The following is a 1,153,433-nucleotide window of genomic DNA, read 5'->3' as shown; positions in this document are numbered from 1 at the left end:
TGAAGAAAGTAGGGAAAACCACTAGACCATTCAGATATGACCTCAATCAAATCCCTTATGATCATACAGTGGAAGTGAGGAATCGATTTAAGGGACTAGATCTGATAGATAGAGTGCCTGATGAACTCTGGACAGATGTTTGTGACATTGTACAAGAGACAGGGACCAAGACCATCTCCATGGAAAAGGAATGCAAAAAAGCAAACTGGCTGTCTGAGAAGGCCTTACAAATAGCTGTGAAAAGAAGCGAAGCGAAAAGCAAAGGAGAAAAGGAAAGATATAAGCATCTGAATGCAGAGTTCCAAAGAATAGCAAGGAGAGATAAGAAAGCCTTCCTCAGTGATCAATGCAAAGAAATAGAGGAAAACAACAGAATGGAAAAAACAAGAGATCTCTTCAAGAAAATTAGAGATTCCAAGGGAACATTTCATGCAAAGATGGGCTCGATAAAGGACAGAAATGGTATGGACCTAACAGAAGCAGAAGATATTAAGAAGAGGTGGCAAGAATACACAGAAGAACTGTACAAAAAAGATCTTCACTACCCAGATAATCACGATGGTGTGATCACTGACCTAGAGCCAGACATCTTGGAATGTGAAGTCAAGTGGGCCTTAGAAAGCATCATTACAAACAAAGCTAGTGGAGGTGATGGAATTCCAGTTGACCTATTTCAAATCTTGAAAGATGATGCTGTGAAAGTGCTGCACTCAATATGCCAGCAGATTTGGAAAACTCAGCAGTGGCCACAGGACTGGAAAAGGTCAGTCTTCATTCCAATCCCAAAGAAAGGCAATGCCAAAGAATGCTCAAACTACCGCACAATTGCACCCATCTCACACGCTAGTAAAGTCATGCTCAAAATTCTCCAAGCCAGGCTTCAGCAATATGTGAACCATGAACTCCCAGATGTTCAAGCAGGTTTTAGAAAAGGCAGAGGCACCAGAGATCAAATTGCCAACATCCGCTGGATCATGCAGAAAGCAAGAGAGTTTCAGAAAAATATCTATTTCTGCTTCATTGACTATGCCAAAGCCTTTGACTGTGTCGATCACAATAAACTGTGGAACATTCTGAAAGAGATGGGAATACCAGACCACCTGACCTGCCTCTTGAGAAACCGGTATGCAGGTCAGGAAGCAACAGTCAGAACTGTACATGGAACAACAGACTGGTTCCAAATAGGGAAAGGAGTATGTCAAGGCTGTATATTGTCACCCTGCTTATTTAACTTCTATGCAGAGTACATCATGAGGAACGCTGGGCTGGAAGAAGCACAAGCTGGAATCAAGATTGCTGGGAGAAATATCAATAATCTCAGATATGCAGATGACCCTACCCTTATGGCAGAAAGTGAAGAGGAACTCAAAAGCCTCTTGATGAAAGTGAAAGAGGAGAGTGGAAAGGTTGGCTTGAAGCTCAACATTCAGAAAACAAAGATCATGGCATCTGGTCCCATCACTTCATGGGAAATAGATGGAAAAACAGTGGAAACAGTGTCAGACTTTATTTTTTGGGGCTCCAAAATCACTGCGGATGCTGATTGCAGCCATGAAATTAAAAGACGCTTGCTCCTTGGAAGGAAAGTTATGACCAACCTTGATAGTATATTAAAAAGCAGAGACATTACTTTACCAACCAAGGTCCGTCTAGTCAAGGCTATGGTTTTTCCCGTGGTCATGTATGGATGTGAGAGTTGGACTGTGAAGAAAGCTGATCGCCGAAGAATTGATGCTTTTGAACTGTGGTGTTGGAGAAGACTCTTGAGAGTCCCCTGGACTGCAAGGAGATCCATCCAGTCCATTCTGAAGGAGATCAATCCTGGGTGTTCATTGGAAGGACTGATGCTAAAGCGGAAACTGCAATACTTTGGCCACCTCATTCGACGAGTTGACTCACTGGAAAAGACTCTGATGCTGGGAAAGTTTGGGGGCGGGAGGAGAAGGGGACGACCGAGAATGAGATGGCTGGATGGCATCACTGACTCTGTGAACATGAGTTTGAGTGAACTCCGGGAGTTGGTGATGGCCAGGGAGGCCTGGCGTGCTGTGATTTATGGGGTCACGGAGATTCAGACATGACTGAGCGACCGAACTGAACTGAACTGAACTATATTTTAAAAAATTTATTAATTATAATTTATATTATATGTTGCACATTTTTGATTCCTTGGGACAGAATTTTCCCTCAAATAGAATAAACTTGTTGTCTCAAGAATTATTCATGAGAGCTGCATTTCCTAAGCGTTGCTTTCAAATATACCCAATAACTTTGTTAGATACAAAATAACCCTAAATAATCTGTTGAAATTTTCTATAATCTGATGATTTTAATATTGAAAATACTGTAAAACAAAATGTTAATATGACTTTTTCTTGGTAGATATGGTGGACATTGTGTTTTTATTTTTGCTATTTTATTTTTTGGTGACTTAGGATCTGAGAAACTTTCCATTGGCAAAGACCTCCAAATTACTTAGTAGAGTTATAGTGGAATTGAGATTCCAGTTGTGTCTTATCAGAGCCTGATTTTTTTTAGGCTTCTTTCTCACTGAGTCTGAGAATGGCTGGATATTTACAAAACTGTTATTCTGCTTAAACAGTCATTTTCTAATATTTTTCATCCAAGAATTCCGACTAGTGCAGTAGATAATGTGAATGTACATTCTGAAAGCTTGAAGAACTTATTCATTTTTCTTAGAATTGAGATTTTACCACAATATGTTTAAATATGAAGCTTTTCCATTAACTTTGATTCTGGAAAGTTTTACTCTATTCTGTCTTTGGTTATTTCCTCTATATCCACTGCATAGGCTTATTTATCTAGAATTACCTGTTTTCAGGCTAGATCAGCCTTCTTGATTCCTTTGAAATACCAAGTTTTCCAACTTCATCTTTTTATCTGTGGATTTGGCCAGTTTCTCCAATTTGGTGATTGTAATACTAATTTGATTTTATGTAACATGAGTTTGGCTCTTAGAGATCTCCAAAAATAATTTAAATTTTATAATACATTCTTCTTTTATTTCAACAAGTTTTGTGTCCTTGCTTCAAACTTTGCCTTTTCTTATCATTCCCTGCCTATGTTTCTGTGCTGAAGATTCTCCAAGACCACCTCCAGTTTTGATAATTCACTAGGAGAACTGACAGGGTTCAGGGAATAGTTTGATTTATTACAGTGAAAAGATACAAAGGAAAATCAGGCAAGGGTAAAAATGCATGGAATGGAGTCTGGAGGAAAGCAGGCACACACTTCTAAGGGTCCTCTTCCAGTGGGTGTCAGACAGAATGTACATACTTCTCCTAGCAGGGAGTTGTGACAACACTGTGAAATGTTGCCAACCAGGGAAGCTCCTTATAGATTCAGATACCAGATTTCTTTTGGGGGCTAGTCATGTGGACACTCTCTACCTAGCATGTATCAAAATTCCAGACTCCCAGAAGGAAATCAGATGATCAACATAAATCATTTTCACAAACGGTTTAGGCATGGCTAGTCCCTCCTGTTAGAATGATGGTACTTCCTCAGAAACTAGAGCCTAATATACAGAGTGAAATAAGAAACAGAAAGACAGATATTGTATATTAATACATTTATACGGAATCTAGAAAGAGTACTGATGATCCTATTTGCAGGGCAGCAAAGAAGAGATACAGACATAAAGAAGACTTTTGGACACAGTGGGGAAGGAGAAAGGCAGGATGATTTGAGAGAGTAGTGTTGAAACACATACATTACCACAAGTAAAGCATATAGCCAGTGGGAATTTACTCAGGGAATGTAGAGGGCTGGGATGGGGAGGGAGGTGGAAGGAAGGTTCAAGAGGGAGGGGACATATGTATACCTATGGCTGATTCATGTTGCTGTATACCAGAAACCATCATGGTATTGTCAAGTTATTATCCTCTAAATAAAAATTAAAGTTTTCAGATACCAGCCAAGGGCTGTATTTGTAAATACCTTAAATAATATATCTCTTGATGTGAAAGTCTCTAGTTCTTCAAGCTGTTTTTCAGTAGCTGATTAAACTCTCCAGGATCAAGCACTCTTCAATGCTTTCTGCTTTCAATCATGGTGCACACTTGGAGCTATCCTTATTAAATGGGATATGTTAGGAGCCAGATGACACACAGTTAATTCATCCAAGCAAAATTTAACATAAAAACTTAATAAACTGTGTTAAGAGAGTAATTATAAAGATGTGAAACAAAATATAAGCATATTTTATGCTGAGGAAGAGTACCCAGAGGAGGACAAACTTCAGTTCAGTTCAGTCTCTCAGTCGTGTCCGACTCTTTGCGACCCCATGAATCACAGCACGCCAGGCCTCCCTGTCCATCACAAACTCCCGGAGTTCACTCAAACTCATGTCCATCGAGTCGGTGATGCCATCCAGCCATCTCATTCTCTGTCGTCCCCTTCTCCTCCCGCCCCCAATCCCTCCCAGCATCAGAGTCTTTTCCAGTGAGTCAACTCGTCCCATGAGGTGGCCAAAGTATTGGAGTTTCAGCTTTAGCATCAGTCCTTCCAATGAACACCCAGGATTGATCTCCTTTAGAATGGACTGGTTGGATCTCCTTGCAGTACAAGGGACTCTCAAGAGTCTTCTCCAGCACCACAGTTCAAAAGCATCGATTCTTCGGCGATCAGCTTTCTTCACAGTCCAACTCTCACATCCATACATGACCACTGGAAAAACCATAGCCTTGACTAGATGGACCTTTGTTGGCAAAGTAATGTCTCTGCTTTTTAATATGCTATCTAGGTTGGTCATAACTTTCCTTCCAAGGAGTAAGTGTCTTTTAATTTCATGGCTGCAATCAGCATCTGCAGTGATTTTGGAGCCCCAAAAATAAAGTCTGACACTGTTGCCACTGTTTTCCCATCTATTTCCCATGAAGTGATGGGACCAGATGCCATGATCTTCGTTTTCTGAATGTTGAGCTTTAAGTCAACTTTTTCACTCTCCTCCTTCACTTTCATCAAGAGGCTTTTTAGTTCCTCTTCACTTTCTGCCATAAGGGTAGTGTCATCTGCATATCTGAGGTTATTGGGACAAACTTAAGAGTGCTCATCTCCTCATATTGTGATCCAGAATTCATTGGAGAATGTGTAGTTGCAGCCCATTGGATGGTGCCTCTGCCTGACCAGCACCAGCCAGCACCACAGGGAGACCTGAAGCTGAGGTGGCCCTACACAATTGTGGTAGGTATAAAAAAGTGGCTGAGCTTCAATGAGCAGTTATTAGATGCTGGCTTCCCTAGGAAGAGGCTTTGACAGGATGGGACTCTGAGGTTCTGTAAGTGAAAGATTGAATGGAATGGGGTAAGATCTGTTTGATTAGAGCTGTGTGTACTTGAAAGGAGTTTTAAGATAATGGAAATCCATAGCTGAGAAGCAGAAATACTTTTTTCCCCTATAGATGAATTTAGTTTACCATTAGGATGATCAAGGTGGAACATTGGGTGATGAATCAACAGTTCAGTTCAGTTCAGTCGCTCAGTCGTGTCCGACTCTCCGCGACCCCATGAATCACAGCACGCCAGGCCTCCCTGTCCATCACCAACTCCCGGAGTTCACTCAAACTCATGTCCACAGAGTCGGTGATGCCATCCAGCCATCTCATTCTCTGTCGTCCCCTTCTCCTCCCGCCCCCAATCCCTCCCAGCATCAGAGTCTTTTCCAGTGAGTCAACTCGTCGCATGAGGTGGCCAAAGTATTGGAGTTTCAGCTTTAGCATCAGTCCCTCCAATAAACACCCAGGATTGATCTCCTTTAGAATGGACTGGTTGGATCTCCTTGCAGTCCAAGGGACTCTCAAGAGTCTTCTCCAACACCACAGTTCAAAAGCATCGATTCTTCGGCGATCAGCTTTCTTCACAGTCCAACTCTCACATCCATACATGACCACTGGAAAATCCATAGCCTTGACTAGACGGACCTTTGTTGGCAAAGTAATGTCTCTGCTTTTTAATATACTATCAAGGTTGGTCATAACTTTCCTTCCAAGGAGCAAGCGTCTTTTAATTTCATGGCTGCAATCAGCATCTGCAGTGATTTTGAAGCCCCAAAAAATAACGTCTGACACTGTTGCCACTGTTTTTCCATCTATTTCCCATAAAGTGATGGGACCAGATGCCATGATCTTTGTTTTCTGAATGTTGAGCTTCAAGCCAACCTTTCCACTCTCCTCTTTCACTTTCATCAAGAGGCTTTTGAGTTCCTCTTCACTTTCTGCCATAAGGGTAGTGTCATCTGCATATCTGAGGTTATTGATATTTCTCCCAGCAATCTTGATTCCAGCTTGTGCTTCTTCCAGCCCAGCGTTCCTCATGATGTACTCTGCATAGAAGTTAAATAAGCAAGGTGACAATATACAACCTTGACGTACACCTTTTCCTATTTGGAACCAGTCTGTTGTTCCATGTCCAGTTCTAACTGTTGCTTCCTGACCTGCATACAGGTTTCTCAAGAGGCAGATCAGGTGGTCTGGGATTCCCATCTCTTTCAGAATGTTCCACAGTTTATTGTGATCGACACAGTCAAAGGCTTTGGCATAGTCAATGAAGCAGAAATAGATATTTTTCTGAAACTCTCTTGCTTTCTGCATGATCCAGCGGATGTTGGCAATTTGATCTCTGGTGCCTCTGCCTTTTCTAAAACCTGCTTGAACATCTGGGAGTTCACGGTTTACATACTGCTGAAGTCTGGCTTGGAGAATTTTGAGGATGACTTTACTAGCGTGTGAGAGGAGTGCAATTGTGCGGTAGTTTGAGCATTCTTTGGCATTGCCTTTCTTTGGGATTGGAATGAAGACTGACCTTTTCCAGTCCTGTGGCCACTGCTGAGTTTTCCAAATCTGCTGGCATATTGAGTGCAGCACTTTCACAGCATCATCTTTCAAGATTTGAAATAGGTCAACTGGAATTCCATCACCTCCACTAGCTTTGTTTGTAATGATGCTTTCTAAGGCCCACTTGACTTCACATTCCAAGATGTCTGGCTCTAGGTCAATGATCACGTTATCGTGACTATCTTGGTCGTGAAGATCTTTTTTGTACAGTTCTTCTGTGTATTCTTGCCACCTCTTCTTAATATCTTCTGCTTCTGTTAGGTCCATACCATTTCTGTCCTTTATCGAGCCCATCTTTGCATTAAATGTTCCCTTGGAATCTCTAATTTTCTTGAAGAGGTCTCTTGTTTTTCCTATTCTGTTGTTTTCCTCTATTTCTTTGCATTGATCACTGAAGAAGGAATCAACAGTAACATCCGGTAAATCCGAAATTGCTGACACTTTTGATTGTCCTGGGTTCCTCCCACTTAGTATCCCAGACAGATGATCAACTCAGTCAGTTCAGTTGCTTAGTCATGTCCGACTCTTTGCGACTCCATGGACTGCAGCATGCCAGGCTTCCCTGTCCATCACCAGCTCCTGGAGCTTACTCAAACTCATGTCCATTAAGTCAGTGATGCCATCCAACCATCTCATTCTCTGTCGTCCCCTTCTCCTCCCACCTTCAGTCTTTCCCAGCATCAGGGTCTTTTCAAATGAGTCAGTTCTTTGCATCAGGTAGCCAAAATATTGGAGTTTCAGCTTCAGCATCAGTCCTTCCAGTGAATATTCCAGACTGATTTCCTTTAGGATAGACTGTTTGGATCTCCTTACAGTTCAAGGGACTCTCAAGAGTATTCTCAAACACCACAGTTCAAAAGCTTCAATTCTTCAGTGCTCAGCCTTCTTTATAGTCCAACTCTCACATCCATACATGAATACTGGAAAACTTGTGCCTTTGCCTAGTTGGACCTTTGTTGGCAAAGTAATGTCCCTGCTTTTTAATATGCTGTCTAGGTTGGTCATAGCTTTTCTTCCAAGGAGTAAGTGTCTTTTGATTTCATGGCTGCAGTCACCATCTGCAGTTATTTTGGAGCCCCCCAAAATAACATCTCTCACTGTTTCCATTGTATGAGTTAATTGGCTAGGCAGGCTATGGCTCAGGCATTTCAATTCAGGTACTTGATCTTGGATCTGGAAGAGTTGGTTAAATGCTGACAGATGGTAAAAATGTTGCTCAGGTTCAAGGCTATTGCTGTTTTTGAACTTGTCCTAGTGCATTTGGAAGGTTCTTTTTTCATTATTAAAAAATAAAAAAAACATATCTCAAGAAAGAAGTTTTAAAAAACATTCAGCATTATTAAACTGGTTATTAAAGGTCTTTTTTTTTTTAGAAAGCATGATTTGCTTTTATTTCCTTTGCTAACATAAATTAGTGAAATATTTCAATAAAAAAGCATTTTTTGGTGCTGTTGAGCACATTAAAGAAGCATATTAACTACAGCATTCAAATATCCATTCTGTGTGACATACTAATCTAGATACTAGGAATATAAATCTAAGCTAGATATAGACCTCTCCTTTTACCCCTGTTAACCCTAAGAAAGGATATATTTTAGATTGTTGTTGTTTAGTCACCAAGTTGTGTCCAGTTCTTTTGCTATCCCATGGACTGTAACCCACCAGGTGCCTCTGTCTGTGGCATTCTCCAGGCAAGAATACTGGAGTGGGTTGCCTTCCCTTCTCCAGGGTATCTTCCTGACCCAGGGATCAAACCTGTGTCTCCTACTTGGTAAATAGAATCTTACCCTTGAGCCACTGGGAAGCCCTATATTTTAGATAGTATTATTTATTTTAATTTGACTAAATCAACTGGGTCAAAGTTGCACGTTGAGATAGAGAATTAACCTCAAAGACTTGCTTCTGAAACTTTCATCGATACTGTTTCTTCTATCTAGTATGAAGAGTCAAGCTTACTGTGACAGGCAAAATTGATAAAATGTGGTTAAGATTAGAAAATAACCTAAGTCTAAACTTACCCTGAGCATGAGTCAATTATAAACCAAGACAACAGACGTGAAAATTTTCTATCAGGACATGTCACAACCTGTGAAAATGTAATAAACAATTTGACATAGACTCACTGGGTATATTTAACATAAAGATACACATACACACACACGCAGAGTAAAACAGATACACAAGACCAATAACAAAAATAATTTCTGTGGAGGTGTAATTTCTAGTATGATGTTGTATGTATTCTAAAAGAAACTTCAAATCTTTTTTTTTTAAATGAGCCAGAGTATTTTTAAATAGTTTTGAATACCTTTGTTTTTTTTGCTGCTAATTTTTATCTCCTGAGTCATGATTTGATCAAATTATGATCTCAATCCCGGTTAAGTTTATATCTACCAACTTCACATACACACTTCACTCTGTATTTTAGTGTGATCTGTCTTTGTGTATAAACTGAGGGGAATAGAAATCATATCTATCCTGAGGATGCTTTGAAATTTATTTTGTTAATGTTTGTAAAACCCATTAAGATTCTATAATTTATGTTCTCTGATCGGTAAGGAATTGTTTAGACATATGGTTGTTGCAGTTCAATTGTTTAAAGAGAAAAAGTTAACTTCTTTTGTAATTTAAATTTCAACTTTAATAGTCCTTAACGCAAATTGCTGTCGTTGGACAGAAAGGAGATCCAACCAGTCCATCCTAAAGGAAATCAGTCCTGAATATTCATTGGAAGGACTGATGCTGAATCTGAAACTTCAATACTTTGGCCACCTGATGTGAAGAACTGACTCATTGGAAAAGACCCTGATGCTGGGAAAGATTGAAGGCGGGAGGAGAAGGGGCTGACAGAGGATGAGATGGTTGGATGGCATCACTGACTCAATGAACATGAGTTTGAGTAAGCTCCAGGAGTTGGTGATGGACAGGGAAGCCTGGCATGCTGCAGTCCATGGGGTTGCAAAGAGTCGGACATGACTGGGACTGAACTGAACTGAACTAAATGCAAATTGACACATTTAGTTCTAAAGTTACATAAATGAAAGCAATGTAAGTGAAAGTGTTTTATTAAAATTCAAAATGCCATAGAAGAGTAGCATCAATTTATAGCAGTTAGTAGCACACACATCTCATCAGAAATATTTTGACTTTATTTCATCATGTTAAGAGATATTTAGTAACTGTTAATGAAAGCACTTATGAATAACAAGCATTTTAAAAACTTCCTGATTGGATGCATTTGTCCATTTATAGTCTTACTTTGTTATGTTCTCCACATTTACCAGATTTTTTCCCCCTTGAACTCTGCTTTTGCTAAGAAAATGTTTTGATCCTGCAATTAAATTTGCAAACACTAACATGGGCTTCCCAGGTATTGCTAGTGGTAAAAGAACCCACCTGCCAATGCAGGAGACATAAGAGAAACCAGTTCAGTCCCTGGGTTGGGAAGATCCCCTGGAGGAGGACATGGCAACCCATTCTTGTATTCTTGCCTGGAGAATCCCATGGACAGAGTAACCCGGCAGGCTATGGTCCACAGAGTCACAAAGAGTAGGACATTACTGAAGTGACATAGCATGCACCCACAACATGTCTAATGTCTATTGCAGTTTCAAAACAGTATTTAATATTCTAGTCTTATTTTCTATTGCATTATGTTTTTCATTTACCCAAGCTGATTATATTAGTATATTTTATTTACATTCTCTTTTGATATGATAGAGTTAAGAAATTATGTTCTGCAGATTTGCGCTAAAATGTACTTACTCATTTTTAAAATAATTGTGAGCCAATGTTTATTGTGTAGTTTCCTCCAACCAATACTATGAATCATGGAAGTCACCCAAAAGTATCAAATCATTATTCTAAACCATCTGTCCCATTTCTCTAACAGTGCTATGTCCTTAACCTACCCTTGATTATGTTAACAGATTGTGTAAAACCCCCAGTTTCTATTCCTATTTATTCTACTTTGATTTCGTGTTATTATGACCTAGAGTTAATCAGTTTTCTGCTGATCTAACAGATTTAATGTTTAATTTGTGTTCATTTACTCGTCAATGGAAAGTGCTGCAGTTGTAAGTTTTGTTACTTTATGATGGTCTAATTGATACACATTTCAATCACATTCTTTGCTTTTCTAAAATTTTGCTTTCATATAATTGAACAACTGTGTGCGTGCTAAGGTGCTTCAGTTGTGTCCAACTCTTTGCAACTCCATTGTCTGTAACCTGCTAGGCTTCTGTGTCATTGGGATTTTCTAGACAAGAGTATTATAGTGGGTTGCCATTTTCTCCTCCAGGTAATATTCTGGACCCAGGTATTAAACCTGGGCCTCCAACATTGGCAGGTGAATTCTTCACCACTAAGCCACCTGGGAAGATCATTTAAACAAATTCCCCTGAAAATGGATGAAAATACAGTATAATAGAAAGAAATGAAATATAGAGATGAGGACTAGCAAGTAATATATGCTACTATATATTGAATATGGTAAAATTTGTCATTTAAGAGTAATAATTTTTATCTTAATTTTTGATGGTAGAACTATAATAAAAATATTTTTTCATATATTTTCCTAATCAAACATACTTTTAATTTTCAGTTTTTCAGCTCCCCCTCCACATACATGAAGATTTTTTAAAAATTTTTTTTATTGGAGGCTAATTATTTTACATTATATTGGTTGGTTTTTGCCATACATTGACATGAATCTGTCCCGGGTGTATATGAGTTCCCCTTTCTGAACCCCCCTCCCACCTCTCTTCTCTCCTTATCCTCCCTCTGGGTCATCCCCCCACACCAGCACCGAGCATCCTGTATCATGCATTGATCCTGAACTGACAATTCATTTCACATATGATAATATACATGTTTCAATGACATTCTCCCAAATCACCCCACCCTCACCCTCTCCCACAGAGTCCCAAAGACTGTTCTATACATCTGTGTCTCTTTTGCTGTCTCGTATACAGGGTTATCATTTGCATCTTTCTAAATTCCATATATATGCATTAGTATACTGTATTGGTGTTTTGATTTCTGGCTTACTTCACTCTGTATAATAGGCTCCAGTTTCATCCACCTCATTAGAACTGATTCAAATGCATTCTTTTTAATGGCTGAGTAATACTCCATTGTGTATATGTACCAAAGCTTTCTTACCCATTCATCTGCAGATGGACATCTAAGTTGCTTCCATGTCCTGGCTATTATAAACAGTGATGCGATGAACATTGGAGATATTTACATACTCACTGCAATGAGAAATGAGAAATGCAATGAGAGAATTTTTATCTTATTATTATTAAAAGAGGCAATAGATAAAGGGAAAGGACCAGAGTTGTAAAAAGTATATGCATATAATGTGCCCAGAACAGTGCTAGTCTGGTTACACCAAAATATAAAATATTGTCTCTACAATCATAAAGGTAAGAATAATTAACGTAGCATCTAGCAAATAGTTCAAAACAATAGGGTTGTCAAGACCATCTGCACTATGGGAATTCAGAGAAGAGAAATAGTCTCTGAACCCTTTCCTTGTTTATGATCATATAGAATTAATAGCAAAATATTGGTGCCTTGGTAAGTGTTGAACCTGTTTTAAATTATCCATTTCCCATAATAGAGCACTAATTTATTTTTTCTGTCTCATCTCACTATGTTTTTCCTCATATTTGAGTTGCTAAACATGATAAGTGTATTCACACTGCCGTGATCATGTAATTCTTCTGCCTCATTCTTATGCCCCTCTTACCCACTCGAGAAAATCTTTATCTCATGAGCTGCTGTTGCTGAAATGCAAGAGCTTCTCTGAGTTCTCTCCTCCTCTCTCCACAGTTGGAAATAATTGCTCCTTTTCTATACCTCCTAATACCTTGTTTCTGTGTCTCTTTAATGCTCATAATTTTGGCTTAGTTTTATTGTTTGATTACTTATCTACATATCTTTTTACACTTTAAGTTTAGAGTTTATGACATATTTATCTTTGTTTTTCTTCACCCTCATGTTTAGTCTTGTAGGTAGTAGTTGTTGGTCAATAGGTATTCAGTTGACCAAAACATTTGTTCAGCTTATTCCATAAGATCTTACAGGAAAACTCCAACAAACTTTTTGGTCAACCCAATACTTTAAAATTGTAGTGCATTTGTTTGATGTAGGGAATGTGATTTTAATTAATTAAATTAAAGGTGGCAGCGCTAGTGGTAAGGAGCCCGGCTGCCAATGCAGGCAACATAAGAGACCCAGGTTCGATCCCTGGTTTGGGAAGATCCCCTGGAGAAGGAAATGGAAACCCACTCCAGTATTTATGCCTGAACAGAAGAGCCTGGTGAGCTAGAGACCATGGGGTCTCACAGAGTTGGACACAACTGAAACGACTTGACACACACATATAATGAAGTTTTATATTAATTAAAATTATTCCAACAGAGAAGTTTAGGCCCAGATGGTTCACTAGTAAGAACCCTTTTGGAAAATAAAGAATGAGGGTTGTTCCAAAGTTGTTATATTAAGTCAAGATTACTGTGATACCAAAGTCATTACACAAAAGAAAAATTATACATCAATACTACTCATGAATATGGTGTCAAAAAATTCTTGATCAAATAGTAGCAAACCAAGAACATCATTCTATTAAAAATATTATATGTAATGATCAAATTGGGTATATGTTGGAAAGGCAAGTTTTTTTTTTTTTTTTTAACATCCTAAAGTCAATATGGGGCTTCTCTGGTGGCTCAGAGGTTAAAGCGTGTGCCTGCAATGCAGGAGAACCAGGGTTCAATCCCTGGGTTGGGAAGATCCCCTGGAGAAGGAAATGGCAACCCACTCCAGTATTTTTGCCTGGAGAATCCCATGGACAGAGGAGCCTGGCGGGTTACAGTCCATGGGGTCGCAAAGAGTCGGACACGACTGACTGACTTCACTTTCACTTTCAAAGTCAATATAATTCACCACATTAATAGAATAAGGAGAAAAATGTATGATCATGTAAATAGTTGTAGTAAAAGCATCTATTCATGATATAAAGTTTCAGTAAACTGGCCACCTCATGAGACGAGTTGACTCACTGGAAAAGACTCTGATGCTGGGAAAGGTTGGGGGCGGGAGGAGAAGGGGACGACGGAGAATGAGATGGCTGGATGGCATCACCGACTCTGTGGACATGAGTTTGAGTGTACTCCGGGAGTTGGTGATGGACAGGGAGGCCTGGCGTGCTGTGATTCATGGGGTCGCGGAGAGTCGGACACGACTGAGCGACTGAACTGAACTGAACTGAACTGAAACTGAGAATAGAAGGAAATTCCTCAACCTATAAAGGGTCTTTCTACAAAAATGCCACAGTTATTATGATACTTCATAATGCTGAAGGACTGAATGTTTTTGACTTAAGATTAGAAACAAGACAAAGATGTTTACTCTCGCCGTTTTTATTCATTGTTGCACTGGACATACTGGGCAGTGCAGTACAATAAGGGTGAGAAATAAAAGCATACAGATTTCAAAGAAAGAAGTAAAATTCTGTTTTATTCATGGATTATATGATCTTTAACAGAGAAAATTCTAAAAGATTTATAAAAAAGCGCTAAAATATAGGTTTAACTGGGTACAAGATCATTAATTGTATGCTTTTACTTGAGAAACTATTGAAAATTAAAATTAATCTGATGATACCATTGAAAATAGTTTCCAAAAACATAAAATACATGTTTATCCCTACAAATTTAACAAGGCATGTGAAAACTGGTGTACTGAATGAAGTCTGTGAAAGCATTGTCAATGAAAAATAAAAATGACCCAATGTAGGAAGAGATATACCATGTTCATAAATCGGAAGAATAAATATTGTTATATCTGTTCCTCCAAAAGTCTACTATAAACTCAATGAAATTTCACACAAAATCCAAGTAGGCTGTTTTTTCAGACACTGATGTGTTCTAAAATGTATATGCAAAGTCAGGGCCTAGAATAGCCAAAAAATTTTTGAAGAACAACAAATTGGAAGGATTCTCTGATTCCGGACTTACTATAAAGCTATAGTAGTCAACTCAACATGGCAGTGGCATGAGGAGAGAGTGAAAGATCAATGGAACAGAATAGAGAAAGGTTGCAAATATTAATACACCATCACATACATGGTCAGGCCTGCCGCATCCTTGCTCGGCCCTCCGGCTGTCCCGGTGGCCCACCCCTGTCCCTCTTGGGCCTCAAGTCCTTCTCCCCACCGACTCCTTCTCCCTGCTGTCCCAGGAGCCTGGTGCCCAGCTCTAGCTGCACAGGGGAGCACAGCTGAAAATGTAAGGTTACTGACAAACGAAGGATTGAGGGCTTCTGCAAACAACAGCTTTATGAGTGTGGCGGAGGAAGATGATGGAGTAGAAGGATGTGCACTCATCTTCTCCTGAGAGAACTCCAAAATTACAACTCGCTGCTGAACAACCATGGACAGGAGAATGTTGGATCCCACCAAAAAAAGATATTCCACATCCAAGGGAAAAGGGGAAGCCCCAGCAAGACGGTAGGAGGGGCGAAGTCACATTTAGAATCAAACTCCATACCCACCAGAGACACTGAGAGGGCTCAAACAAACCTTGTGTGAACCAGGACCCAAAGACCCCACAGAGACTGAGCCAGAACTGTGTTTGAGTGTCTCATGTGGAGGTATAGGTCAGCAGTGGCCTGCCACAGGGGCAGGGGCTTTGGGTGCAGCAGACCTGGGTATGGCATAAGCCCTCTTGGAGGAGGTTGCCATTAACCCCACCATAGAGCCACCAGAACTTACACAGGACTGCGGAAACAGACTCTTGGATGGCACAAACAAAACCTTGTGCTCACCAGGACCCAGGAGAAAGGAGCCATGACCCCAAAAAAGACTGACCCAGACTTGCCTGTGAGTGTCCAGGAGTCTCTGGCAGAGGCGTGGGTCAGTAGGGGCCTGCTGCAGGTCAGGGACACTCAGTGCAGCAGTGCATGCATGGGACCTTTTGAAGAAGGTCGCAATTTTCTTCATTATCTAGACCATAGTTTGGCCTAAGGTCAAAAAACAGGGAGGGAACACAGCCCTGCCCACCACAAAAAATTGGATTAAAGATGTACTGAGCATGGCCCCACCCATCAGAACAAGACCCAGGTTCCCCCTCAGTCAGTCTGTCCCATCAGCAAGCTTTCATAAGATTCTTATCCTTATCCACCAGAGGGCCAACCACAAACACAGACAACTAATCAAACTGATCACATGGACCACAGCCTTGTCTAACTCAGTGAAACTATGAGCCGTGCTGTATAGGGCCACCCAAGATGGACGGGTCATGGTGGAGAGTTCTGACAAAATGTGGTCAACTGGAGAGGGAATGGCAAACCACTTCAGTATGCTTGTCTTGAGAGCCCCATGAGCAGTATGAAAAGACAAAAAGATAGGACACTGAAAGATGAACTCCCCAGGTTGGTAAGTGCCCAGTATGCTACTGGAGATCAGTGGAGAAATAATTCCAGAAAGAATAAAGAGACAGAGCCAAACCAAAAACAATACCCAGTTGTGGATTTGACTGGTGATAGAAGTAAAGTTCAATGCTGTAAAGAGCAATATTGCATAGGAACCTGGAATATTAGGTCCATGAATCAAGGCAAATTGGAAGTGGTCAAACAGGAGATGACAAGAGTGAATATCAACATTTTAGGAATCAGTGAACTAAAATGGTCTGGAATGGGTGAATTGCACTCAGAGGACCATTATATCTACTACTTTGGACAAGAATCCCTTATAAGAAATGGAGTAGCCATCATAGTCAGCAAGAGTCTGAAATGCAGTACCTCGATGCAATCTCAAACAACAGAATGATCTCTGTTTGTTTCAAGGCAAACCATTCAATATCATAGTAATCCAAGTCTATGCCCGACCAGTAATCCTTAAAGCTGAAGTTGAACAGTTCTGTGAAGACCTACAAGACTTTCTAGAACTAACACCAAAAAAAAGATGTCCTTTTCATTATAGGGGACTAGAATGCAAAAGTAGGAAGTCAAGAAACACCTGGAGTAACAGGCAAATTTGGCCTTGGAGTACAAAATGAAGCAGGGAAAAGGATAACAGAGTTTTGCCAAGAGAATGCACTGGTCACACCCTCTTCCAACAACACAAGAGAAGACTCTACACATGAACATCACCAGATGGTCAATACTGAAATCAGATTGATTATATTCTTTGCAGCCAAAGATGGAGAAACTCTATACAGTTGGCAAAAACTAGACCAGGATGTGGATGACCATGAACTCCTTATTGCCAAATTCAGACTTAAATTGAAGAAAGCAGGGAAAATCACAAGACCATTCAGGTATGACCTAAATCAAATCCCTTATGATTATACAGTGGAAGTAAGAACTAGATTCAAGGAATTTGATCTGATAGAGTGCCTGAAGAACTGTGGACAGAGGTTCATGACATTGTACAGGAGCCAGTGTTCAAGACCATCCCTAAGAAAAAGAAATGCAAAAAGGCAAAATGGCTGTCTGAGAAGGCCTTACAAATAGTGAGAAAAGAAGAGAAATGAAAAGCAAAGGAGAAAAGGAAACGTATACCCATTTGAATCCAAAGTTCCAAAGAATAGCATGGAGATGAGAAAGACTTCCTCAGTGATCAGTGCAAAGAAATAGAGGGAAATAATAGAATGGGAAAGACTAAAGATCTCTCTTGGGCTTCCCTGGTGGCTCAGAGGTTAAAGCGTCTGCCTCCACTGCGGGAGACCCGGGTTCGATCCCTGGGTCGGGAAGTTCCCCTGGGGAAGGAAACGGTAACCCACTCCAGTATTCTTGCCTGGAGAATCCCATGGACGGAGAAGCCTGGTAGGCTACAGTCCACGGGGTCGCAAAGAGTCGGACACGACTGAGCAATGGAACGGAATGGAAAGATCTCTTCAAGAAAATTAGAGATACCAGGGAAGATTTCATGCAAAGATGGGCTCAATGAAGAAGAGAAATGGTAGGCACCTAATAGAAGCAGAAGATATTAAGAAGAGGTGGCAAGAATATACAGAAGAACTGTACAAAAAAGATTTTCACGACCCAGATAATCACGATGGTGTGATCACTCACCTAGAGTCAGACATCCTGGAATGTGAAGTCAAGTCGGCCTTAGGAAGCATCACTATGAACAAAGCTAGTGGAGGTGATGGAATTCTAGTTGAGCTATTTCAGATCCTGAAAGATGATGCTGTGAAAGTGCTGCACTCAATATGCCAGCAAATTTGGAAAACTCAGCAGTGGCCACAGGACTGGAAAAGGTCAGTTTTCATTCCAATCCCAAAGAAAGGCAATGCCAAAGAATGTTCAAACTACCACACAATTGTACTCATCTCACACATAGCAAAGTAATGCCCAAATTCTCCAAGCCAGGCTTCAATAGTCCATGAACCGTGAACTTCCAGATGTTCAAGCTGGTTTTAGAAAAGGCAGAGAAATCAGAGATCAAATTGCCAACATCAGTTGGGTCATCAAAATCAAGAGAGTTCCAGAAAAACATCTACTTCTTCTTTATTGACTATGCCAAAGGCTTTGATTGTGTGGATCACAATAAGCTGTGGAAAATTCTGAAAGAAATGGGAATACCAGACCACCTGACCTACCTGCTGATAAATCTGTATGCAGGACAAGAAGGAGCAGTTAGAACTGGACATGGAACAACAGACTGGTTCCATATCAGGTAAGAAGTACATCTAGGCTGTATATCGTCACCCTGCTTATTTAACTTATATGCAGAGTACATCATGTGAAATGTTGGGCTGGAAGAAGCACAAGCTGGAATCAAGATTGCCAGGAGAAATATCAATAACTTCAGACAGAGATGCAGATGACACCACCCTTATGGCAGAAAGTGAAAGGAACTAAAGAGCCTCTTGATGAAAGTGAAAGAGGAGAGTGAAAAAGTTGACTTAAAGCTCAACATTCAGAAAACTAAGGTCATGGCTTCTGGTCCCTTCACTTCTTGGCAAATAGATGGGTAAATAATGGAAACAGTGAGAGACTATTTTTGAGGGGCTCCAAAACCACTGCAGATGGTGACTGCAGCCATGAAATTAAAAGATGCTTGCTCCTTTGAAGAAAAGCTAAAACCAACCTAGACAGCTTATTAAAAAGCCAGAGACATTCCTTTGCCAACAAAAATCCATCTAGTCAAAGCTATGCTTTTTCCAGTAGTCATGTATGGATGTGAGAGTTGGACTATAAAGAAAGTTGAGCACAGAAGAATTGATGCTGTTGAACTGTGCTGTTGGAGAAGACTCTTGAGAGTCCCTTGGTCTGCAAGGAGATCCAACCAGTCCATTCTAAAGGAGATCAGTCCTGGGTATTCATTGGAAGGACTGATGCTGAGGCTGAAACTCCCATCCTTTGGCCACGTGATGCGAAGAACTGACTCTTGAAATGACCCTGATGCTGGGAAAGACTGAAGGCAGGAGGAGACGGGGACGACAGAGGATGAGATGGTTGGATGGCATCACTGACTTAATGGACATGAGTTTGAGGAAGCTCAAGGGAGTTGGTGATGGACAGGGAGGCCTGTCATGCTGAGTCCATGGGGTCTCAAAGAGTTGGACATGACTGAGTGACTGCACTGAGCTGAACATATATGGTCAATTGATTTTTTTTAAGTTATAGGGCATTTCATTGGGGAAAGGATAATCTGTTACTAGTGTGGCTGAAACAACTTCTATTGATATAAGCAACAATGAACCTCAACCTTTGCCTCATATTGCTATGAAAATTAACTCAATATGGTTCAAAGACCAAAATGTAATAGCAAACAATTTGAAAACAGAAAATAGGAGACTATCTTTGTGAGTTGGTTTAGGCAAAATTTTAAAATATATTACCTATATAGCACAAAGACTGTATGCCCAGAATATAGAACATTTTTAAAGAAAAACTCTTACAATTCTGGACATACAAATGCAGGGAAATGAATCTAAACACAGATCTTACAGTCCTCAGAAAAATTGACTCAATGTAGATTGTAGACCTAAGTGTAAAAGACAGAATTATAAAGCTCCTGTATTGCAGCATAGGAGAAAATCTACATGACCTCAGGTATGGTGATGACTTTTTGTATTCAATAGTAAGGAAATGAATCATGAAAGAACTAATTGGTAAGTAGACTGTCTGAGGAGGCCTTACAAATAGCTGTGAAAAGAAGAGAAGCAAAAAGCAAAGGAGAAAAGGAAAGTTATAAGCATCTGAATGCAGAGTTCCAAAGAATAGCAAGGAGAGATAAGAAAGCCTTCCTCAGCGATCAATGCAAAGAAATAGAGGAAAACAACAGAATAAGAAAGACAAGAGATCTCTTCAAGAAAATAAGAGATACCAAGGGAACATTTCATGCAAAGATGGGCTCGATAAAGGACAGAAATGGTATGGACCTAACAGAAGCAGAAGATATTAAGAAGAGGTGGCAAGAATACACAGAAGAACAGTACAAAAAAGATCTTCACGACGAAGATAATCACGATGGCGTGATCACTCACCTAGAGCCAGACATCCTGGAATGTGAAGTCAAGTGGGCCTTAGGAAGCATCACTATGAACAAAGCTAGTGGAGGTGATGGAATTCTACTGCTGCTGCTAAGTCACTTCAGTCGTGTCCGATTCTATACGACCCCATAGACGGAAGCCCACCAGGCTCCCCCATCCCTGGGATTCTCCAGGCAAGAACACTGGAGTGGGTTGCCATTTCCCTGTCCAATGCATGAAAGTGAAAAGTGAAAGTGAAGTCGCTTAGTCATGTCTGACTCTTAGCGACCCCATGGATTGCAGCCTACCAGGCTCCTCCATTCATGGAATTTTCCAGGCAAGAGTACTGGAGTGGGGTGCCATTGCCTTCTCCGATGGAATTCTAGTTGAGCTATTTCAGATCCTGAAAGATGATGCTGTGAAAGTGCTGCACTCAATATGCCAGCAAATTTGGAAAACTCAGCAGTGGCCACAGGACTGGAAAAGGTCCGTTTTCATTCCAATCCCAAAGAAAGGCAATGCCAAAGAATGCTCAGACTGCTGAAGGATTGCAATCATCTCATACGCTAGTAAAGTCATGCTCAAAATTCTCCAAGCCAGGCTTCAGCAATATGTGAACCGTGAACTTCCAGATGTTCAAGCTTGTTTTAGAAAAGGCAGAGAACCAGAGATCAAATTGCCAACATCAGTTGGATAATCAGAAAGCAAGAGAGTTCCAGAAAAACATCTATTTCTGCTTTATTGATTATGCCAAAGCCTTTGACTGTGTGGATCACAATAAACTGTGGAACATTCTGAAAGAGATGGGAATACCAGACCACCTGACCTGCCTATTGAGAAACCTATATGCAGGTCAGGAAGCAACAGTTAGAACTGGATATGGAACAACAGACTGGTTCCAAATAGGGAAAGGAATACATCAAGGCTGTATATTGTCACCCTGCTTATTTAACTTCTATGCAGAGTACATCATGAGGAATGCTGGGCTGGAAGAAGCACAAGCTGGAATCAAGATTGCTGGGAGAAATATCAATAACCTCAGATATGCAGATGACACCACCCTTATGGCAGAAAGTGAAGAGGAACTAAAAAGCCTCATTGATGAAAGTGAAAGAGGAGAGTGAAAAAGTTGGCTTGAAGCTCAACATTCAGAAAACAAAGATCATGGCATCTGGTCCCATCACTTCATGGGAAATAGATGGAAAAACAGTGGAAACAGTGTCAGACTTTATTTTTTGGGTTCCAAAATCACTGCAGATGTTGATTGTAGCCATGAAATTAAAAGATGCTTACTCCTTAGAAGGAAAGTTATGACCAACCTAGATAGCATATTAAAAAGCAGAGATATTACTTTGCCAACAAAGATCCGTTTAGTCAAGGCTATGGTTTTTCTAGTGGTCATGTATGGATGTGGGAGTTGGACTGTGAAGAAAGCTGAGTGCTGAAGAATTGATGCTTTTGAACTGTGTTGTTGGAGAAGACTCTTGAGAGTCCCTTGGACTGCAAGGAGATCCAACCAGTCCATCCTAATGGAGACCAGTCCTGGGTATTCATTGGAAGGACTGATGCTGAGGCTGAAACTCCAATACTTTGGCCATCTGTTGCGAAGAGCTGACTCATTGGAAAAGACCCTAATGCTGGGAGGGATTGGGGACAGGAGGAGAAGGGGTCGACAGAGGATGAGATGGCTGGATGGCATCACTGACTTGATGCACATGAGTTTGGGTGAACTCTGGGAATTGGTGATGGACAGGGAGGCCTGGTGTGCTGTGATTCATGGGGTCGCAAAGTATTGGACAAGACTGAGTGACTGAACTGAACTGAACTGAAACTTCATTAATAAAATTTCTCCTATGTGAAAGACAGAGTCAAGAGAAAGAAGAGATAAGCCTAAGATTGGGAGAAAATATTTGTTAAACCTATATCTGCTAAAGGACTGTTATCCATAATATACAAAGAACTCTTATAATTTAGCAGTTTGAAAACTAACAACTGACTTAAAAATGGGCCAAGTCCTTAACAGAGACTTCATCTAAGAAGATATACAGATGGGAAATAAGCATATGCAAAGATGTTCCTTATCATATATTATCACTGAAATGTAAATGAAATTAAAACCTCAGCGAGGTACTTGCACAACTGCTAGAATGGTCAAAATACAGATACCTGACAATACCAAATACTGACACAAGATGTGGAGCTCAAGTGTGAAGCAAGGGAAACTTACTTATTGCTGATGGGGATACAAAATGGTACTGGCCCTTAGAAGACAGTTACTACAGAATTAAGCCTATTCTTACCAGATCATCCAGAGTAATCTTGCTTCTTGGTATTTATCTAAAGTAGTTGAAAACTTTTGTCTACACAAAAACTTGCACAAGGTTGTTTATAGCAGCTTTATTCATAATTGCCAAAGCTTGGAAGAAACCAAAATGTCTCTCAGTTGGTAAATGGATCAAGTGTGGTAAATCCAGACAATGGAATAGTATTCAGAGATTTTAAAAAAGGTTATTATTCAGAGCTCTGAAATGAGATTTGAAAAGCGAGGAAAAGTTGTGGAGGAAACTTAAATGTATATTATAATAAAAAGAAGCCAGTTTGAAAAGGCTATATTCTGTATGATTCTTTATGACATTCTTGAAAGGGCAAACCTATAGAAACAGTAAAAAAGAACAGTGATTGCGTTCAGAGGGTGAATAGGTGTAACAGGATCTTTAGGGCAGTGAAAATATTTTGTATGTTATCATAATAATATACACATGTCATTATGAAAATGAAAGTTGCTCCATGGTGTCCAAATCTTCCTGACACCATGGACTCTACAATCCATGGAATTCTCCAGGCCAGATACTGGAGTGGGTAGCCGTTCCCTTCTCCAGGGGATCTTCCCAACCCAGGAATTGAACCAGGGTTTCCTGCATGGCAGGCAGATTCTTTACCAGCTGAGCTACCAGGGAAGTCCACACGTCATTGTAAATTTGTGTAAACCCTTACAATGTACAGGAATAAACTGTAATATCAACTATGGACTTTGGATCATTATAGTGGATCAGTGTAGGTTCATTAATATCAGGGTAACAAATGTACCTCTGTTGTGGGGGATGTTTATAAAGAGAGCTTTGCATGTCTTGGGGCTTGGTGCAGATGGAAAATCTCTGTACCTTCGTCAATTTTTCTGTGAACCTTAAATGCCTCTAAAAAGAACAGTCTTCATTTAAAAAAAAAAGAAACTTACAATTCAACAGTAAGAAGTCAAATTAACCCAATTAAAAACAGACAAATGATTTGAAAGGATATTTCACACCAAAATGACGTGTGTCTGGCCTCCTAGCATAGGAAAAGATACTTAACACGTTGGCAGTCACAAAAGTGGAAATTAAAAGTGCTATGTGGCAGCACCACATGTCTGCTGGAATGTCTAAATTAAGTGTTTCCAAGAATGGGAAGATAATAGAACTCTAATATGAATGTAAAGTGTACAAACACTTTGGAAAACATTTTGATAATTTCCTAAAACGTTTAAAATACACTTACCATGTAACCTGTTTTTTAGGTGTTTACCTAAGAGAAACAAAAGTTTGTGTTCACATACAGAATTATATGTGAATGTTCATGGGAACTTTATTCATAATGGCTCCACACTGGAAACAACCTAACTGTCTATTAAAGGAAGAGTATATAAAAAAGTTATGATGTATCCATACAGTAAAATACTACTTTGCATTAGAAAGGAATACACTACTGATATGTGAAAAATAAAGATATATCTCAAACACATTATGCTGAGCAAAAGAAGTGCATACTTTTTATTTTTTAGGAATATCAATTTTATTGCTTAATTTTATGAAGGCTTTGAGATTTCTGCTTCTTTTTATTTATTTTTAAATTTTAATTGGAGGCTAATTACTTTACAGTATTGTATTGGTTTTGCCATACATTGACATGAATCCACCCCGGGTGTACATGTGTTCCCCATCTTGAACCCCCCTCCCACCTCCCTCCCCATATCATCCCTGTGGGTCATCCCAGTGCACCAGCCCCGAGCATCCTGTATCATGCATCGAACCTGGACTGGCGATTCATTTCACATATGATAATATACATGTTTCAATTTTTGATTCCATTTTTGTGAAGTTCTACAAAGGACCTGTCTAATAGAGTGACAGAAAAAACATTTCTGGGGCCAGGAGTCAGTGGGTACTGACCGGGCATGAGCACAGGGTAACCATTTGTGGTGATGATTATACAAGTGTATGCTTTTATCAAAAGTTATCAACCTGTATATTAAAAATGGGTGCATATTATGTATGTAAACAATTCCTCAATAAGAAGCTATTTGAAAACTAGTATTTGTTTATGCAAAATGATCTGTCTTGAAGAATAGTGTATTTTCCAAAAGTTGCATATTTTGCCTCTTATACTAAATCTTGCAGAAAAAATAAGCTTGAGTGAACTTTCTAAAAGTAACCTTTATGTTTTTGAAATTAGCTTTGATCTCTTGTGCATAAACCTGACATAAGTGTAGACTTCTTTCTCTCTCATTTCATAATAATAAACAATATTATTAGGCCAGGGTCAGATAAATGAACAAAAGTTTTAAGAGATAATAAGAACATATAAATTGACGCTAGTACTCTTATGGCAGAAAATGAAGAACAAAAGAGCCTCTTGATGAAAGTGAAAACTTGGCTTTAAACCAACATTCATTGCAGCACTGTTTATAATAGCCAGGACATGGAAGCAACCTAGATGTCCATCTGCAGATGAATGGATAAGAAAGCTTTGGTACATATACACAATGGAGTATTTCTCAGCCATCAAAAAGAATGCATTTGAATCAGTTTTAATGAGGTGGATGAAATTGGAGCCAATTATACAGAGTGAAGTAAGCCAGAAAGAAGAACATCAATACCGTATATTAACACATATATATGGAATATAGAAAAATGGTAACCTGAACCCTGTATAAGAGACTGCAAAAGAGACATAGGCATTTAGAACAGTCTTTGGGACTCTGTGGGAGAGGGTGAAGGTGGAATGATTGGAGAGAATGGAATTGTAGCATGTATATTATCATAAGTGACCAGTCCAGGTTCGACGCATAAATTTTCCTCTGTTCATTTCTTTGCATTTGTGCTTTTTTAATAAAATTCTTTTTTAGAAATAAAAAAAATAAAAAAATTAAAAAAATAAAAGTAAAAAAAAAAATAAATAAATAAACCAACATTCAGAAAACTAGGATCATGGCATCCAGTCCCATCACTTCATGGCAAATAGATGAGGAAATAATGGAAACAGTGAGAGACTTTATTTTTTGGGGCTCCAAAATCACTGCAGATGGTGACTGCAGCCATGAAATTAAAACACGCTTGCTCCTTGGAAGAAAAGCTATGACCAACCTAGGCAGCATATTAAAAAGCAGAGACATTACTTTGCCAACAAAAGTCCATCTAATCAAAGCTATAGTTTTTCCAGTAATAATGTGTGGACATGAGAGTTGGACTATAAAGGAGGCTGAGTGCTGAAGAATTGATGCTGTTGAACTGTGCTGTTGGAGAAGACTCTTGAGAGTCCCTTGGACTGCAGGGAGATCTAACTAGTCCATCCTAAGGGAAATCAGTCCTGAATATTCATCAGAAGGACTGACGCTGAAGCTGAAGCTCCAATCCTTTGGCCACCTGATGCGAAGAACTGACTCTTGAAATGACCCTGATGCTGGGAAAGACTGAAGGCAGGAGGAGACGGGGACGACAGAGGATGAGATGGTTGGATGGCATTACTGACTTGATGGACATGAGTTTGAGGAAGCTCAAGGGAGTTGGTGATGGACAGGGAAGCCTGACATGCTGCAGTCCATGGGGTCTCAAACAGTTGGACATGACTGAGCAACTGAACTAAACTGAACTGAGTACTAAACTAGAATAGCAAACCAAATGAATTCTTTGAAGTTTCCTAGATGGCCATGCAAAGAATGTCAGCTATGTAAAGAGGTAGCAGGTGGGGATACAGTGTGTGGAACACAGCATTTTAAAGCAATTACAATGAATGTCTCATGTACTATTAAAAAGAGAACAGTTCTCCTTAATCTAGTCTTCAATATTCCTTGCAACTAAAATACTTGCTTTAATAGCAATTCTGTCCTTTAATAAATGTGAATACTGGAGAATCACCAGGTTTAAAATATCACCGTGCACAGTAATATTATTTTGATGTGTGGATGCTAGGAGGTGGACTCAGTGTACTCATTGGCCTTAAGAATTTCTTCTTCCTTTTCCTTGCTGGTATAAATCAGTTTAGGATGTATGCTAAGTCACTTCAGTCGTGTCCGACTCTGTGTGACCCCATAGATGGAAGCCCACCAGGCTCCCCCGTCCCTGGGATTCTCCAGGCAAGAACACTGGAGTGGGTTGCCATTTCCTTCTCCAATGTGTGAAAGTGAAAAGTGAAAGTGAAGTCGCTCAGTCGTGTCTGACCCTTAGCGACCCCACGGACTGCAGCCTACCAGGCTCCTCCATCCATGGGATTGTATACGTAATTACAAATAAATCTGAGAGAGATTTCATTTTTCAAAAGACCCTAATATTCCATCTGTTGTGAACTTCACTAACTTGGAGCAAATAACTGTGGTGAAAAGATAGTATAAGATAGTGCTGGAGTTGTTCTCAGAAAATTTTAAGCCTATGTTTCAGTTCAGTTCAGTCACTCAGTCGTGTCCGACTCTTTGCAACCCCATGAACCTCAGCATGTCAGGCCTCCCTGTCCATCACCAACTGTTGTAGCTTACTTAAACTCATGTCCATCAAGTCAGTGATGCCATCCAGCCATCTCATCCTCTGTCGTCCCCTTCTCCTCCTACCCTCAATCTTTCCCAGCATTAGGGTCTTTTCCAATGAGTCAGTTATTCGTATCAGGTGGCCAAAGTATTGGAGTTTCAGTTTAAACATCGGTCCTTCCAATGAACACCCAGGATTGATCTCATTTAGGATGACTGGTTGGATCTCCTTACAGTCCAAGGGACTCTCAAGAGTCTTCTCTAACACCACAGTTCAAAAACATCAATTCTTCAGCACTCAGCTTTCTTTATAGTCCAACTCTTACATCCATACATGACTACTGGAAAAACCATAGCCTTAACTTGGCAGACTTTTGTTGGCAAAGTAATGTCTGCTTTTTAATGTGCTGTCTAGTTTGGTCATAACTTTCCTTCCAAGGAGTAAGCATCTTTTAATTTCATGCAGATGTTTAGTCTTAATAAATTGCTGAAAATGTTTGATGATAATCTTTCTGAGCATCTCCAATGTATGAAACTGTGGTGTGTGACCTCTTTGTCAGTGATGAATTTAACATAAACAAGAGGAGAGTGAAAAGGTTGGCTTGAAGCTCAACATTCAGAACACAAAGATCATGGCATCTGGTCCCATCACTTCATGGGAAATAGATGGAAAAACAGTGGAAACAGTGTCAGACTTTATTTTTTTGGGCTCCAAAATCACTGCAGATGCTGATTGCAGCCATGAAATTAAAAGATGCTTACTCCTTGGAAGGAAAGTTATGACCAACCTTGATAGTATATTAAAAAGCAGAGACATTACTTTGCCAACCAAGGTCCGTCTAGTCAAGGCTATGGTTTTTCCTGTGGTCATGTATGTATGTGAGTGTTGGACTGTGAAGAAAGCTGATCGCCGAAGAATTGATGCTTTTGAACTGTGGTGCTGGAGAAGACTCTTGAGAGTCCCTTATACTGCAAGGAGATCCAACCAGTCCATTCTAAGGGAGATCGATCCTGGGTGTTCATTGGAAGGACTGATGCTAAAGCTGAAACTCCAATACTTTGGCCACCTCATGCGTCGAGTTGACTCACTGGAAAAGACTCTGATGCTGGGAGGGATTGGGGGCGGGAGGAGACGGGGACGACCGAGAATGAGATGGCTGGATGGCATCACCAACTCTGTGGACATGAGTTTGAGTGTATTCCGGGAGTTGGTGATGGACAGGGAGGCCTGGCTTGCTGTGATTCATGGGGTCGCGGAGAGTCGGACACGACTGAGCGACTGAACTGAACTGAACTGAACTGAAGTCTGCTATTCATACTTTTTGAGTAATGTGATTACTGACCTTTATTTGTTTGATCATTGACACTGCCATAGTTTTAGTATAAATGAACCAACTTGCTGCTCCTCAAGCCACTCAGTCATGTCTGACTTTTTGCAGCCCCATAGACTGTAGCCCACCAGGCTCCTCTGCCCATGGAATTTTCCAGGCAAGAATACTGGAGTGGGTTCCCATGCCCTCCTCCAGGGGACCTCCCTGACCCAGGGATCCAACTCACATCTCTTCTGTCCCCTGCATTGACAGTTGGGTTCATTACCACTAGTGCCATTTGGGAAGCCCCAAAGAAGACATGTGCCTAAGTAAAAATTAGGATTCTATTACTGTAGAAAAAGAGGGCTAGGTGTTCTGTTATAGTGGAGACAACTAATAGCCTCTGTAAGAGAAAACTGTATGTACAGTTTTCTATATAAGAGAATGTTTGGTATATTCAAAAGAAAAAGCATAGTGTGTTTAAATGTTATGAGCAAAGGGAAGGAAGAATGACAGAAATGGGACAAAACTAGGTAATGCAGGTAATGGCAAATCATACACAGCCTCTGAAATCATGTTAAAAATTTTGAATTTTATCCAAAGAACAATGAAAAACTATTAAAAGTTTTAAAGGAAGAGGGTAACATTTTCAATTTCTCATATAAGAAATTTTTTTTTCTCTTGTAATGGTGTGGAGAATACTTTAGAGACTTTGGAAATATATGTTGTTGTTGCATTAGTCTCTCAATTGTGTCCAACTCTTTGTGACCCCATGGACTGTAGCTCATCAGGTTCCTCTGTCCATGGGATTCTCTAGGCAAGAATACTGGATTGGATTGTCATTCCCTTTTCCAGGGAATCTTCCTTACTCAGGGATTGAACCCAGCTCTCCTGAACTGCAGGCAGATTCTTAACAGTCTGAGCCACCCAATAATAATACTCTTTGGCACACAATTGCATATTTATCAATTCTGAAAAAAGCACTGGACAGGAGTTCAAATCTGGATGGACATGCACTGAATGTTTGTAATGGTAATTAATGTCAGAAAAGCTTCACTTTCTCCTTTATAACTTTTTATTTTGAATGATTTGTTTTACAATAAGCATTTGTTACTTTAAGTTTCATTAGAAGTTAATGAATCATTTTTGGTTTTGAAAAACAAACACAAAAAGACTTGCTGATTTGCAGACCAGATTGCTGACTCCTATCCCTAATGATCTTTGTTTTGCTCTCCGTTTCTGTTGGTTGCCTTCTCCCTGGAGTCTGCCCATTTGCCAGGTCCCTTTGCATTGGCAATTCTTTTAGACTGTTTCCTACTTTTTAATTTGGCGTTTGCATTTCTGATAGGATGAGAAGCAGCATTGTCTCATTCCAGCATCCCATTTCCCCACTCGTATGTTGTTCTTCTCGGAGGAGGCAATGGCAAGCCACTCCAGTACTCTTGCCTAGAAAATCCCATGGATGGAGGAGCCTGGTAGGCTGCAGTCCCTGGGGTCGCTAAGGGTCGGACACGACTGAGTGACTTCACTTTCACTTTTCACTTTCACACATTGGAGAAGGAAATGGCAACCCACTCCAGTGTTCTTGCCTGGAGAATCCCAGGGACGGGGGACCCTGGTGGGCTTCTGTCTATGGGGTCACACAGAGTCGGACACGACTGAAGTGATGCAGCAGCAGCAGCATGTTGTTCTCCTATATCCTGGCTCTGTCGAGCAGCGTCAGTTTCTGCTTTTCTTCCAGGGACTTTTGGACAGGATGTAGATGTCCTTGGAGCTTTCTTGGTGGCTCAGACAATTAAGAATCTGCCTGCAATGCTGGAGTTCGATACCTGGGTTTGATCCCTGGGTCAGGAAGATCCCCTGGAGAAGGGAATGGGTGCCCACTCCAGTATTCTCACTTGGAGAATTCCATGGACAGAGGAGCCTGGTGGGACTAACACTGGACATCCTTGGATTTTCTCTTCTCCTACTGCCAGCATGTTTCTAAAGACATGCATTCAAGGATTGACTAATGAGGATTAACGAGTCTGTATGGGAATCATATTTGATCCTTGATCCTTTTCTTGAACAGTAAACACTTTAATTGCTTAGACTTACAATTTTTTTTAACTTTTAACCTTTTTATTTTGTATTGGAGTATAGCTGATTAATAATGTTGTAATAGTTTCAGGTGAACAGTACAGGGACTCAGCCATACATTTACCTCTATCTGTTCTCCCCCAAACTCACCTCTCATCCAGGTTGCCACATAACATTGTAGACTTACAGAATTTTGGACTTAAAAAAAAATTAAAGGCCATCAATGATAAAGTATAACATAACATAGAAATTCCTTTGTGGATATTCTGAATATTTTGAATAATTTTGTCTCTTTGAAGAGCTCTAGAAATTAGAAACTTCCTTCTAATTAGTAGTTCTTAGAAAGATTATAGGACCTAGAGTCAGAGGACTTGTATTACACTCTGCCCTCAATTGTAGGATGACCTTGCAAATTGAGTAACACTGAGTTGCACACAGCTAATTTCTAAACTGTCTTTAGGGGGCAGTTAACTTCTAACAGCTAACTTCTAAACTGTCTTTAGGGGGCAGTACTAAACCACAAAATTTATAAAATAAATTTTGTTATTTTTGCTAATGCTATTGGCAAATGTTAATATAAAATAAAACTAAAATAACTATAATGAGACTTGTGATGCAATTATATATACCTCTTATTATTAGTAAAATTTTCTAGGTAGTCAAATGAAATGTTAGTTTAAAACTCATTCCTTTAATGATTTATTTAATAAATAATTATTACATTATGCAAAAACACATGGTAAGAGATGCAAATGTGAATAAGGCATATTTGCTTTCAGATAACTTACAGTTAACTAAGATAAATAATTTGTGTGTGTCTGTGTTTGTGTGTATACAACTCTTTCAGGCTAAAGACTACAATAAAAATAACATTTATTATTTTTTATGGGCTTCCACAGTAGGTAGCTCAGTGGTAAAGAATCTGCCTGCAGTGCAGGAGACACAGAAGATGCACCTTTGATCCCTGGGTCTAGAGGAGCCCCTGGAGAAGGAAAGAGCACCCCCCTCCAGTATTCTTGCTGGGAAAATCTCATGGACAGAGAAGACTGGCAGGCTGCAGTCCATAGGGTCTCAGAGAGTCAGACATGACTGAGTGACAGAACTGCAGCAGCACTGATTATTTTTTGTCTACCTGTCACTGTCAAGCAACTAATTTTATCCTCATATAACCCCTTCAAGCAGGAATTATTATTATGCCTACTTTGCAGATAAGGAAACTGAGGATTAGTAAGATTATGTGATTTGCTCAGTAACACAGCTTGCAAGTGGCAGAGCCAGGAATAAATATCTGTTTGTATATATTAAATATATATCTGTTTGACTTTAAAACTTTTGCTCTTTGCCACTGTACCATTTGTCATTTCAAAGTCTATGTGAAATAACAGAATACAAAACTAACAGAAAGAACTGAAGACTTTCAGAAGAAAGCAACATCCTTCTGTTTGTGGTAAACCTGGAAAATTTTATGTAAGAGGTGAAATCTGAACTGTATTTTGAGGAATCAATAGTATTATAGGAGAATAATAGCTAAAAACAATGGTTAATACTTATTGAAACCTGACTGTGTGTCAGGCATCACATATTCATTACCTAATTTTTCAGGAAAAATTTCTAAGGGAGGTGTATACTACTGTATTATTTTCCCGCATAAAGTAAGTGAGGCTGCCAGTGGTCCTATACCCTGAAAACCACACTAATTAGTAGGCTAAAAAGTAAGAGAGTTAGAACTTGAATCCAGGACTAATTTTAGAGTCTAAACTCTTAACCAGTACAATAATTGTATGGAGAAGTAAGGTGGAGGGCATGAACAAAAGCACAGAACAAATTAGGAAAGGATAAATAATTCCATTTGGTTATAGCCTTGGGTGAATAAAAGGGAGTAAGAAAGGGGCTGAAAAATAGTTTGACCATAAAACCTTGAAGCCATATTAAGGAATATGGATATTATTTGCTCTACAATGGGAAGTAATTGAAGAATTATGAGCTGGGAAGAGACATAAGCAGTTTTTCTTTGGGGAGGAGAAAGAGAAGAAAAAACCTGATTATAAAATGTTGATAATTGTTAGCCAAGCATATGATTTATACTGCCATATGTGTCAACCTTGATGGTCAATCCAATAATTGATCATGAGTTGGTGAAGGAGATGCCCATTTGATCATTCTAGTCATTTTTATAGATAGCATTTATCAAACATATGGATTGGATACCCTAGAGTTAGGCAGTCTGGATTAGGATCCTTTTTCTGTCTCTTACTAACTCCGTGACCTTGGGTTTTACTTGACTTCTTGTGGCTTAGTTTAGTATTTTCCTAAAAGTCTTGTGTGAATTAAAATAATGAATAATAGAGGGCTCAGTAGATTGTAGCACTGTATTATTGTATTATAAAAGCACTGTAGCATTGTATTATATCTTACGGACAGTAACTCATTGAAGGACTATTGAAGTTCTTAATTTCTCAGTTATTGAAAATTGATAAAGGGAAGTATAAGATGTGAATGTAAAAACCAGTCGTATTTTGAAGTCTTATATGCTATTTTTTAAAGCAACAACTTTTAGGGGGAGATGGGCTCTATTTGCAATTCAGTATGTAAACTATCTTTACTAACTTCAGTAATCATGATCTATCAGTGTTATACTCAACACTACACTCTGAATATTTCTAGACAAACTTAATATCTTTGCCATTTAAAAAAAATACTATCTGTTGAATATTCAGCAGGCTCTTTTAATATGGAATTTTTCTTTCATTCTGGCAAAATTTCTTGCATTGTTACTTTGACAATTTCTTTTTACCTCTACTTGGAACTCTTAGTTTAATCCCTTAATTTTCTTAACTTTTAACTTCTTTTGTTCTGTCCTCTGGGAAATTTGCTCAGACTTATTTTCCAACTATTGGATTTTATGTATTCTCTCTCTCTAAGGATACTGTTTATAATTTTTCTCTGTATATTTAGTTTGGCCTTTTAAAAGCTTCCTTCCAATATATGGCTATCATTATACTTTTGTTCATATTTAACTGAAAAATTAGGAACTGTTTATATGGATGGAGTTTGTTGGGGAGGGGTTTCACAATGGGCATTAAGGCATGGACCCCTCTACCATTTTCCTCAGTACTTACAGATTGTTTTTCTTGAGCAGTCCAGAGGAGTATCCTCTCATCTGCTACCTGGGAGATATGAACTTAGCTGCCGTGTTCTCTAAGACAAATGTGGGAAGAAGGCACTGGGGCAGGTTGAGCATCTTTATTTACTAAATAGATATTCACTTAATTTCATTGTTTTTAAAGAGGCATCCCTCAGTTCATTGTGCCTAGTTTCTTAGAATTCATAATCCCTTTGCTTCAGCCTCACCAGAAGGTAAATCTCCAATTTCTTGTCAGGTGGTGAAGGTTTATTTTCTTGGCTGGGTGATGAATCTGGGGTCTAATTTCTAATGTAGAATTTCTATTCTGTTTTAGCTCCACCAGCACCTACAAAATTTCTTGCATTATTACTTCACAGGTAGTCAGTCTCTCTCATTCATAAGTCCTTTAGAGGAGTTGAATCATGAATAGATCTGCTTCTTATTGTTCCACTTTGCAGACAATTTACTTTCCGTGAAATTAATAAATCATCTGTTTATCATTGTCTAAATGTTTTCCAGATATTGCTCATCTGTTAACTTCCTCCTGTTGTCCTTGTCCTTATGGTTTAAATCATTTTTGCAAAAGTTTTGCTGTCATTTAAGTGAGATTTGGAAAGTAGCAAAACTAAATATGTTTGCCTAGCATGGAAGTCCTATTATTAACTTTAAAAGTATCACCCCTCTTACAAGGGCTTCCTAGGAGACATAAGAGACCAGAGGTCCAATCCCTGGGTGTGGAAGATCCCTTGGAGGGGGGCACAGCTCCTGACTCCAGTATTCTTGTCTGGAGGATCCCATGGACAGAGGAGCCTGGTGGGCTATAGTCCAGGTGTTGCAAAGAGTTGAACATGACTGAAGCGACTTAGCACATACCCCTCTTATGCATATAATATGAAATTTTATGAATTTCTTTTTTTGTCCAAAAATGAGTCTACTTTTTGATGACATTGTGAAAAAATGGACTTTTTATAAATTCTTATTTCAGTATTTTCATTTTGTTCCTCTGATTGCATTAGAAATAAAAATATTTGTTGCTGTCTTTATGTTCTCTTGTCATTTTCATGTCTGTTCTTCAACATGAACTTTGCAATTTACCAATCTTTGTCATCCAGTTTTTTCACTTTGTTTCCTTTCACACTCAACTTAGAATTAAATTATACGTATTTTTTGACTGATTTCCTTAGCACAGTCACATAACTATGGCCAGAATTAAGCTAATTCCTTCTTGCTAACATACACCATGAGAAATTTATGTAAGTTAGTTGATGTTAAGATATCTAACTGACATTGATATAATATATTGGTATGATATAAATTTAATTTCAGAGAACTTCATCTACAATAAATTTGTCACCAGGAGAAGTGGAAGAAGAAGAAGATGATGAAAACACTTGTGGGCCCTCAGGACTCTGGGAAGCATTAACTCCTTGTAATGGATGTAGGAACCTTGGCTTCCCCATGCTTGCACAGGTAATGGTTTACTTTCTTAAGATACAATGAAACATAAAAATGGTTGCCTAGGTTTTTAAGTAAATCTTTTTTATTACCCACTGAAAATCCAATTAATATTTTATTTATACGTTGAAATTTTTCTTCAGTTGAGGGTCAGTAAAATGCTTATATAACTAGCTGTACATGTATGCATAAGTCAACACATACTCCACATAATTATAATTTTATGTGATTTTATTTTGGTCATGATGCTAGCTCTAGAAAAATTGAGTTGAATAAGAGGTTTTAGTATTGATGAGTTTGAAATATTTCATTTTAAAGAATGCTATTTTGAAATTAAATCATAATTCATATTTAAATAATAATAAGATGATTTAAAAGAAAGCATGTGAGGGCTCTTTAAAAGCATAGTGATTTTTTTTCTTAGTACAGTGAAATATTGTAGAATAATGTGTGCCACTGACAATTATGCACTACAATCCCCAGATGAGAATAGCACACTAAAACATTGATTATAATTTTGAAATCATTTCACTACTAATTAAGTCACTTTTAATTCTATTGTATCACCCTCAAATTTTTCTTGTGCATTATGATTCACAAGCCCTTAGAGGAGCTTCAGAAATAAGTAAAACAAGCCAAACAGAATTAGGAAATTTGAAGCCATGATGAATTCATCTCTACATGAAGATGAAAAAGCACTTAATATGAAAAATAGTGTAATGGCAAAGGTGTGTTTATGTAACTACATAAAATATAAGTGGAAAAATAGGATAAGAAAGAATTCAATATATCTCAAAAATATTATTTTGTTTTGCAACAAATATGAAGCAATTGTGTTCAAGAAACCATTACATGTTTTTACATCTATGTCATAATTTAATCACAGCCACCCAAATTCCAATATTGATTTATTGCACTTAAAGAATCTCTTTGTCTTAATATGAACTATTTATAGAACTTTAAGACAGTTTATGCTAACCTTACAGAATTATTTTCAATATTTACCGGCCTGTGAGATCCATAAAGGTACACTATATATTGCTCAGTGTCTATGATTTAATGCCAACGTTGTTCCTGGAATATTGTCAGAATTAAGTAGTATTTGAATTAAATGATTTTCTATAGGGTTTCAATTCTTCACTTGTTGATGTTTGGTAGAAACTAAGCAATCCTGTAAAACAATTATCCTTCAGTTAAAAATAAATAAATTAAAAAACACTTTTACATATTTAAAAGGGTATGTTCATGTGTATGTTAGTCAAGGGTATAGAAGAAAGGAAATTAAGAAACAGAGGTTTTGATTTTATTAATTTATTCTTATCTGCTTAACAGTTTACCAGTAATTTAATGCTTTTACCTATTTTTTGGCTCATAAAATTAATATCTTTGTATTTTCATTTTCAAAAGTAGAATTACAAAATAGCAGAACTCTAAGCTACCATAATATATGACTGTATCTGGATTCTCCATCACCTTATTATCATTTACATTTATTTTTTAAATTGTAACTTATTTTGTTTTACTAGGTTTGGGAGTAGGCTTGGTAGTAACTTGCTTTTGTTTATAATTTTTAATATTTTTCTTTGGCATTTTTCTGTGTAGGCTTGTATCACTTGAATAAATATTGAGTATTACTATTTTAATAGCTATTTTTACCCTAAAATGTTTCCCAATCTGAAGCTTTTCTTTCTTTTTTAATATTGCATGGGCATATGTTGTGTGGTTTTTTAACCATCAAATTCACTAAACTTTATGGTCTTTTTTAAAAATTCATTTCATCTAGAATTTCTTTTAAAAAAATTTCAAATATGACTTTATCTTTGTTTTTAACTTGTTGATATCTAGTTTTTCTATGACCTTACCTTTGACAATAACTCTCATTCCTTTCATTATATGCTGTCATGCTTGGCTTGGGTTTTCTTCTGAATCTCTTATTTTAATTTTCCTATTTTTACAAACAATGACCCACTTTGATATTTTTTACACATATGTTGCAGGAGAAATATCATTGCATTAAAACTGTTAGCTGACATGATTGTCCGCTTTTTAATTTATATTTTATACTTACTCTGTCAAGTTTAAAAATTATTCTTATTGGGCTTTTAATTGTTACTGCTTTAAATCTGTAAACTTACTTGGGATGCAGTACCTTTTTAAAAAATGTATTTAATCTAACAAATCAAACAGAATACTTTTACCAAGTTTCTCTTCTAGTCTTCTTTTACTAATGTTCTCAATTTGTAATGGGCTCCCCTTCAACATGTGTGTGTGTGTGTGTGTGTGTATGCTTAGTGACTTCAGTCATGTCTGACTCTTCATGACACTATAGCCTGTAGCCCTCCAGGCTCCTCTGTCCATGGGATTACTACAGGCAAGAATATTAGAGTGGGTTGCCACGCCCTCCTCCATGGCACCTTCCTGACCCAGGGATCGACCAGCATCTCTTACATCTCCTGCATTGGCAGGAGGTTTCTTTACCACTAGCACCAAACCTGCCTGCCAATGCAGGAGACATGAGAGATTCCTGGGTGGGGAAGATGCCCTCAAGGAAGACATGGCAACCCACTCCAATATTCTTGCCTGGAGAATCCCATAGACAGAGAAGCCTGGAGGGCTAGAGTCAATAGGGTCACAAAGATTCAGACACGACTAAAGTGACTTAGCACATATATATACATATATAATTATAACAACATTTTTAATGTGATGATGCAAACTATAAAAATACTTATTATATTTCACAATAAAATTAATGTGCAATGGTTGACACTAGTATAGGTTAAAACATTTGATATATCAAATATAAGTTTTTCCTATAACTTGCAATAACTTTGAACTCAGGATTTTCTGGACATATGATTCTGTTATTGATGAATTTTAAGGAAACTTTATTTAGAAGCCAGTTTTTTCAGATCTGAATTATTTTGGGGGCCATTAAAATCATTAAGCCATAAGCACTGTGCATATAGGGCCTCATGAAAAGTCCCTACCTTACAGTTTGGCACAGGAGCTTTTGCAATCAGCGGAATTAGTATAGTGCTTAGCAGATTCCTATATATTCAGATTTTCTGGATTGGAATAAATATAATTTATTCTGCTTAGCTGGATCTAGTAAACAGGTATTAAATATCTTGTATTCAAAGTAGAATGCTAAACTTCAGAAACATGAGGATTATGGAAATGCAAACTTAATTGGAAGCCAGGTTGCCTTTACATTCTGATTCTGGGCTTTAAAACTATATTATTTATCACTTTCAGATTCTTAGATTTTTTACTTGCAAAATTAGAACATTGCTTAATCTTTTGGATCTTAATTTCCAAAATTATTTAATTTCTAGTTTTTGTCTAGATTTTGAATTGATCCTATATTCAAGTCTCATAATTTTTTCTGGTTTTTAGAAGGTATTTTCTTCTTTTACTGTGACTAGATTGTTGAAGTTTTTATAAGAAGCAATTCCTTTCAAATTTATGAGAATTGGTAATTCTGAAAAACAGGATTAAAATTAAAATATATAGAATATATTGGGCACTTTAGTATAATTTCAAAGCAGTTAAATAAAATTTAAGTTGGGCAAAGAATTAGAAAAGAAATCAAGAATGAAGGGACTGGGAATATGAAGCCCGTTCTGGAAAGTATAATTAAACTCAAATTTGTTTTTCAACATTCCTGGCAATAATAATCACTACTATTTTGAAAATGGAAGTGAGAAGGGAGGAAGTAGAATTCAGAAGTGAGCAAGGACAAAGGTGGTGTTGGGAAAAGATCCTCTGGAGCAGATAATCAACTATTAGATAAGGCCCAAGAATGAACATGGGAATTACACTTTATAGCTCTCCCATTTGTGTTGTTGCAACAGTACTTGGGAACCATCTAAACAGGAGACAATCCAATAAAGGTGCCAGGAATAAAATATAAAACTGTATCTTGTGTTTGCTCAAATGGCAAATCCAAATCTGAAATATTTGATTGACTGATATGCTCAAAAAAAGCTACAGTGAGATCAGGTATTGCCTGGCCATAGGAAACTGAAGCCATAAAAGAAAGTGTGGGGGAAGGGAAACTTTCAAATGAAGATGAAATAAAAACAGAGAAGAATTTTGTTACTTGAGTTCAGTGAATGCAATGAATACATCTAATAAAGAGCAGTGCTATTTCTAAGAACTGTTATCCCATATGCCTTGGGCTTTTTGTGCTGTAGGCATCTTGCTAAACTTTGTTGCTTTTGCAGATGTTGGAATGACTTATGTGCATCTTGTTTTTTCTCTAATGAATTTCTCTTCTTTCAAGACTCACCTAAAGACTCATCTGCTTTTTTGTCTAAACCTTCTCATCTGCAGTTAGGTACACTCTCATTTCAGTTCCCTGGCTTCCATGGCATTTCACTTCTGCCTCTGCCTGTTATTTATAGCCTTGTCTCTTTCTCTTGGGCTTCCCAGGTGAATCCGTGGATAGTCAGTCTGCCTATGCAGGAAACACAGGCAATGTGGGTTCTATCCCTGGGTTTGGAAGATTCCCTGGAGTAGGACATAGCAACCCACTCCAGGATTCTTGCCTGGGAAATCCCATGGAGAGAGGAGCCTGGCAGGCTCTAATCCAGAGGGTTGCAAAGAGTCAGACATGACTGAAAACGCACACACACTGTTTACACAATGCCTACAGTGGTGCCAGATATTTTACATGTAACTATCTAAAGAAAGAAACAGGTAACCTACTGAAGGCCATAGTTGGGTGTTTTGTTGCTTTCTAGGCCTCATTTATGTTGTTCTGCCTCCTATCAGTTGCTTCTGTCCTTTGTTATTTATTTTATAAGTTTTAGAAATTTCTTTGTAGATCATAGATAGATCAAAATTTTTGAGAGTAATCTTTAGCATTTTATTGTCACCTGTTCATTTAATCACAAATATCAAGTGAAGGGAAGGCTACAGATAGTTCAGAGCCTGATTATAAATTCATGTTTAGTTTCATTACTACACTTTCTTGTTAGTAGAGCATGTGTTATTAGAGCAGAGAATATGTGTTGCGTTGCATTGTGGTGGATGATTTATTACTTTCCTCCACAGTCTCAGATGAGCCACCTCTGTACCGTGTGCAGCTTTGAGGCTCTTGCCTAAAGAGTCAATCCTGATGGGTGGAAACCCTCTGTTCACCACCCTGCTACTCATGTAGCCTTCACTCTGCAAGGTTGAGATGAGGAGTCTGGATACCAAGCCTTTAACTGTTTTTGGAACAGGCTCACCAGTAGTCTCCACTCCTGCAATCCCAATACTCATGCTGCCCGCACATGGGGAGGGGCCAACAGCTCTTACTGATGGGCTGGAAGTACCCTCTGAGAACACGAGGACTTGCAGTCCTTGCTGACAACAATGATAAGACTTGTTGAAATTAACCATAATGACCATGCTAACTGGGCTTCCTCCTGGATCTCTGAAGGTTGTGCCTGCTGGGCTATTGTTTCTCTTCTGAGTCTGCAGACACGGTTACAGTCACATCCACAGCACTAGTGGTGGTGCCTGTTGTTACAATTGCTGCTTTGTAGGTTTTGTAATTGCAGAAGTATGTGAACTGTTGAAGGCAGTGTATGTGGGAGGCATGTTAAATTCATTCCTCCCCAGCATAATCATACTAAGTGGCTCTAAACTCATCAAGGTTTATGTAAAGGCTCTGAATGCTCACTCGATCTTGATTTCTTCCATAGAAAAAGGTAGCATTTGCCTAGGGGAAGACAAGTAAAGAAAGTGATACCAGTGAAATTGCTTCCTTCTCTTTCTGTAGCTAAACAACAAGAGCTTATAGTAAGAATTTTGAGCTTTCAACTCTACTCTGCCATTTGATTCAAGAAGTTCTCCTACAGTATCTCTACAATGACCACTCCAGTTTTGCTGGGACAGTTTGTGGCAGTGAGAATACTTATTAAAATACACTTTTGTTAATATTTCTCTTGGTCAGGTGATATGTGATTTAATAATTTGATGTATGTGTGTGTGTGTTCAATCGGTCCAATTCTTTGTGACCCCATGGACTGTAGGCCACCAGGCTCCTCTGGCCGTGGAATTTTCCAGGTAAGAATATTGATGGGGGATGGGGGGTTATCATTTCCTATTCCAGGAGATCTTCCCAACCCAGGGATTGAACCTGTGTCTCTTGCATCTGCTGTATTGGCAGGTGGATTCTTTACCACTGTACCACCTGGGAAGCACAGTATTTTGATAGGTACTAACAAATTATGCACATCTCACTGTCACTGATTTATACAAAAATCAGTACATGGCAGTCTTGGGGAGACATACATTTTGCAACATGTCTGCCTACCTGGGTTGGAGTATATGTTCAAGAATAGATTGGGTGGTCAGGCTGCCGCAGATGGCAATATGATATTGGATATGAAATTAACGGTTGCTGACAGCTAACAAATCCCTGCAATACAGCCTTGGGGAACTCTTTGGAGAAGTACTAGGAACCTCCTTGGTGTGCCATGGCCTCCAAATGAGGCTCATTTGGCCTTGAGTCCTTCCAAAAATTAGAGTATTTTCCAGATGAGCCTCTCTACCAAAGCCTCTGCAGAACTTTTAGCTGTTCTCCCTAAGCACCCTGGCCCCATCTTTTTGAGACTTACCACTGGGCACTTCTTCTCTTTTCTTAAATCCAGTTATGTCCAGAATGTTCCCAGCTGGGGTGGCCCGGGTTCTGCTGTGAGCCTTTGCTGATGGTCTTAGGATATAAATGAGGTTTTTCCACTGAATAAAAAGATCCCCTCTATCTGGAGGGGGACACAGCTGAAGGTACAAAGAGCGGCCAATGGCAAGCTTCAGGCGGAGCTGTTGATTTTTACTGTTATGAATGGATATCTCTACAAACTTCAAGGGAAGCATCCTGGTTAGCTCTAAGATCTGGTAGGCTTTTTACCTCTCTCCTGGGCAGCAGGGCTGTGCCTGTTAGAGTCATCACAGATAGCAGCTGGTTGGGCCAGCAGCATGACATCAGGCAGTGTGAGGTGGGGGCTAGTATGAGCGATGCCCACAGTCACCATTCAGGCCCGGTTGTGCACATCAATCACTTCTCCTTTCCTGCTGACCTGTATAAAGTCACTCTCAAACACTGGCGCATATTGGAATATAGGGTACTCCCCCTTGTACAGTTGTCGCTGCAGTTTCCCCATGGAGGTATTAAACATACCCATGGCAAGACTGCTTTTGGCTGAGTAGTATGCTAATGTATATCGGCTGTTCTTCACTAACTTTTATCAAGATAGCTCCTAGAGCCTTCTCCAAGCCTTCTTTACCACACCTTGTAGGGCATCCTGTTTCCCTGGTCTCTCCAGCAGTTGGGCTAACAGTGGTCTCCTTCAGACTTTGCCTCTGAGTGACAGAGGTCAAGGTGTGGGAGCTGATTACCGACTACTCAGTGCTAGAGACAGTTTCTTCTGGACCTGACTGTGCCCTGCCTAGAGTATGGAGATGTTAGGGCATGCAGAAGCCAGGCCTCCAGTAGATGTCAGGGTGTGCAGATATAAAGGTGTGCAGTTATCAGGGTCCCAGTATGTCAGGGTGCACAGATGTTAGGGTGCACAGATATTGGTATTCAGTCACAATCCCATTGCGTCTCTCCTCCGGAAACTGTACCCTTCAACTAAGCCTAAACTACCTTTAGGGATGCAACAGTCCCGCCCTCAGAGCAGGGTAACTGTCCTCTCTACTTCACCCATCCTCCCCAGGCCACACTGCCACAGCTCAGAAGACCACTCCCTCCTCCCTGGGCCCATCTAAGGATCCTAATACTTACTGACAAATTGCTTTCAAAGAGTTGGGCAAACTTTGTTAGGTATGAGTCTAAAATATACATACTCTCTTAACCAGCACTTCTAACTGCCGACAATTAGGATTAATTGTAGGCAATTTAACTTAAAGACAGTTGGACAAGCTGGTAAACAAGCTTGATGTATAGAATGTTTATCAAGGTTTATTGTAGCAAAAACAATCATAAACAAGATTAATATCTTATAATAAGGATTTTGTTAAATAGATTATGGAGCATTCTGTGAAAGAATACTCTGAAGCCATAAGAATGATTATGTAGTTCCTTATTTATTGAAATGAAAAGATATACCTGATAATATTCTTTTAAGAAAAAGAGAAAAGCAAATATTTCAGACTAGGTTTATACCTGCGATCCAATTTATGTAAAATCATCCATATGTATGTTTGGGTATGAAATTACAATATATTCAACGAAATGTTTAAAGTGCTTGTCTCTGGATGGTATAATTTTTATTTTCTTTATATTTCTTATTTTCTCTTAGGATACTACTTATTTACTTCTATTAATGGGATGAATTAAGCTATTTTTATTAACAATATTTTTACAGCCATCAAAAATTTTATGTTTTGACCTACCTTCAAGTTGTTGAGATTCTTCCTAGACATCTGTACCCTAACTGTACAGTGGAAAGAGCCTTGAACATCATATATATGCTCTAGTCTTTACTATCAAATTGGTTTATTAAAGAAGTAGTCAGAAATGTTGCTATTATAAAATAAATTCAGTAAGATTAAAATATACTTATTGGAATAATAATTTATATTACACACACATACATACACACGTAAAGCCATATTTTTTGTTTTTTGTCTATTCAGTAAGTAAAAATGAACACTTTCTTCCCTTCATATTGAAGTATCTGGTTATTTCTAGAAATATGAATACTTTATTCTTTATTGAGAGGCTTAGTCACATATCAATAGCAGTTCTTACTGGCCTATCCAAAATCTTTATATTTTAATTTCCACTTCATGTTTACATTGTCTATAATTAGAAAAATGAATAAGCCTAACATATATTTAGTAATCAAACTAACCTTTCAAATCTGTCCAAGAAATTCTGGTATTTGTTGAAAGGAATAGGTAGCACTGGATACAGTTTAATTTAATTTAGGTGCTTTTTAAAAAATAAAGTGAAGATGCATTGATTTTCTTAAAAGCACTTTCATGCCATGCACATATGTTATAAGATTCTTATCTTAGGCTTCATTAGACCATTGAGCCTTGTCTCCAGGGAAACCATAAGCAATATTACTTATAGAGCCTAAAGACTTGCACAATTTTTTCCTAACCAGTCATTAGAACAGCAACAGTAGAACCTCTCTGATGTGGCTTGATAACTATCATGTGTAGCGTTCTGGCAAATATGTCTATTTTAATTGAGTCTGATGAATTTTATCTGGAATTCCTCTATATATTTAGAAAACTGTCTTAGTATTTGCTTCAATAGTTAAGAAGCTGAGATTGCTAAATAAGAAATCAACCTGAACCAGAGATTAATAAATTCTTGGAAGACTGTCCTACGCAAACATTGGTGTGATTAATGTCAGAGAACATTTTGCCTATGTTCTCTTCTAGGAGTTTTATGGTGTCATGTCTTATATTTCAGTCTTTAAGCCATTTTGAGTTTATTTTTTATTTTGTCCCAGGAAAAGAGGCATTTAATCTTTATTTTTTAACGTGGACATTCTGTACTTCTGGTCAATGCATCTTTTTTTTTTTCTTTAATGATGAAAGCAATGTGTGTTTGGCCACAAACAAGCTGTTTTAGTTAACACAGTATTCAATTTAAATCATGTACAAGCTAGAATGACTTCCCCATACCTCAATATGTAGAAGTTTCTTCTATTGATAATCATAAGCAATTAATTGAATTTCAATTATTAAGTATGCAGTAAAGCCTTAAAATAACATCAGGAATGCAAATGTCATTGTAGGACCTCTTTCTTTTTTTATATAGAAATTTAGTTGATTTACAATATTACATTAGTGTCATATGTATAGCATAGTGATTCAATGTTTTTATAGATTATATTGAGTTTATTTTTGTACATGATATGAGAGTGTGTTCTAATTTTATTGACTTACATGTGGCTGTTCAACTTTCCCAGCACCACTTGTTGAAGAGATGGTCTTTTTCCCATTTTTATATTCTTGCCTCCTTTGTCGAAGATTAACTGGCCATAGGTGTTTGGGTTTATTTCTGGGCTCTTTTTTCTGTTCCATTGATCCATATGCTTGTTTTTATACCAAAAGATACATATACTATTATGTTCTAGCAGCACTATTCAGAATAGGCAAAACATGGAAACAACCTAAATATCCATTGACAGATGAATGGCCAAAGATGTCATATACATATACAATGGAATACTACTCAAACATTAAGAAGAACAAAATAATGCTATTTGCAGCAACATGGATGCAGTTAGAGGTTATTATACTAGGTGAAGTAAGTCACACAGTATGCCTGTGTCAGGTAAGTGTGATATCATTTATGTGTTGAATCTAAAATATGACACAAATGAACCCATCTACAAAACAGAAACAGACTCATAGAGAACAAACTTGTGGTTGCCAAGGTGGAGGGAGGAGGGAGAGGGATGGACTGGGGTTGGTAAATGCAAACAATTACTTTTATTTATTTATTTATTTTTATTTATTTTAATTGGAGGCTAATTACTTTACAATATTGTGTTGGTTTTGCCATTCATTGACATGAATCCGCCCTGGGTGTACATGTGTTCCCCATCTTGAACTCCCCTCCCACCTCTCTCCCAAACAATTGCTTTTAGAATGGATAAAATAAGGTCCTAATGTATAGCACAGGCAAATATACTCAATATCCTATGATAAATCATGCTGGAAAAGAATATAAAAGATAATGTATATATGTGTAAAACTAAGTCACTTTGCTGTACAACAAAGAATGGGATAACATTGTAAATAAACTATATTTCAATAAAACTTTTAAATAATTTTTTGGGTAAATGCAGCAGCTCTTAGCTTTCTGTACAGTCTTACAGTCAACTTATGTTCCTTCTCCTCTTCATAAGAGATTGAAGTAAATTATCAGAATTTAACCTCTTGGGCCTTATATGGGGCTTTCCTGGTGGCTCAGATGGTAAAGTATCTGTCTGCAATGCAGGAGACTGGAATTTGATCCCTGGGTCAGGAAGATCCTGTGTTTGTCATCCGTGAAATTGAGATGATCCTTTAGGTATCTTTCAACACCAGAATGGTTATGCTTTTGTGATAGGGGTTTAACTTTCCCTCCTGTAATAAAATTACTACATACTTTGGGAATATTCCAAACAATAATAATGACTTAAGGAATTACTCAGATATTAACAGCTCTGGGAATTTGTGATACAGTCCATAATCTTATTCTTCTGCTAAATTTCCTCTTGCAAAAACTTTTAAAAGAACCAATATTTGAAATATGGAAATGATAAAACTGTAGTTCAGTAAGGTGAGCATTCAGTGGGAGCAGTGCTTTGTTGTTTTTCAGTTCCTAAATTGTATCTAACTTTTTGCAACCCATGGACTGCAGAATGCCAGGCTCCCCTGTCCATCACTATCTCCCAGAGTCTGCTGATTCATGTCTATTGAGTTGGTGATGCCATCTAACCATCTCAATCTCTGTTACCACCTTCTCTTCCTGCCCTCAGTTCTTCCCAGCATCAGAGTTTTTTCCAGTGAGTGTACTCTATATATCATGTGGCCAAAGTATTGGAGCTTAAGTTCAGCATCAGTCCTTACAGTGAATATTCAGGGTTGATTTCCTTTATGATTGACTGGTTTGATCTCCTTACAGTACAAGGAACTCTCAAGAGTCTTCTCCAACACCACAGTTCAAAAGCTTCAATTCTTCAGCACTCAGCCTTCTTTATGGTCCAAATTTCACATTCATATATGACTACTGGAAAAACCATAGCTTTGACTAGACACACCTTTGTTGACAAACTAATGTCTCTGCTTTTAAATATGCTGTCTAGGTTTGTCATAGCTCTTCTTCCAAGTAGCAAGGTTCTTTTAATTTTATGGCTACCGTCAATGTTCACAGTGATTTTGGAGCCCAAGAAAATAAAATTTGTCACTGTTTCTACTTTTCTCCCTTCTATTTGCCATGAAGTGATGGGACCAGATGTTATAATCTTAGTTTTTGTGTTTTTTTTTTCCAATTTTATTTTATTTTTTTATTTTTTTAATTTATTTTACTGGAGGCAAATTATCTTACATTAATATATTGGTTGGTTTTGCCATACATTGACATGAATCCGCCCCGGGTATACATGTATTCCCTTTCTTGAACCCCCCTCCCACCTCCCTCTTCCCCATATCCTCCCTCCAGGTCATCCCCGTGCACCAGCCCCAAGCATCCTGTATCAGGCGTCGAACCTGGACTGGTCACTTATGATAATATACATGCTACAATGCCTTTCTCCCCAATCATCCCACCTTCACCCTCTCCCACAGAGTTCCAAAGACTATTCTATATACCTATGTCTCTTTTGCAGTCTCTTATTCTAGAGGAGATCAATCCTGGATGTTCATTGGAGGGACTGATGCTAAAGCTGAAACTGCAATACTTTGGCCACCTCATGCGACGAGTTGACTCACTGGAAAAGACTCTGATGCTGGGAAAGGTTGGGGGCGGGAGGAGAAGGGGACGACGGAGAATGAGATGGCTGGATGGCATCACCGACTCTGTGGACATGAGTTTGAGTGAACTCCGGGAGTTGGTGATGGACAGGGAGGCCTGGCGTGCTGTGATTCATGGGGTCGCGGAGAGTCGGACATGACTGAGCGATTGAACTGAACTGAACTGATACAGGGTTAAGGTTACCATCTTTCTAAATTCCATATATATGCGTTAATATACTGTATTGATGTTTTTCTTTCTGGCTTACTTCACTCTGTATAATTGGCTCCAATTTCATCCACCTCATTAAAACTGATTCAAATGCATTATTTTTGATGGCTGAATAATACTCCATTGTGTATATGTACCAAAGCTTTCTTATCCATTCATCTGCAGATGGACATCTAAGTTGCTTCCATGTCCTGGCTATTATAAACAATGTTCATTGCAGCCAGGACATGGAAGCAACCTAGATGTCCATAATCTTAGTTTTTGAATGCTGAGTTTTAAGCTAGTTTCTTTTTACTTTCCTCTTTCACTCTCTATAAAAGGCTCTTTAGTTCTTCTTCATTTTCTGCCATTAGAGTGGTATCATTTGCATATTTGAAGTTGTTGATATTTCTCCTGGAAATCTTGATTCCAGCTTATGATTCATCCAAGCCAAAGAATACTGGATGAAAAGCCCAGCATTTCATATGATGTACTCTGCATAGAAGTTAGATAAACAGGGTAACAAATATACAGCCTTGTGATTGTCCTTTCCCAATTTTGAACCAATCTGTTGTTCTATGTCCAGTACTACCTGTTGCTTCTTGACCTACATACAGGTTTCTCAGGAGACAAATAAGGTGGTCTGGTATTTCCATATCTTAGGAGATCCAACCAGTCCATTCTAAAGGAGATCATTCCTGGGTGTTCATTGGAAGGACTGATGCTAAAGCTGAAACTGCAATACTTTGGCCACCTCATGCAACGAGTTGACTCACTGGAAAAGACTCTGATGCTGGGAAAGGTTGGGGGCGGGAGGAGAAGGGGATGACAGAGAATGAGATGGCTGGATGGCATCACCGACTCTGTGGACATGAGTTTGAGTGAACTCCGGGAGTTGGTGATGGGCAGTGAGGCCTGGCGTGCTGTGATTCATGGGGTCGCGGAGAGTCGGACACGACTGAGCGACTGAACTGAACTGAACTGGACTGAAGAATTTTCCACACTTTGTTGTAATCCACCCAGTCAAATGCTTTAACATAGTCAATGAAGCAGAAGTAGATGTTTTTCTGGAACTCCTTTGCTTTCTTCATGATCCAACAAATGTTGGCAGTTTGATCTCCGGTTCCTCTGCCTTTTCTAAATCTAGCTTCTGCATCTGAAGTTCTTGGTTCACATACTGCTGAAGCCTAGCCTGAAGGATTTTGAGCATGACCTTGCTAGCATGTGAAATGAGTGCAGTTGTATGGTGCTTAGTTGCTCAGTTGTGTCTGACTCTTTGTGACCCCATGGGCTGCAGCCCACCAGGCTCCTCTGTCCATGGGGTTTCTCTGGTCAAGAATATTGGAGTGTGTTGCCATGCCTGCCCCTCCAGGGAATCTTCCCAACCCAGAGATTGAACCCAGGTCTTCCTCATTGCAGGCAGATTCTTTACCATCTGAGCCATCAGGGAAGCCCAAGAATACTGGAGTGGGTAGCCTATCCCTTCTCCATGGGTACTCCCTGACACAGGGATCAAACCAGGATCTCCTGGATTGCAGGTGGATTCTTTACTAGCTAAGCTACCAGGGAATTTCAGTTGTACAGTAGTTGGAACATTCTTTGGCATTGCCCTTATTTGGGATTGGAATGAAAACTGACCTTTTCCAGTCCTGTGGCCACTGCTGAGGTTTCCAAATTTGCTGATGTATTGAGTGAAGCACTCAATATGTCACCTTTTAGGATTTTAAATAGCACAACTCGAATTCCATCATCTCCACAAGTTTTGTTTGTAGTAGTGCTTCTGAAGGCCCATTTGACTTTACTCTCCAGGATGTCTGGCTCTAGGTAGGTGACCACAGCATCATGTTATTTAGGTCATTAAGACTTTTTTGTATAATTCTGTGTATTCTTGTCACCTTAAATTAATTTTTCTGCTTCTGTTAGGTCCTTACCACTTCTATCATTTATCATGCTCATCTTTTCATGACAAAGATGGGTATCTCCAATTTTCTTGAAGAGATTTCTAGTCTTTCCCATTGTATTGTTTTCATCTATTTCTTTGCATTGTTCACTTAAAGTCTTTCTTATCTTTCCTTGCTTTACTCTCGAACTCTGCAGTCAGTTGGGTGTATCTTTTCCTTTCTTCCTTCCCTTTTGCATTTTTTTTCTCAGCTTTTTGTAAAGCCTCCTCAAACAACCACTTTGCCTTCCATTTCTTTTTCTTTGGCTTGGTTTTGGTCACAAAATAGGGCTAAAAATTTGTGCCAGAATTTGGTTAATAATGAACATGGCTGTAGTAGACAAATTAATTCCCTTCTTCATATTCTAACCTTTACAACCTGATTAAGTGATGACCTTGTATGGCAAAGGGAATTGCAGATGTGATTAAGTTAAAGATCCTGAGGTGGGGAGATACCCTGGATTATCCATGTGGACCCAATGTAAGCACAAAGGTCCTTACAAGAAAAAAGATGGAGGGTCAGAGTCAGAGAAGGATACGTGATATGTGATGGTGGATGATACCACCTTTATGGAAGAAAGTGAAGAAGAACTAAAGAGCCTCTTAATGAAAGTTAAGAGGAGAGTGAAAAAGTTGGCTTAAAACTCAACATTCAGAAAACTAAGATCATGACATCTGGTCCCATCACTTCATGGCAAACAGATGGGGAAACAGTGGCTGATTTAATTTTTCTGGGCTCCAAAATCACTGCAGATGCTGATTGAAGCCATGAAATTAAAAGACGCTTACTCCTTGGAAGGAAAGTTATGACCAACCTAGACAGCATATTAAAAAGCAGAGACATTACTTTACCAACAAAGGTCCATCTAGTCAAGGCTATGGTTTTTCCAGTGGTAATGTATGGATTTTGATTTTGGAGCCCAAAAAATAAAGTCTGACACTGTTTCCACTGTTTCCCATCTATTTCCCATGAAGTGATGGGACCAGATGCCATGATCTTCGTTTTCTGAATGTTGAGCTTCAAGTCAACCTTTTCACTCTCCTCTTTCACTTTCATCAAGAGGCCTTTGAGTTCCTCTTCACTTTCTGCCATAAAGGTGGTGTCATCTGCATATCTGAGGTTATTGATCTTTCTCCCGGCAATCTTGATTCCAGCTTGTGCTTCTTCCAGCCCAGCATTCCTCATGATGTACTCTGTATATAAGTTAAATAAGCAGGGTGACAATAGGGGACGACAGAGGATGAGATGGTTGGATGGCATCACCAACTTGATGGACATGGGTTTGGGTGGACTCTGGAAGTTGGTGATGGACAGGGAGGCCTGGCATGCTGCGGTTCATGGGGTCACAAAGAGTCAGACACGACTGAGCAACTGAACTGAACTGAACTGATGTATTAAGGCTATAAAGCCCTTTCTAATGCTACATTAGCTGTATCACACATATTTTGATTTTGTTTTTCTTTATTAAGTTCAGTTAAGTTGTTCAGTCGTGTCCAACTCTTTGTGACCCCAAGAACCGCAGCACGCCAGGCCTCCCTGTCCATCACCAACTCCCGGAGTCCACCCAAACCCACGTCCATCAAGTTGGTGATGCCATCCAACCATCTCTTCCTCTGTCATCCCCTTCTCCTCCTGCCCTCAATCTTTCCCAGCATCAGGGTCTTTTCCAAGGAGTCAGTTATTCGCATCAGGTGGCCAAAGTATTGGAGTTACAGCTTCAACATCAGTCCTTCCAATGAACACCCAGGACTGATCTCCTTTAGGATGAACTGATTGGATCTCCTTGCAGTCCAAGGGACTCTCAAGAGTCTTCTCCAACACCACAGTTCAAAAGTGTCAATTCTTCAGCACTCAGCTTTCTTTATACTCCAACTGTCACATCCATACATGACCACTGGAAAAACCGTAGCCTTGACTAGACAGACCTTTGTTGACAAATAATGTCTCTGCTTTTTAATATGCTGTCTAGGTTGGTCATAACTGTCCTTCCAAGGAGTAAGCGTCTTTTAATTTCATGGCTTCAATCAGCATCTGCATTGATTTTGGAGCCCCAAAAAATAAAGTCTGACAGTTTCTGCTGTTTCCCCATCTATTTGCCATGAAGTGTTGGGACCGGATGCCATGATCTTAGTTTTCTGAATGTTGAGCTTTAAGCCAAATTTTCACTCTCCTCTTTCACTTTCATCAAGAGCCTTTTTAGTTCCTCTTCACTTTCTGCCATAAGGGTGGTGTCATCTGCATATCTGAAGTTATTGATATTTCTTCCAGCAATCTTGATTCCAGCTTGTGCTTCCTCTGGCCCAGCGTTTCTCATGATGTACTCTGCATAGAAGTTAAATAAGCAGGGTTTCTTTATTATTCAGCCTAAATATTATCTAATTTTCATTTTTAGTTATGCTCCCATATTTTTCCCTTAAATTTCCAACTATATGGGAACTTACTCTTTTTCTTATTGCTATATAAATTAATGCTACAGTATTTCATCTAGAAACCCACTTTCTAGCTACCTACCCTTGTAAGCCTTTAATAGATATTTACTGAATATATTGTCTATGGCACAGGTCTGCTGACTCCTGTAAAGGTTAGATAGTGACTATTTTATCTTTGTTACTGTATGATCTCTGTTGCAATTTATTAAATAACAGCTTTATTTATGAAAAGGGGCAATTGGCTGGATTTTTGCTGAAGTTTACTGACCACTGGACTATGGAATAAAAAGAAATTAGAACCCTGCTACTGATAGTGAAATCCATATCAATATGGATCTACTTGGAAATATTTTCAGGTGATAAAATGTTTTATCCTGTGCGAAAAATCAAAGCTTATTAAAAGAAGGCAAAAAAATGTGTGCTCCATAGATAACAAGTCTCTGAAGTGCCAGTTTCTAAACTTTCAAACTCAAAGCACAATTTCACGGAAATAATTTTAGATGTTCAACTTAAACACATTTCTCAGCAACTGAAACCACATTACAGTTGGTATAGAACCACTCTGGACTTTTAGAAGCTAAATTCTAAATGAGATGTGTACCCTCTGTGGTATGTGAGATGGGTACTTCTTTCAAGTGTTAGTGAGCAACTAGTTGGTGCAAAACTATTAATTCTATCGAAGTTAAGGCCCAACTCAAATGCTTTTTCCTTCCTAAAGGTTTAGCCAGAACTCCCCTGCCTGAAATCTTTCTCTTAATATTCAAATAACTTATTTTTTTTTTACATCTGTGAATCTCTCCCTTTTATTATATATATATACATATATATATATGTATATTTGTAGGTCAGTTGCTCAGCCATGTCTGAGTCTTTGTGACCCCATGGACTGCAGCATGCCAGGCTTTCCTATCCTTCCCTATCTCCTGGAGTTTGCTCAAACTCATGTCCATAGAGTCGGTGATGACATCCAACCATCTCATCCTCTTTCACCCTCTTCTCCTTCTGCCCTCAATCTTTCCCAGCATCAGGGTCCTTTCCAGTGAGTTGGCTCTTCTCATCACGTGGCCAAAGTATTGGAGCTTCAGCTTCAGCATCAGTCCTTCTAATGAATATTCAGAGTTTATTCCCAATATGTATTGTTTTAGGTTGTAAACTGCCTGAGGGCAGTGCCTGTGTTTAACAAATGTTTATGCTTCAGCACACTCTGCTTTATGCCTTGCATACAGTAGGCACTCAGGCTATGCTAATTAAATCCTGAATTTTTCTTGGTATCTTCCTTCTAGGGAGATAAGCTAGAATGGTATAAAAAGCATTCATTTTGGTAATCTGAATTCTGATTCTGTCTTGATAACTTTCTAAGAATATACCCAACCTCTGTGAATCAGCCTCGGTTTCTACATTTGTAAAATGAGGATGACTCCACACATTGTTTTGTGAGAATTAAATGAGTTGACCTGTGTCAAGTGCCTACAGAAGGCCTAACACATAAAACATTAGCCTTTATTTTATTTAATGGATGTATGCAGTTTTTGTTTTATGCACTATTCGATGAATCAAATATTTTAAAAAGGATGAATTAATAACCCATTAATAAGTAAATGTGAACAATGCAAAAAAAGGCAAATGATATCTCCATTGAGTGTTCATTAGTAAAATGTTACGTTATTTTCTGTACCTGTCAACAAATATTTTATCCACTGTACTTCTTACAGTTACCTTACTAGTAAAAATAAAGCTCTATTTAATTTGAATGAACTCCTAGAAGGATTTTTATTACTTAGCTTAATTCCTGGTACAACTGAGATTTGGTCCTACTAATTAGGCTTCTACATTCTGAAAACAGACAAAATTAATAGGAATTATAAGGGAACTTGTTAAAAGAAAAATGGTGTCCACTATCTTTTTATATCCTATGGATGAGCAGTATATTTTATACTGGAAGGGAGAAACAACCATAAACAAAAAATGCAGGTTATCAGCGGCCTGGCTCTTTTTTATATTTTTGGCATGTTTGTGCCTAGGTGTGATAATGCACCACAACTCTTCAGTGAGGCTCTGCAATCCAGCTCTGCTCGGGCTGGGCCATGATATACCCTTTTCCATGTGCCTTTCCCTCCTGTTATCATGCTCCTACTAAACTCAGTTTTCCAAGATGGTTTTGTACTCTACCTAATTTGTGTTAGTCAGCCCATGCAGCCTCTTGCTACAGTAGCTTAATGTATTGGAAAAGTCAGTAAAAAATTACTTCTTCTTGGGTGCAAGGGTAATGGGCTGGAGTTGGTATGTATCATGAAGGGGATACATACAACTCTGTGAAGAGAACAAGTGAAAAGGGAAAGGAAATAATAGGTGGGTAATGATGAAAGGAAAATGGTAAGGTAGATGGAGAAGAAAAAAAGAGCTGTAGGTTCTATTTGTAATCTACAAATGTAGAATGTAGGTTGTATTTGTAATCTTTGACCACAAGTCATATATTGATTTTTCAAACATATAGTGATGATAGGAATACAAGGTGGAAACTTGAGCAATTTGTCACTGTCACCTGAGTGTGAAGAGGAAATTATAGAATGTTATATACCTTTGATGAGTCATTTTTCATTGCAACACATGGACAGCTGGCTACCTAAAATACATTAAAAATGTATTATTTCAAGGGCTTATCATTTTATGATAATTGTTTGTAATTTACTCTTAAACTGTTTTGTGTATATCAACATATGTTGTGTTGCAACAGAAAAATATTTAGAAACCAATATATATTAATATATTTCAGTTCTAGCGACTGAACTGAACTGAATGTAATCTTTAAATTTCCTTAGGTCAGGACATTTCAAAGACAACTATTTTTACATAACTTCTCAGATACAGTTAATAAAGCTGATTCATTTTAATGCCTTGATTTCTTCAACGATATACAATGGGATTGTACATACTCAGATGGTTCTTGTATGGTTAAACTAGCCTCAAAAACAACTTGGCATATCAGAAGTGCTTCTTTTGGAGATCATTTTGTTTTGTGCCTCAAAAATTAGAAAAGAAAAAATCAGCAAAGATAATATAAAATGGCTTGCCAATTCTCTCTTTCTTTTGGTTTCAGAATTTTAGTTCATAGTAATGTTTTAACATGCATGTTACAATTTCTTAATTCTAACTTGTTTTCATAGTTCTTTTTCCATTTATGTAGTCACTTTAAAATATATTCTTATATATTTCATCTTTGCTGCTGCTGCTCAGTTGATAAGTTATATATGACTCTGCCACCCCATGGACTGTAGCCATCCAGGCTTCTCTGTCCATGGGGTTTAGAATACTGGAGTGGGTTGCCATTGCTACCTCTAGGAGATTTTCCCAACCCAGAGATTGAACTCCCATCTCCTGCATCTCCTGCATTGGCAGGCATATTCTTTACCATTGAACCACTGGATTTTTAAAAATGATTTTGTTTTTCCTAGTTTTAAATATTTCTATGATACCTTGATACTGGAGCTTCTAACAATATAAATTCTGGGGACATTGGTCATCGTCCAACATTTGGATGAACCTGAATCTTATAGACAGTAAGAAATAATGTACATCATTCTAAATAGTTCCTTTTTCATGTTTGTATCATAATGCAGTCAATAAAACAGTTTAATAGACTTAAAGAAAGAATCCTTTAATTGAGGAGTATAAATGATTTTAATTGCAGCCATTCCTTTGAGGGTTATCTGGGTAAGAAGCTGCCTGACATATTGTACACTAGAGCACAGAACCCAGTGTTCACTCTGCAAAGAGACTTTCTGGATTAATATCGTCATGCCTCAGCCACCACTTAGGTCACCTATCATCACTCAAGCGCTTGTCGTTTTATTGCTCTCATTGAACTCAAATTCCCTTCCCTTCTCTTATTCCCTACTGTCTGTAAATCAACAAAACTCCTATAGTCTTATCCTCTCCTGTGAATGTTTCTTCATGTCTTGGCCTTATTCAGAAGTATTTTTATTTGCATATGTATCAATATTAATTTATATAAGCTACATTGTTGCCAAGAAATTTTTTAAGATGGTAAACCATCTGTGTATATTTGTAGAGTCAATGGCAACCCACTGCAGTACTCTTGCCTGGAAAATCCCATGGATGGAGGAGCCTGGTAGGCTGCAGTCCATGGGGTTGTGAAGAGTCAGACACAACTGAGCGACTTCACTTTCACTTTTCACTTTCATGCATTGGAGAAGGAAATGGCAACCCACTCCAGTGTTCTTGCCTGGAGAATCCCAGGGACAGCGGAGCCTGGTGGGCTGCCGTCTGTGGGGTCGCACAGAGTCGGACCCTACTGAAGCGACTTAGCAGCAGCAGCAGCAAGCCAAAATTGGTACCATGGACAGCTACTATTCTTATCATTCCTTTCTTAGGTAATTATCCCTTTAACATATTAACTGTTTTCTTCCTGTATATTGAATAGTATTTTAAGTGATGAGGATACAGTGGTAAAAAGTTTACATTCTAGTAAGGGAGACAATAGCAAGCAAAGAAATAGATAAGTTTTGATAGCGGAAAATTAAATTGCATAGTCGAGGAAGGCCTCCCTGGAAAGGTGCCATTTGAGTTGAGACCTAATGACACAAAGAGGTTAGCCATGTGAAGATCTCTGTGTCAGGCAAAATGAAGTGTCAGTTCACTTTCAGTCCCAAGGCAGAGGGCTGCCCTAGAGTGAGTTAGGGGAAGGGTTAGAGGTTGAGGTCAAAGAGCTAGTTCAGTTCAGTTCAGTCGCTCAGTCGTGTCCGACTCTCCGTGACCCCATGAATCACAGAACGCCAGGCCTCCCTATCCATCACCAACTCCCGGAGTTCACTCAAACTCATGTCCACAGAGTCGGTGATGCCATCCAGCCATCTCATTCTTGGTCGTCCCCTTCTCCTCCCGCCCCCAACCTTTCCCAGCATCAGAGTCTTTTCCAGTGAGTCAACTCGTCGCATGAGGTGGCCAAAGTACTGCAGTTTCAGCTTTAGCATCAGTCCTTCCAATGAACACCCAGGATTGATCTCCCTTAGAATGGACTGGTTGGATCTCCTTGTGGTACAAGGGACTCTCAAGAGTCTTCTCCAACACCACAGTTCAAAAGCATCAATTCTTCGGCGATCAGCTTTCTTCACAGTCCAACTCTCACATCCATACATGACCACGGGAAAAACCATTGCCTTGACTAGACGGACCTTTGTTGGCAAAGTAATGTCTCTGCTTTTTAATATATTATCAAGGTTGGTCATAACTTTCCTTCCAAGGAGTAAGCTCCTTTTAATTTCATGGCTGCAGTCAGCATCTGCAGTGATTTTGGAGCCCAAAAAATAAAGTCTGACACTGTTTCCACTGTCTGCCCATCTATTTCCCATGAAGTGATGGGACCAGATGCCATGATCTTTGTTTTCTGAATGTTGAGCTTCAAGCCAAACTTTCCACTCTCCTCTTTCACTTTCATCAAGAGGCTTTTGAGTTCCTCTTCACTTTTTGCCATAAGGGTAGTGTCATCTGCATATCTGAGATTATTGATATTTCTCCCAGCAATCTTGATTCCAGCTTGTGCCTCTTCCAGCCCAGCGTTCCTCATGATGTACTCTGCATAGAAGTTAAATAAGCAAGGTGACAATATACAGCCTTGACGTACTCCTTTTCCTATTTGGAACCAGTCGGTTGTCCCATGTACAGTTCTGACTGTTGCTTCCTGACCTGCATACAGCTTTCTCAAGAGGCAGGTCAGGTGGTCTGGTATTCCCATCTCTTTCAGAATGTTCCACAGTTTATTGTGATCCACACAGTCGAAGGCTTTGGCATAGTCGATGAAGCAGAAATAGATGTTTTTCTGGAACTGTCTTGCTTTCTCCATGATCCAGCGGATGTTGGCAATTTGATCTCTGGTGCCTCTGCCTTTTCTAAAACCTGCTTGAACATCTGGGAGATCACGGTTCACTATTGCTGAAGCCTGGCTTGGAGAATTTTGAGCATGACTTTACTAACGTGTGAGATGAGTGCAATTGTGCGGTAGTTTGAGCATTCTTTGGCATTGCCTTTCTTTGGGATTGGAATGAAGACTGACCTTTTCCAGTCCTGTGGCCACTGCTGAGTTTTCCAAATCTGCTGGCATATTGAGTGCAGCACTTTCACAGCATCATCTTTCAGGATTTGAAATAGCTCAACTGGAATTCCATCACCACCACTAGCTTTGTTCGTAGTGATGCTTTCTAAGGCCCACTTGACTTCACATTCCAAGATGTCTGGCTCTAGGTCAGTGATCACGTTATGAGATGCCGGCCCCGGTGCAACCAACCAGGCAAAGAGGGGCAGCCGAGAGGAGCTACCCCGCGCCTGAGGCCAGGCCCAGCAGCCGACGGGTGGCTGCACAGGCACAGGAGGGCTGAGAGGATCTACTCCACGTTCAAGGACAGGAGGGGCGGCCTTGAGGAGATACCTCTCATCCAAGGTAAGGTACAGCGGCTGCACTTTGCTAGAGCGGCTGTGAAGAGATTTTCAACCACCAAGGTAAGAGAAATCCAAATAAGACGGTAGGTATTGCGAGGGGGCATCAGAGAGAAGACACACTGAAATCATAATCACAGGAACCTAGTTGATCTGATCACATGGACCACAGCCGAATGTGGTCCACTGGAGAAGGGAATGGCAAACCACTTCAGTATACTTGCCTTGAGAACCCCATGAACAATATCAAAGGGCAAAATGATAGGATACTGAATGAGGAATTCCCCAGGTCGGTAGGTGCCCAGTATCCTACTGGAGTTCAGTGGAGAAGTAACTCTAGAAGGAATAAAGGGATGGAGCAAAAACAAAACCAATACCCAGTTGTTTTTCTGGTATCATCGGATGTGACCGATGATAGAAGCAAGGTCCGGTGCTGTAAAGAGCAATATTGCATAGGAACCTGGAATGTTAGGTCCATGAATCAAGGCAAATTGGAAGTGGTCAAACAGGAGATGGCAAGAGTGAATGTCGACATTCTAGGAATCAGTGAATTAAAATGGACTGGAATGGGTGAATTTAACTCAGATGACCATTATATCTACTACTGTGGGCAGGAATCCCTTAGTAGAAATGCAGTAGCCATCATGGTCAACAAAAGAGTCTGAAATGCAATACTTGGATGCAATCTTAAAAACGACAGAATGATTTCTGTTCGTTTCCAAGGCAAACCATTCAATATTACAGTAATCCAAGCCTATGCCCCAACCAGTAATGCTGAAGAAGCCGAAGTTGAATGGTTCTATGAAGACCTACAAGACATTTTAGAATGAACACCTTTTAGAACGAACACCTTTTCATAATAGGGGACTGGAATGCAAAAGTAGGAAGTCAAGAAACACCTGGAGTAACAGGCAAATTTGGCCTTGGAGCACGGAATGAAGCAGGGCAAAAGCTAATAGAGTTTTGTCAAGAGAACGCACTGATCATAGCAAACACCCTCTTCTAACAACACAAGAGAAGACTCTACACGTGGACATCACCAGATGGTCAACACCGAAATCAGATTGATTATATTCTTTGCAGCCAAAGATGGAGAAGCTGTATACAGTTAGCAAAAACAAGACCAGGAGCTGACTGTGGCTCAGATGATGAACTCTTTATTGCCAAATTCAGACTTCAATTGAAGAAAGTAGGGAAAACCACTAGACCATTCAGGTATGACCTCAATCAAATCCCTTATGATTATACAGTGGAAGTGAGGAATCGATTTAAGGGACTAGATCTGATAGATAGAGTGCCTGATGAACTCTGGACGGAGGTTCGTGACATTGTACAGGAGACAGGGACCAAGACCATCTCCATGGAAAAGAAATGCAAAAAAGCAAAATGGCTGTCTGAGGAGGCCTTACAAATAGCTGTGAAGAGAAGAGAAGTGAAAAGCAAAGGAGAAAAGGAAAGATATAATCATCTGAATGCAGAGATCCAAAGAATAGTAAGGAGAGATAAGAAAGCCTTCCTCAGCGATCAATGCAAAGAAATAGAGGAAAACAACAGAATAGGACAAACAAGAGATCTCTTCAAGAAAATTAGAGATATCAAGGGAACATTTCATGCAAAGACGGGCTCGATAAAGGACAGAAATGGTATGGACCTAACAGAAGCAGAAGATATTAAGAAGAGGTGGCAGGAATACACAGAAGAACTGTACAAAAAATAAAAAGATCTTCACGAGCAAAGAGCTAGTTAGGGGCCAAAATTTATTGAGCTTGGTAAATCTGGGTAAAGAGTTTTGACTTTTTTGACTTTATTCTAATTCAAATGAGAAACCATTAGAGGATTTTAAGCAAGAATTTACTTGTTTTAATTTATATTAAAAATCTTCTATATACTCCTACCTAATTATATTAAGCATGCCTTTGTGTTCATATGTATTAATAAAGAGAAACAACCCAAGCAGAACACCAAAATGCCAAGAAGGTTTGATTGCCTATAGGGGTAGCTTCAGGCTTCCCAGGAGGTACTAGTGGTATAGAACCCACCTGCCAATGCAGGAGACATAAGAGATGTGGGTTCCATCCCTGGGTTGGGAAGATCCCCTGGAGGAGGACGTGGCAACCCACACCAGTATTCTTGCCTGCAGAATTCCCATGGATAGAGGAGCCTGGCGAAATACAGTTCGTAAGATTGCAAAGAGTCGCACATGACTGAAGCGACTTTGCATGCACACATACATGGGGCTAGATCAGAGAAATCTGAGTACTATGGAAGGAAGTTATATTTTGTTCCTTGACTTGTAAGTTAGTATTCTATAACATATATGTTCAGTTTTTGATTATTGAAAGTATTATATGATATTTCAGAATAGCAGAAAAATAAAGAAAAAATTATTGACATATTGTTCAAAACAGAACCATTTTGATGAATTTTTGCATTTTTTGCTTTGCAAGTTTTATGAATATGTATATATACACATATATCTATACATATACACATACATATATCAGTTCAGTTCAGTCGCTCAGTTGTGTCTGACTTGGCAACCCCGTGGACTGCAGTATGCCAGGCTTCCGTGTCCATCACCAACTCCTGGAGCTTACTCAAACTCATGTCCATCGAGTTGGTGATGCCATCCAGTCATCCCATCCTCTGTGTCCCTTTTTCCTCCTGCCCTCAATCTTCCCAGCATCAGAGTCTTTTCAAATGAGTCAGTTCTTCACGTCAGGTGGCCAAAGTATTGTGGTTTCAGCTTCAGCATGAGTCCTTCCAATGAATATTCAGGACTGATTTCTTTTAAGATTGACTGGTTGGATCTCCATGCAGTCCAAGAGATTCTCAAGACTCTTCTCCAGTACCACAGTTCAAAAGCATCAATTCTTTGGTGCTCAGCTTTCTTTATAGTCCAACTCTTCCGTCCATATATGACTACTGGAAAAATCATAGCTTTGACTAGACAGCCCTTTATTGGTAAAGTAATGCCTCTGTTTTATAATGTGTTGTCTAGGTTGGTCATAGTTTTTCTTCCAAGGAAGAAAAACGTCTATTAATTTCATGGTTGCAGTCACCATCTGCAGTGATTTTGGAGCCCCCCAAAATAAAGTCTCTCTGTTTCCATTGTTTCCCCATCTAATTAAGAAGTGATGGGACTGCATGCCATGATTTTAGTTTTCTGAATGTTGAGTTTTAAGTCAACTTTTTCACTCTCTTCTTTCACTTTCATCAAGAGGCTCTTTAGTTCTTCTTCACTTTCTGCCATAATGGTGGTGTCATCTGCATATCTGAGGTTATTGATATTTCTCCCAGCAATCTTGATTCCAGCTTGTGCTTCATTCAGCCTGGAATTTCATGTGATGTACTCTGCATATAAGCTAAATAAGCAGGGTGACAATACACAGCCTTGATGTACTCCTTTCTTGATTTGGAACCAGTCTGTTGTTCCATGTCCAGTCTAACTGTTGCTTCTTGACCTTGACCTGAAACAGATTTCTCAGGAGGCAGGTAAGGTAGTCTGGTATTCCCATCTCTTTAAGAATTTTCCACAGTTTATTGTGATCCACACAGTCAAAGGTTCTAGCATAGTCAATAAAACAGAAGTAGATGTTTTCCTGGAACTCTCTTGCTTTTTCAGTGATCCAAAGGATGTTGGCATTTGATCTCTGGTTCCTCTGGGTTTTCTAAATACAGCTTGAACTTCTGGAAGTTCATGGTTCATGTACTGTTGAAGCCTGGCTTGGAGAATTTTGAGCATTACTTTGCTAGCATGTGAGATGAGTGCAATTGTGCGGTAGTTTGAGCATTCTTTGGCATTGCCTTTCTTTGGGATTGGAATGAAGACTGACCTTTTCCAGTCCTGTGGCCACTGCTGAGTTTTCCAGATTTGCTGGCATATTGAGTGCAATAATTTCACAGCATCATCTTTCAGGATTTGAAATAGCTCAACTGGAATTCCATCACCTCCACTAGCTTTGTTCGTAGTGATACTTCCTAAGGCCCACTTGACTTCACATTCCAGGATGTCTGGCTCTAGGTGAGTGATCACAGCATCGTGGTTATCTGGGACCTGAAAATCTTTTTTGTATAGTTCTGTGTATTCTTGTGGAGAAGGCAATGGCAAGCCACTCCAGTACTATTGCCTAGAAAATCCCATGGATGGAGAAGCCTGGTAGGCTGCAGTCCATGGGGTCGCTAAGTGTCGGACACGACTGAGCAACTTCACTTTCACTTTTCACTTTCACACATTGGAGAAGGAAATGGCAACCCACTCCAGTGTTCTTGCCTGGAGAATCCCAGGATGGGGGAGCCTGGTGGACTTCCGTCTATGGGGTCGCACAGAGTCAGACATGACTGAAGTGACTTAGCAGCAGCAGCAGCAGTGTATTCTTGCCACCTCTTCTTAATATCTTCTGCTTCTGTTAGGTCCATTCCATTTCTGTTCTTCATTGTGCCCATCTTTGCTTGAAATGCTCCCTTGATGTCTCTAATTTTCTTGAAGAGATCTCTAGTTTTTCCCATTGTATTTTTTTCCTGTGTGTTCAAATGGGAATTTCTTTTCTTTTCTACATATATATGATTGTCATGTTTCATATATATTTTGGGGTTCTGTTTTCTTATTAAAGATATTCTATAGTTTTTAGAAACATTATTTTTCATAAGACAGTATATCACTAAGACATGGAAACATTACTGAGTAAGTAATTTTCATGATGGAGTACAAGCATAGATAAGATTTTCCCTCATTCCTTGAAGATCCTTTAGATAGATTCTTTGAGATTCATTTCATAGTAGACTGCAAACGAAGCTTTAAACTAAAGCAACATTGTTTCCTAAGGAACAGTTAATCTAGAGAGTCAAAAGAGTGTTTTTGTTTTCTGAATTAATGAAAGATATCACTATTGATTTGAGATGAGAAGGTAAATAGACATGGAAAATGTGATTGAAAGTCATAAACACAATTATTGTAGGTACATGGTATGTTTCTGTGTGAACATATTCAGTAGAGGAATACAATATGAGAAATTCCACAAATATGGTACATGTATAAGAAAACTCAGTTTTTAGAAAAAAATGTTGGAGCACCTGTGTTACTTGTGAATATAGTGAATATGGAAATTCTCTACTGACAATGTCTTCCTTACTCAGAAATAGAAAATTAATTTTAGATTAGCCTCACTGATTAGGAAGTGACTAACTCTACAGAGGATGAGATTGTTGACTGGCATCATCAATACAAGGGACATAAGTTTGAGCAAACTCCAGGAGCTCGTGAAGGAAAGGCAAGCCTGGCATGCTGCAGTCCTTGGGTTACAAAGAGCTAGACACAACTTAGCGACTGATATACTCTACTTAGGAAAGACAGGTGATATTAATAATGTTACATAGAGGTTCCTCAGTTTAAGGATGCCATACTCTGTCACAGACACTGAGTTAAGTAGAGGACATATGCTTAATGCATTGCCATTGGGCTCCAGGTTATCACTAGATAGAGAGTGCTAACCCATTCCTTGAAAGGGCTCTCTGTGTTCCCTTCCTTTACAGCCTCCCTCATTGGGTGAGCTGATCCCAAGGTATCTCTTTTTCTTTTATGTTCCACTTCCCACAGGTCTTTAATCAAGACAGACCAGAGAAGTAGAAAGTAGACCGCTTTTTCATGCTTAAATACTTCTGCAATACAAGGAATAATGCCTTGACTTTTCAGACGGGACAGAGTATATTTTAAATTTATTTGGAAATTAAATTCACGGGGTGTATCCACATTCTATAATGGTTGGAAATAAATGAAAGAAAAAGAAATTTACTGTTTGATTTTATCCTAAAAGTAAAGTTTTATGAGCACAATGAAATGTAGTAATGTAAGCAAAGAATGGTGGCTCAGATGGTTAAGAATCTGAGCAGGACACCTGGGTTTGACCTGGGTTGGGAAGATCCCCTGGAGAAGGGAATGGTTACCCAATCCAGTATTCTTACCTGGAGAGTCTCATAAACAGAGGAGCCTGGTGGCCTACAGTTCATGGGCTCACAAAGAGTAGGACACAACTGAGCGACTAACACACTTTTACTTTCACTAAGCAAAATCTTAATATAGTGCTTGACATAGAGTAAGTGCTCAAACAATATAGATGCTGAAGCTGGACTTACAGGATTCAGATCCCATCTATGTTCACTTCTTACTGGCTGTGTGACCTTGGGGAAGTTATTGAAACTCTCTGTGCCTCAGTTTCAATAATTAAAAAATGATAATAGTACTACTCACCGAGTTGTTCTGACAATTAAATGAGTGACTATGTAGAAAGTGTACAGAACTGTATGTGGCACACATGAGTTTTAGATGTGTGCTTTTATTTTGTGGTGGTGGTAGTTTAAGAAATCATATATTACTTTTTGTGTCACAAAGCAAAATAAAATGAAAATAATGTTAAATAAAAAAAATATATCAGAAATCTTTTACCTTCAGTAAGGTAGTGGTTATTCTTAATATGGAATAAGAATTTTCTCTATCAGTTCTGTATCTTCTGATTTTTTGAACCCATACATTTTATGACTTTATATTATTTTAGGTTTAAGAAAAGAAACTGTTGGATTTCAGATCATGTCCCCTCAAATCCAGCTAAATTCCACTGGCATTTTTTTCACACTGACAAATTTTTTATTATCATCTTGTTTAAATGAAAATATGACAACTAAATATATAGTATATTCTTCATGGTACTGAAATACAATTGGTTTAGATATTTAGAACCTTTAAATGAGAAAGTATGTATGAAAAATTAAGTAACTTATGATAGGAGTAACAGTTAAGCTATGAATTTCTTGTACAAATGAATTTCTTGTAGAATTTCACAGATTGAAACTTTAATACCAGGGACATATATTAAGTGTGATGCGTGATTTCTCAAATCATAGAAACCTTCCTTCTGAATTCATTTTCTCATGTATTACCTCATTAAGGATTCTGCCTCTAATGCCTACATTAAAACTCCATCATTGTTTTTTAAAATCTCAAACTGGAAATTAAAAACAATTTTATAGGAGATTTTTAGTAACATAATCTATCTAAGATTTTATCTGAGATGGATATGTGTCGAACTAGTCTCAGGGACTGCTGGCCCTGTCTCACCTATCCCAGAGGTCTGAGGTTATTTGCTTTCATTTTCAACCATTTCTTTAAATCTAATTTTTATTTTATATTGGAGTATAGTTGATTTACAATATTGTGTTAATTTTAGGTGTACAGCAAAGTGATTCAGTTATACATATACACATACCTTTTCTTTTAGGATTCTTTTCTTATTAAAAATTTTTATTGAAATATAATTGACTTTACAACATTATGTTAGTTCCAACTGTACAAAATAATGATATGATATTTCTATATATTACAAAATGTTCATCATGGTTAGTCTAGTTACCATTTGTCACCATATAAAGTTATTAAAGTATTATTTGACTAATTCCCCATGCTGCACATTTTTAAAAAAATTTAAATTTATTTTAATTAAGAATAATTGCTTTGCAGGATTGTGTTGGTTTCTGCCAAACATCAACATGAATCAGCCATAGGTATATGTATGTCCCCTCCCTCTTGAACCTCATGACTCATTTATTTTGTGACCAAAAGTTTTACCTCTTAATTTCCTTCACCTATCTCACTCACCCTTCCACCCTTCCCCCACCTCTTTGGAAGTCAACTGTTTTCTTCTCTGTGTCTATGAATCTACAACATTTTAAATTTTATATGCAAGGAGACATAGAAAGTTAGGTGGGGTGATAGATAAGTTCTGGGTATGCTCAAAGAATGTGTTAGTGTGCACTTGAAAATATTTTAGATTTGATGGGGAAACTGAATTGTAAAGTGACAGTTATGTTAAATATGTTATGTATAATGCACAGAGAAAATGTAGAATTTGGAGACCTGGGTTTGGGTCAGCTCTGTAGCTGTCTAGAGTGCCTCATCTGGATAGCTGTTTAACTGCTATGACTTAAAAAAAAAAAAAGTCCATAAAATAAAGGTATTATACTAGATCAGCATTTCCTAAATGGTGTTGTGATTACTAGCTCTGATTTCTAGTCTGTTATTAGACATTATTGATATAAAGATTCCATGGTCAAATATATTTATGAAATTGAAGAGGTTTCTTTGAGTTGATGTATATGTTAAGCTTTTCCCAAAGGGAGAAGACAACAAGCAGACTTTCTTAACTCATGTAACTACAGAACACTTTTTGGGAGTGATATGCTTTTTGGAATACCCTTAAGAACCCCATGGACAGAGGAGCCTGGCTGGCTACAGTCCATGGGGTCCAAAGAGTCAGACATGACTGAGCAACTAACAGTTTCACTTTGGGAACTCCTGAGTTAGATTACCTTATAGATATCTTCTGGGCTTCCCTGGTGGCTCAGAGGTTAAAGCGTCTGCCTCCAATGCGGGAGACCTGGGTTCGATCCCTGAGTCGGGAAGATCCCCTGGAGAAGGAAACGGTAACCCACTCCAGTATTCTTGCCTGGAGAATCCCATGGACGGAGAAGCCTGGTAGGCTACAGTCCACGGGGTCGCAACACAACTGAGCGATGGGACGGAACGGATAGATATCTTCTAATTTTGTTTTTGTTTCATTTGCTAATATACTTTTAGTTAAGTGTGGAATATAAGGCATAATTATTAATATTCTTGAATTCCTTGAAAAAATTCTATAATCAAAATTTCTGCTTTCTGTTTTCATTCATTGTCACAAGTCTCCACCCAGCTGGCATCTCTAATATAAAAATTTGGATATTACTAATTAACTTTTCAAATTAGGATTGTATTATTTTTGGTGTAAGGTAAATTATATTTATAAAATGCCATGAAAGGCAATTTCTTAACTTTTCATGCTTTTACTAAATGCATTAATATAATGAGATACTGTAAAAATTAAGCTAAAGATACAGTGTTACTGTGGAAAATAATTTTTTTTTCAGTCAGTGTTAAAATCTGAGAGATGGAGTACAGTTATTAAAGGAAATATAGCAAGGGAATCTCATTTGTGAAAATAAAACTATTGATAAGATAGAGGTAGAAATTTGAATTGGAAAAATTTACACAAAATTAAAAATTTGGTAAATAAGTTAAAAATCATCTTCATAGGCTAAAATAAAAGACTGAAATATATTCTAGAATCTGCTTTTAGATGATCTTTATCATCTCATCTATTGAGTCCTACTGGTCACTGGTATCACAATAAGATATTTTTGCTGACTCCACCCAAAGGGGCTTTTAAACTGGTTACGGGCATAGAACAGATACATGAAAGAAATGCATAATAGGCTCCAGTTTCATCCACCTCATTAGAACTGATTCAAATGTATTATTTTTAATTGCTGAGTAATACTCCATTGTAGTCTTTTGGACTCTGTGGGAGAGGGTGAGGGTGGGATGATTTGGGAGAATGGCATTGAAACATGTATATTATCATATGTGAAATGAATTGCCAGTCCATGTTCAATGCATGATACAGGATGCTCGGGGCTGGTGTACTGGGAAGAATCAGAGGGATGGGATGGGGAGGGAGATGGGAGAGGGGTTCAAGATGGGGAACACGTGTACACCTGGGGCAGATTCATGTCAATGTATGGCAAAACCAATGCAATAATGTAAAGTAATTAGCCTCCAATTTAAATAAATAAATTTAGAGAAAAAGAAAGAAATGCAGAACAGCATTTGTTGAGTTCCAAATTTTATGGTTATGGCAGAAATACTGAAAAGGCATTATGACTGATAGTTGGTATGTAAAAGTCGCTCAGTCCTGTCCGACTCTTTGTGACTCCATGGACTGTATAGTCCATGGAATTCTCCAGGCCAGAATACTGGAGTGGGTAGCCGTTCCCTTCTCCAGAGGATCTTCCCAACCCAGGGATAGAACCCAGGTCTCCCGCATTGCGGGCAGATTCTTTACCAGCTGAGCCACAAGGGAAGCCCATATAAATTAAGGACAATTCAAGTTGAAGGCTGACATTTGAAAGTGAGACCATTAGGTGTGGTTCCGGGGCAGCTCTGAAGAGCTCCAGCACCACAGTCCTTTATGTCAATGCAGAAAGGAATTCAGTGAGAGGCAAAGTGATAAAGAAGTGATTTATTAGAATAGGATGCTTGTAAGGTTCATAAGCAGACTGGCTAGGTTTGCACTGCCCCGAGTACTCAGTGGGTTACATTTTTATTATAAACAAAAGAAGACAGAGGAGGGGGTGAAGATCTCTTTCTTGAGTAGATGTCACCTTTCCACCATCAGTTCCTCCCCAGGTAGGGCAGGGAAGTTTTCTTGTCCCTATAAGATCAGGCCAGTACTCTCATAGCACTTTGGAAAAATATTTTCAGGTCCAATACAATCAGGGTCTTTCATTTTGAAAAGTCACCTTTCCATAAATGACTGTTTTTTTGTATGTACAGAGCATGTCTTGGATGCCATTAACTTGATGACATCATTGGGCAGATTGTAGGCCTTATTATCTATGGTGGTTTTATTTTCTGGAAGCACTGTGCAAAGAATATATCTTTGGAGCCAAATTTTGGGGGTCATTAACTCACTGAGCTTACTGAGCAGGATTAGGTCTCATGCCACCATTGTTTTATTGTTTTGGGTCATGTCTCATGCTTCTGTTGCATGGTTTTGCTGCTAAGCAAGTTAGCTAGATTTTATTGTTAGGCAGGCTAATTTTCCTTTGATGCAAAGTGTCTCGTTTTGCTTAATGAGTCAAGCAAGTCAACATTGTTTCAGAATTTTCCCATTACTTTCTTGAGTGATTATTAGTCTTTTTGTGGTCTCCCAAAGCCCCCTAAAGTTCTCTCTCTATTTACAATTTCTTAATGGGGTTTGTAAGCTAATTATTTGACTATCCCACTTTATCCCTACCAAAAGCAGAGAGAAGGGAAGGCATTGCAGGGTAAAAGGAGTGATGTGAGGAAGTAGACAGGAATTCTTGTGTCTTATAGGAAGCAATTCACAAATCATTTACGTCGAGACAAAAGACTTTGTACTTGAAAAAAAGAAGTGATATAAAGGGCTAGAAATGTAGGTAGGGAATTTGGTAAGCCTTAGAATCCTTCTATTTTCTCAAGCTTTAGTTCCGATTAAATTAAAGAAACCTGCTTAGAAGCAATTTTTGACCCAGTTAAGTTTTGAAATCCCTCCTGAGCTAATTGTGTATCCTACCATGAGTGATTGATGTCTCCTGAGGCTAATGGCTGAGGCATTGTTTCTCAGAGCAGGAATCTCTGACCCAGAACAACACATCTATGAATAGTGATTTGACCACCACAGAAGACCCTGTTTGTTAAATCCTCAGGATCCACAATCTTCCTGTGGCTTTTTTATTTTCAGTCTCTGCCTAATGTTCCCTTTTCAACAACATTTACTGAGTGCACCCTGTGCTCTCATAAAGATGATAATGTCTTTCTTCCTTTCCCAGCTGCACGAAATACTAAAGTTATATGATTTGGTTTTGTAGGAGAAATGATGTAGGGCCTGGGCAGTCATGGAATGGAAAAGTTTTAAGGACCACTGGGCTAGGGTAAGTTTTCATCATCAGTTCTCTAGAGGATTCATACAAGTAATACTTTTTTCTTTCCAAAGCCTTTTAAGATTTGGCTGGTCTATTCAGCACTGAGTTTCTCAGCACTGAGACCCTGATTACTTATGACCAGATGTAAATAGAAAAGTAAACGGTCTGTTTCTCTGAAGTACAGTTTAATATGATAATTTTCCAAAATGATTCAGTGTCTTAACAAAGCTAGCTAATTAGATACAATCTAGGTGGCTAAAACTCAACAATGACCAAGTTGAAGCATTCATGATAGCATAAAAATTATGGAGAAATTGCCTTGACATAATCATGGCCAATGGTTCCTAAATCTAAATTTCAAATGTAGACGTATACATCTAAATGTCTAAATCTTTCTCTTGTTCTCTTTCTCCAAACTCACATATCCAGTTATCTACCAGCATCTTACTTTGGATGTCACACATGCACTTCTAAATCAGCAGCTCTAGAGTCATGCTCGTCCTGCCCTGTGCATCACTCTGAGTGCTCCATGTCCTCGTGTGCCCCCACTAGCTACCCACCTGCTCAAACTGGAAATTTATGATTTATCCTAAATTCCCTCCCATCTCTTTCTCTACATCCAGTCAACAATAACCACATTCATATCTTATCCATCCCTTCCTATTCTCCCCAAATAATTAAGAGTCTTAAAATCTCCTGCCTTCTACTAACTTCTTTTCAAAATATTAACCGTGAAAAGATCTTTCTGTAACATGCAAATATCACAGTGTCATGCTGCAAATCAGAACACTTCAATTACACCCATCACCTATAAGATAAACGTCCCTGTAGCCAATTCAGTCATTATCTTCTAGTCCCTGCTCACCTGCCTAACCTCTTCTATTTTCTGCAATGTCACCTCTCCCCACACACCCTGCTAGCCTCCCATACCTCCTCCATCTCCACCAGCTGGGTAATTCTTTCTAAGTTTTGGTAGGCTGAAAAATGACCCCCAAAGACATCAGGTCCAATACTTCAAACCTGTAAATGTTACCTTATTTGGAAAAAGGGGTCTTTGGAGTATAATTAAATTAAGAATCTGAAGATGTGAAAGTGAAAGAAGTGAAGTTGCTCAGTCGTGTCCGACTCTTTGCGACCCCATGGACTTAAGCCCACCAGGCTCTTCCGTCCATGGGATTCTCCAGGCAAGAATACTGGAGTGGGTTGCCATTTCCTTCTCCAAGGGATCTTCCCAACCCAGGGATTGAACCCAGGTCTCCCGCATTGCAGGCAGACGCTTTAACCTCTGAGCCACCAGGGAAGCCCTAAGATAGGAAGGTTATACTGAATTAACGGAATAGACTCTAAGGGCAGTATACTCTGTAAGAGAGAGACAGAGAGAGATTTTATAGACACAGGGAAATTGCAAGATACTGATCTTGAAAAACGTAGTGATATGACCATAAGCCAAGGAATGTTGGCAATGATCAGAAGCTGGAAGAGGAAAGGGACACATTTACCCCAGAGCATGGCCCTGTGCACACCTTAATTTTTGCCCAGTGATAGGAATTTCAGATTTCTGGGCATCCAAAACTGTAAGAGAATATATTTCTATTCCTTAAATCACAAAGTGTGCGGTGGCTTGTTACAATAGCCATAGGAAACAAATACAACTCTTATTGAGTCCAGCCTTCTACTACTTGAGGCCCAACTGGCCAATCAATCCAGAGATGAGTTGTTGGAGCAAGGAATAGCAACTTTACTTGGAAAGCCTGTAGACCGAGAAGATGGTGGGCTAATGTCCCAAACAACCATCTTACCTGAGTAGAGTTCAGGCTTCCTTTATGCTAAAATGGGAGACGATATGGCTAGTTGTTGCAGACTTCTTGGTGCTAGGATCCTCTGCAGCTGTCTGTCTAGGTCTGGTCACAATGTTTCTATAAAACTCCAACAAGACAAATGCGATTCTCTGCTCTGCAACATTTTCTCTCTAAATGAATGGAAAAGTTATACCTTTAAAGGTCAGAGCCTTGAGAATGGGTTCTATATATTTCAGGCTCTAGCCGGCATTCTTTTACAAAACCAGCATGACTAAGCACAGGCAACAGAACACAAGGGTTAGAGCTAAAGGAGTAGATCTAATATGGGTTCATATTCTTTGAACAAACAAACAACAGGTTTGTTCATCCCTGTTATACAACTTATATTCCTGTTATTTCATGAATGTTTACTGCTCCAATATGTTATTTACTGTCAACCTGGGATGCCTCTTCTCTGTCTCTTTGTCTGAAAATTTCCTATTTATTTTTAGAGTTTAGTCTGTGAAGGCTTTTTCAACTCTCTCTGGAAAGTCAGTACTCTGTCCCACTGTGCCTACTGTTTGTTTGTTTTGTTCTTCCTTTTTAATATTCCTATATTTATTGTGGTAATATAAGACCTAGTATAGCTACCTCGGACTTTTTCAGGCAAGAATTCTGCACTGGGTTTCCATTTCATACTCCAGGGAATCTTCCTGACTCAGGGATTGAATTTGTGTTTCTTGTATCTTCTGCATTGGCAGGTGGATATTTTACCACTGCCCCACTGATGGGAATAGTAATGGTACTAATCTTATAGGTTTATTATGAGGACTGAATGAAATAATCCTATGTAAATATGGTATCTGTCAAATATTATGGGTCAAAAATGTTAGCTCCAACTAGAGAACTGTATTTTGTTTTCATAACTGTCTCTTAATGGAGTATAAACTCTTTGAAGGAAGGGAAAGTTATTTTTATTCCAAGTACCTGGCTAAAAGTTTAATTACTACTTAATGGGTAAATAAATAAAATGTGTCTTTTACCAAAGGTCTTGCTATTAAATCATTATTCTCCTACCTGGAACTCTCAAAATACCTAATCTGGTTTTCCTTAATTCTCCAAAAATGTGCCATTATAATTTTATATATAGAATTTCACAGCCTATTCACTCTCATCTCTATAGTGAAGTTCTTATGGATTCAAGACTCAGATGGTAATTCCCTACCTCTTGGTAGTGCCTTTAAGAATATTTTCCAACTTTATACATAATTTCAGAAATCCACATTTTCTTGCCTCTATTTCACTTTATACTGAGTTCAGAGGTAGGTCATCTGAGAAACTTAAAAAGTAATTTAATGTTTAGTTAAAGAAAACTTATTCATGTGTGCAGCTCATTTGTATGGCTTTGCAATCATAGAAGCCAAGAAATATAGAATTGTTCAGTTTTATTTAACAGAAGCAGTCAGGATTGCTGATTGCTAGAGAGTCTATCATCTGCCTCGGTCTCCATTTTATAGGACAAATTTGACATTTTTAAAAGTCTATCAAAAATGATTGGTTTCACTCATCAGAAAAATCTATTATTGTTGAAATCATCTTTGTGGAAATTCTCTTAAAATAATAATGGCCATTTTTCCCTGAGGAAGCTTAAATGCAGAGTTACTTTGTACTCCATACTATTGCAAATGCCTTTCAAAGAGAATGAAGTAGTTGAGAGGATGTCTTACATGATTGCTTTAAAGATCAGAGGTATACAGAAGAAATACTTGACAGACTGATGACTAGAATATAATCTTTAGCTTCGTTTAGTTGAATCTCCAGAAAACTCTGTTCATGAGAGAGTGTTCAAACTTCCTAAAACTATTTAGTAAAAGATATGATGTAATGGTGTGAGTTCATGTAATTTACTGTTGGAGGAATTATCCTTTTGTCTCCCTCTCTTTCTCTTTTTCTCTAACAACAAATGCTTTGCAGTGACTAAGTGTTATTCACATAATCTACTACCTAGCTGTCATCTGACATATACCTACTACCTAACAGACTGCCTGGCACATTGTTAGTCATTAGGAAAATGCAATTAAAAAAAGATAATAATAACTATTGCAAGGATGTGAAGAAACAAGCCTGCATGCTCTGTTGGTAGGAATTTAAAACTGCACACTTACTTTGGTGAAATTGTTTGGTGGTTTCTTAAACAGTTAAACATGCCTTTATCATATGACACAGCCGTTCAGCTCCCGGGGATCTATCCAAGAGGAATGATTCTATTCTTTGCTCATCATTGCCCTCTCTTGAGCTCCTTCCTCATCCCCTGTTCTAATCCCAACAACATAGTTATTTCCTTCTCTTTTTTTGCCCTGTCCTGGGTCAAAGTCATCCAGCCAAATTAAAGATCTACTTTAATCTTTAAATCTCCTAAAAGCATGAGGAGCTGCACACACAAATAAGTATTCTTTAGAAATTAGATGAGTAAAGTACAAAAGCATGAGGAGGTAGAGTTATTTTTATATACAGTAATAACTGGTTTGGTAATAAGTATCTATGAGAAAATTCGTAATTTTGAAAAAAAATTTTTGTGCTAGACATAGGTTCATTTTTTGGTTTCACAATTGTGGAATCACAGAATTTTATGATAAATCATACTTCAGAGATTGAAATGGCATGAAATAAGTATTAAAGCTACTGTACTGAGATGATTAGTGTCTCCTGCCCCAGAAATTAGTGTTTACTGAAGCTCCAGAATATGACTTATCTTGAAATATGGTCTTTGCGGATAATAATTAGTGAATATGAGTTCATATTGGAATAGGATAGATCTTAAATCCAGTATGACTTGTGTCTTTATAACAAGAGGAAAGATACACACATGGAAAGGGGCTGTTTGATGATGGAGGCAGATTGGGGTAATGCCAGTGTAAACCAAGACAGCAAGGATTGTTGGTATTGTGAGAATTAAAATGCAAGGAAGATTTCTCTAAAGCTTTTAGAGGAAGCATCATCCGACTGACACCTTGACTTCAAACTTCTAATCTCTAGAACGACGAGAGAATAAATTTCTGTTGTTTTTTCAATTTTCTGTTGTTTCTACTGAATTGTGGTTCTTTGTTATGGTAGTGCTAGGCAGCCAATACACCTACATGTATTGAAAATACCAACATACATGTTTATTCATATCCGGAAGTTTATTAAAGATTTGTTTGGCAAGGATTTTTCTGCCATAAAATTTATTTCGTAGCTAAACTTGGAGCCCAGCAACTCATATTTCAGAGATGCCTTGCATCTATTTAAACTGATGTCAAATACTTCCCAGAGTCAAACCGTGTTGATTATAGACACTTACAAAAAGTTAAGTAATTTAGAAGGTTGGTGAGAAAGTTCTCTATAATTGAGTGGTAGGATTGAAGGAGTCTATGATTTTCAACACACACAAAAAAATGTATGCCATGTGTTATGTGCAAAGCATATGTGTTTTGTCTTAAACCATTTTAAGGTGTTAAAGGTGTCATATAGGGACATTTTTTGTATATATTAATACATACAATGGTTTGTTATTCAGCAATGAAAAATAATGAAGTCCCTATATTTTATGCTGTAATACATGCTGTAATATAGATGAGTCCCAAAAACATTATGTTAAGTAAAATAAGTCATGGATGGTCATATAATGTTAGGGATGTTTTTAATCCAAGTAGATTTATTTGAAATCTTCCTTTAATAGGAGTTAATGCGTGGGATCATAAAGTTAAAGGAATGATCTTGGAATGCTTAGCTAGGCTACGGCAGTGCTAATTTGTTAAATTGAACAACCATAGTTTTTTGTTTTCTAAAATCACTTGATACACGATACTATTGATAGAATTTCTCATTTTCTGAAAAATAGATTTTGTGTATTTCAGTATTTGAAGTGAGGTATTCATCTCATTAATTTTTACTTTTTGCTAGGAAAAGAATATAAAATACACCAGCACATAATCCTTACCACATCATTTACTAATGACCCCAGACCAGATGTTCATCAGAGTTTGTCAAGGTAGTCATACCTATTGCATTAGGGAACAAACTTGTTAAAGTCTTTCTAACTATATGTCCTGTGTTGTACTGGCAGCTCTATCACAACAGTTTGGGAACTCTTAACTTAAAATATTTCCAACAAAGCCAAATATTGCCAAGAATCAAGTTTCAGTTTACAAAGACCTTCCATTTGGATTTCATGAAGTCATTATCTCATTTTACTGTCATATGAGTTATGTATTAGTATCTCCATTTCACAGTTGAGTAAATTTAAGGCTAATTGTGTTATGTGACTTGCCCAAGTGGTGGAGCTATTATTTGAGTCTGCACCCAAGTCTGCACCAAAATCAATATGCTCTTTCAGGAATAACATATTGCTTTACTTTATTTGGATTGAGTTTTAAAGCTTGTTTTTAAAGTTGCTAGACTTTATGTAAAATATAGAATATAATATTGACTCTTCTATTTATTAACTGTATACAGTTAACCCAGTACTCTTAACCTCAACTTTACCTGTAGTAATCATGTAACTTTATAGTTTGTTGTTTGCCACTCATAAGAAGCACTTTACAGCTACTGATTCATTGACTCTTTATAACCCTATGAGGCAGATAAATGTCTCTATTTACACATGAGGAAAATGAGATTCAATGAGTTTAAATAAATTGTCCAAAGTCACAAACTACTCAGTGACGGAGCATGGACTTTAACATCAAAGCTTGTGTGCTGTGCTTCCTTTCTGTGAAGCAGAGATGAATAATAGTCATGCAGCCTGGTTGTTTACATAAACGGTGATGTATATATAGGCACTAGAAAGGACTAAAGAGAGATTAGTCATTAGGAATAAGAATGCTTTACTTTAACTGTGGGGAAATGTCAGGGTAGGCAGTTTCCTTATACTAATTTCTATGGAATTTAACTGCTATTGTCACATCCTAATTCCACTGATAAATTTATTGAAATATTCTTTGAAGCAAGATGTGGATTTTGCCTCATTTAACAAATTAAACTAACTGTAAATGTTGTCTCCTACTAGTTTAGCGATTCCTGTTTTTTAATTACTTCTTGATCATTTGAATTGCTCTCAGTGAGGATCATTTGTTGAAGTCGATTAGTGTTTTCTTTTATTAATGTACTAGTATTTGCATGAGAAGAATTCTTAAATATTTTAAGAGTAAATTATTTGCTATAGTGTGGTATTTATTGTGGAGAACATCTATTCCTTTTTGATGCCTCAGTTCAGTCAGTTCAGTTCAGTCGCTCAGTCGTGTCCGACTCTCCGCGACCCCATGAATCACAGCACGCCAGGCCTCCCTGTCCATCACCAACTCCTGGAGTACACTCAAACTCATGTCCACAGAGTCGGTGATGCCATCCAGCCATCTCATTCTCCGTCGTCCCCTTCTCCTCCCGCCCCCAACCTTTCTCAGCATCAGAGTCTTTTCCAGTGAGTCAACTCGTCGCATGAGGTGGCCAGAGTATTGCAGTTTCAGCTTTAGCATCAGTCCCTCCAATGAACACCCAGGATTGATCTCCTTTAGAATGGACTGGTTGGATCTCCTTGCAGTATAAGGGACTCTCAAGAGTCTTCTCCAACACCACAGTTCAAAAGCATCGATTCTTCGGCGATCAGCTTTCTTCACAGTCCAACTCTCACATCCATACATGACCACGGGAAAAACCATTGCCTTGACTAGACGGACCTTGGTTGGCAAAGTAATGTCTCTGCTTTTTAATATACTATCAAGGTTGGTCATAACTTTCCTTCCAAGGAGCAAGCGTCTTTTAATTTCATGGCTGCAATCAGCATCCGCAGTGATTTTGGAGCCCCAAAAAATAAAGTCTGACACTGTTTCCACTGTTTTTCCATCTATTTCCCATGAAGTGATGGGACCAGATGCCATGATCTTTGTTTTCTGAATGTTGAGCTTCAAGCCAACCTTTTCACTCTCCTCTTTCACTTTCATCAAGAGGCTTTTGAGTTCCTCTTCACTTTCTGCCATAAGGGTGGTGTCATCTGCATATCTGAGGTTATTGATATTTCTCCCAGCAATCTTGATTCCAGCTTGTGCTTCTTCCAGCCCAGCGTTCCTCATGATGTACTCTGCATATAAGTTAAATAAGCAAGGTGACAATATACAACCTTGACGTACACCTTTTCCTACTTGGAACCAGTCTGTTGTTCCATGTCCAATTCTAACTGTTGCTTCCTGACCTGCATACTAACCATTCATTAATGAGAAGATTTTAGGTATTCTTCATAAATTATCTTATTGGGCTTCTGAATTTCAAGCATTTCTCAATAAGACACAAAATTCTGAATTGCACAGTTCTGGCTGCTGTTATCTATATTTGGTCTCTGACAACCAAAGTTAATGTCTTCTTTGATAACTGTCATGCCACTTCCCTTGATGAGGACTTCCTTAGTCTACCTCCTTTTCTTCCTCGTCATCTTTTTTTCTTCTCTTGTGCCCATACTCCTCCACATCTTGTTCTGTGGTTCAGCCTTTTGTAATATCAAACTAATCTGATATTACAAAATCTCATCTCTAATTTCTTGCCAAGAATAAAATGAAAAATAATTCTTTTCGCTTTTTACCCCATTTTCAATTTCTCTTCAGACATTAGGTCACATACCTTCTTTGAGTTGTGGGGTAAATGCTGCTGCTAAGTCACTTCAGTCGTGTCCGACTCTGTGCGACCCCATAGACGGCAGCCCACCAGGCTCCGCCATCCCTGGGATTCTCCAGGCAAGAACACTGGAGTGGGTTGCCATTTAAATAGCAAAACGAAATTCCCTCACCACTGAGTGATCAGTTTTCTTCCATTTGGAATTTTGTCATGACAGGACCATTCCCTTCGAACTATAATACTTTAAAAATCATATTCACATGCTTCTAGTTGTCACGATGTAAAGCATCTCCTTGATTTACATCACGCACCAGGCTGGTTCTAATCACAGAGTTTTGTTAAAATAAACAGAGCTGAAACCTCTCAGATAGGGAAAGCCTGCTCATAATCATAAAGCCACCATCTATTACTAAGAACAGAGGGAGAGTCTTAAGGCATAATATCATGCTCTTCTTATTCAGAGAGGTCCTTTGGAAATGTGAACCCATTTTTCAGTCCATTTGATGTAAGTTTAAATAACTGTACACATTTTTGCTCTATTTATGGAACGTCATCATGTATATGAGGGTCTATATTCCAGTTGTGTGGGGGAAGCAAGACTCACTGGCTTTGACTAGGACTGTATTATGCCTCTTTCTCCCCAACAACCACCATCACGTTTGTGCCACCCTTCAGATGTGGGCCTTGAATAGTGAAGCTGAAAATTACTCCTCACCCTTGAGCATGGAGAGAACAATACCAAAAGGGACCAAAGTAGCAATTCTAAACGTTTTGGGGATATGGCACTTCTACACACTTAAGAATGTTCCACGCTGAGCGAAAAATAGTTACTCCTGAAACGACTTGTTGTTGGATTGATGAATAATTTTAAGCACTGTGCTGCAGTGTGAAAGGAAGGTTCACCAAGAACAGATTTCATATATAAGAATAGATTATTATTTTAACCAACACAAAATATATGAAAATAACATTTGTTATGTGTCTGAAAACTGTAGTCATGGTTACTTTGACCGTAAGAATATATTTTCTCTTCTCTTTATCCTGGAAAGAAATTAAAACATCTGTTTCTGAGATTTTAGAACAATAAATAGCATTAATTTTCATTCCAATTCAAGCATAAGTATTTATATCAAATGAGATAATTTCTTCAGCAAAATGTTTCTAAAAGGAATTTTAATAATTCTCTGTGATTTCTTTGGGACTAGTTCTGCAAAGTCATTGGAACAATAACTGCTGCTGCTGCTAAATTACTTCAGTCATGTCCGACTCTGTGCAACCCCATAGACGGCAGCCCACCAGGCTCCACCGTCCCTGGGATTCTCCAGGCCAGAACACTGGAGTGGGTTGCCATTTCCTTCTCCGGAACAATAACTAGCCATCATATAATAAGATCAGAATTATAGGTTTTATGGATTCAACTACTGTTTATATCCAATATAAATTATTTAACCAGCTTTTAAATATATATTGGCTATACAGAACAGTATTAGTGCTATGAAAGATACAAAATAAAAGAAAAAAATTAGAAGGGACCTGAAAAGTCTTGAACTCTAAGAGGAAATATATTTCTAGAGTACAACATTGAATTTACAATAATTTGTTCAGTTTGTATGTTAAATACAAAGACAAGTCAAAGTAAGAAAATAAACATTTATTTAGAATCAGGGTAATCTCCAAAAAGTTGGAGATTTTAAGTCTATTTTGTTCAGAATATTGTTTCTCTGATTACCACAAAAATACATGTTCATTGAAGAAAATTTGAAAAAAAAATTGCCTATAAACACCCTGAAATAAACATTGCTTCAGTGGATTTAGCTAACGCTTTGTCTTTTCCCTGTAGCTATTTTCTTCTTGGAACATTCTTCCCAACCCTCTTCATCTGCCTGTTTCTTGCTCATCGTTCAGAATCTTATTTTCAATGGCACTTGTCCTCAAAAATGTTTTCAAACGTCCTACCTGAAGTCCTCTGCTAATATGCTCCTGTTTAATCTCTGGGTTTCCTCTGCATTCTTGAAATATTTATCATCCTGGACTCTGGTGTATGCTGGGAATACAGTGACAAACATGACATACAGGATCTCTACGATAATGGAGTTGGCAATTTTAATGGAGACAGCTAAGAAACAAACAAAAATGAATGTACACATATAATTTTGTTGTAGTTACATGTAAATGTATATTCCTTACTAGACTACCAACCCCATGGGGTGAGAACAATGACTGTTTGGTTTAGAGAACTTAGTAAGTAAATGTATGTGTGTTTTAAATGAATGGACACTGAAGGAATGAACAAATAAGTTAATCTTTTTGTGTGCTTTCTCAAGATATTTCATTGTACATAAATATTAATATATGATCAGGCTACCCAAGATGACTGTTCTCTTGTTTTCTGTACATCCCCTGCTTGACCAGTTCCTGCCTCAAGTACACCCCACTCACATGACTGACCCTCCTACATGCTTGCCCCAGGCCCAAAGGAATAATCTAGCTTTAGATAAGAACTCTCCACTATGCTTAAAAGGATGGTGAGAGGCATGCTGCTCTGCTGGTTTCCCTGATAACCGCCAACCTAAAATCAACTCCTCTACAACTAGTAATTACCCCTGTCCCTAGGAGCAAAGACTGCTGCCATGTCTTGTCTGCCTTCTGCCATGTCCTGTCTGCCTTCTGCCATATACAGTGAGGTGTTTCTCCAGGACCTTGCTTCAGACATGCAAGATTCCCCATTAAACTATTATGTCTCTGTTGCTGACTCTCAGCTCTTTTCTTCTGTCTTGAAGCTGGGCAGGTACAGGCCTTCTAATCCTGCATGGTTCATCCCAATCACAAACATACAGTTTTCATATATACTCAAAATTAGACTCTTTTGATGAATACGTAGTATACTTTTTCCACTTAATATTATGTCTTGAACATACTTTTATGTGAATAAACATTTTAATGTGATCAAATATTTTAGTCTGGCATTTCACATGATGTATTCTGCATAGAAGTTAAATAAGCAGGGTGACAATATACAGCCTTGATGTACTCCTTTACCAATTTTGAACCAGTCTGTTCTATGTCTGATTCTAGTTGTTGCTTCTTGACCTGTTTCTCAGGAGACAGGTAAGGTGGTCTAGTATTCCCATTGCTTTAAGAATTTTCCACAATTTATTGTGACCCACACAGTCAATAATTATAGCATAGTAAATGAAGTAGATGTTTTTCTGGAATTCTCTTGCTTTCTCTATGATCCAACAGATATTGGCAATTTGATTCCTATGCCTTTTCTTTGCATAATATTTAATTGTAAGAGTATACTAGAGTGATTTTTTAAAAATCATCCTCTATTGAGATTATTTTCACTCTTTTCCTGACTCAAACTACACAGTCATTTAGATTGTTGACAGTAGTTTACTGTTATGAATTATGTTCTGATGAACACATTTATGCATAAATCCTCTATCTTTGATTTTATTTCCTTAGAAAAGTTGAATCACTGAACAGAAGTAACTATCTTTTTAAGGCTTTTATAGTTCAGTTCAGACACTCAGTCATGTCCAAATCTTTGTGACCCCATGGGCTGCAGCATGGCAGGCTTACCTGTCCATCACCAACTACCGGAGCTTACTCAAACTCATGTCTGTTGAGTCAGTGATGCCATCCAACCATCTCATACTCTGTCATTCCCTTCTCTTCCCACCTTCAATCTTTCCCAGCATCAGGGCCTTTTCCAATGAATCAGCTCTTCACATTGGGTGGCCAAAGTATTGGAGCTTCAGCATCAGTCTTGAATATTCAGGACTGATTTCTTTTAGGATTGACTGGTTTGATCTCCTTGCAGTCCAAGGGACTCTCAAGAGTCTTCTCCAGCACCACAGTTCAAAGCATCAGTTCTTCGGTTCTCAACTTTCTTTATGATCTAACTCTCACATTCATACATGACTACTGGAAAAACCATATTTTGACTATACAGACCTCTGTCGATATATATATTGACTTTTATATATGTTGCCAAATTGTATTACAGAAAGGTAAGTTACAGTTTATTAAGAGAAAATTTACATAATTTCATTAGGTTTTTTTTTAACTCAATAACATTTTAATGAAGTTACTATGTAATATAGGCTTGGATTGTTTTATTTTTCATCGTTCCTCCACAACACTTTCCAGCAGCATTTCAACTTCTCCTATCTCTTGAGATAAACCATTTTATTAAAATTATCTTTTACTATTCAAAATATTATTTTATTTTAAGATTTTTCCTTATTTTTTAAAATTAATTTTTATTGGATTTTCATTAGATTTTGAAACTCGCAATAGATGTGACCTCTAGGATTGACTAGTTTGATCTCCTTGCAGTCCAAGGAACTCTCAAGAGTCTTCTCCAGCACCATAATTCAAAAGCATCAATTCTTTGGCGCCCAGCCTTCTTTATGGTACAACTCTCACATTCATACATGGCTACTGGAAAAACCATAACTTTGACAATATGGACTTTTGTCAGCAAAATGATGTCTCTGCTTTTTAATACACTGTGTAGGTTTCTTGTCAGAGCTTTTCTTCCAAGGAGCAAGTGTCATTTAATTTCATGGCTGCAGTCACTGTCCTCAGTGATTTTGGAGCCCTAGAAAATAAAATCTGTCACTGCTTCCAATTTTTCCTCTTCTATTTGCAATGGAGTAATCTCTGATGCTGGGAAAGGTTGGGGGCGGGAGGAGAAGGGGACGACCGAGAATGAGATGGCTGGATGGCATACCGACTCTGTGGACATGAGTTTGAGTGAACTCCGGGAGTTGGTGATGGACAGGGAGGCCTGGCGTGCTGTGATTCATGGGGTCGTGGAGAGTCGGACACGACTGAGCAACTGAACTGAACTGAACTGAACTGAATCTTAGTTTTTTGTTCCTAGTTTTTGAATGTTGAGTGTCACGCCAGCTTTTTCATTCTTCTCTTTCACCCTCATCAAGAAGCTCTTTAGTTCCTCTTCATTTTCTGCCATTACAGTGGTGTCATCTGCATTATCTGAGGTTGATATTTCTCCCAGGAATCTTGATTCCAGCTTGTGAGTCATCCAGCCTGGCATTTTGCATGATGTACTCTGCATAGAAGTTAGATAAGCAGGGTGACAGTATACAGCCTTGACATACTCCTTTCCCAGTTTGGAATCAGTCCTTCATTCCATGTCCAATTCTAATGGTTGTTTCTTGACCTGCATACAGGTTTCTCAGAGACTGGTAAGGTGGTCTGGTATTCCCATCTCTTTAAGAATTTTCTACAGTTTGTTGTAATCCACAGAGTCTAAAGCTTTAGTCTAGTCAATGAAGTGGACATTTTTCTGGAATTCTTGTGCCTTTTCTGTGATCTAACAGATGTTGCAAATTGATCCCTGGTTCCTCTGCCATTTTCTAAATCCAGCTTGTACATCTGGAAGTCCTAGATTCACATACTGCTGAAGTCTAGCTTGAAGGATTTTGACCATTACTTTGCTAGCATGTGAAATGAGTGCAATTATCTGGTAGTTTGAACAATCTTTGGCATTGCCCTTCTTTGGGATTGAAACAAAAACTCAACTTTTCCAGTCCTGTGACCACTACTAAGTTTTCCAAATTTGCTAACATATTGAGTACAGCACTTTAACTGTTATCGTGTTTTAGTATTTTAAATAGTTCAGCTGGAATTCTGTCTACTCCACTAGCTTTGTTTGTGGTAATGCTTTCTAAGGCCTACTTGACCTCACACTCCTGGATATGAAGGTGGCTCTAGATGAGTGACCACACCATCATGGTTATCCTGGGTCATTAAGACCCTTTTTTGTATAGTTCTTCTTCATTGTATTCTTGCCACGTTTTCTTCATCTCTTCTGCTTGTATTAGGTCCTTGCCATTTCTGTTTTTTATTATGCCCATCTTTGCATGAAATGTTTCCTTTTTATCTCCAATTTTTTTGAAGACATCCCTACTCTTTCCCATTCTATTGTTTTCCTCTATTTCTTTGCATTGTTCAGTTAAGAAGGCTTTCTTATCTCTTCTTGCTATTCTCTGGAACTCGGCATTCAGTTGAGTATATCTTTACCTTTCTCCTTTGCCTTTTGCTTCTCTTAACTTTTCTCAACTATTTGTAAGTCCTCCTCAGACAATCACTTTGCCTTATTGCATTTCTTTCTCTTTAGGATGGTTTTGGTCACTGCCTCCTCTGTTACAATGTTACAAAACTCTGTCCATTATTCTTCACGCATTCTGTCTACCGGATCTAATACCTTGAATGTATTTGTCACCTTCTATATATTCATAAGGGATTTAATTTAGGTCATACCTGAATGGTCTAGAGGTTTTCCCTGCTTTCTTCACTTTAAGCCTGAATTTGAAATCAGGAGCTCATGATCTGAGCCACAGTCAGCTCCAGGTCTTGTTTTAGCTAACTGTATAGAGCTTCTCCATTTGGCTGCAAAGAATATAATCAATGTGATTTTGGTGCTAACCATCTGGTGATGTCCACGTGTAGAGTCATCTCTTGTGTTTATGGAAGAGGGTGTTTGCTATGACCAGTGTGTTCTCTTGACAAAACTCTGTTAGCCTTTGCCCTGCTTCATATCAACAATAAATTGTATCAATAAGAAATGCATGTGTTATTAATATATCTTAGAGTGAAGAGGGATAGGTTTGGGAATCTTGAGACAGGTGAATGCCAGATAAGAGAATTTCAAAATTTTAAAATAGATGTTTAGAAGCCCTTGTAGGATTTTGAGGAAAAGGATAAAAGTGTCTCTGGAGGCAAACATATCTTAACTCAAAGTAGTAACTTGGTGACTTTAAGCACTTGAGTTTACTGACTTAAATTTCAGCTGTGTTTCACTCACCTTTCAAGAACTTAAGGATACTGGATATTTTTCTGGTTCTCTGTCTCATACTAATGCAACTGGGATATTTGTGGGAGGCTCTTTCGAGTCCTCACTGCTCAAATCCCTCTCTGAACCATTTTTAACTCACTGCATGGGTGCTCGATTTTGGACATTGCCTCCCTCCTCCTCCTTTCCTCCCTCCCTCCTCCCACTTCCTTCCTTCTTTCCTTTCTTCCTTCCATAGCTTGTATTTATTAACAGCAAGCTCCAATACTTTGGTCACCTGATGTGACGAATCAACTCATTAGAAAAGACCCTGATGCTGGGAAGATTGAAGGCAGGAGGAAGGGGATGACAGAGGGTGAGATGGTTGGATGGTATCACCGACTCGAAGGACATGAGTCTGAGCAAGGTCCAGGAATTGGTGATGGACAGAGAGGCCTGGCATGGTGCTGTCCATGGGGTCACAAAGAGTCAGACACGACTGAGTGACTGAGTTGAACTGATGATTTTGTAAAGCAGCCTTGAACCCTGGTCATTCTGATTCTCAAGAGCAGTGTGTTCTGAGGACAGCTTCCTGTAGCTCTCTCTTGAATTCCACTGGTGTGTACACCTTGATGATGTTGTGGTACTGGCCTTTTGGAGGCATGTGATCTGGCCTTTCCCTCTCAAAGAGGAATAGACTGGGGTCCCATTTGATGGTATCCACATGTAGTTCCCTGGGATGCAAGTTGCAGCTCCTTCAGTGCTTCCTGCTGGGCCTCAAGCATGGACCCAATGACCTCCCTCTCCATCCCGTACTCTCCCTGCTTATACAGGGACCACTTCTTCACAAGCTGAGCTCTCATCTCGTCTCTTCAGAGAGCAGTTTCCCCTGAGACTGCTATTTCACTTTATCCAAGAGCTCACAGGGATAATAAAATCCACAAAGGGAATTAGCTCCTGGCTAGGCTTTCTTCTTTTTCAAATGGTCTTTTACTGCTTGGTCTTTTTAAAGATTTAGCTACTTCTTTCACAGAGGTTCTGCTCTCATGGGAACAAGTTCTGAGACGATCAACAATGAAGCTTTCTGATAAGTGTCTCCAGTCTGTGTCTGCCAAATCCCAAAGCATCCATGGTCTTTAGGTTGCTTCCAGGCATGCATTCATTTGCATTCAGGGCCCACATGCCCCACACAGAGATTCCGACATAGCATTTCTTTAAGGAGAGTCTATATGTTTCTCGTTTGTACTAGGGAAAACGAGGAATAAATTTCACTGACCGGAGATTTCCCTAATCTTATCTGATAGACAGTGATAAAATAGGCAGGGAAATGGAAGGCATCATAATTTAGGGGGGATGAAAACATCCATTAGTATAATATTTCAAAACTATTGTCTCTGTTACATTATTATTAGATGTGGCATTTAACGGAGAAGGTGATGGCACCCCACTCCAGTATTCTCGCCTGGAAACTCCCATGGGTGGAGGAGCCTGGAAGGCTGCAGTCTGTGGGGTCACTAAGAGTCAGACACGACTGAGCGACTTTCACTTTTCACTTTCATGCATTAGAGAAGGAAATGGCAACCCACTCCAGTGTTCTTGCCCGGAGAATCCCAGGGACGGGGGAGTCTGGTGGGCTGCCATCAATGGGATCGCACAGAGTCGGACACGACTGAAGTGACTTAGCAGCAGCAGCAGCAGCAGTGGCATTTAAGAAAGTTTATCATGGCACTAAACTCAAGGTGAGCTGAGCATGAAGAGAGCCTGGAAGCAGGTTATACACTACCTGCTTACCTCCTGGCAGCCACTTAATTACAGTATGATAGGCTCCCCCGTAGGAAAGTTCTTGAAAATCCAATATAGCTTGTAATTTCTCTGGGGAAAAAAAAAAAACACCTCAAAATATAATTTTTAGTGAGAGTTGGCTTCAAGTATTATCTTTATATACAAAAGATTAAAATTTTTTTCTCAACACAAATTTCTGGCAGTGCTCTATTAATCGTCATAAACTTTTTCCCAGAGTTCAGAAATCTTTTTAGAAAGAAGGGAGAAAATAGATATTTTTCCTCTGTAGAATGTAAATGAATTTTTGGTATAAATCATGTGGATTTATATCAAATAACTAAGCAGTTTATTAATTCTAGGAGTGTTTAGCTCAAAGCATATTATGTGCACTGTAATTTATCTCAAAGACTCAGTAGTAGCCTTCTGATTTTTCCTTTTTCCAGAGCTTAAACTTCAGATTAACTTTGCATTGTTTCATTTTATTTATCCTTCATATTTCAAGATTTTCTTCACAATAAACATGTTAGGCAATATATTATAATATCTGATCCAGTGTACCTTGTACACCTGTGTTACAGACCACTATTCTTGGCCTCCTTAATCAATAGAAGTTGATCAGAGGCAGGACAAAAAATGCAGGCAAGGTTTTACTGGGTCCCTTTCAGCAACAGTGGAGAGCAAGAACAAACAACAGTTTCCCTTGCTGGCGTGCTCCTGAGCGGGGGCATGAGTTGGTTCCAGGGGTCAGGCTGGAGGGGTGGCTTAGGTGGTTTGCCCACCCCTCAATGTGCAGGGGGCATGTGCAGTACCCTACTTTTGCTTCAGACTCTTTTGAAGTGACAGTGGTGTTTTGGTTTCTTAGTACCTTTTGTCCAGAATTTGTCCTAACTGCACATGCATGCAGTTCATTTTAGTCCCGTACAGTTTGTATTTTGTTGCTCAAGGAGAGTTGTGTCCAAGTGCAAGCACTGCAGCAAGGATCCCAGGTCCCAGGCCTGACTCACTTGTGCTGAAGATATATTTGGTTCTCCTCATTCCCTCTCCTGCTCTGGTGTCTACAACACTTTAATCTTTTCATTCTTTCCTTTACTGCGTGACTAGTTGACTTCTCTTTATCCTTATAGTCCCTGAATATTGATATTCACCACAATTCTATCCCATAGATTCAAGTATTTTTAACCTAGATATTTCTCCTGAACTACAATGTGCTTAGTCACTCAGTTGTGTCTGACTCTTTGCAACCCCATGGACTGTAGCCTGCCAGGCTCCTCTGTCCTTGGAATTCTCCAGGCAAGAATATTGGAGTGGGTTGCCATTTCCTCCTCCAAGTGATCTTCCCAACCCAGGGATTGAACCCAGGTCTTCCACATTGCATTTCTTTTTTACCATTTGAGGCACCAGGGAAGCCCTCCTGAGCTATAGATCCCATTTAAAACTACTTACTGTATCAGCATCTTGGTCTGGATACATCAGAAGTGCCTCATGTTGCAGCATATCCAAATGTGCTAATTTTCCCCCCTAAATTGCCTTGAAGCATCATCATCCACCCTTGCTGCTGCTGCTGCTAAGTCACTTCAGTCGTGTCCGACTCTGTGTGACCCCAGAGATGGCAGCCCACCAGGCTCCCCTGTCCCTGGGATTCTCCAAGCAAGAACACTGGAGTGGGTTGCCATTTCCTTCTCCAATGCATGAGAGGTAAAATGTGAAAGTGAAGTCGCTCAGTTGTGTCCAACTCTTAGCGACCCCATGGACTGCAGCCTACCAGGCTCCTCTGTCCATGGGATTTTCCAGGCAACAGTACTGGAGTGGCTTGCCATTGCCTTCTCCGTCATCCATCCTTATGAAGCTAGAATACTTATCATTTTCTGTGATGGGCTGTTTTCATGGCCTTTGCACTAATTTAGCACTCATTTTCTCTTTGTTGTTATTTAGTTGCTAATTTGTGTCCAACTCTTTTGTGACCCCTTTGACTCTAGCCCACCAGGCTCCTCTGTCCTTGGGATTCTCTAGGCAAGATACTGGAGTGGGTTACCATGTCCTCCTCCAGGAGATATTTCTGGCCTAGGGATCAAACCCAGGGTTCCTGCATTGGCAAACTGAACCACCAGGGAAATCCTTGAGGTCACAAATTTAAAAAGGTTGTTAAATACATAAGTTTGATTCACTAAACTAAAAAATAGAGACTGAAAGCTATATACAAGTTTAGAGATGAATGGTATACATTTTAATGAGCAATAATGAGCATTATAATCAGTTGATCATTCAGTTCAGTTCAGTCGCTCAGTAGTGTCCGACTCTTTGCGACCCTATGAATCACAGCATGCCAGGCCTCCCTGTCCATCACCAACTCCCGGAGTTCACTCAAACTCATGTCCATCGAGTCAGTGATGCCATCCAGCCATCTCATTCTCTGTCATCCCCGTCTCCTCCTGCCCCCAATCCCTCCCAGCATCAGACTGTTTTCCAGTGAGTCAACTCGTCGCATGAGGTGGCCAAAGTATTGCAGTTTCAGCTTTGGCATCAGTCCTTCCAATGAACACCCAGGATCGATCTCCTTTAGAATGGACTGGTTGGATCTCCTTGCAGTCCAAGGAACTCTTAAGAGTCTTCTCCAGCACCACAGTTCAAAACCATCAATTCTTCGGCGATCAGCTTTCTTCACAGTCCGACTCTCACATCCATACATGACCACGGGAAAAACCATTGCCTTGACTAGATGGACCTTGGTTGGCAAAGTAATGTCTCTGCTTTTTAATATACTATCTAGGTTGGTCATAACTTTCCTTCCAAGGAGTAAGTGTCTTTTAATTTCATGGCTGCAATCAGCATCCGCAGTGATTTTGGAGCCTCAAAAAATAAAGTCTGACGCTGTTTCCCCATCTATTTCCCATGAAGTGATGGGACCAGAAGCCATGATCTTTGTTTTCTGAATGTTGAGCTTCAAGTCAAACTTTTCACTCTTCTCTTTTACTTTCATCAAGAGGCTTTTTAGTTCATCTTCACTTTCTGCCATAAGGGTGGTGTTATTTGCATATCTGAGGTTATTGATATTTCTCCCAGCAATCTTGATTCCAGCTTGTGCTTCTTCCATCCCAGCGTTCCTCATGATGTATTCTGCATAGAAGTTAAATAAACAGGGTGACAATATACAACCTTGACGTACTCCTTTTCCTATTTGGAACCAGTCTGTTGTTCCATGTCCAGCTGTAACTGTTGCTTCCTGACCTGCATACAGGTTTCTCAAGAGGCAGGTCAGGTGGTCTGGTATTCCCATCTCTTTCAGAATGTTCCACAGTTGATCGTGATCCACACAGTCAAAGGCTTTGGCATAGTCAATGAAGCAGAAATAGATGTTTTTCTGGAACTCTCTTGCTTTCTCCAAGATCCAGTGGATGTTGGCAATTTGATCTCTGGTGCCTCTGCCTCTTCTAAAACCTGCTTGAACATCTGGAAGTTCATGGTTCACATATTGCTGAAGCCTGGCTTGGAGACTTTTGAGCATGACTTTACTAGCATGTGAGATGAGTGCAATTGTGCGGTAGTTTGAGCATTCTATTTCCCTTAGTTTCAGTGTCATGGCTGTGTATTTATTTGCTTTTTCAAAGGTAATATTCATACTGAGAGGTCTTTTTCAGTATATGATCCTGTGTCAAATTCCAATGTTATAACATGTGGTTATTGATTTCTACCCCCTCATTGTCAATGTGATCCTAGTGAAATGATCTTACAGTATATTGGAAGCATACTTTATATATGTGCCAGCAATCTATCTCCTCACAATACAAAAGGGAGTAAGATCTGATGGACTAACTTCTTACCTACTCTGCCATTTATCTCCTTTTTGTATTGCTGTAATTTACTCCCAGTTTTTCTAATTATTCTCATCAGTGACAACTTAGAGTACAATCAAAATCCTTTTGGTAACAAAAAGGATATGTCTAATACATTTTAATACGGTAGATTTTTACATGAAAGAATTAAAATTTGGGATTGCTTTGCCATATTTCAAAGGACTTTGTGTCATTAACCCAATTTTCATATGCTTATGCTCATGACATTATAAAATTGAAGTGCTGATACCCTTCTTTGGATACATTGTCAAATGCCTAAATCCTCCCTTTATTCTCTCTGTTTCCTTCCTTTTCTGCCTTCCTTTTTACTTTTTACATTGTTACTTTTAGCAGGTGCATATTTTCTAAAACGAACACTGTTGTGAAAAAGAAAAAAAAGAGACTCTGGATTCTTTAAGAGCAAAAAGATACACTTCATTTTAGTTTTTTTTTCAGAGAAGTGGGTCTCAAGAGGTCAATGCAGACATCGGCAGATAAATTTTGAATAGGTATATATATAAGGGGAGCAGATGTGTGCCAATGGTGTCCTGAAGAAACGGTGTTAGTGATGTATACCACAATCTATGTATTTTGTTTCCTCAACTAAAGGAAACTAAAGTTAAAATCCTTGGGATCCCACAGTATTTTTGTTGTCTGTCCTACCACATGGAATATAGTATTGTAGAATATTGGAATTTCATAAATACTTGTTGGTTCATGATGTAACCTGCCTGGGAGTTTTATACAATGTTGCATATCCTGAAGAAACAACTTGGCATTAATTGAGGGGGGACCCTGAATTTATTTGTTGCTTACCTATGATTTACATAAGTTTTCAGTTTATTCACAGTCATTTATTCTAAAAAGTCATTCATTAATGGAGTAATTCAAATGGAGAAGAAATAAGACTGATCATAAAATAATATTGATAACTTATTGGAAATCTAAAGAAGCTAGGTATAATATGTTTAAAATTAGTTGTTGATATTGTTTAGTTGCTAAGTTGTGTCCAACTCTTTTGTGAGCCCATGTACTATTGCCTGCCAAGCTCCTTTGTCCATGCGATTTCCCAGGCAAAATAGTGGAGTAGGTTATAATTTCCTTCCTCAGGGATCTTCCCAACCCAGGGATCGAACCCGCATCTCCTGCGTTAGGAGGCAGGTTCATTATCACTGAGCTACCAGGGAAGCCCTGTAGATTTAGTACCATTCCTTAACTTATAGCCACTATACCACCTAGCCTACTGAGAATCTTAAATGTTTATAATTAATTATAGTAATTCCCTTTCCCATTCTGTTCTCAAGATCTTTGAGGGAAAGAAATGGCAGTTTATACATTTCCATTTATATTATAATTCTTTACATATTTCATTACTTAACTCAGATACTTAACAAGAATGTTTCTTTGTTTCTTTCTTACCTTGGGGGGGAGGGGGAAAACCTCTCACATTTTGGTTGCAGTGATTAACTTTGGTGTTGACAGAGTAATGTAGTGCATATGTAACAAAAATTAATGGTATAATTTTCTAGGAGTATATGACTATGTGCTGTGTCTCTTCCTCCATCTTTAAGTCTCAGAGCACTTGGTTCCTGACAAAGCACTCTTTTTGATAGTGGTACAATAAATACTTGTCATTTCTAGAACCAGATGCATCTCTGCAAAGCCTTATGCAAAGTATTGTTGTTCAGTCTCCAAGTCGTGTCCAATTCTTTGAGATCTCATGGACTGCAGCATGCCAGGGTTCTCTGTCCTTCACTATCTCCCAGAATTTGCTCATATATATAAAGTGTATGTTAAATATAACAAAGAGGGATAAATGTTTCAGGAATATACAGAGTGAAATATTTTATGAAATATAGTCATTGTCACTTTTCTGAAAATAAGTATTAAACTTTAATTTTGGTGTCTGACATTTAATTTCTTGTTCTTGTATTAACGTGTAATTTATTTATAATGAATTTCATCAACTGTAGTTACACAATTTGTTGAGTTTGACAAGTGTAGACTATGTTGAAATTGCCATCACAATTAAGATATAGATTTCTGTTGTCTTAATTTCCCTTATGTACATTTACAATCAGTCCCTTCCACATCCAGGTCCTAAGCGTTCTTTGATCTGTTTGCTTCCTCTATAGTTATGCATTTTCTGACATAACTATTGCATACTAACACTCTCAAGTAGTATTCATTCTTTTGTGCCTTGGCTTTATTCACTCAGAATAATATTTTTTGAAATTCATTTACATGCTGACTTTGGCAGCACATATACATCTATTTTTCAGTTATTTGCTCTTTTCATTGCTAAGTAGCATTGCTTTTTATGGATATAGCACAGTTTGTTTTTGTGTGGATATAAGTTTTCAACTCTCTAGGTAAGTACCAAGAAGCATGATTGCTGGATCACGTGGTAAGAATATATTTAATTTTACGAGAAACCATTACACTGTCTTCCAACGTATCTGTACCATGTAGCATTCCTACTGAACTGAACCAGCAGTGAACGAGAGTACCTATTGTTTCACAATTTCCCCAGCATTTGGTGCCATCAGTCTTACGGATTTTTGGCATTCTACTAGGTGTGTAGTGGTTTCTCCTTTTTAATTTTAATAAAGTCATCTCATCAAGTCTTTCTTTCATGGATTGTGTTTTTGGTGTTGTTTCTGAAAGTCCATCTAGATTCTCTCCTATGTTATCTTCCAGGAGTTTTATAGTTTTGCCTTTTATATCTATATTTAAGTCTATGATCCATTTTGAGTTAATTTTTGTGAACATTGTAAAGTCTTTGACCAGATTTTTTGTTGTTGTTGCATGTTGATGTTTGATTGTTTCAGCACCATTTGTTGAAGAGATTATCTTTGATCCATTTATTGCATTTGCTACTTTGTCAAGAATCAGTTAACTGTATTCATGTGGGCCTATTTCTGGTTCTCTGTTCTGTTCCACTGATCTCTTTGTCTTTTCACCAGTACCGTCCTGTCTTGATTATTGTAGCTTTATAATAATTCTTGGTTGCTAATGTAAGTGGTATTTTTGTGGGATTCCTAGGTGGCTCAGTGGTAAAGAATTTGCCTGCCAATGCAGGAGACACAGCTTCTATCCCTGGGTCAAGAAGTTTCCCTGGAGAAGAAAATGGCAATCCACTCCAATATTTTTGCTGGGAAAATCCCATGTACAGAGAAGCCTGGGAGGCTACAGTCTGTGAAGTTGCATAGAGTCGGATACAACTGAGCAACTGAGCACACACACATTGTATTTTTAATTTCAGACTCTACTGTTCATTGCTAGTATGTTAGGAAAGAAATTAATTTTTAAAAAATTAACTTTGTATCTTGCAACCTTGCTGTAACCACTTAGTTCCAAAAGTTTTTAGTCAATACTTTTGGACTTTCTACATCGGCAGTCACGTCATCTGCAAATAAAGACAATTTTAATCCTTCCTTCCAAATCTATATGCTTTCCAAATCTATATGCTTTTCATTTTCTTTTCTTTAAAAGTGAAAGTGAAAGTCGCTCAGTCGTGTCTGACTCTTTGTGACCCCATGGACTATGGGGTCCATGGAATTATCCAGGCCATACTGTAGTGGGTAGCCTTCCCTTCTCCAGGGGATCTTCCCAATTCAGGGATAGAACCCAGTTTTCCCACGTTGCAGGTAGATTCTTTACCAGCTGAGCCATAAGGGATGCCTTCTTCCCTTATCTAATGGTATTAGGAAGTATTCCAGTACAATGAAAGTGGACTATGAGGGTTATCCTTGTCTTATTCCTTATCTTAATTGGGAAAGCTTTGAGTTTTTCACCATTAAATGCGTTAGCTGTAGGTTTCTTATAGTTTTTTTCTTTTCTTTTTTATCAATTTAAGGAAATTTCTCTCTATTCTTAGTTTCCTGAGAACTTTCATCATGAGTGGTTATAAATTTTGTTAAATACTTTCCTACATGATCTATTGATATGATCATGTGGATTTTCTTCTTTCATCTGTTAGTGTGATAGATTATATTAATTGATTTTTAAATGTTGAACCAGTGTTGCTTATCTGGAATAAATCCTGCTTGGTTGTAGTATATAGTTCTTTTTCACATTGTTGCATTTGATTTTCGAATATTTTGTTGCAGATTTTTTGCATCTATGTTCATGAGACCTTCAGGTCTTTATTTTCTTTTTTGCAATATGTTTGGTTGGTTTTGATTTTAGGGCAATGCTGGCCTCATTGAACATGTTAGACATATTCCCTTCTACTTCTGTCTTATGAAAGAGATTGTAGAAAATTGATACAAGTTTTTCCTTAAATGTTTGGTGGAATTTATCAATGAACACATCTGGGCCTAGTGTCTTCTTTTTTTGAAGATTCAGTTCAATTCAGTTCAGTCGCTCAGTCGTGTCTGACTCTCCGCGACCCCATGAATCACATCACGCCAGGCCTCCCTGTCCATCACCAACTCCCGGAGTTCACTCAAACTCATGTCCACAGAGTTGGTGATGCCATCCAGCCATTTCATTCTCTGTTGTCCCCTTCTCCTCCCACCCCCAACCTTTCCCAGCATCAGAGTCTTCCAGTGAGTCAACTCGTTGCATGAGGTGGCCAAAGTATTGGAGTTTCAGCTTTAGCATCAGTCCTTCCAATGAACACCCAGGATTGATCTCCTTCAGAATGGACTGGTTAGATCTCCTTGCAGTACAAGGGACTCAAGATTACTAACAATTAATTCAATTTCTTAATAGATAAAATTCTATTCATATTGACTATTTCTTTTGATGTGAGTTTTTAAAAAAGTTTTACCTAGTCAATCTCTTTATCCATAAAACAGATTATAAAATCAATGGAGAGGATATGCTTATTTTGTGATTTAAATGATATAACACATTCAAAATAAACTGTAGAATTAAAAAGCGACATATATGTTTAATTATTGACACATAATTGTCTTAGTGAAGCTCCATACACATCTATAGTTGCTGTTATTACAAATATGGAAATTATTATAATGTATAATTACATTTATCTATAGTTATCTTGGATTTTTAGGCTTACCACCTGAATCTGACCAATTAAATGTTACCTTATAATTATAGTATAGCATAAAATTTTATATTTATTGTTCCCCTAGCCTAAAGTAGTTTTCCTGTTGAATAAGCCCACAGGTACCTAGGATGCAGCACTTTGAATGTATGCATTTTGGTTAAAACTGAAGATTCCAAATATTAGAGGCTATAGCTGTTGAATTTAACTTAATAATACATTAAAATTATAAAATTGATATGTTATAAAATTACATAGCTTTTATATCAATTATCAGGTTTACAAAGCACACTTGAATTGCCTAGCTTAAGGTCAATCTTGTATTATTTCAGAAAACCAGGAAAAAGTAGTGTGGGAGGCAGAACACATAGTTGGAAACTTCCACTGCAGGAGGAATGGGTTCAATTTCTGTTGGGGAGCTAAGATCCCTCATGCAGCATTGGACAGCCAAAACATTTTTTTGGGTGCTTCCCAGCTATTGCTAGTGATAAAGAATGTGCCTGCCAGTGCAGGAGATGTAAGAGACACAGGTTCAGTTCCTGGGTCAAGAAGATCCCTTGGGGGAAGGCATGGCAACCCACTCCAGTATTCTTGCCTGGAGAATCCCATGGACAGTGGACTCTAGTGGGCTATAGTCCATAAGGTTGTAAAGAATTGAACATGACTGAAGTGACTGAGCATGCATGCACAAACTTTTATATAATAATTGACATTTATTTTCAACTTTTAGAAAAACTCATTTACATATTTTATCTTTGTTTAATTTCCATTCAATATTCTCTTAATCTAATTGCTTTAATTTTTTTATTGCCTATGAATATTGAAAATATAATGCTTGATTCCTAAATGTTGGAATATAATAACAGTAAGGACCCTTCATCTTACAGATTGAGAAACTGAGATTTAGAGAAATTAAGTTACCAGGGTCATAACACTAGTTTATGGCAAATTTAGTACTAGAACCCAGTTTAGTTCAGTCACTTCGTCGTGTCTGACTCTTTGCAGCACGCCATGGACTGCAGCATGCCAGGCATTCTGGTCCATCACCAACCCCTGGAGCTTGCTCAAACTCATGTCCATCGAGTCGGCAATGCCATCCAACCATCTCATCCTCTGTCATTCCCTTCTCCTCCTACCTTCAATCTTTCCCAGCATCAGGGGCTTTTCCAGTGAGTCAGTTCAGTCAGTTCTTCTCATCAGGTGGCCAAAGAATTGGAACTCCAGCATCAGTCCTTCCAATGAATATTCAGGACTGATTTCCTTTAGGGTTGATTGGTTTGATCTCCTTGCAGTCCAAGGGACTCTCAAGAGTCTTCTCCAACACCACAGTTCAAAGGCATCAATTCTTTGACACTCAGGTTTCTTTATGGTCCAACTCTCACATCCATACATCACTACTGGAAAAACCGTAGCATTGACTAGATGGACATTTGTTGGCAAAGTAATGTCTCTGCTTTTTAATATGTTGCCTAGGTTGGTCATAGCTTTTCCTCCAAGGAGCAAGCGTCTTTTAATTTCAGGGCTACAGTCACCATCTTCAGTGATTTTGGAGCCTAAGAAAATAAAGTCTCTCACTGTTTCCATTATTTCCCCATCTATTTGCCATGAAGTGATGGGACTGGATGCCATACCAAATTCTCAAATCTCTCGTGTCTCCTGTAGGACTGGGTGCCACATGCATATATTTTATAAAATGCATGTTGTGGGGTTTTTTTTAATTTTATACATACTTGGATTTTATTTGCTTGTTTGTTTATTTGGGGAGTAGTCCAGAGAACTGGGTAAAATGTTTTAAAAATTCAGTCTTCATAGGCTGTTAGACTAGCTCCTAAATACACCATATATGTGTTTGTCTTTAGAATGTTCCATACCCTTCTTTTGTTTCAGGTCAACCAAGTCTTATTTATTTATATAAAGAACATTTGTTTATAATAATATCCTGGCTATAGGAAGCCCTTAGGACAGTTCTATAATTATTAAAATAATCAAGTTCTTTTGAGAAAAATCATTTTCTCAATGATGATATTCTCCAAAGTTTGGATTAAATTACCTCAGTTGGTAGAGATCTCAAATTTCAGAAAGACCTGTAAATGTAGAAGAATACAAAGACAGGAAATGTGTTTGCACAGTCTATTTGAACCCTTCTGGGTTTCTTCATCACTGCACACTTAAAATAACCATTTGAGAGTTAGACAGAAGTAATACCACGCTAAGCAGACTGAATATTTGAGTCACATGCTACATTCTCTTATTGTGATTCTAACTTAACACTTAATCATTATATATAAATATAGAACAGAGTTGTTTTGACCAAAATTTAAATAACATAGGTGGCACCAGTTACTGAGTCTCCAAAGTCCTTTATATGGGTTGAGGAGAAATAAAGATGTGGTTATGCTAAGTTTTATAAACATTAAAATGACTAATTGTTTTCAAAAAGACATTTAGAAGGTTGAACTTCTAAAAATTGGAATAATTTTCCAGTACATTATAGTATCTCAATAATCTAAAAATCTGTGCAATGCACAGAAGAACTGCATATTAGACTTTTAACATGAAAAGTAAATCTATTTTAGGTTTAGTCTGAATTGCTTTATGGGGTTTGCTTTTAAGAAAAGCCTCAGCAACTTTAAAAAATATACTTGAAAACTATGTGGTAAGATGTCTAATAAGCTCTATTTTATCTGCTTGGTAATATGAATTTCACCATATTTTCTTAGATTTATTTGCTTAACATAAGCAGAATTTAGATATATTGTTAAACCAACTTAAAATTGATCATTAAAGTACATGCCTTTCATATATTATGTGATTATGAAAAAAAAAATTGAAAAAGACATATGTACCTCAGTGTTCATAGCAGCACTATTCACAATAGCTTAAACATGGAAGCAACCTAGATGTTCATCAGCACATGAATGGATAAAGAAGATGTGGTACATATATACAATGGAATATTACTCAGTCATAAAAAGAATGAATTTCAGTCAGTTCTAGTGAGGTGGATGCACCCAGAGCCTGTTATACAGAGTGAAGTAAGCCAGAAAGAGAAAAACAAATAATGTATATTAACACATATATATGGAATCTAGAAAAATGGTATTGATGAACCTATTTGAAGGGAAGGAATGGAGATACAAATGTAGAGAATGGATTTATGGACACAGCAGGGAAAGAGAGAGTGGGATGAATTGAGAGAGTAGCGTTGACATATACACCACCATGTGTAAAATAGACAGCTAGTGGGGAGAGGGAAGTTGCTGTATAACACAGGGAGCACCGCCAGGCACTCTGTGAAGACCTGGAGGAGTAACATGAGGGGAGGGGAGGGAGACTCAAGAGAGAGGTGATGTATATATAATTATGACTGATTTGCTTTGTAAGGCAGAAACCAACACAACATTGTAATTTTCCTCCAATTAAAGAATAAATTTTTTAAAAAGAAAAAAATACACACCTTAAATGTATTTTTATAAAGTACACGCATGTACTTTCATAATGCATACTAATATCCAACTTTTTATTATTGAAAATTTCAAACATATTGCAGAAGTAGAGAAAATAATATAATGAACTTCCTTGTACCAGTCACCCAGGTTCATTAATGATCAACATTTTACTGGTCATGTTTCATTTATCCTCCTTTTTTTTTCTCGAGTATTATAAAGCAACCCCTAGACCCCAATCTTAACATAAGCACTATTGTTGCTTATTGAATCTGAATCTTCACACAAGCTGATGAATGAAAGATGTTGAGAGGGAGTAAAACAGAGCAGGAATAAAGGGGTCACACTTATTTTGGCTCCTTGATAATAAGGAATATTACTTCTGTCAGCTCCTTGGTAGAAGTAAGGCTGAAGAATCCTTACTATTCAGTTCTTGGCAGAGCAACTGAACAGTGTTTGGGTGCTGTCACACACACTTGTGCCCTTGTGGAGAATAATGATGGTAAGATCCATAAGAGAGGCTGAACAACACACCCTTCAATCTTGTTGCCAGATGGGGTTCCCTGAGAAAATGACTCCCAACAGACTAGGGTATAGGAGCTTATAGGGCGTGCTACTGAGATCAAAACCTGTGAAACAGAAGTGAAGTGGAAGAAGCAGGATTGGACAGGAGAATTGAGCTGGTAAGCACTCTCAACAGAGGCCTTAGCCAACCCTACAGTACATTCTGATCAGAATGACAGACCTTCGTATCAGTAACTGGGACAGTTCAGGGGCAGGCCACCATGGAATGAGGGTGGGTATTGGGTGAGGAAGCTCTCTCTTCATCTGAGAGAATGCCCATTTATCGTTGCTTACAACAAACAGATTTCCGTAGGTAGCACTCCTAGGAGCTTGGGGAATAAATCCTTCCGTGAGGTGGAATCTGGGCCCATCAGTATCCACTGCAAATATTTTCGGCAGGAAAATCTGCCTGTATATTTTAGGTTTTTCCTAAGTAGGAAAGTTATTAAATGCTTTTATGTGCTAGGTATTTTACATATATTGTGTTTTTAATTTTTATTTTGTATTGGAATGGAGTTGATTAGATGGACTTCCCTGGCATCTCCAACAATAAAGAATCTGACGGCAATGCAGGAGACACAGGTTGGATCCCTGGGTCTGGAAGATCCCCTGGGAAAGGAAATGGCCACCCATTCCAGTATTCATGCCTGGGAAATCCCATGGACAGAGGAGCCTGGCAAGCTATAGTCCATGGGGTTGCAAAAGACTCGGACCGGACTTAGTGACTAAACAACAACAGCAACAAACAACATAGTTGATTAACAGTGTTGTATTAGTTTCACATGTTCAGCAAAGTGATTCAGTTATACATATAAACTTTACACACTTTATTTTTAATTTTCATATCAACTCTGTAAAATAGCTATTGTATTTTTAAGATAAGGAAACTGAGAGGATAAGTGACTTGTCCAAGATTACACAGATGGTACACATAGAAGAACTGGCATTCTAACCAAATTCTGACGCTCTAGCTCTTTCCACCAGGTAGCTTCAGTTCAGTTCAGTCGCTCAGTCATGTCCGCCTCTTTGGGACCCCGTGAATCACAGCACGCCAGGCCTCCCTGTCCATCACCAACTACCAGAGTTCACTCAAACTCATGTCCATCAAGTCAGTGATGCCATCCAGCCGTCTCATTCTCGGTCGTCCCCTTCTCATCCTGCCCCCAATCCCTCGCAACATCAGAGGCTTTTCCAGTGAGTCAACTCATCGCATGAGGTGGCCAAAGTATTGCAGTTTCAGCTTTAGCATCAGTCCTTCCAATGAACACCCAGAATTGACCTCCTTTAGAATGGACTGGTTGGATCTCCTTGCAGTCCAAGGGACTCTCAAGAGTCTTCTCCAGCACCACAGTTCAAAAGCATCAATTCTTCGGCGATCAGCTTTCTTCACAGTCCAACTCTCACATCCATACATGACCATGGGAAAAACCATAGCCTTGACTAGATAGACCTTGGTTGGCAAAGTAATGTCTCTGTTTTATAATATACTGTCTAGGTTATTCATAACTTTCCTTCCAAGGAGTAAGCGTCTTTTAATTTCATGGCTGCAATCAGCATCCACAGTGATTTTGGAGCCCCAAAAATAAAGTCTGACACTGTTTCCACGTTTCCCCATCTATTTCCCATGAAGTGATGGGACCAGATGCCATGATCTTCGTTTTCTGAATGTTGAGATTCAAGCCAAACTTTTCACTCTCCTCTTTCACTTTCCTCAAGAGCCTTTTAGTTCCTCTTCATTTTCTGCCATAAGGGTGGTGTCATCTGCATATCTGAGGTTATTGATATTTCTCCCGGCAATCTTGATTCCAGCTTGTGCTTCTTCCAGCCCAGCGTTCCTCATGATGTATTCTGCATATAAGTTAAATAAGCAGGGTGACAATGTACAACCTTGATGTACTCCTTTTCCTATTTGGAGCCAGTCTGTAGTTCCATGTCCAGTTCTAACTGTTGCTTCCTGACCTGCATACAGGTTTCTCAAGAGGCAGGTCAGGTGGTCTGGTATTCCCATCTCTTTCAGAATGTTCCACAGTTGATTGTGATCCACACAGTCAAAGGCTTTGGCATAGTCAATGAAGCAGAAATAGATGTTTTTCTGGAACTGTCTTGCTTTCTCCATGATCCAGCGGATGTTGGCAATTTGATCACTGGTGTCTCTGCCTTTTCTAAAATCTGCTTGAACATCTGGAAGTTCACGGTTCACGTACTGCTGAAGCCTGGCTTGGAGAATTTTGAGCATGACTTTACTAGCGTGTGAGATGAGTGCAATTGTGTGGTAGTTTGAGCCTTCTTTGGCATTGCCTTTCTTTGGGATTGGATGAAGACTGACCTTTTCCAGTCCTGTGGCCACTGCTGAGTTTTCCAAATTTGCTGGCATATTGAGTGCAGCACTTTCACAGCATCATCTTTCAGGATTTGAAATAGCTCAACTGGAATTCCATCACCACCACTAGCTTTGTTCGTAGTGATGCTCTCTAGTGCCCACTTGACTTCACATTCCAAGATGTCTGGCTCTAGGTCAGTGATCACACCATCATGATTATCTTGGTTGTGAAGATCTTTTTCGTACAGTTCTTCTGTGTATTCTTGCCACCTCTTCTTAATATCTTCTGCTTCCGTTAGGTCCATACCATTTCTGTCCTTTATCGAGCCCATCTTTGCATGAAATGTTCCCTTGGTATCTTCCCTGGATAGGTAGATTAGCCTATCCAGGGAGCTTAGCCTCCCACTATGTTACTGTGTCTGCAGACCTGTAATTAAGGCCCTCTGCACATCCTATGGGGTCACAGAGTCGAACATGACTGAAGTGACTTAGCAGCAGCAGCAGCAGCAGCAGCACATCCATTATTTCTTTACTTTTTGTTCTTATCTACCACTTATATTAACAATGTATGTTTTTAGAATTTTAAGTCATGTTTATTTAAGACCTTCCAAACCTTTTTGAAATTGGAGTGAAATGACTCAAGGTCACGTAGATTTCCCAAACAGGTTGAAACATGTTTTCTATACTTCTTTAGAGCTATATTGAAACGAGGAGTTTAAAAAAAAATAACCAAAAGCGTATTAATGTGTCTATGATAATTTCTCTTTTGGATTTGCTGGACTCAGGAGAAGAAATGTTAGTCAGTATGAATCATTGTAACCATTATTCCTAGCCTTTTAAGCTACTGAATGGGGATGAAGGAGGATGAGTTCTATTCATAACTCCTTCAGGATTCCTCCCTGAGAGATGTAGGGAAAGCCATTTAACCCATTGTATGCTTTACTTTCCTACCTTGACAATGGCTGTAATAATATCCACTTTTCCCTTACTTTAAGTGACAGTTATAAGAACAGATTAGATGCTGTGTCAATGCTTTGAAGAAACTTCTTAGGAACATGATGTTTCTTAACACTTTCTGTTAGATAACATATTTGTTAATTACAATGCCACTATTAATTTTCTTAGAACATAGAAGTCTGTAGAAATATATTGCAGATAAACTTTATAAGCAAACTCATTAATATATTCCTGAGTATTTTTGTCAGCAGTCAAATGAACTAATTAAGTTTGAATATTAGAAAGGCAATATTTGACTGGTATGGTAAGCAGAATAATGGCCCTCAACAGTGTCCACATTTTAATCCCCAAACCTGTGAAATGTTGTCTTACATTACTAAAGAGACTTTGCAGATATGGTTGAGCTAAGGATTTTCAGATGGGAATATTATCTTGGGTAATCTAAATAGGTCCAATATAATAAAAAATATCGTTATATACTGGAGACAGGAACATCTGAATAGGAGAGAGATTTTAATATGCTGGGCTGCTGACTTCGGAGGTAGAGGAAGTGACCATGAACCAAATATTGCAGTTCATCTCTAGAAACTGAAAAGGCAAGAAAACAGATTCTTCTAGAGCCTCCAAAAGGAATGCAGCCCAATGACAGATTTATAAAGTAACGAATTCGTGTTTTTTTCAGCTAGGAAACTATGGTAATTTGTTACAAGCAGCAATAGAAAAGTAATGCAACAGGACTGTCATTTAATTTAAACACAGAATCTTGATCCATATGAAATAGAAAATTGTCCTTGTTGTCAAGTCTGAGAACCACACCTGGAAGGTGGCAGGGAGTGGGGCTGTGTGTGCCTCAGATTGCTCTAGTGTATCTGTCCATCTCCAGATTAAGTGTAGTCTCAGTTGCGAAACTCTTTCCCAGAAGATCTGTCTGATTACCACTTCTTGGTTAGTTGAAATGTGAGCAATTATGCTCCTCTGAGAACTTCTTAAAACAATCTTTTCATTGTGATTTCTATTTCCCTTAGACCAGAGGATGATTGGCCATGCTTTTGTGTTTCTTTGTCTTGGTCCTCGTGTCTATCTACTCCGAGTGTCTGATGAAGATCTCTCTTCTTTCTCTGAATATCTCCTGGTTCTTAATGTTGAAAATCCTTTAGGGACCTCTTCATATTCTTTCTTTGGATCAGTTCCACTACCAACATTCTCCATGATAAACTAAGCCTATTTAGCACTACTTAAGAAAATCATGCAAGTATATGGATGTATCTTGGGAAAACTTTATGATTTACTACTAAATATGTTTGTGTATGTATATATATGTGTGTCATGATGGGGAAGTTGGGAGTGAGATGGTCATTTTCTTCCTAACCTTAAGGGATATATACATATAGAGGAATTTTCAGATGTAATTAACGTCGCTACTCAATTAATTTTAAGTCAATCAAAGGAGAGCTTTTGTTTTTAACTAGATGAGCCTGATCTAATCAGATGTGCTCTTTAAAGAGAGATGTTTTTTGCTGGCCTAGAAGAAAGCAATGGAGAAGGCAATGGCAAGCCACTCCAGTACTCTTGCCTAGAAAATCCCATGGATGGAGGAGCCTGGTAGGCTGCAGTCCCTGGGGTCGCTAAGGGTCGGACATGACTGAGCGACTTCACTTTAACTTTTCACTTTCACACAATTGGAGAAGGAAATGGCAACCCACTCCAGTGTTCTTGCCTGGAGAATCCCAGGGATGGGGGAACCTGGTGGGCTTCCGTCTATGGGGTCACACAGAGTTGGACACGACTGAAGTGACTTAGCAGCAGGAGCAGCAGCAGCAGGAGAGGGGTAGCCTATAGAAACCGAGAGCCTTAGTCCTACAATATCTGTTCTGTTCTGTTCAGTCACTCAGTCGTGTCCGACTCTTTGCGACCCCATGGACTGTAGCCTACCAGATTTCTCCGTCCATGGGATTCTCCAGGCAAGAATACTGGAGCGGGTTACCATTTCCTTCTCCAGGGGATCTTCCCGACCCAGGGATTGAACCCGGGTCTCCCGCATTGGAGGCAGACGCTTTAACCTCTGAGCCATCAGGGAAGCCCCCCAGGGATCTGAATTCTTCCAGTGATATTGGAAGAGAACTCTAAGCTCTAGATAGGAAGGTTGACCTTCCTATCTACATATGTAGATAACTGTTATCCTATGCCTGTGTGTGTGTCTAGTGTGCTTGTGTATTCTTAGTCACTCAGTCCTTTCTGACTTTTGGGACCCTGTGGGCTGTAGCCCACCAGGCTCCTCTGTCCATGAAATTTTCCAGGCAAGAATACTGGAGTGGGTTATCATTATTTGTTGAGAAGTTGGAGGTAAGATAACTTGTCTCTTTAGGTTTATATGTTCATAGATGAAGAGGAATTGTGCTCCAAGAGCTGAACATAATGGATTACACTCAAGCCTTATCCCCATCTGATTTAGATGATGTTATCTTAGACTTAGTGCTGATGAGATGTTGGACTTTGAGCTGATATGTCTTATTTGTTACAGTGTGCTCAGTTCCTTACATATAATGCCTAGTGAATATCTGTTCCGTTCCGTCGCTCAGTCGTGTCCGACTCTTTGCGACCCCGTGGACTGTAGCCTACCAGGCTTCTCTGTCCATGGGATTCTCCAGGCAAGAATACTGGAGTGGGTTACCGTTTCCTTCTCCAGGGGATCTTCCCGACCCAGGGATCGAACCCGGGTCTCCCTCATTGGAGGCAGACGCTTTAACCTCTGAGCCACCAGGGAAGCCCCAAGTGAATATCAGCTTATGGTTAATGTGTAATTCTTTCTAAACCTTATTATCTTGCATATCAATTTTGGAACAATAGGGAAATTAATTTTTAGATTATTAAAGAAGAAGAATCAGGCTTCCCAGGTGGTTCAGTGGGTAAATAAACTGCCTGCAATGCAGGAGATGCAGGAGACACAGGTTTGATTCCTGGGTTGGGACTATCCCCTGGAGGAGGGCATGGCAATCTTCAACCATGGACAGAGGAGCCTGGCAGGCTACAGTCCATAGGGTTGCAGACAAACTGAGGTGACTGAACAGCCAAGAAGAGTCTGGTTTTTGGATAATGTTTGATGCACCCAAGTAAATGCCATCCTAAGGAAACTTGGTTGGGCACCCAAATATATTTCTCCAGGAGACAGTAACTCTTCTACTTCACTGGGCACCTTGTTTAGAATTTTATAATTTTCTTTACCTGAAATCTCATGATTAATCTAGAAGGTTATTAAGAACCAGGTCTGGGAAAGATAATGTGATTGTGTTAGAAGGGCTCTTGGTAAAAGTAGTATTAGTAAGGGTAATGAATTTTAATTACTTAGTTAACTTGGTTGCATCAGTTCTTAGTTGCAGCACCTGGGATCCTTGATCTTTGTTGTGGCACGCAGATCTTTAGTTGTGGCACGCAGATCTTTAGTTGTGGCATTTGGGATCTAGTTGCCTGACCAGGGGTCGAACCTGGGTCCCTTACACTGAGAGTGTGTAGTCCTAGCCATGGCCCACCAGAGAAGTCCTGAGTATCATTAATTTCAACTTTGAGAAATCTCAAGGCATGGCAAGGAGGGGCACGCAGTAATCTATGAAAGATTCTGGTTTGTTGCGCTAAAACCAGAAATGAGTTAGGAACTAGCAGAAGAAGTAGTCCTTATAAGGATCACTAGTAGCCAGAAAATCTAAATGTGCTATTATCCAGATAAGAATAAATTGTATCTATATGTTTATCCTGGTTATAGATGTAGATTAAATAATTCATATCTAGAACTACAGAATAGAGAAAATATATGTCCATTCTATATATCATGGACAACCACTAACATTAATTTCTTAACTGATTCTCTAGGAATTTTTTCTAGCTATGCATATACATTATTAATTTTATTTTTGACATATTAAAGTTGAGATAGATTTATATTTAGTTTTGGAATGATTTTTTCACTGAGCAATCAATTTGGGGCATTTTTCTGAAGATAGATAGATAAACTGATCAATCTACCCCATTCTCCTTAATAACATTGCACAGATATATTAAAACTTACATATCTGTCTGCTATTGATGCATATAATTTGACCATATTCAATTTTCACTTTGTAAACAGTTCTTCAAGAAGTGTTTTTCTATGTGCATTTTGGCATATTTCTGTGAATTCAGTAATGCCCCATGTAGGTATGAGCTCTAGGGAAACTTTCATTCAACATGCGTAGAAGGATCAATTGTACACGGTAATAGTGGAAGAAAAAACAACAATCACAAAACTGATAAAATAAAAATTTCTGTTTTGGGGGAACCAGATGAATAAATGAGGAAATATCAACATCTAGAAAAGTGTAAAGAATAGTAGATCAATCAACCTCAGTTACTACATCTGGAAAATGAACAAAACTTTCAAACAAAAATTTCAGTCTTCAAACTTTCAGTGACAAGAGCAAGTGACAGAATAAGTACATGTGGTACCATTTTTGTAGTTTTAAAAGCATGTACATCAGTACAGTGCCTTATTATTGTGGACAAATAGTAAAAATGTAAAAAGATGGGTGGAAAAGATATTTACCAACTTTAATTTAAAGGTTAACTTTAGGAAAGGAGGGAGAAAAATGGGATCCAGATAATGTTCTAAAGAAAGTGAAGTCGCTCAGTTGTGTCTGACTCTGTGACCCCATGGAGCCTACCAGGCTCCTCTGACCATGGGATTTTCCAGGTAAGAATACTGGAGTGGGTTGCCATTTCCTTCTCCCGGAGATCTTCCCAACCCAGGGATTGAACCCGGGTCTCCTGCATTGTAGGCAGACACTTTACTGTCTAAGCCACCAGGGAAGTACAATGTTCTAAGGGAACTGCAACTGAATATGACGTTTTATTTTCTAAGAAAATCTTGGAAGTCTGCGTTTGACTTTGAAGAATGTGTGACTTTGTGAAAAAAGAAAGTGTATCTACGGAAGTAATGTTATAACAAAGATGTTCAGAGCAGTAGACAGTGCTATACTGTGCTAGGAGATTACAGGAAATTAATATCACAAAAAAAAAGGAAAATAAACAAGCAGAACGCACTGTACCTTCACAGTCAATTACAGATCAGTCTCTCTTCAAAAAACATTGTTAACTTGAAATTGTCTTCTAACCTGTAAGAGCAATCAAATTAGTACCCCAGATATGCCTCAGTTTTGAATTTTTTCTTAATACTTTTATAAAAATGTTTCCTTTAAATGTTCTTGTGATCTATATTAGTCCCTTCTTTTCTGAACTACTGAAAAATCTGACTGAGCCTTCCATCGTATGTCTTTTCTTCTACAGTTACTTTATGAAACTTTTAATTCCAGTTTAAATTTAAAGTCCTTTAGGGGTAGAGATTTTATCATAACTCTTTTATGATACTACCTATCAGGTTTAAATACTTCTATATGGTTTCCCCCTGAACCTAAGCAGCAGTGCTTATCTTCACCACCCACTGTGATTATTTTTTTTAAGTGGTGGTAGGTCTGTCTCGGAGAAGGCAATGGCAAGCCACTCCGGTACTCTTGCCTAGAAAATCCCATGGATGGAGGAGCCTGGTAGGCTGCAGTCCGTGGGGTCGCTAAGGGTCGGACACGACTGAGCAACTTCACTTTCACTTTTCACTTTCACACATTGGAGAAGGAAATGGCAACCCACTCCAGTGTTCTTGCCTGGAGAATCCCAGGGACCGGGGAGCCTGGTGGGCTTCCGTCTATGGGGTCACACAGAGTCGGACACGACTGAAGTGACTTAGCAGCAGCAGGTCCGTCTAGTCAAGGCTATGGTTTTTCCCGTGGTCATGTATGGATGTGAGAGTTGGACTGTGAAGAAAGCTGATCGCCGAAGAATTGATGCTTTTGAACTGTGGTGCTGGAGAAGACTCTTGAGAGTTCCTTGGACTGCAAGGAGATCCAACAAGTCCATTCTAAAGGAGATCAATCCTGGGTGTTCATTTGAGGGACTGATGCTAAAGCTGAAACTGCAATACTTTGGCCACCTCATGCGACGAGTTGACTCGCTGGAAAAGACTCTGATGCTGGGAAAGACTAGGGGCGGGAGGAGAAGGACATGACAGAGTGAGATGGCTGGATGGCATCACCGACTCTATGGACATGAGTTTGGGTGAACTGCGGGAGTTGGTGATGGACAGGGAGGCCTGGCGTGCTGTGATTCATGGGATCGCGAAGAGTCGGACACGACTGAGCTACTGAACTGAACTGAACTGAACTGAGGTTCCTCCAAAATAGAAAGATCTCAGTATCATAGAAAGATTTCAGACTTTTGTTTATCAACTACATTATGTGGACAGGCTACCTGTCTTGCTGAACCTCAGTTCCCTTTTCTGAAAGTAAGGGTAGTAATAAAACCTACCCCATTGGATTGTGTAAAGCTTAAATGAGAAAATAGTTGTAAATCATGAAGTTAATATACTGCCTGTAACACAGAACACTTTCAAAATATGCTAATTTTTCTTTCCTTTCCCTATCCTGAAACAGAAATAATAACATCAATTTTATGTAATTGTTTTACTAAATTATTTTTATATAAATATTTTAATTTATGTGTGCTAGGTGGTTAAAACAGCAGTTGTCTGCTTAACAGCGGTCTGAAGTCTGACCTGCACACCAAATCTGCCACAGCTTAGTTTTTCTAAATAAAATTTTATTGGAACCCAGCAACATCTATTCAGTTACATAGTCTCTGCTTCTCTGCTATATTAGCAGAGTTGAGTAATCACATCAGAGACCATATACAAAGTCTAAAATATACCATCTGACCCTTGATCTGATGTACCTGATCTATAAATAAATTCAAAAGGCATGGGGAAAAATATTGGTTGATTATATTATTAGATAATGGGTGATTCCAGTCTTCCAAATCCTCTCAACTAAGATCCCTAATGAAGATTTCAAATATTTGGATGCTGCATTGAATAATATCAACCTCAGTTCAGTTCAGTTCAGTCACTCAGTCGTGTCCAACTCTTTGCAACCCCATGGACCACAGCACACCAGGCCTCCTTGTCCATCACCAATTCCTAGAGTTTACCCAAACTCATGTCCATCAAGTTGGTGATGCCATCCAACCATCTCATCCTCTGTTGTTCCCTTCTCCTTCTACCCTTAATCTTTCCCAGCATCAGGGTCTTTTCCAATGAGTCAGTTCTTCACATCAGGTGGCCAAAGTATTGGAGTTTCAGCTTCAACAGCTTCAGTCCTTCCAATGAACACTCAAACTGATCTCCTTTAGGATGGACTGGTTGGACCTCCTTGCAGTCCAAGGGATTCTCAAGAGTCTTCTCCAACACCACAGTTCAAAAGCATCAATTCTTCGGTGCTCAGCTTTCTTTATAGTCCAACTCTCACATCCATACATGACTACTGGAAAAACCATAGCCTTCACTAGATGGACCTTTGTTGGCAAAGTAATGTCTCTGCTTTTTAATATGCTATCTAGGTTGGTCATAACGTTCCTTCCAAGGAGTATCTTTTAATTTCATGGCTGTAGTCACCATCTGCAGTGATTTTGGAGCCCCCCAAAATAAAGTCAGCCACTATTTCCACTGTTTCCCCATCTATTTGACATGAAGTGATGGGACCAGATGCCATGATCTTAGTTTTCTGAATGTTGAGCTTTAATATCAACGTAAAGGATAACAAATCTTAAGCTGATTGAGTGATGAAGGTCATCCTAATCTCCCTTTAAAAAACTTAAAAATTCTAGAAATGCTTCCTAAGGTTCTGTTGCATAGTTTAATTGCTTTTATGTTTGTTTTAGCTTGTAAAACTTTATAACATAGTAGAAATTGATTTTATGTGATGTTTTATTTTACTTTGGGGCTCCAACCACTATAACAAGTAGATGTAAGTCTGCTTTATTGTATGAAGAGTCCAGTTTTTATGTTTCTAAATGTTGATAAATGTTTACAGCTTTTGAGAGTTTGATTTTGTGATATGCTTTTATTCATAGATGTGATTTTTTGGTACTCAATCATTGTTATATAATGAAATTCTGAGATATAGCTTTAGGGAAATACAGTATCTTATATGTTGCTGCTAAGTCACTTCAGTCGTGTCCGACTCTGTGCGACCCCATAGACGGAAGCCCACCAGGCTCCCCCGTCCCTGGGATTCTTCAGGCATGAACACTGGAGTGGGTTGCCATTTCCTTCTCCAATGTGTGAAAGTGAAAAGTGAAAGTGAAGTCGCTCAGTCGTGTCCGACCCTTAGCGACCCCACGGACTGCAGCCTACCAGGCTCCTCCATCCATGGGATTTTCTAGGCAAGAGTACCGGAGTGGCTTACCATTGCCTTCTCCGATCTTATATGTTAGAGCATTTGAAATGCATGTGGCAAGAACTAGTGAGTGGTTAAACTGCAGGGTTCATGTTCATTCAATCCATCATGTATTTGTTGTTTCATGTATATTTAGTGAGAGCTTTATTATGTGCCAGACACTATGATAGACATTGAGGAAGCAGTAATGAAAAAAAAAATCAGTTCCTTCCTCTTTTGCAGTTTGTAATATCTTGTGAAGACAGATATTTCACAGATAATTACTTCATTAAAGCAACAATAAATGCAAGGCATTGTGAGAGTATATGGTAGGTGACCTGATCTAGTCATTCCTAAGACAATGATGAAAAACTGAGTCCTATAAAAACTGAGCCCTGAAGGAGCACTAGTAGTTATTCAGACAAAAATAAGAGAATGAGTATTCTCGGTGCAAAAGTCCACAGATAAAAAGAACAAGTTTGGCATTTGCCAGGCATTATTAATATATGGTTGGAACACAGTGTTCCAGGTGGGGAGGGCTGAGTGCTTAAATCAAGAGAGTTAAGTAGTAGCCATATTATGAATAACCTTGCAAACTACATTAAGAAGCAGGACATATTCAGATTTTCATTTTAGTAAGACTGCATGGAAAAATGGTTAAGAGATAGAACTTACTGGATAGAGTAAGACTCATTAGGAAATTGTTGTCATGCAGCTCAGAGAGTTTCATGATGCAAAAAAATGTTACTGGCTATTGTGATGGAGAGGAATATCTGCCCTTCCACTTTACTTCTCCATCACTTCAAGATGTACCTCAGATGTCATCACTTTTTTGAAGTTTTTTCTTCCTGTCCCAGATATTACTACCTGTGAGATGAGTGCCTACAGCATCCAAACATCCAACTACCTATCCCTCTAACTTGTAGTAAGCATATTCTAAGAATAGGGCCTTGTGCTTTGAATGGGGATACATCAGAAGCACAGTTTCCTGTATGAAGGAGTTTACTTTTTAGTGAGGATCATAGTTCACTGTGAAAAGTGCTTTGAAGGAGGCAGAGGGTACCAAAGAACTACAGATATAAATTAGTCTCATTATGGAGAAGGGACTTGTAGCTTTTAGGAAAGATTTTTTGGATGATATGACATTGATGAGCATAAAACTGCATTTGAAGAACTGCAAACTATTTTTATATAGCTGAAATGAATGTTGATAGAGGTGGGGTAGAAATGGTGAGAATGAAATGAAAGAAGTAACCCCCAAATCATGTGTTTTAAGTGTTTTTTTTTATACCACTGAGGATGGTATCAATAATTACTAGCTTCCATATCTATTGTCAGATACCCCCATGGGGCTAGGATGCTTAGATTAGGTTAATTTGGTGTTTGAGTGGAGCCTGAAATAGAATGCCACTTTTTTTTGTTGTCATTAAAAAATAATCCTTAGGATAGAGGGGACATTATGAATAAAATCAAATCAAGTAACTCAGCAGAGTAGGATAATCAGGGACAAATAGCAAGACTAAAGGGGACTGCAGAGTAAAGAAAATTTCTTGAATCTTGAGAGCTTTTAAAGGCTTCTCCAAGAAGCTTTATTCTTGATATTTGTTTTTTTCGTTTGGGCTCCTGTACACATGGGGTTAGTAGTTGGGAGTAGAGAATGTATCTCAATGGTGAAGGTTCTTAGAACTGAGAGTGCAAATTAGTAATGATATTGCTTGTTATCTGATAGACAGAGTGCCTGAATAACTATAGACAAAGGTTCCTAACATTGTACAGGAGGCGGTGATCAAAACCATCCCTAAGAAAAAGAAAGGCAAAATGGTTGTCTGAGGAGGCCTTACAAATAGAGAAAAGAAGAGAAGTGAAAGGAAAAGGAGAAAAGGAAAGATATAGTCATCTGAATGCCGAGTTCCAAAAACTAGCAAGGAGAGATAAGAAAGCCTTCCTCAGTGATTAGTGCAAAGAAATAGAGGAAAACAATAGAGTGGGGGAAAACACTAGAGATCTTTTCAAGAAAATTAGAGATACCAGTGGAACATTTCATGCAAAGATGGGCACAATAAAGGACAGAAATGGCAGGAACCTAACAGAAGCAGAAGATATTAAGAAGAGGTGGCAAGAATACACAGAAGAACTATACAAAAAAGATCTTCATGACTCAGAGAATCATGATGATGTGATCACACCTAGAGCCAGACATCCTGGAGTGAAAAGTCAAGTGGCCCTTAGGAAACATCACTATGAGCAAAGCTAATGGAGGGGATGGAATTCCAGTTGAGCTATTTCAAACCCTAAAACATGATGCTGTGAAAGTGCTGTACTCAATATGCCAACAAATTTGGAAAGCTCAGCAGTGGCCACAGGACTAGAGAAGGTTAGTTTTCATTCCAGTCCCAAAGAAATGCAGTGCCAAAGAATGTTCAAACTACTGCACAGTTACGCTCATTTTACAAGCTAGCAAAGTAATGCGCAAAATTCTCCAAAGCTAAACTTCAACAGTATGTGAACCAAGAACTTCCAGATATTCAACCTGGATTTCAGAAAGGCAGAGGAACAAGAGATCTAATTGTCACCATCTGTGGGATCATGGAAAAAGCAAGAGAATTCCAGAAAAACATCTGCTTCATTGACTATGCTAAAGCCTTTGACTGTGTGGATCACAATAAACTGTGGAAAATTCTGAAAGAGATGGGAATACCAGACCACCTTACCTGCCTCCAGAGAAACCTGTTAGCAGGTCAAGAAGCAACAGTTAAAATCAGATATGGGACAATGGACTGGTTCCAAATTGGAGAAGGAATACATCAGGCTATATATTGTCACCCTACTTATTTAACTTACATGCACAGTACATCATACAAAATTCCAGGATGGATGAAGAACAAGCTGGAATCAAGATTTCTGGGAAAAATATCTATAACCTTAGATATGCAGATGACACCAACCTTATGGCAGAAAGCGAAGAGGAACTAAAGAGCCTCTTGATGAAAGTGAAAGAACAGAGTGAAAAAGTTGGCTTAAAACTCAACATTCAGAAAACAAAGATTATGGCATCTGGTCCCATCATTCCATGGCAAATAGATGGGGAAACAATGGAGACAGAGACAGACTTTATTTTGGGGGGCTCCAAAATCAAGGCAGATGGTGACTGCAGCCATGAAATTAAAAGACGCTTGCTCCTTGGAAGGAAAGTTCTGACCAACCTAGACAGCATATTAAAAAGCAGAGACATTACTTTGCCAACCAAGGTCCGTCTAGTCAAGGCTATGGTTTTTCCCGTGGTCATGTATGGATGTGAGAGTTGGACTGTAAAGAAGGCTGAGCATCAAAATTGATACTTTTGAACTGAAGTGTTGGAGAAGACTCTTGAGAATCCTTTGGACTGCAAGGAGATCCAGCCCATCAATCCTAAAGGAAGTCAGCTCTGAATATTCATTCATTGGAAGAACTGATGATGAAGCTGAAGCTCCAGTCTTTGGTCACCTGATATGAAGAGCCAACTCATTAGAAAAGACCCTGATGCTGAGAGGGATTGAAGGTAGTAGGAGAAGGGGTTGACAGAGGACAAGATATTTGGATGGCATTACCAACTCTGGAGAAGGAAATGGCAACCCACTCCAGTACTCTTGCCTAGAAAATTCCATGGATGGAGGAGCCTGGTGGGTTACAGTCCATGCGGTCGCAAAGAGTCGGACACAACTGAGCGACTTCACTTTCACTTTCACCAACTCAATGGATATGAGTTTGATCAAGCTCCGGGAGATGGTGAAGAACAGGAAAGCCTGGCGTGTTGTAGTCAGTGGGGTTCCAAAGAGTCAAAAGCCACTAAACAGCAACAACAACGCTTCTTAAAAACACAGATTTGTACCCAACTCATAAATTTTGACTAAGTAAATCCAGGGAGAAGATAGGAGTATGAATTTTGAGCTAGCACTGTTGGTGATTTCATGTAAGTGCTGGTTATCCTTCCACTGCTTTATGTAACCAGCGTGTCTATGACTCCTATCATTTTATGGAGACATTGATAGAAGTGTTACACAGGAAGTTCAGTGAACAGGGCACCATGGGAACTCCTGGAGATCTAATTAATTGCATGTTCTTCATGCCAAGTATTTTTTAAATCTAATTGCTATTACTAAGCTCAATTTCTTCATCTTGTACATAAAATTCTTTGTCAGACACTTTGATTTTGCAACACTTTGTTTTGTTAGTCCCTAGAGTTGTCAGACAAGCACTTGTTGAATAACAAAAATAAAGGAAGATAGGAATGAAAGAAAGAGGGAAGGGAGAGAGAAGGAGGTAGGAAGGGAGGGAGGAAGAAGGAAGTAACTTAGCATATCTTAATTTAGCAAATTCCATTTTTATGAATACCTGTTTATTCACTAAGACCTTAAAATCATCTGCTTAACTCAAAGAATTTTGGAAGGGACTGGTATCAAACTTCCTACTCTTTTGCCTCAATTTCTGTCTTAAAAATTGGAATAAAGATTTGCCCATTCTCAGGGTTCCCTGGGGGCTCAGATGGTAAAGAATTCTCCTGCAGTGTGAGAGACCTGGGTTCTGTCACTGGGTTGGGAAGACCCCTGGAGAGGGCACAGCAACCCACTCCAGGATTCTTGCCTGGAGAATCCCCATGGACAGAGGAGCCTGGTGGGCTACAGTCCATGGGGTCACAAAGAGTTGGACATGACTGAGCTACAAAGCATAGTCTTCTGAAATCCGTTGTTCTCACTGTGATTTCTGAAGAATTACAGAAGACATTAACAACAATCGGCATGTTTAAGTTCTTGTAGTTAGTCCTGAGGTATAGTATACATGGGCAGAAGACTTGGATTTCATTCATCTGGATGACATTCTCTAACTATTGTGTGACCTATCTTGAGTTTCAATTCTTCTTTATATTAAATGATATTCTTTTTTCAGTTTGAAGATAATTATTTTTTTGGAACAAGTGGAAGCAAAATTGGATGTGTTGATTCTTTCTGCTGGCTGTCATTTGTTAAAATAAAATTATTTTGTCTAAGAAGTTAGACAAGTTAGAGGGCACAGCAACCCACTCCAGTATTCTTGCCTGGAGAATCCCCATGGACAGGGGAGCCTGGCAGACTACAGTCCATGGGGTAGCCTTTCCTGTCCTTATAACTATGAATATAACAAGAATAACAATGGTATAGGCTTTTTGTCACCCATAATATTATATATTAGTTATATAAATGATATATAAAGGTTTCAGAATCTTGAAGAAAATGGTCTAGTTTGTAAGAACACAACCCTGAATTATGTGTTCAGAATAATTTTTTTTATAAAACAACCTTTAATTAACTCTATTTCACATCCTAATAGTAATTCTGCAGTAAGTATTTGTTAACATAATGACTGTTGCACTAAAGTTGCTGAAAATTTACATGTGGTTTTTCTTGAAAGATTCATGTTCAACTATGGGATGGTATCTTTTTCTTTGAATGATTTTTCTATATAAATTTCCTTCTAATATGTCCAGTAAATCTGGATTTTATATTCTTTATTATTTTTTAGAATTTTATAGATTATATTGCTCAGGTTGGATATAGGCATCTTGTAACTTTTTGTGTGAATTGAAAACTAAGTTACTGATAGGGTTGCATGCACTTCCCAGGTCTAAGCCACACAGGTTCAGCTGGTTCACTGGGATGAACCAGAGGAATGGGATGGGGAGGGATGTGGGAGGGGAGTTCAAGATGGGGAACACATGTACACCCGGGGCAGATTCATGTCAATGTATGGCAAAACCAGTACAATATTGTAAAGTAATTAGCCTCCAATTAAAATAAATTAAAAAAAAAAGAAAACTAGGTTATTGATAGGGTGAAAAGAGAGAAAGAAATAGTTGGGGTTAGAGGGCGTTTTAAGCAAGGATTGAAGGATTCTAGTTGCTAGATGAGATATAATTGTGAACAGTGTCTGGTTAAAAGACAAGTAAATTGCTGCCTGTTAATGACTTCTCCTCCGTTTCCCCACTATTGTATTTCTCCCTTGTATGTTCTCTGGCAGTTCTCCAGTGTTATACTCTCACAGTTGGAATGATTTATTTAGTATTTAAAGTCCTAGCTAGAACAATTTTTTCCCCTATACTTATGTACTTAGCATGTAATAGGAACTCAGTATTTGTAGAATGAATGCTTTTTTCAGTTTCTAGTAATCATATCTCTAGTATGTATGGGAGCTAATAATTGTTGAATGTCTGACCAAGGAAATACATATATTTAATAAGGACAAAGGCAAAGAGCACTGTTTTTCCCAGAATATTACTTTCTGTATTGTTTTTAATTTTCACATATCTACTACCCACTCTTGTTCTGACTCCAATATTTCTTCATTGGAGAGCACTGATGAATAAATTGCCTTACTAATACTGACCCTCCAAGAAGATTTACATTCTTAAAGAAGTTAATGTCTGAAAGACTATATCAATAATGATAAGATTTCATATTGATACACTTGTCAGAGATGGGAATGATATTTTGTGGAATGGAGAATGAGTTCCTTTTGCTTCTAAAAAACGCATTCATATTCCTGTCCACCCCCTCTCTTTTTTCCATAGATGTTTTTTGAGCACCTAATTGCTAAATTATTGGAATTAGCAAAATGGTGGAAAGTGATGTAAGGGAAAGGGTCATTTGGTGGAGAATCTTCCAAGACCAGCAGAGGAATTTGGATCTGACATTTCATGCCAAGGAAATATTGCTTTCTTCAGCTAGAGAGTGACAGCAAAATTTCTAGATGTTATTTAGTTAAAGTCAGTGGAACAAACTTTAATGGTATGCTTTTGTATATTTCATGCTTATCTTTAAGAAGACTAAACACAAATTATAAAATGCTAGACCAATTGTTTTAGCTAAGCAACAGAAATTCAATATTGTTCTGCACTGGGCAGCACAGTCTGATATTTTTATTTGATTATATAATTCAAATCTTGTTGTTACAGGTTTATATAATTCACTTAACTATAATTTTAAGAGTTATTTGCAGCATAAGAAAACATCAGAGAAAGGCATAAAAGCAGAGCTCAAAAACAAAACCAACTCGTGTACAAACATTTTTTGCAATCCCTTATTTGTTTTACATGAAGTAAAACTGTAGTAAATACAGCATAACCTCTTTACCTTCTACCTTTAAAGACTACTTCTCTGGAATGTATTAATAATTCTGAGATATATGTTAAGTGAAAAAGAAAAAAGTACTTGATATTTTGGAATATTTGAACAGTCTATTTCCAACAGATTTTTTTTAATGTACATAGAACTTGGGGATAATTCAGTACTCAGTAACACTTAGTTCAATTCACTAAACATTTAAGACTGAAATGTTAGTATGATGAACATGAAAGGCTCTTTGCCACTCAGTAGAGTACTCATATTCTGTCTCCTAGGGATCCTCTTTCAGAGTCACCCACTACCTCATATAAAGCCTTTGAACAGGCTAGAAAAGAGCATCCCACCTTGGATAGATTCAGCCTCCAGACAGAACTGTTGCTTGGTTATAGTGTTCAGGCTAGAATTTCAGCCTCCAATTGCCTCCTGGACCTGGCATTTCACAATCATACACAGCACCTCTGGGTGTTCACTTTAGTTCCCATGTTCTTCCTGGGTTTTTGATGCTGTTGTTGTTCATTTATAAAATCGTGGTCATTTCTCTGGGCAGAAAAACTTCTTAAGATTAGAGCTTTTATTTTATATCAAAAGAAAATAAAAAACAGAATGAATGACTGAACAGTAACATACATTTTTTTCATGTGTTAACTCATATAATCCTCAAAAGAGTCCTTTGATGTAGGTTTTATTATATTAAATCGCTAAGATTTAGAAAATAATGTTTAGTGGTTGGGTGATTTGCTTAAAGTTAAAAAGCTAAATGGGAAAATAACAAACTTAGATGCAAGAATAGACACCTTAGGTTTAGTTCTGACATCAAACAACAAGCAACCTTTAATAGCCCACTTATTCCTTTGCCCTGAAACAGTAAGTCATCTGAACAACCAAAACTCATCCAACCCCATAAGTTGCCCACCAAGGAACACAGAGAGAGAAAGGCTTGAAGTGGTTATTTGAATAATTCAAGGGAGTATCTTCTGTTTTTTGCTTCCCTTTGGGGTTCTTATGTCCTAAAGGGAAAAATTCAAGAAGTAAAATAAAAGTTCTGGGCTTGCTTTATCCCTTTTGAAATAAAGGAATCAATAAATGTTGGTTGAATTTTGAATGTAATTGGCTATACTCAGAAGTTAGGTATGTGCTATAACACTTTAACCTGGGAGATAGAAAAGAAAAGCAAGAAGTCCTCTTGGTTTTTCAGATATAGAAAGAGGGCTAGCCGATGGGTGCCTTAAAGGAACCTATTTTTGTACTTTCAAAAAGAAAGGATCAAGTAATTCAAACGTCTTATGCAATTAACAGTATTTTAGGAGTATATCAATAGTTTATGAATTACAGTAATCTTCTTTCTCACTTCCAGTAAATTTACCCAATGATAAATGGAGCCACATAACCAAAGAGACAGATAATTTACCTGTGGCTCAGGGGATAGCTACAAGAATAGTCAAATAACTGGAAATTGTTTTGCAGAGGAAGGGTTAAAACAGCAGGCTTTTTATCCTGAGGAGGGACTTTTGAAAAAGCATTTTTGAAAACTGCACAGAAAATAAATACAATTGAAAAAAATTCTGATCTAATTCTTCTATGTGTCATATGGAATCCTAGGAAGGATCGTTGCAATTATTATCCAAAGTAATATTCAATGTAACAAAAGAGGTGTTTGGTCTTAAATGTAAATGCATTTAAGTGTAGAGTGTCCAAATTAACAGATCAAATGGAGAGTATTAATATATGTGCACTTTCTAATTCGTCAATGAATAAAAAAAAGATCAAGATTAAAATGTTGGATAGTCTTATCAACCAGATCACCTTTAAAGACAGCTTTTCAGGATAGCAAAAATGTGCAATAATTAAGCTTGACACATGTAACTAAAACATTCATTGTTATACTAGCGGCAGTACTTTTATTAATAGTGTTCACAATTCAAAACATAACAAATAATTATATATTAGTATCAGTAGGAATACCAAATATTATCTCACAACTGCCACTGTGTATTTGTTCTTATCTGACACAATCTGCACAGATCCAGGCTTGCTGTGTTTGATACAATTCAGTTCCTTTTGTCAATGAGCTTCTTTCATGATATGCTGTTCCTGAATCTGGCTGGAGACAGATTTTGGTAGATGTTGGTGATGAGAGATACGTTTTATGTGAGGATGATGTTGAAGTTTCTCCTTTAACTTCTGGTTATAATCTGTGGCTGCTTTCTCTCATAATGTAAGCACCTAACTTTTTGGAAGCATTAGCTTTCAACAGATAAATGTTCATTTCATCAAATCCACATATAATGTACTTGCTGTCAGAAGTCCATTTCACACAGATAACATGTTGCATTCTCTTTGTGTGATAACTTCCTTGCTTCTACTTTTGTCCACAGGAAAGATTTGGATAGATTTGTCAAAACTAGCAGACAGAAACTTTTTCCCAGTGGATGAGTAACCCACATCAAGTCCTGCAGACACATGATACATATGTATCATTAAAAGAATGTGCAGTGCATGCATATAAAAAGTACATGTTGTAATCTTTGCTGCAATAAAAATGAAAGCTTCCACAGGGTTCCAGTTCAGTTCAGTCGCTCAGTCGTGTCCGACTCTCTGCGACTCCATGAATCACAGCACGCCAGGCCTCCCTGTCCATCACCAACTCCCGGAGTTCACTCAAACTCATGTCCACAGAGTCGGTGATGCCATCCAGCCATCTCATTCTCTGTTGTCTCCTTCTCCTCCCGCCCCCAACCTTTCCCAGCATCAGAGTCTTTTCCAGTGAGTCAGCTCGTCTTGAAAGCTGATGCTGTGAAAGTGCTGCACTCAATGTGCCAGCAAATTTGGAAAACTCAGCAGTGGCCACAGGACTGGAAAAGGTCAGTCTTCATTCCAATCCCAAAGAAAGGCAATGCCAAAGAATGCTCAAACTACCGCACAATTGCACTCATCTCACACGCTAGTAAAGTCATGCTCAAAATTCTCCAAGCCAGGCTTCAGCAATATGTGAACCGTGAACTCCCAGATGTTCAAGCAGGTTTTAGAAAAGGCAGAGACACCAGAGATCAAATTGCCAACATCCGCTGGATCATGGAGAAAGCAAGAGATTTCCAGAAAAACATCTATTTCTGCTTTATTGACTATGCCAAAGCCTTTGACTGTGTGGATCACAATCAACTGTGGAAAACTCTGAAAAAGATGGGAATACCAGACCACCTGACCTGCCTCTTGAGAAAGCTGTATGCAGGTCAGGAAGCAACAGTCAGAACTGTACATGGAACAACAGATTGGTTCCAAATAGGGAAAGGAGTATGTCAAGGCTGTATATTGTCACCTTGCTTATTTAACTTCTATGCAGAGTACATCATGAGGAATGCTGGGCTGGAAGAAGCACAAGCTGGAATCAAGATTGCTGGGAGAAATATCAATAACCTCAGATATGCAGATGACACCACCCTTATGGCAGAAAGTGAAGAGGAACTCAAAAGCCTCTTGATGAAAGTGAAAGAGGAGAGTGAAAAGGTTGGCTTGAAGCTCAACATTCAGAAAACAAAGATCATGGCATCTGGTCCCATTACTTCATGGGAAATAGATGGAAAAACAGTGGAAACAGTGTCAGACTTTATTGTTTTGTGCTCCAAAATCACTGCAGATACTGATTGCAGCCATGAAATTAAAAGACGCTTACTCCTTGGAAGGAAAGTTATGACCAACCTAGACAGCATATTAGAAAGCAGAGACATTACTTTGCCAACAAAGGTCCGTCTAGTCAAGGCTATGGTTTTTCCCATGGTCATGAATGGATGTGAGAGTTGGACTGTGAAGAAAGCTGATCGCCGAAGAATTGATGCTTTTGAACTGTGGTGCTGGAGAAGACTCTTGAGAGTCCCTTGGACTGCAAGGAGATCCAACCAGTCCATTCTAGAGGAGATCAATCCTGGGTGTTCATTGGAGGGACTGATGCTAAAGCTGAAACTGCAAAACTTTGGCCACCTCATGCGACGAGTTGACTCACTGGAAAAGACTCTGATGCTGAGAAAGGTTGGGGGCGGGAGGAGAAGGGGACGACATAGAATGAGATGGCTGGATGGCATCACCGTCTCTATGGACATGAGTTTGAGTGAACTCCAGGAGTTGGTGATGGACAGGGAGGCCTGGCGTCGCAGGGGGTTGCAGAGGGTCGGACACGACTGAGCAACTGAACTGAATTGAACTGATAGTGTGAAAACCTCAAGTCACTGAACATATGGGATTGCTTCTTTGTTCATCCCAAGTGTCTATTTGCTGTCCACATGTGGTAAAACAGCTTTTTTCCAGTGATTATCGATTCCTGTATATGCTATCTTTCCTAATATTATAGGCAATGGTTCCTCCTCTTCTCCATAGCTTGGTCCATCCATTTCCATTGCTTGGCAGTTTTGTCATCATCAACAGTAAAAAAACGAAGTCCCACAAAAGTGAGTACATATTCCTCATACAAAAAGACCTTTATGTGCTTTTATTGTACAAATATATTTTCATCTATTGAAGTTCCAAATTTTAACCTATCTCTATCACATGCCCTAGAAAAGACATTAGCCAGACACTCTGGATGCTTTGGCCAGCAACTGACTCCATCACAGTGACCATCCATGGAAGCAAGAAATGGTTTTGCAAATACCCTTTCCAGTTTGGTAGCATTTAAAGCTCTTACATATTCCTGTGGGACCTCAAAATGATATAAAGTAGGCTCATGGTTTCTTGGTACTCACTGTAAGTCCAACTTGGTTTCATAGATGTAGTTGTCTGGGTTCAGGCTCAGCATCTTTACTTTTATCTTGCTGCTAATTCTCCCCAAATCTCATGAGCTTTCATCTCTTGGTCCCAGTTGCCATGGCCTCCTCCACCAACACATACCACTTCTGCCAAGTTCCTTCTTTTATTAATTTCTAATTTTATTATTTTGTGGTCAGAGAATATATTTCATATGACTTCATTCTTTTCAAATTTATTTGTACTTATTTTGTGGTCTAACATGTAGTTTATTCTGGAGAATGTTCCATGTCCACTTCAGAATACTGTGCATTTGGTGGAATGCCCTATAGCTAGATGACTGTTAGATCTAGTTGATTTATGAGGCTGTTCAACTCTTCTTTTTGCTTCTCGATCTTCTGCCTAATTGTTCTCTTCATTATTAAAAGTGGAATATTCAATGCACTGATTGTTGTTGTTGAGTTGTGTATCTTCCCCTTCAGATCTGTCGGTTTTTGTCTCATGTGTTTTAGGACTCTCTTAAGTGCGTGGGTGTTTATATGTTTTGCTCTCCTAATGGACTGACCATTTTAGCTTCATAAATTTATAAAATGTTCTATTTTAGATCTCTAGCAACAATTTATGTCTTAAAGCTTCTTTTGTTCAGTGTTAGCATAGTCACTTTATATTTCTTTGGGTTATTGTTCTTATGGTATATCCTTTTCTGTCTTTTTACATTAAATCTATTAGTGCCCTAGTAGATAAAGCATGTCTCTTGTAGATGCTATGTAACTGCATTATTATAAAACAAACAAACAAAAAACTATCCTGCCAATCTTTGCCTTTGGTTTGGAGTGTTGTGTACACTTACAATTAATACAATTACCAATAAAGTAGGACTTAATGTCCTTAATAAAATGGAAGCATTTTATTGTTTTCTGTTTATTATATACTTTCTCTTGTCTTTCATTTTCTCATTTACACCTTTCCTTTCTGTTAAAGATATATTTTCTAGTTTACCATTTTAATTCCCTTGGAGATTCTTGCATTATTTTTGTTATTGTTGCTATTTTCTTAGTGGGTCGTTATAATTCATCAGTTCAGTTCAGTCACTCAGTTCTGTCTTTGCGACCCCATGAACTGCATTTCACCAGGCCTCCCTGTCCATCACCAACTCCCAGAGCCTACGCAAATTCATGTCCATTGAGTCGATGATGCCATCCAACCATCTCATCCTCTGTTGTCCCCTTCTCCTGCCTTCAATCTTTCCCAGCATCATGGTCTTTTCAAAGGAGTCAGCTCTGCACATCAGGTGGCCAAAGTATTGGAGTTTCGACTTAAACATCCATCAGTCCTTCCAATGAACACTAAGGACCGATCTCCTTTAGGATGGACTGGTTGGATCTCCTTGCAGTACAAGGGACTCTCAACAATCTTCTCCAACAACACAGTTCAAAAGCATCAGTTCTTCAGTGCTCAGTTTTCTTTATACTCCTACTCTCACATCCACACATGACTACTGGGAAAACCGTAGCCTTGACTAGACGGACCTTTGTTGACAAAGTAATGCCTCTGCTTTTAAGTATGCTGTCTAGATTGGTCATAATTTTCCCTCAAAGAAGTAAGAGTCTTTTAATTTCATGGCTGCAATCACCATCTGCAGTGATTTTGGAGTCCAAAAAAATAAAGTCAGCCACTGTTTCCCCATCTGTTTGCCATGAAGTGATGGGACCAGATGCCATGATCCTAGTTTTCTGAATGTTGAGCTTTAAGCCAACTTTTCACACTCCTCTTTCACTTTCATCAAGAGGCTCTTTAATTCTTCTTCACTTTCTGCCATAAGGGTGGTGTCATCTGCATATCTGAGGTTATTGATATTTCTCCCAGCAATCTTGATTCCAGCTTGTGCTTCCTCCAGCCCAGCATTTCTCATGATGTACTTTGCATATAAATTAAATAAGCAGGGTGACAATATACAGCCTTGATATGCTCCTTTTCCTATTTGGAACCAGTCTGTTGTTCCATGTCCAGTTTTAACTGTTGCTTCCTGACCTGCATATAGGTTTCTCAAGAGGCAGGTCAGGTAGTCTGGTATTCTCATCTCTTTCAGAATTTTCCACAGTTTATTATGATCCACACAGTCAAAGGCTTTGGCATAGTCAATAAAGCAGAAATAGATGTTTTTCTGGAACTCTCTTGCTTTTCTGATGATCCAGCAGATGTTGGCAATTTGATCTCTGGTTCCTCTGCCTTTTCTAAATCCAGCTTGAACACCTGGAAGTTCACAGTTCACAAGTTGTTGAAGCTTGGCTTGGAGAATTTTGAGCATTACTTTACTAGCATGTGAGATGAGTGCAATTGTGCAGTAGTTGAGCCTTCTTTGGCATTTCCTTTCTTTGGGATTGGAATGAAAACTAACCTTTTCCATTCCTGTGGTCCCTGCTGAGTATTCTAAATTTTCTGACATATTGAGTGCAGCACTTTCACAGCATCAACTTTTAGGATTTGAAATAGCTCAACTGGAATTCCATCACCTCCACTAGCTTTGTTCATAGTGATGCTTCCTAAGACCCACTTGACTTCACATTCATGATTTAAAACAATCTATTTTGAGTGAATACCAACATAATCTCAACAGTATTCAAAAACTTTGCTCCAGGATCGCTTCATTTCTTATCCCCTTTTGAGTTATTTTCATACAACTCTACATTTCATTACATATTTTTACATTATAAACAATCAACCCAAATTTATAATTATTGTTTCATGCAGTTGTTTTTAAATCAAATATGAGGTGAAAAGAATTAAAAATAAAATGCATTCATATTGTGTTTCATATTTACCTATGTAGCTACTTTACTTATTTTCTTTATTTTTTCATGTGGACTTGAGTTACTCTCTAGCGTTCTTCTATTTTGGGTTGAAAGTCTTTTAGTATTCTGCCAATACAGGAGACATAAGAGATGTGGGTTCAATTCCTGGGTTGGGGAGATCTCCTGGAGGAGAGCATGGCCACTCACTTCAGTATTCTTGACGGGAGAATCCCATGGATAGAGGAGCCTAGTGTGCTATATAGTTCATGGGGTCACAAAGAGTTGGACATGACTGAAGCAACCTAGCATGTACATGGACACAATTCTTTTTTTTTTTTTTAAGGACACAGCTACTAGCACTTCTCTGAATTTTTGTTTATCTGGAAATGTCTTAATTTATCTTAATTTTCTGAAGCCTAGTTTTGCTGAATATAGAATTTTTGGTTGACATTATTTTTTCTTCCAGTATTTTGAATGTTTCAACTCATTGCCTCTGGACTCCATGATTTCTGAAAAGTTAGCTATTAATCTTACTGTGGATTCCTTCTACAAGATGAATCATTTTTCTCTAGGTGATGTGTCATGAGTCTTTGTTATTCAACACTTTGACTATGTGTCTATGTGTAGATCTCTTTAAATTTATCTTTCATGAAGTTTGTTGAATGTTTTGGATATGTAGATTATTTTTTTCCTTCAAATGTTGAATGAATTCTACACAAATTGCTGTACATTTTGGTTAATTTCCAGATTTCTCTGAAAAAAATTTTTTAACATTTTTTGTGAATATTCTTGTTGCTTTTATGGTAGAGTAGATTTTCAGAGATATTTATTTCTTTTAGAAGTGCTTCTTCCTAGCCTTTAGAAGAAACAAAGATTAAGTCATGTTTAAATTTAATGTTAAGTTGAACCAATAAGCAGATAAACTCAGATAAAGGAGAGTACTGGCAAGGAGTTTACTGATAGGTGAAATAAAGTAGATAAGATTGGTAAGCTAAAGGCCAAACTAAAAAGTTTTGAGTGAAAATATCTGGAAGGTACTTGAGTTCATTGACCATGAGTAATGTGAGAATAATGATGTTTGAAGATTATTCTAATGATTTTATGTAGAGTGAAAAGAAGTGAAGCTGTGCAAGAAGGGAAATGAGTTTAGTGGCAGTGCCAATAATGTACATGTGTGATGCCAAGGCATGTCTTAATATGTCTTAACATGGCAGCTATTTACATAGAAACACAAGGGTAGATCAGTCATAGGATTTGGTGGTGGGCTGAATCTGTGGAGGAAGGGAATAAATGAGTTTCAAAAGATATAAATATTGCTGCTCTGTTTCGTAAAGATGATGGTAGAGTAATGTTAATAAGGATAATGAAAAAGCAGATGTATGGCAAATTTTTATTTTGACATCTTATTTGACAGTTTCTTCTTAAACTACTTGTACCAGGCATGTGACCATAAAAAGTAAATTAATAGTTGTTTTGGATTTTAAAAACAGGGTCTAATACCATCAAAAGCTAAATAGAATTATGAGGCTTCCTAAATCACATTAACTTAGAAAAAAAGAGAAGAAAAGGAAAGTTTTTTTTTTTTTTTAATTCTAAAGATATTCCAAGATGTTTATTGTGTTAACTTACTTTTCTAACATGTGATTCTCTGGCAAAGCAGATGTAAAAAATCTACTGTTTTGTTAGTACAAAAAAATTGAAATTTAATTCCTGTGTGTAGAAATGATAGGTTCACAACCTTGAATGTGTATTCATAGACTGTTTTAATAATGTATCTTTTATAAGTGAAAGAGTCTTGGGTTCAAATTTCTCATTTCTTAGAACACAATGCTTTTTTTTTGGTAGCGTGTGGATACACTATTGTTTTGCAAATGATTTTCCTTTTTTATTTTCCCATAGCCCTTGAGGAGAAAAAGGCAATAAAAATAAAATGACTATCAATGAGATGATTGCTTTAATCTCTGTAATTGATAAATGTCAATTCCTATGTGGGATCAAAGTCAGTTTTCTGAACTCTTCCCTAACATACAAATGTTTTTCATTGAGTTGTTCACTTCTGTATGTACATCTAATAAGGGAGATAGTAGTACATATTCCCATGTTGCCATTGTACCATAGTCTTCTTCAACAATATTTTAAATAATTATGTTATTCATCAGTGTTTATGTTCTTCCAGATTTTTCGAAACATTAAATTATAGGGACTTCCCTGCTGATCCAGTGGTTAAGACTCCATGCTTCCAACAGAAGGGTATCCTTGGGGAGGCATTGGAATCCTTAGGAAGTAAAACAGGTATTATAAAATTCATATTCTTATTCAACAAATATTTACAGGATGATTAATGTTGTCCTGTAATAAGGCTACAGTCTGGAGCTATAACACCTATTTTTAAGGATGATATGAAGCTATAGGGGGTTTCCTTGGTGGCTTAGCAGTAAAGGATCTGCCTGCTAAAGCAGGAGATGAGGGTTCGATCTCTGGGTCAGGAAGATTCCCTGGAGAAGGAAATGGCAACTCACTCTAGTATTTTTGCCTGGAAAATCCCATGGACAGAGGAGCCTGGTGGGCTACAGTCCAAGGGGTCACAAAGAGTCAGACATGACTTAGTGACTAAACAACAACAACATGAAGTTATAGATAGCAAACTTGACCACGCTCTGGAGGTACTATAAAGGGCCTGCAATTTCATACAGGCACAAAGCTTGTCTGTGACTGACTGCCTGGCTAAGTTGCTTCAGTCATGTCCAACTCTTTGCGACCCTATGGACTGTAGCCCCCCAGGGTCCTCTGTCCATGGGGATTTTCCAGGCAAGAATACTGGAGTTGGTTGCTGTGCCCTTCTCCAGAGGATCTTCCTGACCCAGGGACTGAACCCATATCTCTTAATTTCCTGCACTGAGTGGGTTCTTTACCACTGGCACCACCTGAGAAGCTTGTCCGTAGATTATATAAATAATGGGTCCTACACATCCATATCCATTTTTATCATTTTCAAATGTATATGTTTCACTATGATTAATAAAGTGGAAATTTATTGTCACTTTTTGCTCATGTATTTGTTTCAAATAACAAATTCTAAAAGTATAACTTATCTGCTGGAGCTGGGCAGAGAATGCAGGATTCTTTTTCTGTGCTTCATCTTTTCATGTGGAGAGACACTGATCAGTTTAACTGGGTTTCTCTCTGCTACTCATTCTTCAAGAGAGTTAATATGATATGTAAATTTGGGAACAGGAACTGAGCATGTATCACTAATTGTCTTTTTGATCTTCTCATCTGCAAAGAGTATGAGTTGAGCTTAGTAGTAAGGATCCTATCTGTCCAGGCTTGGGAGACCTGAGGCTAAGTCTGTCTAATTCTGAGATGTACTAGTAAAAAGCCTATATTGCTTTGTACCTAAGCCATGTTCTCTAGTATCTTCTCTGTTGCTCACCAGTGTTGACATTTTAATCATTTGCCTGAGTTTTTATCCATGGTTTGGCTAACTGCAGGCTCTGAGCCAAATCTGACCCACGCAGGCCAAATCTGGCCAGGCTCCTCTGTTTACATCTTTACATGTGTGTGTCTCTTTATTGCTACAACAGCAGCTTTGACGGTTGCAACAGAAATCATATGGCCTGAAAAGCCTAAAATATTTATTCTTTGGCCCTTTGCAGAAAAGCCTAAAATGTTTATTCTCTGGCCCTTTGCAGAAAGGAGTCTAAGGAGGCCCTTAGACTCCTATCTATAATTTGGGCAGAGGATGAAGACGTTATTATTATACTCCCTAAATTTCTAAATTAATTGTAATATTACCATATAGGGATTTGTAAAAATTTTTACTTTGAAAAACTTGCTTTATCATTCGAAATGGTAGAAACCATTTGTGTAAAAATGGAATGGACTTAGAGATAGGAGACTGCTATTCAAGTAACAGAAGGATGAGTTGATGAAGTTTGAACTAGTTTGGTGATTATGAAAGTAGAAAAGTAATACTGGGTTTGGAAGTTATTATGAAGTGCAAATTTTATAAAAGTTGATGACTGCTTCTTTATGGTAACAGTAAGCATGACAGAACAGGAGAAAGAATAATGTCTCCAAGAGTTAGAACCTAGGTCACTGGATGAATGTCCTAGGAGCAGTATGTAATGTATTTTCTTATTTTGACTGCCTTGCCTTTGGCCCTTTAAGTCACACATTCACTAACATCAGGAATAAAGACCCCAAAACTAGTTACAGTAGTCACGCCAGACTCTTCACTATTACCAGACCTATCAAACTGAACATCTGACTGTAAATTTAACATCAGTCTAGCAGTTTGTTCTTATAAACTTGGCGATGCCCTTTGTCTTCTCATAAACTAATAGGTTTATCTCCTTGCTCTCTATACCTAGTTGTGAATACTTTTATATATGTATTGGATTGGCCAAAAAGTTACTTTGGTTTTTAAGTAAACATCAGTTCAGTTCAGTTCAGTTCAGTCGCTCAGTCGTGACCGACTCTGCGACCCCATGAATCACAGCACGCCAGGCCTCCCTGTCCATCATCAACTCCCGGAGTTCACTTAAACTCATGTCCATCGAGTCGGTGATGCCATCCAGCCATCTCATTCTCTGTCGTCTCCTTCTCCTCCCGCCCCCAATCCTTCCCAGCATTAGAGTCTTTTCCAGTGAGTCAACTCTTCTCATGAGGTGGCCAAAGTATTGGAATTTCAGTAAGTAAACATAAAAGACATATTTTTCATTTTCATCACAAATTTCATTGAACAACATATTCACTGTTTTGTTCTATTACCTTCTGCCATTTTCTGGGCAACTTCATAATTCCATTTTACACAGTTTTTTTTTTTTTTTTCTTTTTGAGCAAAGAACTGTTCCAGGTTCCTTTTTACAGTCTTCCAGGGAATTGAAATTTTTCCATTAGACAATTTTGGAAAGACCAAAATAAATGGAAATTTGAAGGTGTAATGTCTAGCCAACACAGCAGATGAATCAGAACTTCCCAGCTAAGCTGTAACATTTTTTTGCCTGGTCATCAGAGAAACATTCAGTCTTGCATTACTCCTGATGGATGGTTGTTCTTGCTGTTCAGTTGCTTAGTCGTGTCTGATTCTTTGCAACCCCATGGACTACACCATGCCGTCTTCCCTGTCCTTCACCACCTCCAAGAATTTGATCAAACTCATGTTCATTGAGTCAGTGATGCCATACAACCATTTCATCCTCTGTTCACCCCTTCTCCTCCCACCTTCAATCTTTCCCAGCATCAGGGTCTTTTCTAATGAGTCGGCTCTTCTCAAGTGACCAAAATATTAGAGCTTCAGCTTCAGCTTCAGTCCTTCCAATGAATATTCAACTGATTTCCTTTAGGATTGACTGGTTTGACTTCCTTGCAGTCCAAAGGACTCTCAAGTCTTCTCTAACACCACAATTCAAAAGCATTAATTCTTCGGTGCTCAGCCTTCTTTATGGTCCAACTCTAACGTCCATACGTGACTACTGGAAAAACCATAGCTTTGACTTGTCTTCCTGAGGAAGCCTTACAAATATCTGAGAAAAGAAGTGAAGCTAAAGGCAAAGGAGAAAAGGAAAGATATACCCATCTGAATACAGAGTTCCAAAAAATAACAAGGAGCTGTAAGAAGGCCTTCCTCAGTGATCAATGCAAAGATATAGAGGAAAATAGGAAAATAGAAAGACTAGAGACCTCATCAAGAAAACTAGAGATCCCAAGGGAATATTTCATGCAAAGATGGGCACAGTAAAAGAGTAATGGCAAGGACCTAACAGAAGCAGAAGATATTAAGACAAGGTAGCAAGAATATACAGAAGAACTATACAAAAAAGATCTCCATGTCCCAGATAATCACGATAGTGTGATCACTCACCTGTAGCCAGACTTCCTGAAATGTGAAGTCAAGTGGGCCTTAGGAAGCATCACTATGAACAAAGCTAGTGGAGGTGATGGAATTCCAGTTGTGCTATTTCAAATCCTAAAAGATGATGCTTGCTATGAAAGTACTGCACTATGAGCCAGGAAATTTGGAAAACTCAGCAGTGGCCACAGGACTGGAAGGGGTCAGTGTTCATTGCAATCTCAAAGAAAGACAATGCCAAAGGATGTTCAAACTACCACACAATTGCATTCATCTCACACACTAGCAAAGTAATGCTCAAAATTCTCAAAGCCAGGCTTCAATAGTACGTGAACCGTGAACTTCCAGATGTTCAAGCTGGATTTAGATAAGGCAGAGGAACCAGAGATCAAATTGCCAATCCATTGGATCATCGAAAAAGCAAGAGAGTTCCAGAAAAACATCTACTTCTGTTTTATTGACTATGCCAAAGCCTTTGACTGTGTGGATCACAATAAACTGTGGAAAATTCTTAAAGAGATCGGAACACCAGACCACTTTACCTTCCTCCTGAGAAATCTGTGTGCAGGTCAAGAAGCAACAGTTAGATCCAGTCATGGAACAACAGACTGGTTCTAGATTGGGAAAGGAGTACGTCAAGGCTGTTTATTGTCACCCTGCTTATTTAATTTATATGCAGAGTACATCATGTGAAATGCCGGACTAGATAAAGCACAAGCTGGAATCACGATTGCTGGGAGAAATATCAATAACCTCAGATACGGAGATGACACCACCCTTATGGCAGAAAGCAAAGGAGGACTAAAGAGCCTCTTGATGAAAGTGAAAGAGGAGAGTGAAAAAGTTGACTTAAAACCCAGCATTCAAAAACCTAAGATCACGGCATCTGGTCCCATCACTTCATGGTAAATATATTAGGAAACACTGGAAACAGTGAGAGATTTTATTTTCTTGGGCCCCAAAATCACTGCAGATGGTGACTGCAGCCATGAAATTAAAAGATGCTTACTCCTTGGACGAAAGCTATGACCAACCTAGACAGCATATTAAAAAGCAGAGGCATTACTTTAACAAAGGTCCATCTAGTCAAAAACTATGGTTTTTCCAGTAGTCATGTATGGATGTGAGAGTTGGAGTATAAAGAAAGCTGAGTGCCAAAGAATTGATGCTTTTGAACTGTGGTGTTGAAGACTCTTGACAGTCCCTTGGACTGCAAGGAAATCCAACCAGTCCATCCTAAACGAGATCAGTCCTGAATATTCATTGGAAGGGCTGATGTTGAAGCTGAAACTCCAATACTTTGGCCACGTGATATGAAGAACTGACTCATTTGTTGAAGCTGAAACTCTAATACTTTGGCCACCTGATGTGAAGAACTGACTCATTTGAAAAGACCCTGATGCTGGGAAAGATTAAAGACTGGAGGAGAAGGGGATGGCAGAGGATGAGATGGTTTGATGGCATCACTGACTCAGTGGACATGAGTTTGAGTAAACTCTGAGAGTTGGTGATGGACAGGGAGTCTGGTGTGCTGCAGTCCAAGTGGTCACAAAGAGTCAGACATGACTGAGCGACTGAACTGAACTGAACATTTGATAAATTAGCCAGAAAGAGATTTATATCAATTCACAGTTCAAATAAGACTGTATAGCATACCCATTTTTCCAAACTCTCACTAACACTGTGATATAGCTATAGCAATTTGATTAGGAAAGGTAGATCATGTGTTACTTTAACTAGCATATATTTAATTATAAATGAGATCAAACATCTTTTTATACAAGAAATTTCTAGCTATTTATCATGAATTGCACCTGTCCTTTGCCAGCTTTTCTCCTTGGGTTGATGATCTCTTTAACCCCAATTTGTAATTCTCTTTATATAATAAAGATATTAGATCCTTGTCACACATATCAAATAATTTTCCCAATTCTGTTACCTTTCTTAATTTTGATTTTGTATTTTAGTGGCTTTGTGAAAGTTTCAAGTTTTTAGGTACTCAAATTTATCAATCTTTTTCTCTACACCTCTGAATATGTGTCTCGTTATAGCTTCTGATCAAAGAACATTCTTATTTTAAGAATATTTTGCAAGTATATTTACTTATTATTTAAATATTTAGCTGCAATTTATTTTATTTAAGGAATGGAGTATTAATACAGTTTTATTAATTCTTTCAAATGACTGGCCAGTTATTTTTTGGCAATTATTATATAATCCATTGTTTTACTACTGATTTGAAATACCATAATACAATAAATTTTCACAAACATTGAATCTTTGTTCTTTTAAGTTCTGTCTTCTATTTATGCCTTTCAACTATTGTATCAAAACCATTTACAGTTTACTTAAATATCTGATAAATGTTTATCTTCACCCCCTCCATTATTTTTCTCTTTTCAAATTAATACCTAGCTATTGTCAGAGATTTATTTTTCCAAATGCACTTAAGGATCACTTGTCAAGATCCAAAAGGAGTGGGAAGGAAACCATTCCATACTACTGCATTAAATTTAAGACTTAAACTTACATTAAATTTAAGTGAGAGTGAAAGGATCACTATCTTTAAGATATTGAGTCATAAAAGATATATTTTTTTTCATTGGAGTCCAATTTTAATGTTCCTCTCTCAGTCCTTAATAATTTCTATTGCTTCTCTATGCATGTTACTTTCTGCTAGTGTTACTATATTAGTTTTTAGTTGTTGCAGTAACTCGTGATCATAAATTTAGCAGCTTAAAAAACCAAAGCTTTATTATTGTATGTGTCTTAAGTCGCTTCAATCATGTCTGATGCCGTGTGACTCTGTGGACAATAGCCAGCCAGAATCCACAGGATTCTCCAGGCAAGAAGACTGGAGTGGGTTGCCATGCCCTCCTCCAAGGGATCTTCCTGACTCAGGGATTGAACCCGCATCTCTTATGTCTCCTGCATTCACAGGCATGTTCTTTACCACTGAAGTGAAGTGAGGTGAAGTTGCTCAATCGTGTCCAACTCTTTGTGACCCCATGGACTGTAGCCTACTAGGCTCCTCCATCCATGGGATTTTCTAGCCAAGAATACTATAGTGGGTTGTTATTTCCTTCTCTAGGAGCTCTTCCCAACCCAGGGAATGAACCCGGGTCTCCTGCATTACAGGCAGATGCTTTGCAGTCTGAGCCATCAGGGAAGTCCTAGAGCCTTATGATTAATATTTTACATTTCTGGAAGTCTAAAGAATGTCCCCCTGGGCTAAATCCAAGGTTTTGATAGGGCTGCATTCCTTTCTGGAGATTCTAGAGGAGAATCTGTTGCCAGTCTATCTTCTATGAGCTGTGTTCATTCCTTGGCTCATGGTTGCCTTTATACCTTGAAAACCAGCAATGGTCAGTCAAGTCTTTCACATTGCATCAATCCAACACCAACTCTCCTTCCCTCTTTCACGTATAATGAGAGTTGTGATACTGGGCCACTTGGATAATCCAGGATGATCTCCCCATCTCAAAATTCTTAACTTAATCACATCTGCAAAGCTCCTTTTGCATGGGGCATAATATATTCACAGGTTTTGGGAAAGTTAGGACATTATTGTCTTACAATGTCTTCATCTTCTTCTCCCACTCAAAGTTTTATTGTCTTATTGTTGCTCATCCTCTTCTCCCACTCAAAGTCTCTTATTTTCTTATTATTGTGTATTTATGTTGTTATCTTCCTCATTGTAAAGTCACTGTAAGTCTGCAGGGGATACTTTTATTGATACTGCAGGACATGTCAGGGTAGTAAAACCGTATCCAATAGCTTTCACGTACTTTGAGTCATTTAGAATTGTGAGTCATCTCTAACTTTGAAAGAGCTATAAGACCACACTCCCTTGCATTAGTATTATTTTTCCTGTTATGAGAAAAATGATTCAGGAAGCAGTGAATACATGCAGGTGTTTTGTATCATAGTACCAACATAGTACTTCTATTTCCATTGTCTTATTTACTAAAGTCTTCAAACTTGTCTAAATCAAACCACCCTCTTCTGTTCTCAAGAGATGACTTGTATCAATCAGGCTAAATTTAAAGTCAGTGGCAGACAACCTGCTACTTGCCAAGTGAATGCTCACCTTAAGCTGAAACGTGTACGCCTGTTACCATCTCTATACCTGCACTCTTTCTGACAATTATAGTGATTCTTCTGTTTTTCAAGTACTTGTGAAATGTTTTTCCTAACTTTTCTTCTTTAATCTTTCCCCATATTGCATGAGTTTGATACTCAGCACTTTCCTTATCCATGTGCAGAGAAAATAGTGCCTGTGGTCTTTGCATCTCCTCAAATGTAGGCCTCCATACCAAGCTGAGTGTACCAGGTGTGGTTTGCTGCAGTGTTGGTTAAGCTGCTTCACTTTCCCATATATGGTTAAGAAAGAGCTGTATTTAGGAGGTAAGTTCACAGAGGTATCTTGTCAAAATTGTCTAGAAAAGCCTCTAGATCACCTTATTTCTGATTAAAAATAAAAGCTTCATCATTGATATTATTAAGAAATGACTATGCCCATACCTGGATCCCTGATCATTGCCAAGGTTTTTCATAAGTCAGAGGCCAAGTATCCTTCAGCCCTTTTGATGAATAAATCTTGTACTCCTTTGCAAGAACTTCCCTCAGAACTCAGTTGGTAAAGAATTGCCTGCAATGCAGGAGACCCCAGTTGGGTTCCTGGATCGGGAAGATACGCTGAAGAAGGGATTGTCTACCCGCTCCAATATTCTTGGGCTTCCCTTGTGGCTCAGCTGATAAAGAATCTGCCTGCATGCAGGAGACCTGGATTTGATCCCTGTGTTGGGAAGACTGCCTGGAGAAGGGAAAGGCTACCCACTCCTGTATTCTGGCCTGGAGAATTACATCAATTGTGTAATCCATGGGGTGGCAAAGAGTCAGACACAAGTGAGTGACTTTCACTTTCACCTTCACTCCTTTACAAAGGATGGTTAATATCATACAGTTAGCCTGTCTTTTACAAAATTCCTAAACCAGATTATTCCCAATTCTAATTAGTGCAGAGGAAGGGAGGACTGTCATATTCTCTAGTTTAAATATCATTCTTGTACTAAGTCAGCCAGTGTCACATTATGTCTTTAACTGATACATTACACTCTGACTCACACTTTCAGCTGTAACTCCTGTTTCTTTTTTCATGGTATTGCTAATCTATATACCCACAGCCTGAATTTTAAAAACTCATTTCTTTACTTAACTATAGGACTTCATATTTAACCACTAATAAATTTTGACTTGTTAGATTGAGCCCACCCCTCATGATCTTCAACTTTTATAGGAACACAGTGCAAACAGCAAGTGAAAGTATATTACTATTGTTTATTTTTCTTGGGGAGGCGTAATATTAACTTATTCAGTGCTCTCAGTATACATATTTTAAAAGAAGCACTATTTGGTTGACACATTACACAACTAACTATAACAGGTACAATAAAACTGACTAAGTAAGTCTAACCATTAAAGCTGGTCATTCAGGAACTGTAAAGTTAGGCAGTATAGGCCCTTCAGTTCAGTTCAGTTCAGTCATTCAGTCATGTCTGACTCTTTGCAACCATGAATCACAGCACACCAGGCCTCCCTGTCCATCACCAACTCCCGGAGTTCACTCAAACTCATGTCCATCGAGTCAGTGATGCCATCCAGCCATATCATTCCCTGTCGTCCCCTTCTCTTCCCGCACCCAATCCTTCCCAGCATCAGAGTAGAGACATGTTTAGAATTTTGGGACAAACCATTAGTCCCTCAGACCTTAGGAAAGGGCTAGCAAAGACCAAGGCAGAGAACACAGTCTTAGGCATGCTACCATTATAAAAATTCAAGCTCAGAAATAAGTCTGGGATTCAGGAACCAGGCATTTGAATTAAGATAGAGGCAAAATAGCAAGAAAAAGCAAAAATTGCTAACCAAATTGGAGCCAAACTCTGCTAGGCTGGGTACAATGGAATCTTGACAAGTGAATCACGAACTGTTGGACCTCAATTCTTTAAATCGCTTTGGTCCATTTCCAGGATTTACCATAAAGAGTGCTTTGGCAATAAACCTGTATATCAAAATCCAAATTTCCCACGGTAAGGAAGAGAGCTTGCACAGGCTAAGCAGTGCCAGGGTTAGGTACAACCTAACAATGAGCAGTTTCCTCTTTCCTTTAGTTCTGGCAGTAAAGATCTTGTCATAGTCCTTTTATCTGTGATGCAATAGTATGAATGCTATAGTTACTGAGATAAGACCTAGGTTGTAGCCCTAAAGCTTCCATTAACCAGATATTAGTTAATATTGGACAGCTAATAATTCCAAGCATTAGTTTCAGAATGGGGATCATAGTAACACTGGGAGGGTTGTTCAGTTCAGTTCAGTTGCTCAGTCATGTCTAACTTTTTGTGACCCCATGGACTGTAGCACGCCAGGCCTCCCTGTCCATCACCAACTCCCAGAGTTTACTCAAACTCATGTCCATTGAGTCGGTGATGCCATCCAACCATCTTATCCTCTGTCATCCCCTTCTCCTCCCACCTTCAGTCTTTCCCAGCATCAAGGTCTTTTCAAATGAGTCAGTTCTTCACATCAGGTGGCCAAAGTATTGGAGTTTCAGTTTCAGCCTCAGTCCTTCCAATGAATATTCAGGACTGATTTCCTTTAGGATGGACTGGTTGGATCTCCTTGCAGTCCAAGGGATTCTCAAGAGTCTTCTCCAACACCACAGTTCAAAAGCATCAATTCTTTGGCCCATCAAATCAATCCAATTCCAAAGAAAGGCAATGCCAAAGAATGCTCAACCTACCAAACAATTGCACTCATCTCACATGCTAGTAAAGTAATGCTCAAAATTCTCTAAGCCAGGTTTCAACAATATGTGAACCGTTAACTTCCAGATGTTCAAGCTGGGTTTAGAAAAGGCAGAGGCACCAGAGATCAAATTGCCAACATCCACTGAATCATCTAAAAAGCGAAAGAGTTCCAGAAAAACATCTATTTCTGCTTTATTGACTATGCTAAAGCCTTTGACTGTGTGGATCACAATAAACTGTGGAAAATTCTTCAAGAGATGTGAATACCAGATCATCTGACCTGCCTCTTGAGAAATCTGTATGCAGGTCATGAAGCAACAGTTATAACTAGACATGGAACAACAGACTGGTTCCAAATACAAAAAGGAGTACATCAAGGCTGTATATTGTCAACCTGCTTATTTAACTTATATGCAGAGTACATCATGAAAAGTGCTGGACTGGATGAAGCACAAGCTGGAATCAAGATTGCCAGGAGAAATATCAATAACCTCAGATTTGCAGGTAACACCACCCTTACGGCAGAAAGCGAAGAAGAGCTAAAGAGTCTCTGGATGAGAGTGAAAGAGGAAAGTGAAAAAGTTGGCTTAAAACTTAATATTCAGAAGACTAAGATCATGACATCTGGTCCCATCACTTCATGGCAAATAGATAGGGAAATAGTGGTTGACTTTATTTTTTTAGGGCTCCAAAATCACTGCAGATGCTGATTGCAGCCATGAAATTAAAAGATGCTTACTCCTTAGAAGAAAAGCTATGACCAACCTAGACAGCATATTAAATAGCAGAGACATTACTTTGCTGACAAAGGTCGGTCTAGTCAAGGCTATAATTTTTCCTGTGGTCATGTATGGATGTGAGAGTTGGATATAAAGAAAGCTGACTGCCAAAGAATTGATGGTTTTGAACTGTGGTGTTGGAGAAGACTCTTGAGGGAGGGCTGTTATGAGAGCTAAATGGTAACCATCTGACTAATGAAATGCTATTTACTTTGCTTCCCTGGTGACTCAGATGGTAAAGCGTCTGCCTCCAATGTGGGAGACCCGGGTTTGATCCCTGGGTTGGGAAGATCTCCTGGAGAAGGAAACGACAACCCACTCCAGTACTCTTGCCTGGAGAATCCCATGGACGGAGAAGCCTGGTAGGCTAAAGTCCATGGGGTCACAAAGAGTAGGACATGACTGAGCGACTTCACTCACTTGCAGACTGTAAAACACTTCATAAAGAGTGATTTGCTATTCTTCTTAAAGTGGTTTGAATCTGTGATAGTTTTTGAATGATATTATTTCAGATTTCATTAATTCAATGAATGTTTAATAAATGAAGAGATCTCCCTTGCTGCAAGTTGGAAACACACATTCTCGCATCCCGCCCTTGACTACTGAATCTGAAATTCTTTAAGAGTAGGGCCTGGCCATGTCTGCTTTAACAACTCTCCAAATGACCCTGCCACCTGTGAGAGGGCTAGGCTGCATCCCCAAAGGTTGTGATGAAATGACTGAGGGTGCAGCCTGGGCACTTGGATTTGGAAAACTCCCTGTGACTCTCCTGTTGTCAAGGTCAGCAGACACCCTTCTGGGGGCAGACACCTCTCTGAAGGCAGACATGTGCAGTCCAATAGATGTTTTTGCAGCTGTAAAAGTGCCAAGTCTTCATGGTCCAATGTGGGAACCACCATGCAGCCACTGACCTCCTGAAATGAAAGTAAGGAGCTAAATTCAAATTGTATTTAATGAATTTAAATCTAAACAGTTGCAGGTGGCTGCCATCTAGGACAGTACAGTCCTAAAGCCACAGAAGGTTTCCCTGGTGGCTCAGTGGTAAAGAATCCACCTGCCAATGCAAGAGATGTTGGTTTGATCCCTGGGCTAGAAAGATTCCCCTGGAGGATATGGCAACTCACTCCAGTATTCTTCCCTGAGAAATCCCATGGACAGAGGAGCCTGGTGGGCTGTAATCCATAGGTCACAAAAGAGTCAACACGACTTAGTGACTAAACAACAGCAGTTTCAGATTTCATTAATTCAACAAATGTTTAGTAAGTGCATACTACATGAAAAAGATGTTTTGCTATGGTCTTTACTGGCTTCCCTGGTGGCTCAGATGGTAAAGAATCCTCCTGCAATGTGGGAGACCTGGATCCAATCCCTGGGTTGGGACGATCCCCTGGAGAATGGAAAGGCTACCCACTTCAGATTTTTGCCTGGAGAATTCCATAGACAGGAGCCTGGCAGGTTACACTTTCATATTTGAGCTTCCCAGGTGGCGCTAGTGGTAAAGAACCTGCCTGCCAATGCAAGAGATGTAAGAGACACAGTTTTGATCCCTGGGTCGGGACGATCCCCTGGAGAAGGGCATGGCAACCCACTTCAGTATTCTTGTCTGGAGATTTCTATGGACAGAGGAACCTGGCAGGCTACAGTCTATGGGGTTGCAAAGAGTTGGATGCAACTGAAGCAACTTGGAACTCAGCACTTGTCAATATAGTTCTTTAATCTAGTCAAGGAATCAGGCCTTGAAATACTGACTGAAATGATAGCTATTTTATGTATTTCTTTTTTAGCATGCATTCTTAGAGTCCTACTATGCAGGTGGCACATTTTTAGGTGCTAGACAAGCAGGTCTTTAGTTATTAGCACCATCGTCTTACATTAATGGGATTATATTTCCCCTTTAGTTCACTCTTCAAGATCTTGTTATTTTAATGAGTTTACTATCTGGATAATTAAGGCATTGAATGTAATCATTCAGCATGGAAATTCTAAGATATTATGAAAGACCATATTAAATGTTTAAAAAGAATCAGTATGTACTATGACTAGAACATTTTATGATTCTTTCATCAGATAAAGTTATGATGAAATGAAATTAATTTATTTTGACCTGAGTTTCTATTAGTAACATGGTAGTGTTTGAAACGGAGAAGGCAATGGCAAGCCACTCCAGTACTCTTGCCTGGAAAATCCCTTGGATGGAGGAGCCTGGTAGGCAGCAGTCCGTGGGGTCGCTAAGGGTCGGACACGACTGAGCGACTTCACTTTCACTTTTCACTTTCACACATTGGAGAAGGAAATGGCAACCCACTCCAGTGTTCTTGCCTGGAGAATCCCAGGGACGGGGGAGCCTGGTGGGCTTCCATCTATGGGGTCACACAGAGTCGGACATGATTAAAGTGACTCAGCAGCAGCAGCAGTGTTTGAAAGTGAATTAATTGAGAGAGGAGCAGGGCTAGAGGCAAGGAGACCAGTTTGGAATTATTCTAGCAGTTCAAGTAATAAATAATGGTGACCCAGACCAAGGTGGTAGCAGGGGTAGAGAGAAATGAATGTGTTTGAGGTACAGAATTCAATGTTGAATATGGGACTTAAGGAATGACTGGGCATGATGCTGAAGAAGAGTGAGAATGGAAAATTGTCCCCAAGTTGTTTAAGTGACAGGTGTATGGAAGTACTGTTTACTGATAGGAAGCAAAGGAGAGGCAATGATTTGAGGAGAAATTGACAAAAATGTTTAAAGAATTTTTTTGAAAAATAGACATGAGGATAATCATGAATGCTTTGATAAGGATGAATATGCAGAGAAACATATCCTTCCAGATAGTTTAATCAAGGGCTTCCTTGGTGTCTCAGATGGTAAAGAATCTGCCCACAATGCGGGAGACCTGGGTTCAATCCCTGGGTCAGGAAGATCCCCTCGAGAAGGGAATGGCTACACACTCCAGTATTCTTGCCAGGAGAATTCCATGGACAGAGGAGCATGGTGGGCTACAGTCCATGGGGTTGCAAAGAGCCAGACAGTAGGATTGTGGTGCTAGAATAGACGGATATATGGAATAATTAGAAAATCCAGAAACAGATTCAATTATATAAGCATATGGTATATACCTATAGTCACAGGAATTCTACTTCAAAAGATCTGGTTGAGCATGTAAACAGGGATACATGCACAATAATGCTCCCTTAAAAGAAAAACATTAAAATTTCAGTATGGTAAGATTGACTGAGTTACGATCATGTGTATACTGGGACTTAAATTCATCATGTAGTCATATACTTGCCCTTGAAACTTGTTCAGAATACATTATTAAAGGGAAATATCAAATCATAAAACATTACATACCTTTGTGTATATATATATATAAAACATCTTTATATAAATTTTACAGAAAAGCTCTTGGACCTTTATCCTACTTGGGGTGGGAAAACTCAATGCCCTCCTTTCTTTTCTTAATAACAAAACATCTGGGAAATGTATAAAAGTCTGTTGTCAGGAGAATGTGTAAATGAATGTGTGGTATACCTGTATGGTGGGTTCTTGTGTCACACTGAAAATAAATGAAACTCAGAAACAGAGTATTGATTGAAAAAAGTCACAGAAGAGCAAGAGCACTTTATACTGTGTGTATGAAGTTCAAAAGCATACAGTACAAACCGTTTATTCTTTATTGATACTCACTTATATAGGTACATTTTCACAACAATGCAGGGAATTATAAACACAAAGTTCAGAACAAGATTTAACCCCAGTTGCCGAGGGAAGGGGTTGGAACAGAAAGGGGAACATAGGATGGAGGGGTGGGTCTCAGTGGTCATGTTCTGTCTCTTAAATATGGACATATGTGGATTTATTTTATCATTTTATAATATCATATATCCTCTTTCGAGAGATACATGTCAGGTATTCTGTTGAATACCCTACTTCTTTCTGGCAATATGAAATATTTGGTTACAAAAGTGCAGCTTTGCTATCTTAGTTTACTATCTCCTTCCCTTGGGGCTCTCACTCTCCATAAGGAGGCCGTGTGTGTATTACAGACTTCTATGCCAGTGAGAAATAATGGCACTCCTTTAGGAAGATGAAGAGGGTATACTTCATTATTGTTTAAAATAGTTTGTCTTTCCTTTACACACACCCACATGTCCACACGCATGGAAGCCATCTGGGAGAATATACACCAAAATGTTGCTATTAGTTATTTGAGCATGCTGGTTTTCATGTGATATTTTTTTCCATTTATGTTTTTTAATATTTCTTCAATAAATGTATATTTAATTTACTAACTCATCCTGTGTGGTTAAATTTCAAAGTTGTTTTCAAGACTTTTAAAATCCTCATAATTCTTTATAAATGTAGTAAAAGTCCAGCCTAACAAAATCCATGAAAAATAGGTTGTTTGGATTAATTTAATTTTGAGATGAACTAGGGTTTAAGCTGGGGCTTTCCAGGTGGTTCAGTGGTAAAAATCCACCTGTCAATGCAGGAGATGCGGGTTTAATCCCTGGTCAGGAAGATCCCTTGGAGAAGGAAATTGCAACCCATTCCATATTCTTGCCTGGAAAATCCTATGGACAGAGAAGCCTGGTGGGCTACAGTCCAAGGGATCGCAAGAGAGCTGAATATGATTTGGTCACTGAACAAGGTTTAAGATAGAGACTCTTTCTTCATAGACTCATTACAATCTCATTGAATCTCACTTTTTTCACTTTTGATATTCAAAGCAGTAAACAAGGAAGACAGAGAATTAATTTACATCTTTAAAAAGCACTATCCTTTTCCTTTTCCTAACTGGTACTTAGACTTGTTTAAAATGATGTTTGAGACTGTTCAGTTGATCAGTAAGTATTTACTGAGGACCCATTATGTGGCAGGAGTTATATTAGATTCTGGGGATAGAATGTGAATGAGAAAAATTCTAGCTCTCACAGAGTTTACAGTCACCTGGTGTATTCATTGTACAGTGTCTTATACATAATTTTATCAGTAACTGTAAACATTTCCACCTTTGAGGAGTTCATTGTGTTGCTTTCTAGTGCTATCTTTTAGCTAATTATTTTATCAGTGCACATCCATTTTAGAAGATAAGCAATATTATTAATTCACAGAAAATTGCTTTTTGTGTTGACCCAAATTTGCCCTCCTTGACTGATAAACATTTCTCTTTATTCTTCTTCAAAGAACTTTGGAATAAATCTACCACAGCCTCTTATACCCTTTCCCACTCTGTGGGAAGCTCGTGAAGGATAGCCTTTCAAATATACTGGGATAACTATTATGTGGCTATACGACTTCTCTGGGATAGAACACTGCAGTTCCTTTCATCATTTCTTCTGTGACATGGTTTTTAAATCATATACCATCCTGATTGCTTTCCTCTGGATGCTTTCAACTTTGTCACCCTTTGTTGTTAAAAATAAATTACTCCCAATTTCCTGCTTTCAATAGAGTAGAGTGAACATAATTGACTCTTTGATGTGCAAGGGTCTGGTATGGTCTGAAAGCAATTACTCTGACCTTGAATACTTATTCTACTATACTGTAAGTGTCATTAAAGAAAAAAATAGGAGCTTGTACTAAATCTTTACCAATCCTTGGATATATATTGGAAGCTTTTTGAAAATGAGTTTATTTTTTCATTTGTTTCTTTCTTTTGATAATGAAGTATGTTTATAAAGGTAATATATATCAAAAGTAAATTCAATTAATTGTCAAATTCATCATGCAGATAATCTGTTTTTCTTTTCTGGTAAACTACAAACTTTCTGAATGCAAGGATTATGTCTTATTCATTTTTTAAACATTTCCAGCAATTAGCATAATTCTAAATGTATATGATAGATGCTCAATAAATATTTGCTGACCATTAATACCTTGTATGGGTTTCTCTGGTGGGTCAAATGGTAAAAAATCTGCCGGCAATGCAGTAGACCCAGGTTCGATCCTAAGTCAGGAAGATCCCCAGGAGAAGGAAATGGCTACCCACTGCAGTATTCTTGCCTGAAGAATTCCATGGACAGAGGAGCCTGGTGGGCTACAGTCCATGGGATCTCAAAGGTGGAGAATGACTGAGTGACAAACACACACATACACTCTCTCTCACACAAATACACAATGCCTTGTACAAGATATAAAGATATTGTAAAATTAAATGAATTCCAATTTTTAGAATATATTGAAGAATCAGCAATATAGAATAAGACCTTAATTTTATCCTAACCTGAAAAGAGTAACCTTAGTATATTAACAGTGTTCACAAAGGAAGTGTGTTGGGTGGGAACACATTCACTTCTAAGTGACTGAAAACCCAATTAGCAATGACTCAAACAATACGAAACTTTAATAATTGCTTAAGAAGCCTGAAGAAACTGGTCCTGAAACTATCTGAGCAACTCAATGATATTATCAAGGTCCCAGGCTTTTAAAAAATCCTGCTGTTGTCATTCTTGACCAGTTGTCTTTTTGAGGTAAGAGGCTTACTGCCTTATGGTTACAACTTGCCTACCCTTGCCCCAAACATCAAACCTGCACCCAGAGAGAGGAAACTGAGGATGGCCAAAACTCTGCAAAAGCCTCTTGGCATATCTTTTTTCTCTGGGAAAAGAATATTTTTCCAGAAGCCTCCCAGCAAATTTCCCTTTGAATCTAACTGGGTCATATGGCTATCTCTAGGAAGCAGGCAAAGGAGAAGAGTCTTGGGAATGACTGTTGATTAAACAACTGTTTATGCCACAAGTAGAAAATGAACATATTTTATAAAAAAGAGATCATGACTTGAAATCAAGAACTTCAGTGATAACTTCAGGGAAACCAAATTGCAAGGACTTTTCTAAAAAGATCACTGGTAATATTGGGGTTACACAACTGCATAACTTATTCAAACAGATGAATCATCACCTCTCAATCACTTTTAGAAGAACTGACGAAACGTATTATCTTTTCTAGTTTTTATAAATTAAACAGGCTGTGTCTTTATCACAAAGCTATTTTTATTTTTTCTCCTTCCTTTCAGGAGTCTTATCCAAAGAAGAGGAATTACACTATGGAAATTGTACCATCTGCCTCTCTGGATACATTTCCTTCAGAAAATGAGAATTTTCTATGTGATCTCATGGACACAGCAGTTACAAAGAAACCTTGCTCCTTAGAAATTGCAAGGGCCCCTTCTCCAAGAACTGGTAATATTTCTTACTAACATGGACCAATTCAGTTTACATGCTTGTATATTTGAAAGTGTATCATTAGTATTTTGATGTCCCACAATATTTTAAAATATGAAAGGGCCCCAATATAGTCATAAGGATTTTTTTTTTTTGCATCTTGAGTGAGTCCAGGTAATTTGGAGCATTTTTTATGTGAATGCCCTTAATTTCTTGACAAGAGCTCTCACGAAGGTGGTACTGCCATGGTGAAGACACTATGAAATCTTTTCGTAGTGAAAAACATTCTAGGTCAGATACAAAGCTTTGGGTCTTTCAGAGTCTCATAGCAAATTTGGTAGCAAGAATCTTTTAGTTTCTTGCATCCTGTCTGCTTCTAGGTTATCAAAGCATACTCAGCTACTTTGTGTATTTTATTTCTTTTATGGTATTTTCAAATCCATTATTTTATTTATTAGCATTATAAACTGGTGAACAAGATAAACAAATATGCCCATTTTACTGATGAGGAAATTGAAGCTAAGTGTCTTATTTAATATCAATACTTTGAGGGGCCTTTGCTTGAACATGAGTTTTTGTTTGTCACCATGCTTGCTTTCTATTCCCTTGCCACTGCCTCTGAGTGAAGAATGCAAAATAGTTACATGAAAGCTAATGGGGGAGGAGAGCTTCAAGTGGGTGGTCAGCATATTCAAGGTTGCAAAGAAATTGTAGAATTTTTGAGGAGAGGCTTTGTTTATTTGTTTGTTTGACAATCCAATTTCTGCCTGTCTTTGAAAAGTAAGTTTAAGAAATGATGTGACAAAACTAGATTTTTAAAAGCTAACAGTGAGATACTCAGAAATGCAGAAGAAGGAAAAGGGAGTGGAGAATACAGATTACCCTTTGAAGAGGATTAGAAAAAGAGCTAAAATGATAACATGAGAAGAAAGTGGTAAGAGGGAGAAATGGCTAGTTTATTTTAGGATAAGTAAGACTTGGTTAAGTTTAGAAGTTGGATAAGTTTGCTGATGGAGAACAAGAGATTGAAGACAAAGAGTAAAAAGAGAAAACTGATGGGTATAAATTAAGACTGAGATAGTCTAAGAAAGCACAACCATTGCTTCTCTTAGAGACAAAAAAAATAAAGCATTATGAATACAGAGAAAGCCTGAAATATGTATGTCCAGATGGGTTCAATTTCTGAGTAATGTAAGGGTTATTGACTGAAAAAAAGAGTTAAATGTTGAGAAGGGTTAAAGTAAAATTCAGAAATACTATTTTAAGTGACTGGCTATGGAATTTTATAGAAGTGAACAAGTAGGTTTTTGAGAAGTACCGAGGCCATGCATGCATGCGTGCATGCTCAGTCATGTCTGACTCTTTGCAAACTTGTGAACTGTAATCTACCAGGCTCCTCTATCCGTGGAGTTTCCCAGGCAAGAATACTGGAGTGGGTTGCCATTTCCTTCTCCAGGGGATCTTCCTGACCCAGGGATCGAACTTGCATCTCTTGCATCTGCTGAATTGGCAGGCAGATTCTTTACCACTGAGCCACCTGGGAAGCCCAGGGTGTTGTATGAATCATAAGCATGTGGAAGGAAGATTTTTGCATGAGGTCATAGCATAATCATGAAAATAGTTAAGGTTTATTGAGCATTTACTGTGTACTCGATACTATTATAAGTGCTTTATATACATTATTTCCTGTAATTCTTACAATACTACAAGATACCATGATTCCCGTTTTATAGAAGAGGAATGTGAGGCAGGGAAATATTAGGTAACCTCCCAAGGTTACATGTTAACAAAGGATGATTCTGGGACTTGAACTTGGGTTGTCCCCTTATACTCTTAAATGCTATGTGAATTACACTGCTGCATTATATTCAGAGCTAAAATGGAATAGAAAGTGTGAACCAAGTAGTGAAATCCTCAAGAAATGTGGAGTTATGCCTGGAAATCCACATATGGTTACAATAAAGTCAAGAAAAGTATGTTATAATAGGGTAGCATAATCTTCAGATGAGCAGATTGGATGAAAGTAGAATAGTGGGTGATTCAGAAGCAGTCATGGAGAGCAAAGACAATGCTGAGAGATGATAAGAATGAAACTTGAAAAGAATGAAAAATCTTCTGTAGGAGAGGTCATAGGGGAAAATAGTGGGGAAATCAGGAGTAAAGTTCAATGTAGGAAAAAATATATATATATACACACATATGAATTTCATATATATATATGAAAATTTAAAAGAGCTTTAATTAGGGAATGGAGGTAGAGTGTTAAGTTAGGGGTGGTGGAAGCAGGAATGAAAGCATTATTTATTCATTAAATAATAGAAAACTAATTGACTTCCTTCACTTGCCAGGCACTTTGCTGCATGCTGAGGAGGATACAGGGATGAAAAAGAAATGGACCCAGGTTTTAAAACTAATTAGGCTCAGAACAATTCTCCTGCTGAAAAAGAAAAAGAAAAAAAACAAAAAAACAGCATGCTGGATAAAAATACAGAAAAGGAAGACTTAAAAGCATCAAAAAGGCAACAAGAAAATGATGTAAAGTAAATAACATTTAAATAAGGAACATTTTTTTTATCAGTATACTAGTAAGAAATAAACAGGCCAATACATTGGTGAAGGTGGGAAGCCAGTGGAGCATTCAAGTCACTTTTGTCCTGAGGGAATTTGCTGAACCTGCTGTTAAACTTCAGTCCTCAAGTCCTCTATAGGTTTGTATGCAGAAAGCAAATCTCTGTGCCTGCTCAGCATGTGAACTCTAATAGGAAATCCTTCCTCTATAGACCTAGTGCTACAAGAACTATGCCCTCACAGTAATCAGAAATAATTCTGTCTCATAACATTCACTCTAAGGAGACTGCAAGATCTGCTAAGATGATTTGTTATGAGCAGAACAAGGAGAAAAATTCCTGAGGTGTTATAATCATGAGTTGGTCCTTACACAGATTTTCACCAAAACATATCATCCATATAGTCTGCAAAATATCAGTCCATGAATTTAATTTAAAGTAATACCCTCAGTCATCAAGCAGAAGCAAAAGTAAACCATCTAGTTCAGTTCAGTTCAGTCGCTCAGAGTATCTGATTCTTTGTGACCCCATGAATCACAGCACACCAGGCCTCCCTGTCCATCACCAACTCCCGGAGTTCACTCAAACTCATGACCATTGAGTTGGTGATGCCATCCAACCGTCTCATCCTCTGCTGTCCCCTTCTCCTCCTGCCTTCAATCTTTCTCAGCATCAGGGGTCTTTTCAAATGAGTCAGTTCTTTGCATTAGGTGGCCAAAGTATTAGAGCTTCAGCTTCAGCATCAGTCCTTCCAATGAGTATTCAGGACTGATTTCCTTTAGGTTTGACTGGTTGGATCTCCTTGCAGTCCAAGGGACTCTCAAGAGTCTTCTCCAACACCACAGTTCAAAGGCATCAATTCTTCGATGCTCAGCTTTCTTTATAGTCCAACTCTCAAATCCATACATGACTACTGGACTGCTGAATTATCTCTGTAGGCCCTAAGTAATTCCTATAAATACTTTTCCAATTAAAATGATCAGTTTGCAATCATTAAGCCTAGAAGAAAAAGGCCTCCAATCAGAAATCAATAGAAATAAGGAAGAACAAATACACCCCTGAAAAGACTTCAGATATTGGAATTATTAGATACAGACTATAAAATGACCATGTTATTATAGATAAAATATAAAGTTTAAAGTGTTTTGAGGAATAGAAACCATAAAAAAATGACCTAGCATATTTGAGAGGAAAAAACAAAACTTTTAGAAATTAAACACACACACACACAAAGAAAAACAACCCCAAATTTAAGCCTCAGTGGACAAGTGGAACAGCAGATTAAACTCAGTTGAGGAGAGATTTAGTGAGCTGGAAATTGAGTCAGAAGGATTTTTCAGAATTTTGAATAGAGGTACAAAATGATAAGAAAATATATATGTGAAAGAGAAGGTAAGACACTTAGAAGATACACCAAGCAATTCTGACTTGTCTGAACAAAGGGGCGGAGAGAGAATGGGGCAAAAGCAGTATATTCAAAGAGTTGATTTTCCAAAAAGGCACAGGCTTGCCCTATATTTACAAGGAAGCAGACAAGTGAGTAGTTAATTTCAACAGAGTATGGTAAGTGCTAAGATAATACTACACTGAAAGTGCTTTGGGAGTCAAAAAGAAGAACACAACACCAGCTGGGTGCTTGAGGAAGATTTCATAAAGGAAATGGTGACCGTGTCAGTTATCTATTGCTATTTAATAAGCCACCCAAAGCCTACTGAACTAGTGGAATATCAGTCATTTATTTTGCTCAAAATCTGCAAGTTCTGCAGAGTTCATCTGACAGGACAGCTTGTCTGTGCCAGATGATATGAGCTGGGGCTGCACAACTGAGAGAAAGAGGATTCACTTTCAAAATGGGTCACTTTCATGGCTGACAAGTTGGCATTGGCTGAGACTGGGATAATGCTATGGGCTGTTCGTCTTGTTTATTCTTCATGGATTGCTTTCTTTTGACAAACTGACTGGATTCTGAGAGTGGGTATTCCAAAAGAACCACGTGGAAGCTGTATCATTTTTATTACTTAGTCTTAGAAGTTCCTATTATCACTTATACTATAGTCCCAAGTGCTGTCACTTCATGGCAAATAGATGAGGAAACAATGAAAACAGTAAGAGACTTTATCTTTTTGAGCTCCAAAATCACTTCAGATGGTGACTGCAGCCATGAAATTAAAAGATGCTTGCTTCTTGGAAGAAAAGCTATGACCAACCTACAAGGCATATTAAAAAGCAGAGACATTACTCTGCCAACAAAGGTCCATCTAGTCAAAGCTATGGTTTTTCTAGTAGTCATGTATGGATGTGAGAGCTGGACTATAAAGAAAGCTGAGCACTGAAAAATTGATGCTTTTGAACTGTGGTGTTGGAGAAGACTCTTGAGAGTCCTTTGGACTGCAAGGAGATCCAACAAGTCCATCCTAAAGGAGATCAGTCCTGGGTATTCATTGGAAGGACTGATGCTGAAGCTGAAACTCCAATACTTTGGCCACCTGATGGGAAGAGCTGACTCATTTGAAAAGACCCTGATGCTGGGAAAGATTGAAGGTGGGAGGAGAAGGGGTCAACAGATGGTTGGATGGCATCACTGACTTGATGGACATGGGTTTGAGTAAGCTCTGGGAGTCGGCGATGGACCTGGAAGCCTGGCATGTTGCAGTTCATGGGGTGGCAAAGAGTCAGACCTGACTGAGTGACCGCACTGAACTGATAGTCCCAAGTCTACCAGATTCAAGGGGAGAGAATATGAATCCTACTTCTTGATGGAAGGAGTGTCACAGTCACTCAGTAATAAAAGAATATAGGATGGAAGATACTTTTGCTGTCCTTTTTGGAAAATAAAATCTGCCACAGTCTTCCCTCTGGGCACTTTGATTTATATCCTTTTCCTAGATGTCCAAACATCAGCCCTTTACTGCATGAACTCCTAGTCTAAGTTTAGGTATGTATGAGTCTTCCTGGTGCAGTTCTTGCAGTATAGGTCCTTAACGACCTTTGCTCTTGGCAGTGATGACCTATGAACTAAAGAGACAAATTACCAGTCTCCTCTCCTACACACCCAAAATTTAAGAGTGGGAAAGATATAGGAAAACCACAATTGACACTCCCATTCAAACATGGGGAAAATAGGCCACATAGACATTTCTAGTTGGCAATTCTGAATGTAATCAAGCACAGTTCCTTGATTAAGCCTTAGTACAATGGAATAGTAATTGTTTTCTGTATCTCTTAGTTCTACCTTCTGAGTCATTCTTCCTTTTCCATAAAAAGTAACCCATGTTTAAATTTGAGTATCTTTCTCACTTGCTTACTGTCTATAAAAAATTAGGAGCCAAACTTTGTTTTATATTATCTTTTTCCTTCTAGTTCAAATTGAAATATTTTCCTTTACAACTTTGTGGACTTTGTGTGTTTCAATTTGTACTCCATTCCATTAGGCAAAAGCTAATAGTCCAGATAAGATTTTCTTTGCCTTGTTCTCCTTATTAGACTTTTATGAAACAATGTCCTTGAGGTTCTTAGAAAACCTATTACTGAACAGGGAGGATGTATGAGGCTTTCTTTAAATCCTTAGAGGGTCATTGTTGGTTTGAAGTTTCTATGCAGCACTACAGCATATTACTATGGTGTAGTTCTTACACAGTATACTGTGTAAGAAGCTGTGTCACTTCTTATAACCTTCCCTTTTATGGATTACGGAAGTCACATCATAAGAAGATATTCTTACAGATACTTTTGGAAAATACAAAATTCAACAATGCCTCAGTTGTTTGTTGTTTCTTAAGTGGGATAAGAGTTCATTTGCTTGGGTATATAATTTTCCCCAATTGCACTGAATCATCTGGAATCAGCATGAAAGAAACCAGTTGGATCAACTGACCCATTAATTTATAATGATTGATGGTCTTTGCACTTTGGACTGTAATTGTGAATTCTAGGGTGAGAGAGTCCAAAGTTTAAAATGGAAGATTTTTTTTTATATAATGGATGAATATTAGAGCCAGAGCAATTTCTGTTCCAGTTTTGGTGGAACCTTAACAAGTGAACCCCACAAAATTCCCCTGCATAAACACCATAGCAGGTAGAAGAGAGTGCCGACATAACTGTCATCTGGCTGGATGAGGAGACAGTTCAAGTCTTCTTCATCTGTTGAGTCCATTAAGATGTACCTTAGGTTTTGCCTGAACCTAATTGCTTCCAAGTCTCTCATTCTGCTGTACCTAGTCAGTTCAGTCACTCAGTCATGTCTGACTCTTTGCGATCCCATGAATCGAAGCACACCAGGCCTCCCTGTCCATCACCAACTCCCAGAGTTTACTCAAACTCAAGTCCATCGAGTCAGTGATGCCATCCAGCCATCTCATCCTTTGTCATGCCCTTCTCCTCCTGCCCCCAATCCCTCCCAGTATCAGAGACTTTTCCAATGAGTCAACTTTTTGCATGAGGTGGCCAAAGTATTGGAGTTTCAGCTTTAGCATCAGTCCTTCCAATGATCACCCAGGACTGATCTCCTTTAGGATGAACTGGTTGGATCTCCTTGAAGTCCAAGGGACTCCCAAGAGTCTTCTCCAACACCACAGTTCAAAAGCATCAATTCTTCAGTGCTCAGCTTTCTTCACAGTCCAACTCTCGCATCCATACATGACCACTGGAGAAACCATAGCCTTGACTAGATGGACCTTTGTTGGCAAAGTAATGTCTCTGCCATTTAATATGCTATCTAGGTTGGTCATAACTTTCCTTCCAAGGAGTAGTTCAGTCAGTTCATTCGCTCAGTCATGTCTGACTCTCCGCGACCCCATGAATCACAGCACGCCAGGCCTCCCTGTCCATCACCAACTCCCGGAGTTCACTCAAATTCATGTCCACAGAGTCGGTGATGCCATCCAGCCATCTCATTCTCCGTCGTCCCCTTCTCCTCCCGCCCCCAACCTTTCCGAGCATCAGAGCCTTTGCCAGTGAGTCAACTCGTCGCATGAGGTGGCCAAAGTATTGGAGTTTCAGCTTTAGCATCAGTCCTTCCAATGAACACCCAGGATTGATCTCCTTTAGAATGGACTGGTTGGATCTCCTTGCAGTCCAAGGGACTCTCAAGAGTCTTCTCCAACACCACAGTTCAAAGGCATCAATTCTTCAGGGATCAGCTTTCTTCACAGTCCAACTCTCACATCCATACATGACCACGGGAAAAACCATAGCCTTGACTAGACGGACCTTTGTTGACAAAGTAATGTCTCTATTTTTAATATACTATCAAGGTTGGTCATAACTTTCCTTCCAAGGAGAAGGCATCTTTTAATTTCATGGCTGCAATCAGCATCTGCAGTGATTTTGGAGCCCCCCCCAAAAAAAGTCTGACACTGTTTCCACTGTTTTTCCATCTATTTCCCATGAAGTGATGGGACCAGATGCCATGATCTTTGTTTTCTGAATGTTGAGCTTCAAGCCAACCTTTTCACTCTCCTCTTTCACTTTCATCAAGAGGCTTTTGAGTTCCTCTTCACTTTCTGCCATAAGGGTAGTGTCATCTGCATATCTGAGGTTATTATATTTCTTGCGGCAATCTTGATTCCAGCTTGTGCTTCTTCCAGCCCAGTGTTCCTCATGATGTACTCTGCATAGAAGTTAAATAAGCAAGGTGACAATATACAGCCTTGACGTACTCCTTTTCCTATTTGTAACCAGTCTGTTGTTCCATGTACAGTTCTGACTGTTGCTTCCTGACCTGCATACAGGTTTCTCAAGAGGCAGGTCAGGTGTTCTGGTATTCCCATCTCTTTCAGAATTTTCCACAGTTTATTGTGATCCACACAGTCAAAGGCTTTGGCATAGTCAATGAAGCAGAAATAGATGTTTTTCTGGAACTCTCTTGGTTTCTCCATGATCCAGCGGATGTTGGCAATTTGATCTCCGGTGCCTCTGCCTTTTCTAAAACCTGCTTGAACATCTGGGAGTTCACAGTTCACATATTGCTGAAGCCTGGCTTGGAGGATTTTGAGCATGACTTTACTAGCATGTGAGATGAGTGCAATTGTGCGGTAGTTTGAACATTCTTTGGCATTACCTTTCTTTGGGATTGGAATGAAGACTGACCTTTTCCAGTCCTGTGGCCACTGCTGAGTTTTCCAAATTTGCTGGCATATTGAGTGAAGCACTTTCACAGCATCATCTTTCAGGATTTGAAAACGCTCAACTGGAATTCCATCACCTCTGTCTTTTAATTTCATGACTGCAATCAGCATCTGCAGTGATTTTGGAGCCCCCCAAAATAAAGTCTGACACTGTTTCCACTGTTTCCCCATCTATTTCCCATGAAGTGATGGGACCAGATGCCATGATCTTAGTTTTCTGAATGTTGAACTTTAAGCCAACTTTTCACTCTCGTCTTTCACTTTCCTGAAGAGGCTTTTTAGTTCCTCTTCACTTTCTGCCATAAGGGTGGTGTCATCTGCATATCTGAGGTTATTGATATTTCTCTTGGCAATCTTGATTCCAGCTTGTGCTTCCTCCAGCCCAGCATTTTTCATGATGTACTCTGCATATGAGTTAAATAAGCAAGGTGACAATATACAGCCTTGACGTACTCCTTTTCCTATTTAGAACCAGTCTGTTGTTCCATGTCCAGTTCTAACTGTTGCATCCTGACCTGCATACAGGTTTCTCTAGAGGCAGGTAAGGTGGTCTGGTATTCCCATCTCTTTCAGAATTTTCTACAATTTATTGTGATCCACACCTAGCTTCTCCTTTTCTTCTCAGGATGAACTTAGTTCACAAACGTGGGGGAAGTTACTAGATTCTCTTGGTGTTACTGATGTTTTCCCTTTGTTACTAAGTCATTTATTAACTGAAGGTAACACTTGCAGAAGAGGAGACTTTTCTTGATGCGCATGAGTCTTTTAGAGGCCTTCATATTAAACTGTACCGTACAGTTCCTTACTCAATAAACATTCATTGAGTACCTCTGGTGTTCTAGGTCTTGTGCTGCTTGTTGCAGAAGTAGAGTGAAAGGTACAAGTCCTGATAGGTAGGAACTTAGAGGGTATTAAAATTAAGAGTAATAAGTTCAATGATAGAAGTGAGCATGAGCTGCTCCAGGAGAGTAGAGCAGGAGGGAGTGAGTGAAGGCTTCCTGGAGAATCTGGTGCCTTATTTGAGCCTCAAAGAAGGAAGAGTTAGATGAATAAATGGGAAATATATGGCTGTTTACGTCAGGGAATAGTGTGTGCCAAGATCCAGATGTGTGGAAGAACATACTGCATTCACAGACTATGCCCAATTTAGCCTGGTTAGAACATAGAATGAGACTAGAGGAAAATGCGTAAAAAACAAGAAGTGACATGCTGAAGTTTGACTTTCACTTGGCATCAGAGTCAAACCACTGACTATAAGGAGGGACAAGCCATGATGAGTTTTTGTGTTTTAGAATGATCTCTCTGGGAGCAATATGGGGAGATTGATTGGGCAGTTATGTGACTAGAAGCAGGAGGATTAATTAGGAGGTCAACATGCAGTCTCAGCGTAAAATAATTATGGCCAGGACAAAGGCAATGTTAATGAAGATGGGGAAGGGGGAAGAAAGCTGAGGGGTATGTAGGAGTGAAGCTCATACCTTATCCACTTGGGATTCTGCCATTTGGAAAATAGTAGGCAAGGGAACTGAGGAGTCATATCTTACGGAATGTATTCTACAGTTTTTGGTTAACTGTGGTGGATAACTTGGCTCAGTTTCACAGACAAAATTAGGATTTCTGTATGCAATAGGAAATGCATTCTGAAGCTTTTCCTGGAAAGGAAGAAAGAGAGGACTAGAGAGAGAAGAGAGAGTGGAAGGATGACCTGGTCTTTAGAGGGACTGTTATTCGTTGATTTGTGCCCCTTTCTTTCCCCCCTCCCAAGGGTATATTGGAACCCTTAGTACTCCTAGTACTCAGAATGTGACATTATTTGGAGAAACAGAGACAGAGTCTTTATACAGATAATCAAGTTAAAATGAAGTCTTAAGGTGGGTACTAATCCAACATGACTCATTAGAAAAAGGGGGGACATAGAGATATGGAAAGAAGAAAGATGATGTGAAGAGAAAAAGGGAGAAGATGGCCATCTAGAAGCCAGGAAAGAGACCTGGAACAGATCTCCTCAGCAGGAACCAGTCCTGCCAATACCTCGATTTTGGACTTCCAGCCTCTAGAATTGTGAGAAAACATATTTCTGTTGTTTTTAATACATTGTTAGTAGCAGCGTGAGTAAACAAATACGGGGACTGTGAGGACACAAACTCAAGACCTTGATGGGAGGGGTGTATTAGCATGCCGAGGCCTATGAGGACAAGTCGTGCCTGGCCGTGCTTAACTCAGAGGCTAGAAAGCTTGAGTGTCTCAGTCGTAACTGGCAATGTCATTCATTGGTATAGAAGGTGTATTTTCTAGAAAATCAGTTAAGTATGGATGTCAGTTTCCTTTCTGTGGTCACTTGTTAACAAATCTGTTAACTAGATGAGCTAATACAAAACAGGTCTCATCTGACCATAGGAAAAATTTTTTATCATACCAACTGGTTTAATTTAAATATGAAATCAACTTATTAGTAAATCTATATTAAACAAAATTTTGCAATTCAACCAGAAAATGAAGGATACTCTCTGCAAGAAGCATTTTACTCATGCCTCAGTGACTACAGATTTATATGGAATAAAGAATAATATTGCTGTAATACTAGGCTCATTAAATAAAGATTAACAGAAGTCCAGTCCTTGCTCGACAAATTTGCTAAGACTCATGTTTATTCAGTCAGTACTGAATCTATTTATTTCCCTTAATGCATAGAGCAAAGGACCTTACATAATTGTAGTGGTGACTCAGTTACATAAAAGAATGAATCATTAAATGAGTGAATGAATGAATGAATATTATCCTTGAAAGAAAATGGCTATAATGGCAGGAAAATCCCTTATGAAATAGTCACATGCCATCAAAGGTAATGTTTTCTTATCTGCCTTTCATTTAATTTTAACTTTCACAGGGGAATTTTTCCATTTTCTGGTTACTAGGCAACCTGTTATTTTGAATCACTTAGTATAGGATTTGCTCGCTATGGATGCTCAATAAATCCATTTTGATTAATGAGCCATTTACAACAACACCAGTGAGGACTGTTTCCAATCCTGTTGCAGGAGAATAGATGATCTCTGATAAAAAGGACACAATCAATAGTCCCATGCCAGGACAGTGCGGGTCTCGGTTACCTTTATTCACTTTGCTAATGTGCTCAGTGGAGTATGGTCAGCCTGAAATGAAAATGTCATGTGGTGAATAATCTTCCACACCTCACTACACCTCCCTCAGTATCCTGAAATGGGCTGTAGTGTGAGGGTGATTTATACCAAAATATTTTTTGAAATGGTGAACTTTTCTTAATTCTAATGCCAAATTTTTGAAACTAAAGGAATTCAGACTGGACCAAGACTAATGTTTATCTCTGCTAAGCAAGTGAGTAGTGTAAACATGAGTTCTGTGAGTATGTTTAACTCATTTAGGAGAGCAAACTCTTTTTAAGCCCCATTGGAAGCAATTCTTTAATGTACAAATACTGGCTTTGCTGATAAGAACCACTTTTATCAAATAGCAATTATTTATTTGGTATTTGCTCTGTGCTCAGTGATGTCTTAGCCATTTATAAAGGCAGATCTCTGTATGGTAAATATGTAATCCAGTGTTAGTTTATAGAAGGGCAAAGAGAAAAACTAGAGCAGCAGTACCTGCCATGAAATCCTGGTAAATTAGCTCTTCTTTCATCCATAAGGACAGTTTACTAATTTGAATGTAGTCAACTCAATTGGATCAAATTGGTGGAAACTTGTTATACTTGGAAAACAACCTAAACAAAAGGAAAATTATCCTTTTTTTTTCCCCTCAGTTTTACTTGTTCTATATATGAATAACATGAACTATAGACTTATAAGATCTCTAACAATACAATGAACTCTCATTAAAGTGATTATATGGGGGATATAGGACTTCCCTGGTGGATCAGTCAGTAAAGAATCTGCTTGTAATGAAGGAGATCCAGTTCGATCCTTGGGTCGGGAAGATCCCCTGGAAAAGGGCATGTCAGCCCACTCCAGTATTCTTGTCTGGAGAATCCCATGGACTGAGGAGCCTGGAGGGCTACAGTCTGTAGGTTCAGAAAGAGTCAGACACGACTGAGGTGACTGAGCACACATGGGAGGTATAGCTCTTTATGATGTCATACATGGTGTCCTGTGGAATAGGGATTCTCTAAAATGTCAGAATCTATATAATAATGAGTTAAACATTCATTAATTCATGCATTCATGCTCACCAAATTCAACCGGGCCCTCCACACTATATCATTGCACTCTTTGTGTGTTAGTCACTCAGTCATGTCTGACTCTTTGCGACCCCAATGAACTGTAGCCTAGTATCCTACGTACTCTCAGCAGATGGCCTCATATTTTAATTAACAAAGAAAATGGGACAACAAGGACCTACTGAATAGCACAGGGAACTACATTCAATATCTTGTAGTAGCCTATGGAAAAGAATATGAAAAAGAATATATATGTGTATATATATGTATGAATAACTGAATCACTTTGCTGTACACTTGAATCTAACACAACATTGCAAATCAACTAGACTTAAAAATAATGCTTAAAAAAAGAAAATCAGAGTCATCAGGTGAAAGTTTAATGTCCTCCGTCAAGTCTACAACTGCCCCTACACTCTTCTCTTGCCTGTTCCTCTTAAAATAGAGGGTATTTTTCTCCTCCCATAGAAGATTAGTTCCAACCTCTATGCTCCATGCATCTGCCTTCCAAAAAATATGACCCTTTCATTCATTCCTTCTCTCTCCTGTATTTTTAATCGTTTCTATTTCCCCTGGGTCAAGTAACATTTAAATGTTTGTCTTTTTCATTTGAAAAACAATAACAAAACAACCAATAATGAAAGCAACAAATAAACAACTAAAAAGTTGCCTGATCCTACTGGACTCATTAGCTATTTTTCTCTCTATCCCCTTTATATTTTTAGTACATTTATTTTCTTCCTCACCTTTCACTTCTCAGTCCACCTCATCAGATTTCCAATCCTCACTGCTCTGTTGAAAGGTGCTTTCTAGGAAGCCAGTGCCTAATCCATTAGTACACCTCGGGCTGATGAAAGTTGCTTTCTAAAGGTACCAATGACCTTGATGTCACAAAATCCAAAGGAAATGTCTCAATCCTCACTGAACCTCTCAGCAGCATTTCACAGGTTAGTGACACTTCCATCTTGATATCTTTTCTTCCCTTATCTGTTCAAGAAAGACTTTCATCTTACTATGACAGCCAATATTTTTCTGCAAGGTTCTAAAAGTTGGGAATTCTTCAAGGCTTGGACAAAGTCCTCCCTATTCTTTTTTACTTTTCCTTCTTCCTAAGTGATCTCATCCATAGGATGGCTTCTGTTACAATCAACATGCTGAAAGTGTTGGTGTCTGACTCTTTGTGACCCCATGGACTGTAGCCTGCCAGTCTTCTCTGTCCATGAAATTCTCCAGGCAAGAATACTGGAGTGGATTGCCATTCCCTTCTCCAGGGAATCTTCCTGACCCAGGGATTGAACCCAGGTCTCCTGCACTGCAGGCAGATTATTTACCTTCTGAGCCACCAGGGAAGCCCTTCAATATGCTGAAGGTTCCCCCAATTTTCTCTCTGTTCTAAAACATTTCTTTTAATTCTAGACTCATTCATCCACTCATCCATCCATCCATCTATTGAATACCTCCACTTATATGTCTCAAAAATACCTTGACCCCAAAATATCCAAAACTACATGTGTATCTTTCCCCCCAAACGTGCCCTTCATGAAGTGTTCCTTCTCTTAGTAAATGACTAAGTAAATCATTCATCTGATTTCAGAAGCATGCATATCAGTCTTTATATGTCTGTCTTCATTAGCTTCTATATTCAATCAATCAACAGGTCTTGTGGTTTTTAACTGGAATAGGTGGTAGGGGGAAGGTAATTATGTACTTACTATTGATACCCAGCTACTCATCAGATGTCTCGCCTTCAATCACCAATCACTCTTCTGGATTATTTTAGTAATAAAATATTATTTACCTATTTGCCTTCCTTGAATTTATCACAGGATAAATTCAAATTATTTGATGGGAATACCAGACCACCTGACCTGCCTCTTGAGGAACCTGTATGCAGGTCAGGAACCAACAGTCAGAATTGTACATGGAACAACAGACTGGTTCCAAATAGGAAAAGGAGTACGTCAAGGTTGTATATTGTCACCCTGCTTATTTAACTTATATGCAGAGTACATCGTGAGGAACACTGGGCTGGAAGAAGCACAAGTTGGAATCAATTTACCACGAGAAATATCAATAACCTCAGATATGCAGATGACACCATCCTTATGGCAGAAAGTGAAGAGGAAATAAAAAGCCTCTTGAGGAAAGTGAAAGAGGAGAGTGAAAAGGTTGGTTTGAAGCTCAACATTCAGAAAACAAAGATCATGGCATCTGGTCCCATCACTTCATGGGAAATAGATGGGAAAACAGTGGAAACAGTGTCAGACTTTATTTTGGGGGGCTCCAAAATCACTGCGGATGCTGATTGCAGCCATGAAATTAAAAGACGCTTACTCCCTGGAAGGAAAGTTATGACCAACCTAGATAGTATATTAAAAAACAGAGACATTACTTTGCTAACCAAGGTCCGTCTAGTCAAGGCTATGGTTTTTCCCGTGGTCATGTATGGATGTGAGAGTTGGACTGTGAAGAAAGCTAATCGCCAAAGAATTGATGGTTTTGAACTGTGGTGCTGGAGAAGACTCTTGAGAGTCCCTTGGACTGCAAGGAGATCCAACCAGTCCATTCTAAAGGAGATCAATCCTGGGTGTTCATTGGAAGGACTGATGCTAAAGCTGAAACTCCAATACTTTGGCCACCTCATGTGAAGAGTTGACTCACTGGAAAAGACTCTGATGCTGGGAAGGATTGGGGGTGGGAGGAGAAGGGGACGACAGAGAATGAGATAGCTGGATGGCATCACCGACTCGATGGACATGAGTTTGAGTGAACTCTGGGAGTTTTGTGATGGACAGGGAGGCCTGGCGTGCTGTGATTCATGGGGTCGCAAAGAGTTGGACACTACTGAGCGACTGAACTGAACTGAAATTCAATTTATCATTTATCATTTGGAACCAAATCTGAATGCATCACTCCTCTTTTAGTGACATGCCATTGCTCTTAGAAAGATGATCCCAAATCCCTAAATCCCTAGTAAGGTTCTAAAGGCCCTGAATAATATCATTTTTTTCCTTTTCCTCTGTAGCCTCATGTCTCATAGTCTCTAACTTTCCAAATGACCCTGTTTAGTTTCTTTGTTTCTCTTAGTTCTTTAATAGCAGCAAGCTTCTTTCTACCTATGGGACTTAATATGTCTGAAGCAAGTCTATTTCTGCATCCCTTTCCCTTCTTCTCCCAAGTAAATAACTTTTATTATTCAGTGAAACCACCTTTGTGGGAACCCACACAGACCTGTGCTCCAGACTAAGTATGTATATAGATGCCTCTGTTTTCTAATATTTTAGTACCTTCTAATTTTCCTTTCGGAGAAGGCAATGGCAAGCCACTCCAGTACTCTTGCCTAGAAAATCCCATGGATAGAGGAGCCTGGTAGGCTGCAGGCCGTGGGGTTGCTAAGGGTCGGACACGACTGAGCGACTTCACTTTCACTTTCCACTTTCACACATTGGAGAAGGAAATGGCAACCCACTCCAGTGTTCTTGCCTGGAGAGTCCCAGGGACGGGGGAGCCTGGTGGGCTTCCGTCTGTGGGGTCACACAGAGTCGGACACGACTGAAGTGACTTAGCAGCAGCAGCAGTAGCAGCAATTTTCCTTTAGGCTCCTTACTTTTGATTGGGATTATGCAATTTTGAGAGATTACTTATTTTAATATCTGTTTTAGTTTTCAGTCTCATAGAGCTCACAGTCTTACCTATCTGTTCCCCAAGTGCACCCATAGCTTCTAGCAAAATCACTGCCATATAAAAGACACTCAGCAAATATTAATGAAAAAGTAATACTAGCTAATGCTATTGACTACTTACTTTATGCATATTAACTTATTTAATCTTAAGCTATTTGTGAAGTTAGTAGTTTTGTCACTACTATTTTGTAGAAAGGGAAACAAGTCACGGAAAAGCCTTGAACTTTTTAGAAAATGTCAGTGCTAGAGTTTGCATACAGGATATTTTACTCTGGAGATCATATTTTTTCTTTGGCCAAATGACACAGCACATGGGATCTTAGTTCCCTGACCAGGGACCTAACCGATGTCTCCTTCATTCCTGCACTGAGAGCATGAAATTTTACCCACTGGACCACCAGGGAAGTCCCTAGAGATCAGAGTTCATGGATTAATTAATTAGTCTATTAATTAATAAATTAATGCAATTAATTAATATTGTGATTTTAGTTTTTTTTATTTGCAGGATATATCTTGAATTTTTCCTTTCAAATAAATAGATTTGGAAATTTGTTGACTGGTTTGTGATAGATCTATATTGTGTCCACCTATGAAGTGGTACTCAGGAATGTTCTAATCAGTCAAAAATAAGTGGATGAATTGGAGACAACCCCAAAGTAAAAATAAGTGAATGGTTAACTAATAATGATACAAGGATAAAATCATCTGTAATAATTAAAAATACTGTTTTAAAATATCCAGTTATTCAAGTTTTTATAATGGCACATATTTGCCCCTCAATAAATATCTGTTGAATGAATGAATGTATACTTATCATATAATACAAATTTGGTTGCAAATTAATATTATGTGTATGTGCCTGAGGGAAAGAGACCAGAAAGGCCATATTCACAATACTATCTCTAGATACTATTAATAAGATCACATGTAATTTAAATTTTTTCATACTTTTTTGTATTGTCCAAATTTCTACAGTTAACACATATTTTTTTTATGATTAGAAAATGAAAATTAACTTAGTCATCTAGAAACTTAAAGTAGCTCATGTCAAAGCAATTCACATCTATCTGCTGCTGCTGCTTCAGTTCAGTCAGTTCAGTAGATCAGTCATGTCCGACTCTCCGCAACCCCATGAATCACAGCACACCAGGCCTCCCTGTCCATCACCAACTCCCAGAGTTCACTCAAACTCATGTCCACAGAGTCGGTGATGCCATCCAGCCATCTCATTCTCTGTCGTCCCCTTCTCCTCCCAGCATCAGAGCCTTTTCCAGTGAGTCAACTCATCGCATGAGGTGGCCAAAGTATTGGAGTTTCAGCTTTAGCATCAGTCCTTCCAATGAACACCCAGAATTGATCTCCTTTAGAATGGACTGGTTGGATCTCCTTGCAGTCCAAGGGACTCTCAAGTCTTCTCCAGCACCACAGTTCAAAAGCATCAATTCTTCGGCGATCAGCTTTCTTCACAATCCAACTCTCACATCCATACATGACCACAGGAAAAACCATAGCCTTGACTAGACGGACCTTTGTTGGCAAAGTAATGTCTCTGCTTTTTAATGTACTATCAAGGTTGGTCATAACAGTCACTTCAGTTGTGTCCGACTCTGTGTGACCCCATAGACGGAAGCCCACCAGGTTCCCCCATCCCTGGGATTCTCCAGGCAAGAACACTGGAGTGGGTTGCCATTTCCTTCTCCAATGTGTGAAAGTGAAAAGTGAAAATAAAGTTGCTCAGTCCCGTCTGACCCTTAGCGACCCCACTGACTGCAGCCTACCAGGCTCCTCCATCCATGGGATTTTCTAGGCAAGAGTACTGGAGTGGCTTGCCATTGCCTTCTCCTCACATCTATCTAGTTAATGTTAAATATATAGATGATTTCCATCTTTGTAGAAAGTTGAATAAACTAAATAAGCTAATAAAAATGGATACTGTTTACAAAATACTGAAACCCTCCCTGCAATAACTCTTTAATTTGTTAAAGATTCAGGTTTTTAACTTACCTCTTAGCTCATATTCAGAATGTTTTGACAACTTATTGACCAAAGACATACTAATATGTCTTTTGTTACTTGAAGTTACTGACTGGAGACATTTCATTATTCACTTATATAACAAATCATCGGCCACAGGCATTAGGTTCTGCAAAAATCCCCTGGATTTTTAGTGTGTTTATTTAGATTATCTTGTTTGGTGGACTGGTTGAACACTTGACAAGAGTTATTTTCAATGTTCCTAAAAGAGGAAGTATTAGTAGAGCTCATGGGAATTTACAGCTGTGCGATTTCAATCCATTCTAGTGATTAAGCTGTTATTTCATGAACTCCCTTATTAGTTTCATTCTGTTTAGCAGCTGCTACATACAGAATTAAATTGGAAATAACATTATATTGAAATAATAATCTTAAGGAAATTTTGTATAATGTTATATATAATCTTATATTTAACATCTTTTATTCTCCCTGTACTGTCTAGACATGTCAGATTCACCTACTGCCTAGCTCACTAATTCATTTTGTATTATTTTCCATAGAGGCTGTATTATTAATGTAATATTATACTAAGACTACTAGTTCTCTCTTTAGGTACTCCTACACTCTTAATTAAGTAACATTAGCAAAATTAATTGACACCCAACTACAGTCACACTTTACATTTAAAAGGTAACAATTTTGCATTAATATATTTTATGCTAGATTTTATTCAACATATTACATTTTACATTTGTATTAACAGATTACATTTCTGTTACAGATTATTTTGTTTTTCTGTTGGTCTCTCAGAAGCAATCTATAAAAATGTAAAAGACAGAAATAACTTATTGTTATGTATTACTTTTGGGTATTGACCAACTTGCTTTGAATAGTTAACAAAAAGCAGAAAATTAAAAAGTAATTTTATTTAATTTCAGCCAAGAATTAATGCACCAAAAATGTCCAGATCCACATTTTCATCACATTTATCATCATATTTCCTATTGCAGTAAAGAAAACTACATCAAAACAGATAAGTAGTTTTTTGAAAGATGAGAATTCACTGTAATTGTCAGTGAATTCACAGCTCTTCCCCAGTGCTCCAAAACCCTGTTTATAACTGCCTCTTTTCATAAGATCCGCTCATTTACTCATTCACTCATCCCACAAGTATTTATTGAGGACTTACTGTTTTCCAGGTCTTAAGTATATGAGACACGAAGAAAAAGGAAATGTATGAGACATGAAATAATAGAAGAGGTCTTGTCTAAAATATACTGCTAAGCAAAATCTCAAAGCATTCTAGATACTTGGAGTCAAAAGGACTCAAATAGGCCATTATTGCATCCAGAATTATGTATTTTACTGCCAAATTTAGCCACATTCATTCTCTGTGGGAGATTCTATTCTTTCTTTATGCACAGAGCTCAGAGAAGAAACTGCAGGTGCCGTTTAATCACATAGATTTCCTATGCTTTTAATTTCTATAGAACCAGTCAATTCATTACCAAATAGTCATCTAGTGTCTCCTGTGTCTCCCACCTGTGAATAGAGGAAATGAAATGAGAATAATGAAATTCAAAAACTGTGCTACAAACAAGAGCAGTGCACCATCTAGAATTCCTTTCTGCAAAAAATTTAAAAGTACTAAGCAGACATTAAGTCACAGGCAAGTATGAGGACATTGGATCATCACATCAAGTGAAGCATACTTTGATTACTGTAACCTAGTGTGGAAAAAAAGTGATTTGTCTGAATTCTGAGATATAGTGACACAGAAATTTTTCTGAACAGATAAGCTCATTTTAAATATCTTTTTACTAATTGCTTCCCTTAGGAAAGCTTATTGGATTGGCGTTACTTTTAAGTATAATATTATAAAAAATTTCAAAATAGCTACTAATGCTTATTTTTCTTCTAATAGTTTTTAAAAATAAGTTTATGTTCATAACATAATTTATTTTAGTAATTTTGTGCAACATATGCAAAGTAAAAAGAATAAAATATTTTCCCTGAATCATACCTATTAAAGCAACTAATGTTATTCTGGTTTATTCCCCTCTCCTCTTTTCTCTGAGAAGGAAACGACAACTCACTCCAGTATTCTTGCCTGGAGAATCCTGTGGACAGAGGAGTCTAGTGGGCTGCTGTCCATAGGGTCGCCCAGTGTTGGACATGACTGAAGCGATTTAGCATGCATTGGAGAAGGAAATGGCAACCCATTCCAGTATTCTTGCCTGGAGAATCCCAGGGACAGAGGAACCTGGTGGGCTGCCGTCTATGGGGTTGCACAGGGCTGGACATGACAGAAGCAACTTAGCAGTAGCAGCAGCCTCTTTTTCTGTTTTGCACAGCTTTTCTGCAGTAGAGAATGAAGAGTGGGATATATATACACATTTGTATTATATTGATTTTATGGGGAACACATGTACACCCATGGCTGATTCATGTCAATGTATGGCAAAAACCACTACAATATTGTAAAGTAATTAGCCTCCAATTAAAATTAATTAATTAATTTAAAAAAATAAATAAATTATGTTTTTCTGATCAGAGAAGTGTAACATGACTTGTCAATTTGGCAAGATTTGTCATATTTATTTTAAAGTGACTCCCCCAGTTTTTCAATGCAACAAAACAGTGATGAGGGGTAATATACAAAATGAGAAAATTATCAATTTTGGCTGTGCTGAAAAGCAGAGAAAATATCTCTATGCTTAATCAGATCAGAAACACAAAATAGAAAGTGGAATCTGAATGGCAGACCAGCTGGTGACTGGGCCTGGAAATAGGCAAGATATACAGGGAGACTGAATCCTTCAGGGGAATGGAGTCTAAAAGTGCTTCACTTAAAGTGGAGTAATTTTTTCCTGCACAGCTGTGATATTAAGACTCGAAGATAACTTGCAATTATCCCACCTCTCGGTATTTATGTCATCGCATAGTCTCTCCTCTTGTGTGTGGACTGGACCTAGTGACTTGCTCCCAGTGGATAGACTATGACAAGCATAATGGGTGTCACTTCTGAGATCGGGTACAGAGCAGCTCTGGCTTTCCTCTTGCTAGCTCTCTCTTGCTCTCTGGCTTCCTCATTCTGATGGAAGCCCCTGTCTACACTGTGAGCTGCTCTGTGGGGAAGCTCTCATGACAAGGAACTGAGAGAAGCCGCTACTCAATAGCCTGTGAGAAACTAAAGCCCTCAGTCCAATAGTTCTGTGAGAGCCTAGTGCTGCTAACAGTCATGTAAGTGAAGCCAACTCCTCCCAGCCAAACCTCAGATGAGACCACAGACCCGCTGATGCCTTAATTGCAGCCATATCTGTTTTTATTAAGGGATAATTCCTTCTATATATATATATGTAAAATACTGACATATTTGATTTTATTATTTTCATTTTATGCTTCTTATTAATTTTATTTTTTCTTTTTTATTCATTTTAAAAAATTATTTTTCTGATGTCTTTGAACTTTTCCCCTTTGTTCATTTAGGATTTTCATTGTTCTTTATTACAGCAATAATGATTCCCTTCCCTTCCATAATCTCATGATCAAATATTTATTTTTCTAGCATCGGATGAAAACAAGGCGCCAAATGTTTACTAAAACATTCCACTTCCCCCAATGATAGCTGTTTTGCCCCACGTACTAGTTAGGATACACTGGACTGCTGTAACAGATATCCAAAATAAATATGGTTTAGTTCAGTTCAATTCAGTCGCTCAGTCGTGTCTGACTCTTCGCGACCCCATGAAGGCCTCCCAATCCATCACCAACTCCTGGAGCTTACTCAAACTCATGTCCATTGAGTCGGTGATGCCATCCAACCATCTCATCCTCTGTTGTCCCCTTTCCTCCTGTCTTCAATCTTTCCCAACATCAGGGTCTTTTCAAATGAGTTAGTTTTTCGCATCAGGCAGCCAAAGTATTGGAGTTTCACTTCAGCATCAGTCCTTCCAATGAATATTTTTTTCAGGACTGATTTACTTTAATATGGATTGGTTGGATCTCCTTGCAGTCCAAGGGACTCTCAAGAGTCTTCTCCAACACCACAGTTCAAAAGCATCAATTCTTAGGGGCTCAGCTTTCTTTATAGTCCAACTCTCACATCCACACATGACTACTGGAAAAACCATAGCTTTGACTAAATGGACCTTTATTGTCAAAGTAATGCCTCTGCTTTTTAATATGCTGTCTAGGTTGGTCATAACTTTTCTTCCAAGGAGCAAGCGCCTTAATTTCGTGGCTGAGGTCTCCATCTGCTATGATTTTGTAGCCCCCATAATAAAGTCTGTCACTGTTTCCCCATATATTTGCCATGAAGTGATGGGACCATATGCCATGATCTTAGTTTTCCGAACATTTGAGTTTTAAGCCAAAATTTTCACTCTCCTCTTTTGCTTTCATCCAGAGGTTCTTTAGTTCTTCTTCACTTTCTGCCATAAGGGTGATGTGATCTGCATATGTGAGGTTATTGATATTTCTCCTGGCAATCTTGATTCCAGCTTGTGCTTCATCCAGCCGTGCATTTCTCATGATGTACTCTGCATATAAGTTAAATAAGCAGGGTGACAATATACAGCCTTGATGTATTCCTTTTCCTATTTGGAACCAGTCTGTTGTTCCACGTCCAGTTCTAACTGTTACTTCTTGACCTGCATACAGATTCTCAGGATGCAGGTCAGGTGGTCTGGTATTCCCATGTCTTTCAGAATTTTCCAGTTTGTTGTGATCCACACAGTCAAAGGCTTTGGCATAGTCAAGAAAGCAGAATATGGCTTAAGCAAGATAGAACATTATTTTTCTCTCAGGTAGTATTCTAGGCATTTGCAGACCAGGGCTGGCATTTTGGCTCCATAATCTCAAGGACCCAGGCATCTACTTTGTTCCTCTGCTAGCCTTTGGTTGTCCCCATTCACAACATTGTTTCACCACATCACATTCCAGCTAATCCTAAAAGCATTTAGGGGATAGGAAAGACACACTCAGATCCTTTAAGGGCACACTCTGGAATATGCAGACATCCTACATCCTTTTAGCTAAGCCATAACTTTGTCCTATGGCCATTCTTCTTGCAGAGGGAGCTAGGAATTCTAGGTAGATTTGTGTCCAGCTGAGGACTGAAGATTCAATATTGAAGAATGAGGGAAGAGTAAGATATTGGGAGGGATTGCGGGCAGGAGGAGAAGGTGACAACAGAGAATGAGATGGCTGGATGGCATCACCGACTCAATGGACATGAGTTTGAGTGAACTCTGGGAGTTGGTGATGGACAGGGAGGCCTGGCATGCTGTGATTCATGGGGTCGCAAAGAGTCGGACATGACTGAGCGACTGAACTGAACTGAAGATATTAGGTGAAAACTAGCAGCCTTTGACATTCCTCTGTAACATGAGACTTAAAGAATCTGCCTGCAATGCAGGAGACCTGGATTTGATCCCTGGGTCAGGAAGATCCCCTGGAAAAGAGAATAGCAACCCAACCCATTATCCTTGCCTGGAGAGTTCCATGAAGGGAGGAGCCTGGAGAGCTACAGTCCATGGGGTCACAAAGAGTCGGACATGACTGAGAGACTAACACAATAACTTTAATTCTTCACTTTCAACTCTTCTTAGAAGTAGAATGTTTTTACCTCTTACTCTTCTCCGGACACCCAACTTCTGGAATTTTAATTCAATATTCACTGCAGCATTTCTCATCTATTATTTCAAGATTCTTCATTTAGAATCTTTATTCTAATTATTTAACCATTATCAGAGTTTATTAGATAGAAGGATAGATAGAGTTTTATTTTTCATCACTACTTTTTCCCTTTATACATTACTTAAGTATCCATTCTGTCCAGAGTTTTTTTATTTTTTTCAGTTGATAGTCCATTATCCTCTAGTTTTCAGTGAGGCAGGTGAAAAATTTAATGCTAGTACCATCGTCCATTATACAGTGCTATTTCTCTCTGGGAGCTTGTATGATAATTCTTTCATCCCAGAGATTTTTCCAATATATAGTTGTATATGTGAATCTTTTTGATTAATCTTGCCTAGAACTTCAACAAGCAGACTAATAAATTTATTCACCAAGGGATTTTTAGTTATACTTTAAAATTATTGATATATGTCCATCTATTTATTTTTTCTGGAATTCCTACTATTTGTGTATTTGTAGAATAAGTCTCTAGGATTTCTATATATATATATATTTTTTTTTATTCTGTACTTTGACATAGTTCTTCCATTTCATATTCTAGGGCACTAATTCGGTTTTTAACAATAAGCCATCCTTACCTTCACATCATCTGAAATTTTTTGATCAGTTACTGTTTTCCCCCACAAAGTCTTTTTTTTTTTTCCCCAATATGCTGTACTTCAATATTTTAAGTTCTCATCATTATTTGTGTTAAAAATTATTATCTGTCTCTAATATCAGGTTTATTTTGTTAGAAATTTGTTTTTAATTTTCTGTTCTTTCCTTCTGTGGTTGCTGGACCCTCTTAGGTACTGGTTTATTTCTTGGCTGCTCTTTCAGTTTTAGATTTAGTTGTTTCAGTGCCATAAAGAATGGCAGTCTCTGGAAGACTGGAGCATTTTGAAGTCTCTGACTCTTAGAGTCAGCAGTATAGCAGTAGGCAGACTGATAACCTGTCAAAGCACCAGGAGAACGTTTATCTGTAAACTTTTCCAGAATTTTAGGTGAAGACACCTAACTTAGAACACTTGTTCAGCAAGTCCTTGGTTCCTTGAGGTACAAGGGAATGTACACCATGCAGCCCGGTGCCAACATTGGTATCATATTCTCTGCCAGATAACCCTGGGATTATGACATTCTGCACCTTGCTCGTGGGCATTAGTACACTAGTTCTAAGACTCTCGTCTATCCCAGAGGGGTAACAGTCTTGTAACAGCTCTTTTGCTTTTCCTTCCAGACACAATCTGCCAGTTGGCTCCAGGAGCTACATGGCTTGGGTTAGCTAGATGAGTTGCAGTAAGTTAAGGAAACACATATAAGCTGCCCTCCTTCTAGAATCCTTACCTGTAAATTTGAAAACTAAAAAAGAGCATATATCAAAGTAACTGAAGGATTAAAACAAAATAATAAAGGAAATTAATCAATATTTGAAAAGTCTAATAATATAAATATACCCATCAAGACTGATCCAAAAGAAAGAAAGAAGGTACAAATAAATATTATTTAGAAAAAAAACAGAAGCTGCAATCAAAGACTCAGGAAAGATTTTAAGAAACTATAAAATGACATTATGAATGATTTTATTACAAAAAAATTTTAAAACAAGATTAAATGTACAAATTTGTGGAAAAAATAGAAATTACCAATTATAACTTAATACAGATAGACATTAACAGAAGAGAATCGATACAAAAAACATATGGTCAAATGGTTTGATAGGACAGTTATATCAAACCTTAATGAATAGATAATATCAAGGCTGTACCAACTGTTTAAGAGAATTCAAGAAGTAAACAGAAAACTTTTTTCCATGACTTGGAAACAAAACTGTACAAGGAGTATATAAGAAATATATATATGAAATAATCTCTGGTATGAAAATAGATTCACAAATTCTAAACAAAATATTACCGCAGTGAATCTAGCAATTTATTAAAAAGTATATCATGACCAAGTAGGATTTATCTTACTATCTCAAGGATCTTTCAGACATCAGAAAATCTTTCAATATATTTCCTCAATTTAACAAATTAAGGGAGATAATTCATATGATCATTTTAGTATAAGGAAGGATTCCTTAAGACAGAAAGTACACATTATTGAGAAAAAATTAATAAAACCAGATACATTAAAACTAAAAATAAAATCCATGCTTAATATGAGAGGTCACAAATTTATCTAAACGGCCACAAAGTGGGAGAAATGGTTGCAATGTATAACACTGAGAAGTGATTAGTACTATAAGACAAGAAATAGAAAAAAAGAACCCAAATAAAATCAGTGAAACCACTGAAAAAGGCAGTTAACTGAAAATGAATTTTGAAAGGCCAGTAAACATATTTAACTCCAGTAACAGAGAAATTTAAATTAAGACCACTATGAGATGCCAATTTATATCCAATCACCAGAATGACACAAAAGTTCTAATGATATGAAGTATTGTAAATATGTAGAAAAACAGGAACTCTTGTACACCACTATAAAATTATACATTGGTACTCCATTTTCATGGACAATGTAATATTTTTAAAACTTTGAAATGCACGTTGTTGCGTGCTCACTCAGTCATGTCTGACTCTTTGTGACACCATGGACTGTAGCGTGCCAGGCTCCTCTGTCCTTGGAATTTTCCAGGCAACAATACTGGAGTGGGTTGCCATTTCTCCAGGGGATCTTCCCGACCCAGGGATCGAACCCATGTCTCTTGTGTCTCCTGAATTGGCAGGCGGATTCTTTACCCTTAATGCCAACTGAGAAGCCTTATTCTCTTAAATAGCAATACTACTTCTAGGTATAGTTCTTTAAAACAGAACTTTAAGAATCTGAAGGATATTCACTGTAACATTGTTTGTAAGAATAAAAAATTGGGAAAAAATAAAATGTCCATAAGGAAGAGACTCACAGTGAAAATTTTAGTAAAATGGAACATTATCCTTCAATTAAAATTAAAATACCATGTTTACAAACATTTACTTGTATATATCTTGAAAATAATGTTAAGTGAAAAAAGCAAGATTCAGAATTGTGCACATAATATATTTACATAAATATAAAACACAGTATGTCCAATATGTAATGAATATATAGATAATCAGTGTATACATAAGTAATAAAAGTATAAACTCACAGATGGAGAATGCATATTAACCTTGTGATGGTGATTAACTCCTGAGAGGGGGCAATGAAATAGATTTATGACAGTGTAGAAGTGGGATTTTAAAATATTTAACTGTAATGCATTTTTTAGAATATCCAATGTCTGAAATGAACATAAAAGTAACATATACTCATAGAAGAATATTTGAAAAGTAGAAAAAAATTTAGAAAATGAAACAAAAAATTATGGGACATTTCTGGTAGTCCAGTGGTTAAGACTCTGCCCGTCTACTATGGGGGATTTGGGTTTGACCCCTGGTCAGGGAAATAAGATCCACAGTGTGGCCGAAAATAAAAAGAAGTAAAATAAAAAACCATAATCTTACCAGCTGGAGATGAGTGTTATTGACATTTAGTGTGTTACCTTCTAGGATTTTCTTTTTATGCACTATTTTACTTGGTTAAAATCAAATATATATCTTATGGTAACCATAGTTGATACAGAAACTTTAATAAATGTTATAGGAAAGTTGGTTGTAGAGGAGCAGGATGATGACAGCACTGTTACTGCTCTCAGTGATTTATTAGCATCTAGATATCTTTTTAAACAAAATCTTAAAATGCTTTTGAAATTCTTTTTTCCTCAAAATCTGGGACAAGAATTATTTTACTCCTTTACTATTTTGAAGTATCTAATCAGTTGATATAGTATCTTGTACCTGTTCATTCATCTAATACACAGTACTTAGTTTGAGGGATATAAAGAAAGTAAAAACATTCTTGTGTTCAAGGAGATCATAGTCTTTATGGGGACCCTTGTACATGAATAATTATAATGTGATGAGCTTAATTTTAGACATATGAAGAAATGATGCAGGAACTGTTAGAGAGTTACTCACAGACAGCCAGAGAAGAATTTACTAAGAAGGTAGCATTGGAGCTGGGCCTGGTAGGACAATTAGTGAATTGTCATACTAAGGGGGAAAGGACGTACGTATATGTCAGAGGAAATTAGATGCATTCTGAGAACTAGAGTTTTTTTCTGAGTAGAAAATAAGTAAGGGGCTGTGGGAAAAGATGAAAGAAATGGTTGAGTAGAAATTATGATGAACCATTTCTATCATGCTGAGGCATTGGGGGAGCTGGCTGAGTAAAAGAACAGAAATACAGTTTTCAAATATCTATTTTAGAAAAATTACAGGAAATACTGATTTATACATTCTTGGAAAGATTTATAAACAAAGAAGGGAGAAATTTCTTTAAGAGTAAGCTCTTCATATTTCAGGTATAAAGATAAATTTGTTTCGATTCATGAAATATTTACTTTAAAGTCAGATTATAATTTACTGTGGTGGTTAGTTTGTGCAATCTGTTGAATTAATGGATTTAAAATTTATCATATGGCACTCTCATTCCATGTAAAAGTTTTTGCACTGTCAATTCTAAGGGCATTTACTATGGGGACCACTGTATCTCATGGACAGAGGAGCCTGGCAAGCTACAGTCCATGGAGTCAGAAAAAGCTGGACATGATTGAGTACAACTGAGTGACTGAGCACAGCACATATAACTTAACAATGGCTTGTGGGAACAGTGAAAGCAGAAAGACTTCATGCTAGTCCATTCTTATATTGTCTGTCTCTACTTTGCTATAATGGTAGTTTTTTTTTTTTTTTTTGAGGGAAAGAAAGGATTTCAGATTATAGAAAAACCTATATTATATCGTGATATCTTACGTGTATTTATAAGAGTAACAGTATATTTCTTTCCATGAATAGTACACCAAAGAGTAAACACTTTAAAGGTTATGTGTGTGTGTGTGCGCTACGTTTTTTTATGCCTACTAGTTACTAACCTGTGTATGCTACACACTGATGGGTCAGTTCAGAGATGCCAAGCAGTGTTTGAAATATTTCTCATCATAACTCTGCAAATTGGAAAATAGGTGTTAAGCATGGATAATTACAGGACTTTTGGTTGCTTGTGAAAGAGACCCCTTAGATGTACACACAAATAATAACAGATATATCAGAAGCTCTGAGATTTTGTCACCTAATTTTTTTATTTTTTAAAAAGCAAGACCTTTGGGCTTTTAAAGTTCCAATCATTATATACTTTTGCACTCATAAGTAGATTATGACTTTGTATCTAGTATTTAAGCACTATTTTGTTAATAAGAAAAAATGTCCTCAAGTTTCAATCAAAAATTTGCAATAATGTGTAGTAAAAGCATCACTGATTTTATGGGGTCATATGAGCAATTTACTGAATCTGAGAAGTTTAGGTAAAAGAATATGTTTAAGAAAGCAGCCTGTCATCTGCATAGATTCTTCAGTAAGGAAGAAATGACACAATAGTGTGACTTTTAAGAACATCAATATGTTTGATACATAAATTGTTTGATACAGTTTTTAGCAGTGATTAGTACCTGATTGGAGAACACAATGGCACCCCACTCCAGTACTCTTACCTGGAGAATCCCATGGATGGAGGAGCCTGCTAGGCTGCAGTCCATGGGGTCGCTAGGAGTCGGACACGACTGAGCAACTTCACTTTCACTTTTCAGTTGCATGCTTTGGAGAAGGAAATGGCAGCCCACTTCAGTATTCTTGCCTGGAGAATCCCAGGGACGGGGGAGCCTGGTGGGCTGCCGTCTATGGGGTCGCACAGAGTCGGACACGATTGAAGTGATTTAGCAGCAGCAGTAGTACCCGATTGTTGAAAAAAAACTGTGAAAGAAACCACTGAGAACAATTAGACTGAGTTCAATCTAGGTCGAATTCACCAGGAAGTAGACTTTGAGATGGAGTTTGGCATGCAACGAAATTAAGAGTGCTCTCAGAAGCGATTACTGTGTAAAGGAAGCAAAATAAGGCAGAAGGAAAGGTCAGTCTGTGATGAATTCTCAACATAGGCCTCTGTGAACTCCCCAGGGAACTGCAATACTGGGACAGTCCTTCAAAATCATCCCAAGTTGGTGACTAGGCACAGCCTTTATAGCCCTCTGTTAACCAGACATCAGAAGCAGGTTGCTCCTGGAAGGGGGTGTGACCTTGGGACAGGCAAGTTTCTTCAGCTGACACAGTTCCCAAAGAGGGCTGACAGGTGAAGACTGTCTGCCAGCAACACTTCAAATAGCTAGGGGAATAACATTTTCAGATATGAAACGTATATTAAAGTGTTAACTGCAGATGGGATAAGAGTTTTGCTTGGAGTGTGTGGTAAAACAACAAGAGGAATGGATGTAGTTATTGGTAAGAGAGTTATTAAATGATGAATCATTATGACTAAGCTGAATATGTAAAAAGTGAAGATAGAAAGGATTTGATAGATTGAATAAAATCAGATAGATAAAAGGATTAGTTTAAGCAATGGGGTTGAACAATAGGTTTAGCTTGAGTGAGGGAAATGAGAGCAAAAATGATGGGCTATCTGTCTATGGAATGGGTTCTCTAAGATTACGATACCCAAATGAAAAACTGCTGTTCAGATGAGGTGCCTAGTTTAGCCTCAGATACAAGAATATGAAAGGAGTTAAATCAAAGATCATATGAGAATGGGATTTCCCTGGCAGTCCAGTGGTTAAGACTGCTTTCCAGTGCATGAGTATGAGTTCAGTCTCTGGTAGGGGAGCTAAGATCACATATGCCTCATGATCAAAACAAAACATAAAATAGAAGTAATATTGAAATGGATTAATAAAGACTTTAAAATGGTACACACACACACAAAAGGAATCACATGAGTAGAAATCAGAACACTATTAGGCTTAGATGACTGCTTAAGCATCTACAAGATATCTGAAGGTCCCAAGGTAATGGCAGCTTTGGGGTGGAAAGCAAGAAATGGGAAACATGTGCTTTGGCCTTTGAGGCATAAAAGAGAGTAAACTGAGTTTCAATAAATGATAGATATGAGTCAGTGCAGACTATCAGTTCAGTTCAGTTCAGTCGCTCAGTCGTGTCTGACTCTCCGCGACCTGTGAATCACAGCACGCCAGGCCTCAATGTCCATCACCAACTCCTGGAATACACTCAAACTCATGTCCACAGAGTCGGTGATGCCATCCAGCCATCTCATTCTCGGTCTTCCCCTTCTCCTCCCGCCCCCAACCTTTCCCAGCATCAGAGTCTTTTCCAGTGAGTCAACTCGTCGCATGAGGTGGCCAAAGTATTGCGGTTTCAGCTTTAGCATCAGCCCCTCCAATGAACATCCATGACTGATCTCCTTTAGAATGGACTGGTTGGATCTCCTTGCAGTATAAGGGACTCTCAAGAGTCTTCTCCAACACCATAGTTCAAGCATCGATTCTTCGGCGATCAGCCTTCTTCACAGTCCAACTCGCACATCCATACATGACCACGGGAAAAACCATTGCCTTGACTAGACGGACCTTGGTTGGCAAAGTAATGTCTCTGCTTTTTAATATACTATCAAGGTTGGTCATAACTTTCCATCCAAGGAGCAAGGGTCTTTTAATTTCATGGCTGCAATCAGCATCTGCAGTGATTTTGGAGCCCAAAAAAATAAAGTCTGACACTGTTTCCACTGTTTTTCCATCTATTTCCCATGAAGTGATGGGACCAGATGCCATGATCTTTGTTTTCTGAATGTTGAGCTTCAAGCCAACCTTATCACTCTCCTCTTTCACTTTCATCAAGAGGCTTTTGAGTTCCTCTTCACTTTCTGCCATAAGGGTAGTGTCATCTGCATATCTGAGGTTATTGATATTTCTCCCAGCAATCTTGATTCCAGCCTGTGCTTCTTCCAGCCCAGCGTTCCTCATGATGTACTCTGCATATAAGTTAAATAAGCAAGGTGACAATACACAGCCTTGACGTACATCTTTTCCTATTTGGAACCAGTCTGTTGTTCCATGTCCAGTTCTAACTGTTGCTTCCTGACCCGCATACAGGTTTCTCAAGAGGCAGGTCAGGTGGTCTGGGATTCCCATCTCTTTCAGAATGTTCCACAGTTTATTGTGATCCACACAGTCAAAGGCTTTGGCATAGTCAATGAAGCAGAAATAGATGTTTTTCTGAAACTCTCTTGCTTTCTCCATGATCCAGCGGATGTTGGCAATTTGATCTCTGGTGCCTCTGCCTTTTCTAAAACCTGCTTGAACATCTGGGAGTTCACGGTTCACATATTGCTGAAGCCTGGCTTGGAGAATTTTGAGCATGACTTTACTAGCGTGTGAGATGAGTGCAATTGTGCGGTAGTTTGAGCATTCTTTGGCATTGCCTTTCTTTGGGATTGGAATGAAGACTGACCTCTTCCAGTCCTGTGGCCACTGCTGAGTTTTTCAAATCTGCTGGCATATTGAGTGCAGCAGTTTCACAGCATCATCTTTCAAGACTTGAAATAGCTCAACTGGAATTCTATCACCTCCACTAGCTTTGTTAGTAGTGATGGTTTCTAAGGCCCACTTGACTTCACATTCCAAGATGTCTGGCTCTAGGTCAGAGATCACGTTATCGTGACTATCTTGGTCATGAAGATCTTTTTTGTACAGTTCTTCTGTGTATTCCTGCCACCTCTTCTTAATATCTTCTGCTTCTGTTAGGTCCATACCATTTCTGTCCTTTATCGAGCCCATCTTTGCATGAAATGTTCCCTTGGAATCTCTAATTTTCTTGAAGAGGTCTCTTGTTTTTCCTATTCCGTTGTTTTCCTCTATTTCTTTGCATTGATCACTGAGGAAGTCTTTCTTATCTCTCCTTGCTATTCTTTGGAACTCTGCATTCAGATGCTTATATCTTTCCTTTTCTCCTTTGCTTTTCGCCTCTCTTCTTTTCACAGCTATTTGTAAGGCCTCCTCAGACAGCCATTTCGCTCTTTTGCATTTCTTTTCAATGGGGATGGTCTTGGTCCCTGTCTCCTGTACAATGTTACGAACCTCCGTCCAGAGTTCATCAGGCACTCTATCAATCAGATCTAGTCCCTTAAATCTATTTCTCACTTCCACTGTATAATCATAAGGGATTTGATTTAGGTCATATCTGAATGGTCTAGTGGTTTTCCCTACTTTCTTCAATTTCAGTCTGAATTTGGCAGTAAGGAGTTCATGATCTGAGCCACAGTCAGCTCCTGGTCTTGTCTTCGCTAACTGTATACAGCTTCTCCATCTTTGGTTGCAAAGAATATAATCAATCTGATTTCGGTGTTGACCATCTGGTGATGTCCACGTGTAGAGTCTTCTCTTGTGTTGTTGGAAGAGGGTGTTTGCTATGACCAGTGCATTCTCTTGACAAAACTCTATTAGCCTTTGCCCTGCTTCATTCCGTGCTCCAAGGCCAAATTTGCCAGTTACTCCAGGTGTTTCTTGACTTCCTACTTTTGCATTCCAGTCCCCTATAATGAAAAGGACATCTATTTTGGGTGTTAGTTCTAAAAGGTCTTATAGGTCTTCATAGAACCGATTAACTTCGGCTTCTTCAGCATTACTGGTTGGGGCATAGGCCTGGATTACTGTAATACTGAATGGTTTGCCTTGGAAACAAACAGAAATCATTCTGTCTTTTTAAGATTGCATCCAAGTACTGCATTTCGGACTCTTTGTTGACCATGATGGCTACTCCATTTCTTCTAAGGGATTCCTGCCCACAGTAGTAGATATAATGGTCATCCGAGTTAAATTCACCCATTCCAGTCCATTTTAATTCACTGATTCCTAGAATGTCGACCTTCACTCTTGCCATCTCCTGTTTGACCACTTCCAATTTGCCTTGATTCATGGACCTAACATTCCAGGTTCCTATGCAATATTGCTCTTTATAGCACCGGACCTTGCTTCTATCACTGGTCACATCCACAACTGGGTATTGGTTTTGCTTTTGCTCCATCCCTTTATTCCTTCTATAGTTATTTCTCCACCAAGCTCCAGTAGCATCCTGGGCACCTACCGACCTGGGGAATTCCTCATTCAGTATCCTATCATTTTGCCCTTTGTTACTGTTCATGGGGTTCTCAAGGCAAGTATACTGAAGTGGTTTGCCATTCCCTTCTCCAGTGGACCACATTCGGCTGTGGTCCATGTGATCAGATCGGCTAGTTTCCTGTGATTATGATTTCAGTTTGTCTGCCCTCTGATGCCCCCTAGCAATACCTATCGTCTTATTTGGGTTTCTCTTACCTTGTTCGTGGAAAATCTCTTCACAGCCGCTCCAGCAAAGTGCAACTGCTGTACCTTACATTGGACGAGGGGTATCTCCTCAAGGCCGCCCCTCCTGACCTTGAACGTGGAGTAGCTCCTCTCGGCCCTCCTGCGCCCGCGCAGCCACTGCCTGTTGGCGTGGGGTAGCTCCTCTCGGCCGCCGGCCCTGGCCTCAGGCGTGGGGTAGCTCCTCACGGCCGCACCTCTTTGCATGGTTCGTTGCGCCGTGGCCGGCGTCTCTCGCGTCGCGTCCTTTAGCAGACTATAGCTGAGTCGTTTTTACATTTTGCATTTAGCAGAGTCATTCACATGTGAATGTGAAAGAATCCTGGAATTTAGCCCTGTGATAATGAAAGAATAGATCTCATTTTCACCTCCAGCTACCATGATGCCTTCATCTGGGGTTTTAGCAAGTTCATTGTTTAACTTCTCTTAATGAGGATTTGGTGCCTGCTTAGGAGGGTTCCGGGCTGACAGGACATTGCTAGGGTGTGGCATGGTCAGCTTGGTGTGAACAACAGTTTTAAGTGAGCAGAAGGATACAGGGGGTGAATACAAGCCACCATTGAGAGTAAAATCAGAAAAAAAACGTATTTGTCATCAAGACCGAAAGGAAAGATTAAAACCCAAAATGGCGCTCAAAGCCAATAGATCCTGGAAAATAAAAATCTGTGTGAAAATCGAAGCATAAATATATTCACAAAACTAAAGAATCCATGAATTGCTCAACGTGAGATAAACTATTTTATTTCTTTAATTTGTTTACTCTCTTCATTTGCTTACAATTCAGTCCATAAAAGTCAGCCTTGGGAGGGGACTCATCTCCTCTGGCCTCCCTCTGCCTCTCATTTCGCTTACCGTGCATCACCCCAGGGATCTATTTCATCCTGGTGGTAAAAGTCAAGGAATTGTCATTCTTGGTACCATCCTGGAGGCTGGTGAAATTCTGTTAGCAACTGCCCCAACTCCTAAATTCTTGAGCTCTTCAGAGTAGGGAATCTGTAGGAAAAATAAGACTTCCTTCTACTAATGTCCTCACAAATTATAGCATAATTCTGATTATATAATTATTGTAATTATGCTAAAGATGCTCTCCCTGCCATGGTTGAGGAATGGGAACAAGAATGAGGGGGTGAGGAGACAGAGAATATTGTCCTACCACAGTCTATTCATGGGGCTACTTTTCATGGTTGAATTGAGACTGTGGATTCTTTGATGTCCTTGAAACCTTGGAGCTGTTGGGTTCTTAGAAGAGCTTCTCTGATGTAGATAAGACCAAAGATCTTTACAGATTATAGTTGTTCAAACACCAAATGTCAGCTTGAAGTTGCTGGTCAATCAATATCAGCATGCATTTAGCACACAAATGTGGCCTCTTCTATGATGAGAATTTTAAAGTGACTGTAGCTTTGTAGTCTGTTCCTCTTATAGATGGAAGTGGTGTTTGACCATAGCTTCAAAGAAAACAATTTTAGAAATGCAATGTTGCTGCTTTTTTTTAATAGAAAAATTCAATCTTTCACAAAGTCAGTTTTGTTTTCTCATCTTTTCATATGCCTTGCCATCTTTCATCTTAATACCTTACTTTGCCAACATCATCTTCATTCGTTTTTCCACACACGTCTGGTGTTCCATCCAGGCTAGCTTTCTATAGTTCCCCAAAGTCAGAAGACTCTTGAGAGTCCCTTGGACTGCAAGGATATCCAACCAGTCCATCCTAAAGGAGATCAGTTCTGAGTGTTCGTTGTAAGGACTGATGCTGAAGCTGGAACTCCAATACTTTGGCCACCTCATGTGAAGAGTTGACTCATTGGAAAAGACCCTGATGGTGGGAGGGATTGGGGGCAGGAGGAGAAGGGAACGACAGAGGATGAGATGGCTAGATGGCATCACCGACTCGATGGACATGCGTTTGAGTGAACTCCGGGAGTTAGTGATGGACAGGGTGGCCTGGCGTGCTGTGATTCATGGGGTCACAAAGAGTCGGACATGACTGAGCGACTGAACTGAACTGCAAGTCATAATGCTCTTTCATACTTCTGCCCCATTGCATATTGTGTTTTTTGTTTGTTTAAAATGCTTCTCCCTCCTTGAATGCTTGACGGCACTAATTCTTTAAGACTATGATGAAATATTTCTTCTTTTCTTCCTCTCCTTACCCATAAATTAACTCCCCACCCTGGTCCCCTTATTCAGTTAGTGGCTCAGTCTTCTGTGCTCCCACAGTAGCATGAATGACACAGTTTTTTAATTCTACATTTTTCCTTCTGTATTTTCCATTAAATAGGCAGAAACTTCAAAATGAGTTTGAGAATCTGTTTACTATTGTAGCCCAAACATTTAACATGTTGACCTTGTTATAAATGTTAGCCAAACACCTAACATATTAGTTATCTATTGCTATATAGCAATTTATCCCAAAACATGTAGCTGAAAACAACAAATATTTATTACCACACAGTTTTTATGGGCTTCCCTGGTGGCTCAGTGGTAAAGAATCCACCTGCAATGCAGGAGATGCAGGATATTCCAGTTTGCTCCCTGGGTTAGGAAGAACCCCTGGAGGAGGAAATGGCAGCCCACTCCAGTATTCTTGCCTGAAAAATCCCACGGACAGAGGAGCCTGGCAGTCTGCAGTCTGTGGGGTTTCAAAGAGTTAGACACGACTGAGCATGCACACATGTACAGTTTTTGTGGACCAGGAATCCAGGAGGGTCTTAGCTGGGTGGTTCTGGAACAGTGTCTCTCTGAGGTCACGGTCAAGCTGTTGGCCAGATCTACAGTCATTTCAAGGCTTGACTGGGTGTGAAGGATCCACTTTCAGGTTGATTCATGCAGTTATTGACAAGTTTCAGTTCCCAGTAGGCTGTTAAACTGAGGGCTTTAGTCCCTCACAGGGTCTTGTGGGCCTCCCCAAAGGCTGTTCACAGTACAGTTACTTGCTTTCCTCAGTGCGAAAGAGTTGAGAGAGTATGAGAGGGCACACATAAGACAGAAGCCATTATCTTTCTCACCTAATCCTGAAGCCATTCTTCTAACCTAATCCTGAAGTGACATCTCATTACAGTTGACCCTTGAACAACATGGGTTTGAACTGCATGGGTCCATTTATACTCAGGTTCTTTTCAATAAATAAGTACTACATGACTACACCATTGATAGTTGGTTGAATTTATAGAGGCGGAACCGCAGATACAGAGGAACTGCTGACCATGAGGGCCAATTGGAGAGTTGTACTAGGATTTTACACTACACTACACTAACAGATGTCAGCATCCCTAACCTCAGCATTGTTCAAGGTTCAGTTGTTCTATATTTATTTGTTGGAACATATCAATAATTACCTTAAATGTAAATGGGTTGAATGCCCCAACCAAAAGACAAAGGCTGGCTGAATGGATACAAAAACAAGACTCCCATATATGTTGTCTACAAGAGACCCACCTCAAAATGAGGGGCACATACAGACTGAAAGTGAAGGGCTGGAAAAGATATTCCATGCAAATAGAGACCAAAAGAAAGCAGGAGTAGCAATACTCATATCAGATAAAATAGACTTTAAAACAAAGGCTGTCAAAAGAGAAAAGAAGGAAACTGCATAATGATCAAAGGATCAATCCAAGAAGAAGATATAACAATTATAAATATTTATGTACCCAACATAGGAGCACCACAAAATGTAAGGCAATTACTAACAAGTATGAAAGGGGAAATTAACAACAATGCAATAATAGTAGGAGATTTTAATACCCCACTTACATCTATGGATAGATCAACTAAACAGAAAATTAACAAGGAAACACAAACTTTAAATGATACAATAGACCAGTTAGGCCTAATAGATATCTATAGGACATTTCACCCCAAAACAATGAATTTCACCTTTTTCTCAAGCACACACGGAACCTTTTCCAGGATAGATCACATCCTGGGCCATAAATCTAGCCTTGGTAAATTCAAAAAAATTGAAATCATTCCAAGCATCATTTCTGACCACAATGCAGTAAGATTATATCTCAGTTACGGGAGAAAAACTATTAAAAATGCCAACAGATGGAGACTGAACAACACGCTGTTGAATAATGAACAAATCATAGAAGAAATCAAAAGAGAAATCAAAATATGCATAGAAATGAATGAAAATGAAAACACAACAACCCAAAACCTCTGGGACACTGTAAAAGCAGTGCTAAGGGGGAAGTTCATAGCAATACAGGCACACATCAAGAAACAAGAAAAAAGTCAACTAAATAACCTAACTTTACATCTAAAGAAACTAGAAAAGGAAGAAATGAAGAACCCCAGGGTCAGTAGAAGGAAAAAAATCGTAAAAATTAGGGCAGAGATAAATGCAAAAGAAACAAAAGAGATCATAGCAAAAATCAACAAAGCCAAAAGCTGGTTCTTTGAGAAGGTAAATAAAATTGACAAACCAGTAGCCAGACTCATCAAGAAACAAAGGGAGAAGAACCAAATCAATAAAATTAGAAATGAAAATGGAGAGATCACAACTGACAACATAGAAATACAAAGGATCATTAGAGAATACTATCAGCAATTATATGGTAATAAAATGAATAACCTGGAAGAAATGGACAAATTCCTAGAAAAGTACAACTTTCCAAAGCTGAACCAGGAAGAAATAGAAAATCTGAACAGACCCATCACAAGCACGGAACTAGAGGTTGTAATCAGAAATCTTCCAGCAAACAAAAGCCCAGGTCCAGATGGCTTCACAGCCGAATTCTACCAAAAATTTAGAGAAGAGCTAACACCTATTCTACTCAAACTCTTCCAGAAAATTGCTGAGGAAGGGAAAATTCCAAACTCATTCTATGAGGCCACCATCACCCTAATCCCAAAACCTGGTAAAGACCCCACAAAAAAAGAAAACTACAGGCCAATATCACTGATGAACATAGATGCAAAAATCCTTAACAAAATTCTAGCAATCAGAATCCAACAACACATTAAGAAGATCATACATCATGACCAGGTGGGCTTTATCCCAGGAATGCAAGGATTCTTCAATATCCACAAATCAATCAACGTAATACACCACATTAACAAACTGAAAAATAAAAATCATATGATTATCTCAATAGATGCAGAGAAAGCTTTCGACAAAATTCAACATCCATTTATGATAAAAACCCTCCAGAAAGTGGGAATATAAAGGACATATCTCAACATAATAAAAGCTATATATGACAAACCCACAGCATACATTATCCTCAATGGTGAAAAAACGAAAGCATTTCCCCTAAAGTCAGGAACAAGACAAGGGTGCCCACTCTCACCACTACTATTCAACATAGTTCTGGAAGTTTTGGCTACAGCAATTAGAGCAGAAAAAGACATAAAAGGAATCCAAATTGGAAAAGAAGAAGTAAAACTTTCACTGTTCGCTGATTGCATGATCCTCTACACAGAAAACCCTAAAGACTCTACCAGAAAACTACTAGAGTTAATCAATGAATACAGTAAAGTTGCAGGATATAAAATCAACACACAGAAATCCCTTGCATTCCTATACACTAATAATGAGAAAACAGAAAGAGAAATTAAGGAAACTATTCCATTCACTGTTGCAACGAAAAGAATTAAATACTTAGGAATATATCTACCTAAGGAAACAAAAGACTTGTACATAGAAAACTATAAAACACTAGTGAAAGTAATCAAAGAGGACACTAATAGATGGAGAAATATACTGTGTTTGTGGATTGGAAGAATAAATATTGTAAAAATGAGTATACTACCCAAAGTAATTTATACATTCAATGCAATCCCTATCAAGCTACCTACGATATTTTTCACAGAACTAGAACAAATAATCTCACAATTTGTATGGAATTACAAAGAACCTCGAGTACCCAAAGCAATCTTGAGGAAGAAGAATGGAACTGGGGGAATTAACCTGCCGGACTTCAGGCTCTACTACAAAGCCACAGTCATCAAGACAGTATGGTACTGGCATAAAGACAGAAATATAGATCAATGGAACAAAATAGAAAGCCCAGAGATAAATCCATGCACCTATGGACACCTTATCTTTGACAAAGGAGGAAAGAATATAAAATGGAGAAAAGACAGTCTCTTTAATAAGTGGTGCTGGGAAAACTGGTCAGCCACTTGTAAAAGAATGAAACTAGAACACTTCCTAACACCATACACCAAAATAAACTCAAAATGGATTAGAGAGCTAAATATAAGACCAGATTCTATAAAACTCCTAGAGGAGAACATAGGCAAAACACTCTCTGACATAAATCACAGCAGGATCCTCCAAGACTCACCTCCTAGAATATTGGAAATAAAAGCAAAAATAAACAAATGGGACCTAATTAAAATCAAAAGCTTCTGCACAGCAAAGGAAACTATAAGTAAGGTGAAAAGACAGCCTTCAGAATGGGGGAAAATAATAGCAAATGAAGCAACGGATAAAGGATTAATCTCCAAAATATACAAGCAGCTCCTGCAGCTCAATTCCAGAAAAATAAATGACCCAATCAAAAAATGGGCCAAAGAACTAAACAGACATTTCTCCAAAGAAGACACAAAGATGGCTAACAAACACATGAAAAAAATGCTCAACATCCCTCATAATCAGAAAAATGCAAATCAAACCCACAATGAGATACCATTTCACACCTGTCAGAATGGCTGCTATCCAAAAGTCTACATGCAATAAATGCTGGAGAGTGTGTGGAGAGAAGGGAACCCTCTTACACTGTTGGTGGGAATACAAACTAGTACAGCCACTATGGAGAACAGTGTGGAGATTCCTCAAAAAACTGGAAATAGAACTGCCATATGATCCAGCAATCGCACTCCTGGGCATACACACAGAGGAAACCAGAATTGAAAGAGACACATGTACTCCAGTGTTCATTGCAGCACTGTTTATAATAGCCAGGACATGGAAGCAACCTAGATGTCCATCTGCAGATGAATAGATAAGAAAGCTTTGGTACATATACACAATGGAGTATTACTCAGCCATTAAAAGAATGCATTTGAATCAGTTCTAATGAGGTGGATGAAACTGGAGCCTATTATACAGAGTGAAGTAAGCCAGAAAGAAAACACCAATACAGTATACTAACGCATATATATGGAATTTAGAAAGATGCAAATGATAACCCTGTATACGAGACAGCAAAAGAGACACAGATGTATAGAACAGTCTTTGGGACTCTGTGGAAGAGGGTGAGGGTGGGATGATTTGGGAGAATGTCATTGAAACATGTATGTTGTCATATGTGAAACAAATCGCCAGTTCAGGGTCAATGCATGTTACAGGATGCTCTGGGCTGGTGTGCGGGGCTGACCCTGAGGGAGGATAAAGGGAGGAGGGAAGTGGGAGGGTGGTTCAAGAGGGGGAACTCATGTACATCCAGGGCGGATTCATGTCAATGTATGGCAAAACCAACCAATATAATAAGAAAAAAATAAATAAATAAAAGTAAACCATATTTAAAAAATAAATAAATAAAATAGTAGTGAAAAAAAAAAGAAGTTAGGGGTTAGAATGTAACAAAACCTTGAATATCATAAGGTAGGTATCAGACAGGATGATCTTAAAATCTGCCTACCATGCAGTCCGTGGGGCTGCAAAGAGTAGGACATAACTTAGCGACTAAACAACAACAACAACCACATATTTTAACTGGTAAAATGTCTGCTTGATCAATATTATTGAATATGTAAAATGGTTGTTAATAGTAATGAATGTTCAAGTGTTTCAGTTTTCAGTATATTAGAAAGTATTTCTAATTCTTCAGTTCAGTCACTAAGTTGTGTCCTACTCCTTGTGACCCCGTTGACTGCAGCACGCCAGGCTTCCCTGTCCATCACCAACCGCTGGAGCTTGCTCTAACTCATTTCCATCGAGTCAGTGATGCCATCCAACCATCTCATCCTCTGTAAACCCTTTCGCTTGTGTTTTCAATCCTTCCCAGCATCAGGGTCTTTTCCAATGAGTCAGTTCTTTGCTTCAGGTGCCCAAAGTATTGGAGTTTCAGCTTCAGCAGCAGTCCTTTCAATAAACACTCAGGACTGATTTCCTTTAGGATGGTCTGGTTGGATCTCCTTGCAGTCCAAGGGACTCTCAAGAGTCCTCTCAACTCTACTGTTCAAAAGCATCAATTCTTCAGCGCTCAGTTTCTTTTATACTCCTACTCTCACATCCATACATGACTCCTGGGAAAACCATAGCTTTGGCTAGATAGACCTTTATTGGAAAAGTAATGATACTGCTTTTTAATATGCTGTCTAGGTTGGTCATAACTTTTCTTCCAAGGAGCAAGCATCTTTTAATATCATGCTGCAAGTCACCATCTGCAGTGATTTTGGAGCCCCCAAAAATGAAGTCTGCCACTGTTTCCACTGTTTCTCCCATCTATTTGCCATGAAGTGATGGGACCAGATGTCATGATCCTAGTTTTCTGAATGTTTCATCAAGAGGCTCTTTGTTCTTCTTCACTTTCTGCCATAAGGGTGATGTTATCTGCACATCTGAGGTTATTAAATTTCTCCCAGCAATCTTGACTCCAGCTTGTGCTTCATCCAGTCCAGCATTTCTCATGATGTACTCTGCATATAAGTTAAATAAGCAGGGTGACAATATACTACAGTCTTGACATACTCCTTTCCCAATTTAGAACCAGTCTGTTGTTCCATGTCCAGTTCTAACTGTTGCTTCTTAACCTGCATACAGATTTCTCAGGAGGCAGGTCAGGTGGTCTGATATTCCCATCTCTTGAAGAATTTTCCACAGTTTCTTGTGATCCACACAGTCAAACGTTTTGGCATAATCAATAAAGCAAAAGTAGATGTTTTTCTGGATGATCTTGCTTTTTCAATGATCCAACTGATGTTGGCAATTTGATCTCTGGTCCCTCTAACTTTTCTAAATCCAGCTTTAACTTCTGGAAGTTCACAGTTCACATACTGTTGAAGCCTAGCTTGGAGAATTTTGAGCATTACTTTGCTAGTCTTTGAGATGAGTGCAATTGTGCAGTAGTTTGAGCATTCTTTGATATTGCCTTTCTTTGGGACTGGAATGAAAATTGACCTTTTCCAGTCCTGTGGCCACTGCTGAGGTTTCCAAATTTGCTGACATATTGAGTGCAGTACTTTCAAAGCATAATCTTTTAGAATTTGAAATAACTCAACTGGAATTCTACCACCTCCACTAGCTTTGTTTGTACTGATGCCTCCTGAGGCCCACTTGACTCCCATTCCAGGATTTCTGGCTCTAGGTAAGTGATCACACCATCGTGGCTATCTGGGTCATGAAGATCTTTTTTGTGTAGTTCTTCTGTGTATTCTTGCCACCTCTTCTTAATATCTTCTGCTTCTGTTAGGTCCATACCATTTCTGTCCTTTATTGTGCTCATCTTTGCATGAAATGTTTCCTTAAGTATCTCTGATATTCTTGAAGAGATCTCTAGTCTTTCCTATTCTATTGTTTTCCTCTATTTCTTTGCATTGATCATTGAGGAAGGCTCTTTTATCTCTCCTTGCTCTTCTTTGGATCTCTGCTTTCTAATTCTTAAGAAACCATTGGTAGGAGAAAGTATAATGTATTAACTATTTGAAAGGTTAAATAATTATTTAAAGTAATTGTTAAATATTAACTTCCTCATATGATACAGAGTAAGTACTTTCTCACCTAAGATAACAGCCGATATTTGGGCTATTTCACTTTTGATTTTCATACGCTTTCTCAGAAATGATGGTCATGTAGCATTACTGAAAGTCACTTTAGAATTCAAAAGTTCAATTTGTCTTATTCATTTATTTATTCATCCATTCAATAAGCATCTTTTGAACACTACTGTCCTAAGGCACTGCCCTTGCATTAGATATAATGTTATGTTTTACAAATGTTAAATGAATTTTTCATAATGAAACCTTAGTTTTTAATTGCACAGTGAGAAGAATGTTCATATATAACATGAAAATGGAAAAGTAGATGTATAATATATAATTCTTCTAGGTGTCTCCATCAGAGGGAAAACATTTCCATGGGAAATACTCATGACAGTGACCTACAAACTATGGCCTATAAACTAAATCTGGACCATTCCTGTTTTTGTCAATAAAGTTTTTTGGTAATGCAGCCACACCCATTTGCTTCCATATTGTCTATGGCTGCTTTTGTGCTATAATGGCAAAGCTGAATAGTTGCAAAAGAGATGACCTAGCCTTCAGAGCTTAAAATGTTTACAATCTGGACCTTTACAGAAAAGCTTTGCAAATTTCTGACTTAAAGCCAACAATTGAAAATTATATTTCATGAATTGTTACACTAATAATTGCTAAATGCTTACTTGATAATTGCTTAGTTACTTAATTACTTGGTAATTCAAGACTTTCCACAATAATACCTCAGCCACCTATCTACTTATAGATATTATTATCAGACATGTATATAATAGTAATAGCAATAACTACTTTAATTGAACACTTACTACATGCCAGGCAAAAATATACACATACAGACACACATATTTTATTTATCCTTGCAAAAACACCATGAGAAAGGCACTTTTTCACACATGGTGAAACAGGTTGAAAGTGGCAGGATTTCAGATTAGATTTGTTTGATTCTAGAGCCCAAATTGGAGAAGGCAATGGCAAGCCACTCCAGTACTATTGCCTAGAAAATCCCATGGATGGAGGAGCCTGGTGGGCTGCAGTCCGTGGGGTCGCTGGGGGTTGGACACGACTGAGCGACTTCACTTTTCACTTTCACACATTGGAGAAGGAAATGGCAACCCACTCTAGTGTTCTTGCCTGGAGAATCCCAGGGACGGGGGAGCCTAGTGGGCTTCCGTCTATGGGGTCATACAGAGTCGGACACGACTGAAGTGACTTAGAAGCAGTAGCAGCAGAGCCCAAGTTTGTTGTATGTATCTCCTCCATTTCTTAGCATTACCTCCATGAATATTCTATTCTATTCAAACTAATTCTTTCTAAATGTGCCTCTTTTCCATCTTTTTATCAATATCTTTTACTCCTCCTACTTCCAACTCTGGAAATGTTTTTCACACTCATTTCTTTCTAAATTTTACTAATCTGTCAGAGAACTCCTTATTCACTACCTCTTCCATGAGACCTTTCCTGAATCTCCAGCCGAAGTAATATCAGTCTTATTTGCCAGCTACATAGCAACTAGCCCGGTCTCTGGTATACTTTAGCTGTTCAGTACGTGCTAGTGAATGACATTAAAATTCTACACTATAACATTACATATGAATTATTTGTATTCATAGAATACTTTTCTTGTAAAAGCCCCAGTAAACTAGGGAGTTTTTCCCTCTGCTTGTTATTATAGAAGAAACTGACAGTCATAATGCATAATCTAATGCATAGAAAGTAATGTGACTAGAAGATGTCTCATTTCAATCTGAAATTGCAAATATATTCAGTAATTTTCTCTAAGCAATTTTTACACACCTCATTTCCTTTTCATCAGAAATGTTTTGTAGCTGCAGGTGTGAAATGCACGTTGACCATGTAAAACCATCATGGATATAAGCTGTCATTTTGCAAAGTCCACTGGATGATTGGTGGATTTTTATAAATAATACAATAAAGGATATTTTAAGAATAAATCACTTTCCTAAGACTCTTATGTATGTTCTAGAATATACTTTTCATTTGGATTTCTCCAAAAGGACCATGGAATTATAAAAACCAGATCACCTTTCTCCATATAATTAAGGGCATTTATGATGGTTTCCCCTGACACACAGGTTTTATTTTATTCATTTTATTTCACTTAGTATTCTTAGAAGATTGCATTGAGCTAAGAGCTGTGGAGAGAATAAGGGAAATGTAACTCACTGTGAAAATATAACCTAGTCTGGAAGAGATAATGAACAATGCAAGGTAGTATAAAATCAAATTATCAGTGTAATGGTACAGATCATGGATTCAGAAGATGGACACACTTAAAGTCTTTTTTAAATAATTTAGTACTTGATTATTCACTATCTTGTACTATGTATTAAATTACTTACAAAAAACATTCAAAAGCTTTTGCTTTACAGTCTTCATGGACTACCTAACAGTTTTTTCTGGCTTTGAGGCAAAAGCACTTAACGGGGCCAGACCTTGCAGTGACTCATTCCTCAAGGGATCATCTCTTATTTCTGGAATTAAATTCTGTCCCTACCAATTTGTGTTAGTAGCTAAAAGATACTGGTCTCAAATTCTACCCAAGTACTCAGAGTCATTACTCTATATATTTTATCTACAAAGTACTATTTATATCCTTGCTTTTCTCTCTAGATTTTCTTTCCTCCTCCATATTTTAGTTCAATTCTGATGATATTTGGTTTGATAGGGAAAAAGGAAACTCAAATTTATTAACTGCATACTATGTATCTGATTGCTGCTGCTGCTGCTGCGTCACTTCAATCGTGTCCGACTCTGTGTGACCCCATAGACAGAAGCCCACCAGGGTTCCCTGTCCCTGGGATTCTCCAGGCAAGATCACTGGAGTGGGTTGCCATTTCCTTCTCCAATGTGTGAAAGTGAAAGTGAAGTCGCTCAGTCGTGTCCGACCCTTAGCGACCCCACGGACTGCAGCCCACCAGGCTCCTCCATCCATGGGATTTTCTAGGCAAGTGTATCTGATTATGTGCTAGTTATTTTTCATTTGAATTCTCTCATACATAAGCCCCAGAATATAGTTATTAATTATCCTCATGTTTTAAAGAAAAACTGAAATCCAGAGCAATTGAATAGATTGTCTAACATTGAACAGCCATGAAATTAAAAGATGCTTACTCCTTGGAAGGAAAGTTATGACCAACCTAGATAGTATATTAAAAAGCAGAGACATTACTTTGACAACAAAGGTCCGTCTAGTCAAGGCTATGGTTTTTCCCATGGTCATGAATGGATGTGAGAGTTGGACTGTGAAGAAAGCTGATCGCCGAAGAATTGATGCTTTTGAACTGTGGTGCTGGAGAAGACTCTTGAGAGTCCCTTGGACTGCAAGGAGATCCAACCAGTCCATTCTAGAGGAGATCAATCCTGGGTGTTCATTGGAAGGGCTGATGCTAAAGCTGAAACTCCAATACTTTGGCCACCTCATGCGAAGAGTTGACTCACTGGAAAAGACTCTGATGCTGGGAGGGATTGGGGGCGGGCGGAGAAGGGGACGACAGAGAGTGAGATGGCTGGATGGCATCACCAACTCAATGGACATGAGTTTGAGTGAACTCTGGGAGTTGGTGATGGACAGGGAGGCCTGGTGTGCTGTGATTTATGGGGTCGCAAAGAGTTGGACATGACTGAGCGACTGAACTGAACTGAACTGAACGTTGAACAGACAGGTCTTCCACAAACCCCAGCATCTGGTATTAGAATATGAGTTTGGATTATTTTTTGAATTAATATTTACTAAAAGGTAAAGTTGTAATTAATGTTTGATTCATTCTAATAAAAAGTTAAGTAAAAAGTAGCGCAGAATTGAAGATGTGACAGACAGAACAGAATACTATGAATGAGAAATAGAGGCATAAAAACAGATTCATGAAGACTTCAAGCATTGGAATTATCAGACAGATTAAAAAGCAAAACAACTTCCAATTCTAGTAAATAAGAGTAAGCAAATGCTGGGGTATTGAAAATGCTAAATGATAATGTAGTGTATTTGAAAAAGAACCAGATAGAAATTTTAGAAATGAAAGGCATAACTGAAAGTAAGTAAATGGTTTGATAGTAGACTAGACATAGCTGAAGAAAGAACCAGTACACTGGAAAATGAATATATATATATATATCCAGAGTGCAATATAGAGAGAAAACAATGAGGGTACAAAAGAGATAATAAATTATAATAAGTAATAAGCCTAACATTATTTCACTGAAATCCAAAAGGAGAGAAGAGAGAAAATTGAATAGAGGCAAGATTTGAAGTGATATAGTAGAGAATGTGTGCTTTTCCAATAGTCTTTCCTATTTCTGCTGCTCAAAACTCCATCTTTTTCAGTTCCTCAGGCCAAAAACCTTGGTCATGCTTGCCTTCTCTATTTCTCTCCTCCCCTGTATCCAACATATCAAGAAATTCTATTAGTCTATCTTCAAAATATATCTAGAATCCAACCTTATCACCAACTCAATTGCTAATACCCTGATTTATCCTGAGTCACTATTGTTAACTCATCTCCCTGCTTCCAGGTATTATACATATAGTACATACAAGTGTACTCTAAGATGTTTTTATGGTTGATATTTTCTGATTTTATTATTTCTGTCTTACTGTTTTCATGTTCTACTTTGTTTTTGTGGAGTTGGTTAACTTTATTTAGAAGTAGAGACTGCCTGTAACTTGGCTATGACAATAGTCTTCAGGCTGTGCCTCCTCCGTTCACATTTGCATACCTAGGGCATGCTAACCAGCAGAAAGGCAATGCCCATCAATCTAGAATTTCTTGTCATCCATTTACTGGAAATTTAACTTTGTGATTGTCTTTTCTGTAAAATGGGAATGGTAGTAATAGACGCTATTTCAAAGAATTATTTGGAGGATTCAATGAGATTCAGTAAGTAAAAGAATTTAACATGCTCCCTGCACATAATAAATACTCAATAACCATTAGCAATTATTGTCATTACTAAGCCGGTCTCTGCTTAAATATCTTCAGTATTTCCCATTGCCTACAGAATTAAGCATAAACAAAATAATAAAACCTACTTTTAGTAATCTAAACTTAGCTCCAACGTCTTCCTAACATAAAGCATTAGCTTCATCTACGCTCTTTCATTCTCGAAGCCCTTATGTTTTATGTTCTAGTCCTACCTTTCTTACCTGAAAACTGAAGCTTTTCACAACCATCTTCCTTCCCAGCCACAGTTGAATTTCTTCTCCCCCTGCTTTTTCATCATGCTTCATTTATCCGTTATCAACTCTCAAGTTATATTGCATTATAAATTGTTTGCATGTCTCATGGCACATTTGATTGCATACCTCTCAAGGGAAGAAAATTTTTAAAAAATTTTACTAGACTTTATTTTTTAGAGCAGTTTTAAGTTTATAGAAAAATCAAGTGGCAAGTAAAGAGATTCCTTTGTACTCCCTGCTGCCACCCAGGTGCAGCCTCCCACACTATCAATATCCCCGTCCAGAATGGTACATTTGTTTTCAGTCAGTGAACCTTAACAGTGACACATCATTATCACACAGAGTCCATAGATCACATCAGGGTTCACTCTTGGTGCTGTACATTCTGTGGGTCTGGACAAATGTATAGAGACATATACCCACAATTACAGTATTGTGCAGAACAGTTTCACTGCCCTGAGAGTCTTATTCATCCTAATCCCGGACCAGAGATTCTTTTCAATGTATCCATAAAACATAATGACAAATACATAATAGCTCCCAAATAAATGTTTTAGATGTGTGATTGAATGAACGAAAGAAGGAGGGGACAAATTAGAGAGAATGAATGCATCTTGTCATTCTTGCTAACTGATGTTTTGTCTCCATTTCAGTGTTCACTCATACTACCTTAGCCTATTCAGAAGACTTCCCCCACAAACTACTGTCTTTCAGAACCTGGCTTATTCTTGAGACGCTTATTCAAACCCCACCTTATGTATTATACTAAATCAGGAGTGAGCTCTGGACACATCTAAGACATTTTATCAATTATCTATTTAATTTGGTGTGTCACACTTGCATTTTTTATTTCATGAGCCTATGTCTGGATTCCCCAGTGAAAATAAATTATATTTTAAAGTAATGGGTAGAGTTTCATCCTCTTGCTTTCTGTGAGCAAGAAGTGCCTTCACAAATTATTGCTGTTCACCTGGGATTGTTGATAGTGGCCATGGAACAGAGAAACTTTCTGGTCTCTAAAGAATTCACAGTCTTAGTCACTTTTGGACCAATTCAGCTGTCGAGTACAGAAAATTATTGGGGACTAATTAAAAATATAACAAGGAAGTAAATGTTTTGAAGATTTGAGCTTGCAACAGTTTCCATAAAAAGCTCTAGAGGATTTGCCAAACTGTCGTTAAAATAATATAACTTCTATGTGCTAGCAGGAGTTATTTACAGAACCTTCTCCATCCTTTCCCCAGTATTTTAAGCATTCTAAAACTGCATCTTTGATGTTATTTTGTTTTCATATAAATTTAAGAGGAAAATGTTATACATATTGCTGATTTTCAAGTCATCAGTTTCTTATTTCTGCTCCCACAGCACTGAACATAAGGGAAGATTACTTTGGATTTTTGAAATTTCATTCACTTAGCTTTGACCATCTAGGAAGATACATGTATCTGGGAATGATAATTTTGTTTTTATCTACATTATAAAACTATTTTGCACAAATGTCAGGTTTTTTATCCAGGTTAATTTACTGGGTTTTGTTTTGTTATTTTTTTTACAATTTGATGGATTTCTGGGAAAAGTGCTTTGGGAAGGCATGAATATTATAGAGAAAACTTAGTCCAGTCAAATAAAAAGAGCATTTTTTAAAGTTAAGGTGATGTTTTAGTCATCTGTATAATGGCAATCTAAACATTTATGCTGGATGATCTATCATTATAAATTAAGTAATAATACTCTTCCTCCTTGGAACAATACCGCGGGGCATATTTACCATTCTAAAAGAAAATAAAACATTCAATATACAAATTATCTTTAAAATAAACTGCTGCGTGTTATGATCTTGTAATTAATACCAGTTTTAAGTTGAAATATCAATTCATGTTTATTAAAGTAATTTTAAGTCTTAGAAGGTAAACTGAGGGATTAGGTTCATGGTCGTTCTATTTTTATTCCCAGATAATGCCTCTGAGGTAGCAATTACCGCTCCAGGAACTAGTAACCATAGAAACAGCTCCACAGGCCCAACACCTGACTGCTCACCTCCATCCCCTGACACTGCCCTCAAAAATATCGTAAAAGTCATTCGACCCCAGGTAAGTGCTCATCATGACATCATGTGCAGTTTAATATATTTTGTTTTTGAATCAGTGCATGCACACCATCTATATTGCAATACCAGGACTATTTTATAAAAAGTAAATGGACTTCCAGGTTAAAAGAATGGACTTGGAAGAGAATGTTTCCTTCCCTTGGAGATGATGATACATATTGAAATCTGTTAGGTTTTGGAAAATTGAATTTGTATATTACATGAAAAAACCAGCTTAGAAAAATGGCTATTTCACATCATTTTTCTCAACATTTTAATAATTATGCTCGAACTATTGAGCTGTTACTTGTTTTCTGGTGTTTCCTTTTTCTTTTGTCTTCATTTCTTTGGACATGCCACATTGTTTGTGATAAGTTCTTTATCCTCCAATCCCAGTTGTTTATATATACATGTCTTTTCCAAATCTTTATCCTTTATGGCTTCAAACTAATTTTGTCTGTATTTGATATTGCACCTCTCATTGCTCCTTATTTTTCTCCAGTGCTCAATTTCCTCTAGCTAGTCTCTTTACCCTTTGTTCTTTTTTTCCATTTCTGTCACTTTTTTGTATGGGTTCCTTTCTCTTACCCCTTTTCTTTCAGTTGGATTTCCCAGTAGGCGGTTTGCAGGCAAGCTTTAGAAATATCATTGGGACAAGCTGTTCTGTGATATTTCATTGAAAATAGCACTTATAAAGCTGTTTGCATTATATTTTTGCCAACAGATGGACTCAGAACATGGAATTGGTGGTGTTCTCAACCTGGCTCATTCTGAATGGGCCTCATAAAATTCAAGAGAGAGGAACTTTGGATCCAATCAATGCCATTCACTATCTACTTAGATATATAGTATGAACAAATATTTTGAGCCAATTTGCAGAACAAATATGTCTTTTAAGATTGTTTTGACCTAAATGAGCAATAATTTGTTTAACATCTTCTTTAACACAACTTATTTTGGATTTTTTTAATTATAAGCATCATCCTCATCAGTAAAATGACATTTAAGCTTTGCGTATCTGCTTCAGCTTATAGAACACTTTCCTACAAATTATTTTGTTTAACCTTTATCAGTTCCAAGGGAATGTATATTTTAGTGTTATGGATAAGGATATTGGCACTCCAAAGGGGCTAAGTTATGCAACTGATTTGAAGTTTCTTGTACTTTCCTTGGTGTAATAATTGTCTCCTACAGTCCTGTTCAGAGGGTAGAAAACTCATTAGGATATATAATTTGCTACCCCTTTATGAGGATAAAACTTACAGGTTCATTTAGGCATAGGTAATATTTCATACAATGTCCTGGTATGTGGAGCAGGAAAATGTCTTCAATAATTCCTCTTCGTTTTCAGGGAAATTTGACCTAGTTCATTTGTTTCAGGAAATAAGCCTCACTAAACTTAGATTTAGTTGCTAAATGTTACATTTATTATCATTGGTTTTCTCACTAGGTTAAGGTGTTTCTGGTGCTATTGTGCAGCTATTGCATTTCCAACATTTTAAACTATTTATGTAGGAGATTGCCTTATATATATTAATAAAATTTATTGCTAAACAATTTTATATCATTATAAATTCTCTAATGTAAATGCATTCGGTCATTCAGTGAATGAAAAAGATTCCTTTCTGTGTAATCTAATGAACTCTAAAGGTTCTTACTCCATAAATCCTCCTTTACATATTCTATCTTATTTTAGTAAACTTTGAAGAAATCTAGGAGTAGTGTTAAAACCAGAAATTCCACTTGACTCCACTCCTTGGTTCTGTCCATTTTTAAATGTGTATGAAGGTAACTGACTCTACTTTCCTTTATTAGATGTTATAATGATGATTTAGGGAAGGAAAAAATGAAGGGGAAAATTGTGAAACTAAGGATGATGGTATTTCAGTTAGAACCAATGCAGCCTGTATGTATGTATTTTGTAGAACAATAACAGCTAAGGTATATAATTAAGAAAGAATATAACCTCACTTTGGCCACTCTTTCTTTTACCTCAGAGACATTGGTGCAATAGTTATTTCTCCTTTTGAGTCCTGATCTCCTGGGGTTCTTCATTCATTGTAGAGAGCAGGGAATAGACAATTCAAGTGAAAGTAATTATGAAGGAGTATTGGAGTAGAACATGTGATTTCAAGAAATGGTTTGGAGACTAGAGGGTGTGAATAGCAGACAGCTAGATGGATAAAACAGAGGACTCCCTGGTGTGCTCTGACAAGGCACAGGTGTGTCAGGAATGGAACATTGACAAGAGCTACTGTTCCAAAGGAAAGATAATTATTGGTTAGCTTATATAAGAGACTATATTTTGATCATAGGCTTAACCCTCTAGGTGTTTGATAATTCTCCTGGCTTTTCTGTCTGGAAATGCATGAATGTGCTTTGATTGACTTATGGGTATTCAAATACTGTTTTCATTTATTAATTAGAAATTAATAACATTATTGGAATGATCATTTCACTCTTAAAACCGGTGATGAGCCTTGAAAATGGGAGTATAAGTGCAACTCTTAATCATTAATTTACATTTATTTGCCTAGGCATTAGTACATGTGTTTAGTCTTATTGTGAGAAGAGTGATACAGAACAGATGAGAGATAAAAACAGAACTGTTCATCTTATTCACTCACTACTAATAGATACTGATCAGATATAGCAAGTTGGGTTACTTCTCCTTTGCCTCATGCATACCTTTATCTAGTCTACTTTCATAACTCTATCTATAAATGGAAGATATCCATTATAACCAGTGAGTTCTTGCTTTCAAAATGAGGTAGAGCTGATTATACATTGCATATGTTTCTGACTGGTGTATTAATTGTGACAGATTTTGCAGTGCTTTATTGAGTCTATTTGGTATATTTATTAACTCTTAGTCACAACTGTTAATTCTGCATCTGTATTTGATCTTTTTACCTTTGCTTCTGTGGACTCTTTCATGTCCTAAAATTCCTCAGATTGTGAAACTTTCTATTTTTGATTCACAGAGTCTGAAATACTGATGTGCTACTGGCTTCTCTTTGTTTCTTTTCAGTATATTGACCCAAAAGCCTGAGGCTCTCTATTTAGATGAATTTGCAAGGCTAGGCTCACTTACTCATACTTGAAAACAGAATTGTTTCTAAACTTGAAAAGATACTTGAAATACTTGAAAAATATTTACATGTTAAAAATTTAGGTAGGTCTATTGCAGGACACCTGGGTTCGATCCCTGGGTTGGGAAGATCTCCTGGAGGAGGGCATTCCTCCAGTATTCTTGCCTAGAGAATTCCCATGGACAGTGGAGCCTGGTGGACAGTCCATGGGGTCACAAAGAGCTGGACACAACTGAGTGACTAAGCACAGCACAGCATTGACATACCAATTTTCTTTTGCTTTTTCTTTGTAATGCCTTTTCTTTTTTTTAAATCTTTTGCTGGTGAAGCATCTTTTTACCCTTAATAGAAGAATACAGTTTGATGGATTTTGACAACTGTGTACGTAGGTGTAAGCACCACTCAAGGCAGGATATAGAACATTGGTGTTACCCTCGGAAAGTTGCCTCTTGCCTGTTTCCAATCAGTGGCCCTTATTCCTGCCTCAGTGTGTGCATGCATCATTGCTCAGTCATGTCTGACTCTTTGCAATCCCATGGACTGTAGCCCATCAGTTTCTTCTGTCCATGGAATTTTCCAGGCAAGAATAATGCAGTGGGTTGCCATTTCCTACTCCAGGGGATCTTCCCAACCCAGGGATCGAACCCACATCTCTTGCATCTCCTGAACTGGCAGGCAGATTCTTTACCACTGGTGCCACTTCTTTCTGATTTTTATGATCATAATTTAGAATTGCCTATTCTTAGACTTTATGTAAATGGAATCCTACTGTGTGTGTATGTTTTATGTATGCCCAGATCTGGATTCTTTCACTCAATATAATTCACTCATTTTATGCCTTTTTATTTTTCTTTTTTGCTGAGTAGTTGGATTACCATAGTTGTTTCATGCTATTTGGTATTATGAATATGCACTATATGTTCATATAGATACCAAAAAGTAGAATTGTCAGGTTGTAGGGTAGATGAATAGCTAATATTATAAGAAATTGCCAAGAGTTTTCTGAAGTAGTAGTTCCATAATTTAATCCCACATAGAAATGTCTGAGATTTCTCCACAGTCTTGCCAACATTTACACTTTCAATTTTTTTCATTTTAACCATTCTTATGGGAATGAAAGCATTTCTCGTTATGTCTTTTACCACTTTTCCCTGTGGCTATTGCTCATTATTATATCTTTTGAGAAGTACTTGTTCACGTCTTTTTTATGGGATTGTTCAATTTCCTAATTGTCAATTTGTAGTAATTTTTTATTACTACATTTATTACTAAATTCTCCTGTAATTCTAAAAGATTTTAGTTATTTGTCTGGTTTATGCACTGCAAATATTTTTCCCAGTCTGTGATTTGCCTTAATTTTTAAAAAAATTTTATTTATATATTTATTTACTTATGGTTGTGCTGGGTCTCAGCTGCTCCAAGTGGGCTTTCTCTAGTTGTGGTGAATAGGGGTCACTGTCTAATAGTGGTGCATGGGCTTCTTACTGTGGTGGCTTCTCTTGTTGCAGAGCATGGACTCTAGAGTGCTGGTTCAGTAGCTGTGGCGCATGGGCTGTTTCTCCATGGCATGAGGGATCTCCCCTGGCTGGGGATCAAACCCGTGTCTCCTGTATTACAAAGCAGATCCTTAATCACTGGACCACCAGGGAAAAACCGACCTTAGTATTTTTTCATGGTAACTTTTGATGAATAGAATATTTTAATCTTAGTGAGATCTGATTTTTTAATTTTTTTTCATGATTAGTGCATTTTCATAATTAGTGCATTATTACAAAGCAGATCCTTAACCACTGGACCACCAGGGAAAAACCAACCTTAGTATTTTTTCATGGTACCTTTTGATGAATAGAATATTTTAATCTTAGTGAGATCTGATTTTTTAATTTTTTTCATGATTAGTGCATTTCCAGTTTATAAGTATATGCACCCATTTCTTTTCCCCATAAGCTTTCTGATTCTGGCTTTTGCATTTAGTTCTGCAAACTATCACAAATCATTTTTGTATGGTGTGAGGTGGGAGTCAAGTTTCATTTTTTTCCTATATGGTGAAAGACTTTCCTTTCTCACTGAGTTGACTTAATGCTTTAGTACTGTTTACTATTTTAACTTTCCAATTTTGTTTACTATTGTTATATAGAAATACAATTGAGTTTTATATCATCCTTGTAACTTCCACCTGGATAATTTCATTTAAAACTCACAGTAGTTCCTTTAAAAATAATTTCCTTAGGAATTTTTCCTCCCCTGTCTTCTGAAAATAATAATGGTCTTACTTTATCCTTTCTGATTTTTATGTCTTTTATTTCTTTTTCTTATCTTTATGGTACATGGAAGTGGTAAAGCCAGAAATCCTTTCCTTATTTGCTATTTTGAGGGAACACACTCAGTATTTCAACATTATCTATAAGCTATAAGTTTCTTATATGTACCCTTCTGCTTCTAGTTTGCTGAGAGCTTTTTTTTCTTTTCTCTTTTTTATTTTTTAAATTGAAGGATAATTGCTTTGCAGAATTTTGTGGTTTTCTCTCATACATCAACAAGAATCAGCCATAGGTACACCTGCTGAAAGTTTTTTTTAACACAAAAGTGTTTTTTTTCCCATTTTATTGTTTTTTAATATATATTTAGATGATCATATTACTTTTTTTCTTTTTGTTCTATTAAAGTGATAAATGCATTCCTTTAATTTTGAATGTTAATCCAACTTTGAACTTGGTTATGATGTTTTATCCTTTTTGTTTAGCACCTGATGCAAGAGACACTTTGGATAAAACATGTATGGAGAAGTGGATTAGACCTAAGGGAGGCAAAGATGACTGGTTGACTGGAATTAGTGAATGGTGGAGTTTGTGAATGATGAATGTAATAGATATAGGTAAAACTTAAGCAGAAGTTCATTTTGATGACGGAGAGGGTGATATGACAAATTTGGTTTTGTAAACTCATTGAGAGTGAGGCATGGTATACAAACTGAATTATTAGTATAGAATTATGGTGAGAGAGGTTAGGAGCTTAAGGTAAAGATTTTACAGTCATTTATAGAATTTGATGGTAAAGGGAGATAGTACCAAAGGTGGTATGCTCACAAATGCTTACACTTAGGAAAATAGTTAATATTTGTGAAGCACCTAATATAATTTAATTTTCATAATTTTGGAGGGAATGGATATTATTATTGTAACTTTATAGATGAAGAAATTGAGAACCAGGAAGTTTGAATAATTTCTTAACATTTACTTGAGAAACAGGGCCTTAGTAAAAGAGAGACAGAAACATTGAGAAACGATAAAGGAGGAAGAGCCAGACATCCTGAAATGTGAAGTCAAGTGGGCCTTAGGAAGGCACCTAGAGCCAGAAATCCTGGAATGCAAAGTCAAATGGGCCTTAGGAAGCATCAGTACAAACAAAGCTAGTGGAGGTGATGGAATTCCAGTTGAGCTATTTCAAATCTTAAAAGTTGATGCTATGTAAGTGCTGCTCTCAATATGTCAGCAAAATTGGAAAATTCAGCAGTGGCCACAGGACTGGAAAAGGTCAGTTTTCATTCCATTTACAAAGAAAGGCAAAGGCAACGAATGTTCAAACTACCACACAGTTGCACTCATCTCCCATGCTAGCAAAGTGATGCTCAAAATTCTCTAAGCCTTAACTTCCAGATGTTTAAGTTGGATTTAGAAAAGGCAGAGGAATCAGAGATCAACTTGGCAACATCTGCTGGATCATCAAAAAAAGCAAGAGAGTTCCAGATAAACATCTACTTCTGCTTCATTGACTATGCCAAAGCCTTTGACTGTGTGGATCACAACAGACTGCGAAAAATTATTCAAGAGAGAATACCAGACAATCTTCATGCCTCCTGAGAAATCTGTATGAAGGTCAAGAAGCAACAGTTAGAACTGGACATGGAACAACAGACTGGTTCCAAATAGGGATAGGAATTCATCAAGGCTGTATATTGTCACCTTGCTTATTTAACTTATATGCAGAGTATATCATGCAATATGCTGGGCTGGAGGAAGCACAAGCTGGAATCAAGATTGCCAGGAGAAATATCAATAACCTTAGATATGCAGATGACACCACCCTTATGGCAGAAAGCAAAGAGGAACTAAAGAGCCTCTTAATGAAAGTGAAGGAGGAGAGTGAAAAAGTTGGCTTAAAGCTCAACATTCAGAAAACTAAGATTATGGCATCTGGTCCCATCACTTCATGGCAAATAGATGGGGAAACAATGGAAACAGTGAGAGACTTTGTTTTCTTAGGCTCCAAAAGCACTGAGATGGTGACTGCAGCCATGAAATCAAAAGACATTTGCTCCTTGGAAGAAAAGCTATGACCAACTTAGACAGCATATTAAAAAGCAGAAACATTACCAACAAAGGTCCATCTAGTCAAAGCTATGGTTTTTCCAGTAGTCATGTATGGATGTGAGAGTTGGAGTATGAGGAAAGCTGAGTGCCAAAGAATTGACGCTTTTGAACTGTGGGGTTGGAGAAGACTCTTGAGAGTCCCTTGGACTGCAAGGAGATACAACCAGTCCATCCTAAAGGAAATCAGTCCTGAATATTCATTGGAAGGACTGAGGCTGAAGCTGAAACTCCAATACTTTGGCCACCTGACATGAAGAACTGACATTGGAAAAGACCCTGATGCTGGGAAAGATTGAAAGTTGGAGGAGAAAGGGACGACAGAGGAGTGGATGGTTGGATAGCATCACCAACTCGATGGGCATGAGTTTGAGTGAACTCTGGGAGTTGGTGATGGACAGGGAAGCCTGGCATGCTGCAGTCCATGGGGTCGCAAAGTCGGACACGACTGAGTGACTGAACTGACTGAAAGAAGGAAGACAGCACATTGTCATGAATATAAAGAGAGAAAAGAAAACTGAAGAGGAGATTATACTGTCAAGACTTGTAGGGAGGTGGAGGAGAAGGGAGATTAAAATGTCACTTTATGTGGTTATTATGAGGGCAAAGACCTTCAAGAATGCAATTTCTCTCAAGTGGAGAAAATGCAGAGTTGAAGAGTTGGAGAAAAACAATGCGCTAATTGTAGACAAGTTTTCTGAACAGTTGGTTTTTAAAGGAACGAAATGTTGGTTGTAGAAGGAACGAAAGCATGTGGCAGTGTGTTGAAAGATGGGCATGGTTAAGGAAACAGTTTTTTTCATTTATTTTAGGACACAGGAAATTAAACCTGGTTGTAAAGAATAGGAATGAGGAGACTAAAAGAGACATGCGTGATGGAGACTGAAATGTTAAATTGTATAATAGGAGGAGAAACTAAATCTAATCAGCTTCAAAGTTCAAACATTCTGGCGTCACTGGATGCAAAAGACACTTTAGATAAAGCATTAGTTGCAAAAGTACTGCTTTCTTGAGCTGTGCCTCAGTGGTTGTTTTAGTTGGGTTGATTTTCTACTCTTTTCTCTTATTTCACAGCACGAATCAAATCTACAGTAATAAAAGAGGATGTTTGAGAAATGACCCAAGATAAAGGCAGAAGAGACTATTTTAGCACAATGTCACTGAGAAGACAAACAGGTGCTTAATATTGAACATTCAGTTCAGTTCAGTTCAGTCGCTCAGTCGTGTCTGACTCTGCGACCCCATGATTCACAGCACGCCAGGCCTCCCTGTCCATCACCAACTCCCGGAGTTCACTCAAACTCACGTCCATGGGTTGGTGATGCCATCCAGCCATCTCATTCTCTGTTGTCCCCTTCTCCTCCTGTCCCCAATCCCTCTCAGCATCAGAACCTTTTCCAGTGAGTCAACTCGTCGCATGAGGTGGCCAAAGTATTGGAATTTCAGCTTTAGCATCAGTCCTCCAGTGAACACCCAGGACTGATCTCCTTTAGAATGGACTGGCTGGATCTCCTTGCAGTCCAAGGGACTCTCAAGAGTCTTCTCCAACACCACAGTTCAAAAGCATCAATTCTTTGGCGCTCAGCTTTCTTCACAGTCCAACTCTCACATCCATACATGACCACTAGAAAAACCATAACCTTGACTAGACAGACCTTTGTTGGCAAAGTAATGTCTACTTTTTAATATGCTATTCATTATAATATCTTAATGAACATAGTTGGATACTAACAGAAAGCCAACCTGGAAAATTTGAAAGTTCTGAGTATTTTGAGGTACTCCTGGTACTGTCCAGATTCCACCATGTATTTTAAATCCTATCCTGAATAGTATTCAGCAGAATGAAGTGATTTCAGGCTTCCCTTTTGCAGAAGAGGAAGGACTCTATAAAAAACAAGCAAAGAGGGCATAAGGGTAAAGAAAAGAGAAAACTCAAGGGCCCAGTTTTCTCAAGAGTCTAAGGGAGATGATTTGCAAAAAGATGAGCTATTCCTGAACTCCTACCTATGATTGCCTCTGTTTCAATCAGGTGACAACTGAACCTGGAGGAAATAAATAGTTTGGGCATTCTCCTGGACTTTCTTTGTGCTTAATGAACTAATAATAAAGTAGTTTAATAATAAACCACATTATCCCTCCCTTTATTAAGTGTTTAGAACTGGGGGTGCATAAAATTCTTGCCAAATCTAGAATCACATTTTACTGGGCACTGGAGGGTTATAAAATACATATGGTAAAATTTAGAATTAGAAATGAGAGTGGGTATGTAAAAAGCAGAGGCATATAACTCAGAATAAGTATAGCATATTGTATTGGGTTGCAGTAAAAATAGATAAAGAATAAAAAGTCTTTCAAAGAGATAATCTTTTAAAAGTAATTTTATTATTGAGTACTGAACCATTTATTTATATTATTGTGCATGTGTTTCATTTATTTCTTATAAAAACCCTACAAGGTAGATGTTTTTCCTTTATTTTACTGATTGGGTCTGAAGGTTAGATTGAATAATTTCGCCAGTGTTACGTAGCCACGAACTGGAAGAACTCTGGTCTTCTAACTCCAGTAGTCTGTTAACGTTAATTACCTCATTGTTTAGTCACTAAGTCATGTTGGACTGTTTTGCGACCCCATGGACTGTAGCCTGCGTGGCTTCTCTGTCCATGGGATTTCCCAGGCAAGAATACTGGAGTGGGTTGTCATATCTTTCTCCAGATGATCTTTCTGACCCAGGGACTGAACCCACATCTCCTGCACTGGCAGTCAGATTCTTTACCACTGAACCACAGGGAAGCCCAGTTAGCCCGTTAGGGAGAAAGTAATCAAGAGGGACTATGATATTCCAGAGGGATGATGAAGTTTGAGAGGAGAATAATAGATTAGAAAACGGAAGATGAGCCTAAAGATGGAAACCAAAGAAGACTGCATAACTATCATTTGGAGTCCTACAACCAAAGTGTCCTTGGTGACTCAGTGGCAAAGAACCTGCCTGCAATGCAGGAGACACAGCAGACACAGGTTTGATTCCTGGGTCAGGAAGATTCCCCTGGAGAGGAAATGGCAACCCACATCAGTATTTTAGCTTGGGAAGTCCCATGGACAGAGCCTGGTGGGCTACAGTGCATGGGGTTGAAAAACAGTTGGACACAACTGAGCAACTGAGCATGGACACACCCAAAGCTAAGCGAGAGGGGAAGGATGAAAACAGAAAAGTAATAAACCAATAGAAAATAATCTTAGGTGAAACAAAGAACAATTCAGAAAGAAAAAAAAAGACTGAGGAAGAAGTCAATGACCCCAACAATCAACTAGTAGTCTTGGACAAACTGGAATGTCCTGGAAGCTTTTTATTTTTATTGAAGTATGGTTGACTTTATATTAGTGTCAGGCATACACCGTAGAGACTCAATATTTTTATAGATTATATTATATTTACAGTTATTACAAAACAATTCTTATTGTTTATTTTATTTTGTATATAGTAGTCTGTACTTCTTAACTCCCTACTCTCATCTTCCGTTCCGTTTCGTTCAGTCGCTCAGTCGTGTCCGACTCTTTGCGACCCCGTGGACTGTAGCCTACCAGGCTTCTCCGTCCATGGCATTCTCCAGGCAAGAATACTGGAGTGGGTTACCATTTCCTTTTCCAGGGGATCTTCCCGACCCAGGGATCGAACCCGGGTCTCCCGCATTGGAGGCAGACGCTTTAACCTCTGAGCCACCAGGGAAGCATCTTGTCCCCCCCCAATTTCTTCCCTACCAATGGGAAGTGGGGATAACATCATATTTAGCCAACATCATGCTAAGTAGATTCAAATCATTGAGGGAACTGAATGCAGTATCTAAAAGCCAGAGTTGCTATCGACAGAGCCAATTGTGGATGAGACAACAAGAGTGAGAAGGATTGTCTTTGGAAGGTTATATTTCAAATGTGGGCAAATGTGATTTAATTGGCACTATAAGAACAAGTGGGGTCATTTTAGGGCTTGTTCTCAATCTGTGAATCTATTTCCATTTTGTTCCATACATTTGTTTCATTTTTTAGATCCCACATATAAGTGATAACATCAAGTATTTTTCTTTCTCTGTCTCATTTCACTGAGCCTGATCCATTTTACTCTCCAGATCATCCACATGGTTGCAAATGGCAGAATTTCATTCTTTTTATGGTAGAGTAATATTCCATTGTGTATATATACCCATCTTCTTTATTTATTCAGCTGTTGATGAATGTTTAGATTGCTTACATGTTTTGGCTATTGTAAATAATGCTGCTTTAAACACTGGGGGTGCATGTGGCTCTTTGAATTAGTTTTTGTTTTCTTTTGGATATATATCCTGGAAAGGTTTTTTAGAAATGGCTTGGCCCTACCCTCCAGACTGATTAAATTGATATCTTTAAAGGCAAGTATTTTATGGAACTGTATGCAACATTTTGCTTGTAGGTACCTACCTTTTTTTTAGGAATAAAATTCTAATCATGCTCTGTCACATATCCTCTATGTAACCCTCAATTTGTCAGCAAAATATGGATGGTATTTACCTTGCCTGCTTCACAGGGACACAGGAAAGCTCAAATCATATAAAATGTACCATGGTGCTGTAAGTTATAAAGCTCAGTAGTGATCCAATTTGTTATTAGAAGGGCAATTAAATCACATTTGGCCACATTTGAAATATGACCTTGGAGAAACGATCCTCTCACTCGCACTGTCTCATCTACAGTTGGCTCTGATGATAGCAACCCTGGCTTTTATTTAACATATTTGGGAGCCTTTTTAAGTTCCCTAAGTGACTTGAATCTACTTAGGATGATCCTGGCTAAATATGGATCATTTTAGGTGAAACAAAGAAAAATTAGGTGAAACAAAGAACAATTTAGAAAGAAAAAAAAAAATTGAGGAAGAGGCCAATATGGAGGATCCCCACCTCCAGCATTTCATTCCTTAGAGATGTCTCCATATCATAGCCACAGGAAATATAAACTCCTGAAATCTGGGATGTGAGAGAATCCAAAGAAGACAAATGGCTTGGAGTTGTGTCAGGCTGACCCAGTGCAGGGAAAGGGAAAGTCAGCATCCAGGAAGCATCCTCTATGAACTGCATCTTCCATCAATGACTCAAATCACTATCATTCTGTACAGAGGTCATGTCAATCACATTCCAACATAATATTAATTATCCTCATTTCCCTTCTTTTGCTGAGATTCTGGCTGAATTTGTCCACCAGGAAAACGGGAAATTATTTGAGAAAGATTAAGAGCTAAAGAGTCAAATTATATAGGGCCACCTTCACTGCATTACCTCAGATAAACCAAACGGTTCCTGCCTTAGTTTTTTTGTTCTCATCCTTGATTTGCCGGAATGTCCTTCCCTCAGAGATCTGAATAGCTCATTATCTTTCTCCCTTCAGGTTATTATTCAGATGCCACCTTATGGAGAGCCCTTCTCTGACCAATGAATATTAAGCAGCCACCATTTTACTTTCTATCTCCTTTATGCTATTTTTTCCTGTAACATTTTTCACTCCTGGATTAGCATTTATGTGTTAATTTGTTCTGTGTTTTTCTTCATCACTTGAATGAACATTGCATAAGAATGATAACTGTTTTATATTTTTATTATTATTATTAACTGCTCAGTCACAGCACCTCAGATAACACCTGGTACATAACTGGTGCTCAATAAATATATTATTTGAATTAATAAACTGAGTGTGGTTTGGTAAAAGACAGTGAAGGTGGTTCTGGGAAGGGAGTACTCAAATTGAACTTTATATTTGAATAGGAATTAGCTAGGTTGGAGAAGGCAATGGCAAGCCACTCCAGTACTCTTGCCTGGAAAATCCCATGGACCGAGGAGCCTGGTGGGCTGCAGTCCATGGGGTCGCTACGAGTCAGACATGACTGAGCGACTTCACTTTCACTTTTCACTTTCACACATTGGAGAAGGAAATGGCAACCCACTCCAGTGTTCTTGCCTGGAGAATCCCAGGGACGGGGGAGTCTGGTGGGCTGCCGTCTATGGGGGTCACACAGAGTCGGACACGACTGAAGTGACTTAGCAGCAGCAGCAGCAGGTGAGGTGGTAAATACATAATCCAGGGAGCAGCATAGGATGAGCAGGGCATTTAAAGTTTTTTTACTTAATGTTCTGCCAAATCCACGTTGGATATTCTACTGAGTCAAGAAGTCCCAGGCAGGTATCCTACCCTTTCCCCTCAATCAGAATGTCCTAATCTCTATGGAGTACTCATTCCGAGTATTGTTCCTAAGGGACAAAATGGTTTTCATGGTCAGATATATGGGAGAAATAGAGGGTTAAACACTTTTCTTTACTGAAGAATTTTTCATAGCTTTTCTCCTCTGCCACCCCTGGGAAACTCATTAATATTTTTCACAACTAGTAATCCACAAAACACAACTTGGGAAGCATGATTTAGGTCATTTGATACACTTCTTTGTAGCTGACCCTAGCAATTCCATTGTGGTTTGATTTTTTCACTCATTCTGTATGAATTCATATTGAGAAAGGGAGTATGCTGACTCAACAATAAATAGTGTGATCCTTTTAGTATGCTATGGAGTGGTATCTAGACTTAAATCTACTTAATCCTGTGAGCAATCATGTAAAAGAACAGTAATAGTGATTCCTATTTTATATACGAGGAGAAATAAAATGAATATACTGTATATCATGTTGAAAACAAGTTTTAAATAATGTTAAAATCCTAAAACCCAAAAACAAATAGAAGGATCTATATTTTTTTACTATAATACAATATTATTTTTGCATCATTCTATTTTACACTGATTGAATTCTACTTAATACATTTTTTCACACATTATATTAGGCACTATGAGGAATAAAAACATTTACATAATTCTTGGGGCTTTAGGTGACAAATTAGCTACATTGTTTTCTTTTTCTCCCAGACTCAGAACCAATTGAGAGATGGGATGCAGGAGTTAAATTAAACATCATATTTTTAAGTTACTGATAGAATAATTGGACAATGTGGTTCTAGATATGTGGCCAGATGTGCTTTCCACTGAGTTAGACATACATCCGAACCTGTCACTGGTATAGCTAGACCATCGACAAGGTAGTTTTGCCACAGAAGAACAGAAAAGGTATACATTATGCTGATGTGTTGGTTCTGAAAAGGAAAAACCCAGAAGGGGTAGAGTTGAGCATGCTTAGTTTTCCCCCCAAAGTAATTTTATAGCTATGTAACTCTAACTCCTTTGGGGAGAAATGAGTGGAGGGTAGGAGAGTAGGCCAAGAATGTTACTCTAATGGAATTCTCCTTCTCATGGAAACATGAGTCCAGAGAGTACAAGTTCAACTTAATAAAAAGATAAAATATATTTCATTTGCTCCAGTAGCCTTACAGTGTTGGATAAGACTCGCTATACTGACTTGCCAGACATCAGTTCACTCTAAAAATCTGCCCTTCCTTCCTTTCATCAATTTATGGCAACACCATCTACTCAGTTTCTGAACCAGAGATTTAGGTTGCATTGGATGTCTCCCTCCCCTCTCCCTCAGTCTAATTAGCCACCAAACCAGGCCAACTCTGTTTCCCAAATATTTCCCAAAGCCTTTTTCTTTACTTTGCTCCCACTGCAATTGTCTTGATTCATCTTCTCTTGACTTGATTTTTTGAATAACTCCCACAATGTCTTCCTTGTTTTTCTCATCTGCTTCTAATTTATCTTCTCACAGAGTGATCTTCATGTTGTTATTATTTTATATTTTGAAACAATCAAAGAATTACATTAAAGAAAAGTTAGAAAAACAATACAAAGATCCTTTTCATAGGCCTTTTTGTAAGATGCTGACCTAATGCCCTGTCAAACCCAAATGGCTTAGTGTGCCATTTCTTGCAAAAAAGAATATTTATCCATAACCAGAAAAAAATCAAAGATCATTAACTTGAATACATTACTACCAATTTATCCTAAAACCCAATTCAGATTTCACCAGTTGTCCTAATAATATCTTTGTGTTAAAATACACAGTCTAGAATCATATATTGTATCTATTGTCATTTCTCTTTAATCTCCTTCTATCTGGAATGATCCCTCCATCTTCTCTGGACTTAAAACCATGGCACATTTGAAGATAACAGATCAGTTATTTTATAGCATGTCCTTCAGTTTGGGTTTATCTGATACTTCCTCATAATTAGATTCAGGATATTCATCTTTGTTAGAAAGATCCAGAAATGACTCTGCATTGTTTTGTTGTTGTTTGTTGCATCCTGTCAAGTGGTACATGATTGCCTTATTTCTGATATTGTTCACCTTGATCATTTAATTAACATTGTCTCCCAGGCTTCCTCACTGTAAAATTATTCTTTTTTTAAAAAATAAATTTATTCTTTATTTTCTGTATCTTAAAAACATTTTGGGGGGAGTACTTTGAAACTATATTAATATCCCACTTCCTATAAAAGATTCAATTTAAAAATTTATTTATATGCATTTGTTTAGACCCATATTTTCCTATTTTAATCAAAGAGTTTTACAACTTTACTATCATTATTTGTTTTGAAACTTTAATGATTCCTGTTTTTGCAAAAGGGAGCCCTCCTGCATCCTTTTTTTTTTTTTTTCGGTAATTAATTTATTTTTTATTGGAGGCAAATTATTTTACAATACTATATTTGTTGGTTTTGCCATACATTGACATGAATTCGCCCCAGGTTTATATAAGTTCCCCCTCCTGAACCTCTCTCCCACCTCCCTCCTCCCTTTATCCTCCCTCTGGGTCATCCCCGCATGCCAGCCCCAAGCATCCTATAACATACATTGACCCTGAACTAGTGATTCGTTTCACATATGACAACATACGTGTTTCAATGCCATTCTCCCAAATCATCCCACTCTCACCCTCTCCCATAGAGTCCCAAAGACTGATCTATACATCTGTGTCTCTTTTGCTGTCTCGTATACAGGGTTATCATTTGCATCTTTCTAAATTCCATATATATGCGTTAGTATACTGTATTGGTGTTTTTCTTTCTGGCTTACTTCACTCTGTATAATAGGTTCCAGTTTAATCCACCTCATTAGAACTGATTCAAATGTATTCTTTTTAATGGCTGAATAATACTCCATTGTGTATATGTACCAAAGCTTTCTTATCCATTCGTCTGCAGATGGACAACTAGGTTGCTTCCATGTCCTGGCTATTATAAACAGTGCTGCAATGAACATTGAAGTACATGTGTCTCTTTCAATTCTGGTTTCCTCGGTGTGTATGCCCAGGAGTGAGATTGCTGGATCATATGGCAGTTCTATTTCCAGTTTTTTGAGGAATCTCCACACTGTTCTCCATAGTGGCTGTACTAGTTTGCATTCCCACCAACAGTGTAAGAGGGTTCCTTTCTCTCCACATCCTCTCCAGCATTTATTGCATGTAGACTTTTGGATAGCAGCCATTCTGACAGGTGTGAAATGGTATCTCATTGTGGTTTTGATTTGCATTTTTCTGATTATGAGGGATGTTGAGCATTTTTTTCATGTGTTTGTTAGCCATCTTTATGTCTTCTTTGGAGAAATGTCTGTTTAGTTCTTTGGCCCATTTTTTGAGTGGGTCATTTATTTTTCTGGAATTGAGCTGCAGGAGCTGCTTGTATATTTTGGAGATTAATCCTTTATCCATTGCTTCATTTGCTATTATTTTCTCCCATTCTGAAGGCTGTCTTTTCACCTTACTTATAGTTTCCTTTGCTGTGCAGAAGCTTTTGATTTTAATTAGGTCCCATTTGTTTATTTTTGCTTTTATTTCCAATATTCTGGGAGGTGGGTCATGGAGGATCCTGCTGTGATTTATGTCGGAGAGTGTTTTGCCTACGTTCTCCTCTAGGAGTTTTATAGTTTCTGGTCTTACATTTAGCTCTCTAATCCATTTTGAATTTATTTTTGTGTATGGTGTTAGGAAGTGTTCTAGTTTCATTCTTTTACAGGCGGCTGACCAGTTTTCCCAGCACAACTTGTTAAAGAGACTGTCTTTTCAATTAAATAACCTAACCCTACATCTAAAGAAACTAGAAAAGGAAGAAGTGAAGAACCCCAGGGTCAGTAGAAGGAAAGAAATCGTAAAAATTAGGGCAGAGATAAATGCAAAAGAAACAAAAGAGACCATAGCAAAAATCAACAAAGCCAAAAGCTGGTTCTTTGAGAAGGTAAATAAAATTGACAAACCACTAGCCAGACTCATCAAGAAACAAAGGGAGAAGAACCAAATCAATAAAATTAGAAATGAAAATGGAGAGATCGCAACTGACAACACAGAAATACAAAGGATTATTAGAGAATACTATCAGCAATTATATGGCAATAAAATGAATAACCTGGAAGAAATGGACAAATTCCTAGAAAAGTACAACTTTCCAAAACTGAACCAGGAAGAAATAGAAAATCTGAACAGACCCATCACAAGCACGGAACTAGAGGCTGTAATCAAGAATCTTCCAGCAAACAAAAGCCCAGGTCCAGACGGCTTCACAGCCGAATTCTACCAAAAATTTAGAGAAGAGCTAACACCTATTCTACTCAAACTCTTCCAGAAAATTGCTGAGGAAGGGAAACTTCCAAACTCATTCTATGAGGCCACCATCACCCTAATCCCAAAACCTGGTAAAGACCCCACAAAAAAAGAAAACTACAGGCCAATATCACTGATGAACATAGATGCAAAAATCCTTAACAAAATTCTAGCAATTAGAATCCAACAACATATTAAGAAGATCATACCTCATGACCAAGTGGGCTTTATCCCAGGAATGCAAGGATTCTTCAATATCCGCAAATCAATCAACGTAATACACCACATTAACAAACTGAAAAATAAAAATCATATGATTATCTCAATAGATGCAGAGAAAGCCTTTGACAAAATTCAACATCCATTTATGATAAAAACCCTCCATAAAGTGGGAATAGAAGGGACATACCTCAACATAATAAAAGCTATATATGACAAACCCACAGCAAACATTATCCTCAATGGTGAAAAACTGAAAGCATTTCCCCTAAAGTCAGGAACAAGACAAGGGTGCCCACTCTCACCACTACTATTCAACATAGTTCTGGAAGTTTTGGCCACAGCAATCAGAGCGGACAAAGACATAAAAGAAATACAAATTGGAAAAGAAGAAGTAAAACTTTCACTGTTCGCTGATGACATGATCCTCTACACAGAAAACCCTAGAGATTCTACCAGAAAACTACTAGAGCTAATCAATGATTACAGTAACGTTGCAGGATATAAAATCAACACACAGAAATCCCTTGCATTCCTATACACTAATAATGAGAAAATAGAAAGAGAAATTAAGGAAACTATTCCATTCACTGTTGCAATGAAAAGAATTAAATACTTAGGAATATGTCTACCTAAGGAAACAAAAGACTTGTACATAGAAAACTATAAAACACTACTGAAAGCAATCAAAGAGGACACTAATAGATGAAGAAATACACCATGTTCATGGATTGGAAGAATAAATATTGTAAAACTGAGTATACTACCCAAAGTAATTTATACATTCAATGCAATCCCTATCAAGCTACCTACGATATTTTTCACAGAACTAGAACAAATAATCTCACAATTTATATGGAAATACAAAAAACCTTGAATAGCCAAAGCAATCTTGAGGAAGAAAAATGGAACTGGGGGAATTAACCTGCCGGACTTCAGGCTCTACTACAAAGCCACAATCATCAAGACAGTATGGTACTGGCATAAAGACAGAAATATAGATCAATGGAACAAAATAGAAAGCCCAGAGATAAATCCACGCACCTATGGACACCTTATCTTTGACAAAGGAGGCAAGAATATAAAATGGAGAAAAGACAGTCTCCTCCTGCATCCTTTTCACATATCCCCATCATTCTTGGAGTGCTTCCTTGCTTTTGGGAACAAAAAGATATTCTAAACTTATATATTCTTTTCCAGTCCCATATATGGAATCAGCCATTTCTTCAAGAAGCTCTACTATTTCCGTGTAGTGGAAAATGATCTTTAGATGACAAGATTTATGTACTAGGTATATTTATTTCTATTAGGACATCACCACTCCAAGGCCCTTCCAAGTGATCAGAGCTAGGGAATATTTACATGTATGCACAATATGTATATGTATGTGGGTATGAACATGTATATACAGATATATTTATGTACACACATCTCTATTTCCATAACCATCTTTATCGAAAATCATGAGTACATAGTGATAGTGTAATTTCAGTGTTTACACCACTGAATTCATTTTAATATTTGTAATTTATTTTCTGATAATCAGAAACATGACTTCTATTATCCTTAATGTATTTAGTTATTTGATCTGGTCCTAACACCCATTTAGGGCCATCCTCATATGTGGACTCCAGTCTCACCCCATTTGGGCTCTGCCTTCCCATGCCAGTCCACCCCCACATAGATACCATCTTCACTCTGCTCAGGTATGTCGCACACCATACAGTTTACCCTCCTCATCTTCAGTGTGCTCTGACTCGCCACACTGGGCTGAGCCTTGGTGACTCCCCTCCGCATCTGGGCATTGGTTTGACTCTCCGCCCCAGCTGCTGTCCACAGATAGATGCCTTCCAAGCACTGTGAGACGTGTGACACCCATGCTAGACCTCTCCTCTGTGGGGATACTCTCCTCACTTTGTGTGGGCTTTGTCCCCCAGTACCAGAGTCTCCCTCTGGGTGGCAAGTGATCTTTTTATACTATCAACTGGATCATGTTATTCACCTTTGTTAAACATTGCTGAGCTCCTTATTGCCTCATAGTAACATCCAAACTCCTCAGTAAGGTGTTAACCTGTTTATCTCCTGACACTGAACTCCTCTTTATGACCACCATCTCCAACATACAATCATACTAAACTCTTGCAACTCCTCAAAGGAAACCTGTTCTCTCACCCTTTTTGATACAGTAGAATGTGTTTCCTTCTTTCTATTCCTAGTTAACATCTATTCTTCCTTCAGGATAGGATCACATAACATAAAACCCTTTCTCACGCCATCTCCAGTAAGATGCCCTTATGCATTCATCCATTTCACTCAAATTTTCTGAGAGTGTTCTATATTCCAGGCTTCATGCTAGGTACAGGAAATATATTAGTAAGACAAAAGGAGGTCCCTGCCCTCAAGGAGCTTTACAATGAGGAGGTTGATTTATAATAGTCAAGTATAATTTCAAATCGTGATAAGTGCCATGAACTAACTAAACAGAGTAAAACAAAAGTTGGAAGAGTAGTCAATACTTTACAGCAGAGAAAACCTCTCTGAAGGTGATGTTTGAATTAGAACATGAATGAAGAGAAGCAGCAGCTGTGCAAAGAGTCAGAGGGAGAATGTTCCAGGGAAAGGACATAGCAACACAGAGACCCTGATGATGAGATGAACTTGTGGTAGAGGAACAGACAAAGGGCATGTATGTGTGTTAGGGGAAAGTGCTTGGAGATTAAACGGCAGAAGATGGGGAACCATGTAGGTCTTTGTAAAAACTGTAGATTTTGATCCAAGTGCAATTAGAGGCCATTGAAGGGCTTAAGCAAGGATGTGACATGATTTCCTTTACATTTTTTAATGAAATAGAGGAAAAGCAGAAGCAAGAGAAATAATTCAGAGGTTTTGCGGTCATTCAATTGAGAGAGTGCTGTTCTTGGATCAGGGTGGTGTGATGAAGGTATATAGAATAGTGAATGCTTTTGAGACACATTTTCAAAGTAGAACCCAAATATTTATGGTTCTGTTAAATTCAGGGGATATAGGGTGTGAATCAAGCAATCCTAGGTTTATGGCTTGAACCGCTGTGAGAATCATGGTGCTATTTACTGAAATGGTGAGGTCTAGGTGAAATCTAGGGATTTTTGTGTGTTTTTTGTTTTGATATTGCTGCGGGTGGGGAGCAAGGGTCAAAGACAAATTTTGGCTACATAAAGTTTGAGATACTTTCTAGAAGTCAAGATAAATGTAAGGTTTTCTAGCCCTTCCACTGTGTTCCTCAAGCATTATGTATGTACCCATTTATTATTGTATGTACCCATATATTATTTTTATGTGGGTATTATAAGAGTATATTTATGCAGCAAAAGAGATGGGAAGATTTTATAGAAAACGTATTAGTTACGTTACTATTTATAAAAGCAGAAATGATCCCCCACCAGCCTGTGAGATTTTTCTTCTTTGATTTTTGGTGTTTAGGAAAGAACTTGATATTTGTTGAGTGGACTCAGGGATAACATGTATAATTTAACATGACTTCTTAGAGAAGTTGTATGAAACAGGTACCAAACCATATCTCAATTTCACTCATGATTATTTCTCTCAAATGTTTCTTGAAATCAGAAAGACACGTTAAAACTGTCTTACATCTTCCATTGGAATCCATAAAAAATGCAACAAAGATATCAACACAAACAGATATCTACATAATAATTGCAGTTATATGTGAAATGATAAATTAAGAGGATCATTAGGTTAGTGAAAATATATGAGAGAAAAGACTGCTTTGAAAAGCTAAATTGCATAAACATCAGGCAATGTACTCTAACAAAATAGTGACAGTGATTAATAGCAACTTTAAAAAGATGTTTTCTTATCTTCTCATCCTTACACTTCCTCATTTTCCTTTATGTCAGAACAGTTACAAATGATTAGCTTAGCAGTCATTTCTCTATTAACTAACAAAATGTTTGAAACCATAGAGACACTGGCTGTCAATATTTCAAACTTAATCTTAGAGACACTAGCATTTACTTAATATAAAAGCTTAAGAAAGTATTCCTGATGGAAAAGGTAAATAGCCTTGACTACATAAAAATTAAAAGTTACACTGAATCAAAAAATCGCTATTAAAATAGAAAGCAAGCATCAAATGAACTAGAGATATTTATAATAAATATAAACAAACTTTTAGTATTCTAATAGGCAAAGTGCTCTTATTAAGACCATAAAGAAGACTAATATGTTTCTGGGGAAAAACAAGGAATATGAGTCAGTTCAGTTCAGTTCAGTTGCTCAGTCATGTCCGACTCTTTGCAACCCCATGGATTGCAGCATGCCAGACCTCCCCAATCATCACTAACTCCCAGAGCTTGCTCAAACTCCAGGAATATGAATATATTATCAATAAAGAAATGGAAGATTATCTAATAAACACTCAAATGTTTAACAGCCCTGCTGTTATCAAAGAAATTCAAGATTAAGTTATAGTATTTTAGTTTATTAAATGGTTAAACTTTTTAAAAATGAAAATCCTATAGTGAGTGTATGGAGAAGGGAATGGCAACCCACTCCAGTATTCTTGCCTGGAGAATTCTATGGACAGAAGAGCCTGGTGGGCTACAGTCCATGGGGTCGCATAGAGTCAGACACAACTGAACAACTAATACACACACACACATAGTGAGTGTAAGGTAAAGGCACATGGTATAGGCATTCTCATAGACTAATGGTGGCAATATTTCTGTGAATCTTCTTGGTAATGTGAATCGAGCCATAAAAATATTTGTACAGTTTTTAATCTAGTAATTTCTCATCCATGGCAATTAAATACCCAGAAAAATGGGGAAAAAAATCTGTAGAACATATACATTGCAGCACTATTTTAAGAGCAAAAAATTGTAATGAAGCTTTTTCCGTTTAAATGTAAGACAGAATATTAAAAGATTAAATTATTTTTGAAAACTAATTAATCTTGTGAGAAACTAACTCCATGGTAACTTTTAAAATATGAATTTGTTAACTAATAAATTAGCACCTGCATGTGTTGATTACTTGCAAATTTGTAATAAGTGTATGTGTGTATAAGTATGTGTATAAAATGGATGATTTAAATTTTCTTTATTCTGTGTGTGTGTGTATGTGTGTATGTGTGTGTGCACAAGAGTTGTTTGAATCTGCTTCTGCTATCTATACAGGAGAAAAAAGTCATTTAACTCAAATAGAAAATGTGAAACTCAGATTGCTTCTCTACATGCTGTATCGTTTTTCCTAAGCTTGTTCATTCACTCCCTAGCTTAAAAACCCATAAAGCTGGTTTAATCACTATTGATCATATGGAAAGCCACCAAACTCACTAGGCGTTTATGACTAGGCTCCTGTCTATTTCTAGCATGACATCTTGAGCCTCTCTCCTCTTCTTTATACACCCACACACCCATTCCAGCTCTCGGCTCATTTGACTTCCTCCAAAGCACCATGGTCTTTCCAAACATACGCCAATGTTTCTCCTCCAAACTCATCCATTCTTTATTTCTTACTTCTTAGTCTGGATTTTTACCTTTTACTTATTCTTCAGGACTCCACTTAGACATCACTTCTCAAGGATGCCCTCTCTGACATTTTCCTCCCTTGCCCAGACAATGAATACATTGCTCACTGTCATCTCCTTACTCCTACATTTGAAAAGTACTCCGCACTTTTTTGTTGAAAGAATGACTAAAGAATTTGTCAGAAATAATTTTTGTAAGCCTAAGACATTTAGTCTTTAGAAAAAGTTTAAGAAAGTGGATAAATGTAAAAATTCTAATTGTAATGATAACCCCATAAAGTTTTCTCTAAAGGGTTTAAATTTTTATTTGACTCATGTGCCTGTACTCTCTCCTGTCACTACGATTTTTTCTCCTGGGTCAAGATCAACCTCTCCTGTGTACTGGAAAATTTCTTATGATACTTTATGAATTTTTAAGAATAGGTAATTCTCCTACTCCCACCCTAAAAACCATAAGCATTTATACCTATCACTGAATTTGAGGGTTTGGTGTCTACAAAAATTGTAATTTTTTAATTCATCTATTTTGGTAGCTTTCAACTTTAATTTATTTGAAATATATATGTATTGAATTCCAGGTCATGTTCAGTTCAGTTCAGTTCAGTCGCTCAGTCGTGTCCGACTCTCCGCGACCCCATGAATCACAGCACGCCAGGCCTCCCTGTCCATCACCAACTCCCGGAGTTCACTCAAACTCATGTCCACAGAGTCGGTGATGCCATCCAGCCATCTCATTCTTGGTCGTCCCCTTCTCCTCCCGCCCCCAACCTTTCCCAGCATCATAGTCTTTTCCAGTGAGTCAACTCGTCGCATGAGGTGGCCAAAGTATTGCAGCTTCAGCTTTAGCATCAGTCCTTCCAATGAACACCCAGGATTGATCTCCCTTAGAACGGACTGGTTGGATCTCCTTGTAGTACAAAGGACTCTCAAGAGTCTTCTCCAACACCACAGTTCAAAAGCATCAATTCTTCGGCGATTAGCTTTCTTCACAGTCCAACTCTCACATCCATACATGACCACGGGAAAAACCATAGTCTTGACTAGACGGACCTTGGTTGGCAAAGTAATGTCTCTGCTTTTCAATATATTATCAAGGTTGGTCATAACTTTCCTTCCAAGGAGTAAGCATCTTTTAATTTCATGGCTGCAATCAGCATCTGCAGTGATTTTGGAGTCCCCCAAAATAAAGTCTGATACTGTTTTCACTGTTTTTCCATCTATTTGCCATGAAGTGATGGGACCAGATGCCATGATCTTTGTTTTCTGAATGTTGAGCTTCAAGCCAACCTTTTCACTCTCCTCTTTCACTTTCATCAAGAGGCTTTTGAGTTCCTCTTCACTTTCTGCTATAAGGGTAGTGTCATCTGCATATCTGAGATTATTGACTCTAATTTCCATACTCACTCCACATTTTAAAAACTCTTTTGATCAGACAGTGCCACCAAAATCAGGCAATAGTCATCAACCTACAGAAGAAAAATTTTGTGCAAATCTAATCTTAACTAGAGAAATAGTCCATGAAAATTAGCATTGTCTGATAAAGAGCTTGTAATTAAAAATATGCAGTGTGATGTGACAGAAAGAACACTTATACTAAAAAATGCATAAAGAAAAAAATCATCCCTCAGTTTTAATAACCATTAATATTAGACTTTTTCTATATCATATATTAATTTAAAAAATTATGTGATAGTGTGTATATTGCTTTGCAGCTTGTTTTTCAATCTAAAGGATATATTCTTCCATTCTTTCATGGTTTGAAATATCATAAGTTTTAATGCTTGCTAATGTGCCCATGATTGATTAACTCACCAAAATGTTCTCATCTCATGTCAGGGGAAAAAAGTATTCTTTCATTTGTTTCCTTGGTAGATAAATACAGTCTATACTTTATAACACAGAACTGGTGATAGATATAGTCTAAATCCCTTTCTTCAGGGAGATTGGATGGAAACTATGTTAAGGATGGGAAATTTTCAGAGAGTTGGGAAATTAAAATGGAGAGAGTCTCCACTGCAGATGAGGGTCTCTTTTCCTCTGGTACTTTTACTGAGGTTGGTGGTCCAGGAGTCATACCATTTCTGAGGTCAACTTCACTATCACGCCTGGAAATGGCTTTAAAAGTGGTCTTTAAGGACAACACCAGCTTTTAGCATCTGAGGCAAAAGAGAGGATTAAAGTCATAGGAGACAGACAATTCAGTCTTTAATATAGTCCGGAATGCCCTTCCTTTTAGGGGTCCCTCTGACTCTGTGGACATGAGTTTGAGTGAACTCCGGGAGTTGGTGATGGACAGGGAGGCCTGGTGTGCTGTGATTCATGGGGTCGCGGAGAGTCAGACACGACTGAGCGACTGAACTGAATTGAACTGAACTGACACCTGATAACTAATATATTATCCAGATCAGATCCTTGATAAACATATTGGTGGGGACTTGCAAGGTCATGTCATCAAACACAGATCAGCTTATCCACAGTCTTGGTAGTGTCTGTGATCAGTGGATGCACTGACAATATATTGGGCAACAATATGGCCATCATACAAGTTTGCCACCCATGCTCTTATATGGACAATGATGGTGTGGACTGTGGTCATTGGTCCCTCTGTAATGCTAAAGTTGTCATAAATGACCTTGGCAGGGGAAGCAAGCAAAGCAGATAGTGATACAGAAAGCACTGTTATCAACCTGGAGGGAGTTATCACAGTTCTCATGGTTCATTATAATCACAAATACAGGGACAGTGATAGAGTGGCAGAGATGATGACCCTCTTGGCTCTATTCTTTAATAGAGCCTCAGTCTTCTCTAGAGTGTGAAGATACCAGTGAAAACCACCACGTACTTAGCACAAGAATTATCCTTTTTGCTGTTGCTGGGGTTTGCTTCTGGAAGATGGAGATGGTCTTCTTATTTATCACACAGTTTTGATTCTCAGCCTTGATCTTGCTCTTCTACTTGCATGGGAGAGTTATATTGGAAAGTGAAGAAGATGTAGTCTGTAAAAGGTCACAAGAGGGGACAATATCCATGGCACATTATAGTTATATAATTTCTAATGTATTTTCCAGATAATCCTTAAGATAGGACAGTGTTTGATGACATGGGGGATTTTAAAGCTACTACTGCTTGTACAACAATTATAATATCCAAGTTACTTAAGAAAGAAAGAAGGAAATGAGGAAAGAAAGGAGGGAAGGAGAGGGGAAGGAGGAGGAGAAGGAATAAAAAAATAAATAGAAAAAGGCAAAACAAAAATAAATGCTATAAAAAAAGATGACAGAGTGAGATTAAACAGGGCCCTTACATTTAGTGAATATAAACGAGTTAAAGAGTTCCACTTTGAGAAGAGATTGTTGCATCAAAATGCAAACTCTAAATTATGATGTTTGAAAGTGACACATAATTTTTAAAATAAAGAAAAAAAATGCCCAAAACTTAAAGTAGAAAGAGCATTTATTATGTGCAAAATAAAATGCAGCTGTCAAAAATATTTAGAACAGACAAAGTAGAATTCTAGATAAAATGCATTAGGAGCAAGCAGAATTTTTATATTGATGAAGTACATAATCCATAATAAACATATAGAAATCACAAACCCTGTTTTCCTGCTTATAATATTTCACTGAAATAAATACACCTCCTTCAGATGGCAACTAAAATGATATTTCCTTAAAGAAGTTATTCCTTACACCCCAAGTTAGATTAGATCCCTCATCTGTGTCTTCCTAGTATTCTTTAACTTCTTCCCAGCACTTTTCACTTTTCCACTCCTTGTCTATCTTGTTCACTAGACTATGAGGTACATAAGGGAAAGCACTATGTCTGTCTTTTAGTTAATATTGTTAATAATATTCTTTAACCTGGTAAATGGAGAAGATGGCAAAGTCAACCTTGAGCAGTCCCAGAAGATAAATTATTTTCTGCTGATTTTTCTCTTGTCTTTAGTGAGCCACTGCATGAAAGAACAGATCCCCAACTTTATGTTTCATTTGGGTTTAAAACGTATTTACTGAACAGTTTCTTTCTCCAAAGTTGCTATCTGTTGCATGCTATTCAGACTACTAACAATCTCTTAAACTTTCTGCTTGATAGTCACCTCTGTGTTTCTTGGACCTCCTAATAAATATAATGCTTTCTAAAATTGCTTATCCACAATTGAGTAGTAGAAATTATTTGGAGTGTGCTTTCTCCCCAGCTCAATGATCCATCATGGCCTTGAGTCTTCATTCCTCCAAATCAGGGATGGGTGGCTTTTTAGGGATGTTCTACCAGGATCTCTGCCCCTTACTTCCCATCAGACTCTCCTGACAGCTTGCTTCTTTAGGCACTCCTTATAGTTTCCAGGGCAGCTATTTTAAATACTTCTATAAATTATTATGTAATTAGTTCCTTCAGTTTTTAAAATGAAAAAAGAAAGGCACAAATTACCTGAATCAGGAAATAAACAGGGAATATCACCACAAATTCTATAGCCATCAAGTCTAATAAAGGAATATTACAAGCCACTCTACCCAAATAAATTTGACAACTAAGGTTAAATGAACCAATTTTTCTTAAAACACAAACTATTGCAATTCACCCAATATTAAAAAGATAATGTGAATGGTTCGATAGCTATTGAAGAAATTGAATTCATGATTTTTTAATATTTCAAAAAATAAATCTCTAAGCTCACATGATTTTGCTGGAGAATTATAACAAACATTTAAAGGATTAATTCTAATTGTAAACTATCCTTTGATACCAAACCAGGCAGTGCATTTAAAGGAAAAACAGACAAATTAAAACCCCAACAACAAAAGAGTAAAAATTATAGAGCATTATCCTTCATGAATATAGACACAAAATTTCTTAAATAGGAGCTCAGCAATATATGCAAAGAATTACACACTATGACTGATAGAGTTTATTCCAGGTATACAAGATTGGATCAGTGTTTGAAAGTCTATGAAGAAGAAAAAACATATGATCATGTCAATTGAAGCAGAAAAAGCTTTCAACAGTTCCTTTCCATGATTAAGAAAAAAAAAATCAAAAGAGAGAAATAGAGGAGAACTTCCTCAACTTGATAAAGAACATCTACTAAAACCCATCAGCTGACATAATATTTAACAGTGAAAATTTAAATGTTTTCCTTCTAAGATCAAAAACAAGGTAAGGATGTCTTCTTTTTTCACCACTGTTATTCAACATAGTTCTAGAAGTTCTAGCCTGTACAATAAAGAGGGGGAAAGAAAGGGGAAGACAAAAAAGACATACGGATGGGAAAGGAAGAAATACAACTTTTCTTATTTGCAGAGGATACAATTGTCTATGCAGGAAATCCCAAAGAATCTACAAAAAAATCTACAATAAGGTCAGAGGATACAAAATAAACATTGAAAATGAAATCCAGGATATCACCTGACTTCTGTCAAAATGGCTATTATCAAGAAAACAAATAATAAGTGTTATCAAGGATATGTGGAAAAGGGAACCCTTGTACATTGTTGTTGAAAGTGTAAATTCATGAAACCACTATGGAAGACAGTGTGAAGTTTCCTCCAAAAATTGAAAATAAGAGTATTGTATAACATAGCAATATCACTCCTGTGTATCCAAAGAAAATGGAAATACTAATTAAAAAATGATATACGCACTCCTATATTCTTGCCTGGAGAATCCCATGGACGGAGGAGCCTGGTGGGCTGCTGTCCATGGGGTTGCACAGAGTCGGACATGACTGAAGCGACTTAGCATGCATGCATGCATGCATGTTTATTGCAGCATTATTTGCAGTAACCAAGCTATAGAAACAACTTAAGTACTCATCAATAGATAAAAGGATAAGAAGATAAGACACTACACCCATATAATGGAATATTAATCATAAAAATATAAAATCTTGCCATTTGTGACAACATGGATGGACTCAGAGGGTATGTATGCTAATGAAGTAAGTCAGCCAGAGACAGACAAATACTGTATGATTTCATTTATTTGTGGAATCTGAAAAACAAAACAAATGAACAAACATAAAACAGAAACAGAGTCATAGATACAGAAACAAACTCATGGTTGCCAGAGGGTAGGGGATGGGGAGGTTAAGAGGAGTCGGTAAGGCAGATTAAAAGGTGCAAGCTTCCAGCTACAAAATAAAGGCACTGCTGGATATGAAATGTACGGTGTGAGGAATATACTCATTAATAACATAGCATCTTTGTATGGTAATGAATGGTAACTGGACTTAGCATGGCGATCATTTTGAAATGTAGATAAATATCAAATCACTATGCTGTGCACCAGGAGTGACAGAGTGTTTTAGGTCAACTATACTTGAAAAACAAGCAAACTCATAGAAAAAGAGATCAGATTTGTGTTACTAGAAGCAGGGGGTCAGGGAAGAAGGAATTGGATGAAAATAGTCAAAAGGTACAAACGTCCACTTATGACATTTAAATATGAAGGATGAAAGTGCAACATGATAAATATAATTCACATAGTGTATGTTATATGTGAAGGTTGTTAAGAGAGTAAATCCTTAGTTTTCATCACAAGGGAAAATATTGCTTTCTTTTATTTTGTATCTCTAGGGGATGATGGATGTTCACTAAACTTATTGTGGTGATCATTTTATGATGTATATAAGTTAAATCATTATGCTGTATACATTAAACTTATAAAATGCTGTATATCACTCACAACTGGAGAAGGAAATGGCAACCCACTCCAGTATTCTTGTCTGAGAAATACCATGGATAGGGGAGCCTGACCGGCTGTGGCCCATGGGGTCACAAGAGTCAGACATGACCGACCAACACACACACTGTAGTTTTGCAAGATATTAAATATATTTGGGGAAAACCAGGAAAAGGTCACAAGTAGTTTCTCTGTATTATTTCTTACAACTGTCTGTGACTTTACAATTATCTCCAAACAATTAGTTGAAAAAATTGAGCTGTAAAAATAAAAGCAACATGCACCTTTATTTTGTAAAAAGTTTTTCTTTTGCTCATCCAGTGTTATGAGTTTCCTGTTTTGGCTGCTCAGGACACATCATTTATAATCCATTGCGTAATTAAACTTCCTGCTGTTCTTGGACTGAAACAAGTCATTTAAAATTATTTTTACAAAGAAAATAAATTGGGAAATAAAGCTGGCTTTATTTTTAATCTTGGACACATTTGAATTTGATTTCAGCATCTTTGAAATATTAATGCATAGATATTTGGTGTGCCTAATTCAAAAAATATTTTTTGCAAGATTGTCATGACTATTTTAATGCTGGGAGAATCTTCTATAAAAATAAACCTCATGGTTTAGAGGTTAAAGGCTCTAAAGTTCTTCACTGTCTGCACTGAGCCCAGAGCTACTTAACACTTTTATAAAAGAAAATTAGAATAAAAATCACAGTTTTATTACCCTTTCATGGCTATGGAGTCTTTCCAATTAAAGTTTGAATACCTTGTATGAGGAAAATAACTCATATGAAGAAATATGTATTACAGACTACATATAAAGCTTTACACTCATGATTATATATGTTAAATACTAGGAATACACTAACAGTTTACCATTTTCTCTTTTATTGGAAGATGAATATATATGTTATCCGTAGCCAAATATCTCCACACAAAAATTAAATTAATTTCAGACCTAAAAGCAGGAAATATGAATATTTTTAAAAATTCTGCCCTTCAATAAAACACCTTGTGCCTCTAAGAGTTTAATACATAACTGATTTATATTCTGTTTTTTCCTATTTCCCACACACTTGTGCTTTTTCCAACACCTTTTAAAACAATGGATTTTTAAAAAATCAATACTGTTATTAGACTGAAGAGTAGGAAAATCGCTCATTGATGTGAAGTGAGGAACTCAAGAACTGTGAGGCTCCTGTCTCTGCTTCTAACTTTGTTACTGTTTTTTTTTTAACCTTTAGTGTGATGTCCAGGGGATAAATGCAATCAATTTGAAATTCCATAGATCTATGTTTTAGTTTTAGCTCTCCTCCTTTTAAACTGTGAGGCTATCTTTAAATCTCAAGTTCACTGTAAAATGGAAAGAGTAATAGTTACTTTTAATGCTAACCTTTTACATTTAAATAAGATAACAAATCTCAAGCTCCTGGAAGAATGTCTACTCTTCTTAGGCACTCAATATTTACTCACATCTACTTCAACTTCCTCCTCATGGTGGCACCTTTCTTTCCTTCTTCAGCCATTATCTGTCTATAGAGGAGAGGAATGGTATTTTGCTTGCCTGAAGATAAGATCTGCATCTTTAGAAAAAGGTCTTAATCATTATTAACTATTATATTCATGATAAAAATTGGACATTTTAAAGTTTTTACCTTTACTACAAAGAAAGAAAATGTAAAGTGCTTCCAATTTGCATGATGTGTAATTATAAGTTTAATAATATCCAGTCTCTACTGTAGTGTTGTCTACACTCTCTTGTATCCCTTCTTTATACTGTTTAAAAGTGATGGACAGAAATATGAGAATTCTAACTCAATATACATAACTGAGCCCAAGTATTTGCATCTTCTTCTTTCTTACAACAACTAAAATGGTAAAATAAATATAAAAATAAGAATAAATCAGTAGCACAGTGGTAAAGAATCCATCTGTCCATGCAGGAGACCCAAGAGACTAAGGTTCAGTCCCTGGGTCAGGAAGATCCCCTGGAGTAGGAAATGGCAATCCACTGCAGTATTCTTGCCTGGAGAATCCCATGGATAGAGGAGCCTGATGGGCTGCAGCCCATGGAGTCACGAAGAGTTGGACACTACTGAGCACAGCACAGCAGTGATGAAAAGCAGGGAGTGATGCTATTAGAGGCATTTGGGAACTTTTGGAAGATAAAAACAAATGGTGTTGGATTTAGCTAGGGATTAGTCTGGGCAAATAAAACACCTCAGCAGCATGACCTCAACATGAAGCAGTTGACTTTATTTTCCTGCTACATGGTAATAACTGTCTCAGTAAGGTGAAGTCAGCTAAAGCCCCTACTGTGGGAACTGGAGCAGGAAAGAGAAATGAAGTAGTATCCTACGTAATCAAAAATGGTTTACCAAGAATGCCAAATACTTGAGGAAAATTAGCAACCAAAAAGAAAGGAACCAAGATCAATGAATACAGTAAATGACCTTTCAGAAAACAAAAATTAATGCCAGAGAAAGATTGGAATTGGTTTCCTCAGAATGATTTGGGAGGTTATTGAATTCAGAAAAGAAAAGGCTATTTTTTTTAAGGGAAATCATTTTTTTTAACTTAGAAAACAAAAAAAAAAAATATTGAAAATTAAATATAGGATCATCACCTCTGAAGTTTTAACATGCGTAAATGTTTCATGCCTTTATCTTATTTGTTCACTGATGTGTTCTTGAAAGCCTAGAACAGTGCCTGACACATGGCTGATAGTAGAATTTTTTTAAATAAATTATAGAATATAAAATAGTAGAATATTTCAGAATATAAAACAAGAAAGGTTGTAGAGATTCAGTATCCATTTATTATAAATTCTAGAAGTAGGAGGAGAAGCCATAACAGTAATTAAGAAAGGGTAGTATTAGCACAGGAATAGATCAATAGGAATACAATAGAGAACAAAAATGTAAACCCAGTCTATATTTAGAAATGTAGTACATGATAAAGGTGGCATTTTAAATCAGTAAAGAAAAAAATGATGGTATTGGGACAGTAGGCTATCATTGGTGGAAATTTTACTTAGAATTAAAATTTCTACTATATACCATATACACAAAATATTTCAGGTTGATTAAAATCCTAAAAGAAAATATCATTGGTCTAGCTTCCCATTTTCACCACCACACCTCATTCCCATTTTAAACAGTATAAGAAATCATCTAATTTTTTTTTGCCACTGACTTGACAGTATATTGCTTTGTGTTGATATAAGTTATCAATGGGCCAGTGTCTAGGAAGTCTATCATTTCCAGGTATTTCTGCTGATGAAAGTAAAAGTGTTAGTCACTCAGTCGTGTCCAACTTTTTGCAACACTATGGACTGTAGTCCACAGGCTCCTCTATCCATGGAATTATCCAGGCAAGAATATTGGAGTGGGTAGCTACTCCTTTCTCTAGGAACTCTTACCAACCCAAGGATCAAACCCCGTCTCCTGCATTGCAGGTGGATTTTTTGCCATGTGAGCTGCCAGGGAAGCCCATTTCTACTAATGCCACTCATTATTTTTCTGACATTCATCCGTCTTCTCTGGGAACTCATTTTGAACTTCAGTTTTGCTTGGATAATTTAATGTCATTATTGACTTTTGTTAGCACCACTTTTTCCTGACACCAATATATCCATTTAGTCCTATTTGACATTTTATTAGGAGGTTGAGGAGGTCCCTTTATAATTAAATTAAGTGAATTAAAATGATTTAAAGTCCACTTAAATTCAAGTGTAAGTGGATTTTTTTTTAAACTGTCCATTAGTTTAAATAATTTGAAAATAACAGAGGAGGAAACAGAAGTGGATATTTGAAACTTAGATTCCAATCTAGAGAAAATTTAAAATGTAAACATTACCTAAATCTCATCCTAGTTAGGAATTTTGGGCTCTCATTTTATTCATATGTGAATCATATCATCTGGTTTACGGTAATGCCATTAAATTCCCTGGGTTGGGAAGATTCCCTGGAGGAGGAAATGGCAACCCACTTCACTGTCTTTGCTTGGAGAATCCCATTGACAGAGGAGACTGGTGCACTACAGCCCATGGGGTTGCAAAGAGTTGGACATGACTGAAGCACCTTAGCACGCATTGCATCAGAATGTTGCATTTCATTTAAATCTCTGTACAGCATAGACATATTCTTACGAACTTGATTCTGATTGATGAAGAGAATCCAAAATAAGGGTGGGGATGCATGCTATCCTCTATGTGACACCAGTAAATTCACACATTAGTCCATTTGTAGTAATAGTTAAGATGCCACTGGCTTCATTGATGTGGGACCAGTGCAGTGTCAATAGGCTTCATGCTAAGAAAACCCCATGTTTGGATTTTAATACTCTTGCATAGCTGTCTAAAATTCTTAATTCTTATCTTTGTATTTGTATTTTGTAAGTGAAATCAGTGGAATAATGGAGTATGTGCTGGGGCTTGGAGCCTTGGCTTATCTGTGGTCCCACCACCCTCCATCTCCCCACATTACTAAGGAACACCTGATCCCCCAACCCCAGTGCTCCCAGCCAGCCCACCAGTTGCTGACACAGCACTGAGACCCTGAGTGTGGGGATGGTCAAGTTTGAGTATATGTACTGAGTTGCAGGGGAAAACCCCTGAATGCCTGTGAAGGTCTGCTCTCATCCTGTAAGCGTCCCTGTATCCAAGGGAATGTAACAGTACATGGCAAATAAAAGTTACCATGACAGATCTAGAGAAAGACTATGGAATAAAGGGAAAACTTTTTCCCTGCTTTTGGAACAAAGAGCCCCACATTTCCATTTTGGACTGGGTCCAGCAATCCCATGTAACTGGCCTTGACTCACAATCATTCATGTATCTACTTAGTTTCAGGTCCTCAGAAGTATTCCCTAATCAGTGCATAGCAGGGATCACCAATTCATTCTCTGTTGTAGGACCAGAGAGGAAAATAATTTAGGGTTTGTGAGTCATGTGGTCTCTGTTGCAACTATTTAATTCTGCTACCATATCATGAAGACAACCATAGACAATATATACTTTAAAAATATATGTATTATTTATTTTGGGCTATGCTGGTTCTTTATTGCTGCCCATCAGCTTTTTCTAGTTTCGGTGAGTGGGGGCTACTCTCTAGTTGACATGCACAGGCTCCTCCTTGCAGTGGATTCTCTTGTTGCAGAGCACAGGTTCTAGGCACCTGGGCTTCGGTAGTTGTGGTGCAAGGGTGCAGTTGCCTTGCGCCAGGTGAAATTCTAGTTCTTGGACCAGGGATCAAACCTGGTCCCCTCCATTGGCAGGCAGATTCTCAACCACCGGACCACCAGGAAAGTCCCTATGTATAATTAAGTACTTACAAGTGAATGAGGATAGACTATGTTCTGATAAAACTTTATTTAAAAACATTGCAATTTGGGTTTATATAATTTTCACCTGTCACTAATATTATTTTCTTACTTTTTTTCAGCCATTAAAAAATGTAAAAATATTCTTAGCTCACAGACTTTACAGAAATAGTCAGAAGCCTGGGTTTAGCACATGATCTATAGTTTGCTGACTCTAGTTAAGTGAATATGTGTGGGAGCAAGTCCTTTGGAAACTGGGGCTATATGAATGCTGGCCACAAGGCAGGGGAGATATTTTAGAGACCCCACTTATTTTAGACATTGAACTTTGACAAATTCCATTTGTAATTTCAGTGAATTTATGAAAATATTTTTTTTCTTATACTGAATGGCTTAGCAGGATTCCATCAGAATAGTTTTTTTTTAAAGATAGACTCTATTAAAAGTTTAAGCAAATATTCCAGACTCATCCTCTTTTATCTCCATTTTTAATATCTCTACCATCTCTTTATTTTTTTTTCTCCCATTACTATTGTTTCCCCCCATAGATATCTGTTTTTAATTCTGCCTCTGTCCTTTGTGTTTTTGAGGCACCATCTGTTTGTCTCTAGGTCTGAATACATGAACATTCTTTCTAATCTAAATCCTTCCTGCTAACTGCTTATGTAATCTGGAAGGATGAGGTGTACAGGGAGATGGAAGGCAGGTTCAGGAGAGAGGGGACATGTACGATTGTGGCTGATTCATACTGATGTATAGCAAGGACCATCACAATATTGTAAAACAATTGTCCTCCATTTAAAATAAATAAATAAATATTTAAAATATTTCTATTATTTCATTTTTAATGTTTATTTACTTATTTTTATTTATGTATTTGGCTGTGTTGGGTCTCAGTTGTGCCATGCAGGATCTTTTGTTATGGCATGCTCAGGCTCTGTAGCTGTGGCATGTGGGCTCAGTTGCCTTGTGGCATGTGGCATCCCAGTTCCCTGACCAGGTTTCCAGCCTGACTCCCATGCTTGGAAGGAGGATTCTTAACCACTGGACCACCAGGGAAATCCCACTGCTTATGTAATCTTGAGTAGATCATTTAACCTCCCTGAGCCACTGCATTCTGTGCTAGTTAGAGTAAGTAGTTCTAGGACCACCACAGACAAACACAGGATCTCAGTAGTTTCACGTAGAGGATGTTTACTTCAGCTTCTCATAAAGCCCGATGTGGGTTGACTGACCTCCCTTCATCTTGAAACTACATGATCTGGTGAGTAAGAGATGGATGGAAAAGGCTTACTTCTACTAACAAGTCAATTAATCAGTTACATGGCCTCAACCTAAATGCACGTAAGGCTGAGGAGTAAAAGCGAATCTACATTTATGGTTTTGTTGAACACTAAAATGATGTGTAAAATGATCCCTTAAAACAGGGATTGGCTAACAATTTCTCTAAAGAAACAGTGAATATTTTAGGTGTTGTGGATAATATGGCCTCTGTTACAACTACTCAAATCTATCATTGCAGTGTTGAGAGAAGTTGTAGACAATAAGTGAATGAACGTAGTTGTATTCCAATAAAACTTTATTTTCATTATCAGGAGACAGGCCAGATTTGGGCCACATGCCATAGTTTGCTGGTCCCCTTTCTTAGAGCATGACTAACATATAATGATTCTCATTTTCCATTACCTCAGATGCTCAGGGAACTTTGGGCAATGGCTCCTCACTACCTCAGTTCAGTTCAGTTCAGTTCAGTTCAGTCGCTCAGTCGTGTCCGACTCTTTGCGACCCCATGAATCACAGCACACCAGGCCTCCCTGTCCATCACCACCTCCCGGAGTTCACTCAAACTCATGTCAATCGAGTCGGTGATGCCATCCAGCCATCTCATTCTCTGTGGTCCCCTTCTCTCCTCCCGCCCCCAATCCCTCCCAGCATCAGACTCTTTTCCAGTGAGTCAACTCATCGCATGAGGTGGCCAAAGTATTGGAGTTTCAGCTTTAGCATCAGTCCTTCCAATGAACACCCAGGATTGATCTCCTTTAGAATGGACTGGTTGGATCTCCTTGCAGTCCAACGGACTCTCAAGAGTCTTCTCCAGCACCACAGTTCAAAAGCATCAATTCTTCGGCAATCAGCTTTCTTCACAGTCCAACTCTCACATCCATACATGACCACGGGAAAAACCATAGCCTTGACTAGACGGACCTTGGTTGGCAAAGTAATGTCTCTGCTTTTCAATATACTATCTAGGTTGGTCATAACTTTCCTGCCAAGGAGTAAGCGTCTTTTAATTTCATGGCTGCAATCAGCATCTGCATTGATTTTGGAGCCCAAAAAAATAAAGTCTGACACTGTTTCCACTGTTTCCCCATCTATTTCCCATGAAGTGATAGGACCAGATGCCATGATCTTTGTTTTCTGAATGTTGAGCTTCAAGCCAACCTTTTCACTCTCCTCTTTCACTTTCATCAAGAGGCTTTTGAGTTCCTCTTCACTTTCTGCCATAAGGGTGGTGTATTCTGCATATCTGAGGTTATTGATATTTCTCCTGGCAATCTTGATTCCAGCTTGTGCTTCTTCCAGCTCAGCATTCCTCATGATGTACTCTGCATAGAAGTTAAATAAGCAGGGTGACAATATACAGCCTTGATGTACTCCTTTTCCTATTTGGAACCAGTCTGTTGTTCCATGTCCAGTTCTAACTGTTGCTTCCTGACCTGCATTCAGGTTTCTCAAGAGACAGGTCAGGTGGTCTTGTATTCCCATCTCTTTCAGAATGTTCCACAGTTGATTGTGATCCACACAGTCAAAGGCTTTGGCATAGTCAATGAAGCAGAAATAGATGTTTTTCTGGAACTCTCTTGCTTTCTCCAAGATCAAGCGGATGTTGGCAATTTGATCTCTGGTGCCTCTGCCTTTTCTAAAACCTGCTTGAACATCTGGAAGTTCACGGTTCGCATATTGCTGAAGTCTGGCTTGGAGAATTTTGAGCATGACTTTACTAGCGTGTGAGATGAATGCAATTGTGTGATAGTTGGAGCATTCTTTGGCATTGCCTTTCTTTGGGATTGGAATGAAGACTGACCTTTTCCAGTCCTGTGGCCACGGCTGAGTTTTCCAAATTTGCTGGCATATTGAGTGCAGCACTTTCACAGCATCATCTTTCAGGATTGGAAATAGCTCAATTGGAATTCCATCACCTCCACTAGCTTTGTTCATAGTGATGCTTTCTAAGGCCCACTTGACTTCACATTTCAAGATGTCTGGCTCCAGGTGAGTGATCACGCCATCGTGATTATCTTCATCGTGAAGATTTTTTTTGTATAGTTCTTCTGTGTGTTCTTGCCACCTCTCCTTAATAACTTCTGCTCTGTTAGGTCCATACCATTTCTGTCCTTTATCGAGCCCATCTTTGCATGAAATGTTCCCTTGATATCTCTAATTTTCTTGAAGAGATCTCTTGTTTTTCCTATTCTATTGTTTTCCTCTATTTCTTTGCATCGATCGCTGAGGAACGCTTTCTTATCTCTCCTTGCTATTCTTAGGAACTCTGCATTCAGATGCTTGTATCTTTCCTTTTCTCCTTTGCTTTTCACTTCTCTTCTTTTCCCAGCTATTTGTAAGGCCTCCTCAGACAGCCATTTTGCTTTTTTGCATTTCTTTTCCATGGGGATGGTCTTGGTCCCTGTCTCCTGTACAATGTCATGAACCTCCGTCCAGAGTTCATCATGCACTCCATCTATCAGATCTAGACCCTTAAATCTATTTCTTACTTCCACTGTATAATCATAAGGGATTTGATTTAGGTCATATCTGAATGGTCTAGTGGTTTTCCCTACTTTCTTCAATTTCAGTCTGAATTTGGCAATAAGGAGTTCATGATCTGAGCCACAGTTAGCTCCTGGTCTTGTTTTTGCTAACTGTATACAGCTTCTCCATCTTTGGCTGCAAAGAATATGATCAATCTGATTTCGGTGTTGACCACCCGGTGATGTCCATGTGTAGAGTCTTCTCTTGTGTTGTTGGAAGAGGGTATTTGCTATGACCAGTGAGTTCTCTTGGCAAAACTCTATTAGCCTTTGCCCTGCTTCATTTCGTGCTCCAAGGCCAAATTTGCCTGTTACTCCAGGTGTTTCTTGACTTCCTACTTTTGCATTCCAGTCCCCTGTAATGAAAAGGACATCATTTTGGGGTGTTAGTTCTAAAAGGTCTTGTAGGTCTTCATAGAACTGTTCAACTTCGGCTTCTTCAGCATTACTGGTTGGGGCATAGATTTGGATTACTGTAATATTGAATGGTTTGCCTTGGAAACGAACAGAAATCATTCTGTTGTTTTTAAGACTGCATCCACGTACTGCATTTCGGACTCTTTTGATGACCATGATGGCTACTCCATTTCTTCCAAGGGATTCCTGCCCACAGTAGTAGATATAATGGTCATCTGAGTTAAATTCACCCATTCCAGTCCATTTTAGTTCACTGATTCCTAGAATGTCGACGTTCACTCTTGCCATCTCCTGTTTGACCACTTCCAATTTTCCTTGATTCATGGACCTAACATTCCAGGTTCCTATGCAATATTGCTGTTTATAGCATCAGACCTTGTTTCTATCACCAGTCACATCAACAACTGGGTATTTGTTTTGCTTTGGCTCCATCCCTTCATTCTTTCTGGAGTTATTTCTCCACTGATCTCCAGTAGCATGCTGGGCACCTACCAACCTGGGGAATTCCTCATTCAGTATACTATCATTTTTTCCTTTGATACTGCTCATGGGGTACTCAAGGCAAGTATACTGAAGTGGTTTGCCATTCCCTTCTCCAGTGGACCACATTCTGTCAGACATGTTCCTTAAACTGACTCATGAGAACTATAGATAGTTCTGAATAACCAAATAAGAATGAGATCAGATGATCACTGATTTCTTCCCTTTGGAATTTTCATTAGCCTCTCTCCTTTCCTCTTGATATGTTATTTGAAGATTGAAGCTATGCTACAGTGAAATCACAGTACTCTGCTCAAAGAAAGAAAGAAAGGGAAATATCATGTATATTTGCATAATCATAAAGGCTAAGAAGTCTATACTGAGTGCCGCGAGCATACAGGCATCAGTGTTCAGTTCAGTCGCTCAATTGTGTCCGACTCTCTGCAACCCCATGGACTGCAGCATGCCAGACTTCCCTGTCCATCACCAACTCCAGAAGCCTACTCAAACTCATGTCCATTGCGTTGGTGATGCCATCCAACCATCTCATCCTCTGTCATCCCCTTCTCTTCCTGCCTTCAATCTTTCCCAGCATCAGGGTCTTTTCCAATGAATCGGTTCTTCACATCAGGTGGCCAGAGTATTGGAGTTTAATCTTCAGCATCAGTCCTTCCAGTGAATATTCAGGTCTGATCTCCTTTAGGATGGACTGGTTGGATGACTTCTTGTAGTCCACGGAACTCTCAAGAGTCTTCTCCAACACCATAGTTCAAAAGCATCAATTCTTCGGCACTCAGCTTTCTTCATACTCCAACTCTCACATCCATACATGACTACTGGAAAAACATAGTTTTGATTAGATGGACCTTTGTTGGTAAACTAATGTCTATGCTTTTCAATATGCTGTCTAGGTTAGTCATAGCTTTTCTTCCAAGGAGCAAGCGTCTTTTAATTGCATGGCTGCAGTCACCATATGCAGTGATTTTGGAGCCTAAGAAAAAGTCTGTCACTGTTTCCATTGTTTCCCCATCTATTTGCCATAAAGTTCTGGGGCCAGATGCCATGATCTTAGTTTTCTGAATGTTGAGTTTTAAGTCAACGTTTTCACTCTCCTCTTTCACTTTCATCAAGAGGCTGTTTAGTTCTTCACTTTCTGCCATAGGGTGGTGTCATCTGCATATCTGAGGTTATTGATATTTCTCCTGGCAATCTTGATTCCAACTTGTGCTTCATCCAGCCTGGTGTTTCTCATGATGTACTCTGCGTATAAGTTAAATAAGCAGGGAGACAATATTCAGCCTTGATGTACTCCTTTTCCTATTTGGAACCAGTCTGTTGTTCCATGTCCAGTTCTAACTGTTGCTTCTTGACCTGCATACAGATTTCTTAGGAGGCAGGTAAGGTGGTCTGGTATTCCCATTTCTTTAAGAATTTTCCACAGTTTGTTGTAATCCACATAGTCAAAGGCTTTGGCATAGTCAATAAAGCAAGAGTAGATGTTTTTCTGGAGCTCTCTTGCTTTTTCGATGATCCAGCAGATGTTGGCAGTTTGATCTCTGGTTCCTCTGCCTTTTCTAAATCCAGCTTCAACATCTGGAAGTTCATGGTTCAAGTACTGTTGAAGCCTGACTTGGAGAATTTTGAGCATTACTTGCTAGCTTGTGAGATGAGTGCAATTGTGCAGTAGTTTGAACATTCCTTGGCATTGCCTTTCTTTTGAATTGGAATGAAAACTGACCTTTCCCAGTCCTGTGACCACTGCTGAGTACATCTTGTGTAATTCTGGTACAGGAGTGTATACATTTATATTGCCCACAAAAACCTTATCTTTTGGCATCTAACCAATCAAAAAATCTGAGTCACCCTAGACTCCTCCCTGAAAATCAACTTTCACATCCAATGAGATGCCAAGATCTAAAGAACTAACCTCCTTAGTATCTCCTAAAAACATCTGTGATCTCCAACACTACTGCAACTGCTTTACCTCAGGACCCCGTTATGTCTTGGCTCAATTTAATAATATCCTTGTAGTCTGTCTTCATCAGATTCTGCCCTTACCTGTTCATTCTTTAAACTTCTAAAATGATTTCATTGAAATTCAAACCCAGCTATGAAACTCGCTTGCTTAGAAATCATCCAGTGGTTTCTTAAAATAGTCAGATGAAAGACCAAACTCTTTAATATGGCATTAGAGCCCTTCATGCTTTCTCCCCTGAAACATCCAGTATCTCACATCTTGAACCCACCGCTACCATCACATACTCTGCTCTACAGCCATACTGAACCTTTTGCAGTTTGCACTTTCCCTCTTCCCATCCTCTTTTGTTTTCCTACCATCTCTACTTTCCCTGGTGGCTCAGCTAGTAAAGAATCCGCCCACACTTTGGGAGACCTGAGTTTGATCCCTGGGTTAGGAAGATCTCCTGGAGAAGGGAAAGGCTACCCACTCCAGTATTCTGGCCTGGAGAATTCCATGGACTTTCCTAATTGTATCTCTAAAGTAGAGGCTCATCTTTTACATCTTGTGTCCACTTCTCATGATGCTTATCGCTGTATTATGCTGTACTGACACATAATCCTTGGATTGCTGGTTTCTTCCCTCATGCACCATCCCTCTTCCCACTTCAAGTCTGTAATCACCCAGAGAAGAGGGACAATGTCTTCCTCATCTTAGTCAAATCATACTGCTTACCAAAGTATCCACAATTTAGTATACACTTAGCAAATACTTGTAGAATAAATTAATGCAGAAAAATAGTTTATTTTCTTGCTTGATTGTATAACAAATTGTACTTCTAGTGGATTTAAAACATTGGGTGGTCAAGGTTCAGAAACATGTATTTCAGAAACATTTATAAGTAAAGCAGTCATACACATCAGTTGGCTTTATCCTTATAATGTTTATGAGAGGGTACATCATATAAATTTGGTTTGCTGCCTTTATACAAAGTGAAACAAAAATAAAATACAACACAATGAGACAAAACCATGATAATGACATACCTGTGTTTCTTTTGGAGCCAGGGTCAGATCCATGTTTTTAATTCCTGTTATATAGTCTAGCAGGAAGAACTTTGAAAGTGAATTGAAATTTAGTAGCCCCAAGGACAGACATTTCATGAGAAATCAAGCCTGACATTGAACACCAGTCTTTTATACTTCAAAAGCAACTGAGTCCTATGTGGGTATTAATTTGAATTGCATTACTGAGTTCATGTGTCATAATAATAAATAACATACTCGTATAACAATATTTATGCCTCTTAACCATTTCTATAAAAATATTGCAAGGGTGAAAGTGTAAAGTATGTTATGATAATTTGAACACCTTAAGTAAAAAAAAAGTCTATAAAAAAACACATTTTCAATATCATCAGCTATTTTAGATTATAGACTAAGTAATGTCTGCTTTTCAAAAAACATGATGAGCTGGAAGAGAAATGGTAACATGAATATTTTGCAGGAAAATAATTGTGGAGTTCAGTGATAAAATTAGCAAGTATTTGAGGACAGTGAAAGTGATACTAAGCCACAAGTTTATTGCACTTTTTGTACTTTGCAGAAAGTTAAGTACAATAAATTTTATTGTAAAGAGATTGTATTTAATCTCTTATTATTGTGAGATTGTAATATTTCATTAACAGTGATAATAAGAATAAAACATAAGAAAACTTAAATTAGGAAATGTGCACAATCCTGAGAGCCAAAAAGACTGCAGTTTTTCTGAAGGGTGATGTTAGAACCTCTGGTCAGCAAGAACAAAAAGTGAATATAATTAAAATTGTGGGGAAAAAAACCAGAAAACTGCTATAGGGAACAATCCATTACTGACAAAAGGTATAGATTATATCTGCTGTTACTCCATGATTTTATTGTTTATGTTTAAACTTTTTCTTTTTGCTATTTGGGGATTAATTTAAATCCTTAAAAAAGAAATCAAAGTTCACTACAAATACAAGTAGATTCTTAGATCCTGGAAAATGTCCTATACAAATTTACTTCATTTTAATGATGAAATTTCATCATATGATAGCTGGGGACAGTATCTAATGTTCCCAGTTCCTTGGACTATATAGAAAATTAAAAAATGGAATTGCCTTAATTATGTTTCCATATTGTAAGGACCCTTTTATTTCTTTATTAGACTCTATATTCTCAGGGTCTGCCAAATGCAGAATCCTTTATAAATGTTAGCTGAATGAAAGGTGAGTCAAAACTGCAACTTTCTGAATTGATCACTAAGAGAAATTCTGAGCACTGTATTTTTGCAGTCTTCTGGAGAAATCTAACAAAAAAGTCTAAATTGTTGTATCAACTATGCCATGACATTTTTTCATTAAACATTTTTTATTATTGAATTAAGGGATTATTTAATGTCTCTCTGTAAAACACAACTATATTTTATGTGTAAAAGATAGACAGTGTGACTGAAAACAATCACTTAGATTAAACTGATGGGGAAATTGGGCTGAAGATGAGCATGATCATATTAACACTTTTATCATGCTCATTTGTTTTAGCCTAAACAACGAACATCTATTGTGTCTTCTCTGGATTTTCATCGAATGAATCACAACCAAGAATATTTTGAAATCAACACATCTACAGGGTGTACAAGCTTTACTTCCAACCCTCCAGTTAGTCCACTCACCTCTTCTGAAGCAACCACAGAAGTCAAGAACAAGGAAACTGGTGATACAGGTAAAGCCATTCATTTTGTGCACCTGTATTTTTGAGTTTTTAAAACCAAAGCCTTTATGAGTTAGAGGAATTAAGAGGAATCTTCATACAAATCTCATTGTGTTTTTTGTTCATGACTTCATGCCAAGACTTTAAAGGCACCATCCAAAACGTGTGGAATAATGTAATCATCAGCATATTTTCAGGTCTGACCTTTAAACAGAACCAAAATCTAACCTTTTAAAACTAGAAATGGTTTTGAATAGCACGTTGTTATGGTTTCCAAATGTATTATGTCACCTACATGTCACATCAAAAATTTTAGAGTAGACTGATATTTAGTAATAATGCGGAAGGACAATGCTGATTTGTTTAATATTGAAAGGTAAAACTCTGAATTTCACAAAGTAAAATGTTTAAGATAGGCATTTATCTACTTTGAAAAATAGCATTTCGTTATCTTACACATGGGTGGTTTTGTTATATATTATATTTAAGAATCTGCATATAAAGGCATTAGCATATGGTGTATGATGAAGTAGAACAACTTTCTGAGTCAGTTCTGTCACTGATTTGCTGGATGCTTTCCATCAAATTACTTAACTTCTCTGATCTTTGATTTGCTCCTCTGGAAAGGGGAGATAATATCTACTCTTTGGGTAGTTTTAGTAGTAAATGAGCTGATTTATGTGAAGCATTTTGGAAACTATGAAACAATATTTTTATTTAGTACTATCATTATTGTTTAATATTATTTTTTATTCTTAAATACTATTATCATATGAAATCTATAGTCATTTTAAGAAAAGAAGAGCCAGCTATATATCTGTACTCATGCCGAGATGGCTGACATTTACTTGACTTAAAAGCATAATCTAAATTAATGGATAAATCTACTATTTTATAAATGACTGCATGCATAAAAAATTAATCATTATAAAAATGTCAAGTGTTAATAGAACAAAGACTAATACATAAAAACTTCACAAACAAATTGCCTGCTGCAAAGCACTTTTAATAAGTGGACCAATGAATTTATTATTATATAAAAGAGAGCCATTTCAAAAGTAGCCTGAACTATAGTTAAAACTTGTTAGGCAGTATATTATGTAATGTAAGTATCAAGAATCATCAGGAAAAGGTGGTAAAGAGGGTCTATCTTTGGAGGTAGACAGACTTAGATGATATGAATGGGTTAGCATTTAACTAGGAAGATCAGTTCAGTTTGGCCGCTCAGTCATGTCTTACTCTTTGTGACCCCATGGACTGCAGCACGCCAGGCTTCCATGTCCATCATCAACACCGGGAGCTTTCTCCAAATCGTCCATCGAGTTGGTGATGCCATCCAACCATCTCACCATAGTATTAATATGTAGAAAGATCACCAAAGTATTAACATGTAGCAAACAGATTCAAGATGAGGTGAGATTGAAGGTAGGAAGCAACAGTGCCATCAGCAATGGAAAATATAAATGGATTTGAGAAACACAAGGAAAGAGTAATCAACAGGTCATGGCAACTGATCAGAGGTGTGATGGTGAGGAAGAAAAGCCCTAACATTTCTTGCTTAAGCAGGTTAGGCAAATCTGACTGCCATTCTTTGAAATGTGGAATTTTTTATGTAAGAAGGAAGAGAGGGATGGGTCATGTAGGATCTAATATATGTCATTTTAAGGACTTTGGATTTCACTCAGAGTGAAATTGGGAGTCAGTTCAGGTCTTTCAGGAGAGTGACATGATGTGACTTCTATTTTATAAGAATTGCATCAACTCTTGTGTTGAGAATGGACTGGAGAAGGAGGATAAGTGTGGAAGCAAGGCCAGTAGGGGGCTATCGTAGCATTCCAGTAAGAGGAGAGAAAGTCAGCTCAGGTCATTGGTGAAGCAGTGGAGCTGGAGAGAAATTGATGGATGTTGGACATATTTTTTTAAGGTAAAGCCTGTAGGATTTTATTGTAGAGTAGATGTAGTATATGAAAAAAAAGAGAATTAAGGAAAACTGCAATGTTTTTGTCCTAAACAATTGCAAGCATGATTTTTAATGTCATCTGACTTGAGAGAGCTCCTGGGAAGAACAGATTTGGTGAACAGGTAAAAATATCAAGAGTTCACTTTTTTAAATTTGAAGTTTAGTTGATTTACAGTGTTGTGTTCATTTCTGCTATATAGCAAAGTGATTCAGTTATACATGTATGCACATTTAAAAAATATATTTCTCTATTATGATTTGTCATAGGATATTGAATATAGTTCTCTATGTATACTGTAGGACCTTGCTGTTTATCTGTTCTATATATGACAGCGTATGTGTACTAACCTTAACCTCTTACTCTATCCCTTCCCCAAATCCTTCCCCCTTGGCAAACACAAGACTGTTCTCTAAATCCATGACTCTGTCTCTGTTTCACTAGATAGGTTCATTTGTGCCATATTTTAGATTCCACATATAAATTTTATCATATGATAATTTTCTTTCTCTTTCTTATTTACTTAGTATATAATCTCTAGTTGCATCCATGTTGCTGCAAATGTCATTACTTCATTATTTTTATTGCTAAATAGTATTCTGTTGTATATATGTACAGCATCTTCTTTATCTGTTCATCTGTTGATGGACATTTAGGTTGTTTCCATGTTTTGACTATTGTGAATAGTGTTCTATGAACATAGGGTTGCATGTATCTTTTAAAATTAGGGTTTTCTCTGGATATATGCCCAGGAGTGGGATTGCTAGATCATATGGTAGCTCTATTTTTAGCTTTCTGAGAAACCTCCATACTGTTTTCCGTAGTTTCCATACAAGCTTGCATTCCCACCAACAGTGTAGGAGGTTCCCTTTTCTACCAGGAGTTCATTTCAAGTAATATCTGCCTATTAGATATCTGAATAGATGTGTCATGGAGGCAGTTGAATGTTCACATTCTTTGTCTTTGAAGACAAAGAATGTGAACATCGTCATTGTATACATGATATGGAGTGAATGTATATAGAAGATCAAAACCTGAGCTTGATGAAAGAGATGATAAAAGGCAACAACAGCTAAGGAGTCTGAGGAGGAACAAGGTAGGAGGAAATCTTCTGGTGAGTGTTGGAGAAAATGAAAGGGACCAAAAGTGTGACTCAAGGATGTTTGGCTCTCTTGACTTTTGGAAGGATGGAGTTGGTATTCTTATGACGAAAGCTTAGTTATGGATAAGAAACGCTATTGGATATCCAAGTAGGTAAGCTGAGTACATAGTTGAGACTGATTTTTCAGTAGGGTAGAACACAGGGGAAGGAAGCTATGAGATAATTTTATGTTTATTGAAAGTAAAGAATATTGGTCAAAAATTATTGACAGTGTCTTAGCCCACAGTGAATGACCTATGAGTGCCAAGTTCTTCAGTGAAATTGTCAGGGACAGGTGTGTTGTATATTATTGGGGGAAAAGAAACTGACATTCACCAGTAAATAACACATAATTCCTCTTTATGAAAAATTATTTCCAAAAAGCTCTGCATGTATGAAAATTTTCTGTGAGCTGGCACCTTTGAATCCCTGCTAAAGACGTTACCTGCCCTAGGTAACTAATTATTCTCCAGTTTTGTTAGTAGTTTCAAACTATCACCTCTTACTGGATAAAACTGATGGAGGGAGCAAATCTAAAAAGAGTAAAGTGAAAAAGTGTTCCTTTCCAAATGGGAGAAATAACAAAAACAAAAGCCTTTAAGTTCACAGCAGCATAGGATGCTTTTCTGCAAGGGAGAAGAAACGTTTGAGGAGAACTAAAATTAGAATTAAGAAGGTGGTGTGGACCTTTCGTGCTGCTCAGGGATTGCCAGAGAGGCAAACGAAATCCTTCCTTTTAATTAGCTCACACTGACTGGAAATAGAACTCCTAAAGCTGAGTTAATCTTACTCCAGCAGCCACTGGACAAAAGCAGCTGAGGAAATCTCTGGACTCCAGCCAGCATGAAGGCCAAAACTGGGCTGTTGAGATGGTCTTTGAGCTCCAAGCTGAGGTTCAGGATGGGCTGATATGGAGGAAGGATTAAGGGTTAGTGAGAATAATGGGCAATTACATCTTCAAGGCTTATTGCCTTTGAATGTACATTATACAAATTATCTGCATTATTGTTTGTTAAATTCAGTGCTTTAAGTAGACCAGGATTTTAGGTAGCAAAAAGAAAAAACATTTTTATATCAAGTGTCATATATGTTTAATAATAAAATATATTCTTAGTTCTTGATAAGTCATGAAGTGCCTCTCCTACGCTTTTATTTTCCTGTTTCCCATCTAATATCACGTGACTTTTCTCCAGTGCCTTTCTGTACACACAGAAGGCAGAGGTAGGTTAGTAGATGCCTGACAAAGAAATAAAATATTGACTTTTACAATATTGAAAAATAGGAAAATATATAGTTAGCTGTTGGAGTAATGTGGTTTAGTACATATAATCAGGTGGGAATTTGTTATTCTAGGTGAAAATAGTTGAAATAAGACTATCAGTTTATTTGGGCAGCATAAAATTAATACATTCACTAGGTACATTGCATCATGAGAAAGTTCAGGGTGCTGGGAGAGTACCTAAGAAGGCAAATGATCTCATCTGGGGGTCTGCAAAGCTTTGCCATGGGAGAGTTGGGCTCTGAGAGGCAAAGAGGGCCTAACTAGGCCAAGATCATGAGGGAAGATTGCACTTCAAAGAAGGAATAGCATATTTTTAAAAATAACCCTGTGGTAAAAAACAGAAACCAACATAATTCTATAAAGCAATAATCCTTCAATTAAATAAATACATAAATTTAAAATTTAAAAAAAATTAACATGAAACTACAGGTCCCAGAGAAAGGGGAGATGTGGCAGGAGCTGAGCCTTTAGAGGGAGTAGAAGGTCAGTGGTTCAGGGCCTTCCTCGTAGGTTATTTTCTGGATTTTTACTTTTAACCTAAGAGCATAAGCAGAGAAGGCAATGTCAAGCCACTCCAGTACTCTTGCCTGGAAAATCCCATGAATGGAGGAGCCTGGTAGGTTGCAGTCCATGGGGTCGCTAAGAGTCGGACATGACTGAGCGACTTCACTTTCACTTTTCACTTTCATGCATTGGAGAGGGAAATGGCAACCCACTCCAGTGTTCTTGCCTGGAGAATCCCAGGGAGGGCAGAGCCTGGTGGGCTGCCGCCTATGGGGTTGCACAGAGTCGGACACGACTGAAGTGACTTAGCAGCAGCAGCAGCAGCAAGAGCATAAGAGACCTAAGAGCAATGAGAAAGTGTTGGTGGAGAGAAGTGATCCAGTTTGCATCTTACTATCTGTGTTGCTCCTGTTTTCTTTGTGAACCTGAAGCAAAGTCATCCTTGGAGAATAACCAATAAAGGCAAAAATTAAACAAGGAAATGTTGAGTTAGCTTTTGCTCAAATTCTTAACAAAAGGGTAGCATAAGTGGTCTGTGGGCCGCATTGGAGAAGAGATAGTAGGCTAGTGGGCTTGGGCATCCTTTCTGGTATACCTGTGGCCTTCAAGTGATGAATTTAAGCCAAAATCATTCTGGCCAGGGCTAGCTCTTATTGGCTGGCTCAGCTGAGTTCATCTCTCACTGATAAGATGGACCCTCTAAGTCTGTGTGTCTGCCATCTGTCCACCCAAGGTTCTGGGGCAATTCTCCATTTGCCAAGCTGGCCCTATGGCAACCCGCTTGGCTCTCAGCCCAGTTGCTTCTAAGACCACAGGAAATTTGGGTCTCATTTGTAATTTAGGAAAATAATGAGGAATCAGAAAAATTTATTCTCAGGAACTCGCTAGTCCATCCTGTGTATGTGGAACTACTAAGTTCTGTCAGGTGTGGTCACACCCAGAATCCAGATGAGATTGGAGTACAGGTCCCTCTTTCCTTGTAATATCTATTTGTTACACTGCAGCCTCTACAGGCCTAGCCCAGAAAGGGAATTATGGGATACACAGGTAGAGATATTTTCTTATCCTCCGTGTCTCAACAGCCCTTCCTCTTCTGAAGAAGGCTTTCCATTTGCTTATATTATTACAATAGTTTTTCAGACCTAACTCTGATTGACCTACCTCTGATTATTCTAAAGTGGGAGTCTGACTTTTAAGTCTATTGCCTTCCTAAATCACTTCCCCCTACCTGAAGGCATAAGTCTCCAGTATTAGGTGTGGGAACAGAGAGGTTTCCAATGGAATACACTATAAGAATGGAAATCTATTAATACCTATTTGAGAAATACTATCCCTAATACCTTACCCAACACAACTAAATGAAAAGTACATGAACATTGTTGTTGCTGTTGTTTAGTCGCTAAGTCATGTCTGATTCTTTTGTGACCCTGTGGACTGTAGTCCCCTAGGCTCCTCTGTCCAGAGGATTCTCCAGACAAAAATTTTGGAGTGGATTGCCATTTCCTTCTCCAGGGGATATTCCTGACCCAGAGATCGAACCTGCGTCTCCTGGATTGGCAGGCGGATTCTTTACCACTGGGCCACAAGGATCATGCTTAATTAACGTAGCTTCAGAAATAATAAATGAGGACGTTATTATTTTGTATTGCTGTTAATACAGTCTAGGCAGTAAGTAGAACCTAGACTAAGAATTCAGTACAGACACAGAGCAGCCAAGTGCTAGGAGTCCAGCCAGGCAACCAGAATCTTAAATCCACAAAGTTGCTTGGAACAAGCAGGTCAACATGATGATGAGCAGAGTTAGACTTTTTGCTTATTCTGTGCTTCAGTTTTCTATGTCCTGGGGTAGAAGGGCAGGGAAAACTGGAAGTTGTGTCATTACTGGGGATACCTAAACTTCTGCAAGTGCTAATTCATCCAGCATTATAGCAGAGGTAAGAAAGCAAGTATTTCAGAGAGTTTTGTGTTGAAAATCTTTTTTTTAACAATTTAATTTTTATTAACTTATTTTCTTGCTTTCAGTTCAGTTCAGTTCAGTCGCTCAGTCATGTCCAACTCTTTGTAACCCCATGAATCGCAGCACACCGGTCCTCCCTGTCCATCACCAACTCCCGGAGTTCATTCGAACTCATGTCCATCAAGTCGGTGATGCCATCCAACCATCTCATTCTCTGTGGTCCCCTTCTCCTCCCGCCCCCAACCTTTCCCAGCATCAGAGTCTTTTCCAGTGAGTAAACTCATCGCATGAGGTGGCCAAAGTATTTCAGCTTTAGCATTAGTACTTCCAATGAACACCCAGGATTGATCTCCTTTAGAATGGACTGGTTGGATCTCCTTGCAGTCCAAGGGACTCTCAAGAGTCTTCTCCAGCACCACAGTTCAAAACCATCAATTCTTCGGCGATCAGCTTTCTTCACAGTCCAACTCTCACATCCATACATGACCACGGGAAAAACCATAGCCTTAACTAGATGGACTTTGGTTGGCAAAGTAATGTCTCTGCTTTTTAATATGCTATCTAGGTTGGTCATAACTTTCCTTCCAAGGAGTAAGCATCTTCTAATTTCATGGCTGCAATCAGCATCTGCAGTGATTTTGGAGCCCAAAAAAATAAAGTCTGACACTGTTTCCCCATCTATTTCCCATGAAGTGATGGGACCAGATGCCATGATCTTTGTTTTCTGAATGTTGAGCTTCAAGCCAACCTTATCACTCTCCTCTTTCACTTTCCTCAAGAGGCTTTTGAGTTCCTCTTCACTTTCTGCCATAAGGGTGGTGTCATCTGCATATCTGAGGTTATTGATATTTCTCCCAGCAATCTTGATTCCAGCTTGTGCTTCTTCCAGCCCAGCGTTCCTCATGATGTACTCTGCATATAAGTTAAATAAGCAAGGTGACAATATACAGCCTTGACGCGGGAGAAAAGCAGACAGTAGCTTTTTTAATAGAGGGGAATTTCCAGATCTGTGCTATGGAGAAATCTCCTCTCTACCCCTGTTAATAACAGTTTCCAAACTGCTAAACCTTTTTCTCTATTCCCATCTTGATCTCTACAGTCTACTTTTGGGAGAATATTTCCCCCTTTTGGCTCTGCATCTGTCTATGTTGGCTGGTGCTTTGTGTATTCATGTGGACCCCAGCCTTTTTAACACAGACTTCTCTCATGCATGTGGTGTAGTGAGCCAGCCCATGGCAGAATTTGTTCATAACTTACTACCTACTTATCTGACCAGTTGTTTCTTGCCTACTTAGCTCTAGGCTCTCATGATTTGAACTCTTCTAATTGACTCTTGGCATCTGTGATAAGTAGAATTCTCTGATGACCCCATGATTCTCACCCCCAGGCTTCTGTATCCGTACACTTTGTGATGCCCCTCCTTTGAGTGTGTGTGGGACCTGTAATTTGCTATTATACTCGCCAGTGGCAAAGATGATGAAGTATCACTTTCAGAGCCATAATATGTTTTATGGCAAATATGAAGGGATTTTAAAGATGAAATTCAGGTCCTGATCATTTAAAGTTACTCAAAAGGGATATATCTTTGGTGGGCTTGAACTAATCTTGGGTGATTCCTTTAAGAAGGAGTCTGTCCTACATGCTAAGTCACTTCAGTTGTGTCCAATCCCAAAGACTGTAGCCTGCCAGGCTCCTCTGTCCAGGGGAATTTCCAGGCAGGAATACTAGAGTGGGTTGCTATTTTTCTTTGCCAGGGTATCTTCCCGACCCAGGGATCAAACCCATGTCTCCTGCATCTCCTGCATTGGCAGACTCCTTCCACCTGAAGGAGTCTAGAGGTTAGCAACTTGAAGGAGCATCTTTCTCTGTCCGTTACTGGCTTTGGAGAAGTCAGTCACCCTGAGCACTGCAACTGCACCTTGAGCCTCAGATAAGATCACAGCTCTGGCCAACACCTGGATTGTAGCCTGGTGAGGCCCTGTGCGGAGCACCCAGCTAAATTCTTCCCAGACTCCTAATTCCTGTAAACTGTGAGATAATAGATGTATATTGTTGTAAGTCACTGTTTGCTGTGATTCATTATGCAGAGAGAGAAAATGAATACAATTTCCAGTGTTCCCTTGATTTAGGAGCAAGAGAGACTCTCTCCATCTGCTTGGTCTCAAAAAACCCACCCCCAACCCCCCGTCCCGGGTCGTCACTAGTCCCTTGATCTCAGTATGATTAGAGACATGACTCAAAGTGAAGAATTTGAAAATTGAACCCTTTATTAAAGTGTGTCCTGAAGCCCCGCTCAATTAATGCATGTAGACATTATCCATCATATCATTTTCCCCCCAAATTATAATTTTAACAGGTACTAAGTTGTAAAGTTAAATTCTAATAGTGAAATGTTAAGACAAAAGCCAGAGAGTAGGAGACTCTTAGAGATCATGCAGACCTCAAATCCTTCTATTACTGATGCTTATCAACCAGGCCACCTTCTCCAGGATTTGGCTTATTCTCAAAGCTAGCAGAGTTAATTATTTCAACGTTTATCTGATTATGCCACTCCACTGTTTAAGAACCTCTTATGTCTTGTCACCATCCATATCACAATGTCCAAAAGGTTTACTTTGCCAAACAAGGTCCTTGATAATTTGTCTCTGACTTTCTATTTACCTCTAATCTAATATGCTGGATGGGCTTCCCAGGTGGCTTAGTGGTAAAGAATTTGCCTGGACTGCAGGAAATGTGGATTCGATCCCTGGGTCAAGAAGATCTCCCGGAGGAAGGCATGGGAACCCACTCCAGTATTCTTGCATGGAGAATCTCATGGACAGAGGAGCCTGGTGGGCTATAGTCCATCAGGTCACGCAGGGTCAGACATGACTGAAACTATTTAGCACATACACACATGCATACAATATATTGGCTACTTGCAAGAATACTGTTCTTAGAACTCCTGATTCTTGATTCATAGTGTACTCTTCAGTCAACTTGGAATACCTTCTCATCTAATCCACCTGGTAAACTTGTATGGTATTTGGCTAAGGGTAGCCACCTTTGTGAAGCCTTCTCTAATTTCAACAGTTCTTTCATCTATGTGCCCCCTTAGAATGCTTCACACACCTCTACTACTGGATGTTTTATACAAAAGTACTTGCTTACATGTCTGTGAACTCCTTAAATGCAAGGACCATGTGTCAGATAAGGTGTATCCCCAGTGCTTCTCGTAGTGACTTACAATAGATGTTCACTAAATGATAAATAATTGAATAACTGGATAAATATTTTCTTTTTTGGAATTCAGCCACCTAATATGTGTCTATTTCTACCTATTCAATAGGGTCGGACCAGCTTTTCTCTTAACTACATTTCTTTAGTCTGAGCCATGGAGCCCACCTTTCATTTCATTGGTTATTTCATTAAAATGCCTCAGAGATAAATGCCATTTTTATTGTAAATTTTTATTCCATAATATATCTGATTTCACAGATGAAAAGATGGCAGTTATTTACATTTGGAGGCTATTCATTTTCCTTAGATAATTATAAAGTAGTTGACCTGTCATTACAATCATTACAGTGTCAATAAAATCATTATTATCACTCTAGAAAGCAATCTATCTGACAGTGTGTGCTAATTTCTAATTTTCTTCCCTTTTTTATTTTAATGGACCAATGCCTAAAGCTTCATTTTTAAAACAACAGCAAAAATTTTAGTGAGCCCTCTTTTTTCACAAAGTAGTATATAGTATGGGATATTTTTTCTTTCCCCAAACTGACATTTTCTTTACCCTGCTTTTGCTAGTCTCTGCATTAGCCATATGTGAGGTTGAGAATAACTTTCAACATGTTAGTGATGATCAGAATCCAATATGCAAAATGGCCACCACTGACAGAATTCTAAGCTCTAGCAAACAGTTCACAGAATCTAGAGTGAACTCACATTTGTATGTGTGTGTGAATTTTCCATGGCATAATTCTTTTTACTTAGAAAAACTGGTAGAGTAAGACCATCCCCATGAAAAAGAAATGCAAAAGAGCGAAATGGCTGTCTGAGGAGGCCTTACAAATAGCTGTGAAAATAAGAGAGGCGAAAAGCAAAGGAGAAAAGGAAAGATATAAGCATTTGAATGCAGAGTTCCAAAGAATAGCAAGGAGAGATAAGAAAGACTTCCTCAGCAATCAATGCAAAGAAATAGAGGAAAACAACAGAATAGAAAAAAAAAGAGACCTCTTCAAGAAAATTAGAGATTCCAAGGGAATATTTCATGCAAAGATGGGCTCGATAAAGGACAGAAATGGTATGGACCTAACAGAAGCAGAAGATATTAAGAAGAGGTGGCAGGAATACACAGAAGAACTGTACAAAAAAGATCATCACGACCAAGATAGTCACGATAACGTGGTCACTGACCTAGAGCCAGACATCTTGGAATGTGAAGTCAAGTGGGCCTTAGAAAGCATCACTACGAACAAAGCTAGTGGAGGTAATGGAATTCCAGTTGAGCTATTTCAAATCTTGAAAGATGATGCTGTGAAAGTGCTGCACTCAATATGCCAGCAGATTTGGAAAACTCAGCAGTGGCCACAGGACTGGAAGAGGTCAGTCTTCATTCCAATCCCAAAGAAAGGTAATGCCAAAGAATGCTCAAACTACCGCACAATTGCACTCATCTCACACGCTAGTAAAGTCATGCTCAAAATTCTCCCAGCCAGGCTTCAGCCGTATGTAAACCGCGAACTCCCAGATGTTCAAGCAGGTTTTAGAAAAGGCAGAGGCACCAGAGATCAAATTGCCAACATCCGCTGGATCATGGAGAAAGCAAGAGAGTTCCAGAAAAACATCTATTTCTGCTTCATTGACTATGCCAAAGCCTTTGACTCTGTGGATCACAATAAACTGTGGAACATTCTGAAAGAGATGGGAATCCCAGACCACCTGACCTGTCTCTTGAGAAACCTGTATGCAGGTCAGGAAGCAACAGTTAGAACTGGACATGGAACAACAGACTGGTTCCAAATAGGAAAAGGTGTACGTCAAGGTTGTATATTGTCACCTTGCTTATTTAACTTATATGCAGAGTACATCATGAGGAACGCTGGGCTGGAAGAAGCACAAGCTGGAATCAAGATTGCTGGGAGAAATATCAATAACCTCAGATATGCAGATGACACTACCCTTATGGCAGAAAGTGAAGAGGAACTCAAAAGCCTCTTGATGAAAGTGAAAGAGAAGAGTGATAAGGTTGGCTTGAAGCTCAACATTCAGAAAACAAAGATCATGGCATCTGGTCCCATCACTTCATGGGAAATAGATGGAAAAACAGTGGAAACAGTGTCAGACTTTATTTTTTTGGGCTCCAAAATCATTGCAGATGCTGATTGCAGCCATGAAATTAAAAGACGCTTGCTCCTTGGAAGGAAAGTTATGACCAACCTTGATAGTATATTAAAGAGCAGAGACATTACTTTGCCAACAAAGGTCCGTCTAGTCAAGGCAATGGTTTTTCCTGTGGTCATGTATGGATGTGAGAGTTAGACTGTGAAGAAAGCTGATCGCCGAAGAATCGATGCTTTTGAACTGTGGTGCTGGAGAAGACTCTTGAGAGTCCGTTGGACTGCAAGGAGATCCAACCAGTCCATTCTAAAGGAGATCAATCCTGGATGTTCATTGGAGGGACTGATGCTAAAGCTGAAACTGCAATACTTTGGCCACCTCATGCGACGAGTTGATTCACTGGAAAAGACTCTGATGCTGGGAAAGGTTGGGGGCGGGAGGAGAAGGGGACGACGGAGAATGAGATGGCTGGATGGCATCACCGACTCTGTGGACATGAGTTTGAGTGTACTCCGGGAGTTGGTGATGGACAGGGAGGCCTGGCGTGCTGTGATTCATGGGGTCGCGGAGAGTCGGACACGACTGAGCGACTGAACTGAACTGAACTGAACTGAAGTAAGAGGACAACTATGCTGCAGAGAAGCAAGATTTATTCCACAGTCAAAGATGTAATGTTTGCATTACCCTCCATTTGAGAACTGAAACATGTCTATTGTATGACTATGTTCTATTTGCACCAATGTCTGTGTTCTATTTATTAACTCAGATAATCAAGAGTAACTATGTGAAGCTAATAATAGATTGTAGATTTCCTTCTGGAAAACACATAGCACACATGAAAGGAAGCATTATTAACTAAATAAATCTCTCAGTTCCTAACAATTAGCATTTTGACAAGCTGTTGTCTTAGATGAAGGACTTAGATCATATATTGCATAACTTCAAAGTATTTTTTACATTTCTTCTTGATTTGACTGCTAAGTAAATGTAAAGGAAACCTTTAGCTTCATTTTAGTTCCCTTAGCACATTTCCTAGGCCATTGATATGCTGTAGGCTGTACATCTGCAACTGGATTTTGTTTCTACTATTAATTATAATCCTCTGGAACAGGGTAACATTACAACAAATAATATGTCAAGTCCCCTAAACTAAGTAGTTTGTTATTTACAAACAGTACAGTTACTCCCTGAGGTTGCCTGCCATGTAGAAAATTAAAACTAGAAAACCACATTCAAAGTAAGCCTGAACCATTTCCACATACCTTATATTTGATATATTCCCTTTCAGGCAATTATTAGCTATTCCTAATATTCTTTAATATATTTATCTGAAACCTAGATAGCATATTAAGAAGCAGAGACATTACTTTGCCAGCAAAGGTCCGTCTAGTCAAGGCTATGGTTTTTCCAGTGGTCATGTATGGATGTGAGAGTTAGTTGGACTGTGAAGAAAGCTAAGCGCCGAAGAAATGATGCTTTTGAACTGTGGTGTTGGAGAAGACTCTTTAGAGTCCCCTGGACTGGTATTGGAGAAGACTCTTTAGAGTCCCTTGGACTTCAAGGAGATCCAACCAGTACATTCTAAAGGAGATAAGTCCTGGGTGTTCATTGGAAGGACTGATGCTAAAGCTGAAACTCCAATACTTTGGCCACCTCATGTGAAACGTTGACTCACTGGAAAAGACTCTGATTCTGGGAGGGATTGGGGGCAGGAGGAAAAGGGGATGACAGAGAATGAGATGGCTGGATGGCATCACCGACTCGATGGACATGAGTTTGAGTGAACTCTGGGAGTTGGTGATGGACAGGGAGGCCTGGCGTGCTGTGATTCATGGGGTTGCAAAGAGTTGGACACAACTGGGTGACTGAACTGAGATATTTAGTATTGTATAAAAGCTGGTGTCGTATGTATATTATCTAAGAAACCCCACACATATGAGCTATTGTGATTCAGGCCTTTGTTATTCGTTGGTTATACATATAAATCTATATATAAACACCAAACAAAATTCATTTATATTATTACATTTATTAATAATACTAGATAGAGAATGTTTCTTCATTCATTTAGCAAATACTCATTTAGTACTTGGACAAACTCCAGGAGATGGTGAGGGACAGGGAAGCGTGGTGTATTGCAGTTCGTGGGGTTGCAAAGAGTCACACACAAATGGCCAACTGAACAACAAAAACATTTAGTACTTATGAAGTACTATTACCCAGGCAAAATACTGAGTGAACAATAATGGAAAGATATTGTGCTAAGCAAAAAATTGCAGTCTAAAGCTATTACATTATTATAATATGAATCTAGAGTTGAGAGCACATAAATCTGTTTGGGACAGTTAGGTAATGCTTGTCCTATGACTTGAAGAATTTATCAAATGGATACTGAAGAAATATAGTGAGGAAGGAAAGGAACACAGAAAGCAGAGCCTTTGGAACTAGACAAATTTGGATGTAAGTCCTTGTTTTGCCACTTACTGTGATCTTTAGGTAAACAATAACCCTTCAGGGACTCTTTTCATTTCTTTTGAGATAATGCAGATGGCCATACCTAACGTAAGACTTTGCACATGGTAGGCACTCAGTAAGTATTATCCCCTCTCACCAACTTTGAGCCTCATAACAACCGTATAGATAGAACTGATGGTATTATCAATATTTTAAAGCTGAGGAAAGTAGGTTCATGGTTCATAAGGAAACTTGCTTAAGGTCCCACAGCTAGAAAGTTAGTGGCAGAGTAAGGCCTAGAACCTAGGTCTCCTGACAAAACTTTTCCCGCTATGCTGGAACAAGGATTCCAGCCTGTAAAGATGCTAATCATTAGAAACTGAAAGGTTTGTTTAGTTAATGCTTCCTTTCATGTGTGCATTGCACTCCCCATGCGTTTAATCGTTTATTCAGTCAATAAACATTTCTTGAACTTCTACTCAGTATCAGACATGTTACTGTGCACAGATAATACAGTGAAGGAAAAACAATATTTCCTTTTTCAGCTGAGTCCATCAGAGAAGCTGGCTTCATTCCAACAACTTCAATAAATAAATGTCATGCACTGGGACAATTAGGTGCTCTGGAATGTGTGGCAAGAAGACTTATTCTAATCTAGGAGGTCTGGGAAGTCCTGTGTGGGGAAGTAATATTTTTGTTGAGACCTAGGGAGTGAGCAGGAGTTATCTGGACAGAGAGAAGAGAACATTTTTCCAAACAGTGGGAGGTTTTGCAAAGATGTAAATGAGAACATAGTTATGGTCAAGGGACTGAAACTGACCCAGAATAGCAGGATCAGAGAGCCTGAGTGAAAGAATGGCCAGGGGTGACTTTGTAGAGTTTGGCAGAGATTAGGTTTTAGGGGGCTATACAAGCCATCTTAAAGAATATGGATTTTATTCAAGGGACAAAAGGTATTGCAGTTTCTACACTACATAAAAAAGTGTGGCTAGTAGGGAAATAGGGTCTGAAAACTGACTCATTCTGTGTTCTTCCCAGAAAGAAGAGGGTTACTACATTTTTTTCCAAATTTCTTATGAATGCTTGTATAGGCTTGCTGAGGTCCTAGTGGGAAAACCACCTAAAGTTTTAAACAGTAGAGTGATAGCTGATTTGCATCTTTCCATGTTTATTCTAGCTGTGCTATAGCTACTCTTAGAAACTAGGTGACACAATAATTCAAACTGGGCATAAGTGAGTCAGTGGTGGCTTAGATTAGGGCTTGTATCTGTGGAGGTGAAAAAAAGTGAGATGCTTAAAATCTAGACATTAAAGGATTTGTGATTGGCTATAGAAGTTAGAAGAGAAGAGTATGGGAGGTGACAAGGATACTCCTCACTCTCCTGGCTTGAGCAGGGAACAGCAGGAGTCTTTGGTACAATATCTAAGACTTAAGGTTGGGGGCGGGAGGAGAAGGGGACGACAGAGAATGAGATGGCTGGATGGTATCACCGACTCTGTGGACATGAGTTTGAGTGAACTCCGGGAGTTGGTGATGGACAGGGAGGCCTGGCGTGCTGTGATTCATGGGGTCGCGGAGAGTCGGACATGACTGAGTGACTGAACTGAACTGAACTGAACTGAATGTTGAGAGAAAGCTACTGGAGTCGTTACATGGTGGGAAGATGTCAAAATCAGCTGGAATAGAGGACACAATAAAAGCATTTAAAAGTCCTTCAGGGCCAGCAGGCATGGCATTATGCTTAAAGTAATGATAATTCTTTCTTTTTTCCTTGCTGGAAAAGCTGTATCCCTTTCAAATTTTCATGTTACTTCATAGGCCGTTGTATATTTCCATTTGGCTAAATTTGTTCTACAGGGACATTAGTTGTTACCTGACTTTAGTTTTAATTTAAAAGGGAAAAAAAGCACTGTAATTATGAAGAAGATTTGGCATGTGGGCACCTGATTCATTTCCCTGGGTGGCACCATGACTCACCCTCATAAAAGTAGTTTTGCTTTGAGCTGCCTGATGCCTTATCGGTTTTGAATTTTCTCTGCCCTGTGTGTGAACAATAAGATAAGTTTCTCTCATGGGTCATACACAGCTCTTCATCTCTACCATGAGTCAGATGTTTTGCATTTCAAAACATTATCCTGCCTACAATTTCCCTCTTTATAAATTATGCAGAAAACTTCTACCAACAACAGATTCTCATTTACTGACTTTTTAGATTTGTATCTGTAAAACATGTTCTGGTTGTTTTGCTATAATTTAGTGAACAGTTTTATGGCCAACAATAAGGTACTGTTTTATTTGTTTTATCACCATTGTCTAAACATCAAGGTGCCACATTAGATTAAAAACACAATCATCTGTAAGTAAATTCAAGCACTGGTGATTAAGTCACATGAAAATCTCTCTCTTGATTCTTTGTCTGTAGTCATATTAGGTTTCCTCCCTTTCACATTCAACCTCCTAGTATAAAGAGTTGTCTATACCTCCTGGATTCATTTTCTCATCTCTTTATCACTTCCCCAAAACTACTCTAATATTACACTGAAATCTCCTCAGTCTACAAGACTATTTCTTCCTAAAGGTAGTGGATAAAGTCTTGATCAAGATTAAGATCTCACTTGATTGATCTGCTACACTTAATCTATGAAACCCTCTTTGCATGGGGCTCTGTGACACCACACTCTCCTGGTCTTCCTTCTACCTCTCTTATGTCCATCTTGGTCTCCCTTTGGGAGCAGCTCTGTCACTGCCTACTCCTGGAAGGTAACTATTCTTCAAGGTTCTAAACTAAGTTCTTTTATCCTCTTACTATAAGGATTGCCTCTGGATCATCTCAGCCAATTTGTATGGCTCTATTGCTTAAACGTGAGCTGATGTTCCTCAAAGTTTTATCTCTAGGCCACACTGGGGTTCCAAACCTCTAAATTCATCTTTTTCCTTAACCTCTCCACTTTAGATGTCCCCTGGGTACTACAAAGATCAACACATCTGTTGACCTGTAATTTCCTGGGGCTTCCACAAAAGGTACCACAAACTGGCTGGCATAAAACAGTAGAATTTTATTCTCTTATAGTTCCATCTGCTAGAAATTTGAAAACAAGGTGTCAGTGGTCCACTCTACCCTTGAAGGCTCTTGGGAAGAATCCTTAGCCACATCAGCTTCCAGGAGTTCCCTGGCTTAAGGCATCATGACCACAATCTCTGTCCCCGACTTCTCATGGCTTTCTTCTCCATCTCTATGTCCTTTCTTCTTGCTATAAACACAGTCATTGGATTGGAGGTCCATACTCATTGCCCTTATTTGTTTTGTTTTTACGGGCTTCCCTGATAGCTCAGTTGGTAAAGAATCCTGCAATGCAGGAGACCTGGGTTCGATGCCTGGGTTGGGAAGATCCCCTGGAGAAGGGAAATGCTACCCACTCCAGTATTCTGGCCTGGAGTTTTGTTTTTAATTGTATCATAGGTTCATGGTGGTGGTGGTGGTAGTGGTGCTGGTTTAGTCGGTAAGTCGAGTCTGACTCTTGGGACCGCATGGATTGTAGCCTGCTAGGCTTCTCTGTCCATAGGATTCTCCAGGCAAGAATACTGGAGTGGGTTGCCTATTCCTTCTCCAGGGGATCTTCCCAACCCAGGAATTGAACCTAGGTCCATAATTATAGAGATTATGGCTTTCTACTATAATCCTTGGCACTTAGTACAGTGTGTGTAAATGAATTGTTGCCTAGTAAATATTTATTAAGGAGAAGGATGAAGAAAAGCAAATGAATTAATCAGCAAGAACTAATTTGAAAACTGATAAGCAAGCTAAAGTAATTTTAGTTGTGAATTTTTAAAATGTGGTCAAATGTAATTTTTCTAATCAATATACTAACAAAATAAGAATCAATCAAACCTTAAATTTTAAGTTCATTTAAAACCTTCTTCTATACTCCTGCAAAACTCCATGGTTTTCATAGATGCTGGAAAGCACACTTGTATTTCTCATTGTTTATTTTATACTGGGGTTCATTCCAGCCCTTCTTTGTTAATGAAAATGTTCCTGCTTTTGTTGACACTGTAGAATGTCACTGTTGTTGTTCAGTCACTCAGTCATATCTGACTCTTTGCCAGCCCTATGACAGCAGTATGCCAGACTTCCCTGTCTTCATTATCTCCCAGAGTTTACTCAAACTCATATCCATTGAGTTGGGGATGCCATCCAACCGTCTCATCCTCTATTGTCCCCTTCTCCTCCTGCCTTTAATCTTTCCCACCATCAGGGTCTTTTCCAGTGAGTCGGCTCTTCACATCAGGTGGCCAAAGTATTGGAGCTTCAGCTTCAGTATCAGTCCTTCCAATGAGTACTCAAGATTGATTTCCTTTAGGAATGACTGGTTTGATCTCCTTGCAGTCCAAGAGTCTTCAACACCACAGTTCAAAATCACCAATTCTTTGGTGCTCAGCCTTCTTTATGGTCTAACTCTCACATCTGTACATGATTACTAGAAACATGATAGCTTTGACTAGGCAGACCTTTGTCAGTAAAGTAATGTCTCTACTTTTTAATACACTGTCTAGGTTTGTCATAGCTTTCCTTCCAAGGAGCAAGTGTCTTTTAATTTCATGGCTGCAGTTACCATCCACAATGATTTTGGAGTCCAAGAAAATAAAGTCTGTCACTGTTTCCATTGTTTCCCCATCTATTTGCCATGAAGGGATGGAACTGGATGCCATGATCTTAGTTTTCTGAATGTTGAGTTTTAAGCCAGCTTTTTCACTCTCCTCTTTCACCTTCATCAAGAGATTCTTTAGTTCCTCTTCACTTTTAGACCTAAGGCTTGTATCATCTGCATTGGTGAGATTATTGATATTTCTCCAAGCAGTCTTGATTCCAGCTTGTGCTTCATCCATCCTGGCATTTCACATGTTGTACTCTGAATGGAAGTTAAATAACCAAGGTGGCATTATACAGCCTTGACATACTCCTTTCCCAATATTGAGCCAGTCCATTGTTCCTTGCTTCTTAAATATTTCTTGAACATATCTCCAAAAAGGACAAGGTTAAGCAATTACTACGCATTCTAATTACAAAAACAGAAATAAAGGAAAAATGTATATGCTAATAAGTATCTCTAGATATCAGCCTGAAAGAATGAAAGTACCATTTGTAATTTATATCTGCTTACTTTTGCAAAACATTTAGGTCTCTGTATGTATATAACTGGTGAAAGTTCTGATTGAATATTTAGGCAACCAAGAAGTTAAAAAGGATCAGACATGCAAGTTTGTATCTATTTTGCTGGCATTAATAAATTTTCTCCCATGGGAGGATCTGTGGTTTGTGTTTGTAATTATTGAAAATGCCCTAGGTCGAACTAAATCAGACTAGGTCATATAGATGTTGATGAGAAGAGATGTAAAAGTGCCTCACTTTCCTACAGCATTCATTATGTAGGAGAATAATGATTACTTTAGGGAGTTCTGTTCTTTACAAGAAGGCAAGTCCTCAAAAGAAATTCTGTCTTGGTATTTTGCTCTACCTTGTATTAGTGCTGCTTGATGATATTAAATTCACATAACTTTCAGAACACATAATTATAATATTCACTAATTAAACAGAAAAGTCTACCAAATTAGATACAGTCAGGAAAGTGTCTTGATACAACACAGTGAGTCTGTTAAGATTTATTGTCATTAAATTACCCTAAGTAGACACTAGTATTCACAGCTTAGTATTTATTATTATTCATTTATTTTTAGTTCATTTTGACAAATTCAAGGCAGAAAGTTCTAGCCTTTCTGTATTGTGTGGGGGCCTCTAGGTACTTATGTAATGACTTCTGAAAGCTTATGTAGCCTTTATCTTCACTCAACAAGATTCGTTTTTGAATCCTGAGTAATTTTAGAGTAGAAAAAACAGTTTCCTTCATTTCAGTGATAAAATTTGTCATTTTCAACTAGATTTTTTAGATATATCATCTCTATTATTAAGAAATGCTTTACATCTTTTGCATTTATTAACTCATTTAATCCTCATGACAATAGTAGGTACTATTAACACCTGTGATTTACAGATGGAGAACTAAAGCACAGAACCTTTAACTGACTTACCCACATTCATATGGCTAGACAAGAGTTGAGCTGGAATTTGCTTACATATATTCTGACTCATGGAGAAGGCAATGGCAAGCCACTCCAGTACTCTTGCCTGGAAAATCCCATGGATGGACGAGCCTGGTGGGTTGCAGTCCATGGGGTTGCTAGGGGTCAGACACGACTGAGCGACTTCACTTTCACTTTTCACTTTTATGCATTGGAGAAGGAAATGGCAACCCACTCCAGTGTTCTTGCCTGGAGAATTCCAGGGACAGGGGAGCCTGGTGGGCTTCCATCTATGGGGTCACACAGAGTCGGACATGACTGAAGTGACTTAGCAGCAGTAGTAGCAGCAGCATTCTGACTCTGGGCCTATGCTCTTAGCTTACTATCCTGCCTCTCAGAAATCTTATTATATCTTATTTGTAATATGCTTTAGAAAGTACATGCGATTTTTGTTTATTACAATCATTATTAATTCACATACTTATTAATTCACATCCCTTATATCAAAATTCTAAATAGCGTAAATGGATCTAGGGAAACAAACCTTTCCTTTCTCTGAGTCTGCCAAATACTGGCAGTATTGGAGTAGGAAGCAGCTACTTTACAGAACTACTTTTTCCTTTATTCAACCCACATTTAGGGGACATTTCTTATGCTTCAATCACCGTTAGGGACTGGTGTAAAGACATGAAATTCTCAGTCCTTACCTAAAAGGAATTAGAAGTCCAGTAAGTTTTCCTTAAAGGAGAGACAAAATGGTTTTAGCTTGTTGCTGACAGACTGAAGGGAAGACATGTCTGATAGTTTAAAGAGATAAGATACTCTTCTAGCTCTCTGATGAAATGCCATCACTTCTATCCAAGTCCCTCTAATGCATATACCATCCTGCTGACACATGATTTTTTTCTTAAAGATATCCCTACGGATTGTCACCAGGTAGATCCTAGAACTAAGATAGGCAGTTATGTGTCAGACATCATGCAAGGGTCTTTCCCATGTACTAACTCATTCAATTTAATCCATATACTAATTCTGTCTTATAGTATTGTCACCAATTAACATAAGGGAGAACAAAAGAATTAAGTAACTTTCCATGGCTTGTAGAATAAAATAATAATTCTAGAAAAGAATTCAAACCTATTTTGACCTCAAATTTAGAGCTCCCAGTGGCAATTCGCTAATTTTTGTGTGCGTGGGTATACTTTATGCACAGGCCCAAATACAGCTGAGTAATGAAGGTTCGTAATCTACAACTGTGTTCTCCTATTTTTTAAAAATGGAATTATACCTAAAATGTCTTTTGCACTTAGAAGATATGTTTCAGTTACAATTATTGTGCAACAAGTCACTCTAAAACTTAGATTAAGACCACAGGGATTATTACATTATCTTACAATTTCCATGGCTCAGGGATTCAGGACAGTCTTTGCAGGTTGGCATTGTGTCAAGGTCCCTTATGCAGTTGTAGTCAGATGGTTGCTAGAGTTCAAACAGTGTTGATATACAGAACATTTCTTTATTTTAGGTAGCCCCTGGGCTTCTTCATTAGGTCTTCCTGTATGAGCTATCTTGAAGATTCCTCAAAGCTTGTTGGTCTTAGAGCAGTTGAACTACTTGTTTTGGTGATGCAGGGCTCCATTTCTTGTATTCCAGTTGCAAGGTGTATATAGCATTGCTTTTCTGACTTAGCCTCAGAAGTCAAAGAGTATTACTTCCACCAAACTGTATTTGTTACAAGGGAGTGACACAAACCCAGATCAATGGAAAGAAAATTGGACTTTACTTCATAATGGGGGAGTGACAAGATTCTGGATGAAAATATTGGATTGAGATGTAGTTACGGCTATCTCTATAAAACAGCCTTCTGCAGTTCCTCCTCCAGCCCAGTAATTCACATCCCTCCCATAGGCAAAATATGCTGACCTCTCCCTAAGATCCCTCAGAAGCTTCATGTCATTCAGCATTAGTTTCAGGTTTGAAGTTTACCATCTAAATTTAGTTCAGGTGCAAATATCATTTGATAACACTTACACGTGTAATCTAAAATTAAAAATGATACAAATGAACTTATATACAAAACACAAATATACAAACAGACCCACAGACATAGGAAACAAACTTATGGTTACCAAAGGGGAAAGCCAGGAGAGGGATAAATTGGGTGTTTGGGATTAATATGTGTGTCCTACTATGTATAAAACAGATAACCAACAAGGACGTACTGTATAGCACAGGGGACTATACTCAATATTTTGTAATAACCTATTTAGAAAAAAAAATCTGAAACAGAATATATATATATGTATGTGTGTATGTATATACATATATTTATATATGACTATAACTGAATCACTTTGCTATAACCTGAAACCAACACATTGTAAATCAGCTCTACTCCAATAAAAAAGAGCGAGCTACTCAGCAAAATTTCACTACTAAGTTTGCAGGAATAAATTATAATTTCTTCTTAGGCTTTTATGTAATTAAATTTGTTGCTAACATTTCTGCACAAATTGTGAATTCCATATTACATTTTTCATAAATGTGGTAAAAATAATTAGTTAAGTCCAAGTAGTTTATTCTCCTTGGTAAGGTGCCTTAACCAAAGCATTGAGTACTACTCCTGTACTCCTCTTGGTTTGGAATCCTGTGAATTAATGGGACAGATTATCCACCACCCACAAATTCATACTAAAATGATTGCACAAGTATCAGCTAATCATAATAGACACTTCCATTTAATATAAAGATGGCAAAGTATAGGCACAAAACAGTTATCAGTCCACAAATATTCTGAATTCCAGCCAGGTACATGTTGCTGGATCTGTGAGTAGGGCCCAGTTCTATACTCTGAGAAGTATTCTCCATGGCTTGGCTCTGCCCTCTGGGGTTTTATCCTCTCTGAGTCATCCTTCCTTTTTATAATAAGTGACTCAGATATAAAGCTAGATAATATCAGTTTGATTTCTGTCAACAGTATGACAGTAGGACAATGAAAAATTTCCTTTTATCCTGTTATATTTTTGTCCCAGTGTTTCCACCAATACAATTCTTTAAAACTTTGTGGATTTTCTATGAATCTCATTGAGTTTCATTTTACTAGACAAACCTACAGTTACAGATCTGTTCAGGATTATCCATTTTCTATTTTGGATTACTTGTGAGTCTGTTGAGGGCAACCACTCTTAAGATACTTAGAAGCCCTATATTGTCCAACAAAGAGGACCTGCAAGGCAAGACTTTAAGATCCTTAGAGAGCCTTTGTACGTTTTAGGTATTCTGTGAGGTATAGCCTTGGAGCTTTCTGAAGTCTTCTCAAATGATCTTACAGTCTCATACTAGATTTGATCTTTGGCTTCAGGCTGTTTCTTAATGAGAGGATTGTTTGCCATGCAAGAGACTGGGAATGGCCTCTCCATGTTCCATTGTATAAATGGAAGTTACATTGCTTTTTCTAACCTAGCTGCTGCTGCTTCTGCTGCTCAGTCGCTTCAGTCATGCCCAACTCTGTGCAACCCCATAGACGGTAGCCCACCAGGCTCCCCTGTCCCTGGGATTCTCCAGGCAAGAACACTGGAGTGGGTTGCCATTTCCTTCTGCAATGCATGCAAGTGAAAAGTGAAAGTGAAGTCGCTCAGTTGTGTCCGACTCTTAGCGACCCCATGGACTGCAGCCCACCAGGCTCGTCCATCCACGGGATTTTCCAGGCAAGAGTACTGGAGCTAGGGAAGTCTTATTCTATCACTGTAAGCCAGTCACAAACTTGTCCCAATTTAAGAGGACTAAAAATAGATTGTACTTCTTAATGGGAGCATTGCAACATCCTAGAAGAACATGTGAATTGGGAAATATCATTGTAACCATTTTTGGAAAATACAGTCTATCTCAAAACATCACTGTAATATGATGAAACATTTTAAAACAAAGTTACTAGTACTTAAACATGCAAATACTTACTTCCTTGGGAAGATACTTGCTTTTTCCTAAAAGTTTGCCTTTGTGTAAATAGTTTTTAACGTAACCATTGGAGTTGCTTTAGAAAATCTTGAAAAGATTTATTATGGCTGTATACTGTATACTACTATAACTATTTGTTGACAAAGAACGTGTTTATGATGTCTTAATTATCTTTGAACTATTTAAGTCTCCAGACTCTGGAAATTTTACCGATGCTCTCTTCGGATCCCAGGGAACAGGACAGTCTAGTGTTTTCCTCAAGCGTTTCTTTGAAAACTACCAGCCTTGCCAAAGCCAGAGTATAATAGAAAGTGTACTTTTAGAGTGATATTCTAAAGAACAATGACAAAGTGTCTCAATCGTTCACCACTTCAATTAAGTCAAAGTTAAGTACAGATATATGTGTGGGTGGTGTGTATAAGGTGAAGGATGTCTTAGACTAAATGAACATGTAAATTTCTTTTTTGAAACAGTGTCCGTGATTTGATCACCTAACATAAAGCTGGACTGGATTTCAGGAGTATGTTTCCTGGACAAACTGCAGTGAGCTAGTGTGTGACTTCCTTAAAGCCTTTACAACTTCATTTTAATTTTCTGAAAAGTTAATTTTTGTCAAGAAATATTTGTTGTATATCTTCTATTTACAAGGCACCCCTGTTCAGTTAAGTATTAAAGCAATTTTTAATCATGATATGACTCATTGTAGAAAAGTAGCATTAGACCATGTAATTTACTTTTGTAGAGAGTATTTCTAAGATTATACACTGGATCTGAACTTAGTAACTTACTTCTGAGAGGTCCTGTTACTAATACACTTGCAAGTACAAAGCAATAATCAGAATTCCTCTTCTCAGTAGATTTCCCTAACAAAATATTTTGAGTTTTTCATCTCTTACTCTTTCCATAGCCCCCCAAGTAAAAGCACTGTCTGAAAATCCCCAAAATGTACTTGGAATTAAAAAGACTATACAACTGCCCTTCAGAACAGCCATTTATTTGTGGTTAAAAGCTATACTCACTTGAGAGTGCACCAGAATCCAGGAGGAAAGCACATAAAATTCCCAGATTGTTGAATTTTATGCTAAGAGATTGAAATCAACATTTTAAATGTCATTCTACTTATGCAATTATTTTTTCAGAGCCTCAAAGTTTGGGATAAACTTGTTTTTTTTTTTCCATATGCATTAAGATCTGATGAATGGCTGAGGTCATTCATCAGATCTTAATACATATTAAAAACTTTGTCAAAAAAGAAAAATTTTCTATTAAGTAAAATACCAAAGTTCAGAAGTTTCTTTTTGTATGGAAAGTGGTTTGACAATCAGTGTATTCATCTGTCATTTTTCTAATTCTGTGGTTGAGAGCATACGAAATTCCTTCTTTTAAAGTTTGTCTTTAGTTGTATTTCTTATATTAGTTCCATGTGACAGTATTCCATATTCTAGTTCTTCATTTTCTTGGTATCTTTTACTGCGAACACCTAAGGATTTAGAGGAAGAGGAGGAAATCAAGTTTCTCTTCTTATGCCATAGCATTTATTCAGTTTTATCTCTCCTAATTATACCTCTCCTCAGCAGTCACATATGAAAAACAACATTTTCTAGTCATTTTACTGAAAATAATTCCAAAGTTTAAAGAGTTAACCACAAAGTTCATCTTGGTCCCATTTAGGAGCTATCATATTTAAAGCTTAGTTTATTTACCTTTGAGTTTTAGTTCATTTGACCTTTGTAAAACAAAATAATTGTATATGTGATTTTTCACTATTTTGGGAAATTGCCATTTAGGATTTAGGAATTATGACATACTTACTATTAATAACAATAATCTCTTTTACTGAGTTTTTATTGTGGATGAATCACCAGGTTAAGTGCATTGTGTTATCTCACCTTTCCAAGAATCCTAGGAGGTAGACCATACCAAAATCAACATTTCATGCTGTAGGCCTGAGATTAGCACAACATTGTAAATCAATTATACCCCAAAACAAGTTATTTTTTTAAAATCAACATTTCACAGATGAGGAAACTTTCCCAGGTCAATGGTAAGAAGTGGTAGATCTGATTGTTGAGCTTAGATTTGTCAGGTTCTGAAACCAGTGCCTTTAAACACAATGAAATACACCAGTGGTTCTCACCTGGGGGTGATGGCAATAGAACATATTGCTAATGGTATCTAGTAGATACAGATCAGGGATGCTGAAAAACATCCTACAGTGCAAAGGACAACCATCCACACCAAAGAATTATCCAGCTCGAAATGTCGATAGTGTAAAGACTGAGAAACCCTGATTGACCCAAACATTTTCTATATCAGCTAATGGATTATCCTGAATCTAAATTTGTTTACCATGTAGTCTTCAAGATAGAGCCTATCCAAATTTATAGACTCCGGGTGAACTTGAATTCATTGACTCTGGAAAATATTGTGAAGTGGCCATCCTTATTGTCTGACAACAGAAAATATACTTACAAAAATTTACAAATATTTGAGCTGCTATTTAATCAAAGACAAGAAGCCAAGTTGTATTTAATTTACATTTGAAGCCCATAAATAACAAAATGTAACATATCAGAAAGACAAAAAAGGTGTGTGAATTTATATCTTTTAAGATGGAGTTAAGAAAGTTTCCATTGCTGTAATTTGTTCAGCTAGAAAAGCACTTTTTTCCCATTGATTTATGAATTTCCCAGGACCCTTTATACTTGTGTAAATCATATGTTAAGTTCTAGATATTCCAACAAAAAATCTCAATCAGCATTTTCTTTGAATTAAAACACCCCAGTCCAAATCAGAATCACGAGCGCAGAAAGGATATGAACTCGCAACATTATGTACACCCGACCCCCTCAGCAAGCACACCAGTTAGCGTCACTGGAAACAGTGGATTCATTCACATCCTGGCTTAGTCTTCTTATCTCAGAGGACCAGAGGCCTAGACAGTTTCTGGACAAACTCCTTCTTTCTCTACTAGGTTGTAGAAAGTCTCTATTCTTTAATCCAGTCCATCCACCTTTGATCAAAGCTACAGTTTTCCTTCTAAGTTCTCTGCGTCACTAAAGAGACTTAGGTCCTCGGTCTAGATGTATCAGAGTTGTAACGCTGTAAGCAACAGACATCAGGAGGATCAAAACACAAAGTTTCCAAAGAGCAACTAGGGCTATCTAGGGAGCAGAGACAGGGTGCTGATGTCTATGGTGGCTGATGACAAGGTCTCTTCAAAACACTGTTGTAGAGGTCAATCAATCTGAAAATGGTTTAATCGATGTGTCCCTCAATTAAAATTTGTGAATCCTTCCATGGAGTATCTGATTTGTCTGGGTTGGCCAGGGGAGGACATAGCACTGTGGTTGAGTCTCACTCATACAGTAGGGAAGGGATAGTTTCTCAGAGAAAAATCATGATGTTGTTACCAGATAAAGGTAGATTCTATATATACTATAGTATAATTTGCCATATATAATATAGCAAAAATATAATAGTAGGTATCCCCTACACTCCTATTTCTTATTTCCCTCTCCCAATTATCTTGAAATGCTGAGGAATATATTTATGCATCTTCCAGTTTCCATACTATACCTCTGGATGCCTGTACTAACTCCTTACTATCACATTACATAATGGCCTATCCTGCCCTCCCCTTAAGTAACCCCATACTTCCTTTTCCACACTAGTAGGAAAGCACACTACCACCTCCTCTTGGAAATCCAAGGATATGAATTGGATACACGTAAAACCTGCAAAATGAGGATGAAGCTATACCTGAAATGTACTAGTTGTCTTCCAAGATATTTAGAAGGTGGTTTTCACACCATGTTTCATGGTACTTCAGAATTCAGTGCTGTATCTATAAGAATTGTATTTGCTTTCAATACAGGCCCTTACAGTTATATCCTTGACTGAGTTCAATATCATCCAGAAATTAGGGAATTAAAGCAGGAAAGAGTGCAGCCCTGCATAACCATAGAAGGCTCACATCATGAAGGAATGCAAACATTCAAATATTCTGATGAAACATGATTCTTATTTCAAAATAACCACTAAAATGGAAAACAACAACAACAACTAAAGGAAATGATGGTACATCTGAAACTCTAGCCATGGTACCAACAGAGATAGGTTAAAACCTGAGAAAGCCTGACACAGTGTACTTTTGCAGTAATATCTTATGCAGAGCAAAAATTGTCACATATAAAAATAATGTGAATGTATGTATGCATGTAGGGATGAAGTAGAGAAGGAAACTAATATGTAGCAATTTTTCCATGTATGGTAAAACTGTTTAACAGCCTTGTTTAGGATTTGAAATGATGGGAAAACATATCACAAAATACCATTTACAAAGAAAGGAATTTTTAAAAGCAGAGACAGTAATGAAACATTTTCTCTATGTAAACATCTTATTCTTCACTGAAATCACAAACAGCTGCAGAATATTCTGACTAATTACAACTGAATCATAAGAAGCACAGCATGATAACAACCCTAAGTGGGATCAGTATGGTGCAAGTTGATTTTAAATCCTCAAGTTCTATGTAATTCAGGTTTTATTCACACTTGGGTCATCAATTGTAAAGAGATAATACTAGCGTTAATTTGGGTCATTTGCTAATGTAGCTAAATGTTTTTAGCACTGCAGAATATTTTAAGCATTAGTAAACCATTATTAATTGAGATGCCACTTATTAAGAATTTATGATTATTATATACTGGTGGAATTTACTTCTGCATTATCAGTGGAAATGGAAAATAGTTTTCAGAGAAAATTTTGTTTTCAAGTTGTTGTTGTCAGTCCCAAAGTCATGTCTGACTCTGTGACCCCAGGGACTGCAGCACGCCAGACTTCCCTGTCCTTCACTATTTCCCAGAGTTTGTTCAAATTCATGTCCATTGAGTCAGTGATGCTGTCTAACCATCTCATCCTCTGCTAGGGCTATTTTCAGGCACCAATTTGGTGCCTATAAGAACAGATCTTACACAGATCTGTCCTCTGTGTAAGAAATTATAAAACTGAAGATTTTGGAGGGTCCTTGCAGATGAGGGTGTATACTAGAAGTGTAAATTTACTTACCTAATAAATGGGCTAGTAAGTCAAGTGTCCAGGACTTCCTATGAGTCCAATTCTTGTAATATATATAAAGACAATACACAGTACAAAATGTCACCTTGAGCACATATGTGCCTAGAGAAGGACAAATAGAATTAAAAGCTGGAAAACAAGCCAAAATCCCATATAACTAAGAGGTAGATTAGAATATAAAGGCTCTAAATGCCAAACAGAGTGAACTAACTCTGAAAACGAGCTGTATTTTCACAAAGAATAACTTCATCCACCTTCTGGTTTTCCCTGGAATCCAAAACAAGAAACTGTATTCCAAAATGTGGAGATGATAGAGAATTTTGATGCACAGTTTATCCTTATCACTTAGAATCTTCTTTTTCACCTTAACTTCAGTAGCGTGCATCTAAGTACTTTTAAGTCTCTTCTTCAACCTTAGACTTAGTTATATTCCAATACTTAAGTTATTTTAATGTATATCCCCTTCAAGATACTGATAGATTATAGTCATTTTTAAAAGTCACTTAAATTTTATGAGTCTTGATATCTTACCGATAGTTTTAACAGGTAATTAAATTCCAGATCTGTGAAATTTTCTACCAGTCAATTAAAGTAATATTTCCTTTTCACCCTGAAACTAGTGTGTAATGGGCCCAGATACTTATTAACAAACCATGAAGTTCCGCTCAGAGGGCAAAAACTTTCTGGAACTGAGAAAGTGATCTGTAACTATGTGATTTTAAAATAATTTGTTGACTATCTGCTGCTTGTCTTTTAAAGATATTCTCAGAACTCATTTGGGTCTATTGGCCTTCCTAGGTTTCTGTCTAGTTAGATATATATATATATATATATATATATCTCCTTTACTTGACTCTCAGCCTAAATCCTTCTTGTGAATGTACTTCTCAGTGACAATTGCTTCCCCTCTGATTTCCTAGTTGTCCCCATCACCATGTACCATAAACCATAACAGAAATAGCTGAGGTAGACTCTCCCCTGCCAATACCACTTAAACCACCTATTTCTGTTCAGTCATGACCAAATGGTCTAGATCCATAGATCTCAGTCTACTTGGCTGCATTGTCAGCACCAAAATCTGAAACAGCTCCCCAGAGCCTTTTTGGCTGTAGAAGGTAAATCCAGTGCCACCCTCACATCTCTGTCTCAGCTGCCTCAGACTAAGTAGTTTTTTGTGCTTCTGTAGTCTAAGAATGGAGGAGCCTGGTAGGCTGCAGTCCGTGGGGTTGCTAAGGGTCGGACACGACTGAGTGACTTCACTTTCACTTTTCGCTTTCACACATTGGAGAAGGAAATGGCACAACTCACTCCAGTGTTCTTGCCTGGAGAATCCCAGGGACGGGGCAGCCTGGTGGGCTGTAGTCTGTGGGGTCACACAGAGTCGGACATGACTGAAGTGACTTAGCAGCAGTAGCAGCAGCAGTCTAAGAATAGATTAATCCCTACACACGCATGTTCTTTGTGTTCAGCCATATCCCATCCTATATTTGCACTGTATCTTAACTACATTTTTATTACAAAAAGTTTCAAACAAAAAAGTAGAAAAAATATGCAATTGAACAGGTGCCCACTACCCAACAACCTATAATCAGCAGTTTGACATTTGCTATGTTTGCTTTACTTGTCATCTATCTATCATCCATTCATCTTTCTACCTATTTTGCTGAATCATTTGAAAATGAACTTTAGGTATGTTACTCCTAAATATTTCACTGTACATATAGAAAAAGGACATTCTGCTACAGAACCACATTATTTCATACCTAGGAGAATTAATGATAATTTCTTATTGATATTTAATCCACTTATCTAACCTATCAATCTACCTGATTTACCCATTTTCCCCCAAAATGCCCATGCAGCTGCTTTTATGAGCCAGGGTTTAATAAAAGTTTATATATTTCATTTGATTGTTGCTGCTGCTGCTGCTAAGTCACTTCAGTCGTGTCCGACTCTGTGTGACCCCGTAGACGGAAGCCCACCAGGCTCCCCCGTCCCTGGGATTCTCCAGGCAAGAACACCAGTTGTTACATGACTTTAATTTCTTTTGGCCTAGAGAAGTCTTCCAACATCATTTTCTTCCCCATGATAGTGACTTTTATGAGATTAAATAAAATAGCCCACATTCTGCATTTGTCTGATTGCTTTCTTATTGAGTTTTTAACTTGTTCCTTTACACTCAATATTCCTTATAACCTGGAAATTAGATCTAAACTCTTGGTTATATTCAGGTTATGTATTTTTTATAGGAATATTTTATAGGTGATTCTGAGCACCTTATAACACATCACTTCAGGAGGTATACAATATTGGATATCCCCTCTGTTGGTCACAGAAATTCAACCTCTTTTGGGGGGTCACCACCAGATCTTGCCACTGTTAAAGTGTATTTTTTCCCTTTGTAGTTAGTGAGTGAATTGTGGTGTGAGTGAACATGGGGAATAACACCATGAATTTCCCAATGGTATTTCACATAAAAGTTTATCATTCTTTGATAATTTTTTAAGGGAGAAATCATTTCATTGGGGTTACAAACTTGTGATTCTTTCATAATATTATTCCTTGTACATTTATTGGTAATTAATCTTCTATAAAGAGCTTTCTATAATAAAGTGGGTATGGGAAACAGCTTCACCCCCAAAGGCAAATAAATTCTTAATTATTTTTAATTATCAATTTTTAAACTAAAAATTTGATAATAAAGTAAAAAATTGGTAATTAATATTAATCAATATAGATTTAAGGGACTAGATCTGATTGACAAAATGCCTGATAAACTATGGATGGTGGTTTATGTAGAGGAGACAGGGATCAAGACCATTCCCAAGAAAAGAAATGCAAAAAAAAGCAAAATGGCTGTCTGGGAAGGCCTTACAAATAGCTGTGAAAAGAAGAGAAGCAAAAAGCAAAGGAGAAATTGAAAGATATACCCATTTGAATGCAGAGTTCCAAAGATTAGCAAGGAGAGATAAGAAAGCCTTCCTCACCAATCAATACAAAGAAATAGATGAAAACAACAGAATGGGAAAGACTAGAGATCTTTTCAAGAAAATTAGAGATACCAAGGGAAACTTTCATGCAAAGATGGGCTCGATAAAGGACAGAAATAGTATGGACCTAACAGAAGCAGAAGATATTAAGAAGAGGTGGCAAGAATACACAGAAGAACTGTAAAAAAAGATCTTCATGACCCAGATAATCACGATGGTGTGATCACTCACCTAGACCCAGACATCCTGAAATGTGAAGTCAAGTGGACCTTAGGAAGCATCACTACAAACAAAGCTAGTGGAGGTGATGGAATTTCAGTTGAGCTATTTCAGATCCTGAAAGATGATGCTGTGAAAGTGCTGCACTCAATATGAAAGCAAATTTTGAAAACTCAGCAGTGGCCACAGGACTGGAAAAGGTCAGTTTTCATTCCAATCCCAAAAAAAGACACTGCCAAAGAACGTTCAAACTACCGCACAATTGCACTCATCTCACACGCTAGTAAAGTCATGCTCAAAATTCTCCAAGCCAGGCTTCAGCAATACGTGAACCGTGAACTTCCAGATGTTCAAGCAGGTTTTAGAAAAGTCAGAGAAACCAGAGATCAAATTGCCAACATCCGCTGGATCATCGAAAAAGCCAGAGAGTTCCAGAAAAACATCTATTTCTGCTTTATTGACTATGCCAAAGCCTTTGACTGTGTGGATGACAATAAACTGTGGAAAATCTGAAAGAGACGGGAATACCAGACTACCTGACCTGCCTCTTGACAAACCTGTATGCAGGTCAGGAAGCAACAGTTAGAACTGGACATGGAACAACAGACTGGTTCCAAATAGGAAAAGGAGTCCGTCAAGGCTGTATATTGTTGCCCTGCTTATTTAACTTCTATGCAGAGTACATCATGAGAAATGCTGGGCTGGAAGAAGCACAAGCTAGAATCAAGATTGCCAAGAGAAATATATGCAGATATGCAGGTGACACCACCCTTATGGCTGAAAGTGAAGAGGAACTAAAGAGCCTCTTGATGAAAGTTAAAGAGGAGAGTGAAAAAGTTGGCTTGAGGCTCAACATTCAGAAAACTAAGGTCATGGCATCTGGTCCCATCACTTCATGGGAAATAGATGAGGAAACAGTAGAATCAATGTCAGACTTTATTTTTTTGGGCTCCAAAATCACTGTGGATGCTGATTGCAGCCATGAAATTAAGATGTTTGCTCCTTGGAAAGAAAGTTATAACCAACCTAGAAAGCATATAAAAGAGCAGAGATATTATGTTGCCAACAAAGGTCTGTCTAGTCAAGGCTATGGTTTTTCCAGTAGTCATGTATGGATGTGAGAGTTGGACTGTGAAGAAAGCTGAGCGCTGAAGAATTGATGCTTTTGAACTGTGGTGCTGGAGAAGACTCTTGAGAGTCCCTTGGACTGCAAGCAGATCCAACCAGTCCATCCTAATGGAGACCAGTCCTGGGTGTTCATTGAAAGGACTGATGCTGAGGATGAAACGCCAATCCTTTGGCCACCTCATGCAAAGAGTTGACTCACTGGAAAAGACCCTGATGCTGGGAGGGATTAGGGGCAGGAGGAGAAGGGAATGACAGAGGACGAGATGACTGGATGGCATCACCTACTCGATGCACATGAGTTTGGGTGAACTCTGGGAGTTGGTGATGGACAGGGAGGCCTGGAGTGCTGTGATTCATGGGGTCGCAAAGAGTTGGACATGACTGAGCAACTGAACTTAGCTGAACTGAATGTAAATGTTAATTTTTTATCCAGTACATCATCTATTTATTTATTTATTATTTACTTTTTTATTTTATTTTTTTTTTATTGGAGGCTAATTACTTTACAATATTATATTGGATGGTTTTGCCTTACACTGACATGAATCCACCCGGGGTGTACATGTGTTCCCCTTCTAGAACCCCCCTCCCACCTCCCTCCTCCCCATATCCTCCCTCAGGTTCATCCCCAAGCACCAGCCCGGAGCATCCTGTATCATGAATCGAACCTGGACTGGTGATTTGTTTCACATATGGTAATATACATGTTTCAATGCCATTCTCCCAAATCATCCTACCCTCACCCTCTCCAACAGAGTCCCAAAGACTGTTCTATACACCTGTGTCTCTTTTGCTGTCTCGTATACAGGGTTATCATTTGCATCTTTCTAAATTCCATATATATGTGTTAGTATATTGTATTGGTGTTTTTCTTTCTGGCTTACTTCACTCTGTATAATAGGCTCTAGTTTCATCCACCTCATTAGAACTGGTTCAAATGCGTTCTTTTTAATGGCTGAGTAATACTAAATTGTGTATATGTACCAAAGCTTTCTTATCCATTCATCTGCAGATGGACATCTAGGTTGCTTCCATGTTCTGGCTATTATAAACAGTGCTGCAATGAAGATTGGAGTACATGTGTCTCTTTCAATTCTGGTTTCCTCGGTATGTATGCCCAGAAGTGCAATTGCTGGCTCATATGGCAGTTCTATTTCCAGTTTTTTGAGGAATCTCCACACTGTTCTCCATAGTGGCTGTACTAGTTTGCATTCCCACCAACAGTGTAAGAGGGTTCCCTTTTTCTTCACATCCTCTCCAGCATTTATTGCATGTAGACTTTCGGGTAGCAGCCATTCTGACTGGTGTGAAATGGTATCTCATTGTGGTTTTGATTTGTATTTCTCTGATTATGAGGGATGTTGAGCATTTTTTCATGTGTTTGTTAGCCATCTTTGTGTCTTCTTTGGAGAAATATCTGTTTAGTTCTTTGGCCCATGTTTTGATTGGGTCATTTATTTTTCTGGAATTGAGCAGCAGGAGCTGCTTGTATATTTTGGAGATTAATCTTTTTATCAGTTGCTTCATTTGCTATTATTTTCTCCCATTCTGAAGGCTGTCTTTTCACCTTGCTTACAGTTTCCTTTGCTGTGCAGAAGCTTTTGATTTTAATTAGGTCCCATTTGTTTATTTTTGCTTTTATTTCCAACATTCTGGGAGGTGGGTCTTGGAGGATCCTGCTGTGACTTATTTCAGAGAGTGTTTTCCCTGTGTTCTCCTCTAGGAGTTTTATAGTTTCAGGTCTTACATTTAGTTCTCTAATCCATTATGACTTTATTTTTGTGTATGGTGTTAGGAAGTGTTCTAGTTTCATTCTTCTACAAGTGGCTGACCAGTTTTCCCAGCACCACTTGTTGAAGAGACTGTCTTTTATCCATTTTATATTCTTGCCTCCTTTGTCAAAGATAAGGTGTCCATAGGTGGGTGGATTTATCTCTGGGCTTTCTATTTTGTTCCATTGATCTATATTTCCGTCTTTATGCCAGTACCATACTGTCTTGATGACTGTGACTTTGTAGTAGAGCCTGAAGTCCGGCAGGTTGATTCCCCCAGTTCCATTCTTCCTCAATTTGCTTTGGCTATTCGAGGTTTTTTGTATTTCCATACGAATTGTGAGATTATTTGTTCTAGCTCTGTGAAAAATATCGTTGATAGCTTGATAGGCTTTGCCTTGAATGCATAAATTACTTTGGGTAGGATACTCATTTTCACAATATTTATGCTTCCAATCCATGATACGGTATATTTCTCCATCTATAAGTGTCCTCCTTGATTACTTTCACCAGTGCTTTATAGCTTTCTATGTACAAGTCTTTTGTTTCTTTTAGTTCAGTTCAGTTCAGTACACTAACTCAGTTGTGTCTGACTCTTTGCGACCCCATGAAACACAGCACGCCAGGGTTCCTGTCCATCACCAACTCCTGGAGTTCACTCAAACTCATGTCCATCGAGTTGGTGATGCCATCCATCCATCTCAATCTCTGTCGACCCATCTCCTCCTGCCCCCAATCCCTCCCAGCATCAGAGTCTTTTCCAGTGAGTCACCTCATCGCATGAGGTGGCCAAAGTATTGGAGTTTCAGCTTTAGCATCAGTCTTTCCAATGAACACCCAGGATTGATCTCCTTTAGAATGGACTGGTTGGATCTGCTTGTAGTCCAAGGGACTCTCAAGAGTCTTCTCCAAAACCACAGTTCAAAAGCATCAATTCTTCGGCACTCAGCTTTCTTCACAGTCCAACTCTCAAATCCATACATGACCACGGGAAAAACAGTAGCCTTGACTAGACGGACCTTGGTTGGCAAAGATATGTCTCTGCTTTTTAATATGCTATCTAGGTTGGTGAAATCCCCAGGTCGGTAGGTGCCAGTATGCTACTGGAGATCAGTGGAGAAATAACTCCAGAAAGAATGAAGGGATGGAGCCAAAGCAAAACAAATACCCAGTTGTGGATGTGACTGGTGATAGAAGCAAGGTCTGATGCTGTAAAGAGCAATATTGCATAGGAACCTGGAATGTTAGGTCCATGAATCAAGGCAAATTGGAAGTGGTCAAACAGGAGATGACAAGAGGGAACGTTGACATTCTAGGAATTAGTGAACTAAAATGGACTGGCATGGGAGAATTTAACTCAGATGACCATTATATCTACTACTGTGGGCAGGAATCCCTTAGAAGAAATGGAGTAGCCATCCTTGTCAATAAAAGAGTCCAAAATGCAGTACTTGGATGCAATCTTAAAAATCTTAAACGACAGAATGATATCTGTTCATTTCCAAGGCAAAGCATTAATATTACAGTAATCCAAATCTATGCCCCAACCAGTAATGCTGAAGAAGCCGAAGTTGAATGGTTCTATGAAGACCTACAAGACCTTTTAGAATTAAAACACAAAAAAGATGTCCTTTTCATTATATGGGACTGGAATGCAAAAGTAGGAAGTCAAGAAACACCTGGAGTAACAGGCAAATTTGGCCTTGGAGCACAGAATGAAGCAGGGCAAAGGCTAATAGAGTTTTGCCAAGAGAACGCACTGGTCATAGCAAACACCCTCTTCTGACAACACAAGAGAGGACTCTACACATGGACATCACCAGATGGTCAACACCGAAATCAGATTGATTATATTCTCTGCAAATAAAGATGGAGAAGTTCTATACAGTTAGCAAAAACAAGACCAGGAGCTGACTGTGGCTCAGATCATGAATTCCTTATTGCCAAATTCAGATTTAAATTGAAGAAAGTAGGTCAAACCACTAGACCATTCAGATATGACCTAAATCAAATCCCTTATGATTTTGCAGTGGAAGTAAGAAATAGATTTAAGGGACTAGATCTGATAGAGTGCATGATGAACTCTGGACGGAGGTTCGTGACATTGTACAGGAGACAGGGACCAAGACAATCCCCATGGAAAAGAAATGCAAAAAAGCAAAATGGCTGTCTGAGGAGGCCTTACAAATAGCTGTCAGAAGAAAAGAAGTGAAAAGCAAAGGAGAAAAGGAAAGATTTAAGCATCTGAATGCAGAGTTCCAAAGAAACAAGGAGAGATATGAAAGCCTTCCTCAGTGATCAGTGCAAAGAAATAGAGGAAAACAACAGAATATGAAAAACAAGAGATCTTTTCAAGAAAATCAGAGATACCAAGGGAACATTTCATGCAAAGATGGGCTCGATAAAGGACAGAAATAGTATGGACCTAACAGAAGCAGAAGATATTAAGAAGAGGTGGCAGGAATACACAGAAGAACTGTACAAAAAGATCTTCATGACCAAGAGAGTCATGATGGTGTGATCACTCACCTGGAACCAGACATCTTGAAATGTGAAGTCAAGTGGGCCTTAGAGAGGATCACAATGAGCAAAGCTAGTGGAGGTGATGGAATTCCAATTGAACTATTTCAAATCCTGAAAGATGATGCTGAAAAGTGCTGCACTCAATATGCCAGCAAATTTGGAAAACTCAGCAGTGGCCACAGGACTGGAAAAGGTCAGTCTTCATTCCAATCCCAAAGAAAAGGAATGCCAAAGAATGCTCAAACTATCACACAATTGCACTCATCTCACACGCTAGTAAAGTCATGCTCAAAATTCTCCAAGCCAGGCTTCAGCAATATGTGAACCATGAAGTCCCAGATGTTCAAGCAGGATTTAGAAAAGGCAGAGGCACCAGATATCAAATTGCCAACATCTGCTGGATCATGGAGAAAGCAAGAGAGTGCCAGAAAAACATCTATTTCTGCTTCTTTGACTATGCCAAAGCCTTTGACTGTGTGGATCACAATCAACTGTGGAACACTCTGAAAGAGATGGGAATCCCAGACCACCTGACCTGCCTCTTGACAAACCTGAATGCAGGTCAGGAAGCAACAGTTAGAACTGGACGTGGTACAACAGACTGGTTCCAAATAGGAAAAGGAGTACGTCAAGGTTGTATATTGTCACCAAGCTTATTTAACTTCTATGCAGAGTACATCATGAGGAACGCTGGGCTGGAAGAAGCACAAGCTGGAATCAAGATTGCCAGGAGAAATATCAATAACCTCAGATATGCAGATGACACCACCTTTATGGCAGAAAGTGAAGAGGAACTCAAAGGCCTCTTGATGAAAGTCAAAGACGAGATTGACATATTTGGCTTGAAGCTCAACTTTCAGAAAACTAAGATCAGGGCATCTGGTCCCATCACTTCATGGGAAATAGATGGAAAAACAGTGGAAACAGTGTCAGACTTTGTATTTTGGGCTCCAAAATCACTGCAGATGCTGATTGCAGCCAGGAAATTAAAAGACACTTACTCCTTGGAAGGAAAGTTATGACCAACCTAGATAGCATATTAAAAAGCAGAGACATATCTTTGCCAACCAAGGTCTGTCTAGTCAAGGCTATGGTTTTTCCCGTAGTCATGTATGGATGTGAGAATTGGACTGTAAAGAAAGCTGATCACTGAAGAATTGATGCTTTTGAACTGTGGTGCTGGAGAAGACTCTTGAGAGTCCCTTGGACTGCAAGGAGATCCAACCAGTCCATTCTAGAGGAGATCAGTCCTGGGTGTTCATTGGAAGGACTGATGCTAAAGCTGAAACTCCAATACTTTGGCCACCTCATGCGACGAGTTGACTCACTGGAAAAGAGTCTGATGCTAGGAGGGATTGGGGGTGGGAGAAGACGGGGATGACAGAGAATGAGATGGCTGGATGGCATCACCAACTTGATGGACATGAGTTTGAGTGAACTCCGGGAGTTGGTGATAGACAGGGAGGCCTGGCGTGCTGTGATTCATGGGGTTGCAAAGAGTCGGACACGACTGAGCGACAACTGAACTGAACTGAGGTTGATCATAACTTTCCTTCCAAGGAGTAAGCGTTTTTTAATTTCATGGCTGCAATCAGCATCTGCAGTGATTTTGGAGCCCAAAAAGATAAAGTCTGACACTGTTTCCACTGTTTCCCCATCTATTTCCCATGAAGTGATGGGACCAGATGCCATGATCTTCGTTTTCTGAATGTTGAACTTCAAATCAAACTTTTCATCTCCTCTTTCACTTTCATCAAGAGGCTTTTGAGTTCCTCTTCACTTTCTGCCATAAGGGTGGTGTCATCTGCATATCTGAGGTTATTGATATTTCTCCCAGCAATCTTGATTCCAGTATGTGCTTCTTCCAGCTCAGCATTCCTCATTTTGTACTCTGCATAGAAATTAAATAAGCAGGGTGACAATATACAACCTTGACGTACTCCTTTTCCTATTTGGAAATAGTCTGTTTTACCATGTCCAGTTCTAACTGTTGCTTTCTCACCTGCATACAGGTTTCTCAAAAGGCAGGTGTGGTGTTCTGGTATTCCCATCTCTTTCAGAATTTTCCACAGTTTATTGTTTATTTGTTTCTTTAGGTAGATATTTTCCTGAGTATTTAATTCTTTTCATTGCAACAGTGAATGGAATAGTTTCCTTAACTTCTCTTTCTATTTTCTCATTATTAGTGTATAGGAATGCAAGGGATTTCTGTGTGTTGATTTTATATCCTGCAACTTTACTGTATTCATTGATTAGCTTTAGTAGTTTTCTGGTAGAGTCTTTAGGGTTTTTTGTGTAGAGGATCATGTCATCAGTGAACAGTGATAGTTTTACTTCTTCTTTTCCAATTTGGATTCCTTTTATGTCTTTTTCTGCTCTGATTGCTGTAGCCAAAACTTCCAGAACTATGTTGAATAGTCGTGGTGAGAGTTGGCACCCTTGCTTTGTTCCTGACCTAAGGGGAATGCTTTCAGTTTTTCACCATTGAGGATAATGTTTGCTGTGGGTTTGTTTTATATAGCTTTCAATGTTGAGATATTTTCTTTCTATTCCCACCTTCTGGATGGTTTTTATCATAAATGGATGTTGAATTTTGTCAAAGGCTTTCTCTGCATCTATTGAGATAATCATATGATTTTTATTTTTCAGTTTGTTAATGTGGTGTTTTACATTGATTTGTGGATATTGAAGAATCCTTGCATTCCTGGGTTAAAGCCCACTATGTCATGATGTATGATCGTCTTAATGTGTTGTTGGATTCTGATTGCTAGAATTTTTTTAAGGATTTTTTCATCTATGTTCATCATTGATATTGGCCTGTCGTTTTCTTTTTTTGTGGGATCTCTACCAGGTTTTGGGATTAGGGTGATGGTGGCCTCATAGAATGAGTTTGGAAGTTTCCCTTCCTCAAAAAATTTTCTGGAGGAGTTTGAGTAGAATACGTGTTAGCTCTTCTCTAAATTTTTGGTAGAATTCAGCTGTGAAGCTGACCTGGGCTTTTGTTTGCTGGAAGATTTCTGATTACAGCCTCTAGTTTCGTGCTTGTGATGCGTCTGTTAAGATTTTCTATTTCTTCCTGGTTCAGTTTTGGCAAGGTGTACCTTTCTAGGAATTTGTTCATTTCTTCCAAGTTATCCATTTTATTGCCATATAATTGCTGATAGCATTCTTTAATAATCCTTTGTATTTCTGTGTTGTCGGTTGTGATCTCTCCATTTTCATTTCTAATTTTATTGATTTGGTTCTTCTCCATTTGTTTCTTGATGAGTCTGACTAGTGGTTTGTCAATTTTATTTACCTTCTCAAAGAACCAGCTTTTGGCTTTGTTGATTTTTGCTGTGGTCTCTTTTGTTTCTTTTGCATTTATCTCTGCCCTAATTTTTATGATTTCTTTCCTTCTACTAACCCTGGGGTTCTTAATTTCTTCCTTTTCTAGTTGCTTTAGGTGTAGAGTTAGGTTATTTAGTTGACTTTTTTCTTGTTTCTTGAGGTGTGCCTGTTGCTATGAACCTTCCCCTTAGCACTGCTTTTACAGTGTCCTAGAGGTTTTGGGTTGTTGTGTTTTCATTTTCATTCATTTCTATGCACATTTTGATTTCTCTTTTGATTTCTTCTATGATTTGTTCGTTATTTAGCAGCGTGTTGTTCAGCCTCCATATGTTGGCATTTTCAATAGTTTTTCTCCCATAATTGAGATCTAATCTTACTGCATTGTGGTCAGAAAAGATGCTTGGAATGATTTCAATTTTTTTGAAATTACCAAGGCTAGATTTATGGCCCAGAATGTGATCTATCCTGGAAAAGTTTCTGTGTGCGCTTGAGAAAAAGGTGAAATTCATTGTTTGGGGGTGAAATGTCCTATAGAGATCTATTAGGTGTAACTGGTCTATTGTATCATTTAAAGTTTGTGTTTCCTTGTTAATTTTCTGTTTAGTTGATCTAGCCATAGGTGTGAGTGGGATATTAAAGTCTCCCACTATTATTGCATTGTTGTTTTTTTCCCCTTTCATACGTGTTAGTAATTGTCTTACATATTGCGGTGCTCCTATGTTGGGTGCATAAATATTCATAATTGTTATATCTTCTTCTTGGATTGATCCTTTGATCATTATTTAGTTTCCTTCCTTGTCTCTTTTCACAGCCTTTGTTTTAAAATCTATTTTATCTGATATGAGTATTGCTACTCCTGCTTTCTTTTGGTCTCTATTTGTGTGGAATATCTTTTTCCAGCCCTTCACTTTCAGTCTGTATGTGTCCCTCGTTTTGAGGTGGGTCTCTTGTAGACAACATAGATGGGGGTCTTGTTTTTGTATCCATTCAGCCAGCCTTTGTCTTTTGGTTGGGGCATTCAACCCATTTATGTTTAAGGTGATTATTGATAAGTATGATCCCATTGCCATTTTCTTTATTGTTTTGGGTTCGAGTTTATATACCCTTTCTGTGTTTCCTGTCTAGAGAAGATCCTTTAGTATTTGTTGGAGAGCTGGTTTGGTGATGCTGAATTCTCTCAGCTTTTGCTTGTCTGTAAATCTTTTGATTTCTCCTTCATATTTGAATGAGATCCTTGCTGGGTATAGTAATCTGGGCTGAAGGTTACTTTCTTTCATCACTTTAAGCATGTCTTGCCATTCCCTTCTGGCCTGAAGAGTTTCTGCTGAAAGATCAGCTGTTATCCTTATGGGGATCCCCTTGTGTGTTATTTGTTGGTTTTCCCTTGCTGCTTTTAATATTTGTTCTTTGTGTTTGATCTTTGTTAATTTGATTAATATGTGCCTTGGAGTATTTCGCCTTGGGTTTATCCTGTTAGGGACTCTCTGTGTTTCTTGGACTTGGGTGATTATTTCCTTCCCCATTTTAGGGAAATTTTCAACTATTATCTCCTCAAGTATTCTCTCATGGTCTTTCTGTCTTCTTCTTCTTCTGGGACTCCTATGATTCGAATGTTGGGGCATTTAACATTGTCCCAGAAGTCTCTAATATTGTCCTCATTTCTTTTAATTTGTTTTTCTTTTTCCGTCTCTGTTTCATTTATCTCTACAATTCTATATTCTAGCTCACTTATCCTGTCTTCTGCCTCCGTTATTCTACTGTTTGTTCCCTTCAGAGTGTTTCTGATCTCATTGATTGCATTATTCATTGTATATTGACGTTTTTTTATTTCCTCTAATTCATTATTAAACATTTCTTGCATCTTCTCAATCCTTTTCTCCAGTTTATTTATCTGTAACTCCATTTTGCTTTCCAGATCTTGAATCATTTTCACTATTAAAATTCGAAATTCTTTATCAGGTAGGTTCCCTATATCTTCCTCTTTTGTTTGTGTTGGTGGGCATTAATCCTGTTCCTTTACCTGCTGGGTATTTCTCTGCCTCTTCATCTTGCTTATATTGCAGTGCTTGGGGTGGCCTCTCCGTCTTCTGACAGTTTGTGGAGTTCTCTTTATTATGTAGTTTCCTCACTGTGCGTGGGGTTGGACAGGTGGCTTGTCAAGCTCCTTGGTTAGGGAAGCTTGTGTGGGTGTTCTGGTGGGTGGAGCTGGATATCTTCTCTCTGGAGTGCAAAGAAGTGTCCAGTAATGAGTTTGAGATGTCGATGGTTTTGGAGTGGCTTTGGGCAGCCTGTATATTGAAGCTCAGGGCTATTTTCCTGTGTTGCGGAGAATTTGCGTGGTATGTCTTTCTCTGAAACTTGTTGACCCTTGGGTGGTGCCTGGTTTCAGTGTATGGATGGAGGCATTTGATGAGCACCTATCAATTAATGTTCCCTGGAACAGGAGATCCCTGGTGTTCTCAGGATTTGAACTTAAGCCTCTGCCTCTGGTTTACAGTCTTATTCTTACAGTAGGCGCAAGACTTCTCCATCTGTTACTTCCAAGGCAGTTCCTTCTGTTAAAGCTCTTCTGTTTGCTGGTCTCTTCAGTGTCTAATTCCCGTCCTGACACAAAGGGGCGGTGGTGGACACTTTTTTTGGCTCAGCTGTTCAGTCCTGCTATGGGGAGGGAGGAACGCTGCTAACAAATATCACTGGCATTTGTGGGGAGTGCTTGTGGTGTCTTGGCTACAATGGGATTGCTCCCGTTCAAGGCGTGTGTGCTTTCCCTGTTTATGCTGCTCAGGCTCTAGGTTGCTCTGCCAGGAGCTGTCCACAGCTGGCGCTGGGTTTCATGCACTTCCCATGTCTGAGCAGCTCAGGTTCAGGTCCTCAGGTACTCCACAAAGGCGCAGACTTGGTTGGGCCTGCATTTTGTGCCTTCCCTGGTCCGAGCAGCTCAGGTGACCAGGCGTTTGTCGAGCATGCTCACTGCGGCTTATTGCTTTCCCAGTCCCTGCCGCTCGGTTTTCTGGGTGTACAACAGGCGCACCTTCTCAGGCGGATATCGACCAGCCCGAACCCAAGAAGTCTTGGTTAGCAATGAAGCCTGCCTACAGTTTGGTATGGGAAGCCTCTCTGGGGCCGCGGTTGCCCCTTCCGGGACTGGCTGCACTCCCCTGCCTGTCCTGGCGGGGGATGGGGGTGTGGGCCAACCGCAGCCAGCTTGCTCTGCTCAGTCCTTTGTTCTGTGAGCGAGGCTGGCAGAGTCTTAGGTTGGGGCTTTTCGCCTTTTCGCGGGGATCTCTATCCCACAGTCTGCTTAGCTTTCTTGGGTTAGCGCCCTCAGATCGCCCTAGGGGCATTCAGGCCCGGTCCTTTCTCTAAGCGCTGCCGCCTGCGCCTCCCTGCCCAGCCCCCCACGTGCTAGTGGAGGGTGTGGGCATCTGCGCTGTTTCTCTGCTGGGAGTTTCCTCTGGGCACTTAGTTTGTGGGTTTTAATTATTTATTTTTTCTCCCGGTTATGTGGCCCTCTGAGGTTCCAAGGCTCACCATAGACTCACTAGTGAGTGTTTCCAGGTGTTTGGAAACTTCTCTCTTTTTTTTTTTTATTTTAGGCCTCCCTTCCCAGGACAGAGCTCCATCCCTCCCTCTTTTGTCTCTCTTTTTTTCTTTTATACTATTTCCTACCTCCTTTCAAAGACAATGGGCTGCTTTTCTGGGTGCCTGATGTCCTCTGCCGGCATTCAGTTGTTTTGTGGGATTTACTCAGCGTTCAAATGTTCTTTTGCTGATTTTGTGGGGGAGAAAGTGGTCACCCTGTCCTATTCCTCTGCCATCTTCCTGGTCTCCTCTAAATATTAATTATTAATTAATTGTAATATTAATTACCTCCAGTAGTGGCAAACAGGTACCGCTCTCATTTTTTTCTTTCTCAAAGAACCACTGTGGAATTTTGAATTTTTATATATTTAGTGTTTTCAATCAATGATAGTGGGTAGTGCTAGAAAAATATATATGTAGTATTTCATATAGGTGTTTCTAATTAAAATTTTTTTTACTTGTATCTGTTTTATAATGAAAATATTGGTTTCTAAGATATTTACTGATTTATCCTATCATATAAAATAGGTTCTAAATTTTAATACCAATTATGTAACAATAAAACTGTTGAGAGAAATTTAAGGTTTATATATTCCAAGATAGTGTTTAAATATAATAAGAATACTTGTATCACAATTCACTTGAAATTATTTTCTCTTTGAGTTGTGTTACTACCTTAGAGTTTGGTTTCTTTTCAGTATTAAGTTTAACTTTTCCTATTTTTAAAATCCTTTAATATGTTAGATATTTGCATAGTTCAAAATTCAAAATTACATTAAAAAATATACTCAGAATATTTTTGCTTCCATCTACCTCCTGCTTCATTCTTCCCATTCATCTGCTATTTTACCATTTTTAAGAGTTTTGTTTTTGCAATGCACACACACATTGTTCTGCATCTTGCTTTTTCCACTTAATACATCCTGTTCGAACCACATCTCTTTTAAGTCTCCTGCATCTGCAGGTGATTTCTTTACCACTAACACCACCTGGAAAGCCCAATACATCCTGAACATTATTTCAAATCAACACATAGAGGTAGTCTTCATTTCCTTCAAGGTCTGCAGAAGTTGTTATTGGGTGTAGGTGTCATAGTTTATTCCACCATCCCTGTTGGTGGACATCTGAATTACTTTTAACCTTCTGCTGTTACCAAAAAAATAAAAAACCTTAAATAACCTTGTACATGTGTTGTTTTGTATTTGTGGAGTTATGTCTCTTTGGGAAGATCTCTGGAAGTGAGGTTCTTAGGTCAAAGGAAAATGTGAGGTTAATTTCTTAAAGATATTGTCAAATTCCCATTCAGAAAGGTTTTTCCATTTTACTCCTATTAGTAATGTCTGCCTCACCAAGTTGTTTCAGATGTTTGGATATGTGCCAATTTGATAATTCAGAAATATCTCTGTATAGTTTTAATATCCATTTTTCTTATTATGAGTAAGGTTAAGGATCTTTTCATGTGTTCAGTAGCATTTGTCTGTCTTTATATCAACTGTGCATGTCTTTTGCCCAATGTTCTATTGGGAATTTGAACTTCACTATTTTAAGATCTTGCTTTCACTGTTTTAAGATCCTTTTTATTAGAACAGAGTAGTGGTTCTCAGTTGGGAATGATTTTGCCTCTTGCCTGGCTCCCTTCCCTAAGACAACTGGCAATGTCTGGAAGAATTTTTGAATGTCATATCTAGAAAGGGTTTCTACTGGCATCTAGCTGGAAAGGCCAAAGATGCTGCTAAATATTTTACAATGCACAGGGCAGGCCCCACAATAAAGAATTATCTAGCCCCAAATGTCTAAGATGCTGAGAAACATTGAATAAGACCTTTGTGGTTTAAATTGTAACCATTTTCTCCTGATTTGTCCTTTGATTTTGCTTATGTCATTTTCTTTCCTTTTTTAAGTAGTTCCATTTCTCATTGTTTTTGTTGTTTAGTTGCTAAGTTGCGTCTGACTCTTTGTGATCCCGTGGACTGCAGCCTGGCAGACTACTCTGTCTGTGGGATTTCCTGGGCAAGAATAATGGTATGAGTTGCCATTTACTTCTCCAGGGGATCTTCCTGAACCAGGGATCAAACCCATGTCTCCTGCATTGGCAGGTGGATCCTTTACCACTGAGCCACTAGGGAAGGCCTCCATTTCTCACTATTTACTCACATTCTTCTGATTTAAAGTGATAGTTAGAAAGGCTCTCCAGCTCTCAGGTTAAAGTAGAATTCACTAAATTTTTTCTAGAGCTTATGTAGTTTTGTATTTTACATTTATATAAAATTGATCTTGGAATTAATCTTGAGGTAAGATTCATATTTTGCTTTACCTAAATGCCTTCCAAGCTGAACCAATATTATCTATGCTAAAGGTCATCTTTTTCCCAAGTGGTTTGAAATGCCAACTTTATCATATTCTCAGTTTCCATATATATCTGAGTCTATTTATGGTTTTTCTATTTGTTTCATTGTTCTATCTATTCATGAACCAATACCACACTATTTTATTTATAGAGGCTTTACAACAGAGGGAATATGAAGTGGAGAAGTAGTTATACGGATGATGGGCTATTAGGTGAAATGGGGGCAGTGAGGTGACTTAGAGACTAGCAAAAACAGGAAGCCCTTGTCTAAGGAACAAAAGGAGATGGTGGTGTTATTAGAGCCCATGGGCCAGCAAAACCATAAATACCATGGAATCATGGAAAAGAAGCAGTCAACAATGAGATGCTTTCCAAGGCAGAAAGAGAGAAAAATACCCATGTCTTCTCCCTACTTAACACTTTCCAGTCAAACACAAGAGCTTCTCATTGGCTGTACAAGCCCACCCTGAAACCAGCTGATTTAGAATCCTGGGGAAACACAGCCTACAGAAGTCAGCCATGAGATACAGAGAGGAACAGAAGAACAAGGGTGGAATCTGAGGGCATATGGGTCCTGGTCCAAAAATACTGGCTGTCTTTTTCAGGGGCCACTCTGTTGATATGCGAAGAACTTTTTTAATTGTTTGGGTTTTGTTTTTTCGATTTTTGTTGTGGCCTTTTTTTCACTTTTAATACGTTTTTTGCTTTGATATGACTCTGATTTTAAATAATTTATCTTTTCCCCTTTATATCCAAACCTCCAAGGAACACCTAAACTACTTAGAATGACACCCTCTGTAACAGGAGCGGCATCTGATAGAGACCACCACCTTCAGTCTTACCCACTAAGTCCTTTCTTCCATATCTCCAGTACTTAGCATTCTGCTTCACCAGATCTTAGGCTGTTCTGAATGTTTTCTCACTTTGAATTGGACCAATTTCAACCCTTAGACCTGGCAAGTGTGTCTGTCACCTCAGACTCTGTGCTTTCAGGGGCCCCAAGATTTGAGGTACCTGCTTCAAAATTTTTCTAAGGTCCTTCTCTTGTCTGACAGTGCCTGACAATCCTGTCTGGGCCTGGTTCTCTGAATCCAGACCAGGATCTGCGTGGCCCATTGTCCCCACTGCTTGCCTTTGAGGCAGCCAGTAACCCTCTGCATACAGAATCATCCAATGCCCCCCAGGTGCTCTGGCAGTTATACTTCTGGGTTACCCCAGGGCCTCCTGGCCAGTCCCAGTTCTAATTGGGTGGCCTGGTGAGTGAATCATTCCTGCTAGCTATTGCAGTATTTCTTTAGGGATTGCATGAAACTGGCTCCTAACATTAGTGCTGATATGCTGATTTGGGTAACTCTCACTCATGTCAGACACAGGAAGACCTTAGGGATGTGGGCTATCAATCATCAGTCATTGACCCTTGAGCTTGAGCTGTGGACCTGTGCATAATCATTTCTCACTGACTCATGCTTGACCTTTGTGATGACTGCAGTCTCTAGCACTTAGGGCATGCAGGGACTGCAAGAGGCACCTTAAGGCTGTGCACTCCCAGCCACTGGCACCCAGAATGCTCATCCCACTCCTCAGCAAGCTCTATGCCACATGTCAGGTAATCCTCCACAGCCGACTATGCTGCTCTCCTTTGAGACCACTCGAGACTCTTGCTTACCATTGTCAGTGGGCCCTTCTGATTCATTTTCTTCAGCTGATGGATGCAGTGGTACTATGCTCCCCAGGGTCAAGTCTGTGCTGTGCTTAGTCACTCAGTATGTCTGACTCTTTGTGACCCCATGGACTATAGCCTGCCAGGCTTCTCTATCCATGAGGATTCTCCATGCAAGAATACTGGAGTAGGCTTCCATGCCCTCCTCCATGAGATCTTCCCAATCCAGGTATCAAATCCAGGTCTCCTGCATTGCAGGTGAATTCTTTACTGTCTGAGCTTCCAGGGAAGCCCAAGAATGTTGGAGTGGGTAGCCTATCCCTTCTCCAGGGGAACTACCCGACCCAGGAATCAAACTGAAGTCTCATGCATTGCAGGGAGATTCTTTACCATGGTAGTATAAGATTTGCTAAGAATGGCATGTATGACAATAAAGAACAGGAAGAGGCAATGAGAGCAAGTTGTACAATAAAAAAATATGTAAGTGCCTTTTCTCTACCCATTGTTCTAAATTTTCATTGATAGATCACTGTATTTCACTAGGTGTGTGAATTGTGTAATACACTTAAATCAAAATCTTTATAGACAACAGTCCCACAAAATAAACTATTTGCCCAGTATCTCATACCCAGGATGGTCCTGGTTGGACCTTCTTCTTTTGGAGGAATGCTTATTGGTACCTTGTATTTTACCACTTTGGGAAACCTACTTCACTGTTCTCTTCAGTGTGCAATTTCCTTCTCTCCTCACTAGGCTGAGGGCTGAAGAGTCAGATTTTTTGGTTTCAGATTATTATTTCTCCCACTTATATGTAAATCTATTCTGGTGTCCAAATTATGCTTTGGGTTGAGTTATGGTGAGTTACAGTTATTTGCTGTACTTTGTTTGATCTGAGAGGCTTCCTAAATAATTTTGGAGGGATTCCATTAGGCAGCTTATATTATTTCATGAGATAAATTCAAAGTAAATTCAGATTTTGTGAATCCTGGAGCTTATATAAATTTGGAGGCCCCTTTTAAGAAGAATGCTATATCAATAATTAGGTGCAGCTGTTTGGAAAGTTTTGGGTCCTAAAGCTTAAGCACCATGCACTTTTTGGTAAATTTGCCTTTGCTGGAATAAGCTTTCTTTAAAGAAATTCTCAGTGCAAAATGTTGTCTATTTCTTCTACATTTTACCATGTTAAATTTCTTCTTCTTGAGAACTTTTTACAGTCTGTTATTTATTCCTCTTGACTTCATGTCATTTGTAAATTAGTATTTCATCTATGATTTCATTTGTCACTGTAAAATAATGGATAAGTCAGTTAAAGGTTACACTAAAAACATTTTATCGAAATATTTGTTTCCAGGGGAGATAACCCCATCCTTCCTTTACCACGCAGTCTCTATCTTTCCTTTGCAGTCAGCCTTCATACCCTGTCATCGTCATCTTCTCACTAAAAGTGATAATTGGAAAGTCTGCTAAAGATTTATTTACAAGCTAGGTCAAGCAATGTGTCCTTTATCTACAACCGCTGTAAGGAGGTGAGGAAAGATCCACGTAATTTTTGTAAAATACTTACTTTCTTAGGCAGATTTGTAACAATCTTCTAGGTTCTAAAAATTCTCAGACAGTGCTGAGATTTATAATTTGATGCTAGTGAAATGGATGATTATTTAGTCTAAGACTAACCTACATCAGGTATGTATCTTACAATTCTCTCAATTTAGTAATCAAATATGAATAAAATAACAAAGACTCCTTAGGAGTTCATTATTTTCATATTCTGGGGCCCCTACTTGGATAAATTGTATTTTTTAGAGGTTATTGAACTCTTCAGAGGAAACAAAATGTAGAAATTAGTAGACAAATTGATTGATTTTATTAAAGTATGTGACTATAAAAATTATACTGAAGCTTGGTAGACAAAACATGTATTTGGAAATAAAATTCCAAAAACATCATAGGAGATAGTTTCACAAATATGTGATATATCAGAAGACCATGGTTAAAAAAAACCCCAAAAACCTCAGTTTATTGTTTAATTTCCACTTCTAACCATGAAACTTTTAATATGATGCTTAGTATCAATATCCAACCCACTCCAGTGTTCTTGCCTGGAGAATCCCAGGGACGGGGGAGCCTGGTGGGCTTCCATCTATGGGGTCACACAGAGTCGGACATGACTGAAGTGACTTAGCAGCAGCAGTATCAATATCCATAGATACTAAACTTATGACCCTAAAGGATTTTTTCATTTGTTCTGTTCATTAGGTTTAAAATGAAGAGTAAATTATGAGTCATGGATAATATTTTTTTACTTTAGGCATCTACCTTGGGCAAAATATTTTGTGACTTTCAGCCTCAGTTGCTTTACTGTAAAGGAAATTCCTACGTCATAGGGCTTGTATGTGCAGATTAGGTGAGGAAATATATCTAACATGTCTAACAGAAAGACCCCAGGTAATTAGAGTTCGACTAATGTTGACAGCTATAATTGGATTTTATTGTGTCAAGTCATTTCTAGGCATAGATAAAATCTCTAAGGCTATGCTGCTGCTGCTGCTGCTAAGTCGCTTCAGTCGTGTCCGACTCTGTGCGACCCCATAGACCAGGCAGCCGACCAGACTCTGCCGTCCCTAGGATTCTCCAGGCAAGAACACTGGAGTGGGTTGCCATTTCCTTCTCCAATGTGTGAAAGTGAAAAGTGAAAGTGAAGCCGCTTAGTCGTGTCCTGCCATAAAATGCCCTCAACTTTTGAATGTGCCAATCAGTTTTAGCAATATGCCATTTCATTTCACTGAACAGTTCAATTGGTGTCCTTGTGATGCTTTAGAATATGTCTGTAGTGTTGTTGATTCTTCGGATTTTCTTCATAATTATGCTAGATTTATAATATTCTCAGAAAATATCTAAGTATTAACTTCCCTACATAGTATATGTTTTGCTTCCTTTCTTTCCTGTCACCAGGAATTACGTAGAAGATTTCTTGTATAGATATACATAGATATACTTAGTCATCTTCTTGACTAGATATGCAAATATAAAAGAAATATAAAGGTAAAATATAAAACTCATAACCTAAAAGTAATTTTTCTTTTGAAATTAAATATAGTCAGATGCCTAGCGTCTCTCCTACTCCCAATGCTGTTACAAAGTATAAACAAATCATTCCAATGATTATGTAATTTTAGAGATTTTTAATATTAAATTTCAGCCAGTTAATTAGAAAACACATTGGCACCCCACTCCAGTACTCTTGCCTGGAAAATCCCATGGACAGAGGAGCCTGGTAGGCTGCCTTCTATGGGGTCACACAGAGTTGGACACGACTGAAGTGACTTAGCAACATATATATTCAAACTTGACCATTCAGATAGATGGAATTCACTGTCACAGTAAAGCTAACTTATCATCCAAAGCATATTGACCATATAGTGACAATAGTGCTAGATGACTGACCCCACAATTTCCATGTTTGTACCATTAACACTTACATTTTTAAACACATAATTCTGAGAAATAGCTTCAGATATATCTGTTAACTTTCTTACAAACATACCTTTCTTTCCTAAGTCTTATTTGGGCTAATACAGTACAATACCAGGCATCAAGGAGGTAACAAAAGCCCTGATAATAACGAGTTGCTTAATAAAGCATTTGGAACTAGACCTTCAAAAATAGTTTCTTTTTATGAGTTTAATAAAAAAGTACACTGAGTACATGATTAGTCAGCTTTTGCTGTGGCAACAAACCACAAAATCGTAATGGCTTACACAAATGAAAACATTTCTTGCTCACAGGTTTGAAAGTTGGGTGGACTGGACAGGATGCAGGTGGGATTCAGCTGCGTTTGGGTCAGTTGCACTAGTCTATGCATCTTTGCACTCAGGGACCCAGACTCAAGAAGTACCACTATCTGGGGCATGCTTGCTTGTAGCTGAGAGCGTACTCTTAAGACAGTGAGGAGAATCACACAGTGCCCCTCAAAGCCTATGCCTGGGCCACTCAGTGCTCTTTCCACCACATTCTACAGGTCAAAGCATGTCACATGGCCAAGCTCAAAGTCGACTGAGCAAAGACAGTCCACGGGGAAGCTATGCTGAAGGAAGAAGTGAATAACTGTGAACAGATAATGCAATCTTTTATATATATATTATATACATATATATATGCACTATGTGCTTAGTCCTGCCTGACTCTGTAAACCTGTGGACTGTAGCCCACCAGGCATCTCTGTTCATGGGACTTTGCAGGTGAGAATAATGGAGTAGGTTGCCATTTCCTCCTCTAGAGTCTCTTCCTGACCCAGGGATTGAACTCGCATCCCCTATGTCTCCTGCATTGTAGGCAGACGTTTTATCCTATCATATTCAATCACTAAGTTGTGTCCAACTCTTTGCCACCCCATGGACTACAGCATACCAGGTTTCCCTGTCCTTCACTATCTCCAGGAGTTTGCTCAAACTCATGTCTATTGAGTCGGTGATGCCATCCAACCATCTCATCCTCTGTCGTCCCCTTTGCCTCCTGCCCTCAATCTTTCCCAGCATCAGGGTCTTTTCAGATGAGTCAGCTCTTCACATCAGGTGGCTTAAGTATTGGAGTTTCAGCTTCAACATCAGTCCTTCCAATGAACACCCAGGACTGGTCTCCTTTAGGATGGACTGGTTCGGTTTCCTTGCAGTCCAAGGGACTCTCAAGAGTCTTCTCCAACACCACGGTTCAAAAGTATCGATTCTTTGGCGCTCAGCTTTCTTTATAGTCCAACTCTCGGTTCACATACTGCTAAAGCTTAGCTTGAAGGATTTTAAGCATTACTTTGCTAGCATGTGAAATGAACACAATTGTACAGTAGTTTGAACATTCTTTGGCATTTTTTTTTGGTAATTAATTTATTTTTTATTGGAGGCAAATTATTTTACAATATTATATTGGTTGGTTTTTGCCATACATTGACATGAATTTGCCCCGGGTTTACATAAGTTCCCCCTCCTGAACCCCCCTCCCACCTCCCTCCTCCTTTTATCCTCCCTCTGGGTCATCCCCGCATGCCAGCCCCAAGCATCCTATAACATGCATTGACCCTGAACTAGTGATTCGTTTCACATATGACAACATACATGTTTCAATTTTGGCATTTTCTTTCTTTGGGATTGAAATGAAAACTGACCTTTTCCAGTCCTGTGGCCATTGCTGAGTTTTCCAAATTTGCTAACATATTGAGTGCAGCACTTTAACAGAATCATCTTTTATTATTTGAAATAATAGCTCAGCTGGAATTTCATCACCTCCACTAGCTTTGTTCATCGTAATACTTCTTAAGGCTCACTTGACTTCACACTCCAGGATATCTGGCTCTAGGTGAGTGACCTTGGTATTCTCTGGAACTCTGGCCATGGGGGAAGTCCAAAAAACTTGTTAGTCACTCAGTTATATCCAACTCTTTGTGACCACATGGACTGTAGCCCACCAGTCTCCTCTGTCCATGGAATTCTCCAGGAAATAATACTGCATCGGGTAACCATTCCCTCTTCAGGGGACCTTCCTGACTCAGGGATTATACCCCAGTCTCCTGCATTACAGGCAGATTCTTTACCCTCTGAGCTACAAGGAAGCCTGGTCTTCTATACTACTTATGTTAAATTCACCCCTAAATTCACACTCAAATCATTAGATGTTTTTATGTGTAAGACAGTCATGGAATTTCAGCATTTTCGAGGTGAAGGGACCTTGAAGAATCTGTAATCCTGTTGTTTCATTTGACAGATAAAATACTGACTTAGAGATGTTAGATGACTCTTGCCTCTGATTAGATTCTGTTAGTGGCAAAAATGGATACGAAACCCAGATTACCATTCTTCACAAATAATGCATTGTGTCACTAACTGCTTAATTATTTAGCCTAGACTAGGTACTCTTCTGGGAAGTGAAAAATAGTAAAACTTCTAATTCAGCGTTGAAAAGTTAAGAGTTTACCATAACTATCTCCTCAGCCTAGAAAAATTTAATAATTTGATTTTAGTTCTGCTAGAATTAATTGACTTACAGTAAACTGGATCCTACACAAAGGTCTACAAGTCAAAAATATGAAACATTCACACTTTACCAAAATCACTGAGAGAATAGAAGGATAAGACAGGATAAAGTACAATTAATACTTATGTGACTATCAAGATCATAAATTAAGCATAAAATAATTAAATGTAGTTTACCCTAACATTAACTAATATTCAGTAGTTCCCCTTATCCACAGGCGATATGTTCCAAGACCCCCAGTGGATGCCTTGGATAGTACCAAACCCTATACTTACTGTGATTTTTTTCCTATATATATTAATATACAAATATGATGAGGTATGTACACTTTTTAGGTATAATGCTATTGCACACTTGCTAGACTGTGGTATAGTGTAAACATAACTTTTATGTTTTATATGAACTGGCAAACCAAAAGATTTGTGTGACTTACTTTATTGCTGTGGTCTGGAAGCAAGTCCTCAGTCTCTGTGGTGTGCCTGTACATAAAAATCAAAGAATCAAAATTAGTAAAGCAAAAAATCTATTAGATGTTGACTGATTCTTGAAGAATTAATTTGATGGTGGGGGATTGGTATTTGGTCAAAGTGGCTAAGGACATCATGTTTTGCATTCCCCATCACATAAAGTGAATAGTGCCTTTGTGAAAGCAGTTTTCCAAGATAATATATAATTGATTACATATAAGGAAAGCATCTATTTAAAAACTGTTTTTTTGTATCTCTTTTAATAGTAAGAAAACATTTTTATAAACTTTAAGATTTCTATATAAATAGTAATTTTGTCATTTTGATAATCTTAATTTTTATACTGGTACACTTCACCACAAATATTTTTTCTATCTTTTAAAAAGTAATTATGATTTTACGAAAGTCACATATGAATTAAGTCATAGATCCTGGGGAATAGTGAGGAGTGCTAAATTGTCTATCTGTTGCATTCTAAGTTATATAAATATACTAAGAAAAGAAAGATGTGAAAAGGGAAGTGAGCATGTATATTAAGGGTAGATATCAGACATTAAAGTAAATTAGTTCAAGCCCCTGAATTACAGAGGAAATTCATAAAATTGGATAAGAGAGACATTTTACCCTTAGACTCAAAATAAAATAAGAAACTGGATCACCAAAACATCTTGAATGAATAAAAAATGAAATATATATAAGAAAACTTTTAAAAAGAATAGAGAGATCAACTCACCTGCCTAATTCCTCTTCACACCCCATGACTTTTAGATTTAGTTTTCATTTCATTTTCTTTGGCAAACTTTTCTTTCTTCCCCAAGTTTGTACAAGTGGCTGCTCATAGCACCCTGTATTTTCCCAATGACAATCTATCTGTAATATAATTGCTGCTTGCTTATCGTGTCCCATCCAGTATACCTTTTTAGTTCATAGAGGAGGGACCATGTCAATTTGATTAACTGCTGTATTTGTGGTATCTGACAAAATTCCTGGCTACATACATAGTAACCCAAAGAAACTTCATATGGAAAAACCCAAAAGAACTTTTTGGCCAACCCAGTATTTCCTGAATGAAAGAAGTGTGACGTGTGCACATGTTCATGTGCATGGTCGGAGTCAGAAACTTTCCCTTCAAGGTATCAGAATGACTCAAATTTACCACATTAAAAACGTGTGGTATTAACAGAGTCTAAAATCTATGGAACTTAATAGAATTCAAAGGCTTACTAAGAATAAAAACATAATGAATTACTCTTACCACTTAAAACTTGTAGAATGTAGAAATCCATGGAACTTAATAGATAGAATTCAAAGATGTTACTAAATATAAAAACATATCAGCATGCCTTGGGAAGGATGAATTACTGTACAAATAATATTGAGAATATTCACTCTTTAGGGGGTTAAAATAGATTCCATTTGATCTAAGACTTCTGTTGAAAACAACATCAAATAAAATATGGACGATGTTTTTTACTTTTGCATGGAAAATTTCTAGTACTTAATCACAAATAAAATGATCAATGTGTTAGACTACATAAAAATTAATAAGTATACTAAAATTAAGAGGAAAATGTCATACCCAAAAAATAAATGTTTGCTGTCTTAATAATAATAAAATTCTTAAAAATCAGTAAGAAAAACATCTCTATGTCAGTATAAAATTGGGTATATTCAATTTTATTCAACTTAATTCTTTATATTATTCTTTATTATTTTTAAAAGAATATATTCAATTGGACAAACATTCTACCTCACTAGTAATTAAAGAAGCACAAATAAAAGCAGCAGTATAATATAATACAGTCATTCCTCTGTATCTACGGGTCCTACATCCACAGATTCAACCAATTGCAGGTGGAAACTATTGAAAAAAATTCCAGAAAGTTGAAAAAAGCAGAAATTGAATTTGCCACATGCTAGCAATTCTATACTTAGTATTTACATTGTACTGAAGCCCCAATACTTTGACCACCTGATGCGAAGAAAGATTGAAGATGGGAGGAGAAGGCAGTGACAGGGGATGAGATGGTTGGATGACATCACTGACTTGATGGACATTAGTTTGAGCAAGCTCTGGGAATTGGTGACAGACAGGGAAGCCTGGAGTGCTGCAGTCCATGGGGTCACAAAGAGCTGGACATGACTGAGTGACAGAACTAAACTGAACTGAGGCATTTTTAAAGTATATGGGAGGATGTGCCTATGTTATGTGCAAATACTAGGCCATTTTACATAGGACAACAGAGCATCCACGGATTTTGGTCCCTGCAGAGGGTCCTGGAACCAAACCCATACATACTGAGGGATGACTGTATATTAAAAATTAGAATTAAAAATTTCAAATTCTACTAATTAATGCTGACAAGAGTAGACTAAGAAATGTATTCTCCTGGACTGTGGTCAGAAAGTGAATAGAAACTTTTCTGGAATGTAATTTAACAAGTATCAAAATCTTAAAAATGTTCATAATCTTTGCACTAACAATTCCACCTTTAGGAATTCATCCTATCATAACCAAAGATTTTGTTTATAAATGGAAGGTTTTTATCATGTAATTCATTAAATTCAAACTATGAATAAGATACCATATTAGATGTTAGGGATATAATGGTAAAAAAAATAAGGTACATGCATCTCAGGGGAATGTACAAACGTAAACAAATGATAAATGTAACAGCTAGTATTTAAATAGCTTAAGTTTCCAGGTGCTGTTCTAAGTACTTTCCATATATAACTATTGTATCCTTCCAAAGCCTGATAAGGTAGGTGTTATTATAAGTATTATTGAACACAGAGAGGTCAAGTGATTTTTCTCAAGGTCACTCAGCCCATGCTGGAGATGGGATTTAAACCCGGGAGTGTGGTTACATCCACACCATTAACCACTGTGTGAGGATGGCTATAATGCCGAGTACATTATTTACAGTGCTAAAAAGTTGTTCAAAAATAGGAAAAGAGTTGGAAAAATAAAGCTATATTTAAATAATAGTTTTATTCAGCCATGATAAAAATGACTTCTAAAAAGGGCTTTTAGTGACATTGGTAAATATTTATAATTTTAGCTAAATCAGCATAGATAAAATAAATCCAATTTTACTATTACAAAGTGTTATACATATATATATGTACTATACATATTTATGTATTCAAAAATTCTTTATATAATCCACATTTTTATATACATATTCATTTAGCATTTGCTTCCCTCACTAGATTCTGAGTTGCTGACAGGATACTCGATTGGTTTATCCCTGTAAACCTAATAATACTACTCTGGGACATAATTAATACTAAGTTTTAATTGAATAATAAATGAATGGAAAAAATAAGTCTAGAGTAATATCCACCTTAAAATATTAGCAGTTGTTTTCTCTAAGTTCTGGAATTGTGAGTTATTTTAGTTTTCTTTGTTATCAGTTCAGTTCAGTCGCTTAGTCGTGTCCGACTCTTTGCGACCCCATGAACCACAGCACGCCAGGCCTCCCTGTCCATCACCAACTCCCAGAGTTCACTCAAACTCATGTCCATCAAGTCGGTGATGCCATCCAGCCATCTCATTCTCTGTCGTCCCCTTCTCCTCCTACCCCCAATCCCTCCTAGCATCAGACTCTTTTCCAGTGAGTCAACTCGTCACATGAGGTGGCCAAAGTATTAGAGTTTCAGCTTTAGCATAAGTCCTTCCAATGAACACCCAGGATTGATCTCCTCTAGAATGGACTGGTTGGATCTCCTTGCAGTCCAAGGGACTCTCAAGAGTCTTCTCCAGCACCACAGTTCAAAAGCATCAATTCTTCAGCGCTCAGCTTTCCTCACAGTCCAACTCTCACATCCATACATCACCACTGGAAAAACCATAGCCTTGACTAGACGGACCTTGGTTGGCAGAGTAATGTCTCTGCTTTTTAATATGCTATCTAGGCTGGTCATAACTTTCCTTCCAAGGAGTAAGCATCTTCTAATTTCATGGCTGCAATCAGCATCCGCAGTGATTTTGGAGCCCAAAAAAATAAAGTCTGACACTGTTTCCACTGTTTCCCCATCTATTTCCCATGAAGTGATGGGGCCAGATGCCATGATCTTTGTTTTCTGAATGTTGAGCTTCAAGCCAACCTTTTCACTCTCCTCTTTCACTTTCATCAAGAGGCTTTTGAGTTCCTCTTCACTTTCTGCCACAAGGGTGGTGTCATCTGCATATCTGAGATTATTGATATTTCTCCCGGCAATCTTGATTCCAGCTTGTACATCTTCCAGCCCAGCGTTCCTCATGATGTACTCTGCATATAAGTTAAATCAGCAGGGTGACAATATACAACCTTGACGTACTCCTTTTCCTATTTGGAACCAGTCTGTCGTTCTCTTAAGGTATTTCCAAAATTATGTCTAGTGAACATATATAAATTTAACTTGACTTAGGCTATTAGAGCAAAGTAGGTTCTAAACAGAAGCAGTGTTTAAACAGAATTAACAACCATCTGTGTTAGATGGCTTAGGCATCAATCTGCTGGAAGACAGGAAATTGAGCCAGATGATCCCTTGAGATTCTTGTTAGAACCAGGCTACTTGGTATGCGAGGTATCAATTGTCTGTCAGCTGCAGATTTTTACCCCATTGCCTGCTCTTCAAAAATAGAGATGAGCCCTTTAAATATTTTAATTTTGCCAGCATGCACAATGCACAATGTTAAGCTTTGTCAGTTGAGGGCACTGGAGACACCCTAACAGAAGGAAGGGTGTTCTCCTGCCAGGTTCTGGTGTGCTCGGTTAGCAAACTCCTGCAGTGTGAACAACTTCTCCAGCATCAGGTCTCTACAGTGTGTGGTGGTCCGCAGTACCCAGCAGCCTACAGTTTATCCCACCTGCCCACCTTGAACAGGTTCAGAGAGTGACTCCATCAAGGTCTTTTCCAATGAACAGTTTTCCTTGGTATTCTAGAGAACATATTTCCAGCAAGTGCTGGCAGGCTGGTCTTTAGCCACCTACTCTGGCATGGCACCCTAATCACTGCCTTGCTATTCAGTGAGTCATGGCTGTGCCCTCTCTGATGGATCTGGATCAATCTTAGAGGTAGAGGACATCTTCAAGTACTCAGTCTTAGCCCTAAGGTAGTGGTTGCTCCTTATATCTGCTATTCCTATATTCTTTAGAGCTCCCTTTACTCCTCACTAGCCAATCCTTCAATATGCCAACCCTCTGTAACAGAGAATAGTTCTTCACATATTAATATTTTTCCATTCAGATTATTTTGTAATAGTTTCTGGCTCCCAGTTTCTGACTGGTACACCTGGATTTTGTGAATTTCAATAATTTTATTTCAATTTTCCTCCTCTTCTCTCCACTAAATAACAGTAAAGGACATAACTGAAATACTGCAAGGAGTACGTTTATTATAGAAGTCAAGTATGATAATTATTCAAACATGGAAAAAGTGACATAAAGAAAATCTCCTTAAAGTATATGAAATTCCAAATAAGCAAGTATGTGGTATCAGCTGTGTAAATATCTCTCAAGCAGGGAAGGAGGAGATGTAAGTTATTAATCTTAAAGAAAAATATTCCCTCTGTAGTGATAAAAAGCATGAAAGCAGAGTTATTAGTAAAAAAGGTATAACAGTGGGGGAACTATCAGAAGACAAAATAATATATGCAAATAAGAAATAAATAAAAATCCCCATATAGAGGGCACCAAATCAGAAAGACAAGCAAACAGAAGTGAGTTCCTTTTTTGCAGAACAGTGATGCTTGTCTAATTCTGAATAATATGATTCTCTTAAATTAGTATTATGCACCTTTTATTCAAAGGACAACTTAAAAACAGCAGAATGAATACAAACTTTTAAGGTATAGGTTTGCCACAGGAAAAATAAGTAAATAAAATTGCAAATGCAAAGCTGAAGTAATTATTAAAAGGAATACAGATAAAATTGCATTAAAACTAAGGAAATAATTCTAGCACTATCCTAATCTGTGGTTACTAATTATGAAATCTGAGGCACATTTACCTTATTTTGTGGGAGTCATTGTGATAATGTAGAAATTCCATGGGCTTAGGCCCATGTCAATTAAAGGAAATAAACTTGTAAAAAATTTAACATATTGCATGTAACAAGTATACAATAATATTAAATATAATATTGTTAGTTATTAATAAGTAATACAGCCAAAGATCATATTTATATTTTATTGGCATCACACATTATTGTTTGTTCAAAATGCCCTTTAGTTTTTTTCAATAAACTATTATACTAGGAGTGGTAAAAGAAATAAAGATTATTGGATATACTAGTACCTTCCCAACTTCTTAATTCCCTATCCCCAAAATGGTTTGAATCATATACTTACTTTTTACTCTACTTGAAGTCAACAAAAGCTTATGAGGTTTTTTCTTTTTCTGTCAACAGTTGTTGACTCACAGATCCCCTATTCTTTACTTATGCGATTGATTTTGCAACCATTTAATCTTACTCATGTTAATATTATGGATATTTGGCCCAATGGTCCAGGATTTTATATCGTTTTGGCATTTGTTGTATTAGCTCTTTTTCTCAATGCTATGATAACCATGGATTTGATAAACATTTCTTTTGGGTATTCATTTAAATTGAGATGCGTTGTTCCTATTTAAAGAATATCTATTATAAGCCTGAAACTATACATATATCACTTCATTTAATGATGACTATGAAGAAACACTGAGGACCAGAGAAGTTCAACATCACATTTAAAGGAAGAAAAAGAGACAAACTTTGAATCTATATCTTTGATTTTTGAAGAACAAGTTTTCAGCTTTGTTTATGGTTCCTAGTACATTAGAAATCACATGAAAAATAATTATATTTCCAAGGCTTTATCCAAGAATGTCTGATTCATTAAGTCTGGAGTGGAATCTCTATTTGAGAACTGCTACACAATTCCATGCTATACTTCATGAACAGGAATGGTCTATGACTCCTGTCAGACTTCTCTGATATATTGTTGTAGATCTCCTCCCTGGTTGTATAGATCCATTTATTAATACTCTCTGGATATAGTATATCACATTGTGGTATTATTTAAAGCATAACTACTATTTAGTTCATTTGTGATACTTCTTTTATCATGCATGAAACAGAGGAGAACCCCACGTGCTAATAAGAAGCTTAGCTTGAAGTCAAGATAATCTGCCTAAATGGAAATTCATCCTTTATTTGGATTATAATCCTAGTAGCTTCAATGGAAGAGAAAATTATTTTGTTACAATGTAAAATAGATGCCCAAAGTAGTAGGATTATATACAAAGAAGAGCAGGGTATAATAGGGAAAATCAGAGTATATTACAGACAAATTTCATCCTTCTCCAAGCTGCTCTGAGGGCTGGCAATACAAGCTAGAAAACAACAGACTTTACAAAATGGGTAGGTCCTGGTGTAAGGATGATACAATAAGCAAAGGGAAGGAGAAGAACAATGACGACATGGATGAATTGATGTGCTGAGTGAAGGAGACCACAAGGAAACTAGACTGATCAGAGTTATGGTTTATGTTCCGGAATCCTGGGAAAGGAGATACTAAATTGGGCCAGAATATAGAAAGCGTTAGATAGTATCACTGACTCAATGGACTTGAATCTTAGCAAACTCCAGGAGACAGTGAAGGACAGTGAAGCCTGGAATTCTGCCGTCCATGAGGTCGCAAAGAATTGGACACGACTTAACAACTGAACTACAATGACAGAAGAAAGCATTTAAAGCACAATGGAGGAAAAGATTGAATTTAATTTCACATGACTAGAGGGACTCGTGGTAGATTTCTGAGTATGAGATGACATGAGAAAGCACTGTATTAGAAGGTGAGGATAATTAAATTCACTACCACTTATTATGTGCCTACTGTATGCCAAGATTTTTATAAGGAATAGATAGATTTACTTTTCTCTATAAATTTATGAAATTGGTATTATCGTAGTTTTGCAGATCATGAAACTGAGACATAAGGGAAATAAGAGGGCCACCCAACAGTTTACAAAAAATGGGTGAAAACAGCACTTAAGCCATCTACATCTGATTCTAAAGACCATAACATTCTCTTCTGCCTCACTTGAGATTGGACTGGTATCCTTGTAAGATTTATTCCCAAAAGAAGCAAAAATTCCAGTTAGGAGAAAAGGAACCTGGGCTTGGTTTGTGTGGTTCAGTTTTATATACACTGGACTTGAAGGAATAAGATCTCTGTTTGGGACTGATAGTAAGTTTACAATTTGAATTACAATTTGAAGCAAATTATAAGATCAAATCTCATATAAGTTTATCATGAAGTTTTTAAGAATTATTGAGAATCTTTAGCTATAGATATAACAGACTCCATAACTAAATTGTTTCACAAAAAACTGGATTCTTAAGAGAAATAAGCTTTCATATTCATCAAGAGATATTTAGGGGACTAAAGGCAGAGGAACCAGAGATCAAATTGGCAACATCCGCTGGATCATCAAAAAAGCAAGAGAGTTCCAGAAAAACATCTATTTCTGCTTTTTTGACTATGCCAAAGCCTTTGATGGTGTGGATAACAATAAACTATGGAAAATTCTGGGAGATGAGAATACCAGACCACCTGACCTGCCTCTTGAGAAACCTATATGCAGGTCAGGAAACAACAATTAGAACTGGACATGGAACAACGGACTGGTTCCAAACAGGAAAAGGAGTATGTCAAGGCTGTGTATTGTCACCCTGCTTATTTCACTTATATGCAGAGTACATCACGAGAAACGCTGGACTGGAGGAAGCACAGGCTGGAATCAAGATTGCCGAGAGAAATATCAATAACCTCAGATATGCAGATGACACCACCCTTATGGCAGAAAGTGAAGAAGAACTAAAGAGCCTTTTGATGAAAGTGAAAGAGGAGAGTGAAAAAGGTGGCTTAAAGCTCAACATTCAGAAAACTAAGATCATGGTATCTGGTCCCATCACTTCATGGACACAGTGGCTGACTTTATTTTTCTGGGCTCCAAAATCACTGCAGATGGTGACTGCAGCCATGAAATTAAAAGATGCTTACTCATTGGAAGGAAAGTTATGACCAACCTAGACAGCATATTAAAAATCAGAGACATCACTTTGCCAACAAAGGTCCATCTAGTCAAGGCTATGGTTTTTCCAGTGGTCATGTATGGATGTAAGAGTTGAACTATAAAGAAAGCTGATTGCCGAAGAATTGATGCTTTTGAACTGTGGTGTTGGAGAAGACTCTTGAGAGTCCCTTGGACTGCAAAGAGATCCAACCAGTCCATCCTAAAGGAGATCAGTCCTGGGTGTTCATTGGAAGGCCTGATGCTAAAGCTGAAACTCCAATTCTTTGGCCACCTGATGCGAAGAGCTGACTCATTGGAAAAGACCCTGATGCTGGGAAAGATTGAGAGCAGGAGGAGAAGGGGATGACAGAGGATGAGATGGCTGGATGGCATCACCAACTCAATGGTCATGGGTATGGGTGGACTCCGGGAGTTGGTGATGGACAGGGAGGCCTGGTGTGCTGAGGTTCATGGGGTCGCAAAGTGTCGGACATGACTGAGCGACTGAACTGAATACCAAAAAATACCCATCAATGAGGGTTGAAGAACTCAAAAACCTCTGGATGTTTAAACTTTTGAGTGAATAATTAATGGATTGGTCAGATCTCTCTAAGGTTTTTATGAATGGTGCTATTTTTATCTTTAGGTGGTCTTTTGCTTGACAGAAGTGGCCCTTTAAAATAGGTATTTTGATTTCTTTATAATCTATTTCTTTATTTTATGTGCAACACATATTACAAAAGATAATGGAAATAAGAAAGCAGGTTATAGTATAATTTCATCCAGTCACTAAATACAAAGCAGAAATTTGTGGTGGCTGCAAGAAAGTATTTGTGGCAAGATTCAATTCTGTGTGATTTTCCTTAGGTGTTTCAGTGTTTCTCTGCCTGAGTAAGCTGCTTTCACAGAACAGATTCTTTTCCAGATATTGACCAGAATGTTTGATATTTATGTCATTCTTATTTAAGTTTTGGTTTTAAGCATTACTTCTCAGTAAAATTATAAGAACATATATATTCATTAACATTAAATTACGTAGCATGAGGTATCTAGTCAGTGGCAGAAAAATTTTCACCAAACATTTGCAGAATGATCCCCAAAGCAATGCCAGGAGCCCAATTTTACAAACCCAATGCAGCTCTTACACCATCTCCAGCCATGTATGAATTAACTTAAAAACAAGCGTGAATTAATTTTATGAAGGTTACCCAATACAAAACGAGATTTTACAAAGCACTTTTTTCTGACCCAGCCTGGGTACCAACCACAGCATTTGGTTCAGCTCAGCAGGTAATGCCAGATGTGTTTTTAAAAGGTCTACATACCCTTTTAAAAGGGTTTCCCTTTCTGGATCAGAATGAAAAGAGACCCACTTCCTTTCTTCCCTTATATGTTCTTCCCCATCCCCACCGTAGGAACCCAGAGACACTATTTTCACTAACTCTCTGTGCAACCTGGGTCAAGTGATTTAACCTTTTTAAAGGTCAGTTTCCTTCTCTTTAAAATGAAAGGATTGAGCTAAAATGATGTTTCTCTAAAGTCCTTTATATGCTTCAAGTTCCATGATTTCTTCTGACACAGTTTAGAATCTTTATATTCTTCTGTTCTTTATATATATTTAGCAACCTGAATCTCTACCTCATAAACTATACTAACACTGTTTTCCATTGTTCCTCTAAACTATCCTTCTACATCACAACCCACTTCATGAACTTTGTCTTCCTTCCAATTATTATGACCTTGCCTAAAAGAAGCACCCTACTTTTGCTCCTGTTAGCAAGTATCCAACTTAGGACTGGAGAGAAAGAGAAGAGTTATTCCTCAAGTCCCTAGATCTTGCCCATCTGATTCCTCAGAGTGCTTTATTGAGCAATTTACACAGTAACAATTTGACAGTACCCCCACCAATGTCACTGGCCAGTACCTTTGAGATAAGATGAATTAGAGTCATCTTATTTGACTCCTAAAAATGTTTGCACTTTTAATCACCCTAATAAAGTTATTAAAATTATTTGTTCTAAACACAGACATTTCCATATTGTCTTTTTCAGCAATGGAAAGGACATGGTCCACAGCAAATGAATGTCAAAATAAATAGTTTCATCTGTTCTAAGAATTAGCCTAAATGTTTTTCTTCTTTTTAGGTCTTTTGAAAACAGCAGCGATTACCATGAGAAAAGTGGTGCCTATTTAAGGGGTAATCATAAGACTATGAAATTGACAACAAAATTAGTGTTCTTAGTTGTTTTTTAAAATCACATTAGCACTTCCACAGCAGACTGGATAAATCTCCTTCCTATTGCTTACAGCTAATTAAAATATTAATACATTTGGAATACAAAAAAAATGTGACTGATCATATGCAAATATTATTTGCAAAAGATAGAAAATCACATCTAAGAAAATTAGATACAAAGGATAGATCTAGTTCATGTAGTTGTTGTCCAACCTAATCTTTAAAACCAGTGGTAGGTAAGAATTTATTTTTTAGAACGTTATAAATCTTTAATAGCAAGAGTTTAACTAAAGGAAACAAAAATATAAAACCATGAATTTGTTCATCTTTGCCAGGATCTATTGTTCTGATAAAATTTCACTTAAAGGTTATTTATCATTTGAACCTCATTTAACAAAGTACCTGCAATTCTTATAATTCATATAGTCCACAAATCTAGGAGCATCTTATTAAGTAGCAGAGATAATGCTAGCAGTAGAAACGCCACTGCAAATACATGGTATCTGCCTTCAAAATGTTTAGATGGTAACAGAAAATAATTATGATACAATATCATGAGTGTTACAATGAAAGGATGTCTTATGTCAGGTTGTTATTTTTAAATGTACCATAAACTGGGGGGCTTATAAACAAATTTATTTCTCACAGCTAAGTCTAAGAACTAGGTGCCACAGATTTGGTGTCTGGACTTCCCTGGTGGCTCAGACGATAAAAGCATCTGCCTACAATGCAGGAGACCTGGGTTTGATCCCTGGGTAGGGAAGATCCCCTAGAGAAGGAAATGGCAACCCACTCCAGTATTCTTGCCTGGAAAATCCCATGGACAGAGGAACCTGGCAGGCTACAGTCCATGGGGTCGCAAAGAGTTGGACACGACTGAGCGACTTCACTTTACCTTGACTTGAAGGGCCTGTCTATAGCTCATAAACTACCCTCTTTTTACTGTGTCCTCACATAGCAAAAAAAGTGAGGGAGCACCCTGTGGTTTCTGTTATAAGGGTACCAATTCCATTCAAGAGGATTCCATTCTCATGACCCAATCACCTCCCAAAGATCCTACCTCCAAATACCACCATACCCAGGGAATAGGTTTCAATATACAAATTTTGGGGAGATACAAACATGCAATTCATAGCATGGACTATATGAGATGTAATGGGAGTAACTACACTTGTCAGAAACAGAAGTTTTCTTAGGGGCTATAAATGATGCTAAAATAATAGCATGTGTGTTTTAATCTCTCAGTCGTGTCTGACTCTTTGCAACCCCATAGACTGTAGCCCACCAGGCTCCTCTGTTAAAGTGATTTTCCAGGCAAGAATACTGGAGTGGGTTGCCATTTCCTTCTCCAGGGGATCTTCCTGACCCAAGTATTGAACCCGGGCCTCCTGCATTGCAGACAGACTCTTTACTCTCTGAGCCAGATAACAGAGAAAAAGGGATAAAGAATAGCATGAGCAAAAGAACACACACACACACATCATACATACATGCAAAGTATTTTGTGTAGCTGGGCATATAGTTTGTTCATAGAGAGAATGCTGGCAGTTGAGGCTAATCAGGCAGACCAGATAAGGAATGACCTAATAGGATTCATGTGTTTGTCAGGGTAAATAATACTAGACACTAGGATAATTCATAAATCCCAGTGGCTTAAGAAATGTAAGTTTATCTCTTGCACACATAAAATAGTTCAGTTGAGTGTCTGGTGGGCGCCCTTACGAATGATAATTCTAGGAACCTGGCTTATTCTTCCTCATGGTGCCATTAGCTTCAAGAAGCATCTGGTGCACTGCCCTTCTTGCAGGGAGTGCTCTGCATTATGAGCAGGGCAAACTCATATCTCAACATCCAACACCAGACAAGGGAAAAGAGCTGTAAATGGCCACCAGCTCCAATCGTACTGAAGTAGCTGTGAGGCAGTTCTTATAGGTTGATTTCATGCACAGAGTCAGTAATGAATCATAGTTTTTAATCTTTGGGTTTTCTGTGGTTTGAGGCACAATAAAATGTTGTACTCTTGACCATTTAAACAAAAGAAGTATCTGGTTAATAGTATCAAGTGCTCCCGCGAGGTCAATCTAAGAAGATCTGAAAAGTACCCACTGAATATGGCAATTAAGAGGTCACTGGTGATGATTTCAGTGGCTATTTCACTTGAGCATTTGGGCAGAAGCAAAAAGGTAGTTGAAGAGTGAAAGAGAGGTGAGAAGGAAGAGTCAGTAAACACCAACTACTCCATAAAAATCTTGATATGAAGAAAAAAAGAAAACGAAGATTATAGATCAAGGGAGGCTTATTTGAGGGGTTGTTTTATTATTTGTTTTGTCTACTTTCACCATGAGAGAGAATTGAACATAATTATACATTGAGGTAAAAGAACCATTAGTTTGTTTAGAGGAAAAGGTTGCAGGTGCTGAGAACAAAGGATCATTGATTAAGAGAAGACCCAGAGGAGGCAAAAGGCCATGATATTCAGAGGACAGATAAAAGGGTTTAGCCTTACACTGGAGGCCTTATGCTCTGTCCATTGACCTTGGGGAGAAGCAGAAGAGAAAAGGGAAAGCAGTTTTAAGACCCTTTCATGAATGTCAAGGACAGTGTTTGAGGTCCAAGTATATGTCTATGATAGCTTTTCAAGTAATTAAGAAATAAACCATCTACTTTAAAACAATTATGAATGATAAGATATGAGATATTCAACCTATTCATGAAAGGTCTGGAAGGCTACTTAATTTTCTTTATTGAATATGGCTCCTGCTCACTGAATGTGTTTGAACAGACAGACATTTCATTTATAGACTTAAGAGATACACATATATTAAATTAATATATGATTTTAACCATTACTTTGGAATGTTTAATAATGTAAATCTTTGAAAAGTTTTAAAATGTGTATTAGATAGTGGTAGAGTAATTTTTCAGTTTCTTTGTATGTAAAGAAATGGAATGTAATTCCATTTTTCTTTTCACAGAAATATGGCAATTTAATTTTTTGTATTTGATTAAAAATATATTAAAGAACAAATCATACCATTCTTAATGTAACCGTTTTGTGCATTTTCCATTGTTTGGAAGAAGATTAGGGCAAAGTTCTAAAACATTTTTGTTTATACATCAAGACAAAATGTTATCTCAAAGGCCATATAAAAAGACGAACCATTTGCTTGATTTTAATTATACTAAATTATTCTGTTAGATTTGCCATTTTACTTTTAGATGTTAGATAATTGGGTCTGTTCTGCTTTTCTCCACAGCATCCACAAGTGTGATTAATTCTAAAGTGTTAGGTAGACTGTCAATATAATCTAATGAGCTTAGAGGAGTTTACCACTCTTGCTTCACTTTTCCTTTTCTAAAAGGCAGAAATTTACTGACTTTTTTGGAATCATAGAATCTCAGTGTAAAAAGGAACCTTATACAGCTTCACAGCTACCACACACTAACACATGCACAAATTCATTCATTTGTGAATGTTTGATGAGATACTAGGGCTTCCCTGATAGCTCAGTTGGCAAAGAATCTGCCCACAATGTAGAAGACCTGGGTTCAATCCCTGGGTTGGGAAGATCCCCTGGAGAAGGGAAAGGCTACCCACTCCAGTATTCTGGCCTGGAGAATGCCATGGACTGTATAGTCTATGGGGTTGCAAAGAGTCGAACACAACTGAGCGACTTTCATTTCACTACCTCTATATCCTTATCACATATCCATCTCTTCCTTGCTATCTATATTCCAGCAACACTGGCCTTCTTTCAATTTCCAAAGCTCCTTTCAGTCTCAAGGACATCTCACATTCTATTCCATGTGCCTACAATACTCTCTGCCTTGACCTGTCCCTTGGTCTGGCTGATACCTGCTCTTCTTAGAAGTCTCTATAATTCAGGTCCACTGACAAAACACGGTTCACTGGTGGAGGGAATACTCCAGTATTCTTGCCTTGAGCACCCCATGAACAGTATGAAAAGGCAAAAATATATTACACCAGGAGATGAGCCCTGAAGGTGGGAAGGGATCTAACATGGTACTGTTGCTGCTGCTAAGTCGCTTCAGTCATGTCCAACTCTGTGCGACCCCATAGACGGCAGCCCACCGTCTATGGGATTCTCCCCCATCCCTGGGATTCCCCAGGCAAGAACACTGGCGTGGGTTGCCATTTCCTTCTCCAATACATGAAAGTGAAAAGTGAAAGGGAAGTCACTCAGTCATGTCTGACTCTTAGCGACCCCATGGACTGCAGCCTACCAGGCTCCTCTGTCCATGGGATTCTCCAGGCAAGAGTACTGGAGTGGGCTGCCATTGCCTTCTCCAAATATGGTACTGCTGCTGCTGCTGCTAAGTCACTTCAGTCGTGTCCGACTCTGCGTGACCCCAGAGACGGAAGCCCACCAGGCTCCCCCGTCCCTGGGATTCTCCAGGCAAGAACACTGGAGTGGGTTGCCATTTCCTTCTCCAATGTGTGAAAGTGAAAAGTGAAAGTGAAGTCGCTCAGTCGTGTCCGACCCTTAGCGACCCCATGGACTGCAGCCTACCAGGCTCCTCCATCCATGGGATTTTCTAGGCAAGAGTACTGGAGTGGCTTGCCATTGCCTTCTCCATGCATGAGCTACATAGTACTTAGAATAAGCTCTTGTCTACTTCAGATAGCTAAAGAGGATTCCATAATCTGCAACAGTGAAATCTGGGAGATTTACTAACAGTTTGTTGAAAGGGCTAAATCTAAGTGGAAGCTTTATCCTTGAGATTAGAATGCAAAGACTGCAGCAAATCAAACCAATACGACATTTGGCAAAAACTTATTATTACTTTCTCTAATTTTCTATCAATGCTCTTCTTCAAAGTTCCTTGAGATGTCAGATTCTTGACTGAGTGCATGTACGCATGGCTACTGTTAAAGTTTTGACAAGTGTTATGTTAAGTTGCCATTAAAAATATATCTATATGCTACTAAAAATATATACATATATTTAGAGAGAGAAATTTGGCTAGAAGAATATACCTAATTATATTACATTATTTTTTCTTCATATCTATCTTCATATTTCTTCAGAAATAAATGCATATTGTTTTTATATCTTTAGAAAGACAAGCCTTTTAGCTATGAATCTCTCCACATTTGTATGGTCCTTTCATTTTGGGGGGCTTCCTGGTGGCTCAAGTGGTAAAGAATCTGCCTGCAATGATGGAAGACACAGGTTTTATCCTGGGTTGGAAAGATCCCCTGGAGAAGGGAATGGCTACCCACTCCAGTATTCTTGCCTGAAGAATTCCATGGACAGAGGAACTTGGCAGGCTACAGTCCATGGTGTTGCAAAAGAGTTTGACATGCCTGAGCGGCTTTCACTTTCTTTTTTTGAAGAAGTTCTCACATGCACTACTTTGACAACAACTCTCTAAGGGATCTAGTAATATTGCCTTTATATAATATGCAAACTGAAACCAAGAGAGACTAGTAATTGGCAGAGACAGAACTTGAATGCAGTTCTTCTAAGGTATACGCTTTCTTACTTCACCACAGTTGATCAACAGTTCATTAAGGGCAATTCTCTGTAAAATGAAATAAATTTGAATTATCAGGGCCAAATGAGGGATTTGAATTAGATCCTAGACTGTATCATTGATTTGGTCCTCTATTTGGGACAAGCTAATGTCTTTTTCAGTTCTCTTCTAGCTGTTACATTGGATACAACAAACTTCTGATTAAGATGGTCCCATAAGTTCACAATACATAGCAATGAGAAATAAAGTGTAAGGATAAAAATCTGAAAGAGAAGTCCTGTGGAAAGCCCCAAACCCAGGACTCCGCCAGCCCCGCCCACAGAACAGGGCACTGAGTGGAGCGAGCCGGCAGTGGGCGGCCCAGCCCCCAGCCCCCGCCGACGTGGGCCGGGAGGACAGCCAGCACCGGGGCAGGGCAGCCGCGGCCCCACAGAGGCTTCCCGTGGCAAGCTGCAGGCAGGCTTCCTTGCTGGCCAGGACTTCTTGGGTTCCGGCCGGCGATATCTGCCTGAGAAACTTCGCCGGTTGTACTCCCAGAAAACCGAGTCGCAGGGACCAGGAAGGCGATAAGTCACAGCAACCGCGCTCGTCAAACGCCTGGTCACCTGAGCTGCTCGGACAGGGGAAGGCACGAAATGCAGGTCCAGCCAAGTCTGCGCCTTTTTTGGAGTACCCGAGGACCTGAACCTGAGCCGCTCAGACCTGGGAAGTGCATGCAACCCAGCGCCAGCTGCGGACAGATCCCAGCAGAGCAACCTAGAGCCTAAGCAGCATAAACAGGGAAAGCACACACGCCTTCAGCAGGAGCATTCCCAGTGTAGCCGAGACACTGCGAGCACTCCCCACAGATGCCAGGGATATTTGTTAGCAGCGTTCCTCCCTCCCCACAGCAGGACTGAACAGGTGAGCTGGAAAAAAAAAAAAGTGTCCACCACCGCATCCTGGTGTCAGGACGGGAATTAGACACTGAGGAGACCAGAAAACAGAAGAGCATTTTCAACAGAAGGAACTGCCTTGGAAGTAACAGAGGGAGAAGCCTTGAGCCTACTGCAAGAATAAGACTGAAAACCAGAGGCAGAGGCTTAAGTCAAAATCCTGAGAACACCAGAGATCTCCTGTTCCAGAGAACATTAATTGATAGGTACTCATCAAATGCCTCCATACTTACACTGAAACCAGGCACCAGCCAAGGGGCAACAAGTTTCAGAGAAAGACATACTACGCAAACTATCCAGCAACACAGGAGAATAGCACTGAGCTTCAATATACAGGCTGCCCAAAGCCACTCCAAACCCACTGACTTCTCAAACTCATTCATGGACACTTCATTGCACTCCAGAGAGAAGAAATCCAGCTCCACCCACCAGAACATCGACACAAGCTTCCCTAACCAGGGAACCTTGACAAGTCATGCATCCAACCCCACACACAATGAGGTAACTACATAATAAAGAGAACTCCACAAACTGCCAGAAGACGGAAAGGCCACCCCGAACACAGCAATATAAGCAAGATGAAGAGGCAGAGAAATACCCAGCAAGTAAAGGAACAGGATAAATGCCCACCAACACAAACAAAAGAGGAAGATATAGGGAACCTACCCAATAAAGAATTTTGAATTTTAATTGTGAAAATGATTCAAAATCTGGAAAGCAAAATGGAGTTACACATAAAAAAACTGGAGAAAAGGATTGAGAAGAGGCAAGAAATGTTTAATAAGGAATTAGAGGAAATAAAAAAGAGTCAATATACAATGAATAATGCAATAGATGAGATCAGAAACACGCTGGAGGGAACAAACAGTAGAATAATGGAGGCAGAAGACAGGATAAGTGAGCTAGAAGATAGAATTGTAGAAATAAATGAAACAGAGACGGAAAAAGAAAAATGAATTAAAAGAAATGAGGACAATATTAGAGACCTCTGGGACAATGTTAAACGCCCCAACATTCGAATCATAGGAGTCCCAGAAGAAGATGACAAAAAGAAAGACCATGAGAGAATACTTGAGGAGATAATAGTTGAAAATTTCCCTAAAATGGGGAAGGAAATAATCACACAAGTCCAAGAAACACAGAGAGTCCCTAACAGGATAAACACAAGGCGAAATACTCCAAGGCACATATTAATCAAATTAACAAAGATCAAAGACAAAGAACAAATATTAAAAGCAGTAAGGGAAAAACAACAAATAACACACAAGGGGATCCCCATAAGGATAACAGCTGATCTTTCAGCAGAAACTCTTCAGGCCAGAAGGGAATGGCAAGACATGCTTAAAGTCTTAAAGAAAGTAACCTACAGCCCAGATTACTATACCCAGCAAGGATCTCATTCATATATGAAGGAGAAATCAAAAGCTTTACAGACAAGCAAAAGCTGAGAGAATTCAGCATCACCAAACAAGCTCTCCAACAAATACTAAAGGATCTTCTCTAGACAGGAAACACAGAAAGAGTATATAAACTCGAACCCAAAACTATAAAGAAAATGGCAACGGGATCATACTTATCAATAATCAACTTAAACATAAATGGGTTGAATGCCCCAACCAAAAGACAAAGGCTGGCTGAATGGATACAAAAACAAGACCCCCATATATGTTGTCTACAAGAGACCCACCTCAAAACGAGGGACACATACAGACTGAAAGTGAAGGGCTGGAAAAAGATATTCCATGCAAATAGAGACCAAAAGAAAGCAGGAGTAGCAATACTCATATCAGATAAAATAGATTTTAAAACAAAGGCTATGAAAAGAGACAAGGAAGGTAACTACATAATGATCAAAGGATCAATCCAAGAAGAAGATCTAGCAATTATAAATATTTATGCACCCAACATAGGAGGACCACAATATGTAAGACAATTACTAACAAGTATGAAAGGGGAAAAAAACAACAATGCAATAATAGTGGGAGACTTAAATACCCGACTCACACCTATGGATAGATCAACTAAACAGAAAATTAACAAGGAAACACAAACTTTAAATGATACAATAGACCAGTTAGACCTAATAGATCTCTATAGGACATTTCACCCCAAAACAATGAATTTCACCTTTTTCTCAAGCTCACACAGAACCTTTTCCAGGATAGATCACATCCTGGGCCATAAATCTAGCCTTGGTAATTTCAAAAAAATTGAAATCATTCCAAGCATCTTTAGATTAGATCTCAATTATGGGAGAAAAACTATTAAGAATGCCAACATATGGAGGCTGAACAACACGGTGCTGAACAACGAACAAATCATAGAAGAAATCAAAAGAGAAATCAAAATATGCATAGAAATTAATGAAAATGAAAACACAACAACCCAAAACCTCTGGGACACTGTAAAAGCCGTGCTAAGGGGGAAGTTCATAGCAATACAGGAACACCTCAATAAACAAGAAAAAAGTCAACTAAATAACCTAACTCTACACCTAAAGAAACTAGAAAAGGAAGAAATGAAGAACCCCAGGGTTAGTAGAAGGAAAGAAATCGTAAAAATTAGGGCAGAGATAAATGCAAAAGAAACAAAAGAGACCATAGCAAAAATCAACAAAGCCAAAAGCTGGTTCTTTGAGAAAGTAAATAAAATTGACAAACCAGTAGCCAGACTCATCAAGAAACAAATGGAGAAGAACCAAATCAATAAAATTAGAAATGAAAATGGAGAGATCACAACCGACAACACAGAAATACAAAGGATTATTAGAGAATACTATCAGCAATTATATGACAATAAAATGAATAACTGAAAAAAATGGACAAATTCCTAGAAAAGTACACCTTTCCAAATCTGAACCAGGAAGAAATAGAAAATCTGAACAGACCCATCACAAGCACGGATATAGAGGCTGTAATCAGGAATCTTCCAGCAAACAAAAGCCCAGGTCCAGACGGCTTCACAGCTGAATCCTACCAAAAATTTAGAGAAGAGCGGTGTTCATTGGAAGGACTTATGCTAAAGCTGAAACTCCAATACTTTGGCCACCTCATGCGACGAGTTGACTCACTGGAAAAGACTCTGATGCTGGGAGCGATTGGGGGTAGGAGGAGATGGGGATGACAGAGAATGAGGTGGCTGGATGGCATCACCAACTCGATAGACATGAGTTTGAATGAACTCCGGGAGTTGGTGATGGACAGGGAGGCCTGGGGTGCTGTGGTTGATGGGGTCGCTAAGAGTCGGACACGAATGAGCGACTGAACTGAACTGAACTGAACTGAACACCTATTCTACTCAAACTCTTCCAGAAAATTGCTGAGGAAGAGAAACTGCCAAACTCATTCTATGAGGCCACCATCACCCTAATCCCAAAACCTGGTAGAGATCCCACAAAAAAAGAAAACTACAGGCCAATATTACTGATGAACATAGATGCAAAAATCCTTAACAAAATTCTAGCAATCAGAATCCAACATCACATTAAGAAGATCATACATCATGACCAAGTGGGCTTTACCCCAGGAATGCAAAAATTCTTCAATATCCACAAATCAATCAACGTCTAATACACCATATTAACAAACTGAAAAATAAAAATCATATGATTATATCAATAGATGCAGAGAAAACCTTCGACAAAATTCAACATCCATTTATGATAAAAACCCTCCAGAAGGTGAGAATAGAAGGAACATACCTCAACATAATGAAAGCTATATATGACAAACCCACAGCAAACGTTATCCTCAAAGGTGAAAAACTGAAAGCATCTCCCCTAAAGTCAGGAACAAGACAAGGGTGCCCACTCTCACCACTACTATTCAACATAGTTCTGGAAGTTTTAGCCACAGCAATCAGAGCAGACAAAGACATAAAAGGAATACAAATTGGAAAAGAAGATGTAAAACTTTCACTATACGCTAATGACATGGTCCTCTACACAGAAAACCCTAAAGACTCTACCAGAAAACTTCTAGAGCTAATCAATGAATACAGTAAAGTTGCAGGATATAAAATCAACACACAGAAATCCCTTGCATTCCTATACACTAATAATGAGAAAATAGAAAGAGAAGTTAAGGAAACTATTCCATTCACTGTTGCAACGAAATGAATTATATACTTAGGAATATATCTACCTAAGGAAACAAAAGAATTGTACATAGAAAACTATAAAACACTAGTGAAAGTAATCAAAGAGGACACTAATAGATGGAGAAATATACTGTGTTCGTGGATTGGAAGAATAAATACTGTGAAAATGAGTATATTACCCAAAGTAACTTATACATTCAGTGCAATCCCTATCAAGCTACCAACGATATTTTTCACAGAACTAGAACAAATACTCTCACAATTTGTATGGAAATTCAAAAAACCTCAAATAGCCAAAGCAATCTTGAAGAAGAAGAATGGAACTGGAGGAATTAACCTTCTAGACTTCAGGCTCTACTACAAAGCCACAGTCATCAAGACACTATGGTACTGGAATAAAGACAGAAATATAGATCAATGGAACAAAATAGAAAGCCCAGATATAAATCCATGCACCTATGGACACCTTATCTTCGACAAAGGAGGCAAGAATATAAAATGGAGATAAGACAGTCTCTTTACATCTGTGTCTCTTTTGCTGTCTCGTATACAGGGTTATCATTTGCATTTTCCTAAATTCCATATATATGCATTAGTATACTGTATTGGTGTTTTTCTTTCTGGCTTACTTCACTCTGTATAATAGGCTCCAGTTTCATCCACCTCATTAGAACTGATTCAAATGTATTCTTTTTAATGGCTGAATAATACTCCATTGTGTATATGTACCAAAGCTTTCTTATCCATTCATCTGCAGATGGACATCTAGGTTTCTTCCATGTCCTGGCTATTATAAACAGTGCTGCAATGAACATTGGAGTACATGTGTCTTTAACAAGTGGTGCTGGGAAAACTGGTCAGCCCCTTGTAAAAGAATGAAACTAGAACACTTCCTAACACCATACACAAAAATAAACTCAAAATGGATTAGAGAGCTAAATGTAAGACCAGATTCTATAAAACTCCTCAAGGAGAATGTAGGCAAAACACTCACCGACATAAATCACAGCAGGATCCTCCAAGACCCACCTCCCAAAATATTGGAAATAAAAGCAAAAATAAACAAATGGGACCTAATTAAAATCAAAAGCTTCTGCACAGCAAAGGAAACTATAAACAAGGTGAAAAGACAGCCTTCAGAATGGGAGAAAATAATAGCAAATGAAGCAACTGATAAGGATTAATCTCCAAAATATACAAGCATCTCCTGCAGCTCAATTCCAGAAAAATAAGTGACCCAATCAAAAAATGGGCCAAAGAACTAAACAGACATTTCTTCAAAGAAGACATAAAGATGGCTAACAAACACATGAAAAAATGCTCAACATAACTGATAATCAGAGAAATACAAATCAAAACCACAATGAGATACCATTTCACACCAGTCAGAATGGCTGCTATCCAAAAGTCTACATGCAATAAATGCTGGAGAGGGTGTGGAGAAAAGGGAACCCTCTTACGCTGTTGATGGGAATGCAAACTAGTACAGCCACTATGGAGAACAGTGTGGAGATTCCTCAAAAACTGGAAATAGAACTGCCATATGATCTAGCAATCGCACTCCAGGGCATGCACACCGAGGAAACCAGAATTGAAAGAGACACATGTACTCCAATGTTCATTGCAGCACTGTTTATAATAGCCAGGACATGGAAGAAACCTAGATGTCCATCTGCAGATGAATGGATAAGAAAGCTTTGGTACATATACACAATGGAGTATTTTTCAGCCATCAAAAAGAATGCATTTGAGTCAGTTCTAATGAAGTGGATGAATTTGGAGCCTATTATACAGAGTGAAGTAAGCCAGAAAGGAAAACATCAATACAGTATACTAATGCATATATATGGAATTTAGAAAAATGGTAACCTTAACCCTGTATACGAGACTGCAAAAGAGACATAGGTATATAGAACAGTCTTTGGAACTCTGTGGGAGAGGGTGAAGGTGGGATGATTGGGGAGAATGGCATTGTAGCATGTATATTATCATATGTTAAGTGAATCACCAGTCCAGGTTTGATGCATGATACAGGATGCTTGGGGCTGGTGCACGGGGATGACCTGGAGGGAGGATATGGGGAAGAGGGAGGTGGGAGGGGGGTTCAAGAAAGGGAACACATGTACACCTGGGGTGGATTCGTTTCAATGTATGGCAAAACCAACCAATATATTAATATAAGGTAATTTCCGTCCAATAAAATAAATTTAAGAAAAAAAAAAAAAGAATAGATGCATGAGGGAAAAAAAAAACTAATAAGTACAGCCAACAAAATCAACAATCAATTTATCATTTCAGATAAATTAATTTCTTGAACCATTATAATAGATATGTTTAAAAGCTTGAAGAGATAAATTTTATATAGAAAAATCAATAAATTGTTCATCAAAACAGGAAGATATAAAACTATGAGAGGTAAATAGTAAAAAGAAAAAGGAATTAGAACTGTTGGAAATGAAAACTAGTGATCACTAACAATATCTGCCCTATTAGCTTACTAAACTATGAGACCACGATGAAGACTAGACAGAATAGTGCAAGCCTGTTTTTGTGAGTTGCAACATTTCATACTATGGAACGAGAAATAGAGAATAGCCTGACAGATGTCTGTGTAGAGATCTCTAAACTGTGGGGCTGGCAAAAACCTTGGGTAACTTTAAAAGAGGGAAAGACAATCATCAGAGAGAAACTATACTGGCAAATTTCACTTTATTCTAGAATTTGCCTAAAGATCCAGTCTTCTGGGATACCCTAAGATCTGTACGTTAAGGAAGAAAGGATTTGTGCCTTTTTAAGTGCCCATGAAATAGCCACTCCTATATCTTATAGGGAAAGGAGAATGGGAAAAGGTACTATATAAATTAAGGCTATCGTTATCTTTCCCTTTTAGGGAAAACAAATTCACCACCTGGAGAGGAAAACGTCTGCACGTGGAAAGTTTATGTTTTTTATAATGTGCATTTCTAGGATGGTATGTCTGAAATTAGGCATGCAAACCTGAATTTGTGTATGGTATATTCTCATGCAAATGTGTACATGCATAACTTAGTGCTTGTTCTGTTCCACTCAAAAGTAGGTGGAGATATGAATATTATTGAGCAAGTATAATTTTCATACAAGAATTGTGTGGGCAGCTTCCATTCTGGTTAAGCATCTTAACAAAAATGAAAAGCTCAGATAAGAACAGTGAGATTTTGTGTTAATATTACAGCATGAATGTTTCTAATCTTTCTCTAAGCCTATTGCGTCTTGAATTAGAAAGAATAGAGCCATCCAGGCCAGAAGGCAAATCTCTGCATGGGGAAAATTGAGACAGAAATGCTTTTTCCTATCTTTTAAAAAACATACATATATATTTTTAGAGGAGAAAATGGTCATTTGGAACTCTCTGTTTGGAAAGTCAGACCAAGCATGATGTTTGACCTAGATTATAAATATTCTATGTTGTGAAACTGAAGCACTTGGAAATACTTTCAGATGAAATTCAGAATAATACAACATAAGCCATAAAGCTCCACAGCCTCAGATCATATGAAAATTGATTCTGGCAGTGGTTGAAGTATATGAAGTGTGAATAAGCTGCACCTATCCTATAACTCATATGCTTTGTTTTGAAGAAACTGAGAACTGGAAATGTGACTTTGACCTCCCTACCAACTAATGAAATCCCAGGTGATACTAGTGGTAAAGAATCCCCCTGCCAATGCAGGAGAGATAGCATGCACCACCTAATGAAATCAGTGATTCTGATATTTGAATAAAACACATGGGAGTGGGAAAACAGATGGAAATGTGTAAAGGGAAGGCCATTTTCTTGAATGTGAGCAAGGGGTAACCAATTTGCCTCTCTAGAAACATATCCAGGTCTGGGAAACAACAAAAAGAACATGAAAAACAATTCTATAACAAGATTCCTATAGTTTGGGAGGGTTTCATTTAGAACAAAGCTATGGATGAGCTAAATCAGTAAGAGCTTTTTGGCTTGGTGACCTAAAGAACTTCAAAAAGCATTTCACCCAGTGAGTGGTGCATAAGTAAAGGCTATATTTGGATGTGAAAATGGAGACACTTATAAAGATCTGATTTATGTACAAAATTGTGCCATCCTAAAATGAATAATGAAACTCTGCTTATAATTACACACCTGCTTCTTGAATCCATCCTTTGATTTCTATTCTTGGAGTCATCAGTGTTCTTACTATCTCTTACCTAAAATATTGCAATAACTTTCTGATGGTCTTCTGCCTTTAGTCTCTTCCCAGTCCAAAGCATTCTCCTGCTTAGAAATTTTCAGTGGCTCTCCACTGGCTATTAAGAATGAACATGCTAGTATTTTCTATGATCTGGAGCCAAAGATACACTTCCAGTCTTATCTGTCATTACTTTTCTCCATGTGCTTTATGCTACAAGTTGGCTAATCACCATTCACAAACATCCTCCAGAATATTTCTAAAACACAAATATTATCTTGCTTTTGCCTAACTTAAAGACTTCTGTGACTTCCTATACTGTTGCTTTGTAAAATTAATCCTAAAGTTATTAGTCTATGTGATTCTCTAAATCTCGTACCTGTCAGGTTCTCCAGTCTGATCGTCAGACACCAACTCACTCTCCTCGAAACCTATAATGAAGCCATATGGAGCTACTTGTATGCGTGCATGCTAAGTAGCTTCAGTCGTATCTGACTCATTGCAACCCTGTGGACCATAGCCCACCAGGATCCTCTGTCCATGGGATTCTCCAGGCAAGAATACTGGAGCGGGTGCCATGCCCTCCTCCAGGAGATCTTTCCAACCCAGAGACTGAACCCTCATTTATTATGTCTCCCACATTGACAGATGGATTCTTTACCACTGGTGCCACTTGGGAAGCCCACCCATTTCTTGCCCTTAAACCTTGGTTAGTGTTTTTTCCCTCTATCTTGTATACCCTTCCCTGCATCTTCATGCTTTCAAAAAAAGAAAAAAAATCTTATTTTTTTCCAAGATTCAGCTCAAGCTCATCTTTTTTACAAAAGCCTTTGCATTTGCATAAAACTTGATTGCCATCTTCCTCACACCCACTATTCTTGCTATAACCCCAGTGCCAGGTATCTATTTTTATCATTAAATAACACTTATTTTGCATTAACCATTTCCAATTATGTCTAAAACCTCATTAAGGTCAGGGACAATGTGTTATTTATCTTTGTAATCCTAGCACTGCACAGAATGCAGAGCACAGAATATTGTTCAGTAAATGGTGATGAAGTGCTAACTCCTTAAGAATAGGGCCTATGGGATCCTCGTGGTGCTTAATGACCGTCTACTGAGAGAATGAATCAATGGTGGATACTTATTAATATAATTTTCATGCCATCTTTATGTGCAGTAGTCAAGGCATCTCTTTCAGATCGCACACTATAAGTTGTAGAGCGGTTCTTCTCAAACTTTACCATGTACATAAATCACCTGAAGATCCTGGGGAAAATGGTATTCTGCTTCAGTCATTCTGAGTTAGTAGATGCTGTTGGTCCTCAAATAGCACTTTTAGTGACGTAATTGTAGAGGACTCTAAGTTGAGGGATTTCACATGCAAAGTTCAGAGAAGGTACAAGTAGCCCAGGGAAGTCAACAGAAGGGGGATCTACCTAGTGGTACCAGAGATATTATTCATCCAGGTGGGCTTTTGAGGCTGTGCTGGGGGCTGAAGTTTTATCTTTATCACCTTTCTCTATCAATGTGGCTTTCAGAGTCAGGCTTTTCACCCCTTCACTCTGCAACTATGACTCAACCTGTATGATTTTTCTCAGTATAAGAGCTCCCCAGATTCCATTTAAAAACTCACCTGAAGCTGTTCTCCTCTCTGCTTTTCATAAACTTAAATTATCTGTGCTTTATTGCTTAAACCCTGGAAATCCAATCTTCCCCATTTTCAGAAGCCTCACCAGCTGCCTGAATTATTTTGCCTCCATTTTAATCAGAAACAGTCCTTTTCCAGCCAATGCACCAGCTTCACCTCTGCAAAGACCAGTTTCCAGCTGCTGCTGCTGTGATTGATAAGTACAGATCTCAGTCTGAAAGAATTGCTGTTCTCCCCACCCCGTTTTCAGGAAAACATGAAGTAGTCAGGATTTTAAACTGTAGGGTGGCTTAGAAGAACACCAGCGTTCTTACTGTTGACTGATCAAATGTCATAAAGGAAAGCAAATGTAGGAGAGAAACTGGAGATTTGGCTGGCAGCTGCAAGAGCTTGTGAATTCATATAATATCATGGAAACTGCCAGTGCTTTGCTAGTGTCAATTTATAATTAGAGATGCCATTTTAAGGTGAATTTTGACATTTACTGCTACTAGTTGACTTTTCCCAGTAATATCTAGTTTCATATTATAGTGCTGTCTCTTTCCTCAGGAAGTTAAGTAAACCCAGAGGTTTCAGAGTCAAATCAAGAAATTATGAACATGTTATAAAACCATTTCACATCTTAAAACATAAGTCATTATTATCACAAACACACACAAAGATAAGCATATACATATTTATAATTTAATTATAATTATAAAATTTATACAAGTAAAATTACAATTTTATTATTTGGAATAAAGTTAAGTGATTACAAACTTCTTTTACCCCAGCAATATCCGATAGCTCCATCAATACATTGTTTAAATAACCACATTCAAATGCATTAAAATAATGTATTTGAAATCTAATGTCATACATTTTAACTTTTCTCCCAAACTACGCACATAATCTAAACCCTAACTATTAAATGGTTTACCTGCTGTTTAAAAATAGGCTTGTTTGATTAATTTTTCACTGAGGGGATAAAAATTGACCCAATTTTTCTATTAGTAGTAAGCTGGCACATTCTTTAACTGAGTTCAGAGCTTCCACTGACTTCAAAGGAGACATCACATTCTATTAGTTTCTTGAAGCATGAAAGACCAAATAGATTCACTACATAAATTTTGGAAGCTTCTAAATGTGCATTTATTTGCTCAAGATTTTAAACCCACCTAGCAGTACAGGCAGTGTACCTTTAACATCTGTAGAAGGTCTGCAGTCATTAAAAATTAACCCCTCCCTCACTCTCTAAAACAGATACAGACAACCTCAGAAAAATGACTCTTAGGAAGAAAATGCTAACTTTGATTTAGAAAACAACCCCAAGTTATAGAATTTCAGAGCTGGAATGAATCCTAATAAGTTTGATTCTCATTATTATAGTTGGGAAAGAAATGGAGTTCTGCAGAGGAGGGCACTCAGGCCAGGAATCTCTCCATAACCATTATTTGCTGGATATGCGTATTGAGTAAACTTGGCAGCATTTAATTAGATCTCCAATTGACATATTTTTAAATAAAGCATTAACTCTTCCTAAAATAGGTTCAAGTGTAACTGACACCACTTCTGGTGAAGGAAAGTTTTCTTCCATTATGTCATACAGTGGGTTTTCCCCTTGTCATTAGCCATTGGATCGAATCTCAACCACTTTTAATTCTCTTACTAGGTGTAAGAAATTTGTTAGATTAAAGTAAGCTGAGGGGAAAGGTATTATAGATATAGAATTCTGTTGTAAATGAAAGGACTAAGCACCTTGATTGTTAACTGTTTGTATTTTATAACTGAAAGGCCAAAACCAGTTTAAGGGAGAAATAAGCAAGTTTAAGACTTATGGACAGTGATAAATGTAAATGTATTTTAATGTCTCTTGAAATTATATCAACATATAATTTGATATATATAAATTTTATCTAAGAAATGTAAATAAATTTACCTAAGAAAAATACACCTAATAGAAAAGAGGCCTGAAGATATGAACTAGCATTTACAATGCATGTAAAAAATATTTAAGCAACAAATTCAGATTTTAAATGGCTTATTTTCACCTATAAAAGTAACTAATTTCTCTCCCTTTTTTCCAATAATCCTTTTTTTCTTTTATAACGATGTCTACTTGTAGCTCAGTTGGTAAAGAATCTGCCTGCAATGCAGGAGACCCAGGTTCAATTCCTACTTTGGAATTCGATTCCTGTTCAATTTTTGCCTGGAGAATTCCATGGACAGAGGAGCCTGGCAGGTTACAGTCCATGGGGTCCAAGAGTCAGACACACCTTAGTGACTAACCCACTGAATAGAATGTGGTAAAATATTCTATATTTATACTTTGTTGTTGTTTAGTCCCTAAGTCATGTTGGACTCTTTCATGACCCAGTGGTCTGCAGCTTGTCAGGGTCCTCTTTCCTTGGGATTTCCCAGGCAAGAATACTGGAGTAGGTTGCCATTTCCTTCTCCAGGGGCTCTTCCCAGCCCAAGAATTAAACTTGCATTGGCAGGCAGATTCTTTATCCACTGAGCCATCAGGGAAGCCATGTCCATATTATATATATATACTACATAATCTTTCTGAAAAATACCTCAAAATTATATACTAAGAACCTAAAATATATGCAAATTATTTACCTAGTAAATCCACTTCAGGAAATATATCTCAAGGATCAGATGCAAATCAGTGTTTGTGGCTGCTGCTGCTGCTAAGTCGCTTCAGTCGTGTCCGACTCTGTGCGACCCCATAGACAGCAGCCCACCAGGCTCCCCCATCCCTGGGATTCTCCAGGCAAGAACACTGGAGTGGGTTGCCATTTCCTTCTCCAGTGCATGAAAGTGAAAAGTGAAAGTGAAGTCACTCAGTTGTGTCCGACTCTTAGCGACCCCATGGACTGCAGCCTACCAGGCTCCTCTGTCCATGGGATTTACCAGGCAAGAGTAGTGAAGTGGATTGCCATTGCCTTCTCCAAGTATTTGTGGAGGAAAGGTTAATTACAGTATTCTCTGTGACAAAAAAAATTGAAATAAAAATTCTCAGTCATAATTAAAGGACTAAATAATCATAAAATACTGACGGTATTTTAATACTTCTTTAATATTCCAGAAGAAAATATTATTTTATAGCCTCTGGAGCCACATTTTCACATGATATATAGGAACCAAGACAAATTTTGGCAGCAAGATATTAAATGAAAAAAATAAAAGAATAGCTTTCACCAAATTTGGAAAAGTTTTCAACCACTTTTTCTTCAAATTTTTTTCTGTTCTTTATTTTATTTTGAGTAATTTCAGTTGATATATCTTCAAGTTTACTAATATTTTCTTCTATAATGTCTAATTTTCCCTTTATCCTATCCAATGTATTTTTTTATCTCAGACTTTATCTCTAGAAATTTGAATTATATCTTTTTGCTGTTTTCCCAGCCTCTACTTCACTGTTTTAAACATGTAGAATATAATTTTAATGTAGGTTTTAATGTTTTTATCTCTTTGTATGCTAATTATAACATATATCAGTTCTGAATCAGTTTGATTAATTTATCTCCTTATTGGGTCATATTTCCTTCTTGTTTACACACCTGACAATTTTGGTTCAGATGCCAGATATTATGAATTTTACTTTGTTTGATGCTGGATATTTTTCTATTCCTATAAATATTCTTCAGGTATTTTTTGGAATGCAATTAAATTACTTCAGAACTGTTTGATCCTTTGGGGTCTTACTTTTTTATTGCGTTAGGCAAGAACACAGCAGTACTAATCTCAGGTTAATTATTTCTTACTACTAAGCAAGATTCTTCTGTGTGCTCTACTTAATTCTTATCTGGCTGATGGGAACAGGCACAATTACCGGCCCTGAATTGGCACTGGGCACTTTTACCAAAAATTCTTTCAAGTGGTTCTTTTGCCAGGGTCGAGTCATTTCTTCATTTGCCTGATCTGATCATACTGATTATTTGGGGGAGTCCTTTTTTGAAGTTTTATCTCTATATACCTCTCTCCTTTATATGCTCTGTCAACTGACAACTCTAGTTACCTTGATCTTTCCATACTCTCACCAACACTGGCAGTCCACCACTCTGGGTTCCCTGTTCCTGTAATACAGCTTGGAAACTCTCTCATGGCTATAATCTGGGCAGTCACAGGATTCTGTTTGTTTGCTGTCTCTCAAAATTTCTGTCTCTGAACTTCTCATGTCCAGTGCCTTACAAACCATCATTTCTTATATTCTGTCTTTGTTTTCTTATTTCAGGCAGAAGGTCAAATTTGGTCTCTTGTCTAGACGTGGAAGCCGTGTTTTTATGTCTGTTTCTCAAAAACATTATTGAAAACTGATTTAAGTGTATGTGGTAGAGGAGGAGCCTCACTATACATGAAAAAATAAGAGAATATAAATAATCCCAAATTAGTTTAAAACAGATACATGCAAAATACTAGAACATGTATAACATTCATATTAAAAGAAAAGAATATCAAAATATTAGCAAAAGGGCTGGTTCCTGGGATTATATCTGATTTATATCTGCTTTCAGACTTTTCTAAATTATCTTCTTAATATTAATTTTACTAAAAATGAATATTATATATTCTATAAGTATATATAACTTTTGCAAAAAGGAAACAAACTTCTATTTTGCTTGAAAAACCGCAGAATAATCAATGAGTAGCACATTGGAGAAGGAAATGGCAACCCACTCCAGTGTTCTTGCCTGGAGAATCCCAGGGACGGGGGAGCCTGGTGGGCTTCCATCTATGGGGTCACACAGAGTCGGACATGACTGAAGTGACTTAGCAGCAGCAGCAGCAGCATATAAGTAGTGCATGCATGCATGCGCGGGCACGCACACACACACACACACATCTGATTTCATAAAGGGGATGAGGTGTACTTACCAATGAACAAAAGAACCAGCGGTGAAGGTAGTAGATTCTCCATATAGGAGACCAGAAAGCAAAAGCTGAAAGTCCATTGTTCAAGGAAGCAGAGAAGGAAGAAGTCACTGCTTGGTATTAGGACAGGATAATATCTAAGCTCCTGCCAACTCTGAATTTCTATGCATGCTATTTCTTCTGAGAATACCTAAATAGTACTTGGGCTCCCAAGTGGCTCAGTGGTAAAGAATTCACCTTCTATACAGGAGATATCGGTTTGATCTCTTGATCAGGAAGATCCCCTGGAGAAGGAAACAGGCAATCCAGTCCAGTATTCTTGCTTGGGAAATCCCATGGACAGAGGAGCCTGGTGGGCTACAGTTCATGGGGTTGCAAAAGAGTCAGACATGACTTAGCAACTAAACAAAACGACATATGGTACTCAGTAAATTATTAAATTTCAAATACATACTAATTTCTTGGGAAAGAGGTAACTTTATACAGCCTCTTCATAGTAACAAATGAGTATTTCTTGTGAAAATGTCAGATAAAGCATTTTCTGAAAATGCAATAAAGTTAGACGTTAGCATTTTTGGATAACTGACTAAATGAGCAATTTCATGTAATTGTGAGGAGATAAAAGTGAAAAGGCTAAAAATCAAATACAGTCTAACTTAGACTCTCTTTGAGAGGAACTTATTAAACTAAGTAGATTTGTTAAGTACATTCTTAGGAACTCAGAAGAGTGTGCTCCAGAGAAAAGTAAAGTCAGAGAGGCATAGTGCTAGAGAGGACTGTAGACATCTTCCGGTCCATCGTTTCCCAAATGTGGCTACAGACTGCCTGGGTTTGAATCCTGATTCTGCCAGTTTCAAGCTGTATGACTTTGGGCAAGTTATTAACCTCTCTGTGCCACAGCTTCCCATCTGTAAAATCAGAAATAAAATGTGTATTGTTAGGATTATACGAGTTAATGCAAATATAGAGCTTAGAGTATCTGGGCACACAATAAGCTTTAAATAAATATTAGCTATTTTTATTCTAGATGTATATGGATGGATTTTTTTAAAAAAATTATCATTCATGCATTTAATGTGCATTCAAAAATATATGGCTCATTAGATCTGTGATTATATTAATATTATTGCTTAAGATCTTTTGTAGTGGTGATATAAAGTTAAAAGCATTAATTTAATTTTTAATTAATCAAATACTAATATCCTTGTGCATACACATTGCAAAAGTCATACTGGTGGTATACTTAAGTACAGTTCCCTCACTTAACAAATGAGAAAAACGAAGCCCACAGATGGAAAATAAAGCATCTATTCAAGAAGTGAGAGGCAAGATAAGGGTCTAAATCATTTGAAATTTCACTCTTTTTGCAATGTATCTTTTAAGCCTTCATTCCCACTTCTTACCTGTACTTTGACTTCTACTTTTCTAGATACAGTCAGTAGTTCACTTTCTTCGGAGTTCCCTTTCTCCCCATTTCAGGTCATTCATGTTATAAAGAAAATTTACTTCCCCAGTTTTAATAACTAGCCTTAAGTGTTAGCTCTGACAGACATAATGAAATACCTTATTTAGACCAAGTGTGACAAATAAGGTGAGTGTCATTCATTAAAGGTTAGCAAAATACATAGCATGTTTATAAAAAACATGAGAACAAGAAATGGCTCTACTCAACACACCTCACACATGAGAAACATTCAGTTCAGTGCTGGATTTGAGTGCATGTTGGAATTAAGAAGACATAATGTCAGGAGTCTATGATGGGTAAAGGAGTAGAGTTACAAGAAATCAAAACCCTTGGTGGTTGAAGGAATATGGCTACATGCATGTAACAAAAATTGATTACTTATTGGGGTATGTGTTTCTCATTTAAGCTCCTGCCTAGCAGAGGTAAAAAAAATAATCATAATACAGTGATACTTGATATCACAGAAATATATAAGGGTCAAGGAGTTGATTAACTCTGTCCAGAAATTAATAGAGGCTATGCAGGTGATCTGACATATAGTTGAATCTCAGAGGTTAAGTATAATCTTAAAGGCAGATAAAGGAAGAGCAACCCAAGCAGAAGGGAAGGCAAATGTAAACACAGTGAAGGTTGGGTACTTTCAGGGCTCTGTGAATTATCTGATATGCCCAAATCCTAGGATACTCACAACAGGAAATAGCAAGACATGAAGAGATAAAAGTTCATGAGAATACCTTGCAAAATCTTCACAATTTATTCCTTATGGGTAGGTTGAGATCCAAAATCAGTGTTACAGGGCTGTCCAACTAAATGAATGCTGAAGACAGTCTTATGGAGGCTCATAAATGCGTTTTCCCTTGACTCATCTGTGATAAAAATATTTACCTCTCCATTCACTCATTAGGTTACTCTGTGTTTATCTGCCTATTGTGTAATGAATTAGTTCATTCACTGTTAATAAAAGGTGGGAAGGCCAGACTTCCTGGGTGGTACAAAGGATAGGAGTCTGTCTGACAATGCAGGGGACACAGGTTCAATCCCTGGTCCAGGAGAGTCCCACATGCTACAGAGCACCTGAGCCCATGTGCCACAAATACTGAGCCTGCACTCTAGATTCCACAAGCTGCAACTACTGAGCTGGTATGCCTAAAGCCTGTGCTCCGCAACAAGAGAAACCACTGCAATGATAAGCCCACACACCACAACTAGAGAGTCGTCCCCACGCTCTGTAACTAGAGAACGTCAACTTGCAGGTGAAAGTTCAGTTCAGTTCATTCACTCAGTCGTGTCCGACTCTTTGCGACCCCACAAACCACAGCACGTCAGGCCTCCCTGTCCATCACCAACTCCTGGAGTTTACCCAAACTCATGTCCATTGAGTCGGTGATGCCATCCAACCATTTCATCCTCTGTCGTCCCCTTCTCCTCCTGCCCTCAATCTCTCCCAGCATCAGGGTCTTTTCAAATGAGTCAGCTCTTCGCATCAGGTGGCCAAAGTATTGGAGCTTCAGCTTCAGCATCAGTCCTTCCAATGAGTATTCAGGACTGATTTCCTTTAGGTTTGACTGGTTGGATCTCCTTGCAGTCCAAGGGACTCTCAAGAGTCTTTTCCAACACCACAGTTCAAAAGCATCAATTCTTCTGCACTCAGCTTTCTTCACAGTCTAATTCTCACATCCATACATGACCACTGGAAAAAGGTGAAAGTTAGAAGCATATAAATACAGTCTATGTAGTCGTTTTGGTGGAGAAGGCAATGGCACCCCACTCCAGTACGCTTGCCTGGAAAATCCCATGGATGGAGGAGCATGGTAGGCTGCAGTCCACGGGGTCACGAAGAGTCGGACACGACTGAGCGACTTCACTTTCACTTTTCACCTTCACGCATTGGAGAAGGAAATGGCAACCCACTCCAGTGTTCTTGCCTGGAGAATCGCAGGGATGGTGGGGCCTGGTGGACTGACATCTATGGGGTTGCACAGAGTTGGACACGACTGAAGCGACTTAGCAGCAGCCAGAGCAGCAGTCATTTTGGAATAGCACTTCATGAAAAGTCATGGAACTATTACTTGGAAAAGATTGATCTCGAAAGTGACAGTTTGAAACAAGCAAAGATTTATTTCATCACTTTCTATTTAGGTGCCATATAGGGCTTTTTGTTTTCGATTCACCATTCATGAACAGCGGGTAGTAAGAACGGGCCCTGTCATATTATTAAATGGAAGGAATAATGTTGTCCACTGCTTATAAAAGTCCCTAAATGTATCCAGTGTATTTTGTTGATTTGCCTAAATTTCTGACATCATTTCAAATCAAGAGTCCTAGTTGTAGGCCCTAACAGATAGCCTTTGATGCAAAAGGGTGCCTTCCTCGTAACAGAAAGGCAGTCCTAATGATTCAAGAAATGACTCATTTAACCCAAATAGCCTTCAGCTTAAAAAACTATAGAAATCACTCCTAAGATTTATTTTTATATCATTCTCAAAATCCATTCCTAAAATTCCACCAAATGCTTCAACTGTGCTCTCTAATAAAACTCATTCTCAAATCTTCATTTTTTCTTATGATGTGGAGTGGAATAGTATAGTTTGCTTTGAGGGAAAAATAATGCTCCAAAATCTGTACCCGTCAAGAGGGAATCACTCATTTCTGTCATTCTACTTGAGTATGAGCCTCTTCAACACTATAAAAAGATTGAAAAAAAATATAACAATAGGAAGATTGCTAGATTCTTCTCTCCTTCTTGCCTTGCACTTATTTTTGGTATGGTTATGACTTATACATTGTAGGTACTTTAAAAAATACTTTCTGATTATTAAATTTAATGCAAGCCTTGTGATCATATTAACCATTCAAAAATGCCTTGCACTTTTAAAAAAATAGGCAGATTATTAATCTAACACCTTGAGCACTTCATAGTTTAAGTAATTATGTTCCATCTACCTAGGTTCCCCCTGGTGATTTCAATTTGCATACAGAATTCTCTTCACTTCCAGTTCTGAATTCTGGTGGCGTTGACTTCTATACTGATACCTGGATGTAACAACAATCTCTTTCTTACTCATCAATTTTTATGAAGTTGAGGAAAATGTACTTTATACCTTCATATATTTGCCCCCTTTTTTATAAAACACATTTAGCAGGTATATCCAGTGGCCTCATTTAGATTGGTTTCCCTTCTCTGTAACTCCATGGAGGCCCTCACTTACCTTCAGGGTCTACATTTGCTTCTAGTCTTCCTGGAAATGTTTTCTTGTGTGCTCAGTCACTCTGTCATGTATAACTCTCTACAGCCCCCTGGACTGTAGCCTGCCAGGCTCCTCTGTTCATGGAATTTTCCAGGCAAGAATACTAGAACGGGTTCCCATTTCCTACTCCATAGGCTCCTCTCCCTGACCCAAAGATTGAAGCCGCATCTCTTGCACCTCCTTCACTGGTAGGTGGATTCTTTACCACTAGCACCACCTGGGAAGCCCTGGACTTCTAGAAAGTCCCATTGAGTAGGGAGGTGTAAATTCTTCACAGGGCTATCTAGCTATAGATTAACATTGGCAAGAGTAAGTCATGTTTGCTTAAGAAGTAATAAAAGCATAATAATACTGCTATGTGAAAATACGTTCTATAATTTAAAAAATGACAACATATCTACATCATGATTAATAGATACTGTTTAATGAACACTTGTTATAGGTCAGGCATTCTTCTAAGTGTCTTAAATGTAATTGCTTGTTTAATTCTCATAAAGCCCCGTTTAGGTAAGTGATATTACTTTTCTTTTTTTAAATATGGGTAAAACAAGATGCTGAGATTTTAATAACTTGCTGAGAATCATATAAGCAGTAAGTGACAGAGCTGTGATTCAAGCTGAGGTAATCTAGCTACAGAGTTTATCCTTTTATTAGTCAGTTTCACCAGAAAAACAGAACTACTAGGACATAGAGAAAGACATAAAAAATGATTTATTATAAGTAATTGGCCCATGTGACTGTGGAGGTGGACAAGTAGCAAGATCTGCAGAGTGAGTGGGCAAGCTGCAGACCTGTAGACTTGGAGAATGGATGGCTTAGTGCTAGTCTAAGTTTGAAGATCTGAGAACTAGCAGAGATGACGAGCATAGTTTCCATAGAAAAGGAAGCAGGCTTGAGAACCAGGAAGAGGTTTTATTTAAATTCTGAAGGCAGGAAAATAGCTGATGTCCCAGTCTGAAGGTATTTAGGCTGGAGAAATTCTCCCTACCTAAGGGAGGATCAGTCTTTTTTTGCTATTTAGGCTTTCAGTTGATTGGATGAACCACACACATATTAGAGAGGGCAATCTGCTTTACTCAGTCTGCCAATTTAAATGTTGATCTTATCCAAAAATACCCTCACAGACACACCCAGAGTAAAGTTCAACCAAACATATTTGACCACCTGTGGTTCCATCAAGCTAACACATATTATTAACAATCACAATACTCTTATCTACTATTCCGATATTTCAAAGTTATGTGGCTTCTGAAAAATGAAAAATAATAGATGATATAGTCTCTCATTTCAAAGCATAAGGAGAACAACTGTAATTATTTCTTTAGGGAAGATAGGTAATATAACATAAATATTCAAATATTTTGAAGCTAACTCATCTCTGCTGCTGCTGCTGCTGTGTCACTTCAGTCGTGTCCGACTCTGTGTGACCCCATAGACAGAAGCCCACCAGGGTCCCCCGTCCCTGGGATTCTCCAGGCAAGAACACTGGAGTGGGTTGCCATTTCCTTCTCCAATGTGTGAAAGTGAAAAGTGAAAGTGAAGTTGCTTAGTCGCGTCCGACCCTAGACTATCTTAAATCAGATTCTTGACATAGATCATGGCCAAAAGCAATAAGAACCTTGGTTTTCTAGGTTTTCAAATACGAAGAATCTATGTTCCCTAGCAACACTATATGGAGCCACATAAGGAATTTTCAAATACCATTTATAGTAAGATATTTTCCCCCCTCCATTGCCTCTTCACTCTAAACTCTTTGATTATAAGAGAAAATGAGCTCTAGAGATTTTAAACAATGTTCCTAAGAGGACACTATGGTGTTTAGCCAAATGAATATTGCTCATAAAATTGCTTAGACTTATATATAAAGTGATGTGGAACCTCACTTTATTGTTTTTCTCATGACTACATTGATAATAATATATGGTTATTATAAATGGTTATTAGAATAGTGTTAGTAACAATGAAAACTTTAGCGATTGTCCTAAATAAACTGTACTGAGTATAAGTACCTTTATCTATATCCTGCCTTATATGTGTATGTGTAAATATGTATGTACATATTTGTTTATGTGAGTAGATATATGCTTTATGTAAATTTATGTGCATATTTATGTATGTATACGTATGCACACACACATAAAAATGGACCACTTGATACCTAATGACAAGACTTATACTTTGTGTTTTCTACTTTGAAAATCCTGTCCCAAAAAAAATTTCTAGCTGATAATATCAGAATTTATAGGGTCATAAAAATTAACTAGTTGTTATCACAAAAATAGAAGAATGTTTCAACATGTGGAAAACTATTAATGTCAACAGGGTAAAGGAGAAAAACATATAATTATCCCACTATGTGCTTATGATGCATTTGATAAAATTCCACACTCGTAAGATAACAAATAAATCATTAACAAGGTATGTTTGGAAGACAATATCTTTAAACTGATAAAAATCATCTCTATGAAACATAAAGCAGATATATATCACTGCTTGTATTCAAATATACTAGGGTCCTGGCCAATGCAATAAGATAAGAAGAAATAAGGGGCATAATGATTGTAAAGGAAGATACAAACTGACATTACATGTGATCTATAATGCTACATCCATGGAATATCCAAAAGGAGCTGCAAACTATTAGGGAGTTTAGAAATATTGCTAGGTATCAGATTGACATAAAAAACACAATAGTAATATCCTATATATATGGAACATGTTCTATATATATATATATATATCATACATGTAATATGTATTATAGACATATATCTCACATATAATATGAGATTCTTCCTTCATAATAGCAGCAAATGTATAGATTACCTAGGTGTAAATCTAATAAAAGATATGTAAGACCTTTGTGAAAAAAACTGCAAAACCTTTTTGAAAGATACTGATGTTGTGATTAAATGAAGCAATAGACCATATTCAAAATGGCCCAGCTCAATCTCATAGATATGGCATTTATCTCCCAATTTAAAATCTAAAGCCACTGTGATATTTCAGCAGAGTTTTTCATGAGGCATGAAAAGCATATACTAAAATTAATGAAAAAGAACACAGAACCAAAATAAGTCAAAGTGGTTTTGAAAAGTATGGGAAGATTGCCTTGCCAGATGCCCAAACTGTATTAATTAAGATGTTGTGGAATTGATACAAAAATAGGCAAAGTGATGATGACATGGAAAAGAGAACCTAGAAGCAAAACTTATGCATAAATGGAAATTTTAGGATAAACTCCTGTGTAGCACCTACTCAGTAAAATAAAATATTATTTTACAGTATTTGCCTCATAAAGAAAAATAAAGCTCATTGTAAACCTCATCACCAATCCAGTCCATAGAAAATGTTAAACAAAAAAATTAGGGATGGAGAAGGGAAAATATCAATAGATTGAAGAGTGATGTGCAGAGAGCTTCAAATATATCTGCAATGTTCAGTTCAGTTCAGTCGCTCAGTCGTGTCCAACTCTCTGCGACCCCATGAATCAGCACGCCAGGCCTCCCTGTCCATCACCAACTCCCTATCATGTAGTATGTCTTAATAATCTGAAACAAATTTATAAAACTGTATGGTGACTGTTTTGATTCTTATTCTCTATACTATTCTATAGAATTATAATACTTAAATCTGTTTTTAAAAAGTTAATATAAAAACAATTATAGTCACCTCTATGTGACATATGGTTTTAAGTAAGCCAGAATCATTGATCTGTTCATTCCGTCATTTGATGAACTACCAGCAGAAGATGGACTATGTTGACAGAGAACATGGTTTAGTTGAGGCTGAGCTGTTTGAACTATGAGTCTTGGGATTATTCTATAAGAAAGAGTACCGAACCAGTGACAGAAATAGGGATTCCCTAGTCTCAACTCTGAAATAAGCTGGTTATGTGATGTGAGGTTGTTGATGGAGCAGTACATAAGAAATAGGAGCAGAATGAAAATAAAAGAGCTACTGTCAACAGCTCCACACGTTGGCGAAGAACTTAAGAAAATTTTATGTGTGTTAGTCCCTCAGTCATGTCCAACTCTTTGAGACCCCATGGACTCTAGCCCACCAGGTTCCTCTGTCTGTGGGATTTCCCAGGCAAGGATACTTCAGTGTGTTGCCAGTTCCTTCTCCAGGGCATCTTTGAAACTCAGGGATCGAACCCAAGTCTTCCACATTGCAGGGAAGCCCATGAAAATTCTATATGGGAGCACATAACTAAAGTCAGTTTATCTTCCTGCCTTGGCTCCCACCATGCCCTCTGAAAATCTATATTATAGATATAAAATATAAATTATGGCTACAGCAAATGCTTGTGTGTAGGCAAAAATATTGCATGAAAGTAAAAAGAAGTCCCTCAAAATGTGGTTCAACTTCTGTTATGGAAATAGAAGTTCAAAAGAAATAGATTTTTGAACTCAACAAGGGATGAAAGGCTTTCACTGCTCTAGGGAAAAATGAGTTCTCAGTATTGGAATCTGGATATTGTGTGCCAAGGAAGTTGCCCATTGATTCAGGTCTTAAAATGGAGATATGGACAAGTGATATTTAAGATCCCTTCCTATTCCAGGAATCTACTACTTTGATTCCAGGATACTTCCCTTGATTTTTCAAGCTTTCTTGACTATGGTTGCATCTAGAGAGAATCCCCTAAGACAGAGATTTGACTTCTGATTTTAGCTGTAGAATATCACTTAGCTTTCTAAGAATTTTAGTTATATAAGAATTCCTTGTTGTGTCCATATTTCTAATAATTGAGAGAGTCTGAACCTCTGTATTCCTTCTCTTTCTCTCTAGAAATATTTTTTCTCTGCCCTTGCAACTGCTAGGAACTACTTTCATATCTAAGATTCCCACAAGCCTTCATCCTATTGCTAGAAAGCATCATCCTCTTAGGTAAACAGTACTTAGACTGTTAGTTATATCATCCAAAGTTTTTGCCATCAATTTAATGATAGCCCTTGCTATCTGAGTCAAAGAATTAGGAAACAATTTGCATGCATGCATTCATGCCAAGTCACTTCAGTTGTGTCTGACTCTTTGTGACCCCATGGACTGTAGCCCACCAGGCTCCTATGTCCATGAGATTCTCCAGGCAAGGATACTGGAGTAAGTTGCCATGCCCTCCTCTGGGGCATCCTCCCAATCCAAGGATCAAACACTCATCTCTTATGTCTCCTTCATTAGCAGGTCAGTTCTGTACCACTAGCACCACCTGGGAAGCCAGGAAAACACTTTAATTTTATTTAAATTAACTTCAGCACAAAATGTCAAATAAGTAATTCATCTTTTTTATTAATTCAAGAGAGTGTCAAAGTACAAATCCATTGCTAAAGATTCAAGATGACTTTTTAGTAAATTTAGAGATGAGCAAATTACAATTGATGGCTAAACTATAAATATTTCACATTTTAAAAATGACCAATGCCTCTTTGGCTGATCCCAACAGCTTTTTAAGATTAAACCCAGTGTACACAAAGATGGAGACTGATTATTGGTGTTTTCTTCCCTACCAGAGTAACCACATAAGGAAGACTATTCTTTACAGTGATATATCCTCTGAGTTTCATATGATCACTGAGAGTGACCGTGAAAACTAGAGCTGTAGATGTGGGTTAGCTGAAGGAGATGAGAAAGTGGTCCATTCATGGTAGAAATAACTCAAACTTTGGAGTCAGACTGATATTTATGAACTGATACTGTGGAACTTTGGAAGAGTTATTTAATCTCTCTGAGTGTTTATTTATTCATTATAAAATAAAGCCCAACTTATATATTTTTAAAAAATGACCAGTGCCAGACATATATCCAGAGCTGATGATAAACTCAAATCACTTAGACAACCAGGCAACTTTCAATTATTTATTGATATATGGGGTAGCTCAGATAGTAAAGAATCTGCCTGCAATGCAGGAAACCCAAGGTTGGATCCCTGGGTCAAGAAGATCCCCTGAAGAAGGGAATGGCTACTCACTCCAGTGTTCTTGCCTGGAGAATCCCATAGACAGAGGAGCCCGGTGGGCTACAGTCTATGGGGTCACAAAGAGTCATACACAACTGAGCAACTAACACACACACGTTGATATGTGAGCCCAGTCCTGTCCGACTCTCTGCCACCCCATGGACTGAATTCTCCAGGCCAGAATACTTTTATTATTGTAACTAGGTTTTAACATCATCTGTACTTTTAGCATGTTTGGGTTATATGTGTTTTATTGATTAGATAACTGACAGTAAGCAAATCTAAACTAAATCAGTTTGTTTTCAAACTCATAAGTGATGCTGGAAAAGCCATTGAATAGGGGGAAGTTGGAACACTTCTTAGATGAAATTGTCTTCTTTCAAGCCACTGTAATAATTAGCATGCGTGGAACATCACAGAAAAACAAAGTCATATTACTCTTCATTCAGCCCCTGCCTAAAAAACTGCATACCACAGCCCCATTGACCACTGAAAACTATTTTCAAGGGGAATCAGAAAAACTTACTTTAACCGAGCCTTCTTGACATAAATAGCTAACTGAAATGGTAGGACTCCTGTTGCTTTATTGAATGGCAAATGGATACATTCTTTTGTAAAATACACATGGTCTTGGGAAGAGAGTGTATAAAGCATATCTTAGAAAGTAACTTTGTATTTTTAACACCTAAAAGGAACTTGCTGCTGCTAAGTCACTTCAGTCGTGTCCGACTCTGTGCGACCCCATAGACCGCAGCCCACCAGGCTCCCCCGTCCCTGGGATTCTCCAGGCAAGAACACTGGAGTGGGTTGCCATTTCCTTCTCCTGTGGCAAAATTCCCTTGTAAATGAAACAGCTCTTGTATCATGCAACTAATCAGCACCTTATTTGTTCTAAAACATCTGATTTTCACATATGAAATCTCTTCACAGTGGAATAAATCTGCATTGTTGTCCCATTGGAAAGACAATCTCTGCATTGATAAATACCACGTGACTCTTGTTCATATGGGCTTCTGTGGTGGTTCAGTGGTGAAGAAATTGCCTGCCAATGCAGGAGACATGGATTCAATCCCTGGGTCAGGAAGATACCCTGGAGAAGGAAATGGCAACCTATTCCAGTATTCTTGCCTGAGAAATCCCATGGACAGGGGAACTGGAGGGCTACAGTCTATAGGGTCACAAAAGAATTGGACACAATTTAGCAACTAAATAACAACAGTTTCTTTTTATAGAGGCTGACACAGAATTTAAAAGTAATGATGTTCCTTCCCCACCCCCATTTTCTGTGAATCTGCTAGTAAAAGCTTTCATTGAGCCTGGCTCACCTATCCAAAACTGGCCTGTCTGTTATACCGTTCCCACTCAACTTGAACAAATTTTGCTCTTTCCCCCTCTTAAATGCAATTGTTTTAATACAATTTCAATTGACCCTAGTCTCTCCAATGCCTTACTGTTGGTTTATATCTTTGTGTATGTGTATAGGTGTTGGAGAAGGAAATGGCAACCCACTCCAGTATTCTTGCCTGGAGAATCCCATGGACAGAGGAACTTTACAGGCTACAGTCCATGGGGTTGCAAGAGTCAGACAGGACTGAGTGACTTTCACTTCACTTCACTATAGGTGTTAGGTGTTATACAAGTGTTATTTAACAATTGTTTTCATGAATTTGGTGTTTCTTTTTGACTATGATGGCTATGTTTTGTTTTTGTGCTTTTTTTCCACCATGAGTTTACCTTTTCTTTATCTGATTTTAAATCCCATCAGCAAAGTCCACTCCAACAAAGTCTATTTTGTTCACTCAGCTTCTAACTTATATACTCAATATTTTTGAATGAACAAATGAATGAGTAAATATATTATGTACATTTAATACTCGAGTATATTTTTAAAAATAAATGATAAAATCCATTTTATCATAGGGTTTCCCATGACTCCATTTCCATAATTCTAAAATAGTACACTAAATGCACTGCTTTGCTGATGACTCAGATGGTAAAGAATCCACCTATAATGTGGGAGGCCTGGATTTGATCCCTGGGTTGGGAAGATCCCCTGGAGGAAAGGATGGCAACCCACTCCAGTATTCTTGCCTGGAGAATCCCCAGGGACAGAGGAGCCTGGTGGGCTGCAGTCCATGGGGTCACAAAGGGTCAGACACGATTGAGCAAATAAGCAAACTAAGCATAGCACAAATGCTTTGCAATTCATAGCTCCTATTCAATATCCCTTTGTTTTCTTTTTGTGTGAGTGACCAGTTTACTGATACCCTAAGAATAAAACTCAGTTTTTCACAAATGCTTTTATCTGGTCACCAAGTAGTACTTACTATTTTCATTTTTTCCCAGTCAAAATCACATATCAAAATCACATCTAAACTATGCAACCAAACTATGTATCTAAGCTTTCACATTTGTGCACCAAATCAGACCAAAACTCATCCAAAGAGAGAATAAGCAAAACTGAAGCTATGTTTTACCTTGTATCCCCCACTTACATCTACTGAGTTTTCAACACAATGTCTTACTTGCTAAAATTCTTCAGAATGTCTCCTTTTAATGGGAAATTGATTTCTAAATATGTAAACAAAGCAAGAGTATACTGCAGCCAAAATGTAGATCCTCTAGGGAGTTTATTTTAATAGGCTTTTATCTATGTTTCTGGCTTTGGGTTATTTTTCATTTGCAAGTCTGAACTTCTGTGATGTTCTAATCTCAGTAGACATTCAATAAGTGGGAGAAAACAAAAGGCCCAAGTAATATGTCATCCACATTCCATTTAGTGTTGGAATGATAGTTTACCTGTAATCACCTATAATTCATGTCTTTCTAAAATGATAATGAACTACATTTATCATATTTAGTAACCACTCATTAATTAGATGGATCTGTAAGTATATTTGAAATCTGTTGTGCATCTTATGGGAATCCTTTCCTCAGCCTAAATTCTTTTGGGATTTTAATATTCTTGATTAGTTTTTCAATTTTACTCTTTTTAATATAGATTTTTTTCCCTCCTTGTAAATTAACTAAGACATTTTTATTTTCCTAAAGCATAGTACTCCAATACTTTGGCCACCTCACGCGAAGAGTTGACTCACTGGAAAAGACTCTGATGCTGGGAGGGATTGGGGGCAGGAGGTGAAGGGGAAGGGGAAGACAGAGAATGAGATGGCTGGATGGCATCACCGACTCGATGGACATGAGTTTGAGTGAACTCCGGGAGTTGGTGATGGACAGGGAGGCCTGGCGTGCTGTGATTCATGGGGTCGCAGAGTCAGACACAACTGAGCAACTGAACTGAACTGAACTGAAAGCATACTAATTATCTGACAGTTGCATAGTTTCCATCATCTGTCAGGCTGAACCATTCACATCAGACTTTTAACATTCAATGTGGCTTGCCCCAGAATTGATTTGATTACAGCCATCAATACTGTCCACAAAAGCAAACTGGATAAACTGTGATTTGCCCACCAAGGATAGAAACAGCAGTAAGTTCAGATCGTTCATTGTCCCTTTCTAGGAGAGGCAAGAAATCAATAAAACAAGTGCTCATCACTAAATTTGTATACCTAGGGAGATGGCAACAGTTAATATCAAAAAGAAAATACAATGTGCTTAGTGAAAAAGGAGGGAAAGGTGATTTTTAAAAAGTATTTATTGAAAAACTTGTTTTATTAGTTGATTATTTTCCCGGAATACAGGCATGCATATTTAGTATTATACGTTTAGTATATTTTAGTAATTTAGTATACTACTGCTAAGTCACTTCAGTCGTGTCCGACTCTGTGCGACCCCATAGACAGCAGCCCACCAGGCTCCCCCATCCCTGGGATTTTCTAGGCAAGAGTACTGGAGTGGGTTGCCATTTCCTTCTCCATTAGTATACTAAATTTAGTATAATTTAGTAATTTTAGTATATTTAGAACTTAAAATTGTTGGAAAATTGGGTAACCGTTTACTCTGAAAGAAACTAAAGTTAATTTTATACAGTTAACAACTGAACCACAAGCAAACAAATATTTTATTCTAAAGTAATAGAATATAAGTTTAGAACCAAGAAAAATTGAAAAGTAATTATAGTTTTCCTTTTGTTACAGTTTGAGAAAGAGTAATGTAATTTTTAGAAAGATTTGCTATGAAAATCATGCCATTATTTCTTATGATATTGACATTTTAATCTTTTATTCTAACCCATAAGCTCTCCTTCCCACTCGTCAGAAGTTACAAACATGAGAGAGAATAAATGGCCTATAGTCAAAATTGCAAAAATAACTTAAAGGTCAGCCATAGCCTTGTACTTCACAGAGGCAAAAATTTTCTACTAACAGCTTGTTTTAAAAAACAAAAATGTCTATAAATATATGAAGTGAGCAATTTTAGTATCATTGCCCTGACTCAGTGGTAAAGAATATATATACCTGCTAATGCAGGAGACTCAGGAGATGCAGGTTTGAGTCCTGGGTTGTAATGATTCCCTGAAGAAGGGAATGGCAACCCACTCTAGTATTCTTGCCTGTAGAATACCTTGGACAGAGGAGCCTGGTGTGCTACGGTTCGTGGAGTCACAAAGAGTTGGACACAACTGAGCACATGAGCATACCCTGGATACTAAAAGCCTAGAAAATGGGGTTGCAAAGGATATCAAAACCATTCTTAATTTTTAACATTAGCATTTTCTAAACTTGAAGTAGAACCCTAAAGATAAAATATATATGTTATTAATACTATCAGTTCAGTTCAGTCGCTCAGTCATGTCTGACTCTTTGCGACCCCATGAATCACAGCACGCCAGGCCTCCCTGTCCATCACCAACTCCCAGAGTTCACTCAAACTCATGTCCATCGAGTCAGTGATGCCATCCAGCCATCTCATTCTCTGTCGTCCCCTTCTCCTCCCACCCCCAATCCCTCCCAGCATCAGACTCTTTTCCAGTGAGTCAACTCGTCGCATGAGGTGACCAAAATGTTGGAGTTTCAGCTTTAGCATCAGTCCTTCCAATGAACACCCAGGATTGATGATCTTTAGAATGGACTGGTTGGGTCTCCTTGCAGTCCAAGGGACTCTCAAGAGTCTTCTCCAATACCACAGTTCACAAGCATCAATTCTTTGGCGATCAACTTTCTTCACAGTCCAACTCACATGCATACATGACCACTGGAAAAACCATAACCTTGACTAGACGGACCTTTGTTGGCAAAGTAATGTCTCTGCTTTTTAATATTGACTAAGTATATAAGCTATGACTAGACAGACAGGGTTAAGTTAAAATCCTATTCTCTTGCTTGTGTAATTTAGGTGAAATTATTCATCCTATCTGAGTCTGTATGACAAAATGGAGAAATAAGTGTCCCCACCTCATAGTGAAGTGAAGGTCACTCAGTCATGTCCGACTCTTTGTGACCCCATGGACTACAGTTTATGGAATTCTCCAGTCCAGAATACTGGAGTGAGTAGCCTTTCCCTTCTCCAGGGATCTTCCCAACCCAGGGATTGAACCCAGGTCTCCCACATTGCAGGTGGATTCTTTACCATCTGAGTCACAGGGGAAGCACACCTCATAAGATTAATGCAAAGATAAAATGAAAGCAGGCATGCTGCCCAGTGCCCGGTACATAAGAAACATTCAATAAATGTTAATTGCTATAATTATACAAACCATAAATTATGAGTTGTTATACAAACATCCTACTAGCTCTCATCCTGACTTTAACTCTAGAAAATCTGAAAGGTGCAAGCAAAAGTATAAGGGGAAGAGGAAGGCTGCCTACAAGAGCCAGACGTCTTTATGCAATGAGTTCCTTTTTAGTACTGTGGTGACACAGACTCTCTCTCTCTCACACACACACACACATACACACACCTTACATGTTAAAGTAACCTAAGATCATTAAAATGTGGGTGAATAATAATAAATTTTTAAAAGCAGGGTCTCTAAGCCACAGAGAAACTTGGTAAAAAATTTGGGATTTAGATTGATCGTGGAGAGTTATATTTAAACATGATTACCATGTTGCCAGTGGGAAGTGCTTCTTAGAATAATCAGGTTTGAGAAGGCTAATAATAGAACACTAGATCTGTAGTTGCCTCTGAGTCACTTGGCTGTGGAAGGGGAAAGCTAAGCCCACCATGAGGCTTAAATATTGAATGAAGGCCACTTAAGAACCACGGTGAAAAGGAACCAGTGAAGAGAAGCTCACTTTTTTTTCATGATTTCCACTCTTTTCTGTTGTAGTTTTCTCCATAAACTATTGAAATTATAAAATCTGTAGCTTCTTGAAGGGATAAGGGCTTTGTTTTATTTATTTATTATCCCCATAGCTTAGCTTAGTTCCTAGCACATCATTAGTGCTCAGTATGAGTTTAGTTGGAGAAGGAAATGGGAACCCACTCCAGTATTCTCGCCTGAAGAATCCCATGGACAGAGAAGCCTGGTGGGCTACAGTCCATGGTATCACAAAGAGTCGGACATTACTGAAGCAACTTAGCAGCATAGCAGCAGCATGAGTTTAGCAGGTTAAATAAATGAAGGTTCTGAGTGAGGGAAATAAAACAATGAGGAAAATTCTGTTTGTACCCCTACAAGAGATATTGAGATGGCTTAAGGTTTTGTATCTCTGTTGTACGAGTTTCTTTTTTATGTTTTAACTTTTTATTTTTTAGGGATATAGTCAAATAGTAATGTTGTGATAGTGTCAGGTAAAGATCAAAGAGCCTCAGCCATATATATACGTTTATCCATTCTCCTCCAAACTCCCCTCCCCTCCAAATATATATTAATAATGAGCATTTAGATCTTTAATCCATTTTGAGTTTATTTTTGTGTATGGTGTTAGGAAGTGTTCTAGTTTCATTCTTTTACAAGCAGCTGACCAGTTTTCCCAGCACCACTTGTTAAAGAGACTGTCTTTTCTCCATTTTATATTCTTGCCTCCTTTGTCAAAGATAAGGTGTCCATAGGTGCATGGATTTATCTCTGAGATTTCTATTTTGTTCCATTGATCTATATTTCTGTCTTTATGCCAGTACCATACTGTCTTGATGACTGTGGCTTTGTAGTAGAGCCTGAAGTCCAGCAGGTTGATTCCCCCAGTTCCATTCTTCTTCCTCAAGATTGCTTTGGCTATTCGAAGTTTTTTGTATTTCCATACAAATTGTGAGATTATTTGTTCTAGCTCTGTGAAAAATATCATTGGTAGCTTGATAGGGATTGCATTGAATGTATAAATTACTTTGGGTAGTATACTCATTGTCACAATATTTATTCTTCCAATCCACGAACACGGTATATTTCTCCATCTATCAGTGTCCTCTTTGATTACTTTCACCTAAAGATCTAAATGTAGGACCAGAAACTATGAAACTCCTAGAGAAGAACATAGGCAAAACACTCTCCGACATAAATCACAGCAGGATCCCCCAGACCCACCTCCCAGAATATTGGAAATAAAAGCAAAAATAAACAAATGGGACCTAATTAAAATCAAAAGCTTCTGCACAGCAAAGGAAACTATAAGCAAGGTGAAAAGACAGCCTTCAGAATGGGAGAAGATAACAGCAAATGAAACAACTGACAAAGAATTAATCTCCAAAATATACAAGCAGCTCCTGCAGCTCAATTCCAGAAAAATAAACGACCCAATCAAAAAATGGGCCAAAGAACTAAACAGACATTTCTCCAAAGAAGACATACAGATGGCTAACAAACAGATGAAAAAATGCTCAACATCCCTCATAATCAGAGAAATGCAAATCAAAACCACAATGAGATACCATTTCACACCAGTCAGAATGGCTGCTATCCAAGTCTACATGCAATAAATGCTGGAGAGGGTGTGGAGAAAAGGGAACCCTCTTACACTGTTGGTGGGAATGCAAACTAGTACAGTCACTATGGAGAACAGTGTGGAGATTCCTTTAAAAACTGGAAATAGAACTGCCATATGAGCCAGCAATTGCACTCCTGGGCATACACACTGAGGAAACCAGAATTGAAAGAGACAAATGTACTCCAATGTTCATTGCAGCACTGTTTATAATGGCCAGGACATGGAAGCAACATAGATGTCTATCTGCAGACGAGTGGATAAGAAAGCTTTGGTACATATACACAATGGAGTATTATCAGCCATCAAAAAGAATACATTTGAATCAGTTCTAATGAAGTGGATGAAATTGGAGCCTATTACAAATATCATGGCATCTGTCCCATCACTTCATGGGAAATAGATGGAAAAACAGTGGAAACAGTGTCAGACTTTATTTTTTTGGGCTCCAAAATCACTGCAGATGCTGATTGCAGCCATGAAATTAAAAGACGCTTACTCCTTGGAAGGAAAGTTATGACCAACCTTGATAGTATATTAAAAAGCAGAGACATTACTTTGCCAACAAAGGTCCGTCTAGTCAAGGCAATGGTTTTTCCCGTGGTCATGTATGGATGCGAGAGTTGGACTGTGAAGAAGGCTGATCGCCGAAGAATCGATGCTTTTGAACTGTGGTGTTGGAGAAGACTCTTAAGAGTCCCTTATACTGCAAGGAGATCCAACCAGTCCATTCTAAAGGAGATCAATCCTGGATGTTCATTGGAGGGACTGATGCTAAAGCTGAAACTGCAATACTTTGGCCACCTCATGCGACGAGTTGACTCACTGGAAAAGACTCTGATGCTGGGAAAGGTTGGGGGCGGGAGGAGAAGGGGACGACGGAGAATGAGATGGCTGGATGGCATCACCGACTCTGTGGACATGAGTTTGAGTGTACTCCGGGAGTTGGTGATGGACAGGGAGGCCTGGCGTGCTGTAATTCATGGGGTCGCGGAGAGTCGGACACGACTGAGCGACTGAACTGAACTGAACTGATAGAGAGTTAAGTAAGTCAGAAAGAAAAACACCAATACAGTATACTGATGCATATATATGGAATTTAGAAAGATGGTAACCTTAACCCTGTATACAAGACAGCAGATATAGAAAAGTCTTTGGGACTCTGTGGGATAGGGTGAGGGTGGGATGACTTGGGAGAATGGCATTGAAACATGTATATTATCATATGTGAAACGAATCACCAGTCCCGGTTCAACGCATGATACAGGATATTTGGGGCTGGTGCACGTGGATGACCCGGAGGGAGAATATGGGGAGGAAGGATCTGGTAGGGGGTTCAAGAAGGGGAACACATGTACACCCGGGGCCGATTCATGTCAATGTATGGCAAAAGAAACCAATATAATATTGTAAAGTAATTAGCCTCCAATAAAAATTTTAAAAAAACCATTGAGCAGAGCTCCGTGTGCTTATCCAGTGGGTCCTTGTTGGTTATGCTTTATAAATATAGCAGTGTGCACATGTCCATCCCACACTCCCCTACTCTCCACCCCTGGCAACCATAAGTTTGTTCTGTATGAGTGTCTTAAGGATAGAATTCTGTTCATACCTTTGAAACATGGATATGGCTCAATAAATTGATTTTATTGTTGTTTGTTTCTTTAAATAATCAAGCATATAAATAATATACTTTTAATTGTTGCCTCTGTTGTATCAAAACTCTAACTAGCTTCTTTTATTTTAAATCAAATGTTATTTTGGGAATGCCTGATTATTTCATAATAAGTTAGTAAGTTTGTATTAACTAGCACTATGATATTTCCATTTTAGTGGAATATTTACTTCGAGGCACATTTATCAAATAATCAATAATTCATCTGACAAATATTTAGTGTCTGCTTGTCAAAGGCATTTTTCAACTTTAGAGATATAAGACAAGCAAGGTTTCTATTCTTATGAGTTGGATAATCAGATTGGAAGGTCTAATGCTAAAGCTGAAACTCCAATACTTTGGCCATCTCATGCAAAGAGTTGACTCACTGGAAAAGACTCTGATGCTGGGAGGGATTGGGGGCAGGAGGAGAAGGGGACCACAGAGAATGAGATGGCTGGATGGCATCACCGACTCGATGGACATGAGTTTGAGTGAACGCCAGGAGTTGGTGATGGACAGGGAGGCCTGGCGTGCTGTGATTCATGGGGTCGCAAAGAGTTGGTCACAACTGAGCGACTGAACTGAATTGAACTGAATCAGATAAGAAGTAATTAAAACAAATGAACAAGATTAATTTTGGACAGTAATTAATGCTATGAAGTCAGTAAAAGAGACTGTTTTGATATAAACAATGAGGGATGTGAATTTAAACCAAAAGTTCTCTCTGAGGATATTGCTTCTGAGCTGAAATCTGAATGGTGCAAAGAATCCAGTCATAGGGAAATCTATGTTAGGAGAAAAAGGATCCAGTCACAGAAAAATCTATGTCAGGAGAAAACCAAAAACTGTAAAGGTCTCAAAGTGATAATAAACTTTTAATTTTCAAAGATAGATGCTACCCTTATCAAAATCCCAAGAGGACTTTTTAGAGACACTGCCAGGCAGACATTCAAATTCATGTGTAAATGTGAAGAATGCAAATTAGTACAAAACAACTGTTAAAGTTTGCAAGACTTACACTAATAAACTTCAAGACTTATGATAAAGCCATAACTGTGACACTTGTATTAGTTCAAAGGCAAATGAATATATCAGTGGAACAGAATATAGAGTCCAGAAATAGACCCACATTTGTATTACCAACTGATTTTTATCAAAGGTGCAATTCTGTGAAGAAAGGAAGGCCTTTTCAACAAATATTCCTGGTAAAATTGAATATCATTTTAAAAAGAGATTGATTAATATCTCATGCCATATAAAAATTAACTCAAATGGATTATAAACATAAAGCCTAACACTTTAAAACTTCTAGAAGAAAACAGAAGAAAATTTTTGTGACCTTGGGTTAGACAAAGAAGTGTCTGAAAATTACACTGAAAGTATAATTCATGAAAGAATTGATGAAATATTGATAAATCTGGGCTTGATCACAATTAAGAATTTCTGCCTTCAGAAAGACATTTATAAGAGAATAGGAAAACCATAAACTGGGAAAATGTATTTCCAAATACCATATATGATAAAGGGCTTAACCCTGAATATATCAAGAACTTTCAAATCAAATGATGAGGAAACAGTTCAATTTAAAACAAGATGAACAAAAGATTTCAACAAACCCCTCTCTATAGCAGAAACACAGACAGCAAATAAACATATAAAAATACTCAACATTCTTAGTCATTAATCTAAAACACACCTGTGACAAAATTTAAAATTAAAAAAGACTGACCATGCCAACTGTTGGTGAGAATGTAGAGCAACTGGAACTGTCATACATTATTGGTGGAAAGGAAAAATAATATCACCACTTTGGAAAACAGTTTGGTAGTTCTGTTAAAAGTTAAAGATATGAACTCAAAAGCCTCTTGATGAAAGTGAAAGAGGAGAGTGAAAAGGTTGGCTTGAAGCTCAACATTCAGAAAACAAAGATCATGGCATCTGGTCCCATCACTTCATGGGAAATAGATGGAAAAACAGTGGAAACAGTGTCAGACTTTGTTTTTTTGGGCTCCAAAATCACTGCAGATGCTGATTGCAGCCATGAAATTAAAAGACGCTTGCTCCTTGGAAGGAAAGTTATGACCAACCTTGATAGCATATTAAAAAGCAGAGACATTACTTTGCTGACCAAGGTCCGTCTAGTCAAGGCAATGGTTTTTCCCGTGGTCATGTATGGATGTGAGAGTTGGACTGTGAAGAAAGCTGATCGCCGAAGAATCGATGCTTTTGAACTGTGGTGTTGGAGAAGACTCTTGAGAGTCCCTTATACTGCAAGGAGATCCAACCAGTCCATTCTAAAGGAGATCAATCCTGGATGTTCATTGGAGGGACTGATGCTAAAGCTGAAACTCCAGTACTTTGGCCACCTCATGAGACGAGTTGACTCACTGGAAAAGACTCTGATGCTGGGAAAGGTTGGGGGCGGGAGGAGAAGGGGACGACGGAGAATGAGATGGCTGGATGGCATCACCGATTCTGTGGACATGAGTTTGAGTGAACTCCGGGAGTTGGTGATGGACAGGGAGGCCTGGCGTGCTGTGATTCATGGGGTCGCGGAGAGTCGGACACGACTGAGCGACTGAACTGAACTGACTGATACCTACCAGGTGGCCCAGCCATTTACTCCTAGGTATTACCCAAGAGGAATGAAAGTATGGGTCTATACAAAAACTTATAGACAAATGTTCAAAGCAACTTTATTTGTAACAGCCCAAACCTGAAAACCACCCAAATGTTCACCATAGGTGACTGGATAAACAAATCATGCTACACCTTTTCAATGGAATGTCATTTGACAATAAAAAAAGGAATGAACTACTGATATAGCAACAACATGGATGAACCTCAAAATGGTTATGCTGGGTGAAAGAAGTGAAACTAAAATAGAACACATACTGTATTATTCCATTTACATGAAATTACAGAAAAAAATATCCATAGTGGCAGAAAGAATATCATCTGTTCTTGGGGGGTGAGAAGACATGGAAAGGCATGACTGAGGAATTAGAAAAGACAAAAGAAAATTGGAGATGATAAATATGCTTTTAATCTTGATTGTGTTTATGGTTTCATGCATGTATACAAATGTCAAAAATTACCAAATAGTACACTTTAAATGTGTTCAGTTTGTTATATGCCAATGATACCTTTATATATACACTAATTAGAGTTACATTATAACTCTAATATAATTAAGCAGTGAAGGAGAGAGGTGAAGTGGAGATTCTCCAAGATGAAGTCAGAGAGGTTGCAGCCTGGATCACACAGGACCTTAAAGAGGAGGAAAGCCTTGTTTCAAGTACCATGGGTGAGCCACTGGAAGCTTTTAAGTAGGAGACTGATTTGATTTATATTTTAGAAGGATCATTCCAGCTAACACATGAAGAAGTAATTATAGAAGGGCAGCAAAGAGGGTGGTAAAAAGGCTTTGCAACAGTCATGGCAAGAGAAGACTGTTTTTGAAGGTGTTTTGAAGGTGGCAGGAATGGAGAATGGAGAGAAAGATATAGAGAATTATAAAGTCTCACTAACATGAATGCCTTTTTGGATTTGTTTAGATTTTGAGGACAAATGGATTGGAGTATTCTTTGCAGAGCACCACTGTATTCTAGGCTTTAGGTTGCCAAGTGCATCAGTTCCATTGTCCTCCAATCCTTCTTGCTAATAGCCTCTTTTCCAGTTGCTCTACTTTGGGCACTTGAGTACTAGCACTAAGTTAAAGCACCCAGGCCTTCCTTCTTTCTTTATTGCTGCCGATTCCTCCTCCCATAGAGGCTATGTGTGTGTATGTGTGTATATATATATATATATATACAAATATACATATGAATGAATTTATATATATATATATATAGAAACTGCTGCTACAGTAAAATGTCACAATCCCTTGGTAAGTTTCTGGACCTGATTCATTTTTTAACCCAAAAATCACTGACTGAAATCAAGGCTGGATTTCATGAGTGAAGGACACTGCAAGATCATGGCAAATGCTATCATGATTCTCCCTGTCCTTCACTGAAGGGATCTACACTCATCTACTTGAGGAACCACATACTGGGGAAAGGAGACTACTCAAATGTTTAAGAACTGTGTATGAGATAAGTACCTTTTCATGGTCAGCTAAGTGCATGGACCCAATCAGTGGTTATTTATATATATTTATGTATATATCTATATAATTTGAATCCAGTTCTGGAAAGTGGAGGGAGAGAAGAGGGATAGAAACTTGAAAAAGAATCTACTTGAGCCTGGTGCTAGGGTCGGAGGATTCCCCTGAGATGCCTTACAGACCGCTTATGAGTTGAGCTCTTGTGTTACTCTGGCATTTGTCTCTTCTCTGTGAAAAGTATCTCTCTTAGTGATTCTTGTTGTGAAGGACAGGCCCCACAGTAATCCAGAACTTATGCAGAATTACTTAGGAAGATTCTGACCAGGGAAAAACAGAAAATTCATTCATATATAAATTAATTCATTCATTTAGTTTTTCCATTTATTCTTCCAGTAGGCATTTGGTGGTTTACTTGAAAGCATAGAAATGAAATACAAGCAAGAGATTGTATTTCAGCTCCCCCTGATTTATTCAGTAAACACTTTCTTTCCTCATCCTAGGTAAAGCTGCTTTTTTATTTCAGAGCTAAAATAAACCCCGCATTAGCATCAAAGAAAACATAGATTTTCTTCAAAGACAGATGATCTTGAATCACTACAAGGTGTCTAGCTACAACAATAGGTTTTAACAGCTGCAGTGAAAGGTCTACTTAACCCAGCTATTTATATACAGATGGTTCTTCCAGAGCACTGAATAAATCCTCTGAAATGAAATTATTTGGTGAGCAGTTAAATGTTGAAATAATGGTACACTAATGCCAGCTGATAAATAAAGAACCCATTAGCACCCCTCATCCCTCAGACCCAACCCACCCCCTTTCTAGTCATTACTCCCTCCTTTAGCCCTAAATCCACTAATAAAATTGAGGAAGGAAGGGAGGAGCAAAGACAAGTACTCAGTAATAGTGATCTCTGGGATTAGAATATTTATAACTAATAATGATGATCTTGCTTCCATAGTCAACACTGCTGACATACAGGATTCAGATATGAGAATCTTACTATAGGGCCAAAAATTGGAGGGAAGAGTGAGAAATCTGGCATTTAACCAGAATCTCACCACAGATCAAGAATGAACATTTACTGAGGATATTCTGAGCTTTGTGTATGCTTTCCCATGATATCCCTTTTCAGCCTTTGGCAATCCTATGACCTGGAAATTATCTACATTTTTCATTTGTAGAAACTGAAACTTGAAGAAATCAGACAATAATGGAAACTTGGATTCAAAACATTTGAATGCTCTGAAATTACGATTTTCTTTGGAAAACAACTTACAAAAAATAATAAACACTTTAAAAATTCAAGACCTTTAAGTATTTTTACATTTCTGAATGTTAAAACTCCATGTGTTTCCTGAAATATAGAACAATTAGAAAAAAAGCTCATAAAGTGACACCAATTTGAATTCCACTGGATCCCTGATCATTAATAATATCAATACTTTCTTCCCTATAAAATGAATTTGTTCTTCACAGGCAAAGCTATAAAGTATGTTTCTCTGATTAATTCATTAAGATTGAATTACAACTTACCAACTGCTCCTTTTCATTCCCTCTTCTGGGTTCTTTGACCCCGAAACACCAGCCTGCCCTGGGCTTAGTTCTTGATTGCTTTTCTCTTTCTCGATCTCAGTCATTCTCAACAGTTAATGAACTATAATATGCTGAGGACTTGAAGCTTTGTATCTCTATTTCTATCTGCTTTTTATATTCAGCTGCCTCCGTGACATCTCCATTTGAATGTCTAAAAGGCATCTCGAATTTTTACATGTCCAGAACTAAACTCCTAATTCTCATAGTCCTGAAACCTGTTCTTCCTATAGTTTTCCCACCTTTGATGACAATTCCATCCTTTTAAGGGGCTTCCCAGGTGGCTCACTGGTAAAGAATTCGCCTGCGAGTGCAGGAGATAGAGGAGGCATGTGTTCAATCCCTGGGTCGGGAAGATCCCCTGGAGAAGGAAATGGCAACCCACCCCAGTATTCTTACCTGGAAAATCCCATGGAGAGAGGAGCCATCTTTTTAAACTGCTCATAACATCCTTGGAACCTCTTTTCCTTTCATCTTTCACAACTAATAAATACATCAGCAAACCTTGTTATTTCTACCCTCATAAGAGCAATATAACAGAATCTAACCACATCTCACAAGCTGTATAGCTAAAATTCTAGAGGAAGTCGCAGTCTTCTCCCACCCGGATTATTGTAATAGTCTTTCAACTGGCCCTCTGATTCCACCTTGTCTTTCCTACGGTCTATTCTCAACGGAGCAGTCAGAGTGATGCTTTGAAAACACATGTCACTCCTCACCCCAGAACTCTGCAAGGTTTTTAATCTCATGTATCAATGAAAACCAAAGTCCTTACTAAGCAAGGCAAGGTTTACATGAACTGGCCCTTCTACCTTGCTGTCCTCATCTCTTAGCACTCTCTCCTTTGCTGGCTTTGCTCCAGTCACACTAGCCTGTTGTTTCTTGAAGGATATTTGTGCCTCAAGGGCTTTGCACCTACTGTTTTCTCTGCTTAGAATGCTCTTCCCCACAGGGAACTATATGTGGGAATTGAGCTATATTCCCTCACTTCCTACAGTTCTCCACTCAAAGATTACCAAAGATGGTTTCCCTGAACATTGCAAAGTAGCAACTTCCTCGCCACACAACACCTGAATCCACCTTCTGGTCTTTATTTTTCTGTATTGCATGTGTCATTATTAGACATACTGTACATTTGACTTATTTTCTCTCTATCTCTTACCACTAAGCATAAGTTACATGGGAACATGGACTTTGTTTTGTTCTTTCTGAATACCTAGCACCTACAACAGTGTCTGTCATGTATTACTTTTGAATGAAACCATTATTTTTCATCATTCAAGTAGAGTTGGATATCAGCATTCTCATGATTTGATTTACTTAGTACGTTCTCAATAAATATTTGTTCTATTGTACTTTGGCCACCTCACGCGACGAGTTGACTCACTGGAAAAGACTCTGATGGTAGGAAAGGTTGAGGGTGGGAGGAGAAGGGGATGACAGAGAATGAGATGGCTGGATGGCATCACCGACTCTGTGGACATGAGTTTGAGTGAACTCCGGGAGTTGGTGATGGACAGGGAAGCCTGGCGAGCTGTGATTCATGGGATCGCGGAGAGTCGGACACGACTGAGCGACTGAACTGAACTGAACTGAACTGAAGAATGAATTAAACCTATGACAGCCTAATTCTAAAGTTCATGTTCTTCCTAGTATACAATTCTGCTTCTCTATGAAGCTGCTTTATAACAAAATATTTCCTTTCAGAAATTCTATTCTTTGTTCAAAATCGTAAAGTTTGGTATATTAGTTATAGCTATTTGTACAGATAGAAAAATATAATAAAATTATTCTTGTGCTTGCTAATTTTTATGGAATTACCTCCCAACAGAGAGGGTTTGTCCTTTGTCTCTTAAGAAAATCCAGACTGGATGAGTCAGGTCTGAACTCTCAGCAGTGCCCCAGAATTCAGCTACCTGGGTTAGATGCAGAGCCTTCAGGAGAGCTAGCAGCTGGCCAAGGCCTAGCACTCATCACTCTGTTTATAACTCAGACTTTCTTCTTGTAATCTTTAAAATGTACAAGCAAAAAGTTATTTATTTGACTTAGTTACCCTTTGACTTCGAATGGATTTGCCTTCATTTCTGAAAAATCCAGTATGCAATATGTTTACATAATGCTCCCTGCTATAACAGTGTGTGTGTGCTCAGTCGTTCAGTTGTATCTGACTTTCTTTGCAACCCAATGGACAGAGGAGCCCGGTGGGCTCCTCTGCCCTTGGGATTCTCCAGGCAAGAACACTGGAATGGGTTGTCATACCCTTCTCCATGGGGTCTTCCTGAGCCATGGATTGAACTCAGTTTTCTGCGTCTCCTGCACTGCAGGGTGGTTCTTTACCCCTGAGCCATCTTCTATAACAGATAATCCTCCAAATCTCAGGGGGCTACACTGTACATCTTTGTCTCTCATTTATGTTGCACTGCAACACAGGCTGACTGGTGGGGTCTCTTCTCATTTTTTATTCAGAGACCCAAACACCTTCCATTTTGTGGTCCTACCTTTCCCTCAGTCCTTAGAATCCTCTTCATTAACTCAGTAGATGAGAGAAGACAGCAGGGATCTTCTGTGGGAGGATTTATGTATGAGACCTATGTATTAGAGTTTCCAGAGAAGTAGAACTGGTAGGATATGTGTGTGCGTGTGTGTGTGTATGGAAAGAGATTTATTATAAGGAATTGACTCTTGAGATTATGGAGACTGACAAGTCCCAAGATCTGCAGTCAGCAAGCTGGAAACCCAAGAGAACCAATGGTATAATTCTAGTCTGAAAGCCAGAAGGCTCAAGGCCCAGGAAGAGCCGATGTTTCAGTTTGAGTCTGGAGGCAGGAAAAAACCAATGTGCCAGTTAAGGCACAAAAATTCTCTCTTATTCAGGCTTTTTGTTACATTCGGGGCTTCACGCCCACCCACATTAAGGACTGAATCAATTGCTTTACACAGTCTACTGAATCAAATGTTCGTTCATCTCTTCCAGAAACAGCATCTCACAGACACTCTCAGAATAATGGGATATTCAACATATGTCTGCCAAAGTCACCCCAAGAGTTGATATCCTTTCAGCAAAAGAAAAAGAGAGTAGAATTACCTTCCAGGTTTTCCTGGGCCAGGCAGGAATGTGAGTTGCACCACTTCTGCATGCCTTCTCTTGGCCAGACTCAGGTACATCAGTTCAGTTCAGTCACTCAGTTGTGTCTGACTCTTTGCGACCCCATGAACTGCAGCAGACCAGGCCTTCCTGTCCATCACCAACTCCCAGAGCTTACTCAAACTCATGTACCTTGAGTCGGTGGTGCCATCCAACTATCTCATCCTCTATAATTCCCTTCTCCTCCCACCTTCAATCTTTCCCAGAATCAGGGTCTTTTCAAATGAGTCAGCTCTTTGCATCAGGTGGCCAAAGAACTGGAGTTTCAGCTTCAACATCAGTCCTTCCAATGAATATTCAGGACTGATCTCCTTTAGGATGGACTGGTTGGATCTCCTTGCAGTCCAACGAATTCTCAAGAGGCTTCTCCAACACCACAGTTCAAAAGCATCAATTCTTCGGCGCTCACCTTTCTTCACAGTCCAACTCTCACATCCATACATGACCACTGGAAAAACCATAGCCTTGACTAGACAGACCTTTGTTGGCAAAGTAATGTCTCTGCTTTTTAATATGCTGTCTAGGTTGGACATAACTTTCCTTTCAAGGAGTAAATGTCTTTTAATTTCATGGCTGCAATCATCATCTGCACTGATTTTAGAGCTCGGGTACATGGTCCCATCTAAATACAAGGGGACTAAGAACAGGTAATTCCTGGATAAGCAGCTATTTCTTAGCAACATGGCCAGTTTATCTCCTGGAAGAAAACATAAATCTTTGGAAAACAGCTTGATTTCTGATATTCTCATTTGAAAATGTATCTTTTACATCACAAAGTATAGAATTACATCTATGGGTTACTATCACTGTCATTAGTATAGTGACTGAAGAGAATATGCTGAAATACTTGGAAAGCATGTTCAGATTATCTGATAAGTAAAAAAAGCAAATATCCATTGTCCATGCCACTAGATTAAGATTTGTTTGGGAATAGTTTCTAGGGAATAAATTCACAATGGTCTGTTCCACCCTAGAAAATGTGTATGCTATCTTACAGTGATCCCTAACTCACTTCTTAACCCACCTGAGTTCAAACAAGACCTAGTACCAATGAGTAACATACCAATTTGAAGATACGTAGCATCTTGAACTATATCCTGATTGCTTAGGGTCTATTTTGCTTCCCAAGTTTTTGAACAGTGCTGGAACTCAACCATTCTACACAACCACATGGCCTCAGAAGCAAAGGGGAGAAATCTTTACTAAGTCATAAGTGCATCTTTGTTTCAATCTCCCTCATTCCATATACATACATGTAGCCTTCAGTTCAGTTCAATTCAGTCACTCAGTCGTGTCTGACTCTTTGTGACCCCATGAATCACAGCACGCCAGGCCTCCCTGTCCATCACCAACTCCCAGAGTTCACTCAAACTCATGTCCATTGAGTTGGTGATGCCATCCAGCCATCTCATTCTCTGTCGTCCTCTTCTCCTCCTGCCCCCAATCCCTCCCAGCATCAGAGTCTTTTCCAGTGAGACAAGTTGTCGCATGAGGTGGCCAAAGTATTGGAGTTTCAGGTTTAGCATCAGTCCTTCCAATGAACACCCAGGATTGATCTCCTTTAGAATGGACTGGTTGGACCTCCTTGCAATCCAAGGGACTCTCAAGAGTCTTCTCCAACACCACAGTTCAAAAGCATCAATTCTTTGGTGATCAGCTTTCTTCACAGTCCAACTCACATCCATACATGACCACTGGAAAAACCATAGCCTTGACTAGACGGACCTTGGTTGGCAAAGTAATGTCTCTGCTTTCTAATATGCTGTCTAGGTTGGTCATAACTTTCCTTCCAAGGAGTAAGCGTCTTTTAATTTTATGGCTGCAATCAGCATCTGCAGTGATTTTCTTCTTACCCAATATTGCTCTCCAATAAACAATATTCTTTAACTCCTTCAAATGATTTCATGCTGGCAAAATTAGCATTTCTTTGGACTCTCAGTTGCAATTTTGCTCTGTGACATCAAAATTGCTTTGATAATGCTGTGACTCTTACAGCATTAAGACAGTTCCTTTGGTCTGTGAAGGAACCCAGGGATTCTTTTTTTGATTTTGATTTTGCTTTTAATCATATCAAGAGTAAGTAGAAATGAACTTCCTACTTACCTAGGAAGAGCATCCTACAAGGGTGCTCTTGTTGGAAATAGGATCAAAATTTAAAGGATCATTTATTCATGCATTTACCAAATATGTACTTATCACCTATCCACCATTCTCCAGTTGCAAGAGACAGTTCAATCCCTGGGTTGGGAAGATCCCTTGGAGTAGGAAATGGCAGCCCACTCCAATATTCTTTCCTGGAAAATTCCATGGACAGAGAAACCTAGCGGGCTACAGTCCAAGGGGTTGCAGAGTTGGACAAGAGTGAGCACACACATTTGTCAAGAACTACATGGCAGATAGGAATGAGTGAGGGGGAAGCTCAGAGAGAGCCTGGAGACCATCACACCCCAATTTTTTTTTAACACATCAAAACTACAGGTTCCCTAGATTATTACCTCCAAGCCCCCTTCCAAGAAATCATCAGGAGATAGGTTTCATGATGAGTAGGGGTGAAGGGATCTAGAAATATCCGTCAGGGAAAGGAAACAATGGCAACAGCTAGCCAACTTAAAATAGTTGTTCAGTGTTTATCCAATAAAATATTAAGAAACTATAAAAGGTCATATAACTTATCCAGAGAAGGAAAACACTTAAGAATTATAAAATTTTCTCAGTATTTGTTGAGATGTATCCTTTATTTGTCTAATTACAGATATATAGCACAATCTTCTCACAAAAAGGATGAACTAATAAACCTCATCCTATGTCTGTCTAATAAGTAAGGATCACTGTGATCTAACATGGCAAGCATGCTAAATGATTCTGGAACAGAAAGTAGTCATTCCATCTGGACATGGAACAACAGACTGGTTCCAAATAGGAAAAGGAGTACATCAAGGTTGTACATTGTCACCCTGCTTATTTAACTTATATGCAGAGTACACCATGAGAAACACTGGGCGGGAATCAAGATAGATGGGAGAAATATCAATAACCTCAGATATGCAGATGTCACCACCTTATGGCAGAAAGTGAAGAAGAACTAAAGAGGCTCTTGATGAAAGTGAAAGAGGAGAGTGAAAATGTTGGCTTAAAGCTCAACATTCAGAAAACTAAGATCATGGCATCCGGTCCCATCACTTCATGGGAAATAGATGGGGAAACAGTGGACACAGTGGCAGACTTTATTTTTTGGACTCCAAAATCACTGCAGATGCTGATTGCAGCCATGAAACTAAAAGACGCTTACTCCTTGGAAGGAAAGTTATGACCAACATAGACAGCATATTAAAAAGCAGAGACATTTCTTTGTCAACAAAGCTTCCTCTTGTCAAGGCTACGGTTTTTCCAGTAGTCATGTATGGATGTGAGAGTTGGACTATAAAGAAAACTGAGCGCCGAAGAATTGATGCTTTTGAACTGTGGTGTCGGAAAAGACTCTTGAGAGTCCCTTGGACTGCAAGGAGATCCAACCAGTCCATCCAAAATGAGATCAGTCCTGGGTGTTCACTGGAGGGACTGATGCTAAAGCTGAAACTCCAATAGTTTGGCCACCTGATGCAAAGAGCTGACTCATATGAAAAGACCCTGATGCTGGGAAAGATTGAGGGCAGGACGAGAAGGGGATGACAGAGGATGAGATGGTTGCATGGCATCACTGATTCGATGGACATGAATTTGGCTAAACTCCAGGAGTTGGTGATGGACAGGGACGCCTGGCATGCTGCTCTTCATGGAGTCGCAGAGAGTTGGACATGACTGAGCAACTGAACTGAACTGATTATTTGTCTACTTAATGTTTTGGACCCATGACAGATATCTCTCTTAAAAAGTTTACTTCTTAATCAACTAGTTCTAGCATTCTCATAAAAGCATCATCAAGTTCATTTTAATTTTTAAAATGTGCTATTGACATAGGGAACCAATATGACCCAAAATAATTTCCTTTCTTGTTATGAAAAATTGAAACTAAAGATGAATTTAGCAAGTTAACTATATGAGACTGAGATAGATTATATTTTGAATGACCACAGTAAGATCTTTTTATCCATAATTTCTTCTCTCAATAGGATGTTGACATTTATATTATCAAAGTTTGGATTTATTGTTCATACATTTGAATATGGTATGGCCAGTGATTATAGCAGAAATGACACTAAGTGACATCCAAGCCTAGGTCATAAGATGCAACGTCTGTTCTTCCTGGTTCCTTTGGGAAGATTGCTTTTAGAACCCAGTCAGCATGCCATGAGGATACCAATGCAGAGAAAGCCTTTGACAAAATTCAACATCCATTTATGATAAAAAACCCTCCAGAAGGTGGGAATAGAAGGAACATACCTCAACATAATAAAAGCTATATATGACAAACCCACAGCAAACATTATCCTCAATGGTGAAAAATTGAAAGGATTTCCCCTAAAAAGGGTGCCCACTCTCACCACTACTATTCAACATAGTTCTGGAAGTTTTGGCCACAGCAATCAGAGCAGAAAAAGACATAAAAGGAATCCAAATTGGAAAAGAAGAAGTAAAACTCTCACTGTTCACCGATGACATGATCCTCTACACAGAAAACCCTAAAGTCTCTGCCAGAAATCTACTAGAGCTAATCAATGAATACAGTAAAGTTGCAGGATATAAAATCAACACACAGAAATCACTTGCATTCCTATACACTAATAATGAGAAAATAGAAAGAGAAATTAAGGAAACTATTCCATTCACTGTTGCAACGAAAAGAATTAAATACTTAGGAATATATCTACCTAAAGAAACAAAAGACCTGTACATAGAAAACTATAAAACACTGGTGAAAGTAATCAAAGAGGACACTAATAGATGGAGAAATATACCGTGTTTGTGGATTGGAAGAATAAATATTGTGAAAATGAGTATACTACCCAAAGTAATTTATACATTCAGTGCAATCCCTATCAAGCTACCAACTCCTGGACTTTAGCCAAATTCATGTCCATCGAATCAGTGATGCCATGCAACCATCTCATCCTCTGTCATCCCCTTCTCATCCTGCCCTCAATCTTTCCCAGCATCAGGGTCTTTTCATATGAGTCAGCTCTTTGCCGGAGAAGGCAATGGCAAGCCACTCCAGTACTATTGCCTAGAAAATCCCATGGATGGAGGAGCCTGGTAGGCTGTAGTCCATGGGGTCGCTAAGGGTCGGACACGACTGAGCGACTGCACTTTCACTTTTCACTTTCCACTTTCACACATTGGAGAAGGAAATGGCAACCCACTCCAGTGTTCTTGCCTGGAGAATCCCAGGGACGGGGGAGCCTGGTGGGCTTCCGTCTATGGGGTCACACAGAGTCGGACATGACTGAAGTGACTTAGCAGCAGCAGCAGCAGCTCTTTGCATCAGGTGGCCTAACTATTGGAACTTCAGCTTTAGCATCAGTCCCTCCGATGAACACCCAGGACTGATCTCATTTTGGATGGAGTGGTTGGATCTCCTTGCAGTCCAAGGGACTCTCAAGAGTCTTTTCCGACACCACAGTTCAAAAGCATCAATTCTTCGGCGCTCAGCTTTCTTTATAGTCCAACTCTCACATCCATACATGACTACAGGAAAAACCGTAGCCTTGACTAGATGAAGCTTTGTTGACAAAGAAATGTCTCTGCTTTTTAATATGCTGTCTAGGTTGGATATAACTTTCCTTCCAAGAAGTAAGCGTCTTTTAATTTCATGCCTGCAATCAGCATCCGCAGTGATTTTTTCACAGAGCTAGAACAAATAATCTCACAATTTGTATGGAAATACAAAAAACCTCGAATAGCCAAAGCAATCTTGAGGAAGAAGAATGGAACTGGGGGAATCAACCTGCCAGACTTCAGGCTCCACTACAAAGCCACAGTCATCAAGACACTATGGTACTGGCATAAAGACAGAAATATAGATCAATGGAACAAAATAGAAAACCCAGAGATAAATCCATGCACCTATGGACACCTTATCTTTGACAAAGGAGGCAAGAATATAAAATGGAGAAAAGACAGTCTCTTTAACAAGTGGTGCTGGGAAAACTGGTCAGCCACTTGTAAAAGAATGAAACTAGAACACTTCCTAACACCATACATGAAAACAAACTCAAAATGGATTAAAGATCTAAATGTAAGACCAGAAACTATAAAACTCCTCAAGGAGAACATAGGCAAAACACTCTCTGACATAAATCACAGCAGTATCCTCCATGACGCACCTCCCAGAATATTGGAAATAAAAGCAAAAATAAACAAATGGGACCTAATTAAAATTAAAAGCTTCTGCACAGCAAAGGAAACTATAAGCAAGGTGAAAAGACAGCCTTCAGAATGGGAGAAAATAATAGCAAATGAAGCAACTGACAAAGAATTAATCTCCAAAATATACAAGCAGCTCCTGTAGCTCAATTCCAGAAAAATAAATGACCCACTCAAAAAATGGGCCAAAGAACTAAACAGACATATCTCCAAAGAAGTCATACAGATGGCTAACAAACAGATGAAAAAATGCTCAACATCCCTCATAATCAGAGAGATGCAAATCAAAACCACAATGAGATACCATTTCACACCAGTCAGAATGGCTGCTATCCAAAAGTCTACATGCAGTAAATGCTGGAGAGGGTGTGGAGAAAAGGGAACCCTCTTACACTGTTGGTGGGAATGCAAACTAGTACAGCCACTATGGAGAACAGTGTGGAGATTCCTTTAAAAACTGGAAATAGAACTGCCATATGATCCAGCAATTGCACTCCTGGGCATACACACTGAGGAAACCAGATTTGAAAGAGACACATGTACTCCAATGTTCATTGCAGCACTGTTTATAATAGCCAGGACATGGAAGCAACCTAGATGCCCATCAGCAGACGAATGGATAAGAAAGCTTTGGTATATATACACAATGGAGTATTACTCAGTCAATAAAAAGAATACATTTGAATCAGTTCTAATGAGGTGGATGAAACTGGAGCCTATTATACAGAGTGAAGTAAGCCAGAAAGAAAAACACCAATACAGTATACTAACACATATATATGGAATTTAGAAAGATGCTGTATACGAGACAGCAGAAGAGAAAGAGATGTATAGAACGATCTTTTGGACTCTGTGGGAGAGGGTGAGGGTGGGATGATTTGGGAGAATGGCATTGAAACATGTATATTATCATATGTGAAATGAATCACCAGTCCACGTTCGACGCATGAGACAGGATATTTGGGGCTGGTGCACGGGGATGACCCGGAGGGAGGATAAGGAGAGGGGGGAGGGGGGTTCAAGATGGGGGACACATGTACACCCGGGGCGGATTCATGTCAATGTATGGCAAAACCAATATAATATTGTAAAGTAATTAGCCTCCAATAAAAAAATAAAAAAATTTAAAAAAAGGAACCTCATGTAGGTCGGCATTCTAACTGATGACCTAAGAGCACTTTAAGCCAAAATCCAGCAATCACCGTCAGATACATGAGAAAGAAACCTCTGAATTGACTCCAGTTCCCACCACTGTCCTACTGAAACAGGATTTTAAGGTATTATCGTATACAGCAATAGATAACTAGAAAAGATTTTAGTGCCTGGAATTACGGTACTATCAAAAAATCTTAAAGTACATGGCATTGGCCTTTGAATATTAGCAGGCATAAACTGGAAGAATATTGGAAAACTGTTAGTGAGAGCCTAAAGGACTTCTAGAAGAATGCTGGTGACAGTCTAAAAGGGCAAGTGTTAGTGGAAGCCTGAAGAGGCACCTAAAGAGTCTCTCAGTGGGGGTCAGGAAAACTAAAGGAAATGTGGTTAGAAGCAGTAGGAAAGGAGACCTTTGTAATATAGTGCAAGATTATCTTGCAACATTATTGCTGCAGTAACATGGAAAATAGTAAATGTACCTAATGATGATCTTACTAAGATTTCCAAGTAGAATATGACAGGTGTTACCTAGCTTCTTCTTCCTATCTAATACAAAATGTGAGTGGACAGAGAAGGGCAAAAAATGAACAGTTTTGAGGTATCTATTTTGGTAGAAACACCCCCAACTTGGACTAAAAGAAAGACAGAGAAGGATCTTTTGGGCCCCTACGCTTTTATAGACAGAAGGAAGGCATAAGAAGTTTCTTATGTGAAGAGACGGATCATCAGATGGAGAGGCCAAGAGCCTGGAGGGTAGAACCAACAGTGAACAGGTACAGTAAAATAGGACTGAGCCATAATCAAGCAATTGGCAACTTCTACCAGGCTGGATTTCAAAATTTCTATGGGATGATAACTGCTGTGCACCTTCCATTTTCCCTCTCTAGTGGTTATCCTACACCTGTGCAAATATAGAGATGTTCATTCAATATTAAGACAGCAGAAGGAGGGAGTACCTAACCCAGCCTGAGGAAGGAAACAAAAAAGTCCATTTTAATGAATTAGGTGATCTGTGAGCTGAGTCATAAGGATGAAGTGGAGCCCAGGTAATAGACAGTAGGAAAGAAGGGAGCAAACCAAAGGCATTCTAGGCCCAGAAGACAGCTAAACTAATAGTAGACGGACATAAATAGTGTGATTCTTCGGGAGAGATACAAATCATTTGGTATTGCCAGAACATATAGCACAAGGCAAGGGCTAGTGAAAATTATGCCACAAAAGTAAAGAGATTTGATAGAGAAGGAAATGGTGACCCACACCAGTGTTCATGCTTGGGAAATCCAATAAACAGAAGGAGCCTGGCGTCCTTGGAGTCCAGCCCATGAGGTTGCAGAAGAGTTGGACACAACTTAGCAACTCAACAAAAACAACAATCACTAGGGAAATGCAAATCAAAACCACAGTGAGCTGTCACCTGTTAAAATGGCTATTAGGAGAAAGACAAGAAATAACAAGTGTTGACCAGGATGAGAGGAAAGTGGAACTTGGGCACTATTGTTGGGAATGTAAATTGGTAAAGCCACGATAGAAAATAGTTTGAAGTTTTCCCTCAAAAATAAAAATAGAGTTATCACATGATTCAGCAAACCCATTTCTGATATTAACATTTATCTGAAGGAATAGAAATCACTATCTTGAAATGATATCTGCATACCTATGTTTATTGCAGCATTATTTACAAGAGCTAAGACATGGATAAAAACTAAGTGTATGCAACGAATTAATGGATAAAGAAAATGTGGAATATTATTCAGCCATTAGAAGAAAACAAAGTCCTGTCATTTGAAAAAATATGGATAAACATTGAAAGCATTATTCGAAATGGAATAATTCAGACCAATAAGGAAAAATACTATGTGATCTCACAAATATGTGAAATCTAATAAATGCCCAGACTGCTAGATTTAGAGAAGATAAGGGTGGTTACCAGATGTATGGATTTCAGTTCATCTCAGTTCAGTTCAGTCGCTCAGTTTTGTCCGACTCCATGCAACACCATGAACCGCAGCACACCAGGCCTCCCTGCCCATCACCAACTCCCGGAGTCCACCCATACCCATGTCCATCGAATTGGTGATGCCATCCAGCCATCTCATCCTCTGTCATCCCCTTCTCCTCCTGCCTTCAATCTTTCCCAGCATCAGGGTCATTTTATATGAGTCAGCTCTTCGTATCAGGTGGCCAAAGTATTAGAGTTTCAGCTTTAGCATCAGTCCCTTCAATGAACACTCAGGACTGATCTCCTTTAGGATGGACTGGTTGATCTCCCTGCAGTCCAAGGGACTCTCAAGAGTCTTCTCCAACACCACAGTTCAAAAGCATCTGTTTTTTGGTACTCAGCTTTCTTTATAGTTCAACTCTCACATCCATACATGACCACTGGAAAAACCATAGCCTTGACTTGATGGACCTTTGTTGGCAAAGTAATGTCTCTGCTTTTTAATATGCTATCTAGGTTGGTCATAACTTTCCTTCCAAGGAGTAAGTATCTTTTAATTTCATGGCTGCAATCAGCATCCACAGTGATTTTGGAGCCCCAAAAAATAAAGTCAGCCACTGTGTCCACTGTTTCCCCATCTATTTCCCTTGAAGTGATGGGACCGGATGCCATGATCTTACTTTTCTGAATGTTGAGCTTTAAGCCAACTTTTTCACTCTCCTCTTTCACTTTCATCAAGAGGCTCTTTAGTTCTTCTTCACTTTCTGCCATAAGGGTGGTGTCATTTGCATATCTGAGGTTATTGATATTTCTCCCGGCAATCTTGATTCCAGCTTGTGCTTCTTCCAGCCCAGCGTTTCTCATGATGTACTCTGCATATAAGTTAAATAAGCAGAGTTACAATACACAGCTTTGTCATATCCTTTTCCTATTTGGAACCAGTCTGTTGTTCCATGTCCTGTTCTAACTGTTGCTTCCTGACCTGCATACAGGTTTCTCAAGAGGCAGGTCAGGTGGTCTGGGATTCCCATCTCTTTCAGAATTTTCCACAGTTTATTGTGATCCACACAGTCAAAGGCTTTGGCATAGTCAATAAAGCAGAAATAGATATTTTTCTGGAACTCTCTTGCTTTTCAATGATCCAGCGGATGTTGGCAATTTGATCTCTGGTTCCTCTGCCTTTTCTAAGACCAGTTTGAACATCTGGTAGTTCACAGTTCACGTATTGCTGAAGCCTGGCATGGAGAATTTTGAGCATTACTTTACTAGCGTGTGAGGTGAGTGCAATTGTGTGGTAGTTTGAGCATTCTTTGGCAGTGCCTTTCATTGGAATTGGAATGAAAACTGACCGTTTCCAGTCCTGTGGCCACTGCTGAGTTTTCCAAATTTGCTGATATATTGAGCGCAGCATTTTAACAGCGTCATCTTTCAGAATTTGAAATAGCTCAACTGGAATTCCATCACCTCCACTAGCTTTGTTCATAGTGATGCTTCCTAAGGCCCACTTGACTTCACATTCCAGGATGTCTGGGTCTAGGTGAGTGATCACACCATCGTGATTATTTGGGTCGTGAAGATCTTTTTTGTACAGTTCTTTTGTGTATTCTTGCCACCTCTTCTTTTTTTAGGTCCCTACCATTTCTGACCTTTATCGAGCCCATGTTTGCCTGAAATATTATTTTGGTATCTCTAATTTTCTTGAAGAGATTTCTAGTCTTTCCTGTTCTATTGTTTTCCTCTGTTTTTTTGCACTGTTTGCTGAGGAAGGCTTTCTTATCTCTCCTTGCTATTCTTTGGAACTCTGCATTCTAATGGGTATATCTTTCCTTTTCTCCTTTGCTTTTTGACTGTCTTCTTTTCACAGCTATTGGTAAGACCTCCTCAGACAGCCATTTTGCTTTTTTGCATTTCTTTTCCTTGGGGATGGTCTTTGTTCCTGTGTTCTGTACAATGTTATGAACCTCCGTCCATAGTTCATCAGCTACTCTGTCTATCAGATCTAGTCCCTTAAATCTATTTGTCATAAGGGATTTGATTTAGGTCATACCTGAATGGTCTAGTGGTTTTCTCCACTTTCTTCAATTTAAGTCTGTATTTGGCAATAAGGAGTTCATTATCCGAGCCACAGTCACTCCTGGTCTTGTTTTTGCTGACTGATAGAGTGTCTCATCTTTGGATGCAAAGAATATAATCAATCTGATTTCGGTGTTGACCATCTGGTGATGTCCACGTGTAGAGTCTTCTCTTGTTTTGTTGGAAGAGGGTGTTTGCTATGACCAGTGCGTTCTCTTGGCAGAACTCTATTAGCCTTTGCCCTGCTTCATTCTGTACTCCAAGGCCAAATTTGCCTATTACTCCAGGTGTTTCTTGACTTCCTACTTTTGCATTCCAGTCCCCTATAATGAAAAGGACATCTTTTTTGGATGTTAGTTCTAGAAAGTCTTGTAGGTCTTCTTAGAACAGTTCAACTTCAACTTCTTCAGTGTTACTTGTTGGGGCATAGACTTGGATTACCGTGATATTGAATGATTTGCCTTGGAAACAGAGATCATTCTGTCGTTTATGAGATTGCATCCAAGTACTGCATTTCACACTCTTTTGTTGACCGTAATGGCTACTCCATTTCTTCTAAGGGATTCCTGCCCACAGTAGTAGATATAATGGTCATCTGAGTTAAATTCACCCATTCCAGTCCATTTTAGTTCACTGATTCCTAGAATGTCAATGTTCACTCTTGCCATCTCCTGTTTGACCACTTCCAATTTGCCTTAGAAATTGGAGAGCTGACTCATTTGAAAAGATCCTGATGCTGGGAAAGATTGAGGGCCGGAGGAGAAAGGGACGACAAAGGATGAGATGATTGGATGGCATCACCAACACAATGGACATGTATTTGGGTGTACTCCAGGAGTTGGTGATGGACAGGGAGCCCTGGCGTGCTGTGGTTCATGGGGTCACAAAGAGTCAGAGATGACTGAGCAATTGAACTGAACTGAACTGAATTTGTCTTGATTCATGGACCTGACCTTCCAGGTTCCTATGCCATATTGCTCTTTACAGCATCAAACCTTGCTTCTATCACCAGTCCCAACCATAACTGGGTGTTATTTTAGCTTTGGCTGCACCCCTTCATTCTTTCTGGAGTTATTTCTCCACTGATGTCTAGTAGCATATTGGGCACCTACCGACCTGGGGAGTTCATCTTTCAGTGTCCTTTCTTTAGCCTTTTTATACTGTTCATGGGGTTCTTATGGCAAGAATACTGAAGTGGTTTGCCATTCCCTTCTCCAGTGGACCACATTCTGTCAGACCTCTCCACCATGACCTGTCTGTCTTGCATGGCCCCACACAGCATGGCTTGGTTTCATCGAGTTAGACAAGGCTGTGGTCCGTGTGATCAGATTGACTAGTTGTCTGTGATTGTGGTTTCAGTCTGTCTGCCCTCTGATGCCCTCTCTCAGCACCTACGGTCTTACTTGGGTGTCTCTTACCTTGGACATGGGGTATCTCTTCATGGCTCCTCCAGCAAAGCCCAGCCGCTGCTCCTTACCTAGGACGTGGGGTAGCTCCTCTTGGCCATCACAGCTGCCATGCTCACATATAAATCAGATAATACAATATTACATGCCAAGTATATCTCAATAAAAGTTAAAAAATAGGTAAACAAGGTTGAGAAGACAGAAGGTCTTTAAGTCAGTATATTCAAAACTCATTTGAGGACACATTCATTGTTTTCTCCGTATGTATAAATTAAATTTTAGTTTTTCTATTTTTCTTATCTTCATTCATAATATCTGTGAAATCATGAGCTTATGTGCTATTTAATTGACAGTTTGTTGGAACTTACATTAAAATAATTCTTAAAAACTATTAAAGCATTCATCCATGAATTACTTAAAATGATAGCACTTATCACACTATATATGCTTTGGGAATATTCATCCATATAGATAACGAATCACTGAAATGCTTTGTGTGGTGGAGTAACAGGATTAAATTTGCATTACAGAGAACAACCCAGCAACAGTGCGGAAAATGGGTTTGAGGAAGATGAGGTTGATCTCACAGAGACCAGTTAGGGAACTCAAGCTACCTAGGCAAAAAATCATAGGGGTCTGAATTAGGACATCAAAAATAGGTGTTATTTCAAGTACTTTCCAGGTAGTAATTAGGTACCAGGAATTCGGTAGTTGACATGGCTGACAAAGTCCCTGACCACATAGTTTATATTCCAATTGAGGAGGTTTCCATTCTAGTTGAGATTGTGGGAGGAGATAAACAATAAGTAGGAAGGGTACAAAGGTAAGTAATCTCAAGTAAATAAAATAGAAAAATGATGTATTGGAGGGTAACTAACTGGAGGAGGTAGGGGGCAGTGAAGTATAGATAGGGTGAGGGCTGGATAGTTTGATTATTTTAAATTAGGGATCAGAATTGACTTTTATAAAGAGATGACTTTTGAGTTGAGACTCAATAATGGGAAGGAGCTGACTATGAGTAGGAGAGGGGGAGAACACTGAATTTTGAAATATATAATAGAGTCAGGTGGTTGAGACACCAACTAGGTAAGAGAGAAGGAAGACTCAAGGATTACCTAATTTCAGAGTTACTCTGTTTATCGGAACTTTTATGCTCCACATAACCAGGGCTTTTTCCAAATTCCACGTAGCTGTACTTTACTTTCACTCTAACTCTCTGTTAATTGACTTGATATCTATCACATGTTTGAATATTTGGCCTATCTTTTTTGAAAAAATTTATTATTCATCACCCTTTGTTTTAATGCCAAAAATTATCATCCAAAACGTGTTCATATTTTCATCTCAAATAAAGCAATGGCCTGTTTTGTTGTCAAGTCTACCCTGGTATCAACCATGTAAAATATGCTTTTAAAAACCATTAACAAAAGTTTTGAATTGGTGAATTTAAATGAAAACTTATGAATGGAAAGAAAAAAGTCTGCTGATTTCTTCCCAAATAAATTAATATAATCCCCTAGGGTTTGTTTAATGCAATTTTATGCTGAATATATTCAATATTATGTTGGAGTGATGGCTTCCTTTAGCAGTGTTGCAGACTGCATACAAAAAGCATTTAATTATGAATGCCATAATTTGCTCAATTGATGCCTCTCTTTTATCTGCAAACCATAGATAATTTTCCCTAAATAAATGCATCCATGAAAATAATATTTAAAACAGAAAATAAAATGTACTTGCTTGATATAAACCAAACACTGCATAGTCAAAATTAACTGCCCTCATGGCAAATAAGCATCTTGTAAATTCAAGTTGCAAAGGCATCATCTGTTCATTTAGGAGCTATTTCCCAGATAAGATTTAGAGGCTGTATTTTTATAAACAACTTGGGAATTTTATTTTCAATGTGAAGCTGATTTTAAAATAATATTAAAATTATACTCATTTGTATATTTTTAATACTTTTCAGCAAGCCATTACATGATAACCCATGGCACCTGATTTTATGCACAGTGAATTCAACATGAGTAGAAATTTCATTCCCCTCCCCCAAGCCAGATTTTATTCCGAAGACAGAGCTTATTGTCTAAAAAGGAGTTCCCCAGTGGAAAAGATAATGAAGTGGAGAAGAACACTTAGAAATTTCAACCCTCCCTTTTTTTTTGTCTTGTATGAATTCATGTTCTTAACTCGCACACTTGTTCAAGTTTGCACTTTTAAGTTTTTCTTTTCCTTTTAAAAATATTTTATTTTTATTGAAATATAGTTGACTTAAAATGTTGTATTGGTTTCAGATTGTACAGCAAAGTAATTTAGTTATACTTATATATACATATATATTTTTTCAGACTCTTTTCCCTTATAGGTTATCACAAAATATTGAATTCCCTTCGCTATACAGTAGGTCTTTGTTGGTTATCTATTTTATGTATAATAGTGTGTATATGTTGGGCTTCCCAGATGGAGCTAGTGGTAAAGAATCTGCCTGCCAATGCAGGAGACGTAAGAGACGTGGGTTTGATCCCTGCATCGGGAAGATCCCCTTGAAGAGGGCATGGCAACCAATTCCAGTATTCTTGCCTGGAGAATCCCATGGACAGAAGAGCTTGGTGGGCTATATAGTCCATAGTGTCACAGAGTCAGACATGACTGAAGTGACTTGACACACACAGTGTGTATATGCTAATACTAAATTCCTAATTTATCCCTCCTCCTGCTTTCCCCTTTGATAACCTTGTAGTTGAATATTTATAAGTTTCTTGTCTATGTCTGTGGGTCTGTTTTTGTTTTTAATATAAATTCATTTGTATCTTTTTTATTTAGATTCCACATGTAAGCAATGTCATATGATATTTATCCTTCTCTTTCTGGCTTACTTCACTCAGTATGACAGTCTCTAGTTCCATCCGTGTTGTTGCAAATGGCATTATTTCATTCTTTTTTGTAGCTCAGTAGCATTCCATTGGAGAAGGAAATGGCAACCCACTCCAGTGTTCTTGCCTGGAGAGTCCCAGGGACAGGGGAGCCTGGTGGGCTTCCGTCTATGGGGTCACACAGAGTCGGACATGACTGAAGTGACTTAGCAGAAACAGCAGCCTTCCATTATATAAATATCTTTATCCAGTTATCTGTTGATGAACATTTGGGACACTTCCATGTCTTAGCTATTTTAAATAGTGCTTCAATGAACACTGGGGTGCATGTATCTTTTTGAATTATGGTTTCCAAATCCAGATACATGCCTAGGAGAGGGATTGCTGAGTCATATGGTAGTTGTATTTTTAGTTTTGTAAGGAGCCTCCCTACTGTTCTCCATCGTGGCTGTATCAATTTACATTCCCACCAACAATGCGAGAGGGTTTCCTTTTCTTCACACCCTCTCCAGTGGTTATTGCTTGTAGACTTTTTGATAATAGCTATTCGGACCAGTGTGAGGTAATAATTCATTGTAGTTTTTGATTTACATTTCTCTAATAGTGAAGTTGAGCATCTTTTCATGTGCCTTTTGTACATCTTGTATGTCTTCTTTGGAGAAATGTCCTTTAAGCTTTTCTGCCCATTTTTTAATTGAATTGTTTGTTTTTTGATATCGAGTTGTATGAGCTGTTTGCATATTTCACAGATTAATCCCTTCCTGGTATTATCCTTTCTGTTACATTTCTCATTTTATATCACTACCAGGATATGGATCATTTTATGATCACTGTCTTTTTCTCCAGCTGCTCAAGGGTCAGAGTCAGGTGGTGAACACTGACTTGGACCACAAACTACAATAGGGTAAACTCTGTGTAATGGCCATCACAGAAGAGGCCAAGGTGGCAAAGAAACAGCAGTTAACCACTTATGTGTTTTTTTTTTTTTTTATGGTAAAGACCTCAGAATGGTTTTATTATTTTTTATTTATTTTTTATTGGAGGCAGGGAGGCCTGGCGTGCTGTGATTCATGGGGTCGCAGAGGGTCGGACACAACTGAGCGACTGAACTGAATTGAACTGAATTATTTTACAATATTATATTGGTTGGTTTGTTTTATGTGCTTTAAACATGGAAGGAACTAAGAATTAATCTGGTTTGATTTTTATCCAACCAGGATTCCCACTTCTACTTAAAACAAAATGGACAAGATCTACCCAGGGATATGTCTTCTTAACAACTCAGGGCTCCCTGGCCCTCTTGTCAAAGCTCAAAACACTTACTTCATAGTTCTGCTCTGAATTCTAGTAAGTGTTCAGAAAAACAAAGTTACTTTTGATATGATTACTGCTGAGATTGCTCTTTATAGAGATTCTTTATCACTTTAAAATACACACTTTCCATGAGTTTTAAATGAAAGATTTATATAAACAGTTTTCAAAAGCAAGCCAAGCCTTCTTTTCATATTCCTTATACCTATTTTTCAAGTTTATTGAGTTATGCATGCTAATAAATTTGGAATATAATGTCAGGGTAGCTAGACTATGGTAAAAAGAGCTACAACTTCAGGATAAGAGAACTTGTGTTTGAGTCCCACGTCTACTGATTATTTTGGTTGAATTACTTACACTCCCAAATACTACAGCCTACCTTTGCACCTTGGTTTCTACCATTCCCCTCACGGATCTCTCAGCAATCGGTTGGCAGCTCCTCCATTTTCCCATGCCATCAGTACTTTCCTTTTTCTATATCTTTATTTATATGTGTCTCCTCTGCTTGCAATGCATATCACTCATTTCTACTTATCTAATTTCTACCCATTCTCCAATTCTCAAATCTTTTCTCAGAGTTTATTTCATTTTCCACTGAGGCCAGAAAGTTTCTTAAATTGTACATGTATTATAGTGTATCTGATCACATGTTTCCTGTCTATATCTCCTCAGCAATTTGGACCTCATTTGATTATTCTCTTACTCCAGTGCCTTGGTATGATGTGTATATTTATTGAAAGATAAGGTGAATGAATGAATAGCCAAAGGAATCTTTATTTTCTTGTTGGTAAAATGGGGAACAGCACTTACCTTACAGATTACCCTAATGTTACTTATAATTAGATATTGTTGATGAATACGCTCTGTAAACAATAATGTACCACAAAAAGTAAAATATTTTAATACTATCCTATTAGAGGAACTAAAGTAGAACTAACTTAGGAGGTCCTTGTTGCAAAATTCAGGTTTAAATTGAAGTAGGGAAAACCACTAGGCCATTCGGGTATGACCTAAATCTAATCCCTTATGATTATACAGTGGAGGGGACAAACAAATTCAAGGGATTAGATCTGGTAGACAGAGTGTGTGAAGAACTATGGATGGAGGTTCAAAACACTGTATGAGATTGTTTTTGGTAACAAAAACCCTCCCAAAGAAAAAGAAATGCAAGAAGGCAAAGTGGTTGTCTGAGGAGGTCTTAAAAATACCTGAGAAAAAAAGATAAGCAAAAGAAAAAGGAGAAAGAGAAAGATATATCCAACTGAAGGGAGAGTTCCAGAGAATAGCAAGGAGAGATAAGCCATCTTGATGAATAATGCAAAGAAATGTAGGAAAATAATAGAATGGGAAAGATTAGAGATCTCTTCAAGAAAACTTGAGATGCCAAGGGAACATTATTGAACACAATAATGAACAATAAAGGACAGAAACAGCAAGGACCTAACAGAAGCATAAGAAATTAAGAAGAGGTGGTATGAATACACAGAAAAACTATACAAAAAAATGTATGAATGATCTAGATAACCACAATGATGTAGTCACTCACCTAGAGCCAGAATCCTGGAGTGTGAAGTCAAGTGAGCCTTAGGAAGCACTGCAAAACTAGTGGAGATGATGAAATTCCAGTTGAGCTATTTCACATCCTAAAAGACAATGCTGTGAAAGTGCTGCACTCAATATGTCAACAAATTTGGAGAACTCTTCAGTGGCCACAGAACTGGAAAAGGTCAGTTTTCATTCTAACCCCAAAGAAGGGCAATGTCAAAGAATGTTCAAACTAATGCACAATTGCACTCACCTCACATGCTAGCAAAATAATGTTCAAAATCCTTCAAGTGAGGCTTCAACAGTATGTGAACCAAGAACTTCCAGATGTACAAGCTGAATTTTAAAATGGCAGAAGAACCAGATATCAAATTTTAAACATCTGTTGGATCATAGAAAAAGCAAGGAAATTCCAGAAAAACATCTGCTTCATTAACTACTCTAAAGCCTTTGACTATGTGGATCATGACAAACTGTGGAAAATTCTCAAAGAGATGGGAGTAACAGACTACCTTACCTGTCTCCTGAGAAACCTGTTTGCAAGTAAAGAAGTGAAACTTAGAATAAGACATGGAACAATGGACTGGTTCAAAAAAGGGAATGGAGTACATCAAGTCTGTATATTGTCATCCTGCTTATTCAACTTCTATGAAGAGAACATCATGGAATATGCTAGACTGGATAAATCACAAGCTGGAATCAAGATTGCAGGGAGAAATATCAATAACATCAGATATGCAGATGATACACTAATGGCAGAAAGCCAAGAGGAACTAAAGAGCCTCTTGATGAAAGTGAATAAGAGAGTGAAAAACTGGCTGAATACTCAACATTCAAAAAACTAAGATCATGCATCCAGGCCTATCGCTTCATGGCAAATAGATGGGAAAAAGTGGAAACAGTGACAGATTTTATTTTCTTGGGCTCCAAAATCAATGTGAACAGTGACTGCAGCCGTGGAATTAAAAGACGCTTACTCCTTGGAAGGAAAGTTATGATAAACCTAGAGAGCCTATTAAAAAGCAGAGACATCACTTTGCTGACAAAGTTCCATCTAGTCAAAGCTGTGGTTTTTCCAGTAGTCATGTATGGATGTTGGAGTTGGACCATAAAGAAAGCTGAGTGCCAAAGAATTGATGCTTTTGAATTGTGGTGCTGGAGAAGACTCTTGAAAGTTCCTTGGACAGCAAGGAGCTCAAACGTCAATCCTCAAGGAAATCAACCCTGAATACTCATTGAAAGGACTGATGTGAAGCTGAAGCTCCAGTACTTTGGCCACCTGATGTGAAGAGCTTGGAAAAGACCCTGATGCTGGGAAAGATTGAAGGCAGGAGGAGAAGGGGGTGACAGAGGATGAGATGGTTGTATAGTATCACCAACTCAATGGACATGAGTTTGAGCAAACTCCAGGAGATGGTGAAGGACAGGGAAGCCTGGAATGCTTCAGTCCTTGTGGTTGCATGCACGGACATGACTTAGTGACTCAACAACCACAAACACATTCTAATATAGAGTCAACGGAGAAAATAAGCATTTGGAAGAAAATTATTCTTCTGTTATTGAGTCAGCCTTCAGTAAGTATTGCTTTGGTGGTGACTATAGGAAGGTGCTCAGAGAAGGCAATGGCAAGCCACTCCAATACTCTTGCCTGGAAAAATCCCATGGATGGAGGAGCCTGGTGGGCTGCAGTCCTTGGGGTTGCTAGGGGTCGGACACGACTGAGCGACTTCACTTTCACTTTTCACTTTCATGCATTGGAGAAGGAAATGGCAACCCACTCCAGTGTTCTTGCCTGGAGAATCCCAGGGACGGGGGAGCCTGGCGGGCTTCCATCTATAGGGTCACACAGAGTCGGACACAACTGAAGTGACTTAGCGGCAGCAGCATAGGAAGGTGCATTGCATGGTGCTTGAAAGCAGCTCTTCCATCTCTGATCATTCATATCAAACTGGTCTAGATAGTAAAGGTTAGCACTTGTCCTCAATAGATGTACATGTCTGAGTTTTACCAATTTGGTGATGGAGTTCTCTGTCTTAACCTTGCTGATGCAAAGCCACAGAGCTCCTCATAGGTGCCCCCAAATTGGATATTTGTTTCAGATACTCTTTGATGATGCTTAAAGTGCTAGTTAAGTTTTGAGTGAATTCAATAGTACTGGTAACAAAAACAGGTTGACAAAAGAGTTTAGTTGCAGCTGGGCAAATCCTCAAGCCTTTTGTCAGAGTCTATTGCTCCCCAGTTTGAGCAAGCTCTGGGAGTTGAGCTCTGGGAGTTTGAACAAGCTCCAGGAGTTGGTTATGGACAGGGTAGCTTGGCGTGCTGCAGTCCATGGGGTCTCAAAAAGTCGCACATGACTGAGTGACTGAACTGAACTGATTGCTCTGCAATGTACCAAATATTATAAACATAGAACCTAGCATAGTAGCTGGCATGCAACAGATTATGCAATGAATATTTAGAGTAAATGGAGGTGGAAGTCAAGACTTGTATTGTTTTAGGGATTCCAGTCAGAATAAAAGAAAATAAGCCAACAATTATTTTTTTTTAGCAAGCAATTAAAATTACAATAGATGTCTTTCTGTAAACTACTGAGCATGTGACTTTGAACTTGGTAGTGGTATAGAGAATAAAGAAAACAACCTACTGTGCAAAAATGATGAGATATGAGGAAATCTTTTGAAAATCGTCTTTATGTTGTCTATATCATTTAATTATATCATTTAATTGAATAGCCAATAAGGAACAGACTCTAAGAACACAATAAAGTCAGACTGTCCAGACCCTAAAAACTGGCGATGTTACTAATTGTACAAGATGAAAAAGTTAATTAACTTCCCTAGGTTAGCTCAACATCTGTAATGTGGAAATAATAATAGCACATATCTCATAAAGCTGCTATAAGTCTTAAATAAGATAATGGAGATAAATTACTTGAAACAATGCTTGGCCCATGATAAAAATCCAGTAAGTATTAGCGATAACTTTCTGTGTGTCAGGGACCCTTATAATGCAGATATTCTACCTATTTCTCTTACATAGATCACTTAAACCATCTAAACCTCAGTTTAACTCTACCAGAAAACTACTACAGCTAATCAATGAATACAGTAAAGTTGCAGGATATAAAATCAACACAAAGAAATCACTTGCATTCCTCTATACTAATAATGAGAAAATAGAAAGAGAAATTAAGGAAACTATTCCATTCACTGTTGCAACGAAAATAATTAAATACTTAGGAATATATCTACCTAAGGAAACAAAAGACTTGTACATAGAAAACTATAAAACACTAGTGAAAGTAATCAAAGAGGACACTAATAGATGGAGATACATACCGTGTTCGTGGATTGGAAGAATAAATATTGTAAAAATGAGTATACTACCCAAAGTAATTTATACATTCAATGCAATCCCTATCAAGCTACCAACGATATTTTTCACAGAACTAGAACAAATAATCTCACAATTTGTATGGAAATACAAAAAACCTCAAATAGCCAAAGCCATCTTGAGGAAGAAAAATGGAACTGGGGGAATCAACCTGCCGGACTTCAGGCTCTACTACAAAGCCACAGTCATCAAGATAGTATGGTACTGGCATAAAGACAGAAATATAGATCAATGGAACAAAATAGAAAGCCCAGAGATAAATCCATGCACCTATGGACACTTTATCTTTGACAAAGGAGGCAAGAATATAAAATGGAGAAAAGACAGTCTCTTTAACAAGTGGTGCTGGGAAAACTGGTCAGCCACTTGTAAAAGAATGAAACTAGAACACTTCCTAACACCATACACCAAAATAAACTCAAAATGGATTAGAGAGCTAAATGTAAGACCAGAAACTATAAAACTCCTAGAGGAGAATGTAGGCAAAACACTCTCTGACATAAATCACAGCAGTAACCTCCAAGACCCACCTCCCAGAATATTGGAAATAAAAGCAAAAATAAACAAATGGGACCTAATTAAAATTAAAAGCTTCTGCACAGCAAAGGAAACTATAAGCAAGGTGAAAAGACAGCCTTCAGAATGGGAGAAAATCATAGCAAATGAAGCAACTGATAAAGGATTAATCTCCAAAATATACAAGCAGCTCCTGCAGCTCAATTCCAGAAAAATAAATGACCCACTCAAAAAATGGGCCAAAGAACTAAACAGACATTTCTCCAAAGAAGACATACAGATGGCTAACAAACAGATGAAAAAATGCTCAACATCCCTCATAATCAGAGAAATGTAAATCAAAACCATAATGAGATACCATTTCACACCAGTCAGAATGGCTGCTATCCAAAAGTCTACATGCAATAAATGCTGGAGAGGGTGTGGAGAGAAGAGACCCTCTTACACTGTTGGTGGGAATGCAAACTAATACAGTCACTATGGAGAACAGTGTGGAGATTCCTTTAAAAACTGGAAATAGAACTGCCATATGATCCAGCAATTGCACTCCTGGGCATACACACCAAGGAAACCAGAATTGAAAGAGACACATGTACTCCAATGTTCATTGCAGCACTGTTTATAATAGCCAGGACATGGAAGCAACCTAGATGCCCATCAGCAGACGAATGGATAAGAAAGCTTTGGTACATATACACAATGGAGTATTACTCAGCCATTAAAAAGAATACATTTGAATCAGTTCTAATGAGGTGGATGAAACTGGAGCCTATTATACAGAGTGAAGTAAGCCAGAAAGCAAAACACCAATATATATATACTAACGCATATATATGGAATTTAGAAAGATGCAAATGATAACCCTGTATACGAGACAGCAAAAGAGACACAGATGTATAGAACAGTCTTTGGGACTCTGTGGGAGAGGGTGAGGGTGGGATGGTTTGGGAGAATAGCATTGAAACATGTATATTATCATATGTGAAACGAATCGCCAGTTCAGGGTCGATGCATGTTACAGGATGCTCGGGGCTGGTATGTGGGGATGACCCGGAGGGAGGATAAGGGGAGGAGGGAAGTGTGAGGGGGGTTCAGGAGGGGGAACTCATGTACACCCGGGGCGGATTCATGTCAATGTAATGCAAAACCAACCAATATAATATTGTAAAATAATTAGCTTCCAATAAAAAAATAAAATTAAAAAAAAAATAAACTTCAGTTTCCTCAACTGTAAAGTGAGAAAAATAGAATCTATATCAGACAAATATTTAGGGGATTAAATGAGATGATACACTTGAAATAGTACTGTAGAATTTAATGAAATGAGGTAGAATGAGATATTAAGAGGGTTATAGTAGATTTCTTAGAAAATCAGGCATTGGAATGTATTTCTCTGGTTTACCTCCTTCTGTGTCCCCTCAAAAATAACCAACAGCATAAAAATAAGGAGGAATAAACCTATGCTAGAATGGAAGATTAGTAATGAGTGACACTTCAGTCAGTTCAGTTCAGTTCAGTCACTCAGTCATGTCCGACTCTCCGCGACCCCATGAATCACAGCACGCCAGGCCTCCCTGTCCATCACCAACTCCCGGAGTTCACTCAAACTCATGTCCACAGAGTCGGTGATGCCATCCAGCCATCTCATTCTCCGTCGTCCCCTTCTCCTCCCGCCCCCAACCTTTCCCAGCATCAGAGTCTTTTCCAGTGAGTCAACTCGTTGCATGAGGTGTCCAAAGTATTGCAGTTTCAGCTTTAGCATCAGTCCTTCCAATGAACACCCTGGATTGATCTCCTTTAGAATGGACTGGTTGGATCTCCTTGCAGTCCAAGGGACTCTCAAGAGTCTTCTCCAACACATGCCGGTAATTCACATTTCTGCAATTAAGATTGAAGACATACAAGATACATGATTCCCTGAATGTGAAGGAACAACTCTCCAAGGGAGTGAATATAGAAGACTTAGAAAGTTATAGGCAGGAATCCAAAATATACATGGGGACAGCAAGATGGTATCTTTGGATCCTACCAAGTGCCTCTGGGAAGCAGACTAACTGCCAAAAATCAGCAAAGGTAACAGGCTCACTCCTGACTTACACCTTGGGGAGACATTGTCACAGTTGGTTCCTAATGAGGCTAACTGTGATAGATAAAGAATTGAGGACACTGCCCCAGTTAACTTCTGTGTGCTAACCTCAAACACAGAAAAGCAACATTGAAACAGAGAAAAGGCCTCCTTGTGACTGCTGTCAGTTCTGGACTTCTAACTTGTGATCAGTAGACAAATTGTTCTCAAGTCTTAGTGTGCTTCAGAATGATGTGGAAAGTTTGTTAAAACAGAAATGATGAGACCTTCCCCCAGATATTTTAGAGCAAGTAGAGCCTGAGAATTTGCATGTCCAATAAGTTACCAGGAAATGCTGATGCTGCTGGTCTCGGTACCACATTTTGAGAACTGCTGCTTTAGACTCACCCTGCCAAGTAGATACTGCCACATGTAACTAACAAAATGCAATTCAAATTAATACAATAAATGACATAAAAGGTTTAATTCTTGATTTGTGCCAGCTATATTTCAAATGCATAAGAACCATAAGTGGCTAGTGCTAACCTATTGGTCCGTACATATATGGAACATTTCTGTCATCACATGAAATTCTATTGGACAGCTTTCTCTAGACTATAAACTTCAGGGAACAGGGCTAGCACTGTGCACAATTACAGGAGGCATATTTGTGCTGCAGGAATGGAAGCCACTGGGGTTACCCAATATAGCACTCCTGGCAGTTAATCTAAGCTTTTCCCTTCTCCCTTCCTATGAATCCTAAAGAAGTAAAGAAGGACTCTCCCAATCTCTGACAGAACTCATCTCAGTTCTCCAAAGTTGACGAGCCTGACCTTCCTCTTTAAGAGTGAGCATGTGGAAAAATAACTAGGTATGCTAAATAATACTTCAAATAATTCCTCAAAATGAAGCTTGTTCTAAAGAATCAAAATGATGCCATCTTAAGAAATAAAGTTTAAAAAAAAGGAATTCCTTTAAAAAAAGGAATTTTCCAAAATATTAGTGTCAAAATGGATCTCAACCATGTTCAACAGACTAATGCTATGTACAATCAGAATAAGTAGTTATGAATATTCAAATTATAAAATAATAAAAGCTTCATGTAGTTGAATGATATTTATGTCAAATTCAAAACTATAATGGATGTTAAAAAATTAATTAGATCATGAGCAATACAAGTCAATGAAGTAGAAGAGTAACTCAAAATATTCAACAGGTATCTACAAATGTGTACAGAGAAAGAAAAATTATGAGAAAAGACAAAAAATAGAGGAAATATCTGAGTTCCAATATGCATTTGATGTAAGAATTTCAGAAGAGCATAGTGTTTTTTTAAAAGCATCAATACAAAAGAAAATAGAAGAAAACTTTTTCAACTAAAGAAAGTATTGAATAATAAATCACAAAAGATTTACTGAATATAGGTAAAATTTCTAGAAGTTACCTTCTGGGAAATTTTTGAAATTTCATCATTTCAAGGATAAAGGACAGAGTCCTATAAGAAACTAGGTAGACATTACCAAAACAAAATAGGTTACCTACAAAAGAATAGAAATTACTCTTATATTAGACAGTCTTCAACTCTAAGCACCCAGACTAAAATGGAGATGTATCTCTAGAATTTTTAGAGAAATGGGTTAGGACTCCAGTTTCAAGAATCATGTGCCCAGCCAAGGTGTGCAAGATAATAGAAAGCAAGTCATTTTCTGATATGTGTTTTAGAAAACAACCTATTATTTTTTAAATAATTGATCAAAGGATGAATAATAATGAAGATCTCAAGAATGGACAAGGAAACTATCAATATAAAAATTCTGGACTATAAAATAAAATTTTTAAGACAGAATATATTTTTGAATAATTATTCTTAATATGACTTTTAAACTGAGTGTAAATGTTTTATCTTTTTGAAAAGAGAAGATATGAAACATAAAATAATATAGATAGTTTATCTAAAGTCCCAGATTATTTTACTATAAATTGGAATGGAGATGAGTTTGGAGAAGAAAGATAAGTATGCTAATTTTCTCATTTTAGACAAGCAAAATGGTTTAGCAGTCAAGAGCATAATTACCTGGTTCTTGTGCTGTACAACCAATTAGTGGCTGTGTAACTTTGGGGAGTTACTTAACATTCCTGAGCATTAGACTGCTCACCTTTAAAGCGGGAATACCATAATACCCCAGAGTCATGTGGGACTGAAATCAAATAATGCATGTAAAATACACTTAGTACCTATAAGCACTAGGTACAGTTATTAACTTATAAAGAGAGAAATCAAAAGATACTCTTGATTAATGAAGGAAACAGATCTGAAGATGAAAAACATATAAAAGAAACATTAAAAAAAATGACTGACTAAAAAGAACACACATATTCTCTCTCTGGAAATCATTATAAAAAACTAAATATGTATGTACTTCATACAAAGAAACAAGCTCTAATGTTTTACTTACTTGAATATTTCAAATATCCACACTGTAGAGCCATAAGAAGGTCCCTTATAGTCAAAGCTATGGTTTTTCCAGTAGCTATGTATGGATGTGAGAGTTGGATCATAAAGAAGGCTGAGCACCAAAGAATCAATGCTTTCAAACTGCGGTGCTGGAGAAGACTCTTGAGAGTCCCTTGGACTGCAAGGAGATCAAACCAGTCAATCTTAAAGGAAATCAATCCTGAATATTCATTGCAAGGACTGATACTGAAGCTGAAGATCCAATACTTTGGCCACCTGATGCAAAGAGCCAACTCATTAGAAAAGACCTTGATGCTGGGAAAGATTGAAGGCAGGAGGAGAAGGGGATGACAGAGGATGTGCTGGCTAGATGGCATCACCGACTCGATGGACATGAGTTTGAGCAAACTCCGGAAGATAGTGGACGGGGAGGCCTGGTGTGCTGTAGTCCACGGGGTTGCAAAGAGTCCAACATGGCTGAGCAACAACAACAACATTGTTTTGGTGATATTTAATTTTTTTAATTACAAAAATACACAGTGATTACAGTTTGGTTGAGTGAAAATTTATATGCATAGGAAAAAAGGCAAAAAAATATATTTACATACATGTACATAAGTATTAGCAATAATCATTGCTGGGTATTAGAATTTGGGGTATCTTTTTCTTCTGTCTTTTCTCTGTTTCCGTTAGTATTTAGAGTGAACATATATCAGTTTTATAAACAGGAAAAGAGATTATTTTATTTTTAAATATGTTTATTATTAACCACTTAACATTTAGGTGAATATTTCTCTAGAAGTTTTCTTCACATGGAGATATGTATTATTTAATTAATTCACTTATTAATTCATTTGAAGAGTATCTTTGAGTTGATTGTCTTCTATGTTCCAGGCTTTGTTATACTCTCGGGATGTATAAGTAAAAACAAAAAGAGAACAAAGCAAAACCTCTATCTTCTTGGAGCTTAGTTTGGAGAGAACAGAATAAGTAAATGAAATGTGTATTTTTGATATTGATGGGTAGCATGGAGGAAATATAAAGCAGGGATGAGGATAAGGATTAGTGGCTGCCCTTTTAAATGGGGTGATCTGTGGGGTTCTCATGGAGAAAAAAGTCCTTCCTAGTAATAGACACATGAAGAAGTGTCTTCCATGTGGCTTCCTAAGGGAAGATAGTAACCACAGAGGGAAGTACAAGTACGAAGACAGTGATGCAAAGGAATGCCTAATCCATTTGAGGAAAGACAGGGAGGCAAGGTGGCTAGCTGGAGGTAAGAGGGGAGAGCACTAGGTGCTCAGGTGGAGTGTGCATTTGGGGTGGAGTGTGCATGGGGCTGAGATCACCTCTGGCCTCGTTAGCTGTTGTTATTCAGAGTGAACTGAGGTTCCAGTGGAAAGATGGTGGGTGAGAAATGGGCAGGTGACAGACATATTTTAAAGATAGAACCATCAGGGTTCATTGCATGGTTGGGTATGGGGTGTAAGGGAAAACAAGACATAAGAATGACTAGAAGACAGAAGTCTGTTGTTCATGGAAGAAGTCAGATTCCAAATAGAAATGTGGCGCTGTCTTTATTTAGGTGATATTTTAAGCCCTGAGACTGAGTGAGACTAACAACGAAATGAATATAAACAGAGGAGGAGGAGGTCCAACTACGCCAAGCCCTGGGGCACTTCAGTGCTTAGACTTTGGGCTGACAAGGAGGAATGAGCATAGGAAGGTGAGAAGCAGCCTGTGAGGCAGGGTGAAAATCAAAAGGGTATGGTACCGCAGGAGCCAAGTTAAAGTGTTTCATATGGGAGGAACAGTGTCTGTATTAACTGTAAAGCTAGTGGATCAAGTAGGATGAAGATTAGGAATATTCATTTTAACAATGTGGAGATTTTACTGATGTTGATAAATGATGTTTTAGTGGAAGAATGGGCTTCCCCAGTGACTCAGCAGTAAAATTTCAGCCTGCAATGCAGGATCAATCCCACAGTTTTGATCCCTGGTTCAGGAAGATTCCCCTGGAGTAGGAAATGGCAACCCATTCCAGTATCCTTACTAGGAAAATCCCATGGACAGAGGAGCCTGGTGGGCTACAGTCCACGGGGTCACAAAGAGTCAGACACATTAAAGTGAATGAGCACGCACACAATGAAAGAATATGGAACAAAAGCCAGCGTCAAGAAGGTTTAAGAGGCTAAGAGGAAAGAAATTAGAATTGGCTTCTCTTCTGCAGAGCTGGACCACCACTTCCCATATTTTCTTATTTTAAGTTAATATTTCTCTTTCTGTGTTAAAGTGATAGAAATTGCAATTTCATTGCATTTCATTTTTACCTATCAGTGGAAATTACATGATGGCCCCAACCTGAAAAATACTGTGAAATATTTTGCTAAATGAATATGCCATTTACCAACACTTCAGCTAAAGTGGATCTCTCCAGCTTCCATGACCAGGAGAAACCCAAACAAACATACAGACCCTTTGCTTAGGGTAACTGATTGCTATTTTTTCAATGTCTTCTCTAATCAGTTGAGGGGTCATGTGAAAGAAAGCAATAAATGATTGATCTTCTAGGCCACTTTACGTATATTTCCTGAACCCAATTCCAGAGAGACTCTGAGTGTGTGTGTGTGTGTGTGTGTGTGTGTGTGTGTGTGTGTGTGTAGGCTTCCCACACCAAAAAGCAGTTCTTAGAAAGTAGCTGGGTATTGGAGAATTCAACTCAATTTGATACTGTGTGTGTTAGTCATTCAGTCATATCTGACTCTTTGTGACCCCATGGACTATAGCCCACTAGGCTCCTCTGTCCATGGAATTCTCCAGGCAAGAACACTGGAGTGGGTAGCCATTCCCTTCTCCACAGGATCTTCCCAACCCAGGGATCAAACCCGGATCTCCAGTGTTGCAAACAGATTGTTTACCAGCTGAGCCAACAAGGAAGCAGGGTGTTGGAGAATTCAATTCAATTTGATACTATATATCCAGAAATAGAATCAGATTCCACAGGTAAAACAGTCAGCTCCACAAGAGAATTCTCCACTGAAGACACCAGTTGCAAGCCCAGGTTATCACCTGTGCTTCTGACCAACCAGCTACAAATTGGAGATTCCAACGACACCTTCTAACTGAGGATGTTAATTATTTTCTGATGAGCTGGCTGTAAATCAGAGGTTCTCATGACTCCCTCTTGAGTTCGATTAATTTGTTGGAATAACTCACTGAATTCCGAAAACCTGTTACTCACTGGATTACCTATTTACTACAAAGACTATAAAAGGCTAGGAATCAACAGCCAGATGAAGAGATACATAGGGTAAGGAACTTCCATGCCTTGTCAGAGTGTGCTTTCCAAATCTTCACGTGTTCCCTCCAAACCCTGTCATTTGGGATTTTATGGAGGCTTCAGTCATGATTGATTAAATCATTGGCCATTGAACTCAATCTCCAGCCCTTCTCAGTTCAGTTCAGTCGCTCAGTCATGTCCAACTCTTTGCAACCCCATGAATCACAGCACACCAGGCCTCCCTTTCCATCACCAACTCCCGGAGTTAACTCAAACTCATGTCCACAGAGTCAGTGATGCCATCCAGCCACCTATTCTCTGTCGTTCCCTTCTCCTCCCGCCCCCAATCCCTCCCAGCATCAGAGTCTTTTCCAGTGAGTCAACTCGTCGCATGAGGTGGCCAAAGTATTGGAGTTTCAGGTTTAGCATCAGTCCTTCCAACGAACACCAGGACTGATCTCCTTTAGAATGGACTAGTTGGATCTCCTTGTAATCCAAGGGACTCTCGAGTCTTCTCCAGCACCACAGTTCAAAACCATCAATTCTTCGTCAATCAGCTTTCTTCACAGTCCAGCTCTCACATCCATACAGGACCACTGGAAAAACCATAGCCTTGACTAGACAGACCTTTGTTGGCAAAGTAATGTCTCTGCTTTTTAATATACTATCTAGGTTGGTCTTAACTTTCCTTCCAAGGAGTAAGCATCTTTTAATTTCATGGCTGCAATCAACATCTGCAGTGATTTTGGAGCAGATAAAGTCTGACACTGTTTCCCCATCTATTTCCCATGAAGTGATGGGACCAGATGCCATGATCTTTGTTTTCTGAATGTTGAGCTTCAAGCTAACTTTTTCACTCTCCTCTTTCACTTTCATCAAGAGACGTTTTAGCTCCTCTTCACTTTCTGCCATAAGGGTGGAGTCATCTGCATATCTGAGGTTATTGATATTTCTCCCGGCAATCTTGATTCCAGCTACCTCCCCTCTAATCACATGGTTGGTTCTCCCAGCAAACAGCCCCCCAGTTACCTAAAGGGTTGCCCCCATCACCCCCACCCTCATACAAAGTCACCTTATTAACATAACAAAAGATACCTTTATAGCCCTTCAGTTCAGTCACTCAGTCCTGACTCTTTGTGACCCCATGGACTGCAGCATGCCAGGCCTCCCTGTCCATCACCAACTCCCAGAGTTTACTCAAACTCATGTCCATAGCGTCGGTGATGCCATCCAACCATCTTATCCTCTGTCGTCCCCTTCTCCTCCTGCCTTCAATCTTTCCCAGCATCTGGGTCTTTTCAAATGAGTCAGTTGTTTGCATCAGGTGGCCAAAGTATTGGAGTTTCAGCTTCAACATCAGTCCTTCCAGTGAATATTAGGGACTGATTTCCCCCAGGATGGACTGGTTAGATCTCCTTGCAGTCCAAGGGACTCTCAAGAGTCTTCTCCAACACCACAGTTCAAAAGCATCAATTCTTCGGCGCTCAGCTTTCTTCACAGTCCAACTCTCACATCCATACATGACTACTGGAAAAACCATAGCTTTGACTAGACAGACCTTTGGGATTGGGATATTTGAGGGGAGCTTTTGTTATCATACTGTACACATGTTGTATTTATTGGCATTTAAAAAATAAAACATTTTTCTGTAAAAAAAAAAAAAAAACAGACCTTTGTTGGCAAAGTAATGTCTTAGCCCTCTTCACAGGCAATTCCAAGGGTTTTAGGAGGTATGAACCAGCAAACTTGAACAAAGACTAAAATGTATTTCTTATAAATTTAAGCATCAGCAGAGCTAAGCAGTATGCAGTCATTATCCCATCGTTACTATGGCTATAGCACCAGAACCTTATAGAGGATTTTTTTGCATGAAATACTTCTTACCATAGCAACAGCAGTGTTGATTTAAAATATAACTTGCAAGATATAACTTATCTTTAATATTTCTGTATATTTTGTATGGTATTCCTTGTTAATAGGATTACACTTTTGATGACTCCTGATCTTTTGAAATAAGCCATCTCTTGGGATGTATGTGAGAAAAATCTAGGCTGCTCATTGTTTACAGGAACAGAAAACTCAACAAATACATTTGAATATATAACATTTCCAGAAATTTTGTTGAAGATATTTGGGTGACTTGGGGTTCAAATTCAGGTTAGATCTTTAGAAAATTGAATCAGAGTAATTATTCACCTTAGAGTCATTAAAAATAATTTTCATCCTTTTTATATTTCAAAAAAATTTTTTTTCATATAAAGATTTGAGGTCTACTTTTTTGTTTGTCTTTTTTATTTCTCCAGAGCAGTTCTTTGTTTAACTTTCATAACCAGTTGGGACAGTATAAAAACAGAAACCGTTTTTAAAATGACTTAAAACCAAAGAACCAACACACTTGAAAACAATAGACTTGAGTTAAAAGGGTTCTCTCCTCTCTTCCCCCACTACAGACTCTTCTATTTGGGAAAATACATGGTTACAGTGACTGCAGTATTACAAAGAAATACATTTTGGTAGGAGAGAAACAAAACCTCTTGGTTCCAAATGTAGTTATTCACTGTAGGCCATTTATTCATCTGGCTCTAGGCTATGGGAATTACTCCTAGCACAGAACTCCTTTTGAAATCCCTAACTCCCTAGGGGGTTAGCGATAGATGAGAAACTGCCCCGATGAACTTGGCTTATGCAGGCAAAACAAAGAAGTTAGTGGTTGAGGGTAACAGAGGAAAGACGCGTGGGAAGGGTGAATGTAGCTAGCTTCCTTTGCTTACAACAGGAGCTTCTTTCAATGCAAAATGAATGCCAAGATAGATCAGGCACTCTACCAAAAAGATACAATAATTTAGTAATACAGTCTGCCCAGGCAGCTTAGCAGCTGGAAATGAGTGAGCCTTGGGATTTGCTATAAATGGTGGGGAATTGGCCGAGAGCCTCTTTCCTATATTGAGCAGAGGGAGCAAGAGAAAAGATTATAAATGTTTGAAATCAGAGCCAAATAGCAGGGTCTGTTCTGGTCCAGGGGTTGCCAGAACTCTAGCATTCTCTGGCTTCTGCATTAAATGCTGAATTTGGCAGAGTGTGGGACTAATAGGCCAGGAAACAACAGTTTACCTGGATGCATTTTCTGTAAGGCAGCTGTTGATCTTCAGTTGTTTAGGGGAGGGATTTTACTATAAGTTGTGCCCAATGCCATGCAGTATCTACGTGCAGCAACAAAAATCTTTGGGCTAATTGTGCAATAAGAATAGATACTCAAAGGTCACTGATGATATTTTAAAAGGGACCCACTGGGTGGTTTGTTTATCGTTTTCTTTTTTTTTTTTCTTAAATTGCGGTAGAGTTGCTTTACAATGTTGTGTTAATTTCTGCTGTGCAATGAAGTGAATCAGCTAAATGTATACATATGTTCCCTCCCTCTTTGACCTTCCTCCCCCACCCCCATCCCACTAATACCCTGAGAAAACCATAACTCAAAAAGACACTCACACTCCAGTGTTCATTGCAGCACTATTTATAATATCCAGGACATGGAACCAACCTGAATGTCCATTAACAGATAAATGAATAAAGATGTGGTACATATATACAGTATACTACTCCAGCACTCCAGGACACCCCGGTGGACCGCACATTGTGCTGATGCCATAGGAAATTTTGGAGGAGACTGTAAACACAAAGCCTTGGAATGAAATGGATAAAGGCAGGCTTTGGACTAGCCAGATTCATCTCCCAAACTGGTGTAAACAAGCAAGGGTTCCTGTGCCTGCAAGCAGGAAGCCAAACTCTTGACAGTGCGCAGTTGCAGCAAAGTTAAGGCTTATTGCAAGGTGCCAAGCAAGAGAGTTGGAGAAAAGCCTCAGATCCATTGCAACCTGGTCTATGAGTTAGGACTTTTTAAAAGGGGAAGACCAAAAAGGCCGGGATTAGTCATCACCTTGTGACATTTTTGTGACATTTCTTAATTGTAGTTTTGGGAGTCAGAATGTCTTGGGTTATGATTCTCTAGCTAGGCAGTCCATAATTCAGGGATCTGTGAGCTCATCTTGCCCTAGAGAAATAACATAAGTTTGTACATTAATGATGATATCTAGAATAGCAACTTTAGTACACTAATCATGGTATCAACAACAGCAATTTTGGTCATCTGACTCTGTTTGATTTAGGGTTCAGTTAGCACAAGATTAAAGTAAGAGGGGACAAGAAAAGAAATAAACTTTTGGAGGGAGAGATTAATCATAAACTCAGTAAGGGAACTTGGTTTTAGGAGAACTCGGTTTCACTGGTTTCTATATCTGCTAGCTATGTTATTTGTCCACAGTTCAAAGTCATAAGAATACCTACTTCAGAAACTTTTGTGAGGAGTGAGATAAAATAACCTTGAATACAGTAGATACACAATAAATGTTGGCTCTCCTTACCTAATATGGAATCTTACGTGTGTGCTCAGTCAGTCAGCCATGTCCAATTCTTTGCGACCTCATGGACTGTAGCCTGCCAAGCTTCTCTGTCCATGAGATTATCCAGGCAAGAATATTGGGGTGGGTCACCATTTCCTCCTCCAGGGGATTTTTCCAGTCCAGAAATAGAACCCACGTCTCCTGAATCTCCTGCATTGCAGGTGGATTCTTTACCACTGAGCCACATGGGAAGCCCCAATATGGAATCTTTGTAATTTTTGAAATGAATTCCTTTCCAGAGAGTTTGAGTTTTTAATTAATGTTACATATCTCTGAAAACTTAACTGGTTTTTGACCTTGAGAAATTAAGGGAACATGAATTCTATATAGTTGTTTCTGCGTCTCATTATTGTTTGACTCACACTTTTGTCTCAATGTGTAGGTGAGCTGGAAAGACATTCTTAATATTGTATATAAATGGACATACTAGCCAAATTACATGAGCTACATGACTAGGAGAACAAGGCAAGTAAATAAACTACAATAAGGGTCATATAATTTATGTTATAAAAGAAAAACAGTTGTATTTCTCCCACGTATTCTGAATAAGACCTAGCACCCCTATGAAGATTTATTGAGACATATTGACAATATATATTATAAAAATTTAGCTCCTTGTTCTCTTTAGTTGATATAGAATTTAAATATGGAACACTGACCAATTTGTATATTATCTTTTTTACTGAATATAGTTGAGTAATTGAAATGCTTTAATAATTACAAATCTCCACAAATTTCTTTTGTGTTTTTTATAAACATACATTTTTATGGTGATCTTATTAAAAAAGGATTTGCTTAATTTGAATCCATAATTATAATAAGCTTTTTCTTTATTTATCTAGTTCTCAGAATAAATTATTGGAGTTGTATATTGCATCACACATTACAAAGTTCCAACATGCATGGCAAGGCAATTTAGTAGTAATTCTGCTGCTGCTGCTGCTAAGTCACTTCAGTCGTGTCCAACTCTGTGTGACCCCATAGGCAGAAGCCCACCAGGCTCCCCCTTCCCTGGAATTCACAAATTATTTAAAGAATCACATTAAAAACTTTCAAGTCCTGATACACTGCTTTTTTAAAATTGAAATCTTTATAAATGTAAGTTTTTATAATAAATATAATAAAAAGTATTATGGCAGACTAATAGGGGCTCGGACAGTAAAGCGTCTGCCTACAATGCGGGAGACCCGGGTTCAATCCCTGGGTCAGGAAGATCTCCTGGAGAAGAAAATGGCAACCCACTCCAGTATTCTTGCCTGGAAAATCCCATAGACGGAGGAGCCTGGTAGGCTACAGTCCATGGGGTCGCAAAGAGTCAGACAGGACTGAGCGACTTCACTTTCACTTTCAAGTGCTCTGAGAGATCTTTCTGCAGCAATACATATATATTCTAAATATGACATGTTCTTTCATGTTATTGCTGCTCTAACAATCTTTACTCCCTAAAAGTGTATGTTAGTAGACAAGAGAGTCAGAGTTGTGCTGAATGCAGATTTCAACAATGACACTGCTACTTGGACACTGTACTTTGGTTCAATGGCAAGCTTGGGAGGCTGAGTCAAGACTATTCAGGGGAACTCCAACTTTCTCTAATCACACTGACAAGCTGAGATTAAGTAATGAGATAACAATAAACTGGCGACCCACTCCGGTACTCTTGCCTGGAAAATCCCGTGGACGGAGGAGTCTAGTAGGCTGCAGTCCATGGGGTCTTGAAGAGTCGGACACGACTGAGCAACTTCACTTTCCCTTTTCCCTTTCATGCATTGGAGAAGGAAATGGCAACCCACTCCAGTGTTCTTGCCTGGAGAATCCCAGGGACGGGGGAACCTGGTGGGCTGCCGTCTATGGGATCACACAGAGTCGGACACGACTGAAGCGACTTAGCAGCAGCAGCAGCAGCAGCAGCAACAGCAGTCGTCTTGAAAAGCAAACTGCTGTAAGTGGATATCAGAAAAAAGTAGCAAACACTTATTTGTCTGATGACTATAGACATCATTACTGAATGTAAGGAAAAAACGCAGATATATATATATAAAATATTTAAAGAAACAAAATACCCAATCATGAAGAAGAGTAAAAACAAAGACTATCAATAAATGAGGCAAATTTGAAAAATAAATGGCATTTCAACATATGATAAACATAATGTTTGAAATTATTTTTGAAATTCCAGGTGAATACATAAATAGCAGATTAAGCAGATATGCGGAGAAGGCAATGGCAAGTCACTCCAGTACTCTTGCCTAGAAAATCCCATGGATGGAGGAGCCTGGTAGGCTGCAGTCCGTGTGGTCGCTAAGAGTCAGACACGACTGAGCAACTTCACTTTCACACATTGGAGAAGGAAATGGCAACCCACTCCAGTGTTCTTGCCTGGAGAATCCCAGGGACGGGGGAGCCTGGTGGGCTTCCGTCTGTGGGGTCACACAGAGTCGGACACGACTGAAGTGACTTAGCAGCAGCAGCAGCAAGCAGATATGAGAGAATTGATGAACTGGAAAATAAGTTTAAAGAAATTATCCAAAGTATAGTATAGAGGGCCAAAGAGGCAAAAAATATGTGAGACAAAAAGCAATATGAAAGATGGAATAAGAAGGTAAACCTATTTCTCTTCAGAGACGGGGGATGAAATAATAAAGAAGCCCAAAAAGACGATAATTGCTAAATTTTTCCCAAAACTGATAAAAACATGAATTCATTGGTCCAAGAAATACACTATATTCCAAACAGAATAAAGAGAAATCCATACTGAGACACATAATTGTGAAATTGAAAGATGTAGAGGAGATTTTCAAAGAAGGTAGAGAAATGATGGATCAACTACAACAAAGACACAGGCATAATGATAACCAACTTATCAAGGAAAGATATAAGATAAAATGAGTAGAATAGTACCTCCAAAGTGTGATAGAAAAAAGTTCCATCAACCTAAACTGTGAAGTAAAAGAGCCTATTTTTAATAAATAGGTTTATTTATTAAAAGTAAAGTAAAATATTTAAAAAAATAAAATATGAGGACATTCATAGTTTAAAAACTAAAAACATTTACTACCTAAAGGCTTTTTCGAAGAAAAACCTCAAAGATTACTTCAAGAAAGAAAGTGATCTCAAGTCATTCTGAGAAAGCAGTAGTGAATAAATAGAATGGTAAACATATATGAAAATTCAAATAAAAATAATCTGATTTAGAAAACTACTATACAGAATGAAAAAACTGACAGCAGAATTTGTTAATGAAATAATGATTGAATTTGAACTAATATATCATAAAATTATTCAGGAAGAGGGAATTTTCCCCAACTAGTTTTGAGACTAGTAATCTTCATATCAAAACTAGACAGCATAAGAAAGGAAAAATTAAAGGCCTGTTTCATTCATGAACATACATGCAAAAGTTCTAAACAAAGTACTAGCAGAACAAATCTAGTACGACAGCAAAAGAAAAATTCATTATGACCAATTCAACCCTATACAGTTTGTTTGAGATGAGAAAATATGTCATTTCCACTGACAGATTAAAGGAGAAAAAGTACATAATCAGCTCAATAAGTGAAGAAAAACATTTGATATAAATTCAAAAATCAATCATAATGTTCAATTCTAAAATTCTCAGCAAAGCTGGAATCAGTTCAGTTCAGTCGCTCAGTTGTGTCTCACTCTTTGCAGCCCCATGAATCACAGCACACCAGGCTTCCCTGTCCATCACCAACTCCCAGAGTTTACCCAAACTCATGTCCATCGAGTCAGTGATGCCATCCAGCCATCTCATCCTCTGTCGTCCCCTTCTCCTCCTGCCCCCAATCCCTCCCAGCATCAGGGTCTTTTCCAATGAGTCAACTCGTCGCATGAGGTGGCCAAAGTATTGGAGTTTCAGCTTTAGCATCAGTCCTTCCAATGAATACCAAGGACTGATCTCCTTTAGGATGGACTGGTTGGATCTCCTTGCAGTCCAAGGGACTCTCAAGAGTCTTCTCCAACACCACAATTAAAAAGCATCAACTCTTTGGTGCTCAGCTTTCTTTATACTCCAACTCTCACATCCATACATGATTACTGGAAAAACCACAGCTGTGACTATATGAACCTTTGTCAGTAAGGTCTCTGCTTTTTAATATGCTATCTAGGGTTTGTCATAGCTTTTCTTCCAAGGAGCAAGTGTCTTTTAATTTCATGGCTGCAGTCACCATCTGCAGTAATTTTGGAGTCCAAGAAAATAAAGTCTTTCACTGTTTCCATTGTTTCCCATCTATTTGCCATGAAGTGATGGAACCAGATGCCATGATCTTCATTTTTTGAATGTTGAGTTTTAAGCCACCTTTTTCACTCTCCTCTTTCAATTTCATCAAGAGGCTCTTCAGTTCCTCTTTGCTTTTAGCCCTAAGGGTGGTATCATCTTCATATCTGAGGTTATTGTTATTTCTCCCAGCAATCTTGATTCCAGCTTGTGCTTCATCCAGTCCGGCATTTTGCATGATATATTCTGCATATAAGTTAAATAAGCAAGGTGACAATATACAGCCTTGACGTATTCCTTCCCCAGATTGGAACCATTTGTTCTATGTCTGGTTCTAACTATTGCTTAATCACCTGCATTAGATTTCTCTGGGGGCAGGTAAGGTGGTCTGGTATTCCAATCTCTTGAAGAATTTTCCACAGTTGTGATCCACACAGTCAAAGGCTTTGGTGTAGTCAATGAAGCAGAAGTAGATATTTTTCTGGAATTCTCTTAGTTTCTCTGTGATCCAACAGGTGTTGGTAATTTGATCCCTGTTTCCTCTGTCTTTTCTAAATCAAGCTTGAACATCTGGAAGTTCTCAGTTCACGTACTGTTGAAGCCCGGCTTGGAGATTTGAGCATTACTTCACTAGTGTGTGAGATGAGTGCAATTGTGTGGTAGTGTGAACTATCTTTGGTAGTGTGTGAACACTCTTTGGCATTGACTTTCTTTAGGATTGGAATGAAAACTGACCTTTTCAGTCCTGTGGTCAGTGCTGAGTTTTCCAAGTTTGCTGGCATGTTGAGTTCTCAACTTTCACAGCATCATCTTTTAGGATTTTAAATAGCTCACCTGGAATTCCATCACTTCCACTAGCTTTGTTCATAGTGATGCTTCCTAAGGCCCACTTGGCTTCACATTCCAGGATGTCTGGCTCTAGGTGAGTGATCACACCATCATGGTTATCTGAGTCATTAAGATATTTTTTATATAGTTCTTCTGTGTATTCTTGCCACCTCTTCTTAATATCTTCTGCTTCTGTTAGGTCCATATCTTTTCTGTCCTTTATTGTGCCCATCTTTGCATGAAATATTTCCTTGGTATCTCTAATTTTGTTGAAGTGATCTCTAGTCTTTCCCATTCTATTGTTTTCCTCTTTTTCTTTGCATTGATCTCAGAGGAAAACTTTCTTATCTTTCTTAATAAAAGACTTTCTTTTATTCTTTGGAACTCTGCATTCAGATGTATATATATATTTTTTTCCTTTGCCTATCTCTTCTTTTCTCAGCTATGTGTAAGTCCTCCTCAGACAACCATTCTGCCTTTTTGCGTTTCTTCTTCTTGGACATGGTTTTGATCACTGCCTCCTGTACAAAGTCATGAACCTCTGTCCATAGTTCTTCAGGCACTCTGTCTACCAGATCTAATCCCTTGAAGCTATTTGTCACTTCCACTATGTAATTGTAAAGGATTTGATTTAGTTCATACCTGAATGGTTTCATGGCTGCAATCAGCATCTGCAGTGATTTTGGAGCCCAAAAAAATAAAGTCTGACACTGTTTCCACTGTTTCCCCATCTATTTCCCATGAAGTGATGGGACCAGATGCCATGATCTTTGTTTTCTGAATGTTGAGCTTCAAGCCAACCTTTTCACTCTCCTCTTTCACTTTCATCAAGAGACTTTTGAGTTCCTCTTCACTTTCTGCCATAAGTGTCATCTGCATATCTGAGGTTATTGATGTTTCTCCCAGCAATCTTGATTCCAGCTTGTGCTTCTTCCAGCTCAGCATTCCTCATGATGTACTCTGCATAGAAGTTAAATAAGCAAGGTGACAATTTACTGCCTTGACGTACTCCTTTTCCTATTTGGAACCAGTCTGTTGTTCCATGTACAGTTCTGACTGTTGCTTCCTGACTGCATACAGGTTTCTCAAGAGGCAGGTAAGGTGGTCTGGTATTCCCATCTCTTTCAGAATTTTCCACAGTTTCTTGTGATCCACACAGTCAAAGGCTTTGGCATAGTCAATGAAGCAGAAATAGATGTTTTTCTGGAACTCTCTTGCTTTCTCTATGATCCAGTGGATGTTGGCAATTTGATCTCTGGTGCCTCTGCCTTTTCTAAAACCTGCTTGAACATCTGGGAGTTCACTGTTCACATTGCTGAAGCAGAGACATTACTTTGCAAACAAACCATAGTCAAGGCTATGGTTTTTCCCATGGTCATGTATGGATGTGAGAGTTGGACTGTGAAGAAGGCTGATCGCTGAAGAATTGATGCTTTTGAACTGTGGTGTTGGAGAAGACTCTTGAGGGTCCCTTGGACTGCAAAGAGATCCAACCAGTCCATTCTAAAGGATATCAGTCCTGGGTGTTCATTGGAAGGACTGATGCTAAAGCTGAAACTCCAATACTTTGGCCACCTCATGCAACGAGTTGACTCACTGGAAAAGACTCTGATGCTGGGAAAGTTTGGGGGCGGGAGGAGAAGGGGATGACAGAGAATGAGATGGCTGGATGGCATCACCAACTCTGTGGACATGAGTTTGAGTGAACTCCGGAAGTTGGTGATGGACAGGGAGGCCTGGCGTGCTGTGGTTCATGGGGTCGCGGAGAGTCGGACATGACTGAGCGACTGAACTGAACTGAATGGTTTAGTGGTTTTCCCTACTTTCTTAACTAGCCTGAATTTTACAATAAGGAGTTCATGATCTGAGTCACAGTCAGCTTCTGGTCTTGTTTTTGCTGACTGTATAGAGCTTCTCCAACTTCGGCTGCAAAGAATATAATCAATCTGATTTTGATATTGACCATCGAGTGAGGTCCATGTGTAGAGTTGTATCTTGTGTTGTTGGAAGTGGATGTTTGCTGTGACCAGTGTGTTCTCTTGGCAAAACTCTTTTAGCCTTTGCCCTGCTTCATTTTGTACTCCAAGGCCAAACTTGCCTGTTACTCCAGGTATCTCTTGACTTCCTACTTTTGCATTCTAGTTCCCTATAATGAAAAGGATGTCCTTTTCCTGCTGTTATTTCATTCTTTTCCAGAGTTACATACTCTTTGCATTACAAAATAGTGCTCTCATATTTGAACACTATATTTTGCTATTATTACATTCAAAATGTCCTTCCTCTGGATCTCAGCCTTCCATACCATTCCCTCCTCTCATTATATGAAATATCTTTCTTCCTGAGATTGCTGGTGTTTTTACCTGTTCAATTTGGATTCTGCTTCTGAAATTTTTTCTTCAGAGGAGTCTTAGTTTACTAAAGTGAAAGTGAAATCTCTCTCGACTCTTTGCAACCCCATGGACTGTAGCCTACCAGGCTCCTCCATCTATGGGATTTTCCAGGCAAGAATACTGGAGTGGGTTGCCATTTCCTTCTCCAGGAGATCTTCCCAACCCAGGGATTGAACCCGGGTCTCCCACATTGTATGCAGATGCTTTACCGTCTGAGCCACCAGGGAAGTCCCTAGTTTACTAAAACAATGTATTTATTGCATATTTCTGAGATTCTCAAGGGTATACACTACTTATAATTGTCCTTTTGCAGGATTTTTTCAAGTTCTGCAGTTTATTATCAGATTCTATTGCTCAGCATCCTGCTTAGTACTAGGCCTCCTTTTGGAAATCAGAATGTGATGGCAATTTCTGGGTCCTTTGGCTTGTAGGCTCCATTAATTTCCTTTTCTCTTCACCTCTACCAGTTCTGCATCCTGTTGCTATTTCATGATTTGTGCTACGCTCACCCATTTTCCAGGGACATGGGGATTCCTTGATACCCACTTTATTGAAGATATCACCTGTCGTTGCTTTTTGTTTGGTTGGTTGTCTATTTTTCATTCTTTCTTTTTTTTTTTTACTATCATTTTATTCTTTCACTATCATATGCATCGTTTTTATGAAGGGACTTGGGGAGGTTAATTTCTTAAAATACTGCATTATTGTCATGTCCTTGCCATCAGAAATACCAGGTGATCTTTTAAAAATGTAAACCAAATCATATCAGTTCTACCTCTACCTTCATCTTAGATCTCATCTCCAGTCATTCTACTCACCTGTGATGGTTAATTTTGTGTCATCTTGAATGGTCCATTGGGTGCCCAGATATTTGGTCAAACATTATTCTAGGTAGTGCTATGAGGGTGTTTTGAGATGAGGTTAAACTTTAAATTGGTAGACTGAATAAAGCTGATTGTTCTCACTAATGAATGGGCCTCACCTCATCAGTTGAAGGCTTGAATAGAACCAAAAGACTAATGTCCATTCTGAATGGGAGAATTCTTCCTGCCCAATAGCCTTTTTTTCCTATCTTTGTACTCAAACAAAACATCGTCTTTTCCTCCATCTCAAGCCTCCCAACCTTTGGATTAGTGCTACACAATCAGTTCTTCTGGTTCTCAGGCCACTGGACTTGGATTTTCATGTCTTCTTCTCTCTGTCTGCAGTAATAATTCCTATCTCATCACTTTGCTTTATTTTTTTCATAGAACTTACCATCATCAGAAATTATACTATTTTTGATTTGCCTTCACTGGAATGTGAGCATATGGTGGACAGAGGCATTTTATATATATTGTGAAACGAATTCAGAATTTCTACTAATATCAACATCAGCACTAGAATCCCTGAGACATTTTTGATTTTCCAAAGAGGAATGCAGTAACCCAATAAACAACAGTTATGATCTATAATAAAAGAAGAAATTGCTTGTTTTACATAATTTGTTTTCATCTTAACATGAAATTTATGGTTTTCAGGTATTTATATAGGTGATATATATCAGCAACAAGGACTGGTGAAAAAGAATGTTGAACTCCTTACTATTGGGTACTTACTCTGACATTTCTTTGAAATGTTAATGATTCTTTGAATAACTATCGGATTGGAATTCACACATATTTAGTTCTGTACCTTGGCATGAAATATCCACTTGTCAAAAGAGAAGTGTGAAATTAAATGAGACATGTTACAAATATGCTTTGCCTCAGTTTCATCTAAAGTAATGGCAAGAAAATACGAAAATTCTTTTCAAAGTATATTTTTAAACTATATAAGCATGTCAAAATAATAATCATTACTGAGTGTCTAGTATAATAAATTACAACTACCTTTGTAAAAATGAAACTATCTAGATTAAAAATTATTGTTGTAATAATAAAAACACATATTTAATGTATTCCATGCCACAGGCATTATTCTAACTCCCTTTTATTTTTCATTCATCTTCACAACACTATTAGTTATGTTATATACTATTACTATCATCATTTCCAGACATGAAAATACAAACATTGCCAAAATTTATTTTGAAGAATATATTAATTCTTCTTTAAAATGGGACATAGACTAAATCTATCTATTGTCATATAGTAAGCCAACCCAAACTTTGTGGCTTAAATCAACAGCCATTTATTTAGTTCATGATTTTGTTAACATGTTTTCTTTTGATCTGGGCCAAACTCAGATGAGCTTGCCTAATATAGCTGCTGGCAGATTGGCCTGGTTGATCCTGGTCAGCCTCACTCACATGTTTGGAAGTTGACTGGCCTTCAACTGAAGTGACAGTGTGGCCGGTGTATTAACCATGCCTTTTTATTTTGGAGGGGTTTTGTTTTTGTTTGATGGCTTAACATCTTGGGACCTTGCTGATCCTGGAGGCACTGTTCCTCCCAGGCCTAGGTAATTCTTACAGACAGTAAACAACTCACCAGAAGACATACCTTTCCTATGCAAACCAACCAATCCAAACCCATACTTCAGCCACTTTATCAGGTTCTCATTCTGGGCTACTACCCACATGCCCCAATCATAACAAAACCAAGTACAAGATAACTATGGACAGTCCTATGGCCCAGAGCCTCTTGAAAAGATTTGAGCTAACCAATGCTAAATCTGTTTGCCTTGTTTTGTCCATTACTTCCGATAGAAATCACAATAAGGCTCTTGTCCACCTTGCCCCCCTCATTCTGCCTCCTAATACTGGTGCTTTCTAAGTCTCTTCCACCATCACCCCACACCCCAATATTATGACATACTCCCTCCTTTTGGTATCTATGGCTATAATCATCTGTCTTTTCAGTGGTAATTGTTTTCTGATCTGGTAGACTCATACTTGGCAGGGAGGGGGGACCTCTAATTTCAAACATCTGGGTAATGTATTATTTTATCATCCTGCAAACTAACCAGAGCTTGTTCACATAGAGGCAAGATTCCAAGAGCAGCAAGAGAAGAAGCCCCAGTACACAAGTACTTTTCAAATCTCTCTTATATCATGGTTTCCATTGTCCAGCTCACTTCAGTTCAGTTGCTCAGTCATGTCTGACTCTTTGTGACCCCATGGACTGCAGCACGCCAGGCCTCCCTGTCCAAACCTACTCCCGGAGTTTACTCAAACTCAGGTCCATTGAGTCAGTGATGCCATCCAAACATCTCATCCTCTGTCGTCCCCTTCTCCTCCCGCCTTCAATCTTTCCCAGAATCAGGGTCTTTTCAGGTGAGTCAGTTCTGCATATCAGGTGGCCAAAGTATTGGAGTTTCAGCTTCAGCATCAGTCCTTCCAATGAATATTCAGGACTGATTGCCCTCAGGATGGACTGCTTGGATCTCCTCGCAGTACAAGGGACTCTCAAGAGTCTTCTCCAATACCACAGTTCAGCAGTATCAATGCTTCGGTGCTCAGCTTTCTTTATAGTCCAAATCTCACATCCATACATGACTACTGGAAAAACCATAGCCTTGACTAGAAGGACCTTTGTTGGTAAAGTAATGTCTCTGCTTTTTAATATGCTGTCTAGGTTGTTCATAACTTCTCTCCCAAGAAGTAAGCATCTTTTAATTTCATGTCTGAAGTCACCATCTGCAGTGATTTTTGGAGCCCCCCAAAATAGCCTGTCACTGTTGCCACTGTTTCCCCATCTATTTCCCATGAAGTGATGAGATCAAATGCCATGATCTTAGCTTTCTGAATGTTGAGTTTTAAGCCAACATTGTCACTCCCCTCTTTCACTTTCATCAAGAGACTCTTTAGTTCTTCTTCACTTTCTGCCATAAGGGTGGTGTCATCTACATATCTGAGGTTTATTGATATTTCTCCCGGCAATCTTGATTCCAGCTTGTGCTTCATACAGCCCGGCATTTCTCATGATGTACTCCGCATATAAGTTAAACAAGCAGGGTGACAAAATACAGCCTTGACATACTCCTTTCCTGATTTGGAACCAGTCTGTTGTTCCATGTCCAGTTCAAACTGTTGCTTCTTGACCTGCATACAGATTTCTCAGGAGGCAGGTAAGGTGGTTTGGTATTCCCATCTCTTTAAGAATTTCCCACAGTTTGTTGTGATCCACACAGTCAAAGACTTTGGCGTAATCAATAAAGCACAAGTAGATGTTTTTCTGGAACTCTCTTGCTTTTTCAATGATCCAGTGGATGTTAGCAATTTGATCTCTGGTTCCTCTGCCTTTTCTAAATCCACCTTGAACATGTGGAAGTTCATGGTTCACATACTGTTGAAGCCTGGCTTGGAGAATTTTGAGTATTACTTTGCTAGTGTGTAAGATGAGTTCAGTTGGCCACTGATCAAGGTACTTGGCCACATGTAACCTCTAAAATCCTATGGGAGGAATGGATACAGGATGGGGTATGGCTAAAGGCTAAAGGAGCCTGTGCACATGGAGGTTGTAACTGTATTCAATCAACTGAATAGGTATCCCAGGAGCTTCCATATCAGCTTCTCACTGTCTTTTATTTGAGAAATTATTAGGGTTTGGCCACTGAAATAGGTAATATTTGCCTTTTCAGAACTCTTGGCAAGAATGTTATCTACTATCTTAATGGTAAAAACTATTCTTCAAAAGCCTAGGCTTATGAGCTAATAATCAAATTCTTTTTTATTGAGAGAAGGGACTGCTTGTTACTAGAGGACTTGGACATTATAAAGCACTTTAGAGATGTGATTATAGTTATTTTGATCAAACCACAGAAGGGCTGGTAACCTAATAATAATATTCAAAGAAAAGTTTAAATAATGTTGTGCTCCTAAATATCTCACTATAGTGAACATGATCAGAGCCTCTTGACTGTGATTTACAGTTGTTGTTTTTTTTTCCCTTCAGTTCAGTTTAGTTAAGTTCAATCACTCAGTTGTGTCTGACTCTTTGTGACCCCATGGACTGCAGCATGCCAGGCCTCCCTATCCATCACCAACTCCCAGAGTTTACTCAAACTCATGTCCATTGAGTCAGTGATGCCATCCAGCCATCTCATCCTCTGTCATCCCCTTCTTCTTCTGCCTTCAATCTTTCCCAACATCAGGGTCTTTTCAAATGAGTCAGTTCTTTGCATCAGGTGGCCAAAGTATTGAAGTTTCAGCTTCAGCATCAGTCCTTCCAATGAATATTCAGGACTGATTTTCTTTAGGATGGACTGGTTGGATCTCCTTGCAGTCCAAGGGACTCTCACGAGTCTTCTCCAACACAACAGTTCAAAAGCATCAATTCTTTGGCACTAAGCTTTCTTTGTAGTCCAACTCTCACATCCATACGTGATTACTGGAAAAACCATAGATTTAACTAGATGGACCTTTGTTGGTAAAATAATGTCTCTGCTTTTTAATATGCTGTCTAGTTTGTTCATAACTTTTCTTCCAAGGAGCAAGTGTCTTTTAATTTCATGGCTGCAGTCACCATTTGCTGTGATTTTGGAGCCTCTCAAAATAAAGTCTGTCACTGTTTCCCCATCTAGTTGCCATGAAGTGATGACCAGATGCCATGATCTTAGCTTTCTGAATGTTGTTTTAAGCCAACTTTTCCACTCTCCTCTTTCACTTTCAACATGAGGCTCTTTAGTTCTTCGCTTTCTGCCATAAGGGTGGTGTCATCTACATATCTGAGGTTATTGATATTTCTTCTGGCAATTTTGATTCCAGCTTGTGCTTAATCCAGCCTTGAAGTACTCCGTTCCCTATTTCAATTTTTCCTCTCATACTCAAACCCTTTAGCCTCCTTCAGCAACTTGCACAATAAAATTCTAAACTTCTTTATTTCAGAATTCTTCCTTCTGCATTATTTACCCATTACTGTCATCTCATACCAACCTACGTATGGTATAAAGCATTATAGGAGAGCCAAGTAGCCCAGCAAGAAAAGGGAGACAATAAATTGGAACAGAACACCATGTTTTACTTTCTATTAGTATTAGCTTACCTCCATGAAGCAGGAAAAAAAAATCCTTTTCATCCATTTTTTCCAAATTCCAGAAATAGTCATAAACAGGAGAGATATATCACTTCCCACAAAGAGCCAATTTGATTGTCCTTGAACCCTAGATTGTTCTTTTATCTTAATAATAAATTTTCCAGGCCAATGGATATGAGTATCTGATAGGCCTTAGTTTGAATCTCAGCTTAACTACTTATTAGCTGGGGAAATTTAACAATGTAAGTTGTCTACGTATTAATTTTGACTTCTAAAAATTGGATGTAATAGGGCATATACTCTAGCCTTAGAGAGTTTAAGGCTGCTTTGCCTTACACTCCACACACTCTTCTCCTCCAAGAAAAATCTCTGTTGCAAGAGGAGGGAAAAATTCATGTCCAGTATAGTAGAAAGTTTTTATGAGAAGATAAAGTACTTGTGAGAGTACTTGTGGTACAGATTGTTTCTCTTTTGGACCATTGTCTCATGGATCTCTCATCCTGACACTTTTTTCTTTCACTAAGCACTGTGTTAGGTCTAGGAAGGGGAACATCTTCATTTGGGACAGCTAAATAGAAACCTGGATGAGGTCTGGAGAATATATAAAGCCAGGATTATACCTGCTTCTATCAGCTCCAAGAGAGACGAAAGCATATGGAGCTGGATCCAAACTTCAGTTAAGAAGGCTGATTTGTCTGTAGCATTCCTTGGGCAAATATCTATTGAGATTTATTAAGGTTGACAATTTATTTACATATTTTGACCAAATCTCCTTCGATTAGAAAACCATGATTGGTATTAATCATTTCATAGAATTGTTATGACAATCACGTAAGGGGATATAAATATTACCTCTAATTTAGTGAGTAGTAAATAGCATATGCCTAGTAAATGTTACTTGTTAACTTATAAAAACTTGGGGGTTTTTTTTGTTTATAATAATAACTAACTTCTTTAAGTTGTGAATCAGCAAGTCAACTTTGAATTTGTTATATTTTATCTACCACATTGGCTATATTTTACTTTTTCAGAAGATTAGGCTTATCAGGTAGTTTAACTTTTGATCATGGCACATATTTAGCTGAATATTAATTAAAGTGACGAGTCAAAAAAGTAGACTGATTCCCTTCACTAATTTCTTTGGCCAGGTTTTTACACACTATGTCTTTAAAAGACAAATTAGGTCATTAAAAAAAGCATGGTGTATTTTAAATCTCAGGGCTTCCCAAGGGATACAGTAGTAAAGAATCCACGTGCCAATGTTGGAAACAAAGGAGATGAGGGCTCAATCCCTGGGTCAGAAAGATCCCCTGGAGGAGAAAATGGCAACCCACTCCAATATGCTTGCCTGGAAAACTCCATGGACAGGGGAGCCTGATGGGCCACAGTCCATGGGGCCACAAAGAGTTGGACATGACTGAGCACACACACATATTTTAAATCTCAGAGAAAATTTATGTTTCATCTTAGAAAAAATTAAAGTAATAAAAATGTTATTCTTTGGTTTCTTTTCTGGATTACATTTTCAAAGATCTGAGGAAATTTAAAAATAACTAATTCTGTTTCATGGAAGAAAGAAAAGGGCAGTTTTGTGTTAGTAGTGCACTGTCAGTTTCTAGAAAAGTGTCTCACTTTTTAGTGATATTGCCTTGTTTGCCTGTCGAGCATGGATAAATCCTTTTTGTCTAAATTATATAATTTGTGTAGAATTAATCTTAATTTTATATTTGAAGTAACACATTAAGATTACTACCTTTAAATTATTTCAAATTATACTTCTTTTCAAGTTTTTGTTTTTTATTTTATTTGCTGGGAGAAGGGCAAAGGGATGTCATTATATATGATCTTGATTTACCTGCCTGATGTCCAAACTGTACAATGATTCATTTACTGCAAAAGTTTGAACATGGATGTTCCATTTTAAGAAAACCTAATTTTGTTATCCAATATAAAATATACTCCCTGGGGACAAAGGAGAAGGGTGGGCAATTACTCAATTAATACCCAATTCATAACTTTGAAATACACCCTAAGGTGTATCAGGAAGATCTGGTACATACACACACACATTTATTTTATACATGGCACTGTAGGGTCATGGGTGTTTCATAAAGCGAGGATATCACTGTGTAACAATAAATCAACTGTTTGGACATTGCACAGGTTCAAAAGGGTGCTGCTATTGTATCAGGGCTTTCAGAGTCCTTTCCAAATGAGCATCTAGACCTTTTTTTTCTCTTTTGCAGATGATCTCTCTCAGCAGGAGGACAATGATCCCCCAAAAGAATATGATCCTGGGCAATTTGCAGGTCTCCTCCATGGATCCTCTCCAGCCTGTGAGTCCCCTGAAAATCCATTTCATCTCTATGGGAAAAGAGATGAACGCGAAGAAGGAAAAGCTGAAGTCAGTTTGGCAAATAGTCCTTTGCCTTTCAAGCAAACTCCAATAGAAAATAAATCAGAACCTGTGGTAAAGAAAATTAAACCCAAGGTGGTCAGTAGAACAATTTTTCACAAAAAAAGCAGCCAGCTCGAAAACCATACCATTGTTGGCACAAGAACAGCTAGAAGTGGATCCCGGAATGGGGACCAGTGGATTGTGAACACTGGGGGATTTGTGGAGAGAGCGTGTACCCTGGGGAGAATAAGGTCATTACCAAAAGCCCTGATCGACATGCATTTATCTAAAAATGTCTCTAAATCGGATTCTGATCTCATTGCCTACCCTTCAAATGAGAAAACATCAAGAGTTAACTGGAGTGAATCTTCACCTGCTGATCACAGCTGTAAAGGGAATTCTGAAAGAACACCATCTTTCACTTCCGAATGGGAAGAAGTAAGATTTGTTCTTCTTGTTATTCTTTATATAAAGCTTTAGCATCAAGCGAGTTTTGAGGGAGGGATTTTCAGCTTTTTAAGTCTTTCAGAGGAAAAAAAAATTAACACAAATAGATCCAAGTAGAAAGGAAAAGTTCTAGAGGTAATACATGATAATTTCACAGCGAGCATAAAAACAAACACGGTTCCACACATGAGGGGATATCTGTTGTTTCCATAGAAATTGATATCAAGCAGAAGTAATAACTGGCTATGAGGTACAAGAAAATGTTCACATTGTGCCCTACTAAGCATTGCAGCTGACAAATGGAGAAAAATCTTTGTATTTTTGTTTGCTTTATATCATTTTGTTATTTGCTAAACTCTGTTAGCTCATCTTCCTTCTTTAAAGTATCTTATAATTTCAGAAGAGCTTCTTATAATCTTAATACTAAACAGAAAGGTTCTGGCCCTTCTCCAAGTACCATACAAAAAATACAAGTTACTTAATATTTTCCTTTACAACTATTGGACATTAAAGAAAAATGTGTGCAGTCCAGTATGACCAATTTAAGTTCTACTTAAAGACAAAGTCTTCAATTTCTTGGAATTACTCAGGAAGTAAGTGCCCTTTTAAAGTTAATCATATATCATCCTTTCTCCCTGAAGAGGACTACATAATAAAGTAATGAAGTCTCTTGCTTTTTCTTGAGTTTCTGCAAAGAATGGACCACACTCTTCCTCAGCATTTCATTCTAAAATGTCACATTTTGTCTCTCAAAAGATTGTGCCGGTAGAATTAGGTTTTGAAGCACGATAGGTCACTAGAGTATTCTGAGAAATAGAAATGGTCCGGTATTGACATTCTGAATTGAGCTGTTTGAGAAAATCACTTAATCTTTCTGCATCTGTTTCAGGGTGAACAAAATGGGACATTTAAGTAATGCTCATTGTCATTTCTGAAACCTGCTGTCTCACTAAGGCTGCTAGGATGGTGAGCAGGTTTAAAGCATAAATAGCTAAAGCTGAGACAGTCATATCTTCCGACAAATTCCATAGTAGTAGTCTGATAGTTTACTCAGATCTATCCATTTCTTATATTTATTAACTCTGTGAATAACATATTTAACTTATCTCTTAGAATCAAGTTGTTGCCATTCCTAGATTCTTGTGATTATATGCTACAAATAAGCTTGTGGCTGGTTATACCATTTAATCAGAACTTGGTTCCAATGGCCATGCTTCACTGGTCAGATGAGATGTGTGCTCTCAGATCCAAGAGGAAGAATGACCGAGAAGGTAGACATTGTCATATGAACTTATTCTCAGCTCCTTCCCCTTCTGAGTTTAAAGAATACACAATGTCTAACTTACTGACCCATGTAGCCCAAACAAAGTTCATTTTAGGAAATACAAAGAAAAGGAGAGCTGATTTTGAAAGTTTAAGAAAAGGAAATAAAATTTGTATTTCTAAAAGCAATTCAAAAGATGTCTGTCTCCCTTTAAATCTTTCTCTGTCTCTTAATTGGAGTTTTGCAGTGGCAATAATATCAAGAATATATGCTTCTGGCAGTGGAAAGTCATTTTAAAATGCAGTGCTGTATGCTCAGTGAAATGAGTCAAACAGAGAAAGATAAATGCTATATGATATCACTCATATATGGAATCTTAAAAATACAACAAACTACTGAATATAGCAAAAATGAAGCCGACTCACAGGTCCAGAGAACAAGCTAGTGTTAGCAGTGGAGGCCGGAGGGACAATACAGAGGTGAGGAATTAAGAGGTACAAACTATTGGCTAAAAGATAGGGTCAAGGATATATTGTGCAACACAAGGAATACAGCCAATATTTTGTAATCACTGTAAATGGAAATAGCCTTTAAAATTTGTATAAAAATAAAAATAAATGAAAATTTTAAAAAACAAAAGTGCAACATAAAACGAATGTAATAATTCATTTATATGTTTTTTGTTTCACACAGATTGACAAAATAATGAATTCCATAGATGTTGGAATTAACAGTGAACTTCAAGAAATTAATGGTGAGAACAAAAGTAAGGAAATCTCTCCTTTATGTTGTAATGAGTAAATGTACTCAGGGACTAGTCATAAAATGATAAGAGTCTATAAATAATTCATCTTTTACCAAAATAATAATAGCTACAAATTATTTCCCTCCATTCATGTCAAGCAACCATGATTTCTAAACAACATCAACTCTATAGATTTAGCAAACTGAGAGATTTTCTTCCCCATGTGCTATTTTACTATGCCAATTGACATTAATGTAGAGTTAAGTATGGGCATACATGCATGCTAAGTCGCTTCAGTTGTGTCCAACTCTGTGACCTTATAGACTGTAGCCCACCAGGCTCCTCTGTCCATGGGGATTCTCTAGGCAAGAATACTGGAGTAAGTGATCATTTTTAAAAAAGACTAAATAATTTTTGCTGAAACATATATTTGTTTTAGTCTTTAAAAACTAAAAAAAAAAAAAAAACTACTAAAAAAGTACCAAAATCATGTGACTTTGATTAGTGACACAAATATGATATGATAACACATGTAGCTATCTCTTTCACACACAAATGCTTATAAACATTGAAGGCTTTTCCAGTATCCAAAGAGCCAGCCTAGAAATGCATGTTTCCAGATAGTTCTTTCAGACATGCTTAAAGAATAATTTCAAGAAAACTGTAGGGAATGGTTTGTTTTTTTTTGACTGATGTGAAGGTAAGACTGTGTTTTCTTATCATAGTAGGTTCTCCGTTACTGAGAATATTCAAGCAGAGGCTTAATGCATCTCTGTTGGAAGACAGGTGACATTGAACAGTAATATTACAAAATTCTTCAGATATTACATAGAATTGTGAAAATGTTACAAACATGATAATAATGAAAATAAGACTAAATGTTAAAAAAGCCACTTGGGCAAATTGCCTTTGAAGGACACTTTAGTAGTCAACAAATCCAGTTTATTTTCATTTAATTCTCCTCTTTTCCCCTCTCAGATTGCCATCCTATCCTTTACTCATGTTTTTCTACAGTGATAATGAAAATGAAAGATTCAGTCCCCAAAGCATCATTACTATTAACAAAGACTGGTTCTGTATGTGCCTTAATTTTCACTTCTTAATTACATACTAATTATGCACTAAGTGATTGACCATAACATGTGGCATTCCAATTGACCATCAGGCCATTTGTGAATTACAGCTTTACTGGGCAGAAGGTTTTACCCTTTCGAGACTAGCTAGAACTAGAGAAGTGATAAACAACCCTGTGAAGATGACATTCTATTCTAATGTGTTGGGGTACTGAGTCTGGTCAGGAAATCACATGGTGAAATAAAAAGTCAGACAGGCATGAATTCATATATCAGTCCTGCTGTTTACTAGCTGCTTGATCTTAGGCAACTCACTCAGTTTCCTCATAAAATGAAGATAATAATATAGGATCATTGTAGAAACACGTACAATGGCATGTGAGTAGAGTCTGACATATGTAGACATGTATTAAATTTTAGCTCTCCGTTGCTCTATCATGAGGGAGATGTTGTTTTAGACACTATGGGCATATGAAGGAAAACACCTACCAGCCCTTCTTTTAAGAACTTTATAATGTCAGCTAGTCTCACAGCTTTCGTGTTCAATTTGCTGTATTCCCTGAAATTGTGATGTGTCAATTAGAATGCAGGTCATAACAAAGCTGACAAGTCAGTTGGTACCAGGGAAGAGTAATTACTAAAAGAAACCATAAATTCCAATGTACCCTGGCAAAGAGAAGAGAAAAAATCTAGAATGTATTGATTTAAATGTTCTAAATTATTTTGAAATCTGAGTATTCTCTTTTCACTTGACAATGAGGAAGAGATATGCAATGAAATCAACAGGAGGTAAATTTAGAGTGAACACGGGAAATACTACTTTACCAAATATATGTTATCAGTGTCTGGAATTTTGTTTTGGAAGGCCACTGAACCAAGCACTATGTCTGGCTTCATCAGAACTGCATAGTTTTATAAGCATTTATGATGTTTGTTGCTAAAAACCTCAAAAGGTGATTCAGTTCAGTTCAGTCACTCAGTCGTGTCTGACTCTTTGCAACCCCATGGACTGCAGCACTCCAGGCCTTCCTGTCCATCACCAAATCCTGGAGTTTACTCAAACTCATGTCCTTTGGGGGAGAATAAAACCATAAGCAATGGAGATACATGATGGATCAAGAATCAACACTGAATTTTCCAAGCTCTTGCCCCTTATGTTTCATCATTTTTATTTGCCCTCCCCTGACCCTGCATGCATTTCTAATTTCAAGTGTTTTCATAAATAAAATATTTATTGAACCAGAAAAGGATTTGGAACTCCTCCATCTCCATTCCTGTGAATCAGCTCAAAGTCTGAGCAGTTTCTATGAATCATATAACTAGTTCCACTCATAGAAATCAGCTTTCTCTCTCTTTTAAAAAATTTCCTCAGCAATTATATAGTAGTTAGAAACTGCTGGCAACCCCAGTTGTCCAGGACCAAGATAAAAATAAAGGTAAATAATATTTACTGACTTTATTTTAGGTCAGTCCCTTAGGTTCTCACTCGGACTAACATTAATGGATGATTTTTACAAACACAATGTCTGGCTTCCCAGTGGAAATCAGACTTAAATGCCAAACACTTTGGCAGTAGGATTCAATTATATTAAATACTTCATTTTACGTAGAACATCCTGTTCTTTGGTAATGCTGTAAGTGTGATGTGATAGTACATTTTACATCATCATGTACTCCCAGATATAGGATTTTTTTCAGAGAGCAGGTTTTGAGGTTCAGATCCCAGTGTCGCAGTTTAGTGGTTTTGTGACCTTTGATCTCAATTTCCTCCCCTATGAATTCAGATTTTTAACTATTTCCTCATAAGGTTGCTGCAAGGTAAGCAGGTGATCAATAAACATAAATTCTCTCACCTTATTATCCAGGTGTACATAACTGATCCTTTTATGTAGAGTATGTACCACACAGCAAGAAATACTTGGGAAATCTTGCTTTTCTTTTTGACCAGTGAAAACTGTAGTGAAGCTTTAACTATTCATATTCTAAGTTGCTTGCATATGAAGTCTTTCTTGAAGTTTTATTTCTTAACCACTGTCTTTGTATAACAAAAAGTACTTTCAAGTTGGGAAATTTACCATGTTCACTGGAACCACTTCAGATTGTCACGCTTTCCAAGAATCAGGCTGATGATCTTCTTGATGAAATTGAGGATCACTTAAGTATAGAAAGAAAGTGAAAGTGAAGTCGCTCAGTTGTGTCCGACTCTTTGTGACCCCATGGACTGTAGCCCACCAGGCTCCTCTGTCCATGGAATTTTCCAGGCAAGAGTACTAGAGTGGGTTGCCATTTCCTTCTCCAGGGGATCTTCCCCACCCAGGGATTGAACCTGGGTCACCCGTATTGCAGTTACATGCTTTACCATCTGAGCCACCAGGGAAGCCCACTTAAGTAAAGTGGAGGCAGCAATTCGCTCCACCAGACCCGCTTATCTTACATAACAGCAAATACATAGTGAAATCAAGCGCCCAGACTTTATCATGCAGGTGTGGTAGATAATCTTGTAAATAACTCCCCTATTTCTAAGCTGGTTTCTATAATCTCCTGCTATACTACTTTAGGTATATGGACTGTATTAGATTGATCTCAGGTACCTAAATGTAAAATTAGTATTTAGTTAAAAGGTATTGTTTAAAGCTGGGATTTTTTTCCTCTTATACTTAAGATTGAATTGTATTCAGAGGAATATTCTAGAGTCTTTTAAAACTCTACTTTTGCCAATATATGAATTTCACCTAAATTGTATTTATAAATGAAAGCTATTAAAATGAATTTGTAAAGGCTTTTACCATAGACTGCATCATCCACATTGGATACATAATGCAATTCTGAAGTTATTTGCTAGAGAATACATAGCTCTGAAAGCTGTGTGTGTGTGTGTGCACGCGCGTGCACGTGCGCGTACATAGTCACTCAGTCATGTCCGACTCTTTGCGACCCCATGGACTGTAGCCTGCCAGGCTCCTCTGTCTGTGGGGATCTTCAGGGAGAGTATTGGAGTGGGTTGCCTTGCCCTCCTCAAGGGGATCCTCCCAACCCAGGGATCAAACCCAGCTCTCCTGCATTGCAGGTGAATTCTTTACCAACTGGGCCACCAGGGAAGCCTGAAAACAGTAGTTAATGGTAATCCACCATCCTGCTTTCTAAGCTTTTGCTTTTCTTCCTCCAGGAGTCTAAGGACCAGGTAACAGTGCAGGGTTCTTCATAGCCATAGAGACCCTCCATGGAGAGTTTCTAGGAGTTTAGGAACTCTCTAAGGCAGACTAAGGGGTCTCTCCTCCTGAGCTATGCTTCATCTTCTCCCTGGTCTACTGGAAGGAGAGAGCCACATGGCCCTTTCCCAAAAAAGCTTCTATTTCTGAATGGCTGGGGCCAACATCCCCACAGCTTCAGAAGTTGCTCCCCCTGATGCTTTAGTTGCTTCCAGTTCCCTGATATTTATTCACATGGCTTAGATCTGCATCCAGAAGGACTTTGCCACTGATGCAGCTGATAGCTGTCCTCCTGCTGAGATTGTTGATGAGAATATCATTCCTCAAACTGTAGGAGACCATGTTTGTTTTTTGTTGTTTTTTAAATGGATTTAGAATTTCCTAGAGTTCCCCTATTAGAGAAACGACAAAGAAGAAAGAAGCTGAATTGTATTCCTCTTTTCCTGTGTGCCAGATGCTATGCAACTTACTCTTGTGAACATTCAATTCTCTGAATAAGTCAGTGTGGTATTATACCCATTTTATAGATGAAGAAAGGGTAACTTGTCAAAGTCAGTTCAAATGTAGATTGATTTCTTCCTGAAGTTCATATTCCTTTCAGTAAAATATGTTACTATAAAGAACAATGGAAGCCAGCCCTTTGGCTCTTTCTCTTTAGTTCAAATTAATACGCATATGCACTATAGGGAGCCAACTGAGGTGTTTAAGTGTAAAACCAACCACTTGCTCTTAGCAAAACCTAACTTGGTATGGAAGACTTTAGCTCAAACCCCAAAGCCCTCCTAAAGCACAAACCACATGGTCATATATTAAAATGAATCACAGACCTGAATATCTCCTACCTCCCAAAAGTGAATGCATATGCTAATAATGATTTGGGTTTCACTTATTTTCAGAGGAAGAATTTCCTTGCCTCCAGTAATATTCTTTTTTCCATGAACTGTTAAATTGTACATAAAAGCCTCTCTGTGAAATGCTGTGCAACAGGCATAATTTATTTTTGATTTTTATTTCTCTTTACAGCACTATTTTTAATAGGGCCAACTGGGGAAAGTGGGTAGTGGAATACGCTAGCATACAAGCACACTATTTTGTCTAAATCAAGACAGAACTTATTTTTATTATTATTTTATATAACACTTCACTGAGTAGCTTGTTTTTTTCCCCGGATAGATTAAATCTAAGAAATCCCTCAATAATAGAATAACCATGTAGCAATATGAATTAAGTAGTTATTAGACTAGTCTGAGTTCACTAATCTCTATCAAGAGATAGTATTTAATCATCAAGCAATTGTGTCCTTAGCAAAATAGACCCTAAAATTTATTTAGCATCTTTTATTCTAAATAGTCATTAAAAACTAAAATAACCTACATAATATAGATTTTGATCACTAGAATAAGACTGAGATTCTCTGGTTTTGAAAGTACAAGTGATATTCATATGTGAAATTCAGTTTCTCTTAAGTATGAAATAATTAGGTGTTATTCTGCGGCCTACTCTTGAGAGTCCCTTGTACTGTAAGGAGATCCAACCAGTCCATTCTAAAGGAGATCAGTCCTGGGTGTTCATTGGAAGGACTGATGCTAAAGCTGAAACTGCAATATTTTGGCCACCTCATGCGACGAGTTGACTCACTGAAAAGACTCTTATGCTGGGAAAAGTTGGGGGCGGGAGGAGAAGGGGACGATAGAGAATGAGATGGCTGGATGGCATCACCAACTCTGTGGACATGAGTTTGAGTGAACTCCGGGAGTTGGTGATGGACAGGGAGGCCTGGTGTGCTGTGGTTCATGGGGTCGCAGAGAGTCGGACACCACTGAGCGACTGAACTGAACTGAACTGAACTGAATATTTGTTTACGATGTATCAATAGTTGGAACTGGTACATTGACATAATATTTAATCTTCTAGAAGAGGCCTAGAGAGATGAGCAAGTGCTGTCCTCTACTTATACTGATACCCTTTCCACACCATCTTTCATATACGATCAGTCAACATCTGTTCCCATACATCCCATAATGATAAGTTCACTACTTCCAGAGATAACATATTTTATTACTGGGAAGCTCAAACTGTTAAAAATTCATGTTTTTCAAGTCCCTCCATTTGCCCTTAAAAAATCTTCAGTGAAACAAAGGATGAATGCTGCTGCTGCTCATTGCTCAGTCGTGTCCAGCTCTGCGACCCCATGGACTGTAGCCCACCAACCTCCTCCAACCATGGGATTTTCCCAGCAAGAACACTGGAGTGGGCTACCATGCCCTCCTCCAGGGAATCTTCCCAACTCCAGGGATGAATAATGACCCATTACTTCTAATAAATTATGAATATCTTAAGGATAGACTTCCCCAGTGACTCAGCAGTAACAAATCCACCTGCAGTTTAGGAGACATGGAGATGTGGGTTTGATCCCTGGATCAGGAAGATGCCCTGGAGAAGGAATGGCAACCCACTACAGTATTCTTGCCTGGGGGACAGAGGAACCTGGTGGGCCATAGTTCATGGGGTCACAAAAAAGAGTCAGACGTGACTAAGCAACTAAACAACAACAACAAATCTTAAGGATATAGCTGATATTTTTGATAGATCACGCACCTCTTGCACATTCACCATTAAGTTGGAGAACAGTTGCAAAGAGTCTTCTTTGTAGACATTTTAAAAATAGTACCTGCATGACTTCCATATAAATGTCAGTGCATTTTACAAAGTCTACTGTCAATAACCTCATACTTGTAAGAGAGTAGGAGGTAAAAATAATTAGGAGTAATTTGAAATATAGATACAGACCTTCATAAGTTATGGATCATCATAATAATTACTTTCAAATTTGTTTTTGATACAAATTTGATACAAGTTATAATGAGGAATGAAGTGATAAACATGAGTCATTTACCCTTGAGAAAAACTTTAAAGCTTATACTGGCTGTTTCTATGATACACTATTCTGATAACAAAGGGTTTCTTATCTATTAGTATTTTTGATACTTAAATATAAAATTTTAGAGAGTTATATACATTTAAGAACAATGATACCCAGCAATATCACTTTTAGGAATGTATCCTAAGGAAACAGGACAAGAGCAAAATATGTATATGTGCGTGTGTGTATATACATATATATATATATATATATATCATTTATGATCATTTAAGAAATAGAATCAAACCAAATTACCATTTACAGAGATTTGTAAAATCAGTTACTGTAATTCCTTATGGTGAAATGTTGAATAGCTGATTAAAAGTGACATTGTATCTATTTTTATTTCCATGGAAATATAGCCATAATATACTACTTAGTGGAAAAAGTTGATAACCAAATTATCATCCCATCTTTTAATACATATGCATGAAAAAGTTCTGGAAGGACATATGAAAAAAGTTAACAGTGGATGTCTCTGAGTAAGTTTATCAGTGATTTTTATTTTCTGCTTTCCTAAATTTTCCAAAATTTTTACAGTAAGCATCACTCACTTCAGTCACTTGGTTGAGTCCAACTCTTTTTGACACCATTTTCATTGTCTACATCATTCACTAGAAGAAAGTAGGTGTGAATTTAGTAAATAAATAAGTAGTAAACAAATGGCAATTTATGCAGTCATGAATATGCAAACATGTATATGTAAACACTTATACGTGAAACATATAAATGTTACAGTTATCAGTCCTTACCATTATCAGTTAGTCATTCAGCTGAGTCTGACTCTTTGCAACCCCATGGACTGTAACCCACCAGGCTCCTCTGTCTATGGAATTCAATAAGCGAGAATACTGGAATGTGTAGCCATTCCCTTCTCCAGGCGATCTTCCCAACCCAGGGTTCAAATCTCGGTCTCCCACACTGCAGGCAGATTCTTCACCGTCTGAGCCACTAGGGAAGCCCTTGGTGGTGATTAAATTTTGCCAAGTGAATGCGTTATTGAATGTGATTAAGTCTTTTTATCACTTCTGAGTTAAAATAGGTGTGCTTTGGTGGTTTTACAAAAGAGATTCATTTGATTTCTTTTAGTTTTTGTCACTGGAAAAGCTATTTTTAAATAACTACACAATTTTTTTAAATACCCATAATCCAACCCCCGATCAAAAATGACTTTTTTCTTTTGTCCATGTCCTGATCTGTGTATATATTCTAGTGACCTTCTAGCCTTTGTCTATGAACACAGTCAATTTTTATATAATAATAAATTTATAGATAGAACTTTTCAATCTTCATTTTCATATTCAGTTCAGTTCAGTCGCTCAGTCATGTCCAACTCTTTGCATTCAGCTCATCAGGCTTCCCTGTCCATCACCAACCCCCTCTAGCTTGCTCAAACTCCTGTCCATCAAGTCGGTGATGCCATTTTCATATTATCATTCACAAAATTCTATTATCTTGCTTTTTTCTCTTACTCCCTTGCTTCATTCTTTTTATGAATATCCAGTGTTAGCATAGTGTATATACTTCCAGTTCAGTTCAATTCAGTTCAGTCGCTCAGTCGTGTCCGACTCCTAGCGACCCCATGAACCATAGCACGCCAGGCCTCCCTGTCCATCACCAACTCCCGGAGTTCACTCAAACTCATGTCCATCGAGTCGGTGATGCCATCCAGCCATCTCATTCTCTGTCGTCCCCGCCTCCTCCCACCCCGAATCGCTCCCAGCATCAGACTCTTTTCCAGTGAGTCAACTGGTCGCATGAGGTGGCCAAAGTATTGCAGTTTCAGCTTTAGCATAAGTCCTTCCAATGAACACCCAAGATTGATCTCCTCTAGATGGACTGGTTGGATCTCCTTGCAGTCCAAGGGACTCTCAAGAGTCTTCTCCAGCACCACAGTTCAAAAGCATCAATTCTTCGGCAATCAGCTTTCTTCACAGTCCAACTCTCACATCCATACATGACCACAAAAAAACCATAGCCTTGACTAGAAGGACCTTGGTTGGCAAAGTAATGTCTCTGCTTTTTAATATGCTATCTAGGCTGGTCATAACTTTCCTTCCAAGGAGTAAGCGTCTTTTAATTTCATGGCTGCAATCAGCATCTGCAGTGATTTTGGAGCCCAAAAAAATAAAGTCTGACCCTGTTTCCACTGTTTCCCCATCTATTTCCCAAGAAGTGATGGGACCAGATGCCATGATCTTTGTTTTCTGAATGTTGAGCTTCAAGCCAACCTTTTCACTCTCCTCTTTCACTTTCATCAAGAGGCCTTTGAGTTCCTCTTCACTTTCTGCCATAAGGGTGGTGTCATCTGCATATCTGAGGTTATTGATATCTCTCCCAGCAATCTTGATTCCAGCTTGTGCTTCTTCCAGCCCAGCGTTCCTCATGATGTACTCTGCATAGAAGTTAAATAAGCAGGGTGACAATATACAACCTTGACGTACTCCTTTTCCTATTTGGAGCCAGTCTGTAGTTCCATGTCCAGTTCTAACTGTTGCTTCCTGACCCGCATACAGGTTTCTCAAGAGGCAGGTCAGGTGGTCTGGTATTCCCATCTCTTTCAGAATTCTCCACAGTTACTGTAATCCACACAGTCAAAGGATTTGGCATAGTCAATGAAGCAGAAATAGATGTTTTTCTGGAACTCTCTTGCTTTCTCCATAATCCAGCAGATGTTGGCAATTTGATCTCTGGTCCCTCTGCCTTTTCTAAAACCTGCTTGAACATCTGGAAGTTCATGATTCACATATTGCTGAAGCCTAGCTTGGAGAATTTTGAGCATGACTTTACTAGCATGTGAGATGAGTGCAATTGTGTGGTAGTTGAGCATTCTTTGGCATTTCCTTTCTTTGGGATTGGACTGACCTTTTCCAGTCCTGTGGCCATTGCTGAGTTTTCCAAATTTGCTGGCATATTGAGTGCAGCACTTTCACAGCATCATCTTTCAGGATTTGAAATAGCTCAATTGGAATTCCATCACCTCCACTAGCTTTGCTCGTCGTGATGCTCTCTAAGGCCCACTTGACTTCACATTCCAAGATGTCTGGTTCCAGGTGAGTGATCACGCCATCGTGATTATCTTCGTCCACTTTTCTTTAATTTCATGCAATCCCAAACAGAAAGATGATAGATAAATAGATGAACGTTGCTTTTGCTTTAAAAATATGAATTTATGCTGTATACATTTCTCTGCAATTTATTCTCATTTGACATTAATCATAGTTTTACCTTACTTTTATAATCAGTAAAAATCTATGAAACAAAATTGCACTGGTGAAGTTCACCCTCAGAGAGGAAAGGAGGTCTGATCTGATTCTTACTCCTACCACTGCGCTAACTTGCTATTCAGTTCAGTTCATTTCAGTTGCTCAGTTGTGTCCGATTCTTTGCAACCCCATGGACTGCAGCACACCAGGCCTCCCTGTCCATCACCAACTCCTGGAGTTTACTTAAACTCACGTCCATTGAGTCAGTGATGCCATCCTACCATCTCATCCTCTGTTGTCCCCTTCTCCTCCTGCCTTCAATCTTTCCCAGCATCAGGGTCTTTTCATATGGGTCAGTTCTTCACATCAGGTGCCCAAAGTATTGGAGTTTCAGCTTCAGCATCAGTCCTTCCAATGAATATTCAGGACTAGTTTCCTTTAGGATGGACTGGTTGGATCTCCTTGCCGTCCAAAGGACTCTCAAGAGTCTTCTCCAACACCACAGTTCAAAAGCATCAGTTCTTCGGCACTCAGCTTTCTTTATAGTCCAACTCTCACATCCATACATGACTACTGGAAAAACCATAGCTTTGACTAGACAGACATTTGTTGGCAAAGTATTGTCTCTGCTTTTTAATATGCTGTCTAGGTTGTTCATAACTTTTCTTCCAAGGAGCAAGGATCTTTTAATTTCATGGCTATAGTCACCATCTGCAGTGATTTTGAAGTGATTTTATTTATTTGATGATAAATAAAGTCTGTCTCTATTTCCACTGTTTTCCCATCTATGTGCCATGAAGTGATGGGACCAGATGCTATGATCTTAGTTTTCTGAATGTTGAGTTTTACGCCAACTTTTTCACTCTCCTCTTTCACTTGCTGTATGACTTGAAAAATAACACCTCACAATGGACCTCAGTTTCCTAATTTGAAAATTAGAAGATAGGACTAGATCTTATCTCTATAATTCCATGACATACTTTTATCTTTTGTCTTATGGATTATTCTTTGGCCGAGTGTCCTTTAAAGCTTTCCAATTCTTAATTTCTTAAGGACAAATGATCAATAAATCTTCAATATGTGTATTTCAACTAGCTTCTTCTAGGAATGTTGCCAGATCCTCATTTAGAATGTTTTTAAAATATATTAATGTAATAAAAGTTTATTTTAATTGGTACAGGTGTATAAGATATTTAAGTTCTTTGTTTTTCTATGCAAAAGTGACTTTCTTCTAAGAATCTCAATTCTTTTAATAAACCTTACGTTTCACTAATTTTTAGGAGACAGGGCTTCCCTGGTGTTTCAGACAGTGAAAAACGTGCCTGCAATACAGGAGACATGGATTTAATCCCTGGGTTGGGAAGATCCCCTAGAGAAGGGAATGGCTACCCACTTCAGTATTCGTGCCTGAAGAATTCCATGGACAGAGGAGCCTGACAGGCTACACAGGGTTGCAAAGAGTCAGACACAACTGAGTGACTAACACACATATGCTAAATTACTAGCTGAAATCATGTGCAAATGATTAATGATGTGAATGGGAATAAATGAAATAAATTTCTGATACTATACTTTATCTGCTTATTGGATCCACTGACCTTCTTATAAAAAATCTTAGTGACAGAAAAAGTAGTTAGCATTTTAGTAGTGTATGCTTTTCCTTAGGTTACAGGTACTGACCAAGTACTCACAGTGGCCTATTTCTTATCCACTGACTTGGCTTGACCAAGTCAAAGCACACTCCCCCCACAGGTTCCTGAAATTTGGCTTGACTCCAAAACTAAACAAGCACTAAAATGCAGACCATTTTTCTTAAATGTTGATTCCAAATCAGAAAATGATTGAGACTAAGCATACAACTTGCCCCTGAGTTTCTTGGCAACCAAGACAAAAGTGGGCTACAAAACTGTCATCATAAGGCATATTTTCAAAGCATGTAGCGAAAGGAACTCTTTCCTAGCTTGAAACTCCAGAAGGAATTTACCCTATGCATCATTTTGTAAAAGATATACAACTCAATTAGGAACAATGCTTTCATTAGAAGGCAGGAGCAAGGGGCAGTGGTCTACTTATGACTTACACATAGACAGGTGTACAGTGATAAGGAAGTATCTCTGTACAGACCTTTCTTCTGGGGACTTTTAGCTTTCTCCATGACATAAATGAGCACGTATTCTAGAATATCAGTGTTGCTTTTATTTACCCTTTCAAAAAATGACTTCTTTGTGTAAGCTGTTATGTGTTAATGACTTGAGGATCAGGATTTCAGGGGGTACTTAATAAAATTACAGGCATGCTCTAAAATATTATGGACAGTGAGGTTGAAGAGCTACTCATCATGTGTGAAAGAGTATGAAATATGGTATCAGAAAATGTGAGAGTCCCAGTTCCATCCCTTGCTGGTTGTGTGATCCTGGACAAGTTACTTCATCATTCTGAGCTTTTATTTTGTTATTTTTCAAAAAGAGGATAATAATAATTTCTTATTGTTATAATTAAATGAGATAATTTATATAAAAGCACACATAAAGTAAATCTGTTAGTCATTATGATGTTACCTTCATAGAAAGCTCTTTAACTTTTACATTAGAGCTCACTGTGTTCATTTTTCTCTCCAGGCAATTGAATGCAGTTTATAAGCACTCAGTAAAATAGTTGCTTTATATCCACATATGGACTATTCACCTTCTAAAAGTTTCTTAAAATAAATAAATAAGCTTTTCTTCTTGAAGAAGTAACCAATAAAAAAGGTTTTCTAGTTCATTTTTATATATTAAAAAATTTTATTTATTAACAAAATAAATAAGGCCATTTCCCCCACTAATAAAAACAGAAATAAGAAGAAATTCCAGGACAATGAACTAAGATCAAGTGTGTGTACACATGCCTGATTGCAGTACAATTATTGACAGTTTGACTGTTTTTCCACCTACAGGCCAACTCTCAACAAACTTGAAAATGTAGGCAGTATATTATTTTTTAAGTGATTATGCTAACAACTCACTATAATATGGAGCTTTGAGAGCCTGAAGACAGAGTATGAAAGATATGGCCAGATATGCTGCTGTCAAAGTCATCTAGACCCCAAGGAAATTGACAACAAAGGCACAAGTTGTGGGCACAGGAGAAGAAGAAAGAGTGTCTGTTTGAATGTCCATTGTTTACTGATATTTAACCCTTTTTGAGTCACCAAATGCTTTGAGAGTTTGATGGAAAACATGAGGCCTCTTGCAGGAAAAATGCAAATATACTTTAAAAAAAAGTTTTGTTTTCAATCTTTCCCACACATAAACCTATATGTATGTGTATATAGGTATACATGTACAAATATACATTCATCTTGAGGGAAGAAAAACAACTGATATGCAAAGGAAATGTAAGCAGTAATGAAAAATTCCCAGTTTAAAAAAAGATTTTCCAAACTCCTAAGAGTACTCCAGACTTTGAATTTCCAGAGTTGAAAGTTTTCATACGCATGATTAGTGCTAAAAATATCACCGAAGTCTCTCAGAGAAAAACATAGAGCCTCTGTTCCATTTGGGAAGATCTGAACATGAGTTCCTATCTTAAATAAACATCAGACATAGTCTAGATTTGGAAAAGGATTAAATGGAACATTTCAAATTATGAGATGTCAAATAAGAGAATTTCAGTGTGCTTAGGTTTGATATCTAATACAAATTTAAGTTAAGATATATTTTGTCTGCTCATGTATTCCTGAATCAAATGTGGTTTTATGCACATTTTTGGTTCAGTGACACAAAGGACATGGGGATATGCCAGACACATCTAAATTCCTGTGGGCTCACAATGGTTTCCTTAAACCTGAGTGACCTTTACATCCTAAATTTCTTTATATTTATATTTCTTGATCATCTATATTTCTTTATATTTATTTCTTGATCATCTATAGTCTCAGTTTTAAGATTTCAGAAAGAAGAAAACTTTAAGAATTCATAATTTTAACTTTTTGAATGTTAACAAATTTTCTTCCTAAAGATTTTAACTTGAAATATGTATGAATTATTATATGTATTCTTTCTCCAATTTTATCCCTCCATTTTAAGCTGTTTTGCAGGTGTCTCAGTGGTAAAGAATCTGCCTGCCATTGCAGGAGACATGGGTTCAATCCCTGGGTCAGGAAGATCCCCTGGAGAAGGAAATGGCAACCTCCTCCAGTATTCTTGCTTAGGAAATTCCATGGACAGAGGAGCTTGGCATGATACAGTCAATAGGGTCGCAAGAGTCAGACACAACTTAGTGACTAAACAACAACAAAACATATTCTACACACTGTTCTTTATCTTACTTTTTAATTTTTTAATTAAAATTAATGGAGACTATTCCACAACAGAATATAGAGCACTTCCTGGTATTTAGTTGTATGAAGTAGCACAATTATCCTCCTATTAGTAGAGATGGCTTTCAGTATGTTATTATAAACAAGGCTGCAGTGAATAACCATATTTCTTTACACTTGCAGTCATATATCTGTTGGATATATTCCCAAAATCTAAACTGCTGGTTCAGGGTTTATGGGTATTTGAACTTTTGATAAGTATTGCTAAATTGCGCTTCTTAGAGGTTTTAGTGATCTACCCAAATACCAGCAATGAAAGGAAGCTTCTTGTGTCCTGACTGATACACAGTGTTGTCAGACTTCCAGACCTTTATCTACTTGACAGGTGAAAAATAGTATCTCTGTACCATTTCTTGTATTTGAGTGAAGCTGAGTTCTTTTCATATGCTTAAGTTTCATTTATATTCACTTTTCTCTTTGAACAATCTGTTCATATCCTTTGCACATCTTAGGAGATGTTGTTGCTCTGTTGATTTGAAGGAGTTCTTTATTATTAGGCATATAACTCAGTGGATTTGACAAAGTTGCAACTACCTTTCCCTGGTTTCTTATTTACCTTGTGGTCTAATCTGTCATGCAAAAATTTTTTAATTATTTTGTAATTGATTTAATCAAGGTTTTAAAAAAATAATGATTTCATAGTTTTGTGTTTTATTAGGAAAGGCTCCGTCACTCTGAGACTATAAAAGAATCCTTGCATAATTTCTTCTAGTACTTTTATCATTTTTATATTTCTGTATTTGATCTGTATGTAATTTCCTCTTACATAAGAAATGAGGTACGGATCAAACCTTATTTTAATTGATGATGACTCAATTCCCCCTAAATCATTTCATGTGGTCCTCACTGATTGGAGATGCACAGTTATTTTATGCTTGATATCCAATGATTTTGCTTTTTATTCACTTTCTATTGTGTGTCTTCTGTGTCTGCATCTATTCATATGTTAGCACCACACTGTTTTAGTCATTCAGACTTTAAAATGTGTCATAATATCCATTTTTCAAAGATCATGTTTTTCTGTCCAGCAAATTCATGCTGGCATTCCAATACATTTTAAATGTTTGAGCACTACCTACCACCACTCTGTTTCTTCAAGGCTTGCTGCTGCTGCTGCTGCTGCTGCTGCTGCTAAGTCGCTTCAGTCGTGTCTGACTCTGTGCGACCCCAGAGATGGCAGCCCACCAGTCTCCCCCGTCCCTGGGATTCTCCAGGCAAGAACACTGGAGTGGGTTGCCATTTCCTTCTCCAACGCATGAAAGTGAAAAGTAAAAGTGAAGTCGCTCAGTCGTGTATGACCCTTAGCGACCCCATGGACTGCAGCCCACCAGGCTCCTCCATCCATGGGATTTTCCAGGCAAGAGTACTGGAGCAGGCTGCCATTGCCTTCTCCACTTGCTCCCTTAACCACACTGCAAAGGCCAGAGCCAGCAGCCCAGACTTTTGGGTTTTAGGATGGCCATGTGTAGAGGCCAGAGCTGAGCCTGCACTGCTGGGAAACCAAGCTACCTTCATCCCGTATCTAGTTTGGACCCTTCCGGTGAAGTAGTAGACTCCCGATCTACTCCAAGTACACAGAGATGCTCACAGTGACACAATATACTGCTGGGATCACTCTCCAGCACCCTGGTGTTGAGAGCCTTCCCTGATCCATCTTCCTTACTTCCTTTGTCTCTTCTGCGTTCCCATAGTGCTTTGTATCTTCAAGGCTTAGAGATGCCTAATTTATCCTTGGAGGGCATGTGAATGACCCTGGTCCTGCAAACTCAGACATAGGCCAGAATTTTGTAACTGACTATCATATTTCAAAACTGACTTCTTAGAGAGAGGTTTTCTAGGTAGGTGGAGGATCTCAGCATACTCCGAGGGCCTTCAGAGACAGATGGCTGGTCTTGTTGTTGTTCAGTTGCTAGTCACGTCTTACTGTTTGCAGTACCATGGACTGCAAAATATCAAGGTTCCCTGTCCTTCACTATCTCCCAGAGTTTGCTCAAACTCATGTCCATTGAGTCGGTGATGCCATTCAGCCATCTCAACCTCTGTCATCCCCTTCTCCTCCTGCCTTCAATCTTTCCCAGCATCAGGGACTTTTCCAATGAATCAGCTCTTTGCAACAGGTGGCCAAAGTATTGGAGCATCAGCAACAGTCCTTCCAATGAATATTCATGGTTTACTTCTTTTGGTATTGACTGGTTTGATTTCCTTGCTGTCCAAGGGACTCTCAAGAGTCTCTTCTAGCACCACAATTTGAAACTTTCAGTTCTTCGTTGCTCAGCCTTCTTTATGGTCCAACTCTCACATTGGTATGTGATTACTGGAAAAAACATAGCTTTGACTAGATGAACCTTTGTTGGTAAAGTGATATCTCTGCTTTTGAATACACTGTCTAGGTTTGTCATAGCTTTACTTCCAAGGGGGCTTCCCTGTGTGGCTCAGACGGTAATGAATCTCTCTGCAATGTGGAAGACCTGGGCTCAATCCCTGGGCTGGGAAGACCCCCTAGAGAAGGAAATGGAAACCCACCCCAGTATTCTTGCCTGGAGAATCCCATGGGCAGAGGAGCCTGGTTGGGCTACAGTCTATAGGGTCACAAAAGTCAGACACAATGGAGTGCCTAACACTTTGCTTTTAGTTCATTTCCAAGGAGCAAGTGTCTTTTAATTTTGTGGCTGTAGTCACTGAGGGTCAGACACGACTGAGCAACTTCACTTTCACTTTTCACTTTCATGCATTGGAGAAGGAAATGGCAACGCTTTTCCTTGCCTGGAGAATCCCAGGGATGGTGGAGCCTGGTGGGCTGCCATCTATCGGGTCACACAGAGTCGGACACAACTGAATCGACTTAGTAGCAGCAACAGCAGTCACTGTCTACAGTGATTTTGGAGCCTAAGAAAATAAAATTTGCCACTGCTTCCATCTCCCCTCTCTATTTGTCATGAAGTGATGGGACCAGATGCCATGATCTTAGTTTTTTGAATGTTGAATTTTCAGCCTGCTTTTTCACTCTCCTTTTTTACTTTCAAGAGGCTCTTTAGTTCCTCTTCACTTTCTGCCATTCAGGTGGTATCACCTGTGTATCCGAAGTTGTTGATGTTTCTCCTGGCAATCTTGGTTCTAGCTTGTGATTCATCCAGCTGGTTGGTCTTTACCTGGAGCTTTATGAAAGTTTTTTGTTTTCTAAGAGAGTTAAGTTGACTAAAATCGTGAGAAGAATATTTTAGTGTACCTTCTCACAAGAGTCTCTGTCCATTCTTCTCAAAGTCCAACCAAACTTCAAGATATTGTAACTTTTCTGTAATGATTATAGTAGATTTTCTGCTTGACTCTAAGGTTCATCACTCTCTAGAACTCACTTCTTTCTTTTCCCTTTCTCTTACTCTAAAGCAAAATCTTATTTGTTGGTTTGTTGACTGGGAGCTGGAGGGAGGAAGGAAGACAAGGGTCTTTTTTTTGGTTTAAATTGTGCTTTTGTATCATCACCATCGTTTATTATTAGAAACACTTGTTTCACAGTTGGATTCTACTTACTGATTGTCTTGTTAAAGAAAAATTGCACTGGATGGAGTTAAACAGGAGGAAGTCTGATTCAAGACTATTGCAACAGAGGAGAGAGACTGAACTCAACTCCCCTGAGACAAAGGTGGGTGAGTTTTTAAGAACTGGAGTGAGCTAGTAGAAAAGTACCCAAGAACAGTTAGGGGGAAGGTTGGTCAATGTAATCGGGCCATCCGTGTTTGCTAATCGATACTTCTTGCTCCTCCCAAGTATACTTTTTGTTCCTCCCATGGAACCTGTGAGATAGGGGCAATATCTTTTTTGATGACTGCATTTCAAAGACATGACTTCCAAGTCCTTTATCCTGGGTTGTAAAACCAACAAGAGTCAGGGAGAAGATTTACATCTCAAAGGAACAGAGAAAGAATTTACAGGTTTCAGTTTTCTAAAGCAACTACACCAAGAAAAGGGAGGCAATGTACAGAGAGGAAGAAACCTGCCCAAAGTTCAGCCAAGCTGAGCAGAACATTGCCCCAGAGTGACTCCATTCAGCGGTAACTCGTTTTATAATTCTTTCCATTACCCATTCTGCCTGCTTTACATTCAATTACTCATCCTACCAGATGTTTTATGGGGCTTCTCTTGAGAGTCATCTGATTACTCAGAATATTCCCACATATTCCGTATTTTCCAATCAAGCTGAGTTAGAAGGATCACACTACCAAGTACAGTGGTTTTGTGTGATTTCATGTTTGTGAGTGTTTCCATACATGGGCCAGAAAATGCCTAGGAGGTACAGTACTCACTGACCTTTCACACACTATGGTATTTTGTACCAGGTTTCACAGGACTCTTAATTATAAAAGAAATAAGTAATCAACTTTTTTAGTAGGCTCTTGATATGCATCAGGTACTGTTCTAAGAACCTTCCGTTCCATTCCGTCGCTCAGTCGTGTCCGACTCTATGCAACCCCATGGACTGTAACCTACCAGGCTTCTCCGTCCATGGGATTCTCCAGGCAAGAATAGTGGAGTGGGTTACCGTTTCCTTCTCCAGGGGATCTTCCCGACCCAGGGATCGAACCCGGGTCTCCCGCATTGGAGGCAGACACTTTAACCTCTGAGCCACCAGGGAAGCCCTCTAAGAACCTTACTTCTATTAAATAAAATCTTCAACAGTATCTTGCCTGGAGAATCCCATGGATAAAGGAGCCTGCCAGGCTACTGTCCATGGGGTCCCAAGAGTCAGACATGACTTAGTGACTAAATATACTCCAGTTCAGTTCAGTCCCTCAGTCGTCCCTCTTTGTGACCCCACGAATCCCAGCACACCAGGCCACCCTGTCCATCACCAACTCCCAGAGTTCACTCAGACTCACATCCTTCGAGTTGGTGATGCCATCCAGCCGTCTCATTCTCTGTCGTCCCCTTCTCCTCCTGCCCCCAATCCCTCCCAGCATCAGAGTCTTTTCCAGTGAGTCAATTCTTCGCATGAGGTGACCAAAGTATTGGAGTTTCAGCTTCAGCATCAGTCCTTCCAATGAACACCCAGGACTGATCTCCTTTAGGATGGACTGGTTGGATCTCCTTGCAGTCCAAGGGACTCTCAAGAGTCTTCTCCAACACCACAGTTCAAAAGCATATTCCAAGAGGCAGTTATTACCTTCACTTTACAGACTACAAAACAGGAACCAAGAGATTAAGTGATTTGCCCAAAGTCATTTAAACAGAAGCAATGAGATTTAAAGCAAGTCTGATTCTAGAACCCAAGAACTTAAGTTCTGTGTTGAAAAAATGCTTTGCTTTCTAATCTTTCAAGAGTTTTCGCCAGAGAATGAGGGCAGCATTTTCTTTTAGGGCATTGTTTTTTCGGCTCCAAAATCACTGCAGATGGTGACTGCAGTCATGAAATTAAAAGACGCTTGCTCCTTGGATGAAAAGCTATGACCAACCTAGACAGCATACTAAAAAGCAGAGACTTTACCAACAAAGGTCCATCTAGTCAAAGCTGTGGTTTTTCCAGTAGTCATGTATGGATGTGAGAGTTGGACTATAAAGAAAGCTGAGCACCAAAGAATTGATGCTTTTGAACTGTTGTGTTGGAGAAGACTCTTGAGAGAGTCCCATGGACTGCAAGGAGATCCAACCAGTCCATCCTGGGGGAAATCAGTCCTGAATATTCATTGGAAGGACTGATGCTGAAGCTGAAACTCCAATACTTTGGCCACCTGATGTGAAGTACTGACTCATTTGAAAAGACCCTGATGCTGGGAAACATTGAAGGCAGGAGGAGAAGGGGACGACAGAGGATGAGATGGTTGGATGGCATCACCGACAGGATGGACATGAGTTTGAGTAGGCTTCAGGAGTTGGTGATGGACAGGGTGGCCTGGCGTGCTGCAGTCCATGGGGTTGCAAAGGGTTAGACATGACTGAGTGACTGAACTGTCTGTCTGTGTCAGGTGGTAATATAATAGAGCAAACTGCAAGATCCTGGAGCTTGAGCTGGTCTCCTTACTTCTGAACCTGCAGATAATGGGCTAGAACCAGCAACTGCAGAGGCTCCTGAGCTTGAATACCACTTAACAGAGAATATCCTAATAGTCTGTTCTATGAATTAGTAATCAGATATTTTTTCTTAAAACACTGTGAAAGAATTCAGTAAAGACACCTAGGGAAATTAAAATAAGTCATTTATTCCATCATAATTCAGAGAACTTAGGGGGAAATATTTTTCAAGGTTAGGGAAATAGAAGAATCCTGGGGAAGGAAAAGGGAGAAATATGTTTTAAGAAATTTAAAAAGTGGAAGTTAGAAGGAGAGCATCATTTTTTCTGAGCCACTTTGAAATTTTTTTCTTAGCATCCTGGTGTTAATATGGCTTTTAGGGCAGAATGCTAGATAGTCCCTTCCCCTTGCTGAAGTCTATGTACCTGTTCCAGGACGCTATCACTAAAGATTCCTTTTTCTTCTTGTCAACTGAACTATCATCTTTGGACCCTTGTCTTATCCCTGGGCTTGGGCAATAGTATATAAAGAAGGAAACATGTAGATTGGGATTCAATTGAAGAGCCATTACCCATGAGATGAGGCATCTTGAGCAAGACACAAATGAATTATAAGCCTCACTTTTCTCATCTGTATAATGGAGAAAACTTTTTTTTAACACTGTCATAAGGAAAATTGTGCCACTAACACAGTAGTCACTCAACCTTATGAATATTGATGTGCTTTGGCAAACTTCTTTCGGTCATATTCAGCTGAAGAGTTCAGAGCAAAGCAGAAACAGATTGGAACCAGACCTATAGCCCAGATCTATTTTCTGAGCCTGGTATGTGCTGCAGTCCAGGGTGTCACAGAATCAGATACAACTGAGCAACTGAACAGCAACAACAATAAAAACAGCTGTCTGTGGATTTTATGGTGGTAGATGATGAACAAAAAGGATCTCATGGTCAAGGAAAGCAAAAGTCAATCTAATGAAACCTTATACCTCAGACTGGGACTTGAACCCATGGTCTTTTTTTCTCTTTTTTTAATTGGAGGCTAATTACTTTCCAATTTGTAGTGGTTTTTGCCATACGTTGACATGAATCTGCCATGGGTGTACATGTGTTCTGCATCCAGAACCCCCCTCCCACTTTCCTCCCCATCCCATCCCTCAGAGTCATCCCAGTGCTCTGGCCCTGAACACCCTGTCTCATGCATTGAACCTGCACTGGCAATCTGTTTCATGGATGATAATATACATGTTTCAATGCTATTCTCTCAAATCATCTCAGCCTCACCTTCTCCTATAGAGTCCAAAAGACTGTTCTTTACATCAGTGTCTCTTTTGCTATTTCACATGTAGGGTCATCATTACCATCTTTCTAAATTCCATATATATGTGTAGTATACTGTATTGGTGTTTTCATTCTGGCTTACTTCACTCTGTATAATAGGCTCCAGTTTTCATCCACCTCATTAGAACTGATTCAAATGCATTCTTTTTAATGGCTGAGTAATATTCCATTGTATATATGTACCACAGCTTTCTTATCCACTCGTCTGCTGATGGATATCTAGGTTGCTTCCATGTCCTGGCTATTGTGCTGTGATGAACATTGGGGTACATGTTTCTCTTTCAATTCTGGTTTCCCCCAGCAGTGGGATTGCTGGGTCATATGGCAGTTCTATTTCCAGCTTTTTAAGGACTCTTCACACTGTTCTCCATAGTGGCTGTACTAGTTTGCATTCCCACCAGCAGTGTAAGAGGGTTTCCTTTTCTCCACACCCTTTCCAGCATTTATTGTTTGTAGACTTTTGGATAGCAGCCATTCTCACTGGCGTGAGATGGTACCTTATTGTGGTTTCGATTTGCATTTCTCTGATAATGAGTGATGTTGAGTGATGTTGAGCATCTTTTCATGTGTTTGTTAGCCCTCTGTATATCTTCTTTGGAGAAATGTCTATTTGGCTCTTTTTCCCATTTTTTTGATTGGGTCATTTATTTTTCTGGAATTGAGCTGCAGGAGCTGCTTGTGTATTTTGGAGATTAATTCTTTGTCAGTTGCTTTGTTTGCTATTATTTTCTCCCATTCTGAAGGCTGTCTTTCACCTTGTTTATAGTTTCTTTTGCTGTGCAGAAGCTTTTAATTTTAATTTTAATTAGGTCCCATTTGTTTATTTTTGCTTTTATTTCCATTACTCTGGGAGGTGGGTCATAGAGGATCCTGCTGTGATTTATGTCAGAGAGTGTTTTGCCTATGTTTTCCTCTAGGAGTTTTATAGTTTCTGGTCTTATGTTTATATCTTTAACCCATTTTGAGTTTATTTTTGTGTATGGTGTTGGGAAGTGTTCTAGTTTCATTCTTTTACAAGTGGTTGACCAGTTTTCCCAGCACCACTTGTTAAAGAGATTGTCTTTTCTCCATTGTATATTCTTGCCTCTTTTGTTAAAGATGAGGTGTCCATAGGTCCGTGGATTTATCTCTGGGCTTTCTATCTTGTTCTATTGATCTATATTTCTGTCTTTGTGCCAGTACCATACTGTCTTGATGACTGTAGCTTTGTTGTATAGTCGGAAGATGAAAGAAAAAAACCTACAATCCATGGTCTTTTGCTTAGAATCACTCACTTAGTGTCTGGACTTCCCAAGGATTAGGTTCTTTGTGTCTCAGAGCAGAAGGAATTCAGCAAGGGGAAAAGTGATTGGCAAGAAGTAGATTTATTAATATAGGGTGCTTGTGAAAGATGCAGGCTGAAAGGTGAAAAGGATCAGCCCTAAGGATTAACTGGGCTACATTTTTATACCTAAAGGAAAGTTTGGGAGGGAGAAGAGATTGCCTTCTTCCTCATTTGTTGAGTAGATACCAGGCTTATATCACTAACTCCTTTGTATCAGCCAGGAGAGTGTCTGACCCTATGAGGTCAAACTAGGAGTTTCATAGCAATTATTCAAATCAGCAGAAGTGTGGTAACATTATTTTTTTCACTTAATGACCTGAACTGTACAAAAAAGATCTTCACGACCAAGATAATCATGATAATGTGACCTAGAGCCAGACATCTTGGAATTTGAAGTCAAGTGGGCCTTAGAAACCATGACTACGAACAAAGCTAGTGGAGATGATGGAATTCCAGTTAAGCTATTTTAAATCTTGAAAGATGATGCTGTGAAAGTGCTGCACTCATTATGCCAGCAAATTTGGAAAACTCAGGCACAGGACTGGAAAAGGTCAGTCTTCATTCCAATCCCTAAGAAAGGCAATGCCAAAGAATGCTCAAACTACCACACAATCACACTCATCTCACACGCTAGTAAAGTCATGCTCAAAATTCTCCAAGCCAGGCTTCAGCAATATGTGAACTGTGAACTCCCAGATGTTCAAGCAGGTTTTAGAAAAGGCAGAGGAACCAGAGATCAAATTGCCAACCTCCGCTGGATCATGGAGAAAGCGAGAGAGTTCCAGAAAAACATCTATTACTGCTTCACTGACTATGCCAAAGACTTTGACTTTGTGGATCACAATAAACTGTGGAACATTCTGAAAGAGATGGGAATACCAGACCACCTGACCTGCCTCTTGAGAAACCTGTATGCAGGTCAGGAAGCAACAGTTAAAACTGGACATGGAACAACAGACTGGTTCCAAATAGGAAAAGGAGTACATCAAGGCTGTATATTGTCACCCTGCTTATTTAACTTCTATGCAGAGTACATCATGAGGAACGCTGGGCTGGAAGAAGCACAAGCTGGAATCAAGATTGCTGGGAGAAATATCAATAACCTCAGATATGCAGATGACACCACCCTTATGGCAGAAAGTGAAGAGGAACTCAAAAGCCTCTTGATGAAAGTGAAAGAGGAGAGTGAAAATGTTGGCTTGAAGCTCAACATTCAGAAAACGAAGATCATGGCATCTGGTCCCATCACTTCATGGGAAATAGATGGAAAAACAGTGGAAACAGGGTCAGACTTTATTTTTGGGGGCTCCAAAATCACTGCAGATGCTGATTGCAGCCATGAAATTAAAAGACGCTTACTCCTTGGAAGGAAGGTTATGACCAACCTAGATAGTATATTAAAAAGCAGAGACATTACTTTGCCAACCAAGGTCTGTCTAGTCAAGGCTATGGTTTTTCCTGTGGTCATGTATGGATGTGAGAGTTGGACTGTGAAGAAAGCTGATTGCCGAAGAATTGATGGTTTTGAACTGTGGTGCTGGAGAAGACTCTTGAGAGTCCCTTGGACTGCAAGGAGATCCAACCAGTCCATTCTAAAGGAGATCAATCCTGGGTGTTCATTGGAAGGACTTATGCTAAAGCTGAAACTGCAATACTTTGGCCACCTCATGCGATGAGTTGACTCACTGGAAAAGACTCTGATGCTGGGAAGGATTGAGGGCAGGAGGAGAAGGGGATGACAGAGAATGAGATGGCTGGATGGCATCACCGACTCTATGAACATGAGTTTGAGTGAACTCCGGGAGTTGGTGATGATGGACAGGGAGGCCTGGCGTGCTGTGATTCATGGCGTCCCAAAGAGCCGGTCACGACTGAGCGACTGAACTAAACTGAACTGAAGTGAATGACCTGGGGCATATCTCATGCTTTATAGTTAAGCAAGCCAGATTTGTTCTACTATGTTCCAATAGCTTTCTCGAGTGATTAATTTACAGTGGTCTCCCAAGGTTCCCTAGGTTTCATCTCTATTCTTAATCCCCTACTGGAACTTCTACAGCTACTTGTATGGCTATACTATTCTATCCCTATCACAAAGATTATAGTCATTATTGAGTCCACCTTAAGAAAGTTGAAGATATTAAGAGGAGACAGGAAACATCAGAATTCAGGTAATCAGAATGAACATGAACTAGATTTTGAAAAATAATTTACATAAGTATTGGAGGCCAGCTTTAGGTTTGGACTAAACCTAACACCAGAGAGGAGGACTAGTAACTCCAAAGCAATGAGATTTTAAGAAAGTTTAGCAGGTTTTCACATCAGAAGCCCAGAGAAGCCCCTGTATAAGACAGGCACACTGGATAGAGTGAGTCATGCTGTTTAGGGAGGCGGAGGTTGAGAGGGACACGACCATGAAAGTGGAGAGGCTAGCATAACTTTTTGGGTTCTCTAACAAAGACTCAAAAAAATCATAGTGCCTTAAGTTAAAATTTGCTCTTCTCTCACATTAAAGGCTGGGTCAGTGATCTAAGGTGATGAGGCAGTTCCAAAATCATCATGACACATGTTCTTTCTATCTGATTCTGCCAACTTTAAGATATATGTTTCATCTTAGACCGGAGACAGTGTCTTCAGCTTTCACCATCCCATCCCATCTATATTCATATTAAGGTTAGAACACTGAAGTTGAACACCTCATTTCCCTTCACATGGCACTGGACAGAACTGAATCACATGACCACACTGATGCTGAAAACTCAGCCTCTATGAACCCATGCTGAATTGAATCTCAGAGACAGAGTTCTGGTCAAAATAGAAAAGAATAACTTTATTGCTTTGCCAGGCAAAGTGGGACACAGCAGGCTCATGCCCCTCAAAACTGTGTCCCAACTAGGGGGATTTGGTGAGGAGTTTTATAGCAATGGTTCAAGGATGGGATTGTTGATAGGATCAGGGTATGTGCAGGACCTGCATCCCTTTAATCTGGCCTGATATTAATCTGATGAATGGTGGTTCTGGAAATCATCAAACTATGACCTGCTCTCTGGGATGAAGAGTACTTCATCATGTAGTTAACATATTCCATTTGTTGGTGGTTTTAGTTCTAAAGAAGTCAGAGATATTGTTATGTGTATCCCTTGAGGGGGAACCTGGACCCTGCCACAAGGCTGCACTATTGCTTCATGTCTGCTCCTCCCTTGTCTCTGCATGCCCTCTCTTCCCTGATTAGCAACTGTTTGAATCTGCCCTTTGGAACTTGTGTAAGTTCATGGAAGCTGGACTCGTATTTCTTGTATTCCCTACAAACAAGAAATGGGGAATACAGAAATGCTTCTGTGCCTCGAAGCCCCACAAGGTCCTACTTGGTTTCAGTTCCTCTGTAATAGGAAACCAGAAGCAGATAAAGTATGTTCAATAGTTAATGTTCAATATTCTATCTTGTATGGAAATGACGTGGATGTTCAGTAAATGTCCATCATTTAACTTTGTTGTTGTTGTTCAGTTGCTAAATTGTATCAGACTCTTTGTGATCCCATGGACTGCAGCAGGCCAGGTTCCTCTGTCCTCAACTATCTCCCAGAGTTGGCTCAAATTCATGTCCATTGTGTCAGTGATGCTATCTCACCATTTCATCCTCTGCTGCCCTCTTCTCCTTTTGCCTCCAATCTTTCCCAGCATCAAGGTCTTTTCCAATGAGTCAGCTCTTCACAACAGGTGGCCAAATTATTGGAGCTTCAGCAACAGTCCTTCCAATGAATATTCAAGGTTGACTTCCTTTAGGATTGACTGGTTTGATCTCCTTGCTGTCCAAGGGACTCTCAAGAATCTTCTCCAGCACCACAGTTCAAAAGCATCAATACTTTGGTGCTCAAGCTTCTTTATGATCCAATTCTCACATCTATACATGACTACTAGAAAAACCATAGCTTTGACTATAGGGACCTAATTTAACTTGGCCAAATCCTAAAGTTTCGAGTTACCCAAAGATTTTGAAAGTTATTTATAAGTACATTTACCATAGAATATAATTATTTCACCTAAACACTCATCTTACATCTATTTAATTCATTGTTATCAATAATTATGACATGAAAATTTTATCATGCCAACTTTTTTTCTTGCTGACAAATTTTGTAACAGAGATAAGATAACAGGTAGAATAAAAGTTTTATATTTAATGCAAATTACACTAAGAAATGCCTATTTTAATTAAACCAACAAATTTAAATTAGCTTTAATACTGAGCATTTTCCAAGATCATGTAAACTAGAAAAGCATTTGGGTTAGTTATCATTATATTTATGAGAACTTTAGAAATATTTAATTTATAAACACTTAATCCTAAACTGGTTTAAAATAGCTTTTTAGAAATTAGTTTTGGTGGTACCATCTAATGGTAGAAAAAATATTACAAATTTACAACATTAATATGTAGACATGTAGACTTACAGGCAGACACAAATAGAGATCTTATAGTTTTGTTATTGAAAGCAATTTAGTCATGTAATGGGTACTATAGTACAGAACTCACTAGTTTATAAAAGAATAGTGGATCCAATTTTTGTTCGGGCAGTTGGAAAAGGTTAAATTTATCTGTTCAAATGGCCAATTTTTTTTAAGCTAATATTTTCAAATAAGATTTTTTAAGATTTCTTATTTGCCCAGTTTCCAAATATCTCCCTTTTCTTTTCCCCCCTTTGATGAGAGGTTTCTCCCCAAAGTTTGCACTGTAAATAATGGTTCTTGGTTCCTAGAGAAAATGGAGGTAGAAAATCTATAGTACAAAGTCACAGATAATGTACTCATGTTTTCTCCAAGATAGCATGATAGAGTTTGGAGGCATATTTGCTTCTATCAAAGGTCTAGTGTAATTTAAAATTTCAAGTTCAGGACAATTCTGTTTCTAGCATCTCTATGTTGACAAAAATAGGAAAGCTTTGAGGATGGGCAAAAAGACAGGTGAACTTTAAACTACTTTCTAGAGCCACACGTCCAGCTTCCCAGAGATTTTTCAAGACAAAGTCCATTGGTTCCTGTTCCCCAAAGAACTGGATTACAGCCTGAATGATGAAGAGGTTGAACTGCTCTTCCATTGTGTCTCTCCCTCTGAGTGCATAGTTTTATTTTAACTTAGGAGAAAAGTTAAAAAAAAAATTCCTATCAGGCTCTTAATATCAGCAATAGTCAGGAGTTCAGTTGGACTGGTGGCCTCCTCAGCGTTTGGCCAAAGAGTAAAAGATATCTGAGGAGGATACCTGTAACCTTGGGGGAAGGATGGAGGGAATGGAAGAATTCTGCTCCTCAGCAAACCCACCAAAAATTCTGATACTATTCCTTATAATTAGGAAACTAGCAGGCCATATGATACAGGCAGAAAGAAAAGTTCAGTTTTGAACTCCTGGGACCCATAGTGTTGTGTCAGACCATGCCTTCTTAAAGGATATAAGTCAAAACCTTATCTGATATTATATTTCCACTAGTACTGAGCGGAATCCAACCAGTCTCCAAACTTTCAGTTCAGTTCAGTCGCTCAGTCGTGACTGAGTCTTTGAGACCCCATGAATCACAGCATGCCAGGCCTCCCTGTCCATCACCAACTCCCGGAGTTCACTCAAACTCATGTGCATCGAGTCGGTGATGCCATCCAGCCATCTCTCTCTGTTGTCCCCATCTCCTCCCACCCCCAATCCCTCGTAGCATCAGACTGTTTTCCAGTGAGTCAACTCATCGCTTGAGATGGCCAAAGTATTGGAGTTTCAGTTTAGCATCAGTCTTTCCAACGAACACCCAGGATTGATCTCCTCTAGAATGGACTGGTTGGATCTCCTTGCAGTCCAAGGGACTCTCAAGAGTCTTCTCCAGCACCACAGTTCAAAACCATCAATTCTTAGGTGATCAGCTTTCTTCACAGTCCAACTCTCACATCTATACATGACCACGGGAAAAACCATAGCCTTGACTAGACGGACCTTGGTTGGCAAAGTAATGTCTCTGCTTTTTAATATACTATCTAGGTTGGTCATAACTTTCCTTCCAAGGAGTAAGCGTCTTAATTTCCTGGCTGTAATCAGCATCTGCAGTGATTTTGGAGCCCCAAAAAATAAAGTCTGACACTGTTTCCCCATCTATTTCCCATGAAGTGATGGGACCAGATGCTCCAAACTTTGAACTCCACCAAATCTCCTGAATTTTTTTCCTTACTCTATTAAGTGACAGCAAAGCTCATTTGTAAAATACATGTTATATTTTTGAAATTACAAAATCAACTAGCAAAGAAAGCTATAGATTTTTTAAGAAATTACATGTTTTTTATTTGATAGTAAAAAGAAAAGTAAAACTAAATGCTTAAAAATCTCAACAAATGAAAGTAATGATTTAATAAGGGCTTCTCATGTAGCAGTAGTGGTAAAGAATCCTCTTGCCAATGTAGGAGACTCAGGTTCAATCCCTGGGTCAAGAAGATTCCCTGGAGAAGGAAATGGCAACTCACTCCAGTATTTTTGCCTGGAAAATCCCATGGACAGAGGAGCCTGGTGGGCTACAGTCCATGGAATTGCAAAAAGCAGGACACGATTGTACACACACACACACACACACCTTATTAGCCACATTTTACTAATTTTACTTTGTCAGTGAGACCTGAAAACATGCCAGGATCCCAGGGCTAGTAAGTGGTAAAATTCAGTTCAGTTCATTCGCTCAGTTGTGTATGACTCTTTACAACTCCGTGGACTGCAGCATGCCAGGCTTCCCTATCCATCACCAACTCCCAGAGCTTGCTCAGAATCATGTCCATTGAGTTGGTGATGCCATCCAACCATCTCTCGTCCCTTTTCTTCCTGCCTTCAATGTTTCTAAGCATCAGAGTCTTTTCAAATGAGTCAATTCTTCACATCAGGTGGCCAAAGTATTGGAGTTTCAGCTTCAGCATCAATGCCTCCAATGAATATTCAGGACTGATTTCCTTTAGGATGGACTGGTTGGATCTCCTTGCAATCCAAGGGACTCTCAAGAATCTTCTCCAACACCACAGTTCAAAAGTATCAATTCTTCGGTGCTCAGCTTTCTTTATAGTCCAACTCTCACATCCATACAAAAACTGTAGCTTGACTAGATGGACCTTCATTGGCAAAGTAATGTCTCTCCTTTTTAATATGCTATATTTGTCATAGCTTTTCTTCCAAGGAGCGTCTTTTAATTTCATGTCTGAAGTCACCATCTGCAGTGATTTTGGAGTCCAAGAAAATAAAGTCTCTTACTGTTTCCATTGTTTCCCCGTCTATTTGCCTTGAAGTGATGGGACCAGTTGCCATGATCTCAGTTTTTTGAATGTTGAGTTTTAAGTCAGCTTTTTCCCTCTCCTCTTTCACTTTCATCAAGAGTCTCTTCGGTCCCTCTTTGCTTTCTGCCATAAGGGTGGTGTCATCTGTATATCTGAGGTTACTGATATTTCTCCCGGCAGTCTTGATTTCAGCTTTTGCTTCATCCAGCCCGGCATTTCGCATGATGTACTCTGCATATAATTTAAATAAGCAGGGTGACAATATACAGCCTTGACATACTCCTTTCCCAATTTAGAACCAGTCTATTGTTCCATGTCCGGTTCTAACTGTCACTTTTTGACCTGCATACAGATTTCGCAGGAGTTTGGGCTGAGAGTGTAACAAAAACAAGCAGCTGAAATGACCTGTGGCCCGTGTCCCCTGGGAGCTCTGCACTGGGTAGAGAGGAGCAGACCATGCAGACCCTGAAACGGTGCCACAGTCATCGGAAATCCTATTAGAGGAAGCAGGTCACTGGTGGGTGTAATTGGCCTTTTGTGAAGCTGTGGGAGTGGGAAATGAACCTCAGAGAAGTGATAGAGAAATAACAGAAACTTCCATAGAACCTGCTGTGCAGTTCAAAGAGATAATATGGGGTGATGCGGAAAAAGCTAGATTTGGAGCCAGAGGGACCTGGATATGAATCATGGCACCAGCACTCACTCTCAGTGCAGCTCTGGGCAGGAATGTTGATCCTTCAGCTTTATTTATCTGTCTTCTCTAAACCAAGATAGCCATCATCAGTATGACTAGGGGTGTGAATGTGAAGTGATTTAGCACAGAGCAGGCACTCAGGTAATGGAGTACATTAATATTATTTAGTGTTGTTTTCCTGCAACAGGAAAATCTAGAGGTATCAGGTTTATCACTCAGGTGCAAAAGTGTTGAGGAGACTCCAGAGCCATCAGTCCTTGAAAACTGGGAATTGTCTTCATCCCTTGAAAGTGATGATGCTGTGTACATTTTCTATTTTGTTTCCAAAGCTACATCAAGTAAAATAATCATTGTTTGCTCCACAAACATGGATTGAGATGCCTGTATGTCCTGGTCATTAGACTGGGCTCTGCAGTTTGAACAAACATGAGCTAGACAAAATAACATATAAATGCCCTGAGAAAACCATTGTTAGCAGAGACAGGAGATAGTTGAACCAAGAGGTGCAGTCAGAGTAGGTTTTCAATGGTGGAGCAAGTGAGTTGCTGGAATTTAAAGCATGGCTAGGCTTTTGAGTTACTGAAAGAAACCCAGCACATTTAAAGGCATGAAAAAGTATAGAATAAATGTAGGAGATTGTTGGTTGAAATCTGAATTGATAGAAACAAAAGAACTATAGGTTAATGCTGAACTGTGGCAAATCTTGCATTCCCCAGGCTGTGTTTTTTAGGAGGTAGAACTAGTGCATCACTGGAGCTGTGTTTGGAAAGAATTAATCTGGCAGTAGCATGAAAGAGCTGTGGCCACCCATGTGTGCAAATGCCACATTAGACAAAATCAGTATGCAGACTGGACTTTTTTCTTTTCTGTTTGCTTGTTTTTCCCTGTAGCATGGTGCTCTGAATTGTACTTTATGGCAGATTGGATCGCCCAGGAACTACAGGGAAAGTCAGCACTCTGCCTTAGGCCTTCTTAGGAAGATGCGCACTGGGGTGGATATTTCTTGTCACTTCACCATAAGGTTTGGTGTTTGCCTGGCAGAAAGAAACTGTCTGCCCGGGTTGCTAATCCCCCAGGAAAAGAGAATAACAAGGCAGAAGAGCTCCAGGTCTGCTGTAACCCTAGGCAGTAATTCTGTCTCATTACCCCTTCAGTGGAACAGTCAACAAAAATTAGCAAGACTTGCCCTCCACTGGATGTCATCTATTCCACCTTGCTCCTTGTTCTTCTGTTTCACACAACTGAAGACTCCAAAGATAAGAGTGATCAATGGGCAGGCAGAACTGAGGTGTCTGTCCTATTTAAAATAAAATCATGTCTCTGTTTTGGAATGAACTCCAAAAGGGGACTCATCTCAACCACAAATCTTTCTAAGTATTCTATGCAAAGAATCTTGAAGAGCAAAAGGAATCTAGGATAACTTTTCTGTCCACAAAAAGATTAAGGCTTAATTTAGGAAAACGATGTGTACCTGAATAATGATGATATAGACAGTGTTTAACAAATTCCTGTGGGTTACACCTAACAGGAGTTTAGAGGATCAAGGCTTCACTTATTGATGGTCCTGAATACAGAAGGAGAAAGAATATGGAGAAGATAGTATTTTAAACTTTTGACAGCTCATAGGAGGCAGTATGAGAGATTTTACAGTCAGAATTGCCTGGATATAACTTTGCCTCTAACATTGCTACTAGCAACGTGAACCTGGAAAGTTATTTAATTCCTCTGGCCTGCATCTAAAATTTGGGATGTTAACTACAAATTGGCACTTACCAAGAGCATTGCCAATGACTGAAGAACAAAGGCATTTGCCATCTGCCTCTATGGAGATTGAACCCCATGCTGCTATAGCTGTTGACCTTCAACAATCCCTGAGGGAGTTCAGGGTGGAGTGAGGCACTCTGTGCTCCAGGGAATCTGGTGGGACAGGTCTTTAAACAGTTGGATGTTTTTAGGAACAGATTTTATGATCTCAATCCTTGCATCTCCTCATGTCTAGAGAAGCACTGAATCCCTTCACGGTGACAACAGATCCTCATGACTAACAAAAGTCTTTTTCTGGGTGCTTCATGGCACTGAACTCCCCCTTCACCAAAACCTTATATATTGACTTTCCCCCACTGCCACTTTGGAGCAGTCTCTCAGAGCTATTTGAGATGCTGGCTCCTGGGCTGCAGTCCTCATTTTGCCCAAATAAAACTTAACTCACAACTCTCAAGTTGTACATCTTTTTTTAGTTGACAGTTATGGTGACCGACAAAGGGACCTTGAGTGGACTTCTTTCCTTCGACTGGACTCCACGAGGAACCGGAGTTTTGGTACCAGCAGCGGCCCCTTGTGCCCATCCGCCTCCTCGGGGAGTGCAGACGAATTTGGGTAAGTCTCTCCTGGTTCTTGAATCTCCCATATTGGTTGAGATTCTGAGTTTTATTTGGCAGTGGAGCAGGTTACCTGCCCTCTCCCAGTAGGAAAGATACTGGGGGCAGGTGAAACATCCAGGGCATACTCACTCATGGTCTAGACACTAAGTGGGGCTTGGTTGAAAGATACTGAGAAATTCCCACCCAGGCAAAAGATACTGGGTGGGGAGCTGGCTGAAAAATGCCAGAATTGCCCACCCAGTGGAAAGGTACTGGGTAGGGAGGCTAGATTGGAAAAATATTGAGGAATACCCGGAGCTTAGCTGAAAGATGCTGAGGTTGCTCCATTGTAGGGGACTGCATGGTCTTGGCTGAGTGGTTAAGTAAGAGGCTGATCTGACACTTTTCCTCAATTTGATTGCCATTAAAGAATTTGTCAGGATAAAAGTGAGGAAAATAAATGGGAGCTTTGCTCTGAAGAAAAGGGACAAGACTCCTCCCGGCCAGTTTCCGTTTTCTCAGGTAACTGAGAAATTTACAGGAGTGGTGGAGGCCTAGTCCTCATACCGTGCAGTAGTCCCATAGGGAAACCCACTCATTAATTAAAATACTTGTTCATCCAGGGTTGCACATAAGAACTGGCTATTCAGCAACCTGAGCAGGCAGGGTGCTCTTAGATTGCTGGAGGCGGAATCTGAGACGCGTAAGATGAGCTGAAACAGCTGTGGGGTGACTCCTGGAGGAGTTAAGCTCACAAGCAGCACATGGGCCCACCACGCAAGTTTACTAGTGATTTTTATCCCTGACAAATTCAGCTTAAAATGGGAGGCAGAATCTCTTAAAAACGGAAACAAAGGGGTGTCAGAAAGCCAGCCTCTAACGCGCTAGCCAGATTCGTGTACAATACATACATAGGTCATACTTACAAGTATCTAGTTAATTGGAGAAATTATACTAAAAGAGATCTCAACCTAAAATGGCCAAATTGGGGTTCTTTTGATATTTCAAAATTGATATTATTTTTATGAGCACAATTAGGAAAGGCCAGCCGTGATTACTTTGACTGGTATCCAGAAACTTCTAAAAGAGGAAATGATAGAGTAACTTCTTCATACAAGAAATTGCTTGAAACTATCAGAACTAAAATGACTGATAGCACTTTGCCAGGACACAGGCCTAGTGGAACTTGGAAATCATGTTTGGCATTTATGCCATTTGGCTTTTGATTTGGGGGCATCACTTTACCATATTTTGGGGGCACTCTTGCCACTTGGCTTTTGATTTCTAGGCATCTCTTTGCCTTTTATTTCATCTGGAGTGTGACTCCTGGCTGGTGAAGTTCTGGTTCAGTTTGGTTTGTGGGTTTGGTTTGAGTGCACAGATATGTGGTACAAACTGTTCAAGCTAATATGTGAATTGCTCACTCTAAGTTTCCACAACCCAACTGGGAACCCCTTGTGAAAATTTTTTAAATGACTGGTCAATCTATAGCTATAATCCAATGACAAGAAAAATGGCCTAAAAATAATAGATCTTTATTGGCATAGGATAGGAAAATGGACTGAAGTTCCCCTCTGTCCAGGACTTCCTCCTGTAATCAACAGCCAGAGGCTGATCAAACTAAGACCCCTACTTCCCCAGAGGGACAACACCTACTAGTACCAATCTCCCATTGTTATCAGGGCCAATTTGAACCCTATCTGGTCTAAATTCTGGCTATAAAACTCTGACAATACAAAAATAAAATTTTTGAAAATGTGGTCACAATATTCTTTAGACTCCAGAGAAAACTTGCAGGAAAAAATTATCTCTTTAAAAATTCTTGCCCTGAGAAAATAACTCCTCCTATACGGAGCTCCCTGGATCACTTATCTAGACCATCTCTAATTTCTAAAACCAAAAGGAAAAAATAGGGGGAACAAAGCCTTTAAAAATTTTATTCCAACCATTGTCAACAACTAGTGAGTTTTGTATTGTGATATCTAATTCATAACTAAGTTTGGAAAACAGAGCAATAGGATCTCTTGTGTCTATCTGGATATATGTATGTCTCAGGGTGAGTCTTTGTGGGTTTTTTTTTTTTTTTTGGTATTTTTTTTTATAATATTGCTGATTGCTGATATCTATTTGTAAATGAGCTCGAATTGAATTGGTCTTTCAAAAAAGTAAACACTTACAAATCAAATAATTCTAAATACAAGAGAAATTAACATAAATGAATTTCAGGTTCACATGAACTTGGAAATATTCAGTATTAAATACCTGATATTAATGTTTGTTTGTTGATCTAAATAATGTAGGCATGTCTAAGAGTAATTAACAGTAAGCAAAGTATTTTCATTGTACCTCGAACTAACTAACTAACTAGGTGTAATGTAAGTTCAGTTCAGTTCTGTTCAGTCGCTCAGTCATGTCCGACTCTTTGCAACCCCATGGACTGCAGTACGCCAGGCCTCCCTGTCCATCACCAACTCCTGGAGTTTACCCAAACTCAAGTCCATTGAGTCAGTGATGCCATCCAACCATCTCATCCTCTATCATCCCCTTCTCCTCCTGCCTTCAATCTTTCCCAGCATCAGGGTCTTTTCACATGAGTCAGTTCTTCACATCAAGTGGCCAGCGTATTGGATGTTTCAGCTTCAACATCAGTCCTTCCAATGAATATTCAGGACTGATTGCCCCCAGGATGAACTGGTTGGATCTCCTTACAGGCCAAGGGACTCTCAAGAGTCTTCCCCAATACCACAGTTCAAAAGCATCAATTCTTCAATGCTCAGCTTTCTTTCAACTCTCACATCCATACATGACTACTGGAAAAAACATAGCCTTGACTAGATGGACATTTGTTGGCAAAGTAATGTCTCTGCTTTTTAATATGTCTAGGTTGGTCATAACTTTCCTTCCAAAGAGTAAGCATCTTTTAATTTCATGGCTGCAGTCACCATCAGCAGTGATTTTGGAGCCCCCCAAAATAAACACTGTGACTGTTTCCACTGTTTCCCCATCTATTTCCCATGAAGTGATGGAACCAGATGCCATGATCTTAGTTTTCTGAATGTTGAGTTTTAAGCCAACTTTTTCACTCTCCTCTTTCACTTTCATCAAGAGACTCTTTAGTTCTTCTTCACTTTCTGCCCTAAGGGTGGTGTCATCTGCATATCTGAGGTTATTGATATTTCTCTTGGCAATCTTGATTCCAGCTTGTGCTTCTTCCAGCCCAGCGTTCCTCATGATGTACTCTGCATATAAGTTAAATAAGCAGGGTGACAATATACAACCTTGACGCACTCCTTTTCCTATTTGGAACCAGTCTGTTGTTCCATCTCCAGTTCTGACTGTTGCTTCCTGACCTGCATACAGGTTTCTCAAGAGGCAGGTCAGGTGGTCTGGTATTCCCATCTCTTTCAGAATTTTCCACAGTTTACTGTGATCCACACAGTCAAAGGCTTTGGCATAGTCAATAAAGCAGAAATAGATGTTTTTCTGGAACTCTCTTGCTTTTTCCATGATCCAGCGGATGTTGGCAACTTGATCTCTGGTTCCTCTGCATTTTCTAAAACCAGCTTGAACATCTGGTAGTTCGTGGTTCAGGTACTGTTGAAGACTGGCTTGGAGAATCCTGAGCATTACTTTACTAGTGTGTGAGATCAGTACAATTGCGCAGTAGTTTGAGCATTCTTTGGCATTGCCTTACTTTGGGATTGGAATGAAAACTGGCCTTTTCCAGTCCTGTGTCCACTGCTGAGTATTCCAAATTTGCTGGCATATTTAGTGCAGCACTTTCACAGCATCATCTTTCAGAATTTGAAATAGCTCAACTGGAATTCCATTGCCTCCACTAGCTTTGTTCATAGTGATACTTCCTAAAGCCCACTTGACTTCACATTCCAGGATGTCTGGCTCTAGGTGAGTGATCACACCATCATGGTTATCTGAGTCCTGAAGATCTTTTCTGTATAGTTCTTCTGAGTATTCTTGCCACCTCTTCTTAATATCTTCTGCTTCTGTTAGGTCCATTCCATTTCTGTCCTTTATTGAGCCCATCTTTGCATGAAAATGTTCCCTTTGTATCTCTAATTTTCTTGAAGAGATCTCTAGTCTTTCCCATTCTATTGTTTTCCTCTATTTCATTGCATTGGTCACCGAGAAAATTTTTCTTATCTCTCCTTGCTATTCTCTGGAACTCCGCATTGAAATGGGTTTATCTTTCCTTTCCTGCTTTGTTTTTTGCTTCTCTTCTTTTCACAGCTATTTGTAAGGCCTCCTCAGACAGCCATTTTGCTTTATTGCATTTCTTTTCCATGGGGATGGTCTTGGTCCGTCTCTCCTGTACAATGTCACGAACCTCCGTCCAGAGTTCATCAGGCACTCTATCTATCAGATCTAGTCCCTTAAATCTATTTCTTACTTCCACTGTATAATCATAAGGGATTTGATTTAGGTCATATCTGAATAGTCTAGTGGTTTTCCCTACTTTCTTCAATTTAAGTCTGAATTTGGCAATAAGGAGTTCATGATCTGAGCCACAGTCAGCTCCTGGTCTTGTTTTTGCTGACTGTATAGAGCTTCTCCATCTTTGGCTGCAAAGAATATAATCAATCTGATTTTGGTGTTGACCATCTGGTGATGTCCATGTGTAGAGTCCTCTCTTGTGTTGTCGGAAGAGGGTGTTTGCTATGACCAGTGCGTTCTCTTGGCAAAACTCTATTAGCCTTTGCCCTGCTTCATTCTGTGCTCCAAGGCCAAATTTGCCTGTTACTCCAGGTGTTTCTTGACTTCCTACTTTTGCATTCCAGTCCCCTGTAATGAAAAGGACATCATTTTGGGGTGTTAGTTCTAAAAGGTCTTGTAGGTCTTCATAGAACCGTTCAACTTCGGCTTCTTCAGCATTACTGGTTGGGACATAGACTTGGATTACTATAATATTGAATGGTTTGCCTTGGAAATGAACAGAGATCATTCTGTCATTTTTGAGATTGCATCCAAGTACTGCATTTCGGACTCTTTTGTTGACCATGATGGCTACTCCATTTCTTCTAAGGGATTCCTGCCCACAGTAGTAGATATAATGGTCATCTGAGTTAAATTCACCCATTCCAGTCCATTTTAGTTCACTGATTCCTAGAATGTCGACGTTCACTCTTGTCATCTCCTGTTTGACCACTTCCAATCTGCCTTGATTCATGGACCTAACATTCCAGGTTCCTATGCAATATTGCTGTTTACAGCATTAGACCTTGCCTCTATCACCAGTCACATCCACAACTGGGTATTTGTTTCACTTTGGCTCCGTCCCTTCATTCTTTCTGGAGTTATTTCTCCACTGATTTCCAGTAGCATGTTAAATCATACTAAAAATGATCAACCTGGTAATTATGAGACAAGGCTGGGTGCTTCATAAACTATGCCTATTATTACCCTTAGAGTAATCGGTATGGAACTCAGTGGATTTGTGGCTCTTATCTATGGCCTTGACATCTACAGCGATGGATACGAAGGTGTAACCTGGAATTCTCATGAATTTAAGGTCATATATGTTAACAAATTAGAGGTAACCCCAACCAGTCTACCATTGATATGATCCCAGTGGGTCAAAGATCTAAATTCTACTGGTATGACCATTTAGCAGCTTGTGTGTGTGTGTGTGTGTGTGTGTACGCATGCACATGCACACGCACCTTCAATGGGGTTGGAGGATATAATTGACCATATCTAAGCCTTAACAACTTTCATAATCTTTAAATGATAGTAATCAGGCTATTAGCCTATTGAATTCTGAGATCTCTATGATGAGAAAGGCAGTGCTACACAACTGCAAGGCCCTTGACATCTTACAGCATCTCAGGGAGATATCTGTGCTACAGTTCAAACTGAATGCTATATTTTCATACCTGATAAATCCTTTAATTTAACACATTGATGAACCACATGAAAAATCAGATTTCTGCTTTAAGTCACCCATTCCCTAGTCTTGACAATCTTTTAAAAAAACTGGTTTGGTGTGGGAGACTCATGGCTAAAATATTTACTTTTAATTCAACTAATGTTATTAACTATACGTGGTATAGTATTTTGTTTGTTTCACATGATTATTATGTCTTGTATTACCAAGGGTATGACTGAGAGTCCAATGAAAATGATGACTAGACTTGAAGCAGTTAATCAAGTGTATCGCTCGATATATGATAAATGGTTGTAACAGTGTAACTCTAGGTATAAAAAGATGCAACAAGAAGGAATACTTTCCTGGACCATAACTATAAGACAGGTGTCCAGAGATCTTTGACTATTAAGACCTAGTCCAGTTAATAGCACATTGAGTGTCTTATCAACAAAAACCTTCTTCAGAACGGGAAATGAGCTTTCTTAGCAACGCAGGACAAAATGATCATGAAATGCCCCCCAAAGTATGGTCAGATTTATGACCACAAGCGGACTGTGTCAACTATAAATTTGCACTTACCAAGAGCATTGCCAATGACTGAAGAACAAAGGTATTTGCCATCTGCCTCTATGGAGATTGAACCCCATGCTGCTATAGCTGTTGACCTTCAACAATCCCTGAGGGAGTTCAGGGTGGAGTGAGGCACTCTGTGCTCCAGGGAATCTGGTGGGACAGGTCTTTAAACAGTTGGATGTTTTTAGGAACAGATTTTATGATCTCAATCCTTGCATCTCCTCATATCTAGAGAAGCACTGAATCCCTTCACGGTGACAACAGATCCTCATGACTAACAAAAACCTCTTGTAAAATGAGTGCTTCATGGCACTGAACTCCCCCTTCACTAAAACCTTATATATTGACTTTCCCCCACTGCCTCTTTGGAGCAGTCTCTCAGAGCTAATTGAGATGCTTGTTCCTGGGGTGCAATCCTCATTTTGACCCAAGTAAAACTTAACTCACAACTCTCAAGTTGTACGTCTCTTTTATAGGCAACAGGGGATATCAGTCACCCATCTTGTAGGATTCATGTGAGGATCCAAAGAAACAATACATGTAAAATGCACTTAAGGATATACTTGGCCTTTAGTAAATATTGAATTAACGTGAATAGCTGTGATTTTACTTTATTATTGTTGTTGGGAAAAGTTCCACAAATAAGAACTATTTCAGAAACTAGATTCACAGTCGTATTAACTACTTAAGTGGTCTTTGGAAGTCCTGAGGGACCCAAATTGTCCTGGGCAACCCAGGTGCTAGTGGATCCCCTGAGATTAACAGGATCTAACATTTTGAGGTTGTCCTCTGCCTACCAGAAAGTTCCACCACTAAACAGCTGTGAAGCCTCAGGCAAATTACATACACACAGCCCAGGGCTTTAATTACTCTTATCTTAAATGAAGAGAAATAGACCCTAAGACTCATGGTGGAGACTGTTGACAAGTGGAAGGATTTGAGATTATCAAACTCAACCCTTCATTTGGCAGATGAGAAAACTGAAAGCCAGTTAATTTAAACAATTAATTTGTGACCTCCTGGCTCCTGATTCAGGTTTTTGTTCATTATTTCTTCAGGGGCCAAGATTGAAAGGCTGGGCTTCATCTACCCAAAAGCACCAGTTAGAAAGTCTTAATAATCCAGGTTGTAAGCGTGATTTAAAATAATCAAGTTATAAAGTAAATCCTCAGTTATAAAATCTACCAGGATCATGGATTGTGGGAAATCACAAATTCTTACAGGAAAAAGAGCAGACCTCTAGATTTTATTTTTCTCTCCAGTGATGTTTTATCAGTGAGGACTCTTATAAACCCAGTGTCACATGGCTAAGGGTCTGCAGAACCATACATAGAACCCAACTCTTCTGCCTTCTCATCAAGAGTTCTTGCCACTATGTCTCTTCCCTTTAGAATAACAGATTCTGAAAACAGGAAAAAGATGGTAGCTGGAAAATATGTTTATGAAGTTTCATTGCCTTAGCAACGGCATGTCAAATTCAAGTGCTATGAGTCACCTGGTGATCCAGATCCCTGCAAAATCTTATTTTTTAGGGAGAAATTGTCAAATACAGGCAGCTGTATGCCTTAATGAGAAAGTCATCTCTTCTTTTTAATGGAAGAAAGGGCAGTAATGCTGGCTAATGCTTGAATGGCACACTATAGCTCTCATGTTTATTTAGGGCTTGCAACTGAAATCATTGTACATATATCACTTTCAATATAGCATAAAATTAAAAACTTGATCTATGGGCATGCAGTATGTTTTAGGATGAAGACTGGGTTTCAGTCACCTCAAAATTACTCCTGGTGTCTTCCCTGAGATCTATTGTTTTATGTTATCTCTTATTCTGTAGCCATATGGATTTGCCACACTTAGCAAAGAAAGTTGGTTTCCTACAGATTTTATTCTGTTTTGTAGAATCAAGAGAATAGTTTTGTGCTTGGAAGCATGAATGCATACCCTCAGAATTTTAAATGATACAGAATTTATTTTTAGTCATATGCCCCCACCTGAAAGGTTTATGGTGTTAAACATTGATATTCCTTGAAAAGTTATGCCCAAGGCATATTGCTTCTTCTTTCCAAGCTAGGAATCGAAACATCTGTGAAGCTTACTGAAAATTTACCAGATCTCAAATCAGAGTCCATATCTCTTATTCAGTAACTAAGAGAAATAGATTTATTCAATCAACCTCCAATATTTATTTGCATTGCATTATTATGGCTACTCTGATGACATTGGACTGTACAAGATGCAATTCTTTGGCTCCAATTGTGTTTTAAGATGTTGTTACTGAGTACCTATGGGGTGACAGGAATCACATTACTAAGACTCAGGGCTTACCTTCAGAGCCCATTCATAGTCTATCTGTGGAAATAAACTCATGAAAGAAACTCTCAGGCATTGTAATACAATATGGTAAGGTCTATAGAAGATATTAACACATTTGTTCTGCAGGTTTGGAAGCAATGACCTAACAGAATGTGAGAACAACAGGCAAACCTTCCTGAAGGAGGTGAATCCTGAGCTGGAGCTTGTAGGAGGAGGAGAACTTTTGCCAGATGTCAAAAGTGAAGGAAAGCTGTCCCAGACAAAGGGACTAGGATAATTAAATGCAAGATGACTTCTAAAAATTAAGCATTGTTAGAATAAATGTTTGAAGTACAGAACAGTTAGGACCATGATCATCAAGGACTAATACCCCTTCCCCTTCCTAAGGAGCTCAACTCTGCCTTACTAAAGTTCCTTTCCAACCTGAGTGTCTAATACAGATTTATAGATCACTCGATTCAAGGTAGTTATAGTCATCGTAGTTATTAGAGACCTCCACTGAATCATACTTCTGAGTATTCACACCACGTGGAAATTCATACCCCATGTGTTTTTCTCATGTTAAATCTGGATTTGCCCTGTAACTCTCTTTCCCTTACAGAATTTGTTAAAAAGTAATGCATTTTAGTTCTGGGGTTAAGACTTAATAAGCCTTGGATTTCTTGACAATGTTGATGTTCCTTGTGAAAAAAACCATGACCCTACAGAAAGATAATGTGAGGAGGCTGGACATATAGAGAGCGAGATGACATGAAGACAAAGGAACTGTGCCAGTATGCCCCAGCACACCACCAGATGAATGTATCCACACCAATGACCTGCAGCAAGCTCAGCAGGAGAACTGCTCAGCTGAGCCTAGTCCATGTTTCAATATCAGAACAAAATAAAGTTTGTTGGATTAATCCTCTAAGATTTGGGATTCTTTGTTACACAGCAATAGATAACTGAAACGGAAATGTATTTACAAAGTCATATGACTCCTGTAGACACTGAGTGGTCTGAAAGATGTCTGTGAGCTGGATAGATTATTACCCTCCCATTACCACTTTAATCTACCAATGTGTAGATCAAAGATAATGTTGTCCTGCTGAGGATTCAGTACGAAGTAGAATCCTTCTAAATGCAAAGGCAAGACTTAATTTTGCCTGATGTCCAAGTACTGAAATGAGAGTTAAACATCATTTAAATCACATAGACTTTATGAATAGAGAGAGCTTTCCATGAAGTAGCCAGTGTGTGCACACATCTAAAGAACCACAAAGGGATTATGGATGGAAATACTGAAGTGAGTTCTGCAGTACTTTCAGAGGATGAGCAGAAGGGAAATGAAAGCAGTCTGAACTGACCGTGAGAATTAGGCATTTGTCCAGTTGCACTACCATCTGATACGTCCACTTATGGGCTTCCCAGGTGGCTCCATAAAGAACCCACCTGCTAATGCAGGAGACACGGAAGAGATGCAGATTTGATCCCTGGGTCAGGAAGATTCCCCTGGAGGAGGGCCTAGTAACCCACTCCAGTATTCTTGCTTGGAGAATCCCATGGACAGAGGAGCCTGTCAGGCTACAGTTCATGGGGTTGCAAAGAGTTGGATGCTACTGAAGCGAATGAGCATGCACGGCACGCATATCAATTTATGCTGAGAGTTCTATTGATTAAAAGCAAAGTGAAAACAGAAAGGGAGAACAGTAACTCCAAAGAGCAAAGAGATTAAGTCTATTATGAAGAAATATGCTGACCTTATTTTTAGTTAGAATTAGTAGCCACTGTACTCTGTTGAGTTTTTACTAGACTGTGACTTATTTATAGTTGAAATTAAAACCTTTTCTTCTATTTTGGGGGCTTCCCTGGTGGCTCAGACAGTAAAGAATCTGCCTGCAGTGTGGGAGAACCAGGTTCAATTCCTGGATCAGGAAGATCCCCAGGAGAAGAAAATGGCAACCCAATCCAGTATTCTTGCCTGGGAAATCCCATGGACAGACGGGCCTGGTGGGCTACAGTCCACAGGTCACAAAGAGTTGGACTCCACTGAGCAACTAACACTTTCACTTTTGGCTTGTAGCACACTACCCAGTACATGTAGGTGTGTTCATGATCAGTTCAGTTCAGTCACTCAGTCTTGTGCCACTCTTTGCAACCCCATGAAATGCAGTATGCCAGACCTCCCTGTCCATCACCAGTTCCCGGAGTTTACCCAAGCTCATGTCCATTGAATCGGTGATGCCACCCTACCATCTCATCCTCTGATGTCCCCTTCTCCTCCTGCCTTCAGTCTTTCCTAACATCAGGGTCTTTTCAAATGAGTCAGCTCTTCTCATCAGGTGGCCAAAGTATTGAAGTTTCAGCCTCAACATCAATCCTTCCAATGAACACTCAGGACCGATCTCCTTTAGGATGGACTGGTTGGATCTCCTTGCAGTCCAAGGGACTCTCAAGAGTCTTCTCCAGCACCACAGTTCAAAAGCTGAGTTCAGGACTCAGCTTTCTTTATAGTCCAACTCTCACATCCATACATGACCACTGGAAAAACCATAACCTTGACTAGACGGACCTTTGTTGGCAAAGTAATGTCTCCACTTTTTAATATGCTGTGTCGGTTGGTCATAACTTTTCTTCCAAGGAGCAAGCATCTTTTAATATCATGGCTGCAGTCACCATCAGCAGCAATTTTGGGGCCCAAAAAAATAGTCTGTCACTGTTTCCACTGTTTCCCAATCTATTTGCCATGAAGTGCTGGCACCAGATGACATGATCTTAGTCTTCTGAATGTTGAGTTTTAAGCCAACTTTTTCACTCTCCTCTTTCACTTTCATCAAGAGGCTCTTTAGTTCTTCTTCACTTTCTGCCATCAGGGTGGTGTCATCTGCATATCTGAGGTTATTGACATTTCTCCCGGCAATCTTGATTCCAGCTTGTAGTTATCCAGCCCAGCGTTTCTCATTACATATTCTGCATATAAGTTAAATTAACAGGGTGACAATATATAGCCTTGATGTACTCCTTTTCGTATTTGGAACCAATCTGTTGTTCCATGTCCAGTTCTAACTGTTGCTTCCTGACCTGCATACAGATTTCTCAAGAGGCAGGTCAGGTAGTCTGGTATTCCCACCTCTTTCAGAATTTTCCACAGTTAATTGTGATCCACACAGTCAAAGGCTTTGGCATAGTCAATAAAGCAGAAATAGATGTTTTTCTGGAACTCTCTTGCTTTTTCGATGATCCAACAGATGTTGGCAATTTGATCTCTGGTTCCTCTGCCTCTTCTAAAACCAGCTTGAACATCTAGAAGTTCACGTATAGTTGAAGCCTGGCTTGGAGAATTTAGAGCGTTACTTTACTAGTGTGTGACATGAGTACAATTGTGCAGCAGTCTGAGCATTCTTTAGCATTGCCTTTCTTAGGGATTGGAATGAAAACTGACCTTTTCCAGTCCTGTGGCCACTGCTGAGTTTTCCAAATTTGCTGGCATATTTAGAGCAGCACTTTCACAGGATCATCTTTCAGGATCTGAAATAGCTCCACTGGAATTCCATCACCTCCACTAGCTTTGTTCATAGGGATGCTTCCTAAGGCCCACTTGACTTCACATTCCAGGATATCTGGCTCTAGGTGAGTGATCACACCATCATGATTATCTGGATCATGAAGATGTTACTTGATTTGATTGAAAGAGTAACAAATAAATGAATAAATGATTTCCAAATGTTACAACCTTCTTATGACACTTAGCAGTTTTCATTTTATATAACAACCCTTAATAGGCACCTGTATATTTTGTGGTTAGAAATAGCCACTCCAGTTATTTCCACCAAATGAAAAATTTTGGCTTAAACTGTAGCTTAAACCTTCCTACCATCCTTTCCTCATCACAGATCACTGTTGTAAATATTTGTTTCCTTTTGTTGAACATTTTACTTAGGAAGAATATGTATTCACTTGAATTCTTTGTAGCAAAAGAGGGTGTATATACATGCAAAATTTATTATGCAAATTTCCTGTATACCTGAAAGATCACCTAAGTGAAAATACCTAAGTATTGGCATAACACCAAAATAACTCCTTCTGTAAAGACTGGGTTTCTGGGAAATATAATGAATTCATTCAACTCTCCAGAAATAAGTTACTGCCATCCAGGGTTATGGTAGAGCTTTTGTTAAAGAACTAAATTAATACCCATCATGATGGCTTAAATAATACACAGTATTTCCTTATTAATCATTTTCAAACACATCCACCTTACAAGTATATGTGCAGTGCTTATGAAATATTTGACTGTATCTCCAGAGTTTATTTTTGTTTTTTTTTCTACCCAGGAAATAACATATTTCAAGGACATCCTGTCATTCTCATAGACTGTGAATACTCATTCTGTCTCCCTGACCATGTTCTTTAAACAACAACATCTTCTTATGTTCAGAAAATGATAAGATTCTTACAGGGACTGACAAGGCCCTACATGATCTGGCTCCCAGCTACCTTTCCTACTTATTTTCTATGACTCTCCCTTTCTTAACTCTTCTCCATGACAAAGTCCTTCTTACTGCTCTTCAAACCTACCAACCTTACCACCACATTGGGCCTTTAATGTGTTGCTCCTAGTGCCAACAGCATTCTTCCTCCAGGCAACCCCACAGTTCAACTTCCTCTCAGATGTTTTCCCAAATGACCCTTTCAGAGAGGCTGTCCTCTTCTAAATTTCTCTGTTGAGCAAGAGCTCTTAACTATATATGGGCTACAGAGACTTTGAGAATCTGATGAAATTTTCGGAAAATTTATGATTGCATACAAAATTTTGCATTACATTTTAGGGTCTGCACAGACCGCCCAAAGCTTGATCCGACTCCTTGGGAGTCTGTAAATCCAAGATTAAAGCCCTAATCTAGAGGTTATTCCAAAAAACTGCTCTGTTGCCTGAAAAATCAAAAACCTAGCCTAGAACAGTGACTCAGAGAAGGCAATGTCAACTCACTCCAGTATTCTTGCCTGGAAAATTCCATGGATGGAGGAGCCTGGTGGGCTGCAGTCCATGGGTTGCTATGAGTTGGGCACAAGAAGACTCCTAAAAGTCCCTTGGACTGCAAGGAGATCCAATCAGTCCATTCTAAAGGAGATCAGTCCTGGGCGTTCATTGGAAGGACCAATGCTAAAGCTGAAACTCCAATATTTTGGCCACCTCATGCGACGAGTTGACTCACTGGAAAAGACTGATGCTGGGAGGGATTGGGGGTGGGAGGAGAAGGGGACGACAGAGAGCGAGATGGCCTGATGGCATCACCAACTTGATTGTCATGAATTTGAGTGAACTCCGGGAGTTGGTGATGGACAGGGAGGCCTGGTGTGCTGTGATTCATGGGGTCGCAAAGAGTCAGACACAACTGAGCAACTGAACTGAACTGAACTGAGTGACTTCACTTTCACTTTTCACTTTCATGCATTGGAGAAGGAAATGGCAACCCTTTTCCTTGCCTGGAGAATCCCAGGGACAGGGGAGCCTAGTGGGCTGCCATCTATGGGGTCGTACAGAGTCGGACACGACTTAAGCGACTTAGCAGCAGCAGCAGCAGAACAGCTACTGAGTAGCAATCCCCAGAGTTAGTGAAAATCTTGACTTCCTTTGGTGCCATTTCTTCACTTGACTGTTTTCTTCTGAGCATTTTCTAGCTCCTTCATACATTCAAAAAATACTCATCAAGTGCATAGATGCTTAGACTTGATCAGGAATGAAAACAACAGGGTTTCTGCCCTTGTAGAGTTACGTTTATGGCCTAATCCTAAGAACTGCCTAGAATCCAGGCATGTAGATTCCAGGCACATAGTAAAATATTACCTTTTTTATTCTCTATTGACTTCTTTGAATTTAGACACGGGGAAGAGAGAGCACTGGGCCTTGGCTACACCTCTGAACTCCTGATACTATCCCTGCGGAGGTCACTCTCTAGCATCCCTATCTATACATAGAGCACGGGGAAAATTTTCACTTCTGCAGGCTGACCATTTTTAAATACTTATAAAAATTAAAATTCTACTTACATACTAGCAGTTGTGTGATGGCAAAAAATAATAATTTGCCATTCCTGCTTGGAAAGACTGAACAACTCTACTATTAAATTTCAGGACACTGAAGACAATCATCTAGTTACTCTATCTACACTGAAGCAGTTTTATAGCAAGTCTGCAAAAATGCTCTGACTTGTAAACAATGGTGCCAACAATACCTTGTGCATGTGTGCTAAGTCACTTTAATTGTGTCTAACTCCGCGACTCTACAGACTGCAGCCCACCAAGCCTCTCTGTTCTTGGGATTCTCCAGGCAAAAATACTGGAGTGGGTTGCCATGCCCTCCTCCAGGGGATCTTCCCGACCCAGGGCCCGAACCTGAGTCTCTTCTGTCTCCTGCATTGGCAGGGAGGTTCTTTACCACTAGCATGCCTGGGAAGCTCCAATACCTTAGGCTGAGTATTTATAGATTCACATGAAAAAGTTTATCAGAATCATAAATATTTTATCTGATTCAAAATTTACCTTAAGTACAGAAAGTATTTCAATAATAACATATTACTTTCTCAGAACTGAATAAGGTAAAATGAAGTCTCATTTCTTCTGTTTGCCTTCCATCTTGCTGTGTGCAGGAATCACTTTCTTTGAAGTTAAAGTGTTTCATTTAATTCATCTTCTTTAGGAATTTACCAGAGTGTATCTGGGTTAACTCAGCAGCAATGGAGCAACTCTGGTCTGTGCCTGAATCAGTTCATCAATTTCTGTCTCCACACAGTTTAGCGTAGGTTGTTCTTTCTTTTCCTTTCTTCATCATTCTCTTCTCCTTGCTTAAAACATCTTCCCCAATGCTTTAGATGAGATGACATCAAGCCATTTCTTCTGTGATAGTCACACTTGATGCAGTAATTATAGAGACACACTGAATGTGTGTTCATTCACAGACTCTCTAAAACAAGAAAAACGTGACAAGCCATGGGAAGATCAAACCTGAAAGATGGAGGGTAACTTTTATGCTTTCTTCTTCTTCTTTTTTTTTTTTCAGGAAAATAGGAAAGCCCCAAAGTTCTGCTTCTCTCCTGAACTTTATCAAGAGCAAGACTTACAGTGTATCATCTCTTTCTCATTTTCAGAAGTCACATTATGAATCTCATTCTCTGTGTGAGTCAGCATTCTCCAAAAAAAGAGAACCAATAGGATGTATACATATGCATGCATGCATGCTCAGTCATGTCCAGCTCTTTGCAATCCCATGGGCTGTGGTCTACCAGGACCCTCTGTCCATGGGATCTTCCCTGCAAGAATACTGGAGTGGGTTGCCATTTCCTACTCCAGGGGATCTTTCTGACCCAGGGATGGAAACTGCATCTCCTACATTGGCAAGCAGATTCTTTACCACTGTGTGAACTACATATGTATATGTAGTTGAGTAAGATGAATAGATATATTTACTATAATGAATTGGCTCACACAGTTATGGAGACAGATAATCCAAAGATCTGCAGTTGGCAAGCTGGAGACCCAGAATTTATGAGGCCTACCCACATAAAAGAGGAAAATATGCTTCACTCAGTATTCCTTCAAATACTAACCTCACCAAGAGACATCCTCACAAACACACCCAGAATAATCTTTAATCTGAGTAACGCCTGGGCACCTTGTGGGCAAGTCATGTTGACACATAAAATTAACCATCACACCATCCAACTTCACATCCTCCAATGGTAGAAAAAAATCTGGAGGAAGTGTTCCATTCTCACCACTGTTCACTGAGAACTGGCAGTGGAATAGCCAGACCTCATTGTTGTTCTTGTTGTTTGGTTTAAAAATGAAAAGAAATAAAGTACTCTAAGATTATCTCCTTTGGTTCTGAAACTCTCCATTTTTATGGTTTTTAAGGCTAAGGCTGACAGTGAAAGGACAATCACCTTTTCTTTAATCCATGACTAACACGAGGAAATACTTTACATTAATTTTATCTCTGTGTCTATTCTACAGGTGGTATGCTAATTACCTATTGCTGCATAATAAAGTACTCCCAAAACTTAAAACAGCAATAGACTTATTAGCTCTCACGGTTTGTATGGGTCAAGAATTTGAGAGCAACTTAGCTGAGAAATTCTTATTCAGGATCTCTTGTGAGGCTGCAGCCAAGAAATGGGCCAGGGATGCAATCACCTTCGAGTTTGACTGGGGATCTGATACCCAAGGGGCTCATTTAAACAGCTGACATTGTGGTGTTACTTGTCACTGGGAGATCTAGTTCTTCCCCAATTGACTGTTTCACAAGACTGCTTGAGTATCCTCACAACACTGTCTGTCTTTCCCCAGAATAAGCAATTCAAGAGAGTAAGGTGGAAACAACAATGCTATTTATGATCTAGCCTCAGAAGTCATACACTGTTACTTTTTTGAAGTTTTGTTGGTCACATAGGTTAGTCCTATTTAATATGGAAGGGGACTACCAAAGAAAGTGAATTTCAGGGGGCAAGAATCCTTTGGAGGCCATTTTTCAGGTTGACTTGACATAAATGTCTTGGCCAGATTCTAGGTGATAGCATTAGCTATTAATTAATACCATTAGGGAAAATACCATATTTTCCAAGTTTACTGATGTATATAATTCAACCTAAAACCTTGCTGCATCAAGAAAGATTGATTTTTAACCAGTTTCTTACCCCAAAATTTATTAGTTCAGTTACAGACACAGGAGATTATACTAAATAATTGACAAGATTTTCCTATAATAGAAATGTGTCTGCAGTCTTCAATGTATTTGAAATTTTTTTCACAATTGATTGATTTCCAGCATTTTTAATGGTGATAGAAGTTAAATCTATAATGTCATGTTCATATTCTCTTTTTGCAATATGCTAAACATTTTACAGTTTCCAATTCTTTCTCCTCATTTAAATTTCAAAATGAATAATCAGGGCAGTGACGTTTCTGGCATTTACCAACAGCTTATTAAAATGTAGTATGTTCCCAACATTGTTTGATCTGTGGTTTATATCGGGGAATATGATATATTATGCTAAATACTATAGCAGAATAATACAGAGAATGTTGTGTGGCCATAGGAAAGAAGTACTCACATCTTCGTGGGGCTGATACTAAGAAAGGTTTCATAGAGGAGCTAACATCTGAGTTATATTCTGAACAGAGTAGATGTTCACCAAACAGACTGGGTGAGTAGGATAGGTCAGTAGGGAAGATGTTTTACATGAAATGGCAATATTATGCAAAATCAAGAAAGTGATGGGGTCCAGGGTGTGCTATTCCAAAATATGGCACCTTAAGTTCAGTTCAGTTCAGTTCAGTCACTCAGTCGTGTCCAACTCTCTGTGACCCCATGAATCACAGCACGCCAGGCCTCCCTGTCCATCACCAACTCCCGGAGTTCACTCAAACTCATGTCCACAGAGTCGGTGATGCCATCCAGCCATCTCATTCTCGGTCGTTCCCTTCTCCTCCCGCCCCCAACCTTTCCCAGCATCAGAGTCTTTTCCAGTGAGTCAACTCGTCGCATGAGGTGGCCAAAGTATTGCAGTTTCAGCTTTAGCATCAGTCCTTCCAATGAACACCCAGGCTTGATATCCTCTAGAATAGACTGGTTGGATCTCCTTGCAGTCCAAGGGACTCTCAAGAGTCTTCTCCAACACCACAGTTCAAAAGCATCAATTCTTCGGTGATCAGCTTTCTTCACAGTCCAACTCTCACATCCATACATGACCACGGGAAAAACCATAGCCTTGACTAGACGGACCTTTGTTGGCAAAGTAATGTCTCTGCTTTTTAATATACTATCAAGGCTGGTCATAACTTTCCTTCCAAGGAGTAAGCATCACCTTAGTGTATTGCATATTTTAAGCCAAAGGAGTTTGAGAAAATAACAGAAGCAGAAACGTAACTCTGACCCCCTCTCCACACTCTTCTTCCCTGAAATAGTTCATAAAATCTTCATGCGAGAGGTGTCTTCTCTATACTAAAGGAAAAAAGCATCTTTATCTCCAGAGACAAAGGGATGCTGAAAAGAATTCTAATAAATAGCCTTTGCTAAACTTCCCCAGATTATTACAATTACCTCATGCTCCTTAATCTATCATATTCCTCCACAACTACATGTAAAATTACTGTTTCTTTGGGTCTTCATTTCATTCTGAAAGCTCCTGTGTCACACAAAGCTTATATTAAATAAACTTATTTGCCTTTCTCCTATTAATTTGTCTTTGTTAGTTTAATTCTCAAACCCAGCCAGGAAAGTGTTTTCCTTCTCTACAAAAGTCTGAAGTAGCATGGCTTATGTATTCAGTTCAGTTCAGTTCAGTTCAGTGGCTCAGTCGTGTCCGACTCTCCGCGACCCCATGAATCACAGCACGTCAGGCCCCCCTGTCCATCGCCAGCTCCCAGAGTTCACTCAAACTCATGTCCACAGAGTCGGTGATGACATCCAGCCATCTCATTCTCGGCCGTCCCCTTCTCCTCCCACCCCAAACCCTTCCCAGCATCAGAGTCTTTTCCAGTGAGTCAACTCGTCACATGAGGTGGCCAAAGTATTGCAGTTTCAGCTTTAGCATCAGTCCTTCCAGTGAACACCCAGTATCGATCTCCCTTAGAATGGACTGGTTGGATCTCCTTGCTGTACAAGGGACTCTCAAGAGTCTTCTCCATTCCTGAGATATGGAGAAGACTCTTGAGAGTCCCTTGTACAGCAAGGAGATCCAACCAGTCCATTCTGTACATAGAAAACTATAAAACACTACTGAAAGCAATCAAAGAGGACACTAATAGATGGAGAAATATACCATGTTCATGGATTGGAAGAATAAATATTGTAAAAATGAGTATACTACCCAAAGTAATTTATACATTCAATGCAATCCCTATCAAGCTACCAAAGATATTTTTCACAGAACTAGAACAAATAATCTCACAATTTGTATGGAAATACAAAAAACCTCGAATAGCCAAAGCAATCTTGAGGAAGAAAAATGGAACTGGGGGAATTAACCTGCCGGACTTCAGGCTCTACTACAAAGCCACAGTCATCAAGACAGTATGGTACTGGCATAAAGACAGAAATATAGATCAATGGAACAAAATAGAAAGCCCAGAGATAAATCCACACATCTATGGACACCTCATCTTTGACAAAGGAGGCAAGAATATAAAATGGAGAAAAGACAGTCTCTTTAACAAGTGGTACTGGGAAAACTGGTCAGCCACTTGTAAAAGAATGAAACTAGAACACTTCCTAACACCATACACAAAAATAAACTCAAAATGGATTAGAGAGCTAAATGTAAGACCAGAAACTATAAAACTCCTAGAGGAGAACGTAGGCAAAACACTCTCGGACATAAATCACAGCAGGATCCTCCATGACCCACCTCCCAGAATATTGGAAATAAAAGCAAAAATAAACAAATGGGACCTAATTAAAATCAAAAGCTTCTGCACAGCAAAGGAAACTATAAGCAAGGTGAAAAGACAGCCTTCAGAATGGGAGAAAATCATAGCAAATGAAGCAACTGATAAAGGATTAATCTCCAAATTATACAAGCAGCTCCTGCAGCTCAATTCCAGAAAAATAAATGACCCAATCAAAAAATGGGCCAAAGAACTAAACAGACATTTCTCCAAAGAAGACATAAAGATGGCTAACAAACACATGAAAAAATGCTCAACATCCCTCATAATCAGAGAGATGCAAATCAAAACCACAATGAGATACCATTTCACACCAGTCAGAATGGCTGCTATCCAAAAGTCTACATGCAATAAATGCTGGAGAGGATGTGGAGAGAAAGGAACCCTCTTACACTGTTGGTGGGAATGCAAACTAGTACAGCCACTATGGAGAACAGTGTGGAGATTCCTCAAAAAATTGGAAATAGAACTGCCATATGATCCAGCAATCGCACTCCTGGGCATACACACCGAGGAAACCAGAATTGAAAGAGACACGTGTACTCCAATGTTCATTGCAGCACTGTTTATAATAGCCAGGACATGGAAGCAACCTAGATGTCCATCTGCAGACGAATGGATAAGAAAGCTTTGGTACATATACACAATGGAGTATTATTCAGCCATTAAAAAGAATACATTTGAATCAGTTCTAATGAGGTGGATGAAACTGGAGCCTATTATACAGAGTGAAGTAAGCCAGAAAGAAAAACACCAATACAGTATACTAACACATATATATGGAATCTAGAAAGATGCAAATGATAACCCTGTATACGAGACAGCAAAAGAGACACAGATGTATAGAACAGTCTTTGGGACTCTATGGGAGAGGGTGAGGGTGGGATGATTTGGGAGAATGGCATTGAAACACATATGTTGTCATATGTGAAACGAATCACTAGTTCAGGGTCAATGCATGTTATAGGATGCTCGGGGCTGGCATGCGGGGATGACCCAGAGGGAGGATAAAGGGAGGAGGGAGGTGGGAGGGGGGTTCAGGAGGGGGAACTTATGTAAACCCGGGGCAAATTCATATCAATGTATGGCAAAACCAACCAATATAATATTGTAAAATAAATTTGCCTCCAATAAAAAATAAATTAATTACCTAAAAAAAAAAAAAAAAAAGAGTCTTCTCCAGCACCACAGTTCAAAAGCATCAATTCTTCGGCGATCAGCTTTCTTCACAGTCCAACTCTCACATCCATACATGACCATGGGAAAAACCACAGCCTTGACTAGACGGACCTTTGTTGGCAAAGTAATGTCTCTGCTTTTTAATATAATATCAAGGTTGATCATAACTTTCCTTCCAAGGAGTAAGCGTCTTTTAATTTCATGGCTGCAATCAGCATCTGCAGTGATTTTGGAGCCCAAAAAAATAAAGTCTGACACTGTTTCCACTGTTTTTCCATCTATTTCCCATGAAGTGATGGGACCAGATGCTATGATCTTTGTTTTCTGAATGTTGTGTTATATATTAGCCTCCTATTATTGCTATAACAAGTTATCGTAGACATGGTGGCTTAAACAATACAAGTATAATATCTTTCAGTTCTGTGATAGTTTCTTAAGTCTGATGTAAGTCTCACTGGCTAAAATCTAAATGTCGGTAGAATTACATTACTTTCTGGAGGCTCCAGAAAAGAACCCATTTCCTTGCCTTTTCCTTCTAGAGACTTCTAGAGGTCACCTACATTCTTTGTAGCCTTCTTCCTCTGCCTTCAAAGCCAGCAATGGTTTGTTGAGTTCTTTTCACACTGCCATCTCTCTGGTCCTCTATATCTGAGAAGAGTTCTCTGCATTTTAGAACTCAGTTTCCCAGGTGGCTCAGTGGTAAAGAATCTACCTGCTAATGCAGGAGGTGCAGGAGATGTGGGTTCAATCCCTGGTCATAAAGATGCCCTGGAGGAGGAAATGACAGCCACTCCAGTATTCTTGCCTGAAAAATCCCATAAACAGAGAATCCTGGTAGGTTATAGTCCATGAGGTTGCAGAGTCGGGCATGGCTGAGCACATACACACATGTGATTAGATTGGGCCAACCTGGATAACCCAAGATAATTTCCTCATCAAGGTCTTTAACCTTAATCACATCTCAGCCTACCTTTTGTCCTGTAAGATAATGTTCACAGGTTCCAAGAATTAGGGTGTGAACATATTTGGGGGCCACTATTCTACCTCCTTCTTCTTAATTTTACCTAGCAGAGACTATTCTGAAAAGAGCAGAAAGTTCAGCAGGGTTAGACTGTAGATTTCTTGGGAGTAAATGGCAAAGGATTAGAATAGAAAAGTAGGCAGAGGACAGTCCAAGAAAATTTAAGAGTGCTAGGCTAAGGAGATTTGGTATTACCTCATGTGGTGGATATTTGTTTTTTCATCTGCCCAGTATTCCTCACCACTTCTCTTATTAACAGTGTTCCTTTTTGCCTTTAAAGAATTCACCCTTGGGCATTCCACATTGATCAGGCTGCTAATCATATGTATTGTCCCTCCATCCACAGAAATGGACCTGTTTCATGGGCCTACCCTCTTAGCATATTCTCTGACGTATTATTCAGAGACTTTGACTTGAATTTCATGAATAATGGAAGAGAAAGTATCTCTTTTGGCTTTGAATTTGCTAGCCAGGATGATATAAAAATCCGAAATTATCTATGGCATTTCCTTCTCATCCCAGTCTCTGAGAGAAGCTCATCTGCTTATAAGAGATGAAACTATGAGAGAAAACAGAAGCAAGAAAAAGTGATCTGAGGACTAATTTAAATTCCTGGACCTGAAACTGTCCTTTTCTTTTCAGTAGGTCACTTGCAGTTGAGAGAGCCCTAAGTAACTCACCTTATGTGCTATGGGAAGTCTTTGAAAGGATGAAAGCAGTGGAGTGATGTGGCCAGGTTTGCCCTGGTGGCAACACACAGAATGGCTTGTAGTAAAGACAAAGAGTCATTGTGATCTAGGTGATGGCTGATGTGTGGTTACGTTAGAACAGCCAAGCCAAAGAAGCAGAAAATTTTAGTATGGGGTGGCCAACAATGCCAAATGTCACAGAGAACTAGAGAATAAAAGCAAAAAGCATTCTTGTCATTTGGCAAAGTGATGATTTTGACAACCTTAACAAGAGTTATATAAATGGCCTTATAGGATTTGAACTGTAGTAGGAGACTGAGGAGTTGGTGCTTTAAACAATATTTTTACTGCTATATTTAACTGTAAAAGTAAATAATTTTCATTGTACAAATGTACAATGAATACAACAAATGTACAAACAATAAAGAAAATGAAAATTACTAATAACCGTATCAGCCGTAACTAGTGTTAATGGTTTGATCCTCCTTTCCAGACAATACATGATTCTGCATTTATCACTTAAGGTTGTATTGTTAGCAATTTGTCTTGTTATTAAATAGCCTTTAAAACATGACTTTTATTGGCTGCATAATATTCCCTCATATATGATGGTCAATTGTTTATATCTCTTTGAATATAAATTATAAGATCATAATAGTAAATCATGTTAGAATAAATTTTTAAAATATTTTCCCTTTTGCATCTTAAATTTGTACCTCACAATCAATTCACTAGTATTTCTACTTCAAGTTCATCTTTCTTTTAAGAATATTTTAAATTACCAATTGCCTGTGCATTTTTTACTATCATAAGCCATTGGCTTTCCCTTTCCGTCTACTGTAGAAGCAAAGTGTGTCATTTAGCTTTCTTTTGTTCCTGAAATAGTAAAAGAAACTTTTTTGTTTCCTTTTATGTCCCTTAGATGTGGCATCCTGTTTCCTCCTGAGCGTTTTTGACCCAGCCCTACCAGCTTTTGCTATTTCTCTATGATCTCTTCAGGAATTTGCCCCACATTCTACTTTCTGTGGCATTTCCATTTGTACTTCATTTCCTTGTGAAGTTCCTTCTTAAGTAACTTTAATAGTCCTTGCCAATATTTTCTTATTGCAAATATAACAAGTTGTGCTGCTACTACACTTTGGGAAGTGTTTTGCTTGACCCAGGCAAAAACAGAATTTTTTACCAAATACACATTTGACTTTATGGCATTCAGCTATTAGAACCTGTAGCTGATTCATGTTGATGTTTGACAGAAACAACAAAATTCTGTAAAGCGATTATCCTTCAATTAAAAAATAAATAATTTTTTTAAAAAAGAAGTTCACTTCAAAACCACCAAAAAGGTACATATTCAGAAAAAATTTACAGGAAACTAACATTTTTCTTGTGTTTCTGGAGTTTCATCACTTGTCTGACTAAATGCTCTACTTAAGAGGAACTTAACAGTAAATAAAAACCAGTAAAATTAAAATCATTGACAAAATAACAGATCATGACTCTACCATTTAATTTGTTATTTTAGCTAACTGTAAATTCAATAATAAATAGTTAAAGTATTTAAATAAAATGCATCAGTTAAAGCATTTAGGAAGCTAGGTATGACAGCATTTTATTCCATACCACTTTTATTTCCTAAAAGATCAAAATAACGTTTTCAAACTTTATCCAATAGTTTTACCAACATGACTTAAAATTGTTTATTATATAAAATTTCAAACATATACAGAAATAAAGAGAATAGTATTCCTATCACCTAACTTCAAAACCTATCAACAGAGGACCATCCATTCACTCCTATAGACACCTAGGATCATTTGAAGAAAATCTTAGACTTATCTCATCTGTTCATATCTTTTGTATAACTCTGAACAAAAAGGACTTAAAAATATAACCAAAATATCATTCAGTTCAGTTCAGTTCTGTTGCTCAGTCGTGTCTGACTCTTTGCAACCCAATGGACAACAGCATGCCAGGCTTCCCTGTCCATCACCAACTCCCCGGAGCTTACTCAAACTCATGTCCATCAAGTCAGTGATACCATCCAAACATCTCATCCTCTGCCTTCCCCTTCTCCTCCTGCCTTCAATTTTTCCCAGCATTACCACATCTAAATAAAGATCAAACAATAATTCCTTACCAATCATGAGCCACTTGATATTTAAATGTCCCCAATTCTCTGTTTATGTTTTACCCTTTTATTTGGTTGAATCAGATTGCTACCAATGTAAATTATATTATAATTGGTTGATAGGTTTCTTAAGGCTCTTTTAATTTATAAATTCATACTCTGCTTCTTTTTATTTTATTCCTTGAAATTTATTTGTTGATCAAATCATGCCCAAATCTTTTAAAAACTCTTTTATTAGTTTAACAATCTGTCATTTAAAAATGGCTTCTTTCACCTAGGGCAGATTCATGTCAATGTATGGCAAAACCAATACAATAATGTAAAGTAATTAGCCTCCAATTAAAATAAATAAATTTTTTTAAAATGGCTTCTTTTATTAAACTGTTTAAATGTAGTGATATAGCAGTAAGCTGTGTGAAGGAAGGCTGGGGCTCTGTCTTCACTGCTGAATTTCTAGAATCTAACACACTGATGAGTCTCCCAAATCTTCTAGGGAATGGCCTAAATTCATTCATTTTGATGAGTTCATTCATTTGTTCACTCATTTGTTAAAAAATTATTGAGGACTTCCTTTGTGTTAGACAGATACATGTATTTATATGTTTATACAATACAGACATTAAGTGTACCTTAGTCTTCAAATAAGTATTCTATTCCCATGAATAGACATATTCTGGTTAAACTTATCTTTTAAATGACTATGTAACGTATAGAGTCTGAGTTGAATAATAAATGAAATCTGTCTTACACTCGTTCCCCAGAGATTCAGTGGCTGAATAGAGAGACCAAGAAGAAAATCAGATGAGTAATTCTTCCATCTATTATGTATTGAATATCTACAACTCTTATGTACACAGATTAAGCATATTAAAGAGATTTATAATTTATTCCAGGTATAAGGAAAGCAATGAGAATAGAAGGAAAAGTCAAATCTGAAGAACTAGGAAAACACATCAGAATATGATGACAGATTATCTAAGACATGACAGATAGGAAAGCATAATGGTTAGTCCCAAGATTTCTAGGTTTCAATATCAGAAGAATGAGGTAGTAAATTGCAATTATTATGTAAAATAGCATATTAAAATTTTTCAATATATTGCACCCAATTTCTATTTATTGTATTGAATACTAAAGACAGAAAACTTTCTAATTATTTTAAAAATAAAGCTATTAGAATAATTTGGTAATTTTTTACATAATAGTCACTATAATCTGTTCCCATAGAATTTAAGCAGATGCAATTTTTTATTATACACAGATGGTTTATGTCACACTTTAGTTTGGGTAAAATATATTTAAATACATTTCCAATTATTTAAAATGTGATATTATGAGCACTCCTTTCTAGCATGCCTTGTGCAGTGGTTAATCTTTTGTTATTGGAAATGAGCCCATTTATATTTGTAAAATGCTAAAGAAAGAAATAATTATGCACTCAACTCTGGTTTTTAGGAGCAGATAATAAAACTTTAATAGTGTATTGAATAGGACTGAACTTATCTTCCAGATAATACAAATTTCTTAATCAGAACATGTCATAAGTAATTGAATAAATGTGCTGCCAACAGCTTAATGCCCTGTGGAAACAAATACATTCTCACTAGATAATCTATATATCTTATTGATTTATTGAAATCCCCTAAAATACTTCAGATAGTAGAGATATCATAGAAGGAAATTTTCAAATCATTTTAGCATTTTTAATTTTAAAATTCCTACCATTGTTATGATCTTATGTTATTATAGCATTCTCTTTGGCTTCCAATAGAACACAAGCCAATTTTAAAATATTAATATATAAACAATTAACATTATCAGTACACTTTCTGAATATTATCACCACTGAGCTATGCCATCTTTGTGATAAAAATGTCAAAGTTTCAGTTCATTATGTTCATTTCTTTAAGGCTGAACATATCCCAGAGAATCTTCTACAGTATATATTATTTTTGAGCTCTGATTGTATTATACATATTTTTAAATGGAATAAAGATCTAGAGCCTTTATGGAGAGTCAAAGTCAATGACCTCATTCTTTCTAAACCCATAGTCTTAGTGTTGCAATGGATGCATTGTGTGTCACGTATTCCACTCTGATGTAGTTGTTGGACCAAAACCATCAGATCATAACAATATGTTGGACACTCTATTCCTCCTTCTCTTGTATTTGATGATTTTTTTAAATTATAAACACAGTTCTTGTACTTTATAACTGCTGAGCATTCTATAGTTATCTAATTTGTAAAATGTATGTGTGTTGAAAAGTATGTACCAACTTTTATGCTAAGCACTTTACATGAATTATTTCCACTTAACCACAGAACAATTCTGTGACATAAGCATAATTTTTAATTCTTTGAGGAAAGGAACCTAAGTTTCAGGAAGGCTAAGTAATTTGACTAAGATCACACAATTAGTAAGTAGCAGAGGAGATTAAGGTGTGTCTAATTTTATTCTTCCAGACCTTTCATGAAGCAGTGAAAAGAAATCCTCTATTAGGTACTGTTGTGACAAAGAGATGATAAGACATGGCTTGTGTCATTTAGGTGTTTAAAGTCTGATGAAACATAGGACATATACACAAGTATTACTAGCATCAAAAATGAAAACTGGCCATGGAAGAGACACAAATGATGTGCCGTGGGAGCTTATAGGAAGAAGAAGTTATTCCTACTGGAAGTATCCTAGAACATCTTACGGAGGACATGGAAGAACCTTGAAGCACTAATGAAATAAAGCCACAAGGAAGTTGAAAATAAGGATGAGGTAGTCACAGGACACAATGTGTAGAAAGATTAGCATGAGCAAAAACAGAGGGTCAAGAAAGCATGAGGCAGGTAATGAGTACAAGAAAGTCATTCCCTTAATATGGAAGGAAGGGAATATGCATGAAGTTGGGGAAGAGCAACCCCAGTAATGGGGAGCCTTGAAAGCCATATAGTGATGACAATGCCTATGACAACAATATTCATAGTGGTAATAGAATAGCAACAAAGGCAGTTAACATTTGTTGAGGATTTATTATATGCTAAGCACTGTTGTGCTTAGTGGAAGGACTGATGCTAAAGCTGAAACTCCAATACTTTGGCCACCTCATGAGACGAGCTGACTCACTGGAAAAGAGTCTGATGCTGGGAAGGATTGGGGGCAGGAGGAGAAGAGGACAACAGAGAATGAGATGGCTGGATGGCATCACCGACTTGATGGACATGAGTTTGAGTGAACTACGGGAGTTGGTGATGGACAGGGAGGCCTGGCGTGCTGTGATTCATGGGGTCGCAAAGAGTCAGACACGACTGAGCAACTTCACTTTCACTTTCAAGCACTGTTGTATTATCTCACTTAAACCCTCAAAAACCCTATAAAGTAAATACTTATTATATAGATTCTCCTAATTTTATAGATGAAGAGATGGACCTTAAGAAAGGTTTTGCCCATGGTCACATAGGAGTTTGCTCTTGACTTCTTAAACAGAAAAGTTCCCAGAGCTCATATTACATGGCCCTAAACTGCCTTCTGTTTAAAAAAAAGCTATAAATCAAGGAAAGGAAGAAAGAGAATACATTTTTCTCTTCTAGAATATGTAAAAAGCTAAAATAGAAAGCTCTACTAAGATTAAGTACAAAGTCCCAATAAACCCATTTTTTTAATCATCACATTTATATAATTCATAACATGTATTGATATTTGACTTACAGGATCACTGTAGTTTGTATAAATGAATGCTACAACCTAAAGTTTATTATATTATTGCTGACATTTTTCCCTACATTGTTTTTTATGTTTGGTGTTCTTTGTCACGCTAATGCATTATTTTTATTATCCTGATATGAAATCAGTCATGGATAGTTGAGAGAATTGGGAATGAGTTGAAGATACCTGGTTGTGAATAAACAGTTGAAATAGCACTTGGTCTTCACAGGATGTCAAATTTTTGTTTCCACTATTTTACTCAAAATACATTCAAAACAACAAAAATATTTTTGTTTTTATTGTTTTATTATTACACAGATTGTCCTAAGTTACTTATCCGAGACCCATTAGGTGAACTATGAGTTGTTGTTGTTCAGTCACTAAGTCGTGTCCCACTCTTTGAGATCCCATGGACTGCAGTATACCAGGCTTCCCTGTCCTCACCATCTCCCAGAGTTTGCTCAAACTTATGTCCGTTTAGTCAGTGATGCCATCCAACCATCTCATCCTCTGTCACCCCCTTCTCTTCCTACCCTCAGTCTTTGCCAGCATCAGGGTCCTTTCCAATGAGTCACCTCTTTGCATCAGGTGGCCAAAGTTTGGAGCTTCAGCTTCAGCATCAATCCTTCCAATGAATATTCAGGATTGATTTCCTTTAGGATTGACAGGTTTGATCTCCTTGCTGTCCAAAGGACTCTCAAGAGTCTTCTCAATACCACAATTCAAAAACATCAATTCTTGGTGCTCAGAGCTGAAAAGGCAAAAAAGATATGATACCAGGAGATGAACTATGAGTAATTAAACCATGTTTGATATAATCCACAACAGAAGGCTACATTTGTCAAACCCAATAAGGAAGAAAATAGAAACTCAGGATAAAATGCTATAATCTATCCATGAAAGAAGCAAAAATTCATTAAACAAAACATATATACACTGAGATTGAAAACATAGATATTCATGTAAAATTTCAAGCTGAATCATAAAAGCAGGAAGGATATTTTCACATATTAATACAACTATAGTAGAACCTGGGCAGAATTTGCTAACTATCCATGGACCTTAAAGTTGTTATTTGACTGCTAGAATTATCCAACATAAAATAAAGTGTTCTGTGGACACACAGAAAGTCACGTGTTGGAAAATGTTATCTGCATATTATTTTTTTAAACCAAAATACATGGTGACTATAGCAAGGCAGTGACACAAAGCATTATCAGTGTTGCTCTTTCTAATATCAGCTGGCAATATAAATGCTACTGAGTTGATCTTAGTATTTTATTTTTAAAAATTTATTTTGGAATTGAGAAGTGCTGGGGGAAAGACTGCCTTTATTGGCCACCAATTATCTTAGATCTATCAACTATAATTACTATTTTATATAGAGAGTAAAATATTTTTATAAGACCAAACAAAATAAATGCAATTACCATTTTATGATGTATCATGAATCTTAGAGCTCAAACTGGCTTAAACAAAAAGGTATTTTTTCAAAGTATAAAACAATTTTTTTTAATATTTGAAAAAACATATAAGGGATATGTCCAAAAAATCCAAGGGAAACTCAAATTTCAGGTGCAGCTTGATTCTGTGGTCTCAAAAGAGTTTATTTGTACCTAGCCTCTTTCCTTTTCTCAGCTCTGTTCTCCATTTGGCTTCTTCCTTAGGTTCCAAAGTTATGTGAATGAGAATGCCCACACCACCAAGACTTTATCTTCACAGCGTTATGCCCTAAATGTATAGCAGGGAAAACGTGGACTAACAAAATCCTCTTGAGTTTAACTTTTGATTATGGTGAATTGGATCATGCATTCAACCGTGCATGAAATACCCTGGTTGGGGAGCATAAGTGGCCAGATATATTAGCTATATATTGCTACATAACAAACTGCTACAGAACTTAGTACCTTAAAACAAAACACTGTTTTTTTTAATCTCATAGTTTTCTTGGTCAAGAGTCTCATTGACAAAAAAATACAGTCACAACATGAAAATAGAGAGTTATTTTATTTGGTGGGAATGTTTAGGACTCTGAGCCCGGGAGACAGCATTTCAGTAGCTCTGTGAAAACTGCTCCAAAGAGGCAAGAAGGGAAGTCAGGCTATATACAAGTTTGTAACAAAGGGAGCCGGAGAAGGCAATGGCAAGCCACTCCAGTACTCTTGCCTAGAAAATCCCATGGACGGAGGAGCCTGGTAGACTGCAGTCCGTGGGGTCGCTAAGGGTCAGACACGACTGAGCGACTTTACTTTCACTTTTCACTTTCACACATTGGAGAAGGAAATGGCAACCCACTCCAGTGTTCTTGCCTGGAGAATCCCAGGGAAGGGGGAGCCTGGTGGGCTTCCGTCTATGGGGTCACACAGAGTCGGACACGACTGAAGTGACTTAGCAGCAGCAGCAGCAGCAACAAAGGGAGCAGGCAGTCTGAACATCAAAGATCAGGTATCAAGTTAAGAAATTTAGCATTCTGTGTATGGGAAGATGCAAGCCCCTGGGCTCACTGAATCCATTCCTTTCACATGCACCTCAGCTTTCTGGGGCCAATCCTCTTTCTTTGTTCACCTTGCTTCTTACATTGTCCCAGCTCCTCAGTTCAGTTCAGTTCAGTTCAGTTGCTCAGTCGTGTCTGACTCTTTGCGACCCCATGAATCACAGCACACCAGGCCTCCCTGTCCATCACCAACTCCCGGAGTTCACTCAAACTCATGTCCACAGAGTCAGTGATTCCTTCCAGCCATCTCACCCTCTGTAGTCCCCTTCTCCTCCTGCCCCCAATCCTTCCCAACATCAGAGTCTTTTCCAATGAGTCAACTCGTCGCATGAGGTGGCCAAAGTATTGGAGTTTCAGCTTTAGCATCAGTCCTTCAAATGAACACCCAGGATTGATCTCCTCTAGAATGGACTGGTTGGATCTCCTTGCAGTCCAAGGGACTCTCAAGAGTCTTCTCCAGCACCACAGTTCAAAAGTATCAGTTCTTTGGTGATCAGCCTTCTTCACAGTCCAACACTCACATCCATACGTGACCACTGGAAAAACCATAGCCTTGACTAGACGGACCTTGGTTGGCAAAGTAATGTCTCTGCTTTTTAATATACTATCTAGGTTGGTCATAACTTTCCTTCCAAGGAGTAAGTGTCTTTTAATTTCATGGCAATTAAATTCATGGATGCTGCAATCAGCATCCGCAGTGATTTTGGAGCCCAAAAAAATAAAGTCTGACACTGTCTCCACTGTTTCCCCATCTATTTCCCATGAAGTGATGGGACCAGATGCCATGATCTTTGTTTTCTGAATGTTGAGCTTCAAGCCAACCTTTTCATTCTCCTCTTTCACTTTCCTCAAGAGGCTTTTTAGTCCCAGCTCCTCAGTAATCACTTTAGGCGTGGCAGCATCCTCTGGATTGCAGGTTTGGGAGCTCTCATTTCACATCTGGAGGCCAGAAAATGCTGATGGCTGTAACATTCCTTGTTTATTAATATGGCAGGAGATATTCATTTCACAGTTGGGACATGGCTTAATTGGGTTTTTCTTCAGGCTTTCTCATAAAGCTTCAGTCCATGTGTTGGCCAGAGCTGGGGGCTCACCATGAGGAAGAATCCACTTCCAAACTCACTTACATGATTATTTGTAGAATTCCATTCCTTTTGGGCTGTTTGGCTGAGGGCTGAATTTCCTAGCTGGCTGTTGGCCAGTTTTCCTAAGTTCTTTGCCATGGGCCTCAAGATGGCAACTTGTCAAACCAGCAAGAGAGAGGGTCTCCTGGTAAGGTGGAAGACAGAACCTTTTAATTTAATCACGGAAGTGGAATCCTCACGATGTTGAGTCATTCCTTTTGTTAGAAGTAAGTTACTCCAGGAAAAGGCCAGTTACTTAAAGCCATTAATACCAGGAAACAATAATCAATGGGACCAGCTTACAAGCCACCTACCACGGCAGTTTAGAAGTGTGTGTATTCATCCCTGAAGATGGTATGCAAGAGATTCTTTCCAAAGCACAAAAACTGAGTATAAGTGAGGAAGTAAGGAATGCAAGGAAAACTGGGGTCATTATCAGAACAAAGGGGCAGATGCTGCATGGTAATTACAGCTTTCCATGACAGGTCCCCAGGGTTGGCTCTGAATTGTATCAGTTCAGATCTGTTGCTCAGCCATGTCCAACTCTTTGCGACCCCATGGACTGTAGCACACCAGGCTTCCCTGTCCATCACCAGCTCCCAGAGCTTACTCAAACTCATGTCCATCGAATCGTTGATGCCATCCAACCATCTCATCCTCTGTCGTCCCCTTCTCCTCCTGCCTTCAATCTTTCCCAGCACTAGGGTCTTTTCCAATGAGTCAGTTCTTACATCAGGTGGCCAAAGTATTGGAGTTTCAGCTTCAGCATCAATCCTTCCAATGAATATTCAGGACTGATTTCCCCCGGGATGGACTGGTTGGATCTCGTTACAGGCCAAGGGACTCTCAAGGGTCTTCTCTAACACCACAGTTCAAAAGCATTATTCTTTGGTGCCCAGCTTTCTTTATAGTCCAACTCTCACAAACCATAGCTTTGACTAGACAGATCTTTGTTGGCAAAGTAATGTCTCTGCTTTTTAATAGGCTATCTAGGTAGGTCATAGCTTTTCTTCCAAGGAGTAAGCGTCTTTTAATTTCATGGCTGCAATCACCATCTGCAGTGATTTTGGAGCTCAAAAAAATAAAGTCTGTCACTGTTTCCATTGTTTCCCCATCTATTTGCCATGAAGTGATGGGACCAGAAAACAAAGTTCTTTTTCTGCCTCCATGACTTTGAGGCATTACAAGTCTCAACTTATTTTAACTTATCTAGCTACAACTACATGTTTGGAATAAAGAGGTTTTGGTCTTCAACATTTCTAAGACCATTCTATTCCTTTAAAAATTTTTTGATTTATATTGTAATTTTCAGCCAGTTGCCTCTGTATGAAGATTACAATCTTTGCATAGGAAGTTACTTAAATTGTCTCAGGTATGAAGAATTACACACAAGCTTGAGATCCAAACTCTCTCAAAACTCATCCCACTTTACCTAAAGAAACATTTTACGGTTGCTGGGTAAATGAAGCAAAACCAAGTCTTTAGCCCTGAATGTTCAGGATTTTAGTAGAAAATGGAAATAAGCATTAACTTTGAGGTTTAAAATATTTGGAGGCAGAGAATTTCTGTTTTATAGAAATCTCAGCCTCATCAGTTGTCTTTACCAAGAAAGTAAACAAGTCTCTAGCACAGAAGGTATTTACCCTGCCCATGAGATTTCAGAACAATTAAAATTGTCAGGCTATGATGATTAAATGAATTCAGTGTCTCATCTTTGTTCATACTTAATCACAATGCATCTGCTAAAGAGCAATGAGTGTTAAGTCTAAACCCAGAATTTCTTAGTGAATTCTGTCAAAAATATGGATTTCATAGGTTTTAGGTGGTACTTGACTGTCTTACCAAGTTGATTTTTTGAAATTTGTTTATAAATCAGAGGTCAATAATTATTAATAACATTATTATATGTATTCTGTGTATTACAAGTAAATATTAATCATTATAGCTAATATTATTATAGCAAATGTTTTATTATATTTTTGCTAATAGTTGTTTAGTGCATGCTATATGTGAAGTACTATTCTAAGTACTTTCCATATTTATTAGTTTTTTAATCTTCATATTCCTTTTTCTAAACCATATATTATTTTCCTTTTCACCACTTTGTGATGCATACACAGAACACTTGGAATTTTTGTGTTGTCTTTCTGGCAATCAAAGAATGTTCATTTGCCATGGCTATCAAGCTAAGTTTGAGCCAATTAGATAAGTGGGAAGAATCAATCTTGTGTAACTTCTACAGTTGAGGCATGGCAAGCTAAATTTCTTTCACAGGAAATTCAGTGAGCTCTTGAACCAGAGTTTGCTTCAGAAGGTTCTAAGAGACTGAGGACATTTAGAATCCCCTCTGCTTAAAGACTGTCCCCTTATTTACTTGGATCGTTTTGTCTATTTGTTCTGTAAGAGGTAGGGATTATAGATTTCCTGTATCTCCCTACTCCCAGTTTCTTCCCTGCTTTATTCTTTCTCTCACATTCTCCCAGATAATGTTTGTATAACAAAAATTTGATCATACCTCTTGGTTCTTTTTTATTTTTCCTCATTTAATTGAAGAGTATTTGATATATAATATTATATGTTACTCAATATGTCAGCAAATTTGAAAAACTCAGCAGTGGCCACAGGACTGGAAAAGGTCAGTTTTCATTCCAATTCCAATCCCAAAGAAAGTTCCAACTATTGTACAATTGCCCTCATTTCTCATGCTGGCAAGGTTTTGCTCAAAATCCTTCAAGCTAGGTTTCAGCAGTATGTGAAATGAGAACTTCCAGGTGTAGCTGGGTTTCACAGAGGCAGAGGGGCCAGAGATCGAACTGTCAACATTCATTGGATCATGGGGAAAGCAAGGGAGTTCCAGAAAAACATCTACTTCTGCTTCATTGACTACGCTAAAGCCTTTGACTCTGGATCACAACAACAATCTGTGGAAAATTCTCAAAGAGATGGGAATACCAGACTACCTTACTTGTCTCCTGAAAAACCTGTATGCGAGTCAAGAAGCAACAGTTAGAACTGGACATGGAACAATGGACTGGTTCAAAATCATGAAAGGGATACAACAAGGGTGTATATCATTTCCCTGTTTATTTAACTTATATGCAGAGTTCAGTTCAGTTCAGTTCAGTTGCTCAGTTGTGTCCAACTCTCCGCGACCCCATGAATCACAGCACGCCAGGCCTCCCTGTCCATCACCAACTCCCAGAGTTCACTCAAACTCATGTCCACAGAGTCGGTGATGCCATCCAGGCATCTCATTCTCGGTCGTCTCCTTCTCCTCCCGCCCCCAACCTTTCCCAGCATCAGAGTCTTTTCCAGTGAGTCAACTCATCGCATGAGGTACATCATGTGAAATGCCAGGCTAGATGAATCACAAGCTAGAATCAAGATCGCCAGGAGAAACACCAACAATCAACAACCTCAGATATGCAGTTGATACCACTCTAATGGCAGAAAGTGAAGAGGCACTAAAGAGCCTCTTGATAAGGGTGAAAGAAGAGAGTGTAAAAGCTGGCTTGAAACTTAACATTTAAAAACTAAGATCATGACATCTGCTCCCATCACTTCATGGCAAATAGAAGGAGAAGAAGTGGAAGCAATGACATATTTTTTATATTCTTGGGCTCCAAAATCACTGCAGATAGTGACTGCAGCCATGAAATTAAAAGATTCTTGTTCCTTGGAAGAAAACTATGACAAACCTAGATAGCATATTAAAAAACAGAGACATTACTTTGCTGACAAAGTTCCATATAGTCTAAGTTTTGGTTTTTCCAGTAGTCATATCTGAATGTGACAGTTGGACCATAAAGAATCCTGAGCACTGAAGAATTAATGCTTTCTAATTGTAATGATAGAGAAGACTCTTGAGAGTCCCTCAAACTGCAAGGAGATCAAACCAGTCAATCCTAAAGGAAATCAGTCCTGAATATTCATTGGAAAGGCTGTTGCCAGAGCTGAAGCTCCAATACTTTGGCCACTTGATGTTAAGAGCAGGCTTCTTGAAAAAGACTCTGATGCTGGGAAAGATTGAAGGCAAAAGGAGAAGGGGATGGCAGGGGATGAAATGGTTAGATAGCATCACCAACTCGATGGACATGAATTTGGGCAAACTCCAGGAGTTGGTGGAGGATGGAGGAGCCTGGTGTGCTGCAGTCCAAAGGATCACAAAGATTTGGATACAACTTAGCAACTGAACAATAACAATTATATGTTACAGGTGTACAATATAGTGACTCACAATTTTCAAAGGTTATGTTCCATTTATTCAATTCAGTTCAGTTCAGTCGCTCAGTCGTGACCGATTCTTTGCGACCCCATGAATCACAGCATGCCAGGCCTCCCTGTCTATCACCAACTCCCAGAGTTCACTCAAACTCATGTCCATCGAGTCGGTGATGCCATCCAGCTATCTCATTCTGTCGTCCCCTTCTCCTCCCACCCTAAATCCTTCCCAGCATCAGAGTCTTTTGCAGTGAGTCAACTCGTCGCATGAGGTGGCCAAAGTATTGGAGTTTCAGCTTTAGCTTCAGTCCTTCCAATGAACACCTAGGATCGACCTCCTTTAGAATGGACTGGTTGGATCTCCTTGCAGTACAAGGGACTCTCAAGAGTCTTCTCCAGCACTACAGTTCAAAATCATCAATTCTTCGGGGATCAGCTTTCTTCACAGTCTAACTCTCACATCCATACATGACCACTGGAAAAACCATAGCCTTGACTAGACGGACCTTGGTTGGCAAAGTAATGTCTCTGCTTTTTAATATGCTATCTAGGCTGGTCATAACTTTCCTTCCAAGGAGCAAGCGTCTTTTAATTTCATAGCTGCAATCAGCATCCGCAGTGATTTTGGAGCCCCCAAAAATAAAGTCTGACACTGTTTCCACTGTTTCCCCATCTATTTCCCATGAAGTGATGGGACCAGATGCCATGATCTTAGTTTTCTGAATGTTGAGCTTCAAGCCAACCTTTTCATTCTCCTCTTTCACTTTCATCAAGAGGCTTTTTAGTTTCTCTTCACTTTCTGCCATAAGGGTGGTGTCTGTCATCTGCATATCTGAGGTTATTGATATTTCTCCCAGCAATCTTGATTCCAGCTTGTGCTTCTTCCAGTCCAGTGTTCCTCATGATGTACTCTGCATAGAAGTTAAATAAACAGAGTGACAATATACAACCTTGATGTACTCCTTTTCCTATTTATAGTTATTATACTGCTCCATTTATAGTTATTATAAAATATTGGTCATATTCCTAGTGTTGTATAATATATCCCTGTAGCTTATTTTATATATAATAGTTGGTACCTCTTAATCCCCTACCTCTCCATTGCTCCTAACCCCTTCTCTCTTTTCACTGGTAGCCACGAGCTTGTTCTTTTTATCTGGAAATCTGTTCCTTTTTAAAAATATATTCTCTACTTGTTGTGTTTTATATATTCCACGTACAAGAGATATCATACCATATTTGTTTTTCTCTGTCTGGCTTATTTCACTTACTTAGCATAATACCCTTCAAGTGCATCCATTTTGCTGCAAATGGAAAATATCTCTCTGTTCTTGAGAAAGAAAATAGTGACTCTTTTCCATGGCATAAAACTGCTTGATTATCTGTCCCCTACCCACCTGTATTTCCCTATTTCCTATAGCATTATCCTCCTCAGATGTGTATATATAACCTTCGAATTCCAGTAATAATGAGTCATTTTAATCATTTTTTTACTCAAACATATCTTTCCCTCATCCTAGTCTCTCTGCCTGGAATTCCATTATATTAATCAAGGTTCTCCAGAGAAACAGAATGAATAGGATTATAGCTAGACATGTCTAAGATAAGATTTATTATAGGAATTGGAGACTGAGTCCCACAGACTACTGTCTGCAAACTGGAGACCAGGAAAGCCTGTAGTGTAATTCAGTCTGAGTCCAAAGGCCCAGGACTCAGAGCACCAATGTTGAAGTGCAGGAGGAGAAGAATGTTCCAGTTCAAGCATAGAGTTAATCTGTTTTAACTCTTTTTGTTCTAATAGATTCTTACTGGATTGGACAATGCCCACATACCCCGGTGAGGGTAATCTTTATTCAGTCTACAGATTTAAATGCTATTCTCATCGGGAAACACACTCACAGACATATCCAGAACTAGACATTTTACAAGCTCTCTGGGTAGCTCTTAGTTCAGTCAAATTGACACATAAATTAACTATCACCATCATCTTTTTATTTGCCTCCCAAACTCCTCCTAAATCTTCAAGTCACAGATCAAATGGACTCTTCTGCAAATTCTACATTTGAGTCAATTTAAGCATCCTTGCCTTCCTTCTACATTTTCAGTATCTTTTACACATCTCCATTATAGAATTCATCATCCTGCCCACGTGGTAATTTTCTCTCAACTAGACTAAGATTCTAAGGGCAGAACAAGTTTTCTTTCCTCTCTGGTCTTAAAACAATGACTGGCACATGGGAGGCTTCAATGACTTAATGCTGTATACAGCTTCTCAAAGAAGAATCAAACATTTGCTAGTATGCCTTAAAGAAGGGGAAAAAAAGAATGTAATCAAAGGAATTATGATTTTTTTCCAATCAGGTATGGCCCATATATATTTATATATTGTTGTCTGCCAGAAGATTTTTAGCATTTTAGACTTAAATTTCACTTCCTATTTTAGACCATACCCCAGCACAGAAGTTGTCAGATCTGTTTTGTAAAGGCTGGTATTTCTTAAGTGTTCCATGAAGTTTTTAGATCAAAATAAATTCAAGGCCTCAGGGAAAATTGAATCCTGACTTCCCTTAGCATTTAAACACCGAAGCATGATCTTGGAGCATTTTCCTGTTTGCATCTTGACTTTATGATCCAGAATTCTGTTGAACGACAACATTCCACCAATCCTAAAATAACTAATCCTTTTGCCTCTGCTATTGTCTGCCACCTCTGCTTTACCTTTCTTTCTTTCTTTTTTTAAACTTTTTATTTTATATTGAAGTATAGTTGATTAAAAATGTTTGATAATTTCAGGTGTGCTTCAAAGTGATTCAGTTACACATATATACATGTCTGTCTTTTTCCAAATTCTCTTCCCATTTAGGTTGTTACATAATATTGAACATTTCTATTTTTGCATTTCAGAATAGTTGTCCTTTTATCAGTAGAAGAGACATTTTTCTTATTGCATCATCTCTTTTCCTGCTAATTTTCACTGTCAGTTTTTCTCCATTTGGAAAATAGATATATAGTTTATGATTCTCAGCTCAGAGGGTATTCAGGATTGGAAAAATGAGATATTGATATTTTTTAGTTAAAAATAGAATCATTAGTCAGGATTTTTCTTACATTATCCTACAGGAATGAGCACTGTTCACTCTTAGCTCCTACACCTGTATTATAAAATATAAACAACAGAACAGGTTCACATAGAAACCAGCACCGTAGTTATTTGTTGAATGTGCAAATTTCTCCCCCAAATGTGGACACTGCTTTCTTAGGAAGTTTAGCGGACTCTTTACCAGTTTCTTTAAAAATGACCAGTTTTTATTTGAAATACATTGGAATAAATAACTTAATAGACCTGTTTGTTCATTATAAAGCTAGGAATAAGAATTATCCTCTCCATTCCTTGCCCCTCCTGTTTATTCTCATTTCACTTTAAATGGATGTGAAGAGCAGACTGCTCAATGCTGAAGACCCAGCTATTGGTGCATGGTAGATAAGACCCAGCCCCTAATGACATCATGGGATTTGGGATTCTGATCACTTCACAGTACAATGAGCTTTCCTCTGTTATTTGTCCAGACTGATCACCCCATGCACTTTTGTCTGTTTGAAACAAAGAGAACTGGGCAAGGAAAAGCACTGATGGCTCAGAACCAGTCCCTTTGATTGAGAGACTGAATGAACAACATAAGTATATATTCTACTGACAGTAAAGATAATTATACAGCCTAGCATTTGAATAGCTCTTTATAGTTCATAACGGGTTTTTCACATATGTTATTTCATTTTAGCTTCAAACAAAACCATAAGCTAGGTAGGTAAATAGGTAAATTGTCACCCTTATTTCACTGAAGAGAAACTAAGCCCCAGAAATGTGCCCACTAGAAAGGTACTCCTTCTATTTCTGTGAGCTCCATCTCAAGAATCTCAAGAATAGAAAACTCAAATATTTACATAATAGAGAAGAACCAAGATTCAAACCCAGGCAAACCAGTTTCAGAGTCTGGGCCCTTAACTGGCATCCCTCTCATTGAGGCAGTATTTTCTTGGACACATAGAACAGGCATCCACGCATTGCAGTCCAGAGAGTCTAAGTACCCATGTGGAAACAATACTGAAGCTGCTGTTTCACAGAAGCACAGAAAAGCCCTTTGTCAGAGTGAAATAAAAATATCCGAGTGATAGGATTTACCCTTCTCCCACCTCTCAGTATTCCTTCCGGCTTTTTCTTATTATTTTGCACTTTAGAAGCCAAGAATCATAAATATAAGATGAACAGTGGGAAGGAGAATTAACAGAACAACTGGGAAACCATTTTTAAAACAAATCTGCTAGTATGTGGCTGGGTGAATAAATATTCTCCCTCCTGCAAAAGGGCAAGTTTCATACCCTGTGACCCTGGAACAGGGAAGCAGGGTAGAGAAGTGGCTAAACTCTTAGACTCTGGAGCCAGGCTATCAGGGTTCTAGTCTAACTGTGCAAATTTAAACAACCTATGACCTTCTGTATTTTGTTTTTCTCCTGTATAAAAAGAGATGATGACAATAGCACTTCACTTGTGAAAATAATATGAGTTATTGAAGGAAAACTATGACAAACCTAGACTGCATATTTAAAAAGCAGAGACACCACTTTACCAACAAAAGTCTATATAGTTGAAACTTTGGGTTTTCCAATTGTCATGTACAGATGTAAGGTTTAGACCATAAAGAAAGCTGAGCACTGAAGAATTGATGCTGTAAATCACGGTGCTGGAGAAGACCCTTGAGAGTCCTTGGACTGCAAGGAGATCAAACAAGTCAATCCTAAAGGAGATCAACCCTGAATATTCATTGGGAAGACTGTTGCTGAAGCTGAAGCTCCAGTACTTTGGCCACCTGATGCAAAGAGCTGACTCATTGAAAAAGATCCTGCTGCTGGGGAAAACTGAAGGGGAAAGAAGAGGGCAGCAGAGGATGAGATAGTTAGGTAGCATTACCAACTCAAGGGACATGAATTTGGGCAAACTCCAGGAAATAATGGAGGACAGAGGAGCCTGGTGTGCTGCAGTCCATGGGGTCGAAAAGAGTTGGACAAGATTTAGCAACTGAATAACAACAATATGTGTATATTATTTAGAGTCTGACCATAGTAAATGCATGTTTGCTGTTATTTTACATAATGAAATATTATTTAAAAGGCCTGATGTGTATAGGTGCTCAATAAATATTAGCTCTCTTCTTTTATATGTAGTTTAGATTACTGGAAAGACTCACATTCTTTAAAAAGTATTTGCCTTTTATCAGTTACCTTGGTGCTAGGATAAACAGCTATTTATTATATTTTTGAGGGATTAGCCAGCTTCTTTTTTTAACTCTTGTCCAGGGGCTCTCCTCTGTCCCTTCCTAAATGTCATTTTCCTTTTTAACAAATTTGATACCTCTTGCCTCTGCCAAATCATTTTACCCACCTTAACTGTTTCATCAGTTTCAGCCTGGAGGCACTTATTGAAATAAATAGTGTTTCTTTTTTGCTCATGAAACCTGGAATCACTTAGGTGGTTTTCTATGATTCATTTCTCCTCTATACTGTCACAATGAGAAGTCATGTCTCTAAGTTTTTAATTCCTCTAATCTCTATTGACATTTTCTCAGTGGCAAGCCAGTATTCTCCACTGGCCTATAAATTACTTTGCCAACAAGGTCAATCTAGTCAAGGCTATGGTTTTTGCAGTAGTCATGTATGGATGTGAGAGTTGAACTATAAAGAAAGCTGAGCGCTGTAGAATTGATGCTTTTGAACTGTGGTATTGGGGAAGACTCTTGAGAGTCCCTTGGCCTGTAAGGAGATTCAACCAATTCATCCTGGGGGCAGTCAGTCCTGAATATTCATTGGAAGGACTGATGCTGAAGCTGAAGCTCCAATATTTTGGCCACCTGATGCAAGAGGCTGAATCATTAGAAAAGACCCTGATGCTTGAAAAGGTTGAAGGGAGGAGGAGAAGGGGACAGAGGATGAGATGTTTGGATGGCATCACCGACTGGATGGATGTGAACTTAAGCAAGCTCTGGAGTTGGTGATGGACAGGGAAGCCTGGCATGCTACAGTCCACGGGGTTGCAAAGAGTCGGACATGACTGAGCAACTGAATTGAGGGATGTTCAAAGCTATAGTCCCACTGCCTGGAAAAATGCTAGGAAGAAGAGGTAATTTATAAATATTTGTTGAAGAAATCAGTCAATGCTGAAGGAATTAAGTATAAGAAAAGTATCCTTTCCTCTCCTCAATTAACAAGAACCTAATTAAGAAATTATCTGAAATTAAGCAGTATGTGAGTTGCTTTATACTTTTAAAAGAAAAAATTAATTTTAGAGACCTAAACTGATATCATGGATTTAATTTAATACAATTATAACAGTTTCAGACCATACCCTGGAGTAATCAATCATACATTCATTTCAATGGCCTAGGCCTTCTATGTGCTTATTTGCTCAGTCGTGTCCAACCAACTCTTTGGGACCCCACCAGGCTCCTCTGTCCATGGGGATTCTCCAGACAAGAATACTGGAGTGGGTTTCCATGCCTTCCTCAGAGGCCTTCTATAGCTACACTATATGCAATGAGAATAGCTATGAACATGTCAAAAATGAGCTAGTGTCATCGTGCCCTTACAACACAGGTCAGGATTTTGGACTTTGATCGTACCCTTCCCACTCTTTTCCTAAATACCAGAAAAGCTTGTTCACTACGTTCCACTATATTCCAGTCTCTGTTCAAAGGCATTCCCTGACAATAGTGTTTAAAATGAGTCAGTTTTTTCCCCTATCATTCTTTATTTCCTTTTCCTACTTTTGAAAAGCTTTGTAAACTAGGTTTATTGAAGTAAAATTGGCCAACAGTTAATTACACAAATTTAAAGTTTGATGTTTAACAGATACACCTATGAAACCATCATCACAATCAAGAAAACAAACATCTGCAAAAGTTTCATGTTCCTTTATAATCCTTTTCACTCCCCTTTTCCCCACCCCTAGATAGTCACTGATCTATCCTATTACTGTAGATAAGCTTTCATTCTCTAGAATTTTATGTAAATAGAATCACACCTTTCTGGAGAGTCTGGTTTCTTTTCAGTTCAATTCAGTCGCTCAGTCGTGTCCAGCTCTTTACAACCCCATGGAGTGTAGCACACCAGGCTTCCCTGTCCATCACCAATTCCTGGAGCTTGCTCAACTCATGTCCATTGAGTTTATGATGCCATCCAACCATCTCATCCTCTGTCGTCCCCTTCTCCTCCTGCCCTCAAATTTCCCATCAATAGGGTTTTTTCCAATGAGTCAGTTCTTCGCATCAGGTGGCCAGAGTATTGGAGCTTCAGCTTCAGCATCAGTCCTTCCAATGAATATTCAGGACTGATTTCCTTTAGGATTGACTGGTTTGATCTCCTTGGAGGCCAAGGGACTCTCAGGAATCTTCTCCAACACCACAGATCAAAAGCATCAATTCTTCGGCACTAAGCTTTCTTTATGGTCCAACTCTCACATCCACACATGACTACTGGAAAAACCATGGCTTTGACTAGATGGACCTTTGTTGGCAAAGTAATGTCCTTGCTTTTTAATATGCTATCTAGGTTGGTCATAACTTTCCTTCCAAGGAGCAGGCATCTTTTAATTTCATGGCTACAGTCACCATCTGCAGTAATTTTGGAGCCCAAGAAAATAGTCTGTCACTGTTTTCATTGTTTCCCCATCTATTTGCCATGAAGTGATGAGACCGGATGCCATGATCTTCATTTTTTGAATGTTGAGTTTTAAGCCAGCTTTTTTCACTCTCCTCTCTCACTTTCATCAAGAGGCTCTTCAGTCCCTCTTTGCTTTCTGCCATAAGGGTGGTGTTATCTGAATATCTGAGGTTATTGATATCTCTCCCAGCAATCTTGATTCCAGCCTGTGCTTCCTCCAGCCCAGCGTTTCACATGATGTACTCTGCATATAAGTTAAATAAGCAGGGTGACAACATACTGCCTTCTGGTTTCTTTTACTCTGCAAAATTATTTTAACATTCATTCAATGTGATGAATGTATCATCTGTTCATTTCTTTTTGTTGATGAATATTATTACATTGTGTGGATGTACTACCAATTTGTTTATTTTCCTGTTGATGGACTTCTAGGCTGTTTCCACCGACCATGGGGTCGCAAAGAGTTGGATACAACTGAGTCAGCATGCATGCAGTTATTGGCTATGACAAATAAGGCTGCTGTAAACATTCATCTACAAGTCTCTATGTGTCATATGCTTTCATTTCTCTTAGGTAAATACCTAGCAGTAGACAAGCTGGGCCACGTAGTAGATGTATATTTGACTTCTAAAGAAAATATCAAACTATGATTCATAGCATTGTCAGCACTTGGTGTGGTCCGACTTTTTAAATTTTAGACATTTTAATAAGTGGTATCACGTTATGAAGGAAATGGCAACCCACTCCAGTGTTCTTGCCTGAGAAATCCAATGGCTACAGTCCATGGGGTCACAAGAGTCAGACACAGCTTAGTGACTAAACCACAAATGATATCATATTATGGTTTCATTGTAAGTTTGCACTTTCTTAATGATGTTAAACATCTCTTCACAAGCTTATTTGCCATCCATGTGTCTTCTATGGTGAAATATCTGTTCAAATCTCTTGCCCATTTAAAAACATTGATTTGTTTCCAGGGACTTCCCTGGCAGTTCAGTGGTTAAGTCTCTGTGCTTCCAATGCAAGGTGCATGGGTTTGATCCCTGGTCTGGGAACGAAGATCCCACATGCCACACAGTGTAGCCAAAAACAACAACATGGTTTTTACCTTATTAGTGAGTTTTGAGAGTTCTTTATATATTCTGATTACAAGTATGCTATCACATGCACTTTGCAAATGTTTTCTTCTACTCAGCATCTTGCCTTTTCATTATTGCAGAGAAAGCATCAAAATTTTAAAGTTTTGATGAATTATAGTGATCAATTTTTTTCTTTTAGAATTGTACTTTTACTACCTAAGTTCAAGATTTTTCCAAAATTATTTTCCTAAATTTTCTTGTATGTGTTTTTAGTTTTAAGTTTTATATTGGGCCTATGATTTTTAGCTAACTTTTGTACATGGCATGAGATATTAATTAAAATCTGTTTTTGCATATGGATCTCTAATTATTTCAGCATTATTCATTGAAGAGGCTCTCATTTCTTCATCGAATTGACTTTTTACCTTTATAAAAAATAAATTGATTTTCTGTATTCTTGGAGTGACAAAATGACAGAGATGGAGAACAGATTAGTAGTTGCCAGAGATTAAAAAGTAGATAGGGAGAGAGGGGGCCATAGCTATGACAAGATAGCAGGTGCCTATGGTGGTACTATCTTTATCTTGACTGAAGTGATGGTCACATAGTTTATACATGTAATAACATTGCATAGAGCTAAACATGTACACATGCACACACAAATGAGTATATATAAAACTACTGAAGTATGAACAATCAGTGGATTTTCAGTTCAGTTCCATTGCTCAGTCATGTCTGACTCTTTGCGACCCCATGAACCACAGCACGCCAGGCCTCCCTGTCCATCACCAACTCTGGGAGTCCACCCAAAACCATGTCCATTGAGTCGATGATGCCATCCAACCATCTCATCCTCTGTCGTCCCCTTCTCCTCCTGCCCTCAGTCTTTCCCATAATCAGGGTCTTTTCAAATGAGTCAGCTCTTTGCATCAGGTGGCCTGATTGTATTGGAGTTTCAGCTTCAACATCAGTCCTTCCAATGAACACCCAGGACTGATCTCCTTTAGAATGGACTGGTTGGATCTCCTTGCAGTCCAAGGGACTCTCAAGAGTCTTCTCCAGCACCACAGTTCAAAAGCATCAATTCTTCAGCAATCAGCCTTCTTCACAGTCCAACACTCACATCCATACATGACCACTGGAAAAACCATAGCCTTGACTAGACGGACCTTGGTTGGCAAAGTAATGTCTCTGCTTTTTAATATGCTATCTAGGTTGGTCATAACTTTCCTTCCAAGGAGTAAGCGTCTTTTAATTTCATGGCTGCAATCAGCATCCACAGTGATTTTGGAGCCCCAAAAAATAAAGTCAGCCACTGTGTCCACTGTTTCCCCATCTATTTCCCATGAAGTGATGGGACCGGTTGCCATGATCTTAGTTTTCTGAATGTTGAGCTTTAAGCCAACTTTTTCACTCTCCTCTTTCACTTTCATCAAGAGGCTCTTTAGTTCTTCTTCCCTTTCTGCCATAAGGGTGGTGTCATCTGCATATCTGAGGTTATGGATATTTCTCCTGGCAATCTTGATTCTGGCTCGTGCTTCCTCCAGCCCAGCGTTTCTCATTATGTACTCTGAATATAAGTTAAATAAGATTTTACCAGTGCCAAATATCTGGTTGTGATATCACACTATAGTTGCACTAGATGTTACCACTGGGGAAAACTGGGTGAGTCTGTTGAAAAGTTGCATCTAGAGATATCAGGCAAAGAACTGAATCGAGTATCATGTACCCATTATGGACTATTATGCAACTATTTAAAAGAACAAATTAGAGCTTATCATTTACTTGTTAGAATTCTCATAAAGCTTTGTTGAATGAGAAAAGTCGGGTTCAGAAATGTGTGATTTGATTCTATTTTTAGAAAATGATGTCCAAAAATACACCCATATATATATATATAAACATACATATTTGTACATAGCTGTGGTGTGTGTATGAAAGACAGATGTGACAATGGATGCATACATATGAAGAAACATACTAGTTTGTTAACATGAATTACCTTGATGGGAGAATGGAAGACATGGGTGGTTTGGAGGTACTGGGAGAAGGATAACCAAGAAAAATAGAAAAAGAAAAAAAATACTAATATGTAAACCAATAATAATGTATTCTTATTATTTTACTATTATTATTTGATAACTAAATTTATTCAGATTAATGTACATGTCATTCAATTCACCCAAAGTGTATAATTCAATAGTTTGTAGTATATTCAGAGTTGTACAATTGCCACATTAAAATTTTAAATTTTTAAAACACTTTTATCACTATAAAAAGAAGACCCAGATCCATTAACAATCATTCCCCTTTTTCTCCCAATTCCACTGGCCATATTCTTGCCTGGAAAATCTCATGCACAGAGGAGCCTGGTGGCCTACAGTCCACAGGGGTCACCAAAGAGTTGAACATGACTTAGTGACTAAACGGCAACAACAAACAAAGTGAGCTAAATAATCCACACCACACTGCCTAGATCATAGTAGCTCTCAGTACCTGTTAGTTTTTTTCTTTCCTTCCTCTTGTCCCACTTTTGGGACTTAGAGAAGTTCCAGTTGAATAATGAGGCCTGTCCAATAATGTGATGTCATGTTTAAGAATTTTAAGATTCCAAGAAAGTATTTCACATAAAGTGAGAAATATATGTAAACTCTACTTTAAAAGTGATCTTCATACCCAAACAAGGGTTCTTTCAATGGTTCGGCTCATGAGAAAAATCTTTAACAAAGCTAGACACACCATGATTCAAGGTCTCTTTCTTCTTCCTACCTCTCCCTCACCACGTCCCCCTACCCCGGTTTCTCCCAACTCAGTTCCCCTGTGCATGAAAACCTTTCCCCAACATGAGAATTACTGAGTACAAACTGAATGATTGAAGAGTTAAAAGAAAAAAGTTTAGTCTACAAAAGATTTGTAAAGTGATTAGTCATCCATATCTCTGAACTGTTTCTGTGCAGCAGCCTGGACCTTGACGCAACCGCCCTCCCTCACTCTCTGTCTCGCACACGTGAACACTCATTCTCAGTCTCACTCTCTCCTCTTCTCTCTCTTTCTATTCAGAAATGAAAATCCCATGAAAGTCATTTCCGTGTCATGTGTTCACTCATTTAACAAAGACAATTTAATGCCTAGGATGCATGTGGCACTCTTCAAGGTACTTGGTCCATGGCGTGCATCTTAAGAAATGAGATGGGATTTGAGGAACTGGTCAATTAGCACATGCCTTACCAAACCAAAACATTATTGTCATGTCTGCTCAATATTTGCACAGTTTATCTAACTAATTATAGCTTAGGAATGATCAGGAGAAACAATGTGCGTGTGACCCTAGGAGAGGTTGTAGTTGATAGCTACTTTAACTCCACTCTGTATCAGCTTTACAACTGGCCAAGGATAAATAGCATCTTGCTTTCAGCTTCTTGTACAGGTAATATTGAGCAACCTGAAACCCCTTAAATAGATTCCCAAACTGCTACAAACTTTTTGACCTTCTTAAGAGATCTAGAATCTGATTGGTTCTATTTAAAAACCTAGCTGTTTTCTTTTAAAACGAAGAACTCAGAGATTTGGGATAGACTTAAAAAAAATTTTTTTTTAATCTGAAACTAGGAGGATTTTACACAGTTTGAATTGTGAAATGAAAATTGCATTATTTGTTTTAGCAGGTGCATAATGAATTATTACTACTTTTAACATTAGCCAGACATATTCCTACATTCAAGAAATGCATCTTGTACACAAATAACTATAATGTTAGACAAAAAATATTGTTATAATAGATGGTCTAAAAATGCCACTTAAAACAGATAAGGAATAGATTTATTCCTGTTAGGTGGGATTAGAGAAGGTTTCATAAAGAAAATAGCATCATATCCAAAGTCAAAGAAGAGGCATAAATATGGAGACATAATAAAAGCAACCCAAGTATATTATAGCCAGTAATCCCACCTGCTTGGAACTTGGGGAAAGGGAAATAAAATTACAGGATTTGTAGTAATCATGAAGACCCCAAAATGTCATCAAAGGAATTGGGAGTTTATTTTGAAGCCAACAAAAAACCATGGAAGTGTTCTGAAACAAGGAGTTACAATCAAAACTGTCTTAAAGAGATTATTCTGTCATCCATGTATATACTAGAATTTGAAATATCAGAGGAAGGAAGATGAACACAGAGGCCGTAGTTGTATTAGGCCAGGTGGGCCTGAACTAAGAGAGCAAAATCACAGTAGATGTCAGTTCTCTAAACATGAAACAGGAATTTGAATTAAGGGAACAGAGGCAAGAGATACTATGATGAGGGATGACTGGAATTTGGGAGCTGATGTCAGTGGTGAAAGAAAGAATTTAAGAGGCTTTGCAGTTTAATGTCTGTGGGCTTGGGAGGTTGACAGTGTTCTTCAAAAGAGAAAGGAAACAAAGAAAGATAAGCTCTGGGGAAAGAAGGAAAGTAATATTTCATTAATTCAATGAATATTTATTGAGCACTTACTATGTGTCAGGCACTATTCTAGGGGGATGAGAATTATCTTTAATTTTTAAAACACTTTATGTGGTAAAGGCAATGTTCTCAGTCTGTGTGACTCCAAAGGCAGAGCTGGAGCCAGTGAGTAGGAGTCAGCTAGGGCTGGAGAATCCACCAGTCAATGCAGGAGACCCAGGTTCAATCCCTAACTCAGGAAGATCCCCTGGAGAAGGAGGTGACAACCTACTCCAGTATTCTTGCCTGAAAAATCCCATGGACAGAGGAGACTGGTAGGCTATAGTCCATGGGGTCGCAAAGAGTCAGACACAATTTAGTGACTAAACAACAGCAGGAAGTAAAATACCTTCGAATAAGTGGAGGCTTTTAAAGTAGTGAGAGCTCTGTTACAGGCAGTATTCAAGCCTAAATTGGATAATATTCTTCAAGGAACTCTGTTACAAGGGATTCCTGCATTAAGAGGGAGGTTAGACTAACCTCTCTACAAGTTCTCTCTCAATCTTAAGAGTCTGTTTTTTTCATGATTTACTCCTATGGGTTCTATTATTAATCTCTGGTTTCTCTCAATTATTAAATAAATTATTCGGTCTGTCTGCCATTCAGTGAAACTCACACATTTACATCTGTTATTCTTAAATTATTCTTGGTTAGGGCTCTTCTTTATTAAAAAATTCTACTCAGTAATGTTACCTCTATACCTAATTTAGAATGTCAACCCTGGTAGACTGGGTTATAAATATCAGAGGGGAAAAGGATTTTTTGTGCCTAATAATATTTTTGTTTATAAGAAGCCTCACAAATGAGAAGTGAATTATCTTGACTTCAAGATTGCGATGCACTTTCTGTATTTTGCAGCAATTCAAGAAGCAAAAAAAAAAAATACCTCAGAGAGGCTCATTTTGATACAGCACGGTAAAGAAAGAGAATAATTGTTCTCCAACACTGTAAAGCTTTAGATCGGAAACATTTATCTGTGCTGCATTTTAAAAAATAAGAAAGGGAAGGAAAGGAAAGAAAGGGAAAAAGAGAACCTGTCGGGAGCTCTCCTATTAGCTATAGTTGAAGCTTTGCATTTCCTACTGTCTTTTGAAACGTAAAATTCCACAACAAATAGCTCTGTAACGTATAACCAGTATGAAGATTCAATTCAGTTTTAAGCACTTTAGTTTGCTTTTGAATCTTGCTATTTTCTGCATTTGTTTTGACTGCTCTCATCATTCAAGATTGACGCTTGGATGGGTGTGTAGGAGGAAGCAGCAGCAGCAGGCTTACAGCTTGCAGACAAAAAAAATCTGCCTTATCTGATGGCTATTATTGAAAATGCGAGGTGTAGCCTGGGCTGGGTAATGAAGGGGAGCGAGCGAGGGGGAGCTAGGAGCATGGAGCTGCATACTGATGAGTGTAGGAGTACTTGATAAAAAGAATTCTGGCTGCTGGCCGTGCATTGCTCATTGTGGAGTACTCCAACAATCACATAGAACGCAGACCAGCCTAAGCTGACAGCTTGATATGCCTTCTTCTGCTGCTTGGTTTTGGGGGCTGTGTGACGTACTGGTCGGTAGTAAAGATTAATATGTAAGAAATGTGGAGCTAGGATCAAGTCATACTCCACAGCCTGCCTGGCAAACTATGTTTTACTTCTGACTTTGCTCTCTCGCTGAGAACATTAATCTGTCAAGCTGGCGGGCTCCTTTGATAGCAACTTTCCCAGGAGCATGATGTGGCAATGCCACCTCTCAGCCCAGGACTACCGCTATTACCCCGTGGACGGCTACTCCCTGCTTAAACGCTTCCCTCTTCATCCTCTTACAGGACCCAGATGCCCCGTCCAAACAGTGGGACAATGGTTGGAAAGCATTGGGCTACCTCAGTACGAGAACCACCTGATGGCTAATGGATTTGACAATGTGCAGTTTATGGTAAGACGCTCTCTGTGTCCACGGAGCTGCCTTTTGTCTGTCTTTGCTTCTTATGTGTCTTACACGGCTCAGAGGCAGCCTGATTTGCACCAAAACCGGTCAATTTTATATATGTAACTGCATTAGAAAATTGGATGCCCTTAGGACTGAACCGACTGTGTAACATATAGGCACTTGCTGAAAAATGAGATCTATGTGCATCCATATACATGTGTATTATATAAATGAACCGGTGAGCGTACTATTTATAGGCAGTGAAAGATTAACATTTATATTCTCCCTGTCATTCTCTGTGTGATTTTTATAAATCTGTCATCTCAGAATACCCAGTTAGATGATGATAGCACTCTTCCGTTAATGTTTCTAGATTCCTGAAACATATTTCATTTGGGTATCAGCATTTAGTGATTAATTAAACAATTTGTTGTGTTTATGGTGCGAAGATCATTTTTTTTTACCCCTATAATTGTTCAATAAGGAGTTTAAATTGTGTGGCTGACCTTTAGTTCATTAGCAAACTGATTTGAATGGTCTATTACAGAGAGCTTTCGCTTAGTTTACATGCTGATTGAAGAGCAACAAGGTATTGTTTATTATTTTAGGTAGAAAACAAACACTTCCATCAATTAACTGTCAATATCTAGAAAGAGAGGCTGAAGGACTAAGTTCATTCGTGTACTTGTGAATGCTGGTCTGCCTGCAGTCTAAAGCTGGCCGTGCGAACTTCCCACTGTGATGGATATAGGTGAGGAAGGAGGGTGGGGAGTGTGCAGACCCACAACACAGCTTTCTGATCATTCACACGCCTCCCCCTGTGCTCATCAGTCTCCCTTGTTGAGCTACGTCACAGTCAGTATTACCTTTCTTTGCTTTTAAGGTCCCATCACACATATTACTGACTCCTAAATTTAGAGAGAGAATACTTAACATAGGCATGTAGCGCAAAATGGCTTGCAGAAACAATTAATAGCTATTTCTAAATAAAATACTGGAACTTACACCTGAGGCTTATTAATAATAAAATTGATAACATTATACTGAGAGCTAGACATGTCTTTTTATTTTCATTTTAGATTATTTTCTCCAAGCTTGACTTGACTATTGTAGATCTGAAGATTATTTAAACTGTTAAACTTTCGCTTCTCCAAAAATGTGTGTCCCATGAGTTTTTTTTTTAAGCTGCATCAGTGTAGTAAGACATATGAGCCCTAAGTAATTGTACCCATAAAACTCTTAGTGAACCCACTTTTAAATAATGAGACATACAGCTACTATTATATTTCTCATGTTTAAGAATACTGTCACTGATTAGACTGATTGTGTAGCTATCAAAATAGGGGGGGAAATAAAATTTGCTTCAGTTGCTGTGAGAGTCTTAGGACAGACTGAGTAGAATTAGGACAGCCTTAGGACACTAAACAGATGACACTAAGAATTAGAGGAACTATTACATTTACTGCACATTTGGATGAGTCTTTTTCTCCTTATTTCTCCTTGAAATAAGACTTTCTCACTCCCACCCCTCAAACCTGTGTCCAAATTTATTCTGGTCCCATGAGAAGTTAGCTAGGTCTTTGAATTCTCTGGATCATTTATCTACTTTGAAAGATTTTAATTCAGCATAATTTTCCTCTGAATGTTAAACACTTTAGAGTAAATATAATCTCTTTTTGAAAACTCAATGCAAAGGTTAATCAAACATGTTTCCGATAAGCATTTGGAGATTGGAAAAACATTCATTAATAAAATATATATAAACACTCCAAAATGTATCCCGGAGGAAAAAATCCTGGACATATATGATAAAACCAAGGTCTGATCCTTTCCATAGACTGTTGACTTTATTTTTTCAGTTCAAATTATTGTAGATAATTTTTCAGAAATTAAGAAAACATAGTTAATTCAGAAAAATCAATCAAACGCTTTCTATACAAGACAGAATTAATTTTAAAAATTTGAATTATCATTCAGAGGAGTTAATTATGAAAATGAAGCAAATCATAAAACAGTGTCATCAATTATCACTTTGCATGCTGCTATACACCATTTATTTGCTACTAGCATTATAAAAAATCAATTTCTATCTCTATAAAAATTATTTATTGATCTCCATAATCTAATTTACATAATTATGAACTTAATTAAAGTACACTAATATGATCAGCCAACTTTAGAAATAGGTTTCATTAATGTGGTGAAAAATCTGTTGGACCTGCTTAGTCTCCATCCGGTATCATATTCTAGCTTTTGTTTTTCTTGAAGCACATTCTGACCTGCATTTATTCATTCTGTTGCCTAAGCAACAAGCACCACACTCCTATTAACTATGATGTAGTGCAGGTCTTATTAGCTTTTTAGAACAAGACAGTAGAGACATCAAAAGGATATAATTAATGTTGGTTGAAATATTGTAGTACATCCATGCATAGATATTCTTTATTTAGGAAACATTCTCAAGAGTTAATTTTTCATTTAATCAATATTCCATAATGAATATGAGTTTCAAAGGGCCCATATAAGTAAATTTCAAAGTATTTATTGAAAGCTTTGCAAAATTTTTTGTTAATAACTCTGTTCTACATACTCTTACACATAAACACAATATATGATTTATCCACACAGTTGTGATTAACTTTAATAAAGATTTTTTACATCAATTCCTAGGCAGAAAAGAAGGACCTTGTTAGAAAAGAAAGACTCATTTATTTTTAAATATTTATCCATTATTGTTTCTCCTTTGGGCTCTTAAAACTTATTCTTGATTTTATTTATGTATCAATCTTTTTAAAATACCTGGAAGTTAAAATTCCAAACTTTTTCTTTATGTATCTGGTCCTGGTTTGCAGAATAGTTTTGCACAGGACATTTATGTGCCCTTAAAAATATAAAATAAGTGGAAATAGGTACAAATAATAGCTACAAAATTACACATAAGACTTTGGGAAAGTTTAGATCTATGTGCAAAAGTCCCTTCAACACAGAAATCCTTTGTCTGAAGACTTGTTCAAGCCCCAGTCTATTTGTTCATCCCCTCTGAAGTCACATATTATCATCTCCCATCCACTTCGGCATGTCTACCTGCTACTCACTAGCCTCTGGGAGTACTGCCCTGGTCCTCTGATATCCCACTTGTTTTCCCCAAATTTGTAACATACAGAATGTGTCTGACTTTCAGCATTACTTTTTTTTCACTAATGAGTTTAAGTATGAAATGATTACTGTATAAAATGCTCATGATGATTTACTTTCTTATTGGATCTATTTCCATCATCATGTCTTTTCCTATGCTAATGGCTGCTTCCTAATATGTAAGCCTCAAACTATCTGTTCTTGTCCTGATGAATACTCATTTGTACACTCCCTCAGCTCTCACAGCTATTTCCTTTCCTTCCTCTCTGTCTTTCATCCTCAAAGGTCTAACTCAATTTCTGCCTTGTTTCTATAGCTTTTCTTAAGGGCTCCAGTACTTAGCAGCCTCTCTTTTCTCGATTTCATGTAGGGGTTGTATTTGGCATGAAAAATTACATTTGGCATGCCATTATTTACTCTCCAGGATTGGGAGTTAAATTTTCGCTTGAATATATCTTATCTCCCCAACTATACTAGAAGGTCTTCGAGTCCAAGTTCTGCATATTCGATTTCCTTGCATTCCTAGCACTCATAGCATAATGTAGTGTACACAGAAATCTCCCCATAAAAACTGGATCCACAGCAGATTATTATAGATGGACATCCAGCCAAGGAATAAAAGCCTCATCCTGCCAGTGGGGACATAGAGCATTAGTACCTTTTATCCATTCATGCAACAAACATTCCTTAAACATTTCCTATGTGCTAATGTCATTGTTAATTAAATTACTAAGGGTAAACCAATAACCAATGTATTACCTTTGACCTCAAGCAGGTTACAGTATTGCTCTTAGACCTATGGTATTATTTGCCTGAGCATTGCATATACATTCCTTCATGTGCTAACACAAACATGTGTATACACACTTTATATCATGGGGATCTTGTCATTCATCCTTTCATATAATCACCATCCTTCAGCATATTACTTCCCAGGAATTGTTTTTTCAGCAGCAAATTACAGTAAGCAATGGTAGAGTTAAAAATCTATCATAGCATGGAGTAGAGTAAAGAAAGATAAAGATACTGATAACATCTAAACCTGGCAGTGTTACAATAGATTTGTCACCCAAAGACTATAGTGAGAAGTTTCTCTTACTTGGAGGACAGACCCCTAACCTCACCATGTTTTAGCAGGCAGTCATATTTGTAAACTCTAATCAAAAGGGGAAAAGAAAGAAATTATATCAGCTCATTATTTTAGCACTTCCTATGCTTTCTAGCAGTTGCCATCTAGGCTGACTTGGATGCTTTGACCACTATTAAAATTTCAAAATGCATACAGAATAAGATATAAAAATAATGCCAAGAGCCCTACGTGCATTAGCATTTTTGTACACCTGGGTAGGTAGCATTCATAAAGAATTTACTGAAGGTCAAAGTGAGTGCTGCCTATTAGACACAGAACTAGAGTCACAGAGTTCTTGGAAGTCATCCATTTGAACCAAAGATTTGAGCAAGATTGATCTTATAAGCATTTAATTCAAACCTTTTTTCATTTATGTGGTGCATTTTACATGCTAATAGACTTCTTTTCTTCTCTTTTACATAACTTTTCTGTAATAAGAGCACCATTTGCAGTTGACCTGATAAAAATGACCTTTTAAGTATCTTAGCAGCATATCTTGATCCAACTAAGAAGTTAAACTTGGGAAGCAGAAAAATAAATTATCCCTAAGAAATAAGGCTAATAACCCCCACAATGTTTTCCTGTTTCAAATATTGTTTGAGAAAATGTTGTAAAGTTACTGAGATTTAAGTGTATAAGAGAAATATACCTGCCACACTCCCCTATGCCTTCCTGTTTCTGAAACAGGTGGCTTTATGTTGAAAGTGCAGTTATAATTCTCCATATTCATTTAGGCCAGTAGTTATATACCTACTTTAGAAAAAATATCTTTTTTTTTCAATTATTGGCATTTAAAATCTGTTGGTAACCAAAAATCAAAGCCAGGAGGGAGTTATTCCTTATCTAGACAATAGCTTAATTACAAGTATAACAGGCAACAGCCTTGCAGTGCTGTGAGAGAGGACGGAAGTAAGACTTCTTGCGTCCACTGTCTTGCTTCTCTATGGTTTGATTTACTCACCTGTAAAATTAATGTAATGAGAGGTCTGGAAGAAATGTTCTTTGGGCTCGTTATTGAATATTTTGAGCTCTTTAAGGATGCAGGGTATGATAGTGGTGCTGGCAGAGCTATTAATTGTTCTTGTAGCTCTCATTAGCCTTGGAAGGACACTGATGGCTTGTGCAGCAGAAAGTCAGAAATAAGGGCATGTGCAGGCATGGCCGTCTGAGAAGGATGGATGGCCTTCAGAAAAAGCAGCAGTCACAATTCCAACCCAGTGACTCTAAGGAGAATCAAGCCTTTCCTCCTACCTGGAAGTTACTCTGATTACATATTTGAGCATTAAAATATGCTGCCCCATTTTCTAATAGAGCACTACTACAGCTACCGTTCCTAAGTAATGCTCACACGAAACGGCCTTTAATTTAGTCATGCAGCGTATTTGCATACTTATCTCCAGTATTGCACCAAATGACCAGATCTTTGGGATGCAGAATTTACTCATGAATTTTAAAACTTACTAAAACTGCTGAATTACAGACTGATTTTAAGAAAGTCAGCAACAATCATATTTCATCTCTTCTTTAAATGGACAGATCTCTCAAACAATGACCTCGATTTTCTCATTTCCAGTCACCTCTTTTTCCCCTACAATCCAGCCTGCTTCCCAACTCTTCCACAAAGTTTCTTCTCTTTTAAGTAAGCTGTAACCTCTTTCTTATCAAATCTCCACCCCACCCTCTTTTTTTCCTTACTTCATTTATCTTTGACCTCTTTCAATGACTGATTTTCTCTCTCTACTCCTTATTGGTACTTATTCCATTGCTGAAATTTGTTTGGGTTCTGTAACATTACACAGAGAAGGCAATGGCAAGCCATTCCAGTACTCTTGCCAAGAAAATCGCGTGGACAGAGGAGCCTGGTGGGCTGCAGTCCATGGGGTCGCTACTAGTCAGACACGACTGAGCGACTTCACTTTCACTTTTCACTTTCACACATTGAGAAGGAAATGGCAACCCACTCCAGTGTTCTTGCCTGGAGAATCCCAGGGGCGGCGGAGCCTGGTCAGCTGCCGTCTATGGGGTCGCACAGAGTCGGACACGACTGAAGCGACTTAGCAGCAGCAGGAGCATTACTCTGCCCTTTCCAATCACTCCTAGTCTCCTAATCCTCCTGCCTCACAAGGTGGAGGTTGTTTAGTCACTAAGTTATATCCGACCCTTGTGACCCCATGGACTGTAGCCTGCCAGGCTCCTCTGCCTCACGAGGTGGTGATACTCGATTTGTCTAACCCATTAGGGAGATCACTGGTTCTTATATTAATAGATCCGTAGCTTTCCCTACTCTTCAGTGCTTCCTACCTGGCATCCAGTACCGTCTAGCTACTCAATAAACATTTCCACATACATGTCTGAGTACCAAATATTCAGCACACTTGCTTCAGCCCTACTCTACTTAAAATCTTTCAATGATTCTCAATTACCTATGGGAGATTATATTTACAAAATCCTTAATATGGCTTTCATAGTCATGATCCTTTATGACCTGCCTGATCCAACTTATTTTCTAGCTTCGTGTGTTACTTCATCTCTGTACTGTTCTCCAGAACTGGCATTTTTCTGTCATTGCCTGGCCTTTGCACATGCTGCCACCTCTGCCAAGAATGACCTTCCTTCCCCTCTTAACTCCTTTTTATCCTTTAGATCTTAGCCTGGTTGTCACTTCTTTTAGCTGTCACTTCTTCCCTGACCTCCCAAGTACAGGTTCGGAACCCTTCTTTCCGCTTGTCTTGCTGTGCTATATTCCCTATTTACTTGTCCATCTACCCCACCACCTCTGCCACCACAAACACTACAACAGGGGTGGCAAACTTAGTCTATAAATGGCCAGATAGTACATATTTTAGGTTTTGAAAGCCATATGGTCTGTGTTGCAGGTATTTGACTTTTCTATTGTATCATGACAGTGACCATAGATAATACACAAATAAATGGACCTGTGTTCAAATATAACTTTATTTACAAAAAAAAAAGAGATCTAGTCAATAGGCCATCATTTGCTGCCCTTGCACTTGATTTTAAATTTCTTGAGAGTTAGAAATATGCTTTGATCCTCTGCATCTCCAAGTACAACCTCTGACTTACACATGTAGACACAGTAAATGTCTGATGAAAGGAGGAAGAAAGGAGAAAAGGAAGGAAAAAGGGAGCAGGGAAGCAGGCAGGTGGCTCCAATAAGGCTTCTGAGAGCCTGTTTGATTTAAAGAGATCCCAGCCAATAGCTGAGGATATGCAGAACAAGATCCAGTCTTCAGGAGTCTGTCAAGAGCAAAAGGGGGGTTTTGCTCTAACCAACCAGGCTGGAGTATATTTTCAGTAAGGGAACTACACAGGCATAGGAACTAGAAAAACACAGCTGCAGAGGAAGCCTTCTATTCCCTCTGTTTGGAATTCCTTTCTCTTCCCTCTTCACCTCATTTTGCAGCATTGTTGATTGTGTAGCATTGATTGAGCTTAAGCATCACGTCCTCCAAGAAGTATTCCCTACTGCCATTTTGTCATCTAGCTAGCACAACTGCCCTTTCTCTGTGCACCCCTGGCATCCTTTCTTAGCCCTAAACTAGGCCTTATTATATTTCATTGCAATTATGTTATCTGTTCAGATGCCAGCCTTCCACCCTAGAAAGTGAGATCCTGAGAGGCAGAAAGTGGATCTTATTTATCTTTGTATTCCTAAAGCCTAACCCAGGGCCTGGCATATAGTAGCTTCTTAGTAAATATTGATTGGATGACATTTTAAAGTTTTATTTAGTTCCATATATTATATAAATTATATCTCATGTAACTCTCACATCTTCCTATCAGTATGAGGTCGCAAAGAGTCGGACACGACTGAGTGACTGAACTGAACTGAACTGAATAATGAAGATAATGAGATTGACAAAGTTTTAAAATCTGCCAAGCAGCACCTAGAGTTTAAAACCAAACTGCTCTGACTTAAAAGTTCCTGTTCAATTCACTAAAATCATACTGTTTCATCATTCCTCCTTTCATTTATTCAGTGAGTATATACAGAGCCCCTGTTAGATTGCAAACACTGAACAGAACAAGGGCCCTGCCCTTTGAGCCCTTGAAACATGGCCTATTTCTGGTCCTTTGAGGGACCTCTTCATCTCATTTCTTCTTCCTTTTCTTTCTCATCCTCACTGCCTCTCCAGAGGACCTCTGTTTTTACCAAGAACAGAACTCTCACTGCCAAACAAATACATATCTCCCTTTCTCTGTTCATGATTCCCTCCTGCCTAACATAACCTGTCTCCTCCCTATTCCCTATTCAAGACTTGTTCCCTGAGTCCTTGGTCTTTCTGCTTGCTCTGTGGAGACTTCCTCTACTGATCTGGACCCTGCCCATCCCTTCATCTTCACCTCTCACCCATCTTAAGCTGTGTTGAATTATTTTAGTCTTAATTGTGCCACACTTGCTCACAGATCCATGCCTTTGCACACACAGTTCTCTGCTCAGAACAATACTTTCTTGCACTCATTTTTAGCCTGAGTAACTCTTACTTCAAAATCTGACTCAGAGTTTCCTTCTGTAGACCCTTTAAAACAAATTCTTTAGAATTGCTCAGCTATTCTTCAGCAGGCTCTCATGGCACCCTGCTTATCGTCCATGGCAGAATCATCTAACTTCTTCCCCTAGGAGAAAACAATGTCTGGTTCATTGTTACTTTTCCAGTCACTAGCATATAACTGGTTCTTGCATGAATTTTCTGGGGCAGCCACACATTGGAGGGCATACACTACAGCAGTATATTGTCTCACAGTTCTGGAGGCTGCAAGTCCAATATGTCACAGGTGTCAGCGGGGTTGGGTCCTTTCTCTGACAGCTCTGAGGGGAGCATGTATTCTATACATCTCTCCTTGGCTTTGCAAAGGTGGCTGTCTTCCTCATGTTTTCACACTGTTTTCCCTCTGTGTGTGTCTGTCCAGTTCCTCCTCTTATAAAGACACCAGTTATATTGCATTCAGGTGCACCCTAAGGACCTCATTTTAACTAGACTATCTCTGTAAAAACCTTGTCTTCAGATAAAATCACATTCTGAGGTACTAGGAAGTGAATACTTCAACATAAGAATCTGAGGAAGGGACATAATCCAACCAATAGCAGTTCTCAGTAAGAATGTGTGAATATGCATCCTTTGCTTATTATACCCCACACTGCCAAGCACAATGCATCCGTAGATATTTTCTTAATTGAATCAAAGTCAACCTGCTTGAGGTTTATATGAAATTTAAAATGTCTAAAGAATCTGATATTACTCTTTCATCAGTGACAAATGCAGTCTTCCTGATAGCTTACTTAGTTTTAGTTAATACCAGCAAAGCCAGAACCAAGAGCTTCCTACCTCTCTAACCCTACACTCCTTCCATTTTACTTTGCAACCTCTGCTGGCCCCTAAATAAATCACATTTACAAAAAATGTTCATTTTTTTGTCATCCTTATAGTTGATGTCTATCTGATAGAGATATGCCAAAGGAATAGGTAATTAAACAAAAGTTGTGCTTTATAGGAAAGAAAGAAAATATAAGCAATTTAATAATATAACTACCATTAATCAATAACTTGTTAAATACTTTTTTCCATACATTGTATTTCCCTCTCTCACAAATGTTATAAAGTATGTAGTGTCATTCCAGTTTTAAAAATGACAAAACTTGGCTGCTGTGGGTCTTCATTGCTGCGCATGGGCTTGCTCTAGTTGCAGCGAAGGTGGTCTCCTCTCCAGTTGCAGAGCGCAGGCTTCTCACTGTGGTGGCTTCTCTTGCTTCAGAGCACAGGCCCCAGGGGGCACAGCCTTCAGTAGTTTTGGTATGTAGGCTTAGTAGTTTTGGATCACAGGCTCTAGAGTCCGGGCTCAGTAGTTGTGGCATGGGCTCAAGCACGTGGAATCTTCCCGGAGCAGGGAATGAACCCATGTCCCCTACATTGGAAGGTAGACTCTCAACCACTGGACCACCAGGGAAGTCCAAAACTTAGTTATTCAGAGACTAACTATCTGGCCCCATGCACTCAAGATTCAAACCCAGGTCAATTTGAGTCTAAAGGGAAGACATTTTCAGTAAGAGTTGCTGAGGCAATGTATGTGGGCAAGATGAGAAAGTATGGGTTCTGGACACACAAAAATAGCATGAGCATTTTTTGTTCTTGGGGTGGTACAGGGGATGATGATTCAGAGGAGAACCAAGAAGAGGTAAGAGAGAAGAAAAATCTTGCCTCATGCAGAGAGTAGGCAGTCTAGATTAAGGAAATTTCTTGCCACACAAGGTTATAAAAATAAAGGTATGCCTCTGAGTTTGTCCTCAGACCACAAGACCTTCTGCATGGGACTCATTCCATGCATGCAAGAGAAACTACCTAAAACAGGAGCAATGTTCATGGAAGATATGATTACATATTTTGGATATAATGCAAATGGAAGACATTACAGCTTTTCTAAGAAGTAATGAAAATGATTATGAATGGCTACAGATTTTTATCCACAAGAAAACTCACATGAGAGAGACATAGAAACATCTTACAGGGCATTGCTTACAGGTCCCTGACTTCCTAGTCTGGTCTGTGTGTACCACGCACATCATAGACATTGGGAACCATTCATTCATTTAAAAGCATATGATCTGAAAGAGTCAAGAGCCACTGTGACTCTACTTATAGAAGTATATTAGGAGGAGAGAAAAATGCAATGAATTATTAAAATACGCTTCTGAATATCAGGTCATTGATTTCTGCCCTTTGAGTTAACAGAATTAAATTTCAGGTGGTTAAACGTTTACCTTCTGTCAGACTGAGCAAAAATGACTAAGATTCATATCCAAAGCATTATGAAACATCTTGAGTTTATAAGCCGATGTTTGTTTAGATGGTTGGCAGGAAGAATAAGGTTTGTCCTTCCAGAGTTTTGAAGGAGATCTTGGAATAGGAGACCTAGAATCGAAAATATCTCATTTTTCTTTGACAGGAGTTATATTGCTAATTTTTATCAGAAAGAGGTAACCCTGTGAAGAAGGAGATGAGCGTTTGGTATTTGTTAGGCCTATATAGCTATATAACCCACCCAGTTGTCAGTTAGCTCAGAACAAGGAACAAGGGACATATAGGCTGGCCAACACCAACTACAGAAATCCCCTACTCTGTCAAAATGAAATGCACAAAAGCCATTCATACCAATTCAGTCATTTAAAAACTGCTAAGTGATTGACAGGAAATGGGATGAAGGAAATGTTACATAGTTTTTAAAAAATGTGATGTGTTTCAGTTCAGTTCAGTTCAGTTCAGTCGCTCAGTCGTGTCCGACTCTTACTTTCTGGTAAATAGTTATGAAACAGTGGAAATAAAAATAGCATATTAAATGTCATCACACTTCATAGTCTTTAGAACTCTTACATATATATTATCTCAATTAAAGGAGGGAGCAAAATTAATTCTACTTTCAGTTCTAGCATAGTGTTCTGGCGTTAGGTAAGCCTTTTTTTCTGCAATCTCTGAACAAGCTCAGATATAACCTGATTTTTTTTTAAAACCCTCCCTCAATGCTGTGTCTTTCCTAGATGCTTCTCCTGCTTACATGTCCTCCATTCATCACCAACCTTCTCATAAGAAATATCTACACTTTCTGGCTTCCCCTTCTACTCAATACAATCAGGCCTCAATACAATTAGCATCTGTCAGCATCCTGAAATTATTTTTAAGTGGTGACTAATGAACTCCAAATTGCCAAATACAGCACACTCTTTCCAGGCCTTATTGACTTCATATTTCTGTGGTTTAGGTCTCGGCTGACCACTCTTTTCCTCCCTGGCTTCTCTATCCTTGGCGCCTCCTACCCCAGCAAGCACTGCCTCTCCGGCTCCTTTGTAGATCCCCCTGCCTCTGCGTGTGCCCCAGGGTTCAGCTCTTTCCCTCTTCTCCTCTCACTCCACACATTCACCTTAGGTGACTTCGCTTATACTAACAAAGGCAAAAGTTTTCTGCTCTTATACTATATTGAGACTTCAAAGTATCTGAAAGTGGAATGATCTTTCCCCCAAAACCTGTCCCTCAAAAAAAGCAATTAATTGGGTAGAATGATGATGAGAGATCAAGTGTGATGAGGCTGGAAAGGTAACCACTGGATTTGGTAACATAGAGGCCACTGAGAGCTTGACAAGAGCACGCTCAGTGGAATAAGAGGCACAGAAGCCATATAACATTGGATTGAAGAAGTGGTAGAGTAGACAACTCTTGAAAGAAGTTTTGCTGAGAATGGAAACACAGAAACAAGCAAGTAGCTAAAGAGTGATTTGGGGTTCAAAGAGGATTTTTTTTTTAATCGGAGGATAGTTGCTTTACAATGGTGTGTTGTTTTCTGCTGTACAACTCAAATCAGTCATAATTATATATATATATATCCCTTCCCTCTCTATATACATTGCCTCCCTCACCCTTCCCATCCTACCCTCTAGGTCATCCCACCCCTCTAGGTCTAGCCATACTGGGCTCCCTGTGTTATACAGCAGCTTCCCACTAGTTATCTGTTTTACATATGTAGTGTATATATGTTAATGCTGCTTTCTCAATTTGTCCTACCCTCTCCTTTCCCTGCTATATCTCCAAGTTCATCCTCTATGTCTGGGTCTAAAGGGAAGCTTTCTTTTAAACAGGAGAGACTGGGGTCACATGTGGATGCTAAAATAAATGATCAGGTAGAAAGGGAGCTATTGATACTGGAGAAAAGGAGGGAGTGACTGAATGAATAAAGGTGAGGTGTGTTGGGATCCAGGGACAAAGAGAAGAACTGTCCTTGATGGAGACATTCCTATTGTAGTAGGAGGGAAGACGGAGAGAATGGATACTCGAATGGTTAGTGTATAGGATGATAAGAATATAGATAGGGCTATGTTCCTTCCCATGGCTTCTATTCTCTAAATTATGAGACATTGGTGTAGAAGATTTGAAGATAGAGAAGATGTGAAAGAGTAATTTCAAAAAGTAGGAATGAAAATTTATAAAGAAAATGGAGTAGAATTACAGGGCCATGTTGACGGCTTATTTGAGATTTTTAATCATCATGCTCGATAGAAATTAGGAAGACAATTGTGCTCTAAGTTACAGAACTGCTTTCACAGTTTGACTCCTTCTCCTACTTGGTGTGAGATAGTGGGTTAGTCACTTAACCTCCCTGAGCATCAGTTTCCCAACTTCAAACAGGAGCTAGCACTGCCTGGTTCACAGGGCTGTGGTGAGAAGTAGCTTAAAGCTAGCTGTGTTCTTTCAGTAGGCAATGAATCATGATGGTGACCAGAGTGCCTGTTCCATTTAGCTGGCAAGCCACTTCGGAATTACTGACAGCACAATGACACACAGAAATTGCCAAAAGTCCTCATAGCTCTTGCCCTCATAATACATGGGATACAAAGGAAAAGTTTCTATGAATTATGCTAGAAACACCCCCAAATACCCATAACCCACCTATCTCAGTGACCTTATGTTGAATAAGGTAACTTACTCAACTCTAAAGTATACTGGAAAGTTATGTCACTGTAACTCACACTTAATTAATCAACCACATGTACACTCAAAGAACTGAGCCTTTCGGGCTTAATGGACCCACAGTAGCATATGCCAATGGCAGAGTACAGTGGGACTTCCAAGGAACCAGATTGCATTTAGCGCTTTCCCTAAGAAACATACTGAAGGACACCCACCTGCTCATAGCAATAAAATGTTTCCTTAATTATGGTTGATCAAATTGCGATAATTAATTTATATGTGAATATTTGAACACTCTAGAGTTTTGTAGCTTTGTTCTCAAGGATGACTAACCTAAACTTGCATCCAGACTATAAAGTATATTAACAAATACTATAGGAAATGGCAACCCACTCCAAAGTTCTTGCCTGGAGAATCCCAGGGACGGGGGAGCCTGGTGGGCTGCCATCTATGGGGTCGCACAGAGTCGGACATGACTGAAGTGACTTAGCAGCAGCAGCAGTAGCAGTATATTAACAAATGCAAGCTTTGAACACTGCATTTTACAATATAAATTTATGTTTCAGATATGAATCTTTTACACTTTAACATCTGTTGATGAACTAGAGTGGAACATAGATGAACATTTGTGAAGGGGATCCCAGGAAAATCTTTTTGAATGGATTCCTTGGAGATTTATTCATTCATTCCTAAGGAAACACCTATTGAGTACCAAATATACTCATCAAACTGTGCTAATTGTGGTCGAGACTACAGAGAAGCATACTATAGGCTCTTGTTAAAGATCCTACAGTCTACTCAGGGAGCTAAGACTAGCATACTTAACTGCTAAATAGAAATACACATTTAAATAGTAATAAAGGACAACAGTGTAAATGTTTCCATAGCATAGAATGCAACTGTGGGAAAAATGAGTGTTAGAATCTATGACTTTCTCTAAGTCATGAGAAGGAATAGATGTTGATGAGCTGGCGTGATCAGGGCAGACTCTCTGGAGGAAGTGGGCTTGGGCAGGCTTGTGTAAACAGTGCAAATGGGACCAATGGAATCATCAACAAAGGATATAAGACTGCAAAATGCATATAGTGTTTGAAGAACAAAACAGGTACTGATTTGGCAACCATCCAGGGGATCATGCAATGCCTCTGAATTAAAGCATTACCTACCTTGTGAAATCATGGTTCAGATACTGCACATTCACCATATGGAGAGACAGCTTAATGATCCGTCACTCTGCCCAGATAGTCTCACCCAGATGGCAGCACACACGTGCACATCACACATGCAGATAGCAAGGGAGGATGAGCATGGAAACATCTGTCTGACCAACTTGACTTCTATTTCCAGATAATGCTGAAGGAAACAAACTCACTTGAGTTGCATTAGGTGTTTCTACAAATAAGCCCGTCTTTCTGAGGGAGAGTATATAGTCAAAGCCAATAGCAAATGTTTTTTAGTAGTTTCTTATCATCTTAAATATCCCCATATCCTCCGAAACTAAATTTATTCACTTGTTACATCCTTTGCTTCTTCAAAGATATTCATAGCTCTCAGCTACCAATATCTAAAGAAATCATCCTCACTTTCACACTGGAATCATGACCACTGCCAAAAATACCTATCCCTCCTCCTTTCTAAAACTCAGCTTATTTGACATGTTCCAAGAATTCAAAGGAGGAAACATTTGCTTAGCTGCCACTTTCATGTGAAGGTATTATGCTAGGGCTCTTAAATACAAAACCTGACACTAATAACAATAAATATACTCACATAATGCTTATATTCAGGCACTGTTCTAAGTATTTTATATGTTAATTATTTTAATTCTATTGAAATGAACAATATACCCATTCCCTCCTCTCATGATGCTAACAATCTACTGGAGAAGCATACATGAAAACAGACAAATGCCTGTACACTGTAACTGATTGGAATTTGCATTCAGAGTATAGTTGCTGCTGCTGCTGCTGCTGAGTCGCTTCAGTCGTGTCCGACTCTGTGCGACCCATAGACAGCAGCCCACCAGGCTCCCCCGTCCCTGGGATTCTCCAGGCCAGAACACTGGAGTGGGTTGCCATTTCCTTCTCCAATGCAGGAAAGTGAAAAGTGAAAGTGAAGTCGCTCAGTCGTGTCCAACTCTTAGCGACCCCATGGACTGCAGCCCACCAGGCTCCTGTGTCCATGGGATTTTCCAGGCAAGAGTACTGGAGTGGGGTGCCATTGTCTTCTTCTCGGAGTATAGTGGTGGCCCTCAAAATGAGTGACTCAGTCAAGGCTCTATAAAAGAGGTCAAGTTTATACTGACTCCTAGACTGGGAAGATGCACAGCCTGACAAAGACTGAGTGATAGAGCAGCCTCTCAGGCAAGTGGAACAGCGTGTAATTATCACAGAGGCGCTCAGAGCAAGATCTAGTGGTGTTTGGGTCCAGGTAGGGTGCAGGGGCAAAAAAAAGAAAAGGGGAACACACATAAAACCTGAGAGGTCAACATTAGCCAGATGGGGGAGAGACTATTTTTATTCCACTCCAACTTGGACGTACAGGGCCTGCTCTGTGTAACTGGGAATGATGTGTTTATTTATTTCTGTTTTCTGGTGCATGTAGATATCTGCTTTCCTACTCCCCCTGCACCCTCAGCCCTTGCTGTTTGGAATGTCTCAAGGAAAGGTCACTGCAGGGTCTTCTCCTCTGTCACCCCGATAGAACCTCCTAGTGAGCATTCAGTACCAGCTGACTGACTGGTTAATCATCAGCCTGGGGATTGAAGGTGATTATCTGTGCTGCCTGACAAGGCCAAGTCCAGGAATGGTAATTACATCGGCAACTTCTGGTGTCAGAGATCCCATTGAAAAGCATTTTATTAATACTAATTCAGAAGGCTGTTCTGTAGCTCAGGGAAAACAGTGCACTTTTAAAGCTGTAATCAGAGTTTACCATTTCAATAGCAGTCTTCAGAACTGAAGTCTAGATGCTAAAAATTAGGGCTTCTCTGCTTCCTGCTATAACACAACCAAGACAACAATAGTGCTAAATAGGGTCTCCCTCCCTTGTGTCCTAGAGAGCACTCTCGGGAATGAAAAAGAGAAAGAAGTTGAGTAAATGGATGAGTGGATGCCCATGACTAGTTGATTATTTTATTTATCTCACCCTCTTCCAGAAGATGGTTTACAATAGGTATAAAGACAATTTAAACAACAACATGGAAGCAAGGGAATTCAGACAGTGAGATTGACAGAAGAGAATGCACACTTGAAAAAAATTTTTTTGAAGTAATACATATATACATATATTTTAAAATCAAAACAAATGTGCCAATAAAATGTAAATGCAAACAATTTCTTGCCCTCTTCACCCCACTCATGGCCCTACTCTCCAGAAGTAGATACCTTAAATGTGTCTGTAGTTAGTCCTCCGGGAGTTCATCTCCATATGATATGCGTATGCCCTTCTTTCTGCCTCCTCAGCTTTAGATATCATTAACTGACATCTTGATATGAGAGTGAGGATGTAGCTAACTTATATCGTCATCTCTTCTCTCTCTATGTGTCCCTGTTCCCAATAGATTCACAGGCTAAGTCATAGCCCACAGAATCAGATGCTGTGAAATATCACTTTTTATGTTTTAAATCAACCTAGTTTTGACTCCATGCCAGAGCCAGAATGAAATTCCACTGTCATAAGTACTGGCTTCTATTGTCACCACGTAATCCTAGAGACCCAAGTGTGACCAGCAAAACAGGGGAAGAAGCTATGCTCTCTGGTGGTCCCTGCTGAAGTCCTCTACTGTTATCCAGGCTTGTAGTAGTACATTGACGTTCAATATTTCTCTGCCTCCATGCCAGTCCTGGGTGTGGGAATGCTTCTCAGGATTGAAAACCCCATACCTGAACTCCTACTCCAGCCATGATGAGGTTGGTCGTGATGATGGCAGTCAAACCATACACCATTCACATTCATGCAGTTATCTCAGCTAGAAACATGAGGGCTATCCTGGAACTTACCTTTATTTGTTTCTAACAATTGTTTCCTTTTCCTTGTCACTTCTGATTGCTTTTCCATTCTCTTGCATTTCTGCCTTTATATTGTCCCTGGGTTTTCGACAGTCTTTATCATACTTTTTACTTTTTGGAACTTCTTTTTCCCAGGAAACCCTCCTGTCCCAAGCTGAACTCATTCTGTGGGACTGCCTCACATTCATCACTCTGGGACTCTTCTCTGCACCCCTGAATCCAATCCACTGTTTCTTGGATATTTTCCTCTTTCTTGATTTGATTTCTCATATTGCTGGAGCATGCACTCAAATAACTTTTTAAAAAAAGAAATAACTGAGAAATAAAGGAGAGGTGAATTTCTAAGCCCTTGTGAATCTAAAAATGTCTATTTCATGCCCCCACAGCATGAATATTGATGCCCCCACAGATGAATATTGTGATTTAGTTTGTAATTCTAGACTGAATCTGATATTTCTCGAGCTTGGCAGACATTGCTTCTTTGTCTTGTAGCATTTGATGTGGTTGTGGGTAAGTCAGACTTAGTTCCTTTGCAGATGACCTTTTTCCCTCTCTGAAAGTTTTCAGGATCTTCTTTTTATCCTTGGTATCCTAATGTGTCACCAACATGTGACTAAGTGGGTGTCTTTTTCATCTGTTCCACACTTTTTAAGCACTTTATATATAAAGTGGGACATCTTCTTCCATTACTTCTTCGATTGTTCCTATCCCTTCATCTATTCTGTTGCCTTTTCATAAATTCCTATTGGCCAAATACTGGATTTCCTCAACTGTTTCTCAGTGTCTCTTATCCTTTCTCTCGTATTTACCATCTATTTCTATTTTTATCTGATACTCTAAGGGGTTGAGTTCAATGTTTAAGCTGACTTTTTAAAATTTTGGCAATAATATGTTTAACTTCCCAGAGCCCTTTCTTCTCTCTTCCTTTTTCATGGCACCCTTTTACTTATCCTTATATGTAATGTTGTCTTGAACCTGTCAGTGGATACCAATTAGAGGTTAGTTGTTTTTATTCTGAAATTCTCTTCTTAAAACTACTGTTTTTGTTGTTCAGTTGCTCAGTCATGTCCAACTGTTTGTAATGCCATGGACTGCAACACATCAGGTTTCCCTGTCCTTCACAGTCTTCTGGAGTTTGCTCAAACTCATGTCCATTGAGTCAGTGATGTCATCCAACCATCTCATCCTCCGTCATTGCCTTCTCCTCCTGCCTTCAATCTTTCCCAGCATCAGGGTCTTTTCCAACGAGTCAGCTCTTTGCATCAGTTGGCCAAGTATTGGAGGTTCAGCCTCAGAATGTTATTCCAATGAACATTCAGGGTTGATTTCCTTTAGGGTTGACTGGTTTGATTTCCTTGCTGTCCAAGGGACTCTCAAGAGTCTTCTCCAGCATCACAGTTCAAAGGTATCAGTTCTTCAGCGCTCAGTCTCTTTTATTATACAGCTCTCACATCCATACATGACTAGTGGAAAAACCATAGCTTTGGCTATACGGACCTTTGTAGGCAAAGTAATGTCTCTGCTTTGTAATACACTGTCTAGGTTTGTCATTGCTTTTCTTCTCTTAATTTCATTACTGCAGTGATTTTGGAACCCGAGAAAATAAAGTCTGTTACTGTTTCTATTGTTTCCCCGTCTATTTGTCATGAAGTGATAGGTCCATACTGTTTCTGTCCTTTTTTGTGCCTATCTTTGTGTGAAATGTTCCCTTGGGATCTCTAATTTTCTTGAAGAAATCTCTAGTCTTTGCCATTCTGTTGTTTTTCTCTATTTCTTTGTATTGATCACTGAGGAAGACTTCTTTATCTCTCCTTGCTGTTCTTTGGAACTCTGCATTCAGATGGGTATATCTTTCCTTTTCTCCTTTGTCTTTCACTTCTCTTCTTTTCTTGACTATTTGTAAGGCCTCCTCAGACAACCATTTTGCCTTTTTGCATTTCTTTCTTGGGGATGGTTTTGATCACTAGAAACTATTTCTGGAGTTAATTTTTTTATTGTGCTTCGTTTTTAACTCCGTCATAGCACATACTCATCACTGACTGGTAGCTTATGGTTTTCTGTTCACATTTCAGGAAGAGGCAGTGGAAAGACACGCTGGAAGCTCTGTGTACATAGGCCCCTTTTGTTTGTTTGTTTTACTTCCAGGCTTCACTTTGGAGTGAATAGGGTGTTCCTATAATGAACAGGGTGTCCCAAATCCCGCCCCACTAACTGCTCTAGTTTTTCCCAGGAAGGATTTTTAGACACCTTTAGAGAATAAGTGACTGTTTTCTTTCTGGTCTGCAGGGAGAGATAAATGCCTGACATGGATGGGGGGCTGGTGTACATGGGGGTAGGAATGCAACTGTTCCACACATGGACCATCAGTTCATCCCCACTTTCTATCCGTTCCTCAATCTCTTCCTTCATCCTACCATCCTTATCTCAAATTGAAACTTCAAGGGTTCCAGTGGGTAACTCAGGCTCCTGTTTTGATTCAGGGAACCCCCCTCCCCAGGCTAAAGCTACCTCCACCTCACTGCACCATCCAGGCCTTTTCCATGCTCTTTCTGACTTCTGGAGACTTATTGAAGCCTCTCACCTAGCTTTTTGCCAGTTATCTTCATTGCTGTGAGATCAAAATATTTTTATTCCTTTTCCAGACTTTCACTGGGATCTATGAGGAAAAAAGATAAACCTGTGGCCTCAGTATACTTCTTTAAATGGAAGGCAGGGTCACAGTCACATGTTTCTCCTTTAATCATTAAATGATACCAAGTGAGGAAAGAGCAGTTGCCTCTAAAAAGCACCAATGATATCATCAAGCCACAGTTCCTAAAGGAACCTAGATATTTCTTCCATAGAGAAGTGCCACAGTGCAGTGATTAAAAGGGTAGACTCTGCCTAGATTCAATTCCCAGCCTTGAGGCTTGTAAGCTATCTCACCTTGGGTAAATTTCTTAATGTCTCTGTGCTTCGGTTTCCACTTGTGGAAATAGGCATGATAATAACTGCATACTAATCCCACAGGGTTAAGATGAGATTTATGAGTCCATGTACCTAAAGCACTTGAAACAGCAAGTTCCAGCATCACTCATCATCACTGCCATTATTGTCCCAATATCAGGACAAAGAGACATGGAGGAACAGAGCCTCTGCAGCCATTTGACTGCATCCTTCTTCTAAGCTAGCAAAGACAGCCTGGAGTAAATCAACTTCTAGACATCTCTCATGAAATCACAGCTTTTCTAGCTGTTCTTGCTTAGAAGTCATGAAAACACTCATTCAAAAAATGATGATGGACTGCTGCAAACACCACTGTGGACATGGAATATTATTTTTGCAGCAACATCTTGAACTAAGGGGAGAAGAGAGAAATGAGAGGTTATGAGGCCAACAGTACTGTGAGTGAGTATGAGAGGAAACAAGTAAATATCATAGAAGGCTTTGTTAAAAGCACAGATGGAGAAGTTATTTGAAGAAAAGGGATGGTTCCCAATTTTGTCCTGAAAGAGCTACAACTAAAAATTGCTAAGACACATGTTCTCAGGTGCATATCATCATGACGCCATCTACTTAGAAGACATAGAAAACTGAAACAAATATGCAAAGAAAACAACAATACTCAGTTTTCAAGGAATTTTAGCTTAAATGTCAGCCCCAAGTCCTCTTTGAAATACCATTCCTCAACCTTGAACAATGGTTAGAGAAATAGAGCTACCTTACCTACTATGAGTGGCTACTTCATGTGCTTCATTTCACTTGATCCCCACAACATCTTTTGAGGTAGATGCTAGTGACTCTTTTAGTAGATGAGCAAACATAGGAGCAAACTGGGCTTCCCAGGTGGTGCAAGTGGTAAAAAATCCACCTGCCATTGCAGGAGACACAGGAGATTCAGGTGCCATCCCTGGGTCAGGAAGGCCCCCTGGAGAAGCAAATGGCAATCCACTCCTGTATTCTTGCCTGGAGAATCCCATGGACAGAGGAGCCTGGCAGGCTATAGTCCATCTGATGGCAGAGTCGAACACGACTGAGCACACACAAGGCTCAGAAAGATAAGTGACACATGACTAGTAAGTAGAGGAGTCAATTTTCAAGCCCCAGTGCATTATTATTACTTTAATTGTTATTTATTATTATTTATAAGCTCTAAGACCCTTGTTTCTGCCACTACACTTATTTCCTTTCACCACTCACCTTTGAAATCAATCATCTATTCTGGGTTTTGCACTTAACTTCACCCCCAAGCATTCACTATATTATATATTTTTTACATGCATAAAAATTTCTGCATTAGTTTTTGTAAGTCTTTTTTTCCTATTATTTCCTCCTAGTTCATTCTGCTAATATAAGTGATTTCCGGTTGCCAATGCACCTTCCCCTTGAGACTCCCTGTCCTTCTGTGCTCTGTGGGCTCCTCACCTGGCTTCTTTCTCCCCAGTTTTCACCTGAGTGCTCCCCACTCCTTCATTCTGCAGCCCCCAGAAAGGCCCACATTTCACCTCCTCCTCCAAGCCCCAGCACGAGTTGCAGTTCAGCATTTTTGCTTCCCACCAACATTTTCTGTTGCTATGGAAACCGAGAGGCAGTTCTGGAAGGAGGGGGAGTCTTGTAGCAAAGTCACTGCTGGGCTTGGAGTGGGAGGGAGCTGGTAGGCGGCCAGGGTAGGGGGAGGAAAAGAGGAGAGACTAGAGAACTCAGGATCCGAACCCAGCCAGCTCCTGATGGAGAAAGGGACTTCTCCACTCCCTCCATGAGAGAAAGGGAAGGCAGGGGGAGAGCAGCCCAGTGCCAGGCTGGCTTAGCAGCTGCATCTTTCCGATGCTTGAACAGAAGGAGACTGAGTGGGCGGCCCCCTGTGGTGAGGGAGCCCAGTTCCCAGGCTGCTTGTAATCTGTCCTTAATTTGCCACTGAGGAAGTTAACTTTCTGTAGGTAGCTAAGGAAGAGGAAAGCTCAAGGGCTCCATCATCACAGAAAATAAATATACTCCCATTATAAATGAAGTAACAGGATAATTTACAGTCTCAGAAAATGAAGAGACAGGGAGAAATGGTCTGTATTTAATGAAAAGTTTAAGCTTGAAACTGGGAATAAGAGCTTTACAGGAATGGTGGTTCTGCAAAAAGAAAACTGAGACAAAGTTCAGAGCATTCTCACTGAAGAGAATTTAGCCCATGGCTGCAAGAAATTCATTATTTGAGCTTAGATAAAGCCTGGGACCCTCAAATTTTTGTCATATAATTTAAAGAGTAAGACTTCAGTATGTACTGTGCAATCAGTTTTGTACCAAAGGGGAGAAATGACTGACAACTGGAATCAAAAAGGCAGTAAGGTAGAACCAGGAGTGTATTTACCTTAATCAGCATTAAGTTAAGAAAGCCAAACTAAAGGGACTCATGAAATCCCATACAATACAATCATTCATTCTTTAAATCAACAAATATTTGTTGAGGGTTCATTGTATGTCAGGGACTGAACTAGACCCTAAAGATTGGGAGGGCAGGTGGGGAAACAAGAGAAATCATAAAACAAAGATGAATGAGCAACGCCCACTGGTTTTCTGGAGCTCCCCATTGAATAGAAGAGACGGACCTGTAAACAAATTGTTAGAAGGCAACGTAGCTGGTTTTCAGCACAGCTGCCTTCCAAATGCTGGGGAGCATAATGAAAGTCTTGCTTAAATCTGACTGTGGGAATCAGGGATGACTTTACAGAAATGGTCTTTGAATCAGTCCTTAAACGATGAGTCGAAGGGGTCAGCAGAAACCCAGGAAGAACTTCAGGGCAGAGGGACAGCGTGGACCCAGAGGCTTGAAGACATAAGAGTGCAGAGCATGTTCAGAAATATAAAGATATCGCTGGTGGCTCAGTGTGTTTGTGTGTGTGTGTCGGGGGCAGGGGCAATGAGAGAAGCAGGAAATGAGATTAAAAAGATCAATTAGAACTGGATCACCAATCCCTTGAATGCCATCCAATAAAGTTTAAACTTAATTCTGTAAAAATGCTAGGATAACACAGTGTCATGATAAGTTTTCTGGATTAATACTCTGGCTTTGGTGGCATTCTGAGAAAGGGTGGAGGGAAAAGAAGGACTTATAAGCAGAAGGACCTCTAAGGTGATGTGAGAACGTCACTGGCTATCATGACGGACAGAAGGTGACAGATTCAGAGAGTGTGGCAGAAAAGTAGATGGAGCGTGGTGAGATTTGACTTTGGGAAAGAGAGAAAGAGACAGATCAAGGATGACTGAGGCTTGTAACCATGAACAGCCTAAGCAAGTAAAAGTGCTTTTTATGAAAGGTTGGTTGTGCGCTGCACCCACACTGGATTCACATCCTATTTCTTCAAGAGCTACAGGGGAAAATACTCAATCAAACATTACCAGCTTCCTTACCAAGTGGTTCCTAAATATCACATTAATCTTTTGTGTTCCACAGAGCAAATCCACATGTTAAGCTATAAAAGTGGGACGAATTGCTGAGGACTATCTTTGAGATTAGTAAGCAGGTTGCATCCCTCAGTCTCCTCTGTCGTGCTATTTGAACACATTGCACTGTGGCACCTGACAGAGGTCATACAATAGCGTGGGTGACACTAGGCAATGAATTGACAAAATTGATATAACTGGCCAGAAGATATAAAAGGATTACCTTGTCCCTCTAAAATGAATCATGACTAAAATTTCAAATTAGATAAGGAATTATTACTTGTGATTTACTCAAACAATTAACACAGGAATGAATCCTGGATAAGCAGTCATCTTGCTCATGTGCACATATAAAGTTTAAAAGTTTTCATCCTTTTCACTTTTGATGCAGTCATCACTTCAAATCCAAATGTCATTCTGAACATCTTCTAAAATATTAAGGAGATGAATATTGATGGATAGTCTTAAGTGGGACAATCAGTACCATTTTTATAACCTCTTTCCTTCTTTAAGCAAGCAATATTACCTGGTTTATCTTCATATCCGAGTTAAGCAGACTCACTGTAAAGTTTTAAACTAGTCTTTGAATCTCTGTCCTGACTGACAGCTTGAGTATGAAAGAGATCTCCTTCTAGCTTCTCTGCTTTCCATCCGGGTCTGAACTTGGGTCTACATCCTCCTCTGTTGGAATCCTCATCTCTCCACCTCAAGACAGAGAGCTGCCCACCCTCACTACCCCAGTTCTCAAGTTCAAGCCATACCTAAAACAGCCAATATTTAAATTGTAACTCACTTTCTATGACTACACATCAAACAATTCTCGCTGCTAAGCTAGCCCTGCTGGGCTGTCCTTGTTCTGATCACTGTAGTGGGCCCTGCATCATTTCTGAGTCTCATCCTGTACTTCCCTCTTTGAGTCTTGCTCCACCCTCCATGTCACATTTCTTTTCATCAAATGCTTTAGCCAGTGGGTTTTTTTTTGTTTGTTTGTTTGTTTTTGTTTTTTTTTTTTTTGATAAAATGACTGAGACCCTGCTGAACATTGATAGACTTATGCCCTTCTACCTGGAACTCTGAGCATTGCCTAACTCACAATCCCCTATGCCATTGGGAAGGTGACACCACCCACACACATGCACTTGAATGCTTCTTTACCTTGAGCTGTCAAGTGGAACTACCTGCTTGAACTATGCTCTGCCACTGCTGTATCCTACTTGAGCAACATGCTCTTCCCTCAAACTGGACTTCCTCCAGCCCAAATGCAACTCCTCCAGTTACCCCGCTCTTGTTCTGTCCTCATAGGGGGAAGCCCCTCTTTCCTGGCCCTGAAACAGTCCCACCTGCCCCATCCTGCTGAAGGACCTGATCGTGCCCAGGAGAACCCAGACAAAGAGCATTTCTACTCTTTAACCATCCTCCAAGCTTCCAGCCAAAGAGTGGCTCTGTTCCCTAGGACATTCTATCCTTTGGCTTTCTCAGTTGCATCCAACGCCATTCTCCAGATTGCCACTACACAATGCCACTCTGCTACGATGCAGAACTTTTCTTGTTTTCCTGGATCTTGTCTCTGTACTTGCTATCCCTTCTATCATAAACAGTGCCTGGATTGGATTACTTCCACCTGACAGACTGGAAAATTTCTCATAATGCCAGACCACAGGCTGGTGCTGAGTGGCTGAGAACCAGGTCAGAAAATCAAGTGTTGAGGATTTATTTCAACCAATTTGAGAGAAAGGTACAGATGAACAGGCCAGTTCCTGTTTATCGACTGGAATCCCTGGAGTCATTCAGACAGGTTCAAATTAGCTATCAGTGTAACTAAGGGCTTCTCCATGATTCTGAGCATGCATAACAGCATTCCAGTAGGAAAGAATGAGTTTTAGGTAAAGGTTTCCTTCCTTATTTCCTGGTCATCTTTTATAATATATTTTGTAAGTGTCTTTTCAAATAAATTGTGTTCATTCTTGTCTCGGGAAAAGAAAATTCAGTTTTATAGAAGGATGTATGATCTGGGGAGGGAAAAGGCAGATTTAATCCTCTCCTAATAGAAGTATGCCCTAAACTAGGAGACTCAGAAGGCAGCCAAATATCCTTGTAAGGGATTATTGGGTCTTCAAAATTTCTAGAGAGAATGGAAGGCCAGCCAAGTATTTCCAAGACTACATGGTCCTTTGTGCAGCCAGGTTCATTGACCAGGCATTTCCAGTGAATTCCTTCCAGAGGAAAATGATTCCTTGGAGGCAACCATTTCAGGATGATGTTATGTTTAAAGGGAATATCTTATGTGTATATGTCTTTGCTGGATAAAGCATCATGCACCCTTTGCTCTTCTAATGCTGTGAGTTTTCCCCCTAGAAACTCATAGCTAACTGTTTTCTCCTTTGTGAGTGTTGGTAAATGATGACAAATCTGTTTGGATCATTGTTACCATTCCAGAATCTGGAAGCATCTGTATTATTGGTGTCAGGCATTAAGAAAGAAAAAAAACTGAGTGAGAGAAGTACTTGAGAAAGGGTTGATGCTACATAGTGGACCGCCCTAAGATGTCAAATAGCCTTTACCATCTCCATGAGCATCTCCAGTATGGACCCTATCCTACATGAACCTATCCCCATCATATTCAGCATCCTAATCTCATTGTGATATTTTACAGGCAAATTATTCAGTCTCCTGAGGTGGGAGTTTGCCTGTAGGCTTGCTGAAGAAGCCTTGGAGGATTGATATCTTCCAGCAGAAAGCTGAAATTCCACTTCTCAATAAATAACTTCTTCTTATAGCACATGTCAAGTATATGGATTCTATTCTATAATTATCTCCCAAGGTTAGGATTTTTTTTTAATTCAAAGTTTCCATTATGACTCAAGCCTTAGCTGAATATTCATTTTCCCCAAGAATGTTCATTGAATCTACTATATAAATTTGATGCCACCATCCTCTAGTCTTATTTATATTTAATTTGGAACAAAGGGAACTAGTTTCTTAGTCTGTTAGAAGGGAGTTTGGAGATTGTATAAAATAACCCCCTATTTATAAAAATAAGTAAACCAAGTCACAGAGTGGTCATGATTTTCCAAAAGTCACACAGCTATTTCAAACTCCTCTTGAAAATAAGTAGGATATAAATAAAATTAAATATAAATGTAGAACTAAGATGGATAGAAGAGCCCAGGCCTCTGAAAACTTTGTTCTATGTTCTTTCCCCTTCCCCTGGGCTTCTCAACTTTGCCTGGAAGGTCTGGTGGGAGGCAAAGAGGTAATTAAGGTCATTAGACAAAACATATCTTTCCAATGCATCGGTTTTACTCAGTGATGTGAAGCAGGGAAAAGTGAGAGAAGGAGTAAAATCTATTATTTTTGTAGAAAGGCAAATGGTTATTTTAAGAAATTGAGTATAAAATTTGTAAGATTAAAATGCCAGACTTCAAAAAATTTCATATTTGCAACTGGTTGCTCCAGATTCCATCTTCAGACACCCGCTTTCCTCATCCACCATCCAAGATGCCCATTCTCATCCCTCAGGAAGCGGGACTGCTGTCACAGGAACCTTTGAGAAGTGCTATATGGCACCATGCACCTTCCTGCTTAGAGGAATTAACCTGAAAGTAGGTGCCTCATTCAGCCTTGTTTTCTTTTCCCAAAACTCCAAGAGTACTTGCAGTGTTTTCACAGAGCCCATAATGTCTGGAACCACTGAGATCTGCAACCATATGTTCCAATTAATTTTATTTGAATTTCCCAAGCTATTTTATGGGGAAAATAAAGACATCAATACCAGGAGCTCTGTTTTAAGTCTCTTACGTACTGAGTAGTAGCAAAAAGTATTGAATGAATGAACAAGTTGCCTTGGAAGAGGACCCACAGGTAGAATTTTGTTGCTAATATATACTTTTAAATCCCCTGCCTTGTCTTTATTAATACTGTATTTTAAAAGATTAAGCTAATAGGCCCAGACAAGATAATAGTATTTCTTAGTAAAAAAAGAAAAATAAAAATCTATAGAATATCTAGTACCAAAGCTACTGAGAGGACTGCTAGTTGTTACAGCAACTCTTAAAAAGTCAGGCAAGTTGGCAGGGAGCATGCATTTATGAAAACATGTTTATGGACCCTCCTAAACATTTTTCTAAATTGATTAGGCATGCATTTTGTTGTTGTTTCATATTATTTACCTTGAATGCACAGTAAGTTAAGACACCTTGCTATCTATCCAAGAAGGTGATTTTACTAGTTGCCTAGTGTTCTTGCCTGGAAAATCCCAGGGACAGAGGAGCCTGGTGGGCTGCCGTCTGTGGGGTCGCACAGAGTCGGACATGATAGCAGCAGCAGCAGATATCTACATCCTTGTGTCATCCAAATATATATCTAATGGAAGTCCAAAGAAAACTTGACTAGGAATCTTTGAAAGCGCATCTAAAAATAAGAAAATATCTCCAAAGTTGTAACAAATTAAGCATATTAAATAACCCCCAGAAAAATTTGTATTTTGTTTCTCTTAAGGAATTTCCTCCCATTTTCCTTGGATTGGTTTCCTTCTCCAGAGTCTTCTATTCAGTGTATTTTAAATAAATATTTTGATATGACCTCAAATATGGAAAAACATATATATTAAGTTTCAGGCGCTGAATTTTCCCTATATCATTTTATTAAATTTTCACAAAAATCTATTATTATCTCCACTTTGCCTAAGGCTAAAGGAGACTAAATAATTTTCTCAGGATCACACAGTGGTAAGAACAGCATTCATACCCTGGTGTCTCACTCCAAGGAGTGCATTTCCACTGTTACACTGCCTCACAAATATTTAAATATTTCACAGATCATCCCAGTTACCTACAGAGCTTGAAGTGCTTTTGCTGGGATATTTCTAAGACCTCACTGACTCTTGGTCAAGTTTGAAAATTATATGAAAAACTCCAAGATCGAAGGAATCAGACCCACTGCCCACATTAGCTCAGCAGTGACCTCAAGAAGCAAACCATCAAGTAAAACTGTTACCTTTGGAGTTTGTGGTTCATTGAGTTAAACATACTTCAATCGTCAGCATCTCCACACAGCAAACAAAAGGGTAATTTTTTTCATTCACTTGTCGCCAGCCCTCAGCAACATGCACAGTGAGCAGCCACCATCCACTTTGTGGAGATGGTTATTATTAACTTTTCGTCTCAACTACCAGGATTCAGCACTGTGCGTCCCACTGATCCTGCCTTCACAGAGTTCTCAGTAAATAAACTGGGTCATGCCATACACCAATTTTTGCCTTATGACATGTCACTTTCCTCTTTTCACCTTTTCACACAAGATGCAAGACTTTAATGCAGAAATAAGCACTCAAAATTATGCCTTTGATACTGTTTGTATTGAGTACATTTGAGACACCTTCCAGGGCCTCATTCATTACCCCTTAACCTCAGTCATCACATGAAGCTACCAACTATCTCCTAACCCTCAGTTTTTCTCTCCAGTGTCCATCTTTGTACCACCCTGGGTTCCCCTTATGAAGCATAGCTAAAATTATATATCAGTTCCTAATCAAAACATGTTACTCATTACTTGTGAAAAAAAGGCTACACTGTAAGTCTGACATTTAAAAAGTCATCCTCCTTGGATTGACTTTCTCAGTTGATCTCCTTGGATCAGACCCCTTTAAATCTCAGGTTGATTTAGTCATCATTTCCTTGATATGCCATATGCTTTTTATGAACCCTGTACTTTTCCTCAAATTTTTCTTCTCCCTGCACATAATGTCCAGGGACAATTATTTCCATTCCTAGGATTTTACTGCCAATGTCCAGATAATCCCCAAACCCATGACTTCATTCTAGATCTGGCTTCTTAATGCCAGACCTGGATGTTCCACAGGTACCTCAGACTCATCTCTCTTCCCAGATCTGCTTCTTTATTCGTATTTCCATGTCAGTGAGTGACACTGCTGTTTTTTTCAGTCATCTAAGCCAGAAACCTGAATGTCAGTCTTATTCCTATTCTCTCCTTATGGCATCTACACTGCTTTTTACTATTTGTGATTTGATAATATTTCTTTTATCTCAACAAGAATTTAAGTGAGGTTAGGAAATGTGTTTTGTTTCTCATTAAATTTCTAGTGCCTAAATCAATGTCTTACACATATAGGCTCTTAAAATGTTGATGGCAAAAGTAAAAATAAATAAATAAAATTTAAAAAGGTAAATTCATTTCTTATGTACTCATTATATTCACTGATATTGCTATTTTTAACCATTCAAAATGTATATGTGAAAGAAATTAAGCAAGAAACATTGCAATAACAGCACGCGCAGTGCTACGTGTAAGAAAATCCGCTTAGGGAAAAACAAGGCATTCAAGTCAGACTTTGACGCACTGTACCTATGTGTCAATTCCAGCTTTTAAGTAGGTAGGGCTGACAATGGAAGAGACTTTGTAAAATGTCAGCAAGTGATGCTTAGCATTGGAAGGATGCTTTCCTAGCTCTATTCTCACCAGCAGCAGCCCCCACAGAACAAAGAAATCAAGAATTTCAGAGCCTGGTGAAGGAATATCAGCAGGATCCTGACATTAGTTCTATGGTTGGATGCTTGAAATCTCTATTAGTGTCTTGTCACTGCTGTAACAAACTGGGTGGCTTAAAACAAAACAAAATTTCTTCACTCAAAGTTCTGGAGGCCAGGAATCTGAAATCGGTACCACTGAACCAAAATAAAGGTGTTGATAAGGGCTCTCTCCCACCTCTAGAGGAGGATCTGTTCTTTACCTCCTTTGGCTCCTGGTGCCTCATGCCATTCCTTGACTTCCTGAGACTCATCAGCATCATCCCAGTTCCTGCCCCCTGGTCACATGGTGCCTCCTTCTCTTCTGTCTGTCAAATACCCTTCTTTGTTGTTCAATCACTCAGTCGTGTCCAACTCTTTGTGACCCCACACACTGCAGCACGCCAGGCTTTCCTGTCCATCACCAAATCCCAGAGACTGCTCAAACTCATGTCCATTGAGTTGGTGATGCCATTCAACTGTTTCATCCTCTGTCTTCCCCTTCTCCTGCCTTCAATCGTTCCCAGGATCAGGGTCTTTTCCAAGGAGTCAGCTCTTCACATCAGGTGCCAAGTATTGGAGCTTCAGCTTCAGCATCAGTCCTTTTAATGAATATTCAGGACTGATTTCCTTTAGGACTGACTGGTTTGATCTCGTTACTGTCCAAGGGACTCTCAAGAGTCCTCCAACACCACAGTTCAAAAGCATCAAATCTTTAGTGCTCAGCCTTTCTTATTGTCCAACTCACATCCATACATGACTACAGGAAAAACCTTAACTTTGACTATATGGACCTTTGTAGGTAAAGTAATGCCTCTGCTTTTTAATGTGCTATCTAGGTTGGTCATAGCTTTTCTTCCAAGGAGTAAGCATCTTTTAATATCATAGCTACAGTCACCATCCACAGTGATTTTGGAGCCTAAGAAAATAGAGTCCATCATGGTTTCCATTGTTTTTCCCATCTATTTGCCATGATTTTTCCCGTGGTCATGTATGGATGTGAGAGTTGGACTGTGAAGAAAGCTGATCACCGAAGAATTGATGCTTTTGAACTGTGGTGCTGGAGAAGACTCTTGAGAGTCCCTTGGACTGCAAGGAGATCCAACCAGTCCATTCTAAAGGAGATCAATCCTGGGTGTTCATTGGAAGGACTGATGCTAAAGCTGAAACTCCAATACTTTGGCCACCTCATGCGACGAGTTGACTCACTGGAAAAGACTCTGATGCTGGGAAAGGTTGGGGGCGGGAGGAGAAGGGGACGACAGAGAATGAGATGGCTGGATGGCATCACCGACTCTGTGGACATGAGTTTGAGTGAACTCCAGGAGTTGGTGATGGACAGGGAGGCCTGGCGTGCTGTGATTCATGGGGTCGCAGAGAGTCGGACATGACTGAGCGACTGAACTGAACTGAACTGAACTGAACGGGACTGCATGCCATGATCTTCATTTTTTTGGATGTTGAGTTTTAAGCCAGCTTTTTCACTCTCTTCTTTCACCTTCAAAAGAGGCTCTTTAATTCCTCTTCACTTTCTGCCATAATGGTATTATCTGCATATCTGAGATTATTTATATTTTTCCCCACAATCTTGATTCCAGCTTGTGCTTCATCCAGCCAGGCGTTTCACATGATTTACTCTGCATATAAGTTAAATAAGCAGGGTGACAATATACAGCCTTGACATACTCCTTTCCTGATTTAGAACCAGTCTGTTGTTCCATGTCTGGTTCTAACTGTTGCTTCTTGACCTGCATACAGATTTCTCAGGAGGCAGGTGAGGTGGTCTGGTATTCCCATCTCTTTAAGAATTTTCTACAGTTTGTTGTGATCTACACAGACAAAGGTTTTAGCATGGTCAATGAAGCAGAAGTAGATGTTTTTCTGGAATTCTCTTGCTTTGTCTGTGATCCAACAGATGTTTGATCTCTGGTTCCTTTTTTTTTTTTTCTAAATCCAGCTTGTACGTCTGGAAGTTCTTGGTTCACATACTGTTGAGGCCTAGCTTGAAGAATTTTGAGCATTACTTTGCTAGCATGTGAAATGAATGCAATTGTGTTAGTCTGAACATTATTTAGCATTGCTCTTCTTTGGGATTGGAATGAAAACTGACATTTTCCAGTCCTGTGACCATTGCTGAGTTCTCCAAATTTGCTGGCATATTGAGTGCAGCACTTTCACAGCATCATCTTTTAGGATTTGAAATAGCTCAGCTGGAATTCCATCACCTCCACTAGCTTTGTTCATAGTCATGCTTCCTAAGGCCCACTTAACTTCACATTTTACGATGTTTGACTCTTGGTAAATGATCACACCATCATGGTTATCTGGTTCATTGATATCTTTTTTGTACAGTTCTTCTGTGCGTTCATGTCACCTCTTCTTAATACCTTCTGCTTCTGTTAGGTCCATACTGTTTCTGTCCTTTATTGTGCCTGTCTTTGCATGAAATGTTCCCTTGGTATCTCTAATTTTCTTGATGAGATCTCTAGTCTTTCCCATTCTGTTGTTTTCCTCTATCTCTTTGCATTGATCACTTAGGAAGGCTTTCTTTTCTCTCCTTGCTATTCTTTGGAACTCTGCATTCAAATGGGTATTTCTTTCCTTTTCTCCTTTGCCTTTCACTTCCCTTCTTTTCTTGACTATTTGTAAATACTCCTCTGCCTCTATCTTATATAGGTCCATGTGACAGTATTTAGGGCCCATCCACATAATATGAGATAAACCCCTCATCTCAAGATCCTTAACTTAATCATATGTGGAAAAATCCTTTTTTCTAAATGAGGTAATATTTACAGATTCCAGGGACTAGCACTTGTCACCTGTGAGGGCTGTTACTGAGCCTGCTGCAGGAACTGAAGTCTTCTATAACTGCCAGCTCAGGGCAGATGCTCGGCCAGTAGTAGATGCTGTGATCATTTTGTTGCTGCTGCTGTTGTTGCCTTGAGACCAAAACTTTAGTAGCCCTTGAATCCTAATAGGAAAAGATGAGTGAATTCCAAATTGAATATTTAGCCAAAATATCTAGTCTCGTATTGTTAAAGATGCCTGCAATCATTTTAATTGCTCATTCATTTTCTTCTCTCCTTTCTTTGTGTATATGAGCTTTACTTTTGATAGTGAACCAGAAATATGCCTGGTACTTAACTCGAGCAATGAATAGCAGTAGTTCATCTGCAGTCTGATGGGTGGGTGGGCATACAACATTACTACACATAATATTATATTTCAACCTGCTAAGCAGAATATTAACTTCGTTCCTTAAACCCTTTTATGAAAGTGAAAAGATTTGAGTCAGCTACTGAATTTAACACCAGGCTCTGTATAGTCACTCCAGGGAAGAGTGCTATACGAAGCTGCATAATAAAAAAATTTACTGCATTAAAATGTTCTCATGTACAGCACAATCAACTCCATTTCTTACTGAGTTATGCCTAATTACAGAAAAAAATTTTCAAAATTTTAGTATTATAAAATCATCTATATACACCCTTTCTTTCTTTTTGTACAAGAAAATAAAATTTTCATAATCTAAACCTAATTTATTACACATTGCATTCAAGTTTTTCAGATAACCACTAGATCTATATTATGTAATAATTAGAATAGATAATTTAACAGATAACTTTTTCTAGAATTTAATATGTTTGTATTTAAAATCCAGTATGAAACTCCAATACTTTGGCCACCTCATGCGAAGAGCTGACTCACTGAAAAAGAGTCTGATGCTGGGAAGGATTGGGGGTGGGAGGAGACAGGGACAACAGAGAATGAGATGGCTGGATGGCATCACCGACTCAATGGACATGAGTTTGAGTGAACTCCGGGAGTTGGTGATGGACAGGGAGGCCTGGTGTGCTGTGATTCATGGGGTCGCAAAGAGTCAGACACGACTGAGTGACTGAACTGAACTGAACTGAACTGATGCATCAATTTAGAACTTGAGATTTTCTCTACAAATGTTGCTCATTTAAATATCCCTTTAGGTCTTCCCTGCTGGCTCAGTGGTAAAGAATTCTCCTGTAATACAGGAGATGCAGGTTTGATTCTTGGGTTGAGAAGATCCCCTGGAGAGGAAATGGCAGCCCACTCCAGTATTCTTGCTTGGGAAATCCCATGAACAGATGAGTCTGGTGAGCTACAGTCTATGGAGTTGCAAAAGAGTCGACACAACTTAGAAACTAAGTTCAGTTCAGTCATGTCCGACTCTTTACAACCCCATGGACCGTAGCACACGAGGCTTCCCTGTCCATCCACCAACCCCTGGAGCTTGCTCAAACTCATATCCATTGAGTTGGTGATGCCATCCAACTGTCTCATCCTGTGTCGTCCCCTTCTCCTCCTGCCTTCAATCTTTCCCAGCATCAGGGTCTTTTCAAATGAGTCAGCTCTTTGCATCAGGTGGCCAAAGTATTGGAGTTTCAGCATCAGTCCTTCCAATGAATATTCAGGACCGATTTCCTTTAGGATTGACTGGTTTGATCTCCTTGCAGTCCAAGCAACTAACTAAACAACAACACAAAAATACCTCGTGTGTAAATGTTTATTTTTTAAAACCTGTGTAGGAGGGATAAAGATAACAAGACAGACTCTGCTGCTGCTGCTAAGTCGCTTCAGTCGTATCCGATTCTGTGCGACCCCATAGACGGCAGCCGACCAGGCTCCGCAGTCCCTGGGATTCTCTAGGCAAGAACACTGGAGTGGGTTGCCATTTCCTTCTCCAATGTGTGAAAGTGAAGTCGCTCAGTCGTGTCCGACTAGTAGCGACCCCATGGACTGCAGCCCACCAGGCTCCTCTGTCCATGTGATTTTCTAGGCAAGAGTACTGGAGTGGCTTGCCATTGCCTTCTCCGAGACAGACTCTAACCACATGCAATTCAAAATATCATGAGGGAAACATTTATATGAGCAATAGTAATAGTGAAGTGAAAGTGTTAGTCGCTCAGCCCTGTCCGACTCTTTGTGACCTCATGGACTGTAGTCCATCAGGCTCCTCTGTCCATGGAACTTTCCAGGCAAGAATACTGGAGTGGGTTGCTATTTCCTTATCCAAGCGGTCTTCCCAACCCAGGGATTGAACCCAGGTCTCCTGCAATGCAGACAGATTCTTTACCACTGAGTCAATAGTAATAGTAGCTAAATTTTATTGAGCACTTACTCAATGCCAAGCACTCAGGGCCTTAACTGCACCAATTAACATTATAGACACCACAAATCTAAACATAAACAATAAACCCTGTTATTATCTTGGTGTTCCCAGATAGTAAGCTGAGAGTTAGGGAAACCGAATGACTACTCATAATAATGAGTAGCTGTAAGTTGTGAATTCATCCTAAGCCAATACCCTAAAGCAGCTATAATGCCCACTGTAAGAAAATGCAAACACGGGGCTCCTGGGGCACCAGAGAAGAAGCAATTACTTTTGTTTCTTGAGATCAGGGAATACGCTAAAGAAGTTCTTATGATGTATCTTTGAGGCCCCCAGCAACAGCAACATTTAAAAGCGTTCACTGTGTGTCGGCTATTACTCTAAGACTTTACACATATTAAACTAATTCAACACTTAGGGCAATCCTGTGTGGTAGAGACTCTTGGTATCTCCATTATAGTAATGAGGATACAAACTGAAAGAGAGATCAAATGGCTAATCCAAGGTCGTACAGCTAGGAAGTACTAGAGCCAGGATTCTCAGCAAAGCAGTTTGGCTTCAGAGCCGTCATAATTAACTTCTGTGCTGAAGAGCTGGATGAATACTGAGCATCAACATTTTGAAGTCAGTTCAGTCAGTTCAGTTCAGTCGCTCAGTCGTGTCTGACTCTTTGCGACCCCATGAATCACAGCACGCCAGGCCTCCCTGTCCATCACCAACTCCCGGAGTACACTCAAACTCATGTCCATCGAGTCGGTGATGCCATCCAGCCATCGCATTCTCTGTTGTCCCCGTCTTCTCCCATCCCCAATCCCTCCTAGCATCAGACTCTTTTCCAGTGAGTCAACTCGTCGTATGAGGTAGCCAAAGTATTGGAGTTTTAGCTTTAGCATCAGTCCTTCCAATAAACACCCAGGATTGATCTCCTTTAGAATGGACTGGTTGGATCTCCTTGCAGTCCAAGGGACTCTCAAGAGTCTTCTCCAGCACCACAGTTCAAAAGCATCAATTCTTTGGCGATCAGCTTTCTTCACAGTCCAACTCTCACATCCATACATGACCACGGGAAAAACCATAGCCTTGACTAGATGGACCTTGGTTGGCAAAGTAATGTCTCTGCTTTTTAATATGCTATCTAGGTTGGTCATAACTTTCCTTCCAAGGAGTAAGTGTCTTTTAATTTCATGGCTGCAATCAGCATCTGCAGTGATTTTGGAGCCCAAAATAACAAAGTCTGACACTGTTTCCACTGTTTTTCCATTTCCCATGAAGTGATGGGACCAGTTGCCATGATCTTTGTTTTCTGAATGTTGAGCTTCAAGCCAACCTTTTCACTCTCCTCTTTCACTTTCATCAAGAGGCTTTTGAGTTCCTCTTCACTTTCTGCCATAAGGGTGGTGTCAACTGCATATCTGAGGTTATTGATATTTCTCCCAGCAATCTTGATTCCAGCTTGTGCTTCTTCCTGCCCAGTGTTCTTCATGATGTACTCTGCATAGAAGTTAAATAAGCAGGGTGACAACATACAACCTTGACGTACTCCTTTTCCTATTTGGAACCAGTCTGTTGTTCCATGTCCAGTTCTAACTGTTGCTTCCTGACCTGCATACAGGTTTCTCAAGAGGCAGGTCAGGTGGTCTGGTGTTCCCATCTCTTTCAGAATGTTCCACAGTTTATTGTGATCCACACAGTCAAAGGCTTTGAAGTCACTGTGGTTATTTTAAATATTTTAATTTAGTGATTCTATTTTTCAATAATTGAGCACAGAATATAATTCTCAATTCTCATAAAGTTATGATCAGAATTGTTTAACCTCTCTGATTTTCAATTTCTAAATTAGTGCAATGAAAATGAAATCTTAATGCTTACCAGAGTTATTGTGAAATTTCAGTATATGAATATGAGAATTCTTTACAAACTGCAAAGCATGTGCAAAATTTAGAGAGCTATTATCATTCCACTAAGTAGGCATAAAAGTGAAAAGTTTAAAAGTCCAAAAGAGCATTTAGAAGATTAGAAAGCTAAAACGTAGAGTGTATGGTGGGGGATGATCATATACATGAAATTGAAGTTCACCTTTTGAAGGATCTCGATTGCCATGCGAAAGTTTCTTAATTAGAATCTGAGAATAAATACAGCATTTCTGACCAGAAGAGATATTTGATCCTCTCTGTACTTTGAAAATAGCAGTTTGGGCAATTTTTTGAAGTGGGAGATCATGGAAAGACGAAGACCAGTCAAGACCAGTCCATCTCCTATGAAAGTCTAGTTTAGAAAAGGCAGGGACTGGACCAAAGCTTGACATTGAGTAGAAAGAAAGGAACAAGAAAGTCCAAGATATCACAGAAGCCAAACTAACCTGACTCCATGGTTCGGAGGCTGAGGAAAGAGAAGCAAGATATTCAGAAGTTTTTTCTTGGCAATTGAGTATGTTTCAGGAAAGAAATCTAATCAGGTTTATTTAGCCTATTCATTCATTTAACAAGTATTTATTGAGTACCTCCTAATGCTAGCACTGTTCCAGGTATTGCTATCATGTGCTATCGCTTTTCATCCTCATTGACAACTTTTTCATTAATCCATTCACCCTTGAAGTATTTTGATCACCGTGTTATTGAAGAAGCTCCCCAACAGTATAAGTAGCTGATCCGAGGCAATATATCACATGGAGTCAAGTCCAAACTTATTCATCTGCCTCTTTCTACTATACCCCAGTTGTGTAGAGCAAATACTAGGTTTCATTTCAGGCACATTAAGTTTGAGGATTCTGTGGAAAGTTAGAAATGCTGAGTTCTCCTGCAATTAAAAAAAAAAATCAAAACACAGAATTACTACTTGGATCTATACTGGTGATTGTTCAAGACTTCTAAAACCTTGCATTAAAGGAGAGAATTGAATTCTGAAGATTTTTTTAAAGAGCCAACTAAGTTCAAATATAGTCTAATGCATACTCAGGATTTTGTATAAGGTTTTATTTTACCTACTTACCCAGGCAAAAAATCATCTCCGTATCTGTAGTCCTGTGATCCTGACAACTGTATCGTCCTTATCTTTGTATCCCAGCATCTATAATAATGCTTGTTATACAATTGTCAACCAACAAACATTTGATAAATGAATGAAATACTGAAAAAGGAACAAATGAGGGAATAAAGCAAACAGGATGATGTGGAAAGAGCACAGGCTGGAGGTGGAGAATTGTTTCCCATATTTATATATGTGACCCTTGTTGACTCATTTTTAAGGAGGTAAGCCATAATACCTGCTGTGCCTGTCTTTTGGGGTTGTGTGAGAGATGAGTTAATTTTAACAAGCAGTGAGCATCTATGGGGGCTTCCCTGATGTCTCAGATGGTCAAGATTCTGCCTGCAATGCAGGTGACCCGAGTTTGATCCCTGGGTTGGGAAGATCCCTTGAAGAAGGGAATGGATACCCATTCTAGTATTCTTGCCTGGAAAAGTCCATGGACAGAGGAGCCTGTTGGGCTACAGTCCATGCAGTCACAAAGAGTCAGACATGACTGAGCAACTAACACAAGCGTCTAAGGCGTATCCATTGTGTACCAGGCACTGTGCCAGGAACAGGGACCTACCAAGAATGAATAACAAGATTCCTGCCTTCAAGAGTTCACATTGGAAAAGCAAATGAAGCTAATAATAAAAATGCAAGGCTATGACCAATGAGAGAAGGGAAAGAGAAGCATCTATTTATGTGTATGGTATCAGGAAAGCCTTAGGAGAAGAGGTTGGCATGGGAGATGTAAAACATATGAAACATTACCCACATGTAATATAGCTGTATTTTCAAACTAGTACTAGTTGTTAGCATGCACACATTCTATTTATTTTAATTCAGACATTCCAGGGTTTAACCTGTGCACCTAAGGACATTTTCCTAACACCCTTCAATTCTCAACATAGGCATAAGGAGAAGGTTGTGAGTCTGATGTCAGAAATGCAGAGTTGAAGTTTCAGCTCCACAGCGAAGTTGCTCTGCTACTGCACACAAGCATACTGTGTGAGACCAGAAAATTAAAGTAGATGCATTGCATGAAAGCACTTTACAAATTTTAGAATACCATATACAATGTCATACAGGGGAAATGCTAACCATTATGAACATGCTTTTATCAGCAGTTTAGGGCTATAATTGCTCAGTATTTATAGTAAACCAATCAAATGCTAATAAATCCTGAATGTATACCTTAAACTTATTTTCAAAATTATCCTCAAGTGTGATGATCTGATGCTATTGACACAAGACACATGAGATCATATTACTGCCACCATCATCTGGTTGCCATGGTAACCATAGCAGGCTGGCAAGAAAGCTCCCTGACAGTTGAATTGGAAAGAACAAGAAAACTCAGCCCACTTCCTGCATTAAATGAATTACAAGTACATGTAAAGAAAGAAAAGAAAATTGCTACCCCTTAATCAACTGCTTTTATTTTTTTATTCTTATAAGGAATACAAAGCAAACAGGGGACCTCACTTTCCCACACACTGGGTTTCAGTGCTTTCATGAGGTTGGAAGGTGGCATTTAGGTACTGGCTATGAAAAAAAAAAAAAAACCTTAAAATACACATTAGCTTATATAATAGTCTCCTCTCAGGCTTGTGCAGTATTAGGCGGCAGCTGAGTCAAACCTCTTTCATGTCTCTGGATTCAGAGCCAAAATAGAAAGCTAGGAGGACAGTAGCAAAAGTATCCTTCCAGCCTGAGAAATAGAAATGATACTTTAAAGAAATACCTTTTAATATTACATAAGCCAAATAGTGAACACCTAGGGAAAAAAGGCTCACTTTTTCTTTCATTTGTAAATCTTTGATACCATTAGAAAATTTTGTTTTTGGTATCCTTGCTACATTTGAAATGAATTTTATGTGAGCAAAGGGAGCAAACTCTTCTATAGTCAGGTTGTCATTTTGAAATTCGGTGCTTTTCAGTAAACACTTTCTGAGCTCTGGCTACCAGCCAGGTGCTAAGGACACCAGGTGAATGTAAGACATGGTCCTTGTCCTGCTCATCTTCTGAGGGCAGAGATGTGTGTGCAGAGAGGTTCCATATGCTGTGCTGAGGGCAGGGATGAATGGAGGTTTGTGCAGAGTGCTCCTGGAAAACAGAGAAAGGACATCTTCATTTGAATGGAGAGTCAAAAATGGCCACCTGGAGAAGGAGGTGGCTGAGTTGAGTCTAGAAAGAAGCATAATGGGGTAATTAATACAGTGAAGCAATGTCAATTCTCATTGGGTTTTTTTTTTTTATCATTTCCCCCTCCTGAATTACTTAAGTCAAAGGAAGCTGCCCCCTCAAAAGTAAAAATTCATAACCTACTTGAATAAATTCAGCATCCTCGTTACTGACAAAAGTCATATTTCTGAAAGAACATTTTAGTGTTCTAATATTTCTCAGAAATGCTATTATTTTTCAAACCAAGGAACAAAGAAGCTTCCTGCTTTATATTAGTGTATAAAAACAAAATGAATTTTTATTCTTTGCTTTTAAGCTTGACTTGGTGGCACAAAAGAAATGAGCATTAAAAGGGTAAATGAATAAATGACCTAGAATGATGATAAATATTTTAGAACTCTTTATAATATAATTCTCCAGTCAGTGCTTCCACTTCTGTCTCCACAGCAGAAAATGTCACTTTTCATCCAAGAGACTCTTGGCATGATCTCTTGGCTGCCTTTGATATCAGGCAGGATGTATTTCTATGATAGAATTTATTCCCAACTGCACCAGGCTTATCTGATTTTATGGTGTTAATTTTGCATCTTCTTAAAAACCTAATTTGTTTTATCCTGGACTGATAGCACCACTCAGCAAGAGATAACTGACCGGTACCCTGGCAATAAGGAGTTCAAATCCATTCCTGAACTCATGCCTTCACTTTCAGTTTCTCATCTGTCTGACAATATCTAGCCAGGTTTCAACTTTGCTGTGAGGATGATTTAAAAGCAATGCAAAAAAGACCACCTGGATAAGTAACAGTGATAAGTACCCCGGACCGAGGGCTGACTCTCTTTCTTATATTTATGTTTATGGTTCAAATCTGCATGTGACTTCATGTTCCGATGCTAATTCATGGAGCTTTGGCCAGTGAGTTAGCATCTCTGGGCTTTACATTCCTCACCTTAAAGGGGGGATAACAGTACCACACACCTTAAAGTGGGTATAATAGTACTACACAGAGGACTTCCCTGGCAGCCCAGTGTTTAGGACTCTGTGCTGCCCGGAGAAGGAAATGGCGACCCACTCCAATGTTCTTGCCTGGAGAATCCCAGGGACGGGAGAGCCTGTGGGCTGCCGTCTATGGAGTCGCACAGAGTCAGACACGACTGAAGCGACTTAGCAGCAGCAGCAGCTGCTGCTGCTAATGCAGGGTTCGAGCCCTGGTCGGGGAACTAAGATCCCACATATTGCGTGGAGTGGCCAAAATAGTACCACACAGGGCTGGCTCTCTTTCTTACAGGGTTGCTGTGAGGGTTCAGTGATCTTTGTAAGAATCAAAGTGTTTCACCAGTGTGGGGGACTAACAGATATCCCTGGTCATGTTCATGCTCACTGTGGATGGGAGCATGTGTGCATGACTTAGTGTGTTGGTTAGAAACCTACACATCTATGCTGACTCTGAAACTTCCCAACTGAGTGACCTTGGTCATGCCACCTTACATCTCTATGCCTCTGCTTTCCCTATTTAAAAGGGGGGCAAATGGATAAATAAATAGCAATGTTATCATTTACACACATTTTGAATCCCAAAAACAGTCATGCAAAGTAGGCAACATTATCTCTGTTTCATAGAGGAAGAAACTAAAGATCCAGAAAAGATAACTTCCCCAGGCACGTAGGTAGGAAACTGTGGATTGGACCTCTGTCTTTGGTGTGTCTGTCTCTGGTGCTATCCCACCGTACTCTGCCGCATGGGGCTCAAGGTCTGGCACACAAGGAGTTTTGTCCATTCATCTACTTTCTGTTCATTGCGCTGCCGTTATGTGATGGTCAAGGCAACCATTAGCTCACTAAGCCTGTAATAGGAATGACTGCTTGAACCAATTAGCTTTCTTTGTTTTCTCATAGCAACAGGGGTTCTGAGAGACTACTGCAGAGGCTGGGCAAGTTCTGTTGGATGAAAAACAGTAGAGAAAGTTCCAGAGCTTGGGAAAATTCTACATCCCATGGGGAGTTCCTTTATCAGCCAGGGAGCAGCCCTCAGAGCAGAGTGAGAGGAGGAAGCAGCTGGAGACAGACCACTAGCTCACAGTTTGGCTTCAGTGGCTACTGGCATGACGGGAGGAATTTCTTGCTTGTTGACAGAAATGACTTCTTTGGGGCCATTTTCTCCCTTCCTCTTTCCCCGTGAGTGATCAGTGCCTTATAGCTGCCTCACCGTGTTGTTCATTCCATGACTATTTTCTCCCCGGTGCTCTCTCGGTTTCTTAAAGTCCCTGCAGGAGAACCATATTATGCCTCTAGAAAGATGATTCTTTTCTCTTTTCCCTCTCCCTGTTAAATATCTTTATAGTTTCCCTCCTTACTCTCTTCTGTGTTTTAAACTCGCTTCCTTTCCTCATCAACCATTTCTCTAGTCACCTGTCTTATTACCTGCTCTCTTTTAAGCTCAAATCTTATTCAGTTCAGTTCAGTCCAGTTGCTCAGTCACGTCCGACTCTTTGCGACCCCATGGACTACAGCATGCCAGGCTTCCCTGTCCATCACCTACTCCCGGAACTTACTCAAACTCATGTCCATCGAGTCGGTAGTGCCATCCAACCATCTCATCCTCTGTCGTCCCCTTCTCCTCCCACCTTCAGTCTTTCCCAACATCAGGGTCTTTTCCAACAAGTCACTTCTTCACATCAGGTGGCCAAAATATTGGAGTTTCAGCTTCAACATCAGTCTTTCCAATGAATTTTCAGGACTGATTTCCTTTAGGATGGACTGTTTGGATCTCCTTGCAGTCCAAGGGACTCTCAAGAACCTTATCCAACACCACAGTTCAAAAGCATCAATTCTTCAGCACTCAGCTTTCTTTGCAAATCCTATTGCAATATCCATAAATAAAATTGTCAACTTTAAAAGCAAAAACAAACAACATAAACACCACCTTCTTTTTCTATTTATAATCTTACTATTTCTAGTCTATTTTATTTTCCCCAAATTAGTACACAACTCAATGACCATGATCACTCAACATTATTTTCTATTCTTTTGCATGCATCCCACTCCTTTTCTCAGAGCCCCAATTCCTGAAGTCATTTTTTCCCGAGTAGATCATGTTTAAAGTTCATTCTTCAAATGTTTATTGGCCATATACTGTATGTTAGTTACTGTGCTAACCACTGGGGTTACTAGACAGACTAAGACAGTTTATATCCTCAAGGAATATAGTCTCATTTGAGAGACAGAGACCTGCACCACTGGCTAAAATGCACTGTGATCAGAGCATGGAAGTTTGCACAAGCGCATTTTCTGTCATAGTGGGTTATCTTCACAAGCTACTTCAGAATCATCATCTATCATGATGGTGCAATGAAAAAAAAATGTTGGAATAGAAGTCAAAGGGGTTATAAATACTGCTTTTATAGTTACTGGCTATGTTATCAGTTTTTGACTGCTGAGCCTCACATTCTCATCTACAAGAGAATGAACCAATTCTTTGCTCTTCCTATTCTTTCTGGAAGAGCTGGAGAAAGTTCAGTGAGAAATATATAGAGATAGAGATATCCTGGATCTTAAAGGATGAGTTAAGTTTAATGTCTCTACAGTTAAAAATATATTTTTAAATCACTGTATGTTTTTATTTCTTTCTTCCTGTAGTTTCTATTATTTAGATATCTGTGTTATTTATCTACTCAGATCTCCCTGTGCCTTTCTGGGAGTATTCCCCTGCAGAAATTCATCTTCTTACTGCAGTGTCAGAGAGGAAAAAACCGAATTTCAAGAAAATTGTGGCTAACCTGTAAGTGAGCCTGTGTTAGAACTCATTCATGTGTTCCAGTCTGCAACCCAGACCTGGCAGTTTCTCTCAGGCTCAATCTTGATGCAAGACCTGTCTTATTTAGTTACTATCTTCAACAGAATCCTTTGACTATAAAGATTAATAACATTGTATAAGGTATTTCTGTTTTCATTATCCCATACTTGGGTCTAATAATACAAAAATAATACCAGGTGTTCTTTCCATAGAAATAGTTATCCCTAAAGACGGTCCTTGGGAAGTTATGGGATGTAAAGTGCCTCTAGCTAACAATTTCATTTATGCTTCATTTTTAAATTTAAAGCAACATGGTCAAGGTTCCCAACCTAACATCTGGTATTCCAATTGGCTCCTCTGTGCAGGGGTATGCTCAGTTTCCTGTTCTCTTTTACAGGGCATCATTACTCAAACAGGTAGAGTGTAGCTGCTGCCCATAAGAAATGGCTCCTGGGAAATATGTAAAAGTGGAACAATGGGGTTACCACCATTATGTTTTCCAATGTGTTCCTTTATTTCAATAGCCTGATTTATTTTAATTATTTCAACTACAGTATCCATCATTATGATGTCATAGAGGTGGAGAAAACACTATCACAAGAGCAGATATCTGGATCAGTATTCTTGCTCTAACAGTTATTCTCAAAATAGCTACCTATCAGCCTTTGCTGTCCAGTGAAATAATACAACCAAAAGCTGAATTTAAAAATGCTCTACAGTGTATGCTATGATTCTGACTATAATTATCAATGAGTCACTAAATTTAAACATTAAAAGACACCTTTGGAACTGGCAACAACTATAAAGGCGCTCTTTGCCCAGTCCTACCACATTTGTTATTTCTGTTGTTCAGTGATAAGGTCTCAGTATTTTTAAAATATTATGTTAATATATAATCCAAACTGTGATTTAGAAGCATACATTGCTTTAGATCACTCAAATGTAGGAGAATCTTCTGACTGTGATCCTAGTACTAGATTTTAACAATGAACTAGTAGCCTCTCAGTTACTTTCAGAGTTAGCCTTAGGAGCACATAGTGGTGTCTCAGCTATGAGTATTCTAATCTAGGCTTTTTTTAAATCCCAGTGTGTTTTTTCCATCATACCATGATCCTGACATTACTTTGCCAACAAAGGTCTATCTAGTCAAGGCTATGGTTTTTCCAGTAGTCATGTATGGATGTGAGAGTTGGACTCTAAAGAAAGCTGAGCACCGAAGAATTGATGCTTTTGAAATATGGTGTTGGAGAAGACTCTTGAGAGTCCCTTGGACTGCAAGGAGATCCAACCAGTCCATCCTAAAGGAGATCAGGCCTGGGTGTTCATTAGAAGGACTGATGTTGAAGCTAAAACTCCAATACTTTGGCCACCTCATGCGAAGAGCTGACTCTTTGGAAAAGACCCTGATGCTGGGAAAGATTGAAGGCGGGAGGAGAAGGGGACGACAGAGGATGAGATTGTTGGATGGCATCACCAACTCAATGGATATGAGTTTGGGTAGACTCCAGGAGTTGTTGATGGACAGGGAGGCCTGGCATGCTGCAGTCCATGGGGTTACAAAGAGTTGGACACAACTCAGCAACTGAACTGAACTGATGATCCTGAGTAGCAATGCTGAAGAAAATGTAGTATACATTGACTGAGTGGATACTAGAATAATGGGAAATTGCTTTATCTGGGCAGTAAGGCTGATGGTAGTAATTGATCCTTTCATTGTAGCTGTTGGAAGAGCCTTCCCCGAATAACAAGGAGCATCTGTACTGAAGGAAAGATCTGAATCTTTGCAGAGATCCCTGGCAATGGCTCTGTTAGGAAGAATTCCTCACCCTAAGTCACAGTTTGACTCAGGAATATACATTTGTGCAGAACTATATTCCCAGAAACCACTCATTTCTTAGGGGACCAATTCCAAAGTTGGATCTTGATCTTAATCAACCTCCTCAAAATCAGGTTGTTATTGCTGTTTCGTCACTTAGTTGTGTCCAACTCTGTAATCCCATGAACTGTAGCCCACCAGGCTCCTCTGTCCGTGGGATTTCCCAGGCAAGAATACTGGAGTGGGTTGCCATTTCCTTCTCCAGGAGATCTTCAGACCCATGGATTGAACCTGCATCTCCTGCATTGTAGGTGCATTCTTTACCACTGAGTCACCTAGGAAGTCCACTAAGTGCATATGAAAATCAGGTTACCACCAATTATTTCATTCCTGGACACAAAGCTCCATGAAAACAAGGGCCATGCCTGATTTTCTTAACACACCTGTCTCTAGGGCCTAAAATAGGACCAGAAAGTACTAGTAAGTAAAATTTTGTCGTATGACTGAAATAAATGAAATAAAGAGCAGAGAACTGTTGCCTTTTATTGTCTACAGAACACTAAAGCAATCCTCTTAAATCTTTCTGAAATGAAATTTGTCGTCCTGATTTCCCTCCATTTTTGCTGTCACATTAGTTTTCTAATTCTAAGGTGTTTATTCTTCCTGCCCCACAGAAACTTAAAACTAAAAATGATCATGTGTACACACAGGAAAATGGGCAACCAAGCAGATATTTTGTGTGCTCGGAATGGGAGGGAACAGTATAAACAGTGGACTCTTGAACTGTCCTGGTGTTGCTCCTCCAGAACTTTAACTGCATAAAAGTCCTCAGAAATAGAATAATATCTGCTTCAATTTCTACTAACTTCATTTAAGAGCAGAAAGAAAAAAATGCTTTTCTAGATGGTCTCCCATCGCTTTTTTTGCACTGGCTGAATCTAAGGCTTTGTGTTCAGCTATTTGAAGATTCAGATTTCAAAATGTTCAGATTTTACAAATAAAATCACACAAAGCCAAGTTCATTTAACAAATATTTACCGAGCAATCACTGCATTCCAGGAGCTGTGTTCAAACTGGGGATAAAACAATGAGCAAATTACTGAAAGGTGCTCAACCTTTATGGAACTAACAGAGAAAAAAATAAGTAGACAATGCTGTTTAGGAAAGGTGTTTCACTAAGTTTAGGCAAATCAATCAAGAAATCCTGGAGGAAGTTATGAAAAGGAAGTAGCTAAGCAAAAATAATAGAAGAAGGGTGAAAAGAGAAAGAAAGGATTCTGGGAAAAGTTCTCTTCTTCTCTGGTTCCAGAAGACATGTCCGGCTTCATCCTCTTACCATCCACCCTGCCTTCCTGCCATGGTCTTTCACATATTTCTGCTTTCTCATTACTGTGACTTCTGCCCATTAAAATCCTATTCACACTAAAAGCCCATTCCTAAGTCACTCAGTCGTGTCCGACTCTTTGTGACCCCGTGGACTGTAGCCTACCAGGCTTCTCCGTCCATGGGATTCTCCAGGCAAGAATACTGGAGTGGGTTACCGTTTCCTTCTCCAGGGGATCTTCCCGACCCAGGAATCGCACCCGGGTGTCCTGCATTGGAGGCAGACACTTTAACCTCTGAGCCACCAGGGAAGCCCAAGTATTAATTAGTAATTAGATAATGTACTGGTGTTACATATATATCTATCAGAATGCCCTACTGGATTTTGTATTCTTAGAAGACAAAGACTTTGTTTGTTTTGTCTTTGTTTGCTAATTGCTAGCAAATAAGTGTCTAATGGAGGTGAGTTTGAGTGAACTCCGGGAGTTGATGATGGACAAGGAGGCCTGGCGCACTGTGATTCATGGGGTCGCAAAGAGTCGGACACGACTGAGCGACTGAACTGAACTGAACTGAAGTGTCTAATACATATTGAAATGAACTGATGTATTTTAGAGAATATAATTATGTATCTGCATATGTGGGCTTCCCAGGTGGCTCAGTGGTAAAGAATCTGCCTGTCTAGTAGGAGACATAGATTTGATCCCCGGGTCAGGAAGATTCCCTGGAGAAGGAAATGACAACCCACTCCAGTATTCTTGCCTGGGAAATCCCATGGACAGAGGAGACTGGAATCCTACAGTCCATGGATTGCAAAAGATTCAAACAGGACTTAGCAACTAAACAACAACATCTGTATATGCATATATCTTTATCTATTTATCTATCCTCCAGGAACTCACAGGCCATTAATTGTATTAGGTAGCTATTATTTACAATGCACTAACTGTCACTGCTGGAACAGATAATAAAAACATGTACCTGCCCTTAAGGGATTTAACAGTTTAGTGAGAAAAAAAAGATATGAGTGAGTCAAAGAGATTTAAAAAATGAAAAGACAAAATTGAAAAAAGAAAGGCATTAGGGCAATTGGTTGGTTGATTGAATCCTTTCTTGTTCTAAAAGTATTTAAAATAGCTTGGGAAATAACATAAAGACATCAAATAACTTAAAATGCATATGTAAGATGAAAGCAAAACAGAGATAAGGGGTATCACTTGAATTGGACCTTGAAAGATCAATAGAACTTTGAATATTGCAAGAAAAAAACTTGAAGGTGAGGACATAAGAAATTTAGATAGGAAAGAGAGATGTTGGAGGAGTTCATGTTTGAGTCCACTCAAAATAGGAAGGGACCTTGTAAGACTGACGGATATAAATCTAAGATTAGAGACTTGGAGAATTGTTATCAGGGAAACAATTTTTTTTTTTTCCCAAGAAAAGGACTTGCCATAAAGTGTACTCTATCAGCAGTTAGATAGTGGGAATCTGTAGAGCATTCATTCAGCACAGTTGCCTGACACCTTTTTGAAAGTTTCACAGCTCAGTTCAGGAACAGAGATAGCCTGAGGAACTGACAAGTGCCCAGGATGGGAGCAGTACCAGTAGTGAAGGACCCATCTGAGCACAGGGCTCTACATCCTCACCCAGCCTCACATCCTTTCCTCCAGACACAGAGGATGTGCTGTCTTACTCAAGACCTGCCACTCCTACTTCCACTAGTTTTCTTTCTCCTTGCCTGCTTCTCAAATTTTCCCATTCCTCTAGTATTTTCCTTTCTTCAGCCTGTAAACTTGCTTAGGTGCCTCCTGTTCTTTAGAGAAGTGAGAGGGAAAAAAAGGAAGCAACTCACCCTTGAGTCTTCTCCTTCTCCAGCTGTGCTCCAAATTTTTTTCTCCCTTACTCAATTTTCTCTAAAGAGTAGTCTATATTTGCTGTCTCCACACTATTTCACAGTCCTCTTCAATCTAGCTTTTGTTCCTACAGTTCTGAACAGGCGCCTCCTGTGATCCATCCTGAGCAGCTCTATAATTACCAAATCAAAGGACCTTTCCCACTTCTTTCAGGATCTCTCTGCCATATTTAACCACCGGTTCATGTCCTCATTTGAACTCTTTATTCTCTTGGCTTCTGGGACATTTTCTCTACCCTCATTACCTTTCTCTTTCCTCTATCCTGGTTCCCCCTTGGGTGCATTCATCCATCTCACAGTTACAGCTGCCACTTAGATCTTGATCCTCCCCCAATCTACAACTCTAGCCCAAACTTCTCCCTAAACTTCAGCTTCCTCTGCCTGCTGACATCTGAACCTGCCAGTTCCATAGGCACCATAACCAGCTATCCAACAGGACACATCATTCTTCCCCACTGCACCGCCAAAATCTCCACCTCTTCTTGAAGTCTATTTCTCACCTGACCTTTAGCCATCAGTCACCTAAACAGCCCTCCTTGGCCCTCCCTTCTGCTGACTCCTACATTTAATCAATAATAAGTTCAGACAGCTTTAACTCTTTTGTATTCCTTTAGTACAAAACCACCAGTGCTACTACTGCCCTCCTTCAGACCTCCATTATCTCTTGTATTATTGCTCCAAGAACTTAACAGGGTTCAGCTCCTAATTTCCACTTTCATCCTTTCAAATCCACTCTTCAAATAGCCAGTGGAGCATGCTCTCTAAGCTGTAAATGCAACCATCTCCCTTCCAGGGATAAAACCATTCATTGGCTGCCCTGTGTTTCGGGATGAAGCCTACTTGCTATCATCGTTTGCAAGGCTCCTTGCTTGTTCTCTCCCTCCCTATTTTTCCAGCTTAATTAATAGTAAATGACTGCTAGTTTTCACTCTCACTACACTGTTTCTTGCCTCAGTGCCTTTGCTCATGATATAACCAATCCACGCAAAATCCTTTTCTCCCTCCTCTACCATTTTCTATATCCTGGCTTCCTTTTACTCATTACTTAGTAGGTAACAGAGATGTCACCCTCCTGAAAAGGTCTATTGTGATCCATGCCTATGTATTTCAGGGATCTTTTCTCTGTATAACCATAAATATTGCACTTGCTGTCAGAGAAAATAATTGTCAATTTATGTTCCTGTCTTCAATCCCAACCAACCCTCATTAACTTTGAGTTCCTTGGAAGAGAATGCCTTAATCACGTTTGAACTCTCAATGCTTAACGGAATGTGTGCAGTATGGTAAGCTCTCAGTATATGTCGTGAAATGATAGTAGAAGTGAATGGGGAGAGAAAGACAGAAAGAAAGGAAGGAAGAAAAAGAGGAGCCCCAGAAGACCAGACAAGTTACTATATTTCTCATCGTCCTCATAATTTTTAAGCCTACCCTTGGAACCACAAATGGAAATGATATCTACTTAATGTCTGGTGATGCATCACCTTGGTTGGAGTTGAGTGATCCCCACAGTTTTTAAGGGCTCCCCTGATAGCTCAGTTAGTTGGTAAAGAATCCACCTGCAATGCAGGAGACCCCAGTTCAATTCCTGGATCAGGAATATCCCCTGGAGAAGGGATAGGCTACCTACTCCAGTATTCTTGGGCTTCCCTTGTAGCTCAGCTGGTAAAGAATCTGCCTGCAATGAGGGAGACCAGTGTTGGATCCCTGGGTTAGGAAGATCCCCTGGAGAAGAGAAAGGCTACCCACTCCAGTATTCTGGCCTGGAGAATTCCATGGATTGTATAGTCCATGGTTTTGCAAAGAGTCGGACACAACTGAGCGACTTTTACTTCACTTCACTTCACAGTTTTTAAGGAAATGGTCCCCATTTCTTCTTTCCCACCTTCTTGGAAAGGTAAAGATAAAACCACAAATAATCAGATAGAGAGTGAGCTGTTCATGCTTTGGTCCACCCATGCTCCCTAACTGAGCTTGTAGACCTCCTGATTACCTGCAGGTATACCTGTGCAACAAGGCAGGGACCAAGTAATTACGCAGAGCTTACACTCTGGGAACATACCCAGCTATACCATTTGGGATAGCTAGTACAAAATGAAAACATCAGGTTCCTTATTCAAAAAGTCAGGAGGTAAAAGTTTCATGAAAAGTACATATAAAGCTTTTTACTTTCTTGATCTTGGTCTGGATTTGCCATGGTGTTCTTGATTTACTAGTTAATGTTCTGAGGAAAGAGAAGTTAAAATTTTATGTTATTAGCATGAATTTTGCCATTTGTTTTTATATTGGGCAATGACAATTTTAAATGCAAATATCAGAGCATTTACCTTATAAGCAGAATCACCAGAAATACACAGTTCCTACTTCACAGCTTTAATACGAAGGGTGCACGGGGCTGGCTGAAAGAGCAAACACAAGCCAAACTCAGGAAAGTTGAAAGTTGGCTAGAAGGAGGGAGAAGGCCCCCAGGCATAGAATCAACCCAAGGGAGCATACCCAGCCACAGGATACTTTGGGGAAAACACAGGCCTGCACAGGCACCAGGGACCCTGCCCTCTAAAGGGTCTGGGAAGTCAAACCAGGTGTCTCCCTTTCACAAAGATCCATCATCCCAATTTATGGGAGACAGAAGTCCTCCAAGGATTTTTAAATCTTTTTGTTAGGATGTGCTTGGTACCTGGATCAAGGAAAAACTCCAGCCTGCTGCCCACCAAATGTCCCATGATACTGCCAACCAGTGGGGAATAGAGGATGCTATACCCTACCCTAAGGTGTGTAGAGAATGAGTGTCCAACCCTAACGCTCCCTCTGCCCCTGCCCAGACCCTGCTAAGGGTGGAGAGCTGCTGCTGCTGCTGCTAAGTCACTTCAGTCGTGTCCGACTCTGTACAACCCCATAGACGGCAGCCCACCAGGCTCCCCCGTCCCTAGGATTCTCCAGGCAAGAACACTGGAGTGGGTTGCCATTTCCTTCTCCAATGTGTGAAAGTGAAAAGTGAAAGTGAAGTCGCTCAGTCGTGTCCGACTAGTAGTGACCCCATGGACTGCAGCCTACCAGGCTCCTCTGTCCATGTGCTTTTCTAGGCAAGAGTACTGGAGTGGCTTGCCATTGCCTTCTCCGAGGGGTGGAGAGCAGAGTATAGCAATTTGGAGATCAAGTGTGGTCAGGGGGGTCCAATCAGGGCCCAGGGCCCAGGGAGCTGTGAAGAAGTTTTCAGTAGAACTCATCCCTGATAAGTGGTGAGAAACCCCAACACATACCCCATAGTCCCATCAGTCTTCATGCAGAGAATACAAATCAAATTGTAAAGCAGTTATACTCCCAAAAATTTAAAAATAAAAATAAAAATTCAAAGAAAAAAATTATGATGAATTTTAAGACAAGCAACCACAGAGCATTAAACTCCAAATACAGGCCTCTTCTGAGCCTGAGGCCCTGTAGGACGCCCAATTAAGTGACTTGCCTGTGGCCACAAAGCTAAGTAAATGGCAGAGCTAGGAATAAAACCTACAGTTTTTTCCACCACACATGCTGCCTCTTTCAGAATAGACTATTTCTGGCAAAAACAACATGAAACTAGAAGATTTACAGCTCTATGTTCCTAACAAAAAAGATAGGAAAAAAATAGTTCCTAGCAGGCATACTTTATTTTTAGCAATTTTACTTTATAGTTTAGGAAGCAATTTCGTAAACATTATGTACCACAGATCTAAAAGGTAGGCATCATTGTTATCTCCATTTTACACATACAGAAAGGAAGCTTAGTTGCCCAGTCACTCTGCTATTAAAAAGCAAAACTGTGATGTGAACCCTGGATCTCCTCATTCCATATTCTTTTTATTAATCTCCAGTTCATTGGGAGAGATCATGGAAAAGAAGGTTAATGCAGACCACTGGGTCAGCAGGGGACATTCCATCCATCTGATCTCTATGAGGCATCTCCACGTGGCAGACACTTGCCTAGACACTATGGAATGCGAGGCATCTGGTTATCTGCTTCCATCGTCCACTCTATTGCCACTTGGTTGCCACAGCAACTCCATCACTTACTGTGTGATCTCAGTCAAGTTCACAGTTATCTTTTAACTTTGGTTTTCTCATCTGTAGTATGAGGAAATTAATAGTAATATCAGTTTCATAGATGTTTTCTGAAGATCAAAGTAGTGTCTGGCCCACAGTCAACACTCAATGAATATTAACAGCCATTGATTTTATTGTTATTACTTCAGTTGGTTCAGCTGGCTGAACCCAAGTCCCTGTCCTCTCATCATTATATAAATGTATCTTTTAATACTACACACTCATTTAAAGAAAATTATTTCCCCCTAAACAAGGAGAGTTATTCTTCAGACAATATATGAATAGATCTACTTCCTGCTATAACCTCCAGAACAGACGCTGTGTTAGAAGGGAACATCTGGCCCAACTTTATCATTGTTTAGTTGAGAAAATTAAGTCCCAAGGAGGTTAAATGACTTTCCAGGTTTACACAATTAATTAGTGATGTCAGGACTCCTCATTCAGTGCTCATTTCCAATTATTGTTGCTTCTGAAGGACAAGCCATAACTTCATGGTTATCTTTGCTTTGAAATATACCTCAGCTTTTGTATAATGCAGAGTGGTTATGGCAACTGTATATTCTTATTTTGTTCATTGTAATCAATATTGATGATCATTGTAATCATGGATAATGATTTAAATTTATTTGTGCTCCTTGTACACATAAGTTGAAGGATATACCAGTATTATTTTCACAGTATGTTCTCTTTTTCCCTGCCGGATAGGAAATATTTTTGAACCATATGGGATCCTAATTCTCTGAATGCTTTTAGATTATCAGATGTCTCAACTGACAGTGCTGGATGAAAATCAAATCATGAGAATTCTCAAAACTGAAAAAAGAACCTAAGAACATTTTGGTGTTACCGTGTACCGGAAATTCCATCTTTATCTTTCCTTCAATTAGGAAAAAAAATCAAACATCTTGAATATTAGAATTTTCAGTTCAGACTTTTAAATCCTTTCCTACAAACATATTTAGTGATCTTTAGACAGAGTGTTTTTATAATCTATATTTGATATTTTTACTTATTGCTTTATTCTTTCAAGGTTGTTTTTTTTTTTTTTTAAAACATAGCAGACAGATGATAAAGAGAGGTGCAAAAGGTGCGTAAGGCATGATCGTTGCTCCCAAGAAGTTTGCTATCCAGTGAAGAAAATAGGAATATAACACCAAGAAAAAAGAAACGAGATTCAATGGCCTATTTAAAATCTGCTTTAACATAGGCAGGATGTGCCTATTTTTAATAATACCCAATTTAGTTTTACTTGTTTATTTTTGGCTGTGCTTGGTCTTTGTTGCTGTGCGGGCTTTTCTCTAGTCGCGGGCAGCAGGGGCTGCTCTCTAGTTGCAGCGCATGGGTTCCTCATGGTGGTATCTTCTGCTGTTGCAGAGCATAGCCTCTAGGATATGTGGATTCAGTAGTTGCAGCTCCTGGCTCTAGAGCACAGGCTCAATGGTTGTGGTGTCCGGGTTTATTTGCTCCAAAGAATGTGGGATCTTCCTCGATCAGGGATCAAACTCATGCCTCCTGGGTTGGCAGGTGGATTCTTTACCACTGAGTCCCCACGGAAGCCTGATAATCATCGATTTAAAGTGAAGAACTTTATGATGGTTTTGGTACCAGTTGAATATTTTAGGCTTTGTGTTGGGAGTGACTTGTGCCTGCATTCTGGTTGGAGGAGGTGAGCTTTCCCCCTTTGATGGGCAGGGCTGTGTGAGGTGGTACGTTTTGGGGTGCCTGTGGGAATCCTTTCTGCTGATGATTGGGTTTGTGTTTTTGTCTTGCTTGTTGTTTGGGTGAGACGTCCCACAACGGGTGCTGCTGGCAGTTGGGTGATGTTGTCTTGTATACAGGTGGAGGCCTGTGTGGAAGTTCGCACTAGTTAATGCTCTCTGGGGTTAGGAGCACTCCGGCAGTCTAGGGTCTCAGACTCCGTGCTCCTACTGGTACCAGCTGAAGCAAAACCCAACAACTTTTCTCTTTAATTAGAAAAGTTGGACAAGGCGATATTTAATTATTTTCACTATAAGAGAAAGCATTTTCCTTTTCTTTCTCCTATCTCTCATTCTGGTTGAGTAGTAGTATTTAGTGAAAAAATGGTGGGAGAAAATGAAGAGAGAGTATCCTGCTTGTGCAGATGCTATAAAAAGGACAGGAGTGTTGTGTGCCTTGTACAAATTTTCTCTTCATATTCAACCCGAGTACAAATGGTGGCCTCAGGCAACTCTACAGCAGCCTGAAGGACTCTTCTTAATTGTGATTTTGTTGTTTTAATTTAACCCCTTAGTTGGGTTAACCTCCTGAGTGTCTAATCCACAGTGACCATCTCCTGACACCTAATTTCATTGTTGTTGTGTGTGCTAGTCCATTCAGGCTTTTATAACAACATACCATAGACTGGTAACTTACAAACAATAGAAAATTATTTCTCACACTTCTGCAGACTAGAAAGTCCAAGATCGATACGAGCACATGCAGTGACTGGTGAGGGCCCCCATCCTGGTTTATAGGCAGCCATCTTTTCTCTGTGTCCTTACTTGGGGGACAAGCAAGGGAGAAGGGCACTAGTCTCTTTTAAGAGGGCTCTTCCCTCAGGACCTAAGCATCTCTCAAAACCCCACCTCCAAACACCATCACTTTGGGGATACATTTTAATATATGAATTTGGGGAAGAAGGGGGAACATTCAGTCTAGACCATCGTACAGATGATTTGTTCCACCACCAAATTTTAGAATGAAGCAAGTCAAAACAAAGTTTTCATGGGGGAAAAATAAATTTCTACTGAAGACATTTCAAGAAAAATGCCGTCTAAACTAAAACCAAAATTAAAAGTGGAAAAAAGTCAGGAATATTCTGGTCAACTCTTTCAATAGGGTAATAAATATACACTGTCCATCAAAGGCCTTCCAAATTACAGAGAATCTGACTACAGAGAACTTGATATCTCAGGAGTTGAGGGACAAGTCACACACTGAGGCCAACCTAGCATACTCCCAAATGTTCGCATTGTTTCTGCTAAGATTGCAGTATGTGAAAGTTTCAGTTCAGTTCAGTTCAGTTCAGTCGCTCAGGCATATCCAACTCTTTGCGATCCCATGAACCGCAGCACTCCAGGCCTCCCTGTCCATCACCAACTCCCAGAGTCCACCCAAACCCATGTCTATTGAGTCAGTGATGCCATCCAAGCATCTCATCCTCTATCATCCCCTTCTCCTCCTGCCCTCAATCTTTCCCAGCATCAGGGTCTTTTCTGATGAGTCAGCTCTTCACATGAGGTAGCCAAAGTATTGGAGTTTCAGCTTCAGCATCAGTCCTTCCAATGAATATTCAGGACTGATTTCCTTTAGGATGGACTGGTTGAGTCTCCTTGCAGTCCAAGGGACTCTCAAGAGTCTTCTTCAACACCACAGTTCAAAAGCATCAATTCTTCAGTGCTCAGCTTTCTTTATAGTCCGACTCTCACATCCATACATGACCACTAGAAAAATCATAGCCTTGACTAGACGGACCTTTGTTGACAAAGTAATGTTTCTGCTTTTCAATATGCTGTCTAGGCTGGTCATAACTTTCCTTCCAGAGTAAGCGTCTTTTAATTTCATGGCTGCAATCACCATCTGCAGTGATTTTGGAGCCCCCCAAAATAAAGTCAACCACTGTTTCCAGTTTCCCAACTATTTGCCATGAAGTGATGGGACCGGATGCCATGATCTTCGTTTTCTGAATGTTGAGCTTTAAGCCAACTTTTTCCACTCTCCTCTTTCACCTTCATCAAGAGGCTTTTTAGTTCCTCTTCACTTTCTGCATAAGAGTGGTGTCATCTGCATATCTGAGGTTATTGATATTTCTCCTGGCAATCTTGATTCCAGCCTGAGTATAACATTATTTTCTATAAAAAGTTCAAATTTGTGTAAAAATGTGCTTCCTTTAGAATTATGATGTTTGTACAATCTCTAGATGTCTTCTTCAATTAGAAGCTGAAAACTACTCCAAAATTTAAAATCTGTCAACCCCACAAACACTTTGGCAATTTCACATCCAGTGAATGTGAATAGAAACCAAAATATATAGAAAGTAAATTCCTTCAAGGAATCATTTTGAGATTTCACAATTTTAAGTCAAAATGAGAAGAGGCAATTCTGTAGATTGACACCCCTCCCAATTTGGTTCTGATAACATTCATTCCTTGTAATATCCCTTCTCTGTCTTCTTTGTGGTTATCATAACCAAGTCTATCCAAGATAAATTGTAAATACGCCTTTGCCTCCATTGTGACTTCTATTGCATTCCATAGTTCACATTTTCATCATTATTTTCACTGAGAGATTAGCACAGGTCAGAGTCTCTTGCATACAAAAGATGGAGAGAGCTTTAAATAACCATTCTTATTCAAGGACTGACCTCTTAGAGCCCATGCTTGCCTTCTTACAGATATCCAATAGGGAGATTTGATTTGGGTAGTCAATGGACTGTTGACCTCTCTCTGTCACTTTGTATGGACAGTTGACTCCACTCATCCTGGGGGAAATCACAGCTACTTTATGGATGCAGGAACATACCAGGTGAATCTTTGTCTTTTAATCAGAAAAATAAAAGCTTTTCCAAAGTTCCCCAACGGGCACATTATTTCACATGTCCCGACCATAACTTCAAGGGGCTTGACCAGCCTCATAGTAGAAGATAGCAAGGGAGAAGCGGACCAGCCTACCATAATGTCTGTCATACCTGCTGAGTCGTTGGGGTATGGAGGTTTACATTTTAATAAGTACTATTTGGTATCTGCGGTGTATTAGTTTAGACCTTATATCAAAGACTGTTCTGACTTTTATCATTGCCATCTACCTTTTCTTTTTGATTCAAATGTAAGATGATATTGGCTTTGGAAACCTGACTCCCTAGTGAGACCAGTTCCCATGGTCCTCCAACAGGTCAATTTTTTTCCCTAAATTTTTATTGTGTTAAAATATATATAACTTTAAAAATGTATAATCTTAATAATTTTAGTTATTATAAAATATATTCCCTGTGTGGTGCAATGTATCCTTGCAGCTCATTTTATACTTAATATTTTGTACCTCTTACTCTCCTAGCACTATATTGCCCCTCTCCCCTACCTTCTCAGGAGGTCCTATTTTATCATCTTTTCCTCAGATTTTTATATTTCTGAGCTGTTGTTTCTGTTTTGGCTGTGGAACTCAACTTCCATATCAGCCAATTCCTCCATCTATACTTCACACCATAGCCAGAGCACATTACAAAATGCTAAGACAGTTTACGTTCTTCAGTGTTTTCCATTGCACTAAAATAAAACCAGAGCCATTATCAGAATCTGCATTATCTATGTCATGTTACCCACTCAAAGTCATCTTACTAACCTTCAGCCACTAAATTTCAATCTTACTAGTCATCCCTCTGTTCCCAGAATATGCCTAGCTCTTTTCTCATGTCAATGCCTTTGCACTTCCTGCTCCTTCTGCTTGGAATTCCCTTCCAATGGCTCTTGTCATGTTTGACTGCTCCTTCTAAACCTTCATGTCTCAGTTTACATGCCACTTTCTCAAAGACTCTCTCCTGACTAGTCTTTTTAACATAGGTCTTTCTTGTATTTTTTTTTCTGTAGCACTCTATTAATGACCTTTAGAGTAGTGTTGACTAACTGGGGGAACTTGGGCAAATTATTAGGGTCTCTCTGTCTTTAGTTCTTCATTTGCAAATAAGGGTAATAACTGTACCAACCTCAGGAGTTGTTGTGAGCAATCAACAAGGCAAAGCACTTACTAGTGTTTGACATACATAAAACTTTGCTAGCTAATAATTACTTGCATTATTTTTATTAGGTTATTTTTCTATTTTCCCCACTAGATTATAAACTCTAAATGTAGAGGAATCTTGCCTGTCCTATTCACAGTATATCCCAGGACCCGGCCCAGTGCCTGACACATAGTCAGTGCTCACAAAATATTAGTTAAATATATGTTGAATAAATAAATGAGTGGAGCTCCTACCTCAGTGGTAGCTTTGACTCTAGATTAAACTTCCAGTGTGTTTCCAGCATTCAATGGCCTCCTTTCTAAGCTGCCAAATTCAGCAAATAAAAATACACAATCCCAGTTAAATTGGAACTTCTATATTTTATCTGCAACCCTACTTCCTTCACTACCACCTTCACCCTTAATAAGCAACACTTTCTGTCTCTCCTTCTCCCTCTCCCTGCCTTTCTCCTCCTCTTTGCTTCTCTCCTTTAAAGTTTGTTTGGCTGAATATAAACTCCTAATGTCAGAAAACCCTACCATCCTTAAATCTGGAGATGTCTGGTCTTTGAGGGACAAATGAGTCACCTTTATTATATGTCTACAATTCCCAGAGGGCTAAATTATCCACCTTCACCACCATAGGCTTCTTCTCAAGGGACTGCAACTCATTGTCTTCTCTCTGGATTCAGAACATGTTGAGTTAGGAACATAAATGTCCTTAATGCATTCTCAGACATCCTCTACTTCATTATTTCCTTTCCAGACATCTTCCCCTCCGAAACCCTGGCTTTGAAAGAGAACAACAGGAAAATTAGCTGAACATGGTCCTGACCTTGAGAACATTACTTTCCCAGTTGACCAAATCAGATAGTTTGATAAAGCTCTGCAGAAGAGCTGACAAATACCAACTCAATGCCAGTCATTCCCCACCTCTCAGCATCATCCAAGCTCACCCAGCTCATCCCAAGGAACACCCTGGGTCATATATTAACATGCTCAGTTCTGGGTTACAATAAGGTAGCTGGAAGGAGAACAAACCACCTGACCTTTCAGAAGGTAAATAATATATTTGCAATAAAATGTGTTGGAGAAGCTGTGGCACTCACTCTTAACTGGTCTGTCAATACGTATACAGGGTTATGTGTGAAAATACAGTCATGGGAGTTAATTCTTGACAGTGTTACCACATCTATTGACTGGAATCTCCACCCAGAAAAGGTCCCCTACTAAACATTTGGTTCTCTTTCTCCAGTGAAGGAAGCATGACCATCTGAATCTGACTGAATAAAATACTGATCCCAGATCCACCACATGCTAACCATGTAAACCTGACTAAGTTGTTTCATGGCCCTGAGACTGTTTCCTTGTCTATGAAGTGAAGACACTGCTACTTGTCATAGAAAATTATTGGCAGGTTTATACAGAAGAAGGGCAGAGTATCTAGTACTCAATCAATGCCTGATGTCTGGTAGTTAACTATGAATCATTTTCAGCATTTTTTCCTATATTTGGCTATGCTGGTCATAACCCAGGAGCCAATTTGGCTTCTTCCAAGAAGAGCCTTTCTATTTTGAGTTCTGCATCACCAGTGAGAGATCATTTGCAAGAGGAACCTGTTTAAACACAAAGGTGCCATATTCCTCTTCTTAAGAGCAGGGAGTCCAGCCTAGCCTAACCATTGCTCACTTTGTTCTTACGAGGCTCTGGGAAATGTTCAGCATGTTAGACAGAAGAACAAAACTCAGATACTTGCCAAGATTATGTACAGCCTACCCAAGGAAAAAGAAAATTTTAACTTCACAGCTTGTGATTGGGAAAGGACACAGGACAGCTGCTAACTGTTTTCCTTTCATCTCTGCTTTTGGCATCTTCTTCTAATAGCTCTCCTGTCACACTGAGTCTGCAGCGCAGTGGGAGCTGAAAGAGTAGGACTGAGGTGTCCCCCCAGTCCCATCTCCACCCCCTGCTCAGACTCAGCTGCTGGGAAAGACCATTTAAAGCATTTAATATCCGTGCTACCCCTTTGGGGATGGTGTAACCAGCTAGACACCATGCTTCAAAAGAGAGAGGCAAGTTAAAGCTTTGCAGTTAGTTAGGGAACGTTTAGACTAGAAAAACCCCCAGGTCCCTGCCAACCCCGATTCTATGATTCAGTGAACAGAAAGGACTGGAGCAGAGGAGGGAAGAATAGGTCAGATGGCTTTCCAAATTCTCTTCCACAGAGAGGAACCCATCATTGCTTAAACTCTCTAAAATCAACCAGAAAATACTTCAGAACATTTGCTTTCAAATGTGAATTTCATATGGTTCAAAGTAAAATACAAATGGTTTGGGTCTAACCACATTATTTTACTGAATCTTTTCTCTCCTATACTCACCCCACTGGAGGTGGTATCAGATGATAGTTTTAAGAAAGACTCCTATCACCTCTGGGAGCAAGTTATTTAAGCATGTCCCTCAGAGAGTTGTGAGAATTAAATAAGGTAATATATTAATACCTAAGGCATTTAGAACAGAGGCTGGCACAGAATAAGAACTCAGTATGTGTGCAATTCACTTTATGCTAACTTACACCAACTGCCATTAATGTGAAAATAGGTGTTCATGTGCTTCAGGAATATAAAGCATACATTCTCCTGTATGTATCAGGAGAAAAGTAAGGACATACAGATAGGTTTTTTTCACTTCAGCTTTTTTCTTACTTATGTGAATCGTGGGTTAATCCTTAAAAATGAATAGTTTCTCTTTTGCCAAATTTTTGGCCAAAGATAGTCTAATAAATATACATAATTCTAAAATCTACATGAACACATGTTGCAAATGAATCATAATTGCAATTTATGATATCACCAAACCTTGCTCAATACTTTAAGAAATACATAACTGATTACTTAAATTACCTTTCCCTCTCTCTCTCTGTAGCTTCAAAACAGATGTTTCAAAGGGAAAAAGGTCTTAAAAAATGAAAAGGAAAAATTGGTGGTATAAAACTCATTATACTCATGTGAACACTTAAGTGCTAATCTTAAACAATAAATCTAAGATATAATTTATTTACTCAAATATATAACTTACATATGTATATATATATATATATATATATAGGTACTCATATGTGTGTGTATAGGTGACTACCCTCAGTCAGTCTCTCCTATCAGGAAGCTTCTATAAGCCTCTTATCCTTGTCCATCAGAGGGCAGACAGAATGGAAACCACAATTTCATAAAACTGATCAAATGATCATATGGACCACAGCCTTGTCTAACTCAATGAAACTATGAGCCATGCCGTGTAGGGCCACCCAAGATGGACGGGTCATGGTGGAGAGTTCTGACAAAATGTTGTCCACTGGAGAAGGGGATGGAAAACCACTTCAGTATTCTTGCCTTGAGAATCCCATGAACAGCATGAAAAGGCATAAAGATAAGACACTGAAAGATGAATTCCCCAGGTCAGTAGGTGCCCAGTATGCTACTGGAGATCAGTGGAGAAATAACTCCAGAAAGAATGAAGAGATGGAGCCAAAGAAAAACAATACCTAGTTGTGGATGTGACTGATGATGGAAGTAAAGTCCAATGCTATAAAGAATAGTATTGCATAGGAACCTGGAATATTATGTCCACGAATCAAGGCAATTTGGAAGTGCTCAAACAGAAGATGACAAGAGTGAACATTGACATTTTAGGAATCACTGAACTAAAATGGACTGGAATGGGTGAATTTAACTCAGATGACCATTATATCTACTACTGTGGGCAAATCCCTTAGAAGAAGTGGAGTAGCCTTCATAGTCAACAAAAAAAGTCTGAAATGCAGTACTTGGATGCAATCTCAAAAATGACAGAATGATCTCTGTTTGTTTCAAGGCAAACCACTCAATATCACAGTAATCCAAGTCTATGCCCCAACCAGTAATGCTGAAGCTGAAGTTTAATGGTACTATGAAGACCTACAAGACCTTCTAGAACTAACACCCAGAAAAGAAGTCCTTTTCATTATAGGGGACTGGAATGCAAAAGTAGGAAGTCAAGAGATACCTGGAGTAACAGGCAAATTTGGTCTTGGAGTACAAAATGAAGCAGGGCAAAGCCTAACAGAGTTTTGCCAGGAGAACGCACAGGTTACAGCAAACACCCTCTTCCAACAACACAAAAGAAGACTCTACACATGGACATCACCAGATGGTCAATCCAAATCAGATTTCTTTGCAACCAAAGATGGAGAAGCTCTGTATAGTCAGCAAAAACAAGACCGGGAGCTGACTGTCAAATTCACACTTAACCTGAAGAAAGTAGGGAAACACCACTAGACCATTCAGGTATGGCCTAAATCAAATCCCCTACGATTATACAGTAGAAGTGACGAATAGATTCAAGGGATTAGATCTGATAGACTGCCTGAAGAACTAGGAATGGAGGTTCGTGACATTGTTCAGGAGGCAGGGATCAAGACCATCCTCAAGAAAAAGAAATGCAAAAAGGCAAAATGGTTGTCTGAGGAGCCCTTACAAATAGCTGAGAAAAGAGGGAAGTGAAAGGAAAAGGAGAAAAGGAAAGATATACCCATCTGAATGCAGATTTCCAAAGAACAGCAAGGAGAGATAAGAAAGCCTTCCTCAGTGATCAATGCAAAGAAATAAAGGAAAACAATGGAATGGGAAAGACTCGAGATATCTTCAAGAAAATTTGAGATACCAAGGAAACTTTTCATGCAAAGATGGGCACAATAAAGGACAGAAATGGAATGGACCTAACAGAAGCAGAAGATATTAAGAAGAAGTGACAAGAATATACAGAAGAACTATACAAAAAAGATCTTCATGACTCAGATAACCACGATGGTGTGATCATTCACCTAGAGCCAGGCATCCTGGAATCCTAAGTCAACTGGGCCTTAGGAAACATCACAATAAACAAAGTTAGTGGAGGTGATGGAATTCCAGAGCTTTTTCAAATCCTAAAAGAAGATGTTGTGAAAGTGCTGCACTCAATATGCCAGCAAATTTGGAAAACTTAGCAGTGGCCACAGGACTAGAAAAGGCCAGTTTGCATTCCAATCCCAAAGAAAGGCAATGCCAAAGAGTGTTCAAACTACCACACAATTGCATTCATCTCAGACACTAGCAAAGTAATGCTTAAAATTCTCCAAGCCAGGCCTCAATAGTACATGAATCGTGAACTTCCAGATGTTCATGATTTATTTAAAAAAGGCAGAGCAACCAGAGATCAAATTGCCAACATCCGTTGGATGATAGAAAAAGCAAGATCATCCAGTAAAACATCTACTTCTGCTTCATTGACTATACCAAAGCCTTGGACTGTGTGGATCACAATAAACTGTGGAAAATTCTGAAAGAGATGGGAATACCAGACCACCTGACCTGACTCCTGAGAAATCTGTATGCAGGTCAGTTAGAACTGGACATGGAACAACAGACTGGTTCCAAATTGAGAGAGAACTACATAAAGGCTATATATTGTCACCCTGCTTATTTAACTTATATGCAGAGTTCAGTTCAGTTCAGTTCAGTCACTCAGTCATGTCCGACTCTCCGCGACCCCATGAATCACAGCACGCCAGGCCTCCCTGTCCATCACCAACTCCCGGAGTTCACTCAAATTCATGTCCACAGAGTCGGTGATGCCATCCAGCCATCTCATTCTCTGTCGTCCCCTTTTCCTCCCGCCCCCAACCTTTCCCAGCATCAGAGTCTTTTCCAGTGAGTCAACTCGTCACATGAGGTGGCCAAAGTATTGCAGTTTCAGCTTTAGCATCAGTCCTTCCAATGAACACCCAGGATTGATCTCCTTTAGAATGGACTGGTTGGATCTCCTTGCAGTCCAAGGGACTCTCAAGAGTCTTCTCTAGCACCACAGTTCAAAAGCATCAATTCTTCGGGGATCAGCTTTCTTTACAGTCCAACTCTCACATCCATACATAACCACGGGAAAAACCATAGCCTTGACTAAACGGACCTTTGTTGGCAAAGTAAAGTCTCTGCTTTTTAATATGCTATCTAGGTTGGTCATAACTTTCCTTCCAAGGAGTAAGCATCTTTTAATTTCATGGCTGAAATCAGCATCTGCAGTGATTTTGGAGCCCCCCCAAAAAAAGTCTGACACTGTTTCCACTGTTTCCCCATCTATTTCCCATGAAGTGATGGGACCAGATGCCATGATCTTTGTTTTCTGAATGTTGAGCTTCAAGCCAACCTTTTCACTCTCCTCTTTCACTTTCATCAAGAGGCTTTTGAGTTCCTTTTCACTTTCTGCCATAAGGGTGGTGTCATCTGCATATCTGACGTTATTGATATTTCTCCCAGCAATCTTGATTCCAGCTTGTGCTTCTTCCAGCCCAGTGTTCCTCATGATGTACTCTGCATAGAAGTTAAATAAGCAAGGTGACAAGATACATCCTTGACATACTCCTTTTCCTATTTGGAACCAGTCTGTTGTTCCATGTCCTGTTCTGACTGTTGCTTCCTGACCTGCATACAGGTTTCTCAAGAGGCAGGTCAGGTGGTCTGGTATTTCCATGTCTTTCAGAATGTTCCACAGTTGATTGTGATCCACACAGTCAAAGGCTTTGGCATAGTCAATGAAGCAGAAATAGATGTTTTTCTGGAACTCTCTTGCTTTCTCCATGATCCAGCGGATGTTGGCAATTTGATCTCTGGTGCCTCTGCCTTTTCTAAAACCTGCTTGAACATCTGGGAGTTCACGGTTCACATATTGCTGAAGCCTGGCTTGGAGAATTTTGAGCATGACTTTACAAGCGTGTGAGATGAGTGCAATTGTGCGGTAATTTGAGCATTCTTTGGCATTGCCTTTCTTTGGGATTGGAATGAAGACTGACCTTTTCCAGTCCTGTGGCCACTGCTGAGTTTTCCAAATTTGCTGGCATATTGAGTGCAGCACTTTCACAGCATCATCTTTTAGGATTTGAAATAGATCCCCTGGAATTCCATCACCTCCACTAGCTTTGTTTGTAGTGATGGTTTCTAAAGCCCACTTGACTTCACATTCCAAGATCTAAGGCTCCAGGTGAGTGATCACGTTATCGTGACTATCTTGGTCGTGAAGATCTTTTTTGTACAGTTCTTCTGTGTATTCTTGCCACCTCTTCTTAATATCTTCTGCTTCTGTTGCTGCTGCTGCTGCTATGTCACTTCAGTCGTGTCCGACTCTGTGTGACCTCTTTCTGTCCTTTATCGAGCCCATCTTTGCATGAAATATTCCCTTGGAATCTCTAATTTTCTTGAGGAGATCTCTTGTTTTTCCTATTCTGTTGTTTTCCTCTATTTCTTTGCACTGATCACTGAGGAAGGCTTTCTTATCTCTCCTTGCTATTCTTTGGAACTCTGCATTCAGATGCTTATATCTTTCCTTTTCTCCTTTGCTTTTCGCTTCTCTTCTTTTCACAGCTATTTGTAAGACCTCCTCAGACAGCCATTTTGCTTTTTTGCATTTCTTTTCTATAGGGATGATCTTGGTCCCTGTCTCCTGTACAATGTCACGAACCTCCGTCCAGAGTTCATCAGGCACTCTATCTATCAGATCTAGTCCCTTAAATCTATTTCTCACTTCCACTGTATAATCATAAGGGATTTGATTTAGGTCATATCTGAATGGTCTAGTGGTTTTCCCTACTTCAATTTAAGTCTGAATTTGGCAATAAGGAGTTCAGACTTAAATACGCAGAGTAGATCATGCTAAATGTTGGGCTGGATGAAGTACAAGCTGGAATCAAGATTGTTGGGAGAAATATCAATAACCTCAAATATGCAGATGACACCACCCTTATGGCAGAAAGTGAAGAATACTAAAGAGCCTCTTGATGAAAGTGAAAGAAGAGAGTGAAAAAGTTTGCTTAAAACTCAACATTTAGAAAGCTAAGATCATGGCATCCAGTCCAACCACTTCATGGCAAATAGATGGGGAAACAATAGAAACAGTGACAGACTTTATTTTAGGGGGGCTCAAAAATCAGTGCAGATGTTGACTGCAGCCATGAACTTAAAAGACACTTGCTCCTTGGAAGAAAAGCTATAAACAATCTAGACAGCATATTAAAAAGCAGAGACATTATTTTGCCAACCGAGGTCCATCTGTCAAAACTATGGTTTTTCCAGTAGTCATGTATGGATGTGAGAGTTACACTATAAACAAAGCTGAGTGCCGAAGAATTGATGCTTTTAAACTGTGGTGTTGAAGAAGACTCTTGAGAGTCCCTTGGACTACATGGAGAACCAACCAGTCCATCCTAAAGGAAATCAGTCCTAAATATTCATTGGAAGGACTGATGCTGAAGCTGAAACTCCAATACTTTGCCACCTAATGTGAAGAACTGACTCATTGGAAAAGACCCTGATGCTGGAAAAGATTGAAGGTGGGAAGAAAGGGGGACGACAGAGGATGAGATGGTTGGATGGCATCACTGACTCGATAGGCATAAGTTTGAGTAAGCTCCTGCAGTTGGTGATGGACAGGGAAGCCTGGCGTGCTGCATTCCATGGAGTTGCAAAGAGTCAGACACGACTAAGGGATTGAACTATATGAATATATATAGGTGCTCTCAAACGTATTGCTCCATGATATGACATTTGTTTGAATCAATAATCCATGTGGTCTGAAGAATCTAGGAAATTTTTTCATAAGTTGAAAACATGGTAATTTAGTTAAATTGTGAAGAAATTCCATTGCAGTAGACAGTATATGTTCACATGGACGGCTAAGATAGAAATGTAAGAGATAGACTACAAAGTCTTCTTCTGCTGCCATTTCATTAATGTGAGAGAGGGAATTAAAAATGAAAGAAGTATATCGTTGATTATCTAATCAATTATGGTTGCTTGCTCATGTTTGTCAGAGAAGGCAATGGCACCCAACTCAAGTACTCTTGCCTGGAAAATCCCATGGACAGAGGAGCCTGGTGGGCTGCAGTCCATGGGGTCGTGAAGATTTGGACACGACTGGGCGATTTCACTTTCACTTTTCACTTTCATGCATTGGAGAAGGAAAAGGCAACCCACTCCAGTGTTCTAGCCTGAAGAATCCCAGGGACAGGGGAGCCTGGTGGGCTGCCGTCTATGGTGTCACTCAGAGTCGGATACGACTGAAGCAACTGAGCTGCAACAGCAGCAGTAGCAGCTCATGTTTGTATTTGGCAAACTAAATAAGGTTTTGTTCCAACATTGATAAGGGATTATAAAACTGGTATTTATCATAGTAGTTATAATCATTAACATGCAGCTGAGAAACTTATTGCATTTACCTGTAAATTAATATCAAATTAACAAAAATTCTTTATAGAAACTTAAAGGTAGAAGTGTTATCCCAAGAAAGTCATATATAGTTTTAGGCCACCATGTCATTTATGCTGTAAAAAAGTATATTAAAAATAAAATGTTTTTACATTCGTGAATTTGCAAGATCATGTTATCATTCTACTACCCATTCTATTTTAAATAATTAAGGCCATACAAATTGTAAAGAAGAATCTAATTTATCTAATTATAGAGCAAAAGAAATCTTCTCCAATCAGTAGTATCTTCTTGGTTTCTTTCAGTCATGAACTGAAGAGAGAAAATAAATAACATATAACTCAAGCCTATATTAAGAAGAAATCAGTTCTCTATGGTCCTTAAATATGTTTCCTTTGCATTTTATGTGATATGCAATGTAACATGACATCAAGGTTATGAACTTTTCAAGCCGAAATTCTCAGAGACAGAAACAGTAAAGATATTTCTGAGAAATGATTTCAATAAATAGCTGTTCTACTTCAAATGGATCATTAAATACAAAGCACTGCTTTTTATTCTATTTGGTCATCTTATTAGTTTATCATAGCTGAAAAAATCCAGTACATAAGATATTCTCCCCATGGTCATAGAAACTTCAGCTTTCAGCTCTTAGTGCATAAAATATTAGATTATTTTTCTTCATTCCATGATTTAGGAAAGCAACAAAGCTGCCCCCGATTAGACATTTCCTATCTGTTAAAATATATATATTTAGCCATCTAGAAAGTCATTAACTAAACAACTTTATCTACTGATTCAGTTCAGTTCAGTTCAGTCGCTCAGTCGTGTCCAACTCTTGATCATTATTCCTTAAATGCCTATGCCATGTGCCTAGTAGTGTGCTAAGCATATAATAAATAATTTCTCAACGAGACTTGTCATTTTGGTAGCATAGATTCTAGCCCCATGACAACAAAACACTAATGAAAGCAGAACCAGCTACTAATTTGTTTTAATGACTGAAAAATTAGAAAAGAATTTGCTACGGATTCTAAATTTAATGTTCATGAACTTTGACTAAGAGGAACATCAGTTATATCCGGAGAATAATTCACGAGTATATTTGACTCTCTGTTTTGATTCCCTGTCACATTCTCATCATTGCCCCGTTCATGTGATTCAGCTACAGTTTCAACGTCTTTAACTGTAAAGAGGCACTGTCTAATAGAACATTCTATAATAGCAGTGTTCTATATTTGCATTATCCAATATGCAGCCATCAGCCACAAGTGGCCAATGAGTCCTTGAAGCCAGGACTGAAAAGAATCAACTAGATATGAGAGGTCATTCTTAACATTTCATGGAGAAGTTCTTTGAAGCTGGTGGGGGTAAAAGCCTATTGGGATGAGTTGAGGAGTAAATGGGTGATAAGAAAGTAGAGACATCATATGTACGAGGAGATGAGATGGAGACTGCAGTGTGGTAGGTCATAGAGTAGAAGATAGTCAAGATGAAGCCCTACTCCAAACACCGCTAATCTGGCAGTCATGGAAAATGGATGAAAGAGAAAGCTATCTTCAGTTTTTATTGAGAAAAAAAAGAATTAAACTGGGATTTTCTAACATTCAGTGATGGCAAATGGTAACAAGAGAATAAACTTTAGCTGCCTTGAAAGAATAGAAATATTTATTGTCCTGGATAGTATAACTGTTACCCAAGTACAAGCAAAATGGTTAGTTGCAAGATTTGAAATAATTGATTTTCTCTGAAAAACTGTAATAATCCATGATACTACAAAAAATAAGGTATTCTATAATTTCTTTTTATAAGAAATTTTATAAGTTCCTAGTACTGATACTGATTTGTCAAAAAAATAACACGCATTCTTGCACTCTGTATAACTACTTCTTGAAGCAATTAAGTTACAATTCTTAAGAACTAAAACATAGTTTCAAATTATACAGTCTATATTTAAATAAAATGATACTAATCAAAGTTGGGCACAACTGAAATCATAGCATTGTAGAACTGAATGGGAATTTATTAAATGGCTTCATTTAATGGGTGAGGTGGAGAAGGCAATGGCAAGCCACTCCAGTACTCTTGCCTAGAAAATCCCATGGACGGAGGAGCCTGGTAGGCTGCAGTCCATGGGGTCGCTACGAGTCAGACATGACCGAGTGACTTCACTTTCACTTTTCACTTTCACACATTGGAGAAGGAAATGGCAACCCACTCCAGTGTTCTTGCCTGGAGAATCCCAGGGACGGGGGAGCCTGGTGGGCTGCCGTCTATGGGGTCACATAGAGTCAGACACGACTGAGAGACTTTCACTTTCACTTTAGCCACATTTCCCCAGACAGGACTCAGACCCAAGTCTTGAGGCTCCAAGCTGGAGCTATTTTGAAAAAGGACTGGCTAGATGATGCACCAGAATATTTTTGGTATTCCTATTATTACAATAAGAGTGAAAATAGAAAATTTCCAATGCCCCTCACCGGGGAAAGTGAATCCTTTTCTTTATATTTCCACAGTCAGTACCATTTCCTTTTGGGCACATTCTTACCATTTGCATTGTGATTTTCATACTTTTCACTCATTTTTCAAAAGTGTTTGGAATTATCCTGTATGCTAGGGTATTTCACCCAAAGAGAATTTGTCTAACTTCCCTACAATTCTTCAAAATGTTTCCTCCCGTACTGAAGACAGATAAGGCAATATATTGGTGGTTTAGAGGAAGAACAGTGGTCTCGAAGTTCTTTAAATCATTTCAGTATTCGAACACTGAAATCAAGTTTTTAATATTACCTATGCTGCTGCTGCTGCTAAGTCGCTTCAGTCGTGTCCGACTCTGTGCGACCCCATAGACAGCAGCCCACCAGGCTCCCCCGTCCCTGGGATTCTCTATAGATAGTAGCTAATTCAGTCCATAGCCTCCTGTTGTGCCTTGTTTTTGTACAAAAAATCCGGTTTCTATATTTTGTATAAGCTGAAGTTGTAGGCTGATAATTTAGCCTTTGGAAAACAGGATAATGATCTAATACATAGGTGGCTAAAGATTTTTTTGTTTGTTTGTTTATTTTTTAAGGGCCTTTTAACTCCTTTGGAAAATCTCTTAAAGAATGAAACTCAAACAGAATGGTATCATACATCCTGCTCATGACACGTTAGTCCATTTCTGAAAATAATAATGCTTTCTCAAAATGAAGTCATTTATATTCTTGACCATGCTCTATTGTGTGCACTGAGTAATTTCTTGAGAGCAATGTTTCCTATGGCATATTGCCAAGACTGGCTTTATTTGTTTTTCATTAGGCTTTTTTATTCGCTGCTATACACCTGAATCGTTCTGCCTCCTCCAAGATGGCCAGTGTAGCTTAAGCACAAGAATGTTACTATGAGTAGGTGGAATGTTTCTGTCCAGTGAATACCCATTTTTAAATCCCTAGTTATGGTACCATATTAATGACTTTAATCTTTCTAAGCACAGCCAATTGTGTCAGTTTTTAACATAGTCTGATACTGAATTGTTTACATTCATCAATCCTGTGCCTGTCCAGGGAAAGACATTAGTCTTTGCACCATGCTAGACTGGCCCTTCCTCCCTGTCTCAGGAAAAGATCACTATCCAGCCCTGTTGAGGAAGCCTGGAATTGGTGCGTATTCTGCATTACTCCATCATTCTCTACATTGAGTCACCAAGTCAAACTTCTTGATGGTTTTCAAATCTACTTGCATCCTTGTATTTCCCATGACCACTATCTTAGTCTAAGCCCGCACCATCTCAAGAACAACTTCTGTGGTTTCCTAACAGCTCCATGTTCCCATGATTGCCCTTTTCCAGTTCATTCTCTTTTGCTTTAAATATTCATCAGGACCCATTGGTCTCCATAAATAGATATTCTGTAATTTCTATTCATGTTTTTATTTTACGCATTGGTAAGATAGAGTTTGATTTGTCCATAAAAGCAATGATCTGAGTTCTTGAAGTTCTCTATAGACACCTTAATTTAAAGCGAAACTCTAGCTTGCAAGCTCCAAAAGACTAAAATTTCAGGATAAAATAAGCAATTTATAAGCTTCCATGTTAGAATACTAATCAGAGGTCAAAAAAAATCATTGAAATCAGAGAATAGCAGGATTAGGCTGATCCTTGGAAGTTACATGGCTCAATCCCATCATTTCATAGGTAAGCCAACAGGCCCAGCCACAGAAAATAAGTTGATCTTTCTAAATTTGGGATCTCATCATATAACTCATTTTCTTAAAATCTGTCCATGGCTTGTTACGGTCAAGATGAAATTGAAATTCATACAATATCTGTGTCGTCTGGCTTCTCAATACCTTTTAAGCCTTAAGTTTTGCTCCTGTCTCCACCTTATCCTAGAATTTGATGCTTCCAAGTACACTGTGTTCTTTCTTACCACACAGCACTGCATATGACTTCTCCTAGTCCTTTGCATTTTGAATTCTGAACCTGAACTGTACTTCAGATGTCTGATGAGACACCATCTCCTCTGAAAACACACCCCAGGTCCCCTCTGGATTCCCAAACAATTGTCACCATGATAGTACACTCATAGCATCCTAACTGTGTTTGAACAATCTGCTTCCATCTCTGGACTGGAAGGAATCAACAGCTGAGGGCAAGGCTCTGCATCTAATTCATTTTTGTATCCTCATACCTTGATCAGACATCTGACATTCCATATTTAAGATGAATTATTCTCTTTTAGCTTGCCTAGGATACTTCAATTTTTCCATCAGCTCTCCTTACAAAATTTGTCTTCAGAGGGGAGAAAACTGGTTCATTCACATCAACGTATAGGTCACTGATAGTTTAAATGGCAGCTCTTCCTAAAAGCATATATATTTTTAGAGGAACAGGGTTTTGAGTCACAGAAATGAATTCCCAATGCAGATAATCCAGCCATAAATAGTAAGCCTTGAGAGTATTTTTGATGTAAAAGAAACTTTCCCAGAACCTTCAACTCAATCATCTAGGTGACCTCGTCTCACCTCACTCTTACAGAAGATTGACTCTATGGTTTTGTTTACAAAAATCAGATCATTTGTTGGTTATTTTTCTCTGTATTAAGAAAACCATTATTTATGCCCAGTAAAACTGCCTGATTTCATTTATAACATTTCTGGTTTTGTTTCAGGGAAGCAATGTTATGGAAGACCAGGATTTGTTGGAAATTGGAATCCTTAATTCTGGGCACAGACAAAGAATTCTACAGGCAATCCAGCTCCTTCCAAAGGTAAGACAGCATTTATTATCCTAGCCTTTAGTCTAGTTCCAGGGGTTTTAAGTCCAGGTGTGCAAAGCATGTTAGTACTTAGAACAATATGTCTGCATATTGATGCAACTCCCTGAAATACAAGAAATGCCTCTGGCCGGCAGGGAAGTTACAAGTTTTTCTTTGGTGGGATTCTGCATGTCAGTACAATCAGTTCATAACCCCCCCCCCCCCCGCCGATGACAGATCAGGTGCAAGAAGATAGATCAGATAGATCAGTAGTGGGTGGGTAGAAGAATGTTCCTGGAATAGGCGCCTCCTGCCCTTAGAGGCAGTATCTCTTATAACAACTCCATAGCCCTAGCCTCCAGGGGCACGGAACTTGCCTAATCACAAGTCATTACTCAGGAAAGTGCAAGTGTCACATCCCCTTCAGGTATATATATAGTTCATGTATAAATCCTCCCAGTCCAAATGCAATTTACCAACCAGGCATCATTTTAACTTTAAGTAATACATTGCTTAGCAACAGAGTTGACCTTCTGTTTCTAGGTGAGGTTTCACAAGAGCCTAAAACAAGAGGTAGGATCTGAGCACTGGGCTTCAGTGCTCTGTAAAATATGTAGGATTTTAATTGGTAAGGAAAGGGGAAGGCATTTCAGGGCCCAATGGGAATCAAATAGATAGAGAAATGGTCCAGTCAACAAACTGCCAGAAGCATTAGAGGAACCGTGATACTTCATGATTTAAAATCCAGTGGGATTTGCACAACAATGTGAATGTACTTAATACTACTAAATTATGTATAATACTCTAAGACAGTTTAATGTGGTTTTATGTTTTGTTATTTCATCATAATTTTAAAAATACCAAAATCCAATGTGATTGAAACAATTAGAGAGTGGAGCCAGAGATGAAACAGAAAAAGTAGGTTGGGTCAGGTTGGTATCAGGCTAAGGAATTTGAAATTTATTCTGTGAGCACAGGGGAATGGACATGACTAGACTGCTTCAGGCCAGTTAATTCTGGAGGCTTCAGATAAGAGAAATTAGAAGGAGAGAATGTTAAAGTTGGGTCATCCTCTTGGGGAAAGATTCAGGGGGCAAGATTGGAGGCAGGGTAGCAGATGGACAGTAAAAGATGCATCCAAATATATGAATGTATTATATATTTTATATTATCCTCTGTGCTTTTCCTTTCTAAGGAGGCTGTAATTTCTCCTTCTCAGAATGGGAAAGATAAATATTAACCACTGTTTCTAAGGAAGTGACAAGATTAAATTTGCCAACTGACAGTGAACTAAGTATCTACTGATAGAAACTTAGCACTTTTGCAAATTCAAGAAAAGTCAAGCATACACAGGCGTTTTAATAATACAGTTTTCTACACTAAAAGGAAAAGAATAAAAAGTCATTAGCACTATATCTGGAAGTAATTCTTATTAACATATTGTTCACCTTGCTACTTTTGTATCTCTACATAGAATCACTTTTTTGTGAAACTTCTGAAGTGGAACCACTTCTTACCACTTTAGTAATTATTACCCTAGTTCACACCAACCATTTCTAATCAGACTACCACGATAGAATCTAGCCTGTTGTCTCTGTGTTAGACTACTTGAGTCAGTTTCTGATTGGTCCTCACACCTGGACAGTGCATAGGTGCCTAATCTCTGTCCCAGTTACCTTTCTCACCACTTTACAGTTGAATTTCCACACTGCACCCAGACAGAAATGTAAATCAGATCATGCCACATCCTTCTTAAAATCCACAATGGATTCCCTTTTGCACTTAGAGTCTTTACCACGACCTACAAAAATCAATAGGATCTGACCCCTTCCCACCAATACAACCTCATCTCTCATTCTCTCTTTCTTCCATTCTCTAGTCATGTGACTTTCTTTTTTGTTCCAGAATATGTCAAACTCATTTTTGCCTCAAAGCCTTTCTGTATCAGTCTGTCTGCCTGGAAAGCCTTTTCTTCATATCTTCAAATGCTTGCTCCCTACATCATCAAATCTCTATTCAGCCATCACCTCCTCACAGAGGGTTTTGTTCCCTCAAAAGCACACCCTTTGCCCCCATCACTGTCCCTCATGTTGTCCTGCTTCAGTTTTCTTCATAGCAGTTTTGGCTGCTGCTGCTAAGTCGCTTCAGTCGTGTCCGACTCTGTGCGACCCCATAGACGGCAGCCCACCAGGCTCCCCCATCCCTGGGATTCTCCAGGCAAGAACACTGGAGTGGGTTGCCATTTCCTTCTCCAGTGCATGAAAGTGAAAAGTGAAAGTGAAGTCGCTCAGTCGTGTCCGACTCTTAGCGACCCCATGGACTGCAGCCTACCAGGCATCTCTGTCCATGGGATTTTCCAGGCAAGAGTACTGGAGTGGGGTGAGCAATTTTGGCTACCTGACGTTATATTATTTGTTTGCTTGTTTTCTGCCTTATTTTTTATCTCATCCCCAGGATGCAACAGTAATGAAATAAGGTGCCTTGGCACCTTATTCTTCCCTTGGCACCCTATCTTGTTCCTTTTACATATCCAGTCCCTGGAATAGTGCCTAGCACATCAAAAAATAATTTGTGAAATGAAAGAATACTTTACTCTTTTTTTCCTCTAAGATTCGATAGCCCTATGCTTGTTCTGTCTGAAGGTACTAATAATATTATACTATTTCTGTGTCATAAGCATCCTGAGGGCAGAGACAATGCCACGTCCATCCTCGAACTTCCCACTGTGCTTAGCTCAATACATGCACTTAAAAGAATGAAGAATGAGTAATTGAATGAATATTTTTTACATGTTATTCAAATATTTTTTTTTAATCAAAGAGTACCTCAGTTTTTAAGCTATGTCTATAATCCTGTACGTGCCATTTTGAGAAACAAAAGAACCTGAATTATTTGAAGAATAAATGAAGTGTTTATCTTTAAGACAGAATATCATTCCCATCAGAGAGAACAATATAATAAAAATAACACAAAATTAAGCTTCTATCAAGAGGCTGATGCTGAAGTACTTATTATGCACCCGAATGAGTTCAGTTCAGTTCAATTCAGTCACTCAGTCATGTCCAACTCTTTGCAACCACATGTTCAGCAGCACAAACAAAATTTTATAATGCTAAAAATTGATGCTTTGCCTTCTTAGGTAATGAACCCAATCTTTAGGTTGTTAATAGTGTAATTCAACTGCCAACACATCCATTTGCATTCCCTCTAACTTTGCACTGCCAAAAAGTGGGCAAACTCTCTCTTCATTTTGTTTGAGTAATTTTAGTCCTCAGAATATCTGTGTTCTTCATCTGTCATGAGAACTATTCCATGATTGCTACCTGAGATCCTTTAATTAACATATTGTGTTTTGGAGAGATTGTTCCTAAACAGAGAAAAGGTGGTTTGCTAAGTGCAGTTTTGATCTGTTATCACAGTTCAGTACATGTTTTTTTATGCTTTATTTGTGTTTGTATTGTCTCAAGTTTCAAAGACAAAGTTTATTCTTTTTGTAATGTTTTTTTCTATAATATCCCCTTTTTAATATTGAAGTAATTACTTGTGCATAGGTCTGAGTGTTCTCCAGTTCATTTGATACGCTGAACGCAGAATACGTTCCACGTATTCAAAGCATAGACATCTTTAGAACAGTAATCACATCAATTCCTCTTTTCCATCCATTCTTTCTCTCTGTCTTTTACAGTGCCTGACCTTTAGGTGCCAAGTTTACTTTATCCGTTTTCACCCAGCATCCACTTCCCTCACCAAATCCAACTCAGTCTTTCCTTAGGTCTGAAAGTTTCCTGGAACTTTTACCCTTCACTCTTTTTAAGAAAGGACACAAATCACAAATTCTATGAGAAGATGGCTTCTTTTGTACTCTCAGAATCTTTAAACATGTTGAGCTTTTTCTGTCCTCTGGACACAGGGAAATTATCTGATTACTTATTTGCAACATATCATTTACTCTTTCCCAGATAAGAATTCTGTTATCCAGTCTGTGGATAATCCTCTAAAATCCTTTTATAAGGGCATATCTCTTTTGTCCTTTGACAATATAACATCTACAGGTCAGGAATTCAAAGGATTATCATTTTAAAGGTTTGTGAATTTCATGTATCTGCTCTTATCTCTCCTCCTGAATTGAAAATGTATGTCAGCATGCTAGCAACTTTTATATCACATGCTCACTTCACTTTTCAATGGTTTTTTTTCTTGTATTTTCCTCTTTTATAATATCTTTTGGAATTACTTTATCATTGTTTACACTCCCTATCCCCGTTTGGATCTAACTAGTTTCTTTGCTGCCACCCCACACCACCAGAAATAAAGTCACTAATGACCAGAAGAACAGAAATTCAATGAGCCACTTCCACCTCACCTTGGCTCCAGTAGGTTTTGATACTCTTGTCAGCTGTCAACGTCACCCTCTTCTGGCCTCCACAATACCCAGTTATCTTCCTGCCTCTCTGTTGCTCTCTCTCCTTGCCTGCTCATTCTCCTCAGTTAAACACTGGCATTCCTCAAAACTCAAACTCAAAATATTTGATGACTAGCAAAGATAATTATCTCAGGACTCTTGATCATAGCTCAGTTTCTGGTATTCATTGTTTTGTTCATTGTTACCCTACTTTTGTTTTACTGCATAATGAACACCTGGATTGTCGCTGCCTTTTTTGTCTAAGTTCAGTTCAATTTGACCAATATTTGTTGGGCTGCTTAGTTTCAATATTTTCACCAAATGGCACTGAACACCTCTGACCAGATGAATTGCCACCTTCCCCATCCTCAGTGTAAGAGTTTGTTTTTTAAAAAAACAACAGCAGAGTTATCTCTTACTCCAATAAAGAAGTGAGATTCTCTGTAAGGTATCTATTGCTATATAACAAGTTACCTCAATCTTAGAGGCATATTACAACATTTATCATCTCTGTATTTCTGTGGAGTAGGGATCTAAGAGCAGCTTAGAGTTTTCCTGGTGGCTCAGATGGTAAAGAATCTGCCTGCATTACAGGAGACTGGGGTTTGATCCCTGGGTTGGGAAGATCCCCAGGAGCAGGAAATGGCTACCCACTGCAGTATTCTTGCCTGAAGAATTCCATGGACAGAGGAGCTTGGCAGGCTGCAATCCATGGTTTCACAAAGAGCCTGACACAACTGAGCGACTAACACTTAGCTGGGTCTTCTGGCTCTGGGTCTTTCACAGACTGCAGTCATCTTGAGACAGCTGGAGAGAATCCACTTCCTACTTCATTCATTGGTTTTAGGCAGGATTCTGATGTTTGGGGTTTTTTGGACTGAAGCTTCAGTTCCTCACAAGCTATTGGCTGAAGGCATCCCTCAGTTTCTTGTCACATGGGCCCCTTTGTAAAGAATCCCACAACATGAAGCTAGTTTCAACAGCATAAGCAAGTGAGAGGACAGGAAAGTGCCAGCAAGATGGAAATCTCAGTCTTCTGTAACATCCCATCCTTCTGCCTGTTCTGTCCGTTATAATCAAACCACAAATCCAGCCCAGACATAAGAGGAGGTATTTACACGAGGATGTGAATACCAAGAGGTGGGATCACTAGGGCCATCTCAGAAGTGTGCCTGCTACAGATACACTTTATAATGATCCACTTTACAGTCTAGTTTCCTTGTCTGCATTTGCAGTCAAAATGGAATAACTATTACATGGTTACAACAATAACAAAACACATTTTTATTTCCGTGGGCCATCTTCACAGTACTATGGTATTCACAATTAGATGATTTAGTAACACATTAGTAATCACCATTCAGAAAAAGGCATATGTCTCAGATCTGTTGCTGTTGTTCAGTCGCTCAGCATGTCCTACTCTTTGTGACCCCATGGACTGCAGCACGCCAGGCCTCCCTGTCCATCACCAGCTCCCAGAACCTGCTCAAACTCACGTCCATCGAGTTGGTGATGCCACCAACCATCTCATCCTCTGTTGTCCCCTTCTCCTCCTGCCTTCAATCTTTCCCAGCATCAGGGTCTTTTCCAGTGAGTCAGTTCTTGGTATCAGGTGGCCAAAGTATTAGAGCCTCAGCTTCAGCATCAGTCCTTCCAGTGAATATTCAGGGTTGATTTCCTTTATGATGGACTGGTTTATTGCCTTGCTGTCCAAGAGACTCTCAAGAGTCTTCTCCAGTACCACAGTTCGAAGGTATCAATTCTTCAGCACTCAGTTTTTTTTATTGTCCAACTCTCACATCCATATAGGATACAATCAAACAGAAATTAGAGACCTTGGAGATATGCCAATTGCACTTAAAACTTTGTGATCTGAATGCCACTCATCTAAGTGATGTTTACAAATCAGTAATCCTATAAAACATTACAAATGTTAAAAACATATTCAGTCTTTGTTGGTGCCTCTTTATTGAAAGGAGCATACTTCCATTAATATTAAGGAAATGAATTGGTCAGACTCTCTTGGACAATACTTAAAGGATATTAACAAATTAAATGCATTTTTTAAAAAACTATCAAAACTAGAAAGTAAAAGGGATCATTGAACTTTAGACCTCATCGGAACAAATAAATGCAGGCAGCAGTTGACCAAAAAAAACCTTGGGATACAGAGATACTGGCAAAGACTAAGAACCCAAACACTTTTTTTTAATTTAAAATTTTTGTTTTTAATTAGAAGATAATTACTTTACAATATTGTGATGGTTTCAAGACAATAAATAGTAGTGGAAGTTGTGGCAAACTGGAGAACACAAACCCTGCCTCCCCACTTAAAAAACGAAAAGTCTCCTTTTCACTTTATCAATTAAACAAAGCATCAGGGACCAGCTTTAGTTATAGCTGTGACTTTGCTACTCATGTGTCAAAGGGGAAGAGAATATGTCCAAAAATTAAAATCTTAATACAACTTTATATCAGAGAATCCCTGATTATTTCAGAGTGCAAAAGAGCATTGCAAATGTGTTATTATCTCACCTTGGCTCCCTGCCCAAGATTCTGCTCTTAAAGACTCTAGTTCTTTCAAGATGCGTTTGTTGATTCTAGTCTTGATGGTTGATGAACATGTGTGCAAGCTTTAGGGGGAAAGTGTACAAGCAATGTAACTTCTTAACTTCAGAAAGGAAGTTTCAATCTTATTTCCTTGTCACTTAGAAAAATGATAGAAACTCATTCCTATTGCTTCTGCTGTTTTTCAGAAGGGCAACAACAAAACATAGGCTACCGGCATAGATTCTGTTGTTGTACCTTCTGACAGAGTAACTTCTCCTGTACCAAACTCTCTCTCCATACACCCTCCTCTTTTTGTCTTGCATTTCTTTCTTTTCAGTGGCCAGTATCTTAAACATCATGCCACTTGATGTTGACCTACCACCCTGTGGCTATCCAGTTAGAGATATCTCTCAAAATCCCACACACATATGCACACCGTTAGCATGGGAACCCTAACGTAAAGTGAATACATAAACTGAGGGCATAAGATATTCTGCCTCCTGTAGGTCTGGTCCTTGGTGAAGCTGTGGTGTTTCTATAGTATTTTCAAGATCTGTCCAGTTCTGTAAATGTCTTGCGGTTCTGGGGCAAAGAGATATGCTCACTTAGATCAGAGTAAAAGATCAATTCTTTTTCAGGAGAGATATTGGTGCCATTGAGAGAAGGAAGAAAGAATAGTTGATCTTAAGGTTAAAAACTTAGGTCATTTGGAGTAAATAAAATAAATTTTGAAGTGACAGCAAGTCATTCAGATCTATCTTGTTATTTCTTAGCCTATATAATCAGATAATGAACTCAAGCCATTGTTAACACTATTAACAGTACTGTTAATAGTGGCTTCACACTATTAAGTTTATTTCTTACTCATACTAAGTCAATGATGGGTTAGGCAGCTCTCCTCCAAGCAGAACCTTGGGGATCCAGGCTTATTCTGTCAAGTGGCTCTCCCATCTTGGCGTTCTTTGAGAGCTACCATAAGGGGAGGGGGAAGAGGGACACAGACAGTAATACAGGATGTCTTGTTGCCAGGCTCGGAAGTGTATCATTTACTTTAGTCTGCATTTTATGCACCAGAGCTGAGTTTCACGACACTCACTAAACCAAGCCAAGAAATACAGTCTCCCTTCCCAGGAAGTACTAATGGAATTATTAAGAATCTAGTCATTCTGTGTTAAAAACACCTTTCTCTTTCTGCACCTTGACTGCTGCCTTTCTTCACGCAAGTGTTCATTCCTTAAGATTTATTCCTTGGAGAAGCCTTTTATGACATCCTTTATCTGGGCTAGCATGCTAATTTAATCTCCTGTGCTCCCATTACACCTGATAAGACTGCCTATTAACTAGTTTGTCTCTCTCACTCAAGATCAGGATCTTTGTTACATTCATTTTCATTTTTTAAGCATGGAGCACCTGGACATAGTAATGCTCAGTTAATATTTATTAGATTGGACCGAGCCAAATAAGAGTGCAGATTAGAAGTCAGTCCTTAATAGGTCAGGATAGGACTCCCAGGTTAGGACATTTCCCAGCTTGGCACCTTTATATTTAAATGTTTTGCAAAGAAGTAAGGTAGGTCCTTCATGAATATAACACCCACAACCTGATGGCCTGCATTTTCTTCTATAGACCTTCTCCACCATGCCTCGTGCTTCTATTTTCAAGTGGATAACCAGTCTATTATTCAGTAATACATTGGGAGAGGGAATGACCATTATTTATAAAGTTCTTTGAGCCTTTTGAAATGAGAAAGCCCAGTATACACAAAGTACAAAATAGCTATAGCTGTTTGAGCTAGATAGATATCTAAATACCTACCAGACATGAGAGCAGTACAGTCCCAACTCATTTATGGATGCTCTGTTTCAAGGCTTTTGTGCCATCTCAGAAAGCAAAGGTGACTGCAGCATTCTTCCTGAGCTAAAGATGGAGGATTTTCAATGTTTTATTTTAAGTGAATTTATCTTGGAATAGTTTATTATTTAGACCAGAGAACTGAACTATCATTGTACTCGTTATCCCCCATGATAGTTACAGAGAACTATGGGAGGAATTCTGCAAGTAAAAGGTTCTGATCTATCACCATCCCCAGCTGCTGTCATCCTTCAACTTTGAAAAGTTCATCCTCATTTAATAAAAAATAATGGCTCCCTTGGAGTGATACTAAAATCAGCAGTAAGAGTAAAGGAATTTAGATATCTGAGCACTTTCTCTTCCTAGTGTAATTCTCCCAAGAAAATCACAGTTTAGGGCAGCAAAAGACCTTAAGCTATCCAGATCAGGGACTTCCCTAGTGGTCTAGTGGTCAAGACTTCACCTTCCAATATAGGGGGTGAGAGTTTGATCCCTGATTGGAAAGCTAAGATCCCACATGCTTCATGACCACAAAACCAGAACATAGACAACAGAAGCAATATTGTAACAAATTCAAAAAGGACTTTAAAAATGGTCCAGATTTAAAAAACCACATTGTGTTCTATTAAAACATATATATACATCCAGCTCAACCTCTCGCCTAAATCCTTTCACAGGTGAGCATAAGCATAGGTCATTCATATTAAATGGCTTGCCTCAAGGTGAATTGTTCCTTAGCAACAGAGCTGGAACTAAATTCCAGGTGTCTGTCCTCATGCCAGTTAGCTCCTGGATGATACTTTGCTATACCCAAGTCTCTGAAGATGATTATGATTATTTCCCTCACAAATGAGGGAAACTGTCAAAGTGCAAGAAAGAACCAAGTGACTAAACACAAAAAGGAATTGTTTATAAAATTGTGTTTCCTTTTAAGTTTCAGGCAAAAAAGGCCATTTTTGCCATTTCTGTAGTCCACTAAACTTCCTTCTTAGGACTGGGAGGGAAGGGCTGTGGCAGAGATCCAAAAGCCCCAGAAAAGCAGGAAGGAGACAGACTTGAAAAAGGAGAAAGGCAAATGTAGACCAAGTCAGTTGTCCTGCAGCTACTGAGGGTCAACCCGCCTGTTTATTCTTGTAGGTGGCCTTAGAGAAGGTTTGCTAGCAGTAGGAATTGCTGTGTCAAAGGGAAAAAGAAAAAGGCATAATGAAATAAAGCAAAATAGCTAAAATAATCTTATTTATTTTCTTCTTTAATCTAGGTAGAGAGGAAGGAAAGATAGGCAAGGTGAAAGGGCACTCTCTAAGACACATCTTTAGAGCATTACACTACACAGAGATGACATTTTTATAGGATTAAGCCAGGTAACAGCATGGTGTAATAGTTGGGAACATGGCCAGAACTCCCTGAGTCTGATTTTATCTGACCCATAGAGGTGTGTTGAGTATTAAATGAGTCAATATTAGTAAAGCACTTGAAATGGAACTAGGTGCATCATATGTGCTGTATTCATGTTTATTAAATAAATTTTTAAAAGATTGAAGGTGAATGGATACATCCATATGTATGGCTAAGTCCCTTTTCTATTCACCTGAAACTGTCACAACTTTGTTAATTAGCTATACTCCAATATAAAATTAAAAAAAAAAATTTAAAGCTGATTTCCAAAAAAGAGAAGATTAAAGGTGAACCAAGAAAAAATGATGTTCCTTCATCCATTTTTATGTCTAAAATTCATTATATCAGGTATAAACAATAAGCAAAATGAATCTCTTTTTACTTATTCATTTAATAGATATTTTATGAAATGCCTACCACATGCAGGCACTGTACTAGATGCCGACCATTTGATGTTAGGAAACAGGACCTACAAGGTCATTCTCCTTGCCCAGCTTATTTTAGTTTAGGTATGCAAACAAAACATAGTCAAAAGATGTCCTCTCAGGTAGTAAGGGAATAACAGAGGGGCAAGAATGTACAAATGCTGTTTTAGATCAATAAACTAGGATTCAGACCCAGGCAGCTTAACTGAGGTTCTTAACTATATTGTCTAAACACTATACTTCAAATCACGATGAGGATACTAAGTGGATAATCCATTTAAGTTGCCTTCAAGGAACTTAGAATTTTACGAAAAGGAATTTTATTGAGCTTTTATTAACCTAACTTAATTCTAGGTTAACCACCTACTACTTGTGTCATGTTGGACACATTACTTAAATTCTATAATTCTGTTTCCTTACCTGTAAAATGGAGATAATAACAGTAGAACCTACCACATTAACTTACTTTGAATTATAAATTTAAAAATGTGCATGAAGCGCCTGTCACTTAGAAGGACTAAGTTAATATTGGTCCTAGCCACTTGTATTTGTTCAGTAAGTGCTCACTAAATTAGCAAAACCTAATAAAATTGGGGATACCAAATTTGCCTGGGGCCGAAAAGCAATAGAAAGGAACTCAATCACTGATATAAGATAGTCTACGACTAAAAATGTCCATGACTACATTGGAATAGTGAGCTTTCCATTCGCATTTCTCACAAGGCAGATTATTCATGTTTTAAATAAGGGTAAAACTTTAAATTCTGATCATCATCCACTAAATTAATTTTTAATACCTTTAAGATGATTATTTAACCTATCAGGAGCTAAGAGAGAAGGTATTTAAAACCATAACTGGGGCCTTCTTATCTAAGAAATTAAATGAATAAGCATAATAGCAAGAGGGCTTCCTGTCTGCACCTCTTAGAGGTAATGTAATCAATCCCCAGAGCTAAGTGGAAAGTGGGAGAAGAATGGAGGAGATAGTACTTCAGACAGCAAGGGCTCAGTAAATGTGGGTGGCACAGAATAGAATAGAAGTGAATTGAGAAGCTGCATGTTCAGACCATGACAGTGTGGCCCCATTAAATTGTTAAAGACATTATGATTTCATTAAAAAAAACAGAACTAAGTAAATTTACAGGAGAGCTCCTAAACAATATACCCACAAATGTGAAAAGCCATTATCCCCCACCTTTCCTGTACAATTGAATTAAGTTCTAGTTTAAAAGTTGAATATAATTTGGCTACACTTCTTACTTTCAATCAATAGCAGTCAAGTGAGAAGTCTCTGTTCAGTTTATGTCTGCAAATGCCTTGAGCATCTACTTATGTCTCAAACATAATGGAAGGAGAAAAAAAAGATAAAGTTATATAGTATCTGCCTTCAAGGAGATTGCCATCTAGCAAAGAAAGTCAACCCAATATCCAAGTGATTTTCATAAAAACAGAGCATGAACAAACTGTAATAGAAGTAAAAATACAAGCTTTGAGCATTAAATAGAAGGGAAGTTCTCTTCTGCTCAGGGAACCACAGGAAAGTTCCTGGAGGAGGAGGAAAAAGAAAAAATACATTTTTCAAAATGGTTTTGAACCATGGTTTCAAACCATCGTTCAAAAACCATAAATCAAAAAGCCATTTCTATGCACCTTAAAAATTTCTTTGCTGTGTCAAGATTGGGGATAGCTCATGACACTCCAAGCAAAATGTGACCAAGAGTATTGCTTAGCCTGTTCAGGCAGATAGATATGCTACTTTTTTCCCACTTGTACTAACCATTGTTTGAAATACAGCTGGTGCTGTCAATCCAGTTATCAATTTCATCCATCACTTTGCCCTTCAAGCTATAATGAGTGAGTCAAATGCTTCAAACCCAAGAAGACGCCTGGAGTCCTTTTCAGTGAAGCAGCTAAACTAGAACTGAGTTACTGTTCTCCCACCCCTAAGCTAAGCAGTTTTTCATTAGTGGTATTTCTTTGTGGTTATTTTCTGTTGGTGGTCAATGGGAGTTTAAATTTCCGTCTTTCAGGTTCAAATTTGATGCTTGATCTTCTGTGGACTCACAGTGAACACTTTACTTAGGAATCCACCTTTCACCTTTAGAAAAATGGCTCGTCATTTTTCTAGCATCTTCTATTTTAGTAAAATGATATTCAGCTTGCTTTTTTTTGGGGGGAGGGGGTGTTTTATTTTGTTAGTTAACAGATAACTACTGCTCTTATCAGAGGAAATGAGTACTCAAGAAGCCACCAGATTCCTTCTTTCATGTCTTCAAGAGTGCTAAATAGATACACATTAAATGATTTTTAAGGTCATAATTTATGAATCACAGAATTCTAGCAGGTTAAAAGCTTTTTATTCAATGCAGCATCAGTTTTAAACCTCAACTCCTTCTCTATTTAGAGGCTACTGCTGGGTGGGAAAGAATTGTATTTATAATTTTCTAATACTAAGAGGTAAATATATTATAGAAATTGTTGAATGTGAAGTTTCCTCCACAAATGTACCATAGACTATTATAGTAAGTGTATAGAAGATTGCTTTTACTGGCGTTTTCCTTCCTTCATTGGAAGGACTGCTGCTGAAGCTGAAGCTCCAACACTTTGGCCACCTGACGCGAAGAGCTGATTCATTGGAATAGACTCTGATGGTAGGAAAGGTTGAAGGCAAAAGGAGAAAAGGGTGGCAGAGGATGAAATAGATAGCATCACCAACTCAATGGACATAAATCTGAGCAAACCCTAGGAGATAGTGAAGGACAGGGACTCCTGGCATGCTTCAGTCCATTGGGTCACAAAGAGTAAGACACAACTTAGCAACTGAACAACAGGAGCATAGAAAATTGATTTCCATTGCTTTGTCCTCTGGGACTCAATTACATTATCATCTATCAACATTTATGGTGTTCACTTTCAACAGAACACTTTTCTAAGTGCTACTGATGTAAATTAAAAGTAATAAGTGACCTTACAACCCAAAGACCTTAGCATCTACAATAGTGTGTGTGTCAGTCACTCAGTCATGTCCGACTCTTTGTGATTCCATGGACTGTAGCCCCGCAGGCTCCTGTCCATGGAATTCTCCAGGCAAGAATACTGGAGTGGGTATCATTCCCTTCTCCAAGGAATCTTCCTGACCCAGGGATCAAACTCGGGTCTCCTGCACTGCAGGGAGATTCTTTACCATCTGAGCCACCAGGGAAGCCCCATAGGGCTTTCTGATAGGATTGGAGCTAAATGACAGATAGTTAGGGCAACTCCAGATGCATAAGGTCTGCAGACAGTCACGTGCCCAGATGATCATCAATGAATTCCTTATTCATCCAGTCAGTTCATTTTGGCTCTATGCTAGGTTCAGAGATGGGGGAGAAGAACGGATAAGACTTGGTTCCTACCTCAAGCAGTTCTACCTACACTTTGGACAGAGACAGATACGGCAAAAACTAAACTACTATGTGAAAAAAAATGTGCTACAAGAGGAGGGGAGGACTAAGTACACGGAAGCCGTGGAAGGTTTTCTGGATTGGTACATGATGCTTGAGTTTAATTTCGAGGAATTAATAGATATGCTTAGCAAATAGGGCGTTGAGGGAATTACTCCAGACAGGGGGTGATGCCTGTGTTCTGGCTAGATCTGGAGACAGCGGGGAGAAATGGATGCTCGTAGTTAACCATTCTCTGTCTCTCTCTTGCTCACTCTCATACACACACACCCCCACTCATACAGGCATTCACTGCTGTAAGTATTAACCCCAAGAGAAATTATGGAAGAAACTCCTCCCAAACATCTCCAGCTCCTCAAGGTTTATTTCTTTTCTGGAACTTGTAAAAACTTTGGCACTTAATTTTCTTATATTTGTGTATATCTCAAATACACACAGAGAGAGAATTGCATATTCTTAGAAGAAAAGAACCTTAGACCTTTTATATTTTTATAAATTTTGTGCTTAAAAATTCTTGTTGCATGAAATAAATAATAACTACTGAAACTATTGTTACGAACTGATTCACTAGTGGGGATTCACATAATTCAAGCTGAAAATTCTTAGTTACTGCAGTGTCTGAGGTAATAAAAATTCTGAGATGACCAAAAAACAAATGCCCCATTCTGTAAGACTGAAGACATTTTCCTAAAGTCAATCTCTTGTCTCTTCTACCCAGTGGTGGTGGAATAGTTCTAAGAGTATTCCCTCACTATAGATAGAAAAGGAGTTCTCAAGGATTCCAGGGGTTCTCAAGAATTCCAGGCAGGGCTTCAAACTGCTGTTACACTTCTCTGCATATTCCAGACCTCACTGAAATTTTTCCTAATATTCATTCTGGGTCTTTCAAGTCATATGTGCACCATTAATCAGACCACTTATTGACTGAGTGACATCTGCCTTTTTCTCCCTCTAGCTTATTGTAGTTGATGATTCTTGTTACCAAAGCTTGAAACAATGCCACCAGAACTTACCAAAAGTGTTCTCGGTGCTGTTAGCACCCACTGAGTGTGCCAAGTCTGCTCCTAATGGTTGCCAAAGGCTGCTTCAGAGCTGCAGGGGCCCAATGTGTCAAAGGTACTAATGTCTGTGCTACTGCCTGCAGTGCCCAGACACTTCCCATCAAGGGCACATTAGCCAATGCCAACTGAATGTCCTGCCAATACCACTGAAACCTGCCAGTGTGGGCACCATGACCCACTGCTGGTGCCCAGTGTTGAGGGAACCAATATCTGCAATATGGCTCCATCCCTGCCTGCTGATGAAGTTGCTGGTGCCAGTTCTGCTAATTCCTTTTGTCCTCAAGTTCCAAAATGTTTCATGATACAGATTTCGTATTGAAGCTTCTTATTCTTAAGGCACGATCTACAGGCGCTGAGCCAGAGTCCAGTAAGAGAGCCACATCCTAAAATCCATGCAGAATCACCTATCTCCTTGAACATGTGTCTGTTATCCTGTTAATCAAATACATATGCCTAGGCCACCTTCTTTGACCAGAAGAGTCTTTTGAGTACCCTGGGTTGTTCATTGAAAGCAGACTCGTGCAAGACCCACCCTGCAGTCATCCATACATTCCCATGCTTGACAGATGAACACGATCCTATTCAAGCTGAGATCCATGCCACATGGGTGCAACCATCAAGTTGACAGAGTCCCATTCCAGGCTAGAGAACAAGGAACACTTTATTTTATGTTTCAGGAAGTTGTCTGGAATTTGACCATTTCTCACCACCTCTCCTCGAGCACCCTAGCCCTGTCTCTCTTGGGTTACTTCCCCAACTTCTGAACAAGCCTTTCTGCTCCTATCCCCTTGCTTCCCTGTGCGCTCCTCTCAACACAGCAGCCAGAGTGACTCTGCTGAAATGTAAGCAAAATCAGGTCACCACTTGGGGCAAATTCTTGCACTTGCTCCCTGTTTCCCACAGAATGAAAGCCAAAGTCCTTACAGTGCCTTCAAAAAGTTACATTATCTGGCCCCTGATTACCTCTCTGACCTGTTCCCTGCCCACCTCTGCCTGCACAAGCTACTTCAACCCCACCCCTGGTTTCCTTGTTATCCTTTGAATGGACACCAGCTCACTTCTTCCTGAGGGCCTTTGCTCTACTTGTTCCCTCTACTTGAATCCTCTCCCCTGAGTTGCCAACAAAGTAAATTAATTCTCTTTAAATCTTTGTTCAAAGCTTGCCTTCTGAATAAAATGTCCCCTAATCACCCTATTGAATACCACATTTCAACCTGAAATCAACCCTGAATATTCATTGGAAGGACTGATGCCGAAGCTGAAGCTCCAATACTTTGGCCACCTGATGTGAAGAGCCGACTCACTGAAATAGAGTGGGAGATGCTGCGAGAGATTGAGGGCAGGAGAAGAAGGGGGAAACAGAGGAAGAGATGGTTGGATGGACACCACCAATTCAGTGGACACGAATTGGTGCAAACTCTGGGAGATAGTGAAGGACAGGGAAGCCTGGTGTGCTGAGGTCCGTGGGGTCACAAAGAGTTGGACACAACTGAGCGACTGAACAACAACCTGTCCCCATGCAACCTCCAGAACTCCCAATCCTCCTATTGTACTTTCTTTTTTCACAGCACTTATCATTTTCTGACATAATTTCTATATTTTTATGCTTGTTTATTATCTGTCTCCCCAGTTAGAATGTAAACTCCACAATGCCTAATACTTTTTTATATTCTTTTCACTGATGCATCCAAAACAGTGCCTAGAATACAGAAGACATGCCTTATGTGTTTGCTGAGTGAATGGTAGATGGGTGAGTGGATGGATGGATGGGTGGACAGATGGATAGATGGATGTGTTGCAGGGCCTCAACTTTGTAACTCCTATTTTTTTGCCACCTTTTGTATGATATCCTTTATACTTCCCCACCCAAGCAGAACATGTTATTCATTTATATACTTCTAACTTTGGTTTTATGATACATTTATCTGTTTGAAGTACTTCAGTGGGTATGTTATTATGCACGTGCCTGGAGGCTCTGAGAAAGGACATGGTTTTTAAATATCAAATAAATAGAATTGGCATTCAGAAGGTTCATTATCTTCTGAAGACACAAGTTTGGGGAAAATATATTTTTTAGTTGAGACTAATAACTGAAATGAACTAACAAGCAAACAATTTTCCTGATTCATCGCAGCATTTAAAGTTTCTCTTTCAAGAGCAAAGCAGTGTTCTACATAACCAGTGCACTACATAAGCATTGTAGGGGCATGAATGTCAGCAAACATATACTATCAGAGCGGGGGAAAAGGGGGATCCTCTGTCTTTTTTTAAATATAGTTAGTTCATATCAGTGGTGGAGACTGTAATGTGAATGATGGTGGGCATTGTTCAGCACCTTATTCTAGTTGCAGTAAATCTTCTCCATCTTTAATCTGAGACCTTGTTTCATAAAAGAGCTTTGCAACAAGGAAATAAAACAAATAGTGATATTTAACAGAGGGCTCTAGGGTCAACATGATCTCAACAAGGATTTTAGAAATGAAAAGATGGTGAAAGCATGTTCTTTGATTGAATGTTCAAAAACACCCCTTTTACCAAAAGCTTCAGAGAGAATTACAATATAAATCATTCAATAAAATCATTCAACCCCAGTGGCCATGTTTACATGTGTACTGTGTAGTGGTTGCGTTGGTCCTTTCATCCACATCCCCACAGATCTTGCCTCGCAGACAGCGGCCAGATTCTCAGGTGATGCTCCAGAGAGGAGTTACTCTGTGTGTGCACTGAAGAAACCTGATTAGAAGTCTGCTCACACTGTTTGCAAAGCAGTAAAGAGATTGCTTTATGGTTGTTAGTGTTGTTATTGTCATTTTTTTCTGCCATGATTTATAGAACTTCTCTGTTTTGGCACTTCACTCCTTTAATTCGTAATCAACCCAGTGCCTTTTAAGAAGGGTTACCCCCCTAACTCTGATGGCTAGAAGGTTGGCTAGTCTGGCTAATGCTTCTGTTTTGTTCACCAACCATCTTGATTGTGCTATTGGAAGTTTATCACCATGCATCTTATAAACCTTTCTTATCTATGCACTTTGTCCATTGCTTCCCTTCCAGTTTACTCCACTGTCTAAGACTTGTCAAAATAAGGAATACCTCAGGCCCTGTCATGGTTAGACCTTAGTTTATTTCTTTTATTCATTAAATAGAAATCACAGGGCATAAAGAGATAGTACCCAGGCCAAAGCATTTCACTTTCCCTTTATTCCCCCAAAAGGTAGTGCCAAGTAATATTCAGGTATCACCTCTTCATGCTCCTGCCCTGTTCCTAAAGCTAGGAGTCTGCAGTTGTATGAACATTCAAGTATGCAAAATCAGCAAGGCTTAGTTGGTGGTGGGGAAAACTAGAGGAGGTACTATTATCTGCAATTAAGTCCATAGTAACATCTAAGCACAATTCATGTACCTTTGAGTGTTTAAGTTTCTCCCTATTCTTTTGCAGAAATTGTCTCAATAATAGGGTCTTACTGCAAACCAGTGGGCTTCAAGAAACAGATTTGTATATATTACATGTCTCCCTCCACAGCTGCAGATACACAACACAGAGACTTTATCACACCCTGCTTCTTAACAAGAGTCACAGTATATTAATCCTTTCAATTCCACAGAAAGAATATCATTACATGAAGTACCCAGAGTCTCTTGCTCCATAAAGGGCATTTTCCAAAATATCACTTAAAACCCCTCACTAATGAGATAATATGTATGAAATCACTTTGGGTTTTAATTTCATATGATTGTTAGGTGATGTTCTTATCATTGATAGTCCTATCCATTTGGTGGACATGTCTCTCTCAGCAAAGTTACACTGTGATAGCACTTAGATGGTGGTAGATAGACTTTTTTTTTTCTGGGGCTCCGTGGTCGGTGGATCTGCCTTTCTCTTTTATGTTCAATCAGTCTTTTAAGAGCCACTGATGAAACAGCACAGTGATGTCTGAGCCCAGGTCTCAAAGCCTATAGGAGATCTGATCCTCGCGCTACTTGATAGACCTGCATTTAGACTTGGCCGCACACTGTCTGCTAGCACTGCTTGACCTGGTTTGTTATCAGGCCTACTGCTAGTCCAAGTCTTGGTTAGCAGCAGGACAGAGCAGAAGAGGCTGGAACAAGGAGCAGGGAAGCGGGGAGGTACTTGACCATGTCAGCCATCTGTATAACAAAACTCCTATCAGGGAGTCTGAGAGTACAACATATATCCAGGTAGAAAAGAGAAGCCATGATCCACTGCAGCTTCATAGGCAAGTTTAAGTTCCTGACACATCGAGGATGTTGTACCAGTAGGTTTACAGTAGGTGGTAGTCAGGTTTGTGGTATCTGGGGAGCAGCATGTCATACGGAATGCTGCCCTGCCCATATGAGGACCTCCACCTCACATATAAAGTCCCAGCATTTCACATATAAGGATCCAGCTCTCACCAAGTCTCAGCAAGGCAGCTTCTTTTTTGTTTTTTTTAAAAGTAGCTGCTTTGAATACAGAGATTATTAACCCCAAAATTATCTTCAGCTATGCCTCTCAGCTATGATTTCCAAGAAAGGCAAGCAAACTCCCCAAAGCAAGAGACAAGCCCTCTGCACCGCTCCAATCTCCACGGCGCTCTTGGACTCTTATTCCTTTATGTCTCTGACCTTCCTAGCCGTGAGTCCCTGTTTGTCACTCCTTTCCTTGCCTTTTCCTTGTGCTTTCTAAAAACTTCATCTCCCACCTTCTCTTCCCATACAAACTCCTCAAAAGAATCAGTTAGATTGCACTTTCTATGTCCTCATCTCTGACTTACATTGCAAACCAGCACAGCCTAGCTTCTGGGCTCTTCTCAGCAAGATGCCAGACCCCTATGAACCTTTCTCCCTGCTCCTCTCAGCAGACCTCTTCACACATCCCAGTACTGCGGCCCACAGCCTCCATACAACTCTGCTTCTCTTCTTCTCTTGTTGTCTTGACTATTCTTCTCCAGTCTCCCGAGTATAATCCTCATCCTTTACTTTGAAAATGTTGGTTTGTCCTCAGGCCACTTCTTTTCATACTACATACTCTCTTCAATCCCATCCATGCATGACTTCAGCTCCTGCTTGTGATAAAAATAACTAAGATTTATCCAGAGCTTCTTTGTGCTGAACACTGAACTAAACACCACTTGCATTATATTGTTGAACACATGACTACCCTCAGAGGTAGACATTCTTTTTTATCTCTTATAATACTTATCAGAAAATGGATGCTTAGGAAGGTTGAAGAGTTTACTCAAGATCGTACAGCAGCAGTCTGTGCTGCTGCTCAAGGCTACAGGTCTCCTCAGACTTCTCCCCCAAACTTAACATTGCTATTCCCCAACATCTTTAAATTCTCACGTCTCAAAATTATTCATGTCACTTTCTTCTATTTTCTTTTCTTTCTCAGCTGATAATACCACCGGTATCAAAGCTAGAAACTTGAGGTTTCCTAAATTTTTCCACCTCTTAACTCTTGCATTGTTATCACAAAGGGATGGTGGTGTGATTGACAGAAAGATACCAACAAAGGCAGTGAAAAGAAATGAAGTTTCTTTTAATGGCAACAGATATGAACACTTATGGCTTCACAAAATAAAAGACAGTGCAGTGTACTGTCAAATGGAAGTACAGGCTTCCTTTAAATGTTCTTCATGAAGTTACCTTATTTAATTTTTAATTCTGTTTTTATTAAAGGCTAAGGCACTGAATTAGAGACCTCCTCATGAGTTAAAGAATAGAATGCTTACTTCTCCCCTGTAATAGTCTGACAGTGAGCAGTCCAGGTTTGCGTGTTGACTCTGCTCTATGCAATTCTGGAAGGACCCAGGACCCAGGACCTTCCATCTGTTGTTCTAGCATCCTCTAAAGTACTGCTATTTAAAGTGTGGTCCACAGGTTGACAATGTCAGCATTGCCAGGGAGCTTGTTAGACATGCAGAACCTCAGTCTCCCTTCAACCTGTTGAGTTAGAACCTGAAGGTTAAGGTCTCCCATATGATTCTTGTGTACATTAAGATTTGAGAAACTTTTCCCAAACTCTATAGTATTGTTTTGCCCATGGGACCAAATCTAGGCTGTCAACACAGATGTTTCAGCTCAAAAGAAGGCTCCCCCCCACCAACAAAAAGGAAACTCTAGAGCAAAGAATCTTTTAGGTTAAAGGTGATCTGGAAGTTACATTAACACTTTCAGTGGCATCCCATAGGTTCAAATGTATTCTCACAGAAGCAACCAGAAGAAAAGCTAGTGTATCATATATCTAGTTAAGTAGATATGAGCCTAATTGTAGCCCCATTACTGTGGAAGAGGAGAGAACAGTTTTTGATGGACAACAATGGGGCTCTGTCTCAATTTTGTAACACTTTCAGACATAAAAATATCTTCCAAATTTGTTATTGAATTTTTTAGGTTCCTTATTCTCTTGATCTAATTACCACCAGTGTCATAATGCCAGCTTCATAACTTGTTGAATTGAGAACTATTTTTTAAATTTAATCCCAAATCTATTGCAATATAATTCCATTTTCTCTTATTTTTATTTCTTTTTTCTATTTTTGTTGCCTTCCTCTTTAATGTTTTTCATCTTGTGGCTCTATCAGTTTATAAGGTATTATCCTTGTCTGAACAGAGAAAGCTGGTCTCAGGCAGAAATGATGACAGACAATAAATATATATGTATGTCCATACATATGTGACAAGCCCAGAATATTTCAAATAAAACTAACATATTAAGAAAAAATAAACTATAGTGATCATGTGATCTTACAAAAACCTTCTAGGTCAGTGGTTTTCAAATATTTCTTTTTTAAGCTTTCTTTCTTCTTACCTATGTAAGACACTTAAAATATGAGTTATTCAACTGAAGTAGACCAGGCAGTTTTAGAACCTCAGCTGTTTAGCCATCTTATAATGGCCCCCTTGAAGCCCTAGGACACTGCAGAGCACTGTCCTAGGGTCAGTGATCTCTGCCTGCCGTGTGGCCTGTGATGTTAACAGTGTGTTCCCTCTGAGGCCAAGTTTGCTTTAAGAGGCTCCTGGAGAATTGTCAATGCCCATTTGCAGAGAATCAACAAGACATCACGAGCAACAAGGAAGATCTTTGATGAAATGTACCAAGATATCCTCATTTTCCTGAGACAAGCTTTCTTCCCTGCTGTCTCTGATTGCTATTCCAGCTTAGGTTTTCCCCAGACTTAGGGACTAGTTGAATAGTATTGTCTTGTTGCGAACCTGTTATCATGCCTGCTCAACACTCTGCCTCTCAGATTACAGACTGTGCCTGACGCCCATTCATGCTCATGGTACGGCAGGCCTGGCAGCCCCTCGAGCTGTCTCTGTCTATCCTCTGTCTGTCCTGCCAGATGAGCCTGCTGAGAAAAGAGTATCACCACTGCTAATCTGAGAAAGCAGTCACCGTGCTCCTTGTGGATGCACTCAAGAAAGAAGTGTGGATGACATCTGACTCTAGCCTAAATGTCCTATGAAACTGAAAGTGTTAGTCGCTCTTTGCAACCCCATGAACTGTAACCCGCCAGGCTCCTCTACCCATGTCCCATCTTGTACTGCATTTTTTTTCTTCTGCCTTTGGGTTTCTTTCCTCTTTACTGGATAAATAAATGTGACATTAATTTGATATTAATATACAAATTATAGAGTTTTAAGATTTAGGAACTAAAAGGGAACTTTGAGATTCTTGATCTAACACCTTTATTTTATAGATGAGAACACTGAAGCTTAGAGGTGAAGTAACTTGCCCATAGTTATACAGCTAATAATAGTATAGTCAAGACTGCCAGCCACATAAACAAAGCCCAGTGCATTTTGTAATATGGCATGTGCTGTGTGTGCTCAGTCACGTCCAATTCTTTGTGACCCCATGGACTATAGCCCACCAAGCTCCTCTGTCCATGGAATTTTCCAGGCAAGAATTCTGGAGTGGAATACCATTTCCTACTCCAGAAGATCTTCCAGACCCGGGTATTGAACCCATGTCTCTGGCATCTCCTGCACTGGCAGGCAGATTCTTTACCACTGCACCACCTAGGAAACACATACAGCAAACTACAGCATACTCTCTAGAACTGGTCCTTGGTATTTAATAGTTTTAAATACTTGTAAACATTAAGTTAGGCCATAAAAGGGACCCTCATTTGTATAATATGTAGTACAAAGTACACATCTCCCCACAAATGGATGCCATGCCACTAAGATTAATTTGTCCTTTTGTCTTCTCGTTTTCATTAAATTGGGCTTTCTTAGTGACTCAGTTGGTAAGAATCTGCCTGCAATGCAGGAGACCCAGGTTCGATCCCAGGGTCAGGAAGATCCCCTGGAGAAGGAAAAGGCATTTTAGTAAACCTTTAGCAAATGACTGCCATATGTAAGATGCTCTGCTGGGCATATGAGAGACTACAAAAGTGGCTAAGACCTTGTTTCTTTACCAGGAGGTTGACAGTCTAACTAAGACAGATACTCACCTCTCTAACTATAATAGAAATCAAACTTTAACAGAGCTATACTAGAATTTTATGCAAATTACTACAGAAACCTGGTAGAAGGTATGAGTAGTTTTGACTTGGGAGTAAGGATAGCATTGGAGAAGGCATCATAAAAAGGCAGCATTTGAACAGGATCTTTTAAGAATGGATAGAATTTCAACAGAGAACAGGGGGAAAATAGTATTCCTGACAGAGGAAATGGTGTGAGCAAAAGTGTAGAAATATACTAGAAATACAGTAGATTATGCCCCAACAATCGTACTCATAAAATAAAGAGTTACTTAGTTTAGGATTAGTGAAAATACAGTACGCTGATGTTCACCAGTTGAGAGTCACACAGCTTGGATAGGATGCTGATGTTAACTTAGCTTCCCAAGTCTCTCTCAGTCTTGTGTAGAAGCATTTGCCAGTGAATTCATAAATTAAAGAGTTTGGAATATTTTATATGTTGATTTGGTTAGGCCACAGTACCCAGATATTTGGTCAAACACCAGTCTAGGTGTCACTCTGGAGGTATTTTTTAGGTGAAATTAGCATTTAAATCAGTAGACTTTGAGTAAAGCAGATCACCCTTTAATGTGGATGAACTTTATCCAGTCAGAGAAAAACACTGAGATCCCCCAAAGAAGTCAAAGGAATTCTGCTCCAGGCTGCCTTCAGGTTTGAGCTGCAAATTCTTCCCTGAGTCTCTAGCCTGCCCTGCAGATTTGACCCTTGCCAGATTTCAGGCTTGTGCGTGTGTATACACAGCCTATTGATCCTGTCTCTCTAGAGAACCCAGACTAATACAAACTCCAAAAGTTTTGAAATAAGCAGTGACTTTATTAGTCCACGTTCCCCTCTATGCCAAAATATCAGTGGTTTATAGCAACAAAATATATGTATATTTTTTCTTCCTCATGATTCAGCTAACTTCAGGTGGACTCACCCAAGTTCCAGAGAGCTAGGGTGTACTCCAAGTTTCAGCCTAGATGTAGGTTTGCTCCACAAGTCTTCATCTTTCTTGTAGGGCTAGCAGTTGTGTAACTACTCAGCACTTGTTTGTCTTATAATAGAGCATAGGGACACGAAAAGATAATTGGATCACAGGAGTGCAGAGGCCTCATCTAGAGACCACCACACGGATACTTCTACCTGTTCCACTGGCCAAGAAAGCACACGGCCAGCATCAGTGGGATGGAGGAGTAATTCCAGCTGTAACAGGATTCAATGCAGATTCCTTGGCAAGGGGCACAGAGGTATAACTCTCATCCAGGAAGAAAGCGAAGAATTGGAAATGATTCAATCAACTTGGGGGACCTTCTTAGATATATTTTTAAAAAGTAACTGTCAACTGTGGAAAGGGGGAGTATGAAGAGGTTAGCAGGCATAAACTCTTTCTAAAACAAGGTAGAAAAGAGAAGGAAACAGTGAAAGAGGAAAGAAAAATTTTGATTGGAAGTTGAAAAGATTAGCAGCCAAAAGACTCAACATATACAGTTTCAAAATAAGCATGGGCCTAATTTAGGGCACTAAGGAGGGAAGGAAACTAAGTTATTGAAGACATATATTCAAAACTGCGCTAGGCAGTACGCATACCTTGAGTCTTATGATCCTTACAACTGCGGTAGATACTGTTGTCACATTCCAAAGTTCATTTTGGAAGAAGAGAATTGAATTGAAAGACACTTTGTAAATCAAATGCAGAAGACCTGTTGGCCTAATTAGATATGAGGTAAAATAGAAAAGAGAAAGTCCGATGACTCCTAAGCCTCTACTTGGGCGACGGTGTGCTGTTGTTGTTCAGTCACCCAGTCGTGTCCGACTCTCTGCAACCCCGTGGACTTCCGCGCATGGGACTGCACATGGTGTGATGCTCCCCATTAACTTAGTTGGGGAATACAGAGGGAGGGCACTTGTGAGCCAAAGGAAACACATTTTGCTTGTGTTGGTGATACTATAGTGCATCTACATGAGATATTTTACAAACAGTTGGAAATTTGTGTCTTAGAGCTCAAGAAGCCAGTCCTAGAGAAACACTGCAGAAATAAAGGCAGAAATCATTCCAAGCATGGAAAATGATATTTTCAAAGACATGAATGTGTCTCGCACACACAGTTCATGTTCATGGAATGGCTAGCAATTTATCATACTGTTTAGACAAACTGATGTGTTTGATTATATGTGTTAGTTTACATACAGCAGAGTAGTGTGAGGTGAGGTGGAAAAGATAACTGTGTACTTGGTCTCAGTTGTCCTAGAATGCTGGAAAAGGACATCTGGGCTTTTATCAAGAAGGAGCTTCTATAGGATTTTGTGCAAGGTTTGACTTAAGAACCTGGAGACTGACATAGCATCATAGTATAAGCTGGATCAAAAAGGTGGGAGGCCAAGTGGAAGACTATTGCATGAGTTTTCATAAGCACCAACAAGAACCTAACCAGAGTAGTGGCAGGAAGAACAGAAGTGAAGGAACAGATGGAAGAACTGCTTTGAAGGAAATTATTGTGCAGCACAGTAACCATTCTGCATATCATTAAATATGTGTCAGGTTAATTTTGTAACTTCTTTCAGCACTAATAGCTTCCTTTCTTCAGGTGTGCAGAGCCTTTATAATATACTGGTCATCTGCTCGCATATTTTTTAAATAGGGTTGGGGAGAGACTATAACTTGTTTTGTTTCCTGCTCTTCTACAACATTCATCAGAATAGGCATGGGCTAAATGTTTAACGAGTGAGCGACTGAATGCACGCTGCCCCTGTGCACGTTGATGTACTCACTCCCAGGTTCTCTTCACCCTCGCCCTGTGGCCCCGCCCCACCGCCTGCCCAACGCTCATCTTCCCACCAACAGTTTCCCTCCCCCTTGCCTCCTTAAGGTTGGTCGGGAGAACTTGTCTCACAGGAGTAACCAGATTTCTGAGCAGTATGCAGAAACTGACGGGAATTTTTTTTTTTCCAATCCTGCCTTCAATCAAGCTCAGCTGATTCTTTCTTTACTGTTTTTAATGTTATCTCAGTTATATCCAATAGCTTTCAGTGCAGTCGCTCAGTCGTGTCTGACTCTTTGCGACCCCATGGACCACAGCACGCCAGGCCTCCCTGTCCATCACCAACTCCCGGAGTTCACTCAAACTCACCTCCATCGAGTCGGTGATGCCATCCAACTGTCTCATCCTGTGTCGTCCCCTTCTCCTCCTGCCTTCAATCTTTCCCAGCATCAGAGTCTTTTCCAATGAGTCGGTTCTTTGCATCAGGTGGTCAAAGTATTGGAGCTTCAGCTTCAGCATCAGTCCTTCCAATGAATATTCAGGACTGATTTCCTTTAGGATGGACTGGCTGGATCTCCTTGCAGTCCAAGGGATTCTCAAGAGTCTTCTCCAACACCACAGTTCAAAAGCATCAATTATTCAGCGCTCAGCTTTCTTTATAGCCCAACTCTCACATCCATAGGTCCAATCTCACATCACGTACATCCAGTAGCTTTCAGTTCAGTTCAGTTCAGTCACTCAGTCGTGTCCGACTCTCCGCGACCCCATGAATCACAGCACGCCAGGCCTCCCTGTCCATCACCAACTCCCGGAGTTCACTCAAACTCATGTCCATCGAGTCGGTGATGCCATCCAGCCATCTCATTCTCCGTCGTCCCCTTCTCCTCCCGCCCCCAACCTTTCCCAGCAGCCATGAAATTAAAAGACGCTTGCTCCTTGGAAGGAAAGTTATGACCAACCTTGATAGTATATTAAAAAGCAGAGACATTACTTTGCCAACCAAGGTCCGTCTAGTCAAGGCAATGGTTTTTCCCGTGGTCATGTATGGATGTGAGAGTTGGACTGTGAAGAAGGCTGATCGCCGAAGAATCGATGCTTTTGAACTGTGGTGTTGGAGAAGACTCTTGAGAGTCCCTTATACTGCAAGGAGATCCAACCAGTCCATTCTAGAGGAGATCAATCCAGTAGCTTTACAGTTATATAAAATATTAAAAATTCAGTTCCTATCCATTTAAGCCTCCAGTTTTATTTTCTTCCCCAACCCCCACCCCAATTTAGTCTTCCCCCAAGGGACTGGTACCTCTCTCCTTTCTGACTCTAAATTCCCTAATGCTAAAGGAGAGACTTGGGGGAAGGCATACTTCTTTATAGTTAATTGGGTTTGCTTTGCAGAGCTCTAGTGGGTTTCCTATCATTGCTCTTTGACTACTGCTGACCATTAACAACCTCTGTGTGGCAGGTGGCCACTGGGTGTTCTCTCAAAGGAATGGTGTGTGAATACCTGGGGTGACCTATGAGGACCCTACTGCACAGTTCTCTGGTGTGGGACATATGCCTCTACCCCAGCTTGATGCATCTAGATGCTCTAAGTTTATACCCAGTATCAAAGCTGGGGTGGTCAGCTTCTCAGATGGCTAGCAGAAAGATCTTCCTGGCAAGCTCTTAATTTCAAACCTAATGATTCTCTCTCTATTCCTTCTTCCCTTTTTTCTAGTTATTTCCTTGTATTAACTAGGACAGCGAGAGAGTTTCCTGAGGCTGGGGTGATTATTCAGGGTAGCAGAGTTGGTTGAGCCACCTCCTAATAAGTCCTGGAAAATACCTCTAGCCCCAGTATTTTTTTAATTCTCTGTAGAATGTGAAAGTATTTAATACCTTTGAGCCTCAGCTTTTGGGTCCTAGTCGCCAATTTTACACATAGATAACATCCAGTAATTTGCAACTGCTGGTAAACTTCATTTTGCAAATCTTGAGTTGTCATTTACATTCGTAACTACTGTATAATAAACACTGAGTTAAGTGTTATGTGAACAAACATTAGATGAGTAGCTAATGAGTCAGGCAATGTAAAAGTGAAATACAAAAATCTGATGCAGTTTAGACCCCAATGCAAATAATGAATTACATGGTAATGTCAAGACAGAGGACATTTAAACCTTGAAATGGAAAACGGACTGGGGAGTGGAAGAATAGGAAAGAGAAAAGGAGAAAACGGAACTTAAAAATGAAGGAGTAAATATAATCTCAGAAGAAGAAAAGAGAAACAAAGGTAGAAGTACTTAAAAGTATAATAGCCTTGACCTTTGATCATGTCTAGGAAAAAATAAAACAGCTACACAGGACATTTTGGGTACTTTTTGGGAATGTTAATAGTAACTATATGTTCCTGCTGCTGCTGCTAAGTCGCTTCACTCGTGTTCGACTCTGTGCGACCCCATAGACAGCAGCCCACCAGGCTCCCCCGACCCTGGGGTTCTCCAGGCAAGAACACTGGAGTGGGTTGCCATTTCCTTCTCCAAGGCATGAAAGTGAAAAGTGAAAGTGAAGTCGCTCAGTTGTGTCCGACTCTTCGCGACCCCATGGACTGCAGCCCACCAGGCTCCTCCGTCCGTGGGATTTTCCAGGCAAGAACTGGAGTGGGTTGCCACTGCCTTCTCCGAACTATATGTTAGGTAACATCATTTTGTCAATGTTAGATTTCTTGGGGGTGATGATACTGTGACTACCTTGGAGAACGTCCTTGTTCTTGGGACATGCTGATAAAGTGTCAGGGATAAAGTTTCATGATGTCTGCAAATGGTTCAGGAGATATGTCTTTCCAATAATTCATCTAAAATTTAAAAGATAGATGTTGTGTGCATGTGAATGAGTGAGTGGGTATAGAGTGAAAGGCAAAAACCAAATGTAGTAACAAGTTAGCCTTTGGTGAATCGAGGTCCCGGCTATTCTGGAAGACATGGCCATGTACCATCTGTATCTCCCTTCAAGTAAGGACTTGCCAGGCTTCAGGGAGAGTGGTCACCAGACAGCCTCCAGCAGTCAGCATCTCCAGGGTCTGCCTGCATGACAGAGAGCCCACCCCAGAGCATCTCCTCCCAGGACAGCAACATCCACTAACAGAGAGGTGGGGCCGAAAGGCCTGTTCCTATCTGCCATGCCCAGGACACTCTAATAGACTAAACTGTGCCAGAGCTCCAGTGGGTTCACAGAGGCCTCATCAAGCTCCATCATACTTCAGCCCCTGTTCTCCCCAGTCCTACTTCATCCCTTCTTTCACAAATGTTGATCCCTAATAAACACTTTGCACCCCCCTCCAAAAGAAAAGGAATGAGGAAAATCTCAAAAATGAGGACACTGCATAGTGACAGAAAGCCTAACATGTTTGAGATTAAAATCTGAATCCCTGATGCTCAGACTAATCTTTTCTCTGCTTGCAAATCAGAATCCTATAGATGTCTATTAATATTTATCTCCTCGAGTCTAAAGGAAGAGGAAAATCCATGTTGCGTTTTGCCCAGTTCTGCTGTTCCCATCCTGAATTTCACTGAAGGACCACATCAAGTTGATGAGGTGCTGGCTGTCCTTAATAACTGAAGTATTCGATGTAAGGTGTGGCATGCAAAGCAGCACAAGTCAGAAGTGAGTTACTTAAAAAACCAAGAACTGCAAATTCAACTAAAATTTCAAATAAAAGCCAAAAGACTGGAATAATCCATAAAAAATTTTAAAGCCAGAAGTTTCTCATGCTTAAAATTACTTTCACACTCCAATTTAAACTCAGAAACATTATGTTGCTGTCACACTTCTTTGTTCTCCTAAAAAAGTAAAAAAAAAAAAAAAATCTGTATATAGCTGACAAAAAAATAGGAATCTGTCTGCCAGCGAGTTCTCTATTCATGTCTAACATACTGTAGAGTCTGCAGAACACATGGTCTTTAAACACTCAAAAGCCTCTTCTTTACTGGCTTACCACAGCAGTATGTTTCTCCAGCATGTTTGCACTACCTACAATACATGTCTTGCATAAGCATGAATTCCTTTGGATGTTTGAGTCATGCAGTATTTTCACATGCTTTGATGTTGTGCATATGAGAATTATCATCTACATTTTGGGAGTGCGGTTCCCTGTGCCTTCAGCACTGAATTTAAAACTGCTCGACTGACATCATTTTAAATTCCATCCAACAGAATGCCAATAATGTCTACAACAGAAGTTTGACATATTTAGATCTCTCAAATGTGGAACTGATTTAGCAGCTAAATTGGAAATTTCTGGGTGCATTTTTGAAAACTAATTCAGCGTGAAATTATTAATGATTTAGAATTGTGCCTCAAGTATTTTGGGTTTTCTTATTTTCTCATCCAGAAAGATCTGTTGCTTCATATCAGATAAATTTCCAAGAAGCATTCTGTTGTTGGAACACAAAGTAAACAGCTTAAATTAATCCTGATGTGATTTTCTAATTACAGATGAGACCCATTGGCCATGATGGCTACCATCCCACGTCTGTGGCTGAGTGGCTGGATTCCATTGAACTAGGTGACTACACCAAAGCCTTTCTAATTAATGGCTACACATCGATGGACCTGTTGAAAAAAATCTGGGAGGTTGAACTTATTAACGTAAGTTGATCTCTTAACGACACCTTATCAACCCTTGATGATTCTTACCATAGATGGGTAATTGTTTCTTTCTTCATAGCTGGACATCCAACAAGGATTTATGGATATGCCTTCTGTTTTGTTTTTTTTTTTAATGTGAATATAAATGTTAATCTGTTCTTTTTTTATTTCTTTTTATTGAAGGATAATTGCTTTACAGAATTTTGTTGTTTTCTGACAAACCTCAACATGAATCAGCCAGAGGTATACATATATCCCATCTCCCTCCCCATCCCACCCCTCTAGGTTGATACAGAGCCCCTGTTTGAGTTTCCTGAGTCATACAGCAAATTCCCGTTGGCTATCTATCTTACATACGGTAATGTAAGTTTCCATGTTACTCTCTCCACACATCTCACCCTCTCGCTCTTCTGTAGGATGTCTAAGACTTTCTTTAGGTTAACCTTTTAAGTAAACTTTTTTTTTTAAGTATTCTATTTTTTTTTATTGGAGGCTAATTATTTTACAATATTGGGAGGTTTCCTGAAATAATGTAAAACACCCCGAGAGTCCTCTTAGTCCCCACTACAAAACTTCAAAAGATAATAACTGTGGAGCTTGACTAGAATCAAGAGAGACATATATTCAAATAGCCTTCTGTTTTGAATATATGTCTCTCTTGATTCTAGTCAAGCTCCACAGTTATTATCTTTTGAAGTTTTGAAGTGGGGACTAAGAGGACTCTCGGGGAGTTTTACATTATTTCAGGAAACCTCCCAAGCAGCTTTGGGATTTCCATTTTAAGAAATTTTGTCACTTTAGGATATGGACATGATAACAAATCAGCTCCCATTCTATTCTTTGCTCGTATTCATTTTTTAAGATTAAAGTCATCATTTTTAGTTTTCCGTCTCTGTTACGTTTCCTTGTCTCTGTTCCTTAACTGCGTATATAAACCATATACTTGAAGAAGCTGCTTTTTTTGTTATTATATAAGCTGCTGTAATATCAACATTTTATTTTCCAAGGCTCATAACTAATTTTAAATTGTTTGTTTTATTCATACACTTGGCATAGATTTTCTGTAAAAACTAGCCAACAAATGTTGCCATGTATTTGAGCCCAAAGAGATCAACTAAATCTGTTTAACTGATTTTGACACTGATAGTTTTCTCATTTTGCTTTTACTGCTATTTTATTTCTAATGGTATAAAGGCATGAAAGAGTTGAAAAGATAGCATAATCACCATGCTTTCATATTTTATTTGGCATCATGAACATTTCAAAAGTGAGAAATCATTTAATGTTTTAGAGAATTTCTTAGATTTAAGTTTTATATCCTTATAACTGAAAAAAGCATTCACAAAATGAAAGACAAAGCAAATAGTTTCTGCTGGCTCAATAGCACTCTCTTCTACTCTTTATGACATTTTTTTCTCCAAAAGTCCTGTCTCTTACACTGAATGTCATTATTTATTTTAAATGATCATTAATTAGTAGTAACTAATTATTCTTTGCTTTTAAAAGTCTGTCTTTAATATCTTTTCTGGAATATCTATAAAAACCGTTCTTTAATTTAAAAATCACTTTAAATGGACAAATTCTTGGCTCCTTCTTCTAATGTGCCATCAACTACCCTTAGCTTTCTCTTCTTATCCTTTCACAAAAGCTTTCATTATTTCAGAAGGAACTCTCTTTCTGACTAAAAGCTTCTGATTAATTTTGTTGCTATCTATGTGGCAGTGGAAGCAACTGAGACTATTTTGCTTTTCAGTTGCATCAAGAAGACTTCAGTTCTCCACTGAGAACTCGACATTCATGGCTACTCTTAGCCATTTAGAAAAGGGGGCTCTTCTCAAACAAACATGCTTCCAATTAAGTCGCTTTCTTGTCAGTGATAAATATATCTATGTAACATCTTCTGAATAATATCACTTCCCACTGAAGAATGAAAGTATAGATAGCTCATGAGTTACTCACCTAACTAATATTAGAAATAATCCCTCTGAAAAAGAATAGATTCCAATAGAACCCTATTATCAAATGTTTTCACTGAAGCAAGGATCGTTAAAGCAAGACTATATGTCTCTCGGAAGTCAAGCACTGGGGCTAACAGTTAAGGTGTAGGCTTGGACCCACACTCCCCCCAGTGCTCTGTGTACCAGCAGAGGGTTCCCATTCGGTCACTGCGGCCAGACCTTGTGGATGCCTGCAGTGACTGCAGGGCAGTGATGCCACAAGGCCTCATGCTTAATGCCAGGGCTCAGGGTGTTAAACCACCACCCACAGGGCTAACCAATCTTGAATTGGGACAGAACAATAACCTTTTCAACCCATACTGACTATTTAAGCATTATCCCCGTAGGTTTATTTGCTGTAATACAGTCTGACTCCAATCTAGGGAGAAGTGCCTGTCACAAGCATTATATCAGAATCAGAAATCATGGTCACTATGTTTTAGATCTTGAGGCCAAATTCCTTGGGCCTGGAGTACAACATCTGCATCTAACACCAACCCAGTATGTTTTCCTTACAGTGAACTGATAGAATGTAAAGTCTGTGACAATCTGGGGCAATTTCACACTCTTAATGAGGAGGCTTTGCAAGTCATTTAATTCTATTAATACACTTATTATGGAGAGAAACCACCTGTACCTTTAGACTTGGAAATCAGAGAACAAAATTTTTATGCCCTTTAGAGCTGCTGCAAGTGTAGTTCATTTGATGGTTAGGGCTGTTGGGTTTTAAAATGAGAGAAAGGCATAGTGTGTACCTTCTGGCTCATAACACTTTCTACTGGTCTCAAACTCAAGACTTTTATTTATTCCAACTACTCAGGGAAGGTATTCAAATATAAGATAATCTCATATATAACATATGGACCGAGTAATTCTGTATTAAGTACCCATAATTTATTCTTTTGTAGCCCAAAAGTAATGTATAGTCACTTTAGTTAAGAGCAAATCTTTTTAGGGAAAGTTGTATCTTTAACATTTGTAATGAGTGGCTAGTTTTAAAGAAACCCAGTGGCTTCAGTAAGTGCTGTTCTGTGTAGAATGGAGAGAGAAGTGCACAAGCAGGCTGTCTTTGATGTAGAGGTCTGCTGAGAGGGGAGGAGAACAAAGAATGAGAAAGCTGACTGTTGATGTGGTTACAAACAACTTCAGCATCATTAAATCATAGTGATTAACCCTCAAGTACATTGTATTGTACTTGATATTAGACAACTAGCAGCAACACAAGAGAAGACTGTACACATGGACATCTCCCAATGGCCAACACTGAAATCAGACTGAGTATATTCTTTGCAGCCAAAGATGGAGAAGCTGTATACAGTCAGCAAAAACAAGACCAGGAGCTGACTGTGGCTCGGATCATGAACTCCTTATTGCCAAATTTAGACTTCAATTGAAGAAAGTGGGGAAAACCACTAGACCATTAAGATATGACCTAAATCAAATCCCTTATGATTATACAGTGGAAGTGAGAAATAGATTTAAGGGACTGGATCTCATAGACAGAGTGCCTGATGTCTATCAGTTCGTGACATTGTACAGGAGACAGGGACCAAGACCATCCCCATAGAAAAGAAATGCAAAAAAGCAAAATGGCTGTCTGAGGAGGCCTTACAAATAGCTGTGAAAAGAAGCGAAGCGAAAGAAAAGGGGGAAAGGAAAGATATAAGCATCTGAATGCAGAGTTCCAAAGAATAGCAAGGAGAGATAAGAAAGACTTCCTCAGCGATCAATGCAAAGAAATAGAGGAAAACAACAGAACAGGAAAAACAAGATATCTCTTCAAGAAAATTAGAGATACCAAGGGAAAATTTCATGCAAAGAAGAGCTCAATAAAGGACAGAAATGGTATGGACCTAACAGAAGCAGAAGATTTTAAGAGGAGGTGGCAAGAATACACAGAAGAATTGTACAAAAAAATCTTCACGACCAAGATAATCACAATGGTGTGATCACTGACCTTGAGCCAGACATCTTGGAATGTGAAGTCAAGTGGGCCTTAGAAAGCATCACGACGAACAAAGCTAGTGAAGGTGATGGAATTCCAATTGAGCTATTTCAAATCCTGAAAGATGATGCTGTGAAAGTGCTGCACTCAATATGCCAGCAAATTTGGAAAACTCAGCAGTGGCCACAGGACTGGAAGAGGTCAGTCTTCATTCCAATCCCAAAGAAGGGCATTGCCAAAGAATGCTCAAACTACCGCACAATCGCACTCATCTCACACGCTAGTAAAGTCATGCTCAAAATTCTCCAAGCCAGGCTTCAGCAATATGTGAACCGTGAACCCCAGATGTTCAAGCAGGTTTTAGAAAAGGCAGAGGCACCAGAGATCAAATTGCCAACATCCGCTGGATTATGGAGAAAGCAAGAGAGTTCCAGAAAAACATCTATTTCTGCTTCATTGACTATGCCAAAGCCTTTGACTGTGTGGATCACAATAAACTGTGGAACATTCTGAAAGAGATGGGAATACCAGACCACCTGACCTGCCTCTTGAAAAATCTGTATGCAGGTCAGGAAGCAACAGTTAGAACTGGACATGGAACAACAGACTGGTTCCAAATAGGAAAAGGAGTACGTCAAGGCGGTATATTGTCACCTTGCTTATTTAACTTATATGCAGAGTACATCATGAGGAATGCTGGGCTGCAAGAAGCACAAGCTGGAATCAAGATTGCCGGGAGAAATATCAATAACCTCAGATATGCAAATGACACCACGCTTATGGCAGAAAGTGAAGAGGAACTCAAAAGCCTCTTGATGAAAGTGAAAGAGGAGAGTGAAAAGGTTGGCTTCAAGCTCAACATTCAGAAAACAAAGATCATGGCATCTGGTCCCATCACTTCATGGGAAATAGATGGGGAAACAGTGGAAACAGTGTCAGACTTTATTTTTTGGTGCTCCAAAATCACTGCAGATGCTGATTGCAGCCATGAAATTAGAAGACGCTTACTCCTTGGAAGGAAAGTTATGACCAACCTAGATAGCATATTAAAAAGCAGAGACATTACTTTGCCAACCAAGGTCCGTCTAGTCAAGGCTATGGTTTTTCCAGTGGTCATGTATGGATGTGAGAGTTGGACTGTGAAGAAAACTGACTGCCGAAGAATTGATGCTTTTGAACTGTGGTGCTGGAGAAGACTCTTGAGAGTCCCGTGGATTGCAAGGAGATCCAACCGGTCCATTCTAAAGGAGATCAATCCTGGGTGTTCACTGGAAGGACTGATGCTAAAGCTGAAGCTCCAATACTTTGGCCACCTCATGCGACGAGTTGACTCACTGGAAAAGACTCTGATGCTGGGAGGGATTGGGGGCGGGAGGAGAAGGGTCGACAGAGAATGCGATGGCTGGATGGCATCACCGACTCAATGGACATGAGTTTGAGTGAACTCCGGGAGTTGGTGATGGACAGGGAGGCCTGGTATGCTGTGATTCATGGGGTCACAAAGAGTCGGACACGACTGAGTGACTGAACTGAACTGAATACTTTCTCAGTGCATTTATAAATTTTAAAGGATGTTCATGAGAAAATGAAAGCTACACAATGTTGCAGCTGTATATAAGTGCAAATATATTTGAAATTGTGATCTTTCAAAAAATCCCCCAAGATCTTTTTCTTGGTGGAGCACATTAATGCCTTAGAAGAAAAAAAAAAGTTATTGGAACTAACCTAATAAAGATTTTAGTCACAAAGTTACCCAAAGTATAGGCATAGGGGAGAGTAATGGAAATCTCTTATCTTAGTAGCAGCATTGTCAGCAGTGGAAATCAAGCATAGACTAAGACATAAGGTATTGCCAGTTTTATATGCCCATGTGTATCTAGACCTAGAAAATGAAGCTTTTGCCAATAATTGTTTTTTACAGTCTCTAATCTATGCTTCGTATTCAGAAGCTGATATTTCATCAATAGCTCTGTTTTACCTCTGTGTGTGCCATGACCATCAATAACATCATTAATATTATTTTCACTTTTGTATTGATATTTTATGTTGTATGACAATGTTGAGAGAGATTGTCAGGCAAACTGGTCCCTCTGCCGATGGTAGCTGGGCGAATCTCTAGCCTGAATTATAGTCCTCTCCAAAGCCTTGTTAGAATTAAAAACTAAGTAGCAGTGCGTAAGTACATGATTTGGGGGTTTTTTTTACTCAAAAGTTTACTCAGGTCTTGCATATACTATTACCAAGTTTACACAACAATTTTCACTGCTATTTAAAAGTCTCAATAGCTCTGCCTTTGTGGAAATTTTAAATAAAAAGGATACATATTTTTCTGCCTGAAATATGTATGGAAAATTGTAAAATCTCCACAAAATCATCCATTTCCTAAACAACACAAAAAAGTATTGCAGTGATGAAAAACAATGTTTATTTTTATCACTGTGCACCTACTTAAGGGATTTTGATTAGATGAAGCATATTAAGATCCAGTTTATTCATTTGTGAATATCAGTGTAGAACTTATTAGTAATTTCTTCCCATTAGTTTCCTCTCTCACTTTTTACCAAGGAAATAATTCTAGTCCAGACTTATGAACTTCTACAACATCGATAATGAAAAAAATGCCCACTGAAAGAGCAAGATAAAATTCAGGCTTCAGTGCATTCTTAAATCTCTGTTCATAAGTGTAAGAATAGCTTTAAAATTCCAACTCCAGCAGTTGGTTGTGTTTTAAATACCTTTGGGTAGGAGCAAATAAAATAATTAAGGTAGCAATACCCATATGCATCCCATGAAAATCATTTGGACTTATTTCTATAACTGTAAATTGATTAGCAGATCATTTGCTTCTTGCCTAATAGCTGCTGAAACTATATTTACATCACTTTTGCTTAGGGCTGTCAAATTTCTTTTTTGTTTTTTCTTTTGCAGTGTTGTTGATTCAGTTTCTACCTTCCTAGGGAAATTTTGTGATAATCTAATCACTTGGAGATAGACTAAGAAATTTGCAAAGTTAACATTCTAATTTTGTGTTCAGTCTTTAATAGCTTGACTTTATTTGCTTTAAATGCTACAGAAATATAGTCCTCTCAACATTAAATTTAGACTCATTACTTGCTTTGATGTTTTTATTTTATGATCAGAATTATAAAGTCACACTCCTCTCTGCTCTACTCTCATTACTATAACTGCAATTAAATTTACTCCCTAAAGTTTTTTTTGCATTGTCTGGGTAAGTATGAATTTGTTTGGGTGTGTGTGTGTGTGTGTGTGTGCATTGGATAAATGCAAATGATTGCTTATACTCCCAACCAAGAAGAATAATCACCAAATTCACAAACTGCAGGGAGGAATGGGGAGGAGAATAATTCCATTTCCAAAACAATTATTTTAAGTAAAAGGTTATGCTTTCACTATAGGACATTAATAAATGAGAGAAATATTCATATTTCCACACCAGGGAGGCTACATCAGTCAACACTTCAAATGTTAACAACTTTAATCAAAGCCGAAGGCTTTAACTAAATAACTAGATATGAGTATTCAAGTGAAGAGCAAACTTTATAAATTATCTATGGATTTAAGCATTTAATTTACACTCAGCGTCAGTACAGTTAGCTCTTAACAAGCCTTCAGGACAACTAGACACAATCTCTAGGCTTCAGACTTCTTCAGACATTTATGTTTCAGGTAAAGCCCCTGGACTCTACCCACCACCCCCATCCCCACCACCACCACCACCACCACCTGTCACTGTATCTGAATTGCAAGCTCTAGGACTTCATTGTCAGTCCAGTGATTAAGACCTCACCTTCCAATGCACAGGGTGCCAGTTTGATCCCTGGTGGAGGAGATAAAGTCCCAATGCCTCACAGCCAAAATACCAAAACATAAAACAGAAGTTATATTGTAACAAATTCAGTAAAGACTTTGAAAAATAAAATAAATTGCAAGCTCTTCAAGATATTATCTGGAAGCCTGGCCCAAGTTTTGGAAAAAGCACCCTTCTCCCTTCCTTATATGAAATTAACAATCCTGTTCCAAATAAATACTCACTTTCAGGTGATTTTTAGCCCTTTCCCATATGGCCTGAAGCCTGATGGGCTAAGGCTGATATTATTGATTCCACTCTCTTTCAGCACGTTTTGCATATCTGCACCTATCATGCTGCTCTCATCTTTGGAGCCTTGACCTAAACTGAGATAAAGTTATATCACAATAAAATGTGCTTAAACACTAAAACTTCTTTGGAAGGAAAATAGCTTTTCTTTTGGATTTAAAGAGAACTTGCTATCTTTTAGGGCCTCAGGGTTAATATTATGGAATAAGCATTACTGAGTGTTGATCTTGGAAAACACACCACACACACAAATGAAAGTAAACAGGCATTTGGCCCTGAAGGGACAGTCTAGACACTTAGCAACAAATTGATTTCATGAATAACTGAAACCCTTTGATTACAGCCATTAATGACCCATCTCTATACAAAAATGAAAATCATGTTCTGAGTATCTAGACATTTCTACATTAAGAAAGTTATTTTAGTGGACTTCATTTTCCCCCACATTGATTTCATTCACTCTTCTGATTAAAATAGAAGCATTTCAAATTTCCTCTGAAGAAGCCACCACCACCCTTCCACATTCCATGTTGAGCAGACTGCCCAGATCTAAACCAACGTAAGCATCCCAGCCTTTCTCCCCATTCCCATGGGCAACAGTATTCTTCACCAGGACCCTTATTAATTCTTCATTGTTGAAGGCTTCAATGGAATACGAAAATATTGGGGTCTCATTCAAAAATTATTTTAAAATGTAAGACAATGGTGGAAGGCTATTTAGCCAAGCAGAGATACCTTTGAAGCACAGACCCTTGTGCTACACAGGTCACACATCCATGGAGACATCCCTGCTCTTCATGCCCTTGTATATAAACCTATTTGCATCTGCTGTCATTTTCTTTCTACCTGAAGGTCTTAAACATTTTCATAGTGTGGGGCCACAGGTAGAAAGACTTTATTTTGCCTTCAGTTTTGAAAGACATTTTTGCTGAGTATAGAATTCTAGAGTTAACAGTATTTTAGAAATGCTGATCCACCATTCTCTCTTCTGCATTATTTCTGATAAGAAATCTGCTGCTATTCTTTCCTTTTTGGTTTTGTTGTTGTTATTTCTCTGTATATAATGTGTCTTTTAGCCCTGTGGCTGCACTTAATGGTTTTCTGTTTATCACTGGTTTTGAACAACTTGATTATGATGTACCTTGGTGTGGTTTTCTTCATATTTCTTGTGTGTAAAGTTTTTTAAATTTCTTCTTAGATATGAGGTCTATAGTTTTCATCAACTTTGGAAAATTTCTGGTCATTACTTTTTGTTTGTCTGTTTAATTGCTTCCTGTGAATGTCATATTTTTTCCCTCCCACTTTTCAAAAAATTTTTTATAGAGGTAAAACATACACACAAAGATCCATATAGAAACGTACAGCTGAATGAATTTTCAGAAGAATAGCACACACATGTAGCTAGCACCCAGTACAAGAAACGGAAAATCACCAGCATCCAAAAGGCACCTCATGGCCCCTTCTAGTCACTAGTCTTTCCATGACTCCCAAATCAACCACCATCCTTATTTCTAAGAGCGAGCCATTTGCTTGTTTTTATGCAGTGTATCCTTACTTAGAGCGCCTTTCATTTCGTTACACTGCGTGTAGTTGTAGGACTGTTTCTACAATTGTAGGAATGTATGATGTTCATTCTCTATCATTGTTGTGAAATATCCTCAACTTGTTTTTATAGCTTTCTTTCTGCATAATTCAAATATCATACAATTTGCCTATTTACAGTATACAATTTAATCATTTTTAGGATATTTACAGCATTATGCAACTATTATCACAATCACTTTTTTTTATTGTGATCAACAGCATATAAAGTTTGCTGTGGTAACCATTTTTAAGTGTTGAGTACAGTAGCGCTAAGTATATACACATTGTTGTGCAGCAGATCTCTAGAACTTTCTCATCCTGCAAAACTGAAACTCAATCTCCATTGAACAACAACTGTCCTATCCTCCTTCCTCTAACCTCTGGACACCACCATTCTACTTTTTAAGAGTTTGACTATTTTAGATAACCTCATGTAAGTGGAATCATGCAGTATTTGTCCTTTTGTAACTGGCTTATTTTTCTTAGCATAATGTCCTCAAAGTTTATCCGTGTTATAGCATATCACAGGATTTTCTTCTTTTTAAGACTGAATGTGTATATGCCATATTTTCTTTAGCCATTCATCTGTTGATAGACATTTAGTTTCCTTCCACTCCTTGGCCACTGTGGACAATGCTACAATGAACATCAGTGTAAAAATAACCCCCTGAAATCCTCTTTTCAATTCTTTTGGATATATACCTAAAAGTAGGATTGTTGGATCATATGATAATCCTGTTTTTAAATTTTTGAGGAACTTCCAAATTGTTTTCCATAGTGACTGTATTATGGTCATTATTTCCTAAAATATTTTTTTCTGTCTGACTGCCTCTCTTCTTTGGAAACTTCAATCACATGTATGTTGGGCTACTTAAAATTAGGCCACAACTCACCAATACTTGGGCTTCCCTGATAGCTCAGTTGGTAAAGAATCTGCCTGCAATGCAGGAGATCCTGGTTCAATTCCTGGGTCAGGAAGATCCACTGGACAAGGAATAGGCTACCCACTCCAGTATTCTTGGGCTTCCCTTGTGGCTCAGATGGTAAAGAATCTGACTGCAATGGGAGAGACCTGGGTTTGATCCCTGGGTTAGACCCCCTGGAGAAGGGAAAGGCTACCTGCTCCAGTATTCTGGTATAGCCCATGGGGTCACAGTCAGACATGGCTGAGCAACTTTCACTTCACTTCACCAATACTTTTTAATTTTTTCAATATTCTTTCTCTCTGGGATTTATTGGATAGTTTCTATTGCTGTGTCTTCGGTTCATTTATCTTCTTGTGATCTCTAATCTGCCATTAGTAATATGAAGTGTATTTTAAATCTCAGAGATTATAGAGTTCATCTCCAGAAGTTAGTCTTTTTTTTTCCCCCAAGTCTCTATTTAACATCCTCAATCTTTTCTCTAACTTATTGAACATAACAAATGTGGTTATAGTAACTTTTTTAATGCCCTTATCTTTTTTTAATCAGTACCTTTTTATTTATTTATTTTTGCCTGTGCTGGGTCTTTGTGGCTGCATGCAGGCTTTCTCTAGCTGAGGCAAGCGGGGGCTACTCTCTAGTTGTGGTGTGCGGGCTTCTCATTGTGCTGGCTTCTCTTGTTGCAGAACATGGACTCTAAGGTGTGAGGACTTGTGTAGTTGTGGCTCATGGGCTTAGTTGCCCTGTGGCATGTGGAATCCTCCCAGACCAGGGATTGAACCTATATCCCCTGCATTGGCAGGTGGATGCTCAACCACTGGATCACCAGGGAAGTCTTGCCCTTGTCTTCTAATTCTAACATCTGTGTCAGTTTGTGGTTGGTTTCACCTGATTGATTTTTCTCCTCAATGTTCTTGCCATGCCCAGTAACTTTTATTGCATGCCAGACATTATGAATTCTACCTTGTTGGGTGCTGGTTATGGCTATTTTTGTATTCCTATAAATATTCGTGGGCTCTGTTCTCAGGACAGAGGAGCCCTTTGGCTATACTTTGATCCTTTCATGTCTTGCTTTTAAGATTTTTTAGGCAAAAACTAGAGCATCATTTAGTTGTGACCTGTGCTTCCGCACTACTGAGGCAAGATGTTTCTGAGTTGTCTAACATTGCCCTGTGAATTTCCAGGTTTCCCAGCCTGAATAGCTCAAACTACTACCAACCCTGTATGAGCTCTAAGGACTATGCCCACTAATATTTTCTGGTGTTTCTTTCTACAACTGGCCTCAGATAGTTTCCTTATATGCATGTGCTGATCAGCATTCTTTCCACTCTGGCACTCTATGCAGAAAAGTCTAGCCACTTTAGTCTCCCTAGCTTCTCACCTCCATCTTCTCGGTTCAGAGTCTTCCAGGCTCTCTGACTTCCTCTTCCCTGCATAATGGCCTGAGAATTCTCTTAAGATGGCAAACTAAGACAATTTTAGGGTTTATCCCTGTTAGTCCAGAAACCCAAATCCATGCGACTTACATTAGTCCCTGTAGCTGCTGCTGCTAAGTCACTTCACTCCTGTCCGACTCTGTGCGACCCCATAGACGGCAGCCCACCAATCTCCCCCGTCCCTGGGATTCTCCAGGCAAGAACACTGGAGTGGGTTGCCATTTCCTTCTCCAATGCATGCAAGTGAAAAGTGAAAGTGAAGTTGCTCAGTTGTGTCCGACTCTTCGCGACCCCATGGACTGCAGCCTACCAGGCTCCTCTGTCCATGGGAATTCCCAGGCAAGAGTGCGGAAGTGGGGTGCCAATGCCTTCTCCAAGTCCCTGTATGCTACGGGCCCAAACCTAAACAACTGAGTCAAAATCTTTGGTGGTAGCATCTGGGCATCAAGAGTTTTTTAAAAGTTCCCCCAGGTGATTTTAATTTGCAGTCTAGGTTGAAAACCACTGTAGTAAGTGGGGAGCCATTAAAAGTATTTTAATCGAGAGAATGACATGATCAGAAGCAGTAGGCAGGGGCCAGAAGCCAACACACTTAAGACGAAAGAGCTGACTGTGAGGGAAGTAGGAGCTGAGTCAGCCCACTCTGCTCCACAGCTATTTCTAGCCATGAATGTACTAGGCATGACAGCAGTAAAAACCTGTGTGCCTCCTTAGAACCTGAGGGTGTCACTGAATTGGGAATCCATAAATATAGAGCCAATTTTCATCATTATAACCCCACATATCAAGAAGAGGGGAAATTACAGTCAGTATTCAAAGGAAGCAAGGACAAATACAATACCTTTCAGAAGTACTTTTCAATAGTGGCTAAAATTGTTTCAGTTTGACCCTTAAAAGGCTCAGGCTTGGTTATGTGAAAATTTTACTTACTGTTTACAAAGTAAATGGTAGGACAGATGGTGTGTGTCCGTGCTTCAAATGCACCCTCTCTCCTTTTATCTTTATTTTAGAATCAGGTCACTTGACTTTGAACCCTATATCCACCACTCGGTATGTGACCTTACAAAAAAGTCACTTATCAACTCTTGGCCTCAGTTTCTCCTTTTTAAATAGAAGGTAATAATATCTGCTCCACTGACTTCATAGGTTTCCTGTGAGACTCAAATCACACAAGAGCTTTTTATTATCCATTGCTTTATCTTCTCTCCCTATTCTATTTTTCCTTGCCTCTATTTTTTCCTTTCTCTCTCCCCCAGATCACTCTCCCAGCATTAGGCTGGGAGCTGGCCAGCTTCCTCAGAGCATGCTTTCACAGCTTAGCTGCCATTTGCTTTTCACTCTCAGTACTCACCAGAGTTATAACATCGAGAGCTAGCCTGTTTATTGTGCAGACTCTGGCCTCTAGAAATCATTGTCCAACCTCTCTCTTCCCCAGCTTCCAACTCCAGCCCCTTCCCTCTGCCTTAGCCTCTCAGCCTCCCCGCACTGTTCAGTGCTGCACAGAATATTTCCACCCCTGGAGTGGGTGCCTGTGAGAGGAATGACTCTTAGCTTTGTGTAGAAGCATTCGGGATAAAGATGCAGAGAGTCTTTCCCCTCCCAACTTCCTTTTTTTTTTTCTCTTTCTGACTATGCTTAGATACGGAATTGCTATTGCCTTTTCTCCTCCAACTACATAGTATTGGTACTTGACTATCCAGTTCTCTTTATTCTTGAAACAAACAACCTTAGGGCAGAGCAGGATAGTGGCTCAGATGTTAGAGATGTGCTCATTCTCAACTGATCATCTATCATCTTAAACCCTTCTAGAATCTGTCCCAAAGTTTCAGCTCGATAATCCGTAACAGTGGGCATTTCTGACTGTGTTTTGAAGTAGCTCAGTATCCCCTTTTCATTGAAATGGCTCCACTTCCGTTTATAGTATCACTAATTATAATAAAGTCAGTTAATTTTGTAGTTTGCATTTTGCTCTGATTTTTAGCATGACATGAGGAATTTTGTTTCTTTAAGTCTTTTCTGGAGATATTTAGGGCAGATCCTGTTGCTTAGGAGACTCATCTGCATTGCAGTTAAATCGGTAAATATTGTAAACTGGCTCTATGTTTCTGGAAGCTTTGAGAGGAGGAATATAGTAATGAATTATTCTACAGTGTGGAAAATAAAAGAGGAAAAAGTCCTCTATACAAGACAAATACAACACTTTTCATGCTATCCTGATGGAGAAATGCTCTGAGTCTTCCGCGGGAGAAGATATGAGATCATACTGAAAAAATAAGCCTCTACCTTCTGAGATGAAAGGAAAGTCAAGAAAACTATTTAAAATTTTGAAGCCTGACATACAAGCTGCCATGGAAGAGATTGATAATAAATATAAATATTCAGAGTAAATCATAAAGGTTAATTTATCACTAAAGAAAGTATACAAGATTAATATCAGAATCTATCCATTATAAAAATACTTAAAATTTGGGGAGAAGAGAGATGAGGTAGGTGATTTTGTAGCTTAGTATTTATATCTGCCTTAAAGATGTTTAAGGTTGATTTAGAATTTAAGTTTAGCCATTTTACTAAGGATGTGTATTATGTTAAATGGATATCTGTGGGATCAAATTATTTTTGAACTCAAGCAAAGAGCTGTTAACTTGAACTTGAAAGACGTAAATTCCTTATTGTACAGACCTTATGTCTGGCACCCTACCGCCACCTGGTGGCAGCATACCTAAAGTACAGGGCAAGTGACTAAATCTAAAACAGTTTTTTTTAATATTCTGAAAGAATTTAGTTTTACTGTTATTAGAAAATCATATATATCACTTTTGGAAATAAAGGAAGTATATTCCAAATTTTTCAACAAATCTCAAACATTGACTCAGTTTATCAGATCAAATTCAAGTGATTCTCGTTATAATGAAAAGTATGTTTGCATGCAATTAGATAAATACAGAGAACTTTAGTCCAAATTTTTACTAGAATGTTTAATACTTTTAGGAAAAATAAATTAATATTTACCTAAAATTAAGTATTTTCAAAATTACATGCAATATAAAAATATTCAGAGCTTTCAATACTGAACAGATGAGAAATTTAGTCCGATATTACTATTAATATAACTAGCAGCAGTTCAGGAAAAATAATTTAGTCTTAAATATTTAACTGTTACCTGGTTTCATATTCAAGATAAATAAAAACCTCACTTACTGTTTCTGCTCAGGCCCATATTTTCTTTTGTACTTTGCATTCCTCTTTTTTTAATAAAATAAAGCAATTTCTTAAATGCAAAAACTAACTGCAAAACAAATTATTCAGTGCCAGCTTTATGTCAATTCCTGTTTCTAATATTAGTATACTAAAACATGAACCAAGAGAGTTTTATTTTTATAGACATCAGCTGAACACCAAGTTCAAGTACCATATACCTAAAGTTGTTTCACAAAATGAGAAAAACCCTCTACTGTGCATTCCATCAATTAAATTAATTTGGGATAATAGTGCCCTTTTAAATGTGTGTATGTATGTTTAGCATAAAACATAATGTATTCTCTAGAATCTTTCTTATTTTTGTATAAACTGTTTTGGGAGGAAAAATTAGATTTCTTAAAAGTTGAATAGGATCATTACCTTTTAAAAATTCTACCTCATAGTAGCTGTAACACATAATAAGCATTTTACAATCCTTACCTGCAGAAAGAACTTCCAGACTACTGGAGAAGAGGGACATTTACTGTGTGCAAGAAGAGTAGTGTTAAGGAGAACTAGTATAAAAAGTGATCTTTGTATTCCAAATTGAAACACAGGGTCTTTTCCTAATTAGGAGGGGTCAGGAGAAAACCTGGAATGGAGGAACCAGTAGAATAAATGACAAGCATCAATGGTAAAGGCACAAGGTCTAAAAACAGTTTTCTGGAGTTTGGCTTCCAAACCCGTTTCATCATCTTAGGCAAATCACTTAACCTTCTTCAGTTTCCCTTCATCTAAAATTTGTGAAATAACATTATTTATCTTCTAGATAATAGTGTTGTCGGGATTAAATAAAGTAATGTAGTAAAGTGTTTTGCCCAATGCTTTGAAAATAGAAAGCCACTCAATTTTTGTTTAATGCAGGGCAGCTTCCAAGTTTCTAAGATTTATGGTAACTGTGATCCGCCATTATCCATCACCCCAGCAAAGCAATACAACAGTCTGAAATTGCTTAAAGCAGTAAGCATGTGGTTCTCTCACAAGCCCATGGGTGAGTAATTTAGGCTGTACTCAACTGGAGATTTCTTCTGATTCCAGCTGGCTGCCTCACATCTGCCCGGTGGCTCTGACCCGCCAGGGTATGACAGTCAGCTCACCCGGGATGGTCTCAGCTGAGACAACTGGAGCTGCTCTGCTCTGCTTCCCGTGCACCATCCTCTAATATGCTCTCCCAGACACGTTCTAAGCAAAGACAGGGAAATGAAAACATGCAAGCACATTTTCAGGCCTCCACTTGCCTCATATCTGCCAACAAATGGCCAAAGGAAGCTATAAGACCAACTCAAAATTAAGTTGACAGGGGAGGATAATGAGCCAAAATGCACATAGTAAATGCCTTGGATGCAAGTCAGGATGAAAAATTAAGACCATTAGTTCATTCAACTTACCACAAAACAGAAATTTTGATTAGAAAAAAGTAGAAAGAAGAGGAGAGCATTTTAGAATTATGGATGGTCTTATAATTGTTTCTAAGCTTCCAATAAGAATAAGTGAAATCAAAACCATCTCAGTTCAGTTCAGTCACTCAGTCGTGTCCGACTCTCCGCGACCCCATGAATCACAGCACGCCAGGCCTCCCTGTCCATCACCAACTCCCGGAGTTCACTCAAACTCATGTCCACAGAGTCGGTGATGCCATCCAGCCATCTCATTCTCGATCGTCCCCTTCTCCTCCTGCCCCCAACCTTTCCCAGCATCAGAGTCTTTTCCAGTGAGTCAACTCGTCGCATGAGGTGGCCAAAGTATTGCAGTTTCAGCTTTAGCATCAGTCCTTCCAATGAACACCCAGGATCGATCTCCCTTAGAATGGACTGGTTGGATCTCCTTGCGGTACAAGGGACTCTCAAGAGTCTTCTCCAACACCACAGTTCAAAAGCATCAATTCTTCAGCAATCAGCTTTCTTCACAGTCCAGCTCTCACATCCATACATGACCACTGGAAAAACCATAGCCTTGACTAGACAGACCTTTGTTGGCAAAGTAATGTCTCTGCTTTTTAATATATTATCAAGGTTGGTCATAACTTTCCTTCCAAGGAGTAAGCGTCTTTTAATTTCATGACTGCAATCAGCATCCGCAGTGATTTTGGAGCCCAAAAATATAAAGTCTGACACTGTTTCCACTGTTTCCCCATCTATTTCCCATGAAGTGATGGGACCAGATGCCATGATCTTTGTTTTCTGAATGTTGAGCTTCAAGCCAACCTTTTCACTCTCCTCTTTCACTTTCATCAAGAGGCTTTTGAGTTCCTCTTCACTTTCTGCCATAAGCGTGGTGTCATCTGCATATCTGAGATTATTGATATTTCTCCCAGCAATCTTGATTCCAGCTTGTGCTTCTTCCAGCCCAGCGTTCCTCATGATGTACTCTGCATATAAGTTAAATAAGCAAGGTGACAATATACAGCCTTGCTGCACTCCTTTTCCTATTTGGAACCAGTCTGTTGTTCCATGTACAGTTCTGACTGTTGCTTCCTGACCTTCATACAGGTTTCTCAAGAGGCAGGTCAGGTGGTCTGGGATTCCCATCTCTTTCAGAATGTTCCACAGGTTATTGTGATCCACACAGTCAAAGGCTTTGGCATAGTCAATGAAGCAGAAATAGATGGTTTTCTGGAACTCTCTTGCTTTCTCCATGATCCAGCGGATGTTGGCAATTTGATCTCTGGTGCCTCTGCCTTTTCACTGGAGAAGGGAATGGCAAACCACTTCAGTATACTTGCCTTGAGAACCCCATGAACAGTATCAAAGGGCAAAACCATCTCAGAAAATATGAAATGAATAGTGGTGCTAAACTGTGGGGGCCCATGGTGGGGAAAAAGATTTGGATAGGGCTTAAATGTATGGAGGGCTTTCCAGGTGGTGCTAGTGGTAAAGAAGGTGAAAGTGAAAATGAAGTCGCTCAGTCGTGTCCGACTGTTTGCGACCCCGTGGACTGTAGCTCGCCAGGCTCCTCCGTCCACGGGATTCTCCAGGCAAGAACACTGGAGTGGGTTGCCGTTTCCTTCTCCAGGGGATTTTCCCAGCCCAGGGATCGAACCCAGGTTCTCCCATATTGCAGGCAGACACTTTAACGTCTGAGCCAGTAACGAACCCACTTGCAAATGCAGGAGATGCAAGAAACGTGGGTTTAATCCTTGAGTCAGGTAGATCCCCTAGAGAAGGGCATGCAGCCCTCTCCAGTATTCTTGCCTGGAGAAGCTCATGGACAGAGGAGCCTGGCAGGCTACAGTCCGTAGAGTCAAAAAGAGTCAGACATGACTGAAGTATTTAGCATGTGCACATACATAAATGTATGAAAAATTCGTGGACAACCAATTTTTGACAACTAGAGCACAATACCTTAAACAATAAACACACTATGATAATGGGATGACTGGAGACATTAAAAGTTGAAAATTGTTGAACTGACCATCAAACAAAATTATTTTAGAAAATTAAATACAGAAGTATTTCTCTAATAGAGAATCATTGTCATGCCTTGCTCAAACACTTGTTGCACACTGACTCTTTGTTCCAAGTGGAAATGCAACAAATACTTTTTAAATTCAATATGATTCCTTAGGTAGCTGACTCCTCTAGACAGGAGCAGGGAATAACAGCAATAATCACAATAATCAGAGTTTTAGTACCTCCTCCTCCATCTTCCCCTCCATTAAATGTCAATCTTGCTCAAGATTTTGTCCTTAGGTCTCCTTTCCCCAGTGCTATGCTCTCGGACAGTATCACCGATGGAAAGGCTTCAATTGACACCTTCAAATGGATGGCTGCCAAGTACACGCCTGAGGCTTTATTCTAGAGATCCAGGCTTTCAGTTCATAAAATGTGAGTGGCAAAGTGAAAAGAGGCTGGACTCCGTTAGATGAGCCAAATTCAAGTGCTGATTCCTTAATTCCTCTGGGGCAAGACACTTAACCTTTATAACAAACTCTATATTTATTTTGGTTCATCCCCATCACCCTCATCGCTGCTAGACACCAAGCTCCTTGAGGATCTGACCTCAGGAGGCTCGACTATATATCCACCCCCAAGGCCCTGTACAAAGTGGGTGCTAAACAGTATTCACTGATTGAATTTCTGCCAGGGAAGAGTGGGAAAGCAAGATACCAAAGGAGCCACAGGAGGCAAGACTCAGAGTCAAACTTCACTTGCCTGCCCCCTGGGAGAGGCACCCATTTCTGTGACCTGCACCTCACCTCAGTGCTGCCTCTCCGTGCTGCCCCCAGCTACAGACTGCCTGGCATGTTGGGTAAAGATGCTTAAGTGGAAAGGCAAACCTCACAATACAAATATTTTTAGGGCCTCAGTGTGTCTAGGAGCTATATACATGAGGGTCTGACATATGAAGAAGTACCTGCAGTTAAGTGAAAATATTTATTGAGCACCTGCTATGTGCCAGGCACTACTCTAGGCTCTGGAAATACGGTGGAGAACAAAACAAAAGTGACAGACTCTCTGTTCTCCTGGAGTTTACATTCTCGGAAGGGAGGCAGACAGTGGGCAGGTAACAAATAAGTCAATAATATGACACCAGATGGGGGCAGATACTATGAAGAAACGTAAAGCAGAAAGTGACTAGATCTAAAGGATAGTGGTCAGAAATGATATTTTTGAGGGAGTGTTATTTGGGCAGAAATATGAACGAAATATGGGAATAAGCCTTGCCAAGATCACCATTCCAGGCTCCTGCTGCTGCTGCTATTGCTAAGTCACTTCAGTCACGTCCGATTTTGTGCGACCCCATAGATGGCAGCCCACCAGGCTCCCCCATCCCTGGGATTCTCCAGGCAAGAACACTGGAGTGGGTTGCCATTTCCTTCTCCAATGCATGAAAATGAAAAGTGAAAGTGAAGTCGCTCAGTTGTGTCCGACTCTGTGCAACCCCATGGACTGCAGCCCACCAGTCTCCTCCGTCCATGGGATTTTCCAGGCAAGAGTACTGGAGTGGGGTGCATTCCAGGCTGAGGAAACAGCAAATGCAATACCTAGGCAGGATCATGCTCAGCTGTTTGAAGAAGGGTGATGAAGCGGACTTGACTGTGTGAGCAAGGGCAAAGCTGGTAGAGGATAACTGAAGACCAAGTAGTGTGGGTTATGGCTGTATGTTCCCAGTGTGATCGGAAGCCATCCAAGGGAGCTTGACAAAGACTGTGATGTGGTTTGGTTTGTTTAGAGGTTCACTTTCTGTGCTGTGGGACGAACAGAACCCCTGGGTGAAGTCTGGGGCTCTGACACGGATGCTGAGAGTGCAGCTCTAGCTGCGAGGCTCTCCCGACCATCAGGGTAGGAGATGATGGTGCTTGCGCTAACATGGTTATGGTGAAGCCCGTGAATCCGAATGACTGATGATGAAGAGTTGACGACTTAGAAATTGGCTGTAGGAGAAATGGGCGGAGTGAGGATAACTCAAAGACTTTAGACAGCTGTTTCTTGAGATCAGGAATATTTGGGAGGAGGCATCAAGAGTTGAACAGAGTAACTCTGAATTCCCTCCCTCGCATTCCAAGGAGAGATGTCTAGGGAATTCCCTGGTGGTCCAGTGGTTAGAACTCCGTGCTTTCCCTGCATAGGGCCCAGGTGTGATTTCAGATCAGGAAACTAGGATCCCACAGGCCACCCGGCACTGCCAAAAACAAGAAAAAGAAATATCTAGAAGCAGTTGTATATATGCTTTTATATATGCAGCACTCAGCTTTTCTTCTCATTTGAAGTGAATATTTTTTATCTACTCCTGAGAAAAACCAAAGAGTGGTCAAAGAAACATTCCTGCATACTGCACCCCTACTTAAGGCTCCACCATCATGTAGAAGTTTTTCTCTTTAGAACCTGCTCTTATAGCAAACACTTGAGGTTTGGGCAGACAGGAATACTCTTTCTGCACCACCACTCACCAGGCAGCATGTCCTCAGGTACTGACCTGCTATTTGTCCAAGAACTTGACTACATCTTTAAGACAGTATTCTGGAGTAGAAATAGGAGAATGACCACGGACTCTAAAAAAAAAAGAAAAAAATCTGTACAGGCTTCACACACAGTGATTGACAACCTGCCCACAGCAGGGCTGTGAATTATTTCATTGCTTTCTAACTGACTCTCTTTCCAACCTTGCTCACAGTGATCTGAGAGCACCTTAAAGGAAAAACACCTCAGAGCCATTAGTCCTGAATTTTCAGAATCAGAGATTAAGACATAGTGACTCTCTTAAATAGAATTTTAAGCAATTGCCTTAGCACCTTATTTTTTTGTTGAGACCATTTGCTTTACAATCATGTCTCCATGCTTCTTATTTATCTAAGTACCAAGATGCTTTTGACTATATTCAGCTCAGTAACCAAGGGTATCAAGTTGCCCTAAAAATGTTTTGTTCAGGCTGCCGCAGGTGTGAGGCACATGGTGATTTATAAGATTTCAAGTGGGCAGACCTGTGGCAGTGTGTACATGGCCTGAGAAACATTTTGAATATACGGGGGGCGTTAAGTGGGATCTGGTATGTACAGAGCCCTAATCATCTCAAGACAAAAACACCTGCTCTGCTCCACTGTATTTCATGAAATCTAAGGTTCCAGGTATTCTTAGATGCACCATTATTTTATGTATCCTTAAGAAAGAAAAAAATACAAATTAAACTGTGACACACAGTACCGTATGGGGATTTTGTCCAAGATACAAACCCATCACAACAGCCTTGCACAGCTTTGACGTTTCTTTCATTTAGAGAGCTTTGAAATTTCTCCTGGTTCTGCTGAGTTCCTTGGCGCATAATATGTCATTTTTTCCACATAGCACAGTAACAAAGCATAATATGATGTCGTGTATTTATGGACATCTTCCTTTCTTCAGTCCTGTACCACACATGGTTGCTGCTTTTAAAGAAAATAAGCAATTGCAATCTCTTCTCCAATGCAGATATTTGCGAAGCAAATATCAAATTACCCTCTTTCTTTTTTTATTTTTATCTTTCTAAATACCAAATAACTGTTCATATTTAATACCAAAATATAGTGCGATCTTTTTAAACACAATCAAAATGCTAATTACACTCACCACATGTAGGGTTAACCATGCCTATGGACTCCACTGACAACGTGAGAGCTATGACTAAGCGTGTGTGCACAGGCCATGGCAGTCCTGTCACAGCAGTCGTGAGGCGCTGTTGATTGTAAGCTGGATCACCAGTTCAGAGATGGCAAAATAAGGGAAAAGTGTGTGTCCCAAAATCACCGTACGTGCAGCATTGTAGGAAGCGTGCTCAAATGAATAAAAGACTTTGTCTTCAGTTAGTATTTCCCTTTTGCTTAGAAAAAAAAAAAACCCTCCCATTCTTTTTTCATTTTCATAGATATAGGATGATACAGGTTCATATGCCAAGAGAGACCTCAGATCTGTCAGGACGTGGCAGTATAAATAAAGTCACTTCAGGAATCTGACTTTTTCGGTCATGGTAGTTGTCAGGGGTTGACATCACTGACTTATGCTGCTGCAGTTCCCTCATGTCTCTCCTGCTTGAAAATCATCATGCGCGTAGTGAAACTATCTAAACCAGCCCCAGGGAACGGAGGTGCAGGCCCTGCGTGCTTGGAATACTCAGAGCAAGGCCACTGCACAGCCAACATCACTGCAGCTGGGAGGAGAGGATGGCTGCTGTCAGAACCAACAGGCTGTCTGCACCAGGATAGCTCTGAGCAGCTTACCCTGGGGACCTCAGCACCTTTCCAACCAGAACAGAAAGACCTGTGATCTGATCCTTCTAGAAGCCCAGCCCTTGCTCTTCCTCAAACTCAGTTGTCTTTTCCACATCTTCCTGACACGTCCTTGCTCTGATTCTAGACTGGATATCGTCTGATTCTTGGCAAACTCCAAGTGTGTTCCCCGCTCAGGGCCAGTTCAGTAGCTGCTCCTGCTGCCTGGACACTTAATGTACATCTTTTCTTCTTTTTTCCTCTTCCACATCATCTCAGCTCACCTGTCACCTCCTGAGGTGGCCTTTGACCACACAGACCAAAGTAGTGTCTCCCCATCCTCCATCAGTTTCCATCACATTACCCAGAATGTATGTACGTTTGTTTTTATAGCCCTGAAATCTCATGTCTACTTGCTAATGGCTCACTTCCCTGACTAGCATGTGCATTCATTTCTATATCTCCAATACCTAGAGCATATAGAAGATGCTCAATAAATATCTGATCAATGTACAAGTGATCAGGTTAATTCCTATCTAATCAGTAGTTTTCCAGTATTTGGTTTACTGTCCTATTCTCCTCCAACTCCCCTCCTTCTTCTTATCTGTATTTCATCATCAAAAACTCAGATTTAAGTGACTCTATGACTCCTTAGATTATATAGTCCAGTTCTGTTTCTGAAAGTTCACTCACAGCTGTAGACTCCAGATCTACTCTGGTCTCTACCCTGAGCCTCTCGTATGCAAGGCCTTCCCTGCAAACCTCTTCTTTCTTCCTGTTACTGCTTTGTGTGACTGCAGAGCTCTGGGCGGCCTGTACTGATGAGTCTGTGAATGTCAGACTGAATAGTAACAGCAGCAATGATTACAGTGAGCTCCCCTGGGCTGCCAGACCCTGGCCCCCCCTCCATCTCCACTATCATTACCTTTCATACCTGCCAACACCTGAATTAATAGCCAAGGGTCTTCCCAAGGAACTGAAAGCTGGAGGAATTTCCAGTCCTTAGCATTTCCCAAAAGCATATACAACACTACTGCTGAAGCTTTTCCAACTAATAGAAACCACTACTAGTACTGACTTTTTTAAGCCTGTATTGATTTCTGCTTTGTGGAAGGGGGAATCTAAAATACATTAAAAGCTATTGACTTGGTAGAGGATCTATCTAATGGTATCAAACATAGAAGTTTATTTTTTCTCTGAGTATGACTAGCAGTGTGTATGCAATGAAGTTAAAGCAATAGTGATATGTTACTTTTTTAATTGATTTGAGTTTTGCATACTGACCAGGAGAGAAATTCCCTACAGACATTTGGTTCCACCACTCTGGTGTATAAATGGCACGTTACATTTAGAGTATTATACACCGAGACTACCAAACTATAAAACTGCAGATAAGAAGCAAGTTATATATCCCTATGTTTCCCACAAAGACTTACACGTTAGAAAGTGCATAATCATTACTTGGTTGAATAAATGAATGGTGTTGAAGAAGACAACCATTAATAAGGATCCAGGTCAGCTTTTAATCTTCTCTGTGCATAAGAATCATTTTGGGAACTTTAAAAATCTACCCAGGCCCATCTCCAGATATGTGTATTCATCGGTTCTTGGCCTTTTGGCTAAGATCAAGTACAGATATGTGTATTCAATATATATACTGCAGTGGGGCCTATACATATATATCTTTAAAAGTCCCTGGGTGATTTTAATGTATAAGCAGGGTTAAAATCCGCTGATTTAGAAAGAAACTAATTCATGCCCTAAAAATATTAATAACTCTATGTTAAAGAGTATGGTTAATGAATCACAAGAAATGCTTTGCCTAGGTGATATTAAATATAAATAGTTTACTACCTATGATGTACTTACTTAAGTCATCCATTGTTTTACTTTACTATGAGAAATAAAGACTAGAACCAAATAAGAACCATATTTCAACACAAACCTTAAATTCTGAACCAGTATGAATTAAATCATAAATATCTCTTCACATGGGTTAAAAAAGTTCAAAGTTAGTGAGATCCAACAAAGAAAAACAATAGAATGATATTTCCAGCGCAAGAAGGAACATCATTGTAATAGTTTAAAAGGTGGCCTTCAAAAGATGTGTCTACCTGGTTCCTGTGAATGTGACCTTATTTGGAAAAAGAGTCTTTATGGTGTAATTAAAGGACTCAAGATCACCCTGGATTTTCTGGATGGGCCCTAAAACAATGTGTCTGTATGGAAAGAAGTAGAGACACAGACAAAAGAGCAGACCCAGGGGAGAAGGTCTTGTGAAGATGAGATTAGAGTGACACTGCTACAACACAAGGAACACCTGGAGCCACCGGGAGCTGGAAGAGAAAAGATATTCTCCTCGTGCATTCTAGAGGAGATGGCCCTGCTGACACCCTGATTCGGACTTCTGGCCTCCAGAACTACGGGATAATACATTTCAGTTTTAAGTCTTCCAGTTTGTGGTAATTTGTTCAGCAGCTTTTGGAAATTAATACAATATTTTTTAAATAGAAGCTATGGTATCAGTTTTAAAAATTTATGACCCAGAACTTGCTAATGGAACCACAAGATTCTGTAGAACATATGCTGCATGGAGGCCACTGTCAGTCAGCTGGAAATAGCGATCCCTGTGACAGATGGTGCCTCGCCTCTTCCCACCGCATTGTGAGGTTGAAGTAGAAATGTGGGCTTTAAAGGAAGGGGAGCCAGATGCAGGAGAAGGGCAAGCCCGACTGCAAGCATAAAGAGAATATTTAGGATTAAGGTTGGTAAAAACTAACCATGTTTCAGCTTTTGAATGATACCCTAGGTAAGCAAGCTCAGTTTCATCCTCAGGGCAGTGTTCTTACTTGCTGCATGAATCAGTCAGGGATGCTTTCAGCCTCAAGCAGCTGACACTGACCAGTAGGTGTTTAAACAATACTGACATCTATGAGTCGGGCAACAAGAGACCTGGAAGTAGGCACTCACTAATGATCCCAGAAGACCAACGCCTTTCTGTCTTTTTGCTTTGCTTTCCTTAGTATGATGGCGTTTTGCCCTCATTTTATTTTCCACTTCATAATTGCAAGGTGGCTACAGCAGGTTCAGGCATCATCCCAGCATGCACAGATGGAGAAAGGGGAAAGGGAGCAATGAGAGAGATATGTGTTCCTTTCATCAGGAAATCAAAAACCTGTCCAGGAGCTTTCCATAAGACTCAGGTTTACACCTCAATAGCCAGACCGTGTCTGTGTCACTGCCCAGCTTCAAGGAGACTGAGAAAGTGTCTCAGTTCTTTCCAACCTTTGTAAGACAAAGCAAGCAAAGAAGGGGAAATTGGAATGGATTTTTCACCAAATGGTAATGTCAGCCACAGAGCTATAGAAACCATTCTCAGAAAACAGTGGGTTTTCTGGAAAGGCCTCATATTATTTATCAATTATATGCAATTGAAAAATCCTCAAACCTTGAATTCCTATGTACATCATGTTGAACTGAAGAAGAAAAAAGCAAATTTCTTTAATCAATTTGACTTAGAATATAGGTATGGAATGGTTTTCAAACTTTCCCTATAACTCCCTCAAACTTCTAATTATCCAAATCTGTATAGGGAATATTAGCATTTTAGATTAAGTGTGCCAGAAAGAAGAGTAAAATCTTGAAATTCATTTTGAAAATCAAAATAAATGAAAAAACAAGAAACACTTTAATTTGTGACTGCTGCTGTTCTACTCTGTTCTACTGATTTTTGTTCTTGGCCCTGCTTCCAGATATACAGTTAATCTGGGGTAAAGGGACACAGAAAGAGACAAGCTAGAAAGTTGGAGAGAGACATTTATCTTCAGTACATTGTAGCCTCAACATGGCCCTTCTTTGCATTTGTATAGCTCTTGGTCAGTGGGAGTTGGTGGAAGGGAGAGGGGTTGATGGGTTCACTTCAGTAGTCATTTGCCATCTGCCTAACTGTGTGCCAATCACTGTGCTAGTTCTGGAGAGACACTGGTAAGTAAGACTCCCTTCAAAGCTCTTATGTTTGAAGAACTCACCTTCTAGTGGGGAGATGAGAAAGTGAAGTACAGAAAGATACAGTGCCACAGGTGCTGGGTTCAGGGTGTACATCTTGGAGCATATATATCAGGGACCTTAAGACTAAGGCAGGGGACGTATCCTTGAGGATACATCTTCCTTGAGGAGGTATCCAGTACAAGCAAAAGGAAAAAGAGCATTCTTCTTGGTTGGAAGGTGGCTGCAGCTAGGCTGGATGCTGAGATTGGAATTTAACTCCTTTCTCAGAGGATGGGAAAGGGAAAAGAGTTGGGAAAAGGCGCTGGGGTAGATGAGGGAGACAGAGCAGTAAGCTGCTGGCCCCAGGCACAGCTATAGGGACTCGGAAACGGAGCGTCGGAAGCAGGATATGAGCAGGATAGGCTGCCCCCACCATTACTAAGATGGGGTGAGGAGGAGGTGGCCTGCATGGTGTCTACAGACCTGAAGATGATCTGATGGTCTTTGGCATATCCCCAGGCTGACAGCCAGTAATTGTGAGACCCTTTTGAGCCTGAGGGAAGAAAACACAAGGAATGGGATCAACTAACTGTTGATGCTTGTTTGTTGTTGTTTAGTCACTAAGTCACATCCAACTCTTTGTAAACCCATGGCCTATAGCCTGCCACATTCCTCTGTCCATGGGATTTCCCAGGCAAGAATACTGGAGTGGGTCGCCATTTCCTTCTCCAGGGGATCTTCCTGATCCAAGAATCGAACTGATGTCTCCTGCATTGGTAGGCAGATTCTTTACCACTGAGCCGCCAGGGAAGCCTGTTGATGCTGGTATCCAGGATAAATTCTTGTTACTTCCTGGAGGCATTTTAATAATGCTTTATAGTTGATAAAGCTTTCACGCATCTCAGATGGTTGTTTCCTCAAAACAGTCCAGTGAGATGGGTACTACCATTCCCGTTTCACTACAGAGGAAGGGAAACTGCAAGGGACACCAAGGAACCCATGCATAATCACACATTTAGAACCCGCTGGAGCCACACAGCTCAAGGCCAGGTCTATCTGAATCCAAGTCTCTTTCCGTAGAGACCCCAGCGTCTCTATAGTTAATTCGTTTTTCAACTTAAGAACATGGTATTCAAAACTGCCTTCTCCCAGAACTTCTTTGAGACATAAAAATATACCTCACACTGCTGGATTTCTTGCCAAAGACTGAAAGACTGTCTTTCTTAGGCATTGCTTGGTTTCTGTTGAAAAGCCATCCTCTGCTCCATGTTTTCTTAATCTACCTACTGTTGACAAGAATTGCCTGTCCCACCACTTACCCATGACATGTCCTTCACTGTAGCTTGTGCTATTGAAGGAGTGTTTGGGGAGAAAGGGAACTGGCTTCCAAAGCAACTCACCTTCCCACCTGGGTGAACTTGTGAAGCTGCTGCCCAGCACTGGTCCTGGCAGCTTCTTCTGCCTGTTCACCCCACATCTCTTTTCCTTGGGCATCGAGTGGACGGTAAAGCCCTTCGCCAATGGAAACAAAGTTGAGTATCTTACTTATTATGCAGCTATGGCTTAAAATGGGAGCAATAGAAAGAAAAGATAGTTTTATTGGCTATTTTGCCTGTCAACAATGATTCTCTGTCGTTACAATCTGTACCTTGCTGGGGACATGGAGCTTTACTCTTCCAATTCAGATAATTCCACCCCAGGAGAGAAGCAGCATGAATCAATACACAGCAGCCTACTTTCATGCCATCTTAAATATAATTGCCTCCCATTGGTTAAGCCAGTAAAATGCTTAATTTCTTTTTTTATTAAAAAGTGATTATGCATATTTTTAAGTAGACTTTATTGAGCATGGACAATAGCTATAACTCCCAGTTTGGATTTTCTCTGACTTCTTTATATTGTTTTCTGTCTGATGCACAAAAATTTTTGTTTCCATGAACTTGGTTGCAATAATAGGCACCCCCTGTACCTTTTGAAGATAAAATATCAATTCAGTTCAGTTCAGTTCAGTCGCTCAGTCGTGTCTGACTCTTTGTGACCCCATGAATCACAGCACGCCAGGCCTCCCTGTCCATCACCAACTCCCGGAGTTCACTCAAACTCATGTCCATCGAGTCGGTGATGCCATCCAGCCATCTCATTCTCTGTCGTCCCCTTCTCCTCCTGCCCGCAATCCCTCCCAGCATCAGAGTCTTACTTTGCCAACAAAAGTCCGTCTAGTCAAGGCTATGGTTTTTCCCATGGTCATGTATGGATGTAACAGTTGGACTGTGAAGAAAGCTGATCGCCAAAGAACTGATGCTTTTTTTTTAATTTATTTTATTGGAGGCAAATTACCTTACATTAATATATTGGTTGGTTTTCCATGCTTATGAACTGTGGTGCTGGAGAAGACTCTTGAGAGTCCCTTGGACTGCAAGGAGATCCAACCAGTCCATTCTAAAGGAGATCAATCCTGGGTGTTCACTGGAAGGACTGATGCTAAAGCTGAAACTCCAATAATTTGGCCACCTCATGCAACGAGTTGACTCACTGGAAAAGACTCTGATGCTGGGAAGGATTGGGGGAAGGAGGAGACGGGAACGACAGAGAATGAGATGGCTGGATGGCATCACCGACTCAATGGACATGAGTTTGCGTGAACTCCAGGAGTTGGTGATGGACAGGGAGGCCTGGCGTGCTGTGATTCATGGGGTCACAAAGAGTCGGGCATGACTGAGCGACTGAACTGAACTGAAAAGAATTATACAAATCCCATGGCCGAATATCTTCTAATTGTTCCTTCTTTAAAGAACAATTGAAGTTCATGTTGAAACAAGTGTATAAGAGTTACTGTCCTGACCATGAAAAGGGAGACTTTTACCTATTTCTGAGCTGTCTTGCATAATAAGCAAGTAGAAGAATGTAAGTAAATTTTTTGTGCATTATTTAAATTCTGTTTTCCCTTTGTACAGGTATGGCTATTGTCTTCCTCATCCAATAATTCTTTTTACTTACGTTAAATAACCTTCATAGGTGACCATATTCTGAAATTCAAGAAGGAAATAATGCAGTAGGAGAAGGTTTATAACTTGCAGTTTAGTGACAGATTTTTCTCTCTAACCTTTGATCTCATCATCTCCTTGACATCTAGATCCATAAACAGACCCAGAGGATGCTTCAGGATTTTTATAACAGAAGCTAAATGGGAATAATACATTCATACATTTTTAAGATACACTGTCCTTTGATGCTGTGGCCATTGTTATAAACAATGTATCCCAAATACTTTGACTCCCTGAAGCAACACCTTGTTCTTCCCAGTAATGTAAAACAATGCTTGAATTGTTAGTCACCCAGAATCTTCAGTCATTTCAAACAATAGAGAATGTGATTCAGACTCCAGAGAGTTATGTTCAGCTTTCACCATGGAGGTAGCAACAGGCAAGTAAAAGGATACAAGGTTTTTCTTATCCAGCAGCAGGAATAAACCAATCCCACTGAAAAAAAATTAAATAGTTGAGAAAAGTTGCCTTGTGATGACAACCACAAAACACACCTGTTCAGTGTACTAGTGTTATATCCATAGACAGGAACCAGCCACCTAATGATGAGTAGGGCCATACAGTTATTAACGTTGCTTAATTGGTGAAAGTGAAAGTCACTCAGTTGTGTCTGACTCTTTGCAACCCCATGGACTCTACAGTCCATGGAATTCTCCAGGCCAGAATGCGGGAGTGGGTAGCTGTTCCCTTCTCCAGGGGGTCTTCCCAACCCAGGGGTTGAACCCAGGTCTCCTACACTGCAGGCAGATTCTTTACCATCTGAGCCACCAGGAAAGCCCTTTAGTTGGTAATCAATGGAATTGTAGTACCTCAATGTCACTGTTCTGTGTCATTATCTTTGTCTAGTATTTTAAGTGTGGAAGTTTAGGATATATGAAACCTCATTTCAGATCATGCTCAAAAGCAAATTTTAGGATAAGTGCCTGATACAAACTTTTTAAATGATTTGTTTCTAGGTCTGAGACTCAGTCCATCATTCCCCTTCCCCAGTGCCTCTTAATTGAGTGCCCTGATTAAGTGGGTTTGAGTAATGAAGGTTTGACCATATTGGTGGTTTTTAACACTGGCTACGCATTAGAATCCCAATGCCTGGCTGCACCCGAGAGCAATTAAATCAAAACCTCCATAGTAGGAGCCAGGCATCAATATTTTTGAAAGCTCCCTGGTGATTGCAAAGTACAGCCAAGCTTGAAAACCAGAGCTAATTTTTTTAAAAACCAGACAATCATTAGTATAAAATTGGCTGCCTGTTTTCCTTAGAATTTGTGTATTCCGTATTCCATTTGTGTATCCCTACTGAAATATTTAATTATGTATCAAAAATAAAACTCTAGAAACAGATCATGAAAACAATGAGATGAGTTTTGCAGTCATCATACTCAATTTAGATGAAAATGGAAAACAGATCTAATTCTATTCAGTGTTTATAGTCCTGGTCTTCCAATAAGTAGTAAAGGAAGTCTATATACATGCAGTGTATTAGCAGTTTAGTGCTTATGATTATTAATTTAATGCATAATGTTGAAACTAGTGAATTAGCTATTGTGTTCTGGTAAAGATGATTATTATTGTGTGCTTAAGTAAATGTATCAAGAAATCAATCACTATGAGGGAAATAGGTCTTCAATTTATTTCTAATATCAAGACCCAAGGGAACTTACGTAGAAATGTATATATTAGACATTTGAAGAACCTTATCATTCTTTTAAACATGCAGATTGTTTTGATTATTTGATGTTAATGTGGGGAAAAAACATGCTTAAGAAAGTTAAAACTGAACTCTATATAAATGACTTTTTCTAGATCTCTATTATTAAAGCCAGATTTGAAAAAACTCCAAATACACAAAAGCCCAGTCTTACAAACTTGTAAATTAGAGAGTGATCATTCACATTACAGAAAAGACTTTCTGCTTTACAAAGGGATTCATCCCAGCATTTCTTTAACTATAGGCCAGTTAGCTGTTTACAATACACATTCTCCTAGATGTTCTAAATACACTGTGAGATCCTAGCTATTTTAAGTAGTCTTCTTGTAAATCCATTTGTTATGCAAATGTATCCTTCTAATTGATCTGTTTTGTAGATCTGTAAATTTTTTCCTGTAAATCTGAATTTTATTAAAGCTCCCCTGACTTGTAGAAAAGGTCTTCTGCATTTAAGTTTTTGGTTGTAAAAACAATGATGCTTCCTGTTCAGGCATAATGGCAGAATATTTAACCTGAAAGTTTCCACAAAAAACATGTAAAAATCTAGATAAAATAAAACAAATATATATATATATATTTTTTTTTAATGAACTGCTGAGCTAGATAGAAAATATATAGATTCTGCAGAGGATAAAAACTAAAAGAGAACTGAGAGGATTAGAGCTCAGATCTGATCCTGTCCACTCTGCAGGGGGTAGGGAGTGGGTCCCTCTAGATAAGTTTAGAGATTTTTGCTTTAACAACCACCACAGGCTTCCCAAGTGGTGCCAGTGGTAAAAGAATCCACCTGCCAATGTAGGAGATTCAGGAGATGCAGATTCAATCCTTCGATTGGGAAGAAATCTTTAGAGGAGGAAATGCCACCCCACTCCAGTATTCTTGCCTGGAGAATCCCACGGACAGAGGAACCTGGCGGGCTACAGTCCATACGGTCACAAAGAGTCAGACATGACTGAAGGGACTTAGCATGCATGCATGGAGTTCAGGAGATAAGGCCTTCTGTCTTTCCAAGTACGGAGTTGGAATTGAGACCACTCACGACATGAGTTTGAGTGAACTCCAGGAGTTAGTGATGGACAGGGAGGCCTGGCGTGCTGTGGTTCATGGGGTCGCTAAGAGTCGGACATGACTGAGCGACTGAACTGAACTGAACTGAACTGAACACAGTCTGAACCCTAGAAGGGCTCCATTCTTAATATAAATGTAAATAAGGACTAGGGCTTGGTAGTTCAGCTGGTAAATAATCCACCTGCAATGCAGGAGACCCCGGTTCAATTCCTGGGTAGAGAAGATCCCCTGGAGAAGGGATAGGCTATCCAATCCAGTATTCTTGGGCTTCCTTTGTGGCTCAGATGGTAAGGAATCCCCCCCATAATGCAGGAGACCTGGGTTCAATCCCTGGGTGGTAATAAGGATGGAAAATTATCTGCCCACTGGCACAGGGAGATAAGAAGGTAGCTTGTCTTCTCACTGTGTGATCAGGGTAGGAGAATGAAAAGTCTTCCTGGAGAACCCAGAACTATGCACAAGCTCCTCATTTTGAGTGATTGGTCTAGAAACCTCTAAACTGAAAACATTTACATAAAAACAAGTACCAGGTCAAAGATGCCTCAAGGTGCTAAGAGAAATAAATAAAACATTTCCAAAGGGACATACCTTCAACACAAGTAGTATGATGGCTTTCTACTACACCAACCTAGCTAAGTTGGACCTACATTTCTCAGAATTCCTTTCCCTGTGTGTTTCTGGGCTGGAGTAAGCCACAAAGGAAGTTTTCTTGAGAACTGAAAGGCACAAATGAAGGAGCAGCCATTTTTACACTCTGAAAGTCAGCATGAGACAGCAGGCACCAGCAGTTTGCATGGTTCTAGTGTCAAGGACCACCTGGGTATGTAGTTCTCTAGTTCCCACTGGATTGTTTCCATCAGTTTCCCTGAGTCTGGGCCAAGTGTGATTGTAACCATAATGCAGGATTCAGGCTTCTGTAAGTCCCAGCATCATTTGAGTTGGAGCGATGAGAGATAAAGTCAACGTCCACTTTATTCCCATGGGTTCCGTTTCGTCCATTGGGGTTCTAATATGACCTATAGGTTCCAGTTTCTCCATGCTTTCTTCCACTTCAAATTCATTTCTCCTTCCTGACTGCCTGCCATGCTGACCTACGATAAAATCCGTATAAAAGAATGCTTATTTGAGCATTGTTTATAAAGTGAAAAGTTGGAGTTTCCAATACTGAAGAATGGCTAAGTGAAATACGCTAGTGCATATTATGAATTAAGATGCAGCCACTTGATGCAGTGAAACAGATGAACACACAGATATAGATATATATAGAGAGAAAAAGAAATCAAAATAGAATGCTAAATATAAAAACTGAGAAATAGAAGAAGGAAATTTTCTTAGCCTGATTAAGTGTACCTGTAAAAAACTAACTTAATGGAGAAGCTTCAACACAGCCTTGAAATTCAGTAGCAAGACAAAGACGCCACTATCAAAATTTTATTCAACATTGAACTTGAATACGTAAGTGTCATAGTGAGAAAGCTAGAAGAAATAAAGAGTATGAGTATTGTAAAGGAAGAGACAAAATAGTTACTATTCACAAATGATATGTTACTGTATGTTAGTTAGTGGTACTATTAGCTGCTGTGGCAGATAAACTGAAAATTCTCAGTGACTTGACTCAATAAGTTTCTCACTCAAATCGTAGTCCAGTGTGGAATTTCCTCATTTCATGATTATTCGGGAACCCAGGGTCCTTTCATATTGTTACATGTAAGCTCCTTTAGGACCTCAGAGTCGCCTCCAGTCAGCTGCTGCTGCTGCTAAGTCGCTTCAGTCGTGTCCGACTCTGTGCGATCCCATAGACGGCAGCCCACCAGGCTCCCCCGTCCCTGGGATTCTCCAGGCAAGAACACTGCAGTGGGTTGCCATTTCCTTCTCCAATGCATGCAAGTGAAAAGTGAAAGTGAAGTCGCTCAGTCGTGTCCGACTCTTAGAGACCCCATGGACTGCAGCCTACCAGGCTCCTCCATCCATGGGATTTTCCAGGCAAGAGTACTGGAGTGGGATGCCATCGCCTTCTCCACTCCAGTCAGCTGGCAAATGGCAAAATAAGATGGAGATTCATATGTGGGCAGTTTTATGGACTAAGTATATCACCACTTTTGTCCACATTACTTTTCTAGAGTTCAGTCACATGGCAGAATTGCAAGAGAAACTGGGAAATGTGGTATACCTGTGTTTCTAGGAAGAAAAGTAAATGAGTTTCATAAGAATCTTTGTCTCTGCCGTGTCTCCTATGTAGAAAGTTCAAGAGAATCTATACACAAACTTTTACATCTATTAGAAGACTTCAACAAGATTGGATATCGTAGATTGAGTATTTGCATAATCTGTGAACTGTCAGTTCACAGATGAGAAAGCACAGGCAACAAATATGAAAGATGCTCAACATCACTGTTATTAGTAAGTAAAGCTGCTCAGTCGTGTCCGACTCTTTGCGACCCCATGGACTATAGCCTACCAGGCTCCTCCGTCTATGGGATTTTCCAGGCAAAAATACTGAAAGCTGTAAATTAAAACAATGGTATGAGATGATTTCATACTCTTCAGATTACAAACAATTTAAAGATATATAATATCAGGTCAGAATGTGCTTAAATAAGAACTATCATACATTACTTTTGATTGACATTTATTTTGATATGTGCAATCAGGCTACAGCTATTTTGGTTTTTCAAAAGTACCTTTTATACTTTATTTTGGTTGATTGTGAAACATTACCCTTATTGGGTAATTTTATTTTCCTTATTTAAAAGTTCATTTGGGGAGTGAAAGTAGGGATCCTCTATTTTGGCCTCTGTGATTTGACTGTACCTAGACAGTACCTCTATTTTCTCTTTCTTGTGAAAGAAGACCCTTACTTAACCAGAAACTACCTATGCTTCTAAAAAGTCTCAAAATGAGAAACAATCCGTAGGCTTTCTATCCACTGCAATGTGAAAATTGTTCACAAGATCCCTAGTCTTCTGGAGTTGAATTTCTTTTTTAAAAAATAAGGATTTGAATTTTATTCTCAGAACAAATACTTTATTAAATGTTAGTTGCAATAAGGTTGACACATACAATTTTAAGGATATTATATCTTTAATTTTTTAAACCAGGAATAATATATCATAGACTCTTCTTCTCTTGGCCAGATCATCTTTGATGTAAACAGAATGTATTAATGAAACAGAAATTGGTCAGCATATTCCAGAGGCCTTCACAGTCCCATCAAATTCAGTGCCCAAACAATATTCAGATATTGCACATCTCTTAAGTGAGACTCTTCAATAATAAATGATTCTTGAGTGTGGAGCTGGAACTGTTCCCTTGTTGAGAGACGTATTTCACTAACAACACACTATAGTACTTCGTGTTTGGTTGAATCTGAGAACACAGAACCCAGTGTGCAGGGAGGCCTCCCATAAAGTTATATGTGGATTTTTGGTGGGGGAGGAGGAGGTGTGAATGTTTGCACTTCTAACCCTTGCATTGTTCAAGGGTCAACTGTATAAGCCAGTGGTGAAATTAATTAATTATACCTTAATTTTAATTTCCCCCCTTGAGATACAAAGTATGTGAGTAGAGAGGCTTCAGTCAAGGATTTCCTTGGATTATACATTCTCTTTCAGCAAAGTTGAGTCCACCTTACAAGGAGGTCTATCAGCTATGATTTTTCTGTTTTGCTAAAGAAACTCATCTGTTCACTTGAGAAGGAAAAATAACAGCAAAGCTATATCAAAGGTGTCAGGGGTCCTAACACAAAATTTTCTCAAGGCTCCTTCATCACAAACATATAGCAAATTAATATATTGGCTGTAGTTTTCCAGAGTGAAAGATTACCCTTCATGAGAATGAAATGTTAATGGTTTTGATGCCACTCATAAAATTCTCAAAGAAATAAATTAAAATAAATAGATTGTAAGGAACAGAGACCAATCTGTAAGTGTTTATAACCTCTTCACCCAGTAACTTAAAGTTGTTAATCATGCGAGTTACTGTGGAGATTTTCAGTGTCCCAGGTTGAAAGAACATAGATCTACAAATCTGAAGCTGTTTTCTTAAAATCCTAGTATTTCCCAACATCTAGTATAGTTGTTAGGACATGGGAAGTACTTAATAAATGTGCTATTCTAAATACTTTGTATATGCTAACTCATTTAATCTTCACAACAACTCTATGATGCAGGGACTCATATTATCCCTCTTTTATATATGAAGAAACTGGGGCACAGAAGGACTAATATTATTTGCTCAAGCCTCCTGAGGTAGGTTGGGGCAGAGCCAAGTTAATCTTCATGAGCCCAGCCGTCTATAGAGTCCTGCTGTTAATCATTCTACTGCTTTGCCTCTCACAAGAATGACCAAGAACAAAAAGTGATGGGTCAGGATCCCATCAATTTCTAATAGCCAAAGATTGCTTTGGGGGTCCACCGGCCTCTCTTTAGTCCCATCCATGTTCTTGTGCTAAGTCACTTCAGTCGTGTCCGACTCTTTGCGACCCTATGGACTATAGCCCACCAGGATCCTCTGTCCATGGGATTCTCCAGGCAAGAATACTGAAGTGGGTGGCCATGCCCTCCTCCAGGGGATCTTCCTGACCCAGGGATCGAACTCATGTTTCTTGTGTCTCCTGCATTGGCAGGCAAGTTCTTTATCCATGTTCTTAGCCCCTTGCTTACTGTCTCCTTTGCTGGAGATACACAGATTCCTAGCAGGCTTTGCTCTAATTAAAATGGTTCACTGTTCAGTTCAGTTCAGTCGCTCAGTCATGTCCGACTCTTTGCAACCCCATGAATCACAGCACGCCAGGCCTCCCTGTCCATCACCAACTCCCGGAGTTCACTCAAACTCATGTCCATCCAGTCGGTGATGCCATCCAGCCATCTCATTCTCTGTCATCCCCATCTCCTCCCACCCCCAATTCTTCCTAGCATCAGACTCTTTTCCAGTGAGTCAACTCGACGCATGAGGTGGCCAAAGTATTGGAGTTTCAGCTTTAGCATCAGTCCTTCCAGTGAACACCCAGGATTGATCTCCTTTAGAATGGACTGGTTGGATCTCCTTGTTGTTAGTACACTATAATTGCTTCTGAGGCAGTAGCTAATAAAGATCTCTGGCTTTAATTCACCCTATATTTCCTTGGCACAGGTGACTCAACTCTTCAACACAAATGTGATATCATCTTTTAGGAATCAGGGAGCTAATTATCTAATTATGGAATCAGGTGGGGAGGAAATTTCTATGGGAGATTTTTCCATCATTCTTCAATTCCTTTCACTTATTTAAAGTTTTTCCTAGCTTCCCTGACTTTTGGACTGTCAGGCCCACCCTGCCCCATGGTGAGACAGAGTTCTACAGGACTAAGAACTAGGAAAAATAGTCCTTAAATCGTGACTACAGGGGACACTAGGCTGGAGAACTACATAAAGTACAAAATCTGCCTCCTTTCTTCAGAACAGGGGTTTGAGTGCATACAGAAGAGTTAAGTGTGGATTCTGAACCTGGGAGGGACCAGAAAGGAGAAGGAAGTTTGGGGGACAAGGAACCAAGAGTTCACAACCAGTTTCCCACACTGACGCTCTTCTTCTGAACTACAACTTCTCTCAAATGGCTAGTCACTTCTCTCTGCTTGCTCATCCTTACAGAGATTCTAGTATTTGTGATCAATTTCTACTAAGACATTGTATTCAAAACTTTTAATTCCAAATATAAGAAGAACTTGCTGTAATATTTCTTTTACTTCTGAGTGATCTAGATGCCTGTGCCAAGTAAGGAGTTAGCTGCAATTTGAAGCAGCTGAACAAGTGAATCGAACAGATTCTTTTTTTTGCTTTTTGTTGTGGCTTCAAGTCAGCTTGTCCGGAGAAGGCAATGGCAAGCCACTCCAGTACTATTGCCTAGAAAATCCCATGGATGGAGGAGCCTGGTAGACTGCAGTCCGTGGGGTCGCTAAGGGTCGGACACGACTGAGCGACTTCACTTTCACTTTTCACTTTCCACTTTCACACGTTGGAGAAGGAAATGGCAACCCACTCCAGTGTTCTTGCCTGGAGAATCCCAGGGACAGGGGAGCCTGGTGGGCTTCCGTCTATGGGGTCACACAGAGTCGGACACGACTGAAGTGACTTAGCAGCAGCAGCAGCAGCAGCAAGTCAGCTTGATAACTCCTCGTAAAAGACCATAAGCATCAATCTTGACCATGCCCTTCACCTTTTCTTAGTATATCTCCACTGCCAAACATAAACTGTGACTGGATTAACAATATTCCCCAATCTGGGCAGGCTCCAACATTCTGTGTAATGCTTGGGAGTCCAGAGTGGAGTAAACATTTTTAACCACTATCTTTCCTGAAACTTGCTGTCATCTTCAACCCTGTCATCCTGAGCCTAAGAGCACTGGTGGGTTTCTGCTAGGGTTCCTTGCACACGCGGACTGTCATTCTTCGGTAATGAACAAAGAGCGAGCTTGCCCTGTCTTCATTCCATCTTCTCTTGTGTGAAATCTTACAGAAATTCTCTGATGAGCATATGAGCAATGTCTTTTTCTGGTTTCCATAAGATGTTTCCTTTTATATTTCTGGAGCATTTCAATCACAATTTGTAAGAAATATAATGTGAGTTCAGCATGTCTACTCAAATCATACTCTTGGACCAGTAATCAAGCATTAGAACTGAAAAGCTCACTTCCAGATAAAAAGATTGAACTTGGAGTGTAAGAAAGTCCTAGTGGCTGATTGAAATGCCAGCTGGGCTGTAGGTAGATTCCTGGGCATAGAAAACTACAGTCCAAGATTGAAGCAGGTGGAAATAACACCAAAATTCTCAGAAAACTAAAACTGTTTCTTATCTTCTAATATTCAAAATTCCTGTGCTCTGTTAAAGTTCTCTCAAAGATATTAAGATAATATTGATTTTCTAGATTTTTTAAGTTCCTCATATTTTAATGTATATGGTTGTTTTTTGGAAGAAGGAAAAAGGAAGGAAGGGGGAGAGGAAGGAAGAGGGAAGAAAGAAACATCCTGATGGTTTCTTATCCTAAGGACTTGATCAAAGTTTATTATAATAGGATATAAGAGAGAATTTTCTTTTGGTCTAAGAACTGGTCCCTGGGGCCCAAAGCTGGGAGAAAGAGGTGTTTAAGTGTCCCACATTACAAACAGCATCTACCAGGTATCTTCTTTGGGGTCCAATAAGTAGCAAAACTCTTCCTACTGTATATAACACTCCTTCTCCCACTACCCAACCTACATGCTAAAAAGGTGCCCACCAGGCAGGAAAATGCAGGCAGTGCAGTCACAGCTGATGGGTGGCTGATGGGGGCTGAATGCGACTGAGCCCTCTCATCCCCACAGAATCCACACATGTCCCTGAGAGTGCTGACACCTGGAGGCGTGCTTCTGATGTGAGCCAGAGAAGCAGCAAAACCAGTGGAGGAAGCAAAGAACTGTTACCCCATCGCATCCTCCCTCCCAGCCTCCAAAACAAGATGCACTAGATCTCGCAGGAAGAGGAAGGGAGGTATCCTAGAACTAGAGAAGCCCCATATGAGGCCTTCAAGTTGCAGGTCCAGCAGTGGAAAGTCATGTACTGGAAGGGAGATTTTAGTATTAAACTAGACCAGACCAAACTTTTCATGACTGTAGGTGCCTTCCCACCATGTCATCGAGAGATGGTCATCTAGATGAGGTGGGAGATTGGGCACGCAAGAGTTAGGAGCAGTGACTTAGAGAGGAAAATGTGTTTCTAGCTTCCTCCTCACCATGGTCAGTCTCCTTAATAAACAGGTTATAGAAATGTAAAAAATATATCTATCTGCTGCTGTGTTTGTGAAAAGTCTAATGGACCTAGTAGATACTTAAATCTTCGCATATGTTTCCATGGAGGCATCATTTCCACCTATGTATTCTCTAACTCACCAGATCTGTGGTTTTCGAAGTGCTGTGATGCCAGATTAAACAATATGGTTCTTTCAAAGCTAGTTCCTATCATCTTCCTGTGAAAATAGCTGGTAAAGAGGTAGACAGCTCTAACTTCCACATCACATTCTTAATGTAACTGTGGATTAAAGAATTGGGCTTTTTTGGAGAAAAACAAAAATAGTGGAGCAAAAGCAAGAGAATATCTCTAACCTATCCCTATGCTTCACTATAGTACCTCAATATTCTGAATTTTAATTGTAGAGCCTGTCAGCTTTGTATACTTTCTGGCAGACTGATTGAGAAGTGACACAACTTGATAGGAATTTATATGGCACTTGTGGTTAGCTTGCCTGACAGACTAACAGTTAAAAATTAATGTTTTTTTAAAATATGTTTTGTAGTTTCTGGGCAGTGAGCAGCTCTCATTCCTGTAACTCTTGTAACCCAGTCATTCGTGTGACTCCTTCATGAGGATTCAGTACGGCTGTGGGCTGTTATCCCTCTGATAGGAACTCTAACTCGGTGTAAAGCCCCAAAGGTCTGTTACTTATTTTTATTTTATATTGTACTATATTTCATTTACAGTGTTGTGTTTGTTTCAGGTGTATAGCAAAGTGATACAGTCATATATATATATATATATATGAATTAACAAAAGCAGTTCCCATCTTTTGATGGGATGCTCATGGTTTATAACATAAATGGCATTACTTTGAGAGAGGGATAACTTAGGTATGGCATTGGGTTTCTTTTTTCTTTTTGCAGCCTGAGGCAGTTGTAAAATAACTTAATGTAGCTTTTTACAACCGTGTAGTCTATAGTATTTTTTCATTTGGTGAAATTTTAACTGTTAATGTTTTGGGCATTGTGCTTTGTACCATTTATTAAATAAAAATTAAAAAAAAGAAAAATAAATAAATGAATAAAAATATATATATTAATTAACTAATTAATTAAACTATACACTGGATTTCCAAGAGTTAATACCAAAAAAGAATGTAAAATATCTCATTAATAACATCTATATTGATTACATGTTGAAATCATAGTTTGGATATATTGGATTACATAAAATATTAAAATTAAGTTCATATAAAAGAGTGGTTTTAACTCATTGCCTCAGTTTCCTCATATGAATATTGAGGCTAGTAGTGGTATTTATATCAAATGACAGAGGAGTAATGAAATAAGACACTTAAAGTGCTTAAAACAGTGCCTGGCACATAATAAAACACAATATTAAAAAAATTTTTTTAGTATCATCATGGTTATTAAAGCCTATAGGCAAATCTCCAAGCCTGTTTGAGATATTTTTGCCTCCCCTCATTTCTAGGGTTCCAGAACCAATTTGAGACTGAAACCCACACATGGCTGGAGTTACAATAAAAGGAAGCAGGCATGTTTCTGATCACAAGTCCATAGTCTATTGAATAGGACTATTGCCCCTTAATTTGCTTTGCCCCTGGGCATTGCACCTAGCAGAGTCCACATACAGACAGGCCCCAGAAAAATGCTTATAAGAATGAGGAAAAGGGGGGAAACCTCATGAACATACCCACCTACGAAGCTCTACTTTTATCCTAATATGGAATCAAGTTCAAATTCATTTACCCAGGGCAGAGATATTGTTAGCCATGACTCCTTCACAAGAAGACACTGTATCTCCTTTGCTAATGTCTGGCCCTCAATAAATATTTGTGAAATAAATGAATCTGTTAACTTCTCAAAGTCCTGGTGCTATAGGATGGAGTTAGTTATAGCTAAAATAAAACCAAGGCTTCAGTTGGCATAAAGCTTCACTAGTCTTGACAAGTGAAGGAGAGAGAAATTTGGTCAAGTGGCCTCCCTGATGGCTCAGCGATAAAGAACCTGCCCGCAATGCAGGAGATGCAAGAGACTCAGGTTCAATATCTGGGTCAGAAAGATCCCCTGGAGAAGGAAATGGCAACCGACTCCAGTGTTCTTGCCTGAAAAATCCCATGGACAGAGGAGCCTGGCAGGCTAGAGTCCATGGGCTCACTGAGCACAGCTTAGGTCAAAGCTCCATAATTTTGAAGTTTTGTGTTCTCTTTCCCTGCAGCCCCATGTAGTCTGTCTTTAAGTGTAATATGACTCAAGTCATAGGGTTAGACATAGAAGACCACATGATCCTCTAATTTAAAGACCCTCTTTTTATAAGCCTCAACCTTGGGTCTTTGTTTGAAGTAAGGGGAAAAGATGCCCATTTCTCTCCATTTCTTCAGTCATTGGAAAAAGACTTTAAGCATCATTGTTTAACCCATTATCTATTTATTCCCATGAAAAGATACCATGCCAGATCCTTCAACTGTATGGAGTGGGCTCACAGCTCAGAATGGCATGGGCAAATTGAGTTTATCAGCATGTTTTTGACTCACGTCTGCTTTGAGTGGTGTGATCTGTCTGTGTGTGTCTGTGTGTGTGTGTATATCCCATCTGTATCAAGGTTTCCTTTTATGTCTCATCCTTATAGATCGCAAGGGCAACTACACATCCCTAAACAGAAATGCAAGTCCATTCACTATTCAAAGGAGATTTTGCTTTCTGTTTGCTTATGGCATTTAAACATGCACACAGAATTCAAGCCAAAGTCATTCAGAGGGAGAAGAAGAGATGCAGAAAGAGAACAGGGGAATTAAAAAAAAAAAAAGCTAGATTTGAGGCATTCGTGGCAAGTCATGATGCAAATAATGTTCAGAAACGTGGTGCTCAGAGTTAATCCTTCATGCGGAGGCACCCACACTATAATCCCATGACTAAACCTTTTATATGTTTCAAATTTTCATTGCGTTCTGCACATGTTTTTAGGAAGGATTAGAAATGCACTGAGCCTCCACAAAACAGGCTTGCGTGAATGCTGAAGTGAGGGAGCAGTTGGTGTAGGGTGATCCCAGCATGACACCCCGATGGTCACACTGAGCCAGGGCAGCGAAAGTGATGCTCTTACAAAGGGCTCCGGCCCCAGCACTGGGGATGGATGGAGCCACTCATGCCCATGCCCTAGCATTTGCTTCTCATTTGATGAGCATCTGACTCCTGGTGGGAAACTTCGAAGATAGGCACCTGTTAGGAGGTATCCTCTCCTAACTTCTCTCCTGTCGGTTCTCCTTTTCATTTTCTTGCTTGTTACAGCAGGGTTGTTTTTTTTTTTTTTTTTCTATGACAACAGAATATTTTACTCTGTGGGAAATCTGTTCCTTCTGCTTCTACCCGCACCGGATGTTCTTATCTGCTCCTTGCGAGGGCACAGGCAATTATAGAGCAATACATCTTCACCCACATAATTTCAGGCAAATATTGTAAAAGGAGTGCAGATGGCACTGGAGAAAAACCTTCTGTCGCTTCTATCTCTTTAGTTTAAAGGAAGAGATAGCAATTTCTTTTTCAGTAAACACCCTAACAGTTCATTCATTTATTCAGTGAGCCAACAAATGTTTATTCAGTGTCTACTTGATGCTGGGGTGCGTGGGCCATACATCTGATAATTAGCACCAACACACCAACCATCCTCCACGGGAGGTTTCTTCATATGCCCACACGGCACCCACCTGGCTGCTCTTTGGCTCTCTCTCATTTGCCCCTTCCTTCTCATCTCTCCCGCTTTTCTTGTTTGTCTCAAGCAGAAAACTACAATCATCTTATTGCTACGTAAGTTCAAGCCATACCCTTTGGGTCTGATCTTCTCCACTCATTCACTCATTCAGCCAAGGTTTACTGAGTGTTCATCATCGAAACAGTAATAAGAACAACAATTTACACTTATGTAATCCTTTGTGCTCTTTATATATATATATATATATATATTATCTCATTTAATCTTTGCAATAATCCTATAAAGAAGATACTGCTGTAATCCCCATTTTCAAATGAGGATATTGAAGCTGAATAAAATAATGTGCTCAGTCACACAACTGTTATAACAGCCATGCTTTTATATAAAAGTAACAGAAAGCCTGACTTACAGTGACTGAAACAAAGAGACATTTATTTCTCTCATAGAACAATAAGCTGGGAAGCCATTTGACCCTCGTGTTGGTTCTCTGACTCAGCAACGTCAGGGCTCACACTTCTGAGAACGGCCTAACCTTTTTCCTCATGTACGCACAATGGCTACCGTATGTTCGAGCATCAGGTCCACAGTTATGTAAAGCTAAAGGGTAGTGCTGTCTGCTTCTGTCCCTTCCAGCAGGGAGTCAAAGACTTTCCAGGATCCCTCACTGCTTTTCTACGCACCTCTCTTTGGCCAAGCCTATGTCATGTGGCCACCTCTAGCAGCAAGAGAGAATGCAGAAGTAAAATCCAAGTTTTGGGTTTTTTTTCTTTTTCTTTTTGTTTTCAAGCCTCTGTGATGGAAGGCAGCAGGGCAAATGGGATCCTGGAATGTCTGTTAGGTGGCCAGCGGGCAGCATGCATGCCATGGGGAGTACCTGGTCGAAGCAGCGCTGCAAGTAGGAGGCCTGTGCTCCAGGGCAGGCAGCTCTCACCACCATGCTCTCCTGCACACTGGTGGTGCTGGTTAGTCCACCACATGGTCCTGCCCTCATGGAGCCAGGACACAAAGAAGCACACCAGCAGGTTTAAAATTGCACATCCCTATATGTGCTAAAAGATAGAATAGTGGATGTTTCAAAATATTAAAAACAGCTAACACTCATCATTGTCTTCACTGACCCTGGGAAGTCCAGCAGCCTCTCTTGGGGGGCGAAGCTCTTTATAGAGAAGTCCTTCTCCTTGACTTCTCTGAGGTCCTGCCCTTCCCTTTAGCTGCACTCCATCTTATCTATTGTTGCTGCTTTATTGTTATTCATGCACATGTTTTTCTGCCTAAGTGTTGGCTTCATCTTTTATTCTCCCCTCTGTTCTTCTTTTTCTCTTCTACTCACATGTTTCTTAGCATTTTACTGGATACTCCAATAAGAAGAGGACTGGGGCTTTATTCCTGTGAACTCAAATTGTTCTTGTTTTAGCTTCTAAGGAATTTGGAAGAGATGATCACTCTTGTAAAAATCACAGTTAGAAATTTCAGTCGTCACAGAGTGTCCAGCTAACCTCCCTTCACCCTGTAAGGAGAAGAGAATTAGATGGCGATTGTTAGTAGACTAGAAGAGCTGCAGTTTCAGCTACCACAAATTTCTTTTTTTTTTAGTTTTTAATTTTTTAAATTTATTTATTTTAATTGGAGGCTAATTACTTTACAATATTGTATTGGTTTTGTCATACATTGACATGAATCCGCCCCGGGTGTACCTGTGTTCCCCATCCTGAACCCCCCTCCCACCTTCCTCCTCATCCCATCCCTCTGGGTCATCCCAGTGCACCAGCCCTGAGCATCCTGTATCATGCATCAAACCTGGACTGGCGATTCATTTCACATATGATAATATACATGTTTCAATGCCATTCTCCCAAATCATCCCACCCTCACCCTCTCCCACAGAGTCCAAAAGACTGTTCTATACATCTGTGTCTCTTTTGCTGTCTCACATACAGGGTTATCATTACTATCTTTCTAAATTCCATATATATGCATTAGTATACTGTACTGGTGTTTTTCTGACTTACTTCACTCTGTATAATAGGCTCCAGTTTCATCCACCTCATTAGCACTGATTCAAATGTATTCCTTTTAATGGCTGAGTAATACTCCATTGTGTGTATGTACCAAAGCTTTCTTATCCATTCGTCTGCAGATGGACATCTAGGTTGCTTCCATGTCCTGGCTATTATAAACAGTGCTGCAATGAACATTGGAGTACATGTGTCTCTTTCAGTTCTGGTTTCCTTAGTGTGTGTGCCCAGCAGTGGGATTGCTGGCTCATATGGCAGTTCTATTTCCAGTTTTTTAAGGAATCTCCACACTGTTCTCCATAGTGGCTGTACTAGTTTGCATTCCCACCAGCAGTGTAAGAGGGTTCCCTTTTCTCCACACCCTCTCCAGCATTTATTGCTTGTAGATTTTTGGATAGCAGCCATTCTGACTGGCGTGTAATGGTACCTCATTGTGGTTTTGATTTGCATTTCTCTCATAATGAGTGATGTTGAGCATCTTTTCATGTGTTTGTTAGCCATCTGTATGTCTTCTTTGGAGAAATGTCTGTTTACTTCTTTGGCCCATTTTTTTATTGGGTCGTTTATTTTTCTGGAATTGAGCTGCAGGAGTTGTTTGTATATTTTTGAGATTAATTCTTTGTCCATTGCTTCATTTGCTATTATTTTCTCCCATTCTGAAGGCTGTCTTTTCACCTTGTTTATAGTTTCCTTTGTTGTGCAGAAGCTTTTAATTTTAATTAGCTCCCATTTGTTTATTTTTGCTTTTATTTCCAATATTCTGGGAGGTGGGTCATAGAGGATCCTGCTGTGATTTATGTCAGAGAGTGTTTTGCCTATGTTCTCCTCTAGGAGTTTTATAGTTTCTGATCTTACGTTTAGAGCTTTAATCCATTTTGAGTTTATTTTTGTGTATGGTGTTAGAAAGTGTTCTAGTTTCATTCTTTTACAAGTGGTTGACCAGTTTTCCCAGGACCACTTGTTAAAGAGACTGTCTTTTCTCTACTGTATAGTCTTGCCTCTTTTGTCAAAGATAAGGTGTCCATAGGCATGACAGTATGGTACCAGCACAAATTTCTTCTGATGGCACCCAGCCCCAGCCGTGCAGCTTTGGGAGAGGCCATCATATCCATGTGCCCTTCACGCATGGTACCTGGCTGAAAAGCACCAACCTCGTCGCAAAGAGCCCACCCATATGTTCAAATAGCATCAACTTTCCCATTCTCCTAAATCATGATATTCAATTAACCTTTGACTCAACATCAGAATTTAGTAAAATTTGGCCCTGTGTAACCTTCTCTGAGCCATCATCCCAAATTCCAGTCTGAAACATCTGTCACCACCACGGAGAGCCAGAGCCACAGCTGGCTGGGTCATGGGGTACAGAGTGGGCAGGACACACTGTCACCATAGGAGCTGCTTGCTCCAGAAACGAAACTGATTGTAAATCCCAGTTCGTGTGCCCACAGATGAACATAAAGGTCAGGCTGCTGGTGCAACCCCTTGGCTTGTGCTCGGCAGAGTTCTCTGCTTTTGTTCAGTGAAAGGATGAGTGTGCCGTGAATGCAGATGGGGTTGCACAATTTACCCTGTTTGCCAGCTTTCAGGGAAACTGCAAAGCTCCAGGTGCGCTGTGTATCTCAGGAGCCAAATGTTTAACACGGGCTGTGCTTCTAAGTGCAGAGCTGTGCTAGATGCTGAGTGTTTGGTGGGCAAGGGACTTCAAGTACTCAGGGACAGTTTTGCCTAATGGAGATTAACAATTAGTATTTCGGTTATAAGCCACAAAGAGATCATAACCGCTGATTTCACTTGAGGGCTTATCTCAGCAAGTACAGTTCAGCAGTACTGACGCGTACGGGAAGTGCAGTAAGTGAAAACTCCACTAGATGGTGGTGCTGTTCTTCTAACTAGACGCAAGCCTCGCCGAGGGCTTGACTCCGTCACTGTATTCCAAAGGTAAAGCAAAATGCGATCGTGAAAATACTTTGTTGTTGCTACTTTGTTTTCATTCTAGATTATATGTAAATATATTATTATTTGTAGCGGTTGATCAAAGACTAAGCTTCTCTAGAGTGTTGAGGATTTTTTCTCTTTTTTTAATGGATACATGGATTCTAATCTTTTATATCTTTATATTTAATAGGTTTTACATGTAATATCTCTTTTAGCATATTTTAATCTTTTAGCCTTATTTTTATGTGTACTAGAACTTATTAGCTTAATACCTGTGCTCTCATGACATACATGCTACCATTTTCTCACCACTCCTGTGGCAATCTCTCATATAAGGACACAGGCTTCCAGGATGGAATGTGGATTGTCTTATGTGCAGCTTTCCTTCCAACTCAAAGTGATACAAAGTGCAGTGATTGTTTTCACTTTTGTTTTCAGTAACCTTACTTAAATATGATCCAGGTTCACAAGTTCCTCTTAGAAGTCTCATTAGAAAATCTTGCCTTATGTTTAGAAAATAATAATAAGTAAAACTAACTTTAAAAACATACTTGTCAGTCTGGTTCCAAAAATCATCTCAAATTCTTTTTCTTTTAATTAAAATGTAGTTGACTTATATCAAATTCACAATCCTCTGTGAAATTTCCCTTTAACTCCGCCAGTTCTACTGTCTTTCTACCTCAAAGTTAAATGAGATCTCAGATATCTTCCCCCAAGGCAGCCTGGGTAAATTCCCACGGTGCAGACTCCCGGCAGAATTCCCAGAAGGGCAGATGACAGCTGTTCCTTCCCCATCACACTGGAAAAGTGGCACAAGGACAGGTTGCACATAGAACAGTGTGCCCCTCCCCCCAAAAAAAAAGTTCCTGTGTTGAAGTCCAAAGCCCTAGGACCTAAAATGAGACTGTATTTGGAAATAGGGTCTTTAAGGAAATAATTAAATTAAAATGAGGTAATTAGTGGGAGCCCTAATCCAATATGGCCAATGGCCTTCTAGGAAGAGGAAATTAGGACACAGACACACACACAAAGAAGACGTATATGGAGACACAGAGAAAAGACAGCCATCTACAAGCCACAGGGAGAGGCCTCAGGAGAAACCGACTCTACTGACAGATTTCTAAGCTCCAGAAGTATGAGAAAATAAATTTATGTCATTTAAACTGCCACTCAATCTATGGTACTTTGTTCTGGCAGCCCTAGCAAACTAATACAACAGGTAATTTGGACCGGACATTAAGAAGGCCACAAATTATGAGCTTCATCTCCTGCTACTCTTGTGTTATAGTGCAAGCTTTAAAACCTCATTGAACTTCCATTTCTTCATACCTATAATGGGAATGAATAATGATATGTGGTTCTGCCTATATCATAGCATTTTGTGGGAATTCACTGATACACACATACATAATATATATATATGTATGTATATATATACTCTTCACAAACAGAAGAATTATGTAAGTTGCTGGAATATTTTAATTAATAATGGTATGATATTTAATAAGTTAGTTTCACTTAAAATTATTTCATAATTTAAAACCAATATTATTTCAATGTAATTATAATGTAGTATTCCATTTCAAATAACACTCCTATGAATAGGGCTTAAATGAATATGTTAGGCCTCCATTAGGAAGATTAAATATCATTTTGTATATAATTAGTAATGTATTTATTTCATGGGGCAAATTAATGAAGTAAAATTAATGTTAATCAGATTTTTAAACAGAGTTGAAAGTATTCTATAATTCACAGATTTATCCTGCACAATATTCATCACTTTGCTTTCAGCACTAAGTCAAAGAAATGACTTCCTAATTACCAAGCTATATCATAATGAAGAATAAAATCCTTTCTGCAGCTCAATGTTTCCTTGGAGTATTTTAGAAAGCCACTTGTGTTCATCTGTTCATAAGGAAGCAAAGAGCTCATTCAATCAAGTTCCAAGCAGCAAGAAAAACCTGTGATAACTGATAAATATAAGAATAGGTGAGTGTAAAGAAAATGCCATCAGCATAGCCTATGGAGGGACATTTCAAAAGAAACCAACTACAAAGAACCAAGCATTTGTATTACTCATCCGTAATTCTCAAGAGTGATGATAAACAAATTCAGAGATCTCAGGAACCATGTTTCTTCCATGTTTTAAAGATATAGGGGGAAAAAAAACACATAAAAATATCCTCTTTTGTACAAACACATTAGGTCAAATTCCTCAAAACAAGTCACAAATACATTCCCTCACAACTTTAAAATCTGAAGGATTTTGTAAATGAAGTAGAAACCTCAGAAACTATTTGAGGGAAAAAGGGAAAAAGACAAGAATAAGACAAATAAGGTCCTTGAGCATAAATTTCTATTCTACTAAAGTTAAGCAGACCACAAACAAGTAAAAAAAAAAAAATGATGAGATCATTTCAAATAGGGACAAGCATCATAAATAAACAGGATAATGGACTACGGTAGTATTGCAGTGCTATTTCAGGTTGAGTCATCAAGGAAATTCTCTTTACAGAGGGTACATTTGATCTGAGTTCAGAATGATAACACAAGAGCCAGCCTTACCAGATTTGGAAAAAAGCATTCCAGGCAGAGGGCATAGTAAATGTAAACGCCATGAGAGAGGAACAAGCATGACATTTTGAGGAACAGAAAGAGGTTCGAGTTTGGTGAGTGTCAGGCAGATATGTACAGGGTGGTGGGAAGGAGCCAGATCATATTAGTAGGTCTTGCCCATCTGTCCTGTGATCTACTCCAGCCCATGCTCCGTGACATCTGTGGCCTGATTTGTCCATGTTATCCTTCTGTCACTTCACACACATTGTCTTCTATTATCTTTTTACATATAAATATTGTTTTCTCAAACAAATGTTAAGTTCTCTCACAGCTAGACTGAGTGCTCTCATCTATAGGTACTACGGTGCTTTTTGTATAAGTGTGTATATGTTTGTATGTGTGTGTGAGTATATATTGTGTAAATAGTATAAGCTAGCGGTTTAAAATTTGAGCTTTGGAACCAAGCTAGAATCAAACCATAGCTTTTATTACTTACTAGCTATGTAACTTTGGCAAGTGATTTGGTTTTCTCATCAGTAAATGGGAGGACTAACTGTAGCTGCCTCCTAGGGTGATTGTGAGGATTAAATATTTAATTAAATATTAAATTGCACCAGATTGTATAGCACTTAAAACACTTAAGGATAAAAGGTATAGTGTCTGAGGTGAAAACCATACCAGCAACAACCTATGAACCAGCATGTATGTATATGAAACCTTATTGCACCAGAAACTTGTATAAGAATCTTCATGGCAGTATAAAACTGAAATTCCAAAGTCTATCAACAGTGGAATAGATAAACTATACAGATTCATACAAAATAATTCCATACATCAATGAAAACGAACAAACGAAGGTTACACACAGTATAAATGAACCTTGGGAATGTAATGTGGTGCCAAAAAAAATGCAATAGATACACAAATGATTCCATTTATATTCATTTCTTGCATTCAAAAATATGCAAAAATCTAAAAATATATTTTTCACGAGACAAGCATATATGATAAAACTATCAAGAAAAGCAGAAGGATAATAAAAACAAAACCTCAGGACTGGGAGGGGATCTGGGAAGAATGTGCAGAGGACATCAGAGATCATGATAATGTTCTTTTTCTTACCCTGGTGGTGGGTACACTGGCAGTCATCGTATTATCAGCACTTTTGCTACTCGAAGGATAGTCTACAGAGCAGAGTGTTGGTATCATCTGGGATTTTATTAGAAATGCGGAAACAGGCCCCAGACTGCCTAAATCAGAATCTGCATTTTAATAAACTCCCAGTGATTGTTTGCATATTAAAGTTTAAGGATCACCACTTATTTTATAAGTATTCTTTTGTATTTTTAAAAAAACAATAACAGCTTATTCACAGTATTCATACATGGCACTGGAGAAAGGAATGGCCACCCACTCCAGTATTCTTGCCTGGAGAATTCAATGGACAGAGGAATCTGGCTGACTACAGTTCACGGGGTCGCAGAGTCAGACACTGAGCGACTAACACACACATGCATGGGACATATCACTTTCTAATTATATCGGTATCTAGATCTTTGAAATACCTGATTTCTTTTCCTTATAATTTCCCCATACACTTATCTATCAAAAATAAGTGCTATGATGGCTGCAACAAAGTATTGCATCTAGAGCCCAGTTCAATATCCTTCATATAGAAGCTATTTAATTAGAAGTTGATAACTGGCATTTTATATCTGATGCTCCTTCCTATTAGGCACTCATTTCAATATCTCAGCAGTTTGAAGCAGACTCTTCTGCTGCTGCTGCTGCTGCTAAGTCGCTTCAGTCGTGTCTGACTCTGTGCGACCCCATGGACTGCAGCCTACCAGGCTCCTCTGCCCATGGGATTTTCCAGGCAAGAGTACTGGAGTGGGGTGCCATCGCAGCCTCTTCTAACAAGATACAAATATTATAAAAATCAACTTTCTTAATATTATGCTTGACATTAACTGGACAAGAATTTTATCTAAGAATTATGATATAATCATTTTCACTCTCATAATTTCTGTAGGAATTATTTGGTCTAAGTGTATCTAAAACAAAAGTGGGACTTCAGGTTTTGGCCATAATGGAGCATCAAGATTTGAGCTTCACTTCTCATTATAAACTGGACAAAGTATTATAAATTTAAACTGAGAGAACATTATAAACTGAGACAACTGTTATCATAAATTTGACTGCAGAAAGCATAAAAGTGTGATCTCTGAGAGAAGGGAAACAAATGGAGTGATTTCCACAATTAACCCAGATTTCTGCCTGGAGGTAATTCATGGATTGTGAACAGAAGCAAGGGTAAACCACAAAAGCAGGCCTCCTTGCTGACTCAGAAGACAAAAAACCAGAGTTTTGGAAGAATGAGGCTAGAAGTTGCAGGGCAGAGATCTAGAAAGTAAAGGACTGTGCAAAAATGTGAGAGAGAGAGAACTCCCAAAATCTTCCTTATAATACTGAGTATTAGACTATGTATGATTGAAGTAAAACTCCACAAGCCAGAAAAAGAAAAGCCAGGTATTTGCAAGAAGAACAGTTCCCAGAAATTGTACAGGGAGGAAAGACATTGAATATCTGACTAGTCAGTGTGGGGTCCTGGGATACTGAGTGGAGATCCCAAAAGGATTAACCTTAATAGTGAAAAGAAAGTAAAAAGTGTTAGTTGTTCAGTTGTGTTCGACTCTTTGCAACCCCATGGACTGTAGTCCTCCAGGTTCCTCTGTTCATGGAATTCTCCAGGCAGGAATACTGGGGTGTGTTGCCATGCCCTCCACCAGGGGATCTTCTCAACCAAGGGACAGAACCCAGTCCTGCATTGCAGGCAGATTCTTTACTCTCTGAGCTACCAGGGAAACCCAGGAGACCCAGATTTGATCCCTGGGCCAGGAAGATCCCCTCGAGAAGGAAATGGCTACCCATTCCAGTATTACTGCCTGAAGAATACCATGGACAGAGCAAACTGGCAAGCTACAGTCCATGGGGTCATGAAGAGTTGGACATGACTGAGAACATACATCTTAATAGTAGGGCTGACCTATCCTAGAGAGAAGACTCTCCAACCACTCTATTATAGCTTGAAAGGGAATTAAACTGATTAACAAATAATTTAGCTGCCTGCCAAGAAAAAACGAACACTTCTTGAGGAACTCAAAATCCAGATAACCAACCATGTAGCACTTTAAATCTTCAGCATCTTATCAAAAATGTTAGACAAGCCAAGAAGCAAGACAATGTTGACAGATTACTACTAGAAGGAAAAAAATCATTCAATAGTAACAGACTTAGAAATGACAGAATTAATCAAACTACCAGGAAAATATGTTAAAATGTCTGTTCAGTATGTGTAATTATTTAGAGGAAAATATTAACTTGAGAAGAGAAATGGAAGATATTTTTGAAAGCCCAAGTGGAATTTCTAGAAATGAAAAAATACATCTGACATGAAAATTTCACTGTATAGGTTTAAGAGTAGATTCAGTTCAGTTCAGTTCAGTCGCTCAGTCGTGTCTGACTCTCTGCGACCCCATGAATCACAGCACACCAGGCCTCCCTGTCCATCACCAACTCCCGGAGTTCACTCAAACTCATGCCCATAGAGTCGGTGATGCCATCCAGCCATCTCATTCTCTGTCGTCCCCTTCTTCTCCCGCCCCCAACCTTTCCCAGCATCAGGGTCTTTTCCAGTGAGTCAACTCGTTGCATGAGTAGATTAGACACTGCAAAAAATAAAAAATAAAAAACTCCATAAACTTGAAAATATAGCAAAATATAATCAACCACAAGTATATAAAAGAAAAAATATGGTGATGAAAATAACAGAGCCTCAGTATCCTGTGGAATATCAAATAGTGTATGTTAAAAAATGATGGGAGAAGGAGGTATTTGAAGAAATAACGGTCACAAATATTTTTTTCATTTGATATGAAAACTACAAACCCCCAAATCCAGTAAACCCCAAACAAGATACACACACACACACACACACACACACACACAGCCCACACCAAGGAACAGCATAATCATATCACTAAACATCTCCTAAAAGCATCGAAAGGGGGAAGAAAGAGAATTTAAGCTCTTTATAGATATTCAAGATCTCTCCCATATACCATAATGTATCTTAGTTTGATGAGCTCATCAAATACACCTATATCTTAAATATTATTCAGTCAATGTCAATCTCTTGATCCTCACTCACTAAGTTCTTTCTTAAGCTACCAATTGTATCTATTGACTATAAATATGTAAAGTATAAACTGTTATTTCCAAAATTTGAATTTTAGAGTGTCATAAACACTTTATTCCTATTCTTAGATTCTCTAATCTCTACTGATCTAGAATACCCATCAAGAATGATATTTTACCTGGATGGGAGGGGAGATAAAGGGAGAATGACTACATGTATATGTATGGCTGAGTCCCTTTGCTATCCAAAGGAAACTATCACAGCACTGTTAATCGGCTATACTCCAATACAAAATAAAAAGGGTTTTAAAAATGTTATTTTACTTTCCTCAAAGCATAAGAGTTTTTTGTTCTATGACAACCATTTTTGGGTATCAGATCTGACTGTTTGACTGTTTGTAACCAGCCTCTATTTTATTTAATTTGTAAATGTGAAGAATTTAATCACATCTTGTACTATTTTCTTTAGAATATGTGGCATTTAAATGCACAAAATGAAGTTTGCATTTCCATGTTTAAATGTGAATGGATAAATACTTTCAATTTTTTACAACTAAATTAAAACTTTCTAGAATCTTTGTCTTTAGAATGTGCTACAAAAATGAGACTGACTTCTAGAGAAAATAGCTCATCCAAGGAGAGATTTTTGCAGTGAGATGCAAATCTCTCAAGAGATTGAATAAGATTTTCTTAATAAAATAATTTTAAGTTTCACATTTAGTGCCCAGAAAGCATACTAAAAATACTCTCTGAACTGCTGGAATTTTCAAGTATTAGCACTGATCATTTACATTCATTTGAAACTTTGCCCCTAAGAATTTTATTGTACAACACGATACATACTATGAATAGCCAGTGATGCTGTCTCTTTTCCTTACATTATTTATTTCCATTATATTGTTGCCAGCTAAAGATGCTTATGTATGCTGACACATTTTCATTGATTAAAGAATGTCAATACTTCCTTCGGCTTCTTTGTTCACTTTCTTACTATCAAATCTTGTTTCACTTTGAAGTTTTTATATACCTGACATGAAAGGAAAATATTTTAGTAGGTCTAATAGCTAATTAGTTCAAAATAAAATATAAAATAAATAAATGAAAAGCTTTTAAATTTATAAATGAGCAACTTTTCTAACTAAAATATTAATTCAGGCTCTTTTACTGTTTATCAAAGTGAGTATGATTTAGTATGTGCCTTTTCATGCTTTTATTTTGGTAATATATGTTTTCCTGAGAGTTGTGTATTTCTTTTTACTAGTGAAATTTTGTAGAACTTACATGAACTACATTATCCACTCTTTCTCAGAAATTCCTGCTGAACTCTGAGTTCTCTGAGACTTTGTCACATTGGTCCTCCTCGCCCAATTCAGTTCAGTTGAGTTGCTCAGTCCTGTCTGACTCTTTGCGACTCCATGGACTACAGCATGCCAGGCCTCCCTGTCCATCACCAACTCCCTGAGCTTACTCAAACTCATGTCCATAGAGTCGGTAATGCCATCCAACCATCTATCTCATCCTCTGTTGTCCCCTTCTCCTCCCGCCTTCAGTCTTTCCCAGCATCAGGGTCTTCTCAGATGAATCAGTTCTTCACATCCGATGGCCAAAGTATTGGAGTTTCAGCTTCAGCATCAGTCCTTCCAATGAACATTCAGGACTGATTTCCTTTAGGATGGACTGGTTGGATCACCTTGCAGTCCAATGGATTCTCAAGAGTCTTCTCCAACACCACAGTTCAAAAGCACCAATTCTTCAGCACTCAGCTTTCTTTATAGTCCAACTCTCACATCCATACATGACTACTGGAAAAACCATAGCTTTGACTAGATGGACCTTTGTTGGCAAAGTAATGTCTCTGCTTTTTAATATGCTCTCTAGGTTGGTCATAACTTTTCGTCCAAGGAGTAAGCGTCTTTTAATTTCATGGCTGCAATCAGCCTCTGCAGTGATTTTGGAGCCCCCAAAAATAAAGTCTGCTACTGTTTCCACTGTTTCTCCATCTATTTGCCATGAAGTGATGGGACCGGATGCCATGATCTTAGTTTTCTAATGTTGAGCTTTAAGCCAACTTTTTCACTCTCCTCTTTCACTTTCATCAAGAGGCTTTTGAGTTCCTCTTCACTTTCTGCCATAAAGGTGGTGTCATCTGCATATCTGAGGTTATTGATATTTCTCCTGGCAATCTTGATTCCAGCTTGTACTTCATCCAGCCAAGCATTTCTCATGATGTACTCTGCATATAAGTTAAAAAGACAGGGTGACAATATACAGCCTTGACGTACACCTTTCCTATTTGAAAACAGTCTGTTGTTCCATGTCCAGTTCTAAATGTTGCTTCTTGACCTGCATTCAGATTTCTCAAGAGGTACGTCAGGTGGTCTGGTATTCCCATCTCTTTCAGAATTTCCACAGTTTGTTGCGATCCACACAGTCAAAGGCTTTGGCATAGTCAATAAAACAGAAGTAGATGCTTTTCTGGAACTCTTGCTTTTACGATGATCCAACAGATGTTGGCAATTTGAGCTCTGGTTCCTCTGCCTTTTCTAAATCCAGCTTGAACAGCTGGAAGTTCACGGTTCACATACTGTTGAAGCCTCACTTGGAGAATTTTGAGCATTACTTTACTAGCATGCAAGATGAGTGCAATTGTGCAGTAGTTTGAGCATTCTTTGGCATTGCCTTTCTTTGGGATTGGAATGAAAACTGACCTTTTCCAGTCCTGTGGCCACTGCTGAGTTTTCCAAATTTGCTGGCATATTGAGTGCAGCACTTTCACAGCATCATCTTTCAGGATTTGAAATAGCTCACCTGGAATTCTGTCTCCTCCACTGGCTTTGTTCATAGTGATATTTCCAAAGGCCCACTTGGCTTCACATTCCAGGATGTCTGGCTCTAGTTGAGTGATCACACCATCGTGATTATCTGGGTCATGAAGATATTTTTTGTATAGTTCTTCTGTGTATTCTTGCCACCTCTTCTTAATATCTTCAGCCTCTGTCCTTTAATATCTTCCATTTCTGTCCTTTATTGTGCCCATCTTTGCATGAAAAGTTCCTTTGGAATCTCTAATTTTCTTGAAGAGATCTCTAGTCTTTCCCATTCTATTGTTTTCCTCTAGTTCTTTGCACTGATCACTGAGGAAGGCTTTCTTATCTCTCCTTGCTATTCTTCGGAACTCTGCATTCAAATGGGCATATCCTTCCTTTTCTCCTTTGCCTTTCACTTCTCTTCTTTTCACAGCTATTTGTATGGCCTCCTCAGACAACCATTTTGCCTTTTTGCATTTCTTTTCCTTGGGGATGGTCTTGATCCCTGCCTCCTGTACAATGTCACGAACCTCCGTCCATAGTTCTTCAGGTACTCTGTCTATCAGATCTAATCCCTTGAATCTATGTCTCACTTCCACTGCTGTCTCTGCTCCAACCACACTGGCCTTCTTCATATTATGCAAATCACTCTCAGCTTCTCTCACTATAGATTTGGGTTTGCTTTTACCTCAGTCTGGAATATTCTTTCTCCTGACAGTCGTATGGCTTGTTCTTTCACTTCATTAAGATCTCTGCCCAAAAACAACCTCCTCAGAGAGGCATCTCTGACCACCCTTATCTAAAAAAAGATAACACCACCCCCTCCCACGACTTTCTACTCCTTCATTGCACTTTTCACTGTGTTACTTATTTGTGTCTTTTTTCATCACCTCTCCCCCACTAGAAATTAAGCTCTTTAAGGGTAGAAACTTTATTTTGAGCCTGGCACATACATACTAATCACTCAGAAAACATCTCATGAATGGAAGACAGGAAAGAAAGCAGGCAGTCAGACAAGAAGACAACAAGGGAGAAAGAAAAACAATTATCCTGGTTCAAAGTGGAAGGTTTCTCTTTATTTTTTTTAATATTCAACTGAAAAATTTATTTTGGTTACCTAAAATTGACCATGATATTACAGATTTCAGAGCTGTCAATTATAATATTTCTCTTTAAAAATTTTTATTTTATAGTGAACTATAGTTGATTTATAATGTTGTGTTAGTTTCAAGTGTACAACAAAGTGATTCAGTTATGCATGCTGCTGCTGCTGCTAAGTCACTTCAGTCGTGTCCGACTCTGTGTGACCCCATAGACGGAAGCCCACCAGGCTCCCCCATCCCTGGGATTCTCCGGGCAAGAACACAATTATCTATTCTTTTAAAAATTATTTTCCCACTGAGGTTATTACAGAATATTGAGCAGAGTTCGCTGTCCAGTAGGTCCTTGTTGGTTATCTCTTTTATAAATAGTAGTGTGTATATGTTTCTGAATGTTGAGCTTCAAGCCAACCTTTTCACTTTCCTCTTTCATCAAGAGGCTTTTTATTTCCTCTTCACTTTCTGCCATAAGGGTAGTGTCATCTGCACTTCATGGGAAATAGATGGAAAAACCGTGGAAACAGTGTCAGACTTTATTTTTTTGGGCTCCAAAATCACTGCAGATGGTGATTGCAGCCATGAAATTAAAAGACGCTTACTCCTTGGAAGGAAAGTTATGACCAACCTTGATAGTATATTAAAAAGCAAAGACATTACTTTGCCAACAAAGGTCCATCTAGTCAAGGCTATGGTTTTTCCTGTGGTCATGTATGGATGTGAGAGTTGGACTGTGAAGAAAGCTGATCGCTGAAGAATTGATGCTTTTGAACTGTGGTGTTGGAGAAGACTCTTGAGAGTCCCTTGTACCGCAAGGAGATCCAACCAGTCCATTCTAAAGGAGATCAATCCTGGGTGTTCATTGGAAGGACTGATGCTAAAACTGAAACTGCAATACTTTGGCCACCTCATGTGACGAGTTGACTCACTGGAAAAGACGCTGATGTTGGGAAAGGTTGGGGGCGGGAGGAGAAGGGGACAACCGAGAATGAGATGGCTGGATGGCATCACCGACTCTGTGGACATGAGTTTGAGTGAACTCCGGGAGTTGGTGATGGACAGGGAGGCCTGGCGTGCTGTGATTCATGGGGTCGCGGAGAGTCGGACACGACTGAGCGACTGAACTGAACTGAGTGTGTATATGTTAATCCCAAACTGCCAATCTATCCCTCCACCACATTTGGTAACTCCTCTTTGGTAACTATAAGTTTGTTTTCCAAGTCTGTGAATCTGTTTCTGCTTGTAAATAAGTTTATTTGTGTACATTTTGTTTAGATTTCACATGTAAGTAATATCATGATACTTGTCTTCCTGTCTGACTTACTTCACTTAGTATGATTATCTCCAGGTCCATCCATGTTGCTGCAAATGGCATTGTTACTTTCTTTTTAATGGCTGAGTGATATTCCATTGTATATATGTACCACATCTTTATCCATTCATCTATTGATGAACATTGTCTTGGCTATTATTAACAGTGCTGCAATGGACATTGGGGTACATGTATCCTTTCAAATAGTACTGCAATGAGCATTGGGGTCCATGTATCCTGGATATATGCTCAGGAGCAGGACTGCAGGATCATATCATATCTCTATTTTCAGTTTCTTAAGGAACCTCCATACTGTTCTCCATAGTGACTGTACCAATTTACATTCTCTCCAACAGAGTAGGAGGATTCCCTTTTCTTCATACCCTCTCTAGCATTTATTGTTTGTAGACTTTTTGATGATGGCCATTTTGACCAGAGTGAAGTGATGCCTCATCATAGTTTTGATTTGCATTTCTCTGACAATTAGTGATATTGTTGAGCATATTCTTATGTGCCAGTTGGCCATCTGTATGTCTTCTTTGGAGAAATGTCTATTTAAGTCTTCTAGTTTTTGATTGGGTTGTTTGTTTTTTATATTGAGCTACACAAGCTGTTTGTAAATTTTGGAGATCCCTTGTCTGTCACATCATTTACAAATATTTTCTCCCATTTTGTGAGTTGTCATTTCATTTTATGGTTTCCTTTGCTGTGAAAAACTTTTAACTGGATCTCACTTGTTTATTTTTGTTTTTATTTCCATTACTCTAGAAAACAAATCAAAAAAGATATTGCTGCAATTTATGTCAAAGAGTGTTCTCCTTATGTTTACCTCTAAGAGTTTTATAGTATCCAGTCTTCCACTTGGGTCTTTAATCTATTTTGAGTTTACTGTATACAGTGTTAGAGAATGTTCTGATTTTATTCTTTAACATGTAGATGTCCAGTTTTCCCAGCACCACTGATTAAAGAGACTGTCTTTTCTCCATTGTATACTCTTGCCTCCTTTGTTGTAGACTAATTGACCTTGGGGATGTGGGTTTATTTACTGGACTTTCTATCATTTTCCATTGATTTATATTTCTGTTTTGTGCTAGTACCATACTGTTTTGATGACCGTAGCTTCGTGGTATAGTCTTAAGTTGGTGTGCCTGATTCCTCCAACTCTGTTTTTCTTTCTCAAGATTGCTTTGGCTATTCAGGGTCTTTTGTGTCTCCATACAAATTTTAAAAATTTTGCTCCAGCTCTGTGAAAATGCCATTGTTAATTTGATAGGGATTGCATTGAATCCATTGATTGCTTCAGTAGTACAGTTATTTGGACAATATTGATTCTTCCAATCCAAGAACAAGGAAGATTTTCTTTAGTTCCTGTAACAGTTCTGCCCAGGTGACTGCTGGTTTACACTCCTTGGCTTCCTGAGCTGCTCCATCTGGGGTTAGCCTGCGAGGCCTGCCCAGACCTCCAGACCTCATGAGTTCTTAGGAGCTGAGTCCTGTGGAATTTACTCTGTGGATCGTGTGCCATGTCCCTACCATCTCTACAGGGGAACTACTTTATGATTCTCTTAAAGAAAAGTATGCCTTTTATACTATTTCTCCTTCAGTTCAACCACTCTAGAAGCTTCTATACTACTAGGCTTGGTCTTTGGGAGACAAGGTAAGAAGAAGAAGAATGTTAACTAAGTTTATTATGGGGTAAACACTGACCTAAGTGTTTTACAAGTATTAACTCATTTAATAAACTCCATGAAGTACTATTATCATCATATTACAACTCCATAAATTGAGGTCCAGAGAGGTTGGGTATCTTTCACCAGTCAACCAGAATTTGAATATGGATAGTGTGACTCTGGGGCTTCCAAGGTGGCACTAGTGGTAAAGAACCCACCTACTAATGCAGGAGATGTAAATGATGTGGATTCAATCCCTTGGTTGGGAAGATACCCTGGAGGAGGGCATGGTAGCCCACTCCAGTATTCTTGCCTGGAGAATCCCACAGACAGAGGGGCCTGGTGGACTACAGTCGTTGGGATCTCAAAGAGTCAGCCATGACTGAAGCAACAGCACAGCACAGCAGCACACTGTGGCTCTAACACCCATCTTCTTATCTTTCACTCATACTAACATAACACCAAGAGCACAAAACTGGGATTTAGAAGGTGTAGATAACTGTTCTTGCTCTGTGACCTCACAATTTTCTTAACTTCTCTGAGTTAAGAACTCAGAGTTAAAATATACTCCCCTCATATAAGGGCTTTCCAGGTGAGTCAGTGACAAAGAATCCATCTGACATTTCAGGAGACACAGGTTTGATCCTTGGGTCTAGAACATACCCTGGAGAAGAAAATGGCAACCCACCCCAGTATTCTTGCCTGGAAAATACCATGGACAGAGGAGCCTAGCCAGTTACAGTCCATGGGAGTCACAAAGAGTCAAACACGACTTAGTGCCTGAGCGAGCATGCATGCACACTCCTCACCTAAAAAAAATAAAATCAGAAGATTGGACTATATAATCTATGAAGACTCCAACTCTAGCATTCTATGACTGCTAGATAGTGACTTGCATTAATTACTACCCCAAGGAAGATCCAGATAGAAATACCTTAAAAGATCATCTTTTTATACATTATATACTGCTTCTATCACCTATTGTGGCTCTTACAATCTGTGTGGCAATATCATAGCATGAAAAGAACATGATCCGGGTTTAAATCTTGGCTTTGCCACCCACATCTCAACTGTGCAACTTTGAGTAACTTACTTGACCCTTCTGAATCTGTTTTCTCCTTAATTTGTTTGCTTTTTATTTTGTCTAAAATGAATCCAAAGTTACCTAATTTATAGAATTTTCCAAAAGATTAAAAGATATAAATTATATAAACTTAGCTGGTAAATATTAGGTTACCCAGTCAGACAACTTAATTTCCCTCTCACTTTTGTTCTATATTAGTCTTGGGTGTTTATAGAGATGTCCATGTTATCAAACAAAGAGTAGGTGCCAAGAAATTTTGAGAACCATTTTAAACTATTTTTGTGATCAGATATATGCTTTCTGAAGTTTCCCAGGTGGCAGTAATGGAAAAGAACCTGCCTGTCAATGCAGGAGATGAAAGAGACATAGGTTCAATTCCTGGGTCAGGAAGATTCACTGGAGGAGGGCATGGCAACCCACTCCAATATTCCTGCCTGGAAAATCCCATGGACAGAGAGCCCTGGGGGGCTATCGTCCATAGGGTCACAAGAGTCAGACAACTGAAGTGACTTAAAACAAACACACGCATATGCTTTCTAAAATAAAATAATAAAATCCGGGTTCCCCATAATTTTGAAACAATATTTAGCACACAACAATATCCTCCTGTGTCTGTAGATGTTATAAATGACCTCGACCTCATTAGGATCACCAAAGCAGGTCACAAGAAGCATCTCAGCTACATTTCAGGAGCAGATGATACTTAGAAATACCTGTATCAAGCTAAATACCAGTCTTCCTATTACATAGCATTAGGTATTTCTTGGCAAGTTCAGACTTCCATTTCTAATAGTATTGACTTTAGTACTTGTTTTGATCTCCTTCTGATTTTCAACCTCCTTTTGACTGCCATTTTTAAAATACCATTCTGTTACACAAATGCATAATATAGTAAAGTGGACTTAGAAGCTCTGGGCTTGCTTCTCAGCTTCACCACTCATTAGTCATGTGTAGTTGAACTATGTTCTCAATTTGGAAACTTCCCTGAGCCTCTATTTCCTTACCTAATAACTGAAAAATGTGATTCAGTAAGCCTTACAATGTTATGAAACTTTACTGAGATAATGTGTGGGCCTGACACAGAGTAGTCATTTGGTGAAAACTGCTCAAATTTGACTCAGGAATATAGACAAGACCATTCATTCACCAGCTCAGTAAACCATAAAAAGTTTTGAGAAAAAGTCAAAAGCCATGAATAAAGTTATTATTTCAATGTAAGCAAACCTAATTCCTGTCACTTGTCACTTGTCAGGGTAATGCAATGAATTAGCTAATACCATGGCAAGCCACTCCAGTACTCTTGCCTAGACAATCCCATGGATAGAGGAACCTGGTGGGCTGCAGTCCATGGGGTCGCTGGGAGTCGGACACAACTGAGCAACTTCACTTTCACTTTTCACTTTCACACATTGGAGAAGGAAATGGCAACACACTCCAGTGTTCTTGCCTGGAGAATCCCAGGGACGGGGGAGCCTGGTGGGCTTCTGTCTATGGCGTCACACAGAGTCGGACACGACTGAAGTGACTTAGCAGCAGCAGCAGCAGCTAATACCCGAGCCATATATCTGCTCCTAACTACTGTGAAATTACCCAAAGGAGCCAGGCAAGCCTTCTCTCTGTTGAGCCACTAAATGATCACTCTTCTAGAAATGGACAACAACTGGCCCTCCTATGTTCCATGATGATTTATCCTTCAGCCCTTTTGTTCAGGCAGAGGGACAATCATTATTAACGTAAAACCCTGTCTCCTGCTGGACTCTAGTGAAATAGGAGTCCCATTTATCTAGAAGTGGATGATCAAGGAGTAGTCTGTCTACAAAGTCTAGAAGATTCACACAACCTTTCACCTGAATGTTAGGTAACCCTAGTTATCTATTCCCTGTCAAAACCACATCATAAGACTCACTGAAATCCCCTAACCCCTTGATCCACTTGCAGCAGTTTTATACCCTCTCTTCCCCCAAATTTTGGGGTTGGTTTTATAAAAACAATGACAAAAATATTTTTAATTTGAATATTCCTTAATCAGACAAAGAGGAATTTCTAAAGTGGCTTTTCCTTAGGTTGTCTTTTCTATTGTTGCTTTAAAAAATATTTCTGAGTATTTATCTACTCTGCACCAGGTACTTCCACATTAACCATCTCATTTAGTGATAGCAGAGTGGTAGTTATTAAATACATGGGCTTTAGAGTCAGAAAAATCAGGGTTAAAGTTCAGGTTCTACTAGAGAGTCATCTAGAAATTTGTCATTATCATCCCCATTTCATGATAAGGAAATTGAAGTTGAGGGAGATTGTAATCAAGGTCACCCAGCCAGCAAAGGGCAGGCAGAGTTCGAATTTCAACAAAGTTCTATTTGACCAAAGCTTCTGTTTGCCAGTACTTACCAATTGCTCTTATAGCATGGAGGGTTCTCAGACACTGTGGTTTTAAGATGTTATGTCACATTCTCCTTTGAGAATATTAAGAAATCTATGGACTTTCTCCCCAGAAACATGTAATATTTGTTCACTAATATAATTTCAGGAGGTTAATGGATCTTTGAAACCCAATTTCTGAAGGTAAATGGACTTTAGGTTAAGAATCCTTGCTTCTAAGCTGTGGCAGTTGTCATAATGTCCAGAAGTGGTCACTTCTCAGTAATGGTTAATCTTTCAGGAAGTGGTGGCAGATCATGAGTCACATAGAAAGTAATCCATTCTTTGATGTTGTTCAGTCACTCAGTTGTGTCTGACTCTTTGTGACCCCATGGACTGCAGCAGACCAGGCTTCCCAGTCCTTTACCATCTCCCAGAGCTTACTCAAATTCATGTCCATTGAGTCAGTGATGTCATCCAACCATCTCGTCCTCTGTCATCACCTTCTCCTCCTGCCTTCACTCTTTCCCAGCATCAGGGTCTTTTCTAATGAGTTGGCTCGTCACATCACATGGCCACAGTATTGGAGCTTCAGCATCAATCCTTACTTGGCGATCCAATGGTTAAAACTCCATCCTTCCAATGCGGGAAACATGTATTTGATACCTGGTTAGTGTACTAAGATCTCACAAGCCACACAGCCAAAAAAAAAAAAATAGTGTATGTGGGGAAAACTGGATATACACATGCAAAATAATGTAATTGAACTTTTGTCTTATACCATACACAAGGATATACTCATGGATTAAAGACTTCGATGTAAGAACTGAAACTATAAAACTTCTTGAAGAAGAAACAGGGAGAAGCTTCATGACATTCATCCTGGCAACAATTTCTTGAGTATGTCCCCAAAGGCATAGGCAACAAAACCAAAAATAGACATGTGGACCTACATCAGACCAGAAGTTTTCTACACAGAGAAGGAAACAATCAACAAAATGGAAAGGAAACCTAGGGAATGGAAGAAAATATATGCAAACCATGTATTTAATAAAATGTTAATTTCCAATATATAAGGAGATCATATGTCATCTGCAGACTAATAGCAAAACAACAAGTAACACAATTTAAAAATGGGCTAAAGACTTGAATAGATGTTTCTCCAAAGAAGACATACAAATGACCAGCAGGTATATGAAAAAAACCTCAACATCACTAATGAGTGGGGAAGTGCAAATCAAACCACACTGAGATATCACTCCACACCTGCCAGAATGGCCTTTAGCAAACAAACACACTAAAGATAACAAGTATGGTGAAGATGGGGAATAACTAGAATCCTTGTACACAATCGATGTGAATGCAAATGGTACAGCTGCTATGGAAAATGGTAAGGACTTTCCTTCCAAAATTAAAAATAGAATTACCATATGATCTAGTGATTTTACTTCTGTGTATGTATCTAAAATAAATGAAATCGGGATCTCAAGAGATATTAACACTCCCGTGTTCATAGCACACTATCCACAATAGCAGAAATGTAGAAACAACCTAAATATGCATGGACAGATGAACTGATAAAGAAAATATGGAAACATTCAGTGTTATTCAGCCTTAAAAAGTACAACATGGATGAAACTGGAGAACATTATGCTAAGTGAAATAAGCCAGACACAGAAGAAAAACCTATATGATACCACTTACATGATGTCTCTAAAACAGTCAAGCTTACAGCAGAGTGGGTCAGAGGCTAGAGGGTTGGGGGAATTAAGGAGGTACAAAGTGTCAAAGGGACAAAGTGTTGGTTATACAGGTTAAGTCTAGAGATCTACTGTATAGCACTTTGTCTATATATATGTATATATGCATATATACACACACCTATGCCTGCATGCTGAGTCACTTCAGTCATATCCAACTTTTGTGACCCTATGGACTGTAGCCCACCAGAATACTGGAGTGGGTTGCCATTTCCTACTCCAAGGGATCTTCTCAACCCAGGGATTGAACCCGTTTCTCTTACGTCTCCTGCATTGGCAGGCAGGCTCTTTACCACCAGCACCAACTGGGAAGCCCATACACATGAGCTATATATATATATATATATATATACGCACACATATTACCTATAGTTAATACTGTATTGTATACTGAAAACTTTACTGGGAGGTAGATTTTATGTTGTATCTTTATTACAAGAATTGAAAATAAAAAAGGATGGAAGAAAACTTTGGAGATGATAGATATGTTTATAGCATAGATTATGATGATGATTTCAGAAATATACTTATCTCCAAGCTTAAGAAGTTGTAAACACTAAATATATACAGATTTTTGTACGTCCATCATAATTCAATGAAGTGGTTTAACAAAAACAAGTTGACTCATATTGAAGGGGTGAAAGTTATTCATTTATAATTTCGCATAAGATTGCAGCAAATACTGATGTCATTTCTATTATTTTCATTTATTCAGGAAGTCATTAAAGAGATATCAATTGAATGCCTACTATATGCCAGCTTCTGTGCTAGCCTAGACTAGCCTGATATTGTTAAGTCAGTATGACCCTTTCTGGGGCTTCCCAGGTGGTGCTAGTGGTAAACAGCCCACCTGCCAATGCAGAGTAGACATAAGAGACTCGGGTTCAATCTCTGGGTCAGGAAGATCCCCTGGAGGATGGCATGGTAACACATTCCTGTATTCTTGCCTGGAAAATCCCACGGACAGAGCAGTCTGGTGGGCTGCAGTCAATAGATTTGCACAGAATCAGATATGAATGAAGAGACTTAGTATGTATGCACGCATGGCCGTTTCTATGCTGCAGTTGTTTGTATAAGTAAAAGAGGAAATCTAACAGCATTCTAGAAGATAACATTAAGAATGAGAAGAGGTTTCATAGAGGAAAATAAAGATCATAGTAAAAACATGAAAATACAGCAAGCAAAGAAATAAATGAAGCAATTAAGGAAAAATATAGCGGAAAAGAAATAAATGATGGAACTTCTATGAGGAAATGAAAATAATATATATTGGAAAGGATCATTCCTACTCTTGAAAGCAAAACTCCATTAGAGAAACAAAGGATAGTAATTGAACGAAGCAGTGACTGGATTGAACAGAGTAATGAATTATACCTGGGAAATTTTCAGAGGCTGGAATGAAACTGAAGAAACAAAGAGATAAAAAGATCAGATGATCTGAATACTAATTTCAAATTGCTCGTCATGAATCTCTGTGAATGACTCATTTTTTCTCATTTTCTTTCCCAATATCTCGTCTTTTGTAAATCCAGAAAAGCTGACAGTACAGTTAGGTAGAATGAGCCTGGGTCATCGAGTAGCCTCCGTTTAAGAACAAGTACACTGAGGAGTGAGTGACGAACACACACACACTGAGGAGGATTGCGTTCCTCTTTCCAAGCTCAGTAACGCCCATCTTATAAGGTCCTGGAAGGATGTCTCTGCACAGTAATTCCCAGAAATGCATTTCATAGCCCTTAGTCAAATGAAATTATAATAGTAGCTAATTTACAGCCCCAGAAGGTTTACCAGACACTTCCTCTTAAATGCAATTTGTGTTTAAAATAATGATCCCATGTGGTATTTGTTTTCTCATAAAATGAACTTAAAAGTAAGTGTGGGGGGGTGGGGAGAGATTTCTGCTCCACAAAAGTCAATCATCTGGGATTTGGTTGAGGTTCTTGACTTATTTATATGATTCATCTATGGTGGTTCATTTGGTTAGCTTAGATTATTGCTTGGTAGAGGCAGTATATTTGCAGAGTTATGAGTATGGGGAAGAAAAGACAATTAAACTACAGGAAAATGCACAGAAAGTGTTCCGCTCACATTTGGTAATTAAACTTGTCAGTGTTTCAGCTGAAATTTCATTATGCCCCTTTGCCAGGAGGTGACACCATGAGCCTGTACAATTTTCTTCTCTCCTGCTTGGCTGTGGCACCTGGCCTTCTTCCCAGTCCTGTGCAGATTACTTTGACATTTCAGTTCATCTGGGTGGTTTCTGTCATTTTCTACTTGAGAAAATTGGAGGCCAGAGAAGCTAAGTGACTTCCCCACACTCTCGTCTAAGTCAGCACCACAGCCAAGCTACAATTCTCCAGCATATCCTTCACCATACAGGCGGGGGCTCAACTTTGTTCCAGGTTTAATCAGTAGGACAGGAGAATGTGGGTGCCACTGGAGAATGTTCTGGGGGCTGGATGTTACTGTGAGAAAACCAACGCATCAGTAGAACATGTTCTTATGCAGTTCTCATCTCCTACTGAAAACTTAGTACAAAGGACATTATTCAGTTTTATTAGCATATCAGTTCTGTGTGTGTATGCCCCCCCCCATGCCAAAAAAATTTGCTTTCATGAAAGAAAAGGAAAAAGGAAAAGAGAGTTCAGTTTTAATGATTTTCTTTTCTCTCTAAGTTTTTCTTTCCTGGTCCAGAAAGACCTTACACTCCCCATTCACTTCCCTCCTAGATATAAGTGCCAACAGTCCTCTCTGGTGGTCAGACAGCTTTCCATTATTAGTCTCTGCATTTTATTTAAAATTGTATGACCCACTTGGAACACAGAGGTGTCTATGGTTTCCTCCTAGGAGGTTTGAGAGAGACAAAACTGCAGTTAGATCCTTTCCCCTCTCAGAGGCTATATGGGAATGAGAAACATGTATTTTTAACTCTTTTCTGTAAGTTCAAATGGAAACCACAGTGGGCCTGCAACCTGAGCCATTTCAGCCTAATTGCCTTCCTGCCTTTTTTGTCTGATATGACTTACCCAGAACAATGGTTCTCAAACTTGAGTGGCCATCAGAATCACCTGGAGGGCTTTTAAAACACAGATTACTGAGTTCCACCCCCAGAGCTTCTGATTCTATAGATTAAGAGCAAGCCTGATAATTTGCATCTCTACAAATGCCCAGATGATACTGATCTGGGGACAACACTTGGAGAACTAATGCCCTCAAGCAACAGTTTTCACCTCTGGCTACACTGGAATTACCTAGGGTAATTTCTAGGGGAGGTTTTTTTAAAAGGCCAGTGTTAGATCCCAGCCCCAGAGATACTCACTTAGGGATAAAGGATGGGCAGTGGCATTTTAAAACTTTTGAAGATGATTCTTCCAACTGTGCTCTAAACCCTATGAGACACCAAGTGTCAAGTCCCTGTTTTTAATCAAATGTCTTGGGAATGCAGCTTGAACTGGCACTTCTATGCCTTCCACCATAAATTCTCTGGTGCCACTTCTTGTTTTGCCAAAAATATCATCTTGAATAGCCTTTTTTCAGATGAGGCTCAGCTTCTAACATAGAAAAGCAAATCTGTACTGCCTAGGACAGCTTGCCGTATTCTATTAACCAGTCTCTAGCCTGAACAGGTTTCCAGGCGTTTTGATAAAGGAGTACATGATTTAGGTGATCAATTTAGGGCTTTCATTTCAACCCTTAAAAGCATCTCCTGATTTTGATGCAACTAACTCAATTATTATGGAACATCACACAGCTCAATATATTGTTAATTAGATTTTAACAACCAAATAGATTCTCATGTCCTTTTCTCAAGTTCTTTCGATGGCAAGATGAAATGAAACTTCTTCCAACACAAGTAAGATTCTACCTTTTAAACTTCCCTGTCCAGGGCCTCTAATGCTACTGCTTTAAAAGTTAAAATGTTGTCTGGAGTTTTTTGGGTTTTTTGTTTTTTTTTCTTTCCCTGTTTGTTTCTCATCCAGTGTGTACACAGATCTTAGAAAAATCATCTTCTATTCTTATTGTGAGTGCCGTGAAGGGAAAGGAGCTTGGGTATTCATTTCATGTGTGTTACCTTAACGGCAAACCATTGTTAGGAAGACAGTAATATTTCCCAATGTCATAGGGTCGTTACTATATTGTAAATCATGCTCAAACTAAACAAAAGCACAACATGTCAGAGTAATTACAACCACTAGATCACATTCACAAGCAATTAAATTTGTGGTAGAAATATGGCCTGCATCTGACTTTTGCCCAACAACAAAAATAACTGTCTCTTGCAGTATGCTGGAAACAATGTTGGGTGCTTTGCAGACACAACCTCAGTTAATTCTCCCAAGTGATATGAATCTGGTACAAATTAGGAGACTGAAGTTCAAAGAGTAAATTATCTTTCCTGAACCTTGCCTTGCAATCATGAAAGTGGAAGTTTCCTGAAGGCACTATTGTATTCCCAGTGCCTAGAATAATGCTAAGCACTTGGGCACTCAAATAATATCTTTTGAATGACGGGATGAATAAGTGAATCTGATTCCAGAGCCCATGTTATTTCTTATCCACTGGGGTGCATATGTGCTCAGTCACTAAGTCATGTCTGAGTATTTGCCACCCTATGAACTGTAGCCCACCAGGCTCCTCTGTCCATGGGATTTTCCAGACAGGAATATTGGAGTGGGTTGCCATTTCCACCTCCAGGGGATCTTCCCAACCCAGGGATCAAACCCACATCTCCTGCATCTCCTGCATTGCAGGCAGATTCTTTCCCACTGAGCCATCGGTGAAGTCCATCCACTGCATATTCCTGATCAAACAAATGGCCTTGAAGCAGATGTCTAGACGCTAGTCAAGGGGTGGTGGGAAGAGGCACTTGCCACCTAGCCTATACCAAATGGGTAGGGGACCACTCGGGACCAGCCACTTTTGGAGAATGAAATGGCAACCCATCTGAGGCAGGCGCAGAAGTCTGTGCTCTGCTTCCTAAACAGAGATGGGGAAGAGGCAGGGAAGAATCTTGCAGTCTCAGTAGTAAATTCAAGTCACCAGCCTTAGGCTCTAACTGTGCCATACCCTGATACTTAACCTGTCTATTGTGAAAATGAAAGTCACTCAGTCGCGTCGGACTCTTTGTGACCCCATGGGCTTAGTCCATGGAATTCTCCACACCAGAATACTGGAGTGGGTAGCCTTTCCCTTCTCCAGGGGATCTTCCCAGCCCAGGGATTGAACTCAGGTCTCCCACATTGCAGGTGGATTCTTTACCAGCTGAGCCACAAGGGAAGCCCAAGAATACTGGAGTGGATAGCCTATCCCTTCTCCAGTGGATCTTCCTGATCCAGGAATGAAACTGGAGTCTTTTTCATCGCAGGTGGATTCTTTACCATCTGAGCTATGAGGGAAGACCATTGTACACACCAGTAAAATCGCTGCTGCTGCTAAGTCACTTCAGTCGTGTCCGACTCTGTGTGACCACATAGACGGAAGCCACCAGGCTTCCCCGTCCCTGGGATTCTCCAGGCAAGAACACTGGAGTGGGTTGCCATTTCATTCTCCAATGTGTGAAAGTGAAAAGTGAAAGTGAAGTCGCTCAGTCGTGTCCGACCCTTAGCGACCCCACGGACTGCAGCCTACCAGGCTCCTCCATCCATGGGATTTTCTAGGCAAGAGTACTGGAGTGGCTTGCCATTGCCTTCTCCGAGTAAAATCGCTAACATGCAATAATCAAGACTGACAAACATGAAAACATTTATAGCAAAAAAACACCCATCAAATCATTAAGAGTCTAATTTAAAGCTTTAGAATTGACGCTCTTTTCTTATCTGTTCACTACATACCATCCATTCCTGTACTTTTAAATGGGCAATTTTTGTTGTAAAGTGTGCATGTGTGCTAAGTTGTTTCAGTCGTGTCTGACTCTTTGCAACCCAATGGACAGTAGCCAATCTCCTCTGTCCATGGGATTCTGCAGGCAAGAATACTGGAATGGGTTGCCATGCCCTCCTCCAGGGGATCTTCCTGACCCCGGGATCGAAACCCCATCTCTTACTTCTCCTGCATTGGCAGGCGGGTTCTTTACCACTAGTGCCACCTGGGAAGTCCATTATAAAGTATTAACCGCAGGTATTGGTTGGAATGGAGAAGGAAATGCCAGCCCACTCCAGTGTTCTTGCCTGGAGAATCCCAGGGAAGGGGGAGCCTGGTGGGCTTCCGTCTATGGGGTCACACAGAGTCGGACACGACTGAAGTGACTTAGCAGCAGCAGCAGCAGCAGCATTGGTTGGAAGGACCGATGCTAAAGCTGAAGTTCCACTATTTTGTCCACTTGATGGGAAGAGCTGACTCCTTGGAAAAGACCCCGATGCTGGGAAAGATTGAAGGCAAAAAGAGAAGGGGGCAGCAGAGGATGAGATGGTTAACATCACCAACTCAATGGACGTGAATTTGAGCAAACTGTGGGTGATAATGGAGAAGAGAGGGGCCTAGTGTGTTGCAGACAAAGGGGTCACAAAGAGTCAAACATGATTTAGTGACTGAATAACAACAACATAACCACAGGAGTCAGCAAGTCTAAATAATTATTAAACAAGACACTCACATTCACCACCTAATCATAAACCTTTGTAATCAGAATAGTCCCCTAAATTGATATGATTTTAATTTATAAAATGCCTTCATTGATACATTTAAACGTTGTGACAAATTAATTAATAATCAGGTTCGTATAGATATAGCAGTATTTTAAGTAATAACAGAACAGTCATCTCTTTAAATAAGTTTAAACCTCTTTAAATAAGCACAGTGATCGTGCTCCCTCTTCTGTGAAGCAAACTGTGTCCTTCATAAATTATTTAACGTGTTTATACCTTATAAATATATTTATGTGATTTTATAACTTTGATTGACAATCACTGATGAAATAGCACTTTAAGATGTTCAGTACAATGCAAAATGAAAATGCTAATCTGGTTATAATGTTTATATGTGCATATTGGTATGTGCGTGTGTGGACACATGTGGAATCAAATGTGTTTTCCGTCATCATGGAAAGTTCACCCTACTGTACCATTGTGGGAAGTCTGGTTTTCACTGTAGCCAGTGTAACTCTATTATTTAATATGCATCAGCAGTGATAACTTGGTCATTGACTGCCTAATCACACTAGAGGTGAGGTGAGAGAGCATCTAATACTCATTTTTATAGCTCCACTATAAGATATACTATTATATGCAGCCTACAAGTAAGTCAGAAAGGAGAGAGCCAAGGGCATATTTTTTACTGGAATATTTGGTTTTAGTACTATGGCATCTTTATAAAATACAGTTATTCCCCAGTGGAGCTTTCTAAAATTATCTAACTGCGTATACGTGTGCATCCAGAGAAAGGTGAGGAGATGCAGAGACAGAGAAAAGAAAGAGAGGAGAAATTAGAAGTTGGGACCAGACTTCCTAGAATTTCTCAGCCTTAGCAAAATGCTCACTCCTATACTGAAGCACCCCTTCAGTGATGGATGCAGACAAGTAAGGAAGGGTTTTCTTGGCATTTAATCTCATTACCTACCCCTGTCTATTTACATGTTCTGAATCCCTACATATTTTCATTCCCAAAATCTAGGAGCTGCAAACAAGGGCAGATGAGGGAGCATGGGCAGGCACACATAAGGCAGTCATTCTGCCATCTTTCTGTACAGTAGTTGCACTAACGGACAGCCAAAAGAGAGTCTTTAACCCCTGTCTGTAGCAATGCCCGACCAAGGTACTACAAATACATGTGTGTTAATACATAAGTAAAACTTGTGATCCTGCTATGCAAATGTAGCTCTAAGACGAGTTCCCCAGCACCCTTACCAGTCAAATCACCACCCCTGAATCTTTACTATATCCAGATCCTGGAACAGACTCTGTATGCGTAATCTAGTACATTCAGATTCGTTCCCTCTGTAGCAGGTTAACAATTACTTATCCTATTTGTGGAGCCTAAGGACAGGGGAACAAATCCAGAAAAGGGAGGCTTTTCTGCATACTGGAATCAAGGGAGAAAAAAAAAAGGCCTGTTCCATGAGCTATAATCTCCTAGTACAACATTGTGAACTGAATCTGGACTGTATTTAGAGATTGTCACTTGTAGAGCTGTTAAGTTATTCAATGCCTTTTGAGGGAGGAAGCATTTTTAGAAGAGAGATTAAGGCAAGTGCTAATGTAAGGAAATGACATGAGCTGAAACTTAAAAGGTGAGTTGATGTTCTCTGAGAGGCAGTGGGGCAGAGGGAGGGAAAGGTTGTGGCAAGTTCAAGGCAAGGAGATCAAAGAGAAAAGCCATGGAAATTGAGAAAGTGTGGTTCCATGAGAGCAGGAACCAAGTCTGCCACGTCCAACGTTGTATCCCTAGAGCTTAGCATAGTGCTTGTAACATTGGAAGCACTCTGTATGTTTGAAAATTGAGTGAACAAATCAATTACCTGCAGGTAGTTCCATGTAGCTAATGAAAAGCAGTGATGAGTGTGAGGGGAGCAATAAATCTACGAGATAAACAGGGCCAGATCAGGAGGATTCTTATAGGCCCAGATCTGGACTTGGGCTTTGTAGACAAAAAGAAGCCTTTGAGAAATTTTTGTTCAGATTGGAAGGGAAAAAAATTTTTTTCCATTCATTATTTTCTTCATTGAGGCAATAATTGCTTTACAATCTTGTGTTAGTTTCTGCTGTACAACAGCATGAATCAGTTATACGTACACATACATCCTTCCCTCTTGAACCTCCCTCCCACCCCCACATCCCACCCCTAGGTCATCACAGAGCCACCGAGCTGAGCTGAGCTCCCTGTGCTACACAGCGGCTTCCCCCAGCTATCTGTTTTACACATGATGGTGTGTATATGCCAGTGCTACTCTCCCGATTTGTCCCTCCCTCCCCTTCCCCCTGATCCTAGGTCCACATGTCTGTTCCCCAGGTCTGCATCCCTATTCCTGCCCTGCAAATAGGTTCATCTGTACTGTTTCTCTAGATTACATATATGTGTTAATATGCAACATTTGTTTTTCTCTTTCTGACTTCACTCTGAATGACAGACTCTGTGAGCACCCACATCAGTGCAAATGACCCAGTTTCATTCCTTTCTATGGCTGAGTAATATTCCAAAGTATATATATATATGTACCACATCTTCTTTATCCATTCATCTATTGATAGACATTTAAATAACATGGCCACATTTGCATTTTGGAAAATCACCCTGTTTTATGTTTTAGTGTTTTGGCCATGAGGTATGTAGGATCTTAGTTCCTCAATCAGGGATCCAACCCACACACCCTGCATTGGAAGGTGAAGTCCTAACTACTGGATCACCAGGGAAGTCCCAATCATTTCTTGTCTGTATTGCTGCAGTGGCCCCCTAACTGATACCCTACCTGCATCCTTGTCTCTAGTCAGGCTTTTCTCAGTATGGCAACCAACGAGATCCTATCAGGATGCAATATCTGACCTCACCTGTCCTGTCATCCTCCCCCAAGCTCCTTGTATTCCGAAACCAAGGAAGCTTCTTATTGTGCCCATTCATTTGAACACACACTTACCTTGTGGTCTGAGTACTTGCTGTTCCATTTTCTGGGATGCTTCTCCCCCAGGTACCTACATAATTCACATCCTTCATAAATCTTACTTTCTTAAAGGGCGTTATCTCTCACTCCTTATCTAAAAGTATTTTTACCAACACCCTTCTCTAATTATTTTTTCTGCATTACAAATCATGATCTAACTATGCACGTGCATAGTTACTATGCAAGTGCTAAGTCACCTGAGTTGTGTCTGACTCTTTTGTGAGTCCATGGACTGTGGCCTTGCAGGCTGCTCTGTCCATGGGATACTCCAGGCGAGAACATTGGAGTGGGTTGCCATTTATTTCCTTCTCCAGGGAATCTTCCTGACCCAGGGATCAAACCTGTGTCTTTACGTCTGTTGAATTGGCAGTTCTTTACCACTAGCGCCCCTTGGGAAGCCCATCTAACTATATGTTTTACCTATTTTATCTCCAGTACTCTTGCCTGGAAAATCCCAGGGACAGAGGAGCCTGCAGTCCATGGGGTTGCGAAGAGTCGGACACGACTGAGCGACTTCACTCACTCCCTCACTCCTCTAGAATGCAGTTCTGTGAAGAGAATGAATTTGTTTTGATGAGTGACTTTTCCCCAGCATGTATGATAGCACTAGATTAGAATATCCTGTTGTTTGGATGAATCTCTCAGTATTCTATTTCAGTCATTCAGTAAATTCTTACCAGAGGAAAGAAGGGGGGGAGGGAGAGAAGGAAAGAAGGCGGGAGGGAAGGCAGACTGTACTGTGCTCAGTCGCTCAGTCGTGTCAGAAACTCTATGTGCTGAGCATTATCAATTATGTATAGGATTAAAACATACAATTGACCTTTGAACAACATAAATTTGAACTGCGTGGGTCCACTTATATGTGGATTTTTTTCAATAGCAAATACTACAGTACTACATGATCTGAGGTTGGTTCAATCTGAGAATTCAGAACTGCCAATACAGAGGAACCACGGACGGATAAGGAAGTTCCAATTATAAGCCATACATGGATATTCAACTGCCCAGAGAGTCATTTCCCCTAACCCTCACATTGGTCAACTATATATTTTTTGCCCTTCTTGCAGTCTGTTGGCAGATTTAAGGCACATTCCCATGCAAAAAGTTAACAAATAGTATAAGTGCATGCTAGGGTCATAACAATGTTGTATTCTTTGGGCTTTTGTGAACCTAGGCTAGTGGGAAAATATAGCAACACTATCCATTCTCAAATTTCTCTTTCACTGATGGATAACATTTGCCACAAAGTAAACATTTCTCTACTAAACTTGGCAAAATCTCGTATTTTTTCAGACACAAAATGAACTTGTGAAATAGCAAGCTACATAAACACCTTTGTTCTGTGATCATTTACCTTATCATTCCTTTGTGTTTGATGAACTTCCTAGCAGAAAACACATTGTAATGTGAATACTGAGATTCTTTTAGTTGAACAAGTACTTTTCATTTGAGGTTTCCTTTAAGTCCTTGCCAGCTGAGTTCCCTGTTTCTACTTTCAGCTTGCATATTTCTCATCTTCAGCCCTTGAAAATTGACATATGGTGGCAATGAAGTGAAAACAAAGAAGCAAATCTCTGGTTTAAAGAGTCTTGTCAGACTTAGGAATTAAACTGTGGTCTCCTGCATTGCAGGTGGATTCTTTACCAACTGAGCTATCAGGGAAGCCCATCTGTTGTCTAGGGTGTGGTCATAAATTTATATTGGTTGACTATTGTAAGAACCATCCAGTAGAGGTCTCAGTTTAATCTCTACAATTTATTCATATAACAAGTTACTCATTCATTTATTTTCTAATTCAAATCAATAATCAATAAACATGTGATGGGCAAGGAGCTGTTGATAAAAGGGTGACGAGGACATAGTCTCTGCTCTCAAGGAGCTCCCTATCTGGTAATGAGAGAGACATGCATGCGGTTGTCATGCAAACAGAAAGGTGTTCTGATGGGGGAGAGTGGAAGTGCTATGAGAACACAGAGAAATCATCATGTAAGAGAATTGCTGCTGCATTTTTGTTTTATTTATTTATTATTTTTGGCTGTGTTGGCTCTTCATTGTTGCACGTGGGCTTTCTCTAGTTGCGTCAAGTAGGGGCTACTCTCTAGCTGTGGAGCATGGGCTTCTCATTGCAGTGGCTTCTCTTGTTGCAGAGCAAGGGTTCTAAGGTGCAGGCTTTAGTAGTTGTGGTGCAGGGGCTTAGCTGCCCCCTGCCGTGTGGAATCTTCCTGGACGGGGATCAAACCCATGTTCCCCTGCATTAGCATGTGGATTCTCAACCACTGGACCACCAGGGAAGTCCTGCTACTGCTTTCTTTGCCAGCTTTAGGTGGAATCAGTTGACTTTCTCTTCACTGAAACAACAACAAATGCTTATATTCACTTTCCAAGAGTCTTTGAGGTCTTTTCTCCCCTTTTAAAAAGAAATTAAAGGAAGGACACTAAAACCTATTTACTAAGTGAAAACTTTTCCATGAAATTGTGTTTGAAAGTGATGCAAAGAAATAAAACAGGTTCCTAGACCTCAAGGGTCTGAAGGAGTAAAGATAAGTATATGAATCAGTGTATAATATTCATTGGAAGGACTGATGCTGAAGCTGAAGCTCCAATGCTTAGGCCACCTGATGTGAAGAGCCAAGTCATTGGAAAAGACCCTGATGCTGGGAAAGGTTGAAGGCAGGAGAAGAAGGGGATGACAGAGGATGAGATGGTGGGATGGCATCACCTACTCAATGGACAGGAGTTTGAGCAAACTCCAGGAGATAGTGAAGGACAGGGAAGCCTGGTGCGCTGCAGTCTATGAGGTCACAAAGAGTCGAACACAACTTAGTGACTGAACAACAACAACAAATAATTATTATTTACACATCTAAGTGGAATAGACTAGGACTGCTCAACCTGCATAAATCACTTCAGGCTAAAATGCAGATTCAGATTCAGCAGGTCTGATGTGGGGTCTCAGATGCTACATTTCTAATCAGCTCCCAGGTGACGCCAGCGCTGCTAGTCACTCAACAGCACTGTGAGGGACAGAGATGAAGACAGTCAGGGCCACAGAGCTGCAGATACATGATTTAAACATAAAGGAAACACCATACTAAAATGATGAGACGTGAGCTGGGCCCTGAGAAATGAGGAGGATCGAAAGAAATAGACTGAAGAAAGGAAGAAATAAACTGAGTACCAAAGCAAGGCAATGGAAGATACATTCCAAGACAGTGAGCACAGGCGTTTTCCTGGAGCAAAGAACTACTATGGGGGAGTGTTGGATAACACAGATGGGACCATCAGTTAGGTTAGATCGTGGGAGGTTTGGTATGCCAGGCTAAAGAAGGATTTGATCCTATAATCAAATGGACACCAATGGAATTTGGAGATGGGGGAGAGCAGGGGAGAAGAAACATCTTTCAATTTGTGTTTTAGAAACATTAATCAGGCAAAGATTATTACAATGGTTTAAGGATGAAGCAGAAGAGGTCCTGAATTGGAAGGTGGTGATGGAAATAGGGGGGGAAAATGTATGTGAAATAAAGGATTCTAGAGAAAAGTGCAATACTTGCCAAAAGCCTTTAGCTACCTCCCCTGGAGGAGGGGATGGCAACCCACTCCAGTATTCTTGCCTGGAGAATCCCATGGACAGAGGATCCTGGTGGGCTACAGTCCATGGGGTCGAAAAGAGTCAGATATAACTGAGCAACTGAGCACACACGCATTAGATTCTCAAGTGGACACAGTAGACATTTTGAAAGAAGACTTAATAAGACATAGTGAATAAACTGTGAAGAATGAAGAAGTTAAAGATGACAATGATTTTGAACTTAGACAAGTAGAATGGTGATGGGAAAACTATAGATCAAGAAGGGGCTAAGTTAGATCAGAGAGCCGATGATAAGTTTGGATTTAATATCAGGGATATAAAGAACTGCAGAACTCCAAGCAGAAACCTCTGGCAAACCATAAGAGGTGAGAGGTAGAGATCAGGGGAGGGGTCATCACTCCAGGCAAAGACACTAGAAAAGTCAGCAGATTGGTGCTGATTAAAACCTTGAGACAAGGGTAGGTCCATAAAGGAGATAGTGAAAAAATCTGTAAAGGAGATAGTGGCCCAAAAGCAGAGGGCCAAGGACTGGACTTACAGGCATGTCCTTGTTTACAAAACAAAATGAGCCAACAATGTTAAAACAGACTGGTGAAAGGAGAAAATCTCAAATAGTCCATTATCTGTACTATCTACACTGAACCAAATTTCATGACCCATAACATGGTCTTAATTGACTGTGGCAATGTGTGAACACATTTCTATTCCATTCTTAGCACAGTCAATGCGACATGTTGCTATGTGTCCTCAAGAGGCCTGGGTTCCAGCCCCACTTTTGTCTTCTGCCTGCTCTGTGGCCTCAAATGACTTTCTTGATCTCTCACCTCAGTGCAATCACCAGTTAAAAGGGGATAAAAATATCATATTACTGCAAGTCTCACATGAAATCATGAAAAAATGAAATTATATACCTAATTTTTAAAGTATAAATTTTATTGAAGCAAATTCTAATTCATCAAGAATAAATGCAGTGTATCGGCAATTCTCAAGTTACTCAACCTGACTTAGATTACCAGGGGAAAAGGCAAATAGAATTCTTTTTCTAAACTAAAATAACCAGATCTAGGTTTTTAAATGTATTTGCCAGATTTTATTAAAGGCTTATAGGTATGCTCAGTAACATGACAGGCAGTACACCAGATACAGAGTTAAAATCAACATGAACCTTGCTATGAAAAGAGTTAGAATCTACTAAGGAAGAAGAGAAACATAAGTCATGAATAATAAAGCAAGAATCAGTATGTAACAAATGCCATAAGAACCAAGTACAATTGACGTTCAAAGAGGAAATTTCTGGCTGAGGGCTAGAGAGGAGGAAGGCCTTGAACAAGGGTAATATATGACAGATGGAGAGGGAAGGGAGGGTGTCCTACGTAGGCCCAGAGGGAAGAGGGCACAGACAGGGCTTGGGCAACGGCAACGAGCACAGCTAGTTGGAACATGGAACAATTAGGGGAGCAGCAGGAGACAGGCAGATTGTAAAGGGCACAGATGCCAGTCCAAGGAGTCAGGACTGGACACTGGAGCATGATCCGGGCAACAAAGGAGTCAGGGAAGTAAAGGAATGCAGCCGGAGCTGTGCTTAAGGTGGCTCGGCAAAGGGGTCAGCTTCAGAGAAAAAAACGAAGACAGCAGAATTTTGGTGACATGGATGAATTTTTTTAAGTTTCTCATTAAAACACGGGACACAATATTCAGCAGCATTCTACTGCACAGGCATATCCTTCCAAACAAAATTAATTTCAATAGAAACATGGAAGTTCACCACCCTGTTCTCAGAATCACCCCATGTTTCAGTGTTGAACGTAAAGAATTACAAAGCACATAGCACAGTATCCATCTAGAAAAAGCATAGTGTCCCTTCCTCCCATTCACAGCTCTGTTATCCAGATAACTGGCTCAGTTTAAATTGCAAGGTGCAAGGACTTAAAAAGCATCTATCCCCAATACACTCATACCTACTACTCCAGAATATAACCCAACAATAAGAAGCTCGGTGATGACGAGCAAATTCACTTAACCACTTAGAACCTTAGGGCTTCCCAGGTAACTCTGGTAAAAAAAAAAAAAAAAAAAAAATCTGCCTGCCAAGGCAGGAGCTGCAGGAGATGCGAGTCGATCCTTGGGTCAGAAGGATCCCCTGGCGGAGGAAATGGCAACCCAGTCTAGTATTCTTGCCTGGAGAATCCCACGGACAGAGGAGCCTGGCAGGCTGCAGCCCACGGGGGTCGCAAAGAGTCGGACACGACTGAACCAACCCAGCAGCAGGATATACTCAGAACCTCAGCTTCTTCATCCTAAAAAGGTGGGCTTGTGTGAATAACCTCCAAAGTTTCCTCCAACTCTCCCCCTCATTTGTTCTACTCTAGAGATAAACCAACTCTCTCAAGTTATTACAATACAACAAGTGTTGCTGCAGCTGTTTCCTGGGCTGTAACCACAGAAAATTGCCCAGTAAGATTCAGAACGGAGGAGAAAGTATTTAAGGATAAACAGCAGGAGACCTAATCATTACAACCAGGTAGAAAGATACAGAGAAGAGAGATAATGTTAAATTACAGTTGAAGTGCAGGTAGAAATTACAGCAACAAAAGCAATACCAGCATGAGAGGCTGATGGCAGGTTCTACAACGTGAGACAAAATGTCATTTCCAAAGGTTTTTAATAATTGTGCTTCTACTAGAGGATTTGTAATTACAAACAATAATAATCCTCAGCGTATATCATTTCTAAAGATAGAGGCTATAATTCTGTTCCAAATGAAGAGCTAAAGGATACCTCACACCAGTTGGTAAGTGGCAGGCGGTAACAACCAGACAATTAGGATGATGCATCAGCAAGATTGGAGTCCGAATATCCCATACACAGATGGGGAGCCCATCAGTGAGGAAGGGACATCACTGTCACATCACAGCCCAGGGCTCCCGGTAAAGGGAAGCCACGTCAAACAAAGATAAAGGATGAGGACATCACTGCACAGGGTAGAGCGGTCATCACTTCAGCTTTACGTGAGCAAACTCTCAAAGACAATGGAGGATGATTTTATTTTTTAAAAGCAGCCAAGAAAAAATATTTTTTTAAGTGGAGGAGATGGTAGACGGAAAATGTAAAACCCTGAATATCAAACCCTCTTGTTTGTTTGGTTAGGGTTTTCCATGTTTGCACTTCCCCTGATGTCTCAGATGGTAAACAGTCCACCTGCAATGCAGAATACCTGGGTTCAATCCCTGGGTCAGGAAGATCCCCTGGAGAAGGGAGTATCTACCCACTCCAATATTCTTGTTTGAAGAATTCCACGGACACAGGAGCCTGGCAGGCTATAGCCCATGGTGTCGCTAAGAGCTGGACACGACTGATAGACTAACACTTTCACTTTCCGTGTTTGTAAGATTCAGCTTACAGAGAGATGTCAAGCAAAGCCAGCAAATTTAGGCGTGAATGAATTAGATTGCTTTCAGCTGGAGTCATTCTTGATTCCTTTCTTCTTCTCATATCTCACATATATTCTGTCAGGGAATTCTGTTGACTCTGCCTTCGAAACATGCAGAATGGAAACCACTTCTTATCACCTTCATCACTACCATTCTGTATTAGGACCGTGCGTGGCCTCCTAAGTGGCACCCTGACCCTTTTCTTATGCCTCCAAAGTCTATTCCCAACACAGCAGCCAGAGTGAGGGTTTTCACTCCTCGGCTCAAAACCCTTCCATGGCCCCCCTTTTCATTCAGAGGAAAAGCCAGAACCCTTCTCCATTTGCCCAGCAGGCCCACAGAGCTCCCTGCTAATCTCTTTCCCTCTTCACTTCACTCCCACCACTCTAGTCTCCTTTCTTCTCTCGCACTCTCACTGAGGGCCTCTGCATTAGCTGTTATCACTGCCTAGAAATTTCTTTCCCAGATAATCCCACAGGCTCACCTCACTTGAGAGTGTACTTACGTGGCTCCTTTTTGGTTCCTATCCTTCATCCTACTACTTCTGTCGCTTCCTACTTCCTTCATCTTGCTCTACTGATTGCATCCTTTTTTGTTTAATATTTACTTTATTTTGGAAAATAGTTGATTTACAATGTTATATCAGTTTCAGGTATACAGCAAAGTGATTCAGTTATACATATATCCACTGACAGAATATAAAGTAGGTCCTTGTTGGCTATCTATTTTATGTATAGTAGTGCATATACATTTGGAGAAGGAAATGGCAACCCACTCCAGTGTTCTTGCCTGGAGAATCCCAGGGACAGGGGAGCCTGGTGGGCTTCCATCTATGGGGTCACACAGAGTCGGACAGGACTGAAGTGACTTAGCAGTAGCAGCAGGGCATACACATTAATTCCAAACTCCTAATTCATCCCTTTCCCCTCCCCACCTTTCCTCTTTGGTAAGTATAAGTTTGTTTCCTAAGTCTGTGAATCTGTTTCTATTTTATAAATAAGTTCATTTGTATCAATTTTTGGATTCTACATACAAGTGGCATTATATGATATTTGTCTTTCTCTGTCTGACTTACTTCACTTAGTATGATGATCTCTAGGTCCATCCATATAGCTGCATATGGCATAATTTCATTCTTTTTTATGGTTGAGTAATATTCCATTGTGTATAAATACCAACATCTTCTTTATTCATTCATCTGTTGGTGGACATTTAGGTTGCTTCCCTGTCTTGGTTATTGTAAATAGTGCCACAATAAAGAGGTAAATGTATCTTTTTGGATTATGTTTTTTTCTGGATATACGCCCAGGAGTGGGATTGCTGGATCTTATGATAGTTCAATTTTTAGTTTTTTAAGAAACCTCCATACTGTTCTCCATAGTGGTGGTACTCATTTATATCCCCACCAACAGTGTAGGAGGGTTCCCTTCTCTCCACATCCTTGCTAACACTGGCTATTGGTGGTCTTGCTCTACTGATTACCTTCTAATATACTTCTGAGTTTCCTGATTTATTACAATATTATTTGCTGTTTTCTCTCTTCATTCTAGAAGGCAGGGACCTTTGTTTTGTTCTCTGACATCACCCAAATGCCTCGAACGGTATCTGACACACAGTAAACATTTGTCATTATTTGTGGAATGAATTAGTAAATAAAACAGAAAACCCAACTAAAATTGGCTTAAGCAAAAAGAAAACCTTGTCCCATATAACTGGAAGTTCAGAGGAATGTGTGGGGATATGGAGGGAGCTCTGAGTCCCTGTGATTCTTCTAAGTCAGCTACTTCATCAGGCTGATATAAAGATGTTGCAGAAGTTCTAGGACCAGTTTGGGGTGGAAGAGGAAAGCTCTCTGAAACTCTGTTTAGAGTGAAGACACTTTAGCTAGAAGTCCCATCAGACATCTGCTAGCATCTAATAGGCCCATCTTGAACCAGTTTGTTGCCTGAAGAATGATGTGCAGTGCTTTGTGTCATTGAGAAGAGGGATAAAAAAAAGCACGATGGACTCAGTGAAACATTAGTCAAGCTTCACTCCAACCACATGGTCACTTTGTGATGGAGAAGGGGTCAAATAGATGGCAAAGAGGCAAACCCAGAGTCTATTCCTCAAAGTCAGCCAGATAAGACAGACAGGCCAGAAGGGGTTAGGGAAAGGACTTGTTCAAGAAAGAGAAGCTGGGAAACCGAACATTCTGAAAGCATCTCAGTTGGCTTCGCTGGGGCTGATGCTCTGAATTCAGTGGCATATGAGCATTATGATTTATTGCCCTTGCTCAGGAGCGTTAGAAGTGTTAACATGGACGGCCCTGAAGCCCTGCTCAAGTGTGACAGCCTCGCACCATCCCTGCTGACTCTTATTCACACAGTAAATATATTTAGGAATGAATGCAAAACAGATTTGTTATTGATTCTGGTTTCACTCAAAACCAAATATAACAAATGTTTCATACTCTTACAGTTTGTAGCTGAGGAAAACGTGGCTGGAATACAGAATGCTGCTAGTTCTGTTACTTTTCACTTCTTACATTTGTGATGTGAGATAAGATGGGGACATATGGGACATGGAATTGGATATTTCTGCAGTGTTTTGCATAAACCACAGAGTAAAGTTTATCACTCCTGCTGATTGCCAGTCAGTGATCATTCTTCACACAATTGGCTAGAGTCTTATCTTTGTATAGTCTTTTGAAAAAAGCACTTGGGGTCAGGGGAAGCTTTGTCTAATCAAATTAGAAAACCAAAATTCCTAAGAGTGGAGTGATTAAGAAAAGGTTTTAAACACAATTTGTATCCACAATTTCAGGTGAACTGTGGGCAGATTATAACAGGAGCATATCTATTCATTCTGTGAAAGGGACTTGGAAATAATTTATGAGGATTTAGAGTCCCACACATAAACTCCCACAGAAGAGATACTGTGGAGAACTTGACCTCTTAAAGCCATATAGCAAAAGAAGAACTTGACTGTTTTAACTCTAGAATTACTGCCTTCTGTGGTTTGAGTCTTTGGATAGTTTTTTCTTTTTTCCTTTCCTTTTTTTTGGGCGGGTTGGGGTTTGGGAAAGCAGTTGGGATAGGAACACAGTTTTTTTAATGACTCATTGTATCTCCTAGGTTGTATGTATATATAATTGGATAGACAGACAGATGTGGTAAGATGTGCTTCTCAAAACACATATGTCCTAATCCCTGTAATCTACAAATATATTAGGTAACATGGCAAAGATGGGCTTTGCTGATGGCTCAGACAGTAAAAAATCTGCTTGCAATGCAGGAGATCTGGGTTTGATCTCTAGGTTGGGAAGATCCCCTGGAGAAGGAATGGCTACCCACTCCAGTATTTTTGCCTGGAGAATTCCATGGACACAGGAGCCTGGCGGGCGACAGTCCATGGAGTTGCAAAGAGTCAGACCAACTAGGCAACCAACACGATGGCAAAGATGAATTGAGGTGGCAGGCGGAAATAAGTTTGCTAAACAGTTGGATTATCCTGGTGGGCCCAGTTTAATCACAAGCGTCCTTAAAGTAGAAGAGCATCAGAAAAGGGAGGCAGAGAAATAGCAGCATGAGAACTCAGTCTGACATTGGTTTTGAAGATAAAGGGAGATGAGGATGAGCCAAGGAAATCAAGCAGCCCTTAAAGATAGAAAACTGAAGGAAGTGGATTCTTCCCTGGAGCTTCCAGGATAGAATGTGCCTCACTGAAACTTGATCTTTGCCCTGCGAGATGGTGTCAGACTTCGGATCTACAGAGCTGTAAGATAATAAATTTGTGTTGCTTTAAGTCGTTAACTTTGTCGTAACTTGTTATAGCAGCCATAGAAAACTAATACAGTTATCATTTTATAGAATCACACATTCCAAATAGAAAGGTACTGAAACCACCCGAGTTTGGAACATTCTCAGATGCCTAAGGAAATAGATTAAAAGCTGAACAAGATCCAGCCCAATCTGCTTTATCAACACAGAGCACATTTCAGGAATTGAGCTCTGCTGTCTGTGTTTATGGACACTTCAAGACATAGCAGTGCACTCCCCAATAATCACAAACCAGAAGACAGCTGAACTGAATGTACAATTGTAAGAAGGTAAAAGGAAACAAGAATTTTATTTGCTTTTCATACCAAGGCCGATTCTTATTTCTATGATCTCTATTTGCCTGAATATAAGAAATCTTGTCCTTAAGAGTATGAAATTTTCTCATTTGAACTCTTCAACTCTTTGGGTGAGATTTTAGTGTTGTTTCTGACATTGACTTTAATATTTAAAGGTGATAACTGATAGGGGGTCACCATCTGTTGGGGTGTTTGGTGCATAATCATTCCATCTATTTTGAACAAATACTCAGTGTGTGCAATGCACTGTGCTAGGCAATGAAGCACAATAGTAAACAAACTACATTCATTCAGCCCCTGCCTGTTCAGAGCTTAAAGTCTAGGTGGGATACGGAGCCACACAATGGTTATTACAACAGTGTGTGGGAAGTTCTTTAATAGGAGAAGGACACTTTGCTGAGGGGTACTCACCCTGGACTTGGAAGAGAGTGGTGGATGAAGAGCTGAAGGCAAGGATTTCTGGAGAGACCAGTCTCTTTTGCACTGTCTTTGTCAGACAACTGGTTTACATGTGCAGAGCCAGGTCTCATTCTTCTGTCTCTTTCTCCTGGTCAGTTTGAAACCCTTACTCAGGGAGTCACCCTGTTCCTGGCTGAAGAATGGCACCCTGGCCATTCAAAAATATCATGCAAAGAGGAATTCAAAATATATTTCAAAATTATGGCTTAATCTGTTTTTTAAACTGCCATCCAGGTAGGCTTTTTATTTTTACATTTGCTGTGCTGCAGCTAGCCAAGTACCCTTCTGCTGACCTTTCTCTCCATGTATCTTACCGATACGGTTTGTTAATGCTAAATGCTGCAGGCAGGGCGATCCCCTTCCAGGGCCCGCGAATGGGCTCCTGTCTCACTCAGCAGTGAACTGTCCAAGGAGACACACATGCTGACAAAGCAAGAGACTTCACTGGGCAGGGGGCACCTGGGCAGAGAGCAGGAGGGTGAGGGAACCAGAAGCACTGCTCTGATACGTGGCTTGCAGTTTCAGGTTTTATGGAGGTGGGATTCATTTCCGGGCTGTCTCTAACCAATCGTTCTCACTCAGATTCTTTCCTAGTGACACATACATTGCTCAGCCAAAATGGATTCCAGCAAGGATTCTGAGAGGTTGGTAAGACATGTGGCATCTCCTTTTGACCTTCCTGAATTCTTCTGGTTCAGTTCAGTTCAGTCGCTCAGTCGTGTCCGACTCTCCGCGACCCCATGAATCACAGCACGCCAGGCCTCCCTGTCCATCACCAACTCCCGGAGTTCACTCACACTCATGTCCACAGAGTCGGTGATGCCATCCAGCCATCTCATTCTCTGTCATCCCCTTCTCCTCCCGCCCCCAACTTTTCCCAGCATCAGAGTCTTTTCCAGTGAGTCAACTCGTCGCATGAGGTGGCCAAAGTATTGCAGTTTCAGCTTTAGCATCAGTCCTTCCAATGAACACCCAGGATTGATCTCCTTTATAATGGACTGGTTGGATCTCCTTGCAGTCCAAGGGACTCTCAAGAGTCTTCTCCAACACCACAGTTCAAAAGCATAAATTCTTCGGCGATCAGCTTTCTTCTTCTGGTTAGCAATGGCTTATTAGGTCCATGCTGCTTACCTACCAGGACTTCCTGTTGTAAATAACTCATGCAAATGATTACTATGGTGCCTGGCCAGGGTGGGCAGTTTCAGCTAATGTTTCCCCTAACATAAATATAGGAAAAATAATATTTCTTTTTGTAACTATGATTTTTCCCGAGTTCATGTATGGATGTGAGAGTTGGACGGTGAAGAAAGTTGATCGCCGAAGAATTGATGCTTTTGAACTGTGGTGTTGGAGAAGACTCTTGAGAGTCCCTTGTACCGCAAGGAGATCCAACCAGTCCATTCTAAAGGAGATCAATCCTGGGTGTTCATTGGAAGGACTGATGCTAAAGCTGAAACTGCAATACTTTGGCCACCTCATGCGACGAGTTGACTCACTGGAAAAGACGCTGATGTTGGGAAAGGTTGGGGGTGGGAGGAGAAGGGGACGACAAAGAATGAGATGGCTGGATGGCATCACCGACTCTGTGGACATGAGTTTGAGTGAACTCCGAGAGTTGGTGATGGACAGGGAGGCCTGGCGTGCTGTGATTCATGGGGTCGCGGAGAGTCGGACACGACTGAGCGACTGAACTGAACTGAACTGAACTATAAAATAATGTGTTTTTTAGAAATTTGGGAAATTACAGAAAAAAAGAATATTTGTTATCACAAGCCTACTAAGGTAAAGGCATCTTTGGCCTCAGTTTCTTTAATTACATACAATCAATCTTCATTATTTGCAAATTTGCAAATTCACCCACTCACCACAACTCAACTGTGACCCCCAAATCAATACTCTCAGTGCTTTCCATGTCCTGCACAGACCTTTGCGTATGCAGAGCAGCAAAAATGTTGAGTTGCCCATGGCATATGTTCCCAGCTGAGGTTGAACAAGGCCATGACCTGCTTTCTTGCTTCAGGTCTCATGCTATAAACAACTGTCATATTTGCAAACTACTAGGTGCCACGTTTTCAAATTTTTGTGCTGTTTGTTGGTGATTTCATTGTTTACAGTGACCCCCAAGCGTAATGCTGAAGTGCTGTGTTCCTAAGCACAAGACTGTAGGTGCTTCTGAAGGAAACACATGTGATAGATAAGCTACTTTCAGACATAGGCTGTAGTGCTGTTGGCCATGTGGTTGTGGTTGAGTCACTAAGTCGTGTCCGACTCTTGCATCCCCATGAGACTATAGCCCACCAGGCTCCTCTGTCCATAGGCTATCCAGTCAAGAATACTGGCGTGGGTTACCATTTCCTTCTCCAGGGGATCTTCCCAACCCAGGGATCAAATCCTTGTCTCCTGTGCTGCAGGTGGTCTCCTGCGTTACAGGCAGATTCTTTACCTACTAAGTCAGCGAGGAAGCCCCTATTGGCCCTGAGTTCAGTTATTTACTTCGCCAGGAATCTTTGAAACTATTCTCTTTGAGAGTATTTCTCCAAGAAATGTGTACACAGAACTTGAGACAATTTGAACATCAAGGAACTGAGACATCATGCAAAGCTTCATTGTTTGGGGATTATCAGTGGAGCATCAGTCTGAATCATATTAAGCTGAATTTAAAAGAAACACAGTTTGTACTCTTCTAAAAAGTTAGCACTAAGTCAGCTAACTAGCCATTGCCACTCGAGGTCCTGTCTGTCAGACTTCCGAGAAGAGTTGACTCTTTTGTATTATAACATACCCAACAAACCACAGTGAATTTGCTTTTGTGGGACCCACAGCTACTGGGGGGCAACTGTACTCCACCATTTTATGTGAGGGATTCTAGCATCAGAGGATTTGGGTATCTCCCAGGGGTCCTGGAACCAATTTCCCATGAATATTGAGGGGTAACTGTAGTCCCTGAGTGGTGTGATTTGTAACACATGTTACTGAAGTGCTTGGAAATGCTTATTCTCTTAAAAAGATTAACTGCAGTGATCTTTGGCCTATCACAAAGTTGCCTAGAAAATTCTTTCATAACAGAAAAGAAGTTTCAGCTTGTTATAGGCTAAATTGTTATCAATTTCAAAGCAGCAAAGACCAAATTAGTATGTAATGCTAGATGTTACTTTATACCCAGGAGGCTTTGATGTCCAGGATGCAAATTAACAATGATTTATTTATCACAGCTATACACTGTGATTCTCTAAAAAATACAATGTTGACGATGTTTGTACTGATCCTAATGAGTAAAACATCCTTAGAGAAATTTCAAATTCCTCACACTCTGAGCTAGGTATCAGCTGATGCTCAGCTGAAGTTTTCACCCAGAGATGCAGTTTGAAGCTAATTTGGCACCTCACTCAGCTTTCTAGCAATCCTTATGTGAAAAAGAGAAGGAGAAAAAGAGGTGTTCATTGCAAAATCAGGATCAGACTTAATAAACTTTTGCCTTTTTGTTTTCTATGTAATCTAATTGAGATACACTCTTTTCCAGAGATTATTTTAGAGTGCACCCCACCTTGACTATAATATTAATATAAATAATAAGCTGTTCATGGGGTTCTCAAGGCAAGAATACTGAAGTGGCTTGCCATGCCCTTCTCCAGTGGACCACACTCTGTCAGACCTCTCCACCATGACCCGTCTGTCTTGGGTGGCCCCACACGGCATGGCTTAGTTTCATTGATGGCAGAAAGTGAAGAAGAACTAAAGAGCCTCTTGAAGAAAGTGAAAGAGGGGAGTGAAAAAGTTGGCTTAAAGCTCAACATTCAGAAAACTAAGCTCATGGCATCCAGTCCCATCACTTCATGGCAAATAGATGGGGAAACAGTGGAAACAATGGCTGACTTTATTTTTCTGGGCTCTAAGATCACTGCAGATGCTGATTGCAGTCATGAAATTAAAAGATGCTTATTCCTTGGAAGGAAACTTATGACCAACCTAGATAGCATTTTAAAAAGCAGAGACATTACTCTGTCAACAAAGGTCCATCTAGTCAAGGCTATGGTTTTTCCAGTAGTCATGTATGGATGTGAGAGTTGGACTATAAAGAAGGCTGAGCACCGAAGAATTGATGCTTTTGAACTGTGGTGTTGAAGACTCTTGAGAGTCCCTTGGACTGCAAGGAGATCTAACCAGTCCATCCTAAAGGAGATCAGTCCTGGGTGTTCATTGGAAGGACTGATGTTGAAGCTGAAACTCCAATACTTTGGCCACCTGATGTGAAGAGCTAACTCATTTGAAAAGACCCTGATGCTGGGAAAGATTGAGGGCAGAAGGAGAAGGGGGCGACAGAGGATGAGATGGTTGGATTGCATCACCAACTCAATGGACGTGAGTTTGGGTGGACTCCGGAAGTTGGTGATGGACAGGGAGGCCTGGCATGCTGCGGTTCATGGGGTCGCAAAGAGTCGGACATGACTGAGCGACTGAACTGATCTGAACTAATAAGCCCTTACAGATTTGTCTTTCTTCAGAGTTCTCATGTTTTCCTGTAAGTTATCTCATTAAAACTCAGCAAAATTACCATTAATCCCCACCACCTTCTCACTAAAGTCCTTTCCGTTTTCTAGCAAATGACAAGCACGCTTTCACCTTGCTCAATCCTCATCCACATGACTTAGTAGTTTGGTTTCACTAAGTAACGGTGCTTTGTGTATTTGTTTTTTCCTCCAAAGATAGATTTTAACCTTACAAAGATAGGATACTAAGACTCTTCCACAACTGCAGTTGCATTTTTAGAAAAAGCATTCTCTCTGTCTCAGGCTTTTCTGAATACCTTTCTTATTCTATACATGATAATTGGAGCAATGATTCTCAGTTCTAGCTGCATGTGAAAATCATCTGGGGAGATTTTTAAATGCATAGATGCTTGGACTTCATCCGATACCAAGTAAATCAAAATACCTAAGAGTAGGGGGTAGGAGTTGGTATTTTTAGTAGCTCCCAGGTGAACTGTGAGGTTCTTCCAGAGTTGAGAACCAGTGTATACAAGGGTCAATTAGGACTGCTTTGCTCACATCAATTGATCAAGATTTTTTGGAAAGATATCTAAGGGAACCCATGAGAATTTAATGTGTTAATAATAACGACCCTTTACATTTGCCTGGAGATTTTAACATTTTCTATTACTCTCACAGTTCATTTGCTATTTGTATAATTAATCAATATTTATGAAATATGTATCAGGGGCCATCCTAGGTGCTAGAACAAAAAAGATGAAGAAGACATGATCTTTGTCCTTCAGAGACACACAGACTAGTAAATGAAGTCAAACAAATACACTTCTAGACAAGTCACAGGTGCCATGTATAGAGTACAATGGAAGTCCTAAGAGAGTCATCTGGTATACCTAGGATGTTCAGGTAAGGACTCATCCAGGAGATTGCTCTTTCACTGAGTCTTGAAAAATGAGGAAGCAGTCTCCATGTGGAAGGTGGGGGCATTGAGAGAGGTTTCAGAAATTTTAGGCAGAGGGAGTAGAATAAACAAAGACACAGAAGTTATAAAACACATTCGTGTGTTTAGTTAATTAGGTAGAAGGAGAAGTGGAAAAAGAAATGAGGCTGGAGAGTTCACAGGGGACTTAAATTTCATACTAAAAAATATGAACCTTATCCTGTGACAAAAATCACATAAATTTATAAAAAAAATTTAGCACAACCTCTAATATATATTTGTTTATAATTTACCTTAATGAAATGCTATGCTAATATATTATAAAATATATGCCAAAGATAGAAAGTTTTTAATGGATAAGATTTAAAATAACCATACATGGGAGTTCTGATGCTGTCCTCCTTCACTCTAGTGAATCACCTTGCACATCCCTGGAGCATGTATCCCCCACTTTGGGACACTACCACAGACACGTCGAGTCAGTGAAGTGATTTAATCCATACCTCACAGAACCTGTGAGGAAGCAAAAGTGAGGAAACTAAGCCCCAGAGACAGAGTGAGCTGTGGAGGTCATGCAGCTCATTATAGCGTGGGGAGCCCAGAGACTCACGACTCGGCCCCAGGCCATTGTTCCTTCTACTGCCTCACGTCAACTCCCTTGAGCTGTACTCCTCACCACAAAGTCAGGAAGCTTTGGATGAGATGCAGCTGTGTCTTCAATTATGTGATCCTTCCTTCTCTTACCAGAATGTGAGAGAGATTCTGACAAAGAGATCATAAAACATCATGGAGATGAATATGAATCAGGACCACTATATTGAGATCTAGGAGGGGAGTCATTTATCTGAAATGAATAAGGAATGTATTCATCTTAGTTAACAGAGAGCTACCATGTACATGTAAGAACGAGTCATCAATTTTTAAAGAAGGCAATATCGCTTAGCAGACAGAGAGAACACTGGCTTTGGAGTCAGGGGACCTGAATTTGAATCCTAGCTCTGCCACTTAATACGTTTTGTATGAACTTTGGCAACTTACTTAAGCTGACTCACCAGTGAAGCCAGGCTGGATAATTTTCCCAATGAGACTATGTGAATACTAAATAAACTCTCAGTAGATGTCCATTTTCCTCCCACTCCTCAACAGCTAAAACTGGACTGAACACAATTTCATCTTCCTTGGATCATGTGCAAGGTAGGAATTTCTATTAAATCATTATTGTAAATTAAAGGAAGGCTTGCTTCTTGTTGGAAAAAGTGTTTTTTTTTTTCTTTATTTAATAATAGCTATCATTTATTAAATGTCTACTAGGAGCCTAGGGTTTTATTAGCTAGTATACATATATTTTATTTAATTCTTACATTTGTGGCAAGTTATTATTGTCTTTATTTTATAAATGAAGTTATTTGGTAGAGAGTCTCCACCTAGAATCTATCCTTATTGGTCCCACATCTGTGGCTTAGCTGGTAAAAAATTCGCCTGCAATGCGGGAGACCAGGGTTCAGTCCCTGAGTTGGGAAGATCCCCTGGAGAAGGGAAAGGCTACCCACTCCAGTATTCTGGCCTAGAGAATTCCATGGACTGTATAGTCCATGGCGTCACAAAGAGTGGGATACAACTGAGTGGCTTTCACTTTCACTTCTCCTTGAATTATTACTTTAGGTTAAAGGGTATGAATCTAAAACTTCATTTCAAAAACTCTTTCACTGAACTCTAGCTTCTTAAGATATAAGTGCTTATTCCAGAGTTAAGACTGTCTACCATGCCTGCATCTGAGAAGATCAAAGCAACATTTTAGCATTATTAAAGATTCCTTCAGGAATTGAAGGTTCCTGCAGGAAGGAAATCTATTTTTATTTACTCTAATTTTTTTTTAATGTATTGGACCATGGAAATCCTTCTGGTTTCCAGGAATACATATTAACTTCACCCATGAAAAGATATTCAGGAACCATTAATTTAGGAGATGCTTATCTAAAGAAGCTGTAAGATTTGTTCCATTTGATATGCTGTTTGGTATTATCAGAAAGACAAAAACAGATGAAATATTGTTTTCCCAACCCTTTGAAAGATTTAGTAGGTACAGGACAGGGAAGATTATACAGGTCTTTTCTGTAGCAATAGTTCCATAGAGATAAGCCTTTAGTCTCCACTGCTTGCTGCTTATCCACTCCAGTCCCTTTCACAAACAAAATTTGTTTTGGAAAGACAAAATTAAAGATATTATAGTTCTGAGCATCCTGGAAATATACCATCCTATTCAGGGGGAGCTTATCAGAACAGAAAGAATGACTGTACTGCATATCAAACAACTCATGGGAGAAAACATCTCTCTTCTTATACAAGTGGCTATGACTAAAGAAAGCTTGCTCCTCATAAAGAATTCTCAGAGGTGAAGCTGCAGGGCTGATTGATGAGTGCTGCCTACCTGAATAGGGAAAATGCAAAGAGGAGCTGCACACAAAACAGGAAGAGCACAGTGTGCTAATCTGCAATTCCCTATGGCCCCCTGCTGGGGTCTGGAGGCTGCAGGAAAAGGACAAGACCGTGGGGAGAATGCAGAGAGGTGGGAGGGGGTTGCAGCCATCGAACACCAGGCTGAGGCTGATGTGTTTATTCTACTAGTGGACTGAGCTCTGTCAGACAGATGCTGAACACAACATAGATTTAGAACTTGTGAAGATCAGGGGCACAGGTATGTCCCTTTCCAGTAATGAACAGAAGGCTTTATGAAAGTGTAATCTAGGGCCCCAATTTCTCTGAGAGAAGTGCCTCCTTAATGTTTTCCTTAAAGAAATAAATATTTTGGTTTAGAATGCTGAGACGCCAATCAGGGAACAGGGAAGTTAAGCTTAAACAGAGCAAATACAGTGATGAAGCACAGGATTGAAAGTCACTCTTCTTTACTATCACACATAAAATTTGTCCAGGAAATATTTGACAACATAATAAGGTGAGTTTCAGTCCTCTTTTTTTTCCCCCAGAAACAAAAGACATGGCTGTAATAGGCTATAAATATAATTTTTAAACAGTAATTCAGAGTATTCTATCTCAGGTTTTAAAGTTAACCTATCTGTGAAGTATAAAGCCACTATTTGATGAAGATGTTTTATCCCCAAATATAATCCTATTAGAAAACAAGAGAAAGGAATCTCTACTAAGTTGCTGCTTTGTATTTACCCAAAACCTCAAATTTGGTTATTTTTGCCTCTTCATCATTCTCATCTGAAGAAGTCATTTTGTTTTAATACTAAATAAAACTTTCAGGTCCTAAATAATGATATTTTCCCCCTTTGGCCAGTGACCAGAGGCCCTCAGGTTTCTCTAGTTTTAAAGATCAACTTTAGTTATGTTCAAAACAGCTTGAGTTTGAAAGATATTGTTGATTGGGCTCTATGAAGTATAAGAGGAGATGTTAAACAGAGCATTCATCAACAACTCAAGTCACCAGTGTCCATGATGGACAGAATCAGGTTGACTTCACTTCCCAGGGTAGGAGAATACCCTAACAACTCTGATTATCCTCAGGCTATTTGCTCCTGGTGCCTTAAAAGCCATTCCTCAAATGTCATTTGCTGTCACTGTCATTTTCTGCCAGAGATGCCAGCATGGTAACTTCTGAATTGTCCCACTAGTTTAATATATGTATATTATATATATATAAATCATGAAGAAAAACATGAGTGCCCAAATTTACACATCATTTTTTATAATAGCTTTATTGAGTTGTAACTCACATAAAAATTCATTAAAACTTAATTCATAAAATTAAATTTTTATTTTAAAATGAATTTTAACATTCATTAAAAATTCATAAAAACTCACCATTAAATTCGTTCTTCTAAAGAATACAATTCTGTGGTTTTTTTGTGTATTCATGGAATTGTGTAACCATCACCACTATCTAATTTTCTAATGCTTTCACCATCCCAGAAAGGAACATCAGGCCCATTGACAATCACTCCCTGTTCCTCTCTCTCTGCCCTGTATACTGGAAATTTCTTATAAATAGAATCATACAACATGTCATCTTTTTAATCCATTTCTTTCATTTAGCATTATATTTTCAAAGTTCATGCAAGTTGTAGCATGTATAAGTGCTTCAGTCCCTTTTATTCACAAATTTTTATTCCATTGTATGCATATAATACATTTTATTTATCTATTCATCAGTTGATTAATATTTAGATTGCTTCCACTTTGGGGCTACTATGAATACTGCTATGACTCTTTATGCACAATTTTTGTATAGATATGTTTTCAGTTCTCTCGAGTATATACCTAAGAGTTGAACTGCCAGATCATATGGTAAATTTAATTTAATTTTTTGAGGAACTGCCAAACTATTTTCCAAAGAGGCTATACCATTTTAAACTCCCATCAGTAATGTATGAGGATTAAAATTTCCCCATATTTTTGCCAACACTTGCTATCATCTGTCTTCTTTATTTTAGTCATTGGCAACCCACTCCAGTATTCTTGCCTGGAAAATCCCATGGACGGAGGAGCCTGGTAGGCTGCAGTCCATGTGGTCGTGAAGAGTTGGACACTCCTGAGCGACTTCACTTTCACTTTTCACTTTCATGCATTGGAGAAGGAAATGGCAACCCACTCCAGTGTTCTTGCCTGGATAATCCCAGGGGCGGGGGGGCCTGGTGGGCTGCCGTCTATGGGGTCGCACAGAGTCGGACACGACTGAAGTGACTTAGCAGCAGTAGTAGCAGTAGGTGTGAAGTACTGTTTCATTGTGTTTTTTATTTGAAAACCAAATCCCTAATGATTAATGAGGTTGAGCGTCTTTTCATGTGTTTATTAGTCATTTGTATGTCTTCATTTAAGAAACATCTATTCAGATCCTCTGTTCGTTTTTCACTTGGGTTGGCTTTTTTGTTATTGAGTGGTAACAGTTAATTATATATTCTGAATAGAAGTCTCTTATCAGACATATGAAAAAATATTTTCTACATTTTTGTGGATTGACTTTCATTTTCTTGATGAAGTCCTTTGAAGCACACACGTTTTTAATTTTATGAAGTTTAATTTATTTATTTTTTTCATTTGTCCCTTGTGCTTTTGTCATATCCAAGAACCCGTTGCCAAATTCAGTGTCATGATGATTTAGTCCTGTGTTTTCTGAAGAGTTTTGCAGTATTAGCTCTTTCATATAGGTTACTAGAAATGTAGGTTCAGTTTCATTTCCAGAGTTAGCTCATTCATTTTGAATTAATTTTTGTATATCATGTGAGATAGGAGTCCAAGTTCATTCTTTTGAATGTGAATATCCAGTTGTCCCAGACCCGTTTGTTGAGGAACCTCTTTTCTCTTCCATTGGACAGTCTTGACACCCTTTTTGAAAATCTGTTGACCATGTAAGACTTTGTTTCTGGGCTCTCTCTTCTATTCCATTGATCTATATTTCTATCCTTATGCAGTACTGCACTATCTTAATTACTGTAGCTTTATAGTAAGTTTTGAAATCAGGAAATGTGAATTCTCCAACTTTGTTCTTCATATTCAAAAGTTTTGAGTTTTTTTTTTTTAACTTTCCTCAGTCCTCTGCATTTCCACGTGAATTTTAGGATCAGCTAGTCAATTTTTACAAATAAAGGCAGCTGAGATTTTGATAAGGATTGTACTGAATCTGTTGATCAATTTGGGGAGTATCGCCATCTTAACACAATCAAGTCTTCTGATAAATGAACAAGAGTTGTCTTCCCATTTATTTAGGTCTCCTTTAATTTCTTTCAATGATGCTTTGCAGTTTTCAGTATACAAGTCTTTCATCTCTTTTAAAAAATTATTTCCTCAGTATTTTCTTCTTCTCGATGCTATTGTGTAAAGAATTGCCTCTTAATTTCATTTCTGAATTGGTCATTGATAATATATAGAAATACAAGTTTATTCCCTTCTTTCAGGCAGATTTGCTGAATTTGTTGATTAGCTCCAGGTGTATATGTGTTTGTGTGTGTGTTCCTTAGGATTTTCTACACACACAACCGTAAAATTTGCAAAAAGAGATCATTTTACTTCTTCTTTTTCCATCTATATGCCTTTTTTCCTTGTCTAATTTTCCTGCCTTGCAGTATAATATTTAATAGAAGTGACAAAAGCAGACATCCTTGTCTTGTTCATGACTTTAAGGAGACAACATGCAGACTTTCACCATTATGATTTTAGCTGTGCAGTTTGGGTATATGGTTGACTTTTATCTAGATTTTCTAGTTTGTCAAGTGATTTTTGTCAAGAAGGAATGTTATACTGTGTCAAATGCTTTTTCTCCATCCATTAAGATAATCATGTCATTTTTACCCTCTAATTTTAATATAATATATAATGAATGTAATATAGTAATATTACATTGACTAAAGATTGTATACTGAGCAATCACGTCATTTTTGTCCCTTAATCTATTAATATAAGTATTACATTGATTGAACCTTATATGTTGAACAATCTTGCATTCCTAGGGTATGTTCCATTTGTTCATGATGTATAATTCTCTTAAAATGTCAAAAGATTCAGCTTGCTAGTGTTTTCTTGAGAATTTTTGCATATATATTCTTAAGAGATACTGATCTGTAGTTTGTGGTTTGTCTCATTTTGGTATCAGGGAAATACTGGCCTCAGAAGTAATTTGGAAGCATTCTCTCCTCTTCTATTTTTGAAAGAGCATCTGTTTGGTGTTATTGATAAACATTTGTTAAAATTCACCAGTGAAGCCATTTTGGCCTAGACTTTTCCTTCTGGGAAGTTTTATTATTATTATTTTTACTAATCTAATCTAATCTCTATTCTTACTATACTCATTTTAAATTATTTTTGCATCCATTTAATCTAGATTATTTAATTTGTTGCCATACAGTTGTTCATAGAATTTGTTCATGATAGTTTTTTATTTCCATTAGATTATTGTTCCCTCTTTCATTCCTAGTTTGGTAACTTCAATATTCTCTCTTTTTTTTTCTTGGTAAGTTTACTCTACATAAATATTTGTCAGTTTTCTCATTCTTTTCTAAGAATGAACTTTTGGCTTTTCAAATTTTCTCTATTGTTTTACCATTCTCTATATCTTTTGTTTTTACTCTAATACTCATTGTTTCCATTCTTCTTACTGCTTTGTGTTTGCTTTGCTTTGCTTTTCCTAGTATCTTCAGGTGGAAGTTTAGGTTATTAATGTGACATCTTTCTTTTTTGATGTAGATATTTATAGCTATGAATTTTTCTTTAATAACTGTTTTGACTATATCTTACAGACTTCATTATGATAGATCTTCATTTTCATTATCTCAAAGTATTATCTAATTTCTCTTGTGGTGTTATTCTTTGACCCGTTGGTTATTTAGGGATGCACTATTTAATGTATCTGTACTTTCAAATCTTCCAAAAATTCTCCTGTTGTTGATTTCTAATTTCAGTCCATATGGTCAGAGAATATACTTTGTAGAATTTAAATCCTTAATTTATTAACATTTGATCTATCCTGGATAAATATTCCATATGCAATTGGTATATGTGGAATTTAGAAAAATGGTAACAATGACCCTATATGTGAGACAGCAAAAGAGACACAGATATAAAGAAAAGACTTTTGGACTCTGGGGGAGAAGGCACGGGTGGGATGATTTGAGAGAATAGCATTGAAACATCTGTACTACCATATGTGAAATAGATCGGCAGTCCAGGTTTGATGCATGAAACAGGGTGCTCAGGGCTGGTGCATTGGGATGACCCTGAGGGATGGGATGGGGAGGGAGGTGGGAAGGGGGTTCACATATACACTCATGGCTGATTCATGTCAACATATGGCAGAAACCACTACAATATTGTGACGTAATTAGCTTCCAATTAAAATAAATAAATTTTTTTAAAAAGCAAAAAAACCAAAATATCCCATATGCAATTGGGAAGAATTTTTATTCTGTTATTGTTGGGTGAAGTGTTCTATAGACATTATGTTTAGTTGGTTTGTAGTGTTGTTCAAGTCTCCTATTTTCCTTATTGATTTTGTGTACTTGTCCTTTTGATTATTCAAAGTGGGGAATTGATGTTTCCAACTATTAATATTATTCAATCCTTTCATTTTTGCTTTGCGAATTTTAGGACTCTTGTTAAATACCTCCATATTTATAATTTTATGTCTTCCTCATGGATTGACCCATTTATCATTATAAAATTCCCTCCTTTGTCTCTAGTAACAATCTTTGTCCAAAAGCCTATTTTGTCTGATTGCTATTGCAGGTCTCCTTTGGTTACTATTTGCATGGTGTATCTTTTTCCAGCCTTTTACTTTCAACCAATTTGTATGTTTGAATTTAAGGTGTGTCTCCCATTAGGCAGAGTTTAGTTAGATCATGTTTTATAACTCTATCATGCCACTTTCTGTCTTCTGTTTGTAGTATTAAGTCCTTTCATATTTACTGAAATTACTCATAAGATCAGATTTTTATTGGTCATTTTGCTATTAATATTTGTTTTCTATGTGCCTCGTGCCTTTTTGTTCCTTTATTCCTTGATTACTGCCTCCTTATATGTTAAATAGATATTTTCTAGTATACCTTTTTAATTCTCTTGTGTGCTTTTACTATATTTTTAAACTTATGATTTTAGTGTTTGCCCTAAGGATTACAATTAACATCTTAACTGAAAACAATCTAGTTCGGATTAATACTAATTTATGTTCACTTATATATAAAACTTTGCACTAATATAGCTCCATTCCTGCTCTCCTCCTTTGTGTTGTTACTGTCGTGCTAATTAGACTTCATAATTATAAACCCATCAACATAATTGTGTAATTATTGCTCTATGCAGCTGTCTTTTAAATAAGACTGAAGAAGAAAATAGTTACAAGAAAAAAATTTTTTAATATATTTAACTGTCTTTTATTTTTATAAATATAGTTACCTTTACTGGTGCTCTTTATTTCTTCACGTGGATTTGAGTTACAGTCTAGCGTGCTTTAGTTTCATCCCAAAGATCACCCTGTACTGTTTATTGTAGGACAGGTCTCCCAATGATGGATTCTAATAATGTCTTAATTTATCCTTTGTTTTTTGAAGGATAGTTTTGCTGAATATAAAATTTTTGGTTGATAGTCTTCTTTCAGCATTTTGATTATCTCTTCAATTGCATTCTAGATACTAGCTTTTTGATAAGAAGCTGCTAATCTTCTTAAGGATCACTGGAACCTGATGGGTCACCTATCTCTTATTATTTTTAAGATTCTCTTTCTGTCTTTGGACAGTGTGACTATGGTCTGTCAAGGTGTGGATCTCTTTAACTTTGTCCTACTTGCTTTTATTGGACTTCTTAGAACTGCAGATTAATTTTTTTCATCAAAACTGGGAAGTTTCTAGCCATTATTTCTTTATGCCCCTTTCACTTTTTTCTCTCTTCTTAGATTCTCATTGTACATATGTGGATATGATGGTGATTTAGTTGCTAAGTCATGTCTAACTCTTGTATCCGTGGACAAGGAGCTTGCCAGGCTCCTCTGTCTATGGGATTTCCCAGGCAAGAATTCTGGAGTGGGTTGCCACTTCTTCTCCAGGGAATCTTCCCGACCCAGGGATCAAACCCACATCTCTTGCATGGCAGGCGGATTCTTCACCACTGAGCCACCAGGGAAGCCCCTCTATGTTGTATCCTTGATAGCTTTCCACAAGTCTCTGACATTCTGTTTATTTTCTTCATTCTTCTTTTCCTTCTGTTTCTGAAACTTATTAATCTCAATTGACTTATATGCAAGTTCATTTATTATTTATTCTGTTAAGTCTTCCCTCAGTGATTTTTCAGTTCAATTATTCTGCTGCTTAACTCCAAAATAACTATTTTTAATAGTTTCTAGCTCTTTATTGATGTTCTATATTTGATGATATATTATTTTCATATTTTCTTTTAATTCTCTAGACATTTCTTTTAATTCTCTATAGTGGGTTATTTAAAAATCTTGTCTATTAATTCCAACATCCAGGGAAATTTTCTATTGAATGCTTTTCTTGCTGTTTATGGGCCATGTGTTTCTTTGTATTTGCATGTATCTTAAGTTTTTGTTGAACTCTACACATTTTAAATAATATAATATAGCACTCTGGAAATCAGATGACTCGTTAGAGTTTGTTGTGATGCTGTTTGTTGCTGCTGCTTATTTAGTGTTTTTCCTGGACTAATTATGTAACTGTATATTCTCTGTTAGAGCAACCACAGATATCTATGCTCAGTTAGCTGAGTAGTCAGCTAATTATTAGACAGAGATTTCCTTAAATGCTTTGAAACTTAGCCATCACCCAAAGTGCTGTGGGGGTATATTGGGGCATGCCTTTAATGTTTTATCAGGCAGTTTGCAATTCTACCTTATCCTTAATACCTTGCTTGTACGTAGCCTCAAAGTCAGCCAGAGGGGGAAGATTAAGTCTTTCCCAGTCTTTCCTAAGTATGTACACAGCCCTGTACATGTGCATGGCCTTCTACATTACCAGGAACATGTCAGAGCTTTTCAAAGCTTCCTATGGACATTTCATTCTCCAGTTTTTCCTGTAAAGTTTTTGCTCATCCTCTGTTTAGCCCTAACTAACATTACTGCTCCTGGCAGCTGTGATATTAAACAATTGCTGCTGACTGCTTCAGCAAATGTCCTGGGATATGGTATTTATTATAATAAATTTAATAACAAATTTTGATGGAAGGAATTCATTCAGTGCAAGGAATCTGAGAAGGAGATGACATAAGAGCCACACATGATTTATGAGCTGTAATTTGCTACATGGAGTAGGAGAGCAGGCATTGAAGCAAAGAAGGAATCCCTAGAGCCCACAAAATATTGAGATCTGGTAGTGCAGCGTGACTAACGCCCAGGAAGAATTTATGCCTGGAAAGAGAACATGGAGTAAGACAGTGAGGGACTTAAGCTAAGGAAGGCATGGACTATGGAAGACTAAGAAACTGAACGTTTAGTTCTTTAGGTAACAGACAGCCATAGAAACTTCCTAAGACGAGAATTTGTCATTTATGAATAAAATATCAGGATTAAGTTATATTTTAAGCATGATTTTTATGTAGCCTGAAGATAGATTTTTATTTCTCCTTTTATATACCCCAATCTCACCATCAGTATTTTCTTCCACTTCATTATAAACCAATTAGCTTCATATTGTCACTATTAACAATAATAGCTGTTAATGCCTCCTCAAGACAAATGGTGGACACAGAACTCTTTAAGAAATGTCCTCTTTCTGTTATTATGCAGAAAGATCATGTGGGAAGTTCTACATTATGCCGTTCTGCTGTAGTTCATTATTCTTAACAAAGAACATGTCAGTTGCACATAATAGAATCGTATTTTGTGTGTTATAGGTCACTTTGGTTTGGAGAATTGTTAAGCAATCACTTTTTTTGTCTCCTTATCCCATCTGGACTTTGAATATTAAAATTTTTGGAACAGACTCAGTATTGGCATTAGCAAATAATGTACTTAGCATTCCTACTCTTTGAACTATGGAAATGTCTGCAGTATTATTTGATAATCTCTTTCAAAATACTGAAATACTGTTTCAGTTGGTGGGGGTGGGGGGGTTAATTTCCCTATGTGGTGGAGGCAATTTAGTGAATTGATTAAGAGACAAAAGGAACCATCCTTAATTCTGAATTGCTTTCCAAAAGCCCTAAAAGCCCTCTTACGGAAGGAAATTTTCTTCAGAAACCATTAGACAATCTAGGATTTCACAGAGGGATTGCGTGACCTCAGAATAAAACTAACTGTAACAATTTCACATCTGTGTCCCTTAAGGCAGTGTGTTTTTCTTTGGGTTGCTGGTGCCCAAGAACAAGGTAAAAGTAATCCATGTGAAAGTGAAAGTGAAAGTCGCTCAGTCGTGTCCGACTCTTTGCGACCCCGTGGGCTGTACAGTCCATGGAATTCTCCAGGCCAGAATACTGGAGTGGGTAGCCTTTCCCTTCTCCAGGGGATCTTCCCAACCCAGGGATTGAACCCAGGTCTCCCGCATTGCAGGCAGATTCTTTAGCTGCTGAGCCACAAGGGAAACCCAAAAAGTAATCCATAGTGAGCAAAATAGGAAGGAGGGACTGGGAGCTGGCTTGAGAGAACCCACTTAGGCTTCCTAAAGTCAAATATACAAAAAAAAACAAAACAAAAAACCCACTTGGAATTAGTGTGTATGTTCAAAAGTAAATACAATTGTTTTGTATAGAAGAGAATAGAGAAGGAAAGAGAAATAGAACCCAATGAGGAAAAAATATATATATATTTAAAACCTCAGGACTTCCCTGATAGTCCAGCAGTTAAGAAGTTAGGAGGTTCCTTGCTTCCCCTGCAGGGAACATGGGTTCTATCCCTGATCAGGAAACTAAGATCCCAAATGCTGTGCAGCACAGCAAAAATAAATAAAAAACTTTAAAAAGACACATTAAAAATACGTATTATCTACCTTATTGAGAAATAAATGACAATGGGAAAAAGACACTTCTTTTAGACACTGAAAGGTTATTCTCTGGAAATGTGTGGAAAATAGCAACATGGAAGGAATATTGGTGCCTTTAATATTGAAACTGTGTTGCAGGCCTTTCTGTGAAGCTGGGGGCTGTATGCAGTGTCAACCCTGCAGCGATGACTCCCTGATTTTGTTAGAGCCCTGCTGCCCCCCTGTCTCCTGTCCTGAGGGAAGAATGGGGGAAGTAGGGAGAATCCAGGCAGACATGGCAGCAGCTAAGCCTGGTGCCCACCTTGCCTTATTCCCTACGTGCTTTCAAACACATTGCTTACTTGCAGCCCAAGTGGGAATTGAACAAAAAGGCAAAGCACATATCTATTTTTAATGAATGAAGAAATAAATGACTCCTTTTTTGTCCCCCAAAGATACTAAGAACAAAAAAGGAGGAGAAAAGGGCATTAAAAAGAAAACAAATGCCTCTGATAAAATAGGGAAGATGAAAGGTGAGAAATGGCCATTATTTAGGGAACTACATGATAACTGTATTGGACTCTACTTCCTGATAAAGAAACCAAGCCCTACTTTCCCTCCATTGGCAAGGGTAGGTAGGGGATTTTTTTCCCTTCAAATATTAGTCAGTGGCTGGGAGCAGTAATAAGGTGATCAGCAGCCGTTGAATATTTACCTAAAAGTGGTTTCTAGACTTTCACTCTACATTTATAGCATGTCTACTATATTCAAGTAGGAAATACTTTTTTTTCATTTATATTTGAGTTGCAGAATAAAAATCACTGAAACTAAACCTTCAAGAAATGTTGGATTTATCAACTACATTTTCTGTAACAGGCAAACTAAAGCCTCTCTTCATCTACTAGTAGCTCATCCTTTGGTATTGAAGCTCCTCCTAGACATTGAGGAACTCCCAAGGAACCTATTGTGTATAATAAGAACTACCATGTTTTTCCAGGAATTTCTAAGAAAATTGTATTTTTACAAAAAAACTCCAAAAATCAGAACTTCAGTGTGTATGCAACAACATTCATGTTAAGGTCTTGAGAGAACTGTATCAATTTAATTCCTTTTTTATGCAGTGACATTTATACTAACTTTAATAATGAAGTACATAGAATCAATGTACAGGGAGCAAGAGTTTACATTGTCAAAGGAAAGCCTGCAATAAGTGACAGCTATGAACCTGGGATCAAAAAACCCTCACTAAAAAGCATATAGATTCCATTATATTCCGAGTGTGAGAGGAATAAAAGGTTAAAGGTACTTAGAAGGTCAAGATGTGTGTATTTTAAAGTTGCACAAAGATACCTCTTGGGGTATGGTATTATTAAATATTAACATCACAAAATAAAAGTGCAGAAAACTCTAAATAATGAAAAATACAGTTCTTAAGCATAAATGCCCCTGGAGGGTAGATGCACCAGCACCACGCAATGGCAGAGTAATTCTCAATGTACGGAAAGAAAAGACTGACTGAATCATTGTTTCTTTCTTGATATCTTTTTTTGGTAATTAATTTATTTAAATTGAAGGCTAATTACTTTACAATACTGTAATGGTTTTGCCATACATTGACGTGAATCAGCCATGGGTGTACATGTGTCCCCCATCCTGAACCCCCCCTCCCATCTCCCTCCCCATCCCATCCCTCAGGGTCGTCCCAGTGCACTGGCCCTGAGCACCCTGTATCATGCATCAAACCTGGACTGGTGATCTATTTCACATATGGTAATATAGATGTTTCAATGCTATTCTCTCAAATCACCCCACCCTCACCTTCTCCCACAGAGTCCAAAAGTCTATTCTTTACATCTGTGTCTTTTCTGCTGTCTCACATATAAGGTCATCGTTACCATCTTTCTAAATTCCATATATACGCATTAATATACTGTATTGGTGTTTTTCGTTCTGACTTACTTTACTCTGTTTAATAGGCCCCAGTTTCATCCACCTCATTAGAACTGATTCAAATGCATTCCTTTTAATAGCTGAGTAATATTCCATTGTGTATAAAAATATGGAACACTTCACGAATTTGCATGTTGATATATTAAAGTAATAAAAATTTCAAGAGCAGACAGCCCTCACATTTGCTTGAGTTTACAGCAGAAAAATATTTTTGTGCTGCAGATATTGTTTCCTTTAAGATCCATTTTGAAAAGGAAAGAAATTTGGTTCAGAATGGAATTTATTAAACTCTAGAACTTCAAGCTCACTGAAAGAAAGGTTCCATGCTGCTGCTGCTAAGTCACTTCAGTCATGTCCGACTCTGTGCGACCCCATAGACAGAAGCCCACCAGGCTCCCCCGTCCCTGGGATTCTCCAGGCAAGAACACTGGAGTGGGTTGCCATTTCCTTCTCCAATGTGTGAAAGTGAAAAGTGAAAGTGAAGTCGCTCAGTCGTGTCCGACCCTTAGCGACCCCACGGACTGCAGCCTACCAGGCTCCTCCATCCATGGGATTTTCTAGGCAAGAGTACTGGAGTGGCTTGCCATTGCCTTCTCCAAAAGGTTCCATACTCAATGTCAAAAAGATCCTTTCAAATTAATCTTTATAGATGTACATACTCCTCATTTACAATCACTTTCCTCAAATTAACTTCGAGAGTGAGCATATTCAGTAGACTCAGCCAAAGCATATCAAAGCAGGCAAATGGGTCACATCAGGGGGTCATCTACTAACCTTTTTATCTCACCCTGCACTCTCTACTTTTTGAGTTGAATGGTAGAATATGCAGGCATGGCACAGTGAGAATCAGGTCATGTTCCTCATAACATTAAAAGGTTCCTAAACATCAAGCATTTGCCTTAAAACCTCATTAGACTACAGCAATAATTGACAGAACCTATAGAAAGTACAGTGAACTACTTGAAGGAATAGTATAACATTACAGTAACGTGACTAGTAAGATGAATCCCAGATGGAAAAACAGTGGCAAAGCAAAGACGAAAATCACTGAATGAATTCAAGAGATCTAAACGGTTTCTTCGGGCTTCCCAGGTGGCTCAGTGGTAAAGAATCCACCTGCCAATGCAGAAGACTCAGGTCTGATCCCTGGGTTAGGAAGATCCCCTCTAGAAGGGAATGGCAACCCGCTCCAATATTCTTGCCTGAGAAATCCCATGGACAGAGGAGCCTGGTGGGCTATAGTCCATGGAGTCGCAAAAGAGTTGACTATGAATTAGCAACAAAACAACAACAAAGATAGTTCTGTCAACCCACTATCACAGAAAAAACATTGCAGGCCTCCCCCATCAGATAACTTTGCAGTTCTATCTGGACTTTGTGAGTTTGCTGAGGTCAAGAACTGTATTCGCTCAGTATTTGGGTTCATGAGGGCATATGGTATAAACTCTGACATACGGTAAATGTTTCCTAAATGTTTGTTGAGGAATGGAAGCACAAAGCGAGAGAAGGCAGAGGAAAGAAAGAAGGAGGGAGAGGTAAAGGGAATGAAAAAAGGAGGAAAGAAAGAGAAAGAATGGATGGCAGGGGAAGGAAGGAAGAAATGCTTTTAACAAGTCCTAGTAATTGTTTTTTGTCTCCTTGGAATAGGCAAGTACATTATATATACGTCCAAGATCTTGTTTGAAAATTGAAGTTTGTATTAACTTACTGCCATCCACAGCTTCTACTAGCAGCTAAAATTGCTCTTTAACTCTTGTGGAATGTAATTACCTTAGCACCTAGTAAAGCAGTAGACTTTCAGGTATAAGGAAAGCATTGAGATTGATGGTTTGAAGATAGACTTCTAAGGAGAGTTCATTGCAAGTCAGTCGACTGTTTCTGGCTGCAAGCAGTTGATGAAGTAAGTGAACACAGTACTTAAGTGTTCTCTGTGCTCAGTAATACTCATGGCTTTTTGGAGTAGGTACCTCTCCACACTCATCAAATAACAGCCCCAACAGCTGGCAGAGTTTTATTCAGATCTAGAAGTCCAGTCTTTGAAACACATATGAAAGTGCCTTCTTCAAACAATCTGAGTGAACAGTGTGGTTGTATTCCTCTGTTCTCCAAGGTGTGAAACTTACAGAGAAACTAAAACCGAGCAGGTGGACACAGGCATGATGTATCTCACTATGTTTCCCAGTACACATCATACTACGACTTTCATTCATCCATCTAGCACTTGGGCCAGGTTAGTGTACATGTTAAAAATTGTAAGTAAGTCACAGACCCAGGAGTATCAAATAAGAAACAGACTTAGTATAAACAAAAGATTGGTTAGAGGCAAAGCAAATGCTCTAAAATCTCTCTCTCTAACCCTGAGCATCTTCTGAAAACTGAACCCATCCAGTAAGTGTGAGCTGTTTTGGATAGTTTAGATAGAGTGACCTGAAGGCAAGGAATCAGAGATAACAGAAACGAGTTTGCATCAGGCTCTACTATAGATTAACTTTGTTACCATAGAAGAGTTCCTGGGCTCCCTGCAATTTAGTCACCTGTGAAATAATATTAATAGTAAAAATAGAAATTAATCTTTTTAAAAGATTCCTTTTATTGAAGTATACTTGATTTACAATATTGTGTTAGTTACTGGTGTACCAGAAAGATATTCCAGTTATACATATAAGTACATTAATTTTCATATTCTTTTCCATTATGATTTATCACAGGATATTGAATATACTTCCCTGGGTTATAAAGTAGAATCTTATTGTTTATCCATTCTCTATATAATAACTGGCATCTGCTAACCCCAAACCCCCAGTCCATCCTTACCCCCCCTTCCCCTTGGCAAGAAGTCTGTTTTCTATGTTTGTGAACCTGCTTCTATTTCAGAGATAAATTCATAGATATTAGATTATGCTTATGTGATATCATATGGTATTTGTTTCTCTTTCTGATTTACTTCACTTAGTATAAACATCTCTAGGTCCATTCATGTTGCTGCAAATGACGTTTCATTCTTTTTTGGCTGAGTAGTGTTCCATTGTGTATAGATACAACATCGTCTTTATCCATTCATCTGTTGATAGACGTTTAGGTTGCTTTCATGTCTTGGCTATTGTAAATAGTGCTGCAGTAAAAACTGGGGTGCATGTATCTTTTCAAATTATAGTTTTCTCCAGATATATGCCCAGGAATGGGGTTGCAGGGTCATACAGTACCTCAATTTTTAGTTTTTTAGGAAACTCCGTACTGTTTTCCCTAGTGACTGTGCCAGTTTACATTCCCACCAACAGTGTAGGAGGGTCCCCTTTTCTCTACATCCTTTCCAGCATATGTTATTCATAGACTTTTTATTAATGGCCATCCTGGTCAGTGTGAGGTAGTACTTCATTGTAGTTCTGATTTGCATCTCTCTAATAATTAGTGATGTTGGGCATCTTTTCATGTGCCTATTGACCTTCTGTATGTCTTCTTTGGAGAAATGTCTATTTAGGTCTTCTGCCCATTTTTCAACTGGGTTGTTTTTTGTTGTTGTTGTTGAGTTGTATGAGCTGTTTGCATATTTTGGAAATTAAGTGCTTTTCAGTTATGTCATTTGCAAATAGTTTCTCCCATTCCATAGGTTGTCTTTTTTGTTTTTTCTTTTTTTATGATTTTCTTTGCTGTACAAAGGGTTTCCCTGGTGACTCAGTGGTAAAGAATCTGCCTGCAATGTGGGAGACCTGGGTTCTATCCCTGGGTTGGAAAGATCCCCTGGAGAAGGGCATGGCAACCCACTCCAGTATTCTTGCCTGGAGAATTCCATGGACAGAGAAGCCTAGTGGGCTACAGTCCGTGGGGTAACAAAGAGTCAGGCACGACTGAGCGACTAACACTTTCACTTGCTATACAAAAATTTGTAAGTTTGATAAGGTCCCATTTGTTTATTTTTGCCTTTATTTCTATTGCCTTGGGAAACTGACCCAAGAAAATATTGGTAGAATTTATGTCAGAGAATGTTTTGTTTATGTTTTCTTCTAGGAATTTTATAGTGTCATGTCTTATATGTATTTAAGCCTATAAGCTATTTTGAGTTTATTTTTGTGCATACTGTGAGGCTGTGTTCTAGCTTCATTGATTTACATGCAACTGTCCAACCTAGAAACATACCTTTAAATCACTTATTTAACAAATTATTTACCATGCACATATTTAGAAAGCATGTCACTGTGTCAAATCCACACACACACACAAACAGCCTTGGTTTTGATCACCATATTCCTCAGTGCCTAGAACAGTGTCTGGCACTTTGGAGAGTCTTCGAAAAATACTGTTGAATGATATTATATAGTGGATTAGGAAGAACAGACTTCCTGAGCATGAAATTCAACTTCTCTACTGATCTGCATGACTCAGGGCAGGTTGTTCCACCTCTCTGTGCCATAGCTTTATCATCAATGAAGGGAGATGCTGGTAATAAGACTACTTCATTGATTTGGATGAGGATTAAATAAGTTACTGTACATGGACTGTGTGGAAGAGTGTCTGGCACTGTGCTCAAAATTCCAGTTGCTTTTAAAATGAAAAACGAAAACAAGGGAACTCAGCCTGGTGCTCTGTGACAACCTAGAGGAGTGAGATGGGGGAGGCTCACATGTATACTTATGGCTGATTCACATTGTCGTACAGCAGAAGCCAACACAACTTTGTAAAGCAATTATTCTCTTTAAAAAATGTTATTAATTACATACTAGTTATTATTAAGCAATAATCATCACTGTTGTTTTTATTATTATCCAGTTACTGGATTAGACACTAGGATATAAAAATAAGAGTTGTGGCCCCTATCCCCGATGAGTTTGCTCACTGGAGGATGCAACTGGTCAGCAAAGCTATCCATGCAATACAGATGTCAGTGCAACAACAGGTGACTGCAAGTAAAAGCAGGTACTTCACAACACAATTTGTGGAATCAGTGAGTACTCCCTAGAGAAAGTAGCACATGTCAACTCTGTTTCTAAAACTAAATCCTCTCTGCCTAATGGAAAAGAAGCCTGTGTGTGGTCATCAGAAATCATTGTCTGCCAGAGTTTCTGGGTGAATCACAGGACGTGTGTACAACTATTGTTCCCTTTCTCTTCCTTGATCTCCCCTCCTGTGATGTCGACTATATGAGGTCAGATAGGGTGCAGAAGACCTGCTTGGAAGGAGTCCTTCATGCCTCTACAGACTGAGCTTTAACACAGTGAGTTTCAAACTGTGTTTCATGAGTCCTGAGGACATACTTTGGGCACAACTCCCTCTAAATCACAGGAAAATCCAACTAAGAAAGGGTCTCCAGAACCCCCATTCTGCATGAACCATAAATATGGAAATTTGTATATGATGTCTTCAGAAAAAAGCACTCCACTGTGAAAGTTAAATTTTTTCAAGTTTAAAATCCCCTTCCTTACAGATTCTTCTAAGAAGCACCTTATCAGGGAGAACAAGGTTCCTTCTCCTGGGAAAGGCAAATGTTTGGGAAAAGGAAATTTTTAGAGGCTTCTAAACAAGGAGTATTCTCCTTGGCATATTTCCCAGCCTAAAAAGATATTTTCTTTTTAATGTAATGCTATGGGCAACAAAGTTCAGCTAATAAAAAATCAAATTTTGTGAATGGTGAAATATTACTAATTCTCCTGAAGTACTCATGATTTTTTCACTGCTTTTAAAATGGATCACATATTCCAGAGAATAAATGTTTACATAAACAAACTGTAGTTACTGTTTTATCTACATTAAGGGAAAAAAACATAGATCAATCCACTGAGTCTACTCCATTTATAATTGTATTGCATGTTCAGGTTTTTTTTACATCTTTGAAAGTTTGGAGATCCATTAAGTGATAAAGAATACCAAGATTTTCTACAACCCCTCGACACAAGCAAAATATGATACCTAATCTGAAGTACTCCAAAAGCCTGTCAAATGTAAATAGTTCTATCCTGTGTGGATCACGACAAACTGTGGAAAATTCTGAAAGAGATGGGAATACTAGACCACCTGACCTGCCTCTTGAGAAATCTGTATGCGGGTCAGGAAGCAATAATTAGCACTGGACATGGAACAACAGACTGGTTCCAAACCGGAAAAGGAGTACGTCAGGGCCGTATATTGTCACCCTGCTTATTTAACCTATATGCAGAGCACATCATGAGAAATGCTGGGTTTGATGAAGCACAAGCTGGAGTCAAAATTGCTGGGAGAAATATCAATAACCGCAGATATGCAGATGACACCACCTTTATGGCAGAAAGGGAAGAAGAACTAAAGAGCCTTTTGATGAAAGTGAAAGAAGAGAGTGAAAAAGTTGGCTTAAAGCTCAACATTCAGAAAACTAAGATCACGGCATTTGGTCCCATCATTTCATGGCAAATAGATGGGGAAACAGTGGAAACAGTGACAGACTTTATTTTGGGGACTCCAAAATCACTGCAGATGGTGATTGCAGCCAGGAAATTAAAAGACACTTACTCCTTGGAAGGAAAGTTATGACCAGCCTAGATAGTATATTAAAAAGCAGAGAGATTACTTTGCCAACAAAGGTCTGTCTAGTCAAGGCTATGGTTTTTCCTGTGGTCATGTATGGATGTGAGAGTTGGACTGTGAAGAAAGCTGAGCACCAAAGAATTGATGCTTTTGAACTGTGGTGCTGGAGAAGACTCTTGAGAGTCCCTTGGACTGCAATGAGATCCAACCAGTGCATCCTAAAGGAAGTCAGTCCTGGGTGTTCATTGGAAGGACTGATGCTAAAGCTGAAACTCCATTGGCCACCTCATGCAAGGAGCTGACTCATTTGAAAAGACCCTAATGCTGGAAAAGACTGAAGGCAGGAGGAGAAGGGGACGACAGAGGATGAGATGGCTGGATGGCATCACCAACTCGATGGACACGAGTTTGGGTGAACTCCGGGAGTTGGTGATGGCCAGGGAGGCCTGGCGTGCTGTGGTTCACGGGGTTGCAAAGAGTCAGACACGACTGAGCGACTGAACTGAACTGAACTGAAACATGGAAATATATCCTATTAATAAAAACCCATTTAACAAAACTACATTACATTTTAATTTTATTTATTAATACTTAGCACTGTTACCGGAGAAGGCAATGGCAAGCCACTTCAGTACTATTGCCTAGAAAATCCCATGGATGGAGGAGCCTGGTAGGCTGCTGTCCGTGGGGTCGCTAAGGGTCGGACATGACTGAGCAACTTCACTTTCACTTTTCACTTTCACACATTGGAGAAGGAAATGGCAACCCACTCCAGTGTTCTTGCCTGGAGAATCCCAGGGACAGGGGAGCCTGGTGGGCTTCCGTCTATGGGGTCACACACAGTCGGACACAACTGAAGTGACTTAGCAGCAGCAGCAGCAGCACTATTACCTGGAGAAGGCAATGACACCCCACTCCAGCACTCTTGCCTGGAAATGCCCATGGATGGAGCAGCCTGGAAGGCTACCGTCCATGGGGTCGCTAAGAGTTGGACTCGACTGAGCGACTTCACTTTCATGTTTCACTTTCATGCATTGGAGAGGGAGATGGCAACCCACTCCAGTGTTCTTGCCTGGAGAATCCCGGGGACGGGGGAGCCTGGTAGGAAACCATCTATGGGGTCACACAGAGTCGGACATGACTGAAGTGACTTAGCAGCAGCAGCAGCAGCACTATTACCTCCCAGATTATTCTAGTAATTTTAAAACATACAAGGAAAGAGAAATGGCATGTGTTGAACATGTACTATATATTGGGTTGACCAAAAAGATCATTCATGTTTTTCCATGTTATAGAAAAATCCAAACGAGCTTTTTAACCAAACCAATACTTGGCATTTTACATGTAGCAGCCCTTAGTGTGCAGTCATTTGTTGACTTGATGAATAAATCTTTACCATAATCCAGCTCTTTTATACTCTGAAGAAAACAGTTTCAGAGAAATTTCACAATGTTCCAGGTCTAATAAGAGTTAGCATTGAAACACCATTTGTTTGCCCAGAGGCCTGTTTCTATCCAATTTGAATCAGAGTAATTGGTACAATAAATACTGTATTACCTACCTATTATGGGTTCAAATGTGTCCCCCCGAATTCCTGTGTTGAAATATTAACCTCCAGTAGCTCAGAATGTGACTTTACTTGAAGATACGGACTTTACAGATATAATTGAATTACAATGTGGTAATTGGAGTGGGCCCTATTCCAAAATGACTGGTGTCCTTTTGTAAAAAGGGAAAGTTTATAGATGAACATGCACAGAGGGAGAATATTCTGTGAAACTTAAAGCAGAGATGGAGGTGATGCTGCTATAAACCAAGGCATGCCAAAGGTTGCCAGCAAAGCACTGGAAGCTAAGCAGAAAGCATGGATCAGGGCCCTCAGAAGGGGTGCACCTACACATCTTCATCTTGGATTTCTAAACTCCAAAACTGTGAGGCTGTAAATTTCTGTTGTTTAAACCACCCAGTTTGTGGCACTTTGTTATGTCAGCGCCAGCAAAGTAATACACCATTACTTTCTGGGAGTTGAGTGTTGTCTTAGTAGACTGCCTCCAATTCCTAAAGTTTCTCATGGGAACTCTAGAGTCTGGTCACTTTTCAGCCCCTACTCTCCTGTGGAACTTGGTGTCATGTCATATACACCAAGAACTGAGTTAGCAATATAGTGAACTACTTCACAAACCAGCTTCCTTCTGGTCAGCACACTTTGAAAAAGATCCAGTGAAAGTTTAAGTTGATGTGATCCTGGGTGCTGAATAAGGGCAAACTGAAAAAGAAGAGAGAAATGTTTCCCAAATGACAAAATGCTCTCTTTTTTTAAAGAAATCTAATTAAATAGTTTTGAAAGACAGGCAGTTGGAAAGTGAGTGTTGGGGTCTAGGAGTACAGGAGTACTGATTGTAAAGCAGTACAGATCCTGCTTAAGAACTGAGGCTTCCTGACCGTTTGAAAGAGTTCAAGTGTGTTAAATTGTTCTTATTGGGTAACCACGATTTCTGTTTAGAAAGAGAAGGTTCTATCCAGAGCACACAAATGGTGACGCCCCTGCCCTGGATCATATGCTTTCCTTGGCTGTATACTTCAGTGGTTCTGTGTGTGCTCCATTCATTGCACTGGTTATTGGAAGCCACTGATGGTTGACTCTACTGGAACAGTTAGAACCAGACATAGAACAACAGACTGGTTCAAAATTGGGAAAGGAGTACATCAATGCTGTGTATTGTCACCCTGTTTATTTAACTTATATACAGAGTTCAGTTCAGTACAGTCGCTCAGTCGTGTCCGACTCTCCGCGACCCCATAAATCACAGCACGCCAGGCCTCCCTGTCCATCACCAACTCCTGGAGTTCACTCAAACTCATGTCCACAGAGTCGGTGATGCCGTCCAGCCATCTCATTCTCTGTCGTCCCCTTCTTCTCCCACCCCCCAACCTTTCCCAGCATCAGAGTCTTTTCCAGTGAGTCAACTCGTCGCATGAGGTGGCCAAAGTATTGCAGTTTCAGCTTTAGCATCAGTCCTTCCAATGAACACCCAGGATCGATCTCCCTTACATCATGCAAAATGCTGGGCTGGATGAAGCACAAACTGGAATCAAGATTGCCAGGAGAAATATCAATAATCTCAGATATGCAGATGACACCACCCTTATGGCAGAAAGTGAAGAGGAACTAAGAGCCTCTTGATGAAAGTGAAAGAAGAGAGTGAAAAAGCTGGCTTAAAGCTCAACATTCAGAAAACGAAGATCATGATTTCTGGTCCCATCGCTTCATGGGAAATAGCAAAAATGTGGGGAAACAATGGAAACAGTAACAGACTTTATTTTCTTGGGCTTCAAAATCGCTGCAGATGGTGACTGCAGCCAGGAAATTAAAAGACACTTGCTCCTTGGAAGAAAAGCTAAGACAAACCTCAGTTCAGTTCAGTTCAGTCGCTCAGTCCTGTCCGACTCTTTGTGACCCCATGAATCACAGTACGCCAGGCCTCCCTGTCCATCACCAACTCCTGGAGTTCACCCAAACTCATGTCCATCGAGTTGGTGATGCCATCCAGCCATCTCATTCTCTGTCGTCCCCTTCTCCTCCCACCCCCAATCCTTCCTAGCATCAGACTCTTTTCCAGAGAGTCAACTCGTCGCATGAGGTGGCCAAAGTATTGGAGTTTCAGCTTTAGCATCAGTCCTTCCAATGAACGCGCAAGATTGATCTCCTTTAGAATGGACTGGTTGGATCTCCTTGCAGTCCAAGGGACTCTCAAGAGTCTTCTCCAGCACCACAGTTCAAAAGCATCAATTCTTCGGTGATCAGCTTTCTTCACAGTCCAACTCTCACATCCATACATGACCATGGGAAAAACCATAGCCTTGACTAGACAGATCTTTGTTGGCAAAGTAATGTCTCTGCTTTTTAATATGCTATCTAGGTTGGTCATAACTTTCCTTCCAAGGAGTAAGCATCTTTTAATTTCATGGCTGCAATCAGCATCTGCAGTGATTTTGAAGCCCAAAAATAAAGTCTGACACTGTTTCCACTGTTTCCCCATCTATTTCCCATGAAGTGATGGGACCAGATGCCATGATCTTCATTTTCTGAATGTTGAGCTTCAAGCCAAACTTTCCACTCTCCTCTTTCACTTTCATCAAGAGGCTTTTGAGTTCCTCTTCAGTTTCTGCCACAAGGGTGGTGTCATCTGCATATCTGAGGTTATCGATATTTCTCCCAGCAATCTTGATTCCAGTTTGTGCTTCTTCCAGCCCAGCGTTCCTCATGATGGACTCTGCATAGAAGTTAAATAAGCAGGGTGACAATATACAACCTTGACGTATTCCTTTTCCTATTTGGAACCAGTCTGTTGTTCCATGTCCAGTTCTAACTGTTGCTTCCTGACCTGCATACAGGTTTCTCAAGAGGCAGGTCAGGTGGTCTGGGATTCCCATCTCTTTCAGAATGTTCCACAGTTTATTGTGATCCACACAGTCAAAGGCTTTGCCCAGTCAACGAAGCAGAAATAGATGTTTTTCTGGAACTCTCTTGCTTTCTCCGTGATCCAGCGGATGTTGGCAATTTGATCTCTGGTGCCTCTGCCTTTTCTAAAACCTGCTTGAACATCTGGGAGTTCACGGTTCACACATTGCTGAAGCCTGGCTTGGGGAATTTTGAGCATGACTTTACTAGCGTGTGAGATGAGTGCAATTGTGCGGTAGTTTGAGCATTCTTTGGCATTGCCTTTCTTTGGGATTGGAATGAAGACTGACCTTTTCCACTCCTGTGGCTACTGCTGAGTTTTCCAAATTTGCTGGCATATTGAGTGCAGCACTTTCACAGCATCATCTTTCAGGATTTGAAATAAATCAATTGGAATTCCATCACCTCCACTAGCTTTGTTTGTAGTGATGCTCTCTAAGGCCCACTTGACTTCACATTCCAAGATGTCTGGCTCCAGGTGAGTGATCACGCCATCGTGATTAATTTCGTCGTGAAGATCTTTTTTGTACAAACCTAGACAGCATATTAAAATGCAGAGACATTATTTTGCCGACAAAGGTCTGCCTAGCCAAAGCTGTGGTTTTTCCAGTAGTGATGTATGGATGTGAGAATTGGACTGTAAAGAAAGCTGAATGCCAAAGAATTGATGCTTTTGAACTGTGGTGTTGGAGAAGACTCTTGAGAGTCCCTTGGACTGCAAGGAGATCCAACCAGTCCATTCTAAAGGAGATCAAACCTGAATATTCATTGGAAGGACTGACGCTGAAGCTGAAACTCCAACCCTTTGGCCACCTGATGCGAAGAGCTGACTCACTGGAAAAGACCCTGATGCTGGGAAAGATTGAAAGCAAGAGGAGAAGGGGATGCGACAGAGGATGAGATGGTTGAATGGCATCACCGACTCAATGGACATGAGCTTGAGTAAGCTTCAGGAGTTGGTGATGGACAGGAAAGCCTGGCACTCTGCAGTCCATGGGGTCACAAAGAGTCAGACATGACTGAGCGACTGAACTGAAATGCAGAGCAAGCACTAACACAGCTGAGATCTTTCTGGAACAGGATCACACAATTCTATTTTTTAATATTGTTCAAAATTTTCCTTGATAACATTCAAATACATCAAAATAAATTTTAAGGGAACAAGTGAGTTAAATGTAAAACAAAAACATTTTTTGAAACTAGGAGGAAATAAAAGAGTCAAGTATTTTCCTGGTCGAGAAAGGAGAAAAATGCTTTCTCAAGGAAAAAAAAAAGAAAAGATCAATAAATTTGACTATTTGACAAATATATAACTTCTGTGCCTCAAAAAAATCAAAAGGCAAACAACCAAGTAAGAGGACATATTTACAAAATACGTCAGTGGGCATTGGTCCTGTTATAAGAAGAGTTCTTAGAAATCAGAAAGAAAAATACTCATGCCCCAATAGATAAAATGGACAGAAGGCATGAACAAGCTCAGTTCACAAAAAGAAGAAATAAAAATGCCCCATGACATGTAAATATAATGCAAATAACTGAGAGATAAAAATTAAATTGGTTAATTGATCAAGTCTCAGTTTTGGCACAAGGGGCTAAAATAGACCATTTCATACACTACTTAAGAGAGTGAAAAATCAGTATGTGTACTCTCTTTCTGCAAAAAAAAAAAAAAAAGATTCATATTTGTCCCAGGAGATTTAAAATGTGCATACCCTTTGATCCAAGAATATGTTAAAGGAAGTAATAAAAAATTCTACAAATATTGGTGTAAAAGACATTCATTGTAGGATTTCTTATAACACAGAAAAGTGAAAAATGGTCTAATACGAGGAAGGTGGTTAAATAAATGGGCCCCCGTATCACAGTATACTCTGCTTCGATGTACTCTCTTTCTCGTACCAAACAGCATCTCATGCCCTGTTCTGTGTTCTCTGCGCTGCACAGCTTCTGCTTACTTAGGGCTTCTGCTTGCTCCTGGTCCCCCCTCGCCTCCTCTACTCTACAGCAGACACATTTTTTATTATCTCCTCAGCTTCTGTCTCCACAAACAAGTATCTGATTCTACCTCTACCTCCCAACATAAACTCCTATGGGAGAGACTCTCACTCATTTAGCTAATTTACTGCCTTCTCTGTGAAGATGAGGTCAGAAGGGCAGCAAGGAGAGGCAGTGGTGGCATCACGTAGCCCGGCCACAGGTGCCTATTCAGAAAAGAGCCCTTTACGAGGGGACGGTAAACATGCTCAGTCCCGCGGTAGCCTGTGTAACATAGTCCCACTGCCTCTGTCTACTCACAGCCAAATAGCGCCACGTTGAACTCAAATAGCTGCTCTGCTTGTTTTCTTTCTTCATTTTATAGGAAGGGCTGGGACCAGGATTTGTTTAATCTGGTAACCCAGCACCTATTATGGCACCTGGCACTCAATACGTGTCTGTTAAATGATTAAGCTGTTGCAACAATTAATGGAAATAATGTGATGCCTGGCGTGAGGTAGCTGCTCCCTAGCTCCCCCCTCATTCTCCCAAATCTCATTCCTCCTTTGTTCATGCAGAATTTGCTTCCCTAAGTGGCCCCAAGGCAAGAACTACTCAGGGCTGTAAGACATTAATATTACCAAGAGATTTATTAACTGGGATAAATAACTCTTCACCCTGAATGCTTGAGTTGTCCAGCTGATACTAAATAAAAAGCAAAACAAAAGTCTCCCAAACTCATGATTTTACTTTTTGTATTACTTTGGGTTTCTCCCCCCTTTTCATGCACATGGGGGCTGAGCAGACATAACAAGAAAGGCAACAACTTGTTTGGTGCTCCCGTGGTTAAGACTCCATGCTCCCTGCATGAGTTCAACCCCTGGTCAGGGAACTAAGATCCCTCATGCCTCACTGAGCAGCCTAAAGAAAAAAATAAATACATAAATATTGTTTTTTTAAAAAAGAAATAAAGGCTAAATCACCGGGCACCAGGCAGTGATGTACTGTCTACTTTCCTTTGACACTAAGTCAGTGAAACTTGGGGTCTGCAGCAGCACTGGCCTTCTGGAGCAGAGAGTGGGCAGAAAGGGCCCTGACACTTCTGAGGATGATATGGGATGAATAGTGAGGACCTGGGATCCAGACTGCCTGGGTCCAGAGCCCAGTCTTGACATTCGTAAGCTGTGTGACATGGAGAAAGTTGCTTAACTTCTTCATACATCAGTTTCTCCATCTGTAAAATGGTTATAATAATAGTTGAATCTTAGAATTGTTGTAAGGGTTAAGTAAATTAAAATTTGCCAATATGTGGTGTTTAATGACATACAGATATTTGCTATCATTATTGAGGATCTGGTGTGTACCAATATTTCCACAAACACGATCTCTTAACCTTTGTAACACACTGAAACATGGATGGTGTACCTCACTGTGTGATAAAGAAACTAAAGGACAAAGAGGTTAAGAGTATTTCTCGTATTCTGGTAGGACCAGGTTCAACTACAATGTACTGATAAGGCTTTGTTGACCAGTTGATGGCCTACTCTGTCTGTATTTTGTTAAATATTCTGAACATCACCCCCTTCATCAGTTCTTCATGCCCCATGTCTCATTGTATTTCCATCCTGAAAACACTGTCCCTGACCTGTTTGGTAAATATCCAAACATGTTTGACCTCTTTCAGAATGTTTCTATGTGGCTAATGTTCGTTTAGTCAAAAGTCTAGTCAAAGCTATGGCTTTTCCAGTAGTCATGTATGGATGTGAGAGTTGGACTATAAAGAAAGCTGAACACCGAAGAATTGATGCTTTTGATCTGTGGTGTTGGGGAAGACTCTTGAGAGTCCCTTGGACTGCAAGGAGATACAACCAGCCCATCCTCAAGGAAATCAGTCCTGAATATTCATTGGAAGGACTGATGCTGAAACTCCAATACTTTGGCTACCTGATGTGAAGAACTGACTCATTTGAAAAGACCCTGATGCTGGGAAAGATTGAAGGTGGGAAGAGAAGGGGACGACAGGGGATGAGATGGTTGGATGGCATCACTGACTCAATGGACATGAGTTTGAGTAAGCTCCGGGAGCCTGGCATGCTGCAGTCCATGGGGTCACAAAGAGTCGGACACAACTGAGTAACTGAAGTGAACTGAACTGAACTGAATGTTTGTTTACTCTGTAGCAATTTGCAGTCATTTCTTCCTCTAAGGAATATGCTGGATAGATTGCTGCCTCCCACTACCTCCTTTTATTGCCTGTCCATAAGTGTGGCTGTCAGAACAGAGAGCAGCTCTTCCCGGATGCAATGAAGAGGGTGCAGCAGTAAGCAGATTCAATTGTGATGTTCTTTGGCTCAGCCCACAGAAGTGTTTGTATATTCTGCCATGAGATCACTATGACTTATCCCTCCTGATTGTCTCCTCTAACCCTTGCATGTCTCCCTGTGGCTCAGTGGCTCAGCTGTGAATCATTCTTTGTTCCTATGTATTACAACTGTAATTTTTGTTACTTCCTGGATAATGGAATAGTCATGCACAAAGCTTTCTTCTGCGAGGAAATCAGAACAATTAGCAAACACACATCAGTAATTGCCCAGCCACAACGGATCCAGGATATGTGATGATGGAGGGGCTGTTAAGCAGGAAAGCAGCAAAGATGAGACCTAAGACCAGTGAGAGGGCTCCAGAGATCTGCTTCCCCGCCTGGCTCGGGATTGTTCCGTGTGTGCTGGACAGACTGAAGTTGCATCAAGCTGTGATGACTGAGAGCTGAATGGTGAGGTAGGAAAGCTGGATTTTGATTCTGCCAGTTCACCACAGTGTTGCTGGCTAATTACCTGCTTACTATGCTTCAGCTTTCTCACTGGAAAAATTAATTTCATCTAGACATTTTCTTGAATATATTTTTGAGTACTGTATTAGTTTGCTAGGGCTACCATTACAAAGTACCACCAAATGGGTGGCTTTAAAAATAAAGAAAAAGAATTGTCTCATGGTTCAGTTCAGTTCAGTTCAGTCGCTCAGTCGTGTCCGACTATTTGAGACCCCATGAACCGCAGAATGCCAGGCCTCCCTGTCCATCACCAACTCCCGGAGTCTACCCAAACCCATGTCCATCGAGTCAGTGATGCCATCCAACCATCTCATACTCTGTTGTCCCCTTCTCCTCCCGCCTTCAATCTTTCTCAGCATCAGGGTCTTTTCAAATGAGTCAGCTCTTCGCATCAGGTGGCCAAAGTACTGGCGTTTCAGCTTCAACATCAGTCCTTCCAATGAACACCCAGGACTGATCTCCTTTAGGATGGATTGGTTGGATCTCCTTGCAGTCCAAGGGACTCTCAAGAGTCTTCTCCAACACCACAGTTCAAAAGCATCAATTCTTCGGTGCTCAGCTTTCTATATAGTCCAGTTCTCACATTCATACATGACTCATGGTTCTGGAAGCTAAAATTCCAAAATCATTGTGTTGGCAAGGGGGTTTCCTTCTGAAGTCTGTGAGGGAAGTGTCTGCTTCTTGTCTTGTCAATGGCCATCTTCTCCCTGGGTCTCTTCACATCATCATCCTTCTATACTCATCTCTTTCTTTTCAAGTGGCATTCTTTTCATAAGGACGCCAGTCATGTTGGATCAGGAGTCTCCTCTGTTCCAGTTCATCTTAACTAATTACATATGAATGACCTTAATTCCAAATAAGGTCACATTCTGAGATATGGAAGGTTAGGACTTCATCATATGAATGGGAGGTGGGAACAAAGTTCAACCCATAACAAGTCCCTTCTAATGTTCTGAGCACTATTTTGATGCTGAAGACATAGCAGTGAACAAGGAAGACAAAATGCCTGCCCACATTGAGCTTATATTCTAGCAGGAAAAGACAAAATAAATTGGGTAATAAAGTGCTTTAGAGAAAAGTCAAGCAGAAAGGGATGGAGCAGGCACAGAATCCTGGTGTAGGGGGATAGTTTTTAAATAGGGAGTGTCTAGGAAAGCCTCGATGAGAAGGTTTATTTGAATAGTCATAGAGAGACCTGGGGGTTTCCCAGGTGGAGCTAGTGGTAAAGAACATGCTTGCCAATGTAGTAGACCTAAGAGATGCTGGTTTGATCCCTGGGTTGGGAAGATCCCCTGGAGAAGCGCATGGCAACCCACTCCAGTATTCTTGCCTGGAGAATCCCGTGGACAGGAGCCTGGTGGGCTACAGTTCATAGGGTCAGAAAGAATCAGACACGGCTGAAGTGACGTAGCACTAGAATGGAGCGACCTGGGGGGTGGGGAGATGTTGGAAGTAGGTGAGTACCAGGTCGAGGGAGCAACAAATGCAAATACCTTGAATCAGAAGCATGCCTGGAGTATTCAATGACTAGCTGGGAGGCCCTTGTGGTTGAAGCAGTTCAATAAAGGGGATACTGGGAGGGAAATAGGTCAGAGAGATAAAAGCAGGTATGGAATAGCAGGGCTTCTGTAGGCCACAATAAAGATGCTCTTTGGCTTTTATTTTTAAAGAACTGGGGAGATGCTAGAGGATTTGAGGAGAGAAATGATTACTGAGTATTTGGATACAGTAAAAATAGAAAGAGAGCAGTGAGGGACAACCCCATGGATTCTGGCCTGAGCCACAGGCTGGGTAGTTATACCCTTAATGAGGAAGACTATAAGAAGAGCAGACTGGGAATGGAAATCGGGAGTTTAATTTTTTGACATAGTAAGTATGGCAGACCCATTAGACAACCAGGTAGGCTGGAGATTTACGTTAAGGAAGTGTCAACATGCTGTAAGGTCATAAGCCTTGAATACAAGGTCACCAAAGGCCCTTGAATACAAGGTCACCAAAGGAGTGAGCACAGATTGAGAAAAAAAGCAGACCAAGGTCTGCACCTTGGGCCATCTGATATTTAGAGGTTAAGAATATACAGAGGAATCAGAAAAATGAGACTGCAAGAGAGGCCAGAGAAATAGGAGGAAAACAAGAAGAACGCGGTCCTGAAAATCAAGGAGAAGGATCTCAGGTCAGAGCTGGAAACTGAATTTTGCCAAATGAAAGTCATTGTTCATCTTTGAGACATTAGTAGAGGGTGGAATGACAGCTGATTAGAATGAGTTAATGAAAGAATTGGGGACCACAAGTACAGACTTGAGGAGTTTTGCTGTACAGGGAGACAAAATATGGGTAGGACTAAAATCAGATATCTCATACTCATTTGAAAGGTCAGATGGATGATATAAATGAATGAAGTAGTTATGATAGGATATAGTGCAGAAAGTAGAGAAAGTAAATGTGAAAAAGTGTTCATGTCTTTTATCTTTAGGTAAAGGTGATCTAATAAGAATAGAAACAAAAAATAATGTGTCAAATGAAACATACGTCAAGGCCACCAGTTTGTGATACCTGGACTACTAAGTGATCTCCAAAGGTCCTTCCAGTCTGTAGTTCTATAAATCTAAGCCAGGAGGAAAAATGAAGTCCAGGTCTTGGAATGTTGAGCCCCTGAGCTATAAATAGTCCCAGTTCTTCCTGAACTGAAGCTAAGCATTTGTCGTGATTCTCCTGGGATTCGTGATAGAGTCACTTTGTTTCTTAAGTAGCTCATAAAAGCTGGAAATCAGAATTGCAAAAAAATGGAGACTTCGCAGCACCATCATCAATCCAAACAAAGACAAATATTTATTAAACCACAGCTCTATATGCCAGGCACTGTGTTATTTGCCATAACATTTTGGACCATCCCTGTAGCCCAAGAGTTTATGGAATAACGGGGGAGACCAGCAAGTAGTAAACAGGCTCATGAGAAGCACAAAGAAGCATGGTATGGACAGTGGAGGGCGCACCTGACCCAACTGGGCAAGCCGGATCAGGAAGGCGTAAGGAAAAAAAGGAAAATGATATCTGGGCTGGCTGTTGAAGGATTAATTGGAGTTAGAGAGCACAGAAAGAGGAGAGGGTTGTAAATATGGCCACAGTGAGGGCAGTCTGACGGCATGTGTTCAGCCTGCCTGCACACTCTCTAGGGACCACTGTGGGCAGAGTGGTGGTGAATAATACAAGCCATGAAACCTGACCGCCTTGGTTCATAATCTCCACTCTGCCACCTACCAATGACCTTCAATGAATGTCTTAACCTCTCTGCCTGAAGTTTCTCTATCTCTAAAATGGACTCTGTACCAGTACCTACTTAGTAGGGCTCTGGTGAGAATTCAATATGTCTAACAAAGCAGGTGGAAGTGTACCTGGCACCAAGGTAGTACTGTGTGTCTGCTGTTATTATCAGGGAAAGCTTTCAAGAGGAACAGTTTTCCAGGCAGAGAACCAGTGGAAGGATATTTATGGCAGAGAGAGCCCCACGGGCAAAAGCACCAGGTCATAGCATCCCTGGCAATGCATCGCAGGACTCAAGTGAGCACCCCAGAGCTGAGGCTAGAGAAGTAGGAAAGGTCAGGAGCATACACTTCTTTCTCCCTAGGAAGAAATGACTTGGGCAGGAAACACTTGAGGATTAGCTCTGCCCACCATAGGGAAACAGTGGGTGGCAATGGGTAGGGGGTAGAAAAGTTGCTTTACCTGGGCAATAAGCAGCCCAACCGCAGAACACACTTGTGACCTCATCCCCTTTGCACACTTTACACTGTAGGAAGCCTTACGGAGACTTGTCATTTTGCATGAATCCGGTGGCTCATTGACTGGGGATAAACTGCCATCTTCTGTTTAAAGACCACAATCCCCAAACTGATTGTAGTCGCAGGTAATGAATTAATTTCATACAGCAAAAGTAGTCCAACTCATGGCCCTGCTCCTCCTAAAGAACCACTCACCCCGATTTTTCTCAGTAAATATTTGGGGGGAGATTTGTGCTCATAATCTCAATGCATAAATCAGTTTCTTGGGATAGTATACAGTTTACATTATAAGCAGTTCTAAGTACATCCAAACCTCCAAAGGCTGTGTAATGCTTTCTTTATGTCCTTGAAGATGCTGGAATCATCTCAGTTTCATCATCTTGATTGTCTGGTTCTACAAATACAATGACAGCTGTTCCTCACAGAGGCATAAATCCATTTTCTAACCCCAGAATCAAGCAGTAAACAGTTTTACAGTTATTAATCCAAGGAAACTTTGGCTAGGATCTTGTCATTAATGTAAAGTTCATCAGTGATATAGCACAGTTAAAAGCAAATCTACTGCAGGGTTTTTATCTCCAGATGGTGGTGATGGGGGTGTCACTGAAATCCCGTAGCCCTTCCTCAATTCTCCATATGTTGACAGAGAGCTCGTGCAGACATCTCCATAAATGTTACTGCTGTGTTTTAAGACTTCTGCCAGCATTACCATCTTCTATGATTTCCAGATTTGGCTACTTCAAGGACTAGAATGCTTCTTTGTTATTTCATACCTTCAGATCATATATTGGCCTTGCTCCATTGGAGATTATTGGATCCATGATAAACAAAACCATACTAAAGTCAGAAATATTGAACAAATTGGCTTCTCGTGTATCAAGGAAGACATTTGGAATACTTTTGGCTTCATCAATGGTTGATTCTATTTTACTGTTTGATCATCACAGTAAAATATTTTAAATGTACTATTTATAAGTTCCTACAAATTTATCAAAATCCATTGAATTTTTTCCCTTGCTGACTTACACATTGCTTTATAAATCTCATAATTTACAGTGACACTATTCCTGATGTATCCTATCTCTTCTTCTCCTAATTAGATTATTTTCCATTTTTCTGAACTTTCAATATTTCCCATTGAAGTTAATTCTTTTTCTTCTGCTTTTGGAAAACTTGATAATTAAATGTATTTCAGGTGCGTACAAGTTATATCTCTTGCTCCTTTATGATTCTGTCCAATTTCCTCCTTTTATTTATTATTTCTGTTTAAAATATCATCATTACTAATTACAAGAGCAGATATCACCATTCTGTGGTGATGATGTTATGCTAAGTAAAATGAAGATATAATAGAATGGGAAAAGTCACTCTCTATACAGTGTGTGTGTGTGTGAAAGAGAGAGAAAATTCACTCCCTTTAATAGTCTCTCTTGTCTTATTAAAAGCAAAGCCATATTTCCTTTTAGCCCCCTTCCTTTTGAATTCTAAATACCTTTTCCTTTGTTGTTCTGCTGATGGAGCCTTGTTCAAAAAACCCAGATAGGTAGGTGTAGAGTCTGTCAGGAAAAGAGTTAAAAAAACCTCTACTGTCCCAGCTAGCTGTGGCCCACAGGCTGCTAATTAGCTTGATGGATCAGCACCTGGTCTGGTTACGAATGCTCAGAAGCCCATTGGCCGCTGGCAGCTGATTCCTGACTCCCTGAGGTCTGGAGATGTATCAGCCTGAGCACAGAGAGCTGGCACTTGCTTAAAGGGTAGCTGTAGCCAATTATTCATGCGCTCCTTTGGACTCACCTTAGCTGAAGGAAGAATCATCCATTCAGACAAATTTGAGGCAGCCTTTTCTTGCACAAAAGGCTGCATCTACCTGGCACATTTTTCCTTTTTTGGTGTTACTATAGTACAATGACTAATATCAGTAACAATCCTATAATTATCTAAGGGTTAACTAAGTTATGTTAAAATTTTTTTCATATATTCTTGTCCTTCCTACCTTTTTCTTCTTTTTATTCCTTAGGAAGATTTTTAAAGTCAATTTTTCTTATTCTTATGATTTTAAAATATACATATGTGTTTATTTTACATATTGGTTTAAACAATACCAAAACTCTAGATATTCTGATGAAGTTTCATTGGCCAGAGAGGCATCAAGTATTGGACATAGATTAGTAGCTCTGCTTTGCCACTTAATAGCTGTGTGACTTCAGGCAAGGTTCTTAGCTTTTCTGAGCCTCAGATACCTCATCTATAACCTGGAGAGCCTAGTTTCCTACATCAAACGGTCATTGAAATGATTATACAAAATCATACTAGCTTCCTTTCCTTAATAGTTACTACTCACACGGATCAGCCCTTGACATTGGAGTGTCCGCTGTGTGCAGAGCCTAGTAGTGGGGCTTATGGAAAGTCATAAACTAAACAGAATATACCTAGTTGCTGTTAAACCCCCTAAAATGCATGAACAAAAAGTGAGAGTATGCAGAGGAAACAAAGACAGTTAGAGTCCAGTATCAGCTCTAACTTATCTGCCTCCACACGCATCCACAGGTCCACTTTCTGTCCATTTCATTTTTGCCAACATCGATGCCAATCTTTGAAGCTTCTGTTAGCTTCAGTTCAGTTCAGTTCAGTTCAGTCGCTCAGTCGTGTCCAACTCTGCGACCCCATGAATCACAGCACGCCAGGCCTCCCTGTCCATCACCAACTCCCAGAGTTCACTCAAACTCATGTCCACAGAGTCGGTGATGCCATCCAGCCATCTCATTCTCTGACATCCCTTCTCCTCCCGCCTCCAATCCCTCCCAGCATCAGAGTCTTTTCCAGTGAGTCAACTCGTCGCATGAGGTGGCCAAAATACTGGAGTTTCAGCTTTAGCATAAGTCCTTCCAGTGAATACCCAGGATTGATCTCCTTTAGAATGGACTGGTTGGATCTCCTTGCAGTCCAAGAGACTCTCAAGAGTCTTCTCCAGCACCACAGTTCGAAAGCATCAATTCTTTGGCAATCAGCTTTCTTCACAGTCCAACTCTCACATCCATACATGACCACTGGAAAAATCATAGCCTTGACTAGATGGACCTTGGTTGGCAAAGTAATGTCTCTGCTTTTTAATATGCTATCCAGGTTGGTCATAACTTTCCTTCCAAGGAGTAAGCATCTTTTAATTTCAAGGCTGCAATCAGCATCTGAAGTGATTTTAGAGCCCCAAAAAATAAAGTCTGACACTGTTTCCCCGTCTATTTGGAATGAAGTGATGGGACCAGATGCCATGATCTTTGTTTTCTGAATGTTGAGCTTCAAGCCAACTTTTTCCCTCTCCTCTTTCACTTTCATCAAGAGGCTTTTGAGTTCCTCTTCACTTTCTGCCATAAGGGTGGTGTCATCTGCATATCTGAGGAGGGCCGAGAGGAGCTACTCCACGTTCAAGGTCAGGAGGGGCAGCCATGAGGAGATACCTGTTAGCTTAATCACACACAATTAGTTACTTAGTCTTTGCCAAAGATTTCATGAAGATCGGAAGGTAGAGGTGTTCACAGTGTGTACTCAACATTAACAAATTTATTTGAAGTCCCTTTTGACATTTCTGTTCTCTAAGGATCATATTGTCCCTAGTGTTTTCTTCCTCCACAAAGACTCTGCCCTCAGTGGCTCCTTTTTCTTTATTATCTTCCTCCCAGGACCATTCCAACTCCTCTCCTCATAAGCCCAGAAGTCAAACAACCATCTTGAGTTACTTGAGTATGCCCACAGGGGTCTCACCCTTCTCCCCACACAGCGTATCAAAATATTTCTTCCAAACAAATACAATGAATGAGGTTTTATCCATCTCTCTATACACACACTGTCTTATTTAATTATCACAATATCCTTGTATGGAGGTATTTTTGTACCAGTTTTGTACCAGTTTTACAGATAAAAGAAACCAAACTCAGAGCAGTTAGAGAATTACCCCAATGTATAAGCCCTACCTTGTGTGTTTGTTGCGAAGATTAAATATGATGACATATAATTCAATGCTTGCCCTGGTGCAAGTCACAGAGGTGGTAACTGCATCCACAAGCAGGAGTAGCAACAGCAGAAGTCATAACAGTAGCAACATCCTTGTCCTGTCCAGCTTGCATGGTTAGCATAATGAATGGCAGTTTCAGGGCCAGCTACAGAGTCTGCAGGATCCAAAATGTGGGGCCTGGCCAGGGGTGGTGAAGTCATCTCCCCTTCCCACAGGCCCATCACCCACAGGTCCATGGTAGATGAGTGACTCCCTCCCCTCCCCCATCAAGGGATAACTATCTCTAGGCCAGGATATGCTTGGTCTTTGGGGTGGAGGGAGTGAGAAGCCCCTGCCAAGTCATCCACCACGTCGCCCACCAAACATGCCATGAGTTACTGTTTGGGGTAGGGGTGGCTGTCGGCTTGCTTAACCTAAGAAGCCCCAGGGTGGGTAACCCTCCACCCCAAGACCACCCACCACCATGGGGGAGGGGGTGAGGGAAGGAGAGTAAGAGCTGAATGAAAGCCAGCCCCTGCCCCACGCTTCTCAATGCCACCCAATTGCTGCCCCAGGTAAAGGGCAGCAGCGTTTGTAGGGTGATCCAGGGAGAGGCCAGGGGTAGAGAACAGCAGGGCAGCAGGAGGTAGGGAACAGACAGCCAAAACCTCATCCTGGAAGGCAGGATCACATGTGAGCTGAGATTCTAAGCCCTGGCACGTGCTCCATACTCTCATCAGACGTCATTTACAAACACCAATTTAAAGTTAAAATTATTCAGAATTACAAAACTGCAACTGCAGAGTATTAACCCAAACTCAGAACCCTTCTGAGAACTAGACCCTAAGGGACAGTGGTAATCACATGCCTGTGAAGCCAGCCCTGATCACCAATGAATATGCGAGTGCTTCAAAAAACATTAAATGCCGTATAAATGTAAAGCAGTAGGCAACAATATTAGGCCCTTTCAACTCTGTTGGCATTTACTTAATAACCCCAGATTTCTAAAAACAAAGGACACCTCTGATATATTTGTTTTTCCCTCAGTTCAGTTCAGTTCAGTTCAGTCGCTCAGTCGTGTCCGACTCTCCGCGACCCCATGAATCACAGCACGCCAGGCCTCCCTGTCCATCACCAACTCCCGGAGTTCACTCAAACTCATGTCCACAGAGTCGGTGATGCCATCCAGCCATCTCATTCTCCGTCGTCCCCTTCTCCTCCCGCCCCCAACCTTTCCCAGCATCAGAGTCTTTTCCAGTGAATCAACTCGTCGCATGAGGTGGCCAAAGTATTGCAGTTTCAGCTTTAGCATCAGTCCCTCCAATGAACATCCAGGATTGATCTCCTTTAGAATGGACTGGTTGGATCTCCTTGCAGTATAACGGACTCTCAAGAGTCTTCTCCAACACCACAGTTCAAAAGCATCGATTCTTCGCCGATCAGCCTTCTTCACAGTCCAACTCTCACATCCATACATGACCATGGGAAAAACCATAGCCTTGACTAGATGGACCTTGGTTGGTGGGAGGAAATATGTTACCATAAATATTGCAGTCACACCTTCTGAGTGATAGGGTGAAACCAGAGTTTTGGGAGAGCATCCTTGTTGTCCTCACAAATCCTCCTTGTAATACATATGCCAAGGCAGACATCTGGACTCCTCCTCAGGTCAGAATCATGGATCCTCCCTTTAAGGAGGAAAAATGAGCTCCCATCCTGGAGCTTCCCACAGCATTTGCCCCCCTCACCACCCTCCACAGACCTCCAGGAACAAGGGCACTCTGTGAAATACCTTCCACTGACGGAGAACTTGAAAAGTTGAGCTGTCCCAGTACCTGGGGTCTCTCCTCAGTCCTGTGGGCCAGTCTGGGCTGCAGCACCCCTCTGCACCATGTTAGGCACAGATTTGATTTCACACATTTCAATACAGATCTGCTAGACCATTTTTTTACATTTATAAGAGCACCCAGTGATCTGGAATAAACCAGTTATTAAACAGCTTCTTGGTCTACATCGTAATTAGAAAAAGCAGCTGAGAGAAAGGGGGAAAAATGCAAATTAGAACATTCTCACCCTTCATACCCGCTAGGGACCCATTTAGAGCAAAGTGGTAATTTACTAAATGATAGCCTAATGGCCTGAAAGAGTTAATGTGGCTTCCCACGTTATTTCCACCCAGAGAGTCATTTCTGCCCTGGGGGTACAAAGGCTCATCCCACCCTCAGTCCTGACAATGTACTTTCCAGATGAAGTAGATTTTCACAGCCCTGCCCTACAGACCCCACTGTAGTGTTCCACAGGCAGAAAGTGGTGAAAGTTTCCTGAGGAGTGCCCCACCTCACCAGATACTCCTGGGACTTTACCCTCCTTTTTTCCTGGGGTCTTTCCTCAAGAGCCGGTGAGGCTGAAAGCAGCACCACCAACAAGTGTCAGGCTGGACGTGGTTTCAGGGGAGGGGATGCTTCAGAGCAAAACTGTATCATTCATAGTTGTGACATAGCCCCCTTCACAGCTGTCATTTACCCCAGGCAGGAGCTTCAGTGTCGTAGGAAAATGCATGAGGCTTAGAGTTACCAATTTTCAATTCCAGCCATGGTTCTGCTACTTACTCAGTTCAGTTCAGTCGCTTAGCCGTGTCCAACTCTTTGCGACCCCATGGACTGCAGCACGCCAGGCCTCCCTGTCCATCACCAACTCCCGGAGTTCACTCACACTCATGTCCATTGAGTCACTGATGCCATCTCATCCTCTGTCATCCCCGTCTCCTCCTGCCTTCAATCTTGCCCAGCATCAGGGTCTTTTCAAATGAGTCAGTTCTTTGCATCAGGTGGCCAAAGTATTGGAGTTTCAGTTTCAGCATCAGTCCTTCCAGTGAATATTCAGGACTGATTTCCTTTAGGATGGACTGGTTGGATCTCCTTGCTGTCCAAGGGACCCTCAAGAGTTTTCTCCAACACCACAGTTCAAAAGCATCAATTCTTTGGCACTCAGCTTTCTTTATCAAGAGACTTTTTAGTTCTTCTTCACTTTCTGCCGTAAGTGTGGTGTCATCTGCATATCTGAGGTCACTGATATTTCTCCCGGCAATCCTATTCCAGCTTGTGCTTCACCCAGTCCAGCATTTCTCATGATGTACTATGCATATAAGTTAAATAAGCAGGGTGACAATATACATCCTTGACGTGAAACCAGTCTGTTGTTCCGTGTCCAGTTCTAACTGTTGCTTCTTGACCTGCATATAGATTCCTCAGGAGGCAGGTCAGGTGGTCTGGTATTCTGGTCTCTTTCAGATTTTCCACAGTTTGTTGTTATCCACACAGTTAAAGGCTTTGGCATAGTCAATAAAGGAGAAGTATATGTTTTTCTGGAACTCTCTTGTTGTTTCAATGATCCAGCCATGGTTCTGCTACTTACTAGCTGTGTGCCTTTGAGCAAGTCATGAGCCTCTCTTTGGTGCTTTAGTCATTAAACTGTGTCTGACTCTTGTGACTCCTTGGACTGTAGCCTGCCAGGTTCCTCTCTCCATGGGATTCTCCAGGCAAGAATACTGGAGTGGGTTGCCATTTCCTTCTCCAGGGGATCTTCCTGACCCAGAAATTGAACCTGGGTTTCCTGCACTGCAGGCAGATTCTTTACCAACTGAGCTACAAGGGAAGCCCTCTCTTTACGATCTAAGAAACAGGAAGAGTATTAGCCATACCAACCTCTGGGTTGCTCTTCAGAGGACTAATTGAGATAGTGTGTGAATGTATTTTAGCAACTGCCCATTATTTAAGGAGATGCTGTGCTCAGACACTCAGTTGTGTCCAACTGTTTGAGGCCCCATGGACTGTAGCCTGCCAGGCTCCTCTGTCCATGGGATTCTCCTGGCAAGAATACTGGAGTGGGGTGCCACTTCCTCCTCCAGGGGATCTTCCCTACCCAGGGATTGAACCTGTGTCTCTTGCATCTCCGGCACTGGCAGGCAAATTCTTTACCACTATGCCACCTGCGAAGCCTACTTAAGGAGATAGCATGGCATAAAGAAGAACTCATAGATCTCAGAGCTATGTACCCTGGATTTAAGTCCAGTGCTGTTAGATTTGGGGGAAACTACACAACTTCTCAGCATCACCATAACGTCTTCATCCAGTAAAAAGATGGTACTAGAATAATAGTAACCACCCTCCAGGTTTGCTGAGGTAGTGCGTATAAAGCCCTGGTACATAGTAGGTACATAAGAAATATGTTTCTTCCCTTCCTGTCTCTTTCCCATTCCCAGAAACATCTTCCACAGGTGTGCATTCTCTTTGGCTCCAGAACCTCAAAGTCTGACTCCTGTCTGTCCTCCCCTGCTCCCTGTGGCTCAGGCAAACTCCGATGCATCCCCCTGCTGAGTTCTCTGGCTCCTCTCCTCTGCTTCCCAGGGTGTTGGCTGGAAGAGAGAGAGAAGAACCCCATCTTGAGGGCTGAACATAAACATGTTGTTCTAACCAGCCCCCAGGTAACAAAAGTCTATGAGAAAATTATTCTTGATGATTTCTTAATTAACACCGAGCAAATTCAGTTACAATTTTAAAAAAAGTTTATAGAGCTATCACATGCCCTTGGAAGTACTGACCCCCATCAGTTTATTGCACCTCTTTGGGTAACTAGCAGAGCCTTCGTCTTTCCCTGTGCAGGCTTGTTCCTTCCCTGTTTGTCAGCATACATCTAACTTCTGGAGATCACCCTAGACTCCTCCTTCTCCCTTGCCCTCGCCCCCCACTCAGTCACCAGATCACTGAGATGCTACAGCTGTGTATCTCCAAATCCCTCCTCATCCACTTTACTGTCACCCTCGCAGCCCTGGCTTCAGCCCCTTACCATTTCTCACCTGGATTTATGCAATGGAGTCCAAAATAATTTTTATATCAGAAGGTTGTTTTGAGAATTAAATAAGATAATAAATTTTACCTTTGTTACCATAACACAGCTCATGGTCTCTGACCCCTGATAGGTACAAAATAAATAGTAACTCTACAATAGTTTCAGGAGGAGGCAATGGCACCCCACTCCAGTACTCTTGCCTGGAAAATCCCATGAACGGAGGATTCTGGTAGGCTGCAGTCCATGGGGTCTCGAAGAGTCGGACACGACTGAGAGACTTCCCTTTCACTTTTCATTTTCATGCATTGGAGAAGGAAATGGCAACCCACTCCAGTGTTCTTGTCTGGAGAATCCCAGGGATGGGGGAGCCTGGTGCGCTGCCTTCTATGGGGTCACACAGAGTCGGACACGACTGAAGTGACTTAGCAGCAGCAGCATACAATATTTTCAGAAAAGAAGTTCTCCCCTAGTTTAAGAAGACTTTCATAGTAGTAAATCCGCAACAATGGGACAGGCTTCTTGGTTGATAAGGAGCTCCCTGTCATTGGAAGAGTCCAAGTCTTATTTGAGTAAATTTTTCATTAGAAGTCATAGAGGACATTCAAAGATTAGATGGGAGGCTGAGGTAAATTATATTTGAGTTCTCTTCAAAGTAAGTCAGGACACTTTCAATTACAAATGCCAGAAACCCAACTCAAAATAAGGAATTCGTTGGCTCACAAAAGAGGTTTCAGAGGTTTCAGTCCAGAGGTTTCAGGCAGGACTGGATCCAAGCCTTAAACTTTCACGGCAACCCCTCAGACTCTCACTCCGTACCTCCACTCCACTTCCTCAGCACTGACTTCACCCTCGGGCAGACCCTCACCACAGGATGGATATTGGCAGCCCCAGACATTAGGCTCAGCACCCTACCAATGCCAGTGTCCTCAACTCAGAAACATCAGTGATGAGAATTCTCTTCCCCAGTATTTGCCGTCACCCGGAAGGAACCACGGTAACTCAGTGATGGGACCCTTTGTTAGGCCAGCGGGTCAGGGCTCCTTGCCGTGATCGGCTCTTTTAGGGCTTCCCAGAATTTCATGGCTCAGGGCTGGAGAAGTGGTTTCCCTAATGAAAAAAAATTCAGACTACTGATAACAAAAGCCGAGTATCAAGAAGGAAAAATAGTGAACATCAACCTTTCCACCCTAAGATTCAATTATTCCAACCCCAAATTATTTTCATATAACTAATATAAATGTTATATTAATATTAATGTAATCAATGTAATAAAATAATTAATATTTAAATAGACTAGTATTACAGTAATTATTTTCATATTTATTATGTAATTCTTTCTCACTTTGTTCCTCTAGTATATTTCAGTATCCCTAAGGTACATTGCAAGAGAATTAGCATAATGATATACATAATCACCATCAAGTGAAGGGCTCTCTTGTCCTCCACAAAATTCTGTGGAAAAAAACAGTGCAACTTTATTATGAGCCTGCTATACAAAAAGTTGGGCTTCCCTACAATACAGGTTCTATTCCTGGTTGGGAAGATCCCCTGGAGAAGGGATAGGCTACTCACTCCAGTATTCTCGGGCTTACCTGGTGGCTCAGATGGTAAAGACTCTACCTGCAATCTGGGAGACCTGGGTTTGATCCCTGGGGTTGGGAAGATCACCTGGAAAAGGGCATGACAACCTCTCCAGTATTCTTCCCTGGAGAATCCCCAAGGACTGAGGAACCTGGCAGGCTACAGTCCACAGGGTCACAAAGATTCAGACATGACGGAGCAGTTAAGCACAGCACATACGAAAAGTTACTGTCCACTTAGATGCATGAGCTCTTCTTTACAGAGCTGATAAGCACACCAGAAGGTGCACCAGGAATGAACTTTTCTATTTAGCTCAGTTGATAAGTTGGAATAGCTTCTTGATCCTGAAGGCTTATGAATTAATACTAGAGTGAACTTAATTCTTTGGTTGAATAATTATTGTGCTCCAAGTATTGTGTTAGTTTTTTTTTTTTTTACATGAGTACACCCATTTAATCCCTAAACAACATCCTAAAAGAGCAATAATCCTTCTTTTACAGATGCAGGAACTGAGGTGCTGCAAGGGTAGCAATTTGCTCAGGGTCCACAGCTAGTGAATTGTAGAGCCAGGCTTGAACCCAGGTCGGGGCCCACAGCCTTTTCCTGTATATTATACTGCCTCCTTAAGGTCTCCAGGTATAAGTCTCCACTCTGCTGTGAATCATATTTCTGAAACCAAAATCCAATCAAATCAGATCGAATGGGCTGACTCATTCAAAGGGAGCTGTCCTGGGAAATCTGGAATGTTCCACCACTTCGGAGAAGGCAATGGCAAGCCACTCCAGTACTCTTGCCTAGAAAATCCCATGGATGGAGGAGCCTGGTAGGCTGCAGTCCGTGGGGTCGCTAAGGGTCGGACACGACTGAGCGACTTCACTTTCACTTTCCACCACTTAGTGATACAGACATCCAGATCAGATTACTGGCGCATTCTTTTCTCACGGCTAACCTTGAAAGTTGCTGCTGGCGTTGCACACAGCTGCTTGGTTGGCTAAAGGCATTAGAAGGATGAGGTGCTTAGCACCTGTGCGGTGCTGCTGAAACTGATTCTCAGGGGCTGCTTGTGAGCACAGGCTGCAAGCAAATGTCTTAACCACGGCTCAGTGGAGCTGTACGTGGCTCAGGCCTTGAATGTAGTTAGCCTCCAGAAGAAGTCCCTGGGTCTTAATTCAGAAGACTGAGGCAGAACATTCCTGGCAGATGGGCCTCAGTGTTTACATTCATTCCCCTTGGATTCCAAGCCTGCTTGCCTTCAGGAAAAAGTGTAAGTCCCTTCTGCTCTGGGTTATGTTAATTTGGTAGTTAGATCTGTAAATATGCCCATGGTTAACAGGAAGTCTAAGTTGTTTTAAATTTGCTACCCAAATAAAGGAATTTTTCCCCAGGAAAAGTATGATCATGCAATAAAAATAATAAAATTTCTCAGCATTGGAAGTTGACCTATGCCTTACTTGTCTCATTAATGACAAGCACTGAATATGAGGGAAACCAATGCTTCTGTAGTAGGCACATACCACCAAGAGTCACACATGCCCAGACACCATTCAGAGCCTTCCTTTTGTGGAACTCCTTGATTTTGTCACCTTGCCATTACATAGACAATTTCTCTCTGACTCACATGCCATGCCCTCTATCTACACATACCTTTTATTTTTTTTAACAAATTTTAAAGTCCCACTTTCCACATATTGGAAGGTAAAATTTCACAACATCATGATTATAAATCCATATTCAGAGTGCTCCCATATCTATAGTAGCTTAGTTCTGAAATATCTTTCTATCAGAAACTTGTTCACATGGTTAAAAAGATTTATTTGGAAGTTAGGTTTCCTGAAACTTCTCTGTCTTAGCTAGTGGGCCATGTTTCATCACACAGTTTAAAATGGAAAACATGGGTGCTGTCCAGAGTTCTGACCTCAAACCTTCTCTTTCATAATTCTACACATGGTTCTAGTTGGTGACAGTTCCACTCCCAGGCCCTTTAACTACCAGGAATTAGCTGATAGCAAATTGTATTTCTTGCCCTCACCTCTGTCCTCAGTGCCAGATTTATATTCTGTCTGCTTTCTGTGTCTATTTGGAAAGAAACAAAAATTCAATATGTCTCAAGCTTTCTTTCAAGTGTTCAGTAAATATTCACCTAATGCCTATCTGAGGTCAAGACCTGAACATAAATTATTGTGTAAGCAAGGTCCTTGACCACATGCAGTCTTATGAGGCAATACATATTAAGTAATTACAGTCATGTCCAACAATTTGTGACCCCATGGACTGAATTCTCCAAGCCAGAATACTGGAGTGGGTAGCTTTCCTTTCTCCAGGGGATCTTCCCAAACCAAGGATCTAACTGGGGTTGCCTGCATTACAGGCAGATTCTTTACCAACTGAGCTATCAAGGAAGCCCTTACCAAAAAATAATAAATGCTGTATTGGAAGAAGAAAAGTTATTATGGGGCTTCCAAGGAGGTGTAGTGGTAAAGCATCTGTATACCATTGCAGGAGATGCAAAAGATGTGGGTTCGATCCCTGGGTTAGGAAGATATTCCCTGGAGATATTCCCTGGAAATGGCAACTCACTCCTGTATTCTTGCCTGGAAATTTCCATGGACAGAGGAGCCTTGCGGGCTACAGTCCATGGGGTCACAAAGAGTTGGATGTGACTGGGTGACTAAGCACACAAAGCACATAGTTACTATGAAAGCAAAAGAATTTTGTCTAGTCCAGTGCAGGTTAAGGGATGTATTCAGTCTTTCCTGGAGTTAGTTATATGTTAGTTGAAATCCATACGATTTTCAAAAGGAGTTACCCAGAGAAAGAACTGCACAACATTTGAGTCCATCTCTACTTTACCTTCTTATTCCTGAGCACCCAGCTCAGTATTTGAGATTACAGGCATTCCATAAATCTTGGCATAATGAGAAGTATTTTTGCATCACTACCATTTTAAAAAATTACAAATATGGTATAAAGGATTAAGGGACAGCTCTCTCTAGCAAATACACACATGAATACACAATTTAAAACATGTTTAAATTGATTCTGAGTTACCAGAGCTTTAATAAAAAGTCAATATGTTCTCAATCTCTCTTACTTCATCACCTTTTAATCCTATTTACATCTCAGACAGCCTTCCTGGACTTTGTTTACTGATATATTTCCAGCTTTAAGTTTCATAGACTTGGCATTATAATTCTGAAGGACAAAGGCAGCTTCTATTTAAGAAGGTTTGTACCATTCCTGATTTTTAATGGCATTTTAGGGTATTTTTTTCCTTTGCTTAAAAATTCTGAAAGTAATATTGTTGCTGTTCAGTCGCTCAGTCGTGTTGAACCCTTCGACGCCATGGACTGCAGCACGCCAGGCTTTCCTGTCCTTCACCATCTCCTGGAGCTTGCTCAAACTCATGCCCATTGAGTCAGTGATGCCATCCAACCATCTCATCCTCTGCAATCCCCTTCTCTTCCTGCCTTCAATCTTTCTCAGCATCAGGGTCTTTTCAAATGACTTGGCTCTTCACATCAAGTGGCCAAAGTATTGGAGCTTCAGCTTCAGCATCAGTATCAGTCCTTCCAATGAATATTCAGGATTGATTTCCTTTTGGATTGACTGGTTTGATCTCCTTGCAGTCCAAGGGACCCTCAAGAGTCTTCTCCAACACCACAGTTCAAAAGCATCAATTTTTCGGTGCTCAGCTTTCTTTATAGTCCATCTCTCACATCCATACATAACTACTGGAAAAACCATAGCTTTAACTAGACAGACCTTTATTGGCAATATAAAACAATATAAGGGTAGGGAATTAAGAGGTACAAACTATAGTTATAAAATAAGCTACAACAATATATTGTACATCATGGGGAATATAGCCAATATTTTATAATAGCTATAAATGGAGCATAATCTTTAAAAACTGTGAATCACTATACTGTACACCTGTAACTTATATAATATTGTACATCAACTATACTCCAGTAAAAAATAAAATTGAAAATTGCTCAAGACAAACTAAAATCTGTAAAATAAAAAAACACAGATAAGCTAACATTGAGACAAGAAAAATATCTTTGCTTTAATATTCTTAAATATAAGAATATTTCTTCCTCCAAGAGTCTCAAAGCAGTTCTGTTAAGTGTATAATTCTAGTTGGCCTAACACCAACAGTCAGAGGTGAATCTGGGTCATATCATAGACTCTCATGATTGAAGATCAGTTTTCTTTCTAGTTTCAGGTGCTAAATCTATATAGGTTAATTGAAAATGGAGTGCCTAACTTTTTGTTCATTGTTTTCTTAGCCCAGGAAACCGTCCTCATACTAGATTTGCATGATTCCCTTACATATCTCCAGATGGAATAATCAACCATGTTGGCACCATTCCCTTGTTTTTCTGGAAATTTTACTCAGACATTAAATCCCTTCCTGGTTGGGACTGCTAACATTGAAGATAATAGGTATCTATACACACACATCCCTATTCTATATCAGAACCCTAAGACATTCTATCAGAGTGCATACCCCAATGCCCTCAATGTGAGAGGTACTGAATAAAGGTTTTATAAAAAAACATTTTAGCTAATATTTTTGGAGTGCTTTTTATGTGCCAGATACTATAGTTAGTTCTTTCTAGAAATTTGATTGATTTATTTATTTTTGGCTGGGCTGGGTCTTCATTACTGCCCACAGAGTATCTCTAGTTGCAGTGAGCGGAGGCTACTCTTCCTTGTGGTATGAAGGTTTCTCACTGTGGCGGCTACTCTTGTCGCAGAGCATGGGCTCCAGGGCATGCGACCTTCAGTAATTGTGGCACATGGGCTTAGCTGCCCTGAGGCAAGTAGAATCCCCACTGCTGCTGCTGCTGCTGCTCCTAGGTTGCTTCAGTCTGTGTCAAACCCATGTCCCCTGCATTGGCAGGCAGACTCCCGACCACTGGACCACCAGGAAAGTCCCTATAGATAATTCTTTACAACATGTGTAAGTTAGGATTCAATCAGAGAAACAGAACCTGTAGGAGATATATACTAAGAGATTAACTGCAAGGACTTGACTACTGTAATAGTGAAGACTGGCTAGGCAAGTCTAAAATCTGTAGTGCAGGCTGCCAGGAAGGGCAGGCTTAAACTCGCTGGCGCTGAAACTGCCGTTCACAGATGGAGTTTCCTTTGAGGAAACCTCAGTTCTGCTCTTAAGGTCCTTCAACTGATTGAACCTGATTATCTAGGATAATCTCCCTTAGATAAAGACAATTGATTATGGACTTTACTCACATCTGCCAAATACCTTCACAGCCTCACCGAGATCAGTGTTTGATTAAGTAACTGGGGACTCTAACTGAGCCAAATGGACACATCAAAACGACCACCCCACATGGGTAATCTCATTTCCTCTTAACAAATCATGTGAAGTCTTTTCCTTTATTATACATTTTACAGAGTGGAAAAGTGAAGCTGGAAAAAGTTAAGTAACTTACTCAAGATCACAAAACTACCAAGTGGAATAGCCATTACTTGACTCCACAGGCCTGTTTCCAAGATTGGGAACTTAACTAATTGAATAGTACTATGTCCAAACCAGTGTATAAATCATTGTAATTCTATTCCTCTAAATCTGTACAAAAGACTTGAATCAGTGTTTTATATATCTATTTGAAATGTTATCACCATCTTTAGACATTCTGAGACTAAAATAGTCAACACAGTCTTCTGGACAATTTTTTAATGCAAATTGGAGAATCTAAAATATTAGTCCTTTCTGATAAAAAATAGATGTTCTTAAATAATTAGTTTATGTCAGAAAGGTTGCATTCTTGATGACCTGTAATGGAATGAATGTTTTACATTCCACTGGGGATACAGGGAGTTTAGAAATTGATACTATAAGAGTTTTTCCTAAATTGTCTCATTTTTCAAGAAACAATATATTACTTAATATAACCAGAGTATTAAAAAGAAGATGTAGATACCCTCCAAGTTAAAGAACACAAGATTATATATCATTCAGATTTTAAATAACATAAACTGGAATTTGACTGACTTTTAGCAAAAAATAAAATAACTGAAGGAAAAAATAATTCTGACATTGAATATCCTGGGGCACTGTAGTATCAGGGTAAGTGTCTGAACAAATGGCAAGAATTCATGGGTTTGCTCTGCTTCTAATTAGATAAGGTCCTTGGGCAAGTGAATTAACCATTCTAAGTATCAATTTCCTTTTCTACAATATAAGAGAGTTTCGGAAGATGATCTCTTACATCCTTTATGCTATTCTAGAACATAAAAATGTCTAAAATTTCTACTGTAAGTAGCGCTATTTAGTACCAAAGAGTAAAAAGTCATTCTTCTGTGAATTATTTAATGTTTTTACCCCAACCAGTAGGAGATTATACTGAAAAGACCTTTATGTTTTAATACCCATACCTGGAGGTCATGGCAAAATTCCATTACTGCCATACTGAAGTTAATTTCCAGGACTATAGCATTTAATATGTGAGCTGATTATACTGAATGGAGCATCAGCGACAGCCACTCTGGACAGCAGCTTTCCCTCCCAGCTCCCTCAAGAAGACTTTTCATTAGTCAAGCACAAATCCTGACAGAGAATTTGATTTCCATCATTCTCTAGAGGTGTTTCAGACACAAAATGGCCTACAGCCCCAAATTATTCTAGAGTGCAGAGGATTCGACACAATACAAAAATGATAGTATAATTCCTTTCCAAAAAGCCTGCAGTTCACTGCTAACAAATGATATCTCTGAGCAAGCCCAATGTTGTTACCAGAGAGCAATATTGAGAAGAGGATGATGCCCTGGGAAATATCCTTTGATTATTTGCAAGATTGGGAAACCAAGAAAGCACCTATTCCACCTCAAGTCACATGTGTTTCTATTGCAAAGTGAGAAATAGAACTAAATGTCCTGACTTCCAAACCCATCAAAAGTTTGCTGATCTCAGAAAACAGACATTTGAAGATGCCCCAGGCAAGAAGGCAGGTCATGTTCAGTAAATAGTATAACAGTCAGGAAGGCAGCTGTTTTCAACCTGTTTCACTTTCTATAGGTAGGAGACATTACAATCAAAAAGCTTCATGAACCCCTTATGGAAATGAGAAATAGTTTCCATATGACTATGGATACTGACAGGCATGAGTTTCTATCCTAACCCCGTCCTTTGCTAGTGGGGTGGTTTCAGAGAATACTATGGCCCTGAACTTCACCAAGGCAGAAAATGTGGTGGTTTAGTCACTAAGTCATGTCTGACTCTTACTATCCCATGGACTGTAGCCTGCCAGGCTTTTCTGTCCATGGGATTCTCCTGGCAAGAATACTGGAGTGGGTTGCCATTTCCTTCTCCAGGGAATCTTCCTGACCCCAGGAATTGAACCTGGGTCTCTTGCATTGCAGGCAGATTCTTTACCAACTGAGCTATGAGAGAAGCCCAAAATGACATGACAGTAAACAAATCGGTGGGCATCTCGTGTTTCTTAAGAAAGTGGATGTTGTCCTGTATCTCCCAGTTGCAGATCTCTCTAAGCCTTTCTTTTTCATCAGTAAAGCAAGAATCGCTGTTCATTTCATCAGTAACCAAAATCAGTTGTTTCATCAGTAACAATGAATCAGTTGTTTCATCAGTAACCAAAATCGTTGTTCTTTGGTTTTAAGATGAAAAATGGATACGCAAAAAGTTTAGAAAGTAAATGTGCCCTGTACAACAGGCTGATCATGAGAACTGTTTGGAGTTCATCATAATGTCATACACTTCCTTAAGTACTTTATCTTAAAGTTTCTTCATTCCAACCTATTTTCCACAGACTGTTTGGGTGCTGTTGCCTTGTGTTCAGACATTAGTTATCCTCTGTGTGAATCTGTGGTTCATATCCCAGACTAAGTGGGATCACGGTTTTGGATAGAATGGTTGAAACAAGGAACTGAAGAGTGTGGGTTGCCAGATATGTTCATTCAGATGTTACGGCATTAAGCAGTCTGTAAGCCACATATTATTTTTATTTATTATGGCAGGGAAACACCATTGGCATATATATATTATGGGAGAAAAAACCTTGTCATTTAAGGTCAGACGAACTTCATTTAATTGGCGTAATTTTGAAAGGAAACCTTTGCCAAAGGAAGTTCTACACTGTTGATAGCAGTACAATGGTAACTTTTGTAGCAACTAAGGGTGGAGGTAAGGGGTGTTTGATTCGTGTCAAAATCTTACTCAAAGTGTTAACTGTGACCCTCTGAGTCTACTGGGGGCAGACCCCTGCCCTCTGAGTGGGAACGCTAGTCGCTCGGGGTGATGGCACCACCAGCCGCACAGGCTGAGGACAGCTGCGGCTTCTCCCGCGTCGTGAACTCAGCTTGGTGAGTGGGAGGAAACTCGAGGTGGCCTCGCGGACAGAGCAGGACCTGCCTTCTCCAGTCTTCTCCTCCTCCTCCTCCTCTCCCCAGCGGCGGTGACGGCGGTAGCGGCGGCTGCTGGTCACCTGGGCGCCTGCGGAGCTGCCTGGCTGCCTCTGCGGCGGCCTCTCGGAGTGCGAGGAGGGGGCGGCGAAGAGCGAGATATCCATAGTAACACAGGATGCGCCGGGCTCCGAGCGGGAGCGAGTGCGGTGGGAGGAAGCCCCCGCGCGCTGGCAGCCAGCGGAGCTAGGCACCCCGCAGCCCCCGCGCGCCGTGCCCGAGCCCGCGGAGCTCTCGCACTTACGGTCCGACTGAGCGGTAAGTCCTCCCGGGAACTGAGCCGACACCTCCCACCCGCCCCGGCCACCCGCCCCGGGTAAGCCACCGCAGAACAATAGAGAGCGCAGCCGGCCGCCCTGGAGACCGCGCTCGGGGGAGGCCGCGCCGCCGCCGCCGCCCGGGCTGGCGCGCGCCGCGTGGGGCCGGGCGCGTGCGAGGGCGCGCGGCGGGGTGTGGGGGGCGCGGCGGGGAGCGCGTGCGCGGGCCCGGAGCTCGCAGGGAGAGCCCGGCGCTCGGCACGGCGCGGCCAGGCTCGGCGCCTCTCCCTCCGCTCCTCGGCGCGCTCCCCTCGCCTCGCAGCTCGCTTTCGCTGGGGGCGCCCAGAAAGATGCTCAGAGGCAAAGGCTAGATGAGCGGAGGTTGCAGCCCACATGTCCGCGTCCTCGGGCGCCGGAGCCCGCCAGCCCTCGCGGATCCCGGCTCGCTGCCAGCCCGCGGCCACTGCCGTCGCTAGTGCCGAGCGGCTCGGGTGAGTAGCGGCGTGGCTGCCGGCGGCGTGGGGCACGGTTACCCCGCGGTCCGCGGCCCCCGCTCGCCAAGATGCGGTGGCGAGAAGTGGCGATGCGGCTGGGGCAGGAGGAAAAAGAGAAGCCGGGTCGGAAAATCCAAAAAGGCTGCGGAAAGGGTTTGCCGGGGCATTTGTTGCAGTCAGGCTGGCTGTCTCCACTGTGTGGGCTTTTTTTTTTTTTTAAAGCGTGGTTTGGTTCTTGCTCTCCCCATCTCGGGTTGAGCGCATTTTCCCTTTCCTTTCCTCACATTCTGGGTTGCGAGGAGTTTGAAAATGGTAAATTGCCGGATGTCTTTCCAAATGATTTGACTTTCACGAGTAGATATTTTCCAAAGGTCATTTGTCTTCAGTATCAAAAAGCTACACCAATCCATGTAATTTCCAGGTGCGCTTTGAATCACCTTTCAGCAGTAGCAGGAAAAATAGACTCTGGGAGGATTGGTGTGGAGCGTGCCCGCTCTCGTATTTTTATACATTGATTAATCAGAGGGAAAAGTGGGTTTGGACTTTCAAGTGCTGCGCTTCGGAGAGCTGTATTAGAGCAGCAGAGACTGCAATTTGCAGCTTTCATGAAGGTCGGATCAACATTTCCTTTGAAATCCCGATTTGCATGGTTGTAACTTGGATGTAATTTTACTCCAGGCTAAAACTTGCCAAAGGCAAACAAGGTGTTGTTTTTATAAGGATGCTGCCAGCGCTGCGTTTTTTTCTTTTTTTGTTTTTTCTCCTCCAAGAAAACCAACAGTATACAAACATGAGCCCCTCTAACAAATGGGCAGCTCAGGAACGCTTTGCGTTTTCAGAGATTGGCCAGGAAGGCTAGTCCTCACTGCGGCTACCATTTCTCCTCTCTGAGCGACTGAGATGTTAGTTTCAGGAGGCTAAAAATTCTGCACCCCAGCTGCAGAGATGCACCCAGCATGTTGTATGGCTAGATTGAAGGCATGTGAACTTTGGGGTCCTTAACGATTCGTAAGCACTTTCTAGATCAGGATACTTGCAGTATGGACTCTAGCATCTGGAAAAACAGAAATAGAGGAAAGAGTGTTGGGAAGGCAACATGAAGAATTTAGGTACAACTTAAAGACTTTTCTCAACGTTGACACAAGTTACCAAAGGAGTCTTACAGACTTTACATTAAGGTAGATTCACATTGAAGTTTGGAGCCAGTTCTGAGCTGGTTTGGAACCAGAAGGCGGAGAGAAAAGATTAGAAAACCTCCCAACGGTCCTTCCAAAACCTGCGTTCTTTGTACTCAGCAGATGAGCTTGGGCCAAGAGATGCCAGCGGTGTCTGGGTTATCTGAGTCCATGGTGCTGATAGCTCTGTGACAAAATAGGCTCTAATGACTGGTGTTGACCATTGTTCCATTGTAAAGGTTTTTTTCAGAAGTGTTCGTTTCTCTCATTCCACCCTGTCAGTCCTGAATAGTGCTTGATATGATACAGTGATTCTCTGGGAACTCAGATGGAGGAGAAAGGAGTAACTGGTACAAATGAAATTGAAACAGATGCCTGCTACCCAGGAAGACTTTGCGACTTGTCATTTAGAAAAGCATTATTACAAAGACATTTTAACTTCAGAATGCAGGGGGAAATATGATGTTGGATAAAAGCAATGAGGAGTCAGCTCTCTTTGTTCAAGGATAGAAACTTTCTCCCGCGTTTGCTAATTGCCGAAACTTAATTTTACTGCGTTAGAGTTACTTTGTTTGATGTATTTTGGCACTTTTAGAAGAAGTAATATTTTTTTTTTCTTAACCAGTAACAATAGAGAGATAATATGTCTGTATATTAGGATTGAGAGACCCTATATTGCTACAGTTCCCCTAAGGGGGGCAGAGAAAGAGAATAAAATATCTTGCCTCTGTGTGGAGAGCAAATCTCCATTAAAATAGTTTTGAAATATAGATCCAGAATGGTACAATATCTAGTAAGATACTTGGGCATATATAGTTTTTAACAAAACCTTGTAGGTGCATTTATTTGTCAGCAATTTTAAAATTATAATCACTGGACAGTTATTATCAATTTAAAAGTTTGCAGTTTTAACTAAGTTTGTATATATGTGTTGTATTCTGATACATTTCTTATCTTTTAATTTACTACATGTGGTACAATTGGTCTGAAACGTCAGGAATGGTTTTCTTTAAAATAGCATTTGTCTGAGGATGCAAACAAATATTCTAACTAGAGAAAATTAGCAGGCATTGTTCAGGAAACGCAAATAATCATTTGTGATGTTACTGTCTTCCTAAATGTTGGCAGATGTTTACCAACTTACTATTAGTCATTTTTATTGCATCATTGACTGAATAAGTCTTTGTGACCACCTTGTGTTTTGAAGCATGTTTATCCTTTCTCTAAAAATGGAAGGCAGACATGTTCTCTCAATATTATACTGAAATAAATGTTTTGGCATTGTCAGTATTTATAGCACTGGCAGAGTCTGTAGAAACACCGGGTAGAATTTACTGATGTCCCTATTTCTGACCAGATGCTAATGTCAACATATGTCATGTTAATATCCATCAAGCCAGCTAATGTCCCAGGAGGAATGAACAATTAGAAGAATTAATTAGGAGATCTGCTTGATTAAAGTCATTAATGGTCATGAGTAAAACATTTGTATTACCATAGGTATGTTGATTTTTATACATTTTGGACTTAGAGTAGTAATTCAGATTTAGCATTTACAAGTACCACTGCCAGTAATCAAAGTACAAGGTCCTCATTAAGGCACCAATAATTAACAGAAGTGTGAACAGAATCCAAATTTATTAATTGGTTACCCATTTTTTCCCCTTTCATAGACAATAGCCAGAAACAAAGCATAAATGTTTGCCATGAAATTTAATAGCAGTGAATATCAATAAGCCTTGGAAAAAGTGTTGCACGTATATTTCCTTGAGTGAGAGATTACATTAGCCATGATGTCTTTACTCTTGTATTAATATTTAATTTCTTTAAAATGATTGTTTTCAAAGTGCAGCACTATCAATATATTTAATAATTTGCTTAAGAAAGAACATTTACATGAGTGCATTTATCTTCCTACACATCTGTCAATAATGCATTGTTCCAGAAATCTATTTTTATGTAGATGGAATTTTCATGTAAAAATTAACCTTTCTTATGATTCTGGTGTGAGATGAAAATGATCCTTGTTAATCTGATTTTTGTTTTCTCTTCATGAAATCATGAGATGGTTTTTTTTTTTAGAAGTCAAAATCTGATTAAGCTGAGTCATTTTTTTCTTTAAAAATTATGAGAATAACGTCTTCAGATGAAAATCCAAGATTAATTCCCTTAAAAATTTTGTTTAAGCAGTACCTCTTGATTCTGGTATTTACAGAGCCAAGACTTATTGGTAGTTTTCTCATATGGGAATAGGGGGACATGCAAAGAAGAACAGCAATACAAAATTTGAACTAGAAGCAAAAATGCATGTTCTGATACCCTCTGTTACTAAATGTTTTGCAGTGTGTTTTTAGGTGAATCTGAAAACAGGATTGTTCTATAAATGGCTTTTATGGATACATCTCTTCAGGGTTTGGAATTAATGTAACTAAACTGAAATTACAAACTTCGTCGGATTAACCACAAGAACATACTCTGGAAAAATCAATGGTTGCACTGATATTGTCCTGATACCCATGTTCCATGTTCCAAACCCTCTGTCACTATAGACAGACACCTTTGAAGCCACGGAAATTAGTAGGTGACCCCAGCACAGTCTCAGCACTGCTTGGCCATATGTTTAAATGGTACTCAGTTCTGTAGCTCTCACAACACTGGTCAGGGTGAGGTTTTGTCATCAGGTGAAAATTAAGACTCTTGGCAAGAGATAATAGTATTTTAAGACTATTGGAGCATCCTGTCATTTCAGTTGGAGTGGTTTTTTGATAACCATAAGTTTCATGGTCTGTTTTGGTTTTAATTAAGACTTGGATATGACTTGCACACAGTAGTAATTGCAACAGGTGGTATGTTTTGTGTTGTGTAATGTTTGCAGAAGCCTTGTTTCCTGATGTTTAGAAGTCATGACCACTGTGTAGATATTTTTCTGGAAATACAAAATGTGACTGTAAACACAGCTGCTTCTCTCTACCTCTGCGGTTCATTTTCTCAGAAAAGATGTGCCGACCATTTGCAGCACCTCTTGGCTCTTAATACATTTTTTTTTTTCCTGTCTGAACTGTCAAGTTAGGGTAAAAATAATTGGTTCAAATTGTACAGCTTTCTCTCTGGAGTGGAAGGTCTGGCTCCGTCTCCTAAATATTTCCCAAGGCGTGGTTAGTTCTCATGATGTGAGCGATGCTGTTTATTTCACCCTCCTGGTAGATTAGTCTTACAAACTTATGCCAAACCAAATTTGATACAACGCTTCAAATTAGAAATAAATAGTCCCTCCCAACTTTTAACATTATTCACACACTGGCAGTCCCTTCTTTTACCTACCCAGATCTATTCCAGACAGGAACCAAGCTGTCTTGGAAAATGAAAGGGCCAGGAGCTAACAGGAGAAACTGTTTTTTCCCGTATTCTCCTGACCACGCCTCACTGACTTTTTCTCTCCTCTCATTCACTGCTCTTAGCTCAGATATCTTTTAAATCACACAATCTCTTTAATCCCTCTTCTTAGTTTTCTCTTTCCTAATACCTCCAGAAAATCTATTTCCTCTTTTACATTTTTGATACAAACGGTGGCCCAACTCATAGCTGATAGGCATTCAGAGTGGTGATAGTGTGATATCTGTTATGAAAGGAGCCAAGTGCTGTAAATTTTAAACTGGGGTTATACGGATAAAAACCTGGACTGGAAAACTCTGCAGCCCTTGAAAATGATCTGAAGCCCCCTTCACAATATCCATAATGTCTCCACTAATATGAAAGATAAATAATAATTGTAATTTGTTCATAGTAAATAAATTATTTCTTTTTAATTGTATATTATGCCAATAATAATTCATCGTGGTGTTGTTGTTTTTTTCTTTTTAGCAATTTTGTTGCAGATATACAGAATTTTAGCCCATTATGGGTCCAGTGGATGTTCATGGGCTAACCTTAATATCTAATTACTATTTATATAATGGCTTGGTTGAAGGAACTTGCATTCTGAGTTCTAAACAACTGACTTAAAAGGAAGATTTGCAAACACCACCCTTCTTTTTAAGCTGGAAGCAACAAGTGTGTATTCACTCACTTGAGACATTTTTGTGGACTGTCTCCTATCTTCGAGGCACTGTTCTTAGGGCAGGAGATACAACGGTGAACAAAATAGACAAGGTTTCCGCTTTGTAGAGCAAATATTTAGTGGAGGAAGGTTAATACAAAACAAGTAAATAAATGGAGAAGATGTCAGACAGTGGTAAGTACAGTGAAAGGCATATAACAGGGTGAAGTGCTTGAGAATGTTTTGGAGGACAGTGATGTGACTTTCAAAAAGTTGTTCAGAGAAGGTCTCCCTGAGAAGGTGTCCTTCCCACGTAGAATGGTGAGCAGGAGCCATGCAGAGAAACCTGGGGAAGGAGCACTGAGGCAAAGGGACCCACATGCACGTGTGCCCTTGGGGAGCAGTCACAGTCTGTTTGGGTAACAGAGAGCAGTCCAGTGTGGCCAGGTCCTGGCCCACTTAGGTCAGCTTTGCTAGTCATGGCAAAGGATTTTGGTTCTATTCTAAAAATGACATGAAGCAAGTGGAGGATTTAAAGCCAAAGTGTGGCAGTATTTACCTTTTAATACACTGTCTGCCATGTGAAGACTGGACACAACTACGGCTGGAATGGACACAGAGGAACCACATAAAAGACTATTATATAGTAGCCCAGGTAAGAACTGATAGAGATTTGGTCTAGGGAGTGACAGTAAGCAAAGAAGAGATGTGGAAAGATTCAGAGTATCAAATTGTGAAAAGCTTTTTGAAGTTCTACAAATACAGGAAAATACAAAGAAGAAAAGAACAGTTCTCTGTAGTTCTCACCATCCAAAGTAATATCTTGGCATTTTTTAAAGAAAAATAATCCCACATTATTTTTGATATTTGATATGTGATTATAAGACATAATTCAAGTGATGCACATAATAAAAATATTAAAATATTTTACTCTAAACCCACCACCCAGAAATAATCATCTTTAACATTAGAAAGTGAAAGAGGAGAGTGAAAAAGTTGGCTTGAAGCTCACCATTCAGAAAACAAAGATCATGGCATCTGGTCCCATCACTTCATGGCAAATAGATGGGGAAACAATGGAAACAGTGTCAGACTTTATTATTTTGGGCTCAAAAATCACTGCGGATGCTGATTCAGCCATGAAATTAGAAGACGCTTACTCCTTGGAAGGAAAGTTATGACCAACCTAGACAGCATATTAAAAAGCAGAGGCATTACTTTGCCAACAAAAGTCCATCTAGTCAAGGCTGTGGTTTTTCCAGTGGCCGTGTATGGATGTGAGAGTTGGACTGTGAAGAAAGCTGATCACCAAAGAATTGATGCTTTTGAACTGTGGTGCTGGAGAAGACTCTTGAGAGTCCCTTGGACTGCAAGGAGATCCAACCAGTCCATTCTAAAGGAGATCAATCCTGGGTGTTCATTGGAAGGACTGATGCTAAAGCTGAAACTCCAATACTTTGGCCACCTCATGCGACGAGTTGACTCACTGGAAAAGACTCTGATGCTGGGAGGGATTGGGGGTGGGAGGAGAAGGGGATGACAGAGAATGCGATGGCTGGATGGCATCACCGACTTGATGGACATGAGTTTGAGTGAACTCTGGGAGTTGGTGATGGACAGGGAGGCCTGGCGTGCTGTGTGATTCATGGGGTCGCAAAGAATCGGACAAGACTGAGTGACTGAACTGAACTGAACTGAATATCATTTAAGGCATCTTTCTATGCATGCATACAAAGGGATTGATAAATGGATGCATGAGTAGAAAGAAATACTTTTGTAGTAATGACAACAATGGGATCATACAAAATACTATTTTTAAATAGAAAGTACTAAAGTTTGTTTTTTTATACTTAACAGCATAAAAAAATGGAAGTAAGAAAAGCTGAATAATTGTTCAACTTCAAACAAAGGTCTCCTTACCACAAGTTATTTCCTAAACGATCTCCCATTATGGTTAAGAGAAATGCTTATGATTAATGGTTATTAAATCCTGTCATGATTAAGAGAAATGAAAAATGTTAAGAGGTTTGAGCAGGAGTGGATTCTTCTTTAAGAAAATACAGTATATTTCACAGAAACGTGATCATGTGAATGCTCTGCTGTGACCCCTCCCAAGGCCTGGGAAAAAACAAATCACCCATGTAGGTGAAGGGTCTTGAAACTTTAGTAATTTTACAATAAATCTGCCTCAAGGCTGGAAGTATTGTGTTTTTTAAACTACACATTCTAGTTTTAAATACATTATTGCCCATCTCTTCTCTTCAGCTAATAATTTTAATTAATCCATATTGATCATGTTATAACACTTGCTATTCTATAATCATAAAATCATAACTACTAAGCTTATTTCATATAAATTATTCTAGTTAAATAGACCCAATGTTTCCCAGTCCTTTAGTATAGCTTCTCCATTTCTAAATGAGTTGAGTCATCTCTTAACTGCCTAGATGTCATTGTCAATTGCTTTTTGTTCTTACTTATTTCAAGAAAGGCTTGTAGCTACTGTGCTTCTGAGAGTTTTGTTTTTTGTTGTTTTTTTCTTAATATTTCAGGGTGTCTTTCTGTTACTTCTATAATTGAGCAGCATTGAGGCTGAGTATAATATTCTTGTGTTATGCTCCCTTTCCCTTAGAGTTTTGCAACGATTACTCCATTGTCGAGTAGCATTCATTATTACTGTGAAATCTGAAGCCACCCTTTGTAAATGTTTGCGTTTTCTGCCTGAATCCCAAAGAATTCTTTCTTTGTCCTCATAGCTCAGTAGCATAGCTAGGCTATGTCTTGTTGAATGTTCTATGTTATCCTTATTTTGGATCATCTTTGTCTGTCTTCCATATCTATTAATTTTTTTATAGTCTTTTGTCATTTTCACCTGCATTCACAGTGAATTACCTCAGTCCTTTCCTCTGGGTTAATAGTTCAATTTTATGTGTCTGCTGTTTCTTGAAATTTCTGTTATTAATCTATTGATTGATTCTAAAATAATGTTCTTTGGTACTTAAATAGTTTTGTTAGGTCCACAGTCTCTCTGTTCATCTATTTCGTTTGTTTCATTATTCTCTCTTTAGCTTCAGTTTTTACTGAAATCTTTCCTCTGTAGTAGGAAGTTTGTGTGAGGAAGTCCTTTTTCTTTGAGTCACTTTCTGCTAGATTTGATTCCTTATGCTCTGACCCCTGCGTTTCGTATTCTTCCCTCCCCTCCTCCGCTCCCTTCCTTCCTCTCTCCCTGCTTCCTTTTGTCCTCTCCTTTTCTCGCCTTTCCTTCTTCCTCCCTTCTTTGCATATCTGCCATGCTGGTTTTTTTTTTTTTTTCTTTCTTTCTTTCTTTCCATCTTGCTATTGCTTACGGAGTTTTGCCCAAACGTAATGTAAGTAACTTCTTAAATTACTTCCCACCTTTTGAGGGACCAGTTTGATTTTCCCCTTGAGCTATGGTTTATGGCCTGGACCTGTCCACCTTTCTGAAGTGTGAAGAAGCTGCCTTTGTAAACAGACAAAGGTCCATCTAGTCAAGGCTATGGTTTTGCCAGTGGTCATGTATGGATGTGAGAGTTGGACTGTGAAGAAAGCTGAATGCTGAAGAATTGGTGCTTTTGAACTGTGGTGTTGGAGAAGACTCTTGAGAGTCCCTTGGACTGCAAGGAGATCCAACCAGTCCATCCTAAAGGAGATCAGTTCTTGGATTCATTGGAAGGACTGATGTTGAAGCTGAAACTCCAATACTTTGGCCACCTGATGCGAAGAACTGACTCCTTGGAAAAGACCCTGATGCTGGGAAAGATTGAAGGTGGGAGGAGAAGGGGACGTTGGAGGATGAGATGGTTGGATGACATCACCGACTCAATTGACATGAATTTGAGTAAACTCTGGGAGTTTACTCCTGATGAACAGAGAGGCCTGGCATCCTACAGTCAATGGAGTTGCAGAGTCAGACACGACTGCGCGACTGAACTGAACTGAACTGAAGAAGGTGCCAAGGAGATAGCAATTGTAGAGAGAGGTAACTCATGCCCTGCGCAGCCTTGATTAGGTTTCCGGGGCTTGGCCTTCTCAGGTTTTGCTGAATGTCCCCGTTATCAGCATTCGTGTCACCAAACCGGGAGGGAGTAGGTGGGAGATACCAAGGACAGCCTTTATATAATTAACTAAAGGGTTCTGTGTGAGCTGGCAGCTGCCCTGGAGGTAATGTCAGACTTCACTGGTTTCTTCATCTCAGTGGGCAGCCCTGGAGCCTTCAGTTCCATGGAGTCAACCTTTTACTCCCTTCCCTTCATTTCACATGTTTCCATTACTCCTCAGTAGAGAAAGGAAGCAGACACAGATATTCACTGAGTATGTGTTTTCTCTGAATTTAGAGTTATTAGTGAGAATTCTCAGTCTTGTTGACTCACGTCTCTGGGGAGTGAGAACAGGGTTGGGAATCAGGCAACACTGTGCCTCTTTATCCTACTCCAGAATCTTCTGTTTCTTTCCTTGGCTGCCAGTATTGAAGCTTATTTATATTTGTTTATGTTTCTTTCCTCGATTGGTCACTGTTGGTATTTTTTTCTATTTACTCTTTTTTTGCACATTCTGTTTGGTATTTAGGAAGGGAACTTCTGTGTGGAAGTTTAAATTTGCCATCTTAAATCAGATTCTGGGGTCTATTTTGGAAACAGAATTTAGATGTTTTGCCGATGAATTAATTTGAAAGATTAAGGGACGGAAGGAGTTATGGATGATGCCTAATTTTTTGTTCTTAGCGACTGGGTGGGTGATGAACAGACTGGGTCCCTGGTGGGAGAAGGAATCAAGAGTGCTGTTTTAAGCTTTTTAAAAATCAAAGAAACTTGATATCCATGTGGAAATGTGAAGCAGGTGGTTGGATCTAGAAGCCTGAAACCCAGGGGAAATTTGCTCATCATATAGGTGTGGTACCTAAAAGCATGTGCCTGGATGAGATCACCTAGGGAGAGAGAATATAAATATTGGGAAATGTATAAGGAATATGTACTAATCAAGATGTGTGGGTGTGTGGACTTCTTCAGATTCAGTGTAAGCTCTTCTTAATCTAACAAATGTTTGAAATCTTTCAGTATAAATGTATCAGGTTAATGTTTGGTATGAAGTGAGAAATGTAGGTCAAGGATCATTTTGAAAGATGGGAGATTTTATACTTCTAGATCTACACAGTAACACAACAAAATATTGCCTTTCGAAGATGGTTTGGACATGCTTTTTAGCTCTACATCAGTTATCTATATTTGAGGATGATAAAGATTTGATTTTAAGCAAAGCTATGAATTATTAGTTTTGAAGACTCGATTTTCTTCTGCTTTCAGAATGAATCTACAGAGACTTCCCTGGTAGCCCAGTGGCTAAGGTTCTGAGCTCCCAGTGCAGGGAGCCTGGGTTCAATCCTTGGTTAGGGAACTAAAGCCCACATGCCACAACTAAGAGTTCGCATGCTACAGCTAAAGATCCTGCATGCCACTATGAAGACCAAGGATCCTGGGTGCCACCACTAAGACTCAATAAGTAAATAAATACATTTAAAAAAATGACTCTACATATATATTTTTATTTAATACATACATTTTACGATTAAAATACAGATTTTGCTCATGGAAGATGTACATTGTATGTTTTAAAGCACTGCTGTGTTTGAAGGGAATGTGTTTAATGACAAGAATACTGTTTGGGAAATTAGGAAATAGATTCTAGATCCAACTCTGTCAGTAATAATGACAATAATAAAAAATAACAGTATCAGACACGTAATTCTTTCAGTGTGACAGGTGCTATCCTAAACACTTTACATATATTTACTTTTTTTAAGAAGTTCTACCTCAGATATGCAGATGACACCACCCTTATGGCAGAAAGTGAAGAGGAACTAAAAAGCCTCTTGATGAAAGTGAAAGAGGAGAGTGAAAAGGTTGGCTTGAAGCTCAACATTCAGAAAACAAAGATCATGGCATCTGGTCCCATCACTTCATGGGAAATAGATGGGGTAACAGTGGAAACAGTGTCAGACTTTATTTTGGGGGGTCCAAAATCACTGCAGATGCTGATTGCAGCCATGAAATTAAAAGACACTTACTCCTTGGAAGGAAAGTTATGACCAACCTAGATAGTATATTAAAAAGCAGAGACATTACTTTGCCAACCAAGGTCCGTCTAGTCAAGGCTATGGTTTTTCCAGTGGTCATGTATGGATGTGAGAGTTGGACTGTGAAGAAAGCTGATCGCCGAAGAACTGATGCTTTTGAACTGTGGTGTTGGAGAAGACTCTTGAGAGTCCCTTATACTGCAAGGAGATCCAACCAGTCCATTCTAAAGGAGATCAATCCTGGGTGTTCATTGGAAGGACTGATGCTAAAGCTGAAACTCCAATACTTTGGCCACCTCATGGGAAGAGTTGACTCACTGGAAAAGACTCTGATGCTGGGAGGGATTGGGGGTGGGAGGAGAAGGGGATGACAGAGAATGCGATGGCTGGATGGCATCACCGACTCGATGGACATGAGTTTGAGTGAACTCTGGGAATTGGTGATGGACAGGGAGGCCTGGAGTGCTGTGATTCATGGGGTCGCAAAGAGTCGGACACGACTGAGCAACTGAACTGAACTGATAGTCATACAGCTTTCAGCTACTTAATCTTTTCAGCTACTTTAGCCTCCTCATTTATAAAGCCAGTCTTCCCTCTGGCTCTAAAATTCAGCATGATTTGTCTTCAGTTTCATCAAGAAATATAAAATGTTTCAGTGATCTTATTAACCAGAGCAAATGGAAATACTCTTTTGTCATTGAGGGAAGATGAATCATTATATAACAAAGGTTAACCAGGAAATTATGGAGATTTTGATCAACTAGGATTGCACCCCAAACATACCTCCCTTCTTGCTTTTGCTCACATTCTACCTAAAAAATAAGGATTTTTTTTTTTTTTTTTGCAGTATGGCAGTTACTTACCCAGTTGCTAGGTAACAAGGCAGATCTCTATAGCTTTATCTGAATACACTGCAGATGATTTTTAGTGACAATTGTTTATATCCAATATATTAAGGTAGGCCGTATTGATAGTGATAAGACTATTGGTTTACCTACTGAACATTTGCAAAAAAGGGTGCAGTAATTCACAAAGCTAGTTTTGTTCTAATCTTTTTCGAAAGCGATTATTAATATTCGTCACTAAGAATGATCAGTTGTCTAGCAAAGCATCAATAGCTCAGTTGTTTATTTGAAATCCTTCCAGATGGCTGATCAGGTCAAAAGCTCTGCCACACCTTTCTGGTTAATTACACTGTACGTTGTCTGGGAAGGGTTGTTGTGTTCTTCTGTGGGGTCCATTCATATGTTACCAAGTTTGAGTTTGGTGAAAATTGGCATTCCTCTTTATATCACATATCTTTCCTCATTCTGCAATCATTCAGCAGAGCTAGCTCTACGCTGAGAAGCAGCAGTTGGTTTAGAAGTGTCTAGTAGAATTCTTGGGTTAAAACATTAACCAGATTTACTGTTTTTTTTGTCCTTTGATCCAGAGCGGAGAAATCATGGCCGCACATCATCAATGTTACATAATAGTAGTGGTGTCTTGTTAGAGATCTTTTAACAAAAGTTATTTACCATTAGAGAAAAGATCTGAAATTTAAGTATTGTAACCAGTAAATTTCCATAGTAAGGGAGGAAAAAAATAATCTCTTTCTACTCTTTGTGGATTTTGTTCATAATATTTGGTCTTTAATTAGGTGGATTTATTTGCTTGAATGTTTCTTCATATATGCCAGGAATCATGTGAAGTGTATGCTTATGCCAAATTCATTTTTCTCCCATCATTAGTATTGGTAAATTTGGACCATTATTAGGTAGAATTTATGGATTGAATTAGTAGTCACTTGTCATAGTCTTTTAAAAGTAAAAGTCAAAAGGCTATTTTATACTGTCATGGACAAAAGGTATCTGTCTAGCATTGTACTTTTGTGGTACAATGGCTGTAATTAGTCTACCAGCTATGGGATAATTAGTATTATGGTACAATTTCCTTTATAGCATAAGAAATATCATAATAGGTAATGTTTGGATTCAGGTTTGTCTTAAAAGATTCTGTTTATAGGACAGTGACATGAGAAAATTCTCAGAGAATATTTGTTCACAAGTTATTTTTTGATGACAGTGGAAAGAATGCATTCTGTAGAATCAGAAAACACAGAGACAAAAAGGAGTTATTACCTGTCTGTTGGGAGAACTCAAGGTAACCCTGTCTTTACAAGTCAGCATACTGGAAAGCTAGTTTATGTAGAAAAATAGTTTAACATGGAAAATTACACTTTAATAATACCTACTAATTAAAAGCCTTTATTCGGTAAAATAGAGTTCTCACTGCCTGAAAGCTGTAAAAGCCTCCTGGAATGATTGATTACTCTGAATTTCTGTAGCCTTGAGTAAACCACAGGCAAGGCATACATTTTATTGATTCTGGACTGAAGTTCTGAGCTGTTTACAAGACAATTTAATAATAATTTATTTATCTCTTTGCAGTGTTCAGTTATCACTGTGGCATTTAAATACCAAAAGTGAAATGGAAATCAGCCCTCTGGTTTTTTCTCCACTTTCCATATTCACAATAACATACAGATTTGTCTAGATGCTGTTATATAAACCATCATTTATACATTTATCAAAATTACATTATTTATGCAAAATTTTAAAAATCATTTCAGGCAGGGAGTCCAAGCAGGTATCTGTTTGCCATGTAACAGTATTTCTCTCATTATAGAGAGAAACTTACTGCAAAACTTCATTAGACTTTTTTACCTTTCTCTTACTAATTTTGGAAAAAAGCAAAACTGTGTTTATACAGAACTTTTAGAAATTTATCCATTTTGTTGAGCTAGGTAAACTTGTGAATGCCTGTTAAGTGTGATTTATTTTATATTCTTATTTTTATTTTACATGTTGCTACCAAACCCCAGGGCGTCCCAGGTGTCTCAGTGGTAAAGAATCCTCCTGCCAATGCAGGAAACACAGGAAATGCTGGTTCAATCCTTGTGTCAGAGAGATCCCCTGGAGGAGGAAATGGCAACCTCTCCAGCCAGTATTCTTGCCTGGACAGTCCCCTGGACAGAAGAGCCTGGCGAGCTACAGTCCATGGGGTCACAAAGAATTGGACACAGCTTAGGGGCTGAGCACGCATACACACCAAATCCCAACTCCATGTGACTGCTACCTTCTTTTGTGTCTTATTTTAGACACATTATTTAAATGGACTTTCTTCATCATCCTTTGTGTCTTTTGTAGTTAATGTTGCTAAATCATTTTAAATGATTTTAATGGAAATCTTTTTTCTCTCTCTCAATATTGGAGCCTGTCTCCTATAGAGAAACTAAATAATCCTAAATATGAGCTATTATTATCATCTCACTTTTACGCTTTACTTTAAAAGGGGGTTCTGTGACCACTGAAAATAAAACCTGTAGACTTATCAGAAGGTCAGCATCCTAGGATATGAGAGCTGCATTCTGTAAAGCCTTGGAGATGGTTCTGTTTTGCATTGTTAACTTATATTTTACACTTTTAATTATTGTTTATCACACTGTGCAAAAAAGAAAGAAGCTGAATAATCTAGTATTCAACTCCCTTTTGTTTATCCAGGCATTATGGGGATTTTGGCTGAGGGTGAGACTAATATTGAATAATCATTTCAAAAGCAAGTGACATTTCTGATTTTAAAAAAAATGATTCTAATTGTGTGTGTGTGTGAATATGAAGATTCCAAGAGAATTGATTTTTCCAGTATTCAGGGTACCTGAAAACCTAAATATATTTATCCATACTATGTGGATTAATGATTATTTTTAAGCATTTAAAGGTTATTTTTTGGGTCTTTCTCACCAAACACCCTCAGAGAGTTTTTAAGCAGTTTTCAACTAAGGTTTATCAAATGCCACAAGAAAAGGAGGGATAGGAATTGAAAAAAAAAAAAAAAAAAGAGGAAGCAAGGAGGGAGAGGAACAGAAAGCAGGTGAAATACATACAGTAAAATGAGTGAGAGCAAAAAGGTTAAATTTTTATCATGTGTCCACAGAACACCTGGTACAAGTTGCTTCATTTCTCCCGAAGAATGGTGAGGAAGATGGGCTTGGGGTGCTTGTGACTCCTCGAATTACAACTTACCTCCGCCACTAATTGTCTGTATATGCTTTGGGGAAATGACCAAACTGAACCTTTCTGAGCCTTATTTTCCTCGTCTGTAAAATGTGATGATATCTACCTTGCATCTCAGTCCTTATTCTGAGGACTAAGAGATTAGACAGACAGGTAGACAGATAACTCTCTGATGCACAGTAGGTGCTGAATAAACTTCTGACTCATATTTTTGATAGTTCTTTTATTTGTTACAGATATTTCTTTGTCCTTAGCCACCAAATATCGATTCAGCACCAATGTTAGAACCATGAATGATGCTTTCAAATCAACAGATCTGGAAAATTTTCGTAGGACAAGAACTTAAAGCCAAGGCAAACCCAGAATGGCTGACTATGGCCTCCAGTTGTCTTCTGCATGGCCCCAGGGTCCCAGTCCTACAGGCAATTAGTGCAGTGAGATGCCAATTCACTTGATCTGCTGTTGGTCTCTGCTTTTAAAGAAGCATAAAAATCAAGGCATGGAAAACTTTTTTTGTTGTTCAGGACTACTGAGATGTTGTAAGTCCCCTTGTGTAAAAGATGGGAAAGCAACTTGCTCCCTGATTTACTGGCTTGCTGCTGCTGCTGCTAAGTTGCTTCAGTCGTGTCCAACTCTGTGCGACCCCATAGACGGCAGGCCACCAGGCTCCCCTGTCCTGGGATTCTCCAGGCAAGAATACTGGAGTGGGTTGCCATTTCCTTCTCCAATGCATGAAAGTGAAGTCACTCAGTCGTGTCCGACTCTCAGCGACCCCATGGACTGCAGCCTACCAAGCTCCACCATCCATGGGATTTTCCAGGCAAGAGTACTGGAGTGGGTTGCCATTGCCTTCTCCAATTTATTGGCTTAGGCATCTTTTAATGAACCATCATGTCCTACGGGAGTGTGCTGGCCAACAGGAGAGTTGATTGAAGTATGTGTGTGTGTGTGTGTGTAGCCAAAGCAATCTTGAGAAAGAACAGCTGATGGTATCATGGTCCCTGAGTTCAGACTGTACTTCAAATCTACAGTAATCAAAACAGTGTGGTACTGGCACCAGAAAAAGACACATAGGTCAATGGAGCAGAATAGAGAGCTCAATGGAGAAAAGACAGTCTCTTCAATAAGTTGTGCTAGGAATAGTAGACAGTTGCATGTAACAGAAGGAAATTAGAACATTTTCTCACACCATATACAAAAATAAACTCAGAATGGATTAAAGACCTAAATGTAAGACCCGAAGCCATAAAACTCAAGAATGAAACAAAACAGTCCTTGACATAAATCCTATCATTATCTTCATGGCATGTCTCCCATAGCAAAGGAAGCAAAAGCAGTGGGACCTAGTTAAACTTGAAAGCTTTTGAATAGCAAAGGAAACCATCAATGAAACAAAGAGACATCCTACTGAATGGGAGAAACTATTTGCAAATGATGTGATAGATAAGGGGTTAATATCCAGAATATATAAATATGTCATATAACTCAATATAAAAAAATAAACCCATTTAAAAATGGGCAGGAGACCTGAATAGACATTAGAACTTTCAGATAATAAGAATCAAGATGGCACCCCAGCTCCTTCCTGGGCAGAATTTACAGTGATACTGCCCCATCTCTGAGATCTCTCTTTCCACATCTCTTTAGTGTCAGGAGCGATTTGTTAGGCTGTCAGTAGTCTGCAACTTGATGTCCTCATACGTGCCTATTGTTTAGCTACATACTGTTTTTATGAGCCGCTCAGACCCAAACTGGCCCCATTAGATTGGCTGTATTGCTGTCCTGGTTAATTACCTATCGTCTAATTGCATAATTTAGCTATATATGCATAGTGACCTGAAGGCTAGGTGCTTTTCTTTATTGTACAATTACTCTGAATAAGCTCACAGTGAAAGTAGAATTTAAATACCTGTTATAAAATACCACTTCTAAAATGCTGTTTTGGGCTTTTTTTTTTTAATAGTACTTCGATGCATTTTTAAAGAAAACAGTCTAAAAATATCATATAATTTTTACCTGTACCCTAATGTCATTAAATATTATTTTCTATGATTGCTTTTATGTTTGGTTTATTTAACTAAAAAGTTTGGTATCCCTATAGTTTCTGATTGTGGAGGTCTTTCTGCCCATTCTTAATCATTTCAGTTTATTCTAATGATGTTCCCTACTGTCAAATGAATCATAAAAGTATAACCACTTTACCTTTTCAGGCTTTAGATAAGTGTTCTCTTCCATGTGAATTCAACAAATTCAATTTAACAGATAATTTATTGAGTTCTTTATCTGAGCTGAGCATTATGCTAGAATCCCAGAATACAAAAATGTGCTAAGACATGCCATGTGGGGAAAGAACAGCATGTAAACAGACAGTCTATTCAATTACATGGTAGATTACAAGGTGCACTGAAGGCACAAAGGCATGTTCAGCTCCGTCCAGAGAGTTCACGGAAGACTTCTCAGAGGAGGTGACAGTTGAGATGAGATTTTGAGATGAGACCAGGAAAACCTAAGAAGAGGATGGGCACTTCAGGTAAAGAAAACAGCATGTGCAAAGGCACAGAGGTGTACACCACGTGGTGCTTGGTGGGAACCACTAGTGTAATGTGGTGTATGGGTGGGTATGAGGAAGAGAGAAGCAAGGAGGCGTCATCCTTCCAATGATGGGAAGTCTCTGAAGGTGCATTAAGCAGAGATGTGATGTGATTACATTTGTAGTGGGGAAGAGTCACTTTGATGTGATCTGCATTCCTCATCCTCTTTTGTTTATATTTAAAGACCAGCCCCTCCTTCAGTTTTTATTATAGTTTCTGCAAGGCTTGATCTAAACTATGGCATTTTCCAGGCCAGGTGATATGAGGAAAGTGGAATTTAAGGGCCTCAGGCCAACAGGTGCCTACAACAGTTATCCCCTGGATTGTTACAGCAATGTTGAGGTTGCATTACCCACTGGTTCTTTTGTGGGCCATTTCTACGTCTTATACACTGCTCAAGAAACCAGTGAGCTTTTGATCGCAAGTCTAGATTTGTCTTGATACTGGATTCGGTCCCCGGGTATGTTGATGGTCTGGGTCCATTCACTCAGCTGAGGGACTGCTGTGTGTCCCAGGCTGGGAGCACGGAGGAATAAGGCAGCTCCTGCCTCCCACTGTTTATTTGCAAACACATAGGCAATTCCAGTAGAGCGTGATAAATGCCATAGTAGAGAAACTAAAGGAAGAGAAAGGAGAGGAGAAAGACCAGGAAGTTTTCCCGCGGGATGGCCTCTGCATCTCCTGAAAGAGGAGGCAAAGAAACCTGGACAGGGATGTCCAAGTGCCAGGCAAATGGCCAAAGAGCTGGTGAGAGTTGAAGCTTGTCAGGCCAGAGTGTGAAGAAGGAGGAGGGAGTTGATGAGAGAAGGAGCTAAGGAAGTCAGAGGGGACCAGAGCTTCCAGGGCTGGACGAAGGGCTGCTGGAGAGTTTTAAACAGAATTAACACGTCCAGCTTTGCAGAAAGATCTTTCTGAGAACAGAGAGAGCGGACTTGGAAGGGACAAGATGGACACAGGGCAACTGCCTCTGTTTCCCTCTATAACTGAGCTCTGAGAGTGCTGCCGATAAAAGAATAATGAGAGCTGTAGCCAAGTTAGCATCTGCGGAACTCAGAGAGCCAGATGGGTCCAAAAGAGAGGCTAGGAGGCAGAGTTGCCCAAGGCTGGAGGTTCAGTGGATGTGGAGAGGAATAAGAAGGCCAAGGTGAGGAGGAAGGAGAATGGTCCATAGTCCACGGATTTGCAGTTTTTCGGTGGGTACCACTGTTGTGGGTTTGAATGCCCCAGCCACAGTGGAGTCCTGTTACCCTTAACGTGACTTCTCCTCCTCGATTCATTTTTAAATTCTTGTTCAAAAAACCACTTCTCTTATAAGCCCTGCGAATTGTTTCCACCTCTTTATAACATTTTTCCTTCAAAGGCTGTTAGGAAGGTTAGACAAGTGTCAGTTTCCTTGTTTTGTAGATACACATCAGTTCAGTTCAGTTCAGTCGCTCAGTCGTGTCCGACTCTTTGTGACCCCATGAATCACAGCACGCCAGGCCTCCCTGTCCATCACCAACTCCCGGAGTTCACTCAAACTCATGTCCATCAAGTCGGTGATGCCATCCAGCCATCGCATTCTCTGTCATCCCCTTCTCCTCCCACCCCCAATCCCTCCCAGCATCAGAGTCTTTTCCAGTGAGTCACCTCGTCGAATGAGGTGGCCAAAGTATTGGAGTTTCAGCTTTAGCATGAGTCCTTCCAATGAACACCCAGGATTGATCTCCTCTAGGATGGACTGGTTGGATCTCCTTGCAGTCCAAGGGACTCTCAAGAGTCTTCTCCAGCACCACAGTTCAAAAGCATCAATTCTTCGGTGATCAGCTTTCTTCACAGTCCAACTGTCACATCCATACATGACCACAGGAAAAACCATAGCCTTGACTAGACAGACCTTTGTTGGCAAAGTAATGTCTCTGCTTTTTAATATGCTATCTAGGTTGGTCATAACTTTCCTTCCAAGGAGTAAGAGTCTTTTAATTTCATGGCTGCAATCAGCGTCCACAGTCATGCGCAAAACCTCAACGGTAGTGTGGCAGAGTGGCAGTAGAATCTTTGCTTGTTTCTTGCTTCTAGACTGCATTGTCTGCTTTGAAGAAGCATCATTAGATTATGTCATCCTAACCAAACAGAATTCATTTTTTGGTTTTCAGGAAATAGTCGTTGATGAGTATCTAGAGCCAAATAGTGTGTTTTTATCTGGAACTCGTCTCTTTTAAATGTGTTGTCTGCTCACTGCGAGTCTAGTTGGGAATGGCTGACTTTTCCAGGGGGCTTACTATGTTCATTGTTGTTGTTGTTTAGTCGCTTAGTCGTGTCCAGCTCTTTGCGACCCCATGGACTGTAGCCTGCCAGGCTCCTCTGTCCTTGGGATTTCCCAGGCAGGAATGCTGGAGCAGGTTGCCATTTCCTTCTCCAGGGGATCTTCCTGACCCAGGGGTCGAACCTACATCTCCTGCATTGTAGGTAGATTCTTTACCACTGAGCCACCAGAAAAGCCCATAGCATCAATTCATTTAATCATCATCCTTTGGACTGGATACTAGCCTTAGGCACTTGTTAAGTGAGGAAACCAAGGCACTGAAATGTTAAGTAACTTTTGAGCCAAGGTTTGTACCAGGCGTGGTGGCTTCGAAGCCTCTCTCTTAGCTTCTGACAGATATGGGAACTGAAGAGTGGACAAGTCCAGGACACAATGATTATATTTCAGAACCTGCTCTGTTTAAGAAATTTTTTTTTAACTTTGAAAAGAGATTTCTGAAAGCAGCAGCAGCAGACCTTCCTAGGGGTGCCCAGGATCCTTTTAGACTCCGTCACGACTGCACTGGAGAAGGTTCACTTATCTAGAAATAGTTGCAGGCGAGCTGGGCCTTATTGAGGACCAGATAAAAAAGCAAGAGAGCATCTCAGAGAGACACCGGATGAGTTGTCCCTGCCCCAGAATAGTTCGTTTCAGTGATTTTTAGTAGTTTTACTGCTAACCTTGAGGATTCAAACTCAAAATTGCAAAATCCAAAGATGAGTAAAATAACAGCCTCTTGGTACCTAAAAAATTATTTTGGGGTGAATACCTAATGTGTCTTCATCACGCCATGGTATAAGTCATTAAAATCTCCAGTTTCAACCTGTATTACAGTTCAAGTTTATACCAATGAGTACTTCTAGGTGCTTTCCAGTGTTTTTAATTTCTGGTTTCTTTCTCCTTTTGTGTGTGCATTTTTGAAAATATGTTTCCAAGTGTGTTTCCTTTCCTAAATATATAAATACACTTGTTAGCTTTCATTTTCCTCTATGGATTCAGATCATTTTAACTGTGTTTCTCATCCCTTTGTCCATTAAATCTCCGTGTTTCCTGTCTGCCACTTTCACCCTTCCTTTTTCACAGATCATTAAAAAGAATATTCTGCCCACCCTAAACAGCAGGGACCCGTGTGCCATCTCTCAAACACCTTCCTCCCAACAAGATTGATTGCACTGTATTGCTCCCCTTCTTTTATTATTTCCTCAGTCCCGGTTCAAGCCAAAGTCACTTTGTTTTATGGAAGAAGTTGTATGAGATGTTCTTTCAAATGCTCTAATAAAATTCAGATATATCACATCTGCTCCATTCCCTTAAAGTAGTAATCTTGTAATTCCATCAGAAAAGCAATCAAATTTGGCGTGCCTTTTTCTTTTTTCCTTCTTAAAGCTCAGCTTATTACTTTTGGGTTTATTCCCTCTAGATTTTAACAGATTTTTTATTACTCTCACAATATTGCAGACTTGCCCAATTATGATTTCCAGGGTCACTTTCATCGTTTGAAAATGAGGCTGTCTTTTCCTTTTGCCTCATTTCATGGTGCCTAAATGTGTGAATTCCTGTCGATTTTATGTATCTTATATCAACCAGAGTCCACTCCAGTATTCTTGCCTGGGAAATCCCATGGATAGAGGAGCTTGGTGGGCTACAGTCAGTAGGGTCGCAAAGAGTCGGGCATGACTCTGCAACTAAACAACAATGACACCAGTGTATTAATCAGATTCATTATTGATAGGGGATGGTGGGTAAAAGTGAGGCGAGGCAGGCAGAGGTCGAGTCCCTGCTGCCTGTTACCTGAGGCTACCTTCCCAAGCCACGCCCAAGTCGCCTGACGAGACTGCATCTCACCAGCCTGTCATCCTCTGCCAGGTTCCCGTGTACTCTGTTTTATAACCTCTTTCCCCCTTTCATGATCCATTAACATGCACTCATCTGCTTCTGCTGCCCTTTAGAAGAGAACTCATACGCAGCTCAGTTTTATCTCCTCGTTCCCCATTGTCTCGGGGTTCTGTTCATGGGAAAAGTGATTTTTACCTCTGGGTCTGTGACTGTCATTTTTCAGCTGCACATGGTGTAGTCTGAGCTTCTTGAACTTACCAAGGAGGGCATTGTTTTCAGGCTGGATGCTCCAGGGCCTGGTTCAGAACAAAAAGTGATTCCTTCCCTCCAGTGTTTGTGTAAACAAGTCTCCCCCTGGGTGCAGCCCTTTTGGGTTGTGTTGCTCTGTCTCAAGCTCTCTGCTTCCACCTTTTTCAGTTTCTCATCCTCAGTTATTCACTGTTCATAAATTCATCAACAGGAACTTTTTGTCTCTAACGTTAACTACTTTTTTTTAGCTTGATGTCACTTTTCTTCCCTCAACAAATACAAGTGTCCTTCGTACTGTATTGGGGATTTAATTACTCTGGGCTTATTCCAGGAGGAGTGGAGACCTTTCTATTTCATTTATCCCTTCACTTGTTCATTCATTCAACCAACATTTGATGAGTACCTTCTAGGTGTCAGATACTGGGCTACAGAGGTGAGTCCCTCCTGTGCAGGCACTCGCAGGATCTCAAAGGAGGCGGCAGTGGAAACAGTTCTTACTTGGTGTCCTAGTACCTGTGACGGGTGAATTTACGAGTGGAGCAGGGGCACCGCCCTGAGGAGATGAAAGCTCTGGAGAAGAATTGAATTATAGATCCGGGGGACTCTGGATAAGTTTTCTAGGCAGACAAGGGGGGAATGGCATTTCATAGGAAGGTCTAGTCTCACAAGATGGTCCTCCCAGCTTAGCACAATTCCTTCTTACTGATCTGCCCATCTTTGTATTATTGGCAGATCCAGAGGAGCCTAAAAGTCTGTGGGAAACATAGACACAGAGGCTGGAGGGAGAAACCCAAGTATTAGATTCATGTACTAGTTTGTTAAGTTGCCGTAACAAAATACTGCGACCGGGTGACTTAAACAACAAATTTATTTTCTCCCAGTTCTGGAAGCTCGAGATCAAGATGCAGGTAGTGTCGTCACGTTTGGTTTCTTCTCAGGCCTCTGCGTTTGGCTTGCAGATGCCCATCTTCTCACGTGGTCATCTCTCTGTGATGTCTGTCCTCATCTTCTCTTCTGATAATGAGGACATCATTTAATAATAATGGATGAGAGCCCATCCTAGCCACCTCATTTTAACCTGGTTACTTCTCCGAATACAGTCACATTCAGAGGTACTGGCGGTTAGGGCTTCAGCATAGGAATTGTTGAGGAGGGGACGTGATTCATCCCCTGATCGTTTGGATCTCCTCTTTGGCAGTGTTTGAACTAATGGCGTGGGCTTCCCAGGTGGCACTAGTGGTAAAGAATCTGCCTGCCAATGCAGGAGACAAGAGACAACGGGTTCAATCCCTGGATGGGGAAGAGCCTCTGGAGAAGGGAATGGCAACACACTCCAGTATTCTCATCTATAAAATCCCATGGACAGAGGAGCCCACTATAACCTGGTGGGCTACAGTCCATGGGGTGTCAAAAAGTCAGACACAACAGAGCGACTGAGCGCATCCACACACAATGACGTCACTTCAGTCACTTAAATAAAAGGGTATATAATGAGTTGTTATCTGCTGAGCAAAGCTATTTAAATGTTTTAAATTCACCCTGAATGTCATTGTATATGTCCTAGCTTTCCCATGTAGCTCTATTTAGAATTAAAATATTATAGAAGGCATACCTCACTAAGTACTATGTCCCTGAAGGCCCAGGACATGTGACTGTGTGTGAACCCCTTCAATCCTGCAGTGACAGCCACACCACATTCAGTAGAGCTGATAAAATGATTTGGCTTCAAATTGCTTAATTTCCAGTAATTTCTTCCCACCACAGAGATAAATTCATTTATCTCGACTTGGGTGGATCATTGCATAGAATTTCAGTGTAGATAAGAATATAGTTTCTTTAAAAAACAGCTCCTCATAGACTGTATCTACTTCTTGGACCTCCTTTATGGGGAAAAATACATATTTTGTTAAATATGAAAGAGTTTGAAAGGTCTTTGCATTATTAGATACTTATAGTTCTTCTAGTTTTGACTTTGGTGGTCTGACAGGAAAAGCTGTGTAACGATCAGATGTCAGTTCCAATTTCAGCTGGGCCACACATTCCTTCATGATTTGCACAAGACATTTAATTTTTCTGAGCTTTTGTTTCTTCACTGGGCAAATGCGGATGATTATATCCATATCCATCAAATGTATTTTATATTGTGTATTCTGCATTTTTGCAGCATAGGAATTGTTATTGAATTAATATGCAAGACAATACTTAGATTTTAAATATCAGAACTTACTTTGAAATATGAGTGTAAGTCATGCTTGATGACGAAAGAGAAAATTTTGGATGACAGTATTTATAATGGGCAGAAAGTAATAATGCCTTGCCAAGAGGGAATTGATTTTTTTAAAAAAATTGGAAATTCAAAAGGTGTAAGAAACCTTGCAGGTCACTTTTATTACACGAGGAAGCAGTCAAAAATTAGACCATTAAAGTCATTCTTCAGGTAAAATGGAAAAAAAAAATGTCTTTGAGGCAAAAAATCCTGGGCCTGGTTCAAAGAGGTAGGAGGAAATTTTGATTCATTGAGAAAGGAAGAAATGAAATAGTGACACCTTCTCTGCCCCATCCCAATGAATAATCAAAGGAACGACACAGCTAACACAGACTAAGTCTCCTCCCATAAAATCCCTGGGGAGGGACCTGCCTTGTCCTTGTCCTGCAGGAGGGATCCGTAAATACCTCTGGAGCAGCAGAGCGTTGAGTGCAGCGCATGGAGGTTGTGGTCCTGGCTCTGCCTCCTGGCGCAGAACACAGATGCAGGAGGATGTGATGGATACCCCGGCCCTTGGATGCTGACAGCCAAGTGCTTGCATTTGTTGTACAAGCTTTGTTAGGAGCAGAAAGTGGAACTGGGTTCGGAAATTCCCACCTCACTTCCAGTTAATAGGGGAAGATTGAGTGGATGGGGGCCTCGCCTGTTTCCTCATCATCTCACAGCTGGACTCCCAGCTGCCCTGACATCTCCTCCTAGGCAGTCCTGGATTCTGCGACTTGTTTAAATAAAGAAGGAAAAATAAAAGGAAGAGCAGAAGGGAGGGAGGAAAAGGAAGTAAAGAGCACATACCCCTACCAGTCCTTCTATCTGGCTCCTCTCTGTCTGGCAAAATGACCACCTTTATGGGACTGTGGGTGGGCCTGGGTCCACCCACCCCTCACCCCACACATTACTGGGGACAGCTGTGAACAGCCCCTTCCAGTGCTCAGGAAGCAGGTAACTGGCCAGAATCGACCTTTGTGTGGTGATCCTGAAAACAGAGTGGTGCTAGTGGTAAAGAATCCACCTGCCAATGCAGGAGACACAAGGGACTCGTGTTTGATCCCTGGATCAGGAAGATCCCCTGGAGAAGGACATGGCAACCCACTCCAGTATTCTTGGCTAGAGAATCCCATGGACAGTGGAGACTGGAGGGCTACAGTCCACAGGGTTGCAAAGAGTCAGACGTGACTTAGCACCATCACAGTTAACAGATTTTTTAAAACTATTTCTCACATGTTGGGCCTCTTCTGCATGCTTTAGATGTGTTATCTTGAATCTCTCTAACAATTCTAGGAGCTGGAGACATGATTACCCTCCTGTTACAGATAAAGAAACTGAGGTACTGACTCTCCTAAACTCACTTGAGAACTCAACCAGCAGGTGGTCAAGCCAGGGACTCCCTCTTAGCTTCTACAGTCAAAGTGAAAAAGACAGACAAAGTCCTGCTGTTGGTGAGACTGTTTACTAGTTTGGGGGGCATTTTACTGTATTCCATCATGAGCTCGTCACATGAAGTGGAACGTTTTATTAACCCATTTTACAGAAAGAACCGAGGCTCAAAGTAGTTAAATGACAGTGAGTTGTTGAATAACGAAATTATTAGAAAAGTAGTTATGAACATGGTTCGTTTTTGTTTTAAAATTCAATTTCCAACATAAGACAAGGATTGGCAAATATATGCACATATGTATGTATATATATATATTTATATAGGTTTGGATGTGTGTATGTGTATGCACACTTGCAGTATTTTATGCTGTTCGTAGCATAAAATCGGAATATTGCAAAACTTTAATTCTTATCATTGGTTGTTAAACCAATTAAAGATGATTGTCACAATTCTAGGAACCTCTGGAGCTCCAGGACTTTAGTTATTTTAATTTTCATCAGGACTCAAAATTGAATGTATCCTTCCAGGTGGAACTAGTGGTAAATAATCTGCCTGCCAACATAGGAGACACAGGAGACCGGGGTTTGGTTCCTGGGTTGGGAAGATCCCCAGGAGGAGGAAATGACAGCCTACTCCAGTATTCTTGCCTGGAAAATTGCATGGACAGAGGAGCCTGGTGGGCTACTGTCCATGGATTCACAAAGAGTCGTACACAGCTGACTGAATTAAATGTTTACCAGGCGTCCAGATGTATCTTCTGGATGTAACTCCATCCGGGCCTCACAGCTCCTTCGTCATTTGGGTTGACGCAAGTCTTGTCCTAACTCAGGAGTCCTTGAACTCCCCAGTCAAAAACTTCCTTCTCCTCAGGAATTTTGGGGCTGTCAAGACCAGCCCTCTTAAGCAAACAACTCACTTTCCTGTGGATGGGAAGTGGTGCTGGAGACAGAATCCTCCTCCCCGGGCCCGAGGCTGTTCATTTCTCAGTAAACATTTGCTGAGCACCAAGCGTGGACTCACTGTGGATGGCGCTAAGGATGTAATTGACGAGGCAGAAGAACATAAAGGTGCGCATCCTCATGAAGTTCACGGTCTGTCTTTTGGGACAGCCACAAGAGAAGAGGCAGGTGTGAGGTCTGCTCTGCAAGAGCACAGAGCCCTGTAGGGACTCAGCGGTGGGGCTCCTGATGGAATTTGCGGTCCGGCACCTGCATCTGTTTCTTCACTCTCCACCAATCACCTTTGTGCTCTTGGAATGTGTGTAACACCTCCAGAGCCTTCTTACCAAAAACAGTGGGTATATAGCATGTCTCTGGAAGGACAGTTCAGAAGATCACATGGGAACAGAGAGCACGTGGAGCAGCCAGCAGAGTGCCTGAAACAGACAGGATAGAGACCTCCACTCAAGGTCAGTGCTCTGGCACCAAGTCCTCATCCCTCCTTTTGATCAGGCACAGAGCTTTTCCCATCCCAGGGCTCAGCTGGTAGGCGATTGGACAGCTAGTAATAAATCGCAACAATAATCACCCTCCTTTCTAGCACCGGGCTGGGTCTGGTACTCAGTGTGTTAGCTCCACCACCCTGTTTTGTAGACCAACTTTTCTGGTGATTTCAAGTCTTCTTGGGGGCTTCTCTTCCTTCCTAGAGATAACCAGCGCATCAGAGAAGTCTCTGTTTCTTGTATTTGATCTTTGATATATCTTCCCAAGAGTCTGTCTGCCCAGCCAGAGATTAATATCCAAATGCTCTGTACTCACTTAAAGCCATTAGAGAGTCTCTGTTGTTGTTTTTTGAGGACTTCTTTCCCACCATGTGCATCCTGCAAAAGATTTTGAAAGCGTGTCTCTGTCGTGTGCACCATCCGTGGATCCTTCCGCCTCCAGACAGCTGGATTCCCGGTCTGTAACATGAGGCACGCCACTCCCGGGATGTTCCAAACAGCCCACACCTAACACCAGTGTTCCCGTTCCGTGCGCAGCCCACACTTGGCGCCTCTCCTCCAGCCTCCTCAGGCCCGGGAGGTGCTCTGCCGAGAGTTACGGTTTTATTTATCCGAATCTAGACCTTTTCCCCTTTGGACCTGGAGCACACAGAACCATTAAAACATGTTTATTAATCACTCAATGCAGAATGCCTTTTCATCCGTGGCTTGATAGGAGACAGGAGAAGACTGTCACACTGAGGTGTTCAGGGAAGAGGCTCTGCTGAAAGAGGGTGGGCTCTACGGAGGAAATGTGTGGGTGGAATTCAGAGACACCTTCTACCTGGGGTGGGAGGGATGCGGAGAATACTTTACCTTCCATAAGTGGCAGAGACATTCAAAAGTGATATCCAGAAAGGAAACCGACTTACATTCCAGAAGAGGTAATTTGCTTTAAGAAGTTTCTGAAAGGAAGATGACAGCTGCCTTTTTCCTACTGTTAGCTGCTGATTGCATTTGGTCATCTTTCAATTTTTTTTGATTCAGCTCTTTCCTGTCTGTATGATATTACCATTACATTTTTGTGCCATTTTAGACTTTCTTCTGTTGTCGTGTGCAGGAAGTGGATTACATTCTTCTAGTCTGTGAAGCCAAAGAGACTGTCTTGTTGGGGATGGTCTTATCCTGTGTGGACTAAAGAGTACAAAAGAGATCAGGCGCTGGAAGAATCTGTGCTCGAGCTGAGGTTTATTGTAATGGGTCTAAAGAGGGATCAGGGTAATCCAGTTGACCTGAAAACTCATCAGAGCCCATAGTGACAGAAGCAGCCCAGGCTATTCCCCTGCTCCTTTAGATGGCTGCCTGCGGTCACAGAGCCTTCTTCTGTAAGAAATTCCTTGTTAGAGGGGGTCGTTTGCAATTTCCACTTTTGCTTTTCTCCCTGTCTTATCTACCTGTATAATCCTCAGCTCTCTACATGAGGATTGTTCATATTCTTTCATTCAGCAGACTTCGATGTAGCACCTCCTATGTGTCAAGCCAGGTGCTGGGTGCTGGGATATAAAAGAAAAGCACAGTCACCACCCTTGCTTAAAACCTAGCAGGGAGACCGAGGGGAAAAGAGATTGTGGAGAAACAGTGAGAAATTGCCGCAGGAGATGCGCCACAGTGCTCATGGAAGCAGGATGAAGGGGTCCCTAACCTGAGAGAGGAAGGTCGGGGAAACTTTCTACAGAAAGCAGCGTAGTAAGGAGAAAGGGGAGATGAGACTGAGCTGACCAGGCCTTGCTTCTTAGCTTGAGGAACATTCAGGAAGGGATGAAGGAGGGTTGGGGGAGGCATTTCAGGCAGAGGGAGCAGCGTTTAAAGGGGCCAACAAGTGTGGCTCATGTTCAGAGAATTTCATGCAGGGCCATGGGACAGAGCCCCGAGGATGGGGGAGGCATGGGGTGAGAGATGACAGTGGAGTGGTGGGCCGGAGCAGGGGCGGGGAGGGTCCCTCAGTCTCTCTTGAAGACTGCACATGTCAACTCACAGGCAGTGGGGAGCCATGGGCCAATTCTAAGCTCATCCCAGGCGCAGTCTAGGAAATAGAATGGAGGGTGGGACAAGACTGGACACAGGAAAACCACCTGAAAAACCAGCATATTAGTGGAGCTGGGAAAGGCCCAGGGATTGAGGTAGTGGTGAGATGACAGTTTGGGGTTCACCTACCAAGTGCTACCAAGGAAGGGGCATGGTGCCCTGCTCCAGCTGCATCGGCCTCTCTGCTGCTCCTTAAAGGCGCCAGGGACGTTTCCCATTTGAACCTTTATGCTAGCTGTTGTCTCAGCCTGAAGTGATTTGCACCCAGATATCTGTATGAGTCTCTCCTAATCTCCTCAAATCTTGGCTCCAGTGCCACCCTCTAATCGAAGCCTACTGTGATCCTACCGTTTAAAATTGTGCCCTACCTCCCCCCGTGTACCTTAATTCCTATCAGTCTGTCTTTCCCTGTGTCATTTTATTCACCTCTGTAAATTTAATTTTTTTATGTTCGCTGTTAATGATCTTTCTCCCCTGCCAGAATAAAGCTTCTTGAGGGTAGGAGTGGTTTTGTTTTCTTTGTTCATTCTTATAATATCCCAAGCTGTAGGACAATGCCGGGTACATAGTAGCCACTCAACTAAGTAACGTTGGTTGGATGCACAACTGAGTTTATGCTGAGGTTGATGATGCAAGAAGAGGCATGAATGGCATGCAGTTTTCTTCTGTCTTGGTTGGACAGAATGGGAAAGTGGGTAGAGAACTCCTCAGAATGGGGAAAAGAGAAGAGGAACAAGAAATGGGGGAAGCAATGAGTTCCACTTGAAACATTTGCCATGTGGTATGATCAAGCATCTCAAGATAGAAATGGAGGAGGATCTAGGAAAAGCATGGAAGGTTTAGGGCTGACTGAGAACCAAGAAAGTTGTTCTGAGTGGCCGAAGGGCCGAGCCACAGCCAGACATCATGAATATGTACTGTCTGGTGGTAGGACTTTACTCCAGCGGAAGGCAGCACTGTGGAAGCAGAGAAGATGCTTGGTTTGATTAGAGACTGAGGACTTGAAAGGCCTGAGCAAAGACAGAAGTAAGTGGAAGGTGTAAGCAGCATCCTAGGGCTTATTCTGGATAAGGAAGGAAGAGCACTTGTGAATGGGATAAATGGCAGGGAAATAAGGAGGAAGTGAAGGGATGGAGGTCTGGATGAGGTCTAACAGCGTGTGTACTGAGAGTCCGGGTAACAGTTGAGAGGATGGATGGAAGCAGCCAGTCATTTTTCCATTGTCAGTCAAGAGATTTTTATCAGACACTTTATTAGTCAGGGTTCTCCAGTGAAACTAAGCTGATAGAATTAAACACTGAGAGATTTATGTTCGGGAATTGGCTTACATGATTGTGGAGTCTTGACAAGTCCAAAACCTGCAGTTCAAGTGCTAATGCCTTCAGGCTGGTGGTCCAGGGAGGAGCCAACCCTGCAATCCAGCCTCTAAGGCTGTCTACTGGAAAATTCCCTCTTCCTCAGGGGAGGTCAGTGTTCTGTTCTATTCAGGCCTTTGGTTGATCGGCTGAGGCCCACCTGCATTACGGAGGGTCTTATGCTTCACTCAGAGTCCATTGATGTTCATCTCATCCAAAAACACCGTCACAGAAACATCCTGAGTCATGTCTGGGCGGTCACTAGGAATCAGCTGTCTGGAGGTGGAAGGATCCATGGATGGTGCATCTTGCAGAGACATACAAAATCACCTCTAGTGATTTTAAAGGAGCACAGAGCATTTGGATATTAATCTTCGGCTGTGTGGACAAAGTGTTTTCCGAAAAATGTCAAATACTGATGGCATGACTGATTGTCCCTTGGGAAAAAGTAGCAAATACACAAAAAAACAGACTTCCTTGAATGTGCTGGTTATCTTTGGGAAGGAAGAGAAGAACTCTAGCAGAGCTGACTTAAAATTAACCAGGCACCTGTTATGGGGCAGGTCTTATTGGGAAAACAGTAAGAACAAGATAGCTCCTTCCTTAAGCAAAATAGAGTCTGAGGGAAGATGGTGGCTCTTATGGCCACTGGGGTGGTAACACTGGCATGCTTCCAGGCCACCTCTAAGATTATGAATGCATTTTTATGTTTACGATAAATCTGGTACAGCACATGCATGTGTAGTTCATGAAGACTGTTAGAAGATATTTCTCTATTCCTCTTGTATCATCTACAATTAACTTTCTATCAAGATGATCATGGAAAGAGAATTCTCTAATATTTGTTGAATTTCACCAGTTACATCTTTAGCATTTGTTCCTCAATAGCTAATGTACCAGTTTATTTCTATTCTGCTTAGTTCTCAATGGTCCGTAGTTGATATGAAAAAAAAAACAGCATGTTTTTTATCTGTCAACCAAACTGACATGAAGGATAACAAATATTATTTATATATAAAAATGCCCTCTACCGTTTCTTCTCCTAATACTGAACCTATACACCTACATACATTATTCAAGCCCTCCTTTAGAAAAAGGAGGCTAACAAATAATTTTTACATGCTTCATAAGGGAATTAAAAGTATATTACCATAATCTGACTAATCAGCATCCCCACCTAACCAGGCACAGCACATAGAAATGCCTTGCTTGGCTCAGATTCAGGGCCATTTGGGTTTTGTAGCTGATAATGATCAGCAGGACTCTTATTTGCATAGTTGGTGTCTCCTCTCTGTTGCCTGTGGAGAGGCTGTTAGCAGCAGAGGTCACAGAGGCTGGGGTCCCACAGAGCTGCAGGAAAACCCTGCTGTTTTGTTCTTCTCAGGTGAGAAAGGACAGAACCTCTCTATTATTAGTCATTATGGTTAATAAACATTTACTAATCCATTAGGGGGTGAACTCCACTTAGGGAACCTACAAGCTTATTATGCAGGGCAAGACTGGAAAAGTACCTGGAAAGGCCTATCTTTAGGGGATTTCCCTGTCACAAATAAGTCAGGGACCTCACAGTTGGTGAGAAACCCCCATGCCATGCGTGGACTGTAGATGGTGTGGTTCATTGCAAGTGTGTTGGGGGTTATGTTGCATGATTTTTTGGTTTTCACGTAGGGACTGGGCTTCCTAGGTGGCGCTAGTAGTAAAGAATCTGCCTGCCAGTGCGGGAGATGTAAGAGATGTGGGTGTGATCCCTGGGTCAGAAGATCCCCTAGAGGAGGAAATGGCAACCCACTCCAGTGTTCTTGCCGGGATTGTCAGATGTTTGCAAGCATGTTGGACCATTAAATTGTGAAACTCTGTGATGCAGATCTATTGTTTTGTACTGGGGCCAAAAAAAAAAAGTTCTGTGGGGACATATTTCTGTTAAAATGCTTACTTTGCGCATCACATTTCAGAACTCTAAATGAGTCTTCAATGTGTATGAATATGTATAAAATGTAAAGCAGGTTGTCCTGAACAGTTTTTCGGGGAGAGAGGAACAGAAGGGACTGAGCGTTACTGATTCATGCTTGAGAGTGCAAGCCTATTCTTTTTCAATAAATAGATTTTCAGACCGCAGAACTTGCTCATATCAGTGTATTTCCACAACATCTAAAAGTCAGTCATTGCTGAGTTACATTATTTGAGCAGAGGATTTTGTGGGGGGGGAAAAATGTCAATTCACACTTAATGATGAAATTTCACATTCTTCATAGTGTGTTGTGAAGGTGAGTTCCCACTACTCATATAAATAGTAATTATATAAATTATTTTTCATTTCTTCTTTTTACATAGGGATTCCCTGATAGCTCAGTTGGTAAAGAATCTGCCTGCAATGCAGGAGACCCTGGTTCAATTCCTGGGTTGGGAAGGTCTGCTGGAGAAGAGATAGATTACCCACTCCAGTATTCTTGGGCTTCCTTTGTGGCTCGGCTGGTGAAAAATCCACCTGCAATGCGGGAGACCTGGGTTCGATCCCTGGGTTGGGAAGATCCCTGGAGAAGGGTACATCTGCAGCATCTTTTGTCAATCATTACTGAGTAACATTATTTGAGCAGAGGATTTTGTGGGAAAAAGTGTCAATTCACATTTAATGATGAAATTTCACATTCTTGATAGTGTGTTGTGAAGCTGAGTTCCCACTCCTCATATAAAGAATAATTATATAAATTATTTTTCAATTTTTCTTTTCTAATAATAAAGATAACTGTGTTGGGCAGTTCCTATGTGCTAGTCACTCATTACCAGCTCTGCATAGGTAAAGCTTATTTATTCCCGCCCAAATAACCTTATTATTAATATTACCATTTTGTAGGTGAGACAGCTGGACTGCAGAGAAAGTTAAGTAGCTCTTCCATAGATAAATTGCTGAGAAGTGGTAGCATAGGGCCTGAGTCAGTCCCACTGACCACAGACCCCGTGCTGTGATACCATGCCAAGGTCAAGTCTTTCATTTTCTTTAAGGAAAAGAAACGTCAGTGTCAGCATAACCACACCAAAATTTTATTACACTGAGGAGTGACTAAAACAATATAGAATAAAAGAGAACTGACACAAACTCTTAACCCTTAGAAATTAATGCAGCAGATTTCTCTCTCAAAAAATTTTAAAAGGATTTTGAAAAGAAAGAAGGAAAATGAGATTTAAAATATTAATAGCATTTTAAACATGGGGAAACAGGAAAGTCAGGATTTTTTTTAATCATTTGTAAGAGGAGAAAGCTAACCCCAAAATAACAGTGTTACTTTGTGTCATTCTTTTTCAAAGTGTGAATCTCAAAACCTGTGACTTGCAGTAGAAAAGCAGCACGCCAGAACTCAGAAACCTGGGATTCACTTTTCTAGTAACTCTGGGTGACCTTGAACACATCACCCTCTAAGCTGCAGTTTCACAACCTTAAAATCGTTTTCTTCTAATAATAGCCATACTTCGTGCCAGCTCTAGCATTTTATGAATATCTTCAGACTAGAAATTGGTGTAGAACTTATACACGTAGTCTTAGAGTCAAAACAAATTAATCTCTTTTCTAAGATGAGAATTCTGTTGCTGTTTTCTTGATGAGATTAACAACTGGACAGACTTTTTTCCATCAGTGCCTCTTTGGTCATTTGCTGAGGTCGGTAGAGTCTATTTCTCTTCAAGAAGGCACTGTCAGGTCTTAGCGGCACAGTGCAGAGCCATATAGAACCATTAGAACAGCCAGCAACAAGGATGATCTAGTCAATAAGCAATGCTCTCTCTCCTCCCTTCTTTTTTTTTCCCCAAAGACATTAACCCAGTTTTCTCTTTATGTCAGAAATTAGGCTCCATGAAGTTCCTCCCAGGAAATCAACAGGAGGAAATGCTCAAATTAAGATAGCGAGCCTGATCCATCTATATTAACAACACCTCTATTGAGAGCTGGGAATCATAAAGCAGTAGCATAGAGTCAGAAGGAGAATCTGTCATGATTTTACCCTAAGAGAACGCAGTGGAAAAATTCAGGGTCTTTCCCACTTGTCCTAACCCAGGGAGAAGGGGGAGTAGGGACAGATGAACTATGAAGCCTTTCAGACTGCCACAGTTCTGTCAATAATCCTTTTATAGACTTAAAATCACTCTGTTCCCATTGCCCCTTCACCTCTCAGAAAACAGCAGCAACTCATGTCAATGGAGGGGAAGTGAGAGCACTTTTCATTTGGGGGCCCTTCAGCGGAAAGGCAGTCTGAGGAAGTCTCTGAATGCGCCTTTGACAGTGACGTGCTTCTTCTTTGACAGACCTGCAATGTCCTGCCTTTTTTTCCTCCCCCTTCTAATTTTGTGCATATTTTAAGTGAGGACTGTAGTGTGCTTTTCTAGCAAGGTTTAATTAAGACATTAGTATTCATTCAGTAAGCACAAGTCAAGCTCGTATCTCCAAGGAGCAGAGATAGACACCACAGGGTCAAGCTAACTGAAATAAAAGTATGGCATCTTGTCTTGAAATTCAGAGACCCGGAGTCTGGCATTTGCATGAAAAGCTGACACAGGGCAGCTTTACCTTGCAATGAAAAATCTGTGGTCCCTTTCAAATTCCTTTGTTTGGAGAATATATTTCAGTGTCTGTGTTCAGCATCCAGGTGTGAAAACTGTGTATATTAGGACATTTGGGACTGTGAAAACACATAGGTTTTTTAAAAATCTTTTGAGATTGCAGAAATCACATCCATACATTAGCAGAACAGGTTTTTAAAATCGTCTTGGAATGAGGGAAAACGTGAGTAGCCTACGTGAAACATATGGTAAGAACTGTTCATTCCATTTGTGTTTGTTTCCGAGAGCTCTACTTATTGCAGCTTATAAAATCAGTTCAGTTTGGTTTCTGTTTCTCTGGGCAATAAATTATTTTCTGTGTAATAAAGGAAACATGAACCCAAGATATGGATATGGAAATGTTTTTGTCACAAATAAAGATGTCAGCATTTTGACTTCAAGCAAGATTGAAAAGTCTGTCTCCCCAAAAAGCCAAAATATTAGGGAGCCTTTTTCATTTTGCTTACACTGATCTTAAGAAAAATAGAATATATAAATGTCAGTTGTTTAGAAGACCACACAAACCTATACTTCTATTGATCTCACATACATTGCCAATTTTGATTTGATCAACTAAAATACATTTTCTTAAAAATAATTTGTTATCCCTATTACTACCACTGGAAACATTGAACCAGCATCCAAATTATACTTTTCTGATGAAATTCTTACTCTGATGAGTCTTGTTTGTTGTCATTCATTGCTTCACTTCTAATTCATTATTAATCACAGCTCATGTGTTCAATTGCTATAAACAGTTCATAATGGCTTATTTGTAGCTCTTAGGTTTTCTTTAATCTTCCCACAGTGAATTACAGTAGAACTCAATTTATTTACTGGCATTGTTAAATAGTTGATTAATGCTCAGGTTTTGAATTGTTAGTCTTTTCTTTTTTTATATAAAGAACTGAAAAATCAGGATTTGCTGTTCTTGCCAGAAACCAGAAAAGATTTTCAAAATATTTCTCTTTGAAGACTTGGGCTCTGATACTCTCACATATGTGAATGTTCTATTGAAATTGTTTCTGGTAGCTTGAGCTCCCATAACTGTCTTTTCTTACTTGTCAGGTCAGAAGTCCTGGCATTACACCCAAACCCTCTTCTGGAACTCAGCCCTCATTTCCTCAGGAACAGAATGAGTTCATGGGGATGAAATATCTTTGGCAAAATGTATCACAACAAGTGAGGCAAGACATTCTTTAGCAAATAGAAAGTCCATGAAAGTAAGCATTTTCCCACTTGCCTGAAATCTCAGAAAGAGACAATAACCCTCAGAGAAGCAGAAGTCTTTTTAATATAATTGGGTGATATATGATCCTCTCTCATCCCACGGGAAACAGATGGCTCAAAACACTTGCTTCCACAAGGAACACTGAGAGAAGCTAAGGTTGTGTTTAGATAGATAGATCTGCAGGAAAGCCTAGGTGTGCAGTCAAGTGCTTACCCCTGAGCTACACCCTCAGGGACCTAGGTGTGGACATCAGTTTCCAGGAGTGTGAGAACAGCAATCCTGTTTCTGTTCCATGGCTCCTTATCGCCCATGGAGCGAGGGTCAGATTCACGAACACTGAATGCATTTGGATACTGAGTCTTAACCCCAACCTATACTTGCCTCACCTCTCAAAGCACAGCTGAAAGAGTGTCTCTTCCGTTCAGCTGACCGGCTTGTCCTCTAAACGTGCTGTGCACACCCCAGCCTCTCTCTCCTACTCTGAACTGTGCTTTTTCATTGATTCAAAGAGCTGTCTCTTCTGGGCTACGACATGGTGCCGTCTTCTCAGTGCGATTCTCTCTGCTGCTGCTAAGTCGCTTCATTCGTGTCCGACGCTGTGCGACCCCATAGAAGGTAGCCCAGCAGGCTCCCCCGTCCCTCTCTAATCACCCCCATTTGTTTGCGGGGAGCCCTGTAGAGCATTAGTTTCCAAATTGTGACCTGAAGACCTTGGGGATCGGGGGAGAGGTGCCGGGAGAAGGTGGAGGGTACGCTGAACCACTAAACCTGACCGACTCTGTCTATGCAGCAAGCATTGTTAGGAGCACAAGCACAACTAAAAGTGCAACATCATAGGCAGGCTGTGACGGGAAGGAGGGAGCACTTACTAAGAAAGCTCAGGACACATCCTAGTGAATTCCATAAAACGTTTAGCTGCACACTTCCTACATACTTTTCCCTTTGAATATTCTTATTTTATGAACCATTCATTCAACTTTCTCTGCTTTGAAAACACCGATGATGGCCTTCCATGTGTTTCTTCAATTCACTTGTAAATACCTTGAGTCAGAAGCCATGCCTTCATTTGTTTCATGGTTACTGATCCCCATAAATAGCTCTTCAGACTTTTATTTTATGCTTCTTAAGCCTCTGCCCCAGCCACCTTCATTCATTGATTCAGTGACATTGCCTGTCACCATGCCAAGAGCATGAAGGTAACTAGGCATGTTCTCTTAGTACTTACTGCCAGGGGGCAAAGGAAACTTTCAGAGGTGAGGGACATGTTTAGGACATAGGTGGTGGTAGTGGTTTCCCAGTTGTATACTTATCTCCAAATTCGTTGAGTTTTATACATTATATATGTACAGCTTTTTGTATCTCAATCATACCTCAATAAGGTGGGCTTTTAAAACTGAAGTATAGCTGATTTACAAATATCTCAGGTGTACAGCAAAGTGATTCAGCTTTATATATATGTATATATGCTTTTTCAGATTATTTTCCATTATAGGCTATAACAAGATATTGGGTAAAGTTTTCTCTGTTCCACAGTAGGACCTTGTTGTTTATCTTCTTTATATATTGGAGTGTATATCTGTCCATCCTAAATTCCTAACTTATCCCTCACCCCCCTTTTCCCTTTGGTAGCCATAAATTTGTTTTCTCTGTGAGTCTATTTCTATTTTGTAAACAAGTTGATTTGTATCATTTTTTCGATTCTATGTATAAGTGATATCATATGATATCTGTCTTTCTCTGGTCAGATTAAAGTGATTTAAAAAAAAAAAGGATTTACCATTGTTCCACCTCAGACTTAACCCAAGTAACAGCCAGACTCACCTGCTCATAGGAACATGTGTCCCTCCTTCTTGCCAAAGCTAACCATTCTCTCTGTGCACTGCGTCCATCATCACTCCCCCTCTCCAAAGTCCATCAGTTCTTGTCTCCTTCTTCTAGCCTCGAGGCTCCCTGCAGCATCACCCCAGCTTCCCACTGCTGAGATCGCTGTGCCTCTGCAGTATCAGAATATCTGCGATGCTCCAAGCATTGCTCACACAGTATCCCATTCCTAACTCCTCCTTCCCTGTGAACATCTCCTCTAAGACCTAGCTTAAAATATCCTCAGCTCCTTGAAAAATCTCTTTTTAAATGTCTTTTAATGTAAAACTGATCACAGTCTGGCAGGTGCTTTCTTATACATATATATACATGCTTCCCCATTAGATTGAGAACTCATTGTATGCAGGGGTTACATCTTAAGAATCATTGCCTTTCCGTTACGTGGCTTTCTTGCAGAGTTGCTATTTTAACACATGCTTGTGGCATAATTTTGCTTCCTTTCCTTCCTTCCACCAGGTAGGACGTAATGAAAGTAAACACTCAATGTCATATGCAATTTGTGTTCTCAAATAGCTTTCTTTTGATGATATACCTTCCTAGACATAGAAAAAAATATGCTTTAACAACTGTTTTGCTTTCTTTTCCTTTTGTTCCTAGCAAGTTGCTCTCATCTGTCCTCCTAGGCTCACAGAGGTTATTCAGGATCTGCCTGTGGCCACTCTCCCCCTTAATCTCATCTTACACAGCCCATCTGACTTCTAGAATAAAAAGGCAACTAATAGCACTGACCACTGTCCTCACAGTCATAGTAAATCATAAAGCATAAGGGAAAAGTGTGAAAGTGTTAGTTGCTTAGTCGTGTCTGACTCTTTGGAACCCCACGGACTATAGACCACCAGGCTCCTCTGGACAATCCCTTGTCCATGGGATTCTCCAGGCAAGAATACTGGAGTGGGTTGTCATGCCCTCCTCCAGGGGATCTTCCTGACCCAGGGATCAAATCTGCTTCTCTTGCACCTCCTGAGTTGGTAGGCAGGATCTTTACCACTAGCGCCACCTGAGAGGTCCCAGCATAAGGGGAGGGTGATGTTTATTACTCCTGCACCCAACACGTGCGCACGTGTAGCTGCACACACACAGCATCTGCAAAGGAGTTATGATCATCATCTTCATTTCACACATGCAGAAGCAGAAGCTAGGAAGGAAGGATGCCTTCCCTGAGATCCAGCCTGAAATATTAGAGCTAGGAATCAAACGGGTCAACCTTGCATCAAAGCCAGGGTGCTTTCTGTTCCTCATATGGCCTCAAAATAGGGGAATTGATTAATGTTAACGCTTGTGAGGCTCATATATATGACTGTGGTAGATTATTCATAGCTACATTGGGTATACATCATAAAAATATAAGTTAGTCACTAAACATGATGTATCAGGCTTTACATATGTTCCCAACTGCTGAGATAAGCACTTCACAGAGCATCATTCACTGAGGCATTATGTAATCTATGCTTGCAACCTTCATCTGAGGCAGAGGACACTCCATGGTTCAGAGGAGAAAGTCAAGGCCCAGAGAAGAGCAGATGCTCCCCTGGAGTCAGAGCGATAGTCTCAGGGCATCACTCCACCCCGGGTCTGTGTGTCTAGGTCTGACTAATCATGCCTTTGAGAAACACAGTCCATCAGTCGGTTTGTCTAGAAGGGGCAAAGTTGACATTTCCCCAATTAAGGATTCCAAACAACAGACTAATTTGGAAGGGATGCCAGGTTCATATGAAAATGCCAGTTGTGAAAAGAAGACAGCAAAGGCATGTTGCAGTTCAGAAATATTTGAAGACCATATTTTTAAAAAATCACTGGCCAGGAGCCAGTTTTGAATTCTGAATTCCTCTTTCCCAAACTTTTCCCACTAGTTTTGTATTTATGTAAGTGGGCCCAGCTTTTAAACCAATGCAATTCTAGATATCGTATACGGGTAGAATTATGAAAAAAATAGGTTATTTTAGCTTCCATTTATTTTCTTCATTTAATACTCACTCTCTGCCAAGTATTCCATATAGTTTGAGTGAAGAACCAGAAATGATCCTTTTCAACATCGGAAAATTAAAGATGTTGCAGAATATGTTTCTATTTTCAAATACTGATGAATAAGCACATTAAGCATCAACACATGACGTGTAGGGATATTTAAGGCAGTGAAGCCCTTCGGGATGAGCAGATTAGCAAAATACACCACCAGAAGAACAGGTTTTGGTGCTATAAATATGGCTGCTTCATATTTCAGCTCTCTTGACAACTATAGCTAGAATGCAGAATTCATGTTCCTTTCTTTAGAATTGTCAGAGAAGATATTTACTGCAAAACAAGTATTTTGCAAGGAGAGAGTTTCTAAAAAAGATAAGAGCTGTTTAGTAGGATTAAAATCATTCAGTGGGAAATAGGTGAAATTCTCAATGACTGTCACCATAGTTAACACTGAGGGAATGAAACCATTGCTCCTCTGACGTGTTCCCAGATGGAAAATTCACCATTTCTTGGAAGCCATCGTTTCTGCAATGCCATCAGGCCATCAGAAATATATTCCTGGTATATCATAAATGTGTAAGAAATATGTAAGAAATGACATCGTGGTAAGAAATTTAGAATTCTATTCTAAGCAGTTATCTGGCTTTGGCGCCAATGGTGAGAAAGTGCAAGTGTTGAAATGTAACAGACTTGGTTGCTTGCATAAGCTCCCTGGACCTGTTTCCTCATTTGTAAAATAGGGGGTAATATTACTCTCCATACAGGTTTTAAGGATCTGCTGTGATAAATTATGCATAGAGCCTGGCTGCAAACTAGTCTTATATGGCTTTCTAGCCACATTACTCCATATCATCTACTCATTTCAACCCTTAACAATTTATTTCACTGGTAGAAATGCAGGGGAACAAATGCAGTTCCAGAACCTCCCATGCCGTGAAATATGCAAATGGTTTCCTACAGTACCATTTCCTGGAGTAGTTTCTATTCCCACCCCTGGCACTTTCCTGATTCTCCTAGCAGTCGCACCACCCACTGAATGGTCCAAACACCTTCCTGGTCTATTTGAGCAACTGTGAGTCCTTCTGTCTGCACAATTATTTTTTTATGCCATATATATTTAACTAGGAGACCAGGAAGCTACTCCAAGGTTGAGGAATAGTGGTGTTTCTGTGCTCCTCCTTTGGGATTGTGTGTGAACCACTTGGTTCCTCTGGTTGACTTGTCCTGCTGATGAGACCAGAGAGGTGGCCTCGGTCCACATATGAGCCAATCCACTGCTCCATTTCTGGTCCCAAACCATAACACAGCCTAACTATGGAGCAGGATTCCCAGGTACTGGTCCTATGCTTTTCTGCCGTTTGTCTCATGATCTCAGGCTTAGCATCATTTGTTCATTAAAACAACAAATAGGTTCTGACAGATTGCAACGTGTTAGGCCCGTGCTAGGAGCTGAGCTGAATCAGGTAAAGACACATTACCATAGTCTGCACAGGCCCCCGATGGTGTTCAAAGGCTTTGTTCAGCACAAGAACATAGCACATCTCACCCACTGGCCACTTGCTCCCCACCCAGTGAGCACATTACCCAGTCCCTGAGGGAATTTTGCAGACACCAGTGGTGTGAATATAGATTTACTCAGAACCAAAGCTCTTTGCGTGGTATCAATATAGATTTACCCAGAACCAAGGCTCTTTGAGTGGTATGAGTATTGATTTACTCAGAACCAAGGTTCTTTGAGAAGGGATTGAAAGCAAAAGAGTTGTAAACTCTCTGACTTTGGAAGACAAAATTCACTCTTTTCCAATATCTCAAATCCAGATTTTCATGTTTTAGGAAAATTGACAGGTAAAGACAGAAAAACAACTCAACAAGTTCTCTAAACCATGGTTGAAAAGATGCCTTTGCCAGTCAGATGGTCTTAATACAGCATACAGATCCTATCATATTTTGCACTTTTCTAGAATTTCTTAACAGGAATCTAAACATATTTTCTTCTTGTTTTTTTTTAATATCACCTTGTTTTTTATAGAATGCTTTATGTTTTTCAAAATATTTTCACGTCTTTTTTGGTGCCTTATGATAACTGTGTTGGTAAAGAATCTGCCTGCAATGCAGGAGACCACCTGCAGTATAGGAGACCTGGGCCAGGAAGACTCCCTTTTGAAGGAAATGGCAACCCACTACAGTATTCTTGCCTGGAAAATTCCATGGCCAGAGGAGCCTCTCGGGCTACAGTCTATGGGTTCTCAAGAGGCAGACACAACTTAGTGACTGAACCACCACCCATGATAACTGTGTGAAAGGGGAAGGCAGGTTTGGGAGTATTCATGAACAAAAAGTTAATCTAACATATGCTGTGGTTTCTTTGCAAAGGTACCTTGCCTCCCTAGCCATGAGCTGTCAGAATGTTGACTATACCTTATTCCAAATGTTCATTTTAAGAGGGGAGGCATTATGGTGGAGTGATGAAAGCACAAGCTTTGTGGCAGAAAGAAGTGTGTTTGTTTAATCTGCACTCTGCTGCCTGGTTGATCTTAAAGCCTTAGTTTCTCCACCTGTAACCAGGGGTAACAATACCAAACTCAGAGAAGGTCTGTAGGGATTAAACAAGGTGCCTGTGAGAGGCTCCTTTGCGCTCCCTCGGCCACTTTTTCTCAACACTCAGGAGAGGCTGAACCCAGCAGCTGCATGGACAGTAATCCTCACTCTTGTACAAGAGGCTTGTTTTCCCTACTGACCCTCTTCCTCTTCTCTGCAACACTGCTCTCCTAAGCCCAGTTCTCTGGCGCATTCCTTTAAAAAATCCCCACCCCTTCATCGTTTACAGCCAGCGCTCATGGTCCCTGCCCTTTCTGCGGCCAAGTGTTTCTGAGATCTGCTCCCTCTTCTCATTGCCTTTCGTTTATGCATCCAGTGACTATTGGGTGCCTACTACATGCAGCACTTCACTGGCCTTTAAGGAACACAGTGAACGAGACTTCATTCCTGACCCTCATTCTCACCCACTTGAATTATTTCACTGTACCAGCCTGTGGACAGGATCTCCTTACTCCAATCCATTCTCAGTACTGACGTAAAACTTAATATTCTAGAGCAATACTGATCTCTGACCTCATCAACTCTAATCTCATCCTTTCCCTTCTTTCAGACTTCTGTCAACTTCCCAAAGATTTCACCATAATAAAAACAGTCCATATTTACTGAGCATACATGCCATGCCAGGCATTATTCTAAGCACTTTACATGTGTTGTCAAATATAATCAAGTTGGAAGACCAGGTTTCTTTAGAGTGCTCTTAAATCTGGCCACAGCCCACCTTCAAGTCTCCTATCCTTCCATTTGCATATACAAAAGTTCTCCCTTGCCAAAAATGAACAGAGGCATAAAGAAAAGCTGTTAAACCATAAACAGATATGCCATGTTCTTTTGTTGTTCACACTTCTGTGTTTTTGCATGTGATAGCTCTTTTGTCTGAATTCCTTCCCCTTCTCTTCCTGGAAAACTCTTATTCATCCCTGAAAACCTGTCTCCTACACCATGATCTCCCACAGGCAGAGATCATCACTACCTACCCCGAGCTTTCATAGCACTGAAGGTGCTCCCTCGGAGCGTCTGCCTACTGGACCCAGAATCTCTTGATGCAATAATTATGGCACATTCACTTCTGTATACCCCTAAGCACCACCCAGACAACCCTGGATGGAGAACTGTGTGCTACAGGCTGCATGGTTGGGGTCCCCCACCAAGGTGTGACAAGTTGACGGTGGGACTGTAACAGTTCTGACAAGGACACAGTGATCAACTTTTGTACAACATGCTGTGGTTCCTTAATAAGCTTTCTGGCTTTAGTGTTTTGCACTTTAAGTAGCAAAAGTAATATAATAAAACTCCATGCTTAATTAAAAGGTTGTTGCCTTGTTCAGTGTGAGGTTAGGTCTTGGCCAGCCTGGGTGCTGTGAAGATGACAGTATTGATGGGCTGGGCAGAAAGAATTGGAGAGAATCTTTTTCCCCTTAAATCTTTTTCCCTTTAAACCTCCATTTAATTGCCTCGTATCTCCATTATATAGGAAATAGCTTCCAAGCCTCCAAAGGAAGCTTTCTGCCAAAATTTTAATCAAAGATCAAACTGAACATTTTGAAAAGGAGTACTTGCTAATGGAAGACCAGGCACTTATAATTCCTGCTATATAATACCTGATTATCCGTCTTCCTAGAAGTCTCCAGTTGTGGAGAATATGACAGTAGATCAGGAAGAATGGTAACGGTAAGCTCTTTCACTTGCTGAGAGGTAATTCATTGAAGACATAAGCAACAAAATATGCTTAATTCTGACTTTTTTCATTTAATTAAGATAGGGTTCTAAATATTAAGTATGTCATGGGGTGACTGTCTGTCTGTCTCATTTGGAAGTCAAGTAAATTTTCTGCAAGCATAAGGATTTAATCATCAAGTAAACTGAACCAATCAGACAAAGTCCATTTGTTCTGTTGTCTTAATGATCAGTTCAGATCCTCCAGCTTCCTAATAAATTGCTTGGCAGTCAGTCCAAATTAGCTGGAGACATACATCTATTTTGACCTTGTATATAGACAAGATATTAGCCTTGAGGCCATTCCATGGGATAACTTCAAATTCTATGTTTAAACATTCTTGAATTTAAGCTCTTTCATTTTGAGACGAATAGTTTATAAAACCTTTTCTCCCTGCAAAAACCCTCATAAATGACTCCAATGTTACTATTTTAAAATTAAAACCGTCTTTTTCAGCTTCTGCGTGACTAGAGATTTCGCAAATAACCATGTAAACCATTATAAAATGGGGGAGAGTGTTTGAAAAGTCGCATTTTATTAAATTCCTAGCAAGATGCAAATTTTTTTTCTTTCAAATTCATGATTTAAATTATTCAGCTTTTGGTTTGCCCAAATGCAGCCTTTTTTCAGGAAACAAAAACTAAACCATACTTATGTAAGATTCAAGTGCTTCATAGAAACCACTATATTAGTAATACTTGGATTTAAAATGTTATGTTTGGAAAGGTAGCATCTCTCTTCTCCCAGCCTCCTTAACTAGCATCTCTCATAAGCGACATTTCCCTAAGAGACACTGCAGTTAAGGAGCTAAAGACTCCACAATGATTTTTACCTTTGCCTGTGGTTTTCCCGCAGGGAGCCTTCAACACATTCTGTCCATGTTCAAGAGATATAAATATCATTTTTCATGAACCTTGAGGAGAAAAACAGTTAAACCTAAATAAAAACAAGACTTGCTGGAGAAAGGAAATCACTGTCATCTCAAGGAAGTAAAATACGAGATTTCAACAGTTGAGGCATTTGGCCTGAAATAACTGTCAGGAAATTCTTTTTTAAAACTGAGGTTAGAATACTTCTGTGGCAAACAGTCATTTTATATATATATTGGAAATAAGCTCTGGCATTTAAATTCATCAAAAATCACAAATTTCTTGAATCCCATAGAGATTGAACCAGGAAAATTTAATTTAAACATGGGTGGAAAACTGATGTAATCAGTAGGTTTAATATTGAAACTGTAGCGTTTTCATCATTAATTATGCATTTCATGGCTATCAGGTGCCCACTACGTGAATAACACTGTATTGATTAATTATTGACATGCCCTATACTGTCATTATTCTAGGGCAACAAAAGAATCAATTACCAATTTTTCATCATATGTTGTTTTCTGTCCAGCTTAATATTAGAAATAACTTAAAATAAAAATGAATAATCTCTCTCATGGTGTGAATGACATTATATGAAGGTAATGTGTTCAGTGACAATTGCATATTAAACCTTGTTTTCTACCACATACTAAATCATGGTTTATTGCTTTGTTTTCATTGGAGACTTGTAAATTATAGTGAATTATACTGACAACTGGGGATATCACTTTTCCATTTGATAGTTCAGCATCTACTTTTCAGAAAGCATTGCTCTTCTTTTTGCTTTTTTGTCTTGAGCTCATAAATTTGATCAACAAGCTTACAGACCTGATACAAAGTAAATATATTTCATTTTTTCATGCAGTGTGCTAAGTCGATATTTTTTCCTTGGAACATGACTAATTTGATACTGTCATGCAAAAATCTACTGCTGTGATTTGTTTGGAAATTTCTTTGTTTTGATCTGGTTTGGTTTAGTTTGGGGCTACTTTCTAATAACTGCATGTGAGGATTACAAAGAGAATAAGACTTTTTGCCTTCAAGATTTTGGTCTAGAGAAGGAAACATGCAAACACCTAGCTGTAGGACAGTATGACAAGTGGCAGGGCATAGGTGAAAAGGGTGCTGGTAGAAGTTTCGTCTTTAACAAAGTAATATTTGAACTTGGTCTTGACATATTGAAAGATGATTAGAGAGATTCACCAGATAGAGAAGAGGTGAAGGACACTCTTAAATGAAGGTACAGCTCATAAACCTTAAAAGCCTCAAGGACATGTCCCATTTTATCACAGATTAAGTGCCTTGGCCCCCAAAGAATCCTCTAACCCTGAAAGGTTACTTCTTTGCATGTTTTATAAGAGAGTTTACAGCAGAGCTTCTCAGTTCATTCACTGCACAGCGCAGCGTGGTCACTGACCATGGTCATCCTTCTGTTCTCCAGGATGGGAAGATAGGACCAGCACCATGGACAGCTCATGACTCCATCTTTCTAGGACTGTCATTCTCCAGCTTTGTGAATCATGGCTGGCCTCAGCAAAGAGAAAGGAGAGAATGTTAAAAGGAGCTCACCCCTCTCCCTCAAAAATTATTTTTTTTACAATGAACCCTCCATTAACTGAAACTTTTAGATAGCTGATGTCAGCCCTTGCTTTTGGTGCAAGCGACAATGACAAACAACTGCTCCTAGGTATATATTAAAAGGAGCAAAACCTGAGATGCTACAAGAGCCAGTGTACATTCCTCAGCCACCTTCTGAGGCAGGACTGTGGCCCAGGAACAAATGGTCTTCACACAGCGTAATGCCATGTGACATTCCAAATATTCAGGAGAGAGTTAAGGACCATCAATTAACTGTACTTAGGCAGGGCAGGAGCAAAATTTGTTTCTGTCTATATATTAGATATAGAGAGATTATTATATATTATGTATAATATCTATCATATATAATATTTAGAATTGTTCCTAAATATTTGCATATATTATCTATAAAGATGATATATATTTAGAAAGAATATGTTTTATATATATCATATAACATTTGGAATTCTTCTTACATATTTTTGTATTTCATATTTATATGTATATCACTAAATATATGTTGATTTAGGAAGAATGTCAAATATTGTTATATATGACATATTATGTATAAATATATGATATATATATTTAGATAAAAAATCCAGTGAAGACTCTAGCAGCAGCAGGAAAAAAGTGTCATTTAACCATTGCTATTGCTGTTCAGATTCTAAGTCATGTCCGACTCTTTGCAACCCATTGGACTGCAGCATGCCAGGCTTCCCTCTCCTTATCTCCTGGAGTTTGCTTGAATTCATGTCCACTGAGTCTGTGATGCAATCTGACCATCTCATCCTCTGCCACCCTCTTCTCCTTTTGCCTTCAGTCTTTTTCCCAGCATCAGAGTCTTTTCCAATGAGTTGATACATTAAGTGAAAATTTTGTATGCTATATGCATATCATTATTCTAAGTTTACTTAACACATCACCTCATTACCTAAAGGTAATTGTAGTTTTATCATGTAAATATGCAACATGGAACCTCTCATGCAGCCCTTGAAAGTTAATTTAAGAAAAAAGTTTTTACTATCTAGGAATCATTACTGACTGACAGACTTCAGATTGCCCTCAAATTTCCCTCTACCTTTTCCTGGCCAGAGCTTCCCCTTCTGGCATGAAGAAGGGTTTTGGAATAATGGTGAGAGAGTAAAAGAATATAAGAAATATTAACAGTCATTTCTGTGGTAGTTAAAATTAATGGATAAACTTGAAAAGACTTAGAATAAACTGTAGGGATCATATTGTAATAAATAACTGACTGTGACCACATGTATTCTCAGTTGTATCTGACTTTTTTCTACCCCATGGGCTGTAGTCCCCCCAAGCTCCTCTGTCCATGGAATTATCCAGGCAAAAATACTGGAGTGAGTTGTCATTTCCTCCTCAAGGGGCTCTTCCTGACCCAGGGATTGAACCTGAATCTGCTATGTCTCCTGCATTGACAGGTGGATTCTTTATCACTGTGCCACCTGGGATTCATGATAAACAAAATACCAGTCTTTTAAATTAGCACATAGCCTTACAGCTAAATGAGTCTCTTGGGGAAAGACCAAGAACTTTCAAGCAGAAGATGTCGGTCAGGCACCATGCTAGGTGCTGCTATTAAAACTGTCCTACTTGGGCTTCTCAGCACCTCTGAGAAAGAAATGGCAGCAGGAGATAACAAATATAAAGAGCATGCAGTTTGGAAGTCAGCTCCTGTCTCTGTCACCCACTTTGGCAGGTTCCTAAAATCCCTGAGCCCCAGTCTATTCATTTCTAAAATAGAGATAAACACCAAACTTATAAGACTGAAATGGTAAGGCAGATGAGCTGATCGATAGATGTGTATTCCTTCCCTCTTCTGACCTGTCATTTTGTGTTCTTTCCACGAAAGCCTCTTTTTTGTTGTTGTTCAACTAAAAATTCAGATATTTCTGTGAACCGTGGCAAAACCATATCTTCCCATATCTTGAACTTGCACAGTTGATTTCCTTCAGCACCTTAGTGTAGGACATTACATTTATCCATGTTAAATTGCATCTTTTTTGGTGTCAGCATGGCCTGTCAGCCTGTTGAGGGAATTTTGAATTTTGCATTGGCCTATTACTATATTCAATATCCTTTACCACCTGTGTCATTGAAAATTCTGATAAACATTCCTCTTAGGTCTACTTGGATGCCATTAATAACAATATTGAATAGAGCAGAACCCAGGGGCAGAGGTCTATGGTATTCTCTCTGTGGTCCCCTACAGGCTGTGACAGAATTACTCATTGAGCCTCTTGGGTATAGATTTACAACCAGCTGGGAATCCACTTAATTTTTCTCTCCTAGAACCCACCATCTTGTAGATAATGAAAGACTTCATCAAGAGCTTTGTTGAAATCAAAGACACTATATCTATGGTATTCTCCTGGTCTGTCAACCTCATACTAATAACCCTGTCATAAAAAAGAAATTAATATAGTGCAGCAAGAACTTATTTTTAATGAGAACACTGAAGTTTGAAGAGAGGCTGATGGTGCAGGTGTCGTTTAGGAGAAAAGATGCCTGTCCAGTTGCTGAGTGAGCCCTTTCCAGTGGTGATATGACGTTGATGCGTGACCAAGTTCCAGAGGCTGGGCTCAGCCCTTCTGCTTAAAAAACTGGACTAAATCACACACTGAATGAATTTCCATTTATTGAGAATCATTCTGTGCTGGGCACTGGGCTTAGGTGCTTTTCATATATCTTGTTTAATGCCGACACTAAAGGTAAGTACTATTTTTTTTAACTCCCATTATTTTGGATGAATTAGGTGAAGCTGAGTGAGGCCAAATAATTGACCCAAAGTCACATATAGTAAGTGCCAGAATCGCGGCTCACACTTAGTCACCCTGACACTGAGCCCTGCTCTCAGCCACTGTGTTCTCCTGACAGAATCGTATGTGCTTCTGTGGTGTTGATTTAGTTGACGTGAGAACAGCATAGCAGCAAGATTTGCAGTCAGTTAATGTCTTGTGGGAAGGCTTCCCTAACTGTGATCAAAGGCTCCCCACCCCCAATCTTTCATACTTCCTTTCCTGGTATCTGGGAACCGAAAAAAAAAAAAAAAACATTCTGTGATTGCTTCCTGATGCACATGGTATTGGAGGAAGAGGAATTTTCAGGGATATCTTGCTTAGATCAGTATGAGACCTGATGAAATAGTCTCTTGACTGCATGCTAAGTCACGTTAGTCATGTCTGACCATAGCCCACCAGGCTCCTCTGTCCATGGAATTCTACAGTCAAGAATACTGGAGCAGGTTGTCATGTCCTGTTCCAGAAGATCCTCCTGAGCCAGGGATCGAACCTGAGTCTCCTGAGTCTTCTGCATTGACAGATGGGTTCTTTACCACTCGCACCACCTGGGAAACCTGAATATTCTCTGCCCAGTGGCAGAAAATATCTCCCAAGTGATCAAGGGTCTTCCTTTCTCCAGTCAAGCTCTCTGTCCCAACAGTGCTGCCAAGGCTAGGCTCTCTAACTGTGTTTTTATCCACTGTTTTGCTGCTTGAATCTTCCCTCCACCCTTGCTTACATGCCCACCCACCCTGACATATACCTTCTTTTTTCGATTGGGTTTCAGTATCACAGATTCAACAAAACAGTCAAATTGCCGGTCTATTCCATAGGCTCTTTCTGGGCTGAAAGTCATTCTGTCTTCATTCATTCTGCCGGTGTGATTAAGTGCTTAGAATGCAACCTTATTCCTGGTGCTTGGGGGCATCGCATTATCAGACTTGCGATCCCTACAGAACCCATGGACACACCTGCTACCTCTACAGAACCCATGTTGGCTCCTAGTGAGCACTGCACTCTTTTCAAACATTCACAAACCATTTGCTGCAAGCATTTAAAATGTATAAACAGGACTTTCCTGGCAGTCCAGGGGCTAAGACTCTGCACTCCCAATTCAGGGGGCCTGGGTTCAATCCCTGGTCAAGGAACTGGATCCTTCGTGCCACAACTAAAAGATCCTGAATGCTACTAAGACCTGGTGCTGCCAAATAAATTTAAAAAAAAAAAGCATAACCATTTGTACCAGTGTCATGGCTAAGAGGATTAAGTAAGACTCTTAAAATATACATTGGAAGCCACAGGTCCTAATTTCCTGTACACGTGTAACACAGAATGTCCTGCTCACTCACTAGTTTGTAGCTAAACAGCACTCTGTACCTAGAGCAGGTCTACCTTTTGGGTTCCATTTCCCTTGAAAGATCCTGGATACCCTGCAGTTCCCGTGTTGCTTATCCTTTAGTCCAGGTGGAAAACGACACATTCCTGGAGGGCAGTGGTTGCTCCCTGAATTGCAGCCTTCAGGAATAGCTTACTTACACCTTACTTGCTGAATACTAACCACTGAGGGCCTTCTGGCCAGCGTTATTCATTTTTTTCAAACAGCTTTATTGCTATGTAATTATGGATCATAAAAATTACCCATTTTAAATATACAGTTCAGTGAATTTTAGTAAATTTATACAGTTGTTCACTCATCAGTACTATTCAATTTTAGAATATTTCTATCAGTTTAAAAAATTCCCTCCCAGCCATTGCAGTCAGTCCCATTCCCACCGTAGGCAACCACTGATCTGCTTTCTCTAGATCCAGTTTTATATTTTCTAGAGACATCAAAAAATGAATCATACAATAGCATTGAAACATACGCATTACCATATGTAAAATAAATAGCCAGTGGGAGTTCATGTTGATGTATGGCAAAAGCCATCACAATATTGTAAAGTAATTATCCTCTAATTTAAAAAAAATGAATCAGACAACATGCAATCTTCTGTGTCTGGCTTATTTCACTTAGCGTATTGTTTTTGACACTCATCCATGCTGTAGCTTGTATCTCTAACTGGTTCTTTTTTATTTCTGACTAGTATTCCATTGCATAAATGTATTATACTAGCTTTGACTCATCCGTTTGCCATTAGATAAGACATTTGGATTGCTTCTGGGTTTTAGCTGTTATGAATAATGCCATCTAAACATTCATTTTCAAATCTTTGGACATGTTTCCATTTCTCTTGAGTTGCTACCTTGTCTTGTACTTGGTGGGTTGTGTGATAAGAAACTGAGTCATAATATGAGAGATTGGCAGTTGTCCCACACTTACATATACCATTTCACATTGCCACTAACAATATGAAAGTTCTAGTTTCTCCACATCCTCACCACCACTTGGTATTGTCAGTCATTTTTATTTTTTTTATTGGAATATAATTGCTTTACAATATTGTGTTAGTTTCTGCAGTACAGAGAAATGAACCAGCTATATGTATACATATATCCCCTCCCTCTTGACCTCCCCCTACCCCTCACCCCATCCCTCCCTTCTAGGTCAGCCATCACAGAGCACTGAACTGAGCTCCCTGTGCTATACAACAGGTAGTCTTTTTGTTTTAGCCATTCTAGTGGGTGTATAGTGATTCCAATTTTATTGTTATGTGATTCTTCAGAAAATAAAGATGATAAGGAGATAGCCAATGAGGGTTGGAAGAAACAACAAAAAAGATTATAAAAAATCTTTCTCTCACTACCATCCTGCTTTCTCATCTTGATTCTGTCCATGAGACTAACAATAAGATCTGCTTTCCTTAGAAATACTTTTTTTTTAATCTTTAATATCCTTTTTCCTTCTGTACAAGGGGTGAAATATAGTGAACCCCCAATTCTAAAGTGCAGTAATAGCTAGCTAGGCTAAGTAAAATCCATGCAAGCATTTTTTCTACCTTAATTTTAGCTAGTTTTAGATAGATTTTTGCCTCCTCCCACACCAAATTCTTTTATCAGAGCAGCTGATGAGAAACAGAATTGACTGGTTTGAATTCATTGCCTCTTTCACTCTTCTAACCTCTGATGGAGGTTGTTACATGTCATTAAAGTAGCTGCACAGCAAAAAGGAGGCAGTAAGTGAGAAGAAAAGGAGACCATTTATAATCCAAAAATTGAATAATCAGGACCTCACCTGAGATTGTCTCTTTTTTTTATGCATTTGAGTTTTTTTTTAATTAATTATTTTTTATTGGAGGCAAATTATTTTACAATATTATATTGGTTGGTTTTGCCATACATTGACATGAATTCGCCCCGGGTGTACATAAGTTCCCCCTCCTGAACCCCCCTCCCACCACCCTCCTCCCTTTATCCTCCCTCTGGGTCATCCCCGCACGCCAGCTCCGAGCATCCTATAACATGCATCAACCCTGAACTGGTGATTCGTTTCACATATGAAAACATACAAGAGTCAACTTGTCTTAAAGTTTCTCTTCAGATATGTATATATCCATATATTTTATATATCTCAGTTTAATTTATAGTAAATGGACATGTATTAATAATGAATTTTGTTAGATGTAATTTCTTTTACAATAATGAGCACATTGGGCATACAGTATAATAGACAGTAAGTTTTATGATCTCAAAAACCAGTTGAAAAGTACTTTCAATATCCAGGGCTTTCCTGGTAGCTCAATGGTAAAGAATCCACCTGCCAATGCTGGAGACACAGATTCAATCCCTGATTGAATGCCATTCGATCACATGCCCTGGAGCAACTAAGCCCATGTGCCAGAGCTACTGATTCTGTGCTCTAGAGCCCGGGAACCACAACTACTGAGCCCATGAAATGCAACTGCGGAAACTCTGCCTGCCCTCGAGGCTGTGCTCCTCAATAAGAGAAGCCACTGCAATGAGAAGCGCACACACTGCAACTGGAGAAAAGCTCTCCACAACTAGAGAAAAGCCTACACAGCAGTGAAGACCCAGCACAGCCAAAATAAATAAAATTATTTTTAAAAATAAATATCCTGCATGGTTAACAAAATACAAGCGAAAGTGTGGCCTCTATACTTTTTAAGATGCAGAGCATTTTTCAGTTCAGTTCAGTCGCTCAGTCGTGTCCAACTCTTTGCGACCCCATGAATCACAGCACACCAGGCCTCCCTGTCCATCACCAACTCCTGGAGTTCACTCAAACTCATGTCCATCGAGTCGGTGATGCCATCCAGCCATCTCATTCTCTGTCGTCCCCGTCTCCTCCCATCCCCAATCCCTCTTAGCATCAGTCTTTTCCAGTGAGTCAACTCGTTGGATGAGGTGGCCAAAGTATTGCAGTTTCAGCTTTAGCATCAGTCCTTGCAGTGAACACCCAGGACTGATCTCCTTTAGAATGGAGTGGTTGGACCTCCTTGCAGTCCAGGGGACTCTCAAGAGTAGGTATTAATAATACTGCAAAGAGATTTGAAATTTTTAAATGCTATTAGCCCATCATCACATCTGTAAGAATAATGTCAGATGTGGGATATAGCACATAGTTCCCACTTTTTTTTTATAACAAATTTTTCCTTCGGTAGTCTCAACAATTGGGTTATTGAGCAATGCAAACAAAATTTCTTCTATGAAAACACAATTTGCAGTAAACTGTACTCACAAGTAACTTACAAGGAAACTAGTTAGGAGTTGATTGGTTGGTTAGTTGGTTGGTTTGCATTTTTAAAAAAATCTCCTGGAGCAATGTTTATGTGAAAATATAATCAGAAAATTAGTACTTTCATCAAGAGGTAATTCAGAGAGCTTTACAAATAAACCTAAGATTCTCATTGATTACAAAAGAAGGCTTTCTATCTCCAGAACCCTTAAAACACTCAGAGGCAATTATACCATTAAGGTCTCTCTTTCTATAAAGAGGTTATCTCACTGCCTCATAATTAGTATTTCCTGTTTATTGAGAAAGACTCCATTCAGAAAACACACACTTTCCACCCCCCACCGAGCCTCACCTCCCTGTCACACCCCTCTTTCTCACTGTCCTTTTCTCTTTTCTGTACCTTAGAACCTCTTTTCCTTGCCATAGGTTAACAGTTGTGTTTGGGGTTTGGTTTTGTTTTTTAAGTACAGCTGACTTACAGTATTACATTAGTTTCAAGTGTACAACTTTGATATGTTCATGGATTATGCTCTATATAGTGAAAGTCCTTCAGTCACGTCGACTCTGCGACCCCTGGACTATACGGTCCATGGAATTCTCCAGGCCAGAATACTGGAGTGGGTAGCCTTTCCCTTCTCCAGGGGATCTTCCCAACCCAGAGATCAAACCCAGGTCTCTCGCATTGCAGGTGGATTCTTTACCAGCTGGGCCACAAGGGAAGCCCAAGAATACTGGAGTAGGTAGCCTATCCCTTCTCCCGCAGATCTTCCTGACCCAGGAATCAAAGTAGGGTCTCTGGTTGCAGGGGGATTCTTTACCAACTGAGATATCAGGGAAGCCCATTCTTCATATAAAGTCATTGTAAATTACTGGCTGTATTCCCTGTGCTGTACATTACATCCTTGTAACTTATTTATTTTATAGCTGGTAGTTTGTGCCTCTTATTCCCCTTTACCTGTCTTGCCTCGCCCCCTCCCACTTCGCTCCCTTTGGTAACCCCTAGTTTGTTCTCTGGATCTGTGAGTCTGTTTCTGTTTTGTTATATTTGTTTTTTTGTTTTATTCTTAAGATTCCGCATATAAGTGAGAATACGTAATATTTGTCTTTGTCTAACTAGCTTATTATTTCACTAACCATAATAGCTTCCAGATTCATTCATATCGTTGCTGTCAAATTTTTATTCTTTTTTTGACTGAGTAATGCTCCATTGTATGTATATACCACGTGTTACCTTCTTTATCCATTTATCTGTTTATGAACACTTAAGTTACTTCCACATCTTGGCTGTTGTAAATAATGCTTCTACAAACATTGGGGTCATATATCTTATCAAATTAGTGTTTTCATTTTTCTCAGGTATATACCCAGGAGTGGAATTGCTGGATCATTTGGTAGTCTGTTTTTAATTTTTTGAAGAACCTCCATACTGTTTTCCATAGTGGCTGCATCAGTTTACATTCCTACTAACAGTGTCCTAGGATTCTATTCTCTCCACATCCTCACCAACACCTGTTATTTCTTTTATACAATAACCACTTTGACAAGTGTGAGGTGATATTTCATTGTGGTGTGATTTGCATTTCCCTGATGATTAGTGATGTTGAACATCTTTTCATGTACTTTTTCATAGACCAGCTGTATGTCTTCTTTGAGGAAATGTCTATTCAGGTTTCTTTGCCCATTTTTAAAATCAAGTTGTTTGATGCTTTGATATTGAGTTGTATGACTTTTTTCTATATTTCGAATATTAGCACTCTACCAGACATATTATTTGCAAATGTCTTCTCCCATTCAGGAGGTTGCCTTTTTGTTTTGTTGATTATTCCTTAACTGTGCAACAGCATTTAGGTTTGATTAGGTTCCACTTGTTTATTTTTGTTTTTATTTCCCTTGCCCAAGAAAACAGATTCAAAAAAATATTACTAAGACCTATGTCAAAAAGTTTACTGCCTGTGTTTTCTTCTAGGAGTTTTGTGGTTTCAGAACTTACATTTAGATCTTTTTATAAAATAAATCCATTTTTAATTTATTTCTGTGTACAGTATAAAATATTCTAATTTCAGTCTTTTACATCTAGCTATCTAGTTTTCCCAACACCACTTATTAAAGAGACTGTCATTTCCTCATTATATATTGTTGCCCCCTTTGTAGTAGATTAATTGACCATATGTGCATGGGTTAATTTCCGGTCTGCGTTCTATTGCATTGATTTATGTGTCTTTTTTCATGCCATACCACACTTGTTTTGATTACTGCAGCTTTGTAGGGTAGTCTGAAGTCAGGACATTTGATACTTCCAACTTTGTTCTTTTTTCTTAAGTTTGCTTTGGCTCTTCAGGGTTTTTTGTGGCCCATACAAATTTTAGGATTATGTGTTCTAGTTCTGTAAAAAAAAAAGAAAATGTCATGGTGTTTTGATAGAGATTGCATTGAATCTGTCGGTTGCTTTGAGTAGTATGGACATTTTAACAATATTAATTCCCCCAATTCATGAACACAGGGTATCTTTCCATTTCTTTGCATCGTCTCCAGTTTCCAACACAGTTGTATTTTGATGGCACTGTCATACAAACTGTTATTTGCTGATTATTTAATAGCATTTACAATAAAAAGTAATAGCAGAAGGAAAGAAAAACTGGAAAATCTAGTCATAGGTTTTTATTTTTTTAGTTGAAGTGTTAGAGGTATAGGGAAGGAGCTACAGATGGTAGAAGATGAGGGAGCTTTACATCACCCTTGGCAAGACTATGTGAGAGAATTTGGTGCTAAAATTCTGAAGGAATAGAAAACTATTGAGAGTAGAAAGGGAAAGAAATAGGATATGACTGTTCCTTTCTTCTCCTCCAGTGGATCTTCCCAACCCAGGGATCGAACCTGGGTCTCCTGCATTGCAGGCAGATTCTTTACTGTCTGAGCTATAGGGAAGTCCTATGTAGACATATATATTTAGGTGGATGGATGATAGGTAGGTAGGTGTGTAGATGGATGGATGGATATGTGGATAATATGCAGGAATACATACATACCCATGTTTTAAAAAAAAATTTCCATCTACTGGATTGAGAGCCCTAGGGGACTGAATACTTTTCTTTTTTGTTGCTCTCAAATTGTAGAACGTAGTGATTATGTGAAAGATATCCAATAAATGTTTGTCAAATAAGATTATTATTGTCTGCTTAATATCACACTTCTAAAACACTAAAGATCACTTAGCTAGAAGAAGAGGCAAGGCAAGAATAAAAATTTCATGATTGTCTCCTCCAGAGGTCCTTCCATCCACCACACCATTTCAAACACGGATTATTTCAGCCCAAGAAATGAGAGAGAAAATGTCACAGTCAAAACGTACATGCAAGTTCAAACAAGAATTTCTGGAATTGTGGGAGTTGAAATTGAATGACACACAGACATGCTTGCCTTGATGCTCTCAGGTGGAAACTGTTTAGAAATTATTACCAGGGAGGGGGAAAAGCTTTCACATTTAATTGCAATTTTAGTTCTGCAGAAGAGAAAAGAGCTGATAAACTTCCATCTCAGCTTCCATTCTGGGCATTTAGAGCACTTGGAGTTTTTTAGAAGAGGTCCCTCTGAAGGTAGATGAGCTCTCTAGACTTGCATGGGAGCTGGTGTCCTTAGCTGGCAAACATTTCGCAAAGGAAAGGGGGGAGTAGTCTACTTTCTAAAAAGGAATGGGGGTTCCACATGCAGGGTGGAACTGTTTCATCCAAAATATTATTTAAATAAAATTAAAATAAAAATCCCTTCCTAAATAAAAACCCAGAAATAAGAAAGATGCTGTCCCACGGTGAAAACTAGACTGCCTGTGTGCTCAGCACTGCCGCATGTGTAATCACTGGAGGATTCCAGCTACATGTGTTATTTCATGTCTGTCAGCTAAATCTGAACTCCATAATATAACAAATGCAAAATGTGACACTGAAGAACATTATGTGGGTTTGTGATTTTCCCTGGAGGGTGCGGTCCAGCAGGCAAAAAAGGGATTGCGATTTCATGTGGAACATGGAGACAGACTGTCACTATATGACTCTTCTTTGTGACTCCCATGCATTCCTGCGGCTTTCTTTGGTGTTTTTCATATTGTGTCTGTGTAAACATGGCAACAAAAATGGAAGTTGAAGGATGATAGCATTTTTTTTAAAACACGTGGAATATTTGCTGTCCTGAAAAGGAGCACAAACTAAATTTTCAACAGTGAAGAGAGTAGTTAATGAATTATGACGTAACTTCTCTAAAACCCAGTGTGGTAATAAGGAGTTACTTTGAATTCCTACCAAGAGTCGTATACTTAGGAAAGTTCTTTAGGTTTAATATCAAGTGAAAAACATTAAGGTGAAAATTGTACTTACCTTATGACCAGCACAAGCCTAATCATGGGGACAAAATGAAAGGAACTATAGCTAAACACTAAGAGCCTAGGATAATCTGTCCTCTTGTCTGTTTCTCTGTATTTCCTGTCTCTATAACAGGAAAGCAGGATTGTTCTTATAATCAAAACATGGTTTAATTTTTAAAAAGCAGATAAAGGAAAAAAGCATGTTTAATTTATATCACAGTAAACTTAACATGTTTAATTTATATCACATTAAATTTTTAAAGGAAAAAAAGTCTGGGTACCCTGACTTCCAGTTTGCTGTGACATATATTCTGATGTGAGCTATCAGTGTGAGGGTAATGTCATGATATTGTCTAGCAGAATTCCCACAGCTAAACCCAGAAATGTAAATGATAGTGACATAATATTATAGCATTGTCACTCAGCACAGTTACTGTCCTATTTTGGAGTGTGCCAGGTGGTTTCTGGAGTTTTCCTCTTCAATTGCTATTGGAGAAGATTCCCAGAGGCAGTTACTACTCTGATGAATGGAAACCAATATGCAGGCCTGCATTGTTGCAACAACATTCCTTCCCTTTGACCCACATTTCTCATGAGAGTTATAATGAAAACCAAACGAAGCATTCACTTTAACTTTTCACCTATTGGAACTCAGCAGCTGGAACCACATTCTTATCTTCCTGTGTATAATAATTTATTCTTAGTTAATGGTTTGCGTGCATGCTTACTTGTGTGCTCAGTCATGTCTGACTCTTTTGTGACCCCATGGACCATTACCTGCCAGACTCCTCCATCCGTGGGATTCTCCATGCAAGAATACTGGAGTGGGGTAGCCATTCCTTTCTCCAGGAGATCTTCCCCACCCACGGATTGAACCTGGATCTCCTTATTACAGGCAGATTCTTTACTGCCACCAGGAAATCCAGTTAATGGTTTGGTGATATAGTATTTATACCTAGTTTCTCTGAGTTTCCTTTTTGAGTCTGCCAAATAATTTGTGACTGAAACCCACTATTGTTTTTTGAGCTGAGCAGAATTGGCTCAATATCTTGGAGTAACTAAATCCTCAGTATATTACCATTAGTCTACCTTTTACTCCAATAGGATTTCTTCCTTTTATATGCAGTTAACTTTTCACCTGGAGAAGGCATTGGCTCCCCACTCCAGCACTCTTGCCTGGAGAATCCCATGGACGGAGGAGCCTGGCGGGCTGCAGTCCATGGGGCGCTAAGAGTTGGACACGACTGAGCGACTTCACTGTCATTTTTCATTTTCATGCATTGGAAAAGGAAATGGCAACCCACTCCAGTATTCTTGCCTAGAGAATCCCAGGGACGGGGGAGCCTGGTGGGCTGCTGTCTGTGGGGTCGCACAGAGTCGGACACGACTGAAGCGACTTAGCAGCAGCAACTTTTCACCCAAGCAGTGATGAAATCCATACAGAATTCTATGCTAACGCAGTAATCATTCCTCTGGCTCTTTGAAAACCGAAGGTTTACAGGCTGACTGGTTGTGAGTTACGGTGCCTAGGGCGGCACAATTTTACTATCTCCCTGTCTGCTTATAATGACAGTCACTCAAGGCAAACCCAGTTGCCTTTGGACTTGACTTTTCCATAACAACTGTCTTTCTTTAGAATCGTCTCTCTGTTGTTGTCTTGCCAATTGGATTTCTTATCGTCAGCTTTGGAGTTTTGAAGCCAAATGTCTACCTTCCCTACCTCTCTAATATTAGTCAACTTGATTTGAATGTTGGGTCAATGAGGACTTCTTGTCCTTTGGTATATACGCATTTTACAAGGAACTCTGTAAGATATGTGCCTGAGCTCTTTCGATCTGAAGCTTTAATAAACCCTGCTATAAGCCTTGTCCAAAATTGAAGCTGTATGATTTTCAGATGATCAAGACCCAGTATAAATGTTTTGAACATGATAACTCAAATAAAGAAAAAAAAAAGCACCAGCTTAAGAACCATTATAATGTGTAACCAGTAGTATGTGTGTGTGCTCAGTCGTGTCCAACTCTGCATCCCTATGGACTGCAGCCCATCAGGCTCCTCTGCTGCTAAGTCGCGTCAGTTGTGTCCAACTCTGTGCAACCCCATAGATGGCAGCCCAACAGGCTCCGCCGTCCCTGGGATTCTCCAGGCAAGAAATACTGGAGTGGGTTGCCATTTCCTACTTGGGATCTTCCTGACCCAGGGATCGAACCCACGTTTCTTGTGTCTCCTGCAGTGATAAGTGGATTCTTTACCACTGAGCCACCTGGGAAGCCCAAACAATAGTATGCTGCTAAGTCACTTCAGTCGTGTCCGACTCTGTGTGACCCCATAGACGGAAGCCCACCAGGCTCCCCCGTCCCTGGGATTCTCCAGGCAAGAACACTGGAATGGGTTGCCATTTCCTTCTCCAGTGTGTGAAAGTGAAAAGTGAAAGTGAAGTCGCTCAGTCGTGTCCGACCCTTAGTGACCCCACGGACTGCAGCCCACCAGGCTCCTCCGTCCATGGGATTTTCTAGGCAAGAGTACTGGAGTGGCTTGCCATTAAACTAAGGCCAAACACTATAGAGGTTGATAGCAACAAGAAGAGCCTGTGGTGAGTGGTAAAGAGCAGGTTCATAATCAGGTGCATATTCCAGCCACGATATCCATTAGCAGTGAGACGTTTGACAAATAACAGTATTTCTAAATCTCAGGTTTGGCTTCTCTAAAATGGGAATGATACTGTTATTGTAAGAATTAAAGGAGATTTTTACGCATATATAAATGCACCTGGCACAGTTTCTGGCACAGCTGGAACATAGCAGATGTTTCAGCAAATGTAATCATCAGTATCTCCCATAACATGCGATCATTTCTAGTAAGGAAGGGGAATTACTCAGGCATTGTTGACACAAATCACATTCTGTGTTAACTAGTTCATTCTAGCTGCCTATATGTCTGTCTCCCTTTTGGGGGTAGTTCTATGGGGGAGGCAGCAACAGAGCCCCAGTGTGGAGGAGGACCTCAGTTTACCTCCTGTTGGAGATTAAGTGGTGGGATGGAAGAATAGGATACTTTCCTTTAGATTAGGTCTGCTGCTGCTGCTGCTGCTAAGTCGCTTCAGTCATGTCCGACTCTGTGCGACCCCATAGACAGCAGCCCACCAGGCTCTGCCGTCCCTGGGATTCTCCAGGCAAGAACACTGGAGTGGGTTGCCATTTCCTTCTCCAATGTGTGAAAGTGAAAACTGAAAGTGAAGTTGCTCAGTCGTGTCCGACTAGTAGCGACCCCATGGACTGCAGCCCACCAGGCTCCTCTGTCCATGAGATTTTCTAGGCAAGAGTACTGGAGTGGCTTGCCATTGCCTTCTCTATAGATTAGGTCTGGTACTAAACTAATAGCTAGAAACCAGACCCATTCCTACCAGAGCATGTCGCTTCCATGAGGACTTTTCTGAGGTTAACCACATCTCTTCTTGCAAGGCATCACCATATTTGTTTTACATGATTAACTTTATGAAAATGACCAAGTCCCTGTTTCTCTGGGTCAGATTTCCATGTATCCTTAGAGATGGTTAGCTGAAATGAGCACCCTGTGAAGGTTACATCTTGTATGTGCAGGGCACTGTGCTGATTGTTTTCAGTTTCACTCTATCTTTCCAACGGCATGAGATGGGGCATTAACTTCCTCATTTTATAGGCAAGAAAAGAAACAGAAGAGTCAGGTAACTTGCCCAAAATTGAGTTGTCAGTGAGTAAATCAAAAGCAGCAATGGAGGTTATACCCACTCAGTTTTACCACAATTGTTATTTAGTGTCAGTTATTTTTCAAAATAATTTTGAATGTTTTTATTGCTATAAGAACATTTCTTAGCAGGATTCAAGGGTCTGCAATAGCACCATCACCATCAGGTTCAATTCCCTCCTGAGAGAAAGGCAGAGTGGATTTTTGTGGGAGAAATTTATATTTAATAGAAGTTTTAGCCAAGTAGTTGAGAATAAGAATAAAAGGGAATAAGAAAATGTAGTGGTTTTTAGACTTACAAATACACTTGAAAAGGTTAATGTTGTATTTTTCAGAAATGGAGGCTTTCTTTGATCTTGATGTTTAAAAAACAAGAAACAATGCAAGGGCATTTCTCTGGATTGTACGAACAGTCTGCAAGTAATCAGCCCTGGGACTGCATTTATTTAGCATATTTATAAATCATCTGAAAGAAGGAGTATATGGTGAAATTCCAGATTTGCAAAAAGTACTGAGTTCCTCTAGGTAGTGAAATGCCAAGCTGCTAATATGAATATAGAAAGATAACACAAGCTTACATGAATGGGCAGAGGGATGGCAGATGGGCTTCTGCATGGACAACTGTAAGATAAGGAATGTAGGAGAAATCATTCAAACCATCCTTCCAAATTAAAGGGCTTTCAACTATCAGCTCTGACTGAATTAAGAGGTTTTACAGTCAGTGTATATTTTTGTGCCTCGTTATTCCTACTGCAGTTATATGGCCAGCCAAAAATCAAGAGTGCTTAGAAAAGGCATTTTTAAAGGGGCATTAAAAGCAGGAAATGGTATCCTGCTTAAATGTAATGCCAAAGTTTACCTATACCTGGGTTATTATGAGTAATTTGTTCAGCAGACCTGAAGCAGTTGAAATAGGGGAGGAGACAGTACAGAGAGAGTGGACTAAAGGGACTGCTTTGTGAAAAGAGAGCTGCTTTATGAAAACAACCTGCCAAGATGAGGATTTATCAGTCTGGGGGAGATGAAGGTTTATAAAATTAGAGGAGGGTGTTGCATGTAGACAGAACTTGATTAACGTTCACCATCCCCACCCTCGACAGGCATGGGTCAGAGAGTGAGTATAAAAAGGAATTGAACAAACTTACGGTTAACAAAGGGGAAATGCAGTGGGAGAGGGATAAATTAGGAGGTTGGGATTAACATATACACACTTCTCTGTATAAAAAAGATAACCAACAAGGACTTCCTATAAAGCACGTGCTCATTTGTGCTTTTTGCGACCCCATAGACTGTAGCCCACTAGGTGCCTCTGCCTATGGAATTTTTCAGGCAAGAAATACTGGAATGGGTTGCCATTTCCTACTCTGGGGAGCTTCCCAAGCCAGGGGTCAAACCTGCATCTCCTGCGTTGGTAGGCAGATTCTTTACCTCTGCACCACCTGGGAAGCTCTTATTTACTGTGTATAGCATATGCATGGTATTTACACTCAGTTGTGTCCAACTCTTTGCAACCCCATTGATTATACAGTCCATGGAATTCTCCAGGCCAGAATACTGGAGTGCATAGCCTTTCCCTTCTCCAGGGGATCTTCCCAACCGAGGGATCAAACCCAGGTCTCCCTCATTGCAGGCGGATTCTTTTACCAGCTGAGCCACAAGGGAAGCCCAAGAATACTGGCGTGGATAGTCTATCCCTTCTGCAGCGGATCTTCCTGACCCAGGAATCGAACCAGGGTCTCGTGCATTGCAGGTGGATTCTTTACCAAGGGAACTCAATACAATATTCTGTAATAGCCTGTATGGGGAAAGAATTTGAAGAAGAATGGATATATGTATAACTGAGTCACTTTGCTGAACACTTGAAATTAACACAACATTGTAAATCAACCATATTCTAATACAAAATAAAATATTTAAAATATTTTAAAATTTAATTTAAAAATAAAAGGAATAGAGCATCATGCTAACTTAAAATCAATTTAGGCAGAGAGGCCAATAGGCTAACTGACAAATAGGGTAGCACAGAATGAGTGCCAGAGAAATACCCACCTCGACCCTGTAAAATTTGAAGAGAATTAAAAAAAAATCATTTTCACAATGGGTCATATACTTTTGGAACTAGTATTCCAACAAGAGTTGTTCTATCCTAGTACCGTGTGTGTGTAGGAAAGAAGTGAACATGTTTCTTGTGAACGGATTTATAATTTGTTGTTTTTAAAAAGTCAGTGCTATTTGGAGATATGCCCAAACTTTGCTGTTTGCCTTAGAGTAAAACAAGTTTTGGAGTCAGGCAAACCATATTCAAATCCCAGAGCCACCATCTATTGGCTCTTTGGTAGGCTACTTCACCACTCTGAACTTCAGCCTCCTCTTCTGCAAATCAAGAGCACCTTCCCACTAGGCATGCTGTGATGAAGGAAAGAGAGTAAAGCTCTGGGAAGGGCTGGGGACTGAGGCTCTCTGCAAGGCTTGGTTTCCTATGTCATCTCTTTGGCACTTTGCCCTTTGCAGCATGCTGTCAGACTCAAAAGTCCCATCCTGGGGAGACCCTGGTCAGCAGTACTTGATTCTATTCCTACTTTGTACTTTCATCTGCCTTAATATTCATTCTTCCATATTCATTGAGCTTCCATTATTTCAAACATTGTTGGGGAAATAATGATGATAAAGACATACCTGCTCTCTGGACACTTACCTGGGTGAATGTTTTTTTTTGAGAGCTTCCCTGGTAGCTCAGCTGGCAAAGAATCTGCCTGCAATGTGGAAAACCTTTGTATGATTCCTGGGTCAGGAAGACCCCCTGGAGAAGGGATAGGCTACCCACTCCAGTGTCCTTGGGCTTCCCTGGTGGCTCAGATGGTAAAGAATCCACCTGCAATGCAGATTCGATCCCTGGGTTGGGAAGATCCCCTGGAGGAGGGCATGGAAACCCCTCCAATATTCTTTCCTGTAGAATCCCCATGGACAGAAGAGCCTGGTGAGCTACAGTCCATGGGGTCACAAACAATCGGACATGACTGAGCAACTAAGCACAGGCAAGGCTGTCTTACCTGGGTGAGTATTAGTGTCAATTGTTCAGTCGTGTCCGACTCTTTGCAACACCATGGACTGGACTGTAGTCCGCCAGGTTCTTCTGTCCATAGGAACTCTCCAGGCAAGAATACTGGAGTGGATAGCCGTTCCCTTCTCCAGGAGATCTTCCTGACCCGGGGTCGGACCCAGGTCTCCTGCATTGCAGGCAAATTCTTTACTTCCTGAGTCACCAGAGAAGCACCTTGTGGGGAGGGCTACACAAACACCAACCCTGCAAATAAAATTATTTCAGAGAATGCTACGAAGAGGTTCACAGGGTGGAGCATGACGGGGCTGAGGGCTCAGTTCTTTTAGCAAGGAGATGGGACGGGCCTTGGTGAGGAGACCACACTGAAGCAGCGTCCAAATGGATGAGAAAGCATCATTTGAAAATTGCAGGAGAGGCGGTGGGTCGGGGTGCCAGGGGAGCATTCCAGGCAGATGGAGAAACAGGGGTAGAGACCCCAAGGCCAGAATGAGTATGACTGTTCAAGGAACAGAGAAGGCCAGAGGGGAGAGAGGCAGGGACCAGAGAGAGACAAAGAGCAGCCAGCCCCGTTGGGCCTTGAGGCCAGGTCAGGACTTGGGTTTTGCTCTAAGAGCCGTCGGCAGCTGGTGGAGGAATGAGACCTGACTCACGCTTGGAGAGGTCTGTGGCTGCTGGGTGGTGAGCGGGACCCGCGGGCAGCCTGGCTGGCGGGAGCCCTGCCCCTGCTGCTCCTCGGCCCCGCCACCCCGGTCCTGTCTCCGTGGCCTCGCTGGGACACACGGACCTCACGCCACATCTCTCCCGGTGCAGAGGTAATTTTGCACAAATCTCTCCCCTCCTGCATCTTATAGGACAAGTAAAAATCATTTTTCTCAAGTGAAGTATTTAATCCAACTATATATGTCGTTTCAGGTTTTAAAAATCAATTTGATTGGCCACAGGAAACGTATCTTGGCATCTCTGGGAGACAGGCTGCACGAAGACCCACCACAGAAGCCCCCTCGGTCCATCACCCTCAGGGTAAGTACCCCGCGTGCTTGGTCCGTCCTCCGCTCATATCCTCAAAAACTGTGTTGTGCGGTAAGATAGGAATGACTGAAGCAGTGGGTCAGGAAGTACAGGCTGTTTTCCAGGTAGCTTACCTTACCTGTATAAAAAGCTTTCTCGCCTTCGATAGCATTTTCTAAGACAAGACTTGTTTTTCTCGATTGGTTAAATATGTGTTTTTGAGATTTAGATAAACATCTGAAAAACCATCACCTTTAAAAAGCCTCTCTGCCGACCCCCATCCCACACTCCCCTCAGCCCAGAGAGGAAATGAATTTTCTGTCAAACTCCTCAAACCCACAGAAAGAAAATCGATGAGGACCAGAGTTAAATCAGAGATCGATTTAAAATTAACCTTCAGGTCTTCTGTTTTTTAAGAAATGAATTGTTCGGTTTTTACCCACTTCAGAAATTAAGATTAGAGAATCTAGGACTTTAGTAAACTATTTCAGCTATATTTTAGAATTATGGGATAGAAAAACTAGAGAGAAACCATAGGAGGAAGAAAGAAATAAAGTAGAAGGGAAGGAAGGCAAGAAAGAGCAGAGGGAAAGACACAGAGAGACGATTCCGGAGAGAATGGTCCCAGGAAGGAGTAAGCAGCAGTCTCCGGTGTTTATGAGGCCCACGGGAACTTTTCAAAAATTCACCATAAAGCCGGGGTCTCCATGACCAGTTGGGGAGTTCCAACTCTATTCTCTTTATTGAGCCCTGTACTTGCTTGCTTCTGGTTCCTTTTCTGCAAGTGTCAGAAAGGGTAGTGATAATAAATGAACACAAAAGTGGCACTTAGATGTGACTGCCAGCAATGAAATGCCGCTGAATGTTTCTTATCAGCGGACTTCAGCAAGCAGCATTAACTACTGTCAGGATAGCAGAGGATCAGGCAGGAGAGGAGCTGTTAAGATTTTGAGGTTGATTCAATTTTAAAGGAGAAGAAAATACACAAAGACTTCAGGAAATGTGAGTGAATTGGCTCCGGGAGGGAACCATGAGGAAAATTGATGACTAGGGGAATTGGGATATATTGGGTTGTTTGGAAGCTGGTTGAGCTCTTTGGGAGTAGTGACAATATTAAAAAAAAAAAAAAAAAAAGGACCTATTTTCTCCCTCAATAGAAGGAGCCTCAGATAAATTGGGGGGAAATGAGCTAGAAAGGGGTTACTGTTTTGCCTTCGTTTTGCTGCATGAAGAGGAAAAAGATATAGGCACCCTCAGTATAACCATCCTAAGTGACCCTTTAGAGGAGTATTGCCTGCTACGTCCCCTACTATCTCTCCTTCCTCTTCTGAACCTCTCCCTCTGGCTCTCTGGAAGAGACTTGAGGAAACAGCAAATAAAGAAAGAGGTTCCCAAGAAAAAAAATGCAGGACCTTATTAATCCATCAGAGGCGGTCTGGAATGTCTTGGGGAGAAGTAGCTAGAAAAGCAGCACGATCCAGTCCTCCTCTTACTCTCAAATACCAGAGCCCAGTTCTCTGCCGCCCTATATCTTACTTCTCAACCAGTTTCCCCCGGGTGTCTTTGCCATCAAAGCCTGTCCTCATGCATTGCTCTGGAGTCCGTGCATGTGGCATGCCATTTCCATATCGTGTCCTCTCCCCAGCCTGATTGCCAGGCTGCTCTTTGATGGAAGATCAAGACCCATGAGGTCCTATTTTAGCTGTCTCGTCGTGGCACCTACCATAATGAGGCCACTCTGTTCACAGGGAGACACAGTTCCCTCCCTTGTAGATACGTGTGACAGTGTGGGGGCTGCCTAGCATATGTGTGCCTCTCTCCCGAGATCATCCATGATGGAGGCTTAAGAAAACAGAGCCTGGTTCTTTATACTGTAAACCTTCAACCTGAAAGGTTTAACGGGGGACATGTTGATCATGCCATTAATAAGATGGTAGAATGTCATCAATTCCTCAACAGTTGATTTAAAAATGACTCCCCACCCCCGCGGTATGTCTTGTCAGTATTTCACAATTTTGAAACCAGAGGTCAGCCACAAGAACATGGTATTTATTTCATGATGTATTTCCATTCAGGAACCCAGTGGTAATCACACTCCTCCTCAGTTGTCTCCATCACTTAGCCAAAGCACTTACACCACTGGTGGCTCCCTAGACGTTCCTCACATTATCATGCAGGGCGATGCAAGGAGGAGAAGAAATGAAAACTACTTTGATGATATTCCCCGATCAAAACTGGAGAGGCAGATGGCCCAGGTAAGGTGTTCAGAGCCTCTGTGATGTTTTTGCTTTCTCCCAGATCAAGTAATGCATTCCAATTTTGAACAGTCACTTACAGTGGATGCATATTGTACACAACCTAACTGAAATTTTCCCATTTTATGTCATGGCTTTTATTCCCTGCTCAGTTGAGCTAGATTGAAACAGACCTTTCTGGGAATGGAATGTAAACACAAATCATTGTTATACAGTTCTTGACTGACAATATTATGTCTGGTCTCTTTGCACCCAGAAAGCCTTTGCTCTAGAGGGAATAATGCTGTGTAAGAATCAAATCACAATGGAAAGTCATAAAGGTCTAGATTACAGAATTAAATTGGTTGGATGACAGGGTGAAAGTCGGGGGGTGGGGGTGGTGAGTAGGGCTAACTCCAAGTAATGCTGTTAATTTCCTGCCAAGTTTACACATTTGTATAGACTTGTACAATGGGGACTAGTTGCAGCCATCTCATATTGTCACCTTGAGTAGCTGAAAATGATGCTGCTGCCTGACACAAATACCTGAAGAGAGAGATCTGTCCTGTTCAGATCTCTTCATGTTTCGGGTATGGATGTCTGGGTCTCTCCTGTCCCCAGGTCACTGCTCAAAAATTCAAGTCAGCCATAACCAAATAGTGGCACTGTCGCTAAAGCACTTTCCAATGGCAGCTTGCTCTGCAGTGTCACCCTGAGATTCAAAGCTGTGGATCTGTTGACAACTATTGGCAGAATCAACTCTTTTCATCCTCATTCTAGGTTCGGACTGATGTGTTAAGAGACTTCTCTCTTCCTCCCACACCTAAGATGAGAATCTTGAGGTGAAAATTTGACTGTAATTGCTTTGCCTTGGTTGTTAAATATTTTTTTCTCATCTGTTTGGTGAGATTCTATTTTTTTAAAGCCTTTGGTAAACATTCAATGCTGCCGCTCATGAAAGAGAATGTGAAAAGAATGTTCTGGAAGCCGTGGCTATTCTGCCTACAAATGCCCTGGAGAGAAGGGGTCTGAGATATTGTGTCACCTTTTGGCGTGCTCAGTATTGAATTGGTTTCCGGGTTCTTTATGCAGAGAATAGCAGTGTTGGGATTATGGAGAATCTTTTATTGCAGGGGGATGGCAAACGTAGGAGAGACAAGAAAAGAATAATCTTCCCTCTCCTCTTGTTCAGAATTGTCTTTTAATCCTTATTACTGTTTTCACTGATTTTTTTCTAAATAACGAATCTAAAACCTTTTTCCCCAAAAAATGTTCATATATTTCCTGCTATTTGTTAGTATTTGTGGATCACATATGTGGGTGAATTTCTCTAATGACAGCAGAGATATTTGTTTTAACCTTGAACCATGTAGTCTTTATGTATGAATACAAACTGGATCTTTCCTGAACCCTTTCCTACCCTGGATAAGGGAGGATCATTCATTAACGAGAATTAGCCATTATTGACCAACAAATTCAGCAACAGAATCACCTGGCTGCATTGCTCACGCAATTTATGAAATTTCTCCACATAGTGCAGTTTTTTTTCAAAGAGGAAATTAATTACTCTTCTGCCTGAGCGTGAACCCTCAGAGGTAATCTAGCAATTGCTCCCTTACGGTCTTTATGAGATTCACAAGCTAGGGAAAGTATTACCTTTTTGAAGAGCCGAGATCTTTTTCTTGTCGTTCCAATCAGAATGCATCCCTTTCAGGAATTGTCTTGCCCTTGAGAAAATTGAATGAACTTCTATCTGGCCAGGTGAGAAAGGCACAAATGCAGAAAGAGAAGTGAGGTAAGCAGCGAATGAGATGTGAGCTGGAGAGGGTCTGTGTGTCCGTGCTTATTTCCCTCCCTCCCCACCCCCACCCTAGTGCTGTTCCCAGTGTTCAAATGACTGATGGAGACCTGGGCCTCCATCAGCAGCCAGGAGCTTATTAGAAGCTTTCTAAAATCCCACTGCTCAATATAGTGCTTTTGCTGCAGAGTAAATAAGAGATGGCATTACAGGAATCCGATCAATAAGAAGAGATTTTGGGTTTCAACTCTTTATGCTGTGTTAATTGCAGTTTTTTTATTTGTCCTGAGACTCTTTCCCAGTCTAGAAATGCTGGAAATCCTGGAGAAATGAATGGATACCTTTTAAAAATAGCGCCATTTCGAAGCTTTAACCTGTCAAAATATGAAATACTTGGTAATTCTTCTGTTGAATGGTTTTATTTATGTAACTGTTCCACCAGTCAGCCACTCAGTTGATGTTTTTTCTTATTTTTCTGTTTCTGGTTGTTTGCTGTAATAATTTTTGAAATCCATTTGCTTTTTTAAAAATATATAATCCATCATACTCTCTCTACACCAAGTCTTCCCCAAAATTATGCTCTTAGCCAGTGTAATGTTGAATTCAACTCTTCTTCCTAAAGACTTGAATTAGCAATTAAAATTCCTCTAGGAAAGCAGCTGGTTACACCTGCTTCCTACTAGGAGCTCAGTCCCTGAAGTCTTTTCCCAAGTGATTTCTCCTGAGGGGCTTATTGGAGGTTGGTTAATGCATGCCTACCCAGTCTTGTTTCCCACTAAAAGGCAGAAGTCCACCTTCAGGCTTTCTTACTTCCTAACAGAAAGGAAAATTCAGGTAAAAGAAAACCACCGGGACAAATCCTTATTCACAGAGACCCCTCTACTGCTTCAGGTTTAGCTGAGCCCCCAGCAGAGTGATTTGGAATTCTATCTATAGTCCAGGAACCTGAAGCTCTTAGTGGCTACAGTAATTATAGAAACCTAACTTCGTTAAGGTTTGCCCAGCAGGTGTGTGGAAGTGCTTTAACTTAGTAAATTCCTGCTTAAGGTTAAATTGAGGTAAATTTAATGTCCAGTCTACCTGTTAAATTTGTTAGCATATATTTTTCAAACAGTAGCACAGTGTTTAATTATTTATTTTCAATTGAAACTGTTTAAAATACCTTTCCTAGAATCCAGAGAATTTTAAATAGCATGGCTATTGTTTGCTTTTATTCTGACATAAGCAATGTTGTGGCATCAAATTGTCTTACATAAATATGGGAGAAACAAAATCAAGTTCAGTACTATTAGGATTTTTGAAACCATGAAATGTAGTGATGTCAGCATGTTTAAACAATGGGTTTCCTATCATGCTGGACACACTGGATTCATTAGCTCAGAAGTTCTGAAAGGCTTCTCTGTTTCCTCACCCCAATAGATAAATGTCGCATTCACATTTGTATAATAATACCTTAATGTGTATAGAGCTTGCTTTTCTATTTCCAAAGTGCTTTCACATCTGTTCTCTTATTTTAGCACAAACAAGGTGTCCTACACAACTATTTATGTGTGTGTGGCACATTGCAGTGGAGAAGGCAATGGCAAGCCACTCCAGTACTCTTGCCTAGAAAATCCCATGGATGGAGGAGCCTGGTAGGCTGCAGTCCGTGGGGTCGCTAAGGGTCGGACATCACTGAGCGACTTCACTTTCACTTTTCACTTTCACACATTGGAGAAGGAAATGGCAACCCACTCCAGTGTTCTTGCCTGGAGAATCCCAGGGACGGGGGAGCCTGGTGGGCTTCTGTCTATGGGGTCGCACAGAGTCAGACATGACTGAAGTGACTTAGCAGCAGCAGCAGCAGCAGCACATTGCAGATCAGCTTTTAAGTTCAAGTTCTGTGGAGATAAGAGAGTTAAGTGAAAAATATGAAAAATAATAACAGAAGGAAGAAAAATATTTCCAGTATTTAGGACCTAAGCAACAATATTTAGAAATTTTCTTGAGTGATACTTAGGATAAGTCAAAATGTTCTTGAAATGAATAATAAAGAAGAGTAATGGAATTAATAAAATTTAGGGACCACATGCTCCAAAGTTATGAAAAAGAAAAAAGAATTTCCCAATGTGACACTTACAACCATTTATTTATAACCAAATACTTATGGGAAAATGAAATAATCCTTCTATTTTCACAAAATAAAAAAGACTCCTGAGCATTAAGAGAAAATCCACGCTAAAGAAGTTCCTGTGTTTTGATTGCTGTCATCAAAATAGAAATATCAATATTGCCTGAGGCAGTTACCTTACCTGATGTACACAAAGCTTAGAAGCAGACTTATCCACATTTCAAAGACTGGGAAACTGAGAAATTATGTGACTTGGTCTGGGTAGCACAACCAGAAAGAGACAAAATCAGAACTTGCCTGAGGTGATATGTTAGGCACTAGAAAGGCTTTGTCTCCATTGCTTCTAAATCACTAGAAAGCTCATTCAGTTGAATGTCTAATATATTTTGATCCAAACAGTATTACTTAATACGTATGTCTAGATCAATTACTTCTTTTTTTAATTAAATCTTCTTGAAAGTCTTTATTGAATTTCTTACTATATTGCTTCTGTTTTATGTTTTGGGTTCTTGGCCGTGAGGCATTAGACATGTAGGATCTTAGCTCCTCGACCAGGGATAGCAAATCTGCAAATCCTGCGTCGGAAGGCAAAGTCTTAACCACTGGACCACCAGGGAGGTGCCTCAATGACTTCTTTATTTGAAAGCACTTTACATATTATGTTAGTTCTACAAATGTCTGTTCTTTTGATACTGTTAGAGGAAGAGAAATGGAAACTGGGCCACATAGAAGCCCTGCCATGGCCCCACCCATGCCTGAGACTCCATGTGCAGTATCTTATTTAAACCTCACCACAGCCCCTCTTATATTCAAGGAGCCCGCGTGAGTGAGTGCTTTGCCTCACAGCTGCTGCGTGGCGGAGCCCAAACACAAGCCGTCTGCCTGACCATGTTCTATTCTTCTATGCCCCCAGTGGGCTACTTCTATTTTAAAATGATATGAAATATCTTTATAACACTTCAATAAATACCAGTTTCCCATATGCTATGTCAGATCCTCTATCTGTAGAATTCTCCAGGCAAGAATACTGAAGTGGATAGCCATTCCCCTGTCCAGGGGATCTTCCCAGCCCAGGGATCAAACCCAGGTCTCCTGCATTGCAGGCAGATTCTTCACTGTCTGAGCTACCAGGGAAGCCCATACATACATAGAGACAGTGAACAGAACAAGGATATTATCGCGGGTGGTTAGTGGAAACATGGAATCGGCTCATGGTTCTCACCATGAAACTTAATTTAAAATTTTTTATTTTATTGCAATATAGTTGAATTACAATATTGTGTTAGTTCCAGGTGTACATGGACATCACCAGATGGTCAGTACCAAAATCAGATTGATTATATTCTTTGCAGTCAAAGATGGAGAAGCTTTATACAGTTAGCAAAAACAAGATCGGGACCTGACTTTGGCTCAGATCATGAACTCCTTATTACCAAATTCAGATTTGTATTGAAGAAAGTAGGGAAAACCACTAGACCATTCAGGTATGACCTAAGTCAAATCCCTTATGATTATACGGTGGAAGTGACAAATAGATTCAAGGGACTAGATCTGATAGAGTGCCTGAAGAACTATAGACGGAGGTTCGTGACATTGTACAGGAGATTCGTGACATTGGTCAAGACCATCCCCAAGAAAAAGAAATGCGAAAAGGCAAAATAGTTGTCTGAGGAGGCTTTACAAATAGCTGAGAAAAAAAGAGAAACTAAAGGCAAAGGAGAAAAGGAAAGATACACCCATTTGAATGCAGAGTTCCAAAGAATAGCAGGAAGAGATAAGAAAGCCTTCTTCAGTGATCAATGCAAAGAAATAGAGGAAAACAATAGAATGGGAAAGACTAGAGATCTCTTCAAGAAAACTGGAGATACCAAGGGAACATTTTATAGAAAGATGGGCACAATAAAGGACAGAAACAATATGGACCTAAAAGAAACAGAATATATTAAGAAGAGGTGGCAAGAATACACAGAAGAACTGTACAAAAAAAAGATCTTCATGACCCAGATAACCACAATGGTGTGATCACTCACGTAGAGGCAGACATCCTGGAACGTGAAGTCAAGTGGGCCTTAGGAAGCATCACTATGAACAAAGCTAGTGGAGGTGACGGCATTCCAGTAGCTATTTCAAAACTCAAAGATGATGCTGTTCAAGTGCTGCATTCAGTATACCAGCAAAATTGGAAAACTCAGCTGTGTCCCCAGGAACGGAAAAGGTCGGTTTTCATTCCAGTTCCAAAGAAAGGCCATGCCAACGAATATTCAAACTGCTACACAATTGCACTCATCTCATACGCTGGCAAAGTAATGCTCAAAATCCTCCGAGCCAGGCTTCAACAGTATGTGAACCGTGAACTTCCAGATGTTCAAGCTGGATTTAGAAAAGGCAGAGGAACCAGAGACCAAATTGCCAACATCTATTGGATGTTAGAAAAAGCAAGAGAGTTCCAGAGAAACATCTACTTCTGTTTTATTGACTGTGCCAAAGCCTTTGACTGTGTGGATCACAATAAACTGTGGAAAATTCTTAAAGAGATGGGAATACCAAACCACCTTACCTGCCTCCTGAGAAATCTGTATGCAGGTCAAGAAGCAACAGTTAGAAGTGGACATGAAACAATAGACTGGTTTCAAACTGGGAAAGGGGTATGTCTAAGCTGTATATTGTCACCATGCTTATTTAAGTTATGCACACAGAGTCGGACACGACTGAAGTGACCTAGCAGCAGCAGCAGAGTACTTCATGCAAAATGCCAGACTGGATGAAGCACAAGCTGGAACCAAGATTGCCAGGAGAAATATCAATAACCTCAGATATGCAGATGACACCACCCTTAAGGCAGAAAGTGAAGAAGAACTAAAGAGCCTCTTGATGAAAGTGAAAGAGGAGAGTGAAAAAGTTGGCTTAAAGGTCAACATTCAGAAAACTAAGATCATGACATTCAGTCCCATCACTTCACGGCAAATGGAGAAACAGCGGAAACAGTGGCAGACTATTTTAGGGGGCTCCAAAATCACTGCAGATGGTGACTGCAGCCATGAAATTAAAAGATGCTTGCTCCTTGGAAGAAAAGCTTATGACCAACCTAGACAGCACATTAAAAAGTAGAAACATTACTTTACAGACAAAGGTCTGTCTAGTCTAAGCTATGGTTTTTGTAGTAGTCATGTATGGATGTGAGAGTTGAACCATAAAGAAAGCTGAGTGCTGAAGAGTTGATGCTTTTGAACTGTGGTGCTGGAGAAGACTCTTGAGAGTCCCTTGGACTGCAAGATCAAACCAGTCAGTCCTAAAGGAAATCAGTCCTGAATATTCATTGGAAGGACTGATGCTGAAGCTGAAGCTCCAATTCTTTGGCCACCTGATGTGAAGAGCTGACTCACTGGAAAAGACCCTCATGCTGGGAAAGATTGAAGGTGAGAAGAGAAGGGGACAACAGAGGATGAAATGGCTGGAGGGCATCACCGACTCGATGGACATGAGTTTGTATAAGCTCCAGGAGTTGGTGATAGACAGGGAAGCCTGACTTCCTACAGTCCATGGGGTCAAAAAGAGTAGGACACGACTGAGTGACTGAACTGAACTGAACTCCAGGTGTACAGAACAGTATGAGTTATACATACATGTATATATATCTGTTCTTTTTCAGATGCTTTTCCCTTTTAAGTTATTAGAAAATATTGCATATAGTTCCCTGGGCTGTACAGTAGGTCTTTGTTGGTTATCTATTTTATGTATAATAGTGTATATTATATATTAACACATGTTAATCTCATCTTCCTAATTTATCCCCTCCCCATTTTCCCCTTTGGTGATCATAAGTTTGTTTTCTGCATCTGTGAGTCTGTTTCTGTTTTGTAATAAGTTCATTGTTCACGTATAAGTGACGGCATATGATATTTGTCTTTGGCTTGTTTTGTTTTGCTTAGTAGGATAATCTTTAGGTCCATCCATGTTGCTGCATATGGTATTATTTAATTCTTTCTATGGCTGAGTAATATTCCATTGTGGTAATATTCCATTGTGTGAATGATAAAGAATATGTGGTAATATGCATTCCATATCCATCACATGTCCTGTTGGTGGACATTTAGGTTGCTCTGATGTCTTGGCCCTTATAAATAGTGCTGCTCAGAACATAAGGGTGCAGGTATCTTTTCAAATTACAGTTTTCTCCAGATAAACATGCCCAGGAGTGGGACTACAGGATTTTTTTAAAAATTCTCATTGGCGTATAGTTGATTTACAATGATGTGTTAGTTTCAGGTATACAGCAAAGTGAATCAGTTTTATATATACATATATATACACGCACGTATATCCATTCCTTTTTAGATTCTTTTCCCATATAAACCTTTACAGAGTATTGAGTAGCGTTCCCTGTGCTATACAGTAGGTCCTTAGGATTGCAGGATTACATTGTAACTCTATTTTTAATTTTTTAAGGAACCTCCTTACTGTTCTCCATAGTGGCAGTACCAGTTTACATTCCCACCAACATAGGAGGGTTCCTTTTTCTCCAGATCCTCTCAGGCATTTATTATTTATAGACTTTTTGATGACGGCCATTCAGACTAGAATAAAATAATACCTCATTGTGGTTTTGATTTTCATTTCTCTAATAATAAGCAACGTTGAACACTTTTTCATGTGCCCGTTGGCCACCTCTATGTCTTCTTTGGAGAAATGTCTGTTTAGGTCTTCTGCTTATTTTTTGATTGAATTGTTTGTTTTTTTGATATTGAGCTGTTAGTGTATTTTGGAAATTAATCCCTTGTTGCATCTTTTGCAAATATTTTCTTCCATTTATAGGTTATCTTTTTACTTTGTTGATGATTTTCTTTGCTGTGCAAAAGCTTTTAAGTTTAATTAGATCCCATTTGTTTATTTTTGTTTTTATTTTCATTCCTCTAGGAGATAGATCTAAAAAGATTGCTGTGATTTATGTCAGTGTTCTGCTTATGTTTTCCTTTAGGACTTTTATAGTATCCACTCTTACATTTAGGTCTTTAATTCATTTTTGAGTTTCTGCAGTGTTTATTTGTTGATCCTCTTGTGGGAACTCCTCCCTGAACATCTTGGTAGAGCTCTGCCCTCCTCCCATGTTTGTGAGAAGCTTTGTATGTAGGTGTGGAGATTATTGCTCAGAGAGAGAAGTTCTTGCCTGTGGGGGTCTCTCCGGTGAGTGGATACTGTTTCCTTAGCAGCTTCTTCAGTTCGAGTTTTGATTTGGTTTCTTTCTGACTCTGTGATCTGTATCAAATTGTGATTTCTCTAACTTTAGTTTCCCTGTCTTTAAAACATAAAGACTGCCTCATAGGTTTGTGTGAATCAGATAATTTTTGTGAAAGTATATTCTAAACTATGAGTCATTGTTGTGTACATATAGATAGATGTATGACTGATGGTTCAGATATATCCTCTGCTGCTGCTGCTAAGTCACTTCAGTCATGTCCGACTGTGTGTGACCCCATAGACGGAAGCCCACCAGGCTCCCCCGTCCCTGGGATTCTCCAGGCAAGAACACTGGAGTGGGTTGCCATTTCCTTCTCCAATGTGTGAAAGTGAAAAGTGAAAGTGAAGTCACTCAGTCATGTCCGACCCTTAGCAACCCCTCGGACTGCAGCCTACCAGGCTCCTCTGTCCATGAAATTTTCTAGGCAAGAGTACTGGAGTGGCTTGCCATTGCCTTCTCCGGATATATCCTCTATAAGTCCCTAATTCAAACGTCCCTGGTTCATAGTAGGACCAGTTAATAACAAAAATGTTAGGTACGTGGTCAGAGAGTGGTAACAATCTATAAAGACCACCCTTTTGTTCCAGTGTTAGACAGGCTTGGAATATATATTGAGAATGAAAATGAAACTTTCTTCCTTATTATGTTAATTGTATAAGTGTGAAGACTGCCATGGAGTATCTCTCACGATGGAAAAGGGATCTGTGAGATGATCACAAAGCGAGTGAAAGCAGAGGAGAGCTGGAAGAGTTCTCTGCAAATTAAGGGTACAAAAGTATGAAGCAAAGGATATCTTATAGTAATAACATGTTATTATTGTAACATGGTAAGAGAAAACATTAAGCAAGAAAGAAAGGATTGTTTTTTCCTTAAATGAATCTTACAACTTGAAATAACTAAGTACACAAAATTGTTAACTAGAGAAGCATAGATATCCCAAAAATCCATGAGGTTAACTCTGAGCCAGCCTCTGGGCACGAAAATAGTAATTTATTATTCTGTACTTTCCCTGGGAGAAAAACCTGGTCTTCCTAGGTTCTACCCACTGCTCTTGTGTGATGGAATTTATAGAATCAGGCTTCAGAAAATGGTGCAACTGTTTTGAAAAGAATAGCATTTTACAAAACATGAAACAAGTTTTATTACTGAGTTACATTAGATTTTTTCAAATGTTCATAAGTTACTGGCTAGTCTTTAATTTAGATTTTTATCACTTCACTACTACTCAGAAAAACTCAGCATGTCCATGACTTCAAAAATTTTTATGAGGGTCTAAAAACAACTCCTAATACTTCAGCACAGACGGATAATGTATAACTCAAAAAAAGAAGGTTAAGAATAAACTCCGTAAGCTCTTCCATCAGGAGCTCCCAGTATGACAGCTTGTTGGGCAGACAAGCTAACCCAGTGATGACTTGGGATGTTGATGATATCTGTACCCCCATTTCAAGGCAGGAACTCTGGACCATCAGCCATCTATTCCAAACATCATGCCAAACAAAAGTGGAAAATGGTGCTTTCACACCTGGAACTTAAACCTGATGTGTTGCACACTTAGTTTATTATTGTGGATGGTTAACTGCCTCTTCTCAACATATATGCTGCTCTCCCCATGACAGTTTTGGTGCTGGAAGTTCCAATATGGTTAGCATCTTGCAGGCTACATTGAAATGTTACTGTCTATCCTATTCCACAGTCAAAAAAATAATGAGAAGAACTGGGAGAATCACTCAGATGGATTCCCCTTCAGGCTTTGATACTCCTCTTACAACTCTCCATTCTATCATTCTCTGTCCATTTCATCACTGAAGCAAAGTAGGCAACCAGGAGTTTGTTCTGATCGATGCCATCAGACCTAAACACCTCCAGTTACTTTGTGATGCCACCACCTCCCCTTCTGTGCTGGTACTTAACCAAGAAGAATGTTTCCAATGAAAACCAGACCACAGATTTTTAAAAAGACATAAATAGAAAAGGTCCTATTTTCAACTGAATAAGTAAGAAATCTGACAATATATGAAAAACCCTATTTTAGTGGAATTGATCTTGTGATATTTAGTGGAGCCTTAGGCTGGCTGACACTAAGCAGCTTGTTCACAAAGAGGCACACCAGGCTATTTTTCTCCACTTGTTAAATTTTCAGAATGTTTCTCATTAGATTCAGTCCAGTTCCTGGGTCCGCAGGTCAACTTTGGCTGTTATAATCTGACCTTGATACATTTTCAAATGGTATGAGAATTCTCTTATTCTTCTCCTCCTTCTTCCTTTTCTTTTTCCAATATTAAAGAAATTAGAGTTTTTTTAATGTCTAGGGGAAATAGGGCTTATTGAGCAATCCTGTCTCAGTTACTTCTGTTCATGTATGAGTAAAGTATAAATCAGCAGAGACTCTACTGAGTGCATGCAGGTAACAGAAATCCAACTCAAGCATAAAAGGGCACATATTTGGGTCATTTTGCTACAAAGTCCTGGTAGCCTGGGTTCAGGTGCTCATTTGATGGCTTGGTCTTGGACTCTTCGTGTCTCAGCTCTGTTGTCCTCCGGGTTGGCTCTTTTCTCAAGCAGGCTTTTTCTGCATGAGGGGAGTTTCAAGTCCAATTCCTGTTACACTCAAAAACCTGTGAGAAAGAGGGCTTATCTAACCAAGAGTTCCCCCAGAAAGGCCCACGATTGAGTCCCATCGGTTCAGATCAACCTGGATCTGGTTTGGATCATTTATCTGCCCTGAGCTAACCCCACAGGAGTGTGTGTGTGTGTGTGTGTGTTGGTATGTGTGAGAGGAGTGTGTGTGTGTGTGTGTGTTGGTGTGTGTGAGAGGAGTGTGTGTGTGTGTGTTGGTATGTGTGTGTGTTGGTATGTGTGTGTGGGTGGTGGTGTGTGTGTGCGTGGTGTGTGTATGTGTTGGTGTGTGTGAGAGGAGTGTGTGTGTGTGTGTTGGTATATGTGTGTGTGTGGTGGTTGTGTGTGTGGTGTGTGTGTGTTGGTGTGTGTGAGAGGAGTGTGTGTGTGTGTGTTGGTATGTGTGTGTGTGGTGGTTGTATGTGTGGTGTGTGTGAGAGGAGTGTGTGTGTTGGTATGTGTGTGTGGGGTGTGTGTGTGTGTTGGTATGTGTGAGAGGAGTGTGTGTGTGTGTGTTGGTGTGTGTGAGAGGAGTGTGTGTGTGTGTTGGTGTGTGTGAGAGGAGTGTGTGTGTGTTGGTGTGTGTGAGAGGAGTGTGTGTGTGTTGGTATGTGTGTGTGTGGTGGTTGTGTGTGTGGTGTGTGTGTGTGTTGGTGTGTGTGAGAGGAGTGTATGTGTGTGTTGGTGTGTGTGTGTGTGGTGGTGTGTGTGTATGTGTAAGAGGAGTGTGTGTGTGTGTGTGTGTGTGTGTGTGAGGTGTGATTAGCCGATCCTAGGTCACATGCCTGGAGATGGCTTTAGCTCCACCTGAGCCATAGGAACCGAGGGGTGGGAAGGGAGGCTCCTCCCGTTGACAGGCTGTTTTGACCAGAAGTGACGGTGGTTTCTGGGCCAATAGAGATAGCAGTGGTGAGCACTCAAGGAAATCCACTCTGACTTCCAAATTCTGAAAGTGTTTGATGGAAAATTATTATATTATTAATACATGCCTGACATGCTACAGTCCATGGGGTTGCAGAGTTGGATACAACTGAGTGACCGAACAGCAACAATACATGAGTATTACTTTCATTTTTTGTGTACTTAATTTGAGGAGTTTTTTTAAAAATAACATATTTGAAGTAATGAGATCAGAGTTAAAAATCCTATCTCTGATATCTAATACCTCTGTTACCTTGAACAAGCCTCTCAGCTACTCAGGGCCTTGGTTTTCTCTTCTTAAAGTACGATTATTGCCCCCCGCATCACTGTTGTGAGGCCAAGTAAAGTAGTGGTTGTCAAGTATTTAACAGCAACAGCTCTACATTTGGGTGGTTTTGGAAATTATTATTATTTTGAGATAGCTCTAACTTCCTTCTTTTCTGTGCTTTTTCAACTGCAACTAGGAATAAATGCATTCTAAAATAAAGCGCATAATATTTAGCTGTGTTTCACAAAAGTATTTCTATTTTCCAGCTGGTAAAACCCAAACTAATACCTCTCCACTGATATGGAAACAATAGTTCTTAGGACTACAAGCCCTGTACAAGAACTTCCTATCTGTATTATAAACTAGTTAGTATTGAAGCTCTTTGGAGAGGATTTGTGGATGATTCCATACTTAAATAGTTTGAGTTAACATGTATTAAAATATGCCCTTATATGTTAAAACATTTTATTTCTCTTATAGTAGAGTCTATGTGGGCTCTATAGAGGTGAAACCTGACTCTTCCTTATTTTTTAATTCCCTATAATAAGCATCCCATACTTATCAGATTGCACAGGGTTTTTAGGCACTGCAAAAGCCACAGGTTTTTTAAGATTTATTTTTAATTAGAGGATAATTGCTTTTACAGTGTTGTGTTGGTTTCTGCCATACAACAACGTGAATCAGCTATAAGTAAATACAACCTGAATCCTCAGAGCCAGGATGAGCACAGTGAACTACCTAACCAGCTCTAAGCTAGGCAGGTGATTAGTTCATTGTCGTCATCCTCAGAGCCAGCACTGATTAGTACAGCTTTATAATGAGGAAGTCAAGGCACAGAGGGTTTATGTTGTTGGCCCAAGACCACAAAGATTGTAAGAAGCAGAGTCGGTACTTGAACCCAAGCTGTCTAGCTTCAGAGCCTGTGCTTTCACCACTGTAATGATGCACCCCCTGGGTTGTATCTACACAGCAGACATGCTGCTGCTGCTAAGTCGCTTTAGTCATGTCCGATTCCGTATGACCCTATAGACGGCAGCCCACCAGGCTCCCCCGTCCCTGGTATTCTCCAGGTAAGAATACTGGAGTGGGTTGCCATTTCCTTCTCCACACAGCAGACATGACACATTCTAAAAAATGTCTAGAACCCCAAGAGGCTCCAGTACAATGTTTTGAGACCTTTGATATATTCTGCTAGTAATATTTAATACTTTATGTAAAAGCACATGTAGTAGAGACTTGAATCTCTAAGGTGGTGTGGGCAGACATTGTATTTGAAGAGAATCCTTTGCTCTTGATATCCAACTTTTCATTCTTTACAAATCACGGGAAGTAAAGAGTAGCTTCATGAAATCAATTGCAAAATTATGTGATCTCCACCTTTCTGTATGGGTCTCTACTCTGAGGCTTGAATGCAGCCTCACAAGAATTTACAGTAACTTGCATTCTGTATATACATTTACGGCTAGAAGTTTCTTCTGTGCTCCTGTTAAAGAAAACCAGAGAACTTTAGGGTGAGAAGGGGCCAGAATATGTATCCAGTCCCGTGTCTTGATGCAGCACCCCCTCCAACACATCCTCAGTAAACAGCCACAAGTTTATAGCTCTACTTGTAAGGTGGCCCCCACTTTGTGAGGCAGCCAGCCCCATCATCACTGAATTAGTTCTAATTAATAGGACTTTTGCCTTATAGCGTATTGAAATTAGTTCCCTTAAAATTCCCACGTAGTCAGTTAATGCTATCTTCTGAAAACATGAAGAGTAAATCTCCTCCCTCTTGCTGAGAATAGTGAAGACTAAAGACTCTGTGATGTCTTTCCTTTGCTATATTAACCACTTCCAGCTCTTACTTACCAGTATCTTTCTGATAAGTGGGATGTGGGCTACACAGCATTCTGATTCCCCAGCTCTGGTCATGTCTGCTTTGTTGACGTTAAGCTGCTTAACATTGAGATACTATTAGTTCTTGTTGAACTTTTCTATGAAAATGTTTTAGTCTTTTTCAGTGGCCATGAACCACGCCTCCCTTCTCAGGCCTTAACAGTGCTGTGTGTGTGTGTGTGTGTGTGTGTGTTTAACCTTAATGCAGGATCTTACATTTACATTATTCTTTTGCAGGTCTAACAGTTTTATCAAGTAATAAGTCCTTCTATCAGTGCCTTTTTAGAACTTGGTCAATGCTCAACATGTCACTGATCCTTCCCAACTATGTAATATGCTGATTTTAAAAGCACACCTCAAAAAATGTACCTGTCAAGTAACTCCTCCAGTGTGTTGACTTCAGTGTTGAACAAGGCAGACCTGAGGAAATACCTGTGTAGCCTTCCATCAGAGACCTCTTACACTGGCATCATTCAAGATGATCATTCAAGCGGACCTTGTTTTCCCATATATCCCACAAGGATAAAACGAGGAAATAATGGGGTCTTAATAAGTATCATTGAATGAATGGCTTTGTCCAATACCCCCTTTTTTTAACTTCTTGGCTGCACCATGCAGCAAGTGCAATCTTACTTCCCCAACCAGTGATCAAACCCGCTCCCCCTGCAGTGGAAGCTCAGAGTCTTAAGTGCTGGCCTGCCAGGGAAGTACTTCCAACACCTCTTTTTTACTAGAGGCAGAAAGCAGTGTTGAGCATACAGTTCGTAAACGGGTTCAAATTCTTAAAAATGACATCCTCGATTTACAAGAAAGGACCATGATGTATATTTTAAAGTGATGTTACTGGCAAAGAACAATTATTACTTTGCAGAATCGAATTTCTTTGCAGCAGTTCATGTTATGATAAAAAGCTGATTGCTGCTGTTCTGAATGAGTGATTAATATTTCCGCTAATGGCCCTGAAAAATGTTTGTGTCAGGAGTAGCCAGACTTCGAGGTAGAACAAGTAAAATAGTCCATATTGCAAGAAACAACATGATCCCAATTGACTTAAATTTCCTGCAACATCCAGGGAACCTGGGGCGCTGAACAATAAGATCTGAATTGTACACAGTGTTCCACTTTTGTTCCTCTGCTCTGTTTTTTTTTCCTGTGAAGAGATTTCATAAATTTCATAAATAATTCTATAATGTCATTTAGGGCTACAACTGTCATATTAGGGAATGCAGGTTATGTATTATCTCTGCAAATAAATAACAGGTCACATAGCTTTAGTTCTTTCCTGTTTTGGCAGCCGAGAGCTTACTTTATGTGCTGTCAGCACCAGAATCAGAATTTAAAGGGAAAGAGGAGAGAAAGGGGGGAAGGGGGAGGAGAAGAGGGGGAACAGAAGGAGAGAGGGAGGAAGTGGGAGAGGAAGCTGTAACTTTGCAGGCAGCAAGTAATATCAGACTTCGTATCATGTCAGTGTACTGATGAGACCAGATGTGGTGTTTGCTTCCACTTGCGCTAGATTGATTCATTCTGATGCCAGCAGTAATGGTCACACATGGAAAAATGACTGTTGGCCTGGCTTTTCACTTCCAGCAGGTGATTACTGATCTGTCCCAGAATGTTCCTGATACAGGGACAAGGTCATGTTCATGAAGGTGTGAGAAGACTGCTCTTTAAGAAAAGGAAGAAATGACGGGGAGTGGGATTTTTTTTTTAGTCCAGTATTCCCTGCAAATAAAATAGTTGACTTGAAACCTTTTACAAAAAGAGTCAGTGGTAAGAAAGCCTGAACTTGAGACATTCCCAGCGTAGTTGAAAAGAAAGAATCACATATAGTTGTTACAGGGGCATGTACACATCACAAAACTCACCTGAGAGAAGAGGAGGAGAATGGCTCCATCTATGATAGTGGGACAGAATAAGTAAGGTGCTGGCCTGCGGCTTCTGGGTAACTCAGGAGAGACAGAGGTTCTAGTTTCTGACTTCCAGGCAGGGTTCTGCAAGTGCCCACAGAAGAGGAGACTGCAGGGGCCGTCACTGCTGAAGAAAAGATGCACGCGAGGTGTTTGGTGCATGGTTCCTTGGCTGAACTGAATTTGTCTGACTCCATCGTTTGACAGGTCTCACCTCATTTTGGGCTCTGCTCAAGGAGCTGCTGAGTTTTCTGGCTGCTGACTAAGGCTCCCTTTGTTAGGGTGCCCTTTTTTCTTTTGCCTTTGAAGCTGTTTTGTTCTCTCTTCAAGTTTGTTTTTGTTTTATTTTAGAAGCGCTGTCATCTGAGAGAAGAAATGGACTTCATTACTCTTTTAACTTTCACTGTGAACCTTTCCTATTTCTTGTTGGACTCTTTCTGGTCCATTTCTGAACACCCTGAAGTGTGAAAGAATTATGACAGACATAAGAGAAACAGAGGGAAAGCTTTTTTTTTTCAGGGCTAGAACAAGGCAGAAAATTTCATCTCTGATGGAATCTGACCAGAGGGCCCTATTCATACAAGTTTCTTTATTAAACTAGCTACACAGCATCAGCAGACACATGGAAGGTTTTCAGTGCCTAATTGATGTTACTGAGCGGGTGGAGCTGTCGCAGACATGCTCCTTCCAAAACCTACCATCAGCTTCTGAATCCCAATTGATTACAGGTCCTGACAGAAGAAAATGGATCATGTCCATAGCAATGCCTATTCTGTAAGCATTGACTGAAAGCAGGGCTGACCCCTCCTCACATTGTGACCCATGCCTTATACCCCACAGATGAAGTGACTGCCTCTGAATGAATGTCAGGGTGCCAGGAAGACAGGTTCTTATGCTCTAAACCTTTCCCCCATTTTCAGTTTGCACTTGGAAGAATAATCCCTTTGTAGCATGGAAAGCATAGACTTAATTTGGGTATAATATGCTGGGTGCTTGGGTAAGGCTTCTCTGGGAAGGCAAGCCTGGAGTAGAAGGTGAGTGAGGGATTTGGTCATGCAGCATCTGGAGAAGGGGAAACAAGTGCAGAGGCTTTGAAAGAAGAGTGCGCTTTGCTGTCCACAAAGCGCGCACAGGAGGGAGAGAGGCGAGGCGAGGAGGGGCAGAGGTAACAGAGGATGGAGGTCCTTGCAGCCCCATTATTAGGACTGAATTTTCTTCTGAGTTAAATGGAGCAGAGCAGCATGATCCAGCTTTCATTTTAAATGTATCATTTTGGCTGTTGTATTGAGAATCAGCACAATGGGGGCAAGGATGAGAGCAGTCAGAAGCTAATGGAAGAATCCAAGTGAAAAAAGGTAGTGTCTTGGACCAAGTAGGGATAGGATGGTGAGATTTTAGAAGTAAATTCAGTCGGATTTGTTGCTGGATTGAATGTGAAAGGTGAGCAAGAGGATGACCCCAACTGGAAAAAGAGGGTTGCCATTTAGTGAAGTAAGAAAGCTTATAGGAGAGGAACGGTCATTTGAAGCTTGGTTTGGGGCATTTAATTTAAGGTTAAGATGCTTATTAATCATCAGGATTAAGAGAGGTGTTAAGAAGGCTGAGTGTCTGCATCTGGAGTTCAGAGGAGAAGTCTGGGCTGGAGACATAAATTTGGCCATCAGGATAGGATGAGACCACCTGGTAAAGCCAGAGGTAAAGCATTAAGGACTTATACTCCAGGGGTCAGAGGTCGATCAAATCACAGTAACCAGCAGAGGAGCTAGGAAATGAGGGCAGTGATCAAGTGTCAGATGGTCAAGGAAAATGAACAGTTGGACTTGACAAAATGAAGAACAGTGGTTTTGGTAGAGTGGGCTCACGTGAGGAGAGGAAAGGGGAAGCAGAGACCATATCGATAGCTCTCGGGGCCTTTGCTTCTCAAAGAACAGAAATTGAGCAGGAGTTCAGGTAAAATATTGGGTCAAGGGAAGGGGCTTATTTGCTTTTAATAGGAGATGTTTCAGTACTTACCATGAATGTTCAAAAAACAGACAACAAAGGAGGGAGAACTTACTGTAAATACCAGGTTACTACCAATTGAGCAAAAAAGAAGTCAACCTTTAGGAGAAAGACTTTGGAGACAGATGGTATTCCGTTTAGTTTGTTATTAGGTTTGAATGCAAATGCATTGTATTTTCTCAACTGTACTCATGGTAACCTGAGGTATGTGACAGTAACAAGAACAGGATGTGCGTTGTATTTGAGAAAACGTTTCCAGACTCAGGAGAGAGGTCTGAACTTGAGATAAAATTATGCACCTCCAGAAGTGTGCTGACTTCATCACCAAAGAAATAAATATTAAATTATTGATATCTCAGTTCTAAGATTTCTATCCCTTTAATTAACCCCCATTTATTTGGATTTCATGGTAATTCAAATTCAGATCAACTAAATTAGCCTTTGCAATGTATGAGAAAAAGGAACTGAGAGAAAATTAATAAGCATGTGAAATTGCAAAGGCTGTTTACCATCCTTTTACAGAACTGTTTCCAGGCTCCTCCAAGCAGCCCGTTAGCAGATAGGTCTGCTAATTACAGATGTTCCTCTCTTTTCAACAAAGTCAGCAGCAGCTCTTTTTCAGCCTTTATCAGGAAAAAATGAGACCATCTCTAACAAGAAGTCTGCAAGGTTAATCTCTGATGCATTTTGCCAGAAGTGTGTTAGCAGTGATGTAGTTTACTGAGGGCCCAAGTGGCAGCAACAAAGTAGATCGACTAAAAATTATAAGGAGGAGAGTAATTGATGTTTCCATGGTGCTTGATCATTTGCCAAGAAATACTGAACGCATTCTGTGATTCCATTCACTTAGTCAGTACGTTTGACAGCTTCTGTATTTCAGGTCCTAGAAACCTAGCTGTGAAAAAGTTCCCTTTTGCATGAAGCTTAGCATGGGCTGTACAACAACCTGGTGAAATAAGTAGGCCGAGTGCTATTATTAATCTTTTCAGATGAGGATATGCTAATGTTTAATTAAAACTTAGATTTAACTCACTTCTGTTCTAGGGATTTGGGCCCCAGCTGAAATTTTATCACTAGTATTTTCTTTCTCAAAGCTTTTGAACACTCAGTACTTCAATATATGTTGTACTGTGAAATGTTATCTTCATAAATATAATGAAGGAGAAGAGTGAGTCAGAGGATGAGATGGCTGGATGGCATCACCAATGCAATGGAAATGAACTTGGGCAAACTTCGGGAGATGGTGAGGTTCAGAGAGGCCTGGCGTGCTGCAGTCCATGGGGCTGCAAAGAGTCAGACATGACTGGGCGACTGAACAACAACAAATACAATGAAATTCTGCAGGGGAATCCCTTTTGCATTTAAAAAATTCGTCCCAACACTCAGTCTGATAACCATGTGTCTAGAAGAAGAGCCATTCCATGTTATGAAGACACAAGTTATAGCTGGTCCATCTTAAGTTACTACTCTAGGAGCCTGATCAAGTCTTTACTGCCATCAAAATTGGCTTCCCTGGTGGCTCAGTGGTAAAGAATCCTGCCAGGGCAGGAGACATGGGTTTGATCCCTGAGTCGGGAAGATCCCCTGGAGAAAGAAATGGCTACCCACTCCAGTATTCTTGCCTGGGAAATCCCATGGACAGAGGAGTCTGGCAGGCTATGATCCATAGGGTTGCAAAAGAGTTGGACACAACTTAGTGACTGAACAGCAACACCAATCATCAAAGTTAGTGTGATAGCTCACATGTATCAGCTTTTTAAAAAAACAACCTCCATAACATACTATTAACTGCTTTTATTTTAAACTGTTTTTAAAATCTGACTTTTTACCACTTGCATTGAGGCACATAATTATTAGAAATGAGAACATATTTACTTTAAGTTTGAACATAGGTTTTGAATGAAAAACAGTTGTTGTAACTTCTTTAAAAGGTATATATGCCACATGGGGACTCTCTTCAGTGTATATGACTGGAGGTAGGTTTTATTTCTTCATTGAGAAAATCTTACCCAGATTTTTAAAAAATAAAATAATTACAGAGTATGTGTGAAAAAGAAAAATAAAATAAAATAAAATAAAATAATTATGGCACAAGACCCTCTCTTCCCTCTTTAACTCTCTGGTAACTTCTGTGACTGTTGGGAGATATATTCATGTAACAGGATGCTAACGGGAGCTTTCCTGTAGGCTCTGAGTATTGCACGATCTAAAGGGAGAGCTGCTGGTAATGGAGCCCGGCTCCCTGCTCGGAGTTGAGCGACAGGTGGTGAGTCCTGTCCTGCACAGTCAGCTGCCTGTCCGCAGAGGTGGAAGATTGCTGCTGGGAGGGCGGGGGGCGCGAGTCAGAGGATTGTCTGAGCTGCGGGGGAAGGAGCTGAGGCGTTCCCTCCCTTCCCAGGGGAGGGGCGAGAGCACACGCCCGGGCAACGCAAGCCCGGGAAGGGTTCCCCGGGGAACATTCACCCAGAAGGGGGGAACCTGGCGTCTGTCCCCGTCAGTGGACTTCTGGGAGCAGACACGTGTAGGCCCGCCTGAACTGAGGGGGAGAGAACTGGAGGGAAGCGTCCGGCAGGGAGCAGAGTGGTTCCGGAGCCACGTGACCGGCATGGCGCGATGTACCTGTGTGTGGCCTGGCTGGGCATTCAGGAAGAGGCTGGGCTTGTGTGTCCTAGGAAGGTTGAGTAGGGGTCGGAGAAAGTCACCCAAGAGCCAGATTTCTAACATCAGGAGCTGTGCTATCCAGACCCCATGCCCTTCCCAGCAGAGCCCTCCAGAGGACCTGCATGGATACAGTAGAATCCAGGGCAGGGCAGCTCCTACAGGAGGGGTCAGAGACCAAGTTAGTGTTACCCTGATAAGCAGTGACAACCAGCAGAGAGAATTCAGCCACTGCCAGATAAGAAAGGGGCCCTTGTCCTTCTCCTGTGTCCTTCTCCCCAGCTAAGTGCATGAAGGAGGTAGATAGAGCTTGGGGTAGGAGGGCTCCAAGGTGGGCTCTACTGCCCCATCTGGTGTGCAATAAGAAAGGGCAACCTTTGAATCGTGAGTATGGCCCATCTCCAGTACTCTTGCCTGGAAAATCCCATGGGTGGAGGAGCCTGGTAGGCTGCAGTCCATGGGGTCAGGAAGAGTCTGACACGACTGAGCAACTTCACTTTCACTTTTCACTTTCATGCATTGGAGAAGGAAATGGCAGCCCACTGCAGTGTTCTTGCCTGGAGAATCCCAGGGACGGCAGAGCCTGGTGGGTTGCCATCTATGGGGTAGCACAGAGTCAGACACGACTGAAGTGACTTAGCAGCAGCAGCAGGGGGTAATGATTGGAAAATAGAACATTAAGGTATCTGAACCTCGTGTGGAGTTGAGACTGTTTCATAAACTGACTCCATTTATATGTATTTCTTTCAGGATTAGTAAACAGACTCCATATACCTGAACAGCCCCTCCGCCTTCTGGTGAAGTCATTACTGGGCTGTCACTCCCTCCTAGCCAGCTGACAGGTTGTAACACTTTCCTGTATAACCTCAGCAAGCTACTGACCCTCTCTGGATGTCATTGTCTTCATCTGTCAGATGACAGGTGATCCCTGGGTTACTTCTGTCACTAAAATTCTGTGAAAGTTGTAGAAGATGTATGTAAAAGAATTAGCTCAAAATTGTGTGACAGTGCTTTAAGGGTGTCCTCGAAGTATTTTTGGTGCCAGTTAAGATGGTAATCCTACTGAAGCATAGAGTTAATATATTTAAATCAGATGACAACTCTTGGAGACGAGGCTGGGAGTTTAATGACCCCAATGCTTAACTTGCTAGAGATTTAATTCTTGAAAAGTAGGAAGGAGTAGATGCCCCCCTGTGGAGAAAATGGCATGATCTTTAGGGCAGAAACTGAGAAGAGCAGAGCTGGTTTTAAGTGAGAGGTGGTTGGAAGTGCCTTTTGGTCAGACCCCAGGTATCTTACTTTCTTAACAGAATGCCAGTTACCTGACAGTCTGTCCCCAGCAAGCCATCCAGATGACAGAAGGGATGGAGAGCAAGATGTAGGTGGGTATGGAGCTGCGTTTGGAACTGGAGAGAGAGATGTTAAATTTATGGTGAGCGTTTCTGGGAGGGTGGAGGTGGGAGAAACATTTAGCCAGAGGAAAGCTTTCATTTCCACACTTCCACACTTGCTGGTGATATGGTTCCTTGCTGGGTTTCTAAACCATACTGTGCTTGTGTTCTTATCTCCTTTCTGCACTGATCTTTGTACGCTCTGCTTGTGAATTCTGGGGATGTTCACAGTGCTTGGCTGAATAAGCTTAGGCATTCTGCCATTTTCTGTGATTCGATTTCACAGCATCATTTAGATGATGGAATTCAGGAAAAGAACTCTGTAAAGGTCAGGCCAGGAGCCTTGTTGGTTTATCTGGTGGTTTCTGCTGTAACTCCTGGGAGGGTGCTGGTTCGTTGGGCATTTGGTTCTAAGCAAACATTATTGCCTTTTAATAACTGTTGGTTATTGAATTGTTAATGGTGTGGTGGAGAGTCCAAAACATGGAGCTGACCCCTTAGGCTCATAAAAAAGCAAATGCTGTTACCCAGAGTTTCTGGTGAGTGACAGAACTGAGCTTCCAGACCCCAGCCCACCCCTGATTCCGCCTCCATGGCGCCTCCTCCACCTCCACATGCTCCCACTGCCGGGCAGCAAACTGACACTTCTCCCCTTGTTAATCGCAGTTTTACCCTTGAGAACTGGAGGGGGAAAATATCTTCTAGGTTTATCAAGCTGAGCAATGACTAAACTAGGAAAGTCGTTTTATTGCATTTGTTTGCTCCTGGTCGTTTGCCCATAAGAAAATAAAAATGTTTGGCCTATGTTAAAGACTTTTTTCCTATCTTTCTTGAATTTCATGAAAATATTTATCCTATGAAATGAATGACGTGAAGGGGGAAAGTATTTCCATTCTCTTTGGCAAGTGGAAAAACACAGTTTGCTTTTTTCAAGATGTGAGTGTTTTGGTAATTTCCTTTGACATAAAACTAATGCATAAATGATCTTTTTTTTTTCCCCCAGCCAACCCAAAATGTTTTTAAGCAAAAGAATGACTTGGAAGTCAATTATTAAACCTCGGTCACCCTAAAGCATTTTTTGAATGTTTGAGTTGTTTTCGTTTGTTTTTTTAAGAAATGTGATTCTTTGCTCTTTATTATTTTCCTCCTTCCCTTCCTTGATGCTACCTTGGTAGCTGCCATGTTTTAAATATTGACAAGATGAGATAGTTTTCTGTTTATATCAGCAGTCGTCTGTCTGTGAGATATGGACGAATCAGAACGCTGGATTTCCTTTCTCAGCCATCCATCAGGTTCATAATGTAAGGTTACAAATGGTTATTTTCTCTTCCTGAACTTGCGCTGTGTCGTGTGTTGCAAAGTGTCGTCAGTAGCTATAGGGACTATATCCTGGCAATGCAGAAAATTTGTGATGTCTGACAACTCCTGAGGTTTTTTTTTTTATTATTGTCTATTATACTTCATTCACTGTGCCTCGTGACTAGTTAACGTGCAAAACATTGTCCTGAAATGAGAAACATACTTGGTTTGGAAGTCTGCAGTTAACAATCTGTCCCGTGTGAGTTTGGCTTTCATCCCAGGTGTCCACGTTCACTCGCTTTCACCGGCGAAAGGAAAAGGGTAAACTGATATATATATCGCCATGTATGTATCAGTCTTGGCCTTCCCCATTTTGTACTTCCCTTGTCCACGGGCTGTTCAGTCCTTTGTGCCCAACAGTTCTCAAAGGTTCATGCGCTTCACTTGTGAGAAATACTTGAGTATGATTTGCATGATATTCTATATAAGTTTTATGCAAATGCAAGAGGACTATAGCCAAGAGAGGCACCATTACAGCTACAAAGTGGTTCTCAGCCTAGTCCTTTTTTTTTTTCACTTGACAGTACTGAATTGATCTTTGGAATGCGTGCAAAATCACAACCCGTTTTACTCTGAGCTGCTTAATATTCAGATATTCACATTTCACCTTTGCATACATTTAAAAATTCATTTTTGTTTGGAAAGTAAACATTTTCATGTTTGGGTTTTTTAATCTATTTCATATTTTAAAATACAATCCTATTTTCACACTCTTAAATTTTTCTCATTGGGCAGCCTGCTGTCTGAGAGGTTGAGACTTTTGGTTGAGAATCACTCAAAAGAGCTTTTGCAGAGCTCTTGGGGCAGCATGCAGAGGGCCTCTTTTGGGGTGCCACATCAGGCATACCCCTCCTTGTGTGCATGGGATTTCTGGCTCTTGGGGACCACAGTCTATACATTGCCTGGTGCTGCTGTTCCAGTGACCCAGCAGTTCCTCCTGAACACATAAATGCTCGCTAACCAGTGCTTTTTCATGTTCAGAAGTGGCCATCTCCGCTCTTTTATCAAAAGAAACAAATGTAGGATAACCAGCTGCATTCTTTATTCATGAAGATGTTTTAGAAGAACTGCACCAGCATCTTGCTTTCATGTGTGTGTGAACTGTTTGTAGGAGGCCTTTCCTTACATTCATATCCCAATGTATGTACACGTATTTATAAGTATGTGCCTTCTTCAAAGCTGTTGAGATAAGGGAAAATAAATGTAATCACATATATCTTATGTATGTTTGGGTAACCCATCTCTAATATTTGTTAGAATTATTTAAAGTGAATCCTGAAAATAACAATTGTCATTTAAAATCATTTTAGCTTTTCATTAAGTGATCTGAAGAAATAGAAAACAATGTTTGTTAATATTCAATCTAAATTTACAGGCAGGTAGGTGGGAGTTGTTCCTAATAGAAAAGATTTAAAAGCATCTATTAAAAAAATCAATTAAGTCCTCATTTAAAATTTTTTTTAAAGAATAAGATAAGGCTTGGAAAATACCATACCTTCCTGTTCATGTTAGAGAGCTAGATCCTAGTCATAGCTTTTAATTATTTACTGACATCCTAACAAAACTTTTCCTTAAGAAGAAAGTAAGAATATAAATAGTTTCCCCTTTGTATTCTCAGAACACATAGAATATGTGATATCTTCAGTTTCCTAACAAAACTTTTTCTTAAGAAGAAAGTAAGAATATAAACAGTGTTTCCCCTTTGTGTTCTCAGAATACAATAGAATATGTGATATCTTCAGTTTCCATTTTGGGGGATAGAGCGTTATACAATATGATGTTTTCGAATTAGATATCTGGTGCACATGAACTAAAACCATGCAGTTTTACCACCTTTTGAAATAACAAAAAGATTAATAGCTGCATTTTGGACTCTACCATCCAATAAACATCTATCATGGAATTTTGCAAATTTTTTTTCTATGTTATAACTAAATTCAGTTAGTGGCTTATACTTTTCAGCTGGTGGTATGAGACATTTAATTTAATTACATTATATTGAGTATGGCCCAATTATAATCCTTCAAACTCAGCAGGCTAAGAATTTCTAGTTGGCAGTTGGTAAATACCTATTAAGCAGAATCAATTCTCTGTTTAAAACTTTAATCTCAAATTATGTTTTTCTTTCATATTAGAAGATTAAGTTTTATTTGAGTTTGAAGGGATAGCTAATAATGTACATTTTCTTCTGTTTAGTTATGTCCTAAAGGAACAAATACATACATAAATGCCAAGTAAACAAGGTTTTAAGCCATGACCAAATTCTTGAACTATTAAGATCATTTAATACATGAACCTAAAGGAAAGGTTTTTCTCTAAGTATTTTAAGCTATAAAGAAGTAGCCTGAAGATATTTAGTAAGAATGCCTTGAATCACTGTAATTTCTCTTCTGCAATTGCTTAAGCCTTTTAAAGCGTACTGCCAGTCACTAGTAGTTTACAATATGACAGACTTTTGCAATTTTGTTATTCTAATTAAACATTATTGCCTCATAGTAATACATGTTTTGCTAAAGATAAGACTTTATTATGAACCGTTATTTCAGACAAAAGACTTTTTAAGTCTGTTTGATTTTTAGTTAATATTTAATAAGCATTTTTAACTGGGAGATTATTAATTTTTTAAATTCACCTGAAGAAATACAGATAATATCTGGATATAAATTTACTGTTTAATAGGACAATACTGGGCTTCACTGTTGAAATTATTTTAAATGTGAGGCAAACCCCTTCCTTGCTTTTTCTCTCTACTGCTCCTCCATGTTACCGCCACTCTACCTGTTTCCTCCACAGTTCATTCCTGCTATAATTCAGCCTCCAAAAGGACAGAGACCTAAGGCATCCTTGCTCTCTAAGTTCTTTTGTTTTTCCTGTCCCTCAAGGAGATGGAACTGAACCCCACCCCAGGGCAGGCCACACCTGCCCTTTACAATAGTGTAATGATGAGTCCATGCATTCCCACTGAAATAGTTCCAAAGAGAAAAATCAACACCTACGAACAGAGTCTTCTAAATACTCTTATATCTAAGGTTAAAAAATAAATAAATAAGTTGATGAGTTTCCAGGAAGAAAATTATTTCCTTATAAATTCAATTTTAAGAACACTTTTTCCTCTGTTTGAAAATGAATTTCTAGAAATAGCACTCAGTATGACAAAATCCAGTTTCTATTTCCAGAAAGGCAGATTCAGTTCCTGTAGGGAATTTTTAAAATATTTGGTCTGGAGCATAGTTTCTGGGCCACAAAGAAAATAAAATAAGGATTCTGTTTCTCTTCCCTATAATTATCTTCCCCCATTGCATGTCGGGGAAGCGTGTCAGAGCACTGCAGATTCGGAGCAGGTGGTTTGGGATTTCTGGACAAAGTGGAGTTATGGGAGAGCAGATGATGGCGCTGCCTAAGCAGATGAAATGGATGCACCACTAAATTCTTCAAATGCTTACCAAATAAGAGATCAAGGTCATTTCCAGACTGAGGTGCTATGTGCTGTTATTCCCAAAATGGCTGCTCTGACTTCTGTGGATGATGTAAATATTTGGATCAGCATTCTGCTTTAAGTGTATGTGGAACTCACATTGAAATTTAATTATAAAAGTGCCTGAGTTAATTCAGCAATTAGAGAATGAGTTTGCATATGATTTGCATGCTTAATGTACAAACACCTGAAATGTCCCCATAACCCCAGCTTCATCCCACCCATTCCCACCCCCAGCCCTCCCACATCCCTTGACCCGCAACCCATGGTACCCCCAGCTTCTGCCATGTCTGTTCAGGCTTTTCTGAAAACTGCCCATTGAGCTTGGCCAAGGTGAACCTCAGCTAAACGATGACAGGGCTAACGTTGAAGACTGGATGCTTGGTTTGCGTTATCACGTCAGCAGACACTGGATCCAAGGATCTTTTGAGGTCAACCAGCTCCCTTTGTATCATTCCACGAAGTTGCGTGCAAACTTCTGTTGTTGCGTTAACAGTGTTACCTGTGACTTAAGTGTACAACACCTGTTTGCTGTGTTGTTGTTTCTTTATCAAGGGAGGGGGGAGACCAGGGGTGTCAGTTAATGGGGGAGATGATAGGATGATTTGCTGGATGTGGGGAGAACTTTGAAATAAGAACTCACTGTTGCATGTTTCCAGAGTTTTAACTGTTTTCATTTAAAGGTTATTACACTCACCTTTGAAATAATATTCAAATTCACATATTCTGCATTTTTAATTTTATACTAGTTTTTTTAAGAGCAAATCACAGTCAGTTGAAATAAAAATCCAAACATTTAAGAGAGAAGGACCAGAAAAGATCAAAATAGCAGAGGAAAAATTAATTGCAACTAGTTACTGTTTTTACAAAATAAAAATCCATATAAACAAAGAGAAAACTTAAGAATGAGTCAGGGATGGGTCATAAAATGAAGGATTTCTGCTTAAAAATGCTAAAGTAAATATTCCAGATAAAGTCTTAATGATATCAACAATTGGGAAGATGGGAGAACCGAGCCCTGTGCAGGTAAATTAGCAACTGGAACAAAACTAACAAGCAGAGTAACTCAGAGAGAGGAGCCAAGGGTTCTGACCAGTCACACACTCCAGTGAGAAGCCAAGGAGATAACATGAAGCTCATTTTTCTCTTCCTGTGGTTGGGAATGACAGATCTCAAAGAGAAAATTTCAGGCTCTCTGCCTCACGAGATGGCCTGTGCATTCCTAAGGGGCTCTGGAATTATTCTGTTTTTTAAAACCAGTTAGAAATTTGACTTTATAGGTGCTCACACTAAACCATTACAGTAATAAAACATGTTGAGGTTAACCTCATGGAAAATGGTCATTAAAATGATGGGATGTCCTTCTGTCTTAAGTCTGTCTTAGCGGGCTCAGGTACAACGTGATATACCGTCACATGGACTGTGCTTGTACTTGTGATCAGGCTCCCCAAGTACATGCATATGCACATATGACCAAACCTGGCATTTAAATATTTATTCTTCATTCATGCTTTAGGTTTTCTGAGGGAGGTGTTTGAGTATATCTAACACAATCACAGTGGCGTTATATTGATACAAATGAATTCAGAGGAGGGAAACTAGGTATCATCCACTAGTACATTTTCTTCTGAAATTTTGTCTAGTATCATGCCTACCATATTTTCTCTCCAGAGATATAAAATTTTTCAAAGTACATGGTACATGTCCTCATCAGGAACTGAAATTTATGAAACAGTGTATTGTGAATGCATTTCAAACTAAAAATTTCAAACAGTCAAGTTTAAAAACAGAAAAGTCTTTCAAAGATCATATGTTATTTTCTGTTGGAACAGAAAATTATGACTTAGTAAATCATTTATGAATATCTTCATGTTTTATTTTAAAAGTACTTAGCTTAGGATGTCATTCTAAAAATAGAGTAAGTCAACTTCTTTCATACCTCAAAAGTTAACTCAGCTTTGGGAAACAGGATGGTAGGACATAAACATATAACACATAACATATAAACATATAACATACATATAAACATATAACACACCCAGATGTATTTGCACGTTTATGGCACACAGGTTTAAGATGAACCCAGGCCAGCAATAGTGCATGAACTTAGCCTATTACTCATGTTACCTCTAGAATAAATGTGATTTTCAGACAGGAGACTGGGGAGAACCTTCCATTACCTTGCGACCTCCAAATGAAGCCACAGCCTCAACTCCAGTGCAGTACTGGCAACACCACCCGGAAAAGCTCATCTTCCAGTCTTGTGATTACAAAGCTTTTGTAAGTTACCCAGAACTTGGGCACCAGCAGCAATAGAGGGTATATTTCTAGCTTGTTTGCTTTTATATTGAAAGTATCCCCAGACATCCATCACTGAAATTCCTAAAATGTTTTCCCCTTCTCTTTTTTTCTTAAAGAAGCCTTCTTCAAAGGCTACTTGGAAATTCCAAACAAATGGAACTTTATAACCCTTTTAATCTTGTAAGCTTAAGGTCTGTTTTGCCTTCTTCTTCTTTATTTTAAATTAAATGTGATAAATTGCTATCTTTTTTTTCTTAAAGAAGTCTTCTTCAAAGGCTACTTGGAAATTCCAAACAAACGGAACTTTATAACCCTTTTAATCTTGTAAGCTTAAGGTCTGTTTTGCCTTCTTCTTCTTTATTTTAGATTAAATGTGATAAATTGCTATCTTCAAATGGAAATGACTGTAAATAGAGTACATATAGATATTTCCACATAACTCACCAGTTATCTCAAAAACTTTGGGTCTACAGCTTTATATAAATACCAGATTCTTTTCATTGTCGTCATTTGGATTATATTACTAGGCTTTTTTTTTTTTTAAGATAGGAGAGGGAATCAGGCTTAGCTGAGATTGTAAGTGATATGAACAGGTAAATGTTCAAAAGCTACCATCAGTTTGGGGGCAGGTGGTTGTCATGACTAGCAGGGAAAGTGGCTGAACCCTCAGCAGAACATTGAAACTGTCTTTCTTAAAAATAAATGTTTTAATTAGGACAAAGTTTCCTGATACCTTAAAAGATGAGGATTTCATATTTTCAAAAATAAGATAATGAAAAAATATTAAAAAAAAACAAAAATAAGATAATGAAAAACATCAAAAAGAAGATAAGGATTTCACCACAATCATCATCATTAATTTATGAAGATGTAAAGGTCCTGATTATCTCACAGCAGTTTAGTCTTATCATTTTGTGCTCTCTGCATCTCTTTAACTGCTTATGTCTTAAAGCACTGGACTTATTTCAGTTGTAATCTCCCCCAAAACTGTAAGACTGCAGTTCCTCCTTCTTCCTCCAAGACCCAAACACCAGATCCCTGAGCCTTTCTGAGCATGCTTTTTTGGAAGCCTTTGCTATTGTGCCTGTGCACAAACTCTTCAATCCGGGATCTCCTGGGTCTAAAAGACTGATTCCCAGCCGTTTTTGCAGAGTGCCAGGGTCTCCTTAGTCACATCCAGAAAACAATCATTTTAATACACTTTTTTAAAAAGTCATATTGAGCTGTTTCTTTTCTCTCTCTTTTTGAAGGAAAGTAGAGAAAAATGACAGATGGAAAGAACCCTATTGAAGTTTCAAAAGGTTGTGTGTGTGCGTGCTAAGTAACATCTGACTCTTTGTGACCCTATGGACTATAGCTTGCCAGGCTCCTCTGTCCATGACATTCTCCCAGAAAAAATGCTGGAGAGGGTTGCCATGCCCTCCTCCAGGGAGTCTTCCTGAACCAGAGATCGAACTTAAGTCTCATATCTCCTGCACTGGCAGGGAGGTTCTTTACCACCAGTGCCACCTGGGAAGCCCCTTTCAAAAGGTTGAATCAGGAGAGTCAATTGATAGAAAGGCAAAATAGACATTTTGCTAAAAATTTTTTGCCCCCAGCCAGAACTTGGAGTGTGTGTAACCATCTGTACTAAGGCAGCACTGGAGCCTATCACCTAACAGCAAAGTGACTGGTGATTCCTGGAAGGAGATACTACCATCCTTCTCCTGCCCTGTTCAGCCCCTCCAGTGTCAGTTTGCACCAAGGAACTCAGCTCCCTGGGCTGTGGAACAACTGAGAATGACATTTCCCCTTCCCGCATACTTCCAGCCCACTCTCAGGTGGATCCACCACCAGGCACGGAACTGAGAATGAAAAGGGTCCAAAACTTTTTCTCTGCCTAAGAGCAGCCTTTAATTACCTATGCAGCCAACTAAGTCCAAATGGGGTGTATGTTGCTTCGCTTCTCAGCTGTCTCATACAACCCTGTAATTACATAGATAGTGATGGGATTTATTTTTGCAGACATTGCTGCCTCAAAAAAAAGGGAAAACATTTTTAGATGGCCCCATTTTGCAGTTAAATATGATCTGAAAGATGGCATCTTTAGAAACTACTGCAGTTTTATTATAAAGAGCAATTTACAGCTTTCAAAACTGTGGTTAATTCTGCTGCATTCTCTGTATACATGCATTTATTTGTTAGAATTAGTTACTGTTAGTTTTTAAAAGTTATGCAGCAGCCTACAACCAGGAAAGCTGGCCAGTAGTACTTCTACAGTCTGCTTTTAAATTGCTACTCATATTTATGTTCTGTTTTTCATAAATCGTTGATTTATTTATTTATTTGTATTTCAGTATTTAGGTTCTATGCTGATAAAAGAGCTCAGGGGGACAGAATCAACCCAAGATGCTTGTGCAAAAATGCGGGTAAGTTTGCCAAACAATTTTATTTCTTGTCACTGAAATACTAAATACTGGGTATGGATACAAATTGCTGCTTTTCAAATTACTATTTTCTTCATCTGTTGATCTGCTGAATCACACTGGTGTTATATAAAAAGGTGTTTGGGTTTTGTTCATGTTTATGCCACTGTGGTTTGATTTGATGTCTATTGAATGCAGTTACTCTTATTTTTAAAGATTTAAAGTAATATTATATACATTGATCATCTTCAGATTAGGAGAAAAAGGACCTTTAGTTTACTGCAAAAAAAATATTTTAAGCACCCACTTGGCAGTCTGAGAATACTTACTGAAAAGACTGCCAACTAACTAAAAATTAACAAATGCAGGAATATTGAGAGCATATTATATAAAGCTAATATGTCTTAGGAGCTTCTTAACTATTCATTTTTTTAATATAAGAAAACCATACAACTCCATATTGAATCATGTAAGGACGCAATCTTGACAGAAACGGCAATTCCGAATGTCTGTGATTGGTGGCTGCTGGGTTCCAAGGACCCTGTATTAGTCAAACTGATTCTCACTGAGAGACTGCAGATCCAGTGAGCTTTTTCTTTCATGTGTCCATTATTCTTCCTCCATAGCAAATGTGTAGAAGCCATGGTGATATCTGACTGATGATACAAAGTAAGAATATCGGACTTAGTCCGCATAGCAAGTGACCAGTCAAATTCGAGATCATTAGCAAGTGAAACACTAACTTCTGTTTATCATTTATTTTATACAAGCAGCTTTGGTGGGAAATACTTAAAAGCATGTAATTTAACAGTCATTGCTCATGAAACACTAAACATGTATGAATCTTCATGATATTGATGCCTCTGTATGTAATGGCTGATTTGATATTTTGATGAATTCAGTAGCAGAAAGACTGAAACAGTTGTCCTTCTATTTGATGTAGGTATAGTATACTTAAATTGTCAGGACCAAGGAATCTTTATTCCAGGTACTGTGTTTAGATTTAAAAAAAAAAATCCCTGATATGTGCAGGAGCTCTAAGTTCTAGCTCTGTTGCTGCTTACTTGCCTTAGGAGTCACTTTTTAGTCATAATAATAACTGGTAAATTTACTGAGTAGTTCAGTTCAGTTGTCGCTCAGTCGTGTCCGACTCTTTGCGACCCCATGAATCACAGCACGCCAGGCCTCCCTGTCCATCACCAACTCCCAGAGTTACAATGTGCCAGTCTTCTGTGCTGAATACCTTGAGTGTTTGCTCATCTAATCTTTACCACAAAGCTATGAGATTAATACTGTTCTTATCCCAATTTTGTAGATGAAGAAACTGATTAAATAACTTTCCCAAGGTCAGACAGTGAATAACTTGCCAATCTGGCACGGGGTCTGTCTGACTCCAGAGCCCAAGCTCTTAACTACTACATACCCCTGCTTTTCCTGGGCTGCGTTTTCTTAGAAAATAAGAACATTGGACTAGATCCCATTAGGGTTCTTCCTGGTTTTATAATAATGGAAAACTTGTATTCTAATTATCTGTCAAAGAACAATAAGAAAATGGGAAAGGTTTTCAATCATCAAGCCTCAATAATTTTAGAGCCATTCAGGAACATGTCGAGGAAATTAATTTGGCATCTCTGATTTAATACTATTAACTCAGTTATCTGAGTCCAGCTACTTCAGTGCAGTAATGAGCATAAATAGCACAGAGGGCACAGTTGTTCAGTTCAGTCGCTCAGTCGTGTCCGACTCTTTGCACGCCAGGCCTCAGAGCACCATCTAAAATACACCAGATCTGTGATTTGAATTTCAGTCAATTTCTTGAAATGAAGTGGATCTGAAATTCCATTTGGACAGCAATAGCAAAACCATTTCAATAGTCTCAGAGGAGAATAATTTAGTTAAATGCTTGTCTGTTGCTTAAAATGAAAAAGCCATCTATTTAGAAGCCATTCTTCTGTTCTTTAGGGTATTTTTCCAGTTTGCTGCCCTTGGTGTTTATTTTGAGTAGTTTACATGAAAATAAGAACTTTATTGCTACTTGGGATATCACAAACCCTTACTTCCCATCTTGATTGAATAAATACCAGTCTTTGACAGAGTAGCTCAAGTTGCACTCACTGGGTTCATCAGAGCCTTTGAAAACCAGAAGTGCAAGTGTGATCTGCTATCTGGGACTACTGAATTGTGAACTGGAGCTCACTGACTGAAAATGCTGTGGGTCTCAGTTTCAGTTAATGTTCAGTTTGAACCTCCAGTTACTGTTCTCTCTGTTTTCAATATGGTGACATTTCAGCCAAAAGTCCCAGCAGAATCAGATCTCCCTGGGGGAAGTACTTTAGGGCAGGGGTCCTCAACCTCCAGCAGCTAATGCCTGGTGATCTGAGGTGGAGCTGATGTAAAAATAATAGAAATAAAGTGCCTTGGGCTTCCCAGGTGGCACTGGTGATAGGGAATCTGCCTGTGAAGGCAGGAGACATAAGAGATGGATTCAATCCCTGTTGGGAAGATCCCCTCGAGGAGGGCATGGCAACCCACTCCAATATTCTTGCCTGAAGAACCCTATGGACTGGGGAGCCGGGTGGGCTACTGTCCATGCAGTCACAAAGAGTCAGACCTGACTGAGCTAATGGGCACATACACACACAGTACCTCTCACATGTGCCAATTAAACATTTATTGCCCTAAGTTTTAAAATATCTCAAAAGGTGGAACATTTATGTTGATAAAGAAATAGTTTTAGGGTAGTTTTAGGAACCCTTAAAGAGTCTATAAGATTAGTACCAACTAAATTAAACCATTTAGGTACAGACATATGTAGTAATTTGGGGTACATTCCAGTGTGCTAACATAAATAAAAATTTTAGGGTTTTTTTTTTTAATTACATACTTATCAACTGTAAACTTTTTTCCAGAACACTTACTTCAACACATTCACTTTGCCTCAGCAGAAACCAAGCGTAGTTTTCCCTTCTCAGAAGCACTTGGAGTGTTTGATAGTTACAACTGGTTAATTTCTTTTTTTTTAATTTCTAAGTTTATCTAAGCTTGTTTGTTCATCTCTAAGATCCCCTTATTCCTGAAATAAAGATAATTCTACATTGCTCTCAGTGTTCTATTATACACCTATTATTTCAATTAAAAATATATCACAGTTAACTGGTGGTGGTAAAGAACGCGCCTGCTAGTGCAGGAAACAGAAGAGACACGGGTTCAATCCTTGGATTGGGAAGATTCCCAGGAAGAGAGCACAGCAACTCATTCCAGTATTCTTATCTGGAGAATCCCATAGACAGAGGAGCCTGACAGCTCATAGCGTCAGACACAACTGAAGCAACTCAACACACAGACACACACATTTATCAGGTTTCCCACAGCCCCCGCCCCAGATCTAAACCCTAAATAATGCCCATCTTAAAATGACCTTTTAAATTGTGTTTATTGGGAAAGAATCAATAGAAACTTGCAGGAAACCCTGATCATTTTTAAAGTAAAATTGCCTTTTAAAAAAATAAAAGCCTACAAAACTATCTATGCCTTGATATTGAGGTACACTTTTAGGAAGAATGATTTCTATGAATTATTTTGCACTTCTGTGGTACAACTTGGCTGCTTATTTCCTTTCCCATGATAGCTTTACAGACATGTCTATTTAAAATTAAAATTTTAAGACCTATCTTAGTAATATGTGAGAAGCTGTAATAGATCTCTATTTAATCTGAACACATTCATTTGGTGCTGCCTTTATGTTCCTGGTTGGGTTTTCCAGTTAAATGTGTGCTCAGAGACAGAGTCTTATTCTGAAAGGACTCCTGTGAGGAATCCTGGCTCTCTGGTCCTGAATATGTGCTCCCCTAACATGTTACACAGAGAGCAGGGAACCTTCCCTCTGTCACACCTCACATCATACTATGTAACATCTGGCTACCCCTGCCCCATGAAGGGGCAGGAACCATGTATACTGTATTCCCAGGGCCTGCTGTGTAATAGCTGCCTTAGGAGATGGTCGTGATGATTCCATAAAAGAATGCCTGTGAAGGGTCTAGTTCAGTAAAATCTTAAAACACATAGACCTCTTCCTCCAAATGTTTGAGAAATAAGTAAATTGATGGCTAGATTTGCTCTTGAATATTTCATTGTTTTTCTCCACCTCTGATGCCAGTGCCCCAGCCTTTGCCCCAGCTTTCTGTGTATTAATACACAGTATAAAAGAGAGTATTCAAACACCTAGGAACCCTGCACTCTTCTGTCCAGTTTTTTTTTAATATATTTATTTTATTATTTGGCTGTACTGGGCCTTAGTTGTGATATAGGGGAGCTAGTTCCCTGACCAGGGATTGAACATAGGCCCCCTGCACTGGGAGCATGGAGTCTTAGCCACTGGACCACCAGGGAAATTTCTTCTGTCCAATTTTTAAAGGTCATTGCCAAAAGGGAGAAAAAAAACAAAAGCGCACTGTGGATGTTGTATGTAATTTTCATTTTATATTTAGGGGAAGTAATTTGTTTCTGAACTGATTGGGAGTTGCCTCTTTTAAATGATGTGTCTACAGACTGAACTTTATAAAGCAATAGATTGTTTTGGCCTTTCAATTCTCTTTGGTATGAGTAGCTGCCACTTCAAAGATTCTAAGTACAGAGTTTGGTGAAATGAGGGATTTGTTCTGACCACATGAGGTTCCACTATTCCATTTTCCTCCCTAGACTTACTCATACCCTATTCCCCAACCCTGAATTTTGTCCCAGGGTATATGTATCAGTAATATACAACACTCTCACTTCCCTAATTAAATATGCCATTAGGAACACATCTGCTCCTGTAAGAGGTAGGCCGTTATATTCAATTTAGTACTCTGAAATCTGACTTTCTCTAATCCCATATTTGAGGCTTAGAATTGTTCATTGGTGTATGTGTTCAAGGAAATTTCCCTAAAAAAAAAGAAAAGGAAATATCTGTTTCAGCTACAATAAGGTAGAAACCAGCCTTTTTGATGTAAGAATGGAAATATTTTTTAATTATTTTTAAGTCAGGAATAAGCAAATCTTCCAGTGTGTTTAGATTTTGGAACCTCTGTTTCCTAAAGGGCTTAGTTTCACAGTCCCTTCAGGCTTCTTTTTGAGTCTGTACCCTTTCATTTATATGATTTCTAAACTTTCAATCTGGAAGCAATTCTAAAGTTGAATTTTCAAATATATAGATTCCCAAATAATTTCCTGTGCCTTGGTTGAAGTGTGAAGACCATCTTTTTTCCTATGCTTGCAAGGAAAGAAATGAACAGAGAAGGATTGGAAAGCTTGAAGAAAGTTAGATTTTAGAATCAGAAGGAAATGTTAAATTAAGAGTCCTCTTTCCTTAGGAGGCATTCAAACAGAAGTCATGTTTATATATATATAGGAGACGGCAATGGCAACCCACTCTAGTACTCTTCCCTGGAGAATCCCGTGGACGGAGGAGCCTGGTAGGCTACATACAGTTCATGGGGTCTCCAAGAGTCAGACAGGACTGAGCGACTTCACTTTCACTTTTCACTCTCATGCACTGGAGAAGGAAATGGCAACCCACTCCAGTATTCTTGCCTGGAGAATCCCAGGGACAGAGGAGCCTGGTGGGCTGCCATCTATGGGGTCGCACAGAGTCGGACACGACTGAAGCGACTTAGCAGCAGCAGCATATATGTATATAGAGTTTTATTTATTTATTCGTCTGTGCTGGGTCTTCATTGCTACAGGGCTTTCTCTAGTTGTGGTGTGAGAGCTCCTCATCATGGCGGCTGCTCTTGTGTGGGCCTTGTTTAGGGCCCTCGGTCTTCAGAAGTTGTGGCTTCCAGGCTCCCGAGCACAGGCTCAGTAGTTGTGGCATGTAGTCTTAATTGCTCCATGGCACGGGGAATTCTCCTGGAAATAGGGGTCGAACCCATGTCCCCTGCTTTGGCAGGGGGATTCTTTACCACTGAGCCACCAGGGAAGTCCCAGAAGTCATGTTTAGTCCTTCTGCCCTCATAAAAATCCCTTCTGTGAGGAATTATCTTCAGAAATACCTTCAGGGACTACATCTAAGAAAACAGGATGGGGTAAAAAAAAAAAAAAAACCTATAAACAACTGCTTTTTAAAAAGTTTCCTGTTCCCCAAGTTTCAGAGGAGAATCAAATTTTATCTTTTTCTCTCTCAGAAGTCCTGCACAAGGCAGGTATGTAGTGTGTGTTGTCAGTGTGTGTATTAAAAAAGCAACACACACACAAAAACAGTCACACTTCTAACCCTGTTGCCAAGCTTTCCTGAGTACTTCTTGCTTTGTGAGTCTTGTCCTTTCTTAGGGGTTTCCCCAGTGGAAGACTAAACCACCCAACCACCTTATCCCAGATCATCTTCATACTTCAGATCTCTTTATTTTTCATTTTTGTTTGTATTACTCTTGTTACTGGATTTTTTTCCCGTGTGACACCCTCATTGCTCCACATCACTGGAAGATTTTGTGCGCCTCTTCTGTCTTTAATTTCCACTTGTCTGAAGCTCTTTCTAAACATGGTGAGTCAGTTGTCTTTGATCCAGACATGTTGCTCTGCTGAATTTTCATTGTTGCAGCCATTTCACTGCTGTCCAGCATGTCGGCCCAGAGATTATTCAGTTATGCTCACAGATTCTGATTTTACTTCTGCCCTCCTTTGCTAGTGGGATGCCGTGCTCTGGAAAGCTAGCCATCCTCAGAGTAACAGTGACAGCCCAAGTCTATTGACGGTAGGCATGTGTCAGCTCACAGCAGCTCCACAAAGTAGATGCCATATTAACATCCCCATTTTACAAATGAAGTAACTAAGACAAAAAGAGGTTAAAATATCTAGCCACATAGTTTGAAAAAGGTGGAGGGAAGACAGGACTCCAAACATACCCTCTGGTGTTCTTACTGTAGTGAGTAGAGGCAGCCCTGGAAGAAGGAGCTCATCACTGGGTCCCTTCGTAAATTCAAGGTAACCTCCCACCAACACACACACACTCATCCTCAAGCTGTACTTAAACGTGATAGATTGAAAAAGCCCCTGTGTTTTTGCACATGTTTACAACTGGCTTTTCTCACTTAAAAAATCTTAAATTTTTTAAACTTACATTTGCTTCTTACGAAAGCAATATATATTCATTATTAGTCAACTTTCAAATAGAGATACAGAAAAGAGAAATAAAAACAACTGTAGTTTAAAAAAAAAAAAACTGTAGTTTTATCATCCCGCAGTGGTAAACATCTGTTAACACCTTGTTTGCATGTAATCCTCCAGACTGATTATACATTTGTAAGCATCTACAAAAAAAAATGGAAATATTATGAGCCTACTGTTTTAATCTGTTTTTAAATATATTTTGAAACAGTTTAATTCCAATAACTATTCATCCCCAATATTATTTGTGCCAGTTGAAAAAATATTCCAATCCGTAACCGAACTAAACTTATTTAACCATTTCCCCTGGTTGATCATTAGTTTATTTCCGTTTTTTTTCCAGTTATAACCAATACTATGGATAACATCCCTAAACCTAAGTCTTTTGCAACGGGTCTGATTATGTCTTTAGAATAAGCCACTAAACGTAGAATGAGTAGGTCAAAGGGTATACCCGTTTTGAAACTCTCGATAAGTATTGCCAAACCGCCTTACAAAAAAAGTGTTCCAATGTATACTCCGAGAAGCAGTCTACAAATATGTGTTGATGTTTGCTTGTCACATCTCTCAGGATGTGTTGGATGTGTTCCCAGTTGAGGGTGAGTTGGTGGCACTAGTGGTAAAGAACTTGCCTGGCGATGCAGGAGACTTAAGAGACACGGGTTCAATCCCTGGATCGGAACGATCTCTTGGAGGAGGGCAGGGCAACCCACTCCAGTATTCTTGCCTGGAGAATCCCATGGACCAAGGAGCCTGGTGGGCTACAGTCCATAAGGTCTCAAAGAGTCAGACACTACTGAAGCAACTTAGCACACACACATATGGGCAATTTCGATGAGCAAACACATCTCCACCATGACCCCTGGGCTTATTAGCTTCATCTGGTCAACATCTATTCTAGATATAACTCTAGAATCTGTCTTTAGGACCCGAACCCTTTATTTTATGTGCACAATGTTTTATTATACTTTCACAGTCCCTGAGGAACCATGGCCAAATTAAATAATACTTGTTAATTGTTCTGAAGACCAAGATCTGCAGCTAAGTGCTAACTAAGGATTTTTGGAAATCACTTGTCAAATGGAAATAGCGTGTTTTGATAAATTAATGTCTCTCTGAATTAATGTAAGTTGCAGCACAACTTTGTATGCATGGCAGCAGAGAACAGTTCTGACAGTGACTTTCAATCAAATTGATCAACTGCATTTTTAGAGCAGAAATTCTCAGTGTGGTCCCCAAACTGGCAGCATCAGCAGCATCTGGAAACCTGTTAGAAATGCAGACTCTTAGGCGCTACCACTGGCTTACTGTCTCGGTCTATTAGAGCCACTATAACAAAAACTGGGAGAAATTTATTTATCACAGTCCTGGAAGCTGGGAAGTCCAAGATCAAGGCCCTGGCAGGTTTGGTGTCTGGCAGAGGAACTTTTCCTGGTTCATAGATGGCCAGCCTTTCACCCTGCCATCTTGACAGGAGGGGCAAGGGAGCTCTCAGGTCTCTTTTATAAACACAATAATTCCATTCCTGGGGGCTTCTCAGGTGGCTCAGTGGTAAAGAATCTGCCTGCCAAGGCTGGAGATACAAGAGACACATGTTCAATTCCTGGGTCAGAAGATCTCCTGGAGGAGAGCATGGCAATCCGCTCCAGTGTTCTTGCCTGGAGAATCCCATGGACAGAGGAGCCTGGCGGGCTGCAGTCACAAAGAGTTGGCCACAACCAAGCACACGCACATGCACAGAGTCCCTTTCCTGAGGGCTCCACACTCATGAGCTTGCAATCCTGTGAAGGCCCCACCTCCTAATACCATCAGTTGGGCATTAGGATTCAGTGAATGAATTTGGGAGTAGGGAGTGCAAACACTTGGCCTACAGCACTTCCTGAATCAGAAACTCTAGGGGTGGCATCTAACAGTCTGTTATTTACCAAGCACTCCATGTGATTCAGATGCTCTCAAGTTTGAGAACCACTGCTTTGGTCCATGGGCAACCAGTAAGAGCTGCCGTGGAGATAGACCCTCCTGGTAGAACATTGTGCCACAGTGCCTGGAAACCAGGCAGGGCTGGAGGAACAGAGACTGAGGGCATCACTCTGTGCCCTGCAGACTCGGCCAGGCTGTGTTCTTTACTCTGACAGTGCACACAAGAGCCGAATCTTAGGCAGGAGGGCTGGTTTAAATGGCTGCTGCTTGCTGCACTGTCTGTTCCGGTCACACGGCCTCACTTAGGCTCTGTATTCGCTCAGCCTTTGGGTCAGGGTCCTTGTGACCAGAAAAGCCCTTGTAAGGTCATTTATACCCTCATTTCCCGGCCAGATGAGACTTACTCCAAAGTCACTAGGAACAGATGAGAGTGACAGTATGATTAAAGAGCAGAGGGGGAAACTTCTCATGTCTGCCTCTAATGATTCTTCTGCCCTCTCAAAAGGCTTTCCTTCCTATCCTGGTGCTGGCAGTTGGAGCCAGTTTCTGTTGCCAAGGCCTAACCCTCTCCTTGAAGCTGAACTATCACGAGATCTGTGAATTGTTTGCCACCCCACAGGAGTCTCTGTCTTGGTGCATCTCTCATCACGTCCGTGGTTCCCCCGCCACGTTCTTCGGAGGCCTCCAGGCCTGGCTCGGGGCATCTGGATTCTCCGCAAAGTGTTCTGAGCTCTCCACATGTTGAGAGGCTGGGACTGCAATTCTTCTCTGTAAAGCTGGCTACCTACTCATTGCTATACAGTAATTCATTTGCTCATTCCTTTAACAGTCATAGATTTCAGCAGCTTTTAGATTGATTCCTGTAAAATTGCTGGTATTTAGCCATTATGACCTTTAAAAAAAAAAAAAATGGCACCTTCGTAAGTTTCACCTGAGACCATGTGCTAATCATTGTAGGACAAATCTGGAAAGGTGGGGGGCCATCGTCACGGAAAGGGGTGGGCCTCACAGGGAAGCAGGCAGCCCCACCCCCACCGCGAAGGGAACGAAGAGGTGGAAAGTAGCCCCTTCAGCCAGGAGGCCAGAAACTGACCAGAAAGCGACTCGGAAACTGAGCTTTTCCCAGAAAGTGACCTTGAAACTGAGCTTCAAAGGCTAAGAGTTCATTTCAGATGGCTAATTTGCAGTCTGCTTTTTCTCTCTTAACAATCCCTACAACTTAGTTGGTTTTGCCAAATACAAAAATCACTACAATATTGCTTGTTTGGTGTGGTTTTTTAATCATTTGAGAGTCACTTGGGGCTCCCAAACATAAAAGTTTGATTCTGTTTTAATTCACTTGCTGAAACTGAATATAATAATTAAGCGTTGAAATAAGGGAAGTATTATATGGCAAAATTAATAGCTATGACTCAGCGCTGGCTCTCACTAGAAAGCATTCTCAGGGTAGCTGTGTGTAGGTTAATATATGCTATAAGTTTTATGGCAGTAGACCATCGAGAAATCTGTGCCAGTCTGTGCTTAAAATACCCCCTGGCAATGATCGGGTTTTGTAAGAATGAGGGGTCAGTGATATTCTCCCTGTGGACTCTTCACTCGATACTGACTATGAGGCACAATTGATTCCTATTAGGAGCATAAATGTCACTCTGGACCCAAACCTAACATTGCATCTCACAACTGACATGCTCCTAGTCTCAGCTCTAAATTTCTTTGTTCTCGTTTATCTGTGAAAGTCCTGCTTTGAGATCCGTGTGTGCTAAGTCACTTCAGTTGTTTCCAACTCTTTGCAACCCCATGGACTATAGCCTGCCAAGCTCCTCTGTCCATGGGATTCTCAGGCAAGAATACTGGAGTGGGTTGCCATTCCCTTCTCCAGAGGATCTTCCCAACCCAGGGATCGAACCCAGGTCTCTTATGTCTCCTGCATTGGCAGGTAGGTTCCTTACCACTAGTGCCACCTGGGAAGCCCCGCTCTGAGATCCAAGGGCTCCTGTAATTGCAAAAAAATATGTTCTCATACTGTTGATTCTGCATTAGAAAATAAGAAACTATTTTGCAGGTGTAAGGCTAGAAAAGCTCAATGGCAATTTCTGACTTGGTACAAATATTCCAAGCAGTTCATAAGCTGTACTTTAAAAGGAAATGAAAAATGTTTGAAAAAAAATTAAAGATGGTTGTTACTACTTTCCTTGGTGAATCCAAAAATCCCTCTTTAAAAAAAAAAAAATGCTGTAAGAGTGTTCAGTTACTTTTTCTATTACAAACAGTATTTCAGGGGCCTGCCCCCAGATAGGAAATTGTGATCCCTGTTCTGTATGATGCTTAAAAACAATATAAACCCAAGCGCTAAAGAAAGGACTGGCTTTGAATTTATTCAGTACTTGCATTTTATTATAGGTTTCAGAAAGGTAACATCTGTATATAACTAAATACTGTTTCTCTTGGAATAATAAAAGGATGATAATCTTAATTGGGGAAATTGTGAAGAAAATACAATGAAATATCACTATGTTCTTTTAGCTTTCAGTGGGAGAGCAGGATGCTGCAAAGGTGAAGCTAATTTGGGGCACTACCCATGAGCATACAGCTGATTAGGTAGGCAGAGGTCCTCATTACAAATTAGTCTCTCCTGTGAAGATGACAGGTTTCCCTGGTGGTTCAGAGGGTGAAGCATCTACCTGTAATGCGCGAGACCCAGGTTCGATCCCTGGGTCGGGAAGATCCTCTGGGGAAGGGACTGGCAACCCACTCCAGTATTCTTGCTTGTAGAATCCTATGGACAGAGGAGCCTGGCGGGCTACAGTCCATGGGGTTGCAGAGTCGGACAAGACTGAGTGACTAAAACACACACATACACATGAAGCTGGTGGGGATTTGAAGACTCTGAGAAACCTTAGAAATTCCACCTAGAGTGTGTGGCATAGTAAAAAAGGCAACTGGAAACAAAAGGGAACCACAAAAGAAAGTTTGCCCTGAGCATTTTACTGAGGAAATGGGCCTGAAAAAGAGAAGTCTATTTACACAAATAAATAAGGCTTCAATTTTTAATATACACCTGTGGGAATATTCCACATCCAGAAACACAGCAAAGCATGCAGTTAGGTCATAGAAACCAAGTTGCCTGAGAACAAGTGCTTTGTAATTCGAGCAGTGTTGTTCAGACTAGGTGCCTTCGACCCTGGACAGGGGGAGAAAATGGTTACAACACCGAAAGAGAAGCTGGGGAGGAAGGGACTTCGGCTTCCTGGGGTCGGGCTGAGGCTCCAGGCTCACGTTTTCTTTTTATAATTTTATTGATTTATTCATTTTTGGCTGTGCTGAGTCTTCACTGCTGTGTGGGTTTTTCTCTAGTTGTGGTGCATGAGCTTCTTCTTGCAGTGGCTTCTCGTTGCAGAGCATGATAAGGCACATGGACTCCAGTAGTTGCCGCTCCCAGATTCTAGAGCACAGGCTCAGTCACTGTGGCCCACGGGCTTAGTTGCTCCACAGCAGGTGGGATCTACCCAGATCAGAGATTGAACCCACGTCTCCTGCATTGGCAGGCAGATTCTTTACCACTGAGCCACCAGGGAAGCCCTGAGCTCACATTTTGATATCTGAAAAGCCTTCATAAAATGAAGCGCTTATTGGATTTCTTGTCTCCCTGATTAGCCAGTGAAGACTCAGTATATTTACCTTCTTTCTCTGCCTTTTCATCTTTCATTAAAATCATGTGTGAATAGACGTCTTTAAAGCTCTGTAAAGTACACCATCAGAAAATCCTCTAGAAAGAGATTGGATCTGTATTTCTTGTACAGAATTGAAATGCCTTAAAGGAGGTGATTACCCTGAAGACCTTCCACATCCCCTCCCTGGCCGGATCCATCGTCATCTTGTTTTGACTCAGTGGGAATAGAAGTACAGTTTGGGCCACAACATGCAGCCACCCCTACCACCAGCCCTCCTAGGCCTGTGTGTAGCCTGCATCACTGGAACCCCATTGTGGTCTTCAGTTAGGAAAGCAAGGATTCTTGATTCATTGTACCGTTGAGGTTTTCTGTGTCTGCTGCCACCATTCTCCTGAAGCCTCTTTTGGTAAAATCAGCAACAGATTTTTCAATTTTCCCAAGCTGGGGCTTTCAGCCAGGAAACCCAATAAAAGTAGCAACCACTCCTATGTGTGCCTGCCACTCTGCTGGGCACAAATTTGTAGGCCTTTTTAGTCCTCTTGACATCGGGCACTGCTCCCACACTCTAAGGAATCTTCTCTTGACTTCATGATCCCACCATCAGGCTTCTTCCAACTTTGTTTTAGGTTCCTTCATTGACTCTACTTTCTTCCCCATTTCTTCATCAACACTTAATTTCTTAAGTACTTAATTAATACTTCTTAAGTACTAACCATCCCCTGCAGGGTAATTCTTAGCCCTCCTCTAGTTCACTCTGAGACACTTTGTCTGCTCCTGTTTCCTCGGTCACCCCCTCTCTGTGTTTGGATTTCCAGATCTAATTCTTATTTCCAGTTTCCTACTGGACATCTCTGCCAGATTATCGAGGTGATAATCGGATTCAGAAAGGTTTCTTGCAAAAGCGCAGTCTGCTCTAGTGGTCCTTATCTCAGCTAATGGTGTCTTAGACCTCAGCATCCTACCACTCACCATGTGGACCAGTCAGAAGATCCTCTTAATTCTTCCTCATCAGAATGGCAGCTCCCCTTCCATTCTCCACAGCATCTACATCAACTTGGGGGCTCAGGACTCTAGTTTGAATTTATCCATTCCTGCCTCCCCACGTTCAGGCTCTAGCTGTTTCAGTCCATACAACCCACTGTAGCTATCTTTCTGCAACACAGACCTGATCAAGTCACTCCCTGCTTGAAAGCATCCAATGGATCCTAGGTTGGCAGAGTAAGTTACAACCATCCAAACCTACTATACCATCCTAATCTCCCACCAGTTATCCAAACCCACCATATTATTTCTCATTTCCAGATGTGTGCATGTGTATGTTGATTCTGCTGCTAAAACGGCCTCTTTAGTCCTCTTCTGCCACCTGGAGAATACTATCCATCCTTGAACAGCCAGGTCAGTCACCTGGCTCAGGACGCAGCTGGTTGAATGAATGAAGACTTGCCCACTCCCTCATGCAGAGTGAGGCTTTTCCTGCCCAGCACTCTGGAAGTACTCTGTTCACATCTCTGTCACATTTGTCAACATCTGTGTTGTAGCTGCTCTCGAGCCAGGAACGGTGATATGTCTCTCCCTGTCCATGGCAGACGTTGTTCCCAACCCTCCTTACTGCAGAGCCCAGATGCAGCTCAGAATCCATCTCAGCGTAGCACTAGACAGACGCATTCAGCAGACTGAAGTCTGCACACACTCTGAGGTCTCTGTGACATCCCCCAGAGGAGACTGCATTTCTCCAGCTTGTGGGCCACTTAATATCCACTCAGTTGCAGAATGAATAACAGATAGCTTTTCTTTTTCCTTTGGGGTGGGGTTTCTTAACACTACATAACATGGTGGTATTTTGACCTTATGTTAGGGGAACGCGTATGTGTTAGTTGCTCAGTTGTGTCTGACTCTTTGCGACCCTACGGACTGTAGCCCACCAGGCTTCTCTGTCCCCAAAATTCTCCAGGCAAGAATACTGGAGTGGGTTGCCATTTCCTTCTCCATATGTTAGGTGCATGTTAATACTGTTTCGTGTCACAGATAGCTGTCCACGAGAGTGTATTCGCAAGAGATGGGCGAGGTGATTTGTCGGAACCCATTGTTTCTCTTTGCAAAGAATTCTTCACACGTATGCACACATTCAGTCCTTTCACACACACATATTCAGTCCACCAGAGTGCTGCCTGTTCCCGCCACGGCCTCTCTCTACAGAATTCAGCCCACCGTTTTACCTTCCAGTCAGCATGCTGCATGTAATTTCTTCTAGCCTTCAATTTATCTTGTACGTTTCTAAGAGCTGGTTGGATAAAGTATTCAGAAATAAAAGTATCTAACCTTACATTCCAATTTCATATCTCTTTTTGGAAATCACAAAAGAAAACTGGTGAGTCTGGGTAATTTTGAAACTAGTTAAAAAAACACTTCACAGGCACTGCTTTTTTTCTGTACTGTATGAAACACTTAATACTACATAGTAATACTGTCAGTGATCGATTTCCTTTATCTCTGATGTAGATATAGTAGCTCTCAAAAAGGTGTGTCAAAACAACCAGGGAAATGTGAAACACCTTTTCCATGGCTCAAGCGAGAGATGAAATGTAATTATCATTATGGAGTTCAATAAGTTGTATTCAAACTGTCAGACCTTCTTTCATTCTGGTCACATTTCAGAGTTTATAAATCGAAAATGGGTAATATAAATGAAGAAATCAAGAATGTTCATATTTTCCCTCAATTCCCTTAATGTACATAAGACAGCTGGTCCTGGAAGCTCAAAGCAGAAGGCTCGTGCGTGTCAGTCATAATAAGACTGTGCAATGCAGTAAACAGAACGATGAGAAAACAGTTAAAGCGAAGGAGAGACAGGGTCTGGAAAAGCCTGCAGCAGTTTCTGGAAAACAACAGTTGCACTGCATCAGCATGGATCTATCGAACCTGTTCTCTTTACTGTCTTAATGAGCCTGTGCTGTTGGTGAAATACTGAAATCGTTTCCTCTCACTTCTTTATGTATTTTCTCTCCCATTATGTTCTCACCTGTCTTGTCTGGAAAATCCATCAGGCTAACTGTCAGGTAGGTTCTTCTTGATGTTTAATGTGATTATTAGGAGTGTCCACAGCAGGAAATGAAGTAAACAGACTGCGGGTGACCTGTGATGAATGATAAAACTAACCAGAAAAGGCAAATGCTAAATTATAGAGAAACTTTTTGCAGATGCATGAAACTGTAGAAGCTGCTAACCCTAAGCACATTCAGCCATTGTGAACATCTATCATTAAGAACTTTAGCCTAAGGGATTAACCTCACCTCTAAATGATGAAGTAGGTGACCTGGACTGTCCGGTTTTACCATGGCTCAAAATACAGCCTGCTCCCAGAGGGACAGAACGTCATAGGGTGGTAATATAGCCTATGTGGCCACAAGCAGTTCTGCTGCAAATAGGCTCCCAGCTTTTACAGATTTGGCCAGGTGCAAGAAAAATTCACAATGATGTATTCTAAATCCCTATTTTAAGTATGTATTCAGACATGCCTTGTACCTTGAAGAAAGAGACTGGGAAGAAGCAGGGAGAGGTGGCATGTATTTTGTTCATGCTAAACTCACCCTTGGAGTTCCATCTCACATGGTAACTCTCTGCAAAAGAATGTCGCTTGAAGTTGCAGTAGGGGACGGAGCTGTTTGTTTCTCCTCTTGGTGTCACAGAAAGGCAGTATTCCTTCACCCACATGAAGCAGCAGAAAAGCTCTATTTAGATCCTCAAGTGCAAGACAGATACTTCATAAACTTAAACCAGAGCTAAGCCCAGGAGAAGAGAGACATATATTTAAATTAGAGTATGTTGGGTGTGTGTGTGTGTGTGTGTGTGTGTTGTTGTTTTTAACTTGAGCTTATTTTTATCTTTCAAGAAAAAAAATTATGTGCTACAGTTGCCATGCAACACAAACTGCTCTAACAGCTTTCTAATTTTAATTTCAGAAGTCTACAGAGCAAATGAAGAAGGTCCCTACTATCATCCTTTCAGTCTCATATAAAGGAGTCAAATTTATTGATGCAACAAATAAGGTGGGTATCATACCTCTACAGTCCTGAGTAAATGATCTAAAATCCTTTGCTTCCCATCATACTTAACATCCCCATTTTATTTAACTTTTCTTAATGTTTTGGCCACATTGTGCAGAATGTGGGATCTTAGTTCCCCAAGCAGGGATCAAACCTGAGTGTAAGTCTTAACCACTGGAGTCTTAATCACTGGACCACCAGGGGAGTCCCATCATCCCCCATTTTAGTCACTCCCCAAACCCCACCATCATGCTGCCTAAACACAGTTGTAGATACACACACACACAGAGGGGCACCTTGCATTTGGAGGCTTGATCCAGGATTTTACACATATTTTACATTCACCTTTCCAAGGTACCTTCCCTCATAGACTGTGCTGTTCAGGATCTGACAATATCCCTTTGGGTCCAGGGAACATTAAAACAGGAAAATTCACATCTAGAATGAAAACGCATCAGTGTTCATTCCTCCGTCAGAGGAAGTGTCACTAAGCAACAGACTAGGTGTTTGTCTTTCCATTTCTCCAGAGATAGGACTGTCCTTTCTTTTGATGTATGTAATGAATACCTGACACACGGAACACATGCTCTGGCTTTTACATCATATAATTGCATTTCGTTCTCAACTGTTGAGATGGAAGAGAGGGTTTCAACTGTGTTGTTTCTTTAAGAGGCACCATCCGAAAAGCTCAGGCCATACTGTGACTATGCTATGACCCTGCACTCACTGGGAGAACAGTTCATGGGCTCCAAGGTCAAGTGTTGACAAATGGGTTGCATTTTACTTCAAAAGTGTCCTTTCTTGGCAAAGATGATGGAGTGCAGGTACTAAACTGGAAAACGTGGGTGTGACCACTCTCACCCTCCATAAACTCAAACCTGACTGGCTCTTCCTCCCAAACCCCCAAATGTCCCTGCATTTTAGTCTTACACCTACCCAGTCCTCCCAGTTGGACCCACTCCATTCTGGGGAAAGGAAGCAGAAGTCATGAATCAGATGAATTTAAATGATGGAAATTTATGACCAGGGCACCTGGATTTAGATTCAGGGAAACATCCTGTGGCCAATGACTCTTGACTGTAATAAGCCTAACCATCTGAATCTCCAGATTCAATGGCTTTCACGCATTGAAAGTCTTCCCAGTTTGTTTTCTTTAATGAAGAAGACTGATGTGTCAGTGGTCAGATAAGCCCAAGCTCCACAAATCTACTGAGGAAAACAACCTCTCAGTTTTAGAAGCAGTTCTGAAACCCAGGCAGAAAGCTGATAACTCAGACTGCTCAAGCTAGTCAGTGATGTCCAGAGCACACTCAGAATCAGATGCCTTATATGGACGATGGTGTCAACCTGGTAATATGTCATTGACAGTTACCATTCAGTTCAGTTCAGTCACTCAGTCGTGTCCAACTCTTTGTGACCCCATGAACCGCAGCACGCCAGGCCTCCCTGTCCATCACCAACTCCCGGAGTCCACCTAAACCCATGTCCATTGATGCCATCCAACCATCTCATCTTCTGTCGTCCCCTTCTTCTCCTGCCCTCAATCTTTCCCAGCATCAGGGTCTTTTCCAATGAGTCAGCTCAGTTACCATTACCAGATTATAAATGTGGGGAGCGTGATCAGAAAAATCCCAATTGATTTGCTTTTTCATTTCTTAGAAGCAGTTTCAGTTGCTTCCTTTAGCCCTAGATTATAGTCAGTTGGTTTTTAAAGTTTCAAAACTTTATGGAATTCTTAAGATACCATTGCTTTCACTGTATCTAAACTTCAAGAAAGTCTCTGGCATTGGTTTGTTTGTTTGTTTGTTTTTAACCCGGAGCAGTTGCCTCTACCCCATTTGCACTTGAAAATCATGAATAGCAGTATATTTTCAGCATATGAGTTTAACACTCTCTTAGATTAACAATCTTATTAGCAGGCTTGGATTCTGACATTTTCTAAACAAGTTGTATTTGCCCTGAGAAGTTTCCAGAGTCTTAAGACTGTCGGCCCATGAAGCTGGTGGCATGACTGGGTGCATCTGTAATAAGAGCATCCTCTCTAATGCTCTGTCCACCATCAGAGGAAGGAGAGAACACTGTTGGCTCTGTGGCCTTTACCTTATGGAGACATTAGTGGCCTTAGATCTTGATTTCCTAGACTTTGAGAAGATGCTTCTGCTTTAGTCACCCGTACTTAGATGAGTTACTCATATAGCTTTCCTCACTAAGGACTACCTGGACATCTAAGCACTGAAAGATATGCCAAAGATAATTGCATGAATAAAGACACTAGATGAAGAAAGCCCGTGTCTTTCAAGTCCTCACAGTGTGGTCCTTAGCCTGTTCTCAAAATTCAGAGCAAAGGCAGATACATATGTTGGTGGAAGGTGGAGCCAACCTTTCTATGACCTTTAAAATAATATGTTACATTCCAATTTCATATCTTTTTTTGGCAATCACAAAAGAAAACTGGTGAGTCTGGGTAATATTAAAACTTGTTAAAAAGCACTTGCCTGGCTTTTTCAGGAATCTGGGGACATTGACTTCAACACTGGTGGCTACACAGAGTCCCCATCCCAGTATCCTAGGGTGTAGCTAATCTGCTTCAGTCTGATGGTGGATGGTGGGTGACTCAGGGCCATGGCCTAGGAGTTAGTGTGTAAGAAGCCAAAGCAGAGAGCTTGAGTTAAAAGGTAGATGAGAGAAACAGTGAAGAGCTGCACTGGTAAAGTTTGTCTGAGGAAAGCTGAGAAACACTGCCAGCCAGGACTGAAGGCCTGGTTTCAGGGGGTACGGAGGAGCCAGTGCTGAAGGGTCATGCTCGGGTCATGGTGTGAAGGGAACTGTGCTCATCAGCAGTGTCTGCAGGGCATCATGTGTGCCACTTGGTCCTGTGCAAAGTCAAGCCTCTGGTTAATGCCCACAGCAGGGAAGGAGCAGGCTGATGCACTCCAGGTCCTGCTTCCGGTTTGCACCAGAGGTTCCTCCCCTGGGAAGCATTGTCGACAGGGAGCCACTCTGACTTCAAGTGAAGAACTTGTGATTTGTAGACATCTGGGAAGACCTCACAATTTGAGGTGCTGTGACCACTAAGCCTGTACTGAGACACAAGCAGAAGTCACAGCTTATTGTTTATGTTTGATGTTTCATTGTACTTAATTCTTAAACTGTCCCCTCCTGACCGCCACATCTCTGTAACCCCGCCCTGGTCACACAGAGTGGGTTTTTGGACTGCTCTGGACACGTAGAGTAACCAAAGGCCTCAGACCCTTTCCCAAGTGACTGCCCTGCAGTGACACAGCCAGCTGGTCACTGAGAAGGACTAAAACTTGACTTTCCCATTCCCTAACCTAATGCTTTTTTCTGTACTCCAGTAGCTCCTTCTACCAATTCGTTTGAAGTGCAATGGATGCTTAATTTACACTTCCATTCCTATTTGCTTGCATTTGACTAGGTAAAAGGTGAACCTTCCAGCAAAGCACTTCTTTCCTTTTACTCTCATGAAGAAGTAGCTGTGGCTGAGTCCATGGAGAAGGTTAGGTGCCTGGTTATCAACTCATGAGTTTATTACCTACCAACATAGGAAACAAATTGAATAACTCTATTTGAAAAGGAAGAAGCGAAAATGAACTAAAAATGGTACTTGGAATAGATTTATACTAAAATGTTACAGATAAATCACACCAGCTTTCTGGTGCTCCCTAGCCCAGAGTGGCTCTAAGCGTGGCTTTCCACCAAGAAGACTACAACTGCTTAGTTCCAAACCTGTCTTCAGATTAGCAGGGCCTTCTAAGAGATGACACAGCCCCCACATGCAGCACTTGACCAAGATTGGGTTGCATTTTGCCCTCCTGCTCTGACCCCTCCTCAGTCTTCTGATCCAGCTAAATTAGGAATGACTCAGTGCCTGGGTTTGTTTGTTTTGAATGTCAGCCTCAGGCGGGGCTTATGCTATTTTTTTAGGCACAGATTAATTTAGGACTTTTGCCTAAACAAGTTGTTTATAGCACATGCAGCCTCCATTCCATCCACAGCTGTGGCATAGTCTGTAGTCCAGGACTATTCCTTAGTCTCAGAATCATCATACACATGGAGACCTGGCCTTGCCAGTCTACAAAGGTGATGCAGAGTGACGGCAGCATTGAACTCAGTGTTACCACACGTAGATTTATGTGCCTGACACACAGTGAGGCTAAACCCTCCGAATGTCAGAGTTTGAAGCAGAGAAAGGTTTATTGCAGGGCCAGGCAAGGAGAATGGGTGGTTCGTGCCCATAAACCCCAAACTCCCTGGAGGGTTTCAGCAAAGCATTTTTTTTTTAAACCAAAGAACCACCACACCTTTATTTAGTTTTTTAGCAGAGCATTTTTAAAGGCCACGTGAGGTAATGGTGTCCCCAGGTATGTGATCACATTGTGCATAGTTCTCTTGACTGGTTGATGGTGATCAACCTTTAGGTGCCAGATGGCCTGGCGGCTACATGCTCTTGATCATCAAGTAGTTCATTTCTTCCCAGGTGCTAGTGAAAAAGAACTTGCCTGCTGATGCAGGAGACACAAGAGACGTGGGTTCGATCCCTAGGTCAAAAAGATCCCCTGGAGAAAGGCATGGCAACCCACTCCAGTATTCTTCCCTGAAGAATCCCATGGACAAAGGACCCCAGTCCATGGGGTTGCACAGAGTCCAACATGACTGAAGTAACTAAGCATCCACGCATGGTGGTAGTTTTTTAGCATCTGAAAAACTCAGGCATGAGATACTGTTATCTGGGTACTTCTGAGACGATGTGGGAGTGGGGTCTGTCCTGAAAAGGCCTCACTCGGTCACATGAGTAGTGAGTCCTGCTCAGTTACATCAGTAGTGAGATCCCAGGTCCTGTCCACATTCCAGAACCACCAACCTATCAGGAAGTTCTATTCAAGATACCTCCCTACCCAGTCCATCAGTATGAATTCATTTATAAGCATATTTTTCAATTGCCAATTAGGATGATTAAATGCCAATAACATGAGCTATTAACTGATTATAGAACATTTTTATTAGCCTGCCTTTCCTCTGGTTTAGACCATGAGAACAGAGGAATAAAAGTTTCAGCAGTAGATGAAGAGGCTGATTTTGGAACATGGAGCAGCATGGAGGAGGGCAGGGCCTCAGAGTTAAGAGACAGTCCTGGGCTCCTGGGGATGAGAGAAGTGATGGAGTGGAGGGCGGGGATGGTTGTGGGGATGGGTTTCAGAAAATTGAGAGGGAAAGTCAAGAAAGAGGAAAAGTGTCTTAGTCCTGTAATAAATTACCATAGATGGGGGTGCTTAAACCACAAATATTTATTTCTCACAGTTTCAGAGGCTGGAAAGTCCAAAATTAACTCAGCAACAGATTCAGTATCTGATGAAAGCATCCATTTGCTGCTTCATAAACAGCCATCTTCCTGCTGTGTCCTTATGGCAGAGAGGGCCAGTTGGCTCTCTCAACTGTTGTGTTTTTTTTGCAATTTTTTTTAAAGCAAACTTAGTTATTATTTTTATTAAATGTTTTATTTTGTATTGGAGTATAGCTGATGAACAGTGTTGTGATAGTTTCAGATGGACAGCAAAGGGACTCAGCCATACATACACATGTATCCATTCTCCCCCAAACTCCTCTCCCATCCAGGCTGCCACATAACATTGAGCAGAGTTCCCTAGAGAATGAACTTATGATTTCTGGGGGGAAAGATGGGGAGAAGGATAGTTAGAAAGTTTGGGATGAACAGGTACACACTGCTGTTTTAAAAATGGATAACCAAGGACCTACTGGCTCCTGTCTTGTAAAAGCACTAATCACGAGAGCTCCACCGTCTTCACCTAATCATATCCCAGAGGCCCACCTCTAAGCACCATCACACTGGGAGCTAGGATTTCAAGATACAAACTTGGGGAGGACAGACACATGAAGCTCGTAATTAAGACAGAGCTCCAGAGGTAAAGCTTGATCTACTTTACAGGTTTTCCCTGGGCCACAGGGCCGTCATACACCACTGAAAATCAAGAGTGACATCTTATGAACTGGCAAGATTCAGAGTATTCAGTGCGATAAAAGTCACAGGGCACTTTTCACTGTAACACCTTCCTGAGAAGCTAATCTACCTTTTTTTGTTGTTGTTCAGTCATGTCTGACTCTTTGCGACCCCATCAACTGCAGCACGCCAGGCTTCCTTGTCCTTCACTATCTCTCGGAGTTTGCTCAAACTCATGTCCATTGAGTTGATGATTCCATCCAACCATCTCATCCCCTGTGGCCCTCTTCTTATTTTGCCCTCAGTCTTTCCCAGCATCAAGATATTTTCCAGTGAGTCAGCTCTTCGCATCAGGTAGCCAAAGTATTGGAGCTTCAGCATCAGTCCTTCCAATGAATCTACCTTAATGCTAGTTAAAAATCTCAAGAACACAACATACCAGTTTAGTTAAAAGTTGGAGCCAATGCTGTTTCCAATAATAGTGGATCCTGGGTGATGAGACCACATCCACACAGACTTGCTGAAACAACTTGCAGCCCCAATTAAAATGACAGTGGAAACAAATCAAATGACGGTGGCAGCCTAGTGCACCTGCTAACACTGTGCCTATAAAGATCACGCAGCTCTTATTAATTTTAAAGTTAAGATTTCACAAGCTCCTAATTTAGTTTTCTTCTTGAAGAAATGCTGTCTGGATGTCAGAAGAGGATCGGGACCTTCTATCTTGAAATTCTATCCTGCAAGAGGATGTTACTTGTTTATGGGATTCTGACTCCAATTTGAGTTATTTTTGACAGTGCTACATGTAGTATCAACATCAGGCACCACTGTGAAGAACGTCTTAATTTAATTTTCTTTCATGTGTTAATTCTGTAATTGCCTCCTAACCACACAGCTCAGCAGAGTGAGGGGCGTGAAAAACTTGCTCAGGGTGCTGTCAGGGAAGGGCATTTTGTAAGCATTTTTAGACATTGATGGGTGTACCCGGAGCATTATATGTGCTTGGGTTATTTAAGACTGTGCAATTACAAAGTAATTAGGGTAATCATTAAAGGTTTTAGATCTATGACAACTGCAGAAATCATAAATGAGATATTATGAGATTATAAATGGGATATTATGAGACTAAGAAATGACTGCATGATTATGTGAAATATTTTCCTTCTTAAATTCATCAATATATCAAAAGAAGTATCTGGCAGGGTTTGCAGCCCAGTTGTTTCTCCTTGATGATTTTGTGCTTCAGGGTAATGGTACTTAAACCTTTCCTCAGGTACTTCCCATTATTCTTAAAGGCTGGTTGGGATGAGGAGGCTGGCAAGGAGAGGCCATGAGAAAATGCTAGTGAGAAGAAAAATGAAATGGTGTTGAATCAGTGAGAGAGGTTGGGGGTGAGAGGCATTGCATTGTATTTGAGAAAGCCTGAGCTCTGCGGTCCGAAAACCCCAGATTGTGGGCTCAGCTCTGCCACCTGCCCTGAGTTAAGGCACTTACACTGTCTGAGGACCAGTTTCCACCTATGAGCTGCTGAGGCTAACCTCCAGCGCCCACTCGTAATTACAACATGGCTGGAATAGCTAGCAAAGCGTCGTCATCCACAGGGCCCTGCATCAAGCCTGCGATGTGGTGTTTCCCTCCTCCCACCCCTGCGCCCTAGTCTCTGCACAGTTGTCGAGAGAGTGCTTTGACTTGCCCTCCCCAACCTGCCTCGGCTCTGGGGAGCTCTGGCAGGCACAGGACAGCAGTAAGGGATGGTGAGGGCTCAGTCTCCTGGGAAAGCAGAACAACAGGGCAGGGAATCTTTTCCAGGAAGAGTTGGCAGGAGGCAACGCTGACTCTCCCAGTGTACGTGGGGGTAGAAATAGTAAAATCCTTAATAATTATTATTTTTTTAAAAGTGTCTACACAGCGCCAGGCCCACTGCTCCGGGTTCAGACTATTTTAGGTTGTTTTTCATTAAATGAAAATATTCCTTCCAGACCTGGTGTACCTTTGCCCACAGATAGTGGGTCATTTTGAATGTTGCTGGTCTAGAACATTCTAGGAAAAGGTACATCAGCCGCTTCCCAGGTCATTTGCCGTGGTTCTAAAATAGGCTGGTTTGCAGAGGAAAACAATGGTCATTTATGTCATTTCTTCCAGAACATAATTGCTGAGCATGAGATTCGTAATATTTCCTGTGCTGCCCAGGACCCGGAAGACCTCTCGACATTCGCTTATATCACTAAGGATTTGAAGTCCAATCACCACTACTGTCATGTGTTTACTGCCTTTGATGTGGTGAGTAACTATCCTCTTTAGACTGACTAAATATTTCTGTGAATGTACCTGGAATTTATTGGAAGCAATTTAGATGCTTGGTTTGTTTGAGTTTTGGGTTTTTTTTTAACTATACTGGGTCTCTGTTGCTACAGGCAGGCTTTCTCAAGTTGTGGCAGGCAGGGGGCTGCCCTCTGTTGAGCTTCTTATTGCAGTGGCTTCTCTTGCTGTGGAACATGGGCTTTAGGTGTAGTCTTCAGTAGTTGTGGTACATAACACAGACCTGGTTACTCCTCAACATGTGGGATCTTCCTGGCTCAGAGATCAAACCTGTGTCCCCTGCACTCGCACGCAGATTCTTAACAACTGGACCACCAGGAAGTCCAAAGGCTTGGTTTTTGTCTGTTTGTTGTTTTACCAAATATTAAGGTATTCATGGTATAAGATATTTTGCAGACTCAGCTTTTCTGAGCTTTTTCTATATTTTCACTCATCCATTAAATTTCAAACTCCACTTCTATTCAGTATCTGAACTGCCACTGATCAACTACTAACTTCACTTTTTAAATTTAATGAATTCCTTTCTTTCTCTGGTACCAAAATACAGTAAATGTATTTCAGCCTTTTTGTTCTTCCCTGTCTGTTGGTTTCTTGGGTAGCCATTTCTAAATAGTAGGACATAGTACTCTAGGTTTGTTTGGAAGAAAAGTAAATTTTAGTGCCTCATACAATACTCGGAGAAGGCAATGGCAAGCCACTCCAGTACTCTTGCCTAGAAAATCCCATGGACGGAGGAGCCTGGTAGGCTGCAGTCCCTGGGGTCGCTACAAGTCAGACATGACTGAGCGATTTCACTTTCACTTTTACACATTGGAGAAGGAAATGGCAACCCACTCCAGTATTCTTGCCTGGAGAATCCCAGGGACGGGGGAGCCTGGTGGGCTGCCATCTATGGGGTTGCACAGAGTTGGACACGACTGAAGTGACTTAGCAGCAGCAGCAGCAGCATACAATACTTACGGTTTTCTATATTGAATAGTAATTAAATTAGACATCTACAAATAACAATTGGGAACAGTGAGGTTTGGTCTATTTAAATATGACCCATATTCAGAAATTAGTCTTGTAATGATGTCCTTATGGTGTTATACCACCTATAATCCTGTTTGTCATTGTCTTAAAACTAACCCATATGCAATATTTGTTTTTCTCTTTCTGATTTATTTTGTATGACAGACTCTAGGTCCATTCACGTCACTACAAATGACCCAATTTCATTTCTCTTTATGGCTAACATTCCATTGTATACATATACCACATCTTCTTTATCCATTAATCTGTCAATAAACATATAGGTTGCTTCTATGTCCTGGCTATTGTAAATAGTGCTGCAGTGATCATTGAGTTACACGTGTCTTTTTGAATTATGGTTTTCTCAGGATATATGCCCAGGAGTGGGATTGCTAGGTCATATGGTAGTTCTAGAACCTCCAACCTGTTCTCCATAGTGGCTGTATCAATTTACATTCCCACCAACAGTGCAAGAGGGTTCCCTTTTTTTCCAATTTATTGTTTGTAGATTTCTTGAGAGTGGCCATTTTAATTGGTGTGGGATGATATGTCATTGTAGTTTTGATATGCATTTCTCTGATAATGAGTGATGTTGAGTGTATTTTCATTTGTTTGTTAGCTATCTTATGTCTTCTTTGGAGAAATGTCTCTTTATATCTTCTGCCTATTTTTTGATTGGGTTTGTATTTTTTTGATATTGAGCTGCATGAGCTGCTTGTATATTTTGGAGATTCTTTTTCAGTTGCTCCATTTGCAAATATTTTTTCCCATTCTGAGGGTTGTCTTTTCGTCTTGTTTTTGGTTTACTAAATATCATATGTTAATGCATATATATGGAATCGAGAAAATGGTACTGATGAAACCATTTGCAGGGCAGGAGTAGAGATGCAGACATACAGAATGGACATGTGGAAGTGGGGAAGAAGAGGGTGGGGAGACTTCGGGGAGAGTAGCATTGACCTATATACACTAGTATGTGTAAAACATATAGCTAGTGGGAACCTGCGGTATAAAGCACAGGGAGCTCAGCTCTATACTGTGTGATGACCCAAGAAGTGTGGGGCGGGGGTGAAGGAGGGGATATATATATATGCATATAGTAAATTCACTTTGTTGTACAACAGAAAATAACACAACCTTGTGAAGCAATTATACCCCAATTTTTAAAAAAGAATACAAAAAATAAAAATAAATTAAAAAAAAAACTAGCCCATGTATTACAAACTTGGGAAATGAAAGCAACTTTAGAAAATATAAAGTATTCCTTTTTGTACCTTTAAGATGGTACAAATTGTGTGAGGATAACTCTAATGTAGTACATTGGGCATTCTGCATTTGAAACAGAAGAGAGAGACAACCATGAAATAATCCGCAATCAGAAGAATTCTAATATGTCACTCTAATTTGACAGTTCTGCTCTGCTCAAGTTTTAAAATACACATGTTTAAAGAATTACACAGTATTTGCAGTGGAATATATTCTTGGGAGGCCAGCCCACAGTGTGGTGTCATGGTTAAGACTACTTGAAGCAATCTTTTTCAGTTCTGACAAACTCCCATGGACCAAGGATCACCAAAACCCCGAATTTACCCTGTTCTAAGGTGCTGGAAAAGACTCTTGAGAGTCCCTTGGACTGCAAGGAGATCCAACCAGTCCATTCTAAAGGAGATCAATCCTGGGTGTTCATTGGAAGGACTGATGCTAAAGCTGAAACTCCAATACTTCGGCCACCTCATGCGACGAGCTGACTCACTGGAAAAGAGTCTGATGCTAGGAGGGATTGGGGGTGGGAGGAGACGGGGACGACAGAGAATGAGATGGCTGGATGGCATCACCGACTCGATGGACATGAGTTTGAGTGATCTCCGGGAGTTGGTGATGGACAGGGAGGCCTGGCGTGCTGTGATTCATGGGGTCACAAAGAGTTGGACATGACTGAGCGACAACTGAACTGAACTGAAGGGAAGTTACGGAGAAGGCAATGGCACCCCACTCCAGTACTCTTGCCTGGAAAATCCCATGGATGGAGAAGCCAGGTAGGCTACAGTCCATGGGGTTGCTAAGAGTCGGACACGACTGAGCGACTTAAGAGTCGGACACGACTGAGCGACTTTCACTTTTCACTTTCATGAATTGGAGAAGGAAATGGCAACCCACTCCAGTGTTCTTGCCTGGAGAATCCCAGGGACAGTGGAGCCTGGTGGCTGCCGTTTATGGGGTCGCACAGAGTCAGACACGACTGAAGTGACTCAGCAGCAGCAGCAAGGGAAGTTAGGCTCATGACCAGAGCATTGTATTACCAGGCTGCATGTAGCCCATCCCTTGCAAATTTTGAAGACTGAAAACAGGAAAGAATGCTCATGTGCCTTTAAATTGTTTTTCTATTTTAGGAGGCATGAGGAGAATAATATACAGGTGGTCTGTGTTAACAGTTAAGGACAGCAAAGCCAAGCCCTTACAGTATCCCTGGATGTGTTTGTTCCCATGGGATCAACATTGTTGATTAAAGCCATGTCAGCATTAGGTTTCTGGTGCCTTTAGACCTAACTTGCCGTTCTTGTGAGATGCTGTTGTTTCTTTAAACAACAGAATTTATCTTTCTATCCCCATACCTTTTGGTTTGCATGATACACCCTTCTCTGGGAGAGTTACCTTGGTGTCATAGAAAGGACAAGCTGCTCAGAGTTCACATTCATTCCAACTCGCTGCCTGCTCCCTGATGTTAGATGAGGAGCCGGACTTGGAATCCCGATTTCCTTTGTCTACACAACAGGTGCAGGGATTTGTCCCTCACAGGTTTTCATTGGGACTGAAATGAAGGAACGTATGCACAGGCTCATAAACAATGTGTTATTATCAGCACCACCACCACCTCTGTCTCTCTCCTTCCCTTCTGACCTCACAATTCACTCTGGCCTTTTCCTGCTAAAAGACAGAAGGTAGATTTTTCAGAATTATATTTATGGTCCCACGTTTTCCCACTGCCCTTGCAAAAGAACCGAAAAAAAATAGAAGAATAAATAAACAGAAGCAGTAGAAAGAAAGCGTAGACTCTGTAGGCCTTCTGTTGGTCCATTGCTTCTATATAGTGTTTTCATTGAGTGTCAGCATTAATATTCCAGTATTGTCAGGATGAATTCCAGCCTTCCCTTGGGTATTGCAGTGTTTCTTTCTAAATTGGTTTTAGAGTAATATATAATTTGCCTCCATAAGAGTATCCAAAACAGTGTTCTCTATTCAAACTAAAAATGATACCCGTGGGCCATCTGGCCCCTTGAGTTTTTCAGCTGGTGTATATGTGACGCCAGAATTCTGAGGCGAAATATAAGGGAAAAATAGTCAACTGTCTGGTTTTAAGACCAACACAATGTCCCTGATACATTTTGAAAACATGTGGAGAATTGCCTCACCTTTTATCTCTTCATCCAGATGTTTGATTTAATGTAGACATTCACTAGCTTAGGAGTCTGGTATCAGCTCCAAAGGATTTTCATCTTACGCCATGAATCCACCATTTTAATCCTCTCTAGGTGAACAGTTTGTCTAACTTCAAAAATAGTCACAAAGGCCACCAGTCCTGACCTGGGCCTTTGAGCAATTTTGAGATGCACCAAGCTTTGTTTGCACTGAAAAAAAAAAAGCCTCTTTGAGCATGTATTTCATGTCTTTATGTAGGGCAATTCAATATTCAGTCCTTTCTTGGAAGCGTTAACATTCTTTTGATATGAATCAGTCCCCCAGGCTGCCCAAATGGCCAAAGAATACCTCCAGTATACATTTAGTCTTTCAGCTGATGTGTTTTGAGTATATTTTGCTTACTTTTTATTGGAGTATAATTCCTTTACAGTGTCGTGTTTCTGCTGTACAACAGCATGAATCAGCTATATGTGTATATATATCCCCTCCCTCTTAAAACTCCCTCCCACCCCATGCCCCTCCCACCATCTAGGTTACCATAGAGCCCCAAGTTGAGCTCCCTGCCACACAGCAGCTTCCCACTAGCTACACATGGTCGTGTACATGTCAATGCAAGTCTCTCAATTCATCCCACCCTCTTCTTCCCCCACCCCTCTGCCATGACATACATATTTTTAATTGCAGTTATTACTACTTTCACTTTGTAAGATCTTTTATGAGTCACAGGAAGTTTTTCTGAATATCTCCTATTATCAAGAAAATTCAGTGATAGCTGAACTTCCAGTTTACAGAGAGTTGAATTTGAAATTCAGAACATTTTTTGCATTGAAATCCTGTGGTCTTGGAAGGGAAGCTCAAGCCCCCCTACAAAAGCCAGCATGTGAATTTAACATAGTTCCTTTACTCTGAGACACTGCAGAGCCCTCAATAGGCTCAGACACCAGGAGCGGGCAGAGTGCCCTGTGTTTTCCAGGGTCATTTGGCCATGGGAGCCTCCTGCCAGGAGAGCTCCTCACAGGCCTGGCATTCTGTGGAACACACTTCAGAAAATGGTACGCCTTATCTTCTCCAATTAGGCTTGTTCTCATTCCTAAGAATCTATTCAGTTCAGTTCAGTCGCTCAGTCGTGACCGACTCTGTGCAACCCCATGAATCACAGCACACCAGGCCTCCCTGTCCATCACCAACTCCCGGAGTTCACTCAAACTCATGCCATCGAGTTAGGTTGGTAAAAAAGTAATTGCAGTTTTGGACCACAATTTTTAAATTTCATACCGTGAATTTTAAACCATTATAACTAGGCTCCAACACATCTTTATTAATCAAAATAGGAACCATTACAATCAACACATTTTTGCCAAAAAGAAATAAGCTTTTTTATTCCTGTAGCATGCTTCAGGATTCTACAAACTCTTGGAAAGCATTTTCTGCATCCTACTGCTTGTGGAAGCATTTTCCCTGCAAAAAATTGTCGAGCTGCTTGAGGATGTGGAGGTCGATTGGTGAGCAGTCAGGTGAATATGGCAAACGAGGCAAAACCTTGTAGCCCAGTTCATTCAACTTTTGAAGTGCTGGTTGTGCAACGTGTAATCAGGTAGTGTTACGGAGAGGACGACAGAATGGGCCCATTCTGTTGACCAGTGCTGGCCGAGGCATTGCAGTTTTCAGTGCATCTCACAATTTGCTGAGCATACTTCTCAGATACAATAGTTTCACCAGGATTCAGAAAGCTGTAGTGGATCAAGTGGGCAGCAGACAACCGGTGACCATGAGCTTTTCTTGGTGCAAGTTTGGCTTTGGAAAGTGCTTTGGAGCTTCTTCTCAGTCCAGTCACTGAGCTGGTCATTGCTGGTTGTCATATAAAATTCACTTATTGCATGTCACAATCCCATCGAGAAATGGTTCATTATTGTTGCATGGAATAAAAGAAGATAACACTTAAAAATAACAGTTTTTTTAATTTTTAGTCAGCTATGAGGCACCCACTTATTGAGCTTTTTCACCTTTCCAATTTGCTTCAAATGGCAAACAACCATAGAATGGTCAACGTTGAGTTCTTGGGCAACTTTTCATGCAGTTGTGAGAGGATCAGCTTCAGTGATCCTCTCAATTGGTCATTGTTAACTTCCGATGGTCAGCCACCATACTCCTCATCCTCAATGCTCTCGTTTCCTTTGCAAAACTTCTTGAATGACCACTGCACTCTACATTCATTAGCAGTTTCTGGGCCAGATGCATTGTTGATGTTTTGAGTTGTCTCTGCTGCTTTATGACCATTTTGAACTCAAAAAATCACTCAGCTTTGCTTTTTGTCTAACATCATTTCTGTAGTCTAAAAGAAATATAAATTAAACAGCAAGTAATATGTCATTAGCAAAAAATATAAATGAGAAATGTGCATTAAAATGATGTATAGCAGAACCACATTTATTTAAGAATGTGTTTCAATATCAAATGACAAAGTTCAACAGTTGTAAAACTGAAATTACTTTTGCCCCAACCTAATGCACTAAATTCAGCTTGTGATATTTTCAGTTTTAAATGACAGGTAGATGAAAATTAAAAAAGACTAGATCAGAAGTGGAATTAGTGTTCCCAAGAAAAGTCAGTGTGTATTATACCTCATTGGGCTTTCCTGGTGGCTGAGATGGTAAAGAATCTGCCTCCAATAGACCTGGGTTCGATCCCTGGGTTGAGAAGATCCCCTGGAGGAGAGCATGGCAACCCATTCCAGTATTCTTGCGTGGAGAATCCCCATGAACAGAGGAACCTGGTGGGCTACAGTCCATAGGGTCACAAAGAGTCAGACGCAACTGAACGACTAAGCACACAGCATACACTCCCATTATACCTACCAGCAAACCCAAGACCTACTCTGCATTCTCGACTCACTATGGTGGCATCTGATTCCTAGTCACCTCTCTAATGGGACATGCCTCATCCACTTCTGAACAAGAAGCTGCCCAAGCTCCACCTTCTAGGCAGTTGAAAACTTGGGGGAAGAGAATAGGCCTAAGTAGGAAAAACATGTGTGTTATGAGTCTAGGAGTGCAGTTTCCTGCAGTGCAGAAGACCCAGGTTCTAGCCTTGGTTTGGGAAGATCTTCTGGAGAAGGAAATGGACACTCCAGTATTCTTGCCTGGAGAATTCCATGGACCAGAGGAGCCTGGAGGGCTACAGTCCATGGGGTCACAAAGAGTCAGACACAACTGAGTGGCTAACACTTTCATGAGTCTAGGAGTTTTGAGGCTTAAAACAACAAATTCAGCTTTTTTCTCCTCCACTCTTCTTTTTGGAAGATTTATTTGTTTTTGGCTGTGCTGGTATTCACTGCAGCGCATGGGCTTCCTCTAGTTCCAGTGAGTAGGGGCTACTTTTCATTGTGGTGCCCTGGCTTCTCATTGCAGTGGCTTCTCTTGTTGCAGAGCACAGGCTCTAGGCACAGGGGCTTCAATAGTTGTGGTTCTCGGGCTCCAGAGCACTGGCTCAGTAGTTACGGCACACAGGCTTAGCTTCTCCTTGGAATACATAATCTTCCTGGACTGGGAATCAAACCCAAGTCTCCTGCATTGACAGGCGGATTCTTAACCAGTGGACCACCAGGGAAGCTCCCTCTCCTCCACCTTTATCTCCAGTGAGTGAAGGGGAAGTCCATGCTGTCGGGCTGACAAGAGGGAGAATGGGTTGTTTCAGGGGCCACTAGATCCCAAGGCTGCAGTGATCGTCCTTAAAAGCCACCAAAAGAAACAGATAGACTCAAGATCACTTGGAAACTATCCTCTTCTATATATTATTCACTCAGTCTAGACATCTAGGTCGTAGAATGGAGACAGGTAGGTCAGAAAGATTTTGATGCATTCTTTGTGAAACTGTCAGATTTATTTTAGAAATCTGGGAGGGATCTCATTCTATAGTTTTACAGTATGAAGTGTTTATTTTGTTTAAATAGCATTAAAAGCCATGACCACCACTAAACCGTAGCTAATTCTCACCTCTCTATAAAGAACATGTTTGTGGTCTTTGGGATTTTTAACTATGCTTATTTTTCTTTAACTTGCAACTCTCAAATTCTATAATCTTCAGTGTGTGAAGCTTAGACTAGTTCTGAAATATGTAGGGAACGTCAAAGTCTTGATGCCCGTGGGTGGTGTGTGGGGGAAACGAGGATCCCTCTTTCCTGTGCTTTCTTGGTTGAATGTGGGCCGTGAAAGGTTCCAAACTGGAAGAAGAGAGATGACAGAATGCAGGAAATTGTGGTCAGCAGGCTAGGGGACAGCATTTTATAGTCCTCTTCCATCACTAAGTATCAGCAAACTTAAGTGCAGGGGAAGAAGAGCGCCAGAGTCAACCACACTGATCAGTTTAATGAAAGTGAGATTCCTGAGCCCTTTCTTTTTCTCCAGTTTAATTGCGATACAATTGGCATATAACACCATATGAGTTTTAGGAATACAACATAAGGATTTGATACATGTGCTGCACAATAAGTTTAGTTAACATCTATCACCTCACATACTTACACACTGGCTTTTGTGTGTATGTGTGATAAGAACTTCAGGATCTGCTCTGTCAATAACTTTCAAAGATACCACAAGCTTGGTTTTCCAGATCACTGCAATGAATCAAATATCACAATAAAGAAAGTCACATGAATTTTTTTATTCCCCAGTGCATATAAAAATGATGTGTACAGTGTCCTGTAGCCTGTTAAGTGTGCAATAGCATCATGTCTAAAAAACAGTGTGTGTGCATGCTAAGTCGCTTCAGTCATATCCAACTCTTTGTGACCCCATGGACTGTAGCCCACCAGGCTCCTCTGCCCATGAGATTCTCCAGGCAGGAATACTGGAGTGGGATGTTATGTCCTTCTCCAGGGGATCTTCCCAACCCAGGGATTGAACCCATGTCTCTTAGATCTGCAGCTTTGGCAGGTGGGTTCTTTACCACTAGTGCCACCTCTGGTGCTAATTTAAAAATGCTTTATTGCTAAAATATGCTAACCATCATCTGAGCCTTCAGCATGTTGTAATCTTTTTTCAGTGGTAATAGCAAAGATCTGATCACAGTTCAGCGTAACAAATATAATAATAATGAGAAAGTTTGAAGTATTATGAGAATTACCAAAATGGGACACAGAAACATGAAGTGAGCAAAGGCTATTGGAAAAACTGTGTCAATAGATTTGCTCAGAATAGGGTTCCACAAACCTTCAATTTAAGAAAAAACAATATCATCAAAACACAATAAAATGAGGCATGCCTATATGGTGCTATTAACTATAGTCAGCTTGCTATACATGTGCACTCCAGGGACTTACTCGTCTTACAAATGAAAGTGTGTCCCTTTTGACCATTTTCACCTATGTTTCCATTTCTTAAACTCAGAGTTGCTTTCCATTGAGTAGTGTGGGGTTCCTAGTGGAAAGTACTTGTGGCTTATGTTGCAGAGACTGTCCCACAAAGTGGGAATTCACTGTTGCAAGAGACCTTCTATTATTGATGTTAGCTGACCTCTGACGATGGAATTAATAATTAGAGTTAGGTGGTCTCTTTCATCCTGTTTCTCATTTTCTCCATTTGAAAATGACCCTCAGGGACTTGACTGTGATAATATGAAAACAAACGGCAGCGTCATCATCGTCATTTAGTCACTCAGTCGTGTCTGACTCTGTGACCACCAGGCTCCTCTGTCCATGGGATTTTCCAGGCAAGAGCAGTATAAGAAAATGTTAAAGTGCATGGAGCCCTTAAGATGGGACTGTAACATGTTCCCTGGCAAGTCTCCCACTTACAAAGTAGCAAACTACTCTTAAGTAGAAGCCTTTCCCTGGCATAGCCCCTAAAATTCACCAACAGGTCTGTGGCAGTAGAGGTCCTGCTCCCAAGATCAGTGATTGAATAAAAATGGCAGCACTCCCAGCCTTACGGCCCTTACATACCACCACCTTACCCCACCCCCACCCCCTGCCACCTCCAAAAAAGAAAATAGATTAAATTAATAGATTGCATTTATCAGTACATCCTGTCCGTTGGCACAAATCGTTGAGAATTAAGCAAGCCAAAGAATATTAAGAATATAAATCACTTTTTCTCTTATTCCTATTTTTTGGGGGCTAAGGGGATGGCTCAGGAGGTAAAGAATGACTGTAATGCAGGAGACTGGGGTTAGATCTCTGGGTCAGGAAGATCCCCTGGAGGAGGGAATGGCAACCCACTCCAGTATTCTTGCCTGGAGAATCCCATAGACGGAGGAGCCTGATGGGCTACAGTCCATGGGGTCACAAAGAGTTGTACACAGCTGAGTGACTAACACTTTCACTTTCAAGGGTTTGGATATTATCAGAACCTTAAATCAATCCCAATTTATGTTAAGTTAAAAAGAAAGGCATTCTGATTTTTTTTTTCTTCTCACAGATTGTTTTACAGCATTCATACATGTATTCGTTGTAACTCCTCCTGTGTAACTGAAAATCAAATGTCATGTCTAGGGTTGAGGTCTTTAGAATCAGGCTGACTTGTTTATTTATTTTTAATGGGAGGATGATCACTTTACAGTGTTGTGTTGGTTTCTGCCATACGTCAACATGAATCAGCCACAGGTACACATACATTCCTCCAGTCTTAAACCTCCCTCCCATCTCCTACCGCATCCCACCTCTGTAGACTGTCAGAGCACCAAGCTGAGCGCCCTGCATTATACACAACTTCCCGTTAGCCAAGTATTTGATATGTGGCAATGTATATATTTCAGTGCTACACTCTCAAACTGTCCCACCCTCTCCTGCCCCTGCTGTGTCCATAAATCTGTTCTCTACATCTGAGTCTCTATTCCTGCCCTGCAGATAGGATCATCAGTACCATTTTTCTAAATTCCATATATCTCTATTAATATATGATGCTTGTTTTTCTCTTTCTGACTTACTTCACTCTGTATAACAGACTAGGTTCATCCACCTCACTGGAACTGACTCAAATTTATTCCTTTTTATGGCTGAGTAGTATTCTATTGTATATATCAGTCCTGGGTGTTCATTGGAAGGACTGATGCTAAAGCTGAAACTCCAATACTTTGGCCACCTCATGCGACGAGTTGACTCACTGGAAAAGAGTCTGATGCTGGGAGGGATTGGGGGCAGGAGGAGAAGGGGATGACAGAGAATGAGATGGCTGGATGGCATCACTGACTCGATGGAGATGAGTTTGAGTGAACTCCGGGAGTTGGTGATGGACAGGGAGGCCTGGCGTGCTGTGATTCATGGGGTTGCAAAGAGTCAGACACGACTGAGTGACTGAACTGAACTGAACCACAACTTCCATTCATCTGTCAAGGGTCTAGGTCACTTCCCTGTCCTGGGTATTGTAAATAATACTGCAGTGAACATTGGGATGCATGTGTCTTTTTCAATTCTGGTTTTTTCAGGATATATGCCCAGTAGTGGGATTGCTGGGTCATATGAGTTTTATTCCTAATTTTTAAATAAATCTCCATATTGTTCTCCATAGTGGCTGTATCAGTTTACATTCCCACCAACAGTGCAAGAGGGTTCCCTTTCCTCCATATCCTCTCCAGAATTTATTGTTTGTAGTTTGTATGATGACCATTCTGGCTGGTGTGAGGTGACAGCTCATTGTAGTTTTGATTTCTTATTGTTGTTCAGTCGCTAAGTCATGTTTGACTCTGCAACCCCACGGACTGCAGCACACCAGGCTTCCCTGTCCTTCACTATCTCCCAGAGGTTGCTCAAACTCACGTCCATTGAGTTGGTGATGCCATCCAACCGTCTCATCCTCTGTCGGCCCCTTCTCCTCCCACCTTCAATCTTTCCCAGCATCAGGGTATTTTCCAATGAGTCAGCTCTTTGCATCAGGTGGTCAAAGTATTGGAGCTTCAGCATCAGTCCTTCCAGTGATATTCAGGGTTGATTTCCTTTAGGATTGACTGTTTTGATCTCCTTGCTGTCCAAGGGATTCTCAAGAGTCTTCTCTAGCACCACAGTTCAAAAGCATCAATTCTTTGATTTGCATTTCTCTAATAAGTGATGTTGAGCATTTTTTCATGTGTTTATTAGCCATCTGTATGTCTTTGGAGAAATGTCTGTTTAGGTCTTCTGCCCATTTTTTGCTTGAGTTTGTTTTTCTGATATTGAGCTGCCTGAGCTGCTTATATATTTTAGAGATTAATCCTTTGTCAGTTGCTTCATTTGCAATTATTTTCTCCCAGTCTGAGGGTTGTCTTTTTATCTTGTTTGTGGTTTCCTTTGCTGTACGAAAGTTTTTAATTAAGTCCCATTTATTTATTTTTGTTTTTATTTCCATTACTCTAGGAGATGGGTCATAAAGGATCTTGCTGTGATTTATATCAAAGAGTGTTCTGCCTGTTTTTTCCTCTTAGAATTTTATAGTTTCTGGTCTTACATTTAGGTCATTAATCCATTTTGAGTTTATCTTTGTGTGTGGTGTTAGTGTTCTAATTTCATTATTTTACACATAGCTGTCCAGCTTTCCCAGCACTACTTATTGAAGAGATTATCTTTTCTCCATTGTATATTCTTGCCTCCTTTGTCAAAGATAAGGTGCCCATGGGTGTGTGGGTTATCTCTAGGCTTTCTACCTTGTTCCATTGGTCTATATTTCTGTTTTTGTGCCAACACGATGTGATCTTGATGACTAACTTTGTAGGATAGTCTAAGTCAGGAAGGTTGATTCCTCCAGCTCCATTCTTCTTCCTCAAGATTACTTCTGCTATTTGGGGTCTTTTGTGTTTCCATACGAATTGTGAAAATTTTTGTTCTAGTTCTGTGAAAAATGCCACTAGGTAATTTGACAGGGACTGCACTGAATCTATAGATTGCTTTGGGTAGTATGATCACTTTCATAATATTGACAGAATCAGCCTGGTGTTGAATCCCAGGTCTGCACTTCTTAGTTTCAGTGTTTGGGCAAGAATGCCTCTAATCCTGTTTCCTCATCTGTAAAACAGAGATAACAGCAGCACCCTCCTCCTGGGGTTATTGTGAGGATTCAGCGAGAGGACACCCGTCCATGTCTGCTCATGGACACATGGCACATGGTGTTCAGTCCCTCTTAGCTGCTGAGGAGGGAGAGCACAGCTGCAGTTATGGTGGTGATTGTGTCCTTTCTTACCAGACCCTGTGTGAGGATTTGGTTTATAACATATATTTGCTGCTGCAGTGTCCCACACCTGAGGGAAAAATCCAAGCCTGTATAAAACACATTTCTGTCCTGGCAGTTCAAGAGCAGGTTGGAAAAGAATTTCCAGACAGAGCATTTCAGAAGGGAGTGAGTTTATTAAGAGCAGGGAGCAGAGGTAATGAAGGCGCTGCAAACACAGTGGGCTGACCTCCTGACACCCCAGAGAGAGCCGACAGGATGCTCTTAGAATAGCGGGCTGGCTCAAGGAAGAGCAGAGGCTTTTTGTGGGTTAAGAGTCAATTTTTATAGCCTCAAGACAAAGGAAATTCCTGCTGGAAGGGTAGTATTAGGTGATTGGGTGCTGTAGAGCAAGTACAGGGGTGGGCATTTTTGCCTCATTTGGGATCAGGAAGCTTGCTGGTGATGATCAGGATGGACGGGAGCTTTTGGCAACAGTTACAAAGGGGCTCAGTCAGCTTCAGAGGTGGCCTTGGTTCTGGACTCTGTGTCTCTGGCTTTGGTGCAAAGCCTCGCACTTGTGGCCTTGGGATAGGACTCCACAATTTCTACATTTATAGAGTGCCTACCCTGAATTGGACACAACTGAACGACTGAACTAACTACCCTGTGTTAGTTAATGGCCCTGCTCCCTAAGATCTCAGAGTTTCAAAAGGGTTCAGTCCTCAGTCGTGTCTCTTTGTGACCCCATGGACTGCAGAACACCAGGCTTCCCTGTCCATCACCAACCCCCAGAGCTTCCTTAAACTCATGTCCATCAAGTCGGTGATGCCATCTAACCATCTTATCCTGTCATCCCCTTCTCCTGCCTTCAATCTTTCCCAGCATCAAGGTCTTTTCCAATGAATCAGTTCTTCGCATCAGGTGGCCAAAGGATTGGAGTTTCAGCATCAATCCTTCCAATGAATGTTCAGGACTGATTTCCTTTAGGATGGACTGGTTGGATCTCCTTACAGTCCAAGGGATTCTCAAGAGTCTCCTCCAACATCACAGTTCAAAAACATCAATTCTTCAACACTCAGCTTTCTTATGGTTCAACTCTCACATCCATACATGACTACTGGTAAAACCATAGCTTTGACTAGATGAACCTTTGTCCATAAAGTAATGTCTCTGCTTTTTAATATGCTGCCTAGGTTTGTTACAGCTTTTCTTCCAAGGAGCAACGGTCTTTTAAATTTCATGGCTGCAGTTACCACCTGCAGTGATTTTGGAGCCCAAGAAAATAAAGTCTCACTGTTTCCATTGTTTCCTCATCTATTTATTTGCCATGAAGTGATGGGACCGGATGCCATAATCTTCGTTTTTTGAATGTTGAGGTTTTTTTTATTTATTTGTTTTAATTGGAGACTAATTATTTTACAATACTGTGGTAGTTTTTGCCACGCATTGACATGAATCAGCCATGGGTGTACATGTGTTTTCTGAATGTTGAGTCTTAAGCCAAGTTTTTCACTCTCCTCTTTCACTTTCATCAAGAGGCTTTTAGTTCCTCTTCGCTTTCTGCCATAAGGGAGGTGTCATCTGCATATCTGAGGTTATTGATATTTCTTCCCTGCAATCTTGATTCCAGCTTGTGCTTCATTCTGTCTGGCATTTCGTATATAAGTTAAATAAGCAGGGTGAGAACATACAGCCTAGACATACTCCTTTCCCAATTTGGAACCAGTCCATTGTTCCATGTCCAGTTCTAACTGTTGCTTCTTGACCTGCAAACAGATTTCTTAAAGGGACGTAGTAAACTGTTATTGTTGTTTAGTTACCAAGTCATGTCTGACTCTTTGAGAGCCCATGGACTACAGCACGCCAGATCTCCCTACCTCTTACCAGCTTCCAGAGTTTGCCCAAGTTTATGTCCATTGAATCAGTGATGCAGTCCAACCATCTCATCTTCTTTCACCCTCTTCTTCTGCCTTCAATCTTTCCCAGCATCAGGGTCTTTTCCAATGAGTCAGCTGTTCTCATCAGGTGGCCAAAGTATTGGCGCTTCAGCTTCAGCATCGGTTCTTCCAATGAATATTCAGGACTGATTTCCTTTAGGATTGACTAATGTTTGATCTCCTTGCTGTCCAAGGGACTCTCAGGAGTCCTCTCCAGCACCACAGTTCAAAAGCATCAATTCTTCAGCACTCTACATTCTTTGTGGCCCAGCTCTCACATCCATACATGACTACTGGAAAGAATACAGCCTTTGACTAAATGGCCCTTTGTTGGCAAAATGATGTCTTTGCTTTTTAACACACTGTCTAGATTTGTCATAGCTTTCCTGCCAAGAAGCAACCGTCAACCATCTTCTAATTTCATGGCTACAGTCACTGTCCACAGTGATTTTAGAACCCAAGAGGAAATCTGTCACTGCTTCCTTTCCCCTTCCATTTACCATGAAGTGATGGGACCAGAAGCCATGATCTTAGTTTTTTTAATATCGAGTTTCAGATGTAACAGACAGTTGCAGTCAAATCCTGTCCATGCGGCTGTGCCAGCCCCCAGCAGGGCGGGAACACCCAGGGCAGGGGATTGAGTTTGAATGTTGAGTTTGTGTGAAAACACGTGGTCCTCTTGGAGGCGCGACAATTCATTAATGCACTTTGGAAAGATGAGATCAGGCATTAGACAGGCATCTGCCATAAGCAACGAAAACTCATTTTTATCAACTGACTTGTCCCTTTGAAAAAGATTTTCAGAAGGGTTAAAATTTGGTAAGTGAAAAGGGTCTTAAATTTGGTAAGTGCCCCTTTTCAGAGGCATCACGAGTTAGTGAAGGGTTTACAGTAGCTTCCACTTAGAGCTTTTATTTTTGAAGAGTGGAGAGGAGTTGAAATCTAGCAAACCTCCCTCCTGCACACCCTCTCCCTACATCTCTGCTGAGTGACACCACAGAGATGATTCATGCTCCCCTTCTGCCCAGACAGGCCAGCCCCTCTGGCGAAGGTGTGAGAGGACTGCCATCCAGCCTCTGTGGGCTGTGGTTCTGTGTGAACAGGTGACCACAGGGCGTGCATGCTGCAGAGAACCTGGAACTTTATGAGAAAGCAAGTCCTGACTTACTGAGCTGGGGCCCAACCTCCTTTCTCAGTCTTTCACTGAGCTGCTGACCCTCATGGACTCGGGGCGATGCATGACTTTAAACCTTAGTAGATGCAGTGGAATGCTCTGCTACCTTTAAAAATCTGGTTCTTGAAGACCATTTAATGGCATGCAAAAACCATTCATGATTTAATGTTGCATGAAAAAGCAACTCGTGAAACTGCACATAAAGTATCATTCTAATTTTGTTTTTATAAATATTCATATAGCTTATAAAAGTAATCATGGATATATACAAATGTAAAATAAACCAAAATGTAGCAGTAGCTGTATCCCAGCAGTAGAATTTTTTAATTTATGTATTTTCAAAAATTTCTGCATAGGCCCTTGTTACATGTAGAGAGAAATATTAATTTCATGACTTTTAGTTAGCTGGAATTAGCCCTAAAGAGGCTCTCTGTTTTATCCAGTTGCCATGTCAGCCCTGGACTAGATAGGCATTTTAGCAGGATGCCTAATACTTAATTTCTAAATGCTGAAGACCTGTGATTAAGCAGTGTTTGTTTCTGTAAATGTGTGTGTGCTAAGTTGCTTCAATGGTGTCTGACTCTTTGCGACTCTATGAACTGTAGCTCATCAGGATCCTCTGTCCATGGGATTCTCCAGGCAAAAATACTGGAGTGGGTTGCCATGCCCTCCTCCAGAGGATCTTCCTGACCCAGGGATTGAACTCACATCTCTTAGGTCTCCTGCATTGGCAGGCAGGTTTTTTACCACTAGCGCCCCCTGGGAAGTCCATTCTGTAAATATAATCTATCAAGATGAAATTTCTGACTTTACTTGAGAGACTAACTATGTAGAGCTAAGGAGATGTCAATGAATTCTGTGAACATGCCCAGAATATTTTCAGTTATTTTTGCCTCAAGACGTGGGTGAAGCAAGTTGTAGATGAAGCCTACCCTGGCTCTTAAAAAAACAAGACACAGAAGCAAAATACAGCTAAAGGAGAAATGTGGCTTCTTTCTGGAGACCTTGAACAGACACATATTGTAAAACACTTTCCTTTGTCTTTTGGTCCAAAGGGCATCACCTGCATTGGTTCAGCATTTGTTCACCCAGGTCTGCCTGTGGGAAAGAAGACAGAATTGGCTCTGGCCATCTTACCTTTATCTTACCCTTTGGGGCAAATCCCCTTATCTTAGGGACCTTCCAGGCAGCTTGAGCACCTGCTATGTCCTGAGCCCTAGAGATGCAGTCAAACGAGAGCAGAGCCCTCAAGGAACTCAGCCGGCCGGGGAGTTGGACCTATAAAAAGAGAATCCTAATAAATGCCACAGTCAGTGGTGCTGTGCCCAGGGCACTTTGGAGGCACCCGGCTCAGGCCTGGGGGGCTGGGGAGGGTGATTCAGGATAGGCTCCCAGAAGATATAATGGCCCAGGTGATTCCTCAAGGATGAGCAGTAAACTCCCCAGGCAAAGGGAGAGGTAGGAAAAGGGCATATTGCCAGAATAAAGCCATCTGATAACAGACAAAAACCTTAGCCATTTAGGATGTTTTGGGGTGATTGTTGCCGTGGTGAAAGCCGGGCCCTGGGCGTTGCACCTCTGTGCACTGACTGGCTGTTGGAATGATGAGACCTGCAGTCCAGCCTTTGGTAAAATGCTGTTGTTTAAACATGGGATCAACTGTACATACATTCCTAAACTGAATCCGTCATTGGTTGGGTAAAGACAGCAGCTTCTAATCGGAGAATCCTGGAGCTCCCAGGTGGAGAAGGAGCTAAAGCACACCAGGACCAGACCCCCTTCTTAGTGCCATCACCTCAGCGGCAGTGACGGTGCAGAGGCAGGCAGCCCAGACAGGTGATCCAGGCAGAGGCTCCTCTTCACACCCCGAGTTTCTTGGCCCCACCGGGGGCTTCCTTGCGCAGACAGAGCCCTCTTTTCCTCATATGTTGTTTGCACCCTCTTCAAGTGGGGATGGCCTCTGCTGACCTCAGGAATTGCCTCCGCTGGCTCCTGGGAGCCAAATACTCAGGTCCTATAGCTTTCTGAGACTATGGACTACAATTATTAGTTCCTTCCATTTTAGTCACTAAAATGCAATGGGACTTTTTAATGCTAATGGGAAGGTGCCATGGACAGATTAGAATGGGCCACGTGTACACAGCAGCCTCCCAGCCTGAGCCAGCAGGGCCCTCTCCCTTTATGGTGTCCCCTCTCCCCTCAGCACACTTCCTTTTCTGTCACTTTCACCAGATGACTCATGTCTGATGGACCTTGTTAGTCACTTTTCAGTAAAGAGTTAAACAAAATAAGCTCTCGAGTAAATGTTTAAGTGAACAAACAGCCACTATTTATACTATGTCTCCTTTCATAAAGGACTTAAGACAGTGTACATGAATGTACACTGTACAGGTATCTGTCTGAAAATAGATAACACATGGATCAGAAGTAGGGAAGATATACACTAAAAGGAAGATCAAGACCCAGGGGAAAGTTTTAACATCAACATAACAGGCCGCAGACTTCTACATAGTCTTTAGAAATGAGCCAAAGATTTGGCTCCAGGCTTCCTGGAAGTCAAGGTAAATAGGAAAACACAATCGTCATGTGCTTAATATTTGTTGATTATACCTCATCCTCTCAGAAAACAAAACTTCAATGAAACTGATGTCTGAAAGAAGTTTTTTTTAATTGAAGCATTGTTGATTTATGCTACTTCAGGTGTACAGCAAAGTGATTCAGTTACACAGATCAAACTTGTGTCTCCTGCAGTAGCAGGTGGATTCTTTACCACGGGGTGTGTGTGTGTGTGTCTGTGTCCTTTTTCAGTGTGTGTGTGTGTCCTTTTTCAGTGTGTGTGTGTGTCCTTTTTCAGTGTGTGTGTGTCCTTTTTCAGATTTTCTTCCATTATAAATTATTACAAGATATTCAATATAGTTCCCTGTGCTATATAGTGTAAGTCCTTGTTATTTATTTTATATATAGCAGTGTATATCTGTTAATCCCAAATTCCTAATTTATCCCCTCCAGTCCCCCTTTGGCAACCATATGTTTGTTTTCTATGTCTGTGAGTCTGTTTTGTAAACAAGTTCTTTGGATCATTTTGTTAGATTTCACATATAAGTGATATCATATGATAGTTGTCTTTGTCTGACTTCACTTCGTATGATCATCTCCAGGCCCATCCATCTTGCTGAAAATGGCATTATTCATTCAAAAATGAACTATTTCATTATTTTATGGCTAATAGTCCTGTGAGTGTGTGTGTGTACAAGTGCCACATCTTCATTCATTCATCAATGGACATTGGGTTGCTTCCATGTCTTGGCTACTGTAATAGCACTGCTTTGAACATTGGGGTGCATGTATCTGCAAATTAGAGTTCCTGTCTTTTCTGGATACATGCCCAAGAATGGGATTGCTGGATCATATGGTACTTCTATTTTAGGGTTGTTTTTTTTTTTTAAGGAAACTCCATATTGTTCTTCACAGCAGCAGCACCAATTTACATTCCCACTAACAGTGTGGAAGGGTTCCTTTTTCTCCACACCCTGTCCGGCATTTATTATTTGTGGACTTTTTGATGATAGCCATTCTGACCAGTGTGCAGTGGTACATCATTGTAGTTTAGATTTGCATTTCTCTGTTAGCGATGCTGAGCATCTTTTAATGTGCCTGTTGACCATGTGTATATCATCTTTGGAGAAATGTATATTTAAGTCTTCTGCCCATTTTTTTATTGGGTTCTTGGTGTGTATTTTGGAAATTAATGCCTTGTTGGTTGCATCATTTGCAAATATTTTCCTCCCATTCTGTAGGTTGTCTTTTAGTCTTGTTTATGGTTTCATTTGCTATGCAAAGGCTTTTAAGTTTAATTAGGTTCAGTTTATTTTTGCTTTTGTTTCCATTATTCTAGGAGATGAATCCAAAAAATATATGTTGCTGTAATTCATGTCAAAAACTATTTTGCCTATATTTTCCAATAGGAGTTTTATAGTATCTAGGAGTTTAAGTATACTAGTCTTACATTTAGGTCTGTAATCCATTTTTAGTTCATTTTTGTATATGGTGTTAGAGAATGTTTTAATTTCATTTTTTTATATATAGCTGCCCAGTTTTCCCAGCACCACTTGTTAAAAAGACTGTCCTTTCTCCATTTTATATTCTCTTTTGTTGTAGATTAATTGACCATAAGTGTGTGGATTTCTGGATTCTATTCTGATGCATTAATCTGTCTATTTTTATACCAATACCACACTGTTTTGATTAGTGTAATTTTGTCATAGTCTGAAGTCAGGGAGTCTGATTCCTCTAGCTCTGTTCTTTCTCACAATTGTTTTGGCTGTTCGGGGTGTTTTGCGTTTCCATACAAATTTAAATTTTCCCAGTTCTGTGAAAAATGCCATTGGTAATTTGGTAAGTATTGCATTGAATCTATAGATTGCTTTGGGGGAGGAATGGTCATTTTAACAATATTGATTCTTCCAATCCAAGATCATGGTGTATCTTTCCATCTGTGTCATCTTTCATTTCTTTCATCAGCATCCTATAGTTTTCAGAGTACAGGTGTTTTGCCTCCTTAGGTTTATTCCTAGGTATTTTATTCTTTTTGATGTGATGGTGAAAGAACTTTTCCTCCCGGGTCTCCAAGTGGGGATATTGTGTGATGGTGTCTTCACCAACATTCATATGCCAAATCTCCAAAACATAAGATGGTTCCTCAGAGGGTCCCTCAGTGCAAGTGGAGGCAGAACACCAGCAGATTCATGAAAGCAATAAGGCAGGGCAGCCTAGTGGCACAAAAGTCTTATCTAAAGTCAGATCTGGGTTTGAATCCTGGCTTTTTCCCTTACTAGCTGTGTGAACTTGGCCAAGTTAATCTCACTAATCCTGAATTTCTCACACATAAAATGGAGATAAGTCCTCTACACAGTGGTTGTGAGGGTTAGATAATCCACATCAGGCATTTAGCTCATCTCTGGGATGTACTTGGCAAAGTCGTACGATAGTTGTTACTACTGCTTTATCATCTATATGAGAGGAAAATGTGGTTCAAGTTCACAGGTAGTCTGATTTGGTGCAGGGGTCAAAACTAGCACAGCTACAAAAGTGGACTGACTATGTGTCCATAAGTTAATGTCCATATAGAACATTTTCCAGCTAGGTTTGATAGAAATTGAACAGAAGAGTTGACTTTTTGCTCTGGACTTGGAGTCGAGGTATTGGGGTTTCAGGTTAAAGGAAGAACTGAGTATTCTAAAATTCAGCTGAGCAGATGCTAGAATTGACATCCAATAGAAAACTGAAGAGCTTAAATGAGACTTCTGACCAAATGGATGGCCAGCGCCACTGGTTCATGGGGGTGAGTCATGGAAACACCAAAAAACAGGGTCTGGATTTTGCCTGGAGAAGTTCCCAGCCTTCTCTGCCAAAGAACAAAGAGGCAGGTGATAGATATGAACGAGATTTTCTCTTATTTTTAATTCTCAAATGCAAAAGCTTGTTATTTTATGATTGTAAAATTATTCATTTTCATTTGAATGAAGTCCAAAACATACAAAGAAGTATTAAAAAAAAAACTGTCAACACTCAATGACAACTATTTAATAACATTTTAATATATATCCATTTTCTATGCACATAGATACCATCTGTTTGTATGTATACATAATTTTTACTGAGTCTTTTAATCAGTCTTTTAAATGCATCCATTTTCATCTTAAATGGTTGCCTAGTAGCCCCTGTGCAAATCTATGTAGTATATTTAATCAATTCCCTATTAAGGACATTTTTAACACTGTGATGAATATTCTTGCGAATATGCCATTGAACCCTTGAGCCCAAAAGATTTTCAAACCAGGAATTTCCAACACAGAAAAATCCTAGTGATGTGCTAATTAATATAAATTTACTTGGGTGGCCAGAATTTTTCCTAGGGGACAGACTACCTATAGTCTATGCAGCAGTTATTCTAACAGCAAATTGATGAGAGTGCCAGATGAGATGCAGGAGGTCGATGAGGGACACCTTTTGTCTGTATCCTGAGCCCCCTCTCCCTGACATCATTCAGGGAGCAATTCTTGGACACCTGTTAGAGGCCAGGCACCAAGGACTCAGCCCTCGTCATAACGAAGCAGCTTGGTAAATATCCGTGATGATTGACATTCAACTGCCAGTCCTGACTGCCTTAAGAAGTTCACAGTAAATACAGGCTGGCCTGCAGACCTCTCTAGTTTCCATAGAATAACAAGTTTTGCATCCTTGAATTATAATTATCTATCCTTAAAATATGGTGGCCCTCAAAATCCTAGAAGGTGGAGAAGGGGAAGGACTTTGGAGATTGTAATGTGCCCCCTGGGACAGGTGTACCCATTGAATTGAGATTCCGTGCCTTCACCCCAAAGACACTCCATTGGAGAGGAAGAGTTGCCTTTCATCCCTTATATCACCCCTCACCATGCAAGGGGCAGGGCCACCAGCTGAGAATCCCTGTGTTAACAGTTCATGTGAAATTATAGAGAACACCCTCTGCCTAGAGAGCACCTCCTGCCTGACTGGAGACACCCTCCAAGCATGAGACCCTCACCCAGCCAAGATGCAGCTATCACCCAGGAGCTTCTGTATTTAATGTTAAGATTTTTTCTTTTTTTTTTTTATTGAAGTATAGTTAATTTATAATGTTGTGTTAGTTTCTGGTGTACAACAAAGCGATTCAGTTATACATATATTTTTTCAATATAGTTTATTATAAGATATTGAATATAGTGCTATACAGCAGGTCCTTGTTGCTTATCTATTTTATATGTAGTAGTGTGACTCTGTTCATCCCAAATTCCTAATTTATTCCTCCCCCACTTTTCCCTTCCGTTGACCATAAGTCTGTCTTCTAGGTCTCTGAGTCTATCTCTGTAGATAAGTTCATTTGTATCATACTTTAGACTCCACATATAAGTGACAGCATATGGTATTTGTCTTTCTCTGACTTATTTCTCATAGTATGATCATCTCTATCACATTGCTGCAAGTGGAATTATTTCATTCTTTTTATGGCTGTGTAGTATTCCATTGTGTGTATGTGTGTATATATACATACACACTACACCTTAGAACCCAGGTCTCCTGCATTGCAGGTGATTCTTTACTGTCTGAGCCACCAGAGAAGCCATCTAAAAAAAAAAAAATATATATATATATATATATATATAGAGAGAGAGAGAGAGAGGCATACTACATCTTTATCCATTCATCTGTTGATGGACATTTAGGTTGATTCCATGTCTTGGCTATTGTAAATGGTGCTGCTATGAACATTGGGGTGCATGTTATCTTTTCAAGTTACAGTTTTCTCCAGATATATGCCCAGCAGTGAGATTGGTGGATCATATAGTAACCCTATTTCTAGTTTTTTAAGGAACCACCTTGGACTGCAAGGAGATCCAACCAGTCCATTCTAGAGGAGATCAATCCTGAGTGTTCATTGGAAGGACTGATGCTAAAGCTGAAACTCCAATACTTTGGCCACCTCATGCGACGAGTTGACTCACTGGAAAAAGAGTCTGATGCTAGGAGGGATTAGGGGTGGGAAGAGATGGGGACAACAGAGAATGAGATGGCTGGATGGCATCACCGACTCGATGGACATGAGTTTGAGTGATCTCCGGGAGTTGGTGATGGACAGGGAGGCCTGGCGTGCTGTGATTCATGGGGTCGCAAAGAGTCGGACACGAATGAGCAACTGAACTGAACTGAACTGAATACTGTTTCCATAGTACCCACCAATTTACATTCCCACCAACAGTATAGAAGGTTCCCTTCCCCCACACCCTCTGCTGCATTTATTCTTTGCAGACTTTGAATGATGGCCATTCTGACCAATCTGAGGTAGTACCTCATTGTATGTAGTTTTAATTTGCATTTCTCTAATAATTAGCAATGTTGAGCGTCTTTTCATGTGCCTAATGGCCATCTGTATATATTCTTTAATGTCTATTTAGGTATGCAGAAATCTTCTATTTATAAAGGAAGTTAAGTGTTAGCCGCTCAGTTATGTCCGACTCTTCGAGACCCCATGGACTATAGCCTACCAGGCTCCTCTGTCCGTGGAATTCTCCAGGCAAGAATATTGGAGTGGGTTGCAATTTCCCTATCCATGGGATCTTCCCAAACCGAGGTGTCCCACATTGCAGGCAGATTATTCTTTACCATCTGAGCCAATCTTAAGTATAATTCTAAGGTACAGTGGTCAAGAGTACAGCCTCTCGGGACAACTGGATTTAGAGCCCAGCTCAGCCAAGTGCTGTCTTCATGAACAAGTTATTTAACCTTCCTGAGCTTAATTCTCTGATATGCAAAACAGAGATGATAATAGCCCCACAACTGTTTAATATAACTTCCACAGGGTGGCTGTTAGATTAAATGAGACAGTCCATATGCAACATGGCACACAATGAATAATAAATGTTAGCTGGTATTGTCATTAGGGTAAATGTTATTATGAATGAATCTCAGGGTAATCCAGTAAGGTGCATACATCATGTGTTACTATCCCCATTTTGAAAGAAGAAAACAGGCTCAGAGCATACTCTTCCCAGTAGTCATCCCCCACACCAGCCCTGAAGACACATGCAGTGACACAGGCTTCCTTCTTTCATTGCGGTCTGTGTAAGGTAGACAGTACTCAAAGTCAACTGCTGTAATAAGTGTGATCTCAAAAAGAGAGTCTCGCTGGAAAGGCCAAGGCAGGTATTTTCCAGTAAGCTAGGAGCTAGGGTCAGAGACAACCCGGTTATAGCATCTGAGGGATGGGAGGTAGTGAACACAGAACTAAATGAGTTTGGATTTATGCCCAAGAGAAGTAGTAAGTAGAGCTGAAAGTGTGGTTGTCAGCTCTGTGGTTTGGGCCAGCATGTGAAGGGACACCCAGATGCTTACTGTGACCCAACGGATCACAAGCATCAGCTAGCTTTCCCAAGGTCAGGGCTGGGGGTAGAGGCTCTGACCTCCTGGGAGTGTGTAGTGTTATTTTTAAAATTTTACTGAAGTATAATTGATTTACAATGTTACATTAATTTCTGCTATACAACAAAGTGATTCAGTTTATATTCTTTTTCATATTCTTTTGCATTATGGTTTATCACAACATACTGGATATAGTTTCCAGTGCGTGCTTAGTCGCTCAGTCCTGTCTGACTCTTTGCGACCCCACGGACTACAGCCCACCAGGCTCCTCTGTCCATGGGGATTCTCCAAGCAAGGATGCTAGAATGGGTTGCCATGCCCTCCTCCAGGGGTTCTTCCCAACCCAGGGATCAAACCTAGGTCTACTACATTGCAGGTGGATTTTTTACCAGCTGAGCTACAAGGGAAGCCCATGAATACTGAAGTGGGTAGCCTATCCCTTCTCCAGGGGATCTTCCTGACCCAGGAACTGAACCACGGTCTCCTGCATTGCAGGCGGATTCTTGACCAGCTGAGCTACCAGGGAAGTCCGTGCTATATAGTAGGGCTTTGTTTATCCATTCATTCTTTCTATAATAGTGTGCATCTGATAACCCCAAATTCCCCATCCTTCCCACCCCTATCCTCCTCCTTCTTGGCAACTACAAGTCTGTTTTCTGTCTGTGAGTCTGTTTCTGTTTCATAGATATGTCCGTTTGTGTCATGTTTTAGATTCCACATATAAATATTTTTCTTTCTGGCTTCCTTCACTTAGTATGATAATCTCTAGGTCCATTCATATTGCTGCAAATGACATTATTTCATTTTTTATGGCTGAGTAGTATTCCATTGTATGTATGTATAGTATCTTCTTTATATATTCATCTGTCAGTGGACATTTAGGTTATTTTCATGTCTTGGCTATTGTGAAAGGTGCTATTATGAACACAGGGGTGCACGTATCTTTCTGAATTATATATTTGTCTGGATATACGCACAAGAGTGGTATTGCTGGGTCATGCAGTTCTATTTGTAGTTTTCTCAGTAACTTCCATTCTGTTTTCCATAGTGGCTGTTCCAATTTTCATTCCCACCAACAGCCATGGGAGGGTTCTCTTTTCTCCACACCTTCTCTAGCATTTATTTGTAGACTTTTTAATGATGGCCATTCTGATTTGTGTCAGGTGGTATCTCACTGTAATTTTGATTTGCATTTCTTTAATAATTAGCAATGTTAAGCTTCTTTCATGTACCTATTGGCCATCTGTACGTTGTCTTTGAGGAAATGTCTGTTTAGGTGTTCTACCTACTTTTTGATTGGGTTTTTTTTTTCATTATTGAGTTGTATATGATGTTTTTATATTTTGCAAGTCAAGTCGTATGGGTCACATCATTTTGCAAATATTTTCTCCTGGTCTTTATGTTGTCTTTTCAGTTATGATTTCCTTTGCTCTGAAAAGCTTAGAAGTTTGATTAGGTCCCATTTGTTTATCTTTGCTTTTATTTCTATTGTCTTGAGAGACTGACCTAAGGAAACACTGATACAATTTACGTCAGAGAATGTTTTGCCTGTGTTCTCTTCTAGGAGTTTTATGGTGTTATTGCCCTGTATTTTACTTCTTTAAGCCATTCTGAGTTTATTTTTGTGTATGATGTGAGAGTGTGTTCTAACTTCAGTGATTTGCATGCTGCTGTCCAACTTTCCCAACACTGCTTGCTGAAGATTTTCCCCATTGTATATTCTTGATTCTTTTGCTGTAGATTAACTGACTATATGGGTTTATTTCTGGACTCTATTCTGTCCATTGATCCATATGTCTGTTTTTGTGCCAATACCACACTTTTGATTACTATAGCTTTGTAGTATTGCCTGAAGACTGGGAGAATTAGGTTTCCCGCTTTGGCAATCTTGAGTCTTTTATGGTTCCATATAAATTTGAGGATTATTCTAGTTTTGTGAAAAATGTCACAGGTAATTTGATAAGGATCACTTTAATTCTGTATATTGCTTTGGATAGTATGGCCATTTTAACAATCTTCCAGTCCAAGAGCATGGGATATCTTTCCATGTCTTTGAATAGTCTTTGATTTCCTTTATTAACATTTTGTAGTTCTCAGCATATAAGGCTTTCACCTTCTTGATGAGGCTTATTATTTTTTGATGTAATGTTGAGATATATTCCCTTTCTGATACTTCATTGTTAGTGTAAAGAAATGCAGTCCATTTCTGTGTTACTCTTAACATCCTGCTACCTTGCTGAATTTATCAGTTCTAATAGTTTTGAGTGGAATCTTGGGTTTTCCATGTATAGTATGCATGTATAGTATGCACTTGCATATAAAGACAATTTTGCCTTTTCCCTACCAATTTGGATACCTTTTATTTCTTTTCCAATTGCTCTGGATAGGACCTACAATACTATCTTGAATAGAAGAGGTGAGAGTGGGTGTTCTTGTTCCAGATCTTAGCAGGAAGGCTTTCAGCTTTTCACTATTATATTGATCAGGGTTTGTCATAGGTTTTATTATGTTGAGGTATGTTCCCTCTATACCCACTTCCATAAGAGTTTTTATCATAAATGGATGTTGTTGAATTTTATCAAATGCTCTTTCTGTATCTGTTGGGATGACCATGTAGTTTTAGTCTTTTGTTGATGTGGTGTATCACATTGGTTAATTTGTGTATGTTGAACTTTCCAAGTGACCAACCCTGCAGTGAATCCAGCCTGGTCGTGGTACATGAACTTTGTTTTGTTGAATTTGGCTTGCTAATTATGACTGTACTGTTCATCCCCATTTGCAGGTTGATGGTTCTTCTTCCTGCCACCTGAATGCGGTCTAGCCAGCCTTCCTTAGCATTGCATGGTGGTCCAGTTATCTATTGCTGTCTATTTAGCAAACCATGCCCAAAAGTTAGTGCTGTAAAACAACATCCATTTTATCATGTTTACAATTCTGAGAATCAGGAATCTGGGCAGAGCAGGGCACTTCTGCTCCATGATATCTGGGGCCTCCACTGGGGCCATCTGTCTGGGATCCTGGGTGTGGCATCTCTTGGCGCTTGAATGTCCAGTATCACTCCTTCGCTTCATTTACCTGGAGCTGGCCTGGGATGGCTGCAACTGCTATTTCTCTACAGGCAGCCTCTTCCCCTAGCCAGCTTGGAGATACAGTGTGGTAATCTCAAGATGAGACGTTTTTCTATGTGGCTGGTTTCCCTCAGAGTGAATGTTTCATGAGGTCCAGGTAGAAGCTGCAAGACCCTCACAATCTAATCTCATAAGTACCAGCATGTCACTTCCGCACATTCTTCTAGTTAGGAAAGTCAGGATAGCTAATCCAGATTCAAGGAGGTGAAAGAACAGACTCAGCCTCTCAATGGGAACACTGTGGCATGAGAGAAGCAGAAGAGTGATGGCTGCCACCTTGGAGACAAGCTACCACACATGGGGAGGGTGGGAACATACTTTTTGTGAAGCATAGTTGACTTACAATATTCCAGATGTTTATGTAAAATACAGTGGATTGGCAGAATTGATACAAAGTTAAGAGATTCGGTTTGAGTCCAAGTTACCAGTCTAGGCATCTGCTTTTATATATATTCCTTTTTCAGATTCTTTTCCATAATAGGTTATTATAAGATACTGAGTATAGTTCCCTGTGCTATACAGTAGGCCTTTGTTTTTCTATTTTATATATAGTAGTGTGTAAATGTTAACCCCAAACTCCCAAGTTGTCCCCCGACCTTCCCCTTTGGTAACCGTAAGTCTTTGTAAATAAGTTGATTTGTATCATTTTTTTAAGATTCCACATATGTGATATCATGATATTTATCTCTTACTACACATAGTATGCTAATCTCTAGGTCTATGCATGTTAAAATGGAATTATTTCATTTTTTATGATTAATAGTCCCTTATATACCACATCTTTATCCATTCATCTGTTGATGGACTTTAGGTTGTTTCCATGCCTGGGCTATTGTAAATAGTGCTGCGGTGAACATTGGGGTGCATAAATCTTTTCAAATTAGTTTGAAAGAACATTGACTTTTAGGTCACAAATATTGGTTCATACCACTGCTTTGTAACTTTTTAGCTTGTGATGTCAGATTAACTTTTCTGAGCCTCAGTTTCCTCATCTACAAAATGAGGATAATGATATTCCACTGCAGATAATTGTGGTAAACTTTATTGGTTGGTTCAGTGCCTAATATCTGTAAAGTCCTCACTTAACAGTAGCTGTGCTACCGATATTAATAACTAGTAGTGTTATTACGCCAGCTTGGCCTTTCGATATTCATTCATTCAGCAAACAAGCATCCCCTGCATGCCTGCAGTGTGCCAGGCACCGGCCTCCCCAGTTGTGAAGATGATGATATGTTGTAAGCAGAGACTAATTGGGGTTTTGGGTTTTTTAAGCAGCATCTCTGGGGTCAGCAGGCCTGGCTCAGAGGAGGAAGGAAGGGCATGTCACCTAAGCCTGTCTGGTCCAATTGTGGTATCACTTTTGGTCCTGAGTCTCCTGCTCTCGCGGTAACTCTCCTCCCATCTTAAATAGTGGGAATGGTATTAAGAAGAGGCAGGAGAAACGAACTCCCATCCCCATTCAGATGTGTGTCCTCAGGTCCCATATGCTGAGTCCTTCAAGGGCCCCAGGACTCTCTGCATGCAAAGCCCCATAAGCTGCTCCTTGCAGGCTGTCGCTGGCATCCAGGATCAAAGCCTCAAACACCAAGATGACAGAAAGCATAGGCAAGGTAACAATGTCCAGCTCTTGACAGATCATAAAAGAACAACTCTGAAAATGAGCATTCTAAGTAAGATGAAAAGCCAAGACGTCATGGAGAATGCAAGCCAAATGAGGAGAGGCCACCTGGGAGGGAACCTCATGGGCTAGTCGGGTCTCTGTGTCTTATCTCAGTGGTTTCCTACCACTGGGAACTTCTTTAAAATGAAACGGTAGAGCTTCTAACCAGAACCTTTCAAAAACCTTTAGCCTTCTGATAATAGTCTTGTGAAAATCTCACCTGCTCAAATGGCCTTCATTTGAAGACACTGCAGCTGTAAGTAAATCTCACTTTCGGGAACTTGTTTTTAGGTTAACGATAAAGAAATTCACACTCATTAAGCACCTTTGTCCCAGCATCAAAAAGCTGCATGTTACAGAATCGCTGAGTCTGCCATCTTTCCCTCAGTCCAGCTGCCCGCCTAGAGCACAAATACCTGCCACTGACGGATGGACAACCACCATCTATCTCCACAGCAGCTGTGAACAAGACGAGAGCCCGGGCTTTGTGGGGGCAGCCTAAGCCCGGGGCCCCCTTTCCAGGGAACCACACTGGTGGTGGCATGAGGGCTCAGCTCTCCTCCACTAGCGTTTGTCGATACATTGCTAATTTCCTGTTCTGACTCATCCTAGGAGGCAATACTGGCCCATGTTCATTGAAGGAAGAGCTTGGCTGGCTGTGTGAGGCTCAGAGTCTCCAGTAAGCACACATCTGTCTTGTGGGGTGTCACTTCTTCACCTGTGTCTCAGAAGACATGTCCTCTGTGAGACTAGTTCTCACGCTCAGAAGCGTTTAGATCCCCCGACAGTCCGGCATGGATCTAAACTCTGGTCAGGGTAGAAACCCACGGGTTCTTCCACAGGGCCTCTGATGGCCATCCTGCATCTCCCTCCTCCTTCATCAAGATGGAACAGTCCCCACCAGACCCCTCAGAGTCATGGGAATTGAACTGTTCTGTGTCCTGGATTGAGGAGGCAGAGTCATTGATGCAAATTCAGCAAAGTTTTTCTGGTTTCGAGAAACCACACACAGACATCTAGGGATGTTCATCAGCGTGGAAACTTGAGACAGACCTTGCCGGCACTCAGCTGTGGTTTTAAGAAAACTCACTGTAACCCATAGACATCTGGCTCATTGATGCACTGTTGACCTCAGGGTCAACGTCTTGTTTTCTCAGTGAAAGAAGATGGGGTGGGACAGTGCTCAAAAGAGAAGGCAGAAATGAAGTAAGAGCCTGGAGGAGAGAAGCAAGACATCATCCTGAGGAGAATGACTGAAGGTCTGAAGAAAAGAACTTCTCCCAGGCACTGCGTGGCGTGGCATTCAGGCAGAATCTCCTTTCTCACACTGATTTAGTGATAAAATATGGAGTGGACCCACAGGGAGAGCAGACGCCTCAAGAAATAGATGGATAATTGGCTCTGTTTGCATGCTTGCTGCTGTGACTGCGAGACACCACACCAGCATGACTAATGCCTCTCCCCTCTGCCTAAATTAGACTGTGATTGTGTTTCAGAGATGTTCACTGAATCACAGATGTTGGAGGTAAAAAGACCCAAACTCCTGGGGAGTGTGTGGGCTCACCCTCACAGGCTGAGGGACCAGTGTAACCCCTTCTCTTCCAAGGCCTGGGAGCAAAACAGTCACCCAGGACGGGCTCCTTAGGGTAGCTGTAGGTGTTCATTGCAGCAGTGACTGATGCCTCATGTAGACCCTAACTTGGACCCAGAGTGTGCAGTCTGTCAGATTTACCCTGACTCGCTCCCACGTCAGGTGGAGCAGCTCAAGGTCTTCGCCGATTCACCCCCTGAGCGTCCTCTCTGTGTGCTCAGTGACTCTGTTCTGACCTGCAGGATGCTGTTGTAAACGCTTTCTCATTTCTCTTGCAGAATTTAGCCTACGAGATCATCCTAACGCTCGGACAGGCATTTGAAGTCGCCTATCAGCTCGCGCTGCAAGCCAGGAAAGGGGGGCATTCTTCCACGCTTCCAGAAAGCTTTGAAAACAAGCCCTCCAAGCCCATCCCCAAGCCCCGCGTCAGCATTCGCAAGTCGGTGGTAAGTAGACAAGACACGGATGTTCTGAGAACGGAAGGGAAGGATCTATGGTGGTGTGGGTGCTGGTGAGAATCCAGGGCCTGCCCTTCCTGTCCTCCCCTCAGCCTCCTCCTGGCTCATGATTGTCATCCTCTCAGCACAGTTCCTGCAGTCTTGGGGACCGTCTACTGAACCTGGAGGCTCCCAAGAAAATCCCACTTGCCCTGTGCCCTGCAGCAGGCTGGGAGGGGGCTGGATGCTGCTGTCCCGGGTCAGTCTCTCCTCTAGATCCAGGCTACCTGGGACCAAGATCCCTGAGGCCTCAGCTGCTATCCCTCCAGGGGGCAGGCCTCTTCCAGGCCACTGGACAGCAGAGAGGTTGGCAGAGGCTCACAGCGAGGGTGTCCCTGGTACCCTGCAAGTAGAAGCTGGGGCTCAAGCTGTGCACGGACCCAGGATTGCAGGGGGTGGGGGTGGGAGAGGCCTGGGCACCAGGCCCTAAATTCTCCCAGCAGCAGCTGAGGCTTCCTGCAGAGCGGGACTGTTCGGAAGGTACCGCCCCTCCTCCTCGCATCTGCCTTCCTCCAGGAATTTCCTCCCCTTCCCTCCCACATACTCTGCACACATCCTGTCCTAACAGACTTTCCTGACTTGAAAGCGGCCTCCTCTGGTAGTAGCAGTACCCAGAAGCTGGAATGTTCCCAGCCAGCCTCACGTCTGGTTTCTGCTGCCGTATGGCATCCTTGGAACTCTGGGACTCCGGGCATCAGTGCCATCCCAGAGACATCGCTCTCACACCCATATATCCTTCCATCTGTGGCTCTCCTCCTCCTCCCCCTGCCACTGACCCCAGGTCATGGGAAATTGTAGGGTTTTTAATGTTTGCAGAAGCACCATGCTTGGAGACCATGCGGCTTCTTGTTCATGACTTCTCTTTGGCCTCTGCTCCTGTCTCCACTGTTGGCAACTTCAACATCCACGGGGATGATCCCTCCAGCTCTGGTCCCCCTGCTCCTTGACAGCTCACATCTCAGATCTTTTCTTCCACCTCACCATTCACACCCATGCTTGTCCCTCACTGCTGACCACTGCCAGGAACTGCACATCCTCCCACCTCAGCACCTCCCAGCCCTGCTGGTTCCCAATCCTGATGCACTCCCAGAGCTCCAGACCTACAGGTTCAATTTCTCCTTTGATACTTAGCAGGCAGCTGAAACTTACTACACCCAGAACAGAATTCTTGATCTCTCCGCAAAGCTGTTTCTCTCTCCCCACCTCTGCCAGCTTAGTAAACAGGCTAACCAGTCACCAAGTTGCTGAAGCCATCAGTGTAGAAGGCAGCTTTGATTCCTGTTTTCCTCTCACCGCACACATCCATTCAGCCCCTAAAATATCTCTCAGCTTCATCCACTCCTCTCCATTTCTTCTGTCCCTCTTATAATCCCAGCCATCACCACATCTCCAAAACTACTCCAGTACATCTCCTGAAACTCCCTTCCTCCACAGGGCAGCCACATCATGGTACCACAGCCTTGACTTCCCACCACAGTCCTCCCAGACACTCAGCCTCCCTATTCCTGGAATAGACAAAGCTTCCACCTACCTGTGTTCCCTCTACCTGGCTGCGTCCCCAGCCCCCTCATGCACAGCTGACTCCAGCTGGTCATCCAGGCCCCAGCTACACAAAGAGGCATCTCCTATTTATTGTCAGTCTTAACCCACAGGAAAAGCAGGTTAAACATCCAGGAATTTTCAGAATATTTGGGGGACTAGCTCTTGTCTATTGTATACATTCCCGTATGGGCTGGATAAATCTGTTCCCACCTCCATCTGACTTTTCTTTGGTCCCTGTAGACTTCTTCCAGGTGAGTATGATGGGATGTGCACCATAAGGGCTCATAGAATATTCATTTAGAAGCCTTCACTGAAAAAGATGGAACATACAGTGAATAATACTGCTGCTCTTTAACTGCCCCAAGATCCCATCACCCTCAGCAGGTGTCTGTGTTCCATTTCCCTCGGCCCCAATAGTTTATTGTTTAGAAATATCCTGTGATTAGACATGTGAAGTTACCCCCACAGCCTTGTGGAGGTACAGAAAAATCACAGGCAGCTGAAAAGCACGAACCCCATAGCCTTCTGGCAGCTCCCTTGTTCCAGGTTTCCTGAGCAGAGCAGGTGTCCAGGGGCAGACATGGAAACACCAAAGAAAGGGGGAAATTTGATGCAGAACCGCCCCAGCCCCGTCCCTGATCCTCCCCACCCCCGCCACCCCGCCGCTGTGAGAGCTCAGAACTCAAGCTTTACCCAGGCAGGGCCTGCGGGACCTTGTACACACAGGCACGGAAATGGTGTTGACGTTTTATAGCTCAGTTTGGTTCAAGGTCAAGGCTCAGCCTGACCTGGCCCTGCTCACCTCCTCACCCTCAGCTGTCTCCTCCCAGCTCCCCCTCAGCACCCTGACTGCAAACTCTTGCTCCCCTCCCCTTACCTCAGGGACTCTGCACGTGCTGCTCCACACCCCCATCTTCACCAGGAAGCTTAATCTTCCAGCTCTCCATTTAGATGTATACCTTAATTTTAAAATAATGTCTAGTTGACAGGAATGTATTGGGTGCCTGTTGTTTACTGGGTTGCTGGGAGCTCGTCAAAGTTAGAGGGAAACTGTAGTAAACAGACCAAAGTACACCTTTGTGAGCGTACATTTTAGTGGCAGATAAACAAACATGATGTGTATGTCATAAGGATTATAAAGAAGAGAGCAGAAGAGGAGAGCAGAAAAGCTGAGGTGCTAGTTTACATGCAGTAAACTGGTGAGGAGGTGACATTTGTGCCACACCCTGACATTAGGGCAGAAGGCACACAGGTGTCTGGAGTGTATTCAGACAGAGAGCTGATGGGCACAGAGGGCATGGGCTTAGAGCACAGAAAGGCAGGCAGGGCCCCCAGAGATCACTTCAAGGACTTTGGGTTTATTCTGACTCTGAAGGAAACCAATGGAGGTTTGAGAGCTAGGGAGGACATAGCCTGGTTCACCTCCTTCAGGAAGTTCCCCTGCCTCCCAACACGGGGTCAGTGGCCTTCCTGGGTGCCCACAGAGTGCCCTCTTCCCTTTCAAATCTCACTTCTCAGTAAAGTGTTCCTATATCTGCTCCCCACCTGTGTGCCTTCAAGAGCAAGGGCCATGCCTCACTCACTGTCCCCTTTCCCAACCCCCACCGCCCCTCCCAGTGCCTTGAACACCGTTCCTATGCAGTAAACATGATCAGAAGAACCAACAAATGGCTCATCCACCAGCATCCTGAAGTCTTTCCAGGGTGCAATGCTGATTTCCAGGCAGTGTTAGGATGCATGCATACACTCCCGAGCGGGTACCGTATAACAGGCATTAGCCTTTCTGTTCTAAAGCAGATCGACCCATCTGAGCAAAAGACTCTGGCCAACCTGCCGTGGATCGTGGAGCCAGGACAAGAGGCCAAGCGAGGGATAAATACCAAGTATGAGACCACAATTTTCTGATACTCACCTCCTTCCCGTCCTCGTGGTGCCTTGCACGCCGAGCAGTCCCGGAGCAGGCTTTCCACCCAGCCCGGGAGGAAGACTGCTCTGTTTGTGTGGCCTTGTTATGGGCGAGAGGCCACTGGCCACTCCTGGGGACGTTCTTTCTGCACCGGGTGACAGAAAGTGCAACCAAGACTTTCCAGCTGTAACCCCTGAGAGAAAGAGCAGAGGTTTGTGGCTGATGCTCCCAACCCCGACTCCTGGCCACCACCCGAGGTATTTCTCATGACTCTGCCCCAACCTCGCTTTGCTGTTATTTGGGGATAATACCTTGAAAAAACACAGGGGATCGCTAATACTGCCTAAAAGTGTAAAAATCTTGGGTTTATTTTCCACTGTCAGCCGGTTTCAAGGTAGAACAGAACTACCCCCAGAAAGCATCTCTAAAGTCATGATCTCACTAAGTATTGTTTCATGCAAGAGGACAGAATTTACTCCCCTGATTGCCAGGGAATTCTGTTTCCCAATTTCTATATTTGTGGATTTTATATGTAATCAACCATGTCAGATAAAGAAAACCTTTACATCTGTGGATTGATTCAAAAACCTAATGATTTAAAACAGAGGAATTTATTATGCACAGAAAAATGTGTCTTGTATTAAATATTTTTATTAAAAAGAATGTTTCACTAATGCATTGATAAGAAAACTAGGTTAGTCGTGAGGGATGTTTCTGGTTTCATTTCAAATAACTAAATTTCTACTGCTACCACCAAGAGGGCTGCTCAGTGTGGCAGAGTATCCAGGCCACTCCCCAGAGCGGGAGATTAAGGCAGCAGACTAGCGTCTTACCGAAAGTGCTGACGCAGCCATAAGCCTGCAAAGATTTTTTTTTTTTTTTTAATCTTCACAGTTTTAAAGAACATGTTAAAAAAATCTAGGGCTCCTGCTGTCAAGATTTCTGTCATGGAAACCTTGTTTGAGAAAGGTGTTAATAAAATTCTATTGCAAAAAACTTTTTTTTCTAGGAAAAAAAAAAACAAATAAAAAAAGAGAGATTCCAAAGTAATAAAACTTTCTTGAAACAAGATAAATAAATGTTTGCTTACTCTTTGATTAAATAAAATTTACTTACATTTCTTTAAGGTATTTTAATTTTTTAATGTCTCTGTGGAGTATTTGTATGATATCATAATGTATATTTATGTAGAATCAAATTATATAAACAGTACCAATATCATTATAGAAAAAAATAACATTTTAATGTATATTGTTCTAACCAATCACATTGTGAATCATTTTGAAGTTCATTATAGCGATATTGATAAATTGTGGGATTGTCTTAATGTTTTTTTTAATTAACCAATATTATTTTAAATCTGAGATTATCAGTTACATCATCAGTTGGTGAATTTTGAAGAAAGAAAACAATTTTATTTCAAACTGACAAATGTATATGGCTTTAGTTCAGTGTTACAGAATTTTAATACAATATTAAATTACTTGAACTGAACAGTTCCTTGTATATATTTTGCCTATTCACTGTTGATATGTATGTAGTAAATTGAGAGTAAAATAACACTAAAATATGGTACCAAAAGGAAACTGTATAGGAGCAAAGTAAACAGTATCTTTGCTGAAATGGAAACATATGTGTAAATATGCTTGGGCTTCCAGTTATAAATTTTGTAATTTTTGTCATTATTTATATCCTATTAAAAAAAAAAGCACATAAAATAAAATGGAAACTATACAGCTGCTGGTGCTTGGCATCATTCTGTGAGCACCTTCCCAGTTCCATTTCTAGGAAAGAACCAAAGGCTTAGCCTTCTCATCATCCATAGTTAAATGAATTTTTTTACTTGGCAAAACTGTTGAGGAAATTGGTTCACTTCCAAGTTCAGCCAGTCTTGAGAAAGATGCAGTGGCCTTTACAGTTTGAATTCAGCCATAAAGCCACCACTGTCTTTGTTTAAATACTAAAGTGGGCTGTAACAAAGAACTGCTAAAAGAGGAAGAACCACCAAACTAGATCATTTTTATAAGTTTGTCTATAGGCCTACACTTTTGTCTTAGGCTGCCATAACAAAATATTGGGTGGCTTAAACAAATTTCTTACAGTTCTGGAGGTCTGGGAAATCCAAGATAGAGGTGCCAGCAAGGTAGGTTTCATTCTAAGGGCTTTTTCTCTTGGGTTGGCTTGTTGGTGGCTGCTCTCTTGCTGTGTGCGCACAGGACCTCTCCTCTGTGTGAGCCTGCAGAGGGTGGGGGAGCACCTCTTCTTATGAAGGCACTAATCCCACCATGAGGGCCCCACCCCCAAGGTCCCACCTTACCCTAATCTCCCAAAAGCCCATCTCCAGATACTCACCATGGAGCATTATGACATCAGCATATAGACAGAGAGGACACAGACTTTCCATAACAACGTTTTTCCTAAAACACATGTACCAGCTTTAGGTCAAGAGATAAAAGGGCCATGTTAGCGAGACACTGGAAAAATCAATGATTCACATTCCATATCCTGTAACTTTCAGGAGAAGATCTCCCCACTGCTGGATCCAAGTGTGTTACTCTCCAAAACACATGTCGAACCAATCTTGGGGCATTCCCAGTCTGATATGCAGAGGCCTAGGGCTTTGAACCCCACATCCTGAGATGAGGCAACATTCACAGAGATAGAAGGGCAGATTTCCTGATGGGAATTTGGGGCTGGAATTTTAGACAGTAATGCTTTACCTGGGCTAATTTGGTCCCTTTTAATCAGTCCTGGGTGTTCATTGGAAGGACTGATGCTAAAGCTGAAACTCCAATACTTTGGCCACCTCATGTGACGAGTTGACTCACTGGAAAAGACTCTGATGCTGGGAAAGGTTGGGGGCGGGAGGAGAAGGGGACGACCGAGAATGAGATGGCTGGATGGCATCACCGACTCTGTGGACATGAGTTTGAGTGAACTCCGGGAGTTGGTGATGGACAGGGAGGCCTGGCGTGCTGTGATTCATTGGGTCGCGGAGAGTTGGTCACGACTGAGCGACTGAACTGAACTGACTGAATCTTTACTAACGAGATCAGCAATCCTCTTATTGAAAGTAAAAGTCACTAAGTCTTGTCTGACTCTTTGCAACCCCATGGACTGTACAGTCCATGGAATTCTCCAGGCCAGAATACTGGAGAGGATAGCCATTCCCTCCTCCAGGGGATCTTCCAACCCAGGGATCAAACCCAGATCCCCACATTGCAGGTGGATTCTTTACCAGCTAAGGCACAGGGGAAGCCCAAGAATACTGGAGTGGGTAGCCTATCCCTTCTCCAGAGGATCTTCCTGACCCAGGAATCAAACTCAGATCTTTTGCATTGCAAGTGGATTCTTTACCAGCTGAGCTATCAGGGAAGCCCAATCCTCTTATTACCTCAGGATTAAGATGCTTATTTGTATCATTTATGGTCCCAGCATGAAGAAGATGGCACCCTCCAATTGACAGAATTTTAGATTAATAAATAAGAATACTTACAGAGGTGTTGGCTGCATGTAGGCAACAGTATCCATTGCACTGCTACAGCCTGAGGGGAATTGGGGACAGAGGTGGTCTGTAGAGGAGGCTGCCAGACAGGTGCCACGGGCCTCAGAAAGGGAGCCTGGGTTAACATATGCAGACCTCAGGAAGAGCAGCCAAGATGGCAGTATAGAAAGACCTGAGCTCACCAGAATCACAACTATGAGCAGAACCACCATTGATAAAATAGACTGCCAACTACCAGGAAAGATCTTCTATAGCTAAAGACATAAAGAAGGAACCACAACAAGACATGTAAGAGGGACAGACTCGCAATATAATCAAATCCCTTTACCCACTGGGTGAGTGACCCACAAACTGGAGATTAATTATATTGCAGAGATTCTCCCACAGGAGTGAGGCTTAAGCCGCATGTCAGGCTCCCCTGCCCAGAGGTCTGGCACCAGGAAGACAAGCTCCCAGAGCATTTGAAATTGAAGGCCAACAGGGCTTAACTGCAGGAGCCCCACAGGACTAGGGGAAATAGAGACTTCACTTTTAAACGGCACACACTAAATCTCACATGCACCAGGACCCAGGGCAAGAGCAGTAATCTCATAGGAGCCTGGGCCAGACCCACCTGCTGGTGAGTGTCCTGGAGAGGCAGGGGATACCTAACTGCAGCTCACCCTGAGGACATAGACACTGGAGGCAGACATGCTGGGGAATATTCAAACAGGTGAACACTGTGTTGGCAGCTGACATCTTGGCTCATTAGCACTAAGACCTGGCCTCACCCAACAGCCTGTAGGTGCCAGGGCAGAGATGCCTCAGGCCAAATGACTAACTGGACTGGGACACAGCTCCTCACCCCCTTCAGTCCAGACCCTACCATGGGAGCAGGTGGGCCCTGCCCCATCCTCCAGCAGACTAACACCATCTTCAGGACCTCATACCCAGCTGTTGTTAGGAAACACCATCACCCCACCACCACCAATGATCAATGATCTGAAACAAGCTCTGGGATCCCTGGGCCCTGCAGCCATACTCTAGGAACCAGCTCTGCCTGCCAGTAATCTGGGACTAACCCCAGGACCTGGCTTCACCTGCCAGTGGTGGGTAGCAGCCCTGGAGTCTTCAGAACAAAAATGACAAAAATTAAAGAAAGAATATTAAAAGCAGCAAGGGGAAAGCAACAAATAACATACAAGGAAACTCCCATAAGAATATAAGCCCACTTTTCAGCAGAAACTGCAGGCCAGAGGGAGTGGCACCATATATTTAAAGTGATGAAAAGGAAAAGCCTACAACCAAGAATGCTCTACCCCGTCAGGTTCACATTTAGATTTGATGGAGAAATCAAAAGCTAAAATAATTTACCACCACAAAACAAACTTTATGATAAATGTTGAAGGAAGGACTCCAAATGAAAAAGCCATAACTAGAAACAAGAAAACTACAGAAGGAAAAAGCTCACTAGCAAAGGCAAATATATAGTAATGGTAGATAATCACCCACACACAAAACTAGTAGGGAGGTAAGAGACAAAAGTAGTAAAATCATCTGTATCCACAATAAGCAGTTTGGTTCAGTTCAGTTCAGTCGTTCAGTTGTGTCTGACTCTCTGCGACCCCATGAATCACAGCACACCAGGCCTCCCTGTCAATCACCAACTCCCAGAGTTCACTCAAACTCATGTCCATTGAGGCGGTGATGCCATCCAGCCATCTCATTCTCTGTCGTCCCCTTCTCCTCCCGCCCCCAACCTTTCCCAGCATCAGAGTCTTTTCCAGTGAGTCAACTCGTCACATGAGGTGGCCAAAGTATTGCAGTTTCAGCTTTAGCATCAGTCCTTCCAATGAACACCCAGGATTGATCTCCTTTAGAATGGACTGGCTGGATCTCCTTGCAGTACAAGGGACTCTCAAGAGTCTTCTCCAATACCACAGTTCAAAAGCATCAATTCTTCGGCGATCAGCTTTCTTCACAGTCCAACTCTCACGTACATACATGACCACGGGAAAAACCATAGCTGATGCTGGGAAAGGTTGGGGGCGGGAGGAGAAGGGGATGACCGAGAATGAGATGGCTGGATGGCATCACCGACTCTGTGGACATGAGTTTGAGTGAACTCCGGGAGTTGGTGATGGACAGGGAGGCCTGGCATGCTGTGATTCATGGGGTCGTGGAGAGTCGGACACGACTGAGCGACTGAACTGAACTGAACTGACTAGATGGACCTTGGTTAGCAAAGTAATGTCTCTGCTTTTTAATATACTATCAAGGTTGGTCATAACTTTCCTTCCAAGGAGTAAGCATCTTTTAATATCATGGCTGCAATCAGCATCTGCAGTGATTTTGGAGCCCCAAAAAATAAAGTCTGACACTGTTTCCACTGTTTCCCCATCTATTTCCCATGAAGTGATGGGACCAGATGCCATGATCTTTGTTTTCTGAATGTTGAGCTTCAAGCCAACGTTTTCACTCTCCTCTTTCACTTTCATCAAGAGACTTTTGAGTTCCTCTTCACTTTCTGCCATAAGGGTGGTGTCATCTGCATATCTGAGGTTGCTGCTGCTAAGTCACTTCAGTCGTGTCCGACTCTGTGTGACCCCACAGACGGAAGCCCACCAGGCTCCCCCGTCCCCGGGACTCTCCAGGCAAGAATACTGGAGTGGGTTGCCATTTCCTTCTCCAATGTGTGAAAGTGAAGTCGCTCAGTCGTGTCCGACCCTTAGCGACCCCACAGACTGCAGCCTACCAGGCTCCTCCATCCATGGGATTTTCTAGGCAACAGTACTGGAGTGGCTTGCCATTGCCTTCTCCGATATCTGAGGTTATGGGTACACAAAACAATTAGATGTAAAATATGATATCAAAAACAGTATAAGCATGAGGGAAGGAGTGTACAAACACAGGTTGTTTAAAACACAGTTGAAATTAAGAGATCAGCAATTTAAAACAATCATGCTTATTTACAGATGCTACACAAAAGCCTCATGGAAGTCACAAACCAAAAATCTATACAAGATAAAAAGGAATTCAAACATAACACTGCTGCTGCTGCGTCGCTTCAGTTGTGTCCAACTCATTGTGACCCCATGGACTGCAGCCTACCAGGCTCCCCCATCCCTGGGATTGTCCAGGCAAGAGTACTGGAGCGGGGTGCCATTGCCTTCTCCGAACATAACACTAAAGATAGTCAAATCACCAGAGAACAAAAGAAGGGAAAAAAAGACCCACAAAAACCCGAAACAATTAACAAAATAGCAATAAGAACATACATACTGATAATTATTTTAAATGTAAATAGACTAAATGTGCCAGCCAAAGGACATACAATGGCTGAATGGATAAGAAAAGTAAAATCTGTATATATGTTGCCTAGAAAAGGCTCACTTCAGGTTTAGAGACACATACAGACTGAAAGTGAGGGGATGGAAAAAGATATTCCACTCATGGAAAAAATATTTTTTAAAAGCTGGAGTAGCAATACTTGTATCAGATAAATGGACTTTAAATAAAGACTGTTAGAAGAGACAAAGAAGAACACTGCACAATGATGAAGGGATCAATCCAAGAAGAAGACATAACAACAACAAATACATATGCATCCTGCACCTCTATTTATAAGGCAAATCTAGGTGGCACTAGTGGTAAAGAACCTGCCTGCCAATGCAGGAGACAAAAGAGATTAAGATTGGATCCCTGGGTCAGGAAGATTCCCTGGAGAAGGAAATAGCAACTCACTCCAGAGAATTCCATGGACAGAGGAGCCTGGAAGGCTACATTCCATAGAGTCTCAAAGAGTCAGACACAACTGAAGTGATTTAGCAAACATGAATTAACAAACATAAAAAGAAAAATCAACAGTAATATAATATTAGAGGACTTCAACATCCCACTTCCATCAATGGACAAGATCATCCACATAGAATATGAACAAGGAAACACTAGCCTTAAAAATACATTAAACCAAGTAGACTTAATCAGTATTTATAGAGCATTCCACCCAAAAGCAGCAGAATACACATTCTTTTCAAATGCACATGAAACATTCTCCAGGATAGACCACATGCTAGCCCACAAAATAAGCCTGAGTAAATTTAAGAAACTGAAATTATTATATCAAGCATCTTTTCCAATCACAGTTCAGTTCAGTCACTCAGTCATGTCCAACTCTTTGCGACCCCATGAATCACAGCACGCCAAGCCTCCCTGTCCATCACCAACTCCCGGAGTTCACTCAAACTCATGTCCACAGAGTTGGTGATGCCATCCAGCCATCTCATTCTCTGTCGTCCCCTTCTCCTCCTGCCCCCAACCTTTCCTAGCATCAGAGTCTTTTCCAGTGAGTCCACTCATCGCATGAGGTGGCCAAAGTATTGCAGTTTCAGCTTTAGCATCAGTCCTTCCAGTGAACACCCAGGATTGATCTCCTTTAGAATGGACTGGTTGGATCTCCTTGCAGTCCAAGGGACTCTCAAGAGTCTTCTCCAACACCACAGTTCAAAAGCATCAATTCTTCAGCGATCAGCTTTCTTCACAGTCCAACTCTCACATCCATACATGACCACGGGAAAAACCATAGCCTTGACTAGACAGACCTTGGTTGGCAAAGTAATGTCTCTGCTTTTTAATATACTATCAAGGTTGGTCATAACTTTCCTTCCAAGGAGTCCAATCACAGTACCATATTAGAAATCAACTATAAGGAAAAAATCACAATATGGGGAGGCTAAACAATATACTATTAAACAACCAATGGATCACTGAAGGAATGTATAACTGAATCACTTTGCTGTACAGAAGAAATTAACACATTGTAAATCAACTATACTTCAATTAAACAACAAAAAAATATGCTGGTTAAAGAAATCAAAGGTGACACAAACAGGCAAAGAGATAAACCATGTTCCTGGATTGGAAGAAGCAATATAGTCAAAATGACTATACTACCCTAAGGCAATCTACAGAATCAATGCAAGCCCCTTCAAGTTACCAATGGCATTTTTTACAGAAGTAGAACAAAATAAATTTTAAGATTTTATGGAGACACAAAAGACCCCAAATAGCCAGAGCAATCTTGAAAAAGAAAAGTGGAGCTGGAGGAATCATGCCCCCTGGCTTCTGACTATACCACAAAGCCACAGTCCCCAAAACAGTATGGTATTAGCACAAAAATAGAAATACAGATCAATGGAGCAGGCTAGAAAGACCAGAAATAAACCCATGAACCTATGTCAATTAACCTATGACAAAAAGACTATACAATGGAGGAAAGATAAGTCTCAATAAATGGTGCTGGGAAAACTGGACAGTTACATGTAAAAAATGAAATTATAACATTCTCTAACACCTTACACAAAAATAAACAAAATGGATTAAAAACCTAAATGTGAAACTGGACAGTACAACACTCTTAGAGGAGAAAACAGGCTGAACACTGACGTAAATTGCAGCAGTTATCTTTTTCAATCTGTCTCCCAGAGTAATATTAGGAAATAAAAAACAAAATAAACAAATGGGACCTAGTTATACTCAAAAGCTTTCGCACAGCAAGTTCAGTTCAGCTCAGTCGCTCAATCCTGTCCAACTCTTCACGACCCCATGGACTACAGCATGCCAGGCTTCCCTGTCCATCACCAACTCCCTGAGTTTATTCAAACTCATGTCGATTGAATCAGTGATGCCATCCAACCATCTCATCCTCTGTCATCCCTTTCTCTTCCTGCATCTTCAGTCACTCCCAGCATCAGAGACTTTTCAAATGAGTCAGTTCTTCGCATCAGGTGGCCAAAGTATTGGAGTTTCAGCTTCACCATCAGTCCTTACAATGAACACTCAGGACTGATCTCATTTAGGATGGACTGGTTGGATCTCCTTGCAGTCCAAGGGACTCTCAAGAGTCTTCTCCAACACCACAGTTCAAAAGCATCAATTCTTTGGTGCTCAGCTTTCTTTATAGTCCAACTCTCACATCCATACATGACTACTGGAAAAACCAAAGCTTTGACTAGATGGACCTTTGTTGGCAAAGTAATGTCTCTGCTTTTTAATATGCTATCTAGGTTGGTCATAACTTTTCTTCCAAGGAGCAAGCATCTTCTGACTTCATGGCTGCAGTCACCATCTGATGTGATTTTGGAACCCCAAAAAATGAAGTCTCTGTTTCCATCGTTTCCCCATCTATTTGGCATGAAGTGATGGGACCAGATGCCATGATCTTAGTTTTCTGAATGTTGAGTTTTAAGCCAACTTTTTCACTCCCCTCTTTCACTTTCAAGAGGCTCTTTAGTTCGCTTTCTGCCATAAGCTGGTGTCATCTGTATATCTGAGGTTATTGATATTTCTCCCAACAATCTTTATTCCAGCTATGCTTCATCCAGTCCAGCATTCCTTATGATATACTCTGCATATAAGTTAAATAAGCAGGATGACAAAATACAGCCTTGATGTACTCCTTTCCTGATTTGGTTGTTCCTTGTCCAGTTCTAACCGTTGCTTCTTAACCTGCATACAGATCTCTCAGGAGGCAGGTCAGGTGGTCTGATATTCCCATCTCTTTAAGAATTTTCCAGTTTGTTGTGATCCACACAGTCAAAGGCTTTGGCATAGTCAATAAAGCAGATATTTTTCTGGAACACTCTCATTTTTTCAATGATCCAGCGGATGTTGGCAATTTGATCTCTGGTTCCTCTGCCTTTTCTAAATCCAGCTTGAACATATGGAAGGTCATGGTTCGTATACTGTTAAAGCCTGGCTTGGAGAATTCTGAGCATTATTTTGGCAGCATGTGAGATGAGTGCAATTGTGCAGTAGTTTGAACATTCTTTGGGATTGGAATGAAAACTGACCTTTTCCAGTCCTGTGGCCACTGCTGAGTTTTCCAAATTTGCTGGCATATTGAGTACAGCACTTTCACAGCATCATCTTTCAGGATTTGAAATAGCTCAACTGGAATTCCATCACCTCCACTAGCTTTGTTTGTTGTGATGCTTCCTAAGGTCCACTTGACTTCACTTTCCAGGATGTCTGGCTCTAGGTGAGTGATCACACCATCGTGATTATCTGGGTCATGAGGATCTTTTTTGTATAGTTCTTCTGTGTATTCTTGCCACCTCTTCTTAATATCTTCTGCTTCTGTTAGGTCCATACTGTTTCTGTCCTTTATTTTGCCCATCTTTGCGTGAAATGTTCCCTTGGTATCTCTAATTTTCTTGATGAGATCTCTAGTCTTTCCTATTGTATTGTTTTCCTCTATTTCTTTGGAACTCTGCATTCAAATGGGTATATCTTTCCTTTGCCTTTTGCTTCTCTTCTTTTCGCAGCTATTTTTAAGTCCTCCTCAGACAACCATTTTGCCTTCTTGCATTTCTTTTTCTTGCACAGCAAAGGAAACCATAAACAAGCTAAAAGACAAAATATGGAATGAGGAAAAATATCTGCAATTGATGTAACAAGGAATTAATTTCCAAAATATACAAAAAGCTAGCTCAATATCAAAAAACAAACAAACAACTTGATCAGAAAAAAAGGGCAGATGGCCTAAATAAACATTTCAAAAAAGATACAGATGGAACAGGCACATGAAAATAGTTCAACATCACTAATTATTACAGAAATGCAAATCATACTACAATGAGGAATCATCTCACACCAGTCAGAATGACCATCATCAAAATGCCTACAGATAATAAATTACTGGAGAGGATGTGGAGAAAAGAGAATCCTCCTACACCATTGCTGGGAATGTAAATTGGTGCAGTCACTATGGAGAAAGCATGGAAGTTCCCTAGAAAAACTAAAAGTTACCATATGATCCAGCAATCCCACTCCTGGGCATTTATTTGGAAATATGAGAACTAATTCAAAAAGATACATGCACCCCAATGTTCACAGCAGCAATATTTACAATAGCCAAGACATGGAAGCAATCTAATGTTCATCCACAGATGAATGGATAAAAATGATATGATACACACACACACACAACAGAATATTACTTGGCTACAAAAAAAAGAATGAAATAATGGCACTTGCAGCAACATGGATTTTTTATTTTTCTTTTTGGGTGGAGAGAGGCATACCGCATAGCTTGTGCAATGTTAGTTCCCCAACCAGGAAACAAACCCAGGCCCACAGCAGTGAAAGCACAGAGTGCTAACCACTGAACCACCAGAGAATTCCCTGTAACAACATGGATAAACACAGAGATTATCATACTAAGCGAAGTCAGACAAAGACAAGCATCTTATGATATCACTTATATGTAAACTCTAAAAAATGATACATATGAGCTTATTTACAAAACAGAAACAGACTTACAGGCATAGCAAACTTATGGTTGCCAAAGGGGAAAGGGATAATGGGATTAACAGATACACACTACTATATAGAAAATAAACAACTAGGAAAGGGAGCTACATTCAGTATCTTGCAATAACCTACTATGTTATGGAAAAGTATACATGTGTGTGTGTGTATGTACTGAATCACTTTGCTGTACACCTGAAACTAACACAACATTGTAAATGAACGATACTCAAGTTTAAAAAAAAAAAAAGAATAAAAAAAGAAAAAAAAACCCTGATCTCACTCTCCACCCTCCACCCTGCATTACCTGAACCAACTGGAAGCCACAGGGCAAGGTACCCATTGATTTGGTCTACACAAGGCACCACCAGTCACACAACAGGGCAGGCAGATGGAGGAATGAGTCTGGAGCACAAACAGAAGACAGCCAGCCCATGTATTAAGGGGATTTGCACTTAATTTTCTTGAAGGGGGAATCTGAGACATTGGCAACTGAAATATCCATGGGGGTAGAGACACTTGAATGTTAATTATTCCAAAAAAGACTTCAATTCTTTTACTTCATTTATTTTTTCCTTAAATGATAGTCTATGATAAATTTGGGTAAATGAACCCAATGAAAATTATGTCGTTAGTTCATTAATAAGTCATGGAAGTGATTTTTCTCAAGACATACCAGATTTTCTGCTGAAATATTTGGAATATTGCTGGTGCATATAATGTTTGGATATCATGGGGCAGAAGACAGGCTTAGATGGAGAACACATGGCCAAATTCTCAGAAATCATTGAAAGTTCATACTTGGACCCCAAGCAGCATTGCTCCTAAGCTATTTCTGAAAAGAAATAAATATCTGATAAGTGGGCTAGCCACCAGAGTTCTTTTTCCACAGAACTGGAATACCACGACCATGTTCATAAGTCTGTATGGAAGGCCCTTTTTTTAAAAAAAAAAAAAAGACATTAAGTTTTTCAGTTCTCTTTTTATATTATATAACTATTCACTAAATATGTTTCCTATGAAAATTAAGCAACCTGATGGTTATAAACACATTTCTTAAAATTTGGTAACCAGCCAACACAGGCCCGCAGAGTCTTCCTGCACTAAGGCTCCATCAGCCTCTTCCACACTCCATCCAGCTGGCCCCAGCAATAGGGTCCTACTTCCCACAGAAAGGGAATTTCATTAGGTCTACTGCCCAATCACCATTCTGCATCCTGTGAGATTCCATTTAGTACTCAAGAGCCAGACTTATTTTTGCAGTGGAATTAACCCAAAGACTTTGTGCTGACCTGGGAAATGCCAGTTCCACTTAACTGCTTCCTGTCTTCATCTCAAGCCAATCCTCTGACCAAAAGCTCACTCTGTACTCACCACGGCTCCATTTTACTTAGAGTTGGTAGTGCAAAGATGATTATTCCCAGCTCAACATAGTGTACTCTGCATGTCACTCATAAATAATCATAGCTACAAATTATCAGCCAAACAGTTTGTTTTTCTCTCCAAAACCCAGGAGACCTATGTTTGTAAAAGCTGCATGGGCATTTTAACTTTCCAAGCATGATTAATGACTGGTGATGTAAAGACTTACACACACCAGATTGAAGTAAGATTCTCCATTTAACGGCTCCAGGAGGGTCACCCCAGCCGAAGGTGGCAGTGCAGCCGCTGAGGTCTACAGACAGCCAAGGAGCTGCTACTTCACAAGCCCAAAGGCACTAACTAACATGCATCTTGCAAGTCCTGCCATTTAGGAAAACTTGGTGTGATGTCTCAGTACTGAGGTAAGAGTGAACTGACATGGAGCCACTCTTAAGAACCAAAGTCAGTTCACAACATGGTAATAAAAGCCATTTGGGTGCTTCTCTGGTGGTCTAGTGGTTAAGCATCTGCCTGCCAATGCAGAGGACATGGGTTTGAGCCCTGGTCCAGGAAGATCCTACACGCAGCAGAGCAACTGATCTAGCGCTCTACAGCACACAACTACTGCAGCCTGTGCACCTAGAGCCCACGCCTGGCAACAAGAGAAGCCACCCAATGAGAAGTCCATGCACTGCAACTAGTGAAAATCCCGCACAGCAACAGAGACCTAGTGCAGCCAAAAATAAATACAAATACATATATCTTTAAAAAAAGAAAAATTTTCAATTCTATCCATATTCAATACTCAGTTTTCCTCTGGATGTCTCGGCACCTCAATCAAATGCCCAAAAGCTGCTCCCTGGGAGGTCTGCAGTTCTCCCCCTTATTGCTTCTTGTCAGTAAGACAGGTGAGCAGGGAAACCAAGATGCCCCCAAGCAAGAAGCAGTATCAGGGCTTCCCAGGCAGCACTGGGGGTGAAGAACCTGCCTGCTAACACAGGAGACATAAGGGACTCAGGTTCGATCCCTGGGTCAGGAAGATCCCCTGGAGGAGAGCATGGCAACCCACTCCAATATTCTTGCTTGGAGGATCCCCAGGTACAGAGGAGCCTGGTGGGCTATAGTTCATAGGATTGGGAGGGTGATAGGATTGCAAAGACTCAGACACAACTGAGACGACTTATCACACACACAAGAAGCTGTTTTCTGACCTTTGACAGGCTGATTTCTCTCCACTCCTCAAAAATAGTTTTCTGAGAGAAAAACAAAAAGCCCAAATATGCTAGTGTTGAGTCAGGCAGTATTGAGAACTAAATTCAGGGACTAGTACCAAAGACCAGAAATAAGACTCTCTTAAAACAAGGGAAGGGAGACTTCCCAGTGATCCAGTAGTTAAGAATCCACCTTGCAATGCAGGGTATGCAGGTTCAACCCTTTGTCAGGGAACTAGGATCCCACATACCTCAGAGCAACTAAGCCACAACTAAGACCTAAGGCAGCCAAATAAATAACTATTTTTTAACAAAGGGAGGGGTTGAATTTCTTCTCATGTAATATGAACTTCAGAGATAAATAGTACAGGGCTGGAATAGCAGCTCCACAATTATCATCAAAATCCCAAGTTCCTTCTGTATTTCCATTCTGCCATCCTTAGCCAGGGGCATCCATCTGCAAAGTCACCTCATGAGCACATAATGGCTGCTGGAGCATCACTCAGCATACTCACATTTCAGACAGAAACAACGATGGTAAGGACCAAAGGGCTCCTGCCTCACAGCTGAGTAAGGCAATCTTTCAGGGGCTTTCCTGGAAGTTTCACCCTACAAATTCTGCTAACATCTCTGCTTTCATCTGCAACCCCAAGATAAGCAGTTGGAAAATATAGCTATTGTAGATTTTAGCTGAGCACACTGAAGCTGGCAAGAATACAGGAGTTGTTAGGAAAAGGGAGAGATTGAATATTAGGATGGCCGCTGACAGTATCTGCCACAATGGGAATGTCACAGTGCTAAGTAAAAGGTGAAAGAAGCAGACACAGGAGAGATACCCAGACAGAGGAATCAGTGACTGGAGGAGGAAATGACAATAATTCAGCCTTGGCAGAGTTGTTCTGTAAGCTAGCCATCAAATCCAAGCAGGAAACATACCCCTGAGCTGTGTTAATATGCACACCAAACGTCTGTGCTGCTCGGGACGTTCCATTCCCAAGACAGTCACAACAGAGCACGTGCAGAGAGCACGCTGCAGAAGCACACATCACAGACACAGCCGGTTGTAGCTCAACAGTGAGACTGGTAATGGGTTGGTAGGCCATCCAGGGCGACAGCTGAGGGTACAAGCTCTCAACCACGGCTGTACTCTAGAATCACCTGGGGAACTTTCAAAAATATGGATGCCTGGGTCCCATCTCTGGGGATTCTGAGTTAACAAGGTCTGGGGTGAGACCTGGGTTGGAGGAGGTTTTATACAGCAAAGTATGATAAGTTTTGCTCCTGTAGACCAGGTCCTCCAGATCCCCTGAGAAGCTGGGCAGCCCACAGAGGAGTCCCCCACATCTGAGGCTCCCTTGGAAGTAGCGCCTTGAGAAGATTAAACTATTTGCTGAAGGCCACACAGCTGGGACGGTAGTACAGCCAGGATCTGAACTTGGATCCATCTGACAGGTCAAAGCAAAGCCGCTGGCTTGAGGTCTTTTTTCCAATCTCAATCCTAATCCTCCACCACTTGACGGGTGCAGGCATATCCCAGAAAGTCTGGGACAGCTTTCCTAATGAGCAAGGTCTGTCTCCAGGAGCTAACAGCCATGAGGACAGATCCACCAGGAGGTAGAGAAAGATGCCTGGAAAGAGGCATGTTCTAGAGCAAAAGCCACACGATCCCAACCTGCAAACCAAGGAAGTGTGGGCAGCAACGGAAGAGGGTGGTAACTGGGACGAAAGATGACTAACACTGCTGAGACCTGTGTCAGGTGTCTGACATATTTTTCAAGCCTCACAAAAACCTGTCACTTAGATGCTGTGGTCCCTGTTGACAAAGGAGGAAACTAAGGCTCTGAGAGCTGACACCTTTTCAATGAAAGGAAAAAGAAACAGAAACGAAATCAAGATGGCAGAAGAAACTAAGTGTCCACTAACCTCAGGGCTGCTGCTAATTTGAAATGAACCCCCTAAAAGCTTCAAAGTAGAAACAGGTTTCTCCATGGAGCAGATCACAGTGGGGCCACCACCTATCCTGCCAAGTGCTGGCAAATCCAAAGCCACTCCCCACCTCCCAACCTTTGCTATTCCTTCGGCCTCATCAGAACAGCCCCTGATACTTTTTCAAAGAGCCATCCCTATAGGCACAGGGATGGATTGCCAGGATAGTAAAGGGGCAGAGGGGGAAGCGCTTCAGGAGTAGGGACCACCTCCGATATCGTCTCTGGGAGCTCAGGACTCAAGACCAGTCATGCACAACCTCTGAGTGAATGAGTGAAATGAACAATGAATGAAATGCCGAGCTGAAATACTGCTCCTGGATCCTCCAGCCCAGGGGCTGTGGAGGAGGCTGACGACTGTGATAGAGACCACAGCTCCATCCCTTGGCTATGGGCCCTGGTGACTTGACCTCCCTGCACCTGTTTCCACATCTAGAAAACAGGTAACACCTTACAGCCTTGTCGTTAGGATTTAATTAAATAATGTGTGAAAAGTGCCCAGCATGGGGTCTGACACATAAAAGGCCCTGAAAAACAACAGTAGCTCCTTTTTCCTTCCTCCTAGAAAGGATTTATGTCTCAGAGAGTTGTTTGACAGAGTGCAGCAAATACATCAGAAATGAAAAACACAGACCTCCAAAGTCTTCCCCAGCTGCTGAATTGCACACTGACCCCTAGCCTGGTTTTCATCTCCCATGAACCCGAGGATCCACTCCTAACTGAAACACTCAATGTGTAGCTCAGTGAGTCTGGGTATTTCCATAAAGAAAAGAAATTCAGGTTTAGATTCTGTCCCTAGCCTTTCCAGATTAACTGCTGGGGGATGGAGTTCTTCCTTCTTCCCCTTTATACTAGGACTGCAGAGTCTGCAAACGCACTCAACTACTGTGAAGATAGGGAACTTCCCTGGTGGCTCAAATAGTAAAGTATCTGCCTGCAATGCAGGAGACCTGGGTTTGATCCCTGGGTCAGGAAACTCCCCTGGAGAAGGGAATGGCAACCCACTCCAGTATTCTTGCCTGGAGAATTCCATGGACAGAGGAGCCTGGCGGGCTACAGTCCACGAGGTTGCACTCACCCACTGGATGTTTCCCAGTCAATCAGATGCTCAGTTCAGTTCAGTTCAGTCGCTCAGTCGTGTCCGACTCTCCGCGACCCCATGAATCACAGCACGCCAGGCCTCCCTATCCATCACCAACTCCCGGAGTTCACTCAAACTCATGTCCACAGAGTCGGTGATGCCATCCAGCCATCTCATTCTCTGTTGTCCCCTTCTCCTCCCGCCCCCAACCTTTCCCAGCATCAGAGTCTTTTCCAGTGAGTCAACTCGTCGCATGAGGTGGCCAAAGTATTGCAGTTTCAAGCTTTAGCATCAGTCCTTCCAATGAACACCCAGGATCGATCTCCCTTAGAATGGACTGGTTGGATCTCCTTGCGGTACAAGGGACTCTCAAGAGTCTTCTCCAACACCACAGTTCAAATCATCAATTCTTCGGCGATCAGCTTTCTTCACAGTCCAACTCTCACATCCATACATGACCACGGGAAAAACCATAGCCTTGACTAGACGGACCTTGGTTGGCAAAGTAATGTCTCTGCTTTTTAATATATTATCAAGGTTGGTCATAACTTTCCTTCCAAGGAGTAAGCGTCTTTTAATTTCATGGCTGCAATCAGCATCTGCAGTGATTTTGGAGCCCAAAAAAATAAAGTCTAACACTGTTTCCACTGTTTTTCCATCTATTTCCCACGAAGTGATGGGACCAGATGCCATGATCTTTGTTTTCTGAATGTTGAGCTTCAAGCCAACCTTTTCACTCTCCTCTTTCACTTTCATCAAGAGGCTTTTGAGTTCCTCTTCACTTTCTGCCATAAGGGTAGAAACACCAAACCCAAACTCAGGTACAGAATGTTCTCTCAAGATACTCATTCTAGTTCTGGTGATGAGAAATTACAGAGCAGCTTTTTTTCACTTCCATGTGGTAAGTAGTTCTGAGGACCTGACGTCATAAATGAATTTACAATGAACATGAATCAACTGTAATGAAGATGTCCCAAGTCTTGTTCTATTCACAATGTCATCTGACTCAGCAGTAAGTCCCTGCTGATGCCAAATGACTTCAAAGGCCTGGTCTCTGACGAGCCCCATGTGTGACGCAAATTCTTCTGCTCCTGCTCTGTAGTCTTGGGTTTCCCTGGTGGCTCAGACAGTAAAGAATCTGCTGCAATGCAGGAGATCTGGGTTTGATCCCCAGATTGGGAAGGTCCCTGAAGAAGATGAACCCACTCCAGTATTCTTGCCTGGAGAATTCCATAGACAGAGGAGTCCAGCAGGCTACAGTCCATGGAGTCACAAAGAGTCATATATGACTCAACAACTAACACTTTCACTTTCATATCTATAGTCTGAAGGATAGGGGTTACAAGCAAGGGAATCCATTCAAGTGACCATCTTCAGAGACTGAGTTCTTAGAAATCATTTTCTCCTTCTCTAAAAGTTGGTAAGTAAATTATAATAACAACACAGAACATATGTTGAATAGATCACCATACTTGCCAACTGAAACGCTCCAGGGATATGTTTATTCATTTTATATAATCTGGAAGCAAATCTTTTTTATCCAAGTAAAGTTTTACTTTCACCTAACGATGGTTCACAATAAAGTGCCAAACAGGAAGATAAAGAAAATGCTGATGATGTGACACATCTTGACAGCCTAGTGACATCCTAGGGCAGAGGGAGAACAGAGAATGCACTACGGGCATGAGGGTATAAGAGAATTCCAATCACTCAACAAAGAGGTACTCAGGCACCAACCGAAGCTGGGCTTACAGTAGACTGGTGTAAAACACCTGGCAGACCTGGCTTTTGTGGACTTTGCAATCTAACGGGGGACTCCATTAAGCAAACAGTACAGGGCAATAAAATCCGTGACAGAAAAGAGGCGGCAATAAGAGGACAGGGTAGCCTTCAGCAGAAGGGTTATCTCAAGGAAAAAGACAAGGAGGGATTAGGAACAAAAACCAGGTGGGGGGCGGGGCAGTGTAGAAGCTAGAACAGCTACAAAAGCTACAGAAGCAAGAGAACACAGCAGGTCCAGGGTCTTAAAGTGACACGATAAGATGAGCAGTCTGGGAAGATCACTCAGAGGCAGGACGGCTGGGAGACAGCACAACTAGGGGAGTGCCTGCTGCCACATGAAAGATGAAGAGACCCAAATGACATCAAGGAATGTGCAGTAAGCACTTTCTTGGTCCAAGCACTGAGACAGTACTTACTTCATCAACATTCTTATTAGATCCTTACAACAATCCTGAGGAGGAACTTCTACAGATGAGACAACTGCTGGTATTTTCTCTCATTTCCCTAACTTTCCCCCAAAACTAAAACGTGTTTGTTGCCTTCACTGCTGCTTAAAACAGTACAAGGCACAGTAGACATTCAAGGCATAGAGGATAAGACAGGTGGCTGAATGAACAAACCAATAAATCAATCTTACCTACAAGCACACAGAGTGAAGGACCCCACACCCACTGCACTTACCCTAGGTTGCAACTGCTAGTCTCTGCTGGTCCTTCTGTCTCGTATGCTGTCCCTCAGCTCACCAACCTCCACTGTCCCAGGCTCAGACCAGGGTTTTCTTCTGTCTTATCTACACCCATTTCACTGCATCTCGTCCTATGGTTTTAAATACCATCAATTTACTGATGACTCTCAGATTTTTATCTCCATCAGAGACTTTCCCCCATGAACTCTAGACCCTCTTTTTTCGGTGGGGGGTAGGGATAGGGGTGGAGGATGGAGTGCAGCCTGCAGGATCTTAGTTCACCAATGAGGATCAAAGCCCTAGTTCACCAACTAGGGCTCACAGCAGTGAAAGCTGGATCACCAGGGAATTCCCTCCAGACCCCTTTCTCCAACCACTTACTCAACATCTCCACTTGGCTGCCTAACACTCACCTCAAACTTATTTTGTCCGAAAGTCAGCTCCTTTCTGTCTTCTCATCTTAGTCAAATGGCAATTATATTCTTCCAGTTGCTCAAGTCAGAGGTCAAAACCTCGGTACTGTTCTTGTCTCTCTCAAACCTTTATCTGCTCCATCAGCAACTCTTATTAACACTTACCTTCAAAATATATCCAGAATTCAACTTGTCACAGCCTCTACTGCTGCCACCCCAGTCTGGCCACCTTCATTTTGCCCAAATTATTGTAAAAGCTTCTCAGTGATCTCCCCAATTCCCTCCCTGCTTTTCTGATTCTCAACTGCCATGCTTACGTCCAATGCCTCCACTGTTCACACTCCTGTGCTGGCTCCTGTCTCAGGTGAGACGTCCTCACCCTGGCCTGGGAGACCCCCCGAAGAGCTGGCTGCACCTCCCACTGTGCTCCCAGCTGTCTTCTCTGGCCACAACGGCCCCCTTACCTGTGCTGGAGCAGACCAAGCCATCCCAATGTCAAGCCTTCATACTTGCTGTATCCTCACTTGGGGACACTCTCCAAACACCTGCCTGACTCACTACCTCACCTTTCTGGTCTCAAGTGCCACCCTCTGAATGAGCAGCCCCCCTGTAACTGCAACCCTCCTTCTCCCTACTCACATACAAGCTAATCAATAAATTTGACTTTTTGTCTGCCTCTCCTGAGCCCCCAACTGCAGGAGAGCAAGGACTCTACTTGGCTCACGGTTATATCCCCAGTACTAACAAAAATGCCAGGCACAGGGCAGATCTCAACAAATATATACTGAATGAAAGAAGGAATGAATGAATCCTCTTCTTAACAGGATCTTCTCTATGCTGGCCACACTGGGCATCAGAGACAAACTGAGGAGACAGAAAATTTCGATGGAATTGCATTACACATAACCCAATAAAGCATAGAGGCTGATGGCTTTAATTTGAAGAATCTTCCATATGTGTTTTCTGATCAAAAAAGAACAAGCAAGGAGTCTGAAACAATCTGAAAATGCTTTTGAAAAATATTTTAGGAATTTTATTATTATAAAATTTTTAATTCATGTATTAAAATGTATACCAAGGCAAAAAAATCATGTAAGCATATCACAAACACACAAGTTTTCAAAACATACAAAAAACATCCAATGTAAAAAAAAAAAACTTACACATACAAAATGCAATGTATTTCCAATTAAAAAAACAATAATAATAAAGCAAGGAGAAATGTTTGAAAAATGCTCGTTCAAAAGTAAAAAACAAAACCCTCCCCTTGACTGGCCACTTAAGCTGCCCTGAAAGGCTTTTCTTCTTCCCTCATGTTACCTGGTCTTTCTTATTTTTTCATTTGTAAGATAAGGGCCAATCAAGGCATTTTTAAAGGCATATCTGTTGCTATACTTTTATAGTCAAGTGACTTAATTCCAAAAGTTAAAACTTATACTCTGAGCTATAAACATAGTTCCTAAACACCGTATGCAAATCAAATTATCATTTGGGTACTCTACACAGAACATGCCACTACAGAAATTTCTTTTTATGAAATTGAGATTTTCACGTCACATTTGCTTAAGTCACAGTAAGTCCATAGATCAGTTCCTCAACCCACCATAAAACAAACAAAAACAAATCTTCTAATCAAAGTATTTTATTCACTCTACTTATGGTTCCCTTAAGTGCTAAATAGGAACATCTAATCGAAAAATACATCTGGAGTGGTCTATTCCCTACCCACCCCACATCTACTAATATGCACCAACAACAGAAACTGGCTCAGTGCTTGCCTACTATTAAAGCTGATATTCACTTGATTTAGTTCTTGTTGCAGCAACAAAATTTTTTGAATTTTGTCTTTTTATGTAAGAACCACATCTATTACTAACACTTCACAATATATTTCAGGGAAAATGTTTGGATTTAAGCTGCAAATAAAATTCCTAATCAGGAGGTCAAAAAAGCTAGTTACTAATATTATTGATATGCTTTTTCCTGTCAAAAACTATCTTTGAGTGCTGACAGCATCTGTGACGGCTGTGTGTTAGGAGACTTTGACCTCTGCACTGACAAGATCAACTTTACACCTGGGCTGCAGTTAGTCAACCCACACACTCACTGGATTATATCGAAGGGCAGTTTCCCAGGAGAGTCCCAACTGCTTGGCTACCATCTAAACCTCCTGATGAAGAACACAGGCCTAAGGATGCTGACACAGGAAGTGTGCGACATGAAGTCTGAGGGTCAGGCCACTGTGGAGCAGACCACCAAGGATCTGAAGACCAGGATAGCTAAGCTGGAGAAGCAATACCTCGCCCTAGAGGCAGGTCTGGAAGCCCTCAGGTTGGGCGAAAATGACATCGGATATGAAAGGATTGTACAGGCCAAGTCCATCCAGACGTCTCCGATGGAAGAGGGTGGTGTGCTGGCACTTCCTCCTGGGGGGGCCCCACCGGTGGGCCCCCCCACCCTTGACCGTGCATGGCGAATCAGTGGGGCTGCACTTGCCTTCGGGACCTCAGACCAAGTTCTGCTCAGAAATCTCTGGTTGTGTCTCCAAGGCGAATATCAGTTCAGCTTGATGCACAGCCGTCCCTCCAGCCTCCACCGCCTGCATCCCTCCCCTGGTCTGACAGTCACGGACAGGCCAGAGACTCCAGTACTTCACTTATTTGGGAAAATATTGAAGAGCCATCCATAGATTGTCTCAATTTGAGGAACTGTTTTCTAAATCTACTGTCAAGGAAAGGAAGAAACCCATTTCTGACACCATCACAAAGACCAAGGCTAAGCAAGTTGTCAAGTTACTAAGCAACAAAAGGTCTCAAGCAGTTGGAATATTGATGACTAGCCTTCACTTAGATATGAAAGATATACAACATGCTGTGGTGAACGTGGACAATTCTGTGGTTGACCTGGGGACCCTTCAAGCTCTCTACAAGAATAGAGCACAGTCAGTTGAACTGGAAAAAATTGAAAAGCATATTCAGTCCTCCAAAGACAAGGAAAACGCCAAGTCTCTGGACAAACCTGAGCAGTTCCTTTATGAACTGTCACTAATCCCCAACTTTTCAGAGTGAGTCTTTTGCATCCTGTTTCAATCCACATTTTAAGAAAGCATTTACTCAATTCGCTGCAAACTGGAACTGCGAGAGAAGCTGTATGAGACATTAAAACAAGGCTCAGGGGTTATGCAGGTTTTGGGTTTGGTTCTTGCCTTTGGCAACTACATGAATGGTGGAAATAAAACTCGGGGACAGGCAGACGGTTTTGAATTAGATATTCTCCCGAAGCTGAAAGATGTTAAAAGCAATGACAATAGCACAAGCTTGTTATCATATATCGTGTCATATTATCTTTGCAATTTTGATGAGGACGCTGGGAAAGAACAGTGTATGTTTCCACTGCCCGAACCCCAGGACCTCTTTCAGGCCTTGCAGATGAAGTTTGAAGATTTTCAAAAAGACCTCAGAAAACTCAAGAAAGACCTGAGAGCCTGTGAGTTGAAGCGGGGAAAGTTTACCAAGTGTCCTCAAAAGAGCACATCCAGCCTTTCAAAGAAAACATGGAACAATTTATTATTCAAGCTAAAACTGACCAAGAAACAGAGAACTCACTGACTGAGACTCATAAGTCCTTTTTGGAGACTACAGCCTATTTTTTCATGAGACCAAAAATTGGAGAGAAGGAAGTGTCCCCAAACATTTTCTTCAGTATCTGGCATGAATTCAGTTCTGACTTTAAAGACTTTTGGAAGAAAGAGAACAAACTTATTCTACAAGAAAGAGTAAAAGAAGCTGAAGAGGTGTGAGGGAAGATAAAGGGAAAGTCACTCTATAAAATAAAACCAAGACACAACTCTGGAATTAAAGCAAAAATAAGCATGAAAACCTGACCAATGAAAAGTAGAGGGGCTTGGAGAGCAGTCTGCGGGTACTCAAGTCCTGGAGTCCGGAGACGGTGGAGACATGGCCACCCCACAAGACGCTGAGATCCGGAAAGACATGCAGACCTACTATGGGAAGGTGCTGAAGAAATCAACAGACCTCCAGACCAAGGTCTGTGTCATTGCAGCCAGGCCGGTCCCCCAGCACATCCAGGAAGCCCTGCAGAATGTACACGAGGAAGTATCCTTAAGGTATTATGGCTGTGGTCTGGTCATCCCTGAGTGTCTGGAAAACTGCTGGATTTTGGACCTGGGTAGTGGAAGTGGCAGAGATTGCTATGCTTTTAGTCAAATGGTTGGTGAGAAGGGACATGTCACTAGAATAGACATGACAGAAGGTCAGGTGGAAATATCTAACAAGTATATTGAATATCACATGGAAAAATATGGGTTCCAGGCACCCAATGTGACTTTTATTCATGGCTACATAGAAAAGTTGGAAGAGTCTGGAATCAAGAATGAGAGTTATGATACTGTTGTATCCAATTGTGTCATTAACCTTGTACCTGATAAACAGCAAATGCTGCAGGAGGTATATCGAGTATTAAAGAATGGTGGGGAGCTATATTTCAGTGACGTCTATGCTAGCCTTGAATTGCCAGAAGAAATCAGGACACACAAAGTTTTATGGGGTGACTGCCGTTTTGTTTCTGCAACATACCGCCTCTTCAAACTCCCTAAGACAGGACCAACCAAAAAATGCCAAGTTATTTACAATGGAGGAATCACAGGACACGAAAAAGAACTAATATTTGATGCAAATTTCACATTTAAGAAAGATGAAGCTGTTGAAGTAGATGAAGAAACAGCGGCTATCTTGAAGAATTCACGATTTGCCCAAGATTTTCTGATCAGGCCAGATGAAGAGAAGCTGCCAACATGTGGAGGCTGTACTGCTTTAGAAGTAAAGGATGTGATCACAGATCCATTTGAGCTTGCAGGGAGGTCTGACAGTGCGGAGTCCAGAAGTTCCCTCGCTGTTAGTGGCTGCTACAGTACAAAGAAATGCTCCTAAAACAACAGCTTACCAGAAGACAGTGGGCAGGAGGTGAAAGAATGAGTTACACATGGCTTAACCCACCCTTTCCCATAGCCCATGCCACAAGAAAGAACAAGTGGCAGAAGTCCACTGATTTCTAGATAAAAATAAGTGAGTTCTTTCAGTTCAAAAAAAAAGAAAAGCAGAACCAAAATGAGTCTCTGCAGCTGCTTCCATCTTCCTGTCTCCTTTAGTCCCTCCACGTGTGTATGAACTTCAATGATATAATGGGGCGTTTAACAGAGATTGCTATGTGCAATACTGTATTTAGTGTTTCTATTTTTTTTAGGATGTTAATTTATATGAAAATACATAATAAAAAAAAGAAAAACTATCTTTTCTAATTTCTTTTTTAAATTAACTTTTGAGGGAGAGAAAGGAGGAGGAAGAGAAGGGAAGGAAAACAGACTGGCTGGGAGGTTAAAGGTGACATCTTCCAGTCACAATGACTCTTCCAGTATGGTGTAGAAAACCAGAGAATTCTCTTGAAATTCGCTAAGAGAACAGCACTGGCAATGCCATTCATCTAAAAGTAAATGGAATTTAGAAGAAAATTATTATTATTATTTTACTATTTTCTATATCTTAAAAGAAGTCTGTTGTTAAAACTTACGATTAAATTAGCTCCTCCTCAATTATTCCAATTTACTAACATTTAAATGTGGAGCAATTACTTTTAAGAAAAGAGAGAAAGTGAGGATTAAGAAAGGTTAAGTTCAGTCAAGTAGGAAGTCTGGTACGTAAAAAACCAGAGAGAGCAGGAGAGTGCCCAGTCCAGAGACTGACAAGAGTCCAGGTCCAGCCTGGGACTGCCACAAACTAAGGAAAAAAGGTAGACCGACAAAATCTACTCTCTCCAACATGCATAACATTTGCTTCACAGAAAGAACTTTTGAAACCTAAGACTCACTTATCAAGTGAATTAAAGAAAATTTTGCAAACTGTGCACATAGACACAATATTTTGAAAGCAAATTTTAAGGGGTGCAAATAGGCTCAGGAGAGAATTATATTTGGGAGAATTATATACCCCCTTGGGGTGTGGTTCGGAAAGCAGGTTACCACCAACCCTGAGGCATGGCCTGACCAATGACAGTATCAAAATATATATATTTCCTTCCAATTATTTTCATTAATTATGTCAACCAATTTGAATGCAGCAAGGGAGAATTTTACCAATAGTATAACTAGGTACATATTTACATTTTCATATGCATCTTAAGGACAAACTGTTAAAAAATGATGGTGATTATGAAAAACAAGATTAAAGGCATGTTCATTTGGGAAAAATTACATTAATATTATTCATCCAACCACAAACACTTTTGTAATGAATGCAATACTACAAAACAATTCACAGCTTTATAAAAGTTAAAGTACAGAGTTTCATTAGGATTTTTTTCCAATTCAAAATTAAAAGAGGTCAACTTACATCACCACTTAACTATTTTACTCTAAAATCTTTAAAATATATAAAATACCAAGATTATCAACAGTCACATATGTTTTGAAGTCAGGGGACACATGTATTTTCTTAAGATTGGTTCCGTTTGTGTAGAAGGTCTGTGAGGATTCCCCAGTGACAACATTCCACCACTGTGCAAAGAAAAACAAGATTCTTATTAGGCTGGTAATTACAGTGTGAGACAAGCTGCAGTGCCAACAGGACCCACCGCCCCCACCCCTCCTACTCCCAAATTCAAGCTAATGCCAGGAAAGATGTCTATAGATAGTTTAATGCTAAATACTGTATCATCAACCCAGGCCGCCTTTCATGATTAGCCCTGGTGAGTGCCTCACAGCGACCCCACACCTAACTAACCCCCTTGTAAGGCAAAATGGAGAAACACACAGCCTACTCAAAACTGCAGACACAGGCTACCTAGAGCCCATTAGAGCCACAGCTGGACTGAATTCTGTCTGCATGTCATCCTCAGTAGAATGGCGAGAACAATCCTTTATGTAGTCAAGAAGTCTTGACTACTCATAATATAAGCTGCAGAATAGAACAGGTTCTCTCTACTGAATCCTTTCACCAGGAGTGATTCAAGAGCCCATGACCAAATTTTTTATTTGGGCTTCCCTGGTGGCTCAATGATAAAGAATCTGACTGCCAATGCAAAAGACACAGGTTAGATCCCTGATACAGGAAGACCCCGCATGCCTCGGAGCAACGAAACCACAACTCTCGAGCCTGTGCTCTGCAGCACAGGAGCCGCAACTACTGAACCCACGTGTCACAGAGCTGGTGCTCCACAGCAAGAGGAACCACTGCAATGAGAAGCCCATGCACTGCAATTAGAGAGCAGCCCCTGCTCACCACAACTAGAGAAAAGCCTGTGCAACAGCAAAGACCTGGCACAGCCAAAAATAAAAAAATAATTTGTTTTAAAAAGTCTATACATGTATTTGCCAAATAAATACTGAACGTTCAAATGCAGGAGGTACTCGGACCAAGTCCTTCCTTTCTCCTCACAACTGATGAATTGGCTAAGATTAAATTAATATTTATAGTCTGTTATCAAATGGAGATCATCATGCTTACCTATCTCTCTCACAGCTGAGGGCAAGAGAACATGTACATGGACAACTTTTGAAAAGGCCTCAGGTACATCAAGATTCTGAGAATTGTAAATGCAATGGTCACTTCTGTATCCGGGGCAATGCCCAGCATTCTGCCTTGCTCATGTGACTGGATCAACTATTCATGTTCACTATTGGTCATGCTAACTGGTAAAAACATACCTTGTGGACTTAAGTAAAGCAACATGTACTAACTTGAAATTTTCCAGAACTAACAATTTTGCACTATAAAACAGCAGTGTAATCAAGACTGCGGAGGACAGCCACTAAAGGCAAATCAGAGAGATCAGCTGGTCCAACTGCCTCACTTTAAAAGTAAGGAAACCAGGGTTGAGAGAGAAGAAAGGCCTTGTCACTTGGGATGACACCGCTAGCAGGTTGCAGAAGTGGAACAGATATCTGGTTTCCCAACCTTGTGCACCTATACCCTTCCCACTATTAAACCTCTCTGCTTGAAAACACTACCCCACAGTCATTAATGTGACCATGGAAGAAAAGACAATATTAAACAGGACTCTTTTTTGGCCATATCACACAGCATGCGGGACCCTTAGTTCCCTAACCAGTGACTGAATCTATGCCCCCCTGCAGAGGAAGCACGGAGTCTTAACCACTTAAACAGGACTTATGCAGGGGACTTCTAGGGCAGTGAAACTGCTCTGCATAATACTACAATGGTGGACACGTCATTATACATTCATCAAAATTTACAGAATGTACAATACCAAGAGTGAATCCTAACAGAAATTACGGACTTTAGTGATAATGAACATTCATCAGTTATAACAAATGTACCCTCTGGTGGAGGATGTTGACAGTGGGGAGGCTTATATGTGGAGGCGGTGGGGTATATGAGCACTCTGTACCTTTCAATCAATTTTGATATGAAACTAAATTTGCTCTAAGAAATAATTTTTTTTAGAAATAGCAGGTAGAGGAAAAGATACATTGGGAATTGGGGACTAACAGGTACAAACTACTATACATAAAATAGATAAGCAATAAGGACCTACTGTTATAGCACAGAGAACTATATTCAACATCTATATTATAAATATATATATAAATGAATCATTTTGCTGTACAACTGAAACACTAAATCAACTATACTTCACTTTTTTTAAAATGGAAAAAAATAGCTAACATTTACTCAGGGTACACAATGTGCCACCATGTACACGTACTTTACATGTATTAACTCCTTTAACCCTCCCAGCCCTATGACGTAGGTATTATTATTATACCGATTTTACAGATGAGAAATCATCTTATGCAAGATCACAAAGCTAATGAGTAGCAGAGCTAGGCTCTGAATTCAGGCAGTCTGCCCCAGGCCTCATTCTCCTAAACTTTATATTCTGTTGCCTCTAAGTAATGGCAAACCTGTACTTATCACCATGTATTTAATATTTCAAATCAGCCTTTCTCCTCACGAGTATAACTTACTATGGATTTCTTGCCTTTCTAACAGGATGTACTCTGAGGTATAACACAAGTAAATTACATTATTTTTAACTTATAAATAGAAATAATTTTAAAAGTTAAGAGCTTTTTAGCTACTGGATACACACTTTATCTTACTGACATTCAATTTATATAGCTTGGGTTATAAACAGACTCAAAAGGCCTATTTCCTTGGATACTACAGCAGCTATTCTTTTTCACTTTTAATTTGCTTTGTGCTTTTGGATAGTCTCATTAACATGCTGGGTAGTTGCAGGTTGGGCTATATCATAATCAGTTTAACCATGCTTGTAACCAAACCAGAAGAAAGAATAGTCTGTCACTAAAATATACAGACTGAATACATAGGCTATAGGTTCTTTCACGCTCAAGACATAACTCTACAGACATTGATTCTGCTGTTTATCTCATGCTTCTCTAGGAATGCTGGCTATCTAGTCACTGATCTCTATTCTATCTTGTAAGCCAGACTCACAATTCTGTGATAGTCTTCTATAGGTTCCAGGGCATCAAAAGACAGGGTCTCTAGAAGCTCAGTGTCAAAGCTGAGCAGTTAAGCTTTTCAGCAGTTAATACAACTGAAGACTCCCAGCTTCCAACACAAAAACAGCAATGCTGCTCCCCTAAGAATTATCCTTGGAACAGTTTATCTCTACAATCGAGGAGGAAAAGGGCTAACAGTATCGCATTCCCCCAATAACTAAATAAAGGTGTGCCTTTCTTTGTTGTTACTGTTTAGTCGTATGTCCATGACCCCATGGACCTTTATTTAGGTACAGGCTAATGCAACATCTTGTGAACTACAGTGTACTTTCAATGTAAACTTGAAAATGAATCACAACACACATTCTCTCATAGAGCTAAAAATTGCCCTCTGACTTCTCTTTTTTACAAGCTAAAGTATTCATTAAATAAAACTGCATTTATATAGGTGCTATATATTGTCACCTTGCTTATTTAACTTATATGCAGAGTACATCATGAGGAACGCTGGGCTGGAAGAAGCACAAGCTGGAGTCAAGATTGCTGGGAGAAATATCAATAACCTCAGATATGCAGATGACACTACCCTTATGGCAGAAAGTGAAGAGGAACTCAAAAGCCTCTTGATGAAAGTGAAAGAGGAGAGTGAAAAGGTTGGTTTGAAGCTCAACATTCAGAAAACAAAGATCATGGCATCTGGTCCCATCACTTCATGGGAAATAGATGGAAAAACAGTGGAAACAGTGTCAGACTTTGTTTTTTTGGGCTCCAAAATCACTGCAGATGCTGATTGCAGCCATGAAATTAAAAGACGCTTGCTCCTTGGAAGGAAAGTTATGACCAACCTTGATAGTATATTAAAAAGCAGAGACATTACTTTGCCAACCAAGGTCCGTCTAGTCAAGGCAATGGTTTTTCCCGTGGTCATGTATGGTTGCGAGAGTTGGACTGTGAAGAAGGCTGATCGCCGAAGAATCGATGCTTTTGAACTGTGGTGTTGGAGAAGACTCTTGAGAGTCCCTTATACTGCAAGGAGATCCAACCAGTCCATTCTAAAGGAGATCAATCCTGGATGTTCATTGGAGGGACTGATGCTAAAGCTGAAACTGCAATACTTTGGCCACCTCATGCGACGAGTTGACTCACTGGAAAAGACTCTGATGCTGGGAAAGATTGGGGGCGGGAGGAGAAGGGGACGACGGAGAATGAGATGGCTGGATGGCATCACCGACTCTGTGGACATGAGTTTGAGTGTACTCCGGGAGTTGGTGATGGACAGGGAGGCCTGGCGTGCTGTGATTCATGGGGTCGCGGAGAGTCGGACACGACTGAGCGACTGAACTGAACTGATATATCCAAAAAATTCAATTCAGTCATTCAGATATTTTTGAACATCTATACTGTGCTAATGTTCAAATTACACCACAACTGCATTCATTTCACATGCTAGCAAATGCTCAAAATTCTCCAAGTGAGGCTTCAACAGTATGTGAACCGAGAACTTCCAGATGTTCAAGCTGAATTTAGAAAAGGCAGAGGAACCAGAGATCAAATGGCCAACATCCGTTGTATCATAAAAAGAAGCAAGAGAATTTCAGAAAAACATCTACTTCTGCTTCATTGACTACACTAAAGCCTTTGACTGCATGGATCACAACAAACTGTGGGAAATTCTTAAAGAGATGGAAATACCAGACCACCTTACCTGCCTCCTGAAAAATCTGTATACAGGTCAAGAAGCAACAGTTAGAACCTGACATGGAACAACGGACTGGTTCCAAATTGGGCAAGGAGTACGTCAAGGCTGTATGTTCTCACCCTGATTATTTAACTTACAAGCAGAATACATCATGCAAAATGCCAGACTGGATGAAGCACAAGCTGGAATCAAGACTTCTGGGAGAAATATCAATAACCTCAGATATGCAGATGACACCACCCTTATGGTAGAAAGAGAAGAGGAACTCAAAGACCTCTTGATGAAAGTGAAAGAGGAGTGAAAAAGCTGGCTTAAAACTCAACATTCAAAAAATGAAGATTATTAGATTTGGTCCCATCATTTCATGGCAAATAGCAAGCAGATGGGGAAACAGTGAGAGAATTTATTTTTTGAACTCCAAAATCACTGCAGATGGTAACTGTAGCCATGAAATTGAAAGACACTTGCTCCTTGAAAGAAAAGCTATGACCAACCTAGACAGCATATTAAAAAGCAGAGACATTACTTTGCCAGCAAAGGTCGGCCTAGTCAAAGCTATAGTTTTTCCAGTAGTCATGTATAGATGTTGAGAGTTGGGCAATAAAGAAGGTTGAGCACAGAAGAATTGATGCTTTTGAACTGTGGTGTTGGAGAAGACTCTTGAGAGTCCTTTGGACTGCAAGGATATCAAACCAGTCCATCCTAAAGAAAATCAGTCCTGAATATTCATTGCAAGGACTGATGCTGAAGCTCCAACACTTTGGCCACCTGATGCAAAGGGCCAACTCATTAGAAAAGACCCTGATGCTGGGAAAGAATGAAGGCAGAAGGAGAAGGGGATGCAGAGGATGAGATGGTTGGATGGTATCACGGACTCAATGGACATGAGTTTGAACAAGCTCCAGGAAATGGTGAAGGACAGGGAAGCCTGGCATGCTGCAGTCCACGGGGTCACAAAGAGTTGGACACGACTGAGTGACTGAACAACAACAATATTGTGCCAGGGGGCTTCCCTGGTAGCTCAGCTGGTTCTCCTGGTCCTTCACTCTTGAGAAGGGACAGGCTACAGACTTCCGTATTCTTGGGTTTCCTGGGTGGCTCAGATGGTAAAGAATCCACCGGCAACTCAGGAGACCTGGATTTGATCCGTGGGTTGGAAAGATCCCCTGGAGAAGGGAATGGCAACTCATTCCAGTATTCTTGCCTGGAGAATCCCATGGACAGAGGAGCCTGGCGGGCTACAGTCCATGGGGTCGCAAAGAGTCAGACACAACTGAGCGATGAAGCACAGCACATACTGTACTAGACAATTAAAATCATCTCCTACCCTTGAACGTTTTCAGGAAGAAAAAAACAGTATCACAAGATCTAATTCAACAGCATTCTATATTAAGCGGTCAGTACAATATACAGTACCATCTTCAAACCCCTTTTACACATCAACCGCTACTCAAAAGGCTCAGCTCCAGCATCCCTTCCCCAGGAACCCTCTGTCCTCTCCTTTGTGCTTCCAATATCCTTCTGCAGACATGTCCTAGAACCCCTCTTACACTTAAGAGACTTTATTTACTGTCTGTTTCCCCCAAAGACTGTCAACCACCTAGGCAAGAACCAAGTTTTAAACACTGTCCCACACAGGACAGTCAGCACACAACGGCACTTAGTACATTCTTAGTGAGGGGATGGATAAAAAGATGCAAGCATCAAAAAACAACCCTGAGGCACCACAACATACTCGACAGTGGCCTCAGTATTTACTAATACTAGGTTCGTATAAGCAAATGTACTAAGCAATTTTAGGAAATTCACCACCTCTATGAACATCACTTTCCTCACCTACAAACCAAAGATGATAAAATTCAAGTCTCACAAAGCTGGCTACAAAGATGATGTAAGTAAAGCATTTTCTAAACTATAAAGCAATATGCTGCTTTTGTTATTTTTATTATTACTACTACTATAATAATAGTATAATACTATTATTACTATTTTCATTATTGTTACTACTACTATTACCATTAATACTTAAGAAAAAAAATTTCACAAATAAAAAAATTTTTTAAAACTTTCAACCAACACAGGTCACAATTAGCAAAGTAGGAAATCAAATCCAGTTAAACACCCTACTTTCTAGTCATTCTGATCATCTAAGACTTGTATGGGGTGGTATGAGAGCTCTGGTCTGAGAACATCCCTAAAACCGTCATCAGAACTTCGAAAAGACCTGAGGAAACCAGCCTTGCAGATCCATCTCAACACCCAAAACAGGGTAACAGTAACTGCCCCTCCTTTCTGATGGGCTGTATGAGGCCCAACTGAGACACAAGATGTGAAAATAGCTTGGAAATTAAGGTACAGGCTGCTCTTTTCCTTCAGTCTTTGAGAATCCCTCACCTTGAGATATCCTCCAGCAGAAACAAGCATTTTGGTATCTGGAGAAAAGCAAAGGTCAGTCACCCAGCCTCCATGAGTAGCAGTTCCTTCTTCTGCTGAAATTGGAGCACACAAGTGAAGAAGCTCACCGTTTGAGACATTCCATATCTACAAAAGTGATACACAGTTCATTAGCAGGGTTACTCAGAAGTTTTATATCTATCTCATCTGGAACATATTTGGAAATTTTTCTTAAAAATATAATTACAATTCAGTGATACCTTAGTAATTTTTTAGATTACATTCTTTTTCAAATTAAAAAATAATTAAAATGCATTACTTATCATATTTATCATTAACTATACTCCAAAAAAAAATAACAAAAGGACTTAAGAGTGATTAATTAGAAAACTGTGACTCTTTCACTGAATAAAAAGAGTATGATAGGAGAAGCAGGGAATAAACAAAAAAGGCCTAACAAATTAAACTACCTCAAAAGAACAAAGAATTCTACTTTAGGATCTAGAATAACTACAGATACAATACAAACACCTAAAGTATATATATTTTAAACAGTATTTCCAATAAGGTTTTTTTTTTATACATACGTATAATTTTTTAAATAAGGAAGCAAACATATAAACATTCACTAAGGTTATTTTACTGAACTCCTATAAACAACCTAATTACTAAAAGATACTAGTATTTCCATTTACTTCCAGTGATACTTAATGTATCAGCAGTACTCTAATTTTTCAAAGAAATTACACATCAGAATAAGAAAAACAGAGGCATAAATAGCAAAAGAAAACAATCAAAATCATCATTTGTAAATATCTCCCTGGGAAATCCAAGAGAATCAAATGGAAAACTGATTAGAAAGAATTCAGTAAGACAGCTAGATATAAGATATATATATATATAAAATTAACTGCTTTCCTATATTTTTGAAAAATCAAGTTGAAAAACAAATTTTTTTAATGTACTAAAGAAAATTTTTTGAATAGCACTTAAAGAGAGACAATTTTTACCTTTAGGGCTTTCTGGAAAATGACACACTACCTTATAACCAATAAAGAGGTCCTTTCATCCAGAGATGAGGACTCAGAGCAAAATCAATGTTCCCAAAGCAGCCCTGCTCCTTCAGCAGGTGTGATATTTGTGAGAATGACATAGAGATTACTTAGTTGATTACTTAGTTCTTAAGCAAGAGAATCTTATTTTCCTGGAAGGCCTATCTGATAATGCCTCTGTTTCAGCAAACTGCATACTGTCTCACTCATTACATACCTATTCCTTGAATTTTAATTTCTCTTTCATGAAAAAAAAAAAAAGACTCTTCTTAATTATATTGGTTACCAAAGCACCCCAATGTCCAATCATTTTCACCCAGTGCTTCCAATACAACCAGCAGCAAATAGCCCCATGAAGACAGCAACAGGCCCTACTCTAAATGTTGACTATTTAATGGATACAGTGCTAAAGAGACCCTTCACTGCCAAAAACAGCAGAATTGCAATTCATTTATAATCTAGATAACAATTTACAAAAATTATTCTCCTCAAATTCTGCCACTAAAAACAATCTTTGGTTCAGATCCAAGAATTAGGATGAATCATTCTCAAGCTAACAGCAGAGAGCCAACTGCAAATAAGTAGGGCATCTGCCTCCTCACATACACAGGAAACGCGTCTAACTCTAAAACGAATTCTTTTCTGCAGTGGAGTGCAGCTGCGAACACAACGTGCACAGCAAACAGAACAAAGCATGCCTCATCCAACCAGAACCCCATGGCCTGTGCTTCCCTGTTACATTAACAAAGGGCACTGATGTGCCACAGAGGACCAGCCAAAGCTATAAGAAAAACAGTGCTTTCATGTCAGCAAACACCCTACCCTGATTTCTCCATTGTCGTCTCCAGTCGCCAACAGGGTATTGTCCATAGAGAAGGAAGAGCAGCGCACACAGCCTTTGTGGCCTCTCAATTCATGAAGAGGAGAAAGGAGTTCAAAACTCCAAATCTGGAAGGCAATTCAGATTGTTTAGGAATCTTGAAACAAGCAACTACAAACCCTGCCTCTAGTGCTGTGTGTGTTAGTTGCTCAGTCTGACTGCAACCCCATAGACTGTAGCCTGCCAGGCTCCTCTGTCCATGCAATTCTCAAGGCAAGAATACAGGAGTTCGTTGCCATTCTCTTCTCCAGGGGATTGTCCAGACCCAGGGACTGAACCCAGGTCTCTCACATTGCAGACAGATTTTTACTGGCTGCTGCTGCTGCTAAGTCACTTCAGTCGTATCCGACTCTGTGTGACCCCACAGACAGCAGCCCACCAGGCTCCCCCGTCCCTGGGATTCTCCAGGCAAGAACACTGGAGTGGGTTGCCATTTCCTTCTCCAATGTATGAAAGTGAAAAGTGAAAGTGAAGTCGCTCAGTCATGTCTGACTCGTAGCAACCCCATGGACTGCAGCCTACCCCGCAGGCTCCTCCGTCCATGGGATTTTCCAGGCAAGAGTACTGGAGTGGCATGCCATTGCCTTCTCCATCTTTACTGGCTAGTTAGACATAAATTCAATCATATGAAGTTCTAATATTCAGCAGTTTATAACCTTTTATGAGAGGCCCAAATGCCAACTAGCAACCTTGATAATATTTTAGTTTCCCTTTAATTATTCAAGTAAACTACAGCATAAGGATCAAAGTCACAGCTTCCTTAACTTCTTTAGACTCAGAAGGAAGAACAGCAAAATGGTCTACAGAATGAAGAAGACCTGAGTGGAGTGCTGGCTCCACAATTTATTAGTTCCTTGCCCTAGGACAACCACATGAGCTTCTCTGGCTTCAGTTTCCGCATCTATATGATGGGAATAGTAACACCTGTAGAGTGAAAATTAAATGAGATAATAGGGATTGAAATTCCTAGCCTATGGCCTAACATACAGCAAGAGTCTTTAAAGGTTAATCCCAATCAGTTCAGTCCAGTCACTCAGTCGTGTCCGACTCTTTGTGACCCCATGGACTGCAGCATACCAGGCCTCCCTGTCCATCACCAACTCCCGGAGTTCACTCAAACTCATCTCCATTGAGTCGGTGATATCATACAGCCATCTCATCCTCTGTTGTCCCCTTCTCCTCCCACCTTCAATCTTTCCCAGCATCAGGGTTAGGGTTAATGAGTCGGCTCTTCGCATGAGGTGGCCAAAGGATTGGAGTTTGAGCTTCAACATCAGTCCTTCCAATGAACACCCAGGACTGATCTCCTTTAGGATGGACTGGTTGGAACTCCTTGCAGTCCAAGGGACTCTCAAGAGTATTCTCCAACACCACAGTTCAAAAGCATCAATTCTTTGGTACTCAGCTTTCTTTATAGTCCAACTCTCACATCCATACATGACCACTGGAAAAACCATAGCCTTGACTAGACGGACCTTGGTTGGCAAAGTAATGTCTCTGCTTTTTAATATGCTATCTAGGTTGGTCATAACTTTCCTTCCAAGGAGTAAGCGTCTTTTAATTTCGTGGCTGCAGTCACCATCTGCAGTGATTTCGGAGCCCAAAAAAATAAAGTTTGTCACCGTTTCCACTGTTTCCCCATCTATTTCCCATGAAGTAATGGGACCAGATGCCATGATCTTAGTTTCCTGAATGTTGAGCTTTAAGCCAACTTTTTCACTCTCCTCTTTCACTTTCATCAAGAGGTTCTTTAGTTCTTCTTCACGTTCTGCCATAAGGGTGGTGTCATCTGCATATCTGAGGTTATTGATATTTCTTCTGGCAATCTTGATTCCAGCTTGTGCTTCATCCAGCCCAGCGTTTCTCATGATGTACTCTGCATATAAGTTAAATAAGCAGGGTGACAATACACAGCCATGATGTACTCCTTTCCTGATTTGGAACCAATCTGTTGTTTCATGCCCAATTCTGTTGCTTCCTGACCTGAATACAGATTTCTCAAGAGGCAGGTAAGGTGGTCTGGTACTCCCATCTCTTGAAGAATTTTTCACAGTTTGTCATGATCGACACAGTCAAAGGCTTTGGCATACTCAATAAAGTAGAAGTAGATGTTTTTCTGGAACTAACTTTCTTGCTTTTTCGATGATCCAATGGATGTTGGCAATTTGATCTCTGGTTCCTCTGCCTTTCCTAAATCCAGCTTGAACATCTGGAAGTTCACGGTTAACGTACTGCTGAAGCCTCACTTGGAGAATTTTGAGCATTACTTTACTAGCATGCAAGGTGACTGCAACTGTGCAGTAGTTTGAGCATTCTTTGGCATTGCCTTTCTTTGGTATTGGAATGAAAACTGACCTTTAACAGTCCTGTGGCCGCTCCTGGGTTTTCCAAATTTGCTGGCAGATTGAGTGCAGCACTTTCACAGCATCATCTTTCAGGATTTGAAATAGCTCAACTGGAATTCCATCACCTACACTAGCTTTGTTCATAGTGATGCTTCCTAAGGCCCACTTGACTTCACATTCCAGGATGTCTGGCTCTAGGTGAGTGATCACACCACTGTGATTATCTGGGTCATGAAGATCTTTCTTTGTATGGTTCTTCTGTGTATTCTTGCCATCTCTTCTTACTATGTTCTGCTTCTGTTAGGTCCATACTGTTTCTTTCCTTTATTGTGCCCATCTTTGCATGAATATTCCTTTGGTATCTCTAATTTTCTTGAAGAGATATCTGATTTTTCCCATTCTATTGTTTTCCTCTATTTCTTCTCACTGATCACTGAGGAAGGCTTTCTTATCTCTCCTTGCTATTCTTTGGAACTCTGCATTCAAATGGGTATATCTTTCCTTTTCTCCTTTGCCATTTGAATCTCTTCAGAGCTGTTTGTAAGGCCTCCTTAGACAACCATTTTGCCTTTTTGCATTTCTTTTTCTTGAGGATGGTCTTGATCACTGCCTCCTGTACAATGTCACTAAACTCCATTCAGAGTTCACTGGGCCCTGTATCAGAACTAATCCTTTGAATCTAGTTCTCACTTCCACTGTATAATTGTAAGGATTTGATGAAGGTCATACATGAATGGTCTAGTGGTTTTCCCTACTTCCTTCAATTTAAGTCTGAATTTGACAATAAGGAGTTCACGATGTGAGCCACAGTCAGCTCCCAGTCTTATATTTGTGGACTGTATAGAGCTTCTCCCATCTTTGGCTGCAAAGAGTATACTCAATCTGATTTCGGTGTTGACCATCTGGTGATGTCCATGTGTAGAGTCTTCTCTAGTGTTGTTGGAAGAGGGTGTTTGCTGTGACCAGTGTGTTCTCTTGGCAAAACTCTATTAGCCTTTGCTCTGCTTCATTCTGTTACTCCAGGTGTTTCTTGACTTCCTACTTTTGCTTTCCAGTCCCCTATAATGAAAAGGACATCTTTTTTGGGTGTTAGTTTTAGAAGGTCTTGTAGGTTTTCATAGAACTATTCAACTTCAGCTTCTTCAGCATTACTGGTCGGGGCATAGACTTGGATTACTATGATACTGAATGGTTTGCCTTGGAAATGAACAGAGATCCTTCCGCCGTTTTTGAGATTGCATCCAAGGACTGCATTTTGGACTCCTGTTGACTATGATGGCTACTGCATCTCTTCTAAGGGATTCTTTCCCACAGTAGTAGATATAATGGTCACCTGATTTAAATTCACCCATTCCAGTCCATTTTAGTTCACGGATTCCTAAAATGTCGACATTCACTCATGCCATCTCCTGTTAGAGCACTTCCAATTTGCCTTGATTCATGGACCTGACATTCCAGGTTCCTATGTAATATTGCTCTTTACAGCATCGGACTTTGCTTCTATCACCAGTCACATCCACAACTGGGTATTGTTTTTGCTTTGGCTCTGTGTCTTCATTCCTTCTGGAGTTATTTCTCCACTGATCTCCAGTAGCATACTGGGCACCTACCAACCTGGGGAGTTCATCTTTTACTGTCCTCTATCTTTTTGCCTTTTCATACTGTTCATGGGGTTCTCAAGGCAAGAACACTGAAGTGGTTTGCCATTCCCTTCTCCAGTGGACCACATTTGTCAGAACTCTCCATCATGACCCTACTATAATCCATATACCAACCTACTATCTTGGCAGAAAGATGCTGTTCTTTTCCTTCCAATATTCTCCCTGGTGGTTCTGTCATCACCATTTAACAAGCACATACTGAAAAAACATTCCAGACACTGAGCAAAGAACTGGTAGTACAAAGGTAACCGGATTCAGTCCCTGTCCTTGAAAAGTTTCTAGTTTTAATCATAACTGGCTGAGCGAACAGTGGTATGAAGTAAATGATTAACATGAGAACATGTAATAGGAACACTGAAGGTAGAACAGCTAATCCTGCCTGAGGGCCAGAAGAATTGACCTCAAATGCTGATCTAAAAGAATGAGTCACGACGCATAGATATAAAAAAGGATAAAAGGTTGAGTTGAGCCAAAGATAACAGTGTGCACAGAAAGGTAGAAATAGAAGTAGTCTGGCACAGAGGAAACAACTTAGCAGAAAGAGACAGAGATGAGCTAAGGATACAGGAGTGGAAACAGTCAAGTCTCAGAGGAGCTTCAACAGGGCACTTGGGCAGCAGCAGGGAAGATAAACTGGAGGAGGCGCAGACCAGTGGCAGGTCCACCAATAAAAGAGGACAGCCTGGTCTTAGGGGTGGGGAAAAGGAAGAGAATAGATCCAAGAGACACTGAGTCGTAATCAATAGAACACAGAAGACAGGAAAGTCCCAGGCAATTCCAAGGTTAATAGTTTGGAAAGATGGACAGATAACAATGCTATTAACAAAGATGAAGAAAAAAGAATAGAATGGAGTCTTCAGTGTCCCTGAGCAGGCAGCATCATTTCACTGGAATATGATTTTTAGAAGCATCAATTTACATTGATTACAAAAAATTTAACTGTGGGTGTACAATTAAATGTAAATCTCTTTCAATACTTTTTATTCTTATAATATGCAGTAGATGCTGCCTTTGATTACTAAGAGACAAAAATATATCAGTAAAGGAGAAATCAAAAGTCCTCAATATCATTCACTTAACATATTTGGTACAAACTGCCAACAGTCATCTTCTAAAAATTCACAAAAGACACATGTAGACAGAATATTATTTTTCTCTTTTACACATTAGTTAGCATTCGTCACTCAGTCATGTCCGACTCCTTGCAAACCCATGGACTATAGCCCACCAGGCTTCTCTGTCTATGAAATTCTCCAGGTAAGAATTCTGCAGTGGGTATCCATTCCCTTCTCCAGAGGATCTTCCCAAACCAGGGATCAAACCCAGGTCTCCTACACTGCAGATGGATTCTTTACCATCTGAGCCACCAGGGAAGTATTTTACACATTAGTTAGACTCACAATACATAACCAACACTCAAGTTTTAGGCATGCACCTTTCACCCAATTGACCTACCTTTGCAGTCTTGTCAGCAGAGGTAGAAGAAAACTTAGCAGCATCAGAGGAAATATCACAAGAAAGAACTGTATCCTTGTGACACACGAAGTCTTTTTCTATTCTTCTGGTAATAATATTCCATACCTTCAAAGAAAAACTCAGAAGTTGACACTTTTCTGAACATTTTGTATTACTGAGCATAATCAGCCAGAAGAGAGCTATAAAAAAAGAGCTTTAGCACACTGGCTGTTCTGACCTCTTTAAGTGCCTTTTAGTACAAATGTTCATAGACACACAGCAGATGTAGATGACTGCAATAAACAAAAAATAGGCATTTCTACTTTAGAAATTTAAAAACTTAAGTATCTACATATCGGTCATCTGCTTTTGGCTGTCACTATATAATCAATGCAATAGTAGAGTATTTCTTAACAAAGAAACATCTGTTACAAATTACCTTTACTGTTCCATCAAATGACCAGGAAAGCAGTCTTGAATTTTTCAAGAGTCTAAAGTCTTTCACTGTTTCCTGGTGGGCTTGGAGAAAGAAAGGGTCCTCTGATTGCCAATTCCATATCTGAATATCAAAGAAATAAGTCTGTTATAACCCCTTTCCAAAAATACCCCATTAGAAGGGTAGAGGAGAAGCACTCCCTTGTCTGAAGTCTTTCATCTGCATGGCACTTCAGTAAAATATAGACAAGAACCAAGTAAGAATATGGTATCCCCATTTTACAGAGAGAGAAAAGCTGGAGCTAATTAACTTGACTAAGGGCAAAATAAAATATTTTTCCTCCTAAATAAAATTTGTTCCCTTCGGTTGCTTGGAGAGCAGTTAATTATATCAGAAGATAGAGAAAAGTCACAATATGCCAGTGAGCTTCACCATCTGATTAAATTTTCCAAAGAAAATTATCCTAATTACATATTCACAGATTTCTCAACCTCACAAGCTAGGCCAAGCCCTGATTGTGGCTCAACTGAAACTACTGAATCCTACTGGTCCGACTGCCTGGAAAGGTCCACTGACCAGAGCAGCTTCAAACCAGGTCATGGAATTTCTGAGCTTCAGATATGTTAGCTAGCCAATACAATCTTCAAAATGACAAGTGATACAGTAGATCATTTTTCACATGGCACTCCAGGAAGAACTCCTCAGACACAAGGGAAAGAGAAGAGACTGCAATGCTGGAGACAGGGCATTCAAAGTAGGCTTGAGAAATGAACTGGAATTATGATTCACAAACGGAGAAGAGCATTTCAAACAAACACTATGAATGCTTGAGTTAAAGCACAGGAGCAGGAAAAGGTGGAAAGGTTACAGGGACCTTTAATCTGGCTGGAGTACAGGATATGCAGAAGGAACAGTAGTGGGGAAAGGTTGAGAAGATATTCTAAGAAACAGCCCAGAGAGCCTGAAGCTAGACTTCTGGGCTTCAGGCAATTAGTCAGTCTCCCCCAGAATTTTTTTTTTTTTTTAAACATAAGAGATAAAAAGATAAAGAAAAAGCAGCCACCATCTCAGGTATGCACATGAATAATATTCTGGGTCTAGTTTCCGAGTAGTGAAGGTTAAACAGTAGAAATCCCTTTGAGGCTTTTTCTATCAGGCTTAGGCCACATTATAAAAGAAATTACATCTCTTACCCTCCTTCTTTTCTCCTCTATCCTCCACTTTTAGCAGCCACCCTCCCTCCTTCACCACGCCCTGGCTCTCAGACATCTCCATCTTTTCTGTCTCTTGAGTGCCCATTTTTGGAAGCAAGGTTATCTTGTACGAGAGCAAGGGACCTTAGGAGAGGAGCTGGAAGTGAGAGTAATTCTGAGGAGAATGAATAGGGAATTTTGGTATTTTAAGAGCTCAATAAGATATGCTAAGGCGAGGGGGAAGAAACAGAAGCTCTCTGGCTCCCCAAATCATATCAGAAAAAAAGACACCCTGCGTAACTAAACATAAAATACCCTGGACCATTGTCATAGGAAGTTTTTGGCTCCCTCCTTCAACTTTCTGGGCTTTAGCGGACTAGAAGATCAGTGGTTTCTATTAACAGCTCCTCCTGGTTGACTGGTACTGCCATTCCCAGCTGTGTCTGACTCAGTGTTCATTCCTGACTGAGGTTCTTACTGTTACCCTCCACATCAAGAAGTCAGAGAGTCCTCCTGAGCAGACATAACAAAGAATTTGACAATTGATGAGGGTGAAGAGACTAGCCTTAGCAGATTTTTTTTTCCTTTGGCAGTTGCTTTCTGATAAGGCAATGATGACAAAGATACTTTTTTGTTGGACTTAAATGTCCTGTGCTAATCGAATCATCTTATATAACAGCTAAACTTCTACCAACATTAGTCAAAAGTATAAAGGTTAAGTTTGGCTATGTCTCTACCATTAGCTGTAATTTTTGCAATGTATGTACACTAGAATTTTTTCAGCTATATAAATTTAAATGTTTTAAAATGCTAAAGAACCTTTTACACCTGTAAGAATCAATATATTCTCAATCTCAGGTGCACACAGCTACTATTTACCTATATTTACATTCAGGTAAAAAGATCAAAAACTTCCAAAATAAATCTCAATATTCACAGTTCTAGGTGCTATCATCAGGAGAGCTGATTCTTCAAATTTTGGCAATAACTTTAGTTCAGCTTGACAAAGATTTACCAAATCCCTACTACCTCATAGGCACTATGGATACAAAGATAATTAAAATAAACCTCCAAAACAGTGACTGTGTGAGATATCTGCAGATTTGTTAATTAGCTCGATGGTGGTAAATTATTTAGCAATGTATACATATATCAAATCATCACATTATATGTCTTAAACATACTACAATTTTGTCAATTCAACCTCAATAAAGCTGGGGGGTGGGGGAACCAAACCTCTAATTGATTATTGACTAAAACACTAAAAAACTAAAACAACAACCCAAGCAGTCATTTCTTAGAAATACCTACCAAGAATTTTGTTACATGAATGTATACACATTAAAACATTTTAAATGTAAAAAGTATTCTGAGTAGAGCAGAAAGAGAGGATGAAACACAACTCATTTCTAAAAATAACTCAGATTCTAAAAATATTCATAGATATTATTTCTCCCTCTGGCTGAGAACATCTGATCTTTAAGCAGGTCATAAAGCCTACGGCTTTAGCTTTTGACAAAAAGGCTATACAGTACACAATGTCTCAGCTGAATTTCATCAGATATAGCTTAGTTTTACCCATTTCAAAAACATCTGGAGAGAAAGAAAAGTGAATATTACACTGAGTTTCACAGCTAATACACTGCTATCATGGGATTCCATAATGAGTAAGTCTCTGAACTAAATGCAAACTTTGTTCCAATCATATAGGACTCACAAAGACATAAAAAACTTTTTTTCCAAAATAGTTTCTAATAGTATAAATACATGCAGGAAATACATAAATGTATAAAAGAATACATTCTAACTTCTGTTGAACATATGCATTTATCTCCTTTACTTCTAAAACCCCACTAAAATGACAAAGTCAAGAGAATCAGAAAGAAAATAACAAAACAGAGGCTGTAAAGCAGGAGAATGGTAACTGGCTTTGTAGAACCAGGAAAAGAGAACCCTAAAAACATCAGAAAGACAAAAGCAACAAAACTGACACTACAGAATTCCCCAAATGCTCAGGAACTGAGACCACTAAATGTACATCAAGAGGTTAGAATGACGGTAGGTCTAAAAACAGAAGTATCAGTGGCCATGGGAAGATAGCAGTGGTATGGGTAGCTCCCTGAAGCCTCCATTAAGAGCAGACAAAGCAACTAAGATAGCAAATCCAAAACTGCACAGGCAACATCAACAAGACCATGTTAAGTGACAAAGTAGCATCACACACCACAAGACACAAGTGAGGACAAACTGAGAGCTGTAAGACGCGTGTGGTAACTAGCATCTATATAGGCAGAAGCAGAGGAAAGCATGGAGAGTCCACAAACCTAAAACCAGGAGAATCCCAAGAGAGCCAAGTACCATTCACTGGAAGGTGCAAAGGACCCATGGGGAACAGCAGGAGAAATTTAATGCAAGGTGACTGGTACAGTCTGAAAGGGCTAAAGCAGTCTGGATCCTATGAACTCTCAAGAGTAAAAGGGACAAGGCCACTGGTAGTCCAGTGGCTGGGACTCTGCACTCCCAATGCAAGGGGCCTGGGTTCCATCCCTGGTCTAGGAACTAGTAGATCCTACATGCCACAACTAGGACCTGGTACAGCCAAATAAATAAATATAAAAAACTGGAGCAATCCTACAATAAGGAGGAATTGTTGGGAACAGAATTCAAAGTGAGCAAAACGAGGATGAAGGCAGCAAAGCAAAGGAGAGGTCTCAATGAAAATGAGGGAGGGGGAGAGAACAAAAGGATCTCATCAGAACAAGGCTGAATTTTTAATGCTTTAGGAAAACAACAGAAGAAGAAACTGCAGAGCTGTGAAGCTAGAAATCCCTTCAAAGAGTTCACGAAAACTGACTTCATGTAAAAAGAAAACAAGTCACTATTGCATACCAAACAAAGTCATTATGAGGGGAAAAAAAGAGAATAAAGTAGTGCAGAACACTGCTCCTAAAACAAACTAGAAAGAAGACTCTCTGGATTCAAGGACAGCTGGGGGTGGGACTGCAGTTGTGAGAACAGAGGGAGCAGTGAAGGTCTGTATCCTAAATGCTGAGACACTGCACTACCTGCAGTTCCCCCTCCTCCTTTCCCCCACTGAGCTCTAACAGCCTGTCTGCAGGGTTTACACCTGCCAGGCAGAAGACGGGAGATTCCTCTCTAGGAAGCTGACAGACCAAGACAGACCTAAAGACGCAGACAACAAAGTTTTTCATCTAGATCGCCTTTCAGAGAAGGTCTGTCAACAAACAGCATCCCAATCAGCATTTCAGCATCCATCTCTGGGTAGTGGATGACCACCACAGAGCTGAGCAAAGCCTTTGAAGTAAGAGGCCAAAACAACCAAAAAGAAAATAAAAGCTGGGACTTCCCTGGTGGGCTAATGGCTAAGACTCCACACTCCCAATGCAGGGGGCTTCGGTTCAATCCCTAGTCAGGGAACTGGATCCCACATGCCATAACGAAGATCAAAGATCCCATGTGCCACAGCAAAGAACCAGCACAGCCAAACAAATAAATATATTTGTAAAGAAAGAAAAAAAAAAAAAACTTGGAGGGAAGAACAACTATGAAGGAAAATTAAATCTTGACAGAAAAATTATATATTACACATACTATATCATTTATATATTATTTGGGCTTCCCTGGTGGTTCAGTCAGTAAAGAAATCAGCCTGCAATGCAGGAGACCCAGGTTTGATCCTTGGGTTGGGAAGAAACCCTGGAGGAGGAAACGGCAACCCACTTCAGTATTCCTGCTTAGAGAATTCCATGGACAGAGGAGCCTGGCAGGCTACAGTCCATGGAGTTGCAAGAGTCAGACATAGTGAATAAACCACTATATATTATTTACATATCCATCTATCCTCAGAGAAGAAGATATTTCATCTACAAAACAAGAATACATACACACTCTCAAAAAGAATAAATAAAAACAGAAAGGCTCTCCAGAATTAAAAATATACCAAATGAAAAGCACAAAGAAAGGGATGGAAGATAAAGCTGAGGAAACTTCCCAGGAAATAGAGCACAGTATACAAAAAGACGAAATGTAGAAACAGAAAATCAGATGATCAGTGCAAGAGATCTAGTATCTGAATAAGAGATAATAACAGAAAGAAGTAGTATATGGAAGGCAGGGTGTGTCGAAGAAATAATTCAAATAAACCTCTCTGAATTGAAAAACATAAGTTTGTAAACTGAGAAAGGTAGTGAAAGTCCAAAACAATGGAAGAAATAAACACACTAAGACATACCATCATGGAATTTCACAATTCTAAGGACAAATGGAAGATCCTAAAATCTTCCAAAGAGAAAGATTAGGAATCAGAATGGCTTCAGACTTCTCAACATGAGCTCTGAAATCTGGAAAAAAATAGAACATCGTCTTCAAGGTTTTAAGGTAAAATAATTTCCAACTACAACCAGGTTAAGTGTTTCCTGAACTGCACTAAGGCAGAAAAGGCATCCATAGTACACTTGTTCTACTTAGTCTGAACAGTGACACCAATGACCTAAACGTAATTTTTTTGTGATTGTGTTGGGGGCAGGGGGATTGACAAAAGGGTGGGTGCACACGCTGGAGGTAAGCAGAGAAAAAAGCTAAATTTTCATCTTAATATGAAAAATTCAATAGATAAATTGTCAAAGCTAAAAATCAAAAATCAGCACTGTAAGTATGCGCTGTGGGGGCATGAAGATAAATATCAAAAAAACACCTAAAAGCTAAAAGCAGTGCTTTAAGAGAAAGAGAAGTGGGGGAGTCTGCTTTTATTAAAGAGCCTTGTAGTACTATTCGAGTTTTAAAAGCATATGTACTAGAACTTTGATTAAAAATAAAATTTAAAAGAACATACAGTAGGCTTAAGGCCTCTATACCTACAATCCTTAGTTATAGTAAACAATTCTTTTTTCACAGGATTTTAGCCCTATAATAAATATCTTACTCCTAGAGGAAACAATGAAAATATTCCAATCTAAAATAATTACTATTTTACTAGTGTAAAGAAAAACAGAAATTACGTAAATGTGGCACAAAGTATATTGACACAAATCCAAACACCAAACAGGTGGGAGAATTCAAATGAATTCTTGATTTTCAAAGTAAACAATCTCCCAGTAGAGGGCTCTAAGCCAAACTGCCTGCCTTGTGCACAGAAAAATACATAACAGAAATGGGTTTCATTTATACCCATGTGCATAATCTAAAAGGAAGCCCAAAGGCATCTGAAAGTTTAAAACATGTGCTAGATTTGAGTCACAACCAAAGTGTTCCCTTGTTGGAGTCAGTGTTACACACATTAGGAGGGCAACCTCCTTCTCACCTGAACTGCAGAATCATCAGAGCTTGAGATAAGAGTCTTTCCATCAGCTGTGAACTGGATGTGCCGAACAGTGCTCTTGTGCCCATTCCTGGATTGGAAGATTCTGTTGTTCAGGAGTTCTAAAATCTACAAAGCAGAAAACCACAGAAAGTTAATACAAGGATATTCAGCAACACCTGAATTACACTCAAAATATTAAATCAAAACTAGACTAGAGAAGGGCATAGAATTTCCATCTCATCGTGCTTTCAGTTTAACTAAAGACACACAAATGAAGAGCACAAAACAGACAAACACATCTGTGCGCACACACACACATCTACACTCGAAAATAAAAAACACTCACTGGAATAACCAGATAGCAGTGGGAACCAGTGGTCCTTCTGAGTACTCAGCTACCCAGTTCATCAAACAATGGCAGTCTAAGCTCAGCCTCCAAAAAGCAAAGGACATTTAAGATGGATGAGAAGGAAGAAAGAAAAACATCTGCGATGAGAGACAAGGCAATCTCTTTACAAAACAACACAGAGACAAGGAAAGATAAAGGATGGTGAGAAAGACAGGTAAAGGAAAAGAGGGTATGAATGGGCTGGAAGGCAGCACACTAAGGAGACTTGAAAAGGCTAAAGATTAATATGACAAATGCAGAGATTAAGAAAAGTACAACATAACTCAAAACCTAATGACTATGTCAAAAAGGCTGTCGAATAAATTCACATCAAAAACGTAAGTAAGCTCTAAATAAGTACAAGGGATATAATGTACAACATAATAAATATGATTAACAGTGCTGTATAACTACTGAGAGTAAATCCTAAGAGTTCTCGTCAAAAAGGAAAAATAATTTTCTATTTCTTTAATTCTGTAACTATATGAGATCGCAGATGTTCACTAAACTTATTGTGATAACCATTTCACAATGTAAGTCAAATAATTATGCTGTATGGCTTAAAATAACATACACAGTGTTACTGTTTAGTTGCTAGGTCATGTCTGACTCTTGTTCGAGCCCATGGACTGTAACCCGCCAAGCTCCTCTGTCCATGGGATTTCCCAGGCAAGAATACTGGAGTGGGTTGCTATTTCCTTCTCCAGGGGATTTTCCCAACCCAGGGATGGAACCCATGTCTTCTACATTGGCAGACAGACTCTTTACCACTTGAGCCACCAGAATGCTATATGTTAATTATATCTCAGTAAAGCTGGAAGGGGGAAAAAACTCAAAAAATATAAATATATATATATATATAGTCTCCTCTTTGTGGGGCAAATGGAACTGGAGAGTATTTGTGTAATTCCTTATCACAATGAAGCCAATGTAAAATAAATGTGGCTAGTGCTATAATTAACAAATTAAGAAATAATTCCAAAAAGCCAGGTGAGAAAAAGTGAGAAAAACCACCATGTTCTCTGAACTATTATGTAGCTAGAGAAAATATGCTCCTGTGATGAATTTCACTCATGATGAAATCACTTTTTTCCCAAAATGATTTTCATTATACTATCCTTTTTCCTTCAATCTGATTTTTATTTAATCTTATTTGATAAATTAAGGATTTCAAGTGGTAAACAAGTGTTATTCTAATAGCAAAAGCAGGACAGCAAAGATTGGTGAGGTAACTAAATATAAGGTACCAACACTGAAATTCTCGACGAACCTGATCAGAACCAACATGGAAACAACTTGACACCCGTATATGGCTGAGCTTCTAAGAAGAGAAATAAATGCTCTTTGCATAACTAAATCTCTGAGAGTGTTTAATATAATTCAGGAACAGCAAGACAATTGTGCAGTGAATAAGGAACACAAAAAGACAAAAAGAGCAATAAAAGCAATATGAAAAATATACAGCCATAGGATTGTAAGATTATTTTTAATCTAACAGAGGAAGGACTAATATACCATAGAAACATTTATTTACTATGTAAGTCTACAAAGCCAGGTGTTTACTTAATTTTAAATAAAAACTATGCTGCTCAGAATGTTTCTGCAGATGAGAACTGAATACCTGAATGGCTCCATCTTCACCTCCAAATGCAAGGTACTGAAGACGTGGACTTAAACAACAGCAGCTCACTTGAGCTTCAGTTAGGTGATCAATCTGACCTGTGTTTCCATTAATGAGCTAATGAAAAATAAAGCACGATCAGGTATTAGACTTTCAGAGCCATTTTTGTTCTTTAGAACAGAGACTGGAAAATAAAACAGAAAGTAAACTGGAAAAATATAACAGAAAATAACCAACAAGAGCTCCCAGGGGAACAATAAAGCCCTATTCTATTCTCAGCAGTTGCATTTAGCACTTCACACTTTCATTTCATTTTACTTTTGTGGTTCATATACATTTTCATAAAATAAAACGAGCTTTAAAAGGTTTAAAAAGCAGCTGCTGTGCCAGCCGCCTGAGACACATCTGCCCGATTTGTAATCCCACAGCTAGCTCCACACACTCTTTCCCGTTTCTTCACAGAGCCCATTTTAATAGTGCTATCGTTTGTTAAAATATACTTCTCATTTTTCAAGGAGTTTGGTGAAACAGGACTGAGACAGACATTACATAAAAAGACAAATTAAAATTAAATTGGCTTTTACATCCTCCAAATTACTCACCAGACAGTGCATAGTAAGATTTTTTTTTTCTCCTCTTTCTTTTGGGAGAAGGAGGCATTGGAGAAGAACCCATTAGCACAATTTGGGTAGCTGGACTTGTAAGGTATAAACTAAAAGCATCACATTTCATAATCTGTACCAAAACTAAAGATTATTTTTTAAAATCCCACTAATAAAAATGCCTATCATTCAACTAAAACATGTGGCCTGGGAAAATATTTCTCAAGCTTAAATCAACCATCGGATAAATCTCTCTAAGCATTACAACCTAAAAGTCCTGAATTACTTTTCAATATGAAATAAGCAATCACCTTTGTTGCAGGGACAAAGATTATAGGATCAATCAATCAAAGTAGCTTTTTCTTTATAATATTTTATGCAGCATGTTCTCTTGGTCATTCCAAATGAAGACTGAACTATTAAAAGGTGAATATATTTCCCTCAAAAATCAATTTCCATATTCTTTTAAGTAGTGCCAAAAAAAATGTATGTTCACTTAAATGGAATGATTACTGGTCAGTTTATTCTCTAAACTCTTCCACAAACAATGATATAATAAAATGCTACTATTAACAGATGACGTCTTTAAGTCTTACAATTACGAATACTGCTAAAGAAAGGTTATACAAATTTAATAAAGGTAATACAAATATTGAACTTGACAAGAAAACTGTAGTGGAAAAAAACCGCAACTGGAACAATCAGTCTGCTAAAAATCTGAGGAAACCACGTTTAATTCCACATTCCAATTCATACCAGAAATACAGGACATGAGTTCCTCATCAACACATTAAGGACAACAGTAAAACTTGTAAAATACAGAACAAGCTATATTTAAGAGGTGTCTCACAGCTTGACTAATCCTCACAGCAGACAAGGAGAAATTACCTCATGCCATAGACAATTTATTCCCAGATCTCTGTTTCCCGTATTTGGACTCCACCGTGACCCTTATAAACCAGCTTACAGATTTTTTAAAATGAAAAGGACCTTCTAGGTGAAGAAAGTGAGGCTCTGAGAAGTGATGCAATTCACTCAACATCACAGAACTAGCTGACGATACAGCTTGAACTTGTGGGTCTCCGGAGTGAACAGTCACTGTTCCCTCTACTACTTCCAGCTGAGCTTTGCAGCTCCAGAACTTAAGCTCTGTCCTCCCCTGCCAGTCTGTCTCAAGCTTGCCAGCTCTCACACCATCCATGTGCCTGCTCCCTCTACTCCCCTCTCCTCTTCTCTATTCTGTTTCTCTCTTCACTCCAGTTCCACTCCAATATCTTGTCTCATTTTCTTACATGTTCCTGCTCCCTGCTTTCCAGTTAACAAGAGGAGAGGAGTGCACTAAAGCAAGGTTTAATTCTAAATACTAGCATATCTGAGCCTCAGCTCAAAACCCACATATTTATTCAACTGACATCTACTGAGAATTTCTTAGCTACTAGACAATTATGCCTGATCAAGTCCATTTTGAATTCAGAGTTTGATCAAAACAATTTTTCCAACTGTTTTCTAAAAAAATACTTACTTGCAGACGTCTTATATTGTCAACTGCAAGAACTGTCACTTCATTTTCTTGAAACACAACATCTATTTCTTGCTTTAACACTGTAGCAGAGTTCTTACATACTTTCTTTGTCTCCCAGAGCTGATTAAGAGATTTAAAAAAAATACAGTAGGATCACTGCATTCTCTGAAATAATGTAAAGACAGTCTTAAACAGTATACAATCATACTTCACACTCCAAACGCCTATGCTAGAAAATTTTCAATTAGATTCAACAATAAATATTTATTAATTGTATTCTATAGTAAGAAGTAGGGCTTTCCTAGTGGCTCTTCCCTGGTAAGAAGCAGGGCTTCCCTGCATTCAATAGTAAGAAGTACATAAAGAATCCACCTGCCAATGAAGAAGACACAGGTTCGATCCCTGGGTTGCGAAGATCCCCTGGAGGAGGAAATGGCAACCTACTCCAGTATTCTTGCCTGGAAAATCCCATGAACAGAGGAGCCTGGCTGGGCTACAGTCCATGGGGTCACAAAAGAGGCAGATACGAATGAGTGACTAAACAATAGTGCATGCTAAGATGCCTCAGTCACATCCAACCCTTTGTGACGCTAAGGACTATAGCTCACCAGGCTCCTCTGTCCATGGGATAGAGGAGCAATAACACTGGAGTGGACTGCCATTTCCTCCTCCAAGGGATCTTCCTGACCCAGAGACCGAACCCACATCTCTTATGTCTCCTGCATTGGCAGGCAGGTTCTTTACCATTCCGTTCCGTCGCTCAGTCATGTCCGACTCTATGCGACCCCGTGGACTATGGCCTACCAGGCTTCTCCGTCCACGGGATTCTCCAGGCAAGAATACTGGAGTGGGTTACCGTTTCCTTCTCCAGGGGATCTTCCCGACCCAGGGATCGAACCCGGGTCTCCCGCATTGGGGGCAGACGCTTTAACCTCTGAGCCACCAAGGAAGCCCTTTACCATTAGCACCACCTTATTAACAAGAATAGTAAGAAGCAGTTATTATTAAGAGCAATGGGTGCTAGAATCAAAATGCCTTAGTGTGAATTCTAGTTCTACTGAAAATTGTGACTTTGGGCATACTACTTAACCCTGTGCTACTCAAAGATAAGAATCTGCTATTTCTCAAACTTTCTGATAGTAAGATAAGGAGCCTGAACCAGAAAGAAAATCAACTCTATCATTAAACACACTGTTAATAGGATGCTTATGATACAGCTGATTTTTTAAAATAAGACTTTCTTAATGAAGGAAGCAGTGCTGATTTACATTCTGGCTCAAGCTTATTGAGACTTATTATACTGTAAATAGCACTGACTTATAACATTTCTGTGACTGCTTCCTCAGCTGCAAAAAGGACAGTTGTGAGAATCAGCAAATTAACACATTCACAGTACTTTGCCCAATGTCTGGCATACATTAAATACTACACAAACTTTAACTACAATTTGTACAAGAGACTTCATTAGATGCTACTTGGACAGACCAGGGTCTCCGGGCTCAAAGAGCTCAATTTAAAATGTGTGAACAAGTTGGAGGGGTAGTGACACATCAGAGGTGAGGAGGTAAAATTCTTATCAAGGCAGAATTTGATAAGTACCATAAGAAAATGACACAGAGTTAAATGGCACTGAAGGAGAAAAGACAGTCCTCTGAACAGAATACTAGGAAAGGCTTTACCAAAAGCTTGAGGGGACTTGTAGGATTCTTAGTATTTAAACAAGGAGAGATACAGAGAAGTAGGGTATTCCAAATGTAAGAAGCACAGAAGTAGGGAAGTACAGGGTGTCTGGGGAAATGTGAGCAGTCCAGTGTAGGTTACTTAAAGGAATAAATCAGAAGACAGACTGGTATAGAATAGCCTGTTAAGAGAGAATTTGAACAGCAATTTATTTACTCCAAATGGTAGGCAAGGCAGTCACTATCTTTTTGAGCAAAAATGACCCGTCTGCATTGTACATGAGGAAAATGTCTCACAAATAGTATGCAGAAAACCAAGAAAGAAAAGACTTGCAAAGAGATTAATATAAGAAAGACAACAGGTAATGAGTACCGCAAATTGAAATGGAAAAGTAGAAATAAATGATAGAAAATGGAAAGGTAGAATCCATTCAAACCTCATACCTGCCAGAGATGCTCGGAGGGCACAAACAAAACTGTGTGTGCACCAGGACCCAGGGAGAGGAGCAGTGAAAGAATCTGAAAGTACTGGCAAGTAATTGGGTGTGGGAATTTAAGGCAGGGAGTCAAAAGTTATTCTGATGAAATATATTTAAATTAACCAAAGTGCAGTTTTATCATTGGGTTTTTCACCTGGGCCACGGTAACACTCAATGTACATGTACTGAATGAATGTGACTGCTATAGTCCATATACCAGCACTTTTCAAAGGAAAATGTGAATCCAGCAGTTTCTGTTTTACTTCCCCCCAATAGTGCCCATCAATTTCTCAACTGGTAGGAGATTAAGTTTACCATCATTAAATGTTTAAAATGAAAATCTCAATATTTCTCACCCTGATTGTCTGATCATCAGAAGATGTCAAAAATGATGATCCATCAGGAGAAAACATCACACAATGGACCCAACTTAAATGTCCTCTGCAATCAGCTACTTTTAAACCTGAGTCCACACTCCACAACTACAGAATAAACACAACATACATAGGAAATGACACTCATAAGCATTTTGAATATATCAAGAATATTAAAAACAGTAAGAATGATCCAGCAATTCCACCTCTATGAATATAGCCCAAAAATACATTAGCAAAAATACAAAATAACTTCTGTGGATTATTCACTACATCAATTGTTTTTAACAGCAAAATCCCAAATGACCATCAGTAGGAAACTGACTAAATAAATCTCATTAATCACAAAATGGGATAATATGCAACCATTAAAAAAAGTAATGAGAAAACACTCTGACAATGACTAGTCTATGGCATATGTTGCAAAGAATAGTATATACGTTTTTGCAGAAGTGTGTGTGTATATGTATTTATAAATACTATATATATATGAAAACTATACTAAATGAGATGAAAAATAAACATGTGTGTACAGTATTAGACACAGTGTGATATATATAATAGATATATATATATGGCTATATTATACATATAGATATCTGCTTATACATGCAAAAAGAAACATCAGGATGCTAAGACAAAAATGGTTACCTTCAGAAGGTGGGGACCAGAGTGGAAGGGATAGGGATGAAAGTCAGACTTCCTTGAATAAAACTTATTATAAAGCTTTGATTTGGAATCATATAAACATTTTACCTATTTTTAAAAGTCAATCTAAAAAATAACAGGATGAGCAGTAAGTGGCTTTCATATTCTGACTATTCTCCACTGTCATCTAATCTTCATTTCAAATGACTGCAAAACCCTACAACAAATGAATGTACTAACTGTACATGTATACTTGTCTCCTGTTATTCATGCTTGTTACAAATTGTCAATGTCTGTCTCTAGCCTGGCTGCATTTTGTCCTGAGTTTTGCTGCAAATTACTCAAATATATTCCAGTCTAACGAAGTACCATATGTGCCTGAGTTCCTCTCATTACACTCTGAATTACAGACCCTGCTTTATGATTTTAGAACTAGCATGGACAAAACAAGTACTTCATCACGTGCCCAGTGGTTTTCAATCAGTGAGTTCTATAATTACAAATTAGTTACAGGAAATTTTCTCTGCCTTATCTTGAGAGTCCAAGCTGAGACATACAGAGCTAAAGGCCAGAAATGAAAAGGGTTCCACAACTGAAAAATCTCACTTGAAAATCCTTCCTCTCTTCCCTTCTTGCTCTCTCATCATTTCTGTAGTTCACAGCCTCCAAAACCAAGTAAGTGCTTACATTTCAAAAAAGAAAGACAATGCTCCTTGGAGATTTTTTAAGAATAACAGAGGGTAAGGATTTTAGAAGTGATGGAAAGGGCAAAAGAAGAGTTGCTCCTTCACTCCTAATATCCAGGAAGAGGAAACTTCCAATCACACCTACCTTGAGGATCTACAGGTAAGGTGCAAGAGCTCCTAGTAGCTCTGAATCTTTCGATTCAAGGTCTCTGCTGAAGAGAACACAGCCCACAGCACCTACTCCTAACCACTGCTGCAAACAGGACTGGAGCCCATTCACACTCAAGGGGAAGATTCTCACTGGGAAGGTCTTCAGTGTTAGCTGCACTGTTGTACTCAGAATTAGGAGGAACTTACAGAGCTCATCCACTTACTCCCATCTTAATCTGTATCTGCATGCTGAAGGACTACAGTTCAGCCACTCTCCAGCCACAACTTCATGTATTGGGCAAGGTTGAAAAACCCACTAAAAATCACTGGAACAGGCACAGAACACTAAAGAAACGCTTGCCGTAGTCAAGCTTCCTTCGAAGGGAGCCTGTGAACCAAATGAACTTCCCTGTTTTCCAAATAAAGGCCCATACCTATCTTCTTGGGCTGCAAGCACAAGGGCTTCCATTACTTAGTGGTAAGAGTCACTTAAGGAATGAGTAGTAACAAAGCTTGGAAAAACTATCCTTGGAGGAAAAAAAATCAGGAAATTCACTGCTTTTGAAAAAATTAATATTAGTAGCTCATCGGAGTAGAATTCTTCTAGATACAGACACTGGATACAGATACTGAGTACAATAAAATCTATCAGGCTAAGGGCAAAATTATAAATGAAAAATCATTTTATTCATTAGTATTTAGCAATGAAAATCCAATTTAAATTTAAGTTCCATCTTACCTTTCTCAGTGATCTAAGAAATCTGAAATGGACTCACTTCTCATCATCTCTTTTACAGAAGAGGCTATGCCCACATTTAAGAGATGCCATGTTCCTGCTTAGGAAACCAGTGGTCATTCCATTGTTTTCCCCAGACCTTGGCACATACTGACCATTCAGTAAATGCTTAGTGAATGATACTGCCTGTCATTCTCTGTCATATCAAGCCAAGTCTTCAATCACTGCTAAAATACTGAAGCTGTCAATGTGGCTTAATATCCTAAAGCTAGAGGCCATTATGCTATGAAGAAAACACTCTTATGATTTCTCAAGCAAACATTCTCAGCAGTCAATGGTTTAAGCAACCCATTCTTCGTCATTCTTGTACCTCTGGAGACCCAGACTTCACAGAGTAAATTCAACTACTCACCTCCACACAGTACTGGGACAAAGCCACCACTGCCAAATGGTTGTGGGGGGAGAAGTCACAGTACTGAACAGTGCTATGATGGCCCATGTGGATTTCTGCCAACAGGCCACTGGTGTGAATGTCAAAAAGCTGTCAACATAAAACAGAGAGATGTCTATAAAAGTAAGATATTTTAAAATATCTGCTATACCCAAAGTCAAACTAAATTTATTTCCAAAAGAATACCCTCTCGTTTCAAACATAGAGTACAAGTCCTAAAGAAAAACAACTACTACTAATTGACATAATTAAGTCATAAAAAAATATAAATTAATATATAGTTTTTAAATACTGCTTATCTTGAAATCTGTTTCCTATAAAGAAAACTTATCACAGATGATCTCTCAAGCAAGCTTAGGGAGAAATAAAACCTTTGTGAATATACAAATGGACTAGCCAAATTAATATACAGAACAGTTCTTCCTAATGCTTGTTTATTCAAACGGGAAAACGCATGCTCATAAATGAAGATGATCAAAATAATACAGAGCAGAGGCTTGCTAAAATGAAATAGTTCAATCATTTCTATTTCTTTTCAGAGCCCAAATTACTCCATTATCAGTCATTTTCCCATTTTTGAACCAAAAAAAAAAGCTATTCAAATTTGAGTAATTTAAACTTCATTTCAATTTCTGAAAGATTTTTAAATGCTGAATGTGATGCTAGTGGGTAAAGAACCCATCTGCCAATGCAGGAGAAACATGGTTCGATCCTTAGGTCGGGAAGGTCCCCCAGAGGAGGGCATGGCTGCCCACTCCAGTATTCTTGCCTGAAGAATTCCATGGACAGAGGAGCCTGGTGGCTCCTTAGGGTCGCAAAGAGTTGGACACAACTGAAGTGACTTAGCACGCATGCACACATACTATTCCAAAGTTTTTGCCAAATGATAAAAATATTTATACCAATATACCGTATAATGATTTAAGACCAAGGCACAGTCTTCAGGAAAGAAAAAAAGAATTTCCAGTGGGAGCCATGAAAATGTTTTGTGAATGCACAGCCCTGTGAATATACACAGGTGGAAAGTAGCACAGCATCAGGGGCCAACAATAAAGGACAGGTACTCATACTTAAAAATGCTTCCCATGACAGGCTATTCTTAAGAATTAGTGGCTGATAGAGGGGTGGGATAGGGAGGGAGGTTCAGCAAGGAGGGGATATATGTATTCCCTATGGCTGATTCATGTTGAGGTTTGACAGAAAACAACAAAATTCTGTAATGCGATTATCCTTCATTAAAAAATAAATAAATTTAAAAAAAAGAATTAGTGGCTGAGAGCGATAAAGGAAACTTTTCAAGTACAGAATAGGCAGTTGTCCCAATTATTGGGTAACAGAAAAGACGTAATAACAGGAGTGGGTTAATAACACAAAAGAGTTGAAAAGAAAGACAGGAAAATAGAGAGACCAAAGGTGAGAAACTGGAATCTACGTGTGGTTAACGATGATCTTAGGGTAGCTTTGTTTTACCACAATAAAATACAGAGCTGGCCGACAGATTTTTAAAACAGGAAAGCATTTCACGCAATATAAAATTATTTTCCTGTTTCACTAGAACAGATATTTTTAAATGTTCAAATTTTACTCAACACCATCAGTCATTAGGCAAATGCAAACCAAACTATAATGAATGTGGTGCCACTTTACACCTAATATGACAGTTATAATTTTTTTAGAATGGAAAAAAGCAAGTGTTAGCAAGTATGTGAAGAAATTGGAATCCTTGTACACTACTAGTAGGAACAGGAAATGATACAGCCACTATGGAAAAGTCTGGTGGCTCACCAAAAGCCCAGAATTAAATTACCATACGACCCAGAAATTCCACTCCTAGACATATATACAGAAGAACTGAAAGCAGGGGCTCACACACATACTTGTACACCAGTGTTCTTGTGGCATTATTCACAATAAACAAAAGGTGAAAACAACCCAAAAATAAATAAATGGATAAATATGGCATATCCATATAAACTATTCAGTCATAAAAAGAAATGAAGTTCTAACACATGCTACAACATGAATGAACCCTGAAATGTTACGCTAAATGAAATGAGCCAGACACAAAAAGACCGATATAGTATGACTCCACTTATATGAAATATCTAGAAAAGGTAACTTCATAGTTTAGAGGTTACCAGGGGCTGAAGAGGACATTACTACTTATTGGTTACAGTGCTTCTGTTTAATGAAAAAGTTTTGGAAAAATGGTGATAGATGCACATACAACATCGTGAATATAATGAATGCCACTGAATTGTGTATTTTAAAATAGCTAAAATGGCAAATTTTATAAATCTTCACATCTTGTAAATGCAGGTTTCCTTTCTGTGTTTATAGACTTTAACAAACTTAAGACAAAAGGATATATTTCTCTTTGGTTTCCTGCTAAAGGGGTAAAAACCTATAAGCAACCAAGATCCAAGGGTCATAACTACTGGATCAATAATATAAATGGTCCCTCCGTTAGTTTTTATACAACTATATGTATGCTTCAATTGTGTTCCTTAAAACTGGAATCGCTTGGGTGGGAGAAATAGGGAGAGGTTGACAAAAGGATACAAACTTTTAGTTATAAATAAGGTCTGTGGATCTAATGTATAACATGGTGACTATAGGTGATATTGCACTGTAAAAGAAAGTAAAACGTAAACACCTTAAAGGGAGGGAGGGAGGAAGAAAATCAGACAAATATGTAAGGTGACAATATGTTAATTAGCTCAATGAGAGTAATCCCTTCACGATGTATGTTGTTGTTTAGTCGCTAAGTAACACCCAACTCTTCTGTGACCCTAAGGACTGTATCCTACCAGGCTCATCTATCTGTGGGATTTTTCCGGGCAAGAATACTACAGCACGTTGCCATTTCTTTCTCCAGGGTATCTTCCCAACCCAGGGGTTGAACCTGGGTCTCTCGGGTCTGCTGCATTGGCAGATTCTTTACCACTGAGCCACCAGGGAAGCTCTCACAATGTATACATACATCAAAATATCATGTTATATGCACTTTAAATATTTTACAATTTTGTCAATCATACCTCAATAAAGCTGAAAATAAAATAAAATTTTAATCTAAGATCGCTCATTAAGTTTTTAAAATTACCATCAGAATGTAATGGCACTGGGCCCTAACTCAGAAGACCTAGCTCTCCAAACCACAGTGTAACTTTGGACACATTACTACCATAGGGCTACTTCAATGTGCTATGTCCTTTGGGTAGTTATATCAAGAGAAATTCTATAAGAGAGCACTCTGAATACAAATGTAAACTGTTACAAGAACTGAAAAAAGAAGGCATTTCCTAGGCATTTACCTTCTTTTGCATATCTTCCTCATTTACTTCACAGAAATTTCACAAACTTCAGTTGTTGATACGTACTTCTGTCAGCCACCAAATCATAAAATTTTAAGGGTAAGAAAGTACTCTGAAAGTCACCTAAACCAATGTATTTCAAATTGAGGGGGGAAGCGGGGTGAGTGATGCAGCCATCAGTCCATCTATGCTTCAGATCAATTTGAGATAAACTGGTTGTAAACAACATAAATTGTTTCTTTATTGTAGGACTTCTAGAGGCCATAAATATTATATGTTAGTATACACTAAAGGGGGGAAAGTACTTCTAATAGGGAAAGCAATACATAACATTTCCAAACCTGTTTGACCATGGAGACCTTTTCTCACAAGGCCTATGGACACTCCCTGAAGCATAATTCTAAGAACTACAGGAGATTAGGGCATCTGCCCCAAAAACGTTCAGCTATACTTTATGTCCGGAGAAGGCAATGGCAAGCCACTCCAGTACTCTTGCCTAGAAAATCCCATGGATGGAGGAGCCTGGTAGGCTTCAGTCCATGGGGTCGCTACAAGTCAGACATGACTGAGCGACTTCACTTTCACTTTTCACTTTCACACATTGGAGAAGGAAATGGCAACCCACTCCAGTGTTCTTGCCTGGAGAATCCCAGGGACGGGGGAGCCTGGTGGGCTTCCGTCTGTGGGGTCACACAGAGTCGGACACGACTGAAGTGACTTAGCAGCATACTTTATGTCAATAAACAGTGTAACATGCAACAATCAATAGGTGCTGCAACTTTCTTTAAATCAGACTAAATTTGGCTTTTTAAAATACCAGTACTTACAAAGACTTTATTTTTCGCGGCCACCATTATCTTAGCACCATCAGCAGACCACGAGCAGCATTTCACTATCACTTCCAGATCCTCCTGAGGCTCCTCTGAATTCAGGAAGAACTGCTTCACATTAATGCTTTTCCTCTCGTTTGCAGATTTCACATCCCAAAGCTTCAAATTTCAAAAATAAAAAAATATTTAAGTTTGTTTTGATCTCAAGTTACACCTCTAGAATTCCACCTGAATTCAATGTCACATAAAATAGTCAAGTTCACTTAATGAATTATTTTTCATTATGCATAACTTTTTATAAGGCTTTTAAATTAAGTATTCCAGCTTCATTCATCACCTTCCTAAAAAGAGAAAAAAAAATTAAAAGCACTGCCCAAAAAAGAATGTAAAACTATATAAAATGTTAAAAGAGCCTTGCATGGTGTGGAGGAGGCTAAAGATTAGGCGTTGACAGCAAGGATGAGTGTAGAAGAAAGAAGGAAGGTGTGACTCACGACTTGCCACTGCTGCCCTCTGCTGTGCCAGGCATGAGGTGTGCCTCACAGTCTACTGTATGCACAGCATGGACGCTACACACAGGACCCAGTCCAAGCTGAGCTACAATCTAGCAGAGCATCCACAGATAAAAGGAAGTCCCTGAAAATACAAAACAAAGCTATGCTGAAAGGAAGCAGTCTTGTGCACTTGGTGGGGCTAAAGGGGTCTCTAAAATAACTGGATCCTGAGGAGTGGGAGACAAAAGACCAAACCTCACTTACTAGCAAAGCCACCTGAGCAGCCTGAAAAACAAAGGCCTTCAAAAAAGATCTATCTTGGACTTTCCTGGTGGTCCACTGGTTAACAATCTACCTTCCAATGCAGGGGACACAGGTTCAATCCCTGGTCTGGAAAGTTCCACATGCTGTGGAGCAACTAAGCCTGTCCACAAATATTGAGCCTGTGCTCTAGAGCCCACAAGTCACAACTACTGAAGCCCAAGTGCCCTAGATCCTGTGATCCAGCAACAATAGCAGCCACTCCAATGAGAAGCCCACACACCACAAAAAAGAGTAGCCCCCACTCTCCGCAACTAGAGAAAGCCTCTGTACAGCAACGAAGACCTGACGCAGCCAAAAAAGTTAATTTTAACTACTTTTTAATCCAACTTCACTCCCCTTGGCCTTGTGCAGTGTCCCAGCTTCACAGAATGATAATGGCTGCCATACACAGACTGAGGGTTGGTCGAGGACAAGGATTTAAAACAAAACAAACAAACAAAAAAGCTGCTTCTCAGGCTTCAACTAAGCTTCTAAAGCACAGCTCCAAGAGTAAAACCAGATTTGACTGGCCAGATACAAGCTTCCCCAATGACTCAGTGGGTAAAGAATCTGCCTACACTGCAAAAGACAGAGTAGATAAGTTTGATCCCTGGATCAGGAAAATTCCCTGGAGAAGGCAATCGCAACCCACTCCAGTATTCTTGCCTGGGAAATCCCATAGACAGAGGAGTCTGGTAGGCTACAGTCCATGGGGTCACAAAGAGTCAGACACAGCCAAGTGACTAAGCACACACAAGTTTAAATCTCTCAAGTTTAAAGATTATATACACTGGAAATACAGCCAAACCCAAAACCTTTCCCCATGCAATAACTTCGGATAAACTGGATGAACCAAAAGAGACTTCGGAAGTACTGTTAGCCCTTCTTGACACTAAAGAGAGAAAATCTAAACTCCAGTGCCAGAAGCTTCAGTCACATCAGTCAGATTATATGAGAAATCACATGGTTTCCCTCTTAACACAAAAAACAAAAGCAATCACTGCCTTGATTTAAAGAAGAAAAAGAAAACTAACACAACCCAATCTCACTACATCTTTTGCAAGTGGGCTTGACTTTAGCTCCTATCCAAGGAGTGATGAAATTCCACATGCCGAGGGACCAAATAAACACCTGAATTTCATTCTGAGCTAGTCACTGCCCTGTATCCAGGGCCCACAGTGCACCCTGGCCCTTGTGTGGTTTAATATGACAATTTTTAAATAAAACTCACATTTTGAAACAGTTTATCATCGGGGCCTGAAAAACACATGTTTATCAACATGATACACTATAAAACACTTAGATGATTACAGTGCCATTTGGAACAAGAAATAATTTTACAGTTCTCCATCATCTTAGAAAATAAAAGCTTTACAAGACATTGACCTTGAAATGCTGTTATCCAGCATAATTTTGCAGGACGTCTGCTTACTGCACAACACTGTATCAGTGCAAACCAGCCAACGACACTGGCTTAACAGCTCTGTGGGAAAGCTGCCACAAACACAGCAGTTCTCACCCAGGGTGCAGTAATGTCTGTCCCCCTGCTGCTAGCGCTCTGTGCTCCACAATCACATTTGATACTCACCAACGAAATCAGAATCCTGTCCCTGAAGACTTTTAAACTGTTTTCCTTTTGAGTTTCGAGAAGTCTTAATTCAATCTGAAGGGACACGGTAAAGGTTTATCATCTTGCTCACATGATGTGAGTCACTTTGAGATTATATAAATGAATCGGATACAGACACTACTCTCAAGGAGTTTAGAGGCCAGTAAAGGAGGTAAGACAAGCACATAAATGACTAATGGGACTTTCCTGGCGGTCCAGTGGTTTAACCTTCCAATACAGGGGGTATGGATACAACCCCTGGTTGGGGAGCTAAGACCTATCTGCCCTGGGGCCAAAAAAGGAAAACATAAAACAGAAGCAATACTGTAACAAATTCAATGAAGACTTTTAAAAAACATGCTCCCCTTTAAAAAAATAAAATCACAAGATATGTCAGATGAGTCATTTGAAAGGGAAACACACAACACAGTGGAAATGCTTTACCAAACCTGTGGGCATGAGGAAACACTTTTTACCTCCTCACTCTCCTGCCTGAAGATCAGCCTCTTTACACCAACTTAAAGAAAGAAAATGAAGTCGCTCAGTCGTGTCTGACTCTGCAACCCCATGGACTGCAGCCTAACGGATTTCTCTGTCCATGGGATTTTCCAGGCAAGAATACTGGAGTGCGTTGTCATTTCCTTCTTCAGGAGATCTTCCCAACCCAGGGATTGAACCCAGGTCGCCCACATTGTAGGCAGACGCTTTACCGACTGAGCCACCACGGACTACACCAACTTAAGACGGACACAATTTCCGTACCAAAATGATACCCAGGAGTTTAGGCTAAGGGGCCAGCATAAGTGAAGGTACAAATTGGGGAAGCAGAGATAATAAAAAGGGAGAACAGGGCAGTGTGGAAGCAGCAGCAAGGGTCTCCATGCTCCCGCACAGAACCTTGCCTGCTCTGAGCCCCCTGACACGTACTTTTACCATCTTCATGGTTTGTCTATGACTTGGTTTTCTCCTCACTAGATCCTGAACAACTTAAGGCCAGGAAATGTACTTTTTCTCAAAAGTGTTTAAAAACCAAACATCTAGTACAGAATCTGCCACATAATAAGTACTTAATAAATAATCAGTAAATACATTTTAAGAGAAAAGACAGATTATTCCCAAGTTTCAAGCAAGGTGAGAAGAGACAATAGTGTTAGTGAAACAAAACAGGGTTCTGCAGATAGAATACATATATTCACCTCCATACCCTCCCAAAACCCACATGAAACAGGAGTAAAGAGAATTTTTCTCTCTAGGCATATTTTGAATACTCTCTTATAAAATTAAACATTATCTGAAAACATTAAAAAAAGAATGGGTACACTTTAAAAATATGATAGCAGAAATTTAAAACAAAATAGGAGACGAAAATAAAGCTAAATAAATTTTTCAAGAAGTAGGACAAATGGATGAGGGGAGAAAAATAAGAAAACATCCCAGACAGACAGACATTCTAGAAAAAGAAACTAGATGAGAATAAATCAAATGATTAAAGAAAACCTCCAGAACTGAAGGACATGAATTTCCAGATTGAAAGAGGCTACCAAGTGCCAAGAACAATAAACAAAGTCAAACCCACACCAAGGCATATTGTCATGAAAGTTCTAAAAAGAGAAACACTGGGAATTTTATAAAGATCTTAAAAGTTTCGAGACCAGCAAAATAGATCACATATGAATCAGAATGTCTTCACACATCTCAAGAGAAACTTTGGGAGTTCAAAGACAAGGGAACAATGTCTCCAAAATTCTAAGAAAAAAATTATTTCCTTTTATATGCAATCAAAAATATCAATTAAATATGAAGCTAGCATAAAGGCACTTTTAGACAGATATGGTCTCAAAAATTTCCTCTCAGATTCTTTCTTAGAAAGTTAGGGGAGATTTTCCACCACGCTGAGAATAAACCAATGAATTCAGGAAATGAGGATTTCAACTCAAGAGAAAAGCAGGAGGATCCCAGGATGGTAGTAAAGGGAGATCCCAGGATGGCAGCTGAACACGGCATAAACAGTATCACCAGTCACAATGGAATAAGACGGAAGCCTCCAAGAAAGTTATTTCTAAGAAAATGTCAAATCAAAAAACTGAATTATTTAAGAGCAACTTAGACAAGGGATAGCTTGAAGACGGATAAGTGATATGCACATTTAAAAAAATAAGCAAATGAAAACACAAAATGACACTGTTAACTGTGTAATACATTTAATCCCAAAGAGAACAAAGTATTGTATGAGAAAGGAGGGGGGAAATATTGTCATATACTACATGGCCCAAATGTGGTCAGGATGATGTAAATCCTGAATACTGATCTAATCAAAACCATGAAAACATACAGGAACCATTAAAAAGTCAGTCAGTTTGGGGAAGAAAAAATGAAGAGTTCAGTTTGGAGCACAGTGAGTTTGAGGTACAGTGCATTATCTAAGTGACAGCAAATGAGCAGACAATTAAAAATGCAGGTAAGAGAAACGAGCACGTAAGAGAAACGAGGGCTGGACAGAACACATGTGAAACACACTCACATGAGAGGAGATAAAGCCATGAGACTGGCTGACATGGAACAGGAAAAAGGTGATGGAGGTGGTAGTCAAGACTAGATGCTTGCGGAACGGTCATATTTTAATGAGAAGGAAAAAGTTAAAGGGGTAAGAGAGACAGGCTTCCCTGGTGGCTCTGATGGTAAAGGATCCGCCTGCAATGCAGGAGACCTGGCTTTGATCCCCAGGTTGAGAAGATCCCCTGGAGGAGGACATAGCAACCCACTCCAGTATTCTTGCTGGAGAATCCACATGGACAGAGAAGCCCGGTGGGCTACAGTCCACAGGGTCACAAAGACTCGGACACACCTGAGCGACTAAGCACAGCACAGCAAGAAAGACAGGAGAAGAAAGAAGAAAACACTGATGTCAAATGACGAGTTTCAAAAAGGAAACACAGATGGTCAACAGGAGTGTGACAACAAGGGAAAGAATAAAAATTGGATGAAGAAAAATACTGGATCCCACACTCATCCAAAGGGCATTAGAGTTTACATCAAAAAGAATGAAAATGAAATAAAACTGGATTTTACTCTTCAAGGGAATATGTAGAAGACAGAACCAGGCTGAAAAAGGGTTAAGCAGTGAACGAGTAGACAGGAAATGGAGGCAAGTGTAGGTGATTTAAAGGTCTAGTCAGAAAGAAAAACTGAATGTTTCAGAGAATAACACAATCAAGGAAGAATCAAAGGGTTTTCACTTTTTTGGTTTTATAATGCTTAGGAAGGCCCAAGAACATCTGTAAACTGTGGAAAGGGGTTCACAAGAAAAGAAAAACTGAAAATGCAATACAGAAATAACCAATGGGGCAAGGTGTCAGAGGAAGAAGGAAAAAAGAAACAGTAGGCACAAGCAGAGGACTTCCTGAGCATGGAGATGAGAGAAAAGAAGTGCAGTAGAGCATTTTACTTCCCAGGTGGCACTAGAGGTAAAGAACCCTCCTGCCAATGCAGAAGACATAAGAGACACAGGTTCAATCCCTGGGTTGGGGAAGATTCCCTGAAGGAGGGCATGGCACTCCAACCCACTCCAGTAGTTTTGCCTGGAGATTCCCATGGACAGAGGAGCCTGGCAGGCTATGGTCCACAGGGTCACAAAGAGTCAGACACAACTGAAGCATCTTAGCGTGTAGCATGTAGAGTCTTTTATGGCAATTTCTGAGGGAGCTCATGACGGGTAGCTTTTGGGTGGTGTCAACCTTCTGAATAGGTATGAGGTAAAGTTATCTCCATAGAACGAAGAAAGCAATATAGTGACAGGGTTGGGGGCTTAAGAACAACAAGAAAGATTTGGAACAGGCACTATGGTGAATTCAATTCAGGGAACAAACCATTACTTGACAGCAAAAAAGGCCTAGTTGAATTCTGTAAATTGAAATTATTTAACAGATAAATGGCCTGGTTTCACAACTTTCTTCAACATTAAGCAACCTAAAAATAATTGAATCTTCCCAGAACTTAGAATTAGCAATGGAGATAAAAGGAGAACCTGCCTTGAGATATAAAATGCTTTCTGAAGTCATTCTCTAAGTAAAAATCAAAAACTTATAGGACTGAAAAAATCTTTCAGAAAAGCGTTGCCTTCACCAGACCTCTGAAAAACCTCCTCTGACATGGATCATCCCAAAGACACATATATTTGGTATTTACAGAGAACATGTCACAGAGGCCAAATCCATTTACCTGAATATTCTAAGAATGTTCCCAACATCTACTAAATGCTAGAAAACTCTATAAAGTAACGTTCTATCCAGAAAATCCCTAGATGCCCTGAAGTAATCTATACAAAAATGAGATAGCCTCAGTCAACAAAGAGAGGTTAAAGACTCAACCAAAGGATGAGCATCAAGAGAGTTTAGCTTGCTGTAACTTAAAAGTCACCTAGCAGCATTAACAAATTTCTAGAGACTCTAACAAGCAAAACAGAGCCTGGTGGGTTCAAGTATTTCCCTGGAAGAGGTACATGCCAAGAAAATTTACTGAGCACATGTTTTGAGTACAACTGTGTACAATGAACTTTAGAGAGTTATAACAAGATGACAAGGTCTCTGCAGGTCATAAACCTATATTTAACCTTATCAAAGAAACAGAAGACACATGAAAATTGACTGAACTGAACCATACAACAAATTTATAAGTGGAGGGCTCCCCTGGTGGCCCAGTGGTGAAGAATCCCCCTGCCAATGCAGAAGACATGGGTTCAATCCCTAGTCCAGGAAGATCCCATATGCCACAGAGTAGCTAAGCCTATGGGCTACAACTACTGAGCCTATGCTCTAGATCCTAGGAGCCCCGACTACTGAGCTCATGTGCTGCAATTACTGAAGCCTGTATGTCTAGAGCCCATGCTCTGCAACAAGAGAAGCCACAGCAATGAGAAGCCTGCATACTGCATCTAGAGTAGCCCCCACTCAACACAACTAGAGAAAAAGCCCATGCAGCAGTGAAGACCCGACACAAACAAAAATTTTTTAAAATAAATATTTTTTAATTTACAAGTAGAAATCAGAAGATCAAGCAGTTTCCATCTATACCTACAGATACAGGTAGATAGATATATAGTCTAACAACCAGATGAATGGATGTTATAAGAGAGCACTTTCTGAAGGCGGCTTTGGATTTACTGTTTAAATTTATGAAGTTGAGGGTCATCAAAAACTAAAGACAAGTGAATTGGAGGCAAAAAAAAAAAAATTCCAAAAAGACTAATGAAACACATATATAGGGGCAGTAGCTGAAATAAGCGCCCAAAATTATCTTGCCCAGAAGTGACAATTAATATATTGAATAGGAACAGAGATAAGAATGATGAAGGTGAAGAGCCTTAGAGATGTGTCTGATGAGCCTGGGTTTATAAAATTTAGAACTTGGTACTTTCATGTTCCAGCTAAAAAAGGCAAGATGAAAATAGAGGTAGAAAGTTCGCCTAGCAGCTATGTATTGGGATAAAGAGAGATGGAAATATACAGTAGAAGGTTTCTATGAGGGTCTGACACCATGAACCAGAGCAAACACTATAGCATGGGAGGGAGATGAGGAAGAGAGATGACAAGTCCAAGAAGGGCTGGATTCAACACGAAAGGAAAGCCAGAATAACAGCAGAGACAGGAAATGGCAAAGAAACCGACATTGGGATCTTACTGAGAAGCAAGGTGGAGATTTTAAAAATTTAGTTTTTTTAAACACTATAAATTTCAGGAGGCTGAATACGTTTTTTTTTCCCTAGCTCTGACTTTCCCCCCATGATTTCTCAAGAACAGGAATATAAGAACATAAGCAGAATAAGTGAACGATAAATAAAAGCAAGAACTTTACAAACTTGATACCATAGAGCTCAAAAGGTTTTATAAATCATAAATTAAATATAATGTTTAAAAATTAAAGAACTTGGGCTTCCCTGGTGGCTCAGTGGTAAAGAATCCACCTACCAATGCAGGAGATGAGGGTTCAATCCTTGATCCTGGGAGATCCCACATGCTGTGGAGCAACTAAGCCCACAGCTTAGTTGCAGCAACTAAGCAGCTGCAACTGCTGAGCCCAGGTGCTATAACTACTGAATTCCCCATGCCCTAGAACCCATGCTCTAGGAAGAGAAGAGAAGCCACTGCAATGAGAAGCCCACGCACCCTAACTAGAGAGTAGCCCCCACTTGCCAAAACTAGAGAAAAGTCCAACGAGCAACAAAGACCCAACACAGCCAAAAATAAATATTAATAAATAAATGCATTTCTAAAAAAACTAAAGAATTTCAATTATATGAACTTTAAAGCATAGGGTGGTAAATCATTAATAAACAACCATTATGACAAGGAATTACAGTTACATTAAAAATGCTCCTGGATGGTGAAGGATGAAGCTTTCTATAGCAATGTGAAAAACAGAAACCTATTTCCATAACCCAAGTATAAGATAATACAGTTATGAAAAACCCACTTTAACAATGAACAAAAGCATACCTTTAATGTTCCATCAGCTGAACAACTAGCCAAAACCTGATCATCCGGTGAAAATCTGCAGTGACTGACTGAATTTGTATGGCCAAACATGGTATTTCGACATTCTTCTTGATTCAGATCCCAAAGCTATTTGAGAAAGATAAAAAGATAACTGAAAAATTACCACTGAATGAGGAAAAGTTAGAAATCATGTAAAGTTCTTCCTTCCCTCCCAATTAAGCTTTTCCAGTTATAGGAATATGTTCAATTCAGTTTGACAAAGGTGTCAAACATTAAGGTGAGCATGTGATTAACAAGCAGTGGGGTGGCCCTTAGATCAGCACCTAAATCTAAGGGATTTGAAGACTTACCTAGACTTTCATCTGAGCACTAAACTAGCCATTGCTTATTTTTAACAAAGCAGTTTGAAATTTTTTTTATTCAGCTTTATAATAAGTAATATGTAAAATAAATTACATTTGTAATTTTTTGGGATGCTAAGTTATCCAACTCTATAAATGGTCATTGCTAAGATTTCCTGATACAAACCTTGAGTCTACTAACTAGGCTAAAATCTATTAACACTCTAAAAAATGATTCAAAAATACAAAGACTGTAAAGATAGATATAGATTCATCTGACAGCAAACATAATGGATCAGACCAGCAAGTTAAACAACCCTTCCTGGAAGCAGTCAACCAAATCCAGAATGTGGGACATTCCACAGGAAAACTGACTCAATTTCTCTAACAAATCAGTGGCATAAAAAAAGAGGTAGCAGGAAGGAGAACATTTATAGAATAAAAGTGTCTTAAGAGACCTATCAACCAAACACCACTTGAAGTTTGGACTCTGACTGGAGTAGGTTGCCATCTTCTTCTCCAGGGAATCTTCTCAACCCAGGGATCGAACCTACATCTCTTACATCTCCATCATTGGAAGGCAGATTCTTTACCACTAGCACCACCTTGGGAAGCCCAAATCTATGGTAGAAAGATGTTTTGAGACTAGTAAGAAAAAATTAATATGGACCAGGTATACTATGAAATCGTTTATTATGCTAGGTATGATAATGACATGCCATTTATGTTTTATACCTGAGAGATACATGCCGAAGTATTCTGAATGAAATGATGGGATATGCTATAAACTGCTCAGTCCAAAAAAAAAAATGGGAAGTGGTTGGGGAATAAAATATGCTTGGCAAAATGCTGATATTGTTGGAGCTAGGCAACAAACACCATGGGGTTCATTATTATTCTTTCTCCTTTGGGGTATGTTTGAAAAGTATAAAAAATGTAAACAAAAGGCAACAGTCATCTCTGGTGAGTTATGCTACCTAGGTTAAACAGAGGAGGAGAAATCCTTTATCTCCCAAAATTAATTTTGGTAAAAATCCTTTGGGACTAATCAGTAAATGAGGTAAATCCTGATCTTTATGTCCATCTCCATTTTGGGCTCCTTTAATCCCAGTCCTGCTGCTGCTAAGTCACTTTCGTGTCCGACTCTGTGTGACACCATAGACGGCAGTCCACCAGACTCCCCCGTCCCTGGGATTCTCTAGGCAAGAACACTGGAGTGGGTTGCCATTTCCTTCTCCAATGCATGAAAGTGAAAAGTGAAAGTGAAGTCGCTCAGTCATGTCTGACCTCATGGACTGCAGCCTACCAGGCTCCTCTATCCATGGGATTTTCCAGGCAAGAATATTGGAGTGGGATGCCATTGCCTTCTCCAATCCCAATCCTGCTGCTGCTGCTGCTGCTAAGTCACTTCAGTCGTGTCCGACTCTGTGTGACCCCATAGACGGAAGCCCACCAGGCTCCCCCGTCCCTGGGATTCTCCAGGCAAGAACACTGCAGTGGGTTGCCATTTCCTTCTCCAATGTGTGAAAGTAAAAAGTGAAAGTGAAGTTGCTCAGTCGTGTCCGACCCTTAGCGACCCCATGGACTACAGGCTACCAGGCTCCTCCATCCATGGGATTTTCTAGGCAATAGTACTGGAGTGGCTTGCCATTGCCTTCTCCAATCCCAGTCCTAGATAAACCCAAATCTGCAGATAACACAAGTTACATGGGGGCAACTTCAGATTTACATCTTTTCATTGACTTATCTCAGTTCAAAAAGCACAAGAAGTAAGTTCTAACAGACCTCACGGAAATGCAGGTGTGGAATGACAGGTCTTAAAGTAAAATTTGTCCTTAATTAAAACGGTTGACGAACCAATAACCACTTCCCACATCTTAAGAGAATTTTGTCTATATTTAAAAAAAGGAAATATGAACTTCCTCATCCTACAAAATGTTAAAAGGAAACGTCAAAAGTTATTCACAGATATTTGTTGTGTATCTATCTCAAACAATTTTCCATCTTGAGAAGCACTAATTTTAATTAAGTCAGAGAAAGACAAATACTGTATGATATCACTTACATGTGAAATCTAAAAAATACAACAAACTAGTGAATATAACAAAAAAGAAACAGACTATAGATACAGAGAACAAGCTAGTGGTTACCAGTGAAAAGAAGGAAGGGAGGGTAAGATAGGGGCAGGGGATTAAGAGGTACAAACTATCACGTATAAAATAAGTTACAAGCATATATTGTACACCACAGTTTTCTCTATGGGAAAACTACAGGCCCTTACTCTGTGATTATGAGCTGTAGTAACCATGCACACCTGGAGCTAAGGATACCCATATTTCCTGCCACACAGATAGAATATGCCTGAATCAACACAAAGGGAAACAGGATCCAGAGATGGAGGAGGAGTTTAAGAGCCTGAGAATGTAGTTTAGGCATCTGGAATCAGCTATGCCTGAAGACAGGCTTCTTCCAAACTTTCCAGTTTCAAGAGCCAGTAATACCCTTTTTGCTGTTGTTGCTTAAGCTAATATGAAAGTTTCTATCCCTATAACCAAAAGATCCTTGATTAACACAATATATGAAAAAAAATCAAAGTAGATGTTCTGATGTATCTATCAAACTTATCTACACGATTCTCATTCACACTTACTTTAAGGAAGTAGTCATTTGAACCAGTGGCTAAGAGAAGGTGATTACTGTTGTTGGTGAAGTGGCAGCAATTGACTTGCTCTGAGTGTTCATCATAGATACGCACTAGTTCCCCAGTCATTGAATTCCAAATCTGAAGAGAATAAAGTTTATAAGTACCTTTATTTTCAAAGGGAAAATAGAGAAGCAAAGCAAATGTGAGCTGTTTTGCAGATGTTACCCATCCTGTCTGCCAGGTTTTTCCAGTCAGACATGATACTAATGAATATCTCCCCCTTCCCTAAAATGTCAGCATTTTGCTAGAATTTTTTTTTAATTACCTGCAAGTAATGCAAAACATTACATTTTTCAATGGCAAGATTTCACATGTTCAAATGAATGACAGCAGGCAGAGCAGTGTTATAAAGGGGATGGGATAATGGACTTCAGATCAGAAAAATTAAACACAGCCAGTCCAAGGCCCAGCTCTACCATTTTTAAGCTGGGTGTACCTAGTCAAGTCCTTAATTTACCTGCATCTCAGCTCCCTACTCTGAGGATGGGGATACTTTCACCTGTCTTCCACAATTCATGGTGTTGAATGACAAAGAACTTGACAAGTGTTCCGCTGACTTCAGTTCAGTTGCTCAGTCGTGTCCGACTCTCCGCGACCCCATGAATCACAGCACACCAGGCCTCCCTGTCCATCATCAACTCCTGGAGCTCACTCAAAGTCATGTCCACAGAGTCGGTGATGCCATCCAGCCATCTCATTCTCGGTCGTCCCCTTCTCCTCCCGCACCCAACCTTTCCCAGCATCAGAGTCTTTTCCAGTTAGTCAACCCGAAGCATGAGGTGGCTAAAGTATTGGAGTTTCAGCTTCAACATCAGTCCTTCCAATGAACACCCAGGACTGATCTCCTTTAGAATGGACTGACTGGATCTCCTTGCAGTACAAGGGACTCTCAAGAGTCTTCTCCAACACCACAGTTCAAAAGCATCAATTCTTCGGCACTCAGCTTTCTTCACAGTCCAACTCTCACATCCATACATGACCACGGGAAAAACCATAGCCTTGACTAGATGGACCTTGGTTGGCAAAGTAATGTCTCTGCTTTTTAATATGTTATCTAGGTTGGTCATAACTTTCCTTCCGAGGAGTAAGCGTCTTTTAACTTCATGGCTGCAATCAGCATCTGCAGTGATTTTGGAGCCCAAAAAAATAAAGTCTGACACTGTTTCCACTGTTTTTCCATCTATTTTCCATGAAGTGATGGGACCAGATGCCATGATCTTTGTTTTCTGAATGTTGAGCTTCAAGCCAACCTTTTCACTCTCCTCTTTCACTTTCATCAAGAGGCTTTTGAGTTCCTCTTCACTTTCTGCCATAAGGGTAGACAACAGAATAGGAAAAACAAGAGATCTCTTCAAGAAAATTAGAGATTCCAAGGGAACATTTCATGCAAAGATGGACTCGATAAAGGACAGAAATGGTAGGGACCTAACAGAAGCAGAAGATATTAAGAAGAGGTGGCAAGAATACACAGAAGAACTGTACAAAAAAGATCTTCACGACCAGGATAGTCACGATAATGTGATCACTGACCTAGAGCCAGACATCCTGGAATGTGAAGTCAAGTGGGCCTTAGGAAGCATCACTACGAACAAAGCTAGTGGAGGTGATGGAATTCCAGTTGAGCTATTTCAAATCCTGAAAGATGATGCTGTGAAAGTGCTGCACTCAATATGCCAGCAAATTTGGAAAACTCAGCAGTGGCCACAGGACTGGAAAAGGTCAGTCTTCATTCCAATCCCAAAGAAAGGGAATGCCAAAGAATGCTCAAACTACCGCACAATTGCACTCATCTCACACGCTAGTAAAGTCATGCTCAAAATTCTCCAAGCCAGGCTTCACCAATATGTGAACCGTGAACTCCCAGATGTTCAAGCAGGTTTTAGAAAAGGCAGAGGCACCAGAGATCAAATTGCCAACATCCAGTGGATCATGGAGAAAGCAAGAGAGTTTCAGAAAAACATCTATTTCTGCTTCATTGACTATGCCAAAGCCTTTGACTGTGTGGATCACAATAAACTGTGGAAAATTCTGAAAGAGAATGGAATACCAGACCACCTGACCTGCCTCTTGAGAAACCTGCTGACTTCAAGGTAATAATAAATAAGTAAAGGCAGATGAGTCAGTAGGAGAAAAAAATAAAGGCTTTAGAGTTTCAAGGAAACCTAGCTTTCAATCCTGGTTCCACTAGGTATTAGTTAATATGAGCCTGGGGAAGTAACTTCATCTCTGAACTTGTTCCCTCATCTGTAAAATGTGATCAACGCTTATCAAGACGTAGTGAGAAAAGGATAATGTAATATGAGTAAGTGCATAGTATAAAGCCTCATGCAGTGTTAAGTTCTCAAGTAGTCTTCTTCATGGTTACTATGAAAGTAATCTGTTCCACTGAAGAAACAAAAGAAATAAATTACCTAGTGATTCTTTACTGGGCTTTGGACTGTTAGAGGTACTAATGTCCCTTCCACAGCATTTTGTTTTATCCTCTCAAAGCACTCCCCAGAGGTCCAAAGAGTTTATTTCAAAATTCTTCAATAAGTATTTCAACCTCTTGCTTTAAATTTCTTACAAACAGAAACTTGAACCACATAGCTCTGACTATGGAACAGCACAGAATAGCCAACTCCAAGCCTGACTCAGAATAGAGGCTACAAAGTAAACTAACTGGTTGGTTGTAAAGCCACAGAGTCCAATCTCTCAAGAAGTAGATTTTTCCTGGACACTCCAAGGTCGTCTTCAAGTAGGTGCAAACTTCAGGAAAACTTTAAAGTCACTTTCATGCTCCCAGGTCCACTAAGGCCCAACCCACCTCTCCAGATTCAGCACTCCACACCCCTTTTGGAAAAAAGCCTACAATGATGATTTCCCTCCACTTATCAAATAAAACATTCCTCTAATGTTAAACTTCAGGTTCTCTTAAATTCCACATAAATGCTCTGGCTTAAAGCCAAATTTAGGAATAAAAGAAAAAAAAAAGAATAAACATAAAAGTCAATGGGTTTTCTTTTCTCTATTTACTTTGTAGACTAGTAACCTGAGTGTTAGTATGTCTATTCATCTAGTTTTGCACTGAATACAGACAGTTCATAAAGATAAAAAATCTGGGTTGCACTTCACAGATTATTTATTGTACAACAGGAAGCAATCTCAGACAACAATTCTGTGCAACAACACTTCCGATCACAATACACTCAGAGATTTCAACTGATATTTAACTCACAGATTTACCAATAAATGGCAGGAAAATTCATTAATTTGAAATTGCTTTTCTCAGCTGCCTGATAAATATCATGGGCTGATCAGCCTAGGTATTTTTGCTTGTGCTTATAAATCAAAAATTTTAGACAGCATTAATTTATAGTGGATAAAAACTGGTTGGCCTCAAGTTAGTAGATCAACAGGCAAGAGTCCTTTAACCCAACTTATTCTAGTCCCTCAATAACAGAAAATGAATTTTATGGTGGTTACAACTCAAGAGGAAAATAGTTTCATACCTTCACTTTTTTATCCACTGAGCAGGTTGCTATAAACCTGTCATCTGCAGAGAATGCACAGCAAAGCACTTCATCCTCATGAGCCTTGATTTCTAGAAGTTTCTCTCCTGTTTCAGCTTTGAATACCTATACATACAACAATAAGATCTTTTTACTATAACTGCTTACCCATGGGTCATCATTCAATAAAAAATATTTCTTTAAAAGATCTTAATCACTATTATTTTGCAAGAGAAGTGAACCTTGGCAATATCAATCCAAAAAAATCAAAATTTGTCAGAATTTGTATGCCTTAACATAAAAAAGAAAATTGTCCCTTGTTAAATGTTTATAACATCAATAAAAAGAACTGACAGGATAGCTTAGGTTCTTGAAAACAGCTTAGCAAATTCTTAACAATCAACAGAAAACAAATTATTCATTATGCTTTCTGTGGCTCAAAAGCCAAATTAATATAAGTGGTAATCAAGTACACATATAGAAGTAAGGCTTACAATCACAGCCTTGCAATCTTAATTTTTAAAAAAATATTATTTATTTATTTGGCTGCATCAGGTCTTACTTGCGGTATGTGGGATCTTTTTTAGTTGCAGCACATGAACTCTTAGTTGCAGCATGTGGGATCTAGTTCCCCACCCAGGGATCGAACCTGGGCCCCGTGAGCTGGGAACATGGAGTCTTAGCCACTAGATGACCAGGGAAGTCCTTGGTAATCTTAAATTTAAGTGTTTTAAAACTAATTTTTGTTTCCTTCAAAATCAAAAGGTTCAATACCAATTGAAAAGAAAAGCATTCAATCATGCTATCTGAAACAAATGAGAAATTAAAGAAAGCACCTTCAAGCACCTTAGGAAATAGTCTAGTCCAATTCCTATTTACAGTCAAAGTTTCCCAAGCCTGTGATAAAACAGGTATTTGATTTAATCAGCAGTTTTTAATCAGAGTCCTGTTCACTGAGCTATGACATCCTTCTGTCCTTTAGCAGTGATCACCGCCTCATTACCCTTAGCTGGCACATGGGTGACAGTAACCAAATGCTAAGTAAAAGGCACTTCCACATCACTTGGCAAGTTTGTAATTATGAAAACACACCACCATATCCTTTAAATCTATAGAGCAATCTTTCATAAAGATGTTCAAGAGATCTGAACGTTCCTCTACTCCTAATGTGTAATTTTCTTGAGTTTCAGAATTGAAATATACTTTAATATGAACACAGGAATTCCCTGGCAGTCTAATGGTTAGGACTCGGCACTTTCACTGCCAGAGCCCAGGTTCAATTCTTGGTTGGAGAACTAAGATCCTACAAGCCATGTGGCATGGCCAAAAAAGAAAAAAAAAAAAAAAATACACCCAGTATTAGGTACATGACTCAATTTTTCTCGAGAGAGAAGTTTACCTGTAAAGTTTTATCAGCTCCACAAGAACCTATTCTTTGACCATCTTCAGAAAAGCAAGCATGGTAAACAGCATCTATATGGGGGCGGACAACCAAGCGGGAGAGGTTCTTCATGTTTTTTTTGTTTCTAAATATAAGGAAAAAATGAATAGAAACCAAATAAATAAAAGTAATCATTTTCTTTCCATAATAAACTCTTTTAACAGTTATGCTCCAAAAAATACAAAACTCTTATATTACCAACATGTAAATGATAGCAGAGATCACCTGAAGTAAAAAAGCATAACAGAAAGCACCATTTTAAGATAAAAGTTATCCTATATCAAGCAGCCTATCATGTATTATAAATATCTAGTTAATCAAATACACATCACTTTTTATTTTTCTTTGATACATTAATAACAAGTGCAGAGAAAACATTATGAAAGGAAAAACCGCCAAAAAAATCTCCATCTTTTTTAAAAGGAAAGTTATACCAAAATGAAGCTCATTCCCTAACTAAAATATGACATTACACCCACCATTATGATGTGCACTTTAAAACTGCTCTTCTCTAATTATTCCGATATAGAGGAAAAAAATGTGATTTTCTTTGTATCTTAATCTACTAAATACTATTCCACTACTATATATATATATATATATATATATATATTACTTTACAAGGCTAAAGGATAAAGCCATGTAATGCACATACTTAAAATGGGGAAAGTATTAGAACAGTGTCCAAATTACACACACACACCCTAGTCACTATAAGCAAGTATATTAAATGGTATCATCTTAAGAGTCAAAGGTTAGGAGTCAGATAAACCAAAAATGCCACCCTAATTCTACTACTTATTGGATGTGTTCAGTTCAGTCGCTCAGTCGTGTCCAGCTCTTTGCGACCCCATGAATCGCAGCACGCCAGGCCTCCCTGTCCATTACCAACTCCCAGAGTCAACCCAAACCCATGTCCATTGAGTCGGTGATGCCATCCAGCCATCTCATCCTCTGTCGTCCCCTTTCCCTCCTGCCCCCAATCCTTCCCAGCATCAGGGTCTTTTCCAATGAGTCAACTCTTCCCATCAGGTGGCCAAAGTATTGGAGTTTCTGCTTCAACATCAGTCCCTCCAATGAACATCCAGGACTGATCTCCCTTAGGATGGACTGGTTGGATCTCCTTGCAGTACAAGGGACTCTCAAGAGTCTTCTCCAGCACCACAGTTCAAAAGCATCAATTCTTCGGCACTCAGCTTTCTTCACAGTCCAACTCTCATATCCATACATGACCATGGGAAAAACCATAGCCTTGACTAGATGGACCTTTGTTGGCAAAGTAACGTCTCTGCTTTTTAATATGCTATCTAGGTTGGTCATAACCTTCCTTCCAAGAAGTAAGCGTCTTTTAGTTTCATGGCTGCAGTCACCATCTGCAGTGATTTTGGAGCCCCCCAAAATAAAGTCAGCCACTGTTTCCACATCTATTTCCCATGAAGTGATGGGACCAGATGCCATAATCTTAGTTTTCTGAATGTTGAGCTAGTACACAAATAACGTAAGCTAGTAAGTTTCCTTTTCCTCATATGTAAATGTAAGTAATGATACCTATTCTAAGCAAGTGTCACACACAAAATAGACCAAAGGAAAAAAGGGAACACAAAGGTAAGTCAGACTCAAATCTTGCCTAGGAAGTATTAAACTTCACTAGAAGTAATAAAAAACAAGCTACAAAAACTAGAGTGATGAGAATCCAGAGGATGAACAGGTAAGTTATCAGCAAAGTTTAGAGAGTAAGATTAAGAAACTACTTTCCACTATCTACTCAATTTCTCAAAGTTTGGAAACTGACCAGTCACAATGATGCACATATAGCCAAAAAGTATTAAATAACAAATGAATCTATGAATAAATGATTTCTTTGAAAGCTGAAACTCAGTTAAATTAAGTTTATATGAACCTAAACTTTCTAAAGAAGGAACAGAAAAGTTTTCTATACTGAAAAATAAGGCGTCTTTGAACATGACCTGGTCAAACCCAGTTAAGTCTTACCCAGCAGCTCAGTAGTAAAGAGCCCACCTGCCAATACATGAGACATGAGCTCTATACCTGACTCAGGAAGATCCCACATGCTGTGGAGCAACTAAGCCTGTGCAACACAATTACTGAGTCTAAGCTCTAGAGCCCCAGAGCTGCAACAACTGAAGTCTGTGCGCCCCAGAGCCTGTGCTCTGCAACAAGAAGCTACCACAATGAGAAGCCCGTATTGCAACTAGAGAAAAGCCACGCAGCAACAAAGTTCGAGCACAACCAAAAATAATTAATCAATTTATTAATTAAAAAAATACAGTATATTAACGCATACATATGGAATTTAGAAAAATGGTAACCTGAACCCTGTATAAGAGACTGCAAAAGAGACATAGGCATTTAGAACAGTCTTTGGGACTCTGTGGGAGAGGGTGAAGGTGGAATGATTGGGGAGAATGGAATTGTAGCATGTATATTATCATAAGTGACCAGTCCAGGTTCGACGCATAAATTTTCCTCTGTTCATTTCTTTGCATTTGTGCTTTTTTAATAAAATTCTTTTTTTAGAAATAAAAAAAATAAAAAAATACAGCTATAAAGGGAATTCCCTGGCAGGCCAGTGGTTGGGACTCCATGCTTCCACTGTAAGGGACAGGGATTCCACTCTTGGTCAGGGAACTGTGATCTCAACAAGCCACAGAGCCAGAAAAAAAAAAAAAAAAAAAAACAATGATACAGCTATGAATGACTAAGTATCACAGGGCTGAAATACAACTGATGAAATGAGAAAAAAAAGAAAAAATAATAACAAACTCAACAATTCAAAAGAAAACAAGAACTAAATCTATGCTCATCTGATTATGAGACCAAGTATTACCATTCTATTTTAGTCACTAAGACACAAATTCAACTGTATATAAACCAGGCAAAATACTAAATGCTATTTATTCTTAACAACAACTACTAATATTCATGGAGCACTGTCTAAGATCTAAGTACTGTTCTAAGCAACCTACAAATTTATGTTTACATATACACACACATTCATTTAATCCTCACAATAATGCTATGAAATAGTACCACTAGGCAAGAGAAGCTGAGTAACTCTCTTCTAATAATGCACAACTGAAAAACAGCATGAGCCAGGAGTCAAGCCCAGGCAACCTAGAGCCAGAGCCCACCAGGCTCCTCTGCCCATGGAATTCTCCAAGCAAGAATATTGGTGTGGGTAGCCATTCCCTTCTCCAGGGGATCTTCCTGACCCAGCAATCAACCCTGGGTCTCCTGCCTTGCAGATGGATTCTTTACCAGCTGAGCTACCAGGGAAGCCCAATAAGGGCTATATGCCAGGCAAAGTACTCATCACTTTATATCCAACATCTCATTTAAATTGTCACAAAAACAGAACTTATTTTAAAAGCTATCACTACTTGATGTATAAGAAAGGAAAAGTAACCTGTAACTTGTTCAAAAATCACAAAACTCTTAGGTTCCAGAACTGAGTCACAAACCTAGGTTTGTAGCTTCAAACACAATGCCCTTCGCTACTACAATGTATTACAAATAAGTAAAGCATTTATACCAATATTTAGGATGATTTATCAAAAGTCAACTTACAGGCAAGCATCTACTTCAACAGACTCTTTGAAAACACATGGTTACTTTTCTAGAACTTTTCAATAAGTAAGAATGCTTATTAAAAGTTTGAGCCCTTTCCAAAGTAGTTAAATCTTCCTGGAGTGAATGTATCCACTACCTGAGAAATAATGACATAGTCAGCGCTCTGCTCCCTCTGGTTTCTCTCCTAACCTACTTACACCCACTCCAGGTAAAGCATTCCGTTATCGACCTCCTGCTTGGCCTGCAGCTTAGCTTGCCGATAAACCTCTGAAGTTTCCATTTCACAGAGGCCCAGTTGCACAATATTAGGAAATGGCTGTCGTCCAAGAAGATGTCCATTTAAAGATAAAAACTCCTGGAAATTCTCACAGTCTGTACCATCCTATGAACAAAATGGAATTGCTTAGAAACATAACCAGAGACAAGATCAGACATTTTTCTGTTTCTCTGATCATGTCACTTTAAAGGCCTAAATATTCTCTATATGAGCTAAAATTAAATAGCCAACCATTAGGTAACAAATACACAGTGATCCTCTTCAGACTTTTAAACACAGGGTAAAAAAAAATCTCATTATCAAAGTACTGCTCTAACACATTCTTTTTCCTAAAAAAAAAAAAAAAAATCACTGAACACTTTACTTCCCAGCTTTCAAATCTCAATCCTATCCACATTCCCAGTAGGAGAGTAGGCAAAATAATCAGACTAATCAAGATTAAAGTGAAGAAATTATTGCTCTTTACCCTCTTCTATTTTGCTCATCCCAAATATTAAATCTAGAATTAAATATATGTCCTTTAAGGATTTATTTTTAATATTAACATATACCTTTTCATCCAATATATGCCTGTATTCCACAAATTCATGAATCAGATGAGCAGGACCTACAAGTTCCGTTTTTGCTTTAATCCAATCCAGGGAAAACATTAAAGCACACAGTTCCTTTAAAAAAAAAGTAAGATCAGGAGCACTGTTAAAGAGATCAAAGCATTTTAAATCTACCATTATTACCCTAACACTACTGAGAGAAACTTAGCAGATATCTAGAATTTAAGGACAAAAAGGAACATATCATTAATAATTCCAAAGAAACAGAAAATGAACCTCACAGTTTAACTCAAATTTCAGTTGGATGATTAAGACTCAAATATAAAATAAAACTTCAAAAACCACCAGAAGATAGTTATTTACTATTTTTGTAACCCTGGGGTGAAGGAAAGAAAGAAAAACAGTGATGCATTTAGCTACATATAAGCTCAAATCTTCAATACATTAAAAATCAATATAAATAAAATTTAAGATAAAAAATAAAACAGGAAAAGTATTTACAAATGTATGGTAGATAATAACTTACTATCTTGTCTTATAAAAATTATAACAAGAAAAACACAAACACTCCAATAGAAAAATAGGCAAAGGCAATGGATGAGAGCCAACTCACAAAATAAATAATACAAATGGTCATGAGTCTCACCAATAATCAAAGGGAAACAACAAAGATTTACAATTTATTATTATCAGATTTTTAAAGACTAAAAGGAATGATAAGAATATTAGCTTGAATCAGAGGAAATGGTCACTCTTGTACACTGCTGGCAGTGATGTAAATCAGAGCACTTTTCTAGAGGACAGTTTGGCAATCTACATTAAAATTCATCATCAACCCAGCATTACACTTATAAACGTGTCCTAAGAAATGGCAACCCACTCCAGTGTTCTTGCCTGGAGAATCCCAGGGATGGCGGAGCCTGGTGGGCTGCCGTCTATGGGGTCTCACAGAGTCGGACACGACTGAAGCGACTTAGCAGTAGCAGCAGCAAGAAAATAAGTCAGTCGAGTGTGCTTAAGTAATCTAACCATCCCCAAAGCAACTGACTAACCGTAATGTAGCTATACAGTTAAACAGTATACAGCTTTAAAAAATTATTGGGACTTTCCTGGTGGTCCAGTGGCTAAGATTCTGCCTTCCCAATGCAGAGGGCCCCATTTCAATCCTTGACTGGAGAACTGGATCCTCCCACATGCCACAAGAAAGACATTCCCATGCTGCAACTAAGACCCAGCACAGCCACATAAATAAATAATTTTTTAGGTACATAAAAAATGTTAGCTCGAAAGAAAATTATATCAGTCTATATAAACTGACATAAAAAGGTAACCATAAAATATAATTAAGTAGAAAACACAAAATATAAATAAGACTATATTCCTATCAAGAATTCCCATTCTGGTTTTAAACAACAGGTGTGTGTATCTGAGCAGCAAAATAATCTAGAAAACTACACACAAAAGCATTAGCAATGACTGTGATCTTCATTTAGTTTTTTCTTCAGTTTTCCAAAGAAAGTAAGCCACTATTTTTAAAAATCAAGGGAAGAAAAGGTTTAAAAAATGAAAGGAACTGAATCCTATCATACATCATATATATCAAATGTTTTTAAAAGGTGCATTGACCCAGTAATTTCACTTCAGGGCCTTTCCAAAGGAAATAATACAGGTGTGAAGACAAACAAGAATTTCATTACATCATCATAAAGAGGTAAAAAAACCGAAAACAACCTAAATGTTCAACAACTACAGTTTGGCTAAGTAAGTTAAGAGCACAGATATTTATTGGAATACCATCATTCCAATGTTGATATTAAACAATTTTGCTAGATGGAGAAAAATAGGCTACAATACACCATATTCATAATCAAGAGACAACATATCTTAGCATAGAAAAATTAATTTTTTTCTGTTTCCTAAAATGTTAACATTTTGAATATGACTTCAAATATCATCTATGTGCTGATGATTCCCAAATTTTATCTTTATAACATAACCTTCCCCAGAGGTTCAGGTTGGTATACCAAACTATATGCTCAATATTTTCAGTCAGATATCTTACTATGTATACCAGACTTAATATATTCCAAATGAGTTCCTAATCGTCCCATCATCCCTGGAAAAATACTTGTTTGACCCACAGCTATTCCCATCTCAGTTCGCGGCAACTCCAATCTTTCCACTGCACAAGCTTGAAGTTATCTTTGACTCCTCTTTCTCTTACGACACGCATCAAATTCTCAGCAAATCACGACGATCCCAACACCAAAATCACCACTTCCTTTCTCCATGTAGGCTTTTTCCTTCTTCTGAGCGCCTACTATCCCTTGACATAGTAGAAATCTATCTGTCCTGTATCAGTATCTCCCCAGTATGTAAGTTCAATGAGAGCAGGGACTTTGTGCCCGTGGTATGTCATTCACAATGAAGAACAATACCAGTACACAACAGGCACTCCATAAACATTTACTGAGTGAATATACTTTCCCAGCCTCCATTTCCTCTCAAAAACTTACAAACAAATCCATATCACCCACAAAGATAGTTACTGGTATGAAGAGAGTTCATATTTAGGGGGTTCACTTACTGCAGTTACTAAGGTTCCTACAGGTAAAAACAGTTAACAAAAACTAAATTACTTACATAGGGTATAACCCTATTTTTCCTAATAAAAGAAAATTCTCAACATAAGGCAAAATAAAAGTCAGAACGAAGAAAATAATGTTTCTTAATGAGTCATCTTACTTTGTGCATATTAGCACTGGCCATGTGATAAGCCAAAAAATTGTACCAATACATGCAGTCCTCCTGATCTGGTGAAAGAGAATGTAGCCGGTGATGTCTCTGGAACTGAGTGACCATCTTCTTGTGTAGATCCTGAAACCCAAATGAAACATTTCAGAAGGCAGAAGCAATTTCATAACCCAAGCATCACAGAAACTCCACCTTCCATAGTTATTTAAGAATGTACAGGACTTCCCTGGTAGCACAGTGGATGGGAATCCACCTGCCAATGCAGGGAACATGGGTTAGATCCCTGGTCTGCAAAGATTCCACATGCCACTGAGCCCATGTGCCAAAAGTACTGAGCCCTCGGCTTTACAGGCGAAAGCTGTAACTACCAAGCCCATGAGCTGCAACTACTGAAGGCTGCACACCTAGAGCCCATACTCCACAACAAGAGAAGCCACCGTAATGAGGGGCCCATGCCCTGCAACGAAGAGTAGCCCCCACCTGCTGCAACTCTAGAGAAAGCCCGTGCAAAGAAACAAAGACCAAAGTAAGTAAAATTATACATTAAAGAAAAGGTACAGAGAATCTCCCCACAAGATACATATTAATTACAAAAGGAAAAAAACAGTAACTTTACAGTGGAGAAACTTTAACCAGGTAATCAATGTTACTATCACTGATAAGCCATGATCAACACCCTGGGTATGATGCACCAAGAAGGACACACGCACCTCTGTAGTGTTAACTACCAAAAATATATAACCTTGTTCTAGTCAACAGAAAGCATGAGACAAACCCAAACTGAGGAACACTGCACAAAATAACTGGTGAGTACTCTTCCAAAGGGACCATAGAAGAAAGCAAGCTGAGGCATTTTCCTAAATTTGAGTAAACTAAGGAAAGGACAATATTATGTAATATGGGAAACAGAATTGAATCTGATCTACAAAAAGGACACTAATGGGAAAGCTGGCGAAATTCAAATAAAGTATCAGTTAACAGTTCTTTTCTTGTTCTTGTTAGTCTCTCAGTCATATCCGATTCTGTGCGACCCCATGGACTGTAGTCCGCCAGGCTCCGCTGTCCGTGGAATTTCCCAGGCAAGAATACTCGAGTAGGTTGCCTTTCCCTTCTCCAGGGAAAGTAAGTCACAGTACTTAGTCAATGTTAATGTTCTGGCTTTGATAACTGTATTACAGTTATGTAAGATAGCTCAACATTCAGATAACTAAGATCATGGCATCTGGTCCCATCGCTTCATGGGAAATAGATGGGGAAACAGTGGAAACAGTGACTGACTTTATTTTGGGGGGCTCCAAAATCACTGCAGATGCTGACTGCAGCCATGAAATTAAAAGACGCTTACTCCTTGGAAGGAAAGTTATGACCAACCTAGATAGCATATTAAAAAGCAGAGACATTACTTTGCCAACAAAGGTCCATCTAGTCAAGGCTATGGTTTTTCCAGCGGTCATGTATGGATGTGAGAGTTGGACTGTGAGGAAAGCTGAGTGCCGAAGAATTGATGCTTTTGAACTGTGGTGCTGGAGAAGACTCTTGAGAGTCCCTTGTACTGCAAGGAGATCCAACCAGTCCATTCTAAAGGAGATCAGTCCTGGGTGTTCATTGGAAGGACTGATGCTAAAGCTGAAGCTCCAATACTTTGGCCACCTCATGCGAAGAGCTGACTCACTGGAAAAGACTCTGATGCTGAGAGGGATTGGGAGCAGGAGAAGGAGACGACCGAGAATGAGATGGCTGGATGGCATCACCGACTTGATGCGTATAAGTTTGAGGGAACTCCGGGAGTTGGTGATAGACAGGGAGGCCTGGCGTGCTGTGATTCATGGGGGCCACAAAGAGTTGGATGCGACTGAACTGAACTGAAGATGTTAACACTAGGGAAGCTAGGTAAACATATACGCAAAGAAACTACACTATTTTCTATACTAAAATTCTATAAGACTTTTCTATAAGTATAAAATCATTTCAAAATAAAAACTTAAAAAAAAAATAAAAGGAATGTACAGAGATGCAAGTACCTGAAGCTGGCTGCGATTCTTTTCAGTAAGGAAATCTACTTGCAGATCATGTAAATAATAAAGAAATGATTTTCCATTCCGGTCACAGAACAAGAGAGACTTATTAACAAATTCTTGTAATATGTCTTCAACTTCTTCCGTTTCCAAGTCCCAGAGGATACATAACACCTAGGAATCATTTTAAGCATTTAATGTGTCACAATGTACAGTGAACCAGGACTGCAGCTAAGAGATTAACACACACAATATCATGTATTTAAAGCCCTGAATAATATTTCCATTTGATAAGAAATTCAAATATTCATCAAGATAAAAAAGAGAAAGTTCTGAAGAAGTCAAATGTTTCTCCAAGTTCATGAAAATCACTGAGAAACAGGCAACTCACCTGAGTTCAACACCAGGTCCTTGAAGGAAACTAAGAGTAGTGGGATTTCTACATCCTCTACCCTACCTCCTCAGACACACAGGTTTTATCTTGCTAATATCCTCTGTAACAATATCCTCAGTACAAAGCCAAAGTTTACATGCCACAAATAAGGAGATGACAAAGATTGTTGATCCGTCTATTACCTTTGTAGGCACCTTAACATCTTTCTGAAAGATGGAAAGATCTGTGTAATAATCTTTGATGTCTTCTCTGAGCATTTCAACACTTATAGACATGGCTTCATCTAGAGCCTCATAATCATAAGATGAAGATTTTCTTATCCTCTTAAATTGCTTATTCTGAAGTTGCCTGAGGTAGTACTCCCAGCGGTTGGGAAAATCTCGTAAAAGTGCACCAATTAAAGACACTACAAGAGGGGAACCTAAAAAATAAAAAAATAAAAAAAATCGCTGTGTTAATACTGTATCATTTCCAAATTACCACCAAGTTAAGAATCAATCTGTCCTCAAAGAAAGAATTTTTGCTGCATGCTATCCAAATCCTTAAAATACATAACTCTTGGATTCACTTCAAGTATTTATTCTCAGGAAGTCACTAAAAATAAGAACTATTTCATTTAAGGATGTTAATTACAGCACTGCTCAAAATAGTAAAAAAAATTTAAATAATAACAGGGAAATGACAGAATAAATTAAAGTATATCACAATATTATGCCACTGGTAAATTTTTTTTCAAAAGATTTTAATGACAGAAAAATGCTCAAGATTTGCCATTAAATGAAGAAGACTGAAAATTACGGGAATTCCCTGATGGTCTGATGGTTAGGACTCCATGTTGACTGCCAAGGGCATGGGCTCTATCCCTGCAAAATAATTCAGGGAAATAAGACCCCACAAGTCACAAGGCATGCTGCTGCTGCTGCTAAGTCACTTCAGTTGTGTCCGACTCTGTGTGACCCCACAGACAGCAGCTCACCAGGCTCCTCCATCCCTGGGATTCTCCAGGCAAGAACACTGGAGTGGGTTGCCATTTTGTTCTCCAGTGCGTGAAAAGTGAAAGTGAAGTCGCTCAGTCGTGTCTGACTCTTCACGACCCCATGAACTGCAGCCTACCAGGTTCCTCCGTTTGTGGGATTTTCCAGGCAAGAGTGCTGAAGTGGGTTGCCATTGCCTTCTCTGCACAAGGCACAGCCAGAAAGTAAAAAGAAACAAAGTCCCAAACAAAAAAAATTAAAGCTTGACTCTCACTATATTTTTTATTCTTTGATAGCAGAGGCCATGTCTTCATCTTACCCCACGCATAAGATATGTGTCTTCATTAACTATTATTTTAACTAATGAATAACAAAATATCACTATCCATTTAGGGTATCAAAGAAGAACCTAAAATACTGAATATTCTAGTAAAGTTACTGAATGTCATGTGTTATAAATTGTCATGTTCGAGGGCAGACAGAATAAGCAAGAACACAATCCCATAGCCTCCAAACCAAAAACTACATTATAGAAAGTTAATCAGAATGAAAAAGCAAAAAGTTATGTGCCAGAAGAAGAGACAAGATAAAGCCTCAGGAAAACAACGAAAAGAAGTGGAGATAGGTAACCTTCCAGAAAAAGAGTTCAGAATAATGATAGTGAAGATGATCCAGGATCTCAGGAACAGAATGGAGAAAACGCAAGAAATGTTTACCAAAGATCTAGAAGAACTAAAGAACAGACATGAACAATACACTAGAAGGAATCAATAGCAGAATAACTGAGGCAGAAGAATGGAAATTTTTCCTGGAGGACAGAATGGTGGAAATCACTGCTGCAGAACAGAACATAGAAAAAAGAACGAAAAAAAATGAAGAGAACCTAAGAGACCTCTGGGACAACTTTAAACATACCAACGTTAGCATTGTAAGGGTCCCAGGATAAGAGGGAGAGAGAAAGGACCCAAGAAAATATTTGAAGACATAATAGCTGAAAACTTCCCTAACATGGGAAAGGAAATAGTCAACCAAGTCCAGGAAGAACAGTGTGTTCCAGGCAGGATGAACCCAAGAAGGAACACACTGAGACACACAGTAATCAAAATGACGAAAATTAAAGACAAAGATAAGCATTAAAAGCAACAAGGGAAAAACGACAAATAACATACAAGGGAGCTCCCATCAGGTTATCAGCTGATTTCTCAACAGAAACTACAAGTCAGAAGGGAATGGTACAATATATTTAAAGTGATGAAAGGGAAAAACCAAAATCAAGAATACTCTACCCAGGAAGACTCTTGTTCAGATTTGATGGAGAAATCAAAAGCTTTCCAGACAAGCAGAAGAGAATTCAGCACTACCAAATCAGCCTTACAACAAACGCTAAAGGAACTTTTCTAGGCAGGAAACACAAGAAAAGGAAAAGACCTACACAAAATAAACCCAAAACAATTAAGAAAATGGTAATAGGATCATATATACTGATAATAACTTTAAATGTAAATGGATTAAATCCACCAACCAAAAGACACAGACTGGCTGGGCAGATGAAAATCTGAGCATGTATGCACTTGCACTTACCACGTCATTCTATATAACCCCCCAAATTTTGTATAATTATTTTATATTGTTAGGTCAATCATATTTCCATTATGGCTTCAATTGCAATTATCTTAATTTTTCATCTGGCTATTGATTGTGAAAACTGATAAACATCTTTTACTGTTGCAATTATGTAACTATAATTCACTTAATACCACTGTATCATGATTCAGTTCAGTTGCTCAGTCGTGTCCGACTCTCTGCAACCCCATGAACCACAGCACGCCAGGCCTCCCTGTCTATCACCAACTCCCGGAGTTCACTCAAACTCATGTCCACAGAGTCGGTGATGCCATCCAGCCATCTCATTCTCTGCCGTCCCCTTCTCCTCCCGCCCCCAACCTTTCCAAGCATCAGAGTCTTTTCCAGTGAGTCAACCCGTCGCATGAGGTGGCCAAAGTATTGGAGCTTCAGCTTTAGCATCAGTCCTTCCAATGAACACCCAGGACTGATCTCCTTTAGAATGGACTGGTTGGATTTCCTTGCAGTACAAGGGACTCTCAAGAGTCTTCTCCAACACCACAGTTCAAAAGCATCAATTCTTCGGCACTCAGCTTTCTTCACAGTCCAACTCTCACATCCATACATGACCACGGAAAAAACCATAGCCTTGATTGACGGACCCTGGTTGGCAAAGTAATGTCTCTGCTTTTTAATATACTATCTAGGTTGGTCATAACTTTCCTTCCCAGGAGTAAGCGTCTTTTAATTTCATAGCTACAATCAGCATCTGCAGTGATTTTGGAGCCCAAAAAAATAAAGTCTGACACTGTTTCCACTGTTTTTCCATCTATTTCCCATGAAGTGATGGGACCAGATGCCATGATCTTAGTTTTCTGAATGTTGAGCTTCAGTGATTAGTCAACCAAAAATAACAGAATTCTATTATCACTAAAACTACCATTTAATAGAAAAATTTGTAATCACTTTTAAAATTCAGATGCATATCAGAATTATGTAGGAATTTTTTGAAAAATACAAATGCCCGGGTATTGTTTTTTGTTCTCCAAAGCTCCAGATGTATTTCTAAGGAGAAGCCATATTTAAAAACAACTGGACTATGCCATGACCTCTTACTTTTATCTAGTTTTTCACTTTTTCTATTTCATATTCAGTGCTCCACTTCACTTAGTTTGTTTTCCAATTTCTTCATCTTTTTTTGTTGTAGTCTTCTCAAGCTTTTATCAAGTACAGTAGAAAAGCTTTTGTATACATATGTAAATAGTATGCATTAACATATATTTTATAAAAATTATGAATTTTTGCCTAGCTCAAAAAATTGTGACATTTTGATTCCACCTGTTTGACTTGGTATGAATAGAATGCTAGATTTCTAGTTCATATTCACTCAAAACTTTGCTGTAGTTTCATGTATTTTAGCATCTAGTATTACTGCTAAATATCAACTTCTGCTTTATTGACTACGCTAAAGCCTTTGACTGTGGGGATCACAACAAACTGTGGAAAATTCTTAAAAAGAGAATACCAGACCACCTTACCTGCCTCCTGAGAAACCTGTATGCAGGTCAAGAAGCAACAATTAGAACCAGACATGGAATAACAGATTGGTTCAAAACTGGGAAGAGAGTACATCAAGGCTATATATTGTGACCCTGCTTGTTTAACATGTATGCAGAGTACATCATGCAAAATATTGGGCTTGATGAAGCACAAGCTGGAATCAAGATGCCAGGAGAAATATCAATAACCTCAGATATGCAGATGACACCACCTTTATGGCAGAAAGTGAAGAGGAACTAAAGAGCTTCTTGATGAAAGTCAAAGAGGAAAGTGAAAAAGCTGGCTTGAAACTCAACATTCAAAAAATGAAAATCATGGCATCCAACTCCCATCATTCATAGCAAACAGATAGGGAAACAACGGGAACAGTGAGAGACTTTCCTTTCTTGGGATCCAAAATCACTGCAGCCGTGAAATTAAAAGACACTTGCTCTATGGAAGAAAAACTGACAAACCGTACAGCCACTATGTAGAACAGTGTGGAGATTCCTTAAAAAGCTGGAAATAGAACTGCCATACGATCCAGCAATCGCACTCCTGGGCATACACACCAAGGAAACCAGAATTGAGAGACACATGTACTCCAATGTTCATTGCAGCACTGTTTATAGTAGCGAGGACATGGAAGCAACCTAGATGTCCATCTGCAGACGAATGGATAAGAAAGCTGTGGTACATATACACAATGGAGCATTACTCAGCCATTAAAAAGAATACATTTGAATCAGTTCTAGTGAGATGGATGAAACTGGAGCCTATTATACAGAGTGAAGCCAGAAAGAAAAACACCAATACAGTATACTAACGCATATATATGGAATTTAGAAAGATAGTAATGATAACCCTGTATATGAGACAGCAAAAGAGACAGATGCATAGAACAGGCTTTTGGACTCTGTGGGAGAGGGTGCGGGTGGGATGGTTTGGGAGAATGGCACCGAAACATGTATATTATCATATGTGAAACGAATCACCAGTCCAGGTTCGACGCATGATACAGGATGCTTGGGGCTGGGGCATGGGGATGACCTGGAGGGAGGATAAGGGGAGGAGAGAGGTGGGAGAGGGGTTCAAGATGGGGAACACATGTACACCCGGGGCGGATTCATGTCAATGTAAGGCAAAACCAATATAATATTGTAAAGTAATTAGCCTCCAATAAAAAATAAATAAAATATAATAAACAACTAAAATAAAATAAATAAATAAGAGACATTACTTTGCCAACAAAGGCCCATAGAGTGAAAGCTATGGCTTTTCCAGTAGTCATGCATGGTCCAACAGAGTTAGACCATAAAGAAGTCTGAGCGCTGAAGAATTGATGTTTTTGAACTGTGGTGTTGGAGAAGACTCTTGAGAGTCCCTTGGACTGCAAGGAGATCCAACCAGTCCATCCTGAAGGAAATCAATCCTGAATATTCACTGCAAGGACTGATGCTGAAACTCCAATACTTTGGCCACCTGATGCAAAGAGCTGACATCAGAAAAGACTCTGATGCTGGGAAAGATTGAAGGCAGGAAGAGAAGGGGACAAAAGAGGATGAGATGGTTGGATGGCATCACTCAGATCAATGGATCTGAGTTTAAGCAAGCTGTGGGAGTTGGTGATGGAAAGGGAAGCCTGGCAGTGGTGCAGTCCCTGGGGTTGCAAAGAGTTCAGGCACGACTGAGCAACTGAACAACAACAATTACTGCTAAAAGTCTAGAAAATGCATTATATTAGTGATTAAAAAAACAAATGAGGCTTGAAAACTTCTAATCCGATTCTGAGAAGATAAAGAATTACCGTTGTGGAAAAAAACAAAACAGGAAATTAACATGTGACACTATTATTAACTGAAATACAGATTTTGTTCAAATTTCACAAAATTTTATGCTAATGTCCATCATTTATTTTCATAGCTTATTCAAGACTCCACACTGTATTAATTGCATTGAACAGCTTCAGCTGCATGCAACAATTACTGGTAAATTCTCTTTTCATTTTTATTCTATTACAAATATTTTCTAATTTTCCTTGCTATGGCTTCTTAGATACACCCATCATTTAAATGTAGACATTTAATTACTAAATACAAAGAATTTTTTTCAAGTATCTTTGATATTAATTTCTCATTTGGTATTAATTTCTCATTTAAATACTTTCTATTCTGCAATCACCCTCTGTGTTTTTAGTCTTCTAACTTTATTGAGACTTTCAATACTAAGATCTCTCTTGGTAAATGTCACACTACACTTGAAGATATGTGGGTTATTTTCAAATATCTTTTGATATTGATTTCTAACATAATTCCACAGTATTAAGAAAACAGACTCTGTATGATTTCAGTATCTTTAGACCATGAAATTTTGTACTTTTTTTAATGTCCCTGGATATATCCCAGTGTCTCCTAGTTTATAGTCTATGGGAACTTGAATAGAATTTGTATCCTACTTTTGTAAAAAAAATAAATTGTCATGTTCATTAGCTTAACTTACAAAAGGGCAAATTAATATCTCTATAACTCCCTCATATAGAAAATAAATAATTATACCTTTACATTCTTGTATAATACTGTGAGCTTGTTCTGGCAAATCAGCTTTCTTCATATTAACAAAAAGGGATAAAATTTCAAGTCCTTTTTCTTTTCCTAAACCACTCTCCACAGGCACTACATATTTAGGACCTGCAAAATCACCAAGACAATAGTAAGCAATTTCGTATGCCACATATTTAAATGTAGTTGAATCATCATAAAAAGAAAATTCATAATACTTACCCATTACTGAATCTGTAACACTCTTATCTCTGGTTGTGAGAAGAATCTGACACTGATTGTCAAAAGCTTTTAACACCCAAGGATCCCAAACATCATCCAAGATCAATAAAGACCTTAATAAGAAAAAAACTGTATTGAGCCACTAATGACATTTATTTTAAACTTCCTTTCAAAAAAAAAAGAAAGAGCATGCCAGTGTGGTTTTTTTTAATTTACAAAAATTTTGTTTAAAAGATGTCTATATTGGCTGTTCTTTACTTTGGTATCCCTTACAATACAATATACCAATAGGAAAAAGATTTAGAGATGTCCCCTTCCTTCCACCCCAAATCATTTCATGTTAAAGTTAAGGGACTTACAAAAAGAGAACTGTGAATATCATGTAAATATTAGAAATAAGCCTCCTAGCATCTAAAAAGAACTATCCAAGTAAGGAGATTTTTCCAATTCCAACTTTAAGCACCCAAACAAAACAAGAACTGGGCTTAGGTTAGCAATAGAAAGCATCACAGAACAATGACAATATTTGACCATTTTTTACCTACAAAACTAGCAATTTCATATGTTCCAATGTAACAGAATGCATCAGCAAATACTATTTTTCACTTGGTACACTAGTGGGCTTTCTTTCCCATCCAAGAAATCAATGTGTTTATGCATAATGACAAAGAACCTCTGTGCTAATTCCTAACTGGCCCCTCCAAAAACTCTTTTATACTCACCAGAACAAATAGAGAAAAAATACAACTAAAACATGACAGCATAATTATACACTAGCGTTTTTATCTGGCTGGCACACTACTTCTGTACACTACAAGAAAAGACTCTAGGAATATACACAGGTTGGAAAATTACAAAAGCATAAACCAAAATGATGCCGAGAAACAAAATGACTGCCTTTATATACCATGGTCTGATATATCTGAGAGTGGTTTCAGTACTTTCCTAAACAGAAATCATTTTTATTTTTGCAGAGATAGAAAGTAAGACTAAGGAGAAGTTACTGAGCAAGAAAAGACGAAGTGGTTAGTGGTCTCGATCCTATTCTCCATTAAAACAGATACTAGTGACCATCAAGGCAAGGGCGAGATAATGGAGTTATCTAGTAAAGAAACCAGAGAGAAGGGAGTTTGCTCTCTGTAGTGAGTACAATCATAATCACTAGGAGGTTTTTTTCCAAAAATTATTCCTCTCCCCCAGTATCCTGATATGAATCCTCTTACCAGTTTGGGAATCACTGCCCTACTCCAGCCACTGTTATACATGAAAGCATATAGCATCATTAGGTACATCAGGGCAATAAAAAAAATTCAGAGCCATTACCTAATTCTCACCCAATTTAATGCTACACTCACAAGGAATGTTTTAGTCATCTTTGTACTTGTAGCACTTGACCCAGAACCTGGCACAACACTCAATGTTGGTTAAATGAACAATGAAAGAAGTGCTGCTAGATCACAGAAACCAAATTGTTGACTAAATCCTTTAACTCTTAAGAAAGGCAACAACTAAGCTTCTGTCTCCCTCTGGTTAATGAAAATTATGAAATAGCTGGTAATACTTCCTGGCACATAATTATAATGGCATTTATTTAATAAATTATTGAAATAAACTCCTAAAGTATAGGGAAGTAGAAGAGTTACAGGTATACCCAAAAACTGAAATAACAGAAGGATCCCATTAAATAAAAATCTTTCCTGACTCCGTCTTTCACAAGTTGCCTACATTTATTCTGTCCTTTGTTAATCTATTAGAAATAATGGTTTCAAGGTAAAACGTTTGTATTTTTCTAATAAAGACCAAATACTTAGGAAATATTTCTTAAAAGCCTACAATGGTACACAAGAGAGAACATGGCAGGTATCATGCAAACACCAGTGGCAACCACTTTTTTTTTTTAATACAAGAGAAAGAGCAGAAAAGCAATGGTTCTTTTTCAATCTCCTACCCAAGAGCAAGAAAAAGTTATGATGTTCTCCAGATGTCAGTAGTTAAGTCTCACTGGGACTTCACACATCAACTGAATACGACCATCTGTACCTTGGATGTTTGCGCAGCATCAGAATGCGGAGACGGTCTTTAGCCTCTTCAATATTAAGTGGAAGCCTCTGGGAGAAGCTCTCATCCTGATCCAACCGTGCACAAAGGTTCTGCAGCTTCATCAGAAGCCCGGATTTGTCCTGTTTCCCAACTGACACCCAATGCACACCCCCTGGGAAACAATCTGGTGAGGAAAAGGAAAATAAATTTAAGGTCTTTAAACAGGAGTCCCCCTTTGAAAGATTTTACTGATAAGCAGCAGTAAAGATTTGTTCCAATCTTCGATTTCATCACATCTTCAAAGTTCTCTTGATTCAGAGTATATATTTTGTTTGTTTTATATTTGTTATATTTGTTTGAGAATATATTACTGAGCTTCACAGCCCAAACCTAAGAAAAGCTGAAGATGTGAATAATCTGAAGTTTGGTGTTAATCTACTACATATCAGTAAAATCTTACCAAACAAAATTTCAAATCTTTGTCCTCTGTCCTCAATGATTACTGTACAACAGTTTCTCAACAGAAGCACTCTGGACATTTTGGGCCAGATAATTCTTTGTGTGAAGTAACTGTCTTGAGCATTATAGGACATTTAGCAGCCTCCCTGGCTTCAATCCATTAGATGGCCAGCAGCACTTCCTCTCCCCAGTTATGTCAACCAAAAATGTCTCTGAAGTTTGTCACATATCTTCTAAGGGGGAAAAAAATCACCTCTGACTGAGAACCACTGATGTAGTTCCTAGGAACACTTAACTCGTTCATTATGGTTCTCATATAGACACTTCAAGTAAGAAGTTAGGCTCAAGTCTGGCTCTACTGCTTACTAACTATGATACCTTTAGCAAATCATTAACTTCAATTTCATATACAATACTAGAATAAGACTGTTTACCCCTGCCTATTTCAGTTACTATAAGAAATTAATGTATATAATATGTGATTTGGCTATGTTTAAAAGTAAAAGGTTATAACAGGTTTATTAGTGATATGGATGAGACCACCTTTCATACAATTAAGCTTTGAACCAGTAAGCATAATAATAACAGACATTATTATTACTGCTACTGTCAATTAACATCATCTTCTTTGTTAATCAAGCTATGTGTGCTAAGTCGCTACGTATGACTCTGTGCAACCTATGGGCCAAAGGCCACCAAGCTCCACTGTCCATTGGATTTCCCAGGCAAGAACACTGGAGTGGGTTGCCATTTCCTTCTCCAAGGGATCTTCCCAACCCAGGGATCAAACCCATGTCTCCTGCACTGACAGGCGGATTATTTACCACTGAGCCACCAAGGAAGTCCAATACAATGATTACAGATCCACTAAATAAGTAAAATTGCCAAGGTATGATCATGAATTTATACTGAAGCTCAGTTAGGTGATTTTCTTCTGCAAAGAAGATGGAAATAAAGTCTGGATAAAGCAACAGGGAGCATATAGAAGGCATCAGCTTTCATTCAAGATAAGGAGAGAACTAAAGAGTATGTACTGAGGAGCAACTGAATAATAGGCAATAAAAATCTAGGCCCAAGGCTGAGAGGGGGTTGATGGGACAAATGGTAAGGATATTATGCTATTAATGGATAAGACTCAGAATACTGTAGTGAACTTGAAAAATAGAATAGATGGAGGTAGGCAGAGTGAAACAGAATTTTATAGTCAAGATTTCAAAAGTGGTATCATTTCTGGTAATGCCAAAGGCCAGGATCCAACCTGTGATTTGTAAATTATTTGGCTGAAGGGGAGTGAAGAAAATGGTCACTGAAGATACATAAGTCAAGGAACTGAGAGGCCAAGGTTTTGGATGACTCACCCACATAGATATCAAATCACTAAGATTGCCAGCAAAAGGAGGACTTAAATTTATAACTAAGAACTCCAATCATCAATCAATCAGAGGGCTATAACATAACTGGGAAAGATTAGAAAAATGAGCTTCAAAGGACAAAGAATTCAGCTGGAGAAAGGAGTATTAAAGGCCCAGATGAGGCAACAAGGAGCAAAGAAAGCATCCACCCATTTCTTGGTGCTGAAATATGTGAAACAGAAAGGGAAGAGGGTTACCACACCACTGAAAAAGGCTACAGAGAAGCAGGTATCCTCAGGAAAACTGCCCCGTTTCACATGTGACAAGGAGGTCTAAGAAGGGTTGATGATATAGAGGAATTTCCTGACCACAGAGGAGGAAGTCTAGAAAGCACAGCAAAGGCTTGGGAATGAGAGGAAAGGACCTAAATCAGCATTTGGCAATGAACTGGGTAGTAACTACATGAGAATCTAAAAGATGACAAATGACCAGAACTCACTCTATGTAACTGAGGTAAGGCAGGGCTGTTAAGCATGGTTTGATTACCAGTGCCTATGTCTTCAGTTTTCAGTTCAGTTCAGTCGCTCAGTCGTGTCCGACTCTCCGCGACCCCATGAATCACAGCACGCCAGGCCTCCCTGTCCATCACCAACTCCCGGAGTTCACTCAAACTCATGTCCACAGAGTCGGTGATGCCATCCAGCCATCTCATTCTCTGTCGTCCCCTTCTCCTCCTGCCCCCAACCTTTCCCAGCATCAGAGTCTTTTCCAGTGAGTCAACTTGTTGCATGAAGGTAAACAACAAGTCCCACACTTTGTCTTTTATTTTGGCTGCGCTGGGTCTTCGTTGCTCCATTCAGGCTTTCTCTAGTTGAGGCCACTGGGGGCTACTCTCTGGTTGCGGTGTGCAGCCTTCTCATTGGGGTGGCTTCCCTTGTTGCAGAGCATGGGCTCTAGATCATGAGGGCTCAGTAGTTGCAGCACACGGGCTTAGCTGCTTCAAGACATGTGTGATCTTAGTTCCCCAACCAGGGATTGAACCCCATTGGAAGGTGGTTTCTTAACAACTGGACTGCCAGGGAAATCCCAACAAGTCTTACTCTTTCCTCCTGAAAGCTTCCTGAAGTTCTCTAGGCTTGTTAAAGTCAACAGTTATGAAACGGTAAATCCCTGGGGCTTTGCTTAGTGCTACAGCTGTGTTCTGTGTTGGTGACAGTGTTCAGTCACTCAGTTGTGTCCCGCTCTTCTGTGTATGTACATGTGTGCAAATGCACAGGAAAAAGTTTGGAAAAACTCACTCTAAACTGTTAACCATGACTACCTCCGGTGAAGAATTTGGGAGAACGGAAAGGACAAGTGAAAAGAAATTTTACTTCATTTTAAATGAAAATACTACTACTATAATATTTAAAACAGTTTTAAACTACATGCTGCTCCTAAGGGGTTTTTCTTTAATTTGTGCTTTCTACTTAAGATTTTTCAAACTCATCCTAGGGTTCAAGACAAGGTAAAGAAAGTAGCCAGACACAACTGGCTGGTGAACTATGCAGATTTAAATTTAAACACCTGCTGCTGCTAAGTCCCTTCAGTCATGTCCGACTTTGTGCGACCCCATAGATGGCAGCCCACCAGCCTCCGTCCTCCCTGGGATTCTCCAGGGAAGAATACTGGAGTGGGTTACCACTGCCTTCTCCAAAATACCTACTATCTATGTCAAAGGTCTCTCCTAACCTTAGAAGTAAATTAGGGCATTACTAACATATGCAAGAAAAATAATAACTTATTGCTTGGAGAGAAAGACAAACAGGACTATTCCCTGCTGGTCCAGTGGTTAAGACTCTGCTCTTTTGCTGCAGGAAAGTGAAAGTGAAGTCGCTCAGTCATGTCCGACTCTTTGCAACCCCAAGGACTGTAGCCTACCAGGCTCCTCCATCCATGGGATTTTCCAGGCAAGAGTATTGGAGTGCATTGCCATTTCCTTCTCCACGGTGCAAGTTTGATCCCTGGTCAGGGAACTAGGATCCTGAATGCTTCATGGTGTGGTCAGGAAAAAAAAAAAAACAGACCAAAAGACCAACTGATCTGCAAACCTCCTATTACTGAGAGCATAAATCTCACATTTCAGAAAGAATCCAAACATCTTGACTGTGGGCACAAGAGGGAGCAATTTAGCCTTGAATGAGGCCTATACCTACAATTCACTCAGAAATTTAAGCAAAAAAAAAAAAAAAAACTGCCTTTATTCAGAGAAAATTAACCCATCCTACTCTCACAAGAGGTTTATCGAGGTAGCAATTAATAATCTAATAGCATCAGGGAAATCCTGGGAAGGAAGGAAGCAAACAGACAGCCTCTAAAGAAAACTTCCACATCCTTAAAAACTCAGCAATCAATACAATCGTGTAAATGGTTGAAAAATTCATCAACTCTTTTAATTTTTAATTCATCAAATTAAATGGCTGAACTTTCAAAAGGAAACTAGGTTTCTTAAAAATATACAGGCAGAAATAGTTAAGAATAGTGTTCGTCAATTTATACTGAAGACCACCCTAAGGTAACACAATTTCTATAGAAACCAGTTGTAATGAAGTTTGTAACCCATATAGTTACCTCCACTTTCAAAAGAAAAAATAAGGTTTTATAACAATGGCAAAATCTAATATTCCTGTATTTTAGAACAGACAAACTCCAGAGACTATAATTTATCTTTGTTGTTGTTTTCAGTCATGTCCAACTCTATCTTTGGGGAAGCATCTATTCTTGAACTAGTGGATATGCAAAGGCACACTTCAGATTAAAAAGCTAAATATGAACGGTAAGACTATAATAGGACTCTTGCTGTCAGTCGCTAAGTTGTATCTGACTCTCTGTGACCCCATGGACCCCACGTCAGGCTTCCCTGTCCTTCACTATCACCTGGAGTTTGTTCAGACTCACATCCATTGAGTTGGTGATGCCACTCAACCATCTCAACTTCTGTTACCCCCTTCTCCTCCTGCCCTCAATCTTTCCCAGAGGCAGGGTCTTTTCTAAGACGTCAGCTCTTCGAGTCTGTCGGCCAAAGTATTGGAGCTTCAGCATCAGATCTTCCAATGAATATTCAGGGTTGATTTCCTTTAGGATGGACTGGTTTGATCTCCATGCTGTCCAAGGAACTCTCAAGAGTCTTCTCCAGCACCACAATTCAAAAGCATCAATTCTGTGGTGCTCAGCCTTCTTTATGATCCAACTCTCACATCCATACCTGACTACTGGATAATAATAATACTGGATAATAGGACTACTTAAAATTCAGGAAGCACAAATTAGAAGGCAAAAAAGCTGACTAATCTGACATCAGATTTCTATCAAGGACATCTAGGACAAAGTTAATACAGATGCTATAAGGAGAAAGTATTTACAGAGTCTAAAACCAGTAAGTCCTACCATCTATAGTACTCAAGAAACTCCTTAAAAGCAACAAGACAGAAAAAAACAATGATGTGGTATCACTAATACCACAAATGATATCAATAAACGTCATAACAAAGAAACTCAAAAGCTAAAAAACTTATAAAGAAATGGTCAAGCTCAAGTTATCACAGAAATGTAAACTAAGATATCATTTCACATCTGCTAGCTTGTCAATAATCTCAAACATGGAAGATAACCTAATATTACTAGGAAGTAAGGACATAGGAGTCATCACATGTTACTGACAGGAATGCACAGATAGGAGGGCAATCAAATCTGGTATTTATATACCCTGTATATTTACAAAGAATATAGATTAAGTAGGCTTCTCAGGTGGCACCAGTGGTAAAGAACCTGCCTGCCAATGCAGGAGACATCAGAGATGTGGGTTCAATCCCTGGGTCAGGAAGATCCCCTGGAGGAGGACACGGCAACCCACTCCAGTTTTCTTGCCTGGAGAATCCCATGGACAGAGAAGCCTGACGATTACAGTCCAGAGGGTCGGAAAGAATCAGAAATGACTAAAGTGACTTAGCGCACACATGCACACATATATTAAATACATCAGAATGATCACCTATGGGGAGGTATGATTCTGTGATTAAATATGTATATTTGATCTTTGTCACTATTCCTAGCACATAGCTCTAAATCCCTTGTAATTTCCCATGTGAGAGCCTTAGGTGCATCTTAACAGTTTTGTTCCCAGTTCTTGAAACTGCTCCAGAGTATAAAAGTGAAATGGTGTCTTACGTTCATATAATAAGCCCCTTACAACTACACCTGAGTTTATGTTAATAAAGTAATTTCTGGGAAGTCTCTAAATACCAAGGGATTTAGGGGAACCTTGCCAGGGGAATCAAACACTTGATTAGTACTGGAACTTTCAGTCCCACCTCCAGACCTCTGGGGAGAAGGGAGTGGTTAGAGATTGCATTCAATCAGAAATGATTTAATCAACTACACCTATGTAACTGGAAACTCCGTAAAAAACCAAAAGGGTGAAATTCAGAGCATGTGGGCTGGTGAACACGGGGAGTACAGAGAGAGCGATGCATCCACATGGGGCACAGGGACTCTGCACCCTTTCCCACACATCATGCCTGACACATCTCTTCCCGTCAAGCTGTTCCAGAGTTTTATGCTTGTATGCATGCATGTGTGCTAAATCGCATAAGTCACATCTCTTTGCAACCTTATGGACTATAGTCCACCAGGCTCCTCTGTACATGGGATTCTCCAGGCAAGAACACTGGAGGGGGTTGCCGTGACCTCCTCCAGGGGATCTTTCCAACCCAGGGATCAAACCCGCATCTCTTACATCTCCTGCATTGGCAGAAGGGTTCTTTACCACTAGCACCACCTGGGAAGCCTCTTATGCTTGTCTAATAAACCAGTAATCTAGTAAGCATAGTTGTCAGAAGCACAGGTAACAACCTGGATTGGCAACTGTCTTCTGAAAGGGTTGGGGTGATTTAATTCATCAGAAATGAATTAAATCATAGGACTCTCAGCTGGTATTGAAGAATTGCTGGATATGTGGAAAACACATATATCTAGTGTCAGAAATGAAATCGTGTTGTATTGCACAGAGGAGACACATAGGAGGAGTGTGTTTTCCTTTCAAGGAGGGAAAGGGAAATGAGAATGGGATTTTTTTTAAAGGAAATGTACACAGTAAGAAACTCAGATAGACTTAATATGAAAATAAGTGGTAAATTAAAGAATATGATTTACTCATCCCTCTGTACTTGAGATCTCACTAATGCTTATCAGGAATACGAATTAAGCTCATTATACACTAGAAAATTGCCAGTGTTCCTGACCTTTTCTTAAAACAAAGTGGTTAAAATCTATCTCAAGACTACATTTTATATAATATGATTCCTGGTAATTAATTCCATAGGTTGTTGGTCAATTTTAACCCATAAAATTGAAAATTCACCCCAATAATATTGAGTGATTTAAATAGCATTAGAGCACTTTTAACCCTAAAAATTGGCATATTATACATATTTTAAAGGAAATTTATGATTATATTGAAACAAAAACCATTACTTCACACTAAAGAAATTTAAACCAATTTTATCCTGAAATATCCTTGGTGATCAACTTTGCAGGAGAGGTTAAAAAAAGTGAATAAATAAACCCTTGGCCCTGAGATTTGCCTAGCTCTGAGTCACCTAAAACTTCTCTATAAAAACAAGAGAGAAAAACCAGGGTTTAGGAATCAGGCATATTTCTGACAAGAGTATGATCAACACCATTAGCAAAGGCTGTGATGTATAAATTAAAACCAGGTGTGTACAAAAGCTGTGCCCCAGGCTCCAATTTTCTAAAACTTTCAGGTGCTTACTATTTATTCCACTCATTGTGTCATCTCATCGTAAACTTTTTTTGCTTTTTTTTTTTTTGTTGCTGTTGCCCTAGGTCTTCTCTCAGGTTTTCTCTAGTTGCAGTGAGCAGGAGAGCTACTCTCTAGGTGTGATGTGTAGGCTTCTATTGTGGTGGCTTCTCTTTTTGCAGAGCACAGGTTCCAAGGCACACAGGCTTAGTTACTTCTCGGCGTGTGCAATCTTCCTGGAGCAGGAATCAAACTTGTGTCACCTGCACTGGCAGATGGTTTCTTAACTACTGGGCCAGCAGGGAAGTCCTCCTCACAAACTATTTTAACTGGTGATTATATATTGTAAACAACAACAAAAAATATTAACCACTAGAAGTCAGGAACTATCTTCTTAAATTCCCCCGAACTCACTAATGGATGGAGGCAACCAAAGACTGAGGACACTATGTAAAATTCCTGCTAGGGAATACCCTGAGAACCTAGGGACTCATTTGGGTCAGCAGTGCACCAGCCAGATGTCCTAAACTCTCTGCTGCAGTTTGACCTTCTCACTCTGGTAACTATCCAGCTCCCTTCCCACCTTCTCTACTACTCTCCCATCCTTGCTGAGTTCGCCTGACAAACTTGTTTCTATTCTTCAAACTCCAGCTAAAATGTCACCTCATTCAGGAAGTCTGGCCTGCTCATTCTCTTCCCCTGATGGAAAGCTTCCTTCCTTTATTCTAACTTTGTATGTACCTTACACTTGTTTCTAATGTTTAGTTTATCACATATATATCATAGTTAACCTGTCTTCCTCTCCTACCAGACTGTAAGTAAATTTCTTAGATGCACAGGCTGTGCTTTCTTTCTGGATTTTGCCCAAAACAGTGCCAAAATCCATAACAGATTCTTAAACACTTATTGACTACATGAATATTTGAAGCAAGGAAAATCAGTTTCCAGATGTCTAATGAATCTATAAAGCCTGCCTGCAAAAACTCATTGGTTGCTACAGTCAACTTCCAATTTTTTTTTCTTGGAGTTACAAATAAGACAGATAAGTTACTAAAGATTTTTATTTTTGAAGGTAAATAAATGATAGAATTAACTGCAAAAATGGAATTCATATTAATGATTCAGGACGTCAAATACAAGAAAGAATCATCCCTGGGAAGTCATTAATGGAACTGCGTTTCCAACAATCTTCCCTACAGCACTCTGCCAGAACACTCGACTACCAGGAAGCTATGTTAGTACAGTACTGTTGAAAGGCAGGGATACAAGCTGGACAACCTTTCAAGATACTTTTTGAACCATATAATCCCCTCAATTATTAAGATGGGGGGCAGTCAAGGGAAAGGACTTTCCTGATGGTCCAGTGGTTCACAATCCACCTTGCTAGGCAGAGGACTCAGGTTCGATCTCTGGTCGAGGAACTAAGAACCCAGATGCCAAGGAGAAACTAAGCCTGTGAACCACAACTACGGAGTCTGAGCACCACAACTAGAATCCGTGCACCACAATGAAACATACTACATGATGCAACTAAGACCCTACACAGCCAAATAAATTTTAAAAATTTGAATTAAGATACAAGGGAACTAGTTTCATTCCAGGGATAATGAGTGCCAACTGGTAACACATGAACTTATTGGCCTGGGTAGTCAAGCCCCTCATTGTGACAGGCGAGGTAGAAAATTAAATTCAAACTTAATCACCTGCGGTAGGTAGAAAACTGCCCCTCCCCTCCCCATGATGTCCACATCCCAGTCCACAGAATTTGAATATATGGCCCCTTATACAGCAAAGAGAGACTTTGAAAGTGCAATTAAATTAAGGATTTTGAGATGACGTTATCCTGGATTATCCATTTGGCCCAATATAATCACAAGGGCCCTTGTAAGAGGGAGGCAAGAAGGTCAGAGTAGATGTGATGACAGAAGCAAAGATCAGAGGAGAGAGAAAGATTCGAAGATGTTATGCACTGCCAGTTTTGAAAATAAGAAAAAGGACTGTGAGTTAAGGAATGCAGGGCACCTCTAGAAGGAAGGAAATGGAAGGGAAAGGATTCTCCCTGAGCCTCAAAAAGGAGCTAAGCACTGCTGACACTTTGATTTTAGTCCAGTAAGAGCTATTTGATCTTCTCACCTCCAGAACTACACGGTAATATTTATGTAGTTTTAAGCCACCAAAAGCTTTGGTAATTTGTTATATCAGCAATAGGAAGCTAATGCAATGCCTAAACAATATCTTCTTAGCCAGCAATGGTAATCAAAACTTACCTTCTAGGAAAGAATGATCTCGAACAGCTTCTGCAGCTAATACAGACTTCCCACAACCTGCCATTCCATATATGGTGACCCATCCCGGTTCACCATTCAGTTTGGAGAGCTTCTGTTGAATTGCATTCACTAGCCTCTTCCTAGTAACAAAAACAACGGGCCTCTGTGGTACTCCACCTTCACATAGGACTGTCCTTACTGAAATCCAAAACAAAACAAGCATGAATGAAGAGAACTTTGAAATGTTACTCAAGTAATTCCATAAAAACCAAAGAGAACAGGCTGAGATCTCTGCCAGAATTTCCAAAGAAGAAAACATGGCTAGAGAATTAAGTTTAATTTTGATTTCTCAGAACACCCAGAACAAAAGTAAAGATACACCTTTCAAGATGACTACAGAGCAATGAAAATCTCCATTTATATCTGCCCTTACTCATCCTCTCCCTAACTCTCCAATCTTTTTCTCCTACTAAAGATTGAGAAAAGAGTGTAAAGGAAGGAATATGGAATAGCTTTCAAGAACATAGATTTCTAAACATTTGCTCTTTCCTATGCTCGAACTTAGTAAACACAAAACTGGAGAAAAATTTAAAGGCTTATAAATTATCTTATTATCTCTAAAAATTAAGGTATGTATATTATTATCTCAGCAGTAGACAGTTCACTGGGTAAGGAAATGAGAAAGTAATATGGACACAAATAAAAATACCTGAATTGGAAAACAAGACTATAATTTTTTTCACACACATGTTTCAGTGAACTGAGAAGTTTCTCCAGCAGACACCATCTACAATAAAACAAAACTTCAGCCACATAGCCACTGTGATAGAAGGCATCATGGATACAAACCATATGAAGTTATTCCACTAACTGAATCTTTGCCATCGGAAGAAGAGACGACAGGAATGCCACCGTGAAGAAGGGCAGCAAGATCTTTGTAACCTTCATGGAGTAGAGCATTGTAGAATGAAATATAGGAATAATTATCTTTTTTAAGTATCATTTTAATTAGCATAGCTGCTCGTTGCCGTTGGGTGGGCTAAAAAAAAAAAAAGTAATTCAGTATACTATAAAGAATATATTTGCAACATAAATTAGTAGACACCAGTACAAATTTTGAAATAAATTCTAAAAATTTTTAAGAAAGTACAGACTGAATTTTTTTTAAATCACAAAGAAAGCATGGACTACCTCAGGGGGCTTTACCTCATTTTTCACTTTTTCCTCCTCTGACACTGTTAAAACTCCATTACTAATCATGTGATCCATGATGTAGGATGTTTTGATGTCCCTTTCCAAGGCTTGTCTATGTTGAAGCAAACAATTTCGAGCTTTTGCATCCATCTTCCCTCAAATTTTTCTTTCTGTGAGCTGTCAACCATGAGCTACAGGCAAAATATCAAATTCTTGTCAGGCCAATAAAGATATGAAAAGATGTACAACCTCACTGGTATTAAAAAATATAAAGAAAGGATTTTATTTTTGCAAATTTTTTTTTAAATAAACAAAATCCAATGCTTTCAAATATGTGAGGAAATTAGTATTCTTTTAAGATACCTGAGTAGAGATAGGGAATTTGGGATGGACATGTACACACTGCTATATTTAAAATGGATAACCAACAAGGACCTATTGTATAGCACAGGGAACTCTGCTCAATGTTATGTGGGAGCCTGGATGGGAAGAGTTTCAAGGAGAATGGATATAGGTATATGTGTGGCTGAGCCCCTTAGCTGTCCGCCTGAAACTATCTCAACATTGTTAATTAACTATGTGTGTGTATGTGCTAAGTAGCTTCAGTCCTGTCCGACTCTTTGCCACCCCATGGACTGAAACCCACCAGGCTCCTCTGTCCATGGAATTCTCCAGGCGAGAATACCAGAATAGGTAGGTCTATTAGCTATAATCCAACACAAAATAAAAAGTTTAAAAAAAAGGTACCTGAGGGGAGGACAAAGTGGATGCAACTTTTCTGGAAGGCAACGTACGATGTATTTAAAGTAAGCATTCTCTTTAAACCGGAAATCCCACTTCTAGGAATTTACGTCAAAGAGAGTCATATATGTATGCAAAAAATATCCACAAAAAAGAGTTAAAAGAGTGCTTGCTGCTACTGCTGCTGCTAAGTCACTTCAGTCGTGTCCGACTCTGTGTGACCCCATAGACGGAAGCCCACCAGGCTCCCCCGTCCCTGGGATTCTCCAAGCAAGAACACTGGAGTGGGTTGCCATTTGAAGATTAAAAAGATTAAAACAACCATCTTTCTGAGTATGGATTTAAAAAATTAGAGTATGCATATACAATGGACTATTATGCAACCATTTAAGACACACCTCCATGTACTGACATGGAAAGGTGCTCATGACACATCACTGAAAAAATTTTAAATATGATCCCATGTGTAGCACAAAATATGCGTTGGTCTCATCTAAATACATATGGAGACGTTTAGAAGTCTGTTCAACAAAATGTTTGAGTTACTTCCAAAAATCAATATTTAGGGATTTTTTCCCCCTTTCTTTTCTGTTCTTTTCTATACTATCTTAATTTTTTTCAATACTCATTATCATTTGTACAATTATAAACTTCCTTTAAGACTTTATAAACAATGATCATACTGAAGTCCTAATAATTACAAACTTTTTTATTTCTTTGCCATGATAAAACTAAATAGAGCATTCTCAGTATCAAGTATTAGTTCTCACTCAAGATGGACGTCAGCTGGTATGTCTTCACACATTTCTCATGGGCTTACTCCACGAGTTTCAGCTGAGCTGCTAGGTATGACAAAGCAACAAAAAATATCCTCTGATGTCATTTCTTAGATTAGGAGGATATAAAAACAGAATAATATTCTTCATAGTATAATACTCAAAGTTCCTACCAACTTTATTTCAAATATGATGCAAATTTTTTAATGAGTAAAAACCCCAGATCAGAATGTTTGCAAGTTTTTAAACAGAATCTACTAATGTATCCCTAATGTATTACAGTGTCTAAATGTGCTTATTAATGTATTTACTCCATAAATATTTGAGTCCCTCCTATGTAGGGCCCTGAATCTACAGAAATTAAATCATACCCATGAATGAATTCACTATCTGGTAGAAGAGGAAAATACAGGTAACTATAATGTGATGCACTGAGTGTAAAGAGATAAACACAAGTAATTTTGAGCACACAGGAGTACTAATGATTAAGCTTCAAGATTGACTAAAAAGTATGACCATATGTGTCAGCTGCATACAAAGCAATTTCCCCATTATTGTCAAGGTTCACAAAATGCCCAGTACTGGCATGAAACTGGTTGATAAAAGTTATGTTTAGGACCAGGGCTACGGTAATTTTTAAGTGTTAATAATGTTTTTATGATCTCAAACATAAAATGTCCTTAATTTTACAGTAATAAAATTTGGTTTGACAAAAATAGAAGTAAACTTTTTAGGTTAGGTCCAACAGCTAAGGCAAAAGACACTCTGAACACTTCTAACTAATTTTCAACTTTACCTAGCCCTATTAAAACTAAAGAATTAAGTTAAAACTAAAGAAAACTTAAAACTAATTAAGTTTCACATGCTGTTTTCCTAAACTCTGTCCCCATTGAAACATTCATTATGAACAAATTCTCAGCGTCCCACCTTTTGTAACCCCATCAACATAAAGTCAGGACTCTTTTGAAATATAAAGGTCAGTTTCATCCAGGAAAACCGTAACAGTTGATCAGTTCCTTTTCAGACATTTCTCTTCCTGGTACAGTATTAGAACGATTAACAAGTATCCCTTGAACAAGAATTCTAAGTCCCTTAAACTGGCTGCTGAACCTCCGGAGAACCCAATTCTGAAAGAAAAGCGAGACGCAAACTCACCCAAACCTTCGCACAAGGGTCTTCACTGGGAAATCAAGCTGGGGTTGAGAGGAGGCAACAGGGCTTCCAGAAAAAAATTCAGGGCTAGGGACACCGGCCGGGGTAGGTCGGGGCCTCACAGGTGTCTCACCTGAGCGTCCGCAGCAAGGGGTACCTGAAGAACCCCCGCGAAGCTCCGAGCCGCGGAGAAGGGGGCGGCACCCCCACAGAAGACCGCCGCAGTCCCGCGGCGCCGAGGCGATAACTCCAACCCAGACACAAAGGAAGGAGGCTCACTAGGGCTGTGGCTCCTTCCCTCAGGCTGCACCAGCAGCCGAGAGGGAGCCGGGCGCCACCCCGGACTCCGCCGCGGCGGCTGCTTCAAGTCCTCGCGGGTCGCTGACCGCTCAGACCCCTCACGGCCGGCTCCCTTACTCCTTCCGCACAGAAATAAATGCAGCTTCTCCGCCTTAGGACCGCCGAGCATTCAAAACCCGCCTGCCGGCCCAGCTGGGACGTCGCGGCCCCGCGCATGCAAATAAACACACCCGGAAATTCACAAGAAGGCCGCCACCGCGCGCGCTCTACCCCTCTCGTGCCCGCGCGCGCGCGAGAAAGCGCTCCGCCCCACCCTCTGCGGGGGCGCGGCTGGGCCCCTCAGGCGCTCCGCGCTCCATAGAAGGGCGGGCCCAGCCGGCGGCGCGCCCAACGTGGCGCGCGCGGCCCCGCCCCGCCCCGCCCCGCCCCTTGGCGTCCAGTACGCGCCCGGGAGCCACGGTATCCTCGGGCTTGCATTCCTTAAGCAGAGGTTTGGCGGCGTAGGGTTGCTCCCTACCCCACCTGAAGGGACTCGAAAGCGGGTGGCTGGGAGACGCTGTGGAGCAGCGAGTTGATGGCCGGGAGGGAGGGAAAGGGGGCTGGCTTCTGGGCGGTGCCAAGTCTAAAAGGGGGCGCGGTCAGCGCCCAGCCTTCTCGCAGAGGCTGAGGCGGCCACGTCCCGCTACCCAAGATTGTAGAAGCGTCCCTCTGTTTGTCCTGGGGACCTCCAGACATGTCCGAGGTGAAGAGCCGGAAGAAGGGAGCCCCGGCGGAGCCTGGGAAGCGGAGCGAGAGCGGGAAGAGCCCCGAAGCTCGGGGTGGTGGAGGCAGGGGCTGGGTCGACCCCCGGACCGGCGTGAGCCTGCTGTCGCTGGGGACGTGCCTGGGCCTGGCCTGGTAAGTGGTCTGAGGCCGCTGGGCCGTGTCTGGCTTCCCGTGCTCGCCCTCTCCTTGGGCTCCCGCCTCTGCCCCAACCCTGCGCTGCTCGGCATCCTGCTGACCTCCAGCTCCCAAACTTGCCGCTTCTGTTTCTCTGCATCAACCCCAAAGAAGGGACGCCCCAGGTGTTATTTTCCCTTTCGCTCATTTCTTGTACTGCCTGCGTGCTGATCGCCCAACTGGAGTTGAGGCTAATATTTGAGAATGAGGCGGCCATTAAGAGGCTTCCCTGGTGGTTCAGATGGTAAAGAATCTGCCAGTAGTGCAGGAGACCTGGGTTGGGAAGATCCCCTGGAGAAAGGAATGGCAACCCACTCCAGTATTCTTGCCTGGAGAATCCCATGGACAGAGGAACCTGGTGGGCTACAGTCCGTGGGGTCCCAAAGAGTCCGACACAACTGAGCGACTAACACTTTCACCATTAAGAAACGTACATTCGGCCAAACTTCATTAAGCGCGTTCTTCACGACTGAAGCCTTCCGTTTTTTATAACCCGTTACTTCCTGTGCACAGTGCATTTGGGACTAATTTGCCCCACCCTATCAATGCCTTGTGGCAACGTTTACAACTTGAAAAAAAATTCATTATGATCTTAAAGAACTAAAGTTCATGATAATATCAAATTTTGGAGGAGTGCTCATATTTGAATCAATGTGCATGCTTTCAAAGTTTATTCCTAAGTTACAGATTGAATTTTAGTATTGGAAAGCTACAAAAGTATAGAACTTGTGTTCATCTAAAAGTACATGTATATAGTTTTTAAACCAAGCAAATAGCGATATACTGATGTCATATGAAAAATGAATATTAAATAACCTTACAACCAACTTATTTTCCTCAACCATATCGTTTGGGATTAACCTCTTTCACTTTAATAACGAGACTGATGCTTTAGAGTTTCCCTCAATTTTTCACCGATTTTTGAAGTATTTAGAAGATAGTTACTCGTGTTCAAGAGTAATTGGATTCTAGAAGTGACCCCAGATGTCCTTTCGTCTAGATTATTTTTGATTCTAGTAAATTTTAAAGTATACTGATCACTCATCCTCAGTCGAAGTCAATAAAATATGTTACTAATACAACAAAGTGAAATGTTTATTATTAAATATTCTCTTCAAAGAGATAAATTATCTTACTAATATATTTGTTTATCGAATATTTTAATCTTAAATGTACAGAATTTACTATTTTAAATAAACTGGTTTTATGTCTTAAAGTGCATGAGTTTCTTTGGGTAAATGAAAATCTGTGCTGGCAAAGTTGCTCAGAACTAGAACTTAGTAGGCTAAAATACATAGGTTGCTTCTTTCTGGAACCTAATACAACTGGTTTTAGTTACTGAATTCATTAATTCTTATTAACTATCCAGAGATTAATATTCATATGAAATAAATTACTTCAGAAAATGTTCAGCTTTTCAATAATTTAGGTACTATCCTGGGAAGGCACACTAATAGGAGTCTATAAAGGAAAAAGCTGGTGAAAAGCAGACACTTCAGCTCAGGAATTTACTGTTAGTGCCTACAATAAAGAAACAAACAAGTTATATTCAAGTAGGAAGATTTTATTTGAACTGTGTCTTTGCAACATAATAAAACAATGCTCAAAGATTATTTCTAAAATGGTCAGATTCAATGATTGTTATTGCTCTGGTGAAATCTTTTGCCACAAGAGTTGAAGTATAAATTCAGTCACTATAGCAATAGCTATTCATGATAAATTTGGGAATAACAAATTATTAAGACATTAGGAAGAATTTTCTAAAAATATTTAGAATCTGAAAATACTAAAAAGCACACTGGAATTATAACTAAGCCACTGACATTTTTACCACTAGGATTAGCACCTAATGATGGTTCTATTGAAAATGATTACTGTACTGACACTGTCCTAGTTATTTAAATACAAAATTGAATACGTGTGCCTAAATTCAGCTTAGGAGTGAGTCTAAGGGCAGAGATTTGAACCCTTGCACTGTCCAAGGAGGATTTCAAGACATCACTATTTCGTATTTTCAAACCTGTAGTCTTTGGATCCAAAAAAATAAAGTCTGAGGAGGCCTGGCGTGCTGTGATTCATGGGGTCGTGGAGAGTCGGACACGACTGAGCGACTGAACTGAACTGAGTCTTTGGATCCTTGTTTGGAAAATAAACAGAGACAATGCATAATAAAATGGTGGTATTTAAACATTTCTCAGTTAAATGAAGTGCCGATAATCATCTTATGTCAGCTTAACAATAAGATGGAGATAAGAGTTGCTCAGGACTGTAGGGCCTGAATGTTGGTTTCCGTTCCGTCCCGTCGCTCAGTCGTGTCCAACTCTTTGGGACCCCGTGGACTGTAGCCTACCAGGCTTCTCCGTCCATGGGATTCTCCAGGCAAGAATACTGGAGTGGGTTACCGTTTCTTTCTCCAGGGGATCTTCCCGACCCAGGGATCGAACCCGGGTCTCCTGCATTGGAGGCAGACGCTTTAACCTCTGAGCCACCAGGGAAGCCCGAATGTTGCTTTACATAACCTCATTTATAAATTCTTTAAGGAAATTTTCCAGATAAGGGTATTGAAGACATTATGCTTTCAAGAAGTTTTTAAAGGTTATGAAGTTACGAAACAAGCCACAAAGTCGTAAAAGCTTATCTTATTACACAGAACTTTGGTCAGCTAGAGGTTCCATTGTAAAATTTTAGGTTTCTTCTGGAAATTTAAACAGATTCTCTAATTGCTTTTATAAAGTTTGCCATAGCATTATGATAATTATGTTTCAAAAGTCAAAAGCTCTTTCAACTATCAGGTAATTCAGGATTTTTTTTCCTCTATCAACTAATACAACTTTATAAATCATTTATACAGCAAAATCTTGGCTAATTCCATTTTTCAACTTTTGTTGTCATTCAGTTCAGTTCAGTTCAGTTTAGTCGCTCAGTCGTGTCCGACTCTTTGCGACCCCATGAATCACAGCACACCAGGCCTCCCTGTCCATCATCAACTCCCGGAGTTCACTCAAACTCATGTGCATCGAGTCGGTGATGCCATCCAGCCATCTCATTCTCTGTCATCCCCTTCTCCTCCTGCCCCCAATCCCTCCCAGCATCAGACTCTTTTTCATTGAGTCAACTCTTCGCATGAGGTGGCCAGAGTATTGGAGTTTCAGCTTTAGCATCAGTCCCTCCAATGAACACCCAGGACTAATCTCCTTTAGGATGGACTGGTTGGATCTCCTTGCAGTCCAAAGGACTCTCAAGAGTCTTCTCCAACACCACAGTTCAAAAGCATTAATTCTTTGGCGATGAGTTTTCTTCACAGTCCAACTCTCACATCCATACATAACCACGAAAAACCATAGCCTTGACTAGACGGACCTTTGTTGGCAAAGTAATGTCTCTGCTTTTCAGTATGCTGTCTAGGTTGGTCATAACTTTCCTTCCAAGGAGTAAGCGTCTTTTAATTTCCTGGCTACAGTCAGCATCCGCAGTGATTTTGGAGCCCCAAAAAATAAAGTCTGACACTGTTTCCCCATCTATTTCCCATGAAGTGATGGGACCAGATGCCATGATCTTTGTTTTCTGAATGTTGAGCTTCAAGCCAACTTTTTCACTCTCCTCTTTCACTTTCATCAAGAGGCTTTTTAGTTCCTCTTCACTTCTGCCATAAGGGTGGTGTCATCTGCATATCTGAGGTTATTGATATTCCTCCTGGCAATCTTGATTCCAGCTTGTGCTTCTTTCAGCCCAGCGTTCCTCATGATATACTCTGCATATAAGTTAAATAAGCAGGTTGACAATATACAGCCTTGACGTACTCCTTTTCCTATTTGGAACCAGTCTGTTGTTCCATGACCAGTTCTAACTGTTGCTTCCTGACCTGCATACAGGTTTCTCAAGAGGCAGGTCAGGTGATCTGGTATTCCCATCTCTTGCAGAATTTTCCACAGTTTATTGTGATCCACACAGTCAAAGGCTTTGGCATAGTCAATGAAGCAGAAATAGATGTCTTTCTGGAACTCTCTTGCTTTTTCCATGATCCAGCGGATGTTGTCAATTTGATCTCTGTTTCCTCTGCCTTTTCTAAAACCAGCTTGAACATCTGGAAGTTCACGGTTCACATATTGCTGAAGCCTGGCTTGGAGAATTTTGAGCATGACTTTACTAGTGTGTGAGATGAGTGCAGTGTGGTAGTTTGAGCATTCTTTGGCGTTGTCTTTGGGATTGGGATGAAGACTGACCTTTTCCAGTCCTGTGGCCACTGCTGCTGCTGCTAAGTCACTTCAGTCGTGTCCGACTCTGTGTGACCCCATAGACGGAAGCCCACCAGGCTTCCCCCGTCCCTGGGATTCTCCAGGCAAGAACACTGGAGTGGGTTGCCATTTCCTTCTCCAATGTGTGAAAGTGAAAAGTGAAAGTGAAGTCGCTCAGTCGTGTCCGACCCTTAGCGACCCCATGGACTGCAGCCTACCAGGCTCCTCCATCCATGGGATTTTCTAGGCAAGAGTACTGGAGTGGCTTGCCATGGCCACTGCTGAGTTTTCCAAATTTGCTGGCATATTGAGTGCAGCACTTTCACAACATCATCTTTCAGGATTTGAAATAGCTCAACTGGAATTCCATCACCTCCACTAGCTTTGTTTGTAGTGATGCTTTCTAAGGCCCACTTGACTTCACATTCCAAGATGTCTGGCTCTAGGTACTCATCTAGATCACACCATCGTGATTATCTTGGTCGTGAAGATCTTTTTTCTACAGTTCTTCTGTGTATTCTTACCACCTCTTCTTAATATCTTCTGCTTCTGTTAGGTCCACACCATTTCTGTCCTTTATCGAGCCCATCTTTGCATGAAATGTTCCCTTGGAATCTCTAATTTTCTTGAAATGATCTCTTGTCTTTCCTGTTTTGTTGTTTTCCTCTATTTCTTTGCATTGATCGCTGAGGAAGGCTTTCTTATCTCTCCTTGCTATTCTTTGGAACTGTGCATTCAGATGCTTATATCTTTTCCTTTTCTCCTTTGCTTTTCACTAGTAGAGTTTAAAAGACAGAGGTATCCTTTAATTGTCTTGATTTTTTTTTTAATGGAATATGATCATTGTTTTCTTGAATTTTCAGTATTATGTGAAAAATGAAGTTGTGTTGTGAAACATGTCTAAATGGGTACTGACCCTAGTAGTGGCCCTGGAACTCCCATTCTTGCAGAGGCTTCATGATAATAGCTTCTTTTGGGTTGCCTCTTTCTTATTACTAATTGAAACAGAGCCAGAGAAAATCCGTATCTATAAATCCTCAATCAGCTGTCTGCCAACACAAGGAAATGCATGGTTTATTCCTAAGGGCCCTGAATCTATATGAGACCTCTGTAAACTGCAGTGGATTATGACGGAGTCAGAAAGATTCTTTTTGTTAAGGCCTGCGTCTATGGGGTCACACAGTTGGACACGACTGAAGTGACTTAGCAGCAGCAGCAGCAGCACACTTCCCTGGTGGAGAAGGCACTGGCGACCCACTCCAGTACTCTTGCCTGGAAACTCCCATGGACGGAGGAGCCTGGTAGGCTGCAGTCCATGGGGTCGCAAAGAGTCAGACACAACTGAGCGACTTCACTTTCACTTTTCACTTTCATGCATTGGAGAAGGCACTGGCAACCCACTCCAGTGTTCTTGCTTGGAGAATCCCAGAGACTGGGGAGCCTGGTAGGCTGCCATCTATGGGGTCACACAGAGTCGGACACGACTGACGTGACTTAGCAGCAGCAGCAGCACACTTCCCTGGTCGCTCAGATGGTAAAGCGTCTGCCTCCAATGTGGGAGACCCGGGTTCGATCCCTGGGTTGGAAAGATCTCCTGTAGAAGGAAACGGCAACCCACTCCAGTACTCTTGCCTGGAGAATCCCACGGATGGAGGAGCCTGGTAGGCTACAGTTCATTGGAGTCGCAAAGAGTCCGACACGACTGAGCGACTTCACTTTCACTTTACAGTAAGGTACCCAGTTCATCTAGGGCCTTTTCCTCTATGTCCATGCCTTTAGAATCTTTAACTATGATAGTGGAAAGAGGCCGCAAAGCATGGGGTAAGAGAGTGCGTCTTTTCCTTTGAGTGGATCTCATCCATTCAGTCCATCCTTTGTTGGCTGTAAACCCAAGGGTGGTTCAAACAGACCTGGAACTTCTAATGATAGCAAGTGTAAGCAGAAGGGAGCCCTGATCTATTTTACCACTCTAGGCTTGTCTGAAGATGGGAAACGCAGGTGCACAAAGCAATTCAAAAGAAAAAGTCAAGGTACTTAAAGAGAATAGTTGATGTTTTATGTTCTAGGAACTGTAAGAACTTTATAAATATAAACCTATTTAATCTCTGCTGCTGCTGCTGCTGCTAAGTCACTTCAGTCGTGTCTGACTCTGTGTGACCCCATAGACGGAAGCCCACCAGGCTCCCCCGTCCCTGGGATTCTCCAGGCAAGAACACTGGAGTGGGTTGCCATTTCCTTCTCCAATGTGTGAAAGTGAAAAGTGAAAGTGAAGTCGCTCAGTCGTGTCCGACTCTTAGCGACCCCATGAACTGCAGCCTACCAGGCTCCTCCATCCATGGGATTTAATCTCTACAACACCCTAATCCCCACTTTACAGATGAGGAAACTAGCAAAGGTAAATAACTTGCCCAGGGTGGTTGTACAGCTACCAAATGGCAGAGTCAAAGTTGCCCAGCTTCACATTCAACCAGTATGATATACTGTCCACCTTTAGTATTAATCCACAAACAGGCCAAGATCCTAGAAAAAGAAATCCCTAGCCCAGAATTGTTTATAATCGTTTTCTTTCTTCTCCTAGCCATTAGCAGACCCTAACTGTTGTCTTATCTAAGGGAAGTAAGATGGGAGTAAGGAGGTTTTGAACTGCTCCTGTTTGAAAATCCCTAAAACAAAACAAAGCACCTTGGGCAGTGATCCGGATGCCAGTTTCAAAAATTAGTGTTTCAGAATTGAAACCACCTTATCTCAGTGTACATTTTTGGCTTCTAGAAAATCATCCTCTTCCTTAATGTTAAATGAGTTAATATTTATACAGCTCTTAGAATAGTGTCTGGCACTTCTAAGTGAAAAATAAACCAGGAAATGCCTGGTTGTCCAATGGTTAGAGCTTTGAGCTTCCCCTGCATGGGGCTCAGGTTCATCCCTGGATGGGGAACTAAGATGCCTCATGCCATGGGATGTGGCCAAAAAAGAAAACAAATGTATTTTAATTCAGCATCATACAGACCACTGTTGATTATTTTCATTACACACTAAATAAACTTTATACCTGTGTTGTCTTATATGCACTATTCATATGTAGAAATGGTGAATTTTTTTTCCATTTTGGTGAGAAGCTAACTATGAAAAAAAAAAACTGCAAATTATCATCAGAAATCATCTCTCATAATACAGTTTTCTTCAAGTTTTTGCTTAATATTTGAGATTTTGAGACGTAATAACATTAAAAAGATTAAATAAAATGAGAAGTCCTGTAATGAATTTTAATAGATCAACCTTCACAAAAAGTTCCCTCTATAATAATGATTTTATTCTAAATGAACATATTGATCTATAGAACAAATCCGTGAGTTAACACTGTGGAGTAATGGATAATAAAAACCAATTCCTGAAATTAGGCATTTCTTTAGAGTGGTCTGTCTGCTTCCTCTCTGTCTACTGGTCTCTTAAAAGCCAAGAATGAAATAGCCAATCAGAAAAGAGTTTTCTACACATCTTTCTTTGAAATTAGGATAATAGTGTTTTCTAACAACTAGAAGTTTTGTTTAAAAGTTGATATTAACACACAGGACAAGTCAATCTGTACTAATTATTCAACCTGGGCTTGCTTACTTAAATCATTTATCTCATAGGATAAATATTAGCCATTATCAAAAGAAATTTATTTCATCCAACAGCGTAAACATTTGTTTAAAAACACAAAAAATCCATTTAGTTTTGTACAGTTTTAAGTAACAGCCTAATGATGTCTATGAATTTGACTCACAAAACTCAGAAGTCTTTCACCTCTCCGTTGAGTTTTGGAATCTTTAAATGTCTTTCACTCTCTTCCACTGTTTTTACAATAGTGTCAATTAGTCATTCTCAACTTGGCTGGGAGGTTTGAAAATTTATAATGTCTAAGTCACATCCCAAATCAACTAAGTCCGAATTTCTGTGACAGGACCTAGACATTACACATTTCTAAAGCTGCCAGGTGACTCCAATATGCAGTGAAGCTTTTGAACCACTGGCCACATACTCTTATTAATAAGTCACTCCAGTTTCTACTGGGCTTCATTTGTAGCTCACCTGGTAAAGAATCTGCACCCAATGTGGGACACCTGGGTTTGATCCCTGGGTTGGGAAGATTCCCTGGAGAAAGTAACAGCTACTCACTCCAGTATTTTGGCCTGGGTCACAAGGAGTTGGACATGACTGAGCGACTGTCACTTCACTTCTGGTTCCTATGGTTTTGCTCCACTGCTTTTTTATTTTACCACACCACAGGGTTTAGCACTTTCGAGATCTTACTTCCCCGACCAGGGATTGAACCCCGGGCACTCAGCAGTAGAGCGCTGAGTTCTAACTACTGGACCACTAGGGAATTTCCTGTGCCACTGCTTTTTGATGACTCAGTTTAGTTCAGAGTTGAGCCCAACTCTTTGTGACCCCATGGACTGTAACATGCCAGGTTTCCCCATCCATCCCCAACTCCTGGAGCTTGCTCAGACTCATGTCCATCGAGTTGGTGATTTGATAACAGTAAATACACAAAGAATTTCACCTGCTATTTTTTCTGGGCCCAAAGAATTGAGTCAAAATAGCTTAACCAAAATGGTGCTAGATCCAAAACATTCCTTTTGTGCCTGCCATTTCAAGTCCTTACAAACAAAAGTTTATTTATTGTTTTTAAGATTGGGATAATTTTTTTGTGCTTCTACCCTTTACCATATGGAGAATACATTCCAATTTTAGACTGGCATCTAAAGGACACTTATGCAGCTCATAATTTAGAGTATAATCAACTGTAAATATTATACACCTTGAAAAGCATATGTGTTCTATTGTCACATGGACAATGATTCCTGTTTTCAGTTTTGACTCCTGATATATTTTGACTTCTAATAATCATCACCTCTCTCTTCCACTCCACTACTTTTTTCTCTTCTCCTACAGTTTTATTTTAAAATGCTTTTTTAACTTAGATAACTTTTGCTTCTCCTAAATCTCAGTGTAAAACACTTATTTTCTAGATATTACTCAAATATCGCCTTGAAAAAATAACATATATCTCACTCTAAATAATTAATTACTTCTTTCTTCCAAATGTTTCTCACATGTAATTTCTATTACAGATGTTACCCCATCTCACTTACTGAGCTGTAAACTTGAACAAGGGCAGTGTTTCACTCTTATTTGCATGTACCATTAAACCAGTACCCAACTACACATCAAGCTCTCCCAATGTTTGCTGAAATAAACTCATGTTTGTTGAAATAAACTACCTATACCAGAATTTATGTTGTCCTTACCAGAAGTGGGCAAAAATACTGCTTTACCATTCAGACTTTAGTGGGTATGAATTAGAAAGTAATGACTTTTTTTTCACCATTTTTAGGTTTGTATTTCAGCAGTCAGAAAAGTTTGCAAAGGTGGAAAACCAATACGAGTTACTGAAGATGGAAACCAGTGAATTCCAAGGGCTTCAAAGTAAAATCAGTTTAATTTCAGAAAAGGTAATTATTAACTGACATATCTGGAGAGATTTTACCATTTTTTCTTCCCCATTGCCACTGTTCTACCCCAGTACATAAATTCTTTTTTCCTGCCTTTTAGACCATTAGTACTTTAACCGTTGCTGTTTTTCCTGCTTTTTCACATTCTCCCTTCAGTCTAAGCTAACCTTAGATTACATTTTGAAAGGACAAGACTTTTCTTAATATATAACAACTGTTATTGTTTAAAAGGACCAATCTTCTTATATTGATATGACCTCAACTTTCTATTTTAAGTGTCTAGGGCGCTGAAAATATAATTGATTTTTAGGTATAAACAGAATAGGAGTAGCTCTTGTTGGGCAAAGATCCACCGGTTTTTATTTCTACTTGGTAAGTATGTACATATTCATATGCATATAAGAATGACTAACCTAAAATAAGGGGCTTCCCCAGTGGCTCAGATGGTAAAGAGTCTGCCTGCAATTCAGGAGATGCAGGTTCTATCTCTGGGTCAGGAAGGTTCCATGGAGTAGGAAATGGCAACCCACTCCAGTATTCTTGTCTGGGAGATGCCATGGACAGAGGAACCTGGCCGGCTACAGTTCATGAGGTCACAAAAGAGTCGGACACAACTTAGTGACTAAACAACAACAAACCTAAAATAAATACTGATTATAGCCAAATGAAAATTAAAATCCAAATCTATGTTGTAGTTCTTCAAGTTGTAAATGCAAATGCATTATTACTGTGACTTTTAGAAATGTGAGATAAAAAAATTTTTTACTACCTAATTGTCTCAAGAGGGTCAGGTGCAACCAGTAAGGCATCAGGTGGGCCTTGTCTGGCTACCAGGGACGCAGCTATCATTGGGAAATATGGCTTGTTTTTTTCATTTATTCATTCACTAAACCTTTACTCCCTGGTGGCTCAGAGGTTAAAGCGTCTGCCTCCAATGCGGGAGACCCGGGTTCAATCCCTGGGTCGGGAAGATCCCCTGGAGAAGGAAACGGTAACCCACTCCAGTATTTTTGCCTGAAGAATCCCATGGATGGAGAAGCCTGTTAGGCTACAGTCCATGGGGTCGCAAAGAGTCAGACACGACTGAGTGACGGAACGGAAACCTTTACTCCTGTCATAAGGTAGAAAAGGACTTGTGTTTGGCACCAGGGTAAGCAAGGATGTTGCAAAAATAGAAATCAAATAGATGGCCTAAGTTCCTGCCACCTGATGCACAGAATGAGCATCTTCTGGGATTTTACCCCCAGAAGAAAAGAATCATGGATGAAAACTATCCCTCACGCATACTAGTGAATTGCATGGAGCATGAGTTTAGGGGCCTCTAGAAAGGTGTTGCAAGAGTTTGTATTTTGACCTAGGTCTCAAGATGAAATCTGATTGTAGTTATCTAGGGCCCTCTAATCAGAGCAAACATGACAGAAAAATTCCAGGAAATAGAAACTTCATGTACTTAAATGCTACTGAAGAAAGATTTCCTTTTTTTTCAGCTATGTCACACAGCATGCAGGATCTTCATTTACTGACCAAGGATTGAACCCTTGCTCCCTGCAATGGAAGCTCAGAGTCTTAACTACCAGAGAAGTCCCAAAGATTTCCTTTTTAAATGAAAAAACTTGGCAGCAATTAAAAAGATTTTGCAAGCAACAAGAATATATTTTACAGCACAGGGAAATACAGCCATTAGTTTGTAATAACTTCAAATGGAGTATAATCTATAAAAATATCTAATCACTATGTTGTACACGTGAAACTAATATAAAATTGTAAATCAACTATACTTCAATTAAAAGTAAATAAATAAATGCTTCTGAAGCACATATTTAAAATATCATCCTAGGATTCAAGAAATATTCCATCTTCACATAGCTGTTTCTCTCCAATCTGCCCTAGGAGTAATTTAACAATAGCCGCCTCTTTACAAAGCAGGCACTTAAAGGCCAGCTTAATACAGTAGGAGGGAAAACAGCTAGACATGGGCTCTCACAAAACTGTGTGATCTGGGAAAAGTCACTTTTAACTTCTCTTGGCCTCTGTTTGATCACTTATTAAATGAGAGTAACAAAACCTTTATTAAAATCAAATGAGATACAATATATATGCAAACTCTTTGAAAACTTTCAAGCAGTAATAAATTTAAGGATTTAACTTTTTTCAAAAAATGAAAAACTATTAAGATATATTCACAGCCCATAAATGCTAACTATTGTGGTGTGCCAGTACTTCCCCGGTGGCTCAGTGGTAAGGAATCTGCCTGTGATACAGAAAATGTAGCAACCCACTCCAGTATTCTTGCCAGGAAAATCCCATGGACAGAGGAGCCTGGTGGGCTACAGTTCATAGGGTCACAAAGAGTCAGACATGACTGAGTGTGAGCACCAGTCACTCATTAACTGCAGATTAAATCTTGAGACCTTTATTATCCTGAAAAGTTGATAGTGTCCTTGGGGTCTCCTGGGTTATACTGCCTCTGGGTTATAGTGAAGCTCTGGTGAGCAGCCTAAACAGGAAATTATCTTGCATGCGTACAAAGTCGCTTCAGTCATGTCCAACTCTTTGTGATCCTATTGACTATATAGCCCGCCAGGCTCCCCTGTCCATGGGATTCTCCAGGCAAGAATGCTGGAGTGGGTTGCCATGCCCTCCTCTGTTTGAACTTCCCAACACGTGGATCGAAACAGTGGCTTTTATGTCTCCTGCATTGGCAGGCAGGGTTCTTTACCATCAACTATACCTGGGAAGCCCAAACAAGAAATTACCTTGGATGAAGATAAGCTTGTCTCTTCCAAGTGCTGCTAATAAGATAACTAAACATAATACTGTTACCAATGTACAAGTATTTCTCAGAACTGCTTTTTAAAGGAACTTGCATTATGTCTACATGTGTACATTAAAAATAGTTTTTAAACAGGGTTTCAGAATGACACTGTTTATGCATTGTTTGGGAACAATCAAACAATCACCTGGAACTACCACCTAGAACTGCTTCAGGTACCGACTGGGGTAGACCCAGGTATCCTGGACGTTTTTCCTCCTAAACGTCAAAAAACATGTTCTTTATACCCCAAGATATGAGCACTACAAGAAGGCACAAGACATGGTCTCTTCCTCTAAGGAATTTAGAAACTTTCATAGCTTCACCTGTTTAATTTATCAGCCTATTAGAGTCAGATTTGAGAGTCTAAACCTCTTCCTTGCCTCCAGACTTCTGATTTTTCCTCTAAGCATGCCTTCTCCCCATGCTAATTCTGGCATGACACAAATAATCATCTACTGTGATTTTTATTGCTGTTGTTAATTCGTTTGTCTGCTTCACTGCTCCTTAGAGCAAATGCTGTCTTTTTTCTCTGTATCCTTAGTTCCTAATAGTGAAACAGAGTACACTCAGTACATCTTATTAGGGATCCAGAATACATGACATAGAAGATCCAAAACACTATCTCCCCTATCAAATTGTGAAGTCAAGGACTGTACATTATCTATATTTTTATATTCAGTGTCTAGCTCAAGTCTGGTATAGAGTGAACACTCAAGAATTCTTGAGTTATATGTGCTAAGTGCCAAATAGGTGGTAAATATGTAATACAATAGGTGCTACAGGAGTCCAGGCTCTCAGAGCTAGGGCCAGGAAGGAAAGCTGCACTGAGGAACTGAGGCCTGGCCTGAGTCTTGAACAAAGGAAAGAACTTAGCTAGGCAAAGTGAAAGGAAAATAGCATATAGAGGGGTTATAGAATTTGGCACTTCCTCCTAGGAGTATGAGGAAGTAGTAAGGTTTTTTTAATGTTGTACCGTGATGTACATCCGGAGAAGGCAATGGCACCCAACTCCAGTACTCTTGCCTGGAAAATCCCATGGATGGAGGAGCCTTGTGGGCTGCCGTCTATGGGGTCGCTAAGAGTCAGACACGACTGAAGTGGCTTAGCAGCAGCAGCAGCACAAAAGCAGAACTGTGTCTTGTACAGTGCTATGTCTTTAACATAATGCTGCAGACATTTGATAAACTAAAGATTGTTTCCAGGCCTTCCTGTAGTCTCTAAGGCTGTTATCTGTGTGTGAGGGTAGACTAAGGAAGAGGTCTTCAACCTGGTCCTTCTATATTCTGGACATATTAGGAGATGCCAGGAGCTTACCATAGTTTATAGGTATTTAGATATTTATACTTTTGATATTTGCTATTTACCATAATTTTTAGATACTTAGAACACTTTACTATTTGACATGAGTTGTCTCTGTAAACTGATCTTTTAATTCACTTTTTGCCTTTGTGATAACTATAAGATCTGATTCTGGTACCTTTTCTGCAAAAACTCAGTCAACAAATTTCTTTTCAGGCAGGAAGTCTTCCAGAGTCATAGAACTTAGGAAAGTTAACAAATTTTATAACTAAATCAGTTTCTAAAAAGCAAAGTAACTCTTAAAATGACAAGTTGATTTACATTGGAATTAAAAAAGAAGGAAATGTTATATATTTCAGGCTTCTTTAACATTATTTGGAATATTTGAAAGTGCACAAATAATCGATATTGAGGATTAGAAGTTCCAATGTTTATAGTCTGCCCTCCATATCCATAGGTTCTGCATCCAAGTGTTCAATCATGGATCAAAAAATACTTGAAAACATCCAGAAAGTTTAAGAAAACAAAATCTGAATTTGCCATTCACTGGCAACTCTTGACATATCATTTGCATTGTATTAGGAATAATAATAAGTAGAGATTATTTAAAGTTTATAATATACAAACACTGTGCCATTTTATAGCGTTTTATATGAGGGATTTGAGCATCCATCCCACACAGGTGGATACCAAGGGATATATTTTTATACCATAGCCCTAATCTATTAAATGTGTTTTAAATGTTTTTTAAAAAACTATTAAGTAATAATTATTTTTGTCTGCATGATTCTGATGTACTTGGATATTTTAGACATCTTCAGAACTTGAACTTGGCACATTGTTGCTAAAGTGTGTTTCCCTAATATAAAAGTTATTAAGTAGCCTTGGAAATTGTTTTGTGTTATAAATGCAGCTTGCCTCTACTGAAAGTATCCTGCAGGAAGCTACATCCTCCATGTCTTTGGTGACCCAGTTTGAGCAGGAAGTAGCAACCCTCCAAAGAATTATGCATGACATTCAAACCAGTGAAGAGATGCTCACCCAAAAGATGAAAAGCCTTAATGAGAAATTCCAGAATGTTACAGATTTCTGGAAGAGAAGCCTGGAAGAAATGAATGTTAATACAGACGTTTTCAAATCAGAATCAAAACATATACATTCTCAAGTCACTGTCCAAATTAACTCAGCCGAACAGGAAATAAAATTGCTCACTGAAAGGCTAAAAGATTTGGAAGATAGCACAGTAAGAAATATTAGAACAATACAGAGACAAGAAGAAGAGGATCTTCTGCGAGTAGAGGAAAAGCTTGGCTCCGACACAAAAGCAGTGGAGAAGTTAGAGGAGGAGCAGCATGCTCTCTTTGCCAGAGATGAAGACCTGACTAACAAACTCTCCAGCTACGAACCCAAAGTTGAAGAATGCAAGACACATTTGCCGGCAATTGAAAGTGCTGTTCGCTCTGTTCTGAGAGTCTCTCAGGATCTGATCGGGACAGAAAAGAAAATGGAAGACCTGACCCTTCAGATGTTTAACATGGAAGATGATATGCTGAAAGCAGTATCTGAAATCATGGAGATGCAGAAGACCCTTGAAGGAATTCAGTATGACAATAGCATATTAAAGATGCAGAATGACCTGGATGTTCTCAAAGGCAAAGTTCATGATTTTATGGTATATTCAAGCACAAGAGAAAAGGGGACTCCAGAAGAACATAATCTAGAAAATAAAGAAATCGACAGTGATTTCTAAATGCACTGCATTTATTCTGATGAACCATACTATTATGCACAAGCTGATTAGCTCCAGGCTTTTGAGTTATTTCCATATGCCTCACTTCATCCTAAATTATTAGAAAGTAAGTGAGATACCACAAAAATGGATTATCCAAATAATCAAACTTTATCTTTTTAAGCAATAAAACTTTTCATTTTAACCATTTTAAATAGAGATATTTTTTAAATGTTTCTCTGCTTTTTTGAGGTATATACTTAATATTTTTAAATGTTTTTTCCGATAATTGTGTATCTGCTCAATCTCTCAGATGTGTCCAAATCTTTGCCACCCCATGGACCGTAGCCCACCGGGCTCCTCTTTCCATGGAATTTTCTAGGCAAGAATGCCAGAGCAGGTTGCCATTTCCTATTCCAGGGAATCTTCCTGACCCAGAGAGGGAACCTGAGTCTCTTGTGTTTCCTTCGTTGGAAGGCAGATTCTTTACCACTAGCACCATTTGGGAATCCCCTTTCTAATAGTTAACGGACTTTATTATGAATTTCATCTGTTATATTGGACCCAAATATATTAATGTCCCTAGGAGCTATTGAGAGGTGTTTATCTCCTTACTCAGTGACCTCAGTTTGCTATTTTTCAAATCTTAATGTCTCTTCCTTATACCTTTTCTGTCACCTGAAAAAGTGTTGCATTGACCTGATCTTACCATCATGTTGATCAGTAATGTGTTTGCCTCTGCCAGTTCTTCATTTTTGTTGCAGTTTACTGCAGGCTAAGAATCCAGACAATTTTGTCCAAAATAAAACATATCTGGGGTGCTTTGCAGTGAATTAACAATGCACTTTTTGGAAACTGAGGAGCCTGGGAAACATTTTAACTTTTTGTTAAGGTTCTAAACTGTTACAGATAATTGAAAGAACTTTTTTTAAAAAGAGTAAACATGTTCTTTTTGAAGAATTTCCCTTTGAATTAAGTGTGGATCCTTTGAAGCATGGACTTTGGGAACATCTTTGTATACCTTTATTTTTTTTAAGGTTCTAACTGTGTTACAGACTCTTGAGTTTCCTCAGTACACTATCACTAGATAAATTACTTTACTTATAATAAAAAATATACCAATAAACCTGTGGCATATTTTAAAGAGGGAAAAGCAGCATAATGAGAAATAATGTGATAATTATGGTAATTAAAAGTATGTCCTTATTTTAGAGTCCCCAAACCAATCACTCAACCAAATTTGTTTCACGCAGTGATTTTATTTTTTTATTTTATTTTTAAATTAATCTTTATTGGAGTATAGTTGCTTTATAATGTTCTGTCAGTTTCTACTGTACAGCATACACAAAATTTTAATTTACACAAAATTATATAATAGAGTCACAAGGAATAAAACATGGACATATTGAGGTGAAATTAAGGGGAGGTCTAGACAGATTTTTGCAGTAATGATAATTGGAAACGTACAGGTTTGGGGGAGCACGTAAGACTTTTATTGGTAAATTGATGTATCAAGACCTGTGGCTGATTCATGTTGAGGTTTGACAGAAAACAAAAAAATTCTGTAAAGCAATTATCCTTCAATAAAGAAAGAAACTGAAAAAAAAAAGTGTCCAAGGTTGGAGTTGAAAATTGAGTTAATTTTCAACTTGCACACAGAAGTAAATTTCTTACTTGTTTCTTCTTGCCAATAACCAACTATAGTCCCAGTTTTGTAATGCAATTTCAGTGGAATTAAACACAAAGAACTTGAAAGCAGTTACAAAAGATAGGTGTGGTCAGGTGGTTTTATTATGTAAATTTTTACATTTTTTGAAAAGTTCCCAATGAATGCTACATTGGGATGAGGAAGAATTATAGTAGACAGCCAAAAAAGTAATCCTGAAAGAGTGCTACTATTAAGGAGCGTAGCATTAATTTCTGGAATCTTAACATTAAATTTCTTGACATCTGAATGTCTAAATTTATGTGCACTGGCAAATTGTATTTGTTTTCTTTATTTTCACACTCATAAAATAGATTATAAAGTTAGCCAAAACTGTTTCGTTTCAGCCTCCATCCTGCCAGGACAGATATGATCTCTTGTACTCTCCAGTTTTATATATTTACCTATTTATTGGCATGTCACCAGATTTGATACATCTTTATTATTAACTAGAATATGTGTCATAGTGATGGTTACAGAAAATAAAATGGAAATAAGGTGGTCACTGAGCTCTATAGTGACAGTTACAAGGAATATGAAAGCTACACTTCTGCAAGTATTTCTTGAGAAAATAATTGTGTGCATGTATGTAAACATGTATATATTCCTTTATTCAGGCATTTTCCTATTAAAAAGTGTAATTCTAGAGATTTAAATGTACCTAATTTGTCTTCCTGTGTTTCTTAAATTCATTTATTTAACACAGATACTTGAAATTTCAGGAAGTTCCCTAATGTATCAAATATTAAGCTACATTATTAGCCTTTCCTTTAAGGAAGATTACCATGTTCTGAGACACATTTTTGTATCTTTGTAATTAATAATAAATTTTATATCAGTCTCTTCTAGAATACTGTGTCACTTTTTTCATTAGCACATATAAATCACTTACAAAACAAGCACCTAATTTTTAAAGTTTAAAAGTGAATTTGGGAGGACTCTTTACCCCCCTCAGTGTCTATACTGAGAGCTTTGTACTTCTCTTTAATAAATCCTATTTATTTGGGAAAAGAAAAAGTGTATTTGTAGTAATAGTTCTTAAATTTTGTGTGAAGATGAGACGCTGTTGACTAAAGGTGAATTTTTATATTTTACAATGAAAAATGTTGATTTATTAGCCTGTATGGTTTGATAGAAAACTAAATTTGTAAGATACAAAGCAAATGTTTTTGGTTTGGTTTTTTTGGGGGGAATGGGCTATACTGTGTGACTTTTGGTAAATCTTGGTTCCCTGACCAGGGATTGAACCAGTGCCCTTGGCAGTGAAAGTGAGGAGTCCTAACCACTGGAACACCAGGGAATTCCCAATAGCATTATTTTTATTTTAATCTAATTGTAGGTCTTTGTATGACTTTATAATCTTGAGCAAAGATTATTATGATGTCATTATAAACTAATGATGCTCCAAATTCACCAAACACATTTGGTGTGCTCTGCAAATTCACCCAGCATCTGTTTCAGTTCAGATATGAACTATTAATTTCATACAAGTCAAAATGCTCCATCCCAGCTTTACAGAGCAGAGGAAGACAGAACCAGCTTTCTGGAGCCTATTATGTGTCCCACTGCTAGGAGGCCTACGGTCTGTCGTCTTCCTAACAGCTCTGCGTATTGAGTACCTACCCCGTCCCAGTCATCGTGCGAGGCACTCTGCATGTGTTATTGCAGATTCTCACCACACTTTGCTAGCTATGAGACCCCTCTTTACAAATGAGGAGACAGATCAAGATTCCAAATCTTACAATCTCGCTGCTGAGTCTGTCCAACTCCAGAGGCCGCTCACCTCCCATTGTACCTGCTGCTGTTCAACCAAGGAGGAAAAAAAGAAATCAGCTCTCAGTAGCACTATCTTGAGAATTCAAAAAGCTGTAATTCAGCCAAATGTGTCCACTACTATGTTGCCATTAAACTAGATTAGATATAAGTCCCTCAAAAGTTTTAACTGTGACCTAAAATTATGTGGGCCTTGGGTATAAGAAGGAATCAGTAGATGTTTAGGAAGTCTGAGAAAGCAATGGAAGAGAAAAAAACTTTAGACTGAAATCTTTTAATCCAGGCTTTGCCACTAACTCTGTGTGTTTTGGGGCACTTTGGGGGCTCAGTTTTTTAATTTGTGAAATGAGTGAATTGTAGCAAATAATTTCTAAAATCTCTTCTGGCTTTACAGTGTACAGTGTCAGTCACTCAGTCATGTCCAACTTTTATGAACCCATGGACCATAATCCATCAGGCTCCTCTATCCATGGAATCCTCCAGGCAAGAATACTGGAGTGGGTCACACCATTTCCTTCTCCAGGGGATCTTCTCAACCCAGGGGTCGAACCTGGGTCTCCTACATTGCAGGCAGATTCTTTACTGTCTGAGCCAGCTGGGAAGCCCCTTCTGGCTTTAAGTGGTTTTAAATTCTAAAAATCAATAAAATTTCCAGGTCTCTTAGTATGGTTCAAAAATCCTTTAGCAAAGTTTTTGGAAGGCTGATTGGATCCAAAAATCATTCCCTTGACTCATGTTGCTTTGGCTTGAAGACTGAGACAATGTTTAACACAGGGCAGCATCTAGCTGCTGCTTGTTCAGTCGCTAAGTCGTGTGCAACTCTTAGCAATTCAATGGACTGTAGCAGGCCAGGCTTCTGTGTCCTCCACTGTCTCCTAGAGATGTCCATAGAGTCAGTGATGGTATCTAACCATCTCATCCTCTGTCACCCCGTTCTCTTCCTGCCCTCAATCTTTCCCAGCATCAGGGTCTTTTCCATTGAGTTGGTTCTTCTCATCAGGTGGCCAAAGTATTGGAGCTTCAGCTTCAGCCACAGTCCTTCCAGTGGATGTTCAGTGTTGATTTCCTTTAGGATTGACTGATTTGATTTCCTTGCAGTCCCAGGGACTCTCAACAGTCTTCTCCAGCACCACAATTTGAAAGCATCTAGCTTAGTACCTTGTTTATGTGATAGGAATAGGAATATTAGTAAATATTTAAATTACTGGGTGAATCTTTAGAGCTGCTGATAGACTCCAACTCTTCTGTTTATCTTAGGCAAGTAGCTTAAACAAGATGTTATATAATAATTCAGTTCAGTTCAGTCGCTCAGTCATGTCCAACTCTTTGAGACCCCATGAGTCACAGCACGCCAGGCCTCCCTGTCCATCACCAACTCCCGGAGTTCACTCAAACTCATGTCCATCGAGTCGGTATGCCATCCAGCCATCGCATTCTCTGTCGTCCCCTTCTCCTCCCACCCCCAATCCTTCCCAGCATCAGAGTCTTTTCCAGTGAGTCAACTTGTCGCATGAGGTGGTCAACTCTTAATTCAGTGAAGTAATTTCTAGGCTATTCCTATATTGTATTGAGTTTCTATTTTAGTGAAGACCAATATAAGTTCATAATATACTGTTTTTATAAGCTGACAAGTGAAACAAGCTTACTAGCAGTTTCTTAATGATCTAATACTTCTAAGAATAAAGTTAGCCCTTTCTGAGATATCTTCATTATTTAATACTCTTAAGTTATATCTACTCTACTAGAATAGATACATTAATAAATGATAACCTAGAATGAAATAGATGAAAGTAAGCCTTCTCCTTTCACCTTTGAGAATCTCTTTCAGCAAATATAATTTGTTGCAAAAATTTCCCCTAAAAAACAAAACTTAAGCTTTTGCACCACTGCTTGATTTCCTTTCTAGCTGTGGCTATTCTTACTGTCACACCCACAATAACATTTTAACAATCTAACTTCTTTACCAAGATAAAAAGAAAAACTTTGGCCACCTTCCCCACCACTAATCAACACTGCATAAAACTATTGAGAAAAATCTTAAAATATATTTTGGAACCAAATATATATGATGGGGCGAGATGGGGGTATTGAGGCTTTGAATTAATTTTTTTACTGTCCCATTTCAGCTTGTCATTTCTTTGCAACTATATGACTGTTCCTTTTTTAAGCCTCCATAAAAATAATATTCCAAGCATATTAAATATTTATTTGCATTAAGTAGAACTAAGTTAATGTTACCAAAATAACTCTAGCAGATTAGCTGAGTGAACCACGCAAATGCAATTTAAGAAAGATAATTCATAAAAAACATATCAAAGAAATACAATTATTTTGGAAAAAACTTGCTGATTTTAAACTGCATATTTTTTTTAATTTTTCAGTCTGCATATTTGGTTTTTTATTCTTTATTTTTTCTGAATTTTAAATAATCTATTTACATTATTTTTCTTTCCCAAACTAAGTGACAAACTTCCTGAAAGCAGAAACTGTTGATCAAACTAATACATATCAACACAGTAAATGTTGCTGAATGAAGCTGGTTTTGATTTTTAGTAGGAAGCTATAGACAATTTCCACTTTAAAACAATGCTTTCCTAGGAAACAAGCTGAAAGTTAAATGTGCTAAAGTTGAACAACTGACTGTTCCTGTTATAAATGGAATTCCTTTTTTCAGTGTAATCACAATGTATATCTGTTTGGACACAAGCTTTGACAATATATTTTACATTTGTTAATTTTTTTTCATCATAGTTTAGCACAGCACACAGGCATAAGTTAATCTTCTGATTGAAACTTAATTGAAGCCTGACGTGTTTTATTTTTTAATTAAGTAAATTTGACATATAACATTGTGTAAATTTAAAGCGCACAGCATGATACTTTAATACATTTATATATTCAGTCACCAGAAGGGAGGATATCCTGCCATTTATGACAACATGGATGAATTTTGAGCCTGTGTGTTTTAATTTTCAGTTTTGTATTGTTCATTATACTTACCCATCTTATTACCATAATCAGCATTTTAATTTTCCCCTTTTCCTCTTAACTTTATTAACTAATAGCACAATGCAACAAAACTTCAAATATTCAAAATACAATAAAATAACTCAGCTTCCCCAAAACCACTACGTAACACATATACACAACAACAACAACAAAAATAACAACTTGAAGTTTTTCCAGGCAGCTGTGTGGCTCAAAATGGTCATCAGCTAATGTGTCCAAGTTAAACCAAAACAGTTTAGAGACATCAATTTTCAATGGATGGTGGGGAAGGATGATGGCATTGAAAAATCCAAAAGGTGAGAATGACTTGTATTTGGAATCATGGAATTTTAGAACCTTGGAGATAATTGTTTGTCGTTTTGTTTTTACACATCCTTCATCTCTATTATTTAACTACTAAACTGAGTTGAAGCCACAGCTAAAGCTGTGCTCATCTTTATGTCCCTCAGACTTCACATGCCTAACAACATACTAGGAACTTAGAGATCACTGCTGCTGTTGCTGCTGCTAAGTCGCATCAGTCGTGTCCGACTCTGTGCGACCCCATAGATGGCAGCCCACCAGGCTCCGCCATCCCTGGGATTCTCCAGGCAAGAACACTGGAGTGGGTTGCCATTTCCTTCTCCAGTGCATGAAAGTGAAAAGTGAAAGGGAAGTCTCTCAGTTGTGTCCGACTCTTTGTGACTTCATGGACTGCAGCCTACCAGGCTCCTCCGTCCATGGGATTTTCCAGGCAAGAGTACTGGAGTGGGTCACCATTGCCTTCTCCAGAGATCACTAATTAAATGGAATTAGTTCAATACCCCAAAAATGTTTTCATGAAAGTAATTTGACAATAAAGTCCCTTCATTCTCGCACTTGTTATACCTACAGACAAACTTGTATTTCAGAGGTCACGTTGTCTTGATCCCCCCAATTTATTTATTTTTAATTAATTTCTACTGAAGTATAGTATTGTTGTGATAGTTTCAACTGTACAGCAAAATGCATCAGCCACTTTCCTTTTTTATATATGCCCCCTCCCGTTTGGACTTCCTTCTCATACAGGTCACCACAGTGTAGAAAGTAGAGTTCCTTGTGCTGTACAGTATGTTCTCATTAGTTACCTATTTTATACACAGTGTCAGCAGTATATGACCTCTCAAATTTACTACAGCTCATCTGCAAGAGGGGCTTCCCTGGTGGCTCAGACAGTAAAGAATCTGCCTACAATGCAGGAGACCTGGGGTCTATCCCTGGGTCGGGAAGATCCCCCAGAGAAGGGAATGGATACCCACTCCATTATTCTTTTCTGGAGAATTCCATGGACAGAGGAGCATGGCCAGCTATAGTCCATACGATCACAGAGTCAAACATGAATGAACGACAGACACACACACACACACACACACACACGTACGTACGTACAGGTGTCTTCCTCCTCCCTTCTCCAGCAACTGAAAAAACATAATTGTCCCTCATTGAGCTCATTTTGTCTCTATACTGAGGGCTGAAGGTGCAAAAAGAACTGGAAAATGCCATTTGCAATAACATGAAATTTCTTTAATGTTTTCCTTCCTATACATTAGCAATACACAATGCATCTTTTACCAAATGCTTTCCAGAGTAGTAACTTTATAGTTAAAAATGACACCTAAAATTTAAGTTGTATCTTAAATGTTAAGTTTTTAATCAATTTAATTATTCTGGTACTATATTTTCTTACAGTGTCAGAAGTCTGAAGCTATCATAGAACAATTGAAGGCTTTTCAAATAATTACTCATCTAAAACATCTACAGGAGGAAATTTATGAAGTGAAAACCTGGTCCAGCAGGATAAGTGAAAAGCAGGATATACTGAACAACAACCTGACAACTGTTTCTCAAGATGTTGCAAAAGTAGACCAAAGTACAACTTCCATGGCAAAAGATGTTGGTCTCAAGATTACAACGATAAAAACAGACATACGACGTATGTCAGGTTTAGTAACTGATGTAACGTCATTGACAGTTTCTGTACAAGAACTGGAAAATAAAATAGAAAAAGTAGAAAAAAATACAGTCAAAAACATAGGTGACCTTCTTTCAAGTAGCATTGACCGAACAGCAATGCTCCGAAAGACAGCGTCTGAAAATTCACAAAGAATTAATTCTGTTAAGAAGATACTTTCTGAGCTACAGGGTGATTTCAACAAACACACAGATAGGCTTTTAAGCTTAGAAAGTGACAGAGCCAAAGTCCTGAAGACAGTGACTTTTGCAAATGATCTAAAACCAAAGGTGTATAATCTAAAGAAGGATTTTTCCCGCTTGGAACCACTGGTAAATGATTTAACACTACGCATTGGGAGACTGGTTACTGACTTATTACAGAGAGAGAAAGAAATTGCCTTCTTAAAAGAGAAAATATCTAACTTAACAATAGTCCGAGCTGAGATTAAAGATATGAAAGATGAGATAAAACACATTTCTGATATGGATTAGACTGAAATTATTTAGATTAGACTGAAATAACTCTTTTTAGTAGGACCTCTGTCATGTTATAAAAAGACTGACAGCCAGAAATAATGAAATTTTGGAGTAAATATTTTGTAGTAGGTTCTATTTTGTACAGTAAAAATAAAAATTTGTGATGGACTAAGCACTTGATTTCCCAAAATAAATGTGCTAAAACATGTTTAGAACTTTATACAAAATGTGCTTGCAACTTTATATAGCAAAGACCTTATGCATTCCCCTTACATACACACTCAATGCATTTACATGCATGCATGCATGTGTACTAAGTCGCTTCAGTCCTGTCCGAGTCTTTGCGACCCTATGGACTATAGCCCTCCAGGCTCCTCTGTCCGTGGGATTTTCCAGGCAAGAATACTAGAGCAGGTTGCCAAGCCTTCCTCCAGGGGATCTTCCTGACCCAGGGATCGAACCCAAGTGTCTTACATCTCCTGCATTGGTAGGCAGGTTCTTTACCTCTAGCACCATCTGGGAAGCCCATGTACATGTGTACACACACACAAATGTACACACACTCATAGTCTGCCAGTCTAGCACTGGGAAATCAAGATGAGTCTTGATCTCACTGACTGCCAAGGGAGCATGGTTATGTGAAGTGGGACCTTATCTGGAGAACTGTCCGTCAGGATCAGGGCTGTAACATGCATTATCCATTTAGAGTCAGCGAAACCATCAATAGAAAAGTCACAACAACCAGGGAGCTGCAGGAAAAGAATCATGTAAGCCCTCCTGGGTCCTTCATGGCTTTAGGAAATAGGGAAAGGGCACCTAAAATGAGGTAGGGAAATGGCAACTAGAGTAGGGTTTGGGAGGTGGGGGCAGCATACATTTCAGAGGGCTTGCCAAGTCTCTTACAGAAGCTGCCCCAAAGCAGCACAGCTCATGTGTGGTGTTGATGTGACCAGAGGTGGCCAAAGCAAAGAAGGAAGTGCTAACATTTAAAATAGCATTACAGGTGACTTCTCTGGTGGTCCAGTGGTTAAGACCTCCCCTTACAATGCAGGGGGGTGAGTGTTCAATCTCTGGTCCAGGAGCTAAGATCCCACAGGCTTCCTGGCCTTCCTGGCCGAAATACCAAAACATGAAACAGAAGCAAAATATTGTAACAGATTCAATAAAGACTTTAATAACGGTCCACATTAAAAAATAATTAAAACAGCTTTACATTAGCATGAGAAAACCCAATCTCATCTATAGGGGCAGAAAATAAATCAGCAGTTGCCTGGGAAATATGGCTTTTTAGAAAAGCAAATTTTGAGGGGTGAAGGATATTTATTATAATATCTTGATTCCAATGATGGTTTCATAGGTATATACTGTGTCAAACTCATAAAATTGTACTATTTAATATGTGCAGTTTATTGTATATTAGTTATTCCTCCATGAAGTTGTAAAAAAAAGAAGTACAATACAGGTAATTCCCTGGCGGTCCAATAGTTAGGACTCCATACTGTCACTTCCAATGGCTGGATTCAATTCCTGGTCAGGAAACTAAGATTCCACAAATCCCATGGCACAGCCAAAGAAAAAAATTACAATAATCTTAAAAACAAAATTCACTCACAAACATTAGCTTCAGTTTCAAATGCCTAGCATGAACAGTATCCAGATGTATACAGCTAATTACCTCAAAAAGATGTTCATGGATTTTTTTCTTCCAGTTTTACTGACATATATTCAACATATAGTACTGTATGTTAAGGTGTACAGCATGATTTGACTTACATCATGAAGTGATTGCCACACTTTTTAGTGAACCTAATTACTTCATGTGAACATCAAATTAAAGAAATAGAAAAACACGTTTTTCCTTGTGCTGAGTACTCAGGATTTACTCTTAACTTTCATGTGTAACATACACCAATGTGAATTGTATTTACCATGTACATTATATCCCTAATGTAAGTGTGTACCTTTTGAATACCTCAATCCAATCCCCTTTTCCTACCCCCCACCCCCCCATACCAACAAATCTGCTGTTTTTGAAGTAGAATGAACCTGCAACACTACATAAGTTCCAGGTCCACAAGTGATTTTTCTATATATTTCAAAATGCTCACCGTAAGTCTAGTTCCTTCTATCAGCAAATAGATTACATATTTATTAACTATATTCCCCTCCCTACATTTCATACCCATGACTCATTTTGTAACTGGAAGTTTGCACCTCTTATTCAATCTCCCTCTTAGTACTCTCCACTTCCTGCCAACTCCATTTGTTTAGTCGCTAAGTTGTGTCCAACTGTTTTGTGACCCCAAGGACTGTAACCTGCCAGGTTCCTTTGTCCATGGAATTTCCCAGACAAGAATACTGGAGTGGGTTGCCATTTCCTTCTCCAGAGGATCTTCCCAACCCAGAGGTTGAATTCATGTCTCCTGCATTGGCAGGCAGGTTTTTTACCACTAGCGCCACCTGGGAAGCCCTTCAGTATAGCCAACCTGACTGTTGCATGCATGGGACTTTTGAAAACCTTAGTTGCTTTCTAGGAAATTCAAGTCACCAAAGATACATGAACCATATCAATGGTGAGATCAACATCTATGACTTGTGAGGCTGTGAAGTCAGGGCTGCCATGCAAAAGAGAAAATGATTCAACAGATAATACCTGAGGTAAGAGCTGTAAGGAGTAGCTAGCTATTAAGATATCTCGTTTGATATATCAGGAGAGGCACTAGATTCATTGAAGCTTGAAATCAGTTTCTTATCCATGTTGTATCTGGGATTTTTAACAATTATTTTGTGAATAAAAACAATTACTTTGTGAATTATCTTACAAATAAATATTGTATAAAAATATTACATAATTTAAACTTTTTATTTTGTATTGGGGTATTAACAATGTTGTGGTAGTTTCAGGTGAATAGCAAAGGAACTCAGCCATATATATACATGTATCCATTCTCCCCCCAAACCCCCTCCCATCCAAGTTGGCCCATAACATTGAAGATTATATAATTTATGCTAAAGAAACAACATATAACTCTTAATTTAGCAGGAAGACTGACTGCCATGCACCAAACTTAATTATTGTGGTCACTCCCCCAAATGGTATCAAAACAGTTGATGAAACTTTCACAAGATACAGATTTGGCTAAACTTCAATTTCATTGTATGTATCACTGAAAGTCACTCAGTCATGTCTGACTCTTTGCGACCCCATGGACCACACAGTTCATGGAATTCTCCAGGCCAGAATACCGGAGTGGGTAGCCTTTCCCTTCTCCAGGGGATCTTCGCAATCCAGGGATCGAACCCAAGCCTTCTGCATTGCAGGCAGATTCTTTACCAGCTGAGCCACAAGTATAATTCAGCAAAAATCAAACTTTATTTTAATCCAATTAAACTAGTAATCATATATACTCATTCCACTGGGTTCTACTTTGTGGAACTGAAGTTTTATTAAAGGTTGGGGGCGGGAGGAGAAGGGGTCGACAGAGAATGAGATGGCTGGCATCACCGACTCTGGACATGAGTTTGAATGAACTCCGGGAGTTGGTGATGGACAGGGAGGCCTGGCGTGCTGTGATTCATGGGGTCGTGGAGAGTCGGACACGACTGAGCGACTGAACTGAACTGAAATGTGAGAAAACAATGTTATTAAAATTTCCTTATTAGGATATTTTCAGCATGAATCAATTTTAAAATATAAAATGGAAATTCACATTTTAAGTGGTCATTTTAATTGAATTTTGATGAAATGATTTTACCTTAGTAATAGCTTTGAAGTATCTCTGAACTATAAATAGCAAGCAATTCTTGACAGCTTGAACACAGCATACTTTGTCAATATCCACAAATAAAACCCATTGCCTCTCTTGAAAATAAAAACTTGAATCCCACAAGGCTGGCAGTGGAAATCCATCTCATGGTGAAGTTTGGCTGAACCACATACCCTAAATCCACAGTCCACCTTTGGCTGGCCATACACACACACACACAATATTCACACATATCCAATCCCACAGGCTCTTACAATGTAACTGACCCTCCTCCTAGAAAGAGGTGGAGTCAGTGATCCTTTACTTTGAAGCTGGGACTTGACTTCAGGTGATCAAGAGTATAGTGATCACCTTGACCACCTGCTAACCAAGGTGATCCCTTTCAAGGCTGTCCTAAAAAAGACCCAGCTTCACAGAGTAATAAGTCCAGTTGCCCTGAAGACACTATACTGTAGATTTCAAAGAAAGGCTCAGCCACTAATAGGGAGAGATACTCAAAGAATCTCTCCTAGCCTGGATGTGAAAAATCCTTTGGAGAGGACCCCAGAGCTACCGTCTCACGTAACTTCAGGAGAAACCCAGAAGCAGAAGGGTCCAACGGATGCTCCTGAATTCCTGACCCACAAAAAGCTTGAGATCATCTTGTCTCTTGCCAATATATTTCAGATGATTTGTCACCCAACAGTAACTAACGTACACTGGTGACACCAACGGTCAGTTATCATTGCTTGAGCTCAGACTGCAGCTCTACCTTTTGACAGTTTTGGCCAAATTTATAAGCATAACCCTTCCCTTTCCTCTGCAACACAGGTAAAACAAAGATCGGAACCTTAAACCAGGTGATGATTGAATATACAGAAGTTTAACATTCAGTGAGACACACTTGTTTTCTAAACTTAATTCACTGATCCTTATTATAAACATGGGTTTGAAATGAGAACACTTCTCTTGCTGTTTAGACTGCTTCGAAGTTTTTTCCTGAGGTCCCATCCGCATAATTTACACAGGGGCTGCAAACTCATATCACTATACCCAAAGGCCTCAAGGTAAAATATAATCAGACTTGAAAACAAACTTTATTGTAGACTGGGCTTTACAATTCCTAGCCAAATACAAGGGGAAACTTGGTAGTTTTTAGAAAAATCAGTTTGGGTTTAAATCAAATTTCAGATGTGTGAATATATAAAGTGCTGCTTTCTCAAGAGCATTCACCTACTCCAGTTGTCAAGTAAGTACCTTTATGAAAAAATAAACTGAAAATAGTTTAAGGTAAACTTTCTATAACTTAGAAAGTCAGATTTGTGCAAGGACTATTAAGTTACCTGAAATACTTTCTAGATTATCAACAGCTTTGGTATTTTAAAAACTATCATTCTAAGAATTAGCCTAATTTAAATTCTTCTACAAATAAATAAGGATTAGTAAACTGTTTAGGATTTTTAAAAGCATACTGCTGCAAAAATCTGATTATATACTGAAATGTGTTTGTCAAAATATAACTACCAACGAGTATTTATCCATATTCAAATTGAACAGTTGAAATCAAGTTTTTAAAAATTCAGGGCATGGTTCCTAAAAATTTAAGAACTCTCTCGAGTTACCAAACTTGAGACACATGACGACTTACAAATAGGGATCACAGTATTCAACCAACAGTAAACTATTTTCCTTGAGGTTTTAATGTATGCATAATTCTTTCCACCTTAGAATTAATTCTTTAGCTTTAAAAATAATTATCAAGTCACAGACAAATCATGTACAGTTGGGTTTATTTCCACATTAAGTTTGAAACTCTTGCTTTTGACAAGAGTACTACAGTAATTATATTAGGAATAGACAACTTCCTACACTGTCAAATATATAAAAGTTCCTTCTGCATTTTCCTCAAACACTGATCAACACGCAGATTCAGTCCATATTTGCTTTATCTACTGAGTGTACCCAAGCTTCTTCTTCAGAGATTCTGGCATCTCAGGTGGAGGAGGGCGAGGGAGCCTAAAGTAGACCTTCACAGAATCATAGATAAACCACTGTAGTGCAGTGAGAGTGCCGATCATGATGATACGGGCAAAGAGTCCCTTCCAGACACCTGGATAAAATATGAAATGTAAGTGAAAAATATACTTCCAAGTGTTACTCTTTCTTTAGAGGGGAGGAAACAAATCCTACCTCTAAATCCGAGCCTCTTGAGGACCTGAGAGGCACTGCTACCCTTCTCTTTATTCAACACAGACACCACGGAATCGGCAGGGTGAGAAACAATGGCACAGAAGACTCCAGCTGAAAAAAGTCAAGAGAAACGATCCATTATGGAGTAAATTAAAAAAACTTTTTTCACATGATACAACCTTTTCATGAGTAGGAAAATTTTATTCTTTAAAAAACCGTATTTTAGAGTGAGAATGACAAATTAATTATAAAGCAGTCTACCCTATGTAAAACAGAACCACCCTGCAAGTTACATTCAGATTTTAACCAACACTTTCTCTTGTATTAAAAATTTGTTCTTGGAAAAACTAACAAAAAAAGGTGTAGCAGTGAAGTCAATACATACCCAAGTTTAATTTTAACATGCAAACCACAAAACAATTATTTTAGGAACTAATCAGCAAGTATTTGAGTATATCAAATGCAATGGAAAGATAAAACTTCTTTGGAATATTTTTCCCTCACAAAAGTCAAGAATGGAACTGATTCTTTGTTCGTAATTTCACAAACATGTTTTAAGTAGTTCATACCTATGTAACCTGCCACAAATGTGACAACCAGCTGCTCTGGCTTTGAACATTCACTGCGGGGCTTGGGAACCACAAACTTGTACAATGCTTCTACAGTACGTTCAAAGCAGGCAAACTTCATCATGGTGTATGGTATCTGTCTCATCCAGAGAGGAGCAACCCCCTTGTAGAACCTAGGAAATCAGAAGACTTATTTCACTCAGTTGCACATATTCATCTAGCAGAGTTTTTCATTACCAACAGAAGTGTCCGCACACCAGTCGAGTCCTGATAGTAAAAAATGACAGCACAACTGCATGTCATTTCTATCAGAACCTAAGACTAACATGCAGGTATATTTATCTTACATGCCAATGACTCAAGCACCTTTGACTAAACAACCAAAAAAGTTGCTGGATGTTTCTTTGACTGGAACTACAAGAAACCAGAAGTTTACAAGTAGAACTCAGTCCAAGATGCATCCACAAAGGTGGATCTAAGGAAGCATGTGTGGCCTGACCATATGCCAAGTCTTAACGGTGAACATAGATGACAGGAATTCTAACAAGGGTACTTTCCAACCCCCAAGTTGAGAGTTAATGTGCTAACAAATACAGTTTTCTCAAATGAGTATTTTATACTACATTAGGCAAATGTTTACTTACGCCTTTAAGCCTTCTTCCTTATACATTTTGGGAGCTGCATCCCTCAGAGTGTTAGCATAACCTGGTTGCGTTTGAATTCGAACCTTAGCAGCTTCCATAGGAGCGAGAGCAATGTCAGCAAAGAATTCAGCACTGGCAGAGGCAGCCAAATACAGTGAGGTGCGCCACAGATAGGCATTCTCCTAAATGAAGAAACACAAGGAGGAACATGAATTGCTGTTGCACTGGCTGTTCTCAGTAAGACACAGTTATATAAAATGGTTAAATTTCAGATATTTTAAGTGTCTCTATCACACAGTCCACAGATAACACACAACACTGAATACTTCTCAGTATTCAGTGTTTACTACGGACTGCAAGGAGATCCAACCAGTCCATCCTAAGGGAAATCAATCCTGAATATTCATTGGAAGGACTAATGCTGAAGCTGAAACTCTTAATACTTTGGCCACCTGATGCAAAGAACTAATCTGAAAAGACCCTGATGCTGGGAAAGATTGAAGATGGGAGGAGAAAGCGACGATAGAGGATGAGATGGTTGGATGGCATCACCAACTCGATGGACTTGAGTTTGAGCAAGCTCCGGGAGTTGGTGATGGACAGCGAAACCTGGCGTCCGAGGCGGCAAAGGGTTGGACACGACTGAGCAACTGAACTGAACGGAACATCAACCATAATAGTACACTGTGAATATTTTTAAACTCAAATCCAACTTCCTTGGAAAGCAGCACAGCATTAAAAAAAAAAGGGCACTGAAATCTAATGCAATGCAGTTTATCTTATCCTGTCTCTATTAAAATAGCCTTATGATTTGAAACACGTTCACTCTTTCTGATACTGTTTCCTCAGCTCTAAAACAAGGTGGATAAAACAAAGAAGATGCTCTTTGGTTTTACCCTTTAAGTTAAAAGCTTAGGACTTTCTATTTCAAAGTTAAATTACATACCTCTCCAAGCATGTTGCTGTACAAAACTTTGAAGACTTCATAAAAGCCAAACTTGCAGAGTCCCTGCATGGAGTAGCCAATGAAAGTTGGAGCCCATCCTTTGGCCAAACCACGAACACCATCCTCTTTGAGTGTAACTGAAAATCCATTAAATATGCCCTTGTACTTTTGTGGATCCACCTTTACATAAAACGAGAAGAAGAAAATTAAATGTACCAAAGGGATAACACTTCTCATAGGTAATTTTGTTACTAGTTTTTTCTTTTGTTTCTTATATAATCTTTAGTAACTATACAAAGTTAGGTAAATACAAGTTCATTCCATGTTATCCACTTAATGTCTATAATTACCTTTGTAAATGTACTTTTTGTACATTAAAGTCTAGCTTTCTTTCAGTGAGACTTAAGTCTTAATACGTTATTAAGAGGATAAAATTCCTACAAATATACATAATAAAACTGACACTTTAAGAGACTTTTCCACCACCCAACTCTTCTAACCACTTAAAAATTAGTCTTAAAGCTACTTTATAAACACTATATTATGTCTACATCCCTGAAATATGCTACTTCATTAAGTAAACTAGTTTTGTGAACTTAAGACAATCAAATTAAATACAAATTAAAAAGGTACATCAACATAATTCTCTTTTGACTTAAATTCACTTTGAGACATGCATAAAACACTTTAGCAAAGAGATATTTAATATTCACTCTATTAACTAACAGGGGCAAAAATCTTATCTATTTCTGCCAGTACTATAAGGGCTGATATACATACATCACCTTCCTCTCCCTGCTAATATTTCACCTTCCTTTCTTTTAGGTAAGTAGACTTCTAATCCTGTTTGGGACAAATAAATTTTTGATGTTTGATTATTTTTGTTTCAATAGTCCTAATTAAGACATTTTAATTGTAAAAGAAAATCTTTTATGTAAGTATGCAAGAAGCTTTGCCCACAAATTTTAAATACTCATACACTTTTTTTTAATCTACAGTGTTCTCTGCCTTGATCTTATCAATAAATAAAAGATATAAAGTCACATCATACAATACACAAAGAATGACAGCCTGCTCTGACACGTAACTGCTTATAAAATGCTATTTGGACGTAACTTCTTGTAAAATGCTATTTGGAGCATAAAAAAATTAGCAGGCCTTGAATAACTCTAGGAAGAATTAAGCCCAGCAGCAAAAAAGAAAAAAAAAAAAACAAACCTACAGCTTTATCTTAAAAGAGGTATTTCTTGGATTTAAAACACTAAAGTAAAAATCTTACTGAGTAAAACATTTGAGTTTGGTTTCCTACTAAAATTTCTGGCAGTTGTAATGTCTTCAAATTCTTCTCACTTGTGAAGTCCTTTAATACTATTTGGAATTAAGTCATACACAAAATAGATGTTCAATGTTGTCATCTCAATACAAACCTGCATACGGCATTTCACTAAATCCAGAGGAACAACAGCAGTGTGCGTCAGACCACAACTTAAGACCCCACCAAAGCCACACAGTGCATAAAACTTCGCCGAGCCATATTCACAACTGTATTCTGTAATAAGACAAGACACACCATGCATTTTAATATAATACTCATGTTACTGGTTATCAACTTACCTCCTGGACAGTTAGGTTTCCACACAGCTTGTTAGTAGATAACAGCCATGCTTCAACAATGTTTTATTTAGTCCAACATGCAAAAACAAACCTGCATCCTGCATTTAACCAGATCTAGAGGAACCAATGCTGTATGTGTTGTGCCACAGCTAATAATTCCTCCAAGTCCACAAAGGATAAAGAATCTGCCAGATCCATAGTCACAGCTATACTGCTCTGTTTGATTGAAAAAAAAAATCAAATAAGTATTTCTTCAGAGACGAAGGCCATGGGAATGCAAGAGAAACTACATTTCCTTGTGAAAAAGTACAATCACAACTTAACAGCTCTGGCCACGGTTTACAAGTAAACAAAGATGATTTTCCACCTAGCATGAACACAAAATCCACTGCCAAAATCAAAACAATCATTTAAAGATTATGAAGGTTCTTATCTGTGAAATACTATCCCTCTCTCATTATGCCATATTAATTTTAAAGAAAATTTTCTACATCATTAATAGCTCTTCCAATTAAAACTAAACTTCAGATTATTAATGGCTGATAAGAACACATATCTGAGGTACAAATCAAAATCAAATCGTGTAAAAGCTTGCAAACCTCTTACCCCAACCACTAAGCAATACTATTCCCACTTACGGATTCCTATAGTGTGAAACTAGATATGCAAATTTCTGCAGTCAAATACATTTACTACACAAATGACCACAGATTTAACTTTCTAAATTGAAGGACCGATTGATCATATAAAGGTTTTTTACCCACGCTAAAGACAGAACAGAAAGGCATACGTGATTTTTTAAACTCTTTATACAGTTCACAAGTGCAAGGTAGGTAACATTTTCAGTACTCTCCTGCAACTTTGTTTTCAAGCTTCTCTGTATATACACTCCACTGGGATTTAAAACACAAAGGATTAAAATAAAGTTGTATCTAAACATCAAGAAAACCGAAAGAGACGATCAAACGTATTCCTATCAACTACTATCTCCTTTCTATGGTCTCTCTGGGGCTATAGATCAGGAGCATTAAAAAAGACCGTTATCTTACATAGCTTGTGTCAACTAGAATTAGACCCCGGGAACACCTAAGGGAGGGAATATTTTTAAGAAAATTAAAGCAAAATCAAAGAACAGGTAATACAGTTAGAACTACTGCGGCCAGAAGTTAGGAAGAAGGCTTTACCCAAAACTTAGTCGGCTGACCGAGAGGGCTCACTGCGGAGAAGATAATGAACTAGTCACGGCCTCTATGCCTCTAGGCTATCGAGGACGTGGAGGTCACGGAGAGAACAGAGCCTAGGCCCTTCCACGCCCTTGAGGAAGGGCCAAGGATCCGACACCCGGCTGAGGGCGGAACGGGCTGGCATCGTCGAACAAAGCAACTGGGCGCCGTCCTGAAGGGCTGGAAGCGTCCTTCCCTGTCCTCCAGGCGGGTCCAGGCCACGAAAGCCGAGGGGACCACGAGTGTACCTCCCGACAGTATAGGGACAGGGTCTGACCTCACCTTCTACGGCGGCGGCTGCCAGGTTCCGGGAGCGTCGAGGTGGGCCCGGGGGCCCGGCGGGGTCGCTGCGGGGCCCGGCGAGACCATCGTGCACCAACTGCAGGTGGGGTGCGTTGAAGGGGTTCGCCCGCGCCAGGTGCGCCACGGACGAGTACATCTTCCTAGGAGAAGAGGAAGCGGTGTAAGAGGAAAGGCCAAGAGGGCTGGTAGGCCCGCCAAAGTCACCTGCACGCTGGGAACCCCTACACGGGCCTTGCCTCTTCCCGTCTCCGCGCCCTTGAAGAGGTCACAGAAGCCTCCCCAAAGGAGGATATCCACCGGGCCTACAACCAAAGGCTCCGCTCTCTGCACCCACTGCGGGGAAGGCCAAACCACACTCACTCCCTAAGATGGCGAACACTCAACCGGTCTCTCGGAAAGGCTGCGGCTCACAGAGGCCGAACGTCCTCCGGGCCTTCAGATCTGTGCCCTTCGCGCGTCGTCAGCGCGACGCACACAGCGCGTCACTACCGGCAGATAGCACCTATTGGCGGAGAAGAATGCCGAGGCCTTAACGTCATCGCGTTCTCCTAGCAACCCTATCCCCGCCCCACTCGCCCCAGCCCTTCCGGCCCGGCTTCTGCGCAGGAGGATTCATTCTGCGCTTGCGCGCATTCCGGGCCGGGTTTTTGAGCTGTGTGGGACCGTGGTTGTGACCTTCTCTTTTTGTCCCTTCACCTTCAAACGTCTCTGTTAGAATCCCGGCTGCCGTTCTTTTCATTTAAATGAGTCCCAATATAGTAGTCACTTAAAAAAAAAAATGCGGATACACGATGATATATTATTTCGGTGTTAGAATGTCACTACAGTATTTTGTGTCACAACTTCTGCCATTACAGTACTTTTTTTTTTAAGTTGCATCCATTGACATTACATATAGACATTAGGAGAATATTTTAAAAGGAAACGTGTAATAAGAATTCTTAAGACTGCTTGCTGCTTCATCACAATAGTTCATATACCATATAACAGCACTGGGGCTTCCCAGGTGGCAAGTAGTAAATGCTTGCCAATGAAGGAGACGTAAGAGACTCAGGTTCTATCCCTGGGTAAGGATGATCTTAAGACATGCCCTGGAGGAGGGCATGGCAATCCACTCCAGTATTCTTGCCTGGAGAATCCCATGGATAGAGAAGCCGCCTGGGCTATAGTCCGTAGGCTTGCAAAGGGTCCAACTCGACATAGCACGCAAGCACGCACATGATAGCATTAAATAAATTATTTTTAACAAGTGGGAGTTCAAGGGTGGACTAGAGTGAAAGTGACTGGCGGCAGATTTTGTAAGTCTAATAAATTTAGAAAATCTTCTTTAGCTTTAGTTAAACAAAGACATACTTTAATTAAGAAAAATTTAGTAGAGGTCAAACCCCTGTTAGAATTCTGGCTCTCGCGTTTCCCTCAGTTCAGTTCAGTCGCTCAGTCGTGTCCGACTCTCCGCGACCCCATGAATCACAGCACGCCAGGCCTCCCTGTCCATCACCAACTCCCGGAGTTCACTCAAACTCATGTCCACAGAGTCGGTGAAGCCATCCAACCATCTCATTCTCTGTCTTCCCTTTCTCCTCCCGCCCCCAGCCTTTCCCAGCATCAGAGTCTTTTCCCTAGCTATTGCTAAACTAACTTTGGGAATTTATTTCGTCTCTGTGCACCTGAATGTTAAATGGTAGAAGCAGATCTGGACTCATGGGCCTGGTACCTGTACAGTTATACAGGACCTTTGCTTGGTTTAATTTCTGTTGTCACCGTTTTGAAATTCTTAATGAACAAGAGACCCTGTGTTTTTCATTTTGCACTGGGTCCTGCAGATTATGTAACAGGTCCTGGATAGGAGTAATGCCTTTCTTGCAGAGTTTGTGAAAACTCAGTGAGATAATATCTTCTTTTTTTTTCATTTTTGTTTGATAATATCTTCCATTTTTGTTTGATTAAATGGACTTGAAAAATTAAGCTAAGTCATGTATACTAATGGTAGCAATATTGACTAAAACTCCATTCCTATATAAGCGTGCAAGATTTTTATAGAAAATTAGCATTACAATATTAGAAAATTATTCACTATTAGCATCCTAAGAAAAAAACTGGACAAAACTTTCAAAAGCAGATATCGGGGGCTTCATTCTTATCAATTTCCCATCCTTTGGCTAGAGTTCAATAATAATTTTGGTGAGATCAATATTTAGTGTTCACATTTTTATGACTATTATTTATAGTAAGCGATGGTGAATGGTATGATTATATTTCCAACATTGAATGATTTCTTATCCTCCATAGGTAATAATTGTCACTTTTGACATTTGTTTGGTGTTCTAATCACTCATTACTAATTCAAAATCTGCTATTAGCCTGCTAGAGGCTGCCATAACAAAGTACCTCAGACTGCATGGCTTAAGCAAAAGAAACGTCTGTTCTCATAATTCTCAGTGAAACAGTTTGTAAAAGTGAAGGTTTTTAGCCAAGGAACAGAGTGGGGATGAGTGGGGTGTTAGTGGATGAGAAGTTGCTAAGAGGTTAGAGTAATTCTTGCTAAATTGACTTAACCGGATTCTTGAAGAAGGCAGGCCAAAGTTACCAGATATCACTTGAGAGATGAGGAATTTGATTAGGTATTGAGGATAATCAGTTACCAAGTTTGGGAGATTCTAGCTAAACCGATTTGCAGAATTCTTGCTACACTTGGGCTCCTTATGATTATGCACAAGGAAGGGCTTAGTGGAAAAAGGGCTCAGAGTAGCGTAACTAAAGTTTGGTCAAGGAGAGAGTCTTCATCAGTGCCTTCCTGTAGTATACCAAGGCAGTCTGGCATTTTAATTTCATTTCATATAGGCCACCATTGGATTAAAATTTCAGCCAAACTGTTTAGAGACACTCTCAGCAGGTTGAGCTAAAACAATGGACTGGGACATGGTCTTTACTGTACTCATATCAATTAACTTGGCTTGGTCTACCATTATATTCCTTCCCTTTTATTTTAGTTACTGCTACTTAACAAATTTCCTCAAAATTTAGGGACATAAAACAACAAACACTATCAGCTCATGTTTTCTGAGGGCCAGGAATCTGGATATGGCTTAACCATGTGGCCTGACTCAGGGACTGTCATGGGGTTGTAGGCAAGCTTTTGACTGGGACTGTGGTCTCTGAAGACTTGATTGGGGCTGGAGGATCTGCTTCCAAGACCACAAATTTGACTGCTGGCAGGACACTTCAGTTCCTCATCACAGGGGCCTCTCCATAGCACTGCTCGTGACATGGCTTTCCCAGAGTGAGTAATTCAAAAAAGAAAGAGCAAAAGAAGCTGCAGTGTCCTTTATATCTAATCTCAGAAGCGACACAGCATCACTTCTGTATTTTATTGGTCACGCAGATGAAAATGATGTGGGAAGAGAGGTGGGGATCATTGGTTAACTACTTAGTTAACCTCTAGTAGTAACTACTACACATCCAACAAAGCATGCTTAGCCTCCATCCCCAGGCACGCTGCCCAGGTTTCTGTTAACATAAATCTTGCACTCTTTTTTGTCTTACCTTCTAGGATCTTCTGCATCAAGGTTTAGAAGCAGTGGGAGGTATCGCCAGTTGCTTTTGAGAAAACCTAACATACTCTACAGAAGGCAATGGCAACCCACTCCAGTACTCTTGCCTGGAAAATCCCATGGACGGAGGAGGCTGGTAGGCTGCAGTCCATGGGGTCGCAAAGAGTCGGACACAACTGAGCGACTTCACTTTCATTTTTCACTTTCACGCATTGGAGAAGGAAATGGCAACCCACTCCAGTGTTCTTGCCTGGAGAATCCCAGGGACGGGGGAGCCTGGTGGCCTGCTGCCTATGGGGTTGCACAGAGTCAGACATGACTGAAGTGACTTAGCAGCAGCAGCAACACACTCTACAAGGCAACTAGACCTTAGGGAAGGCTATTACAATTTTTTTCAGGTAAGGAGCAACTAGGCTGCATAAGTAAGGGAGGAAGGGCTATTTCTACTAGCAAAGGAAGCTCAACAGGATTTAGTCCTAGGTGTCTGCCACCGAGAACTTTGGGTCTCTGGATGGACGTGGGGCTCTGGGCCTTTGGGCCGCCAGCTGGTGCCCGATTCAGCCCTTGCTTCTGAAGCCGCCCGCCTGGGCCTGTGCGCCGGCTCCTATGTGGCGTGCCTGGCTGACCAAACTCGTGGTGCCACCTCCAGTCTCTGGGCGACCCAAGAGTGGCGGGGCAAGGTGGCGTTAGGTCTTCTACCCTGTGCGCTTCCCCGCTGCGGGCACCAGGTGATGGCTGGGACGACCCCCTGCCCCAGGATTTAGAAGCTTAACAGGATTCAGTATCTATCATCTGAATCTTCTTGTGTGTTCCCATTCACACTACTCAAAACAAAACAAAAACACCTTATTTTAACACGAGGCCCGCAACATCGGAAATTCAGTTGCATTGTAACTCAGGATTTGATTTTAGGTTTGGTTTGTCTTTTAGAGATTACAGGCTTCCCTTGTGGCTCAGCTGGTAAAGAATCTGCCTGCAATGCAGGAGACCTGGGTTCGATCTCTGGGTTGGGAAGATCCCCTGGAGAAGGGAATGGCTACCCACTCCAGTATTCTGGCCTGGAGAATTGCATGGACTCTATAGTCCGTGGATGTGAAAAGAGCTGGACACACTGAGCAACTTTCACTTTCACACTGCATATATGACTGCATATAGGAAGACAATCATATATGTTTTCTGGTCCTCTTTCTCATCTTGAACTGAGAGTTTAAAACCCTAAGTTCATCGTTTCCTTTCCCCTAGTTATCCAACATAGTTAGGAAAAGAAACAACCCCACTGTAGTCCTTATTTTGACTTAAATATTCTCTGGAAGCATATACTTGGTCACCCAGAGCTTTGCCTTATTTAACCATTTGGCTAATGATGTCCACAGATCATAATTTAAATTTTTTTTTTTTTGCTAATGTATACCATGAACAACAGTGTCACAATTATGACAACTGGTTACCAATGCCTTTAAATTCAATAAGAGCAGATAACTCAGAACAAATTCAGAGAAACCCATTCTTTTCTTTTCTTGGCTGTGCTATGGGGCTTGTGAGATCTTAGTTCCCCAACCAGAAATTGAACCCAGGACCACGGCAGTGAAAGTGATGAGTCCTAACCACTGGACCACCAGGAAATTCCCAAGAAACCCAATTAAGGTTTGATTCTCCTGGAATTGCTTCCAATCCTACTGTCTATATCGGAGTTTGATCAGGGAAGCATAGGCACTATGAGTCAAATGGAATACAAGATTTATTTGGGGGATTAGACCTTATGAAATTATGGGAGCTGGAGAAGAATTTGCCTCTATGTCTGAGGTTGGACCTGAAATTACTGTAAATTGGTAGGACTTACAGCCAGACAGGAAAGCTGGACTTGAAGTCAGAGTGAGCAGGGACAAACTAGAACCCACAAAGTCAAATGAGACCATAGTCTGTCTTATCACCTACAATGAGGGTTCCTACAGCAACCATGGTGCGGGTGTTCATGGGATCCACGGTGCAAGTGCTTGTGGGAGCCACAGTGCTGCTCTGCATCTGGCCCAGGACTCAAGAGAAACCAGGGAAGGTCCAGGAGTTCTGTGAAGGAGTTCCATACCTGGCTTCTGCCCCAATCTAAGGTGAGCAAGCTAATCGGCAACAATGAGCACATGTGGCCACAGCACCTCATGTCTTGCATTGACCTTCAGAGTGTGATGACTGCTGCTTCCCTCTGCCTTTGGAATCTTGAACAAATTTCCTGTGTGATCAGTCCTAACTCAGGCTCATATTGGGAGATAACAAAGTTAAACTTTGAGATACTAGAGAGAGAGAACGTTCAAGGAGAACTTTGCCACATTTGAGAAATTTAGAGCTAAAAGTCAAGTTTGCTTTTATAGATTTGATGATCATCTCTGTCATGGGGAATCACCAGAAAGGCCTTAAATAATTCCTAGCACAGTCATTAAATAAAAAGATATAAAAATTATGCAAGGAAGACAAAAGTCCATTTTCATATCCACCCTGAGGAAAAAAGGATGAGATCCACTTGTTTATTGTGTTTTTTTTATTAGAAATCTTGTTTTTTGGTAGGTTTTACTTTTTCTTATTTTTGTGTGACTTCATAAACAGAGTAGAGAGAAGTTTGTCTCTTTGTATCTGAAATAAGTTAAAATAGGCTTTACTTTTGAGGCTGTAGTTTCCATTCTGAGAAGTTTTAAAATCGCTTCTTTGAAACAGTATCCTTGGTTGAGCCTAAATTACCTTGGCTGTAAAACTAGCTGTGAGCTCTATCATAGTGCACCCCAAGAAAGCAGACCCAGCTCCGAAGACTAGGCCTAGACTCTTAAAAAAATTTTTTTTAATTTATTTTATTGTTTTGACTGTGCTGGGTCTTTGTTGCTGCAAAGGCTTTTCTCTAGTTGTGGAGAGCAGGAGCTACTCTCTAGCTGTGGTGCACAGGCTTCTCATTGCGGTGGCTTCTCCTGTTAAAAAGCATGGGCTTTAGGGTGTGCAGGTTTCCGTAGCTGCGGCGCGTGGACTCAGTAGTTGCGGCTCTCTGGCTCTGGAGCACAGGCTCAGTAGTTGTGGTGTGTGGGCTTAGTTGCTCGGTGGCATGTGGGACATCTTCCTGGACCAGGGATCCAATCTTTTTCCTGCATTGGCAGGTGGATTCTTTACCACTGAGCCACCAGGAAAGCACCCCCGCCCCAGGCTTAGACTCTTACAGTCACCCATGTTTGTGTGTGGAGCTGAACACAGTGAAAGTTATAGCTGTATATTCAGAGACGTTTTATTTTATAGGAAATAAAAGACAGGTGAATCCTTTTGCCCAGTCTTTATCACTTGATATCTTGAAATTTCCTTTTTTTCTGCAATTAAAAGCATAAAATATGCTTTGGTCCAGAGAGCAGAGGCATACCTAGATATGGCAGAACCTGAAACAGTCCACATGGAAGGTGCACACCCATGTGGCGCTGTAGTCACTCAATGGCTACAGTTCATCACCTGGACAGATTCTATGTGAAGCTTGGTTATCACAAATTCAGTTCAGTTCAGTCACTCAGTCGTGTCTGACTCTTTGCGACCCCATGAACTGCAGCATGCCAGGCTACCCTGTCCATTACCAACTCCCGGAGCTTGCTCAAACTCATGTCCATTGAGTCAGTGATGCCATCCAACCATCTTATAACCTGTCGTCCCCTTCTCCTCCTGCCTTCAATCTTGCCCAGTATCAGGGTCTTTTCTAAGTTGTCAGTTCTTTGCATCAGGTGGCCAAAGTATTGAAATTTCAGCTTCAGCATTAGTCTTTCCAATGAATATTCAAGATTGATTTCCTTTAGGATGGACTGATTGGACCTCCTTGCTGTCCAAGGGACTCTCAAGAGTCTTCTCTAACACCACAGTTCAAAAGCATCAATTCTTCGGCACTTAGCTTTCTTTAGAGTCCAACTCTCACATCCATACGTGACTACTGGAAAAACCATTGATTTGACTAGACAGACCTTTGTTGACAAAGTAATGTCTCTGCTTTTTAATATGCTATCTAGGTTGATCATATCACAAATTAGAGTTTCCCAAATCTTGTTTCTCATCAAAGCACCTGGGAGCTTTTAAAACATAGATGTTTTCAGGTCTCAAAAGATTCTACTTTAATAAGTCTGATGAAGAGTCCTGCTGCTGCTGTTAAGTTGCTTCAGTCATGTCTGACTCTTCGTGACCCCATGGACTGCAGCCTATCAGGCTCCTCCATCCATGGGATTTTCCAGGCAAGAGTACTGGAGTGGGTTGCCATTGCCTTCTCCAGATGAAGAGTCCTAGAAGCTGCCATTTTTTATAAGATTCCAAGGTTATTCTTAAAATAGCCAGGTGTAGGGACTGCTGATCTAAGAAATTCAAAGATAGGCGAGAGCCTTTGAAATGGGCCTACCCCAGCAGTGACAGCATCTTGAATTATCTAGTTTGCCACAGTTGTAAAATGCTTAGTTACTGGAAAGGAATCTCTGCTGAGCTGGTCTGCTTCAGACTGACTGTTGACTTTGATCTTCCACATGGAAGAGTAAGGTGCAAGGCTGCAGTGCACACCATCAGTGCCCCATACAAACTCAGGGCATCTTAAGTAAGAGAAGTATAAAAAGAGACAAGAGAATATCCGCTGCTTAAATACAGACACAGCCACATGTTTGGTAACATACAGGAAATTTTAGAGAGAAATTTATATATCTGTAGAATAGCAAATGTGAAAAATAATGAATATAAAATGAAGGGACTATGCAGTTCCCTGGAGGCCTACTGGTTGGGATTCCAGGCTTCCACTGCGATGGCCCAGGTTCAGTCCAGGGTCGAGGAACTGAGATCCTGCAAGCCAAAGAAAAAAGAAGGAACTAAGTCTTACTAAAAGGAATAGAAATAGTTTTGTTTATCCTTAGATGGTACAGACTGTATCTAACACCTAAATTTAAATGTAGTTTTATCACAGTTCAAGTCTCATACCACTTGGGATGTTTCTCCTGTAGCAACTAAGAGGTCTACTCACAAAAAAGATAAAGTATGTGCTCAGTCGCTCAGTCATGTCTGACTCTTTGTAGCCCGCCAGGTTCCTCTGTCCGTGGGATTCTCCAGGCAAGAATACTGGAGTGGGTTGCCATGCCCTCCTCCAGGGGATCCTCCTGACCCAGGGATAGAACCCACATCTTCTGCAGCTCCTGCCCTGGCAGACAGATTCTTTACCACTGAGCCACTTGGGAAGCCCAAACGATAAAGAAAAGCCATCAAAATCAGGATATGAGCAGTGATATAATAATACTGTCCAATCTATAGGTCCCACCTAAATTTTCCAATACTGTCATTTATAGCAAAAAAAAAAAATCAAAACGAACCAAGAATACCTTTTATTCTAGTCCACTGTCCGGTCTAGGTGCATGCTGCATTTAATTTTCATGTCACTTTCAGTTTCTTCAATTTGGAACAGTTCTTCTAACTTTCTTCGTCATTCATGCCCTTGGCATTTTAAGAGTACAAGACAGTTATTTTGAAGAATGTTGTTCAAACTGGGCCTTTCTGATATTTTCTCAGGACTGGATTTAGAGTATGCATTTAGGGCAGGAGTATCATAGGAATGATTCCCTCTTCTTTTCGGAGTGTCATATCAGAAGGCACATAATGTTGATTTGTTCTGTTACTGATGAGTGAAACTTTGATCACTTGATCAAGTTGGCATTTATCCAGTTTCTTTACTGTAAGGTTACCATTTTTGTCTGTAATTAATATGTAATTTGTGGGGAGATACTTTGAGACTGGGCTTCCCTGGTGTCTCAGTGGTATAGAATCCACCTGCTAATGCAGGAGACCCAGGTTTGATCCCTGGATTGGGAAGATCCCCTGGAGGAGGGCATGGCTATTCACACAAGTGTTCTTGCCTGGAGAATCCCATGGACAGAGGAGCCTGGTGGGCTATAGTCCATATGGTCGCACAGAGTTGGACACAACTGAAGCGACTTAGCACAGTACAGCATTTGAGATTACCTAAGTATTCTGTTCTACAACAAACTTTCACCTACTAATTTTCCACATTTGTTAGTGATTGTTGCTTGAATCAGTTACTATTGTGTTAATTGCCAAATAGTGATTTTCTAACTCCATCAGTCCTATATTTATTCTACTACTAGGATGTGCTTTCCTTTCCCCTCTTATTTAGTTCATTTATTTGTATCAGTATGGACTAATGGATTCTCATTTTATTCAACAAATTGTAATCCAATACCAACATTATTTCTTTTAATGCTTCTTGTCCCAGATTTGACCAGTGGGAACCCCTTTAAGCTGACCTTACATTTTTTTCTACAAGTCCCCATCATTTTTTGAGCACATTGTTATATTCTGGTGCAGCAAGAGGTTCCAGGCTCACCTTATACTTTTTCTACCTCAGCCCTGGAATCAGCCATTTCTCCGAAGAGCTTTGGTTCTGTTTACAAGAGAATAACAGAAACAAAAATCTGGGAGCAAAATATGGTTAATGTTCTGAGGTGTTTTCTCAGTGTATATACATACATACATATACATTTCTATCAATCCATCCATCTATCATTGATTATATCTCCTATTTTTAAATTTTTAATTATTTTTTACTGTGCTTTGTCTTCATTGCTGTGCATGAGCTACACTCTAGTTGCCTTGCTCAGGCTTCTTATTGTGCTTGTCTTGTGGAGCACGTGTTCTCGGTCATGCGGCTCTGTCGTTGCAGCACGTGGGCTCTAGAGCACGGGCTTAGTTGCTCCAAGGCTTGTGGAACTTCCTGAACCAAGGATTGAACTGTGTCCCCTGCACTGGCAAGGGGATTCTTAACCACTGCACCACCAGGGAAGTCTGATTATATCTTCTTCCTTTTTAACTGCTATTCTTTGCTTCAACAACCCATCTGGTTTTTATATATATATATATAATTTATTTTTTAATGTATTTTTGGCTGTCCTGGATCTCTGCTGATGCTTGGGCTTTTCTCTAGCTGTGGTGAGCAGGGGTTACTCTCTAGCTGCAGTATGCAGGCTTCTCATTGCAGTGGCTTCTCTTGTTGTGGAGCAGGGGCTTTAGGGCATGGGGGCTTCAGTAGTTGTGTCTCCTGGGCTCTAGGGCACAGGCTCAGTAGCTGTGGTGCACAGGCTTAGTTTCTCTGTGGCATGTGGGATCTTCCTGGATCAGGGATGGAACCCATGTCTCCTGCATTGGCAGGCGGACTCTTTACCACTGAGCCACCAGGGAAGCCCCTGATTATATGTTCTTTTAAAAACTATGAGTGCACATGAATACTTCCAATTCCAAATCAGAATTCCCCAGGATTCATTCTAGCCTTTGTTTTTTCTTTCCACACTTACAGTACCCTTATTTGACTTTCATTACCTTCGATATACTGTCTCTTACTTGCTTATCCCTTCTTTTGGGACCAATTTCTCAATCCTGCCCACTGTCTCCCTGGCATAAACCTTACAGGCCCACTGGCTCTGATTACCTGAAATGAAGACGAGAAACCAATAAAGAAACCAAACAATGTTTTTTAAGGAAAAGAAAAATAGAGGGAGAAGAGGAAGAGGAATGGAAAACAGCTTTGGCTATCATTATTAACAGATTAACTCCAAACTTGTATCAGTATAGCTCAGTAAGAGTTCACTTCTTGCCTCTGTAAAGCTTAATGCTGATTGAATGGTTCTCCAGGAAGTTCTCCCAAGTGGTGACTCAGGGATCAAAGGTGCTTTAATTTTATGACTCTGCAATCTCAACACATGACGGCTGCTGGTTTGGCCAAAGGACAGAGTTGCAACAAGGAAAAGACACACCCTCTCTCAGCTGCCTCAGAGTGAAAGGAAAACATCTCTTCTGCTCATGTTCCTTAATGGGAGAAATAATCTCATGACATCACCCAGACGTACAAGACTGAGAAAGATAACAGTATATGGATATTCAGGGACTCATTGGGCATCCCTGGTGGCTCAGATGGTAAAGAATCTGCTTGCAGTGTGGGAAACCCAGGTTCGATCCCTGGGTTGGGAAGATCCTCTGGAGAAGGAAGCAGCAACCCACTCCAGTATTCTTGCCTGGAGAATTCCATGGACAGAGGAGCCTGGCAGGCTACAGTCCATGGGGTCTCAAAGAGTCGGACAGGACTGAACGACTAACACATCCAATGTAGACACATTTGTGCAGATTCTATTTATATCTAGATAACAGTGTAGCTTCCTGATGAATATTCTTGGAGAATAACAATGAGAAAAAAATGAATAAACTTATTATGCATAGCCCTTAGATATATACTATTAAATACAGCAGTCATGTATAAAAACGATTTCAGTTTTGGATTAGTTGACATATATTTTATTTATTAACTTTTTTAAACAAAATTGACATTTTATTTAGGTTGAAGCACACTATGCAAAATTGATTTTCTTCACCAGAAATAACAGCAATATTCTCTATATTATTCCTAGATAAACCACAAAACACTTATTTTTGTCAGTTTTCTAGGTTTTGCTTGTAAATCAAGATGAGGCAGTAGATACAGTCATGGAAAAAGAAGAAAACAGACAGGTAAGTTTTTCGTATCCATGGCCTCTGAACTTGTCTTGACCATGAAACTGAAGTGTTTAACATATACCTGCCAAAAAGCTTATGAAGGTGTAGACACAACAAAGGACGGTAAACAGCAACAACCAGATGTGGAAGAACAATGGCAGGCTCTTCCATTCAAACTTTAACAATAATTTGTTCCTTTAACTTCATTTGGTAAGGACAAAATCTAAACTGAAATCCTTGTTTGGCGAGCTCACATGCTTCTCTGATGGGATGATTATTGGATTGTCTGATTCAAAGATATGTTTTCTAGAAGTTGGTAGTAATTAGTAGTTAGCAGGATCATGTCAGAATGATCTCTGTTCCTTTCCAAGGCAAACCATTCAGTGTTACAGTAATCCAAGCCTATGCCCCAACCAGTAACACTGAAGAAGCCGAAGTTGAACGGTTCTATGAAGACCTACAACACCTTTTAGAACTAACACCCAAAAAAGATGTCCTTTTCATTATAGGGGACTGGAATGCAAAAGTAGAAAGTCAAGAAACACCTGGAGTAACAGGCAAATTTGACCTTGGAGCACGGAATGAAGCAGGGCAAAGGCTAATCGAGTTCTGCCAAGAGAACGCATTGGTCATAGCAAACACCCTCTTCCAAAACACAAGAGAAGACTCTACACATGGACATCACCAGATGGTCAACACCGAAATCAGATTGATTATATTCTTTGCAACCAAAGATGGAGAAGCTGTATACAGTTAGCAAAAACAAGACCAGGAGCTGACTGTGGCTCAGATCATGAACTCCTTATTGCCAAATTCAGACTGAAATTGAAGAAAGTAGGGAAAACCACTAGACCATTCAGATATGACCTAAATCAAATCCCTTATGATTATACAGTGGAAGTAAGAAATAGATTTAAGGGACTAGATCTGATAGAGTGCCTGATGAACTATGGATGGAGGTTTGTGACATTGTACAGGAGACAGGGACCAAGACCATCCCCATGGAAAAGAAATGCAAAAAAGCAAAATGGCTGTCTGAGGAGGCCTTATAAATAGCTGTGAAAAGAAGAGAAGCAAAAAGCAAAGGAGAAAAGGAAAGATATAAACATCTGAATGCAGAGTTCCAAACAACAGCAAGGAGAGATAAGAAAGCCTTCCTCAGCAATCAATGCAAAGAAATAGAGGAAAACAACAGAATAGGAAAAACAAGAGATCTATTCAAGAAAATTAGAGATACCAAGGGAACATTTCATGCAAACATGGGCTCGATAAAGAACAGAAATGGTATGGACCTAACAGAAGCAGAAGATAGTAAGAAGAGGTGGCAAGAATACACAGAAGAACTGTACAAAAAAGATTTTCACGACCAAGATAATCACAATGGCGTGATCACTGACCTAGAGCCAGATATCTTGGAATGTGAAGTCAAGTGGGCCTTAGAAAGCATCACGATGAACAAAGCTAGTGGAGGTGATGGAATTCCAATTGAGCCATTTCAAATCCTGAAAGATTATGCTGTGAAAGTGCTGCACTCAATATGCCAGTAAATTTGGAAAACTCAGCAGTGGCCACAGGACTGGAAAAGGTCAGTCTTCATTTCAATCCCAAAGAAAGGCAATGCCAAAGAATGCTCAAACTACCACACAATTGCACTCACCTCACACGCTAGTAAATTCATGCTCAAAATTCTCCAAGCCAGGCTTCAGCAATATGTGAACCGTGAACTTCCAGATGTTCAAGCACGTCTTAGAAAAGGCAGAGGCACCAGAGATCAAATTGTCAACATCTGCTGGATCATGGAGAAAGCAAGAGAGTTCCAGAAAAACATCTATTTCTGCTTCATTGACTATGCCAAAGCCTTTGACTGTGTGGATCACAGTAAACTGTGGAAAAATCTGAAAGAGATGGGAATCCCAGACCACCTGACCTGCCTCTTGAGAAACGTGTATGCAGGTCAGGAAGCAACAGTTAGAACTGGACATGGAACAACAGACTGGTTCCAAATAGGAAAAGGAGTACGTCAAGGCTGTATATTGTCACCTTGCTTATTTAACTTATATGCAGAGTACATCATGAGGAACGCTGGGCTGGAAGAAGCACGAGCTGGAATCAAGATTGCGGGGAGAAATATCAATAACCTCAGATATGCAGATGACACCACCCTTATGGCAGAAAGTGAAGAGGAACTAAGAAGCCTCTTGATGAAAGTGAAAGAGGAGAGTGAAAAGGTTGGCTTGAAGCTCAACATTCAGAAAACAAAGATCATGGCATCTGGTCCCATCACTTCATGGGAAATGGATAGGGAAACAGTGGAAACAGTGTCAGATTTTATTTTTTGGGGCTCCAAAATCACTGCAGGTGATGATTGCATCCATGAAATTAAAAGATGCTTACTCCTTGGAAGGAAAGTTATGACCAATCTAGATAGCATATTAAAAAGTAGAGACATTACTTTGCCAACCAAGGTCCATCTAGTCAAGGCTATGGTTTTTCCCGTGGTCATGTATGGATGTGAGAGTTGGACTGTGAAGAAAGCTGATCGCCGAAGAATTGATGCTTTTGAACTGTGGTGCTGGAGAAAACTCTTGAGAGTCCCTTGGACTGCAAGGAAATCCAACCAGTCCATTCTAAAGGACATCAATCCTGGGTGTTCATTGGAAGGATTGATGCTAAAGCTGAAACTCCAATACTTTGGCCACCTCATGAGACGAGTTGACTCACTGGAAAAGACTCTGATGCTGGGAGGGACTGGGGGCGGGAGGAGAAGGGGACAACAGAGGATAAGATGGCTGGATGGCATCACCGACTCAATGGACATGAGTTTGAGTGAACTCTGGGAGTTGGTGATGGACTGAGAGGCCTGGCGTGCTGCAATTCATGGGGTTGCAGAGAGTCGGACACGACTGAGCGACTGAACTGAACTGAACTGAGGATCATGTCTCTATAATAGCCACTCCTAGTCCAAAGGCTAATACACTCTTTCCTGGTATTCCTTGTAAGCTTCTGGATTATTAGCAGTCCAAGGTCGGAGAAACCCGTTAGATGGTTGGTGCTGGAGTGGCTGTGAGGAAATACCCCACATCCAAGGGCAAAGGAGAAGCCCCAGCAAGACAGTAGGAGGGGCAAATTCATGTTTAGAATCAAACTCCATTCCTGCCAGAGACACTCAGAGGGCTCAAACAAACCTTGTGTGCACCAGGACCCAGGGACCCCACAGAGACTGAGACTGAACTGTGTTTGAGCATCTCCTGTGGAGGTACAGGTCATCAATGGACTGCCACAGGGACAAGGGCTCTGGGTGCAGCCAATGTGGGTGTGGCATAAGCCCTCTTGGAGGAGGTCGCCATTAACCCCACTATAGAGCCTCCAGAACTTACACAGGACTGGGAAATAGACTCTTGGAGGGCACAAAAAGAACCTTAGGCACCAGGACCCAGGAGAAAAGAGCAGTGACCCTACAAAAGACTGACCCAGACTTGCCTGTGAGTGTCCAGGAGTCTCCAGTGGAGGCGTGTGTCGGTGGTGGCCTACTGAAGGGCTGGGGGCACTGAGTGTAGCAGTGCACGCACGGGATGTTTTGAAGGAGGTCACCATTATCTTCGTTACCTCCACCATAGTTTGGCCCCAGGTAAGCAACAGTCAGAACTGGACATGGAACAACAGACTGGTTCCAAATAGGAAAAGGAGTACGTCAAGGCTGTATATTGTCACCTTGCTTATTTAACTTATATGCAGAGTACATCATGAGGAACACTGGGCTGGAAGAAGCACAAGCTGGAATCAAGATTGCGGGGAGAAATATCAATAACCTCAGATATGCAGATGACACCACCCTTATGGCAGAAAGTGAAGAGGAACTCAAAAGCCTCTTGATGAAAGTGAAAGAGGAGAGTGAAAACGTTGGCTTGAAGCTCAACATTCAGAAAACAAAGATCATGGCATCTGGTCCCATCACTTCATGGGAAATAGATGGAAAAACAGTGGAAACAGTGTCAGGCTTTATTTTTGGGGGCTCCAAAATCACTGCAGATGCTGATTGCAGCCATGAAATTAAAAGACATTTACTCCTTGGAAGGAAAGCTATGACCAACCTAGATGGTATATTAAAAAGCAGAGACATTACTTTGCCAACCAAGGTCCATCTAGTCAAGGCTATGATTTTTCCTGTGGTCATGTATGGTTGTGAGAGTTGGACTGTGAAGAAAGCTGATCGCCGAAGAATTGATTCTTTTGAATTGTGGTGCTGGAGAAGACTCTTGAGAGTCCCTTGGACTGCAAGGAGGTCCAACCAGTCCATTCTAAAGGAGATCAATCCTGGGTGTTCATTGGAAGGACTGATGCTGAAGCTGAAACTCCAATACTTTGGCCACCTCATGCGACGGGTTGACTCGCTGGAAAAGAGTCTGATGCTGGGAGGGATTGAGGGCGGAAGGAGATGGGGACGACAGAGAATGAGATGGCTGGATGGCATCACTGACTCTGTGGACGTGAGTTTGTGTGAACTCCAGGAGTTGGTGATGGACAGGGAGGCCTGGCGTGCTGTGATTCATGGGGTCGCAGAGAGTTGGACACGACTGAGCGACTGAACTGGACTGAACTGAAATAGCAGGGAGGGAACACAGCTCCACCCATCAGTAGAAAACTGGATTAAAAAACCATAGTAAAGGTGCAGTCCTGTGCCTCCTTCCTTAATTATAACTATTTAAAATTTTGAAATAGTTTCAAATTTACAGCAAAGATAAAAGAATAGTAAAAGGGTGTACTTCATCTAGAGTTACCAGTTTTTAACATTTTGCCACAATTGCTTTAATAGATTCTTTTTTGTCCATCCATCCATCCATCTTTATAAATGGAACCATTTGGGAGTAAGCTGAAGACTTACAGTTCAGTTCAGTTGCTCAGTTGTGTCCGACTCTCTGCGACTTACACTTTTACCTAAATTCTTGAGTGCATTTCTTAAGAAGCATTATTTTCTTACACAGTCACAGTAAGATGATAAAAAGCAGGAAATTTAACTGTGTGACATAATCTACAATCCCCATTCAAAATCTGCCAATTATCCCAATTATGTCTTTTCAGTTCAGTTCACTCAGTTGTGTCCGACTCTTTGCGACCCCATGAAACTCAGCACACCAGGCCTCCCAGTCCATCACCAAGTCCCAGAGTTCACTCAAACTCTTGTCCATCAAGTCGGTGATGCCATCCAGCCATCTCATCCTCTGTCGTCCCCTTCTCCTCCCGTCCCCAATCCCTCCCAGCACCAGAGTCTTTTCCAGTGAGTCAACTCTTCACATGAGGTGGCCAAAGTATTGGAGTTTCAGCTTTAGCATAAGTCCTTCCAATGAACACCCAGGACTGATCTCCTTTAGGATGGACTGGTTGGATCTTGCTTGCAGTCCAAGGGACTCTCAAGAGTCTTCTCCAATACCACAGTCCAAAAGCATCAATTTTTTGGCACTCAGCTTTCTTCACAGTCTAAGTCTCACATCCATACATGACCACTGGAAAAACCATAGCTTTGACTAGACGGACCTTTGTTGGCAAAATAATGTCTCTGCTTTTTAATACGCTGTCTAGTAATGGCTTTTTTTTGGTCCACATCCAATCCAGGATGACACATTGCATTTAGGGGTCATGTCTCATTAGTTCCCTTTACTCTGTAAGTTTCTCAGTCTTTCTTCATCTTTCATGACATGGACAGTTTTAAAGAGTACAGTTCAGGTATTTTGTAAGATTTCCCTCTTTGATGTTTCCTCATGATTCAAGTTGTGCGTTTAGGGAAGGAAGGAGTATAGCTGATTAACAATGTTGTGATAGTTACACGTGAACAGCAAAGGACTCAGCCATATATATGCATGTATCCATTCTCCCTTAACTCTCCCTACCCCCATCCAGGCTCCCACGTAACATTGAGCTGAGCTCCATGTGCTATACAGTAGGTCCTTGTTGGTTATCCATTTTGAACATAGCAGTGTGTGCATGTTGATCCCTAACTATCCCTTTTCCTCATTTTCTTTCCCCTGGCAACCATAAGTTCATTCTCTGTCTACGAGTCTGTTTCTGTTTTGTAAATACGTTCGTTTATTTAATTTCTTTTTAGACTCTGTGTATAAGGGATGTCATATATTTCTCCTTCTCTGTCTGACTTACTTCACTCATATGACAATCTCTAGGTCCACCCATATTGCTGCAAGTGACATTATTTCATTCTTTTTAATAGCTGAGTAATATTCCGTTGTATATATACACCACCTCTTCTGTATCTGTTTCTCTGTTGATGGACATTTAGGTTGCTTTCATGTCTTGGCTATTGTAAACACTGCTGAGTGAACACTGGGATGCATGTATCCCTTTAGACCAATTTTTTCTCTGAGTACATGCCCAGGAGTGGGATTGAGGGGTCACACAGTAGCTTCCCAGGTGGTGCTAGTGGTAAAGAACACGCCTACCAATGTGTTCTAGGAGATGTAAGAGATTCAGCTTTGATCCCTGGGTGAGGAAGATCCCCTGGAGAAGGAAATGGCAATCCACCTCAGTTTTCTTGCCTGGAGGGTCTCATGGACAGATAAGCCTGGGCTACAGTCCATGGGGTCTCAAAGAGTCGAACATGATTGAAATGACTTAGTACGCACATACTAAAGCTCCACTTTTAGTTCTTTAAGGAACTCAATATTGGCTGTACCAATTTGCATCCCCACCAACAGTGTAGGAAGGTTCCCCTCTCTTGAGAGGAGATACTTTTGAGACTATGTCAATACCCTGTTTCTGAAAAATCTCATACCAACTCATTTTCATATCCATTGATGTTTCTTGCCTGAGTCAAAGACTACTACAATAGTTAAAAATGGTAAATTTTAAAGTTCTTTTCCCTTCTACATTTTTTAGTTGACTATTCTACTCTAAGAATGAGCTTCCCTTTTTAAAAAATTTATTTACTATTGATATAGACTCTGGATTCTGGGTTATAATACATTATGGTTATTTTGATGTTCAAATTATCCTAGTGAGAGCCTCTTCAGGCTGACTTCTTGTTCTTTTAAAATGTCCCATCACTTTTCTGCACACATCCTTACTTTCCAAGATACTCTGGCTCTTTTTTTTTTTTTTCCACATTTTTCAGTCTTCGAATCAGTCATTTCTCCATGAATCCCTGGTTCCTTTTACTGAGTAATAGTATTTAGGAACCTAGTCCTTTCTTAAGGAAGGGCTTACATTATTGAACCTAAAATGATTTGGGCGGTCTTAACTGTAGAAGTGAATTAGGCCCCATTTGCTCTGGCTGAGAAAGCATTTACCTCCTTTACATTTCTGTAAGATCCTAAATTCTACAAGGATCTGTTTCGATTATCAGTGGGTTCTCAGCACACAGAGTGCCAGAGATGCTTAATAAAGTATTCCATAAACATTTGCTGAACGGTTTCCACGCTGCCAAGAGAAATCTATTTGAAATACAGTTCCAGTTTTAAGTTTAAGGATCACTAATGTGCTTACACTTTTTGCATTCATTTGTTATGGCCACATGCTACAGATTGGTAGTTTAAAATAGACTTACATGTCCTTCTGTTTACCTTGATGTTTTGTATTATATTAGAAACCTTTAGGAGCCAACAGTTGAGCCAAAATTTTTCAGTGTCCCTTTTTCAAGACTGTCTTGTCTTCATGATTTTCTAAATAACTAGGCCATGGTTTCCATAAATGTCATCTCTTTTTATGAAGACTGAGACGGTACTTGGAGAAGGCAATGGCAAGCCACTCCAGTACTCTTGCCTAGAAAATCCCATGGGTGGAGGGGCCTGGTAGGCTGCAGTCTGTGGGGTCGCTAAGGGTCAGACGCGACTGACTGACCTCACTTTCACTTTTCACTTTCACACATTGGAGAAGGAAATGGCAACCCACTCCAGTGTTCTTGCCTGGAGAATCCCAGGGATGGGGGAGCCTGGTGGGCTTCCGTCTATGGGGTCACACAGAGTCGGACACGGCTGAAGTGACTTAGCAGCAGCAGCAGCAGTAGCAGCAGCAGAGACGGTACTATAAAGTCTGAGGTGTTAATTCACCATGAATAGTTGAGTATTTTATGCTTGTTTCCTCTGATAAAACTGAGGTCATAGTCATTCGGGAAAAAGGAACAGCACTAGTTATTTTAACAAAGTGTTTACTATCGGATTTGGGTAAACAGGCACAAAGAAAACGTTGAAGTCACACAAATAATAACTACAGAAAGCTGATTTCAGACGCAACAGAGGTGAGCTGTAGCTGGAAGTGAGACCTTAGTTCCCCGACCAGAAGTCTAATTGCTAGACCAGAGGCCAGCAGTTAGGGCTTAAAGCCCCAGTCCTTGCCTACCTTGACAAGAAAGAATTCTGACAAGGAGGCAGAAGGTAAAGAGAAAAGTAAAAAGTTTATTGGAAAAGCAGTGTAGGAATTCCCTGGGGGTTCAGTGGCTAAGACTCTGCGCTCCCAGTGCAGGGGGCCTGGGTTCAATCCCCGGTCAGGCAACTAGATCCTGCGTGCTGCAGCTACGAGTTCACACACCACAACTAAAGACGCTGCATGCTGTAATGAAGACCAGGTGCAGCCAAACAAAGATTTTAAAATGATATATTTTTAAGAGAAAGTAGAGTACATACGGGAAGACACATGGGCAAACTCAGTAAGGGTCTTGAGAATTGTGCCTTTGGGAAGTTAAAATCTTTTATAAAGCGGTAGAATTCCTGTCGTTGTCTTCCCTCTGGCCAGTCGTCTTGTTTTTCAACTCCCTCAACCCACCTCAGCTAATTTATCTCAGGACCTTCCCTAGGTGCACACGCACCCCTCAGCCAAGATGGATTTCAATGCAAAGGCATCTGAAAAAAGCAAGACTTATTACGGCTTGGCATCCCCTGACCTTTGACTCCCAAGGAAACTTTCTGCGCCTGTGTGATGTCTCCCTTGCCCCAAGGAGGGAAAATGTGAGATCTCTTGATTCGTTTACTTAGACAAGGTTTAGCGCCTCTGTGTTCCTGCTATAACCACTCTCTTGAAGTGTCCTCAGGAGACAAATCCTGTCTATTAACCCTGTTTCTGTTGTTACTTTCAGTTCAGAGAGCAAACAGGAGGCTGATTGTACCTGGAGACCACCTATCTCCTGTCTTAGGAAATGCAAACAGGAGGCTAGTTGTACATGTCTGACCTGAAGCCCATCTTTTTTCTTGTCCCAAGAAATGTAAACTGAGGCCAGTAGTAAATGCCCAGCTCAGAGCCCATCTACCTCCTGCCTCAGAACAAATTAAAGAGGTTGGGGTTATTAGGATTTAAGAGTTGTGAGAAGGGGCTCTGTGGAACCAGAACCCAAACCTTTGAGAAGGTGCTTGCCTGGCTGCTGCTTGTATCTCCCACGGGGACTCAGGGAGGCTAATTCTAGAAATGCTAGAAGAAGCTGTTGACAGGAGTTAACTGGTGCTGCTGCTGGGGTAAGACATGGCAGCCCACTCCAGTATGCTTGCCTGAAAAATTCTATGGACCCATAGAAAACTGGCGGGTTACACTCCCTGGCTACAGTCACAAACAGTCGGACAAAACTGAGCAGGCATGAGTGCTGTTCGAGTGACAGGAGTCAAGATGTGAAGGATTCCAACAGGAGCAACAGTGAAGTCCCTCTTCTTGCTTCTGGCATCCCCTATTAGTGGAACCTAAAATAAATTTTTGCTTGTCTCAATCCTAGCCATACAGTTATAGAGGAGTGGGTTTGGAGCCAAGAGACAGTCAATTCTATTAATTCAGTTCAGTCGCTCAGTCGTGTCTGACTCCTGTGACCCTATGAACAGCAGCACACCAGGCCTCCCTGTCCATCGCCAACTCCCAGAGTCTACCCAAACCCATGTCCATTGAGTCGGTGATGCCATCCAGCCATCTCATTCTCTGTCATCCCCTTCTCCTCCTGCCCTCAATCTTTCCCAGCATCAGGGTCTTTTCAAATAAGTCAGCTCTTCACATCAGGTGGCCAAAGTATGGGGTTTCAGCTTCAACATCAGTCCTTCCAATGAACACCCAGGAATGATCTTCTTTAGGATGGACTGGTTGGATCTCCTTGCAGTCCAAGGGACTCTCAAGAGTCTTCTCCAACACCACAGTTCAAAAGTGTCAATTCTTCGGTGCTCAGCTTTCTTCACAGTCCAACTCTCACATCCATACATGACCACTGGAAAAACCATAACCTTGACTAGATGGATCTTTGTTGGCAAAGTAATGTCTCTGCTTTTTCAATATGCTATCTAGGTTGGTCATAACTTTCCTTCCAAGGAGTAAACATCTTTTTATTTCATGGTTGCGATCACCATCTGCAGTGATTTTGGAGCCCAGAAAAATAAAGTCAGCCATTGTTTCCACTGTTTCCCCATCTATTTGCCATGAAGTGATGGGGCCAGATGCCATGATCTTAGTTTTCTGAATGTTGAGCTTTAAGCCAACATTTTAACTCTCCTCTTTCACTTTCATCAAGAGATTCTTTAGTTCTTCTTCACTTTCTGCCATCAGGGTGGTGTCATCTGCATATTTGAGGTTATTGATACTTCTCCCGGCAATCTTGATTCCAGCTTGTGCTTCTTCCAGCCCAGCGTTCCTCATTATGTACTCTGCATGTAAGTTAAATAAGCAAGGTGACAATATACAGCCTTGACGTACTCCTTTTCCTATTTGGAACCAGTCTGTTGTTCCATGTCCAGTTCTCACTGTTGCTTCCTGACCTGCATACAGATTTCTCAAGAGGCAGGTCAGCTGGTCTGGTATTCCCATCTCTTTCAGAATTGTCCACAGTTTATTGTGATCCACACAGTCAAAGGCTCTGGCATAGTCAATAAAGCAGAAATAGATGTTCTTCTGGAACTCTCTTGCTTTCTCCATGATCCAGCGGATGTTGGCAATTTGATCTCTGGTTTTTCTGCCTTTTCTAAAACCAGCTTGAACATCTGGAATTTCACGGTTCACGTATTGCTGAACCCTGGCTTGGAGAATTTTAAGCATTACTTTACTAGTGTGTGCTGCTACTGCTAAGTCACTTCACTCGTGTCCGACTCTGTGTGACCCCATAGACGGAAGCCCACCAGGCTCCCCCATCCCTGGGATTCTCCAGGCAAGAACACTGGAGTGGGTTGCCATTTCCTTCTCCAATGTGTGAAAGTGAAAAGTGAAAGTGAAGTCGCTCAGTCGTGTCCGACCCTTGGCGACCCCATGGACTGCAGCCTACCAGGCTCCTCCATTCATGGGATTTTCTAGGCAAGAGTACTGGAGTGGCTTGCCATTTACTAGTGTGTGAGATGAGTGCAATTGTGTGGTAGTTTGAGTGTTCTTTGGCATTTTGTTTCTTTGGAATTGGAATGAAAAGTGACCTTTTCCAGTTCTGTGGCCACTGCTGAGTTTTCCAAATTTACTGGCATATTGAGTGCAGCACTTTCACAGCGTCATCTTTCAGTATTTGAAATAGCTCAACTGGAATTCCATCACCTCCACTAGTTTTGTTCATAGTGATGCTTCCTAAGGCCCACTTGACTTCACATTCCAGGATGTCTGGCTCTAGGTGAGTGATCACACCATTGTGATTATCTGGGTCGTGAAGATCTTTTTTGTACAGTTCTTCTGTGTATTCTTGCCACCTCTTCTTACTATCTTCTGCTTCTGTTAAGTCCATACCATTTCTGTACTTTATCGAGCCCATCTTTGCATGAAATGTTCCCTTGGTATCTCTAATTTTCTTGAAGAGATCTCTAGTCTTTCCTGTTCTATTGTTTTCATCTATTTCTTTTTTGTTTGTTTGTTTTCATCTATTTCTTTGCATTGATTGCTGAGGAAGGCTTTCTTATCTCTCCTTGCTATTCTTTGGAACTCTGCATTCAGATGGGTATATGTTTCCTTTTCTCCTTTGCTTTTCACAGCTATTTGTAAGGCCTCCTCAGACAGCCATTTTGCTTTTTTGCATTTCTGTTTCTTGGGAATGGTCTTGATTCCTGTCTCCTGTACAATGTCACATATGTCCATCTATAGTTCATCAGGCACTCTATCAGATCTAGTCCCCTAAATCTATTTCTCACTTCCACTGTATAATCATAAGGGATTTGATTTAGGTCATACCTGAATGGTCTAGTGGTTTTCTCCACTTTGTTCAATTTAAGTCTGAATTTGGCAATAAGGAGTTCATGATCCAAGCCACAGTCAGCTCCTGGTCTTGTTTTTGCTAACTGTATACAGCTTCTCCATCTTTGGCTGCAAAGAATATACTCAATCTGATTTCAGTGTTGACCAGCTGGTGATGTCCATGTGTAGAGTCTTCGCTTGTGTTGTTGGAAGAGGGTGTTTGCTATGGCCGGTGCGTTCTCTTGGCAGAACTCGATTAGCCTTTGCCCTGCTTCATTCTGTACTCCAAGGCCAAATTTGCCTATTACTTTGCTAAACAGCAATTATAGAAACTCTGTTTGAAAGCACTGGAATATAGGGATTTCCCTGGTGGTCCATTGGTTAAGATTTTGCTTCCAATGCAGGGGGTTGGTTTCTCTCCCTGGTTAGGGAGCTAAGATTAATCCCACATGCCTTGTAGCCAAAAAACCAAAACATAAAACAGAAGAAATATTATAACATTTTAAATAACAAATTCAATAAAGACTTTACAAATGGTCCACATAAAAAAAATCTTAAAAAAAGAGAAAGTCTAATATACGATAAGTACAAACTCTAAAATACTATAGTCAGAACATTTAAAGGCCCATGTGATTGATTTGTAGCATATATAAATCAATTCTTTATGTTCAGCTTTTGTTAAAGTTTATGCAGTTATTTCAAAAAATAATGTTCAAATATAGAGCTGTCTTATTGTGGAGATACATATAAATAAGCTGAATAACTCAGATTACAAATTTGAAGCAGATTACAAATTTGAAGAATTCTAATTCAGTCTCTGGTTTGAGAAATAATACAGTTAGTAAATGTGGTTTGATTTTTTTTCTTGACAGAAACCTAATAAGTGTGTCAATCTGCTTTTTAAGGCACTGAAAGATCAGAATATGAAAATCAAGAGGTAGGCAGGAAACTGTTATATACAAATCAATTGACAGCCAAAAAAAGGGAGAAATAGTAGATAATAAAGGGAAAAACAAGAATAAAAACACCACAAACTAAAAATATACAGGTGACTCCAGCCCTGTGTAAAATTAAAGAACTTTACATGGTATCTGGTTACATATATCTTTGTTTATTACACACACACACAGGACAAAAGGGGGTGTAGAGAAAAGCAAGAGGGAGACTCCCTTAGCTATCAAGACATATTGTCCTGACAATGTCCATGTATAAAAAAATCACAAATGCATGTACCCTTTGGTTCAGTCACCTCACTTCTAGGAATTTTTCTCACATTTGTAGCACATGCAAAAAAATGCACATACGAAATGATTTATTGGGGCATTATTTACAAGACAACGGCGTGGAAACAATGCACTAAATATACCAGTATGATTAAAAAATAAATTATGGTGCAGACACACATGGAATACTTTGTAACTATGGATGGATAGATAGGTAGATAGACAAAACTGGAACCTTTTTATTGATGTATAAAGATTTGCAAAATACTGTTAAATGAAAAAGTATATAAAGAACATAGTACCATCTGTGTAAAGGGGGGTAATGTCTTTTTGTGTCTTAACATCTCTGAAAAGATATACACACAAAACTTAACACTGGTTGCCTGTGAAGTGGAGAACTGAAGAGCTGGAGGTGAGGGGCAAGAGGGAAACTTTTCATTTCACAATAAGTTTTTATATATTTAAAAGTTTAAATATTTATATATTTAAATATATATATTATTTATATATATATTATATATTTAAATATATAAAATATATATTTTGTATATTTAAAAGTTTAAATATTTATATATTTAAATATATATATAATTTATATATATTTAAACTTTTAAATATATAAAAACTATTTTTTATATATTTAAACTTTTAAACCATTTGTATAGACTCTTTCAAATATTTAATTTTAAAAAAGGAAACAAAATTATCTTTAATTTTAAAAAAGGAAACAATTATTACTGGCATGTTTCTGGATATTTCAGAATTTACTATGTGCAAGTTGGTAACGTAAAGGGTTCCTGTTGAGTTGTGCTGTCAATACAAAGTAAATTATCCTAAACTGTTTATCCTAAACCTTGATAGTCAAGCTCTATTGGAAATAATAAGCTCAAATTAAGGCCACTTATTTCCTATTTGCTAATTTTCTATTACTCTACCTTCATGCTCATTTTCGTGTAGTGATATGAACAAAAGGACTGAAACCTAACTGCATTTTCCATCCATTATACAATATCAACTCTCTGATAGTAGGAATTATTATGATGAGTTTCACAGCGACATCTAGTGTCCCCTTTTGGTACAATTGTTTAGATTCTGGGATATTTACCATTTACTGAACACTTACTTTGGGTACATTTCAAGATATTATTCGTATATTAACTAATTAATCTGTGAAACAAATCTAGATAATACAACAGACATATTCTTGGCCTGAAAGAGAACATAACCAATTGTTACAGAAGAAATGACATATCAGACACTTTTTCCTGCCAAGCAAGTATGTGTGTGTGGTCAGTCCTGTCACACTTGTGACCCCATGGACTGTGGCCCACTAGGCTCCTCTGTCCATGGCATTTTCCAGGCAAGAATAATGGAAAATTCTTGCCATTTCCTTCTCCAGGATGGGATTTATTTGAGATAGCTTGTGGCCATACGATTAGGCATTATTTATAAAGTCCTGAAGTAAACAGTCAAAGGAAAATCTGCCTACTAATACTTATTATGGATTTTTTTGGGGGATGGGGCTTTCCTGGTGGCTCAGACAGTAAAGTGAATTTTTCGATTACATTGCAAAATGTGTTTTTTTGGGGATTCTCACTGTACATGTTTTAGCTGGATTAGCATGCACTACTGTAGTTGACCGCAGTATAAAAATAATTACATTTGGTTGCTCTAAAAATTTACTATAAAACTTATAGTTTATAGTAAGAAAAATTGGGAAATTTTGAGTTCATCTGTAAGTTTTAACTCAGAGCTGCCGAACTCAAGATATAATAATATAAAATGGTGGAGAAGAGACCTCTACACAAAACAGAAACTATCTGTCCAATATTGTGACGTTAGAAGTCACCTGAGTGAAAATATCAGATATTCTTGACTAATAAAGAAGTAACATAATAGGTGAAGACACAATAGGTGTTTAAAATAGGGATGCACCCAGAATATATAAAGAATTGTTTCAACTCAGAAGACTACCTCCCAAATGGGCAAAAAATTGAAATAAACAGTCATAAAAGACAGTATACAAATGCCCGATCAGAACATAAAAAGATGTTCAACATAGTCACCAGGGTAGTAGAAATTACACCCGCAGCGAGATATTGCTACATACCTACTACGCCTGTGGACAAAGAATGCTACCATATCAGCAAAGGATTTCTAATCAAGCAGTCAGCCAGTATGGCTGCCCTCACTCTGAGCACTGAGGGACCTCAAGATGGAGACAAACAGGCTGCCCTCTTAGCCACTACAGTCACCCCTAACGGTGCACCCTAAGGGGATTCAGGATGGGAAAGAACAGGATACTGGCCCTGAATAGTTAAGGTGCATTTCAAAGGAATGATTTCAATAAGCCTATACTCATTTGCCAACAAAGGTCCGTCTAGTCACAGCTATGGTTTTTTCAGTAGTCATGTATGGATGTGAGAGTTGGGCCATAAAGCTGAGCACTGAAGAATTGATGCTTTTGAACTGTGATGCTGGAGAAGACTCTTGAGAGTCCCTTGGACTGCAAGGAGATCCAACCAGTCAATCCCAAAGGAAACCAGTCCTGAATATTCATTGGAAGGACTGATGCTGAAGCTGAAATTCCAATACTTTGGCCACCTGTTTAGAAGAACTGACTCATTAGAAAAGAACCTGATGATGGGAAGGACTGAGGCAGGAGGAGAAGGGGACGACAGAGGATGAGATGGTTGAATGGCATCACTGACTTGATGGACATGAGTTTGAGCAAGCTCTGTGAGTTGGTGATGGACAGGGAAGCCTGATGTGCTGCAGTCCATGGGGTCACAAAAATTCAGACACACTGGGTTACTGAACAGGTAATCATTTGCATCTTCTACTACATGGAAAAACACTAAATTCATTATCTTGAGATGTCTGATTTTCTTTAATTAACAGTAGTCTTTTGATCGGAGAAGGCAATGGCAAGCCACTCAAGTACTATTGCCTAGAAAATCCCATGAATGGAGGAGCCTGGTAGGCTGCAGTCCATGGGGTCGCTATGGGTCGGACATGACTGAGTGACTTCACTTTCACTTTTCACTTTTTCACACATTGGAGAAGGAAATGGCAACCCACTCCAGTGTTCTTGCCTGGAGAATCCCAGGGATGGGGGAGCCTGGTGGGCTTCCGTCTGTGGGGTCACACAGAGTTGGACACGACTGAAGTGACTTAGCAGCAGCAGCAGCAGCAGTCTTTTGATCCTACCAAACTGGGGAGTTCATCTTTCAGGTCAGTAGGATCAAAAGACTACTGTTAAAAAAGCAGAGACATTATTTTACCAACAAAGGTCCATCTAGTCAAAGCTTTGGTTTTTCCAGAAGTCATGTATGGATGTGAGAGTTGGACTATAAAGAAAGCTGAGCACCAAAGAATTGATGCTTTTGAACTGTGGTGTTGGAGAAGACTCTTGAAAGTCCCTTGGACATCAAGGAGATCCAACCAGTCCATCCTAAAGGAAATCAGTCTTGAATATTCATTGAAAGGAGTGGTTCTGAAGCTGAAACTCCAATACTTTGGCCATCTGATGGGAAGAACTGACTCACTGGAAAAGACCCTGAAGCTGGGAACGATTGAAGGCGGGAGAAGAGGACAACAGAGGATCAGATGGTTGGATGGCATCATTGACATGATGGATGTAAGTTTAAGTAGGCTCTGGGAGTTGGTGATGGCCAGGGAAGCATGGAGTGCTGTAGTCCATGGGGTCACAAAGGGTCGGATATGACCAAGTGACTGAACTGTTCTGTCTCCCTGGTTTTTGTTGCAAAAACTCCTATGAAGCCTGGCTCCTCCCTTACCTCTTCAGGGCAGTCCCTTAGAGCTATGTAAGAGGCTGTCTTCTGGGCTTAAGTCCTCAGAAAATCTGCCAAATAAAACATAGGTCACAACTTTTAGACTGCTTTTTGTATTTCTAGTCAACAAGACAAAATAGACTGACAATACTAATTGCAGTACTTTAAGGGCTGTGAAATGTTAGTCATTTTGAAGACAGTGGGGCAATGTTCAGTTTTAACATACACTTACCGTAAGACTCAGCTGTTACATTTTCCAGTATTTGTCCAAGAGAAACGAAAATATGTGTCCAGCATTCACCTGTAGGTGAATTACCTACATATGAATTACCTACAGGTAAAACCTACCTTACCTAGTAACATCTGTGCAGCAAAATAGATTATTTATGGGATATTTTGAGCCAAAAGCCAAAAGGATGCTTATATAAGCAAGAGAACAAGTGAAAATCACAAAGATGGAGGTAGATATTAGAAGTTAAAAAAAAAACAACCAGCATGGGGAAGCATCACTGTCAAGAGCAGTAGTAGGTCTGTTCCTTTTTATTCATTTTTAAGGAGGATTAAAATATTTTCTATTTTCTTTCTTTGAAAAACTCAGAAATGGTTTTCTGTTTATGGGATTGTCAGTTGGGTTTTCAGTCAGTTGTACTTTGCTGAGGAGTGACAGACTCTCAGACCTACAGGTCCACGTTGTTTCTTTACAGAGACTTTCAAAGGCTCTGTCTTGCCCTGGTCACAGGATGGGCATGTTTATCATTAGTTCCTGTGCTGTCTCTCAGTTTTGTCTGATTCTTTGTGACCCATGGAGCCTGCCAGGCTCTTCTGTCCACGCAGATTCTCTAGGCAAGAATACTGGAGTGGATTGCTATGCCCTGCTCCTGGCTATCTTATGAACCCACGTCTCCTGCACTGCTGCAGGCAGATTCTTTACCACCTGACCCACCAGGGAAGCCCAAGAATACTGGAGTGGGCAGCCTATCCCTTCTCCAAGGGATCTTCCTGACACAGGAATTGAACCAGGTCTCCTGCATTTCCGGCAGATTCTTTACCAGCTGAGCGACCAGGGAAGCCCCATTAGTAGATATCACCAAATAGTATTGCAGTGTAATCCTGTTGCAGTTTCCGGCTGCTCCATTAGCTTTTTCACACTTGCTGCTGTCAGCCTTTAACCACATTTTCCAATGTTTATTTGGGTATTTCCTTTTGTGATGAGATTTTCATGTTTTTGTTAGTTTTTTTGGGTTGTCTTTTTCTTATTGACTTGTGGGACTTTTCAAAACATTCTGATTAAGTCCTGTCAGATACATGTATTGGGAATATTTCCTGCCAGTCTTCCTGTTTACTAAGTGTCTTTTGATTCAAACTTCTTAGTATGTAACCCACCTTACCAATTGGTTAGTGCCTTTGGGGTCTTTTAAAAGAAATGTTTGCAGACGCCGGCTCCTGCGGGCGCAGACAGGAGACACCAGCTCCGGCGGCGCAACCGACCACGCCCAGAAGCGTGGCCGAGAGGAGCTACCCACGTCCAAGGTAAGGTACATCGGCTGCGCTTTGCTGGAGCAGCTCTGAAGAGATATTCCACGACCAAGGTAAGAGAAACCCAAATAAGATGGTAGGTATTGGGAGGGGGCATCAGAGGGCAGACACACTGAAATCATAATCACAGAAAACAAGTTGATCTGATCACATGGACCACAGCCCTGTCTAACTCAATGCAACTAAGCCATGCCGTGTGGGGCCACCCAAGACGGACCGGTCATGGTGGAGAGGTCTGACAGAATGAGGTCCACTGGAGAAGGGAATGGCAAACCACTTCAGTATACTTGCCTTGAGAACCCCATGAACAGCATCAAAAGGCAAAATGATAGGATAGTGAATGAGGAATTCCCCAGGTCGAAGGTGCCCAGTATGCTGCTGGAGATCAGTGGAGAAATAACTCCAGAAAGAATGAAGGGATGGAGCCAAAGCAAAACCAATACCCAGCTGTGGATGTGACTGGTGATAGAAGCAAGGTCCGATGCTGTAAAGAGCAATATTGCATAAGAACCTGGAATGTTAGGTCCATGAATCAAGGCAAATTGGAAGTGGTCAAACAGATGACAAGAGTCAACATCAACATTCTAGGAATCAGTGAACTAAAATGGACCGGAATGGGTGAATTCAACTCAGATGACCATTGTATCTACTACTGTGGGCAGGAATCCCTTAGAAGAAATGGAGTAGCCATCATGGTCAACAAAAGAGTCCGAAATGCAGTACTTGGATGCAATCTTAAAGACGACAGTGATTTCTGTTTGTTTCCAAGGCAAACCATTCAATATTACAGTAATCCAAGCCTATGTGCCCCAACCAGTAACGCTGAAGAAGCCAAAGTTGAATGGTTCTATGAAGACCTACAAGACCTTTTAGAACTAACACCCAAAAAAGATGTCCTTTGCGTTATAGGGGACTGGAATGCAAAAGCAGGAAGTCAAGAAACACCTGGAGTAACAGGCAAATTTGGCCTTGGAGCATGGATTGAAGCAGGGCAAAGGCTAATAGAGTTTTGCCAAGAGAACGCACTGGTCATAGCAAACACCCTCTTCCAACAACACAAGAGAAGACTCTACACATGGACATCACCAGATGGTCAACACTGATATCAGACTGAATATATTCTTTGCAGCCAAAGATGGAGAAGCTCTATACAGTTAGCAAAAACAAGAGCAGGAGCTGACTGTGGCTCAGATCATGAACTCCTTATTGCCAAATTCAGACTGAAATTGAAGAAAGTAGGGAAAACCACTAGACCATTCAGATATGACCTAAATCAAATCCCTTATGATTATACACTGGAAGTGAGAAATAGATTAAAGGGACTAGATCTGATAGAGTGCCTGATGAACTATGGACGGAGGTTCGTGACACTGTACAGGAGACAGGGACCAAGACCATCCCTATGGAAAAGAAATGCAAAAAAGCAAAATGGCTGTCTGAGGAGGCCTTACAAATAGCTGTGAAAAGAAGAGACGCGAAAAGCAAAGGAGAAAAGAAAAGATATAAGCATCTGAATGCAGAGTTCCAAAGAATAGCAAGGAGAGATAAGAAAGCCTTCCTCAGCGATCAATGCAAAGAAATAGAGGAAAACAACAGAATAGGAAAAACAAGAGATCTCTTCAAGAAAATTAGAGATACCAAGGGAACATTTCATGCAAAGGTGGGCTCGATAAAGGACAGAAATGGTATGGACCTAACAGAAGCAGAAGATATTAGAAGAGGTGGCAAGAATACACAGAAGAACTGTACAAAAAAGATCTTCACGATCAAGATAATCACGATGGTCTGATCACTCACCTAGAGACAGACATCTCGGAATGTGAAGTCAAGTGGGTCTTAGAGAGCATCACTATGAACAAAGATAGTGGAGGTGATGGAATTCCAGCTGAGCTATTTAAAATCCTATAAGATGATGTTGTGAAAGTGCTTCACTCAATATGCCAGCAAATTTGGAAAACTCAGCAGTGGCCACAGGACAGGAAAAGGTCAGTCTTCATTCCAATCCCGAACAAAGGCAATGCCAAAGAATGCTCAAACTACTGCACAATTGCACTCATCTCACACGCTAGTAAAGTCATGCTCAAAATTCTCCAAGCCAGGCTTCACCAATATGATAAACTCAAGTCTATCTTTTTTCCTGTATATTTAATCTTCTTTTAGAATTCTTTCAATGACTGGCCCTACCTTCTACTAGGCCAGCCAAAGAAAAAACCTGCAGGTAATTTTTTCCCTTATCTCTGCCCATATTTTAGTAAGCAATCAAGTCTGCTAAATTTACCTACGCAGGATAAATCTACCTCTCTCTGGAGTCTCACTGCTACTCATTCACACTTAATTTGACATATAATTTTTTGGAATGATGAACAGATCAAATTAGACTCCAAAGAAATGTCCCTATATATTCCAAACCAATATTTTACACTGCTTTCAAATGCTAAGGAATGGACAAATTAAATATCTATATAACCCCTTAGATTAAGACAGCTGTAGCAGCCAAACGCCAAGATGAGCCTCAATCATCTCACCTTCTGGGTATTTACTCTTGTGTAGTCCTTTCCCCGTTTGGCCTGTAAAACCAATATGACAAAAATGATGGTATTATCATTCCCAAGAATTGGTTGTATAAATGTTGTGGCTTTAATCATAGGTGCCCTTTCTTGGATTATTCTGGGAGAAGCTGGTTGCAACATCACGAGGGCACTCAGGTAACCTATGACGTCTCTAGTTATAGCCTGTAAGGAACTGAGGCCTGTCAACTACCCCATAAGTCTGGAAGCACATTATACCTCAGCTGAACCTTCAGATTATATTTAACTACAAAAGTCATGAGATTTGGAGCCAGAACCACACTGCCATGTTCCTGATTTTGAACACATAGAAACTACAATTGTTTTAAGCTGGTAAGTTTTGAGGTTGCTAAACTGCTATTGATCAGTAGAGAACTTATTTCTTCTCCCAATCAAACCATAAGCTGACTATAATTTTTGTCACTAGAACAAATAAAACAAGTACACTTTATACTGCTTCACAATTTCAAATTATTCACTATCACAAGATCAATGCGTTCAATTCTGGACAACAGAATCAGTAGTGGCATAGTATAAACACACTTGATTAGGACTGTATTTACATAGTCAGCTTTGATTTATTCCAAATAAGATTGACCAATTTTTGGTTCTTTGGCTTACAAGGGTTCAGTTCAGTTCAGTCGCTCAGTCGTGTCCAACTCTCCGCGACCCCATGAATTACAGCACGCCAGGCTCCCTGTCCATCACCAACTCCCGGAGTACACTCAAACTCATGTCCACAGAGTCGGTGATGCCATCCAGCCATCTCATTCTCCGTCGTCCCCTTCTCCTCCCGCCCCCAACCTTTCCCAGCATCAGAGTCTTTTCCAGTGAGTCAACTCGTCGATTGAGGTGGCCAAAGTATTGCAGTTTCAGCTTCAGCATCAGTCCCTTCAATGAACACCCAGGATTGATCTCCTTTAGAATGGACTGGTTGGATCTCCTTGCAGTATAAGGGACTCTAAAGAGTCTTCTCCAACACCACAGTTCAAAAGCATCGATTCTTCGGCGATCAGCTTTCTTCACAGTCCAACTCTCACATCCATACATGACCACGGGAAAAACCATTGCCTTGACTAGACGGACCTTGGTTGGCAAAGTAATGTCTCTGCTCTTTAATATACTATCAAGGTTGGTCATAACTTTCCTTCCAAGGAGTAAGCGTCTTTTAATTTCATGGCTGCAATCAGCATCTGCAGTGATTTTGGAGCCCAAAAAAATAAAGTGTGACACTGTTTCCACTGTTTTTCCATCTATTTCCCATGAAGTGATGGGACCAGATGCCATGATCTTTGTTTTCTGAATGTTGAGCTTCAAGCCAACCTTTTCACTCTCCTCTTTCACTTTCATCAAGAGGCTTTTGAGTTCCTCTTCACTTCTGCCATAAGGGTGGTGTCATCTGCATATCTGAGGTTATTGATATTTCTCCCAGCAATCTTAATTCCAGCTTGTGCTTCTTCCAGCCCAGCGTTCCTCATGATGTACTCTGCATATAAGTTAAATAAGCAAGGTGACAATATACAACCTTGATGTACACCTTTTCCTATTTGGAACCAGTCTGTTGTTCCATGTCCAGTTCTAACTGTTGCTTCCTGACCTGCATACAGGTTTCTCAAGAGGCAGGTCAGGTGGTCTGGGATTCCCATCTCTTTCAGAATGTTCCACAGTTTATTGTGATCCACACAGTCAAAGGCTTTGGCATAGTCAATGAAGCAGAAATAGATGTTTTTCTGAAACTCTCTTGCTTTCTCCATGATCCAGCGGATGTTGGCAATTTGATCTCTGGTGCCTCTGCCTTTTCTAAAACCTGTTTGAACATCTGGGAGTTCACGGTTTACATACTGCTGAAGCCTGGCTTGGAGAATTTTGAGCATGACTTTACTAGTGTGTGAGATGAGTGCAATTGTGCGGTAGTTTGAGTGTTCTTTGGCATTGCCTTTCTTCGGGATTGGAATGAAGACGGACCTCTTCCAGTCCTGTGGCCAGCGCTGAGTTTTCCAAATCTGCTGGCATATTGAGTGCAGCACTTTCACAGCATCATCTTTCAAGACTTGAAATAGCTCAACTGGAATTCCATCACCTCCACTAGCTTTGTTCGTAGTGATGCTTTCTAAGGCCCACTTGACTTCACATTCCAAGATGTGTGGTTCTAGGTCAGTGATCACGTTATCGTGACTATCTTGGTCGTGAAGATCTTTTTTGTACAGTTCTTCTGTGTATTCCTGCCACCTCTTCTTAATATCTTCTACAAGGGTTAAACATTACTAATTCCTCTTAATTAGCTAAAGAACAATTAATAAACCTACGCTGCTATTAGTTAATTGGATGGTCAAATGTTTTCCCTTTAAAAAACAAAAAGCTACTTTCCCCAAAGATATTTCTAAAACTGCATTCATGTACTTCCAAACATTTTACATGGCACAGAAGAGGCACTGAATATACATTTGTTCTAGTGGGCATTAAAATCTTATAAGCAATTTCAAAGAGCTGTGAGCACAGCATAAATGTCATGAGGTGTCAGTTCAACTAATGATTTTGTATCAGAACATAACAACCTAACTGTTTTGGGTCTCCCCACACTAAAGATTCCATGTCTCCTCTGCTTTCTTCTTAAATCTTTGGTGGAAAGATGTCATGTGAATTCTGAATAGCCCTCGGTGACTGTTAATTCAAAGTGATAGACTGATCACATGAATGGAAGAGAAATGAGACATCAAGAGACAATATATTGCAAAATGCTGTTATGTACAGAGTGAGAGGTACCTCCGAGAGTTTGCTTCCCTACATCATTCTGTGAGTATAATAGCTATACACTGCTTACCTAGGAAGAAGAGGACCAGATTATTACAACTAGAAGCAAAACATAAAGGAGTAGACTAAAATGAGAACTAAAATTCAATAATACACAAATTTCACATACGAAACGTTACCAGGAAACCTTACAGTTTGTGCTATTTGAAAAAGTATTTATTGCAATGACAAAACTAGAGGTTAATTACTTTTTTATTATTGAATTATATTGTAAAGTCTACATCTACAATTTTAATCAGGAAGAAATGCTTTGCATTTACATCAAGGACACATTTATTCTACTGGAATTAAACAGACACAGACAAAAGACCCAAGTACACATTAAAAAAAAAAAAAAAAAAAAGACTACATGTTTTACCGGGTCCTACTTTTGCTAGTTTGGACCATACCTTTTCTACTAGAAAACTGATCTCACATACATGTTAAGTCTGATTTATCCTCCCACATTTCTGAACATTAAATGCAGCTTCTCACAATTTCTAATTATAAACAAAAGATGGGAAACATAGTTTACAAACAAAGTTAAGTAAAAGTAGACTGCTTTACTGTATAGAGGCAACGCTGAATAAAACGTACTCCCTCTGTGGCTCATCTCAAAATACTTTTACTTGGAGAGGCAAGCATTTCTCACCTAGGAGTAAGTTTCCCACTGTCTTTGCAAAGACCAGACCTGCAAATGTTTCTGGTCAACTGCAAAGAAAGTGGAAAATGTCTACAAAATATCTAAAAGCTAAATGTCACACAAGGGCTGATGCAAATCAAAACTGTGTGCTGATCTAAATATACATCTTCAGCTTTTTCTTTTTAAAAAGTATCTATTTCAGATGATATTTAAAAATAACTTAAATTTTTAATGTGCTTTATTGTCAATGACTAAAGTCGAAACAAATGATTAAGTCAAAATTTTTGTTTTACTTGATTCTATAGAAATTTCAATTACCCACTACTCTGCCAAAGTTATACATGAGGTAAGTTTTAGCTAAAAAAATAAATCAACCACAAGGATAAAATTAACCATTTCAAGAGTAAACAAAAATCATAATGCCCGCCTCAATTTCAGAGTTTATAAATTTATGTGTTAACTACTGTGTATCCAAGGAAAGTTTGTAATGTAGCTTGAAAGCACATCCTTTTTGCACTTTCAAATCAAATTATGTTGGGAAATATAGGGCAAAAAACCTTGGCAAAATTTGTTTTTGGTAACAGAAGATAATTCAGTAATGAATCCAAATGGAAACTAAGACTGGTGTTTAAAATTTCTAACTTCTAAAGACACAAACACACTTATTTATCTAAAACGTATTTTGGTAACAAATTGGATTGATAGAATAAATGTCCTGTAAATAAAAAGTACAAGTTTCCAATTATAGCCTTATAGCTAGCCAAACAGTCTTTAAAAACATGTACAGCCAGCTAACAGTTCTCTAAAACATACACATGTTGCACTGATAGACTCCTTACGTCATTTAAATGGGTCTTACTGAAGTAGGACATTCATGATACTAGTTAATCTTTTAAAAAGTGAGTACAATAGGGCTACAACAAAAACATTACTATTAAGAAAGGTTACAGAAAGAGATTATCCCAGTACTTTCCCCCATAAACATCATCAAACTTTGTTGCAATTACAAAAAGTAGAATCCCAAGTTACTTTTTCTCTTACTGAATCTCACATTTCCCATATCTCTAGTTTTTATTCAGTAGAGAGAAGTTCTTAAAATCTTTTCTGTAAGAATTCAAAGTATTTAAACGTGTAGCTTCACATTATACTGCCATGTTTTGCCCTTCTTGTTTCCCAAATACACAAAAACAATATACATTTTTCTCAAAAAAGAAATAAAGATGTCCACATTAAAAAAATAAAGCCTACAAAAAAGTTCCAGAGCTAAAAAAGGTTGTTATTCATATGGCACGAAGTGATCTCCTACTAGTCCAAAGTTCCAAAACATTAAATGAAGTCCATTTATATATCTTGCTTACTTTCAATGGAATACTACATTTATTGAGGTGAAATCACATTTTTTTTGTTCTTGAGTCAACAAGTGTACACAAATGTTTTTTTGATACAGTTATTAAAAATAGGAGACCAAGTTGAATGTGCCAAAGACATATCATTCAGTTGACTTTTTTAGAGTCATTAGATAGAAACTTATAGAATGGATTTCCTTGATTGGTTTCCATAGCTTGATAGACCAGAAACAGAAAACCAGCCACAACAACAAACAGCAGAATTTTTATCCACATGGGAATGGAGCGTCCCTTTTTTGCCTTTTCTGACTTGACATCTGCCAAGGGAACATACTTAGGAATATATTTAGATGAATAAGATTCCTCCATCCTGAAATCACTGAGTTCTAACGGCCGGCCAGCAGCCCCTTTGATTGGTCTGCGGCAGCTAGCACTGTTGGGAGTGAAAGGAGGAAGAGAAAAATAAATATTAGATAAATTTATGACCTAAATAATATAAAATGTCATTATCACTCCTAATTCCAAACACATTCTTTGAGGTAACAGTAAAAAACTGTCATCAGTCAACCTATTTAAAACTTCTATACATTTTTCATTTAGATTTATGTTTTATTAAAAAATAATTATTCAGAGTATTATAAATAGTCACTAAATTTGCCTTTTTAAAGGTTTTTCAGAGTTAATATATTTACGAGATTAAGAGGAAAAAAAAAATAAAGGTAGTTTGGTTGTGATTCCCCCGTGAGGAAATTCAACAGATATCTAAAAGCAGTCTTTTCAATTAGTAAAGAGAAACACTCAGGAATAAAACTGATTTCCTTTTTGTTGGCTTTCAGTTTAGATTTTAAAATAAGAATTAAATAATAGGTAAAATGATTTAGTGACAACCCCTCAGCTTAACAAACTTAATTTTGGTATTGACTCAACTTTCAAGAATATGAACTAGTTAGTGCTTAGAAGAATTAAAGAGTTCCCAGAAAGAACATTTTACTTCTGAGAACAGAGGCAAAATAATTTTGTGAAGAATTAAAATTCCAGATTATATATAAATATATAAAATAATTATGTTGTACACCCTTAATTTATACAATTTTAATGTGTCAAATATACTTCAATAAAGGTGGGAATAAATAAATTAAAATGCCCTAATAGAATATGTTATATACTTGTTTCAGTGTATGTGAATACCTAATTCCTGTTGGTGTAGCTGCTTCAAAGGGAAACATTTCCTTAAGAATATCCCTTTCTATTCTTCTTTCCTCTGTTTTTTCTCCCACCTATTAAGAAACAAACAAACAATCACAAGTTAAAATTTAGTGTAAATGCACAATGATTAGGACATAATTTTAAACAGAAGTTACAGAGAACAGAATGCACTTAAATCTAACTTTCATATCTGCCATTTATAAATTCATTATTGCTTAATTATCCATGCATTGCCAAAGCTCTCTTCAAATTTCCTCAATGTGAAGATATGTTTATGTTGTAATGGGGATCACACATTCAAAAACAAAAAAATAAAATTCAACAGCTAATATGGCAATGTTAAGTTCCCTGCGATGCTTTTCATTAGCATTAAAAGTATATTGTTTCTTCCTGTTAATTTTGTAATAAAACAAATGATCAAATATAGAACATATAAAATTAAGATAGCTCTTTTAACAAATTTTATTATATGCTTTTAACAACTATAACTATAGTCAATCCAATCTTCGTAACTTAAGAAACAAAATAATTTTTTAAACAACCCGATTGCTTTGCTAAATTACCATTATGCCCAGATCAAAACAATCTTTGATGAAGAATCATTAAAATTATATCATGCAGTTAGTACTTTAAAGCTTAATTTTACGAGTTAATTCAAGTATTATGCAAAGGCACTGTAAAGTCCCATTACCTGACCTTTCAATGAAAGATAGTATAGCTTCCCCCATAGCCCAAGTAACACCTTCAACTCAGATCCATTTTAACAGAGGACATATTAGAAGCAGCACACGAATAACCACTCCCTTGAACTTAAAGAGGCACATAGTAGCAAGAGGATAGTATTAGCATGTCATACTGTATTAGTTACTTTTCACTGTCACTAATAAAGTATGCCTTCAAGATAATATATGCACATATACAGACACACACACCCCACCCAATTAAGAAAGCTCCACTCCCTCCCACTCCAAAAAACAAATATAAATATTTCTTCATTAAAAGATCAATGATAGCATCGATCTAAATTTTATTCATTTACTTCAGCTCTTGTCAATGGTTTCTTTGGTGCTCTTCTGGGTATGTCTGAGAATTCAGTGATTGGCAGAATAGGAGCTGCATGCTTGAAATTTCCAGTCACCCTATTGACAACCTGCCAAGATTCAAATTATTCAGACTCAGAATTATCCAAACAAAACAAAGACAACGTTAAAAGAAAAAAAAAAATAGTCGATTTTTGTAATATTTGAAACTTTCCCTTAATAAAAATTTAGGCATAAGAACCTAAAATAATTATTCAGTGTTTCATATGTGAAGGAAGACTTATCATTCTTTAAACACGTTAGCAAAAAAGTATCCTTATAACACTAAGGATTCTTGCACAATGAATTATATATATATTTAAGTGGCTCTACTGAAAAATTCTAAAATTCAGGATTATATGGGGGAAATGAATTTAAAACATTTAAGTTTGAAGTTTGTCAAAATTTACCACCTCCCCAATTCTAATTAAAGGGTAATTTACAAAAAATACCACTTGTATATTATGAAACATATTTACTAAGGTTTCGTTGCTTGAAGCCATTATAGTTTCAGCTATGGGAGTACTCTCTGAAATTATTGCACCATCTATACGAAAATGTTCTGAAGTTTCCACCTGTTAGTTTGAAAACAAAATAAAAACAATAAATATAAAATAACCACTAAGACCCTACCAATCTGAAAACCCAATTCTAGGCAGTAAGCCTTGCATCACCCTTTTCCTCGGAGTTCTTCTCGACCCTCTTGTAGAATCCCTAGTTAATGCCTGCAGAGGTCCGCCTTTTGAAGATCCACTTGTCCATTCAGTCTCAGTTACTCCAGCTTGAGAATAGCGCTATTCAAGCATCGACACATTAAAAAGTCATATTCTAACATCAAAACCTTAATAATCATGGCCGTATTAGCACACTACGAACCCATTAAAGTTTCTAAATGCCAGCATTTGAAAACAATGCTCTGCCTTCCAAGTATCACTAAATGTAATGACTGAACAGATGTGCAGGCACCAGAAAGCACTGAAAATATGGTAGAGTCCAACTACAGGAGCTCACATATCATAATAAAAGTGGGGGGGGAGAAACACATCAATTTATCACTGGCTCCTTTTGTGACTTGTTCGCTATATGGCTCCAGTATCATAGCTGCATCTCTGGCTGTCTAAACAAAAAAGCAGTCTGATCACGACTTGTAAGAAAGTCATTTGTTATATATAAGAAGTTAGTTTCCTTTTAAAAACAAAACATAAATTTTAAAATTGTTAGAACAGATTAAACATTAGTCTTATCGTGTGGTTAGGACTATTAAAATAGAATCATATGAAAAGCACTAGATTAGTGCCTCTACTTGAAGTTTTTGTTAAAATGTAGATTCTGATTCAGTAGCTCTGGAGTAAGGTTTGAGAGTGTACATTCCAATTATCACCTTATTCAACTTTGAAACCTCTATTATCAGAGGATCCTTTTAAATTCTTTTAACTAGGGGACACCCATAAATGATTAGTTATACTAGAATATGCCGAAATTGTCACTTTTGTTTTCAAGCTAATATTTTATATAGATAACTGATGTTTTTATATCCAAGTTGGTGTCTACTGATTTTAAAGACAGAAATATATTTTACTCATATCTTGGGACAAGAACAGTCATCCAGTAAGTAAGTTCATTTGGCTGGAAGCATTACTACCAAAACACTACAAGGTACACACTTTGTCTCACACACCTGGTTTTGTATTTATCTCTATCTGGAACTGACTTTATATGCTTTTCCCCTTTGACTCATCATCTGAATCTTTGGGTTTCTTTTCCTACTACCAATAGGAAAAATCTGCTGAATGTAAACAATGTCAGTCAAAAGACAAATCTATAAACAAATTAAACACATATATAATGTGTGTGTGCGTGCCAAGTCACTCAGTCATGTCTGACTCTTTATGACCCCATGGAGGGTATCCTGTCAGGCTCTTCTGTCCATAGATGTTTCTTAACAGTTAAAATTTCTGATTATCTGAGTAGCATGGAACACTAGTTTTAATCTGAGGTTCTCAATCCTGGTGGCACAGTATCATCTAGGAAGCTTTTAAAGAACACCAAATGCCTCAACCCCACCTTTGACCAATTAAGTCAGAATCGCTTCTAGACTGGCCTGGGCTGAACAAAATTTTGTAGCTCCAAAGGGATTCTAATCTGCAGCCAGGGTTGAAAATAACTGGTTTAAGACAATGCAACTGACTTATTATGCATTTCAAAGTCAAGTATTTTTTTCAAAATAATTCCAACACTGCTACCTCTTTAATAATCAATTAATTGCTTAAGGCCAATAAAAATAATAAGAGTACTTTAAAAAGACCAAATATTTTACCTACAACCATGAAGGTGAATGGGTGAAGAAACATCCTTATCCCTTAAAACTGGTTATTTACCAAATTTCAGGACTTTCCACTTATTTTGAATAAATAACTGAAATAATCTCATCAAAAACTTTACCAAACATCTACTGAAACTATCACAGTTTATACAAAAAAAGTTTACATTTAAAAAATTAGTTATCTTTAACAGTAAAGGCAAAGTTCCATTTAAAGATTTTTAAATTTTCTTCCCTGGAAGAAAACACAGGAAATTTACTGGTTGCCTGTGGGAATAGCTGGCAACAGGGAAAGGAAGGACATTCTTCACTATAAATCATTTATGCTTTCTCTGGATCAGGTTTATTAAGTTCTCTGCTTGAGAACTGTCAACCAATTTTTATTAGTTCTTAACCATCACTAATTTAGAATTAATCATCTTCACAGAAAACTATCTTTCACATAACCAGAAAAGATACCCTGAAGACTGAAGAAAACTTTTTTCTACCAGAATCCACTATGAAACAAGTGACTTTCAGAAGTATAAATAAAAAACAAATTACATTCAGTATTATAACTACTTCAAGTAAGATGGACCAAATAATTACTGACTGAAAAGAAACTCATTGTTATGTAAAATTAGTAGTTAATGTGACTGCTATATGCTCTGTGGTCAAAGCAAGAATTGTTATGTCATCTATGTACAGCAAGATATTCTATAGAAAGTGGTCAATTTATCATGGAGACAACAGGAGGAAGAAACAAACAAAAAATCTATCAGGTAAAAAGTTATTCAAAAGACATTAGGTAGTTGAGGCACATGAGAATGCAGGAACCAGGTTATTAAAGACGGCTATATAAATCCCACTCAGTAAAAATACAAGCTCTAAACAAATTTATAACTAGTTTGTAAAAAAGATAATCAGGATAATTAAAATCCACCTTACTAAGAACTACTATTTAGGTAAAACATGACCAGTATGGTTACTCATATTAACATAAAAACAAAGCAAAAATGGCACCATATTCCTCCAGGAGAGAAAGATACTCCCACACAGTACTTGTGGGAATGGAAAATGCTTCAACTTTTACATAGGGGAATTTGCTAACATCTAGAAAAACTGCCCCGTAATTTCACTTCTAGATTTCATAAACTGACTAAAACATGAAACAACACATGTAAAAAGGCTATTCGTTGGTTCACCTTCACATTATTCAGAATACCACATAACTGAAAACAATCCAAATGTCCACCTAAAGGAAAGCTGGTGGCTGAATAAATGACAGTAAATCCATAAAATGCAATACCATGCAGTGGTACAAAGCAACGAGGAGAATGGCTCTACTATATCCTGTTATGAAGTGACTCCCCAGGATATGTGTTCAGATTAAAAACAGAAAGAAATGAGAAAGGAGGTGAGTGTAACTAATAATAAAGAGATAAATGAATTGTTTACCTGTATTTTATAAAAGAAACAAAATATAAACCAGAACTTAACAGAGATAGTAACCTATGAATAGAAAGAACAAAGATAGAAGCCAGATTTCTGACTCTTCTTTTGCCCAAGTAAAACCACATATATTCTCAATAATTAAAAATAAACATGAAAGGAGAAAAAAATTCTTTCAAGTGACTTTAAGCATAATATTTTGATTTTATATCTTTGGCATAAGAAAAACTGCCCCCAATCTGAAACTGTAATTAGCAGTTTTACTATTAGTAGCAAATACTGTTATTTAGAAACATATAGTGAAAATTACATAAGAAGCTATTAAGAACCAAGATACTCAGCATAGGAGAAGAGTCAGAAGTTTATAAGACCTAGAAAATAGCCTACATTCATAAACTTGAGAAATTCATGACCTATTTTCTCTTTCTAAAAAATAAGTATTCCTAGCTCTACTCAGGCATCCCTAGTAAAGAATTGACAGTAAAGAATCTGCCTGCAGTGCAGGAGACCTGGGTTTGATCTCTGGGTTGGGAAGATTTCCTAGAGAAGGGAATGGCTACCCACTGAAGTGTTCTTGCCTGGAGAATTCCACGGACAGAGGAGCCTGGCAGGCAACAGTCCATGGTATCGCAAAGAGCTGGACACGACTGAGCAACTAACATTTTCACACTTTCACTAGCTCTACTTTACTGAGAAAGCCCAGAATAATGACAACCCAGGAAAGAACTCCCTGGCATCCAGGTTGTAGATAGGTTCCAAATGATATTTTCCACTAAAAGGATTAGGAATTCTTTGGAAAGAATGACTGACTTATAGAGGCAGGAAATACACATGAGCCCAGGACTTCTTACTGTGCCAGAAAACAAGCAATTATCAAAGACAAATGGGGTCAATAAAAGAGAGAAACCAACTCAGTAATTCCCAGCAGCTAAGGATGGTATGATTTGAACAAGAAAAAAATAATGACTGCAACTGATCATATATCAAATATATAAAAACCATACTAGTAAAAATATATTACTGATCACCTTTCAAAATGACTAGGGCACTTAACTTGAAAACTGGCAAATAAAAGGCATGTAAGCAATTATCCTGACTCTCCTACATGAATTTTATTTCAAAGTAACTAAGCAATTCACAAGGGGAAGTTCTTTATAAAGGAATTATAGTTATATAGGTAAAAATACAAGTCACATCCCAAATATTAGTTGTGGCTAGTGGCTACTTAATGAATAGCAGATATAAAACATTTCCATCATTACAGAAAGGTCTATTGCATAGCCCCACTAAAAGTCTAACTCCCAGTCTACTGGAAATACAGGGCATAAAAGAATGAACCTTGAAGAAGCAATCTGCCAAATCCACAAAGTGAGAAATTCTGTAGAGAACTCATCTAGTTTCAGCACCGAATAAATGGAGGGAGGTTACAGCGGAAATAGCTACAGACTTAAGACAAACCCCAAAACACCGAGTGATATGTGGAGTTTGTATGCAACCTAATTTGAGTAATTCAATCATAAAAGAGACACTTCGGAAACTGGAGGTGATTGTATGAAGAATGTATAGAACTCTGAACACAGATATGAAAGATTCACACACACACACACACACACACAATGCCATTATCATTCCAAATAAAAATAAAATCCAGCTATTATGTTTGAGAGATATATACTGAAGTACTGACATTTTAACGTGTGAAATGAGAGGTGGCTGGAGATTTAATACACTTCAGCAACAAATAAAAAAACCTAAAAAACTAAAAACACTGCAGGGTGCAGATGAAGATAAAACTGGTAAAATGTTAACTGCCGAGGTTCTGTGAATGGTCAATAAACTCTTTCCTCCACTTTTCTATACAATTTAAATTCTGTATAATAAAGCCATCATCTAAGTCCTGCCTGCCATCTCCTAAATTTACTCTCTCCTTTCACTATCTATCCTGTCCTTTGATTTAGATTCCTCAAGTCAAACAATTACCCCTTGAACCATATTTAATACCATCCTCCCAACCTCAACCTCTTTTTAACCTGGTATTTGACAAATCAATGCATTCGTGTTAGCACTAAACCATCTTGCCTACATTAACTGGACCAAAGTTCTCCATGTCTGTCTATTTCAGTGCTCTTCACCAGATCTTCCTAGTTTCTCTTGCTTTGTTATTTCCTTATTCTTCAGTGTGCCCCTGCAGCTCTTCCCTGGCAATAACAGATAAAAGGACAAAATATTTATTCCAGTCTTTGTTCAGTATTAACCAAAATCGTCTTTCAAAGTTGTATACGTTGTCCATTCAGTCACTAAGCTCGTTGCTAACAAACAGTTCCGATATTCAACCTAACTACATCAAACTAAAAATCACATGGCTTAAGAAATCAATAACACTTCCACTGAGGATGTTGTGACTTAAAAAATGACAAAGGAAAAATGAAAAAGATAAAGTCAATGAGACAGAAAAAGGATAAAGAAAAGAACTCTAGGGATAGATCAATCCTTGATTAGTTAATACTTTGTAAACTGAATTCATTTATATCTGTGCTTAATTTCCCCTTAGTTTCTACATTTTCCTTTTGGAAAACTGCACCATGCCTCACCTGTAAAATGACGAATTTTCATCTAGAATAAGGAAAGAAAACAGTATGGTCTTAGGAGCAGACTAGCTTCAGAACCGAGGGAAAAGCCACAGAATATAAGACAAAAATAAAAGCAAAATCAAAGACCTAGAAACAAAAGACACAAATATGAAGCCATTACCCTGCCTTTTATCATGTCAGAATTGCTTAGGTGTTTCCACCTTTTAAAAATATTGGCATTTCTCTTAAAAAAGCAACATGACTGGCTCTGAACCATGCTTAGCACAGAATCAAACACAAATGAGACATTTACTAAACACTTAGCCTTTGCAGTAAACACAGGATACTCTACTGAGAGAACACACACAGTTTAGATTTCCAGAGTCGTTTAATGAACACTTTATTATTGAATTGGATTCTGGGTGTCAACTATTCACTACAGGCAGGGACACAGGCAAGTGAGTGTTGCAGCAGCTTACTCACACCTGAATACAGTGATCATAAAGCTAAAGGTACCTGGTTGTGCTCAACTCTTCTTTGCTTGAGTGTTACCGGCGTCTTTGCTCGGCCTTTCAGTGGTTCTCTCTTCTCAAGCTTGAGCTCTACTTTAGAGTCTGGAAACAACATTGGAGAAACTGTTACTCTCTGAAGTATACCATAAACTGTGTCATCCTAACATTACTTGGAACCCGGGTTTTTAGTTTCACTGATATGTAAAACAAATCTATTGGTATTACCTCAATAGACCCAAACTGGTTAAATGCAATATCTGTCTTTAAAAACTTTTCTTTCTCATTCTTATTTTATTCCATTTTTATCTCATCCACTCCATAATATGATCACCACTTCTTCCTATTTACTCTTTTTTCCCTCTGGGACTAACACCCTGAAACAATGTAAAATTCCAGAGGCTTTTCACTGAAAACAATTTAGAAGTGAGAAAATTAAATTAAAATTTAGAATATGGAAGGGAAGATGCTATAAAGAATCTGAAGAATGAGAAAAACTTGTATGGTATCAAGCTGCTAACACAGTATTCTTGCTTGGAAAATCTCATGGACGAAAGAGCCTGGTAGGCTACAGTCCATGGGGTCACAAAGAGTCAGACACGACTGAGTAACTTCGTTTTTTTTCTTCTCAAGGAGGTATTTGGTTCGCAGAAATGTACAACCAATCACAGGTCACTTCTCCTTCTTTCCATAATAAAGGAACATTTCTTTGAAGAGAAGCTAGTGTATATATATTACTAAGCCTATCACTATGATGGTTATTACCATAACAACTCAAATAGATGTATCTTTTTATATTCAAAACCCCATTCTCCGAGTCTTGATTTTATCACCATTTGAGGGGCTAGATTTTTCAAGAGACTGATAAAAGTTAATTACTTTCTTATCAGAGATAGAAATGAAGTCAATTCTTAAAACAAAAGCTTAGTTTTCATGAAGTCAATCATTTCGCTAAAAAATAGTCAAGATAATTATGTGGCTTGCTAACTATCTAGACTAGTACTAGTCACTTCAGTCTACTTGCAAGTTTCCAAAAAATAAACAGTGATTTTTCCTTTTTTACCATGTCAGTTCAGATAGTTCCATCTTTAAGATTAAGGTATCAACTCCATCCCCCACTTCCTAGTAATTCTATTAATGGCTCTATTATCTATGGGACAATCCTTAGCAAAGTCTTTTTTGTCTGTTAACTCAGAATCTTAAGAATTAGAAAGCACAAAGAACCCAATAGTAGTCAGCAGAAATTGGTTACACAAATTAGTTATCTGGTTACAGACTAATTTCTCTCACAAACTTAAATTTCAATAGCTGATAAAAAACATGATCCTCATGAACTATACTTCAATTAAAAAAAAAAACACCCATGGTCCTCAAATAGGATAAAAAAAAAAATCTGAATATTTTCAGCTATACCATTGGAATGTCAGGTGAGTTTCTATGAGGAAATGGAAAAGGCAATGTTCATCCACAAATATCTAACTTGCTGCAACTCCAAGAATAAAAACACACATACAACATGTTTTTGGAGACCACACAAAACTGTTCCAATTTAACAACTTTATTGAATTTGCAGAAGCATTCTACAGTTACACATTTAAAAAAATCACAGAGTACTTAGTAGGTACATGTATACATGTACATTTCAAAAGACAAATAACAAAATTACTCCCAGAAAGCTGCAAAGATGGACTGGTTGGTCTAAGAATATAGTAATAGCTATAAGTCCCAAGAGACTGTATTTTGCTTATACTTAATCTACTATTTTCCATAAAATTACAAAGAAATTCAATAATCAAGTGCCTCTACAATTAGACTCTCTCATCTTACAATCACAGATATGAAAACAAAGAATAATATACTGCTTTATAGTGACACATAGAAACTGGTATACAGTATGATTTCTTATAACTTAAAAAAAACTAATAACTTAAATTTGTTTTTAAAATTTAGCTTAGATTAAGCCAAATCATCCATGAATGATTACCTTAGGAGTGTAAGTTCCATCTTTCTTAATTCATCTGACTATAGTTTTACAGTTATGGTGAAACTGCAGTATCCCAGAATACTATGGCCTAGAGCAGTATTTCTCAAAGTGTGGTCTACCAACTGTTTCCTACCAGTCCACGAAAAAATGAGGCATTTGCACCGGAATGTAAATCAGCACACTGTCTTTGTCTCTCAATAAAATTTTACCTCAAAAATAAACCATGTCATTGGTCTAGATTCAAATTCTGGTACATGCTTATCTTATCTGTGGATAAGTAACAGTTCGTAGACTGGCACTTTGAGTTGCACTGATTTGGAATATTATGAACAATACTGTAGACATCAGCAAAAACAAAACAAGTGAGAAGAGAAAATATGTAGAAAATTTAAGTTCTGGAAAGCAAAGAGATATTTAGTAATATTTAAACCATGAAGACTCAACTTATAATCTAGTTAATGGAATTTTCTTAAAGAGCTGTAAAAAAAACCTTAAAATCTTAAAATAGGAACAACTATTTCAGAAAAAAAATATGATTTAGAAAAGCTTTAAATCGTTAGTCTAAGGCTATCTATCCAACTTTTTAAAAAAGGCAGTTATATGTAGGCAATTATTTTTATAGTGCAATTTAACTGGTAGAAGTTTGACAGTTTGGCATAAAAGTATTTCAAATTCCTAGAAAAGCTGCCAAGTTCCCCATATTAAAGATTACATAGATGACTTTATTCTTAATTTCACTAGTGTTTATTTCCACGCTTTTTAATTACTTTGAGCACTTCTCTTCCAAATAATGTTCCACCTTTAAAGGGAGTAACAGCCAGCTTATTCTTAGAAGCTGGATTCATTTTGCAATCCTTTAGCCAGAGATGTCGGCGGCCTAAAGTGGAAGATCCCATGGTATGGGCAGCCATCTTTACCTCATCAAAGGCAGCTTCACAAAGGAATGAGGCTGCATCATATGCTCTGCTTAGCAGTCCAAGTGCCTGGTGCATGCAACTAGGATCTGAGCTAAGAATTTGTGCAGCCTGACTCACGTCTGCCTGCAGAGCCCGAACTACAAAGGCAGTGTGGGTTGCAACCTGCAATGCTGATGCTGCAGCTTCATAGGTTCTACAAAGTGCTAAGTCCAACTGTTTATCACAGGACTCAGTGGAAGCTGCCTGAATACCCGCTGGTGGAGTGGCATGAGAAATACATTCTAGGATTTCATCATCTACTTTTGGAACTGATAATATCCGTGTTGCCTCTCCAGAAGAAACTGGATACTTGCATGCCAATGAAGGCAGCTGCCTATCAATTTGCTGCCACTCCTCTTCAATTACTTTTAAAATAGATTCATGGAAGGGAAAAGATAGTTCGGGGGCATCTATTTTATCATGCTGTGATTGCTTAGACATTTCTATGCCTAAAGTAGAGAGTGAGTGAGAAACAACAGCTTTTACAGAAGACATCAGTTCAGATCCAGGCGTATTTTGAAATGCCACAAAAGAACCTGAATCCTTTTCCTCTACTGACTTTTCACTGAATCTCGGTAATTTTCGTGGAGGAGACAGGGGTTCAGTTTCTCGAACATTAGATGGACCAATTCTCTTCCGTGTATTTTCTACATCGAGAAAGGGTGTAGAGTTGGAAGTCCCAGGCAAACTACCTCCTCCACCCTGGACCAATAGAGAATTGACATAATCTCTGATTGCCTTAGCAAGAGGTGGAGAAATTACTTGTGATTGCTCAGACTCTTCTAGTGCTTTCCTTTCACTGGAGAGAACTGACTGATCTGAACCATGGGACCTCTTGGTACACAATGGCTGAATTCCACTTTTCTCTCCAAAGTAAATATTTTCTACTGTGTCTTTATAGCAAGTACTGGTGGTTTCTTTAATCAGTGAAGGAGAAGCTGCAGCAGAGACCAACATGGCAGCGAGTTCATGGTGAGGAGATGACGAAGAACTTTTCTCTAAACATCTATCATGGCTAGACTTGGAGGAAACAAACAAACCTCCAGAGGCTAACTTTTGGTCCCTGTCAGGCAAGGCTGTGGCAATAAGAGGTTCCCTAGGTAGGTCTCCCTTAGAAGAATGTACTTTCTTAGCTGCCTGTTGTTCTGTCCTGCCCAGAGGAGGACGGGTGGAGATTTCAGGAAAAGAAATAGCCTGAAAAAATCCACCAGAGGCAGTAGTTGGAAGTTCAGAAAAAGGAACAAAATCCCTAGTGGACTTCGCTTTCTTGTGTTCTTTCTTCTTTCCTGTAGAGGCAAAAGAGGCAGGAAGTTTAAGCATTACTTGTGTTTAAGCTGATTCTACTCTTTGCCTCTTTGCTAACATAGTGGTATTGGAGGAAAAGACTCTATATTTCATATTCAGAACAACCAATCTGACAGATTGTGCCCTGACAGGCAATGCTTACAGAGATACAAGCAATTTGAATCATTAAATAGTCATGAGTTAACAAACAAGTCATATGAATTAAAAATTTATAAGTGTCAAGTTGTCATATAATAAATTTTAAAAGGTTGTTTATTTCACATACTACTTGAAAAATATGTATACACCATGGCCAATTTTCCTTAAAATAGCCCATAAAAAATGTCAAATTTACTATAGTTGTTTTGAAATCAGATCTTCTAGCAAAAATTATAAATTTAAATGCTTATCAATAGAGAACAGAGAAAACATGCCATATGTAAATACTACTGCTACATGAGAAATAAACCAGACATATGTAATAAATCAATAAGAGATTCTAGTAATATAACACAGAATAAAGAAAAACAAGCGGCAAGATTTAGCATGATATCACACCAATTTTTTTAAAAGTACAAAATAATACCACAGACAGATGTATATGAAAAAGTTATTTAAAAATAGGCTGCAAAGATAAGCATCAAATTAATGATAGTGTTTGCTTCTGTGGAGATGTTACTCAGAAAGGGATAAGCGGGGAAACTTTCTCTCTACTTTTAACACTTTTTCCTCTTAGAAAGATGAGACTTGCAGCAAAAAAGATAAGGATACCTGGCAATTTTATGTGACAAAAATTAGACATCTGTACCTTTCTGTTTCTTAGAATTCTCAACAAAAGGTATTAAATTACTTGGAGGACTAATGATGGGAGCAAAATCTATATATATCTTGGTAATATTATTTAAAATTTTATCTTCTTCATGTTTATTATATCTGATGAGTCTGAAAAACTTATTTTTTTGATTATATAGTTTATTAACATAACAAAATTTTACCTTCTTCATTGTCACTGTATCTGTCAGAGTCATTACTTCCATTCTGTCTTGTATTTTCCACTGAAGAAGAAATTGTTGGCAGAGGAGTAGAAGATCTAGATTCTGTTCCTTGTTCCCTCAGTTTCAACAGCTTTTTCTCATATAGTTTCCTGGTTGTTCCTGCATTAAGGCAGAACTTGCTTTATTACTTGTATTGTCTTATTTAAGATTCAGCTCAGACATTATCTTTAGAAGCATTAAAGTGTTACTTTTCACTGTTTCTTCTTCTAAACTTAAGTGCTTAAAATATTTTCTAAAACAGGTTTTTTCCCTGAGATTTTAATACATGATCGTAACAATGCCTTTTTCTTTTTAGTAGCATGGGATACACATTAGATTGATTTAGGTCTGAAGGACATCCTACTACTGAAGAGCTATGTATGACTGAGTATCTTTGACTGAAAAGTCTTGAACTTTGTGTAATTTCTCTAGTACTGTGTAGTGAATGTTGTCACTTCAGTCGTGTCTGACTCTCTGCAACGCCATGGGCTGCAGCCCACCAGGCTCCTCTGTCCATGGGATTCTCCAGGCAAGAACACTGCAGTGGGTTGCCATTTCCTCCTCAGGGGGTCTTCCCAACCCGGGAAGAGAAACCACATCTTCTACATCTCCTGCACTGGCGGGCAGGTTCTTTACCACTAGTATTTGCCTCTGTAGAAAAATGTTTATAAACAGACTGTACTGTAAATTCTTATGATTTAAACCCCACAATTCTAAGAGATTAATATGCCTATAAAAGGCCATTCAGTTATGGAAAAAGTCCTGTAAGTCAGATTTTAAAAAATTCAATATATTTGACACACAACACAGTAAACTTAAGATATTAAATCATATTTAAATATACTGCTGCAGTAAAAATAACCTTTTATGGAAAATGTGTTATAAACAGATATTACACACCAATTAGATAGCAAAATAAAACTGATTATAAATAATTTAGTTAAACATCAATGACATCTTAAAACCAAAAATAATTTTACTTTGTTTTACACTAAGGTATGTCTTTCCCTGATTTAAGAGGAATATAAAATTTCTAGAAATCTAAGTATGGCTTGAAAGTGAAGTTGCTCAGTCGTATCCGACTCTTTGCAACCCCATGGACTGTAGCCTACCAGGATTCTCCATCCATGGAGTTTTCCAGGCAAGAGTATTGGAGTGGGTTGCCATTTGGCTATAGTTAACAATACTGCATCACATCCATGAAATTTGCTAAGAAGGTAGATCTTTGCTCCCACCACAAATATACACATAAAAGAAAACCATACGAAGTGATAGATATGTTAACTAGCTTGATTACGGCAATCATTTCACAATGTACATTAAAACGGCAAGTTGTACACCATATATGTACAATATCTGTTTGTCAATTATACCTCAATAAAGCTGGGGAAAAAAACAAACAACTGGCATATCAACATGTAATTTAATATGTCTGATACACAATACACAGGTTCCAGCATCTTCTTTTATAATTTTAAATGAAAAACATAAAAAGTATATTCATTGTCTGTTAGTAACTATATTAATAGGCTTACTATCATCTGTTTGGAAGCAGTACATTAATTCTTATTTACAACTACACCTATAGATAAAAACCCAAATCTACAGTATTCAAAATTTTATATAACTTAGAAGATCAAATAGAACTTTCTCGTCTTGAGTTTATTGCCAAGACCCTCGAAAATTAAGGCATATCAGCCTTGCAAACTTATTGACTTAACAATAATCAAATGATGAAAATCTAGGGTATTTACTTTCAAGTTTTCTCTTTTCAGTTTGTTCTTTAGGGTATCCTTTTTGAATTACAATTCAGACAAGATTTTTTAAACCATATTTTTAATAACTGAAAGAGGGTACTATGCTGGGAATTGAATAACTTGAGTTATATTAACAAGTCTGTCACTAACTTACTGATTTCGATTAATCTGGCCAGCTATGTTACCTCAGATTTTCCTCAACGGTTCTATAAGATCCATTATGTCTCACTAAGGAATATGATACCAGCACAAAACGAAACAATCTCAACAGAGTAATCTTGAGGATTATACAGTTAAGATTATATAGTTCAATTATCTAATTTTATTTTCCCCAGCTATATTTATATTTAAGGAAACTAAAGTCTTGGTCATAAAAATAATAAATGACAGATAGGCCCTTAGAACAAAAACTCTACCTGTTAGACAAGAGGGGAAAACAATTTGGGGGACTGCTTCATAAAAAGATACTTGAAACTTAATCAGCTTACCTACAATAGGACCAGGGTTCACTCCGTATTTCACAAGCTGATCCAGAAGATCTTCATTAGAGAGCTCTGTTACATCTAGATCATCTTTATCTTCTGGTCTGGGTTTATCAGTTTTCTTTGTGGCTTTCTGTAAACAAAGTCCAATTATCAATTCCTAATTAAAATGTACAAATTAAGAAATTTTTATTTACTATATAACTAACACTGCATATAATAAACATGCAAATTTATCTTCAGGCTAATTTATACTACAGTAGGGCTTAGCAATTTAATTTAAAAGCAACTCGTTATTCAAAAGTATGCGTGCTGTGATTCATGGGGTCGCAAAGAGTTGGACAGGACTGAGCGACTGAACTGAACAAGTCATGCAAGTAACTCAAATTTTAGTTATTACTGTTAAAATAGTCAATTTTGGTTAACCTATCTAAGGAGGTGATGGCACCAAAAATTCAAAAGAGCAAAAGTCTGGGTCTGAACATTTTCATTCAGATATTCACAAATAACAATTTACTTCTGGCTTTTCAATAATTCTTGACAGTTTAAACCAGCAAACTTAAAGACTTTACCATAAAGGTTTAATCACGTTATATATAAAAATGATTGCTTTTAAACAAGCATACTGGAATTTAAGAAGCCCAAATGGATATTATTTTGTATATAGTGACTTTAGTAGCCAGTTTTTTAACACATGAAGGAAATCAGACTTTATGAATACCTATCACCTCTGTTACTGCTTTGTTGCCACACAATCTACATGACCATTTCACTTAGACTAGCTGAAAAACGTGGAAAAAATGCAGAGGAAAAAAATTTAAAGTTGGTTTTTAAAATAATTTAAGGAATAGCATTATTTACTGAAAAAACTATATAAACTTCCAAGGTTAAACAGGGGAAGGAAGTGAAAGCCTGGTTACCTTTTAGGGTTGTGGCAAATAGCTTTACAAATGTCTCAGTAATCCCAGAAAGCATCAGAGTACTGAATATAAATGGTTGTTTAAATAATGGCCACAAATATCAAAGTCAATGTAGGCCCAGATTACTATTTAAGACAGAAAAGTCAGTACTGCATCCTAGAAATATTTTATGCAAAATGGCAAAAATCATAAAGTTGTATGGGCTATTTACTTTCCAATGATGCTGAGGAGGAAATCTGGTCATGTACTAGAATTTGTTTTTCAACCAAATAAAAATGTGAAATAACTTTACATAAAAAGCATAAGTTATGACCAACCTAGACAGCATATTAAAAAGCAGACACATTACTTTGTCAACAAAGGTCTGTCTAGTCAAGGCTATGGTTTTTCCAGTAGTCATGTATGGATGTGAGAGTTGGACTATAAAGTAAAGCTGAAGAATTGATGCTTTTGAACTGTGGTGTTGGAGAAGACTCTTGGGAGTCCCTTGGACTGCAAAGAGATCCAACCAGTCCATCCTAAAGGAGATCAGGCCTGGGTGTTCATTGGAAGGACTGATGCTGAAGCTGAAACTCAAATACTTTGGCCACCTGACGCGAAGAACTGACTCATTTGAAAAGACCCTGATGCTGGGAAAAATTGAGGGCAGGAGGAGACGGGGACGACAGAGGATGAGATGGTTGGATGGCATCACCAACTTGATGGACATGAGTTTGGGTAAACTCCGGGAGTTGGTGATGGACAGGGACGCCTGGTGTGCTGCGGTTCATGGGGTCGCAAAAAAGTTGGACACGACTGAGTGACTGAACTGAACTGAAAGAGCATAAAAAGAACAATGTCATCAGCACAAGAGAAACTGTCAATACAATTTTTTAAGTGTTGTGAAAAATTACCAAGGGTACTTTTAGGAGGTTTTAAAATTGTACTCATCTAGATTGTCAAGCTCAAATCTCAAGCAACCTACACCTGATGTTGTAGCTGCCTAGAGTCTAAGAGTTCTATATATCAAATCCTTGAATTCTTTACAAAAGGCTTTAAACAAACAAACAAAAAAACCCCAAAAGACCTAATCCTGTCACCTACTTGAATTTTCCAAATAGATTAGGAAGAAAAACTCCACTTTAGGTATAGATCACTTGTAGAAAAAAATTCCTCCAACCACAAGAATGTTCAAATTCTCTTAACATCTATGAATTTCAACATCTGGATGCAGCCTGAAGTTTTCAAGAACTCTGTCTTTGGTGCTCATCACATTCACTACTTAGTTTTTATTAGTTATCTGCACATATGCTTTACCTTTTCCAGATGATAAACTCATTCAACAATAGTCCTTCAGTCTGGTCTGTTATCAAAATCTCAAGAACTTTTGGAAGAGTTGCCCCTATTTTAAAAAATCTTACTCCATTCTGAGTCCTAATCATGGGCCTGAGAATCTTTATTCTAATCTGCAGCTCAGGTGATTTTGGATGTAGCATTTAAGAGGATAACAGAAAACAGGAGTACTGTCATTTGTAACCCAAGCATCTGAAATTAAAGAGTGCCTGACATAGGAAAAGGTACCCGATAGATGTTTCGTTGAATGAATGAATCAAAGTCTCATTCAATGAAGGGGAAATTTGCCATTTATTAATAAATAAAATAAAAAATTAAAAAAAAAAATCAATTTCTTATTAAGAAAGAACAAAGCCTTAGCAAATCCAAGCAAGAAACCAGCTTCCTTACATTTTCTTAAAACAGTGAAAAACTACAGCTGTACAAAGAAATTCTGAGTAAGAGGCCAATAAACCGGCATAAGGCAAGTCAAATAGTGCAGGTGTTCATATCAGGGCACCGGAGCTTTACTTTTAATGAAAAAAAGTTCCAGAAAAGTAATGCCATTCTATGAAATATCAAATTTAATGAGAATATAAAAATTGGGAGTATACACATTTACCGAGTAGTGTAGTATACATGTTTATCAAACCAGCAATTTCAACCAGGAAGAAGGAATCATTAGTTGCACCAATTTCTGCCTCCAACAAACTTTGTTCCTTTAAGTAAATATGTAATCTCTGTTTCCTCTGCTCAAAAATACCAAGTACCAATTAGGTGCTAGTTTCTTCCCAACTACCAGATGACCTCTAATGTTTTTTTCAACTTTAAAATCCAGAAGTTCTATGATACCACCTAATGAACCACTCATTTAAATCTACCATTACCAGCAAAGATGCTGAAAAGTGAAAGTGAAGTTGCTCAGTCCTGTCCGACTTTGCGACCCCATGGACTGCAGCCTACCACACTTCTCTGTTCATGGGATTTTCCAGGCAAGAGTACTGGAGTGGGTCGCCATTTCCTTCTCCAGAGGATCTTCCCGATGCAGGGATCGAACCTGGGTCTCCTGCACTGTAGGCAGATGCTTTACCATCTGAACCACTCGGGAAGTATTAATATAACATTATTACTATAAAACAGATTCTACTAAGCATTTATATACCAAATTGTGTTCTAAGTGCCTTACGTGCTAACTTGAAAGAAACTGAAAGTCACTCAGTTGAGTCAGACTCTTTGCAACCCCATGGACTCGCTAGTAGTCCATGGAATTCTCCAGGCCAGAATACTGTAGTGGGTAGCTTTTCCCTTCTCCAGGGGATCTTCCCAACCCAGGGATTGAACACAGGTCTCCTGTATTGCAGGTGGATTCTTTACCAGCTGAGCCACAAGGGAAGCCCAACTTACTGAATCCTAAATATCCTACATGATAGATACTTCCACTTTACAAAAAAGGAAACTGAACCCCAAAGTTGTTCAGCTAACTCAAGCAATCTGCATACTAAGTTATATGGTAACACCTGAGCAGACTTGGTATACATCACTTTAACAAACTTACCTCATCCAATTCTGAATGTATGTATTATGGTAAAACTGTATTGCTCTGGCATTAAAGGCAACAAAATTCAGAAATCCCATGCTGTAATAGCTATCATGTGCTGTAGTTGCTGAGCACTACACACCTTCACAAATGCAACCTCATGTAACCCTCAATCTAAAGTTATTAGATTATTCCTATTTCAAATGAAAATTGAGCATCTGATAGGCACTGTTCTTTGTTTGAGATCATCTGAATAAGGGCAGACCTGGGATTTGAATCTGTAATTCTGAATCAGAAGCCTGTACCCTTAACACCTCACTGTAGGTGGTCCGTTTATGATTTAACATTTACTATTATAACATACTCCTCACTGTTCTGCTCCATGTCATTAAGTATTTAAGAATTCATAATTCAACAGATCAGACCACTCAAAAATGCCATGCTCTCCTGGATCCCAAATAGTTACAATGTTTTACACCTTGGAACTGAAAGGCAGACCATCAACTCTGTAAATGTTTATCTTTGTCGACAATATCGGTAATTCCATCACTAGAAAATACTGGTTATCATCAAGAGGCATGACACAGAAAGCTTAGAAAAAAGAAAACTAAAAACAAAAACCAAATTCTGAACATGTAAACATTCACACCAAGTAAACCTGCTCATGGCAGTGGCTGAAATGAAACAACTCCTTTAATTAAACATATTCCTCATAAACCCATATTCAAATTGAAGGTATATACTATGTCCTTGGCCAAATACACATTAATGTTTGTTTTAAAATGTTAAAAAATTCACCATTAAATTTGGTTTTCTCCTAGGTTATAAATATTCTTTAAGAAATGTGACTCTAAGGATTTCCCCAGTGGGTCAAGGAGTTAAGACTGCCTTCCAATTCAGGGGATACCAGTTGGATCCCTGCTTGGGGAACTCAGGTCTCACATGCTGCAGTGTGGGGCCAAAAATTTAAAAAAAAAAAAAAAAAAACCCCACAAACACAAAAACCTGACTATATTGTTATTACACATAGGGCTAACAATGACTGGAATGTAAACACTGTATATACAAGAGAAATAATAATGTATAAAAAAGGATAATACTTTTATATACCAGTTATAAATAGCATACAGTATTCTTATAAACTCAATATGTTTTTCCTATGCCTAATAAAAATCTATCAGACTCCTCAGTTAAAATAGAACTCATTTTTTACTTAATGTTCTTTAAAACAGAAAATGAAGGTGCTAATCAACTACCACTGTTAACCTTCTCAAGTTGTTGATACCATTGAGTCCAACCCAGGGTACACATTTCTGAGTTTTAAATGCACAAGGTAGAGAAAACTTACAGCTATGTCTATGATATAGTTGTTCTCTATAAGGATTCAAACAGTAACTGAGATACAGGTTACTGGACAAAGGTTCTTTTAAAAAGTTACTTTCTTTCACTCGGTTTATCTGCATGTGTGTGTGGTCAGTCTCTTCTGACTCTTTTCAACCTTATGGACTGTAGCCTGCCTGGCAGCCTGTCCACCCGACTCTTCAGGCAAGAATATTGAAGTGGGTTGCCATTTCCTCCTCCAGGGGATCTTCCCCACCCAGGGACAGAATCTTAGTCTCCTGTGTTTCCTGTATTGGCAAGCGGATTCTTTACCACTGAGCTACCTGGGAAGTCTGCTTATTTGCATTGTGCTGACTAATTTGGATAAAGTGAATAACTTATTGAGCTAATCCAAGAAATTAATTACGGAGCTTGGTACGTCTACAGGAAACAAACTCCTGTAGTTCAGAGCCAATCATAGTAACTCAACAATGTTGGATAACTGAACTGACATTAAAAATTTTTACGTTCAGGTCTTATACCCCAAACACAGGTCATATTGGGACATAATCTCTTCTTAAGTTGGAGAAAAAACATCAACACTGAGATGGTTGTTTCTGTTGACAAATCATCATCAGAATAAGAGGAAATAATCCTATCACACACATACAACCAAATACTGCCACGATTCAAGAATGATACATTTGCACAGAAGACCAACATAGGAGTCTATACAAGATTTTTTTTAAAGTGCTGATTTAAATGGAAAATATTTCATTTTTCTACCAAATTTTTACTGAAATAATTTAAACATTACTTTTTTTTCTGAGGGGCCGGGGAGAAACAGGTAAGGGATATTCTTTATTTCAAAAATAAATTCCTTCTTATGAAATACAATGGCTTTTTTCAAATCCACAAAAACAAGGCATCAGAAACAATAAATTGAGACTGAACTTTTATGTATCAAATCAATATTTATTTGGCACTACCATATGCCAGGTACCGATTTAAGACGTAAGATTTTCAATTTCTCTAAAGCCCAGGCTTAAGATTTAATTAAATCTACATGTGTCTATTATATCTTTCCTTCATTTCCATATGGGTAGTACAGAAAATACACTGGATAAGTTTTTTACAACTAAAGTTAAAATAACTTTGAAAGAAGCAGTCCTTAATCAGTATCAACAACTCCAAACTCCACTACTTTACACCAGTTTTAACCATATCCTATTATGATTTGAAGTGACAATCATGCTTGTTAATACTAACAAAGTGAAGTCGCTCAGTCGTGTCCGACTCTTTGCGACTCCGTGGACTATAGCCCACCAGGCTTCTCCGTCCACGCGATTCTCCAGGCAAGAATACTGGAGTGGGTTACCATTTCCTTCTCCAGGGGATCTTCCCGACCCAGGAATCGAACCCACGTCTCCTGCATTGCAGGCAGACACTTTAACCTCTGAGCCACCAGGGAAGGCCAAATACTAATAAAACAGCAGATAAAAACCCACCGAACAAAACCCAAACTATTCTCAAACAAGATGCGCATTTGCTGAGGCCAATCTGAATTCGGGATTAAATATTTCAAACTGCAACACCGACAAAGCAGAATGTTACGAAATAAACATTCCTAATTCCAAAGGCTCTCCTTCCTTCACGCAAATACACCAAAAGGAAAAACAACCAACCCTCCCAAACCCTTTAGGATTTTCAAATATTTGAGCGTCTCTGATAGTCTTTCGAAGATACAGTTTTAAAAGTTTCCTGAATTTAGAGTAATGCTGCCCCGCCAAAAAAACAGCCTGGTGCTAGAAAGGAGTAACCCAAACAGGAAAAACACAAACCGTTCAAAAAGCCCTCCTTATGCAAAGAAACATAAAAAGGCGGGAATTTCTTCATTTCAAAATTTGGTTAGATATCAGCATGTCACAAATTGCCCTCCAGGGAGCGCTCTGAGACCCGCTCACTAGTCATTTCGGTTAATAAAGCGGGAAAACGCTCAAGCGTAACCTGTAGCCGTTTCGAGCTAACCCTTCTCAGGGCTTTTCGAAAAGGGCTGGGAAGTCCCGGTCTCACTACCCGCTCCCGATGGCCGGGGGTGCAGGGGCAGCGAGCTGTCCGCGCGCAAACCGAGAGCAAAGCTAACTTCACAACCCACGGCGCCCCGCGGCCCCAACTTCGGGGCTCTCCGCTCCGGCCGCTCCTCTCAGAGCCCGAGGCCAGGAGGCCGCGTCGGGCGCCTGCAGACCCAGAGGCCCGCCCCCTGGCGGGCGGGGGGCCCACCCCGCCGCCGAGGCCCGAGGGGGCGCCCACTGCTCGGCGCCCGCCTCCGTGGCCCCGGCCGGGCGTCCTTACCCTGCCGACGGAGGCGCGGCTGCGGCCCGCGACGGCGGCCCCGGAGCCGAGGACCGGGGTAGGCTCGCGCTCCTCGTCGCTGGAGAAGTCCGGGGGCCCCTTGCTGTTGGCGCTGGTGGCGAGCGGCGGCCGGTTGCGAGCCGTGAGGTGCTGCAGGTAGAGCTGCACATACACGTCTTTGCGTTGCTCCCCGGCCGGGAGCGTCACATTGTTGGCGACCAACTCACTCTTCAACTTCTCTTTCGTCAGGACCGAGGGGTCTTCCAGGAACTCCGGCATCTCGGCGGCGAATCCCCTTCCCCGCAGCCCTCACACCCTCCGCTCACGCCGGCGCGCTCGCTCCTCGCCCGGGGGGGCGGCCGCGCTCCCGCCTTCGAGCCTCGCGGCTCCCGGCCGGGACTGGCGCCTCGAAGCCCAGCGGAAACCCGCGCACACAAAGCCGAGCCGAGGGCGGACACAAAAGCCCCTGCAGGACAAGTGCGGCCCGGTGCGGCCAAGCCAGGAGTCCGCACCAACCCCAGCCCACACACCACGGCCAGGGGAGAGGAGCCTCTTCGCCCACGCCCCAACAAGGCGCGCCGCCATTGGCCCGCGGCCGGAGGAAGCGCGGCGGTGATTGGCGGGACGCCTCGCGCGGGTTCCATTAGCCGCGGCGCCCTGCGAGAGGTGGTGGAAACGCAGTTTAAAAGCCGCTCGGGCGGGAGCGCTTGAGTGTGGCCCGTGTCTGTTTCCTTTTTCCCCACCCTTAGCCGGCGGTAAGGGACGAGCTGCACTGCTTTTTGTGCGCCGTTTCCTCTCCCTCCCCCTGCTGGAGAAGCTGTTTTTCTCTCCGGGGTCAGTCGCCGCTAACGGGCCGAATTTCAGGGCTGCTGCGAGGACCTGGGGGCTGGGCCTGTCTCAATCCCGGGACCCTAGTTCGACGAAGAATAGCCGCAGCCTTTCCTCCCCAAACGCTAGCCCTGAAGGGAAAGAAAAGAAGCGAGGCGTGCTCGTGGACGCTCATCTTCCTCGATTTGATTTACTAGCGGGGAGAGCGGGCAGTTCAATCCCTGTCTCCTTGCGAATGCTTCTTTTGTTCGTGAAATTTAGGAAAAACCAGACCTCGACTACAGGGCACTTTAACCAGCCGTTGAATTTGTGACGAAATTGTATTGCCAAATACTGCACTTGCCTCTTACCCTAAAGAAGGTTGGGGCATTCCTAAAGAATTTCATTTAGCTGTTTGGTCTCAACTGCATTTGTGTTGAGAGTCGTCTCTGGGTTGGATCCCTCCACCCGTGAGTATCTTAAACCATAACTTAAACCTAAATGCTTAATAATGCAGCGAAATTAAGAAATGCCTTAATAGGCAATTTAAACTTACTGAGATATATGCATTCTAGATTTTAATCTTAGGGGAAGCCTAGTGATTTTATAATTAGGCTGGAAACACTAATCAGAGCCATATTTGGGATCCAAGTTAAAACCTGGTGGAGTCTCAGAAATTTGTTATTATAAAAATGTCTTCTTGAAAACAAATACCATTGATAACAAATACATATATACCTTACCAATTTATGTATGTTTCAAGAAAAGAAAGGTGACCTTAGAATTAGGTTGTCTTAATCATTTCCCAAATTCTGACCTCCAGACTATGCTCTATAAGCTCCTCTAAAAAGAAAGTTTATCTGATTTCTGCATGGTTACGTTCTTGTAAATTTAAAGAACCTTCATCAAAAATGTTTCCTATGAATCAAGCCATTTTATTTTGTTGCAATGGAGACGTTATTTCTAACCTACAATTTTACTAATAAAAAATTTTAAAATTTACATATATTTGAGCAATATTAAGATCAGGAATGGAAATTCAAAATTGTATTTTAATTAGCAAGTTGTTTCGAAGATTTTTAGGTCGCAGTGTAAAAGTTACCTCAACCCCTACCACCAGCTTCGCTGAGTACAGAAACAAGTGTTTTATATCTTCAGAGGGTGCACTGAGCTGACAGGCAAACGACCATGATTTTGCAGTGACTGGTAACCCCGCAGACGTAGTCAGTGAATGTGGGATGACCACAGTCTGCGGTGTGCCCTCCCACAGTTCAGTTATTTCTTTCCATAGAGTCATAACGTTAAAATTTGCAGAGCAAAAGTCCTGAGCATGATCTCCGCAAGGCCACAATTAATGGGTTTATTCTACCCTACTTAAATTAGCAAATTATCCTGTTAAGTCTTTACCTTACTAGTTGAAAGGTTTGGCTCTTGGCCTGACTGTACTTACAGTTTTTAAAAGGTAGGTTTTGCTGCTCTGAAAGGGTCAGAGTTACCAGGGCTAGATTTGATCTGAGGAGGGTAGAGCGTAGAAAGATCTCGAGACTCTGGTAGCTAGTGGATCCTGATGTGGTTTCTCAGAGGAGGCGGCATCATTAACACATGAAAATAAAAACCTACCTAAATTGTGTGCAAATACAATGATGGAATCACAGAGCCATATGGGAGAGCTATCAGGATGCTGCTGCTGCTGCTGCTAAGTCACTTCAGTTGTGTCCGACTCTGTGTGGAACCATAGACGGAAGCCCACCAGGCTCCCCCGTCCCTGGGACTCTCCAGGCAAGAACACCGGAGTGGGTTGACATTTCCCTCTCCAATGTGTGAAAGTGAGAAGTGAAAGTGAAGTCGCTCAGTCGTGTCTGACTCTTAGCGACCCCACCGACTGCAGCCCACCAGGCTCCCCCGTCCCTGATTTTTTTCCATAGGGCCTTTGTACTAGAAAATTTCCAGGCAGTTTAATCTTACCTTTTACCACAAGCCAAAAAAGAAAAGAAATCACCTGTTGAGTCTGAAAGTTGTCTTATTTTAATTTTTTGATTACTATACAATATTCTTAATTTCAAATGTACAACATAGTGATTCTATATTTTTATACATTATGAAATGATCACTGTACAAAGTTGGTAAAATATTTTTTACTATTAACTTATGTGCACATTACATCCCCCATGATTTATCTTATAGTTGGAAGTTTGTACCTCTTAATTGCCTTCCCCTCTGGCAACCACCAGTTCTCTGTATCTGAGAGTCTGTTTCTGTTTTGTTTATTCCTTTGTTTTGTTTTTCAGGTTCCACATAAGTGAAATTAATGGTATTGGTTTTTGTCTAACATTTCACTTAGCATAATACCTCCCAGGTCCGTCCATGTTGCTGTTAATGGCAAGATTTCGTTCTTTTTTATGGCTAAGTATTCCTGTGAGAGAGAGTGTGTGTGTATGAGTGAATGTGTATCTATATCTATCAATTTATATCACATTTTCTTTATCCAGTCATCTCTGGATGGACACTTGGTTTACTTACGTATCTTTAATGTTGTGAATGATGCTGCAATAAACATAGGGGTACATTTTTTTTTCATTATTTTCAGGTAGTAGAATTGCTAGGTCATATGGTAATTCTATTTTTAATTTTTTGTGGAACCTGAATACTGTTTCTGTGGTGGCTGCATCTATTTACATTCCTATCAGTAGTGCACGAGGATTCCCTTTAATCACGTCCTCACCAATACTTTTCTTTTTGATAATAGCCATTTTGATAGGTGTGAGGTGTTATCTCACTGTGGTTTTGATTTGTATTTCTCTAATGATTAGTGTATGCAGGTCAGGAAGCAACAGTTAGAACTGGACGTGGAACAACAGACTGGTTCCAAACAGGAAAAGGAGTACGTCAAGGCTGTATATTGTCACACTGCTTATTTAACTTATATGCAGAGTACATCATGAGGAACGCTGGGCTGGAAGAAGCACAAGCTGGAATCAAGATTGCCGGGAGAAATATCAATAACCTCAGATATGCAGATGACACCACCCTTATGGCAGAAAGTGAAGAGGAACTAAAAACCCTCTTGATGAAAGTGAAAGAGGAGAGTGAAAAGGTTGGCTTGAAGCTCAACATTTAGAAAACTAAGATCATGGCATCTGGTCCCATCACTTCATGGCAAATAGATGGAGAAACAGTGTCAGACTTTATTTTTTTGGGCTCCAAAATCACTGCAGATGCTGATTGCAGCCATGAAATTAAAAGACACTTAATCCTTGGAAGGAAAGTTATGACCAACCTAGATGGCATATTAAAAAGTAGAGACATTACTTTGCCAACAAAGGTCCATCTAGTCAAGGCCGTGGTTTTTCCCGTGGTCATGTATGGATGTGAGAGTTGGATTGTGAAGAAGGCTAATCGCCGAAGAATTGATGCTTTTGAACTGTGGTGTTGGAGAAGACTCTTGAGAGTCCCTTGGACTGCAAGGAAGATCCAACCAGTCCATCATAAAGGAGATCAGTCCTGGGTGTTCATTGGAAGGACTGATGCTAAAGCTGAAACTCCTATACTTTGGCCACCTCATGTGAAGAGTTGACTCACTGGAAAAGACTCTGATGCTGGGAGGGATTGGGGGCAGGAGGAGAAGGGGACGACAGAGAATGAGATGGCTGGATGGCATCACCGACTTGATGAATATGAGTTTGAGTGAGCTCCAGGAGTTGGTGATGGACAGGGAGGCCTGGCGTGCTGTGATTCATGGGGTCGCAAAGAGTCGGACAGGACTGAGTGACTGAACTGAACTAAACTGAATGATTAGTGATGTGTATGTGCTTAGTTGCAACCGACTCTTTTGTGACCCCATGGACTGTAGCCCACCAGTCTCCTCTGTCCATGGAATTTTCCAGGTAAGATTTCTGGAGTGGGTTGCCATTTCCGAGTCCCGGGTATCTTCCCGACTCAGAGACCGAACCTGCATCTCTTTCGGCTCCTGCATTGGCAGGAGGATGCTTTACCTCTGAGCCACCTGAGAAGCCCCAGTGATTAGTGATACTGAGCACTTTTTCATGTGTATGTTGGCCATCTGTATGTCTTCTGAAAGTTCTTTTTTTTTTAAATTAATTTTTCTATTTTAATTGGAGGTTAATTACAATAGTGTAGTGGTTTTGCTAAACATTGACATGAATCAGCCACAGATGCACATGTGTTCTCCATCCAGAACCCCCCTCCCACCTCCATCCCATCCCCCAGGGTCATCCCAGTGTACCAGCCTTGAGCGCCCTGTCTCGTGCATCAAACCTGAAAGTTCTTTTAAATAGACACAGTACTTTACCCTATGTTGTGTTAGTCACTCAGTCGTGTCTTGACTCCTTGCAACCCCATGGACTGTGGACCACCAGGCTCCTCTGGCCATGAAATTCTCCAGGCAAGAATACTGGAGTGGGTTGCCATTTCCTTCTCCATCTATACCCTATAGGCCAACATTAAAGATATAATTCAGAAAGAACTGCATTCTAGGTGCCTGAAATCAATGTTCTCTGAGTGAAACATAATTTTCATTCCCTTTCATTAATTATCTTGCCTTTTCTTATCACTGGGTACTATCAACAGGAGGTTACTTGCAGATTCTACATTTCTGAGGAGATGTTGATATCATAAGGTGTCAGACTGTGAGACTGCCTTTCCACTCATCCCCAAAGCTGTGAGTTATCAAATTCAGACTTGGAATTAGCCTAGATGCATCCAGGTATATCCCCAGCACTACTGTTTTTAGTGACTAAGGTAATTTTGCTTTTAACTCTGCTGTAGAGCTCTGAAGTAGGGTACTATCAACAGGTTATTTATTTATTTTTCTCATACTCTGTGTACCTTAAGGCCAAGAGGTTGGGCTACAGAGTTTGGCCCCTTTGTTCCTAATTACTTGTTACAAACTATTTCTCCTCTTTCCTCCTTCAAAAACATTTGAAGTTCATATCATCTGGCCAAATACCCGTTTATCATCTTTACAGCTAAAATTTATCAACCCCTTGGCCACTCTCCCTCAGAAATTAGACCATTGCTCCTTGCTCTCGGTTTGGTCTGCATTCTGTGTGAATTCAACATGACCCATGTAACACCAACCCTGAGCCTCTTAGGTCTTTGACCTCTTCATTTCCAACAACTTGTTCCTCTACTCCTCTAGTGGTACGACTCTGATCCCTGTCATCAATAACCGCTTATCTTATAAATCTCAATTTCAAGTATCCCAATAGTCAATAAGTAGCCTTTTTTACTCAGGTCATTTGTCATATTCTCGCTGACCTCCAATTCATTAACCCCAATACTTAAAAAAAAGAAGTCTATTTTTCCTGCTTCTGCCATCATTTAATAATTTAATCCAACTCAACTGATTTAGATTCCCTCATCAATCCTTAAAATCACTCTTCTGCAAACATTTTCAACTCTTAACTCCAGTGTCTCCTTGCTTGGAGGAACTTGGGAGCCTTGCTTGGAACCTTGTTGGAACAAACTCTCATTGCTTGCACCCAAGATTGCTGGGAAAAAAAATCATACACCAGCTGGTTTTAATTCATGACCTCAGACCTCACAGGAGCATTTGACACTCTCTGGATTAACCATTCATACTTTCACCTCTCTCCTCAAATTATTCACATCCCTTCCTCCAACCTGTCCCCATTTTCAGCTGGTGATCTTGCCTCATACTTGAGAACATAGAAACCATCTGTGGGGAATACCTCAACTTCAGACGGTCAAGTCTGCACACATTTTCTCTTGCATCTTTCTTGTTTAAATCGAAGTGGTGTCCTATCAGAGTGAATTCTACCAGTTGTACTCTGGGTCTCCGCCTTCTCTCCTTAAGGACTTGATGCTTTCAGTCATCTCCTGTGAAATTTCTGAATTTAAAAAAGAGACTCGATTTTTTGTGTTACATTCATCCAATGTAAAAAAATTTTAAATTATCTTTTATGTCAAAACAGTAGGTTTAAAAAAAATGTTTTTTTAAATGTTATAGCTCTGATACCCAAAGCTTTGGGAAACAATGGAAAGATATTTCTATGTGAAGCCACAGACTTAATGCAATTACTTTGTCAGAAAACTCTTACAATTTTTTTTTTCCCTAAAACAATTGGAAACATTTCATTTCCCTTTCTGGAGTTCTTAATGTTGTTAACATACAGGTGACTTTTTTATTTTTCATTATCCTGTTTTGTATAGGACTTGGTTGTGAATTTAAGGATGTCACCTCAAACAGAGCAGATGATGAAATACTGCATGACATTTATCTAAGAATATGAGAGAATGTTTACAACACAGCTGTAAATAAAATACAAAAAGAAAAAGAGACCCATATTGGAGTAAGATCTCAGTTTTATGAAGAACTGAGATGTGTATGGATATGTCTATATTTAAATGGACTAAATGAGTATAGACCAGAACGTTCATAGTAGTTTCTTCTAGGAGATAGGAACAGATGATTTTTCTTATGTTTTTCTCTATTTCTACAGTGAACACATATGATTTCATAATAACTACTTTTCTACTTTGTAATCATAACTACTTATGATTTATAAGTGTAACTACTTTGAATTGTATGAGAAATTGGGAAATCACTTGTCTTATCAGAATCCACAACCTGTTTTTTAGTTTTCATTTCCAAAGGCTCCATTTTATCAGTTCCTCCAGAGTACATCAGTCCTAAGTAACTGATTAAAAATAATTCAAAAGTGAAAGCTATCTTATTAAATTGGTGAAACAAATGCTCAGAGCAGTCCGTACTAGGGGATAAATCCATTTGTAAGAATACATGATAGACTGGAAAGTTGTTAGTGAAATAGAACAAAATCACAGAGCCACTCAGTGTCGGAATTTGAGAATTCAAATATCAATTTGTGTATTCCAGATCCTTTTTCCTTATTTCATTCCTATATAATGATTGTAGAAGTTTAAATAACGTGTTGGATTTTGGGTTATTTCACAGTGACATCAAGTCAGTAAAATGGGCCATTGTGAAAGAGTACAAATATTCAGCCCTGGGAAAGAAGCTAAAACCTGTAAAGTGACCGTTTTAGAGTTATAGAACTATTACTAATGATATAAATATTAATGAAAGGGTTGCCAAAGAGTCGGACACGACTTAGCAACTAAACAACGATATATATTAATGAAATTTACAACATCGAAGACACTTTTATGTATTTTATTTTTTAAAATACTTTTTTGTTGTTGACTGTGCTGGTTTTTGTTGTTGCTTGGGCTGCTCTCTAGTTGGAGTGCACAGGTTTTCATTGTGGTGGCTTCTTTTGTTGCAGAGCACGGGTTCTAGAGTGTGTGTGGTCATCAGCATCTGTGGCTTGTGGGCTCAGTAATTCTGGTTTCCTGGCTCTAGGGCAAAAAGGCTCAGTAGTTGTGGCCACAGGCTTAATTGCTCCTCGGTAGGTAGGATATTCCTGAATCAGGGATCAAACCCACATCTCCTGCATTGATGGGCAAATTCTTTCCACTGAGCCACTAAGGAAGCCCTGTGTATTTTATCTTATGTGACTCTCTTAACAACTCTGTGAGGTAAGTGGTGCCTCCAGTTCAGCCTTGCTCTTTAGGCCCGTGATTCTCATATGTTAGCTTGCATCAGAATCACCTGGAAGGCCTGATGATTGGTAGGCCCACCTACAGAGTTTTCTGAGTCTGTGAGTCTGGAGAGGGGCCTGAAATTTTAATTTTTAACTTGTTTCTAGGATGCTGGTCCAGCAACAGCAGTTCTAGGCCATTTTTCATGTTCTGTGTAAAGCCATAGCTGACCTTGTCACATTCTTAAATAATAGCTCTGCATTGCCTGCAGAATAAAATCTAAATTAGTATGGCACAAAAGGTCCTGGGTGATCTGACTCCTGTTTACCTTTACAGCTTTACTTCTCTCTTCCTCTTCAGCAATAATGAATAACTATTAATAGTAGTTCTCCAAAGAAGTTGTATTAGTTTGCTGGGACTGCCAAATAAAATGATTTACAAGGTAATACAAACTGCTCTGTCTGCCTCACAAGAGTATGATTTTGTACAAATGAGATACCATCCTTAGTCCTAGCTAAGATTAAGTGTCTTGTTATTCTGCATATGCAATTTGCCAGAGGGGAAAAGACCATTACCTCCGTTATGGGCTGAATTGTGTTCCCTGGTTTCATTCATATATTGAAGCCCTAATCCCTTGGTACTTCAAAATGTCGCTGTATTTCCCAGGTAAGGCCTTTTAAGAGGTGATTCAGTTAAAATGAAGCCATGAATGGGCTTTAATTCGATCTGATTGGTGTCCTAAAAGAGGAAACTTGGACACATAGATACTAGGGATGTATGCGTACACAGGAAAGACCATCTGAAGACATTGCAAGAAAGTGGTCATCTATGAGCGAAGGACAGGCTTCAGAAGAAACCAGCTGTGCTGTCACTTTGATCTTGGACTTCTAGCCTTCAGAACTGTCAGAAAATAAATTTCTGTTGTTTAAAAGCTACCCAGTTTGCGGTATTTTGCTGTGGCAGCCCTAGGAAGCTAATACATATAAACCTCAACTTTTATAGTTGGAAGACGTCAGATCCCAGGGGTATTAAGTGACAGTGCTTGACTCATAGAAGGCATTCACATATGTCCACTGGATGAATAAATACCTTAAAGTCACATAGAAGCTTTCATTATTTTTCAGGATCTTCCTTTATGAAGACTTTCTGAACTACCTAATGTCCGTATTTTAGCACCCTCCCACCACTCTGTTCATGCCACTCACGCCAATATATTATGGTGTTTGGTTACTTAAGGTATCTTTTTTTCTGCTGCCCAAAATAAAAACAGTTTTACTGGGTGTAACCTTTTCCTCAGTGTTCATCGCACTGAGGTCCATAAACATCAGTGGTCCATAAACATCTGTTGAAATGTATGATCTAATCTCAATCCAACCAAAAAAGAATGCAAAGAACCACACAAAAACATGATGTCCAACGCTAGAATAGGCTGAAATGTAAGAAATTAGTATTTGCCATATTCAAAATACTGAACAAGAAAACTCAGGGACTTGCATGAAATATACCCAATTAAAAAAACCCCAAAACTAATCATTTCTGATAGTCTTGCCATTCACTTTTTGTACAACAAATATTTGACACATGCCTCTAAGGTACTATTCAGTACTAAGAGTCCTGGAACTTACAAAGGTGAATGAGTAAGCTTTGGTTCCTGCTATGAGATTAATAGTTGAAAGTGGCACCTAATTTATTACTACTTGCATTAGTTGGTGAAAAGTTAAAAGATGCATTGGTATCACTTAGGGCCAACGGCTTCTAGGCAGTTTTTTCAATAGTTTGTTTCAACCTTTAATATAAGATAGTGAAGATTGGGATCTGGAGTCAGTCACCAGGTTCAGGGTCTTGGGTTAGTCACTATTCCGTGCGCCACAGTTTTCCCTGTAAGAGTGTACAGTGAGCACATGTTGATGTAAACTATTACACAGTGTTAGAAATTGTAGCTTGTTAGACTTGCTTTCCAAAGGCAGACAGGTCTAAAATTGTTTTTGGAAAAACAGCTTGTACGGTTTATGTATTGTAGTTCCCTGTTACGGACCACCATCAGCTAATACGCTCACTAATGCGCAACAGTAATAGCCACATCTCTATGCATTATGAATGTTCAACAGAATTCACAAGGCCCAACAGTGGAAAAAAAAAAGACCAAAACCACCACCTTTAAGGTGCTCTTTATCTTTTTGCAGACTAAGGATTACTGGGATAACATTTCAAGAAGGAAGATTTAATCCTGCAATCAAAGGCAGTTCCAGAAAATGGCGGGAACACATCTAGCTTGAATACATCTAGTTCATAGGAACCAGAATGCCTAAAAGCAAAAGGCCATGACCCCGACGTGATTCGAACACGCAGCCTTCTGATCTGGAGTCAGACGCGCTACCGTTGCGCCACGAGGTCCTGCTGGGCTGCCGCTCGCGCAGTTTCTTAGGACTCCAGTAAAATGGCGTCTCTTCCGGGAGCGCCTCGCCTTTCCTTTCATTCTCTCCTTGCTTCTCCATCGGAGACTGATTCCTTTAGCTGCAAGATTTTCCTCATAGCTAGCCCTCTACCTAGGCTGGGATGGGATTAACCGACGCGGGAGAATGGAGTTTCTCGTTTAGTGGAGTCTCCGGGGTCAAAGGAAACCGGTCCTTCCTCTTCTTCTGTAAGCGGTTTCCGTTCCAACCCTCCCGGTTAGGGGCGGAGCCTCGGCCCTCTCTCTCCACCCTCCGGTTTCCCTAGGCTGAGTTCGTGACCTCTATTTGGAATTTGGCGGGGCGCTACTGCGCAGGCGTTGGCCAGCCAGCGTTAGCCTGCTGCTGGAAGCAGGCCGCGGGCGTTGTCCAAACATTTGCCTACTTAATCCTTCTGAAAACAGTATAAAGCGTTTACCCTCAGTGTTGGCTTTTACTTCACGGTGAGCTTAAAAGTTATAATTTTGAAAAGACGCACTTATAGGAAATAACAGCATGTTGTATTTGTTAGCTGTTATGGGCAGTTGAAATATCGGAAATAGTGGTAGCTAGTAAAAAGAAACTGCCAACCTCCCCGTCGGGGAATTGAACCCCGGTCTCCCGCGTGACAGGCGGGGATACTAACCACTATACTAACGAGGAGCTGCTTCTCAGGCTCCTCTAAGTTTCCTTTAAAGTAACATTTCTCTCTCTCCTGCCAGCCACCTGCAAATGTGAAAACCCCCAACACTCGGTCTGTTGCTGCTCACATCTGTTCTGGGCGCCTTGGACTCTTTTTTTCAGTAAAAAGAGTAAATGATTTAGAATAAATGAAACAAAATGAGCCTCGAGTTTTAGTGATGGTGAATTGTTGAACATAATTTGCCGGAATTTTTCATGCTTTCCAGATGATTTAGGTTTCTGGTGGGAGATTTTTGTTTTGATAATTCAGTTTTTTAGTCACCAAGAATACGTGAGTTGAAGCAGAGGGTTTTTTTTTTTTTTTAATTTTAACTTTATTGGCGTATAGTTGATTTATAATATTTTAGAAAGCAGAGCTTTACTTCCACAAATTTATATTTTCTTTCTTTAGTCGAAGTTCAAGAATATCATATGGTTGCCAGATGTCCTGGGCAGTCAGAGTTGTTCTATGTTCCAGTGCCTCTTCAAACAGTTTGTAAGCTTTTGAGACACAGAAGGACTCACGTAGGTCAAAGGAAATTGTATTTGCTGATTTTTCTTGTATTTTAGGTCTTTTTCCTGAGGCATCTACAGTTTAATCAGAAATGACAAATACTTAAATGGTTAAATAATAATACATTTAAATAATTCAAAACCAAGGATGTGCCATTGATTAAACATAGGATTAGGAAGTACACTAACATTAATTTGTATTATCCTGAGCCTTTTCTTAAACAGGACCAATCCTGTTCTCAGGAGAGTCAAGAGGGCTTCGCCTACAAACTTCCAATGGTAACTCTAAATAGGAGAATGTATAGTTACAAACCGACATGATTAAAAGTTTTTATTATAGAACTTAAATTTAGGTCTTTTAAGACACATTCCTTGTACTGTGAATTAGTATATTTTTATAGAGCACAAGTTGCATGGTGTTTTCCATCTGATGAAAGTGATTTTGGATTTAAACACATTTTAAAAAATGACAATTTCTGAAACCTGTTTTGGTGCTTTTTCCTTTTTTCACTCTTAAATACACCCAGAGCTTCAATAAAACTCAGTGCCCCCGGGCCGCCTCCTACTTCTGACCCTCCAAAAACTCTTGCGAAGTCCAAAGGGCACTGTGATAACTATGATGATGTCCTTTTCCGGTTAAGATTGAAGGGACTTGCCTCAGATCTCTCAGTTGGAGGGCTGCAGGGCAATGGGAAGCCAGGTCTCCAGAACTATTTGCACCGGGTTCCACACTGTGGAAGAAGAGCCTTAATCTTTGTCCCTTCAGAAAAGACACCATCCTCTCCTCCTCAGCTAAAGCTATGCCAGGAGCTACCCATGTGTTGTACTGCTCCTCTCTTATCCTCCCTAGGGACAGAAAGAAGTGGCCTGAGTCAGCAGAGGTCATGGAGCAGGGAACTCAACACCTGCTGTCCATCTTCCTAAAATGGAAAGGAAGAGAGAGGGTAACTAACCTGAACAGGGTAAGGGAGCTCAGAGGTTTCTCAATGTCAGCACTGGGAGAAAGTAAAGGTTAAAATCAGACTGGCAGTACAGAGGGCACAGAACTCTCTTTGGAGGTAAACCGTGTGATGGCAGGTGATGTTATTGAAAGTTTTGAATATTGCTTTCCTAAACTGTTTGGATAGCTTGCAAAACTATTCACATTTTATCTTCCCAACAAGCCCTGTAAGGTCACAGGGCGAGTGTTTTATTCCAATAAGAGAAACTTGTGTAGTTATACAGATTGGAAGTGGTGAGAGGCCAGGAATCACTCAAACCTTGATGGCAAATCTTGTGCAGTTTTTACCCCGCTGCACAGTTCCACATTTATGTATAATAATAAAGAAATATGAGTCATGGAGAGACAAGCTTCTATCACTTTGTGTATCACACGTATTCCTGTACTAATATTTACTAATCTCTATTCCTTAGCACGGAGAAGGCAATGGCAAGCCACTCCAATACTCTTGCCTAGAAAATCCCATGAATAGAGGAGCCTGGTAGGCTGCAGTCCGTGGGGTCGCTAAGGGTCGGACACGACTGAGCGACTTCACTTTCACTTTTCACTTTCACACATTGGAGAAGGAAATGGCAACCCACTCCAGTGTTCTTGCCTGGAGAATCCCAGGGACGGGGGAGCCTGGTGGGCTTCCATCTATGGGGTCACACAGAGTCGGACACGACTGAAGTGACTTAGCAGCAGCAGCATTCCTTAGCAGACACCGCAGTTATTCACTCAGTACTGAACCTCCAGTATCCCCGACATTGCTTTAGATGCACAAGGTTTTAATTAATAAGAACAGGTTTGTTCTTGTGGAGCTTATATTCTAACTGAAAGAGGACAAACCAAAAACGATTATGATCGTAGATAAATACGTTAGACGGTGACAAGAGTGCAAATAGAAAAAAATGTCACTGTAAATGGGTTTGGAGAGTGGCAATTTAAATAGAATGGTCAAAGTAAGCCTCATTTTAAGGAGGTAACATTTGAACAGACTTGAGGGAAGTAAGAGGTGTAGTTACATAACTATCTGGGAAGCCTGTGGGACCTTAAAGTTCATTGTAGACTTTGGCTTTTATTCTGAGAAATAGGGAGCTATTATGGGGCTTTGAACAGAGAAATGACATGGTCTGGTTTATGTATTTTTTAAAGCTTATTTAATTAAAAAAATAATATTTATTTGGTTGCATCAGGTCTTCGTTGTGGCAGGTGGGATATTTACTTGCAGCATGCAGGATCTAGTTCCCTGATTAGGGATTGAACCTGGGTCCCTGCATTGGGAGCACAGAATCTTAGCCACTGGACCACCAGGCAGGTTTCTAGTTTGTATTTTAAAGGGTTCTTAGCTCCTCAGTTGCGAGTAGACGATCGTGGACAAGAGAAGCAGCAAGGAGACCAAAGAGGTCTATTGCAGTAAAGATAGTGGTTCAGGCTGGGGTGGGAGTGGTCGGGAATGTGAAATGAGCTGATATAATTTGAAGGTAGAGCCAATAGAATCTCCTGGTAAAGTTACTGTGAGGTGTGAGAGAAAGAGGAATCAAAGACACTTCTCAAATTTTTGGCCTGATGGAAGAATAGAGTTACCATCTCCTGAAGTCAAGAAGAAAAACGCTCAACTTCATAGCACACTATCCATATGGAGAGTCCAATGTCAGGAGCACAGCTGGTAATAAGGCAGGCCATCATTCCCTTGGACATTCTGTGGCCATCGTTCCTTGAATTCTGCAACATGGCAACGCTGCCAGTGGAGTGGTATTTTGGGGGATAAGAAGCATTTTAGTTTGGGATGTGTTAAGACTGAGACATACAGAAGGCAGTAGAATGTAATAGTTGAATATTTGTTGTACTGATCATTGTACCAGCACAGTGTGGAGGCGCAGGAGATATGGTGATGAACAAAGACAGACCCTGACCTCATGGAGCTTCCATTTTAATAGTGGAGACACAGAATAACTACAACGACAACAGCAAACATGTAAAATTACAACTGTGACAGTTTTTAAGAAGAAGATGCAGAAGAAAGAGCTTTCTTGGTAGGTGGAACTGGATGTGCAAAGGTTATAGGAACTGAGGAAATGTGGTGAGCATAGGGGCTGAAAGAAGGCTGACGTGACCAGGGAGCATGAGGAAGGTCACAGAAGAGACAGGGCTGAAAGGCCAGTGGGAATGAGACAAAGTCTCTTAGGCTGTGCTAAGAACTTTGCCCTCTGATTCATTCAGTTCAGTTCAGTTCAGTTGCTCAGTCTGTCTGGCTCTTTGCAAACCATGGGCTGCAGCATGCCAGGCTTCCCTGGCCATCACCAACTCCTGGAGCTTGCTCAAACTCATGTCCATAGCGTCGGTGATGCATCCAACCATCTCATCCTCTGTCCTCCCCTTCTCCTCTCACCTTCAATCTTTCCCAGCATCAGGGTCTTTTCCAGTGAGTCAGTTCGTCCCATCAGGCGGCCAAAGTATTGGAGTTTCAGCTTCAGCATCAGTCCTTCCAATGAATATTCAGGGCTGATTTCCTTTAGGATGGACTGGTTGGATCTCCTTGAAGTCCAAGAGACTCTCAAGAGTCTTCTCTAGCACCACAGTTCAAAAGCATCAGTTCTTTGGCTCTCAGCTTTCTTTATAGTCCAACTCTCACATCCATACATGACTACTGGAAAAACCATAGCTTTGACTAGATGGACCTTTGTTGGCAAAGTAATGTCTCTGCTTTTTAATATGCTGTCTAGGTTGGTCATAACTTTCCTTTCAAGGAGCAATCGTCTTTTAATTTCATGGCAGCAGTCACCATATGCAGTGATTTTGGAGCCCCCCAAAATAAAGTGTGACACTGTTTCTACTCTTTCCCCATCTATTTGCCATGAAGTGATGGGACCGGATGCCATGATCTTAGTTTTCTGAATGTTGAGTTTTAAGTCAACTTTTTCATTTTCCTCTTTCACTGTCATCAAGAGGCTCTTTAGTTCTTCACTTTCTGCCATGAGGGTGGTGTCACCTGTGTATTTGAGGTTATTGATATTTCTCCTGGAAATCTTGATTCCAGCTTGTGCTTCATCCAGCCCAGCATTTCTCATGATGTACTCTGCATATAAATTAAATAAGCAGGGTGACAATATACAGCCTTGACATACTTCTTTCCCTATTTGGAACCAGTCTGTTGTTCCATGTCCAGTTCTAACTGTTGCTTCTTGACCTGCATACAGATTTCTCAGGAGGCAGGTAAGGTGGTCTGGTATTCCCATCTATTGAAGAATTTTAAAGAGTTTGTTGTGATCCACACAGTCAAAGGCCTTGGGTAGTCAATAAAGCAAAAGTAGATGTTTTTCTGAGTCATTACTATTTATTATTTTTAGGATTTATTGAGGTATAATTTACAAACAGAACAATTCATTTTTTAGGCATACCATTCTATGAATTTTCACTACAATCAAGTTATGGGCAATTTCCATCACTTTTATCAGAAAGTCACCTTATGGCCCTTTACAGTCAGTCCTCTGCCTCCAGTCCCAGGCACCACTGATCAGATTTTCATTTCTACCGAATGTCATATTAATGGAACTGTGCAGTTTGTAGCCTTTTTTTTTTTTTTTTTAACTAAAATGATGGTTTTTAATGGGAACCAGAGGTATGGTTACAGTTACATAGTTCGACACAAAAAACCCGGGTGATCAGGAGATGGAAGGTTACAAAATAATGAGGGTTGTAACACTTGGTACAGGAAGAAAGCTGCTCCAAGGCCTCAGGAGCCAGGCTAGTACGGCCTCTCCCTGCGATCCTGTCTGTGCTCACCCCTAGAGTCCATCTTGCCAGGGCCGAAACCACCTCTGTCCCCACCACCCCGGCCCCCTCGGAAGCCCCCACGGTCCCCTCCTCGGCCTCGGTAGCCACCCCGATCATAGCCTCCTCTGCCACCACGACGATCATCTCCGTAGTTACCCCCCATATGAGAGCCTCCTGGTCCCCCTCCTGGGCCATCTGGTTTAGGGGCCTTACACTGGTTACATTCATTCCTCCAAGAGAAGTTCATGTTCTCACAGGTAGGATTAGGACACTTCCAGTCCCCTGCTCGCTGCTGTCCTCCACCACCGCCACCACCACTGGGGAATCCTCCTCGGCCACCGCCGCCGCTGCCACCACCTCCATAGCCTCCACGGCCCATGGGTCCTCCTCGCCCTCGGCCTCCACGACCATTGCCGCCACCCCGATTGAAGTCTGCTCGCCGAGTAGCAAATGAGACCTTGATAGGATTCCCAGAGAATTCTTTACCATCAAACCAGTCAATAGCTGCGTTGGCGGAAGGTGGGTCATCAAACGATACCGTGGCCTCTCCCTTCAGCTTGCCTGTTTCCCTGTCAGTGTACAGATTAATCATGGACTGTCCTGTTTTCTTATTTGTCTTGATGATACCAATCTGCTTGAAGTAATCAGCTACAGACTCAATTGTAACATTCTCGCCCAGCCCTTGCACGAAGATGGTGGTGTTGTCTGAATTATCCTGTTCAGAGTCATGACGTGATCCTTGGTCCCGAGGGCCACCAAATTTATTGAAGCCACCACGGTCACTTCCGCCCATGCCGCCTCTGTCTCCACGGCCACCTCCACGACCTCTGGGTTCATAGCCACCACTGCTGCGGTTGTAACCACCGCCACCGCCCCGTCCACGGCCCCCACGGTCCTGCTGGCCTCCCCCGTAGCCACCACTCTGGTCCTGATTGCCATAACCACCGCCGCCGCCGCCACCGCTCATGGAGGGCTGATCTTGGCCATAGCTACCTCCGCCACCCCCTCCACCACCTCCACTGCTACTGTTGTACTGGTTCTGCTGTTCGTAGCCCTGAGGCGGGTTATAGCTTTGCTGCTGTCCATAGCTTTGCTGCTGTCCACCATAGCCAGACTGCTGGCCATAGCCTCCACTCTGGGGCTGCCCATAACCGCTGCTTTGAGAACTGCTACCATAACTTCCTGAGGTGCTGCTAGGAGTTGGCTGCTGGCCATAGTCAGGGTACGAGGACTGTTGCCCGTAGGACGACTGAGAACTCTGGCTACTGCCATAGCCACCAGTTGAGCCATATCCCTGGGGAGCTGACTGTGTGCCATAGCTGTTCTGGGTCTGTCCGTAAGAACCACCATAGCTGCTCTGGCCATAGCCCAAAGTGTCCGCAGACTGGCCGTAGCCACCGTAACTCTGCTGCCCGTAGGGCTGATTGCTCTGCTGGGAGTAACCCTGCCCAGGCTGAGTTGGGTAGGCCCCGTAGCTTTGGGTTGCTTGTTGGGTATAATCGTTTGAGGCCATGTCCGCGCACGCGCGCACAGGCCGACAAGCAACAAGGTTCCAACACTACAGAGCACCGACGCCTCGAGGACTAGTTTGTAGCCTTTTGAATATAGCTTCTTTCACTTAGCATTGTGCTTTTGAGAGTCATCTATGTTGTGTGTATCAGTAATTTTTTAAAAATTGATGATTAGTGTTCTATTGTGTGGATGTTTGTTTATACACTCACTAGTTAACGGACGTTTGAATTTTTTCTAGTTTTTGGCTAGTATCAAAATAGCTATTACAAACATTAGTGTACAGGTTTTTGTGTGGACATGCATATTCATTTCTCTTGGGTCAATACCTAGATGGGACTGCTGAGTCTTAGGGTTTTACCTTCACAAGAAACTACCAAATTGTTTTCCTAAGTGGCTGTAACATTTTGCATTTCTATCAACAGTATATGAGAGTTCTTATTGTCTCATATCTTTGCCAGCATTTGCTATTGTACTTTTTATTTGAGCCTTTCTAATAGACGTGTTCCTGGAGAAGGAAATGGCAACCGACTCCAGTATTCTTGCCTGGAGAATCCCATGGACAGAGGAACCTGCCAGGCTACAGCCCATGGGGTCACAGAGAGTCGGACAGAACTGAGTGACTAACACCAACAATAGATGTGTAGTGGGGTCTCACTGTAGTTTACTTTTTTGTGAAGCCGATGTTAATTTTTTTTAAATTGAAGTATAGTTGATTTGCAATGTTGTATTAGTTTCTGGTATCCAGCAAAGTAATTCAGTTATACATGTATATACACCTATATCTATTTTCTTTTTCACATTCTTTTCCATTATGTTAATACAGGATATTGCATATTGTTCTTTGTGCTATACAATAGGACCTTGTTGTTTATCCATTCTATATATAATAGTTTGCATTTGCTAGACTCAAGTTCCTAATGCAACCCTCCCCGACCCACTTTTCACTATAGTTTTACTGTGCCTTTCCCTCATAACTAATGGTGCTGAGCATCTTTTCATGGGTTTATTTGTGTATCCAAGTCTTTGGCCATTTGAGAATTGGGTGGTTTTCTTATTATAGAATTGTTGAAAGTTTTTTGTACATTCTGGTTACTAGTCTTTTTATCAGATATATCATATCTGATATATGTCTTGGGAAATAGCAACATATATGTGTGATGTATATGTGTGTCAGTGTCTTGTATTTTTATTCTCTTTAATAACTTTTTTTTTTTTCATAGCATGCATGACCTGGTTTCTCATGTCTCTTCCCTTTTTTCTCTATTATGCTCACTTTCTCAACCCAACTTTTGGGAATGATGTAAATAAGAACTTGGGCTAACTTACTGCTCAACCTTCCTTCTTCCCTTCCCTCCTTCCCACAATTAAAGAAGAGTCTAAATTGCTTCTGAGTAGCTTCTGGATTCTATAATCATTCATTCACAGAAACATTATTTATATATATATTTTAATTTAATAAATGGTACAAAGCACAATGCCAAAAACATTAACAGTTAAAATTTCACCAAATGAAAAAATACTATAGAATACACAGTTGTAAAAAGCTACATTAAGTTATTTTACAACTGCCTCAAGCTGCAAAAAGAAAAAAAAACCCACTGCCACAGCTAAGTTATCCCTCTCTCAAAATAATGCCATTTATGTTATAAACCATGAGCACCCCATCAAAAGACGGGAACTGCTTTTGTTAATTCATATACATATATATATATATATATATGACTGTATCACTTTGCTATACGCCTAAAACAAACACAACACTGTTAATAAAATATAGTACAATATAAAATAAAAATAAGTAACAGACTTTGGGACTTTACACTGAGTTAGAGTTCCTATCAGAGGGATAACAGCACCACAGCCGTACTGAATCCTCATGAAGGAGGCACACGAATGACTGGATTACAAGAGTTACAGGAATGAGAGCTGCTCACTTCCCAGAAACTACAGCTCACAGAAAACCAACAAAGGCACGAGATACAGACCATTTACTTATGAATGTGTAAAACTCAAGAAAGTCCACATTATTCCTTCAACATGTTGAAAGTGCTTTAGAATTCACACAATACTAATTTTCTTTTGTTTCTGGTTAAATTATATATAGCAGTTTATAACAAATGGTAAAATCTGTAACTGTTCAAAGTTTTAAAAGATTACTTAAGAATAGTTTCTTGTATTTCTATGCCACGTTTATAGAATATATATTTTTATATATTAAATCACTGAACTTCCCATGCAAATATGAGAATTAACCCTCCCTAAACATTAAAATTCTAAGTTAAATATTTATGGTTTGGGTCTGTAAGACAGACCTAGATTGGTACATGTTTAGATTATTAAGGGGGAAAAAAGCATACTTCACTTTTTCCTGACCTGATTATTTAACCACTAATCCAAAGTTAAAACTGAGAGACAAAAGCATGCCCCCTGTAGTTCAATCAGCCTTTTCCTTCTCATTAAAAACACACCCATGGGGATGTCCCTGATAGTTCAGTGACTAAGACTCTCCACTCCCAGGGTTTGATCCCTGGTTGGGAAACTAAGATCCCATAGGTCTCAACATGAGTTTGCATGCTGCAACTAAAATGCAGTGCAGTGAAATAAATAAAAATATATATAAAAAGGCACAGCCAACCCTTATTGCTTTATTCTTTGTGCCAGGCATGGAGCTAGGCATTGGGGACAAGGATATGGATAAGACTCACATCCTACCTTGAGGAACTCAGATCATGCGGGAGGTAGACCCTTTGACTGATACAGTTATAATACAGTTTGTTAAGTGCTATGGTGGAGGCATAGTCCAGGCTCATTGAGAACCTGGTAAGTGTTCAGTTCAATTGCTCAGTCATATCCGACTCTGCGACCCCATGGACTGCAGCACACCAGGCCTCCCTGTCCATCACCAACTTTCAGAGTTTACATCACCAACTTCCAGAGTTTACTCAAACTCATGTCCATTGAGTCGGTGATGCCATGCAACCATCTCATCCTCTGTCCTCCCCTTCTCCTCTCGCCTTCCATCTTTCCCAGCATCAGGGTCTTTTTCAAATGAGTCAGCTCTTCACTTCAGGTGGGCAGAGTACTGGAGCTTCAGCATCAGTCCTTCCAATGAACATTCAGGACTGATTTCCTTTAGGATGGACTGGTTGGATCTTCTTGCGGTCCAAGGGACTCTCAAGAGTATTCTCCAACGCCACAGTTCAAAAGCATCAGTTGTTTGGTGCTCAGCTTTCTTTATAGTCCAACTCTCACATCCATAGATGACTACTGGAAAAACCATAACCTTGACTAGACAACCTTTGTTGGCAAAGTAATGTCTCTGCTTTTTAATATGCTGTCTAGGTTGGTTGTAACTTTCCTTCCAAGGAATAAGCGTCTTTATTTCATGGCAGCAGTCACCATATGCAGTGATTTTGGAGCCCCCAAAAATAAAATTTGCCACTGTTTCCACTGTTTCTCTGTCTATTTGCCTTCAAGTGATGGGACCAGATGCCATGATCTTAGTTTTCTGAATGCAGAGTTTTAAGTCAACTTTTTCACTCTCCTCTTTCACTTTCATCAAGAGGCTCTTTAGTTCCTCTTCACTTTCTGCCATAAGGGTGGTGTCATCTATATATCTGAGGTTATTAATATTTCTCCCAGCAATCTTGATTCCATCTTGTGCTTCATCCAGCCCAGCAGTTCTCATGATGTACTCTGCATGTAAGTTAAATAAGCAGGGTGACAATATACAGCATTGGTGTACTCCTTTTCCTATTTGGAACCAGTCTGTTGTCCCAGTTCTAACTGTTGCTTCCTGACCTGCATACAGATTTCTCAAGAGGCAGGTCAGGTGATCTGGTATTCCCATCTCTTTTTATTTTCCACAGTTTATTGTGATCCACACAGTCAAAGACTTTGGCATAGTCAAAAAAGCAGAAACAGATGTTTTTCTGGAATTCTCTTGCTTTTTTCAATGATCCAACGGATGTTGGCAATTTGATCTCTGGTTCCTCTGCCTTTTCTAAAACCAGCTTGAATATTTGGAAGTTCTCGGTTCATGTACTATTGAAGCCTGGGTTGGAGGATTTTGAGCATGACTTTACTAGCATGTGAGATGCGTGCAAGTGTGCGGTAGTTTGAGCATTCTTTGGCGTTGCCTTTCTTAGGGATTGGAATGAAAACTGACCTTTTCCAATCCTGTGGCCACTGCTGAGTTTTCCAAATTTGCTGGCATAATCAGTGCAGCACTTTCACAGCATCATCTTTTAGGTTTGAAATAGCTCAGCTGGAATTCCATCACGTCCACTAGCTTTGTTCGTAGTGATGCTTCTTAAAGGCCTGATAAGTGTAGTCTCTGCTTTAAGTGCTTTACATCTGTTAACCATTTAATCCTATTACAATTCTTTGAGTTTGATAGAATAATTCTTCCCTTTTACAGATGAGGAAGCAGACATAGGAAGGCTGCGGTTACACAGGTAGAAAGTGATGGAAGTCTGTGCAAAATAGTACGGAATCACAGCGAAGGAAGGAGTACCTCTGCCTCAGGTACCTGGAAAAAACCTAGCTGGGTGTGCAAAGGATGATGAACTTTGAAAGAAAAGGAGGAATGTTTTCCAGCACTTCTGCCAGGCAGAAACACTAAGTGCCAAAGCACAGAACTTGTGAAGGAGTTTGTGGGGATTTATACGTATATACATATACATGCATGCTCAGTCATGTCCAACTCTTTTGCAACCCCATGGACTGTAGGCCTTCAGGCTCTGCTGTCCTTGGAATTTTTCAGGCAAAAACACTGGAGTGGGTTGCCATTTCCTACTCCAGGGAATCTTCCTGAGCAAGGGATTGAACCTGTGTGTCTTATATCTCCTGCATTCGCAGGCAGATTCTTTACCACTTGTGCCACCTGGGAAGAGAGGGGCTCCTGCTTTTGGGTTGCAGGAGGCAGGGGCCATCTTCATCTCTCATTTTTGTGCACAGTTGTGGGTGGTAAGAAATCACAGACTCTGAGGGACTCGTAGGAACTTTAGATCTTTTCTTCCCTTTCACTTCTATAGACGTGGAGACAGAGATCCAGAGAGCTCCAGGACTGAGAACACCACTCTTCCCCCACTGCTCCTACCCGCCTTTTTTCCCCTTGCTGTACTAATGCTCGGGAATCTGAGGACTGAGGGATTAGGTGTAAAGCAGGGGTGGGGGGTGGTTGTTCAGTTCCAGGGCACTGGATCTTGGCATCACCTCCCTGGTGGTTATCTGCCCAGACTGGTCTCTGCTTCCTTTCCCATCTCTGAGAAAGACACCTGCTAGCCCTGGCCCCAAGACTCAAGGTCACTGAGCTTGCTGTTTCCGACTTTTTCCTGGGCCGACTGGGCACCTGCTGACCTGATGGTTAGTAGCTGTGCAGATTGATCTGTCTGACCCAAAGGCACTGGCTCCACCCACAGGACCATGGGTCTTGGTGACCCACTCTCTCCCCTGGCCCTTTGGACTCCTCCTCACACAACTGGGAAGGACAAGTTCATTATTTGGGGTGGGATGAAATAGTTTCTGTTTCTTTGCTTTAGTCTTCACCTGTTTCCCCTTCTAAATGCAAAGCAACAGAAAAATTCTTGCCTCATATGCATGACTTGGGTTTGACCTTCAAGGTGCTATCTTGGGGAAAAAGCTGTAGCCCTTCTTACACTCCTTATTCTTCTGTGATTCACTCATGAGATTAGTAAGGTTATGTTATCAGAATTTATTGATAGAAATGAAGTTATGATATAATAGAAGAAGGCCAGCACAAAATTATATGGAGTACTATTTTTCTATGCATTTCAAATATTGAAAAAAGTTTGGAAAGAATATGTGAAAATGTTCAAAGTAATTGTATCCAAGTTAGAGTATGTTGTTGATCTTTTTTTCTTTTCTGTATTTTCTAAATTTTCTACTGTGTGGGTGTATTATTCATGAACGCAGAAAAACAAGAAATATTTTGGGCGGGGAGTGGGCCGGTAGTCACTAATATGAGGCAAAGCAGAAGGCTCACGTACCTGGTGATAGTCTTTCTTAGAACTAGGGTGAGTAATGCATTCTCTGATTGTCCTTGTTAGTACAAAATTTCATTATTTTGCAGCGTCCGTTGTTTATATGTAGTTCCTTGAGGGAGGTGGGTGGATGAGGAAGCAGATTTCCAAGCCAGTAAAACAGGGCATGCGGCTTTTTTGCTTCGTCCCTTTGTCTCCTGGCCGCTGGGTTCCCAGCCTTTTGTTGTTTTCTGCGCGGACTTGGATTCAGCATTTAAAGAAAAACAAGTGCCAGCCCTCCGCGCGCCCTCTGGTGTCCCAGTGAGGTATAGCCAGACAGTAACCGGCGAAGATCACGGCCATTTCCCGCGGCGCTCTCCCCGGAGACGGTGCGGCAGACGAGATGTGTGGGACCTTAGAGGAAGGGCTCACACGCCAACAGGCTTGGCAGGCTTAGTCTTTGAAACCATAGGTGTGGAAAGTGATGTTTGAAAAACAAAGTCGGCATCTGGTATTTTTAAAAAACCGATAACGTAAATTCTCAAAGCATTCCGCACAGGTGTTTGGGGTCTAAAACGAAGAAAGTCCCCTTTTGTTGTGTTGTGTTAGATGCTTAGTCGTGTCCGACTCTTTGCGACCCCATGGACTGTAGCCCACCAGGCTTCTCTGTCCATGGTATTCTCCAGGCAAGAATGCTGGAGTGGGTAGCCATTTCCTTCTCCAGGGATTCTTCCCTACCCAGGGATCGACCCTGGTCTCCCGCATTAAGAAAGTCATATTTTATCTACAATTAAAACATAAATCAGTACTTTGAATTGAGTGCAAATAAATTAAATGAAAGGGGCCTGAATTCCTGGGCTTGACTGGTGATAATGATTTCTGCCACTTTAAGCTTTGTCAGTGTAATGTGAAAGTTGATATTGAAGGTCCTTTTTGTCTATAATTTAGTTCTTTGTATGGCATTTTCATCAAATTACATGTTTTTTTCAAAGTATATTTCCACTAAAAAGCCAGCAACCAAAAAAAAAAAAAAAAAAGCCACCAAAAATCAACCAACCAACCAATAGACAATATTTTTAAGTGTGTAAGGATCAGTTGGCAAAGTAATGTCTCTGCTTTTTAATATACTATCTAGGTTGGTCATAACTTTCCTTCCAAGGAGTAAGCGTCTTTCAATTTCATGGCTGCAATCAGCATCTGCAGTGATTTTGGAGCCCAAAAATATAAAGTCTGACACTGTTTCCACTGTTTTCCCATCTATTTCCCATGAAGTGATGGAACCAGATGCCATGATCTTTGTTTTCTGAATGTTGAGCTTTAAGCCAACCTTTTCACTCTCCTCTTTCACTTTCATCAAGAGGCTTTTGAGTTCCTCTTCACTTTCTGCCATAAGGGTGGTGTCATCTGCATATCTGAGGTTATTGATATTTCTCCCGGCAATCCTGATTCCAGCTTGTGCTTCTTCCAGTCCAGCGTTCCTCATGATGTACTCTGCATATAAGTTAAATAAGCAGGGTGACAATATACAACCTTGACGTACTCCTTTCCCTATTTGGAACCAGTCTGTTGTTCCATGTCCAGTTCTAACTGTTGCTTCCTGACCTGCATACAGGTTTCTCAAGAGGCAGGTCAGGTGGTCTGGTATTCCCATCTCTTTCAGAATTTTCCACAGTTTATTGAGATCCACACAGTCAAAGGCTTTGGCATAGTCAATGAAGCAGAAATAGATGTTTTCTGGAACTCTCTTGCTTTCTCCATGATCCAGCGGATGTTGGCAATATGATCTCTGGTGCCTCTGCCTTTTCTAAAACCTGCTTGAACATCTGGAAGTTCACGGTTCACATATTGCTGAAGCCTGGCTTGGAGAATTTTGAGCATGACTTTACTAGCGTGTGAGATGAGTGCAATTGTGTGGTAGTTTGAGCATTCTTTGGCATTGCCTTTCTTTGGGATTGGAATGAAGACTGACCTTTTCCTGTCCTGTGGCCACTGCTGAGTTTTCCAAATTTGCTGGCATATTGAGTGCAGCACTTTCACAGCATCATCTTTCAGGATTTGAAATAGCTCAACTGGAATTCCATCACCTCCACTAGCTTTGTTCGTAGTAATGCTTTCTAAGGCCCACTTGACTTCACATTCCAAGATGTCTGGCTCTAGGTGAGTGATCACGCCATCGTGATTATCTTGGTCGTGAAGATCTTTTTTGTACAGTTCTTCTGGTGTATTCTTGCCACCTCTTCTTAATACCTTCTGCTTCTGTTAGGTCTACACCATTTCTGTCTTTTATCGAGCCCATCTTTGCATGAAATGTTCCCTTGGTATCTCTAATTTTCTTGAAGAGATCTCTTGTTTTTCCTATTGTTGTTTTCCTCTATTTCTTTGCATCGATCGCTGAGGAAGGCTTTCTTATCTCTCCTTGCTATTCTTTGGAACTCTGCATTCAGATGCTTATATCTTTCCTTTTCTCCTTTGCTTTTCACTTCTCTTCTTTTCACAGCTATTTGTAAAGCCTCTTCAGACAGCCATTTTGCTTTTTTGCATTTCTTTTCCATGGGGATGGTCTTGGTCCCTGTCTCCTGTACAATGTCACGAACCTCCGTCCAGAGTTCATCAGGCACTCTATCTATCAGATCTAGTCCCTTAAATCTATTTCTCACTTCCACTGTATAATCATAAGGGATTTGATTTAGGTTATATCTGAATGGTCTAGTGGTTTTCCCTGCTTTCTTCAATTTAAGTCTGAATTTGGCAATAAGGAGTTCATGATCTGAGCCACAGTCAGCTCCTGGTCTTGTTTTTGCTAACTGTATACAGCTTCTCCATCTTTGGCTGCAAATAATATACTCAATCTGATTTCGGTGTTGGCCATCTGGTTTTGTCCATGTGTAGAGTCTTCTCTTGTGTTGTTGGAAGAGGGTGTTTGCTATGACCAGTGCCTTCTCTTGGCAAAACTCTATTAGCCTTTGCCCTGCTTCATTCCGTGCTCCAAGGCCAAATTTGCCTGTTTCTCCAGGTGTTTCTTGACTTCCTGCTTTTGCATTCCAGTCCCCTATAATGCAAAGGACATCTTTTTTGGGTGTTAGTTCTAAAAGGTGTTGTAGGTCTTCACAGAACCTTTCAACTTCGGCTTCTTCAGCGTTACTGGTTGGGGCACATAGGCTTGGATTACTGTAATATTGAATGGTTTGCCTTGGAAACGAACAGAAATCATTCTGTCGTTTTTAAGATTGCATCCAAGTACTTTGCCAACCAAGGTCCGTCTAGTCAAGGCTATGGTTTTTCCAGTGGTCATGTATGGATGTGAGAGTTGGACTCTGAAGAAAGCTGATCGCCAAAGAATTGATGCTTTTGAACTGTGGTGCTGGAGAAGACTCTTGAGAGTCCCTTGGACTGCAAGGAGATCGAACCAGTCCACTCTAAAGGAGATCGATCCTGGGTGTTCATTGGAAGGACTGATGCTAAAGCTGAAACTCCAATACTTTGACCACCTCATGCCAAGAGTTGACTCACTGGAAAATACTCTGATGCTGGGAAGGATTGGGGGCGGGAGGTGAAGGGGACGACAGAGGATGAGATGGCTGGATGGCATCACCGACTCGATGGACATGAGTTTGAGTGAACTCTGGAGTTGGCGATGGACAGGGAGGCCTGGCGTGCTGTGATTCATGGGGTCGCAAAGAGTCGGTCACGACTGAGCAACAGAACTGAACTGAACTGAAGGATCGGTAAGTTTGTATGTTTGTGTGCTTAGTGCTCAGTTGCTTAGTCGCTGTGACATCATATACTGTAGACCACCAGGCTCCTCTATCTGTGGGAGTTTTCCAGGCAAGAATACGGAGAGCAGGTTGCCACTTCCTACCCCAGAGGATCTTCCTTTCCCAGAGAGTGAACCTGTGTCCTCCCTCTTTTTGTCCCTTCCTGAATTCTTCAGGGTTAGTTTTGCTTCAAGACATATTATGGGCTGGCGTCTCCTCCCTGCTTTTGGCCCTCCTGAATTCTCCCTGTTAGTTTTCAGCAGCAGCACCCTATTTCTTATTGGGACCACCCATTGTGAGACAACTCAAGCAAGAGGTTATTACCGAGCCTGGCCAAGGCAGGTGACTTTGGTCAACAGTTAATGTGACATTTTCATGATCGTCACCTCATGGTTGCTGCTCTGGGCATTATGGGCCACTTTCAGGGTTGGAGCCTGAGGAGAGGCAACTCCAGCAAACTCCCCTTTTGAAGTTTCCCCTTAAGAAAGCCTCTCCAGAAGCACTCTGGCCATTGTTTCCCCATTGTTTCTCATCCCCGTTGGGTTACATTCTGGAAAACTATCTGGCGAAAATGATTAGTGATTACAGTATTGATTTTTTTTTTAAACTTTAAATTTTGTATTTGAGTGTAGCTGATTAAAAATGTTGTGGTATGAAAAAAGGTGGACCGCAAAGGGACTCAGTCATACATATACGATATTGGTTTTTAGTATTCTAGTGTTCTGAGCTGTTTTTTCTAACTGAAATCTGTTAGTTTATTACTGCTTTTTCTTAATTTAGCAGTATGTTTTATTTAATCTGTTTTATGTCTGGAGATATACGCTTGGAAAATTACATACTGCATTGAAACTTCACACAAAGGTGCATATGTTTTGAAAGCCTTGTGACTACATCCTTTATTTCAAGTTCTTTCAAAACATCTCTTTACTGGCTTAATTCCAGTTTTCCTCATAGTTAAAGAGGTTGAGTGTCTTTTCATACGTATCTGTCATTCGTACTTTCTCCAGAGCTAAGCTAGTTTGAATGCTACTTTTCTTACAGAGTTTCCTGGTGGAGTCAGTTTAGAACAGCAACTGAGATGATGGTGACACCCTCATTATCTCACGATTACTAATAGTCACTGTATTTCCCAGTTTGCTTGAAACTATCCTTGTTTGTTCCCATTTGTCCCAGTGCATTTTATTAACAGTGTGTCATTTGCTTTCAAAAATGTCTTGATTTGGATGAAAAATTATATGTTTATCTATTACTTGAAATATACATCAAAATGCCACAGCTGCCATTCTTCCCCAGAAATTCAGTCAGTAGGTGCAGGGTTATCATGAAGGCTGAAGTTTGGTCGACTTCATTCAATGTTGGATCCCCAGAACAGTGCCTAATACAGAGTAAGCACTTAATAATTATGAATGAATCAACAAATAAACTTAGTACTTGAAGCTTGGCCCATTGCCACCTGAGCACCTGGACTCTGTTAGCAAGGAA

General features: G+C 39.6%; 7 protein-coding genes, 1 long non-coding RNA gene, 3 other non-coding genes and 5 pseudogenes across 33 annotated transcripts in view; 5 read left to right on the top strand and 11 right to left on the bottom strand.

Annotated features, from left to right (window-relative positions):
- The window catches only part of LOC148777644 (ankyrin repeat and sterile alpha motif domain-containing protein 1B-like), a 573,212-nt gene extending 280,966 nt beyond the window's left edge, over window positions 1-292,246 (top strand). Inside the window, exons 9-14 of the mRNA XM_088837030.1 lie at window positions 34,958-35,101; window positions 146,642-146,807; window positions 198,087-198,223; window positions 243,206-243,386; window positions 291,954-292,012; window positions 292,058-292,246. Of these exons, the coding sequence (XP_088693156.1) occupies window positions 34,958-35,101; window positions 146,642-146,807; window positions 198,087-198,223; window positions 243,206-243,386; window positions 291,954-292,012; window positions 292,058-292,246 (876 nt within the window). The remainder of the gene's footprint in view (window positions 1-34,957; window positions 35,102-146,641; window positions 146,808-198,086; window positions 198,224-243,205; window positions 243,387-291,953; window positions 292,013-292,057) is intronic.
- Window positions 41,654-42,264, bottom strand: GARIN6 (golgi associated RAB2 interactor family member 6). The gene is given in 2 exon segments (XM_088836724.1): window positions 41,654-41,988; window positions 41,991-42,264. Coding segments are annotated over 2 exon segments (609 nt in total).
- Window positions 85,895-86,380, bottom strand: LOC148777646 (large ribosomal subunit protein mL40 pseudogene; annotated as a pseudogene).
- LOC148777645 (DDB1- and CUL4-associated factor 13 pseudogene) lies at window positions 120,638-123,461 on the bottom strand (annotated as a pseudogene).
- A 206,944-nt stretch (window positions 292,247-499,190) lies between the features above and the next one.
- LOC129535755 (ankyrin repeat and sterile alpha motif domain-containing protein 1B) lies at window positions 499,191-914,092 on the top strand. 13 transcript variants are annotated; one of them, XM_088837134.1, is made up of 13 exons: window positions 499,191-499,394; window positions 573,474-573,572; window positions 604,391-604,543; window positions 818,392-818,499; window positions 820,563-820,742; window positions 844,738-844,809; window positions 850,494-850,622; window positions 852,980-853,051; window positions 868,827-868,838; window positions 869,742-869,828; window positions 877,945-878,082; window positions 910,368-910,535; window positions 913,926-914,092. In XM_088837134.1, the coding sequence occupies exons 1-13, from the start codon at window positions 499,191-499,193 to the stop codon at window positions 914,031-914,033; spliced, it is 1,530 nt and encodes a 509-aa protein (XP_088693260.1). In that variant the 3' UTR covers window positions 914,034-914,092. The 13 variants fall into 13 exon arrangements, with proteins under 13 accessions (XP_088693260.1, XP_088693258.1, XP_088693259.1 ...); XM_088837132.1 differs by having other exon boundaries at window positions 913,923-914,092; XM_088837133.1 differs by having other exon boundaries at window positions 844,735-844,809.
- Window positions 910,482-916,721, bottom strand: LOC129535756 (uncharacterized). Its single transcript, XR_008681718.2, has 4 exons — window positions 916,135-916,721; window positions 914,041-914,227; window positions 913,006-913,178; window positions 910,482-912,438 (listed from the first exon to the last, which is right to left on the bottom strand). It is a non-coding gene; the product is annotated as an uncharacterized LOC129535756 (long non-coding RNA).
- A 17,935-nt stretch (window positions 916,722-934,656) lies between these two features.
- LOC129536083 (formin-2-like) lies at window positions 934,657-938,230 on the top strand (annotated as a pseudogene).
- Window positions 938,231-938,288: 58 nt separating this feature from the next.
- On the top strand, window positions 938,289-939,306 carry LOC129535888 (arsenite methyltransferase pseudogene; annotated as a pseudogene).
- On the bottom strand, window positions 939,267-1,025,412 carry APAF1 (apoptotic peptidase activating factor 1). 5 transcript variants are annotated; one of them, XM_055394600.2, is made up of 27 exons: window positions 1,024,988-1,025,411; window positions 1,022,198-1,022,376; window positions 1,021,841-1,022,030; window positions 1,020,992-1,021,189; window positions 1,011,117-1,011,300; window positions 1,009,077-1,009,189; window positions 1,008,852-1,008,983; window positions 1,002,403-1,002,641; window positions 1,001,833-1,002,000; window positions 999,803-999,934; window positions 997,058-997,171; window positions 996,427-996,611; window positions 992,597-992,723; window positions 991,198-991,323; window positions 987,653-987,784; window positions 984,662-984,787; window positions 975,762-975,923; window positions 971,582-971,710; window positions 968,932-969,057; window positions 966,418-966,537; window positions 964,294-964,410; window positions 962,285-962,410; window positions 955,775-955,894; window positions 955,336-955,461; window positions 949,817-949,942; window positions 947,943-948,089; window positions 939,267-940,915 (listed from the first exon to the last, which is right to left on the bottom strand). In XM_055394600.2, exons 2-27 carry the CDS (start codon window positions 1,022,333-1,022,335, stop codon window positions 940,769-940,771), a joined length of 3,750 nt encoding a protein of 1,249 aa, XP_055250575.2. In that variant the 5' UTR covers window positions 1,022,336-1,022,376; window positions 1,024,988-1,025,411; the 3' UTR covers window positions 939,267-940,768. The 5 variants fall into 5 exon arrangements, with proteins under 5 accessions (XP_055250575.2, XP_088693257.1, XP_055250576.2 ...); XM_088837131.1 differs by having other exon boundaries at window positions 1,024,858-1,024,995; XM_055394601.2 differs by lacking the exon at window positions 968,932-969,057 and having other exon boundaries at window positions 1,024,988-1,025,412.
- A 196-nt stretch (window positions 1,025,413-1,025,608) lies between these two features.
- IKBIP (IKBKB interacting protein) lies at window positions 1,025,609-1,050,824 on the top strand. 2 transcript variants are annotated; one of them, XM_055394466.2, is made up of 3 exons: window positions 1,025,609-1,026,051; window positions 1,035,709-1,035,826; window positions 1,040,854-1,041,888. In XM_055394466.2, the coding sequence occupies exons 1-3, from the start codon at window positions 1,025,888-1,025,890 to the stop codon at window positions 1,041,688-1,041,690; spliced, it is 1,119 nt and encodes a 372-aa protein (XP_055250441.1). In that variant the 5' UTR covers window positions 1,025,609-1,025,887; the 3' UTR covers window positions 1,041,691-1,041,888. The 2 variants fall into 2 exon arrangements, with proteins under 2 accessions (XP_055250441.1, XP_055250442.2); XM_055394467.2 differs by lacking the exon at window positions 1,040,854-1,041,888 and adding an exon at window positions 1,049,864-1,050,824 and having other exon boundaries at window positions 1,025,611-1,026,051.
- A 5,299-nt stretch (window positions 1,050,825-1,056,123) lies between these two features.
- Window positions 1,056,124-1,062,351, bottom strand: SLC25A3 (solute carrier family 25 member 3). Of its 2 annotated transcripts, none has more exons than XM_055394469.2 (8): window positions 1,062,200-1,062,351; window positions 1,061,819-1,061,979; window positions 1,060,405-1,060,529; window positions 1,058,700-1,058,879; window positions 1,057,754-1,057,935; window positions 1,057,110-1,057,282; window positions 1,056,541-1,056,651; window positions 1,056,124-1,056,460 (listed from the first exon to the last, which is right to left on the bottom strand). In XM_055394469.2, exons 2-8 carry the CDS (start codon window positions 1,061,973-1,061,975, stop codon window positions 1,056,300-1,056,302), a joined length of 1,089 nt encoding a protein of 362 aa, XP_055250444.1. In that variant the 5' UTR covers window positions 1,061,976-1,061,979; window positions 1,062,200-1,062,351; the 3' UTR covers window positions 1,056,124-1,056,299. The 2 variants fall into 2 exon arrangements, with proteins under 2 accessions (XP_055250444.1, XP_055250445.1); XM_055394470.2 differs by lacking the exon at window positions 1,060,405-1,060,529 and adding an exon at window positions 1,060,127-1,060,248.
- On the bottom strand, window positions 1,057,354-1,057,599 carry LOC129537324 (small nucleolar RNA SNORA53). The gene has a single exon (XR_008681991.1). It is a non-coding gene; the product is annotated as a small nucleolar RNA SNORA53 (small nucleolar RNA).
- A 35,775-nt stretch (window positions 1,062,352-1,098,126) lies between the features above and the next one.
- Window positions 1,098,127-1,124,550, bottom strand: TMPO (thymopoietin). 5 transcript variants are annotated; one of them, XM_088837128.1, is made up of 9 exons: window positions 1,123,973-1,124,408; window positions 1,116,539-1,116,665; window positions 1,114,255-1,114,413; window positions 1,109,043-1,109,140; window positions 1,102,880-1,102,999; window positions 1,102,685-1,102,780; window positions 1,102,166-1,102,276; window positions 1,101,109-1,101,197; window positions 1,098,127-1,100,353 (listed from the first exon to the last, which is right to left on the bottom strand). In XM_088837128.1, exons 1-9 carry the CDS (start codon window positions 1,124,249-1,124,251, stop codon window positions 1,100,068-1,100,070), a joined length of 1,365 nt encoding a protein of 454 aa, XP_088693254.1. In that variant the 5' UTR covers window positions 1,124,252-1,124,408; the 3' UTR covers window positions 1,098,127-1,100,067. The 5 variants fall into 5 exon arrangements, with proteins under 5 accessions (XP_088693254.1, XP_088693255.1, XP_088693256.1 ...); XM_088837129.1 differs by lacking the exon at window positions 1,102,880-1,102,999; XM_088837130.1 differs by lacking the exons at window positions 1,102,685-1,102,780; window positions 1,102,880-1,102,999.
- A 10,093-nt stretch (window positions 1,124,551-1,134,643) lies between these two features.
- Window positions 1,134,644-1,134,715, bottom strand: TRNAW-CCA (transfer RNA tryptophan (anticodon CCA)). The gene has a single exon. It is a non-coding gene; the product is annotated as a tRNA-Trp (tRNA).
- A 626-nt stretch (window positions 1,134,716-1,135,341) lies between these two features.
- Window positions 1,135,342-1,135,413, bottom strand: TRNAD-GUC (transfer RNA aspartic acid (anticodon GUC)). Its single transcript has one exon. It is a non-coding gene; the product is annotated as a tRNA-Asp (tRNA).
- Window positions 1,135,414-1,140,536: 5,123 nt separating this feature from the next.
- Window positions 1,140,537-1,142,279, bottom strand: LOC129536979 (RNA-binding protein FUS pseudogene; annotated as a pseudogene).
- Between the last annotated feature and the right edge of the window lie 11,154 nt (window positions 1,142,280-1,153,433).

This window comes from Moschus berezovskii, chromosome 6, assembly GCF_049115385.1.
Source record: "Moschus berezovskii isolate FMDL1 chromosome 6, NW_MosBer_1.0, whole genome shotgun sequence".
Taxonomy (NCBI): Eukaryota; Metazoa; Chordata; class Mammalia; order Artiodactyla; family Moschidae; genus Moschus; species Moschus berezovskii.
This window is presented reverse-complemented; position numbering and strand designations above follow the sequence as displayed.

Bases quoted from the DNA above. Each gene is read 5' to 3' on its own strand.
- SLC25A3 (XM_055394469.2), bottom strand. From the start codon at position 1,061,975: ATGTACTCGTCCGTGGCGCACCTGGCGCGGGCGAACCCCTTCAACGCA. The intron at 1,060,530-1,061,818 runs GTGAGGTCAGAC...TCAATCAAACAG, and splicing joins GGCAGCCGCCGCCGTAGAAG to AGCAGTATAGCTGTGACTAT. The intron at 1,057,936-1,058,699 runs GTATGTAATTTA...TTCTTCATTTAG, and splicing joins ACAGCAACATGCTTGGAGAG to GAGAATGCCTATCTGTGGCG.
- LOC129535755 (XM_055394363.2), top strand. From the start codon at position 499,191: ATGATGTGGCAATGCCACCTCTCAGCCCAGGACTACCGCTATTACCCC. The intron at 844,810-850,493 runs GTAAGGTTACAA...TGTGATTTTCAG, and splicing joins CCATCCATCAGGTTCATAAT to ACAGGAGACTGGGGAGAACC. The intron at 850,623-852,979 runs GTAAGTTACCCA...TTTGTATTTCAG, and splicing joins CTTGTGATTACAAAGCTTTT to TATTTAGGTTCTATGCTGAT.
- IKBIP (XM_055394466.2), top strand. From the start codon at position 1,025,888: ATGTCCGAGGTGAAGAGCCGGAAGAAGGGAGCCCCGGCGGAGCCTGGG. The intron at 1,026,052-1,035,708 runs GTAAGTGGTCTG...CACCATTTTTAG, and splicing joins ACGTGCCTGGGCCTGGCCTG to GTTTGTATTTCAGCAGTCAG. The intron at 1,035,827-1,040,853 runs GTAATTATTAAC...TTATAAATGCAG, and splicing joins TCAGTTTAATTTCAGAAAAG to CTTGCCTCTACTGAAAGTAT.
- APAF1 (XM_055394600.2), bottom strand. From the start codon at position 1,022,335: ATGGATGCAAAAGCTCGAAATTGTTTGCTTCAACATAGACAAGCCTTG. The intron at 991,324-992,596 runs GTAAACTTCTCT...TTGTATGTATAG, and splicing joins GAGCTGATAAAACTTTACAG to GTATTCAAAGCTGAAACAGG. The intron at 969,058-971,581 runs GTGAGTAGTTGA...TTTATTCTGTAG, and splicing joins TGTCCCAGTACTGTGTGGAG to TTGTGGAGTGTGGACTCAGG.
- TMPO (XM_088837127.1), bottom strand. From the start codon at position 1,124,251: ATGCCGGAGTTCCTGGAAGACCCCTCGGTCCTGACGAAAGAGAAGTTG. The intron at 1,116,666-1,123,972 runs GTAAGGACGCCC...CTTTGTTTACAG, and splicing joins GCCGCGCCTCCGTCGGCAGG to AAAGCCACAAAGAAAACTGA. The intron at 1,113,262-1,114,254 runs GTAAAATTTTGT...TTGCCTCTACAG, and splicing joins ATACAGTGACAATGAAGAAG to GAAAGAAGAAAGAACACAAG.